Genomic DNA, 931,409 nt, shown 5'->3' on the forward strand with positions numbered 1-931,409 from the left:
GTGACGAGATGCCTAGGGAGAGTTAGGAGCATTCCACGGCTACTTCTAGTGTTGTGTTGAGCTTAGGGACTGCGGTCAGTACAGTTACCACTTCCTTCAGAGCTCGTTCCATGTTGCTCCTAGACCACCGTATCATAACAGAACAAGTGGACCAAAAATGAATTAAATGCTTCTCAAAAGAAGGAAAAGAAAGTTCTGAACCATTTTTTTTTCTATGCTCTGGTTTGTCTTTTTTTTCCTCTTGATATCTGGGTGGTTCAGGATATATGCTTTGGCATGGATGTTCAGGGTTTGTTTTCTCGTGTGAATCAAATTGCTGCAAGAGTACAGAGTATCCATGACTATGTTGTCCAGACTCCGGCTTTAGAGCCCAGAATTCCTACTCCTGATTTGTTTTTTGGGGACAGATCCAAGTTTTTGAACTTTAAAAATAACTGCAAATTGTTTTTTGCTTTGAAACCCCGTTCTTCTGGTGATCCCATTCAGCAAGTAAAAATCATCATATCCTTGCTGCGTGGTGACCCTCAAGACTGGGCTTTTTCTCTTGAAACAGGGGATCCGGCATTATTGAATGTAGATGCATTTTTTCAAGCGCTCGGATTATTGTATGACGAACCTAATTCTGTGGATCATGCAGAAAAAACCCTGTTGGCCTTGTATCAAGGTTAGGAAGCGGCAGAGTTATACTGCCAGAAATTTAGAAAATGGTCTGTGCTCACTAAATGGAATGAAGAGGCTCTGGCTGCTATTTTCAGAAAAGGTATTTCTGAAACCCTTAAAGATGTTATGGTGGGCTTTCCTACGCCTGCCGGTTTGAGCGAATCTATGTCTCTAGCCATTCAGATTGATCGGCGTCTGCACGAGCGCAAAGCTGTGCACCATATGGCAGTATCCTCTGAGCAAAGTCCTGAACCTATGCAATGTGATAGGATTTTGACTAGAATAGAACGGCAGGAATTCAGACGTCAGAATAGGCTGTGTTTTTACTGTGGTGATTCGGCTCATGTTATCTCTGATTGCCCTAAGCGTACTAAGAGAGTCGCTAGGTCTGTTACCATTAGTACAATACAGCCTAAATTTCTCTTATCTGTGACCCTGATTTGCTCATTGTCGTCCTTTTCTGTCATGGCATTTGTGGATTCAGGCGCTGCCCTGAACTTAATGGACTTAGAATTCGCCAGGCGCTGTGGTTTTTCCTTGCAGCCTTTGCAGAGCCCTATTCCTTTGAGGGGCATTGATGCTACACCCTTGGCCAAGGATAAACCTCAGTACTGGACACAGATGACTATGTCCATGGCTCCTGCACATCAGGAAGATTGCCGTTTTCTGGTGTTGCATAACCTGCATGATGTTGTTGTACTGGGATTTCCATGGTTACAGGAACATAATCCGGTGCTGGATTGGAAAACTATGTCGGTGACTAGTTGGGGTTGTCGAGGAGTACATAGTGACGTTCCTTTGATGTCAATTTCCTCTTCCCCCTCTTCTGAGGTCCCTGAGTTTTTGTCGGATTTCCAGGATGTATTTGATGAGCCCAAGTCCAGTTCCCTTCCTCCACATAGGGACTGTGATTGTGCTATTAACTTGATTCCTGGTTGTAAGTTCCCTAAGGGCCGACTTTTCAATCTGTCTGTGCCAGAGCATGCCGCCATGCGGAGCTATGTTAAGGAATCTTTGGAGAAAGGGCATATTCGGCCCTCTTCGTCACCATTGGGAGCGGGTTTTTTTTTTGTTGCTAAGAAAGATGGCTCCTTGAGACCTTGTATTGATTATCGTCTTCTTAGTAAGATCACGGTCAAATTCCAATACCCCTTGCCTTTGCTTACTGATTTGTTTGCTCAGATTAAGGGGGCCAGTTGGTTTACTAAGATTGACCTCCGAGGGGCATATAATCTTGTTCGTATTAAACAGGGTGACGAATGGAAAACTGCATTTAATATGCCCAAAGGCCATTTTGAATACCTTGTGATGCCATTTGGGCTCTCTAATGCTCCATCTGTGTTCCAGTCTTTCATGCATGATATTTTCCGCAATTATCTTGATAAATTCATGGTCGTATATTTGGATGATATTTTGATTTTTTCCGATGATTTGGAGTCTCATGTGAAGCAGGTCAGGATGGTGTTCCAGATCCTTCGTGATAATGCTTTATTTGTGAAGGGGTCTAAGTGCCTATTCGGAGTTCAGAAGGTCTCTTTTTTGGGTTTTATTTTTTCTCCTTCGTCTATAGAAATGGATCCTGTTAAGGTCCAAGCTATTCATGACTGGATCCAACCCACATCTGTGAAGGGTCTTCAAAAATTTTGGGGCTTTGCTAATTTCTATCGCCGTTTCATTGCCAACTTTTCCAGTGTGGTTAAGCCCCTTACTGATTTGACGAAGAAAGGTGCTGATGTGACGAATTGGTCCTCTGAGGCTGTTGAGGCCTTTAGGAGCTTAAACGCCGATTTACTTCTGCCCCTGTGTTGCATCAACCGGATGTTTCTCTTCCTTTTCAGGTTGAGGTCGACGCTTCTGAGATTGGGGCAGGGGCCGTTTTGTCTCAGAGGGAGTCTGATGGTTCTTTGATGAAACCGTGTGCTTTTTTTCCAGAAAGTTTTCGCCTGCGGAACGCAATTATGATGTCGGCAATCGGGAGTTGTTGGCTATGAAGTGGGCGTTTGAGGAGTGGCGACATTGGCTTGAGGGAGCTAAACACCGTGTTGTGGTCCTGACCGATCATAAGAATCTGATTTACCTCAAGTCGGCCAAGCGGCTGAATCCTAGACAAGCTCGATGGTCCCTGTTTTTCTCCCATTTTGATTTTTTGGTCTCGTATCTTCCGGGATCTAAGAATGTTAAGGCTGATGCCCTCTCTAGGAGTTTTTCGCCTGATTCTCCTGGAGTCCTTGAGCCGGTTGGCATTCTTAAGGAGGGGGTGATTATTTCTGCTATCTCCCCTGATTTACGGCGGCTGCTTCAGGAATTTCAGGCTGATAGGCCTGACCGCTGTCCAGTGGGGAAGCTGTTTGTTCCTGATAGATGGACAAGTAAGGTAATTTCTGAGGTTCATTGTTCAGTGTTGGCTGGTCATCCTGGGATTTTTGGTACCAGAGATTTGGTTGCTAGGTCCTTTTGGTGGCCTTCCTTGTCGCGCGATGTGCGTGCTTTTGTGCAGTCCTGTGGGACTTGCGCCCGGGCCAAGCCTTGCTGTTCCCGCGCTAGTGGGTTGCTTTTGCCTTTGCCGGTCCCTGAGAGGCCCTGGACGCATATTTCCATGGATTTTATTTCGGATCTTCCTGTTTCCCAGAAGATGTCTGTTATCTGGGTTGTTTGTGACCGGTTCTCTAAAATGGTCCATCTGGTACCTTTGCCTAAGTTGCCTTCCTCCTCAGATCTGGTTCCATTTTTTATTCAGCATGTGGTTCGTTTGCATGGCATTCCGGAGAATATTGTGTCTGACAGAGGTTCTCAGTTTGTCTCTAGATTTTGGTGGGCCTTTTGTGCTAGGATGGGCATTGATTTGTCTTTTTCTTCGGCGTTTCATCCTCAGACTAATGGCCAAACTGAGCAAACTAATCAGACCTTGGAGACCTATTTGAGATGCTTTGTGTCTGCTGATCAGGATGATTGGGTGTCTTTCTTGCCGTTGGCCGAGTTTGCCCTTAATAATAGGGCTAGTTCGGCTACTTTGGTTTCACCTTTCTTTTGTAATTTTGTTTTTCATCCTCGTTTTTCTTCTGGGCAGGTTGAGCCTTCTGATTGTCCTGGTGTTAATTCTGTGGTGGACAGGCTGCAGCAGATTTGGACTCATGTGGTGGACAATTTGACGTTGTCTCAGGAAAGGGCTCAACGTTTTGCTAACCGCCGTCGGTGTGTTGGTCCCCGGCTTCGTGTGGGGGATTTGGTTTGATTGTCTTCTCGTCATGTTCCTATGAAAGTTTCTTCTCCTAAGTTTAAGCCTCGGTTTATTGGTCCTTATAAAATTTCTGAAATTATTAATCCGGTGTCTTTTTGTTTGGCTCTTCCTGCCTCTTTTGCCATTCATAATGTTTTCCATAGATCTTTGTTGCGGAGATATATGGTGCCCGTTGTTCCCTCGGTTGACCCTCCTGCCCCGGTTTTGGTTGAGGGAGAGTTGGAATATGAGGTTGAGAAGGGGGGGTACTGTTGTGAATTCCGCTCTTGGGCTCCCTCCGGTGGTTGTAAGTGGCACTTTTGTGAGTTCTGCTCTTGGGCTCCCTCTTGTGGTTTCTAGTGGTATGGCTGCTCCTTGGAGTTAGCTGTCATCAGCTGCCTCCACTTATCTTATCTTCTGCTCGGCTATTTAGGTCTGGCTCTTTCTTCAGCCAGTGCCACTTGTAAATGGTTCCTGGTTGGATTCACATCTCTTTGGAGTTTGCTTGCTCTTTTCTGTCCATAGATTGTGGACTTATCCATTCTGTGCTTTCTATGTTTGTCCAGCTTATCAGTGTGAATTAATTCTGTCTTGCTGGAAGCTCTGGGAGGCAGAATTGCCCTCCACACCTTTAGTCAGGTGTGGAGATTTTTTGTAAACTCTGCGTGGATTTTTGTAGTGTTTTATACTGACCGCACAGTATTCCATCCTGTCCTATCTATTTAGTTAGACTGGCCTCCTGTGCTCATCCTGGTTTCATTCTGTGTATGTTTTTTTCCCTCTCCACTCACAGTCATTATTTGTGGGGGGCTAATCTATCCTTTGGGGATTTTCTCTGAGGCAAGATAGCTCTCCTGCTTCTATCTTTAGGAGTAGTTAGCTCTTAGGCTGTGACGAGATGCCTAGGGAGAGTTAGGAGCATTCCACGGCTACTTCTAGTGTTGTGTTGAGCTTAGGGACTGCTGTCAGTACAGTTACCACTTCCTTCAGAGCTCGTTCCATGTTGCTCCTAGACCACCGTATCATAACAGGCCGTGCTTAGTAACCCGATATTTCCCCTGGTTACCATTGTAAAAGTAAAAAAAAAACAGTACATACTCACATTCTGATGTCTGTCACGTCCCCCGCCGGCGTCCACAGGGTTAAAACTGCTTTCGGCAAGAGCGCTGCTAATGCGCTCCTGCCGAAAGCAGTTTTAACCCTGTGGACGCCGGTGGACGTGACAGACATCAGAATGTGAGTATGTAGTGTTTTTTTTTTACTTTTACAATGGTAACCAGGGTAAATATCGGGTTACTAAGCACGGCACTGCGCTTAGTAACCCAATATTTACCCTGGTTAAAAGTGAACACATCACTGGATCGGCGTCACACACGCCGATCCAGCGATGACAGCGGGTGATCAGCGACCAAAAAATGGTCCTGATCATTCCCCAACGACCAACGATCTCCCAGCAGGGGCCTGATCGTTGGTCGCTGTCACACATAACGAGACCGTTAGCGGAATCGTTGCTACGTCACCAAAAGTGTGACATTGCAACGATATTGTTAACGATATCGTTATGTGTGACTCCCCCTTAAGACATTTTGATAATTGCATGCTTCCAACTTTGTGTTAACAGTTTTGGGAAGGCTGTTTTCTGATCCAGTATGATTTTGTCCCAGTTCTCAAAGCAAGATCCCTAAAGGCATGGTTGGGTGAGTGTGGTGTAGAAGAGTTTGCCTATTCATGACAACATCAAGATCTCTGCACATGTACTTGTATCCTTGAGATTGTTGATATTTTTCAACAAATTTGATTCTCAAGTCCTCAGACAGTTCTTCTCTTTCTGTTCTCCATGCTTATTGTGGCACACACAGACACAGAATGCAAAAATTAAGTCAACTTCTCCCCTTTTTATCTGGTTTGAACGAGCATCACATGCTTGAAACAAAGTTGCCTACCCACAATTTTGAAAAGGTGCCAACTATTTTTTCCAGCCTGTTTTGGGGATTTTGTATGAAATGATGTCCAATTTGCCTTTTTTCTCTGTTTTTTTTGTGTTGTTCCAATACACACAAAGGAAATAAACACGTGTATAAAAAAATATGTGTAACTGCAATAATTTTCTGGGAGAAATACTTCATTTTCTGCAACAATTTCCAGGGTGCCATCACTTTTGGCCATGGCCGTAGATTTGGGACTGCTATCTTTCTCTGCCTCTAGCTCTAGTTTTACTTGAATTATATTTACTAAACATTTTGTAATAATTCTACTCTCATTAAATTCCTTAATCATTATAAAATGATTGTGAAAAGATAATGACTATAACTTTTCTGTTGATTTTGGTTTAAGTTGCTTAATTCCTTTTTATCTGTAATGTTATCACTCCACTTTTTATCTTGTATGTACATTTTAAGTCTTTATTCAATAAAATTGTTACTTTTATACATGTGTGTCACACTTGTAGGATTTGTGTATTTTTGTATATGATAAATCTTTTATTTTTGTTGGATGACAAGGAATGTCATACTATGTCTTGATGAATTTAAAGGGTTATTAAAAAAAAAATGATGGTGCCGGAGCTGAAGAGCACAAAAGCGCAAATAGAATCTGATCCGGGTTAAATTTAAAAGATTGAAAAGGGTTTAGCTAACCTGATAGAGTTGTGTTCACACAACAATACAGAGGCACAGAATTTCAGCTGCTGGAGGTCCAAGGGACATCTGACAGGTAAAACGTATAAGGGAATAAATTTGGGTCTTCCGCACTTCTGGTACATAGAAATGCAGATCCAGGACAAAAACCAAACCCACTCCCCGGATTTTAAGCTTTGGGCGTGGGAGGGAAGAGGGCCGTGCCATACAGAGTGAGCATTAACATACACAGTATCCTTGGTACGTTCTTCTTAAAAAAAAAAAACCCCAAAAAAAACAACAAATGGAGCCGTATCTCTCGCCGCTTGGCGTCCTTCATCACATCCCCCAACGTACTCTGGGTGGGGTTCTCTTTGGTTCACCATCCCGTTTCTCTATCTCCTCTGCCCATTTTCCTAATTTACCCCTTACTGGGCAGGCCTTTTCCTTTCACTTTGTTTTAGTGCCGCAGCCACTCCTCGCTGGCTCTACCAGTTCCAACACTCCCTCTTGCAGGCATAACCTCTTTAGGGCTACACAGCTCTTCGAGTCCTTTCATTCCTTCTACACCCACAATAGGTGGAACATTCTCATTTTTCTGCTCCAATAACCGACATTACAAAGTTTATGCTCGACGCCATTTTAGACCGCGTCACGGTGTCCATCTTCCATGCAACTTGGGTCTTCCCCACATCCCTTCTTTCTTCTGGTTGCAAGACTCAATCCTGCCAACTACAGTATTGAAACTGTACTCCTTCAACAAAAACGTACAAAAAATGCAATGAAAAAAAATGCAAGTAACCTAATTTAACTAATAGCTGCATAAATGCTACAGAAAATCTGCAACATCAAAAAAATACCAAATATTCATTGTGGAAATGTAGTCTTAGAAAGGACTTATCTGTTTAAAAAAATTTCATTAAACTATTTATATGGGTTTTGATGTTTAAATTACATTCTGTAATGCTGTAAGACCTGTAAGAGAAGAAAAATAAATGTTATTATACTCACCTGCGGGGCGGCCCAGTCCAAGAGGTATCACTCTTCTTGGTCCGGAGCTTCCCTTCTGCTTGTGATGCCGCCCTAGTTCTTGCTTCGTGTGGATGATGCATCTCCTCGGGACCGCGCTCCTACACAGGCATTCTTATCTTATCTGCCGTGTTGAGGGCAGAGCAAAGTACTGCTGTGCACAGGTGCTGGAAAAGGTCAAAGAGCTCCGGCAGAGAAGTACGTCTGTGCAGGAGCGTGATGCCGGGGAGACTGTGTGGATGATCAAGGGTCGCGTCATCCGCATGAAGCAAGCAGAAGGGTGGCGATCATAAGAAGATGGGAGGCACCGGACCAATAAGAGTGGCACCCCTTTGTTGTGAATTCTGTTGTCAAGCTCCCTCCTGTGGTCATGAATGGTACTTCGGCTGGTTCTGTCCATGGGCTTCCTCTGGTGGTTGTGAGTGGGGCTGCGGCTTCTGAGTTTCCTTCCACAGGTGACGAGGTTAATTCGTTAGCTGGCTGCTCTATTTAACTCCACTTAGATCTTTGCTCCATGCCACCTGTTTATGTTCCAGTATTGGTCTAGTTCGCTCCTGGATCGTTCTTGTGACCTGTCTTCCCAGAAGAAGCTAAGTTCCTGCTTGTTTTTCTCGTGTTTGCTATTTTTCTGTCCAGTTTGCTATTTTGATTTTTGTCTTGCTTGCTGGAAGCTCTGGGATGCAGAGGGAGCGCCTCCGCACCGTGAGTTGGTGCGGAGGGTCTTTTTGCGCCCTCTGCGTGGTCTTTTTGTAGTTTTTGTGCTGACCGCAAAGTTACCTTTCCTATCCTCTGTCTGTTCAGTAAGTCGGGCCTCACTTTGCTAAATCTATTTAATCTCTGTGTTTGTAATTTTCATCTTTACTCACAGTCATTATATGTGGGGGGCTGCCTTTTCTTTTGGGGAATTTCTCTGAGGCAAGGTAGGCTTTATTTTTCTATCTTTAGGGCTAGCTAGTTCCTTAGGCTGTGACGAGTTGCATAGGGAGCGTTAGGAGCAATCCACGGCTATTTCTAGTGTGTGTGATGGGATTAGGGATTGCGGTCAGCAGAGTTCCCATGTCTCAGAGCTCGTCCTGTATTATTAGTAACTATCAGGTCATTCCGTGTGCTCTTAACCACCAGGTCCATTATTGTCCTAACTAGGGTTGAGCGAAACGGGTCGAACATTTTCAAAAGTCGCCGACTTTTGGCGAAGTCGAGTTTCATGAAACCCGATCCGACCCCTGTGCGTGGTCGGCCATGCGGTACGCGACTTTCGCGCCAAAGTCGCGTTTCAATGACGCGAAAAGCGCCATTTCTCAGCCAATGAAGGTAAACGCAGAGTGTGGGCAGCGTGATGACATAGGTCCTGGTCCCCACCATCTTAGAGAAGGGCATTGCAGTGATTGGCTTGCTGTCTGCGGCGTCACAGGGGCTATAAAGGGGAGTTCCCGCCGACCACCATGTTACTGCTGCTGATCTGAGCTTAGGGAGAGGTTGCTGCCGCTTCGTCAGAAGCAGGGATAGCGTTAGGCAGGGTCCATTAACCACAAAACCGCTTGTGCTGTAGCGATTTCCACTGCCCAACACCACCTTCGGTGTGCAGGGACAGTGGAAGCTCCTTTTTTTTTTTTTTTTCCTCAGCGCTGTAGCTCATTGGGCTGCCCTAGAAGGCTCCCTGATAGCTGCATTGCTGTGTGTACGCCGCTGTGCAAACCAACTGCTTTTTTCAAAGCACAAATCCTCTTGTTCCTTCCTTTCTGCACAGCTATCTTGTTTGTTTGTCCACACTTTTTATTTAATTTGTGCATCAGTCCACTCCTTATTGCTGCCTGCCATACCTGGCTGAGATTACTGCAGGGAGATAGTAATTGAAGGACAGTTCCTTTTTTTTTTTTTTTGGTGGGAGATTAAGATTGACATTTCTGCTAGAGTGCCATCTCTGTCTGTGTCATCTCTCACTCAGTGGGCCATAGAAAGCCTATTTATTTTTTTGCTTGATTTGGGTTCCAAAATCTACCAGAAAAAATCACAACATCAATCAGTGGGAGAAAAATATTGGCCTCAGGGCTTGTGTGCCACTCCTTACTCCTGTGTGTGCCATCTCTCACTCAGTGGGCCATAGAAAGCCTATTAATTTTTTTGCTTGATTTGGGTTCTAAATTCTACCTGAAAAAATCAATAAATCAATCAGTGGGAGATTAATATTGGCCTTTGGGCTTGTGTGCCAGTCCTAAGCGTGCCATCTCTCTCTCTCTCAGATAGTGGGCCATAGAAAGCCTATTTTTTTATTATTTTATTGGGTTTATAAATTTTCCCTGGAAAAAAAAAAAAAGTGGGAGATTAATATTGGCCTCTGGGCTTGTGTGCCAGTCCTGAGCGTGCCATCTCTCTCACAAATAGTGGGCCATAGAAAGCCTATTTATTTTTTTGGTTGATTTGGGTTCATAATTCTACCTTAAAAAATCAATCAATCAATCAGTGGGAGATTGGTATTGGCCTTTGGGCTTGTGTGCCAGTCCTAAGCGTGCCATCTCTCTCTCTCAGATAGTGGGCCATAGAAAGCCTATTTATTATTATTTTTTTTATTGGGTTTATAAATTTTCCCTGGAAAAAAAAAATGGGAGATTAATATTGGCCTCTGGGCTTGTGTGCCAGTCCTGAGCGTGCCATCTCTCTCACAAATAGTGGGCCATAGAAAGCCTATTAATTTTTTTGCTTGATTTGGGTTCCAAAATCTACCTGAAAAAAATCACTAAATCAATCAGTGGGAGATTAATATTGGCCTCTGGGCTTGTGTGCCACTCCTGACTCCTGTGTGCGTCATCTGTCACTCAGTGGGCCCTAGAAAGCCTATTTTTTGTTTTATTTGTTTTCTAAATTCTCCCTGAAACAATCATTTTATTTTCTTTGGTTTCTAAATTATTCCTGAAAAAAATCATTTTTTTTGTATTTTTTTTTCTCTCAAGTCTCCCTGAAAAAAAAAAAAAAAAAAAAAATCTGTGGGAGATTCATATTGCCCCTTCTGCTTGTGTGCCAGTCTTGACTCCTGGGTGTGCCATCTCTCTCTCTCTCCCCAATTGTGGGCCATAGAAAGCCTATTAATTTTTTTGCTTGATTTGGGTTCCAAAATCTACCGAAAAAAATCACTAAATCAATCAGTGGGAGATTAATATTGGCCTCTGGGCTTGTGTGCCACTCCTGACTCCTGTGTGCGTCATCTGTCACTCAGTGGGCCCTAGAAAGCCTATTTTTTGTTTTATTTGTTTTCTAAATTCTCCCTGAAACAATCATTTTATTTTCTTTGGTTTCTAAATTATTCCTGAAAAAAATCATTTTGTTTGTATTTTTTTTTCTCTCAAGTCTCCCTGAAAAAAAAAAAAAAAATCTGTGGGAGATTCATATTGCCCCTTCTGCTTGTGTGCCAGTCTTGACTCCTGGGTGTGCCATCTCTCTCTCTCTCCCCAATTGTGGGCCATAGAAAGCCTATTAATTTTCTTGCTTGATTTGGGTTCCAAAATCTACCTGAAAAAAATCACTAAATCAATCAGTGGGAGATTAATATTGGCCTCTGGGCTTGTGTGCCACTCCTGACTCCTGTGTGCGTCATCTGTCACTCAGTGGGCCCTAGAAAGCCTATTTTTTGTTTTATTTGTTTTCTAAATTCTCCCTGAAACAATAATTTTATTTTCTTTGGTTTCTAAATTATTCCTGAAAAAAATCATTTTTTTTGTATTTTTTTTTCTCTCAAGTCTCCCTGAAAAAAAAAAAAAAAAAAAAATCTGTGGGAGATTCATATTGCCCCTTCTGCTTGTGTGCCAGTCTTGACTCCTGGGTGTGCCATCTCTCTCTCTCTCCCCAATTGTGGGCCATAGAAAGCCTATTAATTTTTTTGCTTGATTTGGGTTCCAAAATCTACCAAAAAAAATCACTCAATCAATCAGTGGGAGATTAATATTGGCCTCTGGGCTTGTGTGCCACTCCTGACTCCTGTGTGCGTCATCTGTCACTCAGTGGGCCCTAGAAAGCCTATTTTTTGTTTTATTTGTTTTCTAAATTCTCCCTGAAACAATCATTTTATTTTCTTTGGTTTCTAAATTATTCCTGAAAAAAATCATTTTTTTTGTATTTTTTTTTCTCTCAAGTCTCCCTGAAAAAAAAAATCTGTGGGAGATTCATATTGCCCCTTCTGCTTGTGTGCCAGTCTTGACTCCTGGGTGTGCCATCTCTCTCTCTCTCCCCAATTGTGGGCCATAGAAAGCCTATTAATTTTTTTGCTTGATTTGGGTTCCAAAATCTACCTGAAAAAAATCACTAAATCAATCAGTGGGAGATTAATATTGGCCTCTGGGCTTGTGTGCCACTCCTGACTCCTGTGTGCGTCATCTGTCACTCAGTGGGCCCTAGAAAGCCTATTTTTTGTTTTATTTGTTTTCTAAATTCTCCCTGAAACAATAATTTTATTTTCTTTGGTTTCTAAATTATTCCTGAAAAAAATCATTTTTTTTGTATTTTTTTTTCTCTCAAGTCTCCCTGAAAAAAAAAAAAAAAAAAAATCTGTGGGAGATTCATATTGCCCCTTCTGCTTGTGTGCCAGTCTTGACTCCTGGGTGTGCCATCTCTCTCTCTCTCCCCAATTGTGGGCCATAGAAAGCCTATTAATTTTTTTGCTTGATTTGGGTTCCAAAATCTACCAAAAAAAATCACTAAATCAATCAGTGGGAGATTAATATTGGCCTCTGGGCTTGTGTGCCACTCCTGACTCCTGTGTGCGTCATCTGTCACTCAGTGGGCCCTAGAAAGCCTATTTTTTGTTTTATTTGTTTTCTAAATTCTCCCTGAAACAATCATTTTATTTTCTTTGGTTTCTAAATTATTCCTGAAAAAAAAATCATTTTTTTTGTATTTTTTTTCTCTCAAGTCTCCCTGAAAAAAAAAAAAAAATCTGTGGGAGATTCATATTGCCCCTTCTGCTTGTGTGCCAGTCTTGACTCCTGGGTGTGCCATCTCTCTCTCTCTCCCCAATTGTGGGCCATAGAAAGCCTATTAATTTTTTTGCTTGATTTGGGTTCCAAAATCTACCTGAAAAAAATCACTAAATCAATCAGTGGGAGATTAATATTGGCCTCTGGGCTTGTGTGCCACTCCTGACTCCTGTGTGCGTCATCTGTCACTCAGTGGGCCCTAGAAAGCCTATTTTTTGTTTTATTTGTTTTCTAAAATCTCCCTGAAACAATCATTTTATTTTCTTTGGTTTCTAAATTATTCCTGAAAAAAATCATTTTTTTGGTATTTTTTTCTCTCTCAAGTCTCCCTGAAAAAAAAAAAAAAAAAAAAAATCTGTGGGAGATTCATATTGCCCCTTCTGCTTGTGTGCCAGTCTTGACTCCTGGGTGTGCCATCTCTCTCTCTCTCCCCAATTGTGGGCCATAGAAAGCCTATTAATTTTTTTGCTTGATTTGGGTTCCAAAATCTACCAAAAAAAATCACTAAATCAATCAGTGGGAGATTAATATTGGCCTCTGGGCTTGTGTGCCACTCCTGACTCCTGTGTGCGTCATCTGTCACTCAGTGGGCCCTAGAAAGCCTATTTTTTGTTTTATTTGTTTTCTAAATTCTCCCTGAAACAATCATTTTATTTTCTTTGGTTTCTAAATTATTCCTGAAAAAAATCATTTTTTTTGTATTTTTTTTTCTCTCAAGTCTCCCTGAAAAAAAAAAAAAAATCTGTGGGAGATTCATATTGCCCCTTCTGCTTGTGTGCCAGTCTTGACTCCTGGGTGTGCCATCTCTCTCTCTCTCCCCAATTGTGGGCCATAGAAAGCCTATTAATTTTTTTGCTTGATTTGGGTTCCAAAATCTACCTGAAAAAAATCACTAAATCAATCAGTGGGAGATTAATATTGGCCTCTGGGCTTGTGTGCCACTCCTGACTCCTGTGTGCATCATCTGTCACTCAGTGGGCCCTAGAAAGCCTATTTTTTGTTTTATTTGTTTTCTAAAATCTCCCTGAAACAATCATTTTATTTTCTTTGGTTTCTAAATTATTCCTGAAAAAAATCATTTTTTTGGTATTTTTTTCTCTCTCAAGTCTCCCTGAAAAAAAAAAAAAAAAAAAATCTGTGGGAGATTCATATTGCCCCTTCTGCTTGTGTGCCAGTCTTGACTCCTGGGTGTGCCATCTCTCTCTCTCTCCCCAATTGTGGGCCATAGAAAGCCTATTAATTTTTTTGCTTGATTTGGGTTCCAAAATCTACCTGAAAAAAATCACTAAATCAATCAGTGGGAGATTAATATTGGCCTCTGGGCTTGTGTGCCACTCCTGACTCCTGTGTGCGTCATCTGTCACTCAGTGGGCCCTAGAAAGCCTATTTTTTGTTTTATTTGTTTTCTAAATTCTCCCTGAAACAATCATTTTATTTTCTTTGGTTTCTAAATTATTCCTGAAAAAAATCATTTTTTTGGTATTTTTTTTTCTCTCAAGTCTCCCTGAAAAAAAAAAAAAAAAAAACTGTGGGAGATTCATATTGCCCCTTCTGCTTGTGTGCCAGTCTTGACTCCTGGGTGTGCCATCTCTCTCTCTCTCCCCAATTGTGGGCCATAGAAAGCCTATTTTTTTTTTTAGCTTGATTTGGGTTCCAAAATCTACCTGAAAAAATCAGTACATCAATCAGTGGGAGATAAATATTGGCCTCTGGGCTTGTGTGCCACTCCTGACTCCTGTGTGCGTCCTCTCTCAGTGGGCCCTACAAAGCCTTTTTTTTTTTTTTTTTTTCCTAAATTCTCCCTGAAACAATCATTTCATTTTATTTGTTTTATAAATTCTTCTGTAAAAAATGATTTTTTTTTAATTTTTTTTTTTTTCTGAAGTCTCCCTTTTAAAAAAAACAAACACAAATCAGTGGGAGATAAATATTTACATTTGCGCTTCAGTGACAGTCCTGCGTGTGTGCCATCTCATTTGTTGCCAACAACAACAGAGTGAGTAACATTGTGGCTGATTTTCGTTGTGGTCTCACCCACCTGTAAAGGGGTAGCTAAATCATACTGAAGTTATAGCTCACCGTGTAAGTTGTGTGACAGCAACAAATACCGTTCGTTTGTTAACGTTTTTAAAACAATGAGGAAGTCTGGTGGAAGAGGTCGTGGCCGGGGGCGTTCATTGTCAGCTGGTAATGAGGGTAGTGGTAGTGGTGGAGCATCAGCTGGTCGTGGGAAAAAAAATATTGCACCTAAGTCTGGAGCTGTGGAGCCAGGTTCGTCGTCTGGCTACACAAGGCCTCGAACGCTCCCTTTTCTGGGAGTAGGAAAACCGCTTTTAAAGCCGGAGCAGCAAGAGCAAGTTTTGGCTTATCTTGCTGACTCAGCCTCTAGCTCTTTTGCCTCCTCTCGTGAAACTGGTAAATGTCAAAGCAGCGCGTCGTTAGTGGATGTTCACGGTCAGGGACAAGTCGCTTCCTTGTCCTCTTCAGCAAAAACAACAACAGAGAAGAATGCAGCAGGCGACACAACGGGTTACTCCATGGAGCTCTTTACACATACCGTCCCTGGCTTAGAAAGTGAAGCAGTTAACAGTCCATGCCCATTACAAGTTGAATCTGACATGGAGTGCACTGATGCACAGCCACAGCCAGACTACTATCCTGGTCCTTTGACTCAGACCACAACATTGCCATCGCAGGGTGCTGATCAAGAATCAGACCCTGATGAGACTATGTTGCCCCATCACGAACGCTATACCACCGACCGCCACGGTGACACAGACGAAGTTGCACACGAGCTACAAGAAGAGGTAATAGATGACCCAGTTCTTGACCCCGATTGGCAGCCATTGGGGGAACAGGGTGCAGGCGGCAGCAGTTCTGAAGCGGAGGAGGAGGGGCCGCAGCAGGCATCAACATCGCAACAGGTTCCATCTGCCGGGCCCGTATCTTGCCCAAAACGCGTGGCAAAGCTAAAACCTGTTGGAGGACAGCGTGGCCATCCGGTTAAAGCTCAGTCTGCAATGCCTGAAAAGGTATCCGATGCTAGAAAGAGTGCAGTCTGGCATTTTTTTAAACAACATCCAATTGATCAGCGCAAAGTCATCTGTCAAAAATGTTCAACTACCTTAAGCAGAGGACAGAATCTGAAAAGTCTCAATACAAGTTGCATGCATAGACATTTAACCACCATGCATTTGCAAGCCTGGACTAACTACCAAACGTCCCTTAAGGTTGTAGCACCCTCGGCCAATGAAGCTAGTCAGCAACGCAACATCCCTTCCGGCAGTGTAGGGCCACCATTTTTCGCACCACCTGCAGTATCTGTGCAGGTTTCTTTGCCAGGCCAAAGCCTTCAGGGTCAGGGAATCACCAGTTTCGTAGTAGGAAACACTGCATCTAGGGCACCGGTGGCAACAATACCATCTCCCACCGTCTCTCAGTCTGCCATGTCCACCGGCACCCCCGCTAGTTCCACGATCTGCAGCTCTCCAGTCCAGCTCACCCTACATGAGACTATGGTTAGAAAAAGGAAGTACTTAGCCTCGCATCCGCGTACACAGGGTTTGAACGCACACATAGCTAGACTAATCTCGTTAGAGATGATGCCCTACCGGTTAGTTGAAAGCGAAGCTTTCAAAGCCCTGATGGACTACGCTGTACCACGCTACGAGCTACCCAGTCGACACTTTTTTTCCAGAAAAGCCATCCCAGCCCTCCACCAGCATGTTAAAGAGCGCATCGTCCATGCACTCAGGCAATCTGTGAGCACAAAGGTGCACCTGACAACAGATGCATGGACCAGTAGGCATGGCCAGGGACGTTACGTGTCCATCACGGCACACTGGTTAAATGTGGTGGATGCAGGGTCCACAGGGGACAGCAAGTTTGGGACAGTTCTGCCTAGCCCACGGTCTAGGAAACAATTGGCTGTAGCCGTTCGCACCCCCTCCTCCTCCTCTTCGTCCTCCTGCAGAAGCGAGAGCTCGTCCACAGACCGCAGTCGCACAACCACTCCATCCGCAGCTGCCACTGTTGCACACCAGGTCTCCCATTATGGGGCAGCTACTGGCAAACGTCAGCAGGCTGTATTGGCTATGAAGTGTTTGGGCGACAACAGACACACCGCGGAAGTTCTGTCCGAGTTCTTGCAGAAAGAAACGCAGTCGTGGCTGGGCACTGTAGATCTTGAGGCAGGCAAGGTAGTGAGTGATAACGGAAGGAATTTCATGGCTGCCATCTCCCTTTCCCAACTGAAACACATTCCTTGCCAGGCTCACACCTTAAACCTGGTGGTGCAGTGCTTCCTGAAAAGTTATCCGGGGTTATCCGACCTGCTCCTCAAAGTGCGTGGACTTTGCTCACATATCCGCCGTTCGCCCGTACACTCCAGCCGTATGCAGACCTATCAGCGTTCTTTGAACCTTCCCCAGCATCGCCTAATCATAGACGTTGCAACAAGGTGGAACTCAACACTGCACATGCTTCAGAGACTGTGTGAACAGAGGCGGGCTGTTATGTTTTTGTGGGAGGATACACATACACGGGCAGGCAGTAGGATGGCAGACATGGAGTTGTCAGGTGTGCAGTGGTCGAAGATTCAAGACATGTGTCAAGTCCTTCAGTGTTTTGAGGAATGCACACGGCTGGTTAGTGCAGACAACGCCATAATAAGCATGAGCATCCCCCTAATGCGTCTGCTGATGCAAAGTTTGACGCACATAAAGGATCAGGCGTCTGCAGCTGAGGAAGAGGAAAGCCTTGATGACAGTCAGCCATTGTCTGGCCAGGGCAGTGTACAGGACGAGGTAGCGGGCGAAGAGGAGGAGGAGGGCGAGGAGGATGATGGGGATGATTATATTTTTAATGAGGAAGCTTTTCCAGGGCCACTGGAAATTGGTGGCGCGGCAAGGCCGGGTTCTGGTTTTTTGAGGGACACAAGTGACGTGGATTTGCCTGAAACTGCCCCTCAACCAAGCACAACCGCAGATTTGAGAACTGGAACTTTGGCCCACATGGCGGATTATGCCTTACGTATCCTCAAAAGGGACACACGCATAACTAAAATGATGAATGATGACGATTACTGGTTGGCCTGCCTCCTTGATCCTCGCTATAAAGGCAAATTGCAAAATATAATGCCACATGAGAACTTGGAACTAATATTAGCAACCAAACAATCAACTCTTGTTGACCGTTTGCTTCTGGCATTCCCTGCACACAGCGCCCGTGATCGTTCTCACACGAGCTGCAGGGGCCAGCAGACCAGAGGAGTTAGAGGGGCAGAAATCAGAAGTGGCGTTGGCCAGAGGGGTTTTCTGACCAGGTTGTGGAGTGATTTTGCTATGACCGCAGACAGGACAGGTACTGCAGCATCAATTCAAAGTGACAGGAGACAACATTTGTCCAGTATGGTTACAAACTATTTTTCATCCCTTATCGATGTTCTCCCTCAACCGTCATTCCCATTTGATTACTGGGCATCAAAATTAGACACCTGGCCAGAATTGGCAGAATATGCATTGCAGGAGCTTGCTTGCCCGGCAGCTAGTGTCCTATCAGAAAGAGTATTCAGTGCTGCAGGTTCAATACTAACAGAAAAAAGGACTCGTCTGGCTACCCAAAATGTAGATGATCTAACCTTCATTAAAATGAACCACAACTGGATTTCGAAATCTTTTGCCCCACCTTGCCCGGCTGACACCTAGCTTTCCTATGAAAAGGTCTTGCCTGTGGACTATTCTGAATGCCTTTTCCAATCTCGTAATTTTCAGCACCTGATTGTCCAGCATACGACATGTTTACACCTCACTAAATGGCCAAACTCCCCACACGGGGCCGTGGTATCGACACTTGGCGACAGCACCCGTGAGAGTGCAGTTTGTCTGAAGAGGTGGGTGAGCCCGCTTTTGGTCGACGGCACTGCCACTGGGTCCCTCCTAGTACAATAAAGTGTCTCTGGCGGTGGTGGTGCGCACCCAACGTCAGACACACCGTTGTAATATGAGGGGCCCTGGGCCTGTACCGCCGGCCACAAGACAGTTTCCCCCCACCCCAGCTCAAACAGTGCTCTACCACTTGCAAAATTATCTCACAGCTCCACCAATATTTAGTCTATGCGCTGACATCCTTCAATGCCTGCCACTGACAATACCATTGTATTGACATTTTTGTTATGTTAGGCCTTCGATGCCTGTCTGTGGTCACTCCTTCCACTAGGCCTCCACTGACCACACCACTGCTGCCCGTGTACCCCTGGAACCAATTTAAAATTGCCTACAGCCATGTGTTATTATTTTAGGCCTTCGATGCCTGTCTGCGGTGACTCCTTCCACTAGGCCTCCACTGACCACACCACTGCTGCCCGTGTACCCCTGGAACCAATTTAAAATTGCCTACAGCCATGTGTTATTATTTTAGGCCTTCGATGCCTGTCTGCGGTGACTCCTTCCACTAGGCCTCCACTGACCACACCACTGCTGCCCGTGTACCCCTGGAACCAATTTAAAATTGCCTACAGCCATGTGTTATTATTTTAGGCCTTCGATGCCTGTCTGCGGTGACTCCTTCCACTAGGCCTCCACTGACCACACCACTGCTGCCCGTGTACCCCTGGAACCAATTTAAAATTGCCTACAGCCATGTGTTATTATTTTAGGCCTTCGATGCCTGTCTGCGGTGACTCCTTCCACTAGGCCTCCACTGACCACACCACTGCTGCCCGTGTACCCCTGGAACCAATTTAAAATTGCCTACAGCCATGTGTTATTATTTTAGGCCTTCGATGCCTGTCTGCGGTGACTCCTTCCACTAGGCCTCCACTGACCACACCACTGCTGCCCGTGTACCCCTGGAACCAATTTAAAATTGCCTACAGCCATGTGTTATTATTTTAGGCCTTCGATGCCTGTCTGCGGTGACTCCTTCCACTAGGCCTCCACTGACCACACCACTGCTGCCCGTGTACCCCTGGAACCAATTTAAAATTGCCTACAGCCATGTGTTATTATTTTAGGCCTTCGATGCCTGTCTGCGGTGACTCCTTCCACTAGGCCTCCACTGACCACACCACTGCTGCCCGTGTACCCCTGGAACCAATTTAAAATTGCCTATAGCCATGTGTTATTATTTTAGGCCTTCGATGCCTGTCTGCGTTGACTCCTTCCACTAGGCCTCCACTGACCACACCACTGCTGCCCGTGTACCCCTGGAACCAATTTAAAATTGCCTACAGCCATGTGTTATTATTTTAGGCCTTCGATGCCTGTCTGCGGTGACTCCTTCCACTAGGCCTCCACTGACCACACCACTGCTGCCCGTGTACCCCTGGAACCAATTTAAAATTGCCTACAGCCATGTGTTATTATTTTAGGCCTTCGATGCCTGTCTGCGGTGACTCCTTCCAATAGGCCTCCACTGACCACACCACTGCTGCCCGTGTACCCCTGGAACCAATTTAAAATTGCCTACAGCCATGTGTTATTATTTTAGGCCTTCGATGCCTGTCTGCGGTGACTCCTTCCACTAGGCCTCCACTGACCACACCACTGCTGCCCGTGTACCCCTGGAACCAATTTAAAATTGCCTACAGCCATGTGTTATTATTTTAGGCCTTCGATGCCTGTCTGCGGTGACTCCTTCCACTAGGCCTCCACTGACCACACCACTGCTGCCCGTGTACCCCTGGAACCAATTTAAAATTGCCTACAGCCATGTGTTATTATTTTAGGCCTTCGATGCCTGTCTGCGGTGACTCCTTCCACTAGGCCTCCACTGACCACACCACTGCTGCCCGTGTACCCCTGGAACCAATTTAAAATTGCCTACAGCCATGTGTTATTATTTTAGGCCTTCGATGCCTGTCTGCGGTGACTCCTTCCACTAGGTCTCCACTGACCACACCACTGCTGCCCGTGTACCCCTGGAACCAATTTAAAATTGCCTACAGCCATGTGTTATTATTTTAGGCCTTCGATGCCTGTCTGCGGTGACTCCTTCCACTAGGCCTCCACTGACCACACCACTGCTGCCCGTGTACCCCTGGAACCAATTTAAAATTGCCTACAGCCATGTGTTATTATTTTAGGCCTTCGATGCCTGTCTGCGGTGACTCCTTCCACTAGGCCTCCACTGACCACACCACTGCTGCCCGTGTACCCCTGGAACCAATTTAAAATTGCCTACAGCCAGCCCAATTTTTTTATTTTAGGCCTTCGATGCCTGTCTGCGGTCCATTCTTTCAACTACTACTACACTGACCAGGGCACTGCTGCCCGTGTACCCCTGGAACCAACATCATAAAATAAAAAAAAAAGTATTTTGCTTATAAAAAAGAAAATACTGGTGAGATATCAAATGCAGACATTTTAACATTAGAAACAAACACACAACTAAAATCTGGTACAGTACTAAAAATGGCCACCAGCTACAATTACTTTCTCCTGCAAGTAGTTAACTGAAAGGTTTTTTCAATTGAAAACACACATATGGCATCCACCGAGTGTTGTCCTGTCGCGTCTTCTTTATATTATTGCCGAGAAGATGCAAAACAATGAAAATAATAAAATCATTAATTACCAAAATAATAGAGAAAGTCAACACCACATTGCAAATAAACATTCATTCCAAATAAAGAAGCAGGGCGCGTCCGAGGGTGAGTATATACCTAATAAGAATATAATCACCCTCGGACGCGCAATGCTTATTTCCAACAGCCTTCCTTCCTAAGAATCAGCCCTTCCGTGGTGTAGAGAGACGTTGTGTTACACTCCAAGGTGTTCCCCAGGTTGCCTTTCCTGAGCTTCGATCTTCCGGCTCTCGTTTAGTAGTTCTTGGAAACTACACTGCATTAGGCCTTCAAATTGGGTATGGGGTGTAGAGAGAGGGTGTGTTCCACTCCAAGGTGTTCCCCAGGTTGCCTTTCCTGAGCTTCGATCTTCCGGCTCTCGTTTAGTAGTTGTTGGAAACTACGCTGCATTAGGCCTTCAAATTGGGTATGGGGTGTAGAGAGAGGGTGTGTTACACTCCAAGGTGTTCCCCAGGTTGCCTTTCCTGAGCTTCGATCTTCCGGCTCTCGTTTAGTAGTTCTTGGAAACTACACTGCATTAGGCCTACAAATTGGGTATGGGGTGGAGAGAGATGGTGTGTTACACTCCAAGGTGTTCCCCAGGTTTCCTTGCCATTGCTTCGGTCTTCCAACTCTCGTTTAGTAGTTGTAGAAAAGTACACTGCATTAGGCCTACAAAATGGGTATGGGGTGGAGAGAGATGGTGTGTTACACTCCAAGGTGTTCCCCAGGTTGCCTTTCCTGAGCTTCTATCTTCAGGCTCTCATTAAATTGTGGTTAAATGGAACAACTGCATTTGGCGTACTAGTTGGTTTGGGGCCTACTATCGGTGTCTGCCACTCCTTGCTGTTCTCCTGGTTTCCTGTCCTGAAATTCCATTTTCAGGCTCTCGTTAAGTAGTTGTTAATGTTAGACTGCATTTGGCCTACTAGTTGGGTTGGGGCCTACTATCGGTGTCTGCCACTCCTTGCTGTTCTCCTCCACTGAACAAAGCTGTGCCGCCTGTTTACTACGGTTGCCAATTTTGAACTACATTTCGACTACTTACTGATTTGGCCCTACTCTCTGTGTCAGCCTCTCATTCCAGTTGTCCTCCACTGCAATGCCCCCTGGTTATTCCTGTGTTACCAATTTTGAACTGCATTTAGCCCACTTTATTCTTTGGGCCTATATCTGTGTTTCCACTTCATCGTGCCCATTGCCCAGCCAGTGATAGATGAGTCTGCTGGTACATTGACGCATAACGCAACATTCCCCGTGCATGCTACACAACAACATTGTGACCCTGCTGAAAGTCAGGTTGCTCTTCCCGCATACCATACCACCTTACACGGGGACAAAGAGGAAGGTGCAGATGAAAGTGCAGGTTCCTTCATCAGGTGGGGGGAGGAATACTAGTTGGCGACGTCACTGGCACAGGGCCTCTCATAGTACGCAAAAGTGTTGCTGCCAGTGGGAGGCGCCCCCGCCGTGCAAACACACCGCTGTACTTTGAGGGGCCCTGTGCCAGTGCCAATGCCAACAAGTGGGCCCCCCCCCTGCTTGCTCAGGATCACAGCACTTGCAAAGTTGAAATACTTACCTCTCCCTGCTCCACTGCCGTGACGTGGTCCAGATTTCCTGGGCCCACTAATTACTTGAACCAGCCCTACCCCACACAACTTTAGCCAAATGACCCCCAATTTCAAATGCCTTCCAATTATTATAAGGTAAATTACGCTTGACAAGCTTCATTAAGAAGAATGGATGGTTTTTACATTAAAATGGGCACTCTAGGTGTTTTCCTGGCCCCCACTCACTGCCGACTATGCTGCCCCATTGACTTGCATTGGGTTTCGTGTTTCGGTCAATCCCGACTTTACGTCATAATCGGCCGATTTCACTCGACCCGACTTTTGAGATAGTCGGGTTTCGCGAAACCCGGCTCGACTCTAAAAAGGTCAAGGTCGCTCAACTCTAGTCCTAACCACCAGGTCATAACACCCCTTGGACCGGACCGCCATGCAGGTGAGCATAATAAAAGTTAATTTTCTTCTCTTGCAGGTCGGGTTAGGGGCTTATATACAGCATTATAGAATGCTGTATATCATCCCTGAAAGCTGATGGCCATATGTTATATCAGCCAAAACTGGTGACAGGTTCACTTTAAGAGAGAAATTCTACTGAGATCTGCCTGTTTAGGGCATAGAGAGCATGTTTATTACGGGGGCATAGAGGCTGCGGAGAATACTAACTCAATCGCTCCCCTGCCACCCCTGTGCTACCCTCTGTTTAGAAAAAAACTTTTAAAGAGACATATCTCTGCCCTAACAGCATGATCTCAATAGTTATCACTAGATCATGCAGTTTGGGCATGTTCAGTATGGGGAAATTACACTGAGGATTGGGCTAGTGTGGGAGTGGGAATTTTTTACTTTATTAAAGCAGCTACCAACACCACTCTGCTGCACTGCCCTCCATATTAATCCCTTAACGCTATATGATGTACATATGCATTATGATCACATCAGGTTGTGCTCATACTGTTCACACTGCAGGGTTTCTGTACTGGTTTGATCATCTGCAGGAGCCACACTATATATAGTTAACACATTCACCACTGCCCACTTAATCTTAAATAAATAAATAATCTTTATTTTTATATAGCGCTAACATATTCCGCAGCGCTTTACAGTTTGCACACATTATCATCACTGTCCCCGATGGGGCTCACAATCTAGAATTCCTATCAGTATGTCTTTGGCATGTGGGAGGAAACCGGAGTGCCCGGAGAAAACCCACGCAAACACGGAGAGAACATACAAACTCTTTGCAGATGTTGTCCTGGGTGGGATTAGAACCCAGGACCCCAGCGCTGCAAGGCTGTAGTGCTAACCACTGCGCCACCGTGCTGCCCTTATATATTAGTAGTTGAATTTATTTCCTTCAGCGCTGCCTACTGATATATACGTACCCCAATGAATCAAAATTATATGGTATTATATGAACAATATTAGCATCCTAGCGACTTTCCCTTAGTGTCTCAGTAAAGTATTCAGCAGAAAGTCGCTGATCGGCCGTCTGGCTGCATGCGGGCTGCCCTGGATAATGACATCAGTGGTCAATGTGTTAATTAAATAAGTATTCAACACGTCACCAATTTACTAAGTAAATATATGCTGTGCTATTGACATGACATTCTCACCAGTTGTTGGTAACAACTCATCCAATCCACACAGGCAAAGAAATCACACCATAAATGTCCATAAATTAAATTATGTGTAATAATAGCAAATTACACAAGGAGAAAGTATTGAACACGCTTACTGAAATGTATTTAATACTCCGTATAAAAGCCTTTGTTAGTGATGACAGCTTCAAGCCTCCTTTTGTATGGAGAAATTAGTCGCATACATTGCTCAGGAGTAATTTTGGCCCATTCTTCCACACAAACACTCGTCACATCCTGAAGATTCAGTGGGCTTCTCCTTCCATGAATTCTGAGTTTTAGTTCCTTCCATACATTTTCTATTGAATACAGGTCAGATGATTGACTGGGCCATTCTAGCAGCTTTATTTTCTTTTTCTGAAACCAATTGAGAATTTAATTGGCTGTGTGTTTGGGATCATTGTCTTGCTGAAATGTCCATCCTCATTTCATCATCCTGGCAGCAGATTTTTATAAAGAATGTTTCGGTACATTTGTCCACTAATTCGTCCTACAAACATAAAGTTTGTGTCACACCGTTTATGGCGATAAAGGGGCAGGACGGCGAACTGGAACCCGCACCTGTCCCTGCCACTATAAGGGGCCCTAGCTTTCCCAGCACGGTGGCGCAGTGGTTAGCACAGCAGCCTTGCAGTGCTGGGGTCCTGGGTTCTAATCCCACCCAGGACAACATCTGCAAAGAGTTTGTATGTTCTCTCCGTGTTTGCGTGGGTTTCCTCCGGGCACTCCGGTTTCCTCCCACATTCCAAAGACATACTGACAGGGATTCTAGATTGTGAGCCCCATCAGGGACAGCGATGATAATGTGTGCAAAACTGTAAAGCACTGCGGAATATGTTAGCGCTATATAAAAATAAATATTATTATTATATTCCCTTATCTCAGGGGTACCTATGAAGGTTAGGAGGCCTGAGCCGTCAGTGTATCCCTGTCTCATGTGCAGGCCCTATCAGTGACCCCCTCACCCCCCCAAGAGAGGTGGACTGCACCAGAGTATAAATATCACCATAACAGAGTATACAGACAAGGAAAACCACACTTAGCTTAATGCTGCAAGGCACAGCACAGCAGGAAGAAACACCAGATGCAACGGACACAGCAGTAGAACAACAGTTCCCAGTTAGCTCCTACTCCCGGCTTGGTCGATGAAGAATGAACTAACACCGACAGTCAGCTGATGAACCAGGTGACCTCTTAAAGGATAGAGGGAGTGGTCACCACAAACATCAGCCGACCCAGCAGCAATGCAATAACATCAGCGGCCACCGGGGGTGGGGGGGTAACTGCATTAACCCCCGATGGCTAGAAAGGAAAAAGGTCTTAAACTGAGGTAACCAGATCTGCCACAAATCCAAAATTGGATCGTGACAGTTTGCCAGTGTCGTCTGCTTCAGAACAGCCCCACACCATGATGTTCCCGCCTGTAAACTTTACTGTTGGTGTCTTGTTTTTGGGGTGATATGCATTGCCTTTTGGCCTCCAAACATGATGTGTATATTGGCATCCAAAAAGTACAATTTTGGTCTTGTCTGACCAGACTATATTCTTCCAATATTTCTCAGGCTTGTCTAAATGTTGTTGAGCAAACTTTAAACAAGGTTGAATATGCTTTTTATTTAGCAATGGAGTCTTATATGATGAGCGTGCATACAGGCCGTGGATTTTAGTTTCAAAAAGTTTTATTGAAATTTCAACATTCAACAATTATAAAACGTAGTTTAAATGTGAGTATGCTCCCTCGCAGGGGAGTCTATTAACGAGAAATAAAAGAACACATACCTATCATGCATGTACGGGGGGACACTACAAAGACAACACAAGGAATAAACATGGAGGGTAAGGGGGTCTGCATTTACATTTTAATTTGTAACAAACTTTGTCCCCACAGATCGAATCACTATGGGGACAGACGTAGAGTCCGACTCAGGAGTAAATTAGGCTGCAAGTCCATCCATGGGCTCCATATCTTAAAAACTGATCCCACATATCATTTCTAGTAGCCTCAATGCGTTCATAAAACATGATGTTAGTCATCCTTTCCTTGACCATTCGTAGCGACAATGTGGGAGACCTCCATTTCGAAGCAATGTGTATTTTAGTAGCCATAAAAAGAAAGGTAACCAACTTAAATAGGTTTTTAGGAAGAGTCGGGTGTCTCGCCCCAAGCAGAAAAACAGAGGCATCCAAATTGGTTTTTCTCCCAGCCAATTGGTCTACTAGCAGATTTATCTGTTGCCATAAGTTGGACACCACTGGGCACGTCCACCATATATGTTTCATATCCCCAGGTAAGTTACATCCCCGAAAGCATAATTCTGAGACATTCGGGAATATGCTATGGAGTTTAGTGGGCACAAGATATGTCCTATGAAGGACCTTGATCGAGGTTTCTACTAATGATGATTGGTGGCTGCCCTTAGATAGCGTGTCACAGCACCTCCTCCAAGCCTCCACCGGCAGCTCGACACCCAACTCCTCATCCCACCGTCTCATGAATCCCAATTTCTCCTAATCATAGGGTGGGTTTATAATTGAGTAAAGCAAAGATATCGTCCCTCTTCCCATTGGATCGGAAAGGCACTTTTGTTCATACCCGGAGACGGGAACGGGACGTTTACCTTGGGTTAGACCACCTGCAAAATGTAAGACCTGATTGATGTGCATTGTTTTTCTAATCGGGGGTTCAAACTTCCTTATGAACTCTGCTCTATCCATCAGGACATTGAAAGGGTTGCATAGGTGCTTAATTGTGGTAATCCCCCTCAATATCCACCATGTATATAAATGTGGATCGAGACCAGGTGTAAACATCGGGTTACCTAATATAGAGGTCAAAGGTGAGGGATCAGATTGCAACGAGTGTTTGAATCTAACTCTTCTCCATAAACTGAAAGAGTGAGCTGTATAAGGAGCTGTTATAAAAAGTTCTTTGGGGATTTTTCCCGTAGACCACATTAGGCCTGGTAATGAAAGCGGCTTAATAAGATGTGACTCCAAGTGAACCCACCTTGGTTTGTTATTTTGGGCGCAGATATTCGTTAGTTGTGCTATTTGTGCTGCTTTGTAGTAAAGGGATAGATTTGGGAGCAAAACTCCACCATGTCTTCTGTGGAAGAACATTAATTTTGGGGGGATTCTGGCCCTTTTGTTCTGCCATACGAATTTAGAGATCGTAGCGTGGAGGCCTGCAAATGTTTTAGCTGAGATCGGTATTGGGAGGGATCTAAAAAGGTACAAAAACCGAGGAAGAGTCACCATTTTTACAGTATGGATTCTACCCAGCCAAGATAGGTTCAGTGATGCCCATCTGGACAAGTCAGTGTGGAGATTCTGTATAAGTGGCGTGTAGTTCCACTTGTAAAGGGTCGCCCTATTTGTTGTAATATTTATTCCCAAGTAGGTTAGGTAGTTGTCCCTCTTTGTAAATTTAAATTGGGAAGTGATAGTATCCTGTACAGCTTTACTAGTATTGAGAAAAAGAGCTTCCGATTTATCTATATTAATTTTAAGTCCTGAGATGTCTTCAAATGTATGGAGTAGAGAAAGGAGATTGGGGATCGTTATATGAGGGTTGGTAATAGCCAACAGGAGGTCATCTGCGAACAAGCTTACTTTATATTGTTCGCCTAGATTAGACAACCCAGTGATGTTCTGATTTGTTCTAATGGCTTCTGCCAAAGGCTCCATGGCTAGAGCAAATAGCGCCGGGGAGAGAGGGCATCCCTGTCTGGTACCACGTTGGATAGATATGGGTGAAGGCTTTAATGTTGGGAGTTTTAAATATGCTGTGGGGTAATCATAAAGTAATTTAATACATTCTACGAACTCCCGAGTGAAACCAAATTTAGAAAGGACATGGAAGAGGTAATTCCAGGAGAGCGAGTCGAATGCCTTCTCAATATCCAAGGCTAATATTAAAAGTTGTTCCTTGCGAGAATTTGCCGTGTGAATAAGGTTAATATTACGTCTTATATTATCCGGGGCCTGCCTAGACGGTATGAACCCTACCTGATCTCTGTGAATTAGAGAGGGCAGTATGTGATTTATTCTACTTGTAATAATTGCAGTGAATATTTTTAAATCCAAGTTTAATAATGAAATAGGCCTAAAGTTTTTGGTCAATAAATGGTCTTTTTTTGGCTTGGGTATAACCGTAACATGAGAAACTAGGAACTCCGGCGGCATTTTTGAGCCGTGAAGGAGAGCATCTCCAAATTTTTTGATATGGGGTGAGAGAATTTCTGTAAATTTTTGGTAATATATGGCCGTGAGCCCATCAGGGCCGGGGGCCTTCCCCTTTTTCAGTGTTTTAATGACTGATTGAATCTCCTCAATAGATATTTCGGAGTGGAGTTGTTTAGCTAGTGCATCTGTAATTTTAGGCAGGTGAAGGTTTTGTAAAAATTGTTGTATCGGGTGAGGCGATAGGGGTCTGGGCTGGGCGTATAGGTTTTGGTAATATTCATGGAATGTCCTATATATTTTGTCTGGATGGGACGAAATCCTTCCCGAGCTATCTTTTATCGAGAAAATCGTGTTGATCATTTCCCTAGAACGTAACTTGCGGGCTAACAGTTTACTCGGCTTATTAGCGAATTTATAAAATTTGGCTTGTGTCCAAGTTAATGCCTTCTCAGTCCTATTGGTGAGGACGGCATCTAATTGAATTTTAGTTTCCTGAATTTGTTTAGAGAGGTAGAGGGAAGTAGACATCTGATTGGCCTGCTCTAATTTTGCTAATTTGTTTTCTAATCTAGTCTGAAGTTCTGTTCTTGCTTTTTTCTTTTGGGCTGCCAACTTAATCAGCGAGCCCGTTATGTACTTCTTGTGTGCCATCCAGACAATTCCAGGGGATACGTCTCCTGAGCTATTAAATTTAAAGTATTCGGTTAATTCATCCTTAATTGTATTTGTGATTACAGGGTCAGTAAGTAGTGATTCGTTAAGTCTCCATCTGTATAAGCTAGAGGGGGACACGTTGAATTTGAATACCGAGAGAACGGCATCATGATCAGACCATGCAGAATGTACATGGCGTGAGTATAGGACTGTGGGAAGTGAGGAGGTTTTTGTCAGCTGAAGATCTATCCTAGAGTATGTTTTGTGAGCGGGGGAGTAGTACGTATAACCTCTATTATTGCCATTCATCTCTCTCCATAAGTCTGCTAGGTGATGGTCCTTCAGTAATCGGAGAACTCTTTTCCTCTCATTTTTAGTGATGTCAGTGCGTCTTATGGCGTTGCTATCTAATGTTGGATTTATCGTGAAATTGAAATCCCCGCACCAGATCAGGTGCTGGAATGAGTAGGTATCTGGCTTGTTTAAAATGGATTTAAAAACTAGAACCTGAGTGGAGGCCGGGAAATAGCTATTTATTATACAGAGTTTTTGCCCTTGTAATGTGCCTAATAGAATTAAGAACCTACCCTCATCATCTGAAAGAGAACTTGTAATCTGTATTGGAAAATTGTTTTTGAGGAGTATTGCTACTCCTTTTGTCTTGTTTGGGCCTGATGATGTAAATACACGGGAATAGTTTTGGTCAAAGTACCTTGGACATGATGAGGTGGAGAAATGCGTTTCCTGAAGACAAAGAATATCAGGATTTTGTTTTTTATAGTCCAGGAAGGCTTTTTTACGCTTGATGGGGGAATTAAACCCCCTCACATTGTGGGATAGGACTCTACACATAAATGGATTGGGTTAGTGTTGCATATGATAGCTTACCCCTAAATTTTCCCCCGACCCCACACATCTTCCGATATCGATCCACGTGGAGTCCATGTAAAGAGGTAAAGCATCCAGAGCAGAGATCTACGATCCTATACAACGTAAATACAATAGAGGGGGAGGGAAAGAAGACGAGACAGGACAACACAAAACATACAGATATATGCAAGTGGGCTGGAAGCCCACACAACTTGGCGAACTGGTGACCCATATTATGTGGGAAAAACCAGACTTCACCAAAATTGGGCAACATGTAAAACCCCCCCCAACAAGCCCAACCCCTTCATATTGCTGCAGGTCACGAGATCCCATATTAAGGTATTAATATAACTTCGAAAAATTATTGGGCCTCGTGAAAAGATTTACGCCAACTTCCCATATCAGATTGTATTGTGGACAGGTGAAAATAATAAATATAAAAGAAGAAAAAAAAAAAAAAAAAAAGGGGGGGGGGGAGAGGATAGGGAGAGGGGAAAAGAGGGGAGGGGAAGGGGAAAAGAGGGGAGGGAGGGAGGGGGGGGGGAGGAGGGGATGTGAATAAATTCCTTTGGGAGAAAGTGAAATCCTCCAACTCCATCCAGGCAACCAAGACCACCCTTTCATGGGTGATAATCCACTCTCATAGGTGTTGAGCGTAAATAGAAGCAAAGTTAGATAATGTTAAATTAGACCGCCACACTGTTAATGATCTTTCAAGTGATGTTCGCACGCTGGCTTCTTGTCACTCTTGGGACCTCTTTCCACTCCCTAGTTGGTCTGGGTTTCCTCTGAGGCAGTGGTTGTAGATCATCTGGAATCCTGATGCCCATCTGTTCGATCATGCGTTTTCCCTCCGCAAGAGACCGACATGTGAAGTGCTTGTTGTCATGGGAGAAAAACAGAGCGAATGGGAAGCCCCATCTATACTTTATTTTAGCAGCTTGCAATGCTGCAGTGAGTGGTCTAAACTCCCTGCGCCTGTTCAGGGTGGCGGGAGCAATGTCAGCATATAGGCGGACTGAGCATGGAACACCCGGAAGATTTGGGAGGTCCCGTGCTGCTGTTAAAATGAGGTCTCTGGTCTCTTCGTAGTGTAACTTCAGGATTACATCCCTTGGGACATTATCAGACCTCGGTTCAGGCCGTGGATTTTGAGTGCATTACTTATAGTTTTCATTTAAATAAGTGCCTACTGATTAAAGATCTTCCTGTAACTCTCCACAAGTGGTCCTTTGTTGTGAATTCTGTTGTCGGGCTCCCTCCTGTGGTCATGAATGGTACTTCGGCTGGTTCTGTCCATGGACTTTCTCTGGTGGCTGTGGGTGTTTCTGAGTTTCCTTCCACAGGTGACGAGGTTAATTCGTTAGCTGGCTGCTCTATTTAACTCCACTTAGATCTTTGCTCCATGCCACCTGTCAATGTTCCAGTATTGGTCTAGTTCACTCCTGGATCGTTCTTGTGACCTGTCTTCCCAGCAGAAGCTAAATGACTGCTTGTTTTTCTCTGGTTTGCTATTTTTCTGTCCAGCTTGCTATTTTGATTGCTGTCTTGCTTGCTGGAAGCTCTGGGACGCAGAGGGAGCGCCTCCGCACCGTGAGTCGGTGCGGAGGGTCTTTTTGCGCCCTCTGTGTGGTCTTTTTGTAGGTTTTTGTGCTGACCACAAAGCTACCTTTCCTATCCTCAGTCTGTTCAGTAAGTCGGGCCTCACTTTGCTTAATCTATTTCATCTCTGTGTTTGTATTTTCATCTTTACTCACAGTCATTATATGTGGGGGGCTGCCTTTTCCTTTGGGGAATTTCTCTGAGGCAAGGTAGGCTTTATTTTTCTATCTTTAGGGCTAGCTAGTTCCTTAGGCTGTTCCGAGTTGCATAGGGAGCGTTAGGAGCAATCCACGGCTATTTCTAGTGTGGTTGATAGGATTAGGGATTACGGTCAGCAGAGTTCCCACGTCCCAGAGCTCGTCCTATATTATCAGTAACTATCAGGTCATTCCGTGTGCTCTTAACCACCAGGTCCATTATTGTCCTGACCACCAGGTCATAACAGTACAGGTGGCCCAAAGTACTAATGCATCTCAATAGAGGGATAAGAGAAGTTCTGAGACCATTTTTTTTTCTTTGCAGTGTGTTTTGTCTCTCTTTTCCCCTTTACATCTGGGTGGTTCAGAACACAGGTGTAGACATGGACATTCAAGGTCTGTCCTCTTTGATAGATAATCTCACTATAAGTGTACAAAACATTCAAGATTTTGTGGTTCAGAATCCGATGTCAGAGCCTAGGATTCCAATTCCTGATTTGTTTTTTGGTGATAGATCTAAGTTCTTGAATTTCAAAAATAATTGTAAATTGTTTCTTGCCTTGAAACCTCGCTCCTCAGGTGACCCTGTTCAACAAGTAAAGATCATTATTTCTTTGTTACATGGTGACCCTCAAGACTGGGCATTTTCCCTTGTGCCAGGAGATCCGGTATTGCGTGATGTTGATGCGTTTTTCCTGGCGCTTGGATTGCTTTATGACGAACCTAATTCAGTGGATCAGGCAGAGAAAATCTTGCTGGCTCTGTGTCAGGGTCAGGATGAAGCGGAGATATATGTCAGAAGTTTAGAAAGTGGTCTGTGCTCACTCAGTGGAATGAATGTGCCCTGGCAGCAATCTTCAGAAAGGGTCTCTCTGAAGCCCTTAAGGATGTCATGGTGGGATTTCCCATGCCTGCTGGTCTGAATGAGTCTATGTCTTTGGCCATTCAGATCGATCGACGCTTGCGTGGGCATAAAGCTGTGCACCATTTGGCGGTACTATCTGAGCATGGACCTGAGCCTATGCAATGTGATAGGACTTTGACCAGAGCTGAACGGCAAGAACACAGACGTCGGAATGGGCTATGTTTTTACTGTGGTGATTCCACTCATGCTATCTCCGATTGTCCTAAGCGCACTAAGCGGTTCGCTAGGTCTGACACCATTGGTACGGTACAGTCTAAATTTCTATTGTCCGTTACTCTGATTTGTTCTTTGTCGTCCTATTCTGTTATGGCATTTGTGGATTCAGGCGCTGCCCTGAATTTGATGGACTTGGAGTATGCTAGGCGCTGTGGTTTTTTCTTGGAGCCCATGCAGTATCCTATTCCATTGAGAGGAATTGATGCTACGCCTTTGGCCAAGAATAAGCCTCAGTACTGGACCCAATTGACCATGTGCATGGCTCCTGCACATCAGGAGGATATCCGCTTTCTGGTGTTGCATAATCTGCATGATGTGGTCGTTTTGGGGTTGCCATGGCTACAGGTTCATAATCCAGTATTGGACTGGAAATCTATGTCTGTGTCCAGCTGGGGTTGCCAGGGGGTACATGGTGATGTTGCATTTTTGTCTATTTCGTCTTCCACTCCTTCTGAAGTTCCAGAGTTTTTGTCGGATTATCGGGATGTATTTGATGAGTCCAAAGCCAGTGCCCTACCTCCTCATAGGGATTGCGATTGTGCAATTAATTTGATTCCTGGTAGTAAGTTTCCTAAGGGCCGATTGTTCAATTTATCTGTGCCAGAACACGCCGCTATGTGGAGTTATATAAAGGAATCCTTGGAGAAAGGCCATATTCGCCCGTCGTCATCACCGTTAGGAGCAGGGTTCTTTTTTGTGGCCAAGAAGGATGGTTCTTTGAGACCTTGTATTGATTACTGCCTTCTCAATAAAATTACAGTCAAATTTCAGTATCCTTTGCCGTTGCTGTCTGATTTGTTTGCTCGTATTAAAGGGGCTAGTTGGTTCACCAAGATAGATCTTCGAGGGGCGTATAATCTTGTGCGTATTAAACAAGGCGATGAATGGAAAGCAGCATTTAATACGCCCGAGGGCCATTTTGAGTACCTGGTTATGCCATTCGGGCTTTCCAATGCTCCATCAGTATTTCAGTCCTTTATGCATGACATCTTCCGAGAGTACCTGGATAAATTCCTGATTGTGTATTTGGATGATATTTTGGTCTTTTCGGATGATTGGGAGTCTCATGTAAAGCAGGTCAGAATGGTGTTCCAGGTCCTTCGTGCGAATTCCTTGTTTGTGAAGGGGTCAAAGTGTCTCTTTGGAGTTCAGAAGGTTTCATTTTTGGGGTTCATTTTTTCCCCTTCTACTATCGAGATGGACCCTGTTAAAGTCCAAGCCATTTACGATTGGACTCAGCCGACATCTGTGAAGAGCCTGCAAAAGTTCCTGGGCTTTGCTAATTTTTATCGGCGCTTCATCGCTAATTTTTCTAGTGTTGCTAAACCGTTGACTGATTTGACCAAGAAGGGTGCTGATGTGGTCAATTGGTCTTCTGCAGCTGTAGAGGCTTTTCAGGAGTTGAAGCGTTGTTTTTTCTTCTGCCCCTGTGTTGTGCCAGCCAGATGTTTCGCTCCCGTTTCAACTTGAGGTTGATGCTTCTGAGATTGGAGCTGGGGCTGTTTTGTCGCAAAGAAGTTCTGATGGCTCGGTGATGAAGCCATGTGCTTTCTTTTCTAGAAAGTTTTCGCCTGCTGAGCGCAATTATGATGTTGGTAATCGAGAGTTGTTGGCCATGAAGTGGGCATTCGAGGAGTGGCGTCATTGGCTTGAAGGAGCCAAGCATCGCGTGGTGGTCTTGACAGATCACAAGAATTTGACTTATCTTGAGTCTGCCAAACGGTTGAATCCGAGACAGGCTCGATGGTCGTTATTTTTCTCCCATTTTGATTTTGTGGTTTCGTACCTTCCGGGCTCTAAGAATGTGAAGGCTGATGCCCTGTCAAGGAGTTTTGTGCCTGACTCTCCGGGTGTTCCTGAGCCGGCGGGTATTCTCAAAGAGGGGGTAATTTTGTCTGCCATCTCCCCTGATTTGCGGCGGGTGTTGCAAAAATTTCAGGCTGATAGACCTGACCGTTGCCCAGCAGAGAAACTGTTTGTCTCTCATAGATGGACTAGTAGAGTTATCTCTGAGATTCATTGTTCAGTGTTGGCTGGGCATCCTGCAATCTTTGGTACCAGAGATTTGGTGGCTAGATCCTTTTGGTGGCCGTCTTTGTCACGGGATGTGCGTTCTTTTGTGCAGTCCTGTGGGACTTGTGCTCGGGCTAAGCCCTGCTGTTCTCGTGCCAGTGGGTTGCTTTTGCCCTTGCCGGTCCCGAAGAGGCCCTGGACGCATATTTCTATGGATTTTATTTCGGATCTCCCCGTCTCTCAAAAGATGTCGGTCATTTGGGTGGTTTGTGATCGCTTTTCTAAGATGGTCCATTTGGTACCTTTGTCTAAATTGCCTTCCTCCTCTGATTTGGTGCCATTATTTTTCCAGCATGTGGTTCGTTTACATGGTATCCCGGAGAACATCGTTTCTGACAGAGGTTCCCAGTTTGTTTCGAGGTTTTGGCGATCTTTTTGTGCTAGGATGGGCATTGATTTGTCTTTTTCCTTGGCTTTCCATCCTCAGACTAATGGCCAGACCGAACGAACTAATCAGACTTTGGAAACATATCTGAGATGCTTTGTTTCTGCTGATCAGGATGATTGGGTGTCCTTTTTGCCGTTGGCTGAGTTCGCCCTTAATAATCGGGCCAGCTCGGCTACTTTGGTTTCGCCGTTTTTCTGCAATTCTGGTTTCCATCCGCGTTTCTCTTCAGGGCAGGTTGAGTCTTCAGACTGTCCTGGTGTAGATACTGTGGTGGATAGGTTGCAGCAGATTTGGACTCATGTGGTGGACAATTTGACATTGTCCCAGGAGAAGGCTCAACGTTTCACTAACCACCGGCGTTGTGTGGGTCCCCGACTTCGTGTTGGGGATTTGGTTTGGTTGTCGTCTCGTTATGTTCCTATAAAGGTTTCCTCCTCCTAAGTTTAAGCCTCGTTTCATTGGTCCGTATAAGATTTCTGAGGTTATCAATCCTGTGTCATTTCATTTGGCCCTTCCTGCTTCTTTTGCCATCCATAATGTGTTCCATAGGTCGTTGTTGCGGAGATACGTGGCGCCTGTGGTTCCATCCGTTGATCCTCCTGCCCCGGTGTTGGTTGAGGGGGAGTTGGAGTATGTGGTGGAGAAGATTTTGGATTCTCGTATTTCGAGACGGAAACTCCAGTACCTGGTCAAGTGGAAGGGTTATGGTCAGGAAGATAATTCCTGGGTTTTTGCCTCTGATGTTCATGCTGCCGATCTGGTTCGTGCCTTTCATTTGGCTCGTCCTGGTCGGCCTGGGGGCTCTGGTGAGGGTTCGGTGACCCCTCCTCAAGGGGGGGTACTGTTGTGAATTCTGTTGTCGGGCTCCCTCCTGTGGTCATGAATGGTACTTCGGCTGGTTCTGTCCATGGACTTTCTCTGGTGGCTGTGGGTGTTTCTGAGTTTCCTTCCACAGGTGACGAGGTTAATTCGTTAGCTGGCTGCTCTATTTAACTCCACTTAGATCTTTGCTCCATGCCACCTGTCAGTGTTCCAGTATTGGTCTAGTTCACTCCTGGATCGTTATTGTGACCTGTCTTCCCAGCAGAAGCTAAGTGACTGCTTGTTTTTCTCTGGTTTGCTATTTTTCTGTCCAGCTTGCTATTTTGATTGTTGTCTTGCTTGCTGGAAGCTCTGGGACGCAGAGGGAGCGCCTCCGCACCGTGAGTCGGTGCGGAGGGTCTTTTTGCGCCCTCTGCGTGGTCTTTTTGTAGGATTTTGTGCTGACCGCAAAGCTACCTTTCCTATCCTCAGTCTGTTCAGTAAGTCGGGCCTCACTTTGCTTAATCTATTTCATCTCTGTGTTTGCATTTTCATCTTTACTCACAGTCATTATATGTGGGGGCTGCCTTTTCCTTTGGGGAATTTCTCTGAGGCAAGGTAGGCTTTATTTTTCTATCTTTAGGGCTAGCTAGTTCCTTAGGCTGTGCCGAGTGATATAGGGAGCGTGAGGAGCAATCCACGGCTATTTCTAGTGTGGTTGATAGGATTAGGGATTGCGGTCAGCAGAGTTCCCACGTCCCAGAGCTCGTCCTATATTATCAGTAACTATCAGGTCATTCCGTGTGCTCTTAACCACCAGGTCCATTATTGTCCTGACCACCAGGTCATAACAGTCCTTGGCACATGAGCAACACCTCTGATAATTCTTTTCACTCCTCTGTCTGAAAACTTGTGGGGAGCACCAGGTCGTGGCTGGTTTAAGGTGAAATTATGTTCTTTCAACTTCTGGATTATGGCCCCAACAGTGCTCACTGGAAACTTCAGTAGTTTAGAAATGTTTCTGCAACCAGTGCCATCAGTATGTAAAGCAATAATAAGGTTGTGAATGTCTTGAGACAGCTGACTGATTTTACCCATCATGAGATGTTTCTTGTGTTTCTTGTCTTGCACCTTGGTTATGAGACACTTTTTTTATAGGCCATCAGTTGAACCAGCTGATATTATTTATGACTAAGTGGCAGGATTGCTATCTAATTTATGATAGATTTAAGCTGGTGTCATAACTTTCCATTGCTTTTTGGAAAGCTCTGCTCCTTCTTCATGTGTTCAATAACTTTTCCATGTGTAATTTCAGATTATTACACATAATGTAATCTATGGTTTCATTTCTTTGACTGTGTGGATCGATTTGGGTTGTTAGTGAATTTCATGTCAATAGCATCTTTGGAAATATATTTACATATTTACAAAATTGGTGACTTATTCAATACTTATTTCACAGTCTGTATATATACAGTGGGGCAAAAAAGTATTTAGTCAGTCAGCAATAGTGCAAGTTCCACCACTTAAAAAGATGAGAGGCGTCTGTAATTTACATCATAGGTAGACCTCAACTATGGGAGACAAACTGAGAAAAAAAAATCCAGAAAATCACATTGTCTGTTTTTTTAACATTTTATTTGCATATTATGGTGGAAAATAAGTATTTGGTCAGAAACAAAATTTCATCTCAATACTTTGTAATATATCCTTTGTTGGCAATGACAGAGGTCAAACGCTTTCTGTAAGTCTTCACAAGGTTGCCACACACTGTGGTTGGTATGTTGGCCCATTCCTCCATGCAGATCTCCTCTAGAGCAGTGATGTTTTTGGCTTTTCGCTTGGCAACACGGACTTTCAACTCCCTCCAAAGGTTTTCTATAGGGTTGAGATCTGGAGACTGGCTAGGCCACTCCAGGACCTTGAAATGCTTCTTACGAAGCCACTCCTTCGTTGCCCTGGCGGTGTGCTTTGGATCATTGTCATGTTGAAAGACCCAGCCACGTTTCATCTTCAATGCCCTTGCTGATGGAAGGAGGTTTGCACTCAAAATCTCATGATACATGGCCCCATTCATTCTTTCAAGTACCCGGATCAGTCGTCCTGGCCCCTTTGCAGAGAAACAGCCCCAAAGCATGATGTTTCCACCACCATGCTTTACAGTAGATATGGTGTTTGATGGATGCAACTCAGTATTCTTTTTCCTCCAAACACAACAAGTTGTGTTTCTACCAAACAGTTCCAGTTTGGTTTCATCAGACCATAGGACATTCTCCCAAAACTCCTCTGGATCATCCAAATGCTCTCTAGCAAACTTCAGACGGGCCCGGACATGTACTGGCTTAAGCAGTGGGACACGTCTGGCACTGCAGGATCTGAATCCATGGTGGCGTAGTGTGTTACTTATGGTAGGCCTTGTTACATTGGTCCCAGCTCTCTGCAGTTCATTCACTAGGTCCCCCCGCGTGGTTCTGGGATTTTTGCTCACCGTTCTTGTGATCATTCTGACCCCACGGGGTGGGATTTTGCGTGGAGCCCCAGATCGAGGGAGATTATCAGTGGTCTTATATGTCTTCCATTTTCTAATTATTGCTCCCACTGTTGATTTCTTCACTCCAAGCTGGTTGGCTATTGCAGATTCAGTCTTCCCAGCCTGGTGCAGGGCTACAATTTTGTTTCTGGTGTCCTTTGACAGCTCTTTGGTCTTCACCATAGCGGAGTTTGGAGTCAGACTGTTTGAGGGTGTGCACAGGTGTCTTTTTATACTGATAACAAGTTTAAACAGGTGCCATTACTACAGGTAATGAGTGGAGGAAAGAGGAGACTCTTAAAGAAGAAGTTACAGGTCTGTGAGAGCCAGAAATCTTGATTGTTTGTTTCTGACCAAATACTTATTTTCCACCATAATATGAAAAAAAAATGATAAAAAACCAGACAATGTGATTTTCTGGATTTTTTTTTCTCAGTTTGTCTCCCATAGTTGAGGTCTACCTATGATGTAAATTACAGACGCCTCTCATCTTTTTAAGTGGTGGAACTTGCACTATTGCTGACTGACTAAATACTTTTTTGCCCCACTGTATATATATATATATATATATATATATATATACATATATATTCACACAGCCAGGCTTTCATTGTAACTACTAGAATCAGTGTTTTTGCTCATCCTATCAGTTTAACTTTTCATGTGATGCTGTCAATAGTGGCATATGAGGAGCTTGACAGAGGGAGTGTGTACTCTGTCAGCTCAGTGATAACCCCGCAGCATGATCACAGGTTGGCAATTAGTTGCTGTGGCAACCGGAGACCCGAGAATGGGTCTCCAATTTTACGATACACTAAAGCCTTACAGATCCTGCTGGAGGCAGAGGGCCATAAACTACTTGTCATACAAATCCTGGCAGTGTCTCGACTCTGTTATTGGGTATCCAGGACCAGGTGCTCCTTCCCTGTCCCTAACACTAGGAGCACCCTAACTTGCCCTGTTCCCTGTATTACTTCTGATGGTGAAGACACCGGGGCCACATACCTTGCCTTAGCTCCTGAATCCACCCTTAGTCTGTACCCCTCCCCCACCCAGGGAAGAGGGAAGTAGTAGTGTACCGTAATACACCAACTAAACAGGTAATAAAAACAGGGATAAAGGAAAATACGAAATATACAAATATGCTCACACAAACATCAGAGGTGTACACCAAAGTGGTAGAAGGAAGGGAATTATCACACACTCAAAACCTAGCAACAGTCTCAAGCAAATCCTCCAAACGCCTTCTAAAACAGCAACCACAAACGATCATCTCCAACCATGCAGCATAAGCTAGCTCTGGCAATGAGTTCTTGCCAGGGCCCAGATTATATAGGAGATGGGAGTGACTAACAGGGAACAGATGAAAGCCTTAATGCAGGAAAGCTTCCTAGATTTCTCAACTGAACAGATTAACTGCTGCACTGCTAAAAGAAACCTACACTGTTTAATATGAAGGTGAAGTGCTTCTCATCAGTGCAGGAGTAGAAGAAATCAGATGCTGCTGCCTTCTGACTCCTCTCTGCCATGGTAAACCCCTCATAGACAGACTAAGTAGTGCACTGCACTACACAAGAAGTACAATGCATTACATTTGTCCCCTTGGAATACTTAAAAATATTGTAAAAAAAGTTAGATCATTTTTTAAGAGTTTATAAAAATTAAAGACATCTGTCCAAAAATCTCAGTAAAAAATTAGTTTACTCTAGAAAAAATAGTCCTTAAAAATTACACATATTTAGTTTCTTCTCATCAGTAACTGCATATAGTTTAACACTACATCAAGTTATGTAGCTCACATTGTGAATGCAGGGGAAAAAATGATGAAAACAGCCCAATGCCAAAAGTACTGTTTTTATTCATCTTGTCTAACAGAAAATGAAATAAAAAATGGTACAATAAAAATTTAAACAAGCCCCAGACTTCTGTAAGCAAAAAATGAAAAAGTTATGGCTCTCAAAACATGATGGAAAAGAAAGATATATTTCTGTGCAAAAGTAGGAAAAACCTAGAAAAAATGTATAAATTGGGTATCACTGTTATCGTATCAACCCATACTATAAAACTATGCCATTATACCAAAAAAAAATTAAGTCAAAAAGTGATATGTACACAAAAATAGCATCAGTGAAAAATACAACTTGTTCCATAAAAAAAATCACAATTACTATTTATTTTGTACATTACATTTCACAAAAAGAGAAATAAAAAGTGATCATTAAGTCAGAAATACCAGAAAATTTATACCCCTGAAAGCAGTTATGCATAGAATAAGTCCTCATATTATTTGAAGGAAAATTGTAAAACATGGTTCTCAGAATTTGACGACACAAAAACAAATCATATAGAACTAATAAAACTACAAACTTTATTTGTGCTGCACATAGAGTAAAATTTAAAATATCAAAACATAACAATATTTTTTTTTTTATTTCCATTTCTCCCCATAACAAAACTTTGGTAATTACTTAGTTATATGTACCCCAAAGTTGTGCCACTAACAGGTATAAATCATCCCTGTAAAAAAATAAGCTGTCATAAAGCTATGTTGATGAAACTATAAACATATTATGGTTTCCTAGAATGTGACTATGCATAAAAATGTTTTAAAAAATGCTATATTCTAAAGGACGAACATAGCCAAATTAATGTAGATCTTTTAAAGAGAGATCTGTTGCCAGTTATTGTGAGATCTTGCTGCTCTTTAGAGATTCAGCTGTTTAGGAGATTTTTCTTTAGAAGACTGACAACATTGGATAGTGTAGTGTAGCAGAGAGTCAGTAAGGCTACGTTCACATTAGCTTTCACAAGAAACTCAAAAACCTTATAGTATGTTTGTGGCCAGGAGTACACTCGTATATCTCCCCCAGTACTATAGTCCAAATCCTCAGGACAATTCAGGGTGCTTTGTAACGGCTCTATGAGTTAATAATGTTATAGGTTGATTTATTATGGTTGTACCCTGGACTTTATATACTCCCTCATATTCCCCAGGCATACCACTAGTTTCCTCTACACTCTATCTGTTTGGGCTAGATGCCTGTTATTGCAGTAATGTTACATGACAATTTGTGATTATTGATCTAAATAAAGTTTGTATGATTTTATGATCATGGTATTTGGGATTCTTTTGCTTCGTTCTCTGGTGTTGTGTACGTTCACATTAGCGTTGCGTTGGGCGCAGCCGTGGCGACGCATGCATCATGCGCCCCTATATTTAACATGGGGGCGCATTGACATGCGTTGTCTTGCGTTTTGTGACGCATGCGTCATTTTTGGCACAAGCGTCAGGGCGCAGAGGACGCAGCAAGTTGCATTTTTTTTGCGTCCAAAATCAAGCCAAAAATGCACGCATGCGTCACAAAACAATGCGTTTTTGCATGCGTTTCGCATGCGTTGTGCGTTGCGTCGCCGACGCAACACACAACAACGCAAATGTGAACGTAGCCTAATAGCTACTGTTATAAAGTAAGAGAATTAACTCCACACTCACAATCCTCAGCATTCATTCCCCCATACAGAACATGCTCTAAGCAGCGATAGTGGGGAAGAGGCAGAAGGTAGGGGTGAGGCGGCGGCTCTGACGATGGCGAGGCAGCGGCTCTGGCGATGGCGAGGCAGCAGAATGGTTATTGCAGGCTGTAGGTTCCGTCTGAAGGAGCCGAGGGTGGTGGATAGTTGGAAGTGTTGAGGCATGGAATTCCAGAGGATGGGGGATATTCGGGAGAAATCTTGGAGGCGGTTGTGTGAGGAACGAATAAGTGTGGAGGAGAGTAGGAGTTCTTGGGAGGATCGGAGATTACGTGAGGGAAGATATTGGGAGATTAGTTCAGAGATATAGGGAGGGGACAGGTTGTGAATGGCTTTGTAGATCAGTGTTAGTAGTTTGAACTGGATTCGTTGGGGAATTGGGAGCCAGTGGAGGGATTTGCAGAGGGGAGAAGCAGGGGAGTAGCGAGGAGGTGGATTAGCCGGGCAGCAGAGTTGAGGACAGACTGGAGTGGTGCAAGAGAGTTAGCAGGGAGGCCACAGAGGAGGGTGTTGCAGTAGTCGAGGCGGGAGATGATGAGGGCATACACAAGAGTTTTAGTAGATTGTGGGCTGAGGAAGGAACGGATTCTGGCAATATTTTTAAGTTGGAGGTGACAGGAGGTGGCAAGAGTTTGGACGTGCGGTTTGAAGGACAGGGCAGAGTCGAGAGTTACCCCGAGGCAGCGGATTTCAGGTGCGGGAGAGAGCGTGATGCCGTTTTCCATAATAAATAGGTCAGAAAGGGGGGATACGTGAGATGGGGGAAAGATGATGAGTTCGGTTTTGTCTACATTGAGTTTTAGGAAGCGAGAGGTGAAGAAGGAGGATATGGCTGACAGACACTTCGGGATTCTGGACAGCAGAGAGGTGACATCTGGGCCAGAGAAGTAGATCTGAGTGTCGTCCGCATACAGGTGGTACTGGAAGCCGTGGGACTTTATGAGTTGTCCTAGACCAAGAGTATAGATGGAAAAAAGTAGGGGCCCTAGGACAGAGCCTTGAGGGACTCCAATAGAGAGAGCGCGGGATGAGGAGGTGGTGTGGGAGTGGGAAACGCTAAATGTGCGGTCGGAAAGGTATGAGGCAATCCAGGACAGGGCAAGGTCTTTGATGCCAAGGGAAGAATCTGTAGCAGTAGGCAGTGATCGATTGTGTCGAAAGCAGAGGACAGGTCAAGAAGGAGGAGGATGTAGAACTGTCTGTTAACTTTGGCTGTAAGTCGTAATTTTTGTCAGGGCAGTTTCGGTGGAGTGGTGAGGGCGGAAGCCAGATTGGAGGTTGTCAAGGAGAGAGTTAGATGAGAGGTGGAAGGAAATTTGAGCATGGACATGCTGCTCAAGGAGTTTTGAAGCAAACGGGAGCAGTGATATGGGGCGGTATCTGGGCATAGCAGTTGGGTCAAGGTTAGTTTTTTTGAGGATGGGTGTGATGGTGGCATGTTTGAAGGCCGAGGGGAAGGTACCAGAAGATAGCGATAGGTTGAAGAGATGGGTTAGGGCTGGAATGAGCATGTTAGTGAGGTTGGGGAGCAGGTGGGAGGGGATGGGGTCAAGTGCACAGGTGGTGAGGTGCGATTTGGAAAAGCGGCGAGTTAGCTCTCCTTCAGTGATGCTGGAGAGGAAGGTTATTAGGGAAGGGCCGAGGTCTGGTATATGGAGTGGTTGGGGTTGGTGGACAAGTAAAGGTTTGCCTTGTTTGGTCGATCCTATTTTTGTAGTAGGTGGCAAAGTCCTCGGAAGAGATGAGGGGAGTTGGAGGTGGCAGTGGTGGGCGGAGGAGGGAGGTAAATGTGCTGAATAGTTGTTTTGGGTTGTAGGATAGTGAAGATACAAAGTTAGTGAAATAGGTCTGTTTAGTGGAGGTGAGGGCTAATTTGAATTCAAATGTAGCTTGTTTGAAAGCAGTGAAGTCGTCTGGCAGGCGTGTTTTCTTCCAACGCCTCTCCGCAACCCTGGATGCTTGTCGAAGTTTTTTTGTGAGATTGTTATGCCAAGGTTGCCTATTGGTTCGTCGCACTGTGCCATGCATGAGAGGGGCGACTGAGTCTATGGCTGATGTGAGAGTGGAGTTATATAACGCGGTGGCGCTGTCCGGGTCGTGGAGTGAGGATATGGAGGACAGGGGTAGGAGAGAGTCTGAGAGTCTGTTAATGTCTAGATGTGCGAGGTATCTGTGAGGATGTGGTAATGGCTGGACATGGGGGGCAGGTGAGGAGGACAATGATGAGAAGGTGAGTAGATGGTGGTCAGATAGGGGGAAGGGAGAGGTTATGAGATTAAATAAGGAACAGAGGCGGGTGAAGATGAGGTCTAGCGTATGTCCGTCTGTGTGGGTGGCTGTGGAGGACCACTGAGTGTGTCCAAAGGATGAAGTAAGGGCCAGTAGCTTGGAGGCTGCTGGCTGGCGGGTGTCAGCAGGGATATTAAAGTCACCCATGTTGATGGTGGGGATGTCAGCAGAGAGAAAGTGAAGAAGCCAGGTAGAGAATTGGTCGATGAAGGCAGTGGCTGAGCCCGGTGGTCGATATATGACAGCCATTTGGAGATTGGAGGGAGCGTAGATACGGACAGAGTGAACCTCGAAAGAAGGGAGGATAAGGGAGGGTGGGGGCTGGATAGGGTTGAAGGAACAGTTTTTAGAAAGAAGGATACCTGTCATGATCCCAATGGCAGGGGATCACAAAAGGACAAGCACAAAAACAAAACAAGCTCTAGGGTGATGGAACCTGAGCTGACCGCGATCCTGAACCTAAACACACAACTAGCAGTAGCCGGGGAACGTGCCTACAATGATTCCTAGACGTCTCGCGCCAGCCGAAGGATTAACTTCCCCTATTAGAAGAAACACAGACCTCACTTGCCTCCAGAGAAACACCCCACAGAAATAGCTGCCCCCCACATGTAATAACGGTGAAATGAGAGGAAAGCACATACGTAGTTATGAAAATAAAATCAGCAAAAATGAGGCCCGCTAAAGCTAGATAGCAGAGGATACAAAAGTGAACTGCGCGGTCAGCGAAAAACCCTTCAAAAAACCATCCTGAAATTACTTGAACTCATGTGCCAACTCATGGAACATGAGGAGTAATTTCAGCCCACTAGAGCAACCAGCAGCAAGGAATCACATATCTGCAAGCTGGACTAAGACAAAAATAAAGCAAAACGTGGAACAGGAAAATCAAAACTTAGCTTGTCCTGAAGATAACAGACACAGGGAGCAGAGGTAAAAAGACACGCTGATTACATTGATAGCCAGTGAGGAAATGACAAAAAAGCCAGGTTAAATAGGAAACTCCCATAACCTGATGGAACAGGTGGACACCAGAGACCGCAGAGAACACAAGTCACCCAGTACCATCAGTAACCACCAGAGGGAGCCCAAAAACAGAACTCACAACAGTACCCCCCCCTGAGGAGGGGTCACCGAACCCTCACGAGAACCACCAGGGCGACCAGGATGAGCCCTATGAAAAGCACGGACCACATCGGCAGCATGAACATCAGAGGCAATCACCCAAGAATTATCCTCCTGACCATAACCCTTCCACTTGACCAAATACTGGAGTTTCCGTCTGGAAACACGAGAATCCAAGATCTTCTCCACAACATACTCCAATTCACCCTACACCAGCACCGGAGTAGGAGGCTCAAGCGAAGGAACAACAGGTACCTCATACTTCCGCAACAACGACCGATGGAACACATTATGAATAGCAAACGATGCCGGGAGATCCAAACGAAACGACACAGGGTTAAGAATTTCCAAGATCCTATAGGGACCGATGAACCGAGGCTTGAACTTAGGAGAAGAGAACTTCATAGGAACAAAACGAGAAGACAACCACACCAAGTCCCCAACAAGAAGTCGAGGACCCACGCGGCGACGGCGATTAGCAAACTGCTGAGCCCTCTCCTGGGACAACTTCAAATTGTCCACCACATGACTCCAAATCTGATGCAACCTATCCACCACCATGTCCACTCCAGGACAATCAGAAGGCTCCACCTGACCAGAGGAAAAACGAGGATGAAACCCCGAATTACAAAAGAAAGGAGAAACCAAGGTAGCAGAACTAGCCCGATTATTAAGGGCAAACTCGGCAAGCGGCAAAAAGGAAACCCAGTCATCTTGATCAGCAGAAACAAAACACCTTAAATAAGTTTCTAAAGTCTGATTAGTTCGTTCCGTCTGGCCATTCGTCTGGGGATGGAATGCAGACGAAAAGGACAAATCAATGCCCATCTTAGCACAGAACGTCCGCCAAAATCTAGACACAAACTGGGATCCCCTGTCAGAAACGATGTTCTCCGGAATGCCATGCAAACGGACCACGTTTTGAAAAAACAGAGGGACCAACTCAGAGGAGGAAGGTAACTTAGGCAAGGGTACCAGATGAACCATCTTAGAAAAGCGGTCACACACAACCCATATGACGGACATTTTTTGAGAGACAGGGAGATCCGAAATAAAGTCCATGGAAATGTGCGTCCAAGGCCTCTTCGGGATAGGCAAAGGTGACAACAATCCACTGGCCCGAGAACAGCAAGGCTTAGCCCGAGCGCAAACTCCACAAGACTGCATAAAAGAACGCACATCCCTTGACAAGGAAGGCCACCAAAAAGACCTGGCCACCAAGTCTCTAGTACCAAATATTCCAGGATGACCTGCCAACACAGAAGAATGGACCTCGGAGATGACTCTACTGGTCCAATTATCCGGAACAAACAGTCTTTCCGGCGGACAACGATCAGGTTTATCCGCCTGAAACTCCTGCAAAGCACGTCGCAAGTCTGGGGAGACAGCCGACAAAATCACCCCATCCCTAAGGATACCAGTGGGCTCAGAATTTCCAGGGGAGTCAGGCACAAAACTCCTAGAAAGAGCATCCGCCTTCACATTCTTTGAACCTGGCAGGTATGAAACCACAAAATTGAAACGGGAGAAAAACAGTGACCAACGAGCCTGTCTAGGATTCAGACGCTTGGCAGACTCAAGGTACATCAGATTTTTGTGATCAGTCAAGACCACCACACGATGTCTAGCACCCTCAAGCCAATGACGCCACTCCTCAAATGCCCACTTCATGGCCAAAAGCTCCCGATTACCAACATCATAATTCCGTTCAGCGGGCGAAAATTTTCTAGAAAAGAACGCACATGGCTTCATCACTGAGCCATCGGAGCTTCTCTGTGACAAAACCGCCCCCGCTCCGATCTCGGAAGCATCAACCTCAACCTGAAAAGGAAGCGACGTATCTGGCTGACGCAACACAGGAGCAGAAGAAAACCGGCGCTTAAGTTCCTGAAAGGCCTCCACAGCCGCAGGAGACCAATCAGTAACATCAGCACCCTTCTTAGTCAAATCCATCAAAGGCTTAACAACACTAGAAAAATTAGTTATGAAGCGACGATAAAAATTAGCAAAGCCCAAGAACTTCTGTAGACTCTTAAGAGATGTAGGCTGCGTCCAGTCACAAATAGCCTGAACCTTGACGGGATCCATCTCAATAGTAGAAGGGGAAAAAATATACCCCAAAAAAGAAATCTTCTGGACTCCAAAGAGACATTTAGAACCCTTTACAAACAAAGAATTGGCCCGCAGGACCTGAAACACCTTCCTGACCTGCTGAACATGAGACTCCCAGTCATCAGAAAAAACCAAAACATCATCCAAATACACGATAATAAATTTATCCAGATATTCACGGAAAATATCGTGCATAAAAGACTGGAAGACAGAAGGAGCATTAGAAAGTCCAAAAGGCATCACCAAATACTCGAAATGGCCCTCAGGCGTATTAAATGCGGTTTTCCACTCATCACCCTGCCTTATCCGCACAAGATTATACGCACCCCGAAGATCAATCTTAGTGAACCATTTAGCCCCCTTAATGCGAGCGAACAAATCAGTCAACAATGGCAAAGGATACTGATACTTGACTGTAATCTTATTCAAAAGACGATAATCTATGCAAGGCCTCAAGGAACCATCTTTTTTGGCCACGAAAAAAAAACCTGCTCCCAAAGGGGACGAAGATGGACGGATATGTCCCTTTTCCAAGGACTCCTTAACATAATTCCGCATAGCAGTATGCTCTGGCACTGACAGATTGAACAAACGACCTTTAGGGAATTTACTGCCAGGAATCAAATCTATAGCACAATCGCAATCCCTGTGAGGAGGAAGCGAACTGAGCTTAGGCTCCTCAAAAACCTCCCGATAATCAGACAAAAATACCGGAACCTCAGAAGGAGTAGATGAAGCGATAGAAATCGGAGATGCATCATCATGACCCCCCTGACATCCCCAGCTTAACACAGACATTGTTTTCCAGTCCAGGACTGGGTTATGAGTTTGTAACCATGGCAGACCAAGCACTAAGACATCATGTAAATTATACAGTACCAGGAAGCGAATCACCTCCTGATGAACGGGAGTCATACGCATGGTCACTTGTGTCCAGTACTGAGGTTTATTCATAGCCAAAGGTGTAGAGTCAATTCCTTTCAAAGGAATAGGAACTTCCAGAGGTTCCAGACTAAACCCACAGCGATTGGCAAATGACCAATCCATAAGACTCAGGGCAGCGCCTGAATCCACATAGGCATCGACGGAAATGGATGATAATGAACAAATCAGAGTCACAGACAGAATGAACTTAGACTGTAAAGTACCAATGGCAACAGACTTATCAACCTTTTTTGTGCGTTTAGAGCATGCTGATATAACATGAGCTGAATCACCACAATAAAAACACAATCCATTTTTCCGCCTATAATTTTGCCGTTCACTTCTGGACTGAATTCTATCACATTGCATTATCTCAGGTGCCTGTTCAGAAGACACCGCCAAATGGTGCACAGGTTTGCGCTCCCGTAAACGCCGATCAATCTGAATAGCCATAGTCATGGACTCATTCAGACCTGTAGGCGCCGGGAACCCCACCATAACATCTTTAATGGCCTCAGAAAGGCCATCTCTGAATTTTGCAGCCAGAGCGCACTCATTCCACTGAGTAAGCACCGACCATTTCCGAAATTTCTGACAATATATTTCTGTTTCATCTTGCCCCTGAGAGAGAGCCAATAAAGCTTTTTCAGCCTGAATCTCTAGGTTAGGTTCCTCATAGAGCAAACACAATGCCAGAAAAAACGCATCCACATTGAGCAATGCAGGATTCCCTGGTGCCAATGCAAATGCCCAGTTCTGAGGGTCACCCCGCAGGAAAGATATAACAATCTTGACCTGCTGAGCAGGGTCTCCAGAGGAGCGAGATTTCAAGGAAAGAAACAACTTGCAATTGTTCCTAAAATTCAGAAAACTAGATCTATCTCCAGAAAAAAAACTCTGGGATAGGAATTCTAGGTTCAGACATAGGCGTATGTACAATAAAATCTTGTATATTTTGAACCTTAGCAGCAAGATTATTCAGGCTGGAAGCCAAACTCTGGACGTCCATGATAAACAGCTGAGGTCAGAGCCATTCAAGGATTAAGAGGAGGAAAAAAGCAGCCAAGCTGCAATTAAGGCTAGGCAGCAAACACTGAGGAGGGAAAAAACAAAAAAAACCAAAAACTTCCTCAGACTACTTTTCCTCCTACTTCAGCCAAAACGATGACCAATATTTTCAGGCCGGCTATACTGTCATGATCCCAATGGCAGGGGATCACAAAAGGACAAGCACAAAAACAAAACAAGCTCTAGGGTGATGGAACCTGAGCTGACCGCGATCCTGAACCTAAACACACAACTAGCAGTAGCCGGGGAACGTGCCTACGATGATTCCTAGACGTCTCGCCCCAGCCGAAGGATTAACTTCCCCTATTAGAAGAAACACAGACCTCACTTGCCTCCAGAGAAACACCCCACAGAAATAGCTGCCCCCCACATGTAATAACGGTGAAATGAGAGGAAAGCACATACGTAGTTATGAAAATAAAATCAGCAAAAATGAGGCCCGCTAAAGCTAGATAGCAGAGGATACAAAAGTGAACTGCGCGGTCAGCGAAAAACCCTTCAAAAAACCATCCTGAAATTACTTGAACTCATGTGCCAACTCATGGAACATGAGGAGTAATTTCAGCCCACTAGAGCAACCAGCAGCAAGGAATCACATATCTGCAAGCTGGACTAAGACAAAAATAAAGCAAAACGTGGAACAGGAAAATCAAAACTTAGCTTGTCCTGAAGATAACAGACACAGGGAGCAGAGGTAAAAAGACACGCTGATTACATTGATAGCCGGTGAGGAAATGACAAAAAAGCCAGGTTAAATAGGAAACTCCCATAACCTGATGAAACAGGTGGACACCAGAGACCGCAGAGAACACAAGTCACCCAGTACCATCAGTAACCACCAGAGGGAGCCCAAAAACAGAACTCACAACAGATACCTACTCCTCCACGTCTGTTGCCAGAGCGAGGAGTGTGAGTACATTGGAGGCCACTGTAGCTCAGTGCTGCAGGCGAGGCTGTGTCAGGGGGCGTTACATACAAGTTACAGATATCATTTACAGTAAACAAACTAACAATGACAGACTGATACAGAGGGGCGAGGACCCTGCCCTTGCGGGCTTACATTCTACAGGATTATGTGGAAGGAGACAATAGGTTGAGGGTTGCAGGAGCTCCGGTGTTGGTGGGGCAGTATCTCCGGTAATGATGAGGAGGCAGCGGGGTCAGTGAAGGCTGTAGGCTTTCCCTAAGAGATGGGTTTTCAGGTTCCATCTGAAGGATCCGAATGTGGTTGATAGTCGGACGTGTTGGGGCAGAGAATTCCAGAGGATGGGGGGTATTCTGGAGAAGTCTTGGAGGCGGTTGGGTGAGGAGCAAATAAGTGTGGAGGAGAAAAGGAGGTCTTGGGAGGACCGGAGATTATGTGAGGAAAGATATCGGGAGATTAGTTCAGAGATATATGGAGGAGACAGGTTATGGATGGCTTTGTAGGTCAGTAATAGTAATTTGAACTGGATGCCCTGAGGGAATGGGAGCCAGTGAAGAGATTTGCAGAGGGGGGAAACGAAGGAGAGAGATGAATTAGTCGGGCAGCAGAGTTAAGGATGGATTGGAGAGGTGCTAGGCTGTTAGCAGGGAGGCCGCAGAAAAGGATGTTGCAGTAGTCAAGGCGGGAGATGAAGAGGGCATGCACAAGCATTTTAATAGATTGACAGTTGAGGAAAAGATGGATTCTGGAGATATTTTTGAGCTGGAGGCGACAGGAGGTGGACAGAGCTTGGATGTGCGGTTTGAAGGACAGGGCAGAGTCAAAGGTTACTCCGAGGCAGCGGACTTCCGGTACGGGGGAAAGCATGATGTCATTGATTGCAATAGATAGGTCAGGTAAGGAAGATCTCTGGGATGGAAGAAAGATGACGAGTTCAGATTTGTCCACATTGAGTTTGAGGAAGCGAGGGGAGAAGAAGGAGGATATGGCTGATAGACACTCTGGGATTCTGGACAGCAGAGCGGTGATGTCTGGGCCAGAGAAGTAGATCTGAGTGTCATCAGCATAGAGGTGGTACTGGAATCCATGGGACTTTATGAGTTGTCCCAGGCCAAGTGTATAGATTGAGAAGAGTAGGGGTCCTAGAACAGAGCCTTGGGGGACTCCAACAGAGAGAGGGTGGGATGATGAGGTAGTGTGGGAGTGGGAGACACTGAATGTGCGGTTGGAAAGGTACGAGGAGATCCAGGATAGGGCAAGGTCTTTGATACCAAAGGAGGAGAGGATCTATAGTAGGAGGCAGTTGTCAACTGTGTCAAAAGCAGAGGACAGGTCTAGAAAGAGGAGTACAGAGTATTGTCCGTTAGCTTTGGCGGTAAGTAGGTTGGTTGTTAATGATTTTGGTCAGGGCTGTCTCAGTTGAGTGATGGGGTGGAAACCAGATTGTAGATTGTCAAAGAGCAAGTTGGATGAGAGGTGGGAGGAAAGTGGACGTGCTGCTCCAGGAGTTTGGAAGCAAATGGGAGCAGCGATATTGGGCGATAGCTGGACATAGCAGTTGGATCGAGGGTTGGCTTTTTAAAGATAGGCGTGATTGTGGCATGGTTGAAAGCAGAAGGGAAGGTGCCAGAAGTTAGTGATAGGTTGAAGAGGTGGGTTAGGGATGGGATCTTAATAATCTTTTTATTTTTATATAGCGCTAACATATTCCGCAGCGCTTTACAGTTTGCACACATTATCACATTATCATCACTGTCCCCGATGGGGCTCACAATCTAAATATCCTATCATTATGTCTTTGGAATGTGGGAGGAAACCGGAGTACCCGGAGGAAACCCACGCAAACACAGAGAGAACATACAAACTCTTTGCAGATGTTGTCCTGGGTGGGATTAGAACCCAGGACTCCAGCGCTGCAAGGCTGCAGTGCTAACCACTGCGCCACCGTGCTGCCCATAAGGATAAGTGTGGTGGTGAGGTTGGGGAGGAGGTGGGATGGGATGGGGTCGAGTGCACAGTTGGTGAGGTGCGATTTGGAGAGGAGACAATTAAGCCCCCCTTCAGTGTTATTGGATAGGGAGGTTATGGGGTTTGGGCATTGGTCTGGTATACAAAGGGGTTGTGGTGGTTGAACAATTAAGACTTGCCTTGTCTGGTTGCTTATTTTTAAAGTGTGTGGCAAAGTCCTCAGCAGAGATGAGGGAGGTTGGAGGGGGAAGTGGGGGGTGGAGGAGGGAGTTAAAGGTTTTGAATAACTGTTTGGGGTTGTAGGATAGGGAAGATACGAGGGTTGTGAAGTAGGCCTGTTTAGCAGAGGTGAGAGCAGATTTAAAAGCGAGTGTTGCTTGTTTGAATACAGTGAAATCATCTTGCGAGTGTGTTTTCTTCCAACGCCGCTCTGCAACCCTGGACACTTGCCGGAACTTTTTAGTTGTGTTATTGTGCCAAGGTTGTCTATTGATACATCGCACTCTGCCATGGATGAGAGGGGCAACCGTGTGAATAGCTGATGTGAGAGTGGCATTGTAGAAAGCAGCGGCACTGTCTGTGTCGTGCAGTGAGGATATGGATGCCAGTGGTAGGATGGAGTCAGAGAGTGTGTGAGTGTCTAGGTGTGCAAGGTTTCTGCGGGGGTGCGCATGTTGCTGGACATGGGTGACCGGTGAGGAGGACAGGGATGAGAAGGTGAGCAGATGGTGGTCGAATAGATGGAGAGGGGAGGTCGTGAAGTTAGATAGAGAGCAGAGACGGGTGAAGACGAGGTCTAGTGTATGTCCGTCTGTGTGGGTGGCTACGGAGGACCACTGAGTAAGTCCAAAGGATGAAGTAAGGGACGGAAGTTTGGAGGCTGTTAACTGAAGGGTATCAATGGGGATGTTGAAGTCACGCATGATGATGGTGGGAATGTCAGCAGAGAGAAAGTGAACAAGCCAGGTGGAGAATTGGTCAACAAAGGCAGTGGCCAGGCCTGGAGGTCGGTATATGACGGCCACTTGGAGGTTGGAAGGAGAGTAGAGGTGAACAGAGTGGATTTCAAAAGAGGGGAGGATAAGGGAGGGAAGAGGTGGGATTGTGTTAAAGGTGCAGTTTGAAGAAAGGAGAAGACCCACTCCTCCACTATGTCTGTTGCCGGGGCGATGGGTGTGGGTGAAATGGAGGCCTCCATAACACAGCGCAGCAAGGGAGGTGGTGTCAGAGGGTGTTAGCCATGTTTCTGTGAGGCTGAGGAAGGCAAGATTGCGAGAGAGAAAAAGGTTGTTAATACATGAAGCTTATTGCATTGTGTTTTGAGAAAATCTGTATTAATAAAGAAACGTGAAAGATGTTGTGTCCCCGCTATCTTCATTATGCTGCTTCATTACTAACCTCTAGGTCAGCGGCCATTACCCAGGTCTCATCAAAACCCCAAATATTACCCTATTGGCCAACCTTCCAGGGGAAGCAGGAAGAGTCGGGCAAAGTGCCAGAATTGGCGCATCTAATGGATGCGCTTTTTCTAACGCAGCTGCGGGCTGCAGTTTTTAGGCTGGGGAGGGCCAAATATTCATGGACCTTCTCAGCCTGAGAATACCAACCCCGAGCTGTCCACTTTACCTTGGCTGGTTATCAAGAATAAGGGGGACACCACGCCATTTTTTTCCATTTATTTATTACTAATAAATAATGTATGTGACTGACAGGGAAGGTACTAAACAGAGTGTATAAGTCTCCCAGAAAGTTAAGCTGTGTGAGATATTTTAAAGCTGATAGTATTGGTTGGTGCAACAGCTTAGGTGCTGAGCCATTTATTTATGATAGTTCCAGAACGGATTTTATTGGAGTGATGAGAAGGATTTAGTGATGGGACTCATCACTTCCACTCCTGCTCCAGTTTTGCTGAGGCTTAGTTAGCTCATCTGAGAGGTGATCTCATTACTGACACAAAAAAAGCTGAAGAAAAGCTTCCGTGAGACACAGCCTCCAGACTGACATGATGAGTTCCTTTCCAGCTGATCTCTGAACTGTGTGGCTGACCTCCTCCACGGCTCGCCTTAACACTTGAAATCACAGATTAGTGTGTGTACAGTTATGCTCAAAAGTTTACATACCAGGGCAGAATTTTTGCTTTCTTGTCCTTCTTTCAAAGAATATGAATGATAGCACCAAATTTTCTCCACTCAACCCAAAACATCCAAATGACCCTGATCAAAAGTTTACATACCCTGGTGATTTTGGCTTGATAACATGCACAGAAGTTGACACAAATGGGTTTGGCTGGCTACTAAAGGTAACATCCTCACATGTGACCTGTTTGCTTGTAATCAGTGTGTGTGCATAAAAGCTAAGTGAGTTTCTGGGATCCAGACAGATTCTTGCATCTTTCATCCAGCCACTGATGTTTCCGGATTGTGAGTCATGCGGAAAGCAAACAATTGTCAGCGGATTTATGGTAAAAGGTAGTTGAACTGTATAAAACAGGAAAGGGATACAAAAAGATATCCAAGGAATTGATAATGCCAGTTGGCAGCGTTCAAACTGTGATTAGCAAATGGAAAATCAGGGGCTCTGTAAAAACAAAACCACAGTCAGGTAGACCAACAAAAATGTTGTCCACAACTGCCAAGAAAATGGTTCGGGATGCAAAGAAAACCCACAAATAACATCAGCTGAAATACTGGACTCTCTGAAAACTAGCAGTGTGGCTGTTTCAAGATGTACAATAAAGAGGCACTTGAAGAAAAATGGGCTGCATGGTCGAGTCACCAGAAGAAAGCCATTACTGCGCTAATGCCACAAAGTATCTCGCCTACAATATGCAAAATAGCACAGAGACAAGCCTCAAAACTTCTGCAACAAGGTAATTTGGAGTGATGAGACCAAAATTGAACTTGGCCACAACCATAAACATTACATTAAGAGAGAGGTGAACAAGGCCTATGATGAAAGGAACACCATTTCTACTGTAAAGCAAGGAGGTGGATCGCTGATGTTTTGGTGATGTGTGAGCTACAAAGGCACAGGAAACCTGGTCAAAGTTGAAGGAAAGATGAATGCAGCACGTTATCAGCAAATACTGGAGGCAAATTTGCAATCATCAGCCCGGAAGCTGCGCATGGGATGTACTTGGACGTTCCAACAGGACAACGATCCAAAACGCAAGGCCAAGTCGTCCTATCATTGGCTATAGCAGAAGAAAATGAAGGTTCTGGGGTGGCCATCCAAGTCTCCTGACCTCAGTATCATTGAGCCACTCTGGGGAGATCTCAAGTGGGCAGTTCATGCTAGAAAGCCCAGGAATAAACAGGAATTGGAGGCTTTTTGCCAAGAAGAGTGGGCAGCTTTACCATCTGACAAAATAAAGAACGTCTTCCACAACTACCACAAAAGACTTCAAGCTGTCATTGATGTTAGAGCGGGAAATGCATGGTATTAAGAAATGGGGTATGTGAACTTTTTATCAGGGTCGTTTGGATGTTTTGAGTTTTGGGTTGTCATTATGATTTAAAAAGAGAAAACACAGTAGTCTGACAATAAATGGCTTCACCCAACCACTAACAATGAGTGGAGAAAAGTTTTGGTGTTATCATTCATATTCTCTGAAAAAAGGCCAAGAAAGCAAAACTTCTGCAAGGGTATGAAACCTTTTGAGCACAACTGTATGTGCGTGTTTGTGTGTATGTATGTGCATGTGTTTATGAATGTATGTATGTGTGTGCATGTGAGTCGCCCACCAGGGCAATAGGGATACTTGGTCCTGGGTCCGGTCGCACTTAAAGGGGATGTCATGGTGGCTGTGACCCAGTCCGTAGCCCTGGGCACTCAATTAAAAGAGGATAAGTCTTTTAAGGGATTTTGTAATAAAGTTTGTATTTGTGACGCCACCTGTGGTTCTTGGTCAGAGGGGACCGACGCTGCTTAAAGGGGTCCTCTGGGGTGATGTTACTGCAACATAGATGGTGATGCTTCCCACAGGTGAAGCGGGATCCCCAGGGCTCCCAGTGGAGTCAGCAAGGATCGTGGGTTACCGGTAAATAAACGGAGGACACAGGGTTGCAGTCTTTACCTGGTTTACTCATGGTAGCAGGCCACAGTCCAGGATACCGACAACAGGAGTAGATGGAGTCCAGGCAGCCTGAAAACAGGTGGAAACGCCCAAGGCAGGTCAAGTTTGGAGCCTTCCACTTTGCGCTGGCTATTAGTCTCTTGCTGCCTGTAGTGTCCTAACAAGATCCTCATACTCTCCTGTCCTGGGACAGTACCTGTATGATGGGCAGCTTGAGCCATGCCTCTGGGGTCTCTGTATAAGGTGACTTCGGGCTCTGGAATGCTGCTGTACCTCAGGTTTAATGGGACAGGTTACTTTCAACTCTCTTCCCTCCGGTTCTGCTGTGGGATATGCAGTTTCCCTTAACCTCTGGCTCCCAGTGCCCGACTTCTGCGCTTCAGCCCTGAGGGCCTCAATCACAGCCCTCCTCAAGCTCCTAATTACTCCTCTGCTCCTTCCTTGTCTCTTGTCTGCAACAAACTGTCTGACTCCTCCTTCAGACCAGGATGGATATCAGGGAAGTTCCCCTAAAACCAGCTTTTGAGCTCCCACTTCTGGCCTGGAGTCAGAATGTATTGTATGTACAGTTTACCTGCCAAAGAAATCTCTCCTGTCTCCAGGCATGGCATTACCCTCCCCGAGAGGAAGGCAGCACCGCTGTGGCATCCGAACTCCTGGGGTGCCACATTCCCCCCCATTAAATCCTGTACTCCTGGACTGGGAACAGAAACATAAATGAACAGGTTAAATAGTGCAAAAATTTTTTGAAAAAACATTTAAACAGGTTTAAACTTTTTCTTCGCTTACGAGAGGCACTTTTGGCTTTAACGTTGCAAACATATTTACAAAAGTACGACTGATCTTATACCAGGGTGTCCTTGTTCATAAATAACAGTACTGATGCCAGCCGGCAGGCTACAAGGTGTAAATCCAGACCCGGTGCCAGTATTCCGGGTTTTCCAAGTCACCTTTAGTCTGTTGACTTTGGAACTTAACCCTTGGTTCACTCCTCCTGTTAAGAAGTCTGTTTCTGAATTGTGTTTTTGAACTATCTTGCTGGACTGTGTTTTGCTACTTAATCCTTCATTTACTCCCCCCGGTGGGAGCTGCTGGAATCTACACCAGTATAATACTTTAATGTGAACTTGTTTCTGTACTTACCCGTGTTTATGCCACACCTGGGATTAACCTGTGGACTTGTTCTGGACTTCCCTGTGTTTACTAATACCTGGATTTGACTCTTTCTGCACCAACAGAGTTTTGGATCTGCACCACGTCACCTGTCACACTCACCTTTTGATCACCTTGCCGAGCACTCTGCCTTAAGAACTCTGCCGATTTGCAGCATATGTTTCAAGGACTTGTTTCATTGCAGGTCACTGTGGGTAATCAGTATATTGTTTTGGGTTTTATTGCTGTGATACAAATACACTATTCGCACTAAAGAAACCCGTCTCTGTCTGTTCATTGCCCCATGCTACCAGAATCCTTGAGTTCCTACATTAGTATTACAACTGGTGTTCAGCCACTCCAGACGGTTTTGGCTTCAGAACCAAAGGTGCACCTTTGAGGTGCCAACTATGTACAGTGACAGTTTTTGGGCAATTCACTGTCCATTACCCTATTCCCCATTTTAAACCTGCAATAAGCATAAACAAACATTTTTACACAGGTAACAGCAATTATTGACAATTTACTAGTCCCTGTAATGGGCTGGGATCTGAACTCTGGTGCTACGGTTAGACCTACGCAGCTCAGGTACTTCTGTTGATCTAGCCTGGTCTACCATGCCTGCTGCTGTGGTTGTGAACCCACTAGTGTCTGTGCTACTTGTAGGCCTGCATTGTATTGGTAAGCTGGGTAACCGTCTGCGATTTCTTAGACTCACCATGGGTCTGACAGATTCACCGACAGCAGAGGGTGGATTCACTGGTTCCACTGCTGGTGTGACGTATGTTGCTTGAGTCTGCTGATCTATAGTCTCTTCTGTTTCAGGATGGTTTTGAATCACATTTTCCTCTGGTATTTCCAACTAGGGAAAAGTCAAAACAGGTATCACTATGGCTTGATGTTCTTGAGTCCAAGACTGGGGAAAGGTTCCAAGAACAGCATGGATTCTCTTTTCATATTCTTCTGTAGGTTGAGAAGTACCTGGGTCTTTTTCCTTGTCTCTCAGTTTGTCAGGGCACACTTTAAGATGATTCCTTGATACTGCAGTCGAGGTTTTTCCTCCATCTTTGCTTATTAGACACACTTTAGCATTGTCAAAGTTTGAGGGTAAGATAGTATATGGTTCTGCTTCCCACTGGTCATCAAGTTTATGCATTCTTCTTTTTCGCTTTAGCACTTGTTCACCTGGTGATAAGGGAATTGAAGGAGCATGCTGGCTATAGTTTCTCTCTTGTTTTTGCCTTGCCTGGGAAAAGCTTCTTTCTACACACTCTTGTACTTGGCGGTATTTCTATTGTCGCTCAGTATCCCAATCTGCATCTTGTGAGGATGTTTCTGGTGTTAGGACTCCCATTTCAAGATCAACACGTAATTTGCTAGATCTTCCTCTCATCGGGTAGGCTGGAGTGCAGTTGGTGGAATTCACTGGAATGTGATTGTACAGATCTTCCAACTCTGGCAACTTCTCTGGCCATAAGTTTCTTTCTTCTAAAGGCAAGGTTTTCCACAGGTCGATTACCACTTGATTTATATTCTCACACATACCATTTGTCTGTGGGTGATAGCACAGCCACGTAGTATATAGCACAGCCACGTAGCATATAGCACAGCCACGTAGCATATAACACATCCGATGTAGTATATAGCACAGCCACGTAGTATATAACACAGCCCATGTAGTATATTACACAGCCACGTAGCATACAGCACAGCCACGTAGCATATACCACAGCCATGTAGTATATAACACAGCCCATGTAGTATATAACACAGCCCACATAGTATATAACACAGCCACGTAGCATTTAGCACAGCCACATAGCATATAACACAGCCCACGTAGTATATAGCACAGCCCACCTAGTATATAGCACAGCCCACCTAGTATGTAGCACAGCCACGTAGTATATAATACAGCCACGTATTATATAGCAGTGTGGGCACCATATCTCTGATTACCCCAGCCTCCTTCATCTCTCGTAACATACTCTTGGCACATTGGTAGTGAGCTGGATTTACACCACCTCACTTTAATGGGCGGATGACCTCCAGTGGGGATATGATGTTGAACCCCTTTTACCTCCCCAAAATCTAGTGGGTTTTTACTGAATACTGAATAGACCACCTGGTAAACCCCCTAGTTTTGGTGTGAAAGGGTAGAGTCAGTGCCCACGTGTAACTTCTGACACCAATCCTCCAACTGTCCTGCAGAGCCATTGTCCTACACCTGGTCAGACAGGACCAAGGGTTCTGTTGCTTTTATTGCATTATTATTAACAGTAAACAGTTTATCAAGTGTAGCATATCTGGGTAAGTGTACCTCCTTCTTTCCACAGTTAAGGACACGTACTGGTACCCTCCCCTGGTGGACATCAACCACCCCTCTGGCTGCCAGGATGGTGGGCCTACTGTCTGAATACACAGGTTCTACCAGGGCCTGGTAATCTTTACCTCTGAGGCCTATTGCTGCCCAACACCATATTAACATTTCACTCCTGGGGGTATTGCAATGGGGATTGGATCGCTCACAATGCCAGGGCCAATTTCTCCATCAGACATTTCTACCTGTTGTCTCTGCACCAGGGCTCTGATTTCTTTTTGCAGGACATGCCGCTCACTGGAACCAGCAGTTTCGTCCACCTGTTGTAACAAGACAATAACCTCGGCAAGACAGATTTCAATGACATTAGTACCAATGGTCATCATAGGGTTACATTCACGTTGGTCAATATCAACAATCACCAGTCCTTGGGCCTTCAATTCTACCCGCCCCACCTTAATGGTTACCTCCTTGTACCCCACCTGTGGGAAAGGCTGACCATTACTTGCTACTATTGTCAAATCACTATCTGGGCCACGGGTAATGTCTGAGTCAGCCCAATACCGTTTGTAGAGAATGTAAGGCATAATCGTCACTATGTCCACTATGTCAAACATGATTGCAGCGTTCCGGCGTCACAGTGAAGCATCGCACAGGGAGGGGGCTCCCTGCGTGCTTCCCTGAGACCCTCGGAACAACGCGATGTGCTCACCTTGTACTGAGCGTCTTCTCCCTGCAGGCCCCGGATCCCAAATGGCCGCAGGGCTCCTTCTGGGTCCTGCAGGGAGGTGGCTTGCAAGCGCCTGCTCAGGCGCCGGCAAGCCTCCTGCACAGTGCTTTGCAAAGTGTCAGATTAGTGATTTCACACTATAGCATGATGTCCCACCCTGGGATAAAGTAAATAAGTTTAAAAAAAAAAATTTACATGTGTAAAAAAAAAAAAAAAAATTCCTAAATAAAGAAAAAAAACCTATTGTTCCAATAAATACATTTCTTTATCTAAATAAAAAAACAATAAAAGTACACATTTTTAGTATCGCCGCGTCCGTAACGACCCGACCTATAAAACTATCCCACTAGTTAACCCCTTCAGTGAGCACCGTAAAAAAAAAATAAAAAAAGGGAAAAAACAACGCTTTATTATCAGCACGCCGAACAAAAAGTGGAGTAACACGCAATCAAAAAGACGGCATATAGAATATTACTTTATTTTATTGAAATGGTAACAACATAGTAATTTCATGTGCACATGTTGGAGAGAATAAAAACAATATAATGGGTGACATACAGTATATATATATAAAAAATGATCACTAATATATAAAAACCGAAATCGGCATGGGGTGTACCATATAAGGAAGGGTTAATCTCAGGGCTCCTAAAAAAACTTTATATAAAGTACTGTGTAACACAAGTGAAAAAAATATATGTGGAGTGTATAAGTATAGGGTAAGGGGTTAAGATATATTACCCACGATGTAAGCCATATGCTATATGCTAGTGCAAACAGTGCAATGTGCAATATGCAAAGAGTGAAACCAAAATAAAGTGCTATGTGCTAACGATAAAAAGTACAATAGGGAGGGATTAAATAGGAGGAGTGTCTGTACCTTAATGGTGCCACCGATCCAAACTATGCGCACCCCAGGGGGTTTTTATGCTCTCCAACATGTGCACATGAAATTACTATGTTGTTACCATTTCAATAAAATAAAGTAATATTCTATATAACGTATATCCGTGCCACTAATTTCTTGGTATTTGGTCTATGACTCTGGTGGTTGGTATTTTGCTATCTATGTGAGTGGTTTCCACTCAATTCTTCGGTTATCACTGGGGTTCACCCAAAAGCTTTATACACATATATATGTGTGTGTATGTACATATATGTGTATATATATATATGTGGGTAATGGTACATAAGAATTATCCTACCCTTTAAGTGTTAACAAACGTTGAATCAAAAAGACGGATATTAATAAACATGGTTCTGCTGAAAATGATTATCTTGTCCCGCAAAAAATGAGCCATCATACAGCATCATCGGTGAAAAAATAAAAAAGTTATAGTCCTCAGAATAAAGCAATGCAATAATAATAATTTTTTATATAAAATAGTTTTTATCGTATAAAAGCAACAATCAAATCGGAATAAAAAGCGATCAAAAAATGTCACGTGCCTGGAAATGGTACCAATACAAACGTCAACTCGTCCCACAAAAACAAGACCTCACATGACTCTGTGGACCAAAATATGGAAAAATTATAGCTCTCAAAATGTGGAGACGCAAAAACTATTTTTTGCAATAAAAAGTGTCTTTTAGTGTGTGACAGCTGCCAATCATAAAAATCCTCTAAAAAAGACAGCTATAAATAGTAACAAATTGGACAACAACTTTTGGGGTCCAATTTCCCTTTTTACCCTTGGGAAAATACAAAACGGGGGGCTAAAAAATAATTTTTGTGGAAAAAAAAAAAGAATTTTTATTTTCACGGCTCTGTAGTGAAACACTTGGTGGGTCAAAGTGCTCACCACACATCTACATAAGTTCCTTAGGGGGTCTACTTTCCAAAATGGTGTCACTTGTAGGGGGTTTCAATGTTTAGGCACATCAGGAGCTCTCCAAACGTGACATGGCGTCCTATTTCAATTCCAGTCAATTTTGCATTGAAAAGTCAAACGGCGCTCCTTCCCTTCTGAGCTCTCTGTTATGATCTGGTGGTTTAGGAACAACATGAGACAAGCTCTGAAGGAGGTGGTATCTGTACTGACCGCAAACCCTAAACCTAGCAGCGCAACTAAAAATAGCCGTGGGGTACCTGACGCTCCCTAGACCCCTCGGCACAGCCTAAGATCTAACTTCCCCTAAAGATGGAAACAGGAAACCTATCTTGCCTCAGAGAAAATCCCCAAAGGAAAGATAGCCCCCCACAAATATTGACGGTGAGAGGAGGGGAAAATAACATACGTAGAAATTAAATCAGATTTTAGCATAGGAGGCCAGTCTAGCTTGATAGATAGGACAGGAAAGGATACTATGCGGTCAGTATAAAAACTACAAAACAATCCACACAGAGTTTACAAAAATCTCCACACCTAACTAAAGGTGTGGAGGGTAAATCTGCTTCCCAGAGCTTCCAGCTAACAGAAATAATACATACTGACAAGCTGGACAAATATAGAATGCACAGAACAATAAGTCCACAACATGTGGACTGAAATGAGCAAAGCCAGAACTTATCTTTGCCGAACTGGTCAGGAAACCAGGAGAATCCAAGCAGAGATGTGAATCCAGCCAGGAAACATTGACAAGTGGCACAGACTGAAGAAAAAGCCAGACTTAAATAGCAGAGCAGAAGAGACGATAAGTGGAGGCAGCTGATGACAGCTAACTCCAAGGAGCAGCCATACCACTAGAAACGACAAGAGGGAGCCCAAGAGCAGAACTCACAAAAGTGCCACTTACAACCACTGGAGGGAGCCCAAGAGCGGAATTCACAACAGTACCCCCCCCTTGAGGAGGGGTCACTGAACCCTCACCAGAGCCCCCAGGCCGATCAGGACGAGCCAAGTGAAAAGCACGAACCAAATCGGTGGCATGGACATCGGAGGCAACAACCCAAGAATTATCCTCCTGGCCATAACCCTTCCACTTGACAAGATACTGAAGCCTTCGCCTCGAAAAACGAGAATCCAAAATCTTCTCAACCTCATATTCCAACTCTCCCTCAACCAACACCAGGGCAGAAGGGTCAACCGAGGGAACAACGGGCACCACATATCTCCGCAACAAAGATCTATGGAAAACATTATGAATGGCAAAAGAGGCAGGAAGAGCCAAACGAAAAGACACCGGATTAATAATTTCAGAAATTTTATAAGGACCAATAAACCGAGGCTTAAACTTAGGAGAAGAAACCTTCATAGGAACATGACAAGAAGACAAGCAAACCAAATCCCCCACACGAAGCCGGGGACCAACACGCCGACGGCGGTTAGCAAAACGTTGAGCCCTTTCCTGAGACAACGTCAAATTGTCCACCACATGAGTCCAAATCTGCTGCAGCCTGTCCACCACAGAATTAACACCAGGACAATCAGAAGGCTCAACCTGCCCAGAAGAAAAACGAGGATGAAAACCAAAATTACAAAAGAAAGGTGAAACCAAAGTAGCCGAACTAGCCCGATTATTAAGGGCAAACTCGGCCAACGGCAAGAAAAACACCCAATCATCCTGATCAGCAGACACAAAGCATCTCAAATAGGTCTCCAAGGTCTGATTAGTTTGCTCAGTTTGGCCATTAGTCTGAGGATGAAACGCCGAAGAAAAAGACAAATCAATGCCCATCCTAGCACAAAAGGCCCGCCAAAATCTAGAGACAAACTGAGAACCTCTGTCAGACACAATATTCTCCGGAATGCCATGCAAACGAACCACATGCTGAAAAAATAATGGAACCAGATCTGAGGAGGAAAGCAACTTAGGCAAAGGTACCAGATGGACCATTTTAGAGAACCGGTCACAAACAACCCAGATAACAGACATCTTCTGGGAAACAGGAAGATCCGAAATAAAATCCATGGAAATATGCGTCCAGGGCCTCTCAGAGACCGGCAAAGGCAAAAGCAACCCACTAGCGTGGGAACAGCAAGGCTTGGCCCGGGCGCAAGTCCCACAGTACTGCACAAAAGCACGCACATCGCGAGACAAGGAAGGCCACCAAAAGGACCTAGCAACCAAATCTCTGGTACCAAAAATCCCAGGATGACCAGCCAACACTGAACAATGAACCTCAGAAATTACCTTACTTGTCCATCTATCAGGAACAAACAGCTTCCCCACTGGACAGCGGTCAGGCCTATCAGCCTGAAATTCCTGAAGCACCCGCCGCAAATCAGGGGAGATAGCAGAAAGAATCACCCCCTCCTTAAGAATGCCAACCGGCTCCAGGACTCCAGGAGAATCAGGAGAAAAACTCCTAGAGAGGGCATCAGCCTTAACATTCTTAGATCCCGGAAGATACGAGACCACAAAATCAAAACGGGAGAAAAACAGGGACCATCGATCCTGTCTAGGATTCAGCCGCTTGGCCGACTCGAGGTAAATCAGATTCTTATGATCGGTCAGGACCACAACACAGTGTTTAGCTCCCTCAAGCCAATGTCGCCACTCCTCAAACGCCCACTTCATAGCCAACAACTCCCGATTGCCGACATCATAATTGCGTTCCGCAGGTGAAAACTCTCTGGAAAAAAAAGCACACGGTTTCATCAAAGAACCATCAGACTCCCTCTGAGACAAAACGGCCCCTGCCCCAATCTCAGAAGCGTCGACCTCAACCTGAAAAGGAAGAGAAACATCCGGTTGATGCAACACAGGGGCAGAAGTAAATCGGCGTTTAAGCTCCTGAAAGGCCTCAACAGCCTCAGAGGACCAATTCGTCACATCAGCGCCTTTCTTCGTCAAATCAGTAAGGGGCTTAACCACACTGGAAAAGTTGGCAATGAAACGGCGATAGAAATTAGCAAAGCCCAAAAATTTTTGAAGACCCTTCACAGATGTGGGTTGGATCCAGTCATGAATAGCTTGGACCTTAACAGGATCCATTTCTATAGACGAGGGAGAAAAAATAAAACCCAAAAAAGAGACCTTCTGAACTCCGAATAGGCACTTAGACCCCTTCACAAATAAAGCATTATCACGATGGATCTGGAACACCATCCTGACCTGCTTCACATGAGACTCCCAATCATCGGAAAAAATCAAAATATCATCCAAATATACGACCATGAATTTATCAAGATAATTGCGGAAAATATTATGCATGAAAGGCTGGAACACAGATGGAGCATTAGAGAGCCCAAATGGCATCACAAGGTATTCAAAATGGCCTTCGGGCGTATTAAATGCAGTTTTCCATTCGTCATCCTGTTTAATACGAACAAGATTATATGCCCCTCGGAGGTCAATCTTAGTAAACCAACTAGCCCCCTTAATCTGAGCAAATAAATCAGTAAGCAAAGGCAAGGGGTATTGGAATTTGACCGTGATCTTATTAAGAAAACGATAATCAATACAGGGTCTCAAGGAGCCATCCTTCTTAGCAACAAAAAAGAAACCCGCTCCCAAAGATTCCTTAACATAGCTCCGCATGGCGGCATGCTCTGGCACAGACAGATTGAAAAGTCAGCCCTTAGGGAACTTACAACCAGGAATCAAGTTAATAGCACAATCACAGTCCCTATGTGGAGGAAGGGAACTGGACTTGGGCTCATCAAATACATCCTGGAAATCCGACAAAAACTCAGGGACCTCAGAAGAGGGAGAAGAGGAAATTGACATCAAAGGAACGTCACTATGTACTCCTCAAAAACCCCAACTAGTCACCGACATAGTTTTCCAATCCAGCACCGGATTATGTTCCTGTAACCATGGAAATCCCAGTACAACAACATCATGCAGGTTATGCAACACCAGAAAACGGCAATCTTCCTGATGTGCAGGAGCCATGTACATAGTCATCTGTGTCCAGTACTGAGGTTTATCCTTGGCCAAGGGTGTATCATCAATGCCCCTCAAAGGAATAGAGCTCTGCAAAGGCTGCAAGGAAAAACCACAGCGCCTGGCGAATTCTAAGTCCATTAAGTTCAGGGTAGCGCCTGAATCCACAAATGCCATGACAGAAAAGGACGACAATGAGCAAATCAGGGTCACAGATAAGAGAAATTTAGGCTGTATAGTACTAATGGTAACAGACCTAGCGACTCTCTTAGTACGCTTAGGGCAATCAGAGATAACATGAGCCGAATCACCACAGTAAAAACACAGCCTATTCTGATGTCTGAATTCCTGCCGTTCTGTTCTAGTCAAAATCCTATCACATTGCATAGGTTCAGGACTTTGCTCAGAGGATACTGCCATATGGTGCACAGCTTTGCGCTCGCGCAGACGCCGATCAATCTGAATGGCTAGAGACATAGATTCGCTCAAACCGGCAGGCGTAGGAAAGCCCACCATAACATCTTTAAGGGTTTCAGAAAGACCTTTTCTGAAAATAGCAGCCAGAGCCTCTTCATTCCATTTAGTGAGCACAAACCATTTTCTAAATTTCTGGCAGTATAACTCTGCCGCTTCCTGACCTTGACTCAAGGCCAACAGGGTTTTTTCTGCATGATCCACAGAATTAGGTTCGTCATACAATAATCCGAGCGCTTGAAAAACTGCATCAACATTCAATAATGCCGGATCCCCTGTTTCAAGAGAAAAAGCCCAGTCTTGAGGGTCACCACGCAGCAAGGATATGATGATTTTTACTTGCTGAATGGGATCACCAGAAGAACGGGGTTTCAAAGCAAGAAACAATATTCAGTTATTTTTAAAGTTCAAAAACTTGGATCTGTCCCCAAAAAACAAATCAGGAGTAGGAATTCTGGGCTCTAAAGCCGGAGTCTGGACAACATAGTCCTGGATACTCTGTACTCTTGCAGCAAGTTGATCCACACGAGAAACCCTGAACATCCATGCCAAAGCATAAATCCTGAACCACCCAGATATCAAGAGGAAAAAAAAGACAAACCAGAGCACAGAAAAAAAATGGTTCAGAACTTTCTTTTCCTTCTTAGCAGCACAACTAAAAATAGCCGTGGGGGGTACCTGACGCTCTCTAGACCCCTCGGCACAGCCTAAGATCTAACTTCCCCTAAAGATGGAAACAGGAAACCTATCTTGCCTCAGAGAAAATCCCCAAAGGAAAGATAGCCCCCCACAAATATTGACAGTGAGAGGAGGGGAAAATAACATACGCAGAAATGAAATCAGATTTTAGCATAGGAGGCCAGTCTAGCTTGATAGATAGGACAAGAAAGGATACTGTGCGGTCAGTATAAAAACTACAAAACAATCCACACAGAGTTTACAAAAATCTCCACACCTGACTAAAGGTGTGGAGGGTAAATCTGCTTCCCAGAGCTTCCAGCTAACAGAAATAATCCATACTAACAAGCTGGACAAATATAGACTGCACAGAACAATAAGTCCACAACATGTGGACTGAAATGAGCAAAGCCAGAACTTATCTTTGCAGAACTGGTCAGGAAACCAGGAGAATCCAAGCAGAGATGTGAATCCAGCCAGGAAACATTGACAAGTGGCACAGACTGAAGAAAAAGCCAGACTTAAATAGCAGAGCAGAAGAGACGATAAGTGGAGGCAGCTGATGACAGCTAACTCCAAGGAGCAGCCATACCACTAGAAACCACAAGAGGGAGCCCAAGAGCAGAACTCACAAAAGTGCCACTTACAACCACCGGAGGAAGCCCAAGAGCGGAATTCACAACAGCTCTCCCATGCGCCCAAACAGTGGTTTACCCCCACATATGGGATATCAGCGTACTCAGGACAAATTGCCCAACAACTTTTAGGGTCCAATTTCTTCTGTTACTCTTGGGAAAATAAAAAATTGGGGGCAAAAATGATCATTTTTGTGAAAAAAAAATAATTTTTTATTTGTACGGCTCTACATTATAAACTTCTGTGAAGCACTTGGTGGGTCAAAGTGCTCACCACACATCTAGATAAGTTCCTTAGGGGGTCTACTTTCCCAAATGGTGTCACTTGTGGGGTTCCAATATTTAGGCACATCAGGGGCTCTCCAAACGTGACATGGCGTCCTATCTCAATTCCAGTCAATTTTGCATTGAAAAGTCAAACGGCGCTCCTTCCCTTCTGAGCTCTGCCATGCGCCCAATGAGTGGTTTACCCCCACATATGGGATATCAGCGTACTCAGAACAAATTTCCCAACAACTTTTAGGGTCCAATTTCTTCTTTTACCCTTGAGAAAATAAAAAATTGGGGGAAAAAATTATCATTTTTTTGAAAAAAAATAATTTTTTATTTTTACGGCTCTACATTATAAACTTCTGTGAAGCACTTGGTGGGTCAAAGTACTCACCACACATCTAGATCAGTTCCTTAGGGGGTCTACTTTCGAAAATGGTGTCCCTTGTGGGGGGTTTCAATATTTAGGCACATCAGGGGCTCTCCAAACGTGACATGGCGTTCTATTTAAATTTCAGTCAATTTTGCATTGAAAAGTCAAACGCACTCCTTCCCTTCTGAGCTCTGCCATGCGCCCAAACAGTGGTTTACCCCCACATATGGGGTATCGGCATACTCAGGACAAACTGTCAACAACTTTTGGGGTCCAATTTCTCCTGTTACCCTTGGTAAAATGAAACAAATTGGAGCTGAAGTAAATTTTTTGTGAAAAAAAGTTAAATGTTCATTTTTTTTTAAACATTCCAAAAATTACTGTGAAACACCTGAAGGGTTAATAAACTTCTTGAATGTGGTTTTGAGCACCTTGAGGGATGCAGTTGTTAGAATGGTGTCACACTTGGATATTTTCTATCATATAGACCCCTCAAAGTGACTTCAAATGTGATGTGGTCCCTAAAAAATAAATGGTGTTGTAAAAATGAGAAATTGCTGGTCAAATTTTAACCCTTATAACTCCCTAACAAAAAAAATCTTGGTTCCAAAAGTGTGCTGATGTGAAGTAGATATGTGGGAAATGTTACTTATTAAGTATTTTGTGTGATATATATCTGTGATTTAAGGGCATGAAAATTCAAAGTTGGAAAATTGTGAAATTTTCAAAATTTTCACCAAATTTCCTTTTTCTTCACAAATAAGCTCAAGTAATGTCAAGGAAGCGTTCCAGAGTTATGACCTCTTAAAGGGACAGTGGTCAGAATTGTAACAATTGGCCAAGTCATTAACGTGCAAACCACCCTTGGGGGTTAAGGGGTTAAATACAAAGGAAATGTGTCATCTTTAACGTTAGGCCTTTTAGAGATTATGGACATCTAAGCTAGTGCGAACAGGTGCCAATCAAACAAACATATCACTATAGAAAACTGTTTAAGGTTGCATCATGAATTGCTAAGAATGATCACTCTAGAACATTGAAACGGTATTACTGCCATAGAAAATGGGAAAACGCTATATAATGTATATATGAAATATTAGCTTGCAAAATGTTTTTTGGTGGGCACCTGTTCACACTAGCTTAGATGTGCTTGGTTCTTTTGCTCAGGAAAGATGACATATTAGGCTAGGGTCACATTGCGTTAGTGCAATCCGTTTAGCGCTAGCGGATTGCGCTAACGCAATGTTTTCTATGGGGCTGCGGTCGGGGTCGCGGTAACGTCCCCGCTCTCGCAGATCCCCGATCTGCGAGAGCGGGGAACGGACCGCGGGCGCGCCTCGGACGCTGCAAGCAGCGTCCGCGGTGCGCCAGGAATCATCGGCGCGTCGCTAGCGCGTGCCGAACATGGCACGCGCTAGTGAAGCGCGTTCCCATTGCCTTCAATGGGCGCATTAACAGCCGCGTTGCACGGCGTTAATTTCGCCGTGCAACGCTGTCCGTTTAACGCGGTCCCATAACGCAATGGGAACCCAGCCTTAGGGACCCATCAATGAAGGATGCCTTGACATTGGCATATATTGGTCAATCAATGCGCTAAGTACCTTCTTTTTTACTGTAATTTTTCACATCAATTTTGCAGATTAATATTTTATATATACATTATGCAGCGTTTTCCCATTTCATCTTCAACTTGCTTAGCTGTTCATAATAAAATGTATTCTGACCAGAGGTGTCCAAACTTTTACATACCACTGAATATATGTATATACAGTATATATCTCCATCTCAATAAAACAATATAAATATATACGTGTGTTTTAGAGGTGCATATTGTTACAGTTGCAGACTCTTGGCCGTGTACTAACCTTTCTTTTGTATAAGCGTGCGCTCCGCCGTATATCTGTGTCCTCCATTATGCGGCTTGTACTGATTCGGTAACTGGTCACCTGCCCTTTATAACCTTTTGTCTTCCATCTTTTGTCATTCACGTGCATTGCTCCTCTTGGTTGCGAATAGCAATGGTATAAGTTGGTGCTATACAAATAAAGCACATCATTATGTTATTGATTATTATCATCATCTTGTGGACCGCAGTGACGACTTTTAATAGTGAAATACCTCTGAAAAACCTAATCCCAAAGAGTTTCTTCAGTCTGACGTTGCCGGTCCACTGGCTCTGTAGGGAAAGCTGCAGATTAATAATTTTATACATTCCTAGGGGTTGGCACACACAATCTGCTAAAATATGTTACATATTAATGTCAAAGTTAAAATAATAAGACTTTTTAGGAATAAATATGTACGTGGCAAGATAAATGGCGAGCATTGGTTCCAATTAGAGACGGAGAACTGTATATATGGTGCCTTAAATGTGATTCATTTTGCTGTCCCTCCTGTCAGCTAGAGTTTAAAATGGAAAAAATGTAAAGAAGCTGAGATGGAAATCCTTCAGATCAGGTTGCCCCTGGGCCTCTTAAAGTGTAAGAGCTACCAGGAACCCTGCCTTTTTATTTTGGCTTCAGCTACTGTATTACAGGAGCATGTCTGTCTGCTCACAGCTGCTTTTCCATTGGGAACCCTTAAAGCAGAACCTCGCTGCATTTCACCCAGACACCCAGCAGGTGGCGCTGAGGGACGCGAGCCGGCTTCTCTGGCTGTCACCAGCGGACCTGTTGCATTTGCACTGAGCCGCTTGACTGGTGCAGCAGAGGCAGATTCCAGCTGTACCCAGGAGCTGAGCTAGTCACCCGCTGCGGGTCACAGAGATGCCCCCTGCCCCCGGCCAGAACCACGCCGATCACAGGAGAGCATGAAGGTTTAAAGGGCATTACTGCTGCTGCCCCTACAGTGTGGACTTATTCCCCATCTGCCAGGAGCATCCAGTGCAGAAGACATATGTGAAGAAGACTTTGGGGGCCAGTGCTAGGAAGGTGAGGCGTCATCCCCCAATTATGCTTTACATTGGGTGCCTAGTCATAGCAGAAGAGTATCAGTATCTGTATGCAACTGAAATCATATATATATATATATATATATATATATATATATATATATACACACATATATATATACACATATATATATAGCTATATCTATATATACTGTATGTACATATATATATATCTATTTGATTTTATATGTATGGTGGGCTGTTATATCGGAAATGATGGCTTGAGTGTCTGCTCTATGTTTTGAGTTGCAACTTGCAAGTGAAAGATGAGTGCCCCATTGGTTGCGGAGAGGAAGGGGTTACCAGCAGCGCAGGGCATGGCAGATCTTCTTGCCCATTCCTTTGCAGTTACTGTAGGGTTCAGGAGCGTGTGCCCTCGAGCCATCATAGAGTTTAACTCTTTAAGTGCCGGGGTATAAGCCCGAACTTGATGGCCCGTGTCATTGGCTCTCACGAATGACCTATAGTAACGACCCACGAATTCTCAGTTGCGTTCTTTAGATATCGAGGTCATTCCGACGCATAAAAAAATGTTACAAAAATAAAGTCTGTACGTGGAGTAGATCCCAAGCTCTTCCGCTGTTTTTACTTAGACCCTTGTGATCAGCGACCGCGCTGGGACGTAAATCAGTGTAGGTGCATACAGTATACTGCCTGTGCCAATGGCATTGTCAGGGGTGGGGGAGGGGCGACACGCTAATGCTAATCATGTCATCAAGTTAAAAACCAAACACAATGACAGCTGCAATTTTCAGATGTTCATTTTCAGTTTTGAATGAATGTATATGATTAATGTACATGTTCCCTATTAAGGTATATCTTATCTTATCTATGATATGATGGACACAATCTAAGTACAACCATAACCCAGCGATATGTTCTGACCATTGACAACACATATGCATTGTCCCCAATATACCCTTTATTTCTGTCATTCTCAGTCGGCCCTGCATACATTAGTGACGAGATAGCATGGACCTAAATATTGGGGCTTTCATGTAACATCAGGACCAATGATGGCTGCTGGCTGAGAGACCAGTGATGTAGTAGATGTAGATACATATGTGTAGGTAAAATCACCGCATGGATCTGCACGCCACCGGACACAGGTCCATACAGACAAGTTCCCAAAATCCAGCTTTATTCTTAAGTTTACAAAAACTCCATCCTTTAGCTAAGTAATTATATACTATTTTTTTTACATTTGCAATTGTTTTGATAAATGTCTACCAAATAAAAATTCCAAAATAGAAATGTGTAAATTATGTCATTGACTGAAATCAATGCATCCATGCAAAGTAAACATTTACCATCCTAGAAGAAAGGGGGAGTATTAGGCCACGTTCACATGCTCAGTATTCAGTCAGTATTTCTCATCAGTATCTGTAAGCCAAAACCAGGAGTGGGTGATAAATACAGAAGTGGTGACGGGTTTCTATTATAGGTCTCCTCTGATTGTTCCTCTCCTGATCGTGGCTTATAAATATGGTGGGAAAATAGCGACCAAATACTGAAGGTGTAAAAGTGGCCTATGGGTACGATCCCACGTTCAGGAATTACTGCGTATTTGAACACCGCAGCGACCAGATGTTACAGCATAGAGGATGGGATTTCTAGAAACACGATGTCCACTATTCGTTCATGTGCACCTGCGGATCACCCATGGAGACTGACATGCGCCGCGTTTTTCAGGACAGCATCATGTCAATTTCATGTATAGAATGTAGTGAATGCGGTAAATCCGCATAATGTGCATTTACCTGTGTTCAATAGAATGCAGCGTTCTGGCTGCATTGAACACATGGTAATGTCCAAAGCGCTGCTACTACCGGATCATGGGGACGTAGCCTGAACCTAAACAGATTGGTGATTTTTCATTCTGAACGATCTTGATACATACAGGGAGTTATAGGAATAATGAAGCAGGTGGATCTGATTGCAGGAATGGGTTAACTCTCTACAGTTAAATGCCTAGAATTTTTTTTTATTTAATCGTCTCTATTTTTGATTATACACACACAGACGTTAGGTTTAACTGATTAATGGGAATAAAAGTGTAACATTTATTGTAAATGTTTTGATTAAACATGTAAGCTTTAGCAATAGTCATATTTTCTGCCCTCTGAGAACAGTTACATTGGTGGGGTAGAATGAAGGAGGCACTAGCATGTTTGAAACCTTTATGACTTTCATCATCTTCTTGCTCCCAACTTTCTTTCGTTTTCCCAACATGTCCACACACAATTATCTATAGCTCCATTGGATTCTGCGGCTGCTTGGTCGTTCTGATCTATAAAAGCATCCAAATCACAGGCAGAGATGCCAGGCTGTTTACTTGTTCAGAGCGGAGTTCCTTCTTCTGACCAGCAATATTGAAGCTGTACTCAATATAAAAAAGCACACCGACACTGCTAGAAAATATCCGTTCTGCTCACTGTAATAAAATCCCAGCGATTCTGACAGTGAACAGTTTTGGTTAAGGCTCCCACTAGGTGGCGCAGTGACACATTACACGCCAATGTTAAATAGGCGTACTTTTCCTTTAAGAGTCATTTCTAACCTCACAGTGACCCTATTGCACTAACATTTGCTCTCTGCTACAGGTACTAAAAGTAACATCTTAATACATTATTACATCATTCCAATAGATTTGACAAATGCGCGCTGTTTCATAAACTCCTCACTAATCTTCAAATTATGTCTAAGGAAAACATAAAAAAAAAAGAAGAAACTAATTGTTCGGTGTAGGGCGAGGTGATGACTTGTCCATCAAGGCTTGTAAGAATGCAATAAATATTCTCCCAGCGTCTGCAATGGCTGCGACCAGAGAAGGAGCAATCTGACACTGCGGTGTCTCTGTTGCACCCCGTAAAAGAAGATGGAAATTGCAAGTGTCAAGCAGTCCGGCAGCATTTTCACATCAATGACCTGTCGGGATTCTAAGGCAGCCATGAAAAGAAAAGCAGCAGCCTTGACTGGTTAATATTTTAACTCTTTCATCTCTATTTTCACCCCATTTGTACATTTCTAACTTGACTTCTAAATTACCCCCCGTCATAATTCAATGTGCTCCTTAGGCTTTAGGGGTGATTTATTTTATTATGAAAATTTTGCCTCATTGTATCTGAAGGTGTCAGTGGGAAAAGTGGAGAAAAGAAGGATCTAATGTACTTTACCTGGTGGCAGCAGCAGCAGACTACAGGGGGTGTCTATGGTGCCTCTACCCTAGTGATGTAGAGAATGGCGGCTCATGGCCATCAATCACATCACCATGATTGTGAGATCTTCCCCTTACATAACGTTCACATTTGCGTTGTTGGGCGCAGCGTCGTCGCCGCAACCAACAACGCATATACACAACGCTGCGTTTTTTGACGCATGTGTTGACATCAACTAGTAATGTTCATGAATTTTGGCACAGGGAAAATGCTACAAGTAGCGTCGTCCGCGCCCTGTCTGGTGCGTCAAATTGATGCATGCGTCGTAAAACGCAATACAACGCATACCGGCGCATGTCCATGCGCCCCCCCATGTTAAAGATAGGGGCGCATGACGCATGCATCAGTATGCGTCGACGACGCTGCGCCCAACAACGCAAATGTGAACGTAGCCTAAGCTTAACATCATTCTACCATGTCCTCTACAATGATATGGATTTACTATGCAGGACACATGGACGGTAGACCACTACGCCCCTGCAAGACTGACTGTGACATTTATCTACTAGAGGCCCAAACTTTTTTGTTTAGCATTTCTATCCCTGAGAACAAAAGTTCTCTGGCGTTTTGGCTACAGGTGTTCCTGTTTACACTGAACACTTCCATAGATAAGGGAAGTGTACATAGTGTTGTGTCTTTTCTATGCATTCCTCCCCCATGTCAACAAAGCCCTAATTTAAGATGGCAACTTATTTTAGTACCTTAAGATGAGAGCTCCTTTAAGAGGTAATATCGCTCCACAGAATACATTATAAAGTTGGCCAATACGTTAACAGCTGAGTTCAAGGGAGCAAAACACCCCAGCTAAAAAGGATCTAAAAATCAGCGGGATCTCCATGTAAGAAGGATATCCACGGTAGATCTCCACATGAGTGGAGAAGAGCGATTGAATGATACAGATCTTTTCTTGAAATGGGAATCTACATCCTTTTCAGAAAGATTATCGGAATGAATATAAACCCAGTGTGGGAGTTGTGCAGTGTGTACCCGCTTCTGTTTTAACAATGATTTAAAATGACTTACCACCTGAGACCTTTCTGACATATTCCCCAGATGGAAAGTTGGGTGGGTCAAAGACCTAAGAGCCCCTGTTCTGCTGCAAGGTGGTTAGAGGATTTCAGACAGCAACCTATCACAAATGAATGACATATTCTATGTCATTAAATGGAATCTGTCAGCAGGATTTCACACTACAAACAATTTATTTGTGCATGTAGATAAGTCCAGCATTAACTTTACATGGCCACTTCATTCCTCCGTTACTAAGAAATCAGCGTTTTAATCAATATGCAAATGAGGCTGAAGAGCTATTTATAGATCTGAAACCACTGTCCCTCCAGCTCTATTCCCCACCCAGCACTGGCTCCTGCTTGACTGGCTCCTCCTTTGCTTGAAGTCACACATCATAAAGGCTGTCACTCAAGCAGGAGGGGGTTGTGCTGGGCGAGGAATAGAGCTGGAGTGACAGAGGCTTCAGTCTCATTTGATTATTAATTCAAGCATAGATTTCTCAGAATTGGAGGTACGGACCGGCCATGTAAAGGTATTGCTGAACTTGTTTTTGAAAGAGTTACATATGTATATAAATAGTTAGGGGTTTGAAATTCAGCTGATAGATTCCCTTTAAAAGGGATATCTGGGACTTTTCAAAGGCATGCAGTTGTTAACAGAGGCAACTACCTGTCTTTTTTACCTGGTGCTGGTCATTGACCGCTCCTGCCAGAGATTCAGTTACTCCCTGTCAACAGAGCAGCAGCTTCTCTTCCTGCTGACAGGGTGGGACTACTGGTGTCATGCTGATTGACAACCAGCTTCCCCCAATTAGGCAGTGGGAGCCGACTGTCAATCAGCATGACACCAGTAGTCCTGCCCTGTCAGCAGGAAGAGAAGCTGCTGCTCTGTTGACAGGGAGTAACTGAATCTCTGGCAGGAGCGGTCAATGACCAGCACCAGGTACAAAAGACAGGTAGTTGCCTCTCTTAACACCTACATGCCTTTTTTTTCTAAAGTACCGGATATACTCTTTATTGTCTCAGGTGAAACTCTTTTAAATCCTTTTCTGTATCTGCACTATATCAATTTAAGGCTATGTTCCCACGTTGCATTTTTTAAGCATTTCCGCAGCGGAAACGCTTACAAAACGCTAACGAAATGCATCCCATTAATTTTAATTACATTCCGTAATTGCTGTGCCTATGCTACGTATTTTTCCGCAGCGGAGTCGCATCGCGGTAAAAGGCTGCCATCACACTAGCAGTATTTGGTTAGTATTTTACATCAGTATTTGTAAGCCAAAACCAGGAGTGGGTGATAAATGCAGAAGTGGTGCATATGTTTCTATTATACTTTTCCTCTATTTGTTCCACTCCTGGTTTTGGCTTACGAATACTGGTGTAAAATACTGACCAAATACTGCTAGAGTGACGGCAGCCTAATACGCAGCATGTTCATTCATTTTGCCATAGACTTGTATAGGAAAACGCTTGGAAAAAACGCGACAAACGCTTGAAAAACGCAACAAAAACGCATCAAAATCTGCATGCGTTTTCATTGGCAAGGGAATGCGGTTTTGATGCAGAAAAATCTGCTTCTGTTCTGCAACGTGGGCACATAGCTTAAGGGTTAAGAAAACTAAATGAATCCTTCATTTATATTTTTTATAGAACTTGTTTAAATAAGATTTGGAATGAAACACTATTGGTGTGGTCATTTCCGGCGTGACGTGACCCCACAGTGTTATACTTTTGACCAGGAACAGGTGAAGAGAACGTTTAGCAGTTTCTAAGACCCAGAGGGAAATGAAAGTTCTCGCAGCCACACTAGGAAAGAATAGCTCTCATTATTTTCCATGTATATTTATTTTGACTCTCCTAATCCTTACGCTGATATGATCCTTTTAATAAACACATTACGTTCCAGCCCCTGAAGATGGTCTCCCGTGGGCAGCGATTAGAGGGTTAGATAACAATTTGACAAGTTGTTTTATATAATGGAAAGTGACCGCTAAGCTCATATGTTTTCATTTCATTTGTCTAGACGGCTCACTTATCTTTTTTTCTCCCCTCTCGGCTCTAGACTACACTACTTTGCGAGACTTGATGACCATTTTCCACAATAGTCGGGGTGCACATAAAAGACTGGCTGCGTTTTAGGCTTTGAGACTCGTGGAATGTTAGTGAGAAGGTGGCATAGCCTTAGTGCTTTGTGCGACATTAATCAGCGCTCTGCTGGCAGCCGCTATATCCGTTATTCATGAGAATCCCCTTTACATGTGATTAATCAGATTAATCATAGTGGTGCTCCGTCTCTGCTGTCATATTTAGGAGTGGGCATTCTGATAGAGTAAAGTATTTTCCCTTTATTACCGTCCTTTATTTGTTTAGCTAATTGACCTAATGGAGGAAGGATGCTCAGTCTGGGCTGCGTTATCCAACCCAGACAGCTCATACCCTGATCATTACTTACAACAGTAGGGCTTTGTGCTGTGCTTTACATGAATGTGCTATGGTTATGAAATATGCCACTAGTGCCAGTGTAGAGAACAGTGGACACAGGGCGAATGTCTGAGAACATCCACTGTCCAGGGTGCTCAATCTGGGCTAAACGATCATATCACTAGTGCCTAATGCCAGTTCCCTGCTGCATCAAAGGCAAAAAACTTGGTAAATTGGTAACATTGCATCTTATCATTGTATAGCACTTGTAAGAGGATAAGACTGGGGATTGTCCGGTCCAAATCCATAAGTCTTCAATCACACTGGGTGACTGCAGACTTATGAATCTCCCCCAGCACACGTGCTGTGCACTGTGGGGATTCGACAACTTCTGAGCCGAGACTGGAGGATATGTATAAGTTATACATACTCCTTGCCAGGGCCTATCTAGTGAGCATGGCCTCGCTCCATACCCTTGTATAGAGTGAGGCCGCACCTCGTCTACTGACGCGGCCGTCCGGTAGGTGTGTGAAAGCACCTACCTACCTTCCGGTCCTGGGTCAGGAGACGACTAATCCTCGCAGTGCACAGTGCCGACACTGGGGGGATTCATAAGTCTGCAGTCACACATATTGACTGCAGATTTATCTATTTGGATCGGAAAACCCCTTTAAGCCCATGGAGGCCTATCACCAGAAGGATGGTGCAGTTATGCAGGCAGACTTGATTGTGGTCCCTAGAAGCTTAAAGGGAATATACAGTATGGTCAGAAAATGATCTATTGTTTAAATCAGGTTTCTGCGTTAAATGTAGGTTTAAAACATTTTACCGGTGTCTTCTTCATATTACAATCTGTATGAAAAAAAACACATAATCCTAGAATTTTCACTCTTTGGCTTAATTTAGTCTCCTACTTCCTGTTCTTTAAGGAAAATGTTTCAGCAGTCTCATTATCATCCCAGACAGGATAGAAATAACAGGTAGCGCCTCTATATGCAGCTGTTAGTTCCAGAGCCACCAATCACAATAGCTAATGTCACAGCTAACCCTGATCCCCCTCCCTTCACAATGACCTTTGCACATGCTCATTAGAAACTTTAATACAAATTCTAGGGTCTATTGCTGATAATGTGCACATTAGTCTAGAATAGCTTCAGTGGCCAGTATCAGTTTTTCTTGGCCAATCACTGGTCTTAAAGATCTCATATTGTCCACTTTGTCACAACTGCTCCCATTGATTGCCTGCGAAGGTCATGTGCTGTGATTGTGAATTCACAATTCACAAAGACCTAGGGCAGCAGCGCTGTTGTGTGTATAAAAATAAAGATTATTATTATTATTATTGCAGGAGGTGAGTAAGGCCACTTTTGTGATTTCTAGATAGAGCAAGCTTGTGCACTAAAAATATCCTTGGAAAAACTTCTTTAACTTTACTCTGGGCTGAGTTTACCTTATGGTTACAGTCCTGACACTTGGTAACACATCTTTGTAACTCGGGCGTCAGGAAGGCAGGGGTTTTGTCTTGCTCTCTACTTCTGCTTAGGCTTGGCTTGTAGGTATCTGATCACTGCCCACAGTTGGGAAGCCTAGTCTGACTTGTCCAGTCTTCTGGTAAAGGTCTGCAGTAACTCTATGTGGCTGCAGACTTCTGAATCTTGACATTGAGTGGTGCGATGTCAGGATTCCCCGGTGTTGCCGGTGAGAGCAGGTGAGCACTTGATCACAATTATGCAATTTGCATACATGCGGTCATATGCCAACTAGATGTGCCTGACTTCTCTCAATTCACTTGTATTGAGAGAAGCCAGGTATGACTAGTCAGAATGTGACCATGTGGCCGGAAGTATAAAAATTACAAACTTGTGGTCACTTGACTGTTCATTCTCACCAGCAATACCAGGGAATCCTGACAGGGTGCCCAATGCATGCTGTCAAGATTTAGATGTAACTCCAGACAACCCCTTAAATATTACACACAATTCTCTGAAAAGGGCAGCACGGTGGCGCAGTGGACAGCACAGCAGCCTTGCAGCACTGGAGTCCTGGGTTCTAATCTCACCTTGGACAACATCTGCAAGGAGTTTGTATGTTCTCCCCGTGTTTGCGTGGGTTTTCTCCAGGTTCTCCGGTTTCCTCCCACATTCCAAAGACATACTGATGAGGCTCACAATCTAAATTCCCTATCGGGGACAGTGATGATAATGTGAGCAAAAACTGTAAAGCGCTGCGGAATATGTTAGCGCTGTATAAAAAAAATAAAGATTATTATTAAAGGTTAATGTTGTCAGGCCCAGTAGTCAGCGGACTAAACCTCTGCACATAAGACTCCCAGATGCACCACAACACAGCACTATATGTAGAATAAGCTCCTCTCTACAATGGAGCCATCATTGCCACACTACGGGATGTGGCATGGCATTCCACCTGATCACTCTGGGCAGATACAATCATTATAATTTGTATTAACAATAGCATTTGTATGTATTCAGTGCAGGAATGGTTTATCTTAGTTCAGAATTCATTGGAAGTAGACAAGAATTTTGACTTTTCTTCAGATGACCAAATCATGTAACCCTTCTAATTGTCTTCTGAAGAGGCATGTGTGTTGTAGTAATGCATCTTAAAAGTAGAACGAGATGGCAACCTGAAGTAAATCCCAAGCTTTCTTCTGCTGTTCGAGCACCATGAAACGCTTAGTGTTCTACTTTGTGTTGCCGCATGGTATGAGAGGAGAGTGAGTCTGAAGAATGCTGTCATCTCTCTTTTTTTAGGTGGACCACTCCCTATTAGCTAAAACTAAAATAGCAGAAATCATTTAGAAAAAGTACTACTATATGTGGCATAACTTAGTCTGAAGTATTTCAGGGATTAGATTCTTACATTTCATTGCTACCCTATATTCAGTGAAGGGTCAGTGAATTAATCTGTGTTTACTATGTGTGAACAGCTGCATAGCGCTAATCTCCACAATATGTCACATGTCTTAATTTACTTAGTCATTGTGGCAAGTGTTAATGGTTCATGCAGCGAACAATTGCTTGTTAGGGAAATTTGCTAGATTTAAGCTCTGATCACATAAAAATACCTATGAGTGACACTTCTCTTTTTATATTAAAGCCTACATGAGGTGGAGGCGGGAGCGTGACAACATTTACAAGATGGCCTCTCGGTTGCTGGCATTGTGGGTAATGATGTCACTGAAGTCTTCAAGATATCAGGTAAATGAATGCACAATGAGTACAACATGAAAATAATGCATATGGCTGCCCCTCCGTACGGCACCAGAGGGACGCATGACTTGTAGACCCTCATAGAGGTTTGGCGCCAAATGCCATTTCTTGTTCCACACCCTGAATATACTACAGTGTGTATATAAGGTTGAAATGAAGTGCAATTTTCTAACATTCTGAGTTTCAGTACGAGTTATAACCTGTTCTTTAATCATTTAACCCTCTGCTCTTTCTGGGATTTTCAGTCCAGAGGGTGGTCCTATCAGTGACTAAAGGCTACCTCAATATTCACTTTTACACAAAGAAAGCTGTCAATCACTCATAGGACCACCCACTGGACACAAAATCCCAAAAAGAGCAGAGGAATATATTAATAAAACCCAGATTATGCCTGATCTTTTCTCACAAATCTATTTATCAGTCTCAGCTTTTCCTGCTCTATAACATGGCGCCTGCAGATTGAACTGCATTGTCATGGTGACAGGTTCCTTTTAAGGAAGCTTGTGGCTTATAGAAAGCATGGTTGTGTTTAGATAACAAGTCAAACGTTAGTCTTCAAGCTCTTTCTGACCAATCTTCCATAAGATACATATTCCTGATTCCAATAGACAGAGATCTGTGCCGTAGTGTTATGTGACATTTTCATTGCTGTTCCTGATTTGGAGTAACGGCCAAAATGAACAGCCCCTGTCATCACAAGAAACTCTGCAGTGCAATTATAGACAAAGCTAATTTTATGTTTGGGTCTGATCACTTTCCAAGTGGAAAATGATGTTTCATATGAAGACTACTGAGGCAGTAATCAAATCCTTTGGCGAGCCTTGTCAGATCTCTGTGTCCACCAGATCTTAATGCCAACTCTTCCTTATTAAAATAATGCCGGTCTCAGTCTCCTTTTATGATATGCTGAATACAGTTTCATGGCTTAAATCAAGATATACAATCTTCAAAGCAAACTGTATTGTACCTAATTGCCATTGTGATGGCACAGTTGGCCATAGCGAGGTGCCAGATAATTGCACTACTACTGTTACACACAAGGTAATGGATTTGAAATCCTTTTAATAAAGGAGAATCCTCTTCAGTGTAGCATGATCCTGTATTTCTTTCTGTTTCCTCAAGGTGATCAAGTACAGTCACTAGATTAGGGGGCAGAAGGAACGGCGGTAAACCTGACTGCAGTATCAGACTACACAGATTGTTTGTTTGTAGTCTGTAACTATGGAGACAGATTTGTCTGTAAAGGAGTAGTGTACACCAAATATTAGGGTATTTTTTATAACAATTTTTTGTTAAATTGTTATTTTTTAATCTTACTCTACTGCATCAGCACAATACATATGCTAATTTGTAGAAAAATTAGAATTCTTACTTCATAGAAATTATTTGCCTAAATATATTTTTAGATCAATCTAATTATTAATAATCTAGGTCTAGATTGAGAAAACTGCCTCAGAAACTAACCCAGTTTATAGTCTGTCAAGTACAATCCCCCCCATAAATAGCAGTATCCTAATCTTATTGTAACCTTAGGGGCATGACTGCTTTGCATTGTTTATTTTGTCTGTTAGACCCCATTAACAAGTGTCAGAGTTTCTGGTACATACTTTTGTTGTTTCCTGATGAAGGAGTCATAGTACTCCGAAATGCGTTGAATAAAGCCACTTTTTCATCTGAATATCCAATTGGACTTCTATCTTTCAAGCAGCGTGGAGTTAATCCACCTTTTTATCCCATTTTTTTTTTTTAACTCTGGCTGGTCATGAGGAGACCTGTGGATCTGCAGCAGCTAATATTTCTACGAGCCTGTGTTGGGGCTCTATCTGGCGTGTAAAATCTCAGTAGAGGTATCTCTTAATACCCAGATAAGACTCTATTGCGCTTTTACTTTCCTTCCAGCTTTTTATTGAGAGTTTCTAATATGTCTTCTAATTTTTGCATGGATAAAACATGTTACCATTAGAGATGAGTGCAAAATATTCAAATTCGTCTGCTCGTGTTTTTCCCCGAAAATTTGATTCACAAAGAAGATATTGTCTTCGAGTTCAATGTCCATTATTATACTCTTGGGTCTCTAGAGTCCAGAGCATAATAAACGTGATATGTAAAAAAAATAGTGAAAATCCTTATACTCACTTTACCGCTCACCTCTAGGCCAGGGAGGGTTTTGCGCATGTGCCCACAAGGGTCGCTACACACTTGATGACCTCATACATCTCGCTGTTGGACGCATGCGCAAACCTGGAAGTCTCAGCCTACCAACCGAGGCCTGGGGATTTCACCACTGCAGACGATGATCCTAAGTTCGAAGATGTGATGAACCGAAACGGTGGCAGTGAGGAGTTCAGGGTCTGGAGATGTGAGTGTAAGATTAAAAAAAAAAAATTCTTTAACATTTTTATGGTATTTTTGTGGTACAGAAAAACAGCAAAAAAGCCTTTTGATTTGAGGACCAAATTTATCATTGCAAGTCAAAGAGTTTGCAAAGAAAAAAGCCTTTGTTTTGACTCAAAGAAAAAAACTGAACAACATATATGGACAGTAAAAATGGACACGCAGACCAAAAATAGAAGAAAGTTGGATCCAGCACACTGATGAAAATTGGTTTGTTTTCATTTGTGTAAGTGACATGTGAATAAGGTGAAAGGCAGTGTTCACACATTGTGTTCACCAAGTTGCATTTTTTTGGCTGTGATTGCGGTAGAACTGCAATGTTTTTGATGAGATTTTAGAAAATCATGGTAATGTGTTTTGGGTGCAATTGCAAAAAAAAAAAAAAATACAACACAGCTGCAACGTGTGAACGCAGCCTTATTGTTTGTTTATTGGATTTTCAAAAACTAAATGAAGGTGTAAAACCTCTTTATGGAATTCTCAAAATCAAAGTCATTTGATAAATACGTATTCATACACATATCATAAAAGGCAGCTGCCAAAGAAAATTGGTGCACAACACAGAAGTGAAAAGTAAGGCAGTTTATGAATCAAAAAGCGTATTTCGATCACTCTCAGAAGGACTTTGTGTTGACTTTTATGCAGTCTGTTCTCTTCCCCCTCGATTGTTGACTGTCTGAGTCTAAGCATCCCCTCCTGACATAATTTTCTCTGAACGCTGGTAGAGAGGCAGACTTTTCTGGTTGGTTGGAGAGTTGAGCTCATTGGAGCCCCAGGATAACCTGCCTGCTGTATTGCTCAGAACACAATCCAGATATGAAGTCATAAATTGAAATTGCAGGCGTTATGAAACTGAAAAGGAGAGGCTAATGAGAGGGCATACAGAGTTAAACAGAAATGCAGTGATGAAACCATCCTTATACCACTAGAAGCTATAAATTGCCCATATGCACCTGCTGCCCATATAATCTTCACAATAACTTTTTAACCCCTGCAGCTTAGACTATATTTTCACTAAACTTTCATTGGCCCATTAGGCTTGCAGCTTTGGCTGTATGCAGTGTGTGCCTCAAGAAGCTTTGTTTCATTTATAAGATTAGCCATATTCTTCAACTCTCCCAGAAAGTCCTGAAGCTCTTGGGAAAAAAAAGAAGCCTCCATAATCCAGAAAAAGTTAACAATTCTTTGGCTTTCTACAAAACCTTCCTAGAAAGGAAGTGCTACCGATCTGGTTCCCAGTAGACTGTATGGGACTGCTGGGGTATCAACTTTATTTTCTCAAACATTTGCACTTCTCATGCACTGTGCCCTTCTCCCTTTAAGGGAGGGAGCCCCTCTCTCTTTCCCTGGTGGTAAGCATGACATTGTAGTGCCACCAGACCTCCTGGACTCCCAGAAGAGTTGGTAGTTGCCAGTGTATTTATGTCAGCAAGGGCGTAATTACTAAATCCGAGAGAAAATTATGAAGTAGCAGCGGATATCAATTTATTATTAAAACATAGCTTTTACTAAATACCTTTAAAAATATATCAAACTAAGGTGCATGTGACCGTGCGAGAAAACATGCTAAGTGCAAGAAAAACAAACAATAAAAAGGCAGTATAAAAAGAAATACCACTCTTATATTGCTAGGAAATTATCCTCATCAATAGGGTGCCCTATTAAGATCATTCAGAATAGTTGGGGCACTCTAACAAGGTTTAAACGTCACATAGAGTACTATAATAGGTGTAGGGGTATTTTCGGACATGTAGCTACCAAATTACCAAAATCTGGTCATTGTGCCCGGCCTGTTAGTATTATTCCACTAAAATCTGCACTTTGCTTGTGGAAATCTACCCCTTTGCTTCACAGAGACCGTACCGGGAATTATTCACCACCTTTTATCTCATACAAAGTACACATAGCATCTAGCATTTAGAGGCATATGTCAGCATGCTCATACGTATATCTTTTGAGATGTCCCATCAACCACATCTCAGACATGCAAACGTTGCCCACTGTATATGTGTGAATACATCAATGCCAACAAATGTAGCAAGGGTTCAAGCAGTGGATCAATTCTGTTATGCGTTATTCTTATACTCATCTGGGTCCACAGAATCAGTTGCTGAAAGACCCTCGAGTCCATGCAAGATTATCGCCGGCAGTGTTCATTACGATGTTACTGCGCGGATCCTTTATCTCCTAATGTCAGGGTTATCATGACATTACCGAAAAAGTGAGCAGAGCTGCAGTGCTCCTCTAGTTACCTGCCTTTTAAATAGATATTCAAACAGATTGGCGCCGTAATTCCGGACGCCAGAGTCAGCACTTCCGGAATGCAGGGCGCATGCTCTAATATGGCTGCGTCGCACCTGATCACTGGGACGCAAGCGGTACATCCTGAACTGCAAGCGTCACTTCCGGAAGACAAAGCGCATGCTCCATTGTGGCTGCATCGCGCTTGGACACTGAAACGCAAGCGGCCTCTATGAACCACCAGCGTCACTTCCGGTCCGCGAACATCTCCGTTCGCTGCATCTAACTCCCTCCTGAGATGGGAGTCTAATCATCCGGCCCCACTCAGGAGGGGTATTCCAAAAGGGCAGTATCTTCGGATACAAAAAAATTGCTCTGATCAGGGTGGATGCAAGGAACAAGCGAAAGACTTGAGGAAACGTTTTGTTGATCGTGGCTACCCTGATCGGGTTCTCAGAGAGGCCTATAAATTCGCGTCTGAGAAGGACAGAAAGGACCTACCCAACCCTTCTGCACAAATCAATGATAAAAATGATGGGACCATCAGATTTATTACCACATATACCAATGGCGCTAAAGGTCTGAGAGAGATCATACAACGCCATTGGTCTATTTTGCACATGGATGAAGATCTAAAAAGTGTGATCACCCCCTCCCCCCAAATTACATTCAGGAGGGGTAGGTCTCTTAAAGACAGGATAGTCCACAGCCATTTTGTCCCCCCCAGCCCTACTAACCCTACCTGGCTAGACACAAAAACCAAAGGCTGTTATAGATATGGAAGCTGTAAATACTGTAGTTCAATCAGCCAAGGAAAAAACTTTGTTAGCAATGTGACGGGAAGAACTTTTAAAATAAATCATTTCATCAACTGCAAAACGAAAGGAGTGATATATAAGATGACATGTAAATGCGGCATGAAGTACATAGGGAAAACCACCAGGGAATTGAGAAGAAGGGTAGGCGAGCACCACAGGGATACCGTCAATCATAGAGACACCCCTTGTAGCCATCCACATTAACAACATGCACAATGGAGATTTGAAAATGATCAAGTTTATGGGGATTGATAAGGTGCCCAAGGCACAAAGAGGGGGAAGTTGGGATAGAAGTATCCTACAGCGAGAAGCAAGATGGATTTTCCGCCTACAAACCCTGAATCCGAAAGGATTAAATAAACAACTCAACTTTTCTTCCTTCCTATGAGCGTAGTTGATAATAGGGACCGATAGCAGGGTCAGCCGCCGTCGAATGGGGGCACCACTGCGCAGGTCTAGGGTGCCAACCTCCGCGTTAGGCAGGGCACAGTGGTAGAAGAGGGGTTTTTAGGGACCATAATATGCAGGGTCACCCTTTTCTATCTCTTCCTACTGCATACTCTGGAGAGGTCCGTTGTGTCATAAATATTTGTGTAATTTTTGTTATTTTCTGCTCACCATCTTCCAAGGATGTTAGGGGTCTCTCTCTACATTCTGCTATGTTTTTATGATGCAATATCCATATGCGTAATACAAGAATTGGAATATTTTGGTGGTATCTTACCCATGACATATAGATAGAAAGATGCGAATGTAAAAATTATATAAAAACCTGTACATGTCCCAATAAGGCATAGATGGAGTGTGACCCATTCTATCTATAGATTTTTGTAACTGTCTGCGGCATCGACGCACTCTATAAGAAGGTGAAGCTGGATAAGATGCAGCATATCACAGGCAGTTTGCAGCGAACGGAGATGTTCGTGGACTGGAAGTGACGCTGGTGGTTCATAGAGGCCGCTTGCGTTCCAGTGTCCAAGCGCGATGCAGCCACAATGGAGCATGCGCTTTGTCTTCCGGAAGTGACGCTTGCAGTTCAGGATGTACCGCTTGCATCCCAGTGATCAGTTACGACGCAGCCAAATTAGAGCATGCGCCCTGCATTCCGGAACTGCTGACTCTGGCGTCCGGAATTACGGCGCCAGTCTGTTTGAATATCTATTTAAGGCAGGTGTTATGAACAGGTGATTCAGAACCACAATGGACCTGGTGGTTACGAGCACAGAAAATGACCTGATAGTTGCTAATCACATAGGACGAGCTCTGAGACGTGGGAACTCTGCTGACCGCAATCCCTAATTCTATCACACCACACTAGAGGTAGCCGTGGAGCGCTCCTGACCAGACCTAGGCGCCTGAGAAACTAGCTAGCCCTGAAGATAGAAAAATAAGCCTACCTTGCCTCAGAGAAATTCCCCAAAGGAAAAGGCAGCCCCCCACATATAATGACTGTGAGTAAAGATGAAAATACAAACACAGAGATGAAATAGATTTTAGCAAAGTGAGGCCCGACTTACTGAATAGACTGAGGATAGGAAAGATAGCTTTGCGGTCAGCACAAAAACCTACAAACAACCACGCAGAGGGCGCAAAAAGACCCTCCGCACCGACTAACGGTACGGAGGTGCTTCCTCTGCGTCCCAGAGCTTCCAGCAAGCAAGACAAACCAATATAGCAAGCTGGACAGAAAAAATAGCAAACAAAAGTAACACAAGCAGAACTTAGCTTATGCAGGGCAGACAGGCCACATGAACAATCCAGGAGAGAGCAAGACCAATACTGGAACATTGACTGGAGGCCAGGAACAAAGAACTAGGTGGAGTTAAATAGAGCAGCACCTAACGACTTAACCTCGTCACCTGAGGAAGGAAACTCAGAAGCCGCAGCCCCACTCACATCCACCAAAGGAAGCTCATGGACAGAACCAGCCGAAGTACCACTCATGACCACAGGAGGGAGCTTGACCACAGAATTCACAACAGGCAGGTAACTAGAGAAGCACTGCAGCTCTGCTCACTTTTTCGGTAATGTCATGATCCCCTGATGAATCATGGAGAGGAAACGCGTCGGGAGACATTAGGAGATAAAGGATCCGCGCAGTAACATCGTAATGAACACTGTCGGCGATAATCTTGCATGGACTTGAGGGTCTTTCAGCAACTGATTCTGTGGACCCAGATGAGTATAAGAATAACGCATAACAGAATTGATCCACTGCTTGAACCCTTGCTACAGTTGTTGGCATTGATGTATTCACACATATACAGTGGGCAATGTTTGCATGTCTGAGATGTGGTTGATGTGACATCTCAAAAGATATACGTATGAGCATGCTGACATATGCCTCTAAATGCTAGATGCTATGTGTACTTTGTATGAGATAAAAGGTGGTGAATAATTCCCGGTACGGTCTCTGTGAAGCAAAGGGGTAGATTTCCACAAGCAAAGTGCAGATTTTAGTGGAATAATACTAACAGGCCGGGCACAATGACCAGATTTTGGTAATTTGGTAGCTACATGTCCGAAAACACCTATTATAGTACTCTATGTGACGTTTAAACCTTGTTAGAGTGCCCCAACTATTCTGATTAATCTTAATAGGGCACCCTATTGATGAGGATAATTTCCTAGCAATATAAGAGTGGTATTTCTTTTTATACTGCCTTTTTATTGTTTGTTTTTCTTGCACTTAGCACTTTTTCTCGCACGGTCACATGCACCTTAATTTGATATATTTTTAAAGGTATCTAGTTAAAGCTATGTTTTAATAAGAAATTGATATCCGCTGCTACTTCATAGTTGCCAGTGTACAATGGAAAACTTCCCAGAGGGTTGTGATCCACCCAGAGCATTAGGGTAAAGAAGGGATTTGGGTTTCCAAAAAGGACTCGGTTTAAAAAAGACAGGTTCTGAAAATGATTCAGCTTTTATATTTATGCATACATTTCTTATTTGTTAAAAGAGATGCGTCTACAATGAAACTTCTATCATGCATGTCACAGATTCAGACCCCCTCATTGGAACCACACCCAAACCCAAGGCCACGTGCACACGTTGAGTATTTGGTAAGTTTTATACCTCAGTATTTGTAAGCAAAACCAGGAGTGGAACAGCAGATTGAGAGTATACAGGACCCCAGGCAGTTTAGAAGGCTTGGGCCCCCCTAGGTACCTGATGTATCACGTGACACGTCACATTATTCCCCTTCATAGCTCATGTGATAGGTCATGGAAGTAACAGACAGGTGCTCTGGTGCACATCTCTAAATGGAAAATGACAGAGATAGCAGCGCATGTAACATGCTGCACACATTTTTCACTTATGTACAGCACTATACATAACACAGCACTATACATAATAGAGCAGGGGTGGGAGATTAATTTTCCCAAGGGGCCACATGAGAGACCGTGACTGCTATGTGGGCCGAGCCAATAGGCTGAATTAATACTGTTTAATATTAATATGAACTAATTATTTTTTTTATATTAATTGTGTTACATAATATTGTGCAGAATTAAGTATGCTGACATCCCCCTATATACACTTTGAGCACCTACAAAGCCCCCTACATACAATATGAGCACCTACATAGCCTCCTCAATGAACAACCAAAGCAATCAACCTATGGGGCCCTTATACAATGGTGAAAAAAGTATTTAGTCAGCCACCAACTTTGCAAGTTCTCCCACTTAAAAAGATGCGAAAGGCCTGTAATTGACATCATAGGTAGACCACAACTATGAGAGTCAAAATGAGAAAACAAATCCAGAAAATCACTTTGTCTGATTTGGCAAGATTTATTTTGCAAATTATGGTGGAAAATAAGTATTTGGTCATTAAATAAAGTTCATCTCAATATTTTGTTATATATCCTTTGTTGGCAATGACAGAGGTCAAAAGTTTTCTGTAAGTGTACCGTCACACAGTGGCATTTTGATCGCTACGACGGCACGATTTGTGACGTTCCAGCGATATATCCGTGACGTTCCAGCGATCTCGCTGTGTCTGACACGCTCCTGCAATCAGGGACCCCGCTGAGAATCGTACGTCGTAGCAGATCGTTTGAAACTTTCTTTCATCATCTAATGTCCCGCTGTGGCGGCATGATCGCATGGTGTAACAAAGGTGTGCACGATATTGTATACGATGTGCACATAGTAACTAACGGCTTCTACATCGCACATACGTCATGAAATTATCGCTCCAGCGTCGTACATTGCAAAGTGTGACAGCAGTCTACGACGCTGGAGCGATATTGTTACGATGCTGGAGCGTCACGGATCGTGCCGTCGTAGCGATCAAAATGCCACTGTGTGACGGTACCCTTAGTCTTCACAAGGTTGGCACACAATGTTGTTGGTATGTTGGCCCATTCCTCCATGCAGATCTCCTCTAGAGCAGTGATGTTTTGGGCCTGTTGCTGGACAACATGGACTTTCAACTCCCTCCAAAGGTTTGCTATGGGGTTGAGATCTGGACTCCTTCATTGCACTGGCGGTGTGCTTGGGATCATTATCATGCTAAAAGACCCATCCACGTTTCATTTTCAATGCCCTTGCTGATGGAAGGAGGTTTACACTCAAAATCTCACGATACATGGCCCAATTCATTCTTTCATGTACAAGGATCAGTTGTCCTGGTCCCTTTGCAGAGAAACAGCCCCAAAGCATGATGTTGCCACCCCCATGCTTTACAGTAGGTATGGTGTTCTTTGGATGCGACTCAGCATTCTGTCTCCTCCAAACACGACAAGTCTTGTTTCTACCAAACGGTTCCACTTTGGTTTCATCAGACTATACGACATTCTCCCAATACTCTTCTGGATAATCCAAATGCTCTCTAGCAAACTTCAGATGGGCCCAGACATGTATTGGCTTAAGCAGGGGGACACGTCTGGCACTGCAGGATCTGAGTTTCTGGCGGTGTAGAGTGTTACTGATGGTAGCCTTTGTTACGGTGGTCCCAGCTCTATGCAGATCATTCACTTGGTCCCCCAGTGTTGTTCTGGGATTTTTGCTCACCATTCTTGTGGTCATTTTGACCCCACAGGGTGAGATCTTGCGTGGAGACCCAGATTGAGGGAGATTATCAGTGGTCTTGTATGTCTTCCATTTTCTTATTATTGCTCCCACAGTTGATTTCATCACACCAAGCTGCTTGCCTACTGAAGATTCAGTCTTCCCAGCCCAGTGCAGGGCTGCAATTTTGTTTCTGGTGTCCTCTTTGGTCTTCACCATAGTGGAGTTTGGAGTGTGAGTGTTTGAGGTTGTGGACAGTTGTCTTTTATACTGATAACAAGTTCATACAGGTGCCATTACTACTGATTAGTGCACGTGATATGAGTTTATCAAGCACAGATATGCATGCCAATCTGTTACTGTCTTTTCCACACACTAATTTACCTCACAATAGTTGCTGTCTATACTGTACTTTGTATTGACGTGTACTGTGGAATTGTCTTTACCTTACTCATTTCCCAAATTCCCTGGACAATTATTGTGGATCCTAATTTATCAGCCTCTATGTTTATGTTCTGATTTATTTACACTATGTATTATTGTATTAATAAAATGATGTTAATTTTATGAAGTCATCGCTCCATTCTCCTTCTCATTTAGCTGATAGGGATGTATACTGTGAGCCCCAATGGGGACAGTGTCGGTAATGTTTGTAAATTGCTGTGGAATTAATGGCGCTATATAAGTGAGTAAAATAAATACCGGCAAATACATTTTGGAAAACTTTTGCAGAGCACCTAATAACACTCCTACTTATTATTATTATTATTATTTTTATTATTTATTGTTATAGCGCCATTTATTCCATGGTGCTTTACATGTGAGGAGGGGTATACATAATAAAAACAAGTACAATAATCTTAAACAATACAAGTCATAACTAGTACAGGAGGAGAGAGGACCCTGCCCGCGAAGGCTCACAATCTACAAGGGATGGGTGAGGATACAGTAGGTGAGGATAGAGCTGGTCGTGCAGTGGTTTACTTAAAGGGGATCTGCCCAGTGACAGACTGCTGTTGGAAACATACTTACCCTGCACTTCATTTCTATACATTTCCTGAATAAAATATACAAAAGCTTTTTTTCTATTGATTTGTCATTTTATGTAAAGGTATATTTAAAGTCTGGTCTTTTTGGAGAGCTGAGAACACACTAGATCTGGAAATTCTAAATCTGTTCATCACTATAAATACATGTAGTTATTATTGTCGTGCCCAGTATCCCATTGTCTATGATGTCTTACATGTTCTGCTTTTGATGACTATTATTCTATTTTCCCTGAAAGATTCAGATCGTCCACCAAATTCACCTCCTGCCACTTTTAATCCTTAAAATCAAACTAGCTGCCAGAAAATTGATTAAATTTAGACATACTGTCAATTTTAATAACATCTGCTAACCTAATCTGTTTCAGAACTTATGTTTCTACCAGACTGAGAACTTTCCATTATACACTTCTCTCACTGCCTCGCTAGCACATCGTTATTTTTTTCAGCTATGCATGGGAATATTAGGTCTTATCAGCCGTCTGAGAAGTCCAGCGCTTTATAAAATAACAGAAAAAACGATCTGTTCAGAAGCGTATGTGACTTTTGCTAGAACAATTATACGTTTCTTCAATGACCTAGATGTAGTATCTTAGTGAGAGACACACGCTGATTTCCCCACATATGGATAGTATAGTGGTGTTTATATCATTAGCTTCTGTTCTGCTAAAGCAGTAAGGAAGACATAGAGCCCAAGTGGTATTAACCAGTGCCATGGCTTCCGCCTCTCTCATTTCACAGCGGAAAGGCTGCTGTTTTTTCTGCATGCTATATCCTGGCTTATTTCCCACCTTTTTGATATATAGCGCAGATATATAAAGGCAACATACTTGGAATGAATGCTCAATGCTTAGATATCCTGTGCTTTGAAATATATATCCATATATCACTTCTTCAAGCTTATAGATGTTTAGAAAGTGAATTTTAAAGGGAACCTGTCATGTCCCCTGTGCCCTCCAGAACCACCAGCAGTGGTGTCTGCATATGTAAATCCCCTACCTAATAATCCCTTTACTACATTACATACATAAACAGATCTTTAGAAAAAGTATTTCTAAAGTCCGCTTATGTAAGGGGCTTTGACTAGTCAATGGGGCGCTAGTGTCCCCAGACTAGTCATCCCACTTAGATGTTATCACGTCCCTGTGGGCATGATAACGTAACTTACAAGCGCTGGCATCATCGCTAGTGCTATACTTACCTCGCGCATGCGCGCTTCTTCTTTCCCTCAATGCATTAAACTTCTGAAGTTTGATCAGTTTAAGGAATATCCTTTTGTGTTCCAGCATGTCTGTGTCCCAGGGAACAAAGCAATGTCCATAAAGGCATGGTTGTTGAGTTTAGTGTGAAAAAACTAACTGGCCCACACAGAGCTCTGACCCTAGCCCCATTCAACACCATTGGGATGAACTAGATTGGATGAAGGGGTATAAATTCACACATCCTTAATCCGAGAAAATGGAATAATGGAGACGAAATTGCTCCCTGCAAAATGAGGACCAAATTCATAGTAATGACTATGAATTTCGACTGGGATGTCACTAAAGCTGTAACGAATGGAAACGAAGGCACAGAAGGTGAAATTCACATTTGTTTTTATTGTAATTTAACATGGAACCTTGGAACCACGGTCTGGGGGGCTCCGAAGGGGGCGTGACTACGTGAGCCCCAGACACCCATGGTAAGTCCCCTCAAACAGGGTCAGAATGGGATGCCTGGGGGACACGGGTCCTACCTCCAGTTAGACCCCGGACTTGTGGTAGCTGACCCAGCGGGACAGATGGGCAAGCAGGGTTAGCGGGTGACATAGAGCTAACCAGTGGGTACCAGGGGTACGGGTAGAAGCTGGTTCCAGTGGTACTGACGTTGTCCAGAGGTTCTGGTAACTGAATGGCAGGACGAGATGGAACTGGAGTAGGCAGATTGGAGATCATCCAGGAAAGCCAGGTAAGGGGCAGCAGATAGTCTGTGGAGACAAACAGTGTAAGCGGAGCACTGGCAGAGAACTTCAGAAACAGAAGCACATGCTAGCAGGAACCGGAAGATAGCAACTGAGGATACTTGTTGCTCCGGCACCCTCCCTATGGTGGAGGGGCTAGAAATAGTGATCGTTAATACGCCATTAGTCGGAAGCACTTTTTGGAAAATGCGCTCTGTCTCTTTAAGAGACCGGGAGTGAGCGTGCGCGCGACCTAAGCACACAGCCCGAGGACCTGCTGACTGCATGCCAGGAAGCAGAGGAGGAAGGGGAAGCAGAGGCCCTGTCAGGACAGTGTGGAGCCGGCACAGTGCGGGAGTCCCCATGGGGACCCCACGAAGGTACAGGGACCGGACCGGATGTAACAAAAGTTCCTATATGTGCAACGTGTTGGTGTCTAAATACTTTTGTCCATATGTTGTATGTATACTAATAATATTTGTACATTAAGTTACTTATATTCACATAAAGAAAAGTAAAACAATGGTGCAGAGTTTTCCTTGGGTACTAAGGTTTTTTTTTAAGAACTCTTGACCTTGTTTAACTGAATGATGCATAAGAGGCCAATTCTAATACCTCTAATTGCTAAACTGCCTAATGGGGTGTGGTGCAGTGACCCCTGTTACAGGTAGGGGGCGCTGCATGGTCTCCCCAAAATATGCATGGAGGAGTATTGAGGCCATAGGAATGCATGGCAGTCACAGGCATAACTGTGGTGATAAGACAAAGTCCGGCGTTATTGTGAATGGCCGGTATGTGTGTCGCAGAGGAAGACACTTTGCACTATCAGCCTGAACTAAGGATGTTCTGGGACCTGTAGTCCTACAAGTAAATTGTGTTATTTAACCCCTTCCCGACCTGTGACAGTGTATGAGTCATGAAAGTCGGTGCCAATTTGACCTGTGACGCATATGCTGCGTCACAGAATGATCACGTTCCTGCAGATCGGGTGAAAGGGTTAACTCAAATTTCACCTGACCTGCAGGAACAGGGGGAGTGGTACTCCAGCCCAGAGGGGGTGGCCTTGCCCCCACGTGGCTACAATTTGTTATATTTCACTTATGAAACTTGGTGAAATATTACAATCCAGCCATGGCTGATGCTGCAATATCATTGGCCACGGCTGGAGACACCAATCTGCCCTTGCCACCGACTGACAGCAGCGATCTGCCGCCACTGTCAGTCTTTCCTCCCCTCCGTCCTGTCCTCCGCTGCCCTCCTCTCCCCTCCCCCCCGTCCTCCTCCGCCCCCCCGCTGTCCGATCCCACCCCCCCATACTTACCGAGTCCTGGTGTCCCTCCGACTTCTCCTATGGGCGCCGCTATCTTCCAAAATGGCGGGCGCATACGCAGTGCTCCCGCCAAATCTGCCGGTCGGCAGATTCATTCCAGGTACATTTTGATCACTGTGATAGGTTCTATCACAGTGATCAAAAAAAAAAATTGTAAATTACCCCTTTTTATCCCCCCCATAGGTAGGGAACATAATAAAATAAAGAAAATATATTTATTTTTATTTTTCCACTAGGGTTAAGGTTAGAGTTAGGGTTAGGGTTGCTATTAGGGTTAGGGTTACAATTAGGGTTAGGGTTGCAATTTAGGGCTAGGGTTAGGGTTGGAATTCGTGTTAGGGTTAGAATTAGGGTTAGGGTTAGAATTAAATTATGTGCACACGGTGTGGATTTGGCAGCGCATCCGCAGCGGATTGGCCGCAGTGGATTCGTAGCAGTTTCCATCACGTTTACAGTACCATGTAAACCTATGGAAAACCAAATCCGGTGTGCCCATGGTGCGGAAAATACCGCTCGGTATTTTCCGCAGCATGTCAATTCTTTGTGTGGATTCTGCAGCATTTTACACCTGTTCCTGTATAGGAATCCGCAGGTGAAATTCACACAAAAAACACTGGAAATCCGCGGTAAATCCGGATTTTTCAAAAACGGTGCGGAAAAATCCGCAACGTGGGCACAAAGCCTAGGGTTATGGTTGGAATTAGAGTTAGGGTTGGAATTAGGGTTAAGATTAGGGTTAGGGGTGTGTTGGAGTTAGGGTTAGGCTTGTGGCTAGGGTTATGGTTAGGGTTGGGATTAAGGTTAGGGGTGAGTTGGGGTAAGGGTTGTGGTTAGGGTTGGGATTAGTGTTAGGGGTGTGTTGGGGTTAGGGTTGTGATTAGGGTCATGGTTAGAGTCAGGATTAGGATTAGGGGTGTGTTGGGGTTAGGGTTGTGGTTAGGGGTGTGTTGGGGTTAGGGTTGTGATTAGGGTCATGGATAGAGTCAGGATTAGGGTTAGGGGGATGCTGGGGTTAGTATTGGAGTTAGAATTGAGGGGTTTCCACTGTTTAGGCACATTAGGGGGTCCCCAAACGCGACATGGCGCCACCATTGATTTCAGCCAATCTTGCGCTCAAAAAGTTAAATGGTGCTCCCTCCATTCTGAGCCCCGACTTGTGCCCAAACAGTGGTTTAGCCCCACATATGGAGTACCAGCATACTCAGGACAAACTGGACAGCAACTTTTGCTGTTCAATTTCTCCTATTACCCTTGTGAAAATAAAAAATTGCGGGTTAAAAAATCATTTTTGAGGAAAGAAAAATGATTTTTTATTTTCACGGCTCTGTGTTATAAACTTCTGTGAAGCACTTGGGGGTTCAAAGTGCTCACCACACATCTAGATAAGTTCCTTGGGGGGTCTAGTTTCCAAAATGGGTTCACTTGTGGGGGTTTCTACTGTTTAGACACATCAGGGGCTCTGCAAACGCAACATGACGCCCGCAGACCATTCAATCAAAGTCTGCATTTCAAAGCGTCACTACTTCCCTTCGGAGCCCTGACGCGTGCCCAAACAGTGGTTTACCCCCACATATGGGGTATAAGCGTACTCAGAACAAACTGGAAAACAACTTTTGGGGTCCAATTTCTCCTGTTATCCTTGTGAAAATAAAAAATTGCGGGCTAAAAAATCATTTTTTTGAGGAAAAAAAAGATTTTTTATTTTTATGGCTCTGCATTATAAACGTCTGTGAAGCATTTCAGGGTTCAAAGTGCTCACCACACATCTAGATTAGTTCCTTGGGGGGTCTAGTTTCCAAAATGGGGTCATTTGTGGGGGATCTCCAATGTTTAGGCACACATGGGCTCTCCAAACGTGACATGGTGTCCGCTAATGATTGGAGCTAATTTTCCATTCAAAAAGTCAAATGGCGCTCCTTCCCTTCCGAGTCCTGCTGTGCGTTCAAACAGTGGTTTACCCCACATATGAGGTATCAGTGTACTCAGAAGAAATTTCCCAACAAATTTTAGGATCCATTTTATCCTGTTGCCCATGTGAAAATTAAATAATTGAGGCTGAAAGAAAATTTTTGTGAAAAAAAGTACTTTTTCATTTTTACGGATCAACTTGTGAAGCACCTGAGGGTTTAAAGTGCTCACTATGCATCTAGATAAGTTCCTTGGGGGGTCTAGTTTCCCAAATGGGGTCACTTGTGGGAGAGCTCCAATGTTTAGGCACACAGGGGCTCTACAAACGCGACATGGTGTCGCTAACGATTGGAGCTAATTTTTCATTCAAAAAGTCAAATGGCGCTTCTTCACTTCCGAGCCTTGCCGTGGGCTCAAACAGTGGTTTACCCCCACATATGAGGTATCAGTGTACTCAGAAGAAATTTCCCAACAAATTTTAGTATCCATTTTATCCTGTTGCCCATGTGGAAATGAAAGAATTGAGGCTAAAAGAACTTTATTGTGAAAAAAGTACTTTTTCATTTTTACGGATCAATTTGTGAAGCACCTGGGGGTTTAAAGTGCTCACTATGCATCTAGATAAGTTCATTGGGGGGTCTAGTTTGTAAAATGGGGTCACTTGTGGGGGAGCTCCAATCTTTAGGCACACAGGGGCTCTCCAAACCCGACATGGTGTCTGGTAAAGATTGAAGCTAATTTTTAATTCAAAAAGTCAAATGGCGCTCCTTCCCTTCCGAGCCCTGTCATGCGCCCAAACAGTGGTACCCCCCCCAGATATGGGGTAGCGGCGTACTGAGGACAAATTGGACAACAACTTTCGGCATCCAGATTCTCCTTTTACCCTTGGGAATATAAAAAAAATTTGTTGCTAAAAGATCATTTTTGTGACTAAAAAGTTAAATGTTCATTTTTTCTTTCCATGTTGCTTCTGCTGCTGTGAAACATCTGAAGGGTTAGTAAACTTATTGAATGTGGTTTTGATCATCTTGAGGGGTGCAGTTTTTATAATGGTGTCACATTTGGGTATTTTTAGCCATATAGACCCCTCAAACTGACTTCAAATGTGAGGTGGTCCCTCAAAAAAATGGTTTTGTAAATTTTGTTGTAAACATGAGAAATCGCTGGTCAAATTTTAACCCTTATCTTCCTAGCAAAAAAAAATGTATCCAAAATTGTGCTGATGTAAAGTATACATGTGGGAAATGTGATTTATTAACTATTTTGTGTCACATAACTTTGGTTTAACAAAATAAGAATTCAAAATTTGAAAATTGCAAAAGTTTCAAAATTTTCGCCAAATATCCGTTTTTTTCACAAATAAACGCAAAAAGTATTGACCTAAATTTACCATTAACATGAAGCCCAATATGTCACAAAAAAAAATCTCACAATCGCTAGGATCCGTTGAAGCAGCATTCTTGAGTTATTACCTCATAAAGGGACACTGGTCAGAATTGCAAAAAATGGGCAGGTCATTAAGGCCAAAATTGGCTGGGTCATGAAGGCGTTAATAAGGGGGGCTGGCAGGGCTAGTTCTGAGAGATGGGTGGGTCAAACTAGCCACACACACCTCCCACCTATGGGAGTGGTTACAAGTATGTAATGTGACCAGGGTGTGGGTCACATGGTTGAGAGTGCTTGGACCTGAATGGTCTGTGCTGTAGGTCCTGGAAAAGCCTATGTGTTGGGAGTGCTATCTCTCTGAATAACATGTGGTGGGGCTTTGGAACTGGTGGCCTGGGTGTTGGATGAGCGTCCTGAATATCACCCGGACAGGTGAAAGACGCCTTGGACTGACGAGGAGTCAGCCTGTGGAGCAGGAGCTCCTGGAAGGTAACTATAACGCTACACGGGGGTGAGATGACGAGACGTAGTGAACCCAATAGTGGACCCTCTGGGTCACAGTCCCAGAGCCCCCAGGGCGAGCAAACCTGATAGATGCACCCCCTATACCGGGAGTGTTAGGAGCAGGCCCAAGGAGGATGGAACCGCAACTGCCGGAGCCAAAGGGACGACTGGGTGAAGCAGCGGAGCAGGAACGCAGAGGAAGACGAGGCGGAGAGCTGAAAAGGAAAAACACTAATGTTAGGATATGGCAGAACCAGGAACCAGCAGGAACAGGGAACAGAGGAAAACCAGAGGAACAGGGTGAAACCGGAGAAACGGAACCCAAAAAGGAATCCTTAGGATGGGCCCAAATACGACGCTGGCGCTAGCAGGAACGCTACAGCGAAGATACACAGGCGCTTACCTGTGGAAGCGCCGAACAGAAATACCCGGTGGGCGCCGCCATATTGGAGGCGGAGCCACCGGGTCACAACCTCCCAGCAGGCAGAGCGGCGGAAGAGGCCCTACGGCGCATGCGCGGACCGCAGATGCGCCGAGAAGCAGAGAAGCCGAGCCGACCAGAAGGAGGAGGGACGTTGGGAGCGCGCCGGCCGGACAGGTAAGTATCGGCGATCGTGACAGTACCCCCTTTCTTACTCCCCCTTCTTTTAGAGCTGGAAAGAAACCTCTTCAAAATATGGGGTGCATTGATGTTCTCTCGAGGTTCCCAAGATCTCTCTTCAGGACCAAATCCCTTCCAGTCAATAAGAAATAGCGTTCGGCCTTTAACTGTCTTTTGAGCTAAAATATCCCTCACCTCGAACTGATCGTCGGAAGAGGAAAAGGATGGGACAAATGATGACGAAGAGTGAAAACGATTAAATACAGCAGGTTTAAGAAGCGAGACATGAAAGGCATTAGGCACACGCAAAGAAGCCGGTAATTTTAACTTATATGCCACCTCATTGATTCGGCTAGAAATTTCGAAAGGACCAATGTAGCGAGGACCTAATTTAAGAGAAGGGATCTTTAGCCTAATGTACCGAGAAGAGAGCCAAACCTTATCCCCCGGTAGATATGGAGGAGCATCTAGTCGTCTTTTATCTGCAAACCTTTTCATACGATCAGTAGCCTTTAGAAGTGACTCCTTAGTCTCTAGCCAAATCTTGGAGAACTCCAGGGACAGAGAATCAGCCGCCGGTACGCCTGAAGTGCTGGAAATGGGAAAAGGAATGCCAGGGTGTTGCCCAAAGACCACAAAGAAAGGAGATTTAGAAGAAGATTCATTAGGATGATTGTTGTAGGCAAATTCCGCCCATGGAAGCAAGGAAACCCAATCGTTATGATGAGCATTGGAGAAATGTCGTAGATAGGATGTGAGAATTTGATTGACGCGCTCCACTTGGCCATTAGACTGAGGATGATAAGCGGAGGAGAAATCCAGAGTTACCTTCATTAAGCCACACAGAGCTCTCCAGAATCGAGCCGTGAACTGGACTCCTCGATCCGAAACAATATGAAGAGGGAAGCCGTGAAGTCGGAAGATATGGCGGATGAAGATCTTCGCCAGTTCGGAAGCAGATGGCAAACCAGATAAGGGTATGAAGTGAGCCATTTTGGAAAATCGATCGACAACCACCAGGATAACGGAGCAATTAAAGGAGCGAGGGAGATCCGTGATAAAGTCCATGGTGATATGACTCCAAGGAGTAGAAGGTACTGGTAGCGGATGTAAGAGTCCGGAAGGTAATTGCCGGGGAACCTTGTTTTTAGCACAAGAAGGACACGAAGCGATGAAATCTCGGACATCTTGACGAAGAGACGGCCACCAATAGTGGCGAGCAATAAGAGAAAGGGTCTTCTTAACTCCAGCATGTCCAGCAAGTTTGGAAGAATGACCCCAGAGTAGAACTCTCTTTTTGTCCTCGCTTGCCACGAAGGTCTTCCCAGGAGGTAAAGAGATTACTTCTAAAGGAGTAACGGAAATGATCCTAGCAGGGTCAATTATATGTGCAGGAGTCTCCACTTCATCCAACGGCTGAAAGGACCGTGAGAGAGCATCAGCTCTGACATTCTTGTCACCAGGACGAAAATGGAGTTCGAAATCAAAACATCCAAAAAACAGGGACCATCTAGCTTGTCGAGGATTAAGTCGTTGAGCTGACTGCACATAGGCTAGATTCTTATGGTCCGTAAATATAGTGAAGGGGTGGACAGCCCCCTCGAGGAGATAACGCCACTCCTCTAAGGCCAACTTAATGGCTAACAGTTCCTTGTCTCCGATGGAGTAGTTTCGTTCCGAAGACGAAAATGACTTGGAGAAGAAACCACACGTGACGATACGTCCAGAGGCTGCCTTTTGTAAGAGGACTGATCCAACTCCCAAGGAAGATGCATCCACTTCAAGAACAAAGGGTCTGTTGACATCAGGACGATGAAGCACCGGAGCTTCAGCAAATCTCTGTTTCAAAGTAAGAAATGCATTTTGCGACTCTGCTGACCAGTTGTTGGAATCAACTCCTTTGCGAGTAAGAGCCGAGATGGGCTTGGTCAATGAAGAAAAATGTGGGATGAATTGCCTATAGTAATTGGCGAAGCCGAGGAAACGTTGAATGGCTTTAACTCCTGCTGGTCGTGGCCAATCCAAAACCGCAGACACTTTGGCTGGATCCATTTTCAGACCGGCATCAGAAACGATATATCCCAGAAAAGGTACACTTGATTGTTCGAAGACACATTTTTCAATCTTGGCAAAAAGATGATTCTCACGGAGACGTTGTAAAACCAGACGGACGTCACGTCGATGAGTGGTGAGATTCGGAGAGAAGATGAGAATGTCGTCTAAATAAACCACGACACTAACATACAGACAATCTCTGAAGATGTCATTTACGAATTCTTGGAATACAGCAGGAGCGTTACAGAGTCCAAAGGGCATAACCAAGTACTCATAATGGCCGTCTCGAGTGTTAAACGCGGTCTTCCATTCGTCTCCTGCACGAATTCGTACCAGATTGTATGCACCACGGAGATCCAGCTTAGTGAACACTCGTGCTCCTCTTAAACGGTCAAAGAGCTCAGAGATTAATGGCAATGGATATTTGTTTTTCACCGTTATGTTGTTCAAACCTCTATAATCAATACATGGACGAAGAGAGCCGTCTTTTTTCTTGACGAAAAAGAAACCGGCTCCAGCTGGCGAAGAGGATTTTCGAATGAAACCTTTGGCAAGGTTCTCCTGAACGTACTCCGACATGGCTTGAGTCTCTGCAGGGGAGAGAGGGTAGATTCTTCCTCGCGGAGGCATGGTACCAGGAACCAGGTCTATAGGACAGTCGTAGGACCGATGTGGAGGAAGACTCTCCGCTTCCTTCTTATTGAAAACATCAGAAAAAGAAGAGTAAGCAGAAGGCAGACCAGAAAGAACAAGGGAAGAGGAAGAGTCACCCACAGGACGTACTGACGACAGACACCGAGTCCGACAGGAATCCCCCCAACAAAGAATATTGCCATTATGCCAATCAAATACGGGCTCGTGGGTCCGTACCCAGGGTAAACCTAAAAGGACTGGATGAGAACTATTGGCTAAAACGTAAAACGCAATTTTCTCCTTATGTAAAACCCCTACTTGCAGCTCTACTACCTGAGTGACTTGGGTTACAGTCTCCTGCAAGGGTCTGCCGTCCACCGAAGCAAGAAAAAGAGGACTTTCTAGGGTCTTAACAGGAACAGAAAATCTAACAACCTCCTCTTGTCTAATAAAATTCCCGGCAGCACCCGAGTCAATGTAGGCTAGCAAAGAATAGCGTTTACTAGAGACATGAAGTAAGACGGAAAGCGTAAGGGATTGAGAGGTATCACAAGCACCTAGGGAGGCCTCTCTTACCTGACCTAGGCGGAGGAGTTTTCCGGACGATCAGGGCAAGCACGGAGGAGATGGGAAGCACTACCACAGTAGAAACACAAGCCTTGGGTGCGCCTCTCCTGGCGCCGTTGCTCAGACATCTTGAGCCGGTCCACTTGCATCGGCTCAGGCGCTGGCACAATAGTAGATGCCCTGGGTTTGGGACTAGATCGTCTTCATAATGGCAGGGAAGGACGAGGAATCCTTCTCTCACGCGCACGCTCTTGAAATCGGAGGTCTATACGGGTAGCCAGGGATATCAAATCCTCCAAATTGGTAGGAGTATCTCAACCCGCCAACTGATCCTTAATGCGTCCGGACAGTCCCCGCCAAAATGCCTCTACCAAGGCCTCATTATTCCACCCAAGATCAGACGACAGCGTGCGGAACTGAATGGCGTACTGACCCACAGATAGAGTCCCCTGTTGTAAGCTGAATAGAGACTCGGTAGTAGAGGCCAGACGACCAGGTTCGTCGAAAACTCGACGGAAGGTTTCAAAGAAATCGGCTAAGTGAGACATAAGATGGTCGTCACGCTCCCAGAGAGGATTTACCCACGCCAACGCATCCCCCTCAAGATGAGAAATTATGAAAGCTATCTTAGCCCGATCGGTGGGATATTGTAAGGGCAAGAGCTCAAAGTGGAGACGGCACTGATTTAAGAAACCCCGACATAATTTAGGGTCTCCATTATAACGTGGGGGTTTGGTCAGACGAGGTGGTGCGTGAGAAGCGGGGACCGGAGCGGGAGCAGATGCAGAGGTCTGCAGAAAGAGAAGGCGAGAATCTATCGCAGCCATATAAGACAAAATTTGCGTTTGTGTGTCGCGCTGCTGCGCCAGTTCTTGCTGCAAACTAAGCAACAAAGACGCATTCCCGGGATCGGAAGACTGCAGTGAGGACAAACGGGAATCCATAGACTTCATGAAAGCCATCATACGGGACTGATTTTCACGAAGAAAGAGCAATTCTTTCTGAGCAGCCGAGGCTCCAGCGGGATCCATGGCCTGTGTATTCTATAACGCTACACGGGGGTGAGATGACGAGACGTAGTGAACCCAATAGTGGACCCTCTGGGTCACGGTCCCAGAGCCCCCAGGGCGAGCAAACCTGATAGATGCACCCCCTATACAGGGAGTGTTAGGAGCAGGCCCAAGGAGGATGGAACCGCAACTGCCGGAGCCAAAGGGACGACTGGGTGAAGCAGCAGAGCAGGAACGCAGAGGAAGACGAGGCGGAGAGCTGAAAAGGAAAAACACTAATGTTAGGATATGGCAGAATCAGGAACCAGCAGGAACAGGGAACAGAGGAAAACCGGAGGAACAGGGTGAAACCGGAGAAATGGAACCCAAAAAGGAATCCTTAGGATGGGCCCAAATACGACGCTGGCGCTAGCAGGAACGCTACAGCGAAGATACACAGGCGCTTACCTGTGGAAGCGCCGAACAGAAATACCCGGTGGGCGCCGCCATATTGGAGGCGGAGCCACCGGGTCACAACCTCCCAGCAGGCAGAGCGGCGGAAGAGGCCCTACGGCGCATGCGCGGACCGCAGATGCGCCGAGAAGAAGAGAAGCCGAGCCGACCAGAAGGAGGAGGGACGTTGGGAGCGCGCCGGCCGGACAGGTAAGTATCGGCGATCGTGACTGTAACCCTGGACAAAGGGATTGTAATATACCTAAGAGAAGTTTATCTGCTACATGAACAGACTGGGAGTCATGACATGTTCGTGGATGTATTGAAATGAACTTTACATTATGTGGTTTATGATGTTTAATAAACCAAACAGACTGATTTATATGAGGAAACTGTGCCTGAGTGCTTGAATCCTATGCCAAGCGAGTGTCCCTCAAGACACGTAGTAAGCGAAACGCTACTGGGGGTTGCGAGTTGCTACCACTTATTCAAAACTGACCAGCAGGACAGGATCATTCTAAAATAAATGAGTGGTAGTTGACTATACAGTAAATCAGGGAACCCTGTGGTCAGCGGACAGTATAGACCCCTACACACATTCCGCTGCTAGTGTAATGTCTATGATGGCCTCTCGGTTGTCCGCTAATAGATGATGGCATGGGAGAGAAGGATCTGCTTTTTGCATTTCAATGGGCAATCATTTTTGTTGGCGCTGAGAAAACCTCAGGATGAGGATCTTAAAGGGGTTGACCAGTCTTCTGGTGAAAGTCTACAGTCTGAATCCATACAATGCCCGCATTGCACAATGTCAAGATTCTCTAGTGTTGAAGGTGAGAGTAAGTGGTCAAGTATATGATTAATCCTGTCATGGACCAACTAGCTTAATTTACTTGTATTGAGCAAGACTAAGCTTGTCTAGATGCCTACTTAAGGTCGTGTGACCGCCAGCTCTCAATAGATATATTGGGCAATCTTGACAGTGCGTGGTGTGCACACTGTAAGGATTCAGAATTCTGCAGTCATACAAAGTGACTGCAGATTTTCACAAGAACAGCAGACCCCTGAAGCCACAGTGCTGGAGTATCGAGGTTCAGACTAGCAGACAAAACTTCTATCTTTATTTTATAACAATCCCTTCCCAATTATCAGTTTTCAAAAGGGAGTAAAAAATTCCTTTAAATCTGCCTGGTGTGCGAAAACTATAGATTCTTTGTACTGCTGCTGATATGGCATTGATTGACAAATTCTTTATAGTATAATTTACTTTGCTGACTGTGTTGCCCTACTGAAAGCTCACATCCTGTATAATACAGTTACATTCATTAGACTTAATACAAATGATCACTGTGGTTTGGAATTTGTTGGGGTTGTTGTCCATGCTTACCCATGAAGGAGCTGGTAGCTTTCCAAGAATTACATAGCAAAGTGCTCCAGTACTTATGTTCCTGATAAAGAAGAAATCTGTTGTGCAAAATCTGTTGTGGACGCCCAGTGAAATGCGTTGGGTGTGTAATTGCTGAAAAGTGCACTTGCTAGAAAGTGTAGCTGCTGACAGTGTGATAACAGATTAATATTCCACTATCAAACCAAACACAACATTCACTCCTGGCCTCATTATTTCGTGACGGCCTCTTTCCTGTACTGTGAAGCAGTGCCACAGAGGAAATACTTGGGAAAAAGCCTCAACTCAACTGAACATAAATCTCTCTAACTTGGTCGCAAAAACACAAATAGTGTGTTCCCGGACCTGGCTTCATAGGAGACTTTAAGGACAGCAGCTGTGTAAAGCAAAAGTTACCTCTATTTTGCTTTTACGAAATATTAGGAAATGCCATTTCAAAGTATAACATGTCTGTGCTGACTCCGCTAATTAAACTGGTCTGGAGGAGATAAATCCAAAGTTTGTACAACAGTGTCCTGATTGTGCTTCTCTGAAATCTATCCGATCCTGTATTCTGTGCGTAAGTGTACATACGCATACCATAATCATAGGCATACCATAATCATAGGCATACCATAATCATATTCACAAATATACTCCAGTTTGCTTGAAACACGCTACTAAACATGAGTTGTATAGCTGATAGAAGGACTTTACCTATAAGCACCATCACATTTTTCATAGGGATGTAATCTACATAAAAAAGTGAATATATTGCTACTATTTGTGTCTGTACTATATCCGTAAAAGCTAGAGCTGCTTTTATCTTAGCTTCAGAGATAAAAGCGGACCTGTTTCAGGTGACTGTTAATAATACACTGTCATTTTTGTACATGAGGATTGTGTAACACTGATGGGTGTGGACCCATAGCGCCATGGGCTGGGCTAACCCTGGAGGGGCATAACTAAGTAACTACCAGATATTCCATAGAGCTTCTGATGGTGAGTATAGGCTTGGCCACTGGTAAACATCAGGTACCACTCCAAGGCAATGCCTGAGTCTGCAGCAGCTGACCGGAGGGTCAGAGACATGGGTATGAGGTACAGGTGGACGGAGGCAAAGATGTGGTCAGACAATCTGGGGTCCGGGCTTGCAGTATGGGTTCAATGCATGTAAATCTACTAGAGTTTGCTATTGTTTTAGGCTATGTGCAAACATTACGGATTTGTTGCGGATCCGCATCGTTTTTTCTGCGTGGAATTGCACCAAATCAGCAAAGGATTGCTTAAGCAATGTTAATAAATGGGAATCCAGAATTGGTGTGTACATGCTGTGGAAAATTCTGTCTTGATTCGTTGCATTTTATTTTCCGCAGCATGTCCATTTTTTTTCGCGGATTTGCAGCGTTTCTGTCCCCATTGACTTACATTGAGTCAGTCAAATCTGCAGACAAACCGCAGGTCTAAAAAAGTTTACGGATTTGTGTGCCAAAAAAGCTGCAGAAAGGAAAGATTAAGAGTGTGTGGACGGAGAAAATGTGTGTGGGCGGATTATATGTGCGTGTCTGTGGGCGTCTGTCTGTGGATGTCTGTCTGCGGGTGTCTGTCTGCGGGTGTCTGTCTATGGGTGTCTGTGTGTAGTCAGGCGTCGTCTGATGGGACTACGACTCCCATCCGGTAATGTCTGCTGTCATATATAACAGTGACAGTGACAGCATGAGCCGATGATGGGACAGTAGCCTCATCATCCAGTGACTGTGTTCAATTGTAAAACAAAAAAAAAATCATACTCACCAAACACCTAATCCCGACGCCCGTGTCCTGCAACAAAAATAAAATAATAAACCACCATATACTCCCTGTCCGCCATAGTCCAGGTAATCCAGATTGTCCCACGACGATCTCATGTGTAGAACAGTCACATTGCGAGATGGACTGCTCTACCTGGCCTCCGGTGATACACTGACAGGAGGTGATCCCTCCCATAGTGTATCACTGCACCGCCGTGAGATTTCACCGGAGTACATCAGCTGATCAGCTCCGGTTCTCACTTGCGGCACTGCTGTGTGAGAAAATTCTCATGCAGCAGTACCGTAAGTTAGAGCATGAACTCCGGTGAACTCTCAGTGATACACTGCAGAAGCGATAACCTCCTGTCAGTGTATCACCGGAGGCCGGTAGAGCAGTCACATCTCCCGATGTGACTGTTCTACACGTGAGATAGTCGTGGGAAACTCGGTAATGGACAGAGAGTATTTATGTTGGTTTATTATTTTATTTTTATTACAGGCAATGCAGTAAGTATGGTAAATTAAGATTCAATAAAGGAGACTGTGTGATTATTTCAATTAAAGGACTTTATTCTGGTCGTGTCTTTATCTACCATGTAACTATAGGATTAGTAATGGATAGGTGTCTTATTGATGCTTCTCCATTACTAATCCGTGGACTTGATGTTGCCGGACAATACAAAGGTGACATCAACACCACAAATATTACCCCACTTGCCACTGCTACAGGGCAAGTGGGAAGAGCGAGGCTAAGTGCCAGAATTGGTACATCTACAAGATGCGCCATTTCTGGGGTGGCTGAGAGCTGATGTTCTTAGCCTGTGGGGGTGCCAATATCCATGGCCCCTTCCCAGGCTATTAACATCAGCCCGCAGCTGCCTGCCTATCCTTCAATTTTATAGGGGGATCCCATGTCAATTTTTTTTCTTGTGTTCCCCTGTAAACTAGCCTGTAAAGGCTAAGCAAACGTCTTTGAGCTGATATTAATAGCCTCGGAACCTTTATGGCTATTGTGTCCTTCCCAGAATATTAACCTCAGCCCTCAGCTGTCGGCTTTCCCTCTGCTGGTTAAGAAAAGTATGCAGGAGTCCACGCAATTTTTTAAAATTATTTTTGAGAAATAAACAGATATTACGTTTCACGCAGATTTTGTGTGTGTGTGTTATGCATTGGGATTTTCCCGCTACGTGGGATAGATTCCAAGCATTATTTGCTCCTGTGGTCTCCTGTGTGTGTTAGGTTTTGGGATTTTTCCACTGCGTGGGGTAGATCCCAAGCATTATCTGCTCTTGTGGTCTCCCATTCAGGTCCGGCGTCTTGCTCAGGCTTGTGATATTCTTGTGGTTACTGCTGGCTCTCCAGCCAAGTCTTTAGCAATATGTGTATATATATATATATATATATACATATATATATATATATATATATATATATATGTATATATAGTGATGCAGTGACCCCTGTTACAGCTATGAGGTGCTGGGTGTGCTCCTCCGGATATGCGTGGAGGCTAATCTGTGGTTAAAATGATGGTGAAACAGTGACTGGCAGAATTCTAAATGGCCGACATGTGTCGCAGAGGGAGTCTGCGCTTTAAGCCTGAGGTAATGTTGGTGTTCTGGGACTTGTAGTCCGACAAGTGTTTGCATAATTGTGAAGGGAGGCTTACAGGGCTAGTTATAAGAGCTGGGCCGGTCGAACTAGCCACACACACCACCCATCTATGGGAGTGCTTACAACTACATAATGTGATCAGGGTGAGGGTCACATGGCTCCTGTGTAGTGATCTCTAATGGAGACTGTGTAGATCCTGGACGGCTTGTGTGTTAAAAGGTCCTGAGTGTGGACTGGATCCCTGAATAGCGCACTGTGAGGCTGTAGATCTGAAGATTGGTGTGTTGGGAGATCCTGGGAGTAGGATCAGAACCCTGAACAGCGCACTTAGAGACTTGTGTGTTGGATGTTCCCAGGTGGGGACGGACATCATGAATAGCGCACTGAGTGGCCTGTGTTGGAAGTCGCGGGAGTAGGACTTCCTGAATAGCACAACCTGTGTTGGGAGTCCTGGGAGTAGGATTTCTGAAGAGCACATGGGAAGGAGTGAAGGCAGAGTCTGCAACGGCACTGGACTTGGAGAGCTACAGCCCATCTGAGGTTCTGGACTCTCAGGTGGCCTAGTGAGCAAGGCATTGTCCAGGATGGTCAGCAGCTTCCCTGAGAGAGGACAGACAGGAGGTCAGCATGTGCAGCAGGAGCTCCAGAAAGGTAACACCCGGGAAGGGGGCTATCATAACAGCAGAAAAGTATCTGCCAGTGGAACAGACTGCTGGTGCTTGTTGTGTTACATGGACATTGATGAAATGTTCGGCGTACGGTCACCCATGGTAACTGGACGAAGTGAGAGGTCCAGCATGTTTAGTGTCTGTGAGTTAAAGCCGTATATGAAATATCTGAGTTAAAGCTGCAACTTAATGTCATCGGTTGGTGCCTATTGTGTTCTATGAAGTTTACAATGAACTGTGCATAACCCGGTTTATGACTGCATAATAAATCGCATGGACTTTTTTGTGTGAGGAAAAACGTACCTGTGTGATTGAGTAACGTTGTATAAGCGAGTGTCCCCCAACACATGCAGTAAGTGCTATCTCACTATATATATATATATATATATATATATATATATACTGTGTATGTGTGTACATATATATATATATATATATATATATATATATATATATACACTGCTCAAAAAAATAAAGGGAACACTAAAATACCTCATCCTAGATATCACTGAATGAAATATTTCAGTTGCAAATCTTTATTCATTACATAGTGGAATATGTTGAGAACAATAAAACATAAAAATGATCAATGTAAATCAAAATCAATGTCCCATGGAGGTCTGGATTTGGAATGATACTGAAAATCAAAGTGGAAAATCAAATTACAGGCTGGTCCTAGGGCCTCTACTTTTTTCCATCTATTCCCTTGGCCTAGGACAACTCATAAAGTCCCATGCTTTCCAGTACCACCTTTATGCGGACGACACTCAGATCTACCTCTCTGGCTCAGATGTCAGCTCTCTTCTGTCCAGAATCCCGGAGTGTCTGTCAGACATATCCTCCTTCTTCAACTCTCGCTTCCTAAAACTCAATGTAGACAAAACCGAACTCATCATCTTTCCCCCATCTCGCGCATCCCCCCTACCTGAACTATCTATTAGAGTAAACGGCATCACGCTCACTCCCACACCTGAAATCCGCTGCCTCGGGGTAACTCGATTCTGCCCTGTCCTTCAAAATCCATGTCCAAACCCTTGCCACCTCCTGTTGCCTCCAACTCAAAAATATTGCCAGAATCCGTCCCTTCCTCAGCCCACAATCTACTAAAACTCTTGTGCATGCCCTCATCATCTCCCGCCTCGATTACTGTAACACCCTCCTCTGTGACCTCCCCACTAACTCCCTTGCACCACTCCAGTCTGTCCTCAACTCTGCTGCTCGGCTAATCCACCTCTCTCCTCGCTACTCCCCTGCTTCACACCTCTGCAAATCCCTCCACTGGCTCACAATTCCCCAACGAATCCAGTTCAAACTACTAACACTGATCTACAAAGCCATCCACAACCTGTCCCCTCCATATATCTCTGAACTAATCTCCCAATATCTTCCCTCACGTAGTCTTCGATCCTCCCAAGACCTCCTACTCTCCTCCACACTTATTCATTCCTCACACAACCTCCTCCAAGATTTCTCCTGAATATCCCCCATCCTCTGGAATTCCACGCCTCAACACGTCCGATTATCCACCACCCTCGGATCCTTCAAACGGAACCTGAAAACCCAACTCTACAGCCTGCAGTAACCATTCTGCCGCCTCACCAACCACCCGAGCTACCTCCATGTCACCGACCACCCGAGCTGCCGCCACGTCACTGACCACCCGAGCTGCTGCCACGACCACCCGAGCTGCTGCCACGACCACCCGAGCTGCCGCCTCACCACCACCAGTGCAGCAGCACACCAACCTCCTGTCTCTTCCCCATTATCCTGAAGAATGTAAGTCCGCAAGGACAGGGTCCTCTCCCCTCTGTACCAGTCTGTCACTGTAAATTTGCTTACTGTTAATGATATCTATAACCCTGTATGTAACCCCTTTTCACATGTACAGCACCATGGAATTAATGGCGCTATATAAATAAATAATAATAATAATAACTTCAGTGGAAATGTCTCAAGACAAGGAAACAATATTCAGTTGTGTGTGTGTTGCCTCCTTGTGCCTGCATGACCTCCCTACAATGCCTGGGCATGCTCCTGAGGAGGTGGCGAATGGTCTCCTGAGGGATCTCCTCCCAGACCTGGACTAAAGCATCTGCCAACTCCTGGACAGTCTTTGGTGCAACGTGACATTGGTGGATGGTGCGAGACATAGTAACATAGTAACATAGTTATTAAGGAGGAAGACTTTAAGTCCATCTAGTTCAACCCATAGCCTAACCTAACATGCCCTAACATGTTGATCCAGAGGAAAGCAAAAAGACCCCATGTGGCATGATATCCCAGATGTGTTCAATCGGACTGAGGTCTGGGGATCAGGTGGGCCAGTCCATAGATTCAATGCCTTCATCTTGCAGGAACTGATGACACACTCCAGCCACATGAGGTCTGGCATTGTCTTGCATTAGGAGGAACCCAGGGCCAACTGCTCCAGCATATGGTCTCACAAGGGTTCTGAGGATGTCATCTCGGTACCTAATGGCACTCAGGCTACCTCTGGCGAGCACATGGAGGGCTGTGCGACCTTCTAAAGAAATGCCATCCCACACCATTACTGACCCACTGCCAAACCGTTCATGCTGAAGGATGTTGCAAGCAGATCATTCTCCATGGCGTCTCCAGGCTCTGTGATGTCTGTCACATGTGCTCAGTGTGAACCTGCTTTCATCTGTGAACAGCACAGGGCGACAGTGGCGAATTTGCCAAACCTGGTGTTCTGTGGCAAATGCCAAGCGTCCTTCACGGTGTTGGGGTGTGAGCAGAACCCCCATCTGTGGACATTGGGCACTCAGACCATCCTCATGGAGTCGGTTTCTAACCGTTTGTACAGACATATGCACATTTATGGCCTGCTGGAGGTCATTTTGCAGGGCTCTGGCAGTGCTCCTCCTTGCACAAAGGCTGAGGTAGCCGTCCTGCTGTTGGGTTGTTGCCCTCCTACGGCCCCCTCCATGTTTCCTGGTGTACTGGCCTGTCTCCTGGCAGCGCCACCAGCCTCTGGACACTACGCTGACAGACACAGCAAACCTTCTTGCCACAGCTCGCATTGATGTGCCATCCTGGATGAGCTGCACTACCTGAGCCACTTGTGTGGGTTGTAGAGTCCGTCTCATGCTACCATGAGTGTGAAAGCACAACCAACATTCAAAGGTGACAAAAACATCAGCCAGAAAGCATTGGTACTGAGATGTGGTCTGTGGTCCCCACCTGCAGAACCACTCTTTCATTGAGTGTGTCTTGATAAGTGCCAATAATTTCCATCTGTTGTCTATTTCACTTGCACAACAGCTTGTGAAATTATCAAACAGTGTTGCAGTTTGGACAGTTTGATTTCACAGAAGTTTGATTTACTTGGAGTTATATTCTGTTGTTTAAGTGTTCCCTTTATTTTTTGAGCATATATATATATACAGTATATATATATATATATATATATATATACACACACTACCGTTCAAAAGTTTATGGTCACCCAGACAATTTTGTGTTTTCCATGAAAACTCATACTTTTATTAATCGAATGAGTTGCCAAAGGAATTTAAAATCTAGTCCAGACATTGAGAAGGTTCAACAAAAGTTTTTATTTGAAATAAATTTTGCTTTTGTCAAAGAATGCTCCCTTTGCAGCAATTACAGCGTAGCAGACCTTTGGCATTCTAGAAGTTAATTTGCTGACGTAATCTGGAAAAAATTCACCCCATGCTTCCAGAAGCCCCTCCCACAAAATGGTTTGGCTTGATGGGCACTTTTTGCGTACTATACGGTCAAGCTGCTCCCACAACAGCTCAATGGGGTTGAGATCTGATGACTGCGCTGGCCACTCCATTACAGATAGAATATCAGCTGCCTGCTTTTTCCCTAAATAGTTCTTGCATAATTTTGAGGTGTGCTTTGGATCATTGTCCTGTTGTAGGATGAAATTGGCTCCAATCAAGCGCTGTCCATAGGGTATGGCATGGCGTTGCAAAATGGAGTGATACCCTTCCTTATTCAATATCCCTTTTACCTTGTACAAATCTTCCACTTTACCAGCACCAAAGCAACCCAAGACCATCACATTACCTTCACCATACTTGACAGATGGTGTCAGGCACTCTTCCAGCATCTTTTCAGTTGTTCTGCGTCTCGCAAATGTTCTTCTCTGTGATCCACACACTCAAATTTTTTTCCAATCTTCCTCTGTCCAATCGCTGTGTTCTTTTGCCCATATTAATCTTTTCCTTTTATTAGCCAGTCTCAGTTATGGCTTTTTTTTGCAACTCTGCCCTGAAGGCCAGCATCCCGGAGTCGCCTCTTCATTGTAGACATTGACACTGGCGTTTTGCGTGTAGTATTTAATGAAGCTGCCAGTTGAGGACCGGTGAGGCATCGATTTCTCAAACTACAGACTCTAATGTACTTGTCTTGTTGCTCAGTTGTGCAGCGGGGCCACCCAAGTCTCTTTCTACTCTGGGTAGAGCCTGTTTCTGCTCTCCTCTGACGGGAGTAGTACACACCGTTGTAGGAAATCTTCAGTTTCTTGGCAATTTCTCACATGGAATAGCCTTCAGTTCTAAGAACAAGAATAGACTGTCTAGTTTCACACTGTAGGAAATCTGTTATGACCTGGTGGTTAGGAGCACCCGGAATGACCTGATAGTTAAACCTCATACAGGACGAGCTCTGGGATGTGGGAGCTCTGCTGACCGCAAGCCCTAATCCTATCACACACACTAGAAATAGCCGTGGAGCGCTCCTGACCAGACCTAGGCGCCTTGTCACAGCCTAAGAACTATCTAGCCCTAGAGATAGAAAATAAAGCCTACCTTGCCTCAGAGAAATTCCCCAAAGGTAAAGGAAGCCCCCACATATATTGACTGTGAGTAAAGATGAAAGTCACAAACGCAGAAATGAAACAGGTTTCAGCAAAGGGAGGCCAGACTTACTAAATAGACAGAAGATAGGAAAAGTAACTTTGCGATCAGCACAAAAACCTACAAAAGACCACGCAGAGTGTGCAAAAAGGACCTCCGCACCGACTCACGGTGCGGAGGGGCCACTCTGCATCCCAGAGCTTCCAGCTAGCAAGACAAAATCATGATAACCAGCTGGACAAGAAAACAGTGAACAAATAATGACTATCAGGAACTTAGCTTCTGCAGGAGAAGGCAGGTCACCAGAGAGATCCAGGAGCGAACTGAACCAATGCAAAAACATTGACAGCTGGCATGGAGTAACGATCTGAGAGGAGTTAAATAGAGCAGCCAACCAAAGGATAAACCACGTCACCTGTGTAAGGAACCTCAGAAGCAGCAGCTTCACTCATAGCCACCAGAGGGAGCCCATAGACAGAACTCGCCGAAGTACCATTCACGTCCACAGGAAGGAGTTCGACAACAGAATTCACAACAGTACCCCCCCCTTGAGGAGAGGTCACCGAACCCTCACCAGAGCCCCCAGGCCGATCCGGATGAGCCAAATGAAAGGCACGAACAAGATCGGCAGCATGAACATCAGAAGCAAAAACCCAGGAATTATCTTCCTGACCATAACCCTTCCACTTGACCAGGTACAGGAGTTTCCGTCTCGAAACACGAGAATCCAAAATCTTCTCCACCACATACTCCAACTCCCCCTCGACCAACACCGGGGCAGGAGGATCAACGGAGGGAACCATAGGCGCCACGTATCTCCGCAACAACGACCTATGGAACACATTATGGATGGCAAAAGAAGCTGGAAGGTCCAAACGAAATGACACAGGATTAAGAACTTCAGAAATCTTATATGGCCCAATGAAACGAGGCTTAAACTTAGGAGAGGAAACCTTCATAGGAACGTGACGAGATGACAACCAAACCAAATCCCCAACACGAAGTCAGGGACCAACACAACGCCGGCGGTTAGCGAAATGTTGAGCCTTCTCCTGGGACAATGTCAAATTGTCCACCACATGAGTCCAAATCTGCTGCAACCTGTCCACCACCGCATCCACACCAGGACAGTCCGAAGGCTCCACCTGCCCTGAAGAAAAACGAGGATGGAAACCAGAATTACAGAAAAAAGGAGAAACTAAAATAGCCGAGCTGGCCCGATAATTAAGGGCGAACTCAGCCAAAGGCAAGAAAGACACCCAATCATCCTGATCAGCAGAAACAAAGCATCTCAGATATGTCTCCAAAGTCTGATTAGTTCGTTCAGGTTTAGCCATTAGTCTGAGGATGGAAAGCCGAAGAAAAAGACAAATCAATGCACATCTTAGCGCAAAAGGACCGCCAAAACCTCGAAACAAACTGGGAACCTCTGTCCGAGACGATGTTCTCTGGAATGCCATGCAAACGAACCACATGCTGGAAAAACAAAGGCACCAAATCAGAGGTGGAAGGCAATTTAGATAAGGCTACCAAATGGACCATCTTAGAGAAGCGATCACAAACCACCCAAATGACCGACATCTTTTGAGAAACAGGGAGATCAGAAATAAAATCCATGGAAATATGCGTCCAGGGCCTATTCAGGATCGGCAAGGGCAAAAGCAACCCACTGGTACGAGAATAGCAGGGCTTAGCCCGAGCACAAGTCCCACAGGACTGCACAAAAGAACGCACATCCCGTGACAAAGAAGGCCACCAAAAGGATCTAGCCACCAAATCTCTGGTACCAAAGATTCCAGGATGACCAGCCAACACTGAACAATGAATCTCAGAGATAACTCTACTAGTCCATCTATCAGGGACAAACAGTTTCTCCGTAGGACAACGGTCAGGTCTATCAGCCTGAAACTTTTGCAGCACACGCCGCAAATTAGGGGAAATGGCAGACAAAATTACCCCTTCTTTAAGAATACCTGCCGACTCCGGAACACCCGGAGAGTCAGGCACAAAACTCCTCGACAGGGCGTCAGCCTTCACATTCTTAGATTCCGAAAGGTATGAAACCACAAAATCAAAACGGGAGAAAAAGAGTGACCATCGAGCCTGTCTAGGATTCAACCGTTTGGCAGACTCGAGATAAGTCAAATTCTTGTGATCCGTCAAGACCACCACGCGATGTTTAGCTCTTTCAAGCCAATGTTGCCACTCCTCAAATGTCCACTTCATGGCCAACAACTCCCGATTGCCCACATCATAATTGCGCTCAGCAGGCGAGAATTTTCTAGAAAAGAAGGCACATGGCTTCATCACTGAGCCATCAGAACTTCTTTGCGACAAAACAGCCCCTGCTCCAATCTCAGAAGCATCAACCTCAACCTGAAAAGGGAGTGAGACATCTGGCTGGCACAACACAGGGGCAGAAGCAAAACGACCCTTCAACTCCTGAAAAGCCTCTACAGCCGCAGAGGACCAATTGACCACATCAGCACCTTTCTTGGTCAAATAAGTCAACGGTTTAGCAATACTGGAAAAATTAGCGATGAAGCGACGATAAAAATTAGCAAAGCCCAGGAATTTCTGCAAGCTCTTCACAGATGTCGGCTGAGTCCAATCGTAAATGGCCTGAACTTTAACAGGGTCCATCTCGATAGTAGAAGGGGAAAAAATGAAACCCAAAAATGAAACCTTCTGAACTCCAAAGAGACACTTTGACCCCTTCACAAACAAGGAATTCGCCCGAAGGACCTGGAACACCATTCTGACCTGCTTCACATGGGACTCCCAATCATCCGAAAAGACCAAAATGTCATCCAAATATACAATCATGATTCTATCCAGGTACTCTCGGAAGATGTCATGCATAAAGGACTGAAACACAGATGGAGCATTAGTAAGCCCGAATGGCATAACCAGGTACTCAAAATGGCCCTCGGGCGTATTAAATGCCGTTTTCCATTCATCACCCTGTTTAATTCGCACAAGATTATACGCACCACGAAGATCTATCTTGGTGAACCAACTAGCCCCTTAATCCGAGCAAATAAATCAGACAGCAGCGGCAAAGGATACTGAAATTTGACTGTGATCTTATTAAGAAGGCGGTAATCAATACAAGGTCTCAAAGAACCATCCTTCTTGGTCACAAAAAAGAACCCTGCTCCCAATGGTGACGACGACGGACGAATATGACCTTTCTCCAAGGATTCCTTTATATACTTCCGCATAGCGGCGTGCTCTGGCACAGATAAATTAAACAGACGGCCCTTAGGAAACTTACTACCAGGAATCAAAATAATAGCACAATCGCAATCCCTATGAGGAGGTAGGGCACCGGATTTGGGCTCTTCAAATACATCCCGGTAATCTGATAAAAACTCAGGGACTTCAGAAGGAGTGGAAGGCGAAATTGACAGCAATGGAACATCACCATGTACCCCCTGACAACCCCAGCTGGACACAGACATAGATTTCCAATCCAACACTGGATTATGGACCTGTAGCCATGGCAGCCCCAATACGACCACATCATGCAGATTATGCATCACCAAAAAGCGAATATCCTTCTGATGTGCAGGAGCCATGCACATGGTCAATTGAGTCCAGTACTGAGGCTTATTCTTGGCCAAAGGCGTAGCATCAATTCCTCTCAATGGAATAGGATACTGCAAGGGCTCCAAGAAAAAACCACAGCGCCTGGCAAACTCCAAGTCCATCAAATTCAGGGCAGCGTCTGAATCCACAAATGCCATTACAGAATAGGACAACAGAGAGCAAATCAGAGTAACGGACAAAAGAAATTTAGACTGTACCGTAACAATGATGGCACACCTAGCGAACCGCTTAGTGCGCTTAGGACAATCGGAGATAGCATGAGTGGATTCACCACAGTAAAAACACAGCCCATTCCGACGTCTGTGTTCTTGCCGTTCAGCTCTGGTCAAAGTCCTATCACACTGCATAGGCTCAGGCCTATGCTCAGAGAATACCGCCAGATGGTGCACAGCTTTGCGCTCACGCATGCGTCGATCGATCTGAATGGCCAAAGACATAGACTCATTCAGACCAGCAGGCGTGGGAAATCCCACCATGACATCCTTAAGGGCTTCAGAAAGACCCTTTCTGAAAATTGCCGCCAGGGCACATTCATTCCACTGAGTAAGCATAGACCACTTTCTAAACTTCTGACAGTACACCTCCGCTTCATCCTGACCCTGACACAAAGCCAGCAAGATTTTCTCTGCCTGATCCACTGAATTTGGTTCATCATAAAGCAATCCAAGCGCCAGAAAAAACGCATCAACATCACGCAATGCAGGATCTCCTGGCGCAAGGGAAAATGCCCAGTCTTGAGGGTCACCACACAACAAATAAATAATGATTTTTACCTGTTGAACGGGGTCACCAGAGGAGCGGGGTTTCAAAGCTAGAAACAGTTTACAATTATTTTTGAAATTCGAGAGCCTAGATCTATCCCCAGAAAATAAGTCAGGAATAGGAATTCTAGGCTCTAACATAGGATTCTGAACCACAAAATCTTGAATGTTTTGTACCCTTGCAGTGAGATGATCCACACAAGAGGACAGACCTTGAATGTCCATATCTACACCTGTGTCCTGAACCACCCAAAGGTCTAGGGGAAAAGAAAGACAAAACACAGTGCAAAGAAAAAAAATGGTCTCAGAAGTTCTCTTATCCCTCTATTGAGATGCATTAATACTTTGGGCCAGCTGTACTGTTATGCCTTGGTGGTTAGGAGCACCCGGAATGACCTGATAGTTAAACCTCATACAGGACGAGCTCTGGGATGTGGGAGCTCTGCTGACCGCAAGCCCTAATCCTATCACACACACTAGAAATAGCCGTGGAGCGCTCCTGACCAGACCTAGGCACCTCGTCACAGCCTAAGAACTATCTAGCCCTAGAGATAGAAAATAAAGCCTACCTTGCCTCAGAGAAATTCCCCAAAGGTAAAGGAAGCCCCCCACATATATTGACTGTGAGTAAAGATGAAAGTCACAAACGCAGAAATGAAACAGGTTTCAGCAAAGGGAGGCCAGACTTACTAAATAGACAGAGGATAGGAAAGGTAACTTTGCGATCAGCACAAAAACCTACAAAAGACCACGCAGAGTGTGCAAAAAGGACCTCCGCACCGACTCACGGTGCGGAGGGGCCACTCTGCATCTCAGAGCTTCCAGCTAGCAAGACAAAATCATGATAACCAGCTGGACAAGAAAACAGTGAACAAATAATGACTATCAGGAACTTAGCTTCTGCAGGAGAAGGCAGGTCACCAGAGAGATCCAGGAGCGAACTGAACCAATGCAAAAAGATTGACAGCTGGCATGGAGTAACGATCTGAGAGGAGTTAAATAGAGCAGCCAACCAAAGGATAAACCACGTCACCTGTGTAAGGAACCTCAGAAGCAGCAGCTTCACTCATAGCCACCAGAGGGAGCCCATAGACAGAACTCGCCGAAGTACCATTCACGACCACAGGAGGGAGTTCGACAACAGAATTCACAACAGAAATCATCAGTTTCTTGGCAATTTCTCACATGGAATAGCCTTTATTTCTAAGAACAAGAATAGACTGTTGAGTTTCACATTAAAGTTCTTTTTTTTCTAGCCATTTTGAGAGTTTAATTGAACCAACAAATGTAATGCTCCAGATTCTCAACTAGCTCAAAGGAAGGTCAGGTTAATAGATTCTCTCATCAGCCAAACTGTTTTCAGCTGTGCTAACATACTTGCACAAGGGTTTTCAAGGGTATTCTGTTATGATCTGGTGGTTTAGGAACAACATGAGACAAGCTCTGAAGGAGGTGGTATCTGTACTGACCGCAAACCCTGAACCTAGCAGCGCAACTAAAAATAGCCGTGGGGGGTACCTGACGCTCCCTAGACCCCTCGGCACAGCCTAAGATCTAACTTCCCCTAAAGATGGAAACAGGAAACCTATCTTGCCTCAGAGAAAATCCCCAAAGGAAAGATAGCCCCCCACAAATATTGACGGTGAGAGGAGGGGAAAATAACATACGCAGAAATGAAATCAGATTTTAGCATAGGAGGCCAGTCTAGCTTGATAGATAGGACAGGAGAGGATACTGTGCGGTCAGTATAAAAACTACAAAACAATCCACACAGAGTTTACAAAAATCTCCACACCTGACTAAAGGTGTGGAGGGTAAATCTGCTTCCCAGAGCTTCCAGCTAACAGAAATAATCCATACTGACAAGCTGGACAAATATAGAATGCACAGAACAGTAAGTCCACAACATGTGGACTGAAATGAGCAAAGCCAGAACTTATCTTTGCAGAACTGGTCAGGAAACCAGGAGAATCCAAGCAGAGATGTGAATTCAGCCAGGAAACATTGACAAGTGGCACAGGCTGAAGAAAGAGCCAGACTTAAATAGCCGAGCAGAAGAGACAATAAGTGGAGGCAGCTGATGACAGCTAACTCCAAGGAGCAGCCATACCACAAGAAACCACAAGAGGGAGCCCAAGAGCAGAACTCACAAAAGTGCCACTTACAACCACCGGAGGGAGCCCAAGAGCGGAATTCACAACAGTATTCTAACCATCCATTAGCCTTCTTACACAGTTAGCAAACACAAAGTACCGTAAGAACACTGGAGTGATGGTTGTTGGAAATGGGCCTCTATACACCTGTGAATATTTCTGAATCATCTAATGTTAGCTTTATTGTAAAAAACTGTGCTTTTCTTTAAAAAATAAGGAACTTTCTAAGTGACCCTAAACTTTTGAACGGTAGTGTATATATATATATATATGTTTATATATATATATATACAGTATATATATATATATATATACATATATATATATATATATATATATATATATATATACAGTACAGACCAAAAGTTTGGACACACCTTCTCATTTAAAGATTTTCCTGTATTTTCATGACTATGAAAATTGTACATTCACACAGAAGGCATCAATAATATGAATTAACACATGTGGAATAATATACTTAACAAAAAAGTGTGAAACAACTGAAAATATGTCTTAGATTCTAGGTTCTTCAAAGTAGCCACCTTTTGCTTTGATGACTGCTTTGCCCACTCTTGGCATTCTCTTGATGAGCTTCAAGAGGTAGTCACCAGGAATGGTTTTCACTTCACAGGTGTGCCCTGTCAGGTTTAATAAGTGGGATTTCTTGCCTTATAAATGGTGTTGGGACCATCAGTTGTGTTGTGCAGAAGTTTGGTGGATACACAGCTGACACCATTCCAGAGAAAAAAGCAGCTTAGTAAAGAAAAACGAGTGGCCATCATTACTTTAAGAAATGAAGGTCAGTCAGTCCGAAAAATTGGGAAAACTTTGAAAGTGTCCCCAAGTGCAGTTGCAAAAACCATCAAGCGCTACAAAGAAACTGGCTCACATGAGGACCGCCCCAGGAAAGGAAAACCAAGAGTCACCTTTGCTTCTGAGGATAAGTTTATCCGAGTCACCAGCCTCAGAAATCGCAGGTTAACAGCAGCTCAGATTAGAGACCAGGTCAATGCCACACAGAGTTCTAGCAGCAGACACATATCTACAACAACTGTTAAAGGGACACTGTCACCTGAATTTGGAGGGAACAATCTTCAGCCATAGAGGCGGGGTTTTCGGGTGTTTGATTCACCCTTTCCTTACCCGCTGGCTGCATGCTGGCTGCAATATTGGATTGAAGTTGATTCTCTGTCCTCCGTAGTACATGCCTGCACAAGGCAATCTTGCCTTGCGCAGGCGTGTACTATGGAGGACAGAGAATGAACTTCAATCCAATATTGCAGCCAGCATGCAGCCAGCGGGTAAGGAAAGGGTGAATCAAAAACCCCCAAACCCCGCCTCCATGGCTGAAAAATGTTCCCTCCAAATTCAGGTGACAGTGTCCCTTTAAGAGAAGACTTTGTGCAGCAGGCCTTCATGGTAAAATATCTGCTAGGAAACCACTGCTAAGGACAGGTAACAAGCAGAAGAGACTTGCTTGGGCTAAAGAACACAAGGAATGGACATTAGACTAGTTGAATTCTGTGCTTTGGTCTGATGAGTCCAAAATTGAGATCTTTGGTTCCAACCACCGTGTCTTTGTGCGACGCAGAAAAGGTGAACAGATGGACTCTACATGCTTGGTTCCCACCGTGAAGCATGGAGGAGGAGGTGTGATGGTGTAGGGGTGCTTTGCTGGTGATACTGTTGGGGATGTATTCAAAATTGAAGGCATATTGAACCAGCATAGCTACCACAGCATCTTACAGCGGCATACTATTCCGGCCGGTTTACGTTTAGTTGGACCATCATTTATTTTTCAACAGGACAATGACCCCAAACACACCTCCAGGCTGTGTAAGGGCTATTTGACCAAGAAGGAGAGTGATGGGGTGCTACGCCAGATGACCTGGCCTCCACAGTCACCAGATGGTTTGGGGTGATGGTTTGCCGCAGAATGAAGGCAAAAGGGCCAACAAGTGCTAAGCATCTCTGGGAACTCCTTCAAAACTCCTTCAAAATTGTTGGAAGACCATTCCCGTTGACTACCTCTTGTGCAAAGCAGTCATCAAAGCAAAAAGTGGCTACTTTGAAGAACCCAGAATATAAGACATCATTTCAGTTGTTTCACACTTTTTTGTTACGTATATAATTCCACATGTGTTAATTCATAGTTTTGATGCCTTCAGTGTGAATGTACAAAATAGACATGAAAATACAGAAAAATCTTTAAACGAGAAGGTGTGTCCAAACTTTTGGTCTGTACTGTATATCTATATCTATATATATATATATCCATATCTATATATATATAGATATAGATATATATCTATATCTATATATATATATATATATATATATATATATATATATATATATATATATATATATATGACAAAGAAGAGGTAGGACAAGGAAATTACATCACAATTCTTTTTTTAAATTTTTAATAATATATCTTTATTTACAGTCATGGTCAAAAGTATTGACACCGTTGCAATTCTGTCAGATAATACTCATTTTCTTCCTGAAAATGATTGCAAACACAAATTATTTGGTATTATTATTTTCATTTAATTTGTCTTAAATGAAAAAACACAAAAGAAAATGAAGCAAAAAGCAAAACATTGATCATTTCACACAAAACTCCAAAAATGGGCCAGACAAAAGTATTGGCACCCTCAGCTTAATACTTGGTTGCACAACCTTTAGCCAAAATAACTGCGACCAACCGCTTCCGGTAACCATCAATGAGTTTCTTACAATGCTCTGCTGGAATTTTAGACCATTCCTCTTTGGCAAACTGCTCCAGGTCCCTGATATTTGAAGGGTGCCTTCTCCAAACTGACATTTTTAGATCTCTCCACAGGTGTTCTATGGGATTCAGGTCTGGACTCATTGCTGGTCACCTTAGAAGTCTCCAGTGCTTTCTCTCAAACCATTTTCTAGTGCTTTTTGAAGTGTGTTTTGGGTCATTGTCTTGCTGGAAGACCCATGACCTCTGAGGGAGACCCAGCTTTCTCACACTGGGCCCTACATTATGCTGGAAAATTTGTTGGTAGTCTTCAGACTTCATAATGCCATGCACACGGTCAAGCAGTCCAGTGCCAGAGGCAGCAAAGCAACCCCAAAACATCAGGGAACCTCCGCCTTGTTTGACTGTAGGGACCGTGTTCTTTTCTTTGAATGCCTCTTTTTTTCTCCTGTAAACTCTATGTTGATGCCTTTGCCCAAAAAGCTCTACTTTTGTCTCATCTGACCAGAGAACATTCTTCTTAAACGTTTTAGGCTTTATTAGGTAAGTTTTGGCAAACTCCAGCCTGGCTTTTTTATGTCTCCGGGTAAGAAGTGGGGTCTTCCTGGGTCTCCTACCATACAGTCCCTTTTCATTCAGACACCGATGGATAGTACGGGTTGACACTGTTGTACCCTCGGACTGCAGGGCAGCTTGAACTTGTTTGGATGTTAGTTGAGGTTCTTTATCCAACATCCGCACAATCTTGCGTTGAAATCTCTTGTCAATTTTTCTTTTCCATCCACATCTAGGGAGGTTAGCCACAGGGCCATGGGCTTTAAACTTCTTGATGACACTGCGCACGGTAGACACAGGAACATTCAGGTCTTTGGAGATTGACTTGTAGCCTTGAGATTGCTCATGCTTCCTCACAATTTGGTTTCTCAAGTCCTCAGACAGTTCTTTGGTCTTCTTTCTTTTCTCCATGCTCAATGTGGTACACACAAGGACACAGGACAGGGGTTGAGTCAACTTTAATCCATGTCAACTGGCTGCAAGTGTGATTTAGTTATTGCCAACACCTGTTAGGTGCCACAGGTAAGTTACAGGTGCTGCTAATTACACATATTAGAGAAGCATCACATGATTTTTCGAACAGTGCCAATAATTTTGTCCACCCCATTTTTTATGTTTGGTGTGGAATTACAGGTCCTTCTCAAAAAATTAGCATATAGTGTTAAATTTCATTATTTACCATAATGTAATGATTACAATTAAACTTTCATATATTATAGATTCATTATCCTCCAACTGAAATTTGTCACGTCTTTTATTGTTTTAATACTGATGATTTTGGCATACAGCTCCTGATAACCCAAAAAACCTGTCTCAATAAATTAGCATATCAAGAAAAGGTTCTCTAAACGACCTATTACCCTAATCTTCTGAATCAACTAATTAACTCTAAACACATGCAAAAGATACCTGAGGCTTTTATAAACTCCCTGCCTGGTTCATTACTCAAAACCCCCATCATGGGTAAGACTTGCGACCTGACATGTCAAGAAGGCCATCATTGACACCCTCAAGCAAGAGGGTAAGACCCAGAAAGAAATTTCTCAACAAATAGGCTGTTCCCAGAGTGCTGTATCAAGGCACCTCAATGGTAAGTCTGTTGGAAGGAAACAATGTGGCAGAAAACGCTGTACAACGAGAAGAGGAGACCGGACCCTGAGGAAGATTGTGGAGAAGGACCGATTCCAGACCTTGGGGAACCTGAGGAAGCAGTGGACTGAGTCTGGTGTGGAAACATCCAGAGCCACCGTGCACAGGCGTGTGCAGGAAATGGGCTACAGGTGCCGAAATGGGCTACAGAGAAGCAGCACTGGACTGTTGCTAAGTGGTCCCAAGTACTTTTTTCTGATGAAAGCAAATTTTGCATGTCATTCGGAAATCAAGGTGCCAGAGTCTGGAGGAAGACTGGGGAGAAGGAAATGCCAAAATGCCTGAAGTCCAGTGTCAAGTACCCACAGTCAGTGATGGTGTGGGGTGCCATGTCAGCTGCTGGTGTTGGTCCACTGTGTTTCATCAAGGGCAGGGTCAATGCAGCTAGCTATCAGGAGATTTTGGAGCACTTCATGCTTCCATCGGCTGAAATGCTTTATGGAGATGAAGATTTCATTTTTCAGCACGACCTGGCACCTGCTCACAGTGCCAAAACCACTGGTAAATGGTTTACTGACCATGGTATTACTGTGCTCAATTGGCCTGCCAACTCTCCTGACCTGAACCCCATAGAGAATCTGTGGGATATTGTGAAGAGAAAGTTGAGAGACGCAAGACCCAACACTCTGGATGAGCTTAAGGCCGCTATTGAAGCATCCTGGGCCTCCATAACATCTCAGCAGTGTCACAGGCTGATTGCCTCCATGCCACGCCGCATTGAAGCAGTCATTTCTGCCAAAGGATTCCCGACCAAGTATTGAGTGCATAACTGAACATTATTATTTGATGGTTTTTTTGTTTGTTATTAAAAAACACTTTTATTTGATTGGATGGGTGAAATATGCTAATTTATTGAGACAGGTTTTTTGGGTTATCAGGAGTTGTATGCCAAAATCATCAGTATTAAAACAATAAAAGACGTGACAAATTTCAGTTGGTGGATAATGAATCTATAATATATGAAAGTTTAATTGTAATCATTACATTATGGTAAATAATGAAATTTAACACTATATGCTAATTTTTTGAGAAGGACCTGTATATCCAATTTAGCTTTAGGACAATTATTTTTGTGTTTTTTCATTTAAGGCAAATTAAATGAAGATAATAATACCAAATAATTTGTGTTTGCAATCATTTTCAGGAAGAAAATGTGTATTATCTGACAGAATTGCAGGGGTGTCAATACTTTTGGCCATGACTGTATCTTATAAAAGCGCATGAAAATCAGCATCAAATCCGCATCAACAACACATAAAAACTGCATGGAATTTCAACTGCGTTTTCTGCCAAGAGAGGCAGAATCCACACAGAATTTTACAAAAGCAAATCCGCAATGTGTGCATATAGCCTTAACCCCTTTACCCCCAAGGGTGGTTTGCACGTTAATGACCAGGCCAATTTTTACAATTCTGACCACTGTCCCTTTATGAGGTTATAACTCCGAAACGCTTCAACGGATCCTGGTGATTCTGACATTGTTTTCTCGTGACATATTGTACTTCATGATAGTGGTAAAATTTCTTTGATAGTACCTGCGTTTATTTGTGAAAAAAACGGAAATTTGGCGAAAATTTTGAAAATTTTGCAATTTTCAAACTTTGAATTTTTATGCAATTAAATCACAGAGATATGTCACACAAAATACTTAATAAGTAACATTTCCCACATGTCTCCTTTACATCAGCATAATTTTGGAACCAATTTTTTTTTTTGTTAGGGAGTTATAAGGGTTAAAAGTTGACCAGCAATTTCTCATTTTTACAACACCATTTTTTTTTAGGGACCACGTCTCATTTGAAGTCATTTTGAGGGGTCTATATGATAGAAAATGCCCAAGTGTGACACCATTCTAAAAACTGCACCCCTCAAGGTGCTCAAAACCACATTCAAGAAGTTTATTAACCCTTCAGGTGTTTAATAGGAATTTTTGGAATGTTTAAATAAAAATGAACATTTAACTTTTTTACACAAAAAATTTACTTCAGCTCCAATTTGTTTTATTTTACCAAGGGTAACAGGAGAAATTGGACCCAAAAAGTTGTTGTCCAATTTGTCCTGAGTACGCTGATACCCCATATGTGGCAGTAAACCACTGTTTGGGCGCATGGGAGAGCTCGGAAGGGAAGGAGCGCTATTTGACTTTTCAATGCAAAATTGACAGGAATTGAGATGGGACGCCATGTTGCGTTTGGAGAGCCACTGATGTGCCTAAACATTGAAACCCCCCACAAGTGACACCATTTTGGAAAGTAGACCCCCTAAGGAACTTATCTGGATGTGTGGTGAGCACTTTGACCCACCAAGTGCTTCACAGAAGTTTATAATGCAGAACCGTGAAAATGAAAAATCATATTTTTTCACAAAAATTATATTTTTGCCCCCAATTTTTTATTTTTCCAAGGGTAAGAGAAGAAATTGGACCTCAAAAGTTGTTGTCCAATTTGTCCTGAGTACGCTGATACCCCATATGTGGCAGTAAACCACTGTTTGGGCGCATGGGAGAGCTCGGAAGGGAAGGAGCGCAGTTTGACTTTTCAATGCAAAATTGACAGAAATTGAGATGGGACGCCATGTTGCGTTTGGAGAGCCACTGATGTGCCTAAACATTGAAACCCCCCACAAGTGACACCATTTTGGAAAGTAGACCCCCTAAGGAACTTATCTAGAGGTGTGGTGAGCACTTTGACCCACCAAGTGCTTCACAGAAGTTTATAATGCAGAACCGTAAAAATAAAAAATCATATTTTTTCACAAAAATTATATTTTTGCCCCCAATTTTTTATTTTTCCAAGGGTAAGAGAAGAAATTGGACCTCAAAAGTTGTTGTCCAATTTGTCCCGAGTACGCTGATACCCCATATGTGGCAGTAAACCACTGTTTGGGCGCATGGGAGAGCTCGGAAGGGAAGGAGCGCCGTTTGACTTTTCAATGCAAAATTGACAGGAATTGAGATGGGACGCCATGTTGCGTTTGGAGAGCCACTGATGTGCCTAAACATTGAAACCCCCCACAAGTGACACCATTTTGGAAAGTAGACCCCCTAAGGAACTTATCTGGATGTGTGGTGAGCACTTTGACCCACCAAGGGCTTCACAGAAGTTTATAATGCAGAGCCATAAAAATAAAACAAAATTTTTATCCCACAAAAATTATTTTTTAGCCCCCAGTTTTGTATTTTCCCTAGGGTAACAGGAGAAATTGGACCCCAAAAGTTGTTGTCCAATTTGTCCTGAGTATGCTGATACCCCATATGTGGGGGGGAACCACCGTTTGGGCGCATGGGAGGGTTCGGAAGGGAAGGAGCGCCATTTGGAATGCAGACTTAGATGGAATGGTCTGCAGGCGTCACATTGCGTTTGCAGAGCCCCTAATGTACCTAAACAGTAGAAACCCCCCACAAGTGACACCATTTTGGAAAGTAGACCCCCTAAGGAACTCATCTTGATGTGTTGTGAGAGCTTTGAACCCCCAAGTATTTCACTACAGTTTATAACGCAGAGCCATGCAAATAAAAAATATTTTTTTTTCCACAAAAATTATATTTTAGCCCCCAGTTTTGTATTTTTCCAAGGTTAGCAGGAGAAATTGGACCCTAAATGTTGTTGTCCAATTTGTCCTGAGTACGCTGATACCCGATATGTGGGGGGGAACCACCGTTTGGGCGCATGGGAGGGCTCGGAAGGGAAGGAGCATCATTTGGAATGCAGACTTAGATGGATTGGTCTGCAGGCGTCACATTGCGTTTGCAGAGCCCCTAATGTACCTAAACAGTAGAAACCCCCCACAAGTGACCCCATATTGGAAACTAGACCCCTCAATGAACTTATCTAGATGTGTTGTGAGAACTTTGAACCCCCAAGTGTTTCACTACAGTTTATAACGCAGAGCCGTGAAAATAAAAAATCTTTTTGTTTTCCCACAAAAATTATTTTTTAGCCCCCAGTTTTGTATTTTCCCAAGGGTAACAGGAGAAATTGGTCCACAAAAGTTGTTGTCCAATTTGTCCTGAGTACGCTGATACCCCATATGTTGGGGTAAACCCCTGTTTGGGCACACAGGAGAGCTCGGAAGGGAAGGAGCACTGTTTTACTTTTTCAACGCAGAATTGGCTGGAATTGAGATCGGACGCCATGTCGTGTTTGGAGAGCCCCTGATGTGCCGAAACAGTGGAAACCCCCCAATTATAACTGAAACCCTAATCTAAACACACCCCTAACCCTAATTCCAACGGTAACCCTAACCACACCTCTAACCCTGACACACCCCTAACCCTAATCCCAACCCTATTCCCAACTGTAAATGTAATCTAAACCCTAACCCTAACTTTAGCCCCAACCCTAACTGTAGCCCCAACCCTAACCCTAACCCTAGCCCTAACCCTAGCCCTAACCCTAACCCTAGCCCTAACCCTAGCCCTAACCCTAGCCCTAACCCTAGCCCTAACCCTAACCCTAACCCTAGCCCTAGCCCTAACCCTAGCCCTAGCCCTAACCCTAGCCCTAACCCTAGCCCTAACCCTAGCCCTAACCCTAGCCCTAACCCTAGCCCTAACCCTAGCCCTAGCCCTAACCCTAGCCCTAACCCTAGCCCTAATGGGAAAATGGAAATAAATACATTTTTTTTTATTTTTCCCTAACTAAGGGGGTGATGAAGGGGGGTTTGATTTACTTTTATAGCGAGTTTTTTAGCGGATTTTTATGATTGGCAGCCGTCACACACTGAAAGACCCTTTTTATTGCAAAAAATATTTTTTGCAATACCACATTTTGAGAGCTATAATTTTTCCATATTTTGGTCCACAGAGTCATGTGAGGTCTTGTTTTTTGCGGGACGAGTTGACGTTTTTATTGAAAACATTTTTGGGCACGTGACTTTTTTTATCGCTTTTTATTCCGATTTTTGTGAGGAAGAATGACCAAAAGCCAGCTATTCATGAATTTCTATTGGGGGAGGCGTTTATACCGTTCCGCGTTTGGTAAAATTGATAAATCAGTTTTATTCTTCGGGTCAGTACGATTACAGCGATACCTCATTTATATCATTTTTTTATGGTTTGGTGCTTTTATACGATAAAAACTATTTTACAGAAAAAATAATTATTTTTGCATCGCTTTATTCTCAGGACTATAACTTTTTTATTTTTTTGCTGATGATGCTGTATGGCGGCTCTTTTTTTGCGGGACAATATGACGCTTTCAGCGGTACCATGGTTATTTATATCTGTCCTTTTGATCGCGTGTTATTCCACTTTTTGTTCGGCGGTATGATAATAAAGCGTTGTTTTTTGCCTCGTTTTTTTTTTTTTTTTCTTACGGTGTTTACTGAAGGGGTTAACTAGTGGGACAGTTTTATAGGTCGGGTCGTTACGGACGCGGCGATACTAAATATGTGTACTTTTATTGGTTTTTTTTTTTATTTAGATGAAGAAATGTATTTATGGGAATAATATTTTTTTTTTTTTTTCATTATTTTGGAATATTTTTTTTAATTTTTTTTACACATTTGGAAAATTTTTTTTTTACTTTTTTACTTTGTCTCAGGGGGGGACATCACAGATCAGTGATCTGACAGTTTGCACAGCACTCTGTCAGATCACTGATCTGACATGCAGCGCTGCAGCCTTCACAGTGCCTGCTCTGAGCAGGCTCTGTGAAGCCACCTCCCTCCCTGCAGGACCCGGATCCGCGGCCATCTTGGATCCGGGGGCTCGAGCAGGGAGGGAGGTGAGGAGACCCTCGCAGCAACGCGATCACATCGCGTTGCTGCGGGGGGCTCAGGGAAGCCCGCAGGGAGCCCCCTCCCTGCGCGGTGCTTCCCTGCACCGCCGGCACATCGCGATCATCTTTGATCGCGGTGTGCCAGGGGTTAATGTGCCGGGGGCGGTCCGTGACCGCTCCTGGCACATAGTGCCGGATGTCAGCTGCGATAAGCAGCTGACACCCGGCCGCGATCGGCCGCGCTCCCCCCGTGAGCGCGGCCGATCGGCTATGACGTACTATCCCGTCCAGGGTCAGATAAGCCCAGGGCACCTCGACGGGATAGTACGTCTAAGGTCACAGAGGGGTTAATGTTTGTAAGGAACTTGTTTTAGTGGATTGCATAGTGGTGAAGCTTGTGAACAAAAGTATTACAGGTCTCCTTTAAGTAGAGAATGACATGATGCAGTTCAACACATAGCACCATATGGCAGCTTTGCCTAAAATTCTGTAGTTTCTGCCGCTTTTTTTGGAAACAGAGTTAGAAGTAGGGAGCTAGAGATCAAACCATGTGTATAAAACCACGTTTTATATTTTTTATTGAGCAGTTTGTGTGTGTTAGGCCGGCATCACACTAGGCGTAAGTAAATACGGTCCGTTTTTTACGGCCGTACTACGCAGTAATTGTTCCAAAATACTGTTCCGTATTCAATGTGAGGATACGATTTTTACGCACAAATTTATCCAAGCAGGTGTTAAATCATTTTACACCCAGGAGCTCTGCTAATGCAGCTGTGCTCCTGACTGTAAAACTTGGTGAATGAATGGAATGCAGGGGAATGTACTGTAGTTACCTCGAGTTGCGGTGATGCGCCCTCTGCTGGATGAACTCGTATGAACTTGAGCCTGGGAACTTTTCAGAATATTTTCCCAGGCGCATCAACGCAACTCGAGGTAACTACAGTACATTCCCCTGCATTCCATTCATTCACCAAGTTTTACAGGCAGGGGCGGCTGCATTAGCAGGCTCCTGGGTGTAAAATGATTTAACCCCTTCAGATGGATTTACAGCGTGGGACAAGACTGTAACGACGGAAGGTATGGAATATTGTTGTTTGTTTTTTTTAACTTTGTTTCAGGTGACAAGGGTCTTCAGGTGGACTAAGAGTATAATAAAATATTAAAACACCATGTGTCTTTATTTCATTAAAATACTTTTTAATAATGTGTGTTTTATTAACCATTTCGTACTATTGGATTAATAATGGATAGGTGTCTTATTGACGCCTCTCCATTATTAACCTGGCTTAATGTAACCTTACAATAGCAAGGTGACATTAACCCTTCATTACCCCATATCCCACCGCTACAGGGGAGTGGGAAGAGAGAGGCTAAGTGCCAGAATAGGCGCATCTTACAGATGTGCCTTTTCTGGGGTGGCTAGGGGCAGATGTTTTTTGCCACGGGGAGTCCTATAACCATGGCCCCTCTCTAGGCTATTAATATCTGCCCTCAGTCACTGGCTTTCCCACTCTGGCGGAGAAAATTGCTCGTGGAGCCCACGCCAATTTTTTCCAGGATTTAACCCTTTAATTTAATAGCTAGAGACCCCAAATTTGACACAAAGACAATTCTTACATTACTAAAGAGGAATATGTAATTAAAGAAGGGATATGAGATGGATTACTGTATATAAACCATGTCTCATATCCTGTCGGGTTTGTGAAGGAGATAGCAAAAGCCGGCAATTGAATTACCGGCTTTTCTGCATCTAACTCTGAATTAAATATAAATATATATATACTAGATGGTGGCCCGATTCTAACGCATCGGGTATTCTAGAATATGCATGTCCACGTAGTATATTGCCCAGCCACATAGTATATTGCCCAGCCAAGTAGTATATTGCCCAGCCACGTAGTATATTGCCCAGACACGTAGTATATTGCCCAGACACGTAGTATATTGCCCAGACACATAGTATATTGCCCAGACACGTAGTATATTGCCCAGTGATGTAGTATATTGCCCAGCCACGTAGTATATTGCCCAGCGACGTAGTATATTGCCCAGCGACGTAGTATATTGCTCAGCGACATAGTATATTGCCCAGCCACGTAGTATATTGCTCAGCCACGTAGTATATTGCCCAGTCACGTAGTATATTGCCCAGTCACGTAGTATATTGCCCAGCCACGTAGTATATTGCTCAGCCACGTAGTATATTGCCCAGCCACGTAGTATATTGCCCAGTCACGTAGTATATTGCCCAGTCACGTAGTATATTGCCCAGTCACGTAGTATATTGCCCAGACACGTAGTATATTGCCCAGTCACGTAATATATTGCCCAGTCACGTAGTATATTGCCCAGTCACGTAGTATATTGCCCAGTCACGTAGTATATTGCCCAGCCACATAGTATATAGCAGAGCCACGTAGTACGGTATATTGCCCAGCCACGTAGTATATTGCCCAGCGACGGAGTATATTGCCCAGTCACGTAGTCTATTGCCCAGCCACATAGTATATAGCAGAGCCACTTAGTATATTACCCAGCACAGAGCCACGTAGTATAAAGACTTTAAAAAAAAATAAACATATACTCACCTATAGCCCGTTGAAGTCGTGCTATACTTACCATCCGCCGCCTTTGCCGCTCCTCGCCACGCTCCCTGGATCGCTCCATTGCAAGCTGCAGCTTCCGGTCCCAGGGCTGGTGTGAGCAGGACCTATGATGATATCGCGGTCACATGACCGTGATGTCACGGCAGGTCCTTGTCGCACACCAGCCCTGGGACGGAACCGGAAGCTGCCGCTTGCAATGGAGCGGTCCCGGGAGTGTGGCGAGGAGCGAGAAAGGCGGCGGAGGGTGAGTATAGCAGTTTTTTTTTGTTATTATTTTGAACATGACACATTTTTACTATTGATGCTGCCTAGGCAGCATCCATAGTAAATAGTTAGGGACACACAGGGTTAATAGCAGCGGTAACGGAGTGCGTTACACCGCGGGCCGTTACTGCTGCCATTAACCCTGTGTGAGTGGTGAGTGGAGGGGATTACGGAGCGGGCGCCGGACAGTGAGTGCAGGGGAGGAACTAATCGGACTGTGGCCGTCGCTGATTGGTCGCGGCAGCCATGACAGGCAGCTGCCAAGACCAATCAGCGAATGAATAACCGTGACAGGACAGACAGACAGACAGACAGAAGTACCCCTTAGACAATTATGTATATAGATGTGTGTTTCACTGACATACATATATATATATATATATACCTATACTATGTGTACACATTTATTCTACCTATTCTATTCTGTTAGTGTGATTTTACTGTACACTGCGCTGAATTATCCGCTTTTCTATAGAACACCGTTGCGTATTTCTCTCAAGTCACACGCATGGTCCGTGTGTAATTTGTAATTTGCTCACCCCATGGACTTTCATTGGCGTATTTTTAGCGAAATACACTGACAAATGCAGCATTCTGCAATTTTCTACGTCCGTAACATACAGTATATTATGGATGCGTAATATACGGCAGATAGGAGCTGCCCCATAGAGAATCATTGGGCCGTGTGCAATGCGTATTTTCTGGACGTATTTTCTGCGCTCATACGTCCGTAAAACTCTCTAGTGTGACGCCGGCCTTAAAGTGCATTACTTCCCAGACCAACACTTCTTAGTATTTACCAGTGCGGGCATTTGTACTTCTTAAAGGGTATCCCAGGGAAAACCACTGTGACTCATGTAAATTGACATCATGATGTTCGATCTCACTGCAGTTTCTTATTAATAAAATGTTAAGCAGGTTTTCCACTACTCAAACAACCCCTTCTGAATCCCTGTGCTTCTCCTTAGTAAAATCATAACATCTATACTCACCTTCCTTGCCGGCGCCTTTCGATCGGTGTCGGCACTGGCTCTCCCAGTGCTCGCATGACATTGTTATGTGATCCCTGCAACCAATGAGCACTGGCTTCACTCACCCCTTGTTCAGACAAATCTAGACATCTGGAGGAAGAAAGAGGGCAGGCGCAGCTCTTACTTCCTACGGATGTCAATTACGTTTGTAGGAGAAAAAAGTGCAGCCAGCGCTGATGGGCATCAGGGATTGCATGACATTGTTATGTGAGCCCCAGGAGAGAGAGTGCCAACACCTCTGGAATGGTGTCAGCAGCGGAGGTGAGTATAGAAGTTATTATTTTACTGAATGGAAACACAGGGAATCAAAAAGGGTTGTCTGAGTAGTGGACAACCCCTTTAAGCAAAATGTATCAACATGTCATCAGTGCTGTATGTGAAGGGGGTGGCTGACAGTCCTTTGCAATAAATTTACCAGTTCCTTCTCAGCTACTGAAATAGCTGCAGAATACTCTGCAACCTTTCTTGCTAAAATATAAAACGGTATCACTGCAAATTAGAAAGAGCAACTCAATAATATTCATACATGCAATTCTGAGATTTGTAGTTTTTGCTTTGGTCTATACTTTTAAGCTATCGATGGTGCTTTGATTCTATGTGCATTTTCATTGTCCTTTAGAAGAAAATTCTTATTACTCCATGGCTCCAGTATATCATCTGTCTGTGATCGTGTGAAACTATGAATTCAGATTTTCTCAGCATATGTAATTATTTCTATGTCATAAAAGCATTTTATGAGGTGCACCAGACATCTGTTTTGGCAGAAAGGCTACTTGGAGCTGCCATTCTTAGGCTGTGTGCACACGTTGCCGATTTTTCACGTTTTTTCGCGTTTTTCCCCTATAAAAACACGAAAAAACCGCATAAATTATGCATCCCATCATTTAGAATGCATTCCGCAAATTTTTGTGCACATGATGCGTTTTTGTCCCTGAAAAAAACGCATTGCGGTAAAAATCGCAGCATGTTCATTAATTTTGCGGATTTTTTTGCGGATTTGCCACTATATTATTACATTGGGAAGCTCCGGAAAAATCCGCCCAGAAAAAAAATGCACAAAAAACGTGGTAAAAACGCGAGAAAAACGCATGCGGATTTCTTGCAGAAAATGTCCAGTTTTGCTCAGGAAATTTCTGCAAGAAATCCTGAACGTGTGCACATAACCTTACTGCTCTCCGAGATATATACATATATAACTATATATATAGATATATACTGTATGTACATGCACAGTGTTCAGCATAAATGAGCACACCCTCTTTGCAAAGAAAGATTTTAATTAATATTTAATTGAACACAATAACAATTTCCAAAATTTTGACAATTTTGACAAAGAATATTTTTTTAACCCGCAACATGAAAGTAAAGTTAATAATACAAAATTTCATTACAAAATCTTTAGTTTTACTCAGCTTACTTGATTCATAAACGAATGTACCCCACATCAAAAAGTACTACATCTAGTATTATGTATGACCTCCATAATTTGTATGGATCGCAACAAGTGTTGTAGGCATGGAATAACATAGTAACATAGTTAGTAAGGCCGAAAAAAGACATTTGTCCATCCAGTTCAGCCTATATTCCATCATAATAAATACCCAGATCTACGTCCTTCTACAGAACCTAATAATTGTATGATACAATATTGTTCTGCTCCAGGAAGACATCCAGGCCTCTCTTGAACCCCTCGACTGAGTTCGCCATCACCACCTCCTCAGGCAAGCAATTCCAGATTCTCACTGCCCTAACAGTAAAGAATCCTCTTCTATGTTGGTGGAAAAACCTTCTCTCCTCCAGACGCAAAGAATGCCCCCTTGTGCCCGTCACCTTCCTTGGTATAAACAGATCCTCAGCGAGATATTTGTATTGTCCCCTTATATACTTATACATGGTTATTAGATCGCCCCTCAGTCGTCTTTTTTCTAGACTAAATAATCCTAATTTCGCTAATCTATCTGGGTATTGTAGTTCTCCCATCCCCTTTATTAATTTTGTTGCCCTCCTTTGTACTCTCTCTAGTTCCATTATATCCTTCCTGAGCACCGGTGCCCAAAACTGGACACAGTACTCCATGTGCGGTCTAACTAGGGATTTGTACAGAGGCATTATAATGCTCTCATCATGTGTATCCAGACCTCTTTTAATGCACCCCATGATCCTGTTTGCCTTGGCAGCTGCTGCCTGGCACTGGCTGCTCCAGGTAAGTTTATCATTAACTAGGATCCCCAAGTCCTTCTCCCTGTCAGATTTACCCAGTGGTTTCCCGTTCAGTGTGTAATGGTGATATTGATTCCCTCTTCCCATGTGTATAACTTACATTTATCATTGTTAAACCTCATCTGCCACCTTTCAGCCCAAGTTTCCAACTTATCCAGATCCATCTGTAGCAGAATACTATCTTCTCTTGTATTAACTGCTTTACATAGTTTTGTATCATCTGCAAATATCGATATTTTACTGTGTAAACCTTCTACCAGATCATTAATGAATATGTTGAAGAGAACAGGTCCCAATACTGACCCCTGCGGTACCCCACTGGTCACAGCGACCCAGTTAGAGACTATACCATTTATAACCACCCTCTGCTTTCTATCACTAAGCCAGTTACTAACCCATTTACACACATTTTCCCCCAGACCAAGCATTCTCATTTTGTGTACCAACCTCTTGTGCGGCACGGTATCAAACGCTTTGGAAAAGTCGAGATATACCACGTCCAATGACTCACCGTGGTCCAGTCTATAGCTTACCTCTTCATAAAAACTGATTAGATTCGTTTGACAGGAGCGATTTCTCATAAACCCATGCTGATATGGAGTTAAACAGTTATTCTCATTGAGATAATCCAGAATAACATCCCTCAGAAACCCTTCAAATATTTTACCAACAATAGAGGTTAGACTTACTGGCCTATAATTTCCAGGTTCACTTTTAGAGCCCTTTTTGAATATTGGCACCACATTTGCTATGCGCCAGTCCTGCGGAACAGACCCTGTCGCTATAGAGTCACTAAAAATAAGAAATAATGGTTTATCTATTACATTACTTAGTTCTCTTAGTACTCGTGGGTGTATGCCATCCGGACCCGGAGATTTATCTATTTTAATCTTATTTAGCCGGTTTCGCACCTCTTCTTGGGTTAGATTGGTGACCCTTAATATAGGGTTTTCATTGTTTCTTGGGATTTCACCTAGCATTTCATTTTCCACCGTGAATACCGTGGAGAAGAAGGTGTTTAATATGTTAGCTTTATCCTCGTCATCTACAACCATTCTTTCCTCACTATTTTTTAAGGGGCCTACATTTTCAGTTTTTATTCTTTTACTATTGATATAGTTGAAGAACAGTTTGGGATTAGTTTTACTCTCCTTAGCAATGTGCTTCTCTGTTTCCTTTTTGGCAGCTTTAATTAGTTTTTTAGATAAAGTATTTTTCTCCCTATAGTTTTTTAGAGCTTCAATGGTGCCATCCTGCTTTAGTAGTGCAAATGCTTTCTTTTTACTGTTAATTGCCTGTCTTACTTCTTTGTTTAGCCACATTGGGTTTTTCCTATTTCTAGTCCTTTTATTCCCACAAGGTATAAACCGCTTACACTGCCTATTTAGGATGTTCTTAAATATTTCCCATTTATTATCTGTATTCTTATTTCTGAGGATATTGTCCCAGTCTACCAGATTTAGGGCATCTCTAAGCTGGTCAAACTTTGCCTTCCTAAAGTTCAGTGTTTTTGTGACTCCCTGACAAGTCCCCCTAGTGAAAGACAGGTGAAACTGTACAATATTGTGGTCGCTATTTCCTAGATGCCCAACCACCTGCAGATTTGTTATTCTGTCAGGTCTATTAGATAGTATTAGGTCTAAAAGTGCTGCTCCTCTGGTTGGATTCTGCACCAATTGTGAAAGATAATTTTTCTTGGTTATTAGCAGAAACCTGTTGCCTTTATGGGTTTCACAGGTTTCTGTTTCCCAGTTAATATCCGGGTAGTTAAAGTCCCCCATAACCAGGACCTCATTATGGGTTGCAGCTTCATCTATCTGCTTTAGAAGTAGACTTTCCATGGTTTCTGTTATATTTGGGGGTTTGTAACAGACCCCAATGAGAATTTTGTTACCATTTTTCCCTCCATGAATTTCGACCCATATGGACTCGACATCCTCATTTCCTTCGCTAATATCCTCCCTTAAAGTGGACTTTAGACAAGACTTTACATAGAGACAAACCCCTCCTCCTCTCCGATTTTTATGATTTTATGAACAAGTTGGAGACATATTGCAACATGTACCTTTTTCCATTCTGCAACAACGACCTCTTTTAAATGGTGGACACTGGATGGAGAGTGATGCTCAACTTGTCACTTCAGAAACCCTCATTTTCGGTTTTGTTCAGATCAGGAGACATACCTAGCTACTGAATCACTTTCAGCCTGTTCTTCTTCAGTAATGCAACAGATGTGGGTTTTGGATCATTGTCATGTTGCTCCTCTTGCTCTATAACATCCTGCCTACACATGAAATACCATTTTCAACATGACAGGTTTACTTAAATGACATTGGTTGCATGTTTGGGGTCATTGTCCTGCTGCAGAATAAATTTGGAGTAATCCTACAAAATCTCTGATTTAGTGCAAGTGTGTCTGAAAGAACTGATGTTGTTTTAAAGGCAAAGAATGGTCATACCAATGTTGAATATTGATTTTATTGAGATTTCTCTTTTGTTCACTCACTTTGTATTTTGTTATTTTGTTGATTGGTAAAAATAAACTGTTAACACTTCTATTTTTTAAAATATTCTTACATTGTAACATTTTTTTAAACACCTTCCTAAAACTTTTGCACAGTACTATGTATACATTGCCTTGAAATGTATTCATACTTATGAACTTTTTCATGCTGTGCTCACAAACGTAAATGTACTTTAATGGGATTTTATGTGATGTACCAACACAAAGAAGCAAGCATTTGTGAAGTGTAAAAGAACTGACACATGGTTTTCTAACTATTTTAAAAAATATATAACTGAAGATTATGGCGTGCATTTGTATTATGTCCCCCCTTCAGTCTGATACCTTTAAATAAAATCCTGAGTGACCAATTGCCTCCATAAATGACATAATTAGTACAATGAGTCCACCTGTGTGTAATTTGTTCTTAGTATAATTACAGCTGTTCTGTGAAGACCACACAGGTTCTTTTGAGAACATTGGGGATCGAACAGCATAATGAAATCCAAGTAACATCCCAGACAGGTCAGGGATAAAGTCATGGAGGAGAGTAATGCAGACTTCCAAAAATGGAAGCAGTATGGCAGAATTGCAAACTTACCAAGACATGGTTTCCACCTAAACTGACATCCCAAGAAAGAAGAGCACTAATTTGAGAAGCAGCAAAGATGCCTGTGGTCATTGTTGCAGAGATCCACAGCTTAGGTGGGAGAATCTGTCCACAGAACAACTATTAGTTGTATACTCCACAGATCTGGCTTTTATGAAAGAGTGGCAAGAAGAGAGTCATTTTTTAAAGCAAACCACAAGAAGTCCCATTTTCAGTTTGCAAAAAGCCATTCGTTGGACACATCTAGCATGTGAAAGAATATGTTCTGGTCAGATTAGACAAAAGTAGGCCTATTTAGGCTAAATTCAAAAAGCTACGTGTGATGGAAAACTAACGATGCAGAATGCAGATCACCCTGAAAACACCATCCCCACTGTCAATTATGGTGGTGGCAGAATCATGCTGTGAGGATGCCTTTTCTTCAGCAGGGACAGGGAAGCTGGTCAGAGTTGGCTTGAGCTAAATACAGAGCAATACTGGAGAAAAAAAATGCTATTCATAGATGCCCTCCATCCACTCTCACTGAGCTAGTGCTAGAAAGAACAATGGGCAAAAATGGGCACCTTTAGATGTACAAAGCTAGTTGAGTGTTGTGAATTCTGTGGCAGAGCTCCCTCCTGTGGTCACAAGTGGTACTTCGGCTGATTCTCTCTGTGAGCTTCTGTTGGTGGAGGGAAGTGGTACTGCGGCTTCTGAGTTTCCTCCCTCAGGTGATCTGGTGAGGTCGTTAGGTGCTTCTCTACTTAACTCCACCTAATGCTTTGATCCTGGCTTCCTGTCAATGTTCCAGTGTTGGACTTGCTTTTCCCTGGATCATTCCTGTGGCCTGCTGCTCTGCATAGCTAAGTTCTTCTTTGCTATTTGTTTGCTATTTTGTCTGTCCAGCTTGTCTAATTTGTTGCTGGAAGCTCTGGGACGCAAAGGGTGTACCTCCGTGCCGTTAGTTCGGTACGGAGGGTCTTTTTGCCCCCTTTGCGTGGTTTTCTTTAGGGTTTTGTGTAGACCGCAAAGTTACCTTTTCTATCCTCGATCTGTTAAGAAAGTCGGGCCTCACTTTGCTGAATCTATTTCATCTCTACGTTTGTCTTTTCATCTTAACTCACAGTCATTATATGTGGGGGGCTGCCTTTTCCTTTGGGGTATTTCTCTGAGGCAAGGTAGGCTTATTTTCTATCTTCAGGCTAGTTAGTTTCTCAGGCTGTGCCGAGTTGCATAGGCAGAGTTAGGCGCAATCCACGGCTGCCTCTAGTGTTGTTTGGAGAGGATTAGGGATTGCGGTCTGCAGAGTTCCCACGTCTCAGAGCTCGTTCTATGATTTTGGGTTATTGTCAGATCACTGTATGTGCTCTGACTGCTATGTCGGATGATTGGGAGTCTCATGTGAAGCAGGTCAGAACAGTTTTTCAGGTCCTGCATGCTAATTCTTTGTTTGTGAAGGGATCAAAGTGTCTCTTTGGTGTGCAGAAGGTTTCATTTTTGGGGTTCATCTTTTCCCCTTCTACTATCGAGATGGATCCTGTTAAGGTCCAAGCCATCCATGATTGGACTCAGCCGACATCTCTGAAAAGTCTGCAAAAGTTCCTGGGCTTTGCTAATTTTTATCGTCGCTTCATCTGCAATTTTTCTAGTATTGCCAAACCATTGACCGATTTGACCAAGAAGGGTGCTGATTTGGTTAATTGGTCTTCTGCTGCTGTGGAAGCTTTTCAAGACTTGAAGCGTCGTTTTTCTTCTGCCCCTGTGTTGTGTCAACCAGATGTTTCTCTTCCGTTCCAGGTCGAGGTTGATGCTTCTGAGATTGGAGCAGGGGCTGTTTTGTCACAGAGAGGTTCTGATTGCTCAGTGATGAAACCATGCGCTTTTTTTTCCAGGAAGTTTTCGCCTGCTGAGCGAAATTATGATGTGGGCAACCGAGAGTTGCTGGCCATGAAGTGGGCATTCGAGGAGTGGCGTCATTGGCTTGAAGGAGCTAAGCATCGCGTGGTGGTATTGACTGATCATAAGAACTTGACTTATCTTGAGTCTGCTAAGCGGTTGAATCCTAGACAGGCTCGTTGGTCGCTGTTTTTTGCCTGTTTTGACTTTGTGATTTCGTACCTTCCGGGCTCTAAAAATGTGAAGGCGGATGCTCTGTCTAGGAGTTTTGTGCCCGACTCTCCGGGTTTGTCTGAGCCGGCGGGTATCCTCAAGGAAGGAGTAATTGTGTCTGCCATCTCCCCTGATTTGCGGCGGGTGCTGCAAAAATTTCAGGCTAATAAACCTGATCGTTGTCCAGCGGAGAGACTGTTTGTCCCTGATAGGTGGACCAATAAAGTTATCTCTGAGGTTCATTGTTCGGTGTTGGCTGGTCATCCTGGAATCCTTGGTACCAGAGAGTTGGTGGCTAGATCCTTTTGGTGGCCGTCTCTGTCGCGGGATGTGCGTGTTTTTGTGCAGTCCTGTGGGATTTGTGCTCGGGCTAAGCCCTGCTGTTCTCGTGCCAGTGGGTTGCTTTTGCCCTTGCCGGTCCCGAAGAGGCCTTGGACACATATCTCTATGGATTTTATTTCTGATCTTCCCGTTTCTCAAAAGATGTCAGTCATTTGGGTGGTCTGTGATCGCTTTTCTAAGATGGCCCATCTGGTACCCTTGTCTAAATTGCCTTCCTCCTCTGATTTGGTGCCATTGTTCTTCCAGCATGTGGTTCGTTTACATGGCATTCCAGAGAATATCGTTTCTGACAGAGGTTCCCAGTTTGTTTCAAGGTTTTGGCGAGCCTTTTGTGGTAGGATGGGCATTGACTTGTCTTTTTCCTCGGCTTTCCATCCTCAGACTAATGGCCAGACCGAACGAACCAATCAGACCTTGGAAACATATCTGAGATGCTTTGTTTCTGCCGATCAGGATGACTGGGTGTCCTTTTTGCCTTTGGCTGAGTTCGCCCTTAATAATCGGGCCAGCTCGGCTACCTTGGTTTCGCCATTTTTCTGCAATTCTGGGTTCCATCCTCGTTTCTCTTCAGGACAGGTTGAGTCTTCGGACTGTCCTGGTGTGGATACTGTGGTGGACAGGTTGCAGCAGATTTGGACTCATGTAGTGGACAATTTGACCTTGTCCCAGGAGAAGGCTCAACATTTCGCTAATCGCAGACGCCGTGTGGGTCCCCGACTTCGTGTTGGGGATCTGGTTTGGTTATCTTCTCGTCATATTCCTATGAAGGTTTCCTCTCCTAAGTTTAAACCTCGTTTCATTGGTCCGTATAGGATTTCTGAGGTTCTTAATCCTGTGTCTTTTCATCTGACCCTTCCAGATTCTTTTTCCATACATAACGTATTCCATAGGTCATTGTTGCGGAGATACGTGGCACCTATGGTTCCATCTGTTGATCCTCCTGCCCCGGTTTTGGTGGAGGGAGAATTGGAGTATATTGTGGAGAAGATTTTGGATTCTCGTGTTTCTAGACGGAAACTCCAGTATCTGGTTAAATGGAAGGGTTATGCTCAGGAAGATAATTCCTGGGTTTTTGCCTCTGATGTCCATGCTCCCGATCTTGTTCGTGCCTTTCATGTGGCTCATCCTGGTCGGCCTGGGGGCTCTGGTGAGGGTTCGGTGACCCCTCCTCAAGGGGGGGGTACTGTTGTGAATTCTGTGGCAGAGCTCCCTCCTGTGGTCACAAGTGGTACTTCGGCTGATTCTCTCTGTGAGCTTCTGTTGGTGGAGGGAAGTGGTACTGCGGCTTCTGAGTTTCCTCCCTCAGGTGATCTGGTGAGGTCGTTAGGTGCTTCTCTACTTAACTCCACCTAATACTTTGATCCTGGCTTCCTGTCAATGTTCCAGTGTTGGACTTGCTTTTCCCTGGATCATTCCTGTGGCCTGCTGCTCTGCATAGCTAAGTTCTTCTTTGCTATTTGTTTGCTATTTTTTCTGTCCAGCTTGTCTAATTTGTTGCTGGAAGCTCTGGGACGCAAAGGGTGTATCTCCGTGCCGTTAGTTCGGTACGGAGGGTCTTTTTGCCCCCTTTGCGTGGTTTTCTTTAGGGTTTTGTGTAGACCGCAAAGTTACCTTTTCTATCCTCGATCTGTTAAGAAAGTCGGGCCTCACTTTGCTGAATCTATTTCATCTCTACGTTTGTCTTTTCATCTTAACTCACAGTCATTATATGTGGGGGGCTGCCTTTTCCTTTGGGGTATTTCTCTGAGGCAAGGTAGGCTTATTTTCTATCTTCAGGCTAGTTAGTTTCTCAGGCTGTGCCGAGTTGCATAGGCAGAGTTAGGCGCAATCCACGGCTGCCTCTAGTGTTGTTTGGAGAGGATTAGGGATTGCGGTCTGCAGAGTTCCCACGTCTCAGAGCTCGTTCTATGATTTTGGGTTATTGTCAGATCACTGTATGTGCTCTGACCGCTATGTCCATTGTAGTACTGAATTGCCTTTCATAACAGTTGAGACACACCTAAAAAACATAGATTTCTATTTTTAGAATATTTTGAAAACTATATATAATTTCCTTAACACTTCACAAATAATTTCTACTCATGGTGGTATATTAAATAAAATCCAAATAAAAACATTTAAGTTCATGGGTGTAATATGAAAAAATCTGGAAAGGTTTACGGGGCATGAATACTTTTTCAAGGCACTGTGTATACAATGTATATTTTTACATAATACATTTTATATATAAAAATACACATCAATATACTGTATATGCCTATGTCTATGTATGTGTGTGTATAAATGTATATATAGGAAGATAAGATATAGGAAAGTGACCTGGGTTTTATGAAAATCTAAATCAAACATTGCAGTGCAAGTGTTACCAGCAAGTGACTTTCACAACATTTCATCTTACATATCATATGCCAAGTGAAACTACTGCCTAGAATTCAGGATTAAAAGTGCGAAAAACAGGCCACTGCCCCTGAACAGCTTTCCGAGGCTGTGAAGACGCAACATGGAAATATACTTTAGGTCGCTATCCAATAATATGGTGCAATATATGTTTATAGAGGTAAATAAATGAAGACAGGGCTCGTTATATGGTGGGGTGGCTGTGAGGGGAGAGGTCTAAGATTTACGGCCTAGGGAATGAGAATTTATTAGTCTGGAATACTGGCAAAAATTTACTCTTTTACTTTTTCATGAAAAGGCGTTTTCTTTTTTTATACACATTATAGTGGACGCAGCATTATTTTTATGTTGTGGTATTACTTAATGGAAATATACTGGCAATAAGCAAGGGCTAGCAGGCTAAAGTAGAAGTAAATAGCCAGTTTTCCCTTGAGTTAGACATGAGTCTTAATTCTGTTTTTACAGTTTTGTTTTAAAATATTCTAGAAGAGTCAATTACTATAGTAATTGCTAATTACCTTTCTCTTGTTGAAGGAGAGATGCCATTCTAACCATCGGGCTTGCATATAAATTGTTACCACACCCAGAGCATAGCTATGTACCTTCAAATGATAACATTTCTAAAACAGTTCATGTGCTAAATAAATAATTATTTTAAGACAATGTTTGTATCTACAGTATAAGAGTTATAAAGAACTATTTTGTTGACTGAATACTAATTTGAATTACTCTTAATTGGTCCAACTATTTGAACCTCCCACTATTCCTGACATAGAAGGGGTCACAGTGCTGTTTTAGTGCTGCATCCTTTTCACTGCTATTTCCTGCATATTGGCTTCCCTGGCAAAATTATGGTAAAGTATACAGATTATATACACACCTTCTTTAAAAAAAATTACTGAATGTGCCAGCATACCTCCCAACCATCCCAGATCCAGCAGGATAGTATCGGATTTAGCAAGTTGTACCACTGCCCCAGGAGGTTGGGAGTATGTCCCAACTTAAACTGCATCTGTCACGGTTGACTATAGTAGAGTAGGTGTCACGACTGTGTTGTTGGGTAACCCTTCCTGTCCCTAATGATAGGGTGCGCTCTAGCTTGCCCTGTTCCCCGAGTTACTTCTGAAGATGAAGATGCCGAGCCAAGTACCTTGCCTTATCCCCTCTATCTGTACCCTTCCACCACCCAGGGAAGAGGGGAGTAGTTGTGCACTGTAGTACACCAACAAGATAAACAAGTTAACATGGAAAGGTGAAACTGAAAATACCAGGCATACAAATATTACTTGACATATAACAGAGGAATGCATTGGGGAGAGGAGGAGGGGGAAAAACCAAAGTCACAGATAAACCCACCAAACCCCTTCTCAAGTAACCACCGATTACTATCCTCCCAGCTAAAAGCTAGCTCTGACGGTCTGTGTCAGTCAGGACCCAGATTACATAGGGAATTAGGAGAGGCTAACCGTGCTCAGCTGAGAGCCCTAGCTCCCAGAGCTCTCAACATGCTGATTAACCCTTGTACTGCCAAAACAAATTTACACCATGCTCTTTTTCTGCACAGGAGTAAGAGCAATCAGACACTGTGGTCTTCTGGCTCCTCTCTGTTGCAGTAACCACGTGACAGCAGGAGTCTCAAACACGTGGCCCTTGAGGCTACTTCATGCAACCCACAGGCACTGCAGTCCCCTTTACGATCCCAGCCCGGTCTAGGAGATGCCGAGGCTGCACTTTATTTCAGTTGTATCTGCATCCTTGATATCAATACCATTTCCAGCCGTTGGCCAATCAGCGGCCAGCAGCTGGCATTGGCGTGCCCGAGCAGCGGCATATGTCACTGTCATGCACTGGCATGCAGATGTCAGCTGCTGGCCTCTGATTGGCTGGCATCGGTATTGCTCTGTAGAGAGCTTATCTCTATGCGGCAATAAATTTCAATTGTATATGCATCCAAGGACACTCAATTGAAATAAAGCACTGCCGTTGGCGGCTCTTTGACTGGACTGGGATCGTCAAAGGGGTCTACAGTGCCTGCTGGCCGCATGTGTAGAAAGTACGCCGAGGGAGTGGAGGACAGGTGAGAAGAATTTTTTTTTCTCTTGTATGTGAAGAACGGCACAATATGGGGGCATATCTACAATATGGGACTTGGATGAAGACATAACTACAATATGGGGATCTGGATGGGGACACAACTACAATATGGGGGCCAGAATGGGGCAGAATTACAAGATGAAGATGAGGTTACATTACTACAAGGGGACCAGGATGGGGCATTAGTATAAGAAGGCAACCAGGATGTGGAGCATTACTACAAGATGGGGACCAGGATGGGGCATTATTAAAAGACGGGGACCAGGATAAGGCATTACTACAATATGGGGACTAAATTGAGACCAGAATAGGGACATTTTAACAAGATGGTGACAAGGATGGAACATTACTAAAACAAGGTGACCAGGATGGGACATTAGGAGAAGAAGAGGGCCAGGATGGGGACATTACTACAAGATGAGGACATTACTACAAGATAAGGACCAAGATGGGGACATTACTAAGATATGAGAACCAGGATGGGGACAGTACTACAAGAAGAGATAGATCTAAGATGGTGACCAGGATTGTGCATTACTACAAGATGGGGACCAGAAAGGGGACATTATTACAAGAAGAGGACCAGGATGGGGGACATTACCACAAGCAAGGGACCAGGATGGGGCGTATTGTGACAAAATGGGGAACAGGATGGGGGATATTACTACAAGATGGAGACCAGGATGCGGCACATTACTACAAAATGGTTGCCAGAATTACTATATGGTACTAATTGTAAGGCAATATTGCTGTATGTGGTCAATTGCGGGAAACACAATTGTAGAAAATGTAAAAAAAAAATAAATAAATATAAAGCATGAAAAAATATTTTGCCACTAAAAATGCTATTTTATATATAAACTAAAGTAAACAAAAATGCACATTTGTTATTGCCACATCCATAATGACCCAAGCTATAAAAAAAATAAAATAAACAAAAATGTTCAAAAGGTGTATAGAAAAATAATGGTATCACTAAAAATGTCACTTTGTACTGCAAAGAATACGGCCCCCCCAAATTATTTTTTTTTCTTTTCTTTCTGCGGCCCATATACACAGCCGAGTTTTAGACCCCAGTAATATAGTGAGGCAAAGAGACAATAGTTGCTTGCTTCACCAATCTGTCTAGGTGGAGCCTCTTCCAGAATGTCACTTGACTTTAAGGCACGAAGTGCATAGATCACTTTAGTAATCTAAGAGCTTCCTGCTGTGATATGAAAGGCAAGTGTGTGTGTGTGTGAGACAGAGAGAGAGAACCATACTGTGTGGGGGATATGAGAGCATTATAATGTGTATGTGTGGGGACTCTGAGGGATGAATATTGCGTGGAAAGGACTGAGAGCATCATATTGTGTGAGGGCAGCTGGAGGGGTATCATTCTATGTGTGATGGACTTATAGGCCATCATACTGTGGGGGCATTATACTGTGTGCTGGAGACTGTGAGGGTGTTATATTGTTTGTGGGGGACTTTGGAGGTATCAGATAGTTTAAGGGGCTGTGGGGGCATTATACTTTGCAGGGGGAGAGAAGCTCTGGATTGTGCGGGGGTGTATAGTGGGCATCATATTGTGTGGGAGGCTGTGTGATAGTCATACTGTTTTGGAGAGATAGTAGGTCCATTAAAGTCTGTGGGGTGGGCGTTTTGTGCATTATACTGTGTGTGGCCTGCAGGGGCATCATACTATGTGGCAGGCTGTGTGAACATCATCAAGTGGTGGCATATTAGGGTGCGTGTCCACGGTCCGTAATGACGGCACTTTGGACGGAGCGAAAAATCCTCTCCGCCCAAAGCACCGCCCTCTTCTGTACGCGCAGTGATTCTGGAAGTGTTCATTGCACACATCCAGAATCTCCGCACCCCATACATAGGGCCCTGTAATTTACCTTGCGGTGACGGAGCGTCGCCGCAAGGTAAACAGACGTGCTGCATTCTAAAAAGACGCGCCGCATGTTCGTAAATGCAGGGCTGCCGGGTGCGTGTTCGCAGTTATAGTAGAGACGGGATTTCATAAAATCCCCTCCACTATGCTGTAACATCTGGATGCTGCGGGTTGAACGCTGCGGCTGTACACAGCGTTCAATACGCAGCTAATCCGGATGTAATCCTGAACGTGGACACATACCCTTACTGTGTCTGGGGGGGAACTTTGGGGGGCATCATACTGTGTGTGGAGCGACTGTGAATAGCACCACCCATAGGTTATAGGAATTAATCATCCTATTATTGAGAGACTATGCTAAAGCTGAACTGGAAGCTAAATATGTGGAAGCAAAGGCCATACTGTGAACATGATGATAGAATGAAATAGTGTTTTGCAGGTTGATCTTCTTCCCTTTTCTATTTGGAATCCAGGAAGATACAGCTTTATGTCTTGGCATGTCTGAACAGCTGTCAGAAATGAGTCGAGAAGAAAGCAGTAGTATGCTTCAGGTAAACCACATTAGGTAGCTGGAAGATTTGTTATGTTGTCATTCTCTTGCATAATTCTATCCCTAAAACTAATAGATGGACCATCTCATCTTGTAATATGGAGTTTTTGCAAATCAGCTGTCTACAATATTTTCATGTAGTTGTGTATTAGCCTTTTTTTCCACTTATCTCTCCTAATTATGTATGTGACCTCAAATAAGACTTTTTGGCTCACACATGTGGGACCAGAAGTCACTTTCTTAAGGTAAGTCTATGGAGCCTTGTTCTGAGTCTCATAGAGTTAGGGCCGCTGCAAACATTCATGCAAATCAGTCCACGCACTGATCTTCTGACCCAAGTGTTACAGTCTCATAGACATATGTCTGTCATACTTGGGTCGGTAGACTTGTGGCCCGTCTGTGCATTGCGGTTCGTGTTTGGACCAATTTGCATGGATTTGTAAAGCAGCTCTTATCCTGTGAGAGCAGCACCACCCGAAACCACAGTAGACACTGTGTGAGCCATCGCACATCAGAGGACAGAGAAATAGGGGGATTCGGGGACCCTACAATACTCACCTAGGTCCCTGGATCCTCTTGCTGCTCCTCCTGGCCGCCGGCAGAAGAACATGGCGGACGCATGCCCAGTGCGCCCGCCATCTGTCTCCATCTGCCGGCCGGCAGGAGAACAGCAGTTGGGGCTAAAATTAGGGTTAGGGGTAGGGTTAGGGGTAGGGTTAGGGTTAGGGTTAGGGTTAGGGGTAGGGTTAGGGGTAGGGGTAGGGTTAGGTGTAGGGTTAGGGGTAGGGTTAGGGTTAGGGGTAGGGTTAGGGCTAGGGTTAGGGGTAGGGTTAGGGGTAGGGTTAGGGTTAGGGGTAGGGTTAGGGTTAGGGGTAGGGTTAGGGGTAGGGTTAGGGTTAGGGCTAGGGTTAGGGGTAGGGTTAGGGGTAGGGGTAGGGTTAGGGTTAGGGGTAGGGTTAGGTTAGGGGTAGGGGTAGGGGTAGGGTTAGGGTTAGGGCTAGGGTTGGGGCTAAATTTAGGGTTAGGGTTGGGGCTAAATTTAGGGTTAGGGTTGGGGCTAAACTTAGGGTTAGGCTTCTTTCACACTTACGTTGGTACGGGGCCGTCGCAATGCGTCGGCCCGACATACCGACGCACGTTGTGAAAATTGTGCACAACGTGGGCAGCAGCTGTAGTTTTTCAATGCATCCGCTGCCCAATCTATGTCCTGGGGAGGAGGGGGCGGAGTTACGGCCACGCATGCGCGGTCAGAAATGGCGGATGCGACGTACAAAAAAACGTTTCATTGAACGTTTTTTTGTGCCGACGCTCCGCCAAAACACAACTGATCCAGTGCACGACGGACGCGACGTGTGGCCATCCGTCACGATCCGTCGGCAATACAAGTCTATGGGCAAAAAACGCATCCTGCGGGCACATTTGCAGGATCCGTTTCTTGTCTAAAACGACGGATTGCGACGGAATGCCAAACGACGCAAGTGTGAAAGTAGCCTTAGGGCTAGGGTTAGGGTTGGGGCTAAAGTTAGGGCTAGGGTTGGGGCTAAAGTTAGGGTTAGAGCTGGGATTAGGGTTAGGGTTTGGATTAGGGTTGGTATTAGGGTTAGGGTTGGCATTAGGGTTACGCTTGGGATTAGGGTTAGGTTTGGGATTAGGGTTAAGGTTAGGGTTGTGATTAGGGGTGTGTTGGGATTAGGGTTAGGTTTGAGGTTAGGGTTGAGATTAGGATTAGGGGTGTGTTGGATTTAGGGTTTTGATTAGGGTTATGGTTAGGGTTGACATTAGGGTTGTTTTGGGGTAAGGGTTGTGATTATGGTTAGGGTTAGTGATTAGGATTATGGATCAGGTTGGGATTAGGGATAGGGGTGTGTTGGGGTTAGGGTTGGAGCTAGAATTGGGGGGTTTCCACTGTTTAGGTACATCAGGGGGTCTCCAAACACGACAGCCAATTTTGCGCTCAAAAAGTCAAATGGTGCTCCCTCCCTTCTGAGCTCTGCCGTGCGCCCAAACAGTGGGTTACCCCCACATATGGGGCATCAGCGTACTCGGGATGAATTGGACAACAACTTCTGGGGTCCAATTTCTCTTGTTACCCTTGTGAAAATAAAAACTTGGGGGCTACAATATCTTTTTTGTGAAAAAAAAAAATTTTTTTATTTTCACGACTCTGCATTCTAATCTTCTGTGAAGCACTTGGGCATTCAAAGTTCTCACCACACATCTAGATAAGTTCCTTGGGGGGTCTAGTTTCCAAAATGGGGTCACTTGTGGGGGGTTACTACAGTTTAGGTACATCAGGGGCTCTGCAATCGCAACATAATGCCCACAGACCATTCTATCAAAGTCTGCATTCCAAAAAGGCGCTCCTTCCTTCCGAGCTCTGCCGTGCGCCCAAACAGTGGTTTACCCCCACATATGGCACATTAGCGTACTCGGGATAAATTGGACAACAACTATTGCAGTCCAATTTCTCCTGTTACCCTTGTGAAAATAAAAACTTGGGGGCTACAATATCTTTTTTGTGGAAAAAAAAAATATTTTTTATTTTCACGACTCTGCATTCTAAACTTCTGTGAAGCACTTGGACATTCAAAGTTCTCACCAAACATCTAGATAAGTTCCTTGGGGGGTCTAGTTTCCAAAATGGGGTCACTTGTGGGGGGTTACTACAGTTTAGGTACATCAGGGGCTCTGCAATCGCAACATAATGCCCACAGACCATTCTATCAAAGTCTGCATTCCAAAAAGGCGCTCCTTCCCTTCCGAGCTCTGCCGTGCGCCCAAACAGTGGTTTACCCCCACATATGGCGCATCAGCGTACTCGGGATAAATTGGACAACAACTATTGCAGTCCAATTTCTCCTGTTACCCTTGTGAAAATAAAAACTTGGGGGCTACAATATCTTTTTTGTGGAAAAAACTTTTTTTTTTATTTTCACGACTCTGCATTCTAAACTTCTGTGAAGCACTTGGGCATTCAAAGTTCTCACCACACATCTAGATAAGTTCCTTGGGGGGTCTAGTTTCCAAAATGGGGTCACTTGTGGAGGGTTTCTACTGGTTAGATACATCAGGGGCTCTGCAAACGCAACATAATACCAGCAGACCATTCTATCAAAGTCTGCATTCCAAAACGGCGCTCCTTCCTTCCGAGCTCTGCCGTGCGCCCAAACAGTGGTTTACCCCCACATATGGGGTACCAGCATACTCAGGACAAATTGTACAACAACTTTTGGGGTCCAATTTCTCTTGTTACCCTTGTGAAAATAAAAACTTGGGGGCTAAAAAATCTTTTTTGTGGAAAAAAAAAATATTTTTTATTTTCACGGCTCTGCATTATAAACTTCTGTGAAGCACTTGGGCATTCAAGGTTCTCACCACACATCTAGATAAGTTCCATGGGGGGTCTAGTTTCCAAAATGGGGTCACTTGTGGGGGATTTCTACTGTTTAGGCACATCAGGGGCTCTCCAAACGCGACATGGCGTCCGATCTCAATTCCAGCCAATTCTACATTGAAAAAGTAAAACGGCACTCTTTCTCTTCCAAGCTCTGCGGTGCGCCCAAACAGTGGTTTACCCCCACATATTGGGTATCGACGTACTCAGGAGTAATTGCACAACAACTTTTGTGGTCTAATTTCTCCTGTTACCCTTGTGAAAATAAGAATTTGTGGGCGAAAAGATCATTTTTGTGTAAACAAAAGCGATTTTTTATTTTCACGGCTCTACGTTATAAACTTCTGTGAAGCACTTGGGGGTTCAAAGTGCTCACCACACATCTAGATAAGTTCCTTAACGGGTCTAGTTTCCAAAATGGTGTCACTTGTGGGGGGTTTCCACTGTTTGGGCACATCAGGGGCTCTCCAAACGCGACATGGCGTCCAATCTGAATTCCAGCCAATTCAACATTGAAAAAGTAAAACGGCACTCCTTCCCTTCCAAGCTCTGCGGTGCGCCCAAACAGTGGTTTACCCTCACATATGGGGTATCGACGTATTCAGGAGAAATCGCACAACAACTTTTGTGGTCTAATTTCTCCTGTTACCCTTGTGAAAATAAGAATTTGTGGGCGAAAAGATCATTTTTGTGTAAACAAAAGCGATTTTTTATTTTCACGGCTCTACGTTATAAACTTCTGTGAAGCACTTGGGGGTTCAAAGTGCTCACCACACATCTAGATAAGTTCCTTAAGGGGTCTAGTTTCCAAAATGGTGTCACTTGTGGGGAGTTTCCACTGTTTAGGCACATCAGGGGCTCTCTAAACGTGACATGGCGTCCGATCTCAATTCCAGCCAATTCTGCATTGAAAAAGTCAAACGGCGCTCCTTCACTTCTAAGTTCTGCGGTGCGCCCTAACAGTGGTTTACCCCCACATATGGGGTATTGGCGTATTCAGGAGAAATTGCATAACACAATTTATGGTTACATTTCTGTTTTTACACTTGTGAAAATAAAAAAAATGGTTCTGAATTAAGATGTTTGCAAAAAAAAGTTAAATGTTCATTTTTTCCTTCCACATTGTTTCAGTTCCTGTGAAGCACGTAAAGGGTTAATAAACTTCTTGAATGTGGTTTTGAGAACCTTGAGGGGTGTAGTTTTTAGAATGGTGTCACACTTCATTATTTTCTATCATATAGACCCCTCAAAATGACTTCAAATGTGATGTGGTCCCTAAAAAAAAATGGTGTTGTAAAAATGAGAAATTGCTGGTCAACTTTTAACCCTTATAACTCCCTAACAAAAAAAAATTTTGCTTCCAAAATTGTGCTGATGTAAAGTAGACATGTGGGAAATGTTATTTATTAACTATTTTTCGTGACATATGTCTCTGATTTAAGGGCATAAAAATACAAAGTTTGAAAATTGCAAAATTTTAAAAATTTTCGCTATATTTCCGTTTTTTTCATAAATAATCGCAAGTAATATCGAAGAAATGTTACCACTAACATGAAGTACAATATGTCATGAAAAAACAATCTCAGAATCAGCGGGATCCGTTGAAGCGTTCCAGAGTTATAACCTCATAAAGTGACAGTGGTCAGAATTGCAAAAATTGGCCTGGTCATTAAGTACCAAATTGGCTCTGTCACTAAGGGGTTAAAAATGGGATCCAGAATCCGACTGGTTGCAAGGGCATCACAACTATTTTTGTTATAAATTTCAAAATTTTTTAGCACATTATTAGTGACTACCAGCTTTTAAGTCACTTTTAGACTTTTACTATGTAAGCTGTTAGCAGATGCCAAAGCCAACGATCTTTGTGCTAGGTTTACTGTAAAAATGTAATGTAAGATTTATTAGGATTAAGTGTTTAATAATATAATATGCAGCACATGTTACAAATACGACTGAATAAATTTCAGAAAATAAGCATTTGATGTTTAGATAGGATTTCATGGAATGTAGCAATGCTTAATGATGAGGTTTTAGTGCAAAAATAGAGACTTTTCAGTCTGAAAAATGTAATTTTAGTCAAGCTGTATTAGAAAGAGTAGTATACTTAGTATTAGCAGAGAACTACTAAGAACATTATATAAAAACCCCCTTACTACAAATTACACATGTGAGAAATTATTTTTTAGCTATATTATAGAGAGGTATAGACAGGTTTTACTTAATCTGGGGCAATTATTTAATTTGCTGACCTAGATCTTTATCTAAATACTCTCACCAAGACTGAGGGCATTACAGTTGACTGGTCACTGGTGCCCGACATCAAGCGTACTCAGACGCCTTTCTGCCAGGTATATCCTTGTATGAAGTGGCACATTGGGCATCAGGATTCGATGGTGATGGCACACAGTTCTGCTTATGCTGTGGAACAAGGTTCTAAAAATATAATGATTATTGATCCATATCTTTACCCATTTTTTTTAGTTTATCAATGCCTAATGAGAACATAGCTGGGGACAGTTTGTACAGATTACTGCCCATACCTTGAGACACTACTATATAGCTAATATTAGGAGGACAAGCATAAGCTTATGGAATCATGTCTCCCGCCCTGTTTGAAGTCTCCCAGTACAACTCAACACATCACATTCGTAGCTTATTTAACCTATGCTCTACACTCATATTTTTTTCAGATCAAAAAGAGGATCAGGTCCTAACCAAAATGGAAGAGGAAAAAAAAGAGAAGTTTTTCCGTGCTTCGAAATATAATCATATTTCTGACTTAAAAAGATTGTGTAAATGTAACACCAGTTAAAGAAGGAGAGTCACAAAACAAAACTTATGGCCCTGGTTACTATGATGTTCCTAATATCGTATGCAGTAAACCGCAAATACAGTTGGGTCCAGATGTCATTGGAAAATGACACAATTGATATAATTTAGACTGTATTTACCAGTAGAATAAATGTGAAACAAGCTTTCAAGATGTAATTCAAGCGTTGAGAGTTTTTGTAAAAATATTATAATCTGTTTAGGAATTAGCCCTGGTTCAGACTGTGAATCTGCTGTGCGTCTGCAGGTTCTGCTTAAATCCCCCTTAAAAGAAAATTAAGATGACACCCAGGCAGAACCATAGACATCAATTAAACAAATGGAGTTCAGAATGATCTTGAATTGTACTTTTTCTCTGAGTGTACCTGTTTTCATATAAGGACAGAAACCCAGCAGGCCATTTGAAAAAACGGACACTTTCTGAAAACAAACAAACTCCCTTTGGGAGTTGGTCTGAATTCCATTTATAGGGGTATTGAGGCGGGACCCCCAAATGCACTGCAGAAAGACAGTGTGAACAGGGCTACATGTATTTTTTTTATACCCAGTCACTCCTATTTTTACAGGCTCATAGAAATTGTAAATTTGACTGAAGTCTAAAGACTCTCACTCACTCCCTGTAATCTAGCACAGATCTGCTAGACAATGATAACTTTTGACACGAGTCAGGGGAAAGCTGGTTAAGGACCTCAACTTTAAGGTACCTTCACACTCAGCAACTTTACAACGAGAACGACAACGATCCGTGACGTTGCAGCGTCCTGGATAGCAATCTCGTTGTGTTTGACACGCAGCAGCGATCAGGATCCCACTGTGATATCGCTGGTCGTAGCTAGAAGCCCAGAACTTTATTTGGTCGTCAGGTCGGCGTGTATCGTCGTGTTTGACTGCAAAAGCAACGATGCCAGCAATGTTTTACATGGAGCTAACAACCAGCGAGAATGATAAGTGAGTCGCCGTTACGTCACAGGATCGTTCCTGCATCGTTCTGGAGCTGCAGTGTTTGATGTCTCTACAGCGACCTAAACAGCGACGCTGCAGCGATCGGCTCGTTGTCTATAACGCTGCAGCGTCGCTGAGTGTGACGGTACCTTAATATCATCCAAATCTTCAGGGATTACGGTACCGTCACATTTAGCGACGCTGCAGCGATCTAGACAACGATGCCGATCGCTGCAGTGTCGCTGTGTGGTCGCTGGAGAGCTGTCACACAGACAGCTCTCCAGCGACCAACGATGCCGAAGTCCCCGGGTAACCAGAGTAAACATCGGGTTACTAAGCGCAGGGCCGCGCTTAGTAACCCGATATTTACCCTGGTTACCAGTGTAAATGTAAAAAAACAAACAAACACTACATACTTACATTCCGGTGTCTGTCGCATCCCCCGGCATTCTGCTTCCTGCACTGACTGTGAGGGCCGGCCATTAAAGCAGAGTGGTGACGTCACCGCTGTGCTTTACGGCCAGCCGGCGCTGACACAGTGCGGGAAGCAGAACGCCGGGGGACGCGACAGACACCGAAATGTAAGTATGTAGTGTTTGTTGTTTTTTATATTTACACTGGTAACCAGGGTAAACATCGGGTTACTAAGCGCGGCCCTGCGCTTAGTAACCCGATGTTTACCCTGGTTATGAGTGAAGACATCGCTGAATCGGCGTCACACATTCCGATTCAGCGATGTCTGCGGGAGATCCAGCGACGAAATAAAGTTCTGGCCTTTCTGCTCCGACCAACGATGTCACAGCAGGATCCAGGTCGCTGCTGCGTGTCAAACACAACGATATCGCTATCCAGGACGCTGCAACGTCACGGATCGCTAGCGATATCGTTGTTAAGTTGTTCAGTGTGAAGGTACCTTTAGTGAGAGAGGGTGACAGTCTATTGTCTTTGGGGGTCTCCAGACAGTGCCCTGAAAGATGATGTTAAGGGAGAGAAGGATTTAGCATGTCCAATTTTGACCTGCCAATTCTTAAGTTATCCGGGAAATAAGCCACATCCAGAAGAGTTTGTCAGCGGCATTTTCATAGAGAACACAGGACTGCTCAGCCAAGTTGAGTGTTTTTGTGTACGGGGGAGATACAAGAAATTTCTGTTTTCCACGGTTGGTGGATCAATGGACTAACAGCTGTCTATTGTGTATGGGTGGCTTTAGACCAATGGAAAACAACTAGTAACCAGCACTTTGGAGAGATTTTTCAGAGGTAAAACCATTATGAAATTAATTCAGATTGACTGATAGTATACATAGTCTATAATCGATAAGTCCACAATTATCCATAATCCAAAATCCATAGTGGATTTATATTTCTGTGATCCCTTGTGCAAAATTCAGCATGATCTCATGGTAACTGCATGTCACATTAGTGGTGCACAATGCCAATTTATCTAGGCAAGAATATTTTCTAGAACTTATAATAAAATTAGTGTTCTAAGAAGCCAAGTAAGTGTTTACTCCATCTTCATATTACCTAGAGGCCATAATGTTTAGGCATTCAATTACAAATACAAATCTACTCTACAAAAAGGATGTAAATGCTAAACTTTTTGGTTTATGTTTACCTTTTATTGATGATTATGCATTATGAATCCTTAAAATAGTAGATTATTTTAGGATATTTTCATCATGCATCCATTCCAGTTTGACCAGTGTAAGTTTTACCACATTTATATAAAAGCAAGAAAAACTTTAAATGGATTGTTTTGTCTTACATAAAAAAAGTCATAATATATTCTTCCTTTTTCCGCTGAATTATTTGGCTTTTTTTTTCATTTACTAACATTATTTATATTTTGTATATATATATATATTAGTGTACAATCACACAGCAGGTTGATCTTCCGCCGCCCTAGGCTGTATTAAGTAAAACATCCTGCTGTTCGCTGTTGGATACATTTCTTCATATCTATCATGTGCAGTTTTAATAGTTCAGGATACACAATTAATAATTCCCTTGCCTGTTTTATGTCATCACAATTGTAAGCTGTGTATCTCACTTGCCAAAGGTTAACTGGAAGTCTGACTCACTTTCCCAATATTTTAAACTCCTGCTTAACTCTTGGAGTATAGCCGTATGACTTAAAACTTTTGTCTGTCCGTGGCCAATAATTTGTTGGCTTGTAATTTTCCTCTGGAAGTTAGTTGAAGATACTAGAACTATTTCCATTATTTGAAATGTTTAGACGAATGTGCTCATAAGAAGATTGTATGTTATTGTTTAATAAACATTAGTCATACGGGGGAGAGTTTTTCGGAAGTTCCTGTGCCCTCAATATAAACTGTTCTCTGGGCAAAACCAAGAACAGATCACTTAGTGCTTTACTCAGGTATCAATATAAGCAAAGGATAGTTCAACATGAGCAATGTTCTTTAACAAAGCAAATGATGCAGATGTATTGTAACAATGTGTATAACTGGGTTATACTGCCCCTTACTAAACATCATCGTTGATGGAGTTAATTGCCTTAGATTGCCTAACTGTTGAGCGGTATGGCCACCGCAGCATTTGATTGAATGAGGTTGGCAGAAAGAAGGAGATGACAGTATAAGAAGGAAGTGGTGGCATGGGGGAAAAGGACTACAGCCATAACATTGTACCACATTTATTCTTTCAAATAAAAACAGTCCCATGGAACATAACGAAACTTAAAGGGAACCTGTCAGGTCACCCATGTCCCCAGAACCACCAGCAGTTGTGTTTGCATATGTAAACACCCTGCCTAACAATTTCTTGATTACATTACACCAAAACTTTAGAAAAAGTATTTGTAAAGTCCGTTTGTGATATGTAAATGAGGTATTTGACTATTGGATAGGGCGTTATTGTCCCCAGCCTTGTCGACCCATTTAGCATGTCATCATGCCCAGTCATGCCCACATGACTTACAAGCGCTAGCGCTATACATACATTGAACATGCAAGCAGTTTCTTCCCTCACTGCATTGATCCTCTGAAGTTGGGTGTACGCATAATGGCTTCAGAGAGGTGCACCGTGAATAATCAGAAGTGAAGAAGACTTACGATCATGCGCAGTGCGCCTTTGAAGCCATCATGCGTACACCCGGTTTCAGATGGTCAATACAGTGAGCGAAAGAAGTCATGCGCAAGCGCAAGATATACAGTATATATTTACGCTGGTGAGGACATTGGCACTTGTAAGTCATGTTATCACGCTAACAGAGGTGTGATAACATGCTAAGTGTGCCAACTAGTCCGGGAACAATAACTCTCCATCGAATAGTCAAAGGTCTCATTTACATATCATAAACTGACTTTACAAAATACTTTTTCTAAAGATCCATTTATGATTGTAATGTAATAAAGGGATTGTTAGGCAGGGGATTTAGCTATGTAGACACAAGTGCTGGTGGTTCTGGGGGTAAGGAGGACCTGCAGGTTCCCTTTAAATAGATTTTCCAGAAGTGGTAAATTTGTTTAAAAGGAGAGAATAACATAATATACTGTTACGGTTCTTGCAGTGACTGCCTGGCTCCCTCTTGCTAGCTCTAGTCTTCTCTTCAATCTTTACCCATACTTGCTGACTAGATGTCATGAGTGAAGACTACAGAGAAGATGGGAGTCCAAGTGAGGGAGCCAGTGTAGGACTGGGCCTGGAGTTGCTATGACAAGAAAGATAGTAAGGAAAGCAACAAGGTGAGTTTAGTATTTTTCCCATCTTAGCACTAAAACCGACCAGCTAAATATTGAATCAGAATTTTTTATGAAATTTGTAGCATATTTAATTTGCATTGAGTCAATTCTTTCATCTCAACTCTTTCATAGTTATTTGCCATCAGATACAGATAAACATGCATGTTAAGGTCCATTTACACTGCAAGGTTATTATGAACAAATGTTCTTAGCAGGGTTGCCAGTCATTCAGAAATTCCAGGAATGTAAGTAAAAAATAAAGCCCTTTTTTGCTCTGTCCATAAAACAAATTTAAAACGTCCGTGATTTTTTTTGAAGCGGAAGAAATTTCCACAGAATATTTTTACTGAAATTATCATTATTTTACAATTCACAAAGAATGCATCTACGGTAATTGTCTTCATACCAGAATTATGGGCTGTAGACATGTCACTTATAATCATAATGATTTATTATGGTTTTCAAATGTGTCCGTTAAAAATATTGTTTGCCCATGATTTTTTGATATGCTGTCCAGAAACGTTAAAAAGGTCAGTGTGGCAACCCTGGTTCCTATGAACCCTTGTTTTACAAATGTCTTGCAGTCTAAATAGACTACCTATCACCTGACAAACAAGCAAAATGCTAATTCGTTGGGTGAAATGATCTTTTGGTATGCACAAAAAATCATTGTTCTAAGCAGCACATCAGCAAGTGTAAATAAAGGCTGTGCTGCCGAGAACCATGATGACAGCCTTTATAAAGTAGACGCTCTTTTAAAGATGGTTCAGTTTGCATTCACAGCACACCCAGCCTGTTGATACTGGGTACTTAAACAGTTTCTGATCAGCAAACAAGTAACTGGTTGGTCAGTGCCTCTGGTTGTCAGTCACCTTACCTGTATTCTGACAATTCTCAAAGTCAATATTTAGTAAAGTTCTTTTTTTTTCAACACAAGGGATCCAAGAAGTATTGTTTCTCCTGGCGGAGAGTGACATTTTCAGCATGTCGAGATGAGGAGACTTAAAGCCGCAATGCTCCTCTGGTAAATATGCAAATTGTCTCTTCAGAAAGGAAGAGGACTAGAACTCTAGTGCCACCTATTGGAAGTAGCAATCCTAACAGTCAATGTCGACCCTTTAACGAGCCTTGTCACATGACTTAGGATAGGAGCCAAACAAATGCATGGCTGTCTGTTCTTATTTTTGCCCTGTTTACATGTAGACCTCACATCTATTTATCATATATTTCTAATTCTTATGCTTACACTTATATTCATTTTTATCATATCAGTTTCCATCATACTTTACAAGGCATCTTTCAAGGGGTTAACCTCAATATCTGTTTTCTTTGTCAACTAAGGTTAGTGGCCAGTTCTCCTCATGCTTCCCTTCTTAGTCGCTGCATCCCTGCAAAATTGATTTAAGAAATATATTGCTTTGCATTAACTAAGTGAAAACAGATGGAAGAAAGCTTGATTTTTCACTTATGATATGAAAATAAAAAAAAGAAAATATTAAGTGGTATGGGAAATGGGAAATTGTGTTTCACTTTCTTGTGGTTGTGCAGAATGAAAACAGATTGGATTCCACAGGTGTAGAGAATTCCCACCATCCTTATAAATGTACTGTATGTTGCTGAATTCACATTATCTGGGTAATATTAACCTTGTTGTTACTTCCTTTGAATAGGCTGTCAACCACTTTATGATGGCTGACAAAATGCTGTCAGATTAACAAAACAATCCTTGTTGTGGATTGTTTTTGGGCTCCCTCTGGTGGTTACAGATGGTACTGGGTGACTTGTGTTCTCTGCGGTCTCTGGTGTCCACCTGTTCTATCAGGATATGGGAGTTTCCTATTTAACCTGGCTTTCTTGTCATTTCCTCGCCGGCTATCAATGTAATCAGTGTGTCTTGTTACCTCTGCTTCCCGCTTCTGTATTCTTCAGGACAAGCTAAGTTTTTGATTTTCCTGTTCCACGTTTTGCTTAATTTTTGTCTTAGTCCAGCTTGCAGATATGTGATTCCTTTTTGCTGGTTGCTCTAGTGGGCTGATATTACTCCTCATGTTCCATGAGTTGGAACATGAGTTCAAGTAATTTCAGGATGGTTTTTTGTAGGGTTTTTCGCTGACCGCGCAGTTCACTTTTGTATCCTCTGCTATCTAGCTTTAGCGGGCCTCATTTTGCTGAATCTGTTTTCATAACTACGTATGTGCTTTCCTCTCATTTCACCGTCATTACATGTGGGGGGCTGCTATTTCTGTGGGGTGTTTCTCTGGAGGCAAGAGAGGTCTGTGTTTCTTCTAATAGGGAAAGTTAGTTCTTCGGCTGGCGCGAGACGTCTAGGAATCATCGTAGGCACGTTCCCCGGCTACAGCTAGTTGTGTGTTGAGGTTCAGGATCGCGGTCAGCTCAGTTTCCATCACCCTAGAGCTTGTTTTGATTTTGTGCTTGTCCTTTTGTGATCCCCTGCCATTGGGATCATGACAGTATAGCCGGCCAAAAAGTGGTAATCGTATTGGCTGAAATAGGAGGAAAAGTAGTCTGAGGAAGTTTTTTTTTTTTTTTTCCCCTCAGAGTTTGCTGCATAGCCTTAATTGCAGCCTGGCTGCGTCTTACCTCCTCTTAATCCTTGAATGGCTCTGACCTCAGCTGTTTATCATGGACGTCCAGAGTTTGGCTTCCAGCCTGAATAATCTTGCTGCTAAGGTTCAAAATATACAAGATTTTGTTGTACATGCTCCTATGTCTGAACCTAGAATTCCTATCCCAGAGTTTTTTCTGGAGATAGATCTAGTTTTCTGAATTTTAGGAACAATTGCAAGTTGTTTCTTTCTTTGAAATCTCGCTCTTCTGGAGACCCTGCTCAGCAAGTCAAGATTGTTATATCTTTCCTGCGGGGTGACCCTCAGAATTGGGCATTTGCATTGGCACCAGGGGATCCTGCGTTGCTCAATGTGGATGCGTTTTTTCCTGGCATTGGGTTTGCTCTATGAGGAACCTAACCTAGAGATTCAGGCTGAAAAAGCTTTATTGGCTCTCTCTCAGGGGCAAGATGAAGCAGAAATATATTGTCAGAAATTTCGGAAATGGTCGGTGCTTACTCAGTGGAATGAGTGCGCCCTGGCTGCAAGATTCAGAGATGGCCTTTCTGAGGCCATTAAAGATGTCATGGTGGGGTTCCCTGCGCCTACAGGTCTCAATGAGTCTATGACTATGGCTATTCAGATTGATCGGCGTTTACGGGAGCGCAAACCTGTGCACCATTTGGCAGTGTCTTCTGAACAGGCACCTGAGACAATGCAATGTGATAGAATTCAGTCCAGAAGTGAACGGCAAAACTATAGGCGGAGAAATGGGTTGTGTTTTTATTGTGGTGATTCAGCTCATGTTATATCAGCATGCTCTAAACGCACAAAAAAGGTTGATAAGTCTGTTGCCATTAGTACTTTACAGTCTAAGTTCATTCTGTCTGTGACTCTGATTTGTTCATTATCAGCCATTTCCGTCGATGCCTATGTGGATTCAGGCGCTGCCCTGAGTCTTATGGATTGGTCATTTGCCAACCGCTGTGGGTTTAGTCTGGAGCCTCTGGAAGTCCCTATTCCTTTGAAAGGAATTGACTCTACACCTTTGGCTATGAATAAACCTCAGTACTGGACACAAGTGACCATGCGTATGACTCCCGTTCATCAGGAGGTGATTCGCTTCCTGGTACTGTATAATTTACATGATGTCTTAGTGCTTGGTCTGCCATGGTTACAAACTCATAACCCAGTCTTGGACTGGAAAACGATGTCTGTGTTAAGCTGGGGATGTCAGGGGGTTCATGATGATGCACCTCCGATTTCTATCGCTTCATCTACTCCTTCTGAGGTTCCGGTATTTTTGTCTGATTATCGGGATGTTTTTGAGGAGCCTAAGCTCAATTCGCTTCCTCCTCACAGGGATTGCGATTGTGCTATAGATTTGATTCCTGGCAGTAAATTTCCTAAAGGACTTTTGTTCAATCTGTCAGTGCCAGAGCATACTGCTATGCGGGATTATGTTAAGGAGTCCTTGGAAAAGGGACATATCCGTCCATCTTCGTCCCCTTTGGGAGCAGGTTTTTTTTTCGTGGCCAAAAAAGATGGTTCCTTGAGGCCTTGTATAGATTACCGTCTTTTGAATAAGATTACAGTCAAATATTAGTATCCTTTGCCATTGTTGACTGATTTGTTCGCTCGCATTAAGGGGGCTAAATGGTTCACTAAGATTGATCTTCGGGGTGCGTATAATCTTGTGCGGATAAAGCAGGGTGATGAGTGGAAAACCGCATTTAATACGCCTGAGGGCCATTTTGAGTATTTGGTGATGCCTTTTGGACTTTCTAATGCTCCTTCTGTCTGCCAGTCCTTTATGCACGATATTTTCCGTGAATATCTGGATAAATTTATGATTGTGTATTTGGATGATGTTTTGGTTTTTTCGGATGACTGGGAGTCCCATGTTCAGCAGGGCAGGAAGGTGTTTCAGGTCCTGCGGGCCAATTCTTTGTTTGTAAAGGGTTCAAAGTGTCTCTTTGGAGTCCAGAAGATTTCTTTTTTGGGGTATATTTTTTCCCCTTCTACTATTGAGATGGATCCCGTCAAGGTTCAGGCTATTTGTGACTGGACGCAGCCTACATCTCTTAAGAGTCTACAGAAGTTCTTGGGCTTTGCTAATTTTTATCGTCGTTTCATAACTAATTTTTCTAGTGTTGTTAAGCCTTTGACGGATTTGACTAAGAAGGGTGCTGATGTTGCTGATTGGTCTCCTGCGGCTGTGGAGGCCTTTCAGGAACTTAAGCGCCGGTTTTCTTCTGCTCCTGTGTTGCGTCAGCCAGATGTTTCGCTTCCTTTTCAGGTTGAGGTTGATGCTTCTGAGATTGGAGCGGGGGCGGTTTTGTCACAGAGAAGCTCCGATTGCTCAGTGATGAAGCCATGTGCGTTCTTTTCTAGAAAGTTTTCGCCCACTGGGTTTTTTACCTTGAGTCTGCCAAGCGTCTGAATCCTAGACAGGCTCGTTGGTCACTGTTTTTCTCCCGTTTCGATTTTGTGGTTTCATACCTGCCAGGTTCAAAGAATGTGAAGGCGGATGCTCTTTCTAGGAGTTTTGTGCCTGACTCCCCTGGAAATTCTGAGCCTACTGGTATCCTTAGGGATGGGGTGATTTTGTCGGCTGTCTCCCCAGACTTGCGACGTGCTTTGCAGGAGTTTCAGGCGGATAAACCTGATCGTTGTCCGCCTGAAAGACTGTTTGTTCCGGATAATTGGACCAGTAGAGTCATCTCCGAGGTCCATTCTTCTGCGTTGGCAGGTCATCCTGGAATATTTGGTACTAGAGACTTGGTGGCCAGGTCTTTTTGGTGGCCTTCCTTGTCGAGGGATGTGCGTTCTTTTGTGCAGTCTTGTGAAGTTTGCGCTCGGGCTAAGCCTTGCTGTTCTCGGGCCAGTGGATTGTTGTCACCTTTGCCTATCCCGAAGAGGCCTTGGACGCACATTTCCATGGACTTTATTTCGGATCTCCCTGTCTCTCAAAAAATGTCCGTCATCTGGGTTGTGTGTGACCGCTTTTCTAAGATGGTTCATCTGGTACCCTTGCCTAAGTTACCTTCCTCCTCTGAGTTGGTCCCTCTGTTTTTTCAGAACGTGGTTCATTTGCATGGGATTCCGGAGAACATCGTTTCTGACAGGGGATCCCAGTTTGTGTCTAGATTTTGGCGGACGTTCTGTGCTAAGATGGGCATTGATTTGTCCTTTTCGTCTGCATTCCATCCTCAGACGAATGGCCAGACGGAACGAACTAATCCGACCTTGGAAACTTATTTAAGGTGTTTTGTTTCTGCTGATCAAGATGACTGGGTTACCTTTTTGCCGCTTGCCGAATTTGCCCTTAATAATCGGGCTAGTTCTGCTACCTTGGTTTCTCCTTTCTTTTGTAATTCGGGGTTTCATCCTCGTTTTTCCTCTGGTCAGGTGGAGCCTTCTGATTGTCCTGGAGTGGACATGGTGGTGGATAGGTTGCATGAGATTTGGAGTCATGTGGTGGACAATTTGAAGTTGTCCCAGGAGAGGGCTCAGCAGTTTGCTAATCGCCGTCGCCGCGTGGGTCCTCGACTTCGTGTTGGGGACTTGGTGTGGTTGTCTTCTCGTTTTGTTCCTATGAAGGTCTCTTCTCCTAAGTTCAAGCCTCGGTTCATCGGTCCCTATAGGATCTTGGAAATTCTTAACCCTGTGTCGTTTCGTTTGGATCTCCCGGCATCGTTTGCTATTCATAATGTGTTCCATCGGTCGTTGTTGCGGAAGTATGAGGTACCTGTTGTTCCTTCGCTTGAGCCTCCTGCTCCGGTGCTGGTGGAGGGAGAATTGGAGTATGTTGTGGAGAAGATCTTGGATTCTCGTGTTTCCAGACGGAAACTCCAATATTTGGTCAAGTGGAAGGGTTATGGTCAGGAGGATAATTCTTGGGTGGTTGCCTCTGATGTTCATGCTGCTGATTTGGTCCGTGCATTTCATAGGGCTCATCCTGGTCGCCCTGGTGGTTCTCGTGAGGGTTCGGTGACCCCTCCTCAAGGGGGGGGTACTGTTGTGGATTCTGTTTTTGGGCTCCCTCTGGTGGTTACAGATGGTAGTGGGTGACTTGTGTTCTCTGCGGTCTCTGGTGTCCACCTGTTCTATCAGGATATGGGAGTTTCCTATTTAACCTGGCTTTCTTGTCATTTCCTCGCTGGCTATCAATGTAATCAGTGTGTCTTGTTACCTCTGCTTCCCGCTTCTGTATTCTTCAAGACAAGCTAAGTTTTTGATTTTCCTGTTCCACGTTTTGCTTAATTTTTGTCTTAGTCCAGCTTGCAGATATGTGATTCCTTTTTGCTGGTTGCTCTAGTGGGCTGATATTACTCCTCATGTTCCATGAGTTGGAACATGAGTTCAAGTAATTTCAGGATGGTTTTTTGTAGGGTTTTTCGCTGACCGCGCAGTTCACTTTTGTATCCTCTGCTATCTAGCTTTAGCGGGCCTCATTTTGCTGAATCTGTTTTCATAACTACGTATGTGCTTTCCTCTCATTTCACCGTCATTACATGTGGGGGGCTGCTATTTCTGTGGGGTGTTTCTCTGGAGGCAAGAGAGGTCTGTGTTTCTTCTAATAGGGAAAGTTAGTTCTTCGGCTGGCGCGAGACGTCTAGGAATCATCGTAGGCACGTTCCCCGGCTACAGCTAGTTGTGTGTTGAGGTTCAGGATCGCGGTCAGCTCAGTTTCCATCACCCTAGAGCTTGTTTTGTTTTTTGTGCTTGTCCTTTTGTGATCCCCTGCCATTGGGATCATGACAGATCCTACAAGATCTAGTACACTGTCCCTATAGTGGCCCCTGAAAACCATTTACATTAGTCAGTCATCAAAATCGTAACAATAATTGACCAGTGTTTATTAATGATCTTCATTTATTGGCATAATCTGAAAATGTAGAGGCACTTTGTAGAAAGGTTTGCGAATACACAAGCCATTGTGATCTAGTTTACAGACTTCTCAAGGGATATGTGGACTGGAAAGAGGAATAACGCTTATGGCTATCACGGTATCTGGATAAAACACACAATAATCCACTGCAAAGTCATAGTACAGGTATAAAAAGGAAAGTAATAGTACAGGCAAAATAAATTCAGTGATATTGAAATACAGAGATATTCTTCTGTATCTGCACAACGACAATAAAAATAGTGATGGCAATAAAAATAGTGATGTCACATCACATGGGCAATGACGAAGTAACAGCACAGAAAGACTAGTGTTGTTGTTTCATGATAATATTGATGACTTAACATTCTGCCAATCACCATATGAAAGTCAGGTAAAATGATCTTTTGGTCTGCGCAGAAAAAATCATGTTCTCGGCAGCACATCATCCTGTGTAAACAACAGGACCCGTGCTGCCGAGAATAATGACAGCCTATGCGCACTGAACGAACTATTATAGATTAACCAGTGCACATCTGAAGTGCGGTCTCCCTGCCTAAACAGATTACTAAACATCCGCCAGTCAGTTAACAGGTAGCTGATTGGCAGTAGTTTAGTGCCCCAAATCATCAAGCCCTCTTTAACAAGAAAATTGCCCTGGTTTCTATCTGGTTCAGTGGGACTCCCCTTTCCTTCACAGTTCATCTATTGACGTCCTACTCAGAAGGCTACTGAAGTTAGAGAATGTGACGCAGTCCTTGATTTTGTCTGTATTGTGATATTTCTTGGAGCCATGTAATGTACACAGTGATGTCACAAACATCGATAATTATTATTTTTATTTATTTATATAGCACCATTGATTCCATGGTGCTTTACATGAGAAGGAAAAGGGGTTACATACAAGTTACAGATATCACAGTAAGCAAACTAACAATGACGGACTGATACAGAGGGGTGAGGACCCTGCCCTTGTGGGCTTACATTCTACAGGATGGTGGGGAAGGAGACAGTAGGTTGAGGGTTGCAGGAGCTCCGGTGTTGGTGAGGCGGTATCTTCGGTAGTGATGAGGCGGCAGCAGGGTCAGTGCAGGCTGTAGGCTTTCCTGAAGAGATGGGTTTTCAGGTTCCGTCTGAAGGATCCGAATGTAGTTGATAGTTGGACGTGTTGGGGTAAAGAATTCCAGAGGTTGGATGAGGAGCGAATAAGTGTGGAGGAGAGAAGGAGGTCTTGGGAGGACCGGAGATCACGTGAGGGAAGATATCGGGAGATTAGTTCAGAGATATATGGAGGAGACAGGTTATGGATGGCTTTGTAGGTCAGTATTAGTAATTTGAACTGGATACGCTGAGGGAATGGGAGCCATTAATTAACAGTGTAACGTCATAGAAAAGAATGCAGAAATAAAGTATATAAGGATGGATAGTGCGCATTGTAAAATCCTAGACAGTGTTTGCATTCATAGTATGGATTATTGATCTGTGACTGTTCTGCTGTGACAGTAATCAGGAATACTGGTAATATATATCGCTATAGGCACCCCTAGTCCCTTTTATTTTGTTTTCTTTGCCTGTTCTATACTAAACAATACATATCTTAATTACTGTGACATTTTGCTTCATTGGCTTCTTTCACAATGCCATATTTGAGTTCTGTGTATGCATCTGTCGGGGTTCACATACAGAGATGGATTTTTGTCCACCACAGTGTTATATCGCTACCTGCAGATTCTTTGGAATTGAACTTCTAGTGTTTTTGTTGTAACCACATCCTTTGTACAGTAACAAATGCAGAGATGTTGGAAGCAATCCAGGTGCTTATCTCATGGGGCTGAATTACTGGAGCTCATTTTGTATGATCACCAAATGAATAGCAAAATAGTAAAAAAAACAACTCTAATGGTTGAAACTGAAATAGGTCACAAGTTAGTGTGAAGTTATGAATTGATGGATTAGTATTTATTGATTCAGTAAAATCCTCAAATATTTTTTAGTTCAAGACTTAATGTTATAACTTTTAGCCTAGATGTCAAGTTCAATTGCTTCTTGAATGTAACAATGCAGGATACTGTTATGTAAAGTCAGTGATAGACACTATGAAAGTACGTACACATACTCGGAACAGGGTATCCGCTTTAAACAACCATCATTTATCCACTTGCTGCCAGAAACCACTTGGGCATACTCACAAATCTCTGAGTATGATGGTCCAGACATAATCATGGCAGCAACCCAAACAATCCAGCAGTGTATCTGTGTCTGGAGCCATTAGAGCTTGTGTTGCCTAATTGCTGGATGCAACATGTAGCCTTCTGTTAGTTTGGCTGTAAGTATCTGAAATCATTACTGGTTATAGAACAGTCTTTTTTTAATTCTGGATCCATGTTACTGGTTGTGCGATCACTTTCATATAAATTATGTTCCCTTAATGCTGAGTTTTGTTTATGGAGGATTAGTAATGTAAAGCCAGGACACCAGAAAACCTTGACTCATTTTGACATCAGCATTAGTAGACATCCGTTTTGTCTACACTTGGTCATGGCTGAAAGGATGTTAGAAACCAATGCTTTTATCTGCAAAATGTATGTGTAACGTCCGGAGCACTCCCTGTTCTTTCACTTAATCCCCTATCCACGGTGGGACTGTGAGAGAAGACTAGAAGGCTCTGGTGACCTGTCCTATTGCCTCCACTCATATACGTACTTTTCCTGAAATCTTAGTTTCCTATGAGTGAATTGCTATCAGGCATAACCTCAGGGGCATCTGGAAGAAATTATGGGATGTCTAATTTTACTGTTATTACACACATAATTTCTATATTTTTACTATATGTCTACATTTTAAGGAGAAGCTGATTTTAATGCTCCCAAGTTTCTAGTTGAAACAAAAAGTTCCCCTCTGGATGCTCCGTTAGTACATGCATATCATATTGGAAAATTCATAAGTGATTTTTTAATGATCGATTAGCTTGTATGTATAGATTACTTGTATTTACTGAAAGAATCCAAAAGGGAGATAACGCACTAATCAGAATAACCACTGTGCACAGAAACCTCTGGTAACACTTCATATAGTTCATCGGAATATGGTGGTGGTGCTCAGCTTCTATAATGGAATAAGGTGCCAAAAAAAGCAACGGCACTCGCCGTTCCATAAAATAGTACTTTATTCCATATCACGGGGCATAAAGTGATGTCTGGGGGAAGCCGGGAGCATGGAGGATGAAGGCCGTTTTGCATAGCATCAACGCTTCTATAGGTCCAAGTATACACTGACTGAAATCTACTTCCTTTGCAAAACGTCATTGTGTATGCAAACATTGAAAAAACACATATCTTATAAAAATACAGACATGTCAATCTTATCATTTAGTTGGAACTTCTGCGCTAGCTTTAATAATCCATCTCACTTCTCTCTTTAATATTAATTTTTGATAGTCACCAACTTGCGGTGGGTAATTAACCCTTTCAGGCCCTGCAAACCGCAGGTACACTGGGTGACATTTAACCCACGTGTGTCCAGTGCGATACCGCCACTTTGTGTCTGCCATTACCGAGCAGTAGTTACCATCTCTGCACGGTGGACCCCGGGCTGCGGATGCACCTTATTGTTATCCTTATATCTATTTGGTGCGTTCTGCTAGCCCTAACACTGCGTCTGTGTATATCACACATCACTCGGATGATATCCGAGTGATGTGCGTTGTGTCACTCGCACCCATAGACTTATATGGGTGCCAGTGAGCGAAGACTCGGCCGAGTCTTGGTGCCAATCGCAGCATGCTGCAATCGTCCTTGCTTTCCGAATTGGCATGAGAAAATAATCGCAGATGTGATCTGCCCAGAAATTAACATAGCTCCGAGTGCTATGCGGTGTTTTCTCGCATAACACGGGTCTGTATTCTACGCTAGTGTGACCCCGGCCTAACTTGTATTTCCCATATAAACACAATATGATGTTCTTCTTGCGTCTCCTTAAGATACTATTCTCCTTTCAATATTGTGCGTACGTCCATGCACATTCTGATATTGCACAATCTGTGCCTATTCTGTAGTATTGTGAAGAGGCGTACCTTATCGACCATACAGTTCAAAGAAAAGATGACCCTGAATTGAAATTATTGGGATATACAACTACCTCATAATCATGGGATGTAATAGCACCTTCTGATGACTGACTGCCAGACTCCACTCCTGTTGATTAAAACTCTTGGATTCTGTGTTCAATAGTAACAATGGGATTCAAAGAGTTTGGCAGAGGGAGTGAGAATATTTAGTTATAAAGTAAGGAAACAGAAAAAAAATTCTGCTTAAAAAAAACATACAAATGTTTTCCACATGAAAATGGATTCCAAATTGTAGAATTACTGCTAGAGCCAAGGACATTGCAAACACAAAGAAAATCGACAAGGTTAATCACTGTGATCTTCACCCTCCAGCCTCTGAACCTTATAGAGTAGGATAACTGGATACTGGTAACTGTAAAGGAGATCCCCAAATAAACCAGTTTAGACTAGAAGTTTCTCTTTTGGTGGAGTTTACAGAGATTTCCTTCAATCTATCACCTAGAATATGGTATGATGGTCTTATTGATAAGAGTCTGACTGCAGTAACCCCTACACTTCGTAGAATGAAGAGGTTGCAGTGCTACTTAGAGGGTTATTCCCATCTCAGGTTTTCATGGCTGAGACATGAATGAAGTCTCCTGAAATCTCATGAATGAAGTCCCACTTCACGGTTTGTATAACTCCCATAGAAATCAATGGGAGTTATGGCAACAGTATAGAAAAGCTTCCTTTGATGTAAGTGTAACTTCCGAGTTGGCTTCTACAAGCGGTTATTCTCAGCTGTGGAAGGATGACATGGAAAGAATCCTTTAACAAATGCAGCTCCATCTTTTATTTAGATGCTGAGCAGTGGTTCCATCTTTTGTCTCTCGTGGAACTACAACATATACTCATTCACGTAAATTGAGTTAGTTGTAGTTCTGTGGACAGAGGGTTTACCTGGAGTGGCGGTTTGCAGGGAAAATGGCAAAAACATTGGTGTTTTTTCATTGTTCAGATCAGGAGGCCAAGAGTTGGAACCTACATTGACCATACTGGTATGGCAAATCTGAGATACATGCCATAACAGAGATAGGAATACTCAACTTAAAATAGAAATCAGAGCATATTATGCCCAGTTTACAAACCATACAGGATGGATTTTCTTCTTTCCATCCTCTATGGTTTTTCCTTCCATTGCATGTATCTTGGATCTGTAGCAGCTGTTCTACTGACCTTTCTTTGGTGTTGCGGCACACAACCCAGCCATGTGAGCACATCCCTGCACCTATCATTCTCATATCCTATATCCGGGTAAGACCATATTTTGCACTAATCTTTTCCAGTTTTCGCCTGTCAGTATGAAAACCAATGATAAAAGTACCAGAGTGGAATGCATGGCATCGCTGTGCTTTTCTTAGTCCGTCCTTTTGCGGCCCAACATCTAGAAGCAGTTTTATGGGACTAAACCTTTAAAAGCTGTAGCCCTTATTCTTATTTTCCCTTCACAGCATTGCTCGGCTGGGAACTACAACAAATCTCCATTCTATATATCAATTTTAGGCTAATATGGTAATCTGCACTCATAGCAAAGATGTGGTTTTCACAGATGATTTGAGTAAAAAAGAAATTTCTTTAGAATACGTCTTAGAATTACACAGGAATAGCTAAAGATAAGAGATAGAAAAATGTGTATGCAGATCTCTGTGAATATGAGATAGAGATATGACCTGTTGCAGAAAGATGCAGGATTTATGTCAGAATTCTGGCTATCAGTAATACTGAAACAATGCATAATCAAAATATGCACAATCATTAGTTTTCAAAATACGTCAATATCCCTGTTTTTTGTGAATATGTCTTATCTAGAGAACATCAGTTTACTGAACACGCCAATGATATTTACAGACCTAACTGGTTCCTTTATATTAAATTAATACAACATGATAATGCTGGGATGTAGCTGTAATACTGTATATACTGGCAAATTCTAGATTATAATAACTGTATTGATTATTTTCCTTATCAAGGACAATTTAGACATGCCGATAATCTGGACTGAGCAGTTATTAGAAATTAGAATTAGTTTGTCCATTACCAGCTTGTGTAAACATGTTGGCAATCACCCGTCTAATGTTTGCCGTGTGATATGATCGTTTAATGCTCTTATTAAAATCATCATTATTGGCAGTGCAGGAGATCTGCTGCCGATATTGGGGTTATTCTATTCACACATTAACAATTATGCGCATTCACATACCATGGTAGAGAAGCAGGACGAAGGCACAGCTGTATGACCTCAGGTTAATGAAGCTGCACACACACCAGGGATTAACCCCTTTCTGCCATTGGACGTAATATTCCGTCCATGTGGGGTGGGCCTTAATTCCCAAGGACGGAATATTACGTCCAGCGCGATCGGCCGCGCTCACGGGGGGAGCGCCGCCGATCGCGGCCGGGTGTCAGCTGCTTATCGCAGCTGACATCCGTCACTATGTGCCAGGAGCGGTCACGGACCGCCCCCGGCACATTAACCCCCGGCACACCGCGATCAAAGATGATCGCGATGTGCCGGCGGTGCAGGGAAGCATCGCGCAGGGAGGGGGCTCCCTGCGGGCTTCCCTGAGACCCCCGCAGCAACGCGATGTGATCGCGTTGCTCCGGGGGTCTCCTACCTCCCTCCCTGCAGTAAGTCCCGGATCCAAAATGGCCGCGGATCCGGGTCCTGCAGGGAGGGAGGTGGCTTACCAAGTGCCTGCTCAGAGCAGGCACTTGGTAACGCTGCACTGCTCTCAGACAGATCGGTGATCTGTCAGAGTGCTGTGCAAACTGGCAGATCACCGATCTGTATTGTCCCCCCCTGGGGCAAAGTAAAAAAGTAAAAAAAAAAATTTCCAAGTGTGTAAAAAAAAAAAAAAAAAAAAAATCCTAAATAATGAAAAAAAAAAAAAAAATATTATTCCCATAAATACATTTCTTTATCTAAATAAAAAAAAAAAAACAATAAAAGTACACATATTTAGTATCTCCGCGTCCGTAACGACCCGACCTATAAAACTGGCCCACTAGTTAACCCCTTCAGTAAACACCGTAAGAAAAAAAAAAAAAAAACGAGGCAAAAAACAACGCTTTATTATCATACCGCCAAACATAAAGTGGAATAACACGCGATCAAAAAGACGGATATAAATAACCATGGTACCGCTGAAAGCGTCATCTTGTCCCGCAAAAAACGAGCCACCATACAGCGACAACAGCAAAAAAATAAAAAAGTTATAGTCCTCAGAATAAAGCGATGCAAAAATAATTATTTTTTTCTATAAAATAGTTTTTATCGTATAAAAGCGCCAAAACATAAAAAAATGATACAAATGAGGTGTCGCTGTAATCGTACTGAACCGAAGATTAAAACTGCTTTATCAATTTTACCAAACGCGGAACGGTATAAACGCCTCCCCCAAAAGAAATTCATGAATAGCTGGTTTTTGGTCATTCTGCCTCACAAAAATCGGAATAAAAAGCGATCAAAAAATGTCACGTGCCCGAAAATGTTACCAATAAAAACGTCAACTCGTCCCGCAAAAAACAAGACCTCACATGACTCTGTGGACTCAAATATGGAAAAATTATAGCTCTCAAAATGTGGTAACGCAAAAAATATTTTTTGCAATAAAAAGCGTCTTTCAGTGTGTGACGGCTGCCAATCATAAAAATCCGCTAAAAAACCCGCTATAAAAGTAAATGAAAAAAATGTATTTATTTCCATTTTCCCATTAGGGTTAGGGCTAGGGTTAGGGTTAGGGCTAGGGCTAGGGTTAGGGTTAGGGTTAGGGCTAGGGCTAGGGTTAGGGCTAGGGTTAGGGCTAGGGTTAGGGCTAGGGTTAGGGTTAGGGCTAGGGCTAGGGCTAGGGTTAGGGCTAGGGCTAGGGTTAGGGCTAGGATTAGGGCTAGGGTTAGGGCTAGGGTTAGGGCTAGGGTTAGGGTTAGGGCTAGGGCTAGGGTTAGGGCTAGGGTTAGGGCTAGGGTTAGGGCTAGGGTTAGGGCTAGGGTTAGGGTTGGGACTAGGGTTAGGGTTAGGGTTAGGGCTAGGGTTAGGGTTGGGGCTAGGGTTAGGGCTAGGGTAAGGGCTAGGGTTAGGGTTAAGGCTACAGTTAGGGTTGGGGCTAAAGTTAGGGTTAGGGTTTGGATTACATTTGCGATTGGGATTAGGATTAGGGGTGTGTCTGGGTTAGAGGTGTGGTTAGGGTTACCGTTGGGATTAGGGTTAGGGGTGTGTTTGGATTAGGGTTTCAGTTATAATTGGGGGGTTTCCACTATTTAGGCACATCAGGGGGATCTCCAAACGCGACATGGCGACTGATCTCAATTCCATCCAATTCTGCATTGAAAAAGTAAAACAGTGCTCCTTCCCTTCCGAGCTCTCCCGTGTGCCCAAACAGGAGTTTACCCCAACATATGGGGTATCAGCGTACTCAGGACAAATTGGACAACAACTTTTGGGGTCCAATTTCTCCTGTTACCCTTGGGAAAATACAAAACTGGGGGCTAAAAAATAATTTTTGTGGGAAAAAAAGAGATTTTTTATTTTCACGGCTCTGCGTTATAAACTGTAGTGAAACACTTGGGGGCTCAAAGTTCTCACAACACATCTAGATAAGTTCGTGGGGGGGTCTAGTTTCCAACATGGGGTCACTTGTGGGGGTTTCTACTGTTTAGGTATATTAGGGGCTCTGCAAACGCAATGTGACGCCTGCAGACCATTCCATTTAAGTCTGCATTCCAAATGGCGCTCCTTCCCTTCCGAGCCCTCCCATGCGCCCAAACGCTGGTTCACCCCACATATGGGGTATCAACGCACTCAGGACAAATTGGACAACAACTTTTGGGGTCCAATTTCTCCTTTTACCCTCGAGAAAATACAAAACTGGGGGCTAAAAAATAATTTTGAGGGGAAATTTTTTATTTTATTTTCACGGCTCTGCGTTATAAACTGTAGTGAAATACTTGGGGGCTCAAAGTTCTCACAACACATCTAAATAAGTTCCTTGGGGGGTCTAGTTTCCAATATGGGGTCACTTGTGGGGGGTTTCTACTGTTTAGGTACATTAGGGGCTCCGCAAACACAATGTGACGCCTGCAGACCATTCCATCTAAGTCTGTATTCCAAATGGCTCTCCTTCCCTTCCGAGCCCTCCCATGCGCCCAAACGCTGGTTCTCCCCCACATATAGGGTATCAGCGCACTCAGGACAAATTGCACAACAACTTTTGGGGTCCAATTTCTCCTGTTACCCTCAGGAAAATACAAAACTGGGGGCTAAAAAATTATTTTTGTGGGAAAAAAATGTTGTTTTATTTTTACGGCTCTGCATTATAAACTTCTGTGAAGCTCTTATTGGGTCAAAGTGCTCACCACACATCTAGATAAGTTCCTTAGGGGGTCTACTTTTCAAAATGGTGTCACTTGTGGGGGGTTTCAATGTTTAGGTACATCAGTGGCTCTCCAAACGCAACATGGCGTCCAATCTCAATTCCTGTCAATTTTGCATTGAAAGGTCAAACGGCGCTCCTTCCCTTCCGAGCTCTCCCATGCGCCCAAACAATGGTTTACCCCCACATATGGGGTATCAGAGTACTCAGGACAAATTGTGCCACAACTTTTGTGGTCCAATTTCTTCTCTTACCATTGGGAAAATAAAAAATTGGGGGCGAAAAGATAATTTTTGTGAAAAAAAAATGATTTTTTATTTTTACGGTTCTGCATTATAAACTTCTGTGAAGCACTTGGTGGGTCAAAGTGCTCACCACACCTCTAGATAAGTTCCTTAGGGGGTCTACTTTCCAAAATGGTGTCACTTGTGGGGGGTTTCAATGTTTAGGCACATCAGTGGCTCTCCAAACGCAACATGGCGTCTCATCTCAATTCCTGTCAATTTTGCATTGAAAGGTCAAACGGCGCTCCTTCCCTTCCGATCTCTCCCATGCGCCCAAACAATGGTTTACCCCCACATATGGGGTATCAGCGTACTCAGGACAAATTGTGCCACAACTTTTGTGGTCCAATTTCTTCTCTTACCATTGGGAAAATAAAAAATTTGGGGCGAAAAGATAATGTTTGTGAAAAAAAATGATTTTTTATTTTTACGGTTCTGCATTATTAACTTCTGTGAAGCACTTGGTGGGTCAAAGTGCTCACCACACCTCTAGATAAGTTCCTTAGGGGGTCTACTTTCCAAAATGGTGTCACTTGTGGGGGGTTTCAATGTTTAGGCACATCAGTGGCTCTCCAAACGCAACATGGCGTCCCATCTCAATTCCAGTCAACTTTGCTTTGAAAAGTCAAATGGCGCTCCTTCCCTTCCGAGCTCTGCCATGCGCACAAACTGTGGTTAACCCCCACATATGGGGTATCAGCGTACTCAGGACAAATTGTACAACAACTTTTGGGGTCCATTTTCTCCTGTTACCCTTGGCAAAATAAAACAAATTGGAGCTGAAGTAAATTTTTTGTGAAAAAAAGTTAAATGTTAATTTTTATTTAAACATTCCAAAAATTCCTGTGAAGCACCTGAAGGGTTAATAAACTTCTTGAATGTGGTTTTGAGAACCTTGAGGGGTGCAGTTTTTAGAATGGTGTCACACTTGGGTATTTTCTATCATATAGACCCCTCAAAATGACTTCAAATGAGATGTGATCCCTAAAATAAAATGGTGTTGTAAAAATGAGAAATTGCTGGTCAACTTTTAACCCTTATAACTCCCTAACAAAAAAAAATTTTTGGTTCCAAAATTGTGCTGATGTAAAGTAGACATGTGGGAAATGTTACTTATTAAGTATTTTGTGTGACATATCTCTGTGATTTAATTGCATAAAAATTCAAAGTTGGAAAATTGCGAAATTTTCAAAATTTTCGCCAAATTTCCGTTTTTTTCACAAATAAACGCAGGTAATATCAAAGAAATTTTACCACTATCATGAAGTACAATATGTCACGAGAAAACAATGTCAGAATCACCGGGATCCGTTGAAGCGTTCCAGAGTTATAACCTCATAAAGGGACAGTGGTCAGAATTGTAAAAATTGACCCGGTCCATAACGTGCAAACCACCCTTGGGGGTAAAGGGGTTAAGGTGCCACTTCCAAAGAAAGAGAATCTGTATGTCCATAGAAAAGAAAGCGGATTGGCACATACCATCCCGCAACAGGTCATCCTGTTGAAGCGCAATGTAAGCGTGAAACGATCGTCGTCTTTATTTGCTCCACTGTATTATCTGCCTGCTGTTGGTATGATGATGCCACAATAAAGGATTTTGTTGCACGGGACGGTATGTGCCAATCCACTTTCTTTTCTATGGAAAATTATGTGCATCCAGCCATTAAATGAGGGCCACTTAGCTTGTGTACAGCCGATCGGTGGCCATTTAGCAGTTGGCAGTTATATATGCACCGTTAGTTGTAGTTCCCTGTACAGAAGGCAAATTCGCAGTGCCAGTGTGCAGAAGAAATGCCAAAAGGATTAATATATTTTCTTTTTCCAGATTAGAGGGCCAAGAGGTTGGACCTCCGCTGATCATACTGTTCCTGATCATGTATAGATGGGAATACCCCCATATAGGGGAAGATAGAAATAGAGTAGAAATCTCTACAATACAGATCAGTGTATAGCGTAGCCCATTTATAAACCAGTTGTAGCAGTATAACACTGGAGTGCATACGGTAATAATAGTGCGGAGAATCTGAGGGATAATGTTGTTTTGTCTGCCACTGTCAAAAAAAGAGATGTGAAAAATAGTTCACTGCGTTTCTGGAAGGGGTTAGCCTTGTTTATGTTCTTTGATTGGCATGGGAATGTCAGGGTCATGCAAGCCAGTTTCATGGTATGAAGGAGCTGCTCAGATCCACTAACTGGACTTTGGATTATATGATTTTAGAGCTGTCTTCAAAACAATGAAGATATCAGTTCACACATTTTCCAGGTTTCCACTGTGCAGGAGGGACCCTTCACTCGGAATTAATGAGACATCCATAATTAGTCATTTCTTAAAATACTAATTTTTCCCTTAGAAGCACTAGATAAAAACGACTGGAAATTCTCTGCCTATGGAATTCTTTGTCTATGGTTGATAGCAGGTACAGTACATTATGCTTATGGTGATGATCTACATGTTGACGTATGGTAGCAGTGATAAAATATATCTATAGATGCTTACTGCAGTGCTAGTGGCTGCTCATTTGGCCATTGTACCGGCCTCAGTTGTCTTCCTGGCGTCTGTCGCTATCTATGATATTTGTTATATTTTATGAGCATCAGAGCTACTCTGAATTCTGCTCCTATTCAGATAGCAGCACTAGTCATCGTGTAATGTTTAGATTAAACCATTTCCCCAGGAGGAAAACATTCTGCAAATTATCAGAATTTATTGTTCTTATCTTTCCAGCACGAGCCAGTTTGCCTCAATTCAGATTGTTCCAATGACTGCAAAAAGTACAGAATTGTTTATCATTGTTATAAAATATACAAAGACAATATTCTTTTTATATTTTTCCTAGCTAATGTAAATGTTAAAATATAATTTGCACAGGTGCACCAAGCGGCCAATTCCTCATTGTAGGGTGGCTGCATTATTGGTATTATTGCACCTGTGTATTTGCCATCTTAACTTGGGTCCGCTGCACCCTGGTTAGTGCAATTGTTGGAGGCCTTGAACAGGTAAGCATCTTTGCCTGTATACTGGTGTTTTTTTGTTTAAAATATAATTTGCCAAGTGAAAATTAAGTTAAAATTTCCTTTGTCTTTTCTATTGCTAATGCTGAAGTGACAACAGATTACACAGTTTCAGCTATACACATTATTAAATAGATCCCACAGACCAGATGGAGCTGGTATGCTTTCTTTGAAAACTGAGGCATTTCTATAACAAAAATGTATGATACACCAAATGTAAATAAAATAGATGGGGGTTTACACCCCTGCCTAGATTTCAACAAACTCAGTCGGATTGCGGTCTGGGATCCTTATACTCTCCCTGTCATCCCGAGCCTCTTTAACCAGACCATAAGAGCAAAATGGTTTTCTGAACTTGATCTCATGGGGGCGTATGACCTCATTTGTATAAAGGAGGGGGGACGAGTGGAAAACAGCCTTCAATACACCTGAGGGACATTATGAAAACCTGGTGATGCCATTTGGGTTGACTAATGCTAATGCTGTCTTTCAGCACTTTGTAAATGATGTTTTTAGTCACATGGCAAATAGATTTGTTGTGATTAGAGATGGGCACCAAACACGGACTTCACCAGGAAGTTCGTGTTACTGTTCAGGTTTGGCTGCCCGATCACCGGGTGTTTGTTGCGCAAACACTGTTTCTGATCTGATTCTGCGGTTCATGCACATGACAGTGTGGCAAACACTGGATGTTCGTGCCCCCCTTTTAAGTGAATGTGGTCTGGTTTTGGGTCTGGGTACTGTTTTTGTACGTGAACCCGAACTTTTTGTAGCTGTTCTGCCGAACCCACCGGACCCGAACATCCAGGTGTCCGCCCATCTCTAGTTGTGCTCTATCTTGATGACATATTAATTTATTCACCTGACCTTGAATCACATCAGGTACATGTCAGGCAGGTCTTTCAGATACTTAGAGACAATAAATTATTTGTCAAACCTGAGAAATGTATGTTCAGGAGATACCTTTTCTGGGTTATTTTTTATCGTCCACAAGTTTTCTCATGGATCCAGCGAAAGTCTTGGCAGTACTGGATTGGGATCGTCCTGAGAACTTAAAAGCGTTACAAAGGTTTTTTTGGTTTTGCCAACTACTACTGTAAGCTTATCAAAAACTTTTCAATAGTGGACAAACCTCTGACAGATATGACAGGAAAGAAATTAACTTTTCCAAATGGTCCCGTCCGAGCAGGGAAGCATTTGATACCTTGAAAAAGTGTTTTGTATGTGCGCTGCTTCTTAAGCAGCCTAATGTCACTCTGCCAATTATTGTAGAAGTTGATGAGTCTGAAGTGGATATGGCCGCTATATTGTAACAGGGTGCATCTCCTGATAAAATGGCATCTGTGTTCATATATAAGAAAATGTCATTCGCTGAGAAAAACTATGACATTAGTAACATTGAACTCTGGCATTTAAATGGGCTTTTAAAGAGCAGCGTCATTTTCTTGAGGGGGCAGTTTTATCCGGTCATGGTAATTACGGATCATAAAAATCTTTTATATTTAGAATCTGTGAAATGTGTAATCAGGCAAGATAGTCATTGTTCTTCACCAGATTTAACTTTGTTGTGACATATACAGTGGGTATGGAAAGTATTCAGACCCCTTTACATTTTTCACTCTTTGTTTCATTGCAGCCATTTCGTAAATTCAAAAAAGTTCATTTTTTTCTCATTTATGTACACTGCACCCCATCTTGACTGAAAAAAAACAGAAATGTAGTAATGTTTGCATATTTATTAACAAAGAAAAATTGAAAAATCACATGGTCATAAGTATTCAGACCCTTTGATCAGTATTGAGTAGAAGAACCCTTTTGAGCTAGTACAGCCATGAGTCTTCTTAGGAATGATGCAGCAAGTTTTTCACACCTGGATTTGGGGATCCTCTGCCATTTTTCCTTGCAGATCCTCTCCAGTTCTGTCAAGTTGGAAGATGAAAGTTGATGGACAGCCATTTTCAGGTCTCTCCAGAGATGCTCAATTGAGTTTTGGTCAGGGCTCTGGCTAGGCCAGTCAACAGAGTTGTTCTGAAGCCACTCCTTTGTTATTTTTGCTGCGTACTTAGGGTCATTGTCTTGTTGTAAGGTGAACCTTCGTCCAAGTCTGAGGTCCAGAGCACTCTGGAAGAAGTTTTCATCCAGGATATCTTTGTACTTGGCCACATTCATGTTTCCTTCAATGACAACCAGTAGTCACCCTATCCCTGCAGCTAAAAAACACCCCATAGCATGATGCTCCCACCACCATATGTCACTGTTGGGATTGTATTGGGCAGGTGATGAACAGTGCCTGGTTTTCTTCACACATGTTGCTTAGAATTATCACCAGAAAGGTCTATCTTCGTCTCATCAGACCAGAAAATCTTATTTCTCATAGTCTGGGAGTCCTTCATGTGTTTTTTAGCAAACTCTATGAGGGCTTTCATATATCTTGCACTGAGGAGAAGCTTCCATCGGGCCACTCTGCCATAAAGGCCCGACTGGTGGAGAGCTGCAGTGATGACTTTGTGGAACTTTCTCCCATCTCCCTATTGTATCTCTGGAGCTCAGCCACAGTGATCTTGGGGTTCTTCTTTACCTCTCTCACCAAGACTCTTCTCCCACGATTGCTCATTTTGGCTGGACGGCCAGGTCTAGGATGACTTCTGGTGGTCCCAAACTTCTTCCATTTAAGGATTATGGAGGCTACTGTGCTCTTAGGAACCTTGAGTACTGCAGAAATTCTGTTGTAACCTTGGCCAGATCTGTGCCTTGCCACATTTCTGTCTATAAGCTCCTTGGCCAGTTCCATTGACCATATATAAGTCTTACATAGACAGGTGTGTGCCTTTCCAAATCAAGTCCTATCAGTTTAACTAAACACAGCTGGACTCCAATAAAGGAGTAGAAACATCTCAGGGAGGATCACAAGGAAATGGAAAGCATGTGACTTAAATATGAGTGTCAGAGCAAAGGATCTGAATACTTATGACCATTTAATATTTCAGGGTTTTTTTAAATACATTTTCTAAAATTCTGGTGCTGGGGCTTGTTGAGCTGTCTGTGTTTCGATTAACAGTTTTGCTGTCCAATTTGAGACTGAGAGGTGCTGGCTGTCTCCAGGTGTTCATTGTCACAGGTAATTGCCCAGCTACTTAACTGTGCTGTTAGTCTCAGACCTCTGCCAGATGTATATACAGCTTTTCTGTGGTTTGTCACTTTGCGCCTTGTGATCTTTTTATTGATCTTTCAACCTTTGACCTCGCCCTGATCATCCGTCTGTTTAACTTTTTTGTTCTGATCCGCTTTCTTTCTGGTATTTTGACCTTGGACCATTACTTGACTACGCCTTTTTCTCTTCCTTCTGTACATGACGTACACTCCTGGCTTTCTGACCTCGGACTCTTTGACTAGTCTAACTTACAGCTTGTCCGTGAGAAATGATCAGTGTCACACAGTGTATGATAGTTATTAAAATCATTTTAGCTCCTAATTCACCAAATATAATAAAATGCATTTTATAGTATCTGCTTATTATAGAACAATATCTCCAAGTAGGCACAAGTGAAGTTTCACCAGAAACCTTCATACACCCTCTAACCTCCCATTACCATCGCTGGAGAAGTGGTTTGTGGTTTAAGCAATTGGGCTTCCTGTGTGGTTACATAGGCACTTTCTGTGTAATGGCAAAATGTTTATTAGATAATAAAAAGTGTGTGAAAAAGCAAAGTCGGGTCCCTTCTTCAGTATGGGAAGTGTGTAGAGATTTATGGTTTTTGAAAGACGTGTGGTAATTTATAATTAATTGGATAATAATATGTTATATTTTTGCAAGGTTATTTCAGTTCTGACTTTTTTCTTGGAGTTTGTGGCATTTATGCAGACACCTCTGGAATGAAACTCTTGATTTTTCATTTACTATGCTTATTTGGGAAACAGCAAACAGAAGCAAAGTCAGGCATGTGTGCAATACAGTAGCTGTTAAATATGTGGCCTTTTTATTTTGCCAGATGCTGGAGGAAATATCTGTCTGTCCTGCCTTTCCGCTTATAAGTATAAAAACTAGGCATAATGGAATAAACAATGTTAACGTTTTCTGTTCATAACGGCAGCTCACAGTACTTTACAAATTTCAAGTGGGTCATAAGAGTCAGTGAAATGATTATTAGGAAGGCATTTTCATCACCAAATGTTATGGCTTATTGATCGGATGGGACTGTGTTGTAGTTTCCTTTAACAAACCATATTAATGTATTTATCATCTCCTATAATTGGACAACCCCTTTATATAGCACCAGCATATTAGATAGCGCTGTACATGGCATTGTAGTACAAATATGGACACCTATACGAAAGAGTACTACACAAGATAAACTCAGGCTTCAGAATGAGGCACAGCTAGGGTACAGGTATATAAAAAGAAGATACAGCGGATATAAAAAGTTTGCACACGCCTGTTACAATGCCAGTTGTTTTTTTTTTTTCAGGTAAAAAAATCACACCAAGAATCATTTCAGTATTTTTCCCACCTTTAGGCTATGTTACCACGATGAGCTTTTGGTTTTTGATTTGGTGTCCGGCACCATTTCTGCTCCTATTACTGAAATTAGGTTACTTCTGTTTTTTTTATTACGTTTTTGTGTGCATTTTTTTTTATCGTGTTTTTGACACTGCGGTTTTGTCTCTTTTTGGTATGTCATGCTCTAAATAAAGTTGCTTTGTTTTCGATACTTCCTGGTATTTGGCTTTGACAACTTTATTGGAATACTTAGGTGCGTAATTTTACTTGTGTAATTTCCACACCTTATGAAAATCTATGGGGAAAATCCTCACATAAAAACTCAGCATTCCCACAAGAGAAATTCACATGCGAATTTGAAATGCGCACCGCAGGTCAGTTTACTCTGAATTAAAAAGAAGCCCAGTGGGCATGAGATTTCTATAAAACCCATCTACTTTGCTAGAACTATAAGACTCTGCAAGTTCGACTCTGCAAATATACGCATCATCAAAAATGCGCCAAAAAGCTTATTGTGGGAGTGTAGCCTTAATGTCACCCATTGTACAATTCAGTTAAAAAAACTGAAATATTTTCCTGTGAACACATAGGGTTGTGCAGACTTTTTACATTTACATTTACTCTGGCAAAAATTAAGAGACCACCACATCAAAACCCTGTCATGGGCAGCCCATTCTCCAGACCTGAACCCCATTGAAAACCTCTGGAATGTAATCAAGAGGATGATGGATAGTCACAAACCATCAAACAAAGAAGAACTGCTTACATTTTTGCCCCAGGAGCAGTGTGAAAGACTGGTGGAAAGCATGCCAAGACGCATGAAAGCTGTGATTAAAAATCATGGTTATTCCACAAAATATTGATTTCTGAACACTTCCTGAGTTAAAACATTAGTATTGTTTTTTTCTAAATGATTATGAACTTGTTTTCTTTGCATTATTTGAGGTCTGAAAGCATTGGTTTTTTTTTTATTTTGACCATTTCTCCTTTTCAGAAAAAAATACAAAATGTATTGCTTGAAATTCGGAGACATGTTGTCAGAAGTTTATAGAATAAAAGAACAATTTACATTTTACTCAAAAATATACCTATAAAGAGACAAATCTTAATTTTTGCCAGCGCTGTAGACAATCATTTAGGAACTATGAATGTTTTGCGGTCTAAACCAGATTTTTTTTAAGCTAAAGGAAGCCTGATAAGACCATTTTTTGTTGGTTTGTAGAAAAAATATTTTTATGCTCTTCTTAGTAGCTTTATTTGCTTTTTAGTACCTAGAGCAAACTATGTTTTGAAACAGTTTCTTATGATACTTATCTCTCAAACAGGAGTTAAATTCATGATGTTTGTAATTTTGTGTTGTCTTGAGCTACTTGTACAGGTCATATGCCTGTCCCTCTTGCCTGCCACCTCTTGTCTCTTAGTGATAATGGGATTACTTTTCCTTTCAGAGCTATTGGACTTTGGATTTGATACCACATGTGCTTGGAAGTAATTGCAGATATGCCTGTGAATTCCTATGTTTTCACCCAGTAAAATAATTCGGTGCCGGCACTGGTCCAGCAGTGTCCGCACTGGCTTTCCCAGGGCTCATGTGACATTGCTATGTCATGCGATCCCTGTGGCCAATCATCACTGGCTTCATTCTCCCCTCCTTCGGACAAATCAAGACATGAGGAAGGAGTGAGTACTGCAGCTGCTCTCTCACTTCCTCCGGATGTCATTTATGTCCTTAGAAGAGTGAAGCCAGTGCTGATTGGCCTCATGGATCACATGACATAACAATGTCACATGAGCCTTGGGAGAGCCAGTGCCAACACCACTGGAGTGGCACCAGCACCGGGGTTGATTATAAGTGTTTTTATTTTACTAGGGGGTTCCAAAGGGGTTTTCTGAGTAGTGGACAACCCGTTTATGAACCAAAATAATAATGCTCTTTTCAGTTTATGGACTGTCATTTTGTGGTATTTTTTAAGATTTACGACAATTAGAATAAGTGAAATATTTTTGCCTAATACTCTAATTTATAACCATAAAGTCACATTTTCCTATGATTATCCTAGCATTTCATATTCCTTTTTTTATTAGAAAAAAATGCTTCAACTTGAATAATTTAAAGAAAATGCTCCTGTATCCAGATATTTCTGTTACATAGTGCCTGCTCATGTTCTTACCCTCCCAGTTGACTGAATTTTCTCAGTGCCAGTGGTCACACATGCTAAGTATTTGAGAGCCCCAGCAGGATCTTCTACATGGACAGTAGATTCTTACTATTGTTCCTGCCATTCAGTACGAATTTATGTAAGAATTGGGAGATAAAATTATACAGCAGGTTCGATAACAAGTGCAACCATTGTGACATTGTATGATGGTTATTGATGTCATATATACAGTAAAGTAGATGTCTATAAAATCATATTGTGTAGAGCTATGTATCTGTATAGTCAGAGACAGTTTTATCTGAGCAGGCTTCACACAACCCGGAAAGTATTATTTACAACCTTGCTAGTTCACTCTTTTATTTTCCTCCATGCTTTCTACTATTTCCTATTTCCTTCCTTTTTGCTACACATCGTTTTTATAGTAACTTTATATGCAAGTGTAAATACATCTCACACAAGACAGGCGACTACTTTATTACAACCAAGACATTGTTAACTCTACGATCCAGGGTAAATCCATCTTGGGTTATGAGTTCTGTATGTGCTCACCTCTCTGATATATGCAACTTCGTTATCAAGTGTATGGAATGTTAGGACTGAATCAAAGCAATTTAGATTTCAAGAGTGGGATATCCCAAAAATACTTCTACTGTCGAAATAAAGAAGGTCATATAAGTCACACACCTAGTGATAATTGATTCCATTAATGACCCACGGGGGGAGGCAGCTACTAGTGTTATTAGCCATTGTAATAAATGGATGTTACATATGGCTGCCCATTTATTTTGGCTGGGGACTGGATTATTCTTAGGGTAGGAGAGCATTTTAAATGCCGAATCGTTGCTTACTTTAAAGGGATGGACAACATTTTAACACATTGTAGTTCAAAAGATGGGACTTGTCAAGTAAATGCAATTTTAGTTTGGGAAGTAATGTCTGTATTTAATATTTATTAATAAAGTGAAATATTTTTTATTTACCCCTAAACTACAATTCCATGAAACAATAAATATCCAAACCTCATGACAAATTGCTTGTAAAGCAATCCAATCATTACTGCAATTTCTTTCTCATGACGAATCGGCGTGAGAAAAAAAGTAGCAGATCTTCACTGCCCCATAGTATAACATTGGGCCAAGTGCTATCTAATAAAACATTGGATAGCACTCGGCCATGTTATACACTCGTGTGAGCGAGCCCTGAGTGGTGCGGATTTTTCCAGACTGATTATGGTAAATCCACAGGTCATCCACACTGCAGAACAGGTGTAAACCGCTGCGGAATCCGCACAAAGAATTGACATGCTGCGGCATAAACAACGCTGTTTCCACGCGGTCTTTTCTGCAGCATGTGCACTACGTATTTTGTTTTCCATAGGTTTACATGGTACTGTAAACTCATGGAAAACTGCTGCGAATCCGCAGCGGACAATCCGCTGTGGATCCGCAGCAAGATCCGCAACGTGTGCATATATCCTAACTGTGTAATTGGAGTGACCTATGAATTGGGCAGAATGGGCTGGGAGAAGCCACTAGATGTTGCCCAGTAGACTCTTTTTGATGTGACCAGTCTTATTTCTCAATGATCAGTTTGTTTGTTTTTTAAGCTATGGTTTCTCTTAAGTATTGCAGTATTTTAAAAGTAAAGACAGATTTCTGTAATTAGGCATTCTGTCTTTATTTCCTGCTGCCTGTTGTTCAAGAAATATGAAATGCTTTACAGGTTTCCTTTAGTTGCTTTATTCCTACTATTCTGAATAAACCATTTATTATGCTTCAGGTTTACAAGTACAATAATGTTGCAATTCATTGGATTCAATTGCATTTATAGAGGTATTTTCTGGCCAGGTTTTTCACTCTAAACGGGATGGCCTAGAATTGTTTCCCCTTTAATTTCTATTTATTAAGCCATTTGCCTAATTCATCACCTACTTGCTTGGCATTCATGAAGTTCTCTATTAGACAGGCTCTTGCTACCTCTCTTAAAATGCCCCATTGTCAGCCTCTGTAATACACACACTCTTCACTGGAAAATTATAGCTTCTCTCGTGAGACTCATGCTCCATATCTTTGTACAGGCTGCAGCTGATCAGGAGCAAGGAGCATACTTCCTTCCTGAGTTTGCCCTTTCGCCACAAGGAAGTTTTCTGGAAGATACAACTGGAGAGCAGTTTTTAACTTACCGCTATGATGACCAGGTAAGTCAATGTTTATTTTATCTTCATGAAAAATCCTTTCTGATTGCATTTTGACATCATGAATTCATGTAGTCATATCAAGTACTTAGCAAACATCATAACATTCTAATTGCTATCAGATTATATTTGTATATAAGCAGCTGTACATATTTCTCTTGTGTTAATTCTTCTGAATTATAAGCAGCAAAATTCCAGACATCGGTTTAGGTACCATAGCCTAACCTGATAATTCAATCTTTCCCGAATACATTCCCCATATAAATGCATGGTTGGCACATAATAAAAGAAAGGACTTAAATAAAGTGACTACTGCTGTATGTGTGTTGTCTCCACCGCCCCAACGCACATTTCAATGTTTTCTTCGTCAGGAGGTGTGTGATGAAGATAACATCAAAGCTAACACCCTGACTAAGATAACATCGAAACGTGCGTTGAGATGGTGGAGACAACACACACACAGCAGTGGTCACTTTATGTAAGTCCTTTCTTTTATTATGTGCCTACCCTGCATTTATATGGGGAATGTATCCTGGAAAGATTGAATTATCAGGTTAGGCTATGGTACCTAAACCAATATGTGGAATTTTTTGAAGTACTACCAATATGTGTATAAGTGTTTAAAGGGAGCCTGTCACCCCCCCTGGCGTTTTTAACTAAAAAGAGCCGCCATGTGCAGCACTAATGCTGCATTCTGTCAAGGTGGCTCTTTTATTTGGGATCCCTTCCAACGCTGAAATATTCTTTTTATAATTTGCCCACCATACCTGTAGTCTGTCTGGGGGGCATGTCTTTTCCCCCGGACACAAACGCCTCCCAGCCATCACTCATTTCCTCCATGCGCCGGGCGCCACCTCCTCTGCGTTCATTTACGTCCCCTGTAAGATTTTTTTGGGCATGCACAGTTTGCGCTGCCCTTTGACTCACATCACATGATGTCTTTGTACACGCGCCTGCATGTACCCGCAGCTCGAGATCCCACCCCGCAGTGTGAATAAGTCAGAAGAGACTGTGGGGCGGGATCTTGGGCCATGGGTACATGCAGGCGTGTGTACAAAGACATCATGTGATGTGAGTCGAAGGGCAGCGGAAACTGCGCATGCCCCCAAAAAAACTTACAGTGCAGGCGCCGGGGACGTAAATGAATGCAGAGGAGGTGGCGCTTGACAGAATGCAGCATTAATGCTGCTCAAGGTGGCTCTTTTAGTTAAAAATGCCTGGGGGGGTGACAGGTTCCCTTTAATGTCTCTGCTTTAATTACAGCAGCCTCTGCTATAGTTACCCTATTAAATTGAATCTTTTTTGTTTTAAAATAGTATTAATAAAAGTATTTTTATGGGCTAAATATACTCTATCATTGCTTGATTTATATTAATTATGATATTGGTATAAAATGCTACAGAATATATTGGTGCTACAGTTGTGCTCAAAAGTTTACATACCCCGGCAGAATTTTTGGTTTCTTTGCCTTTTTTCAGAGAACATGAATGATAACACAAAGTCATTTTCTCCACTCATGGTTAGTGGTTGGATGAAGCAATTTATTGTCAAACTACTGTGTTTTCTCTTTTTAAATCATAATGACAACACAAAACATCCAAATAGCCCTCATCAAAAGTTTGCATACCCTGGTGATTTTGGCCTGATAACATGCACAGAAGATGACACAAATAGGTTTGCATGGCTACTAAAGGTAACATCCTCGTGACCTATTTGCTTGTAATCAGTGTGTGCATAAAAGCTGAGTGAGTTTCTGTGATCCAGACAGACTCTTGCATCTTTCATGCAGCCACTGATGTTTCTAGATTTTGAGTCATAGGGAAAGCAAAAGAATTGTCAATGGATCTACGGAAAAAGGTAGTTGAACTGTATTACACAGGAAAGGGATACAAAGATATATCTAAGGAATTGATAATGCCAGTCAGCAGCGTTCAAACTGTGATTAATAAATGGAAAATCTGGTACTCAATACAAATATACAAATAAAACCACTGTCAGGTAGACCAACAAAAATTTCTTCCACAACTGCTAGGAAAAGTGTTCAGATGCAAAGAAAAACCCTCAAATAACATCAGCTGAAATACTGGACTCTCTGACAACTAGCAGTGTGGCTATTTCAAGATGCACAATAAGGAGGCACTTGAAGAAAAATGGGCTGTATGGTCAAGTCGCCAGAAAAAAGCCATTACTGCTCAAATGCCATAGAGTATCTTGCCTACAATACGCAAAACAGCACAGAGCCTCAAAACTTCTGGAACAAGGAAATTTGGAGACCAAAATTGAACTTTTTTGGCCACAACCATAAACGTTACATTTGGAGAGAGGTCAACAAGGCCTATAATGAAAGGAACACCATTCCTACTGTAAAGCAGGTGGGTCGCTGATGTTTTGGGGATGTGTGAGCTACAAAGGGACAGGAAACTTGGTCATAGATGAAGGAAAGATGAATGCAGCACGTTATCAGCAAATACTGGAGGCAAATTTGCAATCATCAGCCCGGAAGCTGCACATAGGACTTACTTGGACGTTCCAACATGACAATGATCCAAAACGCAAGGCCAAGTTGACCTACCATTAGCTGCAGCAGAACAAAGTGAAGATTCTGGAGTGGCCATCCCAGTCTCCTGACCTCAATATCATTGAGCCACTCTGGTGAGATCTCAAGCGTGCAGTTCATGCTAGACAACCCAGGAATTTACAGGAACTGGAGGCTTTTTGCCAATAAGAGTGGGCAGCTTTACCATCTGAGAAAATTAAGAATCTCATCCACAACTACCACAAAAGACTTCAAGCTGTCATTGATGTTAGAGGGGGCAATACACGGAATTAAGAAATGGGGTATGATAACTTGTGATCAGGGCCATTTGGATGTTTTGAGTTGTCTTCATGATTTAAAAAGAGAAAACACAGTAGTTTGACAATAAATGGCTTTACCCAACCACTAACAATGAGTGGAGAAAAAAGATGTTGTGTAATCATTCATATTCTCTGAATAAAGGCTAAGAAAACGAAAATTCTGCCGGGAATGTAAACTTTTGAGTACAACTGTATATAAGCAAGTAAGATAAATAATATGCTCATGTAGCAATTTGGTCACTGGATATGAATATTGGGGAATGAGGCCACAGTTGTAGAAGTACAATTGTTTACTGTCTTCTTTTTCATAGATGGCATGCATATCTATTAATATATTTACATTTTCCTTCTTCGCGTTGAAAGGGTTTTTCACAACAATCCTTTGAAAACGTGATAACTTCCAAAATGGCGTGTGCTGCTACTGTTCTACTCTGTGATCAGGATTAGTGACCTTCCAGCAGTTGGACATCCACTGATCCACTAGTTAACACCTATCATTTGGATAGGTGACAATTTTTAATGTTGGGAATAACACTTTAAGTAGATACCATTTTTGGATATCCAATATTTATAGTGAGTGCCTTCAAATTAGTAAATTGGTTCCATGATGACCATTGTGGAATGCAAACCTTTTTAACTTGGAGCTATGACTCCATGAAAAACTTGTAGTTTTGCTTGAAACCTAGAAATATCATCATGCATTTAGAAAAGTGCAACTGTAAGCAAAATAACTAATAAGTTGCTGGAAGTGGTATTATCACTTTTTTGAGGACTGGAGCTTCTTTAGTAACATTTGGGCATTATGGTGAATTTTTGGATTGTATCTTGCAGACGATCTTAGTTACTGAGAATGAGAAAGATGTAACTATACAGGCCTGTTGGATTGAGTAGCTAATTGATGAGAATTAAATTGGGCAGCTTTTTTAACAAGACATGTGAAATCCATATGACAAGGGCTCCATGAAGCGCCAGTTTAATTTAAAAAGCATATTATTATGTCTAGCAATAAGTATGAATTTGAGAAGATGTATACAAAGTGATGAAGACAAGAAGATTTTGAATCTTTAAGTCACAAGTCAAGTTTGGTGGACTCCGTCATGTAAAATATGCATAAAATTATAAATTACAACCAGATGTTTCTAATGGAAGCAGTAATAGGTATAATGGTAAAGTGAGGTACCAAGGTTATGACTAAGCAAAAGTGATAAAAAAAGACTTGACCATTAGTGCACGTTATATACAAATACTAGTGACTGAAACAGGTGTTCTCAAGTTTAAATTTGTCTCCTATCAAAAAGATTGGGCATAACTTTCCAATCACTGGGGGTCTGACTGCCCTTTATCTCTCCTTGCTACCCCAGCTCCTCACCCATCCTCTGCTAACTTCTTAAGGCCACCCAATCCGCTCTGCCACCAATTTTCTCCTCACTCTTTGCCTACATTTTTTTGGAGCAGCTATGCCTCAAGTAGCGTTCTGACATCATGACATTATCGCGTGCATCACCCCACACAGTCACATTGTGTGACTGTTGTACATTTTTACATGTCATAACATCATGAGGTCAAAATTTGTATCGAGGACTAGCTAATGACAGAAGCTATGGCGAAGAGTTCACATGTAAAGCGCCATGGAATAAATGGTGCTAAAGAAATGTATAATAATAATAAATATTAAGTGGAGACTGATGCTTGAGCTGAGCGGGCATCCTAGGAAGCCAGGAAAGGACCATCAAGGACCTGTGGTGGCAGGGAGAGATGAAGGGCCAGACAAAATATGATAATTCTTTTGAATTGCTACATGGCCCATTCATTTATCACATGTTGGGTAAGGAGACCTTAGAACATATTTGATGCCTTTTTTATGGCAGTCATGGCTCATTCAATTCATATAGAATAATTTTGATGCAAATCGAATCTTCTGTTCAAATTTGCGGAAATCTGCTGAATTTGAATTTTTGGCAGATTCGTTCATCTGTAGTGACTAAGAGCTGCTCATGTGTCGATGGACATGGTCTAATCATATGCTACTTAGTCAGCCATTCATTCCAAGGGCTGGCATACTGTACATGTCCCTGATTTCTGTTGATGACTAAGCTGCTCTATTTAGACTAAGTTGTTGTCATAAGACAGTTTTATTAATATCTTTATGGATGAGGTCTCAATCACCATTCAGCAAGTTCGCAATAGTTTATATGGAAGAATTTTTCATCTTCACAGTATATAGAGGAATACTTACACAAACCATGCCACTGGAAAAAAGACTAAGGCTAAGGTCCCACTAGGCGTTTTTGCTTTTTTATATGTTTTATAATGAGATTTCAGAAATGTCATGCAGAAACATTGTTTTTTTTGTCATCAGTATTTTGTGCTTTGCATGTTTTTTTTGGCCATAGAGCACGACACTTCTTTCAGCATTTTTTTCAGCGTTTTTAACCCATTGACTTGAATGGGTGGAGAAAAAACACTGAAAGAAATGCACCAAAAATGCAGGTATCATGTTTTGCTGTGTTTTTATGCCAAAATCTGATTCTATTGAATAGGACTTTTTTCAACATTAAACTTTATCTGCATGCACAAGAGACAAATCTAGCATGTCAAAAGCGCTGCAAAAACTTCAAGAAACACCAAGGAAAACATGCTTTTTTTCTGCAGCATCTTCCCTGCCAAGAGATCAGGTTTTGCTGCAGAAAAAAAAATGCTGAAAAAACGCCTAGTGTGATCTTACCTTTAAAGAATCTATAAGGATGATTTTACTAGTGAAAAAAGGATGGCGGTATAAATCCTTTAACAAAAATAAATATGATTTGTGTCTGAGGTGCCAATGCTGAGAAATCGAGCTTTGGAGATACATGTAAATTAGCTTGAGAGTGCATTGGAGGACAATGGATGCACTTTTGGATGCATTGGTCCCCCATGCACTTCCTGGCTTGTTTTCATATAGTTTCAAAGCTCGATTTCTCACCAATGGCATGTCCAATTACTACAAAACAGCTATTATTTTTATTGTTGTTTTAAGACCTATTTGGCCATATTACTCCCTAAATAGTTTTTTTCAGGTCCAAACAGGTTTCTCTTAAAGTCCTTAAAGGGACACTGTCACCTGAATTTGGAGGGAACAATCTTCAGCCAGGGAGGTGGGGTTTTTGGGTGTTTGATTCACCCTTTCCTTACCCGCTGGCTGCATGCTGGCTGCAATATTGGATTGAAGTTCATTCTCTGTCCTCCATAGTACACGCCTGCGCAAGGCAAGATTGCTTTGTGCAGGCATGTACTACGGAGGACAGAGAATGAATTTCAATCCAATATTGCAGCCAGCATGCAGCCAGCGGGTAAGGAAAGGGTGAATCAAACACCCAAAAACCCCGCCTCCATGGCTAAAGATTGTTCCCTCCAAATTCAGGTGACAGTGTCCCTTTAAATAATAATATTTAACCCTAATTGTTATGATGTTTTGTAATGATTTTGTAATGTTGCTATTTTCATTCAGTATCTCTAATATTTCATATCCTGCTATACTCCCTTGCACTTTGTGATAGTTCGTCGTGGACTTTTGTAGTCTAATGGTTAATTTGACTTGTTTTATGAACTGCAGTGTTACATTCTACAATACAAAAATGTCTTATAACAGCCACGTTTTCTAGAAAGTTCCTAGAATAATAGAACGGAGACTGCGCTGAGCAGCTGTGCACTTTCAGCTTTTGAACATTGTAATGGAATATAGTGAAAAGGGTTTTTTATTCCATGTTTTTATTTCCCACTTTGTTGGTGGTTCTCCTTTTTTCTTACCTACCGCAAGAATTTTCTTTCCAAAATCGCGCTACAAAGTATTGGTTTTCCTATAGAAATTAACAATTCGTATTTCTCTGACACTTGAGGTGTCGCCTCCAAGCTTTAAACTGTTCCATGCCTTAGACCACCATGGAGAGAGCTGTCAGAAGCCTTATGTAAGCAGCTTGTTCATGGGTTCTCTCGTAGCCGAGTACGTTCTTGTGGTCAGATAAACCTGCCGATATACAGGGCTGCCACAGTGGCAGAGAAAAGTGCATTTAATCTTTTAATCTGTGTTAGTGTTACCCTGTATTTACCTGTCATGGGCCTGTATAGAGAAGTTATTAAACTTTCCAATATAAAACTTTCTAGAGTGTAGAGTACTTTATTAATCAGATGAATCGGTCTACTGGTTTTGTAAGCCCAGTTTGAAAGAAATAGCATTTAATAAAATACCCAATAAAAAGCTCATATTGCAAACAGTTGACTTCTTATTTTTAAAGAAATTCTATCCAAACATTCTTAGAAGTGAAAGAGGGACAAACTAGATGGTGCATTTAGTGCACCGTGGCAAAATGTTGGACACGTCCTTAAAGACACCTAGATCCAAATCCATTCACCATTTCTTTCTGTCCTGACAGGAGGAAATGTCAGAGGTGGCAGTGATGGACACTCAGCAGAACACCTTGGCAAGCAGGGCATAGACCCAAATCTGGGACAGTTGGGACCTGTTTTTGTATTTTTCAGTTCATTCATTTATAATTGTCACATCTACAACTCTTTCATTTTTAATTAAGATTTGTTACATGAAGTCTTGCGTTTTTTAAAAAAAGATAAGTTGCAGTTTTTTTTTTCTTAAGTGCCAAACACATCTGTAAGGCTTTGTTCACATGTAACAAATGCTGCATTTTTTTGCTGCATTTTTTGTACAGAAAATCCATTTCATTTAACTCCCCAAGCAAATTGTATGTGATTTCATGAAAACTACTGCCTACTGTGTTTAAAGATGCTGTTGAGCTGTGCTGGTGCGTTTTTTTTCCTATAAGCTTCTATGTATCTGGGGTAAGAAATTCTCATTTCTCCTGTGTCCTGGATCCTTCCTGTGAAATTTCATCAGCTGCACAAAAGAACCACTTAATACTCCATTACAGAATTCTTCTGGTTTTTCGACCTGTTGATCAAAAACAGCTGATTTACCAAAACTCTGAAATTTTTGTGAGTTATACAACCATAATAGGCGATCCAACGCTCCCTTCTTATATACCTGTTATTATAGGTTAGGACCCTATTGCGCTTTCCTGCTCCGTAGCTCTTGTTGAATCACTCGTGAACATGGCCAAGCGCATTATGTTTTTAATTACTTTTTTTATGGCTTTAACGGGGGAAAAAAATAACCACGCCATTTTTTTAAATTCCATTTACCGAACTACATTAATAATCTGTCCACTGTTTTGAACAGGTTGGTACAATTAAAGGATTCTAAATATTTCTATGTTATTTGCTGATTTGGGAAATTTATCATAAAAAAGGCTAAAAAAAGTATTATAATTTTTGTTCAATATATTTTTAGTAATTTTATAAGAAGAAATATGAGTTTTACGGTAATTTACTTGTGGAATACAAGTACACAGAAAGGCATTGGTATACAGAGATGTACCAGTAGTTCTGTGTTCTAGTACAATGTGCCTGTAAAGACGAATACCAGTCAAGTAGAGAAAATTCTCCAATTTCTAAATTGCAATCTGTGACTTATTGATAATGCTACTGACCGCCATGCAAGTGGTTGTGTGCTTAAATCTTGGAGAAGATCTAACTTCAAAAGTTAATTAAATGAATGTATGTATAGAGCACAGACAAATGCGGGCCACTTCTTTAGAGTCGGAGAATGAGGAACTGTTGAGCAATTAACTCTTCAGTAACATGCATTGAGTGGCAAGGAGAGGAGATATTGCAGACACAGAGTGAAATCTGGGACATTTTCCTGATTTCCCAGGACAGTAAGACGTCTGCCTCAAATTGGGGTGTGCAAATTGCCTCTTCTGAGAAAATTTATCCACATACTGCATGCTCATATGTGGTATTTGCCACTAGTATGCAGGCCCTGTTAATGTAGTATATACAGTTAGCCCTACTGTACAGTATAGTTGTCCCTACAGTATGGGAACTGCTAATGGTTGGCATGACCTTGGTACATACTGCTGTGTGGTTAACGCTTCTGTATTGAGGTTTACACATGATTTCTTGTAAATACAATTATTTCTTTACTATTGTAAAATCACTTGTAATTCTTAAAGTCCTTGATTCTGGAATACCACTATTGTATCTACAGTTAGATTACTCACTATAGAAATACAAAGACGCAGCATGGTGCAAATGCAATGTTTAGTGCCGGGGTCTGCTTACCACAGTATCTTAATATGCTGCAGATGGTATCAAAGGTGTTTTTGGCATAAGAAAGGTGACAGATGGTCTTGCCAGTAGTACTAGCCAGAATGTACATATGTGTCACACAAAGCGAATTTCTTCAATATTGTTCGTGCTCAGAAATAGAGGAAAGAAAAGAGAAAGGATATCCAAGATCCACATATAGGAAATAATACTGCAGGGATTCCTCTGGAACAGACAGTCATTGACATGATAAATTGGTGGGGTATAACTCAATAACTGACCAAAGTGAATGAAAGTCATTCTGAAAAAGTAATGAACAATGTTCATTTAAAGGGGTTGTCTCAAGTTCTTAAATGGGTAAAATGTCAAAGTGCTTATAAAACAAGCAGCTTTCCAACTACCTCTCATTGAAAATCCTCTCCATTCTCAAGAACGGATGAATTTTTATATTCCATAGTTTACTGCTTGTTGCCTATGTATCTGGCCAGCCTGAGGTCTCACCAGCCACCCATTGGCCACATGCTGGCTCTATTCTTCGGGGCCTGCTCATGCTGCTCTGAAGCTAGCGGGATCATTGGATCGCTTCTCCCGTGAAGTAGAGGCAAATCTGCTCTTTTAGCTACATGGGATGATGCTCAGTATGCACCAGCGGTCTTCACATATCTTCATATAAAAATGTTTACAAATGATAAGTGTGACCCATCACTTTATGGCCATGTAGCTGTGTAGCTAAAGAGTAGTTCACCATGTGGTAGAATTATGACTTATGAAATTGCATTTAAATGAGGTTACTTAGAAAACTGCGCCAATCTCCATGTCAGCTCAATAACACCTGCACAATAAGTGCACCACGCCATCCAGAAAATGTAAACCCACTCTAATTTAACCTGTGCTGTAAATTTAATAAGCTGTGTGCCTGTGTGTCCATCACATAACCAGGTCAAATTTTTATCACAATAAGGTCACATTCACACGTTCAGTATTGGGTCAGTTTTTTACCTCAGTATTTGTAAGCCAAAATCAGCAGTGGAACAATCAGAGGAAAAGTATAATAGAAACATATGCACCACTTCTGTATTTATCACCCTCTCCTGGTTTTGGCTTACAGATACTGAGGTAAAATACTGACAAATACTGAACTTGTGAACGTGGTCTAAGAGGCCTCATTCAGATGTCCATATTTTTTCACGTACTAGAAAAATGGACCAAGTTTCATCAGAGCTTCATCAGATATTCATTAGAGTCTGGTCCAAGCTCTATCAGTTTTTTCATTGAGAAAATAAAGTTTCCCCATCTTCTCCTATCAGTCAGGGAAAACCTGACAGCACGAGGATGGCATCTGAGTGGTGTCCGATTTATTTTATGGACCCATAGACTTTCTTTGGCGCGTTTGATCCGACACTTGGATCAATATCAGATATATCTTCACAATTTTGCACTTGTTCCACAACAAAACCCCTCTAACATATGAACAGACCCATAGACTATCACAAGTACAAGTGAAAAGTGTTCCCATTAAATAGCTACTAGCTGAGATCTTGAAGACTGTGCAAAATTACTACAGAAACATAGTATATCAAAAAAATGTGCAGCTATGGAACATATAAGTTTCTTTGCTTAACCCTAATACCTTTTAAAATATAAAAAATGGCTGAACAGAACACTTTAACACTGAAAATCTGATCTAGATATCCAAAATCGTGCTCACAGTGATGTAATCTACAAGGCAATTCCAGATCCAGCATTGTGTCATGGACCATGGTTGTATTATGGCAGATCTCAATGTCCTGTGCCGGTTTGTTACCTGCAGGTCATTAAGCTGTAACCCTCTCTTTTCCTTCCATTATAACAATGCAAGGTCACAGTGATACAGTGAGATTTTTGGAAACCCTTTATGGGTTCACAGATGCTGCAAATTATAGGGATCTTTATTGCATGATTGCCTTAAATTTGCCACTGAATGTGCGTCACTACTTCAGAGCGATTAATCAGCAAGCAAAAAGATTTTACAGCCTGTTGATTCCTTTCTTTCTTTTATGTGGCTGCAACCTCCTGAATGCAAACTACAGAAGCTTAACTATTGTTTTTACTTGGGAGGCAACTGTTACAAAGAATGAGGCTTGTTGTAGTTCCTTGGGCTTACATGTGCATTAATTTATGTATCTATTTTACTCACTTACATAGCGCCATTAATTGCACAGCGCTTTACAGACATTATCATCACTGTCCCTATTGGGGCTCACAATCTTCATTCCCTATCAGTATATATTTGGAGTGTGGGAGAAAACTGGAGAACCTGGAGGAAAGTCATGCAAACATGGGGAGAACATACAAACTCTTTGGAGATGTTGTCGGAGTTGCACAAAAATGTGGTAGTTTTTCGCTGGATTGACTCAGCTATGTCGAAATAGGAAAAGCTGGGGTGGGACATGGTCATGCCCTCCCATCAGGTTTATCAAAAATGTTGACACATTGTATGACTGAACTACTACTCCAGTCCCAAATAGTGTAGCATTTCTGGTGTAGGTCATGGAGGCACATGCCACTTACTAGAGGCACAACATTCATTAAGTGGCGTGTGCCTCTTAATGAATTTGGTTCCTTCTATTTCAGCAAGACTGGTTTAGCACGATTGTACTCTCTATAAGCTTATATGTTGTGTCACCTATTTTGTATTGATTCGGAGCTCCTGAGACCAGCTTGTATCATGTAGAGCTGCATTAACAATTCTGCCAGCGGCATCAGCACAATATATGTAATACAAACTATTTATAAAAATACTTTCTTTGTACAGTAGACTTTTTCATATAAATTGATGATCAAAAGTTTTCATACAGTTACTGTTAGCCAAATTCACTAGGACTGGAACCATTCAAAGTTTGAAAACTGCATACAGTACCTAATCCTACAAAGAGCGATTGATGGGAAATTGATGCCAGTGCTGCCATGGTTTAGTTGTAGATTGGAATATTTAGAATTCTCAAAAAAGGTCAAAGGACAAAACAAAAGGCGAAAACTTTAGGAAGAACGGGATAACTTTATCATGGCAACATCATCCCAGGAACAAATATCCAAATGATAGTTTTATGGTGTCATTGTCATAAAATGCACTTCATTTTCTTTACTCACTTTCCACAGTGATGTAATTGAAAGTCGTTAGATCCTAAATTCTCACATATCGCTAATAGCAACTAAACAAGACCCATAAATGTTGCCTGATTTGTTGCCGGGCAGCTTTCAATCTTTGTCTTATGACAAACGGGCTTGTTTTCCAACATAATTGTTGGGGACAATTAGAATAAACCTTAGGCCAGGTTCACACTGCGTTAACAGCAGCCCGTTCAACACATGCGTTAATGGGCTGCTGTTAACACAAGTGCCGGTATGTCAGTGCGCTAGCACAGATAGAGCATCTGCTAGCTCTATCTGCGGTAGATCACAGCTAGAAGAGTATAGCCCACACTTTGTTTGTATTTTGTATTGTTTTGTCCATTTTTTAATATTATTAGTAAAGGTTACGTTTTAATTCCATTGGGCTATACTCTTCTAGCTGTGATCTATTACCTACCCTAAGAGTTGTGCAACAGCTTGGTATTTCTAAGCTGCAGCTGTCTCATTAGCTCTATCTGTGCTAGCAGTGATGGACCTGCATCCCACATCCCAGGGTCCGTCATTCAATGACGGCACATCGCTAGCACACACCCATTGTGGGTGTGCACTAGCGATGCGTCCGCCATAGGACTTAATGGCGGCGTTAACGGACTGCGTTACACCGCGTTATGCTGCGGTGTAACACAGTGCGTCTAACGGACGCCAAAGTTGCAATGTGAACCCAGCCTTAGCAAACAGATGTACATTTTGATTGGCTTATTGTAAAATTTGCAGTTAAATCTAATTGCTAATTTGTTAGCACAATTCCCCGAATTACAGAGAAGATTAGAGCAGCCCCAAGCGCCTCTCCTGTCCTGTCATTGTCCATCCAGTAGTGAGACGGCCAAAGGTAAAGTAGTGTCTGCTTTTATTTCTACTGTTAGAAAGGAATTGTTGTTTCCAATTATATTCAATTTAAATCTGAACTGCAAAAAGTAGACTTATCACAATCTCTGACAGCGGCAACTAACTTGCATCTACAGGTAAAAAGGTAAAAAAAATGTGTTTTTAAAAGCAATAAAAATATACCGTATATACTCGAGTATAAGCCGACCCGAGTATAAGCCGACCCCCCTAATTTTGCCACAAAAAACTGGGAAAACTTATTGACTCGAGTATAAGCCTAGGGTGGAAATGCAGCATTTACCGGTGAATTTCAAAAATAAAAATAGATCATTATTTCCCCATAGCTGTGCCATATAGTGCTCTGCACCGTTCATATTTCCCCATAGGTGTGAACCATATAGTGCTCTGCACCGTTCATTATGCCCCCTAGCTGTGCCATATACGGTGCTCTGCACCGTTCATTGTGCCCCATAGATGTGCCATATACGGTGCTCTGCACCGTTCACTGTGCCCCATAGCTGTGCCATATACGGTGCTCTGCACCGTTCACTGTGCCCCATAGCTGTGCTGTGCCATATACGGTGCTCTGCACCGTTCACTGTGCCCCATACATAGCTGTGCTGTGCCATATACGGTGCTCTGCACCGTTCACTGTGCCCCATACATAGCTGTGCTGTGCCATATACGGTGCTCTGCACCGTTCACTGTGCCCTATAGCTGTGCTGTGCCATATACGGTGCTCTGCACCGTTCACTGTGCCCCATAGCTGTGCTGTGCCATATACGGTGCTCTGCACCGTTCACTGTGCCCCATAGCTGTGCTGTGCCATATACGGTGCTCTGCACCGTTCACTGTGCCCCATAGATGTTCCACATAAATTTGTGCCGCCGCTGCCGCAATAAAGAAAAAAAAACACATACTCACCTCCCTTGATTGCAGCTCCCAGCGTCTCGTTCCGGCGCCTCCATCTTCCCGGCGTCTCTGCTCTGACTGATCAGGCAGAGGGCGCCGTGCACACTATATGCGTCATCGCGCCCTCTGCCTGATCAGTCAGAGAGCGCAGACGCCGGGAAGATGGAGGCGCCGGCCGGGAAGATGGATCGGCGCCCGGCGGCTGGAACGAGGACAGGTGAATATGCTATACTCACCTAGTCCTGGCGATCCTCGCGCTGTCCCCTCCTGTCTTCGGTGCCGCAGCTTCTTTCTCTATCAGCGGTCACCGGCACCGCTGATTAGAGAAATGAATAAGCGGCTCCGCCCCTATGGGAGGTGGAGCCGCTTATTCATTTCTGTAATGAGCGGTCCCACGTGACCGCTGAAGAGAGGAAGAAGCTGCAGCGCCGAAGCCCGTGGGAGGGCAGGGACAGCGCGAGGATCGCTGGGACTAGGTAAGTATACCCCAGCGCCCTCAGCCCCTCACCCGCCGACCCCACCGCTACCGTGACTCGAGTATAAGCCGAGGGGGGCACTTTCAGCCCAAAAATTTGGGCTGAAAATCTCGGCTTATACTCGAGTATATACGGTATATAAAAGTTCACATCACCCCCCATTCGCCCCATTCAAAATAAAACAATTAAAAAAAATCAAATATAGACATATTTGGCATCACCGCATTCAGAATTACCTGATCTATCAATATAAAAAAAGAATTAACCCAATCGCTAAATGATGTAATGAGAAAAAAATTCAAAACACCAGAATTAAGTTTTTTTGATCGCCATTACATTGCAATAAAATACAATAATGAAAGATTAAAACATTGCATCTACATCAAAATCGCATCAATAAAAACAACAGCTCGGCAAACAAACAATAAGCCCTCACCCAGCCCCAGGTCACGAAAAATGCCACAGGTCTTGGAAAATGGCGCCATTGTTTTAACAAATTTGGAATTTTTTCTTCACCAATTAAACAAAAAAAGAACCTAGCAATGTTTCATGTCTGTAAACTCATAATGACCTGGAGAATCGTAATGGCAGGTTAGTTTTACCAACAAACCAATATACTGTACATTTGTGGAAATGCACTTTTTTTGCAATCTCACCACACTTGGAAATTTATTCCCGTTTTCCAGAACATGATATGTTAAAACCAATAGTATCGTTCAAAAGCACAACTGGTCCCACAAAAAACAAGTCCACATATGGCCATATTGACCAAAACATAAAAAAATGGAAACGCAAAAGCGGAAAATGGCCCATGGTTAAGGGGTAAATATCCACATAAGGATGAACTATTGTAGAGCTGAAGCCTCTGTCACTCTAGCTCTATTTTCTGCCCAGGTCTATCTCAGGCAAAGGAGCCATCAGATAAGCAGGAGCAGGTAGTGCTGGGAGGGGAATAGAGCTGTAGTGACAGGGGTATCAGATCAGAAGAAGCTTAATTGCGAAACGGCGCTCATCAGAAGCTGGGTAGGATACAGGATATCAGTGTGGAGAATAATCTATAAAACATATGTATGGTTTATTATAGGGGTTATCCACTACTGGGACAACTCCTCCTTAATCCATGTGTTTGCCTCTAGTAAAATAACACTTATTCTCACCTCTGATTTTGGCACTATTCCAGCCATGTTGGAGTTGGAAAATCTGCATAAAAATGATGATGAGGTCAAAATACTTATATGCCTAGTAACACAGGTCTACAAAATATATATTTTTTTATAATCATCGCAGGTGACTTTATACTTTTCTGAATCATCTTTTTGTCCTGATATCAAAAATGTACAGAATTTTTCTGTAGCACGTATTGTTTCCATGGAGCAGCATCATTATAAGGTATAGGAAATATACCAGCGACATTAAGAAATCAGTAATCTACATATCAGAAAAAAATGCTTCACCTTACAAAACAGTTTTTATTGAACCAAAATAATTTAACATGCAAAATAGAAATCAAAATATGAGCAGCAGAAATTAAAAGTGCTTGACATTAGACTGTCGTTGATACGATTTTTCAGGGTTGTCCCTATATGACATCCAACAGTAATCTGCCATCATTGATTCATTCCAAAAACCCTGGTAGCGGTGTTCCATTCCTTTAACCCCTTTACCCCCAAGGGTGGTTTGCACGTTAATGACCGGGCCAATTTTTACAATTCTGACCACTGTCCCTTTATGAGGTTATAACTCTGGAACGCTTCAACGGATTCCAGTGATTCTGACATTGTTTTCTCGTGACATATTGTACTTCATGACAATGGTAAAAATTCTTTGATAGTACTTGCGTTTATTTGTGAAAAAAACGGAAATTTGGCGAAAATTATGAAAATTTCGCAATTTTCCAACTTTGAATTTTTATGCAATTAAATCACAGATATATGTCCCACAAAATACTTAATAAGTAACATTTCCCACATGTTTACTTTACATCAGCACAATTTTGGAATCAAAATTTTTTTTTGTTAGGGAGTTATAAGGGTTAAAAGTTGACCAGCAATTTCTCATTTTTACAACACCATTTTTTTTTAGGGACCACATCTCATTTGAAGTCATTTTGAGGGGTCTATATGATAGAAAATACCCAAGTGTGACACCATTCTAAAAACTGCACCCCTCATGGTGCTCAAAACCATATTCAAGAAGTTTATTAACCCTTCTGGTGCTTCACAGGAATTTTTGGAATGTTTAAATAAAAATGAACATTTAACTTTTTTTCACAAAAAATTTTTATTCAGCTCCAATTTGTTTTATTTTACCAAGGGTAACAGGAGAAAATGGACCGCAAAAGTTGTTGTACAATTTGTCCTGAGTACACCGATGCCCCATATGTGGGGGTAAACCACTGTTTGGGCGCATGACAGAGCTCGGAAGCGAAGGAGCGCCATTTGACTTTTCAATGCAAAATTGACTGGAATCGAGATGGGACACCATGTTGCGTTTGGAGAGCCCCTGATGTGCCTAAACATTGAAACCCCCCACAAGTGACACCATTTTGGAAAGTAGACCCCCTAAGGAACTTATCTAGAGGTGTGGTGAGCACTTTGACCCACCAAGTGCTTCACAGAACTTTATAATGCAGAACCGTAAAAATAAAAAATCATATTTTTTCACAAAAATTATCTTTTCGCCCCCAATTTTTTATTTTCCCAAGGGTAAGAGAAGAAATTGGACCCCAAAAGTTGTTGTACAATTTGTCCTGAGTACGCTGATACCCCATATGTGGGGGTAAACCACTGTTTGGGCGCATGGGAGAGCTCGGAAGGGAAGGAGCGCCGTTTGACTTTTCAATGCAAAATTGACAGGAATTGAGATGGGACGCCATGTTGCGTTTGGAGAGCCACTGATGTGCCTAAACATTGAAACCCCCCACAAGTGACACCATTTTGGAAAGTAAACCCCCTAAGGAACTTATCTAGAGGTGTGGTGAGCACTTTTACCCACCAAGTGCTTCACAGAAGTTTATAATGGAGAACCGTAAAAATAAAAAATCATATTTTTTCACAAAAATTATCTTTTCGCCCCCAATTTTTTATTTTCCCAAGGGTAAGAGAAGAAATTGGACCCCAAAAGTTGTTGTACAATTTGTCCTGAGTACGCTGATACCCCATATGTGGGGGTAAACCACTGTTTGGGCGCATGGGAGAGCTCGGAAGGGAAGGAGCGCCGTTTGACTTTTCAATGCAAAATTGACAGGAATTGAGATGGGACGCCATGTTGCGTTTGGAGAGCCACTGATGTGCCTAAACATTGAAACCCCCCACAAGTGACACCATTTTGGAAAGTAGACCCCCTAAGGAACTTATCTAGATGTGTGGTGAGCGCTTTGACCCACCAAGGGCTTCACAGAAGTTTATAATGCAGAGCCGTAAAAATAAAACAAACATTTTTTCCCACAAAAATCATTTTTTAGCCCCCAGTTTTGTATTTTCCCGAGGGTAACAGGAGAAATTGGACCCCAAAATTTGCTGTCCAATTTGTCGTGAGTGCGCTGATACCCCATAAGTGGGGGGGAACCACTGTTTGGGCGCATGGGAGGGCTCGGAAGGGAAGGAGCTCCATTTGGAATGCAGACTTAGATGGAATGGTCTGCAGGTGTCACATTAACATAGTAACATAGTAACATAGTTAGTAAGGCCGAAAAAAGACATTTGTCCATCCAGTTCAGCCTATATTCCATCATAATAAATACCCAGATCTACGTCCTTCTACAGAACCTAATAATTGTATGATACAATATTGTTCTGCTCCAGGAAGACATCCAGGCCTCTCTTGAACCCCTCGACTATAGTAACATAGTTAGTAAGGACATTGCGTTTGCAGAGCCCCTAGTGTACCTAAACAGTAGAAACCCCCCACAAGTGACACCATTTTGGAAAGTAGACCCCCTAAGGAACTTATCTAGATATGTGTTGAGCGCTTTGACCCACCAAGGGCTTCACAGAAGTTTATAATGCAGAGCCGTAAAAATAAAACAAAAATTTTTTCCCACAAAATTATTTTTTAGCCCCCAGTTTTGTATTTTCCCGAGGGTAAGAGGAGAAATTCGACCCCAAAAGTTGTTGTCCAATTTGTCCTGAGTACGCTGATACCCCATATGTGGAGGGAACCACCGTTTGGGCGCATGGGAGGGCTCGGAAGGGAAGGAGTGCCATTTGGAATGCAGACTTAGATAGAATAGTCTGCAGGCGTCACATTGCGTTTGCAGAGCCCCTAATGTACCTAAACAGTAGAAACCCCCCACAAGTGACCCCATATTGGAAACTAGACCCCCCAGGGAACTCATCTAGATGTGTTGGGAGAACTTTGAACCCCCAAGTGTTTCACTACAGTTTATAACGCAGAGCCGTGAAAATAAAAAATCTTTTTTTTTTTCCCACAAAAATTATTTTTTAGCCCCTAGTTTGTTTTTTCCCAAGGGTAACAGGAGAAATTGGACCCCAAAAGTTGTTGTCCTATTTGTTCTGAGTACGCTGATACCCCATATGTTGGGGCAAACCCCTGTTTGGGCACACGGGAGAGCTCGGAAGGGAAGGAGCACTGTTTTACTTTTTCAACGCAGAATTGGCTGGAATTGAGATCGGACGCCATGTCGTGTTTGGAGAGCCCCTGATGTGCCTAAACAGTGGAAACCCTCCAATTATAACTGAAGCCCTAATCCAAACACACCCCTAACCCTAATTCCAACGGTAACCCTAACCACACCCCTAACCCTGACACACCCCTAATCCCAACCCTATTCCCAACTGTAAATGTAATCTAAACCCTAACCCTAAATTTAGCCCCAACCCTAACTGTAGCCCCAACCCTAACTGTAGCCCCAACCCTAACCCTAGCCCTAACCCTAGCCCTAACCCTAGCCCTAACCCTAGCCCTAGCCCCAACCCTAACCCTAGCCCTAACCCTAACCCTAGCCCTAACCCTAGCCCTAACGGGAAAATGGATATAAATACATTTTTTTAGTTTTTCCCTAACTAAAGGGGTGATGAAGGGGGGTTTGATTTACTTTTATAGCGGGTTTTTTAGCGGATTTTTATGATTGGCATCCGTCACACACTGAAAGACGCTTTTTATTGCAAAAAATATTTTTTGCGTTACCACATTTTGAGAGCTATAATTTTTCCATATTTTGGTCCACAGAGTCATGTGAGGTCTTGTTTTTTGCGGGACGAGTTGACGATTTTATTGGTAACATTTTCAGGCACGTGACATTTTTTGATCGCTTTTTATTCCGATTTTTGTGAGGAAGAATGACCAAAAAACAGCTATTCATGAATTTCTTTTGGGGGAGGCGTTTATACCGTTCCGCGTTTGGTAAAATTGATAAAGCAGTTTTATTCTTCGGGTCAGTACGATTACAGCGACACCTCATTTATATCATTTTTTTATGTTTTGGCGCTTTTATACGATAAAAACTATTTTACGGAAAAAATAATTATTTTTGCATCGCTTTATTCTCAGGACTATAACTTTTTTATGTTTTTGCTGATGATGCTGTATGGCGGCTCGTTTTTTGCGCGACAAGATGATGCTTTCAGCGGTACCATGGTTATTTATATCCATCTTTTTGATCGCGTGTTATTCCACTTTTTGTTCGGCGGTATGATAATAAAGCGTTGTTTTTTGCCTCGTTTTTTTTTTTTTTCTTACGGTGTTTACTGAAGGAGTTAACTAGTGGGCCAGTTTTATAGGTCGGGCCGTTACGGACGCGGCGATACTAAATATGTGTACTTTTATTGTTTTGTTTTTTTTATTTAGATAAAGAAATGTATTTATGGGAATAATATTTTTTTTTTTTTTCATTATTTTGGAATATTTTTTTTAATTTTTTTTTACACATTTGAAAAATTTTTTTTTAACTTTTTTACTTTGTCCCAGGGGGGGACATCACAGATCGGTGATCTGACAGTTTGCACAGCACTCTGTCAGATCACCGATCTGATAGGAGTGCAGGCTGCTTCACAGTGCCTGCTCTGAGCAGGCTCTGTGAAGCCACCTCCCTCCCTGCAGGACCCGGATCCGCGGCCATCTTGGATCCGGGGCTGGAGGGAGCAGGGAGGGAGGTGAGACCCTCGCAGCAACGCGATCACATCGCGTTGCTGCGGGGGGCTCAGGGAAGCCCGCAGGGAGCCCCCTCCCTGCGCGGTGCTTCCCTGCACCGCCGGCACATCGCGATCATCTTTGATCGCGGTGTGCCGGGGGTTAATGTGCCGGGGGCGGTCCGTGACCGCTCCTGGCACATAGTGCCGGATGTCAGCTACGATAGGCCCCCCGTGAGCGCTGCCGATCGCATATGACGTACTATTGCGTCCTTGGGAAGTAAAGCCCACCCCACATGGACGCAATAGTACGTCTAATGGCAGAAAGGGGTTAATATCCTGTTGAAACCGCTCGTCTTGTTCATCACTTACATCCCCAAGATTTTGAGGGAAGAAATCTAAATGTGAAGGCAAAAAGTGCATTTTCAGAGACATGTGACATCCAAGACACTGATATGCATTTATCAGTTCCTCAACACCTTCAACATTTTCTGGAGATTTTTTATTTCCTAAGAATTTTTCACAGATCCACTTGAAGCTTTTCCAAGATCTCAATTCCTTATCATTTAGAGTTCCTTCAAACACATCATCTCTCATCAAGCACTCTGATCTGAGGACCAACAAATACCCATTTCTTCAGTTTTGCAGGTGAAATGCTGGAGAATTTCTGTGAAATGTACTGGAACCCTTGTGAATTTGTCTTTGCCATGGCTTTCACAAAGTATTTAATCAATCCCAACTTTATATGTATTCGAGGAAGAAATTTTTTTGTTGGAGCAACTAAAGGAGTATGCTGAACATTTCCTCTACCTGGAGCATAGATGTTTCTCTGTCCCCAATCATGACGAACATAATGCTGTGCTATATTTCTACTGTCCCATAAACACAAGAAGCAACAATATTTTGTGAAACCTCCTTGCATTCCGATTAGAAGACCAATCACTTTCAAGACAAGACAAGAGGCCATTCACATTGTTACAGTACACTATTGGTCCATCAACTGTGAAAAATTTTGTTAAAGTGTTACTTCTGTTTCGGTTATAACACACTTAGACGCCATCATGAAGATGATTCTTCTGTTTCAACCTAGATGCAAGAAGTTCAGCTTTATCTTTTGCCAATGAAAGGTCTCTGATGAGATCATTTAATTCATGTTGAGTAAAGCGTTCTGGCTACTCCATCAGGTACATACTCATCTTGACTTGAGGTCTTCATGTTTTCACCAGTAGCTTCAGCTCCATAGTCTTCATATTCTACTTCATTTTTATCCAATCCAGGCAATGGTGGTACAGCAACTGGCAAGGTACCATCATGTGGAACTGGCCTAATCACAGATTCAAGTTCAGGGTAATTACCGTATGTTTCAGTCTATAAAACGCTCCGGACCATAAGATACACCCTAAATTTTCAGAAGAAAAGTAGGGAAAAAAATTAATTTGTCAAATGAGGGTCCGTCTTACAGTCCAAATTATTCAGCTTACCTGAGGGGTAGGGTGTGAGAGGGAACGCTGCAGAGTGGGGTCTTAGGAGGTGTTCAATGGTCTGGCTCATCCCAGGCTGGTGCAGCAGGCTCAGTGGTGCCGGGGCTCCGCCATTTTGTGAAAGCCCTCACACATCAGCTCATGCTGACGCATGGCAGTTTAACAGATGATTGGTGGTGTTGGGGCCCCCCCGGCATTTGTGGAAACCCCAGAGCCCCCGCACATCCATCCCAGGTTGGTGCACGGTACTTTTGCAGATGGTCGGTGATGCAGGGGCTCCGGCACCAAGATCTCATTCTGCGCATGCTCCACTCGGGCGACCATTTTCATGAAGATCAACTCATCATTACAGCAATGGAAGTGCGGGGGCTCCCACCTTTCACAAAACTCCGGCGGAGCCCCTGCACCACTGGTCATCTGCAAAAGTACTGCGCACCAGCCCAAGATGGATGTGCAGGGGCTCCGGGATTTCCACAAATGCTGGCGGAGCCCCAGCACCACCGATCATCTGCAAAAATACCGCGCACCAGCAAGGGATGGATGTGCGGTGGCACTGGGATTTCCACAAATGTTGACGGAGCCCCCGCACCACGATCGTCTGCAAAAGTGCCGTGCACCAGTCTGGGAGGTGTCTCCTGGTAAGTGCATCCCCACCATAAGACGCACTCCCATTTTCCAAAAAAATGTTTGGAGAAAAAAATGCATCTTATGGTACGAAAAATACAGTAATCTTATGTTTGCTCTTTGTAGAAAAGTCCTTTAGTTTGACAAAACAAAAGCATATACAATTTTTTTTTCATATACATGGAGGTAGCTGCTTCTGGTATGCACCTATTCAGACTAGTTTGGATGTGCCAGTCAGTTTTTTTGTTAAAACAAAAGTAGCATTCATCACAATTTTTTTGGGGTTCTCTCCAAATCATGGGAACAGCAAATGGCATAACCACTTTCCTCATATTCAACCAGTCACGAAGACTATTTGAACAAATTAAGCATATCACATTGAGGGGCCCAACTTTTGTCTTGATTAGGGATGAGCGAGTAGTGAAATATTCGACTCGCTTTACTTGTTCCGAGTATACCGTAATACTCGGGTATTCGGTACGAGTAGCGAGTCCAATGTTAATCAATGGAAAATGCGAGTAATTGTCTGCTGGACCCTCATTGACACACACATATATATATACATTTCATAGAGCGTTAGGTAGCAGAAAAGCTGGTAATTCAATTGTTGGCTTCTGCATAATCATTGTAGAACCTGAGGATATGAGACATGGTTTACATACAGTAAACCATTGCATATCCGTTAGATTTTTATATGTCCATGACAAATAATGTTAGTAGTGTGTGTGTGTGTGTGTGTTTGTGTAAAATTTGGGAGCTGTAGGGGTTAAATTAAAGGATTGATTCACAGAAAAAACTGGCGTGGGCTCCTGCGCAATTTTCTCCGCCAGAGAGGGAAAGCCAGTGACTGAGGGCAGATATTAATATCCTAGAGAGGGACCATGGTTATTGCCCCCCCTGGCTAAAAATATCTGCCCCCAGCCACCCCAGAAAAGGCACATCTGTAAGATGAGCCTTTTCCAGCTCTTAGCCTCTCTCTTCCCATTGCCCTGTGGCATTGGCATATGGGGTAATAAGGGATTAATGTCACTTTGCTATTGTAAGGGGACATTAAGCCTGGTTAATAATGGTGACGTGTCAATAAGACACCTATCTATTACTAATCCAATAGTCTGAAAAGGTTAAAATACACACACATTAAGAATAAAGTATTTTAATGAAAGAAACACACGGGTTTTAAGTACATCTTTATTGTACGCACAATCCAACCGAAGTCCTCGTTCTTCTGTAAAAAAAATAAATAAATAAAAAAACAAATATCCCATACCTGTCCGCCGAACAGACAAGTCACACACTGTTGTAAAGGAGTGAAGAGGAAGAGGAGCCCAAAGGAGGCTGCTTTCCCTGCTCCTTACCTGGAACCACTTAGTCGTACAGCTGGGTTGTTGGGGGGAGGACTTTCTGCCCTGGACAGAGGGGGCCATGTGACTGCTGGGGGCAGAGAGGAAGAGAGAGGGGTGCGGTCAGAAAAGAGCGGGAGAGCAGAGCTCGCGAGACAGAGGGGACAGTGCGCCAGAGAGAAAGCAGGCTGCAGCGCCGCACTCCCCGAGAGAGAGTGTTCCCCATTAGGGCACTGAAGCTGAGATACCAGCCGTAGTGAAGGCTGGACGTGAGAGTGTGGACTCGGAAGCCTCCGTTATCAGGGAAGACTTTTCCCCTGACAGTGCAGAGACAGTGACCCGAGTGACCGCAGTGACAAGCCAAGACTCCCTGAGTGTGACAAGTAAACTGCCCAGTGTGTTTGTAGCATCGATACTGCAGAGAGACTGCCAGCTTAACATACAGAGACTCGTGCAGCAGTGCAGCTGTTCTACTTCCTGCTTCCAGTTTCACTCTGAGAAAAGGCTGCAAAGATGTTACACCGGGGTCTCCAGTTTCCAATAGACAGAGCAGAGACTTCAGAATCTTCAAGTGCTGTTGGTGACGGCACCCACGCTGGAAAAAGGACCCTTCAGTCAGGACCTCGCTGGACTGATAAGTTACAAGAACACTCGTTAACCATCTCTATTCCGCTTAACTGTTTCATAGCTTCAGTTAGCTTGTTGTGTATTGTTATACTGTTTGCTCTCTCTCTATTAACCCCCTCTGTTTTCTCCCTGCGAGGAGAATCTTACTCCTGTTAATTAATACCCCTCAAAAGTTGATCTGTCTGTTCCGTGGTGACATACTCTACACCTGCATCCTATTACACTGTAAATCCATCTCAAAGGGTTAAATACATTTTCAACCGGGAGCGCTGCTAATGCGGCCGCTCCCAGCTGTAAAGGACTGGGGAATGAATGAAATGCAGGCAACGGAGCTTCGATAACTAGCGGTGCCATCACCGTAGCTCCGCCCCCTGGCGGCATGAACTCATATGAACTGTAGCGCGGGAAAGTTTCTGATTAAAGTACATACTGAAAGTACACATATAAGAACAAAATAAGGGCACTCACCGATCTTCATAGGATTCAAAAACTTTATTACATCTTCACATAAAATTCATGACCGGAGCTGGCAGCGCCGCTGATGATGTGAGCAGGGGAGCAGCTGGGACGACGGCCGTTTCGCGCTGTGCTTGCGCTTCTACGGGTCCACAACTGGTCAGGTGAGACAGCGGAAATATAGTGCCGAATCAACTGCACCTCCCCTATTCAGCTGCCTGTCCCTCCCAGTCGTCAAAGCAATACAGATAAAAAAGCACAATTAAAAACATATTACCACACTCAATATCGAACATTGCACTGGATACACTATACCTATGGCTCACTTCTGATGCTACAAACTATATCCACCTGTGTAATTGAGAAAACTGCTAATGCTTATATGCAACGAGATCTCATGTCCATGATATACCCTCATTGTAAAAACACCGCCATATCCACCCTATCATTGAAGCCCAAGGGGCCCATAGCATTGCTTCGCAAAATCCACCTTGCCTCGCATTTCAATAGTAAACCGCCAAGGTCTCCCCCTCTGGTAGGTAAATTAACCTTTTCAAGACCAGCAAAAGTCATTAAATCTGCTCTTCCTTCATGTTGCTCCTTCATATGGGTAATTAGCCGTGGTACACCCTTACCAGTTACTAATGATCTACAATGTTCACGAAAACGTATATAGAGTGGTCTTATCGTTTTCCCCACATAGAAAAATCTACATGGACACCAAATTACATACACTACATGATCTGTCCGGCATGTAATAAAATCATTGACCACATGTTTCAGTGCCCCTACCTGTAATACCTGGTCCAAAATATGCTGAGCACAAAAGGAGCAGTGTCCGCACTTAAAATTCCCCTTCGGGGCTGTCGAGTTTAACCAATTGTGGCTCGGCCTACTGATACGATTCTGGACTAACCTGTCTCTCAACCTGACACTACGTCTATTCGCTATCAATGGACCTCTAGCCACTACATCGCTCAAATCTTTGTCTCGCCCCAAAATGTGCCAATTCTTTTTGATGGCCAGTCTAATCTGCTGGTCCATATTGTTAAAGGCAAAACAAAAAGTAAATCTTTTTTCTGTTTTCTCCCTCTGCCTTTTTTGGCGAGACACCGAATGAGTGACATCTATCCTCCTCTCTTCTGACACTTGTTCCCTGGCTGATTGTAACAATTTCCGCGGATAACCTCTCTGTTCAAATCTATGCAACATCTCATCAGATTGCCGTAAAAATCCTTCCTCCGTATTGTTCACTTTGCTCACCCTCAAAAATTGACTGCGAGGTAATGCTCTTTTCACATGTCCTGGATGAAAACTATCAAAATGCATCATAGTGTTAGCAGACACTGGTTTCCGGTACAGAGAAGTACAGATTGTCTCGTTCCTGATCTCGACCAATACGTCCAAAAATTCCAATCTACAACCACCAAACACTGATGTAAACGCCATATTCATCTCGTTGGTCTCATTGAGATACTGTACAAATTCGTTAAATGTCTCTTCCGTATCGTCCCAGACCACCACTATGTCATCAATATACCTCTGGTAAAATTTAATATGTCGCAAGAAGCTGTTATTATCTGCATAAATATACCTTTCTTCGAACAAAGCCAAAAATAAATTGGCGAAAGTACAAGCTACCGGAGTACGCATCGCAGTACCCACCTTCTGTAAATACCAATCGTCCAAAAACATAAACGCATTGTGTGTGAGAATGAAATCCAAACTCCCACACACAAATTCCCTAAATTTCTCCCCTTTATTCGTTGTACACAAAATCTGTTCAATAGCCTCTACCCCCATTTTCTGGGGAATTTTTGTGTAGAGGCTTTCTACATCGATCGAGGCTAGGGAAAAATTCTCCTGCCATTCAAAATTTTGGATACTCTCCAAAAAAGATTTCGTATCCTTCAAATATGCTGGAACCTCCTTAAGTAAGGGCCGTAGTAACCAATCTATATACTGGGACAGGGGCTCCGTCAAAGACCCTATCCCAGCAACGATCGGCCTACCCGGGGGATGAAGAACAGATTTGTGTACTTTAGGGATGTGGTACCAGTGGGGTCTGGATGGGTACTCCGGCAGAAATTTCTCAGCTTTCTTGCGGGTAATAACCCCCTCTTCTACGTACTTCCTCAAAAACGATCTCAACTCCGTCTTAAATTTTACTAACGGACTACCAGCTAAGTGCATGTATGTTTCCTTATTTGATAATTGTCTCTCAGCCTCCGCGACATAATAAGATCTGGGAAGCAACACCACTTTGCCCCCTTTGTCGGCAGCTCTCACCACCGTATCTTCCCAGGACCGTATCTCCCGCATAGCTCTATTCTCGTCTCTAGTCAAATTATACCCTGGCTTCTGATAGATGAGTGCTTCGACATCTTTGATGACCTGTGCCTCAAATAAATCCACTAAATTTCCTGGAGAGACTAGTGGCATAAATTTAGACGGGACACCTCCTGTAAATGGAGTACTCTTATCTACCTCCAACCACTCATCCGTGATGGTCCCCTCGTTGATGCCCATCAGTAATCTAGCCTCCTCTCTAACGTCTGCCAGAGAATCTGTTCCCGCCATAAATCCTAACGGACCGATAGTACATGGAATCTCCCCCTCTGGAACATTACTAGTATCAACTTTATTATTAAAAGCCTTAAACAAGTGAATTTTCCGAATAGACTTGAACAGATCGATTCTAAATTCCGTCATGTCAAACTCCTGTGGGATGCAAAAACCTAAACCTTTAGATAGCAATGATATGTGTGTCGCAGATAATACGTGATCAGTCAGGTTAATTATAGCATTCTCATGTCCAAAGCTATCTAGTATCTTCGATTCCAAGCCACATGTTTCCTCTTGTGTTGTCTGGCCCCGCCGTCTGTTCTTTCTACCCCTCCTGATCTTCCTCCTAAAGGGGTCGATACATCTACATTGTCACTTGCGGCCGGCAATAATTCTAACGAGCTAGTCGATATTCCTGCCCCATCGCTCATACTTGACTCGGAGTCTGTAGTCAAATACTCTCTCTTACGCTGCTGATTTTTAAACATGTTCTTTTTCCTCCAACGGGGGTTAGATCTACTCCCTCCGGAACTCTCTTTCGCATTAGACCAGGTAAAGATATGACCTGTATCAAAGTCAATTTTGTCCCGGACAAACTTGTCCCGTTTCCTTTGTTTTACGTTGATTTGTATGGGTGTTAATTTACCTTCTAATTTTTTATTAAAATCCGCCCATTGGCTTACTGATAGTCTGGACTTCAGCTCTATCTGCGTTTTACTCATCTCGTTATTTAATACGTCGTAGCTTTTCATATTGTTTCTCAACACTAGGGCTAACAAATCTTGTGAGCACTTAAGCATAATGCTCTCCCATTCTTTCCGGAAAGCTAAATCGTCGTTATGCTGAGAGATCTGCTTCCAAACTCTTAGTCCTCGTGGGACTCGTCCATTATCACAATACGACTTTAAAGATTTGTTATTCCAAAATAGTTTAATTTCTTTTTCGGCCAAATTAGTAATTTTGTGTTCCAGTGCTTTGGTGCTTAATGACTGTATCCCCTCCACCTGCTCACATTCTAAAAAATAGCTGTCGACATCTAAACGGCCTGCTAGTAATCCTGCTACCGGCTGTGACGCTGCTGTATCCATCTGTTCCATAGGTAATACACAACTTAATATAGTCCGATCCTGTGGTCACTACCTAGAGCGTGCTCAACCGAGAAACAAACAATACGACAAGTCCAAATGTGTAGAAAAATAGGGGTGGCACTGCTCATCAACGGTAATATATAGTATATTTCCACCGGTATTAATTGCGTACTTCTCAGATGTTGTAACTGCAGCTGTAAAAATCCTGACCAGGGTGCACCTCCTTATCAGAAATCGATATAGTCCACATATAAGAACAAAATAAGGGCACTCACCGATCTTCATAGGATTCAAAAACTTTATTACATCTTCACATAAAATTCATGACCGGAGCTGGCAGCGCCACTGATGATGTGAGCAGGGGAGCAGCTGGGACGACGGCCGTTTCGCGCTGTGCTTGCGCTTCTACGGGTCCACAACTGGTCAGGTGAGACAGCGGAAATATAGTGCCGAATCAACTGCACCTCCCCTATTCAGCTGCCTGTCCCTCCCAGTTGTCAAAGCAATACAGATAAAAAAGCACAATTAAAAACATATTACCACACTCAATATCGAACATTGCACTGGATACACTATACCTATGGCTCACTTCTGATGCTACAAACTATATCCACCTGTGTAATTGAGAAAACTGCTAACGCTTATATGCAACGAGATCTCATGTCCATGATATACCCTCATTGTAAAAACACCGCCATATCCACCCTATCATTGAAGCCCAAGGGGCCCATAGCATTGCTCCGCAAAATCCACCTTGCCTCGCATTTCAATAGTAAACCGCCAAGGTCTCCCCCTCTGGTAGGTAAATTAACCTTTTCAAGACCAGCAAAAGTCATTAAATCTGCTCTTCCTTCATGTTGTTCCTTCATATGGGTAATTAGCCGTGGTACACCCTTACCAGTTACTAATGATCTACAATGTTCACGAAAACGTATATAGAGTGGTCTTATCGTTTTCCCCACATAGAAAAATCTACATGGACACCAAATTACATACACTACATGATCTGTCCGGCATGTAATAAAATCATTGACCACATGTTTCAGTGCCCCTACCTGTAATACCCGGTCCAAAATATGCTGAGCACAAAAGGAGCAGTGTCCGCACTTAAAATTCCCCTTCGGGGCTGTCGAGTTTAACCAATTGTGGCTCGGCCTACTGATACGATTCTGGACTAACCTGTCTCTCAACCTGACACTACGTCTGTTCGCTATCAATGGACCTCTAGCCACTACATCGCTCAAATCTTTGTCTCGCCCCAAAATGTGCCAATTCTTTTTGATCGCCAGTCTAATCTGCTGGTCCATATTGTTAAAGGCAAAACAAAAAGTAAATCTTTTTTCTGTTTTCTCCCTCTGTCTTTTTTGGCGAGACACCGAATGAGTGACATCTATCCTCCTCTCTTCTGACACTTGTTCCCTGGCTGATTGTAACAATTTCCGCGGATAACCTCTCTGTTCAAATCTATGCAACATCTCATCAGATTGCCGTAAAAATCCTTCCTCCGTATTGTTCACTTTGCTCACCCTCAAAAATTGACTGCGAGGTAATGCTCTTTTCACATGTCCTGGATGAAAACTATCAAAATGCATCATAGTGTTAGCAGACACTGGTTTCCGGTACAGAGAAGTACAGATTGTCTCGTTCCTGATCTCGACCAATACGTCCAAAAATTCCAATCTACAACCACCAAACACTGATGTAAACGCCATATTCATCTCGTTGGTCTCATTGAGATACTGTACAAATTCGTTAAATGTCTCTTCCGTATCGTCCCAGATCACCACTATGTCATCAATATACCTCTGGTAAAATTTAATATGTCGCAAGAAGCTGTTATTATCTGCATAAATATACCTTTCTTCGAACAAAGCCAAAAATAAATTGGCGAAAGTACAAGCTACCGGAGTACCCATCGCAGTACCCACCTTCTGTAAATACCAATCGTCCAAAAACATAAACGCATTGTGTGTGAGAATGAACGTCTCTGGCAGACGTTAGAGAGGAGGCTAGATTACTGATGGGCATCAACGAGGGGACCATCACGGATGAGTGGTTGGAGGTAGATAAGAGTACTCCATTTACAGGAGGTGTCCCGTCTAAATTTATGCCACTAGTCTCTCCAGGGAATTTAGTGGATTTATTTGAGGCACAGGTCATCAAAGATGTCGAAGCACTCATCTATCAGAAGCCAGGGTATAATTTGACTAGAGACGAGAATAGAGCTATGCGGGAGATACGGTCCTGGGAAGATACGGTGGTGAGAGCTGCCGACAAAGGGGGCAAAGTGGTGTTGCTTCCCAGATCTTATTATGTCGCGGAGGCTGAGAGACAATTATCAAATAAGGAAACATACATGCACTTAGCTGGTAGTCCGTTAGTAAAATTTAAGACGGAGTTGAGATCGTTTTTGAGGAAGTACGTAGAAGAGGGGGTTATTACCCGCAAGAAAGCTGAGAAATTGCTGCCGGAGTACCCATCCAGACCCCACTGGTACCACATCCCTAAAGTACACAAATCTGTTCTTCATCCCCCGGGTAGGCCGATCGTTGCTGGGATAGGGTCTTTGACGGAGCCCCTGTCCCAGTATATAGATTGGTTACTACGGCCCTTACTTAAGGAGGTTCCAGCATATTTGAAGGATACGAAATCTTTTTTGGAGAGTATCCAAAATTTTGAATGGCAGGAGAATTTTTCCCTAGCCTCGATCGATGTAGAAAGCCTCTACACAAAAATTCCCCAGAAAATGGGGGTAGAGGCTATTGAACAGATTTTGTGTACAATGAATAAAGGGGAGAAATTTAGGGAATTTGTTTGTGGGAGTTTGGATTTCATTCTCACACACAATGCGTTTATGTTTTTGGACGATTGGTATTTACAGAAGGTGGGTACTGCGATGGGTACTCCGGTAGCTTGTACTTTCGCCAGTTTATTTTTGGCTTTGTTCGAAGAAAGGTATATTTATGCAGATAATAACAGCTTCTTGCGACATATTAAATTTTACCAGAGGTATATTGATGACATAGTGGTGGTCTGGGACGATACGGAAGAGACATTTAACGAATTTGTACAGTATCTCAATGAGACCAACGAGATGAATATGGCGTTTACATCAGTGTTTGGTGGTTGTAGATTGGAATTTTTGGACGTATTGGTCGAGATCAGGAACGAGACAATCTGTACTTCTCTGTACCGGAAACCAGTGTCTGCTAACACTATGATGCATTTTGATAGTTTTCATCCAGGACATGTGAAAAGAGCATTACCTCGCAGTCAATTTTTGAGGGTGAGCAAAGTGAACAATACGGAGGAAGGATTTTTACGGCAATCTGATGAGATGTTGCATAGATTTGAACAGAGAGGTTATCCGCGGAAATTGTTACAATCAGCCAGGGAACAAGTGTCAGAAGAGAGGAGGATAGATGTCACTCATTCGGTGTCTCGCCAAAAAAGACAGAGGGAGAAAACAGAAAAAAGATTTACTTTTTGTTTTGCCTTTAACAATATGGACCAGCAGATTAGACTGGCGATCAAAAAGAATTGGCACATTTTGGGGCGAGACAAAGATTTGAGCGATGTAGTGGCTAGAGGTCCATTCATAGCGAACAGACGTAGTGTCAGGTTGAGAGACAGGTTAGTCCAGAATCGTATCTGTAGGCCGAGCCACAATTGGTTAAACTCGACAGCCCCGAAGGGGAATTTTAAGTGCGGACACTGCTCCTTTTGTGCTCAGCATATTTTGGACCGGGTATTACAGGTAGGGGCACTGAAACATGTGGTCAATGATTTTATTACATGCCGGACAGATCATGTAGTGTATGTAATTTGGTGTCCATGTAGATTTTTCTATGTGGGGAAAACGATAAGACCACTCTATATACGTTTTCGTGAACATTGTAGATCATTAGTAACTGGTAAGGGTGTACCACGGCTAATTACCCATATGAAGGAACAACATGAAGGAAGAGCAGATTTAATGACTTTTGCTGGTCTTGAAAAGGTTAATTTACCTACCAGAGGGGGAGACCTTGGCGGTTTACTATTGAAATGCGAGGCAAGGTGGATTTTGCGGAGCAATGCTATGGGCCCCTTGGGCTTCAATGATAGGGTGGATATGGCGGTGTTTTTACAATGAGGGTATATCATGGACATGAGATCTCGTTGCATATAAGCGTTAGCAGTTTTCTCAATTACACAGGTGGATATAGTTTGTAGCATCAGAAGTGAGCCATAGGTATAGTGTATCCAGTGCAATGTTCGATATTGAGTGTGGTAATATGTTTTTAATTGTGCTTTTTTATCTGTATTGCTTTGACGACTGGGAGGGACAGGCAGCTGAATAGGGGAGGTGCAGTTGATTCGGCACTATATTTCCGCTGTCTCACCTGACCAGTTGTGGACCCGTAGAAGCGCAAGCACAGCGCGAAACGGCCGTCGTCCCAGCTGCTCCCCTGCTCACATCATCAGCGGCGCTGCCAGCTCCGGTCATGAATTTTATGTGAAGATGTAATAAAGTTTTTGAATCCTATGAAGATCGGTGAGTGCCCTTATTTTGTTCTTATATGTGGACTATATCGATTTCTGATAAGGAGGTGCACCCTGGTCAGGATTTTTACAGCTGCAGTTACAACATCTGAGAAGTACGCAATTAATACCGGTGGAAATATACTATATATTACAGTTGATGAGCAGTGCCACCCCTATTTTTCTACACATTTGGACATACTGAAAGTACATCTGGTACATCTTTATAATATCATGAGCGATTGAACGTACTTGGCCTTTTGGTGTAAAAGAACCACACAGCCAAATCTGTTCGGATGATTGATACACTGTCGGGGCATTTTTCCCCTTTAAATCAAATCAAACAGTAGGGTAAGTTCAGTTCAATGGTGGTGACAGACTAAATAAAAACATGCGATGAGCCGACCAACTATATGTAGATATTTCCCCACAGTTATGAGGTAAACGGGTCAGCCTATTCCTTACAGATGAACATTTGCAGACTAGCAGTTTCTCAGTGTGATATTGGCTGCTTTCAGGTTCTCTCTCTGTGGAGACCCTCACTCAGTTACACGTCAATGGCTGAGCTACTTTCTACCCTCTAAGGTGGCCTGCCCTCCCAAAAATGCAGTGAAAATCCTCTCACAATGGCCGCTGTCTGCTGCCTTCCCTTCTATTACCCTGTGGCCGGGCTCAGATCCCTGTAGAGATCTGTCTCCTGTCAGAATCTCACATACCAGTTTTTGATGCCGTCACCATCCTTTTCTGACTGACTCAAATCTTACCGTCTCATAACAGTTAGCTCTTCCCCATAACATGTGACTTTCCGAGAAGCAGTAATAGGTTGACTGCACTGTCAATACTCCTTCATAAAACTCACTAAAACCTTTACTGATGTTGTCCCTGTAAGAAAATTCACAATTAATTGGTGGATCCATCTCCCAGGTGAGGTTCGTAAGCCTTCCTTCTCGCGCTTTTATGCGAGTTCCTTGCTGCCTGTGGCTCCCTTACAAGGTCCTCTCTCTCCTGTCATGGGACAGTACCCGTATGTTGGGCAATGCAAGCCTTTTTACAGGGTCTTCATCATGACCCGGGCTCTGTGTACTGCTGCACCTTTGGTTGTGGGTGCAGACAGACTACATAAAGTCTTCTGCCCTCCAGTATTGCTGTGGGACGTGGAGTACTACGTAGCCTTGTGCTCCCGGTGCCCAGTTCCTGTGCTTCAGCTCAGAGGGTGCCCGGTCACAGTTCCCCTCCGAACGCCTTTGTTCTCCTTTGCTTCTCCCCTCTCACACTTGATATCAATGCAACCCATCTGGTTCTCTTCTGTCCTGGAGCTGCAGCACCACTCTCTACTCACATTCCTCTCTCCTCCAACTCCTCTCAACAACTAACTAACCAGACCAGAATATATATATCTGGGGGAAGCTCCCCTGAATCTGGGTTTAGAGCTCCCCCTTCTGGCCTGGATTCAGAATGTGTTGCATGTAGGTGTATTACCTGTTAAAGGGAATCCTCCTTGCCTCCAGGCATGACATCACCCTCCCCAAAAGGAAGACAACATCACTGTAACAACCGGTTACCTGGGGTGTTACACGAATCCTCCCTTTAATTACGTAAACATGCCCCTGTGGGCATAAACAAAGTGATTTGCAAAAGCAAGGTACCGCAGCAAATCTTGTGGTTGGCCAAAATCTATGTCATCGCTTCCATTTAACCCTGCTGTTCTGTTTAGATTTCACATACACTTGTACTGTTCCCGGTCATTTTTGACCGTCCTTATAAAATAATCATTTTTAGCTAATCTAAGTGGTTTTTTTAAACAGTTTTTGCACTATTATATTGCTTGTGAAGATGGTTGTTCAAATACCAGAAAAAAAATAAATACAAAGCTTGTTTTATATTTTTTTTATATCCAAAATGGAACATGGTATTTTTTCGATTTTTGTAAAAATTGATTATTTTTGCAGATAAAAAAAAAATCTTGATCTAAATGTTAACTATAAGTAATAATATCAAACATTATGTAGATATACTTTTTTCAAAGGCAAAAAAAAAAAAAAGCTTTTTTCTCTATAAAATGGCAAAAAACGTTGTTTTTTTATACACTTATACTGTTCCCGGTCATTTTTGACCGGACCTAACATCCTCGTCTGTATCGGAGTCGTTTATAAACTCCTCCAATTCAGCTTGGGTGAAGTGTCTTCTTCTCATGCTGTAAGGCATCACTGTTGAATGAAAAAATAAAATATATCCATAAACAATGAATGAAAAAAAAAATCAAAACAATTTCGCAACAATACACACAATAACGTCCCGTCACACATTGAGATATGCCCTGTGATTATGGTGCTGGAGCGTCGCAAACAAAAATGAGGCATGCACTCATTCTATCACAGCAGTGAGAATATGTACTCATAAGCAGACATTGAGTCTACACAACCCTAATGCTAACCCCCTATCATCCATTCTATCACAGCAGTGAGAATATGTACTCATAAGCAGACATTGAGTCTACACAACCCTAATGCTAACCCCCTATCATCCATTTTATCACAGCAGTGAGAATATTGAATAATTTTAGAATAAAAGAATAATTTATCTGTAACATACCTGTAAAAATGGGACTTCAGAGCTCTGACGTCTGAACCTCTGCTCACTCTGTGTTGTCTCCAGCTGAACTGAAACTCTACACTGCTATGTTATCTGTCTGCAGATAAGATCAGAGCAGACACCACCCTGCAGCAGGAAAAAGCTCACAGTACAACACTTTAGGTGAATTCTGCTTAGGACAGCATTGCACAGTGTAATACTGTACAACCAGCAAACACATGGAAAATCAGAAAATCATGATTTACAATATGAAATGTTGACAACTGAATGGAACTAGATCTATATGAACAGGAGGGTAAATAAAAACCAGTGAAATAAATTGCGCATAGCTATACTGGAAGCGAATCTGTCGGCTGTATCGCAACTTGAAAATGTTGGTATGTGTAAATCTTTTCTGACCAAAAGTAGTCAGATACATTGATAAATAGTAGTAGATGCAATATATAGTTCAAAATGAGGTGATAGCACCTTTATTTTTGTCAAAAATTGTCTGGAGAGCTGAATAAAGGCCTATCGGTCATTTTTGACCGAACAGTACAAGTGTAAAAAAAATTGTACCAAATAAAGTAAACAAAAATTAAAAAAAAAAAAAAATTCCCACAGAGAGTACCCCCCTAATGACGAAAAGTCAGGGAGCCTCAAGTCTCAGAATCACACGCTGAATTTTTATAACATTATAGAATTTCAAAAACGGTCATTTTTGACCTAACAGAACAGCAGGGTTAAAGGTATTGTCTTATTTCATGAAAGACCATGACATATACAATAATTATGACCTGAATATCATCACATTGTGTAGTTGAAGAGAATTATCATGGTTTTACTAGCAAGATTGTACATAGGCTACATGGAAATTTGTTATTATATTAGCAGGTATCACGTTATCAAAGGCTTTTTCATTGAATATTTCCCTAAAGAGATGATTCAGTAAAGTCCTAAAAATGCAAGAAACTGATCTAATGAAAACCTTACCCAGACATTGTTTCATATTTATGTAAGAGCTGATCTCAAGTGTTGCTTGTGCAATACGACACAGTGTTCTCTATGTAGTGCCATACCAAAAGGTGTGCTTCAGTTTGTCTTGGCACACAAAGGGCCCTAATCACAATGAACACTTTATAGGATGCTGAGTACATAAAAGGAACTTCATCTTAGGGTAATCTCAGCTGGCTGATTAATGGAACTGAAATGGAAGAAATACCTTTTTAATGCTAGGAAAGCATGATGTGCTCATTTGGAAAAAATTCCTTGCATTCAGTTGAAATCACTGGTTATCTTCTCCGTGCTCCGGTGACGTGAGTGGTGTGGCCTTCCCACTGAGAATTCTTATGGGTTCTCCATAAAAATAAACACATTGGAGTCAGCTGCATGTTAGCTGAGTGATCCACTGAAAGCTTTTGTGAATGTCGACTTCCTAGATTCTTCCTTCTACAAACAGTGACAGGAGACGACATATCCATCTCTCTATAAGCCCGCGGACATGTGGGAATCTTTCTACACTATAAGCCTTACGGCCCATAATTAGATGGCAAGCCTCTGGACAGGGATTAATTGTTCCCTTTTTGCAAAGGAAGGAAGTATTATTAGTTTGTTACAATTCTACAAAGAATTCTAGAACTTTGCCAATTTAAGAAACAGTTTCCCTATCTGTCAGCATTGGATGTGGAAGATTCCAGAGCAGTGCCCAATTTCAGTCCTCAGCCGGATTGCTGTGACAGTTACTTTCTTGCCATGCTGCTTATTTTCTGTATTTCTCAGACCATGGAATATTTATCACCACATAAAGAGAATTTATTGTCTTTGGCCCTGGTTGTGTAAAAGTTATTTTACCCACAAGAAGGAAGGATTACACACTTAGTACATACTATTGGCTAAACAGAATGAATACTTTTCAGATATTTTATTTATTAAATTATTTCTATTCAATGAAAAGTAACTTCATTTTCTTATTATCAAGTCAAATTAGTTACTGTATTCTACTCATTGACAGCTTAGCTTATTATCCTGTCATCATCAGCAATAAAAAATAAAATATATGTTTTTCTTCCTGAAAGCCCTGTGTTATGGCACATTCACATGCATTTTTTTTTTAACAAGACTACAAATATTTTCTCTCTTGCAATCCTATGACCAGCTGTTAGGAATCAAGTTCCCGCCTCTGCACAGGGGGAATCTCGAGCCATCTCCGCTGTGGTCTCCCATTCTTCTCCTGCCACAGTAGAGCCTGCTCACTGCATACATCGGTCCCAGTGTCTAGCTCAGCCTGATACTGTGCAAAAGGTTACTGCTGCCTTTCCTGGTTCTGCCATTGTAACCATATGGGTCAGCGGCGAGCAGACGTCTTTGGGACTAAGTCCTGCTTTTCCCCTTCTGAGCATGCCCAGGGTAAGATCTCTTATTGGAGATCAAGGGTCACATGCTCAGGTACTGCAGCAACTCCCATTGGTCCTCTAGGAAGGTCCTGAACCTGTTCAAGTTCTGTGGCAGCTTTCCATTGGTCCTTCTGGAAAGGTCCTGAAGTTGCTGCAGCTATAAAAGGTTCGCATGACCGCACGGCCATGCGCTAGTATCAAGTTATGTCATGAGTTTTGCGCCAATGTGGTCATACATGTGTGTATTCAGGGCTCTGCTGAAATAAGCCACTAGAATACCGGCACCTCCGGGGAGGAGATTGTGTGTGTGCATTCAGGGCTCCGGCTGAAATAAGCCACTAGAATACCGGCACCTCCGGTGAGGAAATTGTATGTGTGCCTCTTTGACTGCGTGACCACAGACTGCCATCAGCTCAGCATTTGCTGTGTACGCCTGTGAGCTAAACAGGACACAGTGCTTTCTTTATGGGCGACTCTGTGAAGTAACAGAATTCGCTTCTACCGCCATATAGTGCCGCCATTTGCCAGCAGCAGGTTTCTCTCCTGCACGGTGGACCCCGGGCTGCGAACGCACTAAATATCATCTCACTATTTACTTGGTGCCTTCCGCCAGCCTTTAACACAATACTAGCGCCAGGGTCTGGCTACTAAATGGTGGACATACAGCAGTCCTTGCGATACATCCAGCAGCTGGAGGGTAGGTAGGCGGCTCTCGAGTGCACAACCTCAGCTGTGGATGTTACCGCAGTTGCTGTACAGGCTGCTAGTGTGGCTGCAGCCAGTTTGTCCTCTGCCACTCCTGCTCCAACTTTATCCCGTCTCCCGCTTCCAGAGAAGTTTGCTGGTGACAGTAAGCAGTGTCGGGGATTCATGAGTCAGTGCTCCATACATCTAGAGCTCCTGGCTGCACGCTTTCCTACGGAACGGGCGAAAGTGGGTTTTATCTTATCCCTTTTGTCAGGCAGGGCGTTGGAGTGGGCTGTGGGAGCACAATGATCGTGTGGTGCAGAGTGCTCCTCTCTTCCTGGAATCTCTGAAACAGGTCTTTCTAGGACCTCGTGTCACCCACGATACGGCGCTCCAACTGTTGGCAATATCACAGGGTTCGTCCATGGCCAGCCAGTTTGCTGTCCAGTTCCGGACTCTGGTCTCAGAGCTGAAGTGGCCAGATAAAGTCCTTATTCCGGTGTTCTGGAAAAGACTGGCAGACCATCTGAAGGATGCCTAGGCCTCCAGGGAGATTCCCGCTACACTGGACGAGCTCATTACAATATCTACCTGCATCGACCTCCATTTGAACGAGCGGAGGTTAGAGCAGACCCAGTGTAGGCAGAGGTTCCGGCTGGCTCCCACCTTCGCCAGACCTCTAGAATCTTCCGTTCAGGCATCCGACTCCCATGAGGCCATGGAGGTTTCTCGAGCGGGACTTAAGTCCCGGGCCACTCGAGTACCCATGGTTTGTAATATTTGCCAACAGTTAGGACATTATGCTAATAAATGTCCTCAGGGGTCAAGAAAACGATCGCGTCCTGTAACCATTGGAGGTGGTTCACTGGACACAGCGGCATTTTCCTCTAAGCTGTCCTTTAAAGGGACAATCACATTAGGCTCATCCACTCTAACAGTCGAGCTTTGTGTTGACTCAGGGGCAGAGGGGAATTTCATGTCCTCTGCCTTTGCTCACCGCCACGCAATACCTCTGGTGATGCTCGCCAAACCGGTAACTGTCCAAGTAGTGAATGGGTCGACACTGCCCTTACAAATCACACATCAGGCTATCCCTTTCACATTATCCATGTCCCCTTCCCATCTGGAGATTATTTCCCTTCTTATCCTTCCCTAGGGAATAGACGAGATTCTGCTGGGAATACCCTATCTCCGTTTCCACTTCCAAAATATTGAGTGGACCTCTGGGAGGATATTGAGTTGGAGTGAATCATGTAAGGGCAGATGTGTGAGGGAGTGCGTTCAGGTTACCACTACAGAGATACCTGCAGATCTTACTTCCTTCCCAAGTGCTATTGGTCCTATGCAGACGTGTTCTCCAAAAAGCTGCGGAGACCCTTCCACCTCACCACCCCTATGACTGTCCTATTGATCTCATGCCTGGAGCAGAACCTCCTCAGGAATGGGTCTATCCCCTCTCTCTCCCGGAAACGGAGGCTATGTCCCAATACATCCAGGAGAATTTGGCAAGAGGGTTCATTAGGAAGTCAGCGCCACCTGCAGGGGCGGGGTTCTTCTTCGTGCAGAAGAAAAGCGGAGAATTGCGTCCATGCATAGATTACAGGGGTCTTAACGCCATCACTGTTAAGAATAAGTACCCGTTGCCCCTGATTTCTGAGCTCTTTGATAGGCTACGGGGAGCAAGGGTATTTACCAAATTAGATCTGCGGGGTGCTTATAACCTGATTTGCATTCGTGACGGGGACGAGTGGAAGACGGCTTTAAATACCAGGGATGGGCACTATGAATATCTGGTGATGCCCTTCGGGCTCTGTAATGCCCCAGCCATTTTCCAAGACTTTGTTAACGATATTTTCCGGGATATGCTCTCCACCTCGGTCGTATTCTATCTGGATGATATTCTCATCTTCTCTTCAGATATTGACTCCCACCGGAGAGATGTTTGCAGAATCTTCGACCTCTTACGGGCAAATTCCCTCTATGCAAAGTTGGAGAATTGTATGTTTGAGCAGGAGTCTTTACCTTTCCTGGGCTATATCATCTCCGCCCAGGGATTGGCTATGGATCCTGCCAAACTACAGGCTAGAACCACATCCTCTTAAAGCAGTGCAGTGATTTATGGTGTTCATTAATTACTATCGCCAGTTCATTCCCCACTTCTCAACTTTGGTAACTACCTTGGTAGCCCTCACCAAGAAGGGAGCAAATCCCAAATTGTGGTCTGAAGAGGTCTCCAAGGCTTTCACTTCTATAAAGTCTCATTTTCTGATAGGGAATTTAGATTGTGAGCCCCATTGGGGACAGCGATGATGATAATGTGTTCAAACTGTAAAGCGCTGTGGAATATGTTAGCGCTATATAAAAATAAAGATTTATTTATTTATTTTGCTAGTGCTCCCATCCTACATCGTCCCGATGTTGATAAGCCGTTTATATTGGAGGTGGAAGCCTCATCCGTTGGTGCTGGAGCAGTCCTCTTCCAAAAGGATGCTCAAGGTCGGAAGCATCCTTGCTTCTTCTCCAAGACCTTCACACCAGCGGAGAGGGATTATTCCATCGGGGACAGGGAGTTGCTAGCAATGAAGTTGGCCTTCTCAGAGTGGAGACATCTTTTGGAGGAGGCTCGCTTTCCCTTGCAAGTCTTCACTGACCACAAACATTTGGTATACTTACAAACAGCCCAGCGGCTAAATTGTCATCAGGCCAGATGGTCCTTGTTCTTCTCCCGGTTCCACTTCACCCTCCATTATCTCTCTGGGGAGAAGAACATTCGTGCTGACGCTCTCTCGCTCTGTTGTGTCTTCTGAGGAGGAGGAGGGGGAGCCTCGCCTTATTGTCCCTTTTGAGAGCCTGAGAACCGTAGCTCCGGTTTCGCTAGAGTCAGTGCCTCTGGGCAATACTTTTGTACCTACTTTCCAGGTTCTGCCATTGTAGCCATATGGGTCAGTGGTGAGCAGACGTCTTTGGGATTAAGTCCTGCTTTTCCCCTTCTGAGCATGCCCAGGGTAAGATCTCTCATTGGAGATCAAGGGTCACATGCTCAGGTACTGCAGCAACTCCCATTTGCCCTCTAGGAATGTCCTAAACCTGTTCAAGTTCTGTGGCAGCTTTCCATTGGTCCTTCTGGGAAGGTCCTGAAGTTGCTGCAGCTATAAAATGTTCACATGACCGCACGGCCATGCGCTAGTATCAATTTATGTCATGAATTTTGCGCCAATGTGGTCATACATGTGTGTATTCAAGGCTCGGCTGAAATAAGCCACTAGAATATTGGCACCTCCGGTGAGGAGATTGTGTGTGTGCATTCAGGGCATCCGGCTGAAATAAGCCACTAGAATACCGGCAGCTCCAGTAAGGAGATTATATGTGTGCCTCTTTGACTGCATGACCACAGACTGCTATCAGCTCAACAGTTGCTGTGTACTCCTGTGAGCTAAACAGGACACAGTGCTTTCTTTATGGGCGACTCTGTGAAGTAACAGAGTTCGCTTCTACCGCCATATAGTGCCGCCATTTGCCAGCAGCAGGTTTCTCTCCTGCACGGTGGACCTTGGGCTGCGAACGCACCAAATTTCATCTCACTATTTACTCGGTGCGTTCCGCCAGCCCTTAACACCATCTCTTACTGAAATTTTTCTTGGTCTTCCAGACTTTATCTTGACCTCCACTGTTCCTGTTAACTGCCATTTCTTAATTGCATTTCAAACTGAGGAAAGGACAACTTGAAAACACTTTATCTTCTTATAGCCTTCTCCTGCTTTGTGGGCCTCCACCATTTTAATTTTCAGAGTGCTAGGCAGCTGCTTAGAAGAACCCATTGCTGCTCTGTTTTGGCACAAGGTCAGAGGAGGCTGGGTTTTTATAAAGTTGGTAAATTTGCCACTTTTGTCTCTTTTTTGTATGTCATGTTTTAAACAGCTGCTTAGTTTTTGATACCTCATAGTATTTGACCATACGACAGTGGGCATGAGATACTATAATTCTATCCACTTTGCTGGTACTGTAAGATACTGCGTTTCTTAGTGCAGAGTAAATGCGCAGCTTCAGTAATTCATCAAAACCTCATCATAGCAATTTAACCTAAAGCCTCAAAATGATGCAAAAGTAGAGAATATTCATCAGACCAGATCACCTTCTAACATTGCTCCATGGTGCACATCTGATGCTCACCTGCCCAATGTAGACAGCTAGGACTACATAATAGGACTCACAATTATTATTAACTAATTTTGTTACTTTTCGCAACATACAATTGTTCTTTGCTTTCTGGGCAGTTGTCACAAACACAATTAATTAGCTTAGTAGCTGAAAATGACTAGGAAAGTGTGATACATATTTCAGTATGGTCCAGCTTAGTAGATCAATGCCATTAAGTGCTCTTTTAATGAAGTCTATGTTGCTACATTTTGACAGGTCCATTTTAAGTCTTCCCAAATGGTAAACCTGAGCCATAAATACTGTCCTAAATGAAGCTCAAGAATTCAACACAACTTTCCTATAGTGAGTTCAGCACTACATAGCAGGGTAGGGGCCTTGTGCACTAACCAGAAAAGATATATTTATCTGACTCCCACTTATATTTCAATCCACACCTTTTTTTTTAGAACAAGTTGTAGCTGTCAACAAATAGAAGTGTTGACATGTTTTTTTTTTCCCTTGGAAGGAATTCGCTGTAAGCGCAGTGTCTTGTGTATTCCTTCCTACAAATCCACCATGACCTCCATTAGGTTTAGAGCCTTCGCTCCAGTAAATGATGACAGCTGAACCAAGATAATGACAACTAAAAGATGACTGCATCAAATCTATAATGTTCATTTCTTATGCATTAACCCCTTAATGACCCAGGCGTTTTTCATTTTTTTGCCCTTTCATTTTTTCCACCCCTTCTTCCAAAAGCCATAACTTTTTTGCCTATAGCCATATGAGGGCTTGTTTTTTGTGGGATGAGTTGTAGTTTTTAAAGACCGTATTAATTTTACTATATATTTTACTGAAAAAAATCCAATTATGGTAAGATTGGGAAAACAAAACTAATCTGCCATATTTTTGGAGTTTTGTTTTTACATACGGTAGTTCATTTTGCTGTTAAAATGACCTGTCACGTCAATCTTGTCTAGTTTTTTGTTATTTTAGTGGTAATACAAATTCTGAAATTTGTAGAAAAAGAAACCGTTTCTGTGGCCATGTTTTTAGACTGTATTTTTTATTTTTCCCTGTACAGTGCAGTATGAGGGCTTGTTTTTTGTGCGCTGACTTTTTCATTCATACCACTTTGGGGTACATTTGATATCTTGATTTCTTTTTTTGTATTTTTTGGGGAAGTGCAGTGACTGAAGAAAACATTTGTCATTTATAAAGGTGAAATTCTTTTACAGGGCCATTGGGCCATACTCAAATTCACTGATGCTCTTTCACAAATGATTGTAGAGGAAGACTGGAGGGGGCTGGATTTTATACACTTGCGGTAGTGGGACTGTCCCAGCTAGAGAGCGAAACGAACATCTTGAGTCTGGTGCTGAACTCCCGGAAGTCCATTTTAGGTTTCAGAGTTCGGATACTGAGGAGGGAGAGCCTTTGGCAGCTCTGTAGCCCTTTCTACAACCATTTTACATCATGAAAGTTGGAGTCCCCATTGAATTCTATAGGGTTCGGGTTTGGGAAGCGTTCTGGCACCCAAACCAAGCTTTGAACCAAAGTTCGCTCAAACCTGACAAACCCAAACATCCACGGGTCCGCTCATCCCTAGTCCCAACGTGTCAATAAAGTGTATCTATCTTCTCTTTATCTCTATATTTGCTGTGCAATCTATCTGTTTATCCATCTGCTATCTATTTTCTATCTATCTGACATCTACTGTCTATGTAATCTATCTACCTATCTCAATTTTCATGTGGTTGCAAATAAGCTGAGCTCAAAAGAAGGAAAATTGATTGGTTTTTAGTTTTCTCCTAATTCAAAATGCCCCAGAAGGTGACTATATCCTTTAGGCTACGTTCACACTAGCGTTATGCTAGTTTGCGTCGGGTTTGCGTCGGGCGACGCAGCGGCGACGCATGCGTCATGCGCCCCTATATTTAACATGGGGGACGCATGCGTTTTTGTTTGTTGCGTTGTGCGACGCATGCGTCTTTTTTGCCGCAAGCGTCGGACCAAGAAAACGCAACAAGTTGCATTTTTCTTGCGTCCAAATTTCGGCAAAAAACGACGCATGCGTCGCAAAACGCAGTGTTTTTGCATGCGTTTTGGTGCGTTTTTATTTGCGTTGTGCGTTGCGTCGCCGACGCAGCGGCGCACAACGCAAATGTGAACGTGGCCTTAATTGGTTACCTATGCAATTATCCTTAGCCTGTACAATATATAAATGTGTATATTACTGACAGACTAAATAAACTGTGCTTAACTGGGGATGGGAACTAATAAAAATAAATGTATTCTCAAAATATTACTGTGAAATATGTCACCACTATGTAAAGAATAGTAAATTAGTAACATCATTTTAAAGGTCCCTTCATGCGTAATTGAATGCTCACAAGCTCATAGGTAACAATAGATGAGTTCATTCCTCGTGTGTGATAACTTCTGTATATGTCATTTAATTCATGTCTGTAGCCAAATGCTAACAAGTCCTTAGAGATACCAGCGTTCCATGAGGCTATGTAATTTGCTTGTGAATATTCCAAATTTACTAGAGCACATACAATCGTACTGGCGTTGGTCAATGAAAAGCACGAGAAATAGGACATTTGGGGTCTATATTTTTTAAAGAATGGGTTCCTGGCACAAATTTACTTTTTGGTTTGCACTGTGCCCTTTTAAGCTGGATGTATATGCTGGAAATCTTTAGATTGCACTTTGCTGATTCATTTGTATTGTGTTTCTTACAAAACTCAAGTGCACAAAAGCACTAATGACTACTAATGGAGGGGACTTTCAGTCTTGTAAATTGATGGGTTAAGGTACCGTCACACTCAACGATATCGCTAGCGATCTGTGACGTTGCAGTGTCCTGGCTAGCGATATCGTTGTGTTTGACACGCAGCAGCGATCAGGATCCCGCTGTGACATCGTTGGTCGGCGCAGAAAGTCCAGCACTTTATTTCGTCGCTGGACTCCCGCAGACATCGCTGAATCGGCGTGTGTGACGCCGATTCAGCGATGTCTTCACTGGTAACCAGGGTAAACATCGGGTTACTAAGTGCAGGGCTGCGCTTAGTAACCCGATGTTTACCCTGGTTACCAGCGTAAACGTAAAAAAACACAAACACTACATACTTACCTTCCGCTGTCTGTCCTCCGGCGCTGTGCTTCTCTGCACTGTGAGCGCCGGCCAGCCGGAAGCAGAGCACAGCGGTGACGTCACCGCTGTGCTTTCCGGCTGGCGCTCACAGTCAGTGCAGAGAAGCACAGCGCCGGGGGACAGACACTGGAATGTGAGTATGTAGTGTTTGGTTTTTTTTACGTTTACGCTTGTATCCAGGGTAAACATCGGGTTACTAAGCGCGGCCCTGCGCTTAGTAACCCGATGTTTACCCTGGTTACCAGGGGACCGGCATCGTTGGTCGCTGGAGAGCTGTCTGTGTGACAGCTCTCCAGCGACCAAACAGCGACGCTGCAGCGATCGGGATCGTTGTCTAGATCGCTGCAGCGTCGCTAAATGTGACGGTACCTTTAGTGCTTGGATATATCGGAAGTTTAATTCCCACCAATTCTGAGAATGGAGGGGATGCAACATCACAGTTACTTCAATAGTTGCCCCTGCACCACCTCTCTCAGCATCACTTCTATGTTGTTCAAGCAGAGTTGTACTTGCTTAATGCTGACAGTCAAAAATGTAACTCTACTTGGACAACATAATGCTAGTATCCCTGCTTAAAGCCAGGGTCACAGGAGCGTAAATTCTCTTATCCGTGAGAATCAGATCGATTATGTAAATGACACTTGGGTCAAACTCTGATCAGACTTTGATTAGAGTGTCACCAAAGTATGATCAAGTTGTTTTGGATGAGAGATTCGTAGCACAAGTGAGGAGAAGATGGAGAGCAAGATTTCTCCATTGTGTGAGTCATGATGTCATCTGAGTGCAGTCCGATGTTTTCCACGCACCCATTGATGTGAATAGGTGAGTGTGATCTGATTTGCGCAGCAACTCACAACATGCTGCGATTTTTTTTTCTCATGCCGAGTAGGCATGACAAAAAAATGCCGAGTTGCTCTGCCTCAGAGAATAATATTGGTCGGAGTGCTATCTAATAAAACATCAGAAAGCATTCGTCCGATGTATATGCTCATGTGAGCGGGCGCTAATGGTGTGAATAGGGCATTCCAAAAAACTGATGAAGGTCTCAGAACCAAATAAGTTCACTACTCATGGATTATCCCATAGTGTGAATAACAATAACTACAGCTCTATGGCAGGCCTGGACAACATGCGGCCCACCAAGGGATTGAAGGATGTTGTGCCTGCATGTACGGACGGTGTTTCTGGTACTGAATTCATGTACTGATGGTGGTTCTGGCACTGCATTCATGTACTAAAGGTGGTTCTGTCAATGCATTCATGTACGGAAAGTTGTTATGGCACTGCATTCACATACTGATGGTAGTTCTGGCACTGCCCTCATGTACTGACGGTGGTTCTGGTGCAGCACTCATGTGCTGATGGTGGTTCTGGTGCTGCACTGATGTACTGATAATGATTCTGGCACTGCATTCATTTACTGACAGTAGTTCTGGTGTTGTAGTTATGTGCTGATTGTAGTTCTGATCTTGTACACATGTAGCAATCTACAATTTCATAGCTATGTTAAACCTTAAAAAATGTCTTATGTTGAGATTATGAGGAGGATTTGGTGAGTTTCTGCTCCAAAAAAACTAAGTTTAGGTTAGTGTTCATTCACACTGATTTTGAGTAGCATAAACTCTCCAAATCCTTGTCAAATACTCAAAATTTGGTTCCGGTGATGTATTAATGTACTGATGGTGCTGTATTCCTGTAACTACGCCTTTAAAGAATTTTTTGCAGCACTTCAATATGACAGTGTGGCCCTTGTACCAAAAATGTATTGCACCCTTGCTCTATGGTAATTCAAATTTGTGTTGTAGCATTGGGTGAAGTCTTGGTCTTGAGGTATAGTACTGACCCTAGAAAGAGGCAGTATTTCAACTATATGATATAGGCCTAAGTACAACAGGAAAAAACTCTGTGTCTCAGACCTGGACAGATGGAAGTAAAGTAAAGATCCCACACACCAGAATAGGAGACCTACTATGACTGTACAAACAGTGCAGTGTATATCTATGAACATGGGGTACAATGCTGAGTTGTTACAAAGTTATGTAAAATTACATATTACAGAACTCAAAGCAAATTATCAGCTAAATCTCTTTGCAAATACGAAGCAATGCAGAAATACATTGGTCACATGTCTGACAGTAGACAGAGTGGCAGAAAACTGAGTTTTGTAAGTTACTACAGTATGAATATATGGTACAAGATCAGAAAGCGTACAAATTATTTATGTAGATCTACAGGAATTGTCACCCTTAAGAAAACGTTATGCTATTTGCTGAGCTAGTTATAGAAAATGAATGTTACTTACCCTCACCATGTCCAGCGCTGGCTCTCTGCCACTGACTGGGTCTTTGAAGTTTGGCTGTAGCAGCTCTTGCCTTATACACTGGCAGAGTCGCTGCTATCAGCGATTGGTTGCAGATCTGTTGATGTGATGTCACTTCTGCACTCAAATAGCTTTCTTTACAAAGGTGTTTGGTACTTGACCACACAACAGCCTTGTACTGAAGCTCCAGAACCATTGACTAAGGGAAACAATATGCACTTGAGTAAAAAACTAGCTATGGGACAGAAAACAAAGAGTCCTTGTATATATGTTTCATTATCTAAATTGGCTAAAGTCAGCAGTGTGTACTGCAAGGATCTGTGCTAAGACCAATTCTTTTTAATCTCTTAATGACTTTGTGGATGTGATTGAGAGTAAAGTGTGAGATTTTGCTGGTGACACAAAATTATGTAGGACAATAAAAACAGTATATAATATAAAAGATCTAGATAACATGTCTCCGTGGTCAAACACATGGCAGAATAGTGTTAATCATGATATACATGGCCCCACATCCAGGTATATGTTGCCCCCATCACGCCGCATACAATAACTGATTCTACTCACCTTCCCTCTGCTCTCTCACAGCATTGCTGTCCTGTTCTGATGCTAGCAGCTGATTTCAGAGTGTAAACAGGGCATGATAGCACTGCCATGCATCCCCACACGCTGAGGTTAGCTCCCTGAATATATACTGCTCCTCACGCCCGGGACTATTGCAGTGGAGAGCAGTGAATATTAATTTTCTTTAATAGCGGGCACACTGTTAGTCACAGCTGTTGGTCGATTGATCACATGTGTGTGCTATTAAAGAGAAAGAACATTCACTGCTCTCCATTCCCATAGTCTCACCCACCCTAGGCACCGACTTCAGTGCAGAGAGGTGGCTCTCCCATCCCCCCATCCACAGCCACAGCTGGACTATAAGATGCCCCTCCCACTTTCCTCCAAAATTTGGGAGGAAAAAGTGTGTCTTATAGTCCCCCCCAAAAAAAAAGTATCTCATCCTATGGTAAAGGTTATTCATAGTGGACAACCTCTTTAATCTGTAAAACGGTAATAGAAAAATGAAGCTTTAGACTCTCCCACTTTTTAAACGATGCCAGTGATGGTTGAGGACACTTATACGTATTATTGGTCTGCAGTCAGTAAAACATCACGAACTTGAAGATGATTTTGATTGTTAAAGTTTCTAATGAAGTACTCTGTTCCTTACACTGCACACTTAATAGCCTGCGGCCTGTCCTGCTATCTTAAACTTGTCAACTTGACTAGTTGTAAGTTTTATGATCTTTGCAATTCCTGCTTCATGTTCTGTCATGAAATATATTTAATCAACTTAGGTTAACTTCCCATTGGTATTTTCATTAAGATAAATGTGATGTTATCAGCGTTTCCTGCTAGACAGGTAATACAGTGGGGCAAAAAAGTATTTAGTCAGTCAGCAATAGTGCAAGTTCCACCACTTAAAAAGATGAGAGGCGTCTGTAATTTACATCATAGGTAGACCTCAACTATGGGAGACAAACTGAGAAAAAAAAATCCAGAAAATCACATTGTCTGTTTTTTTATCATTTTTTTTGCATATTATGGTGGAAAATAAGTATTTGGTCAGAAACAAACAATCAAGATTTCTGGCTCTCACAGACCTGTAACTTCTTCTTTAAGAGTCTCCTCTTTCCTCCACTCATTACCTGTAGTAAAGGCACCTGTTTAAACTTGTTATCAGTATAAAAAGACACCTGTGCACACCCTCAAACAGTCTGACTCCAAACTCCACTATGGTGAAGACCAAAGAGCTGTCAAAGGACACCAGAAACAAAATTGTAGCCCTGCACCAGGCTGGGAAGACTGAATCTGCAATAGCCAACCAGCTTGGAGTGAAGAAATCAACAGTGGGAGCAATAATTAGAAAATGGAAGACATACAAGACCACTGATAATCTCCTTCGATCTGGGGCTCCACACAAAATCCCACCCCGTGGGGTCAGAATGATCACAAGAACGGTGAGCAAAAATCCCAGAACCACGCGGGGGGACCTAGTGAATGAACTGCAGAGAGCTGGGACCAATGTAACAAGGCCTACCATAAGCAACACACTACGCCACCATGGACTCAGATCCTGCAGTGCCAGACGTGTCCCACTGCTTAAGCCAGTACATGTCCGGGCCCGTCTGAAGTTTGCTAGAGAGCATTTGGATGATCCAGAGGAGTTTTGGGAGAATGTCCTATGGTCTGATGAAACCAAACTGGAACTGTTTGGTAGAAACACAACTTGTCGTGTTTGGAGGAAAAAGAATACTGAGTTGCATCCATCAAACACCATACCTACTGTAAAGCATGGTGGTGGAAACATCATGCTTTGGGGCTGTTTCTCTGCAAAGGGGCCAGGACGACTGATCTGTGTACATGAAAGAATGAATGGGGCCATGTATCGTGAGATTTTGAGTGCAAACCTCCTTCCATCAGCAAGGGCATTGAAGATGAAACGTGGCTGGGTCTTTCAACATGACAATGATCCAAAGCACACCGCCAGGGCAACGAAGGAGTGGCTTCGTAAGAAGCATTTCAAGGTCCTGGAGTGGCCTAGCCAGTCTCCAGATCTCAACCCTATAGAAAACCTTTGGAGGGAGTTGAAAGTCCGTGTTGCCAAGCGAAAAGCCAAAAACATCACTGCTTTAGAGGAGATCTGCATGGAGGAATGGGCCAACATACCAACAACAGTGTGTGGCAACCTTGTGAAGACTTACAGAAAACGTTTGACCTCTGTCATTGCCAACAAAGGATATATTACAAAGTATTGAGATGAAATTTTGTTTCTGACCAAATACTTATTTTCCACCATAATATGCAAATAAAATGTTAAAATAACAGACAATGTGATTTTCTGGATTTTTTTTTCTCAGTTTGTCTCCCATAGTTGAGGTCTACCTATGATGTAAATTACAGACGCCTCTCATCTTTTTAAGTGGTGGAACTTGCACTATTGCTGACTGACTAAATACTTTTTTGCCCCACTGTAGGTATTTTCTATATCAGGAGTTCTTCATTCCACCTATCACACAATGGACATTTCATTGCACCTTTCCTCCAGCCTTGATTTTCTTAAGTATTCTCAGATACAATATTTGTATGTGAATGTCAGAGGTGATGAAAACTCCCTGATGATGTAAATCACAGAGTGGATCTAAAATACACATATTGCCTAATTTTGTAAATTGTTGAAGTGAATCTCTGTATTAGAGTAGCCTGAAGGGGCGAGGAATAGAAAGTCAGCTAAGATACTTTGGCGCCTTCAAATGTTTTTTTTTCATGAATAGGACATGTATCAGGCCGGTGTGAACTATTTCAGCAACAGTCGAAAAAGCAAATCAGATTTCAGCGTAAACTAGTTTTTTTCATTATTGTGAAGTTAGATGTATGTGCAATAATAATATGTAATAAATGGAACTAAACTGGAGAAAGGTTGAACTTGATGGACCTAGGTCTTTCTTTCAACCTATGTTGAACTCATCCATCCAAGAATGAGATTCCTGTGACACAACAGATCCAATTCTGATCTAAATCTCTCCCTGGTTCCTGAATGTCTCTGTAAATTGCGTTGATGTTCCATGGTATTGCACTGACTGTCCCCAGCTCTCCCTGGTTCCTGAATGTCTCTGTAAATTGCGTTGATTTTCTATGGTATTGCACTGACTGTCCCCAGCTCTCCCTGGTTCCTGAATGTCTCTGTAAATTGCGTTGATGTTCCATGGTATTGCACTGACTGTCCCCAGCTCTCCCTGGTTCCTGAATGTCTCTGTAAATTGCATTGATGTTCCATGGTATGCACTGACTGTCCCCAGCTCTCCCTGGTTCCTGAATGTCTCTGTAAAATGCATTGATTTTCTATGGTATGCACTGACTGTCCCCAGCTCTCCCTGGTTCCTGAATGTCTCTGTAAATTGCATTGATGTTCCATGGTATGCACTGACTGTCCCCAGCTCTCCCTGGTTCCTGAATGTCTCTGTAAATTGCATTGATTTTCTATGGTATGCACTGACTGTCCCCAGCTCTCCCTGGTTCCTGAATGTCTCTGTAAATTGCATTGATTTTCTATGGTATGCACTGACTGTCCCCAGCTCTCCCTGGTTCCTGAATGTCTCTGTAAATTGCATTGATTTTCTATGGTATGCACTGACTGCCCCCAGCTCTCCCTGGTGCCTGAATGTCTCTGTAAATTGCATTAATTTTCTATGGTATGCACTGACTGTCCTCAGCTCTCCCTGGTTCCTGAATGTCTCTGTAAATTGCATTGATTTTCTATGGTATGCACTGACTGTCCCCAGCTCTCCCTGGTTCCTGAATGTCTCTGTAAATTGCATTGATTTTCAATGGTATGCACTGACTGTCCCCAGCTCTCCCTGGTGCCTGAATGTCTCTGTAAATTGCATTAATTTTCTATGGTATGCACTGACTGTCCCCAGCTCTCCCTGGTTCCTGAATGTCTCTGTAAATTGCATTGATTTTCTATGGTATGCACTGACTGTCCCCAGCTCTCCCTGGTTCCTGAATGTCTCTGTAAATTGCATTGATTTTCAATGGTATGCACTGACTGTCCCCAGCTCTCCCTGGTGCCTGAATATCTCTGTAAATTAAATTGATTTTCTATGGTATGCACTGACTGTCCCCAGCTCTCCCTGGTTCCTGAATGTCTCTGTAAATTGCATTGATTTTCTACGGTATGCACTGACTGTCCCCAGCTCTCCCTGGTTCCTGAATTTCTTTGTAAATTGCATTGACTTTCTACGGTATGCACTGACTGTCCCCAGCTCTCCCTGGTGCCTGAATATCTCTGTAAATTAAATTGATTTTCTATGGTATGCACTGACTGTCCCCAGCTCTCCCTGGTTCCTGAATGTCTCTGTAAATTGCATTAATTTTCTATGGTATGCACTGACTGTCCCCAGCTCTCCCTGGTTCCTGAATGTCTCTGTAAATTGCATTGATTTTCTATGGTATGCACTGACTGTCCCCAGCTCTCCCTGGTTCCTGAATGTCTCTGTAAATTGCATTGATTTTCTATGGTATGCACTGACTGTTCCCAGCTCTCCCTGGTTCCTGAATATCTCTGTAAATTGCATTGATTTTCAATGGTATGCACTGACTGTCCCCAGCTCTCCCTGGTGCCTGAATGTCTCTGTAAATTAAATTGATTTTCTATGGTATGCACTGACTGCCCCCAGCTCTCCCTGGTGCCTGAATGTCTCTGTAAATTGCATTAATTTTCTATGGTATGCACTGACTGTCCCCAGCTCTCCCTGGTTCCTGAATATCTCTGTAAATTGCATTGATTTTCAATGGTATGCACTGACTGTCCCCAGCTCTCCCTGGTGCCTGAATGTCTCTGTAAATTAAATTGATTTTCTATGGTATGCACTGACTGCCCCCACCTCTCCCTGGTGCCTGAATGTCTCTGTAAATTACATTAATTTTCTATGGTATGCACTGACTGTCCCCAGCTCTCCCTGGTTCCTGAATGTCTCTGTAAATTGCATTGATTTTCTATGGTATGCACTGACTGTCCCCAGCTCTCCCTGGTTCCTGAATGTCTCTGTAAATTGCATTGATTTTCAATGGTATGCACTGACTGTCCCCAGCTCTCCCTGGTGCCTGAATGTCTCTGTAAATTGCATTAATTTTCTATGGTATGCACTGACTGTCCCCAGCTCTCCCTGGTTCCTGAATGTCTCTATAAATTAAATTGATTTTCTATGGTATGCACTGACTGTCCCCAGCTCTCCCTGGTTCCTGAATGTCTCTGTAAATTGCATTGATTTTCAATGGTATGCACTGACTGTCCCCAGCTCTCCCTGGTGCCTGAATGTCTCTGTAAATTGCATTGATTTTCGATGGTATGCTGTGCTTACCCCATCACTCTGTATCCACAATATATTTCACTGTTCCTGTGTTTGCAGGCATATCTGAGTAATCAGTGTAACCCCCTCCCCCACTTTATGACCTTTGTTTAACTGTGAACATGTGTTCTGGACCCTCTCACCCACATTATCTCACAGCTGATCAGTGTTAATTCCAGATATATTCAGAGGCATGGGTCTGATCCAGACGTAGTCTGATTCAGGCATCTTTCAAATTACAGATTTCTAATTACAAGGAAGAAGCGACAGCGAAACACACCTCGGGGTATCCCTCTCAAAGCAACCTCATACAGGTACTGGCAGCACCCCCCTAATAAGTAATCCTTCTTTACTGTGATCTCATTGTTACAATGGCTCTTATGCACTTTCAAGTACTTGCACTTTAAATAGATTTTCTCTATTGGGCATATTTGCCTCTTATTTATGTTTTGTGGTCATTTTGCATGAGTTTATACTCACTGTACATGTACACTCATTGTGCACGGGGTGCCACCAACACCCATATATTTTATTTATCCCTTTATATGTTACCCTTTCTTTTTGCTGAAAAGAATCTTACCACTGGGTTGATGTTATAAATCGATCTGCAGCAACTGGTTATGCTCAATGGCATTTTATTTATTATAGTGTGTGTAGTTACCTGTGTCACTTGAATTGTATTGGTTGCTCGGAGGTCACTCTGCTCAGGGTTCTTTCCCCCATATTATGTATACAATGGTTTTTTTATTTTATGTGAATTTCATCAATAAAAAATCTTTTTGTATTTTATCTTGGGTTATGCACTTCCCCTTTCTTTGGATATACTGTTCAATATTGGAAGTCTACCTCTCGTAATTTTTTTACCTTTTTATGGTCTTCTAAATTGACTTTGTTACTCTGAATTAGACTTGAATTGGACTGGAATTTGACTGTAAGGTAACGGAATATAAATCCACTACAATGTTTCGGATTCTTTTCACTTTCTCCCCCATAATACTCTATTTTTCCTATCTACTGTAATCCCCACACCTGGTAAGGACCTACTAATTTCCCCCTACATCCTTCCCAGCCATCTCACCTCCTCCTTACAGCTGTTCCTCCACCTATGGTGGCTCAGTGGATAGCACTGCAGCCTTGCAGCGCTGGAGTCCTGGGTTCAAATCCCACCATGGACAACATCTGCAAAGAGTTTGTATGTTCTCCCCATGTTTGCATGGGTTTCCTCTGGGTTCTCCGGTTTCCTCCCACATTCCAAAGACATACTGATAGGGAATTTAGATTGTGAGCCCCATCGGGGACAGCAGTGATAATGTATGCAAACTGTAAAGCGCTGTGGAATATGTTAGCGCTATATAAAAATAAAGATTATTATTATACAATTCTTTTTCTCCAGACACACACGGCTGCATCATGTCATTGTTGGTGATGTATCCCCAAATCCTGGCCCTCCTCAACACATCCCCACTCTCATTTCTAACCCTCTGCCATGATCCTCTACACGTTTTCCTAACCATGATAACCTCATTCCCATTCATTTAGCACCCACTCCCCCTATCCCACTACCTGGAGCACTATGGAACGCACGCTCTGTCTGCAACAAACTGTCCTATATCCATGATCTCTTCATCACCAATAAACTCTCCTTTCTCGGCATCACTGAAACCTGGCTCAATCCCTCTGACTCAGCCTCCAGCGGCACTTTCCTATGGCGGATTCCACCTCTCTCACACCCCTTACCCGGCAACAAACGTGGTGGAGGAGTTGGCTTGTTCCTGTCTGTTACCTGCGCCTTTGCCACATTTCTGCTACCGCCCTCCACTATACTTCCCTCGTTTGAGGTGCACTCCGTCTGCATCTATTCCCCCTCCAACCTCCAGCTGGCTGTCATCTACCACCCCTCCAGAACTGGCCATTTCCACCTTTCTCGACCATTTCACCACCTGGCTACTTCACTTCGTCTCTGCTGACATCCCCACTATCATGGGTGACTTCAATATCCCCATTGACACTTCCACCTCAGCTGCCTCTAAACTTTTATCTCACACTGCCTCCTTCAGCCTCACTCAGTGGTCCTCTGCAGCCACTCACAAAGATGGTTACACACTGGACCTTATCTTTACCTGCTTCTGTTCCCTTACTAATCTCACTAACTCACCCCTCCCCCTGTCTCACCTCAACCTACTGACATTCTTTTCCCTCTCCTCTCCTAGTGCACAACCCCCACTCCACAAACTCACTCACCCTGGCAGAAATCTCAAACACCTCAATTTACAATCACTCTCTGAGTCCCTTCTCCCTCTTACAGACATAGCTTCCCTTCATGATACAGATGCTGCTGCCACTTTTTATAACACCACAATAACAGCAACACTCGATTTGGCCGCCTCCTCATGCATAGCCAAACTCGTACAATCAACAGGCAGCCCTGACTGTCTGGCCTGACCAAAGAACTGAGATGGGCTTCCATGGCCAATGAGCGGAAATGGAAGAGATCCCGCTCTGCCAAACACTTCATTGCATACAAGCAGTCTCTCACCAGCTTCAAGTCCATGCTCACTGTCCCAAAACAAACTTCTCATGTCTCATATCCTCCCTGTCTGACATCCCCAAACAGCTTTTCAACACTTTCAATTCTCTACTCCGTCCACCAGCACCTCCTCCCTCTCCTCTAATTTCTGCTGACGACTTTGCTTCTTTCTTTAATCAGGAGATCGATACGATCAGAAACAGCTTTGGCCCGCAGTGCCCAATGCCACTCTTAACTGCTCAACCCTGTTCCTCCAAAACCGGCTTCTCCACCATGACAGAAGATCAGCTCTCTACTTTCCTGTAAAGATCACATCTCACCACTTGCACACTTGACCCGCTCCCATCCCACCTCATAGCTAACCTCACCACAGTCTTCATCCCAACCCTAGCACACCTCTTCAACCTCTCACAACTGGTGTCTTTCCCTCATCCTTCAAGCATGCCTCAATCACACCCATCCTCAAAAAGCCCTCCTTCAACCCATCTTCTGTGTCTAGCTATCGCCCAATATCTCTTCTCCCGTATGCCTCAAAACTACTGGAACGGCATGTCCATCTTGAACTGTCCTCCAACCTCTCCTCCTGCTCCCTCTTTGACAGGTTACAATCTGGCTTTTGACCCCATCACTCAACTGAAACTGCCCTAACTAAAGTCACCAATGAACTACTAACCGCCAAGAGCAAGCGACACTACTCTGTCCTCCTTCTCCTAGACCTGTCTTCTGCCTTTGACACTGTGGACCACTCCCTCCTGCTACAGATTCTCTCATCTCTTGGCATCACAGACTTAGCCCTATCCTGGATCTCGTTATATCTAACAGACCGAACATTCAGTGTCTCCCTCTCCCACACCACCTCCTCAACTCATCCCTTGTCTGTCGGTGTTCCTCAACTCACAGTTCTAGGACCCCTACTCTTCTCCATCTACACCTTTGATATGGGACAGCTCATAGAATCCCATGGTTTGCAGTATCATCTCTATGCTGATGACACGCAGATCTACCTATCCGGCTCTGACCTCACCTCCTTACTCACCAAAATCACACACTCTCTGTCTGCTATCTCAGCCTTCTTTTCTGCTCGCTTCCTAAAACTGAACATGGACAAAACAGAATTCATCATCTTTCCCCCATCTCACTCTACTGCTCCAACAGACCTATCCATAAATGTCAATGGCTGCTCAATTTCCACAGTCCCACACGCCCTGTGCCTCGGGGTGATCCTCGACTCTGCCCTCTCTTTGAAGCCACATATCCAAGCTCTTGCCTCCTCCTGCAGTCTCAAACTCAAAAATATTTCCCGGATCCATGTACTCCTTGACAACGAAACCACAAAAACACTAGTGCATGCCCTTATCATCTCCTGCCTGGACTACTACAATTTCCTACTCTCTGGCCTCCCCTCTAGCACTCTGGCACCACTCCAATCCATCCTTCACTCTGCTGCCCGACTTATTTATCTGTTTCCCAGCTATTCCCCAGCCTCTCCCCTATGCCAAGCCCTTCACTGGCTTCCTATCGTCCAGAGACTCCAGTTCAAAACCCTTACTATTACATACAAAACCATCCACAACCTGTCTCCTCCATACATCTGTGACATGGTTTCCCGGTACTTACCTTCATGCAACCTTCGATCCTTACAAGATCTCCTTCTCTGCTCCCCCTTTTCTTTTCTTCCCACAACTGCATCCAAGACATCTCCCGTGCTTCCCCCATAATCTGGAACTCTCTACTCCAACACATAAGACTATTTCCTTCCATGGAAACCCCTTCAAAAAGAACCTGAAGACTCACCTCTTCCGACAAGCCTACAGCTTGCAGTGATCCTCAACCTACTGAATCGCCACAAAACAAACTCTACCCTCTCCTAGTGTATCCTCACCCATCCCCTGTAGACTGTGAGCCCTCATGGGAAGGGTAATCTCTCCTTCTGTACCTCTTAGTGCCTTGTTTTTGCTCATGTTTATTGTATTTGTCTATATTTGCCCGCTTTTCACATGTAAAGCGCCATGGAATAAATGGCGCTATAAAAAATATTTAATAATAATAATTCAGGACTATGGGAGACTGTAAGACACAGATGCAAGTCGGAAGGCGATTTGCTTTCATTTTATATTTACAACTCTCAGATCTGTTACTTAATAGATTTCAATAAAGACATGTGACTTTTCAAGAGTTTTTATTGGGTTGGAAGCAAGCACAGCTCTTCAGAGAAAAACAAAAAGAAAATGGATGCATCTAGAATGCTACTTGGATGACACCTAAGGAAAAAATTGGTCCATTACGGAAGTTAACATCACATCTATGTGTGAATCTAGCCTTATGCCAACATACAAGTAATAATACATTGCTACGTGTACTAACTATTTTTAATCTGAAGATTCATAAAGTTTCTTTAGGTAAAGTTTCTTTAGTTGTATCTTGAGCAGATCACAACTTTTCACTTTCTTTAGTTTTCTTACTTCCTGGTTTCTAAGGGATGGTCTCCCCTCCTTGAGTGACAGCTTTGGTGAATAGTAGAACTGTAGTATTAGTAGAACTGTAAAGCTCATTACTAGTTCTGCTATAACACATTCAGCCCTCAATGCCTTGTTCTGGAGTCTGCTATCACTGTATTTACACTTGGGGATAACATTGCATGTGACTATGCCCACAGCTCTGGACAGCAAGAGCAAAGCCATGATTAGGATGCCTACTTTGAAAGTTGCTCGGCTGGTGATTTATCACTGCATCTCTTCAGAATATGAGAAGGAGTGGGAGAAAGGAAGAGTGAGATGAGAAGATAACTGTTGTGCACAAGTCAATTGGCTTGAGAGAGCTGACTGGCATATTAAGAGTTAACTTCTCTTTTGATATGTAACTACTGCTCACTCTAGGCCAGGGTCTGGAGGTCAAGCTTCATGGACACCAACTATACCCTATAAAAGATAAAATCTCCCATTGCTGGAGAATAATAGCAGATAGAAAAAGCAAGTCAGTTGCAAACCTGCTTATTTTCCTCATGACTGGCTAATTAGAGACATTTAAGAACTTGAAAATACCCTTTAAATGCACACTTAAACCATACCAAGATCAGGTTGTGTAGGCTCAAAGAAGGGTTAAAATCAGCTTCTAGCTAGAAATGCAATTACAGTGATTTTCATTACTCCACCCCTACACTCCAGTGATAGTGGCAATAATTCTTCAATACTAGGCCAGAAAAATAACTGACAGTAATGAAATGGGACATAAAGAACGATTGGTGATATAAAGAAATGAGGGTGAAAATGAGTTCATGAAAGAGCCATAATCATTCATTCATTGACCCTATACCCTTCTCAGATACAGGGAAATAAAACATCCTTTTATTACAAATCTAGATAAAAAAAACAGTCTGAAGGTCATATTTCCGCTAAAAGTGTTAACCTGAGGAAGGATCAGTATATAAATCCTCAGTAAATATTTTTTAACATGCAAATAGCATATCGCAGTAATATAATCATCTCCATCATTACATGCACCGGGTCATACACTGGAACGCGATATCAAATGAAAAGACCCCATTGACCGCAATTGGAAGTTTCGCACAATATAAGCATTCTTTTCACTGTAAAGGGAATTGTATGCTCCTATATACACATAAATGAGGTATAAATATTATCCCACTGGGCTTCACCCAATGGTTAAATACACCAAATGAAGGATTCCTGCAACCGACAAAGTATCCACAAATAGAGTTTAAGCAGTTCTGAAAGTTTTCAGGCGTATCACTTCATCAGATAATAGTGGCAATACTTGAAGCATACCACAAATATCTAATGCTAGCATACACTGGCAGATGAAATTACAGAGCTGGATCTTGTGAGTGACATTTTTCAATTTCCTCTGGATGTCCAGTAACTAAACCTTCTTTGCAGATGGTGTGGTGCCTGTATAAACCTTTGTGTTGGATAAACAATCATAAATGAATGCCTTTCCATGTCGGACCAAAGTATATTGGCTTTTTAAGTAGTAAGAGTTATGGTTATATTTTGCATCCTGAACTAGTGTTAAAACATGTGTTCATCATTTGGTTGTGCAAATATAGCAGAGTGTCCCTGTTTTGCTGAATTATAATTATTAGGTAGATGGACCTTCTGTGTCTCCAGGCAGTGCGTCACTACATTACTCTGGTCCAGACTCATGGGTTTTTAATAAAATTAGGCTACATATTAGTTTAAATTTAAAGAAAATAGGTATATTGATAGACTGCTTAGTGTCTGTATAGTCTATCTGCATCTTATTCTTCTTTATCAAGAGTAAATTCCAGTTCCTAATATTAATGGTGATGGTGATGGTATAGTTAAAAACATCTCCCAAATTTGAAAGATAAGAAAGAGGGACACATACACATAGCATGTCATGGCACTTTTTATTTTATGCCAAACCAGTAGATTTTGGCAATAAGGGAGGGATTTTTGCTTTTGGGGCCACAAGGGTTAGTGCCACATTTGGGTACTGCCCTTGTAAGACCACAAGCTGCTGCATTTGGCATAATAGCGTTAGTTAGAAATCCCTGTTTACTTCATCTGCTGTCTACAGAGTTCCACAGACTACAAGGTCTTCTCACCTGAATTGGGTGAAATCGTATTACAGTGGTGTTAAAAAGTGTTTACCCCCTTCCTGATTTCCGTTTCGTTTGCATGCTTGTCACACTTAAATGTTTCAGAACAAATTTAAATATTAGACAAATATAACACAAGTAAAATGCAAAAGGCAGTTTTTAAACGAAGGTCTTTATCATTAAGTTTAAAAAGAAAGCCAAACCTAGAGGGCCCTGTGTAAAAAATCGATTGCCCTCTTCCTAAAGCATAAATTAACTGTGGTTTATCACATCTTTAGGAAACGGAGTTCAAATTCCCTAGCCACACCCAGGCCTGATTACTGCTACACCTGTTCTCAATCAAGAAATCACTTAAATAGGACCTGCCTGACAAATTTAAGGAGACCAAAGGATCCTCAAAAGCTAGACATCATGCCACTAGCCAAAGAAATCCTGGAGCAAAGTAATTGAGATGTATCTGGAATAGGTTATAAAGCCATTTTTAAAGCTTTGTGACTCCAGCATAGCACAATGAGAGCCAATATCCACAAATGTCAAAAACATGGAACAGTTGCGAAACTTCCCAGGAGTTGCCGGCCGACCAAAATTACCCCAAGGTCGCTGCGATGACTCTTCCAAGAGGTCACAAAAGATCCCACATCAACATCCAAAGAACTGCCTCAGTTAAGGTCAGTGTTAATTACTCCACCATAAGAAAGAGACTGGGCAAAAATGGCCTGCATGGCAGAGTTACAAGATGAAAACCACTGCTGAGAGTAATAAGAACATAAAGGCTCGACTCAGTTTTGCCAAAAAACATCTTGATGATCACCAAGACTTTTAGGAGAATACTCTGTGAACTGACAATACAAAAGTTGAACTTATTGGAAGGTGTATGTCTCATTACATCTGGTGGGTTAGCTCACAGGCGCTCATGCAAGGCTTGCTTAAGCATTGCAACTCTATAGCCTGTCACTAGCTGGTCTCGAAGCACTGTGTCAGGGGGCCCTACGCCTATGCCATCTTTGTTAATAATTGCAATATGGATCTCTTGCAGCACATTCAGGTATTAGGTCATGGACTCCCCCTCCGCTTGGACATGGCAGAAAAACACATGCACAATTATCTGACATCTGTGGGGTCTACCATGCATCTCTTCTAGAATGTGTAGCACCTTGTTAAAGGTATTGCGCTCATGGGGAGGCCGTAACATAACGGAGATCCTCGCCTCTCCATCCAGAGACATCCGGGCAATCTCTGCCTCCATTACGGGGGTCATGGGGTACATCCTCAGCATACCCCTGACTCACTCAGTCCAGCTCCATGGCAGAATGTTGCTCCCTGTAAACTTAGGGAGGTCACTCAATATTGTCCAAAGCAGTATACTAGCTCTTGGAGCTCCCTTAACTGCTTGGTCTGCCCCCTCCATGCTGTTGGACTGCATACTGCCAACTACGCCAAGTGTGAGCAGGTTTCGGGATGAAGTAATAGACTGGAGGCAGAGCAAGGGTTAACAAGTTTAATAACGGGAATACTTCACGCAGGGAGGCAATGGGTTAAACAGGGTAACAAACCATTCAGTTTGCAAAGGATATGTAGAGTTAAAAATAAAGGATCAGTTAACGGCAGTTCTTGTAAAGTACTTGTATCAGAAGTTCCACAAATTGTGACCCTGCTGGGAAGTCAATGGCGCCGGCAACAGCTGATGCAGTATCTTTTCCTATGGGGTCCTATGGGCATCAATGCCCCATCTTCTGGCAGCAGTGGTCAGTTTCCGGTACCTTCCACTGAGCCTAGTCCAAATACTGCAGTGGCGGACAAGTGTACAGGCCACAGTACTATGCGAGCCCAATGTGGCTCTGCAAATATACACTGCTGAAGTCAGGGTCTCTCCTAAGCGGGAAAGTATGAGCTGGTCAGGTGGGTTACACAAGTCTACCCAGCACTCAGTTCTCTCTTTGCAGCATGTTCGCTGTACTTATGATCATGAAGCACACGGCACGTCGGTCTCTGTCAGCTAATAGGTGCACTGCACTCTTCTCTCTATATTGCGAGCTGCCTGCTCCTGCCAAGTCTGAAGCGCCAACAACCACTTGTGCACTGTTTCTCCAGGGGGGTGCTGCTCCGATCTCTCTCTGGCAGCACATTTACAGTACTCACTCGCCCGCAACATTTCACACCTCGCTCCATAGTGACCAACGGGCAGCCTGCACGTCTCTCCTCTCAGTCTCTGTAAGTGGCAGCAGGGATAATAAAGCATGGGCCTGCACTGCACGGATGCTCCGAGGTTGCAGCACTCACTGGTCCCTGCTGCGCACTATCTGTTCCCGCCAAGTCTTTCTCTGAGCCGCTACTGAGTGCACGGTTCCCCTCAGCGCAGCGGTACCTCTCTCTAGACTGCTGCAGAAAGCCTGGCTTCTCTCCTGGCAGCGGTCCCTCTGCTCTGTAGAAGGTGGGGCCCTTTTGCAGTGTCGGTGCTCAGTAGGGAGAGGAAGCGGAGCACGCTGCTCGCATGATTGCGTGCTGCCCGTCCTTTGCGCCAAACTGCTCTGGTCCACACGCTTTTCTCTTTTATTCCTCTGCCCCCCACTGTCAGGAGGAAGGTACCGCTCACTATTACTTCCCTATGGGAACAGGAGATGCAGCCATTTCAGTTCCAGACCCGGCACGCAGGTACCCTCGGTGCTGTCATCCCCTTACAAATACACAATAATACCAATAATACCACAGTTTATTTCCCCCTGCAAGGTCTGATTTCCCCTGCAGAACCCCCACACAATATCATGCCCCACAATGTACATACATGCGCACAGCTATACTATATCCAAAGTGTCTACCGGATCTTTACTGGGGCCTCTGATGGTGAGGATAGGCTGGGCTGCCAGTTAACACCAGGCCCCCCTCCAGAGCAGTCTCCGAGGCTGGAGCAGCTGACTGGATGATCAGAGGCACAGGTATAAGGTACAGGAGGGAAAAGTCAAAGATATAGTTAGTCAATCAGAGGTCAGGGCAGGCAGAACAGGTTCGATACCCGTAGCTGACGTTAGGAGCAGAGAGGTCAACAGTACGAGTAAACAAGCCGGGTCATGCATAAACAAGGAATGCATAAACAAGGTGCTGATAGACTAGGAACCAATGTTTGGGCAAAGAATGATGGAAGGAGCTGCCTCATATAGAGTTTGCTGGTGTAAAGGTGTGGACTATACTGTTCCTACCCCCTGAAGACACCAATCACGTCATGTGTATTGTATAATGTGAATAGTGTTCTGCATCTTTTAGTACATGTGTTATGTGACATGTTTGCAATGGATAGCAGCATAGGATAGCATAGGGTAAGACATAGTATAGGGCTTAGGGCATAACATAGGCAGGATAAGGTAGTTGACGGTAGTTACTTACTGACATTAGGGTAGAGATAGTGTTACTGTTCAGGACTGTCCCACAGTAGGAGGGTCTATGTAGGAAGGCAGTGGAGACTTTCTAATAGCTATATACGGGAAAGATCAAGTTTGTGTAAGAAGCAAGAGCTGGATAGCAAGGAAAGTTCGCAGTGTTCTGGGTAGTACTAGGCCTTACAAGAATTCCCTGCTGACATTCCTGCAATGTCCAAAGCTCAAGGCTCAGTTCAGGTGATATAGCGAGCAGTTTAGCCGCACATGGGAAAGGTAATGGATCTCGAATGTACTGTGGAACTGGACTAGGAATCCCTAGGACTGACAGGATCAGTGGATGTAGGGATAGTCCAGGAAGAATAGATATAAATGTTGGAAATGTACTGTACTGAGTAAACAGGAAATGGAGTGTGTTGTGCTCAATACTGCATGCTACAATCTGATGCCCTTGAACTGTTGAGTAAACTTTTGTGTGTTGAAGTGAACTGGGTGTCCCCTGAGTTTTGTGTAGTGGCTCCTGAAATTGAAGACCTGTAGGTCTACAAGTGAGTGTAATGCACGACACACAGGATGGCACATTTGAACTGGGGCATGATTTTTCTGTAAAGTGCCAGGGCGAAATGGAGCAGCAACTTGCCGCGACTCTGGCACTTTACACTGGCAAAGGGTAGACTGGGCAATCTAACCTCTGCAGGATACAGCAGGGTTAAATTCCTGCAGAGACTGGCAACTCCTCCCTAAAGCCAAATGGAAACACAGTCAGATGCAGCAGTGCTGCAAGAGGCAAAACTCAATGAGCCGGCCTGATGTGAAGAGAAGCTGTGCAGTGACCACAGTGAGTATCACAATGCTGAGGAGGCATGCGAGTTACTGCTGTGACACCATTTACATATTGCTATTCATTAAATGTGGGTTTATGTATATGTAGTGCAGAATGTTAGGAGTCAAGTTCCCGCCGCTGCACGGGGTGATTCTCGAACCATGTCCGCTGCAGTCTCCCATTCTCCTCCAGCTGCAGTAGAGCCTGCTCAGCGGAGACATCAGTCCCAGTGTCTGGCTCAAGCTGATACTGTGTGCTTGGTTACTGCTGCCTTTCCAGGCTCTGCCTTTGTAGCCAGTGCTGATCAGCAGCGAGCAGGCGTTTCAGGTACTAAGTCCTTCTTTTCCCATACTGAGCATGCCCACGGGACGACCTCCCATTGGAGGTCGGGGGTCACACGCTCAGGTCCTGTGGCAGCTCCCATTGGACCATTAGGAAGGTCCTTGAAAGCTACAGCTATGAAAGGTTCGCATGGCCACACGGCCATGCGCTAGTATAAACTTGATAACGTGTGTGTGTAGATGAATGTCTGTCGATGGATGAAAGCTCCTTAATAATTCCCATTCCTAGTGATGATTACTGCTCGCGAATAGTGGAAGCTACCTAGCGCCCGACAGTGCTACCTGCACACTTAGCACACGTTTCTGCATCTATTCGCAGTGCCCGCCTGTACGGCACCGTGCGCAATCAGTGCGCTTTCCTGACAGCCGGTCAGTGTAGGGTGGGAACTCCCGCTTGGACTCTGCATCTGACTCAGGGCATCCTGAGGCGCGGGCTCAAAAGCCACCGAGGGTCAGAGTGAGTCCAATCACCAGTTTAGTGGGGGTGATTCATAGGGATCCCACTAGTGTCTTTCAGCTGCACCCTGTGACTGCTAACAGGGTGCAGTGTATTTACGGCGACTCTGTGAAGCAACAGAGTTCGCTTCCTTTCACACTGGGTGAGGTCAAACCCATGTGTGAGCAAGCGTCCATCCGCCATTACTCAGCTGCAGGTGCCATCTCTGCACGGTGGACCCCGGACTGCGAACGCACCTTATATTCTCTAATATTATTATTTGGTGCGTCGGTGACGTCACTGAGAAGAGGAGAAGAACGATGTTGGTCACTGGAGAGAGCAATGGTAGATGAGTATATTACATTCACACTACACATATTTAATAAAAAATAAATATACAGTAGATGGAAGCGCTTTTTTAATAATCAGTATGGCGGTATTATCACTACTGTATATGCTGATGTTTTTTTCCTATTAAATTGCAATATTATTATTATTAATAATAATAATAATAAATGTTATTTAGGAGTGTTATTGGAAATATATGTAGCCAGGCAGGCTAATTTAATTAATGGAGACCCCAACTTAGGGAAGGAGACTGAGCAGGCACGGGCATGTGCTTTCAAATGCCAGGGCTGAAGTTTGGTCCCAGTCCGTCTCTCTTCTCACCTGACACTGCAGTTGATCACTGTATGAAACTTGGTGCTGCATTCATGTACTTACAATGGTTTTGGCCCTGCATTCATGTACTGACTGTGGTTCTGGCTTTGCATTCATGTAATAATGGTGGTTTTGGTGCTGTATTCTTGTACTAACAATGATTCTGTCAGTGCATTCATGTATTGAAGGTGGTTCTAGCTCTACATTCATGTAGTGACAGTGGTTCCGATCTTGTACACCTGTAGCAATCCATAATATGCTCATTGGCTGTGATAAATCTGAAAATACCTCAAAACTTACAGTTTTGAGATTATGAGTTAGGATTTGGCAGGTTTCAGCTCAATTTTAGGTCCAAAAACTCAGTGTAAGTTAGTGTGTGTGTTTACATTGAGTTTTTGGAGCAGAAACTGAGCAGAAACTCAACAAATCCTTCTCTGATACTCAAAATTTGGTTCTGGTAATGTATTCATGTAAGAACGCCTTTACATTCTTTTGAGGACCTTGGTATTGGTTCAGTTTGACCATGTGGCCCTTGGACTCAAAATATATACCCCTGCCCTCAAAGGACACCTTAGCTTCAGTTCTTTCCCTGAGCTGTTGTCTTATTACACTCTGAAGGACATTGCACTAGTGTGAGTATTACATGGTGGCTGAAGGACTGCCTGATAAAATGTGGAGGTCTACAATTCAATGGACTTGTTGTGAGATTAAAGTGAGAATTATAATCTAAGGGAATCCCTGGTTGTTACCCTTTAACCCATAATCTGGGGTCTGGAAGCTGCAAATGATCCTCAGGGTAGATTCTGTGAGTATCAACAAACTGATTCAAGATTCCAATGTATAGTGGCAGAACAAGAAATGAGAAGCATATTTACAGAAGCCAAGGTCAGGGAAGGCGGAAATCACATTCAACCGGCAAAAGATAAGGCCAGTCCACATAGCAGAAATGAGGTCAGAATACAAGTTGGTAGCTAGGGTGATGAACTAATGGCTGAGGAAAATGAGTGTGGGCGGAAACTGGCCTTTTAAGAGGTCCCAGTCAGCAGGCAGTAAAGGTGAGCAGGACACCATGCAGAGACCAGGCAGATCATGGCTTTAGGCTAAGTTCACACTTGCGTTTGGCTGGTCTGCGTATGGCTGCGTACTTTCTCCCTTAAGCTCCGCCGACGCTCCGCCTACTTCCACATGCATCCTGCGTCGTCCTGCGTACCTATCTTTAACATTGGGTACGCAGGGACATGCGTTGTATGTGGATGCGTCCGTATCTGGCGTTTTGACGTGCCCACCGACCGCACCGGAACGCAACTGTGCCCTCATTACCTGTTGACAGTAAACTAAAAACTTACCAGACAAAGTTTAGAGTCAGGAGTTTTCCTGCTTTCAGTAAACTATTATCCCCATACACAGTTTTGTGTAACCTAAACAAACTGGGCTTTACTAATTTCTCCAGGTCCCGCACTGTGTCTCCGCTGCTGCTCTGATCTCCGTTGTTTGTCTCTGTCTCTGCTGACATAATGACAGCACTGCGGCCAATCACTGAGCTGTATGTTGTGCAAAAATGTTGAGACTATTCAAAGTGTTTGTCAGTTTTTTGTTACAGACACTTTGATTTATCAGCCCCAGTGTATTTGCACCAGAGTAGATGGAACATGGCATAAATAAGGGGGATAACTTGAGATTCTCTACTCTTAAAACCTTGTGAGACACTGTCAGTTCTTATAAAAACTTATGACAAGTCATGCTCCAGTTATGTCAGTCTAATAGTACAGTGCATTCCTCTATCTTTACAATCGTGGTTATGAAAGCAAACAACAGAAGATTACAATGTATCAGAATACATCAAACTGCTAGATCTCATGTTCAAGAAAAGTATCCTAATCTGAAAATTATGTATTGTTTTTCTGGGAAAATATGTCCAATTTGAAAATTGAGTATTTCCCTAGATTGTGTGGTGAGCTTGTGTATGCAGATATATCCTATACTGGCTCCATGTACAAGGACTGAATAAACTATACTCTGAGCTATTTTAATTGCTAAATAGTAATAAACCATACTTTAGTCAGTTTTCATATCTGAATTTGTCAGATTTAAACCAAATATCCCTAAGGGCTTATTCACTGGTTAGTGTTTTCATATACCCGAACAGAGCAATTCCTAATGCTTGGATGCTCGTGTCGTGTAACAAGTATAATTGGAGTCAATAGGAAATCCAAGCATTTTTCCAGCAGACCCCACAAGGAGCACTGCGAGGCAGTGAAAATGCTGAAATGGATGGAAAAACTGCTGAAAGAAAGGAGAACAGCATGGTGAAGACCTATGTCACACTTTTACTCAAATTTAAGGAGTGACAATAAAACATTCAAAATCGAAGAGAAACTGGAATTTACAAAGAAAAATGTTAAGAAACACTAGTTGGCCCATGCAAAATTTTCGCAGATTGGTTGTCGGGGGCGCAGGAAATTTCAGGAACATCAAGCTGGTCAAATGCTAATGTATTTAATGAGATGAACACAGAGAGATATGTGTCTCACTGACATATATATTTATATACAGTGGGGCAAAAAAGTATTTAGTCAGTCAGCAATAGTGCAAGTTCCACCACTTAAAAAGATGAGAGGCGTCTGTAATTTACATCATAGGTAGACCTCAACTATGGGAGACAAACTGAGGGGAAAAAATCCAGAAAATCACATTGTCTGTTTTTTTAACAATTTATTTGCATATTATGGTGGAAAATAAGTATTTGGTCAGAAACAAAATTTCATCTCAATACTTTGTAATATATCCTTTGTTGGCAATGACAGAGGTCAAACGTTTTCTGTAAGTCTTCACTAGGTTGCCACACACTGTTGTTGGTATGTTGGCCCATTCCTCCATGCAGATCTCCTCTAGAGCAGTGATGTTTTTGGCTTTTCGCTTGGCAACACGGACTTTCAACTCCCTCCAAAGGTTTTCTATAGGGTTGAGATCTGGAGACTGGCTAGGCCACTCCAGGACCTTGAAATGCTTCTTACGAAGCCACTCCTTCGTTGCCCTGGCGGTGTGCTTTGGATCATTGTCATGTTAAAGACCCAGCCACATTTCATCTTCAATGCCCTTGCTGATGGAAGGAGGTTTGCACTCAAAATCTCACGATACATGGCCCCATTCATTCTTTCATGTACCCGGATCAGTCGTCCTGGCCCCTTTGCAGAGAAACAGCCCCAAAGCATGATGTTTCCACCACCATGCTTTACAGTAGGTATGGTGTTTGATGGATGCAACTCAGTATTCTTTTTCCTCCAAACATGACAAGTTGTGTTTCTACCAAACAGTTCCAGTTTGGTTTCATCAGACCATAGGACATTCTCCCAAAACTCCTCTGGATCATCCAAATGCTCTCTAGCAAACTTCAGACGGGCCCGGACATGTACTGGCTTAAGCAGTGGGACACGTCTGGCACTGCAGGATCTGAGTCCATGGTGGCGTAGTGTGTTACTTATGGTAGGCCTTGTTACATTGGTCCCAGCTCTCTGCAGTTCATTCACTAGGTCCCCCCGCGTGGTTCTGGGATTTATGCTCACCGTTCTTGTGATCATTCTGACCCCACGGGGTGGGATTTTGCGTGGAGCCCCAGATCGAGGGAGATTATCAGTGGTCTTGTATGTCTTCCATTTTCTAATTATTGCTCCCACTGTTGATTTCTTCACTCCAAGCTGGTTGGCTATTGCAGATTCAGTCTTCCCAGCCTGGTGCAGGGCTACAATTTTGTTTCTGGTGTCCTTTGACAGCTCTTTGGTCTTCACCATAGTGGAGTTTGGAGTCAGACTGTTTGAGGGTGTGCACAGGTGTCTTTTTATACTGATAACAAGTTTAAACAGGTGCCATAACTACAGGTAATGAGTGGAGGAAAGAGGAGACTCTTAAAGAAGAAGTTACAGGTCTCTGAGAGCCAGAAATCTTGATTGTTTGTTTCTGACCAAATACTTATTTTCCACCATAATATGCAAATAAATTGTTAAAAAAACAGACAATGTGATTTTCTGGATTTTTTTTTCTCAGTTTGTCTCCCATAGTTGAGGTCTACCTATGATGTAAATTACAGACGCCTCTCATCTTTTTAAGTGGTGGAACTTGCACTATTGCTGACTGACTAAATACTTTTTTGCCCCACTGTATATATAGACTGTATATATGTTTTCATGAATACTTGAGCCCATGGATCCATTATATGTCCATTTTGCAAGCCGGCGAGAAAATCTCGCCATATGGATGTCATATGGTTGTCACACGGATGCTTACATGCGAGAAAATTGCATCCTTGCACTGCACACGGATGACATACGGATCACTGTTCAGGGAACATTTCCACGATTCTCGTCCGTGTAAAACAGACCGATTTTTTATACGTTGTGTGTGACTCCAGCCTAAAGGAGATCGCCAACATTAAACATAATGGTATTTTACTTACTGATCAGAAGGGGTCTGATTGCCAGGACCTTGCAAAAGAACAGGGGCAGCAGCATTTTTTCCCCTCCACAGCAGCAATGCCATCTAACTGCAGTGTAGGGAAGTGCAACACAGCCCTATGTATGTGAACAGAGCACCTCCCTGTACAGCAGTGCCACTTTGACAGTAAAAAATGATGAAGGAGAATTGACCCCATAACTGAGCGTATTTACACCATTGTATAATAATTGGGAATATCCCTTTAAAAAAAAAAGTAACATCTGTAGATTATTTTACCACTTTTTTCCCTACATTTGGATTTTTTTTTCCAAGTTTTGCAAGGTTGTTTCCACCAATCTCTCCCATCAGGAAATAATGTACAGTTTGAGTTATGTCAACGCTGCAGTTTTTTACTTGGAACCAGAGGTGACTCCAGGTCACCAATAAGCTGCAACCTTAGAAGGAAGATAAACTTTTCAATGACTGTCCAATAATACGGAAAATCTGATGGTTCAGAACCTGTCCGGTCCCTTTTAGGCTGCATACATTTATATCTTCACCTGCCTGAAATCGGCTGGGCAAGGAGTTTGGCAAGCTTTAAAGCCCCCAAGGCAAATTCGTTTCAGCTTTGTATTAGTATACTTTGGGGTAGTGTGGTGCCACCTGCAGATCATTTTTCCTTACTGCAGTTTTATGAAAATTAATGTTTAAACTGTATTTTGTGATAACATCGTGGATGTGTAGTTTATTTGGCTATATTCTTGCTGAAAGGGGCAAGTTTACCTTTCAAATGGTGTATCATTTGTGTGTGTGTGTGTGGGTGCAGTATGAACAGAGATACAAAGTAATCACCGAAAAAGAGTGTTTTGAAATAATATAGAAGGATTCTTTCTGTATAATGACTTGTGTATAAGGCAACATTTTAAAAGGATTAAAAAAAATAATAGTTTAAGTAAACCAAAGTTGCAATTTTTATTTTAAAAAATTGCAAGTTTCAGTGTAATTTATGAAGGAAGCAAGATCTGTTAAAATGTATTGGAAGAGGAACTCAGATACACCCTGTATTAGGCATAAAGGAGGGCCCCTTATGCATTCTGTTCAACTTCTCATGTAGTAGTATTCCCAGACTTATAAAGGCTATGCACTAAGTGCAAAGGTTGCCAAAAATTACAAGCAGGGTCATCCATACACCATTGAAGGCAACAACCAGAGGGTCTCATTCAAATACTGAAGATTAAAAACACTTTACGTACTGCTATCATCTGGTAATTTGGAAAAGTCGTGACTAATCCAGGCTTTGTTCATTTTTATCAGAGTGAGCCTGTCAGCATTTTCTGTTGACAGGCGAGAGCGACCGTTTGTTATGACCCCCCCAGTGGTGCTAAAAACCCACTCAGACAAGAAGCTAGTGGCAGGGCAGCACAACATCTCCAAGTCAAAGAGGGACAGCTCAAGCAAGATGTCGAGCTTTGAGGCCCAATAGTTGAAGGTAGAAGAATTAGGGAGTACGCTGGTTTTGTCACCCAGGTATTGCTTGACCATCTTTAAAAACTTTTCCCACATTGTCAAAAATACACAGTCTTCAGGGATTGGACGCTGGAATGATGTCAAGAAATTGGCCCAGGCCTTAGACAGTGTACCCCTGCCTCTGCTGTACCTGCAGTGTGTCTCCCTGGCCTATCCACCTAGGTTAGGTAAGTAAGCTTGTCCCTGCCTCTAGCATGGTCTGTTGGGAATTTTTTCAACATATTTTCCACAATGGCCTGTTGCTATAGCACCATTTTAGTAGACCTCTTCACCTCAGGAAGAAGAGAAGCAAGGTTCCCCTTGTAGTGTGGGTCTAGCAGAGTTAACATGCAGTACTTTTTTTGGCCAAGATGAATGCAATGCAAAGGTCATGAGAAAGGCAGCGGTACATAAAGTTGGCCATGTGTGCCAAGGTCTCTACAACCAACACTGTCTCCACCATTTTGACGACTCACGATCTTCTCCTTTTCCTCTTCCCACTGTCCCTCTTCATTCTCCTCATCAGTCCATTCACGTAGGAGAGACAGAATGAACCTTTTGTGGGTACTAGCTTCTGTTGCATTAACAATCAGCTCCTGTTCCTCCTCAGCTTCCACCTCCTCATTGTTACTCAATCCGCTCTGAGCAGGTGATACCATGCTGGGCTCAGTAGTATCTCTCTGGTCCACATGCAAAGCTTCTTGTTTAATTGTCAGCAGTGACTGTTTAAGTAGGCACAGAAGCAGAATCTTTGCGCTGATTATGGTATCAATGCCGCTCACAATCTTTATCTTCAAAGTCTTGGAGAACCCGCACAAGTGTCAGAAATCCATGCCCACTCTACAGTTGTTATGTGCGGAGGCTGACCTGAATACTGATGGGTTTGTTGGAGCTGGTATTCCACAACTGGCCTCTGCAGCTCACAAAGCTTTGCCATCATGTGCAATGTGGAGTTCCAGCATTGTTGCACACCAGTTGATGAGCTGGCACTTGCTGCTGCACTGCCAGAGCGGCGGCAGCTGTAGCTGACTTGCAGAAATGGACACTGACATGACGTAAATTGACCAGAAGCTCTGGAAAATCCGGGTAGGTTTTCAGAAACTGCTGAACTACCAAGCTGAACATATGGGCTAAGCATGGAACTTGTTTTAGCTTGGCAAGCTTTACAGCTGCCTCCAGCTTACGACCATTATCACACATGACCATGTCTGGTTGTAGGTTCAGTGGCAAGAGCCATAGATCTGTCTGGTCTGATAATCCTTTCAATAACTCAGCCTTGGTGCGCAGTTTGTCTCCTAGACATATTAGCTTCAGCAGAGCCTGTTGCCACTTCGCTGAGGCAGTGCTGCAGAGCTTCCGGCTGATGTGGACGAACAGCTCTAAGATAACACATAGGAGATGAAGGATGAGAAGGAGCAGGAGGGGATGTAGGAACTGGTGTAAGAGGTGGAGGAAACCCTGATAGAAGTAGGGCCTGCAATCCTCTACATCGGTAGCACATGTGCCGTACTAGGGTGAGACTTGGCCCCAACCTCCACAATGCTCATTCTGTGCGCTGTCAGGGAAATGTAGCGTCCCTGGCGAAAAGTGCTTGTCCACGTGTTGGTTGTAAAGTGGAAAATCCCAGTAAGTGCATTGGTAAAGGCATGTGTGATTTTCCTGGACACGTGGTGCTACAAGGCAGGGATGCCACAGCAGGAGAAATAGTGGTGGCCGGGGACTGGGTACCGAGCGATGGCTGCCACCATAAGTCGACAGAAATCCTGTGTCTACAAACCTAAATGGCAACATTTCCATGGCAATCAGCCTGGAAATGTGCCCATTTAGCATTTGGGCCTGTGGGTGGAAGGTTTGAACACACTACCTGCTATCCAACTGACCACCTGTTCGCACTGGTGTGTCTTCAGAATTGCTGTCCCGTGCCTTCCAGCAAAGTGGGACAGGAAGCAATTTGTTGTGGATGAGCTTGTTGCTTGTACACCAGCAACAGGCGCAGTTGCATCTGCCTCGCTATCTGTGTGCACAATCATCAGCATTTCCACTTCCTCATCCCTAACTACATGTCTTACACATTTTGTAATTGTCAGGTCTCTGGAAATCAAGCTTCCTTCATTAATTAAAACTACATTTTTTATTAAAAAAAAATGTGGTCACCTGTAGCAGGCCAAGCGATTTTTAATAATTTCAAGCTACCGTAATTTTACACAAAGCACGTTAAACTGTATGGATGACAATATAGTCATTTTTTTAACAAAAAAAGTCTCCTGCAGCAGCTATATTATTTAGAAACGGACTGCAAAACCCTAGTCCCTGCCTAGAGGCTTTATTCAGCCACTCTCTTTGCTCTAGCAGTTGACCCTAGGCTAAATGCAGAAAGTATTCCATAGAAAGAAAAAAAGAACAAGATTAGCCTTTAGAAGGACTGTTAGGCTAGTTTCACATTTGCGATAGGGAGGGCTGCGGATGGCAGAGTACTTCCTCCCTTCTTCCTCCTTGAAGCCCCGCCCACACTCCGCTTACTTCTCCATGTGTCAAATCGCCGCATGCGGATGCATCCGCATACGCCTCATGTCCCTGCGTACCCAATGTTAAAGATAGCTACACAGGGCAACGCAGGACGCATGGAGAAGTAGGCAGTGTAGGCGTGGCTTCAAGGAGGAAGATAGAAGGAGGTACGCTGCCATCTGCAGCCCTCCTGACCGCAAATGTGAAACCAGCCATAGTATGAAGGTTCAACATCAGCACCAGTAGCACCACTAGAGGACTCTGATTAATGCAACTGTGCACACATAGGCCTGGATTACTGCTCTCTCCATCCATTCACAACTCTCCCTGATCTGTGCAATAGCGTCAGTGAGCTCAGCGTGGTGGCCCCAGTCCTTTTATAACTTCTGATGAGGTCATGCAGCCAGACGATCACAGTAATAATAATAATAATAATTTTTATTTATATAGCGCCAACATATTCCGCAGCGCTTTACAAATTATAGAGGGGACTTGTACAGACAATAGATATTACAGCATAACAGAAATACAGTTCAAAACAGATACCAGGAGGAGTGAGGGCCCTGCTCGCAAGCTTACAAACTATGAGGAAAAGGGGAGACACGAGAGGTGGATGGTAACAATTGCTATAGTTATTCGGACCAGCCATAGTGTAAGGCTCGGGTGTTCATGTAAAGCTGCATGAACCAGTTAACTGCCTAAGTATGTAACAGTACAGACACAGAGGGCTATTAACTGAATAAAGTGAATGAGAACTTTTTTTTTTTTTTTTAAATAGGCCACACAGGGATCGTTACGTTAATGCATTGAGGCGGTAGGCCAGTCTGAACAAATGAGTTTATGAGTAATGAGTAATGTCACTACCAAGATGGCTACAGCATTACCATGACTGGAAGGCAGTCCCCACATGTTTATTGGCTGACAATATGTGGGACAGAGATTTGAGCATTCACTCTGAGCACCAGCCAGTGCTCACCGAGTGCCGAGCACAGCTGAGCACCCAGATACTCGAGTGATATCTTGGTATCTCCGAGCATGTTCCCTCATCACTAATTACAATTAAAGTGTGGGACTATTCATATGTCATTTTATTTTAGTGCTGAGATACAGTCCACATTAATTCTGTCCTACTTTGGTCCAATTTGTACCCCAAACTTGTACAATTAGGTGAGTCAGTGGAAAAAAACAGCATACTGATGCCATCCATGTTGCATCCCTGTGCTGTACTTTGTTCACTGATTGGTTTCCAGAAGAGGCTTGAGAATCCTCCTTAAATTGCTTTTGCATGCTCGGAATCTGAATGACACATAATTGGTAATAATGGACACACAGGCCAAATATGAATAAAAATTGGATCCAGCACTCTATTAATTATGGGTTAATATTTTTGGGATACACTAAAAAAAAAGTGTGTGTGAAATTGGTCTTACTCATCATGTTGTGCATAAGCTGGTTGTTTTATTTTTTTTTACAAAGTATAGATTTATCATCACCAAATGATCTGTGGATCTTGTAAACAATCCAAGGCCAAGATATATAGTTGATATTTGGATTTCTACCATAGATTAATATCTCCTGCTTATAAAAACTGATTTTGTTAAAACAGCAACACAGCCTAGTGAATGACACATCTCTGAAATCAGTGTCTCTACATCTACATCATACTTCTCTCAGGGCACTACCAGATAGTCTTCTCTGTGGGAATGTTCTTTATTTCCCTGCATCATGCTAACTAATCAGAAGCAGGAGTGGTCAGTAGTGTTGAGCATTCCGATACCGCAAGTATCGGGTATCGGCCGATACTCTCGGTATCGGAATTCCGATACCGAGATCCGATACTTTTGTGGTATCGGGTATCGGTATCGGATCCATAGAGATGTGTAAAATAAAGAATTAAAATAAAAAATATTGATATATTCACCTCTCTGGCGGCCCCTGGACATCACGCTGGTAACCGGCCGGCTTCTTTGTTTAAAATGAGCGCGTTTAGGACCTGTAAATGACATCGCGGCATCTGATTGGTCGCGTGCCGCTCATGTGACCGCCACGCGACCAATCAGAAGCCGCGACGTCATTCTCATTCACTAAACTCCTAATTCTAGGAATTTAGGACCTGCGAATGACGTCGCGGCTTCTGATTGGTCGCGTGGCGGTCACATGAGCGGCACGCGACCAATCAGAAGCCGCAACGTCATTCACAGGTCCTAAACGCGCTCATTTTAAACAAAGAAGCCGGCCGGTTACCAGCGTGATGTCCAGGGGCCACCGGAGAGGTGAATATATCAATATTTTTTATTTTAATTCTTTATTTTACACCTCACTATGGATCCCAGGGCCTGAAGGAGAGTTTCCTCTCCTTCAGACCCTGGGAACCATCAGGATACATTCCGATACTTGATGTCCCATTGACTTGTATTGGTATCGGATATCGGTATCGGCGATATCCGATATTTTTCGGGTATCGGCCGATACTATCCGATACCGATACTTTCAAGTATCGGACGGTATCGCTCAACACTAGTGGTCAGGCATTTGAAAAAAGAACATGCAACTAGATAAGCTTAGAATGGGATCTCTCATGTGTGACACAGGTAAGGACACGTAGCCCTTCTTTCCTCCAGCTGAGTATGATTACAAACACATCAAAAACTCCTCTCACAGCAGTAGGTGTGGGGGGAGGTGGAGTACTGACCCTCTCCTAACACATAATGACTTCTGTGAGCTGAAATGTGATAGGGGCTATATTCTACACAAGAGCTGCAGAAATCACAGAGGAGAAGGTTCTGTCCATCATTACCTGTCTCACACAGTAGAAAGCTTGCTCAAAGTGTAGCTAGGGGTGTGTTATTTTATCAAATGCTTGATGCCTCCTGCTTATGAGGCTATGTGCACACGTTGCGGATTCTCTGCGGATCCGCAGCGTTTTTTGCAGTGCAGAAACGCTGCAGATCCGCAATTGATTTACAGTACAATGTAAATCAATGAGAAAAAAAATGCTGTGCACACTTTTGCAGAAAATCCGCTGCGGAAACGCTGCGGTTTAAAAGAAGTAGCATGTCACTTCTTTTTTGTGAATCTGCAACGTTTTTGTACCCATTCCATTATAGAAAACCGCAGGGGTAAAAAACGCAGCAAATCCGCAAGAAAACCGCAGCAAAAACGCACAAAGAATGCTGCAGAACCGCACAAAAAATGCGACAAATCCGCAGATGCGTTTTCTGCCAGGAGAGGCAGAATCCGCACCAGAAATTCCTAAGCCTAATCCGCAACGTGTGCACATAGCCTATTTGATCAACATCATGTAGAGAAAAAAGTACGCCCCAGAGTAGAATCTATGCTAATGCCTCTTTGGATTTATCATAAATTATAATCTAAAACCTCACAAGCTAATATCTCCACAATTGAGAGGAGAAATGTAAAAAATTAAAACTGTTTTACTCAGCACCGGAGCTACTATTCCATTATGTGATCCGTTTAACATGCTAAGGGCTCATGCCCACTTGCAATGAAATCAGACGAATTCAATCTGATATAAAATCGGACTGAATTCGGATCAATGTTAATCTATGATTTTTACCAGTGTCCTTTGAAAAGCCGGCATTTCATATGTGGCTACTGTAAAAACACACTGACAGGTTCCAACAGAAAAGATACATTACATATATACACCTAGAATAGGTGTATATACAGTGTATATATATATATATATATATATATATATATATATGTCAGTGACACACATATATATATATATTTATATATATGTCTTTATATTTCATAGATAGATAGAAGAATAGCAGTTACCGTATATACTCGAGTATAAGCCGAGATTTTCAGCCCAAATTTTTGGGCTGAAAGTGCCCCCCTCGGCTTATACTCGAGTCACGGTAGCGGTGGGGTCGGCGGGTGAGGGGCTGAGGGCGCTGGGGTATACTTACCTAGTCCCAGCGATCCTCGCGCTGTCCCTGCCCTCCCACGGGCTTCGGCGCTGCAGCTTCTTCCTCTCTTCAGCGGTCACGTGGGACCGCTCATTACAGAAATGAATAAGCGGCTCCACCTCCCATAGGGGCGGAGCCGCTTATTCATTTCTCTAATCAGCGGTGCCGGTGACCGCTGATAGAGAAAGAAGCTGCGGCACCGAAGACAGGAGGGGACAGCGCGAGGATCGCCAGGACTAGGTGAGTATAGCATATTCACCTGTCCTCGTTCCAGCCGCCGGGCGCCGATCCATCTTCCCGGCCGGCGCCTCCATCTTCCCGGCGTCTGCGCTCTCTGACTGATCAGGCAGAGGGCGCGATGACGCATATAGTGTGCACGGCGCCCTCTGCCTGATCAGTCAGAGCAGAGACGCCGGGAAGATGGAGGCGCCGGAACGAGACGCTGGGAGCTGCAATCAAGGGAGGTGAGTATGTGTTTTTTTTTCTTTATTGCGGCAGCGGCGGCACAAATTTATGTGGAACATCTATGGGGCACAGTGAACGGTGCAGAGCACCGTATATGGCACAGCACAGCTATGGGGCACAGTGAACGGTGCAGAGCACCGTATATGGCACAGCACAGCTATGGGGCACAGTGAACGGTGCAGAGCACCGTATATGGCACAGCACAGCTATAGGGCACAGTGAACGGTGCAGAGCACCGTATATGGCACAGCACAGCTATGTATGGGGCACAGTGAACGGTGCAGAGCACCGTATATGGCACAGCACAGCTATGTATGGGGCACAGTGAACGGTGCAGAGCACCGTATATGGCACAGCACAGCTATGGGGCACAGTGAACGGTGCAGAGCACCGTATATGGCACAGCTATGGGGCACAGTGAACGGTGCAGAGCACCGTATATGGCACATCTATGGGGCACAATGAACGGTGCAGAGCACCGTATATGGCACAGCTAGGGGGCATAATGAACGGTGCAGAGCACTATATGGTTCACACCTATGGGGAAATATGAACGGTGCAGAGCACTATATGGCACAGCTATGGGGAAATAATGATCTATTTTTATTTTTGAAATTCACCGGTAAATGCTGCATTTCCACCCTAGGCTTATACTCGAGTCAATAAGTTTTCCCAGTTTTTTGTGGCAAAATTAGGGGGGTCGGCTTATACTCGGGTCGGCTTATACTCGAGTATATACGGTAATTCATTTGTCGGCTTCTGTAAAATCACTGCAGAAGCTGACAGAAGACATGGATTACATACAGTAAATCCATGCAGAATAGTTAGATATATAGATGTCAGTGACCAATATAATTAGTATAGTGTGAGTGCAAATTATGGAACATGTTTGTATTTAATAAAATAATCTTTTTGGGGGAAAAAATGGCGTGGGCTCCCTCGCAAATTTTCCAAGCCAGAGAAGGAAAGCCAGTGGCTGGGGGCAGATATTAATAGCCTAGGAAGGGACCACGGTTATTGGCCTCCGTTGGCTAAAAATATCTGCCCTCAGCCTCCCCAGAAATGGCGCATCTCTAAGATGCGCCAATTCAGGCACTTAGCTTCTCTCTGCCCAATGCCCTGTAGCGATAGCATATGGGCTAATAGATATGGGTTTGATACCACCTTTGTATTGTAAGGTGACATCAAACCAGCTTATTAATGGAGAGGTGTCTATTAGGACTGGGAGAACACAGCAAATAATAATTAGAGATGATATAAGGTGCATTCACAGTCCGGGGGGATACCGCACAGAGAGCGTAAGCAAGGCGACACAGAACTCTGCGCCAAGACTCAGGGTCCCTCTAGATCTCTTGCGCTCGACGCCGCTACTGCGGTGCCAGGGAAACAACTAAGTAAATATTTACCGCACAGGAGTGCATGCAGCGCCACTGTGGCGGACGTCACTAACCACCCTAACTACAGCCAGGAAAGCGCACTGTCAGTGCATGGTGCCGCTCTGGCGGTCGCTGCTAACTGGATTCAACAACTTGTGCAATTGTGCAGGATAGCATTGTCGGGCGCTAGGTAGCTCTACCATTCGCAAGCAGGCAACAACACTAGGGATGGGAATGATTCGGAGCTTTCATCCATCAAAAGGCATTCATCTACACACAAGTTAATAAGTTTACACTAGCGCATGGCTGAGCGGCCATGTGAATCTTTTATAGCAGTAGCGCTCCGGGACCTTCCTGATGGTCCAATAGGAGTAACAACAGGACCTGAGCATGTGACCCCCGACCTCCAATGGGAGGTCGTCCCGTGGGCATGCTCAGTGTGGGAAAAGCAGGACTGGTAAAGGGGTTAAATAAACACACCAGAATAAAGTCTTTTAATGAAATCAAACGCAACACAGTTTCCCATCTTTATTTTTCTGGTAATCCATGTGACGCCCTCGTTCTCCTGTAATAAATAAAAAATAGCAAATCAACAATATACCATACCTGGATAGCAACCTATATGGGATTTCTGCATGGTACACACAATTTAGTTTAGTAACCAGTACCCATATACAAAAAGACTATCTGACCTATCATCATAATTAAATATGAAACACTGAAAAAAGATTATACTAAGTCCCAGAAGTATCAAAATATAAACATCTTTATAAACATTATCAGACACAGGTGAAAGAAGTGAGATGCTGAGCAACACTTGAAAAAATGCTGTGCAAAAGCGGGAGGCGCGTGCCCAGGAACTCTCATTATCAGTAGACCAAATCAATAGTCTCTTATAGGTGTCACAGTGTGAGCATATACACTATACAATCTATGATATCCAATAAATGTCACAATCTGGACATATCCTATATAGAAATCTGGAGAGACATAATCAATATCATACTATACTTGCTGCAGCTTAGTGGATAGTAAAATACACCATCACATCTACTTTTGGTTGAACTCACCCTGAAGTATCTAATACCGAAATCACAAAATGCAAAAGGCTATTTACCCATCTGAGTGCAGTCAAGATGTCCTGGGGACATCTCCCAAGCTCCAGAGTTCAGCGCAGGTCAGGCTGTGAGTCAGCATATCATCAGTGACTTCACCGCTAGTCTTTGATGCTGCGCCGGCAGCATCTCATTCATTCACCGGTAGTTTGCAGCCAGGGCGGTCACATCTTACCACCATCCTAGTTGCAAACTGTATATACCTCAGATATGGATTATGGCATGGGACAAAGCGATGGACAGGTATAATAATAATTATAATAATAATTTTTATTTATATAGCGCCAACATATTCCACAGCGCTTTACAAATTATAGAGGGGACTTGCACAGACAATAGACATTACAGCATAACAGAAATACAGTTCAAAACAGATACCAGGAGGAATGAGGGCCCTACTCGCAAGCTTACAAGCTATGAGGAAAAGGGGAGACACGAGAGGTGGATGGTGACAAATGCTATAGTTATTCGGACCAGCCATAGTGTAAGGTTCGGGTGTTCATGTAAAGCTGCATGGACCAGTTAACTGCCTAAGTATGTAACAGTACAGACACAGAGGGCTATTAACTGCATAAAGTGAATGAGAACATTGATTTTTTTTTTTTTTTTTTTTTTTAAATAGGCCACACAGGGATCGTTAGGTTAATGCATTGAGGCGGTAGGCCAGTCTGAACAAATGAGTTTTTAGGGCACGCTTAAAACTGTGGGGATTGGGGATTAATTGTATTAACCTAGGTAGTGCATTCCAAAGAATCGGCGCAGCACGTGTAAAGTCTTGGAGACGGGAGTGGGAGGTTCTGATTATTGAGGATGCTAACCTGAGGTCATTAGCGGAGCGGAGGGCACGGGTAGGGTGGTAGACTGAGACCAGAGAGGAGATGTAGGGTGGTGCTGAGCCTTGGAGTGCTTTGTTGATGAGGGTAGTAATTTTGTACTGGATATTGGAGTGGATGGGTAGCCAGTGTAATGACTGGCACAAGGTAGATGCATCGGTGTAATGGTTGGTGGGGAATATGATCCTGGCAGCAGCATTCAGGACAGATTGGAGCGGGGAGAGTTTGGTAAGAGGGAGGCCGATTAGTAGAGAGTTACAATAGTCCAGACACGAATGAATAAGTGAAACAGTAAGAGTTTTTGCAGAGTCGAAAGTAAGAAAAGGGCGAATTCTAGAAATGTTTTTGAGATGCAGATAAGAAGAGCGAGCCAGTGATCGGATGTGGGGGGGGGGGGGGTCAATGAAAGGTCAGAATCAAGGATGACCCCAAGGCAGCGGGCATGTTGCTTTGGAGTAATGGTGGAACCGCACACGGAGATGGCAATGTCAGGCAAAGGTAGGTTAGTAGAGGGAGAGAACACGAGGAGTTCAGTTTTTGACGGGTTTAGTTTCAGATAGAGGGAGGACATGATGTTAGAGACAGCGGTAAGACAATCACTGGTGTTTTCTAATAAGGCAGGCGAGATATCAGGAGCAGAAGTGTATAATTGGGTGTCATCAGCATAGAGATGGTACTGGAAACCAAATCTACTGATTGTTTGTCCAATAGGGGCAGTATACAACGAGAAGAGGAGGGGGCCTAGGACTGATCCTTGAGGAACCCCAACAGTAAGGGGAAGGTGAGAGGAGGAGGAACCAGCAAAACATACAGTGAAGGATCGGTCAGAGAGATAGGAGGAGAACCAAGAGAGAACAGTGTCCTTGAGGCCGAAGGAGCGGAGCATAGTGAGGAGGAGCTGATGATCCACAGTATCGAATGCTGCAGAGAGATCCAAGAGAATTAGCATGGAGTAGTGACCATTAGATTTAGCTGTTATTAGGTCATTAGAGACTTTAGTGAGGGCAGTTTCAGTAGAGTGTAAAGAGCGGAAGCTAGATTGAAGAGGATCGAGAAGAGAGTTATCTGAGAGATAGCGGGTAAGACGGGAGTGGACCAGGCGTTCGAGGAGTTTAGAGATGAAGGGAAGATTAGAGACAGGTCTATAATTAGCGGCACAGTTTTGGTTGAGGGATGGTTTTTTAAGTAATGGATGTATGATGGCATGCTTAAATGAGGAGGGAAAAATACCGGAAGTGAGGGAAAGGTTGAATATTTTTGTTAGGTGAGAGGTGACAGCCGGGGAAAGGGACTGGAGGAGATGTGATGGAATGGGGTCGCTGGTGCAAGTGGTCGGGCGAGAAGATGCAAGGAGCTTGCTTACTTCTTCTTCTGTAAGTGGTTCAAAGTAGAGAGTGAACTAGATGCAGTGGGGGAGGGAGGACAGTGCATGGTATGAAGAGATTGGGAGATGATTTCCTGTCGAATGTGGTCAATTTTTTCTTTGAAGTAATTGGCCAGAACGTCAGCGCGGAGATCCGTGGTTGGGGCCTGCTCTCTTGGGTTGAGTAGGGACTGGAACGTGTCAAAGAGACGTTTAGGGTTATTGGACAGGGAGGTGATGAGGGTGTTGAAATAGGTTTGTTTCGAGAGGTGAAGGGCAGAGTTGTATGTCTTTAGCATGAACTTATAATGGATGAAATCTTCGGGTAGATTAGATTTTCTCCACAGACGTTCTGCGCACCTGGAGCACCGCTGCAGGAAACGTGTTAGCAGTGTGTGCCACGGTTGTTGCCGTCTGTGCTGAGTTGTTTTATGTATAGGAGGAGCAGCTTCATCCAGAGCACTTTGCAGGGTTTCATTGTAATGCTTCAGAGCAGAATCAGGACATGAGATGGAGAAGATTGTATAAGTGTGGAAAATGGGGGTGACCTGAGCGGGATGGCAGTTCTTGATAGAGAATGAAAGAAGGTTGTGGTCAGAGAGTGGGAGAGGGGAGTTTGTGAAATCATCCACTGAGCAAAGCCGGGAGAAGACCAAGTCAAGGGAGTTTCCATCTTCATGCGTTGGAGAGTTAGTATGCTGCGAGAGGCTGAAAGAGGAGGATAGAGATAAAAGGTGAGAAGCAGATGGGGAGAGGGGAGAAGTAATGGGGATGTTGAAATCACCCATGATAAGGGTGGGGGTGTCGCAGGAGAGAAAGTGTGGAAGCCAGGTGGCAAAGTGATCCAGGAACTGATGAGAGGGGTCGGGAGGACGATACACCACCGCCACTCGCATGGAGAAGGAGATGTAGAGTCTGACCACATGGACCTCAAAGGAAGGGAAGACAAGTGAGGGCACTTGGGGGATAACTTGGAAAGTACATTTGGGTGAAAGGAGCAGACCAACGCCTCCACCTGCTCTGTTGTCCGATCTTGTGGTATGAGAAAAATGTAGTCCACCATATGAAAGAGCAGCAGCGGTGGTGTCTGACTGTTGGATCCAGGTTTCAGTAAGAGCCAGGAGATTAAGAGAATTAGAAAGGAAGAAGTCATGAATGAAGGAGAGTTTATTACACACAGAGCGAGAATTCCAAAGGGCACAATTGAAAGAGACAGAAGGCATGCATGGAATATTAATAAGGTTAGAGGGGTTTCTGGGTGTAGCAATTGGGAGGTTTGACTGGCTATAACATGGGGGGCCGGGGTTTGGAGAAATGTCTCCAGCGACTAGGAGAAGGAGGATAGAAAGAGTGAGCAGATGGTTAAGTGATTTGTGAGAGCGTCTCTTGTGTTGGATGGTGGGACTGAATGGATCTGCGCTGTTAAGCAATGTGAACAGAGCATGAGTGCTATACATAGGAGAGGCAAGGATAGAGGGGCCGATATGGATGGAGTATAGAGAGTTAATGCGAGGGCTGTGAATGTGAGTGAATGCAGCAGCCAGGATATAGATTATACAAATAAATATGGTGAGTATTTGTGCTGTTTCAAGTGAATATGGATTAGATTTAGATTGTCTTACCTGTCTCCTGCCCTGTCTAACTGCCATGTTATAACTGCCGAGTACTTAGAAAAAAAGTACTTTGAATAAAAATACATGAATAATAGTGCACGAATGCACCCCTGCACGAATGCATCCTCAAGCTAAGTCTACATTTATAGAAGGCTAGCTCATAAATCTCCCCCTTTTTTTTTTTTGTTTGGGTATGGGTATGGGTATATTGTTCATTTATTATTTTATTGTTATTACAGGACATCGAGGGCGTTGCATGGATTAGGAGTGCAATAAAGATGGAAAACTGTGTTTAGTGTTTAATTTCGTTAAAATACTTTATTCTGGCTGTGTCTTTATTGAACCTGTAATAACTGTAAGATTAGTAATGGATAGGTGTCTTATTAACACCTCTCCATTACTAAGCCAAGTTTGATGTCACCTTACAATTAGTGTTGAGCGATACCGTCCGATACTTGAAAGTATCAGTATCGGATAGTATCGGCCGATACCCGAAAAATATCGGATATCGCCGATACCGATATCTGATACCAATACAAGTCAATGGGACACCAAGTATCGGAAGGTATCCTGATGGTTCCCAGGGTCTAAAGGAGAGGAAACTCTCCTTCAGGCCCTGGGATCCATATTAATGTGTAAAATAAAGAATTAAAATAAAAAATATTGATATATTCACCTCTCCGGCGGCCCCTGGACATCACGCTGGTAACCGGCAGGCTTCTTTGTTTAAAATGAGCGCGTTTAGAACCTGCGAATGACGTCGCGGCTTCTGATTGGTCGCGTGCCGCTCATGTGACTGCCACGCGACCAATCAGAAGCCGCGACGTCATTCGCAGGTCCTAAATTCCTAGAATTAGGAGTTTAGTGAATGAGAATGACGTCTGTTGTGAATTCTGTGGCCAAGCTCCCTCCTGTGGTCGTGAGTGGTACTGCGGCTGGTTCTGTCTATAAGCTTCCTTTGGTGGATGAGAGTGGTACTGCGGCTTCTGAGTTTCCTTCCTCAGGTGATGAGGTTAAGTCGTTAGGTGCTGCTCTATTTAACTCCACCTGGTGCTTTGATCCTGGCCTCCAGTCAATGTTCTAGTATTGGTCTTGCTTCCTCCTGGATTGTTCCTGTGGCCTGTTTATCCTGCATAAGCTAAGGGTACCGTCACACAGTGCCATTTCGATCGCTATGACGGTACGATTCGTGACGTTCCAGCGATATCGTTACGATATCGCTGTGTCTGACACGCAGCAGCGATCAGGGATCCTGCTGAGAATCGTAAGTCATAGCAGATCGTTTGGAACTTTCTTTCGTCGCTGAATCTCCCGCTGTCATCGCTAGATTGGTGTGTGTGACACCGATCTAGCGATGCGATCTAGCGATGCGTTCGCTTGTAACCAGGGTAAACATCGGGTTACTAAGCGCAGGGCCGCGCTTAGTAACCCGATGTTTACCCTGGTTACCAGCGTAAAAAAAAACAAACAGCACATACTTACATTCTGGTGTCCGTCAGGTCCCTTGCCGTCTGCTTCCCGCACTCAGTGACTGCCAGCCGTAAAGTGAAAGCAGAGCACAGCGGTGACGTCACCGCTGTGCTGTGCTTTCACTTTCACTTTACGGCCGGCAGTCAGTGAGTGCGGGAAGCAGACGGCAAGGGACCTGACGGACACCAGAATGTAAGTATGTGCTGTTTGTTTTTTTTTACGCTGGTAACCAGGGTAAACATCGGGTTACTAAGCGCGGTCCTGCGCTTAGTAACCCGATGTTTACCCTGGTTACCCGGGGACCTCGGGATCGTTGGTCGCTGGAGAGCTGTCTGTGTGACAGCTCCCTAAGTTTTGCTATTTTTTCTGTCCAGCTTGCTATATTGGTTTTTCTTGCTGCTGGAAGCTCTGAGACGCAGAGGGAGCACCTCCGTACCGTTAGTCGGTGCGGAGGGTCTTTTTGCCCCTCTGCGTGGTTCTTTGTAGGTTTTTGTGTTGACCGCATAGCTCTCTTTCCTATCCTCGGTCTATTCAGTAAGTCGGGCCTCACTTTGCTAAATCTATTTCATCTCTGTGTTTGTATTTTTATCTTACTCACAGTCATTATACGTTGGGGGCTGCCTTTTCCTTTGGGGAATTTCTCTGAGGCAAGGTAGGCTTATTTTTCTGTCTTCAGGGCTAGTTAGTTTCTCAGGCTGTGCCGAGTTGCATAGGGAGCGTTAGGCGCAATCCACGGCTACCTCTAGTGTGGTGTGTTAGGATTAGGGATTGCGGTCAGCAGAGTTCCCACGTCTCAGAGCTCGTCCTCTATTTTTGGTCATTGTCAGGTCACTTGTGTGCGCTGTACTTCTATGTCCATTGTGATTCTGAATTACCTGTTAATAACAGACGTCGCGGCTTCTGATTGGTCGCGTGGCGGTCACATGAGCAGCACGCGACCAATCAGAAGCCGCGACGTCATTCGCAGGTCCTAAACGCGTTCATTTTAAACCAAGAAGCCTGCTGGTTACCAGCGTGATGTCCAGGGGCCGCCGGAGAGGTGAATATATCAATATTTTTTATTTTAATTCTTTATTTTACACATCCCTATGGATCTGATACCGATACCCGATACAACAAAAGTATCGGATCTCGGTATCGGAATTCCGATACCGCAAGTATCGGCCGATACCCGATACTTGCGGTATCGGAATGCTCAACACTACTTACAATACAAAGGTGACATTAATCCCCAAACTATTATCCCACTTGCCACCGCTACAGGGCAAGTGGGAAGAGCGAGGCTAAGTGCCGGAATTGGCTCATCTTACAGATGCGTCTTTTCTGGGGCAGCTGAGTGCTGATGTTTTTATCCAGGGTGGGGGCAATATCCATGGTCCCTTCCTGGGCTATTAATATCAGCCCGCAGCTGTCTGCATATCCCTTGCTGGTTAATAATTATAGGGGGACCCCACATCATTTTTTGGGGGGTTCCCTATTTTAATAGCCAGCAAAAGCTAATTATACAGCTGTGAGCTTATATTAATAACCTGGGAAGCTCTATGGGTATTACCCCCTTCCTAGGCTATAAACATCTGCCCCCAGTCACTGACTTTCCCTCTGCTGGTTGCGAAAATTGCACGGGAGCCCATGCAATTTTTTTGCGGAAAATAATCTTTTATTAATTAAATACATGTCCAGTAATTTGCACAACACACACTGTACTAATTGTATTTGTCACTGACATCTATATATCAACCTATTCTATATGGCTTTACTGTATGTAATCCATCTCTTCTATCCTGTTGGCTCCTGCAGTGATTTTACAGAACCCGGCAGATGAATTACCAGCTTTTCTTCTATCTATCTTTCTGTGCAATATGAATACATATATATATATATATATATATATATACATGGGGGGTTATCCCACCTTCCATTGGTGCCCAGGGGGACCTTTTCCCAGCTAATGGGGGGTGCTCCCGGCGCCACTGGGTTAGCCCATAGCCCCGTTTCTTGAGCACAAAGTGGTCTCTCTTAACTGAGTCCCTTTACATGCAGTCTTCTACAAGAATGATTTCTCCCAGGTGGCTTCAGTATATACAAAACAAGTCAGTTTTTTTGTGTGCTGGTGGGTGCAATACGAGGGATTATATTCCTGACACACACCTACTTTGACGCACACACTTATGCTGCCTAAGGCTAGCTTCACACTAGCGTTTGGCAGGGCTGCGGACGAAAGCCTTCTTCCTCCGTGAAGCCCCGTCCACATGCCATCTGCATGCGTCGTCTAGACGCTGCGCTGACCTGCACCAAACACAACATGCTGCATTTTGTTGCAGTTGGCGCAGCTTCAAAACGAAACATGCGGAGGCATCCGTATACATCTGCATGACCTGCATACCAAATGCTAAAGATGGGGTACGCAGGACGCATGCAGACGTAGGCAGGGCTGAAGGAAGAGGCACGGCAGTGTGCGGGGCTTCACAGAGAAAGAAGGCTTACGTCCGCAGCCCTGCCTTACGCTAGTGTGAAGCTAGCCTAAGATTGGTGAAATGTCCTCTTTACTGGAGAAGCAGCTACAGGGAGAAAATGAAGTGTTATTCCCATTGCGGCCATTCGCTTCTAGATATTAGGTCGGTGTCGGGAGAGATTATAGTCATTGCTCTTGATAGAGTGAGCGCTGTGTTTTCATTCTGATTGTCTACTCTGCACACAGAAGCTGCAAAGATGGCTGTCAATCACATGCGGGGGAGAGATTACAGCAACCCATTGTGTAGTAAGCAGTGACTGTAACAGCTCCAAGCACCACCCTGATGAATGGAAGCAATACGGGAGGAAAGCCGGGCAATCATATTTAAGTGCTATTTACCTGCAGATTACCACTATATCTGCAGGTAATTAGCGTTTCTGGATATGACAGGTTCACTTTAAAGGGGATCAGACTAAATTTGACCTGAGGGACAATGTGATTAATTAATAAAAGATCAGGCTGTGTTTGTTTGCTTGACTGCACTGATGAGGTTTGTTCCCATAAGTCAAAGCAATAAATATAAAAGTTTGGTGAGATGTAAACTCTGGGATATGTATTGTGGGGTTTGTGAAAGGACTGAGTATCTTTTGTACTTTCGTGTGCAGAACAGAACAAATTCCATAACATCTGTCGTCTGCAAAGATAAAGAGTTTTAGTTCTTTTTCCATTTTGTTTATTGGCTGAAAATATTCACCACTGACAGATTTAATTAGTGATAATTCAGCATTTTAAAGGTTCTCCCATGGAAAAGTAAAGCAGTGTGGAATGAGCTTTCTCTCAAAACATAAAATTTTATACATATGAAGAACCCTCACTAATAAATAATTACAGTATAATTGGAAGAAGTGTTACCAAAGCACCAGCACCAGATGATGAGTTAAAAGGGAATCATGTAAGACCATCGGTAAAGTGGAATGGGCATTAGGTGAGTTTAACTGTGTTTGTTATTTTTAAATAAGAAAGTCAAAGTGTGTTTTATTTTTATTTCAAATAAATATCCATGGCCCCTTATCATCCTGACAATACCAGCCCCCAGCCGTCTGCTTCAGCTTGGCCAGTTGTCAAAAATGGAGAGGGGACCCTACACCGTTTTTTTAAATGTTTTTAAATAATTAAAAAATACGGTATGTGGACCCCTCTATTCTTGATCACCAGCCTTGCTAAAGCTGACTGCTATGGGTTGCAGCCCGTAGCTTTCAGTTTTGCCTTGCTAGTTATCAAAAATACAGTGGAACCCCATGTTATTTACTTATAGCACAGGTAGTGGCCCATGAATACTCCCATGAGCCGCCGCTTGCTCTTGCTGTTAACACTTGAATACAACTCTCACCATTGTCCCTTGTTATCGCTGATTGCAGCGCGTGCAGGGGACAGTGATGTGAGCTGTCTTCAGCACCAGGCACCAGGGTGAACATCGCAAACAATACTGCTGATTCCCAGGTGCAAGTACATGTGATACTAATGCAGCACATGGTTAACACACGTATGTCACACATAGTAGACACATGTACCCACGAACTCGGATAACTCCAGTACTGTTTTTTCCAGTACTGTAAATATCAGGATGAGTGAAAGAGCCTTAAGAAAAAACATGGTAGTTGTGGATGAGGTTCTTTATTTTCTCAGATGGTAAAGCTGCCCACTCTTCTTGGCAAAAAGCCTCCAGTTCCTGTAAATTCCTGGGTTATCTAGCATGAACTGCGCTCTTGAGATCCCCCCAGAGTGGCTCAATGATATTGAGGTCAGGAGACTGAGATGGCCACTCCAGGACCTTCACTTTGTTCTGCTGTAGCCAATGACAGGTCGACATTGCCTTGTATTTTGGATTGTTGTCATGTTGGAACGTCCAGGTACATCCCATACGCAGTTTCCAGACTGATTAGTGCATATTGGCCTCCAGTATTTCCTGATAACATGCTGCATTCATCTTTCCTTCAACTTTGACCAAGTTTCCTGTGCCATTGCAGCTTACACAGCCCCAAAGGTCAGTGATTCACCTCCGTGCTTTACAGTAGGAATGGTGTTCCTTTCATCATAGACCTTGTTGACCTTTCTCCAAATGTAACATTTATGGTTGTGTCCAAAAAGTTCAATTTTGGTCTCATCACTCCAAATTACCTTATTCCAGAAATTTTGAGGCCTTTCTCTGTGCTGTTTTGTGTATTGTAGGAGAGATACTTTGTGGCATTTGTGCAGTAATGGATTTCTTCTGGTGACTTGACCATGCAGTCCATTTTTCTTCAAGTGCCTCCTTATTGTGCATCTTGAAGCCGCCACACTGCTAGTTTTTAGAGAGTCCAGTATTTCAGCTGATGTTATTTGTGAGTTTTTCTTTGCATCCTAAACAATTCTCCTGGTAGTTGCTGACGACATTTTTGTTGGTCTACCTGACTGTGATTTTGTTTTTACAGAGCCCCTGATTTTCTATTTGTTAATCAAAATTTGAATGCTGCTGACTGGCATTATCAATTCCTTGGATATTTTTTTGTATCCCTTTCCTGTTGTATACAGTTCAACTACCTTTACTATAGATCCGTTGACAATTCTTTTGCTTTCTCCATTACTCACAATCCAGAAATGCCAGTGGCTGGATGAAATATGCAAGAGTCTGTCTGGATCCCAGAAACTCACTTAGCTTTTATGCACACACTGATTACAAGCAAACAGGTCACAGGTGAGGATGTTACCTTTAGTAGCCATTTAAACCTATTTGCGTCAACTTCTGTGCATGTTATCAGGCCAAAATCACCAGGGTATGTGAACTTTTGATCAGGATCATTTGGATGTTTTGGGCTGTCATTACGATTTACAAAGAGAAAACACAGTAGTTTGACAATAAATAGCTTCACCCAACCGCTATCCATGAGTGGAGAAAAAGGTTTGGTGTTACTATTCATATTCTCTGGAAAAAGATCAAGAAAGCAAAAATTCTGCTGGGGAATGTAAACTTTTGAACACAACTGTATGGGTAATATTCCAAGCAGGCTACGTAAAGGGAAATTAAAAGGGGTAATGTGATTTGTGTTTTGTATGAATAAGGCTGACCATGCCCATTATAATGCTCGCCTCCCCATCTCATCATACACATGTGCATTCAGATTAGGTGAGCATGTGTGAAAATGTGGAGTAATTCTGTGCCAGACATCTCTGCCAGTGACTTTTAGCCCCAAGTACTAAAAGATCAGGCAGTTAAAATGTAGCAGCTTATCTCATCCAGCATCTGCCATTTGAGGAGAGTTGGGAGGTTCCTATGCATATATGTTGGCCGGTCCTGATGGAATTCCCTGGTGATCAACATTTTTAAAAAAAAAAAAAGCTTGGTTATGAGGTCTCATAATAGGCTAATTTATAAAAGTTTAAAGACAGTATAGTAGATAAATTTTAGCAAATTACAGTATGTCCTATACAGTAGATGTTTTATAGACACAACTCTTGGTGTCGGACCCAAAAATTTTACAAATGTCCATTGGAATAAGTGGTATTGGGGAGTAACGGGAACTATGGAGAGTTTAACATATCTATTGCTATGAAAATCACCTAAAATGTTCATAACATAGCTCTAATGCTCATCTATGTACATGAAATAAACATAACATGCAAATTTAGGTTGTAATGGTGGATATAGGAACATTTACGTGGCAGAGGATATGGAAATTCTCCAGTAGACTGTATTCCAAAGCTACTTGTGCACTTTAGATGCATTTGACCCCATTACTACCCTTTTTAGATATTATATTTTCCTGTTGTTTGTAGCCCTGACATCTAGATTTGTAGTGCAAGGAAACATAAGCCATATGGAATGCATATTAGCATATATTTCTTTTAGCACTCCGTAGAAACCGTGGCTGAGTTTTCCCTTCCATAAAAATAAGAAAATGGTTTTTATTCCGGAAGAGATTTCAGTGCTGTCCCGCATTATAGCAGAATCTCCTCTTACCTTAACATTTGCTATACAGTTGTATTATTCACTTAGTGAAATCAGTCAATAAATTTGTTGTTCTTAAATCTGAGTTTACTGCTTCCTGCTAAAAAATTTGAAAGCCCCAAAGTGTCAAATTTATGAGATAAATGTCAAAGATTCGCTCATTAGTCGACTGTTAGCAGGAGAACCATTGTTTATAAAGCTTTTTAGGATGCAAGAAATGTAATACAGTCCTTGTGAAATGACATTAGTCAAGAAATAAATCAAATCAACCCTGGCAATGTTCCAGCAGAGTTTTCACAAAGTATGTTCCGAAGACATGCAGTTATTGGTTTAAGAGCCTGTCACATTTTCAGGTGCCTTGTAAACAGAGATGTTTGTATAACGCTAGTAGATACGGAAATACTATAGGAGGAAATGGAGTAAATTAAGATGCACTGTGGGGCTTTTGCAGTAAAATAGTAGGCTTGGAAACTTTAAATAACTGTAATTCTACATGCGTAGGAACATTGTTATCATTTATATATATTCTAGAACTGGCTCTTTCCCAAGATAAAACTTATTTATATTATGCTTTACGTGTAAATGATGATGTTGTCTAGTGGTGGAATTTAGGAAATATGTAACAAAGATCTGGATAAGTAAAAAGATTTTAAGGATTTATTTCTCTTATAAATTTAGGCTTGAACTTCCACCAGCACTTAAGTTTCTAGGACACATGGGTGTAGTATCCAGAAGAATCGTCAGACTGCAACAATATAACAGACGGTTCAAAAATGTTCAGTGTTACACCAAGCAAATACCCCAAAATACAATTATCGCTTGGTGCACAGTTATCTAAGAAGCATGCTGAGTTATCAAGCTACTCCAGATTAGGGATGGGTGAACACAAACAGTAAAGTTCTGGATCTGTACCAAACACCTAGTGTCTGTGCACGGATCTCGAACATTGACTTCTCCAGAAAGTCCCTGTTACTGTTCGCATTCGGCAGCCCAAGCATCAGGTGTTTCCCATGCTGTCATCTGTGTGACAGCATGAGAAATGCCGGCTCTGATTGGCATTAACTTTGTTACCGCCAGTCAGAGCGCTGCAGTTGCCACGCTGTCAGATAGATGACAGCATGTGACCCAGCAGCTCTGACTGGCAGTAAAAGGGTTACCGCCGGTCACAGGCATGGAATGAAGAGAGTAATACTCTCATACTCTAATAAGCGTATGCCTGTTCTCGCTAGCAGCTAGAGCAGGTGAGAGTATTCATCAATCATCAGCCGGTGCCTGTGCAAGAAATAAATATATAAATTCTGTGCTGTCCCCTCTATTGATAACTAGTGCAGGTAAAGCTGACAGCTATGGGCTGCAGCCTGCAGCTGTTAGCGTTATATCTCCATGTACATATGTGTTTGAATATGTGTTTAACCCCTTCCCGACCTTTGACGCCACGTAGGCGTCATGAAAGTCGGTGCCATTCCGACCCATGACGCCTATGTGGCGTCATGGAAAGATCGCGTCCCTGCAGGCCGGGTGAAAGGGTTAACTCCCATTTCACCCGATCTGCAGGGACAGGGGGAGTGGTAGTTTAGCCCAGGGGGGGTGGCTTCACCCCCTCGTGGCTACGATCGCTCTGATTGGCTGTTGAAAGTGAAACTGCCAATCAGAGCGATTTGTAATATTTCACCTATTATAACGGGTGAAATATTACAATCCAGCCATGGCCGATGCTGAAATATCATCGGCCATGGCTGGAAATACTAATGTGCCCCCACCCCACCCCACCGATCGCCCCCCCAGCCCCCCGATCTGGCCGGTACACTGCTCCGGCTCCCCTCCGTCCAGTGCTCCGCTCCCCCCCGTGCTCTTGTCCGCTCCCCCCGTGCTCCAATCACCCCCCCGTGCTCCGATCACCCCCCCTGCACTCCGATCCACCCCCCCCGGTGCTCCGTTCCACCCCCCGGTGCTCCGTTCCAGCCCCCCCGTGCTCCGTTCCACGCCCCCCGTTCTCCGTTCCACCCCTCCCGCGCTCCGATTCCCCCCCCGTGCTCCGATCCCCCCCCCCCGTGGTCCCCCCCACCCCATCATACTTACCGATCCAGCCGGGGTCCCGTCCGTCTTCTCCCTGGGTGCCGCCATCTTCCAAAATGGCGGGCGCAGGCGCAGTGCGCCCGCCGAATCTGCCGGCCGGCAGATTCGTTCCAAAGTGCATTTTGATCACTGAGATATAATCTATCTCAGTGATCAAAATAAAAAAAATAATAAATGACCCCCCCCCCCCTTTGTCACCCCCATAGGTAGGGACAATAAAAAAATAAAGAAATTTTTTTTTTCCACTAATGTTAGAATAGGGTTAGGGTTAGGGGTAGGGTTAGGGGTAGGGTTAGGGTTAGGGCTAGGGTTAGGGCTAGGGGTAGGGTTAGGGTTAGGGGTAGGGTTAGGGGTAGGGGTAGGGTTAGGGCTAGGGTTAGGGCTAGGGTTAGGGTTTCGGTATGTGCACACGTATTCTGTTCCTCTGCGGATTTTTCCACTGCGGATTTGATAAATCCGCAGTGCTAAACCGCTGCGGATTTATGGCGGATTTACCGCTTTTTTTTCTGCGCATTTCACTGCGGTTTTACAACTGCGATTTTCTATTGGAGCAGTTGTAAAACCGCTGCGGAATCCGCACAAAGAAGTGACATGCTGCGGAATGTAAACCGCTGCGTTTCCGTGCAGTTTTTCCGCAGCATGGGCACAGCGATTTTTGTTTCCCGTAGGTTTACATTGAACTGTAAACTCATGGGAAACTGCTGCGGATCCGCAGCGTTTTCCGCAGCGTGTGCACATACCTTTAGAATTAGGCCATGTGCACACGGTGCGGATTTGGCTGCGGATCCGCAGCAGTGTTCCATCAGGTTTACAGTACCATGTAAACATATGAAAAACCAAATCCGCTGTGCCCATGGTGCGGAAAATACCGTGCGGAAACGCTGCGTTGTATTTTCCGCAGCATGTCAATTCTTTGTGCGGATTCCGCAGCGTTTTACACCTGTTCCTCAATAGGAATCCGCAGGTGAAATCCGCACAAAAAACACTGGAAATCCGTGGAAAATCCGCAGGTAAAACGCAGTGCCTTTTACCCGTGGATTTTTCAAAAATGGTGCGGAAATATCTCACACGAATCCGCAACGTGGGCACATAGCCTTAGGGTTAGGGTTGGAATTAGGGTTGTGGTTAGGGTTAGGGGTGTGTTGGGGTTAGGGTTGTGGTTAGGGGTGTGTTGCGGTTAGGGTTGTGATTAGGGTTATGGCTACAGTTGGGATTAGAGTTAGGGGTGTGTTGGGGTTAGTGTTGGAGGTAGAATTGAGGGGTTACCACTGTTTAGGCACATCAGGGGTCTCCAAACGCAACATGGCGCCACCATTGATTCCAGCCAATCTCGTATTCAAGAAGTCAAATGGTGCTCCCTCACTTCCGAGCCCTGACGTGTGCCCAAACAGTGGTTTACCCCCACATATGGGGTACCAGCATACTCAGGACAAACTGTGCAACAATTACTGGGGTCCAATTTCTCCTGTTACCCTTGTGAATCTAAAAAAATGCTTGCTAAAACATAATTTTTGAGGAAAGAAAAATGATTTTTTATTTTCACGGCTCTGCGTTGTAAACGTCTGTGAAGCACTTGGGGGTTCAAAGTGCTCACCACATATCTAGATAAGTTCCTTGGGGGGTCTAGTTTCTAAAATGGGGTCACTTGTGGGGGTTTCTACTGTTCAGGCACACCAGGGGCTCTGCAAACGCAACGTGACACCCGCAGACCATTCCATCAAAGTCTGCATTTCAAAAGTCACTACTTCCCTTCTGAGCCCCGACGTGTGCCCAAACAGTGGTTTACCCCCACTCATGGGGTATCACCGTACTCAGGAGAAACTGGACAACAAATATTGGGGTCAAATTTCTCCTGTTACCCTTGGGAAAATAAAAAATTCTGGGCTAAATAATTATTTTTGAGGAAAGAAAACGTATTTATTATTTTCACGGCTCTGCATTATAAACTTCTATGAAGCGCTTGGGGGTTCAAAGTGCTCACCACACATCTAGATAAGTTCCTTTCGGGGTCTAGTTTCCAAAATGGGGTCACTTGTGGGGGGTTTCTACTGTTAAGCCACATCAGGGGCTCTGCAAACGCAATGTGACGCCCACAGAGCATTCCATCAAAGTCTGCATTTCAAAACGTCACTACTTCACTTCCGAGCCTCGGCATGTGCCCAAACAGTGGTTTACCCCCACATATGGGGTATCAGCGTACTCAGGAGAAACTGGACAACAACTTTTGGGGTCCAATTTCTTCTGTAACCCTTGGGAAAATAAAAAATTCTGGGCTAAATAATTATTTTTGAGGAAAGAAAACGTATTTATTATTTTCACGGCTCTGCATTATAAACTTCTATGAAGCACTTGGGGGTTCAAAGTGCTCACCACACATCTAGATAAGTTCCTTTGGGGGTCTAGTTTCCAAAATGGGGTCACTTGTGGGGGGTTTCTACTGTTAAGCCACATCAGGGGCTCTACAAACGCAACGTGACGCCCACAGAGCATTCCATCAAAGTCTGCATTTCAAAACGTCACTACTTCACTTCCGAGCCCCGGCATGTGCCCAAACAGTGATTTACCCCCACATATGGGGTATCAGCGTACTCAGGAGAAACTGGACAACAACTTTTGGGGTCAAATTTCTCCTGTTACCCTTGGGAAAATAAAAAATTGCAGGCTAAAAGATCATTTTTGAGAAAATAATTTTTTTTTTTTATTTTCATGGCTCTGCGTTATAAACTTCTGTGAAGCACTTGGGGGTTCAAAGTCCTCACCACACATCTAGATTAGTTCCTTTGGGGGTCTAGTTTCCAAAATGGTGTCATTTCTGGGGGATCTCCAATGTTTAAGCACACAGGGGCTCTCCAAACGTGACATGGTGTCCGCTAATGATTGGAGCTAATTTTCCATTTAAAAAGCCAAATGGCGTGCCATCCCTTCCGAGCCCTGCCGTGCGCCCAAACAGTGGTTTACCCCCACATATGGGGTATCAGCGTACTCAGGACAAACTGGACAACAATATTTGGGGTCCAATTTCTCCCATTATCCTTGGCAAAATAGGAAATTCCAGGCTAAAATATCATTTTTGAGGAAAGAAAAATTATGTTTTATTTTCATGGCTCTGCGTTATAAACTTCTGTGAAGCACCTGGGGGTTTAAAGTGCTCAATATGCATCTAGATAAGTTCCTTGGGGGGTCTAGTTTCCAAAATGGGGTCACTTGTGGGGGAGCTCCAATGTTTAGGCACACAGGGGCTCTCCAAACACGACATGGTGTCCGCTAACAATTGGAGCTAATTTTCCATTCAAAAAGTCAAATGGCGCGCCTTCCCTTCCGAGCCCTGCCGTGTGCCCAAACAGTGGTTTACCCCCACATATGAGGTATCGGCGTACTCGGGAGAAATTGCCCAACAAATTTTATGATCCATTTTATCCTTCTGCCCATGTGAAAATGAAAAAATTGAGGCGAAAAGAATTTTTTGTGAAAAAAAAGTACTTTTTCAATTTTACAGATCAATTTGTGAAGCACCTGAGGGTTTAAAGTGCTCACTAGGCATCTAAATAAGTTCCTTGGGGGGTCTAGTTTCCAAAATGGGGTCACTTGTGGGGGAGCGCCAATGTTTAGGCACACAGTAGCTATCCAAACGCGACATGGTGTCCGCTAACGATGGAAATAATTTTTCATTCAAAAAGTCAAATGGCGCTCCTTCCCTTCCGAGCCTTACCATGTGCCCAAACAGTGGTTTACCCCCACATGTGAGGTATTGGTGTACTCAGGAGAAATTGCCCAACACATTTTAGGATCCTGTTTCTATAAAAATACCAGTAGCGCTTCAACCCTGAAGACACTCGGCAGCAAGTAATGATACAATTCCTCCTTTTTGTATCGAAATCTATATACAGAAGTAAAAAGCAAGTAATACCTGCGCTGAGTGACAAAAAATCCTCCAAACCACACGAATTATGTTCTCAAGAAAAAAGATTTTTTATAGGTTACCATACCAGAATAACAAAAGCATAACCGTGGTGTGGACAAGTGTTCTTATTTCATAAGGTACCAGGAGCGTTTTGGTTGTCAAATAGATAAGTATAACCAATTGTTACCCTTGGATAATCAATAGAACTCACCGGCTCCTTGTGGTGGTCTTTACTAAATCATGTCAGTTATATCCATAGTATAGAAGAAACTGGCAGGCTTCCTCCAATTGTCCTATTAGGCTATATCCACTACGGTTGTAGTCTTCAGATGAAGCCACTCTGGGTTGAGTCCGCTGCGTCCGTAGTTCCGGTGTGTATCTTCAGGTGGAGCCGCTCTGTGCGCTGCCCCGGCCAGCGGCAGAACGCTCAAAGCACGCTCCCCGCTTAGGACTAATGAGCGCTGGAGTAGCCGCTGGGTTCTCTGCCGAAGCAGGACCTTCCGTGACGTCACGGTCACGTGGATAAACACGTGACTAGGCTAAGGAGAGCAGCGAGGACCAAATCCTACGCGTTTCGGAACTACCGTGTTCCTTCTTCAGGGATGGTCCATACTAGCAGCTCTCCATCTTATATATCCTCCAGTGCTCTTGCAATGCCCTTAATTGGTGAACGCAAACAGCTCTACTTCGCTATTAAGGCCCCTTGGGGCCAGTGTATCCAGTTCAAAGATCATTTTTGTTTCTTCTCTTGACATTTGTCTGATATAGTCACCCTTCCTCCAGCTTTTATGTACAGTTTTCAAACCTGTGATACATGTACCGCTGGGTGAACTTCCGTGATAGATAAAGAAATGCTTAGATAAAGGGTGACCCTGAAATTTTTTCTTTATGTTCCTAAGATGTTCATTTATCCTCACATATAGGGGACGCTTCGTCCTTCCGACGTAGATCTTATCACACGGACACCTAATGGCGTAAATTACCCCTTCAGTCTTGCAGGAAATGTGATCCTTAATGCGCATTTTAGGATCCATTTTATCCTGTTGCCCATGTGAAAATGAAAAAATTGAGGCTAAAAGAATTTTTTTGTGAAAAAAAAGTACTTTTTCATTTTTACGGATCAATTTGTGAAGCACCTGGGGGTTCAAAGTGCTCACTATGCATCTAGATAAGTTCCTTGGGGCGTCTAGTTTCCAAAATGCGGTCACTTGTGGGGGAGCTCCAATTTTTAGGCACACGGGGGCTCTCCAAACGTGACATGGTGTCCGCTAAAGAGTGGAGCCAATTTTTGATTCAAAAAGTCAAATGGCGCTCCTTCCCTTCCAAGCCCTGCCGTGCGCCCAAACAGTGGTTTACCCCCACATATGAGGTATCAGCGTACTCAGGACAAATTGGACAACAACTTTCGTGGTTCAGTTTCTCCTTTTACCATTGGGAAAATAAAAAAATTGTTGCTAAAATATAATTTTTGTGACTAAAAAGTTAAATGTTCATTTTTTCCTTCCATGTTGCTTCTGCTGCTGTGAAGCACCTGAAGGGTTAATAAACTTCATGAATGTGGTTTTGAGTACCTTGAGGGGTGCAGTTTTTAGAATGGTGTCACTTTTGGGTATTTTCAGCCATATAGACCCCTCAAACTGACTTCAAATGTGAGGTGGTCCCTAAAAAAAATGGTTTTGTAAATTTCGTTGTAAAAATGACAAATCGCTGGTCAAATTTTAACCCTTATAACTTCCTAACAAAAAAAATTTTGTTTCCAAAATTGTGCTGATGTAAAGTAAACATGTGGGAAATGTTATTTATTAACTATTTTGTGTCACATATCTCTCTGGTTTAACAGAATAAAAATTCAAAATGTGAAAATTGCGAAATTTTCAAAATTTTCGCCAAATTTCCGTTTTTATCACAAATAAACGCAGAATTTATTGACCTAAATTTACCACTAACATGAAGCCCAATATGTCACGAAAAAACAATCTCAGAACCGCTAGGATACGTTGAAGCGTTCCTGAGTTATTACCTCATAAAGGGACACTGGTCAGAATTGCAAAAAACGGCAAGGTCTTTAAGGTCAAAATAGGCTGGGTCATGAAGGGGTTAAGTATGATTCCCCACCCACTGGGTGGGGCATTTTTTTGAAAGGAGGGGTCTCCATGTGCCTTCTTTTGCTATAAATACAAGACCCTGTATGTGTATAGACTGTCCTGAGACAGTGGTGCGATCACCACGAAACATGTAGAAATAAAGTCTATTCTCTATTACATCTACTTGGACTTCTCTGGTACATTATCCTGACAGGCGAGCAGCGCAGTCTGATGCCCCATTCTCTTCACCTAGCCAAAGATCATCACATCGGGGCTTGCAGCAGCCGCCAATGCTAAGTGCAGTGGTTGTGTCTCACACAACCATAATAGGTGAGTGAATTTATATTATCGCTCACGAATATTCCCTTTATCTCGGATAGACCTAGCAAAAGAAAAAAAAAAGTATAATGACTATATAATTTATGAGTTTCACTGAACTGAAGAACTGAAATAAATTCACTTTTTGATGATGTTTAGTGATGAGCAAATATACTCATTACTCAAGATTTCCTGAGCAAGCTCGGGGGTCCTCCGAGTATTTTTTTGTGCTCGGAGTTTTAGTTTTTAGCGCTGCAACTGAATGATTTACAGTACATCTGTTAGCCAGCATAAGTACATGTGGGGATTCCCTAGCAACCAGGCAACCCCCACATGTACTTATGCTGGCTAACAGATGTAAATCATTCAGCTGCGGCACTAAAAACTAAAACTCTGAGCACTAAAAAATACTCGGAGGACCCCAGAGCTTGCTCAGGAAATCTCGAGTAACGAGTATATTCACTCATCACTAATGATGTTCTAATTTGTGAGAAGCTCCTGTATGTCCAATCTTTTGTAACTTCTTTTAACCACTTCAGGCTTCAAAAGCCATGAAGAGGCTAAAAGAAGTGACCAGTCCATTCCCTGGTGGGTTCTGCTTGGAAGCTTCCAATATGTTACATATGAAATAAAAAAAAAAAAAGCAGATAAAAAAGCTGCTTCAAAATATGTCCAGGATGATGTCAGAAAAAAACATTTCAGGGAAAACACCGCCGGCGTTTATTTGATGCGTCTTCTGCTTTAAAAACTATGTAGGTATGCTAGCATCTATATGATATCCTGTGCGCATTCTAAGAGTTTTTGATGAGGATTTTGGAGTAGGTTATCATCAACATAATTTTCAGGAGGATTCCACCTGGATAACTAATGAAAAAAAAGCTAAAAAAGTCAAAAAGTTAACATGGATAGCAATGTCAAAACAACTTGCTATGCATATGTTTAGTCTTTTTTCATCTTTCAACGTCTTCAGGCAGTGAAAGCTGTGAGGCAGTTAAAAGCGAACTGACCATTTTTCTTTGAAGCTATCACTAGGGTTGAGTGACTTTTACTTTAATAGGATCGGGTCGGGTTTCATGAAACCCGACTTTTTCAAAAGTCGGGTCAAGTGAAATCGGCCGATCCTATAAAAAAAGTCGGGGTCGGGGTCGGCCGAAACTCGAAACCCAATGCAGTGCATTGGGTTTCCAATGGTTCCCAGGGTCTGAAGGAGAGGAAACTCTCCTTCAGGCCCTGCGATCCATATTTATGTGTAAAATAAAGAATTAAAATAAAACCTTCCTTCCTTCGAATCAGCACTTGCAGGACCTTGCGGTGACGTCGCGGCTTGTGATTGGTCGCGCGACCGCCCATGTGACCGCTCGCGCGACCAATCACAAGCCGCGACGTCACCGCAAGGTCCTGCAAGCGCTGATTCTTAGGAAGGAAGGCTGCCGGAAAGAAGCAGGGCGCGTCCGAGGGTGAGTATATTCCTATTAGGTATATACTCACCCTCGGACGCGCCCTGCTTCTTTCCGGCAGCCTTTCTTCCTTCGAATCAGCGCTTGCAGGACCTTGCGGTGACGTCGCGGCTTGTGATTGGTCGCACGAGCGGTCACATGGGTGGTCGCGCGACCAATCACAAGCCGCGACGTCACCGCAAGGTCCTGCAAGCGCTGATTTGAAGGAAGAAAGGCTGCCGGTTAGTACCAGGGCGCGCCAGAGGGTAAGTATAGCGATATTTTTTATTTTAATTCTTTATTTTACACTTAAATATGGATTCCGATACTGATTTCCGATATTGCAAACATATCGGAACTCGGGATCGGAATTCCGATACCAGATTCAGAAAATCGCCGATTTCATGGCCGACCCCACACAGGGGTCGGGTTTCATGAAACCCGACTTTGCCAAAAGTCGGCGACTTCTGAAAATGGCCGACCCGTTTCGCTCAACCCTAGCTATCACTATTTTATATGTAAAATAATTTTGAAGAAGATGATAAAAAAAGACATCAATAAAAACATCATCAGGTTTTCTTCTTCAGAAACTATGCAGGTACTGTATGACCGTGTCTGTTATATGCCATGTGCACCCTTACAGAGGATCCGCCACATGAAGTTCTTTCAAAAGCTCAGACTAATCAGACTCCTAGAAGTGTATTTACATTTTTGCATGACTGCATGATATCAGTGCTTCTTGCCCTTTCTAAGATTTAACTCCTTACCTCACCTATGATTACGCTTAGGCATGAACATTATCCCAGTGGCGGCTCCTCTAGATCAATGCTGTGGTGTAGGTGACCCAAAATAAGCAATAGCTTCTGATTTTGTAGCCCTGTTTGAAGTTAATGGGTCACATCTGCTTCATCACAGTAGTAGAGCGATATAATCATTGCTTATTACCTCTCTGTGGCAATACTCAACAACATATTTAATGCCAGTTTCCTGTTCCAGGTATGAATGCATAGTGCATGATTACATTCTACTTGAATGTCTCGCAAGGTTAAAGCTCTCCTCCTTGATTAGTTCATAGCATAGCCCTCACTACTCCTGAAATTTAGGCTCTGGACTTTTGTGTGCAATCTCTGGCTTTTTCCTAGGTAAAGAAGTAGGGATCAGGCATAAATAACATAGAAAATACAATATATAGAATTAGGTAGTAAAGTAAGAACCGTGAAAACAACCAGGAGAACCTCAACTAGATAAAGTCACAGCTACAACATCTGTAAGAGTAAGATGCATTAACGGCCTGTGTTGAAGAACACAAAAGTATTAAGTAAGATACAAGGATGGTAGATGCAAACAGGGTTGAACTGGGGTGTCTGGGACCTACGGAGAAAATTGACTCTAGGGGCCCACCCAACAGCTATATGCAAATACCTGTTATCTGTTATCTCTGTTATAGTGGAACATCGACTATAAAAAAACAGGCGGCTTTTGCGCTTCTTTTGGGCACATACTATAACTGGGATGTACAATTATGGTAGTTTGCATTAAGGGGGTTCTTTGATGAAAACAAGTTATCGCCATTCCACAGGCTAGGTAGGTGGTGATAACTTATTATCATTGTAATCTGACCATTGGAAACCACACCGATCGGAAGAATGGGGAACTTTAATCCCTGACAGGGCAATTTTATTCCCATTTTATCCCCATTTAAAATGGAGCAGCAGATCGGATGTCTGACTGAAGCTCCATTCATCCTCTTTGCGGGCTTTCAGAAAAAGCTAAGTGCAGAGCTCGTCAGTCACTTAGGGAATGAATGAATCAGTGGTCAAGTCGTACATTCTAGACTCATGGGGATAATGGGGATAAAAGTTGCACATTCTGCAACAGTTAGACTCCACAGAGCAATAACTTATCACCTATCCTTTGGCCATGCCACTTCTAGTTTTGGCTTACAAATACTGATGTAAAATCCTGACCAAATACTGAACACATGAACATGGCGTTAGGATAAATGATTAATTATTTTCACCGTAAAACCCCTGTAATTGCATATTTGCTACTGTGTAATTGTGACAAGACATGGAGGGGTTAAACGTCCAAGTATTTAATCTCTATTGGAAATCAAGAATCTTCCCTTTATTGATATCAGAGGGAACAAGTGACCTCCATATACAACACAATCTACTAGACCAATGATACCACATAAAAGGAACAAATACTGTCACATCATGACTAGACTATAATAATATAATAATAATAATTTTTATTTATATAGCGCCAACATATTCCGCAGCGCTTTACAAATTATAGACGGGAATTGTACAGACAATAGACATTACAGCATAACAGAAATATAGTTCAATACAGATACCAGGAGGAGTGAGGGCCCTGCTCGCAAGCTTACAAACTATGAGGAAAAGGGGAGACACGAGAGGTGGATGGTAACAATTGCTTTAGTTATTCGGACCGGCCATAGTGTAAGGCTCAGGTGTTCATGTAAAGCTGCATGAACCAGTTATCTGCCTAAGTATGTAGACTACAGATTATCACCACATAGTGACCAAATAATACCACATACAGGAATAAATACGGCTACAACATGACTAGACCACATATTATGATATATTGACAGAATAAAGCCACATACAGAGGACAAATACCACCACACAATGACCATACCACATATTACCACCACACAGTGACGGGATACTACAATACTGATCATTATTAAAAACCACCAATCTAATAACAGTACTATTACCACTAGTGACATTATAGTGTCAGTGCACAGGTAATAGTGACTCACCAGTGACATTACACACAGGAGCTCTGTATATAGTGTCAGTGTACAGGTAATACAGTGATCACCAGTGCATTATGCACAGCAGCTCTGTATGCAGTGTCAGGGTACAGGTAATACAGTGATCCACATTCTGTGCCCCTTTATTTAATGTCCAAATCCTAGGCTTCTATGTCACCCTGTCCTGGGCCACTATGTCAGCCCCTATATCCATTACCATGCCCAATCACTGAGGGGGAAAAATGATTATTCTCACCTTCCTGCGCTCCCCCTCTTGCGGCTTCAAATTTGGCTTGGTCATTAAAATGGCCACCAATTCATCAGAGGCGCGCTGACGTCACATAGCAACAACATTGAAAGGCCGCAGGCATCAGTGTGCGGCCTCTGATACGTTGGCAGCCATTTAACATCATTGCTATGTGACGTCGGTGCGCGGCCTGTTGCCGAGCGACCTGTCACAGCTGCAGCCTCAGTTTATCTTGACGAGTGTTGCGGGGGTCAGGTAATGAATGCAGTGTATGCGTGCCCCTGCATGTAATCTGACTGTGCTTTTAAAGGGCCTATGCCCCTAAAAACATTGTTTTCCTTTCCACTCTCTTGGGCTCACCGGGCATTTTACCGGTACCCCGCCAGGCCAGTTGGCTGTTGGATACTATCTAATTCTTAGTGTAAACTATTTTACTTAGTGATTAGCAAATCAGTTTTTTCAGGGGAAAACACAGACCCCTGTGCAAAAACAGTATATGGGACCTTTATTATTCAATAGTTCATCATATAGCACTCCCTTATGTGTTAGTGACAAAAGCTGCTTCTGTTTTGGAGGCAGTAGTGGGCCCCATTGACTGTTGGACCCTTGTGCAGCTGATGTCTCACTGTCTCATCTCCCAGCCAAATTATCCACTGGCTCCTTCCAGTACCGGTTTCTTCTAGTCTTCCTTCATTCTGTGCTAATGCTTTCTTTGTTGAGTAGGTGTTGGACAACACACGTCATGACATCCTGATGTTGTGAGGTCACAAACTTTGTAACATGAGACTAAACACTATGTAAGAAGCGCAAGTACAGAGTGAAGAAAAACCAGAAGAGGCAGTCAGTGGTGAGGACCTAGTGTGGAGAACAACTGCAGCAAGACACCTGAGCGGTGAAGTGTGTGTGCTATTATTAGATTTTTCACTCTTCTACTAGCTGTCTACAATCATGCTTGGCCATCGTTTTGCTGTATTTGAATGAAGACACAAAAAAATTGGTTTGGACAAATCTGAATTTTTTATAACAGTTGAGGTGTACAGATTCGCTCAATTCTAATTATATGGTTTCTGCTGCAACTATGATTTTTAGGGAGGTGCAAACCTGCTAATTTGCATATAGAGGAAACATTGAGGTCTGTCTAGGGTGACAAGGAACATAGGTAACACTGATTCTTCAGTACAGCTGTCTTGGTACTTGTAATTATGAGAAACTCTTCCTTACAGCAGGCCAGATAGGTTCGGAGAGCATTTGCAAATGTTGAAGGCCTCAAGAGTTGTGGGGACAAACTACACAATGAGGCATCTGTTTCACTTTCCCTTTCTTTACTGATATCTGACACCACTTGGAGCTTGTCCTATCTATTTATATGACATACTCTTGAGGAACCCATTGCTGCTAGTGATGAGCGAGGCGCTCGATGCTAAGGTGCTCGGTACTCAAATCAAATACTTTGGATTAGATTCAAGTACTAAGCATATTGTATGCCAATCAAGTCGAACATTTATCCTGCAGACTTCTACTTGATGACAGACGGTGAGGTGCACTGATTTCCAAGGATATTTGAACTTTCATTCTGTAACTACTTTCATAATATAAATGGGTCTAGTTCCTTATTAACTACAAGTCAGAGATTTTAAGTCATTTCTCTTTTGCCACACAATTACATAATAGCTATAAGAAAAATTATATATTGTAAATTAGTTTCTGGTATATTTTGATACCTTCAAACACACTTCTGCTAGGACGCCTTAAAATATGCCTTCCAATGTACAGCATTAAATGTAGATTGTCACATCCTTTGAAATCCTATTGTGAACTCTGCTTTGTGTCTTAATTACAATACACTGTGCTTTGGCAAATTATATATATATATATATATATATATATATCATGTTCTTTTATTACTACACTAGTCCTTTTTCATAACGGCATCTTGAGTAGCTCCCCTCATTATTGGCTCCACCCCAGGAGAACTGGCTTCAGCATTCTTGTAATATTACCTGCCCACAAAAATACAATTGCAAACGGACCCTATTTGTCTTCCCCGTGGATTATGTCACCGGATCCTTTCTCTTGAAAACTGAAGCCAAGAAAAGACTACTTACAGAAACCTCAATCATTATGTCACGCCCATAATCTAATATTGGACAGACCACAAAAGAGAAGTAGTCTGACATCACAGACTCCGAGGCACTGGGAAAATGTCAAACTGGAGCCAAGTGAGGAAACCTCAACAATAAAGGCCCAGAAAAATGCTAAGCAATGTTATACAAATTGCTAGATTACCTTCCTATGTTCACTACAATCATCACATGAATTTTACTTCTACAGATATATCTTCTTAAAAGCTTTTATTATAAAGTATAAATATCACCTACATATAGCAATGATCATTGTCAAATGCCCTCTGATTACCAAAATAGGTATTCTCGGGACTTAGTTTTCCTTACCATCTCTGCCCCATTTTAACTCCACCTCATCACATGACTTTGTGACTTGGTAACTTCTTTCTGGTCACTGTGGAGGTCATAGTGATCATGTATATTTATATCATATATTTACCTTCCTGCATTTACCTATACTGTTAATGCAAGATAAGCTTTTGCCTCACCTGCTTTTACTGAAGCGCCAAAGGACCACACTGCCTTCATCAGGTCAGCATAGGATCTTAATGTGGTCCTCTGGAACTTCCATGCAGCACTGATTGCTGTTACTTTGAACACTAGGGAGACGTCACTGGCCAGAACACTCTCTTGAGACATTCTGCCTTCTAAACAAGTAGACTTTGAAAAATAAACTATTGTCCTTTTAAAAATCACAGAATAAATCACACTGGAAGCTTCACTTCAAAACCAAAAACATATCGCGTTTAGTCAAGTCTAGGATCTTCTCCTGATTTCTTACAGGGAGAACAGATTTCCATTATGTTAATGAGAACTAAGAATGACCTTGAGGTGAGCCATGTAGTTGTGGAAGATGTCTCATTAACTGGAGTGACTTCACTTTTTTAAAGGTACCTTCACACTGAACAACATTAAAACGATAACGATAGCGATCCGTGACGTTGCAGCGTCCTGGATAGCGATATCGTTGTGTTTGACACGCAGCAGCCATCAGGATCCTGCTGTGACATCGCTGGTCGGAGCTAGAAGGCCAGAACTTTATTTCGTCGCTGGATCACCCGCTGACATCGCTGAATCGGCGTGTGTGATGCCGATCCAGCGATGTGTTCACTGGTAACCATGGTAAACACCGGGTTACTAAGCGCAGTGCCGCGCTTAGTAAACGGATGTTTACCCTGGTTACCATTGTAAATGTAAAAAAAAAACCACATACTCACATTCCGGTGCCTGTCACGTCCCCCGGCGTCCGCTTCCCTGCACTCCTTCTGCATCCTGTGTCAGCGCCGGCCGGCCATAAGGCAGAGCACAGCGGTGATGTCACCGCTCTGCTTTACGGCCGGCGCTAACACAGGATGCAGGAGGAGTACAGGGAAGCGGACGCCGGGGGACGTGACAGGCACCGGAATGTGAGTATGTGGTTTTTTTTAAACATTTACAATGGTAACCAGGGTAAACACTGGGTTACTAAGCGCGGCCCTGCGCTTAGTAACCCAATGTTTACCCTGGTTACCCGGGGACTTCGGCATCGTTGGTCGCTGGAGAGCTGTCTGTGTGACAACTCTCCAGCGACCACACAAGGACTTTCCAACGATCACGGCCAGGTCGTATCGCTGGTCGTGATCGTTGGAAAGTTGCTGAGTGTGACGGTACCTTAAGTCAAATAAATGAAGTAAATCACATAAAGTCAACTGTTGTCTTTAACTCAGACCTTGAATTGAATTTGCCATCAGAAATTAGACTATTGCTTAAATCAGGTTCTTGTGTTGATTGTATTTTCCCAATGTAATATTTTCTACCATGTCACTAACTATACAAAAAAATATAGGAAGTATAGCAGTTTTCACACCAATAACCAAGCCAGTGTGTAAATTCATATTGATACTAAGCGCAAACTTCCTGTCCTAATTATCATCACAGACAGGATTAAAATAAAAGGTAACACATTTTTTGCAATAGACAACAAAAAATAAACCATTCACAGTAAGTGATAGTCACTATTCATCTTCTACTCCATCTATAGCTGCTTCTCTATATGGCTTCTAAAAAGTGATCTGTACAGATCTGGACATTTGAGCCCAATATTCTGCTAATATTAAAATTGCAAGATTTCAATTTTTTTCAATAGTGATATTGGAATGGAAAGTTAAAAAAAATCTCTCAAATTTAGAATTTTTAAAAAATATATTTAACATTAAAACCTTATTTAGAAAACGAATAACTTTCTGATGATATATTTTCTTGAAGAGAACTGTTACTTCTTGGTTTTTGACACATTCCATTCCTGTCCCATAGTACTGCACCTCAGACATTTCAGGATTATAGCCTTCACTATGAAATGCTTCTATGTGCTATTCAGCTTCTTATCATGACTGTTGACTCTATTCATTAATTCTACTTAGTTGGTCCATGACAAATTCCATTTCTTATCATAAAACCTATTAATTTAGTATTACGTTGGTATGATCATGACATTGGATAAAGCGAGGCTCCCTTTTGCTTGATGAATACGAGCAGTGTAAACCTAAGTAAGTGGTAGTGCTCCTAATGATTACTCTGTCCTAAGCTGTGTAATTTTATGACTCTGATTTTGGCGTCGGGCAGATGATTATTTTATTTTGGACTCATTATTTCCTTTGAGAGACATCGAACCAAAGTCTAAGAAAAAAAGGAAGAAATTACAAGCCTGGAGACAAGCCTTGGGAAATTCTGAAACCACTTTTTGGATTCAGACACTTAACTATTTCAGTGCTAGAACAAATTATATTTCATTAGATAAGGTTTCATTGCAAGAAATATAAGATACAGAATGATAGTAAATGTGCGTAATTGTTTTTCAAATGCTTATATTGCTTTTTTCTATTTTGTGAAAAAGATCTTTATCAATTGTCATTGATGAATGACTATAATAACATTTGCAGATGTACATTTTTATGTGAATCAACAGGAAATAAGGCCTTGGCTAAACAACAAGCTGCAGATTGTTTTTTTTTTGGCCAATTATTAGAAATTATTGCGGTAAAATTATAATGCAAAAGCTTTTGTTACATCTCTTTGATTTTACCTTGATAGGCCTGTCTTTATCTCCATCATAAGCAAATATTTGATCCTTATTGTAAATGCGTTTTGACGCGTTTACATGCGTTTTTTCATGCGTTTGCGTTTTTTAAACGCATGCAGATAAATGTGTGACAGCTGCCAATCATCAAAATAAAGTAAAAAACCCACTATAAACAGAAAGAGCTAGGGTTAGGGTTAGGGGTATACTTAGGGGTAGGGATCCTAACCCTAACCCTAAAGGGATCCTAACCCTACCCCTAACCCTAACCCTAAAGGGATCCTAACCCTAACCCTACCCCTACCCCTAACCCTAACCCTACCCCTAACCCTAACCCTAACCCTAACCCTACCCCTAACCCTACCCTTAAAGGAATTAGGGTTAGGGGTAGGGTTAGGGGTAGAGTTAGGGTTAGGGTTAGGGGTAGGGTTAGGGGTAGGGTTAGGGGTAGGGTTAGGGTTAGGGGTAGGATCCCTTTATCAATTTTATGGTGTGGGGTGGTTTATCAGTGTGTTTTTATGTTTTTTTTTTTAAAAACGCATGCGTTTTTTATGCATGCAAACGCATGCACAAAAAAACGCATGCGTTCCCATTGACTCCAATGTTTTTTTTACCCAAAAAAACGCATGAAAACGCATGCTTTTTTTGTGTCCAAAAAACGCCTCTCAAAAATACTACAAGTTGCATTTTTGAAAATAAACGCATGCAGTAAAAAAACACATGCGATTGAAAACGCGACCAAACGCGTACACAAAAAAACGCATGCGTTTTCAATGTTAAATATAGGGAAAAAAACGCATGCTTTTTTTGTGCAAAAAACGCTGCAGACAAAAACGCAAGTGTGAAACCACCCTAATTTGATGATTATGCAACCAAAGGTTTTCTTTCATTGCAGTAACTATCCCAAAGGCACTGCTAATTCTCATAGGTAACATACTTGGAATTATGTGAATTTCATGTTTGTTTTTTTTATAAACAGTAAGTGTTTTATAGAAATTACCTCATGGAAAATGGCTGATAAGCTTCTGGATTTTGATGTCCAACAATTTTATGAAGAAGTCTATTTTTATTTCTAATATTGTTCCTTTACACAACACCAGATTTGTAGCAGGTCCAACATTCTTCAAGTCCTAATATCCGTCAACTACCAAAATCTTTGTGGTTGGCTTAGTATTTTCAGTTTCCGAAATTCCTTCTTAATCTTTTCCGGGACATTTTTTTTTTTTTCTAATTTAGTTGGAAAAATCTGTTTTTTATTATTACTTTTTTTATTTTGTTTCTGTATAACCCTTATTTCACTTTTTTTCTGTAGTATCTATCCATATAGTATATCTGAATTTTCAGTTTTAATTTGTCAAGTGTGATATGCAAGTAGAAACTTTGTAAGTAAATAGAGCAGAGTGGTTTCAGTTTTATTATGGTGCAAATGGTAATCCTTTACATCATTCATCTATGCATCCTGAGATAACTTTCTATTAGACCGAGTTCACACAATAGTGTAAAAAATTGGCCAAGATTCATCCAGAAAACTCATTTTTTTTCTCAGTGATCATCCAAAGGGTGATAATTTCTTTTTTCTTTGGTGGTGGTGGGGGTTGTGCTTTTTTAACACCAGCAGTTATTAATCATTTACAAAACCAATTAGTTTCCTATGTTAGACAATTGCAATGCATCTGTAAAAATGGATGCTGTACAGATGTTCTATATAGGGTCCATCCTTTTTTTTGCACACTCATAGACTTGCATGGGCGAGTCTGACTTGACACAAGGAAGAAACAAGTGCATGCTGCTATTTTTCTTACAAGCAGATTCAGTCAATGGAAAAAAATTGCTTGTCTATACTGCTCCATTTAACAGCATTGGTCCTACCGTAGTGCTATCCATACTGCGCTCAGGTTGGAAATACTGTTGTGTGAATTTACCTTTAGGGTGATGTTCACCTAAAAAAAGTATATTTGCATGGGTAGCTGTGTGTAGAGATTTTGAATGCAGACATGTGAACCCTCCCAGAAAATACACTGTGCACTGCGAGGATTGTCTACGCAGAAAAGCAGTGAAGTATGTGATATGCATATTCCCAGGCAGAGCCCATCTAATGGCCACTATCTCACTCAATACAAGTGTATGGAGCAAAGCGACGCCAAGTCTAGTGGGCACGACCATTTAGTGGGCACGCCCATCTAGTGGGCGTGGCCTTGCCCAATACAAGTCTATTGAGTGAGGCCACTCCCACAGGTCTGCCCGGAGTATACATATCACATATTTCACCGCCATTCTCAGGGCAGACAATGTCGAATCATCCCAGCGCACAGTGTGAGTTCTGGGAGGATTCACAAGTCAGAGTGACTTCAGACTTTTCATTTTACACCAGGCAACCCCTTTAAAGCTCTCTTCTCACTGGCCTAATGGTTCTAATAGTTACTCCTATATTTATTTCTATTATGTGGCCCAACTTTCTATAGCGCTGCTATTACATAGGATGTTTTCCCCATCCTGGCAGTAATCATGATAACTGTTTAAACCATGAATAACTCGATGAACCAAAATATTTGCTGTAATGAGAATTTAAAATAGGAAATCTCTTACTCAAGATCTGGGAATGTTGGAGCAAATACAAATCAATAGCGTTTAATAGGTTGTGCAGAATAGTGTGGGAATAGTTATCCATCATATGGGAAATGTTCTAATGTCTGTACTGGGCAATGAGGTTTCTGACTACAAATATTGGTGGCATGTTATATGTTGTGGGGAATATTATTCCCAAGACCCTGGCTGCACATAACCTTTTTATTGGAGATACAAGGCATATTACAAGACTCATACATAAAACCAATACCATTATTCATGTGATTACATGTCTGTCGCTGCTAAATGTACACAGATCATATGAAAAGTACTAATGCAGTTGGGGGTTTGTGGTTGTTAAAATATGTTCATGGCTGTATGGATTATAAATTAGTTCATCCATTGCTTTTTCATTCACAAGCATTTTAAACAGAATACATTGACATGACACCATTATTGGAGAAATACGTTATTTAAAGCTTTGGTATTTTTTTTTTTATAAAACATGCCTCCATCCAAACATTACTGTGAATCCTATTGCAGTTTTTTGCCCGTAAATCATAAAGCTAATTTCTGAGAGTTATATTAGTGTATATCTCTGTTACCTGGTTAACAACAAGTCTGTGGGGCCAATTCATCAAGACTAGCATAACTCAAGCTTGTGCTATGCCAGTACAGGGCACTGAATTCATTATGTGGCGCACTCCACTTTATGAACATGGCACTTCTACTAAGTACAGTGTGTTGCTGTACACTGCGCCAGAAATGCTACTCTAGTAAGGAACTGGAGTAGCATCTTTGGTGCAGAAAATTCTAGCAGATTTGATTAATTTTACAAGGGGGCATGGCCATGCCCTGGCTCCTCACCTGCCCCTCCCATTCCGGCAGATCTGATGTAAAGATGCATGAAAAGGCCAGAAGTCGCAAAATGTTGTGACTTTTTAAAAGCTTAACACTACTTTTGTGGCATAAAAGCTCAGATGAATTTGCCCCTATGTCTGTGTCTGATCCATCTGGGGTTTTCATTTCCTCCCTGGTTAGAAAAAGCCTAAGTAAAAGAAGTATCATTGAATATCATTGTCCCTCACCAGGCCATTTATCCTTCATTTCTGCAACTCATGTTCTGGGCACTCTATTGCATGTAATAGGCGCTTTGTCATACATCATGATGCCATCTGAGGCCTAGTAACTAAGCCTCACACAATGTCATGACTTTGTGAGACATAATAAGCACTAGAGGCAACCATGATGTTGGCCTGAGGATGCCAAGGGCAGAAGTAAGGTTCGGCTGTTACTCAGGAAAGGTCTGGACATCAGACATGGACAGTGTGAATAGAATTGTACATCTCCAGTTGCACATATTCATTTTACCAGTGTATGTCAATGCAATATGCCAGTATATAGAGTGCTTATTTCTCTCTGTGACAGTCTGAATATGTCAAGGAAAGTTTCAGAATCATGGCCTGTTGGTGCCTCCACAAAAGCTAAAAGCGCTACGAGTGCCCACCTCAAGCCAATGTTACCCATTGTCCTACTATTTTGTTGGTCAAATATTTGTATTTTGTATTCTGGTTAGCAACTAGGAAACTTGTTGTCCCCTTCAGTCTAGTATCAAAGGGCCATGCCCCTGAGCCCCTCTGATACTGTCCAGTTAGCAAGGACTATATCAAGCTGGCTCCTAAATTTCAGTTTTTGAGTTATGGTATGATATGATATACTGTACAACAGAGCTTATACTGATTCAGCAGTCGTTCTTCCGCATCTCTGCCTGTTTTACCTGCCAAACTCATTGCTGCCTCAGGACCTTCTGTTACCACTGCAGCCAAACAATGGCCACTGATTGACAGTATCCTTGACATTCCGTATGAGCCAGTAAATGAGTATCCTATATTTGTTGTTTTAACCCCTTTCTGCCATTAGACGTACTATTCCGTCCATGTGGGGTGGGCTTTACTTCCCAAGGACGGAATAGTACGTCATAGGCGATCGGCCGCGCTCACGGGGGGAGCGCGGCCGATCGCGGCCGGGTGTCAGCTGCTTATCGCAGTTGACATCCGGCACTATGTGCCAGGAGCGGTCACGGACCGCCCCTGGCACATTAACCCCCGGCACACCGCGATAAAACATGATCGCGATGTGCCGGCGGTGCAGGGAAGCATCGCGCAGGGAGGGGGCTCCCTGCGTGCTTCCCTGAGACCCCCGCAGCAACGCGATGTGATCGCGTTGCTCCGGGGGTCTCCTACCTTCCTCCCTGCAGCAAATCCCGGATCCAAGATGGCCGCGGATCCGGGTCCTGCAGGGAGGGAGGTGGCTTACCAAGTGCCTGCTTAGAGCAGGCACTTGGTAACGCTGCAGCGCTGTTTGACAGATCGGTGATCTGTCAGAGTGCTGTGCAAACTGGCAGATCACCGATCTGTATTGTCCCCCCCCGGGACAAAGTAAAAAAGTTAAAAAAAGTTTTTACAAGTGTGTAAAAAAAAAAATTAAAAAAAAAATCCTAAATAATGAAAAAAAAAAAAAAATATTATTCCCATAAATACATTTCTTTATCTAAATAAAAAAAACAAAACAATAAAAGTACACATATTTAGTATCGCCGTGTCCGTAACGACCCGACCTATAAAACTGGCCCACGAGTTAACCCCTTCAGTAAACACCGTAAGAAAAAAAAAAAAAACGAGGCAAAAAACTACGCTTTATTATCATACCGCCGAACAAAAAGTGGAATAACACGCGATCAAAAAGACAGATATAAATAACCATGCTACCGCTGAAAGCGTCATCTTGTCCCGCAAAAAACGAGCCGCAATATAGCAACATTAGCAAAAAAATAAAAAAGTTATAGTCCTCAGAATAAAGCGATGCAAAAATAATTATTTTTTCTACAGAATAGTTTTTATCGTATAAAAGCGCCAAAACATAAAAAAATGATATAAATGAGGTGTCGCTGTAATCGTACTGAACCAAGGAAAAAAACTGCTTAATCAATTTTACCAAACGCGGAACGGTATAAACGCCTCCCCCAAAAGAAATTCATGAATAGCTGGTTTTTGCTAATTCTGCCTCACAAAAATCGGAATAAAAAGCGATCAAAAAATGTCACGTGCCCGAAAGTGTTACCTATAGAAATGTCAACTCGTCCCGCAAAAAACAAGACCTCACATGACTCTGTGGACTCAAATATGGAAAAATTATAGCTCTCAAAATGTGGTAACGCAAAAAATATTTTTTGCAATAAAAAGCGTCTTTCAGTGAGTGACGGCTGCCAATCATAAAAATCCACTAAAAAACCCGCTATAAAAGTAAATCAAACCCCCCTTCATTACCCCCTTAGTTAGGGAAAAATAAAAAAAATTTAAAAAATGTATTTATTTCCATTTTCCCATTAGGGTTAGGGCTAGGGCTAGGGTTAGGGTTAGGGCTAGGGTTAGGGTTAGGGCTAGGGTTATTGTTAGGGCTAGGGTTAGGGCTAGGGTTAGGGTTAGGGTTAGGGTTAGGGCTAGGGTTAGGGCTAGGGTTAGGGCTAGGGTTAGGACTAGGGCTAGGGTTAGGGCTAGAGTTAGGGCTAGGGTTAGGGCTAGGGTTAGGGCTAGGGTTAGGGATAGGGTTAAGGCTACAGTTAGGGTTAAGGCTACAGTTAGGGTTAAGGCTACAGTTAGGGTTGGGGCTAAAGTTAGGGTTTGGATTACATTTGCGGTGTGGAATAGGGTTGGGATTAGGGTTAGGGGTGTGTCTGGGTTAGAGGTGTGGTTAGGGTTACCGTTGGAATTAGGGTGAGGGGTGTGTTTGGATTAGGGTTTCAGTTATAATTGTGGGGTTTCCACTGTTTAGGCACATCAGGGGCTCTCCAAACGCCACATGGCGTCTGATCTCAATTCCAGCCAATTCTGCGTTGAAAAAGTAAAACAGTGCTCCTTCCCTTCCGAGCTCTCCCGTGTGCCCAAACAGGAGTTTACCCCAACATATGGGGTATCAGCGTACTCAGGACAAATTGGACAACAACTTTTGGGGTCCAATTTCTCCTGTTAACCTTGGGAAAATACAAAACTGGGGGCTAAAAAATAAGTTTTGTGGGAAAAAAAGATTTTTTAATTTTCACGGCTCTGCGTTATAAACTGTAGTGAAACATTTGGGGGCTCAAAGTTCTCACAACACATCTAGATAAGTTCGTGGGGGGGTCTAGTTTCCATTATTGGGTCAATTGTGGGGGGTTTCTACTGTTTAGGTACATTAGGGGCTCTGCAAATGCAATGTGACGCCTGCAGACCATTCCATCTAAGTCTGCATTCCAAATGGCGCTCCTTCCCTTCCGAGCCCTCCCATGCGCCCAAACGGTGGTTCCCCCCCACATATGGGGCATCAGCGCACTCAGGACAAATTGGACAACAAATTTTGGGGTCCAATTTCTCCTGTTACCCTCGAGAAAATACAAAACTGGGGGCTAAAAAATAATTTTGGGGGGAATTTTTTTTTTTTTCATGGCTCTGCGTTAGAAACTGTAGTGAAACACTTGGGGGCTCAAAGTTCTCACAACACATCTAGATAAATTCCTTGGGGGGTCTAGTTTCCAATATGGGGTCACTTGTGGGGGGTTTCTACTGTTTAGGTACATTAGGGGCTCTGCAAACGCAATGTGACGCCTGCAGACCATTCCATCTAAGTCTGCATTCCAAATGGCGCTCCTTCCCTTCCGAGCCCTCCCATGCACCCAAACGGTGGTTCCCCCCCACATATGGGGCATCAGCGCACTCAGGACAAATTGGACAACAAATTTTGGGGTCCAATTTCTCCTGTTACCCTTGAGAAAATACAAAACTGGGGGCTAAAAAATAATTTTGGGGGGAATTTTTTTTTTTATTTTCACGGCTCTGCGTTAGAAACTGTAGTGAAACACTTGGGGGCTCAAAGTTCTCACAACACATCTAGATAAGTTCCTTGGGGGGTCTAGTTTCCAATATGGGCTCACTTGTGGGGGGTTTCTACTGTTTAGGTACATTAGGGGCTCTGCAAACGCAATGTGACGCCTGCAGACCATTCCATCTAAGTCTGTATTTCAAATGGCGCTCCTTCCCTTCCGAGCCTTCCCATGCGCCCAAACGGTGGTTCCCCCCCCCACATATGGGGTATCAGCGCACTCAGGACAAATTGCACAACAAATTTTGGGGTCCAATTTCTCCTGTTACCCTCGGGAAAATACAAAACTGGGGGCTAAAAAATAATATTTGTGGGAAAAAATTTTTGTTTTATTTTTACGGCTCTGCATTGTAAACTTCTGTGAAGCTCTTGGTGGGTCAAAGTGCTCACCACACATCTAGATAAGTTCCTTAGGGGGTCTACTTTCCAAAATGGTGTCACTTGTGGGGGGTTTCAATATTTAGGCACATCAGTGGCTCTCCAAACGCAACATGGCGTCTCATCTCAATTCCTATGAATTTTGCATTGAAAAGTCAAACGGCGCTCCTTCCCTTCCGAGCTCTCCCATGCGCCCAAACAGTGGTTTACCCCCACATATGGGGTATCAGCGTACTCAGGACAAATTGTACAACAACTTTTTGGTTCCAATTTCTTCTCTTACCATTGGAAAAATAAAAAATTGGGGGCGAAAAGATCATTTTTTTTCACAAAAATTATTTTTTATTTTTACGGTTCTGCATTATAAACTTCTGTGAAGCACTTGGTGGGTCAAAGTGCTCACCACACCTCTAGATAAGTTCCTTAGGGGGTCTACTTTCCAAAATGGTGTCACTTGTGGGGGGTTTCAATGTTTAGGCACATCAGTGGCTCTTCAAACGCAACATGGCATCCCATCTCAATTCCTATCAATTTTGCACTGAAAGGTCAAACGGCGCTCCTTCCCTTCCGAGGTCTCCCATGCGCCCAAACAGTGGTTTACCCCCACATATCAGGTATCAGAGTACTCAGGACAAATTGTGCAACAACTTTTTGGTTCCAATTTCTTCTCTTACCATTGGGAAAATAAAAAATTGGGGCGAAAAGATAATTTTTGTGAAAAAAAAAATATTTTTTATTTTTACGGTTCTGCATTATAAACTTCTGTGAAGCACTTGGTGGGTCAAAGTGCTCACCACACCTCTAGATAAGTTCCTTAGGGGGTCTACTTTCCAAAATGGTGTCACTTGTGGGGGGTTTCAATGTTTAGGCACATCAGTGGCTCTCCAAACGCAACATGGCGTCCCATCTCAATTCCAGTCAATTTTGCATTAAAAAGTCAAATGGCGCTCCTTCGCTTCCAAGCTCTGTCATGCGCCCAAACAGTGGTTTACCTCCACTTATGGGGTATCGGCGTACTCAGGACAAATTGTACAACAATGTTTGTGGTCCATTTTCTCCTGTAACTCTTGGCAAAATAAAACAAATTGGAGCTGAAGTAAATTTTTTGTGAAAAAAAGTTAAATGTTAATTTTTATTTAAACATTCCAAAAATTCCTGTGAAACACCTGAAGGGTTAATAAACTTCTTAAATGTGGTTTTGAGAACCTTGAAGGGTGCAGCTTTTAGAATGGTGTCACACTTGGGTATTTTCTATCATATAGACCCCTCAAAATGACTTCAAATGAGATGTGGTCCCTAAAATAAAATGGTGTTGTAAAAATGAAAAATTGCTGGTCAACTTTTAACCCTTATAACTCTCTAACAAAAAAAAATTTTGGTTCCAAAATTGTGCTGATGTAAAGTAGACATGTGGGAAATGTTACTTATTAAGTATTTTGTGTGACATATCTCTGTGATTTAATTGCATAAAAATTCAAATTTGGAATATTGCGAAATTTTCAAAATTTTCGCCATGTTTCCGTTTTTTTCGCAAATAAACGCAGGTAATATCAAAGAAATTTTACCACTATCATGAAGTACAATATGTCACGAGAAAACAGTGTCAGAATCACCGGGATCCGTTGAAGCGTTCCAGAGTTATAACCTCATAAAGGGACAGTGGTCAGAATTGTAAAAATTGGGCCGGTCCATAACGTGCAAACCACCCTTGGGGGTAAAGGGGTTAACACACCTTTCGGACTATTTTTAATGTAGTGGACAATACTTCTTGTGGTGTCATGCACATCATACTTTTAACCATTCCAATAATTAAAAAAAACTCTAGTGTAATTTAAACCGTTTTAGCCTCTTTACTCAATTGTCTTCATCTTCACATCTAGTTTCTTCACTTTCTGTGGATTGCACCAGTGACCAGAAAGCAATAGCATCTCGCAGTAAGGTATTGCAGTCAGCTTTTACTAAACCCTGGTCGGTCTTCCTCCATTGACCTGCAGAGATAGATATAAATCTATGTATCTATAGATCTATCTATCTATCTATCTATCTATCTATCTATCTATCTATCTGTCCATCTATTTATCTTTTTATATCTTATTTTTATATCTTATCTCTCTACCACCTCTTACTTGTTAGTCTACTGCACATGTTCCATTTATTCTCTCATTACAATATAGCATTGGCCTTGTCACTGTCTGATCATTATGAAGCATGAACGAGAGGGACAGTTCAGCGAAGCTATTGTTCATGTGTGTCCACCACTAAAGAATGGATTAAGATTTCAACCACAAGAGAAATAGTATGGGGCACTACTATAGATGTAAATGTAATAAATATACAAAATTGCCCACAATTTTAATGGATGTACATTGCTAATATACTTAGTTTCAAATGTATAATCTTGATTAACTCTTTTGAACAGGTAAAAAATGGCATACATTTGCTTAGGTGGTGCCTGCAATTACAGCTGTATACATCCAGACCTAGAGCAGCGTTTTTGTAGACTGTATTACAGCTTAAAATATTCCTTTAAATAACAAATTATTGATATTGCTATGCATTTATTGTTGATGGTCTCAGCTGTGTTATGTTCTGTAAGCAGAACACTTCCCTACTGCTTCGCATTGCTCTGACAGCCAAGTTCCTCAGCAAATAAAGTCAAGTTCTGAATGCAGCTGTTGAGAATTCTGTCAACAAGTGCATAAATAGTCGACATTATCCACTCGGTTCCTGAAGCAACACAAGGCAACAATAAAATCTTCACAAAAGGTCTTTAACTGTGTAGGTGTGTGTCTGTAGGCCAAGAGAACTCTACAAACTAGAGCTAGAACTTTGCCAGAAAAAGCTAATTAACGTTTTCCACATGAGTAAATTGCTTCCAGTCGTTGGATGTATTTCACCTTTGTCAATGATTATATTGTCTTGCAACACATCCAGCACATGGAAAGATGGGAATGCATTTGGATTCCACACTCATGCTAATGAAGTCTTACAAAGACATTGAGAAGAATCTAGTCACAGTTCAGAGTAAGTTTGAATTTTTTTAAGGTTGTTGTTAGCCGATCTGGTTGCAGTAAGAAAGTGCGGACATTTCTATGATGTTCACTGCCTATTTTAGGTATGTTTGAGATATTAGCATGCCAAAGCAACATAGGCAATTGGTGTTATTGGCTAAGAAAATAGTCAAGAGTGTTACGTGCACTGGGGGTGGGGAAATATAGTGGACTCACTAGACCACTGATGGAGCAGTGGTAGCTGTATACATGGTACACAAGAGACAGGAGAATGAGCTTCCAAAAAGCAAAGGTATTTATTTAAATGAAGCTTTAACAAACAGAAAGAGGTGCCTGAAAGAAGAAACCTTTGGACCACAACACTGAACCACGTAGTGGAGCATTGGGCAAGGTGTACCCCTATACAGGGATTCCCCCATCACAACACCAGATGGCCTAAATGCCGCAGTACCTGGACCAGAGGGACGACCCGCACAGACCGTATTAACAAGACGATGGAATTCAGGCTCTGTCAGTGAAGAGAATCCTGGAAGCTCTGTATAGTTTTGGAAAGGCTGATCCAGCCGGCAGCAATATCTGAGGAGCAACTTAGTCAGCCTGGAGTGGAAACCAGAGAGTCCAGAAGGATCCAGAATAGGGAACTGCCAGCGGAGGATTCTGATGAGACAGAGGAATTAGAAAACTGAAAGTAATAAACTACACTTTGCAGAGCAGAGCACAGCAGAGTGTGGACTGAGCAGAAGACCACAAACATCAGAATGAACATATTGCCCAGGCACCTCCCATAATGGGAGGATGCCTTTTATGCACAGAGCATCATAGCACAGAGAGCCTTAATAGAGAACAGGTGCTCTGCTGTTAAGTATGTGCAGGAAGCGGGGCGAGCCTCCTAAGAGCATCCCAGGAGACCTGCCAAGAGGATGCATGTTTTTAGCAGAGAAAGGAGCCGCTGATCGTTTGGAGCCACGGACAGGGTGAGTAGTACCAGTGGAGCTGCGTGAAAGGTGCCGGTCTCCCTTCGCAGCGGAGACTGGACCTGCAGCTGAGGGCATGATAAAGAGTTTCTTATTTAAAAAAAAGAAGGGTTATTCCAGGCACCTAGTCACTTTTTCGTGTGTTATTTTAACCCAAATCCTCAGAAATAGCCTTGTTGGATCTCTTCTAGGTGGTGCATTCATAAAGAACATATATTATATCGGCAAATGTAACAAGAAAAAGAGAACTCACCTGATCCTTTTTTCAAGATGTGGTTTTAATCCATAAACTTGGTTGCATTGACATTTACAGAGGTGCAGGTGTCAGGGGATTTTTTTCATGAACAGTAAGACCTGACGGACTACGGCCATTTCACGCCCTTTTTAAGGGTCCATAAAGAACCCGGAGAAGAGCCTGCAAGGCGTGAAATGGCGGTAGTCCGGCAGGTCCCACTGTTCATGAAAAAACTCCCCTGACACTTGCACCTCCGCAAATATCAATGTAACCAATTTTATGGATTAAAACCACATCTTGAAAGAAGGATCGGGTGAGTGCTGTTTTTTTAGTCAAGAGTTTCTTATTGGTGAAAGAGAAAAACATGTAGATTTTCCATCTATGGATTCATGCCATTACATTAAAGAAACCTGCGCTCATCTGAGCTGCTTTAGTCCCCTAATTCTTTTATTCAAGCATTGCTTGATAAAGACCGTTGTGGTTGAAACATTTGATGTCTGGTTAAATAAAAGACCTTGGATGAATATGGTGCTGCAACTTTCTTTATTTATTGGATCGTAAAGGGCTATTCTCACGAATAAAGTTCATTTTATTCAATAGATCTTGGAATATTAATAATTTCCACAATTGTATGTGTATAAATAAATTGTTCCTGTGTTGAGATAATCTTATACATGTGCCCCTACTGTGTACTGTGTATTGGCTGTGTCTGACCTTACAGCAACATGATCTGATCGTACCACAGCTCCTGGGCAGGAGAGCAAGCACAGGATCACAGAACAAGTTATAGAGCCAAGTGACAGATTTTTACCTGATTTGCACACTAATTCGCTCAGCAACAATGTATTCAAAATGAACTTAGATAATGCCATTGTTAGGAGTCGAGTTTCCTCTGCTGCACAGGGGGAATCTCGATCCGTCTCCGCTGCGGTCTCCCATTCTCCTCCAGCCGCAGTGGAGCCTGCTCAGCAGGGACGTCGATCCCAGCGTCTCGCTCAGTCTGACTCTGTGAGAAGAGTTACTGCTGCTTCTCCAGCTTCTGCCTTTAAAGCCAATACTGGTCAGCAGCGAGTGGACTTCTCTGGGACTAAGTCCTTGTCTGCGCACACTGAGCATGCCCAGGGCAAGATCTCCCGTTGGAGATCGAGGGTCATGTGCTCAGACTCTGCAGCGCATTCTATTGGTCCTCTTGGCAGGTCTTGGAAGGGCAAAGTTTCTGTGGCCGCTTCCTGTCCTGCAGCTATATAAACTGCGCATGACCGCACAGCCATGCGCTAGTGTACAACTTTATACGTGTGTTTGTTGTGAGTGCAAGTCGTCCTTTAAATACCCCTACCCTACTGTATGATTGTTCGCGTATGGTGTATGGCTGCTATCTAGCGCCCGACTTAACACTCAACGTGTCACACACGTGTCAGCGTCCTCTGCTGTGACCGCCAGTGCGGCGCCACGCGCCTGTGTGCGCTTCCTGACCCGTGTCTGGGTACTTAGTGGTGCCTGCCAGCACGGCACAGTTTGCACTTCGGTGCCTCTATTGTATATACTTTTCACACCCAGTTGTGGTGTAGTGCCAGCAAGGGTCTAATCGGACTACTATCCCTGTTGGGGTCTAGTTCGCTGACCACTTGCTCGCGCTCTATGTGCGGTACCGCGATCCTGTGACGCAACAGGATCGCTTTCTTCACGCTGGGTGAGGTTTAACCCACGCGTGTATACTTATGAGTACCGCCATATCGTCTGTCATGTCCTAGCAGCAGGTTTCACCTGCACGGTGGACCCCGGACTGCGAACGCATCCATTACATCTCTCTTGGTGCGTTCCGCCAGTCCTAACATTACACTAGCGCCAGGGTCTGGCTAGTGATGACAGACATACAGCAATCTCTGCGGCATATCCAGCAGCTGGAGGGTAGGTTGGCGGCTCTCGAGAGCGCGACCTCAGCTGTGGATGTTACTGCAGTAGCTGTACAGGCTGCCAGCGTGGCTGCAGCTACTATGTCCATTGCCACCCCTGTTCCGACATTATCTCACCTCCCGCTGCCAGAAAAATTTTCTGGTGATAGCAAGTTTTGTAGGGGATTTGTGAGTCAGTGCTCTATTCATCTCGAGCTCCTGGCTACACGTTTTCCCACAGAGCGGGCTAAGGTGGGATTTATTTTGTCTCTATTGTCGGACAGGGCGTTGGAATGGGCTACGCCGCTGTGGGAGCGTGGCGATCATGTGGTGCAGAGTGCTCCGCTGTTTCTGAGCGCTCTGAAACAGGTCTTTTTAGGACCTCAAGTCACCCATGATACTGCGCTCCAATTGCTGGCATTAACTCAGGGTGAGTCCTTGGTCAGTCATTTTGCCGTCCAATTCCGCACCTTAGCATCTGAGCTGGATTGGTCGGATAAAGCTCTTATCCCCATATTTTGGAGGGGCTTGGCTGACCACGTAAAGGACGCTCTGGCCACTAGGGAGATTCCTGCCACACTGGAGGAGTTAATAACTGTCTCCACTCGAATTGACCTCCGTTTTAACGAGCGGAGGTTAGAGCGAGCCCAGTGTAGGCAGAGGTTTCGGCTGGCTCCTACTTTTGCCAAACCTCTTGAATTTCCAGTCCTGGTTCCTGAGTCACATGAGGCCAGGGAGGTGTCACAAGCAGGATCTAAGTCCCGGACCGCTTGTGCACTCAGGGTCTGTCATGTTTGCCAGCAGTCAGGACATCTAGCCACCAGATGTCCTCAGCGGTCGAGGAAACGTCAGCGTCTAGTGGTAGTTGGTGGAGGTACACTAGACACGGCGACGTTTGCCTCTAAGTTGTCCTTTAAGGGGACAATTACTATTGGCTCATTTTCCCACTCGGTAGAGCTCTGCGTGGATTCTGGGGCGGAGGGCAACTTTATGTCTTCTGCCTTCGCCCAACGTCACGCAATACCCTTGGTTATGCTTGCTCAACCAGTAACGGTGCGAGTGGTGAATGGGTCGACATTGCCCTCACAGATAACACACCAGACCATCCCTTTTACTCTGTCCATGTCGCCATCTCATCAGGAGATAATTTCTCTGCTCGTCATTCCGGAAGGAATTGATGAGATCCTGTTGGGAATACCTTGGCTACGGTACCACTCTCCTCATATCGAGTGGTCCTCAGGCAGAATTCTGGGTTGGGGTGAATCTTGTGGGGGTAGGTGTCAGAGGGAGTGCGTTCAGGTTGCTACTACTGAGGTATCCGCAGATCTATCCTCTCTCCCCAAGCAGTATTGGTCATATGCAGACGTATTCTCCAAAAAGGCGGCGGAGACCCTTCCGCCCCATCGCCCCTATGACTGTCCTATTGACCTCTTGCCTGGTGCTGAGCCTCCCCGGGGTCGAGTCTATCCGCTATCTCTCCCGGAGACGGAGGCAATGTCACAGTACATACAGGAAAATCTGGCAAGAGGGTTCATCAGGAAGTCAGTGTCACCTGCTGGGGCAGGGTTCTTCTTCGTGCAGAAGAAGAGTGGGGAATTGCGTCCATGCATAGACTACAGGGGTCTTAACGCCATCACCGTTAAGAATAAATACCCTTTGCCTTTGATATCTGAACTGTTCGATAGGCTTCGGGGAGCAAGGGTATTTACTAAATTAGATCTGCGGGGTGCTTACAACCTGATTCGCATCCGTGAGGGGGACGAATGGAAGACGGCTTTTAACACCAGGGATGGGCACTATGAATATCTGGTGATGCCCTTTGGGCTCTGTAATGCCCCAGCCGTTTTCCAAGACTTTGTGAACGATATCTTCCGGGATATGCTTTCCACCTCGGTCGTAGTCTATCTGGATGATATTCTCATCTACTCTCCAGATATTGACTCCCACCGGAGAGATGTTTGCAAAGTCTTCGACCTCCTACGGGCAAACTCCCTCTATGCCAAGTTGGAGAAGTGCATGTTTGAGCAGGAGTCCTTACCTTTCCTAGGCTACATCATCTCAGCCCAGGGTATCATACAATTATTAGGTTCTGTAGGACGTAGATCTGGGTATTTATTATGATGGAATATAGGCTGAACTGGATGGACAAATGTCTTTTTTCGGCCTTACTAACTATGTTACTATGTTACTATGATTGGCTATGGATCCTGCCAAACTACAGGCTGTGATGGACTGGCAGGAACCTCATTCTCTTAAAGCGGTGCAGCGCTTTCTGGGGTTCATCAATTATTATCGCCAGTTCATCCCGCATTTCTCAACTTTGGTAGCTCCCTTGGTTGCCCTCACCAAGAAGGGGGCAAATCCTAAATTGTGGTCTGAGGAGGTCTCCAAGGCCTTTATCTCTATAAAGTCACACTTCGCTAGCGCTCCCATACTTCATCGCCCCGATGTTGATAAGCCATTTATCATGGAGGTGGATGCCTCTTCTGTTGGTGCTGGAGCAGTCCTCTTCCAAAAGGATGCTCAAGGTCGGAAGCATCCTTGCTTCTTTTTCTCCAAGACCTTCGCACCAGCAGAGAGGAATTATTCCATCGGGGACAGGGAGTTGCTAGCCATGAAGTTGGCTTTCTCGGAGTGGAGACATCTCTTGGAGGGAGCACGTTTTCCCTTCCAAGTCTTCACAGATCACAAAAATTTGGTGTATCTGCAGACAGCTCAGCGGTTGAATTCTCGCCAGGCCAGATGGTCCTTGTTCTTCTCCCGGTTTCATTTCACCCTCCATTTCCTTTCTGGGGAGAAGAACATTCGGGCCGATGCTCTCTCTCGCTCCGTTGTGTCATCTGCGGAGGAGGAGGAGGAGCCTCGGCTTATTGTCCCCACCGAGAGTTTGAGAACCGAGGCCCCGGTTTCGCTGGAGTCTGTGCCCCCGGGCAAGACTTTTGTTCCATCTAGTTTGCGGCCGGAGGTTCTCTCTTGGGCGCACTCGTCCAGGGTGGGTGGACATTTTGGTACTAAAAGGACATCTGAGTTACTGGCGAGGACATACTGGTGGCCGCATATGGCTCGTGATGTCGCGGAGTACGTTCGGGCGTGTGTCTCTTGCGCCAGGAACAAGACTCCTCGGCAACGGCCAGCTGGTTTGCTTTACCCTCTGCCCGTGGCTGACAGGCCCTGGGAGATGGTCGGGATGGACTTTGTGGTAGGCTTACCCAAGTCTCGTAATTGCACCATTATCTGGGTGATCACCGACCATTTCTCCAAAATGGTGCATTTGGTGCCTCTTCCACGGCTACCATCTGCACGGGCATTGGCTGTCTTGTTTATCAAGCATATCTTTCGCTTACACGGTATGCCAGACAAAATTGTTAGTGACCGGGGTCCCCAGTTTGCGTCTCGATTCTGGAGGGAGCTATGTCGTTTACTCAGTATTGAGTTAAATCTCTCTTCGGCATATCATCCCGAGACGAATGGGTTGGTAGAAAGGGCCAACCAGACCTTGGTCACATATCTGCGACATTTTGTTTCTGCCAGACAGGATGACTGGGCATCCTTGCTACCGTGGGCAGAGTTTGCACTTAACAATGCCGTAGCCGACTCCACCGGTCAGACTCCATTCCTCTTAAATTACGGCCAGCATCCGCGTGTTCCAGTGCCCATGCCTGTGTCTTCCGCTGATCCCAGGGTGGCAGACTGGGCTGTGGAGGCACGGGACATTTGGGATCGCACGCAGGATGCCATTCGGGCCTCCAAGGAGAGAATGAGGTCCTCCGCCGATGTTCATCGGCGCCCTGCTCCGACTTTTGTCCCTGGCGACTTGGTGTGGCTCTCCGCCCGTAACATCAGGCTGCGAGTTGAGTCCACTAAGTTTGCTCCTCGCTACTTGGGTCACTTCAAGGTTCTCGAACAGGTTAATCCTGTGGTCTACCGCCTGGCTCTTCCTCCACGCTTGGGTATCACCGACACCTTTCATGTGTCCCTCTTGAAACCCGTATACATGTCCCGGTTTTCCGAGTCATCTGCCGGGACATCGGGTTCGTCTACGGACGATTACGAGGTGAACGCTATTTTGGGGTGTAAGGTGGTACGCGGCAAAAAGTTCTATCTGGTGGATTGGAAGGGTTATGGTCCAGAGAACAGGTCATGGGAGCCTGCTGAAAACATTCAGGCCCCACAGCTCATTGCTGCCTTCGAACGTAGCGAGGCCCAAGGAGGGGGGCCCTAGGAGGGGGGGTAATGTTAGGAGTCGAATTTCCTCTGCTGCACAGGGGGAATCTCGATCCGTCTCCGCTGCGGTCTCCCATTCTCCTCCAGCCGCAGTGGAGCCTGCTCAGCAGGGACGTCGATCCCAGCGTCTCGCTCAGTCTGACTCTGTGAGAAGAGTTACTGCTGCTTCTCCAGCTTCTGCCTTTAAAGCCAATACTGGTCAGCAGCGAGTGGACTTCTCTGGGACTAAGTCCTTGTCTGCGCACACTGAGCATGCCCAGGGCAAGATCTCCCGTTGGAGATCGAGGGTCATATGCTCAGACTCTGCAGCGCATTCTATTGGTCCTCTTGGCAGGTCTTGGAAGGGCAAAGTTTCTGTGGCCGCTTCCTGTCCTGCAGCTATATAAACTGCGCATGACCGCACGGCCATGCGCTAGTGTACAACTTTATACGTGTGTTTGTTGTGAGTGCAAGTCGTCCTTTAAATACCCCTACCCTACTGTATGATTGTTCGCGTATGGTGTATGGCTGCTATCTAGCGCCCGACTTAACACTCAACGTGTCACACACGTGTCAGCATCCTCTGCTGTGACCGCCAGTGCGGCGCCACGCGCCTGTGTGCGCTTCCTGACCCGTGTCTGGGTACTTAGTGGTGCCTGCCAGCACGGCACAGTTTGCACTTCGGTGCCTCTATTGTATATACTTTTCACACCCAGTTGTGGTGTAGTGCCAGCAAGGGTCTAATCGGACTACTATCCCTGTTGGGGTCTAGTTCGCTGACCACTTGCTCGCGCTCTATGTGCGGTACCGCGATCCTGTGACGCAACAGGATTGCTTTCTTCACGCTGGGTGAGGTTTAACCCACGCGTGTATACTTATGAGTACCGCCATATCGTCTGTCATGTCCTAGCAGCAGGTTTCACCTGCACGGTGGACCCCGGACTGCGAACGCATCCATTACATCTCTCTTGGTGCGTTCCGCCAGTCCTAACAGCCATTTTGTGTGTCAATCTGTACATACAAATATATTTTATCAAAGAAGGGAATGTATCCAGCAGCAGATGCATCTGTGAAAAATTATTTAAAAACAAAAATCTTTAATGTTTAACATGGTTAAAACTATGGCATAAAACCATTAATTTAGAAAAAAGGCAAGTAACCGGGGAAACTCATGGCCTTACGTGTTTCAAACCGACTGGTTCTTAGTCATAGTTCAGTCTCTGCCATAATTTTAACCATGTTAAACATTAAAGATTTTTGTTTTTAAATAATTTTTCACCAATTGATCTGCTGCTGGATACCTTCCCTTCTTTGATATTGTTCGTTTGCTGCTAACACGAACTTCTTTCCATGCACGGCCATTGGATTCTACTGCGGTGAGTTGGGTTTTTTCCACAATATATTTTATCAGTATACAATTAAAAGACACAATAACGTTAATGAATTTTTTAAAATTATGTCAAGAACTGAAAATCCTCTTGTGTTAGTGAAGGTTACAAAATAATGGAAAGATTTTCTGACTACTCCCTCTTGTGTTTGCTTAGGTATTGATCCATTGATATTACTGAGAGAAAACTATTTCTACATTGCATTTTCCAAGCAGCTGTTGATGGAGAGTATTTTGAATGCGGTTTGGTAGAAACCTTTTTTTCTGTATGCATCTCTCTAAAAACTTGAAGTATTTCACAAAAAATGGATAAACAGGTTTCGGCAGCCGCACCAGTGTCTTTTCCTTCACTTTACCACATGTTGTAACCTATGGTGATTTGTAAACATTTTAAGGACAAATCCTTCAATCATAAATTTGTCAGATAAAACGTAAAAAGGAAAAGACATCTGTAAAAGTCTTTTTCTCAACATAGCATCCAGATTAGGAAGTAGCATTGCCAGGCTGTGTTTTTCCTACTGTTTTGGTTAAAAAGGAATTTTAAAATAATAATACAAAATTGGAAAATATTGAGGTCTGTGGGCTGGCATCGCTGGCTAAGAATGTCCAAAATTTTTCTTCAGCAAATGTTTTCAATTAATAATAAAACAAATGGATGTTATAATGGTAAGTGAAAAGAAAAACTGAGCATGAGGACATATAAATCACCAATCCTATGCAAAATATTCATGTACCCCATTTGGAAATGTTCATTTAATTGGCATAAGTGTTCTTCTTTAATCTATAAGTCAGAGCTGAACAGTTGCAAAAATGTCTATAGCACTTGGCATGTTCATGCATTATGTAAGCAGCATATTGATTTTATTAAATTAGACTTTGTAATGCTTTATTTCTCCTATAGTGGCGCTGCAGGGAAATAGAACACTTACTATGAAGTCTTCACCAATTATAGCTGATTGTTGATGTTATCAAAAATCAACATGTTGTCTTTGTGGGATATAGATGTGCAGTAAGGGGTTGATTAACTACCTCTGGACTGACCATAGACTATAAGCATCCAGGCAGTCCATACATTACTTTGCAAGCAGCCTACAGGAGATCATGCAGCTGTAAGGGTGGGTAGCTGGCTGTCAGACACAGCCAGACTCCCCAGAGAGAAGATAAACATAGTTTATTACCATGCTTACCTTCCCAATCTTTGCATACACAGTACTGAATCAGCACTTGTGTATGCAGATTAGGAAGCATTGATGGTACTACCTTCTCTGGACCCAACAGTCATGTGATCCCTGTGATTAGGAAGGGAGCATTAGCGGCTGGGTTCTAGGAGACTAAATCAGGTCTGTTGTGTAAGCAGGAAGCTGAAATTCACTTAAGTGACACTTATATAATCTGAAATAAAAAGAATGTATCAATATGTTAAAATCCCCCCCAAATGTCATATGGGGAACACAGCATGTAAAATAAAAAAAAGATAAATAAAAAAAGCAAAAATTAAAAATAGAAAAAAAGCATAAACAAAAAAAAAGAAAACTAAGAAATAAGAGACTCTTTCAGCCTGAATAAATGCTACTAGCCCCACCCCTGTAAAAGCAAAAATTCAATATATAAAAATAATTCCTGTGGAAAGTTGAACATTTTAAAATGTTTTTACTGGTTCTTTGTGATTGTAAAAAAAACTTACAAAATGATAAAAATATGCATGTATTTTCTATTTTTGTCTACATTTTCCCCAATATCAGAAAAAAATTACCGTATTTTTCGGACTATAAGACGCATCGGACCATAAGACGCACCCCAAATTTGGGGTGGAAATTGCAGAAAAAAAGATTTTTATAAGATGGGGGTCCGTCTTATTGTCCGAATTTACAGTATCTTACCTGAGGGCTGGCGGTGGCAGAGCAGGGTCACAGGAGGCATGGTGTTGGCAGAGGTGCGGTGTTGCGATGGACAATATGGCATGCACCTGAGCAGGGTTGCTTCCTGTTTAGGTGGGCAACACCATGGCCTGATGTCCATGGGGGGGTTGCAGCAGTGCTGTGGCGGCGAAAGAGGGAAAGAGGTGCAGGGAGGATGAGGCACAGTGAGTGGTATGGCGTGAGCAGGGTCCCTTCCAAAGGTGAGACAATGCAGCGGCACGGTATCCAAGGTAAGCAGCAGAGCTGGGTGAATCATGGCTTTATCAGTGGCGGCGGCCATTTTCCTGATGCCGCGCGTGCGCAGATGTAGTGCTCTGCATCCTGGGGCTTCAGGAAAATGGCCGCGGGAGGCCAAGCGTGCGTAGATGGAGATCGTGGTGGCCATTTTCCTGAAGCCGAGTTCGCAGATTTTGATCTCGGCTTCAGGAAAATGGCCGCCACAATCTCCATCTGCGCACGCACGGCCTTCCGCAGCCATTTTCCTGAAGCCCCGGGAAGCAGAGCACTCCATCTGAGCACGCGCGGCCTCATGAAGATGGCCGCCACCACCGATAAAGCCATGATTCACCCGTCTCTGCTGCTTACCGGGCCGCTGCGTCACCTCACCTGTGGAAGGGACCCCGCTCACGCCATACCGCTCACTGCGCCTCATCATTCCCACACCTCTGCCGCCACCACACCACTGCCGGTAAGCCTGCATCCCAACTATAAGATGCACCCCCCATTTCCCCCCCTTTATTTGGGGGGAAAAAGTGCATCTTGTACAAAAAATACAGTACTACTTTTATAAATAAAAAGTAAAATAAATCCGTTTGAAACCAGTAGACCATGCTCACTCATAGTCCAAGTCCACCCTTCTCGGCACTTTTGAAACATTTTTCAAGATTCCAGAAAAATCACAACTTTAAGGCAAATAACGGCATTCCATCACATTATGCTATAGCCCGTAAGTGGGAAAATCCAGTTCTTATTGGACAATGACATATATTAGCAAGATACTTATTCTTAAAAAAATACTTTTTACTGATTTTTACTTTTTTATAACCATATGTATTGCACAACATTTGGAGATGAGCAGGTTCAGTAGCCAGTAATTTTTGGGCTGTTTTATGTTTTGTCACGTAAATATGTGTGGAATTGCTGAGGAGTTATAACATTTTGACAGCTTGGCATGTTATACAATTTTAGAGCTGATGGTTTTTAAATTCAACAGCAAACAGTAATAAACATTTCAGAAGTTAGATGATGAGTTTAGGTCATGTCAATAAGGCTTCTATGATCAGGGTAAAGACAGGCAGGAAATACTGTACAGCTACTCCTGACATTTCGCTATCATGATAGATGTGTGCTTTCCTTCTACTAAGGAATGTTTTAGAAATTTTAGGCTTTGAATGGTAACATTACCCAACATATCTAAGGAATACAATTTACTACACTGTTCGCACACTACACTGTGCAGGAGATCACACTATAAGACCTTAATAAAACCTAATAGACCGTGGAGGGATCAATGTTTAGAATTTAGAAGGAATCTTACAAAACTGTAGTAGATCCACAAAATCAAAAGTATTTGTCTGAGATACATCATAATAACAAAGATTAAACAAAGAGGCCAATGTCTTTGAATTTTGATAACCACTAATTTTTCACCACGGAGGGCAACCAGGCTCTACAGAAGAAGAACGTAAAGAGCAGGCTTTTATTATGAAGACTGGTGGGGACCTGAAGGGTCAGATATCCAGCCAATAAAGGCAATTGAAGGCCAGTCAATAATGATTGTTGAGCTAAAAGTGGTGTCTCTTAACTAGCATTAAGCATGTTTGGCAGGGAACAAATGAAAGAACAGCAGGGGGCGATATAACAAGTTTGTAACAATAATATATTGACACAGGAGTATTTCTTTAAGGGGTTGTCCCCTTTCTCTTATTTTTTTTCCACATACGCTGTGATATGTTAAAATGACAAACTGAACTTTATTTACCCCCTAGTGTCCAGTGCTGCTTCTCCGCTGATCCAGTCTATGTTGATCGACTGTAGCGGTGACGATATGTAAACAGCTCTGCAAGCAATCACTGACTTCGCCGAATAAGTCAGTGTAGATGGCATGAGCCACTGAGCTCAGTGATTGGCGGCAGCAATGTCAACGTAATGCCGGTTGATCAACAGAGACCGGAGCAGTGGTGGAGAGGCAGCATTGGACAAAAGGGAGGGTAAGTAAAGCTCAGTTTGTTACTTTAAATATGACAGAGTCTGTGAGCAAAAAATTGCTGAAATGGATCAATCCCTTTAGAAGATTACGTTTCAAAAAAATATTATAATTAAGAATACCAATCTTTATTACAATGGTTGCCTTTGGGAAATGTTCCTGTGAACTTCAAGTTATATCAATAAAATGCTAACCAACAGAGTTTTGCACCTTTTGATAGGCTATTCAAAAACGATGCAGATAAAGTTTTCTTTAGTCCAAGCAGTTAACTTTCTTCTATGGAGCTACAGCTGATAAATAATTGCTTTTTAGTATAGTCTTGTCTGGTGGTTGTCCGCCCACTCAAACATATGCAAACCATCCTCATCATTTTGAATTGCCTTTTATTCATTCCCAGAGTTCTTTTCATGCATTCAACTTGATCTTTCGAAATACTTTATGTCATGGTATTAGACGTAGGTTTTCCTGGGAAAAATCCAGGTCAAGAGGTGAAGGAGACTCTTTGTGTTTAGAGAACAGAAAACCTATATTTATTTTGCCAGTGTAGAGCAATAGATCACTATGTTTATTTGGTGCTTTAAATACATGACTTTTTTAAAATAGGGGTCAGAAATTTTTCCTTTCAGTGTTTAGGTTCAGGGATACTCTATATACTTTGTTTAGAAGACCCTCCTTCATTAGCTTCTAGTTAGTTGCTATTGACATTTTGGGCATAACAAGTCGTGGGAATTTATCTAGGGGTATATAAAAGCTTTAGTGTTTTACTAGGTTGATGAGACCTTTCTTTCCTCTTAGACTATACAGAAGTTGACGAAAAAAAAATCCTGGAAGATTGAGAATGTATTCATGCACTACACGTGGCTCATAATCAAACTTACTAAAAAGATATTTCATAGATTTCTTTATCGTTACCCAACTTCTACGCCAAAGGCCCCTACTTCACTAGCTAAGTTGAGTCACACAGGAGGATAAATGATGCAGAATTTATTAAAATATAACTAATCCTCATGGATCTTACCCTATTGTTCATTGCCAGTGATATTCTTTCGCGAGTATTAGAGATGAGTTGATGTTTTGAAATTTGAATTTTTTTGACTTAGCAGAATTTCCCCTCAAAATTTATTTCTCAGTGAATACATTTGTGTAAACCTTAATACTCAGCTTGTAATTCCCCGAACATGTATGTGGGGAGAGAGAAAGTGTGCAGACCCTAAGAGCTTACATTCTACTTTACAGAAGAAGTAGATAGAGGACCCTGCTGATTATAGTAGCTTACACTCTACAGGAGACAGAGAGCAAGAGAGAGGACCCCACTGATCATAAGAGCTTACACTCTACAGGAGAGACTTACTCTGGAGATGAAAGATGATTGTACAAACTGTGTTCTGCTGACATCTACTGATCTCTGATGGCCCAGGTACTGACCACCACTGTGCAAGGTATGATTGCTTATAAGATGTCATAGGTGCAGGGCATTATGGGGAAGCCCACTTGGCAACCCAATGAAAAGCTCTTTGAGTGTCTTAGCAGTGTGGGAAATGGTGCCGGGCAAGTTTTTTGGGGGAGTGAACTATGAATTGAATCTCAAAAAGTTCAAATTCATGTGATATCGTAAATTTTAGCAAATACCACTCGACCTCAATCCTTCAGAGATTGATCCACTCATCTCTAGAGAGTAAGTAATTGCTGAATCACCGGTAGAGGTAAACTGATTTTATCTACATAATCTACTATGTTTAGATGGAATTTTCATTTATAGAGCCAAAAATGTATCCCATAGCTGGCCTAGATATCTTTTTCTGACTTTAGGCATATGCCATTTTATGCATTTGTCAAGATTCACCCCAGATAACTTTTTATTATTGTACTTGGTGCATGGAATGCCAGTGTAAAAAAATATGGGCAAAAGTATTTACCATTAACAGCTTAATGGATTTCATACGTTATAGTGGTCATCTAGTAGGGAAACATATTTTGGATTTTGGCAAATAGCTTAGAGTGGTTTAGTAAAATAAAAGAAGTGATATTTACCTAAACAAATCTCATTCCCAACGTTACCTAGTTTTGCCTGGCCTCTACTCTCTGGTCCTATCCCAATACACAGGAACTGAATAGCCGAATAAGCCCTTTAATGATTAGGAGAGATTTATTTTGCAAATTGTTCTAACTTTGATGCTAACCATTTATTTGAAGCTACTTTAATGCATAAGTGGTACTGGAGATCTATTGGGACCTCATAGATTTCAGTGGGTGCCATTACATGCCTTCTTCTCCCGTAGCAGGAGACTCCGTAGATTTATAACACACTTTTGTTGGTATAGACTAAGTGAGGAATACACACTAATAAACTCTTCCAAATTTTACGGTCCTGATCCTCTTTTTCCTGTGTTGTCAATTCCCCAAACACTTGTCATTTGACTTGTTAATAGCCCTACTGTATGTGGAAAGCAGCTGAGAAAGGCTCCTATACAGAGTTAATTTAGTGAATATGATCGTTCTCAAAACAAATCCTGGATCCTGGCCATTTCAGCCTTTTTTCATGTAATCCATAGCCTTCTGATGAACACAACTCTTACGTTCATGCCAAAAAATATGCAGTGAGTTGACAGTTGCGGCTCATCAACAGCACATTACGTCTTCTAAAATAGTTATTGACTTTTTATTGCACAATATTTACTGCTTGTTATAAACCTTGAATGCCGAGTTTAAAGTGAACCAACAAGAATTATGTATGTAGACTGATCTCCTCCGCTGAGGAGTCCAACAAGGCATTACCTCATCTCCTATTTAAATTACAATCACAGTAATTAACTTTCCAGTATTGTCATAAATACTCATAAATACACAGTGGAAAAGTCAGATGGTTATTAATTTCAGGGTTTGTCTTTTACTTTATTTCTTCCTTTTTGGCAAATAAACTTCATGGGTATTTAAAGAGTAACTTCATCTTAATACACGATCACCGTTTTCCAGTTTTGTACAGATATTATCTACGTAAAAAACTAATATTGTAAATTCACTGCTTTTACACATAGCAGATTTATTGAATAAATTTCTGAGATACAGAAACAACCACAATCAAATGTTAATCAGTTGCAGACATTTATGCAACAAACCTGCCATATTTGAGTCCATATCCAGATTTCCAGTATATAATATAGCCCAGAGATGCATTTACAATTCTGATGGCTTTTACAACAAGCTTTTTATCAAAATTATTTTTAATAATTTAGCTTAGGTTCTATAAAGTAGTGTTAAATATATATCTGCTCCATGATAGACAATATATAACCTTTTTTAAAATTTGGGAATCCTCAGTGGTTGATACTATTTAATGGCTAACTGAAAGGATGATAACAAATAGGAAAGTTTTCAACACTACTCAGGTCTCTTCATCAGGCTCGGTATACTGAGCCTGACGAAGAGACCTGGGTAGACTTTATAGCTCTATTTATTACCATCTTTTTAGTTAGACATTAAAAGGTATCAACCACTGGGGACTCTCAAAGTTTAATATAAAGTAGTGTTAAAATTACCTTTTCCAACATCGGCTTAGTATATACAGTGCCTTGTGAAAGTATTCGGCTCCCTGGAACTTTTCAACCTTTTTCCACATATTATGCTTCAAACATAAAGATACCAAATATACATTTTTGGTGAAGAATCAACAACAAGTGGAACTCAATTGTGAATACTTTCGCAAGGCACTCTAGCAACAAACATAATGAATACACTCATGCTTAATGCAGGATACACTCCTGTTATTTTTTAATGAAATAATGCTGGAAATTTTAATCTTTGACTTCTACAGACATATGAACTGCACTGTATTGCATGCTAGGAATCAGTATAAGTTAAAGGGTTATTGTTACAAGGGTGGTGTCACATCCCCCTGCAACACCTAGAGTTAGATGGTCATGTCGGCTAATGAATCGCAGGTGTTCTTTAGAGATGGTGTGATTTGTGTCCCAGATTAAATGGATTTAGTTTCTTCAGGTGCTGAAGTGGTTAACAACCCTATCTATGATGGTCAGAAACATGCAGCTTCATTTCAGCTGCTTCTGAACTGGTTATTACCTTTTCCTATATAAACTGGTCAGACCTTCTTGTCACTTCGGATGAAAGATTTGTCTTCTTGTGCTGTGTGTTAAAGCTATGTGGTTGAAATAGAGTTGTTGTGGAAGTGTTCTGTGGTTTTCTGTAGTACGTGTGTGTTTATCTCGTGGTCCCTGTTTCCGTTTAGTTTATTCCTTCCCTATCCTCCTCCTTATTGTTGGTTAGTGCTTTTGTATGATAGAGGTTTTGTTATCCAGTTTTGTCTTCGAGGCTTGTTGACATTACATTTAAGTCCCATGCCTCAAGGGGGGAGGGGAGGATAGATAAGGGTCTATTTACCCCTTACCAACCTCCACCGTACTAGTATGGCGGAGGTCGCATCTCTTCCTTTGATGCGGACTCCAGCGGTGAGCCCGCATCAAAGCCAGGGACATGTCAGCTGTTTTGAAGAGCTGACATGGGCCCGCAATAGCGGTGAGTGGAATCGCGATCGACCCGCCGCTATTAACTAGTTAAATGCCGCTGTCAAATGCTGACAGCGGCATTTAACTAGGGCTTCCGGTCATCGGGCTGGAAATGAGCGCATCGCTGAGCCAGTCACATGATCGGGGTCAGCGATGCATCGGCATAACAACCAGAGGTCTCGTTGAGACCTCTATGGTTGTTGATGCCGGATTGCTATGAGCGCCACCCTGTGGTCGGCGCTCATAGCAATGCAGTAAATCTGCTACAGAGCTGATCGAGTTGTGCCAGCTTATAGCCTATCATGGAGGCTATTGAAACATGGCAAAAGTAAAAAAAAAAAAAAGTTTTAAAAAATATGAAAAAAAATATATAAAAGTTTAAATCACCCCCCTTTCGCCCCATTCAAAATAAAACAATAAAAAAATCAAACCTACACATATTTGGTATCGCCGCTTTCAGAATTGCCCAATCTATCAATAAAAGAAGGATTAGCCTGATTGCTAAATGGCATAGCGAGGAAAAAATTGGAAATGCCAGAATTACGTTTTTTTGGTCGCCACGACATTGCATTAAAATGCAATAATGGGCGATCAAAAGAACGTATCTGCACCAAAATGGTATCATTAAAACCATCAGCTCAGCACACAAAAACTAAGCCCCCACCCAACCCCAGATCACGAAAAATGGACTTTAGCAAAGTTTTTTTTAGCAATGACCTGGAGAATCAAAATGGCAGGTCAGTTTTAGCATTTAGTGAACCTAGCAAAAAAGCCAAACAAAAAACCAGTGTGAGATTGCAGTGTTTTTGCAATTTCACTGCACTTGGATTTTTTTCCCATTTTCTACTACATGACATGCTAAAACCAATTATGTCGTTCCAAAGTTCAACTTGTCCCGCAAAAAACAAGCCCTCACATGGCCACATTGATGGAAAAATTAAAAAGTTATGGATCTGGGAAAGAGGGGAGTGAAAAATGAAAATGCAAAAATGGAAAAGGGCATAGTAACATAGTAACATAGTAACATAGTTAGTAAGGCCGAAAAAAGACATTTGTCCATCCAGTTCAGCCTATATTCCATCATAATAAATCCCCAGATCTACGTCCTTCTACAGAACCTAATAATTGTATGATACAATATTGTTCTGCTCCAGGAAGACATCCAGGCCTCTCTTGAACCCCTCGACTGAGTTCGCCATCACCACCTCCTCAGGCAAGCAATTCCAGATTCTCACTGCCCTAACAGTAAAGAATCCTCTTCTATGTTGGTGGAAAAACCTTCTCTCCTCCAGACGAAAAGAATGCCCCCTTGTGCCCGTCACCTTCCTTGGTATAAACAGATCCTCAGCGAGATATTTGTATTGTCCCCTTATATACTTATACATGGTTATTAGATCGCCCCTCAGTCGTCTTTTTTCTAGACTAAATAATCCTAATTTCGCTAATCTATCTGGGTATTGTAGTTCTCCCATCCCCTTTATTAATTTTGTTGCCCTCCTTTGTACTCTCTCTAGTTCCATTATATCCTTCCTGAGCACCGGTGCCCAAAACTGGACACAGTACTCCATGTGCGGTCTAACTAGGGATTTGTACAGAGGCAGTATAATGCTCTCATCATGTGTATCCAGACCTCTTTTAATGCACCCCATGATCCTGTTTGCCTTGGCAGCTGCTGCCTGGCACTGGCTGCTCCAGGTAAGTTTATCATTAACTAGGATCCCCAAGTCCTTCTCCCTGTCAGATTTACCCAGTGGTTTCCCGTTCAGTGTGTAATGGTGATATTGATTCCCTCTTCCCATGTGTATAACCTTACATTTATCATTGTTAAACCTCATCTGCCACCTTTCAGCCCAAGTTTCCAACTTATCCAGATCCATCTGTAGCAGAATACTATCTTCTCTTGTATTAACTGCTTTACATAGTTTTGTATCATCTGCAAATATCGATATTTTACTGTGTAAACCTTCTACCAGATCATTAATGAATATGTTGAAGAGAACAGGTCCCAATACTGACCCCTGCGGTACCCCACTGGTCACAGCGACCCAGTTAGAGACTATACCATTTATAACCACCCTCTGCTTTCTATCACTAAGCCAGTTACTAACCCATTTACACACATTTTCCCCCAGACCAAGCATTCTCATTTTGTGTACCAACCTCTTGTGCGGCACGGTATCAAACGCTTTGGAAAAATCGAGATATACCACGTCCAATGACTCACCGTGGTCCAGCCTATAGCTTACCTCTTCATAAAAACTGATTAGATTGGTTTGACAGGAGCGATTTCTCATAAACCCATGCTGATATGGAGTTAAACAGTTATTCTTATTGAGATAATCCAGAATAACATCCCTCAGAAACCCTTCAAATATTTTACCAACAATAGAGGTTAGACTTACTGGCCTATAATTTCCAGGTTCACTTTTAGAGCCCTTTTTGAATATTGGCACCACATTTGCTATGCGCCAGTCCTGCGGAACAGACCCTGTCGCTATAGAGTCACTAAAAATAAGAAATAATGGTTTATCTATTACATTACTTAGTTCTCTTAGTACTCGTGGGTGTATGCCATCCGGACCCGGAGATTTATCTATTTTAATCTTATTTAGCCGGTTTCGCACCTCTTCTTGGGTTAGATTGGTGACCCTTAATATAGGGTTTTCATTGTTTCTTGGGATTTCACCTAGCATTTCATTTTCCACCGTGAATACCGTGGAGAAGAAGGTGTTTAATATGTTAGCTTTTTCCTCGTCATCTACAACCATTCTTTCCTCACTATTTTTTAAGGGGCCTACATTTTCAGTTTTTATTCTTTTACTATTGATATAGTTGAAGAACAGTTTGGGATTAGTTTTACTCTCCTTAGCAATGTGCTTCTCTGTTTCCTTTTTGGCAGCTTTAATTAGTTTTTTAGATAAAGTATTTTTCTCCCTATAGTTTTTTAGAGCTTCAATGGTGCCATCCTGCTTTAGTAGTGCAAATGCTTTCTTTTTACTGTTAATTGCCTGTCTTACTTCTTTGTTTAGCCACATTGGGTTTTTCCTATTTCTAGTCCTTTTATTCCCACATGGCATGGCATGGTCTTGAAGGGGTTAACCGAAGCATAGTAAGGTCTGAGACTCGTGCCTCTCTACCTTCAAGAGTACCCCCAGAACAGGGATAGTTAGGATCCCAGTTCCAGGGACAGTTTGAGGCCTCCCTTCCTTACTGAAGGCCATCACAATATAAAAATTATGCTCCATTTGTGTCTTGAGCAGCCTAATGCTCAACAGCTCTGTTAATTTTCTTGTGCTGGGGAGGATGGACACTCCTCATTGACTGACAGTTGTGGCTCAGTAGCTTTCTTTTACTGCTGAGCTTCCTCCTGCTACTGTGACAGATTAATGGTCTGTCAGTGGGTGTTCTGAAGTCTACACTATTATCACCATACTAGATTGTGGCCCGATTCTAACGCATCGGGTATTCTAGAATATGCATGTCCCCGTAGTATATGGACAATGATGATTCCAGAATTCGCGGCAGACTGTGCCTGTCGCTGATTGGTCGAGGCAACCTTTATGACATCATCGTCGCCATGGCAACCATTATGACATCATCATCGCTGTGCCCGTCGCTGATTGGTCGAGGCCTGGCGGCCTCGACCAATCAGAGACACGGGATATCTACGTCCTTTATGACATCATCGTCGCTGTGCCCGTCGCTGATTGGTCGAGGCCTGGCGGCCTTGACCAATTAGAGACGCGGGATTTCTACGTCGATACTGTGCCCGTCGCTGATTCAGGGACGTGGGATTTCCAGGACAGACAGACAGACAGACAGACAGACAGACGGAAAAACCCTTAGACAATTATATATATAGATTTGCACATAGAGATAAGTAATAATGTCTTTGATCAAACACCAACTCAAGTAATGAATAGGAGAACTGCTCTGGAAATTGCTGACAGTGGTGGCCATAGGATTGTAATTTTGCAGTACTAATGTCAGGAGTTAAGAGGAAGGATGATGGAGGTGAGTTGCTATCTAACAGCTGCATAGAAATGAATGGGCTGATGGGAAGCAACCGATATCTCAGGAATTAACTCTTCAACCTGGAGTGTAGCTACTGTGCATACAAGATTTCTTTTGGTTGATCTCCTTGCCATCAAGCTGTACACTATGTAAGATCAAAGCTCTCATAGCAGCAGAATATCACAGATAGAAAAAACAAGTCAATTACAAACTTGCTAATTTTCATTCTGTATAACTAACTAGACCATTTCATAAAATGAGGATACCCCTTTAAATTATGCAATGTATTTTGAAAGTTGACATTTTTATGTAATATTTATTAGAACATAAAAAGTTGTGAGCTTGTAAGCATACAATTTAATTTTGACTTATGGAGCCATACATTTGCATGTTCAAGAATTGGTAGAGCAGCTATCCAATTAAAAAAGACAGATCTGTATTTAACTTTTTGAGCAAATGGCCACAGTTCAATTCATTTTAAAACCCTAAAAATAAATTAAAATGATACTCAGAGAATCATGTCATAATGACAGGCCCCAAGTAATAAAGAACTATAGGAACACTTGCACATGCTGTATTTTTCGGACTATAAGACGCACCAGACCATAAAACGCACCCCAATTTTTGGGGTGGAAAATAGTAGAAAAAATATTTTTATAAGATGGGGTCCGTCTTATTGTCCAAATTTAAGGTACTTTACCTGAGAGCCAGTGATGGTACAGCAGTGTCACAGAAAGCAGGGTCCCTTCCTCAGCAAGCGGGCGACAGAAGATGTGGGGCAATTCTGCAGTCCCAGGGTGCAATGCTGTGGGTCTGGTATAGAAGGTGAGGCAGAGCTGGAGCAGGGTCCCATCCTCAGGATGCCAGCGGCAGTGGTGTGGCGATGCTGCAGCAGTGGGCGGTGTGGAGTGCACCTGAGCAGGGTCCCTTCTTCAGGATGCTGGCGGCAGAAATGTGGCGACTCCACTGCCCGGTGTCCACAGGTAGCAGAGTGTATCACCAGTTTCCCTGCGGCCATCTTCCTGAAGCCATGGGTCGCTGGAGACTTCAGGAAAATGGCCGCCAGAGGCCACGCGTGTGCAGATTAAGATCTCGGTGGCCATTTTCCTGAAGCCGAGTGCCACTGAGATTTCAATCTGCGCATGCGCGGCCTCCGGCGGCCATTTTCCTGACGCCTCCGGCAGCCCACGACTTCAGGAAGATGGCTGCAGGGAAACCGGTGATGCACTCAGCTCACCGTGGCGAGTGGGCCATGGTGCCGCCACATTTCTGCCGCCGGCATCCTGAAGAAGGGACCCTACTCAGGTGCACTCCGCACCGCCCACTGCTGCAACATCACCACACCTCTGCCGCAACCCCCGGTAAGCCTGGGTTTGCACTATAAAATGCATCGCCCATTTCCTCCCAAATTTTTGTGGGGAAAAGTGCATCTCATAGTCCGAAAAATATGGTAGTTTTTGAAGGAGCTCAACTGGGAGGTTGTTCCAAACATCTTGGAGAATTATTATCAACATATCTTCTGTGCATGTAGTCTTGCCCAAATCCTTCTGTATCTTCATGAAATCTCAGACAAACTTGGTGATGGTGAAATCAGTCCTTTAAGGGAATAATATCATCACTTCCATAACTTCTTATTCTTTTTTATGCTGAAGACAGATTTTAAAATGAACTTGTCATGTACATATGCAGTCCAATTTGTGGACAGCATGGTATAGGAAAGAAAAGGTGAGAAGAATAGGTTTGTTGTAAATGTTTACAATATAACTTATATTTTATTCATTGAAATCACTGGTATTTGTTTATACATTAGTCCAGTGGGTGATCCTACTCAGTGATTGACAGCTAGGACCGAACGCTGGACTCGTCTCCTCCTGCTCTATGTTATCTTTCCAACAAATCAAATATTATTTTCAACATGACGGGTTCCCTTAAATGACATTGGTTGTATGTTTGGTTTCATTGTCCTGCTGTAGAATCATTTTAGAGCCAATCAAACGTCTCCTTGGTGGCATTGCATGATGGATTTCTCCATTTTCTCAGCTATATTTCTCAGCATTGAAGACACCAAGAAATGGTCAAAGTTAACCGTACATGCAATGGTAAAACTTAGTGCAGTAGATGAAATATACATCATGCTTACTTCGAAATCAGAAGATGCCCTACTGTGCCAGCAACTCACAACTGGCAGCAATAAGTTACACCCATCTACTATTCAGAGAAGTCTGGCCACAAGCGGTATTCATAGAAGTATTGTTGCCAAAAACAATATTTTTCCAGATGGAAGCAAGGCCAAGTGACTGAACTATGCGCAGAAACATATCAACTGGAGTGCAGAAAAATGGCAGCTGGTGCTCTAGACTGATGAGTCAAAATTTGAAATATTTCGTTGTTACAGAAATCAGTTCGCCAAAGGTCTGGAAACCAGTACAATAAGTGTCTTAAGGCAACAGTGAAACATGGTGGAGTTTTTTTGTAAGCTTGGAGCTGCATGTCATCAAATGGAGGTGGTGATTTGGTCAACATTGGTCAGTGCTGAGAAATATAGTCAGATACATATCCATCATGTAATACCATCATGGATGTGTCTGATTGGCTCCAAATTTATTCTGCAGCAGGACAGTGGCTCTAAACATACAATTTCATAAAGAACTATCTTCAGTGTAAAAAAGAATAAAAAGTCCGGGAATTGATTATATGGCCCCACAGAGGACTGATCTCAGTATCGTTGAATGTATGTTTGTGACTACATGAAGAGATGGAAGGATTTGTGCAATCCTACATCCACAGATTTGTTGTTAGTTCTAGCTGCCACTGAAAAAAAGAAACCTCTATAATCTGGTTGCTAGGAACAAAGTGAAATTTTGGAAACGGTGCGTGTCTTCTGAATCTGATCATTGTTGACCATTTTATATATACTGTAGAGAGGATGGGGAGCATTTTCTGCTTTTAGTTATCTCCCTACCTCCCTCTGTAGAAATAACATGAACATTCATCCAAACTTCTGTCAGCACAACTTTTGGCCTGCAGTTATCAGATACCTCTAACCACCTTAACAAAGCTGATGGAAGATGTTTATAAGCATCTGTCTATAGTCCTTGACCCTGGAAGACACCAGAACTCTTCTGCATGCAAGTCTATTTACACGCTCTAAGAAAGTGTATACATGCAAAGGAAATTTCGCAGCAATGTTACATTAGATCTATCCTTCACAACTGGTAACATCTAAGGCAGATTTGCCTCTACATCACTTTGTCATAAAATGTACATTCAACCCACAGAAAAAAATGTTTTGTAGAAACTGTTTTACTTTTACATGGATACGGAACCAAATAAACTGGTGGATAGAAAGATTAAAACTTGGATACAAGATTATGTGCACTCTAATTTGGCATAGTAAAAGAACTAATGAGATAAGCATGCCTTCTGAGTAATGCATGTGCTGATGCAAATAAGGTCATGTGAGGCGAATATTAGTAGACATCAATTAAAAAATGTTATACATTGTGGAAAATGTAGCTACATATATGTTTTGTTCTGTAAATCTACACATTGCATCACTTAGTAACGTCATTTACAGTGTCTTAATGTTAAATGAGTTTCCCAATAAAATTAAAATAGCTGGAGAAGTATATAGATGAAAGTGGAGAATTTGGGAACACATTTTTCCAATTAGTTTTTGCTAGAAATAACCCAAAAATAAGCTGATCACAGAGATCATTTATACTAATGCAGAAGAACAGCCCCACCACTGGGGCAATAAATGATTGTTTTGTGCCTATTGAATATCACGTGCTACCTGCCTAATGCCCTTATATGTTAGGTCCTCCAGAAACAATGGCACTCTTTGTAGATACTCTCTGCTTGGATATCTAGAGGTTCACAAATGTAAACCTTACTTTACTAACTCGTTATATCCTAATGGTATATTTTGAAAATTCAGAACAAAAGGAGTGGATGCCACTTATGTACTTACTAGATAGAGAGCGGTAATGTCATGATGGGGCAGGCATGCGGCGCTGTTGTTGCCTAATGGCATCCTGTGATAATCTAATGACTTTTGCATCAGGGGACTCATGTGCTTGACGCCTACGCTTATGTGCATTGTTTTTGTCTCAGCGATGCTGCTGCTCTTCAAGAGCCTCATTTGCCCTTTGTTGTCTTCGACGTTGTGCCTTTGCTGCTTTCCATTCATTGTCATTGGCATACTTTTTATGAGGAGCCATGTTGGCATTGATATTTGCTTTTTAAAGGGGTTTTCCCCACGAACAAAAGTTAATTTTAAAAATTGTCTGTGTCTGACCGTGTACGGAGCATGTCACAGCTCCTGGGCAGGGGAGGAAGCAAAAGACAATACTGACATTACAGCAGGAGGTCGCAGAAGATACATTTTGTGAGGTAAAACATTTTTTAAAAATAGTCAATGAAATATTTTACCTCACAAAATGAATCCTCTGTGATCCCCTGCTGTAATGTCACTATTTTCTTTTCCTTCCTTCCCTGTCCAGGAGATGTGCTATGCTCTGTACACAGTCAGACACAATTTTTAAAATGAACTTTCGTTCGTGGGAAAACCCCTTTAATGTGACCGGCTTCCTCTGCCAGTAGACATCTGTCGCCAGGATCAGCCAAATAATTCAATGCACCTGCACATAACTCACGTAGGTGTAGTAAATCAGACCACTGCCATCTTTGTGCAGACAGATAGCGGCAGTCACATTAAAACTGCGCATGCACTCCTCCTGTACAAAGATGGCGTCAGTCAGTGAAACATTCAGCTGATCCCGGCAGTGACGTGTTCACGACGGTGTTCTGCTGGTGGTACCATGCAAGAGGCTGTGTGAGTGTGTGAGCGTGAGTGTGAATGTATGTGTGAGTGTGAAAGTGTGAGTGTGTATGAATGTGAGTGTGTTTGTGAGTTTGTGAGTATGTGAGTGTGTGTGAGTGTGTGTGTGTGTTTGTGTGTGTGTGTGGTGCGTACGGTATATAGAGTTTGTGTGTGTGGTGCAATGGCATTCCGCTGGTGGTACCGCACAATAGATTGGTACCAGCAGCAGTTTCCATATTGAGACACCCGTCCCAATATGGCGGTCGGTGAACTTCCTCCTCTTGGAATTCTGGGATACGCTGACATCTGGACAGAACAGCAAATGAAAACATTATATAATAAGGCAATTATATAAATAGATGGAGTACCACCCAATGTATATGAAATAAATCATTCAAAACCCAAAGAAAAAATAACATATATACAAAATATGATTATACTTCTTCAATATAAGAAAATGCAAATCTTTATTCACACAAAAAAAAATAGACACAAATTAAAAACACTTAGAAAATGCTCACATTGATCCCAGACCTTAAACCCAAAATGAGGTTCCAGGGGACAAAGTCCACATAAATAGCATATTAGCCTTCGGAGCCCAATGATTTGAAAGACAGTTCTAGTTTTTTTTAACAAGGTTGAATTCATAAAATTGTAGTCTGCTCTTTGAAAAAAAGACGGTTCATGGGTTGCATGCATAATACATAAGTTACCTGGTATAATCCATGGAGCAACTGAAGACAGGAATTATCGATGGTCCACAGATCAGGCAACTTGCAAATGATCCATTTTTCATAGAATCAATGAATGGAATCAAATCATGTGCCTGATCTTCATTTGTTTTTTTTCGTGAAAAACTTTCTTCACAATAAAAAGACAGACAACTACACAAAATTAGTAGAAGATATGCTTTTTCTTGTCAACAGGCTTGATCAGGCTTCATCTGGTTGAGTACATTATCTGCACAATCACTTCGATCATTTTCTTGAGGTGTAATATTTCACCAAGATATAAAAACAATGGAAGCCAAATATCAAGGAAGATGGGATTCACATATGATGGCACACTGTTGTTGTGATCTTATGAGGGATTGTCTTGGCAGATCCCACTCTCTCAAGACTTAGAAAAGGAACTTCTTGTGTTTGAAATGGCTGCAAACTTTATAGCATAAATCTTCGCGACTAAACTATTTTAATTTAAAGACAAAATTAAAAAATATCATGATTTTTTATGGGCAAGCAGAGTGAGAAATGGTTTGTAGTATTTGTCCTGAATCTCAAAAACTAGATCTGACAGGGGACATCTTTGGAATCAGGAAGTTAAATTTATCCAGAAACAGGTCTAACATTTGAGGTACTACAATGTGTGCTGCTCAGTGTAATATGTTACCTTTCTAGGTTTATAAGAAGTTACTTGTTTCCCCTTCTTGTGGATATATATTTACATGAGTTATAGGTAGAGTTGGGCAGATCATTAAAAAATTTAATTTGTGAGCTTCACTGAACTTCCCCCTCCAAAATGCAAATTATGGCGAATACATTCACGGTAAATCACAGCACTGGAAAACACTGCAAATGTTCAGTAATTGGCAGCGCTTTGGATGCAGCACATGTCCCCGCAAGATAAATAGACATGCTGCAGTCTGGAAAGATGCGCCGGGTGTCTCTGGATGTATAGCTGCATCCACTATGCTGTAACATCTGGACTCTGCGGGTTGGATGCTGCGCAAATATGCAATCTCCAACCCACAGCGTTTACTGATCATGTGCACCTACCCTAACTGAAATATGTGTGTAACAGTCGGAAGTCTCCTAGGAATGTGCTAAATTACCGTATATACTCGAGTATAAGCCGAGATTTTCTGCCCAAAATTTTGGGCTGAAAGTGCCCCTCTCGGCTTATACTCGAGTCACGGTGGGCGGCAGGGTCGGCGGGTGAGGGGGAGAGGGCGCTGAGGCATACTTACCTAGTCCCGGCGCTCCTGACGCTGTCCCTGCCTGTCACACTGTCTCCGGGTGCCGCAGCTCTTCCCCTGTTCAGCGGTCACGTGGGACCGCTGATTAGAGAAATGAATATGCGGCTCCACCTCCCATAGGGGTGGAGCCGCATATTCATTTCTCTAATCAGCGGTGCCGGTGACCGCTGATAGTGGAAGAGGCTGCGGCACCGAAGACCGTGTGACAGGCAGAGGGAGCGGGATGCCGGGAGCAGGTAAGTATGTAATATTCACCTGTCCGCGTTCCACACGCCGGGCACCGCTCTGTCTTCGTGTCCTCTTGCTCTGACTGTTCAGGTCAGAGGGCGCGATGACGCATATAGTGTGCGCGGCGCCCTCTGCCTGATCAGTCAGTGCGGAGAGACGCCGGGACGGGACGCTGGGAGCTGCAAGCAGCGAGGTGAGTATGGCATTTTTTTTTTATTGCAGCAGCAATGGCACAGCTTTATATGGCACAGCTTTATATGGCACAGCTATGGGGCAATAATGAACGGCGCAGAGCACTATATGGCAGCTATGGGGCAATAATGAACGGCGCAGAGCACTATATGGCACAACTATGGGGCAATAATGAACGGTGCAGAGCACTATATGGCACAGCTATGGGGCAATAATTAACGGTGCAGAGCACTATATGGCACAGCTATGGGGCAATAATGAACGGTGCAGAGCACTATATGGCACAGCTATGGGGCAATAATGAATGGCGCAGAGCACTATATGGCAGCTATGGGGCAATAATGAACGGTGCAGAGCACTATATGGCACAGCTATGGGGCAATAATGAACGGCGCAGAGCACTATATGGCACAGCTATGGGGCAATAATGAATGGCGCAGAGCACTATATGGCAGCTATAGGGCAATAATGAACGGTGCAGAGCACTATATGGCACAGTTATGGGGCAATAATGAACGGTGCAGAGCACTATATGGCACAGCTATGGGGCAATAATGAACGGCGCAGAGCACTATATGGCACATCTATGGGGCAATAATGAACGGTGCAGAGCACTATATGGCACAGCTATGGGGCAATAATGAACGGTGCAGATCACTATACGGCACAGCTATGGGGCAATAATGAACGGTGCAGAGCACTATATGGCACAGCTTTCTATGGTACATCTATGGGGAAATAATGAACGGTGCAGAGCACTATATGGCACAGCTATGGGGCCATAATGAACAGTATGGAGCATCTATTTTTATTTTTGAAATTCACCGGTAGCTGCTGCATTTCCACCCTAGGCTTATACTCGAGTCAATAAGTTTTCCCAGTTTTTTGTGGCAAAATTAGGGGGGTCGGCTTATACTTGAGTATATACGGTAGCTTTTTGCTCTTTATTAATATTTCAGTGACCTCAACTTATCTGGCTATAGGAAATTGATGGAAATTGAATGGTGGTATTTTGATGGTGTGTATGGGTGTAATATTTGATTATTACAACAAGGAAGTGTGAAAGAAATTTTTTTTGTACAAAACACACATTGTGAGGTAGATAGTTATGCTTTACTGTCTGGATTATGGACCTTTTTCTTTTGGCTTTAAAAAAATTATGGCTTGCCTGTCTTACAATACAGGAAACACACTTTTTTTGACACTCAAAGTCTTGGTTTCAGGATTTTGGTTTTATAGCATAATTAGCACTGAGGGGTTTAATACTGCCCTCCTTGTTTGTAGATTGCGAAGAATAAAAAAAGCTGTTATTAAGGTGCTGTTACTGCAGGATAGCTCAGATAAATCAATTCTGTCACACCGAGTCACTACAGGTACAGCGCTTCCCTATATATTACTTGACTCTTTGGATTATTAATCATAGACCTTGACTACCACTGTCATTTTCAATGTGCTTCACCACTGCACTAGTACACCACAATCAGATTGTCTTTTTCTGTCACTATGTGGAATGAGCTGTCCTCTTTGACCTCCTATCTCTAAACAGTACAAGCATAAAATAGCGCTGCTTGGCCGGGCTCCATTTTTTATACTGGCTTTGGTTGTAACCTTGATTGGCTGGTGGTCTAGACCATGTGAAGTCATAGCTGCAGGGCATTATGGGGAAGCACACATAGCTGTGCCTGATGTTATTAACCAGCACACTGAATCTTCAGCAGTGTGTGAAATGGCACTGGGCACTTTTTGGGGGCTGATCCTCATGAATCAAATTGTAGAGTACTTGAATCTGGGGGACCTGCAATTTGGCTCAAAGTTGATCCTTTGCAGATCAATCTTCTCTTTTCTAGTTATAGGCACATGTACATATGTTATATCTATTTTATATCTTCTATATTTCTTACCTGTGTTTTACCGAGCTATCTCCAACTACAGTCATTTTTGGCACTAGATTCCCTTTACTGATTATGCTTATGTTACTCTTCTATATCGGCTTTAATTGATTACTTATTAGACTTACTAGACTGTAGATTCCTGTTGCTTTCTGTTGGATTTCTTTTTATATGATGAGTAGTCTAGGGTTGTTGATCTTTATTACAGATATTAACTGTGTAAAAGGGCAAAATGAGCAATTGTAAGTACACAGGGCTATATAATATGATGATTACAATATATTAAGAGGATAAAAACTTTGATGGGAGGAGGAGTTCTTCTTTACATAATGTAACATCACAAATAATAAACTGTAAGTGAAAATAATGAAAGTTCAAACATTGTGAGCATAAGTGAAGATGTTTCATGAAAGGTAATGTCATGTTGGCATGGGGACCCCTCACATATCACCACATGTAGGTATTCGCTTCCTCAGGGGTGCACACGCTGTCAAATTCTGCATCATGGTGCTACATGACTCTGCTAATGAAATGTGAATTTCATGAATAAAGAGTGGTGAGCTCATGTACCTTCCTTTTAACTTACATATTACTGAATGCTCAAGTTTGATATTTTTAATGAGAACAGTGAAATAAATAGTTTGCAGACAGTGGTGCCTCACTTCAGACTAGTAGTCTCATTTCCATAGACTACCTTCTTAAAAGTAAAAGACTGGATAGTGTTTAATAGTTGTAGGCTAGTGTGCCATTTTGAAGACACATTATAAGTAATGGGACTATATCATGCGTCTGGAGAGATTTCAGATATATGTTTCTCCATTTTTAACAGCAGAAATGACTTAAAAGCCCTCAAATGCCATTTGGGATTGCCTGTCAAGAGGCCAGAAATGCATCCAATGCTGGCACTGAGCAATTTGTTTCATTCTTTCTCTGCAAGTATTTATGACACACATTTGCTTTCATTTTAAGAGGTTTTGGCACTTTATGCAGCTATTAGGCCAATTTATTATTTGAACTTTTTCAGCCTTTGCCTCGCAGGCAGAAAGTGGAGAGTCACGGTTCAGCTCTCAATTCCGTCTGACACCTGCCATGCCGTGTCTCTTTTCATTTAATGTGAGTCTCTCCCACCGGACAGCAGTCTTACTAATTTTATTTTACCATCATTAGATTTGATGGAGTCCCCTCTCAGTCAGATGTTTTCCATTAGGGCGTCATGTTTGTATCTATAACACCTTAATCTTTCTCAATTATGAGAATGATTTACTAAAAGTATAAGTTCATTCATCAAACTTCAAGAATCAGGGTATTTTTCATGATGTTGGATTATTCAACCATATTTTATGTATACTGTACATAACCCGGCATTGCAACATTACTATTTTCCAGGTATAGGCCTCTAGTATCAAAACTACCTCATAAAAAAGTTGACCATTGGTATTAAATATCAGCTAAATCCTCTGTTTTTGGTGGAACAAATAACTGAGAAGTGTGTATAAGAGAGTTCCAACTGTCTCAGATCGCAGGTAAATAATGATTGGGAATGTTGGAATTTCAACATGCCTCTTCCTTTTGTTCCCATTAGACATAAGTCACTGGCAGAGGTGGCTATAAAAACAAAACAAAACAGAAGTACCATATAAGTATGTTTAATATTAAAACCATGGCTTTCATTTATAACAAATAGATTTTAAAATTTCTACTGAAGGAACCTGGCATCTATTTATTCCCATTTTAAAAGGGTTGTCCAAAATAATGAAAAAGTGTCATCCAGATAGCAAAACATGTAAAATAATGAAGTAATATATACTCGTGCCTTACTCCCTATTGTTCTAGTTCCATGACCTGGTTTCTGCAGCTCTCCACTTATTGTACACTAGATGGTGGCCCGATTCTAACGCATCGGGTATTCTAGAATATGCATGTCCACATAGTATATTGCCCAGCCCACGTAGTATATTGGCCAGCCACGTAGTATATTGCTCAACCACGTAGTATATTGCCCAGCCACGTAGTATATTGCCCAGTGATGTAGTTTATTGCCCAGCTACATAGTATATTGCCCAGTGACATAGTATATTGCACAGCCACATAGTATATTGCCAAGCCCTGGTTTTTCCAGCTCTCCACTTATTGTACACTAGATGGTGGCCCGATTCTAACGCATCGGGTATTCTAGAATATGCATGTCCACGTAGTATATTGCCCAGCCCACGCAGTATATTGGCCAGCCACGTAGTATATTGCTCAACCACGTAGTATATTGGCCAGCCACGTAGTATATTGCTCAACCACGTAGTATATTGCCCAGCCACGTAGTATATTGCCCAGTGACGTAGTATATTGCCCAGCCACGTAATATATTGCCCAGCCACGTAGTATATTGCCCAGTCACGTAGTATATTTCCCAGTGATGTAGTTTATTGCCCAGCTACGTAGTATATTGCCCAGTGACATAGTATATTGCACAGCCACATAGTATATTGCCAAGCCACATAGTATATTGCCCAGTCACGTAATATATTGCCCAGTCACGTAGTATATTGCCCAGTCACGTAGTATATTGCCCAGTGACGTAGTATATTGCCCAGCCATGTAGTATATTGAACAGTGACGTAGTATACAGCACAGAGCCATGTAGTATACAGCACAGACACGTAGTATACTGCCTAGTCACGTAGTATATTGGCCAGTCATGTAGTATATTGCCCAGCTACATAGTATATTGCCCAGCCACGTATGTAACAGGTTAAAAAATATAAAATAAACATATACTCACCTTCTGAGGGGCCCCTTGTAGTCCTGTCGCCTGTGTGCGGTGTACCTGGCAGCTTCCGGTCCCAGGGTTGGTATGAGCGCAGGACCTGTGATGACGTCGCGGTCCTTCTCGCATAGCATCCTTAGCACCGGAACCTGCCGCTTGCACTGCCGAGGACAGGACGCGATGTCGGAGGGTGGGAATAAACTTTTTTTTTATTATTCTTATTTGTAACATTAGATTTTTTTACTATTGATGCTGCACACGCAGCATCAATAATAAAAAGTTGGTCACACAGAGTTTATAGCTGCGTAACCGGAGTGCGTTAGACCGCGCTCTGGTAACGCTGGCATTAACCCTGTGTGAGGGATGACTGGATGACTGAAGGGGAGTATGGAGCGGGCACTGACTGCGGGGAGGAAAGAGCGGCCATAATGCCGCCGGACTGTGGCCGTCGCTCATTGGTGGTGGCAATGGTCGTGGGCGTTTTGCCACAACCAATCAGCGACTTGGATTCCATGACAGACAGAGGCCGTGACCAATGAATATCCGTGACAGACAGAAGGACATACAGACAGAAAGACGGAAGTAACCCTTAGACAATTATATAGTAGATCTTGCGTGGCCTTTGGACTTGTACCTCTAAGATTATTGATCAGCTGCAAATGTGATGTGGGGTATTCTAGCTGTGACATCTGCAACCAATGTCACAATCTGCGAGCATTGTGGACATGACATGGGAATGTCTAGGAATAGAGATAAGCAAATATATTCAAGTGTCATTGACTTCTACTTCAATATTACAAAAAATACATTCACCAAAATGTGGATTATTTTTGTAATTTGCTTCCTCGTGGATTCAGCAAAATGGCAGTTTCTGGCGGCCATTTCTCTGAACCATAAAGCTCCATCAAAAGGATAGAAAAACTCACCTTAATGCTCACTGCTCCAACCCCTCCTTTCCCTACCGTCACTCGTCCGATCCCCTTCTTATCACTGCCATGAGGACAAGATGGCTGGCTGTAAGGTATGTATAAGGATTTTTTTCATTTTTTATATCTTGCGTTTATCATGCTCTGAGGTCTTGAGAGATCTCGAAGCACAAGGGACATCGCATTCACGGGGAATAACTTAGTTGAGAATTGAACTTCCCTGGAAAATCCGCTTAGACAGGCAAATTCGAATTTTGCCTGATCCACTCATCTTTAGCCAGGAATAATGGGATGAGTATACATGTTTTTGCTCTACTGCTGAATGTGTGGAGCTTTTGCATTATCCTGGACAACCGCTAATAACTGACACTAACACTATAATGATTGGAAAAAAATATTCCTTACTGGTGGATGCTTTAAAAGATCAAGTCAGAGGCTTCTATGTTAATTAAAAAAGAAGAATGTGTATTATCATAAGGAAATGATTGTTTACTTCACATGTAATTTTAAGAAGTGTCTATTTAGTCTAATGGAAATTTATACTTGTGTTTGATACTCCAGTTACTATTTATCGGCTATGTATCACTGGCAATCTGCATAAATAAGGGATTTTGTATGCTCTATGGAATGGGAATAATATTCGTTAAGCCCACTCAACACAAACAGCTCAGTTTCTCATCTACACAAAGTATGAAAGGGAAGAAATGCGTGGAAGTAAATATCTACATAAGGAACACATTTTCAGTACAGAGATGGAATCTAAATATAGGGATTACATTATCAGCCTCTAAGCATAAAATATGCTTTATCTTATATAAGAGAACTAACACTAGGTGATCGAAAGTAGCAAAAAAAACTAAAGAGAAAAACAGCTTAAATCAGGCGCCGCAAAAGGTCAGAGAGGCCTGGCACCTGCGCACTGCAGTACTTTGCTCTGCCCTCAACAGGGCAGACAAAGTACGCCTGCGCCAGAGCCGCAGCGCGAAGACAAGAAGAGGACGTCATCTGATGACGATGGGAGGCCCCGGACCAGACAGCGACGCCCATCGGACCCGGACCGCAGCGGGACCGCCCCCGGGTGAGTATAATCTAACCTGTTGTTATCATCATTCAGGATACATCGGTGGCTTATCTACAGCATTCCAGAATGCTGTAGATAAGCGCCTGATGCTGGTGGGCTTAGCTCACCTTCAATTTTGGGGGTGTGTTGTGAATTCTGTTGTCGGGCTCCCTCCTGTGGTCATGAATGGTTCTGTCCATGGACTTCCTCTGGTGGGTGTTTCTGAGTTTCACAGGTGACGAGGTTAATTCGTTAGCTGCTGCTCTATTTAACTCCACTTAGATCTTTGCTCCATGCCACCTGTCAATGTTCCAGTATTGGTCTGTTCACTCCTGGATCGTTCTTGTGACCTGCCTTCCCATCAGAAGCTAAGTTCCAGCTTGTATTTCTGTGGTTTGCTATTTTTCTGTCCAGCTTGCTATTAAATTTGTTGTCTTGCTTGCTGGAAGCTCTGGGACGCAGAGGGAGCGCCCCCGCACCGTGAGTCGGTGCGGAGGGTCTTTTTGCGCCCTCTGCGTGGTCTTTTTGTAGGTTTTTGTGCTGACCGCAAAGTAACCTTTCCTATCATCGGTCTGTTCAGTAAGTCGGGCCTCACTTTGCTAAATCTATTTCATCTCTGTGTTTGTACTTTCATCTTTACTCACAGTCATTATATGTGGGGGGCTGCCTTTTCCTTTGGGGAATTTCTCTGAGGCAAGGTAGGCTTTATTTTTCTATCTTCAGGGCTAGCTAGTTTCTTAGGCTGTGCCGAGTTGCATAGGGAGCGTTAGGCGCAATCCACGGCTATTTCTAGTGTGTTTGATAGGTTTAGGGATTGCGGTCAGCAGAGTTCCCACGTCCCAGAGCTCGTCCTTATTATCAGTAACTATCAGGTCATTCCGTGTGCTCTTAACCACCAGGTCCATTATTGTCCTGACCACCAGGTCATAACAGGGGTGACAGGTTCCCTTTAACTGATGGTTCTGTTCTTATTATATCATGCTTCTTTATGGCCTATCTAAAGCAAAATTGATATATTAAACTTTTGTGTTATACATGTCCCTATGAGGCCAAGCATTAAAGCGGTTGTTCATCCTTAGGTTACAAGTCTGCAGTCACTCTATGTGACTTCAGATTTGTGAATCCTCACATCGTGCATGCTGCGCACTGTGAGGATCCTCCGGTGTCAGAAGCATTGGGCGTGCGACTGCAAGTACGTGATTTGCATATATAGGGTCACATGCTGATGTGCGCTGCCAAACTCAATGCAAGTGTATTGAGTGAAGCTGCACAAGTCTAGAAAGTAAGCAAATCGTCCAATTGCAGTCACATGACTGTCTGCTCCTGCTACCGGAGAATCCTCAAAGCTCGCAGTGACGTTTCACAAGTCTGAATTCACATATAGCAACTGTAGACTTGTTGCCTAAGGCCGGACAACTCCTTTAACAAGCTTATAACCCAATATATCACCAACAAAGTGTAAATGCGCACAGCGAGGAAACCCACTCAGTGCACAGGTAACTGCATGAACTGGTGCTGCAAGCATGTATACAGCAGTAAGTGCTACGTGAGGCGGGGTGGCACTCCAAAGAAAATAGCCACAATGGATACAAAAATTGAAAGGAACAGATGGCACTCACCGGTTAAAAAAACTTCTTTATTCCAATACTTTAAAACATCGGCATTGGGAGGATGAGAGCAGGAGTGTAATGGATGACAGCCGTTTCGCGCTGCAGTGGCGCTTCTATTGGTCACACCTGTGCCACTGCAGCGCGAAACGGCTGTCATCCATTCTACTCCTGCTCTCATCCTCCCAATGCCGATGTTTTATAGTATTGGATTGTGCTGTCCATCGTTAACCCTATTTTCCTATCTGCGTCCACTATGCACTTGTAGCTATGCGCATGCGTGGTCTATGCCCCTGATATCGCTGCACTGTGGCCTTGGTTACGCCGGATTTTTCCGTGCGTTTGGTCACGTGACGCGGGGCTCCGGAATTTTTTGACCCACACTTATGGGCTAATTAGGGACCTTTTTCATCACCATATGTTTTTTTAGAATAAATCCCCACTTATTTTCTATATGATGATCGCGCTGTCTTTAGTTACCTTATCTGTACTCAATGGTTGCGCGCTCCTAGTTGTGCGCATGCGTGGTCTGTGCCCCGATGCCCTGGAGTGTAGCGTCGCTGTGGCCTTGGTTACGCCGGTTCCATAATGCCGTGCATCCGGTCATGTGACGTGGTGCTCCGGAACTTCCGGGACCTCCTGGCTGCGCATGCGCCGTGGGTACTCGGACCGCGGCTAATCATTGAAGTGCACGCACTATAAAAACCTGGAGTTATACTGTAATTTACTCCCCCTGGCGAAGGAAACTGTACCGAAACATGCGTCGGGGCGCGTTGTGCACAAGGACAGTAACCCTACCAAGGTACCTGTATGCCCTTAATTACCTTTTATCACTTTTTTTACAATCACAGTGGTGTTCTGATATTTATGCTGGCCCTGTTATATATTATTCTGGACCAATGCAAACATTATTTGTTTATTACAGCACCTGAGCACTTTTATTCACTTATTGTGATATACATATGTGTATATATATATTCTATACAGATATATATATATTCTTTTCACAAAAAATATTTTTTCTTTTTCCAGCATCAGGTTTTGCCTCCCCCTTTTTTTTTTATTGAGGGTTACTATTTTTTATATATATTTATGTAATACCTATAGCAGTATATGTCCTGCAGTGCGCATATTTTTAATAATTTTATAATACTATATTACCATTTGTTACCATAATAAATAATAAAATTGAATATTTTGCATATCCTAGCCTGGTGGTTCTCCTTCTTTTGATCTTTGTTTTAGGTTTTGGTGTTCTCTATATACTGAGTGGGCTCCACTTTTTCCGTATCACACACCTTATACACTATATATATACATTTTATAAAAAGTATTTTAAGTATTCTATCATTTTAATTATTTTATTATTTTATATATATCGTTGATATAGTGTGTGTGTGTGTCTTTTTAGTATTGGAATAAAGAAGTTTTTTTAACCGGTGAGTGCCATCCGTATTTTTTGTAACCCAATATATCAGTTTTGCAGTGTACTTAATTATTATTATTGCACCTTTCTTGTTACCCTAGACTGAATTAATAGAAATGGGTATTCATTGGTCACTTTTTTAAGTTGCTTAGTCACTGTTCTGTTCTCTTGCTTGCTCTCCATTTACGTAATGATACTGATATACAGTGGCATGCAAAAGTTTGTTCACCCCTGGTCAAAATTACTGCTATTGTGAACAGTTAAGCAAGTTGAAGAGGAAATGATCTCTAAAAGGCCTAAAATTAAAGATGACACATGTTCTTTTTTGATTCAGACATTATATATACATATATATATATATATATATATATATATAAGAAAAAAAGAAAAGCAGCACCAAATAATAAAGAATGTGGACTTTATTGCCTGGCCGGCGTGGCAACGTTTCGGATATCAAATCCTTTCTCAAGGATATCCGAAACGTTGCCACGCCGGCCAGGCAATAAAGTCCACATTCTTTATTATTTGGTGCTGCTTTTCTTTTTTTCTTATATTGTTTGAGGCCATTTGGATTGCTGGCTGGGAGAGCTTTGCACCGCGACCGAAGGTATTCTCTGGATGCTGTTCCAATTTTTTGTATATATATATATATATATATATATATATATATATATATATACTGTATATGCATAGTTTCATCTTTTACATATTAGGAATTATAAAAAGGAAAAAGGAAAAAAGGGCTTATGCAAAAGTTTGGGCACCATTAGAGATTTATTTGTTTGCTCCGATAACTTTAGCCACGCTTTCAGACCGTAGTCAACTTCCCAGGGTTATGTCCTGTTCACCGTCATCATTAGGAAAGGCCAGGTGATGCAAATTTCCCAGTTTCATAAAAACACAGCTCCTTCTAACCTTGTGCCAAAAAACAGCAGCCATAGGTTTTTCTAAGCAGCTAAGGCACTTTCACACTAGCATCGGAATCTCCCCGTCGCAATGCGTCGGGCAGAGATTCCGACGCTAGCGTTTGACGCAATGCACAACGGGTGCAGCAGATGCATTTCTCCGGCGCATCTGCTGCCCCATTGTGAGGTGCGGGGAGGTGGGGGCGGAGTTCCGGCCGCACATGCGCGGTCGGAAAAAGCGGTCCGTCAGGAGCAAAAAAGTTACATTTAACGTTTTTTGCTCCCGGCGGTCCGCCACAACACGGTGCAACCGTCGCACGACGGTTGCGACGTGTGGCAAAGCGTCGCAATGCGTCGCCAATGCTAATCTATGGGGCAAAAACGCATCCTGCAAACAACTTTGCAGGATGCATTTTTTGCCATAAACGACGCATTGCGACGTCTGGCAAAAAACGCTAGTGTGAAAGTAGCCTAACACTCTGAAAATGAAAATAGTGGAGACCCACAAAGCAGGAGAAGGCTATTAGAAGATAGTAAAGCGCTTCAATTTGCCCTTTCCTCAGTTTGAAATGCAATTAAGAAATGGCAGTTAACAGGAACAATGGAGGTCAAGATAAGGTCTGGAAGGCCAAGCAAAATTGACTGCAAAAGACCTTCAGAAAGATTTAGCAGACTCTGGAGTTGCAACATATTGTTCTACTGTTCAGAGACACCTGCACAAATATGGCCTTCATGGAAGAGTCATCAGAACAAAACCTTTATCCTCACCATAAAATTCAGCATCAGAAGTATGAAAAAGAACATTTAAACAAGTCTGATGCATTTTGGAAACAAGTTCTGTGAACCGATGAGGTTAAAATAGAACTCTTTGGCCACAATGATCAAAGGTATGTCTGTGGAGAAAAAAGGGTACAGAATTTCTGGAAAAGGACATCTCGCCAAACATTAAGCATGACGGTGGATCAATCATGCTTTGGGGTTGTGTTGCAACCAGTGCCACTGGGAACATTTCATGGGTAGAGGGATGAATGGATTCAATGAAATTTCAACAAATTCTTGATGCAAACATAACACCATCTGTAAAAAAGATAAAGGTGAAAATAGGATGGCTTCTACAAATGGATAATGATCCTAAACACACATCAAAATCCACAATAAACTACCTCAAAAAGTAGCAAGCTGAAGATTTTACAATGGCCCTCACAGTCCCCTGATCTGATCATAATTGAAAATCTGTGAATAGACCTCAAAATAGCAAGACGAACCAGAAATCTCACAGATCTAGAAGAATTTTCCAAGGAAGAATGGATGAAAATTCCTCTTCAAATTGCTTTACTGTTCACACAATAACAGTAATTTTGACCAGCGGTGCCCAATTTTTTATATGCCACTATATATGATAATGAAGTCCTTTTTATTACTAATAACACTATGTATCTATGTGCTTTGTACAAAACATTACTCTATTTTTCATAGCCTTTAGCTGGGCACTTGTGTGTAACAATGGAATGTACTTGAGATTATTCCTACTGCTGCGAATTACAAGTATGTGCGAGTGATCTTCTCCCAAAGTGCTGAGAGGCAACCTGCTCTCAGTGCTTCAGTCTGTCATCAGGGTCCTATAAAATATTGGTCCGATTAAAGATAAAGACAGCGGATTGTGTACTTTTCAAGAAAAGTAATAACATTTTGGATGGAAAGTTAGGGAAAAAATGCACAGAACCACTCATTGACCTTTACGATGACATCTGAACATTTTTTTTGGTAACATATTGCTTGCTTCATTGTGCAAAAACAGGATTTAACCCCTTAATGACCGCCAATACGTCTTTTAACTGACCTGAGATATAAGAGAATAGCCTCCCCATACAGATGACAATCCAGCATCTGTCGGTTGTACACTATAGCTGACAACTTGCTGTATCAGCCACGATCAGTATTTGCACCATCTAAATCTGTTTAACCCCTTAGATGCTGCTGTCAATAGTGACTACATCATTATAAATGGTTAACAGAGTGTGGGGGCTTCTTCTTTGTCACAATTGGTGCCCTCAGATCATGATTTTGTTGTCCTGATGTTTGCCATGGCAATTCATGACCAAATAGCGGCCTTAGAGTCTGACGGCTGTAGTAATCTGTTTAGAAGTTAGCAACATTTAGGTGGTAAAAATACACATTTTCATTTCTGTCATACCACTTTGCATTAATTCCTGTAAAGCACCTGAAGGGTTAATAAACTACCTGACAGCAGTTTTCAATATGTCAGGAGGTGCTGTTTTTAAAATGGTATCACGTTTGTGGGTTTCCCAATATATGGGACCCCTAAAGTCACTTCAAACATGGATAAGTCCCTAAAAAAATAAATTTTGTAAATGTCTTTGAAAAAATGAAAAATTGCTGCTACATTTTTAAACCTACTAAAATGCTAACAAAATAAAATAACATTTTACAAATGGTGCTGATGTAAAGCCGACATGTGGGAAATGTTATTTATTAATGGTTTGCTGTTGTATGACTATCTGGATTAAAGGGATAATCATTCAAATTTAGAAAATTGCTAATTTTTTAACATTTTTCTCAAATTTTTGATATTTTTTATAAATAAACACAAAAAATGTTGAACAAAATTTACCATTATCATAAAGTATAATGTGTCACGAAAAAACAATCTCAAAATCACTGGGATTTGTTGAAGCGTTGCAGAGTTATTACCACATAAAGTGACACTGGTCAGATTTCAAAAATTTGGCTCGGTCACTAAGGGGAAAGGGAAAATGCAAAGAATATTGAGCCTCCAGACAACAATGACTCAAAGGGACATATTTTTTCGATTCTGTCTAATTCTTGATCCTAATATGCACTACATTTTTCACAATAGCTCATGCTGGTTCATATATCTAGTGCATTTTTAGACTATCTAGTCTAAAGGTACCTTCACACATAACGATATTGTTAACGATATCGTTGCTTTTTGTGACGTAGCAACGATATCGTTAATGAAATCGTTATGTGTGACAGCGACCAACGATCAGGCCCCTGCTGGGAGATCGTTGGTCGCTGACTAAAGTCCAGAACTTTATTTTGTCGCTGGACTCCTACTGACATCGCTGGATCGGCGTGTGTGACACCGATCCAGCGATGTCTTCACTGGTAACCAGGGTAAACATCGGGTAACTAAGCGCAGGGCCGCGCTTAGTAACCCGATGTGTACCCTGGTTACCATCCTAAAAGTAAAAAAAAACAAACACTACATACTTACCTACAGCTGTCTGTCCTCCAGCGTTGTGCTCTGCTCTCCTCCTGTACTGGCTGTGAGCGTCGGTCAGCCGGAAAGCAGAGCGGTGACGTCACCGCTCTGCTTTCCGGCCGCTGTGCTCACAGCCAGTGCAGGAGGAGTGCAGAGCACAGCGCTGGAGGACAGACGGCTGTAGGTAAGTATGTAGTGTTTGTTTTTTTTTACTTTTAGGATGGTAACCAGGGTAAACATCGGGTTACTAAGCGCGGCCCTGCGCTTAGTTACCCGATGTTTACCCTGGTTACCGGCATCGTTGGTCGCTGGAGAGCGGTCTGTGTGACAGCTCTCCAGCGACCAAACAGCGACGCTGCAGCGATCCGGATCGTTGTCGGTATCGCTGCAGCGTCGCTTAATGTGAAGGGGCCTTTAGTTTACACCGCCTATTAGTTTGCCTACTTAGTTAATAATCACTAATGAGTGAGGCGGGCACAGCCAAATAACCACAATAAACAACTCAGACCTCTGGTCTGGACATATGTAGACAAGAAGGTTCACCCATGTAGGCAAAATATATAACAAGGATGTCAAGGATTTAGAGAGAAAGAAATACCCAGCACAAGTATAGTAAGTGCTGATAAGAATAAGTAAATAAATAACTAAAATACGAACCAGTGCAGAAATATTATATACAGTAGAAAAACATGTCTACAAAGTAACCCAAATTGTCACGGGGCTACCGCGACAGAGAGGTTCCCGAGAACCGCAGCACTCTGGGCCTCATTCACACACAGTGAACAGAAGATCTTCACCTGTCCCCTTCACCTGTATTCTGACCTAGCTGCTTTGTGCCAGCAGTGCAGGAGTTAACCTTATTGCTAAGTTGCTGAGAGCTGGGTCTCTCAGCTGAAGTGGATTTTGTAATCTGATCCTCTATATAGACCCAGTCCTGACTTCAGCTATTGTCAGTGATCAGTTCTACTGCCTGGCTTGGAGGTTGAAGGAGCATAGTGTTGGAGTTGGAGGTTTATTTATAGAGATTGGTGTCTGCTGTTTTGGTTGCATGTTTAGCCTGTTTTCCTTCCTAGTTTATTCCTTCTCTTCCCTTCTCTGTGTTTCCTCTGTGGTTTTGTGAGCATTTTGGTGAGTTTGAGACTTTTAGTTAACTTGTCTGTATACCCTGTTATTTGTTGTATTGTTACACTAGTGCAGTCCACCTCCTTTGGGGGGAGAGGGGACCACTGATAGGGCCTGCACAGGAGACAGGGATACACTGGCGGCTCAGGCCTCCCAACCATCATAGGTACCCCTGAGATAAGGGAAAGCCAGGGCCCCATTATAGTGGCAGGGACAGGTGCGGGTCCCAGTACGCCGTCCTGCCCCTTTATCGCCACTTACGACGTGACACAAATAAATAGCAGTAGTTAGTGAGCAAGAAACATAAACTGCATACTGATATCAAATACCAATGGTGGCAAGAAAACCCTGAACGTTTCACCATTCTAAAATTACTTCATCAGGGGTTATTACTAGGTGCTTTTTTGGCTCATGGCTTGTCACAATAGACTACATCCCTTTTTAATAAGCCATGCTCCTTGGAGGACAAGGTGCCTAACATGTCTGAATTAAATATGTCTAGAATGCATATTATGTAACTTGATAAATCTAATTGGGCCCCCATTTAATTACATGTGGTTCACCAAATATTGCAGATCTCCTATCAGGGTATGCAAAAGTGACTAATTATAATCTATTTGTGAATATCACTTACAGATAAGCGACCATCTTGGGTTTTGTTGGGGCACAAATGACATAAAGACACTAAAACAGTCTCACAGTGATAAAATGCTGTATTTTATGCCGAAGTCCAAAAGACAAAAGGGGGCACTCATCACTGATGTAAATCATACGTGTTTTTTCTTCATTGCAGTTGAGCATACGATTTCTATTAGGGATGAGCACCACAGGATACATTTTATAAGCTGCTGATTGATGTACCAGACTGTGCAATATGAGTGCTAAATTGATGGTGCCATCTTTAGCTTTTTTTCTTCTTGGAACTATACTGTGTTTTATGTCCATTATTTATTTAGGTTTTTTTTAAATCTTTTTCAATCAGTCTCCCCCCTCCTTTTATTGTATTCAATTTATTTATGGCCTGCATGAATAATTGGATTGCTAAATGAGGTTTGATCATAAACAAAGGTTTGTATCTGCTAAGTCAGCTGCTATACAGTATATAATGGCAATATTATGTATAAAAATAAATTGCCATTATTTGACTCATGAGTAAGTTGTCCAAAATAAAAAGAATCTGCAGCTTCTACAATTCTATCAGCGACAGGTCGGATTCGCTATCATATGGCGCAATAATGTCCAATCGTCACTTGATTTATAGGTTCTGAAATTCTCAGCATATATCTTAAAAACAAATACAGGCAGAAGACATAATGCTTCTATATATCCAGCCTAATTATTTTGCCACAGCGCTTTCACATTATTGTAGCAGATGTTTAACTCATTTAGGGCCAATATGCGGTTTTCTCGCCATAACCAGATTGGATTTCCTCTTTCCTGAAATATCCTTACCTAAACATTACTTGCTGCTCTATATCATTTTATAAAAGCTCCCAAAATAAAGTGATAGGAAAGACATTACAGGTTTAATACTGTCGGCTGCTGGCTGTAAATATCACATGGAAAATATGATAAGTTTACACATTGTCCATGTCATAACACTTGTATGGAGGCTGTAATTTACTGAGACGGATGCTGGGGTGAGTACAAGATGTTAAAGTGTTTCTTTTTAGGGAATCTGTCTGACTTAATCTGAGAGCAGCAGAGACAGACCCTGATTCCAGTGATGTGTCATTTTCTGGGTTGCATATTACTGTAGTTTTGATAAAATCACATTTATCAGCAGGAAGTTATCACTAAAGGACTTGTAAACCTACTGCCATGTAGTACTGCGCATATTCATGAGTTCTGTATAACCCCACCCCCACCACTGATTGGCAGCTTTCTGCCTATGCACAGAAAGCTGCCAATCAGTGGTGTGGGCGGGGTTATACAGAGCTCAGCATTCAGAGAACTGGGAGATCTGCAGCAAATAAAACAGTGATTATCTCAAAACTGCAGCAAGCAGCCTAGTAAGTATACATTGCTGGAATCAGGGTCTATTGCCTTGTGCAGGCGTGCAATCTTGCCTTGTGCAGGCATGTACTACGGAGGACAGAGAATGAACTTCAATCCAATATTGCAGCCAGCATGCAGCCAGCGGGTAAGGAAAGGGTGAATCAAACACCCAGAAACCCCGCCTCCATGGCTGAAAATTGTTCCCTCCAAATTCAGGTGACAGTGTCCCTTTAAAGAGGAAATTCATTAATATGGTGTTCACCATTGATTTCCACAATATGAAACCCAAAAGAGCTTTCTCAATTGTGACACTGTTCTGAGATTTCTGTCTATAAGATATGCAAATTGCCTCTTCACTCAGAGAAAAAGAGGACTTGAGCTCTATATCGCCACCTGATGGAAGTAGCGATCCTGCACGTATTTCTAAGGGAAGTGCCTTTCAGATGAGAGTGCTGAGAATATTGAATCCAGCCTTTAGTATAGGTATTTTGACTTTTCCACCTCCTAATCGTCAAGTAATGTTAAACCATTATAATTACAATGTAATGTTTCATTTGCGGAATTTATTGAGATATTGTCCTAGATGTCAGGCATCCTGGCTCAGCGAGGAAATGTGTTTGTGGGCACAGAAGGCTGCGGAATTATGTGTACTCATACTAGAGCCTAAAGGTAGGCTTGTACTTCAGCTCTACATTCCATAAAAGTATCTCTTTTGATCTGCTTTGGTCTCTATCCATCGTCTCTTGTTGTTTTCTGTTAGAAGTTAGATTTCCAAGATTATTGTGATTTTATCTTTTTGTGTAAAGCCCTCTGTTGTTTTAAACCACATTACTGAAGAGAACAAAAGCTCAGATTCCACTAGAAAATGGACGTTGTGAGTCACGCTGAAGCAGGAGCAAGTGCAGGTGGAAAGTAGTAGATACCAGCTGTAGACAAAGTGTTCTTGGTGTGTAAGGCTGGTTTCACATTTGCGTTTTAAAAAAAAAAAAAACGCAAAAAAAAGCATGCATTTTTTCCCCTATACTTAACATTAATAACGCATGCTTTTTTTTGCATGCGTTTTGCCGCATTTTGCCACCGCATGCGTCTTTTTTATGCATGCGTTGTGTTGCAGAAATGCAACATGTAGCAATTTTAGCGGCGTTTTTTTTGCCGCAAAAAAACGCATGCTTTTTTTGCGGCAAAAAATGCATTGCTGTCTATGTAAACGCGTGCGTTTTTAACCCCTTCATGACCGGGGGATTTTTCGTTTTTCCGTGTTCGTTTTTCGCTCCCCTCCTTCCCAGAGCCATAACTTTTTTATTTTTCCGTCAATTTGGCCATGTGAGGGCTTATTTTTTGCGGGACGAGTTGTACTTTTGAACGACATCATTGGTTTTAGCATGTCGTGTACTAGAAAACGGGAAAAAAATTCCAAGTGCGGTGAAATTGCAAAAAAAGTGCAATCCCACATTGGTTTTTTGTTTGGCTTTTTTGCTAGGTTCACTAAATGCTAAAAATGACCTGCCATTATGATTCTCCAGGTCATTACGAGTTCATAGACACCAAACATGACTAGGTTATTTTTTATCTAAGTGGTGAAAACAAATTCCAAACTTTGCTAAAAAAAAAAAAAAAAATTGCGCCATTTTCCGATACTCGTAGCGTTTCCATTTTTCGTGATCTGGGGTCGGTTGAGGGCTTATTTTTTGCGTGCCGAGATGACGTTTTTAATGATAGCATTTCGGTGCAGATACGTTCTTTTGATCGCCCGTTATTGCATTTTAATGCAATGTCGCGGCGACCAAAAAAACGTAATTCTGGCGTTTCGAGTTTTTTTCCCGCTACGCTGTTTAGCGATCAGGTTAATACTTTTTTTTATTTGATAGATCGGGCAATTCTGAGCGCGGCGATACCAAATATGCGTAGATTTGATATTTTTTTTATTGATTTATTTTGATTGGGGCGAAAGGGGGGTGATTTAAACTTTTATGTTTTTTTTATTTTTTTCACATTTTTTTAAACTTTTTTTTTTAACTTTTGCCATGCTTCAATAGCCTCCATGGGAGGCTAGAAGCAGGCACAGCACGATCGGCTCTGCTACATAGCAGCGATCTACAGATCGCTGCTATGTAGCAGAATTGCACGTGTGCTGTGAGCGCCGACCACAGGGTGGCGCTCACAGCGACGGGCAATCAGTAACCATAGAGGTCTCAAGGACCTCTATGGCTACAATGGAGACGCATCGCCGACCCCCGGACATGTGACGGGGGTCGGCAATGACGTCATTTCCGGCCGCCCGGCCGGAAGCGGTAGTTAAATGCCGCTGTCTGCGTTTGACAGCGGCATTTAACTAGTTAATAGGTGCGGGCAGATCGCGATTCTGCCCGCGCCTATTACGGGCACATGTCAGCTGTTCAAAACAGCTGACATGTTCCGGCTTTGGTGCGGGCTCACCGCGGAGCCCTGCATCAAAGCAGGGGAGCCGGCATCGGACGGTATAGTACGTCCGATGCCGGTAAGGGGTTAACCACATGTGTTTGCATGCATTTTTATTAAAAAAAAACAAAAAAACACACTGATAAACCACCCCACACCATAAAACTGATAAAGGGATCTTACCCCTAACCCTACCCCTAACCCTACCCCTAACCCTAACCCCTAGGGTTAGGGTTAGGGGTAGGGTTAGGGGTAGGGTTAGGATCCCTTTAGGGTTAGGGTTAGGATCCCTACCCCTAACCCTACCCCTAACCCTAACCCTAGCTCTTTCTGTTTATAGTGGGTTTTTTACTTTATTTTGATGATTGGCAGCTGTCACACATTTATCTGCATGCGTTTAAAAAACGCAAACGCATGAAAAAACGCATGTAAACTCGTTAAAACGCCACGTTTTTTTCACCACATGCAAAAACGCATGCGTCAAAAAAACGCGGCGTTTGCACGCGTTTAAATGCGTTTTTTCACCATGTGTTTTTTTTTTAAACGCATGCGTTTTAAAACGCAAGTGTGAAACCAGCCTAAGTGCTTGGCTTTTATGCTCTCTGCAGTTGACCTATGCCCGCCTGCCTCTAACTACGACAGTACCAAATGTTCGATCATCTGGGCCGTGTTCGTTTGTCAATTGATAAATATTCAGATGCGTGAACTTTTATCTCCCTGCAGTTTGAAAACAATCAGTTTAGTCATATAAGTGAGAAAGGAGGAGATATTTACTGTGTTTTGGAAAATACTTATAGTCATCACCACCAACGTAATGAATCTGCATGAGATTTGGGTGGACAATTGATGAGTTGTGTGATCAGTGTTGTTTGTCTATCACGTCTTTTTGTAGAATCAGAACGTTCTTTGTGACCTATTACTGTGGGATTCCAATATAACTTGCAGCTTTGAATTGAAAACCTGACCCATTGGGCTTCCTCTTTATATGAAGAGGAATTTTTAACATTTTGAAATGGGAAGGGGGTTAAAGTAAATCAAATCTTTACAGGTTAGACAGTCCAGTTATCATTTTTGTTCCTTCTGAACAAAGATGAGCAGATCTGACAAAATTTGAATTTACTAAATCATGTAGAGTATAATAAACTCAAGAGGTAAAAAAAAAGCAATAAAAATACTTATATACAGCTTACAGCTCACGTCATCACCGTCCCCCGTCTGGTCCTTGCTTAAACGTCATGGGCCTCATTAGAGCCGGATGCCCCAGGTCTGTTCTGGCTAGACCGGGACTTCAGTCTCTGATGAGACCCAGGACATTTCTGCGTAAGTTTACGACGTCACGACGTGTGCCATGACCTTACATGCACAGGCCTTATCGGAGGCGGAAGTCTCAGGTTAGCATGAAGAAGCCCAGGATTCAGCACCAGCCAGCCGCCATTTTGCTGAATCTGCGTAGAAGCGAATTCCCAAATATCCACAATTTGCTGAATGTGGATTTATGTAAAATTCAATTCCCCTCTAATATATCCCCTCACCGATACTTCTGAGACATCAGGTCCCTTTTGGTGTAAGTGAGAATATTCTATCATAGAGGCAGAAAATGTGGCTGCTGTGCGATTCTTGGAGGAAAGAGTCTCAGACATAGTAACATAGTAACATAGTAACATAGTTAGTAAGGCCGAAAAAAGACATTTCTCCATCCAGTTCAGCCTATATTCCATCATAATAAATCCCCAGATCTACGTCCTTCTACAGAACCTAATTGTATGATACAATATTGTTCTGCTCCAGGAAGACATCCAGGCCTCTCTTGAACCCCTCGACTGAGTTCGCCATCACCACCTCCTCAGGCAAGCAATTCCAGATTCTCACTGCCCTAACAGTAAAGAATCCTCTTCTATGTTGGTGGAAAAACCTTCTCTCCTCCAGACGCAAAGAATGCCCCCTTGTGCCCGTCACCTTCCTTGGTATAAACAGATCCTCAGCGAGATATTTGTATTGTCCCCTTATATACTTATACATGGTTATTAGATCGCCCCTCAGTCGTCTTTTTTCTAGACTAAATAATCCTAATTTCGCTAATCTATCTGGGTATTGTAGTTCTCCCATCCCCTTTATTAATTTTGTTGCCCTCCTTTGTACTCTCTCTAGTTCCATTATATCCTTCCTGAGCACCGGTGCCCAAAACTGGACACAGTACTCCATGTGCGGTCTAACTAGGGATTTGTACAGAGGCAGTATAATGCTCTCATCATGTGTATCCAGACCTCTTTTAATGCACCCCATGATCCTGTTTGCCTTGGCAGCTGCTGCCTGGCACTGGCTGCTCCAGGTAAGTTTATCATTAACTAGGATCCCCAAGTCCTTCTCCCTGTCAGATTTACCCAGTGGTTTCCCATTCAGTGTGTAATGGTGACATTGATTCCTTCTTCCCATGTGTATAACCTTACATTTATCATTGTTAAACCTCATCTGCCACCTTTCAGCCCAAGTTTCCAACTTATCCAGATCCATCTGTAGCAGAATACTATCTTCTCTTGTATTAACTGCTTTACATAGTTTTGTATCATCTGCAAATATCGATATTTTACTGTGTAAACCTTCTACCAGATCATTAATGAATATGTTGAAGAGAACAGGTCCCAATACTGACCCCTGCGGTACCCCACTGGTCACAGCGACCCAGTTAGAGACTATACCATTTATAACCACCCTCTGCTTTCTATCACTAAGCCAGTTACTAACCCATTCACACACATTTCCCCCCAGACCAAGCATTCTCATTTTGTGTACCAACCTCTTGTGCGGCACGGTATCAAACGCTTTGGAAAAATCGAGATATACCACGTCCAATGACTCACCGTGGTCCAGCCTATAGCTTACCTCTTCATAAAAACTGATTAGATTGGTTTGACAGGAGCGATTTCTCATAAACCCATGCTGATATGGAGTTAAACAGTTATTCTCATTGAGATAATCCAGAATAACATCCCTCAGAAACCCTTCAAATATTTTACCAACAATAGAGGTTAGACTTACTGGCCTATAATTTCCAGGTTCACTTTTAGAGCCCTTTTTGAATATTGGCACCACATTTGCTATGCGCCAATCCTGCGGAACAGACCCTGTCGCTATAGAGTCCCTAAAAATAAGAAATAATGGTTTATCTATTACATTACTTAGTTCTCTTAGTACTCGTGGGTGTATGCCATCCGGACCCGGAGATTTATCTATTTTAATCTTATTTAGCCGGTTTCGCACCTCTTCTTGGGTTAGATTGGTGACCCTTAATATAGGGTTTTCATTGTTTCTTGGGATTTCACCTAGCATTTCATTTTCCACCGTGAATACCGTGGAGAAGAAGGTGTTTAATATGTTAGCTTTTTCCTCGTCATCTACAACCATTCTTTCCTCACTATTTTTTAAGGGGCCTACATTTTCAGTTTTTATTCTTTTACTATTGATATAGTTGAAGAACAGTTTGGGATTAGTTTTACTCTCCTTAGCAATGTGCTTCTCTGTTTCCTTTTTGGCAGCTTTAATTAGTTTTTTAGATAAAGTATTTTTCTCCCTATAGTTTTTTAGAGCTTCAATGGTGCCATCCTGCTTTAGTAGTGCAAATGCTTTCTTTTTACTGTTAATTGCCTGTCTTACTTCTTTGTTTAGCCACATTGGGTTTTTCCTATTTCTAGTCCTTTTATTCCCACAAGGTATAAACCGCTTACACTGCCTATTTAGGATGTTCTTAAACATTTCCCATTTATTATCTGTATTCTTATTTCTGAGGATATTGTCCCAGTCTACCAGATTAAGGGCATCTCTAAGCTGGTCAAACTTTGCCTTCCTAAAGTTCAGTGTTTTTGTGACTCCCTGACAAGTCCCCCTAGTGAAAGACAGGTGAAACTGTACAATATTGTGGTCGCTATTTCCTAGATGCCCGACCACCTGCAGATTTGTTATTCTGTCAGGTCTATTAGATAGTATTAGGTCTAAAAGTGCTGCTCCTCTGGTTGGATTCTGCACCAATTGTGAAAGATAATTTTTCTTGGTTATTAGCAGAAACCTGTTGCCTTTATGGGTTTCACAGGTTTCTGTTTCCCAGTTAATATCCGGGTAGTTAAAGTCCCCCATAACCAGGACCTCATTATGGGTTGCAGCTTCATCTATCTGCTTTAGAAGTAGACTTTCCATAGTTTCTGTTATATTTGGGGGTTTGTAACAGACCCCAATGAGAATTTTGTTACCATTTTTCCCTCCATGAATTTCGACCCATATGGACTCGACATCCTCATTTCCTTCGCTAATATCCTCCCTTAAAGTGGACTTTAGACAAGACTTTACATAGAGACAAACCCCTCCTCCTCTCCGATTTTTACGATCCTTTCTAAACAGACTGTAACCCTGTAAGTTAACTGCCCAGTCATAGCTTTCATCTAACCATGTCTCGGTTATTCCCACTATGTCAAAGTTACCTGTAGATATTTCTGCTTCTAGTTCTTCCATCTTGTTTGTCAGGCTTCTGGCGTTTGCGAGCATGCAGTTTAGAGGATTTTGTTTTGTTCCAATCTCCTCGCTGTGGATTGTTTTAGAAATGTTCTTACCTCCCTTCTGAGTATGTTTTCCTGGATCTTCTTTGTTCAAGTCTAATGTTTTTCTTCCCGTCCCCTCTTCTTCTAGTTTAATGCCCTCCTGATGAGTGTAGCGAGTCTTCTGGCGAATGTGTGTTTCCCAGGTTTGTTGAGGTGTAGTCCGTCTCTGGCGAGGAGTCCATCGTACAAGTAATTCACACCGTGGTCCAGGAATCCGAATCCTTGTTGTCTGCACCATCGTCTTAGCCAGTTGTTTGCATCAAGGATCCTGTTCCATCTCCTGGTGCCATGCCCGTCTACTGGAAGGATAGAAGAAAAAACTACCTGTGCATCCAGTTCCTTTACTTTCTTCCTCAACTCTTCAAAGTCTTTGCAGATTGTCGGTAGGTCCTTCCTTGCCGTGTCATTGGTGCCAACATGTATCAGAAGAAATGGGTGGACGTCCTTGGAGTTGAAGAGCTTTGGTATCCTATCGGTCACATCCTTGATCATCGCACCTGGAAGGCAGCATACTTCTCTTGCAGTTATGTCCGGTCTGCAGATGGCTGCTTCTGTGCCTCTCAGTAGTGAGTCTCCCACCACCACCACTCTTCGTTGCTTCTTGGCTGTACTTTTTGCTGTCACTTGTTGCTGTGTGCCCTTTTCTTTTTTGCTTGCTGGTATTGCTTCATCCTTAGGTGTGCCATCTTCATCCTCTACAAAGAATTGATATCGGTTCTTCAGTTGTGTGGTTGGTGATTTCTCCATGGTCTTCTTGCTTCTTTTGGTCACATGCTTCCACTCATCTGCTTTTGGAGGTTCTCTGACACTTTTTTCACCTTCTGTGACCAGTAGAGATGCTTCTGTTCTGTCTAGAAAGTCTTCATTCTCTTTGATGAGTTTCAAAGTTGCTATTCTTTCTTCCAGACCCCGCACCTTTTCTTCTAAAAGGGCCACTAGTCTACACTTCTGACAGGTGAAATTTAATTCTTCTTCTGGTCGATCTGTGAACATGTAGCACATGCTGCAGCTCACCATGTAGGTTGTCACATCTGCCATGTTGCTCCTAGATCCTGCTGACTTGCTGTGTGTTTTCTTTCTTGTGTAATCTACTCAGCCAAGCTCTCTTGCAATAATGTCCTACAGGCAAAAATTTGTCGGTTTGGTGATTCTTTCCAAGCAGCTGGTCCCGGCTGTACCCAACGATCTTCTAGCTTAGGGAGACTCTTCGCTTTTCCCAGAAGGCATATGCAAATTAGCCTCCTCAAGCTTGAATCCCTGACCTGTATGGTCACATCACATTTGGTACTAAGTAGCTACAGAGTACACTTCTTTCCATAGGAACGGTATTGTTAGTCCATCATTAGGAAATGGAGTGGAGAATGGGCCTAAGGTTCATTGAAAGGGCATTAAGGGGTAAACCAACCTCAGGGCTTTTTGTAATACATGGCAAAAGTTGGCACTATAATGGAGGATGGGGGGCTTTTTGAATTTATTGGTCTCTCTTGCACTTAAACAATCCTTATCTCCATAGGCCAACACATTCCAAGTCTAGTCTACAGTTATTTTGGCTAGGTACACAGATTACATTCACACTATGGGCACAGCTTGGCTGAAGTTGGCGTAGCTTACATATGACAGCTGCTCAAAGCGTTTTCATTCTTAATGTGTTTATGCAGCAAAATGGCAGTTCGAGGTCAGACAGGTTTAACCCCTTAGTGACAGAGCCAATTTGGTACTTAATGACCAGGCCAATTTTTGCAATTCTGACCACTGTCACTTTATGAGGTTATAACTCTGGAACGCTTCAACGGATCCCGCTGATTCTGAGATTGTTTTTTCGTGATATATTGTACTTCATGTTAGTGGTAACATTTCTTCGATATTACTTGCGATTATTTATGAAAAAAATGGAAATATGGCGAAAATTTTTAAAATTTTGCAATTTTCAAACTTTGTATTTTTATGCCCTTAAATCAGAGAGATATGTCACGAAAAATAGTTAATAAATAACATTTCCCACATGTCTACTTTACATCAGCACAATTTTGGAAACAACATTTTTTTTTGTTAGGGAGTTATAAGGGTTAAAATTTGACCAGCAATTTCTCATTTTTACAACACCATTTGTTTTTAGGGACCACATCACATTTGAAGTCATTTTGAGGGGTCTATATGATAGAAAATAATGAAGTGTGACACCATTCTAAAAACTACACCCCTCAAGGTTCTCAAAACCACATTCAAGAAGTTTATTAACCCTTTACGTGCTTCACAGGAACTGAAACAATGTGGAAGGAAAAAATGAACATTTAACTTTTTTTTGCAAACATCTTAATTCAGAACCATTTTTTTTATTTTCACAAGTGTAAAAACAGAAATATAACCATAAATTTTGTTATGCAATTTCTCCTGAATACGCCAATACCCCATATGTGGGGGTAAACCACTTTTTGGGTACACCGCAGAACTTAGAAGTGAAGGAGCGCCGTTTGACTTTTTCAATGAAGAATTGGCTGGAATTGAGATCGGACGCCATGTCACGTTTAGAGAGCCCCTGATGTGCCTAAACAGTGTAAACTCCCCACAAGTGACACCATTTTGGAAACTAGACCCCTTAAGGAACTTATCTAGATGTGTGGTGAGCACTTTGAACCCCCAAGTGCTTCACAGAAGTTTATAACGTAGAGCCGTGAAAATAAAAAATCGCTTTTGTTTACACAAAAATGATATTTTCGCCCACAAATTCTTATTTTCACAAGGGTAACAGGAGAAATTAGACAACAAAAGTTGTTGTGCGATTTCTCCTGAATACGTCAATACCCCATATGTGAGGGTAAACCACTGTTTGGGCGCACCGTAGAGCTTGGAAGTGAAGGAGCGCCGTTTTACTTTTTCTATGTAGAATTGGCTGGAATTGAGATTGAACGCCATGTCGCGTTTGGAGAGCCTCTGATGTGCCTAAACAGTGGAAACCCCCCACAAGTGACCCCATTTTGGAAACTAGACCCCTTAAGGAACATATCTAGATGTGTGGTGAGCACTTTGAACCCCCATGTGCTTCACAGAAGTTTATAATGTAGAGCCGTAAAAAAAAAATCGCATTTTTTCTACAAAAATGATCTTTTTGCCCACAAATTTTTATTTTCACAAGGGTAACAGGAGAAATTAGACCACAAAAGTTGTTGTGCAATTTCTCCTGAGTACGCTGATACCCAATATCTGGGGGTAAACCACTGTTAGGGCGCACCGCAGAGCTTGGAAGAGAAGGAGTGCCGTTTTACTTTTTCAATGTAGAATTGGCTGGAATTGAGATTGGACGCCATGTCGCGTTTGGAGAGCCCCTGATGTGCCTAAACAGTGGAAACCCCCCACAAGTGACACCATTTTGGAAACTAGACCCCTTAAGGAACTTATCTAGATGTGTGGCGAGCACTTTGAACCCCCATGTGCTTCACAGAAGTTTATAACGTAGAGCCGTGAAAAAAAAAATTGCATTTTTTCTACAAAAATGATATTTTTGCCCACTAATTTTTATTTTCACAAGGGTAACAGGAGAAATTAGACCACTAAAGTTGTTGTGCAATTTCTCCTGAGTACGTCGATACCCAATATGTGGGGGTAAACCACTGTTTGGGCGCACCGCAGAGCTTGGAAGAGAAAGAGTGCCGTTTTACTTTTTCAATGTAGAATTGGTTGGAATTGAGATCGGACGCCATGTCGCGTTTGGAGAGCCCCTGATGTGCCTAAACAGTAGAAATCCCCCACAAGTGACCCTATTTTGGAAACTAGACCCCCCATGGAACTTATCTAGATGTGTGGTGAGAACCTTGAATGCCCAAGTGCTTCACAGAAGTTTATAATGCAGAGCCGTGAAAATAAAAAATATTTTTTTTTCCACAAAAAAGATTTTTTAGCCCCCAAGTTTTTATTTTCACAAGGGTAACAAGAGAAATTGGACCCCAAAAGTTGTTGTCCAATTTGTCCTGAGTATGCTGGTACCCCATATGTGGGGGTAAACCACTGTTTGGGCGCATGGCAGAGCTCGGAAGGAAGGAGCGCCGTTTTGGAATGCAGACTTTGATAGAATGGTCTGCGGGTATTATGTTGCGTTTGCAGAGCCCCTGATGTACCTAACCAGTAGAAACCCTCCACAAGTGACCCCATTTTGGAAACTAGACCCCCCAAGGAACTTATCTAGATGTGTGGTGAGAACTTTGAATGCCCAAGTGCTTCACAGAAGTTTAGAATGCAGAGTCGTGAAAATAAAAAAAAATTTTTTTCCACAAAAAAGATATTGTAGCCCCCAAGTTTTTATTTTCACAAGGGTAACAGGAGAAAATGGACTGCAATAGTTGTTGTGCTATTTATCACGAGTACGCTGATGCACCATATGTGGGGGTAAACCACTGTTTGGGCGCACGGCAGAGCTCGGAAGGGAAGGAGCGCCTTTTTGGAATGCAGACTTTGATAGAATGGTCTGTGGGCATTATGTTGCGATTGCAGAGCCCCTGATGTACCTAAACTGTAGTAACCCTCCACAAGTGACCCCATTTTGGAAACTAGACCCCCCAAGGAATGTATCTAGATGTGTGGTGAGAACTTTGAATGCCTAAGTGCTTCACAGAAGTTTAGAATGCAGAGTCGTGAAAATAAAAAATATTTTTTTTTTCACAAAAAAGATATTGTAGCCCCCAAGTTTTTATTTTCACAAGGGTAACAAGAGAAGTTGGACCCCAGAAGTTGTTGTCCAATTTATCCCGAGTACGCTGATGCCCCATATGTGGGGGTAACCCACTGTTTGGGCGCACGGCAGAGCTCAGAAGGGAGGGAGCACCATTTGACTTTTTGAGCGCAAAATTGGCTGTCGTGTTTGGAGACCCCCTGATGTACCTAAACAGTGGAAACCCCCCAATTCTAGCTCCAACCCTAACCCCAACACACCCCTAACCCTAATCCCAACCTGATCCATAATCCTAATCACTAACCCTAACCATAATCACAACCCTTACACTAAAACAACCCTAATGTCAACCCTAACCATAACCCTAATCAAAACCCTAAATCCAACACACCCCTAATCCTAATCTCAACCCTAATCTCAAACCTAACCCTAATCCCAATACACCCCTAATCACAACCCTAACCTTAACCCTAATCCCAAACCTAACCCTAATCCCAAGCGTAACCCTAATGCCAACCCTAACCCTAATACCAACCCTAATCCAAACCCTAACCCTAATCCCAGCTCTAACCCTAACTTTAGCCCCAACCCTAGCCCTAACTTTAGCCCCCACCCTAACCCTAGCCCTAAGGCTACTTTCACACTGGCGTCGTTTGGCATCCGTCGCAATCCGTCATTTTGGACAAGAAACGGATCCTGCAAATGTGCCCGCAGGATGCGTTTTTTGCCCATAGACTTGTATTGCCGACGGATCGTGACGGATGGCCACACGTCGCGTCCGTCGTGCACTGGATCAGTTGTGTTTTGGCGGACTGTCGGCACAAAAAACGTTCAATGTAACGTTTTTTTGTTCGTCGCATCCGCCATTTCTGACCGCGCATGCGTGGCCGTAACTCCGCCCCTCCTCCCCAGGACATAGATTGGGCAGCGGATGCGTTGAAAAACTACAGCTGCTGCCCACGTTGTGCACAATTTTCACAACGTGCGTCGGTATGTCGGGCCGACGCATTGCGACGGCCCCGTACCGACGTAAGTGTGAAAGAAGCCTAACCCTAAATTTAGCCCCAACCCTAGCCCTAACCCTAGCCCTAACCCTAGCCCTAACCCTAGCCCTACCCCTAACCCTACCCCTAACCCTACCCCTAACCCTACCCCTACCCTACCCCTAACCCTACCCCTAACCCTACCGCTATCCCTAACCCTACCCCTAACCCTACCCCTAACCCTACCCCTAACCCTACCCCTACCCCTAACCCTAACCCTACCCCTAACGCTAACCCTACCCCTAACCCTACCCCTAACCCTAACCCTACCCCTACCCCTAATTTTAGCCCCAACTGCTGTTTTCCTGCCGGCCGGCAGATGGAGACAGATGGCGGGCGCACTGCGCATGCACCCGCCATTTTCTTTTCCCCGGCAGCCAGGAGGAGCAGCAGGAGGACCCAGGGACACAGGTGAGTATTGTAGGGTCCCCGAATCCCCCTATTTCTCTGTCCTCTGATGTGCGATCACATCAGAGGACAGAGAATTACACTTTACTTTTTTTTTTTTTTTTTTGCGGTCGCCGGTAAACAGTTAATTACCTGCGATTGCAAAACAGGGGTCGGTAAAACCGACCCCGATCATGCTCATTGGGGTCTCGGCTACCCCCGGCAGCCGAGACCCCAAAGATTCTCGCGGGGCCGGCCGGCGGGCGCACTGCGCATGCGCCCGCCATATTGAAGATGGCGGCGCCCACCGGGAGACACGAGGAGCATCGGGGGAGATAGGTGAGTATTGGGGGGCCACCTGGGACCCCTTTTCTCTGTCCTCCGATGTGCGATCACATCGGAGGACAGAGAAATTAAAAAGAGATCGCGTTTTTTTTTTTTTTTGCGATCGCCGGTAAACGGTTAATTACCGGCGATCGCAAATGCGGGGTGGGTTAAAAAAACCCCGAATCATGTTCTCTGGGGTCTCGGCTACCCCCGGCAGCCGAGACCCCGGAGAAAATCGGCCTCTGGGGGGCGCTATTCACTTTTAAGTACCCTTAGCGGCCGCCGTTAAAAGGCATATCGGCGGTCGCTAAGGGGTTAAAAATGTGAACCCAGATTAAGTCAGAAGTGCACATAACATTGGTGGAACCTCTGCAGGCGCACAGGGGCCCAAGAGGTAAGAGGCTCACTTTCACCTCCAAAGTAGCACATAAAGAGGTGCATTATGAAAAACTATTGGACTGCAAAGGGCCCACAGACTAAAATAAATAAAGTAACATTTCGGTCTTAAATTTCAAACCTTCATCAGACGAACTGCCGAATTGTATGCAAACAATAGTGTAAGGTCCTGTATTAGTAACGGGTGAATGTCCCCAAATTATGAGCACCAATCACTTTTTTCTGCATATAACTTAGCAATCCATCTGATGTCTGTCTGAAATTTAAGACCAAAATGTTATTTTATTTTGGATCACACTACAAATGAAGCCTTTATATTCTTTCATTCGTCATCTGCAGTGCCAGATTCCCTTTCTGTATATTGGTTTTAAATCCTGTTTAGTGACTCCAGGAGAATGCATTTTACACTTTTTTTTCAAAATCAAAAGTGAAAGTTAATAGGTTATTGACTGATTCTGTAGTAATATTTTATATCTTTCACAGCCCCTTATATATTTACAGTGGGGGAAAAAAGTACCGTATTTAGTCACCCACCAATTGTGCAAGTTCTCCCACTTAAAAAGATGAGAGAGGACTGTAATTGGCATCATAGGTAGACCACAACTATGAGAGTCAAAATGAGGAAACAAATCCAGAAAATCACATCTGATTTGACAAGATTTATTTGGCAAATTATGGTGGAAAATAAGTATTTGGTCACATACAAGATTTCTGGCTCTCACTGACCTGTAACTTCTTCTTTAAGAGGCTCCTGATGGGGGTGGCGACATGATGCTTTGGGGATGTTTCTCTGCAAAGGGACCAGGAACACTGATCCATGCACATGAAAGAATGAATGGGGCCATATATCGTGAGATTTTGAGTGCAAACCTCCTTCCATCAGCAAGGGCAGTGAAGATGAAACGTGGATGGGTCTTTCAGCATAATAATGATCCTAAGCACACTGCCAGGGGAACGAAGGAAGAAGCATATGAAGGTCCCGGAGTGGCCTAGCCAGTCTCCAGATCTTAGCCTGATAGAAAACCTTTGGAGGGAGTTCAAAGTTCGTGTTGCCCAGTGACAGGCCCAAAACATCACTGCTCTAGAGGAGATCTGCATGGAGGAATGGGCCAACATACCACCAACAGTGTGTGCCAACCTTGTGAAGACTTACAGAAAACGTTTGACCTCTGTCATTGCCAACAAAGGATATATTACAAAGTATTGAGGTAAGCTTTTGTTAATGACCAAATACTTATTTTCCACCATATTTTGCAAAATAAATCTTGCCAAATCAGACAAGGTGATTTTTCTGGATTTGTTTTCTTGTTTTGACTCATAGTTGTGGACTACCTATGATGTCAATTACAGGCATCTCTCATCTTTTTAAGTGGGAGAACTTGCACAATTGGTGGCTGACTAAATACTTTATTTCCCCACTGTAGATTGTACTTGATTTGGAACAAGTTGCATATATGGAATGCAAGCTTTGAGAACTTCTTAGGTCCCTTCAAAGGTCCTGAAGAGACCTACGCAGTCTGGAAAGCTTGCATTGTAACAACATTTATTTTATTTTTGTTAGCCATTAAAAGGTATCATAACTACAAAATTATCTTATTTTTCACAAAAAAAAGAAAACACTCAATTTTAAGCATTTGTAAGCACAACTTAAATAAATGTCTAACCCAATGACAAAAATCGGTATCGTCATCCAACCTTCAAGGCAGTATTAAACTCTCAGACAAATTGAGCACATGCGAAGGGTAGCTCAGCGCATGGACTAGTGCAGATGTGGATTTATGTCCTTGCTTTATTTTATATTTTTATAACAACCAACCATTTTACATGTTAACAATAATGGAAAAGGAGTCTGACATAAAGTATAACTATGCGTGGTGCTAATTTACAGCACATCTACTCGTGGGGTAATCAGCGCCAGCTTTATATGCAGACCCTAAAAGGTTTAGTGAGTCTGTCGAGAGGCTGGTAGGGGTAACTAGGAATGGTTTCTTGCTATGTAAGCCGACGTGAGCAATGGCCCATTTCGCTAATTGAGTGTGCTGAACTCCACAAGCCGATCTCTCCGCTGACATTCTCCTGAACAATGTGCGTGTTCCAAGCTGCTTTGTGTCAAAAATGTTAATGTTTTGGCTCTTGAGGGGTGATGATACATCTGCTGAACAGATGTGGCAAACCTGTGTGTACCATTATAGCAGAAACCTGACAGTAATAGCATTATCCCTTTATTTTAACAAATGCAAGATGTTGAAATGTAAAAAAGTCCTAGGAGAACACTTTATAATAGTCCTCTCGCAGTGCAATTGCACATTGTAATATTCCTGAACTTTCATGAATGCTGCAATGTATGTGGGCAAATTCCCTAGTAATTCTGATAGCAAATTTCTTTTTGGCTTCATCCCTGATCTTTGTAATTGACTCCAATGATCGCAGCACTAGGGGAAAATTTGGACCATATGGCTTTTGGTATTTTATTATTGTCTGATGGGTCACACAGTGGCACTAGTGTTAAGCTGACACAATTTCGTAAAGTGTGTTATCCCATGACCTTTAAGTGCGTACAAGTCCGATCCCATAAATTCAGCAATTGTATAGGAAATTCAAATCATGGAGGAGGAGGTTTTTCACTTGACTTATTTACCTGCTGTAACCTTTTTTGTTAATTCACGTGTCCTTACAATTTACTGTCGTTCACTTGTAATCAGACGTTGATAGAACTATAGTTTATATGAGAGGTGGACATAGGCAGCCGAGGACCCCTGTGCAAGAACAATATATGGGCCCTTTGCAGACCAATAGCTCATGATAATGCACAATTCCACCCCTTGGGCCCCTATGCTGCTGCACGGGCTGCCATTTTGGTATGTCTTCCCCTGGTTCTTATCACTTTATCCATTTATCATTTTCTGTCATTATTTTCCTTTTTGCTTACTCTGGCTCAGGTAAATATTTGGGTATTCCAGTCACTATTTGCATTATTAAAGATTTTGGAGAGAGAGTGACATAAATCTGTAGCAGAAGGTTCAGTCATTTCTTCATTTCTTGTGCTGGAACTTATCAAAGTCAAATTTTCATAAACAGTTCTACAGGCTACACACAAAGCTCTGTTCAGAAAAGATGCTAGCTATATTAAAGAGGTTGTCCACTATTCGGACAATCCCTAAGTTTTCCCCTAGTAAAATAATAACATGTATATTCACCTCCTATGCCGGGGCTGTTCCAGTAGTGGTGACACTTGTTCTCCCAGGGCTAGCCTGACATTATGTCACACAATCCCTTCGGTAAATCCGTTGTGGCTTTACTCTCCTCTATTACAGATATATTTGACATCCGGAATGAGTGAGTGAGTGCTTCGGCTGCTCTTTCACTTCCTCTGCATGCCTTGATTTTTCTGAAGGAGGGGAGAGGGAAGCTTGTGCTGATTGGCAACATGGATCGCGTGACATAACAATGTCACGTGAGCCCCAGGAGAGCTAGCACCAACACCGCTGGAACTGCACCGGCATTGGAGTTGAGTATAAATGTTATTATTTACTGGGGGTAAACATAGGGATTCATAAGGGGTTTTCCGAGTAGTGGATAACTTCTTTAATGACTGATACTAAGATTCAGTCATCATGGCTATTCATTACATTATATAATATAATACTGATTTATACTGCCTATAGCTGTTGATAATCATAGCTTTGCTACACCTTACAATGTTTTGCCTTGGCAAGGTATTATGTGACATATAGTCACTATGGTCATGACGGAGTGGAGAAGTGGGTAAGCCTGTGCCCTACCGCTCCATTGAGTGTCCATGCTGTTGATGGAAACAGTTGAGCACACATCTTGGCTGTTTATGTAACTCTACGTTTGCCTGTGAGAATGTTGCATAATCTCTATAATGTATTCATACAAAATTAAATTGTCAACTTTACCAAAAATATTCACCATTGTGCTGGCAAATTGGTCTATAGGAGCAAAAAATGTTTTTAGTTTTGTCCCAAAATTATTTTTATTTTTCGCTTTCAAAACTGTAAAAATGTCCAAATATGTGTTTTCAATTTTTATACCAAAGTCTGGTATGATGAAGCAATCAAAGCAAGAAGACACTATCTGTTACATGCCTTCTGTCGAGAATACAGCCAAATAGAAAAATGTCTGGTTTTAATGACTTTTAAAGCATCCTCTTTAGGGCAGCTCCTTTCTGGGAGAATGTCCAACTAAAATTATAATTACTACTTATAGTTTATAAACACAAAATGTGTTCTCAGACTTAACTACATGCTTTTATCTGGAAGGGCATAACCTTGTGAGTCGTAATATTTTCTATTAAGCAATTGGTTGGTTAAAAGTGCACACAAAGCAGGGAATGCATTAAAATAATGAAATAACACTCACCTGGTAATTCCCTGCCGTGCTGATAGTCTCCTCGATCTTTATTAACTGTCGAGAAGTGATGATGCTCCAGCCAGGCTCATGTGATTTCTGCAGTCAATCACTAGCCTCAGCGGCTATGTGCTGTCCATGTTGGGTGCAAAGATTGGCTTATGTAGTCACATGCGCCCGGTCAGATCGTCATCCCTTCTGGACAGTTCTCAAAGAGCAGTGAGAAAATATCAGAGCAACAGGGCAATTACAAGGACAGTAGAAGTTATTTTAATTTTGAACGCATTGCCCTCTTTGTAATCTCTTATAATGCACCCCAATGAAGAGACTTAAGATGAAACTCAAGGTAAAAATGAAAATTAAGCCATTGACTTGTAACATGAAGCAGCACATTATATATATATATATATATATATATATATATATATATATACAGTACAGATCAAAAGTTTGGACACACCTTCTCATTTAAAGGGAACCTGTCACCCCCCCCCCCCAGGTGTTTGTAACTTAAAAGAGCCACCTTGTGCAGCACTAATGCTGCATTTGGACAAGGTGGCTCATTTAGTTATGCTCCTTGCACATGCTGAAATAAACACTTATAAAATGTGCCCCCTCATACCGTGAAATTGCCAGGGAGGTGGGACTTTCCTTCCTAATCAGACGAAGCACAGCCGTCATTCATACCCCCTTGGCGCCGGGCGCCGCCTCCTCAGCGTTGTTTGCATCTGTCCTGGAGCCTGTGCTGTTATGTTATCCCTTGGGCATGCGCAGTTAGAGCTGCCTGTCTTCTGACATCATTTGATGTCAGGCTGACTGCGCCTGTGTGGCCACGCTGCCCGAGAACCCGCCCCGCAGTGTCTTCTGATTTAATCATACTGCGGGGCTGGGATTCATGGGCATGCGCACTGCATATCTTCGCCTCTCACTCATCTCCCTCCGCCTTCTTCAGACTGTGCGGCGTCAGCTGATCCCTAATCCCTAACTATGTGTTAATTCATAGTTTTGATGCCTTCAGTGTGAATTTACAATTTTCATAGTCATGAAAATACAGAAAAATCTTTAAATAAGAAGGTGTGTGTGTCCAAACTTTTGGTCTGTACTGTATATATATATATATATATATATATATATATATATATTATATACTGTATCTTGAACATTTACATAATCAGATACTCCCATTACAGGTTACCTAATGCTCTCCACTTGGCCGAACATAAACCCATGATTTCTGGTATAGCATGACAACTAAGCAGCATATACATTAATCTGTTATGCAGGCAGAATTGGGATTGCTGCAACTGAAACCCACAGTACCAATTGCTTTTTCCCATTGCTACTTTCATAACCAGCACAAACTAGAGGAATGACACTAGAAGATCTCCAGAATGAAGGCATTCAGGTAAGGCCACATTCATTGGTTTGCTACAGTCTGAGTATGGACTGTGATTCACAGACTGTCCTCATGTCTTTTGATTCAAACATTACAGCCTCATAGGCTATAAGGCTGTCAAGATTGGTTCACGAGACCCGCAGAGAGTCTGTGAATCATTGTGCACTGTGGCACACGAATGTGTGAATGTGGTCTAAATATAACTTTTTTTGTGTGATGTCTTTAATTAGTATAGCCTAAAGCTATTTTTTTAATCGACAGTCATGTCCAATCAACAGAACAGTCTGGGAGGAAAGCTGCTCTGTTGACGTGGAGCTGATTCACCAGCAGAAGCATTTGGTGACTGCTCCAAGCCAGCGCCGGGTAGAACTAGCAGGCAGTTTCCTCTGTAATCAACTACCTGCCTGTTAGGTTTTATACCCATAGTAAAAAATAATAGTGGATCGCCCCCAGTAAGGCAGTGGGGTACTCGGTACTGGGTCCTTCGGTTCTCAAGGAGGATGTCATGGTGGCTGACCCGGTCCGTGGCCCTAGGGACGTCAGTTGAGAATAGGGGGAAAGGTCTTTAAAGGGGAAATGTTTGTGACGCCACCTGTGGTATTCGGTCAGGGTGACCGACGCTGCTTATGGGTCCGCTGGGGTGATGTTATGGCAGCTAGATGGTATACCTTCCCACAGGTGAAGTATGTCCCCAGGGCTTCCCAGTGTGTGGATGGTGGATGGTGAAAGGTGCAGTGAAGAACAAGGACACAAGGTTGCAGTCTCTTTACCTTTACTGAAGGCTTCAGCATCCACAGTCCAGAGCACCGGATCACAGGGCTGGCAGAGTCCGGCTGGTCTGAGGGCAAATCCAGAGTCCCCTTATCCAGGTGGAAATCAGAAGCCTTCCTCTAGCGCCTGGATGTTGTAGTACCTTACTGCTGAGCTTCTCATAAGGTCCTCACTAGGGTTGAGCGACCTTTACTTTTATAGGATCGGGTCAGGTTTCACAAAACCCGACTTTTGAAAAAGTCGGGTTGAGTGAAATCGGCCGATCCTATAAAAAAGTCGGGGTCGGGGTCGGCCGAAACTCGAAACCCAATGCAGTGCATTGGGTTTCCATGGTTCCCAGGGTCTGAAGGAGCGGAAACTCTCCTTCAGGCCCTGCGATCCATATTTTAGTGTAAAATAAAGAATTAAAATAAAAAATATCGCAATACTTACCCTCTGACGCACCCTGGTACTAACCGGGAACCTTCCTTCCTTAGAATCAGCCTTCCAGGACCTTGCGGTGACGTCGCGGTGACGTCGCGGCTTGTGATTGGCCGCGCGGCCGCCCATGTGACCGCTCGCGCGGCCAATCACAAGCCGCGACGTCACCCGCCACCTAATAGGAATATACTCACCCTCGGACGCGCCCTGCTTCTTTCCGGAAGCCTTCCTTCCTAAGAATCAGCCCTTCCAGGACCTTCGGTGACGTCGCGGGTGACGTCGCGGCTTGTGATTGGCCGCGCGAGCGGTCACATGGGCGGCCGCCCGGCCAATCACAAGCCGCGACATCACCGCGACGTCACCGCAGGGTCCTGAAAGGCTGATTCTAAGGAAGGAAGGTTCCCGGTTAGTACCAGGGCGCGTCAGAGGGTAAGTATTGCGATATTTTTTATTTTAATTCTTTATTTTACACTTAAATCTGAATTCCGATACCAATTCCCGATATCCTAAACATATCGGGAATCGGTATCGGAATTCCGATTCTAGATTCAAAAGATCGCCGACTTCATGGCCGACCCCACACTGGGGTCGGGTCGGGTTTCATGAAACCCGACCTTGCCAAAAGTCGGCGACTTTTGAAAAATTTCGACCCGTTTCGCTCAACCCTAGTCCTCACAACTGATGTTGGTGTTCTAGATGTTATGTCTTTCTCTCTCTCTGTCCCCCAGATGGATAGGAACAACCCGTATGACTGGTGGCTTGAGGCTTTTTACAGGGACTCTAGCATGCCCCAGCCTCCCATAGTTGCCACCATACCTCCTGGGTAAAGGTCGGGCGACTAATATGAAATTAGCTGTCCTGCTGGTCCCTGGAGCAAGGCTTGGAGACGATGACTCCCTCGGTGTTGCGGCTACCAGCTTCTGCACCTCAGAAAGGAGGCAGCCTTTTACAGGGCAGAACTCCTTCTGGTTTCCTCTCCTTTTGCTATGACCTCATTTCTTACTCTCTGCAACACAATTGTCCTTCAATGTCTCTTTCTTAGGATGCTGCCGCACGTCGGGCCGACGCAGCTCCGTGGCCTTCTGTCTAGGCCTCTGACAGGATTCCACCCCTGTCAGGGACCCACTACCTGAGTGGAGCTCAGATAGCAGCTCACTGGGTGAAACCCAGCTTGCTTCTGCCTAACTTCCCATCCAGACCACCAGTTTTACCTAATTGTGAAGAGTGCCCTACTAAATAGGAGCATAGCTACCCCTGGTGGACTGGAGTATGAAGTGTGTTGTGTGGTTTGTGATACCTGGTAAAGTGATCTCCTTTATTGCCTTCAGACGTAACATCACTCCCCCTGGTGGAAGAATGACATTACTGCAACGACCAGGACCCTGGGGCGCTGCAATAGTCTTGGACAACTCCTTTAAAAGGAACTTTTCATATTGAAAATGTTACCTGATCCGCAGACAGGAAGATATAGAGCAGGAGGAGGTGACTAAAATTATATATATATATATATATATATATATATATATATATATATATATATATATATATATTCATATATACAGCTCTGACAAAAATTAAGAGACCACTGCACAGTTTTATAAAAATCAGCTTCTCTACATGTCTGACAGCCATTCCATTCCAGTGTCAGTTGAATTCCAACCAGAGTACACCTCATTCTACTTAATGTGCTTCTGATTAGGTGATCACCTGAACCAAATCTTATTTAACAAAGGAAAGTATAAAAAACACTGCTGTGGTGTTCACAATCCTCTTGCAATAGGACAAGCTGGATGGCAAAACAAGTGCTAGTAATATCCCGAAAGTAAAATGAATGAAAAAATTACTTTTAACCATGCCAAAGGAGTTGAAAAGAAAAGTCTTGAGTGAGGAAAAGAAAGACTCTATTCTGGCTTTACTAGCAGAGTGACACAGTGAGCGTCTAGTAATTCTGATAGCAAATTTCTTTTTGGCTTCATCCCTGATCTTTGTAATTGATTCCAATGATTGCAGCACTAGGGGAAAATTTGGACCATATGGCTTTTGGAATTTTATTATTGTCTGATGGGTCACACAGTGGCACTAGTGTTAAGCTGACATAATTTCGTAAAGTGTGTTATCCCATGACCTTTAAGTGAGTACAAGTCCGGTGCCATAAATTCAGCAATTGTATAGGAAATTCAAATCATGGAGGAGGAGGTTTTTCACTTGACCTATTTACCTGCTTTAACCTTTTTTTGTTATTTCATGTGTCCTTACATTTTACTGTCATTCACGTCCAATCAGACTTTGATAGAACTATAGTTTATATGAGATGCAGATATAGGAAGTCGAAAGCTCCTGTGCAAGAACAATATACGGGCCCTTTGAAATCCAATAGCTCATGATAATGCACAATTCCACCACTTGGGCCCTGTTAACCTGGTACAGTGAGCGTCATATTGCCTCCATTCTTAAAATTTCTAAGGCGGCAGTCCATTACAACAAGGTCAAGCAGCAGATATTGGAGACAACAAAGCTACATACCGGCAGAGGGCAAAAACTGGAATGACCATCATCTTATTCAAATGTCATTCTTCAACCGCAGGATGACATCAAGTGACCTACAAAAGGAATGGCAAATGGCAGCTGGGGTGAAGTGCACAGCAAGATCAGTTAGTAACAGGCTCCTAGAGAAAGGACTCAAGTCATGTAAAGCTAGAAAAAAAGCTTTTCATTAGTGAGAAGCAAAGGAGAGCCAGGCTGAAGTTTGCCAAAGAGCTTAAGGATTGGACCATAGAGGACTGGAGTAAGGTAATCTTCTCTGATGAGTCTAATTTTCAGCTTTGCCCAACGCCTGGTCATCTAATGATTAGACGGAGACCTGGAGAGGCATACAAGCCACAGTGTCTTGAACCCTCTGTGAAATTTGGTGGAGGATCGTAGATGATCTGTGTATGCTTCAGCAAGGCTGGAATTGGGCAGGTTAATCTTGATGTATGAATCAAGCCGCATGCAAGGTTATCCTGGAAAAACAGTTGATTCCTTCTGCTCAGACAATGTTCCCCAACTCTGAGGACTGTTTTTTCCAACGGGACAATGCGCCATGCCAACAGCTAGGTCAATCAAAGTGTGAATGAAGGACCATCACATCAAATTCCTGTAAGGCCAGCCCAATCTCCAGACCTGAGCCCCATTGAAAACTTCTGGAATGTAATCAAGAGGAAGATGGATAGTCACAAGCCATAAAAGAAGAAATGCTTACATTTTTCTACCAGGAGTGGCATAAGGTCACCCAAAAGCAGTGTGAAAGACTGGTGGAAAGCATGCCAAGATGCATGAAAGCTGTGATTTAAAATCATGGTTATTCCACAAAATATTGATTTCTGAACTCTTCTTGAGTTAAAACATTAGTATTGATTATGAACTTGTTTTTTTTTGCATTATTTGAGATCTGCAAGCAATGCATTTTTTTGTTATTTTGAACATTTCTCATTTTCAGAAAATAAATACAAAATGTATTGCTTGGAACTTCGGAGACATATGTCAGTAGTTTATTAGTTTATAGAATAAAAGAACAATTTACATTTTACTCAAAAATATAACTATAAAGAGAAAAATCAGACTGTTACGGCTGGCGGGATGCACCGAATAGATTAAAGATGCGTTCGCAGCTCGGGGTCCACCGTGCAGAGATGGAACCTGCAGCTAAGTAATGGCGGCACTATATGGTGGTACTACGCTGGAGTAAACTCAGGTTCAGACACCCGGTAAGAACGAAAGCAAACTCTGTTGCTTTACAGAGTCGCAATGAAACAAATGAAATTCTGTGCACTGTTAGCGAACACAGGATGCAGCAGACGAACGCTAGTGGAATCCCTAAGATTCACCCCCACTAAGCTGGTGATTGATCCCGCTCTGACCCTCGGTGGCTTTTGAGCCTGCGCCTGAGGACGCCCCGAGTCAGATGCAGAGATCAAGCAGGAGTTCCCACCCTACACTGACCAGTTGTCAGGATAAGTTTAGATTACAGCACAGAGTGCGTGCAGTGCCGAGCAGGCGGACACTGCTGGTTTGACGCAGTACAGATCATGCTCTGGTGTAGGATAGCACTGTCAGGCACTAGGTAGCTCCAACATTCGTGAACATTCCACAACACAAGAAATGGGAATGATTAAGGAGCAATCACCAGAACAAGCACACATCCACGATAATAGGTTTATACTAGCGCATGGTCGTGCGGCTATGCAAACCTTTTATAGCTATAGCACTCAAGGACCTTCCTAGTGGTCCAATAGGAGCTGCTACAGGACCTGAGCGTGTGACCCCTGACCTCTAATGGGAGGTCGTCCTGTGGGCATGCTCAGTATGTGAAAAGCAGGACTTAGTCCCAGAAACGCCTGCTCGCTGCTGATCAGTACTGGCAACAAAGGCAGAGCCTGGAAAGGCAGCAGTAACTAAGCGCACATTATCGGCTTGAGCCAGACGCTGGGACTGACGTCTCCACTGCGGCTGGAGGAGAATGGGAGACCGCAGCAGACATGGTTCCAGATTGCCACTGTGCAGCGGCGGGAGCTCGACTCTTAACACAGACAAACTGAAAATTGTGCAGTGGTCTCTTAATAAATATATATATACAGTGGGTGCGGAGAGTATTCAGACCCCTTTAAATTTTTCGCTCTTTGTTTCATTGCAGTCACTTGGTAAATTCAAAAAAGCTAATTTTTTCTCATTAATGTACACTCTGCACCCCATCTTGACTGAAAAAACAGAAATGTAGACATTTTTGCAAATTTATTAAAAAAGAAAAACTGAATATATATATTTAAAAAAATTGATTGAAATCCCTGATGTTTACATACATGAGTCCAGTGATCGTTCCTATTTAGTAACTTTCATTCTTCCCTGTATGACTGTGCATGCAGAGATAGCTGTCAGTCACTGAGTAGGACCGCCCACTGGACTCATATCCTAACATCAAAGATTCAAATTAATAACATACAAATTATACTGAATCTTTCCTGACAAGCTATGTATAATCTGACTCATCTTCTCCCTCATTCCTTAGATTGAAGTGCGTGTACAACGTCACAGGTTCCCTATAAAGTTTACATTATTTACACAGCAGATTACCCTAGAATCTTCGAAAAGCTTTTTTCACAATATTGAGTTTTCAGCTTTCAGTCTGTAGGCCGCAGGTCTTGAGTCATTCATTTCTTCCTATACCATCTTTTTCAAATTCATCTGTATAATCTCTATAATGTAGAAATTGTTTAGATATCTTCAAAATGATAAAGAACTGGCTGCAATGTGCAACAATTACACATGTCTATAATCGAAAGTTTATGGGCTGTGCATTGAATCTGTCTTGGTGTCACAGTGTGAGCAGCACCTTCCTGCTTCTCTATGGGTCTTGTCTTGTTCAGCCCACAATTAGATTCACCAAGTTTTCACCAAGCTTTTTTCTATATTAAGAATTGTGCAGTCTACTCCACTATTTTTGCTGTCAGAAATACTGATGGGGTGAGTGTCACGGAATAGATCCATCATTGCTCATGGCTCCATTATAAGCAGAAGACATGACTCTTATGTGAACAGAGTCCTAGTGTTAACAAGGTAAAAAAAAATGTAAATTTAACAAATAAGCAGTTTTACCCTGGCATCAGCCAAAAAGAAGTGCACAACATGATTAACAGGGCACACTATAATACTGGAAAGCTCTACATCTCTCTGTTGAAGCAATGGAAATGTTAAATCAGACCCAGCTGTGCGAAATTTATAGGCAAAGCAGAAGTAGGTTGCACTGAAATAAATCTAGTGACTCCGTTAATCTTTAGTCCGCCTTGATAAATGATCCCCGGGGATGTTAGCTTTTCAGTGAAAAGCTCTCTGACTCAGCAACTTTCACATAAGTTCAATTGTAGTAAGGGCTGTTGATTTTTTAGTCTAAATTAGTGGCCCCAGATTTTACCAATTTCCAACTTCCACTGCTGAAATATCTTAGAAGATCAAGGTTCTCAAAAGAATCTCTGACTTGGCAATTGGTAATTTGGATGTAACGCTATTAGAGTAAAACCAACGTTCAAAACAAAAAAATAATAGTGTATTATGTAGTGTATAGTTTTCCTGGACATTGGGTGTCCTATTCTTAGTTCTTATAGTTCTAATTCTAATTCTTGTTTCTTGTTATTCTTGTTCTAGTTCTAATTCTTATAGTTTTCTTGGATATTGGGGTCCTATTCTTAAGATAGGCCATCAGTATGAGATCAGGGGGGCTGCGACTGAAGGAACCCCTGACAATAAGACAAGAGGATGTGTCAGCACGAGACTTATCGTAATAGCTGCGCTGCATTGAACTATACACTATGTATAGATCATATGCTTTGCTGGATGCCGATATAATTATTAAAGAAGGACAGGTGGGCACAATGGCAAATATTGTAAGTAGAAGTAAACTGCAGTGGGCCGTCAACATATTGACTTGATATAATTAATGGCAAAAAAACAGACCAGGTATTTTGGTGGCATTGTAACCACTTAGCTACTTGTTATGTGTTGACACACAGATAAAATTTGAGAACTTCTGTTTTGTGAAAATACAAGTTTAGTAACCGTTGCGTTACTTGGTCAGTAAAATTAAAAGCAGACCTCTTTTCTATTTCATCCTCAGAAATGTGTTCTTCGCTCAATGCACCCTGCACATTCCTTCTGTGCTCTGGCACCATTGGCAGAGTTATATAAAAGAATTATTTGAGCAATGTTCTGGCGTTCCTCAGGAAACAGGAAAACAGCTTGTTTTTCTTATCTATGAACGACACATTAAATTGGCCCAACTTACCGAATTGATATGTTAGGAGCTGCACTAAATCAGTTGTACCATGCACAGGCTGTCAGTAAATCCGTCTCTCAGATTAGACTCCAGAGTATCTTGTGCAAATAAATATATCTTGTATGTTTTTGATTTGTGCTTGGCTTTTGAGAACTATGGCATTATTGAATTTAACAGTTCATTTATCCTGCCACATCTTGCCATCTCCCAAATTTTTTTTTTACCCTTATGTACATTTGACCAGTTAACATATTGATTCTTATTGTATCATTTGCCTGAAGGAGATCTAAGTAATTGGCATGTTTTTTCCCCCCAAAGAGCATTGCCATTAAGGCTCAATACATAGATAATCTCTTTCAGGTGTTTCAGTCAATCTCCATGGCTGCATCAAGGGTGCTCATTTCATTCAGTCAAACCTCACTGTTCATTGAGTGGCTTGGCTAATATTACTACTCATCTCATAAAGCTCCATAAATTCAGAAAGACAGACACTGATATTAGCTAGTAAGACTGAGATCGTTTTCATTTTTTTCTAAAAGAAAGCTAATTTGCATATTTTTTTCTGTGGAACATTGCCAATATGTCTCCATACACAGCTGATCTCCTTAAGGAGAGCCAGACACCCATTTCCCCCCTACAAATTTCCATTACCACAAAGAAAAATGTGCGGTCATTATATGTATGTCACCTGATCTGGATTAGTCGTAAAAGGATTTGGCGACATTAATATTATGTCTACACAGCAGACCAACCATATAGACACAGTAATAAGATTTGGATCTGTCCTGACTGTCCCATACCCATAGTGTAGATGCTAGCTTTAAAATTGATTATAATATTTCTCCATTACAGTGGACTCAAGTTATATTATTTTCAGCTTACAGGGAAGGATCACAACTTAAAAGCATATTCAACCTTTAATGGCATTTGAATTATTTAGTTAACAAACAAATTAAAGCTGAACTCTGAAACGCTATGGCATGTAAACATTGAATATATATAATTTGGTACTGCTTTACAGCTGTAGAAAACATGTTAAGAAATGAAGGTACTTGGCGCATAAATTGTCCAATTCATGTCAGCCCAACAGCCAGCGACAAGGCGTACCCCTTTGTTGGGACCTTAACCACTCTCCGACATCCGGCGCTGAGCCTACATCTTTCCCGGGACATGTCAGCTATTTTGAACAGCTGACATGTGCCCGCATTAGCTGTGGTTGGAATCGCGATCCACCCGCGGCTATTAACTAGTTCAGTGCTGCTGTCAAACTCTGACAGTGGCATTTAACAAGCGCTTCCGGCAATTGCGCAGGAAATACGCACATCGGTGACCCCCGTCACGTGATCGCGGGTCACCGGCATGATGGTAACTGGAGGTCTCGTGGAGACCTCTATGGTTGTCAGTGCCGGCTTGCTGTGAGCGCCACTCAGTGGTCAGAGCTTATAGCAAGTGAGTAATTCTGCTATATTGAAGCGATCTGATAATCGCCTCTATGTAGCAGAGCTGATCGGGTTATGGCCACTTCTAGTCTCCCATGGAGGCTACTGAAGCATGCCAAAAGTAAAAAAAATGTTTTACAAATATTAAAGAATTTTAAAAAATATGAACGTTCAAATCACCCACTTTTCGCCAGATTCAAAATAAAGCAATTAAAAAAATCAAACCTACACATATTTGGTATTGCCACATTCAGAATCACCCGATCTATCAATGAAAAAAAGGATTAACCTGATCACTAAATGGCGTAGTGAGAAAAAAAGTCACAGCGCCAGAATGTTTTTTTGGTCGCCGCGACATTGCATTAAAATGCAATAACAAGAAATTAAAAGAATATATCTGCACCAAAATCGTATCATTAAACCTACAGCTCGGTGTGCAAAAAATAAGCCCTGACCCAACCCGAGATCACAAAAAATGGAGACGCTACGAGTATCCGAAAATGGGACTTTTTTTTTTTAATTTAGCAAAGTTTGGAATTTTTTTCACAACTTAGATAAAAAATAACCTAGACATATTTGGTGTCTATGAACTTGTAATATAGTTAAGTAAATAGGGCAGCACACTGCAGCGCCAAAACATGCAAACTTGAAAACACGAAATTTGAACTGCATTACTGCACTAGAAATATGAAAAATGAGAGCTTTTAGCGCATAAAAATGGCCAATTTTATGTGTACCTCGTAGCCACTTTACGGCATCTCTCTTATACGAGGTCCTACGCTTGACCTACCTCGCTGAGAATAAACGTCTCCATCTGAATGGGTACATGTGAAACCTCTTCTTGGACTCAAATTCTCTCTCTCTGTGGAGGGGTATTGGACCTACTATAATTAAAACACCTGAAGCTAGGAGGCGGGGAGTGCACGATCAGAAGGCTAGAGAATACATTTTAAAAACCTGATCTGCACATCCAAACATAGACTGAGTGTGAACAGGTGCTGAACCCAGAGTCGCCAACTCGTATATAGTTGAGTAAAAAATATGAACTTGTAATGACCCGGAGAATCATAAAGGCAGGTCAGTCTTAGCATTTAGTTAACCTAGTAAAAAAGCTAAACAAAAAACAACTGTGGGACTGCATTTGTTTTGGCAATTTCACTGCACTAGGAATTTTTTTACCATTTTCTAGTACACGACATGGTAACACCAATGGTGTCATTCAAAGTACAACAAATCCTGCAAAAAACAAGCCCTCACAGAGCTATATTGATGGAAAAATAAAAAAGTTATGGCTCTGGGAAGGAGGGGAGTGAAAAACGAAAACGCAAAATCGAAAAAAGCTGTGGGGTTAAGGGGTTAAACCTAACATGATGCCTCTCTGGAACTGAAAATCTACAACTATATGGGCAGGTAGGATTAAGTTCTATTTAAAAACAGCTTAGGGTGATGGGAGTAATACATTAATTCAGTTCCAATTTCATAGATTCATTGCTTACTAGTGTTGAGCATTCCGATACCGCAAGTATCGGGTATCGGCCGATACTTGCGGTATCGGAATTCCGATACCGAGATCCGATACTTTTGTGGTATCGGGTATCAGTATCGGATCAATAGGGATGTGTAAAATAAAGAATTAAAATAAAAAATATTGATATGCTCACCTCTCCTGCGGCCCCTGGACATCAGGCTGGTAACCGGCCGGCTTCTTTGTTTAAAATGAGCGCCTTTAGGACCTGAGAATGACGTCGCGGCTTCTGATTGGTCGCATGCCGCCCATGTGACCGCCACGCGACCAATCAGAAGCCGCGACGTCATTCTCATTCACTAAACTCCTAATTCTAGGAATTGAGGACCTGCGAATGACGTCGCGGCTTCTGATTGGTCGCGTGGCGGTCACATGGGCGGCACGCGACCAATCAGAAGCCGCGACGTCATTCGCAGGTCCTAAAGGCGCTCATTTTAAACAAAGAAGCCGGCAGGTTACCAGCGTGATGTCCAGGGACCGCCGGAGAGGTGAGCATATCAATATTTTTTATTTTAATTCTTTATTTTACACCTCACTATGGATCCCAGGGCCTGAAGGAGAGTTTCCTCTCCTTCAGACCCTGGGAACCATCAGGATACATTCCGATACTTGATGTCCCATTGACTTGTATTGGTATCGGATATCGGTATCGGCGATATCCGATATTTTTCGGGTATCGGCCGATACTATCCGATACTGATACTTTCAAGTATCGGACGGTATCGCTCAACACTATTGCTTACATATTCTAGCGTTTCAGCGTGTTGCTTTAATTTGTTAATTATACTGTTATTTATTGCACCTGTTCACACTTGTCTTTTTCTGTTTGGAAGTGCCAGTCAATTTTTTGATATTTGGGTTATTTAGGTTATTTAGAATTAAGCAAAAAAGGTTTGCTGTGCCCTGAACTGGCATCTAGTCCGGGCCTACATGGTAGCCAGACCAGGCCTGTTTTTTACTATTATAACTGGCATCCTTAGTCCAGCATCCTGGACATGCATCACTCTGCAATTTTGTGGTGAACACTAGAAGCACCTAAGATGTCGGGCCGAGGATGCTGGATGCAGAAGTAAACACTGCTTTGATCCAACTTACGTAGATGACCATACTGGATGCTGGACAAGGGCAGTGCAAGTTTTTTTTGCTCATTTCTAAGGTTATTATTTTGGGGGTTTCTGGACCAGTCACTAGATTTCCATGAATGTATTGTCTAAATTATTATTGTTACTTATATTAACAGCATATAATGCTGTACAGAGAAATGTCTAGATGGTTTATAAATAATATAAGGGACATCTACCATTAAGAAAATAATGAGAAAGTAGTTTGGGAAACAATTTCAGAGCTGACATTTGTATAGTGTAAAATATTGAGGAACTAATTAATAACATTTGAACTGTAGTTTTTTAATGTATATAATAGACACCTGCAGTTTCTGATCGTCCTAACCCGGAGCTCCCCATGATCACACAGAACACCGCTGTAAAGGCTCAATAGTAAGTTGTTTAATCTGCTCACAGCTCTTTTTGAATGCTGATTACAAGAGCACTTCAGAGTGATGTTTTGAACAATCGGTGGGGACCTGGACTGTTCTCGATGGACAGCTATTTGCAGATCTTATTACATACAGTGGCATGTAAAAGTTTGGGCACCCCTGGTTAAAAGTACTGTTATTGTGAACAGTTAAGCAGTTGAAGATGAAATGATCTCTAAATTCCTAAAGTTAAGGATGACACATTTCCTTTGTATTTTAAGCAAAAAATAAAACATTGTCACTTTTTACATTTTAAAAACTACAAAAAGCAAAATGGGTCGATGCAAAGGTTTGAGTACAGTTGGAGATTTGTGTGCTCAGATAACTTTGACCAAGGTTTCAGACCTTTATTAGCTTGTTAAGGTTATTTCTTGTTCACTATCATCGTTAGTGTCATGGTTAGGACAAGGTTAATGTCCTGGGCTCTCAGGGTTAATGTTGTTAGCCTCTCTTTCAAGATGGGAGGGCTATTTATACTTGCTCCTAACCTGGTATCCTTGTCAGCTATAGGTTTTTCTGCAGTCTGTACGCTTGACCTCTGAAGTGTGTGCTGGCTTGCTTAGTGTCTTGCTGTCATGTGCTTTATTCGTTTTCCTGGATTACTGACCCCTGGCTTGGCTTCTGACTATTCCCTGACTCTCCCTGTTTGTATCTTGTAATCTCCTGGCTACGACCTCTGCTTGTTTCACTATTCTTTTATGCTTATTCCTTCTCTGTTTCCCCGGTGTCTGGCTCCGCCCCCTGGTTGCCTCCCACTCTGTCACATGGTCTTAGGTCCTTTTGCTTTTTCTGATCACTCTGTCTAATGTGGAAGGTTCCGTTGGTGATCATGTTAGTTACCCGGTTTCTGGTCCAGCTCCGTTGCTGCTGGGTGCAGTTTCCCCTGCAGCATTAATACCCTGGTATCATGACAGTTAGGAAAGGCCAGGTGATGCAAATTTCCTAGCTTTATAAAAACACAGTCTCCTCTAACCTTTCGCCAAAAAAACAGCAACCATGGGTTCTTCTAAGCAGCTACCTAGCACTCTGAAAATTAAAATGGCGGAGATCCACAAAGCAGGAAAAGGCTATAAGAGGATAGCAAAGCATTTTAAATTGCCCTTTCTTCAATTTGAACTGTAATTAAGAAATTGCACTTAACAGGAACAGTGGAGGTCAAGATAAGGTCTGAAAGACCAAGCTAAAGTTTAGTGAGAGATGCTCGTAGGATTGCTAGAGAGGTAAATCAGAACTCCCGCTTGACTGTAAAGACCTTTGGAAAGATTTAGCAGACTCTGGAGTTGTGGTACATTGTTCAACTGTTCAGACACACCTGCACAAATATGGCCTTCATGGAAGATATGGCCTTCATGGAAGAGTTATCAGTAGAAAATCACTCCTGCATCCTCACCATAAAACTCAGAGTCTGTAGTATGCAAAGAACATCTGAACAATCCTGATGCATTTTGGAAGCAAGTCATGTGGACCGATGAGGTTATGATAGAACTCTTTGCAAATAATGATCAAAGGTATGTGTGGAGAGAAAAGGGCACAGAATTTCAGGAAAAGAACATCTCACCAATCATTAAGCATGGGGGTAGATCAATCATGCTTTGGGTTTGTGTTGTAGCCAATGGCACAGGGAACATTTTATAGATAGAGGGAAGAATGGATTCTATGAAATTTCAACAAATTCTGGGTGCAAACATAGCACCATCCGTTAAAAAGCTGAAGTTGAAAAGAGGAACAATGGCTACTACAAATGGATAATGATTCTAAACATACATCAAAATCCACAATAGACTACCTCAATAGGCGGAAGCTGAAGGTTGTACAATGGCCCTCACAGTCTTCTAATCTGAATATCATTGAAAATCTGTAGCTACACCTCAAAATAGCAGTGCATACAAGACAACCCAAGAATCTCAGAGAACTAGAAAAATGGATGAAAATCCCTCAACAAAGAATTGAAAGACTCTTGTCTAGGTAAAAAAATCATTTACAAACTGTGATACTTTCAAAAGGGGGGTGTTGCTAGGTGCTAACTAAGGGTGTCTAATTTTTTGCATCTGCCCATTTTCCTTTTTAAATGTAAAAAATGAAAAAAATTTTTTATCTATATACAATAGTCACTGCCAAAATTGATGGCACTCTTGAAATTGTTTTAGAAAATAAAGTATTTCTCCCTGAAAATTATTGCAGTTACATGTTTTGTTATTCACATATTTATTTCGTTTGTGTGTATTAGCACAACTAAAAGAAACTGAGAAAAAAAGCAAAATGGACATAATTTCACACAAATCCCCCAAAAAGGGCTGAACAAAATTGTTGGCATCCTCAACTTAATATTTGGTTGCACTCCTTTTGGAATAAATAACTGCAATCAATTGCTTCTTATAACCATTAACAAGCTTCTTTCACCTCTCAACTGGAATTTTGGACCACTCTGTTTTTGCAAATGCTCCTGGTCTCTCCTATTTGACAGGTGCCTTCTCCCAACAGCAATTTTAAGATCTCTCCACAGGTGTTCAATGGGATTTAGATCCAGACTAATTTCTGGCCACTTCAGAACTCTCCAGCGCTTTGTTTCCATCCATTTCCGGGTGCTTCTTGAAGTATGTATGGGCTCATTGTCCTGCTGGATGACCCATGATGTGAAAATACAAACCCAGCTTTCTGATACGTGGCACTAGATTGCGACCCAAAATCCTTTGGTACTCTTCAGATTTCATGATGCCTTGCACACAGTCAAGGCACCAAGTGTCAGAGGCAGCAAAGCTATCCATGGATTCCTTGTACTGTTTTTATCTGTTCTTAAAGTTGTTCATTTTTGCATTTATTTATGGTCTTAATCATGCCCTCATATTAGAGTCTTTATGATATGCTGGGGCTACATTGGTATCACAGACCATCCTTATGCTAAAAAAAAGATAAAATCCATCAGATAGATAGCAGAAATATTAGGAGTGGCTAAATCAACAGTTTGGTAAAAACACCTGAATCGCCCACCAGGGCCGTGGGGTACTCGGTACCGGTCCTTAAAGGGGATGTCACAGTGGCTGTGACCTGGTCCGTGGCCCTGGGCACTCAAGTAAAAAGGGAAAGGTCTTTAAAGGGTTTAATAAAGTTTATGTTCGTGATGCTACCTGTGGTATTCGGTCAGTGGGGACCGACGCTGCTTAAAGGGGTCCTCGGGCTAATGTTATGGCAGCTAAGATGGTATAACTTCCCACAGGTGAAGTAGGTCACCAGAGCTCCCGGTGTGTAGATGAGGATGGTAAGTGGTGCAGTAAAGAACAGGGGACACAGGTTTGCAGTCTCTTTACCTGGTTTACTGGAGACTTCAGGTATCCGCAGTCCAGGGCACTAGATCACAGGTACAAGCAGGGTCCGGCCGGCTTGGAAGCAAGTTCAGAGTCCCCTTTACCAGGTGGAGATGAAAGCCTTCCTACCAGCGCTTTGGTGTAGTTCCTTGCTGCCTGTGGCTTCTATCAAGGTCCTCACAGTTCTCTCTGTCCTCCATAAAGGTGGGACACAAACCTGTATGACAGGTGGCTTGAGCCTTTTCACGGGGTCTCTATCACAAACTGGGCTTTATGTGCCACTCTCTACAATCTGTTCTTTCCTTCTGTATTCTTTTTCCCGAGGAGGTGCAGCAACTCTTGCTGCACGGCCCCTTCAGTCCTTCCGACACTCACTGACTGCTCTCTTCTCTGTCCTCCTGACAGGCTCTCTCACTTTCCCTCCAGACCAGAAGGTATATCTAGGGAATTTCTCCCTAAACCAGATTTAGAGCTCCCCCTTCTGGCCTGGAGTCTGAACACGTTGCATGTTTGTGTTTACCTGATAGGAGAGATCTTCCCTTGCTTCCAAGCGTGACATCACTCTCCTCGTGAGGAAAGCAATGCCACTGTAACATCCTGGACCCTGGGGTGTTACACATCCTCTCAAGTTAAGAACACTCTCTGGAAAGTAGGCATTTCATTATTTAATTCTACCCATTTTAAAGAAGACTTCATGAGAACATATAGAGTGTTCACCACAAAGGTGCAAACCATTAATCAGCCTTAAAAATAGAAAGCCTTTGCCAAAAAATATCTAAAGAAGGATTTTTGGACAGATGTAACTCAGATGAACCTGTACAAGACTGACGAGAAGAATAAAGTATGGAGAAAGTTTAGAATGGCTCATGATCCAAAACACACCACATTCTCTTTTAAACATGGTGTAGGCAGAGTGATGGCAAAAGAATGCATTGCTTCCAATGGCACTGGGTCACTAGTCAGAGAGAAAATTAGGGACTTCCCGCATCCTCTTCAATGTGTGAAGTTGAAACATGACTATTAATTGAAAATTATAAAAAAAAGTAAGAACCAAAAACATATGAATATTGGGGGAGAAGGGGAGGTAGACAAAGGGGGGATGATAAAAGGACACTGGGTCAGTAGTATTTATTGGTGATGTGACTGAAGACAGAAGCAGCGGGATGAATTCTGAAGTTTGCAGGGTGATACTTTCTGCTCAGATTCAACTAAATGCAGCAAGGTTGATTGGACAATTCCAATTCCAATTAGACAGATGGAGAATGTCCCAAAACATACCGCGAAAGCAACGTAGAATTTTGTAAGGGAAAAAAGTGGAATATTCTGCCATAGCCAAGTGAATCATCGATCTCAGTCTCATCGAGCAGGCATTTCACATGCTTAAGACAAGACAAGGCAGAAATTTCCACAAACAAGCGACAACTGAAGTCAGCTACAGTAAAAGATAACAAAGAGTCATAAAGAAGGAAACCCAGTGTTTTGTGATGTCTATGGCTTCCAGACTTCAAGAAGTCTTACAAAGTAAAAGATGAGCGTAGAGACCAAAGAGAATTATCGCTCACCTTGAGCTGCAATTAAACAGGCCTTTAATCCAACATACATTCCTGGAGGAGCGGTTAGCGAGGAGTGTGTGGGGAGAAAAAACTGGATGTTTCATGCTACAGTTTGTGCTTCTATGGATTGGACCTGTAGAAGCGCAAACTGTAGCGGGAAATTGCCATCCTGTTTTTCTCTCCCCCGCAGACCCTCACTAACTGCTCCTCCAGACACATATGCTGGATTAAAGGGCTGTTTTTTTTTGTTTTTTTTTCTAATAATCTTTATTGGTTTTATAAATTTTGAAGGGGAAGGGTAAAGGGTAAGGGGAAAAAAAAGGGTGGAGGGAAGAAAAGGAAAGACTCCCAAATAATATGGGGAAAAGGGAAGGAGAAAGAAAAAGACAGGTATACATACATATAGACATTTCCGTAAGTTTACGACAGTTGTTTTGTGTAAAGGGCTATTTTAATGCAGCTCATGGTGTGTGCTATTTCTCTTTGTTCTCTTCTCACATTTCAAGCAATGTCTTCTATGCAGCACCTCCACCATTTGCTACTTAATATATGAGTTCTAGATCTACTTTATAGAGGTATTCTGACTGATGCCTACAAAGCTTCACTCATGTACCATGACACTTACAAAGTATGAATCTACATAGTATTAAAAATTAGAATTTTAATTATGGCAAAGTTACTTTTTCCCCCAATTACTTTTAGCCCCTGAAATGAGGAGGCTTAGTAGAAAAACGGTTGCAATTCCTAAACATCTCACAGGAAATTTTTGCTTGACCCCTTTAATTAAACCTGAAAGTCTACACTTTAATTCAGTCTCATCAGAAGATTCATTTTAAATAAAAAATAGTGGCATGGGGAGCCCAAATCACTTTCCAAATATTAGATAGATAGATAGATAGATAGATAGATAGATAGATAGATAGATAGATAGAAAAAAAGTGACAATTACACTTTAAGCTAAGTGTATGTTATCTTTTATCTTCTACCACTAATCCCATTCTTCTATAGTTTTGTTTATTTGTAGCAGGAATGCCAAGAAAAGCTCCCAAAATATATGTTAATTAGTTAATTAGAGTCTATGATGCATGGCTAACAGTGCCATCCATCATCCATTGGCTATAATAGCTATAAAGGTGACTACTTGATGTAGAGGTCATGAGATTCTTGAATAGCTCTTAATAACATATACATTAAACAGATGCCATAATATCCTATAAAGACCAATGTCGTGGCTATAATGGCAACTCTTTAATATATGTGACATGAAAAGCTAATGCCATGGACCTTAAGTAGATGCCTATGATGGATGCCATACAATGGCTTCTGTGACCTTGCGGCTTCAGGGTAGAAAAGCTTGTGCTATATATTTTTTTGCACAAGCTAAGAAGAATGAAGTAGTCTAGTCTGCTACACACTTTTTTCAGCTTACTATAAAGGTATACTAGTGGCATACATGCTAAAGCTTAACACAACCGTGATGTGAACGTGGCCTAAGGAGCGTTCAGAAATGATGTTATTACTCTACATCGCCCCAGCCATTACTCATAAACCAGTACAAGGTCTGTAAAGGTTTTCTGCATAATTTACATTTATTTTATAAACTCATGTTTAATTGTCAAGGACAATATGAGACTTTCATGTACCATTGTGTCATAGACATAAAAAGCTAAATACTCATTTAATGGGAACCAAGCCCAGTCAATTGATGGTCTGGAGCACACAGTGACTTTTAGTGATAGTCATACTTTCCAGCCAGAGAAACTTGTCCACAAAAATATTGATGCAGAGAAAAAACGTGTAATCTTATCTAATGACACACAGTATTTAGCCTGTGTGCTGTTTTACTGGTATGGAAACATTATTTCCAAACGTCCAAGTGTAAATGTTGGAAGAAACTTGGCCATGACATTGGTGACCTCAATCTTACCTATATTTAACCCAGTAATGTTGGTGTCTTGCTGTAAAAGTTCCTCACACGCCATTAAACCCATTGTGAATGGTCAAAATTATATTCAAGGTTGTAATGTAGACATTATATGGCTATGCTTTCATTTATTGGTTAAGAATGCTTGTTTCTTCATGAAAAGTTTAAGGAATGAAGGATTTTTTTTTCCACTTAAATTGCTCACTAAAATATCATCTGCACAAATGCAATATCTTATTAAACTTGGGAAGAAACCCTCCAGTCACACACCAAGTTATGCAGCCCTTGACGAAGCCAACATTTCGACGATACACATGGTGCTTGCTTCTTCATCTGGTCATCTACTCTTCTTCCTGTATTGCAATCTCCTGTATGTTATCAACAATGTGGGTGATTTTTATGATATAATTATTATATTCTACTAATATAGACTGTTAACACTCAAGTAGTTTGCGCTTTATATCCTCATCTGACGTGATTGATATGTTGCTATGTTATATAGTATACGCCATATGGCTATATATGGTATGCTGCTATAGTATACTGTATATACCTTATTTTGCAGACTATAATTTGCCCTGGACCATTAGACGCATTCTCTTAGAATCAATCAAATTAAAAAAAATCAAATGCCTGATTTTTTTTTCTTTTTGCACCTGACATATGATATTACCATAGTGTTTTTGTATAGCTTATTAATAAAACAGAACTCTGGTAGGCTTTAATAAAGGTGGCAAATGTGTAAAGTATTATTATTTGAGATATTGACAATTCTCCTTCTTCTGGATGCAAACAAAATGGTTTTGAGTTAATGAAATTCTTGCAACCCTAGGACAAACAGATAATTCTCCCTGCATTGGTGACTTTTGTTATATAATGGCAGCCATTCAGTGGAATAGCCATCCACATAATCTACAAAGCCTAGCAGACATAAGGCCACTGCTTGGTGGTACCTCTCTGTTATGAAAAAAAAAAACAGTACATACTCACATTCCGATGTCTGTCACGTCCCCCGCCGTCAGCTTCCCTGCACTGACTGTCAGCGCCGGCGGTAAAGCAGAGCACAGCGGTGATGTCACCGCTGTGTTCTGCTTTACGGCCGGTGCTGACACAGTCAGTGCGGGAAGCTGACGGCGGGGGACGTGACAGACATCGGAATGTGAGTATGTACTGTTTTTTTTTTTAAACTTTTACAATGGTAACCAGGGTAAATATCGGGTTACTAAGCGCGGCCCTGCACTTAGTAACCCGATGTTTACCCTGGTTACAAGTGAACACATTGCTGGATCGGCATCACACATGCTGATCCAGCGATGACAGCGGGTGATCAGCGACCAAAAAAAGGTCCTGATCATTCCCCAGTGACCAACGATCTCCCAGCAGGGGCCTGATCGTTGGTCTCTGTCACACATAACGAGATCGTTAGCAGGATCGTTGCTACGTCACAAAAAGCATGACGTTGCAACGATATCGTTAACTAAATCGTTATGTGTGAAGGTACCTTTAATCTACATTTAAAGCACCATTCCATCTTTTTTTATACTGCTGGAGTGGTGCTTTAAGCATAAATCCCCTGCCGCCGGTTGTATACTCACCCACCGGCTTCTTCCTCATTTTTCGACACCGCTCCAGTCCTGTGGCGCCATCTTGTGACAGTAGCTTCTGAGCGGCCGGAAGTCGGAAGCAATGTCACAAGCTCTCAATGCAAGTCTATGAGCTCTCATAGATTTATATTGAAAAGTGACCTCAATGAAACACTGGAGCAGCCGGCAGGTCACTTTTCGCCAGAGACCAACAGGAGCGGCGGTGAAACCAGATGAAAACACTAGAAGGTGAGTATCAGATAGGGGCCAGGGGACATTTAAAGCACCACTCCAGTGGTGCAATAAAAAGAAAAGATGGAGTGGTGCTTAAAATAAAAACATAACACTTTTAAAGGAAAGGAAGTTAAAGGTAAATTAAAAAAAGCCTAACTAGTTAACCAGTTGCTCTTTGCTCAGGAGGAGGGTTAAGGAGGGAGGGGAAAAAGATATCTCCAATATATGCATGCATTTTTTCTATTTAAATTAAAGTTAAATTGTGTTCCTTTAATGCCATGTACCATTAATAGATTTTGTGGAGACGTTTGGGGCGGACATGCTTTACAAGTATATTCTTTGCTCTTCATATAATTGCTACTGGTATAGAATTTTATGTGAATACACTACTGATTTAAAAAACATGCAGATACCCGAGAGCCCCCCGTGGGAGAGGGCCATCATTCCAGTGAAAGTGTTTGGGGTTATTGTTGAACCGCGTGTAGACTGGCTTTTGTGCAGGGGATGGTTCCAACAAAATGCTATTAAAAGATATTTCTTGACAGCAACTTTTGGTACAGACTTGTTGGCTTTAGAAGGTATTGTTTTGTTTGGACTCCAGTCTGCCGGAGAACAGAATCTGGAGACAGTCGTTTTACTTTTAATGGCTCGTGTAGCTGAATATTTCACTTATAGTAAGGTGATCCATGTACCCAATTTATGATATGTCATGTACCTGGAAAATACATGCTAAGAACATAGATTTTTTTGGGGAGGAAACCAGTATGAACCTACCAGCAAATAAGCGGGATAAGAAAAAAAAAGTTCATAGCAAAAAGTATCAAATTTACTGAACCACTTTCTTTAAAATGTAAATACATGCTTTGCCTATAAACTCTAATTTCATTTTAAGAACAACTGGAACGACTGGCACAGAAATGTTCTTGAAGGGTTTTCAATGTCTGTGTGTAAAAATGTAAAAGTTTCAGTAAATGAACCAGAAACACTGTAAGTGGGGGAGTCCTATAATAAATTTAAATGGTGTAAAATACAAACAATAATAAAATAAAATAAAAAATAATAAAATTAAAAATAAAAATAAGTAAGACTGTGAAATATTCAAAATGAATACTTTATTAGACAAAAAAGCTGCAATAAACATATGTCACATAAGAGAATTAAAAAAACATGACGGGAACATTTAATTTGTGTTTGGCAGGGCACAATTATATTATATTAATACTGAAAACCAAGGCAGGGAAACAAATATATGGTGTAAATATATAGTAAATATTGGTGGTAAGGTGACTAATAAAAAGAAAATTGATAACAAGCCTAGTTTCAAAATTAAAGACAACAATATTGCACTTCCACGAGGTTTTGGCTAAATAAAAGGTAAATTGGAAATAGCCGTCAGATTACATTGGCCCAATTGGAGTAGTATATATGACTATACAGTGGGGAAAACAAATACTTAAACATCAAATGCTTGTAAATCAGGTTGGGAGTGATATTTCCCATAGTGCATAGGGATGAAATGATAGGCATATCAAGCAGTCCCCTTGAAAAAGCAGCAGCGAAACGCGCGTTGGGGTATCTGTGCGGTGGGTCACGGCGTCCACGGGTAAGATATGTGTTATGGCTGGCAATCAGGCAACACAGCGTGCAGTAATCAGCGCACATACAGAGATCTGGCAATAACCAAAAACAATAGGACGAGCTCTGAGACGTGGAATCTCTGTAGACTGCAGTACCTGATCTATCCTCTCACAACTATAAGCAGCAGTGGATTGCGCCTATCACTACCTATGCAACTCGGCACTGCCTGAGGAGCTGACTAGCCTGAAGATAGAAATACAAGCCTGACTTACCTCAGAGAAATACCCCAAAGGAATAGGCAGCCCCCCACATATAATGACTGTTAGCAAGATGAAAAGACAAACGTAGGAATGAAATAGATTCAGCAAAGTGAGGCCCGATATTCTAGACAGAGCGAGGATAGCAAAGAGAACTATGCAGTCTACAAAAAAACCCTAAAATGAAAACCACGCAAAGGGGCAAAAAGACCCACCGTGCCGAACTAACAGCACGGCGGTGCACCCCTTTGCTTCTCAGAGCTTCCAGCAAGAGTTAATAGCAAGCTGGACAGAAAAAACAGAAAACAAACTAGAAGCACTTATCTATCAGAGCAGCAGGCCCAAGGAAAGATGCAGTAGCTCAGATCCAACACTGGAACATTGACAAGGAGCAAGGAAGACAGACTCAGGTGGAGCTAAATAGCAAGGCAGCCAACGAGCTCACCAAAACACCTGAGGGAGGAAGCCCAGAGACTGCAATACCACTTGTGACCACAGAAGTGAACTCAGCCACAGAATTCACAACAGTACCCCCCCCTTGAGGAGGGGTCACCGAACCCTCACCAGAACCCCCAGGCCGACCAGGATGAGCCACATGAAAGGCACGAACAAGATCTGGGGCATGGACATCAGAGGCAAAAACCCAGGAATTATCTTCCTGAGCATAACCCTTCCATTTGACCAGATACTGGAGTTTCCGTCTAGAGACACGAGAATCCAAAATCTTCTCCACAATATACTCCAATTCCCCCTCCACCAAAACAGGGGCAGGAGGCTCCACAGATGGAACCATAGGTGCCACGTATCTCCTCAACAACGACCTATGGAATACATCATGTATGGAAAAGGAGTCTGGGAGGATCAGACGAAAAGACACCGGATTGAGAATCTCAGAAATCCTATACGGACCAATAAAACGAGGTTTAAATTTAGGAGAGGAAACCTTCATAGGAATATGACGAGAAGATAACCAAACCAGATCCCCAACACGAAGTCGGGGTCCCACACGGCGTCTGCGATTAGCGAAAAGCTGAGCCTTCTCCTGGGACAAGGTCAAATTGTCCACTACCTGAGTCCAGATCTGCTGCAACCTGTCCACCACAGAATCCACACCAGGACAGTCCGAAGACTCAACCTGTCCTGAAGAGAAACGAGGATGGAACCCAGAATTGCAGAAAAATGGAGAGACCAAGGTAGCCGAGCTGGCCCGATTATTAAGGGCGAACTCAGCCAACGGCAAAAATGACACCCAATCATCCTGGTCAGCGGAAACAAAACATCTCAGATATGTTTCCAAGGTCTGATTGGTTCGTTCGGTCTGACCATTAGTCTGAGGATGGAAGGCCGAGGAGAAAGATAGGTCAATGCCCATCCTACCACAAAAGGCTCGCCAGAACCTCGAGACAAACTGGGAACCTCTGTCAGAAACAATATTCTCAGGAATGCCATGTAAACGAACCACATGCTGGAAGAACAAAGGCACCAAATCAGAGGAGGAAGGCAATTTAACCAAGGGCACCAGATGGACCATTTTAGAAAAGCGATCACAGACCACCCAAATGACCGACATTTTTTGAGAAACGGGAAGGTCAGAAATGAAATCCATCGAAATATGTGTCCAAGGCCTCTTCGGGACCGGCAAGGGCAAAAGCAACCCACTGGCACGTGAACAGCAGGGCTTAGCCCTAGCACAAATTCCACAGGACTGCACAAAAGCACGCACATCCCGTGACAGAGATGGCCACCAGAAGGATCTAGCAACCAACTCCCTGGTACCAAAGATTCCTGGATGACCGGCCAGCACCGAACAATGAAGTTCAGAGATAACTTTACTAGTCCACCTATCAGGGACGAACAGTTTCTCGGCCGGACAACGATCAGGTTTATTAGCCTGAAATTTCTGCAACACTCTCCGCAAATCAGGGGAGATGGCAGACACAATGACTCCTTCCTTAAGGATACTCGCCGGCTCAGATAACCCCGGAGAGTCGGGCACAAAACTCCTAGACAGAGCATCCGCCTTAACATTTTTAGAGCCCGGAAGGTATGAAATCACAAAATCAAAACGAGCAAAAAATAACGACCAACGGGCCTGTCTAGGATTCAAGCGCTTGGCAGACTCAAGATAAGTAAGGTTCTTATGATCAGTCAAAACCACTACGCGATGCTTATCACCCTCAAGCCAATGACGCCACTCCTCGAATGCCCACTTCATGGCCAGCAACTCTCGGTTGCCCACATCATAATTACGCTCAGCAGCAGAAAATTTCCTGGAAAAGAAAGCACATGGTTTGAACACTGAGCAACCAGAACCTCTCTGTGACAAAACCGCCCCTGCACCAATCTCAGAAGCATCAACCTCGACCTGGAACGGAAGAGAAACATCAGGTTGACACAACACAGGGGCACAGCAAAAACGACGCTTCAACTCCTGAAAAGCTTCCACGGCAGCAGAAGACCAATTAACCAAATCAGCACCCTTCTTGGTCAAATCGGTCAATGGTCTGGCAATGCTAGAAAAATTACAGATGAAGCGACGATAAAAATTAGCAAAGCCCAGGAATTTCTGCAGACTTTTTAGAGATGTCGGCTGAGTCCAATCCTGGATGGCCTGAACCTTAACCGGATCCATCTCGATAGTAGAAGGGGAAAAGATGAACCCCAAAAATGAAACTTTCTGCACACCGAAGAGACACTTTGATCCCTTCACGAACAAGGAATTAGCACGCAGTACCTGGAAAACCATTCTGACTTGCTTCACATGAGACTCCCAATCATCTGAGAAGATCAAAATGTCATCCAAGTAAACAATCAAGAATTTATCCAGATACTCACGGAAAATGTCATGCATAAAAGACTGAAAAACTGATGGAGCATTGGCAAGTCCGAACGGCATCACCAGATACTCAAAATGACCCTCGGGCGTATTAAATGCCGTTTTCCATTCATCTCCCTGCCTGATTCTCACCAGATTATACGCACCACGAAGATCAATCTTAGTAAACCAACTAGCCCCCTTAATCCGAGCAAACAAGTCAGAAATCAATGGCAAGGGATACTGAAACTTAACAGTGATCTTATTAAGAAGGCGGTAATCAATACACGGTCTTAGCGAACCATCCTTCTTGGCTACAAAAAAGAACCCTGCTCCCAATGGTGACGACGATGGGCGAATATGTCCCTTCTCCAGGGACTCCTTCACATAACTGCGCATAGCGGTGTGTTCAGGTACGGACAAATTAAATATACGACCCTTAGGGAATTTACTACCAGGAATCAAATCGATAGCACAATCACAATTCCTATGCGGAGGTAGGGCATCAGACTTGGACTCTTCAAATACATCCTGAAAGTCCGACAAGAACTCTGGGATGTCAGAAGGAATGGATGACGAAATAGACAAAAATGGAACATCACCATGTACCCCCTGACAACCCCAGCTGGTTACCGACATAGAGTTCCAATCCAATACTGGATTATGGGTTTGTAGCCATGGCAACCCCAACACGACCACATCATGCAAATTATGCAGTACCAGAAAGCGAATAACTTCCTGATGTGCAGGAGCAATGCACATGGTCAGCTGGGCCCAGTACTGAGGCTTATTCTTGGCCAAAGGTGTAGCATCAATTCCTCTCAACGGAATAGGACACCGCAAAGGCTCCAAGAAAAATCCACAACGTTTAGCATAATCCAAATCCATCAGATTCAGGGCAGCGCCTGCATCCACAAACGCCATGACAGAATACGATGACAAAGAACACATTAAGGTAATGGACAAAAGGAATTTGGACTGTACAGTACCAATAACGGCAGAGCTATCGAACCGCCTAGTGCGTTTAGGACAATTAGAAATAGCATGAGTAGAATCACCACAATAGAAACACAGTCTGTTCAGACGTCTGTGTTCTTGCCGTTCTACTTTAGTCATAGTCCTGTCGCACCGCATAGGCTCAGGTTTACTCTCAGACGATACCGCCAGATGGTGCACAGATTTACGCTCGCGCAAGCGACGACCGATCTGAATGGCCAAAGGACATAGACTCATTCAAACCAGCAGGCATAGAAAATCCCACCATTACATCCTTAAGAGCTTCAGAGAGACCCTTTCTGAACAAAGCCGCTAGTGCAGATTCATTCCACAGAGTGAGTACTGACCACTTCCTAAATTTCTGACAATATACTTCTACATCATCCTGACCCTGGCATAAAGCCAGCAGATTTTTCTCAGCCTGATCCACTGAATTAGGCTCATCGTAAAGCAATCCCAGCGCCTGGAAAAATGCATCAACATTACTCAATGCAGAATCTCCTGGTGCAAGAGAAAACGCCCAGTCCTGTGGGTCGCCGCGCAAAAAAGAAATAATAATCAAAACCTGTTGAATAGGATTACCAGAAGAATGAGGTTTCAAGGCCAAAAATAGCTTACAATTATTTCTGAAGCTCAGGAACTTAGTTCTGTCACCAAAAAACAAATCAGGAATCGGAATTCTTGGTTCTAGCATCGATTTCTGATCAATAGTATCTTGAATCTTTTGTACATTTACAACGAGATTATCCATTGAGGAGCACAGAGCCTGAATATCCATGTCCACAGCTGTGTCCTGAAGCACTCTAATGTCTAGGGGAAAAAAAAGACTGAAGACAGAGCTAAGAAAAAAAAATGATGTCAGGATTTCTTTTTTCCCTCTATTGGGAATCATTGGTGGGGCTCCTTGTACTGTTATGTCTGGCAATCAGGCAACACAGCGTGCAGTAATCAGCGCACATACAGAGATCTGGCAATAACCAAAAACAATAGGACGAGCTCTGAGACGTGGAATCTCTGTAGACTGCAGTACCTGATCTATCCTCACACAACTATAAGCAGCAGTGGATTGCGCCTATCACTACCTATGCAACTCGGCACTGCCTGAGGAGCTGACTAGCCTGAAGATAGAAATACAAGCCTGACTTACCTCAGAGAAATACCCCAAAGGAATAGGCAGCCCCCCACATATAATGACTGTTAGCAAGATGAAAAGACAAACGTAGGAATGAAATAGATTCAGCAAAGTGAGGCCCGATATTCTAGACAGAGCGAGGATAGCAAAGAGAACTATGCAGTCTACAAAAAACCCTAAAATGAAAACCACGCAAAGGGGCAAAAAGACCCACCGTGCCGAACTAACAGCACGGCGGTGCACCCCTTTGCTTCTCAGAGCTTCCAGCAAGAGTTAATAGCAAGCTGAACAGAAAAAACAGAAAACAAACTAGAAGCACTTATCTAGCAGAGCAGCAGGCCCAAGGAAAGATGCAGTAGCTCAGATCCAACACTGGAACATTGACAAGGAGCAAGGAAGACAGACTCAGGTGGAGCTAAATAGCAAGGCAGCCAACGAGCTCACCAAAACACCTGAGGGAGGAAGCCCAGAGACTGCAATACCACTTGTGACCACAGAAGTGAACTCAGCCACAGAATTCACAACAGATATGCCTATCATTTCATCCCTATGTACTTTTGGAGTTGCACTGTCAGCTTTATTATAATGTGGCCGGGTTATCACATGTTACTTCCCACTCACATCCTGGTCTGTTTTTGCCTGTGATATGTGGCGTACTCTATCCCCATTTATCTTAGTGGATTTCCATTAGGTTGCTCTGTCCTCCATACATGCCATGTGATATGACATTCTGCTTTTATATTTATTGTGCATTTTTTGGTATGTAGACTTATCGTATATTTGTGAGCGCCTCTGTTCTATTGGATTGCCGGCCCCTGCCAGTTTGTATCATTATTCTGTAGACTTGTCCAGTCTTGATTGTTTTTTTTTGTTTTTTTATGTTTTGTACTTGTGTTTTTGGCTTTAATATTTGTACTATATTAAAGTTATACATTTTTATACACCCCTTTCTTGCCTTACACTAGTTTATTTATTTTTTTGTAGCATTTTTGGTTATGTTTTGGAATTTAAAAGCTCTGGTTTTTTCATATGTTTTTTATTGTTTTAAGATTCTGTCTCACAGTTGAAGCGTACCTATGATAAAAATTAAAGACCTTAACATTCTTTGCAGGTGGGAAAACTAGCAAAATTGGCAGTGTATTCAAATACTTATTTTCCCCACTATATATGATATTTAGTTAGGAGGGCCAGAGAACTAAGGATACAGACCTTATTGCATAGATTGTAGAGTATTGTTCCCGCGCCACTCACTGCTATGCACTCTTCGAGTAGGCATCCTCCAGGAATGTCCTGTAATAGAGCCCTTGAAAAAAGGTAGGGGGGTCCCATCTTTTGTTGTGAAGGATTCCCCTCTACATTGGAATTGGACTGTTAACCCAGTGGTCATAGAAATACTTTGAATATCCATCTCCCCTTTGCGGTAAAACCCAACAACATAATGAGCAGTCTATATTGAGCTTTGATGTAAGACCATCTTCTCTAGGTACCGCATTGCAGCTCATACATTAAATTAAAAGGCTGAAATTTTGTCCCACTGCCATTTAATTTTCTTTATTCAATAACTTTAAAAATCTTCTGTTTCTTGAGTGGTCACATTCATGAAAAGCTGTATTAGCGGCATTGTGTCACAGGAAGTCACATCACACATTGGCTCTATGACATACTTCTATTGGCATTCTTCACTAATACTGGCCACATAAACACTCTCCTAAAATACCTCTCACTTGATGTTACGAACCAGTCTGAAATGAGAGAGCTTTGATTTATATATAAAAATTAGGTGTTACCAAAACAACATAGATGGAATCTGACAGCCATGTCTTTAATGAAAAAGGGCAGAAAGTGCGTAAAGTGTAGAGTACAAGAAAAACAATGGAGCGATTTCACGTATAAATTGTATTTCTGAGGAAACTAACAAAGAGAATGTTTTAATGGTATACATCATGAGAGAATTAAAAAGTATGAACAAAATGTGTAATTTATTTTAAATTATACAAATGGGAATACATTCCTATCAGAGAGGAGGCATTGGATTCTTGGAATGGATAACCCTAAATCACTGCTGATACACCACCAACAGAATTTCTGGAAATGAACCATGAGGATGAAACGCATTGGTCATTGCTAACCAGACATTCACCCTGTGCTCCATTTACAGAACTATGGCTTATTACATTTCAAGGTTATTACATTCTGGAGGCCCCTTCTCCCTCCTCAAATGGGATGATCACATGAAACAGATGATGTAGTGTGAATTACCACGGAATTATTGACCATTCCAATGGATGAAGGAAAACTCCAGCAGGGAGACAAATGCCGTGTCAGTTACCAACTTGTAAACTGTGCAAATAAAAAAGCAGAATATCCACATAGATCAAGCAGAGCATAGAAAATATTGACACAGAGCAAACTATTAATAACTGTGTGTGGCCACATGTACGTTTAGTAATTTATGCCCTGTGCATCTTTTGCATCTGTTAGGAAGACCAGAGTCCATACTGATATTACAGGAGTATTACCCACATCGTTCTCTGTATGCACATTTATAGAGAGAGGGCTGTCAGTCATTGCTTAGGACCACAATCTTGACTGCCAAGTCAAATTTGATGGCAATTAATAAAATACAATTTTTCTACAAACTTATATATCAGTCCCTTCTGTTCATCAAAACTCCTTAAAAAGCAGCCCATTAAATTTTTCATTCCCTAAACTTGTGTAAATATTAGTGTAATGCATTGTGATTGTGAATATACTCACCTATCGCCACCTTGTCCGGTATCATCTTCGGGGAAGATGATTAGGAAGAAGAGCAGAACAGTGCTGAATACTAGAGACCGCGAATGGTGAGTTTTTTAACACACTGACACTACACTAACATCTGACTGCAGATCACACATTTTCGGCATTAGTTGTCCAATGTCATAAAAAATACAGGAAATGTCCACAATTTGTCTGAATGTTCACCAGATTATGCCACTATAGCTCAGAAGTAAGTATTTTATGTTTTATTTTCATTATTTTACAAAGCTCTGTGCAGCACATTTTTTTTTAGGCTACCGGAGTATGCACCGGGTGCGATTACCAATGTAAAAGACCTCCATTACCATAATTCCTCTCAGAGACATTACCTTAAAGGTACCTTCACACATAACGATATTGTTAACGATATCGTTGCTATTTGTGACGTAGCAACGATATCGTTAATGAAATCGTTCTGTGTGACAGCGACCAACGATCAGGCCCCTGCTGGGAGATCGTTGGTCGCTGAGGAAAGTCCAGAACTTTATTTCGTCGCTGGACTCCTGCTGACATCGCTGGATCGGCGTGTGTGACACCGATCCAGCGATGTCTTCACTGGTAACCAGCGTAAACATCGGGTAACTAAGCGCAGGGCCGCGCTTAGTAACCCGATGTTTACCCTGTTTACCATGCTAAAAGTAAAAAAAAAACAAACACTAGATACTTACCTACCGCTGTCTGTCCTCCAGCGCTGCGCTCTGCACTCCTCCTGCACTGGCTGTGAGCCGGAAAGCAGAGCGGTGACGTCACCGCTCTGCTTTCCGGCTCACAGACAGTACAGGAGGAGTGCAGAGAAGCAGAGCGCAGCGCTGGAGGACAGACAGCTGTAGGTAAGTATCTAGTGTTTTTTTTTTTTTACTTTTAGCATGGTAACCAGGGTAAACATCGGGTTACTAAGCGCGGCCCTGCGCTTAGTTACCCGATGTTTACCCTGGTTACCGGCATCGTTGGTCGCTGGAGAGCGGTCTGTGTGACAGCTCTCCAGCGACCAAACAGCGACGCTGCAGCGATCCGGATCGTTGTCGGTATCGCTGCAGCGTCGCTTAATGTGAAGGGGCCTTAAGTTATATCTCTCTGAGTGCCCCCTATTACAAGGTGTTAGGTATTACTGTTATTATGCTTTTTCTTCACAAACAACTCAGATCTGGTATGAGACTTCTTTGCCGATTAGTAAAATTCTATTAACTTCCACTCTATCAAGAAGGTTCAAAGAGGCCAGGTCAAAAATGCCAACCAATATGTGTGCACCTCTCATCATCACATGCAAATTAGACTATTTAAAACAAAGACTATTTAAAAATGTTTGCTTTGTAAATTAAAAAACTACTGCCCTGGTTTAGTAATATATGGGTCCTTGCAAGGGCATAAGTATATTGGGCGAAGGGGTTGCAGTTTCAGTTGGGCCATTAGAAAGCCAATACTTTCACAGTATTGATAATTGGGGGGGTCTGTTTCAGATTTTTTATTGGGGCCCTCAAGCTTTAAGTTAAACCCCTGGGTCCTTATTATATTTTGGTTGAAAATGCCCTTTAAGGTAAAACTACCTCAATACCCGTTCTATGATACATTTGCCTAAATGGCAAAAACAGCTTCAACATAAGATTTTAGTGCTACTGAATGGTTGCTACTTACAAGGACATTTATTGGTGATTAGGGAGTTCTCATGTTTTTCTTTGCTGTAATAAAAATGCACACGTTGGCATGCTGCAAAGTTAGCTTTGGTTGTATTAATGAGGTCGTTGTGGAAAGGGAGTTATTTGGTGACTGTGACTAGTATTGTTGGCTTTCGGTCAAGTCAGGTGATGTGTCGTTCAGAAAGCCTTGGCCAGCTGTCAGTGTATAATAATTTAAGAGGAGCATCTTAAAGACACATTAAAAGCAAAACTAAAAATAAAAACAGTTTTTCCACCTCTGAGGGGGTCTTCCTCCTCCAATGAGTATTATATCACTCTTCTTACATATGGATAATGTGCCTGTATCAGCTTCTGTACACTTCTAGTCCCTCAGTGGGATGTGGCTTGCTATCCTAGAATGTATTGAATTTATTGGGAGGTGTCTACTTGCAGTAGGCTGCTCCTATAAGCAGCACCAGGCAGTCGAAATGATAACATTTCCCTCTTTAACATATATCTTATAGGCCAAAATATTGTGACATATACACATTACACCTATAAGGCATTGTATGACCTCTCATTCTAAATTCATAGGTATTACTATGGAGTTAGTTCTGTTTTGCAGCTATAGCAGCTTCAACTCTTCTGGAACATATTTCTTCAAGATTTTAAAGTGTACTTGAATTTTTTTTTCTCATTCATCTAGAAGAGCATCTGTTGGGTCAGACACTGAATTGGGTGGAAAGGCTTGGTTTGCAGTCTACATTCTAGTTTATCTGAAGGTGTTACTATTGTGTCCTATTCTAGTTTATCTGAAATATATTTGATAGGGTTGACATCATGGATCTGTGCGACCAGTCAAGTTTATGCACACCAAACTCACCCATCTATGCCTTTGTTGACTTTGACTATGCCTTGGGGCACAAAACATTCTGGAACAGAAAATGGCCTTCCCCAAATGGTTCCCACATAGTAGGAAAATGACAAATGTCAAAAATGTTTTGGCATGCTGAGGCATTAAGATTTCCCTTTACAAAAACTAAGAGATTTTTTTTAAAACAGTCTCAAAAAGCTTATTTCTGAGGCACACCAAAATTCCTCTAACATTATCAGAACTAACACAGATATTTTAGGGAAAAGGAGGATCCATTGCACAAATGTAAATATAAAAATCACAAAATCACTTTATACTTTAATGTAATTTGAATTAAAATTACATTAAAAGTATAAAGTAGCAAAAATTTAAGCAGGTCAAATAAAAGTGACACATGCAAACTATTAAATCATTATTAAATCATAGTCAAAGTCATAATCACCATTATGGGCATCAGAGATTATCAAATGTTCTGACCAAATAGTCCTAACCTGACACTCCTCACTTCGCAGAAACAGATATAGGCAAAAGCAACAGCTATCCTCCATAAAGTGCATGTGCTTGTATACTTTTGTGAGGACTTCCATCTATTAAGGTTTAACCAGGGTCTTTCTTTGCACTTCAATATACATTATTTTCACTGCAATACTGCCTTGGGATCTGCATAAAGTTTCAAACGTGTCCTCATACTGTTTGAAGACTTGGCACTGACAGGAGCACTTTGCCGCTGCTGCATCACTGCCTTGAAACCTGTCAAACACTGTCAGTGTCTAGCACTTCCTCTGACAGAACTCCACCAGCACTTGACTCTGAACTTGACTCTCAACCTGTCTCTCCTTGACTGACTAAAACGTGAAGTGCTTCCCCTTCTTATCTGATCTAACCCCTCCCAGTATATCCAGTATATGGGCTAATCCTTGCTCTTGCTGTTAATTGTATACTGTGTGTGAACACTATTCACATTAACTCTCTCTTGACTCAATGTTTTCTTTTACCCCCCCCCCAGTAGTAGAGCAGATAGAAAGGTAAGTAGATAGACACAAAATAAATTGGTTGATACTTATAATGGATAGATAGATGGAAAACAGTTAGCGGGTAGATAAATAAATACCTTATATACTCTTGTATAAGATGAGTTTTTCAGCAAATTTTTTGTGCTGAAAATGCCCCCTTCGGCTTATATATGAGTCATTGTCGCAGAAAGCCAGCAGAGGAGGGGGAGCGGCAGAGCAGTGGGTCACAGAGGCAGGAGCCGGCGGCTGTGGCTAAAGCCTGTGCCCATTGCTAAAGAGAAATGAATATTCATTTCTCTTATAGCGCACACAGTGACAGCTGCAGCCGCTGGATTCCAGAAGATATCCTACTCACCCTCCAGCATGGCCTCGTAGCATTTCTTTGGTGCTGGCTTTCAGTTTCTCTTCCTGTGCTGAGCAATCACGTGGCACCACTCATTAAGGTAATGAATATGCAGGCATCTCCACTCCCATAGGTGTGGAGGGGATATTCATTACCTTAATGAGTGGTGCCACGTGATCGCTCCTCACAGGAAGAGACAACTGGAAGCTGGCACCAATGAGATGCTGCGAGGGCACGCTGGAGGGTGATTAGGATTTTATTTTTGAATAGGAAGCATGCATACCAGGAAATGAGGAGGGAGCCACGCATGCCAAGGAAGTAACAGGGGGAGCCACACATACAGTGGGGCAAAAAAGTATTTAGTCAGTCAGCAATAGTGCAAGTTCCACCACTTAAAAAGATGAGAGGCGTCTGTAATTTACATCATAGGTAGACCTCAACTATGGGAGACAAACTGAGAAAAAAAAATCCAGAAAATCACATTGTCTGTTTTTTTAACATTTTATTTGCATATTATGGTGGAAAATAAGTATTTGGTCAGAAACAAAATTTCATCTCAATACTTTGTAATATATCCTTTGTGGGCAATGACAGAGGTCAAACGTTTTCTGTAAGTCTTCACAAGGTTGCCACACACTGTTGTTGGTATGTTGGCCCATTCCTCCATGCAGATCTCCTCTAGAGAAGTGATGTTTTTGGCTTTTCGCTTGGCAACACGGACTTTCAACTCCCTCCAAAGGTTTTCTATAGGGTTGAGATCTGGAGACTGGCTAGGCCACTCCAGGACCTTGAAATGCTTCTTACGAAGCCACTCCTTCGTTGCCCTGGCGGTGTGCTTTGGATCATTGTCATGTTGAAAGACCCAGCCACGTTTCATCTTCAATGCCCTTGCTGATGGAAGGAGGTTTGCACTCAAAATCTCATGATACATGGCCCCATTCATTCTTTCATGTACCCGGATCAGTCATCCTGGCCCCTTTGCAGAGAAACAGCCCCAAATCATGATGTTTCCACCACCATGCTTTACAGTAGGTATGGTGTTTGATGTATGCAACTCAGTATTCTTTTTCCTCCAAACACGACAAGTTGTGTTTCTACCAAACAGTTCCAGTTTGGTTTCATCAGACCATAGGACATTCTCCCAAAACTCCTCTGGATCATCCAAATGCTCTCTAGCAAACTTCAGACGGGCCCGGACATGTACTGGCTTAAGCAGTGGGACACGTCTGGCACTGCAGGATCTGAGTCCATGGTGGCGTAGTGTGTTACTTATGGTAGGCCTTGTTACATTGGTCCCAGCTCTCTGCAGTTCATTCACTAGGTCCCCCCGCGTGGTTCTGGGATTTTTGCTCACCGTTCTTGTGATCATTCTGACCCCACGGGGTGGGATTTTGCATGGAGCCCCAGATCGAGGGAGATTATCAGTGGTCTTGTATGTCTTCCATTTTCTAATTATTGCTCCCACTGTTGATTTCTTCACTCCAAGCTGGTTGGCTATTGCAAATTCAGTCTTCCCAGCCTGGTGCAGGGCTACAATTTTGTTTCTGGTGTCCTTTGACAGCTCTTTGGTCTTCACCATAGTGGAGTTTGGAGTCAGACTGTTTGAGGGTGTGCACAGGTGTCTTTTTATACTGATAACAAGTTTAAGCAGGTGCCATTACTACAGGTAATGAGTGGAGGAAAGAGGAGACTCTTAAAGAAGAAGTTACAGGTCTGTGAGAGCCAGAAATCTTGATTGTTTGTTTCTGACCAAATACTTATTTTCCACCATAATATGCAAATAAAATGTTAAAAAAACAGACAATGTGATTTTCTGGATTTTTTTTTCACAGTTTGTCTCCCATAGTTGAGGTCTACCTATGATGTAAATTACAGACGCCTCTCATCTTTTTAAGTGGTGGAACTTGCACTATTGCTGACTGACTAAATACTTATTTGCCCCACTGTACCAAGACAGGACGGGGGAGCCACGCATGCCAGGACAGCAACAGGGGGAGCCACACATACCAGGACTGCTACGGGGGGAGCCATGCATACCAGGACAGTGTCAGGGGGGAGCCACGCATACCAAGACAGGATGGGCAGAGCCATGCATACCATGACAGAGATGGGAGGAGCCACGTATACCAGGACATCTATGGGGAGCCTTGTATACCTACCAGGACAGCGACAGGGGGAGCCATGCATACCAGGACAGCTACAGGGGAGCCACGCATACCAGGACAGTGACAGGGGGAGCTATGCATACCAGGACAGCTACAGGGAGGAGCCACATATACCAGGACAGCAACTGGGAGCCACGCATTCCAGGACAGGACGGGGGAGCCACGCATACCAGGACAGGAATGAGGGAACATTTCATATCCCGCTTATACTTGAGTCAATAAGCTTACGCAGTTTTTCATGGCAAAATTAGGTGCCTCGGCTTACACTCAGGTTGGCTTATACTTGAGTATATACGGTAAAATAAATAGATGCAAAGCAGATAGCACATCTAGCAGATACTGATTGAATACTAATAGAGATTGAATAATATATACAGTAGATACAAAAAGGGGTAGCAGATACAGTAGATGCAATGCAGATAGCTAGCAGATTAATAGATAGCATGGATAAATAACACATAGATAGCAAATGGATAAATAGTCAGATACTAGATAGATACAAAGCAGATAGCAAGTAGATAGATATATAGATAAATAGATGCAGTATACAAATAAATAGATGTTTAACAAATCACATTAAGATTGTTTTACAGTCATTAAAGATTCTGTCACCTTGTAGAAAGAAAAAGACTTAAAAGGGGAGTTGTACAGACATGCAAAGTTTTCTTGATATATAAAATAGCTGGCCCCGGAGCATAAACTAAGAAACGGCGTAATGGGTAAATGTATTCAAGGTTATTTTAACTGCAAGGAAAGTTGTAAAATTTAAGGACACTCTGGCAGAACGCAAAATAAATTCATCCAGTGAAAAACAAACACAATTACTAGTATGATATCCAGCCAGACGCTGGCAGTACCATATAGTACAAGGACAAACTCTAATGTCTGAGTTTCATGTGTGCTAGTGAAAAGTTAGAAGGAAACCAATTGAGTTATTGCAGGAATGTACAAATTAAATGTACTAGCGGAGATCAGTGGTTTTCAAATTTCTCCTAAGGGAATAGGGCCTGCATTGGAAGCCAGTCTGGCAGTATGGCTATTATCCTCCATGCTTTAATTCCCTTTGATAGTTTGTTACTGGGAGTTAAATCATAGCCTAATAGTTATGCTTGTGCATCATTTTTGTGTCTGTTTGTGAAGAATGTATGCCTCATATTTTACCCTAGTGAAATCCATCATCTGGAGGCACAGCAATGGATTCAAACACTTGCCTCTTTTTGAGCATGTCATTAAAGATATTTTCTATGTGCTGAGCGAATTGTCTGCTACTTTTACAAGCATGCAACTAATCCACTAAATATGGCTGTATATTATTACCATAATCAGGCAATAACTAGGTTGTAGATTAGGTGAATAAGTATCTAACTATTATCTACTCATGTGGCCAAATGTTGTCTACTAGAAAAAATCTGCAACGTGTATTCATTTATTGTAGGTCCTTGTAAAAGTATGGGTTGTGTTATATAAGGGGAATGGAAGAAATGAATTAGTCAGTCAACACTGTCTCACACACAGTATGTGGGTGATATAGTCTTCATTTATCAGTATCCCATGCAGGTGGCTAATTACGTCTCGGAGGTAATGTTATAATCTATTATAAATTTAGATGACAAATGTTGCAAAGATTATTGACTTAACTTCTCAATCTGAAGTCCATTTATTTTTAGATGGCAGTGTGGTGAGTGAGAAGTCTAGCTGACCTAGAAAGTTGTCATTTTATGCAAAAAAAATCCTAATTTTGGCATTGAAGGATTGTTGACCATGAGCAAATCGGAGCTGGCCGTGCTCTGGGACCACTTAGCATTCAAGTCACATTAGTTGGCGAATGTTGACTGTTCCAATCTGTTATAATAAATGACATTTTAACTATGATGACTACAACTACATCCTACCTGGACAGAAAAAAAGTCAACATTTTAGACTGACTTGTCCACAGATCTCTTCAGCACATGTCCTAAGCCTACAATCTACTCTGTTTGCGCTTGAATGGATTAATTTCTTTCAGATTTCAAGCACTTTTGACAGTCAAAATACAGAAGAGATTTGTTCTGTCTCAAAAAGAGACACTTGGTGGACATATTATAAGTTGATAGGGAAAAAACTGATCCTAGTGGATTATCATGGATCACAATAAATCCGTCATGTCGGTCATGGGTCCTGAAACTTCCCAATAGAGAAAATTCCCAATTCAGTACATTCCTATTTCAGTAACTTTTATACGCAGTATTCCACAGCGAGTGATCTACACAACTTTGTGATATTCTCTGAGGCTGTAATCTACGGTAATTTTTTTTATACCACTTTATTATTACTCAGTAATTTTACAGGTTCCGCATTAACCATACAAATACGTAGTTGGGAACTATTATTTATGCAATTCCCTAATGTCTCGCTGCCGGTGTACAGCCTTGATGTGAATGTGCAATCTTAGCAAAGGTCAAGCTTCTTCTAAAAGTATAGTATTTAAAGGATGCTCCTCGGATTGCTTCATGCACCTTTGCCCTTCTGGTTTACATTGTGTAGAAACTTTCCCTTCCAGACGTCATTTCAGCGCTCACTGCATTTTATCAAAGGCTGGAATTGACCTGTGGTTAAAAAAATATGACTTAGGATTTTCTTCAATATTTTGCGCATGTGTTGGAATTTTCCAAAGTATGTGGTGAGTCTCCTAATAGGTTGTAAGGTCTGATCCCAGAAGAACCTCTCGGATCTAAGAACTCATTTAAATTTCAGTAATTCCCATTAGACATAAGCTTCATTTACCTATGTAGCTCAGATCTGGATTACATTAATCGTTTCTTTGATCCTGCAGATGGAAAGGACGCTCCTTGTTATGGTATATAGCTAGATATTGATTGCCAGGGTACAGCGTAATGTTATGTCTATCCTTACATAGCTTCTGGGAGAAGCGAAGTCTCCCTAAGCTAGAAGATCGTTGGGTACAGCCGGGACCAGCTGCTTCGAAAGCATCACCAAACCGCGCGCCGAATTTTTGCCTGTAGGACATTATTGCAAGAGAGCTTGGCTGAGTAGATTACACAAGAAGGAAAACACACAGCAAGTCAGCAGGATCTAGGAGCAACATGGCAGATGTGACAACCTACATGGTGAGCTGCAGCATGTGCTACATGTTCACAGATCGACCAGAAGAAGAATCCAATTTCACTTGTCAGAAGTGTAGACTAGTGGCCCTTTTAGAAGAAAAGGTGCGGGGTCTGGAAGAAAGAATAGCAACTTTGAAACTCATCAAAGAGAATGAAGACTTTCTAGACAGAACAGAAGCATCTCTACTGGTCACAGAAGGTGCAAAAAGTGTCAGAGAACCTCCAAAAGCAGATGAGTGGAAGCATGTGACCAAAAGAAGCAAGAAGACCATGGAGAAATCACCAACCACACAACTGAAGAACCGATATCAAATCTTTGTAGAGGATGAAGATGGCACACCTAAGAATGAAGCAATACCAGCAAGCAAAAAAGAAAAGGGCACACAGCAACAAGTGACAGCAAAAAGTACAGCCAAGAAGCAACGAAGAGTGGTGGTGGTGGGAGACTCACTACTGAGAGGCACCGAAGCAGCCATCTGCAGACCGGACATAACTGCAAGAGAAGTATGCTGCCTTCCAGGTGCGATGATCAAGGATGTGACCGATAGGATACCAAAGCTCTTCAGCTCCAAGGACGTCCACCCATTTCTTCTGATACATGTTGGCACCAATGACACGGCAAGGAAGGACCTACCGACAATCTGCAAGGACTTTGAAGAGTTGGGGAAGAAAGTAAAGGAACTGGATGCACAGGTAGTTTTTTCTTCTATCCTTCCAGTAGACGGGCATGGCACCAGGAGATGGAACAGGATCCTTGATGCAAACAACTGGCTAAGACGATGGTGCAGACAACAAGGATTTGGATTCCTGGACCACGGTGTGAATTACTGGTATGATGGACTCCTCGCCAGAGACGGACTACACCTCAACAAACCTGGGAAACACACATTTGCCAGAAGACTCGCTACACTCATCAGGAGGGCGTTAAACTAGAAGAAGAGGGGACGGGAAGAAAAACATTAGACTTGAACAAAGACGACCCAGGAAAACATACTCAGAAGGGAGGTAAGAACATTTCTAAAACAATTCACAGTGAGGAGATTGGAACAAAACAAAATCCTCTAAACTGCATGCTCGCAAACGCCAGAAGCCTGACAAACAAGATGGAAGAACTAGAAGCAGAAATATCTACAGGTAACTTTGACATAGTGGGAATAACCGAGACATGGTTAGATGAAAGCTATGACTGGGCAGTTAACTTACAGGGTTACAGTCTGTTTAGAAAGGATCGTAAAAATCGGAGAGGAGGAGGGGTTTGTCTCTATGTAAAGTCTTGTCTAAAGTCCACTTTAAGGGAGGATATTAGCGAAGGGAATGAGGATGTCGAGTCCATATGGGTTGAAATTCATGGAGGGAAAAATGGTAACAAAATTCTCATTGGGGTCTGTTACAAACCCCCAAATATAACAGAAAGCATGGAAAGTCTACTTCTAAAGCAGATAGATGAAGCTGCAACCCATAATGAGGTCCTGGTTATGGGGGACTTTAACTACCCGGATATTAACTGGGAAACAGAAACCTGTGAAACCCATAAAGGCAACAGGTTTCTGCTAATAACCAAGAAAAATTATCTTTCACAATTGGTGCAGAATCCAACCAGAGGAGCAGCACTTTTAGACCTAATACTATCTAATAGACCTGACAGAATAACAAATCTGCAGGTGGTTGGGCATTTAGGAAATAGCGACCACAATATTGTGCAGTTTCACCTGTCTTTCACTAGGGGGACTTGTCAGGGAGTCACAAAAACATTGAACTTTAGGAAGGCAAAGTTTGAACAGCTTAGAGATGCCCTTAATCTGGTAGACTGGGACAATATCCTCAGAAATGAGAATACAGATAATAAATGGGAAATGTTTAAGAACATCCTAAATAGGCAGTGTAAGCGGTTTATACCTTGTGGGAATAAAAGGACTAGAAATAGGAAAAACCCAATGTGGCTAAACAAAGAAGTAAGACAGGCAATTAACAGTAAAAAGAAAGCATTTGCACTACTAAAGCAGGATGGCACCATTGAAGCTCTAAAAAACTATAGGGAGAAAAAAACTCTATCTAAAAAACTAATTAAAGCTGCCAAAAAGGAAACAGAGAAGCACATTGCTAAGGAGAGTAAAACTAATCCCAAACTGTTCTTCAACTATATCAATAGTAAAAGAATAAAAACTGAAAATGTAGGCCCCTTAAAAAATAGTGAGGAAAGAATGGTTGTAGATGACGAGGAAAAAGCTAACATATTAAACACCTTCTTCTCCACGGTATTCACGGTGGAAAATGAAATGCTAGGTGAAATCCCAAGAAACAATGAAAACCCTATATTAAGGGTCACCAATCTAACCCAAGAAGAGGTGCGAAACCGGCTAAATAAGATTAAAATAGATAAATCTCCGGGTCCGGATGGCATACACCCACGAGTACTAAGAGAACTAAGTAATGTAATAGATAAACCATTATTTCTTATTTTTAGTGACTCTATAGCGACAGGGTCTGTTCCGCAGGACTGGCGCATAGCAAATGTGGTGCCAATATTCAAAAAGGGCTCTAAAAGTGAACCTGGAAATTATAGGCCAGTAAGTCTAACCTCTATTGTTGGTAAAATATTTGAAGGGTTTCTGAGGGATGTTATTCTGGATTATCTCAATGAGAATAACTGTTTAACTCCATATCAGCATGGGTTTATGAGAAATCGCTCCTGTCAAACCAATCTAATCAGTTTTTATGAAGAGGTAAGCTATAGACTGGACCACGGTGAGTCATTGGACGTGGTATATCTCGATTTTTCCAAAGCGTTTGATACCGTGCCGCACAAGAGGTTGGTACACAAAATGAGAATGCTTGGTCTGGGGGAAAATGTGTGTAAATGGGTTAGTAACTGGCTTAGTGATAGAAAGCAGAGGGTGGTTATAAATGGTATAGTCTCTAACTGGGTCGCTGTGACCAGTGGGGTACCGCAGGGGTCGGTATTGGGACCTGTTCTCTTCAACATATTCATTAATGATCTGGTAGAAGGTTTACACAGTAAAATATCGATATTTGCAGATGATACAAAACTATGTAAAGCAGTTAATACAAGAGAAGATAGTATTCTGCTACAGATGGATCTGGATAAGTTGGAAACTTGGGCTGAAAGGTGGCAGATGAGGTTTAACAATGATAAATGTAAGGTTATACACATGGGAAGAGGGAATCAATATCACCATTACACACTGAACGGGAAACCACTGGGTAAATCTGACAGGGAGAAGGACTTGGGGATCCTAGTTAATGATAAACTTACCTGGAGCAGCCAGTGCCAGGCAGCAGCTGCCAAGGCAAACAGGATCATGGGGTGCATTAAAAGAGGTCTGGATACACATGATGAGAGCATTATACTGCCTCTGTACAAATCCCTAGTTAGACCGCACATGGAGTACTGTGTCCAGTTTTGGGCACCGGTGCTCAGGAAGGATATAATGGAACTAGAGAGAGTACAAAGGAGGGCAACAAAATTAATAAAGGGGATGGGAGAACTACAATACCCAGATAGATTAGCGAAATTAGGATTATTTAGTCTAGAAAAAAGACGACTGAGGGGCGATCTAATAACCATCTATAAGTATATAAGGGGACAATACAAATATCTCGCTGAGGATCTGTTTATACCAAGGAAGGTGACGGGCACAAGGGGGCATTCTTTGCGTCTGGAAGAGAGAAGGTTTTTCCACCAACATAGAAGAGGATTCTTTACTGTTAGGGCAGTGAGAATCTGGAATTGCTTGCCTGAGGAGGTGGTGATGGCGAACTCAGTCGAGGGGTTCAAGAGAGGCTTGGATGTCTTCCTGGAGCAGAACAATATTGTATCATACAATTATTAGGTTCTGTAGAAGGACGTAGATCTGGGTATTTATTATGATGGAATATAGGCTGAACTGGATGGACAAATGTCTTTTTTCGGCCTTACTAACTATGTTACTATATGTATGTTACTTATTTACAGGAGGCTATAATTGTATGTGTCTCCGAATATGAGTAAAACATTAGGGCGTTTCCTAGAAAGGAAGTGCGTAGAAGACATGTCATTACATTAAAGACAAGGCCATTATTATACTCTCTTCCCAGTTAACAGGCTACCTCGAAAATCTACAAAGATGATTACAGATAAAAGCCATTTGATAAAGATCGCTTGTGCGATCGAAACGCGTCACTCGATGTCCCAGTGTGCAATATAGTGTGGTCTTGGAGCGTGTCACATTTTAATTGTTTGAATAAAATTTCAGCTGGAACATAGACTTTTGTCTCTCTCTTCTCATATTTTTTAATTAGTATTGCTCTTTTTCTCATGTTGCTAGTTTTTGTTACCCCACACAGCTGGACCAAAGTATCACAATTAAACTTTCTTTCGTCACAGTACAGGAAATACTTTGAACGTGTAAAGAATAAAGCAAAACCATTCCACTTAAAACCTTAAAATAACATGTCTCATTCCTGCAATATCACAGGGGTCCCGGAACCTCATATTGTTCACGTTGTTTTGGGGGTGCACATTAAACACATTGGTCATCTCCAGTTGCCACAGTAAGGCCCCAAAACAGTAGCATGGACCCACTATTTACTATTAGATTAGCCTTAGCCTAAAACAAAGGAGGAATTTAAAAGTTATGGATATTATTGCAAGAGAGCTTGGCTGAGTAGATTACACAAGAAGGAAAACACACAGCAAGTCAGCAGGATCTAGGAGCAACATGGCAGATGTGACAACCTACATGGTGAGCTGCAGCATGTGCTACATGTTCACAGACCGACCAGAAGAAGAATCAAATTTCACCTGTCAGAAGTGTAGACTAGTGGCCCTTTTAGAAGAAAAGGTGCGGGGTCTGGAAGAAAGAATAGCAACTTTGAAACTCATCAATGAGAATGAAGACTTTCTAGACAGAACAGAAGCATCTCTACTGGTCACAGAAGGTGAAAAAAGTGTCAGAGCAAGCAAAAAATAAAAGGGCACACAGCAACAAGTGACAGCAAAAAGTACAGCCAAGAAGCAACGAAGAGTGGTGGTGGTGGGAGACTCACTACTGAGAGGCACAGAAGCAGCCATCTGCAGACCGGACATAACTGCAAGAGAAGTATGCTGCCTTCCAGGTGCGATGATCAAGGATGTGACCGATTGGATACCAAAGCTCTTCAGCTCCAAGGACGTCCACCCATTTCTTCTGATACATGTTGGCACCAATGACACGGCAAGTAAAGACCTACCGACATTCTGCAAAGACTTTGAAGAGTTGGGGAAGAAAGTAAAGGAACTGGATGCACAGGTAGTTTTTTCTTCTATCCTTCCAGTAGACGGGCATGGCACCAGGAGATGGAACAGGATCCTTGATGCAAACAACTGGCTAAGACGATGGTGCAGACAACAAGGATTCGGATTCCTGGACCACGGTGTGAATTACTGGTACGATGGACTCCTCGCCAGAGATGGACTACACCTCAACAAACTGGGAAACACACATTCGCCAGAAGACTCGCTACACTCATCAGGAGGGCGTTAAACTAGAAGAAGAGGGGACGGGAAGAAAAACATTAGACTTGAACAAAGAAGACCCAGGAAAACATACTCAGATGGGAGGTAAGAACATTTCTAAAGCAATCCACAGCGAGGAGATTGGAACAAAACAAAATCCTCTAAACTGCATGCTCGCAAACGCCAGAAGCCTGACAAACAAGATGGAAGAACTAGAAGCAGAAATATCTACAGGTAACTTTGACATAGTGGGAATAACCGAGACATGGTTAGATGAAAGCTATGACTGGGCAGTTAACTTACAGGGTTACAGTCTGTTTAGAAAGGATCGTAAAAATCGGAGAGGAGGAGGGGTTTGTCTCTATGTAAAGTCTTGTCTAAAGTCCACTTTAAGGGAGGATATTAGCGAAGGAAATGAGGATGTCGAGTCCATATGGGTCGAAATTCATGGAGGGAAAAATGGTAACAAAATTCTCATTGGGGTCTGTTACAAACCCCCAAATATAACAGAAACCATGGAAAGTCTACTTCTAAAGCAGATAGATGAAGCTGCAACCCATAATGAGGTCCTGGTTATGGGGGACTTTAACTACCCGGATATTAACTGGGAAAGTGAAACCTGTGAAACCTATAAAGGCAACAGGTTTCTGCTAATAACCAAGAAAAATTATCTTTCACAATTGGTGCAGAATCCAACCAGAGGAGCAGCACTTTTAGACCTAATACTATCTAATAGACCTGACAGAATAACAAATCTGCAGGTGGTTGGGCATCTAGGAAATAGCGACCACAATATTGTACAGTTTCACCTGTCTTTCACTAGGGGCACTTGTCAGGGAGTCACAAAAACACTGAACTTTAGGAAGGCAAAGTTTGACCAGCTTAGAGATGCCCTTAATCTGGTAGACTGGGACAATATCCTCAGAAATAAGAATACAGATAATAAATGGGAAATGTTTAAGAACATCCTAAATAGGCAGTGTAAGCGGTTTATACCTTGTGGGAATAAAAGGACTAGAAATAGGAAAAACCCAATGTGGCTAAACAAAGAAGTAAGACAGGCAATTAACAGTAAAAAGAAAGCATTTGCACTACTAAAGCAGGATGGCACCATTGAAGCTCTAAAAAACTATAGGGAGAAAAATACTTTATCTAAAAAACTAATTAAAGCTGCCAAAAAGGAAACAGAGAAGCACATTGCTAAGGAGAGTAAAACTAATCCCAAACTGTTCTTCAACTATATCAATAGTAAAAGAATAAAAACTGAAAATGTAGGCCCCTTAAAAAATAGTGAGGAAAGAATGGTTGTAGATGACGAGGAAAAAGCTAACATATTAAACACCTTCTTCTCCACGGTATTCACGGTGGAAAATGAAATGCTAGGTGAAATCCCAAGAAACAATGAAAACCCTATATTAAGGGTCACCAATCTAACCCAAGAAGAGGTGCGAAATCGGCTAAATAAGATTAAAATAGATAAATCTCCGGGTCCGGATGGCATACACCCACGAGTACTAAGGGAACTAAGTAATGTAATAGATAAACCATTATTTCTTATTTTTAGGGACTCTATAGCGACAGGATCTGTTCCGCAGGACTGGCGCATAGCAAATGTGGTGCCAATATTCAAAAAGGGCTCTAAAAGTGAACCTGGAAATTATAGGCCAGTAAGTCTAACCTCTATTGTTGGTAAAATATTTGAAGGGTTTCTGAGGGATGTTATTCTGGATTATCTCAATGAGAATAACTGTTTAACTCCATATCAGCATGGGTTTATGAGAAATCGCTCCTGTCAAACCAATCTAATCAGTTTTTATGAAGAGGTAAGCTATAGGCTGGACCACGGTGAGTCATTGGACGTGGTATATCTCGATTTTTCCAAAGCGTTTGATACCGTGCCGCACAAGAGGTTGGTACACAAAATGAGAATGCTTGGTCTGGGGGAAAATGTGTGTAAATGGGTTAGTAACTGGCTTAGTGATAGAAAGCAGAGGGTGGTTATAAATGGTATAGTCTCTAACTGGGTCGCTGTGACCAGTGGGGTACCGCAGGGTTACAGTCTGTTTAGAAAGGATCGTAAAAATCGGAGAGGAGGAGGGGTTTGTCTCTATGTAAAGTCTTGTCTAAAGTCCACTTTAAGGGAGGATATTAGCGAAGGAAATGAGGATGTCGAGTCCATATGGGTCGAAATTCATGGAGGGAAAAATGGTAACAAAATTCTCATTGGGGTCTGTTACAAACCCCCAAATATAACAGAAACCATGGAAAGTCTACTTCTAAAGCAGATAGATGAAGCTGCAACCCATAATGAGGTCCTGGTTATGGGGGACTTTAACTACCCGGATATTAACTGGGAAAGTGAAACCTGTGAAACCTATAAAGGCAACAGGTTTCTGCTAATAACCAAGAAAAATTATCTTTCACAATTGGTGCAGAATCCAACCAGAGGAGCAGCACTTTTAGACCTAATACTATCTAATAGACCTGACAGAATAACAAATCTGCAGGTGGTTGGGCATCTAGGAAATAGCGACCACAATATTGTACAGTTTCACCTGTCTTTCACTAGGGGCACTTGTCAGGGAGTCACAAAAACACTGAACTTTAGGAAGGCAAAGTTTGACCAGCTTAGAGATGCCCTTAATCTGGTAGACTGGGACAATATCCTCAGAAATAAGAATACAGATAATAAATGGGAAATGTTTAAGAACATCCTAAATAGGCAGTGTAAGCGGTTTATACCTTGTGGGAATAAAAGGACTAGAAATAGGAAAAACCCAATGTGGCTAAACAAAGAAGTAAGACAGGCAATTAACAGTAAAAAGAAAGCATTTGCACTACTAAAGCAGGATGGCACCATTGAAGCTCTAAAAAACTATAGGGAGAAAAATACTTTATCTAAAAAACTAATTAAAGCTGCCAAAAAGGAAACAGAGAAGCACATTGCTAAGGAGAGTAAAACTAATCCCAAACTGTTCTTCAACTATATCAATAGTAAAAGAATAAAAACTGAAAATGTAGGCCCCTTAAAAAATAGTGAGGAAAGAATGGTTGTAGATGACGAGGAAAAAGCTAACATATTAAACACCTTCTTCTCCACGGTATTCACGGTGGAAAATGAAATGCTAGGTGAAATCCCAAGAAACAATGAAAACCCTATATTAAGGGTCACCAATCTAACCCAAGAAGAGGTGCGAAATCGGCTAAATAAGATTAAAATAGATAAATCTCCGGGTCCGGATGGCATACACCCACGAGTACTAAGGGAACTAAGTAATGTAATAGATAAACCATTATTTCTTATTTTTAGGGACTCTATAGCGACAGGATCTGTTCCGCAGGACTGGCGCATAGCAAATGTGGTGCCAATATTCAAAAAGGGCTCTAAAAGTGAACCTGGAAATTATAGGCCAGTAAGTCTAACCTCTATTGTTGGTAAAATATTTGAAGGGTTTCTGAGGGATGTTATTCTGGATTATCTCAATGAGAATAACTGTTTAACTCCATATCAGCATGGGTTTATGAGAAATCGCTCCTGTCAAACCAATCTAATCAGTTTTTATGAAGAGGTAAGCTATAGGCTGGACCACGGTGAGTCATTGGACGTGGTATATCTCGATTTTTCCAAAGCGTTTGATACCGTGCCGCACAAGAGGTTGGTACACAAAATGAGAATGCTTGGTCTGGGGGAAAATGTGTGTAAATGGGTTAGTAACTGGCTTAGTGATAGAAAGCAGAGGGTGGTTATAAATGGTATAGTCTCTAACTGGGTCGCTGTGACCAGTGGGGTACCGCAGGGGTCAGTATTGGGACCTGTTCTCTTCAACATATTCATTAATGATCTGGTAGAAGGTTTACACAGTAAAATATCGATATTTGCAGATGATACAAAACTATGTAAAGCAGTTAATACAAGAGAAGATAGTATTCTGCTACAGATGGATCTGGATAAGTTGGAAACTTGGGCTGAAAGGTGGCAGATGAGGTTTAACAATGATAAATGTAAGGTTATACACATGGGAAGAAGGAATCAATATCACCATTACACACTGAATGGGAAACCACTGAGTAAATCTGACAGGGAGAAGGACTTGGGGATCCTAGTTAATGATAAACTTACCTGGAGCAGCCAGTGCCAGGCAGCAGCTGCCAAGGCAAACAGGATCATGGGGTGCATTAAAAGAGGTCTGGATACACATGATGAGAGCATTATACTGCCTCTGTACAAATCCCTAGTTAGACCGCACATGGAGTACTGTGTCCAGTTTTGGGCACCGGTGCTCAGGAAGGATATAATGGAACTAGAGAGAGTACAAAGGAGGGCAACAAAATTAATAAAGGGGATGGGAGAACTACAATACCCAGACAGATTAGCGAAATTAGGATTATTTAGTCTAGAAAAAAGACGACTGAGGGGCGATCTAATAACCATGTATAAGTATATAAGGGGACAATACAAATATCTCGCTGAGGATCTGTTTATACCAAGGAAGGTGACGGGCACAAGGGGGCATTCTTTGCGTCTGGAGGAGAGAAGGTTTTTCCACCAACATAGAAGAGGATTCTTTACTGTTAGGGCAGTGAGAATCTGGAATTGCTTGCCTGAGGAGGTGGTGATGGCGAACTCAGTCGAGGGGTTCAAGAGAGGCCTGGATGTCTTCCTGGAGCAGAACAATATTGTATCATACAATTATTAGGTTCTGTAGAAGGACGTAGATCTGGGGATTTATTATGATGGAATATAGGCTGAACTGGATGGACAAATGTCTTTTTTCGGCCTTACTAACTATGTTACTATGTTACTATGTTACTATGACTTCATGCAAGGAATTACTTCCTGAACTAGTAGAAGAATCTTCATGCAGTGCCACTTTCCTGGTGTAATAGGAGTCAAGTCTTTATGCAAGGCAACTTTCCCCAACTGGTAGAAGTAAAGCCTTACAAGCCCTCCATATGCATTAGACTTCAAAATAGTGGCTTCATAGGGTGACAATATTCCATTTTGACCCCTTTAACCCATACATATTAGATAAAAGTTATCCAAATCCTCCAATTTTAGAAGGATTGGCCAACCGTCTAATATGCTTATAGACCTTCCCCCAGTTGATATTAGGGAACGTAAGGATCAGGTATGCAATCAATGTGGATTCCTGCTCAGGGTGTGGGGTGCTTCACACTCATTTGTAGGCCGCAGGCTTCTGCTGACACCTTGCTTTCATCCTCAGGAGCCGACGCACACAATGCATGGAACACCAGGTTTTTTGAAACAGTCAGACATTTACTAAACAGTCCAAGTTCATCAGGTGGGTTCAAGTGGGATAGGGAACAGCAATGCAGACTTCCTTCCTAATAGCACAGCTCCTCTTCTGATCTGCCACACGTTCATTTTGGACTACCCACAAAGATTCATTGCCCACTCGGGCAGTGCACCTGGGATCGGCCACCTACCCTCATGTAACTCCATGTCCACTGATCTTGTGATGTCGGAAGACCAGGCCCACTCCATGGTATCTGGCCCAAGATCTAGGCTCCAAACGCTGCTGGAATGTCCATCAGGGATCTCCATTTGGCCACCTACTGCCCTGAATGTTTGGCTCATGCTGCCCTTAGCAGCACACCATCCCACCTGAACTTGAACTCACGCACACTTCACTAGCTGATACCAGACTCCTCTTTAAATATTTTTATTGAAATTTTGCATAAGAAATGGTAGTGGATAAAGGGAAGGGAAGATGGGGAAGTGGTTAACATTGGAAAAAAGGGTGAGGGAAAAGGGAATTCTCTAACCAGTAAGTGCCACCTTCTTATCAGCATTTGTGTCCACCCACTGGGCTAAACCTTAATCATTTCCTATCTTATATCCTAAACCTATTATTCTTATTCTATGCCTTATGCTGTCCTAAGCTTATTCTATGCTATACTCACATTATGCGCTAATACTTTATATAATGTGCATCACCATAATACATTTTCACATTACATTAGACACACGTTACTTTCATATATAAAATCACACAATGGTATTCGCACAGTGCGTCTGTTGTCTTAAGGGGCAGCAACAGCGCAAGACAGTCTACATCCTTACACTGACACAACTTTTTCCTCTGCTTTTAAAAAAAATGATTTCAGCTGGATCCATTTTTTTAACAATGAAGAGCATGGAAACAGATCCATTAATTTTGCCATCCGTTGTTCTCCCATTTCAAAATTATTGGTTTTTGGCTTACTGGAGGTGAGGACACCATTGCTCAGCAGAGCTGAGATGTCACCATTGCTCAGCAGAGCTGAGAGGTCACCATTACTCAGCAGAGCTGAGAGGTCACCATTGCTCAGCAGAGCTGAGAGGTCACCATTGCTCAGCAGAGCTGAGAGGTCACCATTGCTCAGCAGAGCTGAGAGGTCACCATTACTCAGCAGAGCTGAGAGGCCACCATTGCTCAGCAGAGCTGAGGGGCCACCATTGCTCAGCAGAGCTGACAGGTCACCATTGCTCAGCAGATCTGATACGCCACCACTGCTCAGCAGAGCTGAGAGGTCACCATTACTCAGCAGAGCTGAGAGGCCACCATTGCTCAGCAAAGCTGAGAGGCCACCGTTGTTCAGCAGAGCTGACAGGTCACCATTGCTCAGCAGATCTGATAAGCCACCACTGCTCAGCAGAGCTGAGAGGTCACCATTGCTCAGCAGAGCTGAGAGGTCACCATTGCTCAGCAGAGCTGATAAGTCACCATTGCTCAGCAGAGCTGAGAGGCCACCGTTGTTCAGCAGAGCTGAGAGGTCACCATTGCTCAGCAGAGCTGAGAGGTCACCATTGCTCAGCAGAGCTGAAAGGTCATCATTGCTCAGCAGAGCTGAGAGGTCACCATTGCTCAGCAGAGCTGAAAGGCCACCATTGCTCAGCAGGGCTGAAATGCCACCATTGCTCTGCAGAGCTTATAGGCCACCATTGCTCAGCAGAGCTGAGAGGTCACCATTGCTCAGCAGAGCTGAAAGGCCACCATTGCTCAGCAGAGCTGACAGATCACCATTGCTCAGCAGAGCTGAGAGGTCACCATTGCTCAGCAGAGCTGAAAGGCCACCATTGCTCAGCAGAGCTGAGAGGTCAGTATTGCTCAGCAGAGCTGATAGGCCACCATTGCTCAGCAGTGCTGATAGGTCACCATTGCTCAGCAGAGCTGAGAGGTCACCATTGCTCAGCAGAGCTGAGAGGTCACCATTGCTCAGCAGAGCTGAGAGGTCACCATTGCTCAGCAGAGCTTTGCATATTTTACAGCAGAATGGTATTTATCTATATGGTAAAATCTGTTTGCTGAGGACACAATCAATTACAACTTTATTGTTCCTGGATGTGCCCTCTAAATACATTATAGACGTTAGGTGCTTTATAAATTCTGTTTATACAGATGTTCTTCTGACTCACAGGTTGTGCAAAATCATAGTAAAGCCGTGTATCTACATAATGTCAAAAAGGGGTTTGGTACCATGTTAGCCAGTTGAAAAAATAATGCTTTCAGTGTGAAAAACAAGATAATCTTGTAGTTATGATACCTCTTAATAGCATTAGCTAATAAAAATAAAATAAATGATGCTACAAAGAAAGCTTTCAGGACTTCTTAGATCCCTTCCTCAGGCATGGTATAACAAAGTTTCTAAAGAAACACAAATATATGCACAAACAAACAGCAAAAAAAGAGGAATATGATATAATAAATGAACATTTGAATAAACAAACAAACTGAGCTCAAGGCTGAATCCTTAATTGGTTTAGATTAGTGGTGTGAAAGTTTTATAGTCTCAATATCCAAGTAAGATCAGAGGCCTGGTGCCCTCAATGTCTTTGGAACAGATTCTTCAGATTCTGTAGTTGAGTCATCATAATCCTTCTGACAGATTTAGTCCTGTGTGGATGGAATCAAAGACTTTAATAAGTTTGAGAATACATTCCTTGATATTAATTTTGCAATTGGTGGAAGTGGGAATATTTAAAATGCCTTGCCACATAAAAAAAATATAGAGAAAAATCTCTATTATATAGAAAGGTGGTGGTTTAATGTAACAGTAATCACTCAGAGGTGACAGATGCCTAAACAATGGAAGAATTTTCACCTTCTCAACATGCTCATTGTCATTCTAATTATGGACAGAACCTGATATGTGTTATGTTGCCATATTGACAGTGGGGTTGGATGTTTGCCATTTTATTCAGCTTTCTTCACAATGTAAGTTAAGTTTGTCACATATTTCCTCCATCAAAGAGCCAGAACTTGAATCTACTGTAATTAGTTTGTTGTCCATATTCAAAGTAGTACTAGGCCTCCGTTTATATTTATTGTACATGCTTTCATAATTATAACAAATTTTTTTTTCTTCACTTTTATCCAGTGTTGTCAACAGGATAATGGCTCTGACATGGTAGAAATGTCCAATGTATCAAAAAACTTGGCACTCAATTATTGAGTGCCAAGTTTTTTGATACATTGGATTTTGGAGACACTACTTGAGCACCTCTACTCACAATTTGAGTGCCCTATAATTAGTTTTTTATGGTAAAAATGTCAACATATATTATAGTCATTGCCTTCACTTGGAAAGTTTTAGGCTTTACTGCCTCTGTTTCATTTGAAGGGGTTGTCCAGTCTAAATCGATAAGTCTGCACTCACTCTGTGTGACTGCAGACTTACAAATACCCTGAGTGCATGCGCTATGCGCTGCGGGGATTCACTAGTTTCTGTACCAGGACTGGAGGGTGCAGATGTGTTATACATATTCCTGACCAGAACCCGTCCAGTAGGCATGACCTCGCTCCATACACTTGTATGGAGCAAGGCCGCGCCTTCTAGTCAGCCACACCGACTGGATGGCTGCGTCCCTAGTCGGGGCGCGGCCTTGCTGAATACAGATGTTTGGAGCAAAGCCATGCCCACTAGATGGGCCCTGGCCATGTGTATTTATAACACATATATACTTTCCGGTCCCGGCCCAGAAATCAGTGGAACCCTATAATGGGAGAATTCATAAGTCTGCAGTCAAACAGATTGTCTGCAGACTTATCCATTTGGACCCGACAACCCCTATAACTTTACGACCTACATCAGCCCTTCAAACTAGGCTAATGTAAGTGTGGCCTTGCCAGTAGTAGATGCTGCATGTGAGTTTGGTGAATCCAGAATACTATTTTCCTTCTTGTCTATGCGGGCTCTCTTCCCTCTCACCCTGAAGCTTTAGCTTTGGGTTCACACTTCTCCCTCATCACAAATAAACTTCTAGTATCTGTAATACTAAGAGAAGGAAAATAGAACAGATAGAAAAGATAATGTCAGCCCAGAGCTACCAGGAGCAGTGTTCTGTCAAGTTTACATTATAGATCCTCCAATGTAGTAAGTGGGACTGCACACCACTATTTAAACAAAACCCACCATCCAACAACAGGTATAAACTGGTGCTAAATAGTCCCTTAAATAGTAAATAGCTTTATTCAACAAAAGTTTAAAAACTGATGAGCCGGCTGTCAGTCAGTGCCGGGTCATGGTTCAGTCGTTGCTCACTATGTATTGAGCGGTGACTAAAGCTTGGCCTCTAACTGAAAGCTAGAGGCTGCCAGGAGGAATAAAGTTAATTTCCTCCCAGTAGCTGATTCCTTCAGTGCGGCTACCGCACGGCTTTATAATGCTATTAACTTGTTAATAGCGTTTTGAGACATGACAAGTTTCCTTTAAACAGGATAATAATCATAAATAAGCATTCACAATTAGCTGCCATGGTAAATGCAGCTTAAGCATATATGGTACTTTTTTCTTCTGCCATTGGATGTTACAGATGATTCACCTTATTGTCATCTTGTGCAGTGAGAGCCGTTTTGCCTTTTACTTTGAACCAACTTGTGAGTCTTCACTAACTGAAAAAGTTTTGTATTTTTAAACTGTTGTTGAATGAAGATATTTACTTTTTAGGGGACTATTTTGCACTTTTTATGCCTGTTGTTATACCTTTTGTATTACAAGTAGCAGCACAGCCCGCCATGTACAGGAGGTTTTACAGAGTTTACAGAATTTTGAAAGAAAAGGAACAATAACAAAAATAGTATTAAGGTAACATTCTAATTGGAAAAAGTCCTTTGACTGCATTCTCTGTTTGGAGCATGCAGCTTGATAATAGATATTCACAAATTCAGAGTGGTCATTGCTGTGGACTCAGTAGTTGAGTCTTTCCTTATGAAGGCCACTCTTTGTCCCAGCACCGAGACCCTACAATGCATAGTCAACTGGAACGTGGGTTATAGCACCAAAGCCTATGATGAACAAGAAGCTGGAGCAGAGATTTAAATGGGTCATTCTTTGAACAACAGATATCACTAATGCCAGATTCACACATCCATTATTCACTGTACAAGCACAGACCGCACTGCTACATATATATCTATCAGGCTGTCAAGTTCAGGAGACCCTGGTCTGTCCTTGAATAGGGAAACACATGTGTGAATCTGGCTTTAGATAGATGATAGTTGATAAATGTATGAGTATTACGGGTTTGTCCACTATGTTCTTCCTTGTGTGAGTTGAACAGTTGTGAGCATGTGCCACCACATTCAATGTCTATGGTCACTAGTGATGGTTGCACATGCTCACTACAGCTCCATTCACACAGTTGATGGTATTATTAAGGGGAATCTGTCACCAGTTTTTTGCTACCTCATCGGAGAACAGCATAATGTAGGACAAGAGACCCTGATTCCAGCGATGTATAACTTAGTTTACTGGTAGTAGACATTGTGATTTAATCTGAATTTTAAGATGCAGCATGTAACAAAGCTCCGAAAGCTAACACCACCCACAGCAGGCACTGAGTACATTGTCTATTGACAGTAAGCTGCTAATCAGTGCTAGGGGCGGAGTTGGACCACTTGTCACTCAAGCTGTAGTCTGGCAGTGATAATCTGCTGATAACACACTCATTGTATTGAAACAAAAGTGCACAGCCTAATAATTTACATATTGCAGCATTCGGTGTCTCAGCCCCTATCTCATGCTGACCTCAGAACACATAGCAAACACCTGCTGACAGATTCCCTTTAAGTAAAATATTTTTCATTAGGAAAATGCAAGTGAAAAAAAACCCTGATGTTTAGAGGAAAAATATGGGATGTTGATAGTAATACACAAGTTACATTTCCATTGTTCATAAAACTGTTGCCTTGTGACACTTTATTAAATTCTGAACCTTTATCCTGTTTATTTAAGTAATTTTTCCCTATGCCTTAAGCTGGGAAGAAGTTGAAAGGAAGGGATATGTGCACTAAGAGCTTTGGCACAAACCATACTATGCAATCAGATATCGTAGAAAAGCCGGTATTAAACACTCATCACAGCAGGCATCATACACCAGAGAGCCCAGCCAAAATGCACTCATACTCCAAGGTTACAAACAGCGAGAAGCTGTCATCTAATCACCATGCCAGGCTACTTATGTATAGATGGCTCCGAAAACAAAAATCCATAACAGATTGAGAACATCTGCTTATATCGTGTTAAGGATATTGCATAAAGATTCTGTTACTTTTTCATAAGCTGCCCGCAAAACAGGCGCAGAGTACTTTAATTACAGCCTATCCCTTGGAGTTTGGAGCAAACTAGCTCTTAACTACAGAATAATGTATTATAATGAAACTGAGCAAATGTCTTGTGAACTGGAAGTCGTAAGTCATTATAGAATCGCTATGCCGGCACAGTAATTACTAGTCCCGTACTTCATGCATTCTCCATTCCATTCAACAGGCAGTATTTTTATTATAAATTATTATTATGTGCAATGCTTGCAGATTTATTGGAACTTCACGAGGCTAAATACAATAATGAACCTTGCAGATCTTGGCTGTCCTTGACCTTCGAGTGGGATAGAAGAGACTGAACCTCCCGTGAAAGTTGAGAGTCCCTTTGAAAGCATCAAGCTGTTTAAATTCAGGTTTACATTATTGGGAAGCGTCTCTTTTCCATAGCATTAAAGTGGCACTGGGATTGGTCAATGGAACATCAGATATATTTTCTCTGGTTGTTCCTTTTTATTTTGAGTTAAGCTAAGGTCAACTAGACAAAGGAGAAATGAGATTTCCAGTAACGGGCTTTGGATATACAGTATTTCTAGATCAATTATAAACTGATCTTTCAGTACTCATTTAAAGGGGTTACCAACATTGGAAAATTCCTACCTGTTGGTGATGTCTGTTGATGTTAAGCATATCACAAGGTATTCCTTGTGGAAACCCTCAACAATCACCTGTTATCTACAAGGAAACTTGGCAGTAAGTCACTAGTGAAACGAAAGGGTTTGCCTCATTATAGTTGCTCAGGAGCACACTGCTCCCCAGCCTCCAGTGTTCTGCTTGCGCAGGGGCACGTGTTCCTGATTGATTGACAGTTTGAACCAGTGTCATGGTTGCTGGACTGAACTGTGTACTCTCTCATGCTGCAATATAAGGCTGTTTTTTCTTTGCAACTCCAAATGTGTATTGAAGCTGGACAGAAGGAGCTAACAGTGATCCTGGCCAGCTTCAGGCAACTTCAGGCATAGAAGAGAACCTCTAAGCATTGCGCTAGCTGCCTACCAGGCCGGACACCGGTGTAGTCTAGCTGGTTGGTCTTCTAGGAAATGATCTCAAACCAATATAAAGAAAATTGGTTATACTGGACAAACTGAGGCAAATTGCAAGAATAGAAAATTACTTGTTTTTACAAGAACTTTCAAATTATATCCATCTTTGAAGATGGGATTAACCCTTAAGACAGCAAACAGTTTCACTTCAAATCAATGAATGGGTCACCATTGTAGTGCAGGACAGGACAGCTCCTCCAGAGACACACTTTGTAAATGCTCCCACCATGAGCAAAATATAAGGATCCTAAACAGATGATGTCACTCAATAACTCGGAATTCCCTAATACAACATATGTAGATGGGTCTTCTGAAATAGGTAAGTCCCAAAATATGTAAGACCTGATTCCATCGTTAAACCCTTGTCATTGTTATCATTAGTTATATAAGATTTTCAGACCTTTAGTGTCCTGGTTAGAAAAGCAAGTCCTGGATAAGTGTAGGTTTCGGCTCCTTTTCGAAGCTACATTATTATTATTATTCATATTAAAATGTGTATTGAAGTTATTTAGAAGGGAAGCAACAGGGAAAGTAAATTCTTCCAGAAGATTTGGATTCTTCCCACAGCACTGAGATATTTCAGTAAAAACGTATTATTAGCAAATTGCTCCAATATGTATATGGTTTGCTAACATTTTGCACAATGAATCGTAGCCCTAAAGCAGACTTACAGTCTAAGTAATAAGTATTTTATGTTAACCACCATTGAAACTTCCCCTGTCCTATCAGTAAGAAGGATGCCCACTGAGAAGAACGAGTTTATATACTATGATCAGATAGCCATTCTTATGATTTCTCTGGCTGTAATGACTTGAGGCTCCCTGTTTAGATTACTCTGGAACGTATAGATGTAGAACTCTCGCACCGCACAGCTGTGTGTAGCTGAAAGTCAAATGTAAATATTCTCCAAATATTATTTATTTATGTTACTTGATGTAGTAGTAATAGTAGATATGTTTCACCTGTGTCTTTTCGGAAAGCAGAATACCAGGCCCCTTTAAAGAAAATAAGATGTGACTTTCAGAGTTGCTGGCATTGCTTCTTCAATAATTCCCAGAATACTGTGTTCCAATGTCATGCTAATTTTAACTTTGTGGGTTTTAGTGGCACACATATTTTATCTGGCTCCCTCTGTGCTATAAATATGGGCACTGAAACAATTGAAGAGTTGAGTAAGCGCTGGCTGGCATGGGTCATTATTGGTTTAGTCTTTGTATTTTTTTTTTACTTAATCATTTTTAATATGTGTGTCTGCAGCTTTGGATTATAAATACAATTTGTGTTAATTTCTTTCAGTTTTATTTTGTCATATGTGAAATCAGAATGGTGCCACTTAGGGCTGCACATAGAAATCATGGAGACCCATAGCAAAAGTCTTAATTTAGCTCTCCTTCCTCTACCCCCAAAAAATATTCAATGGTGTAGTCAGAGTCATAGTGCGGAGGCACAGTCACAGAAGGCCATACCGTCTAAGTTTTAAAGACTGTGAGGATACAGGGAGAGGGCCACGTATTGACACGTACACAGTAATTATGCCCCTACTGAAGCCTCTTAGTGTCTCTCCCACTGTGATATGGCCCCTGTAGAGTATAATGCCCTCCCAAAATGCCCCCCACCCAGTATGATACCTCCACTGTGAATTCCATCACACAATTTGTCACCACAATCTCTCCACACACACACAGCATGATGATCACACAAAGCCTCAGCAAAGTATGCTGTCCCATGGTGTCCTGAACACAGTATGATGGCCCTCATGTTTGGTACCATGCCCAATCAGTTATCCTACGCAGTATGTTGTTCCCACTACCATCCCCACACAGTATAAAGCTCCAACAGCCCTCACACACAGTATGATGCCCCCACAGCTCCCTTCCAGATAGTATGATGCCCCCAAACCCCCCACACATAGTATGATGAACCCCAAAGGCCCCACACACATTATTATAACTCAACATTCTTCCCTCACAGTAATACAATGGCTCCAACTACACAGTATAATGGCCCCCCACACCTCCCTCACAGTATGATGCTCACACAATGTGATGGCCTTACAACCTTCACAAATAAAGTATGATGTTACAAAAATAACACTCACTTATTCCTATTCCCCAGGAACTCTGTCCCGTACTTTGATTTGGGTGGACTGGAGCTCTACGAAGCTGGCAAGATCTTGAAATGTTATCACACTTGCTGTACTGAGACGTAAAGGCTGAATGGTGGGGCAAGGTCCTGACGGCTTCCTGTTTCACCACAGTCTTCAACTATATCTGCATACTGAGGATGCGGATATCACCGAAATCCAGATGTCATGCAGGGAAAGGTGGTACAGTTTGCAAATGGAATTCAATAGCCCATCATAATACTACATCAACATTTATACTGGGGTACATTCACTAGTATTTAGTAATACTTTTAATTAAAGAAAGCTTCCATAAGGCTCTGCAGGGCTGCTTCCACTAGTGATTTAGATGGCCTGCTGAATTTTTTGAAAGGTACTGTGTAATGCCTCACTTCACTTGTGGTGGTGCTAAATGAAAATTGAATGAAGCAATACTGTGACCAAAATAAAAATGTTAAAAAAAATGTTTTTAAAATTATACAAAATAAAAAAGTATAAATGTTTGAATCATCACCTTTTCATTTTTTCCCCTTTAAAAATAAAGAAAATAGAAGCATATTTAGTACTGATAGATTCATTAAAGTGGAATTATCAAATAAATTAATTGACTTATTCAGTAAGTGCTGTCAAGACAATAAAATTAAAATGCCAAAATGCATTTTTCGGTTACCACATCTTCCTAAAAACATGCAGTAAAAAGGGCTAAAAGGATTGTGTGCACTCCGGAATGGTATCAAAAACATCAAAAATCCATGCAAAAAGCAATAATCAAACAGGTCAATCTGCAAAAAATAAATAACTTACTGTACTTTTCTCACAAACACAACACAACTCTGACTTTTTTTTTCTTTTTTATAAATTTCTGAATTCTTTTTTATTACTTAAATAATACAAAAAAGTTTAGTATCGCTGTAAAGTGTACTGACCAGGAAAATTATGTTGCCAGATTAATTTTATTGTTCAGTGAACGCTGTAAAAACGAATTCTAAAAAACAATGCAAGAATTGCTTCACCATTTCACCGCACTTGCAATTTTGCTTCTATTTTCCAGTATATTGTATGGTAAAAAGAATAGTGTCATTCAAAACCACAACTGATCCTGGAATAAAGAAAAATTTATGACTCTTAAAAGTGTGGGAGGAAAGAAACAAAAGCACAAGCAATGGCTGTGGCTAGAAGGGGTTAAAACACTTTGGCCTTAGTATGTGAGGATATCTGCGTCTAAAAGTCACTTATTCCACCTTAGGAAAATATTGTATTATAGTTGGCAACATTTTCAGTTAGCCATCGTGTCAGATTATCACCCAATATCAATAGGTGATAACTACCTAAAGTAGCCCAAATTATGAGCAAACCATTAAATAATTAAAAGGAACTTGTCAGCAGATCAATACCGCTAAAGTCAGAGCTTGGCTGCATGATTACAGCCAGGTATATTTAAAACATTCAGCCAGGGACCATAGGGAACGATCAAGATAGTCCGGTTCTGCTTCTTCCTCGGCTGGCTTCTCTCAGCACTGCTCTAGGTGATTGACAGGTCTCTCACTAAACAAGAGACCAGCAATCACTGCCGTGGCACTGGGAAAAGACGGCCAGGTGCGGAGCCCAACAAATCTCATCACCGAGATGAGAAATATCAGCATTTTCTCACATAATCACCGCTGGAGCTCGGCACAGCTAACATTCAAGCTCCTGTGGAGACAGCAAGGGCCCATGCGTGCTCCACCTCTGGCTGATTAACCCTCCAGATGCCATGATTGACCCTCCAGATTGCTGAAAACGTCATCTTGTCCCACAAAAAACAAGCCGCCATACAGCTCCATCAGTGGAAAAATTAAAAAGCTTTAGCTCTTAGAATACAGCGATGCGAAAACAATATTTTTTCTATTAAATTGTTTTTATTGTGTAGAAGCGGTAAAACATAAAAAAAGACATACACAGTCATGGATGAAAGTGTTGCCATGCCACCCTTGAAATTGTTCCAGAAAATACATTTTTTCTCTTAGAAAGGTAATGCGATTACATGTTTTGTTATATACACGTTTAATTTCGTTAAAATTCGAACAACAGAGAAAAATGAGAAAAAAAGGCAAATTGGACATAAAGCCCCAAAAATCGGCAGGACAAAAATGTTGGCATCCTCAACTTGGTTGCACACCCTTTGGAATAAATAACTGCAATAAACCTCTTCCTACAACTATCAGCTAGCTTCTTACACCTTTCATTTGGAATTTTGGACAACACTTCTTTTGCAAACTGCTCCAGGTCTCTCGTATTTGAAGGGTGCCTTCTTCCAACAGCAATTTTAAAATCTCTCCACGGGTGTTCAATAGGATTTAGATCTGGGCTCATTGATGGCCACTTCAAAACTCTCTCCAGCGCTTTATTTCAACCCATTTCTGGGTGCATTTTGAAGTATGTTTGGGGTCATTGTCCTGCTGAAGACCCATGAGCTAGGATGCAAACCCAGATTTCTGACACAGGGTACTACAGAGTGACCCAAAATCCTTTAGTTATCTTCACATTTCATGATGCCTTGCACACAGTCAAGTAACCCAGTGCCAAAGACAGCCAAATAACCCCATAACATCTTTGAACTTCCAACATATTTGACTGTAAGAACTGTGTTCTTTTCTTTGTAGGCCTCATTCCATTTTCAGTAAACAGCAGAATGATGTGCTTTTACCAAAAAGCTCTATCTTGCTCTCTTCTGTTCACAACACACTTTTCCAGAAGGATTTTGGCTTATTCAAGTACATTTTGACAAACTGCAGTCTAGCGTTTTTATGTCTCTGTGTCAGCAGTGGGGTCCTTCTGCATCTTCTGCCACAGCATTTCATTTCACTCACATGTCGACGGATAGTTTGCGCTGACACGGATGCACCCTGAGCCTGCATGACAGCTTTAATTTCTTTGGAACTTGATTGGTGCTGCTTATCCACCATCTGGACTATCCTGTGTTGCAACCTGTTAGGGCTAGCGGAACGCACCAAATGATAAGACAGATAGAGTATGGTGCGTTCGCAGCCCGGGGTCCTGTTATGGCTGGCAATCAGGAAACACAGCGTGCAGTAATCAGCGCACATACAGAGATCTGGCAATAACCCAAAACAATAGGACAAGCTCTGAGACGTGGAATCTCTGTAGACTGCAGTACCTGATCTATCCTCACACAACTGGAAGCAGCAGTGGATTGCGCCTATCAACTACCTATGCAACTCGGCACTGCCTGAGGAGCTGACTAGCCTGAAGATAGAAATACAAGCCTGACTTACCTCAGAGAAATACCCCAAAGGAATAGGCAGCCCCCACATATAATGACTGTTAGCAAGATGAAAAGACAAACGTAGGAATGAAATAGATTCAGCAAAGTGAGGCCCGATATTCTAGACAGAGCGAGGATAGCAAAGAGAACTATGCAGTCTACAAAAAACCCTAAAACGAAAACCACGCAAAGGGGCAAAAAGACCCACCGTGCCGAACTAACAGCACGGCGGTGCACCCCTTTGCTTCTCAGAGCTTCCAGCAAAAGATAATAACAAGCTGGACAGAAAAAACAGAAAACAAACTAGAAGCACTTATCTAGCAGAGCAGCAGGCCCAAGGAAAGATGCAGTAGCTCAGATCCAACACTGGAACATTGACAAGGAGCAAGGAAGACAGACTCAGGTGGAGCTAAATAGCAAGGCAGCCAACGAGCTCACCAAAACACCTGAGGGAGGAAGCCCAGAGACTGCAATACCACTTGTGACCACAGAAGTGAACTCAGCCACAGAATTCACAACAGTACCCCCCCCTTGAGGAGGGGTCACCGAACCCTCACCAGAACCCCCAGGCCGACCAGGATGAGCCACATGAAAGGCACGAACAAGATCTGGGGCATGGACATCAGAGGCAAAAACCCAGGAATTATCTTCCTGAGCATAACCCTTCCATTTGACCAGATACTGGAGTTTCCGTCTAGAGACACGAGAATCCAAAATCTTCTCCACAATATACTCCAATTCCCCCTCCACCAAAACAGGGGCAGGAGGCTCCACAGATGGAACCATAGGTGCCACGTATCTCCTCAACAACGACCTATGGAATACATTATGTATGGAAAAGGAGTCTGGGAGGGTCAGACGAAAAGACACCGGATTGAGAATCTCAGAAATCCTATACGGACCAATAAAACGAGGTTTAAATTTAGGAGAGGAAACCTTCATAGGTATATGATGAGAAGATAACCAAACCAGATCCCCAACACGAAGTCGGGGTCCCACACGGCGTCTGCGATTAGCGAAAAGCTGAGCCTTCTCCTGGGACAAGGTCAAATTGTCCACTACCTGAGTCCAGATCTGCTGCAACCTGTCCACCACATAATCCACACCAGGACAGTCCGAAGACTCAACCTGTCCTGAAGAGAAACGAGGATGGAACCCAGAATTGCAGAAAAATGGAGAGACCAAGGTAGCCGAGCTGGCCCGATTATTAAGGGCGAACTCAGCCAACGGCAAAAATGACACCCAATCATCCTGGTCAGCGGAAACAAAACATCTCAGATATGTTTCCAAGGTCTGATTGGTTCGTTCGGTCTGGCCATTAGTCTGAGGATGGAAGGCCGAGGAAAAAGATAGGTCAATGCCCATCCTACCACAAAAGGCTCGCCAGAACCTCGAGACAAACTGGGAACCTCTGTCAGAAACAATATTCTCAGGAATGCCATGTAAACGAACCACATGCTGGAAGAACAAAGGCACCAAATCAGAGGAGGAAGGCAATTTAACCAAGGGCACCAGATGGACCATTTTAGAAAAGCGATCACAGACCACCCAAATGACAGACATCTTTTGAGAAACGGGAAGGTCAGAAATGAAATCCATCGAAATATGTGTCCAAGGCCTCTTCGGGACCGGCAAGGGCAAAAGCAACCCACTGGCACGTGAACAGCAGGGCTTAGCCCTAGCACAAATTCCACAGGACTGCACAAAAGCACGCACATCCCGTGACAGAGATGGCCACCAGAAGGATCTAGCAACCAACTCCCTGGTACCAAAGATTCCTGGATGACCGGCCAGCACCGAACAATGAAGTTCAGAGATAACTTTACTAGTCCACCTATCAGGGACGAACAGTTTCTCGGCCGGACAACGATCAGGTTTATTAGCCTGAAATTTCTGCAACACTCTCCGCAAATCAGGGGAGATGGCAGACACAATGACTCCTTCCTTGAGGATACTCGCCGGCTCAGATAACCCCGGAGAGTCGGGCACAAAACTCCTAGACAGAGCATCCGCCTTCACATTTTTAGAGCCCGGAAGGTATGAAATCACAAAATCAAAACGAGCAAAAAATAACGACCAACGGGCCTGTCTAGGATTCAAGCGCTTGGCAGACTCAAGATAAGTAAGGTTCTTATGATCAGTCAAAACCACCACGCGATGCTTAGCACCCTCAAGCCAATGACGCCACTCCTCGAATGCCCACTTCATGGCCAGCAACTCTCGGTTGCCCACATCATAATTACGCTCAGCAGCAGAAAATTTCCTGGAAAAGAAAGCACATGGTTTGAACACTGAGCAACCAGAACCTCTCTGTGACAAAACCGCCCCTGCACCAATCTCAGAAGCATCAACCTCGACCTGGAACGGAAGAGAAACATCAGGTTGACACAACACAGGGGCACAGCAAAAACGACGCTTCAACTCCTGAAAAGCTTCCACGGCAGCAGAAGACCAATTAACCAAATCAGCACCCTTCTTGGTCAAATCGGTCAATGGTCTGGCAATGCTAGAAAAATTACAGATGAAGCGACGATAAAAATTAGCAAAGCCCAGGAATTTCTGCAAACTTTTTAGAGATGTCGGCTGAGTCCAATCCTGGATGGCCTGAACCTTAACCGGATCCATCTCGATAGTAGAAGGGGAAAAGATGAACCCCAAAAATGAAACTTTCTGCACACCGAAGAGACACTTTGATCCCTTCACGAACAAGGAATTAGCACGCAGTACCTGGAAAACCATTCTGACTTGCTTCACATGAGACTCCCAATCATCTGAGAAGATCAAAATGTCATCCAAGTAAACAATCAAGAATTTATCCAGATACTCACGGAAAATGTCATGCATAAAAGACTGAAAAACAGATGGAGCATTGGCAAGTCCGAACGGCATCACCAGATACTCAAAATGACCCTCGGGCGTATTAAATGCCGTTTTCCATTCATCTCCCTGCCTGATTCTCACCAGATTATACGCACCACGAAGATCAATCTTAGTAAACCAACTAGCCCCCTTAATCCGAGCAAACAAGTCAGAAATCAATGGCAAGGGATACTGAAACTTAACAGTGATCTTATTAAGAAGGCGGTAATCAATACATGGTCTTAGCGAACCATCCTTCTTGGCTACAAAAAAGAACCCTGCTCCCAATGGTGACGACGATGGGCGAATATGTCCCTTCTCCAGGGACTCCTTCACATAACTGCGCATAGCGGTGTGTTCAGGTACGGACAAATTAAATAAACGACCCTTAGGGAATTTACTACCAGGAATCAAATCGATAGCACAATCACAATTCCTATGCGGAGGAAGGGCATCAGACTTGGACTCTTCAAATACATCCTGAAAGTCCGACAAGAACTCTGGGATGTCAGAAGGAATGGATGACGAAATAGACAAAAATGGAACATCACCATGTACTCCCTGACAACCCCAGCTGGTTACCGACATAGAGTTCCAATCCAATACTGGATTATGGGTTTGTAGCCATGGCAACCCCAACACGACCACATCATGCAAATTATGCAGTACCAAAAAGCGAATAACTTCCTGATGTGCAGGAGCCATGCACATGGTCAGCTGGGCCCAGTACTGAGGCTTATTCTTGGCCAGAGGTGTAGCATCAATTCCTCTCAACGGAATAGGACACCGCAAAGGCTCCAAGAAAAATCCACAACGTTTAGCATAATCCAAATCCATCAGATTCAGGGCAGCGCCTGAATCCACAAACGCCATGACAGAATATGATGACAAAGAGCACATTAAGGTAATGGACAAAAGGAATTTGGACTGTACAGTACCAATAACGGCAGAGCTATCGAACCGCCTAGTGCGTTTAGGACAATTAGAAATAGCATGAGTAGAATCACCACAATAGAAACACAGTCTGTTCAGACGTCTGTGTTCGTGCCGTTCTACTTTAGTCATAGTCCTGTCGCACTGCATAGGCTCAGGCTTACTCTCAGACAATACCGCCAGATGGTGCACAGATTTACGCTCGCGCAAGCGACGACCGATCTGAATGGCCAAGGACATAGACTCATTCAAACCAGCAGGCATAGGAAATCCCACCATTACATCCTTAAGAGCTTCAGAGAGACCCTTTCTGAACAAAACCGCTAGTGCAGATTCATTCCACACAGTGAGTACTGACCATTTTCTAAATTTCTGACAATATACTTCTACATCATCCTGACCCTGGCATAAAGCCAGCAGATTTTTCTCAGCTTGATCCACTGAATTAGGCTCATCGTAAAGCAATCCCAGCGCCTGGAAAAATGCATCAACATTACTCAATGCAGAATCTCCTGGTGCAAGAGAAAACGCCCAGTCCTGTGGGTCGCCGCGCAAAAAAGAAATAATAATCAAAACCTGTTGAATAGGATTACCAGAAGAATGAGGTTTCAAGGCCAAAAATAGCTTACAATTATTTCTGAAGCTCAGGAACTTAGTTCTGTCACCAAAAAACAAATCAGGAATCGGAATTCTTGGTTCTAGCATCGATTTCTGATCAATAGTATCTTGAATCTTTTGTACATTTACAATGAGATTATCCATTGAGGAGCACAGAGCCTGAATATCCATGTCCACAGCTGTGTCCTGAAGCACTCTAATGTCTAGGGGAAAAAAAAGACTGAAGACAGAGCTAAGAAAAAAAAATGATGTCAGGATTTCTTTTTTCCCTCTATTGGAAATCATTGAATGGCTCCTTGTACTGTTATGGCTGGCAATCAGGAAACACAGCGTGCAGTAATCAGCGCACATACAGAGATCTGGCAATAACCCAAAACAATAGGACAAGCTCTGAGACGTGGAATCTCTGTAGACTGCAGTACCTGATCTATCCTCACACAACTGGAAGCAGCAGTGGATTGCGCCTATCAACTACCTATGCAACTCGGCACTGCCTGAGGAGCTGACTAGCCTGAAGATAGAAATACAAGCCTGACTTACCTCAGAGAAATACCCCAAAGGAATAGGCAGCCCCCACATATAATGACTGTTAGCAAGATGAAAAGACAAACGTAGGAATGAAATAGATTCAGCAAAGTGAGGCCCGATATTCTAGACAGAGCGAGGATAGCAAAGAGAACTATGCAGTCTACAAAAAACCCTAAAACGAAAACCACGCAAAGGGGCAAAAAGACCCACCGTGCCGAACTAACAGCACGGCGGTACACCCCTTTGCTTCTCAGAGCTTCCAGCAAAAGATAATAACAAGCTGGACAGAAAAAACAGAAAACAAACTAGAAGCACTTATCTAGCAGAGCAGCAGGCCCAAGGAAAGATGCAGTAGCTCAGATCCAACACTGGAACATTGACAAGGAGCAAGGAAGACAGACTCAGGTGGAGCTAAATAGCAAGGCAGCCAACGAGCTCACCAAAACACCTGAGGGAGGAAGCCCAGAGACTGCAATACCACTTGTGACCACAGAAGTGAACTCAGCCACAGAATTCACAACAGGGTCCACCGTGCAGAGATGGAACCTGCTGCCAAGAAATGACGGACTATATGGCGGTACTCATAAGTATACACACGTGGGTTAAACTTCACCCAGCGTGAAGGAAGCGATCCTGTTGCGTCACAGGACCGCGGTACCGCACATAGAGCGCGAGCAAGTAGTCAGCGAACTCAACCCCAACTAGGATTGAAGCCCGATTAGACCCTTGCTGGCACAACACCGCAACTGGGTGTGTAAGGAAACTCAATAACAATATTAAGGCACAAGAGTGCATGCGGTGCCGCACTGACGAACGCCACTAACCACCCAGGCTTGGGTAAGGAAAGCACAGAGGAAGTGCACGGCGCCGTACTGGCGGTCACAGCAACTGGACGCTGTAATGTGTGATTCGTGCTGTAGGATAAGTCGGGCGCTAGATAGCAACCATACACCTTCCGCGAACAGACATTCAATAGGGTAGGGGTATCCAAGGACGACTTGCACTCACAACATACACACATTAACAATTGTACACTAGCGCATGGCCGTGCGGTCATGCGCAGTTTATATAGTTGCAGCACAGGAAGTGGCCACAGAAACTTTGCCCTTCCAAGACCTGCCAAGAGGACCAATGGAATGTGCTGCAGAGCCTGAGCACATGACCCTCGATCTCCAACGGGAGATCTTACCCTGGGCATGCTCAGTGTGTGCAGACAAGGACTTAGTCCCAGAGAAGTCCGCTCGCTGCTGACCAGCACTGGCTTTAATGGCAGAAGCTGAAGAAGCAGCAGTAACTCTCTGTACAGAGTGAGACTGAGCAAGACGCTGGGACCGACGTCCTTGCTGAGCAGACTCCACTGCGGCTGGATAAGAATGGGAGACCGCAGCGGAGATGGCTCGAGATTCCCCCTGTGCAGAAGCGGGAACTCGAGACCTAACAGCAACCTTTCATCAATTTTTCCCTGACATCCATGTCCAGGGAGATGAGCTACAGTGCCATGGGTTGTAAATTTCTTGATTATGTTGCGCACCATGGACAAAGGAATATCAAGATCTCTGGAGATGGACCTTCAGATTGTTGACATTTTTCAACATTTTTTGCTTCTCAAGTTCTAAGACAGTTCTCTTCACCTCATTCTGTTCTCCCTGCTTAGTGTGGCACACCTAGACACACAATGCAAAGATTGAGTCAGCTGCTCCCATTTTTATCTGGTTTCAGGTGTATTTTTAATATTGCCCACACCTGTTTCTTTCCACGGGTGAGTTTGAACAAACATCACATGCTTGTAACAAAGTTTTTTACCCACAATTTTGGAAAAGTGGTAACATTTTAGTCTGGGCCATTTTTGGGTTTTCTGTGAAATTATGTCCAATTTGCCTTTTTTTCTGTTGTTCCAATGCACACAAAGGAAATAAACATGTGCATACCAAAACATGTGTACGGTAATTGCAATAATTTTATGGGAGAAATTCTTCAGTTTCTGGAACAATTCCAAGTGTGTCAACACTTTCGTCCATGACTGTATGTGGTATCATTGTAATTGTACTGTCCCAAACAATAAAGCTGCCTTTTCACTTTCACCACACAGTGAACGTCATTAAAAATAAAATCCTGAATTTCTGCTTTTTGTTCATTTTGCCTCCCAAAAAATTGGAATAATAATTGCGTTAACTCATCCCACAAAAAACAAACCCTAACATGATTCTGTAAGCAGAAATATAGATAAATTCTAGCTCTCAAATTTTTCTTTTAGTGTGTGATAGCAGCCAAACATAATAAACCACAATAAATCTGGTGTCGCTTTAATCGCACCGACCCGAAGAATAAAGTAGTCTAATCGCTTATACCGCATGAGGAATGGTGTAAAAAATAAATAGCACCAATTCCTGACCTGATGTTGGTTTGTTTATTGAGCCTTCCAAAGATTGCAGTAAGGCTCAGCTCACAATCATCCTTAACTTTGCGCTGGGCGCTTACATTTGGGTTTCCGTGTAATTCTCCGAAATATGTCATTCAGATAGAACCTCCTGCGGAAGATGCCTTATGATGAGGCAAATGGAGACACTGTGGACACCGTCTGGCCTATGATCCGGCCATGACTGTCTTTTTAAGTGTGCATAAAAGCTCAGTTCGCCACAGTTTTGTACAGCTCTTAAAAGCTGGATACCGCCGAACAGAAGCCACACAGAGTCCAAAGTATCTCAGCTGCCACATTAGTGAATGGATCCCTGAGGGTTTCATCCGAATCATGTATTTTATAGATTTAGATAGAAATCGAGATGTAAGTGCTCAGCGTAGCACATAGGCTGCATGTGAACTGATCCAAAATGTTATGTACCCCAAAATTTCACAAATAAAAGCTTCTACTCAACCCACCAATATACATGTCCTCACTCTGGTCCATCATCTGTTAAAAGAAATATAGAGGGCTTCCACGTTGCTGGTAACACAAAGGTTCCAGAAAAGTGAAATGACTCCCCAAAACAAAAAATCAGCAAAATTTGTACTTCTAAATCCAAAAGACACCTCCTCCTGAGCCGCACAGTGTGCCTAAACCACACAAAATCCACATCTTTGACATTAACGTAGTGAGCAGAGCCCACTTAATTTACATGATGTCCAGAAGTACAAGCCAGGCACAATGTACTGGTACTACAATGTATGGGCACTGTTATGTACAGGGCACTAAAATGGCAGATTTGCATTTTCACTCAGCAACATTCATTGCTGCTTGTTTTTGGGAAACAACCATAGAGTCAAGATTGTCATTACACCCGTAGATAAATTCCCAGAGGGGTGTAATTTCCAAATTGCCAGATTTCTGCTCTTCTGGCACTTAAGGGATCTGTATATTGAGTCCATAATCTATTCAATGAAAATTTGTTCTCCAAGAGTAAAATAACGCCCCTTCCTTCCCATGTCTCGCCGTGTGGTAAAATAGTACTGTACAGTTTGTGCGGAGTCATTTTCCATCTCCAGAGTTACTTGGTATGTCACTCCCTTCTGTAGTGTGTAAGCTTTTATGGTCAGTGTGGTCCTATTCCTATCCTGTAGAGCAGGGGTGTCAAACTGCATTCCTCGAGGGCTGCAAACAGGTCATGTTTTCAGGATTTCCTTGTACTGCACAGGTGATAATTTAATCACCAACTCATTATCTGAAAACATGACCTGTTTGCAGCCCTCGAGGAATGCAGTTTGACACCCCTGCTGTAGAGTGTAAGCTGTTATGATTAGCAGGTCTTCTCTCTGAATCTCTTTTCACTTGAGTAGCATGTAAGCTTCTGTGGTCAGCATGGTCCTGCCTCTCTATATCTCTCCTGTAAAGTGTAGACTCTTATGGTCAGTGGGATCCTTTCTCTCCTTTGACTATCAAGTGTAAACTCTTATCGTCAGCAGGGTTCTCTCTTTCTTCTGCCCCACATGTATTTTATGAGCAATTACAAGCTTTCAGTATTGAAATCCGCACTAATTTATTCACCACAAATCAAATTTTTGGGACAAAGTTTGGTGGACTCAGCAAATCCATATTTCAAAGGAGCTGCTCATTTCTAGTCAGTAGGATCAACCCTTCTATGCTGTCTATATAGACATGTAGGTTATAGAAAGCTGCATCAATTATACCTTGATTTCTGCCATCCGATATCTTATTATGGAGAAGTTTACTCTTTTCTTAGTTTGAAAATGAGCTGCTAATATCTATGAGCTCGCTGATATTCTGCCTCTGGAGATTATTTTGCATGAATGTGGGAGTTGCCAGTGTGAGACATGTAATGACTGACAGTCTGCTCTCCTGGTCTGAATGTCTCACACTGGATTGTACATCACAGATATCAAGATATCATTTAATTAAGCTTCTTATGACCTACATGACCATATAGATGGTTTAGGAGGGTTGTTCCTACTGACAGATTCCCTTTAATATCATTATCTACCTGCAGTTGGCACTGAATGCTTCCCTTTTTAGGCGCTGAACATAGACCTCAGGTGATATCACTACATATACGTTTAATTGCATTACTGAGCTAAAATTTTTCAGGAGCCACATGTGAACAGTGCTATCTTCCTATATCATATTAGCTGTACGTTGACAAATGACAGTTTAACAAGTAACATATGCTGCAATTTCATGGTAGTAAGTATTAATACTATGTAACTTAGTTGATCATTTGTCTTCTTTGTATAATGAAATCAAAGGGAACATGTATGATTAATGGATTTCTAACTGTTAGATATCCCTATTGACTATAGAAATGGGATATTTTGCATAGCTCATGTCAAACCTCTTCATATCAGCTTGTCAATTGGTTCTTTTGATGTCATCCAATCAGAATCAGGTTTTTTAAGCTCTAAGAGAAAGACGAGAAAGCTTTTTGTGTCCCTCCTTGGAGAGTGTCGATGTACTAATTGTAAGTGGCGGAATGTAATATTAGAAAAAAAAAATAATGTTGAAACTCCTTCCCTATACTAGTAATGTATCAGCAGAGAACTAGTAGCAAAGAATAGTAAAATACATCTCACTGCATAGTGGCATTTTTAGGAAGCGAATGGATTATTTTGACCTCTTTTTTCTAAATGTCAAATACTTCTGACAGAATACGATACATTTATTATAAAGCGGCTTCAGAAGACATTTTTATTAGATGACGTGAAATAAGAAATAACAGTATATTTATGAGTATTTAAGCCTATTAAAACCAGATGTACAAGCTTTATTTTTTATGATATGAAGCACCATCCAAGATACATTTTTTTCATAATTGGTGAAAGGCACTTATTAACCTTTTTACATTTTTTTACAAGTATCAGTAATATTTTAGTGCATATTCTGCTCTTTTCTATTATCAGATTGTAGGAAAAGATTAAGCAAATAAAGGAGCTTGGCTACCTATGCAGGTAATATTGCAGCAGAGCTGGAGTGATTTACTGCAATGCCGTCACTGACGTCAGCGCTGCAGACAAACAACAGAGACCATTGCAGCACTGGCGACACAGCGCTGGACCCAGGAAGGGTAATTAAAGCACCGCTTGCTTTTTTTTTTTACCCTGAACTGCGCTGGGGACAATAGTTTACAGAAAACAGAAAACCCCTGTAGGAGTCAAAAGACATTCAACTAAAGGTCTCCTTTATCGTTATAAATAAACTTTATTTTATCTGTATGGAAAGTAAAATCAACTTCCCGATTTATAGTAATTTGATTTTTGTACATCTACCAATATGGGAAGAATATCAGGATATCACATACACATTATATAGTCTTCTGAATCTGGTGACTTAACTTTTACTTATCACATCAAAACACTGTTTCTTAGGCTGGTTTCACACTTGCGTTTCAAAACGCAAGCGTTTAAAAAAAAAATGCATGGTGAAAAAACGCATGTAAACGCGTGCAAACGCTGCGTTTTTTTGACGCATACATTTTTCCTTGTGGTGAAAAAAACGCGGCGTTTGTTTTTTCATGCGTTTGCATTTTTTAAACGCATGCTGAGAAATGTGTGACAGCTGCCAATCATCAAAATAAAGTAAAAAACCCACTATAAACAGAAATAGTTAGGGTTAGGGGTAGGGTTAGGAGTAGGGATCATAACCCTAACCCTAACCCTAAAGGGATCCTTACCCTAACCCTAACCCTACCCCTAAGCCTAAAGGGATCCTAACCCTAACCCTTAGGGTTAGGGGTAGGGTTAGGGTTAGGATCCCTTTAGGGTTAGGGTTAGGGGTAGGGTTAGGGTTAGGGTTAGGATCCCTTTAGGGTTAGGGGTAGGGTTAGGGGTAGGGTTAGGGTTAGGGATAGGGTTAAGGATAGGGTTAGGATCCCTTTAGGGTTTGGGTTAGGGTTAGGATCTCTTTAGGGTTAGGGTTAGGGTTAGGATCCCTTTATCACCTTTATGGTGGGGGGTGGCTTATCAGTGTGTTTTCTGTTTTTTTTTTTAAATAAAAACGCATGCGTTCTTAACGCAAACAAACGCATGTGCTTAAAAACGCATGCATTTACATAGACATCAATAGGTTTTTTTGCCGCAAAAAATACAAGGAAGAATGGATGAAAATCTCTCAAACAAAAATTGAAAGACTCTTGTCTGGTTACAATAAGTGTTTACAAGCTGTGATGCTTTCAAAAGAGGGTGCTACTAGGTACTAACCATGCAGGGAGCCCAAACTTTTGCTTCAGCCCATTTTCCTTTTTGTAATTTTTAATATGTAAAACTTGACAATGCACATATATATTTTTTTGGCTAAAATACAAAGGAAATGTGTCATCTTTAACTTTAGGCCTTTTAGAGATAATTTAATCTTCAACTTGATTAACTGTTCACAATAACAGTAATTTTCATCAGGGATACCCAAACATTAACTTGCCACTGTAACTGCTATCATATAACTCCTATCTCAATTATTATACTACAATGTTGAATACATAGTCAGAGCATTCTCATAATTGGCCAATTGGCCTTTATACATGAGTCTTTACCCATGAATTGTAGAGTATAACATAAAGTCAACTGCTACATTGTCACGTTTCACATAAGTCCGCTTTCTCAAGGGGTTCGAAAGAGCAAAAAAGCGGACGTTAGCTAAACGTACATCAAGGTGGGGAGGTTACACTCACCTTTCTGAATCATTATTAAGGACTGTTTATATACACTAGCCCTTTTTTTCAGTCCTGACCATGTATTCTACATTGTGGTATGTTACTTGTGATAGGAGTTAGATAATGCACTAACACTTTGGCTTTTATATTATACTGGATGGTGTCTCGATTCTAATGCATCGGGTATTCTAGAATATGTATGTATGTATGTATGTACGTCACGCTGTGAGTGGGGGTTAAATTCTGCGCCAATATCGCTGATTGGTCGCGCCCGGCTGGCCGATCAGCGAAGCGTGGTTCAAATCTGGTGCCAATTCACTGCCGGACTGCGGCTGTCGCTGATTGGTCGCGGCCGGCCGGGCACGAGAAATGACCGAAGCAGTGCTTAAACACCGCGCCAATATCACTGATTGGTCGCGGCCGGCCGTGAGCTACCAATCACTGAAGCGGTGTTAAAATCCCGTGCCAATATCGCTGATTGGTCACGGCCGGACATGCGCGACCAATCACTGAAGCGGTGTTTAAATCCCGTGCCAATATCTCTGATTGTTCGCGGCTGGCCAGGCGCGACAAATCAGCGAAGCGTGGTTTAAATCCCACATCAATTCACAGCTGGACTGCGTCTGTCGCTGATTGGTCGCAGGAAGTCAAGGGTTCGAGGCACTGGATGTCGGGAGTTTGGGGTGCAGGATATAGTACAGCCACGTAGTATATAACACAGGCACGTAGTATATAGCACAGCCACGTAGTATGTAGTATATAGCACAGCCACGTAGTATATAGCACAGCCGTGTAGTATATAGCACAGCCCATGTAGTATATAGCACAGCCACGTAGTATATAGCACAGCCATGTAGTATATAGCAGCCACATAGTATATAGCACAGCCCGTAGTATATAGCAGCCATGTAATGTATAGCACAGCCCGTAGTATATAGCAGCCACATAGTATATAGCACAGCCCGTAGTATTTAGCAGCCACGTACTATATAGCACAGCCCGTAGTATATAGCAGCCACGTAGTATATAGCACAGCCATGTATTATATAGCAGCCACGTAGTATATAGCACAGCCACGTAATATATAGCAGCCTCGTAGTATATAGCACAGCCTGTAGTATATAGCACAGCCATGTAGTATTTAGCACAGCCACATAGTATATAGCACAGCCACGTAGTATATAGCAGCCATGTAGTATATAGCACAGCCACATAGTATATAGCACAGCCACGTAGTATATAGCACAGCCACATAATATATAACACAGCCCACGTACTATATAACACAGACAGCCACGTAGTATATAGCAGAGCCACGTAGTATATAGCAGAGCCACGTAGTATATAGCACAGCCATGTAGTATATAGCAGCCACATAGTATGTAGCAGCCACATAGTATATAGCAGCCACATAGTATATAGCACAGCCACATGGTATATAGCAGCCACATAGTATAAAACACAGCCCATGCAGTAAATAACATAATCCACGCAGTATATAACACTGCCCGCGTAGTTTATATCAGTCACGCAGTATGTAACAAAACCCGCGTAGTATACAGCAATGTGGGCACCATATCTCTGTTGAAAAAAAGAATTCAAATAAAAAATAGTTACATACTCACCCTCCGGCATCCACCGAAGTTGTCCCAATGCATGTGAGGCTGCTGCCAGCTTCCGTTCCCAGTGATGCATTGTGAAATTACCCAGATGACTTAGCGGTCTCACGAGACCACTAAGTCATCTGGGTAATTTCGCAATGCATCTTGCCGCTCCCACGCATCGATGGACGGTGGAAGGTGAGAATAGCACCATTTTGTCTTGTTATTATTATTTTTAACATTATATCTTTTTACTATTGATGCTGCATAGGCAGCATCAATAGTACAAAGTTTGTCACACAGTGCTAATTATTATATTTATTTATTTATATAGCACCATTGATTCCATGGTGCTGTACATGAGAAGGGGTTACATACAAGTTACAGATTTCACTTACAGTAAACAAACTAACAATGACAGACTGATACAGAGGGGCGAGGACCCTGCCCTTGCGGGCTTACATTCTACAGCAGCATTCTAATAGCAGCATTAACGGAGTGCGTTACACCGCGTTATGCTGTGGTGTAACGCAGTCGGTTTAACGGACTGCTGAACCGCTATGTGGGCGGCGGGCGCTGACTGGGGGGGGGGAGTATGGAGGGGCACTGACTGCAGGGGAGTAGGAAGCAGCAATTTCATAGCCGGACTGTGCCCGTCGCTGATTGGTCGCGGCCTACTGGGATTTTTATGACAGATAGACAAATAGACAGACAGACAAACAGATGGAAGTGCCCCTTAGACGATTATATATACAGTAGATCATATTAATTTATATTTAATAAGAAATTGTGTTTATAATATAGCCAAAATCAGGAGTGGAAGAGTCAGAAGAAAAGTATAGTAGAAACAAAGGCACCACTTCTGCATTGAAAGGCTCACCAAATACTGCATTTGTACACGTGACCTTAGGTTCATATCGGCGCACAGCTTTGTATATGAGGACCTCTATATGATTACATGCAGTATTGTTTTTAATAATTCTCATTAAAAATTGCATTTTTATTCTATGAAAGCATTGTGGCTCTGATCTTTTGTTGGTACAATATTATCTATAATGTATAGTTCATTTTAAGGAACACTAAACCTAGAATTGAATTACACAATATTTTCACAATATCCTTGAAACAAAATCCCACAGAGAACAGAGGGATTAATGTGATGGTGTTATTTATTTTCAGCTGGTTAATGGCTGAGAGCTGCAGCTCATTGAGGCATGGCCTGACAAGCTCTGTGTCATACACCAGGCAAGACTGGGGGGGACGCTCCTGCTGCAGGTAATGATGTTTCAAGGAAAATTTGGAAAAGGAAGGGTGTAGCTGAGATATGCAGAGATTATTTCTATAATTGAGGAATTGAAATTTGACATTGTTCTAAGTTTTTTTTATGCATTCTGAGCCCTAGGACATACGTACTGTAAATTATAGATAGAGATATTCTCCATTTGCAAACCTCAATATGCCACAACCGAGACGACCTATTACATGCATAAGGCCTCACTTTCCTTTTATTGAAAAGAGGTTGTCTTCGTGATCATAACACAAAGTTTATACAAAGTGGTTGACCCAATCAAAGCCCCAATTCCAATGTCAAGTAGCCCTCAGAATGAGCAAGCTGGTTCTTTTTTGGATGGTTTGTCTTTGTATGTTACTTTTCCATGTTATGGTTTTCTGAAAGGAAAATAAAATCTACTTAAAAATGAATGTTAAGATGGTGTGATGTTGTTCCTACAGTATTGCTCTTGGATATGTTGGAGATGGTGGATAGTGGAGTTGGAGAACTCTTTGCCTTATTGTGATCAGTTACAGGGGATCTGTCAGCAGTTTTTTTTCCACCTAATCTGAGAATATCATGACATAAAAATAGAGACTCTGGTTCCAGAGATGTGTTACTTACTGGCCTGCTTACTGCAGTTTTTTTTTAAATCACTATGATTATTACTAGAAGACTAGTAAACCTGCTGCCAAATAGTCCTCCATATTCATGAGCTCTGTATTACCCGCCTCCACCTCGGATTGGCAGCTTTCTGCCTATGTACAGAGTACAAAGAAAGCTGATGGGGTTGTACAGATCTCAGCATTCAAGAGCACTGCTGGATGGTGTAGGTTTACCAATAGGACAGCAAGCAGCCCAGTAAGTGAGACATTACAAACCAGAGTCACTGCCCCCACATAATACTGCTCCCAGGCTGAGTAGCAAAAACCTGGATACAGATTCTCTTTAACCAGTTTTAAAGGGAACCTGTCACCCCGAAAATCGCGGGTGAGGTAAGCCCACCGGCATCAGGGGCTTATCTACAGCATTCTGTAATGCTGTAGATAAGCCCCCGATGTTACCTGAAAGAGGAGAAAAAGACGTTAGCTTATACTCACCCAGGGACGGTCCCGCTGCTGGTCCGCTCGGATGGGCGTCTCTGGTCCGCTGCGGTGCCTCCCATCTTCATTCCAAGATGTCCTCTTCTGATCTTCAGCCACGGCTCCGGCTCCGGCTCTCGTTGTCCGCTATCATTTATTTTTCCTCAAAAATTATCTGGTGGTGCATATACACTTGAATAAAAGCAAAGAATTTTCTTTCTGCATTGAAATTAAGACTTGAGTGTGGCTGTTTTTCTTGTATATTTGACGTTGGATGTCCAGCCAGCACCTCCCTCATTGGGTTCTACAGTGTGCTCATCTTTGTTCTGGATACGATACGGCTCCGGCGCAGGCGTACTTTGTCTGCCCTGTTGAGGGCACAACAAAGTACTGCAGTGCGCAGGCGCCGGATAGGTCAGAGAGGCCCGGCACCTGCGCACTGCAGTACTTTGCTCTGCCCTCAACAGGGCAGACAAAGTACGCCTGCGCCGGAGCCGTGGCTGAAGATCAGAAGAGGATGTCTTGGAATGAAGATGGGAGGCGCCGCAGCGGACCAGAGACACCCATCCGACCGGCCCAGCAGCAGAACCGCCCCTGGGTAAGTATAATCTAACCTCTTTTTCTCATCTTTCAGGTAACATCGGTGGCTTATCTACAGCATTACAGAATGCTGTAGATAAGCCCCTGATGCTGGTGGGCTTACCTCACCCGCGATTTTCGGGGTGACAGGTTCCCTTTAAGTATGAGATGTTCGTGGCAAATGCTTAATTTTACCTTAGTTGTAAAACGGTGTCCGAACTCCATTGATTAACACAAATAAATATGTAAAACGGTATTGATTAGACCCTTGGAAAAATGGTGTACATGGTGTTTTAGGAGTTCTACTGTATTGTAGTCATGGGATAACCATCCATTTAAATAAAGATTTATATAGGGTTATGATGTTAGATAAACATGTTCCATCTTGAATTGATTATATCTTCTGTGCCAGAAGTGCTAAAAGTAACTTTGAAGATAAATTTAATAAATACGGGGGATTATTGCTCGGGACCACTGTTTTACATTCTAAACATCCCTTTGAGACTTTAATCATAATCCAAGCTTTTCTACAACCTTCTATTGACTTGGTTAAAAATGTCTTTATAAAGCGACAACTCTTCTTTCTCCCGTCCAAATTTTTTGGTGTCTTCAGGCGTTGCAGAGCTGAATGGCCTTTTCTCTAAATCCCTTAAAACTTCTGAAATTGGCTACAAAAGCCAAGTGCCTGGTATTTAAATTTAGTGATATATTTTATTGCTTATTAATGAAAGTTTCCATCTTTCCCCCTTGTTCTCCTTTGCTCAATTTCCGTAGCTCTTAGAGGACTGTTTGCATTAACACCTCTAACTCTTTTTTTTCTAAAGAGCATTGCCGCTTCCAACACAAATTGATTTATGTGCAGAAATCGATAGACGACTCATTACCGGCTGCAATATTATGTTCCATTCTAAAACCAAGCCAGAAAAATCACCACACGTAGTTTGCCTTGTTAATCCACTAAATAGGTAATGAATTGGACTGCGTGCTGCACGCGGCTTGATGAACCGGATCAAACTTGGCTTGCCCATGTTGAGAATTGCAGAGCCAACCAGGTCATTGTAGAGCAAGCCACGGAAACATAGATTTAAATGGTTCGTAAAGAGAATTTTCTTTTCTGTAGATTGTTTACTTTTTACTGAAAGACCAGTCATATTGTAGGCTGCAGGAACAATTAGGCGTTTCTATTGGCCTTACTGTCCTTAACTTTATTTCTTGTAATGATACATTTATGTATTTTTGTGACACTGGATATTGGCTCTAAGCCTTTTCCTTACAATTTCTTACAAACCTAAAAGTGCATGAATAGGAAGATTTTACTGTGCTTTATATAAAACATTGGTTGTTTTTCTTTCATTATCCTATGAAAAACCAAGTCCACATTTTTTTTATTCACTTTTCAACATGTCTGCTGAAAATAGAAAGCCAATAAGCAAGGGATGAGAAGAAAAATATGACAAACGATTTTCCTACTATTACAGACTTCTCCTCGTATTCCAGCGGTTAACCTCTTGTCATGACATTCAACCAGAACGTCCAAAAATAGTGAATGGAACCCTTTACTAGGCAATATAAAGTGGGATGTATTTTAAAAAATCAATTTTAGGAATTTTAAAGTACTTAGCGTCAGCCACACTGTATGATTTCATTAGCACACTTCCCGTTAAAGATTAACTGCTCTATGGTCTCTAGATTGGTCATTATATGGTGGCAGGGCAAAATCAGGCTGACTTCAATGAGAATTATGTAAAGCCAGTTCAGTAATGCAGCAGTAAACTGTTCTGTAGAATTATCATAAGATCTGCTAAAGATAATTTTCTCTCTATGACCCGGTATCATGTACAGTGACAACTGTGTATGAAAGCCAGAAGATATATATATATATTTACTTTTACCATATTCTACTTATTTTACTTTCCATGCGTGAGGCTATTAGGGTACGTGTTGTGAGTTCTGTTTTTGGGCTCCCTCTGGTGGTTACTGATGGTACTGGGTGACTTGTGTTCTCTGCGGTCTCTGGTGTCCACCTGTTCCATCAGGTTATGGGAGTTTCCTATTTAACCTGGCTTTTTTGTCATTTCCTCGCCGGCTATCAATGTAATCAGCGTGTCTTTTTACCTCTGCTCCCTGCGTCTGTTATCTTCAGGACAAGCTAAGTTTTGATTTTCCTGTTCCACGTTTTGCTTAATTTTTGTCTTAGTCCAGCTTGCAGAGATGTGATTCCTTGCTGCTGGTTGCTCTAGTGGGCTGAAATTACTCCTCATGTTCCATGAGTTGGCACATGAGTTCAAGTAATTTCAGGATGGTTTTTTGAAGGGTTTTTCGCTGACCGCGCAGTTCACTTTTGTATCCTCTGCTATCTAGCTTTAGCGGGCCTCATTTTTGCTGATTCTATTTTCATAACTACGTATGTGCTTTCCTCTCATTTCACCGTTATTACATGTGGGGGGCTGCTATTTCTGTGGGGTGTTTCTCTGGAGGCAAGTGAGGTCTGTGTTTCTTCTAATAGGGGAAGTTAATCCTTCGGCTGGCACGAGACGTCTAGGAATCATCGTAGGCACGTTCCCCGGCTACTGCTAGTTGTGTGTTTAGGTTCAGGATCGCGGTCAGCTCAGGTTCCATCACCCTAGAGCTTGTTTTGTTTTTGTGCTTGTCCTTTTGTGATCCCCTGCCATTGGGATCATGACAGGTATGTTCACATGACTAGAGTTGAGCAAATTTTTCAAAATTCGGTTCCGATTATGATCGTCGGCGAATATTGTTTTTGCAATATTCGCTGAACACAGCCGAACATCACTGGAGTCCATGGCAGTAGAACTGAACAAATATGTTCGGAACCGATCATCAAACATAAATTCGGCCTGAATAGGATAGCAATATGGCACGAATATGGCAAATTCATATTCGGTGACACCCACTCCATTCAGCCAGCCCATGAAAATCGAACTACACTTTAATATCATCCGAGAGCTGTCCGATTTTTTTCAAGGACTTATAGACTTGCATTGCTAATTTTGATCCAACAAATCAGTTCGAAACCACGGATAGCAGTTGTCCGAGATAATTGGTCTTCTGCACAACCCCTGGTGATTTTATCATAGCTTGAAGCTAAAAGTCTAAGTTATGGCATTGGAGATGGCATGTTGTAAGATTACAGAATTGTGAATGTTACTCAGTATATACTTATCATATTACCATAAATACCTACATACCATTACCTCCTGATGGAACGCAGTCTTAAAAGTTGATTGGAAAATCCAACTTTTCCAGCTGTAGGTGAATACGTTGTGTTGGTCCTGATCTTGTGGCTACTGTTCCTGGCTGTGTAGAGTAATTGCTTTTTTTCTATCCAACAATGTATGTCAGGCTACTATTAAATGGATATAAACAGTAGTCAGTCTAGGGGTGATCTACATATAGAAACACCTAAATAAATTTTCATTGAGAAACATATCAGCCTTTTTTTTAACTGTAGCTAAAACACTGAGCGGTCCTTGCACGCGCTCAGCATGGTTGCCTTTTTGAAGATGAGATGGTTCATGAGTGTTGGTTACTTCACAGGCGAGCAAAGCCCTGTTCTGCGGGGTGCACCGCATGTCAAGCATGTAACGTTTAAGTGGATCTCGTTTCATATTTTTTCTTGGTATAAAGTACAAAACACTTTCTTTTCTGAGAAACCATGCGGAGAGAGGAACCGTAGCACAATTTTTAGTGGTTAGAATTGTCAATATGAAATTCTAAGCTGAATGGTTAATGACATTTTAACAATCGGTAGCTGTCTGGCTCATACAGCGTAACATTGTTTTTAAAAGAGCTGTGAATTAAAAGGGATTATTTTGGTTGTTTTATACCCTTCAAGGGTCAGAATTTTCGACTTAAGGGTTTCAGCAATATGCCCTTCAGTACTAGACAAACATTCATGCTGATTCATTTTACCTTTTATTGCAGAGTCATCTTTTTGCAAAGTTATAAAATTGCCAGGAAAAAAAAATTCTCAGCCATTGAGGTGTACAGGAATTTCTTTAATATGTTTAAACAGATAACTATCATCAGAGGTGACTAATTGGGATTATACAACTTTTATGGACAACAAGATGGTCATACCTGGAACACAAAAATGCTTGTTTCCACAACATATGCTTTGTATTTAGAGACGTAGCTAGAGGTTTAGCCAGGGCTGCCACCAGAAACTTTAGGTCCCTACACTGGCAAAAAATCTGGGCCCCCTTGAGACTCTGCCCAGGCTCCACCCCTTGAACATTCAACAGCCCAACCGCCCACTCTTGGAAAAACTCCACTTCTGCCCTACGTCCTCATCAATCATCCATTAACAGTGCCCATCGATCGGCATATCACATGCATAGCCACCAGCTTTTGTTTTGGCCAAAAGATTTTTTCAGCAGCCACCACGACAAGATAGGTTCTTTTGTCCAGGCCCTACTCTACTTTAACTTATTAAACATTTGATAAAATATCCAATACTCTTTTTTAGGTATATTTTTATGTACTTTTCTTTAAAGGAATGTGTCACATACATTTTTAAAAATGAACAATAATACCATATACAAGAGACAAATACCATCACACTATGACCAGACCACATTTTACCACCACATACCACATAGTGACCGAATAATACCACATACAAGCAACAAATACCGCCACACCATGACCAGACCACACATTACCACCATAGTGACAGAATAATGCAACATACAAGAGACAAATACTACCTGTGAGACAGTGACCGTCGTTATTGTGAATGGCCGGTATATGTCGCAGAGGCGGAGGTCTTCTGCTCTGTAATCCTGGAATGTTGCTCTGGGACCTGTAGTTCCATGAGCCTTGCTTAGTTTATGTGGGCTGGGCTTGCAGGTTAACCAGAGACCTGGGCGGGTCTGGCTAACTACCTACCTGCCATCAATGGCTGTGTCTCATGGGATATAATGATACTGTTGTTTGGTCACATGGCCTCTGTATTGGAAGGTCCTGGTAGAGGACTGGTTTCCTGGATAGCACATGGAGGAGGACATGTGCCTGCAGAGTCCGTGATGGCTATGTAAGTTGGGGAAACTACCGTCCTTCTGAGGGTCTGGAACTGATGGGTTGGAGCTTGTCGAGCAAGCCAGTGTACCGCTCAATGATCCCAGTAAGGCAGCTTCCTTGGAAGCCAGACCTGACAAGAAGTCAGATACACAATCCCTAATGAACAGAGCCACATAATACTACAGCGGATCCCAGTAAACAAAGGGTCCCTGTGTATGCGATACGGACTACCGCCCCTATCATCAATACAAATACACCAAAGTCCACACAACAAAATGATTGCAGGGTCCAAATAATATATAGAAAGATTTATAATTTATTGATTAAAATGACCAAACATAAGTTCAAACAACAAGTCAAATAACAACATGTGAGAGGGAAATATGCAAAAGAATAGAAAATGCATTATGGAATGCTGTACATGTCAGAACACACCAGGACATTGGAGGATAAATGAGGCAAAAAAGACTATAACCTCATATACAGGCAAGGTACAATTAAACCATATGAACCCCTAAACAAAAAGCCAAGGGTTAACCACTATTAATGCCCAACCGTGCCTATACTCAATGCCATAGTGACTCACCTCAGCATATTGCTGGTAAAAGGTAACCGCCTCACTATCATATCATAGCCATAATTACCTGGAGATAGGCGATACCAGGCACCAAAACTCCCAATGACCCGGTCCTTCCGCCCCGACGCACGTTTCAGACCTTCCTTCTTCCAAAGGGGCCTGCTATCCCATATAGTGTCCCACCTTATCTATCTACGCCGCAAAAATGCCGGCCAGCAAAGTGTGGCCAAAGACCGGACGTTGTGGACCCGACCGGAAGTGACGCGCACATCTCCCTAGAAACCACGATGCCGGCCGGCGTCGGCGTCACGTGACGGCAGGTCCTGGAAGGGCACCTCCCACCACCAAGAGACTCCGAAAGCCGCCTAGAGGCACAAAGCCAGGGAGACAGGCGCGTGCAGGGATGGGAACGCCACTTACCACAGCCACGCAGCAATAGGTGTGATCACCTGGTGCAAGAAGTCAGCAGGTGGAGCAGAGCTCCTGGAAGGTTCCATTGATGTAATGAATTTGACTTTACTTTATGCTGTTAATGCTGTGTAAATAAACCGAATAGACTGTTTAAGTGGAAAATCATTCCTGTGTGCCTTAATCCCACTGCCAAGTGAGTGTTCCCCAACATATTCAGTGAGCGCTATCCTACACACCACACCATGGCCGGATCACATATTACTACTACATAGTGACCGAATAATACCACATACAAGGGACAAATATTGTGACACCATGACCAGACCACATATTACCACCTCATAGTGGCCGAATACTACAATACTGATCATTAATAAAAAAACCATTAATAAAAAAACACAATACTAATATTATCATAAGTGCCATTATACACAGGAGCTCTGTACATAGTGTACAATGTATAGAGTCAGTGTAAGGCAATACAGGTATCATCAGTGACATTATACACAGGAGCTCTGTATATAGTGTACAGGTAATACAGTGATCACCGGTGACATTATAAACAGGAGCTTTGTACATAGTATTCAGTGTATGGTGTCAGTGTACAGGTAATACAGGGGTCACCAGAGACATTATATACAGGAGCTCTGTATATAGTGTCAGTGTATAGTGTCAGTATACATGTAACACACTTACTCACTGGTAACATCTCTAGTTGAGGACCTTTATCTTCATCTAGCACAGACCGCCATCACTTTTTCCAGCCAGGACTTGTCTCTGCAGAAAATAACACAGTTATCTAAAGCAGGTTCCACAATTTCTACATTATGCCAGATGAAAAAAAAAGAGACAGCGTCACCCTGCACAGTAACAGTACCCCCCCCCCACTGAAAACAGTATTCCCAAAAATAAAATACATCACAGCAGTAATAATATCCCATAATTCGGCCCTACAGTAATAATGTTCTATATCCTGCTCCAATATGTACTCCATTCTGGACCCCAAGTGTCTCATTCCTGGCCCTATATGTTCTCCAATTCCAGGCCCATGTCTCTCCATTTTTCCCCATGTGACTCCATGTTGCCCCCACTTCTCTCTGTTCTGCCCCATGTGCCTCCATTCTGCCCCATGTCTCTCCATTCTGCCCCATGTCTCTCAATACTGCCCCCATATCTCTCCCTTTTTCCCCATGTCTCTCCTTTCTGCCCCAGTGTCTTTCTATATTGTCCCTATGTTTCTCTACACTGCCCCCATGACTCTCCATACTGCCCCCATAGTGCGGCTTTAAAAAAAAAGTAAAAAAAGAAAAAAGTTTCTCCTTACCGGCCATGGTCCAACGGTGTCCTCTCCCCAATTCATCGCTAATGCCAGCGTATGGCATTGATGTCATACGCTGGCGACATGCGCGCTGATGTCAGCTGCTGATATTTGATTGGCTGGCGGTTGTTAACTATTGCCGTTTGGGAAGCCTTCCCCATGGCAATATTGATTTTAACTGAATGTACGTCTGAGGACTGACGTCTTATAGCCATGTGAGGGCTTGATTTTTTGCGGGATGAGTTGTACTTTTGAACAACACCAACACTATTGGTTTTACCATATCGTGTACTGGAAAATGGGAAAAAAAATCCAAGTGGGTTGAAATTGCAAAAAAGTAAACGCTAAAACTGACCTGCCATTATGATTCTCCAGGTCATTACGAGTTCATAGACACCAAGCATTTCTAGGTTGTTTTTTATATAAGTAGTGAAAAAAATCCAAAGTAAAAAAAAAAATTGTGCCATTTTCCAATACCCCTAAGTGTCTCCATTTTTAGTGATCTGGGGCTGTGTGAGGGCTTATTTTTTACGTGCCAAGCTGACATTTTTATTGATACCATTTGGGTGTAGATACGATCTTTTGATCACCTGTTATTGCATTTTAATGCAATGTTGCGGCCACCAAAAAAATTCTGGCGGTGTGACCTTTTTTTCGCTATGCCGTTTACCGATCGGATTAATTCTTTATACAGCTTGATTGATTGGGCGATCCTCAAAGCGGAAATACCAAATACATGTATGTTTTATTTTTTTGTTTTATTTTGAATGGGGCTAATGGGGGTGATCTGAACTTTTTTTTTTTCAAATATTTTAAAAACGTTTTTCTTACTTTACCCTTGCTTCAATAGTCTCCATGGGAGACTAGAAGCTGCGATCATCTGATAAATAAATACAAAAAATTAAATAAATTCTGTAAAAAGCAAATCAAGGTAGCAAAGATTGAGACAGAGAGACTCATTGCCAGAGAGAGTAAAAATAATCCCAAAATATTCTTTAGCTACATAAATAGTAAGAAACTAAAAAATGATAGTGTTGGCCCCCTTAAAAATAGTCTGGGTGAAATGGTGGATGAGGATGAGGAAAAAGCCAATATGCTAAATGACTTTTTTTCATCAGTATTTACACAAGAAAATCCCATGGCAGACAAAATGACTAGTGATAAAAATTCCCCATTAAAAGTCACCTGTTTAACCCAGCAGGAAGTGCTGCGGCGTCTAAAAATCACTAAAATTGACAAATCTCCGGGCCCGGATGGGATACACCCTCGAGTACTGCAGGAATTAAGTACAGTCATTGATAGACCATTATTTTTAATCTTTAAAGACTCCATAATAACAGGGTCTGTACCACAGGACTGGCGTATAGCAAATGTGGTGCCAATATTCAAAAAGGGGACAAAAACTGAACTTGGAAATTATAGGCCAGTAAGCTTAACCTCTACTGTGGGTAAAATCCTGGAGGGCATTCTAAGGGATGCTATACTGGAGTATCTGAAGAGGAATAACCTCATGACCCAGTATCAGCACGGGTTTACTAGGGACCGTTCATGTCAGACTAATTTGATCAGTTTCTATGAAGAGGTAAGTTCCGGACTGGACCATAGGAACCCAGTAGATGTAGTGTATATGGACTTTTCAAAAGCTTTTGATACGGTGCCACACAAAAGGTTGATACATAAAATGAGAATAATGGGGATAGGGGAAAATATGTGTAAGTGGGTTGAGAGCTGGCTCAGGGATAGGAAACAAAGGGTGGTTATTAATGAAACACACTCGGACTGGGTAGCGGTTAGCAGTGGGGTACCACAGGGGTCAGTATTGGGCCCTCTTCTTTTTAACATATTTATTAATGACCTTGTAGGGGGCATTCAGAGTAGAATTTCAATATTTGCAGATGACACTAAACTCTGCAGGGTAATCAATACAGAGGAGGACAATTTTATATTACAGGATGATTTATGTAAACTAGAAGCTTGGGCTGATAAATGGCAAATGAGCTTTAATGGGGATAAATGTAAGGTCATGCACTTGGGTAGAAGTAATAAGATGCATAATTATGTGCTTAATTCTAAAACTCTGGGCAAAACCGTCAATGAAAAAGACCTGGGTGTATGGGTGGATGACAAACTCATATTCAGTGGCCAGTGTCAGGCAGCTGCTACAAAGGCAAATAAAATAATGGGATGCATTAAAAGAGGCATAGATGCTCATGAGGAGAACATAATTTTACCTCTATACAAGTCATTAGTTCGACCACACTTAGAATACTGTGCACAGTTCTGGTCTCCGGTGTATAAGAAAGACATAGCTGAACTAGAGCGGGTGCAGAGAAGAGCGACCAAGGTTGTTAGAGGACTGGGGGGTCTGCAATACCAAGATAGGTTATTACACTTGGGGCTATTTAGTTTGGAAAAACGAAGACTAAGGGGTGATCTTATGTTAATGTATAAATATATGAGGGGACAGTACAAAGACCTTTCTGATGATCTTTTTAATCATAGACCTGAAACAGGGACAAGGGGGCATCCTCTATGTTTGGAGGAAAAAAGGTTTAAGCATAATAACAGACGCGGATTCTTTACTGTAAGAGCAGTGAGACTATGGAACTCTCTGCCGTATGATGTTGTAATGAGTGATTCATTACTTAAATTTAAGAGGGGACTGGATACATTTCTGGAAAAGTATAATGTTACAGGGTATATACACTAGATTCCTTGATAGGGTGTTGATCCAGGGAACTAGTCTGATTGCCGTATGTGGAGTCGGGAAGGAATTTTTTCCCCAGTGTGGAGCTTACTATTTGCCACATGGTTTTTTTTTGCCTTCCTCTGGATCAACATGTTAGGGGATGTTAGGTTAGGCTATGGGTTGAACTAGATGGACTTAAAGTCTTCTTTCAACCTTAATAACTATGTAACTATGTAACTATGATTGCTTGTGCTACATAGAGTGGGGCTTCAGCCCTGCACTATGTACCAGAAATGCTCACTTGCTATGAGCGCCATCCGCTGGGCGGCGCTCATAGCAATCCGGCAATGATAACCACAGGAGTCTGCTGCAGACCATGGGTTGTCATGCCAACCCATCGGCAACCCGCGGTCATGTGCTACGGGCGCCAATGAGCGGGATTAGTGATGCACACTTCCGGCACAATCACATTAAACGCCTCTGTCAGATTTTGACATCGGCATTTAATAGGTTAACAGTTGTGGGTGGATCGCGATTCCACCCGTGGCTGTTAGGGGCGCATGTCAGCTGTTCAAAACAGCTGACATGTGCCGGGAAAGTTGTGGGCTCAGCGCCAGAGCCCACATCAAAGGGAGAGACACGACATGCGCCGTACATGTCAAGAAGGGGTTAAAGGAATCCCATGAACCATTCCTTCAGACCCATACTTTTTTGGGACATCTCTCCTCCATGTTGATTTTTTTCCAATTCATAGCTTTTGAAAGACTGTGTCAGAAGCTTTGCAGCTTTTAACCTTTCCATTTTGTGATGAGTGGAGAAGCTTTTATGAAGAAAATATTTGATGCCTTGTTTAATTCTATTGGAATCCACAGACAACCATTAATGAACCATTAATAAACTCATTGATAGCTTGTGTTCATAAATTATACTGAATAAATCGAGATATTTGAAAACCCAATTAATTTCATGTTTTCATCATTGGCATATCATAAACATGTTTGTGATTTCCATAATTCCTCAATATTTCCTTTCTGGAGTTGCAATTTCAATGTGGAGGCACATTAACTATCTATCTATAGGTAGATATATCAATAGATAATATATCATGATGTACAAGCTAAACAAGGACTTGGGTCTGACTCTGTGGTCTAACCTGTTCATAAGGTAGGCTACAGAGTCAAACCCAAGTCCTTGTTTGGTTTGTACAAGATGATGCCTCATTCTTTAAAATTCTAAGTGAGACTTTCCTCGCTTCATCTATCATGTGTCAGTCACGGCATGTAGTTTTACATCCCAATACTTGAATAGCATTTTGGTGAACTGGTGACTACTATATATAATGCCAATGCTCCTCCTTATTTTATACTATCTATAGCAGCTACTGATGACCTCTAAGAAGTTCTTATTAAAGTTTCCAGCACCCACTAGTTCTTAGCTCTTCTACAAAACAACGTGTTATTATAATAGGACTTCATTCATGCCATATAAATATACACAGAGTTTTTCTAGCAGGCTCTGGGTAGCCCAATATAAACCATATAGCCGACGTTCATCAGACAGATCATGCCATTGCTAACCGATAGCTTTTCCTTAAACGTGTCATGTGTGATTTGTCCTTCGATTAAACCTCATTCGCCTATCCAGAAGCTTATTGTAAATTGCTTTGCAAGCTGTTGCTGAAAACTCAAAAGGTTGTGGGGTTAAACGTCAGCTGATTCAACTGGGAGGAATCGGAGCCCATATGATTTCTACACAGGACAAAATACGAAAATAAAAGCGGCATGCCAATAAAAACACATTGTGATGCTTCAAATACCACTTGGATTAGTGCACAGATTGGCAAGGGAAGTGCGTTTCCCTTCAAACCCTAGTTTTATGTTTTTTTTAAGCTTTTAAGGAAATCTTTGAAAAATCCATGTGTCTCTGTGAAAATATGTGTACGAGGAATGGACCTTTCAGTTTTTGACAAATAATATAACCAATCTTTGTTGGACGTGTTAACTTAATTAGGCTGAAACGCCTATTGAGAATATGCTTGGCATTACGCGTCTCATTTTTTTTTACCAATTCGACTGCTCATTCAGATGTTAAATTAAGTCTTTTATAGTTATTTACACCGGCTGGGTCATACCAAGGTGTATCTGAAATATTCTGGGTATAAAAGTGCCATATATACAACAGGCTCCTTGGTCTGAATGTGAGAACCGCATCTTACTCCATCATAGCTATTCTCCAGCATAACCTTATGTCCATTTTGCATACATTACATACATACAGTGGTTATTTTTTATGTGTTTACAGACAAGTTCACACTATCAGTATTAGGTCAGTTTTTTACCTCAGTATTTGTAAGCCAAAACCAGGAGTGGGTGATAAATACAGAAGTGGTGCATATGTTTCTGTTATACTTTTCCTCTGATTGTTCCACTCCTGGTTTTGGCTTACAAATACTGAGGTAAAATACTGACCAAATACTGAACGTGTGACTGTGGTCTTAGACTTAGACTAATAGAGAACTAAAGTGAAGCTCCATCTTTAAAGAAAATTGTACCTATTAGAAAATTGTTATAAACAAATCTAAAAAAAAAAATCCTTACGACTATGTTCCTGCAATGAGATTTTGGTAAGTTTTTTGTGCTGCATATTTTTGGAAAAAAAATGCAAGTAATCTAATTTACTTAATAGGTACAGAAATGGTGCAGAAAATCCGTAACATCAAAAACTCACCAAAACCTTATAGTGGATACATAGCCTAAAAGATTCAAGTAAAGGTACCTTCACACTGAACAACTTTCCAACGAGAACGACAACGATCCGTGACGTTGCAGCGTCCTGGATAGCGATCTCGTTGTGTTTGACACGCAGCAGCGATCAGGATCCTGCTGTGACATCGCTGGTCGGAGCTAGAAGTCCAGAACTTTATTTCGTCGTCAGGTCGGCGTGATTCGTCATGTTTGACAGCAAAAGCAACGATGCCAGCAATGGTTTTCAATGGAGCGAACAACCAGCGAGAACGATAAGTACGTCACTGGATCGCTCCTGCATCGTTCAGCTGTTGCCGGTGTTTGACGTCTCCTAGCGACCTAAACAGCGACGCTGCAGCGATCGGCTCGTTGTCTATATCGCTGCAGCATCGCTAAATGTGACGGTACCTTAACAGGAAACAAAATCCTCAAGACTGTCTCTCTAATGACAAACTCAGAATACCAGGACACCCCATAGGGTGGAGTATGCAGCACATACCTAGCCACCTATCCACAACTCATTCCTGCTTATGTGATGTAGATAGAGAGGGAAAAAGAATAGTATACTTCCCTTTCTTGTTTTCGCTGGGTATAGACCTCTGCCGGGATTAATGGATAGTATGGCATGATCCGCATCAAAGTCCCGGAAACTCTGTGAGAGGGGCATCGCTGAGAGCATTGGTCCCACAGGATGAGTATAAAATAGAACGCTGCTAATATATGTATCCACGCATAGATACCCATTGAACATATGCCTATATGTATCTATTTTTTTGAGGCATATATGTATTCTGGTACTATTGGTGGGTTTGAATCTAAAAGGTTGGGGTGCGGCCCGCCTTCTACTACCTGCTGAGCTTGCTCATCTATTGTTGTAGCACCATATGGGTAACAATGCCCTAAACATATGAGTGATCTATAAACATCGTTGTATTTGGTTTTTACCTGTAGTTTGTTGCGTGTTTTTTGTGGTCGTTCTCGGCTTTTTAAAAACACTGGCACTTGTGTTTCACTTTTTGTTTCTGTTTGTGAGTTTTATAAGGATCTAAGTAAAAGTTAAGTTTTATATTTACCCTTTAACCCGCTGCTAGACTGTATCCAGTGAGTTAAACACATTTGGATCTAGCATTTATCTCCTAAAATATAAAAATGTATTTTTTCTTTTATTTAAATGGATATTTTTTGGGCTAATAATCATTTGTGCAGTTGGTTTACACTACAAATTTTGCACCATTTGGCTTTTACAGGCTCTTTGTTTCCTGCATATTCAACTTTAATGTTATCTGTGGTCATAAGGGAAGCTCAGAAAAAGACAGATAACAGACTTTCCTGTTAGACTGTCAGTGACCTCGTTCTGACAGTCTCATTTAGAGATTGGCCACTTTCTCTAGTCACTGCAGCTTTCCTCACACACTGAGCCCACGTCTGTCAATACCATGGCCGCTGGTGGAGGAGCATGTGACCAGACCGGTCCATCAGCCTCCTCCAATAGAAAAACACCTCACATTGGGAAAGCTGCTTTCCTTTTGGAGGAGACCGATGGAGTAGTCTGGTCACATGCTCCTCCAGTGCTCCTCCACCGGCGGCCATTGTATGGACAGAAGTGCTGCTCAGTGTGTGAGAAAGTGGCTGATCTGTAACTGAGACTGCCAGAACAAGATCACTCATAGTCTAAGAGGAAAGTCTGTAACTCTGTTATCTGACTTTTTCTGAGCTCCCCTCAGCCGATTTATGACCACAGATAACATTAAAGTTGAATATGCAGGAAACAAAGAGCCTGTACAAGCCAAATGGTGCAAAATTTGTAGTGAAAACCAACTGCAAAAATGATTATTAGACAAAAAAAAAATATCTACCGTATTTAAGTAAAAAATATATAAATTCTCACGCTTAAAGGGAACCTGACCTGGTGAGAATATAAATAATACACTTTGTATGAAAGGAAAGGACATGATTCCATAAAACTGGTGAGCCACTTAGACTAGATTATTCCACTGCTGTTATAGGTTGAACCTTTTTTTAATGGATGAAAGATATTAAAATTGGAAAAAGATAGCAGCCAATTATTGATTTGTAAAATCATGGCAAGCCACGGCAAAACGTTTGTTTTTTCCATGTAATACCTGGCCACATGGCACACGCATACTACATAGTTATCTGGCCTGAGGGACATTGGGTAACGGGCTGTTGGGATTTGGCCAAGCCATATATAAATACACCGAAGACTGATGAAAACCGTTACTTTTTCTTGCGCTATAATTTGCATAGAATTAATGAAATCAGTTTGTACTGTAATTTAAAATATGTATCATGGGCAAAATCACCAATTATCGCACCGTTATGAAGAAAGAGTCTGCTCAATGTCATAGTATGCTATTTAGCCGAAAGCATGTATTTCATAAAGTACTTGTGAACAATAAATCATTAATTTTGTTCGGTCGGAGCCGGTCTGGTTCTCGTCAGTTGGTGAGTGCCTTTCTGTGATTTCCTAGTCCTCTCACGAGATGGCTGGCTCCGTGCTGAATGCTAGCGGCAGCTCTGAGCATTGGGAGGAAGGCCCCGCTGCCTAAATAAACAAAAACTGCCACAATTAGGAATAATTAGACCACTTAATAATTTCCAACTATGTACAAATACACATAGGCTCTGTCCGTGCTCTTTTAGGCTATAAAGCTCTCATCAACTTAATTTTTCTCTAATTACAGGAAAAAATTAACTGAAGTACAAAGGTAAAATTGAAGTAGAGCATTGAAGTAGGTGAAGAAGACCTCATATGTGGCATATGAAAATATAGTTACCGTATATATACAGGAACACTTTGTATTTCCACATATTCATACTCTACTTACTCAAGCTTATCAGATTGCACACGTAAGGTAAAAAAAAGTGCAACCATTAAAGGCACCAGGTAATTTTTGGCAGGCCAGAAATCGCAGCAGGTTGACACGTTTATTCCAGACGTTTGTCATTTCGTTTGTGTTGCTCAGGCTTTTTCAGTCTAAACTGATGCTAAATAAAATGTCCATTCATATTCTGCATCTCTTATTAATAATTATATTACTTTTGTTTTTATTACAGACTTCCAGAATTACTCGTTCTGACAATGATAAGGACAATGGCTGGGATGCCTGGGGAAGCTGGAGTGACTGTTCACGGACCTGTGGTGGTGGCGCATCCTACTCTTTACGAAGATGCTTGAATGGCCGGTTAGTATGAAGTTCTATGTACCCGGGGACAGAACATGCTTTTCTCCAATTTTTTTTTTCACTTTGTCAGCAAACTAAGACAAGGTCACCTGACTTAGAAAAGCCAAGGTTGCAGGCAGCAAACAAATGCACCCGAGTTCTAATTTTATATACTTTTGCGTAACATAACCCTCCATATTACTGACCCGTGTGGTAATCTGTGGGGACATTGCTTATCATTGCTTCACAGGAATAGTGTGATATGATTATTCTACCATTATGCCAATCTGAAAATGGATAAGGAAAATTAATGTAAAAAATATTCCCTTTTTTTATCCTCCCTCCTTTAAAAAAAATGACAAAAAGACCATAAAAAAGTTTAGTGGCTCCTTTGGTTCCAGTGTCATCATGTTATAATAATTTCAGTTTACAATGACGACTCCTTCGCCAACATGAAGTAAAAATACTTGCACTAGTCAAGAATATGTGACGCATTCACTGACTGTGTATCGAGTGTCACGTCTTCTCTTTATCTGTGCTGCCTCGGCCAAGACCATCTTGTCCTCTTGACATAGACTGCGTACCAGAGAGATTCCAGCTGCTCATTCTGATTTTGATATAAAAATGTCACCTAGATTATTACCGTAATCTCATTATTGTTCATTAATCCTCATGTTTTTCTTTATTTTCTTAACCAACTGTTAGTATGTCATATTTTTCAAAATTGTCCTGGAAAAAAAATAATATTTAAAGCTAATTATACTAACAGATAGATTTAAATCCAACTCTTGGCTGCATTGTAGACCTCCAAAATGTTAGGGTACCGTCACACTGAAACGACGCTGCAGCGATACGACAACGATGTCGATCGCTGCAGCGTCGCTGTTTGGTCGCTGGAGAGCTGTCACACAGACCGCTCTCCAGCGACCAACGATCCCAAGGTCCCCGGTAACCAGGGTAAACATCGGGTTACTAAGCGCAGGGCCGCGCTTAGTAACCCGATGTTTACCCTGGTTACCAGCGTAAACGTAAAAAAACAAACATTACATACTTACATTCCGTGTCTGTCCTCCGGCTCTGTGCTCTCCTCTGCACTGTCAGCGCTGGTCAGCCGTAAAGCAGAGCGGTGATGTCACCGCTGTGCTTTCTGGCTGGCCGACGCTGACACAGGATGCAGGAGGAGTGCAGAGAAGCAGAGCGCCGGGGACAGACAGCTGAAGGTAAGTATGTAGTGTTTGGTTTTTTTACGTTTACGCTGGTAACCAGGGTAAACATCGGGTTACTAAGCGCGGCCCTGCGCTTAGTAACCCGATGTTTACCCTGGTTACCAGTGAAGACATCGCTGAATTGGCGTCACACACTCCGATTCAGCGATGTCAGCGGGAGATCCAGCGTCGAAATAAAGTTTCAGATGATCTGCTACGACGTACGATTCTCAGCGGGGTCCCTGATCGCAGTAGCGTGTCAGACACAGCGAGATCGTAACGATATCGCTGGAACGTCACGGATCGTGCTGTCCTAGCGATCAAAGTGCCACTGTGTGACGGTACCCTTAGCGAGCTTATGCTCTAGTAAAATTACCATAAACTAACATATTAAATTAAACTATGTATGCATTCTATACGGTAAACGTACATGGTTAATTCAATATTGTGGTAATGTTCCCATATCTTTCATCACTTGGCTGATGATTAATGGAAGAAATTGCGCTTGAACTAAATAATATGTACAGCCTTATAAAAAGACAGAAATGAATCTTTTAATAGATTCATTCTAATGAATTGGCTGCTAAGTGAGGCAATGTCCAGATTGTTTTTGTCTGTCCTTTCTCATCCCCATGAATGTTAAAAAAAAAAAAAAAAACAACCAGACAAACTTTATTTTTGAATGCAAACACCATGGGTCCTTTAGGTTAGGACATTACCATTTATTGATTCTTTCTAAATATTTATTACCTACAGTAACTCTAGAATGTAGATAGATATCTAGAATGTAGCTAATTGAATGTGTAACGTCATGGATTATGCTCTTAAGGGCGCATTTAGATGTTTGTACAAATCGGTCCTAGCTTGGACCACTATGCATGGGCTGACCGCCGGTCTCCCGAGCCGAGTATGACAGCGTCATCTATTTCTATTAGTCTGCCACACTCAGGTCAGGAAACCTCTGGCCAGTCCGTGCATGGAGGTCCAATCTTTCACCAATTTGTACAGAAGTCTGAATGCCCCCTAGGCTGTTATAAACTGTTTCTGACACTTTCCACTGCTGTAGATAGCCAGTCTCAGATCTCATACTTTGCACTGATGAGGGGCAATACCCCAAAACATCGTTTCTGCAAATTGGAATTCTGGTTTGACTCTTATCCTTAGTCATATTGCAAGGCTCTATAAAGGGTTGATATTGACTTGTAGGATTGCTCCTTCCAATAGGTGGCTCTAGCATTCAAGTCCTCTTCCTCTCTGAAGAGAAAATGTGCATGTTTAATTTCCTAGAGGAGCATGCAAGGCGATTAAAGGAAACCTGTCAGCAGGATTGGGCACGGTAACCTACTGTTATGATCCGGTGACCTTGGAGCCGCATGGAACTTTCTCTGGAGTAGATGGAAACTATACTGACCGCAAATCCTGAACTGACACCGCAACTAGAAGAAGCAGTGGGGTGTGCCTAACAAATCCTAGACACCTCGACACAGCCGGAGGACTAAATACCCCTATAGATGGAAATAGGAATTCTACCTTGCCTCAGAGCAGAACCCCAAAGGATAGGCAGCCCCCCACAAATATTGACTGTGAGTAGTAGAGGAAATGACACACGCAGGCAGGAAACAGGATTTAGCAAAAGAGGCCACTCTAGCTAAAATAGGAAAGGATAGTACAGAATACTAAGCGGTCAGTATTAAAATCCTTCCAAAAATATCCACAGCAGAAAATACAAAAAACTCCACCATCTAACTAAAGATGTGGAGCGTATATCTGCAACTCCAGAGAATCCAACAAGACTGAGAAAACACTGACACAGTCTAAGCTGGACAAGAGAAAACAAATGAATAGCACAGAATTATTAAGCACACAGCATGTGTGCCACAGAAACAAAAACCAGACACTTATCTTTGCTGAATTGGCAGCAAGGCAGGAGGAACCAGACAAAGATCCAAAACCTCCCAGAACCATGGACAACTGGCAAGGACTAATGAATCCTGCACACCTAAATATCCCTGTCAGAACTGCAATCAGCAGATACACCTGGCCAGGACTGCAACTCAGGGACAACTGCATTCCCACTTACAACCACTGGAGGGAACCCAAAAGCAGAATTCACAACAGTACCCCCCCTTGAGGAGGGGTCACCGAGCCCTCACCAGGGCCCCCAGGACGATCAGGACGAGCCAGATGAAAGGCACGGACCAAATCAGCAGCATGGACATCCGAGGCAAAAACCCAAGAATTATCCTCCTGGCCATAACCCTTCCATTTGACAAGGTACTGAAGCCTCAGCCTCGAAAAACGAGAATCCAAAATCTTCTCAACCATATACTCCAACTCTCCATCAACCAACACAGGGGCCGGAGGATCAACAGAGGGAACAACGGGCACCACATATTTCCGCAATAAAGATCTATGGAAGACATTATGGATAGAAAAGAGGCCGGAAGCGCCAATCAAAAAGACACCGGAGTAATAATCTCAGAAATCTTATAAGGACCAATAAACTGAGGCTTAAACTTAGGGGAAGAAACCTTCATAGGAACATGATGGGAAGACAACCAGACCAAATCCCCAACCCGAAGCCGGGAACCAACACACCGATGACGGTTAGCAAAACGTTGAGCCTCCTCCTGAGACAACACCAAATTGTCCACCACATGAGCCCAAATCTGCTGCAACCTGTCAACCACAGAATCCACACCAGGACAGTCAGAAGGCTCAACCTGCCCAGAAGAAAAACGAGGATGAAAACCAAAATTACAAAAGAAAGGCGAAACTAAAGTAGCCGAACTAGCCCGATTATTAAGGGCAAACTCGGCCAATGGCAAGAAGGCCACCCAATCATCCTGATCAGCAGACACAAAGCATCTCAAATAAGTCTCCAAAGTCTGATTAGTTCGCTCGGTCTGGCCATTTGTCTGAGGATGAAATGCAGAAGAAAAAGACAAATCAATGCCCAGCCTAGCACAAAAGGCCCACCAAAACCTAGAAACAAACTGGGAACCTCTGTCGGACACAATATTCTCCGGAATACCATGCAAACGAACCACATGCTGAAAAAACAACAGAACCAAATCTGAAGAGGAAGGCAATTTAGGCAAAGGCACCAAGTGAACCATCTCAGAGAACCGGTCACAAACAACCCAGATAACAGACATCTTCTGGGAAACCGGAAGATCCGAAATAAAATCCATAGAAATATGCGTCCAGGGCCTCTCAGGGACTGGCAATGGCAAAAGCAACCCACTAGCACGGGAACAACAAGGCTTGGCCCGCGCACAAGTCCCACAGGACTGCACAAAAGAACGCACATCACGTGACAAAGAAGGCCACCAAAAGGACCTACCAACCAAATCTCTGGTACCAAAAATACCAGGATGACCAGCCAACACAGAACAGTGAACCTCAGAAATCACTCTACTAGTCCATCTGTCAGGAACAAACAGTTTCCCCACTGGGCAGCGGTCAGGTCTGTCAGCCTGAAATTCCTGAAGAACCCGTCGTAAATCAGGGGAAATGGCAGAAAGGACCATCCCTTCTTTCAGAATGCCGACCGGTTCAAGGACCTCAGGAGAATCAGGCAAAAAACTCCTAGAGAGGGCATCAGCCTTAATATTCTTAGAACCCGGAAGATACGAAACTACGAAATCAAAACGGGAAAAAAACAAGGATCATCGAGCCTGTCTGGGATTCAGCCGCTTGGCAGACTCAAGGTAAATCAGATTCTTATGATCGGTCAAGACCACAATACGGTGCTTAGCTCCCTCAAGCCAATGTCGCCATTTTTCAAACGCCCACTTCATAGCCAACAACTCCCGATTGCCGACATCATAATTGCGTTCAGCAGGCGAAAACTTACGAGAAAAGAAGGCACACGGTTTCATCAGGGAACCAACAGGATCCCTCTGAGACAAAACGGCCCCTGCCCCAATCTCAGAAGCGTCAATCTCAACCTGAAACAGAAGAGAAACATCCAGTTGGCGCAACACCGGAGCAGAAGTAAATCGGCGTTTAAGCTCCTGAAAGGCAGAGATAGCCACAGAGGACCAATTCGCCACATCAGCGCCTTTCTTCGTCAAATCGGTCAAGGGTTTAACCACGCTAGAGAAGTTAGCAATGAAACGGCAATAAAAATTAGCAAAACCCAAAAATTTCTGAAGGCTCTTCACGGATGTGGGTTGAATCCAATCATGAATGGCCTGAACCTTAGCCGGATCCATCTCCATAGATGAGGGAGAAAAAATGAAGCCCAAAAAAGAAACCTTCTGCACCCCAAAGAGATACTTAGACCCCTTCACAAACAAATCATTGTCACGAAGGATCTGAAAAACCATCCTGACCTGTTGCACATGAGACTCCCAATCATCGGAAAAAATCAAAATATCGTCCAAATGTACAATCAAGAATTTATCAAGATAAGTCCGGAAGATATCATGCATGAAGGACTGAAAAACAGATGGAGCATTAGTGAGCTCGAATGGCATCACAAGATATTCAAAATGACCTTTGGGCGTATTAAATGCAGTTTTCCATTCATCACCCTGCTTAATACGAACAAGATTATATGCCCCCCCGCTCTGCTTTCCGGCTGCCCGGCGCTCACAGCCAGAGCAGAGAAGCACAGCGCCGGGGACAGACAGCGGTAGGTAAGTATGTAGCGTTTGTTTTTTTTACTTTAACGATGGTAACCAGGGTAAACATCGGGTTACTAAGCGCTGCCCTGCGCTTAGTTACCCGATGTTTACCCTGGTTACCAGCGAAGACATCGCTGAATTGGTGTCACACACACCGATTCAGCGATGTCTGCGGGGAGTCCAGCGACGAAACAAATTTCTGGACTTTCTTCCCCGACCAGCGACAGCACAGCAGGGGCCTGGTCGCTGCTGCCTGTCACACTGGACGATATCGCTAGCCAGGACGCTGCAACGTGACGGATCGCTAGCGATATCGTCTAGTGTGACGGTACCTTAACACAGGATTATGTACCTGCAACCACGGAAAACCCAGCACGATAGCATCATGCAAATTATGCAACACCAGAAATCGACAAACTTCCTGATGGGCTGGCGTCATGCACATGGTCACCTGTGTCCAAAACTGGGGCTTATTTTTAGGCAAAGGTGTAGCATCAATGCCCCTTAAAGGAATAGGGTTCTGCAAAGGCTGCAAGGAAAAACCACAACGCCTGGCAAATTCAAAGTCCATTAAGTTCAAGGCGGCGCCTGAATCCACAAACGCCATGACAGAAAATGATGACAATGAGCAGATCAAGGACACAGATAACAGAAATTTAGGTTGTACAGTACTGATGGTAAATGAACTGGTGATCCTCTTTGTCCGCTTAGGGCAGACAGAAATGACATGAGAAGCATCGCCACAATAATAACACAACCTATTCTGACGTCTGAAACCTTATCGTTCTGTTCTAGACAGAATCCTATCACACTGCATTGGCTCAGGAATTTGCTCTGAGGACAACGCCACAGCGCGCAAAGTTCTGCGCTCCCGCAAGCGCCGGTCAATCTGAATGGCCAGAGACATAGAATCACTCAGACCGAAAGGCGTGGGAAACCCCACCATAACATCTTTAACGGATTCAGAAAGACCCTTTCTGAAAATTGCCGCCAAAGCATCATCATTCCATTTAGTCAACACAGACCATTTTCTAAATTTCTAACAATACAATTCTGCCGCCTCTTGACCCTGAGACAGGGCCAACAAGGTCTTCTCAGCTTGATCCAGAGAATTAGGTTCATCATATAATAATCCAAAAGCCTGAAAAAAGGAGTCTACATTAAGCAAAGCCGGATTCCCAGATTCCAGGGAAAATTCCAAATGTGGATCGCCACGCAGCAGGGAGATGATGATTTTAACCTGCTGAATGGAATCACCAGAGGATCGAGGTCTCAGAGCAAAAAACAGTTTACAGTTGTTTTTAAAACTCAAAAATTTGGACCTGTCACCAAAAAACAAATCAGGAGTAGGAATCTTCGGCTCTAAAACAGGAGTCTGAACAATATAATCAGAAATACCCTGTACCCTAGCAGCAAGCTGGTCCACACGAGAAGCTAATTCCTGAATATCCATGCTAGCACAAGACTCCTCAGCCACCCAGAGATAAAGAGGGAAGAGAAGACAAAACAGAGTGCGGAAAAAAAAATGGCTCAACACCTTTCTTCCCTTCTTCTGAGATGCATTTAACTCATTAGAGGCCAGTTGTACTGTTATGATCCGGTGACCTTGGAGCCGCATGGAACTTTCTCTGGAGTAGGTGGAAACTATACTGACCGAAAATCCTGAACTGACATCGCAACTAGAAGTAGCCGTGGGGTGTGCCTAACAAATCCTAGACACCTCGACACAGACGGAGGACTAAATACCCCTATAGATGGAAATAGGAATTCTACCTTGCCTCAGAGCAGAACCCCAAAGGATAGGCAGCCCCCACAAATATTGACTGTGAGTAGTAGAGGAAACGACACACGCAGGCAGGAAACAGGATTTAGCAAAAGAAGCCACTCTAGCTAAAATAGGAAAGGATAGGACAGAATACTAAGCGGTCAGTATTAAAATCCTTCCAAAAATATCCACAGCAGAAAATACAAAAACTCCACCATCTAACTAAAGATGTGGAGCGTATATCTGCAACTCCAGAGAATCCAACAAGACTGAGAAAACACTGACACAGTCTAAGCTGGACAAGAGAAAACAAATGAATAGCACAGAATTATTAAGCACACAGCATGTGTGCCACAGAAACAAAAACCAGACACTTATCTTTGCTGAATTGGCAGCAAGGCAGGAGGAACCAGACAAAGATCCAAAACCTCCCAGAATCATGGACAACTGGCAAGGACTAATGAATCCTGCACACCTAAATATCCCAGTCAGAACTGCAATCAGCAGATACACCTGGCCAGGACTGCAACTCAGGGACACCTGCATTCCCACTTACAACCACTGGAGGGAACCCAAAAGCAGAATTCACAACACCTACAGACAATGTCAGGTCGGCGCCATTATACTGATCAAAATTATACCTTGGTTGATGAAATCCATCTTGTGGTTGTTGTTTAATCTTTATTTTCAGTTTTGAGTTAATGATATGCTCGTGTTTCGTGGCAGCATGTGATGGGGTCTTAATGTGGTGTTCTGCTTAGGTATTCATGTGTATGACTTCTGACAGGTCACTGATCCCTCACTGACCTGCCCACTAGTTTACATAATGAATATTGTATAAATATCTTGGAAAAAAATCCCCTTTTGCAGGCAGGCACTGGTGGTGGCACCCGCGCTGCAGCATAATCGCATATAGCATATATGTAGCATATAGCACAGCCATGTAGTATCTAACACAGCCCACGTAGCATATAAAACAGTCCATGTATTATATAGCACAATCCATGTAGTATATAGTACAGTCGACGTAGTATATAGTAAAGTCCACGTAGTATATAACACAGCCACATAGTATATAGTACAGTCCACGTAGTATATAACACAGCCCGCGTAGTATATAGCACAGTGCACGTAGTATATAGCACAATCCATGAAGTATATAGTACAGTCCACGTAGTATATAGCACAGCCACATAGTATATAGCACAGCCACATAGTATATAGCACAGGCACAGCCCACGTAGTGTATAGCACAGCCACATAGTACTGTATAAAGCAGCCACGTAGTATAAAGCACAGCCCACTTAGTATATAGCACAGTTCATGTAGTATATAGCACAGTCCACATAGTATGTAGCACAATCCACGTAGTATATAGTACAGTCCACGTAGTATATAACACAGCCCACGTAGTATATAGCACAGTCCACATAGTATATAGCACAATCCACATAGTATATAGCACAGTGCATGCAGTATATAGCACAGCCGCATAGTATATAGCACAGGCACAGCCCACGTAGTTTATAGCACAGCCACATAGTATATAGCAGCCACGTAGTATATAGCACAGCCACGGAGTATATAACACAGCCCACGTAGTATATAGCAGTACAGTGTGGGCACCATATCCCTGTTAAGCCTGTTAAAATAAAAAATAGTTATAAACTCACCTTCCGGCGGCCCCTGGATTCAGCCCAGGAGTTAGCGATGCTCTTGCCAGGTCCGTTCCCAGTGATGCTTTGCGGCAATAACCCGTGATGACGTAGTGGTCTCGCGTGATCCTACATCATTTGGGGTCATTTCACAAAGCATTACTGGGAACGGAGCTGCCGAGAGCATCGCGAGGATGGGGAATGCTTCGGGGGCCGCCGGAAGGTGAGAATAGCACGATTTTTAATTTTTTTAAAATTATTTTTAACATTATATCTTTTTACTATTGATGCTGCATAGGCAGCATCAATAGTAAAGCCTGTCGCTGATTGGTCGCGGCCGGCCGGGCACGACCAATCAGTGACGTGGGATTTCCGTTACAGACAAACAGACGGAAATGGACCTTAGACAATTATATATATAGATAAGGGAAGACACTATGTAATAAGAGAAGACACTATACATAATATGAGAGGACACTATCTTCCCTAATTAGTGTTTTTGTAGCTTATCACAATTCTGTGTTTTGGTTTGTCCTCCGGATTTTTGAGGATTGACTACACGTTCACAATGAGATTGAGATCAGGGAAGTTTCCTGGCCATGAACCTAAAGTTTCAATGTTTTGTTCACCGAGTCAACTAATTATCACTTTTGCCTCGTGACATGTTGATCAATTATTCTGGAAAAAAAACACTGTATGTCACCAAATTGCTCCTTGATCATAGAGAGAAATTGCCCATGGAGGATGCTTAGAAGCCATTTATTTATTTATAACAGCGTTGCCTAGAAAGCAACCCCACACAAGAATGAACTCAGGATGCTTTACAATTGGCATGACGCACTCGTGGTAGCGCTCACCTTCTTATTTCCTTGTACTTCCTGCAAAGATTTGTTTTCTTCCCCTCCTTCCAAAAGCCATAACTTTGTAATTTTTCAATCTATATAGATATATGAGGGCCACGAACCTCATCCAGCTCTGAGAGAGCGTTGTGAGCCACATATTGCTCCCTCCCGAGCTACAGGTTGGGGACCCCTGCACTGACCTGCTCTACTTAAAGTTCTGTACCGTATATTAATACATGTGTAGGACACTTTCTTTTACAGTGCAACTTTACAACTGATTCATACCACAGAAATACTAATGACAACCTGAATATAATATATAATATGAAAAGTTTTATTTACTCCCTTTTTTACCCTCTGGCTTTATGCTCTGTCTCTTTAAGCACCGGCACCACTGTACCCCTGACTGTCATACTGTATGAGGCTCCAATTTGATGCGTGCATTCTTGACAAAGTAATGCTGAGAGGTATATTCATTAGTATAGAGCGCATACTTTCGTGCCTAAATTATTGGAAAGTATTTCAGAGATGATCACATGGTGACATAATTCCTTTTAATTTAACAAAGCTTATGTGATGTTAGTTTTCTTACATCGAATTGGATTCATTATTTTTTTATTAAGAAATATTGATTTTACGGCATTACAGCGTGCTGTCACGATTTCTGATTTCCACAACATTGTATTTCAGGAGCTGCGAAGGACGGAACATTCGCTACAGGACATGCAGCAATAGCGTAAGTCTGAGTGCCATTATTCATTTCCTTTCTTCCATTGTCTCCAGGCTCAGAGCTGTAAACTTGGTGAACGTCCCTGTCTCTGTTTTCCTATACTTCTTCCTTAAATGAATCGACAACCCAGGGCTTCGTACTCGCCCTTCCCGATATGTCTCTCCTGCCAAGCAGTGATTCACAAGAGGTGTTTCAGGAGGAAGTTGCACTTTAGAGAGGATTTAGGAAACAACATTTTATATTTAACTGAAAGTAGCCAATATTTAGACGTTTATTGCCTGCAAAGAAGACACTGGTTTATTAACGAGATAGGATTTCCATGAAGACTTTCTATGAAAGTTTATATTACCCTGTTTATTCCGACTGAGGCTAGATTTCAGTTCACTCACAATAATGCAACACTGGCCTCCTGTGGTGGAAATCTGCATGGAACGCCATCTGTCTAGTGGAGAACAGGTGCAAAAGTAGGTGAAAATCTGTGTAAATATCTGGTATTTGAATAAAAACGGAAATTTCTATAGATAACAGTTATAATTACGACATTACGAATAAATATCTAACAACTCGCTCACACAAGCATACAACTTGTTTTATCGGATAGTACTCGGACCAATGTTATACTGTGAGGCAGGGCCGATCAGCGGTGGAAAAAAAAATCACAGCATGCTGCAAGTGGCTCTGCAAATCGGATCACGAGAACCCATTAAAGTCTATGGGTGCATGTAAAACATCACACTGCACTCGGTTGTCATCCGAGTGCAGTCCAATTTACGCAGACTTCCATAATGGAGAAGCTGGAGAAATCTTGTTCTTCTGCTCCTCACCTGTGCTACGATTCTTTCATCCAAGAGAATGGGATCACAGTATGCTGACACTCTCTGATCAGAGTTTGACCCAAGTGTCATTTACATTATCCGATTTTCTCACGTGAGAGAATAACAATATTATTATTATAATAATAATAACTGGACAAGGTAAATACAGCATTCAGAAAAAAAAATACATTACCTTTAAATGGTTAATCACATTAGCTTATAGAAAATATATACCATCATCATAAAGAAATGAGTATAAACTAACTTTAAGATGAAGAAATGCTTTATGGAGGATCTTGTTATTATTGCAATCTTTTTATTTTCTGATATTATTTGAAGTGGACCTATCATCTGATTCATGCGGTCCAACCACGGGCAGCATCCATCAGAGCCTGGTGGCACGATTACAGCCTGGTATATTTTTCTCTCAAACGTTCTGCCACTTCATAGAAAATTTTCTTTGAAGAAGCTTTCCCATGACGGACAGGTTTCTCCCTATAAGAGAGCACTTATCATGTTGTTAAAGCAACTAGGCAGAAATGGCCAAAAAAAAATATACTTCTAATACAGAAATCCATTACTATAGCCCTCCCCAGACAATGAAATGATACGTGCAGAGGTCATTATTACAGTTAGTAAATAAAAGCGGGGACAGCGTCTTTCTTAAAATATTACATTCCTGCTTGGACACACTTTCGCGATGGTACTGTCACCAGGCGCCGCCATATTCGCTCTTTGCAATAGCTCAATAGTTGTAATCAACTCCCTGCTGTGGCCAGTGGGGCAGTACCACACCCTACTTAAAATGGAACTGCAGGTTCAACAAACTTTGCATAAATTAATAGAACAATCGTATAAAGGAATCTTTGTAATATATCTTAAGAGATAACTCAGCTTCCTTGCCCACTTATCAGACTCTTCTTCGTTTCCTCCTGCCTCCTAAACTTCCAATCAAAAAATCAACTCAAATCTGTCTTGTTTAAGGGTGTGTGCACACGTAGAATGGTCCTCTGTGGATTTTTCCGCAGCGGATTTGATAAATTCGCAGTGCAAAAACACCGCGTTTTTCCTGCGGATTTATAGCGGTTTTTGTCCGGATTCCACTGCGGTTTTCAATTCTGGAGCAGGGGTAAAACCGCTGCAAAATCCGCACAAAGAATTGACATGCTGCGGAATGTAAACCGCTGCTTTTCCGCGCGTTTTTTTCCGCAGCATGGGCACAGCATTTTCAGTTTCCCATAGGTTTACATTGTACTGTAAACTCATGGGAAAATGCTGCGGACCAGCAGCTGCAGATCCGCTGCGGATCAGCAGCAAAATCCGCATCGTGTGCACATACCCTCAAAGAGACAAATTGCTGGTGTCAGGTGACACCGCCCATCATATGTTATGGAGAGGGAGGAGAAGTGAGGATCAGGGAGAGGAAACAGGCAGAGGCAGACAGAACTATTTTGCAGATCTGAGTGACCCGGCAGTGAACCCAGGTATTTAACGCAGGATGATGACTTAGGCATGTTCGCATTTAAGGAAGGGGTTATTGTAATGGGTAAAATAATACTGTTATATGTATTAAGCTAGATGGTAGGTTGCTGAATTTTTTGGCGCCGATACTTTGGATTGGACTTCATTGTTCCTATGACAACCCTCTTACAATGCGGCTGATTTGTTGGTGGTCCCTATGGAAACAACGATGCATGGAGTGGATTCGTTGACCACGGGATAAACAAAGAAGAGATCTTTTGTTTTGTATTTATTATTGTAACTATTTATGAGCTATATGTGTGAGCGTTGATGGATAGTGTATATACATATATCTGTTGTCTGTTATATGTGATATTTTTGTAGATTGGTGTATGTGGGTGGTGCTTAATGGTGATTGGTGCACTGTGTGGCATTCACACTATTTAAGACAGCACGCTATATTGTATGCTTGAAAAAGACCACTTTATGGTCGAAACGTTGCTGTACCATGGCTGAATAAAATACTCTTTTGGCTGTTCATTTGATGTTGGACTGTTTGTAATATCCAGGAAGGTTCCCTGGACATGGAACGGGCGCCCCATTGAAGTGAGTGTTGTCAGCCCCTCTTTTCTTCTGGAGAACTATGTTGCAGATCTGTCTAACAAGACAGCTCAGTAATGCTGTCAATTTTCCTACACTTTGCTAAAAAATGAATGAAGAGCAGGAATCCCTTTTTATGTGTTGTGTGGTGTATGTGAAAGATCACAGCAATTTGTCTTCTCCCCCCACATCCCAGTGGACTGCAGAGACAGTCACTTCAGAGGCAGAAACTGTTGAAAATGACAGATAAAAGTCATATTATGGCCATAAATAGTGTTATTCCTCAGGGCAGCTTATTGTGAAAAGTTACTTAAAAGTATGGCTGCTCTTTAAACTTGCCAGTTATCAAGCCTGGTTTACTCCCTATACTCGTGTCCTTTTTCTCTGTTGTACTCATCCTTTTCTTGACCCTCTCTGTTGCTGTGATTCCCCATATTTTGACCTTAGCTTGCTGACTTTGCTTTTGACTGACCTTCTGATATTTGGCTCCTGAAATGCCTCTGACAGCAGTATTCCCTTCTGATTTTGTCCCTTGTTCTGCCCTCTCTTGTCACTTGTCTTACCAGCTGACCTCGCAATCCTGTTTAGTCATGAAGTCTGACAACATATTTGTTGTACAATAAACCCCAGTTTCCTTTCCTTGTGCGGCCTGTGCCTTTATTTCTTATGTCCTGTCTGCTGAATGTATACTTAGAACAACCCCCATTCACAAATGGAAACAAGCTTTCACCAGGCATGCTTCTGCATACAGCGCTATGATACTGGAGCGACAGAGCATGGCCCCACATTAAATGTGTGTCTTTCTAATCAGAAAACAAGAATTATTTTACAGTCAAATTGGTTTCATGTGTTTATTCCTCCTGTCAAGTGTAAGCAGCCAGAAGCAAGTTTACAGTAATGGAGTTCAGCATGATCTATTGCACGTACATATTTCTCTGATGTGTAATATATACAATAATTATGCAATTGTTTATTATTAGAACTGTACAACCCATCCGTTCAATGTACAGACATTCCCATGACACTTACCTTTATGTAATTTGGAAACATTAAAGTCTCATACAAACAGCAAAGTGCATGGAGCCTGTATGACACTGCATACAAAATCCATATGTGGGCCCATTTCCACCTCTAAGACAGGTGGAATTGTGCATTATGATGACCTGCTGGGCTCCAAAGAGCCCATGTACTGTTTTGGCAAAGAGGCCCTCCTGTGTCTATGTCCCCAGTGATTAAATAGGACACATACAGAGTATAGTAAAGGACTAATGGCCTATGGCTGGACTACTACAGCTCAATACGAAAAAGCCATAATACAGTGTTAAGGCATCATTCAGACATCCATGTTTCATATTCATGTTCCGTTGGTGTTTGACAGTTCGAATACATTATAGTCTATGGGCATTTTTTTGGGCAGTTTGATTGTCCAGAAAAAAAATAAATTAGGCTATGTTTGATTTTTATCTGATTTACAGATCAAAACTGTATCTTCAAATCAATGGGTGAGTGCCAAAAAACGGACACCACTCAGATATCATCCATGTTGCTTCCTAGGGGTGTCTAGTTTTCTATGTCCCTGTCTAATGAGTGGAAGCTTTGAAACCTTTTTTTTTCCTGAATTCAATAAAAACGGATGTTCTTCTTGTTAGGAGTCGAGTTTCCTCTGCTGCACAGGGGGAATCTCGACCCGTGTCTGCTGCGGTCTCCCATTCTGTACCGGCCGCAGTGGGCTCTGCTCAGCGGAGGCGTCGCTCCCAGCGTCTCGCTGGGACTGATTCTGTGCAAAGGGTTACTGCTGCCTTTTCCGGCTCTCCTGTTGTACCCTGCACTGATCTGCGGCGAGCAGGCTTCTCTGGGACTAAGTCCTTATTTTCACACACTGAGCATGCCCAGGGCAAGATCTCCCGTTGGAGATCAAGGGTCACATGCTCAGGTACTGCAGCACATTCCATTGGTCCTCCAGGAAGGTCCTGAAAGGGCAAAACTTCGGTAGCAGCTTCCTGTGCTGCAACTATATAAACTGCGCATGACCGCACGGCCATGCGCTAGTATTGTCTTGATAATATGTGTGTGTGTTGTGAGTGAAAGTCGCTCTTTAAAATACCCTCCCTATTGGATGACTGTTCGCGGAAGGTGTATGTTTGCTATCTAGCGCCCGACTTATCCAACAGCACGTTACACACATAACAGCGTCTAGTTGCTGTGACCGCCTGTACGGCGCCATGCGCTTCCTCTGCGCTTTCCTTACCCAAGCCTGGGTGGTTAGTGGCGTCCGTCAGTGCGGCACTGCATGCACTCTCGTGCCTTTATTTACTATTTTAATAGTTTCTTTACACACCCAGTTGCGGTGTTGTGCCAGCAAGTGGTCTAATCGGACTTCAATCCTGTGTTGGGGTTGTGTTCGCTGACTTCTTGCTCGTGCTCTATGTGCGGTACCGCAGTCCTGTGACTCAACAGGATCGCTTCCTTCACGCAGGATGAAGTTAACCCGTGCGTGTATACTTATAGTACCGTCATATAGTCTGTCTTACTAGCAGCAGGGTTTTTACCTGCACGGTGGACCTCGGACTGCGAACGCACCTAGTTTCATATCATCTATACTTGGTGCGTTCCGCCAGTCCTTAACATAATACTAGCGCCAAGGTCTGGCTAGTAATGACGGACGATCAGCGTTTACAGTGGTACATCCAGCAGCTGGAGGGAAGGTTGGCGGCTCTAGAGCGTTCAACCTCAGCTGTAGATGTTACTGCTGTCGCTGTTCAGGCTGCAAGTGTGGCTGCAGCTACTTTGTCCACTGCCACCCCTGTACCGACGCTATCTCGCCTCCCGCTACCAGAGAAATTTTCTGGTGACAGTAAGTCCTGTAGGGGTTTCGTGAGTCAGTGCTCAATACATCTCGAGCTTCTGGCCTCTCGTTTCCCTACAGAGCGGGCTAAGGTGGGCTTTATCATATCCTTATTGTCGGACAGGGCGTTGCAGTGGGCTACGCCGCTGTGGGAGCATGGCGATCATGTGGTGCAGAGTGCTCCGTTATTCCTGAGCACTCTGAAACAGGTCTTTTTAGGACCTCGTGTCACCCATGATACGGCGCTCCAACTGTTGGCATTGACTCAGGGCTCGTCCATGGTCAGCCTTTTTGCCGTCCACTTCCGCACTCTAGCATCTGAGCTGGAGTGGTCGGATAAAGCCCTTATCCCTATATTTTGGAAGGGGCTGGCTGACCACGTTAAGGACGCCCTGGCCACTAGGGAGATTCCCGCCACACTGGAAGAATTAATAACAGTATCTACTCGTATTGACCTCTGTTTTCACGAGCGGAGGTTAGAGCGAGCCCAGTGTAGGCAGAGGTTTCGGCTGGCTCCCACCTTCGCCAAACCTTTGGAATCTCCAGTCCAGGCTCCTGAGTCCCATGAACCTAAGGTAGTGTCACGAGCGGGATCTAAGTCCCGGACCGCTCGTGCACCCCAGGTTTGCCATATTTGCCAACAGTCAGGACATCTTGCCACCAGATGTCATCAGCGGTCGAGGAAACGTCAGCGTCTAGTGGTAGTAGGTGGAGGTGCACTAGACACTGCGACGTTTGCCTCCAAATTGTCCTTTAAGGGGACAATTACTTTTGGCTCATCCTCCCACTCGGTAGAGCTCTGCGTGGATTCTGGGGCGGAGGGCAATTTTATGTCTTCTGCTTTCGCCCAACGTCACGCAATACCCCTGGTTATGCTACCTCAACCAGTAACGGTACGAGTGGTGAATGGGTCGACACTCCCCGCACAGATAACACATCAGACCATCCCTTTTACTCTGTCCATGTCACCATCCCATCAGGAGATTATATCTCTGCTCATCATTCCTGAGGGGATTGATGAGGTCCTGTTGGGGATACCTTGGTTACGGTACCACTCTCCTCACATCGAGTGGTCCTCAGGCAGAATTCTGGGATGGGATGAATCATGTGGGGGTAGGTGTCACCGAGAGTGTGTTCAGGTTGCTACTACTGAGGTACCCGCAGATCTATCCTCTCTCCCCAAGCAATATTGGTCTTACGCAGACGTGTTCTCCAAAAAGGCGGCGGAGACCCTTCCGCCCCATTGCCCCTATGACTGTCCTATCGATCTCTTGCCTGGTGCGGAGCCTCCCCGGGGTCGAGTTTATCCATTATCTCTCCCGGAGACGGAGGCCATGTCTCAGTACATTCAAGAGAATCTGGCAAGAGGATTTATCAGGAAGTCAGTGTCACCTGCTGGGGCAGGGTTCTTCTTCGTGCAGAAGAAGAATGGGGAACTACGTCCATGCATAGACTACAGGGGTCTTAACGCTATCACCGTTAAGAACAAGTATCCTTTGCCCTTGATATCCGAGCTCTTCGATAGGCTTCGGGGAGCTAGAGTGTTTACTGAATTAGATCTGCGGGGTGCTTATAACCTGATTCGCATCCGTGAGGGGGACGAATGGAAAACGGCGTTTAACACCAGAGATGGGCACTATGAATATCTGGTGATGCCCTTTGGGCTATGTAATGCCCCAGCCGTTTTCCAAGACTTTGTGAACGACATCTTCCGGGATATGCTTTCCACCTCAGTTGTAGTCTATCTGGATGATATTCTCATCTTCTCTCCAGATATAGACTCCCACCGGAGAGATGTTGGCAGAGTCTTCGACCTCCTACGGGCAAACTCTCTTTATGCTAAGTTGGAGAAGTGTATGTTTGAGCAGGAGTCTTTACCGTTCCTGGGCTATATCATCTCCGCCCAGGGATTGGCTATGGATCCTGCCAAACTACAGGCTGTGATGGACTGGCAAGAGCCCCATTCTCTTAAAGCGGTGCAGCGCTTTATGGGGTTCATTAACTATTACCGCCAGTTCATTCCCCACTTCTTAACTCTGGTAGCTCCCTTGGTAGCCCTCACCAAGAAGGGAGCGAATCCCAAATTGTGGTCAGAAGAGGTCTCCAAGGCCTTCACTTCTATTAAGTCCCACTTTGCTAGCGCTCCCATCTTACATCGTCCCGATGTGGAAAAGCCATTCCTAATGGAGGTGGATGCCTCATCCGTTGGTGCTGGAGCAGTCCTCTATCAAAAGGATGCTCAAGGTCGGAAGCATCCATGCTTCTTCTTCTCTAAGACCTTCACGCCAGCGGAGAGAAACTACTCCATCGGGGATAGGGAGTTGCTAGCAATGAAATAGGCCTTTTCAGAGTGGAGACACTGTTAGGGTTGGCGGAACGCACCAAATATATAATTTATTAAATGGAATTGGTGCGTTCGCAACCCGGGATCCACCGTGCAGGAAAGCACCTGCTGCTAAATAATGGCGGCTCTATATGACGGTATATACCAACTCTGTTAGCTTCACAGAGTAACCGCGAGAGGAAAGCTCTGTGCCCTGTTAGACTTTCACAGAGACACAGGCCAACTACCCAGATGTGAGCAGTGAGTGGTCATGCATGCATACAAAACTCCTCGCCGGAGATGCCAGCATTCTAGGGGCTTATTTCAGCCGGGTCCCTGAACACATTTAAACACAATCTCCTCGCCGGCGGTGCCAGCATTCTAGGGGCTTATTTCAGCCGGGTCCCTGAACACATTCAAACACATGACCACATTGGCGCAAAGCATATAGCATAAGACGATACTAGCGCATGGCCGTGCGGTCATGCGCAGTTTATATAGTTGCAGCACAGGAAGCTGCTACTGAAGTTTTTGCCCTTTCAGGACCTTCCAGAAGGACCAATGGAAAGTGCTGCAGTACCTGAGCATGTTTTGCCCTTTCAGGACCTTCCAGAAGGACCAATGGAATGTACTGCAGCACCTGAGCATGTGACCGAACATGTGGCCCTCGACCTCCAATGGGAGACCCTGCCCTGGGCTTGCTCAGTGGGAGTAAACAAGGACTTAGTCCCAGAGAGGCTCGCTCACCGCAGATCAGTGCAGGGTACCATAGGAAAGCCAGAAAAGGCAGTAGTGACCCTATGCACCGAATCAGCCCCAGCGAGACGCTGGGAGCGACGTCTCCGCTGAGCAGAGCCCACTGCGGCCGATAACGAATGGGAGACCGCAGCAGACACAGATCGAGATTCCCCCTGTGCAGCAGAGGAAACTCGACTCCTAACAGACACCTTCTGGAAGGTGCGCGGTTTCCCTTCCAAGTTTACACGGACCACAAAAATTTGGTCTACTTGCAAACAGCCCAGCGGCTAAATTCTCGCCAAGCCAGATGGTCCTTGTTCTTTTCCCGGTTCCACTTTTCCCTTCATTTTCTCGCCGGGGAGAAGAATATTCGTGCTGACGCTCTCTCTCGCTCCCTTATGTCAACTGAAGAGGAGGAAGAGGAGCCTCGGCTTATTGTCCCTTCTGAGAGCCTGAGAACCGTAGCGCCGGTTTCGCTGGAGTCTGTGCCTCCGGGCAAGACTTTTGTGCCCATTAATTTGCGACCGGAGGTTCTCTCTTGGGCTCATTCGTCCAGGGTGGGTGGACACTTTGGGACAAAGAGGACATCTGAGCTACTGGCGAGGACGTACTGGTGGCCGCATATGGTCCGGGATGTCAGGGATTATATTCTGGCGTGTCTCCTACGCCAAAAATAAATCTCCGCGGCAAAGGCCAGCTGGGTTGCTCTATCCCTTGACGGTGGCAGATAGGCCCTGGGAGATGGTCGGGATGGACTTTGTCGTGGGTTTACCCAAATCTCGCGGCTGTACCATCATTTCTGTCATCACCGATCATTTCTCAAAAATGGTGCATTTGGTGCCGCTACCACGGTTACCTTCTGCACGGGCCTTGGCAGCGTTGTTCATTAAACACATCTTCCGCCTACATGGTATGCCTGACAAAATTGTCAGTGACCGGGGTCCCCAGTTTGCGTCTTGGTTCTGGAGAGAGCTTTGTCGTCTTCTCAGTATTGAGTTGAATCTCTCTTCCGCTTATCATCCCGAGACGAATGGGTTGGTAGAGAGGGCCAACCAGACCTTGGTCACATACCTGCGACATTTTGTTTCAGCCAGGCAGGATGACTGGGCATCCTTGCTATCGTGGGCAGAGTTTGCGCTGAACAACGCCGTAGCCGACTCCACTGGACAAACCCCATTCCTCCTCAACTATGGTCAGCATCCACGGGTACCTGTGCCTATGCCCGTGTTTTCCGCAGACTCCAGGGTGGCAGACTGGGCTGTGGAGGCACGGGATATTTGGGACCGCACTCAGGATGCCATTCGGGCCTCTAAGGAGAGAATGAGGTCCTCCGCCGATGCTCATCGGCGCCCCGCTCCGACCTTTGCTCCTGGCGACTTGGTGTGGCTGTCCGCCCGTAACATCAGGCTGTGAGTTGAGTCCACTAAGTTTGCTCCTCGCTACTTGGGTCCCTTCAAGGTCCTCGAACAGGTTAATCCTGTGGTCTACCGTCTGGCCCTTCCTCCACGCCTTGGTATCACCGACACCTTTCATGTGTCCCTCCTTAAGCCCGTATACATGTCCCGGTTTTCTGAGTCATCTGCCGAGACATCGGGTTCATCTACGGACGATTTCGAGGTGAACGCTATCTTGGGGTGCAAGGTGGTACGTGGCAAAAATTTTTTTGGGGTGGACTGGAAGGGTTACGGTCCTGAGGATAGGTTCTGGGAGCCTGCTGAGCACATTCGGGCTCCGCAGCTTATTGCTGCCTTCGAACGTAGCGAGGCCCAAGGAGGGGGGGGCCCTAGGAGGGGGGGGTAATGTTAGGAGTTGAGTTTCCTCTGCTGCACAGGGGGAATCTCGACCCGTGTCTGCTGCGGTCTCCCATTCTGCTTCGGCCGCAGTGGGCTCTGCTCAGCGGAGGTGTCGCTCCCAGCGTCTCGCTGGGACTGATTCTGTGCAAAGGGTTACTGCTGCCTTTTCCGGCTCTCCTGTTGTACCCTGCACTGATCTGCGGCGAGCGGGCTTCCCTGGGACTAAGTCCTTATTTGCACACACTGAGCATGCCCAGGACAGGATCTCCTGTTGGAGATCGAGGGTCACATGCTCAGGTGCTGCAGCACATCCCATTGGTCCTCTTGGCAGGTCCTGAAAGGGCAAAACTTCTGTAGCAGCTTCCTGTGCTGCAACTATATAAACTGCGCATGACCGCACGGCCATGCGCTAGTATTGTCTTGATAATATGTGTGTGTGTTGAGTGAAAGTCGCTCTTTAAAATACCCTCCCTATTGGATGACTGTTCGCGGAAGGTGTATGTTTGCTATCTAGCGCCCGACTTATCCAACAGCACGTTACACACATAACAGCGTCTAGTTGCTGTGACCGCCTGTACGGCGCCGTGCGCTTCCTCTGCGCTTTCCTTACCCAAGCCTGGGTGGTTAGTGGCGTCCGTCAGTGCGGCACTGTATGCACTCTCGTGCCTTTATTTACTATTTTAATAGTTTCTTTACACACCCAGTTGCGGTGTTGTGCCAGCAAGTGGTCTAATCGGACTTCAATCCTGTGTTGGGGTTGTGTTCGCTGACTTCTTGCTCATGCTCTATGTGCGGTACCGCAGTCCTGTGACTCAACAGGATCGCTTCCTTCACGCAGGGTGAAGTTAACCCGTGCGTGTATACTTATAGTACCGTCATATAGTCCGTCTTACTAGCAGCAGGGTTTTTACCTGCACGGTGGACCTCGGACTGCGAACGCACCTAGTTTCATATCATCTATACTTGGTGCGTTCCGCCAGTCCTTAACACTTCTGATGATAAAACCAGGCACATGGACCAAAAATGGATGAAAATCAGAATCGGCACACCAATGCGAAATTGTAAATTTTTTCTAGTTTGGAAAAAAAGATCAAAGGAATAAGATCTTATTTTTTTTCAAATGAGTTTTTCCCAATTTAGCGCTGTATAACACATATTCACATTTTTGCCGTGGTTATAGTAAAAAGGGAACCCTGCTTTGTACTTCTTCCAGAATTCGGATTCTGTTTTTCAGGTCTCTTCGTTCAGCTGTTACAGAGCTATAGCATATATTGTACTCTTTAATACTAGCCTTCAGGATTCATTTAATGAAGAATTATTTAGGTGGCTTTCAGTCATATTTAATGCTGGGCTTCCTTCCAGAATGTTTCATTCCTATGTTTAAAAAAAGTCCAGAATAACATGACGATTGCATGATATAATAATTGTAGTTTGCTTGTGAACTGAGGGGACGTAGTCTGTGTGCATAGCTTGTGGTGACATAGAATGAGTCATATAGTGCTTCTGAGCATGGATCGATTGAGGAAATGGTTCGTATTAGAAACTTTATCTGACAGAAATGTTCCTATGCAAAAAACAGAATACATAAATTTAAGCTGATTTGTCACAGGTCAGTGTAAAAATACTTGTTCACAATCTATTTTATCTACTTAGCTCTCAACTTCTAAGGCTACTTTCACACTAGCTTCGGACTCGGCCCGTCGCAGTGCGTCGGGCCGACGTACCAACGCTAGCAATGAATGCGCCGCACAACGGGGGCAGCGGATGCATTTTTCCAGCGCATCCGCTGCCCCATTGTGAGGGGCGGGGAGGTGGGGGCGGAAATGGTGGACCGTCGGTGGACATGTAATGTTTTTTGCTCCCGGCGGTCCGCCACAACACGGGGACAACCGTCACACGACGGTTGCGACGTGTGTCAATGCATCGCAATGCATCGCTAATGTTAGTCTATGGGGCAAAAACGCATCCTGCAGACAACTTTGCAGGATGCGTTTTTTCCCTTAAACGACGCATTGCGACGTATTGAAAAAACGCTAGTGTGAAAGTAGCCTAACTGAAAGAAGGCTTTATCAGGGGGTGGAGATAGAAGAAGTGAGTGACACCAGTGCCGCCCCTTAACATTGATTTGTTTGATGACAGTACTAGAAACTATGGGGCAGCGTTGGGGTCACTCACTACTTCTGTCTCCGCCATCTTATTTTACAGAGGCTACAGCAGCGGCAGAGATAGAAGCAGATTGCTGGTGCTGCACTCATCTCTCCCACAGAATCAACCACGCAGGATGTCTTTAGAGGAGGTGACGATGCAAGAAAGTAGTAAATAACTGCAGTGCTCCCCCTGGTGATGTTGTGTTCCAGGAGGTGCAATGGACCCTGCAGGGAGTGAGTGCAGCCCCAGCATCCTATGACGTCATGTTTGAAACTCTTCCGCTTATTTCTGCATCGAGAGATGAGAAAGGACAGTAAAATCATAAATACAGATATCTACTAGGACTCATTTGTGAGGGCAAAGGAATAGGACAGATGCACAATACCTACTGCTGGTGCACTCAACCTAACAGATATCTCAAAACATGATGTCACCAGCCCTCTCACCACCCAATGTAGAAATGAGTGCAGACAGATTACCCCTTAAGGATTTCTTTAAAGAGTATTTTTCAACAGTAAATTTCAATTTTCACCTATTAACAAGATGGGTAATTGGTGTATGATCATCTGGGACACAATTAAAAGAAGTGATCTGACCATTCTTAAGGGGGTTTCTGCTTGGAAGTTGCTCATTACTGTAGATAAAAAAGTAAAAAAAAAATCCACCTCTGCCGATGCAAAAAATACCAAAGAAAAAACTGAAAAGATGTGTATAAAAGACGCTTCAGGACAAAAGACCTCATCTTCCTCCAGCAAGATTTGGCAGGTATGCAGGTTTCTTGTAACAGGAGCAATGTTCATGGGCACATAGTAACTTTAAAGAGGACTACCACAAACAGATTTTGAGCTAGCTACTCTGTTTTCCGGGTCCCCTGGGTTGCCCTGGCCTTCACCTTTTAACCCCTATACAGGTATTGGGACTTAATAGGGACCCCTTAGCTGGGGCCACAGAGTTAGCTGCCTTTTATTGGTGTCAAGTAGAAAAGTCTGGTAGTCGGGTCACAACCAGGAGGTCAGTAAAAGGACAAAATCGCAATCCAGGAGAGAAGTCAGAACTAGAGTGGCCGCTTCGCATTATCCACAACAAGAGAGCAGCGCCACCTGGTGACAGGAACGGCATACACCAATACAGATGTCACACTTCACATCCATCACCTACCCTTACACTAAATTTTCACTATAACTGACATACTAGTAGCAGCTTGGCGTAGTAGCAAGTAAAGGCAGATTGTCTAAATCTTCTCTGTTAGAATAAGCTTGATAAGTAATAATTGTTACTCATCATATCCTTGGTAAAGATTTAAAGGTTATTCCCATTTCGGCCTGCCGTGGCTAAGATGAGAATAACTCCATCTAGGTTCCAATAACTGAAGGTGGAGCTCCAGAAACAGCCAAGAGCTCTATTCCTGATAACACCCTTTAATTTTTTAAGCAGATACATAAATAAAGTAGCTCGGTTGCTTTTGGGTTTTTCCATAGTTTCTTCACCTGTGGTCAAAGCAAGGATGATGTATTCCCTTCTCAGCCGTGAATGACTGAGATAAGAAAAACCCTAAATCAAAATCATTAATGTATCCATTTAAAAGGTGGAAAAATACATTTATAAATAATCTACCTGCATGCCCATGAGTTTTCCTTGGCAATAGCTAACTATCATGTTCGGGTATTTTATTTGACTGGACTCTACATCTGTAAATGCATTCTCCAGATATATAACACTGTGCGCCAATATGAACCAATATTGACTCATATTTTAAAAAAAACATGTTGGAAAAACCACTGATATTTTGGGGAGCTTGAGGATGGGGAATAGGTATTTGACGTTTTGGATTTTTCTTGCCTATTTTCCTCTAAAAAAAATAATATATACAAATAAATCCGGTTACTGAAATTAGTTAATCATTAACTAAATAACTAAAGGATTTAGTCAGCAGTTATAATAATCATAGTCCGAAAGGCATATTCGACAATATAGTGTGATGTTTAAAGATAAGATCCAGGATTCTCCAGTGACAGGAATAATAAAAGCGTTTTATAATGTCTTCACTGTTCAATTAGTTTTTACAGGTGTCATTTTATTAAGAGCAGCTAGTGAGGATTAAATCTTACACTGGTCTTGATGGTATAACTATATAATGTCAGGAGGCCACTAAAATTACCAGCTACAAGTGAGGCAAAGACCGGTCCATTCGTGATTCTCAGTTACAAGAATAATAAAGACTATTTCATCCAGATGTTAGCACGTTTATTGAATAGTCAAACAGCTCGGTCTTATTGCACATCTTTCACTCTGGTCCTGTTATGAGATGTTAACCTTACTGAAAGGCCAATGTCATACAGATTTCGAAATCCAGAGCGTTCTGCTGATGTGCATTCAGCTCTTGTTTTTGCTTGACGTTGCTCTTCATTTATTTAAAGGGTAGTCCCTTATTTTTCAACCACTTTCCTTGGAATCATTAATAGAATTTGAAATCAAATCCGGCCCCAACGTAATATGCTGTAGAGTGTTCTTTGACATTTTTTTTTTAGAAACATGAATATTTTCTTACCAATTGGTTAGGTGAAATCATAGCTGCCATTTTGCTTTTCTATTAAATTAATCCATGTAGTCATCATATATCACAAAATGGAAATCATCAATCAGATTAAGGCCGTTCTGTACCCTGGCACTGAAAATTGACTATACGTTTGGCATTTCTAATCGCTTATGTTGCTTCTCACTGCCTCTTCTGCTGAGATTGTTATTTTTGTCCTTGTACATCCAAGACGGCTTCTGCACTAGAATGGGGAGTGCTATGGTATGTTTAAACCATACATCATCACCTAGCAGAAGAGAGCTTGTAGTCACTGCCTTAAAGCTAGCCAGGATCGCTGTAGTAGGCTGTTAGCTCACGATCCAGTCCAGCTTCAGTGCCATTGCACTCCTCCAATGTTGCAGAGGCAAAACTGCCTTTACTTACAGCCAGCAAAGAGCACACAGTTCAGGCTGCAATTCTCTTGGTCCAAAATGTCAATCAAGTAGGAATGTATCACCACCCATCAAGTAGGAAGCCAGGAGGATGCGGAGGGAAAGCTCCTACTTGAGTAGATAAGACTCCTTTAAAGAATGTTCCCATAATCAAAGCTTATAACCTGTCAACAGAGTAATCTTAAGTGTCTGATCACTAGAAGTGCCCCTGCTAGGAGACCCACTGATCGTAGGAATGTCACTGCTTGAAGGAACCAGTGGTCAAGCATGTGTCATTTAAAAGCTAAAGATCTAACGGAGATAGTGGAGTCCTATCCTCATGTCGTTAATGTGAACAGAGATTAATAGATATAATTATTTCCACTCTTTTTGTTTTCCTTTTACCCTTACATTTTTTAATTCCAAATCCAAAAGAAGTAAAATGGGCACTCACCACCAGATGCATATAAATTAGTTATATTTGCGGATATACAGAACATCCTACCAGGAATTAGACGAATAGTTTGGGTAATAGTGGTTTCGCTTGTATCTTGCGCTTCTTCTGGCTCAGAGGAAGTTTGAGAAGCACACCCACTCCTGGTTTTGGCTTACAAATATACAAATATTGATGCAAAATACTGACCAAATACAATACGTGTGAACATGGCCTACTTGATGACGTTATACTTTTTAAATGTTCCCACAGGACTGTCCTTCTGATGTTGGAGACTTCAGGGCTCAACAATGCTCCGCACACAATGATGTCAAGTATCAAGGGCAGTATTACGAGTGGCAGCCAGTCTACAATGATGCCACTGCTCCCTGTGCACTCAAGTGTCAAGCTGTGGGAAAGAACCTAATTGTGGAGCTTGCTCCTAAAGTCCTTGATGGCACACGTTGTAACACAGAGTCCCCGGATATGTGCATCAGTGGCATATGTCAGGTAAGCAGCAAATGACATACATACACCAGTGGTAAAGATATAGCTACAAAACTACGTAAATGTATCATTCATTAAAATCATATTCAGGTCATTATGTTCAGCTCTTATGCACATGGCTCTTATAGTGCTGCAATATGGCATAAATATAAATCTATGCGCCCATACTGTCCTGCTGTATGCCTCGGATTGTCATCGCATGCTGTATTATGGGAAGAAAATACTGCCACACAGAGGCACCATGCAACTGACTGTGACTCAGACTATAATGCAGCATTAAAAATGTTATTATAAGTTATTAATTAACTGAAAGATTGAAATATATTTGGAATAAGGGTATTTTACATTTGTTTCTGCTCCATTTCTTACTAAATATGTCCAAATATACTTTGCAATGGCCAGAAAAAAGCTGCAGTTAAGGGGGGTTTCCATTCCACTCCTGGTGAACGTGTCTCTTGTAACTTTGTTAGAAAATACATGAGTTTGGTGATATCAGCGAATTAAATGGACCATAAAACTGACACAGCTTGAAAAAGCAGTTCTCAATCATCTCCCTGACATCAAGGTTTTTTCTTTTTATTCAAAGTGGAAAAAATGACAAACGTCTACTCAATTTCAATCAAAACATTTACTCTTAAATTGAATCTTAAGTTGTAAAATAATGGTATGCATTGGTGAGTGTAGAGCTACGTGAAACGGCATAAAGATTCCGGGAGATATAATATATTCATCAAGCTAAGATGGCAAATAAATGATGTGTTTTATATCACTCGCTGTCTGTATAGATGATAGAAGCTAGAAGAAGAGAAGCTTCCTATCTACTATATAAAGCTGAATGTGTGTGTGTATGTGTGTATGTCCGGGATTGGCATCTGCACCGTCGCAGCTACAGCCACAAAATTTTGCACGGTCACACGTCTGGACCCCGAGAGCGTCATAGGCTATATTGTGAGGTGAAATTTTAACCCCGCGCGTTCCAATTCACCAAACAATTTTGCCCCTATCTACATAATGGGGAAAAAAGTGAAAGGAAAAGTATTGGAGGCGTCGCAGCTACAGCAACAAAATTTTGCACAGTCACACGTCTGGACCCTGAGAGCGTCATAGGCTACGTTGTGAGGTGAAATTTTAACCCCGCGCCTTCCAATTCACCAAACAATTTTGCCCCTATCTACATAATGGGGAAAAAAGTGAAAGGAAAAGTGTTGGAGGCGTCGCAGCTACAGAAACAAAATTTTGCACAGTCACACGTCTGGACCCTGAGAGCGTCATAGGCTACGTTGTGAGGTGAAATTTTAACCCCGCGCTTTCCAATTCACCAAACAATTTTGCCCCTATCTACATAATGGGGAAAAAAGTGAGAGGAAAAGTGTTGGAGGCATCGCAGCTACAGAAACAAAATTTTGCACAGTCACACGTCTGGACCCTGAGAGCATCATAGGCTATGTTGTGAGGTGAAATTTTAACCCCGCGTTTTCCAATTCACCAAACAATTTTGCCCCTATCTACATAATGGGGAAAAAGTGAAATGAAAAGTGTTGGAGGCGTCGCAGCTACAGCCACAAAATTTTGCACAGTCACACGTCTGGACCCTGAGAGCGTCATAGGCTATGTTGTGAGGTGAAATTTTAACTCCGCGCTTTCCAATTCACCAAACTATTTTTCTCCTATCTACATAATGGGGAAAAGTGAAAGGAAAAGTGTTGGAGGCAAATTGACAGCTGCCAGATGTGAACAAGGGGGACTTAAAGAATGAGAGCGATGGCGCCAAAGAGTATATACCGATCAGTTGCTAAGGTGGGGCCCCGACATGACATACTCACCACACATGGGGATATGAACACACACACAAAATGCGCCACACACTACCACGTCCTTGAACACATACACCACCCTCAGCACACATTTCACCACACATACACCAACCTCGCCACATAAAAGTCGAAACACAAAAGTCGCCGCTCAAAACTCACCACGCGCAAAACTCGCCACATGCAAAAACTAGGCTCACGCAAAACTCGCCACAAGTGCAAAACTCACCTCATGGAAAACTCGCCACACGCAAAACTTGCACACGCGGAAAAATTGCCACATGCACAAAATTTGCAACACATGCAAAAGTTGCCTCACACAAAACTTGCACATACTCAAAAGGCACCAGACATAAAACTCACCACGCGCAAAACTCGCCATGCGCAAAACTTGCTGCACACAACTTGCTACACTAACCTGTCACATGCAACTCGACACACAAAAAGTTGCTACACGCATGTTGCCACACAAAACTCATCTCACAAAAGTCGCTACATGCATGTCGCCACACACAACTCAACACACACAACTTGACAAACGAAACTCGCCCTAAAACACACACAAGTCTGGTATTAGCCTTCAAAAATAAAAATCTGATTAATAAGCAGACAAACTACAAGAGCAACAAATGTACCATATAGGAAATACAGCAGCTGTCAGTCACATGACCTGTCTATTATGTGTATGTGTGAGCTAATATATACTGCCAGGGGGAGGACTTCCTGTTGGCTGGGGATTTATCAGGCTGCCAATTTATCTTACAAATACTGAGGTAAAAATACTGAGCAAATAACGTGTTAACGAGGTCTAATACAGGAGATCACACAGGTATATACTATATACAGGGGAGATGACACACAGATATATACTATATACAGGAGAGATGACTAGGGTTGAGCGAAACGGGTCGAACATTTTCAAAAGTCGCCGACTTTTGGCTAAGTCGGGGTTTCATGAAACCCGATCCGACCCCTGTGCGGGGTCGGCCATGCGGTACGCGACTTTTCAATGACGCGAAAAGCGCCATTTCTCAGCCAATGAAGGTAAACGCAGAGTGTGGGCAGCGTGATGACATAGGTCCTGGTCCCCACCATCTTAGAGAAGGGCATTGCAGTGATTGGCTTGCTGTCTGCGACGTCACAGGGGCTATAAAGAGGCGTTCCCGCCGACCGCCATCTTACTGCTGCTGATCTGAGCTTAGGGAGAGGTTGCTGCCGCTTTGTCAGAAGCAGGGATAGCGTTAGGCAGGGTCCATTAACCACAAAACCGCTTGTGCTGCAGCGATTTGCACTGTCCAACACCACCCTCGGTGTGCAGGGACAGTGGAAGTTTGTTTTTTTTTTTTTTCCCCTCAGCGCTGTAGCTCATTGGGCTGCCCTAGAAGGCTCCCTGATAGCTGCATTGCTGTGTGTACGCCGCTGTGCAAACCAACTGCTTTTTTCAAAGCACAAATCCTCTTGTTCCTTCCTTTCTGCACAGCTATCTTTTTTGTTTGTCCACACTTTTTATTTCATTTGTGCATCAGTCCACTCCTTATTGCTGCCTGCCATACCTGGCTGAGATTACTGCAGGCAGGGAGATAGTAGCTGCCTGCCATACCTGGCTGAGATTACTGCAGGCAGGGAGATAGTAATTGTAGGACATTCCCTGTTTTGTTTTTTTTGTTTTTTTTGGTGGGAGATTAAGATTGGCAATTTGGCATTTCTGCTAGAGTGCCATCCCTGTGTGTGCCATCTCTCTCACATAGTGGGCCATAGAAAGCCTTTTCATTTTTCTGTATTTTTTTTTGTGGGGTGTATAAATTCTCCCTGATAAAAATACAGTGGGAGATTAATATTGGCCTTTGGGCTTGTGTGCCAGTCCTGAGTGTGCCATCTCTCTCACAAATAGTGGGCCATAGAAAGCCTATTTTATTTTTTTTGGGGTTTTATAAATTCTCCCTGAAAAAAAGGGAGATTAATATTGGCCTCTGGGCTTGTGTGCCAGTCCTGAGCGTGCCATCTGTGCCAGCCCTGAGCGTGCCATCTCTCTCACAAATAGTGGGCCATAGAAAGCCTATTTAATTTTTTTTTTGGTTTTATAAATTCTCCCTGAAAAAAAGGGAGATTAATATTGGCCTCTGGGCTTGTGTGCCAGTTGTGAGCGTGCCATCTGTGCCAGTCCTGAGCGTGCCATCTCTCTCACAAATAGTGGGCCATAGAAAGCCTATTTAATTTTTTTTTTGGTTTTATAAATTTTCCCTGAAAAAAGGGAGATTAATATTGGCCTCTGGGCTTGTGTGCCAGTTGTGAGCGTGCCATCTGTGCCAGTCCTGAGCGTGCCATCTCTCTCACAAATAGTGGGCCATAGAAAGCCTATTTAAATATTTTTTTGGTTTTATAAATTCTCCCAGAAAAAAAGAGAGATTAATATTGGCCTCTGGGCTTCTGTGCCAGTCCTGAGCGTGCCATCTGTGCCAGTCCTGAGCGTCCCATCTCTCTCACAAATAGTGGGCCATAGAAAGCCTATTTTTTTTTTTTTTTTGGGTTTTAGAAATTCTCCCTGAAAAAAAAAGGGAGATTAATATTGCCCTTTGGGCTTGTGTGCCAGTACTAAGCGTGCCATCTCTCTCTCTCTCTCAGTCAGTGGGCCATAGAACGCCTATTTTTGGTTTTATTTGTTTTCTAAATTCTCCCTGAAAAAATCATTTTATTTTATTTGGTTTCTAAATTCTTCCTGATAAAATCATATTTTTTTTATTATTTTTTTTTCTAAAGTCTCCCTGAAAAAAAAAAAAAAAAAAACAAACAAAAAAAACAGTGGGAGATTAATATTGGCCTTTCTGCTTGTGTGCCAGTCTTGACTCCTGGGTGTGCCATCTCTCTCTCTCTCTCTCTCTCTCTCTCTCCAATTGTGGTCCATAGAAAGCCTATATTTTTTTTCCTTGATTTGGGTTCCAAAATCTACCAGAGAAAATAACTACATCAATCATTGGTAGAAAAATATTGGCCTCTGGGCTTGTGTGCCACTCCTGACTCCTGTGTGCGTCATCTCTCAGTCAGTGGGCCATAGAACGCCTATTTTTGTTTTTATTTGTTTTATAAATTCTCCCTGAAAAAATCATTTTATTTTATTTGGTTTCTAAATTCTTCCTGATAAAATCATATTTTTTTTATTATTTTTTTTTCTAAAGTCTCCCTGAAAAAAAAAAAAAAAACAAACCCCAAAAAAAAATGGGAGATTAATATTGGCCTTTCTGCTTGTGTGCCAGTCTTGACTCCTGGGTGTGCCATCTCTCTCTCTCTCTCTCTCTCTCCAATTGTGGTCCATAGAAAGCCTATATTTTTTTTCCTTGATTTGGGTTCCAAAATCTACCAGAGAAAATAACTCCATCAATCATTGGTAGAAAAATATTGGCCTCTGGGCTTGTGTGCCACTCCTGATTCCTGTGTGCGTCATCTCTCACTCAGTGGCCCATAGAAAGCATATAGTTTGTTACATTTGTTTTCTAAATTCTCCCTGCAAAAATCTATTTTTTTTTTGGGGGGGTTTCTAAAGTGTTCCTGAAAAAAATAAAAATAAAAAAAAAATAATAGTGTGACATTAATATTAACATTTGTGCTTCAGTGACAGTCCTGCGTGTGGGGCATCTCTCTAATTTGCAGCCACCAAAAACAGAGTGTGTAACATTGGGCCTGATTTTCGCTGTGGTCTCACCAACCTGTAAAGGGGTAGCTAAATCATACTGAAGTTATAGCTCACCGTGTAAGTTGTGTGACTGCAACAAATAACGTTAGTTTGGTTACGTTTTTAAAACAATGAGGAAGTCTAGTGGAAGAGGTCGTGGCCGGGGGCGTTCATTGTCAGCTGGTAATGAGGGTAGTGGTAGTGGTGGAGCATCAGGTGGTCGTGGGGAAAAAAATATTGCACCTAAGTCTGGAGCTGTGGAGCCAGGTTCGTCGTCCGGCTACACAAGGCCTCGAACGCTCCCTTTTCTGGGATTAGGAAAACCGCTTTTAAAGCCGGAGCAGCAAGAGCAAGTTTTGGCTTATCTTGCTGACTCAGCCTCTAGCTCTTTTGCCTCCTCTCGTGAAACTGGTAAAAGTAAAAGCAGCGCGTCGTTAGTGGATGTTCACGGTCAGGGACAAGTCACTTCCTTGTCCTCTTCAGCAAAAACAACAACAGAGAAGAATGCAGCAGGCGACACAACGGGTTACTCCATGGAGCTCTTTACACATACCGTCCCTGGCTTAGAAAGTGAAGCAGTTAACAGTCCATGCCCATTACAAGTTGAATCTGACATGGAGTGCACTGACGCACAGCCACAGCCAGACTACTATGCTGGTCCTTTGACTCAGACCACAACATTGCCCTCGCAGGGTGCTGATCAAGAATCAGACCCTGATGAGACTATGTTGCCCCATCACGAACGCTATACCACCGAACGACACGGTGACACAGACGAAGTTGCGCAGGAGGTACAAGAAGAGTTCTTGACCCCGATTGGCAGCCATTGGGGGAACAGGGTGCAGGCGGCAGCAGTTCTGAAGCAGAGGAGGAGGAGGGGCCGCAGCAGGCATCAACATCGCCACAGGTTCCATCTGCCGGGCCCGTATCTTGCCCAAAACGCGTGGCAAAGCCAAAACCTGGTGGAGGACAGCGTGGCCATCCGGTTAAAGCTCAGTCTGCAATGCCTGAAAAGGTATCCGATGCTAGAAAGAGTGCAGTCTGGCATTTTTTTAAACAACATCCAATTGATCAGCGCAAAGTCATCTGTCAAAAATGTTCTACTTCCTTAAGCAGAGGTCAGAATCTGAAAAGTCTCAATACTAGTTGCATGCATAGACATTTAACCACCATGCATTTGAAAGCTTGGACTAACTACCAAACGTCCCTTAAGGTTGTTGCACCCTCGGCCAATGAAGCTAGTCATCAACGCAACATCCCTTCCGGCAGTGTAGGACCACCATTTAGCGCACCACCTGCTGTATCTGTGCAGGTATCTTTGCCAGGCCAAAGCAGTCAGGGTCAGGGAATCACCAGTTTCGTAGTAGGAAACACTGCATCTAGGGCACCGGCGGCAACAATACCATCTCCCACCGTCTCTCAGTCTGCCATGTCCACCGGCACCCCCGCTAGTTCCACGATCTCCAGCTCTCCAGTCCAGCTCACCCTACATGAGACTATGGTTAGAAAAAGGAAATACTTAGCCTCGCATCCGCGTACACAGGGTTTGAACGCCCACATAGCTAGACTAATCTCGTTAGAGATGATGCCCTACCGGTTAGTTGAAAGCGAAGCTTTCAAAGACCTGATGGACTACGCTGTACCACGCTACGAGCTACCCAGTCGACACTTTTTTTCCAGAAAAGCCATCCCAGCCCTCCACCAGCATGTTAAAGAGCGCATCGTCCATGCACTCAGGCAATCTGTGAGCACAAAGGTGCACCTGACAACAGATGCATGGACCAGTAGGCATGGCCAGGGACGTTACGTGTCCATCACGGCACACTGGGTAAATGTGGTGGATTCAGGGTCCACAGGGGACAGCAAGTTTGGGACAGTTCTGCCTAGCCCACGGTCTAGTAAACAGTTGTCTGTAGCCGTTCGCACCCCCTCCTCCTCCTCCTCCTCCTCGTCCTCCTGCAGAAGCAAGAGCTCGTCCACAGACCGCAGTCGCACAAACACTCCATCCGCACCTGCCACTGTTGCACACCAGGTCTCCCATTATGGGGCAGCTACTGGCAAACGTCAGCAGGCTGTATTGGCTATGAAGTGTTTGGGCGACAATAGACACACCGCGGAAGTTCTGTCCGAGTTCTTGCAGCAAGAAACGCAGTCGTGACTGGGCACTGTAGATCTTGAGGCAGGCAAGGTAGTGAGTGATAACGGAAGGAATTTCATGGCTGCCATCTCCCTTTCCCAACTGAAACACATTCCTTGCCTGGCTCACACCTTAAACCTGGTGGTGCAGTGCTTCCTGAAAAGTTATCCGGGGTTATCCGACCTGCTCCTCAAAGTGCGTGGACTTTGCGCACATATCCGCCGTTCGCCTGTACACTCCAGCCGTATGCAGACCTATCAGCGTTCTTTGAACCTTCCCCAGCATCGCCTAATCATAGACGTTGCAACAAGGTGGAACTCAACACTGCACATGCTTCAGAGACTGTGCGAACAGAGGCGGGCTGTTATGTTTTTGTGGGAGGATACACATACACGGGCAGGCAGTAGGATGGCAGACATGGAGTTGTCAGGTGTGCAGTGGTCGAAGATTCAAGACATGTGTCAAGTCCTTCAGTGTTTTGAGGAATGCACACGGCTGGTTAGTGCAGACAACGCCATAATAAGCATGAGCATCCCCCTAATGCGTCTGCTGATGCAAAGTTTGACGCACATAAAGGATCAGGCGTCTGCACCAGAGGAAGAGGAAAGCCTTGATGACAGTCAGCGATTGTCTGGTCAGGGCAGTGTACATGACGAGGTACCGGGCGAAGAGGAGGTGGAGGATGAGGAGGATGATGGGGATGAGTATATTTTTAATGAGGAAGCTTTCCCGGGGGCACGGGAAATTGGTGGCGTGGCAAGGCCGGGTTCTGGTTTTTTGAGGGACACAAGTGACGTAGATTTGCCTGCAACTGCCCCTCAACCAAGCACAACCGCAGATTTGACAACGGGAACTTTGGCCCACATGGCGGATTATGCCTTGCGTATCCTCAAAAGGGACACACGCATTACAAAAATGATGAACGATGACGATTACTGGTTGGCCTGCCTCCTTGATCCTCGCTATAAAGGCAAATTGCTAAATATTATGCCACATGAGAACTTGGAACTAATATTAGCAACAAAACAATCAAGTCTTGTTGACCATTTGCTTCTGGCATTCCCTGCACACAGCGCCCGTGATCGTTCTCACACGAGCTCCAGGGGCCAGCAGACCAGAGGTGTTAGAGGGGCAGAAATCAGAAGTGGCGTTGGCCAGAGGGGTTTTCTGACCAGGTTGTGGAGTGATTTTTCTATGACCGCAGACAGGACAGGTACTGCAGCATCAATTCAAAGTGACAGGAGACAACATTTGTCCAGTATGGTTACAAACTATTTTTCATCCCTTATCGACGTTCTCCCTCAACCGTCATTCCCATTTGATTACTGGGCATCCAAATTAGACACCTGGCCAGAATTGGCAGAATATGCATTGCAGGAGCTTGCTTGCCCGGCAGCTAGTGTCCTATCAGAAAGAGTATTCAGTGCTGCAGGTTCAATACTAACAGAAAAAAGGACTCGTCTGGCTACCCAAAATGTAGATGATCTAACCTTCATTAAAATGAACCACAACTGGATTTCAAAATCTTTTGCCCCACCCTGCCCGGCTGACACCTAGCTTTCCTATGAAAAGGTCTTGCCTGTGGACTATTCTGAATGACTTTTCCAATCTCGTAATTTTCTTCACCTGATTGTCCAGCATACGACATGTTTCCACCTCACGAAATGGCCAAACTCCCCACACGGGGCCGTGCTATCGCCACTTTGCGCTTGGACCCTTGAGAGTGCTGTTTGTCTGAAGAGGTGGGTGTGGCCGCTTTTGGTCGACGGCACTGCCACTGGGTCCCTCATAGTACAATAAAGTGTCTCTGGCGGTGGTGGTGCGCACCCAACGTCAGACACACCGTTGTAATATGAGGGGCCCTGTGCCTGTACCGCCGGCCACAAGACAGTTCCCCCCCCCAGCTCAAACAGTGCTCTACCACTAGCAAAATTATCTCTCACAGCTTCACCAATGTGTAGTCTAGGCGCTGACATCCTTCAATGCCTGGCACTGACAATACCATTGTTTTGACATTTTTGTTATGTTAGGCCTTCGAAGCCTGTCTGCGGTCCCTTCTTTCTACAACTACTACACTGACCAGGCCACTGCTGGCCGTGTTACCCTGGAACCAATTTAAAAGTGCCTACAGTCAGCCCAATTTTGTTATGTTAGGCCTTCGAAGACTGTCTGCCGTCACTCCTTCCACTAGACTTCCACTGACCATACACTGCTGCCCATGTACCCCTGGAACCAATTTAAAAGTGCCTACAGCCAGCCCAAGTTTATTATGTTAGGCCTTCGAAGCCTGTCTGCGGTCACTCCTTCCACTAGACTTCCACAGACCAGACCACTGCTGCCCGTGTACCCCTGGAACCAATTTAAAAGTGCCTACAGCCAGCCCAAGTTTGTTATGTTAGGCCTTGGAAGCCTGTCTGCGGTCACTCCTTCCACTAGACTTCCACTGACCAGACCACTGCTGCCCGTGTACCCCTGGAACCAATTTAAAAGTGCCTACAGCCAGCCCAAGTTTGTTATGTTAGGCCTTCGAAGCCTGTCTGCGGTCACTCCTTCCACTAGACTTCCACAGACCAGACCACTGCTGCCCGTGTACCCCTGGAACCAATTTAAAAGTGCCTACAGCCAGCCCAAGTTTGTTATGTTAGGCCTTGGAAGCCTGTCTGCGGTCACTCCTTCCACTAGACTTCCACTGACCAGACCACTGCTGCCCGTGTACCCCTGGAACCAATTTAAAAGTGCCTACAGCCAGCCCAAGTTTGTTATGTTAGGCCTTCGAAGCCTGTCTGCGGTCACTCCTTCCACTAGACTTCCACAGACCAGACCACTGCTGCCCGTGTACCCCTGGAACCAATTTAAAAGTGCCTACAGCCAGCCCAAGTTTGTTATGTTAGGCCTTCGAAGCCTGTCTGCGGTCACTCCTTCCACTAGACTTCCACAGACCAGACCACTGCTGCCCGTGTACCCCTGGAACCAATTTAAAAGTGCCTACAGCCAGCCCAAGTTTGTTATGTTAGGCCTTGGAAGCCTGTCTGCGGTCACTCCTTCCACTAGACTTCCACTGACCAGACCACTGCTGCCCGTGTACCCCTGGAACCAATTTAAAAGTGCCTACAGCCAGCCCAAGTTTGTTATGTTAGGCCTTGGAAGCCTGTCTGCGGTCACTCCTTCCACTAGACTTCCACTGACCAGACCACTGCTGCCCGTGTACCCCTGGAACCAATTTAAAAGTGCCTACAGCCAGCCCAAGTTTGTTATGTTAGGCCTTGGAAGCCTGTCTGCGGTCACTCCTTCCACTAGACTTCCACTGACCAGACCACTGCTGCCCGTGTACCCCTGGAACCAATTTAAAAGTGCCTACAGCCAGCCCAAGTTTGTTATGTTAGGCCTTCGAAGCCTGTCTGCGGTCACTCCTTCCACTAGACTTCCACAGACCAGACCACTGCTGCCCGTGTACCCCTGGAACCAATTTAAAAGTGCCTACAGCCAACCCAAGTTTGTTATGTTAGGCCTTGGAAGCCTGTCTGCGGTCACTCCTTCCACTAGACTTCCACTGACCAGACCACTGCTGCCCGTGTACCCCTGGAACCAATTTAAAAGTGCCTACAGCCAGCCCAAGTTTGTTATGTTAGGCCTTGGAAGCCTGTCTGCGGTCACTCCTTCCACTAGACTTCCACTGACCATACACTGCTGCCCATGTACCCCTGGAACAAATTTAAAAGTGCCTACTGCCAGCCCAAGTTTGTTATGTTAGGCCTTCGAAGCCTGTCTGCGTCCCGTTCTTTCAACTACAACTACACTGACCAGGCCACTGATGGCCGTGTTCCCCTGGAACCAATTTTAACTTGCCTACAGCCAGCCCTATGTTATTATGTTAGGCCTTCGAAGCCTGTCTGCGTCCCGTTCTTTCAACTACAACTACACTGACCAGGCCACTGATGGCCGTGTTCCCCTGGAACCAATTTTAACTTGCCTACAGCCAGCCCAATGTTAGGCCTTTGATGCCTGTCTGCCGTCACTCCTTCCACTAGGCCTCCACTGACCTGTCTATTGCTGCCCGTGTACCCCTTGAACCAACATCATTAAATATAAAAAAAATTAATTTGATTATAAAAAATAAGATCGTGTTGAGATCTCAAATGCAGACATTTTAACAATCAAAACAAACACACAACAAATATCTGGAACTGTACTACAAAGGTCCAACAGCTACAATTTCTTTCTCCTGCAAGAAGTTAACTGAAAGTTTTTTGGAGTTGTTAACACAGATATGGCATCCACCGAGTGTTGTCCTGTCGCGTCTCCTTTAAATTATTTCCAATAAGATGTTAAACTATTAATTTAATAAAATCAATAATTAAAAAAATAATTGAGTAAGTCAAAAGCACATTGCAAATAAACATTAATTACAAATCAAGAAGCATGGCGCGTCCGAGGGTGAGTAGATACCGAATAAGAATATAATCACCCTCGGACGCGCAATGCTTATTTAAAACAGCCTTCCTTCCTAAGAATCAGCCCTTCCGTGGTGTAGAGAGAGGTTGTGTTACACTCCATGGTGTTCCCCAGGTTGCCTTTCCTGAGCTTCGATCTTCCGGCTCTCGTTTAGTAGCTGTTGGAAACTACGCTGCATTAGGCCTACTAATTGTGTATGGGTGAAACAGTGGCGCATCTGCGGTCCCTCCTTCCACTAGGCCTCCACTGACCTGTCTACTGCGGCCCGTGTACCCCTTGAACCAACCTAATAAAATATTTAAAAAATTAATTTGATTATAAAAAATAAGATCGTGTTGAGATCTCAAATGCAGACATTTTAACAATCAAAACAAACACACAACAAATATCTGGAACTGTACTACAAAGGTCCAACAGCTACAATTTCTTTCTCCTGCAAGAAGTTAACTGAAAGTTTTTTGGAGTTGTTAACACAGATATGGCATCCACCGAGTGTTGTCCTGTCGCGTCTCCTTTAAATTATTTCCAATAAGATGTTAAACTATTAATTTAATAAAATCAATAATTAAAAAAATAATTGAGTAAGTCAAAAGCACATTGCAAATAAACATTAATTACAAATCAAGAAGCATGGCGCGTCCGAGGGTGAGTAGATACCGAATAAGAATATAATCACCCTCGGACGCGCAATGCTTATTTACAACAGCCTTCCTTCCTAAGAATCAGCCCTTTCGTGGTGTAGAGAGAGGTTGTGTTACACTCCAAGGTGTTCCCCGGGTTGCCTTTCATGAGCTTCGATCTTCCGGCTCTCGTTTAGTAGTTGGAGGAAAATACGCTGCATTAGGCCTACAAATTTGGTATGGGGTGTAGAGACAGGTTGTGTTACACTCCAAGGTTTTCACCAGGTTGCCTTTCCTGAGCTTCGATCTTCATGCTCTCGTTTAGTAGTTGTAGAAAAGTACGCTGCATTAGGCCTACAAAATGGGTATGGGGTGGAGAGAGATGGTGTGTTACACTCCAAGGTGTTCCCCAGGTTGCCTTTCCTGAGCTTCGATCTTCATGCTCTCGTTTAGTAGGTGTCGGAAAGTAGGCTGCATTAGGCCTAAAAAATGGGGAATGGGGTGGAGAGAGATGGTGTGTTACACTCCAAGGTGTTCCCCAGGTTTCCTTGCCATTGCTTCGGTCTTCCGACTCTCGTTTAGTAGTTGTAGAAAAGTACACTGCATTAGGCCTAAAAAATGGGTATGGGGTGGAGAGAGATGGTGTGTTACACTCCAAGGTGTTCCCCAGGTTGCCTTTCCTGAGCTTCGATCTTCATGCTCTCGTTTAGTAGGTGTCGGAAAGTAGGCTGCATTAGGCCTACAAATTGGGTATGGGGTGGAGAGAGATGGTGTGTTACACTCCAAGGTGTTCCCCAGGTTGCCTTTCCTGAGCTTCGATCTTCATGCTCTCGTTTAGTAGGTGTCGGAAAGTAGGCTGCATTAGGCCTACAAATTGGGTATGGGGTGGAGAGAGATGGTGTGTTACACTCCAAGGTGTTCCCCAGGTTTCCTTGCCATTGCTTCGGTCTTCCGACTCTCGTTTAGTAGTTGTAGAAAAGTACACAGCATTAGGCCTACAAAATGGGTATGGGGTGGAGAGAGATGGTGTGTTACACTCCAAGGTGTTCCCCAGGTTGCCTTTCCTGAGCTTCGATCTTCATGCTCTCGTTTAGTAGGTGTCGGAAAGTAGGCTGCATTAGGCCTAAAAAATGGGGAATGGGGTGGAGAGAGATGGTGTGTTACACTCCAAGGTGTTCCCCAGGTTTCCTTGCCATTGCTTCGGTCTTCCGACTCTCGTTTAGTAGTTGTAGAAAAGTACACTGCATTAGGCCTAAAAAATGGGTATGGGGTGGAGAGAGATGGTGTGTTACACTCCAAGGTGTTCCCCAGGTTGCCTTTCCTGAACTTCGATCTTCATGCTCTCGTTTAGTAGGTGTCGGAAAGTAGGCTGCATTAGGCCTACAAATTGGGTATGGGGTGGAGAGAGATGGTGTGTTACACTCCAAGGTGTTCCCCAGGTTTCCTTGCCATTGCTTCGGTCTTCCGACTCTCGTTTAGTAGTTGTAGAAAAGTACACAGCATTAGGCCTACAAAATGGGTATGGGGTGGAGAGAGATGGTGTGTTACACTCCAAGGTGTTCCCCAGGTTGCCTTTCCTGAGCTTCTATCTTCAGGCTCTCATTAAATTGTGGTTAAATGGAACAACTGCATTTGGCGTACTAGTTGGTTTGGGGCCTACTATCGGTGTCTGCCACTCCTTGCTGTTCTCCTGGTTTCCTGTCCTGAAATTCCATTTTCAGCCTCTCGTTAAGTAGTTGTTAATGTTAGACTGCATTTGGCCTACTAGTTGGGTTGGGGCCTACTATCGGTGTCTGCCACTCCTTGCTGTTCTCCTCCACTGAACAAAGCTGTGCCGCCTGTTTACTACGGTTGCCAATTTTGAACTGCATTTCGACTACTTACTGATTTGGCCCTACTCTCTGTGTCAGCCTCTCATTCCAGTTGTCCTCCACTGCAATGCCCCCTGGTTATTCCTGTGTTACCAATTTTGAACTGCATTTAGCCCACTTTCTTCTTTGGGCCTATATCTGTGTTTCCACTTCATCGTGCCCATTGCCCAGCCAGTGATAGATGAGTCTGCTGGTACATTGACCCATAACGCAACATTCCCCGTGCACGCTACACAACAACATTGTGACCCTGCTGAAAGTCAGGTTGCTCTTCCCGCATACCATACCACCTTACACGGGGACAAAGAGGAAGGTGCAGATGAAAGTGCAGGTTCCTTCATCAGGTGGGGGGAGGAATACTAGTTGGCGACGTCACTGGCACAGGGCCTCTCATAGTACGCAAAAGTGTTGCTGCCGGTGGGAGGCGCCCCCGCCGTGCAAACACACCGCTGTACTTTGAGGGGCCCTGTGCCAGTGCCAATGCCAACGAGTGGGCCCCCCCTGCTTGCTCAGGTTCACAGCACTTGCAAAGTTGAAATACTTACCTCTCCCTGCTCCACTGCCGTGACGTGGTCCAGATTTCCTGGGCCCACTAATTACTTGAACCAGCCCTACCCCCCACAACTTTAGCCAAATGACCCCCAATTTCAAATGCCTTCCAATTATTATAAGGTAAATTACGCTTGACAAGCTTCATTAAGAAGAATGGATGGTTTTGACATTAAAATGGGCACTCTAGGTGTTTTCCTGGCCCCCACTCACTGCCGACTATGCTGCCCCATTGACTTGCATTGGGTTTCGTGTTTCGGTCGATCCCGACTTTACGTCATAATCGGCCGATTTCACTCGACCCGACTTTGGACATAGTCGGGTTTCGCAAAACCCGGCTCGACTCTAAAAAGGTCAAGGTCGCTCAACTCTAGAGATGACACAAAGGTATATACTATATGGAGGAAGAGATGACATACAGGTACATACTATATACAGGAGGAGATGACATACAGGTATATACTATATACAGGAGGAGATGACACACAGGTATATATAAAGGAGCAGATTACCTACAGGTATATACTATATACAGGAGGAGATGACATACAGGTATATGCTATATATAGAAGATGACATACAGGTATATACTATATACAGGAGGAGATAACACACAGATATATACTATATACAGGGGAGATGACACACAGGTATATACTATATACAGGAGGAGATGACATACAGGTATATACTATATATAGGAGGAGATGACATACAGGTATATACTATATATAGGAGGAGATGACATACAGGTATATACTATATATAGAAGGAGATGACATACAGGTATATACTATATACAGGGGAGATGACACACAGCAGGTATATACTATATACAGGGGAGATGACATACAGGTATATACTATATACAGGAGATGACATACAGGTGTATACTATATATAAGGGAGATGACAAACATGTATATACTGAGGTGAAAATGAGAGGTGTGAGGTGAAAATGAAAAGGTGTGAGTGCAAAATGACAGGAGTGAGGGAAAATAGTGTAGTGATTGGAAAATGACAGATGTGAGGTCGAAATGACAAGTGTTAGGCGGTAATGAGAGGAGTGAGGGAGAAAATGAGAGATGTGAGGGGGAAAATGAGAGGCGTGATGAGAAAATAAGAGAAGTGACGTGCTATAACTAACCACAGATATTTACTATGCCCAGGCAACGCCGGGCTCTTCAGCTAGTAGTTACATAAAGGAGAAATATTAGAATTCAGGGATGTAATAATGCCGGGGTTCATTATATACTGAATTCTGAATGATATTTGGCAATTGAGAGGCGTATGCCGTGTGCTACATATATAGTGGTTTCCAATAGGCTGCCAATGTGGACTCCCTGGAAAATTGGATTTTGGCAATGTCAGACTTGACATGTCAACTGCTGTTATCTGCCATGTTGGTAGGCTTTGGATGTGGAATTGTAGGTCTTGGTATATGAAAAGGAATTGAGGATACACTGATTAAATTTGCTGATGACACAAAGCTAGGAGGGATAGCTAATACTAGAGAAGAGAGAGAGAGGGTTCAAAAAGATATAAATAAACTGGAGCAGTAGGAAGCAACTAACAGAATGGTCTTTAACAAAGATAAATGCGTCTGGGCAATAAAAATGAAAAAAGCATATACAGATTGGGAGGAATAGGGCTAAGCAACAGCACATGTGAAAAAGATTTGGGTTTACTAATAGATCATAAACTGAACATGAGTTAACAGTGTGATGCAGCAGCAAAAAAGGCAAATGCAATTCTGGGATGTATTAACAGAAGCATACAGTCTAGATCATGCAAAGTCATTATTGCCCTCTACTCCTCTTTGGTCAGACCTCATCTGGAATACTGTGTCCAGTTTTGGGCACCACATTTTTAAAAAGACATCAACAAACTGGAGCAAGTTCAGAGAAGAGCAACCGGAATTGTGACCAGTCTGCAAACCATGTCCTATGAGGAACGGTTACAGGATTTGGGAATGTTTAGCTTGCAAAAAAGAAGACTGAGAGGAGACTTAATAGCTGTCTACAAATATCTCAAGGGCTGTCACATTGTAGAAGGATTATCTTTATTCTCATTTGCACAAGGAAAGACTAGAAGCAATGTGATGAAACTGAATGGGAGGAGACACAAATTAGATATTAGAAAAAACTTTTTGACAGTGAAGGTGATCAATGAGTAGAACAGGCTGCCACGAGAGGTGGTGAGTTCTCCTTCAATGGAAGTCTTCAAACAGAGGCTGGACTGACATCTGTCTGGGGTGATTTAGTGAATCCTGCTTTGGGCAGGGGGTTGGACCAGATGACCCAGGTGGTCCCTTCCAACTCTACCATTCTATGATTCTATTAAAAAACATGTATCACTTCTCACTTATCCATCTCTCTCTCCCTATATGAATGAAGCAGGGGTCATGTGAGCACAATAACCCTCTTTTCAATGTCTAAGGAAACGGCAGAGATAGAGGGGCATTGTGCTTACATGACTACTGCTCTGTTCAATCTGTGGACACAGTGCCCTCTTTTCATGATTGATGGGGGCCCCATTACAGTTTTTGTTTATGACCTACCCTTTTTGTTTGTGGGTGTTCTTATGATGAGTGTAACAGTTTCACTAGGTGTCCAAAAAGCATGCACACGTATGTACCATAGGTCTACATTGCCAACTCATCCAAAGAGGGTATCAAATTAATTATCTCTCCTTAAAAAATATGCACACCATGGATTGATAAGTAACAACAAGTGTGCGAGCTTTCCATTATTTCCCCAGCAACAGTAAGGAAGGACAAATAGAATTCCAGTTCCATTGTTAAGGCGACTCTTCACCCCCATCTTTAATGGTGACTATACATTTTTATTGTACATTTAGAAGGGAAAAATGAAAAATAGACTGAGCTCACCACATTGCAAAATAATCAATGTCCAGGATGGAGGTACATGAAGAGGGCGCTGCTTCTGCTGGTGAGGTTCAGCCGTGAAGAGGTGGAGGAAGGAAGGGATCTGTCATAACCATCCAATGTCAATATCCAATTTATTCATAAGCCACTAAAACAAGGATCCAAGCAAACATGATAAAACCTGACACATTTTCTGGCGCAACACAGGCGCCCTTAGTCATAGGATGGCTTGTGAATAACTTGGATTTTTGATCATGCCAGATCCCTTCCTTCCTCCTCCTCTATGCATTTCTATTGTATTCCCCATTCTGCTGCTGCCTCCATCTGTCAGATTGGTGCCCTGAATTTTTCTTTCTAATAATTGGCTTCTGCAGGGGTTCATAAAGTGCTGTGGAGAGTCTGAATTATTCCTACCCTGACTGTACTGTTCAGTAGAATGGACACAGTACCGTCATAATCCGAGTTCGTCCATCCAACACCAATAGAAAAATATGGGAGGTACAGTTCAGACCTTCCACAGTGTTCTTCACTGTGGTTGTGGCCATTTTTGGCATGTAGAAACCAGGGCGCTAATATGTCAAACAGAGGCAGTGTCAGCAGAATGGAGGACACTAGGTACAGTACGGTGTCATATTTAATGTCATTTTTGGAGGGTTGCTTTAACCTAGTTAATGCCACAGGGCACTGAATGCCCCATATTGCTAAGTTAATTATTCTAATTTTGAAATATTTATGGAAACCATGTAAATTGTTTTTTTTTTTTTTTTTTTTGTTAAAATGAATCGGAATTTAAACAATGAAATAAAATAAACATATAATTTTTAGTTTTACTGTGGATGGATTTTGGTTATGAAGATCTAAAAGATTTTCAATGCATCAGCTGAAGCGCTAAACAACACCCTTTGTAATATGAGTTAGAACCCAACATGTACGCTGCTGCTGCTGCTGCTGCTGCTGCTTAACCTTTGTGTATTGTTTATTGGCTCAGGAAACTCTTTTTCTTACACTTTTCTATTTATATGATTTTAGCTAAACTGAAAACTTAATGGATTAGAATCACTTGGAAATGTGTAAACATTTGTCTTACTTTTAAAACTTCCCAAACTTTTTTTGTTAGCTGTGGTTTGCAGTTAATCGTTTTTGTGTGAGTGTTTTTGTCTGTTAACCTTTGAAACTGGCTGAATGTTTTGTTCAGTTTTATACCGTAAATCAAAACAGGTTAAGTAAGGCATTGTGCATAGAAACAGTATTGTCATTCGCAAACTACATGTCTGCGCTCTTCATGTTCTGCAGTTTGGGCTTGTGTGAGTAGAACACTGTCATCCGAATAGATAATAGTATCTATATATCTATATATCTATATATATTCTACTCTGAGAAGAAATATTAGGGCTCGCTCACACGAGAGAGTTTTCAGTTCAGGTGCTGTCTTTGTGCAAGAAGGAATGAACATGAACCAATCGTAGCCAATGGGCTAGTGTTCATGTGAGATTTTACACGTGGACTGACGGTATACATGGAAAATAATCCCAGCATACACTGTTTTGATCTATCTTATGGACCACAAAAATACATGTAACAGAAGGCAGAGCAGATCCTGCCCCTGTGATGTGGACAAGCACACGGAAAGCTGCACTCGGAGACAATCACATCCAAATTTGTGGTTATAAGTGACCCACTTTTTCATGCAGCCACCTGACCCGGGCCTTAAAGGGAATCGTTCAGCAGATTTTTGCTGTATAATCTGAAAGCAGCATAATATAGGGCAGAAAAGCCTGATTCCAGGGATGTGTCACTTACTGGGCTGCTTGGTGTACTTTTCATAAATTACCTGTTTCTCTGACATAGCTATAGCAGAGCGAAGACTTTTAGGCTGTGTATAACCCCGCCCACACATTTGATTGGTAGCTTCCTGTATATACTGTGCATTGGCAGCAAGTTGCCAAATCAGTGGTGGGGGCGGGGTCACACAGATTAGCCTGAAAGCTGTTCACATGAGCTGTAGTCCAGGCAGTGTTAATCTCCTGCTGATAAAACACTGTTTGCATTGAAACTACAGCACACAATGACATATCCCTGAAATAATGATCCCATCCCCTCTATTATGCTAAATAGCAAAAACCTGCTAATAGATTCCCTATAAAGAGGTTTCTAATTGTATGATGTTATGGAAAATCTCTCAGATATGCAATAAGTTACTGATCGGGATCTAACCACTGGGATCACCCTCACCCCTAGAACAAATGGGAAGAGGCTCAATTTGCACTTTATTGCCCAATACCTTTCCTAACTAGGGCTGCGTTTTGCCTGCACAGCGCCACCAGATGAGAGAGTTGTATATTGTGTAAAATTGGAAAACATGAAATCAAATATTCTGTATTTAGGTAATATTTTGAGATCATAGCTTATGGTGTATCTAGTATATAATTGTCTAAGGGTCACTTCCGTCTGTCCTTCTGTCTGTCTGTCTGTCACAGTTATTCATTGGTCGTGGCCTCTGTCTCTCATGGAAATCCAAGTCGCTGATTGGTCGCTGCAAAACAGCCACGACCAATCAGCGACGGACACAGTCTGGAAGAAAATGGCCGCTCCATACTCCCCACAGTCAGTGGCCGGCGCCCGCTCCATACTCCCCGCTCCCCGCAGTCAGTGTCCCCAGCGCTCCGCTCCCCGCAGTCAGTGTCCCCGGCGCTCCGCTCCCCACACTCAGTGTCCCCGGCGCTCCGCTCCCCGCAGTCAGTGTCCCCGGCGCCCGCTCCGGTTACCGCTAACACAGGGTTAATGCGGGCGGTAACGGACCGCGTTATGCAGCGGGTAATGCATTCCGTTACCGCTGTTATTAACCCTGTGTGTCCCCAACCTTTTACTATTGATGCTCCCTATGCGACATCAATAGTAAAAAAAAAGTAATGTTAAAAATAGTAAAAAAAAAAAAAAAACCTGCTATACTCACCCTCTGTTGTCCGCTGAGGCGCTCGCGCCTGCCGCCATCTTTCTTTCCCAGCGATGCTTTGCGAAATTACCCAGAAGACCTAGCGGTCTCGCGAGACCGCTAAGTCATATGGGTAATTTCGCAAAGCATCCTGGGAACGCAAGATGGCGGCAGCCACGCGCCCATCTGCACAGCGCCGTTGGATCCCAGGAGGCGGAGAGACGGGAAGCTGAGGAGCAGCGACCAGAATGGTGAGTATGTTAAACTACAAGGGGCCCTCGGATCGTTAGGTGAGTATGTTTATTTTTAATTTTTTTAACCTGTGACATACGTGGCTCGGTAATATACTAAGTCACTGGGCAATATACTATGTGGCTCTGTGCTGTATACTACAAGGCTGGGCAATATACTACGTGGCTCTGAGCTGTATACTACGTGGCTGGACAATATACTACCTTGCTGTTCAATATACTACATGGCTCTGTGCTGTATACTATGTGGCTGGGCAATATACTACGTCGCTGTGCAATATACTACGAGGCTCTGTGCTGTATACTACGAGGCTGGGCAATATGCTACGTGGCTCTGTGCTGTATACTACGTGGCTGGGCAATATACTACGTGGCTGGGCAATATACTACGTAAATGGGCAATATACTATGTGACTGGGCAATATACTACGTCGCTGGGCAATATACTACGTCGCTGGGCAATATACTACATCGATGGGCAATATACTACTTTACTGGGCAATATACTACGTGACTGGGCAATATACTACGTCGCTGTGCAATATACTACGTGGCTCTGTGCTGTATACTACATGGCTGGGCAATATACTACGTAAATGGGCAATATACTACGTGGCTGGGCAATATACTACGTGGCTGGGCAATATACTACGTGGCTCTGTGCTGTATACTAAGTGGCTGGGCAATATACTACATGACTGGCCAATATACTACATCGCTGTGCAATATAATACGTGGCTCTGTGCTGTATACTACGTGGCTGGACAATATACTACCTCGCTGTGCAATATACTACGTGGCTCTGTGCTGTATACTATGTCGCTGTGCAATATACTACGTGGCTCTGTGCTGTATACTACATGGCTGGGCAATATACTACATCGCTGTGCAATATACTACGTGGCTCTGCGCTGTATACTACGTGGCTGGGCAATATACTACGTGGCTCTGTGCTGTATACTACGTGGCTGGGCAATATACTACGTGGCTCTGTGCTGTCTACTACGTGGCTGGGCAATATACTATGTGGCTCTGTGCTGTATACTACGTGGCTGGGCAATATACTACGTGGCTCTGTGCTGTATACTACGAGGCTGGGCAATATGCTACGTGGCTCTGTGCTGTATACTACGTGGCTGGGCAATATACTACGTGGCTGGGCAATATACTACGTAAATGGGCAATATACTATGTGACTGGGCAATATACTACGTCGCTGGGCAATATACTACATCGATGGGCAATATACTACTTTACTGGGCAATATACTACGTGACTGGGCAATATACTACGTCGCTGTGCAATATACTACGTGGCTCTGTGCTGTATACTACATGGCTGGGCAATATACTACGTGGCTGGGCAATATACTACGTAAATGGGCAATATACTATGTGACTGGGCAATATACTACGTCGCTGGGCAATATACTACGTCGCTGGGCAATATACTACATCGATGGGCAATATACTACTTTACTGGGCAATATACTACGTGACTGGGCAATATACTACGTCGCTGTGCAATATACTACGTGGCTCTGTGCTGTATACTACATGGCTGGGCAATATACTACGTCGCTGGGCAATATACTACGTCGATGGGCAATATACTATGTAACTGGGCAATATACTACGTGAATGGGCAATATACTACGTCGCTGGGCAATATACTACGTCGCTGGGCAATATACTACGTCACTGGGCAATATACTACGTCGATGGGCAATATACTACGTGGCTGGACAATATACTACGTGGACATGCATATTCTAGAATACCCGATGCGTTAGAATCGGGCCACCATCTAGTTTGGGATATTCTTCAGAACTTGTCATTATACTCCGAGGGGAGATCAGCGCCGCTTATATGTAACACATACTACTGAATCCTTTATGCCGAAGCTGTGACATGTTTTTGGCAGGAACTACAAATGGTTTGGCAGGTGTTTAGACTCCTACACTAAGTCATCTAAACAAACATATCATTCTGCTGACGTGGACTCACATTTCATCACTGTCTGCAGGCCACAAATCATTGTCTTGGGAGACGTTCTTGGCGAGACATTAGTTGTGACGACATCATAAAGTAGGTGTTCAATTGTAAATTGCTTTCCATCTAAATACTGTTGTTGTTTAATCCTGTTTATAGGACGGTGTCCAAAGAAAGCACCGAGTCTGACATGGCCTGAAGGAGCATAGATTTTTACTAGCACACGTGATTTTTTTGTTTATTCTCCTAATATCCAATGTTTTTATTAGAGTTACTTATTATAAACTTTACATTTACAATAACAAACAGCATAGTTAAAAGGGCAGGTTCATTTATGGGAACTAAATGAGCACATTTACCTAACGCACGTCTGCTACGAGTATTGAACTGAGTCCCAGCTGCTGCCCGATGCTGTATGTCTATGAGAAGCTGATGCCAAAATTCAATTATGACTTTTTTTTACAATAATGGCCCCTTGCTGCGACTCCTCACAAGAAAGACAGTATAAACATCCAGTCACAATAAGGTTTTTTATGGAATCAAATTGATTTAATGTAATACTTATTTTAGGGGAATTATTATTATTATTTATTTTTAGAGCACCATTGATTCCATGTTGCTGTATATGTGAAAAGGGACATATAAAATACAAATATAAATTACAATGAACAAACTAAAAATGACCGACCGGTACAGAGAGGAGAGGACCCTGCACTTGTGGGCTTAAAGGGCCACTGTCACCCCCTCCAGCCGTTATAAACTAAAAGAGCCACCTTGTGCAGCAGTAATGCCGCATTCTAACAAGGTTGCTCTTTTAGTTTTTGGTTCATGTATTCCCAAAATAAAGCGTTTTCAAACTTATCCAAAATACCTCTCTTTATCCAGGGAGGCAGGTCCTCCCTGGATAAATAATTTTATCCACGCACTTTAATTTTATTAACCCCTTAGTCACAGAGCCAATTTTGGCCTTAATGACCAAGCACAATTTTTGAAATCTATTCACTGTCACTTTCTGTGATAGTAGCTCTGGAACGCTTCAACGTATCCCAGTGATTATGAGATTATTTTTATGACACATTATACTTTATGTTAGTGGTAACTATAGGCTAGAAGCTTTTGTTTTTATTTGTGAAATTATTGGAATTTTGGTGAAAATTTTGAAAAATTTGCAATTTTCAAACTTAATTTTTATATCCTTTAACCAGTTAGTCATGCTGCTCAAAATAATTATTAAAGAACAATTCTCATATGTCTACTTTGCATATGCATCCTTTTTCAGTTGTAATTTTATTTTGTTAGGATGTTAGAAGGTTTATAAGTTTAGCAGCAATTTTTCATTTTTTTCAAGATATTAAAAAAAAAAACACAAACCTGTTTCTTTAGGGACCTATTCAGATTGAAATGGACTATAAAGGGACTAAATATTGGAAACTTCCCAAAAATTACACCATTCTAAAAATTGCACCCCTCAAATACTTCAAAACTGCTGTCAGGAAATTTGTTAACCATTCAGATGCTACCCAGGAAGTAATGGAAAGAAAAGAAGATACATTTTAATTTTTCATTTAAAATGTTGCTTTAGCCCTAAATTTTTCACTGTTACAAGGAATAGCACTACAAATGGGCAACACAACTTGTTACCCAGTGAATTCTGAGCACGTTGACACCCCACATATGGTCAGAAAGTTTGGACAAATGACAGGGCTTTGAAGTGAAGGAGCACCATTTGAATTTTGGAACACAAATTTCGCTAAAATAGACTGCAGATGCCATATCACATTTGCAGGGCCCTAAAAGTACCCAAACAGCAAAAATAAAAATACAACAGACCCATTTTAGAAACTGCACCCCTCAAAGATTTTATCTAGGGGTATAGTGAGCATTTTCAACCTACATGTGCTATACAGAATTTGATAACATTAGATCGTCATATTGAAAAACTATTTCTAACGCAAATGTAGCTTTTTCTCCAAATTTTTCACTTTTGCAAGAGGTAACATGTAAAAGTGGACTGCTCAGTTTGTTACCCACTTTCTTCTGAGACACGGCAAGGCTTGGAAGGGAAGAAGTGAAATTTGGAATTTTGAATGTGAATTTTGCTGGAACAGATTGCAGACACCATGTCTCATTTGCAGAGTCCTTGATGTACCAAAACGGCAGAAACCCCTTTAAGTGACCTTATTTTGGAAACTAGACCAATCACAGAATTCATCTAGTTGTTTTAAGCATGTTGACCCATAGGTGCTTCACAGGAACTGTGGATGTGGAAGTGACAATTATGTTTTTTCAGCTAAAATGTTGTTTTAGCCTCAAATTTGAAATTTTCACAATGGAAAATAGGAAAAAATGAACCTCAAATTTGTTACGCAATTTCTCTTGAGCGTGATGATGCCCCCAATATGTGGTCAAAAACTGCTGTTTGGGCTCAAGGCAGGGCTTGGAAAGGAAAGATCGATATTTGATTTTTAGAGTGTAAATTTGCAGAACCCCTGACATGCCAAAACCACAGAAACCCTCCGCAAATGCAACAAATGTGTCAAAATCTGGGTTCCAAAATAAAAAAAATAAATGAAATAGCGCTCTTTGCTTTCCGAGTTTTGCCATATGCCCAACACATTAGTTTTTGGTCATATATGGGTTATCACTGTGACCGGGAGAAATGGCATAACAAATTCTGGGGCCCATTTTCTCCTATTACTTCTTATGTAAATTATAAATTTGCTGTTAAAACAGTATTTTACTGGAAAAAAGCTGGAATTTTCTGCTTTCACAACTAATTGCTCTAACGTGTAGGGCTCAGAAGGAGGGAGATACTTGGATTTTGGAGTGCAGATTTCACTGGATTTTATTTGAGGGAGTGTGAATCGTGTCACTTTCCAGTGTCTTTGTACTATCATTTACATGGGAACCTCCCATATTTGTCATGACAGAGATGGACCTGAGTGGGGGCTGGTTTTGCGTGGGATAAATTAGAGTTTTTATTTGTAACACTTTGGGGTACATATCATTTTTTGATTGTTTTCAGTTTAAGGCTATGATCACAGTGTTCTACGCTGAGCACTTACGTTGGGGTTTCCGTCTAAATCTAACAAAAAGTGATTCAAACGAAACCCAGATGGAACCACTCACTATAAAGAGGCAAATTGAGACACTTTGGACTACAAATTTCCGTCTATTCCAATGGTATCAATCTTTTAGGCGTGCATTGAACTGTGATCCACCACACTTGTTCTCTTAAAAGACGCCTAGAATGATGGGACACTGCTGAAACAGAGACCAGGTAGAGTCCAAAGTGACTCTGTCTGTCTCATTATACTGAGTGGCTCCATCGGGGGGATTTTATCTAAGCCACAGTTTTTGGTATTTACACGGAAACCACGATGTAAGTGCTCAGCGGAGAGCACAGTATAAATGTGAACCAAGTCTTATTCCAATTTTTGGTAGGTAGGGTGGGTATTTTTATTTTTTTCTACTATCACATTCTAAAATGCTTCTTTTTCCAAAAAATATTTTTTATCGCCATATTTTAAGAGCTATAACTTTTTTATTTTTTAGCGAACTGAGCTGTACAAGAGCTTATTTTTTACTTGACGAGTTTTAGCTTTTCTGATTTTTCAGATGCAGAATGAACAAAAAGCAGAAATTCACTAATTCATTTTATTTCCATTTTTTGCGCAGTTCACCATTGGGTAAAAGTGATAATGCCGTTTTGTTTATCTAGTCAGTATGATTATAGTGATACCAGATTTATAAATTTTTTTGTTTTGCTACTTTTACAGAATAAAAACCATATTTTACAAAAATGTATCTGTTTTTCTATAGCTATATTCTGAGCTGTAACTTTTAAACTTTTTTTCCAAATGAGCTATATATTAGGACTTGTTCTTGTGGGACTTCTTGGTGTTTTAATTGACACTATTTTTTGTTACTTATTATTTTTGATCACTTGTTATTCAAATTTTTTGTGCCAGTATAATGAAAAAGCTACATTTTTGGCATGGATTTTATTCATTTGTTTTACGGGGTCCGCCGGTTTTACGATTTGAGTCGTTCCGAGCCCGTCGATACCAATTACATGTACTTTTTTTTGTTCATTTTTGCTTTAACACAAAGCTGCCTTTTTAGGGACGAAATGTGATTTGTATGCACTTTTTTTGTGTGTCGTTTTTTTTTGCTTTTTTATCAGTTTTATTTAACTTTTTTCCTTTTTCACTTAGTCCCACAGAGGGATATAAGTATTTGTTACTTTGATAGTTTATGTCATACACTGCGATACTCGTGTGCTGCAATAACTGACACCTGTGTTTCACTGACTCTGCCTATAAGATCCTTCTTATGGCAGTATCTAAAAGGCCATTGTATCCTGGGGTCATTGGATGATTTCAGAGTACCTTTGCAACCATTGGAACTCTCAATTCACCATGGCAGCAAAAGGAGCGTTCTTTTAACCCCTTTTTAACCCCTTAAAAACCTGACCGTGATATTTAAGGAGTTAATTGGTCCTGATTGGTTCCAAAACCGGTTGTGTATCAGCTGTTATGTACAGCTATTATCCACAAGATTTTTGGCCACAGGGAGGCACTAAACACTTACTCCTAATCGCCATTTTAAAATTATGTTTATCGGCGGTCATTAAGGGGTTAAAGTACATGTGGATGAAGCAGCCTTTCACACATTGCCCCCAATTACTCTCCTGCACAGGTGCACTTCACTATGCCCTGCTGAAAGCAGAACAAATTACTGTAATGCGCATGCGCCGACTTTACTTCCGGGTTATAGGCACTCTTTGGTCTTTCCTGCTGCATGCTCATGACAGTGTTTTGTTCTGTCCTCAGCAGGGCAGAGCGAAGTACGCCTGCGCAGGAGCACAATTGGGGACACTGGATTACATAGCATGTGTCATTCACATGAAGCAAGCAGGAGGACTTCGATTGTGAGAAGAGGAGGTGCTGAATCAAGACCAACGATGTCCATTGGCCCAGACAGATATTTTTTGGTCTATGTAGAGGGTGTGTGGGACTTATACACAGCTTGCTAGACAGCTAGACTACTGTAAAAGAGGCAGTGAAGGTTGTGGCCTAGTTTACATTGGTTCATTTTAATTCCTAATAAAAACACTTCAACTGAAAAAAATGATACATTATTTCTGTCCAGTTTGCAAGGCCTTTATGTTCGTTTTTCAGGGTCACAGACCCCTCTAATGGATTTGGCTCCAAGTTCTTTTGAATCTTTTGAATGCGGTTGCTCATATTCATTGGTTCATTCCTTTCTATCAGAGTTGCAACGGAAAATGTTTATTAATATTTTGTGTTTCCAATTCTTGTACCACTTATATCCCTATCCTGTACAGACAGGCTAGTTTAGTTATGGCTTATTACATTTTTATGAAAACCCTTCAAAGAAGTCTATTCCAAGGTTTTCTTTTGTAAAAGTGATAATTTGACTATTGGAAAATGTTGTCGTTTGCAGAACATTACGTTTTAAACAAGAATCTGGATTAGGAATTGTGGATTTTTTTCTCCACTATTTTTATGCTTTTTGATGTGTTATGCGTCTGATCTCTCTTTTTTCCCCAATTTCCAACCAAACTTTGTTTTATGTCTCCTGTCTCTTTCTCAGTTTGACTTTTGGAAAAATCAACAGCAAGAAAATAATTTTGTTCTCCGGAGATCAGCGATTTCATGTTCAGTGTCAAGACACGGAGACACTAGAACTGCTTAGTAAAAAGTTATTTTTCAATCCTCCGTTACAATATTAAAAGACAAATGAGCTATTTTCCATTGACCCTTTCCTTTCCAGTAACCAGAGCTTATAGATTTTAGGCAGCCGCTCTACACTAAGCAGAACAATGTAGAATTGTGCGTGACGTAAAAATGTTCTACCTTAGTATTCTCCTTTCCTTTGATCCTATTTTGTCTCATATTGCAACCAAACCTGAGAAATATATAAAAAGCAGTAGAATGGTAGACCTTCTAGGTGTGTCCCAAGAGCTCAGCCATTTCCGCTTTTTCTCCTTCTCAAAAGCCTGTGAGAAAACTTAATGGTATGGGAAATGTCCTCTACTGTTCTTATGAAGAAAATGAACACATGTGCAAAATTTTTGCTTGATCCAGCCCACGGCAGGTCTTGCAGTCTCCAAATGAGCTGTGAGGATTCTCTAGTGTCGGAAGCGATGGGCACATGACCGCAAGTATTTGATTTTCATACATGCAGTCACATACAGACTAGACGGGCTAGACCGTAATCAATGCAAGTGTAATGAGCAAGGTCAGACAAGTCTAGTTGGAATGTGGCAAGAGCTATGCAAATCACATACTTGATGTCACACACCAGCATCGGGGAATCCTCACGGTGCACAATTGTGCTCTAAGGTCAGACAACCCCTTTAAGCTGATAGCAGCAGAGCCCCTTATTGTCAATTAGTATTTACTGCATACATGATGTGAGTTACAACAGATTTATGGTTTTACACTTTAATAGACTGAAATGCATTGGTGTGTGTATTCATAAAGAAATGGATAATGAATAGACAGAATGATAACATAAAATGAGAATAAACTGTTAAAATATTATGTCTGTTTAACCCCATACATATGGTATGCACTATATAGATAAAAGTATTGTGAAACATTACACCTACCGAAGCATTTATAATATTCCATTGTAAATCCATAGTGATTAATATGGATTTCGTTTGCATGTTGCAGCTATAACAGCTACAGGTGCTTATCACAAAATTAGAATATCATCAAAATAATTTCTATTCTTCAATACAAAAAGTGAAATTCATATATTATATTGAGTCATTACAAACAGAGTGATCTATTTCAAGTGTTTGTTTCTGTTAATGTTGATGATTTTGGCTTACAGGCAATGAAAACCCAAAAGTCATTATCTCAGTAAATTAGAATACTTTACAACACCAACTTGAAAAATGATTTTAAAATCCTAATTGTTGGCCTACTGAAATGTATGTTCAGTAAATGCACTCAACACTTGGTCAGGATTCTTTGGTATCAATTACTGCATCAATGCGGCGTGGCATGGAGGCGATGAGCCTGTGCCATTGCTGGGGAGTTATGGAAGCCCAGGTTGCTTTGATAGCAGCCTTCAGCTCGTCTGCATTGTTGGGTCTGGTGCCTCTCATCTTCTTCTTGACACTACCCCATAGATTCTCTATAAGGTTAAGGTCAGGCATTTTTGCTGGCCAATCAAGCACAGTGATACTGTTGTTTTTAAGACAAGTATTGATACTTTTGGCCGTGTGGACAGGTGCCAAGTCCTGCTGGAGAAAGAAATTTCCATCTCCAAAAAGCCTGTCGGCAGAGGGAATCATGAAGTGCTCTAAAATGTCTTGGTAGACGGCTGCGTTTTGGCCTTGATAAAACACAGTGGACCTACACCAGCAGATGACATGGCAACCCAAAGCAGCACCGATTATGTAAACTCCACACAAGACGTCAAGCTGCTTGGATTGTATGCCTCTCCTTTCTTCCTTCAGACTCTGGGGCCTTGATTTCCAAGGTCTAGTGTGAGGTATCCACAATCTGCTGTTTCAGTCCTATGCTTAAATTTAATGAGCATTTTAGAACATCCCGTTCTTTTACAAATGTTTGTAGGGATACACTGCATTGCTAAGGGCTGGATTTCATATTCCTGTGGCCAAGGGACTCAATGGAAAACCTAAATTTACTAATTAAGAAGTGCCTTGCAGTAATTTTGTCCATATGATCTATATCCGGTATATACCAATCGTAATTGAAGAAATGGCTGACAGACATTACGCATACTAGGCTACATCTCGGTGCTGTTTTGCTAAAACAGAGGCAAGTGAATGACTATTATGGGTTAATATTTATTTCTCTACAATTTTTTTTCTTAAATCATTTGAAACTAGATTTATCTTTGGATTTTTTTACAAGACAACAATAAACAGGAAGTACTAACTTTTTATATATTACAGACTTTGAATAGTGTTGTTGATCAGTGGCACTCTGAAGTGCCGAGCTCCTGCATGAGTAGCACACACAGAATGGTGTATGGGCACAACAGTAAGTTTATGGCTTTGTACCATGTTACTGGCTAACACGGTACAAAGATTTATATCTTTCGTGGGTCTATATATTCACTCTGACAGAGCTGTGCACAGACTCATACACATATTATTGAGCCCTACAGTGCATGCAGGGGCTGTGTACTTGAGAACTGTGTTTTGACCGATTGGCGGCAGTCTCAGGAACCAGATCGCCACCGATCATAGAATCACAGTAAGGTAGAGTTGGGAGGGACCTCCTGGGTCATCTAGTCCAACCCCTGCTCACTGCAGGGTTCACTAAAACACCTCAGACAGATGTCTGTCCAGCCTCTGGTTGACGATTTCCATTGACGAAGAACTCACCACCTCTCGTGGCAGCCTGTTCCACTCATTGATCACCCTCACTGTCAACACTATTCAGAGCTTGTTATATAAAAAGTTTTAGAAAGGGATAGTTCCACTTTACTATTTGTTTCGCTACTTTGAAAACACATGTGAATTAAAAAAAAAAAACCTAAACCTATGAGTTGCTGTGTAGCACTGTCAAGTGTCTTACATTAGTACTTTTTACCCAATTATGTAGGTATATTACATTGATGATTATAGCACTATAGAGAATTGTGTCATAAATACTGATTGAAGTTAGTTTTAATTATACATTTTGGCGCTCATTTCTAAATTTTAAAAGGAACTTTCTTTCTCCTTTGTACTCTTCTATTATTCATGGATTCTGGCCACTACAAGCATAGGGACATTTCAGACACTATTCAGCTTTAGAGCCAAGTCTTCTATCTCAAAATATTATTTTACTAAAATGTTTAGATTTCATTATTTTTTAAATATTTAGCTCAGTTATTAGTAGGTGTTTTGTCTTCACTTCCACTTTTCAGTAAATGATGTAAAATCCATCTCCCCTACTCTAAAAGCCTTTTAATTGCTACAATAAACATTTATATTTTCACTTTGGACCTCTAGAACATTTGTTCTTTAAATCGCATTTACAGCAGACTCAGATCCACGTCTTTCGATCTCCTTGTATTAGTTGCTAGAGATTGTTATCTTGTTCTGCAGCCTCTCAGACTGGTATCAAATAATTTAACCATGGCCAGCATATCTCCTAAACCTGTAATTTGGAATTATTTTTCAGAATTGATGAAATTGATATCTGAGTCAAGATGAAAAAGTAAAATAAACTAAGTTTAGGACACATTACATCATTTTCAATTTTTCTAAATTTCAGAATATTAATAACACATATATAATAAAGATCATGAACCGAAAAGTGTTGTGTGAAATTCATAACAATAGTTGATGGGGAACAAAAATAATCCAGACAGCGATGGCTAAAGAAGGCAAAAGCTCCAAAAAGAAAGTTCTTTGTTCAGTATAGCTTTTTGATTCCTTGCTATCAAGATGACTTTATATAAATAATACTCAATCTATTTTTTGAAGACTTAGATAATATTTAAGGGTTTTACCTTCAAGTGTTAAGTCTTGTTTGCCAGAGGGATCAGTTACTTATTTCTCACTGCAAAATGCAAATAAATTTATACAATGTGATTTTCTGGATTTTATTTTTGATATTCTATCTCTCAATGTTAACCCCTTCATGACCTTGGGATTTTTCGTTTTTCCGTGTTCGTTTTTCACTCCCCTCCTTCCCAGAGCCATAACTTTTTTATTTTTCCGTCAATTTGGCCATGTGAGGGCTTATTTTTTGCGGGATGAGTTGTACTTTTGAACGACATTATTGGTTTTAGCATGTCGTGTACTAGAAAACGGGAAAAAAATTCCAAGTGCCGTGAAATTGCAAAAAAAGTGCAGTCCCACACTTGTTTTTTGTTTGGCTTTTTTGCTAGGTTCACTAAATGCTAAAACTGACCTGACATTATGATTCTCCAGGTCAGTACGAGTTCATAGACACCTAACATGACTAGGTTATTTTTTACCTAAGTAGTGAAAAAAAATTCCAAACTTTGCTAAAAAAAAACATGTAGCAGAAAATCAGGTGTGCTGTGAGCGCTGACCACAGGGTAGCGCTCACAGCTACCGGCGATCAGTAACCATAGAGGTCTCAAGGACCTCTATATTTACAAGGTACAAGCATCGCCGACCTCCAATCATGTGACGGGGTTGGCGATGCTGTCATTTCCGGCCGCCCGGCCGGATGCGATAGTTAAATGCGCTGTCAGCGTTTGACAGCGGCATTTAACTAGTTAATAGGTGCGGGCAGATCGCGATTCTGCCTGCACTTATTACGGGCACATGTCAGCTGTTCAAAACAGCTGACATGTCCCGGCTTTGATGCGGGCTCACCGCCGGAGCCCGCATCAAAGCGGGGCTTCTGACCTCGGACGTACTATCCCGTCCGAGGTCAGAAAGGGGTTAAAATTAACCTACCGTTCAAATTAAAGACTATTGATGTCTTTGTCAATGGACAAACTTACAAAATCAACAAGGGATCAAATAATTATTTTCTTCACTGTATATACTGTATATGTATAAATGTATTTATATACACTCATGAGAATACTAAATACACTACCTTTAAATTATACAGGTTTACATAACAAGACGTAAATCATATGGCTCTTAGAGTGTTTTCATTTTAGGTAAATACAACCTCAGATGAATATCAAAACATGACAAACCAGACTGTGCCATTACTTATTTAAAATGCAGAAGTGTGTGAGAATTTAAGTACACCCTGTGAATCAATTCCTTTTAATTCAATTATTAGCTGCAATAATAATTTTCTGTAAGACTTTATCAATCTCTTACATCATTCTGGAGGAAATTTGGCCCATTCTTCTTTACAACGTTGCTTAATACTTTAAAGAATTTTTTAGTGACGTCATCGCTCATCACAGCAGTGCTATGCTACTGTCAGTGTGTTTTGGCTGCTTATGGTGAGCGGTCACCATACTAATGTTACCGCTCAGCATTGCATCTGGATGGAGCAGAGTCATGAACCGTCATGGGACCTCATCATTATGGATTAAAGGCGTATAGGTGAGGATTACTTTGATTTTATATTTTCAATTTTATCTTTTTAAATGGGTAAAAGAGGGGATTTGTCAGGGAGAATTTTGTTCAAATAAAATGAATTTTCTCTGTGTGTGTCTTTCTTACTTGGACTACGGGGTTAGTATACCTCTCCATTACTAACCCCTGGGCTTGATGTCAGCAGATATAAAACAGCTGACATCTACCCCAAAACCATTACCCCTCTTGCCAATGCACTAGGGCAAACGGGAAAAGCCAAGGCTATGCACCAAAAATACCAGTACTAAAATGGAGTGTGAATGACAGGTTTCTACCACCACATGTTTCACTACGTATAGTAAAGGAAATAAGTATTTGAACCCTTGCTGATTTTGTAAGTTTGCCCACTGACAAAGACATGAACAGTCAATAATTTTAAGGGTAGGTTAATTTTAACACCGAGAGATAAAATATCAAAAATAAAATCCAGAAAATCACATTGTATAAAGTATATAAATGTATTAGCATTTTGCAGTGAGAAATAAGTATTTGATCCCCTACCAACCATTAAGAGTTCTGGCTCCTACAGACCAGTTAGACGCTCCTAATCTACCTGCATTAAAGACAGCTGTCTTACATAGTCACCTTTATAAGAGGCTCCTGTCCACAGACTCACTTAATCAGCAAGACTCTAACCACTACAACAGGGGCAAGACCAAAGAGCTTTCTAAGGATGTCAGGGACAAGATCATAGACCTGCACAAAGCTGGAATGGGCTAAAAACCATACGTAGGACACTGGACGAGAAGGAGATAATTGTTTGTGCAATAGCAAGAAAATGGAAGAAATACAAAATGACTGTCAATCGACATCGCTCTGGGGCACCATGCAAAATTTCACCTCGTGGGGTATCCTTGATCATGAGGAAGGTGAGAGATCAGCCTAAAACTACATGGGGGAACTTGTAAATGATCTCAAGGAAGCTGGGACCACAGTCACCAAGAAAACCATTGCTAACACATTACACCATAAAGGTTTAAAATTCTGCAGTGCCCGCAAGGTCACCCTGCTTAAGAAGGCACATGTGCAGGCCATCTGAAGTTTGCCAATGAACAACTGGATGATTCTGTGAGTGATTGGGAGAAGGTGCTGTGGTCAAATGAGACAAAAATTGAGCTCTTTGGCATTAACTCAACTCGCTGTGTTTGGAGGAAGAGAAATGCTGGCTATGACCCAAAGAACACCATCAATGGGAGAGTGGATGGAGCCATGTACCGTGATAACTTCCTTCCCTCCTCCAGGACATTAAAAATGGTTCGTGGCTGGGTTTTCTAGCAAGACAATGACCCAAAACATACAGCCAAGGCAACAAAGGAGTGGCTCAAAAAGAAGCACATTAAGGTCATGGAGTGGCCTAGCAAGTCTCCAGACTTTAATCCCATGGAAAACTTGTTGGGGGAGTTGAAGCTCTGAGTTGCCAAGCAACAGGCTCAAAATCTTAATGATTTAGAGATGATCTGCAAAGAGGAGTGAAAGAAAATTCCTCCTGACATGTGCGCAAAACTCATCATCAACTACAAGAAATGTTTGACTGCTGAGCTTGCCAACAAGGGTTTTACCATCAAGTGTTAAGTCTTGTTTGCCAGAGGGATCAAATACTTATTTCTCACTGCAAAATGCAAATAAATTTATATAATTTATACAATTCGATTTTCTAGATTTTGTTTTTGATATTCTATCTCTCAATGTTAAAATTAACCTACCCTTCAAATTAAAGACTGTTGATGACTTTGTCAGTGGACAAACTTACAAAATCAACAAGGGATCAATTAATTATTTCCTTCACTGTATATATATGTATAAATGTATTTATATACACTCATGAGAATACTAAATACACCTCCTTTACCCCTTAGTGACAGAGCCAATTTGATACTTAATGACCGAGCCAATTTTTACAATTCTGACCACTGTCACTTTATGAGGTTATGCTTTCACGGATCCCGCTGATTCTGAGATTGTTTTTGTGACATATTGTACTTCACGTTAGTGGTAACATTTCTTCGATATTACTTGTGATTATTTATGAAAAAAATGGAAATATGGCGAAATTTTTTAAAATTTAGCAATTTTCAAAATTTGAATTTTTATGCCCTTAAATCAGAGAGATATGTCACACAAAATAGTTAATAAATAACATTTCCCACATGTCTACTTTACATCAGCACAATTTTGGAACCAAATTTATTTTTTGTTAGGACGTTATAAGGGTTAAAAGTTGACCAGCAATTTCTCATTTTTATAACAAAATTTACAAAACCATATTTTTTAGGGACCATCTCACATTTAAAGTCACTTTGAGGGGTTTACATGACAGAAAATACCCAAACTTGACACCATTCTAAAAACTGCACCCCTCACGGTGCTCAAAACCACATTCAAGAAGTTTATTCACCCTTTAAATACTTCACAGGAACTGAAACAATGTGGAAGGAAAAATGAACATTTAACTTTTTTTTTGCAAATATTTTACTTCAGAACCAATTTTATTTTCACAAGTGTAAAAATGAGAAAATGAACCACAAAATTTGTTGTGCAATTTCTCCTGAATACGCCGATACCCCATATGTGGGGGTAAACCACTGTTTGGGTGCACGGCAGGGCTTGGAAGAGAAGGAAGTGCCATTTGACTTTTTTAATGCAGAATTGGCTGGAATTGAGATCGGATGCGTTTGGAGAGCCCCTGATATGCCTAAATAGTGGAAACCCCCCACAAATGACACCATTTTGGAAACTAGACCCCTAAAGAAATTTATCTAGATGTGTGGTGAGTAGGGTTGAGCGACCTTTACTTTTATAGGATCGGGTCGGGTTTCACGAAACCCGACTTTCTCAAAAGTCGGGTCGAGTGAAATCGGCCGATCCTATAAAAAAGTCGGGGTCGGGGTCGGGCGAAACCCGAAACCCAATGCATTGCAATGGGTTACTATGGTTCCCAGGGTCTGAAGGAGAGGAAACTCTCCTTCAGGCCCTGGGATCCATATTTAAGTGTAAAAGAAAGAATTAAAATAAAAAATATTGCTATACTCACCCTCTGACGCGCCCTGGTACTAACCGGCAGTCTTCCTTCCTTAGAATCAGCGCTTGAAGGACCTTCGGTGACATCGCGGCTTGTGATTGGTCGTGCGACGGCCCATGTGACTGCTCACGCGACCAATCACAAGCCGCAACGTCACCAAAGGTCCTTCAAGCGCTGATTCTTAGGAAGGAAGGCTGCCGGATAGAAGCAGGGCGCGTCCGAGGGTGAGTATATTCTTATTAGGTATATACTCACCCTCGGACGCACCCTGCTTCTTTCCGGCAGCCTTCCTTCCTAAGAATCAGCGCTTGAAGGACCTTCGGTGACGTCGCGGCTTGTGATTGGTCGCGTGAGCGGTCACATGGGCCGTCGCGCGACCAATCACAAGCTGCGACGTCACCGAAGGTCCTTCAAGCGCTGATTCTAAGGAAGGAAGACTGCCGGTTAGTACCAGGGCGCGTCGGAGGGTGAGTATAGCAATATTTTTTATTTTAATTATTTCTTTTACACTTAAATATGGATTCCGATACCGATTTCCGATATTGCAAACATATCGGAACTCGGTATCGGAATTCCGATACCAGATTCAGAAGATCGCCGACCTCATGGCCGACCCCACACAGGGGTCAGGTCGGGTTTCATGGAACCCGACCTTGCCAAAAGTCGGCGACTTCTGAAAATGGCCAACCCGTTTCACTCAACCCTAGTGGTGAGTACTTTGAACCTCCAAGTGCTTCACAGAAGTTTATAACATAGTGTTAGGACTGGCGGAACGCACCAAGAGAGATGGTATAGATGCGTTCGCAGTCCGGGGTCCACCGTGCAGGTGAAACCTGCTGCTAGGAAATGACAGACAATATGGCGGTATTCAAAAGTATACACGCGTGGGTTAAACCTCACCCAGCGTGAAGAAAGCGATCCTGTTGCGTCACAGGACCGCGGTACCGCACATAGAGCACGAGCAAGTGGTCAGCGAACTAAACCCCAACAGGGATTGTAGTCCGATTAGACCCTTGCTGGCACTACACCGCTACTGGGTGTGAAAGGAATTATATAATTAAGGCACCGAAGTGCGAACTGTGCCGTGCTGGCAGGCACCACTAAGCACCCAGACGTGGGTCAGGAAGCGCACGCTGGCGCGTGGCACCGCACTGGCGGTCACAGCAGTAGACGCTGACACGTGTGTGACATGTTGAGTGATAAGTCGGGCGCTAGATAGCAGCCATACTCCATACACGAACAATCATACAATAGGGTAGGGGTATTTAAAGAACGACTTGCACTCACAACAAACACACGTATTAAATTGTACACTAGCGCATGGCCGTGCGGTCATGCGCAGTTTATATAGTTGCAGGACAGGAAGCGGCCACAGAAACTTTGCCCTTCCAAGACCTGCCAAGAGGACCAATAGAATGCGCTGCAGAGTCTGAGCACATGACCCTCGATCTCCAACGGGAGATCTTGCCCTGGGCATGCTCAGTGTGCGCAGACAAGGACTTAGTCCCAGAGAAGTCCACTCGCTGCTGACCAGTATAGGCTTTACAGGCAGAAGCTGGAGAAGCAGCAGTAACTCTTCTCACAGAGTCAGACTGAGCGAGACGCTGGGATCGACATCCCTGCTGAGCAGGCTCCACTGCGGCTGGAGGAGAATGGGAGACCGCAGCGGAGACGGATCGAGATTCCCCCTGTGCAGCAGAGGAAACTCGACTCCTAACATTACCCCCCCTCCTAGGGCCCCCCCTTCCTTGGGCCTCGCTACGTTCGAAGGCAGCAATAAGCTGTGGGGCCCGAATGTTTTCAGCAGGCTCCCATGACCTGTTCTCTGGACCATAACCCTTCCAATCCACCAGATAGAACTTTTTGCCGCGTACCACCTTACACCCCAAAATAGCGTTCACCTCGTAATCATCCGTAGACGAACCCGGCAGATGACTCGGAAAACCGGGACATGTATACGGGTTTCAAGAGGGACACATGAAAGGTGTCGGTGATACCCAAGCAAGGAGGAAGAGCCAGGCTGTAGACCACAGGATTAACCTGTTCGAGAACCTTGAAGGGACCCAAGTAGCGAGGCGCAAGCTTAGTGGACTCAACTCGCAGCCTGATGTTACGGGCGGAGAGCCACACCAAGTCGCCAGGAGCAAAGGTCGGAGCGGGGCGCCGATGAACATCGGCGGAGGACCTCATTCTCTCCTTGAAAGCTTGAATGGCATCCTGAGTGCGATCCCAAATGTCCCGTGCCTCCACAGCCCAGTCTGCCACCCTGGAATCGGCGGAAGACACGGGCATGGGCACAGGTACCCGCGGATGCTGACCATAGTTAAGGAGGAATGGGGTCTGTCCAGTGGAGTCAGCTACAGCATTGTTAAGAGCAAACTCTGCCCACGGTAGCAAAGATGCCCAGTCATCTTGTTTAGCAGAGACAAAATGTCGCAGATATGTGACCAAGGTCTGGTTGGCTCTCTCCACCAACCCATTCGTCTCGGGATGATATGCCGAAGAGAGATTCAACTCGATACTGAGAAGGCGACAAAGCTCTCTCCAGAACCAAGACGCAAACTGGGGACCCCGGTCACTGACAATTTTGTCTGGCATACCGTGAAGACGGAAGATGTGTTTAACAAACAATGCTGCCAAGGCCCGTGCAGTAGGTAGCCGGGGAAGCGGCACCAAATGCACCATTTTAGAAAAATGGTCGGTGATAACCCAAATGACAGTACAGCCACGTGACTTGGGCAAACCCACCACAAAGTCCATCCCGACCATCTCCCAGGGCCTGTCTGCCACCGGCAGAGGGTATAACAACCCAGCTGGCCGTTGACGGAGAGACTTATTTTTGGCACAAGAGACACATGCCCGAACGTAGTCTCCAACGTCACGAACCATATGTGGCCACCAATACATTCTCGCCAACAACTCAGATGTCCTCTTTGCCCCAAAGTGCCCACCCACTCTGGACGAATGAGCCCACGAGAGAACCTCCGGACGCAAATTGATGGGGACAAAAGTCTTGCCCGGAGGCACACACTCAAGCGAAACCGGAGCTACGGTTCTCAGACTCTCTGAAGGGACAATGAGCCAAGGCTCGTCCTCCTCCTCCACAGTTGACACCAGGGAGCGAGAGAGAGCGTCAGCACGAATGTTCTTCTCCCCGGCGAGATAATGTAGAGTGAAGTGGAACCGGGAGAAAAACAAGGACCATCTGGCCTGACGTGAATTCAGCCGCTGGGCTGTCTGTAAATAGACCAAATTCTTGTGGTCCGTGAAGACTTGGAATGGGAACCGAGCATCCTCCAAGAGATGTCTCCATTCCAAAATGGCCAACTTCATTGCCAGCAACTCCCTATCCCCGATGGAGTAATTTCTCTCCGCTGGCGAGAAGGTTTGTGAGAAGAAAAAGCATGGATGCTTCCGACCTTGAGCATCCTTTTGATAGAGGACTGCTCCTGCACCAACGGAAGAGGCATCCACCTCCATTAGGAATGGCTTATCCACATCGGGACGATGTAAGATGGGAGCGCTAGCAAAGTGGGACTTAATAGAAGTGAAGGCCTTGGAGACCTCTTCGGACCACGATTTAGGATTCGCTCCCTTCTTGGTGAGGGATACCAAGGGAGCTACCAGGGTTGAGAAGTGGGGGATTAACTGACGATAGTAATTTATGAACCCCATAAAGCGCTGCACCGCTTTCAGAGAATGGGGTTCCTGCCAGTCCAACACTGCCTGTAGTTTGGCAGGATCCATAGCCAATCCCTGGGCCGAGATGATGTAGCCCAGGAAAGGTAAAGACTCCTGCTCAAACATACACTTCTCCAATTTGGCATAGAGGGAGTTTGCCCGTAGGAGGTCGAAGACTTTGCAAACATCTCTCCGGTGGGAGTCAATATCTGGAGAGTAGATAATTATATCATCCAGATAGACTACGACCGAGGTGGAAAGCATATCCCGGAAGATATCGTTCACAAAGTCTTGGAAAACGGCTGGGGCATTACAGAGCCCGAAGGGCATCACCAGATATTCATAGTGCCCATCCCTGGTGTTAAAGGCCGTCTTCCATTCGTCCCCCTCACGGATGCGAATCAGGTTGTAAGCACCCCGCAAATCTAATTTAGTAAATACCCTTGCTCTCCGAAGTCTATCGAATAACTCAGATATCAAAGGCAAAGGATACTTATTCTTAACGGTGATGGCGTTAAGACCCCTGTAGTCTATGCATGGGCGCAATTCCCCATTCTTCTTCTGCACGAAGAAGAACCCTGCCCCAGCAGGTGACACTGACTTCCTAATGAATCCTCTTGCCAGATTTTCCTGGATGTACTGTGACATTGCCTCCGTCTCCGGGAGAGATAGCAGATAAACTCGACCCCGGGGAGGCTCAGCACCAGGCAAGAGATCAATAGGACAGTCATAGGGGCGATGAGGCGGAAGGAGCTCCGCCGCCTTTTTGGAGAACACGTCTGCATAAGACCAATACTGCTTGGGGAGAGAGGATAGATCTGCGGGTACCTCAGTAGTAGCAACCTGAACGCACTCCCTCTGACACCTACCCCCACAAGATTCACCCCAACCCAGAATTCTGCCTGAGGACCACTCGATATGAGGAGAGTGGTACCGTAGCCAAGGTATTCCCAACAGGACCTCATCAATTCCTTCCGGAATGACGAGCAGAGAAATTATCTCCTGATGAGAGGGCGACATGGACAGAGTAAAAGGGATGGTCTGGTGTGTTATCTGTGAGGGCAATGTCGACCCATTCACCACTCGCACCGTTACTGGTTGAGCAAGCATAACCAGGGGTATTGCGTGACGTTGGGCAAAGGCAGAAGACATAAAATTGCCCTCCACCCCAGAATCCACGCAGAGCTCTACCGAGTGGGAGAATGAGCCAATAGTAATTGTCCCCTTAAAGGACAACTTAGAGGCAAACGTCGCCGTGTCTAGTGTACCTCCACCTACTACCACTAGACGCTGACGTTTCCTCGACCGCTGAGGACATCTGGTGGCTAGATGTCCTGACTGCTGGCAAACATGACAGACCCTGAGTGCACAAGCGGTCCGGGACTTAGATCCTGCTTGTGACACTTCCCTGGCCTCATGTGACTCAGGAACCGGGACCGGAAATTCCAGAGGTTTGGCGAAAGTAGGAGCCAGCCGAAACCTCTGCCCACACTGGGCTCGCTCTAACCTCCACTCGTTAAAACGGAGGTCAATTCGAGTGGAGACAGTTATTAACTCCTCCAGTGTGGCAGGAATCTCCCTAGTGGCCAGAGCGTCCTTTACGTGGTCAGCCAAGCCCCTCCAAAATATGGGGATAAGAGCTTTATCCGACCAATCCAGCTGAGATGCTAAGGTGCGGAGTTGGACGGCAAAATGACTGACCAAGGACTCACCCTGAGTTAATGCCAGCAATTGGAGCGCAGTATCATGGGTGACTTGAGGTCCTAAAAAGACCTGTTTCAGAGCGCTCAGAAACAACGGAGCACTCTGCACCACATGATTGCCACGCTCCCACAGCGGCGTAGCCCATTCCAACGCCCTGTCCGACAATAGAGACAGAATAAATCCCACCTTAGCCCGCTCTGTGGGAAAACGTGTAGCCAGGAGCTCGAGGTGAATAGAGCACTGACTCACAAATCCCCTACAAAACTTGCTATCACCAGAAAATTTTTCTAGCGGCAGGAGGCGAGATAATGTCGGAACAGGGGTGGCAATGGACATAGTAGCTGCAGCCACGCTGGCAGCCTGTACAGCTACTGCAGTAACATCCACAGCTGAGGTCGCGCTCTCGAGAGCCGCCAACCTACCCTCCAGCTGCTGGATATGCCGCAGAGATTGCTGTTTGTCTGTCATCACTAGCCAGACCCTGGCGCTAGTGTAATGTTAGGACTGGCGGAACGCACCAAGAGAGATGATATAGATGCGTTCGCAGTCCGGGGTCCACCGTGCAGGTGAAACCTGCTGCTAGGAAATGACAGACAATATGGCGGTATTCAAAAGTATACACGCGTGGGTTAAACCTCACCCAGCGTGAAGAAAGCGATCCTGTTGCGTCACAGGACCGCGGTACCGCACATAGAGCGCGAGCAAGTGGTCAGCGAACTAAACCCCAACAGGGATTGTAGTCCGATTAGACCCTTGCTGGCACTACACCGCTACTGGGTGTGAAAGGAATTATATAATTAAGGCACCGAAGTGCGAACTGTGCCGTGCTGGCAGGCACCACTAAGCACCCAGACGTGGGTCAGGAAGCGCACGCTGGCGCGTGGCACCGCACTGGCGGTCACAGCAGTAGACGCTGACACGTGTGTGACACGTTGAGTGATAAGTTGGGCGCTAGATAGCAGCCATACTCCATACGCGAACAATCATACAATAGGGTAGGGGTATTTAAAGAACGACTTGCACTCACAACAAACACACGTATTAAATTGTACACTAGCGCATGGCCGTGCGGTCATGCGCAGTTTATATAGTTGCAGGACAGGAAGCGGCCACAGAAACTTTGCCCTTCCAAGACCTGCCAAGAGGACCAATAGAATGCGCTGCAGAGTCTGAGCACATGACCCTCGATCTCCAACGGGAGATCTTGCCCTGGGCATGCTCAGTGTGCGCAGACAAGGACTTAGTCCCAGAGAAGTCCACTCGCTGCTGACCAGTATAGGCTTTACAGGCAGAAGCTGGAGAAGCAGCAGTAACTCTTCTCACAGAGTCAGACTGAGCGAGACGCTGGGATCGACATCCCTGCTGAGCAGGCTCCACTGCGGCTGGAGGAGAATGGGAGACCGCAGCGGAGACGGATTGAGATTCCCCCTGTGCAGCAGAGGAAACTCGACTCCTAACACATAGAGCCGTGAAAATAAAAAATCACATTTTTTACACAAAAATGATTTTTTTGCCCCCAAATTTTTATTTCCACAAGGGTAACAGGAGAAATTAGACTACTAATGTTGTTGTGCAATTTGTCCTGAGTACGTCGATACCCCATATGTGAGGGTAAACCACAGTTTGGGTGCATGGCAGAGCTTGGAAGAAAAGGAGTTCCGTTTGACTTTTTCAATGCAGAATTGGCTGGAATTGATATTGGACGCCATGTCGCGTTTGGAGAGCCCCTGATGTGCCTAAACAGTGGAAACCCCCCACAAGTGACCCCATTTTGGAAACTAGACCCATTAAGGAACTTATCTAGATGTGTGATGAGCACTTTAAATCCCAAAATGCTTCACAGAAATTTATAACGTAGAGACGTGAAAAAAAATCCTTTTTTTTTTCCTCAAAAATGATTTTTAGCTCACAATTTTTTATTTTCTCCAGGGTAACAGGAGAAATTGGACCCCACAATTTGTTGTCCAGTTTGTCCTGATATCCCATATGTGGGCGGGACCACTGTTTGGGCACACATCAGGGCTTGGAAGAGAGGTAGTGACGTTTTAAAATGCAGACTTTGATGGAATGGTCTGCGGGCGTCATGTTGCATTTTGTGACGCTGTAAGAATCTGGCTGCACTCGGATGTCACCCGAGTGCAGTCCAATTAGAGCAAGTAGATTCAAACAGTGAAAAACGGAGAGTGGACCCACTGGACCGTGATGACGAACCCCTCTCGGACGAGCTGACCAGGTGGACCGCCCCCTATACAGGGAGAGTTAGGGGCAGGCCCGTGAGGGACTATCGCCACGGAAGCTGGAGGGTCGACTGAGATCAGATGGGTACACAGCAGGCACAAAGGGAAAGAGGGAACAGAAAGGAACTACTGAGACAAGGGAGAAGATGGGAAGGCTACGGAGGCACGGAGGCTGGCAGGACAATATGGAGACACTGAGGCTGACGGGAGCAAGGAAAAGATATAGGAGCCGGGCAGGTACCGCAGAGGAAAAGGAACTGAAGGAACAAGGCAGGAACACAGGAAACAGGCAGGCACTGCAGAGGGCGGAGGAGACCCAAAGTCAGAGAGCTAGGAACGCACAGAGACCACAGGTGACCAGAAGCACTTGTAAACACAAATGAACATCAGGCACAGAGAAGCAGCAGGAAGCAGTTTACATAGCAGCATGGGAGCTACTTCCGGGTTACAGTCCTCCAGGATGACGGAGAGGACAGGAAAGAGCGCCAACAGAGGAATCAGATGTGCGCACGCGCAGAGCTGAATGCGACGCGCGCGCGCACCCGGCGAGCTGCAGTGGGGAGAGGCGGCGGCAGCAACGGCATGACAGTACCCCCATCTTTACGCCCCTCCTTTTTAAGACTAGAAAGAAACCGGGACAAAATACGAGGAGCCCGAATGTTCTCTCGAGGCTCCCAGGACCTCTCCTCTGGACCAAAACCCTTCCAGTCAACCAAAAACAAAGTTCTCCCTCTAAGTTTCCCCAGTGGCCAAAACGCCTACTTCAGCCGTGAGCTCCCCAGTGGGTAGGTCACCTTCCAAGAAGTCTCCTATAGCCAGCTCGCCGTCCAAGAGGTCCCCAGTTGCCAGGATGCCTTCGCCAGCCAAGAAGACTCCTGTGGCCAAAGCGCCCACCCCGGCCAAGCGGTCTCCTTTGGCCTGATGTTACTGTGACGCTGTAAGAATCTGGCTGCACTCGGATGTCACCCGAGTGCAGTCCAATTAGAGCAAGTAGATTCAAACAGTGAAAAACGGAGAGTGGACCCACTGGACCGTGATGACGAACCCCTCTCGGACGAGCTGACCAGGTGGACCGCCCCCTATACAGGGAGAGTTAGGGGCAGGCCCGTGAGGGACTATCGCCATGGAAGCTGGAGGGTCGACTGAGATCAGATGGGTACACAGCAGGCACAAAGGGAAAGAGGGAACAGAAAGGAACTACTGAGACAAGGGAGAACATGGGAACGCTACGGAGGCACGGAGGCTGGCAGGACAATATGGAGACACTGAGGCTGACGGGAGCAAGGAAAAGATATAGGAGCCGGGCAGGTACCGCAGAGGAAAAGGAACTGAAGGAACAAGGCAGGAACACAGGAAACAGGCAGGCACTGCAGAGGGCGGAGGAGACCCAAAGTCAGAGAGCTAGGAACGCACAGAGACCACAGGTGACCAGAAGCACTTGTAAACACAAATGAACATCAGGCACGGAGAAGCAGCAGGAAGCAGTTTACATAGCAGCATGGGAGCTACTTCTGGGTTACAGTCCTCCAGGATGATGGAGAGGACAGGAAAGAGCGCCAACAGAGGAATCAGATGTGCGCACGCGCAGAGCTGAATGCGACGCGCGCGCACCCGGCGAGCTGCAGTGGGGAGAGGCGGCGGCAGCAACGGCATGACACATTTGCAGAGCTCCTGATGTACCTAAACAGTAGAAACCCCCCACAAGTGACCCCATTTTGGAAACTAGACCCCTAAGGAACTTATCTAGATGTGTGGTGAGCACTATGAACCTCCAACTGCTTCACAGAAGTTTATAATGTAGAGCCATGAAAATAAAAAATCATATTTTTTCCACAAAAATGATCTTTTCACCCCCAAATTTTTACTTTCACAAGGGTAACAGGAGAAATTGGACCCCAAAATTTATTGTGCAATTTATGCTGAGTAGGCTGATACCCCATATGTGGGGGGACCACTGTTTGGGCGCATGGCAGAGCTCGGAGGGGAAGGAACGCTTTTTTGGAATGCAGACTTTGATAGAATGGTCTGCGGGCGTTATGTTACATTTGCAGAGCCCCTGATGTACCTAAACAGTAGAAACCCCCCACAAGTGACCCCATTTTGGAAACTAGACCTCCCAAAGAGCTAATCTAGATGTGTGGTGAGCACTTTGAACGCCCAAGTGCTTCAGAGAAGTTTTTAATGCAGAGTCGTGAAAATAAAAAATAAAAATTTCCACAAAAATGATTTTTTTATCCCCCAATTTTTTATTTTTCCACGGGTAACAGGATAAATTGGACCCCAAAAGTTGTTGTCCAATTTGTCCTGAGTACGCTGATACCCCATGTGTGGGGGGGACCACTGTTTGAGCACACAGGGAAGTAGTGACGTTTTAGAATGCAGACTTTGATGGAATGGTTTGCGGGCGTCATGTTGCATTTTCTGAGCCCCTGATGTACATAAACAGTAGAAACCCCCCACAAGTGACCCCATTTTGGAAACTAGACCCACCAAGGAACTTAACTAGATATGTGGTGACCATTTTGAAAGCCCAAGTGCTTCACGGAAGTTTAACTCAGAGCCGTGAAAATAAAAAATCATTTTTTTTCCCCCAAAAAATGATTTTTTTAGCCCCCAATTTTTTTATTCTTGCAAGGGTAAGAGGAGAAACTGGACTCCAAAAGCTGTTGTCCAATTAGTACGTAGTAGGCTTATGCCCCATATGTGGGAGTAAACCACTGTTTGCGAGCACAACAAAGCTCAGAAGGGAGGGAGCACCATTTGACTTTTTGAGCGCAAAATTGGCTGTTGCGTTTGGAGACCCCCTGATGTACCTAAACAGTGGAAACCCCCCAATTCTAACTCCAACCCTAACCCCAACACATCCCTAACCCTAATCCCTACCTGATCCATAATCCTAATCGCAACCCTAACCATAACCCTAATCACAACCCTAACCCCCAAACACCCCTAACCCTAATCCCAACCCTAACCATAACCCTAATAAAAACCCTACGCCCAACACACCCCTTATCCTAATCTCAACCCTAACCTCAAACCTAACCCTAATCCCAACCCTAATCCCAATACACCCCTAACCCTAATCCCAACCCTAACCTTAACCCTAATCCCAAACCTAACCCTAACCCCAATGCCAATCCCAACCCTAATGCCCACCCTTACCCTAATGCCAACCCTAACTCTAATGCAAACCCTAATCCCAACCCTAACCCTAATCCCAACTCTAACCATAACTTTAGCCCCATCCCTAGCCCTAATCCTAACTTTAGCCCCAACCCTAATCCTAACTTTAGCCCCAACCCTAACCCTAACTTTAACCCAACCCTAACCCTAGCCCTAACCCTAGCCCCAACCCTAACCCTAACCCTAGCCCCAACCCTAACCCTAATTAGAAAATGGAAATACATACGTTTTTATAATTTTGTTATTTTTTTCCTAACTAAGGGGGTGATAAAGGGGGGTTATTTACTATTATTTTTATTTTCATCACTGTGATAGGATCTATCACAGTGACCAAAATGAAATGAGGAAAAATCTTCCTCTGCCGCATGCAATTTTCTTACCGGAGGAAGAAGCCGGCGGCCAGGAGAAGAAGCAGGAGGACCCAGGGACCCCGGTAAGTATGACAGGGTCCCCGTTCCCACTATTTCTCTGTCCTCTGATGTGCGATCACATTAGAGGACAGAGAATAACACACTGCATTTTTTTTGTGGTCGCCAGTAAACGGTTAATTACCGGCGATCGCAAAGCAGGGTCAGTAAAAACCGACCCGATCATGTTCTTTGGGGTCTCGGCTACCCCCGGCAGCTGAGACCTCAAAGATCTGCTGGGTGCCAGACGGCGGGCGCACTGCGCATGCGCCCCTCATTTTTTTGCTGGAAGAAGATGGCTGTGCCCATGGGGAGCCATGAGGAGCACTTAGGGATACGGGTGAGTATTGGTGGGCGATCGAAGGACAGAGAAATTAAATGGCAAATCATGGGATTTTTTCCGGCCGCAGGTGAACGGTTAATTACCAGCGATCGCCACCAGGGGGTCGGTAAAAACCAACTCGAATCATGTTCTCTGGGGTCTCGGCTACCCCCGGCAAGCAAGAGCCCAGAGAAAATCTGACTCTGGAGGGCACTATACACTTTTTCCACAGTACCCTTAAGTTAAGTACCCTTAACTACCACCGTTAAAAGGCATATCGGCCGTCATGAGGAGTTAAATTATACAGGTTTACATAACAAGACGTAAATCATATGGCTCTGAGAGTGTTTTCATTTTAGGTAAATACAACCTCAGATGAATATCAAAACATGACAAACCAGACTGTGTCATTACTTATTTAAAATGCAGAAGTGTGTGAGAATTTAAGTACACCCTGTGAATCAATTCCTTGTAATTCAATTATTAGCTGCAATCATAATTTTCTGTAAGACTTTATCAATCTCTTACATCATTCTGGAGGAAATTTGACCCATTCTTCTTTACAACGTTGCTTAATACTGTAAAGAATTTTTTAGCGACGTCATCACTCATCACAGCAGTGCTATGTTACTGTCAGTGTGTTTCGGCTGCTTGTGGTGAGCGGTCACCTTACTAATGGCATATAAAACAGCTGATATCTACCTCAAAACCATTACCCCTCTTGCCAGTGCACTAGGGCAAGCTGGAAGAGCCGAGGCTATGCACCAAAAATGGTGCATCTGATGGATGCACCATTTCTGGGGCGGATGAGGGCTGATGTTATTAGTCTGGGAGTGTGCCATTACTCATGGCCCCTTCCCAGCCTATTATATTAGCTGTCCGCATAGCCTTTGCTTGTTATTAAATATAGGGGGGCCTCCTCATTTTTTGTGGGGGTCACCCTTAATAACCAGTAAAGCCCACACAAACAGCTGTGAGCTTATGTTAATAGGATGAGAGCCTTTATGAATATTGGCCGTTTTCCAGAATAATAACATCAGTCTCACAGCTGTCTGTTTTCCCTCAGCTGGTTTTAAAAAGATGGAGACCACATGTCATTGTTTTAAATTATTTATTTATTTTACACAGTCAGGCCGGGTCAATTGTTGCACTTGACATGGCTGTGATGGACTCGGAAGTGCCCACAGCCTTAAAACTTGTTGATTGCCTGCGCTGCAGCCTTTCAATAAGCTTTATTAGGATGACGAACTCGAACAGGAAACTGGACATACAGTAAGTAGTTTGTGTTTGTGGTCTCATACCGGAAACTAGAACTTCGGTGCGAACCCCAAAATTTCCATTTAACATTTTTATTTTTCTGTTGATAGGGCTGAGTGAGGGCTTGTTTTTTGCATGGTCAGCTGATATTTTTAATGACACCAGTTTTGTGTACATATGATGTCTTCATTGCTTATTATAATTTTTTAGGGAGATAACATGAAAAAATAATGCAGTTCTTTTTTTTCTCTTTATAGTGTTTAATGATCATGTTTATTAATTCTATATCTTAATAGGTGGCGATGCCAAACATGTTTTGTTTTTTTCTTTTCTTTATTTTTAATGGCGGAGAAGCGCTGCTATGTATAGAAGAAATTACTAACTCCAATGAACGACAGCCATGAGCCGGTGTTCACTGGATTATCGTAATGTCAGGAACTGTGTCTTCTGCAGATCCCTAGCTGTCATGACAACCCATTGGCACCCCTGATCACTTGACAGAGGCTCCGATGTGCAGGATTATTGACACTCTTCTGGCTGGTGCATATTAAATCCTACTGTCCTTGATTGATAGTGGGATTTAACTGGTTAACAGCAACAGGTGGAGCTCCGATTCATGTGTATTACATTCAGGAGGGCACCGCCTATACATCAAAGTGGGATCAACTACTACATCTCAATTATAGTATCATGACACTAGAAAAAGAGATATATAGACAATAGTGATCACCTAGTAATTATAATGCCAGGCACATAATATAAGGAAGTATGTTAGCACATTGCACATTGATCTCTGATGGGCTCAGGAAAATGGCCGCCGAAGGCAGCACATTTGCAGATTGAGATCTCAGCTTGTCTTTAAGTTGAAATTTAAATCTGCACATTAGTTGACACCAGCGGTCATTTTCCTGAAGCATCTGCAACATCGCCCCACTGCTGCTGCAGCCAGCTTCTTGCAGTGGTGACCCTGCCTCCTATGACATTACTCCACCGTGACTGCACCCCGGGTAAGCTACATTCGGACTGCCAGATGCCCCCCTCATTTTCCTCCCAGATTTGAGGGGGGAAAAGAGCGTCTTATAGCCCAAAAAATACGTACTTAATAATTGACATTACTCGTTCACACTATATAGATACAGTCCTTCCCTATTTATCATTTGAGTCTTTGGATTATTTTTACAGACTGAGACTACCGCTCCCATTTTCATCGAGCTTCAGCATTGCAGTAGTACATCACAATTAAGGAAGGGGGTCGCGCCCTAGGTCTTGAGCCTACTCACTGAGACTTCAGCAGTGTGTGAAATGATGTTGAAGTTTTTTTTTCATAATTCTAATCTAATCGAATTCAAAGTGTTTGAATTCACTGGGACCTGTGACTGTCCTCATAATGTAATGTCTGATATTCTTCCATTTATAATATCATGCCAAAAAACAGTGACCATGCAAAGGATTGATGCAAGTAAAGTCCACATAAAGGGTTGTGTCCATATGTGCACGAGACAGTATGCATTAGGCAGAAAACCAATGGAAAATCTATTAATATAATTTAGTGGCTAATGAAATTTTCACCATGCATAATGATTAATGTGTGTCATCATCTAACGTTCACCATGTGTAACATTTTGATTTTTGCAAGCCCCTCCATAACTGGTCTTCCCATCAGATTACATTCTTTCATCTGGAATAAACAGAAGTCTTTCACATGTAGAGATGAAAGGGAGTCTTTAAGCGGCGTATTTGTAGCTGTATGTGGGCCAGTGAAACAGTGTATGGAATTACAGAGACATGCTGGTAGAATACCTGCTTTCCTTCAATATACAATAAAATATAATACATAAAATAACATTTTTGTCTGTCTCGACTTTTTTACACCATGTGTTCATTTTTGCATTTTATGGTTTTCATCCTGTGTGATTGATAAACCATTGGTAGTAGTAACTCTAATATTAAAACGGGGTCATTCCTATCATCTATGGTGATAGGAATAATTGGAATCCTTAGTAGTGTAAAGGGTTGCTCCAATACTTTTACATTGATGACCTAAAGATAGGTCATATATATCAGATTGGTGGGGGGTCTGACCAGCGACACCCTACTGATTAGCTGCTTTTAAAGGGACTCTGTCACCTGAATTTGGCAGGCTCTCTGTCCGGTCCGATGGACGGTGTTTTCTCTCCTTTCATGCACCCCTTCCTTTCCCGCTGGCCACAATATTATCTTGAATATGAGTCTGTTTCCTCCGTAGTTCACACGTGCGCAAAACAATCTTGCCTTGCGCACGCGCAGTATGCTTTGCCCAACTGCAGGCAAAGCCGAAAAGCATTAGTGCACATGCGCCGGCGCACTATGTCCCGGAACACAGCAAAATACTTCCGGGACATAGTGCGCCAGCGCATGCGAACCAATGCTTTTCGGCTTTGCCCGCAGTTGGGCAAAGCATACTGCGCATGCGCAAGGCAAAATTGCTTTGCGAACGCGTGAACTACGGAGGAAACAGACTCATATTCAAGATAATATTGCGGCCAGCGGGAAAGGAAGGGGTGCATGAAAGGAGAGAAAACACCACCCATCGGACCGGACAGAGAGCCCGCCAAATTCAGGTGACAGGTTCCCTTTAATGCCAGAGGCGGCTGAATGTTAGCAGTTGCGGAGTTGAATAGTACAGCTCCTTCAACTGTGTAGTAGCAGCAGCCGGTTACAGTACATCATTCCTCATTCAACCAAATAGAAGTGAATCTGCAGTACCCTGCCGCGGCCACTACGCTGTTTATGGAGCTGTAATGTTTAGCACCGCAACTACTAACATCCATCTGGTGCAGCACCAAGAGCAGTTTATCGTTGGGGGTATTGGACCTCAGAAATCTGATGCTGATGATCTATCATCAGGATAGATCATCAATAAAAAAAGAAGTGAAGTATACCTTTGCGTTATTAATTATATTCAAGTTCACCCTGCAGAATAGTACAAAAAAATGAATGTTTTTGAAAAATTGAGTAAAGTAACCCTGTTATGTCATGTATTAAATGTGTGTGGCCGTGGACTAATCCCTAGTGGTATAGGGCAGCTATATGTAGAGGGTACCTGACAACAGATTCATGCTGCTCAAACTATGGGTAGCACGGATAACACACTGGTTGCATTATCTCAGCTGAGTGTGTTTTACTTTAAAAGGCTGTAGAGATTCAGAAAAAACATTCCTTGTAAAGTCAGATGGGGACTATGTGTCTCTGAGGACTAGTCCACGGCTGGTCTCCAACTACTTCTCCCCAACCTGCTTTCCCAGAGTGACAGGTCTCTATATGAGAGGATAAGAAGAGACTGGTTAGTCAAGTGGATCAGGGTATGAAGAAGCCGCCAAGGAACTGTCTCAGGATAGACATCAGAGACACATGATCCCCAGAAGATTTTACAAAGTATGTCTTCTCTGAAACACCTTAGGCTACGTTCACATTTGTGTCTTTGGGCGCAGCGTCGTCGACGGATACCGACGCATGCGTCATGCGCCCCTATCTTTAACATAGGGGCGCATGGACATGCACCGGTATGCGTTGTCATGCGTTTTATGACGCATGCGTTATTTTGGCGCACCAAACACGGCGCGGACGACGCTACAAGTTGCATTTTTGATGCGTCACATTTCCGAAAAAAAAAACGCATGCAACACACTTGCATCGTAAATGCGCCCCAAAAAAACACATTAGTGTCTATGAAAAACGCATAGGGCGCAGGTGCCTGCGTTGAGCCGCGTTTTTTGATGCATGCACCTTTTGAGTAAAATGCAAGTGATGTATTTTTTCGGGGGCGTTTTTGATCTTCAATTGTATAGGACAACGCATGCGTCAAAAACGCTGCGTTGTGTATGCGTTTGACATGCGTTGTGCGTTGCGTCGATGACGCTGCGCCCAAAGACGCAAATGTGAACGTAGCCTTAGTGAACATACCCAGCTGGGATAATGCATAGGTATCTGATTTATGCTGCCCTTGATTTGGGAAGCATGAAACTCCAGTTACACCCATTCTAATGGGGTGGTATCATTTCACAAGCTGAGAATGAATTGAGAACCCAACAGATCGACACTGCAAATAAAAACAGCAGTACCCATATGTATAGTGGAGCTCATGCTTGATATGAATAAATCAGTAACATGTCTATCCATCTGGTCACTTCCATAGTTCCATGACTTTCCTTCTTGGTGTTTAATGTTGAGGTTTGCATACATGCGTGCAATGTGGAGCACTGCAGGTTCACTATCAGTATCATTCAGCAAAATCCATTTGATTAAATTTGAAACATATCTTTTCACCTGGTACGTTTTCTACACTGGTCTCACACAAGTAATTTCCGCATCCCAGTTATTACCCTGTGTGTCACTGAGTGAGGGAAATGGATCATGCAGCTGTGATGGAGAGCCAAAACCACAACCATAAACTATGTATAACAGTGTATAGAATGCTAGTAGCCTCTTTATATGATGTTCCTTGGTTTCCAGCCTTAGGTTACCTTAGATTAACTCTTTCTAACTACACTATACCAGTATAGAGAAAGCCAGTGAGTATTATGTATGTAGGGTTCTGGCACAGTCCTCCACGTATAGACTGTGGCGGTATCAGTCCTGTGTTATGTCGGATGTAAGATGATAGAAATACAGTATGTCTAAAGTAGATCTGACACGTGTGCTATGTTTCCCTGCAGCATAGGGTTCCTTATAGGGTGCAATATAGGGTATGGGGTGCTGACCTTGACAGTGTTTGACTCCAGCTTCCCCGGTTCTCAAAATCTTTTAATTTCTTACCAGAACACATTGGTACAGCTCAGTGGAAAAGTTAAGATTCATGGATATTAATTGTGACTTAAAAGCATTATTGCTAATATTGGCCAAATTATGCCTTGTATTAACATTCATCAACTGGCACAAAAATAAGGATACATTAAGTAAGTTAAGTGTAACTGTCATTTTTTAATTTTTGCTTCATAAATGAATAGTACACATGCAAACAAACTTTGTAAGATATGTCATCAGAGAAATCTGAAACTTTCTCTTCATGGACTGATGTTTCACTCTCAATTAATTGTTAAAATCTGCTTTCAGTAGAAGCATATTTTCCCATTGCTGAGATAGCAGATGATAATTAGTGCTCATAAAGTTCTATGGAGACAGGAGGGGGGGAGGATCTAGAGGCGAACACAGACATTCTGCTGCAACGTCTCCTAAAATGACAGTTTCCCTTTAACTGTGCGGAGCTCATTTTGCTAGTTTTGCATACTTTTTTTTTTTTTTACAGTTAAAGGTATTTATATTTATAAAGCAATTTAAAATAAAGTCTTATGTTGCTTGTACAACCTTTTCAGTATATTTACCAGTGTGCTTAATTAGATGCTGTTCACTTGGCCCTAGTACCGTTCTGCTAGGGTTGCAGATCATGTGCCATACAGCCGACATATTATGTATCATGACTTGCTTCATCCTCCAAAAACATCATCACTGACATCACATACATGTCAGCAAGATTTATCAATATAAAATAAAGCCATGGCCAGAATGGGGCTGTTATACTGATTAAATTGGTATCTTTAGTGAATGAATCCGATATATGGTTCTTGTTTAATTAGGAGTTTTATTTTTTTAAATTATGTGGAAGCATGGTTGAAAAGCAATGTCTGACTTTCATTTGTTCATTTTCATAGATCTTTTATTTATTATTACTTTTGTCAGATTCAAGTTATTTCTGTGACCATTGTGGGTTTTTCTGACATTAAACGAGGGGTGCCAACAATTCTAACCACGTGTGTACCTAGAAATTTCAAAGCTGTGTTCACACTATAAGAGCAGAAACAAAAAAAAGTCAGCGTCACACAAGGTCATTAGCCATCCTTCATTTTCTGTCTACAAATACAGGTAGAGAACCACTAAAAATAAGTAAATAAAAGTATTCGAGTTTATATTTACAACTAGCTGTTTCCAGCCAGCTAACGCTCGGCACGCTCATTGATATCTAATTAACGCTGCTGGTGATTATGCAATTAAGTGTACATTTACCTTGGCTGAAGTGGTTGAATTACATAAAAAGGAAGTGCTGCATGTGGTAATGTGGGGGGACGCAGCCTCGTGTGGTAATGTGTGGGGACGGAGCCTCGTGTGGTAATGTGTGAGGATGGAGCATCATGTAGTAATGTGTGTTGACGGAGCCTCGTGTGGTAATGTGTGGGGACGCAGCCTCGTGTGGTAATGTGTGGGGACGGAGCCTCGTGTGGTAATGTGTGAGGATGGAGCATCATGTAGTAATGTGTGTTGACGGAGCCTCGTGTGGTAATGTGTGGGGACAGAGCCTCGTGTGGTAATGTGGGGGGACAGGATTATGTGTGGTAATGGGGTGGGGGGCGGGATTATGTGTGGTGATGTGGTGGGGGCGGAGCTACTGTGCAGGGGGCAGGATTAGCGAGTAATCACGATGCCTCTTATATATATAGATGAAAAAACAGTATCAGTAGTATCAGTAGTATTTGATCTGACAGTTGGAATATAAACTGTGCCACCAACATAAAGGCATGAGGAATTCTTGTACAGTTACGTTCTTGTGTTAAGTCTTTGTGGTGAACCTCTCGTATACAATGAAGAATCTGCAGATTTTAGATGGAGTTAACAGAACTCAGAATAAAATGATTTCTACCCGCGCAAATGTTATGTGGTTCCAAGACTTTTTTTCCTTTTCATAGCTATAGACAAATATAAAGGGGCTTTTAAATCAAATGAGTTTGATGACCTCTTAGTAGGTCAAGCGAGACTGCGCCAGACATAATAATAAAAAAATAATAATAATAATTTGTGCATGTAATGGAAATCTCTGTATTAAATTTATCCTGTTGGGACCTTTTAAGTTTTTATGCATGGAATGTGTCAAAGCTTTCTTTAGGATTGTATATCAAAATATTTATATGTGACTGCTTAAAACCCTTACAGGTCTGCTTAGTTCTTAGTTCTGCAGCTGCAAGGAAGCATGTTTTAGGATGGCTGTGCCCATCGCTTGCTGGCAATGCCAAAAATTCCTTTAATCTGGTATTACTGGCACATGCCATGTGGCCGACTGTGAAATCTTCTGGTTCAGTATTTAAAACGTACTCAAAGGGCCCCTAGGATGACAGCCAAAATAAAATTAAAATCTGCTGCCATTATGTGTTACTGTGCGGTGCTTAGTACAGAATTATGCAATATGATTCATTAATTATGTTACTTACAATAAAGCTTGGCATGTATGAATTTAAAGGCACGTAAGGACTCAGTAGGACACAATATAAGTGTTGTGGTGCCATATTACAGCTTTCTTTAAGAGATGGATGATCACCGTAAATTTTATTAGTGACTATGCTTCCTTCACAACTTTGTCATGATCTACATGCCTCTGTCATCTCCTCCTTAAAGGATTTTTCCTAAGATAGAAAGTTATCCTCTAACTGGTAACTGACCACTGTGGGTCTAATCACGGAGAACTCCAGCAAATCTAAGAACAAAGCATTGCCCATCCCCATCTGAATGGAATGGAGGTCAAGCATGTGTGCACCTCTGCTCCATTCATTGTCTATGGAGCTGCAAGAGATAACCAAATACTGCCCTCTGCTTTTTCCAATAGTCCCATAGATAATAAATAAAGAGAAGGAAAGTGTGAATGATGGCACCGGAGAGATCCCACCCGATCCCACCACTGCAACCACATATGACGAGCCCGCACGTCTCTACTCCAACTGATGTCACTATTATGTCAGAGGGATCACTTGGTACGGTCTACTCACTTGCACCAACATGACGTACCACAACACATGGGGACATGTAAGGTCAGCTTGACACAATTTTACACACACACCCCTGTCCAAACAGGCCCAGAAGGCACAGGGAGTGAGAGAAGGTGGCCCACTTACTCTCTACCCTGAAAGGCTGAGATGCCCCTTTCTCTAGCACCAGTCAAATAGAGCTTTATCAGCCCAGTAGAGCTACCACCAGTTCCTCGATAGATATATGCCTGGTCCATTAATGGGATTATATAGCCAGAAACCGGCCACAGTAGCATGGAAAGTTAAAATAAGGAAGTGTGGATTCATGGATGGAGATAAAAGAGCAGCCCAAGCTTAAATTATATACTTAATTGCCTTAAGGGCACACTAGACAATACACTATGTACACAATGGTTATACATATAGAATGGTCCGATTTGCAATACAGGCGAAGTACAAAAGATATAAGCAGATGAATCATGTCAATTATCGGTTTTTATACTTGACCATTTGTGTTGGGCTGTATGGGAGCATGGGCTGCCAGGAAGTTTGAATGAAGCAGTCAGACAGCGTGGGCTCCACAGGTGGTCATCTTGTATGAGCCTGGATACTAGCTGTTGGGGCTGGACCACCCGCTGATTCAGGTGTCCTTTTACAGCTACATATGCTGAAGGAGGATTGTAAGCTGCCATTAAATCCCCCGATATTCTTCACAGAAAGCATGCTTGTTTTTTGTTGCACTCAGATGTGACTTTGCAGAACCTATTCCTGGGATCACTGGAGGTTTCGGTGACTTAACCTTTGGATAGAGGATAACTTGCCAGCTTGAGAAAACCCCTTTAATATGTGTTGGATACCAGGTTGACAGAAGCACAAGACACCTTCTGGATTTGCTATTTTCTGAAAGGTTTCTGGGAGATTTGCCAATGCAGGGGTCTTCCCTTTTCTGGGTGTCTCCCAAAAAAGTTCAGGAAATCGAGCATGAATCTATATTGGTAATACGAAAATTGAAAGCACTGCACAGAGGATCTGCATATACAGAGCTTGCCTGTTGTCTTCTACCAAGGAGACTCATAGGTTTGCATAGTTTCTGTAGAATAAAAAAATTAAGATATGACATCTTAAAATAAGACACTTTGGACAGTAGCTTATTTTTTTTTAAATTTTGATGCATGACAGTAATGTAATTAAATTTTGCATTGCTGGGATCCAAGGGAAAACGTTTCTCCTTGTGGAGAGTGACATGCCTTGCCTTGCCTGACAAAGTGAGGATGCTTATAAGCCTTGCAGTGCTCCTCTGGGAGATTAAATATGCAAATACTCTCTTCAAAGAGGAAGAGTACTCAAACTCTAATGCCACCTATTGGAAGTAGCAATCCTAAAAGTCAATATTGACCCTTTAGCAAGCCTTCTCATATGACTTAAGGCCCCGTCACACATAGCGACGCTGCAGCGATACCGACAACGATCCGGATCTCTGCAGCGTCGCTGTTTGGTCGCTGGAGAGCTGTCACACAGACCGCTCTCCAGCGACCAATGATCCCGAGGTCCCCAGTAACCAGGGTAAACATCGGGTAACTAAGCGCAGGGCCGCGCTTAGTAACCCGATGTTTACCCTGGTTACCATCCTAAAAGTAAAAAAACAAATGCTACATACTTACCTACCGCTGTCTGTCCTCGGCGCTCTGCTTCTCTGGTCTGGCTGTGAGCGCCGGGCAGCCGGAAAGCAGAGCGGTGACGTCACCGCTCTGCTTTCCGGCCGCTGTCCTCACAGCCAGACCAGAGAAGCAGAGCACAGCGCTGGAGGACAGACAGCTGTAGGTAAGTATGTACCGTTTGTTTTTTTACTTTTAGGATGGTAACCAGGGTAAACATCGGGTTACTAAGCGCGGCCCTGCGCTTAGTTACCCGATGTTTACCCTGGTTACCAGCGAAGACATCGCTGAATCGGTGTCACACACGCCGATTCAGCGATGTCTACGGGGAGTCCAGCGACGAAATAAAGTTCTGGACTTTCTTCCCCGACCAGCGACAGCACAGCAGGGGCCTGATCGCTGCTGCCTGTCACACTGGACGATATCGCTAGCGAGGACGCTGCAACGTCACGGATCGCTAGCGATATCGTCTAGTGTGACGGTACCTTTAGGATAAAAGCCAAACCAGAATATCAATTTTAAGACTCAGAGTGATATGCCTATCCTAGCCTAGCCTCACATTGGCATGCCATGCTAAGCTTGACATTTTACACAAGGAGAAATGTTACCCTTTATATCCCACTAAAAAGCCTCTCATACAGCCAAATCAGATCTCACACTTTGCACTGACTAGGGGCAATATCCCAAAACACTGTGTCTCCAAATTGAGATTCTAGTTTGGTTTTTATCCTAAGTCATATGGTAAGGCTTGATAAAGGGCCGATATTGACTTTTAGGATTGCTACTTTCAATAGGTGGCACACGAGTTCAAGTCTTCTTCCTCTCTAAAAAGGCATTTTGCATTGCTGGGTGCATTTAAATGGTAGTAAACCAAGCAGACCATCAACTCATTCATGACTACAAAATGAACTATAAGAAATCTGACAACAGATTGTTGACAGTTTCCAGGAACAACATTAAACTTTCTGCAAAGCGTAAAGAACAGATTTAAATGAAATTTAAAAACCATGTTAATGAATAAGGATGGGTGTAATGAGATGATATGTTTTTCATTTGCTATCTAGAGCGCAAATATTTTTAAAAGGTGAATCACTAAGAATAGGGTAATACCAGAACGCCCTTCAGCCATGTATGCTGGGTTCTATGACAGACATCCCCATTAAAGTGGACCATTAGCCAGTAACATTGGTAAAACAATATAGTAATATTATACTGTGCAATTCTACTTGGCGTTTGCATTATAACAACTGATAAGCAATCTATTTTTATTAAAATAACATAAATGATACGGTGCCACAGGATGTGTCTAACATCAACTGAGAAACAATGTGTGCTCTGACAGAATTAGGCCAGCTCATAAAATGAAAAGTTTAACATAATAAATAAAATTCCAGAAACCTGAGCAAGTGTACTACAGGTCTGCCCTCCTTCTGACTTTGCTGTTGATGTTGGCAGGCGGTGGGTTGCGATCGGCAGCTTGGGAGCAATGCCAAAGAAGACAATTGTGGAGTCTGTGCAGGAGATGGATCTACATGCAGGCTGGTGAGAGGACAATCGAAAACACATCTCTCAACTGAAAAAAGTAAGTTCCTCAATAATCTTTAATGTGCAAGTTCTAAAAAGATGTCAGTCCTAATCTTCATTGACTAGTAGAAGATCTGTTTTTTACTGCTTTACATACTCCTAAAACACATCGGTTAACACTATGGGAGATATACGTGGTAATGCCCAGAATATGATTTGAAGATGACCTCTCACTTGCTATAAATATATAATTGTTTATCTGGTGTAAATGCCGCTTTTCTTCTAAATCTGGCATTGTTTATTTGTTGTTACTACACCTCTCCTTTTATTGAGATATGACCCCCTATTCCATGTCTGTAAATCTAATTGTTTTATCTAACTGGGCGTGGTCCTGAAGAAGACTCTCATAGAGAAGAGTTGATGGCCACACCTTCTTGGCTATAAAATATATATACAGGAAATACTAGGCCTTTTCTCAGGACCAAAGAGACACAGAGACAAAACAATTGCATTTTTGACAAATGGCAGGTCTTCTTTAAAATAATTTTTCAAGATCAGATATAAATTGATCACATGGAGGCAGTGACATAAAGTAATAACAGTACCATTACTCATCAGATAAATCATCTGCTTCTCCCGTGCTACCACTCTGATGGTCCAACCTGTACCACACTGTCTTTGATTACTATGCTTTATCCATTATATACTTATATTCCCACCTGAATGTGGGACAATCATTAGCTTTAGATGTGTTTGGCATTATCCAGGCAATCCAAACCTAGGATTTAAAGCAGGAGTAAACTGTCTCCAATCTGGACATGTCAGTGTTTCTCAAATCCATCTGAAAATATTAAGGCTGTTATGTTCTATGCCTGAACGAAGTGCCTTCTGTAACCATAAGAAAACCTTGGTTCACTAGTAGTTGTAGATGCACCGGCCATATCCTAGACCTAGAAGTCAGGAGGAATCACAGAGTGCAGTGTATAATAAAGCATATGGAGATAATTAGAGAAGTGCCATGGACACATCTCACAGGTCATTGCTCAAGACGAATCTTTACTGTACATTAGATTATTTTTCTACTATGTTCATCCTCTTTCTATCTTTGAACATCTTTGTGTTGAAATCATAGAAATTAGGCCGTGCGCTGTGTATGACTCCTCAGGGATGGAGAGCAGAAATAAAAAGGCTAAATTGCCAAGACTTTTTCTGAAAGGACATTTTTTATTCAATGAGCAAATCCGTAACACTTTGAAAATTGGATATTTGGCAGCTTTGTACTAATAACTAGTAGTGACAAAAAAAGTCAACACAGCTGAAATCTCCACACTAGTCTTTACCTTTTTGTAGTGAAGCACAAGAATCGGAGCTGAATAATGTCAGATTCTGAGCATTAATAGACATCCTCAATATCATCATGGTAACTTTAACCCCCCCCCCCTTGCTCTATCAGACAAGTCAAGTCAAGACAAGTTTAAGAACAAGCATTGTGTTAGAAACGCGTTCATTATTGTTATGCCTCTTCATTATCCCAACTATGCCTAATTGGCCTGTGACAACAATGCCACATTTTGTATCATTCATTCAAATAAAGATTCACTCATTTTACCTACTGGAGCCAGATCCTTACTTTCAGTTCTGCTCACACCAATGCTAGGATCCATTCTATCAGGCACTATTCTGTCTATAAAAATGTTGTTGATGGGATCTCTCAATTTCATTTAGGAGGGGACCATCTTAATGCAGCTACATTATAGCCATCATGTCTCCTGCTAAGCTGTACTAGTGCAAAACGCAGTGCTTCCATATGACAAGCTAAATGACTATATGCACCTTTATCAGTGATAGTCCCTTTAAATCGAATCTGTGAGCAGGTTTTTGCTACCTCATCTGAGAGCAGCATGATTTAGGCAAATAAAAGCTGACTCCAACACTGTATCACTTAGATTACTGGGTAATCTAAGTATATATGTCTAAAATAAGTATATATATATATATATATATATATATATATATATATATCCCTATGTGTTTCCTTCCCCGTGTGGGGATTCATCAACGAAGTAGAAGATATGTGGGGAAAGTACAATGGGTTCCTGCAGTGGCATGGAGCCCACATTTAGGTATGACCGGTACTGCCACAACCCATCAAAAAGAAAAACGTGGTACCACAATGAGAGCTGTATTATAAAAGTTCAGTTTTGTAAACAAGTTTAAATATTATTATTTTATTAAATTGGCTAAAATTCAGTTCTCTGGTATAACATACAGTAAATAGACTTATCCTGGCTATTATTTAGTTTTTAAAATATTGTATCTTAAATGTAAGATAACACAAAATTCATTTTCTTACATGCATGACTTAGAGGCTCCTCAGGACTGGTGTCATTTGCTTTACAGCACTTTCTGTATATTTTTAGATATCCTTATATACAATAAGAGAGTTCACAATAGTTAATCATTGTGACATCTGGATGCCCTGACTCTTCATCAGAAGGTTACATAAAAAGGATCCGCTCTTGGTGATGGCTTTGGAGGAAATGGGACAGTCCCCTATAGGCAGCGTAGCATTAGCAGGATTTCCTTTCCATTGCATTACAGGATTACTTCATAGGTGGTGGACAAACACTGGGACAACCAAACAATTTTACATCCTGTTACATACAACAAAAGACAAACTCACAAGTAAGGGTGTTTGAAAATGCAGATTTTGTCAGATACGATTTTACAATGAGTTATGGCTGTCGAGGCTGTACAGCCAGCCATGGTTATAAAACCAAATGAAACAGGTTTTACAGAGAGAGAAGGCAGATTATTAAAGGAAAAGCTACTTTATATTTTCCTTGTGACAAGGTTTGTTATATTTAACGAGCCTTGTCACATGACTTAGGATAAAAACCAAACCAGAATCTCAATTTGCAGACACTGTGTTTCGGGGTACTGCCCCTCATCAGTGCAAAGTGGAGATCTGGTTTGGCTGAGTGAGAGGCATCTGACCGGGAACTAAGAAGTATTGTTTCTCCTTGCGGAGAGTGACATGTTAAGCATGTCGAGTTGAGGAGACTTAAAACGCAATGCTCCTCTGGGAAATATGCAAATTGTCTCTTCAGAGAGGAAGAGGACTAAAACTCTTGTGCCACCTATTGGAAGTAGCAATCCTAACTGTCAATGTCGACCCTTTAACGAGCCTTGTCACATGACTTAGGATAAAAACCAAACCAGAATCTCAATTTGCAGACACTGTGTTTCGGGGTACTGCTCCTCGTCAGTGCAAAGTGGAGATCTGGTTTGGCTGATTGAGAGGCGCCTGACCGGGATCCAAGAAGTATCGTTTCTCCTTGCAGAGAGTGACATGTTAAGCATGTCGAGGTGAGGAGACTTAAAGCCGCAATGCTCTTCTGGGAAATATGCAATTTTTCTCTTCAGAAAATAAGTAGCAATCCTACAGTCAGTGTTGACTCTTTTTTATTGGCCCAGAAGCTCAATTGTCTTATATAGTACTATAATTGGAATCTCTACAGCAGAAAAAAGGAAACCAGTTTTCCTGCATTCTATTAGTAGATGTCACTGATCTATTCCCTATCAAATAGAACAAATATTACTATAAACATGTTATTTAGTCAAGATATAATAAATAGATATCTGACTGTTGGTATCGGATAAGTCATAACAGGAGGCGCCTTTAACTGAAGGGCTGGGTATTTTTCTTCCCCACTGCCAGATAGACTTGTATACATCCACTTACATTCACACATTCACATAACATTAAAATTGTTGCACATGTTTTCATAAAGTTCACTGCCTCATTTCACATCTAGAATACAGTTGTGGCCGAAACGTTTGGGACTGACACAAATTTTGGTTTTCACAAAGTTTGTTACTTCAATGTTTTTAGATCTACTAGTTAGAATTTTGTATGGTATATTTATTTCATAAGAAATACAGCAAGAACAGCAATCAGTGTACTACCTGCAAAGGTATTTTCTCTGATGAAGCCCCCTTCAGACTGCAGTATCTAAAAGAACAATTGTCCAGAGATGAAAAGGTGAGTGCCACCATGACTCCAGTCTCATGCCAACAGTTAGGCATCCTAAGGCCATTCATGTGTGGATTTGCTTTTCATCCAAGGGAGTGGGCTCATTCACAAATTTGCCTAAGAACACTGCCGTAAATAAAGAATGGTGAAACTTTCCCCAAGAGGAAATTCTCCTAATGATCCAGGGGCAATTTGGTGCTGAACAATTGTTGCCCAGCATGATGGAGACCATGTCACAAGGCAAAAGCAATAACTAAGTAGCTCAATAACAGAAACATTAAAATTTTGAGTCCATGGCTGAAAAACTCCACAGATGTCAGTCTCATTGAAAACCTGTGGTCAATCCTCAAAAAACGGATGGACAGACAAAAACAGAGATCGTGATAAACCCCAATTGCTGATTAGATAAGAATGGGGCATCAGTCAGGATTTAGCCCAGAAGCTGATATCCAGAATGCTGGGGTAAACTGCAGAAGTCTTAAAAATAAGGGTCAACACTCTAAATATTGAGTCTTTCCATGAACTTGATTTATTTGTCAATAAAGTGTAAAAAGATATGAATAACAGATCTGACCACACTGAAGCAGCAAACTGTGTAAAACAAAATTTGTGCAAGTACCCAAACTTTTGGCTATGACTGTGTATTAGATAGTCTAGCATCCCTGTTGTGAATTCTGGACTCCCTCCAGTGGTTGTTGATGGTAATGCAGTTATTCCTGAGCAGCAGTTTTGGACAGGTGTTTCTGCTAATTGCAATTCTGACTGAGGTATTTAGCTGTGCAGGACTCATTAGTCCTTGCCAGTAGTCAATGTTCCTTTGGAAGTGTTGGTCCTCTGCCTGGCCTCTCCTGCTTGCTGCCAATTCAGCTAAGATAAGTGTTTGCTTCATTTTTTAGACACACTGCTGTGTGTTTATTTTCTGTGCTTAACTTGTTTCTATTTTGTTCCTGCTAGACTGTGCCTGATGTTTTTCTCAGTCTAGTTGGACTCGCTGGAGTCGCAGATATACTCTCCACATCTTTAGTTGGGTGGTGGAGTTTTTGTATTTTTCTGCTGTGGATATTTTGTAGTGTTTTATGCTGACTGCATAGTATCCTTTACTTTCCTTTCCTATCTAGGTAGAAGTGGCCTCCTTTGCTTATCCCTGTTTTCTGTCTGCGTGTGTCTTTTCCTCTCCTACTCACAGTCATTATTTGTGGGGGGCTACCTATCCTTTGGGGATCTACTCTGAGGCAAGAGAGTTTTCCTATTTCCATCTTTAGGGATATTTAGTCCTTAGGCTGTGTCGAGTGTTGTGAATTCTGTTGTCGAACTCCCTCCTGTTGTCGTGAATGGTACTTCGGCGAGTTCTGTCCATGGACTCCCTCTGGTGGCTGTGAGTGAAGCTGCTGCTTCTGAGGTTCCTTGCACAGGTGACGTGGTTTATCCTTTGGTTGGCTGCTCTATTTAACTCCACTCAGATCGTTACTCCATGCCAGCTGTCAATGTTCCTGCATTGGTTCAGTTCGCTCTTGGATCTTTCTGGTGACCTGTCTTCTCCAGCAGAAGCTAAGTTCCTGCCAGTTATTATTTGTTCATTGTTGCCTTGTCCAGCTGGTTATCATGATTTTGTCTTGCTAGCTGGAAGCTCTGGGATACAGAGTGGCATCTCCGCACCGTTAGTCGGTGTGGAGGTCTTTTTGCACACTCTGCGTGGTCTTTTGTAGTTTTTTGTGCTGACCGCAAAGATACCTTTCCTATCCTCTGTCTGTTTAGTAAGTCTGGCCTCCCTTTGCTGAAACCTGTTTCATTTCTGCGTTTGTGACTTTCATCTTTACTCACAGTCAATATATGTGGGGGGCTGCCTTTTCCTTTGGGGAATTTCTCTGAGGCAAGGTAGGCTTTATTTTCTATCTCTAGGGCTAGCTAGCTCTTAGGCTGTGAAGAGGCGTCTAGGGAGAGTCAGGAACGCTCCACGGCTATTTTTGGTTGTGTGATAGGATTAGGGGTTGCGGTCAGCAGAGCTCCCACATCCCAGAGCTTGTCCTGTGTGAGTTTAACTATCAGGTCGTGCCGGGTGCTCCTAACCACCAGGTCCATAACAGTCGAGGTGTCTAGGTCTGGTTAGGCACACCCCACGGCTACTTCTAGTTGCAGTGATAGGATCAGGGTTTGCGGTCAGTAAATTTACCACTGCTCCAGCGAAGGTCTTTTCATCCTGCTCCAAGGCCACCTGATCATAACACATCCCCTCATTTATCATCTGATGGACTAAAATATGGTAGAATGTTTCTACTGCAAGTCGACTCTAAAGGTAATTGTACAAAAGATCATGTCTTTTTATATAACTACCATGCTTTGCATACAAATATTAGTAAAGTATGGAGTAAGGTGCATGCACCCAGTGTGTAGTTAGAAGAATAAGTGAAACTTTTTGGAGTCATTTATTAACTTTATTTATCACTTACAAAAGGAGAATAGAGGGGAAAAGAGGCAATTGATATTTGGGTGACATATAGAGGCTGTGTCAAGCTGGGTGAGGGAGAAGCTAGGTGCACAACAATGGGAAAAGGGTGGGGGGAGCCCAAACACTAGAAAAGGGGGAAGTGGAGACCCCTAGGCAGATGTGACAACCCCCTTTCTGTCCTAACATCCCTAAATAGGTTCCGCCCCTATCGCTAAACAGGAACCTAATCTGTTATGACCTGGTGGTTAAGAGCACCCAGAATGACCTGATAGTTAAACCTCATACAGGACGAGCTCTGGGATGTGGGAGCTCTGCTGACCGCAAGCCCTAATCCTAGCACACACACTAGAAATAGCCGTGGAGCGCTTCTGACCAGACCTAGGCGCCTCGTCACAGCCTAAGAACTATCTAACCCTAGAGATAGAAAATAAAGCCTACCTTGCCTCAGAGAAATTCCTCAAAGGTAAAGGAAGCCCCCCACATATATTGACTGTGAGTAAAGATGAAAGTCACAAACGCAGAAATGAAACAAGTTTCAGCAAAGGGAGGCCAGACTTACTAAATAGACAGAGGATAGGAATGGTAACTTTGCGATCAGCACAAAAACCTACAAAGACCATGCAGAGTGTGCAAAAAGGACCTCCGCACCGACTCACGGTGCGGAGGGGCCACTCTGCATCCCAGAGCTTCCAGCTAGCAAGACAAAATCATGAAAACCAGCTGGACAAGAAAACAGTGAACAAATAAAGACTATCAGGAACTTAGCTTCTGCAGGAGAAGGCAGGTCACCAGAGAGATCCAGGAGCGAACTGAAGCAAAGCAAAAAACATTGACAGCTGGCATGGAGTAATGATCTGAGAGGAGTTAAATAGAGCAGCTAACCAAAGGATAAACCACGTCACCTGTGTAAGGAACCTCAGAAGCAGCAGCTTCACTCATAGCCACCAGAGGGAGCCCATAGACAGAACTCGCCGAAGTACCATTCACGAGCACAGGAGGGAGCTCGACAACAGAATTCACAACAGTACCCCCCCCCCCTTGAGGAGGGGTCACCAAGCCCTCACCAGAGCCCCCAGGCCGATCAGAATGAGCCAAATGAAAGGCACGAACAAGATCGGCAGCATGAACATCAGAGGCAAAAACCCAGGAATTATCTTCCTGACCATAACCCTTCCACTTGACCAGGTACTGGAGTTTCCGTCTCGAAACACGAGAATCCAAAATCTTCTCCACCACATACTCCATACTCCCCCTCGACCAACACCGGGGCAGGAGGATCAACGGAGGGAACCATAGGCGCCACGTATCTCCGCAACAACGACCTATGGAACACATTATGGATGGCAAAAGAAGCTGGAAGGTCCAAAGAAAATGACACAGGATTAAGAACTTCAGAAATCTTATATGGCCCAATGAAACGAGGCTTAAACTTAGGAGAGGAAACCTTCATAGGAACGTGACGAGATGACAACCAAACCAAATCCCCAACACGAAGTCGGGGACCAACACAATGCCGGCGGTTAGCGAAAAGTTGAGCCTTCTCCTGGGACAATGTCAAATTATCCACCACATGAGTCCAAATCTGCTGCAACCTGTCCACCACCGCATCCACACCAGGACAGTCCGAAGGCTCAACCTGCCCTGAAGAGAAACGAGGATGGAAACCAGAATTATAGAAAAACGGAGAAACTAAAGTAGCCGAGCTGGCCCGATTATTAAGGGCGAACTCAGCCAAAGGCAAGAAGGACACCCAATCATCCTGATCAGCAGAAACAAAGCATCTCAGATATGTCTCCAAAGTCTGATTAGTTCGTTCGGTTTGGCCATTAGTCTGAGGATGGAAAGCCGAAGGAAAAGACAAATCAATGTCCATCTTAGCGCAAAAGGAGGGCCAAAACCTCGAAACAAACTGGGAACCTCTGTCCGAGACGATGTTCTCTGGAATGCCATGCAAACGAACCACATGCTGGAAAAACAAAGGCACCAAATCAGAGGAGGAAGGCAATTTAGATAAGGGTACCAAATGGACCATCTTAGAGAAGCGATCACAAACCACCCAAATGACCGACATCTTTTGAGAAACAGGGAGATCAGAAATAAAATCCATGGAAATATGCGTCCAGGGCCTCTTTGGGATCAGCAAGGGCAAAAGCAACCCACTGGCACGAGAACAGCAGGGCTTAGCCCGAGCACAGGTCCCACAGGACTGCACAAAAGAACGGACATCCCGTGACAAAGAAGGCCACCAAAAGTATCTAGCCACCAAATCTCTGGTACCAAAGATTCCAGGATGACCAGACAACACTGAACAATGAATCTCAGAGATAACTCTACTAGTCCATCTATCAGGGACAAACAGTTTCTCCGTAGGACAACGGTCAGGTCTATCAGCCTGAAACTTTTGCAGCACACGCCGCAAATCAGGGGAAATGGCAGACAAAATTACCCCTTCTTTAAGAATACCTGCCGGCTCCGGAACACCCGGAGAGTCAGGTACAAAACTCCTTGACAGGGCGTCAGCCTTCACATTCTTAGATCCCGGAAGGTATGAAACCACAAAATCAAAACGGGAGAAAAAGAGCGACCATCGAGCCTGTCTAGGATTCAACCGTTTGGCAGATAAGATAGAGAGAGATAAGATAGAGAGAGATAAGTCAAATTCTTGTGATCCGTCAAGACCACCACGCGATGTTTAGCTCCTTCAAGCCAATGTCGCCACTCCTCAAATGCCCACTTCATGGCCAACAACTCCCGATTGCCCACATCATAATTGCGCTCAGCAGGCGAGAATTTTCTAGAAAAGAAGGCACAGGGTTTCATCATCGAGCCATCAGAACTTCTTTGCGACAAAACAGCCCCTCCTCCAATCTCAGAAGCATCAACCTCAACCTGAAAAGGGAGCGAAACATCTGGCTGGCACAACACAGGGGCAGAAGCAAAATGACACTTCAACTCCTGAAAAGCCTCTACAGCCGCAGAGGACCAATTGACCACATCAGCACCTTTCTTGGTCAAATCAGTCAACGGTTTAGCAATAATGGAATAATTAGCGATGAAGCGACGGTAAAAATTAGCAAAGCCCAGGAATTTCTGCAAGCTCTTCACAGATGTCGGCTGAGTCCAATCGTAAATGGCCTGAACTTTAACAGGGTCCATCTCGATAGTAGAAGGGGAAAAAATGAAACCCAAAAATGAAACCTTCTGAACTCCAAAGAGACACTTTGACCCCTTCACAAACAAGGAATTTGCACGAAGGACCTGGAACACCATTCTGACCTGCTTCACATGAGACTCCCAATCATCCGAAAAGACCAAAATGTCATCCAAATATACAATCATGAATCTATCCAGGTACTCTCGGAAGATGTCATGCATAAAGGACTGAAACACAGATGGAGCATTAGAAAGCCCGAATGGCATAACCAGGTACTCAAAATGGCCTTCGGGCGTATTAAATGACGTTTTCCATTCATCACCCTGTTTATTTCGCACAAGATTATACGCACCACGAAGATCTATCTTGGTGAACCAACTGGCCCCCTTAATCCGAGCAAACAAATCAGACAGCAGCGGCAAAGGATACTGAAATTTGACTGTGATCTTATTAAGAAGGCGGTAATCAATACAAGGTCTCAAAGAACCATCCTTCTTGGCCACAAAAAAGAACCCTGCTCCCAATGGTGACGACGACGGACGAATATGACCCTTCTCCAAGGATTCCTTTATATAACTCCGCATAGCGGCGTGCTCTGGCACAGATAAATTAAACAGACGGCCCTTAGGAAACTTACTACCAGGAATCAAATTAATAGCACAATCGCAATCCCTATGAGGAGGTAAGGCACCAGATTTGGGCTCTTCAAATACATTCCGGTAATCTGATAAGAACTCAGGGACTTCAGAAGGAGTGGAAGGCGAAATTGAGAGCAATGGAACCTCACCATGTACCCCCTGACAACCCCAGCTGGACACAGACATAGATTTCCAATCCAACACAGGATTATGGACCTGTAGCCATGGCAACCCCAAAACGACCACATCATGCAGATTATGCAACACCAAAAATCGAATATCCTCCTGATGTGCAGGAGCCATGCACATGGTCAATTGAGTCCAGTACTGAGGCTTATTCTTGGCCAAAGGCATAGCATCAATTCCTCTCAATGGAATAGGATACTGCAAGGGCTCCAAGAAAAAACCACAGCGCCTGGCAAACTCCAAGTCCATCAAATTCAGGGCAGCGCCTGAATCCACAAATGCCATTACAGAATAGGACGACAGAGAGCAAATCAGAGTAATGGACAAAAGAAATTTAGACTGTACCGAACCAATGATGGCAGACCTAGCGAACCGCTTTGTGCGCTTAGGACAATCGGAGATAGCATGAGTGGATTCGCCACAGTAAAAACACAGCCCGTTCCGACGTCTGTGTTCTTGCCATTCAGCTCTGGTCAAAGTCCTATCACACTGCATAGGCTCAGGCCTATGCTTAGAGAATACCGCCAGATGGTGCACAGCTTTGCGCTCACGCATGCGCCGATCGATTTGAATGGCCAAAGACATAGACTCATTCAGACCAGCAGGCGTGGGAAATCCCACCATGACATCCTTAAGGGCTTCAGAAAGACCCTTTCTGAAAATTGCCGCCAGGGCACATTCATTCCACTGAGTAAGCACAGATCACTTTCTAAACTTCTGACAGTACACCTCCGCTTCATCCTGATCCTGACACAAAGCCAGCAAGATTTCTCTGCCTAATCCACTGAATTTGGTTCATCATAAAGCAATCCAAGCGCCAGAAAAAACGCATCAACATCACGCAATGCAGGATGTCCTGGTGCAAGGGAAAATGCCCAGTCTTGAGGGTCACCACGCAACAAAGAAATAATGATTTTTACCTGTTGAACAGGGTCACCAGAGGAGCAGGGTTTCAAAGCTAGAAACAGTTTACAATTATTTTTGAAATTCAAGAACCTAGATCTATCCCCAGAAAATAAGTCAGGAATAGGAATTCTAGGCTCTAACATAGGATTCTGAACCACAAAATCTTGAATGTTTTGTACCCTTTCAGTGAGATGATCCACACTAGAGGACAGAGCTTGAATGTCCATATCTACACCTGTGTCCTGAACCACCCAAAGGTCTAGGGGAAAAGAAAGACAAAACACAGTGCAAAGAAAAAAAAATGGTGTCAGAAGTTCTCTTATCCCTCTATTGAGATGCATTAATACTTTGGGCCAGCTGTACTGTTATGACCTGGTGGTTAAGAGCACCCGGAATGACCTGATAGTTAAACCTCATACAGGACGAGCTCTGGGATGTGGGAGCTCTGCTGACCGCAAGCCCTAATCCTATCACACACACTAGAAATAGCCGTGGAGCGCTCCTGACCAGACCTAGGCGCCTCGTCACAGCCTAAGAACTATCTAGCCCTAGAGATAGAAAATAAAGCCTACCTTGCTTCAGAGAAATTCCCCAAAGGTAAAGGAAGCCCCCCACATATATTGACTGTGAGTAAAGATGAAAGTCACAAACGCAGAAATGAAACAAGTTTCAGCAAAGGGAGGCCAGACTTACTAAATAGACAGAGGATAGGAAAGGTAACTTTGCGATCAGCACAAAAACCTACAAAGACCATGCAGAGTGTGCAAAAAGGACCTCCGCACCGACTCACGGTGCGGAGGGGCCACTCTGCATCCCAGAGCTTCCAGCTAGCAAGACAAAATCATGAAAACCAGCTGGACAAGAAAACAGTGAACAAATAAAGACTATCAGGAACTTAGTTTCTGCAGGAGAAGGCAGGTCACCAGAGAGATCCAGGAGCGAACTGAAGCAATGCAAAAAACATTGACAGCTGGCATGGAGTAATGATCTGAGAGGAGTTAAATAGAGCAGCTAACCAAAGGATAAACCACGTCACCTGTGTAAGGAACCTCAGAAGCAGCAGCTTCACTCATAGCCACCAGAGGGAGCCCAAAGACAGAACTCGCCAAAGTACCATTCACGACCACAGGAGGGAGCTCGACAACAGAATTCACAACAGTAATCCCTGACTGCCCCTAGCAATAGGCCCTGGATAGAGAGAGGTCGGTGTTGTGAATTTTCTCTTGGGCTCCCTCTGGTGGTTGTAAGTGGCACTTTTGTGAGTTCTGCTCTTGGGCTCCCTCCGGTGGTTTTAAGTGGTATGGCTGCTCCTTGGATTTAGCTGTCTGCAGCTGCTTCCACTGATTGTCTCTCATGCTCGGCTATTTAGCCTGGCTCTTTCCTTCAGCTGGTGCCACTTGTCTATGGTTCCTGGTTGGATTCACATCTCTTTGGATTTCCTGTTATCCTGACCAGTTCAGCAAAGCTAAGTCCTTGCTTGCTCTTTTCTGTCCACAGGTTGTGGACTTATCCGTTCTGTGCTTTCTATGTTGGTCTAGCTTGTCAGTATGAATTAATTCAGTGATGCTGGAAGCTCTGGGAAGCAGATTTACCCTCCACACCTTTAGTCAGGTGTGGAGATTTTTGTAAACTCTGCGTGGATTTTTTGTAGTGTGTTATACTGACCGCACAGTATTCCATCCTGTCCTATCTATCAAGCTAGACTGGCCTCCTGTGCTCATCCTGGTTTCATTCTGTGTATGTCTTTTCCCTCTCCACTCACAGTCATTATTTGTGGGGGGCTATCTATCCTTTGGGGATTTTCTCTGAGGCAAGATAGTTTTCCTGTTTCTATCTTTAGGGGTAGTTTGTTCTCAGGCTGTGATGAGGTGCCTAGGGAGTGTTAGGAGCATCCCACGGCTACTTCTAGTGTTGTGTTGAGCTTAGGGACTGCGGTCAGTACAGATACCACTTCCTTCAGAGCTCGTCCCATGTTGCTCCTAAGCCACCAGATCATAACAGGTTGGGGTGTGCACTAGTCAGTTTCCACTGCAACTAAATACAAAGCAGGAAGACAAATCGGGGAATACACTTAGCTTTAAACGATACAAGAGAGCTCACGCCAGCAATTCTCCAAGAGGCTCCAAGAAAAAAATAGTCGACTTCTAGCACTTCTATCAGACAGAGGTAAATAGAGCTATCACCGACACCTTGCTGAAGGGACTAAAGGTATTTAAATATCCAGCAAGGGTGTGTTAGTCAGCAGCAGATGGTGGAGCTCACTGCTAGGTCCTAGAGGTATAAGGATATTACTTCACAGCAGAGATGCAAGATCCAGAATGTGCCTGCAGAGCCAAGCACAATTGCCTTCTACAGCTGGATCCAGAATGATACACCTGTCTGTCACACCTGACACACCCGTGACAGGCTGTTTCTTAAAAAGAGAACCATTGAGAAGTGCAGAATACAGTATGTCCATGTGTACAGAAGTAAAAATAACAATCACATCAGAGATATGTGAATCTCATGATCCACAACAATATGAACCTTGCACTGTCTTTCAGTATAAGTGTTTCCTTTTATGGCCTTCCTTTGGGAAAGCTTCCATCTGTAACCCTGTCCCTGTGTATAATCTTACATCAGCTCGAAAACATTACAAATGAGTCAGGCGGCCGCGGCGCTCTGCATGGTTGTGTCAGCTGATAAGTTTGATAAATACAAGCCTGTGTATTGATAGAGCTCCAAAAAGCTCCGTACCGCAAGCACAAAGCTTGTCAAACAGAATATTTTTGTGTTTTATTCATTCTGACATATGAAGTGATTGTTTCAATTAGTTTGTCTGGGACTTCCAGTGTATCTATACGTAATGTCCAATGTATGAGCATGTGCAAATGTTACCACTAACATCACAACACATGTCAGCCTCCGGTACAGTTTGCAGGGAGTGAGTTTGTGGACAAGCATCTGTTGACATCTGCATTGGAGGCTCCGTTAGAGGAGATGTCACAGATTCTGTATTTTTTAGCAGAAGAAACTACAAACACATTGAGGAAATTTGGAGGAGACAATTAAAATTTATTAGGGTTCATTAGACACTGTTGAAGCTTATGGTATGAATCTGACTCAACATTGTGCTTACTATTATAAAAGGAAGCATAGCGAAAATAAAATGTGATAAGAGCCTTAGAGAGGAATAAAAGCTAGGCAATAAGTGTATCCATATGTATTTATGTGGCAGTGCTTACACTATTGCTGTACTGAGTATCACCACAGCACTCTGTATGAATAATGCAGATGCATTAGTTAAAGGGAATATGTCACCCCAAAAATCGTATATATGAGATAAGGCCACCGGCATCAGGGACTTATCTACAGCATTCTGTAATGCTGTAGATAAGCCCCCGATGTACCCTGAAAGATGAGAAAAAGAGGTTAGATTGTACTCACCCAGGGGCGATCCCGGTCCTGTTTGGGTCCAGATTGGTGTCGTGGTCCGGTTCCGGCACCTCCCATCTTCATATGCTGACGTCCTCTTCTTGTCTTCCTGCCTCGGCTCCGGCGCAGGCATACTTTGTCTGTCCTGTTGAGGGCAGAGCAAAGTACTGCAGTGCGCAGGCGCCGGGAAAGGCCAGAGAGGCCCGGCGCCTGCACACTGCAGTACTTTGCTCTGTCCTCAACAGGGCAGACAAAGTACACCTGCGCCAGAGCTGCGGCAGGAAGACAAGAAGAGGACATCATCGTATGAAGATAGGAGGTGCCAGACCGGACCGCGCCGCCCATCGGAACCGGACTGCGCCGGGACCGCCCCTGGGTGAGCATAATAAAACCTGTTTTTCTTACTTGTCAGATTACATTGGGGGCTTATCTACAGCATTACAGAATGCTATAGATAAGCTCCTGATGCCGGTGGCCTTATCTCATATACGATTTTTGGGGTGACAGATTCCCTTTAAATTGCAAAACTGTATCATAGAGAAGAGTCTACAAATTCATGACCTCAGATGCTCATCATATTCATGGTCAAAGAATACAATATTTTTCTGATAGGTGTAGACAGACAGGATCTTTGTTAAAGGAACACCAACACTTTCAAGATCCAACTTTATTTTCATTTCCTATATTTTACTGAAGGTGTTTTATCACTCACCTCTACGGAGCTTATATTGTGTGTTCAATATGGTTGGGAAAGGGCAATGTCTTCTTTATTTTTGGCTCAGAGGCTTCACACTTCTGGAATATTTGGGACGTTTTTGGAAAAGAGAACTCTTAAATAAAAAAAATACATACCTTGAGGAAACTGTTGTGAATTCTGCTCTTGGGCTCCCTCCGGTGGTTATGAGTGGTAGTGCTGCTGTCTTTGGATCGCAGCATTTATCAGGTGTGTCCACTTATTGCAATTTGGACTGGGCTATATAGTCTTGCTTGATCCTTTAGTCAGTGCCAGTTGTCCATTGTTTTTGGAGGATTCACATCCCTACCTGGTCTCTCCTGTTTTGCTGTTCTTCTCAACAAAGATAAGTTCTGGCTTTGTTTTTGCTGTCCACATGCTGTGGGCCTTATAGTTCAGTGCATTTTCATGTTTGGTCTAGTCCAGTTTCGTCTGTGAAGGATTTTTTGCAGCCTAGCTGTGTCTCTGGAGATGCAGATATACACTCCATGTCTTTAGTCAGATGTGGTGATTTGTATTTTCTGTGGTGGATATTTTCTAGTGTTTTAATACTGGCCGCATAGTACTCTGTCCTATTCTTTCTTTTTAGCTAGTATGGCCTCCTATGCTAAATCCTGATTTCATGTCTGCGTATGTTATTTCCCTCTTTTCTGACAGTCAATATTTGTGGGGGGCTGTCTACTGTCTATGCTTTGGGGATTTTCTCTGAGGCAAGATAGGTTTCCTGTTTCTGTCTTTAGGGGAAGTTAGTTCTTAGGCTGTGTCGAGGGGTCTAGGGAGTGTTAGGTACCCCCCACGGCTACTTCTAGTTGTGCTGCTAAGTTCAGGGTTTGCAGTCAGTACAGGTACCACCTTCTCCAGAGTACGTCTCATGCTGCTCCTAGGCCACCAGATCATAACAGTACAACTGGCCAACAATGAGTTAAACGCATCTCAGAAGAAGGGAAGGAAAGTGCTGAGCCACTTTTTTTTCTGTAGTCTGTTTTGTCTTTCCTTCCCTCTTTTCCTCTGGGTGGCTCAGGAGTTAGGCGCTGGCATGGAGGTTCAGGAATTGGTTTCTCGTGTGGACCAACTTGCTGCTAGAGTACAGGGTATTTCCGAGTATATCGTTCAGACTCTGGTTTTAGAGCCTAGAATTCCAACTCCTGATTTGTTTTTTGGGGACAGGTCCAAATTTTTGAGCTTTAAAAATAACTGTAAACTGTTTTTTGCTCTGAAACCCCGTTCTTCTGGTGATCCCATTCAGCAGGTTAAAATTGTTATTTCCCTGCTGCGTGGTGATCCTCAGGATTGGGCATTTTCCCTGGAATCTGGGAATCCTGCTTTGCTTAATGTAGACACCTTTTTTCAGGCGCTAGGGTTATTGTATGATGAACCTAATTCAGTGGATCATGCAGAGAAGACCTTGTTGGCCCTGTGTCAGGGTCAAGAAGCGGCAGAATCGTATTGCCAGAAATTTAGAAAATGGTCTGTATTGACTAAATGGAATGAGGATGCCTTGGCGGCAATTTTCAGAAAGGGTCTGTCTGAATCCGTTAAAGATGTTATGGTGGGGTTCCCCACGCCTGCTGGCCTGGGTGATTCTATGTCTCTGGCCATTCAGATTGATCGGCGCTTGCGCGAGCGCAGAGTTGTGCACACTGTGGCGTTGTCCTCCGAGCGGCGCCCTGAGCCTATACAGTGTGATAGGATTTTGTCTAGAGCTGAACGACAAAGATTCAGGCATCAGAATAGGTTGTGTTTTTATTGCGGCGATTCTGCTCATGTTATTTCTGATTGCCCTAAGCGTACAAAGGGAATCGCTAGTTCTGTTACCATCAGTACTGTACAACCTAAATTTCTGTTATCTGTGACCTTGATCTGCTCATTATCGTCATTTTTTGTCATGGCATTTGTGGATTCAGGCTCCGCTCTGAACTTAATGGACTTAGAATTTGCCAGATGTTGTGGTTTCCCCTTGCAGCCTTTGCAGAACCCTATTCCTTTAAGGGGCATTGATGCTACACCGTTATCTAAAAATAAACCTCAGTTTTGGACACAGCTGACCATGTGCATGGTGCCAGCCCATCAGGAAGATTGTCGTTTTCTGGTGTTGCATAATTTGCATGATGCTATTGTGCTGGGTTTTCCATGGTTAAAGGTACATCATCCGGTGTTAGATTGGAAATCTATGTTTGTGACTAGTTGGGCTTGTCAGGGGGTTGATGGTCACGTTCCTTTGATGTCAATTTCCTCTTCCCCTCTTCTGAAATTCCTGAGTTTTTGTCAGATTTCCAGGATGTATTCGATGAGCCCAAATCCAGTTCCCTTCCACCGCATAGGGACTGTGATTGTGCTATTGACTTGATTCCAGGTTGTAAGTTCCCTAAGGGCCGACTTTTCAACCTGTCTGTGCCAGAACATGCTGCCATGCGGAGCTATATTAAGGAGTCTTTGGAGAAGGGGCATATTCGGCCATCTTCTTCACCATTGGGAGCAGGTTTTTTTTTGTTGCCAAGAAGGATGGCTCCTTCAGACCCTGTATTGATTATCGCCTCTTGAATAAGATCACGGTCAAATTTCAATACCCTTTGCCTTTGCTTACTGATTTGTTTGCTAGGATTAAGGGGGCTAGTTGGTTTACTAAGATTGACCTTCGAGGGGCATATAAACTTGTTCGTATTAAGCAGGGTGACGAATGGAAAACTGCATTTAATACGCTCGAAGGCCATTTTGAATACCTTGTGATGCCATTCGGACTCTCTAATGCCCCATCTGTGTTCCAGTCTTTCATGCATGATATCTTTCGTAGTTATCTGGATAAATTCATGATTGCATATTTGGATGATATTTTGATTTTTTCCGATGATTGGGAGTCTCATGTGAAACAGGTCAGGATGGTATTTCAGATCCTCCGTGATAATGCTTTATTTGTGAAGGGGTCTAAGTGCCTCTTTGGAGTGCAGAAGGTTTCTTTTTTGGGCTTCATTTTTTCTCCCTCATCTATAGAAATGGATCCGGTTAAGGTTCAGGCCATTCATGATTGGATTCAGCCCACATCTGTGAAGAGCCTTCAGAAATTCTTGGGCTTTGCTAATTTTTACCGTCGTTTCATTGCCAACTTCTCCAGTGTGGTTAAACCTCTGACCGATTTGACGAAGAAAGGCGCTGATGTGACGAATTGGTCCTCTGCGGCTGTTTCTGCCTTTCAGGAGCTTAAACGCCGATTTACTTCTGCCCCTGTGTTGCGTCAGCCGGATGTTTCTCTTCCATTTCAGGTTGAGGTTGACGCGTCTGAGATTGGGGCAGGGGCCGTTTTGTCTCAGAGGAATTCTGATGGTTCCTTGATGAAACTGTGTGCCTTCTTTTCTCGGAAGTTTTCGCCTGCGGAACGCAATTATGATGTCGGCAATCGAGAGTTGTTGGCTATGAAGAGGGCATTTGAGGAGTGGTGACATTGGCTTGAGAGGGCCAAGCACCGTATTGTGGTCCTGACCGATCATAAGAATCTGATTTGCCTCGAGTCTGCCAAACGACTGAACCCTAGACAGGCTCAATGGTCCCTGTTTTTCTCCCGTTTTGATTTTGTGGTCTCGCATCTTCCGGGTTCTAAGAATGTTAAGGCTGATGCCCTCTCTAGGAGTTTTTTGCCTGATTCTCCTGGGGTACTTGAGCCGGTCGGCATTCTGAAGGAAGGGGTGATTCTTTCTGCAATCTCCCCAGATTTACGACGGGCTCTTCAGGAATTTCAGGCTGATAAACCTGACCGCTGTCCAGTGGGGAAACTGTTTGTTCCTGATAGATGGACTAGTAAAGTGATTTCTGAGGTTCATTGTTCTGTGTTGGCTGGCCATCCTGGAATTTTTGGTACCAGAGATTTGGTTGGTAGGTCCTTTTGGTGGCCTTCTTTGTCGCGGGATGTGCGTTCTTTTGTGCAGTCCTGTGGGACTTGTGCGCGGGCCAAGCCTTGTTGTTCCCATGCTAGTGGGTTGCTTCTGCCTTTGCCGGTCCCTGAGAGGCCTTGGACGCATATTTCTATGGATTTTATTTCAGATCTTCCGGTTTCCCAGAGGATGTCGGTTATCTGGGTGGTTTGTGATCGGTTTTATAAGATGGTTCATTTGGTACCTTTGCCTAAATTGCCTTCCTCTTCTGATTTGGTTCCGTTGTTTTTTCAGCATGTGGTTCGTTTGCATGGCATTCCGGAGAATATTGTGTCCGATAGAGGTTCCCAGTTTGTTTCTAGGTTTTGGCGGGCCTTTTGTGCTAGGCTGGGCATTGATTTGTCTTTTTCTTCCGCATTTCATCCTCAGACAAATGGCCAAACCGAGCGAACTAATCAGACTTTGGAAACTTACTTGAGATGCTTTGTGTCTGCTGATCAGGATGATTGGGTGGCTTTCTTGCCATTAATAATCGGGCTAGTTCTGCTACCTTTGTTTCGCCTTTTTTTGTAATTTTGGTTTTCATCCTCGTTTTTCTTCAGGGCAGGTTGAGTCTTCTGATTGTCCTGGTGTGGATTCTGTGGTTGACAGGCTGCAGCAAATTTGGACTCATGTGGTGGACAATTTGGTGTCGTCTCAGGAGGAGGCTCAGCGTTTTGCTAACCGTCGTCGGTGTGTTGGTTCACGGCATCGGGTTGGGGATTTGGTCTGGTTGTCTTCCCGTCATGTTCCTATGAAGGTTTCTTCCCCTAAGTTCAAGCCTCGGTTTATTGGTCCTTATAGGATTTCTGAGATTATCAATCCAGTCGCTTTTCGTTTGGCCCTTCCAGCCTCTTTTTCCATCCATAATGTTTTCCATAGATTTTTGTTGCGGAATTATGTGGTGCCCGTTGTTCCCTCTGTTGATCCTCCGGCCCCGGTGTTGATTGATGGGGAGTTGGAGTATGTGATTGAGAAGATTTTGGATTCTCGTTTTTCGAGGCGGAAGCTTCAGTATCTTGTCAAATGGAAGGGTTATGGCCAGGAGGATAATTCTTGGGTTGTTGCCTCCGATGTTCATGCTGACGATTTGGTTCGTGCCTTTCATTTGGCTCGTTTTGATCGGCCTGGGGGCTCTGGTGAGGGTTCGGTGACCCCTCCTCAAGGGGGGGTACTGTTGTGAATTCTGCTCTTGGGCTCCCTCCGGTGGTTATGAGTGGTAGTGCTGCTGTCTTTGGATCGCAGCATTTATCAGGTGTGTCCACTTATTGCAATTTGGACTGGGCTATATAGTCTTGCTTGATCCTTTAGTCAGTGCCAGTTGTCCATTGTTTTTGGAGGATTCACATCCCTACCTGGTCTCTCCTTTTTTCCTGTTCTTCTCAACAAAGATAAGTTCTGGCTTTGTTTTTGCTGTCCACATGCTGTGGGCCTTATAGTTCAGTGCATTTTCATGTTTTGTCTTGTCCAGCTTTGTCTGTGTAGGGATTTTTTGCAGCCAAGCAGTATCTCTGGAGATGCAGATATACCCTCCATGTCTTTAGTCGGATGTGGAGATTTGTGTTTTCTGTGGTGGATATTTTCTAGTGTTTTTATACTGACCGCATAGTACTCTGTTCTATTCTTTCTTTTCAGCTAGAAAGGCCTCCTTTGCTTAATCCTGATTTCAGTCTGCGTGTGTCATTTCCCTCTCCTCTCACAGTCAATATTTGTGGGGGGCTGTCTATCCTTTGGGGATTTTCTCTGAGGCAAGATAGTCTTCCTGTTTCTATCTTTAGGGGAAGTTAGTTCTTAGGCTGGGTCGAGGTGTCTAGGGAGTGTTAGGTACATCCCACGGCTACTTCTAGTTGCTGTGCTAAGTTCAGGGTCTGCGGTCAGTACAGGTACCACCTTCTCCAGAGTACGTCTCATGCTGCTCCTAGGCCACCAGATCATAACAGTAAACAGCCTAACCAAGATCAGTTAGATTACAAATGCACTGACAGGATGCAGACGGCCTCCATTATGTAGGCTGGGGCAGCACAGGTGCAAACTACTGATAAAGCAGCCACTCATAACCTACCAGATTATGGAGGGGTTGGCTGCCTAGTAGGAAAAATGCACACTAATAGGGCTTGAGCAGGATACCATTCACATAGATATGTGTGATGCAATGTGTCTGGTTCTCAGCCTATTGATGACGCCCAAAATTTTATAATAAGTGGGCTGCCCAGCACGATAAACTTGCACCACAACAGGAACGAGCCCCAGTATACCCAGCCATCAATAAGACGCTTGGCGCATCCTGCAAAATGATGGTAAAAAGTGCAAAAAAGATGAAAAGATAATAATGCATATGATAACTACATTAAATGAGGTATTGGTTGATATTTTGGCCAAAATAAAGAAGTCCAAATCTTGGCCAAATCTGAAAAGAGGCAAGTGTAAGTAAAATAAGTTATTCATTTTTATTAAGCCCCACCACTGTGAATGCACTAGTCAAAATATTGGAGAATTAAGATGAGAACAGTGTCAAGTTTCTTTCAAAACATAACAGAAGCCATTGCAGGCTTGTATTTCACCATATCTATGGTTAAGGTCATCATGCACATTAGAAGGAAGCCAGTCAAACCCACCAATATTGGTGGGATTGGCCGACTTTGAAGTAGTCCTGTGGGTCACCTAACCCTTCACTGACATGAGGGTTTGATTGTGTGAATTCAAACAGCCTATCCTTTTGTTGATCAGGAGGTAAGCCACTGCCAAACCAGTCAGGCTACACTCTCTAAACCTACTTAAAACATAAATACCCACCAAGGTTCAGCATGCATTTTTATGGCGGAGTCAGAAGAGATAGCTGTCAGAAGATAGAGTGTTCGACTAAAAGCTGTGCATGGTCAATCTTACTGTCTCTCTGGACTTTTTTTTTTAAAGACTTTCAGGACATATTGATAGAAGCTGGGACACCCCAATGATTCAGAGAAAAGTGGCGCTTAGTTTTCTGTTCCCAGTAGAGAGATGGCCACATTTACAATATAGTAATATGGGAATTGGTCTAGATCAGTATTTCCCAAACTCCAGTCCTCACTGACCCCAAAAGGTCATGTTTTCAGGATTTCCATAGTGCTGCACAACTGAGAGAACTCCTGATACTTCCATCACCTGTGCAATAGTAAGGAATTCCTGAAAACATGACCTGTTGGGGTCCGTGAGGACTGAAGTTTGGGAAACACTGGTCTAGATGATGCTTTCCATGATTATATAATGCCATTGATTAGCAGGCATTTTACATGCACAGGTTTACCCAGTGATCAAAGATTTTTTAGTTTTTTTTTCCAAGATTTTCTATGGTTTATAGAGGAATGATTTGATTCTGAAGAAAACCTTTCATGGACTAAAGTAGACCTCCCGCTAATTTATGCCTGAAATGACGGAGTATCGCTCTTTCTTGGCAGCTAAGAAATGCTGAATTAATATACAAAATAAACTTAGTTTGAGTCCATAGATACATAGGATGCCAAGATTTATAACAGCAATTTATCATTTTATTTAGGAGTTGTTAGATATCTTCACCCAATTGCCAAGTTTGCAAGTCACCATCTGGCATATTTATGAATGACTCTGACCAGAAATGTTTATCCTGTGGGCACTCTGATCCTGGGTTTTGTACATGACTATTTTCAGAACAAAGAAACACACAAAATGTACTTAAGTGAATTATGGAAATCCTCAGCTGAAATATGAGTATTGTACATGTCAATGATGGTAGTTTGAGAGCCCACAAATACCCAATGCTGTACATTTCTTCCCAAGCAAAATATATTTGTAACTAAGTATCATGTATCTCTAGGTAGGGCCCTGCAGAGATTAGGATCACTCACTTGCAAGACTTTTGCTGGAACCTCTACTGTGATAAATTGATAGTAGGTTTGGAAAGCTGGAGCAGTCCTGGGTGGTTGAAAATGGTTTATCTGAGCAGCTCTGCAAAATATTTGGCCCAAACTATCTTTATAGTGGCAGAGTTCCACTTAGGACTGGCATACTGAGGGTGAACATGACTTTTTGACTTCGCTGAGTGAGCTGGTTTGTGAAAAGCAGGCAACATGTCACTAGACCCAGGCATAAGGTCCTTCCCAAGTGATACTGATTGGATGAGAAGCAGTCTCTGCAAAGGCATTTACTGCAGTATTTCAGAACTTTCTTCTCTTCGGTCTAATAAACCATTGTGCTCTGTTGTTCATGGTTGACCCAACCATGGCGAGAGATGGAGCATGACTGCATATCGCCAAGATTGGTCCTTCTTTTAGTGACACAATATAGCTACCCGCTACCAAATTCCCCCATAAAATACACTTAATACCCATCGAATTAAGACAAGACCATTATTTCTTTGGATAAATTGGCCACAGCGGCCATTTTATTAACAAAACAAACATAAATAACACCAATTATACAATTGTGTAAACAACTTGAGGGGAGGGTTCTTGGAGCTACACAATCTGGCACACAAAGTCCCCCCAAAAATTTTTAACGAAAACCTTCTTTACCCTCAGCTGTAGCCACCAGCTCAAGGGCACCATGTAACCCGTTTTCGGGCAAAGAAACCCCAAAGTTCCCGAGGTAAACTCCCCATCCAGAGCCCGTAAACCAAAGCCAGATCAACCCCATAAAACATCAACTCCATGAACCCCACCCCCCGCCAAACGAGCCACTGTGATGATAATACAAAACACGAATCACCAAAAGAAAAAATGACCCACTAAAAACCCCCAAATCCCCGATCCCAAACCAAGCATCCAAGCCCAAATCCAAAAACAAGGGAGGGTGGGTGGTTTTCTCTCACCGCGGTGTAACGAATAATGTCCCTTCTCGCACTTTCTGCCCACAAAACCCGCCCCCCCTACAACCTAAGCGCACGCCCTCTTTTCTTCCCCTTGAGCCAATCCCACAGTTCCCCTTGTAATCTTTCAAATATTCCCACTCCCCTTGGCAACACAGTCATGGGGGGCTTTCATTCCACTGCGCTTCTTACAGCCCCCCCCGCCCCCCGCTTTATTTAGGGCTCAGTTGTTTCAGTTCTGAAACAGGATCTGATCAGTTGTATATGTAAAGAATATAGAATAAATTTATAGTGGGGAAAAGAAGTTTTTGATACATTGACGAATTGACGATTTTGCAAGTTTTCCCATCTATAAAGAATGGAGAGGGCTGTAATTTTTTTCGTAGGTACACTTTAACTATGTGAGACAAAATGTAAAAATAAAAAAAAAAACAGAAAATCACATTGTATGATTTATAAATATTTAATTGCATTGTATTGTATGAAATAAGTATTGGATCACTTACCACCCAGCAAGTATTCTGGCTCTCACAGACCTTTTAGTTTTTCTTTAAGAATCCCTCCGACTCTGCATTCATTACATGTAATAACTGCACCTGTTTGAACTCAATACCTGTATAAAAGACCCTTGTCCACACCCTCAATCACACTCCAACCTCTCCACTATGGCCAAGACCAACGAGCTGTGTAAGGACACAGGGACAAAATTGTAGACCTGCACAATTCTGGGATGGGCTACAGAACAATAGGGAAGCTGCTTGGTGAGAAGGCAACAACTGATGGCACAATTATTAGAAAATGGAAAAAACACAAGATGACTGTCAATTACCTCAGTCTGGGGTTCCATGCAAGATCTCTCCTTGTGGGGTAATGATGATTTTGAGAAAGATCAGGAATCAGTACAGAACTACTTGGGAGGACCTGGTCAATGACCTGAAGAGAGCTGGAAGCACAGTCTCAAAAGTTACCGTTAGTAACACACTACACCATCATGAATTAAAATCTTGGAGGATACCACTACTCACGCCAGCACATGTTCAGGCCTGTTTGAAGTTTGCCAATGACCATCTGGATTAACCAGAGGAGGCAAGGGAGAACATCATGTGGTTAGATGAGACTAAAATAGAACCTTTTTTTATCAACTTCACTCACTGTGTTTGGAGAAAGAAGAAAGATGAGTACAACCCCAAGAACACCATCCTAACCGTGAAGCATGGTGGCGGAAACATTATAATTTTTTGGTGCTTTTCTGCAAAGGGAACAGGAGGATTGCACTGTACTGAAGGAAGGATGGGTGGGGTCATGTACAACTAGATTCCCTCAGTAAGAGCATTAAAGATTGGTCATGGCTGGGTCTTCCAGAATGACAATGACCCGAAACACACAGCCAAGGCAACTAAGGAGTGGCTCCTCATTTCAAGGTCCTGGAGTGGCATAGCCAGTCTCTGGACCTGAAACCAATAGAAAATCTTTGGAGGGAGATGAAACTCAATGTTGCCCCGTGACGGTCCTGAAACATGAAAGATCTGGAGAAGATCTGTATGGAGGAGTGGGCCAAAATCCCTGCTGCAGTGTTTGCAAACTTGGTCAAGAACTACAGGAAATGTCTGACCTCTGTAATTGCAAACAAAGATTTCTGTACCAAATATTAAGTTCTGTATTTCTATTGTATCAAATACTTATTTCATGCAATAAAATGCAAATGAATTATGTAAAAATCACACAATGTGACTTTCTGGATTTTCCTTTAGATTCTGTCTCTCACAGTTGAAGAGTTCCTACAATAAAAATTACAGACCTCTCCATTCTTTGTAGGTGGGAAAACTTACAAAATAGTATCAAATACTTATTTTCCCCACTGTAAAGTGTTCGTTTATGCCACTTGTATACAATCTTGTGATAGGATAGGATTGCCTTTAGGTGGTTGGTCTTGGGTTGTAACTCAGTATAGACACAGTAGCCCTGTCCCAGGTGGCAGTGATGGGGGAAAGGTGCCTATTGAAGAGCATTGTTGCAAATGAACAGAGTACATATTAAATAACTATTAAATAACAATTATATAAATTATTGATATTAATAATTTAATTAAATGATTATATAAGTAAAAGGTGTACACAAAGGAAAGGACAAGGGGAACATTACTAGGGTTATCTTTTTAGGAATGGACCTTCGCCGGCCCACTTGCAGCCTCATTTACAAAAAGATTCAATGTTTCTCAGTGATCCAAAATCCATTTGGATCCAAGCACCTGTGTTTCATGGGAGAAGTGACCCTAAAACTCCTGTCAAGTTACCTTTAATTTTTTACTGTATATTGATAATTTTAATGAATAGCATTGGTCTTCCACAAATGTAATTTCGTCCACCAAGGTCTGTTTGTAGAACACATGCTCACCTGGACAGATATATTAATGCATGAGTGCCCCAAAATATAAGTTATTTCTAATGTATTCATATGTACAAAGTTATATTTAGCAATATACAGTACATAGCCAAAAAAAAAACCTGTTGATTTGCTTTGCTGGAAGAGATTGTTAAGCTTGAGGATAGTGAGATGCATAGGACATCAATGATATAACATGGAAGTAATATTGAGTACATAATATATGCAGCAATGTATCTGATGGTCATTTTGAACGTAATGCCTTTTCTTCTAAGGACAACCATGATTTCTAAAGAAATACTTTTTTTCTAGTTATGTTTTATTTTAAGAAATTCTGTGAGGCCTGGGTGCTATTTTCTCCCCAACTTCATCTTCTTAAATTCTTAGATGATCTTCTAATGTAAAATCCATGCACCTGTGTTATTATAGTCGCGAGCACTGCTCCAGTCACACAATACTGCCAACATCTGTTTCGATGAGAATAATGTCTTTTTTTTCACAGGAGAGGAGACTGTAATTGCTGTACCGCATGGAAGTCGCAGCGTGAGAATCACAGTGAAAGGACCAGCTCACGTTTGTATGAACCAACCTAAGTTATATGTGATGTATGTGTTAGTTCAGGGTCCATGTGGTGTGCTGATTTAGCTTCAATTCAAGTAGAAGAGTTAACATAGCAAGAGTTCTCCACTTCAGCAGAAGTTGCAATGTCTTAGGGCTTAATTATAGTTACCATATAGTGATCCACAATGTTCCTCAGCCCTTGGGAGTTCCCAGCCAAGTGCTCAACTCGTTTTTTCTAAAAATTAGTCTCAGTTTTAGAGTGGAGACACCTGGGAATATATTACTATACTAAAGTTGCCTTCCAGGACTGCAAAAAAGAGCATTGGCACCGGTGAACACTAGTTGGGTGGCAGGACCAATCTGACGAGCATAGTGAATGAATGGACAGAAGAAGAAGGCTTTATATTTCATGCTTTTTTCCAATATATTTAATTTCCATATGAAAGAACACTCCACCCTGTAGCGGGTGTTTCCTGCTGTAGACTACTGAAGTCTATTATTACTGTGTGGCAGGAGTCATTATATCCTTTGAGAGTTCAGTATAGTTTCTTGTGTTATAGCATTTTCTAATATCCCTAATACCTGATAAATAAAAAATTCTACATATAATGTATATCACCAAAAAGATATAAAATATAAATGTATTAATACGAAAATAGAGACAAGTATGAGAAGTGTGGGAAAAAACTGAGATGTGACAAACACAGCAGGAAGAGGAAAGAATTAATAATATAACATGTAAACATAAATATATAATTATCAATATGGATACATAAATTCAAATAAAGTATCATAAGAGTAGCAAATAATAGGGTAGGTCGGGGTGGGGAACCTTTTTTCTGCCAAGGGCCATTTGGAATTTTATAAAAAAAGCATTCGGGGCCATATAAAATTATTAACTTAAACATTACCCAACTATATTTATTCAAAAATTTAAATAATTTTCAGCTCCCCCACACACAGTATAGTGCAGCTCCCCCACACACAGTAAAGTGCAGCTCCCCCTACACACAGTATAGTGCAGCTCCCCCTCCACACACAGTATAGTGCAGCTCCCCCTCCACACACAGTATAGTGCAGCTCCTCCTACACACAGTATAGTGCAGCTCCCCCTCCACACACAGTATAATGCAGCTTCCCCCACACAGTATAGTGCAGCTCCCCCACACACACAGTATAGTGCAGCTCCCCCCACACACAGTTGAGTGCAGACCCCCCCACCCACAGTATAGTGCACATATCCCACACACAGTATAGTGCAGCTCCCACACACAGTATAGTGCAGCTCCCACACACAGTATAGTGCAGCTCCCCCACACACACAGTAGAGTGCAGACCACACACACACAGTATAGTGCTGCTCCCACACACAGTATAGTGCAGCTCCCACACACAGTATAGTGCAGCTCCCCCACACAGTATAGTGCAACTCCCCCCACACACAGTATAGTGCAGCTCCCCCACACAGTATAGTGTAACTCCCCCCACACACAGTATAGTGCAGCTCCCCCACACACAGTATAGTGCAGCTCCCCACACACACACAATATAGTGCAGCTCCCCACACACACAGTATAGTGCAGCTCCGCCCACACACAGTATAGTGCAGATCCTCCCAACACACAGTACAGTGCAGTAGGTGAAGAAAAGGAGCATTAATATGGGATCATGTGAGTACGATATGTTGATATAGACATATGCAGTAATTAGTTAAGCCACAAATATATGTAGTAAAGAGACTGCTTGCTTATAATGAAAAATGGAAAAATAAGTGCAGAGTCAACCATATCCATGTCCTCCTGCTGGAATGGCGCCAGCCCCAATGCACGTATTGTTGCAAGCCTTTGTCAGGAGTTACACTATATTTAATTTCCATATTATGGTGTTATGGTATATTGTAATATACCTAATTCCTTGCTCAATGCACTGCTGTTATCCTGTTTTCTCTTGATTTTCTCACAGCAGGTGGTTCCACCATCTTTTATTTTCTGCTTCCCACACTGCTAACGTTCAGCAGTTTTCTCCGCCACTTACCAATATTTTATAGAGGCAGTGGTACTGATCTTCCACTAGGGTGTTAGTTAAGAAATGTCCATTGGGTGTCAGAAAGTTCATGGGGTTTTTTTTTTACTTTACTGCCTGTATATTGGGCTTGAAAGCATTTTTAATAGGAATTTTTCTTGAAAAATGTGGAACCTTGATTTGGTAGAAATAATCTTATAAGATCATTCAGGAGAGGAGAGATAAGACGCTTCCATCAGATGAGTTTATTGGTGGATTGGACTTTTACCATTTTCAGTGACACATAGAGGCTGTAGAAGCTAAATCTTCAAGGTTTTAAATTAAACATTTTTGGGGAAAATGCTTTTCAGCCCAAAGTACATGCATTTAACAAAAAAAGCCCTCAAAGTGACCATATACTTTAAGAGTATTTCAGCTATCCCTATTGGTGGATGCTAGGGAATTTGAACATTGGGCATGTGGAATTTCAGTATGTCCAATCCTTTGTTGTCCGCCAGGCACATTTTTTTCTGTTCTCAGAAGATTATGCAATGCTTCTTTATAAAATGATCAAGTATCAACAATAGATCTAGTTTAAGGCCTGTCTGGTCTCTTGCATTACACATTTCAGCAATTGGCATTTCCATCTGTTGGAGTCAAAATCATCACATGAAAACACAAACTAACAGGATATGGCCAATCTATAAAACAGTCATAGTTTTTTTATTAGTTTTTCTCATATGAACTTCTGCTAAGCAGAACATAAGAACTGCACCATCATCTTCACATTTGTTGTTCTCACAAAAAAAGTTATACATATTGAAGAATCTATGAAAATATTGGATGTGAGATCCAAATGGTTAATTGTAAACTGTCTCATCTCAAAAAATAGCAGAGACCTTTAAAAGAATGATTTGTTGAATAGACCATTAAAAAAATATTTAGCATCCACAGATCTGCAAAGAATATTACATTCATTGATGCGTTCCCCAGATATGATTTGTAGATGATGGAAAATGTACAAAAATTATGTGTTCTATTTGCAAAAGGGTATTCCCATTCGTGTATTAAAATAGTTACAAAATCGCAAAAACTCCTGTGATGAGACATCAGGCAAGATCAAAGAGTGTGTAATTTAAGCATTGGATTATATGCTTGTAGTTTTACTAGGAAAACCTATGCAGGTGTCAGTAATGGCAGAGTGTCATCCCCATGTATGTCTAAGGTTCAAGCTGGAAAACACACTGCATAGCTGTGCAGATTCCATCTGTCTTGTAAGTCCATTTACAAAAAATAGGTGAAATTACATATATATAACTATATATATAATATATATATATATATATATATATATATATAATTTATTTATATAGCCCCATTAATTCCATGGTGCTGTACATGAGAAAGGAGTTACATACAGGGTTATAGATATCGATTACAGTAAGCAGGTTTACATTGACAGACTGGTACAGAGGGGAGAGAGACCCTGTCCTTGCGGACTTACATTCTATGGGATAGTGGGGAAGAGACAGAATGTAGGGGCGAGGCGGCGGCTCTGGCGATGGCGAGGCGGTGGCTCTGGCGATGGTGAGGCGGCAGAATGGTTATTGTAGGCTTTCTTGAAGAGATGGGTTTTCAGGTTCCGTCTGAAGGAGCCGAGGGTGACGGATAGTCGGACGTGTTGAGGCATGGAATTCCAGAGGATGGGGGATATTCGGGAGAAATCTTGGAGGCGGTTGTGTGAGGAACGAATAAGTGTGGAGGAGAGTAGGAGGTCTTGGGAGGATCGGAGATTACGTGAGGGAAGATATTGGGAGATTAGTTCAGAGATATAGGGAGGGGACAGGTTGTGGATGGTTTCGTAGATCAGTGTTAGTAGTTTGAACTGGATTCGTTGGGGAATGGGGAGCCAGTGGAGGGATTTGCAGAGGGGAGAAGCAGGGGAGTAGCGAGGAGAGAGGTGGATTAGCCGGGCAGCAGAGTTGAGGACAGACTGGAGTGGTGCAAGAGAGTTAGCGGGGAGGCCACAGAGGAGGGTGTTACAGTAGTCGAGGCGGGAGATGATGAGGGCATGCACAAGAGTTTTGGTAGATTGTGGGCTGAGGAAGGAACGGATTCTGGCAATATTTTTGAGTTGGAGGCGACAGGAGGTGGCAAGAGTTTGGACGTGTGGTTTGAAGGACAGGGCAGAGTCGAGAGTTAACCCGAGGCAGCGGATTTCAGGTGCGGGAGAGAGCGTGATGCCGTTTACCATAATAGATGGGTCAGGTTGAGGGGATACGTGAGATGGGGGAAAGATGATGAGTTCGGTTTTGTCTACATTGAGTTTTAGGAAGCGAGAGGTGAAGAAGGGGGATATGGCTGACAGACACTTCGGGATTCTGGACAGCAGAGAGCTGACATCTGGGCCAGAGAGGTAGATCTGAGTGTCGTCCGCATACAGGTGGTACTGGAAGCCATGGGACTTTATGAGTTGTCCTAGGCCAAGAGTATAGATGGAAAAAAGTAGGGGCCCTAGGACAGAGCCTTGAGGGACTCCAACAGAGAGAGGGCGGGATAAGGAGGTGGTGTGGGAGTGGGAAACGCTAAATGTGCGGTCGGAAAGGTATGAAGCAATCCAGGACAGGGCAAGGTCTTTGATGCCAAGGGAAGAAAGAATCTGTAGCAGTAGGCAGTGATCGACTGTGTCAAAAGCAGAGGACAGGTCAAGAAGGAGGAGGATGGAAAACTGTCTGTTAGCTTTGGCTGTTAGTAAGTCATTAGTAATTTTTGACATGCTGCTCAAGGAGTTTTGAAGCAAACGGGAGCAGTGATATGGGGCGGTAGCTTGGCATAGCAGTTGGGTCAAGGTTAGTTTTTTTGAGGATGGGTGTGATGGTGGCATGTTTGAAGGCCGAGGGGAAGGTACCAGAAGAGAGCGATAGATTGAAGAGATGGGTTAGGGCTGGAATGAGCATGTTAGTGACATTGGGGAGCAGGTGGGAGGGGATGGGGTCAAGTGCACAGGTGGTGAGGTGCGATTTGGAGAAGAGGCGAGTAAGCTCTCCTTCAGTGATGTTGGAGAGGGAGGTTATTAGGGAAGGGCAGAGGTCTGGTATATGGAGTGGTTGGGGTGATGGAGCTGTATAGGTTAGTCTTGTTTGGTCGATCTTGTTTTTGAAGTAGGTGGCAAAGTACTCGGAGGAGATGAGGGGAGTTGGAGGAAGCAGTGGTGGGCGGAGGAGGGAGGTAAATGTGCTGAATAGTTGTTTTGGGTTGTAGGATAGTGAAGATACAAGGTTAGTGAAATAGGTCTGTTTAGCGGAGGTGAGGGCAGACTTGAAGTCAAATGTAGCTTGTTTGAAAGCAGTGAAGTCATCTGGCAGGCGTGTTTTCTTCCAACGCCGCTCCGCCACCCTGGATGCTTGTCGAAGTTTTTTTGTGAGATTGTTATGCCAAGGTTGCCTATTGGTTCGTCGCACTGAGCCATGCATGAGAGGGGCAACTGAGTCTATGGCTGATGTGAGGGTGGAGTTATAGAAAGCAGTGGCACTGTCCATGTCATGGAGTGAAGATATGGAGGACAGGGGTAGGAGAGAGTCTGAGAGTCTGTGAATGTCTAGGTGTGCGAGGTTTCTGCAAGGATGTGGTAATGGCTGGACATGAGGGGCAGGTGAGGAGGACAAAGATGAGAAGGTGAGTAGATGGTGGTCAGATAGGGGGAAGGGAGAGGTTGTGAGATTAGATAAGGAGCAGAGGTGGGTGAAGATGAGGTCTAGTGTATGTCCGTCTGTGTGGGTGGCTGTGGAGGACCACTGAGTGAGTCCAAAGGATGAAGTAAGGGCCAGGAGCTTGGAGGCTGCTGGCTGGCTGGTGTCAGTAGGGATATTAAAGTCACCCATGATGATGGTGGGGATGTCAACAGAGAGAAAGTGAAGGAGCCAGGTGGAGAATTGGTCGATGATGGCAGTGGTTGAGCCCGGTGGTCGGTATATGACAGCCATTTGGAGATTAGAGGGAGAGTAGATACGGACAGCGTGAACCTCAAAAGAAGGGAGGATAAGGGAGGGTGGGGGTTGGATAGGGTTGAAGGAACAGTTTTCAGAAAGAAGGATACCAACTCCTCCGCCATGTCTGCTGCCAGAGCGAGGAGTGTGGGTAAATTGCAGGCCACCGTAGCTCAGCTCTGCAGGCGAGGCCGTGTCAGGGGGTGTCAGCCAGGTCTCAGTGAGGGCCAGGAAGGAAAGGTTGCGGGAAGTAAAGAGATCGTGGATCACATGGAGTTTGTTGCATATAGAGCGGGCATTCCAAAGTGCCCCAGAGAGGGGAAGCAGGGGGGTGGGGGTCAGTGTAACAGATTTTAAGTGTGAGGGGTTGCGATAGTTTCTCATAGTGTGAGAAGGATAGGGGTGAGGATTAGTGAAGAATGAGAGGGGGGCAGGAATGGGGGATGTGTCGCCAGCAGCAAGAATAAGCAGAGAGAGAAGCAGGTGGGTGATGGAGAGTGATTGGCTTATATTATATTTTGGTTAGAGAGCAGGTCTGCAGATGAAGCGAGGTGGGGGTAAGAGAGGGGGAGATAGTTATGTGGTTTGAGGGTGCAAGGGTATGGGGTTAGTGGAGAAAAACAGTGGGGGAAATGTGAGCATGGTTACAGAGTAGGGGAGAAAAGGAAAGGCAAGTAAACTTAGAAGACAGTGTTTAGTCTTACCGTCTGGCCGATTTCTGGGCTATTTCTGGTATATTTCAGATGACACACTTAAAATATGTCACTTGAAATTATGTCACATCTGACTGAAGTCAAATCTGACGCACACCATGCAACTTATACCATTCAAATGACCAAGAAATGAAGCCAGGTGAGAGGAGAGGAAGGGGGGAGGAGGAAGGAGGTGGAGGACAGTTCCCAGCAGGAGACAATTAGCAGATTGCAGTTAATACAACATTTGTCTACCAAAAATGAAGACAGAGGCAGGATAACATCAAAAGATGGGGCTAGGTGTGAGGAGCACAGACATGTCAATATGCAGTCAGAAAATTACAGAATGATACAGGAATTCAACTCAGGGAAAAGGATTCAAAGTACCACTTAGAACAAAGGGAGAGAAGAACATGGGATTCAGGGGTGCAGTGGGTAATCCAGGATAGGAGACAGTTCAGACATACCACTTAGAACAGAGGGAGAGAAGAACATGGGATTCAGGGGTGCAGTGGGTAATCCAAGATAGGAGACAGTTCAGACGTACCACTTAGAACAGTGGGAGAGAAGAACATGGGATTCAGGGGTGCAGTGGGTAATCCAGGATAGGAGGCAGTTCAGACGTACCACTTAGAACAGTGGGAGAGAAGAACATGGGATTCAGGGGTGCAATGGGTAATCCAGGATAGGAGACAGTTCAGACGTACCACATATGTTCCACCTGCCACTGCAGTCTTGAAGATTACATCTGATAATGGTAATGCATTATGCCATACAGCATTAACAACATGTAATATTTTGCTTTGTAAAAAGGGAGCGCTGTAATGATGAGCTGAGGCATTTTACCCCAGTCTCCTCTTAGAGTCGGTTTGATGACTTACAATCCTTACATATTTGTCCACTAAATATCAAAAGATTTAAAACAGCTTTCCCTCATTGTCCATCTCGCTCTGCTATGAACCCTGAATGGTAAACCTCCAGTTCCATAAAGATATATTATACAGTAAGTTTTGTAAATCAGCCAAACGCTGTATAACAAGAAACTAGTTCATTGTAGCATGTAATTGTATAAAGTATTTGCAAAAAATAATTATTACATGTTTTATACATTTAACTGAAACTTAAGGATGGTAATACCAGGTCACTGAAGCCCCAATAGTTCCTTGATTAACCATTGCTGAAATAGCCACATATCTCTCCTCGTAAATGCTTTTAATTTTTTATATTTCTATTTTTATTTTTTTAGTCATAGAGTCAAAAACCTTACACGGCGAGAGTGGGGAACACAGCTTTACCAGCCCTGGAAGCTATCTTATCGAAAACACAACTGTAGAATTTCAGAAGGGATCTGAGAGGGAAATCCTAAAGGTGCCAGGTCCTCTGCGGGCTGATTTCATTGTTAAGGTAGGTTCTCACTTTATTTCTTATAATTTTTGTCATTTGCAAAGTCATCCACATATTTGCGGATAATTAATTCCTACATGATTAATCTCCACCATAGAGCTCCATATAGTGCCCTTGGGACCATAACATGGCTGCTTCCTACATTAGATGTGATGCCATATTCAATCCGAATTCCTGGCCATGTGACCAGGTGGGACTGAGCAGTTGCTCCTTTACAATGCCTAAATGTGGCTGTAGCCACTGAGTAGAAAACTCCCACAACATAAAAAGAGCTATGTGCTTAAAGGGGTTGTCCAGGCTAAGGGTACAAGTCTGCAGTCACTCATTATGACTGCAGGCTTGTGACTCCTCATAGCGTGTGCAGTGCACGCTGTCAAGATTCTCCACTGTTGGGAGCAGCCATCATGTGACTGCAAGGATGAGATTTGCATATTTCTGTCCACATTCTGACTAGATCAGCCTCGATCAGTTCACTTATGTTGAGTGAAGCAGCACATGTCTAACGGCACATGACAACATGCATGCAAATCTCATATTTGCGGTTTTGCAGTAGCCTGTGCCAGCGCCTGCACCGAACAATTCTGACAGCGCACATTGTGCGCTGTCAGGATTCACGAGTCTGCACTCACTCTAAGGGTGGATAACTCCTTTTAACTACCATGAATTCACCATATTCTGGTACCATAGTGAACTATGTAAAAAAAGGCCAATTCCCATAATGCAGGACATTACTAAAGCCTTCTTCAAGAGATCTTCCCATATTTAGAAAAGTCTAGTATGTTTCTTGCTACCAATTTCCATAGCCATGGCTCCTCCTAAGCACAATTGTTTTAAGTCTGACACATTGTTGGGCCATTCATAGCCATATAATAATATGTATATATGTGTATAAAAACAGTATTATAATTTCATAATAACTTTCCTGAGATGAGGTTCTTTGTGCTTTGGTACAATGAATGCATTGGTTGGCACCAAGGATGGTTGCTTACACAGATCTGTACCTGGGAACATTATATATACAAATCTAATGAATGGTAGCTTTCTTAAGCTACTATTAAAAGTGTCAGTAAAAAAATTGACAAAAAAAGCTTAAAAGGCTTCTAGCAATGAAGTGAAATTTGTGGTAATTGTTCACTTCCTTATGTTACCTTTCCCTGGTTTTTGCTACAAATATGTCAAGTTTCTTTGCCATGTTTCCATAATCTATTTTTTACAGCTTCTAATTAGGAGTTAAATTAAGTTTTCAGAGCTTAAAGCCTTCCAAAACTCGTCTCCAGAGGTAGCAGGAACGGACATATCTGGCAAACCTCTTTGGACCTTTGTGCATGATCCTTAGAAAATTAAATCATTTTATGTGTACAATTTTAATTATAACCTACTAGTGATTGAAAAATAGCCTTCACTTTCCTGTTAGCCAAGATTATAGCTCCTTGGTGAATATCACGTCCAAACTGTTTTATTATTATTGTTGTGCTTTATTACTTAACACTAAAAGATGATAGAACACAGACTTTTTGATCTTTATGGAATTTTGACTGTGAGTTGTGTGTGCCTGGGTGTAATGTGTGAAGATTGATGTTGGGGCTTAGACTACGTTAAAGTAAATATATTTGGAAGGTATTAGGTTAGTTATATCAGACATAACTAGGAAAACTATAATATTAATTACCAAACAGTGGTGGGATTTTATATATTCTAGGAAAATATGAGAATCTAAGGGGAAAAAATTGAATATTATGGAGTAAAAATAGCATTAAAGGAATAACATCTTTTAATTCAGGGACTTATTAGTAGTGTTGAGCCCCCCCCCTAGTGTTCGAGTTCGATTAGTCGAATTGGGGCGTGTTCGATGAATGTTCGTCGAACGTTCGACGAACACCGTCAAATCCCATTGAAACCAGTGGCAGACAAACACATACAAACACATAAAAAACACATAGAAAACACCTTAAAAGGTGACCGAAAGCTGACAAACTGATCAGAAGACACAACAAACACATGGAAAAGTCACAAGAACATATAGTCATGTGAAAAGAAAAGAGGTGGAGGAGTAAAAGGAGGAGGAGACACAGATATAGGCATGTCATTCCCTTCTAAAATCAAGAAAGGCTGGAGTTAAAAATGGAGTGAAAATCAGCCTACCAACACCCAGACTTCATGACAAAAAAATTTAAAAAAAAAATATCTTTAAGTAGAATGGCGGGTCCATTCAGAACACTTACCTTAGAAGACATAGTGGTATCCCTGTTGGGAGTTGTGCCAAAAAAGGAACCCACCATTTGTCATGTCCAAGGGGCAGCTCAGTAAACAACAACATCGAAGTGAACCAAGTACAGTACTATATACTGTACTGTTATGAATAGGTAATTCAGAACCACAATGGACCTTGAAGTTCAGAGCACACAAGTGACCTGACAAAAACCACAAAACATAGGACGAGCTCTGAGACGTGGAAACTCTGCTGACCGCAATCCCTAAACCTATCAAACCACACTAGAGGTAGCCGTGGATTGCGCCTAACGCTCCCTATGCAACTCGGCACAGCCTGAGAAACTGGCTAGTCCTGAAGATAGAAAAATAAGCCTACCTTGCTTCAGAGAAATTCCCCAAAGGAAAAGGCAGCCCCCCACATATAATGACTGTGAGTTAAGATGAAAATACAAACACAGAGATGAAATAGATTTAGCAAAGTGAGGCCCGACTTACTGAATAGACCGAGGATAGGAAAGATAGCTTTGCGGTCAACACAAAAACCTACAAACAACCACGCAGAGGGGCAAAAAGACCCTCCGCACCGACTAACGGTACGGAGGTGCTCCCTCTGCGTCTCAGAGCTTCCAGCAAGCAAGCAAAACCAAAAAAGCAAGCTGGACAGAAAATATAGCAACAAAAGTAACACAAGCAGAACTTAGCTTATGCTGAGCAGACAGGCCACAGGAACGATCCAGGAGGAAGCAAGACCAATACTAGAACATTGACTGGAGGCCAGGATCAAAGCACTAGGTGGAGTTAAATAGAGCAGCACCTAACGACTTAACCTCATCACCTGAGGAAGGAAACTGTACCTCCTTTAACAAGGCAATCAGGCGGGTCAAGAAGTTGGGAAGGGGCACCCTAATGGCCAAAACAAACATTGAGGGGGCGTTCTGGTTACTACCTGTGCCTCCAAATAGTGTCCACCTATTGGGCTGCTTCTGTGAAGGAGCATACACATAGATCGCTGTTTAGCCATGGGGTGCTCCATATCCTGCTAACTATTTGAGGCGTTTAGTTGCTTCCTCGAATGGGTCGTCATGCATGTTTCTAAGGGGGCACATATTATCCACTACCTCAATGTCTTCTTATGCCTGGGCCCAAAAGATTTGCCACAGTGTGAATACACCCGGTAATCCACCTGTCAGAAGGAGAGAGCTGGAGGGAGAGCAAACACCCCAGAGCCGAGGGGTTAGATTGAGATAGGAAGAAGGCGGTGTAGCTTGCTTCATGGGTGGGGTACTCTGCTTAGTAGCAGACATTGCTACTAGGCCCGAAGTATTGCCTGGGCTAGATGCAGTTAAAAATTAGTAATTAGACAAACAGGCGGTGTAGCTTGCTTCATGGCTGGGGTACTCTGCTGACTAGCAGACACTGAAGTTTTGGAGCAGACCTCTGAATCCCAGGCCATAGTAAACAGCTCTGTGGATTCAACCATCTGTGTTACCCCAAGCCATAGTGTATGTAGTTTCTAAAGGTTAAAAGGGGGGGAGCGACCCCACCCACCTGTAAATGACGATGCCAACGTCATGTAAAACACAGCAAGGTGACTCAAAAAAGAGTCTCAATTTTTTCCAAAAATTGGGCCACAGACAGCACTTAAATGGCATCATTTCCCCAGAGTTTCTTAAAATAGTTGGTGAGGTGATTTTCAAAAATCATCGAGCTTTTAGTCTCCCCAGGATGACACAGAGGTAGAAAAGTCCTTGCGGATCCAGGATTTGTTCATCTTGATGAACGTTAGTCTGTCTACATTCTCACTGGACAGCCGCGTGCGCTTATCTGTCAGCACACCACCAGCAGCGCTGAACACATGTTCAGAGAGAATGCTGGCTGCGAGGTACGACAAGATCTCCAAGGCGTGAGTGGCGAGCTCAGGCCATTTTTCCAGATTGGAAGCCCAAAATGAGCAAGGGTCCAGTTCCAGTCATGACATCGATGTTAACTTGGAGATACTCCTGTACCATCCTCTCTAGGCGTTGGCTATGCTTCAGACTTCTTGTCTCTTGTGGCCTTGCAAAGGACGCAAAAAATTGTTGAAACGATTGGAAAAATTGCTGTTACCACCAGATACGATGTTATTGTTACGGTTTGAGTGATGACTCGACAGCCCCACGGTTGGCAAGTTAGAACTCAGAGATTCACTACGTGCACCACTGGTGTTTTGTGGAAAAGCAGATGTAAGATTCTGTAACAATCTCTACTGATACTCCTGCATGCGTGAATCCCTTTCTATGGCAGGAATTATTTCACTAAATTTACTTTTGTACCGGGAATCTAAGAGTATGGCAACCCAGTAGTTGGGATTACTTCCGATTCTGACAATCCGAGGGTCATGTTGCAGGTAGTGCAGCAAGAAAGAACTCATGTGTCTTGCGCATCCAGGAGGACCAAGTTCTTGTTGTCTTAGTGGCGGCGAGGTGAGAATCATGCTTCCTTCCTTTGCCCTCTCCCCCCATCCTCACACAACAGAAATTTGATCAAGGTCTCCCTCATCTGATGAGTCTTCCATGCCCAGCGCCAGTTGGTCCTCCACTTCTTCCTTGGCTCCTGCACCTTCCTCAACAGTTTGGCTGCTACCATGTGCCCTCGGTAATCCCTCTCCCCCACCCTCCAATGCCAGCCGCCTTGGTGCTGCCGACCGTCTGGACCTTGGAGATATTATCCCTTTCGCATACGACTCCTCCTGTTCCTCCTTCTCCTTCTCTTGTCCCACCACCTGACTCCGAATACTGTTTAAGATGTGCTCCAGCAAGTAAATGACCGGAATAGTCATGCTGATAATGGCATCGTCAGCACTAAACATCTTCATTGCTATTTCAAAACTGTGCAGAAGGGTGCATAGGTCCCTGATCTGAGACCACTCCTGCTGCGTCATTTGCCCTACCTCTGGATCTCGTTGGCCCAGGCTATACGTTATAACGTATTGCACCAGGGCTCGTCGGTGCTGCCACAGTTGCTGCAACATGTGCAGAGTTGAATTCCACCGTGTGGGCACATCGCATTTCAGCTGGTGAACTGGCAGGCCCAAAGACTTCTGTAGAGATGTATGTCATTGAGCTGCGGGATGCAAATGGCGGAAGTGAGCACACAGCGACCGTGCCCTCTGTAGAAGCCCATCTAGTCCGGGATAGTGGGATAAAAATTACTGGACAACCAGGTTCAAAACGTAAGCCGTACAAGGCACGTGTGTGACATTGCCCCGGCAAAGGGCTGCACCCAGGTTTTCAGCATTGTCGCACACGGCCTTCCTTGGCTTGAGGTTCAGTGGAGACAACCATTGATGGAACTCGGTCTCCAGAGCTGACCACAACGCCTCAGCTGTGTGACTCACATTTCCCAGACATTTCAAGGTAAACACCGCCTGATGCCGTTAAGCCCTGGTGACAGCATAGTAAGGAGGTGTGCAGGATTCGAACACTGCTCATCTCTACTTATTAGTGATAACATAGAATAATAAACAAGCCTTCACACACATTATAATCACCTAAATAATCGTGGCAAATAGCAGCAATTGGCCACCTTCTTAATAATGTCATAAGTGGGGGACTGTGGAAACAATTCATGTTGAAATACCATAATGTCATCAAGATCAACATTCATTTTTATGATGGCAAAAACAGTTACGCACATGATCAAAGTGTTTTATTGCTAATCCTTCAGTAACTTCACCTATTTACAGTATGCCGTATTTACTTACTCACTTATATAGAGCCATTATTTCCACAGCATTTTACAGACATCATCTTTGCTGTCCCCATTGGGGCTCACAATATAAAATTCACTATCAGCATGTCTTCGGAGAGTGGGAGAAACCGGAGAACCCAGAGGAAACCCACACAAACACGAGGAGAACATACAAACTCCTTGTAGATAGGATTTGAACCCAGGACCCTAGTGGATCAAAGCCACAGTACTAATACTGAGCCACCGTGCTGCCATACTGGCAAAGTAGCAATAGAGAAATGAAAGAAAAGGTTACTTATGCAAGGTTAGGAGGACTTATGCAAGAGGAGGATTATGTAGACGCATAGATAATATATGGGGAGAGAATAAATATGTAAGCAATGAACTGGAGAAAAGTTTTTGAGGAAAAGTTTTTGTAAGTGCTTAAATATGTGGTCTGAAGACACAAGGGTACAATCAAAGATTTTTTTTCCTAATTCAGGAGCCTCGTAAGAATTGGGAACTGTGGAGCCAATTATTATGACTGGTGGCTGAGAGGTGAATATTAAATGATATGTGGGCATTGACTTTGACTGCCTGTGAGTGACCCGAGTGAAAGGTTCTTCAGTGCTGTTACCGTCACTGACGTAAACGCTATGGTGACGTATCAGTGTGCGTTAAAAATTAAAGCAGAATAATATCAGTATTAACACTTTGACACAAAACTTTTTCCAGACCAGGTATGTTTCAGCGAAAGACAGTGTGGTGCAGTTTTTCTTCTACCAGCCCATTAGTCACCAGTGGAGACAAACAGATTTCTTTCCGTGCACTGTAACCTGTGGGGGAGGTGAGCAACTCAGAAACAATTTTTTTTTATTATTTGAAGCACAGAAATGATGCAATATTTTAAGAATATGTATTTCCATTTATATATGTTCCATATCCACACCCCCCAAAAAAAGTTTTAAAATCATGGAAATTTCTCATGATCCAAGAATGGTGTGAAGAATAATTTAATTTAGTCAGTGTACAGTGATTCCTTTCAGATCCCAATTTTCTCCATTTACTATTCTGGGGGGTATTTTCATCAAGAATGATTCATAAATGAAGATTGTGTTGGAACTCTTGTTGACGTCAGTAGAATTTACCGAGCCAGCTTAGTGTAAAGCACAGAAGCCGCTTGTACTAATTAGGTACTCTGTTTTAGACATGACAGAGCAACAGATGACCAGATGAATAAAACCATAAATGTCTTTGTAATGTTTGTATAGGCATTACACAGTATGTTACTTTTTCAGACTTACATTCCATAACAGCATACTACTATAGTTCTCTTATTTCACTGATAAACATATGGATTTGCTCAGGACAGACATGAAGAAATTCTGAGCCCCATATATACAAGTAGTCTGTCAGCCACCGCCCTCCACACCCCATTATGTTCAGGTCTACAAGACAGGTAGGAGATACATCAGTGCACTTCGAAAAGGAGAGGGCCGCATGCATGAAATTCTGAGTCTGATTTCTTTGGGTTAAAATGTTTTTCCCATGAACAAAAGTACATTTGAGTCAATAGATCTTGGTATAAAAGTAAGTTCTACATTTAGATGTGTTAATAAAATGTTCCTGTGCTGAGATAATGTTATAAATGTGCCCCTGCTATCTACCATATAATGGCTGGAATCTGGTCGGCTTACCGCAGCTCCTTGCCACGGGAGGAAACAAAAGGGAGTATACAGACGGGACAGCATGGGATTACAGCTGATTCTTTCTGTGAGGTAAAACATTGCCTTGGCTGCTTTAAAACAGTGTTTCTGAGGACATTTCTTATGGGCAATGGCTTTCAGTATACACTCTACCTAGAGTTAAAGTGATGCGGGAAATAAAGCGCATTTCAATTAAAGGATCTTGGAATAAAAATAAGTTCCATAATTGAGATGTGGAATTTGTTTTTTTGAGGTAAAACATTTCTTTCTGTGAAGTAGAAAATGTCTCTGCCAGTTTTCAAACAGGCAGGGAGATGTTTTACCCCACAGAAAGAATCAGCTGTGATCCCCTGCTGTTCTGTCTTTATAATCTTCTGCTTTCTCTCCTGGTCAAGAGTTGTGCCAACAGTGTTACCACATGTTCACACAGCCATTACACAGTATACGGCAGGGGCACATTTATAATATTATCTCAGCACATGAACATTTTTAACATTGTTTTAATTTGAAGATCTATTGACTGAGTGTTACCCCAAAAATCCAACAATATATTAGCTAGATAATAATTTTTTTACCATAGCCCATTTGGTTTCCTCTATGTCATAGACATTCAAAGGGACATATCTAAAAGATTCAAAAGGCCCAGAATAAAGAAAAATTCCATTAACTCCATGAGTCCACGCACTGCCCCCTCATACCTTGCACTGAGCATACATCCGTAGGGTTGATTTACTAAGCAAAATGTGTCAAATTATCAGAGCGTATTGCACCAAAAAACACTGATGCACAAGCCTTGCACAAGATTTGTCATGTGCTTTAGACATTTTTTACTCCTCGCTCGAGAGTTCTTCAAAGTTTCTAGAAATGTGAATGTGGCTAAATGAAGTCCTAAAATGCAGCAAAATTATAAATAATTTGTGCCAGAAAATGTGCCAAATTGTATTATAAATGATGCAATCATTAAATTCTTATTAACAATAAATATAAATAATATGTGCCAAATTGTCTAAAAAAAATTATGTGTCTCAAAATTCGGGTGTAAAGTGAGCCAGCCAAGTTGTTTCATTAGATGGAGAGTTGTCTAATAAGTCAAGTAAGTTGTGCCAGAATCACAAAATGTGCCATTATTGCTCCAGAATAATAGCACAAAATACTGGTCTAAAGTAGGGCTGGACAATTAATTTTCCCAAAGGTTCCTCATGAAATACTGTGACTGTTGTGTAGGGCTGAACCAACCGCCTGAACTTAATTCTGCTCCTAATTATTGTTTTATATTAGTTTTTATTAATTAATATTCAGCATAATTAAGATTCTTGACTAGTTATTACTGCTAATAGGTGTCACAATAGGGTTTATTATAACATGTACAGTATTTTTAACTGTAGATGTAAATCTAAACCATATAATTTCCTGCTTTTTATAAAGTTTATATATATATATATACAGATTTGCGCTGAAAATAGCCGGTAAAAATCCACCTGCTCTAGACTTTGATATAGAAGCAAATAGGCTTACAAAAAATTTTTGGGAAAAAGGATATAGTGAGGAAGGGTTGGAAATTTCAAAAGGTATTGCTTCGACAAAATCCCGACAGGAGCTCATTAATCCTATTTTTAAACCAAGGGATACAATGGAGTCTATCCCCATAATAACGCAGTATAATGCCAATTCAAACATTCTCTGCAAAATAGTAAAAAAACACTGGCATATACTTAAAGACGATAAAATCCTAGGGGATAAAATTACCATCCACCCCCGTTTTGTATACAAAAAAGCCTGTAATTTGGGTAATCTTATTGCCCCTACTGTCCAGAATAAGCCTCCTTCCACACAACCTACTTTTTTTCAGAATATACTAAAAGGCTTTTTTTCCATGCCACAAGTGTAGCATGTGCAAACAGACCACAATGCACAAACAAATAAATATTGAAAAAGGGGACAAAAAGTTTGCAGTCAAAGATTTTATTACGTGCTCTACACTAAGGGTGATATATACTATAAAATGCCCATGAAAAAAAACTTATGTGGAGAGGACAAAACGGCCCTTGAGAGTGAGAATTAACAAACACATCCATAACATTAAGAATAAATTTCTGGGCCACCCACTCTCTAAGCACTTTATAGAACACCACAGTGGACTAGTACAGCACATGGAAATAGCAGGTATTGCAATAGTATATCACCAACGGTGAGGAGGCAATTATATCAAAGCCATGGCTAGAGCAGAGACAAAATGGATCTTTATATTGGACACCGTTGCACCTGGAGGACTCAATAATGGAGTTGACCTTTTTGGCTTTCAATAATCAATCTAATTGTTGGAGGAGATATAAGGACTGTTAATTGGGGTAAGGACCATCCCTGAGGAAGGAGACAGACGTCTCCAACACGTGTTGGTTATTGGTCCTTACCACGACCTGTAGACATCTTCCAATCACAATAGCGGTCACATGACTCACTACGTCACACAGGTCCTAGAGACGAGACACGCTCACCGCTCGCACCACACGCGGCGTTTGTTCACCTGGATTCCGCTTTCTATCTCAAGTCTTGGAAGGAATGGCTGCCACTGGCCGGGGCAGCTATTCGCTGTAATCCTAAGGATCTTATTCACTCCTATTCATCCCGCCGTTGATCAGCAGGAACTTGGTACACTATCTGGCTTTTGCACCAGGGGTAAGAATTCACTTATTTATCCCAAACCAAATGCAACGTACTTTTATTGCTGGTGCAGTATATGTCAGTATATGAGAAATGTCTGTGGGCTTCTTTGTGTTCAAAGCATTAGCCAATCGTATCTTCTCTAAGACCCACTAAAAGCCATTGAGTGTGGCTCTCTCTGTGGATTTTTACCGGCTATTTTCAGCGCGAATCTGCATATATATATACGTTTTCATTTTATACAACTTGGTGTGGTAATTGTTTGATTGGCAGCAGAATATTTGGCTGTTTGACACTTTGCGCCACTTTTTTTTTTTTTACACATTTTCACTTTTTTATAAAGCTTATATACAGCAGTAAATCATACTGCTCCTGTTTTTCGATCCTTATATTTTGAACGGCATACGCACAGGCTCAATAACGGAAGAGGGAACTGATGGCTCTCTGTTCCATCATTGTCTTCACCAGTATCTTCATCCCGAGGATGCAGATATCACAGAAAGTGAGACGATGGAGAGAGGGTGGCCGCGTGGTGCGTGATGCCACTGCATAAAACAAACAGCATCACATGCGGCCAGTGGGCCACACTTTGCCCAGGTCTGGTCTAAAGTAGGTTAACTCAAAGGTGGTGTAAGAAAGAGAAGTGTCTAGGAAGAAACATCAAATCTAAAAAACAGCTGGAGCCACAACTTCTGCTCTCGTAGTCTCTTTTTAAGCAATCAGTAAAAACAAATCTCTACCAGTTTATTACTTTTGCCTAGAATATTCTTTTAACTGTGGTCAGCCCTGAAGTTAAAGAGTTTGGAGAAAGGTTAGCATTTAGCAGATGCAATAGAAAGGAAGCATGATAGGGTTAAATGCAGTGTTGCAATAAACAAAATCTGCAGGAATCCAGACTGCATTAGGCCTAAATATGATAAGTTACATTTTTTTCTTACATCATTTTAATAAAATATTACAAAAATGAAGGGGAACTGGGGACACATTTACATGAGTCTTCAAAGCAAAACCTCCATCAAACAGATTAAGCTGGAATCCTATTTAAGTCACAAAGAATAGCTGCACGTCAACAGTAAAATAAGTCTTACAACTAGTCAAACACTCCATTTATACAATACAGGCCTCTTTTCTCACTAGTCTGGAGTGGAATTCCACTGTAGAGAAATTCTGTCTGCTGAGTACAGGAAACACATGGTCATGTCATTATAACAGCTTGTGCATGACAGCCAGGCGGACTGCGCGGGCCTCGGCTGTGATCAGCTCTAGTCGCAGAGCACCATGGGATTTGTAGTTGTAGTTCTACTTCAGAAACTGGTGAATGAATATAAATTATAGTGTGAATTAGCAATGTGTGTACTTGTAAGAAATCTGTGGGGTAATCTGTGACCGCCCAAGGGACTACATCCGCCTAAGGCATCTAGTAAGTCATGATAAAAGCTTCACCTCTTCCTCTCTATTGTGCTTCCAGGATATCAGCTGAACTCTGCAGAATGTATTGACATCAGATTTAATCGGACAGTTCCCGATCATTATTGCCATTACTACCCAGAAAACAAGAAACCTAAACCTAAACTAAAGGAATGTAACATGGATCCGTGTCCATCCAGGTCGGTAAAACTATGTGTAGTGCGTAAAACTTTCCATAATGTGTGATGTGGTTGATTAGATGTCCTGTCCTATCAGGATGTATGCAGCCTGTCACTGTGCCGGAATTCTAGAACATGTGGAGGAAGTAGAGCCTGACATGAAAGCAGTGGAGGAAACACTCCAGAATATTGCCACCTCCTGCCCCATTTCTTTAATTCCATGCTACACGCACCTCGGCCTTTACTTCTGACACATATGTGGTTAGCCTGAGGAAGTGCAAGGCATAAATCGTTCTTACATGAAACTTCTGAAGTAAGACCACCCCTGTCTTAGCATTATTGTCTGTAGGGAAACATGCATGGCTGTGCTTAGTCAAACCAAATTATAATCCCATTCATTAGAATTTTTGCTGTATTTGGCTTTATTTGGGCAATCATCAGATGTCCAGACTGACTGCTGTTTCCTCTCAAGGAGGAGAACATCAAATCCCTTGTCAATGCAGCTCTTACAGAACAGAACTTCAAGCCCCATCAATCTTTTGCAGCCATGGCTCAGGGTTCTCCCTGTCGTGTGTCAGACCCTCCACCCATTTAGTGACTTTACTGAATCCATAACTTCCTGTCCGATCTCAGAAGAAGCGTGCATCAGATGGGAGAGGCCGCATAACAGAGAACTGTAGATGAAGAAAAATTATGATCAAAGACTCTTTGCTTATATTTTCAAGACTTTTAATTATGTTTTAATCTTCCATCCAATTTGAAAATCTTTAGACATCATATCAGCTCTGAACTTCATGATAAATTACGTAGTTCAGGAACAGAATGTGTTATTTTTTCTAAAAATGCTCAGATTTACTAGCCATTGACTGAGGAAAATGTCACAAGAGATATAATTCAGTGCTGTTCAATGGTCATCTGAGGCAGATGCTACGGAAAAGAGGGATCATTTGTGTTGAAATTCTTTCTTGATGCTGGGAGTAATGCCATTGCCAGAGCATTTAGTTGACAGCTCAAGTATATGGTTGGCAGATTTTCTCAGATCATTCACATTGTCATTGATGGTGTCTGTTACTTGCTCACATCTATAATTCCTATACAGGTGAAGTCCCCCTACATGCTCATAGAAAGATTAAGGCTGTTAAAGAGCGTTAAACATTTATGATATATCCACAGAATCTACCACAAATGTTTGATACTTCTTGTACAGACGTCCACCGACTCCATCCCTCCTGTTCAGGAAGCATGTACAAAATCAGCCGAGCAAGCATGCAACTCATATAGAAGTGAATGCAGCGAGGCTGGAGTGAGTCAGGCCAACTCTATTCTGGAGATTGGTGCAGGCCCTGTGGATATGCCATAAAGGACTACTGTATCATTTTAAAAGTGCAAAGAAACACTCCATGAAAATGTTTAATTTTGATCCCATTTAAGTGCATGTGACGCACACAGTGCAGGTGTCAATATACTTACTGATTGGCTTTGCTTTTTAATATATACTTTATATATATATATATATATATATATATATATATCTATATATATAATTGTCTAAGGGTTTTTCTGTCTGTCTGTCCTGGAAATCCCACGTCTCTGATTGGTCGAGGCCGCCAGGCCTCGACCAATCAGCAACGGGCACAGCGACGATGATGTCATAAAGGACGTAGAAATCCCACGTTTCTGATTCAGTGACTGGCACAGTATCGACGTAGATGTCATAATGGTTGCCATGGCGACGATGATGTCATAAAGGTTGCCTCGACCAATCAGCGACGGGCACAGTCTGCCGCGAATTCTGGAATCATCATTGTCCATATACTACAGGGACATGCATATTCTAGAATACCCGATTCTAGGCCTCGACCAATCAGCGACGGGCACAGCGATGATGATGTCATAAAGGACGTAGACATCCCGCGTCTCTGATTGGTCGAGGCCGCCAGGCCTCGACCAATCAGCAACGGGCACAGCGACGATGATGTCATAAAGGACGTAGAAATCCCACATTTCTGATTCAGCGACGGGCACAGTATCGATGTAGATGTCATAATGGTTGCCATGGCGACGATGATGTCATAAAGGTTGCCTCGACCAATCAGCGACGCGCACAGTCTGCCGCAAATTCTGGAATCATCATTGTCCATATACTACGGGGACATGCATATTCTAGAATACCCGATGCGTTAGAATCGGGCCACAATCTAGTATATATATAATTGTCTAAGGGTTTTTTCCGTCTGTCTGTCTGTCTGTCTATCTGTCCTGGAAATCCCGCGTCTCTGATTGGTCGAGGCCGCCAGGCCTCGACCAATCAGCGACGGGCACAGTATCGACGTAGATGTCATAATGGTTGCCATGGCGACGATGATGTCATAAAGGTTGCCTCGACCAATCAGCGACGGCACAGTCTGCCGCGAATTCTGGAATCATCATTGTCCATATACTACGGGGACATGCATATTCTAGAATACCCAATGCGTTAGAATCGGGCCACAATCTAGTCTATATATATAATTGTCTAAGGGTTTTTCCGTCTGTCTGTCTGTCTGTCTGTCTGTCCTGGAAATCCCGGCTCTCTGATTGGTCGAGGCCGCCAGGCCTCGACAAATCAGAGACCGGCACAGCATCGACATAGAAATCCCGCGTCTCTGATTGGTCGAGGCCGCCAGGCCTCGACCAATCAGCAACGGGCACAGCGACGATGATGTCATAAAGGACGTATACATCCCGTGTCTCTGATTGACACTTCTATATTGATCAGTCCTCCTGACACTTCTATATTGATCAGTCCTCCTGACACTTCTATATTGATCAGTCCTCCTGATACCTCTATATTGATCAGTCCTCCTGACACTTCTATATTGATCAGTCCTCCTGATACCTCTATATTGATCAGTCCTCCTGACACTTCTATATTGATCAGTCCTCCTGATACGTCTATATCGATCAGTCCTCCTGACACTTCTATATTGATCAGTCCTCCTGATACCTCTATATTGATCAGTCCTCCTGACACTTCTATATTGATCAGTCCTCCTGATACCTCTATATTGATCAGTCCTCCTGACACTTCTATATTGATCAGTCCTCCTGACACTTCTATATTGAACAGTCCTCCTGACACTTCTGTATTGATCAGTCCTCCTGACACTTCTATATTGATCAGTCCTCCTGACACTTCTGTATTGATCAGTCCTCCTGACACTTCTGTATTGATCAGTCCTCCTGACTCTTCTATATTGATCAGTCCTCCTGACACTTCTATATTGATCAGTCCTCCTGATACCTCTATATTGATCAGTCCTCCTGACACTTCTATATTGATCAGTCCTCCTGACACTTCTATATTGATCAGTCCTCCTGACACTTCTATATTGATCAGTCCTCCTGATACTTCTATATTGATCAGTCCTCCTGACACCTCTATATTGATCAGTCCTCCTGACACTTCTATATTGATCAGTCCTCCTGACACTTCTGTATTGATCAGTCCTCCTGACACTTCTATATTGTTCAGTCCTCCTGATACCTCTATATTGATCAGTCCTCCTGACACTTCTATATTGATCAGTCCTCCTGACACTTCTATATTGATCAGTCCTCCTGACACCTCTATATTGATCAGTCCTCCTGACACTTCTATATTGATCAGTCCTCCTGATACCTCTATATTGATCAGTCCTCCTGACACTTCTATATTGATCAGTCCTCCTGACACTTCTATATTGTTCAGTCCTCCTGATACCTCTATATTGATCAGTCCTCCTGACACTTCTATATTGATCAGTCCTCCTGACACTTCTATATTGATCAGTCCTCCTGACACTTCTATATTGATCAGTCCTCCTGACACTTCTATATTGATCAGTCCTCCTGACACCTCTATATTGATCAGTCCTCCTGACACTTCTGTATTGATCAGTCCTCCTGACTCTTCTATATTGATCAGTCCTCCTGATACCTCTATATTGATCAGTCCTCCTGACACTTCTATATTGATCAGTCCTCCTGATACCTCTATATTGATCAGTCCTCCTGACACTTCTATGTTGATCAGTCCTCCTGACACCTCTATATTGATCAGTCCTCCTGACACTTCTATATTGATCAGTCCTCCTGACACTTCTATGTTGATCAGTCCTCCTGATATCTCTATATTGATCAGTCCTCCTGACACTTCTATATTGATCAGTCCTCCTGACACTTCTATATTGATCAGTCCTCCTGATACCTCTATATTGATCAGTCCTCCTGACACTTCTATATTGATCAGTCCTCCACTTCTATATTGATCAGTCCTCCTGACACTTCTGTATTGATCATTCCTCCTGACACTTCTATATTGATCAGTCCTCCTGATACCTCTATATTGATCAGTCCTCCTGATACCTCTATATTGATCAGTCCTCCTGACACCTCTATATTGATCAGTCCTTCTGACACTTCTATATTGATCAGTCCTCCTGACACTTCTATATTGATCAGTCCTCCTGACACTTCTATATTGATCAGTCCTCCTGACACTTCTATATTGATCAGTCCTCCTGACACTTCTATATTGATCAGTCCTCCTGACACTTCTGTATTGATCAGTCCTCCTGACACTTCTGTATTGATCAGTCCTCCTGACACCTCTATATTGATCAGTCCTCCTGACACTTCTATATTGATCAGTCCTCCTGATACCTCTATATTGATCAGTCCTCCTGACACTTCTATATTGATCAGTCCTCCTGACACTTCTGTATTGATCAGTCCTCCTGACACTTCTATATTGATCAGTCCTCCTGACACTTCTGTATTGATCAGTCCTCCTGACATTCTATATTGATCAGTCCTCCTGACACTTCTATATTGATCAGTCCTCCTGATACCTCTATATTGATCAGTCCTCCTGACACTTCTATATTGATCAGTCCTCCTGACACTTCTATATTGATCAGTCCTCCTGATACCTCTATATTGATCAGTCCTCCTGACACTTCTGCATTGATCAGTCCTTCTGACACTTCTATATTGATCAGTCCTCCTGACACTTCTATATTGATCAGTCCTCCTGACACTTCTATATTGATCAGTCCTCCTGATACCTCTATATTGATCAGTCCTCCTGATACCTCTATATTGATCAGTCCTCCTGATACCTCTATATTGATCAGTCCTCCTGATACCTCTACATTGATCAGTCCTCCTGACACTTCTATATTGATCAGTCCTCCTGACACTTCTATATTGATCAGTCCTCCTGATACCTCTATATTGATCAGTCCTCCTGACACTTCTATATTGATCAGTCCTCCTGACACTTCTGCATTGATCAGTCCTCCTGACACTTCTATATTGATCAGTCCTCCTGACACTTCTATATTGATCAGTCCTCCTGATACCTCTATATTGATCAGTCCTCCTGACTCTTCTATATTGATCAGTCCTCCTGATACCTCTATATTGATCAGTCCTCCTGATACCTCTATATTGATCAGTCCTCCTGATACCTCTATATTGATCAGTCCTCCTGACTCTTTTATATTGATCAGTCCTCCTGACACTTCTGTATTGATCAGTCCTCCTGATACCTCTATATTGATCAGTCCTCCTGACACTTCTGTATTGCTCAGTCCTCCTGACACTTCTATATTGATCAGTCCTCCTGATCTATATATATAATTGTCTAAGGGTTTTTCCGTATGTCTGTCTATCCGTCTGTCCAGGAAATCCCGCGTCTCTGATTGGCGGCCTCGACCAATCAGACGCGCACAACGACGATGATGTCATAATGGTTGCCATGGCGACGATGATGTCATAAAGGTCGCACAACAGACAACCATACACAAATATGCACAAATCATCATTGGCCATATACTACGGGGACATGTATATTCTAGAATACCCGATGCGTTAGAATCGGGCCACGACCAATCAGCAACGGGCACAGCGACGATGATGTCATAAAGGACGTAGACATCCCGCGTCTCTGATTGGTCGAGACCGCCAGGCCTCGACCAATCAGCAACGGGCACAGCGACGATGATGTCACAATGGTTGCCATGGCGACGATGATGTCATAAAGGTTGCCTCGACCAATCAGCGACGGGCACAGTCTGCCGCGAATTCTGGAATCATCATTGTCCATATATTACAGGGACATGCATATTCTAGAATACCCGATGCGTTAGAATCGGGCCACGACCAATCAGCAACGGGCACAGCGACGATGATGTCATAATGGTTGCCATGGCGACGATGATGTCAAAGGCATAGTCTGCCGCGGATTCTGGAATCATCATTGTCCATATACTACGGCAGTGTTCCCCAACTCTGGTCCTCAAGAGCCACCAACAGGTCGTGTTTTCAAGATTTCCTTAGTATTGCACAGGTGATGGAATTATTGCCTGTGCAGGTGATGCAATTATCACCTGTGCAATACTAAGGAAATCCTGAAAACATGACCTGTTGGTGGCTCTTGAGGACCGGAGTTGGGGAACACTGTACTACGGGGACATGCATATTCTAGGATACCCGATGCGTTAGAGTCGGGCCACAATCTAGTATCTATATATATAATTGTCTAAGGGTTTTTCCATCTGTCTGTCTGTCTGTCTGTCTGTCTGTCCTGGAAATCCCTGCTCTCTGATTGGTCGAGGCCACCAGGCCTCGACCAATCAGAGACCGGCACAGCATCGACGTAGAAATCCCGCGTCTCTGATTGGTCGAGGCCGCCAGGCCTCGACCAATCAGCAACAGGCACAGCGACGATGATGTCATAATGGTTGCCATGGCGACGATGATCTCATAAAGGTTGCCTCGACCAATCAGCGACGGGCACAGTCTGCCGCAAATTCTGGAATCATCATTGTCCATATATTACAGGGACATGCATATTCTAGAATACCCGATGCGTTAGAATCGGGCCACAATCTAGTATATATATATATATATATATGCAAAAATGGAAGCATCACATCCAAAATAGTGAAAAAATAATTATCCTTTATTCACAAACATCAGCTTTGTTTCATCTCTCTCTATGGAGTCTTTCTCAAACTTGGCTCCATAGATGGAGCTGAAACATAGCTGGTGTTTGCGAATAAAGAATCCTCTACGTGTTCACTATTTTGGATGTGCTGACTCTTTTTTTTAGTTTCTATACTTTGACAGGAAATTTTGCCATTTTCCTTGGGGGAGTCTTGCACCCATTTAGGCAGTGCTGCTATCTGAATATACTGTATATATTGCAATATGCCCTTTGGTTCCACCTCTATAACTAAATAATAATAAAAGCTGAGTATACTGGTTATTAAATGTTCCACTTATTAGCTTGGTAGTCTGGAGTTCCAAATCTTTTACAGCAGTCGAAACCTTCTGCAAAAGAAAAAGCCCCTGAGATACTACATCTCTTTGAGCTCCAGTGAGATGATAATGGGATGAGTTGATTACCTTTAGCGTTTTCCTGTTTCTCTTGTCTCTACCTTTTCAGAACATGTTTTTTTTCTTTTGTTGGATGGAGTTCTGGTATGTTATGTTACTTTTCCAGTTCTGTCCTCTCTCCAGGTACTCAATACTTGTTTAAAAAATGTCCTCCACATCCTTTTTCAGATATTGTAGAAACACAAGACAGAGATTGGGAACTGGATCTCATTTTCTTAGTCATATAATGCCAATGAGATACATTGTTTGATTGATAAGGCACCAAAGTCTGTGGACATGATATAAATGTCTACAGTAGGAATATTTCTTTAATTAATTTACAGAAGCACACCATCAAAAACATTTAACTTTCGGTCCTGTGTTAGTTTATGTGGTGCATTAAGCGTATCTGGTATATTAATATACTTACTGATCGTCTCCGTCTCTAAGAGGTTGTTTTTGAATATAAAGCCTGTGAAACTCACATTGAGAATGTATATAACTTGAAATTGAGAAAGTGACTCTGGTCCACACAGAAAATGTTGTGTTATCTTGCTAGTCTTTTTGGCAGTCATGTGCTTCAGAAGAATACCAGAATAGTGTTTATAAAGAGACAAAGAGGTGAACAGTAGGTATATTAAGACATGCACTGTTTACTGCACAACACATACACCTAAATGGATTTCTCCTAGTATGTAATAAAATGGGCACCATCACATAATTAAAACAGCAACCCAAGTCACATGTCAGGACTGTCGAGCTACAGTCTAAAGAAACACAGTTCCTGAGATCTGAGTCTCAATGACAGGCAGCTGTATTGTAAGCACACATACTGGTGAGCTGCACAGAGAAGGGCTGTGATATGAGAAAGCATAAATCTTTTCTTTGGCTGACTGAGCAAATAGGATTTTTTTTCTCCAGCCTCAATTCTTCTATCACAGGTCCCCGAGGAGACGTTTATTTTCTTCTCCTGTCCTAGCCCTTCTCTACTTAGCTCACTGCTGTTTTTTTACAATACAGCTTCACTGTCAGTTGATACAAAGATCTTTGGAGTAACCTAGTCTAAATGGCTTGGTTCTTTTGCATCTGGCATTGTTTTTCTTTTGTTCCTGTGACTCTCTCTTCATAAACTTTGGCCCTCTATTCACTGTATGTCAATCTTGTCTTGCTAGCCATGGAGTCATGATCCTCAAGAAGGTTCCCACATAAAACAGTTATGGATAGCGCTAAGTTGGCTAAGAAAACTAGATTTACACACGGGAAAAAGAAGGCCATATCTCGGCAATTGAGAAGAGCACGAACGAAATAAAAACGTCATATTTAAGAGAACATCGGCATTTTCAGTAGGCTAAAAAGATACTTATTTACGGCAAATCACATGTCCTCCTTAAATTGGCGTAAAAAATACAAATATTCATTATATATTCAAATACAAATATTCATTCATATACATTACAATAAAAAACAAACAAGAAAAATAGTAATATCACAAGTATTTGTGCATATGTAAACAATGACAGTGACATAATGTTTGCAACCCCTTTACTATGTGAATTTGCAATCGTCCCAAAACTAATCATATATTCTTATATGTTGTTCTGCTTTCTAATTGACTATAAGAAAAGTGTGCATATCTGAGAAATGTAATTATGAGCCTTTCTGGAAGGACTGGAGTAAGTGAATATTGAGTGTAGCACTGGGAAAAATGTATTGGCACAGATAAATCATACATGATAAATAACCCAGTCAAACAGCCACGCCACTATCACATCCATCGTGCTCCAGATCATTTCCTGTTTCTTCCTATTTCTGGCTGTGCTGAAATATTGTATATTCTCCTGAATTAGAAATATATCTTTAAACTATTCAAAACGGACCTATTATGTGAAAAGTTAAAGTTGTTATATCCATAAAATAATATAACTCTGCCAACAGCAAGTCAAAAAATGTAGTGATCGCACTGGCAGCAAGTTAATTTTGTGGCGCCAGCTCTGAATCCATAAGGGACATAAAAAGGCTGACGGCTCCAAAAGTTTGACTCAGTGTTAAATCGTGGGTAAGAATCTTGTAGGAACAAAAACACAGTATCACTTTGTAGACATCAAAAGCAACATTGTCATAGGATGTGATAAGATCAAAGCAGAATGCCTCCCACACATGGCCCATAGGAAAACATGATGTGGGTAATATTGTGGCTTGAGTTGTAAGCATACTTGGTCATGGCTCTCTTCTCCTTATAGATTGTGTTTTCTGAATGAATATAGTTGAGACCTGTATTAAAGTTAGAGTAGTTAATGGAATACCCTACCGCAAGAGGTGAATGTGAAAAAGTGCTAGATTATGGCAGTTGCCACAAAGGATTATTATTTGTCTGTGAATAATAAATATATAATTGATTCAAGGATATCAATAAAATACTGATTTCTTGAGAAACTAAGTGCATCATCTTTCAATTCCATGGCTTTATGTATCAGGACATCTATATATATAATTGTCTAATGTCCACTTCCATCTGCAACGGAAATCCCGCGTCGCTGATTGGTCGCGCCCGGCCGGCCGCTACTAATCAGCAATGTTGGGGTGGGATTTAAACACTGTTTCACTTTTTACTGAATAGGCAGCATCAATATTAAAAAGATAGAATATTAAAAAATCGTCATATTCTCACCTTCCGGCATCCCGGCAGCTTTTCCTGCTCCTTGCGATGCTCCGGTCCCAGTAATGCTTGGCGGTAATGACCCCAGATGACATAGCGGTCTCGCGAGACCGCTACATCATCATCATGGGTTATTGTCGCAAAGCAACACTGGGAACGGACCTGGCAGGAGCATCGCTAAAGGCCTGGGCTGGATCCAGGGGCCGCCGGATGGTGAGTATATAACTATTTTTTATTTTAATTATTTTTTTAACAGAGATATGGTGCCCACACTGCTATATACTATGTGGCTGTGTTATATACTATGTGGGCTGTGTTATATACTACGTGGGATGTGCTATATACTATGTGGGCTGTGCTATATACTGCGTAGGCTGTGCTATATACTATGTGGGATGTTATATACTACGTGGGCTGTGTTATATACTATGTGGGCTGTGCTATATACAACATGGCTGTGAAATATACTACATGGCTGTGCAATATACTACGTGGCTGTGCTATATACTACGTGGCTGTGTTATATACTATGTGGCTGTGCTATATACTATGTAGCTGTGCTTTTCACTATGTGGGCTGTGTTATATTCTACTTGGGCTATTATATACTATGTGCCTGTGCTATATACTACGTGGCTGTTATATACTACATGGCTGTGCTATATACTTCATGGCTGTTCTATATACTACGTGGACTGTGTTATATGCTATGTGGGCTGTGCAATATACTACGTGGCTGTATTATATACTATGTGGCTGTGTTATATGCTATGTGGCTGTGCTATATACTACGTGGCTGTGTTACATACTATGTGGCTGTGCTATCTACTACATGGGCTGTGTTATATGCTACTTGGGCTGTTGTATACTACGTGGCTGTGCTATATACTACATGGCTGTGCTATGTACTACATGGCTGTGCTATATACTACGTGGGCTGTGTTATATGCTATGTGGGCTGTGCAATATACTACGTGGCTGTGTTATATACTATGTGGCTGTGTTACATGTTACGTGGCTGTGCTATATGCTATGTGGGCTGTGTAATATATTATGTGGGCTGTGTTATATGCTACGTGGCTGTTGTTGTGAATTCTGTTGTTGAACTCCCTCCTGTGGTTGTGAATGGTACTTCGGTGAGTTCTGTCCATGGACTCCCTCTGGTGGCTGTGAGTGAAGCTGCTGCTTCTGAGGTTCCTTACACAGGTGACGTGGTTTATCCTTTGGTTTGCTGCTCTATTTAACTCCACTCAGATCGTTACTCCAAGCCAGCTGTCAATGTTCCTGCATTGGTTCAGTTCGCTCTTGGATCTTTCTGGTGACCTGTCTTCTCCAGCAGAAGCTAAGTTCCTGATAGTTATTATTTGTTCATTGTTTCCTTGTCCAGCTGGTTATCATGATTTTGTCTTGCTAGCTGGAAGCTCTGGGATGCAGAGTGGCACCTCCGCACCGTGAGTCGGTGCGGAGGTCTTTTTGCACACTCTGCGTGGTCTTTTGTAGTTTTTGTGCTGACCGCAAAGATACCTTTCCTATCCTCTGTCTGTTTAGTAAGTCTGGCCTCCCTTTGCTGAAACCTGTTTCATTTCTGCGTTTGTGACTTTCATCTTTACTCACAGTCAATATATGTGGGGGGCTGCCTTTTCCTTTGGGGAATTTCTCTGAGGCAAGGTAGGCTATATTTTCTATCTCTAGGGCTAGCTAGCTCTTAGGCTGTGAAGAGGCGTCTAGGGAGTGTCATGAACGCTTCACGGCTATTTCTAGTTGTTGTGATAGGATTAGGGCTTGCGGTCAGCAGAGCTCCCACATCCCAGAGCTTGTCCTGTGTGAGTTTAACTATCAGGTCGTGCCGGGTGCTCCTAACCACCAGGTCCATAACAGTACAGCTGGCCCAAAGTATTAATGCATCTCAATAGAGGGATAAGAGAAGTTCTGAGACCATTTTTTTTTCATTGCACTGTGTTTTGTCTTTCTTTTCCCCTAAACCTTTGGGTGGTTCAGGACACAGGTGTAGATATGGACATTCAAGGTCTGTCCTCTTGTGTGGATCATCTCACTGCAAGGGTACAAAACATTCAAGATTTTGTGGTTCAGAATCCTATGTTAGAGCCTAGAATTCCTATTCCTGATTTATTTTCTGGGGATAGATCTAAGTTCTTGAATTTCAAAAATAATTGTAAACTGTTTCTAGCTTTGAAACCCCGCTCCTCTGGTGACCCCGTTCAACAAGTAAAAATCATTATTTCTTTGTTGCGTGGTGACCCTCAAGAATGGGCATTTTCCCTTGCGCCAGGAGATCCTGCATTGCGTGATGTTGATGCGTTTTTTCTGGCGCTTGGATTGCTTTATGATGAAACAAATTCAGTGGATCAGGCAGAGAAAATCTTGCTGGCTTTGTGTCAGGGTCAGGATGAAGCGGATGTGTACTGTCAGAAGTTTAGAAAGTGGTCTGTGCTTACTCAGTGGAATGAGTGTGCCCTGGCAGCAATTTTCAGAAAGGGTCTTTCTGAAGCCCTTAAGGATGTCATGGTGGGATTTCCCACGCCTGCTGGTCTGAATGAGTCTATGTCCTTGGCCATTCAGATCGATCGGCGCTTGCGTGAGCGCAAAGCTGTGCACCATCTGGCGGTATTCTCTGAGCATAGGCCTGAGCCTATGCAGTGTGATAGGACTTTGACCAGAGCTGAACGGCAAGAACACAGACGTCAGAATGGGCTGTGTTTTTACTGTGGTGAATCCACTCATGCTATCTCCGATTGTCCTAAGCGCACTAAGCGGTTCGCTAGGTCTGCCACCATTGGTACGGTACAGTCTAAATTTCTTTTGTCCGTTACTCTGATTTGCTCTCTGTCGTCCTATTCTGTTATGGCATTTGTGGATTCAGGCGCTGCCCTGAATTTGATGGACTTGGAGTTTGCCAGGCGCTGTGTTTTTTTCTTGGAGCCCTTGCAGTATCCTATTCCATTGAGAGGAATTGATGCTACGCGTTTGGCCAAGAATAAGCCTCAGTACTGGACTCAATTGACCATGTGCATGGCTCCTGCACATCAGGAGGATATTCGCTTTTTGGTGTTGCATAATCTGCATGATGTGGTCGTTTTGGGGTTGCCATGGCTACAGGTCCATAATCCAGTGTTGGATTGGAAATCTATGTCTGTGTCCGGCTGGGGTTGTCAGGGGGTACATGGTGATGTTCCATTGTTGTCAATTTCGCCTTCCACTCCTTCTGAAGTCCCTGAGTTTTTGTCAGATTACCGGGATGTATTTAAAGAGCCCAAATCTGGTGCCCTACCTCCTCATAGGGATTGCGATTGTGCTATTAATTTGATTCCTGGTAGTAAGTTTCCTAAGGGCCGTCTGTTTAATTTATCTGTGCCAGAGCACGCCGCTATGCGGAGTTATGTAAAGGAATCCTTGGAGAAGGGTCATATTCGCCCGTCGTCGTCACCATTGGGAGCAGGGTTCTTTTTTGTGGCTAAGAAGGATGGCTCTTTGAGACCTTGTATTGATTACCGCCTTCTTAATAAGATCACAGTCAAATTTCAGTATCCTTTGCCGCTGCTGTCTGATTTGTTTGCTCGGATTAAGGGGGCTAGTTGGTTCACCAAGATAGATCTTCGAGGGGCGTATAATCTTGTGCGAATTAAACAGGGCGATGAATGGAAAACAGCATTTAATACGCCCGAGGGCCATTTTGAGTACCTGGTTATGCCATTTGGGCTTTCTAATGCTCCATTTGTGTTTCAGTCCTTTATGCATGACATCTTCCGCGAGTACCTGGATAGATTCATGATTGTATATTTGGATGACATTTTGGTCTTTTCGGATGATTGGGAGTCTCATGTAATGCAGGTCAGAATGGTGTTCCAGGTCCTTCGTGCGAATTCCTTGTTTGTGAAGGGGTCAAAGTGTCTCTTTGGAGTTCAGAAGGTTTCATTTTTGGGTTTCATTTTTTCCCCTTCTACTATCGAGATGGACCCTGTTAAAGTTCAGGCCATTTATGATTGGACTCAGCCGACATCTGTGAAGAGCCTGCAGAAGTTCCTGGGCTTTGCTAATTTTTACCGTCGCTTCATCGCTAATTTTTCTAGTATTGCTAAACCGTTGACTGATTTGACCAAGAAAGGTGCTGATGTGGTCAATTGGTCCTCTGCGGCTGTAGAGGCATTTCAGGAGTTGAAGCGTCGTTTTTCTTCTGCCCCTGTGTTTTGCCAGCCAGATGTTTCGGCCCGTTTCAGGTCGAGGTTGATGCTTCTGAGATTGGAGCAGGGGCTGTTTTGTCGCAAAGAAGTTCTGATGGCTCGGTGATGAAACCATGTGCCTTCTTTTCTAGAAAATTCTCGCCTGCTGAGCGCAATTATGATGTTGGTAATCGAGAGTTGTTGGCCATGAAGTGGGCATTCGAGGAGTGGCGACATTGGCTTGAAGGAGCTAAACATCGCGTGGTGGTCTTGACGGATCACAAGAATTTGACTTATCTCGAGTCTGCCAAACGGTTGAATCCTAGACAGGCTCGATGGTCGCTCTTTTTCTCCCGTTTTGATTTTGTGGTTTCATACCTTCCGGGATCTAAGAATGTGAAGGCTGATGCCCTGTCAAGGAGTTTTGTGCCTGATTCTCCGGGTGTTCCGGAGCCGGCGGGTATTCTTAAAGAGGGGGTAATTTTGTCTGCCATCTCCCCTGATTTGCGGTGCGTGCTGCAGAAGTTTCAGGCTGATAGACCTGACCGTTGTCCTACGGAGAAACTGTTTGTCCCTGATAGATGGACTAGTAGAGTTATCTCTGAGGTTCATTGTTCGGTGTTGGCTGGTCATCCTGGAATCTTTGGTATCAGAGATTTGGTGGCTAGATCCTTTTGGTGGCCTTCTTTGTCACGGGATGTGCGTTCTTTTGTGCAGTCCTGTGGGACTTGTGCTCGGGCTAAGCCCTGCTGTTCTTGTGCCAGTGGGTTGCTTTTGCGCTTGCCGGTTCCGAAGAGGCCCTGGACGCATATTTCCATGGATTTTATTTCTGATCTCCCTGTTTCTCAAAGGATGTCGGTCATTTGGGTGGTTTGTGATCGCTTCTCTAAGATGGTCCATTTGGTACCCTTGTCTAAATTGCCTTCCTCCTCTGATTTGGTGCCATTGTTTTTCCAGCATGTGGTTCGTTTGCATGGCATTCCAGAGAACATCGTCTCGGACAGAGGTTCCCAGTTTGTTTCGAGGTTTTGGCGGTCCTTTTGTGCTAAGATGGGCATTGATTTGTCTTTTTCTTCGGCTTTCCATCCTCAGACTAATGGCCAAACCAAACAAACTAATCAGACTTTGGAAACATATCTGAGATGCTTTGTTTCTGCTGATCAGGATGATTGGGTGTCCTTCTTGCCTTTGGCTGAGTTCGCCCTTAATAATCGGGCCAGCTCGGCTACTTTAGTTTCTCCTTTTTTCTGTAATTCTGGTTTCCATCCTCGTTTCTCTTCAGGGCAGGTTGAGCCTTCGGACTGTCCTGGTGTGGATACGGTGGTGGACAGGTTGCAGCAGATTTGGACTCATGTGTTGGACAATTTGACATTGTCCCAGGAGAAGGCTCAACGTTTCGCTAACCGCCGGCGCTGTGTTGGTCCCCGACTTCGTGTTGGGGATTTGGTTTGGTTGTCATCTCGTCATGTTCCTATGAAGGTTTCCTCTCCTAAGTTTAAGCCTCGTTTCATTGGGCCATATCAGATTTCTGAAGTTCTTAATCCTGTGTCATTTCGTTTGGACCTTCCAGCTTCTTTTGCCATCCATAATGTGTTCCATAGGTCGTTGTTGCGGAGATACGTGGCGCCTATGGTTCCCTCCGTTGATCCTCCTGCCCCAGTGTTGGTCGAGGGGGAGTTGGAGTAAGTGGTGGAGAAGATTTTGGATTCTCGTGTTTCAAGACGGAAACTCCAGTACCTGGTCAAGTGGAAGGGTTATGGTGAGGAAGATAATTCCTGGGTTTTTGCCTCTGATGTTCATGCTGCCGATCTAGTTCGTGCCTTTCATTTGGCTCATCCTGATCGGCCTGGGGGCTCTGGTGAGGGTTCGGTGACCCCTCCTCAAGGGGGGGGTACTGTTGTGAATTCTGTTGTCGAACTCCCTCCTGTGGTTGTGAATGATACTTCGGCGAGTTCTGTCCATGGACTCCCTCTGGTGGCTGTGAGTAAAGCTGCTGCTTCTGAGGATCCTTACACAGGTTACGTGGTTTATCCTTTGGTTTGCTGCTCTATTTAACTCCTCTCAGATCGTTACTCCATGCCAGCTGTCAATGTTCCTGCATTGGTTCAGTTCACTCTTGGATCTTTCTGGTGGCCTGTCTTCTCCAGCAGAAGCTAAGTTCCTGATAGTTATTATTTGTTCATTGTTTCCTTGTCCAGCTGGTTATCATGATTTTGTCTTGCTAGCTGGAAGCTCTGGGATGCAGAGTGGCACCTCCGCACCGTGAGTCGGTGCGGAGGTCTTTTTGCACACTCTGCGTGGTCTTTTGTAGTTTTTGTGCTGACCGCAAAGATACCTTTCCTATCCTCTGTCTGTTTAGTAAGTCTGGCCTCCCTTTGCTGAAACCTGTTTCATTTCTGCGTTTGTGACTTTCATCTTTACTCACAGTCAATATATGTGGGGGGCTGCCTTTTCCTTTGGGGAATTTCTCTGAGGCAAGGTAGGCTATATTTTCTATCTCTAGGGCTAGCTAGCTCTTAGGCTGTGAAGAGGCGTCTAGGGAGTGTCAGGAACGCTCCACGGCTATTTCTAGTTGTTGTGATAGGATTAGGGCTTGCGGTCAGCAGAGCTCCCACATCCCAGAGCTTGTCCTGTGTGAGTTTAACTATCAGGTCGTGCCGGGTGCTCCTAACCACCAGGTCCATAACAGGCTGTGTTATATGCTATGTGGCTGTGCTATATGCTACGTGGGCTGTGCTATATACTATGTGGGCTGTGTTACATGCTACATGGGCTGTGCTATATACTATGTGGCTGTGCAATATACTACGTGGCTGTGCAGTATACTACGTGGCTGTGTTATATGCTACATGGCTGTGCTATGTACTATGTGACTGTGCTATATACTACGTTGGCTGTGTTGTATGCTACTTGGGCTGTTATATATGACATGGCTGTGCTATATACTATGTGGTTGTGCTATATACTACATGACTGTGCTATACACTACGTGAGCTGTGTTATATGCTGCGTGGCTGTGTTATATGCTACGTGGGCTGTGTTATATACTACGTGGGCTGTGTTATATGCTATGTGGCTGTGCTATATTTATCTGCTGTATCTGTGCATCATGAATCTTTTTATGTGTTTAAGGGGGGGCACATTGAGAGTCTTTCACCCGTGGCCCTCAAAATCCTGGAGCCGGCCCTGGCTTCACTGATTGGTCACGCCCGGCTGGGCGTGATCAATCAGTGACAGGTGCAGTCCGGACGTGAATTGGCGCGGGATTTGAACCACGCTTCGCTGATTGGTCGCGCCCAGCCAGCCAAATCCTGTGTATTCATTCCATTATTCTTAAATCTTCATAAATAAACTACATACATATTCTAGAATACCCGATGCATTAGAATCAGGCCACAATCTAGTATTAAATAGCCATGTAGATGATAGAAGCTCTTAAAATTAGATATACAGCTCTGGCAAAAATTAAGAGTCCACTGCAAAATGTTCAGCTCATCTGCTTTTTCTCTTTATAGGTATATTTTTGAGTAAAATGTAAATTGTTCAATTATTCTATAAACTTCTGACAACATGTCTCAGAATTTCAAAGCAATACATTTTGTTTTGTTTTTTTCTGAAAAGGAGAAATCGTCAAAATAAAAAAAAAACAGTGCTTTCAGGCCTCAAGTAATGCAAAGGAAACAAGTTCATAATCAGTTAGAAACAATAATAATGTTTTAACTCAGGAAGAGTTCAGAAATCAATATTTTGTGGAATAACCATGATTTTTAATCACAGCTTTCATGCCCCTTGGCATGCTTTCCACCAGTCTTTCACACTGCTTCTGGCGCAAAAAAAGCAGTTCTTCTTTGTTTGATGGCCTGTGATTATCCACCATCCTCTTGATTACATTCCAGAGGTTTTAAATGAGGATCAGGTCTGGAGATTTGGCTGCCCATGACAGGGATTTGTTGTGGAGGTCTCTTAATTTTTTGCCAGAGCTGTACTCCGCTGCAGATGGATGAACAATAATACATGACAAATCACATGATGTCGTTATCTATTTAACAAAACTAAGGCCGTAATGCAGAAGCGTTATATTAAAAAGTGATGCACACTAGAGTTGAGCGACCTTGACCTTTTTAGAGTCGAGCCGGGTTTCGCGAAACCCGACTATCTCAAAAGTCGGGTCGAGTGAAATCGGCCGATTATGACGTAAAGTCGGGATCGACCGAAACCCGAAACCCAATGCAAGTCAATGGGGCAGCATAGTCGGCAGTGAGTGGGGGCCAGGAAAACACCTAGAGTGCCCATTTTAATGTCAAAACCATCCATTCTTCTTAATGAAGCTTGTCAAGCGTAATTTACCTTATAATAATTGGAAGGCATTTGAAATTGGGGGTCATTTGGCTAAAGTTGTGTGGGGTAGGGCTGGTTCAAGTAATTAGTGGGCCCAGGAAATCTGGACCACGTCACGGCAGTGGAGCAGGGAGAGGTAAGTATTTCAACTTTGCAAGTGCTGTGATCCTGAGCAAGCAGGGGGGGCCCACTTGTTGGCATTGGCACTGGCACAGGGCCCCTCAAAGTACAGCGGTGTGTTTGCACGGCGGGGGCGCCTCCCACCGGCAGCAACACTTTTGCGTACTATGAGAGGCCCTGTGCCAGTGACGTCGCCAACTAGTATTCCTCCCCCCACCTGATGAAGGAACCTGCACTTTCATCTGCACCTTCCTCTTTGTCCCCGTGTAAGGTGGTATGGTATGCGGGAAGAGCAACCTGACTTTCAGCAGGGTCACAATGTTGTTGTGTAGCATGCACGGGGAATGTTGCGTTATGGGTCAATGTACCAGCAGACTCATCTATCACTGGCTGGGCAATGGGCACGATGAAGTGGAAACACAGATATAGGCCCAAAGAATAAAGTGGGCTAAATGCAGTTCAAAATTGGTAACACAGGAATAACCAGGGGGCATTGCAGTGGAGGACAACTGGAATGAGAGGCTGACACAGAGAGTAGGGCCAAATCAGTAAGTAGTCGAAATGCAGTTCAAAATTGGCAACCGTAGTAAACAGGCGGCACAGCTTTGTTCAGTGGAGGAGAACAGCAAGGAGTGGCAGACACCGATAGTAGGCCCCAACCCAACTAGTAGGCCAAATGCAGTCTAACATTAACAACTACTTAACGAGAGCCTGAAAATGGAATTTCAGGACAGGAAACCAGGAGAACAGCAAGGAGTGGCAGACACCGATAGTAGGCCCCAAACCAACTAGTACGCCAAATGCAGTTGTTCCATTTAACCACAATTTAATGAGAGCCTGAAGATAGAAGCTCAGGAAAGGCAACCTGGGGAACACCTTGGAGTGTAACACACCATCTCTCTCCACCCCATACCCATTTTGTAGGCCTAATGCAGTGTACTTTTCTACAACTACTAAACGAGAGTCGGAAGACCGAAGCAATGGCAAGGAAACCTGGGGAACACCTTGGAGTGTAACACACCATCTCTCTCCACCCCATACCCAATTTGTAGGCCTAATGTAGTGTAGTTTCCAAGAACTACTAAACGAGAGCCGGAAGATCGAAGCTCAGGAAAGGCAACCTGGGGAACACCTTGGAGTGTAACACACCCTCTCTCTACACCCCATACCCAATTTGAAGGCCTAATGCAGCGTAGTTTCCAACAACTACTAAACGAGAGCCGGAAGATCGAAGCTCAGGAAAGGCAACCTGGGGAACACCTTGGAGTGGAACACACCCTCTCTCTACACCCCATACCCAATTTGAAGGCCTAATGCAGTGTAGTTTCCAAGAACTACTAAACGAGAGCCGGAAGATCGAAGCTCAGGAAAGGCAACCTGGGGAACACCTTGGAGTGTAACACAACGTCTCTCTACACCACGGAAGGGCTGATTCTTAGGAAGGAAGGCTGTTGGAAATAAGCATTGCGCGTCCGAGGGTGATTATATTCTTATTAGGTATATACTCACCCTCGGACGCGCCCTGCTTCTTTATTTGGAATGAATGTTTATTTGCAATGTGGTGTTGACTTTCTCTATTATTTTGGTAATTAATGATTTTATTATTTTCATTGTTTTGCATCTTCTCGGCAATAATATAAAGAAGACGCGACAGGACAACACTCGGTGGATGCCATATGTGTGTTTTCAATTGAAAAAACCTTTCAGTTAACTACTTGCAGGAGAAAGTAATTGTAGCTGGTGGCCATTTTTAGTACTGTACCAGATTTTAGTTGTGTGTTTGTTTTTAATGTTAAAATGTCTGCATTTGATATCTCACCAGTATTTTCTTTTTTATAAGCAAAATACTTTTTTTTTTATTTTATGATGTTGGTTCAAGGGGTACACGGGCAGCAGTAGACAGGTCAGTGGAGGCCTAGTGGAAGGAGGGACCGCAGACAGGCTTCGAAGCCCTAACATAATAAATTGGGCTGCCTGTAGGCAATTTAAAATTGGTTCCAGGGGAACACGGGCAGCAGTAGACAGGTCAGTGGAGGCCTAGAGGAAGGAGGGACCGCAGATGCGCCAATGTTTCCCCCATACCAAATTTGTAGGCCTAATGCAGTGTAGTTTCCAACAACTACTAAACGAGAGCCGGAATATCGAAGCTCAGGAAAGGCAACCTGGGGAACACCTTGGAGTGTAACACACTCTCTCTCTACACCCCATACCCAATTTGAAGGCCTAATGCAGTGTAGTTTCCAAGAACTACTAAACGAGAGCCGGAAGATCGAAGCTCAGGAAAGGCAACCTGGGGAACACCTTGGAGTGGAACACACCATCTCTCTACACCCCATACCCAATTTGAAGGCCTAATGCAGCGTAGTTTCCAACAACTACTAAACGAGAGCCGGAAGATCGAAGCTCAGGAAAGGCAACCTGGGGAACACCTTGGAGTGGAACACACCATCTCTCTACACCCTATACCCAATTTGAAGGCCTAATGCAGCGTAGTTTCCAACAACTACTAAACGAGAGCCGGAAGATCGAAGCTCAGGAAAGGCAACCTGGGGAACACCTTGGAGTGGAACACACCATCTCTCTACACCCCATACCCAATTTGAAGGCCTAATGCAGCGTAGTTTCCAACAACTACTAAACGAGAGCCGGAAGATCGAAGCTCAGGAAAGGCAACCTGGGGAACACCTTGGAGTGGAACACACCATCTCTCTACACCCCATACCCAATTTGAAGGCCTAATGCAGCGTAGTTTCCAACAACTACTAAACGAGAGCCGGAAGATCGAAGCTCAGGAAAGGCAACCTGGGGAACACCTTGGAGTGTAACACAACGTCTCTCTACACCACGGAAGGGCTGATTCTTAGGAAGGAAGGCTGTTGGAAATAAGCATTGCGCGTCCGAGGGTGATTATATTCTTATTAGGTATATACTCACCCTCGGACGCGCCCTGCTTCTTTATTTGGAATGAATGTTTATTTGCAATGTGGTGTTGACTTTCTCTATTATTTTGGTAATTAATGATTTTATTATTTTCATTGTTTTGCATCTTCTCGGCAATAATATAAAGAAGACGCGACAGGACAACACTCGGTGGATGCCATATGTGTGTTTTCAATTGAAAAAACCTTTCAGTTAACTACTTGCAGGAGAAAGTAATTGTAGCTGGTGGCCATTTTTAGTACTGTACCAGATTTTAGTTGTGTGTTTGTTTTTAATGTTAAAATGTCTGCATTTGATATCTCTCCAGTATTTTCTTTTTTGTAAGCAAAATACTTATTTTTATATTTTCTGATGTTGGTTCCAGGGGTACACGGGCAGCAGTGCCCTGGTCAGTGTAGTAGTAGTTGAAAGAATGGACCGCAGACAGGCATCGAAGGCCTAAAATAAAAAAATTGGGCTGGCTGTAGGCAATTTTAAATTGGTTCCAGGGGTACACGGGCAGCAGTGGTGTGGTCAGTGGAGGCCTAGTGGAAGGAGTGACCGCAGACAGGCATCGAAGGCCTAAAATAATAACACATGGCTGTAGGCAATTTTAAATTGGTTCCAGGGGTACACGGGCAGCAGTGGTGTGGTCAGTGGAGGCCTAGTGGAAGGAGTCACCGCAGACAGGCATCGAAGGCCTAAAATAATAACACATGGCTGTAGGCAATTTTAAATTGGTTACAGGGGTACAAGGGCAGCAGTGGTGTGGTCAGTGGAGGCCTAGTGGAAGGAGTGACCGCAGACAGGCATCGAAGGCCTAAAATAATAACACATGGCTGTAGGCAATTTTAAATTGGTTCCAGGGGTACACGGGCAGCAGTGGTGTGGTCAGTGGAGGCCTAGTGGAAGGAGTCACCGCAGACAGGCATCGAAGGCCTAAAATAATAACACATGGCTGTAGGCAATTTTAAATTGGTTCCAGGGGTACACGGGCAGCAGTGGTGTGGTCAGTGGAGGCCTAGTGGAAGGAGTCACCGCAGACAGGCATCGAAGGCCTAAAATAATAACACATGGCTGTAGGCAATTTTAAATTGGTTACAGGGGTACACGGGCAGCAGTGGTGTGGTCAGTGGAGGCCTAGTGGAAGGAGTGACCGCAGACAGGCATCGAAGGCCTAAAATAATAACACATGGCTGTAGGCAATTTTAAATTGGTTCCAGGGGTACACGGGCAGCAGTGGTGTGGTCAGTGGAGGCCTAGTGGAAGGAGTCACCGCAGACAGGCATCGAAGGCCTAAAATAATAACACATGGCTGTAGGCAATTTTAAATTGGTTCCAGGGGTACACGGGCAGCAGTGGTGTGGTCAGTGGAGGCCTAGTGGAAGGAGTGACCGCAGACAGGCATCGAAGGCCTAAAATAATAACACATGGCTGTAGGCAATTTTAAATTGGTTCCAGGGGTACACGGGCAGCAGTGGTGTGGTCAGTGGAGGCCTAGTGGAAGGAGTCACCGCAGACAGGCATCGAAGGCCTAAAATAATAACACATGGCTGTAGGCAATTTTAAATTGGTTACAGGGGTACACGGGCAGCAGTGGTGTGGTCAGTGGAGGCCTAGTGGAAGGAGTGACCACAGACAGGCATCGAAGGCCTAACATAACAAAAATGTCAATACAATGGTATTGTCAGTGGCAGGCATTGAAGGATGTCAGCGCATAGACTAAACATTGGTGGAGCTGTGAGATAATTTTGCAAGTGGTAGAGCACTGTTTGAGCTGGGGTGGGGGGAAACTGTCTTGTGGCCGGCGGTACAGGCCCAGGGCCCCTCATATTACAACGGTGTGTCTGACGTTGGGTGCGCACCACCACCGCCAGAGACACTTTATTGTACTAGGAGGGACCCAGTGGCAGTGCCGTCGACCAAAAGCGGGCTCACCCACCTCTTCAGACAAACTGCACTCTCACGGGTGCTGTCGCCAAGTGTCGATACCACGGCCCCGTGTGGGGAGTTTGGCCATTTAGTGAGGTGTAAACATGTCGTATGCTGGACAATCAGGTGCTGAAAATTTCGAGATTGGAAAAGGCATTCAGAATAGTCCACAGGCAAGACCTTTTCATAGGAAAGCTAGGTGTCAGCCGGGCAAGGTGGGGCAAAAGATTTCGAAATCCAGTTGTGGTTCATTTTAATGAAGGTTAGATCATCTACATTTTGGGTAGCCAGATGAGTCCTTTTTTCTGTTAGTATTGAACCTGCAGCACTGAATACTCTTTCTGATAGGACACTAGCTGCCGGGCAAGCAAGCTCCTGCAATGCATATTCTGCCAATTCTGGCCAGGTGTCTAATTTTGATGCCCAGTAATCAAATGGGAATGACAGTTGAGGGAGAACATCAATAAGGGATGAAAAATAGTTTGTAACCATACTGGACAAATGTTGTCTCCTGTCACTTTGAATTGATGCTGCAGTACCTGTCCTGTCTGCGGTCATAGCAAAATCACTCCACAACCTGGTCAGAAAACCCCTCTGGCCAACGCCACTTCTGATTTCTGCCCCTCTAACTCCTCTGGTCTGCTGGCCCCTGCAGCTCGTGTGAGAACGATCACGGGCGCTGTGTGCAGGGAATGCCAGAAGCAAACGGTCAACAAGAGTTGATTGTTTGGTTGCTAATATTAGTTCCAAGTTCTCATGTGGCATTATATTTTGCAATTTGCCTTTATAGCGAGGATCAAGGAGGCAGGCCAACCAGTAATCGTCATCATTCATCATTTTAGTTATGCGTGTGTCCCTTTTGAGGATACGTAAGGCATAATCCGCCATGTGGGCCAAAGTTCCAGTTCTCAAATCTGCGGTTGTGCTTGGTTGAGGGGCAGTTTCAGGCAAATCCACGTCACTTGTGTCCCTCAAAAAACCAGAACCCGGCCTTGCCGCGCCACCAATTTCCAGTGGCCCCGGAAAAGCTTCCTCATTAAAAATATAATCATCCCCATCATCCTCCTCGTCCTCCTCTTCGCCCGCTACCTCGTCCTGTACACTGCCCTGGCCAGACAATGGCTGACTGTCATCAAGGCTTTCCTCTTCCTCAGCTGCAGACGCCTGATCCTTTATGTGCGTCAAACTTTGCATCAGCAGACGCATTAGGGGGATGCTCATGCTTATTATGGCGTTGTCTGCACTAACCAGCCGTGTGCATTCCTCAAAACACTGAAGGACTTGACACATGTCTTGAATCTTCGACCACTGCACACCTGACAACTCCATGTCTGCCATCCTACTGCCTGCCCGTGTATGTGTATCCTCCCACAAAAACATAACAGCCCGCCTCTGTTCACACAGTCTCTGAAGCATGTGCAGTGTTGAGTTCCACCTTGTTGCAACGTCTATGATTAGGCGATGCTGGGGAAGGTTCAAAGAACGCTGATAGGTCTGCATACGGCTGGAGTGTACGGGCGAACGGCGGATATGTGAGCAAAGTCCACGCACTTTGAGGAGCAGGTCGGATAACCCCGGATAACTTTTCAGGAAGCACTGCACCACCAGGTTTAAGGTGTGAGCCAGGCAAGGAATGTGTTTCAGTTGGGAAAGGGAGATGGCAGCCATGAAATTCCTTCCGTTATCACTCACTACCTTGCCTGCCTCAAGATCTACAGTGCCCAGCCACGACTGCGTTTCTTTCTGCAAGAACTCGGACAGAACTTCCGCGGTGTGTCTGTTGTCGCCCAAACACTTCATAGCCAATACAGCCTGCTGACGTTTGCCAGTAGCTGCCCCATAATGGGAGACCTGGTGTGCAACAGTGGCAGCTGCGGATGGAGTGGTTGTGCGACTGCGGTCTGTGGACGAGCTCTCGCTTCTGCAGGAGGACGAAGAGGAGGAGGAGGGGGTGCGAACGGCTACAGCCAATTGTTTCCTAGACCGTGGGCTAGGCAGAACTGTCCCAAACTTGCTGTCCCCTGTGGACTCTGCATCCACCACATTTAACCAGTGTGCCGTGATGGACACGTAACGTCCCTGGCCATGCCTACTGGTCCATGCATCTGTTGTCAGGTGCACCTTTGTGCTCACAGATTGCCTGAGTGCATGGACGATGCGCTCTTTAACATGCTGGTGGAGGGCTGGGATGGCTTTTCTGGAAAAAAAGTGTCGACTGGGTAGCTCGTAGCGTGGTACAGCGTAGTCCATCAGGGCTTTGAAAGCTTCGCTTTCAACTAACCGGTAGGGCATCATCTCTAACGAGATTAGTCTAGCTATGTGTGCGTTCAAACCCTGTGTACGTGGATGCGAGGCTAAGTACTTCCTTTTTCTAACCATAGTCTCATGTAGGGTGAGCTGGACTGGAGAGCTGGAGATCGTGGAACTAGCGGGGGTGCCGGTGGACATGGCAGACTGAGAGACGGTGGGAGATGGTATTGTTGCCACCGGTGCCCTAGATGCAGTGTTTCCTACTACGAAACTGGTGATTCCCTGACCCTGACGGCTTTGGCCTGGCAAAGAAACCTGCACAGATACTGCAGGTGGTGCGGAAAATGGTGGCCCTACACTGCTGGAAGGGATGTTGCATTGCTGACTAGCTTCATTGGCCGAGGGTGCTACAACCTTAAGGGACGTTTGGTAGTTAGTCCAGGCTTGCAAATGCATGGTGGTTAAATGTCTATGCATGCAACTTGTATTGAGACTTTTCAGATTCTGTCCTCTGCTTAAGGTAGTTGAACATTTTTGACAGATGACTTTGCGCTGATCAATTGGATGTTGTTTAAAAAAATGCCAGACTGCACTCTTTCTAGCATCGGATACCTTTTCAGGCATTGCAGACTGAGCTTTAACCGGATGGCCACGCTGTCCTCCAACAGGTTTTAGCTTTGCCACGCGTTTTGGGCAAGATACGGGCCCGGCAGATGGAACCTGTTGCGATGTTGATGCCTGCTGCGGCCCCTCCTCCTCCGCTTCAGAACTGCTGCCGCCTGCACCCTGTTCCCCCAATGGCTGCCAATCGGGGTCAAGAACTGGGTCATCTATTACCTCTTCTTGTAGCTCGTGTGCAACTTCGTCTGTGTCACCGTGGCGGTCGGTGGTATAGCGTTCGTGATGGGGCAACATAGTCTCATCAGGGTCTGATTCTTGATCAGCACCCTGCGATGGCAATGTTGTGGTCTGAGTCAAAGGACCAGGATAGTAGTCTGGCTGTGGCTGTGCATCAGTGCACTCCATGTCAGATTCAACTTGTAATGGGCATGGACTGTTAACTGCTTCACTTTCTAAGCCAGGGACGGTATGTGTAAAGAGCTCCATGGAGTAACCCGTTGTGTCGCCTGCTGCATTCTTCTCTGTTGTTGTTTTTGCTGAAGAGGACAAGGAAGCGACTTGTCCCTGACCGTGAACATCCACTAACGACGCGCTGCTTTGACATTTACCAGTTTCACGAGAGGAGGCAAAAGAGCTAGAGGCTGAGTCAGCAAGATAAGCCAAAACTTGCTCTTGCTGCTCCGGCTTTAAAAGCGGTTTTCCTACTCCCAGAAAAGGGAGCGTTCGAGGCCTTGTGTAGCCAGACGACGAACCTGGCTCCACAGCTCCAGACTTAGGTGCAATATTTTTTTTCCCACGACCAGCTGATGCTCCACCACTACCACTACCCTCATTACCAGCTGACAATGAACGCCCCCGGCCACGACCTCTTCCACCAGACTTCCTCATTGTTTTAAAAACGTTAACAAACGAACGGTATTTGTTGCTGTCACACAACTTACACGGTGAGCTATAACTTCAGTATGATTTAGCTACCCCTTTACAGGTGGGTGAGACCACAACGAAAATCAGCCACAATGTTACACACTCTGTTGTTGTTGGCAACAAATGAGATGGCACACACGCAGGACTGTCACTGAAGCGCAAATGTAAATATTTATCTCCCACTGATTTGTGTTTGTATTTTTTAAAAGGGAGACTTCAGAAAAAAAAAAATTAAAAAAAAATTATTTTTTACAGAAGAATTTATAAAACAAATAAAATGAAATGATTGTTTCAGGGAGAATTTAGGAAAAAAAAAAAAAAAAAAAAAAGGCTTTGTACGGCCCACTGAGTGAGAGAGGACGCACACAGGAGTCAGGAGTGGCACACAAGCCCAGAGGCCAATATTAATCTCCCATTTTTTTTTTTCCAGGGAAAATTTATAAACCCAATAAAAAAAATAATAATAAATAGGCTTTCTATGGCCCACTATCTGAGAGAGAGAGATGGTACGCTTAGGACTGGCACACAAGCCCAAAGCCCAATATTAATCTCCCACTGATTGATTTAATGATTTTTTCAGGTAGAATTTAGAACCCAAATCAAGCAAAAAAATTAATAGGCTTTCTATGGCCCACTGAGTGAGAGATGGCACACACAGGAGTAAGGAGTGGCACACAAGCCCTGAGGCCAATATTTTTCTCCCACTGATTGATTGATTGATTTTTTCAGGTAGAATTAGGAACCCAAATCAACCCAAAAAATAAATAGGCTTTCTATGGCCCACTATTTGTGAGAGAGATGGCACGCTCAGGACTGGCACACAAGCCCAGAGGCCAATATTAATCTCCCACTTTTTTTTTTTTTCCAGGGAAAATTTATAAACCCAATAAAAAAAATAATAATAAATAGGCTTTCTATGGCCCACTATCTGAGAGAGAGAGATGGCACGCTTAGGACTGGCACACAAGCCCAAAGGCCAATACTAATCTCCCACTGATTGATTGATTGATTTTTTCAGGTAGAATTATGAACCCAAATCAACCAAAAAAATAAATAGGCTTTCTATGGCCCACTATTTGTGAGAGAGATGGCACGCTCAGGACTGGCACACAAGCCCAGAGGCCAATATTAATCTCCCACTTTTTTTTTTTTTCCAGGGAAAATTTATAAACCCAATAAAATAATAAAAAAATAGGCTTTCTATGGCCCACTATCTGAGAGAGAGAGATGGCACGCTTAGGACTGGCACACAAGCCCAAAGGCCAATATTAATCTCCCACTGATTGATTTATTGATTTTTTCAGGTAGAATTTAGAACCCAAATCAAGCAAAAAAATTAATAGGCTTTCTATGGCCCACTGAGTGAGAGATGGCACACACAGGAGTAAGGAGTGGCACACAAGCCCTGAGGCCAATATTTTTCTCCCACTGATTGATGTTGTGATTTTTTCTGGTAGATTTTGGAACCCAAATCAAGCAAAAAAATAAATAGGCTTTCTATGGCCCACTGAGTGAGAGATGACACAGACAGAGATGGCACTCTAGCAGAAATGTCAATCTTAATCTCCCACCAAAAAAAAAAAAAAGGAACTGTCCTTCAATTACTATCTCCCTGCAGTAATCTCAGCCAGGTATGGCAGGCAGCAATAAGGAGTGGACTGATGCACAAATTAAATAAAAAGTGTGGACAAACAAACAAGATAGCTGTGCAGAAAGGAAGGAACAAGAGGATTTGTGCTTTGAAAAAAGCAGTTGGTTTGCACAGCGGCGTACACACAGCAATGCAGCTATCAGGGAGCCTTCTAGGGCAGCCCAATGAGCTACAGCGCTGAGGAAAAAAAAAAAAAAAAGGAGCTTCCACTGTCCCTGCACACCGAAGGTGGTGTTGGGCAGTGGAAATCGCTACAGCACAAGCGGTTTTGTGGTTAATGGACCCTGCCTAACGCTATCCCTGCTTCTGACGAAGCGGCAGCAACCTCTCCCTAAGCTCAGATCAGCAGCAGTAACATGGCGGTCGGCGGGAACTCCCCTTTATAGCCCCTGTGACGCCGCAGACAGCAAGCCAATCACTGCAATGCCCTTCTCTAAGATGGTGGGGACCAGGACCTATGTCATCACGCTGCCCACACTCTGCGTTTACCTTCATTGGCTGAGAAATGGCGCTTTTCACGTCATTGAAACGCGACTTTGGCGCGAAAGTCGCGTACCGCATGGCCGACCACGCACAGGGGTCGGATCGGGTTTCATGAAACTCGACTTCGCCAAAAGTCGGCGACTTTTGAAAATGTTCGACCCGTTTCGCTCAACCCTAATGCACACCCTTAGTGCTTACATAGCAATTAAGAAGATAACGAATAGCAAGGTGCTGGTAATTGTATATGTGTCGCAATCTATGCTTGGAATTGAGCTGCCACGTCTGAGCGCCTGCCCAGTTTTGTAGCAAACATGTAATTTTAGGCTACTTTCACATAGCATTTTAGCATATGGAGTGCCCCCAGTAGGGCAGTGGGGAACTCGGAGCCGGGCCCTTCGGTTCTCAAGGGGGATGTCACGGTGGCTGACCTGGTCCATAGACCTAGGGGCATGTGTTGATAAAAGGGGGGAAGGTATTCAGTCAGGGTGACCGACGCTGGGGTGATGTTATGGCAGCTAGATGGTATACCTTCCCACAGGTGAAGTATATCCCCAGGGCTTCCCAGAGGTGTAGATGGTGGATGGTGTGAGGCGCAGTGAAGAACGAGGACACAAGGTTCAGCATCCACATTACAAAGCACCAGATCACAGGGCAGGCAGAGTCCGGCCGGTCTGAAGGCAAATCCAGAGTCCCCTTATCCAGGTGGAAATCAGTAGCCTTCATCTAGCGCCTAGGTGTTGTAATACCTCCCTGCTGTGCGTCTCAGTAAGGTCCTCACAACTGTTGTGGATGTTATGTCTTTCTCTCTCTGTCCCCCTGATGGATAGGATAGCACAAACCTGTATGACTGATGGCCTAAGGCTTTTTACAGGGACACTATCACGACCTGGCCCCCACAGTTGCCACCGTGCATCCTGGGTATAAGGTCGAGCAACTAATATGGAACTAGCTGTCCTGCTGGTCTCTGGAGCCTGGCTTGGAGATGATGACTACCTTGATGTTCCGGCTACCGGCTTCTGCGCCTCAGAAAGGAGGCAGCCTTTTAAAGGGCAGAACTCCTTCTGGTTTCCTCTCCTTTTGCTATGACTTCATTTCTCACTCTCAGCAACGCAATTCCCTTCAATGTCTCTTTCTTAGGATGCTGCCGCATTGGTAAGCTGGCGCAGCTCCTTGTCCTTCTAATTAAGCCTCTGACAGGATCCCACCCCTGTCAGGGACCCACTACCTGAGAGGAGCTCAGATAGCAGCTCACTGGGTGAAGCCCAGCTCACTTCTGCCTAACTTCCTGTCCAAACCACCAGTTTTACCTAATTGTGAGGAGTGTGTTGTGAATTCTGTTATCGAACTCCCTCCTGTGGTCATGAATGGTACTTCGGCGAGTTCTGTCCATGGACTCCCTCTGGTGACTGTGAGTGGAGCTGCTGCTTCTGAGGTTCCTTCCACAGGTGACGTAGTTTATTCTTTGGCTGGCTGCTCTATTTAACTCCACTCAGATCGTTACTTCATGCCAGCTGTCAATGTTCTTGTACTGGTTCAGTTCGCTCTTGGATCTTTCTGGTGACCTGTCTACTCCAGCAGAAGCTAAGTCCCTGCTAGTTAATTATTTGTTCATTGTTTCCTTGTCCAGCTTGCTATCATGATTTTGCCTTGCTAGCTGGAAGCTCTGGGATGCAGAGTGGCACCTCCGCACCGTGAGTCGGTGCGGAGGTCTTTTTGCACACTCTGCGTGGTCTTTTTGTAGTTTTTTTGTGCTGACCGCAAAGATACCTTTCCTATCCTCAGTCCGTTTAGTAAGTCTGGCCTCCCTTTGCTGAAACCTGTTTCATTTCTGTGTTTGTGACTTTCATCTTAACTCACAGTCAATATATGTGGGGGGCTGCCTTTTCCTTTGGGGAATTTCTCTGAGGCAAGGTAGGCTTTATTTTCTATCTCTAGGGCTAGTTAGCTCTTAGGCTGTGAAGAGGCATCTAGGCAGAGTTAGGTACGCTCCACGGCTATTTCTAGTTGTGTGATAGGATTAGGGGTTGCGGTCAGCAGAGCTCCCACTTCCCAGAGCTTGTCCTGTGTGAGTTTAACCATCAGGTCGTTCCGGGTGCTCCTAACCACCAGGTCCATAACAGGAGTGCCCTAATAAATAGAAACATTGCTCACCCTGGCAGACTGGAGTGTGAAGTGTGTTGTGTGGTTTGTGATACCTGGTAAAGTGATCTCCTTCATTGCCATCAGATGTAACATCACTCCCCCTGGTGGAAGAATGTCATTACTGCAGTGACCAGGACCCTGGGGCGCTGCACTGAACCCCCCCTCCCCCCCCCCCCGGACCCCTCTTCCCCCCCGTTGAATCCAGTACTCCCGGACTGGGAAAAGAAAACAACAATACATTAGCAAAAAGACATGCAAATTTTTGAAATGCTATAAAACAAATTAATTTAACTTTGCATCCCTGTATGGGAGATGGGAAAACACTTGAACGTTGCAAACAATAACATATTTAAATTGTGCGCGTGACTTCAAGTCAAGTAGGAAACAATTATTAACTAGCTATTGTAACAACCCTGCCGGCATCACTGCATGGCCTTCCATTCCCCTCCTGCCTATTACATCAACTCACTCACCCTGTGCCATGCTGTGAGATCTGTCTGCCGCCAGCTCGATGCCTTGTGTTCCATGGCCGCTTGCTCTGTGTACACTTCCTGGCTGTGTGCATAGGGGGGCGGTGCCAGCAGCTCTGGATTCTTATTGAGACTGTGTGCACCTCCCTAAGGTGCTCCTGGCCAATAGCCTTGAGGCCTCTGATACTTAAGGCATCCTAGCCCATTGGAGGATGCCTGTGCAAACTATTTCCCTCAGTTAGCACTTGCTACTGAGCTGCCAGGTCGTGTCTGTTTCCTGTCTCAAAGGGCTGCAATTGCAGGCCTTAATCTGTGTTCTGTTTGTGTGTCCGTTCTTGTCTGAACTCTGGTCTGTGTCCGTTCCTGCTCCTTCTTTGTCTTTAGTCATTTCCCATTCTGCTGCATATACCTCCGCCTTATCTTTCTGCTCTGTTCGCCACTGTCTGTGGCTCTGTTTCTCTCTGCCCAGTTCTATCACAACCTGTGGTTCTGTGCTTTCAGCTCTGCTCTCGGAGACTTTGCTCCTCATTCTGACCTTGCTCTACACTCTGTTACTTTGCTCTTAGCTTCTTAGCTCCGCCTTCTCCTTCTCTGCTCTTAGCTCTTCCTTCTTCTCTGCTCTTAGCTCCGCCTTCTGCTTCTCTGCTCTTAGCTCCGCCTTCTCTTTCTCTGCTCTTAGCTCTGCCTTCTCCTTCTCTGCTCTTAGCTCTGCCTTCTCCTTCCTGCTCTTACTCCGCCTCCTGTGGTTCTGCTTCGCATCTGCTCTTGCTCTATCTCTGTTCAGCAACTTGTCGTACAGGTCTCTACCTGTTTCCATATACTCCCCAGTCTGGACAGGTTCTTACCTGTTTTCATACACCCACCTGTATACCAGTTCCTACCAGAGTTTCAACCCTGTCTGCTTGAGTGCCAGCCGTGCCCGCCTGTCTGCCAGAATGCCAGCCGCGCCCGTCTATCTGCCTGTATCCTCCTCCAAACCAGTCTGCCCATCAGGGCCTCTGCCATACCCATCCGTCAGCCACTGTCTCAGTCGTACCTGCCTGCCTGTGTCTCGTCCCCGGTGGGATCAGCATCCACAGTCAGACTCCACCCTGGAGTGGCACCTGGTAACTTCCTATTGCACAAGTCTGACCTCACCATCAGAGGCTCCAGCGGACACCTAGGAAGCTACTTAGTTACGCCCCTTCCAGTGAAGTTTGGTCTGTGGTCCAGTGGGGCCACACCCCCAGACGCCCGCGACAACCAGTCTCGGCGCGAGCGTTACAGCTATGAAACACGATTACCCGTACAGGTATACTATCTACTAAGTGCAAGTACCCTCTGAGGGTATACTATAAAACCTCAAAGTGCAAATCAACATTTTCTTTATTCTTCTACACATGCAGGACTGTCTATCTACCCCCACGGGCTCACTGCATTTTCCTTCAATTTTATTCAAAGTACATCATTTCAAACTATGTCCTATTCTACATACTATTGGCTATGTAAACATTATTACTATCTAAATTTAAATTAATTCTTTCTCTTTATTGCATTAGCTCACTATCTATCACATTACTTCTACAATATATCAACTTTTTAGCAAAGTGCAACGAATATACATTCCCTTTAAGGGCAAAGTCAAGTCTTCTTTTTAGGCAGTGCAAACAATCACATCATCAATATTCAAGTCAATTTAAAGGCGACGTGATGCGAGGGACCCTGTTATGTTTGCTAATGACAGGTGTTATGAAGGCAATCCAGAAACACAGTGTGCTTAGCGATCAGAGCGCACACAGTGATCTGACAAATACCCAAAAATACAAGAACGAGCTCTGAGACGTGGAAACTCTGTAGACTGCACACCTGATCCTATCCTAAACACAACTAAAAGCGGCTGTGGATTGCGCCTAACAACTACCTAGGCAACTCGGCACAGCCTAAGAAACTAGCTAGCCTGAAGATAGAAAAATAGGCCTGACTTGCCCCAGAGAAATTCCCCAAAGGAAAAGGCAGCCCCCCACATATAATGACTGTGAGTAAGATGAAAAGACAAAACGTAGGGATGAAATAGATTCAGCAAAGTGGGGCCCGATATTCTAGGACAGAGCGAGGACAGTAAAGCGAACTTTGCAGTCTACAAAAAACCCTAAAGCAAAACCACGCAAAGGGGGCAAAAAAAACCCACCGTGCCGAACTAACGGCACGGCGGTACACCCTTTGCGTCTCAGAGCTTCCAGCAAAACAAAAGACAAGCTGGACAGAAAAAAAGCAACAAAAAAGCAAAAAGCACTTAGCTATACAGAGCAGCAGGTCACAGGAACAATCAGGAGAAGCTCAGATCCAACACTGAAACATTGACAAGGAGCAAGGATAGCAGCATCAGGCGGAGTTAAGTAATGAAGCAGTTAACGAGCTCACCAGAACACCTGAGGGAGGAAGCTCAGAAGCTGCAGTACCACTTGTGACCACAGGAGTGAATTCAGCCACAGAATTCACAACAGTACCCCCTCCTTGAGGAGGGGTCACCGAACCCTCACCAGAGCCCCCAGGCCGACCAGGATGAGCCGCATGAAAGGCACGAACAAGATCGGAAGCATGAACATCAGAGGCAAAAACCCAGGAATTATCTTCCTGAGCATAACCCTTCCATTTAACCAGATACTGGAGTTTCCGTCTAGAAACACGAGAATCCAAAATCTTCTCCACAATATACTCCAATTCCCCCTCCACCAAAACCGGGGCAGGAGGCTCAACAGATGGAACCATAGGTGCCACGTATCTCCGCAACAACGACCTATGGAATACATTATGTATGGAAAAGGAGTCTGGGAGGGTCAAACGAAAAGACACAGGATTGAGAACCTCAGAAATCCTATACGGACCAATAAAACGAGGTTTAAATTTAGGAGAGGAAACCTTCATAGGAATATGACGAGAAGATAACCAAACCAGATCCCCAACACGAAGTCGGGGACCCACACGGCGTCTGCGATTAGCGAAAAGTTGAGCTTTCTCCTGGGACAAGATCAAATTGTCCACTACCTGAGTCCAGATCTGCTGCAACCTATCCACCACAGAATCCACACCAGGACAGTCCGAAGACTCAACCTGTCCTGAAGAGAAACGAGGATGGAACCCAGAATTGCAAAAAAATGGAGAAACCAAGGTAGCCGAGCTGGCCCGATTATTAAGGGCGAACTCAGCCAACGGCAAAAAGGACACCCAATCATCCTGGTCTGCAGAAACAAAACATCTCAGATATGTTTCCAAGGTCTGATTGGTTCGTTCGGTCTGGCCATTAGTCTGAGGATGGAAAGCCGAGGAAAAGGATAGGTCAATGCCCATCCTACCACAAAAGGCTCGCCAAAACCTTGAAACAAACTGGGAACCTCTGTCAGAAACAATATTCTCAGGAATGCCATGCAACCGAACCACATGCTGAAAGAACAAAGGTACCAAATCAGAGGAGGAAGGCAATTTAGCCAAGGGCACCAGATGGACCATTTTAGAAAAGCGATCACAGACCACCCAAATGACTGACATCTTTTGAGAAACGGGAAGGTCAGAAATGAAATCCATCGAAATATGTGTCCAAGGCCTCTTTGGGACCGGCAAGGGCAAAAGCAACCCACTGGCACGAGAACAGCAGGGCTTAGCCCTAGCACAAATCCCACAGGACTGCACAAAAGTACGTACATCCCGTGACAGAGATGGCCACCAGAAGGATCTAGCCACTAACTCTCTGGTACCAAAGATTCCAGGATGACCAGCCAACACCGAACAATGAAGTTCAGAGATAAGTTTATTAGTCCACCTATCAGGGACGAACAGTTTCTCTGCTGGACAACGATCAGGTTTATTCGCCTGAAATTTTTGCAGCACCCGCCGCAAATCAGGGGAGATGGCAGACACAATGACTCCTTCCTTGAGGATACCCGCTGGCTCAGATAAACCCGGAGAGTCGGGCACAAAACTCCTAGACAGAGCATCCGCCTTCACATTTTTAGAGCCCGGAAGGTACGAAATCACAAAGTCGAAGCGGGCAAAAAATAACGACCAACGGGCCTGTCTAGGATTCAAGCGCTTGGCAGACTCGAGATAAGTCAAGTTCTTATGATCAGTCAATACCACCACGCGATGCTTAGCTCCTTCAAGCCAATGACGCCACTCCTCGAATGCCCACTTCATGGCCAGCAACTCTCGATTGCCCACATCATAATTACGCTCAGCGGGCGAAAACTTCCTGGAAAAGAAAGCACATGGTTTCATCACTGAGCAATCAGAACCTCTCTGTGACAAAACCGCCCCTGCTCCAATCTCAGAAGCATCAACCTCGACCTGGAACGGAAGAGAAACATCTGGCTGACACAACACAGGGGCAGAACAAAAACGACGCTTCAACTCCTGAAAAGCTTCCACAGCAGCAGAAGACCAATTAACCAAATCAGCACCTTTCTTGGTCAAATCGGTCAATGGTTTGGCAATGCTAGAAAAATTACAGATGAAGCGACGATAAAAATTAGCAAAGCCCAGGAACTTTTGCAGACTTTTCAGAGATGTCGGCTGAATCCAATCCTGGATGGCTTGGACCTTAACTGGATCCGTCTCGATAGTAGAAGGGGTAAAGATGAACCCCAAAAATGAAACTTTCTGCACACCGAAGAGACACTTTGATCCCTTCACAAACAAAGAGTTAGCACGCAGGACCTGGGAAACCATTCTGACCTGCTTCACATGAGACTCCCAATCATCTGAGAAGATCAAAATGTCATCCAAGTAAACAATCAGGAATTTATCCAGATACTCACGGAAGATGTCATGCATAAAAGACTGAAACACAGATGGAGCATTGGCAAGTCCGAACGGCATCACTAGATACTCAAAATGACCCTCGGGCGTATTGAATGCAGTTTTCCATTCATCTCCTTGCCTGATTCTCACCAGATTATACGCACCACGAAAATCTATCTTAGTGAACCAACTAGCCCCCTTAATCCGAGCAAACAAGTCAGATAACAATGGCAAGGGATACTGAAATTTAACAGTGATCTTATTAAGAAGGCGGTAATCAATACACGGTCTCAGCGAACCATCCTTCTTGGCTACAAAGAAGAACCCTGCTCCCAGTGGTGATGACGATGGGCGAATATGTCCCTTCTCCAGGGATTCCTTCACATAACTGCGCATAGCGGCGTGTTCGGGCACGGATAAATTAAATAATCGACCTTTAGGGAATTTACTACCAGGAATCAAATTGATAGCACAATCACAATCCCTATGCGGAGGTAGAGCATCAGACTTGGGCTCTTCAAATACATGCTGATAATCAGACAAGAACTCTGGGACCTCAGAAGGGGTGGATGACGAAATCGACAAAAATGGAACATCACCATGTACCCCCTGACAACCCCAGCTGGATACCGACATGGAATTCCAATCCAATACTGGATTATGGGTTTGTAGCCATGGCAACCCCAACACGACCACATCATGCAGATTATGCAACACCAGAAAGCGAATAACTTCCTGATGTGCAGGAGCCATGCACATGGTCAGCTGGGCCCAGTATTGAGGTTTATTCTTGGCCAAAGGTGTAGCATCAATTCCTCTCAATGGAATAGGACACCGCAAAGGCTCCAAGAAAAACCCACAACGTTTAGCATAATCCAAATCCATCAGATTCAGGGCAGCGCCCGAATCCACAAACGCCATGACAGAAAACGACGACAAAGAGCATATCAAGGTAATGGACAGAAGGAATTTGGACTGTACAGTACCAATGACGGCAGACCTAGCGGACGGCTTAGTGCGCTTAGGACAATCAGAAATAGCATGAGTGGAATCACCACAGTAGAAACACAGACCATTCAGACGTCTGTATTCCTGCCGTTCAACTCTAGTCATAGTCCTATCGCACTGCATAGGCTCAGGTTTAACCTCAGGCAGTACCGCCAAATGGTGCACAGATTTACGCTCACGCAAGCGTCGACCGATCTGAATGGCCAAAGACAAAGACTCATTCAAACCAGCAGGCATAGGAAATCCCACCATGACATCCTTAAGAGCCTCAGAGAGACCCTTTCTGAACAAAGCTGCCAGCGCAGATTCATTCCACTGAGTGAGTACTGACCATTTCCTAAATTTCTGACAATATACTTCTATATCATCCTGACCCTGGCACAAAGCCAGCAAATTTTTCTCAGCCTGATCCACTGAATTAGGCTCGTCGTACAGCAATCCGAGCGCCAGGAAAAACGCATCGACACTACTCAATGCAGGGTCTCCTGGCGCAAGAGAAAATGCCCAGTCTTGAGGGTCGCCGCGCAAAAAAGAAATAATAATCAAAACCTGTTGAATAGGATTACCAGAAGAATGAGGTTTCAAGGCCAGAAATAGCTTACAATTATTTTTGAAACTTAGAAACTTAGTTCTATCTCCAAAAAACAAATCAGGAATAGGAATTCTTGGTTCTAACATAGATTTCTGATCAATAGTATCTTGAATTTTTTGTACATTTATAACGAGATTATCCATTGAAGAGCACAGACCCTGAATATCCATGTCCACACCTGTGTCCAGAATCACCCAAATGTCTAGGGGAAAAAAAAAAAAAGTGAACACAGAGCAGAAAAAAAAAAAAAATGATGTCAGAACTTTTTCTTTCCCTCTATTGAGAATCATTAGTTTGGCTCCTTGTACTGTTATGTTTGCTAATGACAGGTGTTATGAAGGCAATCCAGAAACACAGTGTGCTTAGCGATCAGAGCGCACACAGTGATCTGACAAATACCCAAAAATACAAGAACGAGCTCTGAGACGTGGAAACTCTGTAGACTGCACACCTGATCCTATCCTAAACACAACTAAAAGCGGCTGTGGATTGCGCCTAACAACTACCTAGGCAACTCGGCACAGCCTAAGAAACTAGCTAGCCTGAAGATAGAAAAATAGGCCTGACTTGCCCCAGAGAAATTCCCCAAAGGAAAAGGCAGCCCCCCACATATAATGACTGTGAGTAAGATGAAAAGACAAAATGTAGGGATGAAATAGATTCAGCAAAGTGGGGCCCGATATTCTAGGACAGAGCGAGGACAGTAAAGCGAACTTTGCAGTCTACAAAAAACCCTAAAGCAAAACCACGCAAAGGGGGCAAAAAAAAACCACCGTGCCGAACTAACGGCACGGCGGTACACCCTTTGCGTCTCAGAGCTTCCAGCAAAACAAAAGACAAGCTGGACAGAAAAAAAGCAACAAAAAAGCAAAAAGCACTTAGCTATACAGAGCAGCAGGTCACAGGAACAATCAGGAGAAGCTCAGATCCAACACTGAAACATTGACAAGGAGCAAGGATAGCAGCATCAGGCGGAGTTAAGTAATGAAGCAGTTAACGAGCTCACCAGAACACCTGAGGGAGGAAGCTCAGAAGCTGCAGTACCACTTGTGACCACAGGAGTGAATTCAGCCACAGAATTCACAACAGGACCCGTGACGAACCCCCAACGTTGGTATTGGGTGGGCTACAAGACGTGTAATCCTGACCCGGAATTCTGCCACACCAACGGGTTTTTCTTCAGGTCTGTAAAGCAAAGCAGTTTTTACAGCAAGATTAACAGCAGTTTCTGTTAAGAGGCAGTCTCTGTAAAAGCCTCCTTTTGTAAAACCAGTAGAAAGCACCTTTAAGAAGGTGCAAACTATGTACAGTGGACAGTTTGTGATCATGCAACAGTCCATGATTCTGCAGTTCTTTAACGCAAAAAGGAAAAAGGTAACATTGTAAACAAAGGATCCTTTTAAACAGGGGATCCCTTTAAATTTTAACCCTAAACGGGTTCAAAGGAAGACAAAAGAAATGTTTTTAGAACTATTTACATTCTTTATTTCGAGGCTTATTTGGATGGCTTCCAGGGCTTTACCTGGCACACAACCCTTCTTGGCCTGGGAAGGTTAGAAACCAGGGCCACAAAAGAAGTCTGAGTAGCTTGGTCGTGAGCGGCGGCCACAACAGGGGCCGCGGCTGCTGTTTCAGTGACGGGTTCATTTTCTGGGGCCCTGGGTGTCACCAGAAGAGCTGCACATCTCTGGACATCCCGAGCCCACCAACCGTTTCCATTTTGGTACCAGATGTATGTCACGGCATCCCCGGGGTACAAGTCTGGGCCCGCATAGTCTTCTCCGAAGCAGGGCTCCACTTCATCCCGTGTGACGTGGACCCTCACTGGCAACCCGATTTCTTGGATGAAGCCCCTTCCCTTCTGCGGGTGAACGATCACGACAACACCCCATTTTGGTGAAAAGTCATCCTGCAGGTCCCCCCGGGCCTCTTGTTCTGCTTCCTCCCTCCACTCAGCTATTAGGTGTTGCCAGTACTCTCCCCAGGGAAGGACCCTAAGGTCATGCTCCCACGACCCATGGCCTGGTGGCGGAGCCATCAGGGTTCCAGCAGTTGTAGCAGGTGACAGAGCAGACATGGAGGACAGGTGGATGCGACCATGTCTGGTACCTGCACGTGGGCGGGCTCCACCGCTGTCGGTCCACTCCACGGATGAGAGCACCGTAGCTAGCGGCGGTGCGGGACGCGTCCCCTCTGGAGCGATCCTCCTGCAGAAGGCCAACCTCTGAGACTCTGCTGCTGCCACCCAGTTGCCCAGGGGCTGGCCGTCAGGCCCCTCCGTGAACGACTCCGAGAAGGCCATATTCACCAGCGGTGATAGGTCTAAGTACTCCTCTGGCAACAGGGGCCTGCGCTGGGTCGGAGCATCCCCATGTGGGCACCTGGGGGTCACAATGTCCGTTTCCTCCTTGCCCTTTTCCCGCTCTCTCCTCCATGGGCGGTTTCTATTTCTTTGTCACCGCCCGCCATTGAGGATCAGGAGGCGGATCTCGGCTGCTGACGGACATGTCCTCAAGGTGCAGAGATATTTAGACTGGGCGGCCATTATTTTTCGCATTCTCAGTTTGTTCACGCCCACAACGCCACGCCCTTCTTCTTCTCTTGCACTCCTCGTGGTGGTGTAATGGCGGCGGTTTTGGTGGGAATTTTGGCGGCAAATGGCAATACACAGTCTTTAAGCAGTTCAAGTACAATTCTGGCACAGTTCTTAGGCACACACGACCCGATTTTCAGGCTTAAGTAGATCCTGTTCGTGATGCCAAAATTTTGGAGCGCTCCCAGTAGGGCAGTGGGGAACTCGGAGCCGGGCCCTTTGGTTCTTAAGGGGGATGTCACGGTGGCTGACCCGGTCCGTGGCCCTAGGGGCGTCCGTTGATAAAAGGGGGGAAAGGTCTTTAAAGGGATAATGTTCATGATGCCACCTGTGGTATTCGGTCAGGGTGGCCGACGCTGCTTAGGGGTCCACTGGGGTGATGTTATGGCAGCTAGATGGTATACCTTCCCACAGGTGAAGTATATCCCCAGGGCTTCCCAGAGGTGTAGATGGTGGATGGTGTGAGGTGCAGTGAAGAACGAGGACACAAGGGTGCAGTCTCTTTAGCTTTTTACTGAAGGTTCAGCATCCATAGTCCAAAGCACCAGATCACAGGGCAGACAGAGTCTGGCGGGTCTGAAGGCAAATCCAGAGTCCTCTTATCCAGGTGGAAATCAGTAGCCTTCCTCTAGCGCCTAGGTGTTGTAGTACCTCCCTGCTGTGCGTCTCGGTAAGGTCCTCACAACTGTCTTTCTCTCTCTGTCCCCCTGATGGGTAGGATATGCTCTGGCAAAAAAGAAGAGACCACTGCAAAATGTTCAATTTGTCTGATTTTTCTCTTTATAGGTATATTTTTGAGTAAAATGTAAATTGTTAATTTATTCTATTAACTTCTGACATAACATGTCTCCGAATTTCCAAGCAATACATTTTGTATTGTTTTCTGAAAAAGAAAAATAGTCAAAAAAAATAGTCAAAATTTTAAAAAAAGCCAGTGCTTTCAGACCTCAAATAATGCAAAGAAAACAAGTTCATAATCATTTAGAAACAACAATACTAATGTTTTAACTCAGAAATAGTTCAGAAATCAATATTTTGTGGACTAACCATGATTTTTAATCACAGCTTTCATGCGTCTTGGCATGCTTTCCACCAGTCTTTCACACTGCTTCTGGCGCAAGAATTTAAGCAGTTCTTCTTTGTTTGATGGCTTGTGACTATCCATCATCTTCTTGTTACATTCCAGAGGTTTTCAATGGGGTTCAGATCTGGAGATTGGGCTGCCCATGACAGGGTTTTGATGTGGTGGTCTCTTAATTTTTGCCAGAGCTGTAAGTAAGTGTTTGCACTACTGTACTATTTAATGCACAGTCCTGCTCTTGCCTATTATAATGGTGCTTTTAAAATGAAGGAAAATAATATTAAAACTGATTTCTAATGAAGGTTGTGCTGTTGTTTTTCCCTGTTAAAAAAGTATGCTGATTTTCAATAAAGTAGTCGCCGGATGTAGACAGGTCCATCGTCAACGTTTTATCATGTGATCCAGCAGCAACTACCGTATTTTTCGGACTATAAGACAGTGCCTTCCACAAGACGCACCCCAAATTTTGGGGTGGAAAATAGCCAAAAAATTTTTTTATAAGGTGGGGGTCCGTCTTATCGTCCGAATTTAAGGTATCTTACCTGAGGGCCGGTGGTGGTAGATCGGGGTCAAAGGAGGCATGGTCCCTTCCTCAGGAAGCAAGCAGCAGCAGAAGTGGGGCAATGCTGCAGTCCTGGGGTATCCCAGCGATGAGTGTCCGGTGTCGGCAGTAAGGCAGTGTGCGTTGCATGGAACAGGGTCCAGTCCTCAGGATGTTGGCGGCAGAAATGTGATGATGCTGCAGCCCGGTGTCCACAGTGAGCAGAGCCGAGTGCATCATTGGCTTCTCAGTGGCCATTTTCCTGAAGCCCAGAGCCTCAGAAAAATGGAGCACGAGAGGCCCAGCCTAGATCTCAGTCAGTGCACGCGCCACTTCCTGCGGCCCATAGCTTCAGGAAGATAGCCGCAGAAAAATCAACGATGCACTCCGCACTGCTCACCGCCGACACCGAGCTTCAGCATCGCCACACTTCTGCTGCCGCCGGTTCCCTGGTGAAAGGAAGCTGCTACACCACTGCCGCAACCCACTGGTAAGCCAGTGTTCGGACTATAAGACGTCCCCCATTTTCCTCACAAATTTTTTGGGGGAAAGGTGCATCTTATAGTCCGAAAAATACGGTAAGTAAATATGGGCAGCATGGTGGATCAGTGGTAAACAGTAAACACTATTGATTTTTTTGTGCTAGGGTCCTGGGTTCAAATCCCTCCAAGGACAACACCTGCAAGGAGTTATTATGTTCTTCCTGTGTTTGTGCGAGCTTTCTGCCACACTCCAAAGACATACTGATAGCCTGAATTAAGATTGTAAGCTCCATTGGGAACAAAGATCATAATAAATGTAAAGTGCTGTGGAATATAATAGTGCTATATAAGCAATGCAGAATAATAATAAAATGTCTTAAATGTGTGTGTAAAAGTCAATGCAGTCTGATGCTGTCTTTCTGGAAGCTATTTTATTTTGTTTTTGGAAAAGTTTTGTGAATTCATATAGGGTGTTGTTTTGGCTTCACTTCCATTAATGTTGGGCCCTTGCGGCTGCACAGGTTGCACCAATGGTAAGTCCACCGCTGGCAGTGAAGCAGTGTGTACTGTCCTTGGCTTTATTGGCAATGTGTGTTACCACTAGTCACTTATTATGAGATCCTCTTAGTTTTGTATGAATTCTTTTACTACTTAGTGCCATAATGACACATTGGTGCATTAGTAGCCCTGAACCTAGTGACAGATTCCATTTAATGATTAAGGATGGCGTGGTGAACAAATTGGTGATTATTATTCTTACCTAGGAGAAATAACTCAAGGTATACTTCTCTTTTATGTTTTCAGTGATGGATTTAAGGAGATAATGCCCTATGACCACTTCCAGCCCCTGCCAAGGTATGTAACAATTGCTGGTCCACAATCATTTTCCTAAATTCTTCATTAAATATCTTTTTAGTACATCATGTACTTTTGCTTGTAGATTACTTTAAATATTTTTTTTTATAGGAAATTACATTAAAAGATGCAGGTATATGTAATACTGCCACTTTACAAAGCATTAGTACAACCTTATCTGGAATACGTAGTTCACTTTTGGTGCCAATTCATAGAAAGGATGCCCTGCAGCTAGAAAAGGTACAAAGAAGAGCCACAAAACTGACAATAGGCATGGCAACTCTTAGGGTACCGTCACACTATACGATTTACCAACGATCACGACCAGCGATACGACCTGGCCGTGATCGTTGGTAAGTCGTAGTGTGGTCGCTGGAGAGCTGTCACACAGACAGCTCTCCAGCGACCAACGATGCCGAGGTCCCCGGGTAACCAGGGTAAACATCGGGTTACTAAGCGCAGGACCGCGCTTAGTAACCCGATGTTTACCCTGGTTACCAGCGTAAAAAAAAAACCAAACACTACATACTTACATTCCGGTGTCTGTCTCTTGCTGTCTGCTTCCCGCACTCACTGACTGCCGGCCGTAAAGTGAAAGCACAGCACAGCGGTGACGTCACCGCTGTGCTCTGCTTTCACTTTACGGCCGGCAGTCAGTGAGTGCGGGAAGCAGACGGCAAGGGACCTGACGGACACCGGAATGTAAGTATGTACTGTTTTTTTTTTTTTACATTTACGCTGGTAACCAGGGTAAACATCGGGTTACTAAGCGCGGCCCTGCGCTTAGTAACCCGATGTTTACCCTGGTTACAAGCGAACGCATCACTAGATCGGTGTCACACACACCGATCTAGCGATGACAGCGGGAGATCCAGCGACGAAAGAATGTTCCAAACGATCTGCTACGACGTACGATTCTCAGCAGGATCCCTGATCGCTGCTGCGTGTCAGACACAGCGATATCGTATGGATATCGCTGGAACGTCACGAATCGTACCGTCGTAGCGATCAAAATGGCACTGTGTGACGGTACCCTTAGTCATGGAAGGTTTAACATAATTACATTGATTTAGTCTTGAGAATAGATGTCTAAGGGGGGACATGATTAACAAGTACAGGAACATAAATGACCCTTACCAAGAGTATGGTCAAAAGCTGTTTCATGTTAAACCCATCTGAAAAGACAAGGGAACACTCCCTCCATGTGGAGAAAAACATGTTCAATCTCCAGCGGAAAACAGGCTTCTATACCATAACAGCTATTAATCAGTGGAATAATCTACTTTTGGTCACAGTGGGAATCTTTAATGGTTTCAATAAGGGCTTAGATACTTTATGATGAAAGTAACATAAATCATTTTGGAAAAGTGTAAAGTTCTTTCCTTAGTGGTTTATCCGTTGGATCAACAATTGGGATTGGAGGGAAAGAGTAGCTCATTTGGGGTGGACCGGATCATGCATTATGTTGGTGCCTGTGCCTCTTCACTTGATCATTTCTTATCCCTCAGTTGAACTTGATGGACATGTTTTTCAACTATATTAACTATGTAACTATACAACAGATCAAAATGGTGACCTTCAATGAAAATAGGGTCTATCATCCTTATTCTATTTACATGATTTCAACATATATAACAGGAGCAGACACTATTTGTGCAGCTGCACAGGGGCCCAAGAGGTAAAGGGGCCCTTTTTGACCTCCAAAGAAGGTGGAATTGTGCAATGTGATGGACTTCTAAGGGCTTATGTATTATTTTTGCACACAGGACCTTTACTGTCCGCGTCCACCAGTGATATATATATTAAAAAAAACCTGACTGGAAGTGAAAATAGTGGCATGGCTGTACAGGTCCTAGTAAGATAATGAAAATGAAAGATTATTGCCATTGCCATTCCATCATTTAAACCCATATGCTAATTAGACTTGACATGCGTCGGGGCCATGTCGATAGACTTCCATTCTAATTTAAATTTTGCTTTAACGCTTGTTTTATCAATACTGGTAAATCTGCATACCACAAAAGACGAAAACAATAATCATTAAGCTTTTAATACAATAAGTGGCCGAGAGCATGGTCATAATCCACCAAAAGCGCTCTCCCTAATGTCAAACCATAAAGTCATATACACAAGAGTGTCACTCCTAAATACACGTACATAACACTAGGGGAGTATTGACACCAAAATATGATAGAAAAAGTATACAAATTTTATTGATGAATACATATAAAGAAAAATGACATATACATACACAAGCATGGAGGACTATAACAACTCCACCATGCGAAGAGGAGGAAAAGCCAACCGGTACACTAATGGTAAAGCAAGCTAATACATGTACGACCTGGACAAATGGTTCAGAGGATAATAATGAACCAGGATACAGAGGAATACAAGCAAAAAGAGAACATCCCTCCGATGCCATATAGGCGCTGTATAAAGTTAAATCGTATAATCCTGGATACGGTGTCGTACATGTATTAGCGTGCTTTACCATTAGTGTACCGGTTGGCTTTTCCTCCTCTTCGCATGGTGGAGTTGTTATAGTCCTCCATGCTTGTGTCATCAATAAAATTTGTATACTTTTTCTATCATATTTTGGTGTCAATACTCCCCTTTTTTCGCTAGTGTTATATACCACAAAAGACGTATTATTTTTATTGTTGCACTAGGACCTATAAAGCCATACCATTAGCTTTAGAAGCAATGGGCACAGGACTCTGTCAGTGCCTGCTGGGCATGCTGGATTTGTACAGGTTGCTGATCCTTGCCCTAAATCAATCTGTATTGCTAATAAATAGTATTCATGTGCTGTACATGTGTTGTGTGTTGCAGGTGGGAGTATAATCCATGGACTGCATGCTCAGTTTCCTGTGGCGGGGGCATTCAGAGACGTAGCATTGTGTGTGTAGAGGAAACAATGCATGGAGAGATTCTTCAGGTAGAGGAATGGAAGTGCATGTATGCCCCCAAGCCATCTGTCATGCAGACCTGCAACCTCTTTGATTGTCCTAAGTGGATGGCTTTGGAATGGTCACAGGTAATTTGTACAGACTTAGATCGGAGACATTTCTCTTCTTTTCATTCTTTTTGGCTAGTCCTCTTTATTCCAGTCCTATTGAAAACTCTGCTCATGTGAGATGGATCCACTTCATTAAAAGGGGCAGGCATGTTAATGAACGCAGGGCCTTTTTCCGCTGTCGTTGCACTAGAGTAAGAAATCTACACCATCTGTGAGCTGGATTGGATTTTTGCTATAATTTACTCCAGTTTCTTTTTTTTGGGGCGACCAAAGTACAGTGCTAACATAAAAGCAACAAAAGTTGAAATATTGCTTAAAAATTTTCAGAATATCTGTTGATTTTTCCTCTCCTAAATTTGTTTATTTACTGGTTAATTAATATCTCAAATGTGATTTTTATGCATTAGTTTTATTGGAGCTGTAAATTATTACTTCTATCGCCTAAGCTGTTCTGACCATATTTAGATAGATTCTACCATATCCTAAGCCATGTGTCAAGGCTCGTTAAGGGGTCGACATTGACTGTTAGGATTGCTACTTCCGATAGGTGGCACTAGAGTTCTAGTTCTCTTCCTCTTTGAAGAGACAATTTGTATAATTAGCATATTTCCCAGAGGAGCATTGCGGCTTTAAGTCTCCTCATCTCGGCATGCTTAGCATGTCAATATCCGCAAGGAGAAACGATACTTCTTGGATTTCTTACATAGGAAATCATTGGATAAATCTGAATAATCAGTATTCACTATCACACATCTTTTTCTGTTTTCAGTGCACCGTGACATGTGGAAGAGGCTTGCGTTATAGGGTTGTATTATGTAATGATCATCGTGGACAACACACCGGAGGCTGCAACCCTCAGCTGAAGCCCCATATAAAGGAGGAATGCATTGTACCAGTTCCATGTTATAAACCCAGAGGTAAGACAACTTCACTTTCAATAAATGTGCCTGTCGTCCCTTTCATCTGGTTGATAAGTAACATATCTGTCATGCATTGAAGTGCTGCATTCTGTGTCTGCTAGAAAAGTTCCCTGTAGAAGCCAAACATCCGTGGCTAAAACAAGCACAGGAACTAGAGGAGACTAGAACAGCATCAGATCAGCCAACGTAAGTAGAATTTCTATTTATCCCAGTAATCTCAGCAGGATTAGAACATTCTCCAGAAACTTTGTTTTTCTTCTGAAAATAACAATGTACAATGTGTTAGCTGCCCCGTACGCCATACCGAACTGTCGTCTACATCCTGCGTCATTTACTGCAGCTCGTTAGGTGATACACAGGATTCGAAAACCTTCTTGGTATGGGTAAAGTTATGATGTTTTTACTCTAAATCATTTATCTTAAAATCTGCATATTATGGAAAAACATTGTGCAAATAACCAATCTCTAAACAAATAATAAAATAAGTAATAACTAAATAAGTGGCGATGGAGTTTACTGTAAGTAGAAAGATTTCTCATTTTTATTTTTAATAAAGATTGTGATACAAATTTTGAAATTAAAAGAATAAGTAAAGAAATGCAAAAACCTGATAAATAAAAATATGTAAAATATTTCATTTTCTGATTCCCATTTAAAGGAGCCCTAAATATACTGTAAAGTTACACAGTTTCGGCCATCAAGTATTGATGCGTTTTAATGTACACTGGGATTTGTTAAGACTGGCATTTCATAAATCAGCCTTAAGGCCCCTTTCACACATCCGTTTTTTTCTCATAAACTTGTATTAGCGACGGATTGTGGCCTCACGTCTCATCCGTCGTTCTCCAGATCCGTCGAAAATTGTTTGTCCGGCGGCCGGAGACAACAGACAAAGTAACGTTTTTTGTGTACGTAAAAAAACGGACAGAGACGGATTGGTTGCCATCTGTCGTTTGCTAGAGTGGAAGCCTATGGCGCCATATCCGTCAAATGATGGAATCCGATGACGGATTCCGTTTTTTTAACGGAACATGCTCCGATCCAATTAGCCAGATCTGCTAGTCGGATCCATCCAAAAACCAGATCTGTCGCATCAGTTTTTCACAATCTGCGACTGATCCGTCGAGCCAACGGATTGTGACTGACGGCAAAAAGCTGATGTGTGACAGGGGCCTAAAGAGAATCTGAAAAGATGATACTGCTACTAAGAGTAGCAGTATTGCTGTATAGGTCCCAGGAAAAAATAAAAATTATACCTGTATTATAGTAATCTAATGTGCCAGAGATGAAAAAGTCAATCTGCGAAACCACATGCAAAATAGCATGACCGTACATTGGGGGCAAGTCACTGGACTTCAAGTACATCAACAAGCCCCCAATGCACTTAAACGTTAACTGTATATGACTTTTTAAAGGCAACCTGTCACCTGATGCAGGCTGCCCAAACCATGTGCAGCACGAGCAAGATCCTGGCTGCACATCGCAGTCAATTGTAAATTTGCAGTGCCACAGGAGGCCAGTGGAGAACATCATTTTATTTTATTAATAATTTATTTCACAAATATGGCATGCACCATAATTTGCAATTTTTTCTTCTGCATGAAAACTTGTACTTAAAGGGAAGCGGTCATGTGAATTAACTTGCAGATGTGGGGTTCATCTGCAGGTTAATTGAGTCCTGACACTGTGCGGTGCCGGTCCCACTGCCGAGAGAAAATAAAATGTAATCTTCCCAGCAGCGTTCAGCTTCCAGCCATATCGGGGGTGACACTGGGGCGGGTTCAGTCACCGCTCTAACTAGCTAAACAGTCCTCTGCTCCTTGGTACATATTGTGGCTTTGGTAGAGCGGCATTATTATAGAAGTGCATAGTAACTGATGTGACCACGGCGCTCATGTACTGTATTTATTTTATTTGTTAGCAGAGTCACCTACATGTCAATTTCCCTGTAGCCGTAACTAAAAAATTGAGTATTGCATGGTGTCCATCTTTCTTCTCTGACTTAAAGATGAGCATCCTGAACAGGGGACCTCTAGCTAATAACTCAGAAATTCTTTTTAGACTATTTGAAAGTGAGTTTTCCAGATAAAACCTCTTCTATAAAATGCAGCAATCATTTTGTAAAACTTTTCAGATATGGTACGTGCTGCATAGTGTTTCTGAGCATTGGGTTTCCAGGTCCTGAGACCCTCACCAATCAGACGAAACACCGCTCCTAAATGCACAGCTCCTGAATGACCTGCGCGCATATAGCGGTGTACGGGCTCAGCAGTATCTATGGATCTGTAGATTCAATGTCAGACTTGTACGGATATATAGACCATAAACCAGAGTCCATAAACCTCTCTATATGTGCTGCTCGTACAGCAGCTGTGCACTTCAGAGTACTGTTGTGACTGATCAGTGGGGGTCTCAGGGCCCGACCCCTCTGATCAGCAATAGTATACAGCATCTACAACATATAAGACATTTTACAAAATGATAGTAAGTGTTACACTTCAAGAAAGACACTTTTGGTACCGCAGCCCAAGACAATGTGAAACTTCCAGGACCATTCTCTTTAGAGTCACAGAATGTAGTTTTCAGACATTCACTTTGTGTTTGCCTGTCCGGCTGATGACCCTTCATTTCTCAAAGTTGCAGATAGCGGTCCATATTACAGACTACTATGTAGACATGGCGATCCATGAGTCAACACAGCTGTGCTAACTCTGAAGGAAGGGACAAGGGATGAAAACTGAGGTCAAAGTAGGATCAGACAGAAAATGGCTGCCTTTATGGAGTAGGCCACTCTACATACATATTTACACTCCTTAACAGTGAAATTGCAACACCACAAAGGAAAAGTCATGCAATGATGGAAATCACAGGAAGGATAGACATGTTAGTGATATGCATGATGAGAAATGGAAACCAAATTTTCAAAATATCTCAGTTTATTCAGTTTTGAGTATGAGCAGAAATACTCTCCTTGAAATGATATCAGTGAGAGTACTTATGGTTGTCTAAGGCCAGGGTAATATTATTGCATAGCATACGATGCGAGAGCATCAAATGTGATATGCTAATGACACTCAGCTCAAACTGTGCTGCAAGCGTGAGCTGAGTGTCATTTTACTATGATCCGATCTTCTTGCGTGTGAGAATGGGATCACAGGTGCTGAGAAGAATGAGAGATTAATCTCTCCATCCTGTCCATTACCTGTCTCAGTGTATATCGGAGTGCGTTCGGATGACATCGGCTTGTGTAAAGTAACACGGAGCCAAGGGAAGCAAATAAGCCTGGCACCTCCCAGCATGACACGGCGGTGCAGTACCCCACAGCAACCGATCTCTGACACGGACTGTCTTGACGCCTCGGCTGCGATCTGGAGGATACCATTTGCTTTCCATTTGTGAGTTTCTTTGGACATTAAAGACATTTACTTTAAACGTTTATGTGGTCCCTGCCTATCTGTTGCACTGCACCAACCCCGCTGCACAACATTATAAATAAGATCTCCTCTGAGATGTCTTTTTTTCTAAGCTAAACAAGCCCAAAGTTTCCAACCTCTTCTATCCCTTGTAATAATTTAGTTGCCCTCCTTTGAACTGATTCTAACTTCTGAATATCCTTTTTAAAACATGGAGCCCAAAACTGGATCCTATCTTCTAGGTGTGGCCTTACAAGTGATTTATAAAGGAGTAACAACACATTAGGATCACAGAATTTTATCTCTGTTTTTAAATATTTAAAAGTGAGAGTCCTCATTGGTTGATGCCTTTTAATGGCTAACTGAAAAGATGGTAATAAATTGCAAACTTTCGAAACTACTCCAGTCCCTTCATCAGGCATAGACTAAAGGTACCTTCACACATAACGATATCATTAAGGATATCGTTGAAACGTCACGCTTTTTGTGACGTAGCAACGATCCCGCTAACGATATCTTTATGTGTGACAGCGACCAACAATCAGGCCCCTGCTGGGAGATCGTTGGTCGTGGGGAATGATCAGGACCTTTTTTTGGTCGCTGATCACCCCGCTGTCATCGCTAGATCGGCGTGTGTGACGCCGATCTAGCGATGTGTTCACCTGTAACCAGGGTAAATATTGGGTTACTAAGTGCAGGGCCGCGCTTAGTAACCCGATATTTACCCTGGTTACCGTTGTAAAAGTAAAATAAAAAAAACCACTACATACTCACATTCCGATGTTTGTCACGTCCCCCGCCGTCAACTTCCCTGCACTGACTGTCAGTGCCGGCCGTAAAGCAGAGCACAGCGGTGACGTCACCCCTGTGCTCTGCTTTACGGCCGGCGCTCACACAGTCAGTGCGGGAAGCTGACGGCGGGGGACGTGACAGACATCGGAATGTGAGTATGTAGTGTTTTGTTTTTTTTTACTTTTACAATGGTAACCAGGGTAAATATCGGGTTACTAAGCGCGGCCCTGCACTTAGTAACCCGATGTTTACCCTGGTTACCCGGGGACTTCGGCATCGTTGAAGACAGTTTCAATGATGCCGAAGTCTTTCCCCTGATCGTTGGTCGCTGGAGAGAGCTGTCTGTGTGACAGCTCCCCAGCGACCACACAACGACTTACCAACGATCACGGCCAGGTCGTATTGCTGGTCGTGATCGTTGGTAAATTGTTTAGTGTAACGGTACCTTAATAGAAATTCTTAAGAATCACATATTTATGCACACCACAGCACAGAAAATGCCATATATAAGACAGGTGATAGGAAGCAGAATTATCATTATGTGAGTGATAAACAGTTATGTCCATAAATATTGGAACAGTTCATAGATAAGGAGTGTGAATCTTTTATTGTCCTTTGATTGGGGTCTGGTTCTATGTTATGATGCCCCCACACGGTCTGAGGAGCAAATTCCTTAACTGATGTAAAAAGACATAAATCCATGCGACACAATCATTCCTGCACTAAGAGTGTCAAAGGTCATCATCAGCTTATATTCCCAGACTCTTCTGTCTCTCTTAGATTTGAAGCTACCTTTTAACACAAGTAATTTCATGTCCATAATGTTATGATTTGGGAGACAAAAATGTATTGCCACAGGTAGATCCATTCTTTTTTCTCTTATTGCATGGCGATGAGAGTTCATCCTTGTTCTCAGTTTCTGCCCTGTCTCCCCCACATACAGACCCTCAGTTGGACATTTAGTACAATAATTAGGTACACCACATTAGATGTGATGCAGCTGAAAGTTCCAGGGATCTTGTAGTCCTGATATGAATTAGGGATCTTTATCTTATCCGTGGTCATTATAAGTGGACAGGTTTTACATTTTTTCTGGTTGCAAGGAAGGGAACAGAGTAGTCTCGAAAGCTTGCAATTTGTTACCATCTTTTCATTTAGCCATTAAAATGTATCAACCACTGAGAACTCTCAATTCTAAATATTTTTCTATCCACTGGCTAACACAGTACCAAGATATATATCTTTCCGGTATCTCTCTTTTTATACACCCTAATATCTTGTATGCTTTTGCAGCTGCTATTTGACATTGAGTACTGCTGCGCAGCTTACTTGTAACCAGAATTCCATTTAATGTTAATTTTATGCGGCAATATGATACTATATTCCAGTTACTGAGAGTCCTATTCTCAACCCACGGCTCCCATCCTCTCTTCCTCTTAAAAGAATTTGTTTGCCACTATGGCCGTTACTTAGCTTCTCTGCTTCTGACGCCTTAGGATCCCCGCCCAAGGTACTCTTTGTCTCACATTCTCTAAGTTATAAACTTGGAGCTGTACTACTAGGCGTCCTGTCTCAGGATCGGTCTCCTGTAAATCCCTCCTGTCCTTGAGCCACTTCTCTTTTGTTCTCTCTACTCAGGATCTCTCTATCCACTGCCTCAGTCTCCAATCGCTTTGGGGACACCCATCCTATGTGATTCGGCTGAGTTCTCAGACCAAAGGTCTGATCTAGCTGCACTTTAGCCCCTTCTACTCTGGGCTAGTGCCAAATATTAACTCTAACTTTCCCTACTGTTGGACAGAACACAACACCCTCCTTCACTAATAATGCATATCACAATTCAAATTAAACGTCAAGATACATTTACAACTATAACGTGGGCAGTATGTCCATTTCCTTACATTTACACAACTACCCTCCCCCCAGATTCTAGTCTAATGATATCATCTATCCATCTTTAATCTCACCATCTATCTTTAATAATCTATCTATCTATCTATCTATCTATCTATCTATCTATCTATCTATCTATCTATCTTTTAATTGCCTGTTGCCACCTGGTATATAACGGCTACCCAACAACTTAGCATAATTGAACTCTATCAATCAGTTATATCACTTACCTGCCTGTTTATGTCACTTTTGCAGCTTCGACAGCTCCTTGAATAAGTCAACATAGTTCTCTATTAGGCTAGGTTCACATTGCGTTCAGGGGCAACGTTAAACGGAGTACGTTACACCGCGGCATAACATTGAATGCAATGTCGGACGCATCGCCTAGCGCACGCCCAGTATGGGCGTGCGCTAGTGATGTGCCGTCATTGAGGTGACGGACCCGAGACGCTGGCTGCAGCGTTTCCGGGTCCATCACTGCTAGCGCAGATGGAGCTAGCAGAAGCTCCATCTGCGGTAGCGTGATGTAGCGCAGGCACTTGCGCTAGCAGCAGCCCGTTAGCATATGTGCTGAACGGGCTGCTGCTAATGCAATGTGACCCTAGCCTAACTCATCTTAGTGAATGAAATCATTGTCCCTCCATCTGAATATATTCTGTCATTACTCATCCTTCTGTGTCCACATGTAGACATCTGTCAGTCTTTGAACGACATTGCCATATAACTGGCTGTGTCTTGGAGAACTGTATCTATCAGACTTTGGAGGGAATTTCGCGGCCTTTCCTCGGCATCTGCTGTAATTTCAGAACAAGGATACAGTACATTACATCTGTCTAGAGCTGGCCTTTGTGACTATGAGCAGCATAGGAATAAGTCCGGCTCTACTCCAAAGCACAGACACAAGCATTGCCAAACCAGCCTCGTGCTAGATAAATACCTTGGCCTTTGCGGTCTACCACGGCTAGTGTCCTACATTTATATAACTGTACAACATTCAAAGAACTTTTTTTTCTGTTGGCAGAATATAATATGACTTGCTGGAAGAGGAGAGCCAAGAAAAATTTGATCCTGACCTTTTTTTGTTTTTAGTTGTGGAATGTGATGACAGTTGAAACCCATGATGATTTTTAATGCTGCCCCCCAGGGTCCTCTATATTGCACATGGCTTCACCAACCTTGTGTATTATTCTTCAAACATTTTTTAGAACACTGGATATTTAATAATTTCCTAGATCCATGATAAATCATGGTAGGTGGTTGAACTGGACAGAAGGAGTTGCTTTGGTGCAGGTATAGTAAAATACGATGACATTGAAATAAATGAATTTTCCGTCATCACATTTGTTCCTGTCTATCATAGTAACATAGTAACATAGTCACATAGTTAGTAAGGCCGAAAAAAGACATTTGTCCATCCAGTTCAGCCTATATTCCATCATAATAAATACCCAGATCTACGTCCTTCTACAGAACCTAATAATTGTATGATACAATATTGTTCTGCTCCAGGAAGACATCCAGGCCTCTCTTGAACCCCTCGACTGAGTTCGCCATCACCACCTCCTCAGGCAAGCAATTCCAGATTCTCACTGCCCTAACAGTAAAGAATCCTCTTCTATGTTGGTGGAAAAACCTTCTCTCCTCCAGACGCAAAGAATGCCCCCTTGTGCCCGTCACCTTCCTTGGTATAAACAGATCCTCAGCGAGATATTTGTATTGTCCCCTTATATACTTATGCATGGTTATTAGATCGCCCCTCAGTCGTCTTTTTTCTAGACTAAATAATCCTAATTTCGCTAATCTATCTGGGTATTGTAGTTCTCCCATCCCCTTTATTAATTTTGTTGCCCTCCTTTGTACTCTCTCTAGTTCCATTATATCCTTCCTGAGCACCGGTGCCCAAAACTGGACACAGTACTCCATGTGCGGTCTAACTAGGGATTTGTACAGAGGCAGTATAATGCTCTCATCATGTGTATCCAGACCTCTTTTAATGCACCCCATGATCCTGTTTGCCTTGGCAGCTGCTGCCTGGCACTGGCTGCTCCAGGTAAGTTTATCATTAACTAGGATCCCCAAGTCCTTCTCCCTGTCAGATTTACCCAGTGGTTTCCCGTTCAGTGTGTAATGGTGATATTGATTCCCTCTTCCCATGTGTATAACCTTACATTTATCATTGTTAAACCTCATCTGCCACCTTTCAGCCCAAGTTTCCAACTTATCCAGATCCATCTGTAGCAGAATACTATCTTCTCTTGTATTAACTGCTTTACATAGTTTTGTATCATCTGCAAATATCGATATTTTACTGTGTAAACCTTCTACCAGATCATTAATGAATATGTTGAAGAGAACAGGTCCCAATACCGACCCCTGCGGTACCCCACTGGTCACAGCGACCCAGTTAGAGACTATACCATTTATAACCACCCTCTGCTTTCTATCACTAAGCCAGTTACTAACCCATTTACACACATTTTCCCCCAGACCAAGCATTCTCATTTTGTGTACCAACCTCTTGTGCGGCACGGTATCAAACGCTTTGGAAAAATCGAGATATACCACGTCCAATGACTCACCGTGGTCCAGCCTATAGCTTACCTCTTCATAAAAACTGATTAGATTGGTTTGACAGGAGCGATTTCTCATAAACCCATGCTGATATGGAGTTAAACAGTTATTCTCATTGAGATAATCCAGAATAACATCCCTCAGAAACCCTTCAAATATTTTACCAACAATAGAGGTTAGACTTACTGGCCTATAATTTCCAGGTTCACTTTTAGAGCCCTTTTTGAATATTGGCACCACATTTGCTATGCGCCAGTCCTGCGGAACAGACCCTGTCGCTATAGAGTCACTAAAAATAAGAAATAATGGTTTATCTATTACATTACTTAGTTCTCTTAGTACTCGTGGGTGTATGCCATCCGGACCCGGAGATTTATCTATTTTAATCTTATTTAGCCGGTTTCGCACCTCTTCTTGGGTTAGATTGGTGACCCTTAATATAGGGTTTTCATTGTTTCTTGGGATTTCACCTAGCATTTCATTTTCCACCGTGAATACCGTGGAGAAGAAGGTGTTTAATATGTTAGCTTTTTCCTCGTCATCTACAACCATTCTTTCCTCACTATTTTTTAAGGGGCCTACATTTTCAGTTTTTATTCTTTTACTATTGATATAGTTGAAGAACAGTTTGGGATTAGTTTTACTCTCCTTAGCAATGTGCTTCTCTGTTTCCTTTTTGGCAGCTTTAATTAGTTTTTTAGATAAAGTATTTTTCTCCCTATAGTTTTTTAGAGCTTCAATGGTGCCATCCTGCTTTAGTAGTGCAAATGCTTTCTTTTTACTGTTAATTGCCTGTCTTACTTCTTTGTTTAGCCACATTGGGGTTTTCCTATTTCTAGTCCTTTTATTCCCACAAGGTATAAACCGCTTACACTGCCTATTTAGGATGTTCTTAAACATTTCCCATTTATTATCTGTATTCTTATTTCTGAGGATATTGTCCCAGTCTACCAGATTAAGGGCATCTCTAAGCTGGTCAAACTTTGCCTTCCTAAAGTTCAATGTTTTTGTGACTCCCTGACAAGTCCCCCTAGTGAAAGACAGGTGAAACTGCACAATATTGTGGTCGCTATTTCCTAAATGCCCAACCACCTGCAGATTTGTTATTCTGTCAGGTCTATTAGATAGTATTAGGTCTAAAAGTGCTGCTCCTCTGGTTGGATTCTGCACCAATTGTGAAAGATAATTTTTCTTGGTTATTAGCAGAAACCTGTTGCCTTTATGGGTTTCACAGGTTTCTGTTTCCCAGTTAATATCCGGGTAGTTAAAGTCCCCCATAACCAGGACCTCATTATGGGTTGCAGCTTCATCTATCTGCTTTAGAAGTAGACTTTCCATGGTTTCTGTTATATTTGGGGGTTTGTAACAGACCCCAATGAGAATTTTGTTACCATTTTTCCCTCCATGAATTTCAACCCATATGGACTCGACATCCTCATTCCCTTCACTAATATCCTCCCTTAAAGTGGACTTTAGACAAGACTTTACATAGAGACAAACCCCTCCTCCTCTCCGATTTTTACGATCGTTTCTAAACAGACTGTAACCCTGTAAGTTAACTGCCCAGTCATAGCTTTCATCTAACCATGTCTCGGTTATTCCCACTATGTCAAAGTTACCTGTAGATATTTCTGCTTCTAGTTCTTCCATCTTGTTTGTCAGGCTTCTGGCGTTTGCGAGCATGCAGTTTAGAGGATTTTGTTTTGTTCCAATCTCCTCACTGTGGATTGTTTTAGAAATGTTCTTACCTCCCTTCTGAGTATGTTTTCCTGGGTCGTCTTTGTTCGAGTCTAATGTTTTTCTTCCCGTCCCCTCTTCTTCTAGTTTAACGCCCGCCTGATGAGTGTAGCGAGTCTTCTGGCGAATGTGTGTTTCCCAGGTTTGTTGAGGTGTAGTCCGTCTCTGGCGAGGAGTCCATCATACCAATAATTCACACCGTGGTCCAGGAATCCAAATCCTTGGACCCCACTATGAAATGCATCTATCATAAACCATTCAAGAGTATGAAGTCATAGCTAACTTCTGTATGACATATGTACTACAATATCACTTTTTCCAGTTCACAGTGGAGAGTAAAAGGAACAGTTCATAAATGGAAACCAGTGAATCAGGGAAAAGGACCCCTTTTATTACAGGTCATAGTGTGCAATGAATCATCATGCCACTGTCCACTACAGATCGTTAAAGTCTGCATGACGTCTTTCACTACAAACCATAGGATGCACAGAATCGTCCACTACAGGTCATCAGTCATTCCGTGACTCCCATACTACAGGCAATGATCAGCAAAGGATTCCAATTCTCCTTTTGCTGCCGGCCATAACAAAGGACCCTCAGGCCTCTGTTTACTACCGGTTCTAAGGTCCAAGGATCAACATTGCCCCCTTTACTACAGGACGCAAAATGCAAAGAATTAACAAGTCCTTTCTCAATATAGGCTTATGGTCTTTAGTAAAAAGAACAACTTTACATCTCATCACTTTATTATGTCCATTCTCATCAGCTAGTGGATATAAGGAGGACCTATATTATTATTTATTTTACTCATTTATATAGCACCATTGATTCCACATCACTTTACATACATTATTGGCACTGTCCCCATTGGGGCTCACAATCTAGATTCCCTATCAGTATGTCTTTAGAGTATGGGAGGAAACCTACACAAACACGAGGAGAACATATAAACTCCTTGCAGATATTGTCCCTGGTGGAATTTCAACCCAGGACTGCAGAGAAGCAAGGCTGCAGTGCTAACCACTGAGCCATGTGCTGTAGAGAGTGCCACAGACATTAGATTTATGGATTCTGCATGGAGATAAAAAAATAAATCAATTTATCTCTTAGTTACTATTGTGAACAAGACAAAACCGTTATTTTTTACGTTAAATGATTTTCTAATTTCATAAAACTAATTAATCAAGGGATTTTCATTACTTAGCCAGAATGGATAGTGGCTACGGATGGTGGCTACAGATGGTGGCTACAGATGGTGGCTACAGATAGTGGCTAGGGAGAGTGGCTACGGATAGTGGCTATGGATAGTGGCTATGGATAGTGGCTATGGATAGTGGCTAGGGATAGTAGCAATGTATAGTTGCTACGGATAGTGGCTACGGATAGTGGCTACGGATAGTGGCTAGGGATAGTGGCTACGGATAGTGGCTACGGATAGTAGCTAGGGATAGTTGCTACGGATAGTGGCTACGGATAGTGGCTACGGCTAGTAGCTAGGGATAGTTGCTATGGATAGTGGCTATGGATAGTGGCTAGGGATAGTGGCTATGGATAGTGGCTACGGATAGTAGCTAGGAATAGTAGCTAGGGATAGTGGCTACGGATAGTGGCTACGAATAGTGGCTAGGGATAGTGGCTAGGGATAGTGGCTAGGGATAGTGGCTACGGATAGTGGCTACGGATATTAGCTAGGGATAGTTGCTACGGATAGTGGCTACGGATAGTATCTAGGGATAGTTGCTATGGATAGTGGCTACGGATAGTGGCTAGGGATTGTGGCTACGGATAGTGGCTACGGATAGTGGCTATGGATAGCGGCTACGGATAGTGGCTACGGATAGTGGCTACGGATAGTAGCTAGGGTTAGTTGCTACGGATAGTGGCTACGGATAGTGGCTACGGATAGTGGCTACGGATAGTGGCTATGGATAGTGGCTATGGATAGTGAATAGGGAGAGTGGCTATGGATAGTGGCTACAGATAGTGGCATTAGATAGTGGCTACGGATAGTAGCTACGGATAGTGGCTAGGGATAGTGGCTACGGATAGTGGCTACAGATAGTGGCTAGGGATAGTGGCTATGGATAGTGGCTAGTGATAGTGGCTATGGATAGTGGCTCGGGATAGTGGCTATGGATAGTGCCTACGGATAGTGGCTATGGATAGTGGCTATGGATAGTGGCTAGGGATAGTGGATATGGATAGTGCCTACGGATAGTGGCTATGGATAGTGGATATGGATAGTGGCTAGGGATAGTGGCTAGGGATAGTGGCTGTGCATCTCTGTGAGGCCTGTACTGCTAAGGACTGACTCTGACTATTGTATTTTCTGTCCATGTGCTGCCCATATGCGCTCCTGACTGCCCCATGACAGCACACCGACCAATGGAAGTCAGTGTGCTAGTGGACAAAAGCCATTTAGCACAGGACCAAAATGCATAAAAGCATTGCTCTGTTCTATCTGATTTTTGGATGAACCCTTAAGTTCATTGAGTGCATTGAAAAAACAGATGCCGTAATGACACCATCTGTGTAACAGATACATTGCAAAGATTACATGGAAACATGAATTGGGACTTCTATTATTTTTTATTAATGTAAAAAACTGCTGCCATACGGATGTCAATAACGGACATATGCATGATATATGAATGTGACAGAAAGCTAAAAAAAAGTAATTTTAATTTTTATTTCATAAATCAATAATACATGTGAAAATAAGCAACTTTTAATGAATCTTATCAGAAAGATCTGCTTCTTTCAGTGAAGACTTTCCCATTACTGAGATAGGAGATGGCGGCTGCTACTGATAAGCTTCTAGATAGGCGGGAGATGATGAGGGGAGGAGCTCTGTCTCTAGCTCCTCCCTCCTCCCGTCTACACAGAAGTCAGTCATTAGCAGCCGCCATCTCCTATCTCATTAAAGGGAAAGTCTTCACTGAATACAGATTTTACCTCAGAATTGAGAATTTTGATAATGACCAATCAATTCTGTCAGAGAATGAAGCAAATCTCTCTGATAAGATAGATTACAAAGTTGCCGATTTTCATCTGTACTATTGATGTATGGAGTAAAAATTCAAGTGACGGTTACTCTTTAAACAGACAACCCTTTGATTTGACTAGACAAATTTTTACTTTGATTTTCCTTGTGGTGCTGCAGGAAAATTAGACACTTATTACCAGTTTTCTCCATAGGGTGCTGTTGTTTGCTGGGTGCCAAAAGAAGGGGGACACTTTATGGAGATTTTTTTTTAGTCAAGAGACCTTTCTAACAAATAGGGAACGTTCAAAGAGGACCCATTAATTTTGGTTTACAACTGGATGGAAAACAATCAAGTGCTTGTCCCGCAATGTACATTTTAATCAACAGATCTTGGAATAAAAATAATGTCCACAATTGGATGTATTAAAAAAGTCCCTGCCTGAGATAATCTTATAAATGTGCCCTGCTGTGTACTGTGTAATGGTTGTGTCTGACCGTACAGGAGCATGGTCTGATCATACCACAGCTCCTGGGCAGGGGAGGAAGAAAAAGACTATACAGACATTACAGCAGGGGAACATAGCTGCAGATTCTTTCTGAGGTAAAACATTTCCCTGCCTGTTTAAAACATGTTTCTACTCACAACATATCATCTATGATCCCATGCTGTAATGTCTGTATAGTCTTTTGCTTCCTCCCCTGCCCAGGAGCTGCGGTAAGATCAGACCATGTTCCTGCACAGTCAGACACAGCCATTACACAGTACACAGCAGGGGCACATTTATAGGATTATTTCAGCACAGGAACATTTTATTTAATCACATCCAATTGTGGAACTTATTGTTATTCCAAGATCTATTGATTAAAATATACTTTCTTCTTGGGACAACCCCGTTAACTCTTTATAGAGCAGTAAATAGACAAATAATGCATAGACAACAACTAAATTAGACTGTAAATGTGAATCTGAAGAGCAGAAAAGTTGTTTCTGTTGTCTGACTACTTGTAGATAGAAAGCTAGGTAGTAGCTGCCAGGTAGCTAGATACAAAGCTTTCTACCCGATTATATGGGAACTGCAAGAAATATAACAGTGTCATCATGAATCATCCATTGTTGCAGGTTCATCCCAGAAGCATGGTCACCGTGCAGTGCTACATGTGGTCGTGGTCTTCAAGTGAGGGAAGTCAAGTGTCGCATTTTACTGACATTTACTCAGACTGAGTTAGAATTGCCGGAAGAAGAATGTGAAGAAGAAAAGCCCATTGTAGAAAGATCGTGCTACCTCCCACCGTGTGAGGGCGAAGCAGTGGACCAAGCAGTAGAGCTTCCCACACAAGAGGAGGAATCGGCCGAGATGTATGACTGGGAGTATATCGGCTTCACGGCCTGCTCCAGCAGTTGTTCAGGAGGTAGAGATTGTTACATGCATGACCATATATGATCCCTTGTTACATTACTAACGTGTCATTTTTCCGTTCTTCCCACCTGGATCTGGACCCGGTTCGGTTTTAGACCAGTATCTGCAGAATTCCAGCTTTCCCTGTTATCTACAATCTTGCCGCATCTTCTACTGTCCAGTACAGACCCTAGATCTAGAACTTTGTGCTCTTATAGACAGATATTCAAGTATTGGAGCACCCTTTACGATGCTTGCCAATTCTTGCAGCCAAGAATCTGTGCTTGTGGTCACTCGTACTTCACAGACCACATCCCGTTCACACCCATTCATTTTGGACAGGCACTTTGTTATGGAATTTACCCCTTAATACAGTGTAGGAGGGGCACTGTCTACAAACAGTACATTTAGTTTACTTAGGACTTCCTAATTCTTGGTAAAAAGTAGATTACGTGTTTTACCCTTATTTTTTATTGATATGTAAAAGAAAAATACATACTTTGAAAAAGGACATTTCACCACTTCTCAAATGCCTGTGTTAGTAAATATTTTTTCTACCTGTTATGCTTCTAGAAATGTATAAATAAATTGACAAATTTCACCATTCCTCTTATCCTTAGGCCAGTCTCACACGTCCGGAAAAAATCGGTACCGGAATTATCCGTGTCCGTGTGCCCCTACGTTTCTGTGGCACATTAGTGTGGCACACATGTGCCGCCCGTGTGCCCACTGGGTACCACACGCACCGTGCTGGGTACCACATGTACCAGCATCTGGTGCTGAAGCCCCATTCATATTTTCCCTGCAGCAGCGCTTGCTGTAGAGAAGATATGAATAATTGTGTTTAAAATAAAGATCTATGTGCCCCCCCGCCCTCCCACCCCCTGTGTGCCCCCCCTCCCCCTGTGCGCCCCCCCTTCCCCCCGCTGTTCTGAAAATACTCACCCGGTTCGCTCCCTCGCTGGCGCTGCTTCCAGTTCTGGCCGCATCTTCTCCTGTATGCGGTCACGTGGGGCCGCTCATTTACAGTAATGAATATGTGGCTCCACCCCTATGGGAGGTGGAGCCGCATATTCATGACTGTAATCGGTGGCCCCACGTGACCGCATACAGGAGAAGCTGCGGCCAGAATAGGAAGCAGCGCCAGCGAGGGAGCGAACCGGGTGAGTATTTTCAGAACAGCGGGGGGAAGGGGGGGGCGCACAGGGGGAGGGGGGGCACACAGGTGGTGGGAGGGAGGGTTTGGGCACATAGATCTTTATTTTAAACACAATTATTCATATCTTCTCTACAGCAAACGCTGCTGCAGGGAAGATATGAATGGGGCTTCAGCACCAGTGGGGGGGACAGCGCTTAATGTAGCGCTGTCTCCTGCACGGCACACGGACTGAACACGGACAATGTCCGTGTGCGGTATGTGTTTTACACGGACCCATTGACTTTAATGGGTCCGTGTAATACGTGCGCTCCCACGAACACTGACATGTTTCCGTGTTTGGCACACGGAGACACGGTCTGCAAAAAATCAATGACATCTGAACAGATGCATTGATTTGAATGTGTCTACGTGTGTCAGTGGCTCCGGTACGTGAGGAAACTGTCACCTCACGTACCGGAGCCACTGACATGTGAAACCGGCCTTACACAGTCCTGAATTTACCAAACTACGCTGACAGTGTCATTACTAGGGCTCGTGCAGACGACCTTACGAGTTATTAGAGTGATCTGACAAAACATCAGATCGCACTTAAACCAATGTTAGTCTATGGACCATGCATGCCTGATTTTTTTTCTTGGACAGATACTGCCTGAGGAAAAGATTGCTGCATTTCTGAGTTTGCTCCAATATCCAGATCGCACTCAGACATGCAAGTCAGTGAGTCTGTGGAAACGATCTGACTGCACTTGGATGACATCTGAGCGCAGTCCGATTTCCACAGACACAGTGGAGAAAATAGAGAATTTTTTTCTCCATCTTCTCCAAATCCCCAAAAAAATTTGATCACACTATGCTCATACTCTGATCAAACTTGGATCCACTATCTGAGAAAAGAAATCTGATATGTGCAAGACCCCATAGAATAACATTGTGATCCAATGTTTTGTTGGATCGTACTCGGACTGAAAATACAGCAGTCGTCTACACCTGTTCTTATAACTATAAATTAGTCCTCCTCAGTTCCCAATGCACAGGCGTACTTAGTTTGGCCCAGAATGCTTGTAAAATTAGGATTACAAAAAAATGAGATGTCCACAGTTATTAAACATGTAGCTCTATATAGATTACTATTGGGAACTGGCTGCACTAATTACTAGAAATACGACTTTATTAGGGATGCTGGACAGAAAGGCTTCTGTGCTTCTTGCCATCAGAATGCTACATCCCGTTAAACCATTATTTTCCCTTTTAAAGAAAGAGATTTTATTCACTACTGATAAGATAATGGAGAATTCATCCAAAGAGCTCAATGACGAGAATCAGAGTTGTTACTATTAGAGCAAGAGGTTCTAACGTTTGGAAAATGTAGAACAGATGGCATTTCCTGTACATTGCCTTTTCCTCAACGACTGATTATATTTCCTTCATATTTACTTTAGTTTTATATCCCTTTAATCTAGGAAGACAAGAAGCCATCGCAGCCTGCCTCCATATCCACACAAAAAGAATTACTAACAACTCGCTGTGTGACAGCTCGATGCGTCCACCGCCAATGACCAGAGCCTGCAACACCAAACTGTGCCCTCCAAGGTACTGTCTGTAGGGAGCAACGTCGCCTCTGCTGAATTACATGATTTATAGTTAATATATAATAGAAACTGGTATGTAGATTATCGAGAAGTCTTGATGTCCCCTAAGGCCCCTTCACATGTCTGTATAATACCGATACCGGAAAAACGGTGCCGGTGTCATTAGTATTTTGGATTAGTGTGGCATCCGAGAGGAACAGTGTGGCATCAGTGTGGCATCAGAGCCATCAGTGTTTTGGATCTCGTGCCATCAGTGTTTGGATCAGTGTGTCATACATTTTTTACACTTTGGCTTAAGAAAAATCCATTCCAAAACTTCTCCTATACTTTGCAATGTTAAACACATACAGCACACTGATGCCATCTGTATACTGTACATGTTTCACATGGACCCATAGACTTGTATTGGCCCTTGTCATCCGTGCTGCTGGTAAAAAATGGATAGCTGTGCAGCACCATAGATTATAATGGGTACCTGTGACAACCATGAAAGAATGGATAACACACATAATGCAAACACGGACATGTGAAGGGGCCTTGAGCAAACAAACAAACTGAGCTCAGAGACTGAATCCTTAATTGGCTTAGATTAGTGGTGTGAAGTGTGTGTATGTGTGGCCTCCAGTTCTTTTCATGGTTGTCACACAGAGATATGTCTGTTTTTTACCAGCAGCACCAAGACAAAAATCAATACAAGGATTAGCATTGCAAAAATGAGGAGAAGCTTTGGAATTGATCATTCTTAAGCCATAGCAGAAAAAAACATATGGCACACTGCTGGCTCGCTGATGGCACACTGATAACACACTGCTGGCACACTGATGCTACACTGATGTCACACTGATGGCACACTGCTGGCTCGCTGATGGCACACTGCTGGCTCGCTGATGGCACACTGCTGGCTCGCTGAAGGCACACTGATGACACACTGCTGGCACACTGATGTCACACTGATGGCACACTGCTGGCTCGCTGATGGCACACTGATGTCACACTGCTGGCACACTGATGTCACACTGATGTCACACTGATGGCACACTGCTGGCACACTGATGTTACACTGATGTCACACTGATGGCACACTGCTGGCTCGCTGATGGCACACTGATGTCACACTGCTGGCTCGCTGATGGCACGCTGCTGGCTCGCTCATGGCACACTACTGGCTTGCTGATGTCACACTGATGACACACTGATGTCACACTGCTGGCTCGCTGATGGCACACTGATGTCACACTGCTGGCTCGCTGATGGCACGCTGCTGGCTCGCTCATGGCACACTACTGGCTTGCTGATGTCACACTGATGACACACTGATGTCACACTGCTGGCTCGCTGATGGCACACTGATGGCACACTGATGTCACACTGATATCACGCTGCTGGCTCGCTGATGGCACACTACTGGCTTGCTGATGGCACACTGATGTCACACTGATGGCACACTGATATCACACTGATGGTACACTGCTGGCTCGCTGATGGCACACTGCTGGCTCGCTGATGGCACACTGATGGCACACTGATGTCACACTGATGTCACACTGCTGGCTCGCTGATGGCACACTGATGACACACTGATGTCACACTGAAGTCACACTGATGTCACACTGCTGGCTCGCTGATGGCACACTACTGGCTCGCTGATGGCACACTACTGGCTCGCTGATGGCACACTGATGGCACACTGATGTCACACTGATGTAACACTGCTGGCTCGCTGATGGCACACTGATGTCACACTGCTGGTACACTGATGTCACACTGATGGCACACTGATGGCACACTGATGTCATACTGCTGGCACACTGATGGCACACTGATGTCACACTGCTGGCTCGCTGATGTCACACTGCTGTCACACTGCTGGCACACTGATGGCATACTGATGGTACACTGCTGGCTCGCTGATGGCACACTGCTGGCTCGCTGATGGCACACTGATGGCACACTGATGACACACTGATGTCAAACTGTTGGCACAATGATGTCACACTGATGATACACTGCTGGCTCGCTGATGGCACACTGATGGCATACTGCTGGCTCACTGATGACACACTGATGTCAAACTGCTGGCACACTGATGTCACACTGATAACACACTGCTGGCTCGCTGATGGCACACTGCTGGCTCGCTGATGGCACACTTCTGGCTTGCTGATGGCACACTGATGGCACACTGCTGGCTCACTGATGACACACTGCTGACTCGCAGATGGCACTCTGGTGACACTGCTGGCTCACTGATGGCACACTGCTGGCTCGCTGATGGCACACTGATGACACACTGCTGGCTTGCTGATGGCACACTACTGGCTTGCTGTTGGCACACTGCTGGCTCGCTGATGGCACACTGATGGCACATTGCTGACTTGCTGATGGCACACTGCTGGCTTACTGAAGGCACGCTGATGGAACACTGCTGGCCTGCTGATGGCACACTTCTGTCTCGCTGTTGGCACACTGCTGGCACACTGCTGGCTCGCTGATAGCACACTGATGGCACATTGCTGGCTCGCTGAGGGCACACTGCTGGCTCACTGATGGCACCCTGATGGCACACGGCTGGCTCGCTTATGGCACACTGCTGGCTCACTGATGGCACACTGCTAGCTCGCTGATGGCACACTGATGGCACACTGCTGGCTCACTGATGACACACTGATGTCAAACTGCTGGCACACTGATGTCACACTAATGACACACTGCTGGCTCGCTGATGGCACACTGCTGGCTTGCTGTTGGCACACTGCTGGCTCGCTGATGGCACACTGATGGCACAATGCTAGCACACTGATGGCACACTGCTGGCTTAATGATGTCACACTGCTGGCTCGCTGATGGCACACTGCTGGCTCGCTGATGGCACACTACTGGCTCTCTGATGTCACACTGATGACACACTGCTGACTCGCTGATGGCACACTGCTGGCTCGCTGATGGCACACTGATGACACACTGCTGACTCGCTGATGGCACACTGCTGGCTCGCTGATGGCACACTGATGACACACTGCTGACTCGCTGATGGCACACTGCTGGCTCGCTGTTGGCACACTGCTGGCACACTGCTGGCTCGCTGATAGCACACTGATGGCACATTGCTGGCTCGCTGAGGGTACACTGCTGGCTCACTGATGGCACGCTGATGGCACACTGCTGGCTCGCTGATGGCACATTGCTGGCTCGCTGATGGCACACTGCTTGCTCGCTGATGGCACACCGATGACACACTGCTGGCTTGCTGATGGCACACTGCTGGCTCGCTGATGGCACATTGATGGCACGCTGCTTGCTCACTGATGACACACTGATGTCACGCTGCTGGCACACTGATGTCACACTGCTGGCACACTAATGTCACACTGTCTCACTTATGGCACACTGATGACACACTGCTGGCTCGCTGATGACACACTGATGTCACACTGCTGGAACACTGCTGGCACACTGATGTCAAACTGATGACACACTGACGACACACTGCTGGCTCACTGATGTCAGACTGATGGCACACTGATGACACTGCTGGCACACTGATGTCACACTGATGTCATACTAATCCAAAACACTGATGACAACGGTACTTGTATTATACGGACATGTGAAGGGGGCCTAAGATTCAGCATAGTCTAAAATAGAGTTTCTTTGGCCACTTTCACATGTTCAGTACTTAGTCAGTCTTTTACATCAGTATTTTTAAGCCAAAATCAGGATGGAACAGTCAGAATAAGGCCACATTCACACGTTCAGTATTTGGTCAGTATTTTACATCAATATTTGAAAGCCAAAACCAGGAGTGGAACAATCAGAGGAAAAGTATAATAGAAACATATGCACCACTTCTGCATTTATCACCCACTCCTGGTTTTGGCTTACAAATACTGAGGTAAAATACTGACCAAATACTGCTAGTGTGACAGCAGCCTAAAAGTATAAGGCCACGTTCACATGGTCAGTATTTGGTCAGTGTTTTACATCAGTATGTATAAGCCAAAACCAGCAGTGGAACAATCAGATGAGAAGTATAAAATAATAGAAACCCGTCACCACTTCTGCATTTATCACCCACTCCTGGTTTGGGTTTACAGATACTGAGGTAAAAAACTGAGGTAAATACTTATCGTGTAAACATGGCCTAAGGCTGGGGTCACACGGACCGATTATGCTTATGATACTCAGCTGAAACTCTGTTAGAGTTTGATCCGAGTGTCATAATCCTTGTTGCGTCCCTGTGCGGTCGGCGGGCACGCATCCGCATACATCCTCATGACCTGCGTACCCAATGTTAAAGATAGGTACACAGGACGCATGCAGAAGTAGACGGACCAAAATGGAAGAAGTGCGGAAGTGGGTGGAGCTTAAGGGAGGAAGTACGCAGCTGCCCACAAAGCCTAGCCTTAGACTGTAAGGGTATGGCTGTAACAGATCCAATAAATGATTTTAACTTATGGTCAGATTGCCCCCCTAAAAGAACATAGGGTCCTCTAATGGGCCAGGTATAGTCATGAAGCCCATGAAATCCAATAAAGGGTAGATGTACACTATAGAGCAAACTGTTCTGTATACATGGGTTCATTTATTTTAAGGAGCTAAATTCAACTTGTGACCCCAAGATACCTCTTGGACTGGTTAATTATATTTAATGAGAACTGGACACAAAATGTAATAGTTGCTGCAGAGAAGAATAGAACATGCTTTGTTTTTGTTAGTTTTTTTATTTCCCCTCTGAATTGTGGAGATATTATCAATCAAATTATTTGATAGCTAATGAGTTAACTTTTGTTAAGTCCAAGTGGGCATCATCAGAAAGTTTTCACTGGGGGCATGAACTTCTTCTCTCTCTATGACTGATCATAGGCAAATTAGCAAAAATACAAATAAAACCCGTTTTATTTCGCTCTGCACCCACTATGACATTGTGTGTCCAGTTCAACTTGGAAAACTTGATGATGGGTCTTCTTTAAAAACTTCCCTAGAACATGACTTACTTTGTATTACACAGTCATTATGTCAGTTGATGAATGTTATCAAGATTTAGGGTTTTATAGCATAATTATTCACCAATTCCCTTCTGCAAATTTGGAAAAGGTATTCTTATAGCTCACACCCTTTGTTTGCTGCCAATCAGGCTATGTGCACACTCTGCGGATTTTGCTGCGGATCCTCAGCGGATTTGACGCTGCGGATCTGCAGCAGTTTTCCATGCATTGTACAGTACCATGTAAACCTATGGAAAACAAAATCCGCAGTGCACATGCTGCGTAAAAAACGCGCGGAAACGCAGCCTTGTATTTTCCGCAGCATGTCAAATTTTTGTGCGGATTCCGCAGCGGTTTACACCTGCTCCACAATAGAAATCCCAGGTGTTAAATCACAGGTGGAATCCGCACAAAAACCGCGTAAAATCGCTGTAAATCCGCAGTGCGGTTTACCTGCGGGTTTACCAAAAACAGTGCGGAAAAATCCGCACACCATTCCGCAGCGTGTGCACATAGCCTTATAGTTGTGATATAAAGAATTGTTACACAAGTGAGTAACTAATGTGATACTTTTTTTACAGTTAATTAAAGGATATGTGCACCTTCAGAGACAACTTATTTTTACTTAAATGCATATATTTTGGGCGAAAAAAAATGTTGTAATTAGTTTTCGTTAAACATTTTGCATCTCATTGGCTTTTAAAGCTGTTTGCGTCTCTGTAGAATGAGTTAACTGAGGATCCATCAGCGAGTTCATTCTGACTAGGACTTTGTCACTGTTTCATCTGTCTCTTACTAAGCTCCTCTCAGCTAATTAATGACCTCAAACATCAAAGAAGAGCTGAACTTTCATGTGATCATAAATCAGGTGGGAGTCGGAGAGAAGGTAAAAATTATACAGGTATGAAAAGGAGAAACGAAAATCTCTGTCAAATCGACTATCTCACGGATTCTTAGTTACATCAGTCGGCAAAAGACAGTGCAGAGCAGAGGCCAAAGAATGCAATGACTGCCTCATTTTTTAAGTAACGTATTGCGCAAAATATTTTCAGACCAAATGACATACATTTAAGTAAAAAGAATGCCTGTGAAGTGTCTATATTTTACATTTTCAATGTAGCCAGTATTACATTCCATTAGGTGATATCTATGTGCTGATAAATCATCATCTGTAAATGCCGCTCTGGGCTGGACGTATACTGCGGTACTGTTCTGTATATAGGGGGACGCGGAGCAGCGCAGTCCTGGGCACCTGCCCTGTGCAGGAATCTGTTTAACATGTTGTTGATTAAAACTAGTTTAGAAGGGAATTACCTTTCCAAACAGGAACCAGATACAGACAAAGCAATAAAGTGGAAACGTCTGAGAGGTGCAGGCTCCGGAGTAACATAAGATGGCTCATCATGGCCTGCGTTGGGAGAAGCGGGAGGTTTGCACAGGCTTTTATGCAGGGAGCACAGAAATGTAAACCATGCTATAGATGATATCATTTGTGTCTGGAGAAAATGCTAGGAGAGCCCTTCGTTATTGACTGGCACATACGTATGATCGCCGCGTTCTTCTTATTTTCATGGCGATCTCTCTGCAGATCTGATGTAGTACGTTCTCCAGCCCCGTCCACAAATTCCTGAATAGTCAGTTAAAAGATTATTTCCCGTCTGTAAAAAAAAGTGGAGGAGCTTGTAGAGATTATGACTGTGATTATCATCATTTTACAGCATTAAGGCCGGAGTCACACATGCGAGAAACACGTCCGTGTCTCGCATGTGAACAGCAAGCTCTGGCGCCGGCACTTCGGAGCGGTGCGTGCGGCCGCATAGCAACACATGGAGCTGCACGCACCGCTCCTAAGTGACGGCGCCAGAGCTTGCTGTTCACATGCGAGGCACGGACGTGTTTCTCGCATGTGTGACTCCAGCCTTAATGCAGTGATTGTGCTCATATCAGCATTATGTGCTATAGACATGTATCACTTGAAGGCTTTCTGATTTATTATGGTTTTTCAATAATGCCTATAAAAAGTGTCGGCTGCCTGTGATTTTTTTGATAAGCTGTCCAGAGAAAAAAATCAAAAATCAACTTGGCAATTCATTCACATCATGCTGCCCTCTGCACTGGCATTGAATATGCCCCGCTTTGTTACCTGCCGCCTCTCTTATGACTTTATCCACACTCAAGGGAACTTGTCTGGCGATTCATGGCAGTATAAATTGCAGCCTGGTATATTTTTCACTGAATCGCTCAATCGTTTCATAGAAAATATATTTTGAATATGCGGTCAGGAACTATAAGCAGAGACAGGAGTAATCTGGCACTGCCTCCAGCCGGCTCTTCCCAGAACCGCTGCTGATTGACAGGTCTCTTCTTCACGTCTACATAGAGAGAGACTTGTCAATCATCTGGAGCAGAAAGGTGTCCAGCTGCCATACTGAAAACATAGCCGCGGGCCATCAGCTTTCAGTCATATTGGTGTGTCTGTGTGGTGCACAGCCAGAGGCGTAGCTAGAGATTTTGCCGCCCGGGGCTGTTCCCGAGTTTGGCGCCCCCCCCCCTCCCGGCTCAATACACACAAAGGTTACCAAAAATGGTTTTCCTGTTTTGTAGAACTTAAACTGGGCCTAATGGTGTCACCCCCACATGCCAAACCTGTGACTTAATACCACCACGCCATGACCAGACCACATAGTGACCGAATAATACTACATACAAGGGACAAATACCACCGCACCATTTCCAGACCACATATTACCACCACATAGTGACTGAATACTACAATACTGATCAGTAATAAAAAAAAAAAAACACAATACTATCACCATAAGTGCCAGTATTCACAGGAGATCTGTACTTAGTATGCAGTGTCTGTGTAGAGGTAATACAAAGATCACTGGTGGTATTATACACAGGAACTCTGTATATAATGTATAGATAATACAGTGATCACTGGTGACATTGTACACAGGACCGCTGTATATAGTATACAGTGTATAGTGTCAGTGTATAGGTAACACTGACTCACCAGTGACGTCTCTAGGTGAAGTCCTTCATCTTTCATCCAGCACAGACCGCCATCATTCCTTCCAGCCAGGACTCGTTTCTGCAGGAAATAACACAGTTATCTCGAGCTCCGCTTGCAGAACACATTACTTAATTTTTCACAACTTCTACATTACACCACATGAAGAAAAAAAGGTGACATAGTGTCACTCTGCACAGTAACAGGACCGCCCCCTCATTTAAAACAGTATACTCAAAAAATAAAATAAATACATCACTGCAGTAATAATATCCCTTAATTACCCCCTATGGTAATAATATTCCCCACCCTGGCCCCGTTTATCTCATTCCTGGCTCCAGCCATATGTTCTCGCATCCTGCCCTCATGAGTATCCATTCTACCCCATATGATCTCCCCATCCTGCCCCACCAGCCTCCATCGTATCCGTCCTGCCCCATGATCCAATCCTGCCCCATGATCCAATCCTGCCCCGTGTCTCCAATCATGCCCCGTATCTACATTCTGCCCATGCCTCAAGTCCTGCCCCCAGTGTGTCCAGCATATTACCCCCATGTTGTCCAGCATTGCCCCAGTGTGTCCAGCAATCTGCCCCAGTGTCCAGCATTGCTTCAGTGTGTCCAGAAATCTGCCCCAGGGTCTCCAGCATTGCCCCAGTGTGCACAGCAATCTGCCCCAGTGTGCACAGCAATCTGCCACAGTGTGCACAGCAATCTGCCACAGTGTCCAGCATTGCCCCAGCATGTCCAGCAATCTGCCCCAGTGTCCAGTATTGCCCCAGTGTCCAGAAATCTGCCCCAGTATATCCAGAAATCTGCCCCAGTGTGTCCAGAAATCTGCCCCAGCGTCTCCAGCATTGCCTCAATGTGTCCAGAAATCTGCCCCAGGGTCTCCAGTACTGCCCCAGTGTGTCCAGCATTGCCCCAGTGTGTCCAGCATTGCCCCAGTGTGTCCAGCATTGCCCCCAGTGTGTCCAGCAATCTGCCCCAGTGTCCAGCAATCTGCCCCAGTGTCCAGCATTGCCCCAGTGTGTCCAGAAATCTGCCCCAGGGTCTCCAGCATTGCCCCCAGTGTGTCCAGCATTGCCCCCAGTGTGCACAGCAATCTGCCCCAGAGTGCACAGCAATCTGCCCCAGAGTGCACAGCAATCTGCCCCAGCGTGCACAGCAATCTGCCCCAGCGTGCACAGCAATCTGCCCCAGCGTGCACAGCAATCTGCCCCAGCGTGCACAGCATTGCCCCAGCGTGTCCAGCAATCTGCCCCAGTGTCCAGAAATCTGTCCCAGGGTCTCCAGCATTGGCCCAGTATGTCCAGAAATCTGCCCCAGTGTGTCCAGAAGTCTGCCCCAGGGTCTCCAGCATTGCCTCAATGTGTCCAGAAATCTGCCCCAGGGTCTCCAGTATTGCCCCAGTGTGTCCAGCAATCTGCCCCATGGTCTCCTGTATTGCCCCAGTGTGTCCAGCATTCTGCCCCATGGTCTCCAGTATTGCCCCAGTGTGTCCAGCATTCTGCCCCATGGTCTTCAGTATTGCCCCAGTGTGTCCAGCATTCTGCCCCATGGTCTCCAGTATTGCCCCGGTGTGTCCAGCAATCTGCCCCATGGTCTCCAGTATTGCCCCGGTGTGTCCAGCAATCTGCCCCATGGTCTCCAGTATTGCCCCAGTGTCTCCAGCAATCTGCCCCATGGTCTCCAGTATTGCCCCAGTGTCTCCAGCATTGCCCCCAGAGTCAGACATAAAGAAAAAAAAAAATCCTCACCTCTCCCGTTCCTAGCGCAGGTCCGATGCAGCCAGTCAGCGTCTCTCCGGCTCTGCAACGCTCAGGACAGAGAGGCTGAGCGGCGCGCACAGTGATGACGTCATCGCGCCCTCTGCCCTGAGACGTCGCAGAGTCAGAGGGCGCTGAAGACGCTGCAGCTGCCGCAGGAACCAGGAGAGGTGAGTATTAGAGCGGGGGCCGGGGGTGGGGGGAGCCTGGTCTTGGCGGCGGACGGCGCCGCCCGAAGATTTAAAGTGCCCGCGTCTTTTTTTTTTTTTTTTCTTCCTCCTCGTGCAGCGCCGGCCGCCCCCCGCATTGTGCCGCCCGGGGCGGCCCGCCCCCCCCGCACCCCTCTTCCTACGCCACTGTGCACAGCTCTGTGTGCAGCGGTTGTAAGTGTGCACAGGCACTTTGACTGAGAGCTCGCTCTGAGGAGTGCTTTCAGCTTCTCTTCACTGTGTACTGAACGGTAACTGTAGCTGTGGTGGCACGCCTGTATGACTGAAAGCTGGCGGCTCCAGGGAGGCTACTAGCACCATTAACCTGCAGATTAACTCTATATCTTCATGATAATAGTGTTATCCAATATGAAAGATTTCCTTTAAGAGAAAGACATAACTAGTTGCAATCGTGCAGCCAGGTTTCGATTCATGCTGCTCTTTGTTTGAACAGCATTATTATCAGCTTGTAATTTTAAAGGATATTGTGATTTTTATCCTGTAATTATTAATGGCACACACACCACTAACATGCACACATTACACACATGCACACCTAAAACACAGGCACACAACAGAGTCACACAACACACACAACAGACAGTCACACACAACAGACAGGCACACACAACAGATAGGCACACACAACAGATAGGCACACACAACACATAGGCACACACACCACTAGCATGCACACATAACACACATGTACACCTAACACACAGTCACACACAACAGACAGTCCCACACAACAGACAGTCCCACACAACAGACAGTCCCACACAACACTCAGGCACACACCACAGACAGGCACACACCACAGACAGGCACACAACAGACAGGCACACATTACACACAGGCACACAACAGACAGGCACACATAGCAGACAGGCACACAACAGACAGGCACACACCACAGAGAGGCACATAACAGACAGGCACACACAACAGACAGGCACATCATAACAGACAGGCACACATAACAGGCAGGCACACACAACAGACAGGAACACACAACAGATAGGCACATACAACAGACAGGCACCTACAACAGACAGGCACACATTACAAACAAGCACACACAACAGACAGGCACACACCACAGACAGGCACACACCACAGACAGGCACACAACAGACAGGCACACAACAGACAGGCACACACAACAGACAGGAACACACAACAGACAGGTACACACAACAGGCAGGCACACACAACAGACAGGCACACACAACAGACAGGTACACACAACAGGCAGGCACACACAACAGACAGGCACACACAACAGACAGGCACATACAACAGACAGGCACACACAACAGACAGGCACACACATGCACCCTCATGGAGGCACTCTTATTTGTGCTCACTTAATACTTACATTCAGGTGTGCACACACATTTACCCCTCATTACATACTGAAATACACATGCTAGTGTACTTGTATAGGGTGCGTGTGTGCGTCCCAGTATGTAACGTATGTGGCCCCTGGATCGATAGCAGCATTACATGTCGCAAACGTCTGTGTTGCTGATTGGACACATCATGTCATATTTCCACCATTCATGGCTCGTGAACACATTGATAACTGGAAGAAGAGCTCTCCCCGTACAATCTGTCACTACCTAAAAGGATTGTAAAATAGAATGCCTGACCTCTGTGTAGCTACAGGACTTTAAAAATGGAAATATACTCATTACAGTGTTACCCCTTAACCACTGCTAACCCTGGCAGCCGCCATCCTGTGCCTAAAAGATAACACAGCATTAATTCCGATGGAGGCAAAGGCAACGCTATAACAAACTTCAGCTGAAAATTGCCTCATAATGCAGAAAACGAAAATTCCTCCTAATATTAATATGGCATTGAAATGATCCCTGAATCACCAGTCCTTTTCCAGCAATCTGGTGCACATTTATTAATTTGATATTCTGTATAACATACAGTATATTAAGAAAGACAATAAAAATTAAACAGGTTGTCCAGTAAAACCAGGTTATCATCACCTATTTTTGAGTAGGTGATTGGTGGATCGCCTTCTATTGGAAGCCATAACAATTGGCAGAACAGGCAACTTTTACCCCTGCTACAAACTGGAGTGCAATATCTGACGCCCGATTCATTCTTTAAGGGGCAGAGCGCAGCGCTCGGCAGCCAAATAGGGAATGAATGTAGCAACAGTCATGTATGTGCACTGCCCTTCCATTCTAACGGGGATAAAAGCTCTCCTTTCTGCTTATCAGTGCAGATCCTAGTAGTCTAGTCTCCCACTCCCGACTACAAGACTTCTCCTGTGCTGCGCCAATCCTCTGGAATGCTCTACCCCAAGAAAACAATTTGCATAGTTTTAGGCGCTCCCTCAAAACACATTTGTTCAGACATGCCTATCATGTTCCCTAATCAGTTATTTTGTTTGTGTGTAGCCCATTCACTATCTCCATCTATCCCTCACCCCCTGAAGATGGCTGGACCATCATTGTAAATACATCATTGTAAATACACACCTGTACTTTGTATTTCCCCACCTCATTGTAGATTGTAAGCTCTCACGAGCAGGGTCGTCTTATTTCCCTTTAATTATTGTATTGTTAACGTTGTTACTTATAACTGTTGTGTTTGAAGCTGTTAAAGTGTAAAGTGCTGCAGAATATGTTGGCGCTATATAAATAAAGATTATTATTATTTATTATTAGTCGGACCCAAGCAATATCCAACATCCTGTAAATAGGAGATAAGTAGTTTCCACAGGACAACCCCATTAAGCTTTGCAATAAAAGTAGAAATTTTCATTCTCTCATTGCTCTGGTGGAAGGCATGGTGATTGTCCCCTTGTTATGGTTATATGCCAGCATGATAAAGATCATTACATGAATCTTCCATGACCATTAACTTAGCTGTCAATGTTTGTATTATGGTAAAAAAAATAAGCAAATACAGTAGGAATGTATAAACTTTCTAAGGATGGCATCTTGGTGTTTTGGTGGTAATATGACAAGGAATAATATAAGTATTGCTTTCCTTCCACTGTGACACCCTTCCTATGCGATAGTTTAAAGTAAACCAAGAAAATACAGGTACCGAATGTGTGTCTGGGAAGATAGTTACAGATGCCTCATTTTTTTTATTACAGCTAACTGTTTTTTTTATGGCATGTATCAGTGGCATATCCACTATAGAGGTAGAAGATGTGACGATCATGGTGCCCGTGATGCCTGCACTCACCTGCTTCCTTTAACTTGCTATGGCATTGTCATTGTGGCTACATGAAGTGAGCACTAGGGGGAGCTCACTGCGTGTATAAATCCACATACATTTAGCTCCTCCAAGTGGTGGCAGCCTGCAACCAGAATTACAGAATTTATCAAGTGAGAAAACAGAGTTCACAGTAAAACAGCTAATAAAGACATAGTGATTTTTGAAGAACGCTCAGTGGAAATTGGGGCCCCAGTTTTGCTATGGGAAATATGATTTTTGTGTGCGTCCCTGGTAAATATTGTCCCTTCTTGCCATATCTACTACCAGTCTGTTACAATTGCTCTGCTCAGAGTGTCTTGGACTCTGTGATGGACAGCTCTGTTATCCTATCCTGTGCTGGGGCATGCTGAGCTGTCGGTGCTTTGATTGACAGCTCAGTTGACCTATTTGACTGGAAGGTGCAGAGATTTCCACAGGTGCTCCATGTTCTTGGTATTTGTCCTGCTATTTAGGTGAGCTGTCTGGCCCAGATCATTGCCAGTCAAAAGCTTGTTTGGAGCTTGTGCTCTCTGGTGTGGTCACCTGTACCCTGTGCTGTAAATTCTGATCTTCTCCTGCTGATTTTTGGACCGTGTTCTGACTACCCGTTCGTTATTGCCCCTTTGCATCTGATATTCTGCTGCTGACCTTAGGACCGTGTTCAGACTACCAATTTGTTATTGCTCCTTTGCATCTGATCTTCTGCTGCGGACCTTTGGATCGTGTTCTGACTACCCATTTGTTATTGCCTCTTTGCATCTGATATTCTGCTGCTGACCTTAGGACCGTGTTCAGACTACCCATTTGTTATTGCCCCTTTGTATCTGATCTTCTGCTGCTGACCTTAGGACTGTGTTCTGACTGCTCATTTGTCATTGCCCCTTTGCATCTGATATTCTGCTGCTGACCTTTGGACCGTCTTCCGACTGCACGTTTGTTATTGCCCCTTTGCTTCTGATATTCTGCTGCTGACCTGTAGACTGTGTTCAGACTGCCCATTAATTATTGCCCCTTTGCATCTGATATTCTGCTGCTGACCTTTGGACCGTGCTCCGACTACCTGTTTGTTATTGCCTCTTTGCTTGTCCGCTATTTCTCTGATATTCTGACCCTGGCATGTGACCTGACTTACGACTTTGGATTTTTCCCTACCTGGTTTACGTGATCTTTTGGTATTGACCCTGGAACATCTGGCTGCGCTGATTCACGGCCTAGCCTTGGGTTGTGACTAGCGTCACGCAGTCATTTTGCTCCGCTGTCAATACAGTCCGTAACCATATAGTCTATGCTCTTCCCCATCAATATGCCTTACGTGATAATAATTCTTTTCATCCTAGTTCTCGCAAGACTTGTATAAAGATCTATTGATTCCAGCCAATATGAAAGATCTTTTTATCCCTCCTTTATATGAAGCTGGAGCTCAAAGACTTGAATTCTTTATTGACCTTTTTATGTTACGGATTAATCAGCATTCCTTACACTTACTACATCTGGCAGACACATAATGAACAGGTCATAGTATTCCGATATCACATGCCAGAAGAAGGAAATTCTAGAACAGTTGTAAAACTATGATCAAGTGTAGAAATCCACTTCAATATTCTCATCTAGTTGAGCAAGACTGATGGGGCAGAAGATGTGATGACTGTCATCATTTTCAGGCTGTGAGGCATATAACAGATTTCATGTTCCCTGCGGGTTCGGTTATTATAGAGTTTAACGTCTTGTATATAATATGGGTCTGCAACGTGTCCAAGAATCGGGGCAAGCCTCAAGCATACCCTGGCAAGCAACGTCTACCTCTTCCTCAGCCAGAAGTCAAAAAGGGTCTTTTTAATAATGATTCAGGAAATTGTTTCATATTGAACCTGAAGGAAGATTTCATGTTGGTTTCACGATCATTTCTCAGTTTTTTCCTCAGACATATTCTTTTTAAATCTTGGTAATAAGCTCTGAATGTTTCTTTCCTTCTTTTACGTCTTTGCTTTGAGATCTTTGATAAATGTGTAGTGGTACATGATGTGACAGTGAGTATCTGCATTCTGGAGCTGAAAAATGATACAATTTTGTTATTCATTGCCATATAAAATACCAGATGGATCTTGCTTATTCTTTGACTTTTTTATTTTTACACAGTCGCCATTGCAATCCATCACTTCTATGCAGAGGCATAGCTAGGGGTTCAGCTCAGGGGGGCGAACCATCTGAGTGGGCCCCTAAACCTTGATTACAACTATGGTGGCACACTTTAATCATGGGTATAGGGGAACCTCAGCAGATGATCCTGCTGTAACTGAAAATAAATCAGTACACAAAGACCAACACTACCTCCATATGGTGACCATATAGTGGTAAATACCAGTGCTGAAGAGCATGTAAGAGATTACAGTACAGTAACAGATAGTGACTTACAGATGATGTTCATTCTTATGGAATCGTTCACTTTTCCTGTCTATTCCATCTGGCCCAGACCCACATGATCAATTCTCCAGCCAGGACTCGGCTGCAGAGATTACAGCAAAGACACATTTGAATGCTCACATTTCCAGCCCCATCACATCTATCCCCAACCTGCACAAACTCCTCATCCTGCTGATACCCCAATACTGAGCCGCTGCTGCCATATGTGTCCCTATTACTGCCCCTGATACTCCAATACTGAGCCGCTGGTGCCGTATGTGTCCCTACTACAGCACCTGATACCCCAATACTGAGCCGCTGCTGCCGTATGTGTCCCTATTACTGCACCTGCTGTGTGGCACAAAAGCAGTGCTCCTTTTACTGCCCCACATAATAATGCCATCACTGGGTCTCTTCCAAGTAATAATGCCTCCTTTGTGACTCCACAGTTTGACAGCCCCTCTCTCCCCCCAGTAGCGCCCACACTGTACGTGCTGGCCTCCACAGTTGCCTTCTACCTGTATAATGGTCCCCACACTAGCTGCATGCTGTGTAATTGTCCTCACATTAGCTAAATGCTGTATAATGGGGATTAGCCCCCACATTGTATAATGGGCCCCGAATTAGCTCCCAAGTTGTGTAATGGCACCCACTTTATCTCCCTTGGATTCTGGTCTCTGTCCCTTTCTGTGGGCTGCAAATTGCAGAAAATAAAAACAACCAGTAAATGCATATAGAGTCCAACAAATGGGAATAGGTCCCTGAATGCATCCAGGTAACCCTAAAAGGAATACTCTTGTCTGGACAAGACCCTAAAGAGGGGAATGGAAAGAAAGAGGGAAGCAGAAGAAAGAGGGGGTGGTAAAATATCACACATGTAAAGAACAAAGTGCGCCCCCTGTACGTCATCTCTTCTTTTTTTCCCTTCTTCCCCTTTGGGGGCCATGTGATTCAGACTAAGTATGCATATGCATCTATACGTGATTGTCTATACGCACCTACTGGCTGTTCCTATTTTATTCTATTTGTCTCTTTATCATATATTGTATAGAGACTGAGAGAGACTGAGAGAGAGACTGAGAGAGACTGAGACTGCGAGAGACTGAGAGAGACTGAGACTGCGAGAGACTGAGAGAGAGACTGAGACTGAGAGAGAGACTGAGAGAGAGACTGATACTGAGAGAGACTGAGAGAGAGACTGAGAGAGACTGAGACTGCGAGAGACTGAGAGAGACTGAGACTGAGAGAGACTGAGAGAGAGACTGAGACTGAGAGAGAGACTGAGAGACAGACTGATACTGAGAGACACTGAGAAAGAGAGACTGAGACTGAGAGAGAGACTGAGAGAGAGACTGATACTGAGAGAGACTGAGAGAGAGACTGAGAGAGACTGAGACTGCGAGAGACTGAGAGAGACTGAGACTGAGAGAGACTGAGAGAGAGACTGAGACTGAGAGAGAGACTGAGAGACAGACTGATACTGAGAGACACTGAGAAAGAGAGACTGAGACTGTGAGAGACTGAGAGAGACTGAGACTGAGAGAGACTGAGAGAGTCACACCACAAGCATCCTCGGTATTGCTCCCCGGCTAGAGGACTACTCTTTGGTGCTGGCACAGCACTCAGTGAACCCCAGACAAGTCTTGTGTTTCCCATTTGTCTGCTGGAAGAGGAGTCTCTGTGGAACAATGTAAGATGGAGCAGCGGGTCAGCTCCAACAGACTTTGTCCACAGCACCTTTGCTGATATGTATGTAAATATGGTTAATTTTGGAATATTCTTAAAATAGTTGAGGATAGACTTTTCCCTCTAGTTTTCTTGAGATTACACCGCAATGGGAGGGGATTATTTGATTGGGAAATAGGAATAGAAATATATATTTTTAGGATTGTGAATCACTGTGCTGAACCGCAGGAGAACCTGTGCTTTGCACTCATTTAATTAAACCAGCTTCTCTCAAGGTGTAATAAGGTAACGGTGGCCGATTCAGACGGGCCCGCCAACAGGTAAATTTACGTCCAGAATATAACAGAAACAGCTCTCTTGGGTGCCGAGCAGTTCAGCACAGAGAATATAGCCTTCTGGCGAAATATTTGTTTGATGTGTTCTCATTGTGTGGTTATCAAAACCGAGTAGGAATAATTTCATCCCTATGTAAAATAGTTACAGAAAGTGGACTGTGTGAAATTGGTTCTTTTCCTGTCTGTGACTCCGCTGTATCTGGAACACCCTCGGTGCATGAGTTACAGTAGCTGTAAAGCTATGGAGACGCCTGTGCCGTCTCACCTGAGATCATGTGGGCTTTCAGTGACTGATGCAATCTTCTGCAGTGTGGAAAATGGTGATGGGCATATTTTTAGTGATTCATGTGAATCAAATGACAAATTATTCAAATTTTCCGTCTCTGCGAGTTTCATAAAATTAACATCAAAACGATTCGATCCCTACTGGCTAATTATGACTAATGATTTGACACTGAACAGCTGTATTTTTTTGTTGCTGTTTTGTATTGCCCAGTCCAGGTTCAGCCATAGCTACTCCACTCATCAGATAGAAATGTTTGGAATATTGAATATGAATTTATAATATGAGTCATTTGTAGTAGGCGGTAAAATTGATGTACATGCGATTGATCCTACATAGTATAAATATGTTGTTTAACATAGAACAAATCATCTTTTCTACAATGTGATGGTAAAAAGCATTCACTTTGCTAGTTTGCTTCAGCTAATAATGTCATTAGGTAAGCATGAGCGTATTTCATAGAAATAAGTTTTGTTTAAATATAACATATCAATTATGGAAAGCATGTACAGTAAAGTATAGCAAGTATGTAAGTATAGTAAATGCCTCCCAGTCTCTCTTGAAACTTTGTAAAATAACATGCCATCACAATAAATGGAGTCAGGAGAAACTATGCATTAAAGTGGAAATTCAACAGGACATGTATTTAGACTAAAGGTCCAATTCAGTTATCGTTTTCTTACATTTTCTATGCATTTCATACCATGTGTATAATTTATTTCACTTTTAGTTATATTATTACAGAATACTGTGCAGCCACAAAGGATCATTCACTGCTATTTACAATGTAGTAAAACATGGACCTTGATTGTTTCAATGTAACATAGGGACGGAAGCGAGGGTTGAAATATGCTGAGATATTTTATAAAAGGTAATCTTAAACAGATGGTAATACAATTACAGAAGCTAGACATGCAGAGATTCATTTAGCAGAAAGATGCACAGGTTCATTGGAAAGTTTACTAAGGCAAATCCAGAGGCCCCGGAAAGGTGCGGGAGACAGAAAGGCTTCCTCCTAGTGTCGTAGGACTGCTTGCAGGTTTTTTTATAAGTGTCGTAAATGATCTGAAAGAAAACTGAGTAAATGATCGAAATCATACACAGTCATTGACATCATCATCAGAGCAAAACACAATAAACAGTGAGTTACAGAATTGAACAGGAACAGAGGAGCCTGGACAGGTTATTAGATTGCATTGATAATCATATTGTTATTCATTAAACCTATAATAGCATATTAAAAAGGAAAATATATCTAAAAATGTAAACTGAAAGATAATGCGTATTAGAAAATTGTATAATAGGATTAAGCTATATTAACCTTCAACCAGAAAATCCTTTTAAAGAATATGGCCGTTTACTGAAGAGAATATACTTTTTTTTCTTGACTAAACGGTATTTTTTCTATGGTTTCCTAAAACATTTTGGACTGTTTGGCTTCCACAGCCATTGTGTATGTATCATACTATTTAGCAGACTGCAGAATGAGTTCAAAGGGGTATTCTCGTGTTTGAACCTTATCACCTATCCATGGTTTTCAATTTCTGAGTTTTGACCACTATGACCCCCAGCGATCCCAAGAACTGTGACTCTGAACAGCTCGACAGGAAAGATCATGCACACTGCCACTATATTAATTCTAATAGGAGTGCCAAATACCAGTCAAGCGCAGTACTCGGCAATCTCCGGCACTACTGTAACACTCCAGGTAACCGCTTGTTACGGTGATGTTGCCTTCCGTTTGGGGAGGGTGATGTCATGCTTAGAGGCAAGGAGGATTCCCTTTATCAGGTAAAGCACCTACATGCTACATGTTCTGAATCCAGGCCAGAAGGGGGAGCTCTGAACCCGGATTGAGGAGAGCTTCCCCCAGATATATGTATTCTGGTCTGGAGGAGGAGTTAGTCAGTTGTTCAGAGACAGTGGAAGAGAGAGGATGAAAGAGCAGAGAGTGGGGCAGTGCAGCAACGTGTGAGCTGCAGCTCCAGGAAAGGAAGATAACCTGAAGGGTTGGAATGTAGTGAGCATCTGAAGAGCAAAGCACAGGAGCAGGAAAGGGCTTAGAGGGGAACTGTGACCAGGCACCCTCTGAGCCAAAGCGCAGGAACCAGGCACCGGGAGCCCGAGGTTGTGTTGAACTCTAGGTCGCACAGCAGAACTGGAGGGCAAAGGACTTTATGTAATTTGCCCGCACCCACACCTGAAGGTGCAGCAGTACATGAAGAGCCTGGGTCGTGATAGAGACCCTATAAAAAGGCTTGCACTGCCCACCAATGACAATACCCCACAGATTCTCTATGGGGTTAAGGTCATGCGAGTTAGATGGCCAATCAAGCACAACCAGGTATTGGCACTTTTGGCAGTGTAGACAGGTGCCAAATCCTGATGGAGAAAAATATTTCCATCTCTAAAAGGCCTGTTGGCAGAGGGAAGCATGAAGTGCTCTACAATTTCCTGGTAGATGGCTGTGCTGACTTTGGTCTTGATAAAACACAGTGGACCTACACCAGTAGCAAACATGGCTCCCCAAATGATCACTAATTGTGGAAGTTTCACACTAGACCTCAAGCAGCTTGGATTGTGTGCCTCTCTCTCCACTCTTCCTCCAGACTCTGGGACCTTGATTTCCAAATGAAATGCAAAATTTTCTTTCATCTGAAAACAACACATTGGACCACTGAGCAACAGTCCATTTCTTTTTCTCCCTGGGCCAGGTAAGACACTTCTGGCGTTCTCTGTTGGTCATGAGTGGTTTGACACAAGGAATGCGACACTTGTAGCCCATGTCCTGGATATGTCCATGTGTGGTGGCTCAGGAATCAATGACTCCAGCAGCAGTCCACTCCTTGTGAATCTCCCCCAAATTTTTGAATGGCCTTTTCTTAACAAGCCTTTCAAGGCTGTGGCTATCCCGGTTGCTTGTGCACCTTTTTCTACCACACTTTTTCATTCCACTCAATTTTCAATCAATATGCTTTTATACAGCACTCTGAGCAGCCAGTTTCTTTAGCAATGACCTTTTGTGACTCACCCTCCTTGTGGAGTGTCAATGACAGCTTTCTGGACATCTGCCAAGTCAGCAGTCTTCCCCATGATTGTGGAACCTACTGAAACAGACTAAAGGACCTTTTTAAATGCTTAGGAAGCCTTTGCAGGTGTTTTTCTTGTTAATTATTCTAATTTACTTAGATAATGACTTTTGGGTTTTCATTGGCTGTAAGCCAAAACCATCAACATTAACAGAAATAAACACTTGAAATAGATCACTCTGTTTGTAATGACTCTTTAGATTATACAGTGGGGAAAAAAAATATTTAGTCAGCTACCAATTGTGCAAGTTCTCCCACTTAAAAAGATGTTATTAGATGTTTCCAGATTGAAATCAGAAGTTTGTAACTACTCAATGACACCAGGCATACATCATGTTTCAGACTAAAGAAGTTACAGGTCTGTGAGACAGAAATCTTGCATGACTTTTAGGTGACCAAATATTTATTTTCCACCATAATTTGCAAAATAAATCTTGCCAAATTAGACAAAATGATTTTCTGGATTTGTTTTCTCATTTTGACTCTCATAGTTGTGGACTATCTATGATGTCAATTACAGGCCTCTCTCATCTTTTTAAGTGGAAGAACTTGCACAATTGGTGGCTGACTAAATACTTTTTCCCCCACTGTATGAGTTTCACTTTTAGTATTGAAGAACTGAAGTAAATTAACTTTTTGATGATATTCTAATTTAGTGTGCATAAGTGTAAGTGCATAAGTTTCTAAATCCTAAATTCTGTAGATGTCAAACAGTCAAAGTTTTACATGAAACACTCTAGCAAAATGATTTTTAGCCACAAAGTCATGCATTTAGGGGAAAAATGTGTCCTTCCATAACCTTTGAAATGGGCAGCACGGTGGCGCAGTGGTTAGCACTGCAGCCTTTCAGCGCTAGAGTCCTGGGTTCTAATCCCACCCAGGACAACATCTGCAAAGAGTTTGTATGTTCTTTCCGTGTTTGCTTGGGTTTCCTCCGGGCACTCCGGTTTCCTCCCACATTCCAAAGACATACTGATAGGGATTCTAGATTGTGAGCCCCATCGGGGACATTGATGATAATGTGTAAAACACTGCGTAATATGTTAGCGCTATATAAAGATTATTATTTAAAATGTTCCTCCATTTATACAGAGATACGATTATGGTGAAGGACCTTGCAAAACAACATTTTTCAAAATCATTTTACCTAACAATTTTACTCTCAAAAGCAACACTGTCCAAGGACTGCAGTGTCTCTTAGGTTTCTGTCTCCAATGCTGTAAAATGTAATTTGATTGTACAATGCTGGAGCTGAAACCAAGAGACTTCATGGAATATGAGTAGCCCGTGCTGCTATTTAGAGCAAAATTACTAATGAAAGTGATTTAGAAACTCCTGCATAACTGTAGGTATGCTTTAAAAAGTTTTGGAATACCATTCCTTCCCAATTCTTCAAAGGCTAGATCTCTGCCTCAAGATCTTTATAATTATTTGTTATTAGATGTTTCCAGATTGAAATCAGAACTTTGGAACTACTCAATGACGCCAGGCATACATCATGTTTCAGACTAAAGGAATTTAACTGTATTAATTTAGTTTATTTTGCATTTCATGGATCTGATTCACATTTTGCACGCTTTAGTTTATCTTATTAAAATAAGAATTACAGAATTTCCATGATATACTATATTATTCCATATAATATCCAATAGCTCATTCCAAGTGGAAAAATGTCCTTAATGTTTTTCATCTTCTTCCATTTACGAATTTATGGACATTTGTATGGACATTTTCTGAGGCTTACGTGTGGTCTTGGGACTTAAAAGGAGACATCAGAGACAGAATTTGCCATGTATGAAAGGACACATTAAATAAAAGATATAAAAGGATAAAGATATACCGGTACATTTATACTCAGCCTATCTAATAGCTAAATTAGTAAAACAGAGTTGAGATGTTAAAACGCTCTTAGTTAAGAAATAAACATAAACTTAAACTTCTCCAGGCTTAAGAACAATTCCCTATTTGTCTGTACAAGTTTCCCCAATGCAGAGAGATGTCTGTCAACTGGCATGTGTATAGTTGTTTGGGTATTCCCAACTTAAAGATATTTAGCATAGCTATAGGATCCCGCCAAAGGGGGACCCCAAATCCCCATCCTGAAGCAAACACTTGCACAGCTCTCTCCTTTAACTTCTGTAAGAATTCTGAAGAATTTTCAGCAAACTTGAAGCGAAATACTTCCAGGACATAGTGCGCCGGCGCATGCGAACTAATGCTTTTCGTCTTTGCCCGCAGTTTGGCAAAGCATACTGCGCATGCGCAAGGCAAGATTGCCTTGCGCAGGCGTGTACTACAGAAGACAGAGAATGAACTTCAATCCAATATTGCGGCTAGCATGTAGCCAGCGGGTAAGGAAAGGGTGAATCAAACACCCGAAAACTCCGCCCATATGACCGAAAACCGGTCCCGCCAAATTCAAGTGACAGGTTCCCTTTAAAGGGAATATGTCATCAGGTTCTTGCTACCACATCTAAGACCCTGATTCTAGTGATATATCACTTACTGGGCTGAATATTGTATTTTTTTTATAAAATCAGTTTTATCTGCTGCAAATCTACCAGTTCTCCAAATGCTGAGCTGTGTATAACCCCGCCCACACCACTGATTGGCAGTTTTCTGTTTACACCGTGCATAGGCAGAAACTGCCTATCAGTGGTAAAGGCAGGGGTGGAGTACTTGGCAGCAAGATTACTTGTCCTCTAATGATGATCTCCTGCTGATAAAACATTGATTTAATCAAAACTACAGCAATCAGCCCGGTAAGTGACACATTGCTGAAATCAGGATATCTATCTCCACATCATGCTGCTCTCAATTTAGTTGACAGATTACCTTTAAAGAGGTTATCATAACTTGTGAAGCCCATAAAACACAATATTAATAGTCTGTGATGTAAGGCTGGTTTCACATTTGCGTTTAAATCCGCAGCGTTTTAAACTCATCCGCAAGTGGTGAAAAAAATGCATGTAAACGCGTACAAACGCTACGTTTTCTAGACGCATGCGTTTTCGCATGCGGTTAAAAAAACGCCGCGTTTGTACGCGTTTACATGCGTTTTTTCCTGCGTTTGCGCTTTTGGTACGCATGATGAGAAATTTCACAAGCTGGTTTTTGTTCATTCTGCTTCACAAAAATCGGAATAAAAAGCAATCAAAAATGTCACATGCCCGAAAATGTTACCAATAAAAATGTCCCGCAAAAAACAAGACCTCACATGACTCTGTGGACCAAAATATGGAAAAATTGTAGCTCTCAAAATGTGGTAACGCAAAAAAATATTTTTTGGAATAAAAAGCGTCTTTCAGTGAGTGACAGCTGCCAATCATAAAAATCCACTAGAAAACCCCTTATAAATAGAAATCAAAGCCCCTTCATCAACTCCTTAGTTAGGGTAAAATTAAAAAATTAAAAAAATGTTTTTATTTCCATTTTCCCATTAGGGTTAGGGCTAGGGTTAGGGTAAGGGTTTGTATTCCTTTGGGGTTAGGGTTAGGGCTAGGGTTAGGGTTAGGGTTTGGATCCCTTTGGGGTTAGGGTTAGGGCTAGGGTTAGGGTTAGGGTTTGGATCCCTTTGGGGTTAGGGTAGGGTTTGGATCCCTTTGGGGTTAGGGTTAGGGTTTTTATCCCTTTGGGGTTGGGTTAGGGTTAGGGTTTGGATCCCTTTTTCATCTTGATGGTGGCTTAGGGTTAGAGCTAGGGTTAGGGTTTGGATCCCTTTATCACCTTGATGGTGGGGGGTGGCTTACCAGTGTCTAGACTTGTTTTTCTCTATGGAAACGCATGCGTTCAAAAACGCAACCAAAAGCATGTGTTAAAAACGCATGCGTTTACATAGACAGCAATACGTTTTTTTTTACGCAATCGAACGCATGTGTTTTTTTGCGGCAAAAAAAAAAAAGCCTCTAGAAATTACTACATGTTGCATTTCCGCACCAAGACGCAAGCATCGAAATGACGTATGCGTCGTGAAACGCGGCAAAACGCGTACAAAAAAAAGCATGCATTTTTAATGTTAAATATAGGAAAATCGAACGCATGCGTTTTTATGCGTTACAAACGCAGCGGCAAAAAACGCAAATGTGAAACCAGCCTAAGTGACGAAGTTTAAAGTGAAAACTGAGATGTCATTTAGATTGCAAATGTTCTCTTATCAGAGTATTGAGGGTTTCTTATTTCTCTTCTGCTGCTTTTGTTCATTGGTGTCTGATAATGTCTGTCAACAATCAGGATTCAGATGTTGCCTGCGTGAAGTTGTCCTTTACTTTGTTGACAGGTTAATTGAAATTTCCAATAGTTGAAATGGTCACATTAGGTAGTAGGATTGATATTACATTTTCAGCAAATAAGGATTATTATTTGTGTAATAAAAACTAAACACGCAGTTTTAAACCCAAAAACTTAGGGATGAGTGAGAACTAAAATGCTCAGGTGCTTGTTATGCTAATCTAGCAATTCCTAATGCTCGGATGTTCGTTTCGTGTAATGAATATAATGGGAGTCAAAGGGAACTCCGAGCATTTTTCTGGCAGACCCTACAAGGAGGTCTGGGGGCAATGGAAATGTTGAAATGGATGGAAAAAGTGCAGAATGGAATGAGAACAGCATGGGGAAGACCCGTGGAATCATCTCTGACTCCAAGATCACTGCGGAGAACATTAGTGTCACACTTTTATTCAACTTTAAGGACTGACAATAAAACATTCAAACTCACAGAGGAATTTGAGTTTACAATAGAAAAAATGTTAAGAAACATTCTTTCCTGTATAATGACTTGTATATAAAGCAAAATGTAAAAATAATTTAAAAAAATAATAATTTAAGTAATCCAAAATTGAAATGTTTATTATAAAATTGGAAATTTCAGTGTAATTTATGAAAGAAGCAATAACTGCCAAAATGTGATGAAAGACAGACTCAGATATACCCTGTATTAAACATAAAGGAGGACGTCATACACATTCTCTTCAAATTGTCATGTAGTGGTACTCCTAGACTCATAAAAGCTCTGCATAAAGTTCAAAGCCTGACAAAAATTACACCAACCGGAGTGCCTCATTCAAATATTGTAAACAAAGTGTAGTTGTGGTACCCCTACACGCATAAAATTTCTGAACAGCCTGCCACAAATTATAAACAGCGTCATTCATACACCCTGGAAGGCCCCAACTAGAGAGGGTCATTTAAATATTAAGAAAGTGTAGTTGTGGTACTTCTTCACTCATAAAGGCTCTGCACACAGTGCAAAGCCAGAAAAAAATCTAAGGAGGGTCATCCATACACCCTTGAAGGCACCAACAGGACGGCCTCATAAAAAAATTAAGCAAGTGTAGTTGTGGTACTTCTACACTCATAAATGCTCTGCACACAAAGTCCCACCTGGGACTCGACATGGTGGGACAAAGGAGGAACAGGGTTAGTATTAAGTGATCCAAATTTTTGGGTGGTGAGACTGGACCGTGTGGAAGATTGTGTGGTGCTGGCAAGCATGCTGGAAGCAATATTTGCTATCCAACTGACCACCTGTTTGAACTGGTGTGGCATCAGAAATGGGTTCCCGCGCCTCCATGCAAAGAAGAACAGGAAGTTATGTGTAATGGATGGGTGTGTTGCTTGTGTTCCAGCAACTGGCATAGTCATACCTGCCCCACGTCCTCGTCATCTGCGTGCACCATCATCAGCACTTCCACTTTCTTGTCCCTTACCGCACGCCTTAGGCCTCTTTCACACTTCAGTTGTTTGGCGTCAGTCTAAAACCGCCATTTTCCTCAAATAACGGATCCGTCAATTTTTTTTGACGGATACCTTATTTTCCCATAGACTTGCATTAGCGACGGATTGTGACGGATGGTCGTCCGTTCCATCCGCCATGCGACGGATCCGTCGAAATTTGGCGGATGTTTTCTGAAAATAGATGGACATTGAAACGTTTTTTGTCAACGCCGAAATGGCGGATCGCGACGGATCCGTCGCGTCTGCCATTCCATAGAATGGCCGCCTATGGGCGATGGATCCACCACAACCGCTTTTTCGGCAGATCCGTCGCCCCAATCCGTTTTTTCAATTGCGCATGCTCCAAAAAGTACCGTATATACTCGAGTATAAGCCGAGATTTTCAGCCCAAATTTTTGGGCTGAAAGTGCCCCTCTCGGCTTATACTCGAGTCAAGGTGGGTGGCAGGGTCGGCGGGTGAGGGGGTGAGGGCGCTGAGGCATACTTACCTGCTTCCAGCGATCCTCGCGCTCCCCCTGCAGTCCCACGGTCTTCGGTGCTGCAGTTCTTCCTCTATCAGCGGTCACGTGGGACCGCTCATTAGAGAAATGAATAGGCGGCTCCACCTCCCATAGGGGTGGAGCCGCCTATTCATTTCTCTAATCAGCGGTAACGGTGACCGCTGATAGAGGAAGAAGCTGCGGCACCGAAGACAGCTGTCCGGGGGAAGGAGCCGGACGCCGGGATCAGGTAAGTATCGCATAGTCACCTGTCCACGTTCCAGCCGCCGGGTGCCACTCCATCTTCCCGGCGCCGCTCCATCTTCCCGGCGTCTCTGCGCTCTGACTGTTCAGGTCAGAGGGCGCGATGACGCATATAGTGTGCGCGGCGCCCTCTGCCTGATCAGTCAGTGCAGAGACGCCGGGACGAGACGCCGAGACCGGACGCCGGGAGCTGCAAGCAAGAGAGGTGAGTATGTGTTTGTTGTTTTTTTTTACTGCAGCAGCAGAAACAATGGCAGAGCTTTCTATGGGGAAATATGAGCGGTGCAGAGCACTATATGGGGCACACCTATAGGGCAATAATGAACGGCGCAGAGCACTATATGGGGCACAGCTATGGGGAAATAATGAATGGTGCAGAGCACTATATGGGGCACAGCTATGGGGAAATAATGAACGGTGCAGAGCACTATATGGGGCAGAGCTATAGGGCAATAATGAACGGCGCAGAGCACTATATGGGGCACATCTATGGGGCAATAATGAACGGTGCAGAGCACTATATGGGGCACAGCTATAGGGCAATAATGAACGGTGCAGAGCACTATATGGGGCACAGCTATGGGGCAATAATGAACGGTGCAGAGCACTATATGGGGCACAGCTATAGGGCAATAATGAACGGTGCAGAGCACTATATGGCACAGCTATGGGGAAAAAATGAACGGTGCAGAGCACTATATGGGGCACAGCTATAGGGCAATAATGAACGGCGCAGAGCACTATATGGGGCAGAGCTATAGGGCAATAATGAACGGCGCAGAGCACTATATGGCACAGCTATGGGGAAATAATGAACGGTGCAGAGCACTATATGGGGCAATAATGAACAGTGCAGGGCACTATATGGCACAGCTATGGGGAAATAATGAACGGGGCAGAGCACTACATGGCACAGCTATGGGGAAATAATGAACGGTGCAGAGCACTATATGGCACAGCTATGGGGAAATAATGATCTATTTTTATTATTGAAATTCACCGGTAAATGCTGCATTTCCACCCTAGGCTTATACTCGAGTCAATACGTTTTCCCAGTTTTTTGTGGCAAAATTAGGGGCGTCGGCTTATACTCGGGTCGGCTTCTACTCGAGTATATACGGTAGATACTTTTCCCAGACAACCCCAAGTAATGGATCCGTCAAAAAAGCGGATCCGTTAGAACCGTTTTCTCAACAATTGTGACGGATCCGTCAATCCGTTACTATGTCGGTAGTGACTGACGCCAAACAACTGAAGTGTGAAAGAGGCCTTACACATTTTCTAATTGTAGGTCTCTGGAAACCAAGTTTCTTTGATTAATTGAAACTAAAAAAATTTAATTACAAAAAACTGTGGTCACCTATAGCAGGCCAAGCGGTTTTTAAAAATTTCAAATCACCGTAATTTTACACAAAGCATGTTAAACTGTATGAATGACAAGAGTCAATCTTTGGAACAAAAAAATGTGTGAACTTTAGCAGGACAAGTGGTTTTTAAAAATGTTAAACCACCGTAATTTTACACAAAGCTCGCTAAACTGTATGGATTACAATATAGTCAGTTTTCATCAACACCCCCAAAAAATGCTGTCTCCTGCAGATGCTATATATTTAGCAATGGACTGCAAAGCCCTACGCCCTGCCTAAAGGCCGTATTCTGCCACTTTCTTTGTTACAGCAGTTGTCCTTAGGCTAACTGCAGAATGGATCTCATAGAATAAGAAAAAAAGATTTGACCTTAGAAGGACTTTTTGTGTGATGATTGAGCATCAGCCCCTGTAGCACCACTAAAGGACTCTGATTAATGGACCTTTGCACTCACACAACTGTCCCTGAGATGTGCAATGGCGTCAGAGTGCCGAGCGTGATGGTGCCAGTCCTTTCTCAGGGTGCCCTTGTCATGGTCATGGACTTAGAACACCATTCCACCCCGTGTTTGTGCACTTGTTTGGATTCTGCAATGTCTGTGCAGACAAGCTGGATTTCAATACAGGCAGTGCTCACTCTCCGAGAGCCATGGTGTGGTGCTGGCATGTATGTAGTGTGATAAGACGGAAAATTAAAAACATCAACATTTATTACAATGAAGAATTTAGCAAAAGACATATCTTGCACAATACATTTACTACAATAGTCCTGTAGGCAATTCTTATCCGTGCCATCTATTGATCTATACATAAACTGTTCCAGTCTTTCTTTTAAAGGGACAGTAAATCTCTCAATTCTGTGCTAATCTGTCTAGACATGAGTAAGTTGGATGTACAGTAGTAGGAAAAAAGCTTCTACAGTAAGACAGTATGACAAGTGCTATCCATTAACTGGCTATCATAAGATGTACAGCTGAAGTAATGTCTGCACAGGTGACTGACAGCGACTCATTTTCTCAAAACGGAGTCATCTTTAATGTTGGAAATTAACAATAAAAAATAACAATATAATAATAATAATAATAATAATTTTATTTCTATAGCGCTGACATATTCCACAGCACTTTACATTTTAGAGGGGACTTGTACAGACAATAGACATTACAGCATAACAATAAACACAGATCAAAATAGAGGAGTGAGGGCCCTGCTCGCAAGCTTACAAACTATGAGGAAAAGGGGAGACACGAGAGGTGGATGGTAACAATTGCTTTAGTTATTCGGACCAGCCATAGTGTAAGGCTCGGGTGTTCATATAAAGCTGCATGAACCTGTTAACTGCCTAAGTATGTAGCAGTACAGACACAGAGGGCTATTAACTGCATAAAGTGTATGAGAACATGATGCAAGGAACCTGGTTTATGGTAAAAATTTTGAATGGGCCACACAGGGATAGTTAGGTTAATGTGTTGAGGTGGTAGGCCAGTCTGAACAAATGCGTTTTTAGCACACGCTTAAAACTGTGGGAATTGGGGATTAATCGCATTAACCTAGGTAGTGCATTCCAAAGAATCGGCGCAGCACGTGTAAAGTCTTGGAGACGGGAGTGGGAGGTTCTGATTATTGAGGATGCTAACCTCAGGTCATTAGCAGAGCGGAGGGCACAGGAAGGGTGGTAGACTGAGACCAGAGAGGAGATGTAGGGTGGTGCTGAGCCATGGAGTGTAATGACTGGCACAAGGCAGAGGCATATTATAGATGTGAACTATATTTGAGGACCACTGAACGTCATTTATGTATTTGTGACTTTATTAAACAGGTGGCATATAGGATCCTGGAGTCGATGCTCGGCTACGTGCGGGGTTGGGATACAGACAAGAGATGTTCACTGTTCTGGTCTGATTGACTCTAGCAATAATTCTCAGCAAGAATGTGAAGGTAAAAAGCCATCATCACTGCAGCCGTGTAATCAGATTGACTGCCCCCCAGCTTGGCACGCAGAAGACTGGCAACAGGTAATGCATAAACTTGCCAATTGTGATTCATTGTTCACATTTCTGAAATTGAATGATTGTTGCTGATTTTTTCAGAAAATGAATTGTTAGGGTGTGGATATTGATGTCCAGATAAAACAGAATTCTCATTCATGGCTAAGGAGCAGTCTGGATGTGTATAGATTCTATTGCATAGTTGTTAAAAAAAAAGGTTTTCCATACATTTATCTGTAAACACTAGCATATCTTTTTTATTCTATTAGGAAGGTGATAACATACCTTTTCAATAGGTCAATAGGAGCTGATATAGCATGAAAACCTACATTGTCATTTTGCAGTACTAGGCAATGGTAGATGCATACAGTGCTCGGCATAAATGAGGACACCCCCAACAGATTTGTCAGAAAATCTTACGTTTAATTTCAGAATCACTATTTTGTGTGAGATACCATACTACAAAATACTCCTATAAATGTGGGCCATTGATTTCAAACAAGATTTGTTATTTTTCACGCCCAAAAAAGTTAAATTAATTCAAGGTCATGTTGTATAAATAAGCACACCCCAATGAACACTAAAGTTCAGACTAAAAAATTCAAATGAACAAGAAGGCTTATTCATTAAACAGGTGTCCAGAAAACAATTGAAAACCGTTGAATATAAAAGGGTATTTTACTTACCAAAGAAAACCCCTTCCTATTTAGTGATGTCAGAAATGGCACCACATGGAAAAGAAATGCAACAGGAGCCATATATTGGACGAGATGGAGAAAGTAATTTCCATGCCTCCTCCATTGCCTGTCTTGGCATATATTGGGCTGCACTGGAATGACATCCGAGTGCAGTCCAATGTTTCACTCGCCACCATAGGCTTTTATGGGAGCGTGTGAGCTAAGCCTTGCTTGCAACCACAGCATGCTGCAATTGTTTTCTCATGCCAAATTGGCAAGATAAAATAATCACAGATGTGAGCTGTCTCTTAGTATAACCCAGGGCCCAGTGCTATGCGATAATTTATTGCGTAGCACTCGGCCGTGTTATAAGCTCGTGTGACCCTGGCTTCATAGTCACTGTGGCTCTTTTGAAAGTTTGATATTAAAAGTTATATTTTAATATCCCCAATTGCACACTTTTGCTGTAATTATTCTAATTGGTGAGTTACTGCTGAAGGTTTGTCTGCTTTATATATGTGCCATTGTTTGTGCAATGAGGCATTCATATTTTATATTTAATAAATAGTGATGAGCGAATATACTCGTTACTCGAGATTTCCCAAGCATGCTTGGGTGTCCTCCGAGTATTTTTAGTGCTCGGAGATTTAGTTTTCATCGCCTCAGCGGAATGATTTACATCTGTTAGCCAGCATAAGTACATGTGGGGGTTGCCTGGTTGCTAGGGAATCCCCACATGTAATCAAGCTGGCTAGTAGCTGTAAGTCATTCAGCTGCGGCGAAGAAAACTAAATCTCCGAGCACTAAAAATACTCTGAGGACACCCAAGCATGCTCGGGAAATCTCGAGTAACGAGTATATTCGCTCATCACTATTAATAAATCAAGATGTTTTGCCATTTTTTTCTCCAGTTTTTTTAAATTATTTGCATATCATTCACATGTTTATTAAGCCTTTGATTTTAATAATTCATTGACTTTTCTTTCTTGATTTGGCAATTACAATTTTGAGGAGAGGATATATACTGCATGGTGGAAATGTTGTAGGCAGGTGAGCAAAAAATGCTGCAAAGTAAGAATGCTTTCAAAAATAGAAGTGTTCATAGTTTTTTTTTTTATCAATTAATAAAATGCAAAGTGTATGAATGATCTAAAGAGAAATTCATATCAATATTTGATGTGACCACCAATTGCCTTCAGAGCAGCATCAATTCTTCAAGTACACTTCCACACTGTTTTTGAAGGAACTTAGCAGGGAGATTGTTCCAAACATCTTGGAAAACTAACCACTGATCTTCTGTGTATGGAAGTTTGTACAAATCTTTCTGTCTCTTCATGTAATCCCAGACAGGCCCAATGATGTTGAGATCAGGGCTCTGTTGGGACCATATAATCACTTCCAGGACTCCTTGTTCTTCTTTTACCCTGAAGATAGTTCTTAACCCCTTTCTGACCTCAGACAGAATAGTACGTCCGAGATCAAATCCCCTGCTTTGATGCAGGCTCCAGCAGTGAGCCCGCATCAAAGCCGAGACATGTCAGCTGTTTTGTACAGCTGACATATGCCCACAATAGCGACGGGTGGAATCGCCATCCACCCGCCGCTGTTAACTAGTTAAATGCCGTTGTCAAATGCTGATAGTGGCAATTAACTAGGGCTTCCGGCCACCTGGCCGGAAATGAGCACATCGTCGACCCGTCACGTGATTGGGGGTCAGCAATGCATCGGCATAACAATCAAAGGTCTCCTTGAGACCTCTATGGTTGTTGATGCCGGATTGCTGTGAGCGCCACCCTGTGGTCGGTGCTCATAGCAAGCCTGTAATTCTGCTACATAGGAGCGATCTGAGCTTCGCTCCTATGTAGCAGAGCCGATTGAGTTGTACCAGCTTCTATCCTCCCATGGAGACTATTGAAGCATGGCAAAAGTTAAAAAAAATGTTTTAAAAAATTTTTTAAAAAAAGTTTAAATTACCCCCCTTTCGCCCCATTCAATATAAAACAATAAAAATAAAATTAAACCTACTATATTTGGTATCGCCGTGTTCAGAATCCCCCGATCTATCAATAAAAAAGGATTAACCTGATCACTAAACGGCATAACGAGAAAAATTTTCAAAACACCAGAATTATGTTCTTGGTCGCCACGACATTGCATTAAAATGCAATAACGGGTGATCAAAAGAACATATCTGCACCAAAATGGTGTCATTAAAAATGACAGCTCGGCATGCAAAAAATAAGCCCTCTCACAACCCCAGATTACGAAAAATGAAGACGCTACGGGTATCGAAAAATTGCGCAATTTTTTATTTTTTTATTTTTACGCAAAATTTGGAATTTTTTTACCACTTAGATAACTTAGATAAAAAACAATCTAGACATGTTTGGTGTCTATGAACTCGTAATGACCTGGAGAATCAAAATGACAGGTCAATTTTAGCATTTAGTGAACCTAGCAAAAAAGCCGAACAAAAAATAAGTGTGGGATTGCACTTTTTTTGCAATTTCACTTGAAATTTTTTCCTGTTTTCTAGTACATGATATGGTAAAACCAATGGTGTCATCAAAAAGTACAACTTGTCTCGCAAAAAATAAGCCCTCACATGGCCATATTGACGGAGAAATAAAAAAGTTATGGCTCTGGGAAGGAGGGGAGTGAAAAACAAAAACGCAAAACCGAAAAAAGCTGGGGTCACGAAGAGGTTAATTACATTGGTTGCATTTTTGGGTGTGGTGTCCTGCTCTAGAATAAATTTGGAGCCAATCAGACACATCCCTGATGGCACTGCATGACGGAGAAGTATCTGACTATATATTTCGCAGCATTGACGACACTAAGAAATGGGCAATGTTGTTTTGAAGGCAGATAATAGACACACCAAATATTGATTGGTTTTAAATTTCCCTTTTGTTCATTCACTTTGTATTTTGTTAATTTATGAAAATAAAGATTTAACCATTTTTTAAAGCATTCTTACTCTTATAACAACTCCAGAGCACATATTTAGGCAAAAAACAAAGGGCAGTTTTACACTAAATAGTAGAAAAAAGCCCCAAAGCCTACACAGAAGGCAACCCACTCCATATTAGCAATATAAACAGGAGAACTAGGAGTATCATGGGTATATAAATTTATTACAAATATAGGGTATAAATATACATACAATAAGGCACATATAAGATGATAGTATGTAAACGAAATACACAATACAAAGTGCAAGGAAGGATGGAAAAACGGGAAACCAGTGTCCACCCAGCGTGCGGGAGCACAAAAAATCCCAGTCTGATACAACAGACTGAAAATACACCACGTTGCAGGAAGCCACCCTAGTAGTAAGTATAATAAAGTGACAAACCGTCACTAGTAGTAGGAAGTTGGGGCTTACCGCAAACAAGATGGGCTGCACCGCACACCAGACCGGAACCGGGATAAAACGACCCCCGACGTACGTTTCGCTTAGTCCATATTACCGCTTTATCAAGGGGATGATAGAGGTTGCCGAGAAGGACCTTAAAAAGGACCGGACCTAGGACGTGTGATGTGTCACATGCTAGGAAACAGCCAATAACGGGCGGCATGCTCGGCGCATGCGCAGATCAGGCCGCAGGTCCTACACCAGAAAGCGGCATCCTGCGTCACAGTGTGCGAGCGGGGAAAACCCCCGGTCACACGTGGGAGGCGATAAGGACGCCGCCCGGGAGCAGGAGCCGGCAGACCGAGCCCACGCATGCGCATTGCCACCAATGGAGTAAGGGCGTAAGAATACCAAATCCCTATAGAAAGAGGGCCAATGGGGAGGAGTCTGGACGCATGACTGCAGAGTTACATAAATCTAAAGGGGCAAATCACCACAATACACAAACATGAATAAGTAACCTGCAGCCAGAATAATGATTAGAACAGTCCATAATATGTAACATTCAAAGAAAGGTGATAATCTTATATATATAATTAATAGATGCCACATCTTCCATGATGACCATAGAACCGATATTCAGTCGCTTCTTATGGACCTAACGCCAGATCCTCCACAAGGCGGAAGAGAGAGGAAGGGACATCTCGGCAAAACAGCAATAGACAAAAATACAATTGTGAAGAAAAAACCCAAATTAGGACATCAAAGTGAAAAAATAATAACACATTTACCTAAAAACAATAAAACCAGGAGCCGGCCAATGGTAACCAGTTCACCTTGGATGGGGGAAAGTTATGATATACTATTCTGTCCAAAAGACAGAGGAGGGATACAGGAAAATGGGCTATCCGAGATACAGGCCATATAGTAAAATAATACTAATCCAAAATAGATTTATTAAAGGAATGAGGCAAAACTAAGCGACTCGTTCAGGATGTTTGGTGCAACCGTATTCAACCTGACAATCCAGCTCGCTTCACGCTGTGCCAGCATCTTTTTGTAATTTCCCTCTCGTGCACCCAAGTGAACACAGTCGATGCCCCTGATCCGCAATGACCCCGCGTCACAGTTATGGTACAATTTAAAGTGACGGGGTATCGTCTTTAGATCAGAGGCATCGACTGCGCCCTTAGCTGCCCGGATGTCACGCACGTGCTCCCTAGTGCGTATACTGAGCTCCCTTGACGTTAAACCCACATAAATCAAAGAGCAGCCACCGTAGCATAGTACGTATATAACATTCGTGGTGCTGCACGATATGTGGTGTCTAATGGAAAATGTCCTATTGCCATCAGACGACGTGAAGGAGGCTGTCCGTACAATGTTGGCACAAGCCACACAGTGACCACACTGGAAACTGCCCAATGTTGGGCCTCTAGTGCCAAAAGGGTTACTTACGGGAGGAACGTAGTGACTCCGGACAAGCATATTTTTCAGGTTGGGGGACCTCCTTGCTGTCATAGAGGGGTAGTCGCCCAGGGCGGGACCCAGGGATGGCTCCGTACCCAGAATGGGCCAATGCCGGGCAAGAATGTCTCTCATATTGTACCATTCATGATTATATGAATCATATTTTTGAGGCATTCTTACTCTGCAGCATTTTTCCTCACTTGCCTAAAAGGTTTTTTATTTTGCGTCAAGTTAATAAACATTACTGTTGAAGCACTGTTGTTCACCTATACTGACTCATGACAGCACACGGTTATTAGATAACAAGATGAATTTGGCTACCATACCACGCAATTCCGAAAAAGTGTCTGAGCATGTGACAGTGCTGTGTGCAAAGATCTTGTTCTCTGTGCTGTCCAGTTGACTTGCGCCATGCCGAACCCTGTGCCTGAAGTGATTCTGATGGCCTGAACAATGCTGTGCTTGTGTTCTCAGTGCTCTCGGACGTGTGGAGGAGGTGTCCAAAACCGCAAAGTGAGTTGCAAACACTTGTTGGCAGATGGCAGCTTTATGAAGCTTTCAGAGGAGCTCTGCCAGATGCAAAAGCCTGCAAGTCAGAAACATTGTGGGAGATTGGATTGTCCCCTACAGTTAAGAACAGGCGAATGGTCTAAGGTCAGTCTGGCATGAGGTAGTGCCATGATAAATAGCATGAAGTTCAGATGGTTTACATGTTTTTCAGTGTCACACCTTTCAATGTCCAGCTCGCAAAGTCCTTTGTCAAGGTGATACTCAAACCGTAGTTCATATAGCAGGTGTAGTCCTTACAGATAAATTAGAATTCAACATAGCGCCACGACCAATCTGATAATAATACCGAGCTATTACCTGCAAAAAGGCTCATTTTAAAGCTATGTTTATTCTGAGAAGCTGCAGCACTTCAGAAAAAAAACGTGCGCTGCGTTATGAGGGAGTCTGTATTTTGGGCAGCATGAAAATGCTGACATCTTTCATGGACAGGAGACCTATCAACTTTCCTGACGTGATTTTTTTTTGCTAAATATTTGTATTCTCCATATAATAACTATTCTGGAACATCTTTTCTTAGATCTCTGTGTTGCTATGTTAACTTGTTACTTTCCTTGAGTTTATGAATAGATTAAGAACTGTGCATTACCAGTTATGAGTGTGTCCCTCTGTGTCTGACATTATCCAGTCAGTGAGACACTGTCAGGTTGTGTAGGGATACACCTCCTTGACAAGGGAAATGATTATTAAAAACTAGAAATAGGCTCGATGCTATCGCATCGGGACTGCGGGGAAATTAACATCTCCGCTATTACTCACGCAGGCGCAGTAACAGCCACGTTGTTATCGCGCATGCGCGGGTAGAACACGCAGTTGTGTATGTCACTTGTGCAGTGCCTTATGGGATTCGGGGATAGCATCCGGAAGTCCCAACTGGCGATTATAAATATATATGTAAGCTGGGGGTGGCAGTCTCCGCGGGTGTAAGCAGTCTCCACTATAGGCGGCAGAGGCCTCCGCTGTCTCCTAGCAACCAGCAGCCTCGTCTGTACAGTGAAGGGCAGGGCCATGCTCCTGGCTTCACTGACTTCTGTGGGTGCCTTGCCTTATGGGATTTGGGGACAGCGGACGGAAATCCCGACTGGCGATTATATGTACAGTGCCTTACGAAAGTATTTTGCCCCCTGGCACTTTTCAACCTTTTCCCACATATCATGCTTTAAACATAAAGATACCAAATGTAAATTTTTGGTGAAGAATCAACAAGTGGAACACAATTGTGAAGTTGAACAAAATGTATCGGTTATTTTTGTGGAAATTCAAAAACTGAAAAGTGGCGCGTGCAATATTATTCGACCCATTTACTTTCAGTGCAGCAAACTCACTCCAGAAGTTCATTGTGGATCTCTGAATGATCCAATGTTGTCCTAAATGCCTAATGATGATAAATTATGCTTGAAGCATGATATGTGGGAAAAGGTTGAAAAGCTCCAGGGGGCCAAATACTTTCGCAAGCCACTGTGTCTTTATATATATATATATATATATATATATATATATATATATAGTAAACAAAAAGGGAGACAGCACAAGCAGATGTAAACAAGAGGACTTTAATACCCTGTGGCGCGGCAAAGTGTCGGATAAAACAAATCCTTTCTCCTTTCTATATATATATATATATATACAGTGGGGCAAAAAAGTATTTAGTCAGTCAGCAATAGTGCAAGTTCCACCACTTAAAAAGATCAGAGGCGTCTGTAATTTACATCATAGGTAGACCTCAACTATGGGAGACAAACTGAGAAAAAAAAATCCAGAAAATCACATTGTCTGTTTTTTTAACATTTTATTTGCATATTATGGTGGAAAATAAGTATTTGGTCAGAAACAAAATTTCATCTCAATACTTTGTAATATATCCTTTGTTGGCAATGACAGAGGTCAAACGTTTTCTGTAAGTCTTCACAAGGTTGCCACACACTGTTGTTGGTATGTTGGCCCATTCCCCCATGCAGATCTCCTCTAGAGCAGTGATGTTTTTGGCTTTTCGCTTGGCAACACGGACTTTCAATTCCCTCCAAAGGTTTTCTATAGGGTTGAGATCTGGAGACTGGCTAGGCCACTCCAGGACCTTGAAATGCTTCTTACGAAGCCACTCCTTCGTTGCCCTGGCGGTGTGCTTTGGATCATTGTCATGTTGAAAGACCCATCCACGTTTCATCTTCAATGCCCTTGCTGATGGAAGGAGGTTTGCACTCAAAATCTCACGATACATGGCCCCATTCATTCTTTCATGTACCCGGATCAGTCGTCCTGGCCCCTTTGCAGAGAAACAGCCCCAAAGCATGATGTTTCCACCACCATGCTTTACAGTAGGTATGGTGTTTGATGGATGCAACTCAGTATTCTTTTTCCTCCAAACACGACAAGTTGTGTTTCTACCAAACAGTTCCAGTTTGGTTTCATCAGACCATAGGACATTCTCCCAAAACTCCTCTGGATCATCCAAATGCTCTCTAGCAAACTTCAGACGGGCCCGGACATGTACTGGCTTAAGCAGTGGGACACGTCTGGCACTGCAGGATCTGAGTCCATGGTGGCGTAGTGTGTTACTTATGGTAGGCCTTGTTACATTGGTCCCAGCTCTCTGCAGTTCATTCACTAGGTCCCCCCGCGTGGTTCTGGGATTTTTGCTCACCGTTCTTGTGATCATTCTGACCCCACGGGGTGGGATTTTGCGTGGAGCCCCAGATCGAGGGAGATTATCAGTGGTCTTGTATGTCTTCCATTTTCTAATTATTGCTCCCACTGTTGATTTCTTCACTCCAAGCTGGTTGGCTATTGCAGATTCAGTCTTCCCAGCCTGGTGCAGGGCTACAATTTTGTTTCTGGTGTCCTTTGACAGCTCTTTGGTCTTCACCATAGTGGAGTTTGGAGTCAGACTGTTTGAGGGTGTGCACAGGTGTCTTTTTTATACTGATAACAAGTTTAAACAGGTGCCATTACTACAGGTAATGAGTGGAGGAAAGAGGAGACTCTTAAAGAAGAAGTTACAGGTCTGTGAGAGCCAAAAAACTTAATTGTTTGTTTCTGACCAAATACTTATTTTCCACCATAATATGCAAAAAAAATTATAAAAAAACAGACAATGTGATTTTCTGGATTTTTTTTTCTCAGTTTGTCTCCCATAGTTGAGGTCTACCTATGATGTAAATTACAGACGCCTCTCATCTTTTTAAGTGGTGGAACTTGCACTATTGCTGACTGACTAAATACTTTTTTGCCCCACTGTAAATATATATTTTTATATATATATATATATCTATATCTATATATATATATATATATATATATATATATATATAGATATAGATATATATATATATACATACCTATATATATACACAGTTCAGACCAAAAGTTGATGACTGCTTTTGCATACTCTTGGTATTCTCTTGATGAGCTTCAAGAGGTAGTCACCGGGAATGGTCTTCCAACAATCTTGAAGGAGTTCCCAGAGATGCTTAGCACTTGTTGACCCTTTTGTCTTCACTCTGAGGTCCAGCTCCCCCTAAACCATCTTGATTGGGTTCAGGTCTGGTGACTGTGGAGGCCAGGTCATCTGGCGTAGCACCCCATCACTATCCTTCTTAATCAAATAGCCCTTACACAGCCTGGAGGTGTGTTTGGGGTCATTGTCCTGTTGAAAAATAAATGATGGTCCAAGTAAACGCAAACCGGATGGAATAGCATGCCGCTGCAAGATGCTATGGTAGCCATGCTGGTTAAGTATGCCTTCAATGTTGAATAAATCCCCAACAGTGTCACGAGCAAAGCACCCCCACACCATCACACCTCCTCCTCCATGCTTCACGGTGGGAACCAGGCATGTAGAGTCCATCCGTTCACCTTTTCTGCATCGCACAAAGACACGGTGGTTGGAACCAAAGATCTCAAATTTGGACTCATCAGACCAAAGCAAAGATTTCCACTGGTCTAATGTCCATTCCTTGTGTTCTTTAGCCCAAACATGTCTCTTATGCTTGTTGCCTGTCCTTAGCAGTGGTTTCCTAGCAGCTATTTTACCATGAAGGCCTGCTGCACAAACTCTTAACAGTTGTTGTAGAGATGTGTCTACTGCTAGAAATCTATGTGGCATTGACCTGGCCTGTAATCTGAGCTGCTGTTAACCTGCGATTTCTGGCGCAGTGAAGAACGAGGACACAAGGTTGCAGTTTCTTTACCTTTTTACTGAAGGTTCAGCGTCCACAGTCCAGAGCACCAGATCACTGGGCAGGCAGAGTCCGGCCAGTCTGAAGGCAAATCCAGAGTCCCCTTATCCAAGTGGAAAATAGTAGCCTTTCTCTAGTGCCTGGATGTTGTAGTACCTTACTGCTGAGCTTCTCATAAGGACCTCACAACTGTTGTAGATGTTATGTCTTTCTCTCTGTCCCCCAGATGGATAGGAACAACCCGTATGACTGATGGCCTGAGGCTTTTTACAGGGACTCTAGCACACCCCAGCCCCCACAAGTTGCCTCCTGGGTGTAGGTCGGGCAGATAATATGGAATTAGCTGTCCTGCCGGTCTCTGGAGCAAGGCTTGGAGACGATTACTTCCTCGGTGTTCCGGCTACCGGTTTTACCTAATTGTGAAGAGTGCCCTACTAAATAGGAGCATAGCTCCCCTTGGTGGACTGGAGTGTGAAGTGTGTTGAATGGTTTGTGATACCTGGTAAAGTGATCTCCTTTATTGCCTTCAGACATAACATCACTCCCCCTGGTGGAAGAATGACATTACTGCAACGACCAGGACCCTGGGGTGCTGCAATAGCACTGTCAGCTCTGTAGTACTGCCCACACTGCCTATCCAGAGATATGAGCTCAGTGTCAGTTTTACACTTATATCTATTGTAATCAACTTGCATTCACTCTGCAGTGAGATTAGATCATGGTATCATTACTTCTCACAAAGGAGTAGTCCAGAACAGGCAGGCTACTGTTGTCTGAAGTGCATTGACAGCCCTGATCTCACAACAGAATGATTACAAGTTGATTGATCAAAACAGATGTACGTGTGATTATGTAATTACTTACACACTCAGTATCTTGTCTGTTATGTTTTAACCCTGTGTGAGAAGTAAGACAGCCTGCTCTCCATGCAGAGCTATTAGAAGTCGCTAACTCTCAACAGATATAAGTGTGATTGCTGACACACTCAGCAATCAAAATAACTGAAAGAAGGGTTTGTAATGTACCAAAGCTAAACTCAGCAATGCTCCACACTGATTCATGCAGGAGATTGGACCACAAGATAAGAGCTGTATCATTAAATCTTACACACTGAGAAATCTGCTGTAAACTACTGTGGGGTGTGTTCTTTCCTTTCAGTGTTGCTGCCTGCTTATGAATGGTCAGTATCATTCAGGCGGAAGAATTGCATGCTGTTATGAAAGTGACACACTCACACACAGGTGACCGGACAATCCCTAGCAGCACCACTAAAAACACCACCTTGGACTTGACATCCTAAAAGGCCATTGAGAGGTTTCTGGTACCTTCTGAATAGTCATAGGGGAGACTGCTACACCTTGTTATAAGGAAAGTGGAAATTTTTCAGGTGGACACTAAGACCCAGGGTGAGACAACTTAAAGCATGTTCATAAAGAGGAGAGAGGGAAAACTAAGGAAAGCCAGAAATAAATGAAGCAAGATTATCCTCCCAGAACCGTAAGTGTGGTCAAAGGAAAAGGTACTGGGAAGGTACACAGACACTCAGCAGGACTACAAATGGTGTTTGTCTAGCGGGGAAATTCTCGTTACTGAGGGGCTGGTACTCAGCAAAAATCCACAGAGGAGTATAGCCAGCAAGGAAGTGCAATGAAGGATGAACATATAAAATCACACCCAGAATGTGATAGGGTAAAACAAAACAGGAAAATAAGAAACACCTGGAGAGGAGCAAACCAAGTAGGGAAATCAAAGACAATAGAAACCATTAGCATTTGGACTGGGAAGAAAAGGCAATAGCTTCTACAGGTCACTGAATTGAATCCCCAAACCAAGCCATGACATATGCCTCCAGTGAACACTATTTAATGTTTTTTTTGTTAAATTCAAGTGGATGTTAACTCATTAGGTGCCAAATACTTTTATTGCTTATATCTCCTCAGCGGAGAGGACAAATTTAACGAAAAATGTTTTATTCTGCTCTGCAGCCATTATTACATCATGTGTCCAGTTCAACATGAAAAAAATGATGAAAGATCCTCTTTTAGCGGACTTCAAGCTTTGTTCATGAAGTGAATGTTAAACTTATGGCTTTATGTTTGTGGATGTAGTGCTCTTCAAGATGTGGTGTTGGAGTGCAGAGAAGGACACTACTATGTCAGAAGATAACATCTAAAGGGAAAGTAGTCATTGTTAATGGGTCACTGTGTCATGGACTTCCCACCCCAGCTCTTGTCAGAACGTGTCGTGTAAGTGCATGCTACAGTAAGTATTGTAAAGCAAATTCTCATAAATCCTGAACTTGAATTGCTGTCTGTTTTTACATAGAGAAGAATGTTCCAATAATGACTTGTAACATTTCTCCAATCCCATGGTTGCTAAAGAATTGGGATGAAAACACACCTGAGATTCTGTTTACTTCTTACTTCACCTAAATGAAACTATGTGGAGTTATCTAAAGACATGAACACATACACTAATATTTCTATTTTTCACCTTACGTTAGCACAAATATTATTCTAATAGAAGGCTATAGAATCTTTCATCTACCCTTTGGATCACTTTAAACAGTGAACTATGGTTACATATACTTATGACTCTGCAAAAAGTTTTTATAAATTGGTGCAGCCTTTCTTATATAGACTGCAGAGCTCATCTTTTTCCAAAAATGAAAGTTGATGGAGAAGCAAGTGACCAGATCTGTCCATCAGCCCCTCAACAAAAAAAGTACAGGATGAGAACCTGTGAAATATATATGTTAGTACTTGCCACCAAATCATGTCTTCAGCGGATTTATTAAATGACCATATTAGGCTACGTTCACATTTGCGTTGCGTCAGGCACAGCCGCGGCGACGCATGCGTCATGCGCCCCTATATTTAACATGGGGGCGCATGGACATGCGTTGTGTTGCGTTTTGTGACGCATGCGTTTTTTGGGCGCAAACGTCAGTGCTCAGAGGACGCTGCTTGTTGCATTTTTTTTGCGCTATAAAAATGAACACATGCATCACAAAACGCTGCGTTTTGCTGCGTTTTTCATGCGTTTTTGCATGCGTTGTGCGTTGCGTCGCCGACGCAGCACACAACAATGCAAATGTGAACGTAGCCTTACAGCTCTATTTTTGTGACACTTTATTAGAGCTTCTATAGAATTGCATGGCACATAAACATAATTTTCTTTTGTCAGATTTCATATATTCTATTTCATGCATTTGCCACTTTTGGAGAAGATCTTACATGTAACCAACAGAGCCTACATGGAAACCAGGTGACTCTGTTGCTCCATTTGCCTAGGCTTTTACAAGGACTACCCTTAAATATTTGGTTTTGGAAATTAATAAATACAACTATTTAATTACCAATAGTTAAATTATATCTTAATGGTTTCATATTCCTTGGATTAAAAAATATTCCTTTTTAATGTTGCCACCCGACTATTCAAGAATTAATTAATTATGACAACTGTAACACTGCCATTTTTCATTTTTAGGTCTGTGCCAAGAACATTCCTAGAATTCCACTTGGTTTTTAAATGTGATGCAGTCTCTGTTAGCTGGCATTTCAGTCTGCCAGCCAGCCGTAATGAAGCACAAAATGACCTATTTATAGGTGACAATGACTTGTTTCTACTGTGGTATAACAGTGCCCCTTGTGGAAACTCCTGGTCTTGCATTCTTGTGTGTTTCCATGAGGTGCAGCCATGCCTGTAACTCCCTTTTTCACCTCGGTTATGTTTTTAAATTGTAATATATATATATATATATATATACAGTATATATATATATGTTAGGAGTCGAGTTTCCTCTGCTGCACAGGGGGAATCTCGATCCGTGTCTGCTGCGGTCTCCCATTCGGCATCGGCTGCAGTGGGGTCTGCTCAGCGGAGACGTCACTCCCAGCGTCTCGCTGAGGCTGATTCGGTGCATAGGGTCACTACTGCTTTTTCTGGCTTTCCTATGGTACCCTGCACTGATCTGCGGCGAACAGGCCTCTCTGGGACTAAGTCCTTATTTACACACACTGAGCATGCCCAGGGCAAGGTCTCCCATTGGAGGTCGAGGGTCACATGTTCGGTCACATGTTCAGGTACTGCAGCGCATCCCATTGGTCCTCCAGGAAGGTCCTGAAAGGGCAAAACTTCAGTAGCAGCTTCCTGTGCTGCAACTATATAAACTGCGCATGACCGCACGGCCATGCGCTAGTATCGTCTTTTGCTATATGCTTTGCGCCAATGTGGTCATGTGTTTGTATGTGTTCAGGGACCCGGCTGAAATAAACCCCTAGAATGCTGGCACCACCGGCGAGGAGATTGTGTATAAGTGTGTTCAGGGACCCGGCTGAAATAAGCCCCTAGAATGCTGGCTCCTCCGGCGAGGAGATTGAGTATGCATGCATGACCACTCACTGCTCACATCTGGGTAGTTGGCCTGTGCCTCTGTGAAAGTCTAACAGGGCACAGAGCTCACCTCTCGCGGTTACTCTGTGAAGCTAACAGAGTTAGTATATACCGCCATATAGAGCTGCCATTATTTAGCAGCAGGTTCTTTCCTGCACGGTGGATCCCGGGTTGCGAACGCACCAATTCCTTTTAATAAACAATATATTTGGTGCGTTCCGCCAACCCTAACAGTATACTAGCGCCAGGATCTGGCTAAGTAATGGCGGATGAACAGCGATTGCAGGGGTACATCCAGCTGCTGGAGGGCCGGTTGGGGTCTCTTGAGCGTGCAACCTCGGCGGTGGATGTTACCGCAATAGCTGTTCAGGCTGCTAGCGTGGCTGCAGCAGCTTTACCCACTGCCACCTCTGTTCCGACCCTATCTCATCTTCCTTTGCCTGAGAGATACTCTGGGGACAGTAAGTCCTGTAGGGGTGTCGTGAGCCAATGTGGTATACACCTCGAGCTCCTGGCTGCACGTTTCCCTACTGAGCGGGCAAAGGTGGGATTCATAATCTCCCTCTTGTCGGACAGAGCGTTGGAGTGGGCTACGCCGCTGTGGGAGCGCAACGATCATGTGGTGCGGAGTGTTCCTCGGTTTCTGGACTCTCTGAAACAGGTCTTTTTAGGACCTCAAGTCACCCATGATACAGCGCTCCAACTGCTGGCTTTGACTCAGGGTTCAACCATGGTCAGCCATTTTGCTGTTCACTTCCGGACTTTAGCGTCTGAGTTGGAATGGCCAGATAAAACCCTCATTCCCGTATTTTGGAGGGGGCTGGCTGACCATGTGAAGGACGCTTTGGCCACTAGGGAGATTCCCGCCACACTGGAGGAGCTCATAGCCATATCTACTCGCAAAGACCTTCGTTTTCACGAGCGAAGGTTGGAGCGAGCCCAGTGTAGGCAGAGGTTTCGGCTGGCTCCTACCTTCGCCAAACCTTTGGAATCTCCAGTCCAGGCGTCCGAGTCACATGAGGCCTTAGAGGTGACACGAGCGGGATCCAAGTCTCAGTCCGCCCGTGCACATAGGGTCCGTCATGTTTGCCGGCAGTCAGGACATCTTGCCTCCAAGGGTCCTCAGTGGTCGGGGACACGTCAGCGTCTAGTGGCAGTTGGAGGAGGTACACTAGACACGGCGACGTTTGCCTCAAAGTTGTCCTTCAAGGGGACAATTACCATAGGCCCATCCACTCTTATGGTCGAGCTATGCGTGGATTCTGGGGCAGAGGGTAATTTTATGTCTTCCTCTTTTGTCCAGCGTCACGCAATACCCTTGGTGATGCTCGCCAAGCCTGTAACCGTTCGAGTGGTAAATGGGTCAACACTACCCTCACAGATTACCCACCAAACCATTCCTTTCACGCTTTCTGTGTCTCCATCACATCAGGAGATAATCTCCCTATTAGTCATTCCTGAGGGAATTGATGAGGTCCTGTTGGGGATACCATGGCTTCGCTACCATTCTCCTCATATTGAGTGGTCCTCTGGGAGAATTTTGGGATGGAGTAAATCCTGCGAGGGTAGATGTCAGAGGGAGTGCGTTCAGGTTGCTACTACACAGGTACCCGCAGATCTTTCCTCTCTCCCCAAGCACTATTGGCCCTATGCAGACGTGTTCTCCAAAAGAGCTGCGGAGACCCTTCCACCTCACCGCCCCTATGACTGTCCTATTGACCTCTTGCCTGGTGCTGAGCCTCCCCGGGGTCGAGTCTATCCGTTATCTCTCCCGGAGACGGAGGCAATGTCTCAGTACATCCAAGAGAATCTGGCAAGAGGATTCATTAGGAAGTCAGTGTCACCGGCAGGGGCTGGGTTCTTCTTCATTCAGAAGAAGACTGGAGACTTACGTCCATGCATAGACTACAGGGGTCTTAACGCCATCACCGTTAAGAACAAGTACCCGTTACCCCTGATATCTGAGCTGTTTGATAGGCTATGGGGAGCGAGGGTATTTACGAAGTTAGATCTGCGGGGTGCTTACAACCTGATTCGCATCCGTGAGGGGGATGAATGGAAGACGGCTTTTAACACCAGGGATGGGCACTATGAATATCTGGTGATGCCCTTCGGGCTCTATAATGCCCCAGCCGTTTTCCAAGACTTTGTGAACGACATCTTCCGGGATATGCTCACCACCTCGGTCGTAGTCTATCTGGATGATATTCTCATCTTCTCTCCAGATATTGACTCCCATCGGAGAGATGTTCGCAAAGTCTTCGACCTCTTACGGGCAAACTCCCTCTACGCCAAGTTGGAGAAGTGTGTGTTTGAGCAGGAGTCCTTGCCTTTCCTTGGTTATATCATCTCTGCCCAGGGTTTGGCTATGGATCCTGCCAAGCTTCAGGCTGTAATGGACTGGCAGGAACCCCATTCTCTTAAAGCGGTGCAGCGCTTTATGGGGTTCATTAATTACTATCGCCAGTTCATTCCACACTTCTCAACTTTGGTAGCTCCCTTGGTTGCCCTCACCAAGAAGGGAGCAAATCCCAAGTTGTGGTCAGAGGAGGTCTCCAAAGCCTTTCTCTCGATCAAGTCACACTTCATGAAGTTGGCTTTTTCAGAGTGGAGACATCTCTTGGAGGGAGCTCGCTTTCCCTTCCAAGTATTCACTGACCACAAGAACTTGGTATATCTACAAACGGCCCAGCGGCTGAATTCTCGCCAGGCTAGATGGTCCCTGTTCTTCTCCCGGTTCCATTTTACTCTCCATTTCCTCTCCGGGGAGAAGAACGTTCGTGCTGACGCTCTCTCCCGCTCCGTAGTGTCATCGGAGGAGGAGGAGCCTCGGCTTATTGTCCCATCTGAGAGCCTGAGAACTGTAGCTCCGGTTTCGCTAGAGTCTGTGCCCCCGGGCAAAACTTTCGTACCAGCTAACTTGCGACCGGAGGTTCTCTCTTGGGCTCACTCCTCCACAGTGGGTGGACATTTTGGGACCAGGAGGACATCTGAGCTTTTGGCGAGAACATACTGGTGGCCGCATATGGCCCGAAATGTCAGGGACTATATTCAGGCCTGCGTTTCTTGCACCCAGAATCAGTCTCCTCGGCAACGGCCTGCTGGGTTGCTTTACCCTCTACCGGTGGCAGACAGGCCCTGGAAGATGGTCGGGATGGACTTTGTGGTGGGTCTACCCAAGTCACGTGGCTGCTCCATTATTTGGGTTGTCACTGACCATTTCTCTAAGATGGTGCATTTGGTGCCGCTTCCTCGGTTACCCTCAGCACGGGCCTTGGCGGTGTTGTTCATTAAGCACATTTTCCGATTGCATGGTATGCCTGATAAGATTGTCAGCGATCGGGGTCCCCAGTTCGCGTCTCGGTTTTGGAGAGAGCTCTGCCGTTTACTCAGCATAGAGTTAAACCTCTCCTCTGCATATCATCCCGAGACGAATGGGTTGGTGGAGAGAACCAACCAGACTCTGGTGACATATTTGCGGCATTTCGTCTCTGCTAGGCAGGATGACTGGGCATCTTTGCTACCTTGGGCGGAATTTGCCTTGAACAACGCCGTAGCCGATTCCACTGGTCAAACTCCTTTTCTCCTTAATTTCGGCCAGCATCCGCGTGTCCCTGTGCCCATGCCCGTGTCATCCACCAATTCTAGGGTGGCAGACTGGTCGGTGGAGGCACGTGACATCTGGGACCGCACACAGGATGCCATCCGGGCCTCCAAGGAGAGAATGAGGGTTTCGGCTGATACACACCAGCGCCCCGCTCCGGTCTTTGCTCCTGGCGACTTAGTGTGGCTCTCCGCCCGTAACATCAGGCTGCGAGTTGAGTTCACTAAGTTTGCTCCTCGCTACATTGGCCCGTTTAAGTTTTTGGAACAGGTCAACCCTGTGGTCTACCGCTTGGCTATTCCTCCACGCCTTGGTATCACCGATACTTTTCACGTTTCCCTCTTAAAGCCCGTTCATTTGTCCCGGTTTTCTAAGTCATCTGCTGGGACATCGGGTTCATCCACGGATGAGTTTGAGGTGAATGCTATTGTGGGGTGCAAGGTGGTACGTGGCAAGAAATTTTATCTGGTGGACTGGAAGGGTCACGGCCCAGAGGATAGAACCTGGGAGCCTGTGGAGCACATTCGGGCTCCGCTGCTTATTGCAGCTTTTGAGCGTAGTGAGGCTCAAGGAGGGGGGGGGCCCTAGGAGGGGGGGGTAATGTTAGGAGTCGAGTTTCCTCTGCTGCACAGGGGGAATCTCGATCCGTGTCTGCTGCGGTCTCCCATTCGGCATCGGCCGCAGTGGGGTCTGCTCAGCAGAGACGTCGCTCCCAGCGTCTCGCTGAGGCTGATTTGGTGCATAGGGTCACTACTGCCTTTTCTGGCTTTCCTATGGTACCCTGCACTGATCTGCGGCGAACAGGCCTCTCTGGGACTAAGTCCTTATTTACACACACTGAGCATGCCCAGGGCAAGGTCTCCCATTGGAGGTCGAGGGTCACATGTTCGGTCACATGTTCAGGTACTGTAGCGCATCCCATTGGTCCTCCAGGAAGGTCCTGAAAGGGCAAAACTTCAGTAGCAGCTTCCTGTGCTGCAACTATATAAACTGCGCATGACCGCACGGCCATGCGCTAGTATCGTCTTTTGCTATATGCTTTGCGCCAATGTGGTCATGTGTTTGTATGTGTTCAGGGACCCGGCTGAAATAAGCCCCTAGAATGCTGGCACCACCGGCGAGGAGATTGTGTATAAGTGTGTTCAGGGACCCGGCTGAAATAAGCCCCTAGAATGCTGGCTCCTCCGGCGAGGAGATTGAGTATGCATGCATGACCACTCACTGCTCACATCTGGGTAGTTGGCCTGTGCCTCTGTGAAAGTCTAACAGGGCACAGAGCTCACCTCTCGCGGTTACTCTGTGAAGCTAACAGAGTTAGTATATACCGCCATATAGAGCTGCCATTATTTAGCAGCAGGTTCTTTCCTGCACGGTGGATCCCGGGTTGCGAACGCACCAATTCCTTTTAATAAACAATATATTTGGTGCGTTCCGCCAACCCTAACAGATATATATATATATACTGCTCAAAAAAATAAAGGGAACACTTAGGCAACGGAATATAACTCCAGGTAAATCAAACTTCTGTGAAATCAAACTGTCCACTTAGGAAGCAACACTGTTTAACAATCATTTTCACATGCTGTTGTGCAAAATGGAATAGACAACAGATGGAAATTATTGGCAATTATCAAGACACACTCAATAAAGGAGTGGTTCTGCAGGTGGGGACCACAGACCACATCACAGTACCAATGCTTTCTGGCTGATGTTTTGGTCACTTTTGAATGTTGGTTGTGCTTTCACACTCGTGGTAGCATGAGACGGACTCTACAACCCACACAAGTTGCACAGGTAGTGTAGCTCATCCAGGATGGCACATCAATGCGAGCTGTGGCAAGAAGATTTGCTGTGTCTGTTAGCGTAGTGTCCAAAGGCTGGAGGCGCTACCAGGAGACAGGCCAGTACACCAGGAGATATAGAGGGGGCTGTAGGAGGGCAAAAACCCAGCAGCAGGACCGCTACCTCAGCCTTTGTGCAAGGAGGAACAGGAGGAGCACTGCCAGAGCCCTGCAAAATGACCTCCAGCAGGCCACAAATGTGCATGTGTCTGCACAAATGGTTAGAAACCGACTCCATGAGGATGGTCTGAGTGCCCGAAGTCCACAGCCAACACCGTGCAGGACAATTGGCATTTGCCACAGAACACCAGGATTGGCAAATTCGCCACTGGCGCCCTGTGCTCTTCACAGATGAAAGCAGGTTCACACTGAGCACATGTGACAGACGTGACAGAGTCTGGAGACGCCATGGAGAGCGATCTGGCTGCAACATCCTTCAGCATGACCGGTTTGGCAGTGGGTCAGTAATGGAGTGGAGTGGCATTTCTTTGGAGGGCTGCACAGCCCTCCATGTGCTCGCCAGAGGTAGCCTAACTGTCATTAGGTACCGAGATGAGATCCTCAGACATCTTGTGAGACCATATGCTGGTGCGGTTGGCCCTGGGTTCCTCCTAATGCAGGACAATGCCAGACCTCATGTGGCTGGAGTGTGTCAGCAGTTTCTGCAAGATGAAGGCATTGAAGCTATGCATTGGCCCGCCCATTCCCCAGACCTGAATCCGATTGAACACATCTGGGACATCATGTCTCGCACCATCCACCAATGCACCACAGACTGTCCAGGAGTTGGCGGATGCCTTAGTCCAGGTTTGGGAGGAGATCCCTCAGGAGACCATCCGCCGCCTCATCAGGAGCATGCCCAGGTGTTGTAGAGAGTTCATACAGGCACATGGAGGCAACACACACACAACTGAACATCATTTCTTTGTCTTGAGGCATTTCCACTGAAGTTGGATCAGCCCGTAATTTGATTTTCCACTTTGATTTTGAGTATCATTCCAAATCCAGACCTCCATGGATATTCATTTTGATTTACATTGATCATTTTTATGTTTTATTGTTCCCACTATGTAATGAATAAAGAATTGCAACTGAAATATTTCATTCAGTGATATCTAGGATGTGGTATTTTAGTGTTCCCTTTATTTTTCTGAGCAGTATATACAGTGGGGCAAAAAAGTATTTAGTCAGTCAGCAATAGTGCAAGTTCCACCACTTAAAAAGATGAGAGGCGTCTGTAATTTACATCATAGGTAGACCTCAACTATGGGAGACAAACTGAGAAAAAAAAATCCAGAAAATCACATTGTCTGTTTTTTTAACATTTTATTTGCATATTATGGTGGAAAATAAGTATTTGGTCAGAAACAAAATTTCATCTCAATACTTTGTAATATATCCTTTGTTGGCAATGACAGAGGTCAAACGTTTTCTGTAAGTCTTCACAAGGTTGCCACACATTGTTGTTGGTATGTTGGCCCATTCCTCCATGCAGATCTCCTCTAGAGCAGTGATGTTTTTGGCTTTTCGCTTGGCAACACGGACTTTCAACTCCCTCCAAAGGTTTTCTATAGGGTTGAGATCTGGAGACTGGCTAGGCCACTCCAGGACCTTGAAATGCTTCTTACGAAGCCACTCCTTCGTTGCCCTGGCGGTGTGCTTTGGATCATTGTCATGTTGAAAGACCCAGCCACGTTTCATCTTCAATGCCCTTGCTGATGGAAGGAGGTTTGCACTCAAAGTCTCACGATACATGGCCCCATTCATTCTTTCATGTACCCGGATCAGTCGTCCTGGCCCCTTTGCAGAGAAACAGCCCCAAAGCATGATGTTTCCACCACCATGCTTTACAGTAGGTATGGTGTTTGATGGATGCAACTCAGTATTCTTTTTCCTCCAAACACGACAAGTTGTGCTTCTACCAAACAGTTCCAGTTTGGTTTCATCAGACCATAGGACATTCTCCCAAAACTCCTCTGGATCATCCAAATGCTCTCTAGCAAACTTCAGACGGGCCCGGACATGTACTGGCTTAAGCAGTGGGACACGTCTGGCACTGCAGGATCTGAGTCCATGGTGGCGTAGTGTGTTACTTATGGTAGGCCTTGTTACATCAGTCCCAGCTCTCTGCAGTTCATTCACTAGGTCCCCCCGCGTGGTTCTGGGATGGCACACCATTCTTGTGATCATTCTGACCCCACGGGGTGGGATTTTGCGTGGAGCCCCAGATCGAGGGAGATTATCAGTGGTCTTGTATGTCTTCCATTTTCTAATTATTGCTCCCACTGTTGATTTCTTCACTCCAAGTTGGTTGGCTATTGCAGATTCAGTCTTCCCAGCCTGGTGCAGGGCTACAATTTTGTTTCTGGTGTCCTTTGACAGCTCTTTGGTCTTCACCATAGTGGAGTTTGGAGTCAGACTGTTTGAGGGTGTGCACAGGTGTCTTTTTATACTGATAACAAGTTTAAACAGGTGCCATTACTACAGGTAATGAGTGGAGGAAAGAGGAGACTCTTAAAGAAGAAGTTACAGGTCTGTGAGAGCCAGAAATCTTGATTGTTTGTTTCTGACCAAATACTTATTTTCCGCCATAATATGCAAATAAAATGTTAAAAAAACAGACAATGTGATTTTCTGGATTTTTTTTTCTCAGTTTGTCTCCCATAGTTGAGGTCTACCTATGATGTAAATTACAGACGCCTCTCATCTTTTTAAGTGGTGGAACTTGCACTATTGCTGACTGACTAAATACTTTTTTGCCCCACTGTATATATATATATATATATAGTACAGACAAAAAGTTTGGACACACCCTCTCATTTAAAGATTTTTCTGTATTTTCATGACTATGAAAATTGTACATTCGCACTGAAGGCATCGAAAACTATGAATTAACACATGTGGAATTATATACTTAAGAAAAAAGTGTGAAGCAACTGAGGCATTGTAGGTGCATATCCCTCAGGACAGCCACCCGCTTAACTGTGACTTCCTTAGTCGACAGTATCACCAACTATTTTGTCTTTAGTGCCCAGTGCACACAACAAGTGTTTACTGCCTTTTTAAAGGCCTCATGCACACCCTCACTGGTACATGCATCTTGCGCCTCTTCGGGTACATCTATCACGCACTTGAAGAGCGGAGTCTCACTCTCTTCAGGAACGGATGGCTCCTGCTTTGCCATGGACCTTTCCATCAAGACACCTGTCACAACCGGCTGACTATCTTGTTCTGCTTTTAGCGCCAACTCTTCTATACGAGCCCTCGCCAAAATAGGCATTGGCAGCTCCGCCTCTTTACCACTCTGGTACAGGCACGATACATCTGCGACCTCCACCTCTTTCTCTGGTAGAGGGCCTCTTAATGCTTCTCTGAGCACTTCCATATCTTCCCTTAGGGCCTTATACACACGTTGCCACGTGAACAGGTGACCTCTGAGCTCAGAGACTTCCTTCTCCATCTCAACCACCCTGTGCTCAGCCACTTACTCAGGACCCTTTCTCGTTCGACATGTTCTTTCACTGTCTCTTTAATCAGCTCTATTTCATTATCCTGTTCTCTTTTGGCTAGCACGTGTCGCACCATAATTTCTTTAAATATATTTTCAGATGGGCCAGCTTGCTCACCCACACTCTGCCGCTTTAGAATTTTACCTATTTCTTCATCAACAGGTTGGTTTAGCTTTCTCTTGGGTATCTAAGTACCCCAGCTCTTCCGCATCAGGTACTACGGAGCCTTCACCACTCTCCACTACTTTATCCCTCTCTGTCACCGCAGACGTGGGTTTACAACAGGTCAGTTCCTCATGACCTCCGTGGATTCTCACTCCACCAGCGCTCTCATCTGGTCGGTCATCCGCCTCCAACCTAGCATGTTGCTACGGGCGACATGTATGCATCCATCTTCCTGGTACAGTCTGGAATAGAATCCACATCCTGAACAAAAACACAAGATAATGTTTTTTCTTCATTAACTTCTTCACAAGGTGCAACTGGTACCACTTCTTTGCACCTTTTACGTCTCCGGCGATGAGAGGACTTGCCCTTCTTGTGGGGCTCTTCTTTACTGTACTCCCTTACTTCCTCAGAGTCACAGTCACCTCCGGAGTATGTGTCACACCCCACAGTATGAGGTCCCCGACAGTCACTCTCTATCTGGGTGTCAGCTCCACTCTGTTTAACAACCCCATCCTTATCTACCAGACCACTATCAGTCATATTGTGGCACGCTTCAGGTCAGTAAGTTGGGCAGATGCATCTTTACCTCTGATCACCAATATGTCTGACCCATCAGTTTTCGGAGGTGCTAACACTTTTAAGTATGCAATCCCACCAGCCGAGTGCCCTCCATTCTCCGGCTGTAGAGAAGCTCCCCTCTCCCACAGGTCTGTGAACAGCCCAGAGTCCCGGCCAACTATCACCAGACAGGGTAAGTTTGAGACTATGGTGACATCATGTATTGCACTGTCCCTGGCCGTCTCGAGGACCACTCTGGCCACTGGATAGTCCTTAGTGGGCCCATGGATGCAGGTTACACTGACTCTCCTATCGGGCATTTCAAAACCCTCGGGTGCAACCCTCACTAGAGTAACTGGGCTCCTAGAATCAACCAGTCCGCACATTTCCATCTCATGCATCCGCAGGGCACCCCCCCTGTAATCTCTCGCTGGGTGGATAGCTCACATAGCAGACTGGACACATAACTTATTTGACCCGGGCAACAGTTAGTCTGCGACACCCCTTCAGGACACTCTGCCCCCTTTTGGAAAACTATCCCTGTTTGGGTTACCGCCCCCTTTTGGGGCTCCGCTCCCTTTTGGGCAACCATCCCTGTTTAGGGTCACTGCCCACTTTTATGGACACCACTCCTTTTAGGGACACCACCCCTTCCCTGGGGTACACCCCCTGGACTCCCCATGGTACTCTCAGGCACCAGATCGCACAGTACAGAAAAAAAAATGTCTCTGGGCTTGCACTGGCCCTTTAAGAGTCTGTACGAGCTGGAGCACAATTTTTTTTTCCTTTATGTCACTTCACCAGCTCCTGCTGGCACTGCCACAACTCCTTCTGCAGTTCCAAACTGTCGGCACCTCTGGCTGCCGATCACAAGCCACTACTGCTGCCACTGCAGCTCCGGCTGCTGCGGAACCTCTTGCTGCACCGCAGACTTTGTGGACCCGCCGAACCACAGCAAGACGCTTGTCACCTTCGTGGACCCGCCGATCCACAGCAAGACGCTTGTCACCTTCGTTGACCCACCGATCCACAGCAAGACACTTGTCACCTTCGTGGACCCACCGAGTCACAGCAATTAACTCCGTACGTGCTTTCTCGGACCACTGCCCGCAGTCTAGCACCATATGTAAGATTGCGCTTACCAAGTGCCCGTGTGCCCAAATATTGCTGGCAAGCGAGTGTCCCCCAAGACACGTGGTAAGCGCAATCTTACTATATATATATATATATATCTCAACATTTAAAGGGATTGTCAAGACAAATTAAAACTATGCCCAGGGGGGCATTATACTGTATGTTAAAATATATCAAACTCAGTCAAACTCATGTGGATCAAGCACAGAATGCTCTGTGGTCTGCACCAAGGTGGGAAGTGGTGTTGTCTCCTATCCACTAGCTGCTAGACCTCTGCAGCCTGTGATTGTCTTCAACCATCAGGTGACTTTCAGCAGCACATCATCATAAAACATCGATGAGGCGCTACTTAAGTCACCTGACCTGCTGCTGGTGGAATGTTGACATCTCTTCTTAGGTAAGCACAGAACTCGTAGTGTCCTGCGTTGGATATAGGTAGGTGTGGGTTGATGAAGATCACTTAGTTTGTTAATTTTTATTGCTCCAAGCCATCTGTGAAAATTTTCATTTTGCCTGGACTACCCATTTAAAGAAGCACTCCCATCAACGTTTTTATATTCTTAATATATTAGAATTAACATGTTGTATAGCGCTGTGTACTTACAATTGCTATTTTTTCCTTTCTACCCAGATAATTCTCCTTTCTCTGATCTATGCAGAAGCAGGAAGTGTCTTGTCCCTGCATAAATCATTCCCCTCTTCAGTTTCTGACCTAACTGCCCTTCTGTTCCACCCTGCTGTAGACGTTTGCAGTGACTAATGACTTATGGAAAGAAAACTGACCTCCTCTTTCTCCACAGAGCTTATAAGAATTCCGCTAGTCAATTATTAATCACGTAGAAATGCAAAAATGAGCAATTGTAAGTACACAGTGCTATATAATATGATGCTTGCAATATATTAAGATAATACAAATTTTGATGGGAGTGCTTCTTTAATATACATTTATGATCTTCGTTAACAGTGTGAGTTATAATAACACACTAGCAAACTGATTATGTATTATTTTATGATTCATAGATAAAGATATTTCCTTCAGTAGGAAAAGAAAGTACACCTTTTGCTAGCACACCACTCAGGCCAATGACTAACAACATATCTTAGGTTATTTAAGAAAACACTGAACATGTAAAGCAGTTTGCTTTGCTTAGTGTATACAGATAAAGACCGCCCTTGAGGGAACATAGCAAAAAACCCTCAAACTAATCGCCCATATACCTCTGTGGATCAAGGTTTCATTGTGTTTCATATATAGTTGCCGTACACTGCAAATTTTATGTGTCAAAATAGAAGAAACTTGAAGAAAAACCTTCACAGGCATGTCTTACACCACAACTACATAGGCATGTAAAAGTTTGGGCACCTCTGGTCAAAATTAGTGTTATTGTGAATAGTTAAGCAAGTAGAAAATGAAATGATCTCTTCTAAAAGGACTAAAGTTAAAAATGACACACATCCTTTCTATTTTTGGGAAAAAAAATATATACAGTAATTTTTTTACATTTTAAAAATTACGAAAAGGAAGATAGGCTGGTGAAAAGGTTTGTAAACCCTTGGAGATTTGTGTGCTCAGATAACTTTGACCTTAATTAGTCAGTTAAGGTTACTGCTTATTCACTATCATCGTTACTAAAAGCACGGTGATGCAAAGTTCCCATCTTTAAAAAAAACCCAGCCTGCTCTAACCTTGAGCCAAAAAACAGCATCAATGAGTTCTTCTAGGCAGCTGCCTAGTGCCTAGCACTCTGAAAGCAAAAATGGGGGTGGCCCACAAAGCAGGGTAAAGCTATAAGAAGATATCAAAGTGTTTCCAGGTTACCCTCTCCTTAGTTCAAAATGTAATTAAGAAATGGCAGTTAACAGGTACAGATGAGGTCAAGATAAGGTCTGGAATACCAAGCAAAATTTCAGTGAGAGTTGCTCTTAGGATTGCTAGAGCAGCAAATCAGAACACCACTTGACTGCAAAAGACCTTTAGAAAGATTTAGCAGGCTCTGGAGTTGTGGTACATTGTTCTATTGTTCAGAGACACCTACACAGAAATGGCCTTACTGGAATTGTCATCAGAAGAAAGCCTCTCCTGTGTCTTCACCATAAAATTCAGTGTCAGAAGTATGCAAAAGAACATTTAATCAAGCCTGATGCATTTTGGAAACAAGTCTTGTGGACCAATTTAAGATAGAACTCTTTGGCCATAATGAGCAAAGGAGAACAAAGGGCACAGAATTTCATGAAAAGAGCATCTCGCCAACCATTCAGCATCAGGGTGGATCAATCATGGTTTGGGGTTGTGTTGCAGATAATGGTGTGGGGAAAATTTCATGGGTAGAGGGAAGAATGGATTAAATGAAAGTTCAAAAAATTCCTGATGCAAACATAACACCATCTGTAAAAATAGATGAAGTTGAAAAGAGGATGGCTTCTACAAATGGATAATGATCCTAAACACACATCAAAATCTACAATAGGCTACCTCCAAAGGAGCAAGCTGAAGGTTTTACAATGGCCCTCAAAGTCCCCTAATCTGAACATCATTGAAAATCTATGGCTAGACCTCAAAATAGCAGTGTATGCAAGACAATCCAGGAATCTCACAGAACTGGAAGAATTTTACAAGGAAGAATGTATGACCAGGGGTGTCCAAACTTTTACGTGCCACTGTGCATGCATTGGTACCCTATTACTTAGGGTTGGTATTATAAGCATTTGTCAATTATCATAGAATTTTCTGAAATCAAATTTTATGGAAACCTTCCTTTTTTTTATTTTTATTTGCAAAATTACCAAAATCTATGCAATAAATGCATAATAATATATTTAAACCTCTACTAACTCCCTGCCTCCCAAAACAATTTATTCCAAACCTCTTCACAGAAGGTGGAAAAAACCTCCCATTTCAAATCACCATAAATCATGTAATCTTTTCTAGAGCTGTTTATTTGTTATTTAATCTACGCTTTTTCCATTTTAATATCCAAGAAAGTTCAATTCAGCCTGTCATTTATCATAATAAATACCTAGTTTTTCAATGATTTACTTGTATGTGTCCCTTATCCTGGAATAATTTCTGCTTGCAACGAAAGAAAACATGAAGCTCAGACTACCTAAGAGAAGACCCGTCGATACAGGCACTTTAGCACTGAATGCATAAACTGGGACAACAGTACAGCAGTATTATGAGATCTCAAGAAACTGGATTGTTTACCAGGTTACAGTGGTAGAAATATGCGATTAAAAAAATGACTAGGATGACTAGACTAGGATCACACAACCAATTTTTTTTTCTCATCTGAGAAAATCGGTCTTATTATGCTAATGACACTCTGATCAAACTCTGATCAGAGTTTGATCAGTGTGCTCGGATTCTATCCTCCATTCTATCAGTCCATGAAAATTGGACTCCACTTGGATGTCATCTGATTTTTTTGATGGACCCATTGACTTGCATGGCCATGTGGGATTTGTTTTAGGGATGCAAATCATGACACACCCAGTCCGAGCCGATATCTTGTTGGATTACATTTGGACCGAAAATACGGCAGTCTGCTCGAGCCATTGACTGAGTAAGACCAAATCCATATTTCCCTTTGCATATATTCTTCAGTGTATGGTGCAGTATCTATTAATCAACTTTAAGCAGACACCATATGGCAGATACAGTTGAATATTTTATGAGGTGTCTAATGGCTTAGCACTGCATAGAGCTATAAATATGGCACATGGTGGCCTGGGGGTCTTTGAAAACACTAAAACAAGCTACAGGTGCAATGCAATGTGGATTTAATGATTTGAGTATGAAAAGAATGTGCAAATGAAAGTGTCACAAGTTTTTGCTTTTGATGTGAAAAGTTGACAAATTAACTATTCTTAAATCCTGGGCTTGGCGGTGGACTGATTATTGTGCCTTCATATAAATTTATAGTTAGAAAAAACTGCTTGAACGGCTCCTGCATAATGAGAGACTTTCTTTGCATGGGCTTTATTTCAGATTAAAATGCCAACCGGCTGAGATTGTAGCACATATGAAAACCCAACGGAGTTCCAGGAATGTTCTTGGCATGAGGTTTCAAAAAAGCACCATACGTATCTTAGTTAATGTAATTAATTGCAGAAAGCTGAATAGCACGGCTTTAGCTTTGAAATCTGCAATAAATGGTGGAGAGTGATTTTCAAAAACATTGGCAGTGTTGACTCAATTTACATGGAAGGGAAATTAACACACTTAGTAGGCCTTGCTGAATTAAGATTATGAAAGTGCAGCTCTTTAAGTAACACCGTATTTCTTTTCAACATGACTTTGGACTACACTGTAAAAACTTGTATATGCATTTCATACTGGCACATTTTTCCCAGACGTAAAAGTTCCTCATTTTGATCATACAATTCAGCAATGATAAGTAAAGCTGGAAGAACATGTTGTTCTAAAACATGCCAATGCCAAAAGTGAACTAAAGTATAGTCCAAGGTGTTTATATGGTCTACTAGCTTGTACAAAATCCGGAAAAAACTACAGATGGGTGGAAATGTCTGGATAAAACAGGATAGTTCAGGATCATTCAGGTTTGGTCATTTATCTATTAGTATATTTTCTCAGAGTAACCATTATACCACTTGGATATATATTGCTGAGGACTTTTAACTTCCCTTCTATTACTTTAAACAGAAGGATTTATATGTTTTGAGAGCAAAGTGTTTTCTCCAGAAAACTGGAGTAAAACACTTTGAAAAGTTGCACAATTTTGAGCAAGGTGAGTCTATGCCTACCCAACAAATTCATTGGAAGTAGCAAACTACATTACACCAGAAATGTTGCTCCAGTCCTCAACTCTAGTAATGTGTCTGACAAGGTGCTCTCCACTAATAAAATACACCAAATTCATTGTATGGCCTGTTAATGAATTTGACACATCTTATTTTTGCATGCCCTTCATTAAAGGTACCTTCACACTGAGCAACTTTACAACGAGAACGACAACGATCCGTGACGTTGCAGCGTCCTGGATAGCGATCTCGTTGTGTTTGACACGCAGCAGCGATCTGGATCCTGCTGTGACATCGCTGGTCGGAGATAGAAGTCCCGAACTTTATTTGGTCGTCAGGTCGGCGTGATTCGTCATGTTTGACAGCAAAAGCAACGATGCCAGCAATGTTTTAACATGGAGCTAACAACCGGCGAGAACGATAAGTGAGTCGCCGTTACGTCACTGGATCGCTCCTGCATCGTTCTGGTGTTGCCGTGTTTGACGTCTCCTAGCGACCTAAACAGCGACGCTGCAGCGATCGGCTCGTTGTCTATATCGCTGCAGCGTCGCTTAGTGTAACGGTACCTTAAAACTAGCATACAAAATGTTGGCCTTAATGATTCTGTGTCAAAGTCTTACACTGACAAGTAAAATACATTCAGCCATGTTTTTCATTATTTGCATTTCATGATTGTGATAATGTAATGATAGAGAATGCACTGTCTATTAATTACTAGAAAATCAAGTTTCATTTTAATTTTCCATGTTTTAAAGAAAACACACATTTGTCTAAGCAAGAAGACATCTCAGGATCTCCAGAAATTCTTGCCATTCATCGAGTCTATATTCAGACAAGACATGAAAAGCGTATTAATTTTACTATTGGGAGCAGGGCATATTTACTTCCCAAGACGTCTGTAGTGATAAAGTGCCCTGTACGCCGCTTCCAAAAGTCACTCATTAAATGGGAAAAGGATGGACAACCTTTAAGATATTCCAAAAAAGTTGGAATAACAAAATCAGGATCTTTAAAGATTCATAACCTGGAAGTTCAAGATATTGGTGTCTACAAATGCGTTGCACAATCTGCTTATGAAATATTTGTTCTTAAGCTAATTGGCACTGATAATAGACTCCTTGAGGCACCAAGCTTTGAAAAGGATCGAAATGAAGCAAACAATTTGGGGGAAAAGTGGCACAAAATGAGCAAGATGTGGAAGTCATGGAATAAAAACAATAACCTGTATCGAGAAGGCAACCAGGCCCAAGATGTCATGGTCTTAAGAAATCTTGAAACTCTGGTGACTAACTCTGCAGAAATATATAGTTCTCAACAATTTAGAGAAAGGAGACAGGAGGCAGCTGCTGTACAAGGGGCTTACAGCATGGATATTGTCCAGTTTGAAGCTTTGGTTAGAAACATGAGTGAACTCATTGAGGCTGGTGAAATAAGTGATGATTTTGCAAGTCAGATTATATCCCATGTAGTGAATGAGTTGTCTAAGCCTCAGTCACCTTTGGAAAAGTGGAAAGTACCCAATGAAGACAGTATATCAAACCATAAGCTAGCTGCAAAAGAGCCAGATAGTGTGATGCGTTTCAGTAATAAAGCCTTAGAAAAGGAAAGCAAAAGAAGGCTACTAATCCTCCGTAAACAGAAGAATGGATATATATTGTCTCCTAACAAGACACTGCACCTGATCATTGGGAGTAATGGTTTTATCACTAACAAGACCCAACTGGTTACTATTCAATGTGACTTCGATGGAGAAACTCAAAGTAAATTAGCTTGGAGCAAGAATGGAGAAGCTTTGAAATTCTCTGACAGGTAAGTGAACCTTGATAAATATTACTCTTCGTAGCCCCAATTCATCAACGTATTTTCACCAGATTTTTGGCTTAATACATTTTGAAAATCGGAAAATGTTTGCGCCAGTTGAGAGGATGCAAATATTCTGTGACTTTTCGTATTTTTACACCCGTTCCTTCTAGATTCACCAAAGTAAGTGAAGCTTGGGAGGGACGGTGAGTGACAAAGCCCACCAGACAAATTCTTCAAGAGGTAGTGTCATAGCTTACACTAGAAATGTACTCCAGTCACTGACTGGATTAACACTTAGGCTGGGGTCACACTTGCATGTGTAATGCGAGAAACTCACGCATCAAAACCCATCACTGCCACTGGCACTTGGGTCCGGAGTGTGCAGCTGCATAGAATTATATGCAGCCGCACACTCCAGTTCAGAGTGCCGCTGGCAGTGCCAGGTATTGATGCGCGAGTTTCTCGCATTACACATGCAAGTGTGACCCCGGCCTTATAGCTAGGCTCACAAAGGCTCAATTGGGTCCTGTGTGTTTTTTTAATGTCTTATGACTACAAACCAAAATGTAGGCTATACTAAAATTAATTCGCGAATAAAACTTGAAGATGAATAGATGTGTATGTGGACCCAATCCTGTGTCTTTGTGTCTTTGGACCGAATCCTGTGTCTATGAATAAATCTGTCATCTGTTTATGATTATTCCACCATATACAGATTCAGGCACAATTCTTTCCGGGTTTGTGGACAACATTTTCTGATTTGGAACAAAAGTAAATATAGGTTATTAAATCTAAGTATCTAATAAGTTTGGAAGATCACAGAATTAGCTCTCTTCTCTCAAAAGAAGAATATGGGTGCGGCATTTCAAATTAACTTCTATACTCCAAATTAGCTTCTTTGCTTAATATCTGTGTAACCAAGGGTGTTCTGCAGCTGGTTGGAACAATGTAGCTAATTCAATCCTGCCCTTGGGGCTAGTGGAGCAATTTTAGCTTTTCTGTGGTAGACCTAATATTCTTACGAGCATGGGAGGACCACACTTTCACAAATCCTAGTTGCAAGCATGAAAAAATGTCTCTTGTGTGAGTCAGATTTTGTAATCAGTGGGTCACACATGGCTTATAGCAGGTGTTACAAGCCAATGTCTTAAAGCTCCAGGAAGAGTGCTAGTCATGTAGTGTTTCCAAGCTTTCTGATCAGTTATTTCTTCACATATGTTCATGCTCAAAACAATACTTTTAACAGTTGCATTGACATGTCTGGATCTGGTGGAATTATGGCATGTCCTGGAGGTAAAGTCGGAAGGCAAGACTTTCAGTCATTGATCAGTAATCATATAAATCAACAAGCATCAGTAATCCATGCAGTCTCACAGCCAGCATAAATACATCACTACACACATATCTACAGGATAGAAAGTACGGTTACACATATGGTGCCTTGTAGCCATATTGAGACATCAAAAATGTTTCCAGCCCATTTTAGACCTTTTAACATTACATTAAGCTCTATGTTTAGGTTATATGCTCAGAAATACTCCTTACATCTACTTAGCATATCCATAGAGATTCCTTTCACCTCACAGACGCCAAAAGACTGCATATGCCTATATGGAGGTATATACACTATATTTTAGTAAATTAGAAAAACATAGTCTGTACATTGCTCCTAAAAGTTTTGGAATCCTTGGTTTATGGAGTATTGCCCCAATTCATCAAAGAATTTGAGGCTGCAAAAAAATTGCTACTTTTGTAATTTTCATGGAATTTTTGGCCAACTCCAACTAAGTGGGCAAAACTGGCATAAGACAGGGGTGTGATGTGACCACTCATCAAATTCATTATGAGCAGGAGTGTTCCTTCCTCCAGAAATATTGCTCCAATACATAGCCGGACTGTGAACACCACTTAACTCCTGTGTGCCTCCTAATGAATAAGGCTCCTCGCACTCCACCCCACTCCCTAATGAAGACTGCCATAAAAAAATTCTGGTTTTGATGAATCAGGGCCTATAATTTTCTATAAAAAGGCAAAAAAGGGATTTGTACATTTTTTCTCGCATGGGAGTCTATGCAATTTTATGCCTATAAAGTTGTATATTGTATACAGACCTTTCTGTAGGAGGGATACATTAGGCAATTTTCTTGGTGATGTACAGAAGTCTGCAAAAATTGCTGCAAAGTAAGAATGCTATCAAAAATAGAAGTGCTAATTGTTTAATTTTATCACTTAACAAATTGAAAAGTGAATGAGCAAAAGAGAAATGAAAATCCCATCCATATTTGGTGAGGCCACCCTTTGCCTTCAAAACAGCATCTAAGCATAATCACTTCTTCAAAGTACAATTGCAAAAGCAGGTTTTGAAGAAATTCTGCAGGGAGATTGTTCCAAACATCTTGGAGCACCAACTACAGATTTTTTGTGTATATTATCAATATCTTCCGACCTAGAAACAATGTACGGTATACAGTGGGTACAGAAAGTATTCAGACCCCTTTAAATTTTTCACTCTTTGATTCATTGCAACCATTTGGTAAATTCAAAAAAGTTATTTTTTTTCTCATTAATGTACACTCTGCACCCCATCTTGACTGAAAAAAAACAGAAATGTAGAAATGTTTGCAAATTTATTAAAAAACAAAAACTGAAATTTCACATGGTCATAAGTGATTGCCCTTTGCTCAGTACTGAGCAGAAGCACCCTTTTGATCTGGTGCAGCCATGAGTCTTCTTGGGAATGATGCAACAAGTTTTTCACATCTGGATTTGGGGATCCTCTGCCATTCTAACTTGCAGATCCTCTCCAGTTCCGTCAGGTTGGATGGTGAATGCTGGTGGACAGCCATTTTCAGGTCTCTCCAGAGATGCTCAATTGGATTTAGGTCAGGGCATCTTTTTTAATAAATTTGCAATAATTTCTACATTTCTGTTTGTTTTTAGTCAAAATGGGGTGCAGAGTGTACATTAATGAGAAAAAACTGAACTTTTTTGTATTTACCAAATGGCTGCAATGAAACAAACAGGGAAAAAATTAAAGGGGTCTGAATACTTTCTGTACCCACTGTATATATATATAGCTTCTATCATGGTCAAACACCTCAAGTAAATGGCCAAAATTAATGGTCCACAAGGACAAACCTTAACGGTTAATTCCTACAAAGATCATGGAGCTAAGGTCTAGAGATGAGCGATACTTTCAAGGTTCAGTTCAGTTCGGCGAACACAACTCCGGGTTGCGAATGGCAGAAGTGAGCACACATTGTCCGTGCAGTAGCACATCCATGTCAGTATAGTGGTGGATAAATTGCTGTACCACCAGGTTGAGGATGTAAGCCATGCAAGACACGTGTGTGAGGTTGGCCCGGCTTTAGGCTGCCATCAGCTAAGCACTGTCATCGCACACGCCCTTCCCTGCCTCCAGGTTCAGTGGAGATAACTAGTGTTGAGCATTCCTATACCGCAAGTATCGGGTATCGGCCGATATTTGCGGTATCGGAATTCCTATACCGAGTTCCGATATTTTTGTGATATCGGGAATCGGTATCGGGATTAAGATTTATGTGTCACATGACCGCTCAGCGACCAATCACAAGCTGCGACGTCATCGAAGGTCCTTAACGCGCTCATTCTTAGAAAGGGAACCATGGCGGTTGTAGCGGTGACAACCAGGGCGCGTCCGAGGGTAAGTATATCAATATTTTTTTTTTTTATTCTTTATTTTACACATGAATATGGATCTCAGGGCCTGAAGGAGAGTTTCCTCTCCTTCAGACCCTGGGAACCATAGAGGATACCTTCCGATATATGTGTCCCATTGACTTGTATTGGTATCGGATATCGGTATCGGCGATATCCGATATTTTTCGGATATCGGCCGATACCATCCGATACCGAAACTTTCAAATATCGGACGGTATCGCTCAACACTAGAGATAACCATTGCTCAAACTCGGCTCAATGTTTAATCTAGAAATTTTGGTCAAAGCCATTTTCCAGGCCCTGGCCCATGCATCCATGCTGTGCAATTATACTTTTTGGACTCTGGGTCAGTTGGGCAATTCGAGAGTTGTAACACACTGCCTTACATGCTCTTTCTGGCCCTCATCTACAAGGAATACCACTGTGCGGCTTGGATACAAGGAGCCGGTGTTTGTTCAGTAGAGCTTCAGTAACATTACCATCTACCCCACGAACACCTTGAACACCAAGCCTATTCCCCCTTCCACCACAACCTTGCTTTTTCCCACTCATGTTGGGTGTACACTTCTGCTCTTTTAACCACCTGTTTCACAACCCTAGACCCAGCGCAAAGGATTTAGATGCTGAAATATGAAATGATTATGAAATGTGGACTAGTGCCTGCACCACAGTATTAGCACAAATGATTTTTATTATGAAATGTGGGCTGGTGCCTGCAACAGAATATTAATCCAAAAGATTTTTATTATGAAACTAGATGGTGGCCCGATTCTAACGCATTGAGTATTCTAGAATATGCATGTCCACGTAGTATATTGCCCAACCATGTACTGTATTGCACAGCCACATAGTATATTGCCCAGCCACGTACTATATTGCCCAGCTGCGTAGTATATTGCCCATTGGCGTAGTATATTGCCCAGTCACATAGTATATTGCCCAGTCACGTAGTATATTGCCCAGTCACGTAGTATATTGCCCAATCACGTAGTATATTGGCCAGTCACGTAGTATATTGCCCAGTCACGTAGTATATTGGCCAGTCATGTAGTATATTGGCCAGCCACGTAGTATATTGCCCAGTGATGTAGTATGTTGCCCAGTCACATAGTATATTGCACAGCCCACATACTATATTGCTCAGCCACGTAGTATATTGCCCAGTCACATAGAATATTTCCCAGCCACGTAGTATATTGCCCAGCCACGTAGTATATTGCCCAGTGACGTAGTATATTGCCCAGTCACGTAGTATATTGCCCAGTCACGTAGTATATTGCCAAGCCACGTAGTATATTGCCCAGCCACATAGTATATTGCCCAGCCATGTAGTATATTGCCTAGTCACGTAGTATATTGCCCAGCCACGTAGTATGTTGCATAGCGACATAGTATACAGCACAGAGCCACGTAGTATACAGCACAGACACGTGGTATATTGCACAGCGATGTAGTATACAGCACAGAGCCACGTAGTATACTGCCCAGTCACGTAGTATATTGGCCAGCCACGTATGTAACAGGTTAAAAAAGACTTAAAATAAAAAATAAACATATGCTCACCCTCCGAAGAGCCCGTTGTAGTTCTGGCGCTTGTGTGCGGTGCATGCATCAGCTTCCGGTCCCAGGGTTGGTATGAGTGCAGGACCTGTGATGACGTCGCTGTCACATGACCGTGACGTCATGGAAGGTCCTTCTCGCATAGCATCCTTGCCACCGGAACCTGCCGCTTGCACTCCCGAGGACACCGCGCACGTCGGAGGGTGAGAATAACGTTTATTTTATTATTATTATTTGTAACATTAGATCGTTTTACTATTGATGCTGCATGTGCATCATCAATAGTAAAAAGTTGGTCACACAGGGTTAATAGCAGCTTTAGTGGAGTGCGTTACACCGCGGCATAACGCGGTCCATTAACGCTGCCATTAACCCTGTGTGAGCGCTGACTGGAGGGGAGTATGGAGCGGGCACTGACTGCGGGGAGTAAGGAGCGGCCATTTTTCCACCGGACTGTGACGGTCGCTGATTGGTCGTGGCTGTTTTGCCGCGACCAATCAGCGACTTGGATTTCCATGACAGACAGAGGCCTGTTATGGACCTGGTGGTTAGGAGCACCCGGAACGACCTGATGGTTAAACTCACACAGGACAAGCTCTGGGAAGTGGGAACTCTGCTGACCGCAACCCCTAATCCTATCACACAACTAGAAATAGCCGTGGAGCGTACCTAACTCTACCTAGACGCCTCTTCACAGCCTAAGAGCTAACTAACCCTAGAGATAGAAAATAAAGCCTACCTTGCCTCAGAGAAATTTCCCAAAGGAAAAGGCAGCCCCCCACATATATTGACTGTGAGTTAAGATGAAAGTCACAAACACAGAAATGAAACAGGTTTCAGCAAAGGGAGGCCAGACTTACTAAACAGACTGAGGATAGGAAAGGTATCTTTGCGGTCAGCACAAAAAAATACAAAAGACCACGCAGAGTGAGCAAAAAGACCTCCGCACCGACTCACGGTGCGGAGGTGCCACTCTGCATCCCAGAGCTTCCAGCTAGCAAGGCAAAATCATGATAGCAAGCTGGACAAGGAAACAATGAACAAATAATTAACTAGCAGGGACTTAGCTTCTGCTGGAGTAGACAAGTCACCAGAAAGATCCAAGAGCGAACTGAACCAGTACAAGAACATTGACAGCTGGCATGGAGTAAAGATCTGAGTGGAGTTAAATAGAGCAGCCAGCCAAAGAATGAACTACGTCACCTGTGGAAGGAACCTCAGAAGCAGCAGCTCCACTCACAGCCACCAGAGGGAGTCCATGGACAGAACTCGCCGAAGTACCATTCATGACCACAGGAGGGAGTTCGATAACAGAATTCACAACAGTACCCCCCTCTTGAGGAGGGGTCACCGAACCCTCACCAGAGCCCCCAGGCCGATCAGGATGAGCCAAATGAAAGGCACGAACTAGATCGGCAGCATGAACATCAGAGGCAAAAACCCAGGAATTATCTTCCTGACCATAACCCTTCCACTTGACCAGGTACTGGAGTTTCCGACTCGAAATACGAGAATCCAAAATCTTCTCCACCACATACTCCAACTCCCCCTCGACCAACACTGGGGCAGGAGGATCAACAGAGGGAACCATAGGCGCCACGTATCTCTGCAAAAACGAACTATGGAACACATTATGGATGGCAAAAGAAGCTGGAAGGGCCAAACGAAATGACACAGGATTAAGAACTTCAGAAATCTTATACGGACCAATGAAACGAGGCTTAAACTTAGGAGAGGAAACCTTCATAGGAACATAACGAGATGACAACCAAACCAAATCCCCAACACGAAGTCGGAGACCAACACAGCGCCGGCAGTTAGCGAAACATTGAGCCTTCTCCTGGGACAATGTCAAATTGTCCACGACATGAGTCCAAATCTGCTGCAACCTGTCCACCACAGTATCCACACCAGGACAGTCCGAAGGCTCAACCTACCCTGAAGAGAAATGAGGATGGAAACCAGAATTACAGAAAACAGGCGAAACCAAAGTAGCCGAGCTGGCCCGATTATTAAGGGCGAACTCAGCCAAAGGCAAGAAGGACACCCAATCATCCTGATCAGCAGAAACAAAGCATCTCAGATATGTTTCCAAAGTCTGATTAGTTCGTTCAGTTTGGCCATTTGTCTGAGGATGGAAAGCCGAAAAAAAAGACAAATCAATGCCCATCTTAGCACAAAAGGACCGCCAAAACCTCGAAACAAACTGGGAACCTCTGTCCGAGATGATGTTCTCCGGAATGCCATGCAAACGAACCACATGCTGGAAAAACTAGGGTTGAGCGAAACGGGTCGAAATATTTCAAAAGTCGCCGACTTTTGGCAAGGTTGGGTTTCATGAAACCCGACCCGACCCCTGTGTGGGGTCGGCCATGAAGTCGGCGATCTTTTGAATCTGGAATCGGAATTCCGATACCGATTCCCGATATGTTTAAGATATCAGGAATTGGTATCGGAATTCAGATTTAAGTGTAAAATAAAGAATTAAAATAAAAAATATCGCAATACTTACCCTCTGACGCGCCCTGGTACTAACCGGCAGCCTTTCTTCCTTAGAATCAGCCTTCCAAGACCTTGCGGTGACGTCGCGGCTTCTGATTGGTCGCGCGGCGGTCACATGGGTGGCCGCGCGACCAATCACAAGCCGCGACGTCACCGCGACGTCACCGAAGGTCCTGGAAGCGCTGATTCTTAGGAAGGACCTTCGGTGACGTCGCGGTGACGTCGCGGCTTGTGATTGGTTGCGCGGCCGCCCATGTGACCGCCGCGCGACCAATCAGAAGCCGCGACGTCACCGCAAGGTCTTGGAAGGCTGATTCTAAGGAAGAAAGGCTGCCGGTTAGTACCAGGGCGCGTCAGAGGGTAAGTATTGCGATATTTTTTATTTTAATTCTTTATTTTACACTAAAATATGGATCGCAGGGCCTGAAGGAGAGTTTCCGCTCCTTCAGACCCTGGGAACCATGGAAACCCAATGCACTGCATTGGGTTTTGCGTTTCGGCCGACCCCGACCCCGACTTTTTTATAGGATCGGCCGATTTCACTCGACCCGACTTTTGAAAAAGTCGGGTTTCGTGAAACCCGACCCGATCCTATAAAAGCAAAGGTCGCTCAACCCTAGGAAAAACAATGGCACCAAATCAGAGGAGGAAGGCAATTTAGACAAGGGTACCAAATGGACCATCTTAGAGAAGCGATCACAAACCACCCAAATGTTCGACATCCTTTGAGAAACAGGGAGATCAGAAATAAAATCCATGGAAATATGCGTCCAGGGCCTCTTCGGGACCGGCAAGGGCAAAAGCAACCCACTGGCACAAGAACAGCAGGGCTTAGCCCGAGCACAAGTCCCACAGGACTGCACAAAAGAACGCACATCCCATGACAAAGAAGGCCACCAAAAGGATCTAGCCACCAAATCTCTGGTACCAAAGATTCCAGGATGACCAGCCAACACCGAACAATGAACCTCAGAGATAACTCTACTAGTCCATCTATCAGGGACAAACAGTTTCTCCGCTGGACAACGGTCAGGTCTATCAGCCTGAAACTTCTGCAGCACCCGCCGCAAATCAGGGGAGATGGCAGACAAAATTACCCCCTCTTTGAGAATACCCGCCGGCTCAGGAACACCCGGAGAGTCAGGCACAAAACTCCTTGACAGGGCATCAGCCTTCACATCCTTAGAGCCCGGAAGGTACGAAACCACAAAATCAAAACGGGAGAAAAACAGCGACCATCAAGCCTGTCTAGGATTCAACCGTTTGGCAGACTCGAGATAAGTCAAATTCTTGTGATCCATCAAGAACACCACGCGATGCTTGGCTCCTTCGAGCCAATGTCGCCACTCCTCGAATGCCCACTTCATGGCCAACAACTCTCGATTGCCAACATCATAATTGCGCTCAGCAGGCGAGAATTTTCTAGAAAAGAAGGCACATGGTTTCATCACCGAGCCATCAGAACTTCTTTGCGACAAAACAGCCCCTGCTCCAATCTCAGAAGCATCAACCTCGACCTGAAACGGGAGCGAAACATCTGGCTGGCACAACACAGGGGCAGAAGAAAAACGACGCTTCAACTCCTGAAAAGCCTCTACAGCCGCAGAGGACCAATTGACCACATCAGCACCTTTCTTGGTCAAATCAGTCAACGGTTTAGCAACACTAGAAAAATTAGCGATGAAGCGACGGTAAAAATTAGCAAAGCCCAGGAACTTCTGCAGGCTCTTCACAGATGTCGGCTGAGTCCAATCATAAATGGCCTGAACTTTAACAGGGTCCATCTCGATAGTGGAAGGGGAAAAAATGAAACCCAAAAATGAAACCTTCTGAACTCCAAAGAGATATTTTGACCCCTTCACAAACAAGGAATTCGCACGAAGGACCTGGAACACCATTCTGACCTGCTTCACATGAGACTTCCAATCATCCGAAAAGACCAAAATATCATCCAAATATACAATCATGAATCTATCCAGGTACTTTCGGAAGATGTCATGCATAAAGGACTGAAACACAGATGGAGCATTAGAAAGCCCGAATGGCATAACCAGGTACTCAAAATGGCCCTCGGGCGTTTTAAATGCTGTTTTCCATTCATCGCCCTGTTTAATTCGCACAAGATTATACGCCCCTCGAAGATCTATCTTGGTGAACCAACTTGCCCCCTTAATCCAAGCAAACAAATCAGACAGCAGCGGCAAAGGGTACTGAAATTTGACTGTGATCTTATTAAGAAGGCGGTAATCAATACAATGTCTCAAAGAACCATCCTTCTTGGCCACAAAAAAGAACCCTGCTCCCAACGGTGATGACGACGGGCGAATATGACCTTTGTCCAAGGATTCCTTTATATAACTCCGAATAGCGGCGTGCTCTGGCACAGATAAATTAAACAGTCGGCCCTTAGGAAACTTACTACCAGGAATCAAATTAATAGCACAATTGCAATCCCTATGAGGAGGTAGGGCACTGGATTTGGGCTCATCAAATACATCCCGGTAATCTGACAAAAACTCAGGGACCTCAGAAGGAGTGGAAGGCGAAATTGACAGCAAAGGAACATCACCATGTACCCCCTGACAACCCCAGCCGGACACAGACATAGATTTCCAATCCAATACTGGATTATGGACCTGTAGCCATGGCAACCCCAAAACGACCACATCATGCAGATTATGCAACACCAAAAAGCGAATATCCTCCTGATGTGCAGGAGCCATGCACATGGTCAATTGAGTCCAGTACTGAGGCTTATTCTTGGCCAAAGGCGTAGCATCAATTCCTCTCAATGGAATAGGATGCTGCAAGGGCTCCAAGAAAAAACCACAGCACCTGGCAAACTCCAAGTCCATCAAATTCAGGGCAGCGCCTGAATCCACAAATGCCATAACAGAATAGGACGACAAAGAGCAAATCAGAGTAACGGACAAAAGAAATTTAGACTGTACCGTACCAATGGTGGCAGACCTAGCGAACCGCTTAGTGCGCTTAGGACAATCGGAGATAGCATGAGTGGAATCACCACAGTAAAAACACAGCCCTGTCATGATTCCAATGGCAGGGAATCACAAAAGGACAAGCACCAACGAGCTCTAGGGTGATGGAACCTGAGCTGACCGCGACCCTAAACCTGAACACACAAATAACAATAGCCGGGGAACGTGCCTACGTTGATCCTAGACGTCTCGCACCAGCCGAAGATCTAACTTCCCCTATTAGAAGAATCACAGACCTCTCTTGCCTCCAGAGAAATACCCCACAGAAATAGCAGCCCCCCACATATAATGACGGTGAAATGAGAGGAAGGCACATACACAGTATGAAAACAGATTCAGCAAAATGAGGCCCGCTAAAACTAGATAGCAGAGGATACAAAAGTAAACTGCGCGGTCAGCAAAAAAACCTTCAAAAAACCATCCTGTAATTACTTGAACTCATGTTCCAACTCATGGAACATGAGGAGCAATTACAGCCCACTAAAGCAACCAGCAGCAAGAGAAAATTATATGCAAGCTGGACAAGACAAAAATAAAGCAAAACGTGGAACAAGAAAATCAAAACTTAGCTTGTCGAGAAGATAACTGAAGCCAGAAGCTGAGGTAACAAAACACTCTGATAACCTTGAAAGCCGGCGGGGAAATGACAAGAAAGCCCGGTTAAATAGGAAACTCCCAAATCCTAATAAAACAGGTGGACACCAGAGACAGCAGAACACAAATCACCCAGTACCATCAGTAACCACCAGAGGGAGCCCAAAAACAGAACTCACAACACAGCCCATTCCGACATCAGTGTTCTTGCCGTTCAGCTCTGGTCAAAGTCCTATCACATTGCATAGGCTCAGGCCTATGCTCAGAGAACACCGCCAAATGGTGCACAGCTTTGCGCTCACGCAAGCGCCGATCGATCTGAATGGCCAAGGACATAGACTCATTCAGACCAGCAGGTGTGGGAAATCCCACCATGACATCCTTAAGGGCTTCAGAAAGACCCTTTCTGAAAATTGCCGCCAGGGCACACTCATTCCACTGAGTAAGCACAGACCACGTTCTAAACTTCTGACAATACACCTCCGCTTTATCCTGACCCTGACACAAAGCCAGCAAGATTTTCTCTGCCTGATCCACTGAATTTGGTTCATCATAAAGCAATCCAAGCGCCAGAAAAAACGCATCTACATCACGCAATGCAGGATCTCCTGGCGCAAGGGAAAATGCCCAGTCTTGAGGGTCACCACCCACTATACGAAATCAGGCAACATACTCACTCATTGTGGTATAGATAAGGATATACAAATTATGAGTGAAATAGACTGTTAAGGATCATATTGGACAAGTTTAAAAAGAGTCATCTTACACATATTTTACATGTGTAGACCAGCTATGCCATCAGCCCCAACATGCATTTTGCGTTGGCTTCCTCGGGGGCTGTAACTGTTTGTTCTGTCTCCTTTAAATATAAGTCCTCAAAGCTATTTGTCATTTGGTATTTAAACTTGGCGTATGCGCCGTGCATCACACTCTGGGGGAAGTTGCTTTTGGCAAACGTATTGGTGGCGCGGGTCCGGAGGAAGCCGTCTTGAGCACCGTTGGCATCAGGGAGGTGTATGATTGGTTCCAAATTTATTCTGCAACAGGACACCCCTAAACATACAGTCAATGCCATTAAAGGGAACCTGCCACCTGAATTTGGCGGGACAGGTTTGCGGTCATATGGGCGGGGATTTTGGGTGTTTGATTCACCCTTTCCTTACCCGCTGGCTGCATGCTGGGCGAAATATTGGATTGAAGTTCATTCTCTGTCCTCCATAGTACATGCCTGCGCAAGGCAAGATTGCCTTTCTCAGGTGTGTACTACGGAGGACACAGCATGAACTTCAACCCAATATTGCAGCCAGCATGCAGCCAGCGGGTAAGGAAAGGGTGAATCAAACACCCGAAAAGACGTCCTGGAAGGGATGATAACAAGGCCCTCACAGAGTCCTGATCTCAAGTCTGTCTGTGATTACCATATTTTTCGGACTATAAGGGTATGTTCACACGTTCCTGATTTCCATCCTTTTTTTTTCAGGACTGTTTTTTAAAAAACTGCAGCTCTTGGCAGAAAACGCAGGTCCTTTTTTTTGGTCCTTTTTTTGTCCTTTTTTGATGCGTTTTTTGATCCTTTTTTATCCTTTTTTTGATCCTTTTTTTTATGCAGTTTTCTATGCAGAGTCTGTGTGTTTTCTAGGAAGTTTTTTAGGGTTAAAATGGCTGAAAATACCCTAACCCTACCCCTAACCCTAACCCTACCCCTACCCCTAACCCTAACCCTACCCCTAACCCTACCCCTAACCCTACCCCTAACCCTACCCCTAACCCTAACCCTAACCCTAACCCTAACCCTACCCCTAACCCTACCCCTAACCCTATTCTAACCTTAGTGGAAAAAAAAAATTCTTAATTTTTTTTATTGTCCCTACCTATGGGGGTGACAAAGGGGGGGGGGGTGTCATTTACTATTTTTTTTTATTTTGATCACTGAGATATAACCTATCTCAGTGATCAAAATGCACTTTGGAACGAATCTGCCGGCCGGCAGATTCGGCGGGCGCACTGCGCATGCGCCCGCCATTTTGCAAGATGGCGGCGCCCAGGGAGAAGACAGCCGGACGGACACCGGGACGCCGGGTAAGTATAAGGGGGGGAGATTAGGGCACGGGGGGGCATCGGAGCACGGGGCGGTGGGATTGGAGCACGGGGGGGCGGGATCGGAGCACGGGGGGGCAGCCACACTCCGCCCACGCACTTCCGCCCGCTTCCCCGCACTTCCTGCTGCAGCGGTTCGGCACCACAAACCGCAGTAAAACCCGCAGATATTTTTTTCATCTGCGGGTTTTACTGCGGGTTTGACCTCACAATGGAGGTCAATGGGTGCAGAACCGCTGCGGCTCCGAAAAAAGAAGTGACATGGTACTTCTTTTTTCCCACAGCTATTCAGCGCGTTTTTTTTTTTGATTTTCCGCATTGTGGGCACAGCAGTTCCTGTTTTCCATAGGGTACAATGTAATGTACCCTGCATGGAAAACAGCTGCGGACCCGCAGCGGGAAAATCGCGGCAATTCCGCATGAAAAAAAGGATCGTGTGAACATGGCCTAAGACCATAAGACGCGCCTAGGTTTTAGAGGAGGAAATTAGGAAAATAAAATGTAAGCAAAAAAATGGTCAGTTCTGTACTGTAATATCCCCTAGCCTGGTATGCATGGCTCCCTCATCCCTATACTGGTGAGCATGGCCTCATCCTTATCCTGATATGATTGACCCCATCCTAATCCTGGTATGATTGGCACCATCTCGGTCCTGCTATGCACGACCCCATCCCAGTCCTGGTATGATTGTCCCCATCACAGTCCTGGTCTGACTGGTCCCATCCTTTTTCTTTTATAATTGGCCCCATCCCGGTCCTGGTATGATTGGCCCCATCCATTTACTTTTATAATTGGCCCCATCATGTTCGTGGTTTGATTGGCCCCATCCTTTTTCTTTCATAATTGGCCCCATCATCTTCCTGGTTTGTTTGGTCCCATCATTTGAATTTTATAATTGGCCCCATCTCATTCCTGGTATGCATGTCCCATCAGGAAAGACTAAAAAAGAGCAAAAAAACATTACACTCACCTACACGACGCTCCCTCGCAGTGTCCTGCTCCGGTGCCAGCAGCTGCTTAAAGGGACACTGTCACCTGAATTTGGAGGGAACAATCTTCAGCCATGGAGGCGGGGTTTTTGGGTGTTTGATTCACCCTTTCCTTACCCGCTGGCTGCATGCTGGCTGCAATATTGGATTGAAGTTCATTCTCTGTCCTCCGTAGTACACGCCTGCACAAGGCAATCTTGCCTTGCGCAGGCATGTACTATGGAGGACAGAGAATGAACTTCAATCCAATATTGCAGCCAGCATGCAGCCAACGGGTAAGGAAAGGGTGAATCAAACACCCAAAAACCCCGCCTCCATGGCTGAAGATTGTTCCCTCCAAATACAGGTGACAGTGTCCCTTTAATGCTTGTAAGCAGCGCATGGCAGGGACATCATGCGCTGCTCACAAGCAGAGCGAGCACAGCTACCAGAATACTCACTGGGACCGTGCTTTGCAGAGAGCGGTGAGTATCCATTCCTCTTCAGTAGCGCGCAGTGTTAGCCGCCTGCTTCCTGCTGGGGTCGGCGGTCACGTGTGCCAATACTTAAGAGAAATGAATATTCAGAATACCAGGGATGCCAGAAAAATGAATATGCATTGTCCTCCACGCCCATGGGCGTGGAATGCAGTGCATATTCATTTCTCTTTAGCAGCGGGCACAGGAGTTAGCCGGAGACGCCGGCTCCAGCCTCCTGTGACCCGATGCTCCACCGAAACTGGTCCGCCACCTCCCCACCACAGCCAGAGCCCATACTTCGGGACGCTAAGACGCACTCCCTATTTTCCTCTACATTTTGGGAGGAAAAACATGCGTCTTATAGTACGAAAAAAACGGTTCATCACTAAACAGAAGAATTTGCACAAGCCTACATCGACAGAAGATTGGTTGGGGTTGGTTCTCCAAGATTTTTGGAACATCCTCACTACCAAGTTCCTTCAAAAACTATTATTGAAGGAAAAGTGTGGCTACACTAAATATTAGTTTAATTTAGATTTCATCTTTTTGAACATTCACTTTGCATTTTATTTGATAAAAATAAGTTATTAACACTTCCATTTCTGAAAGCATTCTCGCTTAGCTGCAATGTTAAATGTATCTTTCTACATGACCTAATAACACAGCAGCAACACAAATATAAGTCCTACCATGGACCCCAGAACAAAAGCTGTTAAAAAGGTCCTGTCACCAGCTCAAAAGTTATCAGTTTCTGCTCTTATTTAGTTTGTCATAGTTTGGGATTTTCTGGAGTGTTTCTATTATTTTGCCTGCTTATCTATTTTCCATACTGGTTGTGACATACAATGGAGGATTGTTACATGTTGAGTTTTGTAAATGTTGCTTTAAAAAATAAAACTGAGATGTGGGCAAGAAAACAATAGAAACATAAGCCAGAATCAAACCCAAACTTTAGGCTTGGCCGCAATTAATCATAAGCATTAAGCCAATGTACTGAGCCCCTGAAGGATTCCTGATGTACTTTTTGCATGTTTCTTTTTATTATATTCATCCTCCTTTTCAGCCTCTTTGATTGGAAGAATTCCCTGTTATGTATCCCTTGAGCCGAGTGATTAAATGCAGAATACCAAAAACTCTATAACAAATATTTTCATAAACGGATCTTAAAAATTAGACAGGCCTTGTTGAGGCTTTTAGTGCTGGCATTATATACACATTTCTGTATTAGTGACACACTGGAGATTTTGTTCATTTCTCTCTTATTGTGCCACATGGTAGCTTTAAAATGACACACAATATGTATTTTCTGCCAGCACAGATCCCTCAGAAAGTCCCTGTGTGATGATTGACGGCTGTGTTCTGTGCTCTCACTGTTCAATCACAGAATTAAAAGATTAAGATTTGTTGGGTTTTGGCAGTGTATTGAACCCAGACATACAGGGCTCTGTGGGGATATATTACACCTCATATACAAAGAGTTAGGGGCAGTAAATGGATAGACTGGTTTCCCTTCTCAGACAAGACTTAGTACCAGCCATTCCAGAACACTGAGAACATAAATGACAATAATTTCACACTGCAGACTCAGGTTACAGTGTCCAGTGTCCTCCTGATATTCCTATTTTTTTGGTAAAACCAACCCTATAGTTGATACAGTAGTCCTAATATGAAGGGCATAGTCCAGACATGACAGTAGGGTGCATTTACCCTGGCCAATGATAATCTGTCAGTGCACACCGGCTGCCAATCACCTGACGAGTGAGCATAATGGTTTAAAGTAAATGTAAACAAGTCAAGCGCGCGCCGAGAACAATGTCAGTATATGCACATAATACAGTCTATTACTAATCGCTCTGTACCCATTGGAAATGTGGTCATCCTGTCAGACTAATAATTGGAAGTGATCATTTCAAGAGTAACCGTCGTTTTACTTTTGGTTTCTTAACTCAATAGTACACTTGAAAATAAGCAACTTTGTAATAAATCTTATTAGCGAAATTTGTTTCTTTTTCTGCAAAATTGATTAGTGATTATAAAAATTCTCAATTCTGAGGTAAAATCAGTTTTCAGTGAAAACTTTCCTATTACTGAGATAAAAGATGGCGGCTGTTACTGATACAATTCTATGTAGATAGGAGGAGGGAGAGGATGAGGGGAGGAGTTCTGTCTCTAGCTCCTCTGTTGTGAATTCTGTGGCAGAGCTCCCTCCTGTGGTCACAAGTGGTGCTTCGGCTGATTCTCTCTGTGAGCTTCCGTTGGTGGAGGAAAGTGGTACTGCGGCTTCTGAGTTTCCTTCCTCAGGTGATGTGGTGAAGTCGTTAGGTGCTGCTCTATTTAACTCCACCTAGTGCTTTGATCCTGGCTTCCAGTCAATGTTCTAGTATTGGACCTGTTTCCTCCTGGATCGTTCCTGTGGCCTGCTGCTCTGCAAAGCTAAGTTCCGCTTTTGCTTTTTGTTTGCTGTTTTTTTCTGTCCAGCTTGCTTATTTGTTTTCTCGTTCTTGCTGGAAGCTCTGGGACGCAGAGGGTGTACCTCCGTGCCGTTAGTTCGGTACAGAGGGTCTTTTTGCCCCCTTTGCGTGGTTGTTTGTAGGGTTTTGTGTTGACCGCAAAGTTACCTTTCCTATCCTCGCTCTGTTCAGAAAGTCGGGCCTCACTTTGCTAAATCTATTTCATCTCTACGTTGGTCTTTTCATCTTTACTCACAGTCATTATATGTGGGGGCTGCCTTTTCCTTTGGGGTATTTCTCTGAGGCAAGGTAGGCTTATTTTCTATCTTCAGGCTAGCTAGTTTCTCAGGCTGTGCTGAGTTGCATAGGGAGCGTTAGGCGCAATCCACGGCTGCCTCTACTTGTGTTTGAGAGGATTAGGGATTGCGGTCAGCAGAGTTTCCACGTCTCAGAGCTCGTTCTATGTTTTTGGATCATTGTCAGGTCACTGTATGTGCTCTGACTCCTATGTCCATTGTGGTACTGAATTACCAGATCATGACACTCCTCCCTCCTCCCGTCTACATAGAAGTTTATCCATAGCAGCCGCTATCTCCTGTCTCCGTAATGGGAAAGTCTTCACTGAATACAGATTTTACTTCAGAATTGAGAATTTTGATAATCACCGATACAGGAAAGATAAATATCTTGGTTCCGTGTTAGCCAGTGGATAGAAAAATATTTAGAATTAAGAGTCCTCCGTGGTTGATACCTTTTAATGGCTAACTGAAAAGATGGTAACAAATTGCAAGCTTTCGAGACTACTCAGGTCTCTTAATCAGGCATAGACTAATACAAATTCTGAAGAATCACATATTCACTGTATGTGAGCTTCTGGCAATGTTGCTTTTTAAATTTGGGAGCTGCCTAAAACACAGTAGTGTTATCCCCTTACAATCCATTTTTTCCAGACCCCCCACTACTGTGTTTTAGGCAGCCCCCAAATCTAAGAAGCATCATTGTCAGAAGCTCCCTGTCCTCTCCAACAGCTGCAGGAACCATTCCTTGCAACCAGAAAAAGTGTAAAACCTGTCCATTTATAATGACCACGGACAAGATAAAGATCCCCAATTCACATCAGGATCACAAGATACCAGGTACTTTCAGCTGCATCACTTCTAATTTGGTGTACCTAATTATTTGTGCTAAATGTCCAACTGGGGGTCTATATGTAGGGGAGACAGGGCAGAAACTGTGAACAAGGATGAACTCTCATCACCATGCAATAAGAGAAAAAATAATGGATCTAATAATAATAATCTTTATTTTTATATAGCGCTAACATATTCCGCAGCGCTTTACATTTTGCACACATTATCATCGCTGTCCCCAATGGGGCTCACAATCTAAATTCCCTATCAGTATGTCTTTGGATCTACCTGTGGCAATACATTTTTGTCTCCCTGATCATAGCATTATGGACATGAAAATACTTGTATTAAAAGGTAACTTCAAATCTCAGTGAGACAGAAGGATCTGGGAATGTAAGCTGATGATGACCTTTGACACGCTCAGTGCAGGAATGAATGTTTCGCATGGACTTTTTACAGCAAATAAGGAATTTGCTCTCAGACCATGTGGGAGTCACCATAAGATAGAACCAGACACCAATCAGAGGACAATAAAACATTCACAATCCTTATCAAAGAACTGTTCCAATATATTATGGAAATAAAGGTACCGTCACACTAAGTGACGCTGCAGGGATACAGACAACGATGTCGATCGCTGCAGCGTCGCTGTTTGGTCGCTGGAGAGCTGTCACACAGACAGCTTTCCAGCAAACAACGATGCCGGTCCCTGGGTAAACATCGGGTTACTAAGCGCAGGGCCACGCTTAGTAACCCGATGTTTACCCTGGTTACCGTTGTAAATGTAAAAAAACAAACACTACATACTTACATTCCCGATGTCTAGTCACGCCCCTTGCCTTCAGCTTCCCGCACTGACTGAGCGTCGGGCGGAAAGCACAGCGGTGACGTCACCGCTGCACAGCGTGCTTTACGGCCGGTCTATGATGAACAGACCTGTGTAGTCTCGAAAGCTTGCAATTTGTTACCATCTTTTCAGTTAGCCATTAAAAGGTATCAACCATTGAGGAATCTCAATTCTAAATATTTTGATAATCACCGATCAATTTTAGCAGAAAAATAAACAAATTTTCCTGATAAGATTTATTACAAAGTTGCTTATTTTCATGTTTTCTGCAATCCTATAATGTAATCCAACCTTTACGCTTTAAACAACAGAAGCAATTTCCTGGAATGATAGTCAGGGGAGGGTCAAGCTTTCATCATGACAAAGGTTTGGTTCACAGTAGGGTTCAGAGTTAAGTTTTTCTGTTCCATTATAAGAACAGAAAAAATGGAACTTATGTAAGTAAGGTATTTGTCACCTGACAGATATAAATAGAGTCCAAAGGTTTCTGTCAGGTTGACCAATATTTTAATGGTAAAAATAGTGCTGCGTGCATCCTGGTTTATCCGTTATTGGAGGGCAAGCACTCAATGAACACCGGCCTCAACCTACTCACTAGGAGAGAGCTTGTAAACACTGCACATGTTTGGATACTGCTGTTAGACAGTGGTGGTGGCCGATCTCCTTGGCAATGAGTAATTATCAATAAAATAAAACAGAGTTAGCTGGAGAACGAGGACTTTTTAATAATATGTGAATTGTAAAGTTCCTTGTTTTTATGACTGCAATATAAATATAGGCATCTAAGAAGAAGGGAATAACAGTAACCTTGTTAGACTACGAATAACTAACATGCCGATATTTACCCTTAGGATTACCCTAGAAAGCCGTGGAATGCTGCACATCCATAGACCTAGCAGAGAAGACATGGGCATGTATCAGTGTACAGCTGTAAATGAGCGAGGATCTGACATGGAAAATTCACACTTGTATTTTGCAGGTAAATTGTGAACATGAAGTAATTAATGATTTATATATGTCCTATGAGAGATAATTGTGTGACTGATTATTAAGTTCAATTTGGAGGCATAATAATACCAGTAGACAATTCCCATTTACCACCCCAAATTTAAAAACATTTATTACCAATCAAACAATTAGACCCCGACCCCAAATTTAAAAACATTTATTACCAATCAATTAGACCCTGACCCCAAATTTAAAAACATGTATTACCAATCAAACATTTAGACCCCGATTCATCAAGACCAGCGTTGTTCTTGACGATTTTTATGAAAGGACATATTGACGCTCAGATGCTCCTGATTTAGGTGCATTCCTCTTATGAACAAGGCATGTCTACATAGTGGAGTGCGCCTCATCACAAGTTTTACTCCAATCTTGAGCTGGAGTAATATTTTTGGTATAAAATATGCCACAGCTTGTCATGAATGAAATGGGCTGTGATGTGACACCCCTGTTCTGCCCTAGATTCATCCCCAGTTGGTCCTATTTCTGCCCATCTTGGCAGAGCTGGGTGAAACCTGAGTGAAAAGTATTTTGCAACTCTATTTTGCCAAAAAATTGCAATTTTTCAAAGCAATTGCCACATTTTGAGCATAATTGCTTTGATGGATAGGGGCCTTAGTGTATACTATCCATACACCATCTCATCCCACCCTCTCTCATTTGAAGTTCTCAAGGCTCTCTCGTGGGCTCTCACTTTTGTTCATCCATGCTTTCAGCCTGGAGCAGCTTCAAGTGCCATGGCTTCCAGTACCACTATACCTTTAACTCTGCTCTGCCCTTCAATCCACACATCAAAGCCTTTTACACTTCCTGTCATCTCCAGGCCTTTAACACTTTTTGCTGCCCTTTCCTCAATCTTGAAGCAACATAAATGTTAGTAGATGCCCTCATCAACTGGGCTTAGAATACTGTTACATGCTTCTCTGTGGCCTTCTATTGAACACCATTTTGCACCTTCAATCCATCCTCTACTCTTCTTCCCGATCAATCCACGTCTTCCCTCACTACTTCTGTATCTCTAATAATGACTTTCAGGCCATCCATACCTCTTCCCCACAACCTAATCACAAGTCATAATCTCTGTTCCTCACAAGATCTTCTTCTTTCCATCTACATGTTTTTTTTTAACAACCATTTATAAGTTTTTTCTTGGTAATTGGGACATATGACCACCATTATACAGGATTTAATTTTCATTTGATCTTGATATCTGCAGGGTGGGCCATGTATATGGATACACCTAAGTAAAATGGGAATGGTTGGTGATATCAACTTCCTGTTTGCTAGACATTAGTATATGGGAGGGGGAAAACTTTTCAAGATGGGTGGTGACTAGTGATGAGCGAGTATACTCGTTGCTCTGGTTTTCCGAGCACGCTTGGGTGGTCTCCGAGTATTTATGAGTGCTCGGCGATTTAATTTTGGTTGACACAGCTGCATAATTTGTGGCTGCTAGACATGCTGAATACATGTGGGGATTCCCTAGCAACCAGGCAACCCCCACATGTACTCAGGCTTGCTAACAGCTGTACATCATGCAGCTGTGTCTACAAAAACTAAATCTTCTAGCACTCACAAATACTTGGAGACCACCCAAGCATGCTCAGGGGGAAAACCTGAGCAACGAGTATACTATTTCATAACTATTCAGCGTGCCAATGTGGGTCATCCTGTTTGAGATGCTGCAGCAGCTGGATTTTGTAAGGGTGCCACTTGTAAGTAGCTAATATCCGCCAAAGAAATGTTCAACTGATGCCAGATCGGCGTGCTGAATTTGCAGAATGGGCAAAACAAAAATTGGAACAGGACCCTCAGTTTACACAGAACATTACTGTATATTCAGTGATGAGGCAAACTTTTTTGGGTGGGCCATTTATATGGATACACCTAAATAAAATGGGAATGGTAACAGTTTTCTTGCGTAGGGTGTCTTGCATCGAAATCTGCTGCAATGACCCGGGAACTGCATTCACCAGACATCAACACAATTTCTATCCTCTCCTCACGTGTTAAACTCTGCGACATGTGACTGACTGTAAACAAATAGAAACTTGTAAATAACTCATGAAACAATAAAGTTACATTAAAACCAAGCACACCATTGTTTTTCTTGTGAAATATTCAATAAGTTTGATGTGTCACATGGCCCTCTTCCATTTGGAAAAAATAAAGTTGGATCCAAAATGGCCGACTTCAAAATGGCTGCCATGGTCACCACCCATCTTGAAAAGTTTTCCCCCTCCCATATACTAATGTGCCACAAACAGGAAGTTGATATCACAACCATTCCCTGTATTTAGGTGTATCCATATACATGGCCTACCCTGTAGATCATACCAGTCAGTAATTTATCTGCTTGGGAATATATCTGATCAAAGTCTTATTATTTAACGGTGCTGTAATATCAAATTAATGACCAGTGAAATATAATATAGATATAATATAGTCTACTTATCTGCATGAGAAACATAAATGGAGATAGATTGGGAATAAATGTAATTTCTGTGTATCTGGAAACTGTTCTCTTTATGAATCTTTATGTTAGTTTATTAATAGAACACGTAAAAGATTTACATCAAAGGGAGGAGTAAACCGACTTGTGTACATATATCAAACATACTGTATATTTATTTAGAACTTGAATAAAATGCACCTATAAACCCCTGTGAACAGTGAAAGAACAAATTTATGTCTGAAATACCAGCATAATGATGCCTCAAAGAAATATAGAATTTATGTCTAATATGTCAACATATATGTTAACAATGGTTAAACTTCAGACACTTCAGGACAAATTCCGATCCCCACTGTTAGTTTATGCCAAAATTGTTACTATAAATTAATAGCATAGAAAAGGATCCAGGTCTTAAAAAAGTATTTCAATCTTAGATATTTATGGCACATCCACCAGATATCCATTTGGAACTGACAACCCCTTTAAAACATGTCTACAGACACTCTGTGTGACTGCAGACTTATGAATCCCCACAGTGCATTCACTGTGCACTGTGGGGATTCGCAGGTTTCTGAGCCGGGATCGGAGGGTATGTGTTCGTTACACACAGTGCATGCGCTGGGGAAATTAATAAGTCTGCAGTCAAATAGAGTGACTGCAGAATTATCTATTTGGACCAGACAACCCCTTTAACTAGAGATGAACAGATCAATCCGAAGAGCATCGAATTTGAGTGGAAAAAAAAACAAAACCTATCATAGTTTAAGGTTTTGCAATTGTTTGACTGGTTACATTTAACAATTGTAGGTGTGACCGCAATACTGCTGGATGTTGCAAATTGCTTTCCATGCATGTACTTACGTATATATATATTGTGACCTCTTTATTTAAGGTAAAGCTTTCTTGTCAAGGGTGATTTTAATCTGTAAAATCTGTGTCAGTTACTGTACCTTCTGATTCCGCTACAGCCGTTGGGTAGAACAGTGCCTTTATTGTTGGTGATGCATGACAGTGACAGTCCTGTTGTGTTCCTAGAACATTTGGTGCCACTAAATCAGGAGCTATAGGGTTAATTCTGTTGAATTTTTCCTACGCCTTCCTGGGACCCCATGGCGGAGCTATCAGCTATTCAAACCCCTGAAGCTCTGACTTCCACAGCCAGTCAATAAGTTGGGCTTATGTGGTCTATACCCTATTCCTTGCTTTTGTTGTGTTTTCCTGAGTTATCCTGTGTTCTGATCTCAGCTTGTATTTGGACCACCCTCTTGCTTACTGATTTTGTCTTTTGGCATTGACCCAGCCTGATGCTTCTTGCCTCCAACTTGTTCCACAGGGTGTCAAGGCAACTAACTCTATGGCTCCAGCCCAGGGGTCTCTGTCCAAATCCCAGTACACTGGTTTAATGGTGAAGGCCATGGCAAGCCCCTTGGATTTTGTAAACAGAGTGGCTAGCGCTAAGACTGTCTATTATCAGCTGCCAGGCTTCCACAAACAGTGCAACCATGACATTAAGTTTGGTAACACAGTTTACCAAAAAAAAAGTATTTTTCGGAATGATACCTTTACTGTCTAACCAGAAAATTATATTTGCAAGGTTTCAGAACACAGAGGTTCCTTCAGACCTACATGATGAAGGAGCCTCTCTGCTCTGAAAGCTTGCAAATATAATTTTTCTGGTTAGTTAATAAAGGTATCACTCCTAGAATACTTTTGTCTGTTTGAGCATAAAATTATTTACATTAACAAAGTTTATATAAAGCTTGTCAAATTAAATGTTATAGTTTTGTCGAAAATATATGCATAACTCAAATATGGTGCAGTCTACTGATGTGGTAGGGCAATTAAAACAAAACTAATATCATGGATAACAATGGAGTTGTCACCAGCAGCAGCTCTAATACCATCGGTAGTGCTGGCAGCAACGATGCTGGCAGTAGTGGTACTAAACGGAAATCATATTTGGCCTCTTTTGCAAACTCTGGCAAACAGATTAGCAGGGGGGAGGCGGAATGGAGTACATGTCCCATTGCTCATCTCAATCAGAGCAGGATGATATAGTCTCTGACAGTGACCCCATCAGCTGTAGTCAGTGTTCTGCTCAGTCCATCTCCTTCTCAACATAACAGTTAATTTTGTACAGAGCAGAGTTTTGATTCCATTAATGATACCTACTTCTATTCTGCACCAAAGTTCCATGACGCACAGCACCCTGGTGGCTAAGGAATATACTACGTCAGAAAAACTTCTTCAAGTTGATATTTTGGAAAACATGAACAGGCAGCCTTTGTTCTTGGAAGATATAGAGCCAGGGGAAATGGACAACATTATTCTAATGCCAGTGTGTGTTGCATGCTCTGTGAGCCAGGGTGCTAGGAACACTGTCCATGCTAGTAGCACTCAGAGCCAGGGCAAATTTCAGGATAGGAATCAGGCGGGGTGTGTGGGCAAGGAGCACTGGCCATTTCACACACAGGCATCTGTCAGCCAAATCATGGATAAAGATGATGATGATGATGATGATGATGTGTAGGACATAACCTGGAAACCAGACAGGCTGGCTGGTTGCAATACACAGCACAGGCATCATGCATCTTAACCTGCGACAATGCCAGAACATTCTGGCTGCCTTAAGTTCAGACAAAATAATCCACACTCCATGCATGCCTCATGTCCTGAATACAATAGTGCAAGATTTCTTTCACAAATATACATGTCTGAGAAAGGCCATAACAGCAATCATCACTGTGGAATTATGACAATGAAGCAATGGGGTCTTCGGTCGTACTGGCAGGTGTAGAAAGCTATATGCTGCAATTCTTGTGCAAGGAAAGGCATATTTTTAATATTATCAAGGTGATGACTGTTGAACATTCACACTTTTAGGCCCTCACAATTAAAGCAAAATGGGGGAAAATTTTACAGCTTCTGAAAGTAAGTCCAAAATGGCTTACTAACAATATAAGGTATGTTACATACTCTGCAAAATTTTTGTTGAGCAAACGCCTGCCCCCCACAAAACTGTCCACCAGACCCCTCTGTGATCCCTGCAGACACAACATTCCCTTGCCTGTGCCAGCATTTGGGCTAGAACAAGTAGCAAAGACAAATTGGACCAGTGGCAAGACCTGGTCCTATTTGCTATCGGGGTAATGTGTCCAACCTCAAGTGCCATGTCAAAGAAAGTATTCAGTGAGGCCAGTGAATTTTTCATGCCAAAGCAGACTAGATTATGTTCACAGAAAAAAGAAGAATATCTTTGGGGGTATATTTAGACCAATAAGCATAGCAAAATCATACAATAGAAAAGGCCAGGGCGGTGCCTAGCCCTGCACTTCACTACATGCACCTTACCTACCAGCGGAGGTTGGCACCCTACAACCTGATCAAATGGCGCCCCCGCTCACCGTTGGCTATCCCTTCTATCCCTAGTAAACCCTTTAGGGGATGGGATAGAATATTGATTAGCATACATATGGTGTCCCAAATAATGAATCAGGGTCTTAACTTATGTAAATAGAGGGAGACAGTGGATTTATCCCTTCTTTAACCCTTCCTAGCAGCGGAGGTTGACACCCGCTTTAGCGCAAATGGCGCCCCCGCTCCTTGACAGCTCTACCCTGCTCTGTCCCTTATTGATCAAGTAAGGGCAGAATTAAGTAAGGTGCATTAGTGCTTTAAAGTGCCCATAAAAAGAATAATACCAGAGTTCTTTATATATATGTATATCGGTCCCCCCAGTGTATACATTCACACATAGTTAACACATATCAGAGAGAACTCCCCCCCCCCAGTTGTCTCTTACAAAAAATGCTTAATTATTAATCTTTTGTCTAGGGCTTATCAGATAGTCACAAAATAGTCTAAATAGCCAATCGTAGTGACCAGTTTGTCACACTTCATTACTCAAACAAATACGCTCATATTAAAAATCCATCAATAAATATGTCCATCAGTAACTCTGGTTACTCAAATAAGTGTGCTCATATTAGAAACTCTGCATATCCACCAATAAGTCTGTCAAACAGAAACTCAACGCGTTTCCCCTCTACAAAAGGAGTAAATAGATAATCCAGGACTACTTAGCTTATCCATTGGTGATGCAATTCAAACAGATATAGTCCTCGGCACGTTAGGGTGAGTCCCCTCTCAATATAGTGCTTCAGACTGAGTGCCCAGTTGTACATGTAATATAGCCTCTGTCTTACCTCATCATCAAAATCACCTGGTAGCATAGTGTGCGTGTCATGATGCCAAACATCCGGTACTCGTGTTGTGCTACAGACATTGCACATGACCAGAACTGCATGGTCGCATTTCCTGTAGACCATCTGTGCAGACGCAGACCATACTGTATTCCACGGATGCGTCCCACTGACTGCGCAAGCGCAGTCCTATCAAAGGCGGCGCACACCATACTGCGTTCCACAGTCCTATCAAGGGCCTCACTCTTCGATCGAGTCTCGCCTGCCGCGCATTTCACAAATGCGCCTCCCCCACTGCGCATTCTCAGATAACTCTCTGCGCAACAAGCGCACAATGAATGAAAAGTCACTGAGAAAAAAACGACGACGCTCAATAGGCCGAGCTGGTTTAACCTCATGCTGTCCTAGATGAGGACAAAAATAAGGGATATAGGGGACATGTGTATAGATGTACACACCATATGCATAGGATCACACACTATTGCGCCTCACCGTCTGCGTACAAGCAAAAATACCGGAATGGTTTAACCCTATTCCTGACCTGGTCATATATTCCAACTTTGGATTTTATCAATAAATTCTCATAGACTTAGAGGCCGGCGCATGATTTAGTACCAAACTTTGTAGTTAAATGATAATAAAATGAGATTCCATACCCATATGCTACCAATATATTTACCAATAAAGCTAAACACCATCACCACTCAGGCTAATTACATATATGTATGATGTACTATATCCGTCTAGAAAATATACTTGATGGGTACTAACCGATACAATCCCCTCTGAGGGCAGATAACAACTCATAAAAGACTAATTCCGGTCAGTACTGCAGGTAAACTTATTGCCGATTGGGCCAACAGAGAAAAATCACAAGTAACAGCCAAAATTAATTTGTTCACACAGTCCCTTTGGGGAAACAGTATCTAATCTATGGATCCATTTAAGTTCCTTTTGTAGAATCCTTTTGTCAAAATTTCCCCCCGAATTGAGGGGGCCACCACTTCAATTACACAGAAGGAGAAAGAGCTTAGATCCCCCCAGTGCACACCACGAACATGCCTAGAGATGGGGGTATCCCTGGCATGTGTGATGTCCCCCAGGTGGTCCCCAACCCTCCTCCTCAATTCCTTTCTGGTCTTGCCCACATAATTCAAGGGACAAGTACATTTAAACAAATATATCAAGCCACTCGTCTTGCAGTTAGCAAAATGTCTGCTTGCAAACACTTGGCCCGTACTTACACTTGGCTACAAAATGAGCAGCTGCCACATCGAAACGTGCCCAGCTGTCTCCTATCAAGCCAAGTGCCACTCTTCTTAGGGGGAGTAAATGTGCTATGCACTAACTGGTCTCTTAGGGATCTCCCCCTCCTGTAAGTAATCGTAGGTGTTTCAGATAGAAACTCTTATATCAATGTCTGCCAACAGTATGTCCCAGTGTTTATTGTGTTTATTGACAATATCCCTAACCTCCTGGGAACAGTCATCAAAATTGCCGATAAGGCTCACGAAGGGGCACCTTACTTAATTCTGCACTTACATGATCAATAAGGGACAGAGCAGGGTACAGCCGTCGAGGAGCGGGGGCGCCATTTGCGCTAAGTAAGGTGTCAACCTCCACTGCTTGGTAGGGTTAAAAAATCGATAAATCCACTGTCTCCCTCTATTTACATAAGTTAAGACCCTGATTCATTATTTGGGACACCATATGTATGTTAATCCATATTCTATCCCATCCCTTAAAGGGTTTACTAGGGATAGAAGGGATAGCCGACGGTAAGCAGGGGCGCCATTTGAGCAGGTTGTAGGGTGCCAACCTCCGCTGGTAGGTAGGGTGCATGTAGTGAGGGGCAGGGCTAGGCACCGCCCTGGCCTTTTCTATTGTATGATTTTGTTATGGTGATGGTTTGAGTAATGTACAAATTAAGAATTTTAAATGAATTATTAAAAGGTATTTTTTATGTATTTGAAGAACACTGGTTTTTTTTTCTGTGACTTGGTCTAAAGCAGACTAGGTTATCTGTCACAAACATAGAAAACCTAACATTTGTCAAAATGAATCGGGTATGGATCAGTGCAGACAATCATGCACAGATGGTGACTAAATCGACCATATAATTGGTTTTCCTGCTTGACTATCCATTTATTGATGTCTACACCGTTCTGCCGCCACCAGTGCTAATAGACCACACTCTGCCAGGCATATACTCCCTGTTACTCATGTCATCGATACTGTATTACTATTGATGCCGGGGCTGCTACTGCTTGTCTTAAAGTGCCAAATATCTTCTTGTCTACCTTTCTCAACTCTCAACTCTGCTGCTCTTAGAGCAGTCACTGCACAGCCATGCTAACTACACTCCTCATAGTGCTAGACTATGCTGCTGGGGTTGCCATTGCTGGTTCTAAACTGCTAATCATCTCCTTCCCTGCCCTGTCTTCACTGTCTGCCATGCTACTCATTCCACTGCCACTGCACAGCCAAACTTGCCCCATCCCTCCTTCCTGACCCGTGTGTTCCATAATGTATAGGCTGTACTGCTACTGCCGGAAATGCCATTGCTGGCACTAAAATGCCAAGCATATCATTGCTTGCCTCTTCTTACCATGCTGTTCTTGCCACAACCAATGTAGAGCTATACCAGCCACCCACCTCCTTCCTGTTCACTGTGTATTATAGTTCAAGACAGTACTACTGATGTTAGGGCTAGCGGAACGCACCGAGTAAATATAGATGTTTTATTGTTATTGGTGCATTCGCAGCCCGGGGTCCACCGTGCCGGAGAACCTGCTGCTAGCAAACGGCGGTATGAACTAGCTCTGTTATTTCACAGAGTAGCCGTGAAAGCAAAGCACTGAACCCTGTTAGACTTCACCGAGGCACAGGCTAACTACCCAACTGAGAGCAGTCAGTGGTCATGCATTCACACAAAACTCCTCGCCGGAGGTGCCAGCATTCGAGGGGCTTATTTCAGCCAGGTCCCTGAATATATACAAACACAATCTCCTTGCCGGAGGTGCCAGCATTCTAGGGGCTTATTTCAGCCGGGTCCCTGAACACACTCTTACATGACCACACTGGCGCAAAGCATATAACATAGAAAGATACTAGCGCATGGCCGTGCGGCCATGCGAGCCTTAAATAGTTGCAGCACGTACAGGACCTTCCTAGCAGGACCAATGAGAGGCTGCCACAGAGCCTGAGCACCTACAGGACCTTCCTGAAGGACCAATGGCATAGCTGCAGTATTTGAACATGTGACCCTCGATCTCCACTGAGAGATCTTACTCTGGACATGCTCAGAACGAGAAAAGCAGGACTTAGTCCCAGAAGCGTCTGCTCGCCGCTGCCCAGAACTGACTTCAATGGCAGAAGCAGGAAAAGCAGCAGTAACTCTTTGTACAGAGTCAGACTGAGCGAAACGCTGGGACTGATGTCTCCGCTGAGCAGGCTCCACTGTGGCAGGAGAAGAATGGTAGACCGCAGCGGAGATGGCCCGAGATTCCCCCTGTGCAGAGGTTGGAACTCGACCCCCTAACAACTGATACTGGGAAACGTTCTTCCAAACTCCAGAAAAAGAGGGGATACTTTTTCAATGGTTTGATACAAAGCCTGTATAATTGCCAAATTATTTTTGTATAGCAAACCAGTTGTAGACCACCAAAAAAACAATATTGTCTTTACATTTTTAGTTGACAGGCAATTATTTATTCACATTTAAAATGGCACCATATACCGTTTTTATATCCCTAATTAATGGTATAATTTTGGGACAGCTTGAGAAAAAGCTCATATTTCTTCATTTAGCAAAGTGCAAAAACTCTTTATACTCCTCAAAGAGGGACGATTATTGCTCTCAACCATGTGAAAATTCCAGAGTATCTTCTGTTTGCTCCATCGGTCTATCTATAAACAACATCACTGCATGCATCTGGCCCCCCAAAAGGAGTAATTTTTGGACCGTTTACACAATTTGGGTAGCCAAAAAAGGCTGATACTACTGCAGTGAGTTGTTAATTATGCTGTGTGTTGACTTCCTCTGATAACCATCGGCATTCACATAGCCAGATAGGTTGAAGCCATCTTGATAATAAAAATTCCTAGTTTGCATTACAGAGCTCAAAACAAGTTCAAATGACCCCAAAGAGGACTCAGTGTTTTTCACATATTTTCCATGCAATTAGCTTTTCAATTATGTAATTTGCACAAATTTATTATCAGTAAAACCAATTTGTAAGAGAAATTCGGCGAAGCCATCAAATTTGCATTTCAAAATATCCACTTATCTCAAGTCATAACTACCTACCGGTGCCTATTGGACCTCTGAAACCCTTATTTGTCTCAAGAATGGGAGAGGTGCAAAAACTTCCACGAAGTGGGCACCATATCTATTTATATCTATTTATAAAATATCCTGAAGATGCAAATAATTATTTTAATACCGGTTTTGTCATGATTTAGATTTATTAGCATGAAAATAATAAGTTTGTAATGCTTTGATATGTCTTTTAATAAAAACACTAATAAGGGCAGGGCTGTTAAAGATGTCGTAAAGGGGTCCATGAGCTTCAAATTACTACTATGACTATCTTGTATGTACTTGGCCTAGTGAATATAAAATCAGGCCATGTCATGTATTACTTCACTTATTTATTTCTTTTTAACTTAAAGAATCTCCTATAATCCAGTCTTCCAAAAGGAACATCACCAATATTGATGGAGACTACATTTTGGCTATTGTGGGTGACATGTTGGTGGCCAGAAAAGGAATAAATGTTACTCTGGAATGCCCTGTAAAAGGTAATGTAGAATAATTCACCCATACCAGTAAAGCACGTAATAAATTGGAACTTGATGTTGAGTAACAAAGGATCACAATGTGCTAATACATCACAACTATTGTTATTGAACAGTATTGTGTTGTGTGAGCCCCAAGTTGCAGTGACTGTGACCCGACAGTGCACGGGAATTCATCCTTGCTTTTTCTCATACCTGTTCTTTTTAACCCCTTCCCGACCTTTGACGCCACGTAGGCGTCATGAAAGTCGGTGCCAATCCGACCCATGACGCCTATGCGGCGTCATGGAAAGATCGCGTCCCTGCAGATCGGGTGAAAGGGTTAACTCCCATTTCACCCGATCTGCAGGGACAGGGGGAGTGGTAGTTTAGCCCAGGGGGGGTGGCTTCACCCCCTCGTGGCTACGATCGCTCTGATTGGCTGTTGAAAGTGAAACTGCCAATCAGAGCGATTTGTAATATTTCACCCATTATAACGGGTGAAATATTACAATCCAGCCATGGCCGATGCTGAAATATCATCGGCCATGGCTGGAAATACTAGTGTGCCCCCACCCCACCCCTCCGATCGCCCCCCCACCCCCCCGATCTGGCCGGTACACTGCTCCGGCTCCCCTCCGCCCTGTGCTCCGCTCCCCCCCGTGCTCGTGTCCGCTCCCCCCGTGCTCCAATCACCCCCCGTGCTCCAATCACCCCCCCTGCACTCCGATCCACCCCCCCCCGTGCTCCGTTCCACCCCCCCGTGCTCCGTTCCAGCCCCCCCGTGCTCCGTTCCACGCCCCCCGCGCTCCGTTCCACCCCTCCCGCGCTCCGATTCCCCCCCCCGTGCTCCGATCCCCCCCCCCGTGGTCCCCCCCCACCCTATCATACTTACCGATCCAGCCGTGGTCCCGTCCGTCTTCTCCCGGGCGCCGCCATCTTCCAAAATGGCGGGCGCATGTGCAGTGCGCCCGCCGAATCTGCCGGCCGGCAGATTCGTTCCAAAGTGCATTTTGATCACTGAGATATAATCTATCTCAGTGATCAAAATAAAAAAAATAATAAATGACCCCCCCCCCTTTGTCACCCCCATAGGTAGGGACAATAAAAAAATAAAGAAATTTTTTTTTTTCCACTAATGTTAGAATAGGGTTAGGGTTAGGGGTAGGGTTAGGGTTAGGGGTAGGGTTAGGGGTAGGGTTAGGGGTAGGGTTAGGGGTAGGGGTAGGGTTAGGGTTAGGGTTAGGGGTAGGGTTAGGGTTAGGGCTAGGGTTAGGGGTAGGGTTAGGGGTAGGGTTAGGGGTAGGGTTAGGGGTAGGGGTAGGGTTAGGGTTAGGAATGTGCACACGTATTCTGGTCCTCTGCGGATTTTTCCGCTGCGGATTTGATAAATCCGCAGTGCTAAACCGCTGCGGATTTATGGCGGATTTACCGCGTTTTTTTCTGCGCATTTCACTGCGGTTTTACAATTGCGATTTTCTATTGGAGCAGTTGTAAAACCGCTGCGGAATCCGCACAAAGAAGTGACATGCTGCGGAATGTAAACCGCTGCGTTTCCGTGCAGTTTTTCCGCAGCATGTGTACAGCGATTTTTGTTTCCCATAGGTTTACATTGAACTGTACACTCATGGGAAACTGCTGCGGATCCGCAGCGTTTTCCGCAGCGTGTGCACATACCTTTAGAATTAGGCTATGTGCACACGGTGCGGATTTGGCTGCGGATTCGCAGCAGTGTTCCATCAGGTTTACAGTACCATGTAAACATATGAAAAATCAAATCCGCTGTGCCCATGGTGCGGAAAATACCGCGCGGGAACGCTGCGTTGTATTTTCCGCAGCATGTGAATTCTTTGTGCGGATTCCGCAGCGTTTTACACCTGTTCCTCAATTGGAATCCGCAGGTGAAATCCGCACAAAAAACACTGGAAATCCGCGGAAAATCCGCAGGTAAAACACAGTGCCTTTTACCCGCAGATTTTTCAAAAATGGTGCGGAAATATCTCACACGAATCCGCAACGTGGGCACATAGCCTTAGGGTTAGGGTTGGAATTAGTGTTGTGGTTAGGGGTGTGTTGGGGTTAGGGTTGTGATTAGGATTATGGCTACAGTTGGGATTAGGGTTAGGGGTGTGTTGGGGTTAGTGTTGGAGTTAGAATTGAGGGGTTACCACTGTTTAGGCACATCAGGGGTCTCCAAACGCAACATGGCGCCACCATTGATTCCAGCCAATCTCGTATTCAAAAAGTCAAATGGTGCTCCCTCACTTCCGAGCCCTGACGTGTGCCCAAACAGTGGTTTACCCCCACATATGGGGTACCAGCATACTCAGGACAAACTGCGCAACAATTACTGGGGTCCAATTTCTCCTGTTACCCTTGTGAATCTAAAAAAATGCTTGCTAAAACATAATTTTTGAGGAAAGAAAAATGATTTTTTATTTTCACGGCTCTGTGTTGTAAACGTCTGTGAAGCACTTGGGGGTTCAAAGTGCTCACCACATATCTAGATAAGTTCCTTGGGGGGTCTAGTTTCTAAAATGGGGTCACTTGTGGGGGGTTTCTACTGTTTAGGCACACCAGGGGCTCTGCAAACGCAACGTGACACCCGCAGACCATTCCATCAAAGTCTGCATTTCAAAAGTCACTACTTCCCTTCTGAGCCCCGACGTGTGCCCAAACAGTGGTTTACCCCCACATATGGGGTATCAGCGTACTCAGGAGAAACTGGACAACAACTTTTGGGGTCCAATTTCTCCTGTAACCCTTGGGAAAATAAAAAATTCTGGGCTAAATAATTATTTTTGAGGAAAGAAAACGTATTTATTATTTTCACGGCTCTGCATTATAAACTTCTATGAAGCACTTGGGGGTTCAAAGTGCTCACCACACATCTAGATAAGTTCCTTTCAGGGTCTAGTTTCCAAAATGGGGTCACTTGTGGGGGGTTTCTACTGTTTAGGCACATCAGGGGCTCTGCAAACGCAACGTGACGCCCGCAGAGCATTCCATCAAAGTCTGCATTTCAAAACGTCACTACTTCAATTCCAAGCCCCGGCATGTGCCCAAACAGTAGTTTACCCCCACATATGGGGTATCACCGTACTCAGGAGAAACTGGACAACAAATATTGGGGTCAAATTTCTCCTGTTACCCTTGGGAAAATTAAAAAACTCTGGGCTAAATAATTATTTTTGAGGAAAGAAAACGTATTTATTATTTTCACGGCTCTGCATTATAAACTTCTATGAAGCACTTGGGGGTTCAAAGTGCTCACCACACATCTAGATAAGTTCCTTTGGGGGTCTAGTTTCCAAAATGGGGTCACTTGTGGGGGGTTTCTACTGTTAAGCCACATCAGGGGCTCTGCAAACGCAACGTGACGCCCACAGAGCATTCCATCAAAGTCTGCATTTCAAAACGTCACTACTTCACTTCCGAGCCCCGGCATGTGCCCAAACAGTGATTTACCCCCACATATGGGGTATCAGCGTACTCAGGAGAAACTGGACAACAACTTTTGGGGTCAAATTTCTCCTGTTACCCTTGGGAAAATAAAAAATTGCAGGCTAAAAGATCATTTTTGAGAAAATAATTTTTTTTTTTTTTTTCATGGCTCTGCGTTATAAACTTCTGTGAAGCACTTGGGGGTTCAAAGTCCTCACCACACATCTAGATTAGTTCCTTTGGGGGTCTAGTTTCTAAAATGGTGTCATTTCTGGGGGATCTCCAATGTTTAGGCACACAGGGGCTCTCCAAACGTGACATGGTGTCCGCTAATGATTGGAGCTAATTTTCCATTTAAAAAGCCAAATGGCGTGCCATCCCTTCCGAGCCCTGCCGTGCGCCCAAACAGTGGTTTACCCCCACATATGGGGTATCAGCGTACTCAGGACAAACTGGACAACAATATTTGGGGTCCAATTTCTCCTATTATCCTTGGCAAAATAGGAAATTCCAGGCTAAAAAATCATTTTTGAGGAAAGAAAAATTATTTTTTATTTTCATGGCTCTGCGTTATAAACTTCTGTGAAGCACCTGGGGGTTTAAAGTGCTCAATATGCATCTAGATAAGTTCCTTGGGGGGTCTAGTTTCCAAAATGGGGTCACTTGTGCGGGAGCTCCAATGTTTAGGCACACAGGGGCTCTCCAAACGCGACATGGTGTCCGCTAACAATTGGAGCTAATTTTCCATTCAAAAAGTCAAATGGCGCGCCTTCTCTTCCGAGCCCTGCCGAGTGCCCAAACAGTGGTTTACCCCCACATATGAGGTATCGGCGTACTCAGGAGAAATTGCCCAACAAATTTTATGATCCATTTTATCCTACTGCCCATGTGAAAATGAAAAAATTGAGGCGAAAAGAATTTTTTTGTGAAAAAAAAGTACTTTTTCATTTTTACAGATCAATTTGTGAAGCACCTGAGGGTTTAAAGTGCTCACTAGGCATCTAAATTAGTTCCTTGGGGGGTCTAGTTTCCAAAATGGGGTCACTTGTGGGGGAGCGCCAATGTTTAGGCACACAGGAGCTATCCAAACGCGACATGGTGTCCGCTAACGATGGAAATAATTTTTCATTCAAAAAGTCAAATGGCGCTCCTTCCCTTCCGAGCCTTACCATGTGCCCAAACAGTGGTTTACCTCCACATGTGAGGTATTGGTGTACTCAGGAGAAATTGCCCAACACATTTTAGGATCCATTTTATCCTGTTGCCCATGTGAAAATGAAAAAATTGAGGCTAAAAGAATTTTTTTGTGAAAAAAAAGTACTTTTTCATTTTTACGGATCAATTTGTGAAGCACCTGGGGGTTCAAAGTGCTCACTATGCATCTAGATAAGTTCCTTGGGGCGTCTAGTTTCCAAAATGGGGTCACTTGTGGGGGAGCTCCAATTTTTAGGCACACGGGGGCTCTCCAAACGTGACATGGTGTCCGCTAAAGAGTGGAGCCAATTTTTGATTCAAAAAGTCAAATGGCGCTCCTTCCCTTCCAAGCCCTGCCGTGCGCCAAAACAGTGGTTTACCCCCACATATGAGGTATCAGCGTACTCAGGACAAATTGGACAACAACTTTCGTGGTTCAGTTTCTCCTTTTACCATTGGGAAAATAAAAAAATTGTTGCTAAAAGATAATTTTTGTGACTAAAAAGTTAAATGTTCATTTTTTCCTTCCATGTTGCTTCTGCTGCTGTGAAGCACCTGAAGGGTTAATAAACTTCTTGAATGTGGTTTTGAGTACCTTGAGGGGTGCAGTTTTTAGAATGGTGTCACTTTTGGGTATTTTCAGCCATATAGACCCCTCAAACTGACTTCAAATGTGAGGTGGTCCCTAAAAAAAATGGTTTTGTAAATTTCGTTGTAAAAATGACAAATCGCTGGTCGAATTTTAACCCTTATAACTTCCTAACAAAAAAAAATTTTGTTTCCAAAATTGTGCTGATGTAAAGTAAACATGTGGGAAATGTTATTTATTAACTATTTTGTGTCACATATCTCTCTGGTTTAACAGAATAAAAATTCAAAATGTGAAAATTGCGAAATTTTCAAAATTTTCGCCAAATTTCCGTGTTTATCACAAATAAATGCAGAATTTATTGACCTAAATTTACCACTAACATGAAGCCCAATATGTCACGAAAAAACAATCTCAGAACCGCTAGGATCCGTTGAAGCGTTCCTGAGTTATTACCTCATAAAGGGACACTGGTCAGAATTGCAAAAAACGGCAAGGTCTTTAAGGTCAAAATAGGCTGGGTCTTGAAGGGGTTAAAGGCTAGAACCTGAACCTTTTATAGTCTGTAAGGATGTTCACTGAGTACTCTGCAAAATCACCCTACTAGTCCATTTTTAACATTGTAATGAGTAGGATAAGCTTTGCGATTTTTTTATTTTTTATTTTTAATTTTACTTTTAGCATATGAGAATATCACTCTTTAATCACTGATGGTAAAGACTTACATACTTATTCAAATCACTGATGAAAATCGATCTGTTTTTTGTGTGAGACTTTTGAATAAGGTCTAAAGCTGTTGTGTAACAGCTTACCTCAGAGAAATAGCAAAAGCAAAAATATTTGAGTGAAAATAAATGATAAACAGGTTATATGTGATATATACAAAAGCAAACTGCTACCAAAAAAACCACAGTAACCCCATTGACAATCATTATATGTGTAACAACTCTGCTGGCATCACAGCATGGCCTCACATCTCTCACACAATCTTACCCACTGCTCCAGGCCATGATGCGGTTTCTGTTTCATGCCAGCTCCATGTTCTGTGTCTCTGCTCTGTGCATGCTTCATGGCTATGTGTATAGGGGGCCGGCGCCTGAACTCTCTGGTTCTTATAGGAATCAGGTGCATCTATCTAATCAGTTCCTGACCAATTATCAAGAGGCCTCATGTATATAGTGCAGCTCCACCCTGTGGTCTGGGCCTGTGCAATGTGTTAGCTCAGTTCGTGTTTAGCTGCTGAGTTTGCCTGGCCTTGCTCTGAGTTACTCCCTCTCTGGAGGCTTTTTTCTGTGCTATTGCCTTGATCTTGTAGTCCGCCCTCCAGGAGGCAGAATATCCTGGTCCCTGTGTCTTTGTCCTTGTGTCTTTGTCCCTGTGTCTTGTTCCATTGCCTTGTCTGTACGTTGTCTTTTCTCGGTCTCCTTGTCTGTGGCTTCCTTCCCTGCTTTGTCTTTCCTTGTGTTCTCAGTCTGCTTACACTCCGCACTCTTGCGGCTCTGCACTCAGACCTTGCTTCGCACTCTCTGGCTTTGCTCTGTGGCTCCGCTCTTTGCGGTTCTATCTGGCTCCGCTCTTTGCGGTTCTATCTGGCTCCGCCTCCTGTGTTTCTGGACTTGGCTCCGTCTCTGCTCTTGGCTCCGCCTCCAGCGTCTCCACTCTTGGCGTTACCTCCAGCGTCTCCGCTTTTGGTTCCGCCTCCAGCGTCTCCACTCTTGGCTCCGCCTCCAGCGTCTCCGCTCTTGGCTCCGCCTCCAGCGTCTCCGCTCTTGGCTCCACCTCCAGCGTCTCTGCTCTTGGCTCCGCCTCCAGCATCTCTGCTCTTGGCTCCGCCTCCAGCATCTCCGCTCTTGGCTCCGCCTCCAGTGTCTCCGTTCTTAGCTCCGCCTCCAGCATCTCCGCTCTTGGCTCCGCCTCCAGCATCTCTGCTCTTGGCTCCGCCTCCAGCATCTCCGCCCTTGGCTCCGCCTCTTGCGGCTCCGCCCTTGGCTCTGCCTTCTCCTTCTCTTCTCTTTGCTCCACCTTCTACTTGTACTCAGCCTCCTGCGTTTCTGTTCTTGGTTCTAGCTCTTGTGCTTTCGCTCTGCATCCGCTCTTGCGGTCTTTCTCTACTTGTTACTTAGTCCTCCTGTCTGAACAGGTTCCCACCTGTTTCACATACCTGCCTGCAGACCGGTCCCTACCGGTTCTTCCTATGTTCCAGCCGTACCCGCCTGCCTACCAGAGAGCCAGCCGTGTCCGCCTGCCCGCCAGTGTCTCTGTTGTACCCGTCTGCCTGCCTGTGTCCCAGCCGTGCCCGCCTGTCAGCCAGAGTGCCAGCCGTGCCCGCTCCATTCCTTAGTGGGATCAGCAGCCACAGCCAGACATCACCCTGGAGTGGCACCTGGTAGCTTCCTATTGCACAAGTCTGACCTCACCATCAGAGGCTCCAGCGAACACCTAGGAAGCTCCCTAGTTATGCCCCTTCCAGGGAAGTTTGGTCTGTGGTCCAGTGGGGCCACACCCCCGTATGCCCGCGCCAACCAGTCTGGGCGCGTGCGTGACAATATGCGAAGTTACAATGCGTGTAACCTTCAGCGGCATAACTCCACCTCCTTCTAGGGGGAAATCTAACCAGTTCTCCTGCTTTTCACTGATGAGGAGCTAAAATCCTGAAACACATTTACCAATGGAGCTTCTGGATTGACTTCCTATCCTAAGTCATGTAACATAGCTCGCTAAAGGGTTAATATTGACTTTCAAGATTACTGCTTCCAATACAAGAGTTCTTTGTCTTAGAAAAGGCTGATTGCATGCCTCTTTATAGATCATTTTCTGTCTGGTGTCTCAGTATAAAGAGAAAATGATAAATGAAATAGAAAAAAATGGCAATTATGGTTTACTAGATGGTGGACCGATTCTAACGCATCAGGTATTATAGAATATGTATGTATGTATATAGCAGCCACATAGTATATAGCAGCCACGAAGTATATAATACAGCCACGTAGTATATAACACAGCCCACGTAATGTATAGCACAGGCCATGCAGTATATAACACAGCCCACGCAGTATATAACACAGCCCACGCAGTATATAACACAGCTCACGTAATATATAGCACAGCCCACGCAGTATATAACACAGCCCACATAGTATATAAGACAGCCCACGCAGTATATAACACAGCACACGCAGTATATAACACAGCCCATGCAATATATAACACAGCCCACGCAGTATATAACACAGCCCACGTAATATATCGCACAGCCCACGCAGTATATAACACAGGCCACGCAATATATAACACAGCCACGCAGTATATAACACAGCCCACGCAGTATATAACACAGGGCACGCAGTATATAACACAGCCCATGCAGTATATAACATAGGCCACGCAGTATATAACACAGGCCACGCAGTATATAACAGTGGCCATGCAGTATATAACAGTGGCCATGCAGTATATAACACAGCCCACATAATATATAGCACAGCCCACACAGTATATAACACTGCCCACGTAGTATATAGCAGTCACTCAGTATAAAACACAGCCCACGCGGTATATAACACAGCCCATGTAGTATATAGCAGTGTGGGCACCCTGTTAAAAAAAATAATTAAAATAAAAAATAGTTATATACTCACCATCCGGCATCCAGCGAAGCTGTCCCGATGCGTGCGCTGCTGCCGCCAGCTTCCGCTCCCAGAGATGCATTGCGAAATTACCCAGATGACTTAGCGGTCTCGTGAGACCGCTAAGTGTTCTGGGTAATTTCACAATGCATCTCTGGGAGCGGAAGCTGGCAGCAGCCACGCGCACATCGGGGGACGACAGAAGGTGAGAACAGCAGGTTTTTTGCTTTTTGTTATTTTTATCATTAGAGTTTTTCACTATTGATGCTGCATAGGCAGCATCAATAGTAAAAAGTTGGTCACACAGGGTTAATAGCAGTGTTAACAGAGTGCGTTACACCGTGGCATAACGTGGTCCGTTAAAGCTGCCATTAACCCTGTGTGAGTGCTGCCTGGAGGGGATCATGGAGTGGATGCCGTGCACTGACTGGACGGAAGTAGGGATGGACTAATTCTCGGCAGGGTTGTGCCCGTTGCTGATTGGTGATGGCCTGGCGGCCGCGACCAGTCAACAACGCGGGATTTCCGTGACAGACAAACAGACAGACAGACAAACAGACGGAAGAGCCCCTTAGACCATTATATATATAGATGTATCCCAGGAGCAATCAATTTTGTCCCCACATCTTCCTAATTCTGTACTATCTTGAAGGCACAAGGATATATGTCCTTCTGTACCAAAAGGTTCTCAGATAGGATACTACTCCATTCACTATGTAAAAGATCAGATTTGGCACTCATATGAGGCAAGAAGAGCATGTAGTTTATTTATAGCATGTTACTTATATTGGATTGATTCCTAAATAAATGACGTGTTCTTCTTGCATATGAATGCCCAATTCTAGCTTTTACCTTAATCAGTACTGGTGCATGTATAATGATAATAGCAGGAAAGCCATTCTTCTTTCTCTCAACCATATTCAACCCATATGAAGAGGAAGCTAGTAAGTCATGGACCAAGTGTGTCATGCTCCTGGATTCGATCCCTTGGGTTTGTGTTCTTTGGTCGGCTTCTCTTTCTGCTGAGCCAAAGGAGACACGCCTTTTCTCTGGGTGTTTGGGTTCTGCTTTTCTGGCTGCAGTTTGCTTACCTTAACACAGATGTATTTACTTGTGTGTCTGTCACATTTTGGGTGTAGCTTACTCTGTCCCCCTGCTGGTGATAGATTCATTTGGATGTTCTGACATCTATTGATGTTTGGAGTCAATCTGTGAGATTCCAGATAAGGGTTTTTGCTTTCCTGTTTTTTTGCTATACTTGGCACCTATCTTCTGTTTATCATTTGGTAGGCAGTAAATGTGTTAACAGTGCTTGCTTTATTTTTTGTTTGGTATTTCGTTATTTACTTTACTCACTTTGGAATCTTTCCTTTGTTCACCACACTTCTCTTCTTGTAGGTAATTCACTCTCTGCTCTGCCTTCTAGTTCTTTAGGAGAATGAAGCAACTCGTCGGCCTTTAGGCATTTTAGGCCACAGTTTCCATCTTTTAGTCTGTGGTTAGATCTATCCACCCGCGGGGTACCACTATGGACTGCGAAGTCAGGATATCTAGTCTGTAGGGGAACCAGCATGGCCAGTTGCAATTTTTAGTGTATAACCTATTTTCCCTAGTGAATTGCTACACAGGCATAGCTATACTAGGAGTTGTTAGGAGCAATCAGGGTGAGTCGCTGTCGATTGAGGTTACCATTGCGTTATCTTATTGTATTAGGTAATGACAGACCAGGGTCAAAATAGGGTTTTTACTAGTCTGAACAGGTATCTGTCAGGTTTAGGTATTTTTTACTCTGGTTTGTATGCTACCCGTGTGCTTGTGCAGTCATAACAAAGACTTTACAAGATCGTTTGTTTGTGTAGTGTTACAGAAGAGCCCATATAATGCTTTATTAGTCGACCGCTATCCCTCCCAATTTCCCCATACACATGAATGCTCTGCTCAGTTGATCATTCGTGTGTGCTCTATGGGAAGAAAAGAATGAGCTGCTGACATACTCATATAATTGTAGATTATCATGCAGAACAGAAGCATCAGAGATTCAAACCACCAAATCCTCATCTCCACCGGATTCATCTGCTCAGGGCCCCATAAACATTAGATTGTTGGTTGTTCCACCAGGAAAGTTTTGTTCACTTTTATCTGATGTGCATGGGGTCCTTAAGAAATGGATGCTCAATTCTTTTTACATTACATTTTTTGGGTATTCCTTTAAAATGTATAGTATTCAAACAGGTGACAGGTGTTAATGGGGAAAGTCTCCACTAAATGCTTTTAACAGATTTACCTCTAAGAAAGATAACCTTCTCCACTATTCATCCTTCACCACGACATACCAATACATATTAAAACATCTATAAATCAGGATTTTAGCTCCACTTTGGAGTTTGGTAGTAACAGATGTTAGCTTTCAGCATCGAATACAAACTGGAGTTGTATTGCGTGCGCACTTTATATAAAAATATGCTTACATACCTAATGTTTTCTGATGTAAATTCCCATCAACACACAGGAGCCTTGTTCAGAGTCTGGATTTACATTAGGCATATACTGTATACACTGTTCAAAGTCATTAGGTAGAAGAGAAACACTTGGTTCCCAGATGTGCAGCATTATGTAACTGGTTTTATACAACAGATGGGTGGCTACATGCAATACATCAATCTGTTCTATATTAGAAGGCTCAAAATCATGGGGTGAAATCGAAACCCAGGTCAAATAGCACCACCATCCTCCTGTTAATGTTAATGGGTTATTCACCCATAAAAAAAGAGACTTGTTCTAGGGGTTCAAATGCACCAATCTTGGCATTGCCAGGGGGTACCTGTGGTCGGACTCTCGGTGATCAAAAAGTTAGGATATGTTAAAGGGAACCTGTCACGTGATTCATTTTGTCCAAAGAACGGTCCGCATAAATGCACAATTGTAGCCAGGTATTGTAGCCAGAGCATTTCAGAAACAAATATAGCTGGAGACCATAGCCAGAAACAAGACTATTTTGGCATCGCTCCCAGCCATCTCTTCCCAGCACTGCTATAGATGATTGAGGAGTCTCAGCAATAGCGAAAGTGTAAAGCAATACATTTGAGGTGAAAAATGGTGGATAAAGCAAAGTAAAGCCTAAATTTTAGAAGCTATCTTCCCTGTGGATGTCAGTTTATATTTTGCCATCATGCAAAAGATCACCATTATAGCCAGGGTTGTCAATCATTCAGAGATTTCTGGACAGTAGGTAAAAATGTGGCACTTTTTTCCTTGCCTATTAAAAAATGTGATGTGTCCATTACTTTTTTAAATCTGGAAAACTTAGATGTTTATGACTGTAATTATTATTATCAATCATTTTACAGATCATAGTGAGTGCAGCTAATGACTTCATATCAGAATTATGGGTTGTTGACATATATCACTAAAAATGTATTATGGCTTACAATATGTCTGTAAAAAATGATGATTGTCCTTAGTTTTTGATAATTGTCTAGAAAGAAATAACAAATCAAGTTGACAAGACATAGCACTCACTGAAATGAATCTCTTAGTCTAAAAACTGTACTGTATATGTACCCCAGCGCTGGGGTGTGTGTGGTGGGAGCTCAGGAGCTGAGCAGCTGCTGGAACTGAGCTCCAATTGCTGTTGATAACCATTTAAATGCATAAGTTCCCATTGGCCCATTGTAATGTGAGCACAGGGCACCAAGAAGTCTCAATGATTGTCAGACACCTGCTTAAAGGCGTTTTGCGATGGGCAAAAGTTCATTATAATCAATAGATCTTGTAATAATAATAACTTCCACAATTAGATGTGTTTAAATAAAATGTTCCTGTGCTGAGATAATCTTATAAATGTGCACCTGCTGTGTACTGTGCAATGGCTGTGTCTGACTCTACAGGGACATGATCTGATCATACCACAGCTGTTTAAAATGAACTTTTGTTTTTGAGAAAAACCCTTTAACCCCTTTCCAACACCTCTCCTTGATGTGGGCTCCGGCGCTGAGCCCACATCTTTTCTGGCACATGTCAGCTGTTTTGAACAGCTGACATGTGTGTTGTGAATTCTGCTTTTGGGCTCCCTCCGGTGGTTGTAGGTGGTAATGCAGTTGTCTCTGGGCTGCAGTCCTGGACAGGTGTATCTGCTGATTGCAATTCTGACTGGGATATTTAGGTTTGCAGGACTCATTAGTCCTTGCCAGTTGTCAATGTTTCTTGGGAAGTGTTGGATCTCTGTCTGGCTTCTCCTGCTTAGCTGCCAATTCAGCAAAGATAAGTGTCTGTTTCTTTTTCTATGGCACACAAGCTGTGTGCTTGTTTTTTTATTGTATTCCTGCTCTGAGTTTAGTAGTCTCTGGAGTTGCAGATATACGTTCCACGTCTTTAGTTAGATGGAGGAATTTTTGTATAATCTGCTGCGGATATTTTTGGAAGGGTTTTAATACTGACCGCACAGAACTCTGTCCTATCCTTTCCTATTTTAGCTAGAGTGGCCTCTTGTGCTAAATCCTGTTTTCTGACTGTGTGTGTCTTTCCTCTCCTACTCACAGCCAATATTTGTGGGGGGCTGCCTATCCTTTGGGGTTCTGCTCTGAGGCAAGGTAGTCTTCCTATTTCCATCTTTAGGGGTATTTAGTCCTCCGGCTGTGACGAGGTGTCTAGGGCTTGTTAGGTACACCCCACGGCTACTTCTAGTTGCAGTGTTAAGATCAGGATTTGCGGTCAGTATAGTTACCACCTACTCCAGTGAAAGTTTTCATGCTGCTCCAAGGTCACTGGATCAGAACAGTACAACTGGCCCATAATGAGTTAAATGCATCTCAGAAGAAGGGAAGAAGGGTGTTGAGCCATTTTTTTTTCTTCAGTCTGCTTTATCTTCTCTTCCCTCTTTATCTCTGGGTGGCTGAGGAGCCTTGTGCAAGCATGGATGTTCAGGAATTAGTTTCTCGTGTAGACCAGCTTGCTGCTAGGGTACAGGGTATTTCTGATTTTATTGTTCAAACTCCTGTTTTAGAGCCGAAGATTCCTACTCCTGATTTGTTTTTTGGTGACAGGTCCAAATTTTTGAGTTTTAAAAACAACTGTAAACTATATTTTGTGTTATGATCTGGTGGTTTAAGAACAACATGAGACGAGCTCTGAAGGAGGTGGTATCTGTACTGACTGCAAACCCTGAACCTAGCAGCGCAACTAAAAATAGCCGTGGGGGGTACCTGACACTCCCTAGACCCCTCGGCACAGCCTAAGATCTAACTTCCCCTAAAGATGGAAACAGGAAACCTATCTTGCCTCAGAGAAAATCCCCAAAGGAAAGATAGCCCCCCACAAATATTGTCGGTGAGAGGAGGGGAAAATAACATACGCAGAAGTGAAATCAGATTTTAGCATAGGAGGCCAGTCTAGCTTGATAGATAGGACAGGAAAGGATACTGTGCGGTCAGTATAAAAACTACAAAACAATCCACACAGAGTTTACAAAATCTCCACACCTGACTAAAGGTGTGGAGGGTAAATCTATTTCCCAGAGCTTCCAGCTAACAGAAATAATCCATACTGACAAGCTGGACAAATATAGAATGCACAGAACAATAAGTCCACAACATGTGGACTGAAATGAGCAAAGCCAGAACTTATCTTTGCAGAACTGGTCAGGAAACCAGGAGAATCCAAGCAGGGATGTGAATCCAGCCAGGAAACATTGACAAGTGGCACAGGCTGAAGAAAGAGCCAGACTTAAATAGCAGAGCAGAAGAGACGATAAGTGGAGGCAGCTGATGACAGCTAACTCCAAGGAGCAGCCATACTACTAGAAACCAGAAGAGGGAGCCCAAGAGCAGAACTCACAAAAGTGCCACTTACAACCATCGGAGGGAGCCCAAGAGCGGAATTCACAACAGTACCCCCCCCTTGAGGAGGGGTCACCGAACCCTCACCAGAGCCCCCAGGCCGAAGTGAAAAGCACAAACCAAATCGGTATCATGGACATCGGAGGCAACAACCCAAGAATTATCCTCCTGGCCATAACCCTTCCACTTGACAAGATACTGAAGCCTCCGCCTCGAAAAACGAGAATCCAAAATCTTCTCAACCTCATATTCCAACTCTCCCTCAACCAACACCGGGGCAGGAGGGTCAACCAAGGGAACAACGGGCACCACATATCTCCGCAACAAGGATCTATGGAAAACATCATGAATGGCAAAAAAGGCAGGAAGAGCCAAACGAAAAGACACCGGATTAATAATTTCAGAAATTTTATAAGGACCAATAAACCGAGGTTTAAACTTAGGAGAAGAAACCTTCATAGGAACATGACGAGAAGACAACCAAACCAAATCCCCCACACGAAGCCGGGGACCAACACGCCGACGGCGGTTAACAAAACGTTGAGCCCTTTCCTGAGACAACGTCAAATTGTCCACCACATGAGTTCAAATCTGCTGCAGCCTGTCCACCACAGAATTAACACCAGGACAATCAGAAGGCTCAACCTGCCCAGAAGAAAAACGAGGATGAAAACCAAAATTACAAAAGAAAGGTGAAACCAAAGTAGCCGAACTAGCCCGATTATTAAGGGCAAACTCGGCCAACGGCAAGAAAGACACCCAATCATCCTGATCAGCAGACACAAAGCATCTCAAATAGGTCTCCAAGGTCTGATTAGTTCGCTCAGTTTGGCCATTAGTCTGAGGATGAAACGCTGAAGAAAAAGATAAATCAATGCCCATCCTAGCACAAAAGGCCCTCCAAAATCTAGAGACAAACTGAGAACCTCTGTCAGACACAATATTCTCCGGAATGCCATGCAAACGAACCACATGCTGAAAAAACAATGGAACCAGATCTGAGGAGGAAGGCAACTTAGGTATAGGTACCAGATGGACCATTTTAGAGAACCGGTCACAAACAACCCAGATAACAGACATCTTCTGGGAAACAGGAAGATCCGAAATAAAATCCATGGAAATATGCGTCCAGGGAATCTCAGGGACCGGCAAAGGCAAAAGCAACCCACTAGCGCGGGAACAGCAAGGCTTGGCCCGGGCGCAAGTCCCACAGGACTGCACAAAAGCACGCACATCACGAGACAAGGAAGGCCACCAAAAGGACCTAGCAACCAAATCTCTGGTACCAAAAATCCCAGGATGACCAGCCAACACTGAACAATGAACCTCAGAAATTACCTTACTTGTCCATCTATCAGGAATAAACTGCTTCCCCACTGGACAGCGGTCAGGCCTATCAGCCTGAAATTCCTGAAGCACCCGCCGCAAATCAGGGGCGATAGCAGAAAGAATCACCCCCTCCTTAAGAATGCCAATCGGCTCCAGGACTCCAGGAGAATCAGGCGAAAAACTCCTAGAGAGGGCATCAGCCTTAACATTCTTAGATCCCGGAACATACGAGACCACAAAATCAAAACGGGAGAAAAACAGGGACCATCGAGCCTGTCTAGGATTCAGCCGCTTGGCCGACTCGAGGTAAATCAGATTCTTAAGATCGGTCAAGACCACAACACGGTGTTTAGCTCCCTCAAGCCAATGTCGCCACTCCTCAAATGCCCACTTCATAGCCAACAACTCCTGATTGCTGACATCATAATTGCGTTCCGCAGGCGAAAACTTTCTGAAAAAAAAAGCACACGGTTTCATCAAAGAACCATCAGACTCCCTCTGAGACAAAACGGCCCCTGCCCCAATCTCAGAAGCGTCGACCTCAACCTGAAAAGGAAGAGAAACATCCTGTTGACGCAACACAGGGGCAGAAGTAAATCAGCGTTTAAGCTCCTGAAAGGCCTCAACAGCCTCAGAGGACCAATTCGTCACATCAGCGCCTTTCTTCGTCAAATCAGTAAGGGGCTTAACCACACTGGAAAAGTTGGCAATGAAACGGCGATAGAAATTAGCAAAGCATTTCTATAGATGAGGGAGAAAAAATAAAACCCAAAAAAGAGACCTTCTGAACTCCGAATAGGCACTTAGACCCCTTCACAAATAAAGCATTATCACGAAGGATCTGGAACACCATCCTGACCTGCTTCACATGAGACTCCCAATCATTGGAAAAAATCAAAATATCATCCAAATATACGACCATGAATTTATCAAGATAATTGCGGAAAATATCATGCATGAAAGACTGGAACACAGATGGAGCATTAGAGAGCCCAAATGGCATCACAAGGTATTCAAAATGGCCTTCGGGCGTATTAAATGCAGTTTTCCATTCGTCACCCTGTTTAATACGAACAAGATTATATGCCCCTCGGAGGTCAATCTTAGTAAACCAACTAGCCCCCTTAATCTGAGCAAACAAATCAGTAAGCAAAGGCAAGGGGTATTGGAATTTCACCGTAATCTTATTAAGAAGACGATAATCAATATAGGGTCTGAAGGAGCCATCCTTCTTAGCAACAAAAAAGAAACCCGCTCCCAATGGTGACGAAGAGGACCGAATATGCCCTTTCTCCAAAGATTCCTTAACATAGCTCCGCATGGCGGCATGCTCTGGCACAGACAGATTGAAAAGTTGGCCCTTAGGGAACTTACAACCAGGAATCAAGTTAATAGCACAATCACAGTCCCTATGTGGAGGAAGGGAACTGGACTTGGGCTCATCAAATACATCCTGGAAATCCGACAAAAACTCAGGGACCTCAGAAGAGGAGGAAGAGGAAATTGACATCAAAGGAATGTCACTATGTACTCCTCGACAACCCCAACTAGTCACTGACATAGTTTTCCAATCCAGCACCGGATTATGTTCCTGTAACCATGGAAATCCCAGTACAACAACATCATGCAGGTTATGCAACACCAGAAAACGGCAATCTTTCTGATGTGCAGGAGCCATGTACATAGTCATCTGTGTCCAGTACTGAGGTTTATCCTTGGCCAAGGGTGTAGCATCAATGCCCCTCAAAGGAATAGGGCTCTGCAAAGGCTGCAAGGAAAAATCACAGCGCCTGGCGAATTCTAAGTCCATTAAGTTCAGGGCAGCGCCTGAATCCACAAATGCCATGACAGAAAAGGACGACAATGAGCAAATCAGGGTCACAGATAAGAGAAATTTAGGCTGTACAGTACTAATGGTAACAGACCTAGCGACTCTCTTAGTACGCTTAGGGCAATCAGAGATAACATGAGCCGAATCACCACAGTAAAAACACAGCCTATTCTGACGTCTGAATTCCTGCCATTCTATTCTAGTCAAAATCCTATCACATTGCATAGGTTCAGGACTATGCTCAGAGGATACTGCCATATGGTGCACAGCTTTGCGCTCGCGCAGACGCCGATCAATCTGAATGGCTAGAGACATAGATTCGCTCAAACCGGCAGGCGTAGGAAAGCCCACCATAACATCTTTAAGGGTTTCAGAAAGACCTTTTCTGAAAATAGCAGCCAGAGCCTCTTCATTCCATTTAGTGAGCACAGACCATTTTCTAAATTTCTGACAGTATAACTCTGCCGCTTCCTGACCTTGACACAAGGCCAACAGGGTTTTTTCTGCATGATCCACAGAATTAGGTTCGTCATACAATAATCCGAGCGCTTGAAAAAATGCATCTACATTCAATAATGCTGGATCTCCTGTTTCAAGAGAAAAAGCCCAGTCTTGAGGGTCACCACGCAGCAGCAAGGATATGATGATTTTCACCTGCTGAATGGGATCACCAGAAGAACGGGGTTTCAAAGCAAAAAACAATTTGCAGTTATTTTTAAAGTTCAAAAACTTGGATCTGTCCCCAAAAAACAAATCAGGAGAAGGAATTCTGGGCTCTAAAGCCGGAGTCTGGACAACATAGTCCTGGATACTCTGTACTCTTGCAGCAAGTTGATCCACACGAGAAAACAAACCCTGAACATCCATGCCAAAACATATATCCTGAACCACCCAGATATCAAGAGGAGAAAAAAAAAAAAGACAAACCAAAGCACAGAAAAAAAAATGGTTCAGAACTTTCTTTTCCTTCTTTTGAGATGCATTTAATTCATTTTTGGCCACTTGTACTGTTATGATCTGGTGGTTTAGGAACAACATGAGACAAGCTCTGAAGGAGGTGGTATCTGTACTGACCGCAAACCCTGAACTTAGCAGCGCAACTAAAAATAGCCGTGGGGGGTGCCTGACGCTCCCTAGACCCCTCGGCACAGCCTAAGATCTAACTTCCCCTAAAGATGGAAACAGGAAACCTATCTTGCCTCAGAGAAAATCCCCAAAGGAAAGATAGCCCCCCACAAATATTGTCGGTGAGAGGAGGGGAAAATAACATACGCAGAAGTGAAATCAGATTTTAGCATAGGAGGCCAGTCTAGCTTGATAGATAGGACAGGAAAGGATACTGTGCGGTCAGTATAAAAACTACAAAACAATCCACACAGAGTTTACAAAATCTCCACACCTGACTAAAGGTGTGGAGGGTAAATCTATTTCCCAGAGCTTCCAGCTAACAGAAATAATCCATACTGACAAGCTGGACAAATATAGAATGCACAGAACAATAAGTCCACAACATGTGGACTGAAATGAGCAAAGCCAGAACTTATCTTTGCAGAACTGGTCAGGAAATCAGGAGAATCCAAGCAGGGATGTGAATCCAGCCAGGAAACATTGACAAGTGGCACAGGCTTAAGAAAGAGCCAGACTTAAATAGCGGAGCAGAAGAGACGATAAGTGGAGGCAGCTGATGACAGCTAACTCCAAGGAGCAGCCATACCACTAGAAACCACAAGAGGGAGCCCAAGAGCAGAACTCACAAAAGTGCCACTTACAACCACCGGAGGGAGCCCAAGAGCGGAATTCACAACAATTTTGCTCTGCGACCTCGATCCTCTGGTGATTCCATTCAGCAGGTTAAACTCGTCATCTCCCTGCTGCGTGGCGACCCGCAGGATTGGGCGTTTTCCCTGGAATCTGGGAATCCGGCTTTGCTTAATGTAGACTCCTTTTTTCAGGCTTTAGGATTATTATATGATGAACCTAATTCTGTGGATCAAGCTGAGAAGACCTTGTTGGCCCTGTCTCAGGGTCAAGAGGCGGCAGAATTGTATTGTCAGAAATTCAGAAAATGGTCTGTGTTGACTAAATGGAATAATGATGCTTTGGCGGCAATTTTCAGAAAGGGTCTTTCTGAATCCGTTAAAGATGTTATGGTGGGGTTTCCCACGCCTTCCGGTCTGAGTGATTCTATGTCTCTGGCCATTCAGATTGACCAGCGCTTACGGGAGCGCAGAACTGTGCGCGCTGTGGCGTTGTTCTCAGAGCAGACTTCTGAGCCAATGCAGTGTGATAGGATTCTGTCTAAAACGGAACGACAAGGATTCAGACGTCAGAATAGGTTGTGTTATTATTGTGGCGACGCTTCTCATGTCATTTCAGTCTGCCCTAAGCGGACAAAGAGGATCGCTAGTTCATTTACCATCAGTACTGTACAACCTAAATTTCTGTTATCTGTGTCCTTGATCTGCTCATTGTCATCATTTTCTGTCATGGTGTTTGTGGATTCAGGCGCCGCCTTGAACTTAATGGACTTTGAGTTTGCCAGGCGTTGTGGTTTTCCCTTGCAGCCTTTGCAGAACCTTATTCCTTTAAGGGGCATTGATGCTACACCCTTGGCTAAAAATAAGCCCCAGTTTTGGACACAGGTGACCATGCACATGGCGCCAGCCCATCAGGAAGATTGTCGATTTCTGGTGTTGCATAATTTGCATGATGCTATCGTGCTGGGTTTTCCGTGGTTGCAGGTACATAATCCTGTATTGGATTGGAAGTCCATGTCTGTGACTAGTTGGGGTTGTCAGGGGGTTCAGAATGATGTTCCTTTGATGTCAATCTCCTCTTCTTCCTCTTCTGAAATTCCAGAGTTTTTGTCTGATTTTCAGGATGTATTCGATGAACCAAAGTCCAGTTTCCTTCCACCGCACAGGGACTGCGATTGTGCTATTGACTTGATTCCAGGCTGTAAGTTTCCTAAGGGTCGACTTTTCAACCTGTCTGTGCCTGAACATACCGCCATGCGGAGCTATATTAAGGAGTCTTTGGAGAAAGGGCATATTCGGCCATCTTCTTCACCGTTGGGAGCGGGGTTCTTTTTTGTTGCTAAAAAATATGGTTCCTTGAGACCCTGTATTGATTATCGCCTCTTGAATAAAATCGCGGTCAAGTTTCAATACCCTTTACCTTTGCTTACCGATTTGTTTGCTAGGATTAAGGGAGCTAGTTGGTTTACGAAGATTGACCTTCGGCGGGCATATAATCTTGTTCGTATTAAGCAGGGTGATGAATGGAAAACTGCGTTTAACACGCCCGAAGGCCATTTTGAATACCTTGTGATGCCATTCGGGCTCACTAATGCTCCATCTGTTTTTCAGTCCTTCATGCATGATATTTTCCGGACTTATATTGATAAGTTCTTGATTGTATATTTGGACGACATTTTGATTTTTTCTGATGATTGGGAGTCTCATGTGGAACAGGTCAGGATGGTATTTCAGATCCTTCATGACAATGCCCTGTTTGTGAAAGGGTCTAAGTGTCTCTTTGGGGTGCAGTAGGTTTCTTTTTTGGGCTTTATTTTTTCTCCCTCGTCTATAGAGATGGATCCGGTTAAGGTTCAGGCCATTCATGATTGGATTCAGCCCACATCCGTGAAGAGCCTTCAGAAATTTTTGGGTTTCGGAAATTTTTATCGCCGTTCCATTGCTAATTCTTCCAGCGTGGTTAAACCCTTGACCGATTTGACGAAGAAAGGCGCTGATGTGGCGAATTGGTCCTCTGCGGCTGTCTCTGCCTTTCAGGAGCATAAACGTCGATTTACTTCTGCTCCGGTGTTGCGCCAACCGGATGTTTCTCTTCCGTTTCAGGTTGAGGTTGACGGTTCTGAGATTGGGGCAGGGGCCGTTTTGTCTCAAAGGGATCCTGTTGGTTCCTTAATGAAACCGTGTGCCTTCTTTTCCCGTTAGTTTTTGCCTGCTGAACGCAATTATGATGTTGGCAATCGGGAGTTATTGGCTATGAAGTGGGCGTTTGAGGAGTGGCGACATTGGCTTGAGGGAGCTAAGCACCGTATTGTGGTCTTGACCGATCATAAGAATTTGATTTACCTCGAGTCTGCCAAACGGCTGAATCCTAGACAGGCTCGATGGTCTTTGTTTTTTTCCCGTTTTGATTTCGTGGTCTCGTACTTTCCGGGTTCTAAGAACATTAAGGCTGATGCCCTCTCTAGGAGTTTTTCGCCTGATTCTCCTGAGGTCTTAGAACCGGTCGGTATTCTGAAAGAAGGGGTGGTCCTTTCTGCCATTTCCCCTGATTTACGATGGGTTCTTCAGGAATTTCAGGCTGACAAACCTGACCGCTGTCCTTTGGGGAAACTGTTTGTTCCTGACAGATGGAATAGTAGAGTGATTTCTGAGGTTCACTGTTCCGTGTTGGCTGGTCATCCTGGCATTTTTGGTATCAGAGACTTGGTTGGTAGGTCATTTTGGTGGCCTTCTTTGTCGCGTGATGTGCGTTCTTTTGTGCAGTCCTGTGGGACTTGTGCGCGGGCCAAGCCTTGTTGTTCCCGTGCTAGTGGGTTGCTTTTGCCATTGCCGGTCCCTGAGAGGCCCTGGATGCATATTTCTATGGATTTTATTTCCGATCTTCCGGTTTCCCAGAGGATGTCTGTTATCTGGGTTGTTTGTGACCGGTTCTCTAAGATGGTTCATTTGGTGCCTTTGCCTAAATTGCCTTCCTCTTCGGATTTGGTTCCGTTGTTTTTTCAGCATGTGGTCCGTTTGCATGGTATTCCGGAGAATATTGTGTCCGACAGAGGTTCCCAGTTTGTGTCTAGATTTTGGCGGGCCTTTTGTGCTAGGCTGGGCATTGATTTGTCTTTTTCTTCTGCGTTTCATCCTCAGACAAATGGTCAGACCGAGCGAACTAATCAGACTTTGGAGACTTATTTGAGATGCTTTGTGTCTGCTGATCAGGATGATTGGGTGGCTTTCTTGCCATTGGCCGAGTTTGCCCTTAATAATCGGGCTAGTTCGGCTACTTTGGTTTCGCCTTTCTTTTGTAATTTTGGTTTTCATCCTCGTTTTTCTTCTGGGCAGGTTGAGCCTTTTGACTGTCCTGGTGTGGATTCTGTGGTTGACAGGTTGCAGCAGATTTGGGCTCAGATGGTGGACAATTTGGTGTTGTCTCAGGAGGAGGCTCAACGTTTTGCTAACCGTCGACGGTGTGTTGGTTCCCGGCTTCGGGTTGGGGATCTGGTCTGGTTGTCTTCCCGTCATGTTCCTATGAAGGTTTCTTCTCCTAAGTTTAAGCCTCGGTTTATTGGTCCTTATAGGATTTCTGAGATTATTAATCCGGTGTCTTTTCGACTGGCGCTTCCGGCCTCTTTTGCTATCCATAATGTCTTCCATAGATCTTTATTGCGGAAATATGTGGAGCCCGTTGTTCCCTCTGTTGATCCTCCGGCCCCTGTGTTGGTTGATGGGGAGTTGGAATATGAGGTTGAGAAGATTTTGGATTCCCGTTTTTCGAGGCAGAAGCTTCAGTACCTTGTCAAATGGAAGGGTTATGGCCAGGAGGATAATTCTTGGGTTTTTGCATCTGATGTCCATGCCGCTGATTTGGTTCGTGCCTTTCATCTGGCTCATCCTGATCGGCCTGGGGGCTCTGGTGAGGGTTCGGTGACCCCTCCTCAAGGGGGGGTACTGTTGTGAATTCTGCTTTTGGGCTCCCTCCGGTGGTTTTAGGTGGTAATGCAGTTGTCTCTGGGCTGCAGTCCTGGACAGGTGTATCTGCTGATTGCAATTCTGACTGGGGTATTTAGGTTTGCAGGACTCATTAGTCCTTGCCAGTTGTCAATGTTTCTTGGGAAGTGTTGGATCTCTGTCTGGCTTCTCCTGCTTAGCTGCCAATTCAGCAAATATAAGTGTCTGTTTCTTTTTCTATGGCACACAAGCTGTGTGCTTGTTTTTTGATTGTATTCCTGCTCTGAGTTTAGTAGTCTCTGGAGTTGCAGATATACGTTCCATGTCTTTAGTTAGATGGAGGAATTTTTGTATAATCTGCTGTGGTTATTTTTGGAAGGGTTTTAATACTGACCGCACAGAACTCTGTCCTATCCTTTCCTATTTTAGCTAGAGTGGCCTCTTGTGCTAAATCCTGTTTTCTGACTGTGTGTGTCTTTCCTCTTCTTCTCACAGCCAATATTTGTGGGGGGCTGCCTGTTATGGCTGGCAATCAGGCAACACAGCGTGCAGTAATCAGCGCACATACAGAGATCTGGCAATAACCAAAAACAATAGGACGAGCTCTGAGACGTGGAATCTCTGTAGACTGCAGTACCTGATCTATCCTCACACAACTATAAGCAGCAGTGGATTGCGCCTAACAACTACCTATGCAACTCGGCACTGCCTGAGGAGCTGACTAGCCTGAAGATAGAAATACAAGCCTGACTTACCTCAGAGAAATACCCCAAAGGAATAGGCAGCCCCCCACATATAATGACTGTTAGCAAGATGAAAAGACAAACGTAGGAATGAAATAGATTCAGCAAAGTGAGGCCCGATATTCTAGACAGAGCGAGGATAGCAAAGAGAACTATGCAGTCTACAAAAAACCCTAAAACGAAAACCACGCAAAGGGGCAAAAAGACCCACCGTGCCGAACTAACAGCACGGCGGTGCACCCCTCTGCTTCTCAGAGCTTCCAGCAAAAGACAATAGCAAGCTGGACAGAAAAAAACAGAAAACAAACTAGAAGCACTTATCTAGCAGAACAGCAGGCCCAAGGAAAGATGCAGTAGCTCAGATCCAACACTGGAACATTGCCAAGGAGCAAGGAAGACAGACTCAGGTGGAGCTAAATAGCAAGGCAGCCAACGAGCTCACCAAAACACCTGAGGGAGGAAGCCCAGAGACTGCAATACCACTTGTGACCACAGAAGTGAACTCAGCCACAGAATTCACAACAGTACCCCCCCCTTGAGGAGGGGTCACCGAACCCTCACCAGAACCCCCAGGCCGACCAGGATGAGCCACATGAAAGGCACGAACAAGATCTGGGGCATGGACATCAGAGGCAAAAACCCAGGAATTATCTTCCTGAGCATAACCCTTCCATTTGACCAGATACTGGAGTTTCCGTCTAGAGACACGAGAATCCAAAATCTTCTCCACAATATACTCCAATTCCCCCTCCACCAAAACAGGGGCAGGAGGCTCCACAGATGGAACCATAGGTGCCACGTATCTCCTCAACAACGACCTATGGAATACATTATGTATGGAAAAGGAGTCTGGGAGGGTCAGACGAAAAGACACCGGATTGAGAATCTCAGAAATCCTATACGGACCAATAAAACGAGGTTTAAATTTAGGAGAGGAAACCTTCATAGGAATATGACGAGAAGATAACCAAACCAAATCCCCAACACGAAGTCGGGGTCCCACACGGCGTCTGCGATTAGCGAAAAGCTGAGCCTTCTCCTGGGACAAGGTCAAATTGTCCACTACCTGAGTCCAGATCTGCTGCAACCTGTCCACCACAGAATCCACACCAGGACAGTCCGAAGACTCAACCTGTCCTGAAGAGAAACGAGGATGGAACCCAGAATTGCAGAAAAATGGAGAGACCAAGGTAGCCGAGCTGGCCCGATTATTAAGGGCGAACTCAGCCAACGGCAAAAATGACACCCAATCATCCTGGTCAGCGGAAACAAAACATCTCAGATATGTTTCCAAGGTCTGATTGGTTCGTTCGGTCTGGCCATTAGTCTGAGGATGGAAGGCCGAGGAGAAAGATAGGTCAATGCCCATCCTACCACAAAAGGCTCGCCAGAACCTCGAGACAAACTGGGAACCTCTGTCAGAAACAATATTCTCAGGAATGCCATGTAAACGAACCACATGCTGGAAGAACAAAGGCACCAAATCAGAGGAGGAAGGCAATTTAACCAAGGGCACCAGATGGACCATTTTAGAAAAGCGATCACAGACCACCCAAATGACCGACATTTTTTGAGAAACGGGAAGGTCAGAAATGAAATCCATCGAAATATGTGTCCAAGGCCTCTTCGGGACCGGCAAGGGCAAAAGCAACCCACTGGCACGTGAACAGCAGGGCTTAGCCCTAGCACAAATTCCACAGGACTGCACAAAAGCACGCACATCCCGTGACAGAGATGGCCACCAGAAGGATCTAGCAACCAACTCCCTGGTACCAAAGATTCCTGGATGACCGGCCAGCACCGAACAATGAAGTTCAGAGATAACTTTACTAGTCCACCTATCAGGGACGAACAGTTTCTCGGCCGGACAACGATCAGGTTTATTAGCCTGAAATTTCTGCAACACTCTCCGCAAATCAGGGGAGATGGCAGACACAATGACTCCTTCCTTGAGGATACTCGCCGGCTCAGATAACCCCGGAGAGTCGGGCACAAAACTCCTAGACAGAGCATCCGCCTTCACATTTTTAGAGCCCGGAAGGTATGAAATCACAAAATCAAAACGAGCAAAAAATAACGACCAACGGGCCTGTCTAGGATTCAAGCGCTTGGCAGACTCGAGATAAGTCAAGTTCTTATGATCAGTCAATACCACCACGCGATGCTTAGCACCCTCAAGCCAATGACGCCACTCCTCGAATGCCCACTTCATGGCCAGCAACTCTCGGTTGCCCACATCATAATTACGCTCAGCAGCAGAAAATTTCCTGGAAAAGAAAGCACATGGTTTGAACACTGAGCAACCAGAACCTCTCTGTGACAAAACCGCCCCTGCACCAATCTCAGAAGCATCAACCTCGACCTGGAACGGAAGAGAAACATCAGGTTGACACAACACAGGGGCACAGCAAAAACGACGCTTCAACTCCTGAAAAGCTTCCACGGCAGCAGAAGACCAATTAACCAAATCAGCACCCTTCTTGGTCAAATCGGTCAATGGTCTGGCAATGCTAGAAAAATTACAGATGAAGCGACGATAAAAATTAGCAAAGCCCAGGAATTTCTGCAGACTTTTTAGAGATGTCGGCTGAGTCCAATCCTGGATGGCCTGAACCTTAACCGGATCCATCTCGATAGTAGAAGGGGAAAAGATGAACCCCAAAAATGAAACTTTCTGCACACCGAAGAGACACTTTGATCCCTTCACGAACAAGGAATTAGCACGCAGTACCTGGAAAACCATTCTGACTTGCTTCACATGAGACTCCCAATCATCTGAGAAGATCAAAATGTCATCCAAGTAAACAATCAAGAATTTATCCAGATACTCACGGAAAATGTCATGCATAAAAGACTGAAAAACAGATGGAGCATTGGCAAGTCCGAACGGCATCACCAGATACTCAAAATGACCCTCGGGCGTATTAAATGCCGTTTTCCATTCATCTCCCTGCCTGATTCTCACCAGATTATACGCACCACGAAGATCAATCTTAGTAAACCAACTAGCCCCCTTAATCCGAGCAAACAAGTCAGAAATCAATGGCAAGGGATACTGAAACTTAACAGTGATCTTATTAAGAAGGCGGTAATCAATACACGGTCTTAGCGAACCATCCTTCTTGGCTACAAAAAAGAACCCTGCTCCCAATGGTGACGACGATGGGCGAATATGTCCCTTCTCCAGGGACTCCTTCACATAACTGCGCATAGCGGTGTGTTCAGGTATGGACAAATTAAATAAACGACCCTTAGGGAATTTACTACCAGGAATCAAATCGATAGCACAATCACAATTCCTATGCGGAGGTAGGGCATCAGACTTGGACTCTTCAAATACATCCTGAAAGTCCGACAAGAACTCTGGGATGTCAGAAGGAATGGATGACGAAATAGACAAAAATGGAACATCACCATGTACTCCCTGACAACCCCAGCTGGTTACCGACATAGAGTTCCAATCCAATACTGGATTATGGGTTTGTAGCCATGGCAACCCCAACACGACCACATCATGCAAATTATGCAGTACCAGAAAGCGAATAACTTCCTGATGTGCAGGAGCCATGCACATGGTCAGCTGGGCCCAGTACTGAGGCTTATTCTTGGCCAAAGGTGTAGCATCAATTCCTCTCAACGGAATAGGACACCGCAAAGGCTCCAAGAAAAATCCACAACGTTTAGCATAATCCAAATCCATCAGATTCAGGGCAGCGCCTGAATCCACAAACGCCATGACAGAATACGATGACAAAGAGCACATTAAGGTAATGGACAAAAGGAATTTGGACTGTACAGTACCAATAACGGCAGAGCTATCGAACCGCCTAGTGCGTTTAGGACAATTAGAAATAGCATGAGTAGAATCACCACAATAGAAACACAGTCTGTTCAGACGTCTGTGTTCTTGCCGTTCTACTTTAGTCATAGTCCTGTCGCACTGCATAGGCTCAGGTTTACTCTCAGGCAGTACCGCCAGATGGTGCACAGATTTACGCTCGCGCAAGCGACGACCGATCTGAATGGCCAAGGACATAGACTCATTCAAACCAGCAGGCATAGGAAATCCCACCATTACATCCTTAAGAGCTTCAGAGAGACCCTTTCTGAACAAAGCCGCTAGTGCAGATTCATTCCACAGAGTGAGTACTGACCATTTCCTAAATTTCTGACAATATACTTCTATATCATCCTGACCCTGGCATAAAGCCAGCAGATTTTGCTCAGCCTGATCCACTGAATTAGGCTCATCGTAAAGCAATCCGAGCGCCAGGAAAAATGCATCAACATTACTCAATGCAGAATCTCCTGGTGCAAGAGAAAACGCCCAGTCCTGTGGGTCGCCGCGCAAAAAAGAAATAATAATCAAAACCTGTTGAATAGGATTACCAGAAGAATGAGGTTTCAAGGCCAAAAATAGCTTACAATTATTTCTGAAGCTCAGGAACTTAGTTCTGTCACCAAAAAACAAATCAGGAATCGGAATTCTTGGTTCTAGCATCGATTTCTGATCAATAGTATCTTGAATCTTTTGTACATTTACAACGAGATTATCCATTGAGGAGCACAGAGCCTGAATATCCATGTCCACAGCTGTGTCCTGAAGCACTCTAATGTCTAGGGGAAAAAAAAGACTGAAGACAGAGCTAAGAAAAAAAAATGATGTCAGGATTTCTTTTTTCCCTCTATTGGGAATCATTGGTGTGGCTCCTTGTACTGTTATGGCTGGCAATCAGGCAACACAGCGTGCAGTAATCAGCGCACATACAGAGATCTGGCAATAACCAAAAACAATAGGAAGAGCTCTGAGACGTGGAATCTCTGTAGACTGCAGTACCTGATCTATCCTCACACAACTATAAGCAGCAGTGGATTGCGCCTAACAACTACCTATGCAACTCGGCACTGCCTGAGGAGCTGACTAGCCTGAAGATAGAAATACAAGCCTGACTTACCTCAGAGAAATACCCCAAAGGAATAGGCAGCCCCCCACATATAATGACTGTTAGCAAGATGAAAAGACAAACGTAGGAATGAAATAGATTCAGCAAAGTGAGGCCCGATATTCTAGACAGAGCGAGGATAGCAAAGAGAACTATGCAGTCTACAAAAAACCCTAAAACGAAAACCACGCAAAGGGGCAAAAAGACCCACCGTGCCGAACTAACAGCACGGCGGTGCACCCCTCTGCTTCTCAGAGCTTCCAGCAAAAGACAATAGCAAGCTGGACAGAAAAAAACAGAAAACAAACTAGAAGCACTTATCTAGCAGAACAGCAGGCCCAAGGAAAGATGCAGTAGCTCAGATCCAACACTGGAACATTGCCAAGGAGCAAGGAAGACAGACTCAGGTGGAGCTAAATAGCAAGGCAGCCAACGAGCTCACCAAAACACCTGAGGGAGGAAGCCCAGAGACTGCAATACCACTTGTGACCACAGAAGTGAACTCAGCCACAGAATTCACAACAGCTGCCTATCCTTTGGGGTTCTGCTCTGAGGCAAGGTAGTATTCCTATTTCCATCTTTAGGGGTATTTAGTCCTCCGGCTGTGACGAGGTGTCTAGGGCTTGTTAGGTACACCCCACGGCTACTTCTAGTTGCGGTGTTAAGATCAGGATTTGCGGTCAGTATAGTTACCACCTACTCCAGAGAAAGTTCCATGCTGCTCCAAGGTCACCGGATCATAACACATGTGCCTCTAACAGCCATGGGTGGAATCCCCATAATGCACTGGAGCTATGACATCTTACAGATTATCACACCTTGTACAATGGTGGCCATTACTTAGGCCAGTGGTTCCCAGTGGAGCAGAGTTTGTACATCGGAGTCGTTACCCAGTGACTCTGGAGATGGAAAAGTCTCTGTCTGTTATGTTTGCTAATGACAGGTGTTATGAAGGCAATCCAGAAACACAGTGTGCTTAGCGATCAGAGCGCACACAGTGATCTGACAAATACCCAAAAATACAAGAACGAGCTCTGAGACGTGGAAACTCTGTAGACTGCACACCTGATCCTATCCTAAACACAACTAAAAGCGGCTGTGGATTGCGCCTAACAACTACCTAGGCAACTCGGCACAGCCTAAGAAACTAGCTAGCCTGAAGATAGAAAAATAGGCCTGACTTGCCCCAGAGAAATTCCCCAAAGGAAAAGGCAGCCCCCCACATATAATGACTGTGAGTAAGATGAAAAGATAAAACGTAGGGATGAAATAGATTCAGCAAAGTGGGGCCCGATATTCTAGGACAGAGCGAGGACAGTAAAGCGAACTTTGCAGTCTACAAAAAACCCTAAAGCAAAACCACGCAAAGGGGGCAAAAAAAAACCACCGTGCCGAACTAACGGCACGGCGGTACACCCTTTGCGTCTCAGAGCTTCCAGCAAAACAAAAGACAAGCTGGACAGAAAAAAAAGCAACAAAAAAGCAAAAAGCACTTAGCTATACAGAGCAGCAGGTCACAGGAACAATCAGGAGAAGCTCAGATCCAACACTGAAACATTGACAAGGAGCAAGGATAGCAGCATCAGGCGGAGTTAAGTAATGAAGCAGTTAACGAGCTCACCAGAACACCTGAGGGAGGAAGCTCAGAAGCTGCAGTACCACTTGTGACCACAGGAGTGAATTCAGCCACAGAATTCACAACAGTACCCCCCCCTTGAGGAGGGGTCACCGAACCCTCACCAGAGCCCCCAGGCCGACCAGGATGAGCCGCATGAAAGGCACGAACAAGATCGGAAGCATGAACATCAGAGGCAAAAACCCAGGAATTATCTTCCTGAGCATAACCCTTCCATTTAACCAGATACTGGAGTTTCCGTCTAGAGACACGAGAATCCAAAATCTTCTCCACAATATACTCCAATTCCCCCTCCACCAAAACCGGGGCAGGAGGCTCAACAGATGGAACCATAGGTGCCACGTATCTCCGCAACAACGACCTATGGAATACATTATGTATGGAAAAGGAGTCTGGGAGGGTCAAACGAAAAGACACAGGATTGAGAACCTCAGAAATCCTATACGGACCAATAAAACGAGGTTTAAATTTAGGAGAGGAAACCTTCATAGGAATATGACGAGAAGATAACCAAACCAGATCCCCAACACGAAGTCGGGGACCCACACGGCGTATGCGATTAGCGAAAAGTTGAGCTTTCTCCTGGGACAAGATCAAATTGTCCACTACCTGAGTCCAGATCTGCTGCAACCTATCCACCACAGAATCCACACCAGGACAGTCCGAAGACTCAACCTGTCCTGAAGAGAAACGAGGATGGAACCCAGAATTGCAAAAAAATGGAGAAACCAAGGTAGCCGAGCTGGCCCGATTATTAAGGGCGAACTCAGCCAACGGCAAAAAGGACACCCAATCATCCTGGTCTGCAGAAACAAAACATCTCAGATATGTTTCCAAGGTCTGATTGGTTCGTTCGGTCTGGCCATTAGTCTGAGGATGGAAAGCCGAGGAAAAGGATAGGTCAATGCCCATCCTACCACAAAAGGCTCGCCAAAACCTTGAAACAAACTGGGAACCTCTGTCAGAAACAATATTCTCAGGAATGCCATGCAACCGAACCACATGCTGAAAGAACAAAGGTACCAAATCAGAGGAGGAAGGCAATTTAGCCAAGGGCACCAGATGGACCATTTTAGAAAAGCGATCACAGACCACCCAAATGACTGACATCTTTTGAGAAACGGGAAGGTCAGAAATGAAATCCATTGAAATATGTGTCCAAGGCCTCTTTGGGACCGGCAAGGGCAAAAGCAACCCACTGGCACAAGAACAGCAGGGCTTAGCCCTAGCACAAATCCCACAGGACTGCACAAAAGTACGTACATCCCGTGACAGAGATGGCCACCAGAAGGATCTAGCCACTAACTCTCTGGTACCAAAGATTCCAGGATGACCAGCCAACACCGAACAATGAAGTTCAGAGATAAGTTTATTAGTCCACCTATCAGGGACGAACAGTTTCTCTGCTGGACAACGATCAGGTTTATTCGCCTGAAATTTTTGCAGCACCCGCCGCAAATCAGGGGAGATGGCAGACACAATGACTCCTTCCTTGAGGATACCCGCTGGCTCAGATAAACCCGGAGAGTCGGGCACAAAACTCCTAGACAGAGCATCCGCCTTCACATTTTTAGAGCCCGGAAGGTACGAAATCACAAAGTCGAAGCGGGCAAAAAATAACGACCAACGGGCCTGTCTAGGATTCAAGCGCTTGGCAGACTCGAGATAAGTCAAGTTCTTATGATCAGTCAATACCACCACGCGATGCTTAGCTCCTTCAAGCCAATGACGCCACTCCTCGAATGCCCACTTCATGGCCAGCAACTCTCGATTGCCCACATCATAATTACGCTCAGCGGGCGAAAACTTCCTGGAAAAGAAAGCACATGGTTTCATCACTGAGCAATCAGAACCTCTCTGTGACAAAACCGCCCCTGCTCCAATCTCAGAAGCATCAACCTCGACCTGGAATGGAAGAGAAACATCTGGCTGACACAACACAGGGGCAGAACAAAAACGACGCTTCAACTCCTGAAAAGCTTCCACAGCAGCAGAAGACCAATTAACCAAATCAGCACCCTTCTTGGTCAAATCGGTCAATGGTTTGGCAATGCTAGAAAAATTACAGATGAAGCGACGATAAAAATTAGCAAAGCCCAGGAACTTTTGCAGACTTTTCAGAGATGTCGGCTGAATCCAATCCTGGATGGCTTGGACCTTAACTGGATCCATCTCGATAGTAGAAGGGGTAAAGATGAACCCCAAAAATGAAACTTTCTGCACACCGAAGAGACACTTTGATCCCTTCACAAACAAAGAGTTAGCACGCAGGACCTGAAAAACCATTCTGACCTGCTTCACATGAGACTCCCAATCATCTGAGAAGATCAAAATGTCATCCAAGTAAACAATCAGGAATTTATCCAGATACTCACGGAAGATGTCATGCATAAAAGACTGAAACACAGATGGAGCATTGGCAAGTCCGAACGGCATCACTAGATACTCAAAATGACCCTCGGGCGTATTGAATGCAGTTTTCCATTCATCTCCTTGCCTGATTCTCACCAGATTATACGCACCACGAAGATCTATCTTAGTGAACCAACTAGCCCCCTTAATCCGAGCAAACAAGTCAGATAACAATGGCAAGGGATACTGAAATTTAACAGTGATCTTATTAAGAAGGCGGTAATCAATACACGGTCTCAGCGAACCATCCTTCTTGGCTACAAAGAAGAACCCTGCTCCCAGTGGTGATGACGATGGGTGAATATGTCCCTTCTCCAGGGATTCCTTCACATAACTGCGCATAGCGGCGTGTTCGGGCACGGATAAATTAAATAATCGACCTTTAGGGAATTTACTACCAGGAATCAAATTGATAGCACAATCACAATCCCTATGCGGAGGTAGAGCATCGGACTTGGGCTCTTCAAATACATCCTGATAATCAGACAAGAACTCTGGGACCTCAGAAGGGGTGGATGACGAAATCGACAAAAATGGAACATCACCATGTACCCCCTGACAACCCCAGCTGGATACCAACATGGAATTCCAATCCAATACTGGATTATGGGTTTGTAGCCATGGCAACCCCAACACGACCACATCATGCAGATTATGCAACACCAGAAAGCGAATAACTTCCTGATGTGCAGGAGCCATGCACATGGTCAGCTGGGCCCAGTATTGAGGTTTATTCTTGGCCAAAGGTGTAGCATCAATTCCTCTCAATGGAATAGGACACCGCAAAGGCTCCAAGAAAAACCCACAACGTTTAGCATAATCCAAATCCATCAGATTCAGGGCAGCGCCCGAATCCACAAACGCCATGACAGAAAACGACGACAAAGAGCATATCAAGGTAATGGACAGAAGGAATTTGGACTGTACAGTACCAATGACGGCAGACCTAGCGGACCGCTTAGTGCGCTTAGGACAATCAGAAATAGCATGAGTGGAATCACCACAGTAGAAACACAGACCATTCAGACGTCTGTATTCCTGCCGTTCAACTCTAGTCATAGTCCTATCGCACTGCATAGGCTCAGGTTTAACCTCAGGCAGTACTGCCAAATGGTGCACAGATTTACGCTCGCGCAAGCGTCGACCGATCTGAATGGCCAAAGACAAAGACTCATTCAAACCAGCAGGCATAGGAAATCCCACCATGACATCCTTAAGAGCCTCAGAGAGACCCTTTCTGAACAAAGCTGCCAGCGCAGATTCATTCCACTGAGTGAGTACTGACCATTTCCTAAATTTCTGACAATATACTTCTATATCATCCTGACCCTGGCACAAAGCCAGCAAATTTTTCTCAGCCTGATCCACTGAATTAGGCTCATCGTACAGCAATCCGAGCGCCAGGAAAAACGCATCGACACTACTCAATGCAGGGTCTCCTGGCGCAAGAGAAAATGCCCAGTCTTGAGGGTCGCCGCGCAAAAAAGAAATAATAATCAAAACCTGTTGAATAGGATTACCAGAAGAATGAGGTTTCAAGGCCAGAAATAGCTTACAATTATTTTTGAAACTTAGAAACTTAGTTCTATCTCCAAAAAACAAATCAGGAATAGGAATTATTGGTTCTAACATAGATTTCTGATCAATAGTATCTTGAATTTTTTGTACATTTATAACGAGATTATCCATTGAAGAGCACAGACCCTGAATATCCATGTCCACACCTGTGTCCAGAATCACCCAAATGTCTAGGGGGAAAAAAAAAAGTGAACACAGAGCAGAAAAAAAAAAAAATTATGTCAGAACTTTTTCTTTCCCTCTATTGAGAATCATTAGTATGGCTCCTTGTACTGTTATGTTTGCTAATGACAGGTGTTATGAAGGCAATCCAGAAACACAGTGTGCTTAGCGATCAGAGCGCACACAGTGATCTGACAAATACCCAAAAATACAAGAACGAGCTCTGAGACGTGGAAACTCTGTAGACTGCACACCTGATCCTATCCTAAACACAACTAAAAGCGGCTGTGGATTGCGCCTAACAACTACCTAGGCAACTCGGCACAGCCTAAGAAACTAGCTAGCCTGAAGATAGAAAAATAGGCCTGACTTGCCCCAGAGAAATTCCCCAAAGGAAAAGGCAGCCCCCCACATATAATGACTGTGAGTAAGATGAAAAGACAAAACGTAGGGATGAAATAGATTCAGCAAAGTGGGGCCCGATATTCTAGGACAGAGCGAGGACAGTAAAGCGAACTTTGCAGTCTACAAAAAACCCTAAAGCAAAACCACGCAAAGGGGGCAAAAAAAACCCACCGTGCCGAACTAACGGCATGGCGGTACACCCTTTGCGTCTCAGAGCTTCCAGCAAAACAAAAGACAAGCTGGACAGAAAAAAAAGCAACAAAAAAGCAAAAAGCACTTAGCTATACAGAGCAGCAGGTCACAGGAACAATCAGGAGAAGCTCAGATCCAACACTGAAACATTGACAAGGAGCAAGGATAGCAGCATCAGGCGGAGTTAAGTAATGAAGCAGTTAACGAGCTCACCAGAACACCTGAGGGAGGAAGCTCAGAAGCTGCAGTACCACTTGTGACCACAGGAGTGAATTCAGCCACAGAATTCACAACATCTGTCGTCTAGAGTGTAAGATTTTACGGTCAGCAATGGTCCTTTCTCTCTCTCTCGTCTGTTAAGTGTGAGCTCTTATGTTCAGAGGTGTGCCCTCTCTCTCTTCTCTTCCCCACGTATATTTTCTGAGCAAGCTTTCAAGCATTGATATTTGTGCATATTTATTCCCCACAGAGCAAATTTGGGGGAAAAATTTGCAAAGTCAATGAATTAGAATTTCAAAAGATCAACTCATGTCCAACTGCCAGCTAACTGAGGGAACAGATTACAACTGCCCATTGAAATCTATAGATACAAGAGGAGGAATGCCTGATGTCTCTGTTTGCGGTGTATGGGAAATGTCGTAGTATCTTCACAAGCTCATTCAAAAAACCACTAAATTTGAGAGACAGTGTCTATAGATGGAAAAATGCAGGACACAAACCATATAATGATCAATCAGACATTCTGAACAGTCAATTGAAACAAAAGGTACACTTCAAATAATCTTAGTAGTAACTTTAGTATTTTACTTTGCTGTTACCTGTCTGTGGAATTTTCTTCTAATGTCCTTTATGAGCAACTTTGGAGAGGCTGAATTTATGACATCAGCACTATCCATTTTGGAAGTTTCCCATTGGACATCAGAGTGTTTCCAGCCATACTGGACTGTGGCTATTGGCAGTATGAACCTCCAGAAGCAGGAGATATTTAACCTTCATTTCTGCATAGTGAGACGTTCATGTGAACTTTGCTAATGCACAATTGCTTTTAGCATTATATTCAAGGAAATTAATAATATTCCCAACTGAGAAAAGCAATATATCTCCACTTTAAAGGCCAGTTGTACACTGTCTTCTCTCTGTACACTTTATCAACATCTCTTTAATCTCTCTTCCACCACGAGCTCTGCCATCCTTCACAAGTCAACTACAAAAATATATTCTCTCTTATATACTCCCTTAGAGATTTTAACTTTAGTTAACTTGAGATTCTAACTTCAAAGTGCTCTTTTTCTAGAGAAAAAAAAATACGCTATCAAAAATGATCACAGCACAAGAAAGCCTATGACTAGCCAAAGCGAATTACAGAGATGTTATTAACCCTCCTTGTGCCATAAAGTGCAGCCACCCTGACAACTTTTATGTTGAGATTGATGAAAGGCAGCAAACAGGCAAATCAATGAATTCCTTTAATGTTTATTCATGGCACGCAATGAGTGTTCTACATGAAATTGGGATGAACTTTCGGCCAAGAATTTGACTTTTTTTTCTAAACTTCTGCTCCAGTAAAACCAGTATCCATTGTGAGGCATGAGTCTAATGACTACTAAACTGAGAAATACAGTGGGGCAAAAAAGTATTTAGTCAGTCAGCAATAGTGCAAGTTCCACCACTTAAAAAGATGAGAGGCGTCTGTAATTTACATCATAGGTAGAACTCAACTATGGGAGACAAACTGAGAAAAAAAAATCCAAAAAATCACATTGTCTGTTTTTTTAACATTTTATTTGCATATTATGGTGGAAAATAAGTATTTGGTCAGAACCAAAATTTCATCTCAATACTTTGTAATATATCCTTTGTTGGCAATGACAGAGGTCAAACGTTTTCTGTAAGTCTTCACAAGGTTGCCACACACTGTTGTTGGTATGTTGGCCCATTCCTCCATGCAGATCTCCTCTAGAGCAGTGATGTTTTTGGCTTTTCGCTTGGCAACACGGACTTTCAACTCCCTCCAAAGGTTTTCTATAGGGTTGAGATCTGGAGACTGGCTAGGCCACTCCAGGACCTTGAAATTCTTCTTACGAAGCCACTCCTTCGTTGCCCTGGCGGTGTGCTTTGGATCATTGTCATGTTGAAAGACCCAGCCACGTTTCATCTTCAATGCCCTTGCTGATGGAAGGAGGTTTGCACTCAAAATCTCACGATACATGGCCCCATTCATTCTTTCATGTACCCGGATCAGTCGTCCTGGCCCCTTTGCAGAGAAACAGCCCCAAAGCATGATGTTTCCACCACCATGCTTTACAGTAGGTATGGTGTTTGATGGATGCAACTCAGTATTCTTTTTCCTCCAAACACGACAAGTTGTGTTTCTACCAAAGAGTTCCAGTTTGGTTTCATCAGACCGTAGGATATTCTCCCAAAACTCCTCTGGATCATCCAAATGCTCTCTAGCAAACTTCAGACGGGCCCGGACATTTACTGGCTTAAGCAGTGGGACACGTCTGGCACTGCAGGATCTGAGTCCATGGTGGCGTAGTGTGTTACTTATGGTAGGCCTTGTTACATTGGTCCCAGCTCTCTGCAGTTCATTCACTAGGTTCCCCCGCGTGGTTCTGGGATTTTTGCTCACCGTTCTTGTGATCATTCTGACCCCACGGGGTGGGATTTTGCGTGGAGCCCCAGATCGAGGGAGATTATCAGTGGTCTTGTATGTCTTCCATTTTCTAATTATTGCTCCCACTGTTGATTTCTTCACTCCAAGCTGGTTGGCTATTGCAGATTCAGTCTTCCCAGCCTGGTGCAGGGCTACAATTTTGTTTCTGGTGTCCTTTGACAGCTCTTTGGTCTTCACCATAGTGGAGTTTGGAGTCAGACTGTTTGAGGGTGTGCACAGGTGTCTTTTTATACTGATAACAAGTTTAAACAGGTGCCATTACTACAGGTAATGAGTGGAGGAAAGAGGAGACTCTTAAAGAAGAAGTTACAGGTCTGTGAGAGCCAGAAATCTTGATTGTTTGTTTCTGACCAAATACTTATTTTCCACCATAATATGCAAAAAAAATGATAAAAAAACAGACAATGTGAATTTCTGGATTTTTTTTTCTTAGTTTGTCTCCCATAGTTGAGGTCTACCTATGATGTAAATTACAGACGCCTCTCATCTTTTTAAGTGGTGGAACTTGCACTATTGCTGACTGACTAAATACTTTTTTGCCCCACTGTATGTACAGGGGATATAAAAAGAATACACACTCTTTTAAAATGCCAGGTTTTTGTCATGTAAAAAAAATCAAACAGGACCTAAGGTAAAAACAAAATGAAGCAATCACCAATGACAGTCCATAGAGAGTGAAAACATAAGTTCCTAGGACAGCACTTCATCACATAAGATCAACAACCACAGCCTGGTAATGAATATATCTCGAGAAGAAAGAACTGTGCTCATAGGTCCATCAAACAACACATCTTTATTAAATAAATATAAAAGAACAAGACAATGTAAATTGAAAATGGTGCCTCACAAAGGGGATGTGGCAATCAGTCTAAATAACTATGTAATAGTAAATATAATCTAATATGAAACCATGTCAGCCAGACAATAGATGACACTGGAATATCCAAACAGAATTAAATGAGTCAATGTGCTGCATATGATAGTAGGCTTATGACAGGCTAAATAGCTGATTGGGATAGAAGGTACTACCGTTAAAAAATGTCAGTAGCTGCAATAAGGTCAAGCATCACGTCCTCTCACCCCGACGCGCATTTTGGGACCCGCTCCTGCTGTGCTCTGATCTATTTGGACATCTGCTGACACATTGTGATGGGAACTACAAGAGCGAGGTACCATCCCAATTGGGGTACACTTTGTTACAGTGGGATGGCTTTTATGCATTTTTGATCAAAATAGTGCTAACTAGGTATCCTGTTTTATTTACATGTAATATTACAATTTTTTTACTTAGTACAGGGTATTCACTTTTTTAATCAATCGAGAAGAATCATTTCAAAATTTTTTCACCTTTAATGTTAATAAAACTGAAATACAAGTTACAAATTGGTGAAAAAATAGACTCATTTTAAAAGATATGGATTGCGTTTGAGGCAATTTTTCAAATTGAATGCATGGATACTGTGATGACAATTTTCAGTAAGTCAGGAGGCATACTGTTATCTTTATGTTGACTCTTCTAGTTAATTTACTACCCATACATGCACATAGCACATGCCATAAATGCAAATTTTTACCTGTGAAGGTGCTCCAGGCGTCCCCTCACCCCGACGCGCGTTTCGCCGCCAGCTTCTCCCAAGGGCTTGACAAGCTGAACAATTCTTTATGCCAGAAATTTCCTGACAGGAATATGATTTATGGTGTTGTACACTATGGGGCACGTCACTTTTCGGATACACCAGATTTATTAAGAGTCTTGAGACTCTTAATGTATCAAAAGCATCTCATTCCAATACATCTTCTCATTAAAGCTGGCGTGAACATTGTCAGTCTTAATGAATCAGGACCTCCCTCTTTACTGTCATGTGTAAGTACGGTAGCTATCCTATGAGTCAATGTTCGACCCATTAAGGGGCACTGAAGTATGACTAGGAATATCTGCCAACCCAAAGACAGCATTCTGTAGACATTGCGGTTTTTGAGTTCTTGCTCATCATCAAGACATATAACGATCAATACATTTACTCGATGATTTACACTATCGATACCAGTGACATCGAGCAGAAATCCTCACACATACTTGAACCCACAGCAATCCACTAACACGTGTTGCTTTTTATAAATAACTTTGGTAACCCAGATTTAGTGCGAAAAATGTACCTAGCTTGAATTTCTAAGGCTAAACTCTCAGTGACCTTGGCAATATTACAGGAACATTAGGGAATAATATTTTTGTAAGGATAAACCTCTCTATAATAATTTACTCAGTGTGTTGGGCACAAACAAGGCTTCTTTTTTCACCAAGGATATCAAATTGTCTGTTCTATTAAACTAGGTTTTTTTGATGCCGCTACATAAAAGACACTCTGTCAAATTAGCTTAAAACACCTCTGTTTATGCAAGAATCCACTGAAAATACATGAACTTTCATAGGGAGCATTTAGGATTCATTATCGTCTTCTGACTTCATGAATTACATTTTGCCTGTTTGAAGGGGAACTCCCACACATCTCTGAAATCGCCGCATGCATTTATGTAATATTTTCTTGCTATATTTATCCTCTTTGAGTGAAATCTTAAAGATTAAGCTTCCATTCAGCATCTTAGGTATACTGTATCCTATGTGTTTTGTTTGGTAACATGCCTCCTTGCCAAACATGGCACATGATTGATAAACATTTACAAAAATACGTACACTTCCTCGTCATAGTCAAACAAGAACGCAGAACTGATAACTATATTACGGTAAATAAACCGACACGTTCTAAGTGTCCTAAGTACTTAAGAACAATATTGGATAAATAGGCATTGTCCTATCTTTTCACATTGTGGTTTTAAAGAGAGAAGCTTGATAATCATTCTGTCACCCAAAAAAGGTCCAAATATTTATTAGATTTTAGTAGTACAAGAGCCATTTCACTTTAAGTCATTTGACATCAGTTATAATACAGTATATGCCTACCTTGGAGTACGTTTTGAAGTAATTTACTTTACATGATATATTTAAGGAGTTTTTACATTTATAATTTTTAAAGCATATCATCAAATAAACTCAGCATTACATATTTTCACCAGGTCCAGCACTGCCTCTCTCCTGTACCTCCTGGTGTTTGTTGACAAGCTGCAGCAGTGACACCATGACTTGTAGCCAATTGCATTATAATTATATTGGTTTTACTAATATAGATGGCACGAGCTGTGAAGCTCAGTAATTGGCTTTAGAGGTCAGATGCACTGTCAATGAAGACCAGGAGAAACAGCAGAGAGGTAGCACTGGACCTGGGGAAGATGAGTAATGCTGAATTTATTAGCTGGTATGCAGCATTCATGGCTACAGCTAATCACTGGGCTCAATGACTCTGCTGATGTTGATGGCAATACACGGTGTGCCCAGTCATTGGTCAAGTGGTCACATCGCCACCGCTGCAGCCTGTCAACAAAGACCAGGAGCAATGACAGAGAGGCAGTGATGGAAGAGAACCAAAAAAGACAATACTGAGAGCCGTGTACCCACCTATATGGAGATACTAAATACTTATTGTAAATGTAGCATGAATAAAATACTGGACAAACATTAAAAACTAGAGAAAAAAATCTATCCACCATGTTATAAAATAAATATAAGTATGGTTAGAGGCAAGAATTATGATATACACTTTTAATCTAGTTTCAGATAATCAAATTATGCAAAAGACAAGTCCATATAATATAAGATAAAATGTTTGAGGTAGAACAGGAAAATTAATAAAATAGTGGCTGTGGGTGAAGTATAAGATTAATACCTATATCCAGTACAATCAAATGTAACATACAGGGTAGAATATAACAATAGACAAGATCAATATAACATAGTAATTGTAATATTGATAAGCCTAAACCTACAGTAAATATTCATGGAAACATAAGATAAACTATCAAATGTCAAATAAAAAATGTCAGGAAAATATACAAAACCCATAATGTGATGTCCAAAACCTTCGGGAAAGAATAAAAAAATTAGCATCAAAGAGCAAGGTTGTAGTGCCACAGGTGTAGACCCCAAGTGTATTGCTGCTAGCAGCAGCTTCATCAGGGAACTTCAGAGATGCAGTGGTGATGGACTTTGTGCCAGGTACCAATGCTGAATTTATTATTTTAAACGGATAGGCTCTAAAAAATTATAAATGCAAAACTTAAAATATTTAGCATCACTGTCAGTTTGTACCGCAATCTGTTGTTTGTTAGAATATTTTTTATTTTATTTTTTAAACAAAGAAACAAAAACATCAGGAAAAGAAAGAAAGACACCAGACGTTTGGCAGAACAAAAACAACATAAACACAAAGAGCATGTGGTGAAAAAAACATCCATGAGCAAACAAGTTACATAAGAGCAGTACAAACATGTCGGCAGTTCAAGATCAAACACAAATAAATCTACATTAGCTTGAAACCAAAATATATGTAACACAATTTAGGAAGCTGTCAAACCACAAAAAGAATAAACAATAAGGTAAGCAACCAGAGAGAGAGGAACCGAAGAGGGGACAAAGGGAACAGGGGAGAAGGGAGGTTAAAAAGAAGGGGGCAAAAATGAGACATGTGAGGAAAGAAAGTAAAGAAACTGTAATGAGACTGGCTCTGATGAATTTGATCCTTTAGGTTACACCATTTAATTGGCTTAATGACTTTGCTAAAGACTATGCAGCAGTACTATCTGAGCCAGTATTTCTCAAATAACGGCCTCATTCAGATGTCCGTGAGTCACGTATGTGTTCTGGGTTTTTCATGGATGCAACACATTATGGGGCTGTTCACACAGACAAGGCCATTTTTTTCTAAGTCATGGATCCACATTAGCCCATAAAAGTCTATGGGTCTGTGAAAATCAAGGAGAGCATACAGATGCCATCAGTGTGCAGTCCGTGCGCTGCCTGGGACTAATATTGTAATAGAGAAGAGATGATTTGTAAATTATTTTATACTTCTTTGGAAATTACTAGTGAAACATTGATGGTAAAAACTGCCCAAATACTGATGAAACTGGGAAGCAAAGCACTCATGAGTTTAAAGGGGTAGTCTGACCTTAGGGTACAACACTGCACACTGTGAGGATTCAGCGGGAGCAGGCGGTGATGTGACCACAAGTATGCAATTTGTATACTTTTGGCCGCATTCCGACTAGACGTGCAAATCACATACTTGGAGTCATGCGCCCGTTCCTCCCGGTGTCAGCACCCGAGTGCCTTAGGAATTACCGCAGACTTGTATCCAAAGGCTGGACAACCCCTTCAAGGTGATTTTTACCTTGTTCATCAAATATCTGAAGAGTCGTACCCTGCCTTGTCAAAGGGCATCATTGTGTTTATTAGGGGTATGTAAGTCACGTCCCCCAAAAATGTTCTCATTGGCAAAAAATTAGTTTTGTTCAACAGTTCATACCTCACATATGAATATATTTATTATACGTTACGTGAGTTATTCTACTCAAGCCACAGAAGAAGTAACAAGCTAAGTGGCTTTATATATTTTGGCTCTTAGATACACAGCCTTTGATATGTTCCCCAGGGCCCAGGGTGTACATCAGGATCTCCCCAGCAGTACTCATAATTAGGCTTGAGCGAAACGGATCGGACAAATTCAAAAGTCGCCGACTTTTGGCAAAGTCGGGTTTCATGAAACCCGACCCGATCCTAGTGTGGGATCGGCCATGCGGTCGGCGATCTTCGCGCCAAAGTCGCGTTTCGTATGACGCGTTTGGCGCCATTTTTTCAGCCAATGAAGGAGCATGGGCAGAGTGATGACATAGGTCTCAGGGGCGTGGACGCCTATCGCCATCTTGTCGCTTGTGCGCTGTAGCGATTTGCAATGTGTAACACCAGCTTTTCTGTTCAGGGACGGAGGAGAGAGAGAGAGAGAGGAAAAAAAAAAAAAGATTTCCCATTGACTTTGCATTGGGTTTCGTGTTTCGGTCGATCCCCGACTTTTCGCCATAATCGGCCGATTTCACTCGACTCGACTTTTGAGATAGTCGGGTTTCGCGAAACCCAACTGGACCCTAAAAAAGTAAAAGTCGCTCAACCCTACTCACAATACTTCACGCTGTGCTATTAATGCGCATCATAGTGCAGGAATATTACCTCGGAGGTACTTTACATTCATGAAATTTGTTTTTAATTGTGTTTTTGACTTGGATACTTTGCTCTATGACACTATAGGATGCAGTTTCAGCAAATATTTCCTTCTGTCCTTTCCTTTAATTTGAATGATTCAATTCTTAACTTCCAGATGTGTGTTATTCATTATTCATTGGTAAAGAGATCCATAGAGTGTTGCAGTTGCATGTGATCTGCAACACAATAGTAAAAAGATGATATAAAAGCTATTAGGCATTGAAAATTCAAAACTACAGAACAATTGGTTATTAGAGCTAATGGAAATACTTTGAGAAACACGGTATAAATATAATATTCCTTCCAATTTCTACAAATTTTAATTTTGAAGGTTTCATCTTAAATATTCTTACTGTATCACTGCTATAACTCTGCTATGTGCTATTTATATTTACCAGGCATTTTACTCTTCATGTAACACACTTTACCCCATTTATCCCTGTTTTACCTCTTAAGTGATAATTTGCAGTTTCATGGCCAGATATGCTCTAAAAAGTGAGGCCGTAAGCCAATGTGCATGCAAACTGAAACAATAGGACCTGATCCAGACCACAAAGCTGAAGAACGCTTTTATCCGAGCAGATATATAGTGTTACATTTGTAGCAAATTTGTATTATTATGCAAGTCATGGTATTGCTAGCAGATTGTGATCCTCTAAAATTGGTCTGTTTGGGATTTGCAGGAGAGACATAAAGGTGATGCTCTTTATGCTGCTGGAGAGTAATATACTGTACCATTATAATGTCCTTAAAGCAGTTATCAGAAAATTACATTGTTTATATCAGTTTTTGTGGTACATGTATTTTTTTAAATATCAATTTTTTCATATCACAATCTTGCATTTTTTGCACTTGCTACTGGGGTTTTTAGAGAATCTAACTTCCTGTCTGTTGAAGTAGAGTTCTCAGCAGTCTCCTTATCTGCACAGGTATGATTACAAGACCAAGCAACACTTCTATACACAACTTAAATGCAGGATCCACCATTCACAATAGGGGATATCACAGCTGACCCATTCACAGTGACCTTTGCACACAATCATTAGATGCTTCAATACAAAAGAGGGGGTGAAAGTCTCTTCATTGATAGTAATGTACGGTACATACAGTACAGACCAAAAGTTTGGGCACACCTTCTCATTTAAAGATTTTTCTGTATTTTCATGACTATGAAAATTGTACATTCATACTGAAGGCATCAAAACTTTGAATTAACACATGTGGAATTATATACTTAACAAAAAAGTGTGAAACAACTGAAATTATGTCTTATATTCTAAATTCTTCAAAGTAGCCACCTTTTGCTTTGATGACTGTTTTGCACACTCTTGGCATTCTCTTGGTGAGCTTCAAGAGGTAGTCACCGGAAATGGTTTTCACTTCACAGGTGTGCCCTGTCAGGTTTAATAAGTGGGATTTCTTGCCTTATAAATGGTGTTGGGACCATCAGTTGTGTTGTGCAGAAGTCTGGTGGATACACAGCTGATAGTCCTACTGAATAGACTGTTAGAATTTGTATTATGGCAAGACAAAAGCAGCTAAGGCTACTTTCACACTTCAGTCGTTTGGGCTATGTCGCAACGCGTTGTTTTGGAGAAAAAACGCATCCTGCAAAGTTGCCCGCAAGATGCGTTTTTTATCCATAGACTTGCAATAGCGACGCATTGCGATGTATGGCCACACGTCGCATCCGTCATGCAACGGATGCGTCGTGTTTTGATGGACCGTCGGCACAAAAAATGTACAATGTAACGTTTTTTTGTGCGACGTGTCCGCCATTTTCGACCGCGCATGTGCGGCCGAAACTCCACCCCCACCTCCCTGCTCATCACAGTGGGCAGAGGATGTGTTGTAAAACTGCATCTGCTGGCCACGTTGTGCTAAATTTAGCACAACATCCGTCGGTACATCGGGCCGACGGTTTACGACTGCCCCGTACCAACGGAAGTGTGAAAGTAGACTAAGTAAAGAAAAATAATTGGCCATCATATAAGAAATGAAGGTCAGTCAGTCCGAAAAATTGGGCAATCTTTGAAAGTGTCCCCAAGTGCAGTGGCAAAAACCATCAAGCGCTACAAAGAAACTGGCTCACATGAGGACCACTGTTATGAACAGGTGATTCAGAACCACAATGGACCTAGTGGTTAAGAGCACACAAAGTGACCTGATAGTTACTAACATAGGACGAGCTCTGAGACGTGGGAACTCTGCTGACCGCAATTCCTAATCCTATCATACCACACTAGAGGTAGCCGTGGATTGCGCCTAACGCTCCCTATGCAACTCGGCACAGCCTGAGAAACTAGCTAGCCCTGAAGACAGAAAAATAAGCCTACCTTGCCTCAGAGAAATTCCCCAAAGGAAAAGGCAGCCCCCCACATATAATGACTGTGAGTTAAGATGAAAATACTAACACAGAGATGAAATAGATTTTAGCAAAGTGAGGCACGACTTACTGAATAGACTGAGGATAGGAAAGATAGCTTTGCGGTCTGCACAAAAACCTACAAACAACCACGCAGAGGGGGCAAAAAGACCCTCCGCACCGACTAACGGTACGGAGGTGCTCCCTCTGCGTCTCAGATCTTCCAGCAAGCAAGAAAAACCAATATAGCAAGCTGGACAGAAAATATAGCAAACAAAAGTAACACAAGCAAAATTTAGCTTATGCAGGGCAGACAGGCCACAAGAATGATCCAGGAGAAAGCAAGACCAATACTGGAACATTGACTGGAGGCCAGGAACAAAGAACTAGGTGGAGTTAAATAGAGCAGCACCTAACGACTTAACCTCGACAGCTGAGGAAGGAAACTCAGAAGCCGCAGCCCCACTCACATCCACCAGAGGAAGCTCATAGACAGAACCAGCCGAAATACCACTCATGACCACAGGAGGGAGCTTGACCACAGAATTTACAACAGTACCCCCCCCTTGAGGAGGGGTCACGGAACCCTCACCAGAGCCCCCAGGCCGACCAGGATGAGCCAAATGAAAGGCACGAACCAGATCGGCAGCATGAACATCAGAGGCAAAGACCCAGGAATTATCTTCCTGACCATAACCCTTCCACTTAACCAGGTACTGGAGTTTCCGTCTCGAAATACGAGAATACAAAATCTTCTCCACTATATACTCCAACTCCCCCTCAACCAAAACCGGAGCAGAAGGATCAACGGATGGAACCACAGGTGCCACGTATCTCCGCAACAATGACCTATGGAATACGTTATGGATGGAAAAAGAAGCTGGAAGGGTCAAACGAAAAGACACAGGAATAAGAACCTCAGAAATCCTATACGGACCAATGAAACGAGGCTTAAACTTAGGAGAGGAAACTTTCATAGGAATATAACGAGATGACAACCAAACCAAATCCCCAACACGAAGTCGGGGACCCACACAGCGCCTGCGGTTAGCAAAAGGTTGAGCCTTCTCCTGAGACAATGTCAAATTGTCTACCACATGAGTCCAAATCTGCTGCAACCTATCCACCACAGTATCCACACCAGGACAGTCAGAAGACTCAACCTGTCCTGAAGAGAAACGAGGATGGAAACCAGAATTGCAGAAAAACGGCGAAACCAAAGTAGCCGAGCTGGCCCGATTATTAAGGGCGAACTCAGCCAAAGGCAAAAAGGACACCCAATCATCCTGATCGGCAGAAACAAAACATCTCAGATATGTTTCCAAGGTCTGATTGGTTCGTTCAGTCTGGCCATTTGTCTGAGGATGGAAAGCCGAGGAAAAAGACAAATCAATGCCCATCCTAGCACAAAAGGCTCGCCAAAACCTCGAAACAAACTGGGAACCTCTGTCAGAAACGATGTTCTCCGGAATGCCATGTAAACGAACCACATGCTGGAAGAACAATGGCACCAAATCAGAGGAGGAAGGCAATTTAGACAAGGGTACCAAATGGACCATCTTAGAGAAGCGATCACAAACAACCCAAATGACCGACATTTTTTGAGAGACGGGAAGATCCGAAATAAAATCCATAGAGATATGTGACCAGGGCCTCTTCGGGACTGGCAAGGCCAAAAGCAACCCACTGGCACGAGAACAGCAGGGCTTAGCCCGAGCACAAATCCCACAGGACTGCACAAACGAACGCACATCCCGCGACAGAGACGGCCACCAAAAGGATCTAGCCACCAAATCTCTGGTACCAAAGATTCCAGGATGACCAGCCAACACCGAACAATGAACCTCAGAGATAACTCTACTCGTCCATTTATCAGGGACAAACAGTTTCTCCGCTGGGCAACGGTCAGGTCTATTAGCCTGAAATTTTTGCAGCACCCGCCGCAAATCAGGGGAGATAGCAGACAAAATTACCCCCTCTTTGAGAATACCCGCCGGCTCAGACAAACCCGGAGAGTCGGCCACAAAACTCCTAGACAGGGCATCCGCCTTCACATTTTTAGAGCCCGGAAGGTACGAAACCACAAAGTCAAAACGGGAGAAAAACAGCGACCAACGAGCCTGTCTAGGATTCAACCGTTTGGCAGACTCGAGATAAGTCAAGTTCTTGTGATCAGTCAAGACCACCACGCGATGCTTAGCTCCTTCAAGCCAATGACGCCACTCCTCTAATGCCCACTTCATGGCCAGCAACTCTCGATTGCCAACATCATAATTATGCTCAGCAGGCGAAAACTTCCTGGAAAAGAAGGCGCATGGTTTCATCACCGAGCCATCAGAACTTTTTTGCGACAAAACAGCCCCTGCTCCAATCTCAGAAGCATCAACCTTGACCTGGAACGGGAGCGAAACATCTGGTTGGCACAACACAGGGGCAGAAGAAAAACGACGCTTCAACTCTTGAAAAGCTTCCACAGCAGCAGAAGACCAATTGACCACATCAGCACCCTTCTTGGTTAACTCAGTCAACGGTTTAGCAATACTAGAAAAATTATTGATGAAGCGACGATAAAAATTAGCAAAGCCCAGGAACTTCTGCAGACTCTTCAGAGATGTCGGCTGAGTCCAATCATAAATGGCCTGAACTTTAACAGGGTCCATCTCGATAGTAGAAGGGGAAAAAGTGAACCCCAAAAATGAAACCTTCTGAACACCAAAGAGACACTTTGACCCCTTCACAAACAAACAATTCGCACGCAGAACCTGGAACACCATTCTGACCTGCTTCACGTGAGACTCCCAATCATCCGAGAAGACCAAAATATCATCCAAGTATACAATCAGGAATTTATCCAGGTACTCTCGGAAGATGTCATGCATAAAGGACTGAAACACTGATGGAGCATTAGAAAGCCCGAATGGCATAACCAGGTACTCAAAATGGCCCTCGGGCGTATTAAATGCTGTTTTCCATTCATCGCCCTGTTTAATACGCACAAGATTATACGCACCAGGAAGATCTATCTTGGTGAACCAACTAGCCCCCTTAATCCGAGCAAACAAATCAGACAGCAGCGGCAAGGGGTACTGAAAATTGACCGTGATTTTATTTAGAAGGCGGTAATCAATACAAGGTCTCAGCGGACCATCCTTCTTGGCCACAAAAAAGAACCCTGCTCCCAATGGCGACGACGACGGGCGAATATGACCCTTCTCCAAGGATTCCTTTACGTAACTCCGCACAGCGGTGTGCTCAGGCACAGACAAATTAAACAGTCGACCCTTAGGAAACTTACTACCAGGAATCAAATCGATAGCACAATCACAATCCCTATGCGGAGGTAGGGCACTGGACTTGGGCTCATCAAATACATCCCGGTAATCTGACAAGAACTCTGGGACCTCAGAAGGGGTGGATGATGAAATAGACAGAAAAGGAACATCACCATGTACCCCCTGACAACCCCAGCTGGACACAGACATTGATTTCCAATCCAATACTGGGTTATGGACTTGTAGCCAAGGCAACCCCAACACGACCACATCATGCAGATTATGCAACACCAAAAAGCGAATATCCTGCTGATGCGCAGGAGCCATGCACATGGTCAGCTGGGTCCAGTACTGAGGCTTATTCTTGGCCAAAGGCGTAGCATCAATTCCTCTCAATGGAATGGGATACTGCAAGGGCTCCAAGAAAAACCCACAGCGCCTAGCATACTCCAAGTCCATCAAATTCAGGGCAGCGCCTGAATCCACAAATGCCATGACAGAATAGGATGACAAAGAGCAGATCAAATTAACGGACAAAAGAAATTTCGACTGTACCGTACCAATGGTGGCAGACCTAGCGAACCGCTTAGTGCGCTTAGGACAATCGGAGATAGCATGAGTGGAATCACCACAGTAAAAACACAGCCCATTCTGACGTCTGTGTTCTTGCCGTTCAGCTCTGGTCAAAGTCCTATCGCACTGCATAGGCTCAGGTCCATGCTCAGATAATACCGCCAAATGGTGCACAGTTTTACGCTCACGCAAGCGCCGACCGATCTGAATGGCCAAAGACATAGACTCATTCAGACCAGCAGGCATAGGAAATCCCACCATGACATCCTTAAGGGCTTCAGAGAGACCTTTTCTGAAAATTGCTGCCAGCGCACATTCATTCCATTGAGTGAGCACAGACCACTTCCTAAACTTCTGACAATATATCTCTACCTCATCCTGACCCTGAGACAGAGCCAGCAAATTTTTCTCTGCCTGATCCACTGAATTAGGTTCATCATACAGCAATCCGAGCGCCAGAAAAAACGCATCAATATTACATAATGCAGGATCTCCTGGCGCAAGGGAAAATGCCCAGTCTTGAGGGTCGCCACGTAATAAAGAAATAATGATCTTAACTTGTTGAACTGGGTCACCAGAGGAGCGGGGTTTCAAAGCCAGAAACAGTTTACAATTATTCTTAAAACTCAGAAACTTAGCTCTGTCTCCAGAAAACAAATCAGGAATAGGAATTCTTGGCTCTAACATAGAATTCTGAACCACAAAGTCTTGAATATTTTGTACTCTTGCAGTGAGATGATCCACACAAGAAGACAGATCTTTAATGTCCATCACTACACCTGTGTCCTGAACCACCCAAATGTCTAGGGGAAAAGAAAGACAAAACACAGTACAGAGAAAAAAAAATAGTCTCAGAACTTCTCTTTTCCCTCTATTGAGAAGCATTAGTACTTATGGCCTCAAGTACTGTTATGAACAGGTGATTCAGAACCACAATGGACCTAGTGGTTAAGAGCACACAAAGTGACCTGATAGTTACTAACATAGGACGAGCTCTGAGACGTGGGAACTCTGCTGACCGCAATTCCTAATCCTATCATACCACACTAGAGGTAGCCGTGGATTGCGCCTAACGCTCCCTATGCAACTCGGCACAGCCTGAGAAACTAGCTAGCCCTGAAGACAGAAAAATAAGCCTAACTTGCCTCAGAGAAATTCCCCAAAGGAAAAGGCAGCCCCCCACATATAATGACTGTGAGTTAAGATGAAAATACAAACACAGAGATGAAATAGATTTTAGCAAAGTGAGGCCCGACTTACTGAATAGACCGAGGATAGGAAAGATAGCTTTGCGGTCAGCACAAAAACCTACAAACAACCACGCAGAGGGGGCAAAAAGACCCTCCGCACCGACTAACGGTACAGAGGTGCTCCCTCTGCGTCTCAGAGCTTCCAGCAAGCAAGAAAAACCAATATAGCAAGCTGGACAGAAAATATAGCAGACAAAAGTAACACAAGCAAAACTTAGCTTATGCAGGGCAGACAGGCCACAAGAACGATCCAGGAGAAAGCAAGACCAATACTGGAACATTGACTGGAGGCCAGGAACAAAGAACTAGGTGGAGTTAAATAGAGCAGCACCTAACGACTTAACCTCGACAGCTGAGGAAGGAAACTCAGAAGCTGCAGCCCCACTCACAGCCACCAGAGGAAGCTCATAGACAGAACCAGCCGAAGTACCACTCATGACCACAGGAGGGAGCTTGACCACAGAATTTACAACAGACCACCCCAGGAAAGGAAGACCAAGAGTCACCTCTGCTTCTGAGGATAAGTTTATCTGAGTCACCAGCCTCAGAAATCGCAGGTTAACAGCAGCTCAGATTAGAGACCAGTCAATGCCACACAGAGTTCTAGCAGCAGACACATCTCTACAACAACTGTTAAGAGGAGACTTTGTGCAGCAGGCCTTCATGGTAAAATAGCTGCTAGGAAACCACTGCTAAGGAAGGCAACAAGCAGAAGAGACTTGTTTGGGCTAAAGAACACAAGGAATGTACATTAGACCAGTGGAAATCTGTGCTTTGGTCTGATGAGTCCATGTTTGAGATCTTTAGTTCCAACCACCGTGTCTTTGTGCGAAGCAGAAAAGGTGAATGGATGGACTCTACATGCCTGGTTCCCACCGTGAAGCATGGAGGAGGAGGTGTGGGGGTGCTTTGCTGGTGACACTGCTGGGGATTTATTCATAATTGAAGGCATACTGAACCAGCATGGCTACCACAGCATCTTGCAGCAGCATGCTATTCCATCCGGTTTGTGTTTAGTTGGGCCATCATTTATTTTTCAACAGGACAATGACCCCAAACACACCTCCAGGCTGTGTAAGGGCTATTTTACCAAGAAGGAGAGCGATGGGGTGCTACGCCAGATGACCTGGCCTCCACAGTCACCAGACCTGAACCCAATCAAGAAGGTTTGGGGTGAGCTGGACCGCAGAGTGAAGGAAAAAGGGCCAACAAGTGCTAAGCATCTCTGGGAACTCCTTCAAGATTGTTGGAAGACCATTCCCGGTGACTACCTCTTGAAGCTCATCAAGAGAATGCCAAGAGTGTGCAAAGCAGTCATCAAAGCAAAAGGTGGCTAATTTGAAGAACCTAGAATATAAGACATAATTTCAGTTGTTTCAGACTTTTTTGTTAAGTATATAATTCCACATGTGTTAATTCATAGTTTTGATGCCTTCAGTGTGAATGTACAATTTTCATTGTCATGAAAATACAGAAAAATCTTTAAGGGTATGTGCACACGTTGCACATTTCCTGCAGATCTGCAGCTTTTTTTTCTGTGCAGAAACGCAGCAGATCTGCAAGTCATTTACAGTACAATGTAAATCAATAGGGAAAAAAAATGCTGTGCTAATGGTGCAGAAAAATCTGCACGGAAAACGCAGCAGATTCAAAAAAGGACCATGTCAATTGTTTGTGCAGATCTGCTGCGTTTCTGGACCCATTCCATAACAGAAATCCGCAGGGGTAAAAAAAGGAAGAAATCTGCACAAAAGTCTGCAACGTGTGCACATACCAAAGAAAGGCGCAGAATCTGACCTGCGTTTTCTGCCAAGAGATGCAGAATCTGCACAGAAAATTCCACTGTCAAATCTGCAACGTGTGCATATAGCCTAAATGAGAAGGTATGTCAAACTTTTGGTCTGCACTGTATATTGTTTCCTGAAACAACAGGAATTTAGAGACTAAAAATGCCCCAGTGGCCAGTGTGAAAATTGTAAGATTTGAAGTTTAGATTTTTAATACAGATTGTGATATAAATTAAAATGGACAAACAAATTGCATTTAATACAAAAATCTGATAAAAAAAATTTGGTAATTTATTTACATGCCGTAATTTCCCTATAAATGGGTACAATTGCAAAGAACTTGTAGAAACAAGCAGGCAAGCAGCTCTGCAATTTACGTCAATAACAAAGGGATTTTTAATTCCATAGATTAATTTTTTTTGTCTAGGTTACTTGCTACCTCTTCAGTGAATCGGAGGTTACTGGTTTCCCAGGTAAGGAGTGTGAACTTTTTGCTTTAGAGCTAACAAGCACTTCTCTGAGGCTGGATCGCTTGATCTGGCCATCTTTAGTGCCCCTGTGCACCTCCCATTCTGAAGAGGCCAAGCTTACTTTGCTAGCAATATGGGAAAGGACACAGTGTGGGTCAATAACATGACCAAACTGTCATCACACCACCCATGGCAAACAAGAAGCTGGGAGGCAGCAAACAATGAGCATGAGGAAATTCGGGCCTTTTACTATGTGTATCCAACTATGCAACAAATAACTTTCTTCATGTAATTTTATCCAGTTCTTAACAATTGCAAATATGGTTAGGATTGTACAAATGCAACAGCTCAGATATTCACCAATTATTCCCACAGCCAGAAGAGTCCTGTTCGCCCGGTCAGTATGGCTTATTTTTAAGCTTGGTAGTAACATTAGTCCATTCTTATTGTAAGTCTTCGCCTATTGGATCCACGTTGCAGAAGCTGGGATACATTTACAACATTCAAGCTCTGATTTGTGTTTCGTTTTTACAGCCAAATGCTTTTCAGTCAACACATGTGGTACAAATATCAACAGAGCTTCCAATCCAAGTTGCTCTTGGATAAGGTTTATAGCATTCATAGAAAGGATCTTTTGTTTTCTATGTCAAAAAATCTTTCGGAATCTGCCAGCTCATATCAAAGCTTAAAGGGCAAGAGATAAAATACTGTTTAATTGAAGGTTGCCTCGTCCTTCTTATAACTATGAGCCGTGAGTTTATATAACCTGTTGTCGTCACACCACCTTCAGTTAAAAAATTCCATGTTGAATTTACATATGGACAACTATATGGCTTTTTGTTATATTCATATTTATATATACAGTACAGACCAAAAGTTTGGACACACATTCTCATTTAAAGATTTTTCTGTATTTTCATGACTATGACAATTGTACATTCATACTGAAGGCATCAAAACTTTGAATTAACACATGTGGAATTATATACTTAACAAAAAAGTGTGAAACAACAAAAAATATGTCTTATATTCTAGGTTCTTCAAAGTAGCCACCTTTTGCTTTGATGATTGCTTTGCACACTCTTGGCATTCTCTTGATGAGCTTCAAGAGGTAGTCACCGGGAATGGTCTTCACTTCACAGTTGTGCCCTGTCAGATTTAATAAGTGTGATTTCTTGCCTTATAAATGGGGTTGGGACCATCAGTTGTGTTGTGCAGAAGTCTGCTGGATACACAGCTGGTAGTCCTACTGAATAGACTGTTAGAATTTGCATTATGGCAAGAAAAAAGCAGCTAAGTAAAGAAAAAAGAGTGGCCATCATTACTTTAAGAAATGAAGGTCAGTCAGTCTGAAAAATTGGGCAAACTTTGAAAGTGTCCCCAAGTGCAGTGGCAAAAACCAGCAAGTGCTACAAAGAAACTGGCTCACATGAGGACCGCCCCAGGAAAGGAAGACCAAGAGTCACCTCTGCTTCTGAGGATAAGTTTATTCGAGTCACCAGCCTCAGAAATTGCAGGATAGCAGCAGCACAGATTAGAGACCAGGTCAATGCCACACAGAGTTCTAGCAGCAGACACATCTCTACAACAACTGTTAAGAGGAGACTTTGTGCAGCAGGCCTTCATGGTAAAATAGCTGCTAGGAAACCACTGCTAAGGACAGGCAACAAGCAGAAGAGACTTGTTTGGGCTAAAGAACACAAGGAATGGACATTAGACCAGTGGATATCAGTGCTTTGGTCTGATGAGTCCAAATTTGATATCTTTGGTTCCAACCACCATGTCTTTGTGCGGCGCAGAAAAGGTGAACAGATGGACTCTACATGCCTGATTCCCACCGTGAAGCATGGAGGAGGAGGTGTGATGGTGTGGGGGTGCTTTGCTGGTGACACTGTTGGGGATTTATTCAAAATAGACGGCATACTGAACCAGCATGGCTACCACAGCATCTTGCAGCGGCCTGCTATTCCATCCTGTTTGCATCTAGTTGGACCATCATTTATTTTTCAACAGGACAATGATCCCAAACACACTTCCAGGCTGTGTAAGGGCTATTTGACCAAGAAAGAGAGTGATGGGGTGCTACGTCAGATGACCTGGCCTCCACAGTCACCAAACCTAAACCCAATCGAGATGGTTTGGGGTGAGCTGGATTGCAGAGTGAAGGAAAAAGGGCCAACAAGTACTAAGCATTTCTGGGAACTCCTTCAAGATTGTTGGAAGACCATTCCTGGTGACTACTTCTTGAAGCTCATCAAGAGAATGACAAGAGTTTGCAAAGCAGTCATCAAAGCAAAAGGTGGATACTTTGAAGAACCTAGAATATAAGACATATTTTCAGTTGTTTCACACTTTTTTGTTAAGTATATAATTCCACATGTGTTAATTCATAGTTTTGATGCCTTCAGTGTGAATGTGCAATTTTCATAGTCATGAAAATACAAAAAATCTTTAAATGAGAAGGTGTGTCCAAACTTTTGGTCTGTACTGTATGTCAATAAAAATTTCAGTTGAATAGTGTAAACACAGCTGTCAAGTATAAAAATATCAGGTTTTTACCTGTTGATTTCCAAGATAATAGGAGATTAAGGAGATAGAAGATTTTGAGTAAAAAAGCATTTAGAGGAGGTAGGAGTATTGAAGAAGCAGAGTTTCAGGGTTATATAGGGTCATATGGATGAAAAGGGAGTTAAATGTATTGAGGGTGTCAAGGAACAGTACGATCTTGATTCTGAAGAGCATTTAGAGAAGTCAGAAGAGTTATGGAAGCAGGGTATCATCAGAGTCTTGAGGAGGAAGAGAGGATTCAATATAATTGTGGATTATGAGTGTTAAGGAAGATTAGGATCTTGAGGAGGAAAAGTACAGAGTAGTCAGAACATTTGTGAACTCAGGGGTCGATGAAGAGTAGGATCTTGAGGAGGAAGACCATAATGAGGAGTCAGAGTGATTGTGGAAGCAGGATGTCAAGGTAGAGTAGAACCCCAAGTAAAAGCATATAGGAAAGTGAGAAGAATTGTGGAAGCAGGGTGTCATGAAGAAGTACGATATGTAGGAGGAAAAGCCTATAGAGGAGTCAGAAGAATTTTGGAAGCAGGGTGTCATATAGGAGTATGATCTTTATGAGGAAAAGCATATAGAGGAGTCAGAAGAATTGTGGAAACTTTGTGTTGAGGAAGTGAAGGATCTGAAGGAGGAAAAATGTATAGAGTAGTCAGAAGAGTTGTGAACGCAGGGGTTAATGGAGAGTAGGATCCTGAGGATGATGAGTATATAGCGGAGTCAGAAGTATTGTGGAAGCAGAGTGTCCTGGGAGTGTAAGCTTTTTGGGTATTAAGAAGTGGAGTGTTGAGGAAATATTGAGTGTTGAAATCAAAAGAGATATTACAGATAATCTGTTCCCATGAACATGCAGCCCAATCTGCAGGCATCATGTTAGAGAGCAGGAGGAACTGATCAGATTGGTAAAAAAATTGGGGGAAAATAATAATTATATCCTGTGTTTATTCGTATAAACTTCTGCTCTTTCTGGGATTTTTCGTCCAGTCGGTGGTGCTGTGAATGGCTGACAGCTTTCGTTGTATAAGTGTGCATACAGAGGTTGCTGTCAGTCACTGATCCAACCGCCCATTGGACGGTAGAAAATCCCAAAAAGAGCAGAGGATTAAATTCTTGAAACACTGTTAAACTGATGAACACTGTTATACTAAATCTTTTCTTACAAAATCACAGTGCATATAGATCTGCTCAGATTCCCCTGCTCTATAACAGTGTCTACAGATTGGACTGCATTTTCATGGTGACATGTTCTCTTTAAGGAGTCAGGATTATTGGGGAAGTAGGTTATCAAGAAAGACTAGGATCTTGATTAAAAAGAGTGTTTTAGGCAATCAGTACTATTGTGGAGGTAGGATGCTGAAGAAATGAAGGATGTTGAGGACTATGAGGATGTTGAGGTGTCAGGAGTATTGTGGAAGCAGATTGTCAAGAAGTTCTAGTGTCTTGATGTCCTGAGGACCAAGAGCATATTGAGCATGCAGAAGATCTTCACTAGGTAGAGGGTTTTGGAAGTGTAATGTATTGAAAAGACAAAGGGTAAAGAAATCTACTCAAAATCTATGAACAGGCCTATTTGTTAAATGATCTAATTAAGGCTATCAGCACATTTAATTCCGATACACAATGATTGTGTCCATAGACCCTAAATTTCACCTCTGGCATATGGTTGCTAATGATGGAGACATCTTTTGGAAATACAGTGTTAGGCATACTTGCATACTCTCACCAGCACTCTCAAAAAAAGGAAAACAAAGTCCTTGATGATCAGAAGAGTTGGAGTATGCATCACAAACGTGTGTAGTGGACATGGCCAAGGGGACTAATTAACTCCAAAAGGGCAAGTATGATGCTAGAGGTTCTCAAGTGCATAGATTGGTTACCATTGGTGTGGAGGATGTGCTCAAAATTTGTGGAAACAGTAGTTTTAAGGAGATTGAAGGTTTCTTCTTCCTTTCAAAGTATATTTTATCTCTACTATTTCTTGGTTATAGGTGAAGCAGAGGATAATCAGCTGTGACCATATCTAATCAATTTCCGGTCTTCTTCTAATTAGGTTCACCGTTTCCGAAACTAAATTGGCTGAAGAAAGACTTCCCAATGCCAAATAACTCATTTGTGCTTGCAAATGGTGCTCTCCTGCTGACAAACATCACAGAGGAAAGTGAAGGAATATACATGTGCATCGCAACAAATGTTCTTGGAAAAACAGTAGCAATGTCTGCTCTGCACTTATCTGGTTCGTATCAATCTCTAACTGCATTCTTTGGTCATGAGCTAGCGTGCCGTGAGGTTTTATAATCCTATCAGTTTTTATGGCATTCCTGAGAAATAATAGCTGTAGCAAAATGTTGTGCCTTTATTTTCGAAAACCCTAATTTTAATGAAAAAAGGCAGCTTTGGACTCTTTTGGAAATTGTAACCTTTAGTCCAGCATGTGGTTTGAGATGACGTCTGTCTGGAGTTGCTTCCAGCTCATTATCCTGGTATTGTACTGGTATTGTACTGCTCTTTACATGTGCAAGGTAATGAAATGGAAATGCTTACCAACGCCTTTAATGTTTAAGGTCAACTTTTTCTTTGGAGATTGGCACATCCTAAGCAAAATTTAGCAAATTCACTCTTTTGACAATACCTCTCTGATTAACCCTTGAAATTAGCCTTTTTTGGAGATGCTGTGACAGAGTCAATCCAGATGCATGAAGAAGAAGCATTGCTAAATTGAGATTCAAGAGTATAGCTAAAAAAAGCCAGAAGGAGTCACAAGCCATGGTATAAGGATAGACAATCTTTAATAACATGGCTTTCATAAGCAATTTTCTTTAGGCTAGGCGGTCTTTTAGATTGAATGCAATACTGCTTGCTTACCACTAGAGAGTGCTCCAGCACGAAGAACAGCGGGCCATCCAGTAGAGCAGTGTTCCCCAAGTCCGGTCCTTAAGAGCCACCAACAGGTCATGTTTTCTGGATTTCCTTAGTATTGCACAGGTGATAATTGCATCACCTGCACAGGCAATAATTCCATCACCTGTGCAATACGAAGGAAATCCTGAAAACATGACCTGTTGGTGGCTCTTGAGAACCGGACTTGGGGAACACTGCAGTAGATGGAGCTCCAACACTGGAAACAGCCGGAAAAAAATTGCCACCGAGAGGAGCAGAGTCAGTCAGGGTGCTGGGACTGCCGGAAATGGAAAAATTCTACCCTATGTGTACATACTGTTTACACTGGATTTTCTGCAGAAAAAGCAATGCTTGAAAACATTTTTTAGGATAATCTTGTGTTCATTGCTCAGGAGCAAAGATATTCTGATCGCATAGTGGCTAAAGGAGGCTCCATCAACAGCCATTTATAGACCTGTATAGAGCGCCGGATGTTTTTATTAGCGGTCACAGATTTTAATCTGTAGTTCAGCATGTAGTCACATAAAAATACATAGATAGTGAACGTGAAAATTTTTGCATATGATCCAGAGAACAAATTAAATTATGATTTGCTAAACCAATATGAATATTAATATTATAGGTAAGACGATGTCTGGTGCTACAGAGGAACAGACTCGAAAAGCCAAAAGACGTGTTCTAATGGCATCAACAGTTGGAACTAGCACTGTGGTGAAGCTCGGTGACCTCTTACGTATTGGTAAATCTTCTTTTACTGTATGATATAAATTGTATCGTATGAGCTACTATATATAAGTCAAGTTTTAGCTACATTTACGTGCTAATGTAGGTGCGTTTTCATGTTTCTAACCAGTAAAACACAAATTTCATAGAAAGTCTAAAAATTAGGTTGCAATTGTATTTGACGTCAGTATTCTATTCACACGTTTCAGAAATTTCCACAATTGATAATTTGCTCTATATATCTAAATATATGCAAATGTATTTTTAGCCACAGAAATTTCAACTAATCTCACATACACACAATTTTTTTCAGAAAACATTTTTTCCTGACAGTTTTATTACATTTTTTGTTTACATTTCTTGGTCAAAAATACCATGTTACAAAATAAAACGCAGTACATACAATTAGTTGTAGTTTGTGACAATTGGCTGGGGTTTTCAGATGGGTTGTTTGAGTTCATAGTAAGCTAACAGTAGGCCTAAATGCATGATTGAGATGAAAATAAGAATACTGTAGCTGCATTACTGACCAATTTACTGCACAAAAACCGATTCTCACCCACCAGTACTTGGTGACATGGCTGCAGATGATGACCAGAGCAGCACTAGACTCAGTGGTCATGCCACAGTAGATAAGTTGAGACCACTATCCCCAGTGATTGGCTGCAGGGGTCACAAAATGTAAATATGACTTCAGAAGAGAGCAGGGGAGAGGCAACACTGAAGAAGCAATTGGTAGGAGTTGCTAATACGTATATTTTCATGGTGATAACGCTTTTGGGTTAACTTGTTGGACAACAGCTTTAGAAACAGAGGCCTTAAAAAAACATTTTAAGAAGCCGACCTTCTCTCAATTATCTCAATTAAGAGTGAGTGGTCACCACTGGGTTTCTTTGATTGAGTAGAAAAATATCAGCACTGTATGGTTCCACTATCAAAGCCTGGACAGTAATTTTCAAACAACGCCTCACCATGCAAAATTAGCTGTTAATGTGGCATAAGGAGTAGAGCCGAACTGCAGAAACACACGTGTATAGCAAAGAAGTAGCATCACAAATGTGCAGATTTTGGTGATTGACCCATTTGCACCAAAATGTTTGACTTTTGTGCTTTTCTGTCCACTTTTCAAAAGTGCTGAGAAAAGTTTGTGGGGTTTAACCCCTCTGTGACCTTAGACGTACTATCCCGTCGAGGTGCCCTGGGCTTATCTGACCCTGGACGGGATAGTACGTCATAGCCGATCGGCCGCGCTCACGGGGGGAGCGCGGCCGATCGCGGCCGGGTGTCAGCTGCTTATCGCAGCTGACATCCGGCACTATGTGCCAGGAGCGGTCACGGACCGCCCCCGGCACATTAACCCCTGGCACACCGCGATCAAAGATGATCGCGATGTGCCGGCGGTGCAGGGAAGCACCGCGCAGGGAGGGGGCTCCCTGCGGGCTTCCCTGAGCCCCCCGCAGCAACGCGATGTGATCGCGTTGCTGCGAGGGTCTCCTCACCTCCCTCCCTGCTCGAGCCCCGGATCCAAGATGGCCGCGGATCCGGGTCCTGCAGGGAGGGAGGTGGCTTCACAGAGCCTGCTTAGAGCAAGCACTGTGAAGGCTGCAGCGCTGCATGTCAGATCAGTGATCTGACAGAGTGCTGTGCAAACTGTCAGATCACTGATCTGTGATGTCCCCCCCGGGACAAAGTAAAAAAGTTACAAAAAAATGTTCCAAATATGTAAAAAAAATTAAAAAAAATATTCCAAAATAATGAAAAAAAAAAAAAATATTATTCCCATAAATACATTTCTTCATCTAAATAAAAAAAAAAAACCAATAAAAGTACACATATTTAGTATCGCCGCGTCCGTAACGACCCGACCTATAAAACTGTCCCACTAGTTAACCCCTTCAGTAAACACCGTAAGAAAAAAAAAAAAAAAAACGAGGCAAAAAACAACGCTTTATTATCATACCGCCGAACAAAAAGTGGAATAACACGCGATCAAAAGGACAGATATAAATAACCATGGTACCGCTGAAAGCGTCATTCTGTCCCGCAAAAAAAGAGCCACAATACAGCCTCATCAGCAAAAAAATAAAAAAGTTATAGTCCTGAGAATAAAGCGATGCAAAAATAATTATTTTTTCTGTAAAATAGTTTTTATCGTATAAAAGCACCAAACCATAAAAAAATGATATAAATGAGGTATCGCTGTAATCGTACTGACCCGAAGAATAAAACTGATTTATCAATTTTACCAAACGCGGAACGGTATAAACGCCTCCCCCAATAGAAATTCATGAATAGCTGGCTTTTGGTCATTCTTCCTCACAAAAATCGGAATAAAAAGCGATAAAAAAATGTCACGTGCCCAAAAATGTTTTCAATAAAAACGTCAACTCGTCCCGCAAAAAACAAGACCTCACATGACTCTGTGGACCAAAATATGGAAAAATTATAGCTCTCAAAATGTGGTATTGCAAAAAATATTTTTTGCAATAAAAAGGGTCTTTCAGTGTGTGACGGCTGCCAAGCATAAAAATCCGCTAAAAAACTCGCTATAAAAGTAAATCAAACCCCCCTTCATCACCCCCTTAGTTAGGGAAAAATAAAAAAAAATGTATTTATTTCCATTTTCCCATTAGGGCTAGGGTTAGGGCTAGGGTTAGGGCTAGGGCTAGGGTTAGGGCTAGGGTTAGGGCTAGGGTTAGGGCTAGGGTTAGGGCTAGGGTTAGGGCTAGGGCTAGGGTTAGGGTTAGGGCTAGGGTTAGGGCTAGGGTTAGGGCTAGGGCTAGGGTTAGGGCTAGGGTTAGGGCTAGGGTTAGGGTTAGGGCTAGGGTTAGGGCTAGGGTTAGGGCTAGGGTTAGGGCTAGGGCTAGGGTTAGGGTTAGGGCTAGGGTTAGGGCTAGGGTTAGGGCTAGGGCTAGGGTTAGGGCTAGGGTTAGGGCTAGGGTTAGGGTTAGGGCTAGGGTTAGGGCTAGGGTTAGGGCTAGGGTTAGGGTTAGGGCTAGGGTTAGGGCTAGGGTTAGGGCTAGGGTTAGGGTTAGGGCTAGGGTTAGGGCTAGGGTTAGGGCTAGGGTTAGGGTTAGGGTTGGGGCTACAGTTAGGGTTGGGGCTAAAGTTAGGGTTAGGGTTTAGATTACATTTACAGTTGGGAATAGGGTTGGGATTAGGGTTAGGGGTGTGTCAGGGTTAGAGGTGTGGTTAGGGTTACCGTTGGAATTAGGGTTAGGGGTGTGTTTAGATTAGGGTTTCAGTTATAATTGGGGGGTTTCCACTGTTTCGGCACATCAGGGGCTCTCCAAACACGACATGGCGTCCGATCTCAATTCCAGCCAATTCTGCGTTGAAAAAGTAAAACAGTGCTCCTTCCCTTCCGAGCTCTCCTGTGTGCCCAAACAGGAGTTTACCCCAACATATGGGGTATCAGCGTACTCAGGACAAATTGGACAACAACTTTTGTGGACCAATTTCTCCTGTTACCCTTGGGAAAATACAAAACTGGGGGCTAAATAATAATTTTTGTGGGAAAACAAAAAGATTTTTTATTTTCACGGCTCTGCGTTATAAACTGTAGTGAAACACTTGGGGGTTCAAAGTTCTCACAACACATCTAGATAAGTTCATTGAGGGGTCTAGTTTCCAATATGGGGTCACTTGTGGGGGGTTTCTACTGTTTAGGTACATTAGGGGCTCTGCAAACGCAATGTGACGCCTGCAGACCAATCCATCTAAGTCTGCATTCCAAATGATGCTCCTTCCCTTCCGAGCCCTCCCATGCGCCCAAACGGTGGTTCCCCCCCACATATCGGGTATCAGCGTACTCAGGACAAATTGGACAACAACATTTAGGGTCCAATTTCTCCTGCTAACCTTGGAAAAATACAAAACTAGGGGCTAAAATATAATTTTTGTGGAAAAAAAAATATTTTTTATTTGCATGGCTCTGCGTTATAAACTGTAGTGAAATACTTGGGGGTTCAAAGCTCTCACAACACATCAAGATGAGTTCCTTAGGGGGTCTACTTTCCAAAATGGTGTCACTTGTGGGGGGTTTCTACTGTTTAGGTACATTAGGGGCTCTGCAAACGCAATGTGACGCCTGCAGACGATTCCATCTAAGTCTGCATTCCAAATGGCGCTCCTTCCCTTCCGAACCCTCCCATGCACCCAAACGGTGGTTCCCCCCCACATATGGGGTATCAGCGTACTCAGGACAAATTGGACAACAACTTTTGGGGTCCAATTTCTCCTGTTACCCTAGGGAAAATACAAAACTGGGGGCTAAAAAATAATTTTTGTGGGAAAAAAATTTTGTTTTATTTTTATGGCTCTGCATTATAAACTTCTGTGAAGCCCTTGGTGGGTCAAAGTGCTCACCACACATCCAGATAAGTTCCTTAGGGGGTCTACTTTCCAAAATGGTGTCACTTGTGGGGGGTTTCAATGTTTAGGCACATCAGTGGCTCTCCAAACGCAACATGGCGTCCCATCTCAATTCCTGTCAATTTTGCATTGAAAAGTCAAACGGCGCTCCTTCCCTTCCGAGCTCTCCCATGCGCCCAAACAGTGGTTTACTGCCACATATGGGGTATCAGCGTACTCGGGACAAATTGGACAACAACTTTTGAGGTCCAATTTCTTCTCTTACCCTTGGAAAAATAAAAAATTGGGGGCAAAAATATAATTTTTGTGAAAAAATATGATTTTTTATTTTTACGGTTCTGCATTATAAACTTCTGTGAAGCACTTGGTGGGTCAAAGTGCTCACCACACCTCTAGATAAGTTCCTTAGGGGGTCTACTTTCCAAAATGGTGTCACTTGTGGGGGGTTTCAATGTTTAGGCACATCAGTGGCTCTCCAAACGCAACATGGCGTCCCATCTCAATTTCTGTCAATTTTGCATTGAAAAGTCAAACTGCGCTCCTTCCCTTCCGAGCTCTCCCATGCGCCCAAACAGTGGTTTACTGCCACATATGAGGTATCAGCGTACTCAGGACAAATTGGACAACAACTTTTGAGGTCCAATTTCTTCTCTTACCCTTGGAAAAATAAAAAATTGGGGGCAAAAATATAATTTTTGTGAAAAAATATGATTTTTTATTTTTACGGTTCTGCATTATAAACTTCTGTGAAGCACTTGGTGGGTCAAAGTGCTCACCACACATCCAGATAAGTTCCTTAGGGGGTCTACTTTCCAAAATGGTGTCACTTGTGGGGGGTTTCAATGTTTAGGCACATCAGTGGCTCTCCAAACGCAACATGGCGTCCCATCTCAATTCCTGTCAATTTTGCATTGAAAAGTCAAATAGCGCTCCTTCCCTTCCGAGCTCTCCCATGCGCCCAAACAGTGGTTTACTGCCACATATGGGGTATCAGCGTACTCAGGACAAATTGGACAACAACTTTTTGGGTCCAATTTCTCCTGTTACCCTTGGTAAAATAAAACAAATTGGAGCTGAAGTAAATTTTTTGTGTAAAAAAGTTAAATGTTCATTTTTATTTAAACATTCCAAAAATTCCTATTAAACACCTGAAGGGTTAATAAACTTCTTGAATGTGGTTTTGAGCACCTTGAGGGGTGCAGTTTTTAGAATGGTGTCACACTTGGGCATTTTCTATCATATAGACCCCTCAAAATGACTTCAAATGAGACGTGGTCCCTAAAAAAAATGGTGTTGTAAAAATGAGAAATTGCTGGTCAACTTTTAACCCTTATAACTCCCTAACAAAAAAAAAAATTGGTTCCAAAATTATGCTGATGTAAAGGAGACATGTGGGAAATGTTACTTATTAAGTATTTTGTGTGACATATCTCTGTGATTTAATTGCATAAAAATTCAAAGTTTGAAAATTGCGAAATTTTCTAAATTTTCGCCAAATTTCCGTTTTTTTCACAAATAAACGCAGGTACTGTCAAAGAAATTTTACCACTATCATGAAGTACAATATGTCACGAGAAAACAATGTCAGAATCACCAGGATCCGTTGAAGCGTTTCGGAGTTATAACCTCATAAAGGGACAGTGGTCAGAATTGTAAAAATTGGCCTGGTCATTAACGTGCAAACCACCCTTGGGGGTAAAGGGGTTAAAGATGGGACAGCACCTTCTGTGACACTACAAATTCTCTATAATATATTGATAGACATACCAACTCATACAGTAACTAGTGTACATTTCCTTTTCTTGTGCAGCAGGCATACACCAACTTTACTAAGGAGTGGATCACTTAATACAATTGGCACGTCTTACACCAGTTAAACCGGGAGTATGTCATATCTCCAGCAAAATCCACTCTATAGATTTAGCTATGGATTTGTGGTGTATTTTATTGCTATTTCCATTGAAAAACTTTCTGCCACATATGAACTTGACCTTAAAATATGTTAAGAACTGATGTTAAATACATTATAACTGGACCAGGTATAAAAAAATTATACTGTGTAACACAGTCCCATAATGTCAAATAATACTGCTGGTTTTCCTGCAGGTTGTCCAGTGCAGACAAGCCACCAAAATACAATTCATTGGTTTCTAAGAAAACAACCAATAGAAGAAATTAAAGACTTGAAATATCGTTTTTTGGTTTCTGGACGGGTTCTAGAAATAAACCCCTTGTCTGAGCAGAGTACTGGAGAGTTCAGCTGCTGGACGTCAAATGATTCAAGGACAGTGTCAGCCTGGGTGACCGTCTCTATAGAAGGTGAAGTTTTATAGACATTGGAAATTTACACCAGATACCTTTTATTCTGATAAAAAGGCACAATGTGGTAGAAAATTATTATCAGCCATAGTCAGGAGGTCTCAGTGAAGGACTGGGGTACCAAGGGCCCACCACTAGAAAGGACTGTCGGGGCAAACTGTTCAGCTACATGAAAATATTACCTTACCCTCAGTCAAAAATGTACCTAACTTCTCTATAATAATAAACAGGGTCGTAGTTGGCTAAATGAGTGATGAGATTTTCTTCCTGTGTGTACATAGTGTGCCAACGATTGCTCATCTATAAGTTGTTAAACTGTAAACCGCTGCGGAATATGTTGGCGCTATATAAATAAAGAATATTATTATTATTATTTTTAAGTGAGGTGGGACCAACTCCTGCAAAGCGTCCCATCCCATCCTGGGAAGACTTCACTGCTACTTCAGCCTCCATACCCACTCATTATCAGTGATGTACAATTATATCCACAGATGCCAACAAATTTAAGAGCCATATATGTATTGACAGGGCAGAGGTTTATCTAAGGGGCTGGTGCTGGGTGGTGGGAGATCATGAATAAGCCATGGTTTTTATGTAATAGGGCTAACATAAAAAATGAATATCTGCCCTTGGTGAAAAAAAGCCTAACTACAATTCTGGCTCACTGGTTGGCAATTAGATTCCGAGAATGTTTTCAAATTTTAAAGTTAAATTGCAGTGGAGCTGGAAGTTGAGTGCATTAAATCTGGCTTAACTCAACATTTTACCACTTGCCAAAGGGTGGATTATTGAAGGTTTAATTTTGTACTCAATCCTTCAGAACTGCTTTTGCTTCCATGGTGAGAAAAATATTTTTAATTCCATGGATCTTTAAGTGTAATCTAAGTCAGTGCACGCTGGAGTAAGAGTTCAAGTCTTCCACCATGAGAACAATTTTCTCTGCCTCCCTCAGACAACAAAGTGCTAACTACATACACCTCTCAACTGATGTTTGGTTCTACATTTATCATGGCCAGAGGTTTTACTGGTTTCTGTATCGATCTGTTCCAATTAGTAATAATAAACTACCAGCATATTGTGCCATGCATATGTTTCTTGCTAAAACATTATCAACCTGATTCTTGCAAATTCTTGAATGCATAAATGACTTGGACTAATTAGTACAGAAATAGAAAAAAATATGCATTGAAAAGAAAATATTGGAAAACAATGAATTAAGAATGGCTTCATGACTTGCAGTAATGAGGCTGTGGATACAGCTGGGAGCTATCATTTGTTGCTGGTTATTGTAGAAAAATCTGGCTCTTTTTACAGTGTCATAAAAACTCTGTGCTATTTCATATTGAAGTGTTGAAAAAAGGATGGACACATCACGGTCAGCCTTAGCCAGCATGCTACCCATGGTTAGATCAACCCTGTGGCTTGATACAGTGCACACAGCAACATACAAATCCAATAACTAATGCAGTATAACTGAAAATAAATAAATTCATAATAATTCATAATTATTAACATGGTCCAAAAACAAACTCCATTAATATAGACGGTGTTAGGGTTGGCAGAACGCACCGAATATATATTTATTAGAAGAAGTTGGTGCGTTCGCAACCCAGGATCCACCGTGCAGGAAAGCACCTGCAGCTAGATATGGCAGTACAATATAGTAGTATAAACAGACTCTGTTACTTCACAGAGTCTGTTAGCAAAGATAACGCTGTGCCCTGTTTGGCTCACAGAGGCACACAGCTACTAAGTAGAGCAGATGGTAGTCATGCAGTCAAATGCAAACCTGAAACTCCTCGCCGGAGGTGCCAGCATTCTAGGGGCTTATTTCAGCCGGGTCCCTGAATACACACACACGAAACTCCTCACCGGAGGTGCCAGCATTCTAGGGGCTTATTTCAGCCAGGTCCCTGACTGCATACAAACATGACCACACTGGCGCTGAGCTGATACATAAATTGATACTAGCGCATGGCCGTGCGGTCATGCGCACCTCTTATAGCTGCAGCACAAACAGGACCTTCCTAGAAGGACCAATGAAAGGCTGCCACAGACGTTGAACACCTCAGGACCTTCCTAGAGGACCAATAGGATTTGCTGCAGTACCTGAACATGTGACCCTTGATCTCCAATGAGAGATCTTACCCTGGGCATGCTCAGAAGGGGAAAAGTAGGACTTAGTCCCAAAGACGTCTGCTCGCTGCTGACCAGTACTGGCTACAATGGCAGAAGCTGGAAGGACAGCACTAACCCTTTGCACAGTGTCAGACTGAGCATGACGCTGGGACCGACGCCTCCGCTGAGCAGGCTCCACTGCGGCAGGAGAAGAATGGGAGACCGCAGCGGAGATGGCTCGAGATTCCCCCTGTGCAGAGGCAGGAACTCGACCCCTAACAGACGGCTTCACCAAAACATACATTGGGACTTTGCGGTAGCCCAAAACACAATGTTTCCACCTCCATGCTTGACAGTGGGGACAGTGTTCTTTGGGTCTGAGGCAGTATTCTTCTTCCTCCAAACACGGCAAGTTGAGTTAATTCCAAAGACCTCAATTTTTTATTCAACTGACCACAGCACCTTCTCCCAATCACTCACAGGATCATCCAGGTGTTCATTGGCAAACTTCAGATGGGCCTGCACATGTGCCTTCTTAAGCAGGGGGACCTTGCGAACACTGCCGGATTTTAAACCTTTATGGCATAATGTGTTAGCAATGGTTTTCTTGGTGACTGTGGTCCCAGGTGCCTTGAGATCATTAACTTGTTCCCCCCGTGTAGTTTTAGGCTGACCTCTCACGTTCCTCATGATCAATGATACCCCATGAGGTGAGATTTTGCATGGTGCCCCAGATCGATGTCGATTGACAGTCATTTTATAGTTCTTCCATTTTCTTACTTTTGCACCAACAGTTATCTCCTTCTTACCCAGTGTCTTAATTATGGTTTTGTAGCCCATTCCAGCTTTGTGCAGGTCTATGATCTTGTCCCTGACATCCTTATAAAGCTCTTTGGTCTTGCCCATGAGTCTGACGGATTAATTGAGTCTGTGGACATGAGTCTTTTATAAAGGTGACTATGTAAAACAGCTGTTTTCATTGCAGGTAATGAGTTGATTAGGAGCGTCTAACTGGTCTGTAGGAGCCAGAACTCTTAATGGTTGGTAGGGGATCAAATACTTATTTCTCACTGCAAAATGCAAATAAATTTATATAATTTATGCAATGTGATTTTCTGAATTTTATTTTTCATATTCTATCTCTCAATGTTAAAATTAACCTACCCTTAAAGCAAGGGATTAAATAATTATTTCCTTCACTGTAGCACTGAGCACAAAATGCATCAGGATTACCTGGGTTTGCAAATGTGTGCGTGCCCAAATTGGGTGAACATATACGTATTTTTTAGGAGTATATCGAAAAGTATGATCATGAGACTGCAACCAATCGTTACCCAAGGAAAACAGAATATACTGCATATGAGCACATTATTTTAGTGACCTTAAAGAAGCACTCCCATAAAAGATTTTATACTTTCACTAAATTGCAATCATCATATTATAAGGCACTGAGTACTGTGACAAAGTCAATGGTAAAATACTGGAGGGGAGATATTGTATGTTTCACTGAGACTATTAGCTTCAGTGATTTGAAACCTAGAAGTTTTGCCCCAGCACTCTAAGTTCTGAGAGGAGTTAACCGGCCATTTTAAGGGCTGGGTTTTTTTGTGGACAGCTAACATGTGGGTGGGAGGCTTTCCACCATATCTCCACCCCACTGTGTGACTTAGGATATGAATAGTCAACCTTCTGAGGCATTCAGTGTTCGGTAGGCCTGGAGAGAGGAACTCCAGTGCTCTGTGTCTTGATAAGGAAAGCTGAACCATTGTATGTTTATTATATTTTCTTAGTGGGCGGGACTGTGCTGTATGTTATGTTTTATTTTTCCTTAGACCAAAAAGGCCTTGTTTATTTTTGCTAATTCTGCACTGAGTTATGCAGCACCCTTAAAAAACCAGTGAGAGATTTAAAGAGACAGCATTCCTGTGCCTACCTCAGTGTGCAGCCTTTTCCCTTCTACCCAGCTAATTCTTCACTTTTCCATTAGGTCTATGACATCTCGTGATTATGAACAGACTAGCTGAATCCTTCTAATTCTATGTATAAACAGCAAGTCTATTTTTCACACATGAGTCATCATTAAAACCACAATTCTACATCACAACAGAAACTCTGATTTCATTCATTTCAGTGTCCACGTGACTGTCACAACTTCATAACTGCCGGTCACAATTGCACTGATGAATGCATGATCATGTAAGTAATGTAGCATACTTGTTTGATCATGCCTTCACATGAGCCTTTGCAAAATGGTACCTGGGGCCAGCTTTCTCCATGCTTTGTGCTCAAAGTCTCAGCTCAAGAGCAAACAGTGGCATTTAAAATTTTGGACAACCCTTGTCAAAATTACTGTTATTGTGGACAGCTAAGCAAGTTGTAGATTAAATGATCTCTAATAGGCCTAAAGTTAGAGATGACACATTTCCTTTGTATTTTAGGCAAAAATATATACCGTATATACTCGAGTATAAGCCGAGATTTTCAGCCCATTTTTGGGGGCTGTAAGTCCCCCTCTCGGCTTATACTCGAGTCATACCCAGGGATCGGCAGGGGAGGGGAAGTGGGGGCTGTCTAATTATACTAAACTACTCCTGGCGCGGTCCCTGCATGTCCCTGCTTCCCCAGCGCCGCAGCTTCTTCCTGTACTGAGCGATCACATGGTACCGCTCATTACAGTAATGCATATGCGGCTCCACCTCCCATAGGGGTGGAGCCGCATATTCATTACTGTAATTAGCGGTAACAATGACAGCTCAGTACAGGAAGAAGCTGCGGCACCGGGGAAGCAGGGACATGCAGGGACCGCGCCAGGAGTAGGTTAGTATAATGGGGTGGGGAAGCGCTGCGCGATATTCACATCTCCTTGTTCCGGTGCCGCTCCGTCTTCAGCATCTTCTGCAGTGACGCTCAGGTCAGAGGGCGCGGTGACGTGGTTAGTGTGCGCCCTCTGCCTGAACGTCAGTGCAGAAGACGCTGAAGATGGAGTGGCACCGGAACGAAGTCAGATGAATATTGAAAGTGCCAGGGGGCCTGAGCGACGGAGAGGTAAGTATGTGATTTTTTTTTATCACAGCAAATGGGGCAAGTGTCTGTATGGAGCATCTTATGGGGCCATAATCAACATTTGTGCAGCACTATATGGGGCAAATATCTTTATGGAGCATCTTATGGGGCCATAATCAACATTTGTGCAGCATTATATTGGGGAAATGTGTCTATGGAGCATCTTATGGAGCCATTATTAACCTTTATGCAGGATTATATGGGGCATATTTTAATATGGAGCATCTTATGGGGCCATCATAAACTTTATTGAGCAATATATGGGGCTCCTGATTCAATATGGATATTCAAAAACACTTAACCTACTGATGTCTCAATTAATTTTACTTTTATTGGTATCTATTTTAACTTTTGACATTTACCGGTAGCTGCTGCATTTTCCACCCTAGGCTTATTCCCAAGTCATTAAGTTTTCCCAGTTTTTTTTAGGAGGGTCGGCTTATACTAGGGTCGGCTTATACTCGAGTATATACGGTCTATTATAATGTTTTACATTTTTACATTGCAAAAAGAAAAATGGGCTGATGCAAAAGGTTGGGCACCCTTGGCGATTTGTGTGCTCAGATTAATTTCCCTTTTGTTATGTAAAAAATGATATTATATATACAGTACAGACCAAAAATGTGAACACACCTTCTCATTTAAAGATTTTTCTGTATTTTCATGACTATGAAAATTGTACATTCACACTGATGGCATCAAAACTATGAATTAACACATGTGGAATTATATACTTAACAAAAAAGTGTGAAACAACTGAAATTATGTCTTATATTCTAGGTTCTTCAAAGAAGCCACCTTTTGCTTTGATGACTGCTTTGCACACTCTTGGCTTTCTCTTGATGAGCTTCAAGAGGTAGTCACCGGAAATGGTCTTCCAACAATCTTGCAGTAGTTCCCAGAGATGCTTAGCAATTGTTGGCCCTTTTGCCTTCACTCTGCGGTCCAGCTCACCCCAAACCTTTTCAATTGGGTTCAGGTCTGGTGACTGTGGAGGCCAGGTCATCTGGCGTAGCACCCCATCACTTGCCTTCTTGGTCATTCTCCTGATGAGCTTCAAAAGGTATTTACCGGGAATGGTTTCCACTTCAAAGGTGTGCCCTGTCAGGTTTAATAAGTGGGATTTCTTGCCTTATAAATGGGGTTGGGGCCATCAGTTGTGTTGAGCAGAAGTCTTGTGGATACACAGCTGATAATCCTACTGAATAGACTGTTAGAATTTGTATTATGGCAAGAAAAAAGCAGCTAAGTAAAGAAAAACGAGTGGCCATCAATACTTTAAGAAATGAAGGTCAATCAGTCTGAAAAATTGGGCAAACTTTGAAAGTGTCCCCACGTGCAGTTGCAAAAACCATCAAGCGCTACAAAGAAACTGACTCACATGAGGACCGCCCCAGGAAAGGAAGACCAAGAGTCACCTCTGCTTCTGAGGATAAGTTTATCCGAGTCACCAGCCTCAGAAATCGCAGGTTAACAGCAGCTTAGATTAGAGACCAGGTAAATGCCTCACAGAGTTCAAGCAGCAGACACATCTCTACAACAACTGTTAAGAGGAGACTTTGTGCAGCAGGCCTTTATGGTAAAATAGCTGCTAGGAAACCACTGCTAAGGACAGGCAACAAGCAGAAGAGACTTGTTTGGGCTAAAGAACACAAGGAATGGACATTAGACCAGTGGAAATCTGTGCTTTGGTCTGATGAGTACTAATTTGAGATCTTTGGTTCCAAAGACCGTGTCTTTGTGCGACACAGAAAAGGTGAACGGATGGACTCTACATGCCTGGTTCCCACCGTGAAGCATGGAGGAGGAGGTGTGATGGTGTGGGGGTGCTTTGCTGGTGACACTGTTGGGGATTTATTCAAAATTGAAGGCATACTGAACCAGCATGGCTACCACAGCATCTTGCAGCGGCATGCTATTCCATCCGGTTCGCGTTTAGTTGGACCATCATTTATTTTTCAACAGGATAATGACCCCAAGCACACCTCCAGGCTGTGTAAGGGCTATTTGACCAAGAAGGAGAGTGATGGGGTGCTACGCCAGATGACCTGGCATCCACAGTCACCAGACCTGAACCCAATCGAGATGGTTTGGGGTGAGCTGGACCTCAGAGTGAAGGCAAAAGGGCCAACGAGTGCTAAGCATCTCTGGGAACTCCTTCAAGATTGTTGGAAGACCATTTCCAGTGACTATCTCTTGAAGCTCATCAAGAGAATGCCAAGAGTGTGCAAAGCAGTCATTAAAGCAAAAGGTGGCTACTTTGAAGAACCTAGAATATAAGACATATTTTCAGTTGTTTCACACTTTTTTGTTAAGTATGTAATTCCACATGTGTTAATTCATAGTTTTGATGCCTTCAATGTGAATTTACAATTTTCATAGTCTTGTGGTCGGCGCTCATCGCAATGCAGTAAATCTACTACATAGCGGCGATCTGACGATAGCTCCTATGTAGCAGGGCCGATCGAGTTGTGCCAGCTTCTAGCCTCCCATGGAGGCTATTGAAGCATGGTAAAAGTGAAAAAATATTTAAAAAAATAAAAAAAATATAAAAGTTTAAATCACCCCCCTTTTGCCCCATTCAAAATAAAACAATTAAAAAATCAAACCTACACATATTTGGTATCACCGTGTTCAGAATCACCCAATCTATCAATAAAAAAAATCGCTAAACGGTGTAGCGAGAAAAAAATCGAAACGCCAGAATTATGTTTTTTTGGTTGCAATGACATTGCATTAAAATGTAATAACGGGCGATCAAAAGAATGTATCTGCACCAAAATGGAATCATTAAAAACGTCAGCTCAGCATGCAAAAAATAAGCCCTCACCCAAGCCCAGATCACGAAAAATGGAGACGCTACGAGTATCGGAGAATTGCGCAATAATGTTTTGGTTTTTTTTTAGCAAACTTTGGATTTTTTTTTTACCACTTAGATAAAACATAACCTAGACATGTTTGGTGTCTATGAACCCCTAATGACCTGGAGAATCAAAATGCTAGGTTAGTTTTAGCATTTAGTGAACCCAGCAAAAAAGCCAAACAAAAAACAAGTGTGGGATTGCACTTTTTTTGCAATTTCATCGCACTTGGAATTTTTTTCCCGGTTTCTAGTATACGACATGCTAAAAACCAATGATGTTGTTCAAAAGTACAACTTGTCCCACAAAAAACAAGCCCTCACATGGCCATATTGACGGAAATATAAAAAAATGTATGGCTCTGGGAATTAGGGGAGCGAAAAACGAAAACGCAAAACTGAAAAAGGGCAAGGTCTCGAAGGGGTTAAAATAGTAAAAAAATCTAAGGCATAGAAACTTAAAGGAGTATTCCGATTGTAAGAAGTTATCACCTATTGGAATAAGTGCTAACTACTAGACCAGTTGGGGTCTAATTGATGAATTTGACTTTTATTGCTATAGAATAGAGTAGGAATGTGACTGCCCGAACACCACTCCGCCACTCCACTACTCTGCTTTCTAAGGCAATCCCATAGAGACTGAATGGAGCGTGTGACGAGCATGTGCAATCCTGCTCCATTCTAATAAGATTAGGTTCTGGTTCTGCTGATCACTGGGGTCCTAGCGGGCGGTCTACCACCAATGTAAATGTTAACAGTTGTATCGCTGCAGAGTATTTTTCATTCTTCCCAGTTGTCCTACAGCATCAGTCAACAGATCACAGGCTGCTGTTTCGGGAAACCTGCATTTTGCGGCGAGCCGCCCACAGCCTGTGATCTCCTACCACCATTATTACAGGTTGTTATAGAGTGCACCGTCACACATTGTGGTAATGTAATCAATGCTATCCGCAAATCAGAGGACCCAATGTCAGTCTCTGTTTCATTTTATGGCACAAGTACATTTTGTAATAAAAGCTTTTGTTTGCCACAGTGTACAGGCTGGAATATGGTGAATGGAGTCCTTGCTCAGCGCCTTGTGGGAACATGGGATCTCAGTTACAAACACAACATTGTATAACCAGGGAAGGACACAGGGTGAACGTTTCTTTGTGTGAACATCTTGAACCATTGCTGGACCGTTCTCAGCTATGTAACATACAAGACTGCCCTGCCAGGTAAGGCAAATCGGGTAACGGAGAAATGAAAGACGTGTCAATCTGTAGAGTTTCTCTTTCACAGTATGTGACATATATTATCCATTCCTAGATGGGCCACAGGTTCCTGGTCTGAATGCTCTGCCTCCTGTGGCACTGGATACCAGCAGAGACTGGTTGGCTGCCAACAGATCACGTCAGACAGTCATGTAAAGGTGCTGCCTTTAAATTCTTGTGGATTTACTGATCGACCAGCCACACGGAAGCCATGTTCTGTTGATACTTGTGTGGATTGGATTCCCCAGGCATGGGGGCAGGTAAATATGAGTGTGATCCAATAATCTATAAGGATATCAGAGGTAGCAATCTCATCCTGAGCGTGGTGTCTGATACTGTCAAAGTACGACAAAGATGATCCATGAGACGATTCTATGTTGGCGCTGAAAGTATTACTCACCAGAAAAATCCGCAAATCTCTGTAAGGCCTCATTCACACATCTGTGTTTGTCATGTGTGTTCTATCCATTTTTTTTCCCAGATAGAACAAGTTCCCATTATAATCTATGGGGCTGTTCACAGGTCCATGTTTTTTCACAGATCGTGTGTCCGTGAAAAACTCACGCAGGCATGTCCAGTCTTACGGATGAAAACAGCCAATGCAAGTCTATGGGTCCGTGAAAAACACGTACAGCAAAAAGATGACATCTGTGTACAGTCAATGTGCTGTCCGCATTTAAAATGGCAAATAATAGGAAAATATTTGTAATTTATTGATTTAACCATCCATGAAAATTGCTGATGGTAAAAATGGGCGTATGTACCATACTTTGACCACACACTGATCCAAAACACTGATGCCACGGTACCATTTTTTATGTATGTGTTCAAACACGGATGTGTGAACGAGGCCTAATAGAAGGACCCCAAATAGGAATAACCTTTACGTGTAAATTTACATTTGCACCACATATATTTGGGTTCTCGTAGACCCATCAACAATATGTATCCAAAATTTTCCACTTTTTTCAGGTCATACATGGCACCTTACTAGCTGATAATCTTAGCTGTTTTTCCCATGTGGACAATGATTATATATTAAAATCTATCACCTTTGTACTTATCGCCCTAATGAAAACATCCCAGTAATATTGCTTATTCACACCTTGCAGAAAGTGGCACTTACAGGAGAACATAAAGCCGGAGCTGAAAGTATGTAGACACTATGCAATTCAGCTTGTTGTGTATGTGGAAATATTCTCTATAAAATTTTGATTCTAGTAATTTTTTTTATTATAGTCATTTTCTAGAGGGAGCTGAACCAAAACAAACATCGGCGTGTAACCGTGTTAAACCCCCCTTGGCAGAGATAGTGTAATGAGTAAGAACGCTTGGCTTCTGTCATGCACCTCTTGTCGGAGGATGATTGGACATAATTAAAATACACAGCCCTAAGCTTTGAGCAGAAGCACCGCAGATGTGTGTAGAAAACCAATAACCATTATTAAACTCCACCAAAACATTAGTCTTTATGAGAAAATTCATCAGTGGAATAAGGCCTTGTTCTTAGCCAAATTGCAGAATTTAACACTTTCACTGGCAAGAAGCTGGAAATGTAGATTTTGCTTTTTAATTAAAAATATTACCACTGGGAAACTAGTATTTTACCTCACCGGAGCCAGCTTGTTTCCACGTCTGTAAAGATTGTCACAAGTTATACTTTACTTCGGCCATGTAATGTATAAAATGAAAGGTAATTAATCCACTATGGAGCTCTCATGTCATGTCTGCTGTAAATAATATTTATATTACTCATAAAATATCAATTCTGGAGCATCTCCTAATCACTGAAATCTGCACCATGCTGCGTTCTTAATTATGGAACTGTATGAGTTCAAGTGTTCTGGCGCTTTGCCTGACTCTTCCCACTTGCCCTGTAGCTGTGGCAAGTGGGGTTCATATTTATGGGGTTGATGTCACCGTTGTATTGTTTGATGACATCAAGCCCACGGATTAGTAATGGAGAGGCATCTATAAGATAGCTATCAATTACTAATCCTATAGTTGTATGGTAAATAAAAACACAGCCAGAATAAAGTATTTTATTAGAAATAAAACAAAACACAGTTTTCCATTTTTATTTAAAAAAAAACAAATACAGTTATACTTACAGTGGGGCAAAAAAGTATTTAGTCAGTCAGCAATAGTGCAAGTTCCACCACTTAAAAAGATGAGAGGCGTCTGTAATTTACATCATAGGTAGACCTCAACTATGGGAGACAAACTGAGAAAAAAAAATCCAGAAAATCACATTGTTAAGGACTCGCGGAACGCACCAAGTATAGATGATATGAAACTAGGTGCGTTCGCAGTCCGAGGTCCACCATGCAGGTAAAAACCCTGCTGCTAGTAAGACGGACTATATGGCGGTACTATAAGTATACATGCACGGGTTAACTTCACCCTGCGTGAAGGAAGCGATCCTGTTGTGTCACAGGACCACGGTACCGCACATAGAGCGCGAGCAAGAAGTCAGCGAACACAACCCCAACACAGGATTGAAGTCCGATTAGACCACTTGCTGGCACAACACCGCAACTGGGTGTGTAAGGAAACTATTAAAAAAGTATATAAAGGCACGAGAGTGCATGCAGTGCCGCACTGACGGACGCCACTAACCACCCAGGCTTGGGTAAGGAAAGCGCAGAGGAAGCGCACGGCGCCGTACAGGCGGTCACAGCAACTAGACACTGTTATGTGTGTAACGTGCTGTAGGATAAGTCGGGCGCTAGATAGCAAACATACACCTTCCACGAACAGTCATCCAATAGGGAGGGTATTTTAAAGAGCGACTTTCACTCACAACACACACACATATAATCAAGACAATACTAGCGCATGGCCGTGCGGTCATGCGCAGTTTGTATAGTTGCAGCACAGGAAGCTGCTACTGAAGTTTTGCCCTCTCAGGACCTTCCTGGAGGACCAATGGAATATGCTGCAGTACCTGAGCATGTGACCCTCGATCTCCAACGGGAGATCTTGCCCTGGGCATGCTCAGTGTGTGCAAATAAGGACTTAGTCCCAGAGAAGCCCGCTCGCCGCAGATGAGTGCAGGGTACAACAGGAGAGCCAGAAAAGGCAACAGTAACCCTTTGCACAGAATCAGTCCCAGCAAGACGCTGGGAGCGACGCCTCCGCTGAGCAGGCCCCACTGCGGCCGGTACAGAATGGGAGACCGCAGCAGACAGGGATCGAGATTCCCCCTGTGCAGCAGAGGAAACTCGACTCCTAACATTACCCCCCTTCCTAGGGCCCCCCCTCCTTGGGCCTCACCACGCTCGAAGGCAGCAATGAGCTGCGGAGCCCGAATGTGCTCAGCAGGCTCCCAGGACCTGTCCTCAGGGCCATAACCCTTCCAGTCCACCCAAAAAAATTTTTTGCCACGTACCACCTTGCACCCCAAAATAGCATTCACCTCATAATCGTCCGAAGACGAACCCGATGTCCCAGCAGATGACTCGGAAAACAGGGACATGTACACGGGTTTCAGGAGGGACACATGAAAGGTGTCGGTGATACCCAGGCGTGGCGGAAGAGCCAAGCAATAAACCACAGGATTAACCTGTTCGAGCACTTTGAAGGGACCCAAGTAGCGAGGAGCAAACTTAGTGGACTCAACTCGCAGCCTGATGTTACGGGCGGAGAGCCACACCAAGTCGCCAGGAGCAAAGGTCGGAGCGGGGCGCCGATGAGCATCGGCGGAGGACCTCATTCTCTCCTTAGAGGCCCGAATGGCATCCTGAGTGCAGTCCCAAATATCCCGTGCCTCCACAGCCCAGTCTGCCACCCTGGAGTCTGCGGAAGATACGGGCATAGGCACAGGTACCCGTGGATGCTGACCATAGTTGAGGAGGAATGGGGTTTGTCCAGTGGAGTCGGCTACGGCGTTGTTCAGCGCAAACTCTGCCCATGATAGCAAGGATGCCCAGTCATCCTGCCTGGCTGAAACAAAATGTCGCAGGTATGTGACCAAGGTCTGGTTGGCCCTCTCTACCAACCCATTCGTCTCGGGATGATAAGCGGAAGAGAGATTCAACTCAATACTGAGAAGATGACAAAGCTCTCTCCAGAACCGAGACGCAAACTGGGGACCCCGGTCACTGACAATTTTGTCAGGCATACCATGTAGGCGGAAGATGTATTTAATGAACAACGCTGCCAAGGCCCGTGCAGAAGGTAACCGTGGTAGCGGCACCAAATGCACCATTTTTGTGAAATGATCGGTGATGACCCAAATGATGGTACAGCCGCGAGATTTGGGTAAACCCACGACAAAGTCCATCCCGACCATTTCCCAGGGCCTATCTGCCACCGGCAAGGAATAGAGCAACCCAGCTGGCCTTTGACACGGAGATTTATTTTTGGCGCAGGAGACACACGCCAGAATATAATCTCTGACATCCCGGGCCATATGCGGCCACCAGTACGTCCTCGCCAGTAGCTCAGATGTCCTCTTTGTCCCAAAGTGTTCACCCACCCTGGACGAATGAGCCCAAGAGAGAACCTCCGGTCGCAAATTAATGGGCACAAAAGTCTTGCCCGGAGGCACAGACTCCAGCGAAACCGGCGCTACGGTTCTCAGGCTCTCGGAAGGGACAATAAGCCGAGGCTCCTCTTCCTCCTCTTCAGTTGACATAAGGGAGCGAGAGAGAGCGTCAGCACGAATATTCTTCTCCCCGGCGAGAAAATGAAGGGAAAAGTGGAACCGGGAAAAGAACAAGGACCATCTGGCCTGACGAGAATTTAGCCACTGGGCTGTTTGCAAATAGACCAAATTTTTGTGGTCCGTGTAAACTTGGAAGGGAAAGCGTGCACCTTCCAGAAGATGTCTCCACTCAGAAAAGGCCAATTTCATTGCTAGCAGCTCCCTATCCCCGATGGAGTAGTTTCTCTCCGCTGGCATGAAGGTCTTAGAGAAGAAGAAGCATGGATGCTTCCGACCTTGAGCATCCTTTTGATAGAGGACTGCTCCAGCACCAACGGATGAGGCATCCACCTCCATTAGGAATGGCTTATCCACATCGGAACGATGTAAGATGGGAGCGCTAGCAAAGTGGGACTTAATAGAAGTGAAGGCCTTGGAGACCTCTTCCGACCACAATTTGGGATTCGCTCCCTTCTTGGTGAGGGCTACCAAGGGAGCTACCAGAGTTGAGAAGTGGGGAATGAACTGGCGGTAATAGTTAATGAACCCCATAAAGCGCTGCACCGCTTTAAGAGAATGGGGCTCTCGCCAGTCCATCACAGCCTGTAGTTTGGCAGGATCCATAGCCAATCCCTGGGCGGAGATGATATAGCCCAGGAAAGGTAAGGACTCCTGCTCAAACATACACTTCTCCAACTTAGCATAAAGAGAGTTTGCCCGTAGGAGGTCGAAGACTCTGCCAACATCTCTCCGGTGGGAGTCAATATCTGGAGAAAAGATGAGAATATCATCCAGATAGACTACAACTGAGGTGGAAAGCATATCCCGGAAGATGTCGTTGACAAAGTCTTGGAAAACGGCTGGGGCATTACAGAGCCCGAAGGGCATCACCAGATACTCATAGTGCCCATATCTGGTGTTAAACGCCGTTTTCCATTCGTCCCCTTCACGGATGCGAATCAGGTTATAAGCACCCCGCAGATCTAATTTAGTAAACACTCTAGCTCCCCGAAGCCTATTGAAGAGCTCGGATATCAAGGGCAAAGGATACTTGTTCTTAACGGTGATAGCGTTAAGACCCCTGTAGTCTATGCATGGACGTAATTCCCCATTCTTCTTCTGCACGAAGAAGAACCCTGCCCGAGCAGGTGACACTGACTTCCTGATGAACCCTCTTGCCAGATTCTCTTGAATGTACTGAGACATGGCCTCCGTCTCCGGGAGAGATAATGGATAAACTCGACCCCGGGGAGGCTCCGCACCTGGCAAGAGATCGATAGGACAGTCATAGGGGCGATGGGGCGAAAGGGTCTCCGCCGCCTTTTTGGAGAACACGTCTGCATAAGACCAATATTGCTTGGGAAGAGAGGAAAGATCTGCGGGTACCTCTGTAGTAGCAACCTGAACGCACTCTCGGTGACACGTAACTCCACATGATTCACCCCATCCCAGAATTCTGCCTGAGGACCACTCGATGTGAGGAGAGTGGTACCGTAACCAAAGTATCCGCAACAGGACCTCATCAATCCCCTCAGGAATGATGAGCAGGGATATAATCTCCTGATGGGATGGTGACATGGACAGAGTAAAAGGGATGGTCTGATGTGTTATCTGTGCAGGGAGTGTCGACCCATTCACCACTCGTACCGTTACTGGTTGAGATAGCATAACCAGGGTTATTGCGTGACATTGGGTGAAGGCAGAAGACATAAAATTGCCCTCCGCTCCAGAATCCACGCAGAGCTCCACCGAGTGGGAGGATGAGCCAAAAGTTATTGTCCCCTTAAAGGACAATTTGGAGGCAAACGTCACCGTGTCTAGTGCACCTCCACCTACTACCACTAGACGCTGACGTTTCCTCGACCGCTGGTGACATCTGGTGGCTAGATGTCCTGACTGTTGGCAAATATGGCAAACCTGGAGTGCACGAGCGGTCCGGGACTTAGATCCCTGTTATGAACTGGTGATTCAGAACCACAATGGACCTAGTGGTTAAGAGCACACAAAGTGACCTGATAGTTACTAACATAGGACGAGCTCTGAGACGTGGGAACTCTGCTGACCGCAATTCCTAATCCTATCATACCACACTAGAGGTAGCCGTGGATTGCGCCTAACGCTCCCTATGCAACTCGGCACAGCCTGAGAAACTAGCTAGCCCTGAAGACAGAAAAATAAGCCTACCTTGCCTCAGAGAAATTCCCCAAAGGAAAAGGCAGCCCCCCAGAGGCGTAGCTAGAGCTTTTGCCGCCCGGGGCTGTTCCCGAGTTTGGCGCCCCCCCCAACCCCCCCCAGCTCAATACACACAAAGGTTACCAAAAATGGTTTTCCTGTTTTGTAGAACTTAAACTGGGCCTAATGGTGTCACCCCCACATGCCACACCTGTGACTTAATACCACCACACCATGACCAGGCCACATAGTGACCGAATAATACTACATACAAGGGACAAATACCACCGCACCATTTCCAGACCACATATTACCACCACATAGTGACTGAATACTACAATACTGATCAGTAATAAAAAAAAACCACAATACTATCACCATAAGTGCCAGTATTCACAGGAGATCTGTACTTAGTATGCAGTGTCTGTGTAGAGGTAATACAGAGATCACTGGTGACATTATACACAGGACCTCTATATAGTATACAGTGTATAGTGTCAGTGTATAGGTAACACTGACTCACCAGTGACGTCTCTAGGTGAAGTCCTTCATCTTTCATCCAGCACAGACCGCCATCATTCCTTCCAGCCAGGACTCGTTTCTGCAGGAAATAACAGTTATCTCGAGCTCCGCTTGCAGAACACATTACTTAATTTTTCACAACTTCTACATTACACCACATGAAGAAAAAAAGGTGATATAGTGTCACTCTGCACAGTAACAGGACCGCCCCCCATTTAAAACAGTATACTCAAAAAATAAAATAAATACATCACTGCAGTAACAATATCCCTTAATTATCCCCTATGGTAATAATATTCCCCACCCTGGCCCCGTTTATCTCATTCCTGGCTCCAGCCATATGTTGTCGTATCCTGCCCTCATGAGTATCCATTCTACCCCATATGATCTCCCCATCCTGCCCCACCAGCCTCCATCGTATCCGTCCTGCCCCATGATCCAATCCTGCCCCGTGTCTCCAATCATGCCCCGTATCTACATTCTGCCCATGCCTCAAGTCCTGCCCCCAGTGTGTCCAGCATATTACCCCCATGTTGTCCAGCAATCTGCCCCAGTGTGTCCAGCATATTACCCCCATGTTGTCCAGCAATCTGCCCCAGTGTGTCCAGCATATTACCCCCAGTGTGTCCAGCAATCTGCCCCAGTATGTCCAGCATATTACCCCCAGTGTGTCCAGCAATCTGCCCTCAGTGTGTCCAGCAATCTGCCCCAGTGTCCAGCCTTTCCCCAGTGTTTCCAGCAGTCTGCCCCAGTGTGTCCAGCATATTACCCCCAGTGTCCAGCATTGCCCCAGTGTGTCCAGTATATTACCCCCAGTGTGTCCAGCAATCTGCCCCAGTGTCCAGCATTGCCCCAGTGTGTCCAGAAGTCTGCCCCAGGGTCTCCAGCATTGCCTCAATGTGTCCAGAAATCTGCCCCAGGGTCTCCAGTATTGCCCCAGTGTGTCCAGCAATCTGCCCCAGGGTCTCCAGTATTGCCCCAGTGTGTCCAGCATTCTGCCCCATAGTCTCCTGTACTGCCCCAGTGTGTCCAGCATGCTGCCCCATGGTCTCCAGTATTGCCCCAGTGTGTCCAGCAATCTGCCCCATGGTCTCCTGTATTGCCCCAGTGTGTCCAGCATTCTGCCCCATGGTCTCCAGTATTGCCCCGGTGTGTCCAGCAATCTGCCCCATGGTCTCCAGTATTGCCCCAGTATGTCCAGAAGTCTGCCCCAGGGTCTCCAGCATTGCCTCAATGTGTCCTGAGATCTGCCCCATGGTCTCCAGTATTCAGTGTGTCCAGCATTCTGCCCCATAGTCTCCTGTACTGCCCCAGTGTGTCCAGCATTCTGCCCCATGGTCTCCAGTATTGCCCCAGTGTGTCCAGCATTCTGCCCCATGGTCTCCAGTATTGCCCCAGTGTGTCCAGCATTCTGCCCCATGGTCTCCAGTATTGCCCCAGTGTGTCCAGCATTCTGCCCCATGGTCTCCAGTATTGCCCCAGTGTGTCCAGCAATCTGCCCCATAGTCTCCTGTATTGCCCCAGTGTGTCCAGCAATCTGCCCCATGGTCTCCTGTATTGCCCCAGTGTGTCCAGCAATCTGCCCCATGGTCTCCTGTATTGCCCCAGTGTGTCCAGCAATCTGCCCCATAGTCTCCTGTATTGCCCCAGTGTGTCCAGCAATCTGCCCCATGGTCTCCTGTATTGCCCCAGTGTGTCCAGCATTCTGCCCCATGGTCTCCAGCATTGCCCCAGCCCCAGACAGTCAGAAATAAAGAAAAAAAAAAAAAGTAAAATCCTCACCTCTCCCGTTCCCAGCGCAGGTCCGGTGCAGTCAGCGTCTCTCCGGCTCTGCGACGCTCAGGACAGAGAGGCAGAGCGGCGCGCACAGTAGTGACGTCATCGCGCCCTCTGCTCTGAGACGTCGCAGAGTCAGAGGACGCTGAAGCCGCAGGAACCAGGAGAGGTGAGTATTAGAGCGGGGGGCGGGGGCGGGGGCGGGACCCGGGGGTGGGGGGAGCTGGCCCTGGTCGTGGCGGCGGACGGCGCCGCCCGAAGATTTAAAGGGGCGTCTTTTTTTTTTATTTTTTTTTATTTTTTATCTTCTTCTCCTGCAGCGCCGGCCGCCCCCAGCATTGTGCCGCCCGGGGCGGACCGCCCCCCCCGCACCCCCTTCCTACGCCACTGCAGCCCCCCACATATAATGACTGTGAGTTAAGATGAAAATACAAACACAGAGATGAAATAGATTTTAGCAAAGTGAGGCCCGACTTACTGAATAGACCGAGGATAGGAAAGATAGCTTTGCGGTCAGCACAAAAACCTACAAACAACCACGCAGAGGGCGCAAAAAGACCCTCCGCACCGACTAACGGTACGGAGGTGCTCCCTCTGCGTCTCAGAGCTTCCAGCAAGCAAGAAAAACCAATATAGCAAGCTGGACAGGAAAAATAGCAAACAAAAGTAACACCAGCAAAACTTAGCTTATGCAGGGCAGACAGGCCACAAGAACGATCCAGGAGAGAGCCAGACCAATACTGGAACATTGACTGGAGGCCAGGAACAAGGAACTAGGTGGAGATAAATAGAGCAGCACCTAACGACTTAACCTCGTCACCTGAGGAAGGAAACTCAGAAGCCGCAGCCCCACTCACATCCACCAAAGGAAGCTCCAGGACAGAACCAGCCGAAGTACCACTCATGACCACAGGAGGGAGCTTGACCACAGAATTCACAACAGATCCCGCTCGTGACACTACCTTAGGTTCATGAGACTCAGGAGCCTGGGCTGGAGATTCCAAAGGTTTGGCGAAGGTGGGAGCCAGCCGAAACCTCTGCCTACACTGGGCTCGCTCTAACCTCCGCTCGTGAAAACGGAGGTCAATACGAGTAGATACGGTTATTAATTCTTCCAGTGTGGTGGGAATCTCCCTAGTGGCCAGGGCGTCCTTAACGTGGTCAGCCAGCCCCCTCCAAAATATGGGAATAAGGGCTTTATCCGACCACTCCAGCTCAGATGCTAGAGTGCGGAAGTGGACGGCAAAATGGCTGACCAAGGACGAGCCCTGAGTCAATGCCAACAGTTGGAGCGCCGTATCATGGGTGACACGAGGTCCTAAAAAGACCTGTTTCAGAGTGCTCAGGAATAACGGAGCACTCTGCACCACATGATCGCCACGCTCCCACAGCGGCGTAGCCCACTGCAACGCCCTGTCCGACAATAAAGATATGATAAAGCCCACCTTAGCCCGCTCTGTAGGTAAACGAGAGGCCAGAAGCTTGAGATGTATTGAGCACTGACTCACGAAACCCCTACAGGACTTACTGCTACCAGAAAATTTCTCTGGTAGCGGGAGGCGAGATAGCGTCGGTACAGGGGCGGCAGTGGACAAGGTAGCTGCAGCCACACTTGCAGCCTGAACAGCGACAGCAGTAACATCCACAGCTGAGGTTGAACGCTCAAGAGCCGCCAACCTTCCCTCCAGCTGCTGGATGTACCGCTGTAAACGCTGATCGTCCGTCATTACTAGCCAGACCTTGGCGCTAGTATTATGTTAAGGACTGGCGGAACGCACCAAGTATAGCTGATATGAAACTAGGTGCGTTCGCAGTCCGAGGTCCACCGTGCAGGTAAAACCCTGCTGCTAGTAAGACGGACTATATGGCGGTACTATAAGTATACACGCACGGGTTAACTTCACCCTGCGTGAAGGAAGCGATCCTGTTGTGTCACAGGACCACGGTACCGCACATAGAGCGCGAGCAAGAAGTCAGCGAACACAACCCCAACACAGGATTGAAGTCCGATTAGACCACTTGCTGGCACAACACCGCAACTGGGTGTGTAAGGAAACTATTTAAAAAGTATATAAAGGCACGAGAGTGCATGCAGTGCCACACTGACGGACGCCACTAACCACCCAGGCTTGGGTAAGGAAAGCGCAGAGGAAGCGCACGGTGCCGTACAGGCGGTCACAGCAACTAGACGCTGTTATTATTATTATTATTATTATTATACATTTTTATAGCGCCATTTATTCCATGGCGCTTTACATGTGAATACGGGGCAAATATAGACAAATACATTAAACATGAGCAGATAACAAGGCACACGAATACATAAGGAGGGAGGACCCTGCCCGCGAGGGCTCACAGTCTGCAGGGGGTGGGTGAGGATACACTAGGAGAGGGAAGAGCTGGCTGTGCGGCTGTTCAGTAGGTTGAGGATCACTGCAGGCTGTAGGCTTGTCAGAAGAGATGAGTCTTCAGGTTCTTTTTGAAGGTTTCTATGGTAGGCGCGAGTCTGATGTGTTGGGGTAGAGAGTTCCAGAGTATGGGGGAAGCACGGGAGAAGTCTTGGATGCGGTTATGGGAAGAAGAGATGAGAGGGGAGTAGAGAAGGAGGTCTTGGGAGGATCGGAGGTTGCGTGTAGGTAGGTACCGGGAGACCATGTCACAGATGTATGGAGGAGACAGGTTGTGGATGGCTTTGTATGTCAGTGTGAGGGTTTTGAACTGGAGTCTCTGGGCGATAGGAAGCCAGTGAAGGGCTTGACACAGGGGAGAGGCTGGGGAATAGCGGGGGGACAGGTGGATTAGTCGGGCAGCAGAGTGTAGGATGGATTGGAGCGGTGCCAGAGTGCTAGAGGGGAGTCCAGAGAGTAGGAGGTTGCAGTAGTCGAGGCGGGAGATGATAAGGGCATGCACTAGCGTTTTTGCAGTGTTGCGGTCAAGGAAAGCACGGATCCGGGAAATATTTTTGAGTTTGAGACGACAGGAGGAGGCAAGGGCTTGGATATGTGGCTTGAAAGAGAGTGCAGAGTCGAGGATCACCCCGAGGCAACGGGCGTGTGGGACTGGGGATAGTGAGCAGCCATTGACATTGATGGATAGGTCTGGTGGAGGGGTAGAGTGAGATGGGAGAAAGATGATGAATTCTGTTTTGTCCATGTTCAGTTGTAGAAAGCGAGCAGAAAAGAAGGCTGAAATGGCAGACAGACAGTGCGGGATTTTGGTAAGCAAGGAGGAGGGGTCAGGTCCGGAGAGGTAGATCTGCGTGTCATCAGCGTAGAGATGGTACTGCAAACCGTGGGATTCTATGAGCTGTCCCAGGCCGAAAGTGTAGATGGAGAAGAGTAGGGGTCCTAGAACAGAGCCTTGAGGAACACCGACTGACAAGGGGCGAAGTGAGGAGGTGGTGTGGGGGAGGGAGACACTGAATGTTCGGTCTGTCAGATATGACGAGATCCAGGATAGGGCCAAGTCTGTGATGCCAAGGGATGAGAGGATTTGTAGCAAAAGGGAGTGGTCTACAGTGTCAAAGGCAGAAGACAGGTCCAGGAGAAGGAGGACAGAGTAGTGTCGCTTGCTCCTGGCAGTTAGTAGGTCATTGGTGACTTTAGTTAGGGCAGTTTCAGTTGAGTGATGGGAACGGAAGCCTGATTGTAACCGATCAAAGAGGGAGCAGGAGGAGAAGTGAGAGCACAGTTCAAGATATGAACCAAGATATGTGCCATATCTGGGGGCTTAGCCTTACTGTTTCCACCTGCCCTGATGCTGTGACAAGTGAGGTAATACCTGTGGGGTTGATGTCACCCCTGTAACATCAGCCTACAGAAAGCCCACGGCTTAGTCATGGAGAGGCCTCTATAAGACACCCCATTACTAACCCCATAGTAAGAAGCAAAATAAACACAGCAAGAATAAAGTCCTTTATGTGAAATAAAACAAAATGCTCTGGTTTACACATTTACTAAAAAATAAAAAATAAAGTTATACTCACTTCTATTCCATGGAAGCCCATGTCACCTGTAAAAGAAAATAATAAACAACCATATCCCTCATCTGTCCGATGTGCAGATAATCCATTCTGTCCCGCGCTGTAATCCATGTCTAAGTTATGTGGTTTTCAAACTGAACAGTGGCATGAAATCCAGGAGACATTGAGCTGCTGAGAATGCAGCATCAGTGGACTTGATGTCAGCTGACAATACAAAGGTGACATCAACCCCACAACCATCACCCCACCTGCAACCGCACCAGGGAACGTGGGAAGAGGAAGGCTAAGCACCAGATTTCACCAATCTTATGGATGTGCCATTTTTGGCTGAGGACCGATGTTGATAGCCTTGGGGAGGGGGGGGGGGCAATATCTGTGGTCCCTTCCTAGCCTATTAATATCAGCCCACATCTGTCGGTTTAACCTTTGCTGGTTAGAATTTATGGGGGGAACCTACATCATTAATTTCTAAGGTCTGTGTGTAACGTGCTGTAGGATAAATCGGGCGCTAGATAGCAAACATACACCTTCTGCGAACAGTCATCCAATAGGGAGGGTATTTTAAAGAGCGACTTTCACTCACAACACACACACATATAATCAAGACAATACTAGCGCATGGCCGTGCGGTCATGCGCAGTTTATATAGTTGCAGCACAGGAAGCTGCTACTGAAGTTTTGCCCTTTCAGGACCTTCCTGGAGGACCAATGGAATATGCTGCAGTACCTGAGCATGTGACCCTCGATCTCCAACGGGAGATCTTGCCCTGGGCATGCTCAGTGTGTGCAAATAAGGACTTAGTCCCAGAGAAGCCCGCTCGCCGCAGATCAGTGCAGGGTACAACAGGAGAGCCAGAAAAGGCAACAGTAACCCTTTGCACAGAATCAGTCCCAGCAAGACGCTGGGAGCGACGCCTCCGCTGAGCAGGCCCTACTGCGGCCGGTACAGAATGGGAGACCGCAGCAGACAGGGATCGAGATTCCCCCTGTGCAGCAGAGGAAACTCGACTCCTAACACACGTTGTCTGTTTTTTTAACAATTTATTTGCATATTATGGTGGAAAATAAGTATTTGGTCAGAAACAAAATTTCATCTCAATACTTCGTAATATTTCCTTTGCTGGCAATGACAGAGGTCAAACGTTTTTTGTAAGTCTTCACAAGGTTGCCACACACTGTTGTTGGTATGTTGGCCCATTCCTCCATGCAGATCTCCTCTAGAGCAGTGATGTTTTTGGCTTTTCGCTTGGCAACACGGACTTTCAACTCCCTCCAAAGGTTTTCTATAGGGTTGAGATCTGGAGACTGGCTAGGCCACTCCAGGACCTTGAAATGCTTCTTACGAAGCCACTCCTTCGTTGCCCTGGCGGTGTGCTTTGGATCATTGTCATGTTGAAAGACCCAGCCACGTTTCATCTTCAATGTCCTTGCTGATGGAAGGAGGTTTGCACTCAAAATCTCACGATACATGGCCCCATTCATTCTTTCATGTACCCGAATCAGTCGTCCTGGCCCCTTTGCAGAGAAACAGCCCCAAAGCATGATGTTTCCACCACCATGCTTTACAGTAGGTATGGTGTTTGATGGATGCAACTCAGTATTCTTTTTCCTCCAAACACGACAAGTTGTTTGGTTTCATCAGACCATAGGACATTCTCCCAAAACTCCTCTGGATCATCCAAATGCTCTCTAGCAAACTTCAGACGGGCCCGAACATGTACTGGCTTAAGCAGTGGGACACGTCTGGCACTGCAGGATCTGAGTCCATGGTGGCGTAGTGTGCTACTTATGGTAGGCCTTGTTACATTGGTCCCAGCTCTCTGCAGTTCATTCACTAGGTCCCCCCGCGTGGTTCTGGGATTTTTGCTCACCGTTCTTGTGATCATTCTGACCCCACGGGGTGGGATTTTGCGTGGAACCCCAGATCGAGGGAGTTTATCAGTGGTCTTTTATGTCTTCCATTTTCTAATTATTGCTCCCACTGTTGATTTCTTCACTCCAAGCTGGTTGGCTATTGCACATTCAGTCTTCCCAGCCTGGTGCAGGGCTACAATTTTGTTTCTGGTGTCCTTTGACAGCTCTTTGGTCTTCACCATAGTGGAGTTTGGAGTCAGACTGTTTGAGGGTGTGCACAGGTGTCTTTTTATACTGATAACAAGTTTAAACAGGTGCCATTACTACAGGTAATGAGTGGAGGAAAGAGGAGACTCTTAAAGAAGAAGTTACAGGTCTGTGAGAGCCAGAAATCTTGATTGTTTGTTTCTGACCAAATACTTATTTTCCACCATAATATGCAAATAAATTGTTAAAAAAACAGACAATGTGATTTTGTGGATTTTTTTTTCTCAGTTTGTCTCCCATAGTTGAGGTCTACCTATGATGTAAATTACAGACGCCTCTCATCTTTTTAAGTGGTGGAACTTGCACTATTGCTGACTGACTAAATACTTTTTTGCCCCACTGTATATTTAGAATGGAATACCCTTTTAAAAGCTACCTGCCACCAGATCAAAAGTGGAAATATGTTATCCTATTTTATTTCTGCTGCTTTCCTTGATATTGTTTTAGTTTTGTTTTCTTTTTAAAAATTTGCCATATGATTCCAGAGATATTGGCCTTTCTGCTCGCCTTTATCAATAGGTTGTTGCTCACAGGATTCTCTGGGGATATGTCTTTAGGCATGATTGCTCTGAGGGGAATGACTATTAAAGCTGGCATATTGGACTGTAGGGTGAATATTTTAAAAGAAAAAATATATAAAGGAGAGTAATTGAAATAATATAAAAGTAAAAACTGTCCACTTTTAATCTTCTGACAAGTCCTTTTTAAATCTGGAAGGTACCGATTAATTACTATTATAGACAACTATTGTAAAGCTAGCCATGTGTGAAAGTTATCATGCATATCAATATATGCAGTATGTACAGTACTCCCATAGGGGTGGAGCCGCATATTCATTACTGTAAATGAGGGGCCCCACGTAACCGCTCATACAGTACAAGGTGCGGCCAGGACAGGAAGCAGCGAGGGAGCCGGGAGCTGGGTGAGTATTTTAATCACAGCGCGGGGGGGGGGGGGGGGAGGGGGCGCACAGGGGGTGGGAGGGGGATGGGTACCTGGATCTGGATTTTACACACTATTATTCATATCTTATCTACAGCAAACGCTGCTGCAGGGAAGATATGAATGGGGCTTCAGCACGATGCAGGGGACAGCGCTAAACCTTAGTGCTGTCTCCGGCACGGTGCGTGTGGTACCCAGTGGGCACACGGGCGGCACACGTGTGTCGCACGTGTGCCACACTGATGTGCCACAGAAACGCACCGCCACACGGACATGGATAATTCCGGTACCGATTTTTCTGGTACCGGAATTATCTGGACGTGTGAGACTGCCCTAACAGTGCACGGTGAGGATTAAATAGTCTTCAGTTGCATAAAGTGACTGCAGACTTTCATCACAAACCTAAACATCCCATTTAATGAATTATTTTTTAGCAATTAGCAAAATGCAAAGTGAATGAACAAAAGTGAATTCTAAGTCAATTCAATATTCGATATGCCTACTCTTTGCCTTCAAAAAGGGCATCACTTCTTCTAGGTACACTTGTACCCAGTATTTGAAGGAACTTGCAGAGAGGTTGCTCCAAACACATTGGAGAACTAATCACAGATCTTATGTGGATTCAGGCTTCCAAAAATCTTTCTGTCTCTTCATGTAATACTATATGGACTTGGTTTTGAGACCAGGGCTCTATTGGAGGCCGTATCATCACTGTCAGTACTCCTTGTTCTTCTTTACACTGAAGATAGTTATTAATGACATTGGCTGTATGTTTGTGGTCATTGTCCTGATTCAGAAGAAATTTGGAGTTAATTGGACACCTCCCTGATGTTATTGCATGTTGGATAAATATCTGCCTCTATTTCTCAACATTAATCTTGAACAAATCCCCCTATCCATTTGTTAATATGTACGCCAAACTTGCAAGGATAATCCACCATATTTCGCTGTTGCCCACAGACACTCATTATTGTACTGAGCTCTAGTCCTTCGGTGAACAAACTGCCTTCTGTTACAGCTACATATTTCAATTTTTGATGCATCTAGAACACCTGCTGATATTTCTCTTCACACCAGTTCCTGTGTTTCCAGAAAAAGTTGAGTTGCTTGGTCTAGTGTCCATGTTGATGGTATAGCTTTTTGGACGCAGTTTTTCCATGAATACCACTTCTGGTCCGACTTCTCCAAACAGTAGATGGGTGTAGCTGGGTCTCACTGGTTGCTGCCAGTTCTAAGCTGATGGCACTGCTGGACATCTTTTGATGTCGATTGGAAGTAAGCATGATGTGCCTTTTATCTGCTGTGCTAAGTTTCCTTGATCGCTCACTTCATCTACAGTCCTCAACGTTGCCCATTTCTTGGTGTTTCTTTAAAAGAGCTTGAACAGCACATCTTGTAATCCCAGTATGCTTTGAAATCTTTGCGTGGGAGACACCTTGATTATGCAGTATAACTACCTTGTGTCTTGTTGCTGGGCTTAGTTTTGTCATGGTGTATGACCAGTAGCATGAATCTGTCTTCCACATACTCACCTTTGTAGCAGAGTTTGGCTGTTCCTCATTCTGTTTTTATTATTTTATTTAATGACTTTGTTTCAACCTACATATACAAATAATGATCCTTATCACCTGTTGCCATATTTGGTTACTCACACACCTGACTGTAATCCTACCTAATCTCTGACTTTCAAACAAGTGTATCTAGAGCAATTGATCCTGTTTTGAATGCAAATGGTGGTCACACCAAATATTGATTTGATGTAGATTACTCTTTTATTCATTCATTTTGATTTTGCTAATTGATTTTGCAAATTTTCATGGCTAGAGCACGTACTTATTAAACTTATAGCCTATGGGGATGTGCACATGTTCGTGTATCTTTGTGAACTGAGTGCCTGCACCAAATCATGTAGACAAGTCTATGGATCTGTGAACACATCGGACAGCGCTGTCTATTTTTCGCTCATTGTTGGATAGGATAATTCTGAGAAACCACAATTTTTATTATTTTTTTTGCATTTGAGGAAAACTCAACTTTTATCCCTGATGGATAAAAGTGACACACTGACCAAACACAGATAATAATCTGATCCAAAACACTCATGAAAACTGGCCATTTTTTACCCATGGGAAAAATTTGTACAAGACGTATCACTTCTATTTCTGGAAGTATTCTTATTTTGCTGCTTTTTTCCACACCTGCCTAAAACTTTTGCACATTACTGTACATAATTATTTCTCTGTATTTTTCACTACTGGTTAATTTCTGGAATTCACATGGGAAGACTCTCTTAAGTTTGTAACCTCATGTCACAGGAATGGTTTGTTTGGCTTAAATCTCCCCTTCAAACATCCATTCAAATGGTAGATTTATAAACGCTCCAGTTAAATCAGAGGAGGGGATGTGAGACGGTTCTTACAGAAATCTGCCTTTCCTTTCAGTGTTCTAATCGCTGTACCGGACAAGGAATGGGTTTACAGCATCGGTACATACTGTGTCAAGACCGGAATGGAACCACCATGCCAGACGCTCACTGTGACAGCACCAAGAGGTACGTGACCCATCCAAACACACGAGAAGAAGCCAGTAACAGATTACAGATGTCACGCTTATTGGCAGGGCAGCTTTTATAGTGGAAGAAAACAGAACTAATCCAAGAACCTGCAGATTGTTTTTTCTGACACTTAGTTGATCTAATGTTCTGCTGAGATCATCTGAAGCTCTTTATAGCTTTTCCCATTTGATAGATCTTAACATTTAATGTTTCAGCTAAATTCTGGAGAGCGGAGCACAAGATTAATGGAATATTACTACAGTTCCAAAGGGTTAGGAGAGAGCTCCAGCATCTGCTCAATCTGGGATGTGTTCTTTCAACTTTTCATATGTGAGGAAAGATACTTTTGACACATTGTAGGATATTACTTCTATGTCATATAGACATTCATGTAAGATAAACGTCTATGTGTACGGTATTATTAGGCTGCATTTGGGATACCATTTGGGAGGTCTTCTCTGAGTCCATTTTTTGTCACTAAATATTAAAAAGGATCCCTGAAAAGGAAGGAGGAAACATTATTAATGGAAAGGTTTGAGAACTTTATTACTGTTCCCATTTCTGGTGAATAAAAACACAAGATAACCTGGCCTGAATGTCATAGACTTGGTAGTATCCTGCTGGATGTGTGGTCGAATTTTGAACAACTGCAATACAATGCATGTAAAAATGTATGTACTGGGTGTGAATAGCACTATAGTGCAATGCACACTGACAGCTCTGCAAACAGACCATTAATAATCACTAGCATTGCAGTTGGATGTAGGCCCTTATAGTCTCAGGGGACACAAGGGGCTCTGGGCACCCTACAGGACTGCAAAGGGCTATTTACTCTGTGGAGCCATGGTGCTGTGCACATTATCCTTGTGCAATGATACAGTTTTTATTATTTTTGTGCTACAGCATCACTTAAAGTGTTCCTTAACCATAACTAGGTGCTATACCAGCACTGTGCATTGTCTACATAGTGACATCACTCCAAAACATCACAAACACGCAGTCAAATAATCCCATAAAATGTATACATTTATTCAATATTCAGTAAAACATTAGTCAGAAAAAAGGAACAGATAAATGGACAACAATTCGGGAAGGTAACGCACTATGTGGCGGTACAAATTGCCCAAGGACTCCAAGGCCACATCACTGCACAAGCATACCATTGATATAATATATAAGAAACAAATAGCCATACAAATCAAAGGATCAGTATCCCTATATAATACAACAACATCGCATCAATGATGGCCAAGTCACATGAATATACAACAATAATACCTGACCGGGGACGCCCCCGGAAGAAGCCAGGGCGAAACGTGCGTTGGGGTGAGGAGGGTCTCTGTGGCAGTCCAGGGTGATCCCGCAGGCATCGGCACACTAACACAGCGCTCCTGACAGGTAATTTAACCTTTAATTTATGTGATTGAATTGACACTGAGGACATTACTATTCTGTAACATATTGGTCTTTATTTTTGGGCCCTTTGGGTGGATGGGAATTTTCCCTGGGTCTAGTTTGGTGTCAATTAGTATTGGGAGTGTAGTGCTGTGTTGTGCTGGGTGTCTGCGGTTTTTACCCCCTTCCTTATAGCTCCAGATCCCTGCTTATTTATTAATCTCTAATTTTGAGAATATTGCAAATGCATACATTATAGCCAAGGAAATATTACATTATATGATCTTTGGAGCTATATATTTACTATCAAGTATACAAGGTTGCTTTACTGTCTGGAGCCCCTCCTGTTGAATATCTTGGATTATGTTTTTTGTCTGTCATTTTTATATACTTTATGTGTTTTCAATAAATATGGTTAATATTTTAATTTGGTTTGCTTCATTTTGACTACTTTTTTGTAGGTCTTTCTTTGTTGTTATGTATTGTGGAAGTGCCTGGTAGTTAATTGGGATTTTTTTTGATACAACAATAATACCTGGTATGTGCAGCAGTGGGAAGCCAGGAGTCCACCCCGACGCGCGTTTTGGAGCGTAAAGTTCCTTCCTCAGGGGGCGCTGGAAAGTGATGCCATAGGCATCTATTTATCCAGCAGTAACGGAAATGCCCATACTTACATAATACACCGCCCGCTGTACCCGACACACTCAGCATCCACATCGCCAGCTGAGACAGGAAACACGTGGGGCCCCACGTGATCCCCCATCAGGCAGCTGCGGGAACGTCAGAACAGGCAGGACACGGGCAGTGCGCATACGTGGCATAATAGTATAGAAACGGCCATACCAGAAGAGGGCAAAGAAAAGGGCAAAACTACTACCCACCATAATATCTGTATTGTAGATGGAAAAACGTGAAAAAATTTTTTTGTCCATCAGCAATAAGATGAAAATATAGATGAAAGCACCAAAAAGAAAACAACATGAATAAGATACGCAACAACAAAGGTACGCCCATATATATATCCATACAATGGTGCCTTCATCTATAATATACCAACATAGATAATAGAATACAATAATAAAACAGCATTAAACATTAATTAAAAAGAAAATGTGCAGACAAGTGATCACATCACAAGAAACCATACATAGACAAAGTGCATCACACTATTCATTTACTATATAATTGTCTAAGGGTCACTTCCGTCTTTCTATCTGTCTGTCTTTCTGTCTGTCTGGAAATCCAAAGTCGCTGATTGGTCGCGGCAAAACAGCCACGACCAATCAGCGAACTGCTCAGTCCGGCGGCAAAATGGCCGCTCCTTACTCCCTGAAGTCAGTGCCCGCTCCATACTCCCCTTCAGTCAGCGCTCACACAGGGTTAATGGCAGCGTTAACGGACCGCGTTATGCCGCGGTGTAACGCACTCTATTAACGATACTATTAACCCTGTGTGCCCAACTTTTTACTATTGATGCTGCCTATGCAGCATCAATAGTAAAAAGATCTAATGTTAAAAATAATTTTAAAAAAATCATTACTCACCTTCCGGATCCAGCCCAGGCCTTTCCCGCTCCTCGTAACTCTCCGGTGACCAGTCCATGCATTGCGGTCTCGTGAGATGATAACGTAGCGGTCTCGCAAGACCTCACGTCAACATCTCGCGAGACCGCAATGCACTCTTGGGAGCGACGGGCACAGTCCGGCCGCTCCCTACTCCCCTGCAGTCAGTGCCCCCTCTGTACTACCCCCCAGTCAGCGCCCGCCACTCACATAGCGTTGTAGCAGTCCGTTACACCGACTGCGTTACACCGCGGTATAATGCGGTGTAACGCAGTCTGTTAACGCTGCTATTAACCCTATGTGACGAACTTTTTACTATTGATGCTGCCTATGCAGCATCAATAGTAAAAAGATATAATGTTAAAAATAATAAAAAAAATAAAAAGTGATATTCTCACCTTCCGTCGCCTCCGCAGCAGCTTTTCTTGCAGCTCACGATGCTCCGGGCCCACCGCTTCGCTGATTAGTCACGACCAGCCGGCGCGACCAATCAGCGACATTGCTGCGGGATTTAAATCCCGCTTTGTTGATTGCTCACGCCCAGCCGACGCGACCAATCAGGGACATTGGCATGGGATTTAAATCCCGCTTCGCTGATTGCTCGCACCCAGCACAGGGTAGGGTGATACTCTTCTGGCTTCAGTTGATGTTGAGTCCCTCTATACCAACATTCGCCATTCGGACGGCCTCTGTGCGGTCCGTTTTTTTCTGGTTATGTCCAATCTCCCTACATCCATGAGGGAACTCATCCTGGAGCTATTAGAGTTCACCCTCACTCTTAATTTTTTTGTCTTCAAAGGATCCTTCTACCTACAGCTCCATGGTACAGCCATGGGTGCGGCCTTTGCGCCGTCCTATGCTAATCTGTTTCTGGGGATGTGGGAGAGGGATCTGTTCCTGTCTGACAAACAGGGATCAATGGATCGTGTCCTTTTATGGACGCACTACATTGACGATATCTTCTTTGTCTGGCAGGGCACTGCCGTCGACCTGGTGCAGTTTATATCATCTCTGAATAACACCGATCTTAATATAGGTCTCACCTCGGTGTGGGATTCAGAAAGAATTAATTTCTTAGATGTTACCATTCGCAAGGATAGATCTGGTCTAATTCAGACTGATATCTTTAGGAAACAGACGGCTACCAATACTCTGTTACATGCCTCTTCATGCCATCCACACCACATGATTCAAGCCATCCCAGTGGGTCAATTTCTTCGCCTCCGCCGGATCTGCTCTACAGATGCGGATTTTGAGACTAGGGTGGAGGAGTTGAAATCACGTTTTTTTTTCAAGGGGGTATAGTGGTTGGACAGTTAAGCGGGCATACCATCGTGCGAAGCACTCTAACCGCAATAACCTACTGTATAATAAGACACCAAAAAAATCGAATGTAGGTGATGTAACGAGATTTGTAACATCAGCTAATCCTCAACATGGGAGAGTGTGTGCAGCAATTAAGAGGGCCTGGCCCATTCTAAAAGTTGATCCAATAATTAAAAAATTCCTTCCTGACAATCCTTCGATTACATTTAGACTGGCTAAAAATCTGCGCGACTGGCTGACACAGAGTCACTATATTGGCCAGCCAGTGTCTACATTTCTTGATGAGATGCGGCCGGGGGGTGGCTGTGTACCGTGCGGTAGGAGTGTTGCCTGCCCTAACATCAAGAGGTGTACATCTTTTTCTAACTCAGAGGGCACTAAATCTTAAGTGATTAAACAGAGTATATCGTGTATCTCTCGATACGTAATATACTATGCTACTTGTCCGTGTGGTTTGATTTATATAGGGTTGACCACACGGCAACTTAAAGTTCGTGTTAGAGAACACGTACTGGGGATACAGGCGGCGGCCACATGCACGGACACGGCCACCCTCAAGACATTACCACGACACTTTAAAGAGTTCTATCAATGTGATGCCACAGGACTGAAAGTTTGCGGTATTGATTTATTGAATATTAATATTCGGGGGGGTAACCTTACTAAACGTCTCGCCCAAGCAGAGACAAGATAGATCTGGACATTGCAGACCATCCATCCAAATGGGTTAAACGAAAATATATCTTTCGTGCCTTTTCTGTGATTCAATTTTGCTGTACACCAGGGTGGTGAATACTTGTGGCAAGTACATTGTTTTTAATTGTGTACATGTTTTTACTTATTTTGTTATATGTATATGATATCTGTAGATGCATCAGATATTTTAAGTTCTGGCTGGATGATGAAGTTTCGTTTGGAGACAGCTACCAGCATTACCGACTACCCATTCTTCTATGAACATTTCAGCTAATGTAAAAAAAATTTTTCATGTATGGACTGTGTTTCTCTATAGATAGATATATATGGTACATCGAGGGTTTGGTAGTTATTTATTATGAATAGCGTGATGCACTTTGTCTATGTATGGTTTCTTGTGATGTGATCATTTGTCTGCACATTGTCTTTTTAATTGTTTAATGCTGTTTTATTATTGTATTCTATTATCTATGTTGGTATGTTATAGATGAAGGCACCATTGTATGGATATATATTTATGGGCGTACCTTTGTTGTTGCGTATCTTATACATGTTGTTTTCTTTATGTGTACTTTTTGGTGCTTTCATCTATATTTTTATCTTCTTGTTGATGGATAAAAAAATGTTTCACGTTTTTCCATCTACAATACAGATATTATGGTGGGTAGTAGTTTTGCCCTTTTCTTTGCCCTCTCCTGGTATGGCCGTTTCTATACTATTATGCCACGCATGCGCACTGCCCGCGTCCTGCCTGTTCTGGCATTCCCGCGGCTGCCTGATGCAGGATCACGTGGGGCCCCACATGTTTCCTGTCTCGGCTGGCGATGTGGACGCTGAGCGTGGCGGGTACAGCGGGCGGTGTATTATGTGAGTATGGGCATTTCCAGTACTGCTGGATAAATAGACGCCTATGGCATCACTTTCCAGTGCTCCCTGAGGAAGGAGCTTTACACTCCGAAACGCGCGTCGGGGTGGACTCCTGGCTTCCCACTGCTGCACATACCAGGTATTATTGTTGTATATTCATGTGACTTGGCCATGATTGGTGCGATGTTGTTGTATTATATAGGGATACTGATCCTTTGATTTGTATGGCTATTTGTCTCTTATATATTATATCAATGGTATTCTTGTGCAGTGATGTGGCCTTGGAGTCCTTGGGCAATTTGTACGGCCACATAGTGCTTTACCTTCCCCAATTGTGGTCCATTTATCTGTTCCTTTTTTCTGACTAATGTTTTACTGGATATTGAATAAATGTATACATTTTATGGGATTATTTGACTGCATATTTGTGATGTTTTCGACATTTAGTTGTGGCAGTTATCCCTATTAGGGTCCTGGCATACATGCAGGTGACACTTATAATGAGTTTGCTGTGGATGTAATACCGTATTAATGTTCCGTGCATGCAAAATGTACCCTGTACTGTGACATCACTGTGGGCAGTTATCCTTTCCATATGACTTCATAGTACTAATTATTCCTTTTGCTATGACATCGTTGTGTGCATCCTCCTTGCATTGTGACATTCCTAATAGGAGCAGATACAGACAGAGGTGCAAGAACAGTATATGGGCCCTTTACAGTCCAATAGCTCATCATATTGCACAATTCCACCAGCTTTCGAGGTAGATCTGGCTCCTTAACTCTTGGGCCCCTGTGTGGCTGCACCGATTGCAGCAACTGTATGTCCTCCCCTGATTCCTATGACTATTAGACTCTTGCTTCACTTTATTCATATCCCTATGCTGTGAGATAGCTAAGCTTATTATTCCTGCTTTGCAAATCACTATGCTAATTGTTCAAATATTGTCCTATCTTATGAATTCACTGTGTGTTTAATATCCAGGTACTGTGACATCACTCTGTGCAATAACCCCTTCAAATGACTACACAGTGATAATTATCCATGCACTGTGACATCACTGTGTGCAATAACCCCTTCACATGATTACACAGTGATAATTTTCCATGCACTGTGACATCACTGTGTACAATAACCCCTTCAGATGATTACACAGTGATAATTATCCATGTACTGTGACATCACTGTGTACAATATTCCCTTCACATGATTACACAGTGATAATTATCCATGTACTGTGATATCACTGTGTGCAATAACCCTTGTCTATGACTACATAGTGATAGTTATCCACGTACTGTGACATCACTGTGTGCAATAACCCCTTCACATGATTACATAGTGATAATTATCCATTCACTGTGACATCACTGTGTGCAATAACCCCTTCACATGATTACACACTGATAATTATCCATGTACTGTGACATCACTGTGTGCAATAATCCCTTCACATGATTATACAGTGATAATTATCCATGCACTGTGACATCACGGTGTACAATAACCCCTTCACATGATTACACAGTGATAATTATCCATGTACTGTGACATCACTGTGTACAATAACCCCTTCACATGATTACACAGTGATAATTATCCAGGTACTGTGATATCACTGTGTACAATAACCCCTTCACATGATTACACAATGATAATTATCCATGTACTGTGACATCACTGTGTGCAATAATCCCTTCACATGATTACACAGTGATAATTATCCATGCACTGTGACATCACTGTGTGCAATAACCCCTTCACATGATTACACTGTGATAATTATCCATGTACTGTGACATCACTGTGTGCAATAATCCCTTCACATGGTTACACAGTGAAAATTATCCATGTACTGTGACATCACTGTGTGCAATTACCCCTTCACATGATTACACAGTGATAATTATCCATGCACTGTGACATCACTGTGTGCAATAACCCCTTCACATGATTACACAGTGATAATTATCCATGTACTGTGACATCACTGTGTACAATAATCCCTTCACATGATTATACAGTGATAATTATCCATGCACTGTGACATCACTGTGTGCAATAACCCCTTCACATGATTACACAGTGATAATTATCCATGTACTGTGACATCACTGTGTGCAATAATCCCTTCACATGATTACACAGTGATAATTATCCATGCACTGTGACATCACTGTGTGCAATAACCCCTTCACATGATTACAAAGTGATAATTATTCATGTACTGTGACATCACTCTGTACAATAATCCCTTCACATGATTACACAGTGATAATTATCTATGTACTGTGACATCACTGTGTACAATAACCCCTTCATATGACTACATAGAGATAATTATCCAGGTACTGTGACATCACTGTGTGCAATAACCCCTTCACATGATTACGCAGTGATAATTATCCATGCACTGTGACATCACTGTGTGCAATAACCCCTTCACATGATTACACAGTGATAATTATCCATGCACTGTGACATCACTGTGTGCAATAACCCCTTCACATGATTACACAGTGATAATTATCCATGTACTGTGACATCACTATGTGCAATAACCCCTTCATATGACTACACAGTGATAATTATCCATGTACTGTGACATCACTGTTTTACAATAACCCCTTCACATGACTACATAGTGATAATTATCCATGTACTGTGACATCACTGTGTACAATAACCCCTTCACATGATTACATAGTGATAACTATCCATGTACTGTGACATCACTGTGTGCAATAACCCTTGTCTATGACTACATAGTGATAATTATCCATGCACAATCATCTGTCAGCGACTTATCTATGTTCATAAAAGGATTGGGTGGGTGGAATTTAATTGCCCAGTCTATTTGTCAGGAGGCCTCCATACTAATTAGATGGCTAGGCGATCCAGTCACAATCAGTGGGTTCAGAGGACTTTGATTTATTCCTGTACACTGACATCACAGTGTGCTTTTTTAGAGCGTTATGGTATGAGGTGCTGGTATTTGAGGTGGGCCACTTAAGGTACCGTTACACTAAACGACTTACCAACGATCACGACCAGCGATACGACCTGGCCGTGATCGTTGGTAAGTCGTTGTGTGGTCGATGGGGAGCTGTCACACAGACAGCTATCTCCAGCGACCAACGATCAGGGGAACGACTTCGGCATCGTTGAAACTGTCTTCAACGATACCGAAGTCCCCGGGTAACCAGGGTAAACATCGGGTTACTAAGAGCAGGGCCGCGCTTAGTGACCCGATATTTACCCTGGTTAACATTGTAAAGTAAAAAAAAAAAACACTACATACTCACATTCCAATGTCTGTCACGTCCCCCGCCATCAGCTTCCCGCACTGACAGTGTCAGCGCCGGCCGTAAAGGAGAGCACAGCGGTGACGTCACCTTAACCCCTTCATGACGGGGGGATTTTTCGTTTTTCCGTGTTCGTTTTTCGCTCCCCTCCTTCCCAGAGCCATAACTTTTTTATTTTTCCGTCAATTTGGCCATGTGAGGGCTTATTTTTTGCGGGACGAGTTGTACTTTTGAACGACATCATTGGTTTTAGCATGTCGTGTACTAGAAAACGGGAAAAAAATTCCAAGTGCGGTGAAATTGCAAAAAAAGTGCAATCCCACATTGGTTTTTTGTTTGGCTTTTTTGCTAGGTTCACTAAATGCTAAAAATGACCTGCCATTATGATTCTCCAGGTCAGTACGAGTTCATAGACACCTAACATGACTAGGTTATTTTTTATCTAAGTGGTGAAAAAAAATTCCAAACTTTGCTAAAAAAAAAAAAAAAAAATTGCGCTATTTTCCGATACTCGTAGCGTCTCCATTTTTCATGATCTGGGGTCGGTTGAGGGCTTATTTTTTGCGTGCCGAGATGACGTTTTTAATGATAGCATTTCGGTGCAGATACGTTCTTTTGATCGCCCGTTATTGCATTTTAATGCAATGTCGCGGCGACCAAAAAACGTAATTCTGGCGTTTCGAATTTTTTTCCTGCTACGCTGTTTAGCGATCAGGTTAATACTTTTTTTTAATTGATAGATCGGGCGATTCTGAGCGCGGCGATACCAAATATGCGTAGATTTGATATTTTTTTTATTGATTTATTTTGATTGGGGCGAAAGGGGGGTGATTTAAACTTTTATGTTTTTTTTATTTTTTTCACATTTTTTTAAAAATTTTTTTTTAACTTATGCCATGCTTCAATAGCCTCCATGGGAGGCTAGAAGCAGGCACAACTCGATTGGCTCTGCTACATAGCAGCGATCTGCTGATCGCTGCTATGTAGCAGAAATGGAGGTGTGCTGTGAGCGCCGACCACAGGGTGGCGCTCACAGCCACCGGTCATCAGTAACCATAGAGGTCTCTAGGACCTCTTTGGTTACCATCCAGACGCATCGCCGACCCCTGATCATGTGACGGGGTCGGCGATGACGTCATTTCCGGCCGCCCTGCCGGAAGCGGTAGTTAAATGCCGCTGTCTGCGTTTGACAGCGGCATTTAACTAGTTAATAGGTGCGGGCTGATCGCGATTCTGCCCGCGCCTATTACGGGCACATGTCAGCTGTTCAAAACAGCTGACATGTCCCGGCTTTGATGCGGGCTCACCGCGGAGCCCTGCATCAAAGCAGGGGAGCCGGCATCGGACGGTATAGTACGTCCGATGCCGGTAAGGGGTTAAAGGTACCTTCACACATAACGATTTAGTTAACGATATCGTTGCAACGTCGATGCCCAAGTCTTTCCCCTGATCGTTGGTCGCTGGAGAGAGCTGTCTGTGTGAGAGCTCCCCAGCGACCACACAACGACTTACCAACGATCACGGCCAGGTCGTATCGCTGGTCGTGATCGTTGGTAAGTCATTTAGTGTAACGGTACCTTTAGTCTTCTGCCACATGAGTGGATACTGGAAAGATAAATTGCCTGCAAGTTTGGGGGATATTCCAGCAAGAGTACCTCACTGATGCTGAGCTCGAGGTGATTTATTGTCTAAGCACAGATCAGTAACACAGATTGCAATCCGATTATCACTGTGGTGGTAAAATAGAACAACACTGCTCAAGAAGACGTAGACCTGCCATTAAACACTAATTTTGAGTTGTCTGCTGCATTAGGCTTTGGAATCTATGTGAGAATTTCATCTTGAGGGAATGACTTTGTGTTATGCTTTAATCCCCAGGCCAGCTTCCAGAAGGAACTGTTCTTCAGAGAGGTGCGATGTGTACTGGAGGACAGGCCCCTGGAGACCATGCACAGCCGCCTGTGGAAATGGCTTTCAGTCTCGGAAAGTAGACTGTGTACATAGGAAGAACGGCAAAGTCTTGGCTGATCAATACTGTGTGTGGAAACGGAGGCCCTCAACTTGGCAGCACTGCAATATTACATCCTGTGGAAGTATGCAAATATTTGGCTTTTACAATTACTGACAATTATGTTAAAAATAAAATCTCCTGAACAGATGTGTGTAATTGCCGATACAGGGCGCTGCTCGTAACAAGACCTTCATTCATTTCCAGCGTTTCGGTAACCTGGAGGCAGCCATTGTGTTGACTGAACAAATATTAACTGTCCGTTTATTAGGAAGTAAGGAGGCGGATAAAATATGAGGCACATTGTGGTTCACACCTCATTTGTATTATTGGATTGTAGCTACTTTCTTAGCAATGTAGATTTTACAAATGGCTGCCATTTCTTCCTGTAGGCTATGACTTGAGTAGTCTTTATCGTGATGCTATGTGCTACATATGTACTTTTATACCAGGTTTCTCTTTTAATAAGATCTTTTGTTTTACAGAGGGAGAATGCAAGGACACAACTCACTACTGTACATTTGTAAAACAGCTTAAGCTTTGCTTAGTAGATCTCTACAAACAAAGGTGTTGTGAATCCTGTAATGGAGCATAACTTCTCCAGAAAACCGTACTCTGCGGTAAACAGAAGCCATGGGAAGGATCCTCTGACATTTGTATAAAGGTTGTACATTTAGGTTTCATGCGTAGAGTTTAAGGACTATTCAATGGACCTCCTCGAACTGATAATAAACTCCTGGGTCATAAAAATGGACGGGGCTTCACAGCCAGTGTTAGATACTCTCTGATGTCTTCTGTGTCAGTGAAAGACCTTATGCTTAGTGTGTGTTGGGTTGGGTTTATCTTATCCGAGGATCCGCTTAGTCATGGGTTTATTAATATATGCAAGATGGGTATGGTTAAAAGAGTTATTTGACGCTACATCAAAGGTTTATTTGATGGAGAGAATTTGTTATAGCAGATCATATATAGAGGAATAAAGTGCCATCAGCTACAAAACCGGAATGTGAAGGCTTCGACCGTTCATGGCCGTAAACATGCAGAGATTAGAGGCTGATACTCACTGTGGCATTTACTAAGCACTGGTATTCTGGCAGGTAATCCATTGACCAGCCATGTGGTTCATCAACATTCAGCTTAGTAAGAGCGACCACATCCTGAAACATTTCTGTACAATACTCATAATGAAAAAGAAAATCATTGCCCATACGTATGAGTGATTATTCTCATGCTATAAGAGTCTAGAAAACATATTGTCCAGCTTTAATAAGATCATGTAATACTTTTGGGCAAGGTGTTCACTCATTAGTGGGTATACGGCCCTGCCTCTCATTCAACATCCTTTGCTACCTGTATAGCAGATCCAATATGTCACCATAAACAATGTATACTATTGTAACACTACAGATAACATACATACTGTAGTGTACCTATATGTGAGCGTGTTTGTGTGTATGTATGTAAATATAGCAGCAGCAGTATTAATTTTATAAGATGGTGTCATATACCAGAACGGTAGTCTGTATAGAACAGTGATAGTGTATTCAGCTCAATACATTGACTTACAACAAGCTTTCCCCAATGTTACATGGCGGAGGCCAGAACCAAGATGTCAGACTGTCTCCAGTCAGGAAATGAAATCCACCTCTTTCTGTAGATGATCACTCTACAACCTAAAACAGCTAAGCCAGGAGCCTGTAACAGTATGGCACCTCGATAGCTGAAATTTGCATAAATTCATAAGTTGCCTTAATGACAATAATGTCGTTTTCAGCCATATTTCATCCTTAGAGGTCAACTGCTAACAGAATAAAACTAGTCTGTATAAATAAGCCCATTCATTTTTGCTTTGTCATCTGGGATTTCCGGATATAAATACAAATTCATTCAACTTTTTCAATCCCAGGGCTAATGTGCAAGGAAAGATATGTACATTGTTGGCTGACTATACAACCTGCATATACATTTAGCAATTAATATTGTCAATTGAAATGTACATTCACTGCAAATGTAGGGTTAAAATTATTTCTTTAATAGTGAGATTTGACTAGATTTGACTAAAGTAGACCGAGGCAATCTACAAGTGGGTAGTCTGGTTATGAAAACCCCATTATAAAAATCAATATTAGGACATTCTGAGTAAACATGAGTCTCCTTCCTCTATGGGTCTCCTTCCTCTATGGGTCTCCTTCCTCCACGAGTCTCCTTCCTCCACGAGTCTCCTTCCTCCACGAGTCTCCTTCCTCCACGAGTCTCCTTCCTCCATGAGTCTCCTTCCTCCACGAGACTCCTTCCACAACGAGTCTCCTTCCTCCACGAGTCTCCTTCCTTCACGAGTCTCCTTCCTCCACGAGTCTCCTTCCTCCACGAGTCTCCTTCCACCACGAGTCTCCTTCCTCCACGAGTCTCCTTCCTTCACGAGTCTCCTTCCTCCACGAGTCTCCTTCCTCCTTGAGTTTCCTTCCTCCAGGGTCTTCACCTATTAGTCAGTATGAAGAATGGTTACAAAGAATGTTTCATGCATTTTAAGGACCAAACACATCTGCTCGTTAGACAGATATCCCTTAGGAGTGAAATGTTTCAATACTCCCCTGGTGGCCCCAGAGGAGGGTTGAACATTCTCTGCTGATTTTCTCCCATTTACTGTATATTTTAGCAGTTTCCTTTTGATCAGTTTAGAGTTATTGGGATCCATTCTCAGATGTCTAATATCCATATGTGACTATTAGTGTCTAAGGATTCTTGTGAGGGCTTTCCTGTGCGGGGAGCGGCAAGTGCGTGACTGTAACTATGCGATTTACATACATGGTCATGTGCCGGCTAGATTGGCAGTGCCAATGCAAGTGTATTGAGCAAGGCCAGACACAGTGTAGTCGGAGTGTGGCCAGGAGTATGCATATCGCATATTTATAGTCACATGACCATCATGAGCGCACAATGAGCACAATGTGAGCATTCACAAGTCTGCAGACACATACAGTAACTGCAGACTTGTAGCCTAAGATCAGACAACTACTTTAATCCAACCCCGTCACTTTCCTAAATAAATAAATGATATACATGTTATTTTAGGGTCGCCCAAATCTAAGACACAAATTCTTAGAATTACATCTTGTCAGTGTTTTAATGCAGTCTTGAAAATCTTATGAAACCTCTATCATTTCTGAACTATAAGTTCTAGCATTGTCTTTTCACTGACATGTTTATTTTTTGCCTGATTAGTTGTATATTATACTTAAAGGGGATATCCAGTCACAACATATTGATGACCTATCCTTGATATAGATCATCAGTATAAGATCGGTATGGGTCTGACACCCAGCATTATCACTGATCAGCTGTTACAAGCTCCGACGGTGGCTTGATGGAGCATCTTTCAATGGAGCTAGAAAGTTCAGCAACATTCAATGTGTAGTGGCCACTGCTGGGTACTGCAGAACGGCTCCTGCGCTTTGCAGCTCTGTTCAAAGTGTTTACATCCAACCACTGTGGAAGTGTTGCATCCTTGATAGTTGATATAGATAGTAAAGGAGGCTGGACAACTTCTTTAAAGTCCTTTCTTGCCGCCTGTTTCTATTTTGCAATATGTTAGATTTAATGGCCATTTAATCCTATCTGTTTACTGCAGGTTTTTACTGTTGCCGCATTTAAATGAAAGACGTTGTCCAGCAAATAGCTGTACTCCAAAAGGCAGAAAATATAAGAAAAAACAATAAGATAACTAATGCTCCTTTAAGCTGCCATTCATGTCCCTTCCAGTCTCTCTTTTCTTCTGGGCTGATTATATGCTAAGTACTTGACTGCTGCCAATCACTTCTAAGACCATCGATTGACTGCAGTGGTCACATACCTTGATGCCACATGGTGAACTGTTCAAAAATAAACACAGGTGGGGACGAGAGCAGTGGAACTGGTTCAACAGTGGTGACTTAAATATGCCAGTATCGGTTATTATATTACTTTTTTACACATTCCCTCCCTTTTGATAAAGAAATATTCTGATATTCTAAGAATTCTAATATTGCTTTAACCTGTCAGGCCATGATATCATTATGAGGGTATCTGCAATGGGAGGTGACATATTGAAATGCTTTTCAAACACCATATTTCTTGGAGAGACCCAGTCATGTACTCCAGCCCTGTATCAAAGTTACGACTGTTTTACCATCCCCCCAGAGCAGTCACTCTGACCTTACCTGGTCTTTTCTGGACTCATCCCAAGTTACCGTAGACATTTTCCAAAACCTATATTTTTACTTGTCAATCAAACCACTTTCCGATGCAAACATTCTTCATTCTGGCCGGTATCACTGAATGTTAGACAGAACTACTGTATACAAGTATTCCAGTCCAGTCGTCTTGTTAATCAATAATGGGTCTTGATTGTTACTAGAGATTTATAAATTAAGAAATAAAGTTTGTAAAATACGTTTTGTACATATTTATGGTCTGATTTCAAGTGCAATATTTTGTTCTGTACAGTGTTTAATAAAGATTTTGGGACATATATTTTCTTATTACCAAATCATTTCTTATGTTTCCTCTTTGTATTTAACAATAAAGTATGACAACTTACAGCACTTCTTGTTGGCTGTGACAAATGTGTCTTTAGTGTATGCATGCAATGTGGAAGCACAGATGCTAGAGTTCTTATTATTAGAAGTTGACATTCCTAAAAAAAACTTGTTAATCTTATAAGATAAATGAAAAATGCTTTGTCTCATGAACAGATTACAGTATTTTGGCAATAAAATATACTTCTTATCCTGATGCTGAGGATTTTTTTTTTATTTCCAAAAGACTTTCCTGCTCCATCCACAGATACTGTGTTTGTTTGAGAAGCATTTTAAGTGATGATGATGATGATGATGATGATGATGATGATGATGATGATGATGATGAAAAAACAGCAATTAACACGGCAGTAATGCAAGAGTCCATCTAAAAATAACCCACAAGGTTATTAGTACTGTCAGGCTAAAAATATTGCTTGGAGATAATTGCAATAGTACAACTATTACTTTGAGTTTTATTCCGTTCATAAGAACATATGGTTAATGAATGTGGAATATGTCAAACAACTTAAAGGGAATGTCAGAAACTTTTACCTCCACATAGGGTTGAGCGACTTTTACTTTTTTAAGGTCGAGTCGGGTTTCGTGAAACCTGACTTTCTCAAAAGTCAAGTCGAGTGAAATCGGCCGATTATCGCGAAAAGTCGGGGTCGGGGATCGACCGAAACACGAAACCCAATGCAAGTCAATGGACTTGCAGGCTTGCAAAACCGACATACGGACATACAATGGATCCATGTGCTCAAAAAATCATAAAAACATATGTACTGTCTATATATATATATATATATATATATATATAGTCATTGAGACACACATATATATATATATATATATATATTTACTTCAGCGTGATATAGCAGAAAAGCCGGTAATTCAATTGCCAGCTTTTCATTTCTCCTTCCTAAACCCGACATGATATGAGACATGGTTTACATACAGTAAACCATCTCATATTCCCATTTTTTTTTTTGCATATTGTTAGTAGTGTGTATGTGCAAAATTTGGGCGCTGTAGCTATTAAATTTAAGGGTTAAATCGCGGAAAAAGTTAGCGTGGGCTCCCGCGCAATTTTCTCCGCCAGAGTGGTAAAGCCAGTGACTGAGGGTAAATATTAATAGCCTAGAGAGGGTCCACTGTTATTGGCCCCCCCTGGCTAAAAACATCTGCCCCCAGCCACCCCAGAAAAGGCACATCTGGAAGATGTGCCTATTCTGGCACTTGGCCACTCTCTTCCCACTCCCGTGTAGTGGTGGGATATGGGGTAATGAAGGGTTAATGTCACCTTGCTATTGTAAGGTGAAATTAAGCCAGATTAATAATGGAGAGGCGTCAATTATGGCACCTATCCATTATTAATCCAATAGTATGAAATGGTTAAAACACACACACAATATTGCAAAGTATTTTAATGAAATAAAGACACAGGTTGTTGTAATATTTTATTACACTCTCAATCCATCTGAAGACCCTCGACCTGTAACAAATTAAAAATAATAAACCAACAATATACATACCTTCCGTAGATCTGTAACATCCCACAATGTAAATCCATCTGAAGGGGTTAAAATATTTTACAGGCAGGAGCTCTGCTATAATGCAGCTGTGCTCCTGCCTGTAAAACCCCGGGGAATGAAGGTAATGTAGGTCAATGACCTGTAGTTACCTTCATTCGTGGTGATGCGCCCTCTGCTGGATGTCCTCATATGAACTCGAGCCTGGGAACTTTTCTGAATATTTTCCCACGCTCGAGGACATATGAGGGGGCAGATGTTTTTAGCCAGGGGGGCCAATAACCGTGGACCCTCTCTAGGCTATTAATATCTGCCCTCAGTCACTGGCTTTACCACTCTGGCAGAGAAAATTGCGCGGGAGCCCACGCCAATTTTTTCCGCGATTTAACCCTTAAATTTAATAGCTACAGCGCCCAAATTTTGCACATACACACTACTAACATTAGTAGTGTGTCATATGCAAAAAAAAATGGGAATATGAGATGATTTACTGTATGTAAACCATGTCTCATATCATGTCAGTTTAGGAAGGAGAAATGAAAAGCCGGCAATTGAATTACCGGCTTTTCTGCTATATCGTGCTGAAGTAAATATAAATATATATCCGATCCGTTTCGCTCAACCCTACCTCCACCATTACATCATTAATATGACTGGGTAATCCTCTAAAACAGGGGTCTCAAACTCGGCTGGGTATATGGGCCGCATATAGAAAATCATGAATTTGGAGGGCCGCATTCTTTGAAGGACAAAGTGACATTTTTAGTTATACCATTTTTTTTATACCCCTTTTGAACATTTTTGACGTTTTTTAAAAATTTTTTAGATCTTCGGTCGTTATGGATGTGGTGATAACAAATGTGCACTCATATTGTATTTATGTCTGTATTTATGTCCCCATATTGTAGATATGTCTCCATCCAGGTCCCCATATTATAGTCATGTCCCCATATCCAGGTCCTCATATTGTAGTTATGTCTCCATCCAGGTCCCCATATAGTAGATATGTCTCCATCAAGGTTTTCATATTGTAGTTATGCCCTCATATCCAGGTCCCCATATTGTAGTCATGTTTCCATCCAGGTCCTCATATTGTAGTTATGTCCCTAGGTTTTAGAAGAGGAAAATAGAAAAAAAAAGTAAAGCAAAAAATGTGGTCAATTCTGTACTAACATCAACCATCCTGGTATATATATATGTCCCCAATCCAGGTATGCATGGCCCCCTCATCCCTATCTTGGTATGCATGGCGCCCATTTCGATCCCTACCCTGCTATGCATGGCGCCCATCCCCATCCTGGTATGCATGGCCCCCTCATCCCTATCCTGGTATGCATTGTCCCCTCATCCCTATCCTGGTGTGCATGGCCCCCTCATCCCTATCCCGGTATGCATGACTCCTCATCCCTATCCTGGTGTGCATGGCCTCCTCATCCCTATCCCGGTGTCACGGGGCTACCGTGACAGAGAGGTTCCAGAGAACCGCAGCGCTCTGGGCCTCGTTCACACACAGTGAACAGAAGCTCTTCTCCTGTATTTTGACCTGGCTGCTTTGTGCCAGCAGTGCAGGAGTTAACCTTATTTGCTAAGTTGTTGTGAGCTGGGTCTCTCAGCTGAAGGTGATTTTGTAATCTCCTCCTCTATATAGACCCAGCCATGACTACAGCTAGTGTCAGTGATCAGTTCTGCTGCCTGGCTTGGAGGTTGAAGGAGAGTGATATTTGGAGCTTGGAGGTTTATTACAGAGATTGGCGTCTGCGGTTTTGGTTGCATGTTAAACCTGTTTTCCTTCCTAGTTTTCTCCTTCTCTTCCCTTCTATGTGTACCCTCAGTGGTTGTGTGAGCATTTGGTGAGTTTGAGACTTTTAGTTACCTTGTCTGTATACCCTGTTTATTGTTGTGTTTATACACTGGTGCAGTCCTCCTCCCTGGGGGGAGAGGGGGCCACATATAGGGCCTGCACAGGAGACAGGGATACTCTGGCGGCTCGGGCCTCCTAACCATCAAAGGTACCCTCGAGATAAGGGAAAGCCAGGGCCCCATTAAAGTGGTAGGGACAGGTGCGGGTCCCAATACGCTGTCCTGCCCTTTTAACGCCGCTTACGGCGTGACACCCAGTATGCATGACTCCTCATCCCTATCCTGGTGTGCATGGCCTCCTCATCCCTATCCTGGTGTGCATGGCCCTCTCATCCCTCTCCCGGTATGCATGGCCATCTCTTCCCTATCCTGGTATCCATAGCCCCCTTATCCCTATCCTGGTATTCATGAACGGCTCATTCCCATCCTGGTATGCATGGCCTCCTCATCCCCGTCCTGGTATGCATGGCCCCAATCAGAAAAACATGAAAAAAACATAAATCATTCTACTTACCTTCCCTGCCCCCTCACATCATCTTGTTCTGATTCCAGCAGCTGATAATAATAATAATAATCAAAATAATTTTTATTTATATAGCGCCAACATATTCCGCAGCACTTTACAATTAAGCGGGGACATGTACAGACAATAAATTCAATACAAGTTAAGACAATTTAAACAGTGACATTAGGAGTGAGGTCCCTGCTCGCAAGCTTACAATCTACAAAGAAATGGGGGGGGATACAATAGGTGAAAAGTGCTTGTTAGTTCAGGTCTGGCAATTATAATAAATAGGGATTTTCATATAAAACTGCATGATCCGGTCATTAGCCCATGTGTTTAAGTGCAATACTCAAGTATCAAGTGCAGTTATCGTGCGCATGGAGGTGTGGAGACAGATGAATAGTAGGGTGCAGATTCAGAATAATATTTAGAAGGAGGGAACAGGGCAAAGTTAGTTTACTGAGTAGTTGATGTGGTAGGCTTGTTTGAAGAGATGGGTTTTTAAAGCGCACTTGAATAGGTCGGGGCTAGGTATCGGCCTGATCGTCTGGGGAAGTGCATTCCAGAAAGCTGGCGCAGCATGAGAGAAGTCTTGGAGACGGAGGTGCGAGGTTCGAATTACGGGGGATGCTAGTCTTAGGTCATTTGTAGAATGGAGGGCACGTGTAGGGCGATAGACAGAGATGAGAGAGGAGATATAAGGCGGTGCAGAACTGTAGAGAGCTTTGTGGGTGAGAGAGATGAGTTTATACTGGACCCTGTAGCGAATGGGTAGCCAGTGTAATGACTGGCACAAGATGGAGGCATCAGGGAAGTGGCTGGACAGAAATATGACCCTGGCTGCCGCATTCAAGATGGATTGGAAAGGAGAAAGTTTGGTAACAGGGAGACCGATCAGAAGAGAGTTGCAGTAGTCCAGACGGGAATGAATAAGAGCGACAGTAAGAGTCTTAGCAGTTTCAAAGGTGAGAAAAGGTCGGATTCTGGAGATGTTTTTGAGATGCAGGTGACAAGAGCGAGCGAGTGATCAGATATAGGGAGTAAAAGAAAGTTCGGTGTCGAATGTGACCCCAAGACAGCGGGCATGCTGCTTGGGAGTTATGGTTGAACCCTCCAGGGTAATTTCGGTGTTAGGTAGAGTGAGGTTAGTAGAAGGGAAAAACACAAGAAGTTCCGTTTTGGAGAGATTTAGTTTCAGATAGAGAAAGGACATGATGTTAGAGACAGCAGACAGACAATCCTTGGTATTTTGAATTAGGGTAGGGGTGATGTCAGGGGAAGAAGTGTATAATTGGGTGTCGTCAGCATAGAGATGGTACTGGAACCCAAATCTGCTGATTGTTTGTCCAATAGGGGCAGTGTATAGAGAGAAGAGGAGGGGGCCTAGGACTGAGCCCTGCGGAACCCCCATAGTAAGGGGACGAGGAGAGGAACAGGAGCCGGCAAAAGATACAGTGAAGGAGCGGTCAGAGAGGTAAGAGGAGAACCAGGAGAGGGCTGTGTCCTTGAGGCCAATAGAGCGGAGCATAGAGAGGAGGAGCTGATGATCCACAGTGTCGAATGCTGTGGAGAGATCCAGCCAGGAGAATCAGCAGGGAACAATGACCTTTGGATTTAGCTGTTATTAGATCATTAGTGAGGGCAGTTTCAGTGGAGTGTAAAGAGCGGAAACCAGATTGTAAGAGGTCGAGAAGAGAGTTATCCGAGAGATAGCGGATTAGACGGGAGTGGACCAAGCGTTCCAGGAGTTAAGAGATGAAGGAAAGGTTAGAGACAGGTCTGTAGTTAGCAGTGCATTTCTGGTCCAGGGATGGCTTTTTAAGTAAAGGGGTTATGATGGCATGTTTAAATGAGGAGGGAAAGATACCTGAAGAAAGAGAGGTTAAATATTTTAGTCAGGTGAGTGGTGACCAGTACCACTGGTGAGAGAGACTGCAGGAGATGTGAAGAAATGGAGTCACTGTTGCAGGTGGTAGGCCGAAAAGAAGTGAGGAGCTTGGAAAGTTCTTCTGAAGCAGGCTCAAAGATGTCTAGTGAGCTTGAGGTGCGGCAGGGCAGGGGCTCCAGGCACTGAGGAGATTGGGCTGAGATATCCTGATGGATGTGGTTGATTTTTTCTAGGAAATAAGTGGCCAGATCCTCACCGCTGAGGTTGGTGATGGGGGCCTGTACTTTAGGTTTCAGGAGGGAGTTTAAGGTTTCAAAAAGTCGTTTTGGGTTGTTGGATAGTGAGGTAATGAGGGTGGTGAAGTAGGATTATTTGGCCAGATGAAGGGCAGAGTTATAGGTTTTGAGCATGAACTTATAGTGACAAGACTAGAAAATTTTACCAATCATTGAAAAAAGTTTATACAGCAAGGTAAAAAGTGTTATGGGATCATATTAAACATAACCTTTAATTTCTAAATAGACTAAAATTGCAAAAATTCCCAAAAGAAAACTAAACAAACAAATAATTAACACCACACAGTTTTATATGCTAATTCTTATTACTGCAGTGTGCTGAATATGATAGAGCACTATTTTAGTACTTGGCACCTTTGCCACACATGCTCACTGCATGTAGAAAGAACCTCACCAGGGTTCACTTCACACAATAATCCAGCCCAAATGCAATTCTTTAAAAAATAGCTCATTGGCTAGCACACTGCCAGTATCACCATAGGCCAAAACAATCCATTGCTCCCAGTATAATCAAAAAAAGACCTAAGGGAAAGCATAATCAATCATGATAGAATCACTGCAATATTTGTATGCTTATTGCCCAGGTGTGTATAGTAATAAAGGAACGATCTCACCTGTCTCTGTTTCTTCCACAGTTGAAACGGTTAGACTAGTCCACAGATGTCCATTAGTTCAGGGGGAGGCCTCACATCATCCTTACATTACCCCTTACTCAGATTAATTACGGGACCATAGCCTAAACATCCCCACATATACACATCTCCCGACGCGTTTCTTCCGGCTCAGTCATCAGGGGAGAAGCCGTTGGTTATAGAACGGGGATAGAGTGTGCGGTCACTCGCCACACATTATCATAAAAAAGCGGGCTTACCGCATGTGTCCGTATACCTTAAATGGGACGCCGTAACTTAGGGGAGGATCGTCACATCCGGTGCATCCCAGGCTGGCAAACAGTAGTGGAGTGCACAACTCCTTCCGGGTGCACTGTAACTAGGAGCCGCGCGACTGCTATGCGCGTCATGTCCGGTATACATTCATGTGGAATGCACCGTGAAGCGCATGAATTGCTTCAATCTCTACAAAATAGTACACAAAACCGCCGTGGGAACGATACTTGAAATGTAAAATATAAAGACCCATGTTAGGGTCTATTATGCTACGTTTCTCCCCCATAGGTAACAGGTATCATAAGCCTGTATTTTTTAACCTATAGAAAAAAGGGGGGTAAAATTTATCAGATTTACATCCTCACACTCCTCTGTTGTGAATTCTGTGGTCAAGCTCCCTCCTGTGGTCATGAGTGGTACTTCGGCTGGTTCTGTCTATGAGCTTCCGCTGGTGGATGTGAGTGGGGCTGCGGCTTCTGAGTTTCCGTCCTCAGGTGACGAGGTTAAGTCGTTAGGTGCTGCTCTATTTAACTCCACCTAGTTCTTTGTTCCTGGCCTCCAGTCAATGTTCCAGTATTGGTCTGGCTCTCTCCTGGATCGTTCTTGTGGCCTGTCTGCCCTGCATAAGCTAAGTTCTGCTTGTGTTACTTTTGTTTGCTATATTTTCTGTCCAGCTTGCTATATTGGTTTTTCTTGCTTGCTGGAAGCTCTGAGACGCGGAGGGAGCACCTCCATACCGTTAGTCGGTGCGGAGGGTCTTTTTGCCCCTCTGCGTGGTTGTTTGTAGGTTTTTGTGCTGACTGCAAAGCTATCTTTCCTATCCTCGGTCTATTCAGTAAGTCGGGCCTCACTTTGCTAAAATCTATTTCATCTCTGTGTTTGTATTTTCATCTTAACTCACAGTCATTATATGTGGGGGGCTGCCTTTTCCTTTGGGGAATTTCTCTGAGGCAAGGTAGGCTTATTTTTCTATCTTCAGGGCTAGTTAGTTTCTCAGGCTGTGCCGAGTTGCATAGGGAGCGTTAGGCGCAATCCACGGCTACCTCTAGTGTGGTATTATAGGATTAGGGAATGCGGTCAGCAGAGTTCCCACGTCTCAGAGCTCGTCCTATGTTAGTAACTATCACGTCACTTTGTGTGCTCTTAACCACTAGGTCCATTGTGGTTCTGAATCACCTGTTCATAACAGTACTGGAGGCCCAAAGTACTAATGCTTCTCAATAGAGGGAAAAGAGAAGTTCTGAGACCATTTTTTTTTCTTTGCACTGTGTTTTGTCTTTTTTTTCCCCTTTACATCAGGGTGGTTCAGAACACAGGTGTAGACATGGACATTCAAGGTCTGTCCTCTTTGATGGATAATCTCGCTATAAGTGTTCAGATCATTCAAGATTTAGTGGTTCAGAATCCTATGTTAGAACCTAAAATTCCTATTCCTGAGTTATTTTCTGGAGATAGAGCTAAGTTTCTGAATTTCAAAAATAATTGTAAACTATTTATGGCTTTGAAACCCCGCTCCTCTGGTGACCCAGTTCAACAAGTAAAGATCATTATTTCTTTATTACGTGGTGACCCTCAAGACTGGGCATTTTCCCTTGCGCCAGGAGATCCTGCATTATGTGATATTGATGCGTTTTTTCTGGCGCTCGGGTTGCTTTATGATTAACCTAATTCAGTGGATCAGGCAGAGAAAATCTTGCTGGCTCTGTGTCAGGGTCAGGATGAGGTAGAGATATATTGTCAGAAATTTAGGAAGTGGTTTGTGCTCACTCAATGGAATGAATGTGCTCTGGCAGCAATTTTCAGAAAGGGTCTCTCTGAAGCCCTTAAGGATGTCATGGTGGGATTTCCTATGCCTGCTGGTCTGAATGAGTCTATGTCTTTGGCCATTCAGATCGATCGACGCTTACGTGAGCGTAAAACTGTGCCCCATTTGGCGGTATTATCTGAGCATAAACCTGAGCCTATGCAATGCAATAGGACTTTGACCAGAGCTGAACGGCAAGAACACAGATGACGGAATGGGCTGTGTTTTTACTGTGGTGATTCCACTCATGCTATCTCCGATTGTCCTAAGCGTACTAAGCGGTTTTCTAGCTCTGCCACCATTGGTACGGTACAGTCTAAATTTCTTTTGTCCGTTACTTTGATCTGCTCTTTGTCATCCTATTCTGTCATGGCATTTGTGGATTCAGGCGCTGCCCTGAATTTGATGGACTTGGAGTATGCTAGGCGCTGTGGGTTTTTCTTGGAGCCCTTGCAGTATCCTATTCCATTGAGAGGAATTGATGCTACGCCTTTGGCCAAGAATAAGCCTCAGTACTGGACCCAGCTGACCATGTGCATGGCTCCTGCACATCAGGAGGTTATTCGCTTTCTGGTGTTGCATAATCTGCATGATGTGGTCGTGTTGGGGTTGCCATGGCTACAAGTCCATAATCCAGTATTAGATTGGAAATCCATGTCTGTGTCCAGCTGGGGTTGTCAGGGGGTACATGGTGATGTCCCATTTCTGACTATTTCATCATCCACCCCTTCTGAGGTTCCAGAGTTCTTGTCTGATTACCGGGATGTATTTGATGAGCCCAAGTCCGATACCCTACCTCCGCATAGGGATTGTGATTGTGCTATCGATTTGATTCCTGGTAGTAAATTCCCAAAAGGTCGACTGTTTAATTTATCTGTGCCTGAGCAAGCCGCTATGCGGAGTTATGTGAAGGAGTCCTTGGAGAAGGGGCATATTCGCCCATCATCGTCGCCATTAGGAGCAGGGTTCTTTTTTGTAGCCAAGAAGGATGGTTCGCTGAGACCTTGTATAGATTACCGCCTTCTTAATAAGATCACGGTTAAATTTCAGTACCCCTTGCCGTTGTTATCTGATTTGTTTGCTCGGATTAAGGGGGCCAGTTGGTTCACCAAGATAGATCTTCGTGGTGCATATAATCTTGTGCGTATTAAGCGAAGCGATGAATGGAAAACTGCATTTAATACGCCCGAGGGCCATTTTGAGTATCTAGTAATGCCATTCGGACTTGCCAATGCTCCATCAGTGTTTCAGTCCTTTATGCATGACATCTTCCGAGAGTACCTGGATAAATTCCTGATTGTGTACTTGGATGACATTTTGATCTTCTCGGATGATTGGGAGTCTCATGTGAAGCAGGTCAGAACGGTGTTTCAGGTCCTGCGTGCTAATTCTTTGTTTGTGAAAGGATCAAAGTGTCTCTTTGGTGTTCAGAAGGTTTCATTTTTGGGGTTCATCTTTTCCCCTTCTACTATCGAGATGGACCCTGTTAAGGTCCAAGCCATCCATGATTGGACTCAGCCGACATCTCTGAAAAGTCTGCAAAAGTTTCTGGGCTTTGCTAATTTTTATCGTCACTTCATCTGCAATTTTTCTAGTATTGCTAAACCATTGACCGATTTGACCAAGAAGGGTGCTGATGTGGTCAATTGGTCTTCTGCTGCTGTGGAAGCTTTTCAAGAGTTGAAGCGTCGTTTTTCTTCTGCCCCTGTGTTGTGTCAACCAGATGTTTCGCTTCCATTCCAGGTCGAGGTTGATGCTTCTGAGATTGGAGCAGGGGCTGTTTTGTCGCAAAGAAGTTCTGATTGCTCGGTGATGAAACCATGCGCCTTCTTTTCCAGGAAGTTTTCGCCTGCTGAGCGAAATTATGATGTGGGCAATCGAGAGTTGCTGGCCATGAAGTGGGCATTCGAGGAGTGGCGTCATTGGCTTGAAGGACCTAAGCATCGCGTGGTGGTCTTGACTGATCATAAGAACTTGACTTATCTCGAGTCTGCCAAGCGGTTGAATCCTAGACAGGCTAGTTGGTCGCTGTTTTTTGCCCGTTTTGACTTTGTGATTTCGTACCTTCCGGGCTCTAAAAATGTGAAGGCGGATGCTCTGTCTAGGAGTTTTGTGCCCGACTCTCCGGGTTTATCTGAGTCGGCGGGTATCCTCAAAGAGGGAGTAATTGTGTCTGCCATCTCCCCTGATTTGCGGCGGGTGCTGCAAAAATTTCAGGCTAATAAACCTGATCGTTGCCCAGCGGAGAAACTGTTTGTCCCTGATAGGTGGACGAATAAAGTTATCTCTGAGGTTCATTGTTCGGTGTTGGCTAGTCATCCTGGAATCTTTGGTACCAGAGAGTTAGTGGCTAGGTCCTTTTGGTGGCCATCTCTGTCGCGGGATGTGCGTTCTTTTGTGCAGTCCTGTGGGATTTGTGCTCGGGCTAAGCCCTGCTGTTCTCGTGCCAGTGGGTTGCTTTTGCCCTTGCCGGTCCCGAAGAGGCCTTGGACACATATCTCTATGGATTTTATTTCAGATCTTCCCGTCTCTCAAAAGATGTCAGTCATTTGGGTGGTCTGTGATCGCTTCTCTAAGATGGTCCATTTGGTACCCTTGTCTAAATTACCTTCCTCCTCTGATTTGGTGCCATTGTTCTTCCAGCATGTGGTTCGTTTACATGGCATTCCAGAGATTATCGTTTCTGACAGAGGTTCCCAGTTTGTTTCGAGGTTTTGGCGAGCCACTTGTGGTAGGATGGGAATTGACTTGTCTTTTTCCTCGGCTTTCCATCCTCAGACTAATGGCCAGACCGAACGAACCAATCAGACCTTGGAAACATATCTGAGATGCTTTGTTTCTGCTGATCAGGATGACTGGGTGTCCTTTTTGCCTTTGGCTGAGTTCGCCCTTAATAATCGGGCCAGCTCGGCTACCTTGGTTTCGCCATTTTTCTGCAACTCTGGGTTCCATCCTCGTTTCTCTTCAGGGCAGGTTGAGTCTTCGGACTGTCCTGGTGTGGATACTGTGGTGGACAGGTTGCAGCAGATTTGGACGCATGTAGTGGACAATTTGACCTTGTCCCAGGAGATGGTTCAACGTTTCGCTAATCGCAGACGCTGTGTAGGTCCCTGACTTCGTGTTGGGGATTTGGTTTGGTTATCTTCTCGTCATATTCCTATGAAGGTTTCCGCTCCTAAGTTTAAACCTCGTTTCATTGGTCCGTATAGGATTTCTGAGGTTCTTAATCCTGTGTCTTTTCGTCTGACCCTTCCAGATTCTTTTTCCATACATAACGTATTCCATAGGTCATTTTTGCGGAGATACGTGGCACCTATGGTTCCATCTGTTGATCCTCCTGCCCCGGTTTTGGTGGAGGGGGAGTTGGAGTATATTGTGGAGAAGATTTTGGATTCTCGTCTTTCAAGACGGAAACTCCAGTATCTGGTTAAGTGGAAGGGTTATGCTCAGGAAGATAATTCCTGGGTCTTTGCCTCTGATGTCCATGCTCCCTATCTTGTTCGTGCCTTTCATGTGGCTCATCCTGGTCGTCCTGGGGGCTCTGGTGAGGGTTCGGTGACCCCTCCTCAAGGGGGGGTACTGTTGTGAATTCTGTGGCAGAGCTCCCTCCTGTGGTCACAAGTGGTACTTCGGCTGATTCTCTCTGTGAGCTTCCGTTGGTGGAGGAGAGTGGTACTGCGGCTTCTGAGTTTCCTCCCTCAGGTGATGTGGTGAAGTTGTTAGGTGCTGCTCTATTTAACTCCACCTAGTGCTTTGATCCTGGCCTCCAGTCAATGTTCTAGTATTGGACCTGTTTCCTCCTGGATCGTTCCTGTGGCCTGCTGCTCTGCATAGCTAAGTTCTGCTTTGCTACTTTGTTTGCTGTTTTTTTCTGTCCAGCTTGTCAATTTGTTTTTTCTTGCTTGCTGGAAGCTCTGGGACGCAGAGGGTGTACCTCCGTGCCGTTAGTTCGGTACGGAGGGTCTATTTGCCCCCTTTGCGTGGTTTTTTGTAGGGTTTTGTGTTGACTGCAAAGTTACCTTTCCTATCCTCGCTCTGTTCAAAAAGTCGGGCCTCACTTTGCTAAATCTATTTCATCTCTACGTTTGTCTTTTCATCTTAACTCACAGTCATTATATGTGGGGGCTGCCTTTTCCTTTGGGGTATTTCTCTGAGGCAAGATAGGCTTATTTTCTATCTTCAGGCTAGCTAGTTTCTCAGGCTGTGCCGAGTTGCAAAGGGAGCGTTAGGCGCAATCCACGGCTGCCTCTAGTGTGGTTGGAGAGGATTAGGGATTGCGGTCAGCAGAGTTCCCACGTCTCAGAGCTCGTTCTATGTTTTTGGGTTATTGTCAGGTCACTGTATGTGCTCTGACCTCTATGTCCATTGTGGTACTGAATTACCTTATCATAACAATAATCCTAATTTCGCTAATCTATCTGGGTTTTGTAGTTCTCCCATCCCCTTTATTAATTTTGTTGCCCTCCTTTGTACTCTCTCTAGTTCCATTATATCCTTCCTTAGCACCGGTGCCCAAAACTGTACACAGTATTCCATGTGCGGTCTAACCCCATGATCCTGTTTGCCTTGGCAGCTGCTGCCTGGCACTGGCTGCTCCAGGTAAGTTTATCATTAACTAGGATCCCCAAATCCTTCTCCCTGTCAGATTTACCCAGTGGTTTCCCGTTCAGTGTGTAATGGTGATATTGATTCCTTCTTCCCATGTGTATAACCTTACATTTATCATTGTTAAACCTCATCTGCCACCTTTCAGCCCAAGTTTCCAACTTATCCAGATCCATCTGTAGCAGAATACTATCTTCTCTTGTATTAACTGCTTTAGATAGTTTTGTATCATCTGCAAATATCGATATTTTACTGTGTAAACCTTCTACCAGATCATTAATGAATATGTTGAAGAGAACAGGTCCCAATACCGACCCCTGCGGTACCCCACTGGTCACAGCGACCCAGTTAGAGACTATACCATTTATAACCACCCTCTGCTTTCTATCACTAAGCCAGTTACTAACCCATTTACACACATTTTCTCCCAGACCAAGCATTCTCATTTTGTGTACCAACCTCTTGTGCGGCACGGTATCAAACAGTTTGGAAAAATCGAGATATACCACGTCCAATGACTCACCGTGGTCCAGCCTATAGCTTACCTCTTCATAAAAACTGATTAGATTGGTTTGACAGGAGCGATTTCTCATAAACCCATGCTGATATGGAGTTAAACAGTTATTCTCATTGAGATAATCCAGAATAACATCCCTCAGAAACCCTTCAAATATTTTACCAACAATAGAGGTTAGACTTACTGGCCTATAATTTCCAGGTTCACTTTTAGAGCCCTTTTTGAATATTGGCACCACATTTGCTATGCGCCAGTCCTGCGTAACAGACCCCGTCGCTAAAGAGTCCCTAAAAATAAGAAATAATGGTTTATCTATTACATTACTTAGTTCTCTTAGTACTCGTGGGTGTATGCCATCCGGACCCGGAGATTTATCTATTTTAATCTTATTTAGCCGGTTTCGCACCTCTTCTTGGGTTAGATTGGTGACCCTTAATATAGGGTTTTCATTGTTTCTTGGGATTTCACCTAGCATTTCATTTTCCACCGTGAATACCGTGGAGAAGAAGGTGTTTAATATGTTAGCTTTTTCCTCGTCATCTACAACCATTCTTTCCTCACTATTTTTTAAGGGGCCAACATTTTCAGTTTTTATTCTTTTGCTATTGATATAGTTGAAGAACAGTTTGGGATTAGTTTTACTCTCCTTAGCAATGTGCTTCTCTGTTTCCTTTTTGGCAGCTTTAATTAGCTTTTTAGATAAAGTATTTTTCTCCCTATAGTTTTTTAGAGCTTCAATGGTGCCATCCTGCTTTAGTAGTGCAAATGCTTTCTTTTTACTGTTAATTGCCTGTCTTACTTCTTTGTTTAGCCACATTGGGTTTTTCCTATTTCTAGTCCTTTTATTCCCACAAGGTATAAACCGCTTACACTGCCTATTTAGGATGTTCTTAAACATTTTCCATTTATTATCTGTATTCTTATTTCTGAGGATATTGTCCAAGTCTACCAGATTAAGGTCATCTCTAAGCTGGTCAAACTTTGCCTTCCTAAAGTTCAGTGTTTTTGTGACTCCCTGACAAGTCCCCCTAGTGAAAGACAGGTGAAACTGTACAATATTGTGGTCGCTATTTCCTAGATGCCCGACCACCTGCAGATTTGTTATTCTGTCAGGTCTGTTAGATAGTATTAGGTCTAAAAGTGCTGCTCCTCTGGTTGGATTCTGCACCAATTGTGAAAGATAATTTTTCTTAGTTATTAGCAGAAACCTGTTGCCTTTATGGGTTTCACAGGTTTCTGTTTCCCAGTTAATATCCGGGTAGTTAAAGTCCCCCATAACCAGGACCTCATTATGGGTTGCAGCTTCATCTATCTGCTTTAGAAGTAGACTTTCCATGGTTTCTGTTATATTTGGGGGTTTGTAACAGACCCCATTGAGAATTTTGTTATCATTTTTCCCTCCATGAATTTCGACCCATATGGACTCGACATCTTACTAAAAATATCTTTATTAACAGTAATTAAAAACAACAAAGTGCATACAAATCCATCACCAAAAGAAAACACTTGAAAATAGAAAAAGAACCTAGGGAGGTGCCTGTCCCTAATAGCCTAACACTTCTCAGTACCCTACCTACCAGCGGAGGTTGGCACCCCAATCCTGCGCAGTGGCGCCCCCGCTCAACGTCGAATGTCCCTTCTAGTCTATTAGACTCTATTAAGAAGGGAAATAGAAAAATGTAGTGAAATGTGGAGGGTGTGGATATCAAGATAAATACTGTCCCTCAAAATCACCCTACCTACCAGCGGGGGTTGGCACCCTAGACCTGCGCAATGGCGCCCCCACTCCTCGATGGCTGTCCCAATATAACTGGCCCTGGCAGAAAAATTTCTGACCCTAGTGATGGTAGGGTACTGAAAGATGTGAGAACCAAGTGAACCAGGAGAAAGAAGAAAAAAAAAAAACACTTAGAGGGTATAATAACCCCCCCAAAAAAATAGATAATGTTAGGATAACACCCAAAATGTTGGCTATATTAAATCTACAATAAATGGCCTTCCACTATAGAAGATATTCAGCCACAATACTTACTCTCAATACCACTCCTCCAAAATTGGTTTGGAGTGGAGAGAGAGGGAGCCAAAAAAAAAAACAAAAAAAAAAAACACACCTCAAAACGGGGGTCTAAGAATGTAGCAATAAAAGATTATTTCACTGGTGTGCTAAATAACACAGTCCTAGGCTGCCATTGTTTGAACAAAAAGTGTGATATAACCTGCTTAAACAAACCACAAATATTGCACTCAGAAATTTATCCACTAATGAAATGTGTCATATGTCTTGCCTTATAGATATCACATATTATATGACATAGCTTATAGCAGGCTACCACAGATTAGATGCACACAAATATTGCACATTGCCCATAATCATCATCAAATGAGTCATATATCCCAATATAACGCTTGATACAAAAAAAAAAAAAATCCTCCCACCAGCCCCTACGTATGCCAATTTGCTCCTGGGCTGGTGGGAGGATACTGTTGTCTTTGGGGAGGTTGATTCGTCATGGTGGCGCCCTCAGGTATTATTCTGGGGGCGCTACATTGACGACATTTTCATCTTATGGACTGGAGATGTTCCCTCCTTTGAAAGATTTGTACATGACCTGAATGCTAATGGGATGGGTCTGAGATTCACCCATGAAATCAGCAGGAATTCTGTCAACTTTTTGGAGATCACCATTGAGAAAGATAGGGAAGGCCGTTTACAAACGACAATATTCAGGAAGCCCACTTCAACTAATAGCCTTTTGAGATGTAATAGTTACCATCCATTCAGTCTCAAAAGAGGGATCCCAAAGGGGCAATACCTTAGGGTAAAAAGAAATTGCTCATCAGACATTACTTTTTATCGGGAGGCACATAATCTCAAAAATAGATTCATGGAGAGAGGCTACCCAAGAAACATCTTACATGATGCCTTCAAACAGGTCGTACCCCTGTCTAGGACAAATCTCCTTCAACCCAAGCCTAAGAATGACACTGATTTATTACTGAGATTCATAGGGAACTATGATGATCATTCTTCAGAGGTTAGGGGCAATGTGTCTAGATATTGGGATATTCTCCAGGCAGACACTGACATAAAGGAGTATTTACCGCCAAGACCTGCCATTACGTATAGAAGAGGAAGGTCCATAAGGGATCAATTGGTCCACAGTACATTCAATCAACCTAAGAAAGCAGGCACATGGTTAGAGAAAAGGCAAATGGGCACCTTCAGATGTGGCGGCTGTTCTTTTTGTGATTACTTGGCTACTGGTGATGAATTCTCGACTGTGAGTACTGGACAAAAATTTAAAAGTAGACATTTTGCTAATTGTAAGACCACAGGGGTGATTTATCTGTTCACTTGCGTATGCCCTCTTAATTACGTTGGCAAAACTGTAAGGGAGTTTAGGAGGAGAATTGGTGACCATGTTGGAGACATTAGACATGCACGGGAGACTCCGATATCACGGCATGTACGTGAGGTGCATGGTGGAGATCTTAAATCCTTCTCCTTCTGTGCCATTGAAGTGATCAGTCCGTCTATGAGGGGTTGTAACCTGGACAGGATGATTTTGCAAAAAGAGCTCAGGTGGATACATAGGATGAACACGGTTTCGCCTATGGGCCTAAATGAGCAGATGAATTTTGGTTGCTTTGTGTAATTCCCTGTTATATAGCTATGCTCTGTAAGATGTAAAGCCTTCAGCCTTTATGCTATTGGCCGTAAAAGGCTAAAATAATTGTGATCGTTCCCTATTTAGGGAAATTTTGCATAATACTTCCACTAGATCATCTTGTCTGGTGTATAAAGAAATGAGAAAAAACAACATCCATACGGCTTATCCCATATCATGACTTGAAACCTTTATGTTTTGAAAGATAACGTTGGTCTTTTGTTTAATAGGTCAATAGGTGAAAGGAAGGGATCTCCATTTTTTTTTCTTTCATATATTTGGAATTTTGATAGTTCTGTGATAATGGATATACAGTATAAAGTAAGCTATAGCTTACCAGTTTTTTACAGATGGTAACTATGGTGTGCCTGCGCTATCTAAGGTGCCAAAATGGTAACATATTTACGTGGTAATGGCACTGACGGGCACCAAAGTGAGTTCAATCACTATGCATATATGCTGTATGAGCTTTTTGCCTGTAGAGATAACCCAGTATTGGCAACATCACACACTTATGTGGGAAGAGTGAAACGGCATAAGAGAAGGTGTGGCGATATCTCTAAGGTACCTGGGTGTTAGGCGTCGTTGTTGGGTCAGGAGCGCAGGCGCAGGATGGGCCGCAAGTATGCCTCAGTGCGCCTGCGCTAGGTGGAACACATCTTTTACTAATGGCGTTCCGACTGTTAAGATTGTGAGCCTCCGGGCGCATGCGGAACAAGAGACAGTGGGCGGCTTCTGGTATGGGCCGAAAATATGCCTTAGTGCGCCTGCGTCATATGGGATATATCTTTGAATAAAGGCGTTTCTATCGCTAGATTTACGAGTCTCCAGGCGCATGCGGAATAGGAGGCAGTGGGCGGTTCCCAGTATGGGACGCAAATAAGCCTTAGTGCGCCTGCGTGATATGAAGCCTCCAGGCGCATGCGGAATGAGAGGCTGTGGGCGGTTCCTAGGGGGTTACACACGAGTTATGGATTACTGTGCGGGCGCCACTAGATATATTCGTGATAAGAAAGAGGTATTCTTAATGATGATCACCCTGTCCATTGGTCGCTTTTTCAGCCCCCTATATACGGATGTAAAAAAAGGGGATGTAGGTGCGCTATAGTGTGCCGGCGCCATGTGAGAGATAAGGTGGAACGCAGAGGTTACCCAGTGCGCTGGCGTGAAGTGGAACGCATAAGGCGGTATCATCATGGGTTCTATAATTTCCGGGGAGTAACAATGACGCTGATGGATGTGCAGCCAGGGTGGGCGTAGCTTTATGCTAATATGGGAGATCTGGTTCTAATAGGCGGACGGCAGGGGGACTCAGGTGCATTACATTGACCTGTTAATTGAGTCTTTATATGGGAAGGCATAGACACTTGACTTCAGGCACTTAATCTGGAAGGTACTTGCCTGGCGTGTCGGTCCTGTATCATTATGGACAACTTAAAGCTAAGTAGCGGTCTCTTACATTATTGATAAACACAGTCCTGATGAACCTCCTTTGGGAGGAGAAACGCGTCGAGCTATGAGACTGTTGTATGCCTATCTATCTTAGAATGTGAGTTTTTGTATTTTTGCAAAATTGAGGTCTTATTATTTTGAAGCCAGAGAAACAAGCATGTTTGCTTCATGACCCCACTGGGTATTGTGTGAACCAGGACACCACCTCGGGGAATATCTTTTTTTTTTTTTTTGTATCAAGCGTTATATTGGGATATATGACTCATTTGATGATGATTATGGGCAATGTGCAATATTTGTGTGCATCTAATCTGTGGTAGCCTGCTATAAGCTATGTCATATAATATGTGATATCTATAAGGCAAGACATATGACACATTTCATTAGTGGATACATTTCTGAGTGCAATATTTGTGGTTTGTTTAAGCAGGTTATATCACACTTTTTGTTCAAACAATGGCAGCCTAGGACTGTGTTATTTAGCACACCAGTGAAATAATCTTTTATTGCTACATTCTTAGACCCCCGTTTTGAGGTGTGTTTTTTTTTTTTGTTTTTTTTTTTGGCTCCCTCTCTCTCCACTCCAAACCAATTTTGGAGGAGTGGTATTGAGAGTAAGTATTGTGGCTGAATATCTTCTATAGTGGAAGGCCATTTATTGTAGATTTAATATAGCCAACATTTTGGGTGTTATCCTAACATTATCTATTTTTTTTGGGGGGGGGTTATTATACCCTCTAAGTGTTTTTTTTCTTTTTTCTTCTTTCTCCTGGTTCACTTGGTTCTCACATCTTTCAGTACCCTACCATCACTAGGGTCGGAAATTATTCTGCCAGGGCCAGTTATATTGGGACAGCTGTCGAGGAGTGGGGGCGCCATTGCGCAGGTCTAGGGTGCCAACCCCCGCTGATAGGTAGGGTGATTTTGAGGGACAGTATTTATCTTGATATCCACACCCTCCACATTTCACTACATTTTTCTATTTCCCTTCTTAATAGAGTCTAATAGACTAGAAGGGACAGTCGACGTTGAGCGGGGGCGCCACTGCGCAGGATTAGGGTGCCAACCTCCGCTGGTAGGTAGGGTACTGAGAAGTGTTAGGCTATTAGGGACAGGCACCTCCCTAGGTTCTTTTTCTATTTTCAAGTGTTTTTTTTGGTGATGGATTTGTATGCATTTTGTTGTTTTTAATTACTGTTAATAAAGATATTTTTAGTATTAGGGGTTGTTTTCTGTGAAATTGTTCTATTTATTAATCCCTCAGTATTTTTTTTTTTTCTGTGAAATTTTATGAAATAAAGCTCTGGACTTTCTGCTCCAACCAACGATGTCACAGCATAATCCAGATCGCTGCTGCGTGTCAAACACAACGATATCGCTATCCAGGACGCTGCAACGTCACGGATCGCTAGCGATATCGTTGTTAAGTTGGCCAGTGTGACGGTACCTTTACAGTTTTCTCTGTTGCAGATTTAGCAGATTTTAGAATGTTGAACCTGTATAACCCCAATGGTAGTGGTTGGACTATGAGTCATAAGTCACCTAGACCTCTAGTGATAATCTCCAGCTGATAAAACACCGATTGTATTGAAACAACAAAATACAGTGTAGTAAGTGACACATCCATGGAATAAGGCTCTCTACCTCTATGCCATATTTTCTATTTTTCTAATTTAACCCCTTCACCCCCAAGGGTGGTTTGCACGTTAATGACCTGGCCAATTTTTACCATTTTGACCACTGTCCTTTTATGAGGTTATAACTCTGGAACGCTTCAACAGATCCCAGTGATTTTGACATTGTTTTCTCGTGACATATTGTACTTCATGTTAGTGATAAAATTTATTTGATATTACCTGCATTTATTTGTGAAAAATTTGGCAAAAATGTCGCAATTTTCCAACTTTGAATTTTTATGCCCTTAAATCACAGAGATATGTCATACACAATACTTAATAAGTAACATTTCCCACATGTCTACTTTACATCAGCACAATTTTGGAACCAATTTTTTTTTGTTAGGGAGTTATAAGGGTTAAAAGTTGACCAGCAATTTCTCATTTTTACAACACCATTTTTTTAGGGACCACATCACATTTGAAGTCACTTTGAGGGGTCTATATGATAGAAAATACCCAAGTGTGACATCATTCTAAAAACTGCACCCCCAAGGTGCTCAAAACCACATTCAAAAAGTTTATTAACCCTTCAGGTGCTTCACAGGAATTTTTGGAATGTTTAAAAAAATTAACATTTAACTTTTTTCACAAAAAATTTACTTTAGCTCCAATTTGTTTTATTTTACCAAGAGTAACAGGAGAAATTGGACCCCAAAGGTTGTTGTACAATTTGTTCTGAGTATGCTGATACACCATATGTGGGGGTAAACCACTGTTTGGGCGCATGGCAGAGCTCAGAAAGGAAGGAGTGCCATTTGACTTTTCAATGCAAAATTGACTGGAATTGAGATAGGATGCCATGTCGTGTTTGGAGAGCCCTTGATGTGCCTAAACATTGACCCACCAAGTGCTGCACAGAAGTTAATAATGTAGAGCTGTAATAATAAAAAATCATATTTTATCACAAAAATGATTTTTTTGCCCCCAATTTTTTATTTTCCCAAGGGTAACAGAAGAAATTGGACCACAAAATTTGTTGTGCAATTTGTCCTGAGTACGCCGATACCTCATATGTGGGGGTAAACCACTGTTTGGGTGCATGGCAGGACTTGGAAGGGAAGGAGCGCCGTTTGACTTTCCAACACAAAATTGACTGGAATGGAGATGGGACTCCATGCTGCGTTTGGAGAGCCCCTGATGTGCCTCAACATTGAAACCCCACAAAAGTGACACCATTTTGGAAAGTAGACCCCCTAAGGAACTTGTATAGATGTGTGGTGTGCACTTTGAACCCCTAAGTGTTTTACTACAGTTTATAATGCAGAGCCGTGAAAATAAAGGGAAGGGAAGGAGTGCCGTTTGGAATGCAGACTTAGATGGAATGGTCTGCAGGCGTCACATTGCGTTTGCAGAGCCCCTGATGTACCTAAACAGTAGAAGCCCCCACAAGTGACCACATATTGGAAACTAGACCCCCCAAGGAACTTATCTAGATGTGTTGTGAGAACTTTGAACCCCCAAGTGTTTCACTGCAGTTTATAACGCAGAGCCGTAAAAAATAAAAATTCCTTTTTTTTTCCACAAAAATTATTTTTTAGCCCTCAGTTTTGTATTTTCCCAAGGGTAACAGGAGAAAGTGGACCACAAAAGTTGTTGTCCAATTTGTCCTGAGTACGCTGATACCCCATATGTGGGTGAAAACTACTGTTTGGGCGCATGGCAGAGCTTGGAAGGGAAGGAGCGTAGTTTGGAATGCAGACTTAGATGGAATGGTCTGCAGGCGTCACATTGGGTTTACAGAGCCCCCGATGTACCTAAACAATAGAAACCCCCTACAAGTGACCCCATATTGGAAACTAGTCCCCCCAAGGAACTTATCTAGATGTATTGTGAGAACTTTGAACCCCCTAAGTGTTTCACTACAGTTTATAACGCAGAGCCGTGAAAATAAAAAATCATTTTTTTCACACAAATTATTTTTTAGCCCCCAGTTTTGTATTTTACCAAGGGTAGCAGGAGAAATTGGACCCCAAAAGTTGTTGTCCAATTTGTCCCAAGTACGCTGATACCCCATATGTGGGGGGGGAACCACTGTTTGGGCGCATGGCAGAGCTTGGAAGGGAAGGAGCTCTGTTTGGAATGCAGACTTAGATGGAATGGTCTGCAGGCGTTACATTGCGTTTGCAGAGCCCCTGATGTACCTAAACAGAAACCCCCCCACAAGTGACCCCATATTGGAAACTAGACCCCCCAAGGAACTTATCTAGATGTGTTGTGAGAACTTTGAACCCCCAAGTGTTTCACTACAGTTTATAACAAAGAGCCATGAAAATAAAAAATCTTTTTTTTCCACACAAATTATTTTTTAGCCCCCGGTTTTGTATTTTCCAAAGGGTAACAGGATAAATTGGACCCCAAAAGTTGTTGTCCAATTTGTCCTGAGTACACTGATACCCCATATGTTGGGGTGAACCCCTGTTTGGGCAAACGGGAGAGCTTGGAAGGGAAGGAGCACTGTTTTACTTTTTCAACGCAGAATTGGCTGGAATTGAGATCGGACGCCATGTCGCGTTTGAAGAGCCCCTGATGTGCCTAAACAGTGGAAACCCCCCAATTCTAACAGAATCCCTAACCCAAACACACCCCTAACCCTAATCCCAACTCTAACCCTAACCACACCCCTAACCCTAATCCCAACCCTAATCCCAACCGCAAATGTAATCCAAACCCTAACTTTAGCCCCGACCCTAACCCTAACTTTAGCCCCAACTGTAACTTTAACCCCAACCGTAACCCTAACCCCAACCCTAACTGTAGCCCTAACCCTAACTTTAGCCCCAACCCTAACCCTAACCCTAACTTTAGTCCCAACCCTAACCCTAAAGGTACCGTCACACTAAGCGACGCTGCAGCGATACTGACAACGATGTCGATCGCTGCAGTGTCGCTGTTTGGTCGCTGGAGAGCTGTCACACAGACAGCTCTCCAGCGACCAACGATGCCGGTAACCAGGGTAAACATCGGGTTACTAAGTGCAGGGCCGCGCTTAGTAACCCGATGTTTACCCTGGTTACCAGCGTAAAAGTTAAAAAAAACAAACACTACATGCTTACCTTCCGCTGTCTGTCCCCCGGCGTTCTGCTTTACTGCACTGTGCAAGCACAGCGGCCGGAAAGCACAGCGGTGACGTCACCGCTGTGCTCTGCTTTCCGGCTGGCCTGCGCTCACACTGCAGAGAAGCACAGCGGGGGACAGACAGCGGAAGGTAAGTATGTAGTGGTTGTTTTTTTTTACTTTTACGCTGGTAACCAGGGTAAACATCGGGTTACTAAGCGCGGCCCTGCGCTTAGTAACCCGATGTTTACCCTGGTTACCAGTGAAGATATCGCTGAATCGGCGTCACACACGCCGATTCAGCGATGTCTGCAGGGAGTCCAGCGACGAAACAAAGTGCTGGACTTTCTGCAGCGACCAACGATGGCACAGCAGGGGCCTGATTGCTGCTGCCTGTCAAACTGAACGATATCGCTAGCCAGGACGCTGCAACGTCACGGATCGCTAGCGATATCGTTCAGTGTGAAGGTATCTTTACCCTAATGGGAAAATGGAAATAAATACATTTTTTAAAATTTTATTATTTTTTCCTAACTAAGGAGGTGATGATGGGGGGTTCGATTTACTTTTATAGCGGGTTTTTTAGAGGATTTTTATGATTGGCAGCCGTCACACACTAAAAGACGCTTTTTATTGCAAAAAATAGTTTTTGCGTCTCCACATTTTGAGAGCTATGATTTTTCCACATTTTGGTCCACAGAGTCATGTGAGGTCTTGTTTTTTGCGGGACAAGTTGATTTTATTGGTGCCATTTTTGGGCATGTGACATTTTTTGATAGCTTTTTATTCCAATTTTTGTGAGGTAGAATGACCAAAACCAGCTATTCATGAATTTCTTTTGGGGGAGGCGTTTATACTGTTCCGCGTTTGGTAAAATGGATAAAGCAGTTTTATTCTTCGGGTCAGAATGATTACAGCGATACCTCATTTATATCATTTTTTATGTTTTGGTGCTTTTATACGATAAAAACTCTTTTATATAAAAAATAATTATTTTTGTATCGCTTTATTCTGAGGACTATAACTTTTTTATTTTTTTCATTAATGACGCTGTATGGCAGCTCGTTTTTTGCGGGACAAGATGACGTTTTCAGCGGTACCATGGTTATTTATATCCGTCTTTTTGATCGCATGTTATTCCACTTTTTGTTTGGCGGTATGATAATAAAGTGTCTTTTTTTGTTTGTTTTTACGGTGCTCACTGAAGGGGTTAACTAGTGGGACAGTTTTATAGGTCGGGTCGTTACGGATGCGGCGACACTAAATATGTGTACTTTTATTGTTTTTTTATTTAAATGAAAACGCAATAACCCTTAAATCCTTATGATAACATAGATAAAATATCACAATTTATTTAAATCCAATTAAAACCATACCACAATTACAACCAGATAACCACATAGAACACACAACCGTGCACTCTAGATGACCCTGCCAAACAAACCCTGTTAAAGCTTCCTACCTATCAGTGGAGGTTGGCATCCTAAACATAAATACGGGAATGGCGCCCCAACTCACCGTCGGCTGACCCTATGTCTCCTGGCATAGACCCTGACATAAGTGTCACAATTATACCGCATGGATGCTAGACAGGAAAGGATAGGCAGGTTTAAAGATGACTAGGTATGTATATACAGTGGGGCAAAAAAGTATTTAGTCAGTCAGCAATAGTGCAAGTTCCACCACTTAAAAAGATGAGAGGCGTCTGTAATTTACATCATAGGTAGACCTCAACTATGGGAGACAAACTGAGAAAAAAAAATCCAGAAAATCACATTGTCTGTTTTTTTAACATTTTATTTGCATATTATGGTGGAAAATAAGTATTTGGTCAGAAACAAAATTTCATCTCAATACTTTGTAATATATCCTTTGTTGGCAATGACAGAGGTCAAACGTTTTCTGTAAGTCTTCACAAGGTTGCCACACACTGTTGTTGGTATGTTGGCCCATTCCTCCATGCAGATCTCCTCTAGAGCAGTGATGTTTTTGGCTTTTCTCTTGGCAACACGGACTTTCAACTCCCTCCAAAGGTTTTCTATAGGGTTGAGATCTGGAGACTGGCTAGGCCACTCCAGGACCTTGAAATGCTTCTTACGAAGCCACTCCTTCGTTGCCATGGCGGTGTGCTTTGGATCATTGTCATGTTGAAAGACCCAGCCAGGTTTCATCTTCAATGCCCTTGCTGATGGAAGGAGGTTTGCACTCAAAATCTCACGATACATGGCCCCATTCATTCTTTCATGTACCCGGATCAGTCGTCCTGGCCCCTTTGCAGAGAAACAGCCCCAAAGCATGGTGTTTCCACCACCATGCTTTACAGTAGGTATGGTGTTTGATGGATGCAACTCAGTATTCTTTTTCCTCCAAACACGACAAGTTGTGTTTCTACCAAACAGTTCCAGTTTGGTTTCATCAGACCATAGGACATTCTCCCAAAACTCCTCTGGATCATCCAAATGCTCTCTAGCAAACTTCAGACGGGCCCGGACATGTACTGGCTTAAGCAGTGGGACACGTCTGGCACTGCAGGATCTGAGTTGTAGAATGGTTGTAGATGACGAGGAAAAAGCTAACATATTAAACACCTTCTTCTCCACGGTATTCACGGTGGAAAATGAAATGCTAGGTGAAATCCCAAGAAACAATGAAAACCCTATATTACGGGTCACCAATCTAACCCAAGAAGAGGTGCGAAACCGGCTAAATAAGATTAAAATAGATAAATCTCCGGGTCCGGATGGCATACACCCACGAGTACTAAGAGAACTAAGTAATGTAATAGATAAACCATTATTTCTTATTTTTAGTGACTCTATAGCGACAGGGTCTGTTCCGCAGGACTGGCGCATAGCAAATGTGGTGCCAATATTCAAAAAGGGCTCTAAAAGTGAACCTGGAAATTATAGGCCAGTAAGTCTAACCTCTATTGTTGGTAAAATATTTGAAGGGTTTCTGAGGGATGTTATTCTGGATTATCTCAATGAGAATAACTGTTTAACTCCATATCAGCATGGGTTTATGAGAAATCGCTCCTGTCAAACCAATCTAATCAGTTTTTATGAAGAGGTAAGCTATAGGCTGGACCACGGTGAGTCATTGGACGTGGTATATCTCGATTTTTCCAAAGCGTTTGATACCGTGCCGCACAAGAGGTTGGTACACAAAATGAGAATGCTTGGCCTGGGGGAAAATGTGTGTAAATGGGTTAGTAACTGGCTTAGTGATAGAAAGCAGAGGGTGGTTATAAATGGTATAGTCTCTAACTGGGTCGCTGTGACCAGTGGGGTACCGCAGGGGTCAGTATTGGGACCTGTTCTCTTCAACATATTCATTAATGATCTGGTAGAAGGTTTACACAGTAAAATATCGATATTTGCAGATGATACAAAACTATGTAAAGCAGTTAATACAAGAGAAGATAGTATTCTGCTACAGATGGATCTGGATAAGTTGGAAACTTGGGCTGAAAGGTGGCAGATGAGGTTTAACAATGATAAATGTAAGGTTATACACATGGGAAGAGGGAATCAATATCACCATTACACACTGAACGGGAAACCACTGGGTAAATCTGACAGGGAGAAGGACTTGGGGATCCTAGTTAATGATAAACTTACCTGGAGCAGCCAGTGCCAGGCAGCAGCTGCCAAGGCAAACAGGATCATGGGGTGCATTAAAAGAGGTCTGGATACACATGATGAGAGCATTATACTGCCTCTGTACAAATCCCTAGTTAGACCGCACATGGAGTACTGTGTCCAGTTTTGGGCACCGGTGCTCAGGAAGGATATAATGGAACTAGAGAGAGTACAAAGGAGGGCAACAAAATTAATAAAGGGGATGGGAGAACTACAATACCCAGATAGATTAGCGAAATTAGGATTATTTAGTCTAGAAAAAAGACGACTGAGGGGCGATCTAATAACCATGTATAAGTATATAAGGGGACAATACAAATATCTCGCTGAGGATCTGTTTATACCAAGGAAGGTGACGGGCACAAGGGGGCATTCTTTGCGTCTGGAGGAGAGAAGGTTTTTCCACCAACATAGAAGAGGATTCTTTACTGTTAGGGCAGTGAGAATCTGGAATTGCTTGCCTGAGGAGGTGGTGATGGCGAACTCAGTCGAGGGGTTCAAGAGAGGCCTGGATGTCTTCCTGGAGCAGAACAATATTGTATCATACAATTATTAGGTTCTGTAGAAGGACGTAGATCTGGGTATTTATTATGATGGAATATAGGCTGAACTGGATGGACAAATGTCTTTTTTCGGCCTTACTAACTATGTTACTATGTTACTATGTTACTATGAGTCCATGGTGGCGTAGTGTGTTACTTATGGTAGGCCTTGTTACATTGGTCCCAGCTCTCTGCAGTTCATTCACTAGGTCCCCCCGGGTGGTTCTGGGATTTTTGCTCACCGTTCTTGTGATTATTCTGACCCCACGGGGTGGGATTTTGCGTGGAGCCCCAGATCGAGGGAGATTATCAGTGGTCTTGTATGTCTTCCATTTTCTAATTATTGCTCCCACTGTTGATTTCTTCACTCCAAGCTGGTTGGCTATTGCAGATTCAGTCTTCCCAGCCTGATGCAGGGCTACAATTTTGTTTCTGGTGTCCTTTGACAGCTCTTTGGTCTTCACCATAGTGGAGTTTGGAGTCAGACTGTTTGAGGGTGTGCACAGGTGTCTTTTTATACTGATAACAAGTTTAAACAGGTGCCATTACTACAGGTAATGAGTGGAGGAAAGAGGAGACTCTTAAAGAAGAAGTTACAGGTCTGTGAGAGCCAGAAATCTTGATTGTTTGTTTCTGACCAAATACTTATTTTCCACCATAATATGCAAAAAAATGATAAAAAAAACAGACAATGTGATTTTCTGGATTTTTTTTCTCAGTTTGTCTCCCATAGTTGAGGTCTACCTATGATGTAAATTACAGACGCCTCTCATCTTTTTAAGTGGTGGAACTTGCACTATTGCTGACTGACTAAATACTTTTTTGCCCCACTGTATATATATATATATATATATATATATATATATATATATATGTATATCCATATATACAAGCTTTGTTTGTGGCAGGGTGAGATACACGGACAAAAGACAAAAAATGTGCATAACAAAAAAGTGCTCGTGCTTAAAAATAGGACCTCACTACCTCTGTACCCTGTTGGTATGCGCCCTGCCTGGCTGTGGGGGTTGGCACCCTACTTGTCAGCGGAGCAATCAGGAGATATGAGGAAGAGATTCTTAGAGAAGGGTTACCCTAGAGGTGTGATTGAAGCGTCATATAAGCATGTTTTCTCACAAGACAGAAGTACTCTTTTACAACCACGAAATAGACCCGCAGTGACTAACCCTGATCAGACCAGAATTATAGGTACTTTTGACAGTCAAAATGAGAGAGTTATCCAAATATTGGGATATTCTGACGTCTGACCCTGACCTTAGCAAATGGATTGGCCCTAGGCCTTTGATCACATACAGAAAGGGTAGGTCTCTGAGAGATAACTTGGTCCATAGCCATTTTAAGAGATCTACCCCAGTAGGCACTTGGCTAGACCGCAAGACATGTGGTTTTTTCAGATGTGGTGGATGCGTTAATTGCAGATTTATGAGACCAGGTCAATTTGTTTCAAGTTCTGCAACTGGGAAAAAATTCTATATACGTGACTTTGCTAATTGCAAGACAAGTGGTCTTATCTACATAGCTACATGTAGCTGTCCCAAAGACTATATTGGGAAAACCAAGAGGGAGTTTAGGAGGCGTGTAGGGGAACACATAGGTGACATTAAAGGGAACCTGTCACCCCGAAAATTGCGGGTGAGGTAAGCCCACCGGCATCAGGGGCTTATCTACAGCATTCTGTAATGCTGTAGATAAACCCCCGATGCTACCTGAAAGAGGAGAAAAAGCGGTCCTTGTTAGGGCAGATGCAATACTATACTGCCTAACTGATAATTTATCTGGAGTGACAGGCCGTATAATCATAAGTCTGTCAGGTGCTAGGTTTGCATTTGGTCACTTAAAAATGCCCTGGGCACAAGGAGCGTGATTTGTTTCCTCCTCTTGTAGTCTATATAATACTGGCTACAGCGCAGTTACAAGCCCCATTGTCTCTGAGCGCAGCATTCCGATCTATGGAGTGCGTTTGCGCATGCGCAAGGCTATGCGGTCCAGCTGACACGCACACCAGCGTTATACATCAGTGTAGGTGGACGTGTCTGTGTGAGCGGCTACTCTCTGCGCATGAGCGTTCACCATGCGTCCCAGCTGACACGCATGCTGGCGTCATAAGGGAGCGCAGCTGGGCGCATATTGATGAGCAGTGGCATCTCGCGCTCTGGCGCCGGCATGCGGACCATTCAACAAATCGCATTAGTAAGTATGTCTACAACAGCAGGCAGCCGCCATGAGGTAGTCTATAGGCCTTAGGCATTTCTGATATCGGTTGTGGGCTACCTTTATATGGCGACTCTATTCTTGGCTCTTGTGCTTTGAATCAAGATACCGCCCAATTGCTCATTAACTCATTAATTCATGTATATAAGTGGACCAATTGTGATTCCATGCAGCATCTACACATCAAGGCCTCCTGATGATCCGCTGGGGTGAAACGCGTAGAGGCGTATGAAATATCATCATTGATAAGTATCGGTCCCACCCTCTGATTATCATGTTTGTGATTTATCTATATGCTATCTTCGGCTGAAGATTGGCATTTTTTGCTGTGGTATCTTGTGCCTTGCCTGTTTATATACATATATTTAGCTGTGGCCACCATCCTTCTGGGACTTAATCTCAATATATCATTAGGGCATCCCAGGGTCAGCCTTCGTTGAGTGGGGGCGCCATTTCTACTGACAAGTAGGGTGCCAACCCCCACAGCCAGGCAAGGGGCATACCAACAGGGTACAGAGGTAGTGAGGTCCTATTTTTAAGTATGAGCACTTTTTTGTTATGCACATTTTATGTCTTTTGTCCGTGTATCTCACCCTGCCACAAACAAAGCTTGTATATATGGATATACATATATATATATATACATACCTAGTCATCTTTAAACCTGCCTATCCTTTCCTGTCTAGCATCCATGCGGTATAATTGTGACACTTATGTCAGGGTCTATGCCAGGAGACATAGGGTCAGCCGACGGTGAGTTGGGGCGCCATTCTCGTATTTATGTTTAGGGTGCCAACCTCCACTGATAGGTAGGAAGCTTTAACAGGGTTGTTTGGCAGGGTCATCTAGAGTGCACGGTTGTGTGTTCTATATAGTTATCTGGTTGTAGTTGTGGTATGGTTTTAATTGGATTTAAATAAATTGTGATATTTTATCTATGTTATCATAAGGATTAAGGGTTATTGTGTTTTCATTTATTGATTTTTCTGACCTTTATTTGGCTGTATATCAGCCCAAGAGTATTATTTTTTTTATTTAAAGAAATCTATTTATTGGAACAATAAATATATTTTTTCTTTAATTAGGATTTTTTTTTTTTTACACATGTGAATATTTTTTTTTTACTTTTTTACATTGCCCCAGGGGGGGACATCACATTATAGTGACAGATCGCTGATATGACACTTTGCAGTGCACTATGTCAGATCAGCGATCACACAGGCACTGCAGGGAGGCTTCCCGGCGCCTGTTCTGAGCAGGCGCTTGGAAGCCACCTCCCTGCAGGACCCAGAAGGCCCCCTGTGGCCATTTTGGATCCGGGCCTGCAGGGAGGAGGTAGGAGACCCTCGGAGCAACGCGATCACATCGCGTTGCTCCGAGGGTCTTAGAGAAGCACGCAGGGAGCCCCCTCCCTGCGCGATGCTTCCCTGTGCTGCCGGAACGTTGTGATCATCTTTGATCGCAGTGTGCCGGGGGTTAATGTGCCAGGAGCGGTCCGTGACCGCTCCTGGCACATAGTGTCAGATGTCAGCTGCGATAGTCAGCTGACACCCGGCCGCGATCGGCCGCGCTCCCCCCGTGAGCGCTGCTGATCGCGCTGTACGTACTATTCCGTCCATGGGAAATAGGGTCCACCCCACATGGACGGAATAGTATGTCCCATGGTAGAAAGGGGTTAAGCTTAACAGACGACAGGCTGCCACTATGTCTTTATTAGCTGGTACAGAGTAGCAGTTTGTAGACAGTTGATCAGGAGCAACTGAAACCATTTTTAATATTTCTGTAGGACATCCGTGTGTAGAAGATCTGAAAATAGAACTATACAGACATATTCACAGGAGGTGCGGGAGCACCCTGACAGCCATCTCTACTAAGGAATTTGCCATTTACTTGTCCCTGCTGGGATCTCCATGTGTCATTTGGACTTCATATTCTTGTACAGAGCGACTATGTGACCAAGGCCCGGGAGCGGGACAAAACCTTTGAGTCGCTTTAGTTTACATGCCTTCACTTTGCCTGCCACTTGCCCTTTTATTGAACAATAACTGAAAAAAAATTGCATGAAAACTTTCGAGTGTGCGGTGAAAATTTCTCTCCTACAACAATACCAGCAAAAAGCAGAAGCCTGTTTTTCCAATTCTGTTTAACAGTGTATAGGGCTCAATACAATAAAAATACCAAATGAGTCATCTAAAAGAAGCCCGATGTAAATGTAGGCAAGGAACATAAGGACATTTGGGTTAGCCCTTTAGTCTATTGATGGGACGACAAGAGTGAGTAATAGTAATGATAGGGTGCAATAAAGTGACCGAGGTTTCTGTAAGGAAGGAAAACGCATGAGAGGAGAGCCGGGGATACTATCCCCCCATCACCAATTTGTGACGGAGCATACACAGTCACAGTTCTCTGGCGCCCCCTTCCCCTTAGGTTAGTCAGGGAACTGCACCTAGGATTAGTAGTCGCCAGAGAGACTGCCCTGCCACGTACTGGTTATCCGGGCACTCTGCAGTGAGGGCGGTATATATATATGACCAGTCCCAAGCCGGGAATATATATATAAAGTTCCAATCCGTCATAGTAGCAGTACCCCCAAATAACACCAGAACGGTATGCTGCTACCAGTTCCTTCTTAGATATAAGCCTAGTCCGTTAACAAGCTTATATCGGGTCAAAAACCAACCCCAGGTAGCGTATATGTACCAGCCGGACTCATGGATGTAGGAAATCGGGTTTCGAGATAAAAGAGTAACCCAAAATTAATTGATATTTTAATTGCTGAAAGGCGCACTAGATACTTCAAATATATACAGAATAATATACAGATATTACAGCCAGAAGTACACATAAAAGTAGGGTACAGGTTGGGGATAGCAGTTAGCTGTATGTGTCACATTACAATTTCTTGTCACTTGTGGATGAAGAGCTTTCGTATCCACAGGAACCTTCCTAATTTCTGGTCCGTCTCCATGCGTGACGTGACGCAGCTTCCATGGCAGAACAATGACAAAGGCTAAAGGAGTGTAGCTAGCTTTTAACCCCTAGCTCGCCCCGAATATTTGCCACCACCCCTCTGGGTTGGACTGAATTCTCCTGTCTTGACTTGCTAGCTGAAATAATTCCCAATATCTAGGATGGGTCATAACTTCCTAGCGGGAGGTCCAAACGGGACGACTGACGTCCCAAAGGGTTCATCCAGACTTGGGTCAGCTAAGTGGTTCTGGAGAGCTAGTCTCGACAGCTTGGTATCCAGGACAGCTAGGGTGTGTGCGGAGGACTCTCAGGATTCTGGTGGTATATCAGACATAACCCTGAGATGTATGGTACTCTCATAATTCATCTCTACATGTTGGTGCCCAAGTGTCTAGAGCTTTCCCTTGATGTGGGCTGCTTTGCACAAAAGACAGCAGGGGGTCCAGGCTCTGCTCCTCCTTACCTTTATTAACACTTGGCCTCTAATTCTCTGGCCATTGTGACAGAGTCACTAGTGAAGTGATGGAGGGGAGATACGTGTCACTATGCATGATCGTGTCAGTGATGTAACATAGTAACATAGTTAGCAAGGCCGAGAAAAAAGACAGTTGTCCATCCAGTTCAGCCTATATTCCGTCAGAATAAATCCCCAGATCTACGTCTTTCTAAGAAACCTAATAACTGTAAGATACAATATTGTTACGCTCCAGGAAGACATACAGGACTCTCTTGAACCCCTCGACTGAGTTCGCCATCACCACCTCCTCAGGCAAGGAATTCCAGATTCTCACTGCCCTAACAGTAAAGAATCCTCTTCTATGTTGGTGTAAAAACCTTTTCTCCTCCAGACGCAGAGAATGCCCCCTTGTGACCGTCACCTTCCTTGGTATAAACAGATCCTCGGAGAGATATTTGTATTGTCCCCTTATATACATAGTTATTAGATCGCCCCTCAGTCATCTTTTTTCTAGATTAAATACTCCTAATTTTGCTAATCTCTCTGGGTATTGTAGTTCCCCCATCCCCTTTATTAATTTTGTTGCCCTCCTTTGTACTCACTCTAGTTCCATTATATCCTTCATAAGCACTGGTGCCCAAAACTGTACACAGTACTCCATGTGTGGCCTAACTAGGGATTTGTACAGAGGCAGTATAATGCTCTCATCATGTGTACCACACCGCTTTTAATGCACCCCATGATCCTGCTTGCCTTCGCAGCTGCCGCCTGGCACTGGCTGCTCCAGGTAAGTTTATCATTAACTAGGATCCCCGAGACCTTCTCCATGTCAGATTTAGGCTAGTTTCACACTTACGTTGGGCAGAGCTGCATAGGGCTGCGTAGTTCCTCCAATAAGCCCTGCCTACTGCCGCACCTCTTCCATTAAGCTCTGCCTACGTCAGCATGCGCCCTGCGTACCTATCTTTAACATTGAGAACGCAGGCCATGCGAATGTATACGGATGCCTCTGCATGCGTCGTTTTGATGCTGCGCCGATTGCAACAAAATGCAACATGTTGTGTTCGGTGCAGTTCGGTGCAGCGTCAAAACTATGCATACAGAGGCATCCGCATACATTTGCATGGCCTGCGTACCCAATGTTAAATATAGGTACGGAGGATGCATGTCGACGTAGGCGGAGCTGAATGGAAGAGGTGCTGCAGTTAAATTGTTTAATTGTTAAACTGCATCTGCCACCTTTTGGCCCAAGTTTCCAACTTATCCAGATCCATCTGTAGCAGAATACTATCTTCTCTTGTATTGTGCTTTACATCATCTGCAAATATTGATATTTTACTGTGTAAACCTTCTACCAGATCGTTAATAAATATGTTGAAGAGAATAGGTCCCAACAGCGACCTCTGCAGTACCCCACTGGTCACAGCGACCCAGTTAGAGACTATACCATTTATAACCACCCTCTGCTTTCTGTCACTAAGGCAGTTATTTACCCATTTACACATATTTTCCCCCAGACCCAGCATTCTCATTTTGTGTACCAACCTCTTGTGTGGCACGGTATCAAACGCTTTGGAAAAATCAAGATATATCACGTCCAATGACTCACCGTTGTCCAGCCTATAGCTTACCTCTTCATAAAAACTGATTAGATTGGTTTGACAGGAGCGATTTCTCATAAACCCATGCTGATATGGAGTTAAACAGTTATTCTCATTGAGATAATCCAGAATAACATCCCTCAGAAATCCTTCAAATATTTACCAACAATAGAGGTTAGACTTACTGGCCTATAATTTCCAGGTTCACTTTTAGAGCCCTTTTTAAATATTGGTACCACATTTGCTATGCGCCAGTCCTGTGGAACACACCCCGTCGCTATAGAGTCCCTAAATATAAGAAATAATGGCTTGTCTATTACATTACTTAGTTCTCTTAGTACTCGTGGGTGTATGCCATGCGGACTCAGAGATTTATCTATTTTAATCGTATTTAGCCAGTTTCGCACCACTTCTTGCGTTAGATTAGTGACCCTTAATATAGGGTTTTCTTTGTCTCTTTGTCTCACCTAGCATTTCATTTTCCACCATGAATACCATGGAGAAGAAAGTGTTTAACTCCTTTACCCCAAGGATGGTTTGCACGTTAATGACCGAGCCAATTTTTACAATTCTGACCACTGTCCCTTTATGAGGTTATAACTCTGGAATGCTTCAACGGATCCAGGTGATTCTGACGCTGTTTTCTCATAACATATTGTACTTCATGATAGTGGTAAAATTTCTTCGATATGACTTGCATTTATTTGTGAAAAAAAAGGAAATTTGGCGAAAATTTTGAAAATTTTGCAATTTTCCAACTTTGAATTTTCATGCTCTTAAATCACAGAGATATATCACACAAAATACTTAATAAGTAACATTTTCCACATGTCTACATTACATAAGCACAATTTTGGAACCAAATTTTTTTTGTTAGGGAGTTATAAGGGTTAAAAGTTGACCAGCGATTTCTCATTTTTACAATACCATTTTTTTTTGGGACCACATCACATTTAAAGTCACTTTGAGGGGTCTATATGATAGAAAATACCAGACAGTGACACCATTCTAAAAACTGCACCCCTCAAGGTGCTCAAAACCACCCTTCAGGTGATTCACAGGAATTTTTGGAATGTTTAAAAAAATGAACATTTAACTTTTTTCACAAAAAAATTACTTCAGATCCAATTTGCTTCATTTTACCAAGGGTAACAGGAGAAAATGGACCCCAAAGGTTGTTGTACAACTTGTCCTGAGTACGCCGATATTCCATATGTGGGGGTAAACCACTGTTTGGGTGCATGGCAGAGCTCGGAAGGGAAGCAGAGCCATTTGACTTTCCAACGCAAAATTGACTGGAATTGAGATGGGATGCCATGCTGCGTTTGGAGAGCCCCTGATGTGACTAAACAGTGGAAACCCCCCACAAGTGACACCATTTTGTAAATTAGACCCCCTAAGGAACTTATCTAGATGTGTGGTAAGCACTTTGAACCCCAAGTGCTTCACAGAAGTTTATAATGTAGAGCCGTAAAAATAAAAAATCATATTTTTTAATATACTATTATATATATTATATATTTTAATATACTATAATATACTATTTGCCACGCTTACGCCCTGACTGGTGGGCGTGAGCTCGGGGGGTTTGTGGCCCCACTGTGCCACGAACCAGACTACCCTGGAAGAGGTGTGACTATGACAGCTGCCTTGGTCTTCACTGGAGCCTCTGATGGTGAGGTCAGGCTTGTGCGGCAGGCAGCTGCCAGGTGCTACTCCTGGGTGGTGTCTGGCTGTGGCTGCTGATCCCACTTGGGAAACAGGAACACCAGGATTGGTGCGGGCATCAGGCAGGACTAGCAGACGAGCACGGATGAAACTCAGATGAGTAAGCTGCCACAGCTGAGACACAGAGCTGGGAGAGATACAGGACTGGCAGGAACAGCAGAGACACAGGGCTCGCAGGCATGGCAGAGACACAGGGCTGGCAGGTACGGCAGAGACACAGGGCAGGTTGGTATGGTGTAGAAAGGAACAGGTAGGGACCTGTTCACACAGGAGGCGCAGGTACGGATATATAGTATGAAGGAACAGGTAGGGACTAGAGTTGAGCGACCTTGACCTTTTTAGAGTCGAGCCGGGTTTCGCGAAACCCGACTATCTCAAAAGTCGGGTCGAGTGAAATCGGCCGATTATGACGTAAAGTCGGGATCGACCGAAACACGAAACCCAATGCAAGTCAATGGGGCAGCATAGTCGGCAGTGAGTGGGGGCCAGGAAAACACCTAGAGTGCCCATTTTAATGTCAAAACCATCCATTCTTCTTAATGAAGCTTGTCAAGCGTAATTTACCTTATAATAATTGGAAGGCATTTGAAATTGGGGGTCATTTGGCTAAAGTTGTGGTGGGTAGGGCTGGTTCAAGTAATTAGTGGGCCCAGGAAATCTGGACCACGTCACGGCAGTGGAGCAGGGAGAGGTAAGTATTTCAACTTTGCAAGTGCTGTGAACCTGAGCAAGCAGGGGGGGCCCACTCGTTGGCATTGGCACTGGCACAGGGCCCCTCAAAGTACAGCGGTGTGTTTGCACGGCGGGGGCGCCTCCCACCGGCAGCAACACTTTTGCGTACTATGAGAGGCCCTGTGCCAGTGATGTCGCCAACTAGTATTCCTCCCCCCACCCGATGAAGGAACCTGCACTTTCATCTGCACCTTCCTCTTTGTCCCCGTGTAAGGTGGTATGGTATGCGGGAAGAGCAACCTGACTTTCAGCAGGGTCACAATGTTGTTGTGTAGCGTGCACGGGGAATGTTGCGTTATGGGTCAATGTACCAGCAGACTCATCTATCACTGGCTGGGCAATGGGCAGGATGAGGAGGAAACACAGATATAGGCCCAAATAATAAAGTGGGCTAAATGTAGTTCAAAATTGGTAACACAGGAATAACCAGGGGGCATTGCAGTGGAGGACAACTGGAATGAGAGGCTGACACAGAGAGTAGGCCCAAATCAGTAAGTAGTCGAAATGCAGTTCAAAATTGGCAACCGTAATAAACAGGCGGCACAGCTTTGTTCAGTGGAGGAGAACAGCAAGGAGTGGCAGACACCGATAGTAGGCCCCAACCCAACTAGTAGGCCAAATGCAGTCTAACATTAACAACTACTTAACGAGCGCCTGAAAACGGAATTTCAGGACAGGAAACCAGGAGAACAGCAAGGAGCGGCAGACACTGTTAGTAGGCCCCAAACCAACTAGTACGCCAAATGCAGTTGTTCCATTTAACCACAATTTAACGAGAGCCTGAAGATAGAAGCTCAGGAAAGGCAACCTGGAGAACACCTTGGAGTGGAACACACCATCTCTCTCCACCCCATACCCATTTTGTAGGCCTAATGCTGTGTAGTTTTCTACAACTACTAAACGAGAGTCGGAAGACCGAAGCAATGGCAAGGCAACCTGGGGAACACCTTGGAGTGTAACACACCATCTCTCTCCACCCGATACCCATTTTGTAGGCCTAATGCAGTGTAGTTTTCTACAACTACTAAACGAGAGTCGGAAGACCGAAGCAATGGCAAGGCAACCTGGGGAACACCTTGGAGTGTAACACACCATCTCTCTCCACCCGATACCCATTTTGTAGGCCTAATGCAGTGTAGTTTTCTACAACTACTAAACGAGAGTCGGAAGATCGAAGCAATGGCGAGGAAACCTGGAGAACACCTTGGAGTGTAACACACCATCTCTCTCCACCCCATACCCATTTTGTAGGCCTAATGCTGTGTAGTTTTCTACAACTACTAAACGAGAGTCGGAAGACCGAAGCAATGGCAAGGCAACCTGGGGAACACCTTGGAGTGTAACACACCATCTCTCTCCACCCCATACCCATTTTGTAGGCCTAATGCAGTGTAGTTTTCTACAACTACTAAACGAGAGTCGGAAGACCGAAGCAATGGCAAGGCAACCTGGGGAACACCTTGGAGTGTAACACACCATCTCTCTCCACCCGATACCCATTTTGTAGGCCTAATGCAGTGTAGTTTTCTACAACTACTAAACGAGAGTCGGAAGATCGAAGCAATGGCGAGGAAACCTGGAGAACACCTTGGAGTGTAACACACCATCTCTCTCCACCCCATACCCATTTTGTAGGCCTAATGCTGTGTAGTTTTCTACAACTACTAAACGAGAGTCGGAAGACCGAAGCAATGGTAAGGCAACCTGGGGAACACCTTGGAGTGTAACACACCATCTCTCTCCACCCGATACCCATTTTGTAGGCCTAATGCAGTGTAGTTTTCTACAACTACTAAACGAGAGTCGGAAGACCGAAGCAATGGCAAGGCAACCTGGGGAACACCTTGGAGTGTAACACACCATCTCTCTCCACCCGATACCCATTTTGTAGGCCTAATGCAGTGTAGATTTCTACAACTACTAAACGAGAGCCGGAAGATCGAAGCAATGGCGAGGAAACCTGGAGAACACCTTGGAGTGTAACACACCATCTCTCTCCACCCCATACCCATTTTGTAGGCCTAATGCTGTGTAGTTTTCTACAACTACTAAACGAGAGTCGGAAGACCGAAGCAATGGCAAGGCAACCTGGGGAACACCTTGGAGTGTAACACACCATCTCTCTCCACCCCATACCCATTTTGTAGGCCTAATGCAGTGTAGTTTTCTACAACTACTAAACGAGAGTCGGAAGACCGAAGCAATGGCAAGGCAACCTGGGGAACACCTTGGAGTGTAACACACCATCTCTCTCCACCCGATACCCATTTTGTAGGCCTAATGCAGTGTAGTTTTCTACAACTACTAAACGAGAGTCGGAAGATCGAAGCAATGGCGAGGAAACCTGGAGAACACCTTGGAGTGTAACACACCATCTCTCTCCACCCCATACCCATTTTGTAGGCCTAATGCAGCCTACTTTCCAACAACTACTAAACGAGAGCCGGAAGATCGAAGCTCAGGAAAGGCAACCTGGGGAACACCTTGGAGTGTAACAAACCCTCTCTCTACACCACGGAAGGGCTGATTCTTAGGAAGGAAGGCTGTCGGAAAGAAGCAGGGCGCGTCCGAGGGTGATTATATTCTTATTAGGTATATACTCACCCTCGGACGCGCCCTGCTTCTTTATTTGTAATGAATGTTTATTTGCAATGTGGTTTTGACTTACTCTATTTTTTTGGTAAATAATGATTTTATTATTTTCATTGTTTTGCATCTTCTTGGCAATAATATAAAGAAGACGCGACAGGACAACACTCGGTGGATGCCATATCTGTGTTTTAAATTGAAAAAAACTTTCAGTTAACTACTTGCAGGAGAAAGTTATTGTAGCTGGTGGCCATTTTTAGTACTGTACCAGATTTTTGTTGTATGTGTTTGCTTTTAATGTTACAATGTCTGCATTTGATATCTCTCCAGTATTTTCTTTTTTATAAGAAAAATACTTATTTTTATATTTTCTGATGTTGGTTCAAGGGGTACACGGGCAGCAGTAGACAGGTCAGTGGAGGCCTAGTGGAAGGAGGGACCGCAGACAGGCTTCGAAGCCCTAACATAATAAATTGGGCTGGCTGTAGGCAATTTACAATTGGTTCCAGGGGAACACGGGCAGCAGTGGCCTGGTCAGTGTAGTAGTAGTGGAAAAACGGGCCGCAGACAGGCTTCGAAGGCCTAACATAACAAAAATTGGGATGTAGGCAATTTACAATTGGTTCCAGGGGAACACGGGCAGCAGTACACAGGTCAGTGGAGGCCTAGTGGAAGGAGGGACCGCAGACAGGCTTCGAAGCCCTAACATAATAAATTGGCCTGGCTGTAGGCAATTTACAATTGGTTCCAGGGGAACACAGGCGGCAGTAGACAGGTCAGTGGAGGCCTAGTGGAAGGAGAGACCGCAGACAGGCTTCGAAGCCCTAACATAATAAATTGGGCTGGCTGTAGGCAATTTACAATTGGTTCCAGGGGAACACGGGCAGCAGTGGCCTGGTCAGTGTAGTAGTAGTGGAAAAACGGGCCGCAGACAGGCTTCGAAGGCCTAACATAACAAAAATTGGGATGTAGGCAATTTACAATTGGTTCCAGGGGAACACGGGCAGCAGTAGACAGGTCAGTGGAGGCCTAGTGGAAGGAGGGACCGCAGACAGGCTTCGAAGCCCTAACATAATAAATTGGCCTGGCTGTAGGCAATTTAAAATTGGTTCCAGGGGAACCCGGGCAGCAGTAGACAGGTCAGTGGAGGCCTAGTGGAAGGAGGGACCGCAGACAGGCTTCGAAGCCCTAACATAATAAATTGGGCTGGCTGTAGGCAATTTAAAATTGGATCCAGGGGAACCCGGGCAGCAGTAGACAGGTCAGTGGAGGCCTAGTGGAAGGAGGGACCGCAGACAGGCTTCGAAGCCCTATCATAATAAATTGGGCTGGCTGTAGGCAATTTAAAATTGGTTCCAGGGGAACACGGGCAGCAGTGGCCTGGTCAGTGTAGTAGTAGTGGAAAAACGGGCCGCAGACAGGCTTCGAAGGCCTAACATAACAAAAATTGGGATGTAGGCAATTTACAATTGGTTCCAGGGAAACACGGGCAGCAGTAGACAGGTCAGTGGAGGCCTAGTGGAAGGAGGGACCGCAGACAGGCTTCGAAGCCCTAACATAATAAATTGGCCTGGCTGTAGGCAATTTACAATTGGTTCCAGGGGAACACGGGCGGCAGTAGACAGGTCAGTGGAGGCCTAGTGGAAGGAGGGACCGCAGACAGGCTTCGAAGCCCTAACATAATAAATTGGGCTGGCTGTAGGCAATTTAAAATTGGTTCCAGGGGAACCCGGGCAGCAGTAGACAGGTCAGTGGAGGCCTAGTGGAAGGAGGGACCGCAGACAGGCTTCGAAGCCCTAACATAATAAATTGGGCTGGCTGTAGGCAATTTAAAATTGGTTCCAGGGGAACCCGGGCAGCAGTAGACAGGTCAGTGGAGGCCTAGTGGAAGGAGGGACCGCAGACAGGCTTCGAAGCCCTAACATAATAAATTGGGCTGGCTGTAGGCAATTTAAAATTGGTTCCAGGGGAACACGGGCAGCAGTGGCCTGGTCAGTGTAGTAGTAGTGGAAAAACGGGCCGCAGACAGGCTTCGAAGGCTTAACATAACAAAAGCAAACGGTCAACAAGAGTTGATTGTTTGGTTGCTAATATTAGTTCCAAGTTCTCATGTGGCATTATAGTTTGCAATTTGCCTTTATAGCGAGGATCAAGGAGGCAGGCCAACCAGTAATCGTCATCGTTCATCATTTTTGTTATGCGTGTGTCCCTTTTGAGGATACGTAAGGCATAATCCGCCATGTGGGCCAAAGTTCCAGTTCTCAAATCTGTGGTTGTGCTTGGTTGAGGGGCAGTTTCAGGCAAATCCACGTCACTTGTGTCCCTCCAAAAACCAGAACCCGGCCTTGCCGCGCCAACAATTTCCACTGGCCCCGGAAAAGCTTCCTCATTAAAAATATAATCATCCCCATCATCCTCCTCGTCCTCCTCCTCCTCTTCGCCCGCTACCTCGTCCTGTACACTGCCCTGGCCAGACAATGGCTGACTGTCATCAAGGCTTTCCTCTTCCTCAGCTGCAGACGCCTGATCCTTTATGTGCGTCAAACTTTGCATCAGCAGACGCATTAGGGGGATGCTCATGCTTATTATGGCGTTGTCTGCACTAACCAGCCGTGTGCATTCCTCAAAACACTGAAGGACTTGACACATGTCTTGAATCTTCGACCACTGCACACCTGACAACTCCATGTCTGCCATCCTACTGCCTGTCCGTGTATGTGTATCCTCCCACAAAAACATAACAGCCCGCCTCTGTTCACACAGTCTCTGAAGCATGTGCAGTGTTGAGTTCCACCTTGTTGCAACGTCTATGATTAGGCGATGCTGGGGAAGGTTCAAAGAACGCTGATAGGTCTGCATACGGCTGGAGTGTACGGGCGAATGGCGGATATGTGAGCAAAGTCCACGCACTTTGAGGAGCAGGTCGGATAACCCCGGATAACTTTTCAGGAAGCACTGCACCACCAGGATTAAGGTGTGAGCCAGGCAAGGAATGTGTTTCAGTTGGGAAATGGAGATGGCAGCCATGAAATTCCTTCCGTTATCACTCACTACCTTGCCTGCCTCAAGATCTACAGTGCCCAGCCACGACTGCGTTTCTTTCTGCAAGAACTCGGACAGAACTTCAGCGGTGTGTCTGTTGTCGCCCAAACACTTCATAGCCAATACAGCCTGCTGACGTTTGCCAGTAGCTGCCCCATAATGGGAGACCTGGTGTGCAACAGTGGCAGCTGCGGATGGAGTGGTTGTGTGACTGCGGTCTGTGGACGAGGTCTCGCTTCTGCAGGAGGACGAGGAGGAGGAGGAGGGGGTGCGAATGGCTACAGCCAACTGTTTCCTAGACCGTGGGCTAGGCAGAACTGTCCCAAACTTGCTGTCCCCTGTGGACCCTGCATCCACCACATTTACCCAGTGTGCCGTGATGGACACGTAACGTCCCTGGCCATGCCTACTGGTCCATGCATCTGTTGTCAGGTGCACCTTTGTGCTCACAGATTGCCTGAGTGCATGGACGATGCGCTCTTTAACATGCTGGTGGAGGGCTGGGATGGCTTTTCTGGAAAAAAAGTGTCGACTGGGTAGCTCGTAGCATGGTACAGCGTAGTCCATCAGGGCTTTGAAAGCTTCGCTTTCAACTAACCGGTAGGGCATCATCTCTAACGAGATTAGTCTAGCTATGTGGGCGTTCAAACCCTGTGTACGCGGATGCGAGGCTAAGTACTTCCTTTTTCTAACCATAGTCTCATGTAGGGTGAGCTGGACTGGAGAGCTGGAGATCGTGGAACTAGCGGGGGTGCCGGTGGACATGGCAGACTGAGAGACGGTGGGAGATGGTATTGTTGCCGCCGGTGCCCTAGATGCAGTGTTTCCTACTACGAAACTGGTGATTCCCTGACCCTGACTTCTTTGGCCTGGCAAAGAAACCTGCACAGATACTGCAGGTGGTGCAGAAAATGGTGGCCCTACACTGCCGGAAGGGATGTTGCGTTGATGACTAGCTTCATTGGCCGAGGGTGGACGTTTGGTAGTTAGTCCAAGCTTGCAAATGCATGGTGGTTAAATGTCTATGCATGCAACTTGTATTGAGACTTTTCAGATTCTGCCCTCTGCTTAAGGTAGTTGAACATTTTTGACAGATGACTTTGTGCTGATCAATTGGATGTTGTTTAAAAAAATGCCAGACTGCACTCTTTCTAGCATCGGATACCTTTTCAGGCATTGCAGACTGAGCTTTAACCGGATGGCCACGCTGTCCTCCAACAGGTTTTGACTTTGCCACGCGTTTTGGGCAAGATACGGGCCCGGCAGATGGAACCTGTTGCGATGTTGATGCCTGCTGCGGCCCCTCCTCCTCCGCTTCAGAACTGCTGCCGCCTGCACCCTGTTCCCCCAATGGCTGCCAATCGGGGTCAAGAACTGGGTCATCTATTACCTCTTCTTGTAGCTCGTGTGCAACTTCGTCTGTGTCACCTTGTCGGTCGGTGGTATAGCGTTCGTGATGGGGCAACATAGTCTCATCAGGGTCTGATTCTTGATCAGCACCCTGCGAGGGCAATGTTGTGGTCTGAGTCAAAGGACCAGCATAGTAGTCTGGCGTGGCTGTGCATCAGTGCACTCCATGTCAGATTCAACTTGTAATGGGCATAGACTGTTAACTGCTTCACTTTCTAAGCCAGGGACGGTATGTGTAAAGAGCTCCATGGAGTAACCCGTTGTGTCGCCTGCTGCATTCTTCTCTGTTGTTGTTTTTGCTGAAGAGGACAAGGAAGCGACTTGTCCCTGACCGTGAACATCCACTAACGACGCGCTGCTTTTACTTTTACCAGTTTCACGAGAGGAGGCAAAAGAGCTAGAGGCTGAGTCAGCAAGATAAGCCAAAACTTGCTCTTGCTGCTCCGGCTTTAAAAGCGGTTTTCCTACTCCCAGAAAAGGGAGCGTTCGAGGCCTTGTGTAGCCAGATGACGAACCTGGCTCCACAGCTCCAGACTTAGGTGCAATATTTTTTTTCCCACGAGCACCTGATGCTCCACCACTACCCTCATTACCAGCTGACAATGAACGCCCCCGGCCACGACCTCTTCCACCAGACTTCCTCATTGTTTTAAAAACGTTACCAAACTAACGGTATTTGTTGCAGTCACACAACTTACACGGTGAGCTATAACTTCAGTATGATTTAGCTACCCCTTTACAGGTGGGTGAGACCACAACGAAAATCAGGCACAATGTTACACACTCTGTTGTTGGTGGCAACAAATGAGAGAGATGCCACACACGCAGGACTGTCACTGAAGCGCAAATGTAAATATTAATCTCCCACTGATTTGTGTTTTTTTTTTTTAAAAAGGAGACTTTAGAAAAAAAAATAAAAAATGATTTTTTAAGGAAGAATTTATAAACCAAATAAAATGAAATGATTTTTTCAGGGAGAATTTAGAAAACAAATAAAACATAAAATAGCCTTTCTAGGGCCCAGTGAGTGAGAGAGGACGCACACAGAAGTCAGGAGTGGCACACAAGCCCAGAGGCCAATATTTATCTCCCACTGATTGATTTAGTGATTTTTTCAGGTAGATTTTGGAACCCAAATCAAGCAAAAAAATTAATAGGCTTTCTATGGCCCACAATTGGAGAGAGAGAGATGGCACACCCAGGAGTCAAGACTGGCACACAAGCAGAAAGGGCAATATTAATCTCCCACTGATTTGATTTTTTTTTTTTTTTTTCAGGGAGACTTTAGATAAAAAAATACAAAAAAATGAATTTTTCAGGAAGAATTTAGAAACAAAATAAAATAAAATGATTGTTTCAGGGAGAATTTAGAAAACAAATAAAAAAAAAAATAGGCTTTGTAGGGCCCACTGAGTGAGAGAGGACGCACACAGGAGTCAGGAGTGGCACACAAGCCCAGAGGCCAATATTTATCTCCCACTGATTGATTTAGTGATTTTTTCAGGTAGATTTTGGAACCCAAATCAAGCAAAAAAATTAATAGGCTTTCTATGGCCCACAATTGGAGAGAGAGAGATGGCACACCCAGGAGTCAAGACTGGCACACAAGCAGAAAGGGCAATATTAATCTCCCACTGATTTGATTTTTTTTTTTTTTTCAGGGAGACTTTAGAAAAAACAAAAAACAAAAAAAATGATTTTTTTCAGGAATAATTTAGAAACCAAATAAAATAAAATGATTTTTTCAGGGAGAATTTAGAAAACAAATAAAACAAAAAATAGGCTTTCTAGGGCCCACTGAGTGAGAGAGGACGCACACAGGAGTCAGGAGTGGCACACAAGCCCAGAGGCCAATATTTATCTCCCACTGATTGATTAAGTGATTTTTTCAGGTAGATTTTGGAACCCAAATCAAGCAAAAAAATTAATAGGCTTTCTATGGCCCACAATTGGAGAGAGAGAGATGGCACACCCAGGAGTCAAGACTGGCACACAAGCAGAAAGGGCAATATTAATCTCCCACTGATTTGTTTTTTTTTTTTTTTCAGGGAGACTTTAGAAAAAAAAAAAAAAAAAATGATTTTTTTCAGGAATAATTTAGAAACCAAATAAAATAAAATGATTTTTTCAGGGAGAATTTAGAAAACAAATAAAACAAAAAATAGGCTTTCTAGGGCCCACTGAGTGAGAGAGGACGCACACAGGAGTCAGGAGTGGCACACAAGCCCAGAGGCCAATATTTATCTCCCACTGATTGATTTTTTCAGGTAGAATTTAGAACCCAAATCAACCAAAAAAATAAATAGGCTTTCTATGGCCCACTATTTGTGAGAGAGATGGCACGCTCAGGACTGGCACACAAGCCCAGAGGCCAATATTAATCTCCCACTTTTTTTCTTTTTTTCCAGGGAAAATTTATAAACCCAATAAAAAAAATAATAAATAGGCTTTCTATGGCCCACTATCTGAGAGAGAGAGATGGCACGCTTAGGACTGGCACACAAGCCCAAAGGCCAATATTAATCTCCCACTGATTGATTTATTGATTTTTTCAGGTAGATTTTGGAACCCAAATCAAGCAAAAAAATAAATAGGCTTTCTATGGCCCACTGAGAGATGGCACACACAGGAGTAAGGAGTGGCACACAAGCCCTGAGGCCAATATTTTTCTCCCACTGATTGATGTAGTGATTTTTTCAGGTAGATTTTAGAACCCAAATCAAGCAAAAAAATAAATAGGCTTTCTATGGCCCACTGAGTGAGAGATGACACAGACAGGGATGGCACTCTAGCAGAAATGCCAATCTTAATCTCCCACAAAAAAAACAAAAAAAAAGGAACTGTCCTTCAATTACTATCTCCCTGCAGTAATCTCAGCCAGGTATGGCAGGCAGCAATAAGGAGTGGACTGATGCACAAATTAAATAAAAAGTGTGGACAAACAAACAAGATAGCTGTGCAGAAAGGAAGGAACAAGAGGATTTGTGCTTTGAAAAAAGCAGTTGGTTTGCACAGCGGCGTACACACTGCAATGCAGCTATCAGGGAGCCTTCTAGGGCAGCCCAATGAGCTACAGCGCTGAGGGGAAAAAAAAAAAAAATGTAGCTTCCACTGTCCCTGCACACCGAAGGTGGTGTTGGGCAGTGGAAATCGCTACAGCACAAGCGGTTTGGTGGTTAATGGACCCTGCCTAACGCTATCCCTGCTTCTGACGAAGCGGCAGCAACCTCTCCCTAGGCTCAGATCAGCAGCAGTAACATGGCGGTCGGCGGGAACGCCCCTTTATAGCCCCTGTGACGCCGCGGACAGCAAGCCAATCACTGCAATGCCCTTCTCTAAGATGGTGGGGACCAGGACCTATGTCATCACGCTGCCCACACTCTGCGTTTACCTTCATTGGCTGAGAAATGGCGCTTTTCGCGTCATTGAAACGCGACTTTGGCGCGAAAGTCGCGTACCGCATGGCCGACCCCGCACAGGGGTCGGATCGGGTTTCATGAAACCCGACTTTGTCAAAAGTCGGCGACTTTTGAAAATGTTCGACCCGTTTCGCTCAACCCTAGTAGGGACCTGTTCACACAGGAGGTGCAGATAAGGAAACAAGCAGGAAGGAATGAAGTATGAAGGAACAGGTTGAGACCTGTTCGAAAGGAGATGCAGGTACGGAAACAAGCCAGGAGAGGAGAATGAAGGAACAGGTTGGGACCTGTTCACACAGGAAGAGAACCGCAAGGCTGCGGATAGGAGCGGTATAGCAGCAAGAGATAGTGCAGCAACAAAAAGCAAAGCAGAGCAGAACCGCAAGGAATGCAGAGAGGAGCTGCAGCAAGAGATTTTTGCAGCAGCAGGAGCGGAGCAGAACCGCAGGAGTGCGGAGCAGAGGTAAGCCGCAGAGAGACAATGGTAGAATCACAAAGTGCAGAGCCAAGAGCAGAGTGAAGGCACAGAGTACAGAGCCAAGAGCAGAGCGAAGGCACAGAGTGCAGAGCCAAGAGAAAAGCAAAGGCACAGAGTGCAGAGACAAGAGCAGAGCAAGCCCCAGAGTGCAGAGTAACATCACAGGTTGCAGAGTAAGAAGCAAAGCAAGGTCACAGAGTGCGGAGCCAAGAGCAGAGAAGAGAGGCACTGCAGGGAAAGAAACCACATACAAGGAGACAGAGGTAGGACAAAGTACAGACAAGGTAATGGAACAAGACAAGGTATAAGAACAAAGACACAGGGACCAGGATATACAGCCTCCTGGAGGGCAGACAAATGAGATACAAGGCAAAGCAAGGAGAACAGCCTTCAGAGAAGGCAAGACACACAGCAAGGCCTGGCAGCTCAGAAGCAAAACACAAACTGAGTAAAAACATTGCACAGGCCCAGTCCACTGGGTGGAGCTGCACTAAATACTGGAGGCCTCTTGGTAATTGGTAAGGAACAGAATAGACAGGTGCACCTGATTCCTATAAGAACCAGAGAGTTCAGGCGCTGCCCCCCTATGCACACAGCCAGGAAGGATACAGAGAGCAGAGGCACAGAATATGGAGCTGGTAAGAAAAAGAAACAGAAACCACAACATGACCTGGAGCAGTGGGTAAGATAGTGTGAGAGATGAGAGACCATGCCGTGATGTCAGCACAGTTGCTACACTATTGATATAGTTGAAGAACAGTTTGGGATTCGTTTTACTTTCCTTAGCAATATGCTTCTCAGTTTCTTTTTTGGCAGCTTTAATTAGTTTTTTAGATAAAGTATTTTTCTCCTTATAGTTTTTTTAGAGCTTTAATGGTGCCATCCTGCTTTAGTAGTGTAAATGCTTTCTTTTTACTGTTAATTGCCTGTCTTACTTCTTTATTTAGCCACATTGGGTTTTTCCTATTGCTTGTCCTTTTATTCCCATTAGGTATAAACCGCTTACAGTTCCTATTTAGGATGTTCTTAAACATTTCCCATTTATTAT

At 43.4% G+C, this 931,409-nt stretch overlaps 1 protein-coding gene and 1 long non-coding RNA gene across 2 annotated transcripts; one reads left to right on the forward strand and one right to left on the reverse strand.

The window, feature by feature from the left end:
- Positions 1 to 71,801: 71,801 nt before the first annotated feature.
- On the forward strand, positions 71,802 to 881,990 carry ADAMTSL3 (ADAMTS like 3). Its single transcript, XM_069766101.1, has 31 exons — positions 71,802 to 72,048; positions 81,838 to 81,938; positions 191,240 to 191,359; positions 475,222 to 475,349; positions 486,120 to 486,165; positions 502,535 to 502,771; positions 563,702 to 563,828; positions 590,889 to 590,963; positions 598,873 to 599,030; positions 605,685 to 605,796; positions 610,785 to 610,923; positions 654,864 to 654,914; positions 657,750 to 657,954; positions 658,706 to 658,853; positions 658,958 to 659,042; positions 673,369 to 673,658; positions 676,265 to 676,394; positions 707,060 to 707,255; positions 713,208 to 713,387; positions 719,584 to 719,737; positions 738,201 to 739,254; positions 759,425 to 759,552; positions 770,913 to 771,041; positions 829,786 to 829,968; positions 831,256 to 831,372; positions 837,837 to 838,049; positions 847,124 to 847,307; positions 847,399 to 847,603; positions 865,948 to 866,057; positions 877,091 to 877,305; positions 877,706 to 881,990. The coding sequence occupies exons 2-31, from the start codon at positions 81,843 to 81,845 to the stop codon at positions 877,813 to 877,815; spliced, it is 5,325 nt and encodes a 1,774-aa protein (XP_069622202.1). The 5' UTR covers positions 71,802 to 72,048; positions 81,838 to 81,842; the 3' UTR covers positions 877,816 to 881,990.
- Positions 226,723 to 227,329, reverse strand: LOC138674231 (uncharacterized). Its single transcript, XR_011320541.1, has 2 exons — positions 227,139 to 227,329; positions 226,723 to 226,753 (listed from the first exon to the last, which is right to left on the reverse strand). It is a non-coding gene; the product is annotated as an uncharacterized lncRNA (long non-coding RNA).
- Positions 881,991 to 931,409: the final 49,419 nt, after the last annotated feature.

Source organism: Ranitomeya imitator, chromosome 4 (genome assembly GCF_032444005.1).
Source record: "Ranitomeya imitator isolate aRanImi1 chromosome 4, aRanImi1.pri, whole genome shotgun sequence".
NCBI classification, from domain to species: domain Eukaryota; kingdom Metazoa; phylum Chordata; class Amphibia; order Anura; family Dendrobatidae; genus Ranitomeya; species Ranitomeya imitator.

Bases quoted from the DNA above. Each gene is read 5' to 3' on its own strand.
- ADAMTSL3 (XM_069766101.1), top strand. From the start codon at position 81,843: ATGAGGTGGAGGCGGGAGCGTGACAACATTTACAAGATGGCCTCTCGG. The intron at 658,854-658,957 runs GTAAGACAACTT...TGTGTCTGCTAG, and splicing joins TCCATGTTATAAACCCAGAG to AAAAGTTCCCTGTAGAAGCC. The intron at 771,042-829,785 runs GTAATGTAGAAT...TCTTCTAATTAG, and splicing joins TCTGGAATGCCCTGTAAAAG to GTTCACCGTTTCCGAAACTA.